Source organism: Equus przewalskii, chromosome 20 (assembly GCF_037783145.1).
Source record: "Equus przewalskii isolate Varuska chromosome 20, EquPr2, whole genome shotgun sequence".
NCBI classification, from domain to species: Eukaryota; Metazoa; Chordata; class Mammalia; order Perissodactyla; family Equidae; genus Equus; species Equus przewalskii.
This window is the reverse complement of record NC_091850.1, coordinates 47,753,550-48,818,744: the sequence shown is the minus strand read 5'-3', so window position 1 is coordinate 48,818,744 and position 1,065,195 is coordinate 47,753,550. Positions and strand designations below refer to the sequence as shown.

General features: G+C 39.9%; 1 protein-coding gene and 1 long non-coding RNA gene across 13 annotated transcripts; one reads left to right on the top strand and one right to left on the bottom strand.

Moving 5' to 3' along the window:
- The first annotated feature begins 59,547 nt into the window (after window positions 1-59,547).
- Window positions 59,548-87,306, top strand: LOC139077974 (uncharacterized). Its single transcript, XR_011530647.1, has 7 exons — window positions 59,548-59,671; window positions 60,226-60,296; window positions 65,597-65,808; window positions 80,631-80,727; window positions 81,006-81,226; window positions 83,386-83,468; window positions 86,745-87,306. It is a non-coding gene; the product is annotated as an uncharacterized lncRNA (long non-coding RNA).
- A 73,643-nt stretch (window positions 87,307-160,949) lies between these two features.
- CTNND2 (catenin delta 2) lies at window positions 160,950-1,044,340 on the bottom strand. 12 transcript variants are annotated; one of them, XM_070587193.1, is made up of 24 exons: window positions 1,044,205-1,044,325; window positions 912,555-912,659; window positions 888,787-888,923; window positions 721,525-721,637; window positions 573,962-573,996; window positions 573,453-573,569; window positions 558,399-558,571; window positions 545,167-545,728; window positions 521,811-522,005; window positions 510,700-510,955; window positions 410,678-410,810; window positions 375,589-375,802; window positions 333,734-333,917; window positions 297,676-297,793; window positions 292,286-292,471; window positions 278,695-278,868; window positions 262,926-263,000; window positions 261,745-261,895; window positions 205,219-205,429; window positions 199,565-199,649; window positions 178,099-178,225; window positions 174,168-174,299; window positions 168,752-168,825; window positions 160,950-162,120 (listed from the first exon to the last, which is right to left on the bottom strand). In XM_070587193.1, exons 2-24 carry the CDS (start codon window positions 912,568-912,570, stop codon window positions 161,860-161,862), a joined length of 3,729 nt encoding a protein of 1,242 aa, XP_070443294.1. In that variant the 5' UTR covers window positions 912,571-912,659; window positions 1,044,205-1,044,325; the 3' UTR covers window positions 160,950-161,859. The 12 variants fall into 12 exon arrangements, with proteins under 12 accessions (XP_070443294.1, XP_070443295.1, XP_070443292.1 ...); XM_070587194.1 differs by lacking the exon at window positions 912,555-912,659 and adding an exon at window positions 893,328-893,411 and having other exon boundaries at window positions 1,044,205-1,044,300; XM_070587191.1 differs by lacking the exon at window positions 912,555-912,659 and having other exon boundaries at window positions 1,044,205-1,044,340.
- Between the last annotated feature and the right edge of the window lie 20,855 nt (window positions 1,044,341-1,065,195).

The window sequence follows — 1,065,195 nt, the reverse complement described above, 5'->3', positions numbered from 1 at the left end:
AATAATATCAATCTAAATATAATTTATTTGATACCCACGCACATACATACAATGCTTAAAAAAGATATGCATATCCCAAAGTCAAACAAAAATGGTAAAACATCACACGTCTCACACACACACACACATGAGGAATCCTTTGGAGTGTCATTGGGCTTCAACTTGTCACTCAGTTACAGGGTAATTGAGAAGCACTTTGAGGCATTTTTAAAAAGTAATTCAACAGAGGGGCCCACCCGGTGGCACAGCGGTTAAGTGTGCACGTTCCGCTTCGGCAGCCTGGGGTTCACCGGTTCGGATCCCAGGTGCAGACATGGCACTGCTTGGCAGGCCATGCTGTGGTAGGCATCCACATATAAAGGAGAGGAAGAGGGGCACTGATGTGAGCTCAGGGCCAGTCTTCTGCAGCAAAAAGAGGAGGATTGGCAGCAGTTAGCTCAGGGCTAATCTTCCTCAAAAAAATTTTTAAAAGAGTAATTCAACAGCTAATAAAGGACATGGAGGTCAATTTTAGTCACATAGGTTATCCTTCAGCTAAGGATATTTAATCACATGAGGTTATCCTTTAGCTAAGGATATTTGAAGAAAAAAATAACCAGCCTGAATCTTGGCAAAATATTCAAGTTTTGGCAAAATATCCTCTTATCTTTAGAAGTTAGAAAATAGAAAATGCAAAAAAGATGAGAGTACTACAACCATGAATACTGATTTTCCACAGAATTGCAAATGCTGTGTAAGTTATTTATAAAGAATGTATTTTAGCAGAGAAATGGGGGTGAGGGGTGGGGATAATTTTATTTCTGGCTCTTTCACTGAGTCGTTATTTGACCTTGTGCAAGCCACTTCCACATTCTGTGATTATAGCTCCATAGTGGAGGCAATAATACCAATCTTACCAGGCGATTCAAAGAGTTATTCAATATTATGTCTTAGCATTTATCTCCCTGTATGAAATTTCTTGCAAAGGTGTGTGACTTACTGTAAGTATAAAAAATAAACATGACAAAGACATCAAGAATAAAGAGGCTTTCAGCAAGATAAGATCATCTCAAGCGAGTCTGAAATCTGAAATTGAAGAACAGCATATTTTTGTTAACTTTTTTTTTTTTTTTGAGGAACCTATCCAGGATTCAGTGGTGCTAGGACATTATTTTACTCTTTTCTCTTAAAAAATTTTTGAAAAGTCTCTTCAGATGTGAGTGTGTTGTATTTAGAATGCTTAAGTGAGAGACGAATAGCAGAAGGATGTTGAGGGGTTATTCCTGCCTTTTCAGGCCCAGGAGCCTCTACACAGACTCTTCTGAGGGATCAGTCAGAGACAAAGAACCTATAAATGGCTGAGCACTGGTCTTGGGGGCTCCAGACTGAGATCTGAGGCCCAGCCTGATCACACATAGAATGTGTGACATAGGGGAAACTCCATCCTTTCTGAGTCTCAGTGCCCTCACCTAAAAGTGAGGACAATAATGCGACCCGCTAGAATCTTTATAAGAAGTGCATGTGATAGCATATTGAAAATGTTGGGTAAACCTTAAACACTAGACATGTCTGCCCAAAGCACATTACTTGTTGTTAGAGATTTTGGAGAAACAGCAAAGTAAACACATACTTATAATACAAGGCAGAACGTGATGAATGTTCTAGAACAGTAAGAGATTCCCACTAGTTTGTGGGTGGGTAGGAATGGTGATAATGAACAGGTTTCAAGGGACAAGGAGGGTAGAATTGAGCCTCGCAGGTTGAACATGATGCCTTTCTGGTTGGTGGAGGCAGGAGGAGGGTGTTCCATTCGGAGAATAGCAAGAGAAGCACAGAGGCGGCAGACAGCAGTCCATGCTCCCAAAACAGTGGTTCCTCCAGTCTGACTTGAGGGTAGGATGAGCATGGAAAGGTAACTGAGGACCCGGAGGTCCTGGTTTAAGGTCTGGCTGAAGAGAAGACAGCTGGATGCTCATCTCTGCTCTTGCATTCAGTCTCTTGCAGTATCATGTCATGTAGGCTCTGGAAAACTTCCTTGTACACTCCAGAAAGAATAAGAGTGGGGAGAAAACAAATAACATTTCAGTATTATTAAAAAAAAAAGAGAGAGAGATTTGATCTCACAGACCCCCTGAATGGATCTAGGGAACCTCCAGGGGTCCCTGGATCACACTTTGAGAACTGAGATTCTTGATCATTCTTTAGACGCTTATGGATTTAAGATTAAGAATAAAAAAGGATTGAAAAACAACCACCACACCGTAATCAGTGGGGACATCAGCCCAACAATAGGCTGGGACTATAAGCAATGCCCAGGTCAGCAGGTGGAGTCTCAGGGGCTCCCCTCTTGTAGGCTGACTCCCACGCCCTGGACCAGGTGGGTCAGATGGGAGGGAAGTGTGGGCTCGTCCTCCAGAATGACAGCAGCAGCCCCCACTGTCTGGGCTGCCCCACTCACCACAGCTGTTTCCGGAAATAGCTGGTTCCACGAAGGCTTCCTGCTGTGCTGTTCCCCTTCAATAAAGCAGTTTGAACAATTTTAGAGTCTTGATAGTATTATTGACGCCATTTTTCAAAAGGGTGTTTTCACAGGCTTATTTTATTTAATTGTGATGTAATTGACAAATAACGTTGTGTAAGTTGTGTCAGTTTAAGGTGTACATGTGTTGATTTGATACATTTATATGTTACAATATGATTACCACCACAGGGTTAGCTAACACCTCCATCACGCCACATAATTGCCATTTCTTTTTTGTGGTGGGAACAATTAACATCCAGCCTCTAAGCAACTTTGAAGTTTATGGTACAGTATGGTTGACTATAATCACTGTCCTGTGTATTAGGTCTCCAGGACTTATATGTCTACTATTTGCAAGTTTGTACCCTTAAACAACATCTCCCAATTCCCCACCCCCATCCCCTGGTAACCATCGTTCTGCTCTCTGTTTTTATGAGTTCAGCTTTTTTAGATTCCACACATAAGTGACGTCATACAGTATTTGTCTTTCTCTATTTGACTTATCTCACTTAGCATAGTACCCTCAAAGTCCATGCCTTTCACAATAGCATCAAAAATAATAAAATACTTAGGAGTAAATTTAACCAAGGAGGTGAAAGTTCTGTACAATGAAACTGTAAGACATTGATAAAAGAAATTGGAGAAGACACAAACAAATGGAATGATATCCCATGTTCATGGATCAGAAGAATTAATATGGTTAAAATGTCCATACTCCCCAAAGCCATCCATAGATTCAGTGCAATTCCTATAAAAATTCTAATGGCATTTTTCACAGAAACATAAGAAAAAATTCACAGGCTTTTAAGTGAGGAATGGCTAACAGGAGGCTGTTAGCCATTTTTTCCCCTCCAAAGCTGCATGTTGTCCCTTCTCTCAATAGGCCATATAGATGTTTTGACTACTTTCAACTAAGAAATACTTTTTATGAATACATTTTAAAAAAATATAATGCCAGTATACTTTGGGAAACCTATATAACAGAGCAATGTCCAAAAGAGAAAGCAAAAACCACTTCTCAATAATCCTACCAGCGTTTGAGTCTACCCCTTACAACATTCTTTGTACGTCCCTCCAGGCTCCTAAAAAAAATAGAGATTCTTTTTGGCTACCTCATTTTGTAGATTGTACCTCAATTTATGTTTGTCTGATGTTTCTCTCATTGTTAAACAGGTGTTGTGGGTTTTTGGAAGGAAGGCCATAGAGTGAAGTGCCATTTTCAACACATGATATCAAGATTTATCATTGATGATACTAACCTTGATCACCTTGCTGATAGAAAGAGTTTTAAGTATGGTTATTTTATTCACAATTTATTGGTGAGTTCAGTTCTTTATTAGGAATCAATGTGAACACAGGTTAAATTCTTGGTATCACAACCTTGAAGTTGCTCATAATTGCTAAGGATCTATATTAATAAGCATAAACCTGGCCACGATTCTGGAGGATACCTTTGAGCTCTTCCCATCTCAGTTGTATTATCTCTCTCACTATTCTGGGGCTAGAGATGGCAAGTAATTTCCCAAACTAATTTAAAGCTTATTTTCCCTGCTGAAATTACCCAGGTCTCTTTTTAAGCCATCTTTCTTCTCAGCCAAGTGATTTCACATAATTGATTAATTATTCCATTCAGGCTGAAGTATCTGTGTGTGACTTTGTAGGCTAGAGAGGGTTGTAAATAATGACTTCGGTTGGCATCCTAGTTCTCACCATGTTTGCAGAAAAGCTAGTTCTGTTCTGGCTCAGTTTTTAGAAAAAAGTCCAAGCTTGGGAAATACGATTGCTGTTAATTCAGAAAAGAACAAATTCCAAGCCCATCCTTCGGGTTTGGAGAGACCCTCTGGGGTGCCATTCAGAGCTTTTCACTGACATAAATTAATAAACTGCCTTTGGCCATGGAAAAGATAAAAGAAAATATAGAAGCTTCTGTAGCTCACTGGAGACTTACAACGTGACTTTTCATTTCCTTAACAAAGAACCCCAGAGTGTTTGGGTAAAGAAAAGCTACACTTAAGCTATTCCTCGCAGGGTCCACGGAAAAGGTAAAACTTGACATGATATCACTCTTACAAATATGGGAAAGTACCATTGTGGGCCAGGCTCGGGTGGGATTTGGCTTATTAACAGCTCCACTGTCACTTAAAGATGTTGTTGTTCTCTCCCTTTTCTTCTCAGAAAGAGAAACCAACTCTGAGTATTTACTAGAATATTTGCAGAATGCTAAAGGAGTTCATGGAATCAAGGAGAGGGCTCCTGCAGCTGCAGGAAGGAAGGAAACGTGGGATTCTCTAGGAATCCTGATAACTGACCTCTCTCTCTAGGATTCTGCTGGAGAATGACTCGTGCAATGGTTCATTTTATGTGTCAAATTGGCTGGGCCACAGTACTCAGATATTTGGTCAAACATTATTCTAGATGTTTCTGTGAAGTTGTTTTTTAGATGACAACATTAAAATCAGTAGACTTTGACTGGAGAAAATTGCCCTCCCCAACGTTGATGGCCATCATCTAACTGGTTGAAAGCCTTAATAGAAAAAAGACTGACCTCCTCGGAGGAGGAAGGAATTCTGCCACCACAATGCCTTCAAACTCAAACTGGGGCTCTTCCTTGGGTCTCCAGCCTGCTAGCTTACCCTGCAGGTTTTGGACTTGCCAACCTCCATAATGGAATGAACCAATTCCTTAAAATAAACCTCTCTGTCTCTGTCTCTTTGTCTCTCTCTCTCTATCGTGTTGATTCTGTTTCTCTGGAGCACCCTGACTGATACGCTCAGCTATGACAGTTTTCCCTTGCCTGGATCTCCATTCAAGATCTGTTTCAGAGAGCATGAAACACCCTTGGGCCTTAAACCACTTATATTCAGGTGCTATGCTCTAAATGACCTTTCTGGGTGCTGATAAATAAGCTAAGTGGATAGAATATTTACAACTCAGTGAGCTAAGTACACAAGGAACGCTCTTGACTGACTAATCAGGCTGAGAAGATCTCAGGAAACATTAAGTTTGACTTCGCTGGGTTATCTATCAGAAAATGTTACTGATCACCCTGTTAGGTTTTTCCTGAATTCGATGTCAAGAGCTAAGGACACTGCTGTTAGCCATTGTTTACCCTTTGGGAATGTAGTCCTTTAACCCCATATTTTGTGTGCACCAAGTTGTAAAACACATTTAAGAGAATTGCATCAGGTCCTGAACCTACCCCTTGTAGAGAATAGAGTTAGTTCCTAAATTGTGCCTACTGTTAGTGACATAAGCTGCAAAATGATCTCACTGGCCTCGTATCAACTTAACTCACCACCATAGCTTGTATATCTTGCATAAATTCTCTTGCTTGTCAGAAGATTCTCAGACCTCGGGGTCTAGTTTTTCTCCTTGCACCCTTGTAAACGGCACATAAATAAAGAGCAGTGCCTCAAACGCATTATTACACAGCGGGAAGTCTTGGTCTCCTCCCTCCCCGCTACCCCTCTGATACCATCTTGCTGCCCTCGGTGATACTGAAGTCTGCCGGTCCCATTAGTCCCAATGTTCACTGCAGGCTCTCTCCGCCAACTGCCCTAGGTGCTCTGCTTTTCTCCCAGGCTCCCTGGTGTTCAGTCCCAATTTCTCCAACTTTCACTGAGATGCCTGGACAACTGAGTGGTCCTTGAGATTCCAGGCAGTAAGCTGGTGCTGCTACAGTAGCTGAGGGACAGAAAGGAAGCCTGTCCTTATCATCTACTCACATGAGGTGGGCCTGGTAGACATACCCTGGCCCTGGGCCTCCCTCCTGGAGTCCCCGTCCTGTTCCTACCATCCCAAGGTTGTAATGGTGGGGGAGGCAGGGTTGGCTATCAGGCTCTGAGGGTAACTCTAGAAATCTCAAGACTAGGAAGGGGTTTATTGATTTCATAGACTTGATTTCATTCAACAAATATTTTTGAGGGCCTACCCCATGCTGAGTGCTTTTCTAGAAATTGAAGATAAGGTCTCAGCTTTCTCAGAGTTTATATTCTAGTCTGTTGGAGGCCGAAACTGCATGGTGACAAGTGACAGAGGTAGGCTTCAGATATTCTTCTCTAAAACACGCTGAACCCCGGATATCTAAACACTGGATAACTCCCCAGTTTGTGAAGCATTGTGACGTTACTATGTTGTGCTGTTTCTGCACTTGTACTATGGAGAGTTCTTTGGGATGCAATTTAAAAGATAAAATTCAGGTGCCAAGGCATTTCTGGTTCTCTGCTCACATGCAGGCAAGATCCTTCAGGAAGAAACTTGGGGTGGGGAGGGGCTGTCTAACACACACCTTATCCTTTTCAGGTATTGCTCATGCCCAGGGAGCGAGGGCAAGTCTGGTGGTGAGAGTCCTTCGTCTTCTGGAACAGGGGTGGGCAGACTGCAGCCCACCAACCAAGTCCAGCCTCTCTCTGTTTTTGTAAATAAAGTTTCACTGAACCACAGCCATGTACATTCATCTATGTGTCGTCTGTGGCTGCTTGCAAGTTACAGCGGCAGAGTTGAGTAGCTGCAACAGGTATGGTGCGGGTTGCAGAACCTAAATATTTATAGTTGGGCCTTTTACAGAAAGTTTGCAGACTCCTTTGTGAGAGCAATGGTTCTCAAAGTGTGGTCCCCAACCAGTAGCGTCTGCATCACTGAAACCTCATAAAGAAATGCAAGTTCTTCCTCTACCTCAGATCTACTAAACTGGAAACTCTGGGGTGGGGCCCAGTAATCTGTGTTTTAGTAAGCGCTCCAGGCGATTCTGATTCACACTAGAGTTTGAGAATCACCGAACATATAATTTTTCCCTATAATTTTTGGGGAACTATAGGCTACCAAGGAGTCCAAACCCCACAGTGTTTTTGACTTCCTGAAATCTCCTTCTGTTATCACGCGATTGCTTAGAGAGTGAATGTTGCCTGTTGAGAAGTATAGGCTGAAGCATTTCAAGAGAAGCTGCATGTAATGGCATTAATGATTAAGAATTGTGTTCCCTGCAGAAAGGATCATTAACTGATTTTATAAGACTTACGACGGCTAGCATTTAGCTCATTGATTTACGAACATCGCATCAATGTCCCTTTTCACAGTTAAATCTCTTTCAGTGAATGTTTGATCACAGTCGAGGAGAAGACATTGACTGATTACATGTATTAGTGCTCTGTGATTACAGACAACTCCCCATATTGTTCCGGGAGGCCGTGAAGGAGTTGGATTTACAGATTCCCGTGCAAGTCATGAGAAAGGTGTGGGGCTGGCTGTGCCCTCCTTGCCTGGGGTAAGTTGTAACGCTGCCTCTGAAGCTGCCAACTCTTGCCCACTGTTGTCCTCCTCTGAAGAGGAAAAAAACCTGCATCTGGGGCAGGTTGAGTTTAAACGCTTGTGATTTCTGAAAGGCAGTGCAGATGATCAAGTGAAAGGGGAAGCACTGGGAGCCTTCAGCCCGTTGTTTGGAATAATACTTTTCCCTGATTATGTGGATGAATTACGAGTGAAAAGATTCCACCAAACTTCTTTTTTTCCAGTTTCATTGCGATGTAATTGACAGACAGCACTGTATAAGTTTAAGGCGTACAGCGTAATGATTGCCTTACATGTGTTGTGAAATGATCACCACAATAAGTTCAGGTAACACCCATCATCTCATACAGATACAAAAAAAGAAAAAGTTGGGTTTTTCCTTGTGATGAGAACTCTTAGGATCTATTCTCTTATCTTTCAAAAATACCTATAGTCATCATGTTATACATTTCCATCAAACCTCTTTGACCTCGCGACTTGCCTGACTCTTGTTTCCAAGCTCTCAGATTTGGAAAGTCTTTGTGACCAAGCCTCTTCCTCTATCTCCACTTCAGATTTAGGAATTATTATCATGAGCTTTTTCTTTCTTTGACGTTACCCGTATCCCCCAAACAGATGAGATTTTCATGGTCAGCCCAATGTTCTTTTGTTGGATCATCAACTAAAAGAAATGAACTGGTTTTAGTCAATGAGGTTAGACACAAATTGATCATCAGGATGGCAAAGGGAAATTGCAAGTCTTACCACCCTCACCCCATTGATTCAATAGTTACACAACTTTTAATATAATTGTAAGCTATAGGAGAATTCACAGATCATACGTTCTCTGCTTGGATAGTTTTTGTCAATACTAACTCAATATAATTTGAACAAGTTTATGATATAGCATTTTATACCTGTGTCACCTGAATGCCTTTGTCAGAAATAGTAACATACTAGTTCTGTATCTTTACTACTAATTTATGTTTTATTCTTAGATAGAATATAGGCTATTCTCTACTGCAGGGTTGGCAAATAATGGCCAGTGAGCCAAATCTTGCCAGATGAATGACTGTTTGCGTAAATAAAGTTTTACTGAAACACAGCCACGCCTGATCATTTATATATTATTTAATGCTGCTTTGATGCCCAATGGCAAGGCTGAGTAGTTGTGACAGAGGTTGTGTGGCCTTCAAAGGCAAAATTATTTACTCTCTGAACCTTTGAAGAAGTTTGCTGACTTTTGTAAACTGTGTCACTTAACAGCAGCATCAGAGACAGCATCTCAGGGTTAGGCACAGACTTCTTCATGACACTAAACCAGGGAAAGGATGCTCTCTTTCACATTTCCGTTCTGTTGCAGCTGTTAGGAAAGAAGTGGAAGCAAAGTGCTTTGTACTCAGTAAATATTTCAGATGGTGGACCGCTTTCTGATTTTTATGATTTATTTTTAACCCTTTCTTTCTTAGTGCACACAAGCATGACGTGGGTGGATCCTTCCAGAGACTGCCATCTTTCCTATCTGTGACGTGGGCTTTGAAGAACAGTTTATGGAGGAATGTCCTAGGGAGATATGGCCATGTTGAAACTTGGCTCTGACTCAGAATGCGGGAGGCAGCCTTGCAGATAACTCCCCCTGGTCCTCTCCTCTCTTATTCACGTCCTTGTATAATCCCCTCCCCTTGAGTGTGGACTGGATCCAGTGACTGGCTTCCGATGGACACAATATGGCAAAAGTGATGGATGTCACGTCTGAGATTAGGTTCTAAAAAGACAGCGACTTCTGTCTCGGACACTCTCTTGCTCTCCTGGTTTGCTCACCCTGGAGGAACCCAGCCTGTGAAGCAGCCCTGTGAAGAGGCCCTCGTGGAAAGAGAGGGAGCCCTGCCAAAAACCAGGTGAGTGAACTTGGAAGCTGCTCCAAGCCCCCAAGTCGAGCCTTCAGATGAGACCCCAGCCCTGATAGACAGCTTGACTGCATCCTCCTGAGAGACTTTGAGCCGGAAGCATCCAGCCAAGCCACCCCTACATTCCTAACCCACAGAAACTGTGAGATAATAAATGTTTGTTGTTTTAAACCACTACGTTTTGGACTAATTTGTTATGCTGCTATAGATAACTATTACACAGGGGAAAAAACCCAGAGCTGAATTAGGGAATGATGCAGCTTTCAGGCTGAGATAACTTGTTCAGTCTGCTTTATTTAAATTAAATGAAATTGGAAAATGCTGCACGGATGAATTAGCGCTCTTTTGAAGTACACTCTTATTTTACATGAGTTCAGGCGTTCCCACCTCTTTTCAAACACGCACAGGGCCTGTCCTCTCGTGGGTTAACACCTGCTCTGGGAGCCAGCAGGTTGTCTCCTGTGGGTCTTCACTCACCTTTATGTACAGACATCCTGTTATAGCTCCTGTGGGAAAGTGGTCTCATAGATGTGAACTGGCTAATGTGAATACAAAACAAAACACCAGAAAATGCCCTTTTTGTATCGAGCTGCTATTTCTTTGAAAATGAAGCTATGTCATATCAGAGTCTAAGTCTGGACTTTGTAAAAATCCGGGCTTTGATCTATATTCGCTCTGTGGAGCAACCCACGTGCTCTGGGAGCTCCCGGCGCCTGCAGCAACCCGTCAGAGGAGCCGTGAGCAGCGGGCATCAAAACAGCTTCAGCTGCCCCAGCGTCACCCCCCCGAACCTGCGCACCGTGGCTGCCCCTCAGGCCCCTGGCAGCTGCTTGGGCAGCCAGCTGCTTGGGCAGCCAGCTGAGTCGGGGGATGCTCAGTGGCTGTATGCTGGATCTGTTAGGGCAGCGAGGGGAAGGACTCCACTGCCAGGGTTGCCTACATCTAGGTGGAAGCCAATTTTGGTAAAGACAAGTGGATTCAACTTGTATTCTTTATCTTTCCTCTCTCATTTACATTTGCGGAATCTTGAAATGAAGATACTTTCTGAATATGGCATATGCTTATAATGACACAGACATGGACACGTGGACACAGACACACGTGTGTGCACACAGCTTTTCTTCTACATTTTGCTCCAGCAAATAGAGCTGGAAAGTGCTTTGAAGCTCATCCATTCAGCGGCTCTAAACCAACCATCCACTTACTGTACCTTGGAGCTATTTGTAAATGCAGATTTGGGGTCCCATCCCGACCTAATGGAATCAGAGTCTATAGTGGTGGGGCCCAGGAGTCTGTATTTAGAACAGATGATAGTTTAGTCATGACCATCTCCACCCCGCCCAAGAGGCCACCATGTGTTTGGTGAGCGAGGGGCTGTGTAGTGTGATCGGGCTGCCTTAGCAGAGTACCACGGACCGGGGGCCGTCAACAACAGAAATGTATTGTCTCATAGTTCTGGAGGCTGCAAGTCCAAGATCAAGGTGTCAGCAGGGTTGTTCCTGCTGAGGGCTGTGAGGAGGGGTCTGTTCCAGACCTCTCTCCTTGGCTTGTAGATGGCCGTCTTCTCCCTGGGTCTCTTCCTGTAGTCTTCCCTCTGTGTGCAACTCTGTGTCCAAACCTCCCCGGTTTATAAGGTCACCAGTCAGCTTGGATTGGGGCCCACCCTAATGACCTCATTTTAACTTCATTACCTCTGTAAAGACCCCGTCTCCAAATAAGGTCATATTCTGAGGTACTGGGGCTTAGAACTCCAACATACGTTTTTTGGGGGGACACAATTCAACTCATAAGAGGACTCCATCACCTAATAGGTGACAACGTTGTGACTATTTCATAATAATAAAATGATCATAGCTGGGCCTGTCCCCGTGGCTGAGTGGTTAAGCTCACGCACTCCACTTTGGCAGTCCAGGGTTTTGCCAGTTCGGATCCTGGGCGCAGACCTGGCACCACTCATCATGCCATGCTGAGGTGGCATCCTACATAGCAGATCTAGAAGGAGCCACAACTAGAATATACAGCTATGTACTGGGGGGCTTTGGGGAGAAGAAGAAAAAAAAAGATTGGCAACAGATGTTAGCTTAGGGCCAATCTTTAAAAAAAATCCCAGGTGATTCTTTAAAAAAAAATGATCATAGCTAATATTTATTGGGTACTTACTATCTGTGCTAAGTGTTTTAGATGCATTATTTAATTTCAATCTTCATAGCAACCTTTGAGGAAGTTGTTATTATGCTTCCCAATTTAGAGATGATAAAACTGAGCCTTAAAGAAATTAGGTAACTTGTCCAAGACCTCACAACCAGTAGACGGCAGGGTGGGGTTCCAGTCCAGGTCAGAAGGATTCCAGAAGCCATGCCTCTCCCTATCGTACATTCAATGTCAGAGGGATCTAATTGTTACCAAAGTCCCCTTTGCCTTCAGTCAGTATTTGCTTCCCTGTCTCAATGGTCCAACTTTTTTGTTCTTCTTTTGTAGCCAGAGTGGCGGTATTCCTCCCTCGCTGTCTGATGCTTGTAGAGGCCCTTTCAAGCCCTCATGTTTCCGGGGCACACATCCCTGTTCTCCCCTTGGGTGACCTTCAATTTGCTGGTGAGCATCTTAGAGTGTTGTCCCCAGCTCAGATGGAACTGCGTTTGGATACAATCCTGCTCTGAATGTGCTGGTTTATTATGCTCACAGTAAACAAAAATCCCCAGGTTCCCTGTGCACAGTGTCCCATCAGGCCGGATCACACACAGTTTCTGTTCCTTCCGTGAATGCTGGAATAGGGTCTCAGCAAACATTGTACGCCAGAACTCCGTGTGCACTTGATTTCAACCTACAGGGCATATTCCCACTATCCAGACCAGGGCAGAGTTATAAATGGAGGCAGGTAAGCCCCAGCGTCCTGGGGAGTGAGGGACCTAAACCTAGTGCTGGCGCCCTTCCCAGGGTGTCCAGCTCACCGGGCTGTGCCAACCCTGAACCTTCCTCTTATGTAGGCCTCTCACAGTGAGCAAGCCAGCAGCTGGGCTCTGTCACTGTGCATATGTTCCCGCCCCCCAGTGACTGCAAGGCTCCAGAGTATCTGAAACCCGAGAAGACATTTCTTTTCTCCATTTTGCTGTCTTTAGATTACGTAGTTGCCCTTTAAGTCACTTTAGAATTCAAGAGATGATTATTCTCCCCCACCCGTGGCTTACTACTTGGCCTGCTGAACTACTGAAGAGATTGACATCGCTAAATTATGTGTGGCTGTAACAGCCTGGCCGGTTTCAGCATCCGTTCTGAGATAAGTGGTCCAGCTGCTAAGCGCTCCCTCCCTTCCTCACGAGCAGTGGTGATGGGCACTGGTTCCAGGCATCGTTCTGGATCCTGGGGACCCTGGAGCTGAACAAGACAGACAAGGTTCCTGCTGTCGGGGACATTCTAATGGTGTGTCGGCAGGTGACAGACAGGTAAATCAATTGTAAATCAATGAAGTATGTTCAGGATGTGATAACTGCAATGATAAAAATAAAACAGGATAACGAGGCCTGTGTGTGTATTTGTATGTGTGTGTGTGTGTGTGTGTGAGCCTCCTCCCTCCAGACTCCTCCAGTGCTGAACTTTCCAGCTTCTAACTTCCTCTTCCTTAGCAGAGCTGCATCTCCTGACAGTCTACCTTAATGTCAGTACCACGTCACCTGTATCATCCCCCTCCATTTGCCAGGTGAGGTTCTGCAAAGTAGATTTTGAGTTTACCCTACTGGTGGAATTAAAATGATTAAATATGCAATCAACCAACTTAAATTACAGGTGGTTCTTGCCAATGTTTTCACTGAGTCGCATATGAGTCTGGACCTCTGACATCAAATGACCTCCTTGCAACCACCTCTATTTTGTGAGAGCTGATGGAACCAGAGCAGAGCGTGAAGAAATTGCAGAGTAGAACAAGGTGGTCTTGTTTTCTATTCCTCTGCCTTTTCATCTCCTCCGCGATGCCTCCTTCCCTGCTTCAGTCCTCCTTGTCTTGGGTCTTCTCCACTTATCAAAATAAGAAAAGAGAGGATATCATGTATTTTTGATACATGGAAAATCAGAGTCAGGGTACTAGGCCTGGGACCTTCTATCCCGGAATAAAGATGGTGCATCTTTCTGGAGCCTCAACAGTTCTCATCCCTGAGGACCTTGAGCTTGGCTGAGCAAGCTGTAGGTCAGGGACCCTAATAGGCCGTCGCACAAGGAAAGAGAAGCCGTGAGGCTAGCCCTGACCCTGCCTACATCGGTGAGTTGCAGAAGCAGCCAGGGATGGGGTTTATATCAGAGTAAACATCCTTCCAAGAAGGATGGCCCTCAACCTGCAGAAGGGAGAGAAGGCTCTTACCAGGTCCCTTGTCTTCCCAAGGCTCAGCAGGACAGAGCTGAAGGTCACATTGAACGTCCCAAACCCCCTATACGGAGCTGTAACTAAGGGGAAAATTCTCGCAGGCTATTTTTGGTTTTTTAAAAAAATATTTTAGGCAATTAGTCCCATATTGTGGAGTGGGAGAAGGCCTTGGCCTCTTTAGATGATATTTCAGACATCACTAAACCAACCTGCCGATCTCCTGTGCAGTGGGTGGGGGTCTGGATACTGAGCCTGGCCTCCAGCTCACCATGAAATCCCACTCCGGGTTAGAGCAGTCCTCAAGGGAACCTCCCAGCCTGCTCCTGAGCAGCCTCAGGGTGCAGAGTCAGGCTAACTTGCTGCCATCACTCTTGCTTCCAGGCTACTGACCACGTGACCCAGGCACGGGCTGGGGTGGCAGGCTTCCCCTGCTGCAGCCTCAGGACCAGAGTCCACCTCTTCCCGGGAGTTCCGCCCTGTGAGGAGGCCACCTCCTCCTGGCTTCGCCATCGCCTCTCTCCCTTTGTTGCCTTCACAGGAGCTGGGGCTTCCTCCCGACACCTTTCGCCTTCCTGTAGCCTCTATCCTTCCCTCCCTCTGTGCAAAGATTTCCAACTCTGCAGAGCTCATTTCCACTGTAGCTTCTGTCCATCTTCTGGACCAAGCCTCTGCCTAGGTTCTCCCAGCTACTCTGCGGCTGAGGCACCAGGAACTCATCATTCCTGTTGCTCTAGACTTCTGGCCAAAACCAGAAGCAGGAAGCAGGAAGCAGGAAGCAGGAAGTGGGAAGCAGGAAGCAGGAAGTAGTTGTTTGTGCTGCTTCAGGCGTCCTTCCTCTGGGGAGGAGAAAACTCAGCTTGGCCATGGCCAGTGAGATGAGGGATGCAGAGAATTCTGCCCTTGGGGCTGATCTCGAGAATATTCAAGGAAATTGTTGACTAGGATGCCGATTTCAGTTGCTGGAGAAATGACAACATGAGATAAAAAATATTGGGGTGCTATTGTAAATAATTCTAATAATGGTTATTTGAATGAACTACTTATCTATGTCTAGTTGTCACTGGGGTAGATGAACACTCATGCACCTTAAAAAAATGTCTGCTTAACTTTGAGGCAAATTTTCTTCAATTACCAAGTCAAATCTGGCTTATATGTGTCCCATCTTCCTGGTGTGTTGCTCAGGTAGCGTGGTCTAAAAAAGAGCGAGAGAGACTGGCCAATAATGAACGTGGGCACCCTGCTGGGGACATTTTGTCAAATAGGCTGCTTGCGTTTCCTTCTTTTCATAGTCCATGTGTCATGGAAAAACTGAGTGCAAATAAAAATTTCCCATCATATACTATTTCAAACGTCCTTTAAGATCTCTCTCTAAAGCATGCATTTTCAAAGGAGGTGACATTGGACTCAAGAGGATGAAAAAATCATACTGTTTTATACATCGATTACACAGCTTCTTATGTGTGAAGCACAGATACACATACAAGGCATAAATAGGTATACAGTATGTCTTTAATTTGAAAATTTCATTAAGGAATGATTATTGGAAAAATGTCTAAAAGCCTCGTTGGATTTGTGGGGGCAATGATGAAAAAATTAATGAGAAACACGGTTTTAAATGGATACTTCTGTGAAGGTCTCTATTTGAAAGTTTGACCCCCTAATTAATTTTTAAAATAGAAATCTAGATTTTCATGTCTTGAGCTTGCTTATAGTAAGACAGATCTACAGGGAGTCCCTTACTGCTGGAAGGCAACGTTCACCCATCACGGCCATTGCACGGAGGCCCCCAGGAGGGTCTTCCAGTCTGGAAATCTGTGCTGCGCTATTGTAAAATAATAGGGCTTCTTACTGGCCACAGCTCATGAAAGCAGTCTCATTATTATTTTATGGTCAGATCTCGTTGTTAATAATTGTACTGATAATGACGACACCATATTTCATCAAACCAAGACTCCATTGATTGTAAGATGTAGCATGAAAATTTGACACAATGCTAGGATGCCATAGACTGTCAGATGCACTGGAGAAATGTTGAAATGTGGGAAAATGTGCATCTTAGTACCAAAGAAACACAGAAATAATAGGCAACAACCACTAAGCCTTCACCACATGCCTGGTTTATCTCACTGAATCCTTTCAACAGTGATGTCTATTACATATGATGATACTGTTATTCCCCCCATTTTTCAAATGATGTCAAATGAGACTCAGAGAGGTTAAGTAACTCCCCAAAGATTGCACAGCTCCAAAATGGTGGAGGGAGGAATCAACTCAAGGACTCCAGGACCTTCATGCCTCAGCCTTCTGGTGAACATGAGGCTGTGTCTCTCTCAATCCTCCTGTTACCTGGAAAAGCAGACCCACCTCAGTTCATTCAATGTACACAGTTCTAGAAAGTGCACAAAATGGGATGCTTTTATCTTTCAAATTCATGAGGGAGAAGTTACTTTGTGAAAGAATGCCATGGAAAGGATACTTTGATAATGAGGCATCCCCACGCCCTCCTGACCTGGCGGAAAGATACTTTATCTCCGAGCTGGAGGACTCGGGTTTGGTCCTGACTCCCCCACATTCCTGCAGTGGGAACATGGCTGGAAGTTCACCTCTCTGAGTCCTGGTGTCTCGGTGTGAGTCCCGAAGTCTGTGCCTCATAAATCCAGGCTCCGATAGTCCTCCAGCTTCATTAACAAACTCCTGAAGGACGAGATGTTAAACCCACACTTGTCATGGGTTTATAGCTTTCTGCTTGGGGGTTACTGTTGGGAGAAGTATTCTATTTTATCTCTTCTTTGCCTTTATTCTAATTGCTGGTCAGTAAAGGATGCTGGCTATCTGGAGTCTATTTAGTTTATTCGGCTGGGACACTCTCTTAATGGTATAGAGATAAGCAATTGTGTAGTTTACACTGGAATTGAGGATTTTGCCTCCCTCGAGAATATTGTAATCTTAACTTATTGTTTGAGGCTCCATTGCTTTTGGATAAATACAAAAATGTGTTTTCTTTTCCCTATTCCGATGCGCAGTTTTTCAAATGGACTGTAACAGAAGCTTTCTCTGTTTGCATTGCGAGTCATCTCAGGTTTACATTCAGAGAACCTAATAAAAATGTGAGCTGTGAACAATTGGGTGAAAGCAGAGGAATGAAAAGAAGCTGTTTGATGAGGATTCTGCAGAACAATGGCACACAACTGTCTGCTCACAGAAGGACTTCTCTGTTTCTCAGGACGGGGGAGGGGTTGCTTCTGCCCACCCCAGGCACTCATTCCCCAGGATTCAGATCACCCTTAATCCCTCCGGCTACTCACAGGAGGTGGAGAGTCCTTCCACACCGGCCTTGCTTAGGCTTCGGGGCATTCCTAGTAAGTCCTTCTTCTTATCTGACTTCACGTGATAGAAAGCTGTTCAAAGTTATTTTAAACCAAACCAAACAAAAATTTTGTAAGAGATGATGTCTTCTTGAGCTTACCTAGTAATATTTTTTCCACCAATTTCTGGACACGAAAAAATTCTACATTTGTTAACTATACATTAAGCAAAAGTCAAAAGAAAGTTTTCTCTTCCTAAGATTTCTCCATGGTCTTAGTTTACTTGAGTAAATGTTGTTAAGTGAACAAACAACCTTTGGCCGGTAGCTGGGACTGGGTCTCGGTTCTGCTCCTTGCTGAGGTTTGGCGTCCCGGTCTTTGGCTGGGAAAGCCGTTCCTGGAATTCGCACAGCCTGTGAGTCCTTAGTACCCGAGCCGGCCGCTGCTGCCCTCCAGGCTGATCGATTGTTGCTGTCTCTTCCCAACTTCCAGCGACGTCACGTCAGTGGCTTGAAATTGGCCTCGAGGGGCTATTTCCACCACAGAAACTGGCAAACCCTACAAATCACGGCCTGCCCCAATTCCCTAAGAGAGATTTACAGCTCTCCAGTGCCCGAGGCTGTCAGATCTCAGGGACTCAAGCCCTGGAAGACACGCTACAATCTTGGACAGAAAGTCACCCTCCAGGAACCTGGTCTGGGGCTTCACCAACAGATGGGCGAGCTGGGTACGCCTATTGCTGCAGCCTCTGCCACGCTCAGATGCAAGTGGTAGCTGTACCTGAGTGTGTGTGTGAGCCTGTGTGTGTGCACTTATGTGTGCACACGTGTGTGAGCCTCTGTGTGTGTGTGTGTGCACGTGCACCCTGAAGGTCTTGCAAGCAAGGGCCCAAAGCAGTCCTGCAATCCTCTTTCCTCCTCACGCATCTTTCCCTCCTCCCTGAGCCCGTGGTTAGCCAAGGCAAACAGCTGCTCGGGGTACTTTCAGAATGGCTCTCTCTTGAAGAATATGAGGGCGGGGGCGACTTCTAACACATCCTTCCTCTTCTCTTGTCCATTGCTTCTTCCTGTCCATTAAACTTAACATTTGGGGACCTTTAAAGAGGAGAAGATGCCCCAACTGGGAGTCTGGTGGGGAATGAGAAAGGAAGGAGAGCTGACGATGCCTGTTTGCCTGGCAGTAGCGGGTAGTGGGGGTGTGGACTGGCTATATCAGAGCCTTGGGGCTTCTCCAGGATCTTCTGGCTGGGCCTCCTCCTCTTCCTACCAATGAAATCTTAGACTGACCTCGGGGACCTGGTCCTTTGTCCAGCTCTTGGCTTTTGTCTGAGTTCTGTAGCTACTGCTTAGGCTATTAAGGATGGAGGCCTGAGTCATCATCCAGAGTGAGAGATGTGGGCAGGAGCCCTGGCCTTCTTTATGTGCCCTGGAGGCTGAGCTGCTCCAGCCCTTACAGGTGCTTGCTGTTCGCCTGCATTGCTCTATAGCTTTATACGTCATAGCTCACGAAGATCCACTGGGGGGTCCCTCATATTCTCATTTCACTTTGGGGGAGACTGAGGTCCCAAGATGAGAGGTAACTTGTCCAAAATTTCACAGCCAGCAAGTGGCAGAAGCAGAATTGGAAGCCAAAATTTCAGGCTCTCAGCCACTTCTCTATTCTGTCTCTCAAGGGCCAGGTTGCCCTTGTTGGGGCTGCAGATGCCCCTGTAAGTGAGGGCATCTGTGAAGTGACCCAAAGCCCCGTGACTGCTGAGGCTGGGGCTTCCTGTCCTCCTCACAAGCCCGAGACCTCACAGGACTATCATAGGGTATGAGGGAGGCGCTTACCGCTGAGGTGATGCCTGTGCAAAGCAGGTGCTCAAAATATGAGCCAACAGATGAACAAAGCAAAGAGGAGTCAACGACAGGCCTGTGGACGCCTCGTCTGTTTGTCTGTCTTCAATGGCTTCTTTTTCCAGAACGCGCTTCTTCTACTGAAGCTAGCCATAGTAATGAGCAAACAAGGCCTCGTTACATTCCTTTTCTTAACTGGAATCCCTGGTTTGTCTGAGCACAGCTGTTATTTTTCTGCCTTCTAGTAAAAGGGACTATGCTCGAATTTTACAAGTTTATGAATTTCATAAATTTTCGATTTTTAGCAGAGACCGCAGGCTGGTTCCACATCTCCCCTCCTGGCGACAGTTGTTCTGAAGGTAGCAGTTTCTATTTAATCACAAAAAAATTTTTCATAATAGAACCAGGGCACCAAAAAAATTGGATTTGTTGAGAGCTGTCTGCTTTTGTCCCACTTATTTACAGTTAATAGGTGTTAGATCACTGCACAAAATTTGACTATTGGTATTTAGATTATTACAAAAATATATTCAGAATAATATATTTCAGATATTATATTTTCTAACAGTTCATTTTAGTTTTGAATAGAAGACTGTCAAGACAAAATATTCTATATCTCTGAGGGGCTGGTTGGAAATAATGATGTTCCTTTTGTGAAACGTGAAGTGTAGAAGAGGGGTGCTCTTTTCTTTCCTTCGCTAGAAGAGGTGTTCTTGTACAATACGTGTCAGGTGAACCTGACGTCTGCTCTCTCCATCAGGTTCTCAACAGTGTGCTGAATAAAACTCAATGACAAATCTCAGGATGTTCCTTACTTGTAGACATTGTGGAGATTACACACAGCAGTGTGTACAAAGGCGTCTTCGACGTGGTCAGCATGATGTGCATCTGGATATGGTGAGTGTTCCAACCTCCCCAGATGGCATCGCCCCAGGAGGTGCTAACAGCCCTGCCCTTGACCAAAGCCATTGTTCTTGGGCTGCTCTTTCATTTTTTTAGGTGCATGGGCTGCTACCCTCTCTTATGCAAAAATATCCCCTTGACCTCATAATCATCAAAGCAGTCTCAAATGATGCTTTCCTGGGGGTCCTACTCAGTGTGCGTTACAGGTGGTAGGACTGATACACAATTATTTTCCGTATGGTACGACTAAGACAATCACGCAAAGAATTTTCTCTTAGCCCTCAAAATTCAGCACATGTAATGGGCCCCCATTATCCACCCATCTCTCTTTCTAAGCTCTTTGTCGTATGACTTTGCAGCTCTGCTTATCAAGAGGTGACGTCCATCTCCCCACCCGAGTGTGACTTCCATTGGCCCAAAGATGCAGTGGATGTGACATTGTGGCAGAGACCTTGGGCACTCCTGCTCCCTCTCAGGCTTCTCTGCTTTGCTATGAGAACATGGCTAGGTTAGCCTGTTTGAGGATGAAAGACCACATGCAGTAAAGCCATGCTGTCCCAACCAAAGCCGTCCTATACCAGCCCGATCCTAGCCACCCTGCCCACTGGTCACAGATGCATGGGCATGCCGAGGCGAGAATACTTGAGCCCAGCCCAGATCATCAGAACCACCCAGCTAACTCAGAAATGGTGAGCAGTTGTATTTTTGTGGCACTAGATTTCGGGGCATTTTGTTACTCATCAATAGCTAATTGATATACCTGGAGCACAGTAAGTGTTTGGTAAGTGTAGCTAATGTTTTTAGTTTTTTATTCAGCTCATCAAGCGATCCCTGGTTCTGCCTTGTCAGCCTCCCTTTCTGTGTGACTCTCCTGTCCGGTCCCCATTTGCCTCTGCTCTCTGTGCTAAGCACATGTCTCACTCAGCTTCATAGACACTGAACATCCTCCACTCTCTGCTTTCCATTTCCCAACATAGAGTTCAAGAAAAAGCAAACCAAAGTGGTTCTTCCTAGTGGAAGAAAGAGCAGAGTATATCAAGTTCCTGGAATCACATCAAATTTGCACAACAATAGCGAAGTGAGAGGCCACCGGATTCCAGGCACGGCTGTTTGGCATCAATTTGACCTCCTTCTATTTCTCTTAAGCAGGGACGTGAACATCAGTCCTCATCCACACAGTTGTCCTAGGTGAGCCCAAAAGTGCCAAGCACAGAGGGAAGACTGAGAGAGTATGTGTGGAACAGAACTGGATTAGATGGGGAGAAACTCTGTCTAGTTCTGGATTTGATTTCAACTTGTGCCAGCAATCTGCTGTTTGACCATGGCCCAACCAGTCATCCTTTCCAAATGTGTTTCTTCTTCTGTATTGTCTGCTCTACTTATCTCAAACATCATTGCAAGGATTGGATTAGATGGCCTGTGTGGAAATGCTTTGTAAGCTATCGAGAACTGTGCAGCACAACATCAGGAGTTGTTATGATTGCTACTATTTCAAGTTCAGTGGGGGAGATTGGATCTGGGAAGAATGGCAGACAGCCCAGGGTTATGAGGTGGGGAGGCTGACTTGTTTCTTTATCGACAGATAAAGTAGGAAAAGCATTGTGACTCATATCAGAAAAGAAGCCTGGCAAACACAAAGAAAATAGTCTGAAGAAAGCTGACGAGTGCACAGTTGAAATTCTGCACTGGGGCTGAGAAACACAAGCACCAGGATGCTGAAAACATTGGAAGGAGTCCAGGGGAAAGCGATATGAGTCACTCCAGAACAGAAGGCCCAACTTGGGAGGGAATCGGTGTGAAATGTGTGGGCTTTGGTGACCAGGAAATTACACTTGTTTTCCCAGGTTCTTCTAGGAGAAGATGTGTCAGAGACATGTAATGTGCTCTTATGTGGAGAGTGCTGAGGTCCCCTGCATGGGGACCTCAAACTCTACCCCTCGTCAGGGTGAAGAAAACAGTGAGAGACGCACCAGAGGATGAGGAGCCAAACTTTTTCATCATATGGACCAAAGAAAATTATACCAGGTAGTGTGCTTTTGTCTGCGAGTAACAGACAAGTTAACAAAGTTAAGGTCTTTCATTACCCCCTTAACAAGAAGTCCTGAGATGGACTAGTACCAGGATTGGTTAAGTCAGAAAAATCAATGAAATCGTCTGGGACTCCATTCATCCCACCTTCTCTCTCTGCTGTCTTGGTGGCTTGGTTTGTCCCTTTGGGCTGGCTTCTCTCGTGGTCCAAAGATGGTGGCTACAATTCCAGGTATACCATGTAGATGACAACATCTACCACCCTTTTTAAGAGCAGGGAATAATTTCCCAGATATTTCCCAGCAGATTCCCCCTCCCATTGCTATTTACCATGACTGCGTCCCCTTTCCAAACCTAAATCAGTCACCCACCAGAGAGTGAAGTGGCAGTGACTGGCTTAGACTGCTCAAGATTCACCTTGGGACTGGAGAGGAAGCCCAGCCCCAAGAAATACAAGGCCTTCCAATCCCTGAGCAAGGTTGGAATTCTTTGGGCAAGTTAGGAGAGGAAGAGCTGGTGGGGCATCAACAAGAATAGCTGCATCCTCTGGTCCATGTGACTCCCAGACTGAGGCTTCTCAAAATGTGATACATACAGATAGGATGCTGTCAGTGCCATGAAAATAACTAACATGTACTGGGCAGTTACTCTGCACTAGGTGGGGTGCTAAGCAGTTTCTAGGGGTCATCTCATTCAGTCATCTCAAGGCCTGAAGCCCCCTCGTAATGAGCTATTTGGGGCGAAGTGGAGGGACCGTTAGTAATGGAATCTCCTTGGAAGAGACCAAGGTTAATCTTTCTTATATCAAATTGCTCTCTCTAAATAACTGCTTTGCTGTGGTTCTGGCAAATTTCAACTGCTTCTCTTTCCATCAGTTGACATCACCTTTGACCACCGTGATTTCTTCCCTGGGTTGTTTTCTCCGCTGGTGTCCTTAATATACATGCCCAGGCATCAGGGAGAGGGTCCAATGATATGAAAAGTCTTTGAAGTCTTGCAATTATTTATTATTTATTTTTGTTTTTGACTTTTGGAATTGGCACACATAATTTTTCTTAAATCCAAGCAATTCAAAAGTACTGCTGAAAGCAGGTTTGCCTCCCACCCTAGTCCCAGCCCAAATCATCTCTCCCACGATTCCATTCCTTCCTTCCTATGTATTGATAAGCTACTATATGCAAATTTCCATGCGAGGTTCAAGCTGGTTCATGGAGTTTCATGGGGCTAGCTTTGGTTCCTTCCAACCCATGTCCCCAGTATCCATCAGATGCCAAGTCCTAAGCACCCATCCTTACAAGACCTCCTCAAGTCCTCATTCCCTGTCCATTCACTGTTTCTCGCTGCACCCGTTATGCCAGCCTCCAATGGCCTCCCAGACTCCACTGTCTTCTTGCTGTTTTGTCTCCATGCTCTTTAAGGGCATTTTTTTCCAGTTATTTTATTGCGGTCATAATGGTTTATAACATTGTGTACTTTCAGGTGTACATTATTATTTATCAGTTTCTGTATAGACTCCTTTGTGCTCACCGCCAATAGTCTGATTTTTTTTAGATAGGCAATGTGATGGGCCGAATGGTGTCTTCCCCCCACCGCCCTTCATTCATATGTTGAAGTCCTAGCCCTTAGCACCTCAGAATGTGACTGTATTTGGACACAGTCTTTAAAGAGGTGATTAAGTTAAAATGAGGCTGTTAGTGTGGGCCTAACCCAGTAGGACTGACGATCCTATAAGAAGAGGAGATTAGGATGCAGAGAGGTACATACAGGAAAGAGCATGTGAAGAGGCACAGGGTGAAGACGGCCATCTGGGGTTAGAGAGAGGCCAGGAGAGAGGCCTTAGAAGAACCCCCCCGCCAACACCTTGATCTTGGACTTCCAGCCTCCAGAACTGTATAGAAAATAAATTTCTGTTGTTCAAGCCCCCCAGCCTATAGTACTTTCCTAAGGAAGCCCCAGCAAACTAATGCAGACCACCTATAAAATCAAGTCACTCATCTGTTCGAAAACTTTTTAGCGGCTTCTAGTTTCTTAACATTAAGGCCAAATTCCTCCCCAGGGTCTTTCAGGGACCTTAGGATCTGGCACTAACCTGCCTTTACTGTCTTCACTTCTTGTCTGTCCATCCTCCACGCTTCAGCTCACACTGGACCAATTTCCATGCACCGAGCGTGGTCTGTGTTTGCCTGCCTCAGAGCCTTTGCACAGATTGTTCCCTCTAAGGAAAATATTTTTGCGTTCCTGTACCATGCTCCTCCCATTTCTAACTGCTGAAATCACGTCTATTCCTCAAGCCTGGATGCCACGCATGGGATCACACCTTCCCTCCCCTGCATCACTTTGTAAAAGTCTGATGATGGCATCACATTCTGCCCCACATTCTTCTTCGACGTGCTCCTGATTATCCTCTTGTTTGATGGTAAAATTCTCGAGCACAGGTTCTACATCTTATTCATCTTTCAATCTTCAGCCTAAGACGACTAGACAAGTAGCATATTTTCACAAATATGAATGGAATTAAAATGACAGGCCAGATTGAAAAATAAGATAAAAAGATTGATAAAAAAATAAGATAAAAAAGGGCAAAAAACATTGAAAACAATGTCCGTAAAAAAATAAGAAATAGTGAAGATAGATTAAAATTGTGTCAGTTCTGGGATGGGCCAGAGGAAGATGTGAGACCCCGGATGTGGGAAATGCTGAACAGAAGAATTCACTACTTCCCCTGGTGTTGCAGCTATATTTAAAAATATAAACTACTTAAGATAGAACTTGAATCTTCTGCAATGTTTTCTTCAAGAGAATCTTTTGATCCCTGGAGACAACAGCATAGAAGCTTTGCCTTGGAAAGCTGGATGGACAGAGGGGCAATATGGTAATTAGTTTAAACCAAAACAAATGATTTCGACTCATTAAACTATGATTAACTTCATAATTACCAACATGTCACTAGTCTTTGAAGTCATTTTACTCTGGAATGGACTTGCCTTTGACATGCTGTGGTAGAGTGCATCCCGCGTGAGCCACAGCATGCCCTGGGGCAGGCTTCCAAGGGCAAACCCATACTCTTACCCCGTGTGCTATGCAAATGTGTGGAAACCACACTTGTGAGTGCGGGTTTGCCCAGACCTGCTGGACGTGATGAAAGGAAAACTGATTTGTATAACATCTCCCTTCCCATTTGCTTTTTGGGCTGTCATTAAAGTGAGGAGCCCAAACCGAGGCAACAACAAAAAAAGAAAAAACACAAAAATACCATTCTCTCCAAAATGCCTGTAAAATGAGGGAAAGTACTTTCTTCTCATTCCTTCAGACAGCACTGAGACATGAAACAGTTAGCCTTGGGAAATCTAGTGGGAAAACAGGGCTGGTGGGGGGCGATTTTTCCCTTAAGTGAGTCTTAGAGCGGTAAGATTTTTTCCCTTTCTTTTCTTTTTCTTTCTTTTCCCCCTTGTCTGTCACATTAGTGAGGCTTGCTGACAAGGACTTGAACAGGTTCTATAAAGATCCCCGGGCATCCCCAATGTATGGCACATTAAAAGGCATCGGGAAGCTGCATAAACAGGGAAGGAGCCATCGCTGCTGTATAAAAATTCCCTGGGAAACAGAACGTGCTGGTGTCCCCGGGGCTCTGCATTGCGGCTCAGTGGAGAGGAGTGAGGACGTCGTGTCCCTGGTGCCTGCCTCATGATGTTGGATCTCTGGGGTGCCCCAGTGTCCCTGCTGTCAAAGCTAGGAGATTTCAGGGAGGAAGGAAGTCAAGCTGGAGACGCGGGAGATGAGGGTGGAGCTGGGACCTGCCTCTGTGCTGTGAAGGACCTGTGAGTACCAGAAAGATCTCCACCCACCCAGATAAGCTCTCACTCAGATGCTAAGTGTCTTAAGTTGGGCTCCCTGGAAGCAGAGCCTCAGACAAGGAAGCTTGTGCAAGGGGTTTATTGAAGAAGTGCTGTCGGGACAAGAGAGGGAGGGATCAGAAGATGAGAGGGGGTGAGGGGGGAGGGGAGCTAAGTGAGGACGTGGGCTCCACTCTACTGCACTGCGCTGTCCCTTTTGAGGCAAGAAGGCTGGCCTTTCATATTTCCCTGTTTGGTCATTGATCACTGGCCATGGGGGTGGGGGTGGGGTAACTTCCACCAGGACAAGAATGCTCAGGAGAAGGGGCAGCAGTGAGTTACCAGCTGTCTGTGTCTGCTAGGGTCGTCCTATCACAGTACCACAGACTTGGGTGCGGGGGCGTGGGTGGGGGAGGCGGGGTGTGCTTCAACATCAGGAGTTTATTGTCTCCCAGGTCTGGAGGCTGTAAATCCCAGATCAAGTTTTCTTCTGAGGCTCTAAGGGAGAAGCTGTCTCAGGCCTCTCTCCTTGGCTTGTGGATGACCATCGTCTCCCTGTGTCTCTTCCCTGATGTGTGTCTGTATCCAAATTTCCACTTTTTATAAGAACACCAGTCATATCAGATTAGGGCCCCCTAATGAGTTCATTTTAACTTGATTACCTCTGTAAGGGTTCTATTTCCAATAGAGACACCATACGAGGTATGGGGGTTAGGACTTCAACATGGGATATTTTTTTCCAAGGAAGACTAGCCCTGAGCTAACATGTGCCGCCAATCCTTTTCTTTTTGGTAAGGAAGATTGGCCCTGAGCTAACATCCATGCCCATGTTCCTCTATTTTATATGTGGGACACCTGCCACAGCATGGCTTGATAAGCAGTGTGTAGGTCTGCACCCCGGATCTAAACCTGCAAACCCAGGGCTGCCAAAGGGGAACACTCGAACTTAATGGCTACACCACTGGGCTGGGCCCAACATAGGATTTTTTCGGGGGAGGAGGGGAAAACACAATTCAACCCATAACACCAGCTGACATTTTTCAGCAGCTGGAAGATCAGCGCATCCACCAGCAGGTGAAGAGGACCTGGGCGGGGCTCCCCCAGCCTCCACTCCACTAGAACCGTAAGGGCAAGCACCAGAGTTAGGTCATTTTAGTCACAGCCATTGGTTTCTTCTAGCACCTTCTTTGCAAATGCAGCAGCATCTCAGTGGACAATTCTAAAAAAGTGCTAATGGCTGTTAAACACGAATATCTTAGAACAGATTAGTTTTGGAAAAGCACTTTTCTCCACAAACACACTGTGCTATGGAGAAGAAGAATGGAAAAGCTGGGAGCAGGAAAAAGCGAGAGGAAAAGAGAAAGCTTTCTAACTGCGCAAGGTTGCCTCAGGCCAGCCTAGGGAGGGAAGGCATGCTGGTGTAGCGAAGCAGTGAGGGTGACAAGGAAGAAACGGCACGGGTGCGCTCCTATTCTGATGCGACAGGAAAAGAAAGATCTCGGTTTAGGAAGAATCAGTGTCGTCGTGGAAACGGAAAGGTGGAAAATTTAGGATCAGTGTTAGAAGCGGAAATGGAAAGGGTGTGCCTACACTGGAGCGTGAATAACAAAGCACAGGGTTTCTCCCTGAGAGGGATGTGGACAGAGTGGACAGGGGTTGAAGCCGCCTCCTGCATTCCCCCTGCCACTGTGCGCCTCTCCTCCCCTGTCACACGGCTGTCCTCTGTGCAGAAGTCCCAGACTTCCGGTGCACGACTGAAGAAGCTGTTCGCAGCAGTGCATTTAGATCCACACTTAAAGACCCTCACACGTTCTGGAAGACTTGGCAAGGGAGAAAGTTTGTAAAAGTGGGACCCTGGGAACTGCAGCCATTTCCGAGGGTCTGAGGAAAGTCCTTGGGGACAGACGGGTTTTCACAAACTCCTTGTTTGATGCTGAGGAGGGAGAAACTGCTTCCCTCTCCATTAATAATAAAAAGCAGCAGGATTTCTTCCTGATCTAAAGTGCTTTAGTCTTGGGGGGTTGCGTTCTTGCAGAGTAAAGACCCCCTTTGAGGGCACCTTTCTCTGCTCCTATTTCACAGAAAGGAGGCTGCAGGGGATGGGATACGTGCTGGACAGGCAGCGCTGGAGATGAATGGAGACGGAATGATGTAGTCTAAAAGCTGGCTTTAGAGCAACTTCAATTGCTTACTAGCTATTTAAAATAGGTAAAGTGTCTGTGTGTGTGTTATATATTATGTATCACTCCCCCAAAGTAACAGAAATGACAATATCATTAAACACCCAGCCAGCACTCTCTTTCCCCTGATTGTTTTATACTTACATTGTTGTGTGTTTTTGTTTTACCATTTGTTTGTTTGAATCGGGATGTATACAAGGCTCCTGGCAGGGCATTGGGTGACATCTCTCTTCTGTCTGTCTTAATCCACAGATTTTCCTGCACTTGCCTGCTGGCGAGCCTGGGTGTTTAGCCTGTAGATTCTCCAGCAGTCTGGCTTTGGCTAATTTTCCCTCCTTGGGACATTTAACCCGTCCCTCTGTCGCTGTCCTTTCTGTGAAGTGGTTGGTAGCTGGATAATCAGATCTGGATTGGGTTTATTTGGCAAGGCTGCTCCTTATGTGCAGGGGTGAGCTTCCCTCCACCGGAAGTACACAAAGATTACCCAGCTCTCTTTGTGAAGTCGGACTCTGTGGATGAATGTATTCTCCTTTCTTTTGTTTTACAACTCTTATAGAAATGTAAAAATCATTCTCAGCTTGAGGGCTGTAGGAAAACAATCCCTGATGACTAAATCTATTAATTCATTAGAGATTGCAGAATGGTGATGTTCTAACTATTCACTCTTCGTTTATTAGCTGGTTTGTTTCTATAAAGAAAAAGTTTCCCCTTATCACCTATTTACCCCGAGGGACAGTTCATTTAGGAAAGGCAGGATACATGCTTGAATTTTTCTCTTCACTTACTGATTTTAATAATAATGCGTTGGTTCCCCGACATTCTCCAAAGATAATGAAGATTTTGTTCTTTTTAGTATCATTATGAATTTATGGATTTAATCATATTTCACATGTTCAATCCAATGCATTTATTGTCCTTATTGAGGGTCAGATTTGTTGTCTTTGACCACGTTGGTCCCTGAATTTTTTTTAACAGTTTTATTGAAATATGTAATTCACATGCCATATAATTCACCCATTTGAAGGATAGAATTCAATGATTTTTAGTATATTTAGAGTTACATGACCATCTTCACAATCAAATGTAGAAGATTTTTGAACATTTGGAACAAATTTAGAACATTTTCGTCACCCCAAGAAGAAATCCTGTATTGGTAGTAGTCACTCCCAATTTCCCTCCACCTTGCTCCTCCCTCCCCGTATCCCCCAGACCTAGACAACCCCTAATCAACTTTCTGTCTCCACAAGTAAGCCTATTCTGGACAATGCATATAAATGGAGTCACACAACATGTGATATCTCGTATCTGGCTTCTTTCCCTTAGAAAAATGCTTTCAGAGGCCATCCGTGTCGTAGCATGTATCAGTGCTTCATGTTTTTATTGCCAAATAATATTCTATTCTGTGGATATACCACGTTTTATCTATCCATTCATTGGTTGATGGACATTTGGGTTGTTTCCACTTGGACCCCAAGTTATTTTGATAGAACCCTGGCCATCTTTGATACTTCTTTGCTTTCTGCTATGCCAAAATGTTCAAACTCATCTCATACATTTCTGCCCCAGATCTGGAAAAGTCTATTTTACAAGAAGCACTTATTCCCTTTGATGGAAAAAAAGATGCCAAGACCAGAATATTGGTGCTAGAGGTTCTCATTGCTACTGTGCTGGTCATGGGTCCTAGGACTGGCAGTAGACAGAGCTCAGAAATACTTCTGTTTATTTATTTGTTTGGTTATTTATTACTCTATCCAGAGTTCATCCTGAAATTTCCAATTCAAAGTTAGGGCCATACTGTTTTTACTTAGACTCATCAATCTTACATTTGTATTTTTTCTTCCACGCTAAAATTCCAGGTTCTCAGTGGCACCAATGCAATTAGTCATTTGCATTATCCCATTACACAAAGAAACACACAAGTTTCAAATCACAATTTCAACATTTTTGGGAGCAATATATTTTCTGAAAATAATTTAAGGTATGTTTGAAGTTATTTTTGCCTTAGAGAGCTGTCTTTGGAGATGTACAGTCAGAAATGCATTTTAACAGCATTTGAAATAGTTCCTTTGTATGGTTATGCTTTCAACTGGATGCATCTTAAGTTCATTTGGTTCACTTTATTTATTTTTTTTTGAGGAAGATTGGCCCTGAGCTAACATCTGCCGCCAATCTTCCTCTTTTTGCTGAGGAAGACTGGCCTTGAGCTAACATCTGTGCCCATCTTCCTCTGCTTTATATGTGGGACGCCTGCCACAGCATGGCTTGCCAAGGGGTGCCATGTCCACACCCGGGATGTGAACCAGCAAATCCTGGGCAGCCAAAGCGGAATGTGCGCACTTAACCACTGTGCCACTGGGCTGGCCCCACATTTATATTTCCAGAAACCACGTATTCGTATTCCAGATTGCTTTTTGCAGAGTTGCTGGCTTTTTCCTTCTTTATTTTTGGACTCTCTTCCTAAATTAGGTTTATTGACTGTCCAATGCACATATTTTTTCTTAGTGTGTCGTTTGCCTTTTTACTTTGCTTATGCGTTCTGTTGCCATAAAAAAGATTTCTTTGGTAATCAAGTTAATCAATCTTTTCACTTATTGCTTCTAGATTTCCAGTGATAATTAGGAAGGTTTTACTCCCTCTGAAAGAGGAATTCACTTGTACTTTCATCTTGCACCTTGTGGTTTGGTGTCTTTGTTGTTTTTTTTAAAGATTGGCCCTGAGCTAACATCTGTTGCCAATCTTCTTTTTTTTCTTCTTCTTCTTCTCCCCAAAGTCCTCCAGCACATAGTTGTACATTCTAGTTGTAGGTCCCTCTGGTTGTGCTGTGTGCGATGCCGCCTCAGCATGGCTGGATGAGCGGTGCCATGTCTGCACCCAGGATCCAAACTGGTGAAACCCTGGGCCGCCACAGCAGAGCATGAGAACTTATCCACTCGGCCATGGAGCTGGCCCTGGTTTGGTGGTTTTTTTTTTTTTAACATTTAAGTTTACACCATTTGCAATTTATCATGATGTACAGCGTGAGTAAAGCTTCAATTTTACTTTTTCCATATGGCTGTGCAGTTATCTCAACACCATCTATGAAAAAAGCCTTTTCTCCACAGACTGAGGATGTTGTCTTCACTGTCTACTAAATTTTCATATTCATGTGAGTCTGTTTCTGGACTTTGAATTCTGTGTCATGCTTGCCTATTCAAGCACCCAAATAAAGACTTCTAAATCATAGAAGCTTCAGGGTATGTTTTACTCTTTGATGGGTCCAGCCACCTCTGTTCCATTCCTTTCTTTCTCTCCGAGTCCTGTTCTTTATTAGGGTATTATGAATGATTTTGGTTATTCCAAATGAACTCCATAATCATGCTTTCTGGCCCAGAGAAAAAACCTGATAAATTTTCAAATTTAGATTACGAAATTTGTACTCTAGCTTAGCAAGAACTGATGTCTTTTTAATGCTGAATCTTCCCGTCCAAGAATGTGGAGCATCTTTCTATTTGTTCCAGTCTATTTTTGTGTCTTTCAGGAGTGTTTTATGGCTATCTTCAAATGGATTTCAGACACTCCTTTGTAAACTGTATGCCTAAGTATTTTCTTTTCTTTTTCACTATCATAAATGTAGTCTTCTTTTATATCTTCTTACTAGCTTTTGTTTATAATAGATAATGAGTACTTCTTTTTCTTTTTTCTTTTTTTGGTGAGGAAGATCAGCCTTGAACTAACATCTGTTGCAGTCTTCCTATTTTTGCTTGAGGAGGATTGTCACTGAGCTAACATCTGTGCCAATCTTCCTCCACTTTGTATGTGGGACTCTGCCACAGCATGGCTTGAGGAGCAGTGTGCAGGTCTGTGCCCGGGATCTGAACCTGCAAACCCTGGGCTGCTGAAGTGGAGTGCATGAACTTAACTACTACGCCACCAGGTCTGCCCCCAAGTATTTATTTTTCTTTCTTAAGTTTCAAGATCGTTACCTTACAAAAGTCTCCTATTGTCATCATAGCTTTTCCTTTGATTCCTTTGGGTTCTCCAGATATGTAATCATGAAGTGAAAATTCTTTATATTATCAACTCTGAAGAAATGTTTGAAATCTGAATCTTTGGGAAAGTATCCTCTGATGAACCATGTGAATAGAATCAGTGCGATTGCCACAACTTGCTGGCAACATGCTGGGAAAAACATGCACAAGGAAGGAAAGAGATTTTTAAGGACTTGAATTGGCATCTCAAAGTTATAAAGTTGGAGGCGGCATTGCAAACATGAGTAATGAATTTTCTCTCTCTCTCCTTTCTCTGCAGCTCTTTCTTCTCCACCTCCTTTATTCCGTTTTCTTGTATGTAACACAGCACCCGGGAAAGCTCTTCCCTCACAGAGCCTCACATCTTTCCACCTCCTTAGGCTTCTTCTCTGTGGCCTCTGTCTCCTAATCTTTTTTTTCCTCTCTTTTTTTTTTTTGTCTTATGCTTTTGTTTTCTCTAATTTCCCCTTTATAATTCCACTGGTAAGAACATTGGAGTATAAGTAGGACTCAGTCAAAAAAATTTAATCTGGGAAATGAGGTCTTAAAAATATTATATAAAAACATTTCACTATACATGTTTATATTTTTGTCCCTAGAAAGACTGATTTTTGTGTATAATGTAAAGCAAACAGTACCTAGCTTGGCTTCTCCTGATGACCCTGATAAGAGGAATAATGATGAAAATCTCCGTTAATGGGCAGCTCCTATGTGCCAGATGCTGTGCTAGAAACTCATCCATTCATCCCACAGATATTTATTGAGTTCCAGGTCCCAGTCAAAGTGCCTGGGATAAAACAGATGAGATCTCAGCCCTCACTGAGCTGGCACTGTAGGAGGAAGAGAGACCATAAATGAAATAAGTCACCAAAATAGATAAGATCTACCTTAGCTCTACTTCTCTAGAAAGCAGTGATTGAGGCCAGAGTGGGGAGAATGTTCTGGCAAGGACATTAGCTTTTACTTGGCATGAGGTTTCCCAGCCACTGGAAGGAGGTCTTGGAGCGGGGGAGTGACATGATCTGACTTATGTTTTCACAGGATCGTGGCAACCCGGCCAAGTCAGTACTTCAGGCTCAAGAAATGGAATAACTTTCCGATGGTCACACAGAGAGAAGGTGGTGGAGCCAGGATTTGAACCCAGGTCCTCTTACTCTAAAGTCCTTGCTCTGCCTCCGAGGTTATTTCCTTCTAGATATATCAGTTGCAAAGTTTTCATTCCATGTGTCTCTTCTGTGGCTCCTTTCAGGCCTGTCCATTTCTGCTTGATGGAGAGTTAAGCTGTGTTAGGTCTGTGTTCTTTCACTCATGCCAAAAATATTTATTCACTCCCTGCCCTGCACGGGGCACCATAAATTGTACTGCGGGGGATGAAAGAGATGGAAGGCAAGGTCTCTGCTTTCAGGAAGTTTATAGACAAGCTGTAAAGAGAAGGCAGGATTTGTATTTAAATTATTTAAATCCAATGATTTTCCCTTTTGGGGGGTTCTCACTAGTTTCATTTAATCGCCTAAAAGAATATTGTTGTTTCTTAAATAACAGCCCCATCTAAGAACCAGGAGCAGATAAAATGTGGGATTCCCTCTTCGATTTTATAGATTTTGACTTCCAGCTTGACTATTCAGTTAGCACGTAAAAAGATGGCTCCCTCCCTCCCCAAGCCTAAGCCTTGCAAACCCAACCTGTGATCAGAAAATCCGGCTGTGCACTTGCTGTTTCTTGCCTCATTGCCAGGAGTAAAGATTCAGCAATGTCTGCTCAACTGACAGTGTTGCCAGTGACACCTGAGGCAAAGTGAAAACCAGCTCAGCAGTTCTCTGCAGCTGAGCCACTATGAGCAAGATGATTCCTGGGGTGCCTCCTCCTCCCACTCCTCATGGGCGGGCGTGGCAGGGGGCAGTTTCTGGGGCTGTGGACAGAAATGCTCAATATCAGAATCTGCCCCCTTGCTTTGATTAGGAGACGTAACAAGGCTGAGTGGCAAGTATTGAGTCATATGACTGTTCTTTTACCTTTGGCCACTCTATCAGTTACTTTCAGGACTCAAGTCCATCAGTCATAGCCTTGGCCTTCCTGCTGGAGACTCAGGAAAGCATCATGTTTTAGGAGAACCAGCTCTGGATAAAGACTGAGAACACAAGAGTTTGAGGTCTGCCTCTCCTGCAATCTGTCTATAGACTGTGCAATCTCCAAGAAATAATTCATGAAGTCCTCTAATTTTCTAAGGATCCCATGTGAGCTCTATTTGGGTCTTGCAGAGCCCATGATAGGAAGCCAATAGAGCAGTCACCTGGGCTCTGCAGCTGTTAAAATATCCCAGTATAGAAAGCCCATCTGTATTCTGCTTGAGCTTGCCTCCCTGCTCTAGGTGAACATGCACAATCTCTCTGGCTCTGCAGATTAGAATAAATCCATGACCCATACTGGAAATAAACAATGACCTCCATCTTGGCTAACTCGTCCTTAGACAACGTGTCCTGTTAAGCCAGTGGTTCTCCATACTTTTTTAATAGCTATTCTTCAATGTTCTGTAGTCCTGGAACTATATGTCCTTTGCTTATCATAGCTGCTTCTTACATGATAATCAAGTCATTCACCCATCCATCCATCCATCCATCCATTCATTCAATGAATAAATGTTAGTTATGAGCCGATTACATGCCAGATGCTATGAAACCCAGCATCCATCCTTCCCCTTCGGGAGGCTGAAGGTTCAGGGGGATCATATTTATGCCTTTTGCTTTCCTGACTATCTTTGCTGTGATAAATTTACAAAAGAGGAAGCCTTCCAGGGAACTGTTGTTTCTTTACTGATCAAGTTTCCATACCCTAAAAGTTCTCCAAGATTTAGTACTAGATGTCATTACAATTAGGGAGTCTTGACTTATTTGTGTGGAAAAATCTCCTTAGTAATGGTGAACTTTCTTCCCCTCAAGGAACCAAAAAAGAAAAATTATTATAAGAAGAATTACTTATAGTTTCTTTTTTCTTTCTCTTTTTTGGGGGGTGAGGAAGAGTGGCTCTGAGCTAACATCTGTTGCCAATCTTCCTCTTTTTCCTTGAGGAAGAAACATCTCTTCCAGTGAGAAGAGCCCCAGTTCTCTCCTAAAGCATCATACACTGTCAGATTTCCTATCTCGTTCCTATGTGTGGGTCAGTGGCAGTGTAGTGGTCAAAAAAGTAAGCTCAGAGCAGAGCTAAATGCAGGGAGAGCTAAAAGCACCACATTTCACATTCTACCGTCTCTGAAATCAGAATGTGTCTTACAATAGATGTGGCTTAGGTTTGATAAAATACAGTCATCAGTGGGCTGGAATGCTGGAGTCAATGCTGGCCAGTTGGTCAACTGTGGCCACATCCAGTTCAGTTTGGAATCCCCACTGTCCCTGGTACAGTGCCTCACACACACGTAGCAGATGCTCAAGTATTTGTTATTGAAGACAAATATTGAAGAAATATGGCTGAAGAATACGAGATGACCAGTAACTTTAGAGACTAGCATCAGCTAATTTAATCAGTCAAGACAGAGGGGCTTTTTCTAGATTAGATTAACAGTCTCATTCAAACAGTACTTTTATCCATATGTGGTCATTCACGTACTACCCACTTATGGCCTCTGCATTGGAGAGTGAATAAAATGTGTCCATGAAAATGTTTCCAAGTTCCCTTAACTCTGAAAGTCTTGGAGCTATTACCTTTGAGCTTTCAGAGGATTCCCAGGTGTGAGGACTCCTGAGAAGCCAGCTGGTTTCCAGGACCACCTGATAGTGAGAAGATACTTTGGATTCTTACCAAATCCAAGGATGGAGATGACTCCTACGGGTCTTCAGGTTGCCTCCCAAAGCAAATACGTCTTGAGTGTCTCCCACGTGTCCTGGGGATGCAGTGGTGAGCAAGACAGATGAGGTCTCTGGTCTGATGGCACTGAAGTTCCAGCCTGCAGATATAACGTATATAAAAGCATTAGTGCAATGCCCAGCTTTCAGTGGGTGTGCCAGGAGTGCTAGCTTTCTATCTTTCCAGGTAGAGTTCACCAGCTAGAAATGGCAGCGAGGCCCAGCAGCTCCCCATCCATTCTCAACGGGCTCTTCAATCCTCTTGAATTGTCTTTTTTTTTTTTTTACAGCAAAACTCTTGCCTTGGTACACTAGAAAAAGACATGTGGCTGCTACTGATGGGAGCCTGGCTGGAAGAAGCCGCAGCAGACACCGGCACATATTAGAGTCTAAGAAAGTGCTCCCAATCCTTTAGGAAAACCATTATTTGGCTCACTGCAAGCTAATTGCGTTTGTTCAGTCATTGTGAAAATGGATGCAGACGGGATGAGGAAGCTAAGAAATACCCTACTGTTAAATCAGAAATAAAGCCACTTGCTCAGGAAACACTATTGCCCAGGATGAGGTTTTCACCAAGAAGTGGGAAATTGCTCGGTAAATTTCTCTTTTCTGCTTAAGTAACTCTCTTAATTAATTTTTACTGACCTACTCCTCCTTTCACGCAAAAGGTGTGAACGTATAAAGAATTGAACTTGTTGGCAGTACCTTCCAAAGTCAAAGAGTGAGGATGAGGGAGACGACTTTGTTCTGTCTTTCAGGCCGGGACACAACTCTGTTGTGTTAGGATCTGCAACTTTGACGATGACCCGCAATGGAGAACAATGTCTTCTTGTTATTTTATTATTTCTATGTTGGTGTGATAAGAGCTTGCTTTTTAAATAAAATGCCACCATGGGATTTATAACCAAAAAAAATGAGAATCAGATTTGAATGGGAAGAAGTATATAACATTATGATAAAAATATGTGAGATCTCTCTGTTTAATGGAGACAGGTCAAAACTCTAGCACAGTTACTTCTGTCACACGAAGCCGTTCTATCTGTTGGTTTGGTTAAATGATACCATATTGTTCTCTCTTCACCAGGAATTAAAGCTAAAGCTGTAGTGTCATTTAGTGACTTGCTTCCATGTGGTGGAAATTCTAATAGGTTTCAGAGTTTGGAGAGAGAAGTTACTCTTGATTTCAGGAGAGTAAATGTTCTAGAAAACTGTCATTCACTAACTTTGTCATCTCTATGGAAACTTATTAGAAGCCTGAAGAAAACTGTCCTCTGGAAGGCCTATGTTATTGCCTCGTGTTGCCCAGTATCTGAGACACACAAGCTTATGAAGTTTATTGGAGAGAGGCGGAGTTGACAGTATGCAGCTGTGCAGGGCTAACACAGAGCGTCGGCCATCTGGGTAGAATCCCCAGCCCAACCTGCCAGTTGGCTGGTCAACCGCAGAGGTGAAGCAACTTCAAGTTCCCACAGCTAGTCCGAGCAGCACCGGGACAAGAACACAGGTGTCCCCCACTGGCCGGGGCTGCTGTCACCTTTTGGAGGGAATGTTATATAATCACTCTCCTTAAATAGCCTGCAGGGCCTGTAGTGAAAGAACACTTGGAAGCCTTGTTAACTCCTAAGTTTGCTTGTGGGACAAGTTTTATAAACTACATATTCTGTCTGCGACGGTTTGATTTCCAGTTCCAAATGGAAAGTAAGGCAGATGCCAGGTTCTTTTGTTAGGATCAGGGGATAAATGGGTTCTCACGGCTTCCTTAGGGTGCCAGGCCCTTCCATCAAGAAAAAAGGCTCTATTCTGAGTAATGCTGCGATAAACACAGGAGTGCAAATATCTCTTTGATATCCTGGTTTCATTTCCTTTGGATACACACCCACAAGTGGGATTGCTGGATCATATGGTACTTCTATTTTTGATTTTTTGAGGGCAGCATAGATGATCCTGGAGGACATTATGCTAAGTTCTCACCACAAAAAAGAAAAGATAGTTATGTGACATGTAAAGGTGTTAGCTAACACTGTGGCGGTAATCATATTGCAATACATAAATGTATCAAATCAACGTGTTGTACAGCTTAAACTTACACAATGTTACATATCAATAATATCTCAATAAAGTAGGAAAAAGAAAAGGAAAGAAGATTCTCCTACGATTTATTGTAGCGTCTGGAAGCATTGAGGCTGAGACTTCTGTGGCTAGGCATCCTGATTTGCCTAGGGTTGAGGAATTTCCCAGGAAACTGGAACTTTCCAGTGCCGAAACTGGGAAAGTTCTGGACATACTGGAATGAGTTGCTCACCCTATCTGTGGCAGGAAGGAAATCTATACATTGCATCGCTGAAATACACATGCACGCACATGCGCGAGCACGCACACACACATATATGATTCATAGGTCTGACCTTGAAATGTTGGCCCTTGTTAGCATCCTGAATACTCAATCACAAAAAGATAAAAAGATGATAAAAATGCTTTGGCTAAAATCCCATTCAAAGTTTGTAAATATATAAAAGTCTATTCTCTGTATCGTAATTAGAAAATGATGATGGTTTTACACTGTTGACCCCATCAGACGTACAGCACTGAAGTTTCTGAAGTGAAATGGCGATTTCATCGTTATTCATGCTTTTCAGAGTTTTAATGATTCAGTCAAGGGCGATGACAGACTCTCCAAATAGCAGCACATCTAAAAATTCTTTCTTCGCGGGTAGCAAAGCCTGTCTGTTTTTAAACTGAGAGGGAGCTCCTGACACTTTATTAAGCTGTTGTTTTTCTTAAGTGGCGGTTATCCAAAGTGACGCTTCCCGTCCACTCCTGCCTTCCACAGTGCAGTAACCATAACTACTTCTTATTCGGGAGATCGCATGTGGCTGCTCCTCCTGTTGATTAACACACTGAGTCAATATTTTTGCCGTATTTTAAAGCATCACAGCGTGTGGTGTGGCTGTGTCTCTTGGATATTCACTTTTTATTCCTCTCTTTTTTCCCTTCTCTCCTGCTGTCAAGGTGGATACACTGAATATTCTGTTTCTAACAGGAGGAAGAAACCCATGTTTGGAGGAAGTCTTGTTTACTGGTTACTTAAAAATGTCTGTTGATTACAACCTGCAGTGTCCACAGACATATTTGTCTTTGCAGGTCTCAAAATGATGCATACAAGAGAACCTGGACTCATTGCCTGACTCTTTAGTGAAGACAATCTCGTCCTGAAATTTCAGCTCCATTCTCTTTTTTTGGACTTTCTGGTTTTCCTGCAGATCCATCTACCTTGTTCTTGGCCGTGAACTTGTATTCCTCTTTCTCCCCTACCTACGTGGACAAACATTTCATACACAACGAAAGGTGCTTTAAACGTCATGGTGTGGCTGAGACACTGGATCTGAAAGGAACATCTGTATGGAGCAGTTTTCAAAGGAATCATCAGACTCCAGATTTGGAGTCTCAGTTCCATGCTCTTGGTACTTATTCATGTGTTTTTATTTTACATATTTTTCTCAGCTCTCTTTCAGCTATTGTATCCAGAAGAAAAATGAGAGATGCAAAATAAAGTGGAGTGGCCTGGGAAGGATGAGAGAAGATCAACACTCCGCATCTCTAAATGTTTAGGGTTTTCCCTTCTCGCCCGCTCTTGAGCTCCATTGCTTCTGTTTCATTCATCTGCTAGTCAGAGCCCACCCTCACTGTGCTGGCGGTGGAGCCCCTCAACCGAGGTGGTGAGTAGGGATGCTCTAGCTAAGAGGATGAAGAGTGAGGACGTGAGGGCAGAGTTCTGGAGACCTGGGAGTGTGAAGGGTGAGACTTGGGGTCCAGGACAGAACCCAGCAAATCTCATGGAGCAAGAGAAGCAGATTTCCAAGAGAAAGGAACTCCTGTTGCACAGAGTTAAATCCCTTGAATGTATTTGGGGGTGTAGGAGTGTGTGTGAGTGAAATACTAGAATTCAGTTGTACAAAGAGCAAGAAGACTGTCAACTGGAGAAACCAGAGGGCCAGCAAATTGAAGAGCCCCAAAATGAACACAACTAAGCCAATGGGCTTCTTATTGTTTATTCCTCATTGCTGTGAAGGCCAAATAACTCTGGGTTATTTTATTTGTCTGAAATAGAACATTCTACACAAACTTAGCTCTTGCTTGTGTACAAAAACATGCAGAATCTCCCCTAGGTATAGACCTCAGGGATGGTGTACTTTGCAGGCTCAGGCTCCAATGTCAAGAAGATCCTTCACATGTCCAGGCCCCCAGAACTCTGCCCACATGTCCTATCCCCGAGGTCTCTCTATGGGAAGGAATGGGATTAAGAGAAGGGAAGGGCAGGGGAGGAGGAGAGGAGGCAATCTTCCACATCTCCTCTTTTGACTCAACCTCACAGACTTCCTGAAGTGACTCCAGCCAGGTTACCCACAGGACAAAGCTTAGCAAGAGCTGGAAGAATGTTCTTGGTGCACGTCAAATCTCTACTCTTGGCTTTGGCTGAAACTCCATTCATCTGGCCTACTACAGACTCAAAGGTGTGCAATATAAATATAATGGGAGACAATAGATTGGTGTAAAAGGCTTTCTGACAAAGTACAAATGATGCAATCAGGTTGTATCCTGTTTTAATGGGGGAAAAATAAAAGCACTGCGTGGACAGAAAGGGGGAGAAAAGAAAAGCTAGAGGTTCTAGGGGTCTTGGTTAAACTTCAGGGATTTAACTGTTTTCTCTTGATCTAAACAGGTTTATTGGCATTCGAGGCAAAGGTGACCTTAAAGTTCAGCTAGTTCAATACAATCATTTCACAAGGGAGGATCACTTGCCCCTAGGGTTCATGCCTTGCCAGGGGTCTTTGAGCTGGTCAAGAGCAGAAGTGGGTGTAGGACCAGGTCTCCTGATTTGCAATCCTATATTCTTTTTGTTGTAACACATGTTTCCAGTGCCCACGAGGGCAAGATGAAGACTGTGGGCCACATTCCCTGCCAAGGCTCTGCAGAGGGGGTAACTGAGCAAGGATGGGAGGGTGGAGGGTAATGAGTCGGGAAGCCTTAAAAAGGATTAGCGAGCAACCTCACCAGCTGTCCCTTAATTCTCCCTCTTCGTGTGAATCCTCCTCAGGATCCTGCATCTGCGACTCCTCTGGGGCTCAATGTGACTCTATTTGGAAACTTACAAGTTTTCATTGTTTTCATTCTGGTCTAAATTTGATTAATTTGATTTATTTTTTAATTCTAATTTTGTCTGAACGATTGTGTTCTGCCTCGTCGACCCCATCCTTCTTTTTTCCTAAGGTTTTTCTGTTAGGTCCACTTTTCAAATTCAGATGGAATCCCTTGCTTTTGAACTTTTCCCAGCTTTTTATTTTCCCCTGTCTCTATTGAGTAGCAGAGTCTCAAAACTTGACATAAAATGAGTGGAGACCTGGTCGCCATGGAGAAGATGCCCTCTCAGGTCAACTCATGCTCTTTGTCGTGTGATGGAGACCCCTGTCGTGAGAATCCCGAGGTGGGTGATCATCTTGGCACTATCCTGTCATGTGACTTGAGGCAATTGGCTTACGCTCTCTGTGCCTGTCTCTTCATCTAAGAATGATAATAGCTTGGAGAGCTATTTAACTTGGTGTTGTGAAAATAAAGTATAGACACCAGAGCTCGGTCATAGGTTTAAAAGCGCTGTACAGCTATTGGATACTGTGTAACTGGACCCTACATTTTCATTCTTTGAGAATCTCCAAGATTGTTGAAAAACAGTTAAATTTAAGACAAATTTTATTTTAGAAAACAAGTTAATTTTTTTAAAGAACTCTTGTTCTTAAATAATGAGATATCTAATCATTTCAAGCAAAAGAGAATGTCTCTGTTTCAGAATTCTTCAGTAATTCTCCATCCTCTCGGAGTGTAATCGAGTGTTGTAATACTGTTTATTGCTCCCCGGGCCTCTGGGGGCCGCAGTACGTTGAGTAAATTGATGGAGTGTTGTGCAGTAGATAGATGGTCAATTTGCTGGACTACAAATGCGAGGATGAACAGGCTGCTCCCAGTCTTCACTGACCGTTCCTTCCAGGGGCTCCCATTATGGGGCCATCTTAATGAGTCCATCAGACCAAGGGGCACAGTGGAGTAGGCGGCCACAATTCATGCCTCAGAAACACATCACTTCTGGATCTCTGCACTCAAAAACATTTCCATATTGTAAGGGAATCGTGTGATTTCAGAGGTGGTGGACTTCTCAGGTCACATCCAATTCACTTTCGTGTTAAAGCTGAGAAGACTGAGGTGTATTGAGGCTCAGAGTCCTGCATGGACCACAGAGCCTGTGGTCCTGACCCTTGAGCCTATTTCCTGACCTCTGTCTGCTGATTCAAGGAGAGGGCTGTAACTTTTAATCTGGGGACATAGGAAGACACTCCAGAGCAGTGTCTCTCAACCAGATACTGTTCTGTGCCCCCTTCCACCCTCAGGGGACATTTGGCAACATCTGGAGACTTTTTTTTAGGTGAGGAAGACTGGCCCTGAGCTAACATTTCTTACCAGTCTTCCTCTTTTTGCTTGAGGAAGGTTGTGCCTGAGCTAACATCTGTGCCAATCTTCCTCTGTTTTGTATGTGGGACATTGCCATAGCATGGCTTGATGAGTGGTGTGTAGGTCGACGCCCAGGACCTGAACCTGCAAACCACGGGGCTGCCAAAGTGGAGCATGTGAACTTAACCACTACCCACTGGGCCGGCCCCCTGGAGACAGTTTTATTTGTCATGACTGGGTGGGGGTGCTACTGGCATCTAGTGGTTGGAGGCCAGGGATGCTGGTAAACATCCTACAATGCACAGGACAGCCCCCAGCACAAAGCATCATCCAGCTCAAAATGCCAGTTGTGCTGAGCTTGCGAAACCCTGGTCTAGCGGACTTGTCAACTTTGGAGTTGCAAAGACTTGGACTCAAACCCTGGATCTGCTATTCTCTGGCTTTGTGGGTAGCCTAATTAACCTCTCTCTGCCTCAGTTTCCTCATCTATAAAATGGGCATCGTAATAGTGCCCGTTACATAGGATTGTCACAGGGTTAAATGAGATGCTGCACTGAATTTTCAGACTCTGATAAGTAGATGCATTTCAGTAAAATAAAATAGGGCCTGCGTGCTGCCCTTGAAGGGGTTCACAGTTTGGTAGGGCAGGCAGACCCCCAAATTCCGCCTCCAGTACCCTGAGGGGGGCTGCCCAATCAGCTTGGAAGCCCTGTGAAGACAAGGATTGTCTCCATCTCCTCTCTGTCCCCAGGATCCAGCACAGGGCCTCACTAAATGATGAAGGAATAAGTGAGTGCGTGGGGGAATCAGGGAAGCTTCTAAAAAAGGTGCTCCTTGCTTAAATCGGGTAACAATAGCGTGACATAAACAATAAACCATTGGATCACTGTCTGTGTGTGAATTATCAGAGTGAGGGGAAACAGTGGCTCAGGCAGGAGCACAGCCCCCCACGAAAGTCTGAGGGTGAGAAAGAGCTGGACGTTCTCAGGGAGCCTCAGCAGGTGCTCCAAGTGTGCCCTTCCAACTCTTGAACTTTCATAGACGTGGACAAAGTTGCATCCAGAAGAAAATGCCTCAGTTCTGCCAGCCTTCAACAGGCAGCACCAGCAGCTACTTGAGCAGTGCTGCCCTGCACTTGGAGACCAATGGAATACACAGTTTCCAGAACGTAACCTGTTTTTAAGGAGAAGGCCCTTGGTTAGGTGGTTTATTGAAGTTGAAGATGCACTTGTGTGTGAATTTGGGGAGTTAGGGCCGAATGGGAGGGCAGATGGTGAAGGCCTGGGTGCCACACCAGGGAGGTTAAACTTGAGCAGATGGTTGATGTTGTGTCAGTTGCATTTTAAGAAATAGTGACAGCCAACATGCACTGAGAGCTTATTATGTAATGGATCCCCTTCGGATCCCTTTATAAGCAGTAGCTCCTTTAACCTTCGCAACAGCTTCATCAGGCTGGCACTGTTGTTTTCCCTACTTCGCCGATGGGCCAACTGAGGCACAGGGGCTTCAACAGCAGTTGGTAAGAGGTAGATCCAGGATTTGAACTCACACACTCTGCTCTGGAGTCCATGCCCTTCAGCACCGTGCTGCCCGGGAGCTTGGTAACAGAGTTGAGTGCACATCCATGGGGTTCCTGATGGAGATGGGGAGAGCTGGGCAGAAACTTCTGGACAGGCAGGGAAGAGCTTGAGGAGAACTGGCGTTGAGAAAAAGCCAGTGGGAATGACGTGGAGGAGCAGCTGTCGAGAGCTGTTATGGAACTGTTGATGTTAGCTGTGGCCTGAGAAAGATGGTTGAGTCAAGGGCACTCCACCAGCTTTCAATACAGAAGATCCCAGCTTGCTGTTTGGATTGTTTGTCTTTTACTTAAAGCTGAGAAGTTTTAACCATTTATCCAAAAGCCAGCTGAACACTTCAATAACAAAAGGATGGAAGAATCCCCAAGGGAAAGTGGTTCAGTTATCAAAGCCATCCCTCTCTAGCCTCGCTCTCTCCAGGGCAGCTTGTGCGTTTACTACAGAGACCTGTGATCCTAAGACTGTGTGGGGCCAGAGGCCAATAGGCAGTGAAAGACATAAGTACGGTGGACGAGCTGTACAGTGTACATCCCGCCACGGCAAGATAGCCCATGGTATGGTCTTTTAAATGTAGAGCCCAGATATATTTTAGCCCTTGGCTGTTATGCTTTAAAATCCAGCTTGTTGTTTAGGTGTGAACTATATTACTGAGTTTTTGACATGCTGGGTTTCCACTTTATGTTGTGAAATCTACTGATGGTATTCTTGAAAGTTCTTCAATTGCTTTTATGTTGATTGGAAAGTCATTCTTCATGCAGACTAATTTTTCTCACATATTTTCTTTCATTCCTTCTTGTTCCTTTCTAAATTTAATTCCTGAAAACCTCAGAAATCTGTTTTGGGTATGGTAGGATGGTTTCTGTACCTGATTTTTTTCCAGTTCCATTTATTGGCTAATTGATAGCTTTTTACACATTTCAGGATCTGTTGCAGGTCCATCTCTACCTTTCCATTAATCTATTTGATTCTTTCACTAATGCCACGCTTTTTAATGATTATAACTTTAAAATATATTTTAATGTTTACTGCTGAAAGTCCCCTTCCCTACTTTTAAAGCCAAATTAATGAATAGTTCTCATTCTGTTGGGCTTCTATATTTTCTATTTTTAATATTATTTATTTATATTATATATTATTTATAAGAGATATAACTAGGTAGATTCTAAGCATCTAACTACTGCTTGGATGCAGGGTTGGACAAAGGAGCAGTCTAGAGTAACTCCAACATCCCCAGCAGGACAGAGTACATTTCACGTGACAGAGACCAGAGGGGAGAGCAATTTGGGGCTCAGTGGACAGCGGGGACTGGAAAGGAGGTTAGGGGGACAGACATGATGTAGTGAGTTTTATACATGGTGAAACATCCAAAGGGAGAGTTTTATTGACGAGCCCTGGACAGATGTGTTGATTTGGGAAACATCAGCAGTGAGTGCTGGTTGAAGCCGCAGGTTTGTGTGGGAATCCTCCACTGGGTGTGGAGTGCTCACAAGAGGAGCTCTGAGTACACGTTCAAGAGGGCAGTGGTGGAAAAGCATCCAAGGAAGTAGACTGAGGAGAGCTAGGGGGAAAGTGAGAGGAGACAGGTGCCACCAAAGCCCACGGAAGCCAGAGGAAGTTAGACAGTCAAATACTGCTGAGAGGACAGACAAGATGAGGAAGGAAGGATGGCTATTTTACTTACTAACATTGAGGCTACTGGTGTAGAGTTTCAAGGCAGCGTTGCATGTGGAAGCAGACTTCAGCGTTGCAGATGAAGGGGAGAAAGTAGAGAGAGCTGGCTGGTCAGATGGCCTGGTGGCTACGTGTCGCCAGGCCATAGCAGACACTCGCCAGATTATAAATTGGGAATGCTGCCTATCTCCTGGGGCTCGTGGGTGTTCAACTATGGTTCAGACAGAACCATCTACTTTAAGGCTACCTTTCTGATATTAACATTGCGATGTCAACTTGCTTTCTCTTACTTTTACGTTGGTGTGTCTTTTCCATCCCTCTACTTTCAAACCTTCTGTATATCATATCATGTCATGTCATATCATATCATATCATGTCATGTCATATCATATCACATCACATCATGTCATATCATACATCAAACTTTTTCTAAGTCCAGGCTTGTGTGTGTGTGTGTGTGTGTGTGTGAGGAAGATTCACCCTAAGCTAGCATCTGTTGCCAATCTTCCTTGTTTTCCTTGAGGAAGATGGTTGCTGAGCTGACATCCATGCCCATCTTCCTCTATTTTACATGGGATGCAGCCACAGCATGGCTTGATGGGCAGTGCTAGGTCCATGCCTGGGGTCTGAACCTGTAAACCCCAGGACACTGAAGCAGAGGACACTAACTTAACCACTACACCACTGGGCTGCACCCCCAGGCTTTTGCCTGACAAGTTCAGCAATAAACTAAAGCTGAATAAACCAATGGTCCATTCTCTAGACTCTTCTTACTTGACCTTTCAATACATTTCAACAATATTTTCAATAGTTGCCCACTCCTTCATCCTTGAAACACAAACCAGGAGTCTGAGTGGGGAGGAAAAAAAATTAAAGTTCTCCTGAGAGAAAGCAAATCTTTTCTGTAAGTGATATGTCATGGAGTCTGAACACACACTATCCATGTATTTAGGAATCTCAAGCCAAGATTCCTAAGATTCCAAGATTCCAAGATTCCAAGAGTTTAGCTTAAAATAGATCCCAGGACAGTGAACCTTTCTGATGCTCAGCAGAAGCAAATGCTAAATCACTCTGTAGGGACGTCTCCACAACCCAGTGAAGATGAGATCACAATTGAGCAAAATGCGAACACAAGGAAAATGATCTACTATAATATGTACACTTAACTTTATCTTGCTTGAGATTTGGAGAGTTTCTTTAATCTGAAGCATGTGTTTCTTTAAAAATGCAAAGTTCTTAGCCAGTGTCTTTAAAAATATTGTATCTCCTTGTTTTCTCTATTTCTCTTTCTGAAACAATTTTTTGGACATATGTTGGGCCTTCTCATTTTCTTCTGCATGATTCCTAGTGATGCTTTCATATATGTATGTATACACACACACACACACACATATATGTGCATATATATACACATGGTTTTAAATTTGTTTTTATTGAAGTAATACATATTCATGTTTAAAAGCCAAATGATTTTACAAGACTTACGACAAAATAAAGAGTTGTCCCTACTTCACACTATATTCCAACCCCCAAACAACCATTTTCAACCATTTTATTTGTTTCTTCTGATATTTACCTGTGTATTGCTACAATATGCTGATGCTATTATTGGTTTTGCAGGTGTGGATATCATCTATTGATTGCTTACTACAGAAAATGAAGAAGTAGCTCTCTTCTATACCTTCTTTGACTGCCTTCCCCTCCCCCCATTATCTTTCAACCTCATCATGGAAGTGTTTCTACTCTCTTATTTCATCTTCCAAGAGATTATTTTTGTTCTCCAGTTCTTCTTTTTTAATTGCCTCCTGTTCTTGTTTAATGAATGTGCTGTCTTCTCTTATAACTCTGAAGATATTAGTTAACTAATATAGATTTTTTTGGCTTCTTTTTCTTTTGCTTTGGCTGTTATGCATTTCTTCTGTTTCCTCAAATTCCCTTTCCTTTTCTTCATTTCTTCTTGACACTCAGAGTTTCCAATCAATGTTTTCATCCTCACTCTTAAATGAGTCTAGTCCAAAGTTATCAGACACTTGAGGAAAGTATTTTTTTTTTGCGGAAGATTAGCCCTGAGCTAACATCTGCTGCCAATCCTCCTCTTTTGCTGAGGAAGACTGGCCCTGAGCTAACATCCATGCCCATCTTCTTCTACTTTGTATGTGGGATGCCTGCCACAGCATGGCTTGCCAAGCAGTGCCGTGTCTGCACCTGGGATCTGAACCGGTGAACCCCGGGCTGCTGAAGCGAAATGTGCACACTTAACCGCTGCGCCACCGGGCCAGCCCCTCAAGGAAAGTATTTTATATGAAAAAGAGTTGGTGTTTTCTCTTGAGTCACTCAGTTTCCCCAGGGCACATGCTGCACTGTCCTGTCTGAGGAGTAGACCTTGGCTGCCAGTGTTCTTGGAGTCAAATGCAGGAAGGGCGAGGGGTTCATCTTGCCGTGTGTAGAATGTCACTTACTCCTCCTTTTTAGTGTGGTCCTTGCCCAAAGTTGACCTGAATCCACAGTCCATCTGGTTCAACTTCCCTAGAGAGTTTTCTGCTAGGGAACGGAAGGGAAGCTGGATCCCACCTTTCCTCCTTCTGTCTTCCTGCCAGTTCCCTTTTGAGTTCTCAGATGCAGCAGTGTGAATCAGCCTGCTTTAAGGTTTCGCCATTGTTGGCTCAGGCTTCAGCTTTCTCTGGGCGAAAAGTTTATTACTCACATTTTATTATTGTGTGTCCTCTCTCATTTCCTTTGTCCTTGTGCATTTCTCACTTCTTTTCACCACTGTCACTTTAGTGGAATTTTTAGGAAGGAGACGTGATACATATTTATGTTAAACTTTCCATGTTTAACTAGAAATTCTCTCTCTCTCTCTTTTTTTTAACACCTCTTTATCTCTCTGCTGCATTTTGGATAACTTGTTCAGATCTAAAGCTTTCAGTTGGCTGATTTTCTCTTCAGTTTTGTCTAATCTGCTACTTAACTTGACCACTGAGGTTTCGTTTTTTTTTTTTTTTGGTGAGGAAGATTGCCCCTGAGCTAACATCTGTGCCAATCTTCCTCTGTTTTGCATGTGGGGCACCGCTACAGTGTGGCTTGGTGAGCAATGTGTAGGTCTATGCCTCAGATCCGAACCACTGAACCCTGGGTTGCCAAAGTGGAACGTGCGAACTTAACCACTATGCAGCCGGGCTGGCCCTTGAGTTTTTAATTTTAATGGACATATTTTTTTTCTTCTAGAATTTATATTTTACCTGTTAGAAAAATCTGTCTCTTTTCCCCTATGTTGTCTTCTTCTTTCATTATGACTGTTTTCTTTTATCTTTCTGTTATCCTTGTAAACAGATGTGCTTTATAGTCTCTTCCAGATTTTTCTCATCTCTCAAGTCCTTGACTGTGCTACTTCTGTTTTCTTTCTTTCTTTCCTTCTGTTTTTGAGATCACTGAATTGCCCGTATGGTGAACCATTCCTCTTCCATTTTTTAATTTTGGGTAATGAGCTCATCTTTGGTGGAGACTTCTTTCTTCCTGTGGGAGGCCTGTGTGCCCTGAGTCACAGAAGGGCCCCTGCAGAGGGTTTTGCATTTGCTCCTGCTGGTAACCACAGGAGTTCACTTGTCTTGGATTTTTGGTGGTTGTTATTTGTTGAGATTCTTGTGTTATTTGGATAGTGTAAATTTAGACTCTAGCCCTATGCTATGTATAAAGTGACTGCTTTGATTTCTTATCAGCGACTTTAATATTGTTTTTTGCCCAGATCCCCAGGGGGAGATAAGCCTCCTTGCCACTCTCTTGGGCCAGTACGAAAGTATTTCTTAGCCATTTATGCTGGTTGTTAAGCTGTGGGCTCTCTGCTTTGACTCCGTCCTTCTGTGCTGTGGTTTTCCATGCCAGGCCTGGGATTCTGCACACCACCTCTCCCCTTTGCTGTCTGGTTCTCTTTCAGTGTTTGTCAGTAAGGAACTTGGAGTGAGAACAGAAGGCAGAAGGAGAGAGAAGAGACTTACCACTTCCTGTTTGCTCACTATTCCTGAAGAATCACCTTGACGATGGTTGGTGACTCCCGCAATGGCAATGGTTCTAGTTTCTAGCTTCTTTTTACACCACCAAGGCCAGCCTCACCCTCAAAGACACCAATACCAGCTGGGCTGCACTCCTTCCTTAGAGCTCTGGGTCTTAGGTCTGTGAGAACCCTCTTCCAAGGTTGTAGGTTCTTGCTCCTGGGCAAGAACATAAGGTTCCAGACTGATAACGGTGCATTAAGCATCTTCTAAGATGGCTCCCAACCATCTCTGTCTCCTGGTATTAATGCCTTTGCATAATCCCCACCCCTTGAGCATGAGATGGACCTAGCAAACAAGTAGAATGTGGCAAAAAGGATGGGAGGCCACTTCTGAAACTGGTTACAGAAAGATTCTGGCTTCCATCCTGCTTGCCTCCTCTCTCTCTCTTGCTTGCTTGCTCTGATGGAAGCTGGCTGCCATGTTGTGAGCTGCCCCATGGGGAGACCAAGTGGTGAGGAACTGAGAGAGGCCTCTGGCCAATACAGCAATGAACAGAGACCCTCAGGCCAACAGCTTGTGAGGAACTGAGTCCTGCCAACAGCCACATGTGTCCACCCTCTGTTGACGCTCTGATTGCAGCCTTGTGAGGGACCCTGAGTCAGAGGGCACAGCTAAGCCACACCCAGATGCCTGACCCACAGAAACTGAAATAACAAATGTTTATTGTTTTAAGCTGAGAGGTTTTGGGGCAATTTGCTACACAGCCATCGACAACAAATACTACTCCAGTTCTGATAAGAGAATAACTTTTTAACGGAGGCAGAAGATCTTCAAAGGTGCTGGCTCTATGTAAGGCCAGCGGTTCCAGCTGTTTCTAGCTCCAGGGGTCCAAGACCTCACCACCTCTCCCAGCATGGGCATTGACACCCTGGCCTCGGCTGTTAGGGCCCATGACCACGATATACATCACACAGCGTCGTGTCCCCGCGAGCTCCCTCTTAGTTTCCGGCAGCGCTGGAAAATTTCCCTTACTTTTGAACTTAACTATGTACTTGCAAACATTTTGCAATATTTACCCAGGATTTCTTTGTGTTTGAGGAAGAAACGCACATCCCCATGAGCCCAGTTCTCCTCATTGCTGGGAATCCAAAGTCAATCAGAGGCGCTGGGCATTCACCCCCAGGATAATGTAAAATTGGGAATAATTTAAAATATTTGTGTTTTAATTCTCATTATTTAAACAGATTGATCTTTACCAGTTGTTAAAATACAAACTCTAGTTCATAATATGAATGATCTCCCAGGATGAATGCCATTAGGGCAATCCAGTGGCTTAATTGCTTCCTCCCTGACTTATGACTTGGAACAGCCAGGAAAGGAGAGTATCAAAACAAATACTTGAAGGCCAAGGAGAAAAAATGTTATTAATTAGTAACAGCTAGAAGCAAAGTTAATTCTCAGTGGGCCCATAATGCCAGCTATTTAATGCAAATTAACAAATGGCATTTTAGTGTAAAGGACTTGAAAGCTAATATTCTGATTTTCCAAGTAGGATCAATAATTCAACAAACAATAATGTGTTGGAGGAAGGAATTTAGAACTAGAGCGATAACTTTATTTCAGAGATAAGTGAAATGCTATGTGAGGTTTGTATTTGTCGATCCAAAATTAGACCAAATTAGAGTTAGGTGCCACATATTTGGAGGGAAGACCTCATAAAAACGAAAAGTGTAAGCAATAGCTGATCACAAAGTGATGAAATTGGTCTTATAATACTAGATAATGAGGCAATCTCTTATTTCTTTGAAGGATTATGAAGGATAATTCTGAATTAAAATGGTGTTGTTTTGAATTCATGGATCTTGTGCTAGGATAAAAGTTTAATAAATGAATAATGAAATAGCATTCCAATTTCTGGCAGCAGCTTGCTCTGGATGAATAATTTTGACATGAAGTATAAAAACGCATCTGTATATTCAGACTGTAGGCTCACTGTGGCCAGGAGTGACATTAATTTTGTGGCTGAGAAAACCACTCAAAGCAGGTAACTTCCATTTGTGTAGTACCTTGTGGCTCGCAAACGCGTTCCCACACTTTCTCTCACTGGATCCTTAAAACAAGCCTGGGTGGTAGGTATTCGTAGCCTCATTTGATAGATGAGGGAATTGAGAAATTATGATTTGCCCGGGGTCATACAAATGCAGACGTCCTCCTGGACCTCAGAAGTGTGTTACGGAGTGACTTCTGTTGCCCCATACGCTCAGCTATGCCTGTGCATTTGGATCTCTGCAATGGCTGGCAAAGCCTAATGAGGGGGTCTCTGTTATCCTTTTTCAGTGTTTTGACGTGTGTTGGATCCTGCAGCTGACCTAGCATTTGTTTACAGTTTTTTGTTTCGAATTCATTCTTTATCAGACGTATCTTTATCATTCTAACGCAACCTTAACGACAATGGACTGCAAATATCTTCTTCTGTGGCAAGCTCCGTACTCCTCTAATCTGGGTATTATTTTCTCACTCCAATTAAAAAAAGGAAAAAATTTTCTTGAAGTATGGCCTGCCTACAGAAAAATTACGCACAATAAATTTTCAACAGTGGAGCACACCCATGTATTCAGGGCTCTGAGCAAGAAAAGAAAGTTTGCAGCACTCCAGAAACCCCTCGTGTCCCCTCTCAGTCACCACTCCCTCAAAAGAGAATCTACCAGCATATGTTGGCTTTGCTATTGTCACGCTTTATATAAATGAAATCTCTTGTGTCTGGCTTCTCTTGCCCAACAGTATGTTTAGGAGGCTCATCCAAGTTGTAGTCATAGAACGTTCAAGGCTGCATAATATTCCATTGTGTGGACTTTATTATTTTATTACAATATTATTATTACATATAAAATAATATAATATATTATAATAGAGTTGACAACTAATAGAACAGACAAATATTCTAGAATAACTGTATTTATCCATTCTACGGTTGATGGGCCTTTGACTGGTTTCCAGGTTTTGGCTCTTAATAGTCCCTACCTGAACATTGTAGTACACTATTCTTTTTTTTTAAAGATTGGCACCTGAGGGGCTGGCCCCATGGCCGAGTGGTTAAGTTTGCGTGCTCCGCTGCAGGCAGCCCAGTGTTTCGTTGGTTTGAATCCTGGGCATGGACATGGCACTGCTCATCAAACCAGCACGCTGAGGCAGCATCCCACATGCCACAACTAGAAGGACCCGCAACGAAGAACATACAACTATGTACCGGGGGGCTTTGGGGAGAAAAATGAAAAAAATAAAATCTTTAAAAAAAAAATGATTGGCACCTGAGCTAACATCTGTTTCCAATCTTCTTCTTTTTTTCTTCTTCTCCCCAAAGCCCCCCAGTACACAGTTGCATATCCTAGCTGTAGGTCTTCTGGTTGTGCCATGTGGGGGCCACCTCAGCATGGCCTGATGAGTGGTGCTAGGTCTACACCCAGGATCTGAGCTGAGGAAACCCTGGGCTGTCAAAGCAGAGTGCGAACTTAACCACTTGGCCACACGGCTGGCCCCAGTATACAGATTTTTTGACGAACATAGGTACAAAGATTTGTTGGGTAAATAGGACCCAATTTTTGGATCTTGACATTCTTCAACTGGTAGAAATATATAAAGACAATGATTTTCCATTTATATACTTTATGTTAATCTAAATTATAATTTCTGGAAAGTCAAGATCTCTGATAGCAAACATACCTCATTTGTTTAGACTTCATCAGTTTGAAATTTGTTATCATTCAGACTGGAACTCAACTGATGTCTCTTTTATTTAGCAAACATTTTCTTCAAAGGTAATGACAATTAATAATTCAATATAAGGGATAAATTTCGAATTCAAGATCTAGTCATCAAACACTTTAGAAACTATATTTACGTATATAACTCATAAGGTAATTGCAAATGGGTCTTACCTAGAAATTAAAACAAGATATTCCAGGAAATGTCCTTTATAACAACAGACTTTGCTAGCAAGTCTGAGCGGGCGATACTTTAATATAATGGACCTGTATGGTGTCCCTTCAAATTATCTGATTCAGATGTGGCAAGGGCCTAGATTAATAAATCCGGCTTGCATATAAGCTGAGAACGCTTATCAGCATGTAGAACTCTTCCCGCAATTAATCAAGAAGGACACAAGTAATAAGGTAATCCTAATCATGTTTAAATATTCATGGAGCAATTTGTGCATGGCAGCCATGGTGTAAACTGTAAAGTGCTCTGTCAGGGATAGTCATTAGTGATCATGACATTCAGGTCCTCTCTTCTCCCTCCATTTTGCTCTTTTCTAAATGCTTCTGCAGAGTTATGAACACGGAGTTTGGTCATTTCTAACCCTTTCTCACTAAATGTCTCACTTCTGCTTTTTGGCCTTTCTTTCTTATCCAGCCTCCTGGTTTAGCAGAGATCTTTTTTGACTAAGCCAGGCTCTCTTCAAAGGAATTCTCCTACCGTCTCCTAAGAACAAAGCTTTTCTCCATCTGCTACACAATGAATTTGGAGATGTGCTAACTGTGGAAAGTATCCGGCGCCCTGGGAACAGAGGAGAGGGGCATTCAAGATTCTCTAGGAGACACACACACACACACACTCACACACATGTCAAGGAAGATGGTTCCAGATGGAGTGACCTTCAGACCAGGAACCTGAAGGGTGGGTATGTATGCGTGGATAGCAGAGTATGAGTTAGCGGTGTGTTTGGGTGGTGTGTTTGTGTTCGGACATTTCAGATGAACCAGGTGGTAATTCTCTGGCCACATGTTGGAATACTCTGGTACAGCGGTCGTCTCTTGCCACAGCAATGCTGGGGAACGAATAACCACGCCACCCCAGTGGTGAACAACCGTGAGTGTTGGTTGTCCATGCATCTGATGTGGTTGGAGAGGTGACTCTGTGAGATACAGATTTAGTAAAATTAATCCTATTCTTATAAACCCATCTGCACAACCAGGGAATACAAACCTCGAGGAGACACATCAGGGGAGGAGGCTGGCTCTGAACTCCCACACACTTGAGTGTGAAGCCGCATGTCACATCCTGGGCAGGGTATTTGTACTATACATTTTCATCTGTAAAGTGGGAAAGAGAAGAACACTCACCTTATAGAATTGTTCTAAAGCTTAACTTGAGATAATACATGAAAAAGCTGGGCACAGTGCCTGGTCCATAGTTAACACTCAGCAAGTGGTGGCCTGTATTATAGGCCAAGTTGGAGAGTGAAATTCTTTTTCTTTCTTTTTTTTGAGGAAGACTGGCCCTGAGCTAACATCCGTGCCCATCTTCCTCTTCTTTATATGTGGGACGCCAACCACAACATGGCTTGACAAGTGGCGCATAGGTCTGCACCTGGAATCCGAACCAGCAAACCCTGGGCCGCCACGGTGGAATGTGCGAACTGAACCGCTGCACCACCGGGCCGGTCCTGAGAGTAAAATTCTTAACTGCTCTTTACTGAGTTTTTCTCTGTACGTTCTTTAGAGAATTGGTCATTTAGAACAATACCAATAGCATTCATATAGTGCATTAAAATTCATAAAGTGCTTTCATTTACCTTCTTTGATCAACATAATAATCTGGGTGGTAAATAAGGATGAGAAAATTGAGGTTGAGAAATGGTAAATTTTCACGCAAGGTTATTCAGCTCATAGAGCTCACAGATGGAATCCATCTCCTGGCTGGATTATAATCATGCTCCAGATGTTCCAGTCGGAAGTTTAGAGAGCGATGCCCCAGAAATGCACACATTGATTTTTCCTTCTAAATCCCCATAGAAGAGTATGAAGTATAAGACCAGACAACCCGGGCTGCCATGCCGACCGTCCCCGAGAAGGTTGGAGGCTCAAGGAGGTCATCTCTGGAGCATCACTTTCTGCATCGTCAGGGACCACATACACGAGTTGTAAAAGGTAGTCCTATTTCGTTTAGCACAGTCTTAGCCTACCCAGTGGTATGGCTTACAGCAACTTTTAACTCCTTGAAGTTAAATTTCCCAAAGAAAATTTTGAGGTTTCATATATAAAGAAAGGTAAATGTTATTAACGACACAAGTCAGCAAACACTTGGAATGAGTAGTTTTTCTGGCTCGGCGTCCTTGCTAAACTGTGTGTTTACCACAGTGATTGCACTTCTTGCCACTTTAGGTTGGGGTTAGGGCCAATTAAAGACTCACATTTTAATAGAAGATTTCCTTTCCTTCTTGAATTGCTGATAGAGTTTGTCTGCATGTGTGTGTGTGTGCATGTCCCCTCCACATCTCCGAATTCCAACCTCCCTGCAAGTGGAAGCACCAGTCCAGCCAATGCTGTCTCACCTCCTTGATCCACCAGAGAGGGTAGGAATCTTTCCTTTCTACCAAGGCCTGTAGTTTCCTGGTAGAACGACACTCATGGTGCCTAATTGCCAGCTCCAGGCATCAGTATGCACTGTATTTTTAGATAATAATTGTCACAACAGCCAACTTGTATTGAGTACTTACTTAGTAGAAGCAGTGTCTTAAGCACCTTGGTCTGAATAGCTCATTTAACCTTCAAAGCACTCCATTAAGTAGACAATAATCTGTAAATGGAAATGGAAATGTTTTCACCTCCCACCAGTATTTTAAAGGGCTTTGACCCTTACTACATCCTTTTGGGGTGGTGGATAGGGGAGCGATGAGTAGAACCTTGGATGTAGTAGATGCAGGATAAGCGTTAAGTGACAAATTCCTCAGCCGAAGAAAACTTTCCCCATCTTCACCATCCTTTTTCCTCTACAGCTTTTTATTTAAAAAATTTTTAAATATACAGAAAAGTGGGAAAAATAGTACAAGAAGATCTAAATTTTAAGCTTAACAATTGCTAATTATGTACACACACACACACACACACACACACACATATGGTTTTTGCTGAATCATTTGAAAGTTAAGTTGCTGATATCTTGCCATTTCATCCCCCAGTACTGTAGCACGCATCTCATTAAAATAAGGGCAACCTCTTACATCACCACAATGCTGTTATCACACCTAAGAAAATCAACAACAAAATGGAATATGGCCTTTCTTTTCTCTCCATCCCTATTTAACCAATAAAAAGGCATTAGAGAAACAATTTTGAATTTGCATTCTAACAATCTAGTATTCTGTACCCTTTGCTTATCTGTAAATATTGTAGTTAGTCTTTCTTCTTATTTGGAAAGCATTTGCTACTTTGATGGGGAGAGACACTATTTTTTAATACTTTGAAAACTGGAATTCACTCTCTTAATAAGGCAATTATGGATATGCCCTTGGTATGACTGGGAGAATTAAGACTCAAAGTTATAGGTAAATAGTTTTGGCCTCTATGGATTAGAACTCTGGATTTTCCCCAAAAAAAGTCCAGTTAAATTTAGGGCTAATCAGTAATTCACAGATGCAACCTCTAACCAAGGGATTTAACAGTTTAATGAACAAGAAACCATACACAGGTCCAAAATATAACAGTTAATAGATGGGACTTCAAGCTCCATTTTCAAGACTGTGCACCAGCCAAGGATCCAATTACATCAGTGACTTAGTGACAGATTATGGCTTTCTGTTTCCATTTATGAAAGAAATCACTGTTTTTGCTGACCACAGGAAAATGGAACTTTAAAAATCTTGGAAAAATAACATGTAAACTTTGCTTCATATGTATTTCCCCCAAGCCACCTGGTGCTTCAAGATTTCTCCTGTTGATATAGTTTCCCAATGCCATTGATTTTCCTCCAAGTATTTGATTATGCTTGATTAAGTTGCCTCACAATTTTACTATGAATGACAGAACATTTTTTGTTACTTTGACAATAAGGATTAATGTTAGCTTCTCTCTGACAGAGGTAATATTTGCTTCTTTAGTTTTCGGTTTGGAACTATGTTTTGTCATTCCTATTTCTTTGGATAGAGGAAAATGTTATGTAATAAATATCTTATACAAGAATATCTTAATAACCAAGAAATGTTCAATAATCATATTGTGTTAACATTGGAGGAAGAATTTTATTTTTGCTTTCATGGAGAGACTGAACTACTAACAATAGTGGAAGTGTTCCAAAAGGAGATAGTGGTCTTTGCTAAGATGTTACCGTAAGATGTGAACGGTAGGGAACAGCAACTGGATTTTAAGTGTTCTTAAAATATGTGATATGAAACTAGGCTGTTAGGGGTTGAATTGTGTCCCCCTGAAAATAAATGTTGAAATCCTAAGCCCCAGTACCTCAAAATGTGATATTTTTTGGAAATAGGGTGTTTGTAGAGGCAATCAAATTAAAATTAGGTCATTAGGGTAGACTCTAATAAAATATAACTGGTGTCCTTATAAAAAGAAGAAATTCGGACACAGAGACACACACACACAGAGATGAAGGCAGAGCTCGGGTGACGCTTCTACAAGCCAAGGAATGTGAAAGATTGCCAGGAAACCGTCAGAAGCTAGGAGAGAGGCATGGAACTGATGTTCTCTCACAGCCCTCGGAAGGACGCACCCCTGCCAACCTCTTGATCTCAGACTTGTGGTCTCCATAACTGTGAGAAAATAAATGCCTATTGTTTAAGCTGCCCAATGGGACTGCATGACTACAGCCCTAGGACACTAACCCCTGGGCCAAGTTCTTGAGCTGATGCCTGAGGGTATGAGGTGTGATGTTTCCTTGGTGACTAGAGTACAACTAATGTTAGGATAAAATTTCCTTCAGGGAACTAAATAGTGATCCATATATTTACTTAAGGAGGCTTTTTCCTTGAGTTCCTTTGGAGTTAAATTGATTGGCTATTTTATTTCAAAGTGAGTCATGTGGATATCCCATGAAAATTTAATTAGAGAACACAAGTGATCAGCCACTGACCACTGAAACATCAGCAATAATGACATCTTTCTCCTTTGGGTGATGAAGTGGAGTATTTTTGGTTTTCTCCACATCTTTTCATCTCAAAAACATTCCTGAACCATAGTATAATCCCTGCCGTGATCATGTGGTGTGGGGTGAAGCTGATTATGAATTCCAGCTAGCTCTAGGGGATGCTAATAAGAGTTCTCCATTTCTCTAGTCATTGGGATTGGTTCAGGGATGAGCATATGACCCAAGCTACACCAATCAGAGTGTTCCCTGGGAACTCGCCAGCATAGATCAAGAAAAATGCTCTTTTTATCAGGCATTAGAAGCCCTAAGGTCAGTGCAGACTTCTGTTTTAGGATGCGAGCCTTACTGAAAATGGTGAAGCCAAGATAGGGCAGGAGAGACAGGATCGGTCAGAATTCTTACTGCCTGATCAAACTCTACCTGGAATCAGAAATATTCTCTAGACTTTCCACTATATGAGCCAATAATTTCTCTTTTGTGCTTTAAGCCAGTTTGAGTTGGGTATTTGACACCTGAAATAAAGTCTCTTAATGCATCTTCAAAAAGTAATCTTTACTCAGATTTTGCTCCCTCACGGCCTCTGGAAGTCTTGGATTGTTCCTGTGCTAGAATGTTCTGGAGCACAGTGGGCCCCCAGTAAGAGGTGATTGCACTTTTTATCCTACATTGTCAGAATAAAATTGATGTCCAAGTTAAACTGAATGACACTGTGATGGTTTTCCTTACGATGAGAGATGATCACAGTCACTATTTACCAATGTCATTGTGGCGGGTGGGGTTTTCAACAACTGCTGCCTGTATTCACATATGCCACCCCACTGCCTCTTATTATAATGCAATTGTCTATCTTCCCCCTGGCAGGTGATGTCTGTGTTTCCTCCTCATAGGCAGGGGTGAGGCTTGGGATTGCTCCAACCAAGACAAAATGGTGGAAGTGACACTGTGACTTCCAAGCTAGGTCATAAAGGGGACCTGGCTTCCACATGGGCTCTCTCAGATGTTTGCCCTCGGAACCCAGTCACCATTCTGTGAGGAAGGCCATACAAGGAGAGGCCTGTGTGGGGAGGAGCTGGGCCCCCAGCCTCCTGCCAGCATCAGCCACCAGACATGTGAGTGAACAAGGCTTCAGATTGTTCCATCCCCCAGCCTCCAAGACCCCAGACATTGTGTAGCAGACAAGAACTGTGGCCACTGTGCCTTGTCCAATTCTTGACTCCCTGAATACATGAGCATAACAGATGGTTGTTTTTCACTATTAAGTTTTAGGGTAATTTATTACGCAGCCATAGTGAGCTCATTTGACATGTGTCAGAATTCCCTTCCCTGTTTTTGGTCAGGGTGGGCCTCAAGAGAGATCCTCCTGGGAGACCTGGAGGGCGGAGGTGAGCGGCAGCCATTTGTAGCTCACAGGTGTTGTCGCTGGTCTGCTGGCTCATTGGCAGGGGGCGGCCACCAGGCCTGCATCTGCTCTTCTGGGCTGGTGTGTGTTTCACTCCATGAGGAAGGGCCAGACTTCTTCAGGTCACCTGTATCATTGAGGTTAGAGGCAATAAGAACCGACGCATGAGCACATGATGGGATCCATTTGTGCTGTGGGTACTGGCTTGTCCTTGCCCCCTTCCGGTTCATAACCATCTTTTCTTCCTGACCACCTGCCCTGCAGATTTCAAGCTCCAGCATCAGACTCTGAGACAACAGCTGTACAGAAGCTGCTTAACCAGTTCCCACAACTGTGTAAGTTCAAATCCTTGTCTATAATATAAAATATATTCCATAAAATGCATAATATAACACAATTATATAACATAAGAATATATAATACATAATATAAAGTGTATAATATATGATATGTGACATGGTAAGTGATATATAATATGTAACATATACACTCGCACACAGGTACATACACACGTGTACGTATATACATTGCCTGGGGTCTGCTTCCTTGATTGAACCCTGATTGATACACATAGCACTCAATAGCTGGGTTTTCTTCTATTTCATTTTATCTCCCTCCCGTTTGTCACCCAACGGCGTGCAGCCACTTGCCTCCGATGATCGCTCACAGCATCCTGCACCTGCTCCCTGTTTACATTAGCATTGCCGCAGTCCTCACCGATTTGCAAAGCTGAATACATCTTGACGATGTAAATAACCGTTGAATGCAAGCTGTGTCTAAGAAGAACTTCCCCAAGTACATAAGAATAGATTGATATCCCTATTGAACCTGGCAAATATTCACATTAAGAAACAGGCTCGCTTCTTTCTCCTCATTCCTTGGATGACTCTTCATCCAACTTTTTAGGCCAAGATGTCTTAGTCTGCTCAGGCCGCCATGACAAAATGTCATAGAGTGGGGGGCTTAAACAACAGACATTTATTGCTCCCAGTTCCGGAGGCTGGAAGTCCAAGATCAGGGTGCCTGAGTGGTCAGTTCCTAGTGAGAGCCCTCTTCCTGGCTTGCGGACTGCCGCCTTCGTGCTGTGTCCTCACATGGCGGAGAGAGGGGCTCTGATCTCCGCATCTTCTTGTAAGAACACTCACCCCATCGTGGGGGGCCCCAACTTCATGACCTCATCTAAATTTAACTACCTCCCAAAGGCCCCGCCTCCAAATACAGTCACATTGGGTGTTAGGGCTTTATCATATGAATTTTGGGGGAACACAAACATTCAGTCCATGACGTAAGATAAGAAACAAATCTGTGAGGACTTCTGATGAAGGATTTACATGTTTACTCAGGGCTGAGTGTGTTGGGAATTTGACCACTGAAAGGTGCACTGCACACTCCACATGTACTGGGAGGGGCAGACGTGAGGGCGATGACCCACAGCTCCTCCGCAGTCCCTGAGGCTGATGTGAGTGGCCCCTCCATCGGTAGTATCTACTTTGCACATAATGGGGACACCATCATATGCTAAGTGAGAAACTTCCTCACCAAGGAGGAGGCCGAGGAAGCCAGGGACACCAGTGGACAGCATACTGATGATTCAGAGTAAAATATGGCAGCCCTTTAAAGAATGACAACCATATTCTCTGCTAGTGGAGGTGCCCTCAAAGAGAGATGTCCTTACACAACCCAATATATTATATCCTTTGTCCCAGATGTAGCACATCCCAAGATGTAGCTCTTAGATGTAGCTCTGAGAATATAAACCAAGTAGGTAGACTTACTCTTTAGGTGCAGGAAAGGCCAGGGAGGGCACCTAAGCACTGACACATTTGGAAACATTGCATGTGACACACGTCTGCCTGGCTTCCAATGGCATGTCTTCCTGCTAGAACTGACCACACCCATGATGGCGTTACACAACTCTCTGGCAACAGTTGGATGCACCAGGTGTGGACACAAGACCTAAGCTGGGCCAATAAGGTTCTTTTTTCTCGGAGTTTTGATTCTCACCAAGAGATATTCAATCTATGTGTGTTACCAGAATGGTGTTATGGACTGAATTGTGTCCCTCCCTTCCCCTCCCCAATTCCTACGTTGAAGCCCTAACCCCCAATGTGACTGTGTTTGGAGACAGGGCCTTTAAGGAGGTAATGAAGGTTAAATGAGGTCATAGCGATGCAGTCCTAATCCGATAGTACTGGTGTCCTTACAAGGAAGGGAAGAGATGCCTGACATTGTAACAGGACCCGGATTCTGTCTCCATTTCTTAACTCTATTTCCTCTGGGTTGGTGCAGTCTCAGATTATGGTGTCAAGGAAGCTGCAGCAGCTCCAGTTTATAACTCCGAAGTCCGAGTCCATGGGGAAGAGAGCATCCTTCCCTCTCTGAAGACTCAGTGTGTGTCATTGCATCTCACTGGCTCTGCTTGTATCATGTGCTTGTAGCTGAGCCAATCCCTGTGGCTGAGGAAAATGTGATACTCTGACTGCGGCTCACCTGAAGCCAGGTGCGGAATCAAGGATTTAGAAAAAGAGGGAAAGTGGATGCAAGAGACAGTCCCAAGCTACCACATATCCTCTCCCCTGGAGCTGTGGTCATGTTCCATCACGCAGGCAGAGAGGCAGAGGAAGCTCTGATGGAAGGAGAGGAAAGACTGCCCCAGCCACGCAGAGAGGAAGGGGGACAGAGAAGAGAGGGCCACCTCCTGGGTTCCTATGGTTTCCCAGGGCCCGCTTCCATCTCTTGTTGAGGCTGGATGCAAACGTGTTCTTTCATAGGGTCTATGAGATCCCTCTATGGCTTGATAGTATGTTCCTTTTTTTTTCTTATATTGTTTCCTCTCAAGGTAGCTTGCACTGTGCCGTGGACTGAATACTTGCCCCTCCAAAATTCATATTGAAATCCTGACCTCGAAGGAGATGGTATTAGGAGGTGGGGCTTTGGGAGGTGACTAGGTCATGAGGGTGGAGCCCTCGGATACTTCAGAGAGATCCCCTGCCCTTCCCCCGCCACCACGTGAGGACACAGCGAGAAGAAGCAGGTCCTCACCGGATAGTGGATCTGCTGGCACCTTGACCTTGGACTTGCAGCCTCCAGCACTGTGAGAAGTAAATGTTTGTTCTTTACTAGCCAGCCAGTCTGTGGTATTTTGTTATAGCAGCAGGAAAGGACAAACACGCATTGGCTTATATTGCTTGTAGCCAATGACATTAATTAATCCAAAGAGCACATCAGAGCTCATACTCTGTGATGGGAAAACAAATGCGACATTCTCAGCCTCAGGAACAGTCTGTCTAATTTGGAAGGAAAAGCCACTAAACTGTGTGCTATAATCTGAGACAGAATACTGGACATTGGTTGTTTTGGTTGGTTGTTTTGGCCCTCAGTATCCTCTCCTTGCCTTGTGGAACCATTGCTCCATCATTCTCCAATGGTGCAATTTGGGTCAAGTTTACACAGTGATTCCATGTGTAAGCTAATCAGCACATTCCTGCTGGTACGAAGGTGAAAGGATGATGGGGCTGGAATCATGGCAGATATCTTGTGAGCACATGGGTCCTGAGCAAGGACTGAACATCAAGGAAGTAGAACTGAGAAATCCAGAGACAGAAGCTCCATCCCAGTGAAATCATTTGAGCATGGATCAAACCATACCTGAAGCAAGGGCTCCTACTGGATTCTTCAGTTTTGCAAGCAAATAAATTCTTTTTCCTTTTCTTAACTTGGTTTGAGTTAGGGTTCTTGTCACTTGCAACAGAAAGAATAACTAATATAGTTATGGGAAATTGGATTTGAGGAAAGGTGTCAGGCAATCTATAAGACAGAAAGACTGAGTTACAGAGACAGGTTCTAAAACTCCACTAGACATGCTTTCTCCTTTCTTTGAAATCATCAAACACTTTGCTTCCACAGTCAATATGGCATATATCACACATTGCCTTGAATTGCAATTACAGTTCTTGTATAGTGGGTACAAATTTCACAGCCATAAAACTCCGGTGTGCAGAAATGTAACTTTCTTTATTGTTTTGTAACTGAGTTTAGTTCACGAGCCCTCATTTCTGCTAATGGCGGAAATCTTGCCAATTCCAGGCAATTCTGTCAATCCTGGTTTAAACTTGGTATCTTTTTGGGGAAATACTTAGTTAATTCAGGATTCCTAATCCCTTCACCTCTATCCTTTTGCCCTACGGGGCAGTCTATGTTCTAGCAAGCATGGCAGGGGGCAGGCAAAATGTCTGGTCTGGACCATGATGGGGACCTCTGTGATCCATCCAACTGAGCTTTGCAGCCACTGCTGCTGGCTCTGTCCACACCCAGCTCTTAGCCCAGCTTCTGGAGACTCAGCCATGCCCTCCATCTGGTCCCCAGATTGGGCTTCCCACAAGGTCCCTCATCTCACAGCATAGTCGTCTTCCCACCATGCACACCAGCTCTCAACTCAGCTCCTGTCGACATCCTACTGCAACATTTGGGGATCCTTGAATTCTCCTCATCCTGCAGGAGTGAGGGAGACCAGAGGATGGGGACATCTCAGCACCTGGGCCTGTGCCCACTTCTGCTCTCATTTCAGTGCTACAACCACCTATGTGGCTCAGGACAGTCGGGGAGCGAGCTTCCACCCAGACTGCTCTGCTCTCGGCAGCAAAGCTATTGGGGAGTGGGAAATTTGATCTCGAGAGTGGGTTCAGGGACTCACCCTCCCCTCCCCTCACTTGCTGTCCTCTTTGTGAGCTCCACAACCTCCACCCAGGAAGGGCTCTCTCTTCACTGTGTGCTGTGGGTCGAGCCAATTGCTCTGGGTCCCCCCAGGCTGGCTCTTGATATGATTTGGAATAATGACAAAAACCCTTTCCTCTCTCACTTGTCTGGATCTTACAATGGGAAATCGTGGTTTCCAAGACCACGCCTCTGCTCTTGATTCCCAGAAGCTGGCCCCAGAGTCCCTGATGGAGAGTCACTGACTGTTCTGGCTGCCTCTTTGGGGCCAGCTCTTCCCCGAAGCCTCACAGTCTGTGTTGGTGGAGGAAGGGCTGCAGGGCAAAAAGGAAAACTGCAAAGCTGAATTGCTAGGAAGGAAAAGCACTTGGGACTCTGTCACAGCGTGATCTGGCTCAGTGAGCTTCGTGACTCCTCCTCCAGCCACGGAAAGCACTGGTCTGGCTCCTCGTTGGAGCATGGGCCAGTCACTGGCAGCTGCCTTTGCTGGCACTTTGACGCTCTTGCAAGGGCCAAATTCCACCCACTGTCCTGAGAAGGACAGCCAGCAGAAGGAACTTTCCGGGCTGTGCATGTGTTCTTTTTCTTTAGGCCAGCTGGCCCCTGGGGGATCACTGTTCATTTAGCCTTTGAATGTTGGCCTTAGTATTTTCTATTAGCCGCTTCCTGCTCGAGGAACTAACACTGAGTTCCCTAGAGAGTCGTCTTGGGGTGCGGTGGCCTCTGTGGTGCTCTAAGTCATCCTCAGTGCTGTGGGTTGAATTGTGACCCCCAAAAAACTCTGTTGAAGTCCCAGCCCATGGAACCTGTGAAAGCAACTTTGTTTGGAAATAGAGCCCTTGCAGATGTAAGTAGTTGAGAACTGAGATGAGATGATACTGGCCTAGGTTGAACCTAAACTCAATGTCTTATGTCCCTATAGGAAGAGGAGAGGACATTCAGAGACAGACACAAAGGAAGATGGCTGCGTGATGCAGAGGCAGAGGCTGGAGGGATGTGTCTACAAGCCAGGGGACCCGCGGATAGTGGAGAACCACCAGAAACCAGGAAGAGGCAGGAAGGACCCGCCCCTAGAGCCCTTGGAGGGGGTGTGGCCCTGCCGACACCTTGATCTTGGACTTCCAGCCTCAAACTGTGAGAAAACAAATTTCTGTTGTTTAAATCACCCTGTTTGTTCTACTTTGTTACAGCAGCACTGGGAAAGGAGTACCCCAGGAACCTCAGCCCAGCCCATTTCCCTCTCCTCAGTCCTAGGGCAGATGTCCTGAAGGCTTGAGACATTGCAGAGATCCAGAGAGAGTGAAAGAGAAGGTGGCCCCCACCCAGGTCCCCTTTACTGTACTGGTTCCCCTGCTGCTCTGAGTCTGGGCTGCTGACGGCTCAGAGCCTCTCTCCTCTCTGAGAATTGCCCTCCATGGAAGGGAAGCTGCTGCACGCAGGAGGTTTGGCATCATCTCTGATGGGGAGGGCAGCCCACAGCTGCCCGACAGACATGGGGATGCTCCCTTGCCTCGAATGGGACTGCTCTGTGATGCTGTTCGTGCTCCAGGGCTCCACGGGTCAGGCTGAGGGCTCTCCGGCGGAGACCACGTCATCCCTTGTCTGCTTCTGCGGCCCTGTCCTCTCCCTCCTCCCTTCTCCTCCAGCCCTCCACTGCCCCCGGGTCCCTGTCTCAGGCTTGGCTTTCAGGGAAGCTGACCTGAGACACCAGATCATGACTCCTGGAGGGCAAAGACTCTTCTCTGTGGATCTAACTGTCTGGATAAGCCATGGCTTAAGGCAGTGATGCTCAGATTTAGTGCCTGGGGACCACCTGCAGAGCTGCTTAAGCACAGCTTCCTGGGCCTAACTCCAGAGATTCTGATTCAGTGAGTCTGGGGTGGGGCTTGAGAATCAGAACTTATAACACCTCCCAGGTGCTGCTGCTGATCCAAGGACCTTGCTTCAAGACTCGCTGGCCTAAGGTGTGCAGAGTGCTGGAAACTCATTTCGTCTTGGCAAGACTGGTGGCCTGCGAGGGCAAGTGTGCCCGGAGAGGTTTGCAGAAATTAATGTGCACGTGGGATTTTTGAGGTTGGCAAAGAATAGAAAGAGTGTGTGATGGGTGGAGTGTTGGTAGAAAGCGAAGAAGCCAGTCTGGTGTGTTTTTGAAGGTTGGTTCCCTGGCCCAGCCTCTCAGCCTGTGTCTGAGCCAGGAGGAATGAACATCTGTGGGCAGAAGCTGTTGGCCTGGAGGTCTCTATGAGACTGAGGGGCCCCCAAAGTCATTCTACTGGGCAAGAAACAAAACTTGACTCAGAAAAGAGGAGTGGGCATTCTCCTGTGTGTCTGTGTGTATGCACCTACATGTGTGTATGCATGTGTGTGTACACCCACATGAGTGTATGCATGTGTGTGCATGTGTGCACACATGTGCAGTACAGCCTTTTTGAGTGCTTTCTGCTTTACCAGAAAAGACAGAGCCATCAACAGCAGCAGCAGCTCTCAACACACTGGCCAAGACCACCCTACCTGACACACACATGATAATCATTTCTACTTGAATTCTTCCTTCTTCCGTAGAGCAATCTATTTTTGTATGAGGGCCCTGGCCTCCTCATTTGGGGTTCCTGGCAATTTTGGGTTTGCTCTTTCCAACCTTGCTCCCCTGCCTGGCAAAGTCCCACGTTTCATCTCTCTCTGCCTTTCCCATGTCAATGACACAGAGGGAAGTTTTGAATCTCCTCCGCTTTCATTGTTCTATTCACCTCTCTCTGATCGTTTGTTTTGTGCTATCAATATTCTACTTTGCAGAGAGGGGATTTGAATTCTTCTGGTTCTTTGTTCACAGACAAACCTGGGCCCAGAGCCACTACATCTCTGCAGCCGACACATTGTTTGCGCTGTGCCATTTGCCAGCAGGTGGCAGGGTGTCCATCCTTCTCGTTTTTATGGTAGATGCTAGGATTGTGCTGCAAGTGCCGATCCATCCTCGTGTGCGCCTTCTTCTCTTATACAAGTCACAAGGAAGATGCTTTAGGTTCAGGGCCTGAGTTAATCACATTTCTGTTTCGGCACATTCTCATCGTCTTTCTGTCTGGGATGCTGCTCCCTTTTCATCAGCTCTCTCTCCATCACCCTGTCGTCCATAGGTGCCTAGTCTAACCTGTTCCATTAGTGTTTGTGTCTGCAGTAGATGCTGATGGCGCCCCACCCAGACCCCTCCCCAGGTGGAGTACCTGGCCCCCTGCCACTGTGAGTGCCAGCTGCTGACAGCTCTAGCTGCTCCATTGTTTGTGCTGCGGGGCGGGGGGAGCTTCCTGGCTGAGTTTAAACGCCCCTGGGGTAGGTGGAGCCCCAGCCTGTGGATGTCTTATAAAGGGTACAAAAGGCCAGCCCCTTGCCTCAAGGTGGGGTGAATGCTGCCAGTGAGGCTCTTCCCCAGAGCCCATATGACTCTTTCTAGACTTTCCCCAAGCCCACATCCTCGCTGAGCTCCCTTCTATCCTGCTTCCTCACCCCCTCCTCCTGAACGCCCTCCCTCAAAGCAGCTCTCACATCTGAATCTGGTCTCAGGCTCTGCTCAGGGACCCAGATTAAGATGGTGTCCGCATAGAATGTGCAGTGTTGCTTTGTGTGTGTGTATTTTAGCTGACTCAAAGAGAGTTGCTCTACCAACTTGTGCCCTTTCTCTGTTTCCACGTAGCACTGTCTACCTGAGATCTATCCTTGTGCTCTGTGTTCACCCAGTCAGCTGCTGCTTTCTGCCACATGCCTATTCTGTGGCGCGTGCCGCAACATTCTGAGTGAGAAACAGAGTGCCTCTTCCTCTGCATGGTCACAGGCAAGACCTCAATGGACACCCTTGTACATGGCCCTTGGGGCCCATGTGGTGATTGCAGGGAGTGGATCCTGAGTCCCACGCATGTGCAGATGTAGCTTCATGGCATCCTACACACTGCTCCCCCAGGGGCACAGCAGCAACATGCACGTGTTCCTGTCTCCCCACATCCTCTCCAACATTGGGGAGGGTCCTCCCTCCCAAGTTTTTCCATTCTGGTGTTGGTTTTCCATTGTTTTGTTTTTGTTTCCATTGTTAGCAACTTTTAGCGTCTCTCCATATACTTGTTGGCTATTTGTGCCTCCTCTTTTGCAAACCACCTACTATTTTTTCCTAATTTAAAGAACTTCTTTGTTTATTCTAGACATTAATCCCTTGTTGTTTTATACAGTGAGACCATCTTGTTTGAGTGGGCCATCTGTCTCTTTTCCTTGTTTATTGCATCCTTCATTGAGCAGAAATCCTTAAGAGCTGCCACCTTATGCTCTCATGGTTGTATGGAGATTTTGATGAAATAGCTCATTTATATTTCACTTGCCCCTTATCACAGTCTTCAAACAGGACTCAGGCGTGAGTCCACAGGGACCTGGGTTAAGGCACACTTAGAGTTACAGAGACCATTTTCACACAAAATCACGCTCACTTTCATACTCCCCCAGAGATCCAGAGTTTGCACCCTGGCCCTCTCTTCCACGAGCTTGAGTTCTTTTTGAGAGTTTTTCAGTCTCTCAAGCACAGGGACCCCAGGTGGGCCACCTCCTTGAAACTTAGAGGTGCCTTGACTCGCTTGAGCTGCACAGAAAACGCGTGTTAGCATGCCAGGCTTGTGCCCACACTACAATGGAAACAATGCGAGTTTAATTCCTCGGCAGACCCTCTTGAGAGGAACTTTTCATCTTTGTGCAACTCAATGGGTCCCCAGTCGTACACTGCTGCTCTTATGGTAAGCAAGCAATATTACAGCAAACACCCAGGTGGATACGCAACGCTGAGCGGCAGCATCCACATTCGGAGGGCTGAGAAGGAAGGTTTTTTATTTAGTGGGGTCCTTTTGGGGCTCCTGGTGGGATCTCAGCAGAGGATTGGGTGCCCCGGTAGGTTGATGCTCTGAGGAAGGAGAATTGAGAGGATGACCACGGTTCCTACATGAATGATGGCGAGAGGCCCACATAGTAGGTTCTCAGGGCAGTGGGCACAGATACTGGGACCTCTTTTTCCTCTGAGCGGGTAGTTCTTCCAAGGCTTAAACCTTAGAAGATGTCTCAAATGTCCCTGAACTCTGTAGTCCTGATTTACAAATTGGAAGAAAAGTGTCTATCAGTGGGGCATCTGGGGTCATGGAGAGGACCCTCCTTGAGTTAATCTTGACTGAAATGGCCAATGAAATGTGATGACTCAAACCTATTGACATAAGGCTTTCTTCTACTCTTCAGTAGCACTTTTTTGTCACTTATGTCGGTGTTTCTGGTCCCACATTTCCGATCTCATGCTAAGTCTTGTCCCAACACCTCCTCTTCCCAGTTTACTGTCCTGTGCCTTATTCTGTACTGATTATTGTGGTGAATCCAATTAGATGTCAGTTCTCGTCCACTATATACTCAAGGCGTGTTTGAATGAAGGCAGGATTTTGACTACCCATTTTAGGATAAGACCTGAATGATGCTTACTAAGGAAAGTCTACAGATCCCTGGATGTCCTTTTCTGCTCAGTTTCACTGGAACATTCACTCTCCTTGATTTGATATGGATAAGCGGTAATTTTGTACTGGCATGATGCTCCAAATAGTGGGGTACCAACCTATTAGTTGTGTGGGTGTTAGTTTTAAGGGTTTCTTAATGAGAATGAGAATTTTTACCCAACTAAACCACTCACTTTGCTAATCTCAGGAATTTTCAGTCTACGTCTATTGTAAATGCATTAAGATCGGTAAGGGATAAGAGCCTAGCAGAACTCTTTTTTTCAAAGCCATGCTGGTCTTTTCTTCTACTTTTCTAGGTTGATGTAGACTGACGTCATAGTGATTCTCCTCCCAGGGTCATTCTTAGCGAAGTAAGTGAATTTATGCACACAACAACCACCCAGGCTACTGGCTATGCCGGGTAGTAATGACCATGGGGGAAGGGAAGAACTCAGGGCTACATTTTTTTTTTTTATTGTGGTAACATCGGTTTAAAACATTATATAAATTTCAGGTGAACATCAATGTATTTTGATTTCTGTGTAGATTGCGTCATGTTCACCACCCAAAGACTAATTATCATCCCTCACTGTGCACATGTGCCCTATCACCCCCTTCTCCCTCCTCCCTCCCTTCTTCCTCTCTGGTAACCACCAATCTAATCTCCATATCTATGCATTTGTTGTTGTTGTTTTATCTTCCACATATGACTGAAGTCATAAGTATTTGACTTTCTCCGTCTGACTTATTTCGCTTAGCATAATACCTTCAAGGTCCATCCATGTTGTTGCAAATAGCAAGATTTCATCCTTTTTTTTCAGGTGTATATCTTTCCAATTTATTTTCTACACAGTTGCAGTGTGCTTTTTAAAAATTAATTAATTAATTTTTTTGTTTGAGTTCATAATAGTTTACATCATTGTGAAATTTCAGTTGCACATTATTTCTTGTCTGTCACCACATAGGTGCTCCCCTTCACCCCCTGTGCCCACCCCCTCACCCTTTTCCCCCAGATAACTACTGAACTGTTCTCTTTGTCCATGTGCTTGTTTATCTTCCACATATGAGTGAAGTCATCTGATGTTTATCTGTCTCAGTCTGGCTTATTTCACTGAGTGTAATTCCCTCCAGGTCTTTCCATGTTGTTGCAAATGGGATGAATTTGTCTTTTTTTGTGGCTGAGCAGTATTCCATTGCATATATATATATAGCACATCTTCCTTATCCAATTATCACTTGATGGGCACTTGGATTGTTTTCATGTCTTGGCTATTGTGGATAGTGCTGCAATGAACATAGGGGTGCATATGTTACTTTGGATTGTTGATTTCAAATTGTTTGGGTGGATACCCAGTAGTGGGATGGCTGGGTTATATGGTAGTTCTATTTTTAGCTTTTTGAGGAATCTCCATACTGTTTACTGTAGTGGCTGCACCAGTTTGCATTTCTACCAGCAGTGTATGAGGATTCCCTTTTCTCCACACTCTCTCCAACATTTGTTATTTTTAGTCTCAGCGATTATAGCCATTTTAACAGGTGGAATGTGGTATCTTAGTGTATTTTTGATTTGCATTTCCCTGATGGTGAATGACGTTGAACATCTTTTCATGTGTTTATTGGCCATCTGTATATCTTCTTTGGAAAATGTTCATATCCTTTGCCCACTTTTGATCAGTTTATTTGCTTTTTTGTTGTTCAGTTGTGTGAGCTCCTTATATATCATGCAGATTAACCCCTTACCAGATATATGATTTGCAAAAATTTTCTTCGAATTGGTGGGTTGTCTCTTTGTTTTGATGGTAGTTTCCTTTGCCTTGCAGAAGCTCCTTAGTCTGATGAAGTCTCACTTGTTTAGTTTTTCTTTTGTTTCTCTTGTCTGAGAAGACACGGTATTGGAAAAGATTCTTTTAAGTTCATTGTCAAAGAGGGTACTACTTATATTATCTTCCGGGAGTTTTATGGTTTCAGGAGTTATCTTCAAGTCTTTGATCCATTTTGAGTTTATCTTCGTGTATGGTGTGAGATAATGGTCTACTTTCATTCTTTTGCATGTGGCTGTCCAGTTTTCCCAACACCATTTATTGAAGAGACTGTCTTTTCTCCATTGTATGTTCTTGGCACCTTTGTTGAAGATTAACTGACTGTAGATGTGTGGTTTTATTTCTGGGCTTTCAGTTCTGTTCCATTGATCTGTGTGCCTGTTTTTGTACCACACTGTTTTGATCACTATGGCTTTGTAGTACGTTTTGAAGTCAGGGATTGTGATGCCTCCAGCTTTTTTCTTTTTTATCAGTATTGCTTTAGCAATTCTGGGGCTTTGGTTGCCCCATATGAATTTTAGGATCCTTTGCTTTATTTCCATGAAGAATGTCATTGGGATTCTGATTGGGATTGCATTGAATCTGTAGATTGCTGTGGGTAGTATGGACATTTTAACTGTGTTTGTTCTTCCAATCCATGTGCATGGAATCTCTTTCTATCTCGTTATGTCATTATCTGTTTCTTTCAATAATGTCTTATAGTTTTCATTGTATAAGTCCTTTGCCTCCTTAGTTAGATTTATTCCTAGGTACTTTATTCTTCTTTTGTGATTGTAAATGGAATTGTATTCTTGAGTTTTCTTTCTGTAAGTTTGTTATTAGAGTATTTTTGTGAGTTGATTTTGTACCCCACAACTTTACTGTAGTTGTTAATTATTTCTAATAGTTTTCTGATGGATTCTTTAGTGTTTTCTATATATAAGATTATGTCATCTGCAAACAGTGAGAGTTTCACTTCTTCACTACCTATTTGGATTCTTTTTATTCCTTTCTCTCGTCTAATTGCTCTTGCCAAAACCTCCAGTACTACGTTGAATAAGAGTGGTGACAGTGGGCATTCTTGTCTTGTTCCTATTCTCAGAGGGATGGCTTTCAGTTTTTGCCCATTGAGTATGATGTTGGCTGTGGGGTTGTCATATATGGCCTTTATTATGTTAAGGTGATTTCCTTCTATCCCCATTTTGTTAAGAGTTTTTATCATAAATGGCTGCTGGATCTTGTCAAATGCTTTCTCTGCATCTATTGAGATGATCATGTGGTTTTTATTCCTCGTTTTGTTAATGTAGTGTATGACATTGATTGATTTGTGGATGTTGAACCATCCCTGTGTCTGTGGTATGAATCCCACTTGATCATGACGTATGATCTTTTTGATGTATTGCTGAATTTGGGTTGCCAAAGTTTTGTTGAGGATTTTTGCATCTAAGTTCATCAGTGATATTGGCCTGTTGTTTTCCTTTTTTGTGTTGTCCTTGTCAGGCTTTGGTATCAGAGTGATATTGGCCTAGTAGAATGTGTTAGGAAGTATTCCATCTTCCCTAATTTTTAGAATAGCTTGAGAAGGATAGGTATTAAATCCTCTGTGCAAGTTTGGTAGAATTCCCCAGGGAAGCTGTCTGGTCCTGGGCTTTTATTCCCTGGGATGCTTTTGATTACTGTTTCAATCTCTTGACTTGTGATTGGTTTATTCAGATTCTCTATTTCTTCTTGATTCAACTTTGGGAGGTTGTAAGGTCTAAGAATTTATCCATTTCCTCTAGATTGTCCATTTTTTTGGCATATAGTTTTTTGTAGTATTCTCTTATAATCTGTTATATTTCTGTGGTATACATTGTTATTTCTCCTCTTTCATTTCTAATTTTATTTCTCTGAGCTTTCTTTCTTTTGTTCTTTGTAAGTCTGGCTAGGGGTGTGTCAATTTTATTTATTTTCTCAAAGAACCAGCTCTTTGTTTCATTGATCCTTTCTACTGCCTTTTTTTGTTTCAGTAGCATTTATTTCTGCTCTGATTTTTATTATTTCTCTCCTTCTGCTGACTTTGGGGTTGTTTGTTCTTCTTTTTATAATTCGATTAGGTGTAGTTTGAGATTGCTTATTTGGGTTTTTGGTTGTTTGTTAAGATGAGCTTGTATTGCGATGAATTTCCCTCTTAATATGGCTTTTGCTGCATCCCATGTGAGTTGGTATGGCATGTTTTCATTTTCATTTGTCTCCAGTTGTTTTTTGATTTCTCCTTTAACTTCTTCAATGATCCATTGGTAGTTCTATAGCACGTTGCATAGTCTCCACATCTTTGTCCTTTTCTCATCTTTTTTGTTGTAATTAATTTCCAGCTTCATAGCATTGTGATTGGAAAAGATGCTTGTTATTATTTCAATCTTCTTAAATTTATTGAGGCTTGGCTTGTTTCCCAGCATATGATCTATTCTTGTGAATGTTCCATGCGCACTTGAGAAGAATGTGTATTCTGCTGTTTTTGGATGGAGTGTTCTATATATGTCTCTTAAGTCCATCTGGTCTAGCTTTTCATTTAATTCCACTGTTTCCTTGTTGATTTTCTGTCTGCATGATCTATCCATTGATGTGAGTGGAGTGTTGAGGTCCCCTACCATTATCGTGTTATTATTAATGTCTTTTTTTAGGTTTGGTAATAGTTGCTTTATGTACTTTGGTGCTCCTGTGTTGGGTGCATATATATTTATGTGTTATTTCTTCTTGATGGAATGTCCCTTTTATCATTATATACCGCCCCTCTGTGTCTCTTTACCTGTCTTATCTCGAAGTCTACTTGTCTGATATGAGTATTGCAACACCTGCTTTCCTTTGCCATTAGCTTGTAGTATCATCTTCTACCCCTTCACTCTGAGCCTGTGTTTGTCACTGGAGCTGAGGTGTGTTTCCTGGAGGCAGCATACTGTTGGGTCTTGTTCTTTAACCCATCTCACCACTCTGTGCCTTTTTATTGGAGAATTCAATCCATTTATGTTTAAGGTGATTATCAATATATGAGGGCTTAATGCTGCCATTTTATCATTCACTTTCTGGTTCTCCTGCATTTCCTTTGTTTCTTATCCTGTGTATTTTGGTCTACAAGTTGAGTTATGTAGTTTTTTATGCTATGTTTCTTTGTTTTCTTCTTATTTATTATTTGTGTCTCTGTTCTGCTTTTTTGTTTAGTGGTTACCCTGAGGTTTGTGTTCAAAATCTCGTGGATAAGATAGTCCCTTTTCTGATGGCCTCTAATTTCCTTAGACTAAATCAATTCAGTCCCTTTCCTCTTCCCCTCCTAAGTTGTTTTTCTCACATCTTATTCCATCTTGTGTTATGAGTTTGTGGTTAAAATGACAAGATTATCTTTGTTTTTGGTGTTTTCTTTTCCTTTGTCTTTAATGTTATACTTGAGTATTTGCTATCCTGCTCTGATTCTGTCTACGTATTTAACTCCTTACTCCATGCTTTGTAACCCCTATCTCCCTTTATTTTTTCCAAGTATGAGGGCCTTCTTGAGGATTTCTTGTGTGTGGGGGGTTCTCATGGCTATGAACTCCATTAGCTTATGTTTGTCTGGGAAAGTTTTTATTCTCCATCATAGCTGAAGGCTATTTTCACTGGATAGAGTATTCTTGGCTGAAAGTTTTTGTCCCTCAATGATTTGAATATGCCATTCCAGTCTCTCCTAGCCTGTAAAGTTTCTACAGAGAAATTTGCTGAAAGCCTGATGGGGGTTCCTTTGTAGGTTATTTTCTTCTGCCTTGCTGCCCTTAGTATTCTTTCTTTGTCATTCAGTTTTGCCAGTTTTACTACTATACGCCTTGCAGTAGGTCTTTTTACATTGACATATTTAGGAGATCTGGCAGCCTCTTCCACATGGATTTCCTTCCTTAGGTTTGGGAAACTCTCCACTATTATTTCTTTGAACACATTTTCTGCTCCATTCTTCTTCTCTTCTCCTTCTTGAATACCTATAATTCTTATGTTGCATTTCTTAATTGAGTTGGATATTTCTCAGAGACTTTCTTCATTTATTTTTAGTCTTAGTCCTCCCTCCTTCTCTATCTGGAGCATTTCAACATGTCTGTCTTCAATTATGCTGATTTGCACCTCTAGGATGTCCACTTGAGTGTTCAGGGAATCCATATTTTGTTTTATTTCTTCCATTGTGTCTTTCATCTCTAATATTTCTGATTGGTTCTTCTTTATAGTTTCAATCTCTTTTGTGAAGTAGCTCCTGAACTCACTGAATTGTTTCTCTACATTCTCTTTTACCTTGTTGAATTTTTTTTGATGATAGCTATTTTGAATTCTTTGTCATTTAGAGTACATATTTCTGTGTCCTCAGGACTGATTTCTGGGTATTTGTTATTTTCTCTCTGGTCTGGAGATCTAATATAATGTTTGATATTGCTAGAGGGAGTGGGTCTGTTCTTTCACATCCTGGTGTTATTTGGTCACAGTTACTGCCTATCACCACTGGGTGGAGGTCAAGAACCACATATTCTGAGCCCTCTGCTTTCAGCTAAAATCCCAGGGGCTGGAGCCGTGCTGAGTGGGTGGGGGGAGGGGTGCTTTCTCCTGTGTGCACTTGGGCTTTCTCGCTCTGCTCTTGCTATCTGCTCTCCTGGGGTGTTGGCTTGATATGGTCACCTCTACAAAAGCTTTCACCCTAGTAGAGGGCTTCCCTATAGGCTGCAAGGGCCCTTGGGAGTCCTTAATGTTAGCATGAACAACCATCCTTTCACCTCTTCCTTCCCTCTTGGATCCTCCTGCGGTCCCGAGCACAGTCTTTAGGGGAGAGAGTGAAGATTTCTCTTACCCCATTCCACCTTCTCTGAGAGGAGCTTCAGTCTCTCTGCCCTCTGTCATATGGATGTGTGGGTCTCTCTGATGTTTTTTGTGTTGTGTTTGGATGTCCTCTGTTGGATTACGGATGTTTTCTTTGTTGTACACTAGGGGGCAAAGATTTCTGAGAGACCTCACTCTACCATGATGCTTACATCACTCTTGGCAAGATTTCATCTTTTTTTTGGCTGAGTAGTATTCCATTGTGTATATATACCACATTTTCTTTATTCATTCATCCATTGATGGGCTCTTAGGTTGTTTCTCAGTCTTGGCTATTGTGAATAATGCTGCAATGAACATAGGGGTGCAAATATTGTTTTGAATTTGTGTTCTTTGGATAAATACTCAGAAGTGGAATAGCTGGATCATATGGTAGTTCTATTCTTAATCTTTTGAGGACTCGCCATACTGTTTCCAGTGTCTGCACCAGTTTGCACTCTCAAGGTGGGGTCTTCTGCAAAACCCAGAGGCACTGCTGAAATCCAGACTCCTGGGTCTTGAGTCTCCTGAGTTAGGGGTGACGTGGAGATCTGAATTTTAACAAGCATCTCAGGTATGATTTGAGTACAGTTAGATTAAAATGCATTGATTGCCTACTGTGTTGCTGGTGCACTTATATATTATCTCATTTAATTCTGTAACTATCCTATGTGGGAAACATTTCTAACTTTATTTTACAAGGTGGGCAATTACAATTTCTGATCATGAGCTGTCTTAAATCCTGGGTGCCTGTAAGAGGTGAAACAAGTTTGTCAAATCTATATCTGTCCCTCTACCAAGCCCTCAGCCTTAAGAATAAAATCTACAGGAGAATCTACTCTTTCAAGGCAAGAAGGACTGGGCTGGCCTAATGGCCAAGTGGTTGAGTTTGCATGCTCCACTTCTGAGGCCTGGGGTTCACCAGTTCAGATCCTGGGTGCCACATGGCACCATCCATCAAGCCATGCTGTGGCAGTGTCCCTCATAGAAGAAGTAGAATGACTTACAACTAGGATATACAACTATGTACTGGGGCTTTGGGTAGAAAAAAATAAAACAAAAGAAGATTGGCAACAGATGTTAGCTCAGGGCCAATCTTCCTCACACACACAAAAAAGAGAAAGAAAAAAAGTAGTCAGCTTTCAAGGCAAGAAGGATTTTCAGGCATAAGACTGGATGTTAGGGACGTCTTTGTTTCTCTCACCTGAAAAGCCGAGGATTCCCATAGTGAGAATCCTGTTTATAATCTGTCAGTCAGGAGAGGCTCAATTAGCTGCTATAACAAACACCATGTAGAATCTTAAAATCACAAAGGTTTATTCCTCACTCATGTTACATGTCCATTGTGGGTTTGTAGGTAGGTTCTGCTTAACATAGTCATTCAAAGACCCAGTTAACATAGCATTGCTGTTCTGGAAAGTTGCCAGTTGCTGTGAGTGACTCAGGAGGGTCTTGGACTGCCAATCACATGCTTCTGCCCAGTGATGACACTCGTCACTTCTATTCAGAAACTATTGATCAGAATGTCATGTGGCCTTACCCATGTCCACGAGAGAGCCAGGAAGCACAATTCTACCACATTCCCAGAAGCACTAATGACCGCTTATGACCAAGTGAGGCAAGTTAGGCTGAGTCATTCAAATTTTAATAGTTTATTCATCATGAGTTCTTTTCTTACATCTATTTTTAATATTAGAAAGATTGCATTAAGACATGATTTATCTCGATTACTGAGTTTTGTGACATCTCTATAAATTTAATAGCAAGTCCAATCTTTGCTACAAGTGGAGGATAAAGAGAATCAGAATTTTGGGTGAAATTTTGTTTTCGTGTTAGAACTGTAGAGAAAAGCAATATTTAGAATTAAGGGCATAGTTGACATCTACTCAAATAATCACAGAAAAGGAAAATAGTGAGAAACACAGTCTAAGAGGAAAGAGAAGACCCAGAGAAGGTCAATTTGAGATTGAGATTCCCGAGGCCCATGCTGCCCAGATTCCTTATTTTGGCAGCATTGTGTAGGAAGCCTCTTGTGTTCAATTTCCCCAATGACCTTCCAAGTACATTATAAAGACAATTAAAACCTGTATCCCAGAACCACAGTCTTCAGTGAATGGGCTAAGGTTAATCAGTGTAAATTGAATGAAACAGCTTGTTCAAGTGAAATCGATTGAAAGCTTGATGAGCAAAAATGGAAACTTTGGCCACCAGTCTTTACTTCCTTTCCTGAGAGTCAGATTTTTAAAAGTACTACTAGAATCCCACGGAAGCTTCTGTAAGACGCCAAAGAAGTTGAAATGGGTATAGACCTAGGATATTTTCCACTTATCGAACTGTAAATATATAGCAATTTAACCTATTTTTATACTTGGTATGCTTTTTCTTTTAGCCAGTGTCTCCCAAATTTTCTACCTATGTGGATCTCACGTGAGTGCGAATCTATAAAATTGACCCAGATTCTCTCTCAGCAGTAGAATTGAACCTTTTTTCCTACGTGCCTTGTAAGACACATCTCTGAACTTGCCTGATGAAACTGAAAAGAGGACTTCTTCAAAGACCTGAGCTGTACGCTAAACGTGTTTCTACTTTGAACATCAGTGGAAAGTACACCTAAATCTGGGGTGAAAGTGAGGGAATCTTCTTGGCCATGACATTGCTTTAATCTTGGTATTTTATATTCTTTCTAAAACCCCAGCATCGCTAGAGCATCCGCACAATGGATACAGTCACTACATAATTACCTATGAAAATAAGAAAGCCCAGGTTTTTGAGAAATTTTCTTGATAAGATTCTTGATGCACAGTGTGTTATTCTCTGAAGAATGCTCTTTGCTGTTTGAAATCAAGTTTTCTTAGGAACTTGTTCATATGGTTCCCTTCTGTATCCTCAGCAGAATGACCTGGGAAACAAACTTGACTACAGCTGGCAATCACTTAGTGCTACGTTAGCCAATCATAGCTAGTGGGCTAGCTTTCCCCATGGGCTCCCTCGGAATAATTAGGTCTTAGAGAGATGCATTAATATCTGTTCCCTGGGTTCAAACTTACTAATAGGGCTGTGGGCTCTTAGGGAAAGAGTCATTAAAATAGTAATGACAAGTGCTAGCTACTCTAGAAGGATAGTCCAGGTGAAGAAAGAGCATAAAGAAGAGGTTCCCCTCTTGGGTTACCAGTTATTGGAGAATGTATCAGTCACATCTGGACAGGGTTTTGAAGGATGAGCAAGAGTTCTTTAGGAGGAAGGACTATTTTTTCAGCTCTGTGAGCCCATGGTCAGCAACCTTGACAGCTAAGGCTTGTCTGAGACCTTCAGATGATTGCCGCCTCACACCTGTCCTTCCTTGTCTGTAAGCAAAGATGGGAGTCCCTGGATGTTCAAGTCACCCCCACCTCCCACAAGGACGGCGCATAGCACAAAAACCAGTCTCCTTTGCTGAACAGTGGGACAAACCCTGAGGGACAGTGTGCGCTCCAGAGCCCCCTGGGAATCAGACTGAGTCTGGGAACTTTGCTTGGCTTCTGCTCCTCCCCCATGGGCCCCGCCCACCTCATTATGGGTTCCCGCGGAGCCATTGCACCTCAGTGATCCACTTATACCTGAATCCTTGGCTCAGGGTTTCCCGGGAGAATCCTCCCTCAGACGGTATGTATCCGAACAGGAACTCTGTGAGGGCCCCCAGCAGCTGCGTATTTCAGAATCATAAATATTTGATCAAATGAGTTCATACTGCACGTGAAAATACTTTGTAAAGTGTTAAGTCATTTACTATGTTAGCAATTATATTATGTTCTGAATTTGTAATTGTCTCTCAAAACAGGCCTTGAGAAAACGTTCTCAGCGTCGCTTTATCCTCCTCCTGCGGCTCATCAGCATCCTTAACAACATTCCTCGTCCGCGCAAATGGGGAAGTGGAGGTGCAAAGGGAAATAGACGGCTTAAATCGACGAAGCTCTCCCTTTACTCTGATTCATGGTTTTCATTTGGCCCATTGGACCTTTTCTGGCGCTTGTATCTTAAGACTTCGCTTACTATCGCAGCGTTATTTATTTTATAAATCCACCTCCTTAAACCCAGTGAAAACCAATTTTTCAAAGCAGCCTTTTCCATTTCGTGAATATGAAAAAAAAAAAAAAGAAAGAAAAGGTGGTAAATCAGAAACTGCTTATCTCAGATACTTATTTTATCTTTCCAGCACCGGCCCTTAGAGATCAGGGGCAAGAATCAGATAGAGCCCCTTGCTCTTTCGGGAGTCTTCCACCACTTACGTAACAACCCGGCTGCCATCGAAGGTGGTTGCAGACTGGCCACCGGCTGAATTGAATGCTTTCCTTCGCTGTAGTCCATTTGACTCAGGCTCAATAAGCCATAAAAAAAAGGATCCTCTGCCAGTCTGACAGCCTCTGCTTCAGAGAGGTAAAGTCAATGGGAAAAGCTACGAGATGATTCTCCTTTTGTTCGGTTTATTTGGAGGAATTATGCTCTGAATTAGCGATCCATTTTAGGGGGAAGGTGGGTAGAAACTCAGAAACTCAGGCCATTTATAGAATTTCCTTGAGTTTAAAATAACAATTACTCTAAACTTTTTCCTTCCTTCCTACCTTCCTTCCTCCCTGCCTTCCTCCCTCCCTTCCTTCCTCTTTCTTTCCTTCCTTCCATCTTGAGTTTGACTACAGCTTTACAATTCGTCGGAAGTTTGGTGTGAATTAAGAAATGAACTTATAAAAATTTTAAAATCAATTGGAAGCACAACTCCATAAAGTCTCCTAAAAGCCGTCTGTGCCGCTGCGTATCTGCTGGCAACAGGAGCGTCAAGGGCTTGTGTTTCAGGAGAGAGCAAGTGCTGGCCCTTCGACGGCGAACTCTCGGACTTTGGGCACATTTAATCCTATGAATCTCAGTTTCCTCTGATGGAAAGAGGAGATAATTCTCCCTCTGGTGCCGGCTGGTAGAAAGGAAAGAGATAATGTTCTGGCATGGAAACTAGCACATAACAAGGGTTTAATAAATGATAGGCATTATCGTTAGACAAACTTGCATAAACAAAGACATTAAGGCTGGAAATAGGAAGGGAAAAGGAAATCTTCTGGGAAAGATGGGATGTAAAAAGAGATGCTGTTTTCGAAGGGGCCTTGAAATGGTTTCTTTGAGTCTGTTTTAGGGAGAGAACTGCGAGTGTGGCTATGGGTGGGTGGAGGGGTGGGGCTGATGGACCAGGGCCAGATGAGACGGGGGTGATTATTTGGTGAGGGGTGAGACGTCAACCACAGGGTGTTGGGGCAATCTCCCCACTGTACCTGAGGTTTCCCTTTAGCAATGCCCGGCTGAACTGGACCAAAAAGTGGGAGTCAACACTAACAACAACGATTTTCATCTCAAATGCAGCTTTCTCCCCCCTTCAGTTCCTCCTCCCCCTTCTTCTTTGTATAACACTCTAGTTTAGGGAGGAATTTCTGAAATAGTTCTCCCTGTCAAAAATAGAGTCAACAAGTACTCATTGGAGCTTGGTAAGCAGACAGTCTTCCCGAGGCCAGGATACTGGTTTTGTCGTTGTTTCATTTTTGTGATCTTGTTCCATCCTGTCTGCAGTCAGAGATTGGTATCTGAAAAGGCAGATTATGTTATGTGGCCTGTGGTGTGAAAATTTAGGGACAGTCTTGGTGTCTTGAGCTGGAGGCAAGAACAATAAAGACCTGGGAAGATGAAAAGGTGCAGGAGAAGGAGCTTTGTTCCATGTGCAGAAGCTGCATTGAAATGAAAACTCTTGCACAAACGTTGACACATGCATGTTCTGATCCTCACGGTGGATGTCATAGTGGATTATTGGCGGAGCGAAGTTTTTGGCCAATTTCTTCCTTAAACCTCACTTTGCACACACCACCCTGCCTCCCTTTTGTAAAAATCAAAGCCTTTCCAGAAGGATCCCCTTCTAGAAACTCACATGTCCTCATTCCTTATGGAGAAATTTTCAAATACTAAAATACCCATCAGAGAGAGAAGGAGAGACAACTTGGAAATTAACCACCCAAAAAATGGTAAAAATTCATCACTAGAAAGTCTGGCTTTTTAAGCCTCTCTCTTTCCTGGCTTCAACTTTTTAAACGAGAAGTTGAAACATGGGGATTTGAAAGGAGATGCACAAACTAAGTTGGGAGGGAATCCTGGAGTGTTTATGCACCCCCTTGTTGCACTTGAGAAAATATCTTGAATGAATGGATATATGTTACGGCAAAAGATCAATTAGGGTTAGTATTGTAAACTAGACAATTATTAGCACTCCTCAAGTTGATCTATTCTATCAAATTGAGAGTAATTTCAGGAATGTACAACTGCTTAATTCACACATATTTGAAAATTTTGTGCTTATTTCTCATTAACCTATAGTGCAAAAAGTAATAAACCAAGGAGATCCCAGTCTGAACATAGGTGATATTAGTTGATATTTAAAAATAGCCTCGTGAAGACCCCCATTTATTAACAATCTACCCTATCACAGACATTGGCTAAAGTTTGATCTTGAGTCATAGTGTGTACATATTGATTGATGAACCTGTGTTGGATTGTTTCCTGAGCAGAGAAATTGTTTGCAGCAGCAGAATTCATTCTCCAGATTCCAAAACTTTCCATCCAGAGTGCAGGAATGGCAGTGGTGGTGAAGGTAAGGAGCCACACGAATAAAATCCCCGTCATGGGAAAATGGGCAGCGTGGTCCCGCCCGAGCCCCATCTTGTGCGTTTAGTTTCCATCGGATGCTTGCATTCTCCATGTGGCAAGGCTTTGCCAACATATTCGTGTCTAGGAAGAGTGGACCTTTTCCTTCTAGCACTTGAAAATCTTATGTGTTAATTTCCCATGAATGTCATAATAAATTACCACAAATTTAGTGGCTTAAAATGAAGCAAATTTATTCTTTTACAGTCTGGAGGCCAGAAATCGGAAATGGGTTTGGTGGGCTGAAATCAAGGTGTGGTTGGACCACACTCCCCTCTGGAGGCGTAAGGAAGAATCCACGTCTTTGCCGTTTCCAGCTTCTAGCGGCCACCTGTTTTCCAACTGCTTGTGGCTTTGTGGCTCCTTCCTCCGTTTTCAGAGTCTGTTACTCCAATCCCTGCTCTGTGGTTACCTCGCCTGCTCCTCCACTGTCAAATCTCCCTCTGCCTTCCTCTCACAAGGTCACCTGTGATTACTGTTGGGGCCCACCCAGATAATCCACATAACATGCCCATCTCAAGACCCTTTACTTAATCACATCTGCGAAGTTACTTTTGCCACATAAGGTAACATTCGCAGGGGCCAGGGACTAGGATTTGTATATCTTTGGGGGCCATTATTCAGCCTACCACATCCTAGAATGCAAATTATTAAATTTGAATATGATCAACACAATGTTGTTTTTAAAAACAAGTAATTTTAGAACATTTTACATTTTGTTTCGTTAAATCTTTTCAACTAAGAAAATAATATGCTTGTGATAAAAAAAAAAATTCAAGCAGTACAAAAGACTTGCAATGAAATGGGAATGGGCCTTTCGCTCCAGGCTGAGTTGGCTTGGTAGCCAAATGATCACCTTACTCCAGCCCCAGACTTTTCCCCAGGACTGACCATAGTTACCTGTTTCTTGAGTGTCGTTCCAGAAAGTTTCTACACATATAATATATATTTTTTAACACAAATAGAAAATGCTATACATGTTGTTCTGTTCTTGAACTTTCCAGTTCCTGTATCTTGGCACCCTTTCCTTATCAACACAACCCATTTTATCTTATTTCTTTTAACTGATGTGTGGTATTTTGTTGAATGGCTGTACCATAATTACTTTACATATTCCTTTTTAAAAAAGATAAACATTTTGATTATTTCCAGGATTCTCTCTGCCATTACAATGTGATCTATATTATTGTGTGTATATTTCTTTTGCTGTATATACCAATAGTCTGGTTATTGCTGAGTAGCATTCCATTAGATGAATATACTGCAATTTGCTTTTCTTTTTTCCCTGTTAATAGACATTTGATTGTTTCTAGTTTTGGGCTATTATGAATAAAGCTGCTATAAACATTTGAATAGAAATCTTTGTGTGAACATGTTTTCATTTCTCTTTGGTACATACTAGGAGTAATTGAAATTGTTAGGTCATGGAGTTTGTGTATGGTCAGCTTTGGTAAATCTGTCAAATAGTTTTCAAGAGTGGCTGTATAAACTTGCTCACCAACCAGCACTGTGTGAGAGTTCCAGTTATTCCACATTTTTGCCAACACATGCTATTGCATCTTTTCCACATTAGCCATTCTTGTGGATGTGTAATTATATTTCATTGTACTTTCAATTAGCATTTCCCTAGTCACTAATGAGTTTGAGTGGTTCTTCATATGTTGATTGGCCTCTTGGTTGTCCTCTTAATGAACTAATTGCATATTCACATCTTTTTCTTATTGTATGTTGGTTTACCTGTCTTGTTCTTATTGATTTGAAGGAGCTCTTTACATATTCTGGATAAAAAAACTTCTTTATCAAATACATGCATTGAAAATATTATCTCCCTCTCTGTGAGTTCCTGTTTACTCTCTTAATGGTGACTTTTAATGAACAAAAGTTCTTAATTTGAATCTATTCCAGTTTATCAAACTTTTCCTTGATGGTCAGTGTGTTTTGTGTTAAAATTTTATGAAATCCTTGCCTATTTCAAGATCAGACAGATATTCTTTTGTGTGATCTTCTAGTTATGTAACTACCTAGATGTGATTTTTGTGTATGGTGTGAGAGGCTGACATTCACTTTTTAAAAATATGACTCTTTGGTTGACCCAGGACCATTTATGAAAAGGATCCTCTTTTTCTCATGACTCTGCAGTGTCACCTCTGTTATGAATCAAGTGAACACATATCTGTGGGTCTGTTTCTGTATCCTCTATTCTGTTTTACTGTATGTAATTTGACTTAAGAAAAATAAAGAATCACGATCTTTCTTGCAACTGAGTGCCTTGGAGCAAATTTGTACCTTTATGACAACTCTGTTTTGGTCGGAACCTGCCTAAAGAGTATTCTGAGTACTTAACTTTGTTCCTTTCAGTCAGATGAAGTGTTTAAGTTAATCCTAATCAGGTCCCCTCTCCTTTTTCCAGGTCTTAGGAGGAAATAACAGCTTTGGGGTAGACTGCCCTGTGAAAGCTTGTTCTGGAGAGAAATGAGCGGTGGGCCTGTTCTGGAAGGGGGTCCTCCAGTGGGTGTTGGCCTGTCTCCACAGCCTTCCTCTTCTATTATGTCCCAGCATACTTCTCCTTGGCTCAAGATAACCTTGCTGTTTCTCCAAGCCATCTTCAAAACCCCGTCTGCTCCTTTCATCTTGGCTCATTCTGGTGCCCTCTCCTCCGCTTTTGGTCTATAACAAAGTTTATCCTCTAGTCTGGTATCTTCTAGAAAGCCTCTCCAGTCCTGTCAGCCTTATTGATCTTCCTCTCCTCTGAACGCTATAGCTGCTATTATTTCTGAATCCCTTGTTGTGGCCTTTGTATCTTTACTAAATATTTCAAAGGTGCTTGTCTTGCGTCTTGAGCTAGAAGCCCAGCTCTGCAGGAGGTCAGAGCTCCTGTCTTACTCAAAGCAGTTGCTCAATAAATATTTCATCCTAGATGAAGGGCAGAGTGAGCACGGAGGCAGGGAAGTGGAGGGCAAGGGCAGTGATGTGCTTTGATGCCAAGGAGCAGAGAAAGGGCCTCTGCGTCAGGGGACTCAGAACCCCCTCTGCGTGTTGGGTGCCCAGAGGTCCTATCCCCGAACGTTGGTGTCAGCTCACTGAGATCTTCTCTAAACCCTCGCTTCATGTTTCCAAGCGTTTGAATCCGAAGAGACAGCAGCTCTCACTTGGGGCCGAGTGGGGTCTGGTCAGGGTGAGGAGAGAATGACTCTATTCTCAGTCAGAACTTCTTGTTTTTCAGCTGAAAATGGAAGCAACACTGACATTCTCCTTAAATGTGAGAGTGAGTTTTCGACCAGGGAAGCTTGAGAATGTGAAGGACGGGTCCAGACACCGCCATCTCCAGGATGCTGGAAGCAGCTACACCTGCATAAACAAACTCGCACACCTGCTGGATGGGGCGTCCTTTAAATAGACATTAAACGGGATTGGCGTGATGTGCCTTCGAAGTCACGTCGTGATTAACTGCACCTGTGGCTGATGTACTCACAAAAGCTGTCGAGTTGCAGGTAAAGGGAGACGAATATGGAAAGACATTCTGGTTGTTTGGGGATCTTTGTCACTTGCTCCTGACAGATGTTTTTGGGTTTTTGCCTCTGGGTCTTGACAGATGTTCTCCACTTAACTTCCCTGAGGTTTCTGGCAGATTGGAAGGAATGATCTGTAATCTTTTTTCCCTTTTTAAAAACATTTTCTGAGACTTGAAAATTTGAGAACATAAATATTGCCGCCCCAGTCTCCTCTTATTTGGTGATTTCTAACAAGTGTCCAGTGTACAAATAAAACCCTTAGTCTGGTTTTCAGGAGTGACTGGAATCCTTTGTAGTCACTGGTCTGCTGGCAGTGGGTTTGCTGTTTGCTATGGGACTATTCCAAGGAAACCATTCTCTCCTGGATATCCCTTAGGTCCCAGACAGAAATGAGTGGAAATGAAGTTATATGGCATAATGCGTTTCTGACAACAAAAAACTCAGGCCTCAACAGCTTGAACCTGAAATTCTCCCCGGAATTCTCGGAGTGGAGAGGATTCACCCGCAGGGCCCCTGGGCCGTGCACGGCTTCTCCATCTGCCCAGACAGCATGCTTGGCACAGGGGGATTGCTGAGGGCGGGTCTGCAGAGAGACAGTATGAGTATGCAAATAAGAAAGGCGGGCCCCCAGAAGGTCTGCCCGGCCTCTAAAAGCTCCAAAAGGGGAAGTATTATGTCCTGGGGTCTCCTCTCTGGTCCTGGCACAGAGCCCAAGTGCTAGCCCAGGCAACACGCGCCATGTGCCCCCAATACTAATGCCCCAAATAACGCGGAAGATGTAACAGCAGAATGCGCTGGGTTTGATTTTGAGGCAGATTTGGCTACTTAGGACCTTTACTTACAAACTAAGCATCTGATAGCCATCCCTTACTGGGAAGGAAAGGCCAGATTATGGCGTGGGCTCCCTCAGTAACTTCCCTTGGGGTCAATGAAGCCCAGGTTACTCGCAGCAGCTGTTCCTATATGGAGAGAGGAGCCAGCTCCTTGAAAGCACCACCAAATTCACCTGGGAACGAGGCACAGCCCAGTGTGTTGGTCACTGCATGGACAGTCTTGTCTTGAAAATAGGGGAGGCTGAAGGCAGGTTATTTGTGAAATTTTTACAGTTCATTTAAGGTACATCTTTCGATGCAGGGAAGGGAGATGCTGATTGGGATTGGGCAAAATTTCTGATGTCCTGGATCAGGCATGGTGGACCCAGCCAGGTAGGAGTTTCAAAGCAGGCTGAGAGAGTAAATAGATGTTGGATAAGCCCAACAGAATGATCTGTTTTTCTGAGAAATGAGTTCCCACCCTGATGAGGGCTAGCTGAGTAGGCTATTGTTCGGATATGTGGATTTTTAGGAAGTCCTTGAAATAAACAATAAAGTAATTTACAAACTGATCTTCCTGGAAAAGCAAGTCCTATTAGTGCAGAGTTGAATAGTGAAGTTGTGTCAACATAAGTGGGAGGCTCTGGGCTAAAGATGGTTCTAGTTCCCACACTCTTTTCTTACAATTCTAGGGTCTAGGTGGAGGGAAGGGATATTTATCTGGTTCTTAGTTAGGAAATATGGAGGAGGGGAGGGGGGACATTTCCTAAATAGGATAAGTGAGGAAGACAGTGGACCTGTGCTGATCACAACTGTGGTTTCTCTCAAGGTGGGATCCAGGAAAGAAGGGCAGATAAAGATTCTCTCTTGGAAGTCTACCATGTGACAGGCCCTCTGCCCATACTTTGTAATCATTTTCTCATTTTAATCCTCATAATAATCTCATGAAATAGATATTATTCCCATTAATTGGTTGGGAAGACTGAGACTCGAAGATGATAAGTAAATTGCACAGCCAGGAAGTGATGGGACCGGGACAGGAACCCAAGTCTGTGGGTGTCAAATCCTGTGCTAGGCACTGTGCCGCCCCAATGGTGGCATAAGAGAGGACAGCCTCATGGGACAGGCTCCCGCTCTGCGTCCCCAGCATTATCTGCTGTGTGAGCCTCCCGTTGGCCACTCCTGGGGGCGTTGAGAATGGGACTCGGGTACGTGCCTTGCTCTCCAGAGCCATTCATCTTGCTGTTGCTTGCACTTGTCTTCCCTGAGGCTGGAGTTCTCTTTTGAAAGTTCAGTTCTCAAATCACACTGCTTCAAAACACTTCAGGAGCCTCCCTCACCACGGACAGAGTCCAAAATCCTTAGTATGAGTTTAGAATGGTAGAAGAGCCGGACAAAGGGTATGGAAGCGAAGCGACCAACAGCACATCAGAGTGGCATAAAGATTACTTTTAACTGAAAACACTTCGGTTATAGGAGATGCAGAAAGAAATCTTATCTGAACTTCCCTTATCTGACTAAATCAGAGCTTCCTGGGAACTCAGCTGCTGTAAACTGCCCTCTGAGGGAGTCGGGTAGGCAATTGACCTTTAACGCCGTGGCGTTCCAAGAAAATTGTGTAAACAAGCCTTGTCAGAACCTTCCATACTTTCCCACTGAAGCCATAAACTCCTCTCCCCTCCTGCACCCTGTTAAGCTGGCATATAAACCCTACTCCTAGCTGTTCAGGGAGCCCCTCTTCATAGAGTGCTCCCGCATGCATGCGAAATAACTTTTCTCCTGTTAATCTGTCTGTTGTCAATTAATTTGTGGGTCCCCGATCACTGAAACATAAGTGGATAAAGGAAAAGTTTTCCTCCCAACAGAAGGAAATGTAAAATCCAACGGGATAGTACGATAGTAACAATATGGTTGTGGCTGAGGGTGAAAAACCACAGAATGCATCCAAGTAGTGATGGAAGTAGCTTGTAAATCATCCTTTCCCGTACAAAGCCTCATCTCCCGTTATCCTTCCCCTTTGCCACTGTGGACCATTCATCACTGACTCCACCTTGAACTCTGCTTTCTCTCATACCGGTTCCTCTTCTTCAAAAGCTCCAAACTTTTCTCTCTGCTAAGAGATCTCCTTGTGATAACATTTAAAGGTCTTATTTTGAAGTCTTCTGCATCTGCGTTGCCTTCTGCCAGACAGAATTAAGCACTCTTGTCTGTGTTCCCTTAACAACGTAGCCATATAATTGCCACATCTTTGTGTCCTTACCCATCGCCATCCATCAGTTTTGCCATCTCTCCACCCTTTCATGTACTTTTTGGCCCATCCATTTACTCATTTTTTTCATTCATTCATGCATCTGTTCCTCCAACACTCGTTCCATCTATCCATGGGAGAAATATTTATTTAAAACCTTATATGTGCCTAACCCTGCATTTGATCTTCATATAGATCAGATTGATTTCATTCTCTTCCAAGGTCACAGAGTAGAGAGTGGATTCCAGAAAACATCTCAAGAGTGTGGCTCTTAATCCCATGTTGGGTTTTATGTTGGATTGGTGTAACCTCTCCTCAGCACAGCTCTGGTTACTTGCCCTCTTGACCAAGGGGAAGCTGAAAGAGAAATGTCCAGTTTGAATTTTGGATTAAGAATCCAGGAATTCTGGATCCTGCTTCTTCTGACCTGGACAACACCCAGAATAAGTGCAGTAGAGCCAGGAACACAGCAACCAAAGTGAAGGCAATTACATCCACTGATTTTAGCTTCAGGATGGTTATAAACATGGAGAATCATGTATATTTCACCACCAAACTGATATTCAATTACCCGTTTTTATGGTCTCAACAACAAATGGACTCTGGTGAGATGAAATGAGAAGAAAAAAAACGGTAGAAAATGACACCAAGCAATCGGACACAGAGAAAAAACAACCTGATGTCTGGCCATTTCTAACTCATAGTTCTTCCTTAGATACCTTCCATCGTGGAGATTAAAAGAGCATGACATGGTTTTCTGCTCTGCTTTATAATTTTCTTTATAGAAAGGGGCTCCCACTTTAACTCAAAAGGTGACACGTTAACAACCATGCTCCTTGTAAAACAGTCGCTGGCTCCTGTTAACACTTGTCAAACTAAACAGGTAAAACCTCAAAATAGAACCAGAGCTTCTTGCCCACTAATTTCCAAGCTCCCTGTGGGAATTGGATGTCTGTGGTTATTATGAAGTAAAGGTACCACCTTCATGGTAACAATTTCAGCCTGTCTTAACAGATATCAACATTTTCTCAAAAAGGCAGGTATTTTTGTTTGTTGAGGAATCAAGGTTCTTTTCTCTGACTGTGGCATCCATTACTTATAGCCTGCAACTTGAGTGATGTACAGCTCATTTTCCCTCCTCGATGGAGGTGGGCTCTCTGACTATTCCGTTCATTAGATGTGGAGTGAGAGAAATGCACACTTCATTTGCTTTGTGGCCACTACCTTATTTTCCCTCTTTTGGTCTGAAGAGAACCAATCAACCTTCTGTCTTCAAATTTTCAGAGGAGTGCTTTCCATCTAGCTGACTCTCGAATGCTTTTAAATGGAAAAAAGAACTGAAAACGGCTGCTGTTTGGTGATTTGCAAGCTCTCTGAAATTATTGTTTTTCTGCTTCACAGACTCAGTGATTGACAGTGTCTTCCCCTAGATAGTCAACCAGTTGGGGTTGGCCTGGATGGCGCTGTGAAAATTACTTGAGTCTTCTTTTTTAATGTCAGTTACTACTGAATGAAAACTAGAATTAATTTTTCATGGGCTAATGGTCTTGCACAGCTACAGTGTACCTGCTGAGTTTATGGACTTTGCAACTAACATTTACTCTTCTTTTTTTTTTCTTTTGCCATTTGTTGTCTCCCTGGCATTTTAGTTTTTCATGCTTTTAGCCCTTGTTTGTATCTGGCCTACTTTGATAAGAGCAGATCAACTAGCCAAACTAGAATATGAGAAAACTCTTTGCCGATGGGGTCCAGTGGTCATAGTAAGTGACTGATGCATTGGACTGGAGCCTAAGTTTTGAGCACAATCCGTTCTGGCCCCTAGCTGTATCCAGGGTGAGAAGCCCCTTGCCTAAGGTCACTGCAGTCCATTGTCCCTCCCTGTAGGACAAGGTTTCTTAACCTTGGCACTCTTGACATTTGGGCCTGGGTAATTTTGTGTGTGTGTGAGCGTGTCCTGTTCATTGTAGGATATTTAGCAGCATCCCTGGCTTCTATCCACTGCTTCCTCAGGGTAACAACCAAAAATGCATCCAGACGTTGTCAGTGTCCCTTGAGCAGGAAGGGGATAGTCCCCAGGTGAGAACCATGACTGTAGATACTCTCCTCCTGTGCTCCTTGAGTGGAAGTTCTCAGAGACAGGAGGGATGAGTGGGGGAAGAGGAAGGGGAGAGGGGGAGGAAATGAGGAAAAAGATGGATTCTGGGGCACTTTAGCCTCTGCTGAGAACCTGGACGAATGACTTCACTGGTTGCTGACCCTGGCTGCATGTGAAAATCACCTGGAGAGATTGAAAAAATCCTCACTGTCTGAGCCCAGCCCCAAGATCCTGAATTAATTGGTTGGGGGTTGTGCCTCGACATCAGTACTTTCTTCCTAAGTTCCTTAGGGGACTGACACTCAGCCGGGCCTGAGAACCGCAGGTGAAGAGCACAGACAGATGCTCACTGCGAGTCAGGGCTCAGTCCTGCAGCCAACTGCTTTGGCTTACCTTTCACATCATCTGGGGAGTGGCAGCTCCGTAAGTTGTGCTGTTAAGGTGCTCACTTTGCCTTCCTTGATAAATGTGCTACCTTCACCAAGGGGAGAGACCAAGCATCACCTGTGGCTCCCACCCCCACCCCACCCCTTCACTCCTTCTTCCCCTGCACAGGAATCTTCCTTTTGCTTCCACAAATGTAAACACACTTACCTGCCTGCAAAGAAAGTGAAGGGGGCCCTCTGAGGAATACAGAAGAAATCACCTTATGACTGCATTGGGGCCTGCTTTTTTCATTGCTTGAGCCTTTTTTATGGTTATTTGAAGGAGATCCCTAAGTGGCCCACATGAAATTGGTAATGCCCAGGGTCACGGCTTTGAGAACCAAAGGAAACTTGCTGAGAAAATTTCATCAACAGAAATAATAATAATAATAATAAAGTCACAGGTTAAATAATGGACTGAATGGAAAAGGGATAGAGAGGAGGAGGATCCAAGATGGTGTCTTGAAAGTGTGTGATTCCATGGGACATTTCGAGGAAACTAAGAATACAAGAGAAGACGAGAGACACCAACCAGGGCTTCTGTGAGGGGATGAGTAGATACCTGGTTCCTATGAGGGAGAAGCCACACAGCTGGTTCAGTTTGGGCCAGAAGCCAAGGGGGGAATATTGAGTCAGAAAGAGGAAAGGACACCTCTTCCAGATGTCCCAAAGGGATGCGGAGACAATAGCTTGGCTGGACCTAGAGGATGGAATAAGGTTGGCTAGTGAACAAATGCTTGACTCCATGAGGGGTGATGTTATCACTAAAGGTAGAGGACAATTGGAATATTTTGGAAGGAAATTTTGGAGCCTTAAACTTCCTAAGAGGAGAGACTGAATGAAAGCATCTGGTGTTACGGTGTCCATATGGAACACAACAGGTGCTTGGATATTTCTCAGGCTGACAAGCTGAATATGTGAGATGACTTAGATGACTAGCTATATAGAGTATAAATCCCCAGTCTGGGCATCTGATGTACTTTACAGATAGAGCTAGAGAATTGTAAGAATCAGGAAGCCAGAGACAAAGTGGGTGACAGGGTACCAGGACTGTCACCTATGATCATAAAAGTGCAGAGTGTTAATAAGTATTCAGTTAACCCCAACAAAAATAGAAAAGACAGAACAGAGGAACCAAAAACAGATGGGACAAGCAGAAAGCAAATAGCAGACCTGAATCCCACCATATCAAAAATTATGTTAAATGTAAATGGACTAAACACTCCAATTAAGAGGCAGAGATTGCCAGAATGGAGAAAAAAGTAAAACCTAATCCTCTAAAAGCAAGTCTGCTTTAAATACAAAGACATAGATAGGTTGAAAGTAAATGAATGTTAAAAGATGTGCCATATAAAGCAGCATAAGAATGCTGGGGCAGTTACATTAACATCAGATAATAGACATCTGAATAAAAAGTATTGCCTGAGATAAAGAGGGATATTTCATAATGATAAAGGGTCAATTAATCAGGAATGTATACACCCCAAAACAACCATAAATGCATATGCCCCAATTCATAGATCTTCAAAATAAAATTACACGTGACTAATTGAAAGAAAAAACTATACTACGGCATTACGAAATTTATAATGTATATAAACAAAATACGCATAACAACTATAGCATATGCGATGAGGGACAGGGATAAATCAACCTGTAAGTCTGCAAGATTCTTTATGTTTTATGTGAAGTTGTACACCATCAATAATAAGTAGGCTGTGAAAGATAAAGATGCATGTTCTAATCCCTATAATAGCCACTTAAAATGCAAAGTGAAATAGTTAAAAAAAATCAACCAATATATTAAAATGGAATTCTTAGAAATACTCATTTAACCCAGAAATGCACACACACTCCCACCCCTCACATGCATTTTGCTTTTGTATGATGCAATCTCCCAACCGACAAGAGAGGCTGTCTTTCGTGAAGGTAAGTGCTTCCTTAGTTTTTCTAGTGTAAAGTGATTTCACAATTAGCCATCATTTTGGTAAATTATTACTCAACATAAACTGCTGCTCAGATACAAGTGTACTCCTTTCTATAGCAAATTTAGGAAATCTTTCCAGGGTGGTTTGTTCTGGTTTGTGGATTTTGTGGATCTGGTGTTGTTGAGAAGTGTTCAGCTTTCAGATCCAGGCCTTAATAGAAAGTAATCCAGTTAAATTCTCACTTTCCTGAAGATCCTCATAAAAGTTCCTAGAATTCTGAGATTTCCTAGATGATGATGAATCCTGCCACAGAGATATCTAATCACCGTTAATGTTCTTATTGTTAGTAAGAGAAGAATGAGTCCATCTATTGGGGAACAAACTTTCTCTCTCTTGCACACATGATGATCTGATGCCATTATGTGATCATGTGCTGGGATCTGGTCACCATTTCCATGACCACTCCCCTAGGTGGTATGAGCCAGCCTTGCCCCTGGAGCAAGAGGGAGCACGTGTTCTGCTAGCTCCCTTTGACCTCCTCCTGTGGACCCCTGTTAGCTGCAGGCTCCCTGCATCTTGCATTTGTGCAATTGACTTGTTTAGCCTCAGTCAAGCCTCTACATTTGTCTTATTAATGTCATCTTGAAATCTTGTTAAGAGCAGTTAAAAAAAATTAGCTCTTGCCATCTAATAAGTGTCCAGAAAATGGCTGCTGAATGAACACTTAAGTTGGATTTAAAAAAATCCAAACCATCTAAAAAAATCCTTTGGATTGGCTTCTGGAGCCAGGCAAATATAACTGAATTCAACAAATATTTAAATATGTACACTGCAAAGTACCAGACATGGTCTTCCAGGCCCTAAAAAATATTATAATCCAATAGGGGTGTGGACCTGAGGATAAACATGAACACAAAGCCATTATGATTAAGTGTCAACAACTAAGAGTCAATTGGATTAAAATGAGTGAGAATGCACAACAGATAGGGAGGATCAGGGCAGGTCACTCCAGAGTAGACAGCTTTTAAAGAATGGGTAGAATTTTAACAGAGGGAGGTGGATGACGTGGAGAAAACAGAGACGAGAAACTCATGGGAAAGTGATCCAGGCTCAGTAAGCAATGGAGCTGGGTCAGTCGGTACATTGAGGTAATTTTGGAGATTCATGGCAGGTAAGGCCAAAGAGATAGATGGGGCCCAGGGAGGGTTCTGAATACTGAGTTTGACCTTTTTTTACGTGATTTTCTCCAAAATAAGAAAACACTGACTGTTTTTAGGCTGGAGAATGCCTCGTTTGGGGTTGGGGTTTAGGAAGATGACTGTGGCTCCAGTTTGTGTTGGAGGAATTAGAGACTGGAGGAGTTGAAAACAGAGTTGAGGTTTAATATCTGAGCTGGCTCCTCTTTTGTCTGCGTGAAAGGATTTCTAGTTGGAGTGGGGCAGTCACTTTTCTTCCTCACCTGGTTTCTTGAGGAGAGGACTTCCACGTTGAATGACAAAAACAACTTGAAGACTCAAAATACCAGACTCAAAGAGCCTTTATCACGTTGAGAGCTTTTGAGAGCCAGTGATAAACACTCAGAAAAGAGAGCCCAAATGGTCTGCTTCAGTGCAAGGATCCTTGAATTGTTAATTCCTAAAATAACACATTACCTGTAAATACAGTTGCTTCCATGCTGCATGGGACTTCCAATTGTTTTCTCAAGTCTTTTTGCTTTCCTCCTTCATTAACAAAGATTTATGGAAACTTACCATGTGCCAGGCACTGTATCATGATTTAGAGTACTCTATTTAATTAGTTTTGTAAACATCCATTATCTAAGATTATTATTGTTATGTACCCTATAATATAGCCTCTAATTGTTATTACTGTCATTATTGTTATATACCCTATAATATAGCCTCTAATTGTTATTATTGTTGCTTCATTTTACTTGTGAGAAAACTGAGGGTCAGAGATGTTAAGTAACTTTCTCAATGTCACACGGTCAGAACAAAGCTGAGATCTGGTTTCCAATATCCTGTCTGGGCAAATTAAATATTATACAAAATACCATTTAGCATCTTCCAATTATCAAGAGGCACTAGATTCTTGAGATAAATACGTTAATTCTCATAATAACCCCACTATTAGGTACTGTTATCGCACATTGAGGTGCAGAGTGGTGAAATGACTTGCTTAAGGTCTCTTAACTAGTAACCGAGTGAGCTGGGTTGAACCGTTAGTTAGTATGGGAAAGGGGGAGTAGACATTGGAATTTGGGTCTATCTGATCCAAAACCGCGTGTTAAGTGTGTTTGAAGGGGATTCTAATGATCCTCACATCCTTAGCCATTCACTGAAGATCTTTTGAACACCTACTGTGTGCTAGACACTTCCCGTGCTCTCACAGTGAATCCTGAGCCCTTTGAGGTGGACATTCTTTCTTCTTCTTTTACTGAGTGGAATCCAAGTCTCCCAGTAGAGAAGTTACTCACCAGGGTCGTTTGCTAGTAAGTGGCTGATGAGAGACTAAAATTCAAGTGCATCAGATGCTAAATACTGCTTCATACAAAAATCCGCTTCTCACAGGGAAGATCCTGCTTCCCAGAGTTACCCTCAGTTCTCCATCTTTTTCCCTCGGGCTGGACAAGGGGAGGAGACGCCGCCCAGCTGCCCTCCTTTCTCCTGAGACCCTCCCAGGCCAGCCTCCAGCATAGCCTGCTCCTGCTCTCACTGAGAACTGAGGACCGTATTGTTTCCATGTTTGACATACCACATTGTGCACAAAACACGAAACCACTGAAATTAAAATTACTGGAGCTAACTTGTGGGAAAATGCTGTAACATAATGTTAAGTGGGAACAGCAGGATGCAGAAAGGTCTGCATAAAAATAGAAATGCATATGTACAGAATCTGGAGTGAAGTACACAAAAATGAAGAGGTGTGAGGATGGTAGTATTATGGGTGATGTGTTTTTTTGCCATTTTCTAAATTGTCTTTAGCGTCGCTGTGTGTCTTTTGGCAGTGAGGGGGTTCGTTATTGAAGTGTCACATATTAAAACTGTATAAACCCTAAGTGTACAGTGAATTTCCACAAATTGAACACCCTTGTGCAATGAACAAAGTGGAGAAATGGATCGTTCTTGGGACCCCAGAAGTCCCACTCATGCCACCTCTCCATCTCACTCTGTCTTAATGTAAAATTAGGAAAACTCATTCTCTGAGCACCTAAGGACTGTATGTAAATGTGCACTAAGGAGACCTTGGAAAGGCCCAGAAATCCAAGGGAGAGGTGGGCTGGTCCCCTGAGCTAGTAAGCACTAAGCATCCTTGGGATTCCCCATTCATTGGTTATCTTTACTCCAGAAATAGTTGTGGTAAGGATGGGCCATTCAGATGAGGAACAGGAACTTCATTACCCACCTAACTGGAAACAGGAGGAGGCAGGGGCTGGCATCCGTCCAGGAGATGTGAAGTGATGCTGAGAATCATCCCCCAGAAAAAGCACGCCCCAATGAAGTCATAGAGTGTTCAGACTCCAGAGGTGGCAGAGAACAAATGCTGATGGACTTTCAATACAAGGAGAAGAGGTTCGAAAACATGGTTCAGGAAAGCTGAATGGACCAGAGAGAAACAGTTCGAGGACAAGAGCAGAGCTGTCAAGAACCCAGAGCCTGGGGGAGTTAGATTTCTCGAGGTAGTGTGATCATCCAATACCCAATAGATCAAGGAAGAAGGCGTTGATGGGGGCTGGCCCCATGGCCGAGTGGTTAAGTTTGCGTGCTCCGCTGCGGCAGCCCAGGGTTTGGAGCCTGGGCGCAGACATGGCACCGCTCGTCAGGCCACGTTGAGGCGGCGTCGCACATCCCACAGCTAGAAGGACCTGCAACTAAGATATACAACTATGTACGGGGCGGGAGTTGGGGAGATAAAGCAGAAAAGAAAAAAAAAAAGATTGGCAACGGTTCTTAGCCCAGGTGCCAATCTTTAAAAAAAAAAGCAGGGGTTGACACCCAGGAGATGAGGTCTTGAGTTACATAGGAAAATGCCACCAGAGATATGCTGGAATATTTTTTTTCATGAACTGCACTCTAATTGATAAGGAGCTATTATGGACTGAATTTTGTTCAAAATCCATAGGTTGAAGCTCTAACCCCCAGTGTGACCGTATTTGGAAGAGGGCCTCTAAGGAGGTAGTTGAGGTTAATTGAGGTCATAAGCGGGGGAGGCGCGTAATCCAATAGGACTGGTGTCCTCATAAGAAGAGGAAGAGACACCAGGGATGCTCACACACAGAAAAGGCCACGTGAGGACACGGTGAGAAGACAGCCATCTGCAAGCCAAGGAGAGAGGTCTCAGAAGAAGCCATGCCTCCCAACACTTTGACCTTGAACTTCCAGCCTCTAGAATTGTGAGAAATAGACTTCGGTTGTTTAAGCCACCAGTCTGTGGGATTTTGTTATGGTGGCCCCAGCTGCCCAATGCAGGAGCTCTCTATATTTTTGCTGTTGTTTCTAAGAGAATACGTTCTTTCATCTTTGCTCACTTTGCTTTCATCAGGTGTAGATGACGAATCCAATGCAGGGTTGATGTATCAACTTTCATACGGCACTTGTTTGGAAAATTTTAAAACTAGAGTAAGATTTATTTTTGATAGAGAAACTTCGCAATATCACAATATGGTCACTTACTCTGGCTCGCTCAGGCAGATACTTGTTTAGACTTGAAGTTTGGATATAGGTTTTTTTTTTAAATTGAATAATTGAGACATTGATCTTGAGCAAAAAGCATAAATGATTCAGAGTTTTGTTTTTTTTTTGAGGAAGATTGGCTCTTAACTAACATCTACTACCAATACTCCTCTTTTTGCTGAGGAAGATTGGCCCTGAGCTAACATCAGGGCCAATCTTCCTCTATTTTATATGTGAGATGCCTGCCACAGCTTGGCTTGTTAAGGGGTTCTAGGTGTGCACCCGGGATCTGAACTGGTGAACCCCAGGCTGCTGAAGCAGAGTGCACAAACTTAACCACTATGCCATCTTGCCAGCCCCCAGAGTTCATATTTTTTAAGATAGCAAGATAATTTTTTAAAATAACAAATGCACTCAAATCTCAATAATTAAAAGTACTATGGCTTATTGGAATATTAGAACACCAAAAACCCAGTGACTGGCTGTGTGATTTGGGATAAGGCACTCTGCTTTTCTGTGAAATCCACTTTTCTGAGCTATGAAATAATACATATATTGAAGGGTCGTGATCAAGATGAACAGTAATGTATGTAAAATGTTGGGCAAAGAGCCTGGCTCATGGAAGATGTTGGGTAAATCACTACTGTGTTGTCTTGAGACAGCACAAGACAGGGGGTCTTCCCAGGATGCTGGCATGTGTGGGAGCCATGCAGAATGAAAAGTCACAGGCCTGGGTAACCTTCCCTGGGGACTTTGTCACGGAGCCAGGAAAACAGAACTGAGGTTGGCTGGAGCCGCCCCAACTCTGGGCCTGTCTTGCCGGAGCCGCTGTGGTTGTGGCTATTACTTGTGCTATAATTTGGTTTGTCAGGGAACCGGAGTCCAAGAACACAGCCGGTCATGCAACTAAGAGTGAAAAGCAAGGTTGACACAGAGGAGGGCTGCCAGACTGTTGTGCACGAAGGCAATGCTTGTGCTAACATTTTGTTTGTGGATGGGCTTAATTCCAGCTCTGACTTTATCTTCTTAAGAAATGAAGGTAGAATGGTACAGACAGGGCCTTCCTGAGGTGGGTTCATGGAGGTTTGAGTCAGAATGCTTTGCTTGTGGACTAGCATTGCTTTATGACGGTCTACAGCAGGGACAGGGTTGCAGGGAAAAAAATATGCCTGTCCATGTTGACCAACATGGCAAGGCTGTCCATAGTGGCCAGATTGCTCACAGAAAAGACTATAAAGTAGGTGTCTGATTTTGAATGTCCTTTATTCTTTATTTTGGTGCCCAAGAGCCCAGAGGTCTTCCTTGGTGTCCCCAGACCCCTTTGATGATTGTCCTGTCACTTATTGGAGCCTCCATTGGGTCCTTCTACGAAATCCTGCTGGTGACAGTGTCTCACTCTTTCATTAAAACTAACCAAAGAGTGTCTTACTCCCTTAGCACAATGCTCCCCCTCTTGTCAGTGGTCCCCAATCCCAACGACACAAAGAATCACCTGGAGAGCTCATTTAAAACGCCCATGCCTGAGTCCCACCCCAGAAGACCTATTTCTGTAGGTCCGGCAGGTGGGCTTGGGAGCCCATGGTTGCACCAGCCACTGGTGGTTCTGATTTGTAGTCAGGTTTGGGAACCACAGCTCCAGCTGACTGGGGAGATAACGAGCTCTCAGTAGGCAAACCAATCACAGAGAATGTGCTAGCTAACTCAGCAGCAACCTTCCTAGAAAGACAAAATCTCCTTGTGCCAATTGAAAAGCTCTGAGGACCTTCAGGAGTCGGATAGGTTGGGGATCTCAGCCACTGTGTTCTGCACAGTGCAGGAGGGATGCACGGACAGGCCGGGAAAGCTTCCCTCTTTTTCAAGCCATGCCAATTAAGGAGTTTATCTGTGGGGTATAGACGGTCACATCATGGGAACATGCACGATCATTTTTGGAAGTAATTCTGTGTATGTGTTTGTATCCATCCTGCTCCCCCTCTCCCCGTGGCCCAGGGCAGCAGGAAGTGGAAATTCAGGAAATGCTGGTATCTGATAGGATGAAGGATTGGTACCATTTTAGCTATCCATTCATTTTGGATGTTAATGAGGGTTGAGAGAAACTCCTTTAAGAATAACTCGGGAAATTCTCATTCATAATAACAACAACAATAATTAGTAATCATAATAATAAACTTAGTGTTTTCCACTTTAATTGCTGTTGGGAGCAGTATAATGCAACAATGAGGCAGTGAAGCATGATTTTGTTGATCCGGCTGCCTCCCCAACTCCAAAGTGTGTCTCCTTCTAACCTAATACCATATCAGAAATGCCATTACTAAACACTGTCATTGACACTGTCTATTCATTCCTTGGACACTGTTTCTGACTCAGGGCAATGGGACCCCTAAGCTGGTGACATGCCCTAAATCACTGAGCTCTACAGTCCAGCTTCCTTACTGCATAACCCACAGAAACGCCCGGGGGATCCAGTAGGAAGAGTAGGAATCCACCTCCATCTCTCAGACGACTCCCAGCACTGGGGGATAGCCCGCCACCCCGCGTCTTGATTCGATTTTGGAACCTGTGATTACCACAAAATGATACAGAAGAGATTACATATTTCTAGACTTCACCTCCTATCACCAAATTAGAGCTGAAAAAAGGTTCTGAAGCTTTTGTCTGTCTGACGGGGCAGAGGTGGAATTCATGCTCTGTGACAGTCCTATTTGCTTTTGCGGGAGGCTGGAGCGTTCTTATTCCATATAACATACACGACACTCTCCCTTCCTTAACTTGATTCTCCACACTTCCCACACACTCTCTTTTTATTTATTTTTTTAACCCAAAAGAATACCGTGTTCCCTGCTCTCTTCATATTCACATTGGGGGAAAAACAGCAGACTGTCGGACAGAGGCGGCTATTAATAAATTCTGGATAACAGGCACACAGCTCAATCCAAGGTACCCCCAGGGAGATAGAAGGGATGGAAGAAACAACGCCATGCTGGGGAGGATGGGGGAGGACCCTCTCAGCTAACCCATCACACAAACAATAAAAACAAGGTTAGAATAGATATCCTACGATTCTGCAGCTAGACAGAAGCAAAATAAATGGAAAATATTATCCCTAAGCTCTAGTGGCTTGTCTCTGAAGAATGGCCTCTTTACTTCCATCTGCTTGCAGGGTCCTTCCCAAAGGTCCCTCACATATGTGTCCAGAACCAAGATCTGGGGGGCCTCAGTCCCTCTCGCTCAGGCCAAGGTGGACAGTTACATCAACCTGGGAGTTTGGCCTCAGACTGTCAGGGATCCGTGATGAGGGTCGGTTCCCAGGGCTTATCCTGGGAATTGGTGCTGGGGATTCTGGAATAAGTAGGATCGATCGAACTTCTAGCTGGATTATCTAGCACCAATTTGCATCTAAATTTCTATAGTGTTGTAGGCAGAGCCCAGGCCCGGGAGGCAACCTGCCTGGTTTCAAAGTCCAGTCCTACCACCTACAAGCTCTTGTAAGTCACATAACCTCTTCATACCTCAGTTTGCTCATCTGTGGAATGGGGGAGCAGTGGAATCTACTGTATAGGTTGGTTGGAAGGCTTAAGAGAGTTAATACACGTAAAGTCTTAGAACAGGGCTGAGCACGGACATGCTATGACTCTGTTGCTATTATTATCTTTACCATTTCAGAGACCTGGCACCCCATTTTATTAAGAAGCAACCTGATTCAGCGGATAGAACTTTGTGGCAGGACACTGGGGATCTCCAGCCCAGCATCCTCTCTGCCCAGACATTTTGTGTGGGTGTGGGGCGTGGTCTCTGACCTTCTGGATCCCACACTGTTGATCTGTAAACTGGGAGCTATGATGCCTGGCTTAGGGGTGGATTTCTTTGGATTGCTGTGAAGATAACATTAGATGCAAAATGCCCCTGATCTAAGCAGATATAACAAGGTATGCTTTTTCTACTCTCAGTCTTGGATTCATCTTTCTTTCCTTCCTGCAAAGTGGATCAAATCCAATTCAGGCATCAAATTAGATTGCAGAAGATCAGACACTGAGATGTTAACTCTCAGGCTGCACTATCACCCAGCTCACCAGGCCTGGCATTTTCTGGATTATTAGAAATCTCATGAGTTAGTTACAGAATCCCATTTTAAATTTATGTGGTTCGACTTGGTGTCTCTGATGTGACATATACCAAATATCAAATACATCACTTGTCACCATCTGACACAATGTATGGTTTCTTGCCATTTGTTGGTGTATGACAATACATCTCTCCTCCCGGCTCTGGAATGGAAACCTGATTTCTTCCGGGGATTTGTGGGGCTAGGGTATAGGAGAGAGTCAGAGCTGGAGAATAGATTGGACACTTTCCCGGAGATGGGGATGGGGTACCCTATTTACAGCAGGCCCATTGGCTGAGCCGCGCAAAATGAAGATGGAGAAAAAAGTAAAATGATATTCAGATCGCCGTTTTCATTGTGCCAGCACAGGGAAAGAAAGCATCTAAAATCGCTGAATCAGCCCAAAGCAGCCGGCGCGAACCGTGGAGAGTCGTATTTATTCAGAGGCATGCTGGTTTGAGCTCATCTGGTGAGGAGTCCATCCCCGCTAGAGCGAGCATCGTGCCTTCTCTCGCTCATTCTTCAGCTAATTCCCTACAGGTGCTGTGTCCTGGAGTTGTTTTGTTCAAAATATGTCTCTTTTCCTCCTTAGCAAAATAGAGCAGAGTTGACAAGATGTTCTGATAATTACTCCCTGAGCAATAAATCACTCTGCAGCTGAACTGTGTTCACTCCACGTGGGGCGTGAATACGTTTCAAGGGAAACCCTCTCCAGACAAATGGCACGAAGTGCGGTGATTACAGAGTAAACAGACTCGACGACCTGGCTGTTTCCAGCCTGGTGCTGACTGCTAGGCTGGCGGGCACTGTTAACAGCCCCTGGGAAGTTGCTGGAGAGAGAGAGGGAATTGGCTCCTGGCTCTGCTGCTGTCTGGCCTTGGGAGAACTGGAGGAAATAAGCACAGAAAGGAGGGTTTTCAGTTTCTGTTCATTCACTCGTTCATTTATTCACTCACTGATTCATCAGACCCAGGCTGACAGCTGGCCAGCACATGCCCATGCGGGTGACCAGTGCTTCCAGCCAGCATCCGTCTGATGGATCTGTCCTGACCGTTGTTGCCTTTGCTGTACCATACATTGTGAATATTGCCCTGTTAATCAAATTTTATTAAGCACTCACCATTCTATAAGCACAACGGAAAGTACTGGAAATATAAAAGTGAATGGCCTGGTGCTTGTCCTCAAGGAATATACAAACTAGTGAGGAAAACATAGCTGTTTAAAGAAAACAAAGCCCCTAAATTCAATACAAGAAGTAGCAGCAGAGTCAGTGTTTGAAGGACTGGACCTGGTGGGTGGGACCTTGAGGAAGGACAAAAAGAGTTGCAAGAGCGTGGTCCATTCGGAAACGGTAGTGGTTTAGTGTGGAGGAGGGTAGGGGGAGCTGGAGTGGCCTGAGCTGAGCGTGGGAAATGGCAGGCAGCACAGAAGAGCTTGAACTGATTCTTGCAATTCCCTTGCTAAAATGTTTAGGCAGCAGAGTGACGAGATCATATTTGCAATTTAGAAAGACCTCTCTAGCTTGAGGAGGAAATAATAGAAGGGGCAAGAGAGGGAGACACTTAGAAAACACCATTTATTCATTTATTCTTTCTTTCAACACATATTTTTTGAATGCCTCCTATGTGCCAGGTAGCAAGCTAGGTGCTGGGGGTATAGTAGAGGCTAAAACAGCTTACAGTTTAGTGGGAGAGTTGGGTTTAAATAAATAGACACAAAAATACAAATATATTTACAAACTGTGGTCAGTGCTGGGGCTGAGAGCAGGGAAACCTGTTGGGAAGCTGGTTCGGTTGTTCCTGGCAGGGAAGAGGCGGTGGCATTGGAAATGTGGGGAAGACAGCTGATTGGAGATGTGTTTTGGAGTTGAAGTTGGCAGGACGGCGGCCATCGGGAGAGATGGCGGCCATCTGGGTAAGATGAGATGAGGCTGTGAATCAGTTCAGTGGGAGGCAGCATGGATTGGAAAGAGGTTTAGGAAGGGAAATCCATAGGACTTCCTGCTGAGTGGTGTGGGGGGTGGATCAGGAATGGTAGAACCTGGAATGATTTCTGGTTTTCTGGCTCTGTAACTTGGACAGACAGAGGTGCAATGAACCATAGATGGGAGTGGACTGATGGCTACTCTAGTCCCAAGGTGTGTTGGAGATGCCCATGGCACATCAGAGAGAGATGTCTATCCAGCAGGAAGCTGATAAATAAATGACAAGCAATAGAATATATTGGAGTATTTGAGGAAACCATTTGGTGTAAAACTAATTTGGCCTGACTTCATTTTCCCAAAAGGGCCTGACGTGGCCGTGGAGCATGCATTGTATATCTGCTTTAAGCATTTACTATGTCCCAAAGATAAGAAAAAATGGCCTTAAGATAAAGACGCAACTTCCCCCACATTGGTATTTCCTTAAGGATAAGCATCTGTCTAGCCTAGGAATTGATTGCCAGGCTGCTGTACTCACCCTGTGACCACCTAGCTAGAGACCACAGACCTGCTACCTGCTGGGTTCATCAATTGCTTTGTGAATCACTGTCCTGGTGAGGCAATCTCATGACTGTTGTAGAAGGAACATTCCAGTCACATGTGGTACATACTCTTTGACAGTGTACAACCACCCTGTACACCCCCAATTCTTTGGAGTGCTCCATTCCTTTGTGAAAGGACTCTCCCGGCTGTATGGTCCTCAGATCTGGCTCATAATAAACTCACCCCAATTTTGATTTATAGATTGGTTATGGATTATTTGTGTTGGAAGAGGCAAGGCTTGGGCTGGGAATTGTAGCATATAGGAAGCAAAGTATGAGGGTGGATGAGTTCACCCAGAATGTGTGTTAGATTTGGGCAAAACCACTGTCGAGCCAGGCACCTCAAATGTGGAGGAATCCTGTGGTGCCAAGTGCCACCGTTTCATCAAACATGAAGGCAAGAGCTAAATAAGAATGGTGGTCAATTAATAACTGCATCTTAATATCTTTCTATACTCCCCAAGTGACCCAAAGTTGGGGAACAGTCTCAATTTAATGCAAGTTCGTTCTTTTCATTGAAAACCCGTTACCTCGTTAGCCATGGTTATCTCTGGGAAATGAGATTGGGAAGAAGTGGTTCAGGGGAAAATATTACTTCATATGTTACAAAATTCTTTGTTTTTTAAAAAGTTTTGTTCTCAACAACCAAATACTTCTTATTTCTTATATAAACAAGAGATAAGTGCTTTTAAATACTTGATTGCAGTAAGACTGGGCTTCCTGTCATATGTCAAATAAAATTTATCTGCCACAAAAACTTAAAAGGGTGCACTGCCATAAGAGTTTTCATACACATAAATTTTTAAAGGAGAAAAGAAATTACTCCCCCCACTGCGTCAGAGTTTCATTTCCTGACTTGGCCACTGCAAATGAGGTTTGGTGAATTGGAGGTGACAGGGGAAGAAGAGACCAGGACACTACACATTGAATAGCAGCACTCCAGGGTCCTTGCCCACAGCTGAAGACTTGTTCTGGGTTATCTGTTCCTTCCAGAAACGGACTGAAATGTGTTCTTAGCACAGGGAGGGTTTTCTCTGAAGTCACAGATGGTAGAATTCTTTGGGTGACAATACATTAAGTGAAAGTAGAGAGGGGAGTAGGTGGCCTTGCAAATAGTGACCATTGCTGAGATTCCACCTTGTCTCGGACCTGCAGATGTCTGCTGCACGTTGGTGGTGCCTCTGCAAATAACCCTTCTAGGCTGCCTCTGTGTGTTTAAGTGGCCCATTGGAAAACAGGAGAGGACCCAAGCCTGTGTAGGTAAGGATTTCTTTCCTAGGGAAACCTGAACAGTCAGATATTTTCTTCTTTAATGGAGAATCATTCAGTTGTTTATCACTCAGGGAAACTTACCCACCAGATTCATTTCTCCAGCTCTGCTTAGATTGGTGGTTGTTTTTTCCCTGGGGTCAAGGACTGTTTTGATTATCTCATTCCTTCTACAAACTAGGGGAGAATATTAAAAGATTGTGGCTGATTGTGGAGTTCCTTTTGCTATGGTTAACACTCAGTAACATTCTTAGAGAAAGACAAAATGTGCTAATGAGATTCTTTTGAAAATCAAGATGAAAGGCATTTTTGCAGAAAGGAACTTAAGCATTGGGTTTACCATTGAATAAAAGAGGTAAGAGCGGCCGGTGGGATCAACCGGGATTCAACTGGAGTATAGATTCTCAGATGTGACTGTTAGCGGTGCTCTGCTTTAGTTCAATTGCATGTTTTATTCTTAAACAAAGAAAAAGGAAAAAAGCCATGTTAAAAAAAGATCAGGGTAAGAAAACGGTATTAATTCCAATGAAAGCTGACTTTTCTCTTTGAGACATCTGCTTGTTCTGTGCCACCTCGCTGTATAGGGCCACTACTTGTAGGTTAGTAGTGGGAGGAGCAACTGATGAATACAATGAGGCAAAAGAAAAACCAGGCAATTGGTTAACTCATTTTTTTGTGCATCTGTGCCTTAGCCATTTGATTTGTCATATCTTAGATGGATGCTAATAAGTTAGCAAATTTCTCCTGTTTTTGTGATACTGCACTGGAAAACCGAGGGAGAAAGGAAAAATAAATCAAAGAAAATGCCCTTTCCTTCATCTAATGGAGAGATAAATTTACTCAAAATGACGTTTAGACATTTCTGAAACTATTTTAAAGGAAGTGAGCTGCTTAGGAATTGAGGAGCTAAATTTAGAAGACTAGAAACGGAGTGAACTTCGACGCTCTTTATGTTTTGATTGCAAGTAGGAGCCCAGGGTCGTGCCCTCACTCCTAAGAGATGGGCAGATTGTAGTAGATAAGGTCAATGAAATGGATAAAGCTTTAAGTCCCTGTTTCTGATGACCCTGAATTAGTGCCACCTCGCACGATCCTGAATCCACAATGGCTTGCTCAAGCATGTAACCAGTTCAGGAAGCTCAAGGTCTGGGTCTTACATAACAACTGGTTCCTGGGCCGCCAGCCTGGGAAAGTGCAGGTCCATTCAGTGCTGCAAACACTTACTGGATGTCTCCTGTCTGGAGAGCGATCTGTTGGACGCTGCAGATTCAGAGTTTCCTGCATGTCCAGGTCTCACTAGACTACATGAATTTTCCAAATTATGGTCACTTGAATCCTCACCTGCTTGGTTACAGGAAAATCCATCCCCCTCCCCAGGAATATCTGGGAAGCCTCAGGAATTTCTTAGATGCTTCCTAATCTCTGTTGGCTGCCAGGTCAGCCACCACGTAGCTCATAGCCACATAGCCACAATCTACTGTGTCCGAGGCTATGCAGGCTCTTCTGCAAGTCCCCTCCTGCAGTCCTGAGAGCCCCCCTCTCCTGCTGCTGCTTTCCCTGCTTCCTCAGTCTCCCAGCTTCCTTAGTCTCCCCCTTCCTCAGTTTCCCCCTTCCTCAGTTTCCCCTTCCTCGGTCTCCCGTACATTGTGACTTTCAACTAGCCTTCGCTGAAATTGCAGGTGCCTGGCCACCTCATATACATACCCTAAGGTATATTAAGGTATATATAAGGTGCGTCACTGAATTTTCATTTCCTGTCCCCAAGATCTCTGTCTTCCCACGTTGGTTGACAGTGGCAACTTCTGCTCCCTTCAAAGGAATTGCCCAACCCTCAACCCCTTTTAGAGTGGTTTTACCTTATGGTGCCCTAAAAGAAATTTCATGGAAATATTATAATCCATCATTAGCATTTCCCCAAGTCTGAGTTACTTAACCTAAAATGACACCACGAGTAGGACATCAGCCTGGATTGTTCTCAGCCTAGTCCAGTCTGGTTCCTTCCTATTGACTTTCTTTCAATTTCAGGTGAAGTTTAGGCCTGTTCCTTCATTCCAATATCTTCAGGATTGTAGCTTCTTGTCTCTAGGGGGAGCCTACCTGAGCTGGAACACTGGGATACACTCTCACGCACACCTCTGCAGGATCAGCGATGGTCAGCGAAAAAAGTCTGAACCAAACAGAGGAAGGAAATCTTGTAAAGGAGTGGTAACATCTGCTGAGATCAAATTCAAGTAAAATCACAAAAATATTCATTCCCAAAGAGAGCACTTGGACTTCTCCTTGTAAAGCCTCTGTGATCAAGAAGTTCTCAGTGACAGGGGGACATGCTGTGTGTTTGCATAACCAAGAGATGCTTTGGAGTGGTTACCCTGGAGCTAAGGACTGCATTGCCTCAAAAGTAGATTTGAGTTGGTGTCTCTTTCAAAACAGAGAAATTCTTAGTCTTCTCATTTCAGTCTCTTAAGAGTCCCAACTCTGAAGACTTGGTTAGAGGTTGCAAATAGCTAGCCCAGCCATGGAATCCAGTGGGTTCACGTGTTTGATCACCCCCAGCCCACTTTACCTACCCATATCTCTGTATGGACCCTGATCTGGGTGACTAAGTCATAGGTGCTCCCTCAGGGGGTGCCTGTCAAGGGGTGGGGGTTCATAGGGGAGTGGGCCACACAGTGCTGCCCACTAGAGCATTAGCCTCCAATGCTCCAGAAAATGTTGTCAAATCCCTAAATCCTTCTTCTTGAGCCCCTTTCTGTTCTGCCTTGGGGAGCCATCAAGCTACCAGCCCTTGTTGTCATGGTCAAGTCCTGGTTGCTTACCCATTGCCATCATCCTTGGCCAAGCACTGATCCTGCCTGCGCACTTGGCTTTTGCTGCTGCTGGCACCAGCCCCTTCACTCTTGCCACTGTGCCATTGTAGCCACCTGTGCTGGATGGGACAGGGTGGCCCCTCACCCAGTCCAAAATGTCCCTGCTCTTCTGGGCTCTCCTTTCTCTGCACCAGAGCAATGTACAAAAGATCATCTTCTCCACCATTTTAGTGTTTGCCCGCCTGACCTCCCAGGAACTGGGGTGGTGGGGGCATGGTGGTGTCTGTGCTCTGAGCCTAGGGGAACAGATCTCACTTGTCTTTTGGGATTTTTGCTAGAGTCCTGTCTCATCTTCAAACAGCCTCATGAATCGCTTTGTGGCTTTGGTCCACAAAGAAGCATAGGCTGATTGCTGCATTCTATAAGTGTAGGCTACAGTATCTGGGTGTTTAGTCTGCATTTATGGTTCCAGAGCATTAATTTATGCACTTACTCATCCATTAAAGGGGCACTTATTGTAAATCTACTACAAGCTAGGCCAAGTGGTAAGGAGGGTGCAAATAGATTTGAGACATGGTTCCTATCTTCTAGTAGCTTCTCATCTAGATGGCCAAGTTCACACTGAAACATTTGACACCGTCCCTGCTTCCATCCTCAATAGCTGTGTGACCTTGGGCAAATCTCTTAAAGCCTCTGAGCCTCAGTTTCCCAAGTGAAAGGGAGATTAAAAACAGCTGTCCTGCATGTCTCTCTAAATTGTTACGTAGAGCAGATTCAAATCAGTTGATACCAGAAAGCAGAATTAGACTAAATGGGGCAAAACAGCAGATTCTTCAGGACAGTATTAGGAGGGACTTCTTAACCATCCAAGGCAACCGTCACAAACGTGCTAGCTCTCCCTACAGTGAGCTCACATGCCTGCGGGCACTCAAGCCCAGACCAGGTGGGTCTTGGTGGAGATGCTGCAGCGAGGATACAGAATATACCCTAGTCCCCCAAGATACTGTAAAAACCCGTCAACAGGTGAAATAGCAATGTCTTGGTCTTTGGTTGCGTTTCTTTCTAACTAACAGACATTCACTGGGCATCTGCTGTGTGCAGAAGCCTATGTGTTCTTCCCAGAGGGAGTGCACAGGTGGGGAGAGCCTTGTCCCTGTCCTCACCAAGGTGAGCGCTTTGTTGAGGAGGTGGACTCATAAGAGGTGCAAGGGAGTGAATCAAAAGGCAAAGAGAAGTGCTGAGAGGTGAGTGAGGACACCTGGGATCCCAAACTCTGGGCTTCACCCTGGAGCATGGCTGGTGTGGGCTTCTACGTTATTCTAGGGCCAAGGTCTGTGGGAAGAAAAAGAATTCTATGGGCCTCGGAACAGGAGGGACAGTGCAAGTGCCAAAGTGAATGAGCCAGACAAGAAATGTTATAACACTGTGTTCTCAAATTTGAGATATATGGACCCTATACAAATATTCTGATCTTTCAGGATTGACTTAAACTTTTTTTCTTTTTTTGTGGTGAAGAAGATAGGCCCTGAGCTAACATCTGTTGCCAATCTTCCTCTTTTTGCTTGAGGAAGGTGGTCCCTGAGCTAACATCTGTACCAATCTTCCTCTGTTTCGTATATGGGATGTGGCCCCAGCATGGCTTGACGAGTGGTATGTAGGTCTGCGCCTGGGGTCTGAACCCATGAACCCCAGGCCACCAAAGTGGAGCACGCGAACCTAACCACTACGCCACTGGACCAGCCCTCTTTTTTTTTTTTTGATGAGGAAGATTGTCCCTGAACTAACATCTGTGCCAATCTTCTTCTATTTTGTATGTGGGATGCCACTACAGCGTGGCTTGACAAGTGATGTGTAGGTCGGTGCCCAAGATCCAAACCCACAGACCCTGGGCCACTGAAGCAGACGGTGTGAACGTAACCACTGTGCCACCAGACCGGCCCCGAAAATTATTTTTATTATAAGGTTATTTAAATATAAACATAAAACTAAGTATAATTTTTTAGGATTATAGCATACCATATTTATAAATTATATATGAACTAAACTCTGAAACCAATAACATTCACATCAATTTAATTTTCTTTGATGGGTGATGTTTTCCTGAAACTAAATTGCTTATGGTGGACTTAAAAATGGATTTATGTTTCCTTCTTGTCGACTCGTCTTCTGTCGTGCCCCAGAATGGACCGTCATTCGAATGGCTGTCATTGTGGAAGGCCTGCTGTGTGGCCATTGAAATCATGGACTTTAAAGCCTAAACCTGCCGCTGAGGATTTATGTGGCCTTGGGCACGTTGCTTAACTTCCCCGTGCCTTGTTGTCCTCATCTGTAAAATGAGGATGAAGCAGTAGTACTTACCTCTTCAGGTTTTAGTAAGAATTAAAGAACGTGACGTACATATGTAAACAAATGATGTATATGAAGCACTTGGAAGAGTGTCTGGTACATCGTATTAAGCCAGAGCACTATTAGGGTCAATTAGGACTTTTAAACATTCCTTTTTCATTGTGATCTCATTTTAAATCGATGCATTAACTTGATAAGCCAATTAATGTTAAAGTGGTCCCTGAATGTAACGATGAAAGTAAAAATGCCATTTAATGAAAAAATGTCATCATTGCATATTTGCCACTATGCTCATTGCCAATGAATTGTCCCAAGATGGTGGACCTGACTCAGTTCTCTCCCTGTGCTACTGCAGACTCTCCGTGTGGTCTGCTGCCGGGGGATTTACTCTGCACAAGACCAGATGCACAGCCTAAGAGCTTCATCATCATCATCCAGATAATGATAATATTGCTTTCTAAAAGATGACAAATTTATCAAGAACATCCAAGTCTTGAAGAACTTGGACCTTCTTTGAAATACATTGTTATAGGAATTCAGGAAAAGAGCAGATAATATGTTTGGAGTAATTAGTCAAGGCCTTTGAAAGTTTGTCTAAGAACCATTCAAAATGCCAAGCACCATGCTAAACTCTTCATAAATGACATTTTTTTAATCCTCAGAATCTGTCTATGGTGGAGACATCTTTATGATGGGGAAACTGAGGTTAAGAGATTAATTTGCTTAGTGTCATTGGAGTAAATGAAAGAACCAAGATTTTCCAGTTTATTGGCCTGGAAAGCCACTGCTCTCGCCCATCATTTCAGTGCCTCCCTTGGGGAGGACAGTGGAAGAGTAACACCTAAAGTGGAAACTGAGGGTAATCCTGGTTTAAAGACTACAGCAATCCTGTTGTCTCTGCCATTCTCGGCCTTTGCCTACTAGCAAGGAAGTCATTGTGTTACCCGACAGAGGAAAGCTAAACTCCCAAATTTGACTTCATACAAAGGGAGAAGGAGAGGCTGATTATCTTAATGCAATTATGAGCACATCCAATATTAATTCAGGCTTAAAGAGGTTTACAGTCGTTATTCCAGAGATGCGTATTGAAAAATGATAATGAAACTGATTACATGATGCTTGGGTCTCGTTATTATTTCTTGGAATTACTAAAACAACATGACAAAGATTTTTAGTGAATATTGACTGGGAACATTTACAAAATGATAGCAGCCATTGCAATTACTGTTATTAAAGGCTATGTTATAAAACAATATGAGGCTGTTTTAAAAAGTTACGAATTATTTACGACGTTTTTCTGCTATGGCACAGAGAGCCGTTGTTCAGAATTTTCCACGAGTTGACTTTGACCCTGCTGCTAAGACTGAGATATTGGATTTTTCACTCCTCTGCCTAAAACTTTCCCAACCAATAATCTCAGTTGACCTCTACTGTCTACCTCCTGCCAGGAACTCGCTGACATTAAGAAAGAAATATGAGGTTTATGACGGTCGCGCTTTTAAAATCCTGCCGTAAGGACTGTTTTTACTTTATCATTTTTTCTCCGAAATCTTTGTTAGTTTTCTTTTCTTAGCAAGAAGGCAGCTAGTCACTCTAAGGCGCGGTGACTGGCTGAAAATGTACCGTTAACCATATTGAGGGTGTCATAACTCAGAGAGAAGACTGGCAATTTCTCCCCACTCTGCTATCTTTAACTTGGATAATCATAATAGGAAGACTGAAGGAGGTGGTTTTATTTTATTTGGAAAGAGAAGTCTGAAAAAACCCCACAGTTTCCACAAATAAAGCACACATTGGATAGGTGGTGGTTGAATGTGTGTTCGGTTTACACAAGAATAATTTTATCTGCAGCAGGAGACAAGTCTGTGGGATGTTGTAACTGCGGCGGTTGTAACATAATGCTGCCGTTAGATTTCATTCCTAAAGAGGAAATGAAAATCATAGAAAGGAGAAAATTTAGAAAACCCCCAAAGAAGGACCTCGCACTCCTCCAGCTCAAAATGCACGGTTTCCTTGGAGAGTTCCTTCATAGCTTCGGAGAACTGATCCTTCGTAGGCTCTATAAATTGTTGTAGAGCTGAAAGAGCAAAGCTTCTCTCTTCTTTCCTGATGTTCACGCAACCCTGTTACCAGTGGGGAGGGCACAAATGAGAAAACCGCACAAGCCGACTCTCTTCGAAAGGTGGAAACAAACACCCTCAATGCACTTTTGCAGGCAAAGCACAGCGGTGTATTTAAAAACACGATGCGCAAAGATCAGGCTCCAGGAACGTGAGCATGGTTTAATGTGAGAAAAGCTAGAGTTATAGTGTACTCTTACAATAGACTAAATGAGAAAAATTATACGCTTGTCCCTATAGGTCAAAAATGATATTTAACATGCATACCAGGGCCAAATTCTTATTAAAATAGATGGCGAGATACCTTGTTATCAGATATGAGGTATAAAACACAACACACACATTTTATACACACACGCCAATCACAAGTATGCATATGTCATATTATGCATACCTCAATCACATCTCACACACATTAACCACACATATGTGCGTATCATATTAGATACATTTTGCACACTAGTTTTACATGTCAATCATATGTATGTCCACGTCATACACACATGCTGATAGCATACATATGTGCATTGTCTTATACACACACATCACTTGCGTGTGTGTGCACCATACTCCACATCTGTAAGGCAGGTAAGTCCTATCACTCTTTGCTGAGGAAACATTAGAAGAGACACTTTTATCACCCTTATTCAACATTGTTCTGGAAGGGCTACTTAGTGAAATTAGGGAGAAATTTAAATCAGAGTTCTACACCCTGGTAAGACAAAGGCAGTTATTATTTTCATATGATGTGATTATCTACCTGGAAAAAAACAACAAAATCCACACAAAAACTCTTACAAACAACGGGATAACTGAATAAGCAGTCTGGTTACAAAATGAGCATATAAAAAGCAATAGCGTTTTTACTTATAAACTGGTATAAAATATTGCAGACACAAAGAACAGTATAAGAAAACTACATAAGCACCTGTGTACCCACCATCTGGGTTAAGAAATAAAAAGTTGCGGATGCAGTTGAAGTCCTGTGTATTCCCCTCCTGATTGCATCCTTCCCTTGGAGGTAATCCTCATTGTGAATTTGATGGGTGTCATTTTTGTGCAGTTTTTAATACTTTTATTAAATATGTCTGTATTTCTAAATTCCATTCTGTTTGTTTGTTGCCCATTAAAGTGGCATCCTACTGAGAGGGGTCTTTTTCAGCTTGCCTGTGTGGGTCAGCATCACATTTGTGGGGTTCGCCTGGGTGGGTGCATGCGACTCTGGCACATGCACCTCATTGCTGTGGATTATTCCAGTGTTGTCATGAACATTCCTTTACATGTTCCTTTTCATGAATGTCGGCTCCTCCAGACCCCGGAGATCCAGAGTGTGCACCAGGAACTGGAGAGAATCCCATATCTTTACTTTTTCTAGACAGAACCTAATTGTGCTCAATTCCTGTTTGAACCGGCAATATATACATGTTCTCATGGTTTCACATCCTCTTGCAAACCTTTGTTTTTATCATTAATTTTTTTTACTATATCAACAATAAATACATAGAAAATATAATGGAAATAAAAGATCTCATTCACAATAGCAGTGATGAAATTGGTAGGAATAAAATTAACAAGTCATGTGGGGCAGGAATAGTATGAAGAAAACTGGAACACTTTTTTAAAGAACAAAAAGGAAGCCATGTAAATTAATAGTGATATATTTTCCTTAGCTGCAAAGACCCTAAATTGGAAAGATAAAATTTTGTCTAAATTACTCTGTAATTTCAAAACCTAAGGCCATTTCCCCCTATACTATCAAAAAGACTATATATGGGAAAGTAGCTATGATTCTTTTTAAGAAAAGAATTGTGAAAGGAAGTGAAACAGTCCTACTAGATATTAAATTATTTTATTACCCATCTAAAACAGTACAGTGCTGATACAAGAAAAGAAGATTGCTCACTCAAATGGTGACTCTAGAAAAAAATTCAAGTATATGTGAAAAAAATATCTCAGATCATTGGAAAAAGATCTATTTTATAAATGTTAATTGGAATTTTTGGCTTACAATTTGGAGATAAACAAATGTGGATCCTTACCTGGCAATTTACACCCACACATACACACATGTAAGTAAACATACACAACTCAGAAGAATTAAATATTTTAATGTAAAAAATAAAACTAAAGTGATTGGATAAAAACTTCAGGGATTATGTCTATGATCTTGATCTTACAACCACCAGGGAGAAGATTTGACTATATCAAAATGAAAATCTTAAGTTCAATGATAAAATCTATGCAAGAAAAACAAACTGGGAAAAATATTAACAAGGGATTAACAGTTCAAATGTAAAGAGTTACTGTGGTTTTATGAAAAAGATGTACGTCAACAGGAAAACAAGTGGAGTTCACAAACTAGCAATTTATAAAGGAAGAAATATAAGAATATCAGTAATAAACATGCATATTAAAGCAATAGTGAGATGCCCAAGAATGGCTAAGTTGTGGGAAATGAGCACTATAAACTCACAACACACTTTTGGAAGGAAATTTGTATATGCTTCAAAAGTCAAATTTGCACACTCTTTGACTCAGAAGTTTCATTTCTAGAAATTCATCGCCAGAGAAATTGAGACAGGAGTAAATGTGTGGGCAGGCGAGCATGGCATGTGAGAGGGCACGCTGGGAGTCAGACACAGGTGTGGATTCCCACCCCAGGCGGATGACTTTCTAAACCTTGGCCTCTTCATGAGTATGACAGATACCGATTAATCACAGCTAAGAGTTGTTGTGAAAATTAAATGAAGCAATGCATGTTGAGCGCTTAACAAAACACCTGACATATTATAAGTGCTCTATAAATTTTCGCTACTGTCATTTTCATTGCTATTACGATCTATCCATATTGTGTCGCCCTTTAAGCATTGAAGTGATGATACAAAATTGTGTCTATTAACATGAGAAGATGTCTAAGATATAGTATTAAGTGAAAATATAATTTATACACAGCATTTGTAATGTGAATACATTTCTGAAATATATACAATCTTGCTACACCAGGATAAGGGGTACTAGAGAATAGCCATTTAACATGAATCTACCTAAATAGGCACAAAAATTGGGGAGTAGAAAAATTAGAGAAAGAAAATTACTTTATGACTTTATCTTAGAGATCATACCTAAAACTTTTGAGAAATTTTATTCTTAACAAAATTTAAAATATAACAGTAACTAAGTACCAATTTTTAAAATAATGAATACTGAACTGTGTTGGCATAATTTTTTTTGCAAAGTGTGTATGAACAACAACTACTAGGCGCTTACTATGTGCAGGCACTTTGTAGGCGCAGAGGGTGCAGCAAACAGTGAACAAAACAAAGGCTTGCCTGGATCTCACTTCCTGGAGGGCGAGACAGATGAGAGCAAGTCCACAAACAAGCAGGTAAGTGCTAGAAGGAGAACAGATCCAGATGAGGGATCTAGAGAGTCACTGGGGAGTGGAAATGGAAGGATCCTCTGATAAGGCAAATTGAGAGAAGAATTGATAAGGTAAATTACTCCCCCTGCAGCAAGTGGAGAGGTTGCCTGAAGTAAGGGTGCTCTGGGCAGAGGGAACAACTGGTGCAAAGACCAGGGGCCAGGATTGAGCCTGACATGTTTGAGGAGCAGCAATGGTGCCCATGTGGCTTGGGAGACGTGAAGGAATGCACCTATAAAGTGAGAAGAAGGGGCCTGTGAGGGGAGGAAAACCAAGTCAGAATGTCACCTGGATGCCAAGTGAAGGAAGCGTCTCAGGAAGGAGGGAGAGATGACTTAGTGCTGAGAGATCAAATAAGGTAAGGATTGAGGAAGACTGTTGGATAGGCAGGCCGGAAGTCACTGGACAGGGCCAGCTTCCCTGGAGACGTGGCCAAGAAAGCCTGATTGCAATGAGAGAGGAAGTGGAGATAAGGGTAGACAATTCTTTTAATGAGCTTTCCTGTAAAGAGGAGCCGAGAGATGAGACAGAATCTAGAGATAAGAGTGAGTCAAGGAAAAGATATTTTGGGGAGGAGGTGGGATAAATAGCAGCATATTTGAGTCATACTGATGGAGATGATCCAGTAGAGAGAGGAAAAGTGCTAACAGCTGGAGGGAGCACATCTGGAGCCACCAGAGGGAGTGGATCCAGGGCCCAGTGTGGGCTGGCCTTAGCTGGGAGCGTGGACAGGGCACCTACTGCATTTTTCTCAAGTAATGTGCATTTACTGGCTGCACATTAGAATCACCTGGGGGACTTTGAATAAAAGTCAGTACCCAGCCTCACCTCAGGTCATTTAAATCAGTGCTTTGACTTAATGAAATTCAGCATCTTTTGCTGTATTTCCAGTTCCACTTTAGAATCAATTTGTATTTTATTTGAATATCCTGCAATCAGAGATAGAGACCGCCTATCAAAGATTTCCAATTGATGGGTGTTATTATCGGGCAGGGAGGCTCAGTAAGCATCAGTTTCGTAAGTGGTCATTTCATTAGTCGATTTTTGTGGTTATTGTTAGTTATGGTATTTACTTTCTTTGAAAATATTTTGATTACACGGATTCAGGTAATAAACTAGGAAAAATATATATATGAAACCTGGAAGGCAAAGTACTATATTAATATTGGTTTTTGCTGGGTAAAGGAATTACTGGTCATAGTCACTTTCCATTTTTGACTGCTTTTGCCATAAGCATGTATAACTTTCATTGCCAGAATGAAACCCAAATAAACTTATTTATTAAAAGGAAAGAAAAAGTCATGGAAAACAATACGACAGTTCCTCAAAAAATTAAAAATAGAATTACTATATGATACAGCAATTCCATTTCTGGGCATATATCCAGAATAATTGAAAGCAGGGTCTCAAAGAGATATTTGTACACCCATGTTCATAGCAGCAATATTCACAATGGCCAAAAGGCAGAAGCAACCTAAGTGTCCATCGATGAATGAATGGATAAATAAAATGTGATCTATACATATCATGGAATATTATTCAACTTTAAAAAGGAAGGAAATTCTGACATGTGCTACAACATGGTTGAAACTTGAAAACGTCACGCTCAGTGGAATAAGCTGGGACAAAATACAATATGAGTCCACTTATATGAGGTATCTAGAGCAGTCAAACCCATAGAAACAGAGAGTAGAATAGTGGTTGCCGGGGGCTGGGGGGATGAGGAAGGGGGAGCTGTTGCTTAATGGGTACCGAGTTTCAGTTTAGCAAGATGACAAGTTCTGGAGGTTGGTTGCACAACAATGCGAATGTACTTAACGCTACCAAGTTGCCCACTTAGAAATGGCTAAGATGGTAAATTTTATGTTATGTGTATTCTACCACAACTAAAAGTCTAAAAAAGAAAGAAAGAAGAAGGAGCATGTTAGCTAGCTGTGCTTCCGGGAAGCAGCTGTGCCTGAAGGGCGAGTTGACGCTGGGATGCCGGGCCTCTGCAGACGTCCTCTGCAGCTCACTTTTAGTTCTGTGGGTTGCAAAATGTTAGGTTTCTTTCCTCACGCTTGAAAAGAATTCAGTTAATTAAAAGGATTTTTATAACATGATTTGTAACCAATATTTTGAATTTAGACCAAGAGTACCTCAAGAGCCCCATATGAATACAAGTTTTAAAATTTTGGCGCATTCAGACAGAGGGGAAAAAAATGAAGTTTTTGGCTTCATTTTCAATGTAATCTATTTTCCGGTCTCTAGTGTACAGTGTGATCCCTTTCAAAGGGGCTCTATTTCAGGCAATGTGGCTTTAAGTAGGACTTACATAAAATGATGCCACTGCATCTAATTCATCATTCAGGAACCCAAACTTTGTAATTATGCAGCCAACCATTTCCAATCATGAGTCAGTTGTGAATCTAAATAGAATGGTTCACCCACTGCAATTACATAAGTTCCTCTACTGCAAGGTTGTAATTAGTTTGGCAGTCCTCACCACTGGCTCTGTTTCAACTTTTAGAGGATACTTCTCTTTGAGATGTGCCGCCGTACCTCCAGGCTCCACAGTCTGCTTGCTAACTCCATCACAGACAGGGTGGGCACCTCAGGACTGGAAGCACGATGGGCCTTCTCATTAAGGCATGAGGCTGAGGCTCGCGTTGGCCCCCGTCATGGTACTTGGAATATGGACATTATTCAGCCATGGTTCTTTAAGAAGCGCATTCTCAAGAGGCCAAATTTGAGTGTGGTATCTATTGGAACAGCATACAAGTCAGGCATGAGCAGCACAGTTGTCGTGGATTACTGGTTCATGTTTGTTTTTTCCTTTGTTTAAAGTCAGTTATTGGAACTTCAAAAGTAATATATGCGTATATGCTCCTAGAAAAAATTCAAACACTGCAGAAGAGTCTAAAGTCAAATTAAAAATGTTTCCATCTCTCCTCTGACTCTACCCATGATGTAATCATCATGAACAATTTTGTATGTTTTCTCCCAAATTCTTTTCTTTGTTTATACAAACATATGTATGCATGTGAGTATATTCTTTTTATGTTTACCACATCATAATAAGCATGGTATTCATTAACTTGCTTTTTTCACTTGACCACATCATAAACGTCTCCTATGGATGGAATGTTTGTGTCCCCCCGCCTCAGAGAGCCAGAAATATGGTCTCCCTCTCCCAAAGCACTGATTATTTTTATCTTAAGTTAGAATTATCTGTGTGCACGTTTTAAGATGTTTTAAGATCCTGTCTTATTCATCTTTGTATCCCTTACAGCACATAGCCCCAGCACGTACTGCATAGTCACAGTAACAACCAATCTGAATATTTCAGAGTAAAAAATAAAGTTTGAGAGGAAATCTTGGACATAAAATGAAGGGATCAGGCCAAAAATCTTTGGATTTATGTAATAGTTACTGAGAGTCATTGTTGATTTTTAAACAAGGTTGATAAATGCAAGGATTAGTGTAACCATTAGTGGTACCAGGAAAAATTTAAAAAACAAATTCTATTGCCTAGATGGAGTAGAGTAATGGGACTAGAGAATAATCGTTATGTTGGGAAGTATTTAAAATATGTACAGTTTAGAGACAGTAATGAGAAGGATTGGGCAGAGGGACAGCCTTCAAGGCAGGAGGCTAAGACTCAGAGTTCTGTGCAATTTAATCAAACCCAGGGTCTTGAGAACCTCCCATCTATGGCCAGTTGGTCAGAAGCTCAGATGACAGCTTGGTCTTGTGATTGGTGTCTGAAATGGGATTGGAGGGGGCAGTCTTGTAGGACTAGGCCTTAACCTGTGAGATCTGACACGAGCTCCAGGCAAATAATGTTAGAATTGAGTTAATTGCTTGGTGGTGTTGAAAAAAACACATGTTGGAGTGGGTTAAGACTTCACCTAACAAAATCCTTGCATGTTATGTCTGTCTTGGCATCAGGTTCTCAGAGGCCCACATGCACCATTGCTTTATTGGGTTTCTCCTGTATGGGCAGGCTCATCTCCTTCTACAGTTCCTCGTATTTACTCCTCATGCTTCAGTCATTCAACAAATATTTATTTAATCCTCAACATGCTAGCCATGGTCTGAATGGCCTCATTAGCTTGGTTCTTTCCCTGAAGGCCTCTTGTCTTGCCTATATTCCTTCTAAAAGGTAGAGCTAAAGGCAAACCCAATCCTCAAGTGTAGTTTGGACAAGTCACATCAGAAACTAGGTTCGCCTTCCTCATCCAGGACATGTGCCTTCCATTCAGGCAGGCTAAGCCTGTGTTGGCCCGCTGAGAGCAGCCTCTTACTGTGATTTCACTGTTGACTTGAAATCCCTGATTTTTTTCCCATTTACTCCTGTGGATTCACTCCTTCTTATCCTGTATTTGAGCAGTTGCTCTTTTAGAGAGTTAGAGCTTATATTTTTCCATAGAACAGCTCATCCTGTTAGCTCAGCCTGCGGTCTTATCCCGACGGGGTCCCTCTGGGTCCTGACGTGGATGTGAATATATTTGCTCACACCCATGGGTTGATGAGCAGGCACTGTACTTCTGCGTCTCTGAGCAGAAGTGAAAAGTGGTGAAAGTGGCTATTAAGCTGAACAGAAAGCACAGCAGAGTTTATGTTTTTCTCCTTAATTTTAATTTTCTGTGAAAAGTTTTGCTTTCTGGTGAACTTACAGCACATTTAATATAAGCAGATTCTGTGTATTCTATCAGTGACAATGGAAATGGTTAGAAGTCCTGCTGGCAAAAAGCATGGGGTGAGCTCTCTGTGAATTTTTACAAGGACAATGACTTTTTTAGAGGACTGTAGATGAAACACTGATGAAATGTATTTCACAGATGACTGACTCCAACCACATTTTTGAATGTGGTTTTTTAAAAATTCAAACAAGTTTAAATTAATTTTTATCTGAATTAAAAATTCTTATCCATTACCAAAAAGAGAAAGATTCTCATATGTTCAGGGAAAACAAAATAAAGATCTCTGATGTACTAATTTATAGGTTCACTCTGGCTCCGTTCCTGGGCCTTCAGCAAGATATTAATAAATAGCAGCTGACAAATTGTCAGGCAATTCTGCCTTGTTATGTTGGGAGACTGGCTAGCAGAAAGGGCCCCAGGAAGAGGTAACATGAGGCAGCCGCATGATCCTGGACAAACCTCCCTGGGCCTTGGTTTCTCCAGTGGCTCCCTCGTCTATTTCGTAGGGTTATGGTGAGAATCAAATAACATATTGGGTGTGAAAATACTTTACAAACTGCAACCAGCTATTCAGATGCCGAGGATTATTACTTAGACACTCCAGGAATAGCAGACTTGTTCAGAGACCCCATACCCTTGTATGTGATGACACTCGAGTTTGCAAAAGAGCGTTTTATTTTTTTTCTTTATTATTATTTTTTTGGGAGACTGGCCCTGAGCTAACATCTGTGCCCATCTTCCTCTATTTTATATGTGGGATGATGCCACAGCATGGCTTAATAAGCTGTGCATAGATCTGCACGTGGGATTTGAACCAGTGAACCCCCGGACACTAAAGCAGAGCATATGGACTTAACTGCTGCCACCAGGCTGGCCCCACATAAGAGCATTTTAAAGGGATGACATGTTCAGCTCAGGTAATACAGAAGAAGAAAATTCAAATTGAAAACCAGAGATTGGTAATTAGACAAAATTACAAAAATGAGCAATCGAAGCTCTTGGATAATCAGTTTTTGGCGTCAGGAATCTGAATGTTGGAAAGTCTCTTTGAGGCTATTTCATGGAGACAAAGAGGACGAGTGTTAGTAGTAGGAACAATGGCCAGGCTTCACATTTTTCTTCCTGATGCTCAGAGACTCTGCTGTTTTCCCTTCCCTTTGAACTTGGTTTAACCTCCCCAAAGCTCACTAATTTAGCTTTTTCACTCATTACCTGTCTCTGAAACACCTACACAAACCTTTAACAAGCCAAGTGCTTGCAAAGAAAAGGACCAGGATGAGAGGGGGTGAGGCATAGGGTCAACGTAAACAAAGAGCTGAAACAACGTGTAGAAAGATCAGAGCCATATGAGTGGTTTGTCCGTAGGCCTTTGGCATCTGTTTTTCAGAGTCTCTGTTTGTCCAGACGGCATGAAGTGATTGGCTATCTATCCTCACACCTTATTTTCTTCAACAGAGAGACCCTGAGAGTCTGCGAGGAGAGCACAGGAAAAGCATATATCCAATCCAAACCGTGAAAGCTGTAATTTAAGTGTGTTTCTCCCCTTTCTTTACCTTCAGGGAGGATGGAAGAAAAGTGGGACAGGTTGAACAATAAATACACCCACAAAGCAAATGCCTTCATCACCACACATATCATATTTTGACAAGTGTTTTAGGCCCCAAGCTACGCGATGGTGTAAGGGTCTTATTTTTCATTCTGTTGACTTTAATTAGGCTCACAAGTTTGAAAATTTATTGCTATTATCAGTATCGTTTTTTAAAGCCAGTATCCTTAACAGTTAAGCTCCCCAAACTCACCCAGCTCAACTTCACAAATTTTAAGAGAAGATACAATCATATATTTTTGTGACAGTTTCTAGTACAAGTCAACAGTGTGGCCATAATAAGATATAGTAGAGAAATAGCGTATAAAAGATTCTTTATAAAATGGCTCTTTCAGAAATTCATAAAACATTTGAAAATGAGCCAAAAAGTTTCAGGCTATGAAGAAAGTGAAAGATTGCTCAAAATGATGGATTTCAGCATAAATTGGTGGAGCAAATGAGTGGATCAGAAATTCTTGATCATCTATCCTATTTGTCTGCTAGTTATTTTAATGAATGATCTCAGCACTTATTTGGATTTCTGGTTTCCTCCCCAATCTGTGTGTTAAAGATCATATTTTTAAAGCAAAGACCCATGTACAGAGGATGTCAAATGTGGGATTAAAAACCACCCCAGTCTTCACACACTTTCTCTTTCCTCAGAACTTTAAGTCTTAGAGGTTGCATGTGTCTTGCCAGTGGCACCCCAGAGTTCTATGTAGTTTGTGGACACTTTTGGAGGTGGTCTTCTTGGCCATGGAGGTACCTGTCTTCTAGGCAGCTACTTGGGCTCCCAAAAATACATGTCCAGAGTAGGCATCAAAGAGAATGGTTGGGTCTGGGAAGATGTCTTTAAGATATTTGAAATACTCCTGCCAAACTGTCCCACCCATCTATCTGATTTGGTCCAAAGAATTTATACTTTCAGTGTTTTCATTTAGTTTCAATTTGGTACTTGGCTGGCCCCTTGCTTGGGGAGAATGCTAGGGGAGGCAATCAGTCATTGGCTGGCTTTTTTCCTGTTTTTGAAATCCTCTGGCTTCCTTTCTTTGAAATTTCCTTCCTTCCTTCCTCCCTTCCTCCCTTCCTTCCTCCCTCCCTTCCTCCTCCTCCCTCCCTCCCTCCCTCCCTCCCTCTCTCCCTCTCTTCCTCCCTCCCTTCCTCCCTTCCTCCCTTCCTCCCTCCCTCCCTCTCTTCCTCCCTCCCTTCCTCCCTTCCTCCCTCCTTCCCTCTCTTCCTCTCTTCCTCCCTCCCTCCCTCCCTTCCTCCCTCCTTCCCTTCCTCCCTTCCTTCCTTCCTCCCTTCCTCCCTTCCTCCCTTCCTCCCTCCCTCCCTCCCTTCCTTCCTCCCTCCCTTCCTCCCTTCCTCCCTTCCTCCCTTCCTCCCTCCCTCCCTCTCTTCCTCCCTCTCTTCCTCCCTCCCTTCCTCCCTCCCTCTCTCTCTCTTCCTCCCTCCCTCCCTCCCTTCCTCCCTCCTTCCCTTCCTCCCTTCCTCCCTTCCTCCCTTCCTCCCTCCCTCCCTCCCTTCCTCCCTCCCTCCCTCCCTTCCTCCCTCCCTCCCTCCCTTCCTCCCTCCTCCCTTCCTCCCTTCCTCCCTTCCTCCCTCCCTCCCTCCCTCCCTTCCTTCCTTCCTTCCTCCCTTCCTTCCTTCCTTCCTTCCTCCCTCGCTTCCTCCCTTCCTTCCTCCCTTCCTTCCTCCCTCCCTTCCTCCCTCCCTCCCTCCCTTCCTCCCTTCCTTCCTCCCTTCCTTCCTCCCTTCCTTCCTCCCTCCCTCCCTTCCTCCCTCCCTTCCTCCCTCCCTTCCTCCCTCCCTTCCTCCCTTCCTTCCTCCCTCCCTTCCTCCCTTCCTTCCTCCCTTCCTCCCTCCCTTCCTCCCTTCCTTCCTTCCTTCCCTCCTTCCTTCCTTCCTTTCTTTGCTTTCTTAATGTTTACACATGGGGTCTTTTTGGATACATGGGCTTAATACATGATCACTTAACACTCATCATGTTTTCCCACCTGGGGCCATCAAGCATGTTCACCTGCCGTGAAAAATTCCAGGACCGTAGCAGGTCATGTCAACATTGTCAGTTCATGCTCATCCAGGATGGTATGTAGTTCCAATTTAAAAAGGGCATCAGGATGGGACACAAATAATATCATTAGGAAGGAAGTCTGGAGCATAAAATTTCTTCAGATCATGTGAAAAAGAATTCAGCTTTACCATGTCTTGCTTTCATCTATTTGTGACAGTAAGGGTGGCATAGACGGTAGGAAGGGAATTTCATAGGCATCTCCTATGTAAGAAATAGGCTGATTGTTGGCAAAGATGACAGATTGTCGCACAGAGGGTGAGTCTACTTGCATCTGTCTGTAGATGCTCCCTGGAATCAGAGATGCCGGAAGAGTTGAACTTCCTTCTCCTCCTGCCTAGCTGTTTGATTTTTCCTCATTAGATGAGATCTGTAGGAAATTACTTCTATCAGTAAACAACAAGGATTTGAACAGCTCTTCATTTGGCTGAAGTAGCCGGTTGCCAACATGGTGAGTTTGGAGGCAACCTCCTGATCTCGTCTCTGTGTGGCTCAGCACAAGCCCTGCAATTATCCTACTTCTCCCTCTCTTGGGAGAAGTAGTGATTTCCAACCCCTGGTGACATTTGAGTTACACGGAGAAGATTTAAAAAAAATACTGATATCTGGGTCCCACCTTGGACCTATGAGATCAGAGCATCTACGGATGGGGTTTAGGCTTTTGACAATTTCTAAAAGTGCTTCAGGTGATTCTAATGTGCAGGCAGGGCTGAGAACTATTAGGTTCCTCCACTAATCTCTTCCATTAAACAGAAATGGTTTCTGGCAGAGGAAACAAATGATGTCACTATAAGTCATCAAAATCACTTACACCTGTGCTGGAAGCTTCCAGCAGGAGATGAGCCCAGGGCTAGGACAGGCAGGTTGAGGTTGATGAGAAGTGAACAGGAAAGTGAACCGAGGAAAATGCCAATGACTCTGGGATGTCAGAGGACCTAGAAAACCAAGGTGAAAGTCAGGGCTAACCATAAGGAAGATTTGAAAAGAGAAGGAGAGAAGGCCCATGGAGACACAATTCCCTTATTTCACAATTTTGCCAGGGCCAGCTAATTACTGGAACAAGAGGTGAGGCTGGGGATGCAGAGAGGAGATTAACTTAATACTTCCTGGTTTGGAGGTCAGATGATGTAATTCATTTTGGAGGCTGAAAAGGACATGGGCAAATAGTTACCTTCAAAATTGTTTTGGTTATAGGCATACCACCCAGGATCTTTTTTATTTTCAAGGGAAAGAGAAGCTATCATTAGTCAACTATAGGCCAGTAACAAGAAAGAAATTTCTTTTTTACCTAAAATAAAAGCCTGATAAAATTCCCCTTTGGAGTATGGCCCCCAATTTCACAGTTCTGTGTAGCTAAAGCAACCCATCTAGGAGTAATTCAATGCAACTTGGCCATTTTCTTTCACAAAATACAACAGTGTTCCACTGAAATGCCAGGTTGAAATGAGGGGCTCGGTGGACCCTGCTAATAGCTGAAAAATCATGAAGAGTGATCATAAGCAACATGAAGCAAAAAGCCAAAATTTAGAGTCTTTCTCTCCTGATGAGAAATTTTGAAAATCAGGGCTGTGTATTTCAATAATGTGGTTGTTTCTAGATAAATTTTCTTTCCATTAATATCAACTCAGTTAGTTTTTGGTCTTACCTATTTATTTTCCCAAAATATAGGCTAGGTCATTGAGAGCAGTGATTTAAAGATGCATTTTTTTAAAAAATTACCATCTCTGAAATCAGGGTGTCTTAAAATAGACACAGTCTTATATTAGGAGAAATAGCGTTGCTCTCCCAGGCCTTAGCAATCTCCTCTTTCCTTCATGTTCAAGATCCATTATTTCCAACCTCCGTGACATAGCCTTTTCACTGACTTCTCTCCCGTGGCAGCATTTCTTGGACACCTGAAGGCTGAGCCCTGACTCCTCAGAGAATAACAGCTGCTCTGGGGTCCTGAGCTCCTGCCGTTTATCTTGATACATCTCCCATCAGTTGATCATTCACACCAAGTGCCATTAAGGAGCAGCCCTGGACTGAAGATGTCCCCAAGTCACATGAGGGAGAGAGCTGGATGACTCACATGGAAGTTCTCCTCAAAGCATGCAGTTGACCTCCCTTTTTATATTTCAGAAATAGGTTTCTATGCTCCAGTTTAAAAGCTTAGAATTCTATTACTGTCCAGCACACAGGATCTAACAGGCTTTCCTGGGAAATCTCCCTCTGTAGCCGCCGGTTTCTGCTTGGTTGCCATAATGGAAAGTTCCCTCTTGCTGAGGCAGTCTGTGCATTATTTGATAGTTAGAAGGTTCTCCCTAAGAAAACACACACAATATTCAGCTTAAGAGGAGCCTAAGTGTCTCCAAGGTCTTTAGCCTCCTGGGGGCCATCCCTCTCTGTAGTCACCAAATACCCAGAATCCGGGACTTTATCCTGCGTGACTGTAGGAGTCATGTCGCTTCCTTAAATATTGCTTAGGAACTCCGGGAGTGGTCTCATTCTTTTGGTTTCAATTCTCACTTCCTACTCCACATGCTGCTTCTGACATCTTCCACCATCTTCCATGCACCATCTTGGTGCTCCTCTTTTGGATCTGGTGCAGCTTCTTGGATTCACTTCATCTCACATTTGGACACTGACTCTTCTTTAATCCCCAAGTCCTTGCACCACCAAGGCAGTGATGTTTAAAAAACTTTACTGAAGATCTGAGAATAATATCAGGGAATTAGCATGCAGGAAGGACAATTTAAAATTGGACGCCACTGCTCGCTACTCCTATAGTCCATCAGGCCCCTACAGGCCCCTCTTTCCTTAGTCTGTATGTGCCGCCATTTTGTGGGGCCCAGCTCTCCTGCTCAGAGTCCACTTCATCATCTCCTCTTCTCCCTGAGTCCCAGAGACCACAGTTGCCCCTCTCTCTCCCTACCCCAATTCCATTACAAGACTCTCTCAAAGGTGTCTACAATGAAGATGGCCTTTCACATTAATGAGCAGAAAAGTTAACATCTCTATTCAAAGCATTGCATTTGGAATACATCCCAAAGTTCAAGCCTAGCACAAGGACGACAAATAGATACTTGCCTTAAAATTACTCAGAGAAGTTAAGTGGTAGCTTGTACAAGGACAAATTACACCTCTACCTTTAGAGGCATAGGAAACGTATTTCTGGTAGTTTAACCAAATACAATTTGTTCCCAATTCAGGTTGTCAAAGATTCAGAAACATTGGGGTCTGGTCACAGGGCTTGCCCACTGCAGGCTCTGTGTATTTTAAGATTACATTAACAATATCAACATCAGTATAATATATTAATATTAACCATATCATATAGTTATATAATTATATTAATGTTATACATTAATGTTACATTAAAATAATATAATTACATTTGATATTATGCTAAAGTTAAAGAAAACTCTCATTTTGACTTGAAATTTCCTTCCCACTATTTGCCACCTTTGATTAGTTTTTCCCTAAGAAATTAGGATTAGAATCAGTCTAATCCCTTTTCTACACTGAAATCTGAAGAATACACTCTTTGTTTTTAATTGCAGTAACATTGGATAAAACATTCTATAACTTTCAGATGTACATCATATTTTGAATTCTGTGTAGATTACATCATGTTCACGACCCGAAGACTAATCATAATCCATCACCACACGTGTGCCTAATTATGCCTCTCGTCCTCCTCCCTCCCCACTTCCACTCAGGTAACCACCGATCCATTCTCTGTTGCTATGTGTTTGTTTGTTATTGTTTTTATCTTCTACTTATGGGTGAGATCATACAGTATTTGACTTTCTCCCTCTGACTTACTTCACTTAGCATAATACCCTCAAGGTCCATCCATATTATCACAAATGGCCAGATTTCGTCATTTCTTATGGCTGAGTAGTATTCCATTGTGTATATATACCACGTCTTCTCTATCCATTCATCCCTTGATGGGCACCTAGGTTGCTTCCTAGTCTTGGCTATTGTGTATAATGCTGCGATAAACATATGGGTGCAGGTATCTTTATGCATTTGTGTTTTCAAGTTCTTTGGATAAATACCCAGCAGTGGAATAACTGGATCATATGGTAGACCTATTCTTAATATTCTGAGGAAATTCCATAATGGCTGCACCAATTTGCACTCCCACCAGCAGTATTTGAGGGTTCCCTCTCTCCACACCCTCTCCAACACTTGTTGTTTCCTGTCTTGTTAATTATAGCTGTTAGAATACAGTCTTGTCTCTCCAAGTCTTCTCTTCAAGAAATTTAGCCTCGTGTCACAGCACAGTTTTATCATGGAGCTCAGAGCTATTTAATACCTTGATCATTAATCAAGAAAATGGAAATAGGCCAAATTAGGATTTGGAGATAACCAGAATCTTAGAGATGAGGTCATCTTCTCAAGCTGTCAGCTTATTGAGATTCCTTTCACAGTGTCCTTGAAAACGTAGAACTTTTTTGTTGAAAAAATTAAAGATCTATTTCCAGAAGAATTCCACTGCAGTCCTATAGAGGTTGAACCACACCTTTATCCTATAACTTTGATAAGGGAAAAAAGAGATACCTAAATTATGGTTTAGTAAAAGTTATTGCAGTGCACTGACATGATTTTTAAATATTTATAATTTGTGAAATATAAATAAAAGACTTTCTGATTTTTTCTTAGCTTAGAAAAAGCATGATATGTGCCTCAAATCACATCCTCCCTAGATTGTCCATAGCAACTTGAAAATTTCAGATGGGAAATGTGCTGAATGATGTTTCATTTCTTACCAAGCTTAGCTTATTAAGAGGCGGGTCTCACATGAGCTGGAGGAACTTCTCCAGCCTCATTGACTGCAAGCTAAGGTAGCTCCTCACAGGGCTGGACATGGTTCCACCACTTGCTGCACAGAGCAGTGATTTCATCTAAGAAGTAAGTGCACCGGCAAGCCCCAGGCCTGGCTCAAGAGCAAAACCCAAAGTCCTGCCCTGTCTCTCACGAACACCTACTATTATAGTTGGATTGTATCCTTCCAAAATTCATATGTTGAAGTCCTACCTGCCAGTACCTTAGAATATAACTTTATTTGGGGATGTGGTCTTTACAGAGGTAGTCAAGTTAAAATGAGTCATTCGGGTGAGCTCTAATCCAACATGACTGATGTCCTTATAAAAAGGGGGAAATTTAGAGACAGACACCCTCATAAGGAGAATAAACACTATATGAAAAGAAGATGAAGGCAGAGATGCCTTCTGTAAGTCAAGAGCTATGAAAGACTGCTAGCAAACCACAAGCAGCTAGGGAAGAGGCATGGAACAGATATTTCCTCAGAGCCCTCCTAAGAAATCAATCCTGATAACACGTTGATCTTGGACTTCTGGCCTCCAGAATTGTGAGACAATAAATTTATGCTGTTTAAACCACCCAATGTGTAGGACTTTGCAATGGAAACTCCACAAAAGCAATCACATCTCATTTCTCTTTTTCTAATTCTTAGAGTAACCAATTTTTTCTCGTTAGAATTACATGGCAAAATAATAATGTTCAGAAATGTATAGACAGAGATATGTTTTTCCCTCTCTGTACATCTTTTAGTCATTCAGGTTTATTTTTCTGATATGGCAACATGTTATCATTGTTGACATGATGCCAGGGGCTTGCCAGATGCTGTTCTACCAGCTGTCACCTGAACGTGTGGCTCTCACATCTCCCCAGCAAGGGAAGAAGTGAGAGAATGTCTACCCAGGCCCGTGGTGCATTTGTGATTCTGGAGGTTAACAAATTGTAGTAGATTTGAAATGAGGGAAATTCGCACAGTTTGTGTCATAGATTAAATTTCCAAAAGAACTGCAAGGCTATTTCTTACTGCCAATGAAAGTTTTGCAAGTAGAGAGGCAAATAATTAAAACAATCCGAATCCTGTTATGTTACTTACTGAGAATCAAATTCAGGCAAGGCTTGCAGTGGTTTGTAGTTGCTTTCAGAATAAACAGCAAAGAGAATGCACTGCCTATTGTCTCTGAAACTTAAAAACCATAGTTTGAAGGCACTGACATGGAGATTCAAATGAAGAAGTAGGCATGAAAGCAGAGATATATTTGTGACAGGTAAGACAATGCTGGGGGCTGGCCCGGTGGCGCAGTGGTTAAGTGCGCACGTTTCGCGTTGGCGGCCCGGGTTCGCCAGTTCGGATCCCAGATACTGACAAGGCACTGCTTTGGCACACCATGCTGTGGTAGGAGTCCCACATATAAAGTAGAGGAAGATGGGCATGGATGTTAGCTCAGGGCCAACCTGCCTCAGTGAAAAGAGGAGGATTGGCAGCAGTTAGCTCAGGGCTAATCTTCCTCAAAAAAAAATAAATAAATAAAGACAATGGTAAAATTAGATGTATATACCTCCATATATGATGTTTTCTTTCATATATGGTAAAAGGCTGCAAAGACCATTCAAGGAGTCATTTATCTGCATCTTGACTTCAGGATCTAATGTGTCTGCATCACCTTCAACAACTGTTTACCTTATTTCTAACATCTGTTTGGCAGCAATAACCAATGAAAAGTCTCCTGAAATTGAAGATCAGGAAGCTTGGGAGGCAGACGAAATTTCTCCTGTGCCGATATTGTGTCCATAACCTCTCACTATTTCATTTTCCCCATTTTTTCTGGAGCATATAATTGACTCTGTACTTTAGGTAGCAAGAGGAGATGAATAATATTCTTCTCCCACTTTTGTAACCTAATGCTTCATAAATATATAAAATAAATATAAAAAATAATATACTAATAAAGTAAATAACACATAATAAATAAAATGTAAATAAAATAAAATATTCCCTCATAAAACAAAATTGCTCAATAACAATAAATTAGGCCTTTCTTTACTAGTCATTTGGGTTTAAAGTTAGATTTTCTATACGATTCTATCCCTTTGTACCCAAAAGAGCTAAGTACTGGTTGCCCTCAGAAAGACTACTTCATGGACGTGTCAGTCAACCATCGCCATCCCCAGATGTGATTTCCCATCCCTGTATGCTGCCTGCTATGCCCAGGCCTACAGCAGAAGTTGTCTGGCGGGGAGCTGAGGCCATGTGGATCAAAGGCAGCAGGAGCTTCCTGCCTACGCACCAGGAGTTTTGAACAGATGCCCTAAGCTGTTTGCCCTGGAGAGCCTGAGGGCCTCATAAATTTGTGGAGCAAGGTTATTGGGGTATTCATTTTGACAGAGGAATATGTAATTTTCCTTTTCTGAGCAGCCCTTTGACATTTCAAGCTTCTGATTTCATTAACACAAATATACATTATTTTATATGTTAAGTAAGATGTTTGTTCAAGTCCAAGCAACAATTAATCATCTGCTTATGTATATATATATTTTTTTCTGGGGTAATTTGTCAAGGTTTGAAGCAATAAAAACAGTTCTAGTGTTTGGTATATAGACGAAAGCATACAATGTCAGTTTCCCCCAATCTTGCTTGAAATCTGTCTCTATGCAACTACTATGAGAATTCAGGCGTTAGGGTGTTGGACTGTGCTGATGGGGGCGCCAAGCTCCCACTTTCCAAAGCCTATGAGCAATCACCAAAAAAGCACGTTAAAACTACTGGGGCCTTACAGATTTCATGAGAAACAAGCCTGCTTATGAGAGCCAAGGGGGCTGGATGTGTTCAGACAGTGCTGCGTCGGGAGACAGGTGTACTCCAGCAGATGTAAATTGGAGACCTCGCTTCCCCAGCTTCCCTGCTTCTCCCAAGAACCTTCAAGGAAGGAGGTGTGCTTCTCTTTGTGGTGGGCTTGCCTTTAGACTCGGCACAGAGACAACCCTGAACAAAGTAAAATTATTCCATTCCATTTCCATTTAGATCATGATGCATTATAAGCATTTTAATATAATTTCAGTCATTACACATTCTCATAATGTTGTGTCTGGTTCCATGGACAGTGGCTAACAGTTTTTTTTGCATTGAGGTATAATTGATGTATAATACTATATTAGTTGCAGGTGTACAACAAAATGATTTGATATTTGTATATATTGTGAAATGATTACACACTAAGATTAGTTAACACTCATCACCATACATAGTTATGAATTTTTTCTTGTAATGAGAACTTTTAAGATCTACTCTCTCATCAACTTTCAAATATGCAATACAGTGTTATTAACTATAGTCACCATACTGTACACAATATCCCCAGGACTTATTTATTTTATAACTGGAAGTTTGTACCTTTTGACCACCTTCATCCATTTCACCTACCCCCCCTACTCCCCTCCCCTGGCAACCCCCAATCTGTTCTCTATTATCTATGAGCTTGTATTTTTTTTTTTTTAGATTCTATGTTTAAGTGAGCTCATATGGTATTTGTCTTTGTCTGACTTATTTTACTCAGCATAATGCCCTTGAGGTCCACCCACGTTATTGCAAATGCAAGATTTCCTTCTTTTTTTTGGCTGAATAATATTCCATTATACATATATGCCACATCTTTTTTATCCACTCATCCGTCAATGAACACTTTGGTTATTTCCACATCTTGGCTGTTGTAAATAATGCTGCAATGAACATGGGGGTGCAGAGTTCTTTTCGAGTTAGTCTTTTCATTTTCTTTGGATTAATACCCAGAGTGGAATTGCTGGAAATACCATATCAGTGGTAGTTCTATTTTTAATTTTTTGAGAAACATCCCTACTAGTGGCTGCACCAATTTACATTACCACCAACAATGCACAAGTTTTCTCTTTTCTCCACATCCTCGCCAACACTTGTTTCTTTTCTTTTGGATAATAGCCATTCTAACATGTGTGAGGTGGTATCTCATTGTGGTTTTGATTTGCATTTCTCTAACAGTTCTTAATTAGTCCATACTCACACCTTTTAGCCAAGGTTAAGCTTTGACTCTCATCTTGCTTTAGGCTAATATCCTTTTTACTTGCTCAGTTTCTTCTGGTGCTCTTAGGTAGGCTAGGCTAGGCTAGGCTATGCTGCGGTAACAAACTAACCCCTGAAATCTCAGAGCCTGGACAACAGCATGTTTGTTTCTTGCTCAGGTCAAGGCCACTGGGCATCATGTGATTCTCCAGGGCAGCTTTCCTCTGGATCCTCAGTGATTCAGCTGCTCCCATGTTGCAGCTCTGCCATGTCAACACATCGTTTGCTGTTGCAGGGAAGAAACTAGCTGGAGGATCACAGCTTTTGCATGTGTCTGCCCAGAAGTGGGATTTCAGCTCAAAACCCACTAACCAGATCCAGACCCCTGGGGGGCACATGACTGTCCAGTGAGTCATAGGTCCCATTCACAGTTTGTCCTGATTTACTTTAATCCTTGTTTTATATTTTCCCCAACAAGCTAAGCTACTTTTTTTCTTTTCCTCCTACTTTCCTCTTCCCTTTTCCTTCTGTTCCTTCGCCTCCTTCTCAGACTTTGCTTGATGCAGTTATAGCTTCCCGTTCACTAAGGCAGCCTCTGGTTTTCAGAGGACAGGCTGTGGGGTCAGTTAAGTCTACGCTGTTTGACTAATCTCAGCAGATGAGTCCAGACAAGTGACATCACCTTTATGAAACCTGTTTAACTTCAACCCATGATTCTCACATTTGAATGTGCATCAAAATCACCCAGAGGGCTTCTTAAAGCACAGAATTCTGATTCAACAGGTTTGGGGTAGGACTGGAGAATTTATTTTTTAAACAGGTTCCCAGATGACGTTGATTTTGCTGGTTTGAGGACCAGATTTTGAGAAGCGCTGACTTAAAGTTAAACCCACATTTGACAGCAGGTTGTTTCCATTAACCTGGACTAATTAGTTTTAGAAACCCACGTTTTCTGCATGGTAACACAGCCGGGATGGTGTGGTGGGGAGAGGAAAGAAAATATTTTGATGGGAAATGTGAGAACAGTTATTCATTGTTTGGTCTGAGGATGGAGGGGTAAAGTTTTGTAGTCAATTCTAACAGGTGCCTGGGTCATTGGAGGAAGCCTTCAACCTTTTCTTTTGGGGATACCAATGACAGGGGCTCCTCTCTTGTCTCAGGGCTTCCTTTATCAGTGACAATGCTTCCGTGGTACAGATAAGAAAATGCTTCATTCGAGGGCACCTTCTACATAATGTGAAGATGTAGGTTTGGGGATTTGCTTTTTGGTTTGATGACTAGATTTAATAGCAACATTTGTCTAACTCTAATTCAAAGAAAAGAATGTGAGAGAATGAAAATATCACATGAGGCACCTCAATATCACTTTCTTCACTACTTCAGATGGACTAGTTAATGCTTGTGGTCTCTAAAAGTGGCTGAAACAACTAAAGTATGACCTGTGATCATTTCATGGCCATCCCACGCATAGCCCGTCTTTATTTCCACCGTGACTGCCATTCATCTAGGGAATCATAACTTGTACTAATCCCTTTCTCTTTCAGGCAAATTTAAAAAATAATTGAGATCTGTCTTCCTATTGTTTCACGTCAGGTTCTTCTTTAAGACCATTTTTGGATTTTGAGGGCAAATCCTGACAAAGTGATATTATTCTAGAATAAATGTTTTTGAGAGACAAAATGGAATCTGAGTCTGAAAATGTCTTTGCTGTTACTATCCGTTAGACTGGTGCGTTTACTGATCTTCAGGGAAGTTAAAATAGGGGATTTGTGTTCAGAACTTCCAAGGCTCCATCTGAAAGCCCCTCGTTAGAACATATGTAAACATCTTGCCCTTATGTTAGTTTCTGTGCCTGCATGTGGAGTGTCCACCATGATAAGTTTGAGAGAACTCTTACGTGTGGAAAATGTTCTCCACTTACATAACAGTTTAAACTGGTAGGTCAAAACTATATGGGATCCATAACTAAGTTTAAAAATCCCTTTTTGAATGTAGTCAAATATTTTTGTTCTTTTTAACTCAAAAGCTGATGAAGTAACTATTAGATACACAAAACAATACAAAACAATAATCTGATGGTCTTGTCTTGGTCACCATTTTAAAAGTTCTAAAAGCACTTCCAAACCTTTTTCCAAACACGTATTTTTTAATCCAACTATAGTCTCTAATCATGGTTGATTTATTCCTTTTTAATTTTTTTCACTTAATATGATTATAGTAATTTCCTATATTTCAAGGTGGCCATCTTAATTACATTTTTAAATCAAAGAAAACCATTTCACTGTGCAGATGTACCATCAATTACTAGAATAAACATTTATTCCATGTTTTTTGCTCCACCCATTTCTCTCTTTTTTCCCAGTGTTGGATTGGCAATGCATCACAGAGCAGCTTCCTGCACACATTGACTCCTCCTGCTGGAATATGTTCTTGGATTGTTTTCTCTGAAGTGACGCAAGGGGCATGGGTATTAGTGACGCTATTTCTGTGTGCTGTCATCTCCCTTTCACAAAAATCTGTGCCCATTTAAATCGCTATCATAGGGGCAAGGTTTAGCATGTTGTCTGTCTTTTGCATGATAGCTCTGTGATGGGATATGTCCTTCCTATTCCTCTTTTCTCTCCATACCTCTTTTTCTCTGTCTCCAATTTGGAACCCCTTTACTCCCACTTGATAAGCGTCTTCAGTGTGACTACCTTTTATCTCTCTGTTGACAGTGTTGAATCAAGAGAAGGAGGATGCCTGACAGAAGCCTCAAGAGTGGAGGCTGGCGTCTGGTGGGGTGGAGTAGGGAAAAGAGCTCTCATTCACATGTGTGATGTGATATTCTCAGGCTCCCTATGGACTCTTCAGTAAAATCTCATTGTTCACTAATGCTTATGCAGTCACTTTCCTTTTTGGGGATTGTCCATACTGAATATAATTCTAGGTCGGCACCAGATGACCCCAAGGGATAACAGCTACGTCTGGTTTTGTGGGTACACGTCCAGCCTCGGGAGTCTGCTTCAGCCCACAATACTGACACTGTAGGGTCAGCAGTGCTGGCACCGTGGGAGATTCTGTATTTTGGATTCATTATCACTCTCATGAAATATTTCCTTTTGTTTCTTTCCTATTTGTCCGTGTTTAAGTTCATTCAACAGAGGTTTACTGAGTCCTTGCTGTGCATTAGGTGCTGAAGTGATGATAAAGATAAAGGTAGCTAATGCTTGTATTCTTCTTCAGAGCTTAAAAATGCTGTTGCATATATTAATCTTTTGGATACGATATGGGCTCTGCTTTCCAATAAATTACGGGGACATAATAAAAATGCCTTGTGTAACTGAAGTCAGGAGTTTGAGCAAAAGGAAACAGTATTGAGAGGTGCAGGTGTTAACCTCATCATGAGAGTGGGCTTTCAAATGAACAGAAAACTGTTCTTCAAAATGGCAAAACAGATTAGAATTAATGCCTCACATTAATGAAGGGATTCTGAATGAGTGGCCGTGTATTTTTTAATAGACCAAGAAAAATATTCTATTCAGAAAAAATGAAGAATTAAAATGACTGACAGCTTGACTTCCTATTTTTGTCCTTTCCTAATTATACTTCTTTATGGAGAGAAGAGCGGTGGTGACAACCCCCAGAAGTGACGGACGCTTGGGGCCACGGGTTTGCTTGGGGGCTGCCAGGAAAGCTTTTGTTTGATTTGCTCCATGGCCCGCAGCAAAGCAAGTCTGTAATTTTAGCTCTAGAAATAGTGTTCAGTTCAAGGTAAGTAAAAGAAAATTTAAGCATCTGTCTCTTCTGAATACATTCTGTTTTTGACAAACTCTTTTCAATTTTGTTGTTCAGACATGCTTAAGTTTTCATGGAGCTACAGAAAAGTCCTTGATATTAACTCTTAAATTAAACTTCTCAGGAAAAATAAGTTCATGACAAAATGAAGGCAGTGCAGTAAGGATGTCTATTCAGTGGGACTTGGGCCACAAAAAAAAAATTTTTGGCAATACAAATGAGACAGAACAAACCACGACAATATATTATGATGCTATTTCTGTGTAATTACGATAATGCTGAATTTCGATTTTGAAATCTGCACGAGATGCCGGTTGCAGGCTCTCAGACAGAACCCAGTGGAAGGAATGGAAGTAGATGTCCCAAGGAGGGTTTGGAATTGCTTGGCTGCCTAGTAGTCCAAGAAAAATCTTCATCACAACAGTTCTGGCAAATCACAGAAGACTCTTCAAATTCAGAGAAGTTGATTCTGTTGAACACAAAAAAGGAAGAATGAAATCAACTCCTTTGTGGAGGGGATAATGCTCTTATTTATAATGTAAAGAAATGCCGTTTATGTGTTCTATGTTGACCTTTAGAAATCGTCTGACTCCAGTACACTAGCAAGGGAAATAATTGGTTTGTAGCCAATAATAAAGACAATCGGCTACAAGGTTTGCTTTGCTAAGTTGTCCCTCCTGTCGCATGTGCATGCAGTTGCACATGAGTGCAAAGGCATGGTACCAGATTCCCCACTAGCATTTGTTTATGCCGGCAAAGCAGTCAACACACTTACTGGGAGCCAACAAAGCACTTGACACCATGCTGGGTCACTGTGCTGCTCACAAAGGCCACAGCCCTTGCCTTCACGGGACCTACAGAATGATAGCACTTGTCTTATCTGTAGTGGATAATTCAGCAACTTCATTTTGTGTGACAAGTTTAACAATAGGGCAGGAGCAGACGTGAAGACCAAGAGCACCCAGTGGAACGGGCGTTTCTCAGTGGGTATGCCAACACAGGGTTGGAGAGGTACCAAGACACTCACCTCCTGCACCTTTCAGAGTGGCTGGGTGGGGCATGGAGTGGACACAATCTGACCTCTCTGGCCAGAGAAACCTCTGGTGGCCTCTCCTTTCACCTCAATCCATTCATTACTTGGTGTCATTCAAGTGTTATTGTTTCTCTTGGTGTCATTTCATGAATGTTGGGAGGCATCATGGTAGAGAGTGGATGCCTAGAGAAGATGATGGCTAATCTGAGGCTTCAAGTCCAGGAAAGAGAATTCCAGGCAGAGGCTGCAGCATATGAAAAGGACGGAAGACCTGCAGTACCATAACACCTAGGGCAAGAGTTGGTGTTTGGTACAGCTGGAGGGAAGGGATGGAGGGGAGGAGGGGAGAGATCAGAGCAAGGGGATGAAGAGCCTTGTAAGGTGCTTCAACTTCCTCCCAAAGTCTGGGCAGAGCCACTGAAGGCCTATAAGTAAGGCGGCCACTCCGTGTGGTCTTTTACTGGGAGGAGATGGAGGATGGGAACAGGCCAGCACGTGAGCTCAGTGTGAGCAGCTTGGGAGGGCTGGTGAGGATCCAGGGGGGATGTGATCAAGGCCTCGACCAAGGCAAGACAATTGTTAGCGAAAAAATCGTTTGCAAATTATACAGTAAACCCTCAAAGCTGACTTTAAAATATGCCGGAGGAGATTGCGTGTATAAATTGAAGATAAGATCTGTAACTACCAATTAGGGCGATTAAATGTATTACTGATTCTTTAATTTCAGACCACAAAGACATCATGACATGAAGTTATGAGAGTTTAGACTAAATTTAAAGAAATCGCTTGTTTTTATTTTTTAACAGAGTGGAATTTGTTCACGCAAAGGGAATGCTTCTCTAGAGCTACTTAGGAATGTCTACACAGACATCATCACAGGTGGTTAGGACAGTAAAAGTAGGAGAAAGGAAGAAGTGACCTCCCCAATGTTTCTGTGTTCAGGGATCTTGTCCTTAAAAGGTGATGGTTAATCTTATATCTGGGGATTGTGCATCAGCTGCCAGCCTCCATACTATTTCTCTTCACTTTGCAGTAACCACTGATTCTAATGTGGCTGAAGTTTATGCATCCTCACTGAGATCCTGGACCCGGATGATGTGCGGATCTGTGTAAGAGTGTTACATTAGGACTATTCTGGAACTTTCATGTTTCAGAAGTTAGAGCTTGGACAACAGTATATCTGATTCAGAACCGTGTTATAGTGGAATTTTGGTGAGTCCTGGTGAACGTCTCAAATACATAAAAGTGATGTCCCTAGTTTGGTAGCATTTGGAGTTTTTGTGACCAATTATGATGCTGAAACCAAAGAGGGCTGCACAAGAAGAGATGGTTTGGCTTGACTTTGATATGAGAAGAACTGTCCTAACTATGAGAGAGCTTACAGGGAGTGGTGGCATGTTCTCTGAAGAACTTTAAGAATCGCATGGAATCAATTCCTCCATGCACAGAGGCTAAAACATGCCTTACTTGAAGAAAAGGGGATGGACATCATGACTTCTTAGATATTTTCTGGCCCTATTATTTCATTTTTTATGAGCCTTTTAGTCAACCTAACATAGTATCCAATAGAACAAGGCTTTTGAGAATGAGCTTTTGAAATTAATATGTTTGGATATTGCTAGAAGCTCTTTGAATAATGAAATGTTTTAATTCAAGAGCCAGGAGTGAAACGCTCACCAATATACTACTTCCAGGTGAAGCCACAGCTCTACACCAGTTGTTACTCTTACAGTAACTTGCAGGCAGTTTTAATTATTAACTAATTAGGGGGTGGAAATGGAGCCTTGTCATTTTCATTATTCTCCTGGAACATATTGTTCATCATTTTTGGCATTTGGCATAGTGATAAAGAGTGCTTCAGTCATGATTTAAAAAGGGGATGCATCTTGGAGGTAGATTAAATCGAGGTTTAGTTTCTTTGCCTCAACAATGATATGTGCCATCTTCAAGCGAGGCTCATGACCAGTGATGGGATTTATAATCATTTGTGGATCAAGAGGGAAGTGCTAAATACAGGGATGAATGAATGCTGAAGGCTTTGGGAGATATGATTGCTAATTCTGTCCTGGAGATTAATGTTTCATAACAGGCAACTGTGGACATGGGCTTTGGGGAAATACAGACGGGGAGAAGGGTGGGGTAGCGGAGGGAGAAGATATGTAACAGAGAGGACATAGGGAAAAGAACATGCAATGTGAGGCTGTTCAATATTTATTCTTGCACCAGATATTTCTGGTGGGGGAGCACACCAGCAACCTCTTTAGAAAATAGTCTGGCTGTTTCTTATAAAGTTACACATGTACTTACTATATAACCTTGAAATTCCACTCCTAGGTATTTATCCAAAAGAAAAGAATATATGTGTTCACCTTTCACCCAGCCCCCCCAAAAACTCCCTAGTATACAATGTTCAAAAATGTTTTATTCATAATAGTCCCAAACTGGAATCAATCCAAATGTCCATCAACAAGTGGATGGATAAACAAATTGTGATATATCCATACAATGGGCTACTGCTCAGCAACAAAAAGGAAAGAATCACTCAAACGTGTGCTGAAGAAAAAACAAAATGGAGGCCCACCACCCATAGTCACATCACCAAAATTAAAACCGTCCTGATTTTCCCAAAATGCTGACTCTGACCTTCAACAAAACTTAAACTTTCTTCATTTCAGCAGGATCTTGCAGCTTCCTGGACAATCAGCTACGAACAGGTGAGCTTATGCAGTAGTACAACCCTAAAGGAATGTATGTTTCTAGTAGCCAATGACAACAGAAAACAATGCATTTCCTCACTGACATTTTGTAAACTCAGCTGTAGGCCTGAGAGCCAAGCTTTCAGCTTTGACGTTTCCCTGTTCACCAATAGTTTGTTTCTTGTTCAACAAAATATTCATATCAAGTAAAGCTCTCTGAATTTTCTTTTGACACATCTAACAACGTGGGCGGATCTCAAAAACAGTAGGCTCAGCAAAAGACATGAGATGCAAGAGTACATACTGTACAGTGTTATTTCTATGAAATTCTAGAATAGGTGAAACTAACCTATAGTGTAAGATCAGTGGTTGCCTGGGGTTGGGGTTGATGGGGCTTGGGGGTTAAAGGAGCAGGATGGGTCCCTGGCTGGGGGGATATTTTATATCTTGATTGGAGTAGTGATTACATGAGTGAATATATTTGTTGAAAGGTACTCGACTATACACTTAAAATGAGTACAATTTTATTGTATATGAATTATACTTCAATAAAGTTAATTTTAAAATAAAATTAAAATGTGTTCCTCTTCTTTTAGTAACCTCAAATATTTTTATTTAATAAGGATAATTAACAATTTATTTATTGTTTACTGTGAGTTGGATGCTAAGTGCCTTAGATTATTGTATCTAGGATGTAATTACTATTATCCTTCTCATTTTGTACATTGAGAAATGGAGGCTTCGAGAGGTAAAGCAATGAATGAAACTAACCCGATGTCACTGTAGAAAGGGTGGGAGACAGGATTTGAGCACAGCCTTTCTGATTCCAAAGTGCTTGTTCTTGTCTACTCTGTGAAGCAGCTCTTTTTTCACAAAGATTGCAATTTTGCTTCCTTGATAAAATAAAAAAGAACTCACCTGTTTAGCTTTGTGCTCTGGGGTGCTAGTGTGAGGGCCAGGGTACAGTCTGCTGGCTGGAGTGCATAAACCCTTACTCCGAGTGCCACAGGAATGGACAGCCCATCACAGCCCAGATGTCCTGATTCCTGGCCCTTCCTCCTGAGCAGGGGTGTGGAGTTGGCTGGCCAGACAACGTGGACACAAACAGGACACACAGTCCTGACGCTGCTCAGACCAGATGGAGGAGCCATAGGTCACTGCACCTAAAAGACCTCTTCGGCACGGAGGCTCAGGTATCCTTCTACCCCTGAGTCATCTCCTTCCCCTTAGTGGCATCATTTCTTCAACTGTGGCCAAAATTGCCCTGGACCACCCTTCAAGGTTGAGCCAGGAGTAGACTGCCATGCTGGTGGAAACCTCAGTCTAGTCTTCGCAGGCTCTGCTTACTTCACTGATCACCCAGTAAGGGCATGAGCCGGTGGGCAGTTCTCATCCCTGGGTGGGGAGATAGGACAAGATTTGGAGTGGTCTTCTCCTTCCCTGTCCCAACTCCTGCCTCCCATTCCACTTGTCCCCAAGATGGGCCAGAGAGCAGCCACGTTCTACAGCCTGAAGACTGAGGCCTCCGCCATTACCACCTATGAGGACCTGAGGGGTGCTTTCAATTGAAATTAGGCTGGATTTAGAAATGCCATCACAGTTCTTGAATGCCCGAGCCTATGGACAAGGTCATCCATCTCTATATACTTATTGGTCTGGTGTGCTGGCTTTGGGGATTTGGGTGCACCATGGAGGGTCAGGCCTACTACAATGTACTCTCCTTCTAGGTTCTGGAAGAGAAAATGGGATAGGAGGATGTTGGTTCCCTGGGTGGGTTACAACATGGACTCTTATGTGGCTATTGGCAATAGTTCTGAGCCCCACACGGGGGAGACAGGGGAGGTCTAGAGGAGGCTCAGGGCTGGGGAGAGATCAAAACTTCTTTAGCGCCCCCTAGGTTGCACAGGGGTTGTGTCTGCTCCCAAGCCTGGAAGCTCACCATGCGCCTAACTCAATGAGAGACACAAAGAGGAATCCCATAAATGGGGACACAAGAGGATTTGACATTACATTCAAATGCCTTTTGACCTGTTTTTCTGCATCCAACCTAATTTCAATTCAAAGTGCAATGTACTTCAAGTACACTAAGATAGAATTGCTTCTATGAGAACGTTGACTCAGACCATTACTATTCCTCTCACGGTAACATTAATATGGGAAAATCCAGGATAATTTACCTCTGCACTCCATCTCCCAAACTTCCACTTTGTATCACAAACAGTGATGGAAGAAGGAAGGGAGTGAAGAATGAATGAAGAAGTAGTTGAATACAAAAGGGAAGATTAGAAAGAGGATAGAATGAAAGAGAAGAGAGATCTTTCTGGGATTGAAGGAGACTGATGAAGAAGGCTCTGGTTTAGGAGGAACGAAATAGTAGTCTCTTCTGGTCTGCCTCAAAAGGGGTCATACATTTCCCTCATAGGTCCTTTTCCTGGCCACCCCTCCCATCCAAAACTCATTTTCATGGGGTCATGTTCTTTCCTTTTTTTAAACAGAAGTGCATAACTCTTCCATAATGGTAGAGGAAGAAGACAGGATTGCTACAGAGCTTTGATTATTTAATTATCAGATCACTTCAGGTATTTCAATGTTTGTGGTATCAGCAATTCTGAGTACGTGTTGCTTTTCTCACCAGAAGCTATTTTTTAATGAAGTTAAAGTTGTCCGCTGTCTCGCTGTTGATTTTCATTTTTTTAATCGTGCAAGACCTTCCTGTAAGTGACTTCAGAATATCCTCTTTTCACATTTAAGGTGGCAGTAATTAGGCCCCGATTTGCTGAGCCTGTGGGAATCTTACAACCAAAGTGATCTTAATGGTGTTTTAATGTCTGAACTCTTCTGCTTCTATGTGTGAGGTTGCCAACTGGATAAAAGAAATGGCTTTGACATCCCGGTGGTTATTGGAGTTGGGAGAATGCCCCTGAAGGGTGGAAGGTTTGTGAGTTTTTCTTTGCTAGATGAGGAACGGTTAAACCACTGAACCTGTATCGGTACCTACAGTGCATTAGGGTTTTTTTGGTCTCTTCACACTTTAGGTACCTTGAGATATTCTTGGGTAAATGCTTACGACAGAGGAAATAAAGATCTTATGGATGACACTACCTTGTAAATCAGAAAACATTTAAAAAAAAAAGGGAAAAAGGGGAGGTTTACAAGGGTTGGTGTGAAATGAATCAAGGTGTAAGAGGTTCATGGGAGAAGTCACGAAGGCAGTCTCCCATTGGAGTCCGGACCTTGGGGCACAGGTCTTGACTGGAGATATGGATTTGTGGGTACTCAGCCAATAGCTGATGTTTGAAATCATTGATCTATATGAAGAGAGGGTGCAGAGCAAGAAGAGGAGAGGCGTGAGGATGATCAACATTTAGGGAGTGAAGGGAGGAAGAAGAATCGAAGTTGATTCTAGGAAAGGAGTTGTCAGGGAGATGGAGAGAGGACCAAGATTGTTCCATAATCTTTACTTTACCTCCCAGATGGATCTTTTTGGGGCTAATGTGCCTCTCCCTGCTGCTGCCATCTCCATTTCCTTTCCTCTTGTGAGTTCCTGAAGAACAACAGAAATATTTCCTTTTGCTGTTCAAGCCCCTGAGTTTGGTGAACATTCTCTGTAGTGACAGAGCCTGTCTCTCAGGGACCTAATGAATATGAAGTATCATACACCCCTCCACCTTTTAGTTCTATGCCCTGGATAAAGGCTGCTTCTTCTTGGACTTCAGATAAAATTAAACTTGCCTTCTACAGGAACAAACTAGGCACACAAATGTCTGACATAGAACGGTGCACAAGTTAGAAGTTGAACAAATAAAAACACCTGGGTACAGGTAGATATCTTTCCTTAATGTATAACTTTTCTCAATCACTGCTCAGCATGGTACTTGTTTTCACACAAGTTTATGAAGAGTTAATTCCCATCTGATGTGATTTTACTCCTCCGCACTTGTCTTTTATTGAACAACTCTAAGCCGGTTTTTCCAGGTGTCAATGCCCTTGGAACCTTTCTTTTGCCCTAATTTTTTTCTACATCAGGGAGTTCTGATTACACTATATTGCAAGCTCCTTGAGAGCAGGCACCACTCTTTTACTTCTTTTTACTTATTGAACTCTTTCTATGGGAAATGACCAATGAATATACACTTGCAAATTGATTGCTTACAACTTATCAGGGAAATGACCAGTGGGCCCTCCTGAGATTCCAACTCTTTCTCTACTAGTTGGTCCATTTTCAGACCCAGTAGAAATGGGATACAAAATCATATGCTAAGGTTTACTGGCTTATATGAACATCTTGAGAGGGTCTCTTTCAAATAAGAAAGGAGCCTCAAACAAATTTTACTATTATAAAGTTTTTTCTCTGTATTAAAAAAACTGTGTCATGTTGACCTTCATCTTTGAAATCCATGGCTACGGGAAACACAGAGGACCAACTGACTCACTGGCTGTCTCATTTTAAAGACAGTTCCACTGTTTTCAGAAAACTTCCTCTTCAAACATATTTAACCTGAACAGACTGAGTTAAATAAAACTGGAAATAGAGATATAAAAATATTTTCCACTATTACTCAGGGTGTTTTAATATCCACTAGCTAAATTATTAATTAAAATAGTATGTATGAGAGAAGGAGATCTGGTGGGCCCACATGAATTGGTGTCTATATTAGTTTCCTGTTGCTGCTGGAACAAATAACCATAAACTTAGAGGTTGAAAATAACACAAACTGATGATCAACAGTGCTGGAGGTCAGAAGGCTCACAGGGATGAAAGAGGTCAGGAGCACTGTGTTCTTCTGGAGACTTTAAAGGAGAATCCATTTCCTCGCCTCTTCCAGCTTCCAGAGGCCAAGTACATCTTCCATCTCTGTTTTCTTCTGCCGCCGTCTTTTGCATATGCCCTATTCTGACTCAGTCATTTTAAAAGGACTGAAGCAGGAGTGATGATTATAAACCTTTAATGCATCAAGGGAATATACAGCCTGTGTGTGATAGACTGAGCTCTCAATGCTGGGTGAGTTATGAGACAAGATAAGGGAGGATACAGGGAATTGCGGCAGCCTGAGAAATGCCGCTCGTGCACTTGGCAGCAGGCATAAGTAGTACAATGCTACGTCTCCATCATAGTCCCAGAGCAAATGCGTTTTATTGATTTTTATGTTTAAAACTCTCATGTGTTCAAGTAGCATATTTAATGTTTCAAGTACGCCGAAATAAGTTAAAACTCCAACAGGCAAAAACGAGTCCTATAATCTATTGAAGAAATTATAGCAAATTGTGTAACTCTCTGCAAGTTTATTTATAGATTAGGTGACTTCTCAGTTATTCTTCCTGTTTCTCCCATCTTTTGGTAAACAATATAAGTGCTCTGGTTCTATTTAAGGACAATCACTTTTAAAATCATACAAAAGCTTGAGGCTGGGGAAAATTTCTTCCCATAGTGAAAGTGCCAATTCATTTATGAGAGTTTCCATTGGAATGAGAAAGACCTCTGATAATAAATGTGGTTTTTTCAAGTCATTTAAATCCAAATTGAGAGATGCTAATCCCATTACCAATAAGTATTTATGGAGCAAATAACTCTCTATTCATCTATTGCTCCCAAAGATTGTTCTAATTGTGAAGTACTTCGCGCCCCCCTCCTGCTGTTTCTGCCTCTTGCTCACCCTAATTCCCACTTCATTGGGCCCCAGTGTTATCATGCAGCTCCCAGACTCTCCAAAGTCCCCTGATGCAGAGCCTCACCTGGGCTTTCCCTCTTTACCAGTCTGCTCCCTTCCAGTATCTTCCATGAAGCTTTGAGGATCTTTTCTTGAGGGCAGTGTCATCGGGTTCCTCCCAGTCATTGCACAGGTGCTAACACGGTTCTTGCAAAGATACTTTATTGTGTTATCATCTCTGGGATGGCTAGAAATACAACACTTTAATTAGAATTCTTTAGAACACAAGTTCTAGCATGTCATAGTTGCCACGTGAAAGATATGTTCACTTGCCAAATAAACCTGGGAAATTCCTAACGCACATTGGCATATGTGAAAAACAAAATACCCCAAATAACCTGTCTGATGTTCTTCAGTATTTCCCATCGTATTGTCCACAGAACCAGGGATGACCTAAGATTCCCCGCCCCCCCCAAAAGAAAGGATCTTGAAAAATGAGCTGTCCTCCTTAGTGATGGGCAGGCAGTAAAGTATTTTGGGGAGAATCTGCACAAAGTGAATTAGAGAAGTTACTCAGCTGGTGTATCACTTAGGAGGATTTTAACAGCACATACTGGAAGACACAACTCAAACTTTGCCGGAAGAAGAGAAATTATAGGTTCATTTCTTGAAAAAGAGTAGATCTGCTTCAAGTGGGGCTTGGCCTTTCAATAACAAGTGATAGGAAAGTCGACTTAAGCAGAAAAAGAGAAATTATTGGTTCATTTACTAAAAAACTCAAGGTGAGGATTAGGGTATTCTACCATGGTCATTGGAGCTTGGTGTCTCTCCCGGCTCTGATTTCTGCCTCTTTGATTGCATTCTTAGAACTCCATGAGATGGTCCTTGCCAGCAAATGACTCTTGTCTTCCCAATTGCTAAAGAGCAGTCAGAAAAAGTCTTCTTGCATTTCATTGGTTCTGATTGGAGGACACGATCATCTGTGAACCAATCACAGTGACCAGGGAGATGCCATAAGCTGATTGGTCAGAAATGAGTCCCGGGGCTAGGGGAAGGGCCAACTCCACCCTATGCACAGGGTCAGGGGGACGGGGAGGTAGTGTTGCCCCAGACGAAAGTTGTGTCCCTGTTATCAGAAGCAGAGTGAGTCGGTGCTTGGTGGCCAAGAGATATTCACTTGAAGGAAAAGGAAAACATTAGCTGGCATGTATCTCAGTCTCTGTGTATTTAAAACAATTCAATTTTACAGGTGAATACAAAGTTGTTATTGAAAATTCTTGAGTGGCTTAATAGGTTAGTGATACAGATAGTCAAGATGTCTGCAGTTATCAGAAAATGCTAGAGAGAGAAGATGTTCCCAGGATGTAAAGGAAAAGTTACCTTCTGAAAATATGGCCATTCAATTTTTGCCCCTTAAAGTGTGAGTCAGTGCTCTGTTCCTTACTAGGCTGCTTTCCTCAAGGGTTAAGGATGTTATTTCAATCTCCCCACCACTTAGCATAATGCTTGGTGCAGAAGGGCTGGTTAGAAGACCCTTTTGGTCTGGATTAATTAATACATTTGCAGAAGGAACTCAAGGGATGATCTTTTTTTTCAAGTATGCACTGGGATGCTTGGGAAATACCCATGACAAGTCAAGAAGTGTACTGTGTCTGGACCACAGTGGACCACTCTGCTAACTGGAGAAGTCTGTAGCTAACAGCCGTTCCCTAATGTGTCTGAAGAGTGTGTGAAAATAAAGGTATTGGTCTAGGAGGAATCTAGGAAGGGAGGACGAGGGCAAGGACTTTTCAGGATCAATGGGAGAGGGGGCCTGTCCAACTTAACTCTGTGCAGCTTCCTTCTTTCCTGTATCTGTGCCACAAATTCCAGCTTCCTTTGCCTTCCCAAACTTCGAGGTCTCCTCCACTCAGCCGGGTTCTGTTCCCCTCCCTGCCCCTGGCAAATGCTGGGCTCACCTTATTTCTTTCCTGTCATGGACCATAATCTTGTGCAGCTTTTTGCTTAAACCCCTGTTGCATATATTTTGTCCAGTTTCCTGGGTGTTTGACGTGGGAGGTAAATCTGGCCCTGTTACTGTGTCTTGGCCTTCGACATCTGAATCCATTGCATCTGGCTGGAAGTGAGGCTGGGCCTAAGGAGGGTGTGTGGAATGGACAGAAGCAGCAGGAGGATCTGGCTACAGAGTTCTTTCTGCTGGATGTCTTCCTCACGGCTTCTGGTTCTCTGATGAATGACGATAGGTAAATGTAATTTTAAGCCCTGAGGATGTCCTAGTGGGCATTTATCACGTTTTCTGGAGGTATGGCACTATAAAGGCATCCTCGCTTGGACTTAATCTAAGTCCAGCCTTCCCAAGGCAGAGCTGTCTTTGAGGCATCGATGCAGACATGTGACCAGGGTTTGACCCACCAGCCTCCGCTGTGGGATATTTCAGTTGGGGAGCGAGTGACTCAGGAGGGCATCTCTGGGTAGAATCCATTCTCCCAGAGCAGGTGATTGCACAGCTGTCTGGCAAGATCTTTCCCTGGTGCAGAAGCAGCAAGAGTGGGTGATGTTGGGGCCGTTTCCTCGTGTCCAGAGGCAGCAGCAGAAGCATGAGTTCCTCATCAGGTAGCTCTGTGGCTGGATTTTGGGCATCCGGAACCTCAACCTCAATTCTGTTTCACTAGTCCTGTAAATACCTCCTTCTTCCTCCTGATCAGCCAGAGTTATCTACTCTCGTTTGGAAAACTCATTGTCTTGGCTGTATTGTTATTTGATTGCATAGTGGATTATCACCAAAGATGCACATAAAAAATTGGATATCACCTTATCAAATAAAGAAAGGCTAAATTTAAATAGCTTCTTCCAAGTAGATCAGAGTCTTGACTGATATGACATCTGTGTATGTCATGGACCGATGACAAAGACCAGAAAAAGCGAAGGCATTAATTATTCTGGGTCTTATCTCTTGCTGTTGTCAACTGTATTAATTTTTCTGTTTGAAATAAAATCTCCTGTTAGTCCAGTGATTGTTATTGGATATTTTAATGACCTGTGTCAGCCGTATACAAGTCATTAACTTTTTGAACAAGTTTCCAGGCTTCTTCAACATTTCCGTAGATGGACATTTGTAATCAAGGTATAGGACGTATTCAGTTGACAAATGGCTTTCTCTAATAGCAGATTTTGAAACAACACCTGGTTTCATTAATTTTATAACTTCTCATTCCTTTACATTCATAAGCTAAACATGTACCCACTACACTTGTAATTCATTTTTGGAAAGATGAGCATATTTGGCATGGTGCAGAGCTGCGGGCCATTTTTATGGGTAAATGCTATCCTCTTAAAGCAGCGTGTGTAGTGGTGGTTTATAGTGGAACTCCTGATAGATTCTTAAATGTGTCAGCTGAGCCAGGATGCTAGTAGAGAAAGCAGCTCCCAGGAGTCAACCAGACAAGATGTGGTCATGGAAGATGGGAAATGCTGCTTTAATAAAGTACCATTGACTCTTTGTCTTTTTAATAGAAAATAACCTATTCCTGGCCTGTAATCAAAAGCATATCACTTGGAGTTTCTGGTGGGAATTGCTTAGAGCAGAGGTATATATTCAAATGTCTGAATGGTACACTTCACTCACCACCAAGAATTACTCGGTGAGATTTTTACGGACAGGCAAGAAGTTCCTTTGCTCTGCAGCCCTTTGAAAGTGAATGAGAGGGAATGGAAAAATCAGCAAGCAAAATAAATGGGTGGGCTATGAACATAATAGGTGAGCCATTGAACTAGCTGTTGTTTATCCTTGATTGAGGGTGTATTAAAAACAGTGTCTAAATTCAAAACCAAGCCATGATAACAAGAAGCAAAAGGTTTGTTGAACTTTTTATTGTGTGAGAAGCAAAACTACAGATATTGTAGAATAAATTTCCTGGAAGGGACTTTAGATGTCCATCTAGTACAATCCTCATTTTGCCAATGGAGAAACTGAGGCCCTGGCAAGAAAGTGGCCTGCCCATGGTGGTCATTTATTAGGTAGTAAGAGAGTGCAAGTTCAGAAGGCCACTTCATAAAAGACAGAGCATTGTGACAACATTAAGACTGATGCTAACACCTCTACGTTGTGTCCATTGTGGTGAGTAAAAACCTGGGAGACATTTACAAGCTAAGGAGCACCTGGCTCTCCACGCTGCAAACAACAAATGGAATAATATCCTCTGCTGATAAAATTGTTTGACTCTAAAAAGTGCCTGAGTTTCCATACACCTGAACAGGCTCTCTCCTGCTGGACGTAGGACCTGAATCAAGGCCTCCAGTGTCAGGCTTATTGCATTGACAGGAGCCTCAATGATGAATCAAGATGCAAAAGGGGAGGGTTCAAACAAACAAGATGGGATCCAAGTGCAGCTGAAAAGATTAAGCGCATAGATGCAAGCAGAAAGGGCCCTGATAATAGTAATTCATATCTGGAAAAACAAAAACAAAGACTCCCCAAAACAAAAACAACCGGGGGTTTTAGTTGATTCAAGCTTAGGATGCACCAAGAACACGATGTGACTATTGAATAAACTAGAAGAAAATTTAGGCTGAATTAATCAGGCTCAGTGTCCAAGAGACCTAGAGAAAGGAGGTATGGGAGAAGAGATGCAAGCTCATATAAGAGGGAACTTTCTTGCTACTTATTGTTTTATACTGGGCTGACTTAATTCAGTGTGTGTCTCTGCAAGACTGTGAACATCTGGGTGAACATCTGTTAGGGATGCTGAAGACTTGATTCTGCTTTGGACTAGATGGCCCCCAAGCCCCACTATAAACTCACGTGTATGAGTCCAAAGGCCAGCATAACTCTCCAATTCCCACCACTTGCTGTGTGACCTTAGATAAGTTATTTGACCTCTCTGAGCCTCTGCTTCCTTGGCTGTAAGATAAAATATTTTAAAATATCAGGATTTAAAAACAATCAATTTAAGCAATGCAAGGTAAAGCTCCTTGTGTGGTGCTTAGCATATGGTAATTCTTGAAACGTTTGTGTCTTCAGAGTTTTCCATTCTTCCATCTATAATAACTCATTTAGGGATGAGTATGTGACCCTGTAAGGACTAATGAGAGGCCCTGAGACTTTTGCTGAGGCTTCTTGGTCTTATTCTTGCTTGATGGATTTCAAGCTGAGAGGACAAACTTCCTGGAGATTTTATTACATCTGAACCTGGATATTACAGCCAGGACAACAGAGTTGAGAGATGGAGATAAACAGGCCCATGATGACTTTATCTCGTCCCTGTATCCAGCCATGCCTGAATCCTGGTGGCTTCAGGACTTTGCATTTATATGAGTAAATTAATTTCATTTTTCTAACTGTAGTCTGGGTTCGATTTTCAGTCACGTGCAGCAAAAGAATTGTAACAGAGCAGTCTTCAAGAGAGACACTCTCACATCTTTATAGATTTATTATTATTCCTTAATGTGAAGACTCAATCTGGCGGCTACTCCTTTCTTCCATGCGTGGAGCTATGGAGCCGCTGAGAGTACTGCTTTCCACCTCTGCTTAGAGCCCAGGGCAGCCGACTTTGTTACATCAAGGATGCTTTGACCTGAAAAGTTTACTTGTTATTTTTGGCAACTCTTAGCTTAGAGAAGGTACCTATAAAACCACAGCTGCTTCTTCTTCATTTCTCCCTCTATGTGCCAAAAGCTTGATCAATAATGAATACCTAGAATATCTTCAAACTTCATTTAGCATCTGGCCTGAGGAGGGGAATGCCAAGTCTGGGTCTCACAGCAAGAAAAGTTGGAACCAAAACAGAAATGCTGAGAAATGCTTAGTCACAATGTAGATTCACAGAGTTTTTCTTCCTTTTTTAATGTTACATTGCTGCCATCATCTGCTTGCTGATTAAGTTAATCTTGTCAAAACCTGCTGGAGATTGGGTTAAGGTTGAAATGAGATGACACCGAATCTGTGGTGCCATCATTGGACAAGGTTGTCGGAATCACTGTTCTGGCTCTTTCTGATGTCAGCTTGTTTTAATGACCTCTGGACTTCTCATGAACTCCGAGGAAAAAGGTGGGTCTGCTGATTGACCTGAATGCGAAGGTTGGTGGCCGAGGTGCTGGAAGAAGAGCTTTAGGGTCCTATTGTTTTCTGTAGATGTCAGCCATTCCACGCTAGTGTCTCTCCCGGAGAAGCCTCTTCCCTCTGTCAGGGTGGTATAATTCCCCTGCAAAAGCAGCAAGGCCCCCTACCTCACCCCCCCAAAATTTAGTTCAGATATTGAGGTTGATGACTCTCCATGCACCAGAGAATTTGAGAGAAGGTTTATTACTCCCTCAAAGGACTTCTGGAAAGAGCTGGGAGGGCACAAGCAGGTCCAGGCTGACTTGGGCAGAGCAGAGGGAGTGGGTTTATAGTAAGCGGCTAAGGGGTGGGACTGTGGAAAAGTTCCCAAGCAGGGGAGGTTTCCATTTCCATTGGCTCCAAAGGAGGACGTCAGCTCAGGGTCTTCTTATCAATCTGTCTAAATGTAGGGCTGAAGGGGAATGGAGGGCAAGACTAAAAGCCAGCAGTGAAAGATCAAGAGTGAGGTCAGACTCTTTATTACAATCAGATGTCATCTTACCTCAACAGGGTGTATTAGTTCCCCAGAGCTGCTGTAAAAAATTACCACAAACTAAGCACCTTAGAACAATATAAATGTATTCTCTTACAATTCTGGAGGCTAGGAGTCAGAAGTCAAGGTGATGGCAGGGTTGGTTCTGGACGCTCTGGGGGAGAATTTATTCCATGCCTCTCCTTAGCTTCTGGTGGCTGCTGGCAGTCCTTGGCATTCTTGGCTTGTGGATGCGTCACTCCCCTCTTTCCCTGCATCTTCACATGGCCTTCTCTGTGTTACTCTGTCTTTTAAAAGGTCATGCTTTTTGGATTTAGGGCCCGCCCTAATTCTGTATGACCTCATCTCTACCCTCATTTTGAATTACATCTGCAAAGATGTTATTTCCAAATAAGGTCACATTCTGAGCTTCCAAATGGACATGAATTCTGGGGACACTAACTCGGCCAACAAAGTTGTTATCACAGTTTGAAAATTACAGTCTTTAATTACATTTATTAGATTGCTGACTTTATGCTTCCCCAAATGCGTCTGGAGGAAACCTTTATAGGTTCATGGGGTCCCCAGGAAAGGCGTGCTCCTTAAAGAGGGCTGAAACCTAATGGAAGGGTTGGCTCAGAGGCAGCAGAAAAAGGGAAGAGAAGAGACGGGCCGCCATCTGCTCAGTACTTGCCTGGGGCAGAGGTTGGAGAACATCATTGACCCAACAGGCCTGTTTTCTCAGCAGGCACAGGCTGAGTCAGGAAGTGCCGTGACATCTGGGGCAGCCTCATGAAGCCCAGTTTGGGAAGCTGGGATGTCTTTCTGTTGCCTGCTGAATGGCCTCAGGACGAGTCATCACCAGTGCTTTTAAACACAGTTCTCATGGTGAGTGCCCCATCAAGACTAAGACTTGATGTTTGCTGGCGTGTTCGATTTAAAACTTCTCCATAGTTTGACTGGCTTTGGTGGCGCCAGCCTTTGATCCCTGTATTAGTCAGCTCGGGCTGCCCTAACCAAATACCTGTGGCTTAAACAACAGAAACTTACGTTCTCACAGTTCTGGAGGCTGGAATTTCAAGATCACAGTGTCAGCAGGGTTAGTTTCTTCTGAGGCTTCTCTCCTTGGCTTGTAGGTGTCATCTTCTCGTTGCATCTTCACGTCGTCTTCCCTCTGTGTGTCTCTGTGTCCAAGTTTCCTCTTGTTTTGACACTGGTCAGACCAGATTAGAGTCCACCCTCATGACCTCATGTAAACTTAATTACCTTTTTCACTAACGAGCCTATCTTCAAATAAGGTTCCATTCTGGCGTACTGGGGTTTAGGGCTTCAATATGTGAATTTTGTGGGGGATGTATTTTAGCCTAAAACAATCCATTTCACTTTGATGCTGAGTGAACAAATCGTGTGCCTTTCTTTGTTGACAGATTTCTCTCTCTGAAAGTTGTGATTGTCTTTTGAGGAAGTGTTTAGACAAGAGATGGTGGGGCCATGAGGCAAAGCCAGAATGAGACCTCAGACTCGTGACTCAATTCAGAAAGCACGGGCCTTCGTGAATGGTGAGGGGCGATTAGCAGGGGTGTTGCAAGGACAGCTCTTTGCTAACTTCCCCCAGGGAATCCTAGCCTTTAGGAATCCCCTTCTGGATGTTAATACTTTGACTTCCACCTGTGCTGGGGACTTTCAGTCACCTCTACAATTGGAAGACCGTATTGTAAGTAAGCCTACTTCTTTGGGACTTAAAAACATAAGGGAGCTTATTTTAATTGCAATTCCAGTTATGGAGCAGAATTTAGTATAAGCTGGATTATTTTAGGGCCTTATTCTGGGAATTTAGATCTTGATACAGCAAGAGGCTATTTTAGGACTGTTTTTTGCATGGACTCTATGATGCTGCGATAGCAAAAGCCAGACGCGGTAGACAGAATAACAGCCTCTCCACCCCCAGATGTCTGTGTCCTAATCCAGAACCTGTGAATATGTTACCTTATACGGCAACAAGGATTTTGCAGAATGTAAGATAAAGAGCTTGTGATGGGAAGATTATCAGAATAATCACAAGAGTCCTTCTAAGGGTCGGGGATGCTGCTATGTACCCTCTGATGCACAGGACAGCATCTCACCCCTGCCCCCAAACAAAGGATTCTCCAGCCCCCAAAGTCAAGAGTGCATTGGTGAAGAGACCCCACACTAAAGCAGTATGCGTACCTTCCACCTTCTCTAACAATTGTTATTTTGGGGCCATGCCTTTGTTTTGCGTGCATGTTCTAGAACAGGGTACCAGGTACTTCATAAAAGCTTTTGTCTTCATTTGATTGAGGAACCAAGCAACCAAATATTGTAAAATTTTTAAAACGTGTAATGTTAATGTGGTCATTGTTTATGTCAAGAATTTCATTGTCTTAACTGAGGCCCAAACCCTTGACTTAAAACTCCGCTTTCTCCATTTCCTAGTGTGCTCAGGGAGTTGTGAGTGGAGTTTTTTTCCACTTCATCCTCTGTGGCTGATGAGACAGATGCAGCCCAACTACTCGTTATTGAACTGATGAGATTGGGGGTCAAGTGCCTCTTTTGCCAGTTCTGAAGTGGGTATTGGTATTCGTTCTTTTGTTTGCATAAGAACATGGGTATTGCTTGGGAGTGTTCTAATTGTTGTTTCTAAGAGACTGGAGGTCTTGATCTCTTGATTTCATAAGGTCAAGGACTATCCAGCACATCCCAGCTTCTTCTTGCTATTTCGTCCTACAGGTTACTGAGTGATGTGTTGCACTGAGATGAGGTGATATGGTTATGCCCAAAGATCTTCTTGCCCAAAGAGCCCTCTTCAAGGGACAGAGACTGGTGCAAAGATCCTGACCTGAGAGAGGCCACTTTCCCTCTGAAAGGACAAAATCACAGGGAAGGGAGGAAATCATTCTAAAAGCAGAACAAGGCCTTACAAGTCAGTTTTCGTATCAAGCAGCGGCATACCACTTCCCTTGTATGAAACTCTTGGGGCAAACTGAACTTCGCAATTTTCAGATTTTAGAGGGTAATTCAGGCATGCACCATAAGTTACACACCCCTCCAGCCGCATCTGGGCAGCACCCGGTAACCGCACGCAGTATGTGTGAGCAATATCTGCGTGGCCACACTGGTTGTAATGAAGAAGGATGACTAAGAGCTTTGCATCATCAGTTCAGGTCAGGTTTTGCCATCATGTGAGTTATGACATACCTTTCAGTTGTAGGGATTTGGGGGTTTAGAGAGACCCAGGGTTACTAAGCTGATGACAGGACAGAGATCAGCTTGGTCTTGATTAGATGGTCTCTAGATATGAGTTTTGGTCATAATGTGTCCTGACCATAGTCTGAAAACTAAGTGTTCAGGCACTGAGGAAGGCAGCAGGGCTGAACGAGAAAGTTCTCAGTGGAAACCCTTCTGGGCATCGGCAGGCTCTGGCGTAGGAGGTGCAGACGTTTAGAACACACCGTGCAGCCCCCCTTTGCTTGAGTTATTTTTTTCTCTTTGTTGTACAGAGGTTCCAGAGTGGACCTGTGGTCTTGAGATAAAGGCTAGGCTGGGGAGGTCAGGTTTCCATTAACTGACTGGCCTTGACCTCTCTCCTTGTGCCATCTGAGGTGGAGATGTGCCGAGCCACCTCCAGTTCTCATGTTTGGTTGGTGGGAGACATTGGCAATCTGGAAGGAACCTTTTAGAAACTGTTTTCTCACACCAGTCACTTTCCCCCACTCCTAACTTGAGATATGTAAATATATGGTTATATATATCGAGATGTATTTTTTCGCTACTGAATTTAAACACTGCTTTTTTTTTTTTAATAGCGGCTTTCCATAATGCGTGAGTCTTAGTAATAAGAAATGGGTCATCATTGGTTCACTTTCACCTAGTTAGCACCAAGCATAATGTGACTTCACGTCATCCTAATTCTTATAAACCTGTCTGATATTTTATTGTTTAACTCATGATTGATAATGAGGATTGAGGCATTAATGGTTGGTATTAAAAATGAATCAATATTAAAAGATCTTATGTTTAAATGTTAATATTATTCAGGCTGGTGTAGTGTAAGTGTTCCTTAATCAGCCCCTGGTGATCAAGACTCTCAAGTGAAAAAAAATGGGTCTGTTTTTCCTACATACTGTCTGCATTTTACATCCTCTTAAATGCATCGGGAGTATGTATGATCCACCATAAGCACTTGGGGGACAAGAAATTTTCTAGTTTCTTTTCTTCCTTCCTTTCATCTGAAAAACACCATTCCCATCTCAGTAGACAAGCCAAGATCTGGAGGCTCTTGTAGACCCAAGAGACAGCTACTTGGGAGGAGGGTCACCCTTGGTCACTTCAGCACAACGAAAGCAGAAACAAACAAGGCTTTCTCGCAGCTTGGGACTTTTATCCAATACATCCCATATTATGAATAACAGATCACCTACTGACCAACCTTTATTACCAAAGGAGATGGAGGCGCTTTAGGCCATTTCACAGTTCAAGTAAAACTTCCTTTATCATCTATCTATCCTCTATATCTGGAAATCATCTATTTATCTGCCCATCTATCTTATCTATATCTATCATCTGTCTACCTACCTATTATCTGTCATCTATTTATCTGCTCATCTATCTTATCTTCTGTCTATAATCTATCTACCTATTATCTGACATTATCTATCATCTATCTGCTTATCTATCTTCTGTCTGTATCTGTCTGTCTGCCTATCTATCTTATCTATTATCTGCCTCTCTTATCTATCTAGCTATCTATCCATCCACCTTTCATCTATCAAATATCTCTTTCCCTACTCACCTGTACATGTATATGGAGAGGATAAAAGGATGGGCTTGAATAACTATGAACATTTTTAATTTTCTTTCTCCTACTTTTACCTCTGATGCCAGAGTTTCCTGGCTGAATGAGTTCATGGCACAATACGCTCTCAAAGAATAACAGGCAACAGAGACATCCTTGGTTTGCAAGGGTTGCAAATGTAGGGCATACCTAGACTCAAAAGCATAAAGGAGATATAACGGTCCTGCTAGGAAGATTGCCTGACACATGCATTAATTTCCCCCTGCACAACTCAAGCCAAGGAGTGAGTAGTATTGTTTACCTTTGGAAAAGCTATGCCAGCTATTAGATTATGGGCAAGTCATGTCTTTATCACAATCTTTGCCTCAATGAACTTTATTGTTTCATTCTACCACACAGATGAAGTGGAAACCTTGTCCTCGAAGCTGCATATTTCTCTCTCTATGGGGCTGGAGCATTCCTGGGAGGGAACCCAGAAACGTGGAGTTCTATAGTAAACAGTGCAAGAAGATCCAACTTGTTTGTAACTTATAGGACAATTCACATGGAAATTTCCATCTACTGCTCTATTCTAGAAATTAGCTTTTGATTTAAAAAAAATGCATGAACAAAGAATCTTTTGATTGCTGTTAAATTTGGAGAAGGAACCATTGATTTTAGATTTTGAACTGAATTAAACTATGTGGAGTGAAGGGGAGAAAGTTTTAAAGGAAGATGGCAGCCAATTTCTTTTGTTATTTAATTTTTTATTTTTTCCAAGAACAATTAACATTTACTAGGCACCTATTGGCCTCAGTCACTTGCATCTAAAGAGCAAAGCTAATTTACCCACAGCCCATGTTCTTTTAAATGGTTAGCCTTATTTCTTAGCTCTGTTAACCACTCACTATTCTAACATTCGATTCAAGTTCAGTTTTAATAATCTAACCCATAATTGTCTACTGCTCCCTGCCACATGAACAAAAAAGTTTGGGGGTGAATAAGGCGAGCAGTTTACATTTCCTGTGGATAATTCAAGTAATTGGCCGCAAAGTGAAATTATTGAGTTGGCCATGGTTTATTATGTTCTGAGGGCATAAAACATGGAGGGGAATGGACCTGTTGAAATCGTTGGTGTCTAAGAATGTGTGAATGTATGTGTGAAAATCCTATAACTTCACTTCAATTGGCCTAATATCCTGAGTCACTAGATGGTCAGAATAGAATATGAAAGGAACAAACTGATGTACATTTATACTAAAAACCAAAAACAAAGCTTGTACAGGATGAACAGCAAATGAGATAGCTTTTATAAAAAAAAAAGTCTCACACAGGTCATTTTTATACATACGTGGACATACACACACCCACACACGCACAGACACACGAGCAAGAATGTGTATTTTGTAAGATAGGTCCTTGGAAATAGACATTCTTAGCAAATATGGATGACAGATCAATTGTAATTTATTTTCTTTTAACACTGTATCATCATAAAGAAAACTGGTATAAATGAAAAAATCTATTTCAAATATCTACATCTAAAATTTTAGGCAGTGAAAAAGCACTTTGTTGACAAGGAGTGTGGAACGATGTATGTTAATTGTCAGAAACTGCTGAATGCCTTGCTTAGTTGCCACAAACAAATTCACATATCAGAACGAACAATACTGCTAAATATTCCTTTTTTTCCCATTTTTTTTTTGTTAAAACATACTGGGAGAAAGAAAAGAAAAGAAAAACTGGAAATCCATACATCTTTCAAAAGTTTGAAATTGAAGCAATATTTAGAACCATAGATGAGGAAACACGGCAGCATTGGTGTAATATACACAATGCGCTTTTCTTTTTTAATCTGTAATGTACATCAAATACTTTACAACAATGCATTAACAAAAGGCAAGAAACATCTTGCTGTACAGAGGAACCCCAATGCAACTTGAAGCCTAGAATCACAACGGATGAAGAGAGTAAAGAAAGCGTGAGAAGCCGTCCCCCTAAAGTGTGTGAACTATGCTGCTCTGTGCTTATAACCTCCACACCCCACCACCCCAGCCGCCTCCTCTGCTGCCTCCAGCCACATTCAGTATAAAGCACTTTTTAATACTCTACAGCTCAAACTAGAAAGGTGTCGCACAATGTCATATTTAGGATCACTTTAGCTCTCTATTGACTTCCAAGTTAACTTTCGATTCATTTAGCTTTCTAAAATAGCTCTTAATATTTCCTTACTGGTTATCACAGCCTTCCTATGGAACAGGCTTTAACAAACTAAATTTGCAGGGGAAAAAAAAAAAAGCAATGTCTTGTGTATGCATGCACATGCACTGTTCCCGGAGCGCCTCGTGCCGCCTGCTCCTCACACCCAGGAGTCGGGGGAGGCGGGGTAGTGGCTCGTTTCATAGTTCAGTTCACTGTAGGGACGGGCAGCTGAGTAGAAGTCGACATAGTTGCCGGTGGACTTGAGTCCCAGGTGCATGGTGTACTCGCTGGCGGGAGGGCGATGGTGGACCTGGTCCTCGAAGAAGGACTCGTCGTAATTTCTCGTGGAATTCTGAAACGGCTGGTAGGTCTCATAATCTTTTCTGCTGGGCTCCTGTGGGACTGGCTGTGCTGAAACCTGCACAGAAAAGAAGATCCAGCTGGGTTAGTTCATTTTCCCTTGACTCATCCTGCCCTGTTGCCAAGGCACTCACCCCTCCCTCAAAGTAAAGGCCGTGAACGTCACCCAGTCATTGACCAGTGTGGCACTTCTTCGAATACCGTCAACTGCTGATTGACTTTGCTTTTTAAAATTGGTTCCTGGGTCCACATGCTACCATTTTGGATAATCTTTTAAAAAATTGGACCAAAATGCTTCCAACTTGGTTCAATTCAGAATTGATGGAACTTGAGGATGCTGTGGGATTATGAAGCTTTAAATTAGGGGAGGGATCTTCAGTAATGTCTTGCATCCCCCAGCCCAGCTCAGTGCTCCCTGTCCCCACTCTTGTCCCCTGCAGGTTACTGTCTGATGTAGGGCCATGAAGGGTTAAAAGTATCACAGAGCCTTTGAGATACTGAAGTCAAGAATTAGTTGGCTTGGCTTTTAGGACAGTAAGACAAAGAGTGTTCAGAGCTGATAATTAGCGTTTGTACATGGGGGGCTAGCTGTCTTCTTCCCTTCTGACTGCCTCTGGGGTCCCTTTCCAAGCACCATGCCCCTGAAGTGAGCAGAACCTCCCAAGGTGTGAGGTGAGGGCTGTCCCCATCGCCAGTGCACACAGGCATGCACAAAGCGCGCTCATGTGCAATAATCAGGGAGGAGGTCTGGTGGGAATGATAAAACACTCTTAAAGAAACACAGTTTGATCACTTTCCAGTGGATTCGATAATTCCCAATTAATTTAATGAAGGTTCAGCATGGAAACGTCCTGTGGAAATTTGTCTTAGTTAATAGATAATGATTTGTAATTAGCATGTTGTGTGTAAATGAATGCTTCTAATGGCTTGCACATAATTCTTCTCTCAAGTAAGTGAAACTCACTCTTTTATATGCAATTGATTTACACTAGAATCAACCTGTTCTTCAAAGATGAACTTCATCATAGCTGCCATCCTGAATGTTCCATACTTCTAGCTAGTAGTGGCTGAATGAATGAGGTTTCTGCCTACCAGTGAAAGTCTATAGAGTGTAAAGGTTTGTTAGCTATGGGAGGGACGTTTGGACCTAATCTGCAACACGTGCAATTAAAAGTTGCTAAGACCAGATCTACCAAATTGTGTTGATAGGCTAAAGAGTGCTGTGCTGTTCTTTGAAGAGTGGTGTGCTATGTTGAACTTCTCCACTTCAACACTGAGCTGCTGCTACCCAAGTGTAGAGCATACAAAGGGTTGGAGTTGGGAGGTTTGTGAAAATTACACAGGGATGGAACTAGAATTTGCTGTGTCTATTTCAGCGGGGATCATACTTAACATTTAATAAATTCTTGTTTAATCTTCAAAAATATATGTCCTGTCTGTCTGTTTATATCTACCTACCTACTTCTCTCTTCCTTTCTTCCTTCCCACCCTCCTATCCATCCATCCATTCATCCCTCCATCCATCCATTCATCCACCCATCTAATTCTCATCTTTTTAGATGAAGAAACTGAAGCTCAGAGAAGCTAAGAAATGTCTCCAGGATGTCACGGCTAGTGGTGTTGTGAAGCTGGAATTTGAACACATATCTGGCTGACTCCACCATATGTTCTCTCCACCATACTAGCACAGTCTCAGTTGAGCCAAGGCAGCCAAACCACACAGGGTCAGCCTCACGGAGTTAACTCCAGGCTCTATGATAAGAAGGGAGGCCAGTGGGAAAGGAGACCAAGAAGATGTCTGACTTATTTGCACTGGTCTCAGTGGCCAGAGGAAGCGGTGTTGGAGACAAGGAGGTCTTCAGGGGAAGTCACTCTTAAGGCTTGTGAGTCTCCTCCATGGTGGCTGCTTCCTTCATTTGTTTGTACTACGTGTTTCAAATTTCTTACCGTTGCCATGTTCTCCCTGGTTGGTGGACATTTTGGGGCTGGGCACAGCTTATTTTAGTCTCTTATCTTGCGAATTACCTTCTTCAATTTATCTGCATCATTCATAAAATGTCATATCAATCCCTCCTAAGGTTTAGTGCTGCAGTTCTGAGAGTGCGTGTAAACGAATTACCCAGGATGGGTGACGGGCGGCACTGCTGTGTTTGGAGGGATTGAATTTGCTCACTGGCCTGGTAGTGTGGATGTACATTCACAGGGCAGGAATGTTGGCTGTTTTTTATAATTTACTCTAAGGGAATATCTGACAGTGTTCAAAATTAGGCAGACAAAATGCTCCCAAATATAAGCCCTACCATAAACGAGCTAAAAATAAATGCATTTTTTCATGTGATACAGTTTGCATAAACCAGACTTCTATGAAAGAAGTAGAATGATGTTCACATATAGCAGCGATATATTCTGAATTTGAGCATCTGTTGTGGTCTGGAGAAGCCCTGGCACAGCCAAGGGGCCTGAGGGTGTTGCCTGCTTTGCCTTAAGGCAGTGTCCTCTCAGGGAAGGGGAGCTGTGACCAGCAAGCTCACATGGGGATCACTGGGACCCACGCTCCTGGTGCTCTGTCCTGTGGCTCCTGCTCCCATAAAGTCATCTTTGCTGAACTTTTTCCTCAGTAGTAGAATGTTTAGTTTAAATTATAAAGGACAGCGCCACTTTTCCCCTTTCCAATCTGTTAGCATAATGATGGAAGACTTTGTGTTTATTCCTCATTGAGTTTGCCCACAAATTGGATTTATTTCTAATGCAAGGGAAATAGCTGCCCATTACAGATCTTCAAACTTTACCACATGGTGAAAGCTGAAGACTCAGTGTGTTAATATACAATGAAGGAGGCAGCCTGCAAGGATCAGTGGTTCTCAAAGTGTGGTCCCAAGACCAGCTACATCAGCATCACTTGGGAATGTGTTAGAGATGCAAATTTTGGGGCCTCACCCCAGACCTACCGAATCAGAAATCTGGAGTTAGGTCCCAGTAATCTGTGTTTATCAGCCACCCAGGTGATTCTGACTCATGCCAAATTTGAGAACCATTGGCATAAAGGAGGCAAATAAGTCAAGAAGGGAGGAGAACGAGGTTTGAATCCTTGCCTCTTTCTAGCTGGGTGACTGAAGGCAAACCCTTATCCTCCTTAAATCTCAATGTTCTCATCTCTGGGGGCAGTTTTATCTGTCCTGCCTTCCTGGTGGCGGGACTGAGGACATCAGCTAGGAACTCACAATGCTGTTTATGTTGCCATCAGTAATAATTTGAATATTGGTCATCGAAACATCAAACCTCTTTGTTTATAGTTTATGAACAAAAATTCTGCTGCCAGCTGGATGTACAGTTAACTATGGTATTTTTCTTTGTAAGTATGGGATGGACTGGTAGAACCTCAATAGGATTTTTGGAGTTTAAGTAGTTAACTCTTAAAATGATGTCTGTGACCTATTGACCCGAGACATAAAAACTGAAAATCACAAACCTTATTTCACACTAATGGTTGTTTCTTCTAGGAGTCCTTAAGCTCGGAATTTACTGAAAATGTGACTGGAATCCCAGGTAGTCACATGGGGAGCACCACAGCCTGGCTCACAGCTATTGCCCCGGCCCCCGGCCCTCGCTTGGCCGTGCATCCGGATTGTTGCCTCACTCTCAGTTCTCATTGTCTTTTACTTCCTCTTCGAGATCTACCTCAAACCAGTTTCCCTCAGTGAGTTGCTTCTTCTCTGAGATGAGTCACTGTGCAGCCTCCTCCAAGAAGCTCATGAGGCCCAGCTGGTGACTAAGACCCCCAGGAGATGAGAGCGCTCAATAGAGGAAAAGCTCTGACACTAAAACTGAATGGATCCCAGTGCATCCCTCCGGTTTAAATTGTTCAAGGTGGGCCTTTACTAGCTGCAAGGTTAAGAGGTCACTTTTGGTCCAGGAAAGTTCTAAAAATGAAAACATCCCATCTGGAATGGCCAGCCATGCCCACACGGCCAGAGAATCCGAATCACGGATGCTGTGTATGAGGTCGTCTCTAGATCCACCCAACTGGAAGAGAACCAAACTGTCTCCTCTTTCTAGTAGTTAGGACGGTCATACCTTACTGAGTTCCCAGGAGGGAAAGCTGAAAGTGGAGGCAAATTTTATTCCAATAACATAGTCCAAAATAAGTAAAATGCTTCATTTTCTTCTTCCCAAGTTCACTGGAGTGTAATAATGATTTCCTTGGAAATTTTTTAGGGAGAAAGCAACTCTCTTTGGTGAACATTTAAAAGTGTTGCTTGATATCAGAATGGAGTTAGCGGTCCAGTCACCCAGCTCCCTTTGCTGGATGCGCTAGGGGAATAATGATGAGCTATCACCACAGGTGGTCAATCAGCTCTGCCTGTCACCTGCCTGCAATGTCTCCCCTGTGCTGACAAGTGGCACAGACTTTGCCCTCCATACCGGCTGGGTTTCAGCAGCATTCCTGAGACACTGTGGCCTTGACATTCACACTGATGCTGTGTTGAGTGCATTCTGAGGCATGCTGGGAAAAACGCTACCATTAGGCTATGCTCACTCTCACAGCAGGGATGCCGTCTTAGTGCGTTAATTCTAATTTGCTTAAATGCTCAGAAGAGGCTTACGTGAAAAGAATGTGCCCCCAGAACCATTCTGGACTATCCTCTACATCTAAATTGCAAGCAGATCTAGACTGCCGCCACACTGAGATGCCATGGACCTCTGGGCCACACCAGGCGTCTTTTCATTGTCAATGATAGCAGAATTCCCTGGAGAGAAAGGCTAGTGCAGAATAAGACCATTCTGGTGACGAGCTTCTCTCAACTTGCAGAAACTAAAGACTAATCTTATGCTCTCGGATGCAAAATCAGGGTCCTATCACTTCATGACAAGCACTTTGAGAGCTAGAGATATTTTGCTGTACCTGGTACTTGCTAAAATAAAAAGGGTTGATGTCCGTAAACAGAGTTGGCATTTCCAATACATCTTGTTTCCATTTTTCTTTATGTTTGGGCAGGCATGTTGACACATGAAGAGTTGGGGGCCGTTCCTGGTGATCTCTTGTCTAGAGCTCATGCCCCTATTTTATCCATTGGCCTTTTTGCTTTGAGCAAAGACCAGAACTGAAGGAGGCTAAGTAGATGCTAGCAAGATGTCAGGCAGGCCGCGGGGCCTGGGCGTTCACTAGGGGGTTGCAGACAACACCAGATGCCTTCAAGAGTGGCTGCACATGGACTGGAAAATTGAGGGCAAAGGATAACTCCTTTACCCACTATCATTTCTCCTGTTGACGGCTGATTAGAGAAAAAAGTAATTTAAGGTTGAGGAGATACTTTTCATGTCTCCTCCTTCTTCTCTTGGAAATGGTCCTGCACAGGACATTCTACCGGCTAGAACGGGGTCTCTCTCCTTTTCAAAGATGCTGCTCTGCTGGGTGTTTAGTAATGTTCAAAAACAACACATTTCTCTTCCATGTTTACTTTCATCTGGTTCTTGTGATCAAGCCAACAAGTTTCAGGTTCATCTCTTCAGCCCGACTTTCCTAACATATGGCAGGAATCTAGACCATCAGCAGAAGACAGTTCTGGCAACCGTTATTAGTAGCCAACAGTTATGAGGAATGTTGGTGTTTCCGTGATGACCAGACGGGGTTTTGGGGCCCCGGGGGGAAGAAGGAGCAGAGGCTGTGCTCTTTGCTTTGAAAGTACCCATAGAACCACAGAAGAAAGGAGCCTTAGTGAATGTTTGCCGAATAAAACACACACAGACACAAATTTAGATCAGTCCTTTAAGTATCTACTGTCCAGCACTCCTCAAACTTAAACAGGTACATGAATCACCTAGACATTTTTTTTTTTTTAAGATTGGCACCTGAGCTAACAACTGTTGCCAATCTTTTTTTTTTCTTTTCTGCTTTATTTTACCAAACCCCCCATACGTGGTTGTATATCTTAGTTGCAGGTCCTTCTAGTTGTGGGATGTGGGACGCTGCTTCAACGTGGCCTGATGAGTGGTGCCATGTCCGCAGCCAGGATCTGAACCCTGGGCCGCCACAGCGGAGTGCGTGAACTTAACCACTCGGCCACAGAGCCAGCCCCTCACCTAGACATTTTGATAAAATGCAGCTCTGATGCAGAAGACCTTGGATGGGTTAGGGTTAGGGGCCAGAGAAGAATCTCTTCCGCCTTTCTAACACGCTCCGGCATGCTGATGCCGCCTTCCCCAACTAGACTGAGTAGCAAGCATTTTACGACGAATTCTATTTAGCTGCTTATATTGAACTTGATGTGTCTATTTTATTGATAACTATCATGTATAATGAGTGCTTTCTTCTGAATGAGAGTTGGCTGGGTTACAAGAGCTACTTAATCCCTGTCTAGTAATTAGACAATTTGTCTAGTAACTGGCATCTTATACTCGAGTAATTGGGCTTTCTTTTAGTTTTGCATCATAGCAGAGAACTTGCTTTCCACCACCAGATGAAGCACGTGGTCGTAGTGAAATCAAAAATTGTTTTCAGATTTGGGGCCGTTCTGATGCCTGCCACACAACATGTATGTTACACGTGCGTGGAGAGCAACAGGGAACATTATTTTCTTTTTCAGTTTTTTATACATGTAAGATAGAAGTTAACTTATTTTTTTACAATTCCAGGAAATTTCACATGAGCTCAAGGGAAAAACAACACAAATGTGCTGCGTCTCCCTTACCTGGTTGTGTTTGATGTCTTCAGCGGGCGCACCATATGAATTCCTATACAAAGTTGAAATTCCAGTATTTTGAGCTGAAAGCAAAAGGGGAACAAAAAAATTAACAAAGAAGGCAAGATTTCCAATGAGGAATAATGGTTATCGAGGCGAGTTCTTGCCCTAACAAAGCTTGGTTTCTCGTGGACCGTTCCGAGAAGAAGGAATTCTTTGGCCCTGAACACTTCATTTTACATACAGATATTAAGAAAGAAGAACAGTTATTCTATAAAATCCCCCTTGCATGTAGGCCTCTTGTGATAATGCTCAGACTGTAGACAGGGTCAGCAAACAGATGGTCACCCTGCCAGCTTTACTGACTTCTTTTCTGGGGAAAACTGGCGAATAATAAAAGCTTGTCACCTGCACTGAAGCATGCAGGAGTCTGTATCAGCAGCTTAGTTTTAAGCTGGAGAATGACAAGAATGAAATTTCTAATTTGAGGTCACAGGAGTGCTTGATCATCTTTCAGACAGTGCATTTCTCGAAGGCCCCAAGGACAGGGAGGAAGCACCACGGGCAGCTGCCCTGTACGACTGGGCAGCTGCAGCTTTAGAATCCTGCCAGACACAGGTCCAGGAGCCCCCCATCCGGCTTGTGGTCTAGTTGAAAGGGAGGAAGGTCTCCTCCAGTGGCCAGCAGCTTCCAACGTCCTGGGAAGGGTGCCCGTTTGCCTGCTTTCTCACCTGGAACCCTCAAAGCTCATGCCAAAGGCTCAGAGGAAGGCCTGAGGGCACCTCTCCTCTCGTAGCTGCTGACAGGTCATGGTTTAAGAAAGCTCAGGAAAACACTGTTTATTGAGTGTCAGTGGGGGTACAAAACACTCTAGAAATAAAGAAGCACTTATCATTTGCTTCTAGTATCTACAGGATAATGAAATAGGATGACACATCATATATAGTCTCTCATAGATACAGGCCACTCTAGACACAAAGTCAGAATAATCTATCACTCCACCATGATTATTGCTAAAAGCACTTAAGAGTTTGGCAATAAAACTGTTCTTGGGAAGTTTTGCTTAGAAAATGAGAACTGAGAGCCCATTGTCAATTTTAAAGAGCACTCTGATATACTCTCTGGTTGAATGCACAGCACTCCTGTCTCTGTATTACTGTGAAAGCCACCATCTTTTGTCTGGACCGCTGCTAAGAGACTCCCCCCAACAGCCCTGCTCCTCCATCTATCCTGTTCCCAACAGCTGAGTAATTGTCTGGTTAGACAAATTGGATCATGTTACTCCCTCTGCTATAATACTCCAATGCCCTGCCCACTGTGATTATGGTGAATCTCAAGCTCCCCAGTATGGTCTACAAGGCTCCACATGATGTGGCCCTTGCCTAACTTCATGTAGCAACTCCCACCCCTCTTCCCTTGTTCAGAGAGCCCTGGTTATGCAGGCTCTCTTTCCTTGCTCGAGCGTGCCAAGTTTGTTTTGCTTAAGGGATGTTGTACTTGCTGATCCTGCTCCCTGGAACTCGCTTCTGCCAGAGTCTGGACTGCCGCTCCCTGTTGGTGTTTAGGGTTTGGCTCAAATGTCTCTTCCTTGACCATGTTAGTTAACCTGGCACCCTCTATCTCATTAACCCGTTCATTTTCTCCCTCATACTCAACATCATGTGATATTACCTTGTTGGCGAGCTTGTTCTATTGTTTACCTTGTGTATTACCTGCTTTTGCATACAAGGGCAGAAACAGAGAAGGCAGAAATCTGCCACGGAGGGGCAGAGATCAGTCTGTCCTCCCACCTTTGTTGGTATCCCCAGCATCTGGGATGGTGTCTGGCCTCGGTAGGTGCTCCTAGAATGAGTGCTTTGTTTGCTGAGCAAATGAATGAATGAGTGAACCTTAGAAAATCTACCTCCAGAGCTATAATTTACTGTTGGAAAATGTCACTGCAAGGACCAGGTGAAATTTTGTTTTCTTCTGTTACTCAGAATAAAATGGTTTTTTTAAGAACATGAACTATTATAGCCTTGGCCTCCCTCCCTGTCCTGTTTGTGGCTTCTGACCAAAAGAGGTTTCTACTGCAAGTTCTTTCCTCCTGCTATTTGGCCCACTTCACCTGTTTATTGGAGGCTGTGTAGTTGAGATTGAACTTGTGGCCTTTGAAGACACATGAAGCAGATGTATTCATGGATGCTCTGTCTGAGCTCAGAGTAGACTCACAGGGAAATGCCTTTATTTTTTTGGATAGGCCCAAATTTCCAACTGAATCAACATACTGAAGATTAGAACGGCTATAAAAGGCATAAGAAGACACTGACAAAAACGGAAAAGACCATTTGATGTAAAAGCATTTGGGAAGCTCAGATGGGAGGGCAAAATCTCCTGGGTGAATTTTAAAGTTAGGCCATGAAGCTGCTGGGATCACACAGCTCTTCTCTGATATGTGCTTCTGAACACGTAATGTTCCTAGGGAATCATGACCATAAGAAATAGCTATAACAGCCCTGCGTGCCTCAGTGAACAGCTGACTTTGGCTTTCTGAGGGCTCCTCAGTGGCAGAGACACACTAAGGAGAGAGGACATTTTAAGAGACTCCATCTAAGCTAGGAAATAAATCCAGAAAAGGTGAGTGAGGGAAGCTGGAATGGAAACCTAAATGGATCTGCATTTCTAAGTGCTCAGTAGAGGAAATTATAACCCATGCAAGGAACTGCTTTACACTTTTCCATGTTGCATTTTGAGGGCGAAGTTTCCCATGGTTTTCCCACAGCAGAGGGAATGTTTCTTTTGGGGGAAAAGGTAGGATGTCCTCTGATGCTTTAGAAACAAGGAAGATAGCAGTTTTTAAGGTATTTTTCAATGCACTGAACTTTAGGTGTCCCCTGGATTTATTCATTAACGAGAAAAGGTACTGCTCTTGATGTGGATATCATAAGAAATCTGATCTGCAAGTAAGCACCGAATGACGGGCACTTACTAAAGGGCGGCAGATCGGGGGTTGGCAATGCAACCTTCGCATTCCTGTATGAAGTGTTGGCTCCCACCTGGCTTGGCTGGGAATTTATTATGCCACCGGAGAAGGTGGCAAATATAACCACCAGTCTTACCACCAACACCCAACATCATTATCTCTACCACCCTCACCACCAACACCCCCACCATCACTACCTGTACCATCAGCTCCACCACCTCCACCACCATCCACCAACAACACCTCCACCACCACCCTCACTACCATCACCACCTCCTCCATGACCACCACCATCACAACCACCGCCACTGTCACTATCACTGTGATACTAACAACTTTTACATAGTATTTGTTGGCTTAAAGGGAACTTTCCTGTATAAACAAATTATTCAATAAAGATCTTATTGCTCTTTTGGGCTTGCTACATGATGGATAGTGTAGTTTTGAATTGCATTTTTAAGTAAGTTAGAGCAAAGCTGTTTAAGCCTCTAACTAAGTTTGAAAAATTACATATATCTCAATACTGGAGTTGTCAAAACCCCTGCCATTTTCTAGGAATATTAAACATCAGAAACATTTTAGGTTTTATTATGGCTGCAGGGCATGATCATGTACCATTGGAACTATTTCAACACCAACACACCAACATTTAAAAGCCTTTTGAATGAGTTCACTGGGCAAGAGAGTTAAAGAAAAAGTCAAACTTAAATAACAATGCAGTCAATTTCACAATTATTCTTGTAATTATAATCCCAATTTGCCATCCAGACTGCCACTGATGTGGCTACCTAGGGCAATAATAGTAGCAAAATGAATGGGTCAGGTGACTTTGGTGTCACTCCTATTCTGGAGTAATCAGTACAAATTAGATTCTCTACAGAATGTCTTGACTCTAGGCATTCGGTATTCAGATTGCTAATTTCCTTTGTTCATGCTCATCTACAATGGGGGCAAGATGTATGGGGGAAAAAAACAACCAGTCAATGAGAATAATAAGGGTCCTACATAAGGAGTTTGGTTCTCCCATTCAGGAGACGTTCAGGCATAAGAGTGAGACATTCCCTTGTAGGGTCTGCACATGGAGGCAGAGTGCTGACTTGAGGTGAGGCTCCTAAGCATCAGTTTACTATGCTTTTCTTATGCAGCTGTGCAGCTACCATGGAAAACACTGCCTCTGGGGTAAATACATTTACCATTAGAAAAATTTATCTTAGACATCCTGGGTCAGGAAGACATCCCAATAAATCATCCAATTTGTCTATTCTGCTTCCCTGCAGGTCTACACCTAAATCATATCAGAGAAATGTGCCTCATGCTTTTAAGATTCTTCTGATAAGAGGGTCTCAGTGTCTGTTTAGGACTGCACCCCTCACACTCCAGTTTTATGAATGACCTAGATCTGGCCCTGTTCTGTTAAAGACCTGTTCCTCACGGCCTGTTTTCAGGAGGGACCCATCTCTGCATCCATAAGCAAAGAAGGGAGTGGAATCCCCTATGAGAGATTCTGATGGCTCTGGCAGCTCTGCTCGCAAGGCATAACCCCCTCTACATCCATACCCTCAACTTCTGCTTCTTGGAGGAGGGGTGAACTGGGGCGGGGAGGAGGGAGTCTGTGGAAGTCCAGAAGGGATGATGAATGGGAGCAGCAAGCTCTGCCCCAAGGAAAGTAGTATGGACTTAGACGAGAGTTAAGGTCAAGGCTGGTTTTTAGACAGGCTGGGAGGGCATCCTGGAGGGGTGGTGATGGGCACTCATTTTGGCCTCCATGGGGTCCCAGCTGATGAGAAAGGAGACACAATGGATGAGCAGTGTAGTGAAGGATGAAGGGCATAAAAGATCAATGCCTCTGTAGGGCAATTGTGGTCACTGATTCTAATGAATCTTCTTGAGAGTTTGTCATGGTAATAGGTTGGTTTCATGGCAAGAGAAGATGTCTCAACGGAGTCCTGTGGGTTTCCCTGAAATCCTCCTCCTTTGCTTGCCTCCCCTTTCCTCCCTCTCCTACCCTCTCCTTCCTTTCTTATCCTCTTTCCCTTCCCTCCATTCCTAAAGGGTAAGTATAGTTTAGTTATACAGCATCCACCATCTTGGACCCCTCCACCCTGGATTATGCCAACTAGGAAGAAATCTACAGCGACTCCTTTCTTCAATTTGGGGGAATGTTATGAGCTGAGCAAGCAAGAAGGAAAGGGGGAGGTAAAGTAGGACTGAGGATAAAATGTATTTAGAGGACATTTTCTCTTAGCTATTTTCAGGAATAAGATGCTCAGTTTTTATACCTCTGGCTTAATCTCCTCATGTCCAATTCCTGGGAATCTTCCTTGTCAAGCTCTCAAGTGACCCGTGAGCTGCTAAGTCCTGCTGAGCTGCCAAGATTGGTTTGAAGTCTGATGCCCCAGCCCTCTGCCCTGTCCCAAATCCAGTCACCAGCTCTGAGGAGGAAATGCACAAAGCTGAGCTCACCTGTCATGGTGTCTTTCCTGGAAGTGTGTTCTCCTTTAGTGCCGTGGTAAGTGGCATTGCTGCCAGTGGACTCATAGTCTGTTTTCCTTTCTTTGAGGCTGATCATTTCCCGAGGTGAAGCTGGGGCACTTGCTACATAAAGAAATCAAAAGGATGACTTTCTGTGTGTCATTCCACAGCATGGATAGCTTTTCACATCAACAGCTAAGGTCATAAGGACACCTTAAGGCGGAACATATGTCAATCTGTATGCATGGACCTGGAGATTTTTTTGTTCTTTTGGCTCTTGTCTTCACCCCCTTTCCTTTCCTTGTGTCATTTGGTGCTTTATAGTTAAGGGGACATGAGATTTGGAGGCAGGTAATTAAGGATTATATCCAAGGGCCATCTTCCCTAGAGAGACATCCTGGTGTGGACATGACCCCCTAAGGTGTATGGGACAGTTTTAAGAATGAGATTGGTCTTGATTTCTTTCTTCCTTTTTCTCTTCTCTTTTCCGTCCCTTTTCCTCCTTCCTTCTCTCCCTCCCTTTCATCTCTCCTTCCTTTGTAAATTAGATGTGTTTCAGAGGAGCTATTGCTGATATTGAAGAATCCCTGATGAAAATAAATACAGTTTTACTTAAATATTGAGTCACCCAGAAACTGCCCTAAAGGCAGAGAAAGCAATTCTCCACCTGGATGATTTGCAGGCCAGAAATAGCCCAACCCGCTTCTCCAGAAGTCTGCTGGGGTGGGCTGCGGGCAGGGCGTTCAGACAGCCCCTTTTTCCTGATGGGGCATCCTTGCTCCAGCTCTTTCAATGAATGTTCCTAACAATCTCTCACCTATACCTCACACCTCAGCCACGTGCTGCCCATTGGACCCGGAAATAAGCCCTGTTATCACTTTGTGTCTCCATTTCTACAATGATGGATGTAATTAGAGGGTTCCCCCAGGAATTCCATGATTCTTTAACAAACTGGTCCCAGAACAGAGGAAAGGCTGAATTTGGAGGTAAGGAAGCAAACAAAAAGAGGTTTAGTTTTCTGAAAAGATCAGATGGATTGGGAGCAACTAAACAGCACTGTGAAAACAGAGAAGTGTTGGAAGAAGTGAAGTAATAAGTATGTGTGCTGGTAATAAGACAGCTAGCTGTGTTCCCCACCGTGTGGGCTGTCTTCACATCGATCTCCACGCTCCTCAACAAAGCCACTCGTATTCGAAGCTTACTCAATTGCATCTAACTCAATATGAGCTCAGCAAAGGACTCTTCTGCCCCAAAGCCTTCCCCAGCTTCCTATGCCAGAGGGCAGTGCTTTATAAACTTGTTTACCTTAAGACTCACCTGAGATTTTAGGGATTCCAGGACCCCATCCCAAACCTTTTGAGTGAATTTTCAGTGGATGGGCCTAGGAATCCATATTTAACAAGCATACTTAGTGATTATTAAGGCTTGAGGAAGTCTGGGGAACTCTTATTTTAGGATAAATTCCTTGGCTAGTGTCCAAGCTCCTCCCCAATCAAGCCTCAGTTTACCTTTCAGCTTATCATTTACACCCTCTGCAGGATCCCTCAGCTCCAGCCCACTGGGCCTACTTGCTCCCTCAATGTACCTCTCTTTTCACTGTCTAAGCCACTTGATTCAGTTTATCAAACTTAGTATTGTCTATGTGCAAATCCCTATGCTAGACACTGAGAGAAGGAAACGTGAGTAATGTCCAGATTGTCTGAACTGGAGGAGCGCTCAGTCAAGTTGGGAAATGGATGTGGAAATAAGCCAGAAATAAGAGGCAGAGTGCTCAGCAGAAGTCACAGCCAAATGCTGGGAAGGTAAACAGAGGGAGCCTGTGCCCATCCTTTCCACGTCTCCTGAAAGGCTCCCCACCCACTTCTCAAGCCTATCAAAACAAAATTGAGGCTCAGTGCTCAGCTCTTGAAACTCTCAGAGGATGCCAGTGCTGGCGGCCCATTAGAATTAAATAGCTGGAATACTTCAAGAAATACTGATGCTTGAGCCCCACCCAATGCCAGCAGGACCAGAATCTCTGGGTGTAAATCCAATGGGAAGGCAGGAAGCGAACCATGTCTGCTCTATATAACTCAACTGGATTCTGTGCCCAGTTCCTGCATGTTTTTAGAACATCGGCCACTGCATCTCACTCACCTCCTCTACCCTCTGCCCCTCTCTTCTCTCTTCTGCTCTCCATCTTTCTCTCCCAGGAGAGTCCCTTTCCTGCTCTTGCTCCTTAGCTCCTAGTCTTCTTGCATAAAGGCTAGCCTTTTATTAGTTACTGCCAGGCAATCACGAAGAGACAATATCTTGAAGCCTCTTAACCAAAGCTTTAGAAATTAGAATCTAATATTGCACAGATGGTGGGGTTTATTAAATGACTTCAGGTGTGTAATTATCTCCAGAGACCTCACACATAGTGGCCTGAGGCTCCGATAAATCAGGATGACACTCGAGGAAAAATCAAACCATGCAAACAAGTTTTGATTGGGTATCATCAATGTGCCTCTCCTAGGAGATAACCAGGCAGCACCCTGGCTGAACGGCTGGGATGGGAACAGCCTGAGAGAGTGCTGCTTTTCTCTCCGGGCACCTTCCCATCTATTACATCATTGCATCTTCCTAACACTGATTGGCACTTAATAATTAGAGCTTTTACAAAGACACCATCCTTGTGCTTCCCAGACTCAACGCTCTTTATCTTTTTAAGGATTATGGAAATAAGATGCTTAAAAGGCTCTCTCCATGTTTCTGAGACAGGTGGAAGTTTCTCCTGATCGGGAGATTCCTGATTCTCTCTTCTAGTGTGGGACTAAAACGTTACAGCAATAACATCACACTAAAAATATAAGCTTTCATGGGGCTGGAAGAGAGTAATTTATTTCAGTCAAATATTCTCCATTCATTTCTGATTTTCCTCATCATTCTGACAGTAGAGTGCGGTGTAAAGTTTTATGACCAACGTCCTCAAGGAGGAGGGGCTGCTCTGCTGGGGAGTGCTGCCTACCGTACCCCCCGGGGTCAGTTCCAGAAAATATTATTTCTTCAATAGAGGAGGGCAGCGAAGAGCAAGTAGAAACTATTCCTAACTCTAAGTCTACATGTGTGTGTGGGGGGGTGTGCATATCTACTTACATATCCATCCTTCCTTCTCACAACAAAAACCAAATGCAGAAATCAAAAGTTTTAAAAACTTTCACTTTGAGTAAAACAACACTAAAATCTATGCCACTTATATACTAAATGATGTGCTCATATTTTTCCTTTAATTTTTTCTCTAATCTTTGGCTTCATATAATGTGATTGAAAAAGGGTGTAAAAATAAAGTACCTTTACAAGTAAATAAGAGAAGTTAGTTCAAAATTTAAGCAATAAGAAGGTGATAAAATTAGGAAAAAAGTAAATTGAATGACACAAAAGGTACAATTTATCAGTGATGTATCAGCTGGTTTAAAGGTAATATTAAAAAGCTAATCAGATACAGAATAGTAATGAAATCCTCAAGGGTATATTTCAAATATAGGTCATTCTAAAGGAAGAAACAGAACACCCTCTCTCCCCTCCTCTGTTATCCCAATTATGATCAATAAAATGTAACTCAAACTATTTTGAGTTGGAAAAACGTGCACGAAAAAACCCCAATTTACAAACACTTGACAATTTCATTTATATTTGTTTCTCACTGGATGTGGGTCCAGCACATGCATTTCAAGCGCATGACACCTGTTAGAGATTTTTAGGAATCTGCTAGAAAGATTTGTTCTGAGTCTGTGTATACATAACACAAAGTCGCCAATAAAAAGACATCAGATTCATATGATATTTCTAGCAAACGTTGGAATCGGGATGGTTCTCCTCTCTGTGGGAATCAGCTAAGGGGCTGGGAAGAAGGGCCTTGTCTCCAAGGGAACAGGCTTGGCTGGCCCTGGGCATCTCTTACCTGAGCGGTTGTTGGGTGACACGCGCACAGGGGAGATGGAGGGCGTGCGGGAGGAGGAGTAGGGTCTTTGCCGATCCCTCTCGATGGTTGAAGATGAGGCTACAAAGTGATATTGTGACCATCCATCCTGCAATAGACAGCATGCTCCCATTAAGTAGGGAAGGCAGGGTGACTCTTCACCTCCTGACATTTCGAAATTCCAAGCACTTGAATTTGCAAACCATTTCTACAGTCTGTCGAAAGAGATCATGGAGCTCTGTGCCGTCAACGTAAACAGAGATGAGCGTGAATGGAGACCCATCTCCTGCTCCCTCCAGACAGCCTCATGGGGGAAGGCCTGCTTTTAGTGCTTGCTTTCTTTCTCATATGTGGAATAAATGACCTCTTTGCAAACCAGCTTTGGCCAGAAGCTTTTATTTAAATGAAAATATGACACCTTGAATGTTGGATGACCCTGAAACTGTCTATTCTTTGCCTACCTGGTTCCAGCTCTGTCTGCCCGTCTTTCCAACCACCTCACAGTTTTCCAAAAGTGTCTACTCTTTTGATCCCAGGACCAGTCTGCTAGTGATCAGAATGCCTAGCAGCATCCTGGGAAGGGGAAGCCATTTATCTCCTTTATGTTATTTCCAACCTCCTTCCCTGAAGAAGGCCTTCAGCATGACTGTTGCTGAGTGTTCACATCTAGACTGGTATGTTCTCTGGTTTGCCCCAGGAATTACATTTTTCAATTTAGATCATTTTAAAAATGCATCCTAACAATTAATCCTCCATTAGCTCTCCAATATCTAGTTAATATATGAAAAGCACATATACCATTTTTCATTATGAAAACCATATAAATACATTATGGATCGTTTTGTGAATTTAGAAAGCATAAAGAAGAAAATAAAAATAGCCAATAATTCCACCCTCCCACTCCCCAGAGAACTCCTACTAAGATGTCATGGTATTTCCTTCCAGTCTTTTTTCTTTTGTAATTCAAGTTTATTTCCATCAAAGTAATATGTCAAATAGTACCAACTTTATTACAAAGAAAAACAGACACCAGCCCCACCCCAATTCCTGCTTCACAGAAGCAACCATTTTCAACTCTTTTAGCTCTTTCTTTTTCTGATTATATTTAGACTTTTAAGGAACTCAATGCTTTATAAAGAATCATTGCACACAGAAATAGATGAACAGAATTCATACTCATTTCAGTATTTGTGTCTTTGTTTATCTAATTCTCATTATTCCCATTCTACTTGATTGGTGGTATAAAAGCCAAGATTAGAAATAGGCTATTTTAAAAGCTATTACCTAGCACTTATTGAGTACTTACTACAAGGTAAGATTTTCTCAAGAATCCCGAGGGCTGGATAATATTTTTATCCCCATTGGACAGAGGAGGAACCTGAGCCTTAGACAGTTAATAGGCCACCCAAAGTCAAACAGTAGGCAAGGAAAGAAACACATTAATACAAAAATGTGGTATATTGGTAAGCACATGAAAGGAAACAAAAAGCAGGGTTGGGGAGGGAGGAATGCAGGTGGGGAGCGCTGGTGTTGCCAGTCTACGGAGTGCGGTTGGGCAAGCATTCTGCGAAAAGTGAACACTGCAGCAGGGATCTAGTGGATGACAAGGAACTAGACACTGAAGACATAGGCTGGATTTTCCAAGCCATGGGGAGAGCAGAAGTGAAAGCCCTCGGGTGGGAATGGGTTTGGCTCATGTGAGAACAACAGAAAGTCCCTGTGACTGAAGAGGAGTGAGCAAGGGGGCACTGGGGAGGCAAGAAGCCTTCTGAGTGTCTCGGACAGTTTGGGGAGAGAAGAATAGAAGCAGGGAGACCAGTTAAAAAGCTATTCCACTGGAGAGATGATCCTGGCTTGGATGGGGGCTGGTGAGCAATGGGCAGATTTGGCATTCTATGTTGGAGGATTCGCTAATGACTCAGCTGTTGGGTGTGGTAAAGAGGAATCAAACCTCACCACAATGCTTCTGGTGTGAACAACGGGGACTGGAGGTGCCATTTACTGAGACATGGAACACTGGGAGAGAAGTGGCTTATTAACCAATTATAACCAATTATTAACCAATCCTGTCATTTGTCACATGCTGGGTTAGACACGCCTGTTGGACACGAAGGAGATGGTACAGAATAAAGCAGAATCTGAAAATTGTGATTTCAGGAGTGATGTCAGGGCTAGAGATACAATTTTGGAGTTCAGCATATAGATACTATTTAAAGCAAAGAGAATCCATGGAAACCTTGCAGGTGAATGCAAATAGAAGTAGCAGAGGACAAAGATCCGGGCCCTGAGACACTCCGATATTTAGAGAGGGTGAAAGCAGAAGGTTCAAAGGAGACTGAGAAGGAACAGAGTGAGTTGGGAGAAGAACCAGGAGGGTGTGAGGTCAGGCAAGACTAGGAAAGAGGATTCATAATAGAGGAGAAGGAGACCAAGTGAATAATAGGGAGGACCAAGAACTGACCACTGGCCTTGGGAAGATGGAAGTCATCATGACTGGGACAAAAGTACTTTCTTTGGTCAGATTGGTCAGTGTCTAACTCAGGTGGGCTCAAAAGATAACAAGAACTGATGAAGGAGAAATAGTGAGTACAGACTGCCTTTGGCAAAGTTTTATTATTAAGGGGAGCAGAGAAATGGGGCTGGAGGAGATTGAGTGACCAAGAGATGTTCTAATATATCACCTGGATGATATTGCAGCATTCTGTTTGCTGATGGGAATGACTCAACATAGAGGAGGAAAAAACTGGTGATGCAGGAGAGAGAGGGAAAAATTACAGGAGGAAAGTTCTTAAGAAAGGGGCGGTGGATAGGATTCAGTGAACAATGGGCTCATTGGCCACAGAAAGAGCAGGGAGGACAGGCAGGCTGTGCAGCTGCAGATGCAGCAAGGAGATGGGTAGATTTGGTAATAGGAAGATGAGGGTGTTCTCTCTTGTTTTCATACATTTTCTTGGGGTGGGGGAGGAGAAGTGAGGTCATCTGCAGAGAGTGAGAAGGAGGTGGAGTTTAGAGAATAGAAGAGCAGCGAGGAAGGGAAGGGAGGAGAGAGGAAAGAGGAAAAGAAGAAGAATAGAAGGTGTGAAACAGTTCTTGTGGTAAGTGCAGAGCAAGCTGACTACGGCCAGGTGGTTGGGTGGCCAGGGTGCTGAGAGGTGACTTGAGGCATGTGGCAATGAATTTAAAATGAGACAACTAGTCAGCTTGGTTGCTTGTTTTTCTCCAGCCACATTCAGCTGGCCTGGGGCAGGTGGGGACCAGAGGGAATTGAATGGGGGTGGTCAGGAAAGTAAGTTGGAGGGAAACAGGGACAAAGGAATTCAAAGGGAACATCATGGAAGCCCATGGAATCTAAGCCAGGTAGAGAGGAAAGTGAAGATGTGGTGGAGGAGATAGAGAGAGAAAACTAGTCAGTGGATTGGAGATCCGAAGAGGGTCATAGACTGTTGGAGTGAGGGTACTTGACGGATGCCGGGGGTTTTCTTGAGGGTGGGGAGAAGAGAAATTTCTGGAAAGAGCAATGAGGAGCAAGGAGGATTCCTACTCTACCTCTGAGCCCAGTGACTTGGGAGAGGGACGGGAAATGAAAGCACCATCACTTGCGAGGGCTGCAAGGCGGGGGGGGGGGGGGGGGGGCGGGTAGGGATGGCATGCCCTGAGGGACAGCCTGGTGTCAGAGCAAGAAGATTAAAAAAATGAAGGAGCCGGTAATGCATAGAGGAGATTTTGCTGACAGCAGATAGTAGGTTAAGGGAGGAAAGGATGGGAGGTTGGTAAGAGGATGGTGGAATATTGGGGCAGACTACTGGCTATTCAGAGCCTTTGAGTGACAAGAGTCCAGAAACAATGGATGGCTCAGGACTCCTGGGCAATTGGAGGTGACCGAGGTAATGAGGCATGAAGGGCACACAGCACAAATCCTCCTTATGGGAAAGTGGGAGTGTCATGGTTAGGGGCAGGAGTCAGGGCAGGAGGAGAAAATGTCTCCATGGGATTTCTGTGCATTTCCTTTCAACTGTCCGAGGGTGGTGGCAAGGATAGGGAAGGAGCAATCTTAGATGAAAACATGTGCAGGATGGAAACTATTTCCAAAGTGTATGCACCATTACTCATGTACGGGAACAATCACAAAATTGTTTAAAAAAGAAATTCCTTTTGTTTGAAGGGAATGCTTTGTTGACAGCAAAAATCCTTAAACATGACCAAAGAGAGGCAGATCATTTTATGTTTGTCTTACCTGCAATGTAGAAGACATACTTCAGGGTTCTAGGTAGTGGCTCAGGAAATTGCTTTAAGTAAAACCTTGGCATCCCTGGTCATGACTAGGTAATGATATTCCCTATGTCATTAAAGGGGAACAAGGACCTCACAGTAAGAATGTTGGCTACTGTTTGATATGTTCTAAGATCGAAGGGGACACCAGACATAAATGTGGCACAAACTCTAGGTCTGGTTTTACTTGGCAAGATATCAATGGATTACTCAGCATCTCTGTCTTCTACAGGTGACTGGAGATATGTTTTGCTCAGCAGTTCGGATTTCACGATGCTTAGATTACTTTGGGAATATGTAAGTATTTACATCTCTGGAAATGTCAGGAAAGTGGATGTAATAATAAAACTCCTTACGAAGGAAGGAACTCTTCTAAGGACATACCAAGAAAGCTTTCAAATCCTTCATAAGATCCAGTTCTGAGAATGCTAATGCAAGACAGAAATGTGATCTTGCAGGTCACTTGTCCACGGGTGCTGGGATTAGCAGATACCTGAGGATGATGAGCAGTGTGTAAGAGGCACTGAGAATGCCACCCTTGAGTCAGACACTCTGCATATGGCCAGCGACTGTCTGCATGTGGGCACAGAAGCTTTGGATGGAGGTGGGAGAGGGGGATTTCAGGAAACAGAGCCGAGGGGAAACCCAGTTAATTCTCTTGAGTGGAGCAGTTTTCCAAGCCACAGCCTGGGAACCCCTGGAGGAACAAGGAAAGGTGACCTGGTTCCTTCTCCATCTCCATCTTCCCTCTCATTCACTGATGCGGAGTGAAGGGTGCAATGACTGAAGAAGAACCCCAACACTGTCGCGTTCAACAATGCCCACAAGGGCCCTTATAGTTTTAGTTCTTACGGTATGTACTTCCAAATGTCATGGAAAACGGAGTAACACTGAATGCTAGATCAATCCACACTCATTTTAGTTATATTGAATAATTAATTACCTTGAGAATAAATCTCATGACCCTCCCTATCTTTTATTGCATGAAATTTTTCATCATTCCATTGAAAAAAAATGTTTTTTTTCCTAAAGCAGAAGGAAAATGAAGATATATTTTCTCTGGGAAAGTTACTGCTAAGCGAATACTCCTTTCATCCAAATAGTCACATATATACTTGTTATCTGGCCAGCCTGTAATCAATTTATTATTCGTTTATTTCCCACTGTCACTCAGAAAGGCTTGAAAGTGGTTTATATAAACACATACAACCTGGGCATGTAGATTTTAAATCATTAGTTGCCTCTCTGATCACTCCTTCTTAAAATTTTAACTCACTGTAGGCCAGAGGCTTTTTCCTGAATTCTGTTCTGTTGGGTGCTTAACCTTAGTCTCCCTTCAGGTCATCGCTTTAGCTTCCAGGGGTTAGATAAGAAAGCTCAGGGAAGAGGAATGGAATGACAAATAGCCAGAGTAACTAGGGAAGGCCGTTAATCCTTAATATTGACGATAAGGAACTCTTTCCATGTCTGTCGTTCACCTCCAGCAGAATGACCGAGAAGTTGTGCCCTTCAGCACAAGACCCAGCCAAGCTGTCAAAAATGTGATATGATATCTGCACTTCAAATTGGTTTTTATTTTTAACACATTAAACTTAAAACTGGAGGTTGTTAAATTGTTCCAAATGTATAGAGATAGAAATCCAAAAGAGGAGTTCAAAGTCATTGAACTTTAAATTGCCACCAGGAATAATCTGACTTTCTTTATCTTACCCTTTTTCTGTCCTTCCACCAACTCCAGCTTCTGTGTTAAAGTTCCCGACGTGTCTCTTTATGAAATGGTATTGTTTCCCAAAGCTACTACCATCTGCATCAGGACTTGCAATGGCCCAGAATGCACAAGAATCAAGGTAACGTTTTTGGTAGCCTCGTGACCAACTGCTCTTCAGGGTATGTCTACGTGGTGGTCACTGTTTGTCGTTCCTACACATCTTCTCCATAAGTATTTTGAGGTTCCTGAATTGATAATAATCTCCATTTTATATTTTTGACCATCCTGTAAAGAGCTCCAAGAAGGCTGTGTTACTCAAGAGACTTCCACGAACAGAGTCCAGAGGAAGTGACTAAGTGGCCTTCAGACTGGTCTACACGAGGTTAGCATGACAGACACTCGCCCCATACATAGCTTCTTATTCTGGAAACTGTGCAAGACATTCAATTCAGATCAAAACGTGAATTTGTTAGGTTTGTGTGCAAAGGATGAGAGAGAGCTGTTTGTCAAGGCTCAGAACCTTGTTCACCTTGGGTCTGTGGATAGAGAGGGGGAATTAGAAAGCTGTCAGGTGTCAGCCTTTCTCTCCCAGCATCCATTAGGATTATAATTACTGGTGAGCTCTGTCTCAGTTTCTTTTCCATAAATAAAGGGCAAAATGACTCAATCAGTTTGGGCAATTTTAAAAATAGGAACATCTGGGCCTCAGTCCCTGTGGTTCTGTTTAAATTGTTCTGAGTAGGGCCTGGGCATTGGTCTTTTCAAAAGCCCCCAGGTGATGTTAATGAATAGCATGGTTGTGAACCACTGGCTTGGATTTTCTACACAGCAGTGGCAGCGACTAATAGGGCTACAGAATACATTTTAAAGTGCTAAACCCTAGGAGGCCCTTAAGTCTGCCACTCCATTTGGGAATGTCGGATCAGGCATTCTCAAGGTTGACTTCCACAGGAACAAAAATAGGTCCTGAACTCAGAGCAGAGGTGCCCCCCACACTGAGCCCCAATCGCACCTGATTACCCAGCATTCACTGGCTATGTGATTCAATTTCACACGTCTACACCTTTGATCAGGCAGCTCCACGACCTGGCATAGCACCATCCCTTTTTCTACTTGTCAAATCTTACTTTTCCCGCTCAGTTCTGTGCTAGGTCAACAGGAGGAAGGCCATGCACATGCATTAAATCACTCCTGCTATGTGAATTATGCCTCCGAGATTGGGGGAAGTTTTTAGCAATGCTGCTATAGTTTCCTTGCCTGCTACGAACAAAATGCTATGAGGTCATACTCCAGGCTGCTGCGATCCTGTCTGTCTCCCTTGCTGGGTTCTTGCTTATTTCTGAAGACCTGGTTCCTAGCATAGTACCTGCAGCACAGAGACACGTAATAAATGCTAGCTGGATGCAATGCTTTAAAGATATCTGCATTAATTATTGTAAAATGAAATGCTAATGAAAGTTACGGGGTTTACAGCAGCCTTTACAGTCCTTATAACTTTATTTTTTGTGGAAAAATGAAGGTTATCAGAGCCTTGTGTTTTTTTATTTTAGCTTAGAGCAACCTCATCAATATCATCTTCTGCTGTTGCTATATCTGCCTTTTATGACTTACTTGCAGCTAGGCTTCAGGCAGTGTTAGTTTAGGTAAACTGGTACCTAAAAAAAAAAAAAGTAGTGGCCTACGGCTTGCCTGCTCCACTTTAAATGGTAATTGCTCTCAGCTGTCCATGTTTCAATGAGAGGTATGTAAAACTGCCTCATCTTTAACCAGTCTTGTAAATAATTCGGAAGCATCATTATACTTGCCACATCTGGCCCTGCATGGGTGCTGATTCCCTGCAGAGCTCTCAGAGCATGTTCTTCACCCAGCACCCCCCACCCCGCCACATCTCTACTGCTTCTTGCATCCTGCAGCTCAGAAAACACAAGCACCTGTCCACGGCAAATACACTCGGCTCTCCCCAACACACATCTTTAGGAGAGCCAGGAAAAAAGGAAGACAAGGGAGAGTGCAACAATTTCTCATTAGATATGCTCCAGTTTCTTTTAGGGTTGGGTACAGGAGCCCATGCCTACTGCTGGAATGTGCCTACCAGACTGAAGGGGCTGGTTTCCCAACGGGTCACCTTGTGGGAACATTACTGGGCAGGGAGCACTGATGACCTGTGTCACTGCTGTCTTTGTGCTGTACATGCCCACATGAGGTGTGTAGAGCATTTAGGTGTGATGGAATGAGGGAGTCATGTGGGAGTGTTCAAAGACTTCCTCCGCCCCTGACTGCCAGAGCACATAGTGTCACTGCCAGCTGAGCCGTGGAGTGCACCCCCGTACCCTTAATGCTGAATTGGAGAAGGAACGGAGGACACTGCCGATGGAGGAGGAGGGAAAGGGGTTAGGGACAGACGTTGCTCAATGTGCATTATGAAAGAGCTTAGAGAGAAGGTGGAGAGGAAGAGTCAGTATCTCAACGGTTGTTTGGAGGATCTGGTGATTAGGGAGAGAGAAAAAGCAGTTAATACAAAATCCTCACTAGTGTGCTTCCCGAGATGAGATTGCAGGAAAGCAATTGCTCTTATGCTGTGATCTCCGACCTCTGAGACTAGACAACGGTGGGGTGGAGGGTGACACAGTTAGTGAATATGCACAGCTGTGAGGATAAGCTAAATGGTGACGTTCCCATTTATAGCTCTGTTTCCAGGCGAGTTTTGGGAATTTTCTATACTTAGAATTTAGACTTAACAAATGTTTGCTAATGACAAGTGACATTTCTGAATCAGACAAAAGCTCCAACTAATAATTAACCTTGACAAAGGAGAATAGTTGTTTATTTCCACTGGGGATATAGCTGGAACCCAACATATATACTAGGACACTGTGAGCCAGTGTACAGTCCTTGGTGTTTTTTCCTCCCATTTTTCAAACAGCTCTGAAACTGCCTTAATCCGCTAAGAGTTAGTTGGCCTCTAGACAAGAATTTCTCAGTGGGCATACAGAGACTATTTGGTTCTGAAGTAACAAATACAAGTTTTTTTGCCTTAGAGTCCTTGAAGGTGCTCAGCCCGTAAAGCTTGTCAATTCTAATTTGCTTTGAGTGACTTGAGATATAAAGAAAATGTAGTGAAAATCCTCTGGGCTTTTAGCAACCCACTCCTTCAACCCAGAACACTTACAGCTTGTTACTTGCATTCACTAACAGGACTTCTTCATCAGGGACCTATTTTTCAAACGAAAGTCAAAACAGGAATTGTTGCCATCCTCTGAAAAAAGTAACCAGCTACGTTACTGCTCACTTATGAAAAACCTGGTGGCTCAAAATTGTGCCAGTTCTCCAGTCATTTTTAAGCAGCATCGACCTATTTGTAATCACATGAAGCGGAGAAAGAAGATTCTAGAATAGTCGCAGTTATACATACATCCTCATTTCAATAAAAGGTATTATGCAGAAAAAATCCAAGGAGCAGTCACAGTCCCCGTGATTGAAGACCAAGCCAGATTTTGCACGTCAATGAAACCTCAGCTCTCTTTGCTGTAATAAAACAAGCTTCCATTTATTTTTAAGGTAAACTGTTTGTTAAAGATTCATTAAAACTAATTCCATCAACAATTCCAAAAGCTGTTAGAGTTAAATATTTAAACTAAATCTTAAGGGCCAAAAGGGAGTATTTGCAGTTTAATGCAGAAATAAATACCACCTGACATACCAGTTGCTTGCATTTGTTTCAGCTCTGGTGCTTCTAATGAAATTTAATGAAATTGATTTGGATACTTAAAGGTACAGTATATACCAGAATAAGAATCTACTGCAGTGCCTCCTTTTAAAAGCAAATATCAAGTAAATCCATTTCGGGAATTCAATTTACTGCCACTGGCCTAATTCTAAAGAACCAACATCACCGAGAAGATTTGACAAGTTGGAAAGAAATTTAGTCCAAGAAAGTATCCCATTGTTAACTACCAGTAGTTAATTGGTACCAACAGAATGCAGAACACAGCTCGGGAAGTTGAAGTGAGACCAGTTCAGTCCTCTTGTCTTCCTGGCGTCACTTTGGAGGCCTTAAAACAAAGATCTGACGTGGATGATCTTTAACCATGGCCTCTGTGTTCCAATTAGTGCTGCAAAGTTAAATTCGGAGTGAAGTTGAACAAAGTCTAGTCTTCAGGTTTACACAACCAAATGTCTGGCTTCCAGTACAGAAGTGACCCTGACATTCGAAAAGCCAGGTATTTTATATAAATACTCACCAGCGGTCAATAAGTTCAAAATTTACCCTGGATCGCAACCTCCAAGGTCTCCACATCCCACCCTGTTTCGGAATGCTTCAGACCGTGGAAGCGGAAGCAGAGGCATGGAACACGCCCTCTGCTGAGCTTAAACTCAGGGCAGCTGCATTGTTGCATTTATTTAATAAACACTAATAAGTACCTCACACTGTGCAGAGCACAGAGGCGAGAAAAGAGAGGTAGGCATGGTTCCTGAGGGGGATATGTGGGGGAGATACACATTTAAAAATGATCACATCACATCACATTTCTGGTAAAAGCCATGAAGGAAAAGTGCAGGTTGTTATGAGGGATGGAGAGTTGAAGAAGGGAAGGTTTCCTTGGAAGTGACAGTGCAACTGAGATGGAAATAGCCAGGCTTGGAGGGAGAGGAGGGAAGGCATCTTGGCTTAGGAATAACCTGTGCCCGTGCAGTACAAAGGTACTGTGGTTGGCACAGCCCTGTCTCTGCAAGGAAGAGCGAGGGGAACTAGGAGGCCAGTGCAGCTGAAACAAAGTGACTGAGGGGCGGGTAGAGGGAGGTAAGCCTGAAGAGATGGGCGGGGCTTTATCCTAACTGGGAGACTGAGAAGCTTAGATTTGGATTTATAAAAGCGTATTCCGAATGCTTAAGGGAAAGTAGATGAATATGGTAAAGCAGATTCCACAAAGCCAGTCAGAAGCAACTGCATCAGGACTAGGGACAGATGGTGGTGGAAGTAAAGATGGGAGAAGGACTTGGATTCGAGAGGTATTTAGAAAATAGAATCAACAGGGCTTGCTGCTAAATACAGTGGAGATAAGGAAGAAGGTGGTATTAATTGGATAACGCCTAGACTTCTGGAAAGAACAACCAGGTGGCTGAGGTGCTACTTACCGAGATGGGCAACAATGGAGGAAGAATAGATTTGGGGAAGGTGCCGAGAATGCCTGTTAGACATGTGGACTGTTAGAGCTTGTGAGCCACTGAGCTGGAGATGCCACGTAGGTGGTTGTCTATACAGATTAAGAGTTCAGGAATGAAGACCATATAGAGAAATCAATGTGGATGCCACGGGCTTTCAAATGTATTTAAAAACCATGGGAGCAGATGAGATCATCTGCACTAGAAGGTACCCAGGGAAAAGCGGAGATGCCTCAGTGAAGACCAGGAGTCTGCAAGAAAGACTCAGAGGGAGCGGTTTGCAAGGTCAGAGAAAAACCAGGACAGAGTGATGGCAGAGAAGATTATGTAAGGGAGGATGTGGCAGGGATTGCTAACTAGTCTCCCAAATCCATTTCCTTTTCTTCCTGGTCACGCACCTGGACCACATGTCCCAGCCTCCCTTATAGTTTTGTGTGGTCGTGATGGAGATCTAGCCAAAAGAGTATAAGGCGATGGGATGTACCAGGCATGGTGGCAGGCCTTACAGCATGGTGGCGGAGTCTGTTCCTGACTCTCCACCTGGAGAAGAGCTGACCTGCCCACCTGAACACCTGTCCAGGATGGTTGCATAAGAAGGAAAATAAACTTCTATTGAGCTGCATCATTAGATGTTTAGATCTGCTTGTTACAGCTGTGAGCCCTCGCTGACTCCTCCAGACAATGGGACTAGCTGAACACTGCATTTGCGAGCAATTTCAATGGAGGTGTGAGGACAGATGCCTCATCTGACTGCAGGGGCTTGAAGCATAAGACGGAAAGTGAGAAAACAGGCATGGTGCATGCACTCCAAACTTTCTAGAAACTAAACTGTGAAGGGTGGGAAATGTGAGAGCAGAAAGTAGTCAGGTAGAGGACGGAGCAGGGTGGTTGGGAGGGACATTTCTTTTTTTAAGTAGAAGCACAAAGGGAAAGTATATCTATAGAAGAAGAATGACCAGTAGTAGAGGCTGAACAAGAGGAAAATGACATCATAAGGTTCTTGCTCAAAAAGAAAGACTTAACGAGAACCCTGGATGATAAGTAGAAAAAAAAATTTATATTTTAGAATAGAATCCAATAAAGATAAGCATAAAATAAAACTATCCAAAAATCACTGTTAAAATGCCATTATGTATTTGAGAAAGGTAACCCAATATGTAGATATTTACTTCCGTATTTGTAGTACCTAAAATAAAGCCAAGGATATAGTAGGTACTCAAGAAACACGTGCTGAATGAATGAATGAGTGCAATAACTAGCAATGGACATTTGCTAATAGGATTAAGAGGATGGTTCCAAGAAAAATCACGTGCTATTTAGCAATGAGAGTGAGAAAATGGGCATATTATGGTATAGACTGGCATAGAGGAAAAGCCCAAGTGATGTGTATTTTGTTTTATATTTTCATTGGTACATATTTTACCAGTGGTAAATCTATTGTCTGGTTAAATGAGTCACTTCCCGTGAGCACAGTGTGACTGGTCCTCAGCGGAGTGCATGGGTATTGTGAATTCATGAAGCGTCATCACCAGGAGCTATGGACAGCCTGCCCCGGGCACTGCGCTATGACAGGACAAGGAGCAACAATAAGATCCTCCGAGGTGTCTCCACATTCTGTGACCTCCTCACTTCTTCCCTTGGGGGCTGCTAATGTTCTTTGTATTGCTCAAGCTATGAAAAGGAAAACTTGCAGTCTTCCCTCTTTCCCCTCTGAACTGGCCTCTCTGCATAGACTAAGGAGTCATGGATTTGGGACAGTTTTCAAAATTGAAGCCAACTGGTAACTCCTGGAGAAGCATGTTCAATTGCACGCAAGCACTGTGGGATCTCTCAAGAATGTGGTTTTTATAAAAACTGGGGACAGGTATCAAAAGGAGCACTGGCGTTGGTGCGTACCTTACATGCATGCATACCTTATGATCGCTATGGGCATAAACATCTTGGTAGTCTTTTCTATCATTTTTCCACTTTGCAAGAGAAACTCTGTTTTTCATTTAGGCCCAATTCTCAGCTAACTTGCAGGGAGATTTGGCCACGTGCCTGAGATCTGGAAGTAAGTTCAACGGCTTGCCCCGGAAAGGAAAAGATATGCTCTCCCCTACCCTGTTCGGGTCCAGTTGCCTAGAATATGGACAGATTGAGGGCCAATGTGGAGGATGCAGAAGAGGTGAGCACCGAACTAGAAGGAGCCACGTCCCCGCACTGGGAGGCACAATATCAAACATGGATGATTACACTCTGACTCTTAAGTGAGAGGGGGTGTTCGGCTAAATAATGGGCCCCCGAAGCCGTCCACGTCCCAATCCCCAGAAGCTGGGAATATGTTACTTTACATGGCAAAAGGGACTTTCCAGTTGTGATTAAGTTAGAGACTTTGAAAGGGGGAGATTATTCTAAACTATCTGCACGGGCCCAATGTCATCACAAGGGTCCTTATAAGAGAGATGCAGGGGGGTCACAGTTAGAGAAGGAGATGTGACCATGGAAGCACAGAAAGAGATTCAAAGATGCTATGCTGCTGGCCTAGAAGATGGCGGATGGGCCATTGGTCAAGGAGAGTGGCAGCTTCTAGAAGCTAGAAAAGGCAAGGAAATGGATTCTCTCGAGAGTTTCTGGAGGGAGCACATCTAGTCAAGACTTGAATTTCAGCCCAGTAAGATCCACTTCGGACTTCTGACTTGTAGAACTGTAAGGTCATGAATTTGTGTGTTTTAAGCCACTAAGTTTATCACAATTTGTTAACACAGCAATACAAAACTAATACAGAGGGTAATAAATTTCTGATTTTTCTAAAGCCATGTTTACTTTGGGTTTACTAGACAAAACTGATCAGAAATTTGGACAAGATGCAGATGATTAAATACCTGTGATAAAGTGCTATGACAGGATGTTAAGGTGATTTTTCCCTTTTGTCTCTATTTTGACTAAGGTCCCAAGGCAGGGAATAATAGATGCCCCACTGCTCCACATTCTGGAAGTAAAGTATCAGTTTGTCCATTCGTAATTCCAAAGGTGGAGGACAAAATAGAGTTCTGCAGTGTTAGCACACGATCCACCTCCAGGTTACATAAGATCAGGCTGAGAATTCACTAGAGGGTAAAAGAGGCTGGCGGTGAGGGCTTCCTTGGAGGTGGTCAGTGGGCTGGGCATTCCCCATCCACCCCTCCTGAGCCCCAGGGAGTGAACTACTTCCTTAGCTTAACCACAGGCTCTCTGGAGTTTGGGGGTTGCAGGGACAGGTGTGTTCAGTGACATTAGCAGGATGATACATAGACTCAGTGCCAGAGGTGGACTGACCATGGAGCTCAAGAAGCTTAAGTTTCAGGCCTGTCCAGAATTTTATATTCATAAAGTGTACTCTTCTTCTTAAACAGCAGCAGAAGCCTGAGGCTGATGGAGAGTTCAGAGCAGTTAGCTGCAGGAGGCCAGGTCCAAGTCAGCGGTCCTCAGTAGGGGGGTGAAACCTCTGAGCAAACTAAACTACTGCCCCCACGAGAGAAGGAGCTAGCACATGGGCATCTCCCACAGGCAGAGTGGGCCAATGCCAGGCTACAACTGCATCCTGCATTGGCCTGGCTCTGCTCGGCTCTCCTCTCATCCCCTTTCCCTGCCAGAGCCTGGTGGGTAGGGGGGTGTTGGGACAAGGGAAGGAATAGCTTATGAGAGGTGGAGGAGATGGAGATGGGAAGAGAGAAGAAACTGAACATTCTCTTTCTACCCAAGCAAATTAAGGCTCTCACAGATGTAACATCATCCCATCTACTGGGATCCACTGAAAAAGGAGGAGTAAGTTTGAGTTAATTGCCCAAAGTAAGTAACAAGAATGGTGGCAGACTTACATTACACTTACTGAGTTTTCTAGTTCCTGATCCAATCCCTTTTCCCTGCTTTCATCTCTGGGGTGTTTTTGTAGGTTCTGATTGAAAATGCTATGGGTAAAGCCTTGTGAAAGGGTAAAGGCACAGAGGAAGCATTTAGTTTGGGCACTGACTGCTCTGTAGGATTTCCCCCGATGTGGGGATCCATCCCAGCAACAGCTATAATTTAGTCACTTCTTGTTTAGCAGCTGCCATGTGCATTGATTTCCACTTTTACACAATTGATTTTTGCTTCTGTTCCCATTTGTGCCTTTGTTTTTGGACAGATATCGTACGATGAGTGCCTGAGAACTGACTCAGAGAGGTCAGGAGACCTCATGAAGGAAGACCTTATTTGTCAATACAAACATCAACGAGTGAGTGCCCAGATTTACGGAGGAGACAGCATCATAGCTGAGTTTAACCTCAGCTTTTTTGTTTTCTACTCCAACTTGACATCAAGTGATTTAGAAAAGAAAGAAGTTGAACTACAATTATAAGTCTCGAGGACACTAGACTTGGAGTTGTTTTGGAATCTGGCCCAAAGTCCTTACGTCTTACCAGTCATCTCTTGGTGAAGAATTTTCCAGAATAGTAGAAAGATTAATAAATTCCTGGTAAGCAATTTTCTTGATAAAATGACAGCTCTATGTTCAGTAAATTTATTTCTATAGAAGATTTACTGCTTTTCCATCACCATCTTAGATACTTGCAAAGTAAAAATCTATCAATTCTCAAAATAGCAACATACTCAAGCAAGTATTAAAGCATTTCTTTCCTTTCTTACTGCAAAGCTTAAAGATAAAAATTTTGAATTTTGACCGTGTTGTTTTTTCTTAGAAATATTTAAAAATACCTTTTCAGCTCTCACTGGAATCCAGTAATGATTTTTAAATGTCCAGAAGATGAGGGTGACAAAGGAATGTTAAGCACAAACCAATGACTTCAGTTTGCACAGATCAGGACTTCTGGCTCATCTGTGTATAGTGCCCAGTCTCCCGAAAGCAGTGAAAGACAATATGAGGGCTGTGTCCACTCTCTCTTCCACTATGGTTTGGACATTTGTGGGAATCTGCAGGCATCCCTTACCTATCCATAATTACTTATTGATTTCTTGTTTTGTGAGTGCAATGGTGGCAAGAGCCAATGAAATGGATACAACAGCAGTAAGAAAAGAGAGCCCTGTGTGAGACGGGCTGTGAAGGGCATGACTCCACTCCTATCATAGCCCATTATTCACTGGCTGAAGGGTACACACAATCTGAGAGTCTATCTTCCTGACAATAAAAGGAAGGACATTTAAAGATGAGTTTTATGTTCTGTTTCTCTCATCAAAATTGCAATAGTGAATACAACATCTCTATCCAGAGAAACGGGACCATCTTCAGTTTCAAGCACAGGCTGTTTGGTATTCTTGGAGACACCAGCTCATTGTGTAAGATATGTTTCACATGTCAGGTGGGAGGGTGAGGGATGCTACAGGAACACAACTGTGAAAACACAGGGCCATGAATATTACTGGGGGAGAATCAGTCTGGTTTCTAGCCCAGATGATTGTCAACAAGAGTTTGATCCTAACATTTGATCTGTCTTTGATTTGATCCCTGCATTTATGAATGAAGGATTTTAATTCACTCATAGAGAGATTAGAGCATTTACTTCATGGATGAGAAACCCAAGGGGCAGGGATGGGACTGATGGAGAGATTCCCACAGTTTCCATGAAAGGATGTGAGGGTTCTTTGATGCAAGGTTTGAGGAAAGTTCCAGACTCTGACACACAAAGCAGAAGGAAGGCAGCATGGAGGCCCAGGCCTCCAAAACCTCTAGGGCTGTGAAGGCATGTCCAGCTGCACAGAGAGAACATTCTGCCAGATACGAGAATAGCCATGGACCATTTTAAGAGGTTATTTACTTTTCTGTAGACTCTGTGTTAGGAATGGTTACTGAGCAGGTTCAGACACCTGGATACAATACAACCCCAGCCCATCTCCGAGTGTTGACTGGGAGACCTGGTGAGTGGAAGGTCTACGTACTGCTCCTCAGCAAGAGTCGGCCACAGAGACGCCCAAGGTCAGTTCTTACACTGATGCGCAGGGAGGTCTCAAGTCATTTGCCTAAGGTCAGGCTGCTAATAAGGGGCAGGCTGTGCCTTGAATCTCTGGCCATTTGATTCTAAGTCCTATGCTCTTTATACTTCATCAAAAAGTATGATGACCTCAAAGCCACTAATCTGCTCTCAAGTTTCATTAGAAATTGAATGCCCAGTGCCAGGGTAGCATAATCTCACTCTTTCTTCTGCTTTAAATAAACTTGGAGGAATATACTCATTTTGTGCTGCTACATTACAGAAGGGATGCTGACAAATTTGCAAGCATGTAGAAAAAACTGATAGCAACGGTGAAGGGTGTGGTATCACTGATATATCTAGAACTGAGTACGTCTGGCCTGAGAAGGGATGACCTCGTGGAGATATGATGGCTAGCTTCAAAAATGAGAAGGCTTTCACGCAGAAGAAAAATTAGACTTTTTCAGAATGGCGGTGGAGGGCAGAAGTTGCGGTGGAGGGCAGAAGTTGCCAATAAAGAGATTTTTGCTTAATGCAAGTAAGAACATCCTAAAATGGAATAATATGCCTCATTAGGTAGTGATTGCAATTGATATTAAGGTATTTGAAGAAAAGGAAATGACTACTGGAGCTCATCTGCCTTTCTTCTGTTAGTAAAATAACTACTTTCCTCCTACCACAAAGTTTTAGGAGGGATCATGGCTGCCTACTTTTCCCATCTCCCTTGCAGCTGGTGTGGCCACATGACTGAGTTCTTGGTCCCGGGATGTGAGCAGGTGTTTGGCAACTTTTGCATCACTTCCTTAAAAAGACCTCACTAGTCCTCACTTCCCCTCTCTCTTCCTATGGGCTGGTATGAGAGGGGAAGAGCTAGGGAGCTTTGCCCACACAGGCAAGGACGACCCCTTAGTGCAAGGCAAAGCAACACGACAGGTCCTGGGATCACCTGCTGGCCCTGGGCCACCTGCCTAACCAGGTATGGTTCCACGAGAGGAAAAGAGATACCTGTTTAGCTTGAGCTTCTGTATTTTTTAGTCTCTCTGTTAGAGCGGTTTAGCCTGTGTCCCAATCAATATAACTATTTCTTCGAGATGTACAGATTATTAAGGTACTATTATAAGTGTTGGTAAGCAATGGTTTCTATAATCTTATAATTCTGTCCACACCTTCCCCCTCAGTTTGTCTCCTGTCTTCCAAAATCAGCTAGCCCAACAGTCTCCCTATAGTCGAACATAAGCACTCCATAGTGTTGGTGACCTTGTTTTTTTTAAAGTACCAACGTTCAAGAAGTCAAGAACTTTTGATCTGCATCTCTTTTATCACTATATCAAGTCTGTTCCTAAGGCTCATATGCTTTTCCTTTAGAAAACACCCTGTGCAATGATACGGATGCTAAAGAAATTTTGAAGTTCTATTTGTGGTTATCAAAACTTAAGGATTGGTTAAAAAAAAAAGAAGTGATATGTTATTTAGCTTGTGCGTGATAACGTTCTTCTGCAATTGTTCATTTTCCCTTAGGGGAGAAAACAAGGAGTCCAAGCCACACTGAAGTTGAAGGTTCAGATAATACAAATATTTTTTGGCTCAAAATGTATCAGGAATCAAATATAATTTTGTACTGGTCAACACACCCAGCCAGGAGAATATTCTGATGTATTAAATGTGTGTCTCTCTAAGTAAAATAAAATGGTTGAGCTAATGAAATGAGATTCCAGCCTCTGTGCCTGGGTTCTAGGAGGAAGTAAGCCAACGACAGATGGACCTTTAGTTCTGTCCCATAGATATGCCATTTTCCCTTCAATTTCTATCTCTCTACTCATGTTAGTCCTCTGATCCATAATGCCCTTACCTCTTACTTCCTGATTTATGCAAACTCTATACTTACTTCAAGATTTTACTCTATAATTTTCCTTCTCCTAATTCATCCAGTAAATCTTTAGTATATAATTCTGAACCAAATGAGGTTTCCGAAAATTGTTCCATATTTCATTTTTACCCACAGTAGCTGCTTCCCATGTCTTATGTTTTCTCTGGAACTCTTTCTTTTCTAAGCCTAAAATAGCTGTTTAATAAATAGATTTGAAGCACGGATAATTAAAAGATATGGATCAGACATTTTTTCACTGATATGTAAATTGTCAATGAAGGACAAGATAGAAATCCATTTCCCCTCTGATTGAAAACAATTCAGAAGGATGAATGAGTTCGTTTTTCTCACAAAAAGACTTTTCAAAAAGAAAAGCTTTTGTGAATTTTAAGCTTTGCCATTAGCAGCACTTATAATATTGAACATAAAGGTCCTCATTTCATTTCACAACTGCATAATTTGGAAATTATTAAGAAGAGCTCTTTCTCGATGTTTTTTAATCATGAGTCAACTAAAAACATCACCGTCAGTTTCTCCAGCCCATCCTTCCTGACTCTCCTCACACGAAACACGTTTTAAAGCACCTTTAGCTCTTGAGTTTTAGCTCCATTAAATTCCTGTGAACACATTCTTTTTTTTTCATGGAAATAGAAAGACAATTACACTTTTTGAACTCTACTACCAACACAGAAAAAAACAAAGGTGGAAATCTCGTACTACCATTCAACAAATAACCAGTAGCATCTCTAAAAGCAGTTTCCCTTCAATGCACATAAGTATGAGAAGGTGTATTTCAGCAAAGAGACCTTCAGCATCCGGGGGGAAGTGGAGTTTATTTGAGGCAGTAATATTTCATTGAGCTTCTGGAGCCACTGAGTCAGAACCATGAGCTTCTCTCTAACTCATAGCGTGTTCCTCCTGTCAGGCTGCCTGTTTAGCTGAAGGACTCCGTACTGGAAGAGAATTCATTTGGCTCTTGGAGGAGTCCAAGGAGGAATTAAGCAGGAATGCTGGGATATGAGTTTCAACCAAAACAAAATGGGACCCAAAACATTTTAGATGAAGGGCTTATCTTACTGTGCATGATACTTAGAAAAGGATATAATTAATCTAGAATGCTCCTCTAACAGTTAATTTTGCCATGTCTGTTTCAATTTAAACATACTTCCTCTTAGGGAATAGGGAAAATCTTGAAAGAAAAATGTATAGGTTAAACTTCATAAATTAAAGCGCAAAGTAATGAATGCTTAAGGGAAAGAAGACCTTGGGGAAATCTAGGAACAGGCTATAACTTAGTAGAGCCAGTTATTAAATATTTGCTTTTTCCTATTGGCTTAGAAAAAGACAAATCTTCCCTCTGGCAAGGTGGGTCTCACTCTCTCTGATGTGAGCCTCTGGCTACAGCCCCATACCCCTACCCCAAGACTGGTAGGCTGGGCATGAAGGCAGCAATGACTTCGGCTCCCTCTCCTCCAGGCAGGCATCCAGGGTGCCACAAGAAGGTGCTTCAGGCAGTTGTTGATGGAAGCCCATGCTCCTGCCCCAGCCGCGTTGATGCTTTCTGAATCCCTACTGAGATGAATGCCTAAGCTATCTTCCCTGCATATCAATCATGTTCTCTTCCCCTATTTGTTAACTTAGATCTATGTGGGATCACCAATTGTTTAAACTACCCATGTTTGCTAGTCTGGTAACAACAAAACAATAACTTTCTGGGAGACATTTTAAAGAATTTAACCCTCTTAACCAAAAAAGAAAAATTATGCATCCTTTATTTAGCAGCATTTGGAAATGAGGTGTAGAATCTAAATTTCTAGATGTGACATTTTTCTCTTAAGGTTTTATTTCTAAACCATTTTGGGGATGAAGATGCCTTTGAGATGTTTGATATTAATTCCCGTCTGCCTCGGGAGAGTCTACTGAACATACCCCTAGCCTCCTCCTCACGGTCTACAGCCCACATCAGGAACATCAGCCCTTTCGTCCTCTGCAGTAAGTTGGTGGGGGTCTTGGGCTAGGAACACCATCAAGCTGTTGAGTCCTCTACTCAATGCTCCTGGACTGCAAGACTTTTCAACTTCCCGAATTGCTTTTTATATTTTTTTCAGTCTCCTCGCCAAAATTACTTCAATTGCTTGTTGACACTTGTTGATGCTTTTTTTTTTTTTTTTTGGCAAAAGCCCTCAGTTCATTAAGTTTTAGTCTATTGTACAATATGGAAGTTCAGGAAAACAAGTATTTTCTTTTCTATACGACGACCTAGGGTAAGGCCTGATGAGTGTGGGTCTGAGCAGTCCAGAAAGTTCATGGATTTTACTGTATATTCAGGGGACACTTAGTGACCCCTTTTCTTCTGCTTCTTCATAGATTCTGTTATTTCAGTTGTGTTTCAATTACTCAGACTCTTGGACAATTGCCCTTCATATCTATGATGCATCTCATTATGACCAAATACTGTGTCTTTGGGCTCAGGGCTTGTGTGTAGCTCATGAGCCAAGAAGGCAAAGTAAATCTTACCTTTTTGTAGAGACTCCTCAGGTCTCGGTACTGCCACATGCTGTTTAGGACCTGAGATGCGGCCTTGACCACTTTTGGAGAGTGTCTGATAAAGAAAAGACAGGACATGCAAGATGGTGAGCAGGACAGCCGGGCTTCAAATTGACACTGACTTGGCAGGAAATGTCATGAATAAATATCCTCACGGGGTTTCTGGCTCTTTTCCTCTCAGTCTGGGGAGTGCAAGGGATGGCTCCACCGGTCTCCATCCTCGTTCTCATCAACACACTCATGAGGCTAAGAGACTGGAATGCATCCCAGTTTTGCAAAGAATTTTCAAAATGGAAACCAAAGAGCAGAGCATTGAGTCAGGATGCAGATGTAAGGTTTGACATAAGAAGAGAAAAACAGCAATTAAGAAGGGCCCCAGATTCAGGGGTTTTAATGGCAGTGTTGTACAACACCTGTGTAGTAGAAGAAAGAAGCTATTCATTTTCTCCACTGAGGCATGAGAGCATACACTGGGCTGGCTCTACGCGCCTGCGTGATTACAGGGAGCTGCTCTCCAGCTCCTGCTGATGCCAAGCACGAGAGACTGGCAGTGAAGGCAGACGTGTGCACACACTGCACACACACTCTCTTACATTTATATAGAGGAATGAATAAGCATCTATAAATAACAGCCTTCATACAATTAAAGTTCTAGCCTCTGGACCATAGGGAGAAACTAGCGTCACATAAACATTTGGACTAGTGGTTTTTAACATTCTTTTGAGTCATGGCTTTGAAATCCCTATGAAATAGTAGCTACATATTTTGCCTTGTGGTTCAGCGCCAATATGCATGTCAAAACAGACACTAGGTCCATAAATCTATGTTGATTTAATTCAATCAAATTCTTGGAAGTCTCTTTGCCTAGTGGTGAGGGAAACTGTTAATTACCTGCTGATTCTTTGTTTTAATGGGCTGATTCCACAACCAGCTGCACAACGCTAGTGGCTGCCATTGACATTGAGCCTATCTCAGCGGCTGGCACACTTTTTCTATAAAGGTGCAGGTAATAAACATTCCTGGCTTTGGGGCCATATGGTCTCTGTCGCAGCCACTCAACTCTGTCATTGTAGGATGAGAGGAGTTGTAAATAATATATAAATGAATGGATGTGGCTGTGTTCCAATCAAACGTTATTTACAAAAGCAGGCAGTGGTGGGGTGTGGCCGGTGGCCGTAGTATGCTGACCCCTGGTCTATGTGAGTGTTGACTCCTGGATCTGGGCAGGACATAAAGATTCACGAAGACGCCAACGTGAAGTCCACCCCACAAGCTGACTTGTGGTGCAGTGGCCCATAGATCCCCTAAGAGAATATCTGAATTGAGACCGAAAATGCCTTTGACATAAAGTGGTCTTTGAAATAGAAAGTGAGCAGATGGGTAGATGGGATCAGGTTGAGGTTGAATTTGAGAGACAGAGTAAATGAATGTTTCAAGAACATGCATTTTGTAATTAAATTATGGGATGCTACTACATTGTCAGTTAGATGTCAGCTATTTTCCTGGGTCTTCATGTTTGCAACTTAGACCAACTAAGTTTAAGGTTTATTCATCCATTTATTTACTGGTAACAGTAATAGCCACTCTTACAATTATTATTACTGAGATGGAATTCAATTTCTGCTGTGTTTGAAATCTATTAGTTATATCATGTACTTCTAAAATTAAAAAAATAGAGTTCTTATAAATTCCAAAGTTTTTCTCTATGAAAGATGAGCTATATTTAAGTAACATAAATATTTTCTTTTAGTAAAATAGGCAGTTGCTAAATAATTTCACAATTTATGTTAGTACCATGCTCTAAATTAATATTAAATTTCTTTGACTTAAAGACAGAGTTTTAGATCTTTTCATGGAAATAGATCAAGTACATTTTATTCTTATATAATCAATGCTGAACAAAGATTAAATGCTATGTTTTGCTGTATTTTATCATTGTTAGCTAGAATATGTCCATGACAATACCCAAGCAACTCTGGAAAACATCTATTAATATTCAGGTAGCGACAATGTAGTTGAAACATATTTAGTATGCAAAAATTCCTCTGACACAGTGTAATTTTTTGTTTCTACTTTTTTCTTGGTTACAAAATAGAAAGAGACTGTGAATGTGTAATGAGTAGCAGGTTTTAACCTCCCAATTAAAATGCCAATACATCACGGTGTTATAATAACACATGAAGGTCAAAGAAACATTGCTTTCTTTTTCAACTTTAATTTTGATCCATCCACTAGACTGGTACCATAGCAACATCTACTTGAAAAACTATAACTATTGATTGAAGGACTTGAACAATTGAGTGTTTCTAACGTGACAAGTGATTATAACCTAAGTCACAATACACTGTTCCTTCCCGACAAGTAACAGTTGAGACTGTTAATGGCTTTTCTGTCTTATGACAAAATACAGTGACACATTCAACACTATTTCCTATATAACTGTTAAAATTAGAAGAAAAAACCCAAATGTACTTTTGAAACAGATGGACATGATAGAATGTCCATAATGGGTGTTTAAAAAGATGTGATGTGAAAAGAACAATATAAGTTATCAGACTTCAAAATGGTAAGTATAAGACTCCTATAAGAGTCATTAATGATTACGCAATGTCTGAGCTTCACTGGAGTTGTCAAATCAGGGGTGGCTGAAGACTTCAGTGGGTGCAATTCATCTGGGGTGTTCCGCACAGCCATTGCAGCAACAGGACCACACAACATCAGGCCCAGTGGTAGTATTAGCAAGACACGGTGAGTTATACAATTCAAACAGACTGTGAACGGCAGCTTGACAGTCTGACCTACTGATATCATGGCATATTTAAGCTTGCGTATATTTAGAAATAAAATGTATAAATAGATAAAATGGAGAATCACAGATAGGCACATCTCTCCATCTGTGTTTTCTCATGCTGTCTCATATTGAAAAATCAGGTTTGAACTAAATTTACTTCTGTAAATAATTTTTAAGGACAATTTAGGGAGGGCAGATTTGCAAGAATTTTTATAAATTAACCAGAGTGAACTGATTGCCTCCATTTTCCAAATATTAAATCATCCTTAATTCCAAAAATTCTATTTTCAATAAAGAATTTTCATTTTATTAAAACATCTCTGGAAGGCCATGGGAATCTCAGTGCCTACTGTCTTAATAGAATTGAGTGATAAACGATGAGTTTAGAGCTAAGATTCAGAGTAATTCTCCTGGATTCATTTTGTTTTAAGAGCAGTGAGAAGCACAACCAAACTGACAGGTAGGTGGCAGATGAGGATATCTATAGTTCTAAAAACCCTGTTTTGATCCTTGAATTAGTCACTACATAAAAAAGAGATAATCTACATGAAAGAATGGCTGAGACAGTCTAAGCAGGAGAACTATAACTGGGAAGATGCTTGACTCAACCCAATTCAACACTTCTTATTAAACATGTCAATCCAGGCTGTTACATTAGAAAAAAGATAAAGGAACTTTGAGATGAAAACAAGTGACTATTCCAGAAGGAAATTTTCAATCAAATTAAAGGACATTTACAAGATCATTTGTAGTGAAAGAAAATTCCCATTATCAACAATCAAGATTGGACCATTTTCTGGATTGGCAAAGTGAATATATACTATTTCACAGATGGCTTCCTTAAACAATTTTTTTTTTTTTTTTTTTTTTTTTTGCTGAGGAGGATTATTTATTTATTTATTTATTTTTTGCTGAGGAGGATTCCCCCTGAAGTAACATCTGTGCCAATCACCCTCTTTTTGTTTTTGCTTGAGGAAGATTAGGCTTGAGCTAATATCTGTGCTAATCTTGCTTTACGTCATACGTGGGTCACAGCCACAGCATGGCTGACGAGTGGTACAGGTCCGCACCTGGGATCCAAACCTGTGAACCTGGGCTGCTGAAGCAGAGTGCACCAAATGTAACCACTATACCACGGGGCTTAAACAATTTTTTAATTAGTTTCACCAAATAACTTCCTTTGACTATAGGACTGATAAGAGCATCTTTTCTCTTTAAGGCCCATTTAGTGATGCTTACCGCCATAAGGATGCTCACATAGTTGGAAGGAATGAATATATGCCAAACTACCCCTCAAAGTTCTCTAGTCTTAAAATTTAGAAAAAATTTGAATGTCTCATGATTATAGACAAATATGCCAGAGTGTTTTTGTGAATTATGGTTTTATTCTGTGTGTATGTGTGTTTACTTAAAAAAGCATTAACACATAAGCTCTTAATGCACAAAACAGGTAAGCATTTCAGTGAGAGATTTCAAAGGTCTGCTGAAGCTGCATGAAGAAGAAAACCATGTGGCTGCCTGCCTGTGGAAAACAGCACTTTATTGTAAGTGCAATAAAATAAAGTATAGTTCAAGCCAACCATCTCCATCGCACAAGTATAACCTGAGTCCCACCGGGCTTCTCTGTTTGCTGTAGAAAAGTATTCAAATCCTAATACTGAACTGTTGACTGAACCTAGGTGGAGGTCTCAGGGTGCTTAAACGGAAAACCTGAAACTTGTTTTGTAATACATGGTAATATCCTGAATTAAATGAAATAATGGGAGAATTTCCAAAAAGTCTCAAAGTGCCTCCCTCACAGGCTTTAATAACACAAGAAAAATTATTTAGCATTTAGATGTAAAGGAGTGGGGAAGGACAGGGAATGACAAGTCAAGAAGTAGACTTCTGATAACAAAAGGTTTACCCTTTTAATCTTATTTGATTATATTGAGGGACTTCCAGGAGGATAAATTTAATTAAGGTTAGTGAGTGTTTCTGTAAAACTGCCAGCTCGCTGATACACTGACGCTCTGGCTTGTGAAGATATTTTCTGGTTGCATACAGTAAGATACCATTGATTCTTAAATCAAACTGGGGGCATTCCTATTTGTGGCGGTGCAGCTGCTTCCACATGGAGCCTTATCTCTTTTTATTCCATTCATATAAAAGCCCTCCTTCCTTGCCACCATCCCCTCTTCTGGGAAATTTCTGTTTGTCCTTTAAGATTTGATTAGCACGTCTTTCAGGAAGTCCATTATGACAGCTCCTCTCTTAGTTTTAGATTGGGAAGTGCAGGCATAGTGACTTGTTCAATTAAATAGTTTTCCCCAAATCCACAGCTAGTCAGGGAGGGTGCTGGATTGGCCCTGAGTTCCCTCTGTCTCCATCACACTCTTTTCTCCCCAATCCTCCCTGCATGATGACTTGCTAGACACAGCCGAAGAGGCACAGAGAAAAGGATGTGAATCCCAGTGCCAACACTTTGACTTGCAGCCACAGAGGAACAACTACCACAAGATACCTGAATGTATTCAGGTAAAGCTGATTGTGTCTTCTGTGTTGGAGGAATACAACAGTGTATGCACGTGGATTGTCAAGTCTATCTTACCAATATCGTGGTAGTCACCAAGTCATGAGTTATTCAACAAATTGAAATTCCCCGTAGCATCAGCTTTCATTGTGGGGTGGGAAAACTGGAAACCATTTGCCGTTTCCTTCTCTTGATTATCAGAGACAGATGCTTTCCAATGACATTCAGTAGCGTTACTCATCCCAAGGGGCGATGGGCACACTTAGAACCAATTCTATCAACACCAATTCTACCGTGATATCAAGTGACTGTCTGACTTACTTATCTCCTTTGCTTTTGGAGATGCCGACCAACTTCTCGATGCCACCAGCATCCCGTAAGGCCTTGGCGTTCTCCATGTTCTTGGTGATCACTTCATGCAGGGTGCAGCAGACGGCTGTCACTGTATCGTCCGACATGGCCTTGCTGGCTGTGTTGTTGCTGTTATTCCCTCCTGGGAGCCTGTGGACAAGGTCTCGCATGGCGTATTTGCCTTTGGAAAAGAAAATGAAGGAAAGAGTTGAAATGAGGCCAGAATGGAGGAAGAGGGCAGAGGAGATGTGGGGACAGGGGAGAAAAGCAAACACAAGAGGCCACATTAATGCAATGTCTGTTTCCCATCACTAATTATCCTCTACTGGGTAATTTTGGACACATATACAGAGAAAACAGTATGTCATCATGGCAAACGCATGGACTTGGATGCTAGATGGATGTGGAAGTGAATCTCTGGGAGAGTTATTTCACACCTCCAAGCCTCAGCCTTCTTCATCTGTAGAGAAAGAACAATAATGGTACCTATCTTATAAGGCTGCTGCAAAGATTAAATGAGTAATGGTGTGAAAAGCATTTAACATCCGAGGATTCCTGAGGACGAAGGACTCAATAGACGGTAGCTGCCGGGGGATTCCTGCTTAGTATTCACAGAAGTCAGGAAAACATGGTAATGGTAAATCTACTATAACCTCAAAAATGTCTTGCCAGGAGCAATGTTGGGCCCTGTATTATTTAACAGATTAGAGTCAAACCACAAATATGTGGAGAACATGATCACATAGATGACTTCTGAGTTCTGGCCCCCATAAAGCAAAGAGAAACATTTAAAGCAGGAGAGAGAAGCTTTACAAATAACATATAACTAGGTATCCTTTGAACCAGGGTAAGTGGATGACCTGCTTGTCTCCGATGGAATTTTACTGCTTGGGTCTACCATATAACATTTACTAATTTGACATGTTTGCCTTTGTGTGAAAAAAATAAAATTCAACTTTGCTCCCTCAATTCCCTTTATCGTTATTAATCTTGCTACACCCGATGATAAAGCTACTTATAATGACATCTTTATGGAGTACTTTTAGTTTACAAAGCACTTTAGGCATTACCGATAAACCTGCAGGACAATTAATTCATCCCGCCTGCAGCTTCCTGTTCTGTTTCATTAATCTACTCTGGAACTAAGTAAATGAGAGCCGGTAGCAAACTTGGCTGTTCATCATTTTTTGGATGGAACTGGCATGTGTCCAAAGTTTAATCCCTTCCTGGTCTCCCATCTCCCAATTAGATGTATTTAACTAGCTCCTAAAAGCCATTGGAAAGCTTTTTCCTCCATACATGTCTCTAAAGGACAGTCTCTTTTCCTGTTGAATTCTCTGGTCCATGGTGCCTGGGGGTAGAAAAAGGAACTCCGTGGGAAGAGGTGATGATATCTTAATTCCAGGCAGTAATAAATAAAACATAGGCCCTTGTAATTTTGGTATCTGCTCTTATTCTATGTTTGTGTGGCTTATTTTAGCATGGACAAAAAAAAAAAAATGCTGATGTCTAAATTACTGAAATAGCAAAGAGTCTTCATCACTTGATGGTAGCTGAAAAGGGTCTGACAAAAGTGGTTTGCCTGAGAACCCCCAAATGTAGCAAATTTATTTTCTAATGACAGCACTTAAAATAGTTAGAAGAAGACCCTTTCTACACGGGTAGTCCTCTGAGCAACTTGCTGTATGTATTTATCATTAAATCGCTTTCAACTCCGGCTAAGAGTTTACTTTTGTTGGGATCAGCATGTCGGCGACTTTATCAGTTCATTAACCCCCACAAACCACTGGCATAGAAACCTGAGTTCCACAGAAGAGAGAAGATGGATGAGTTCTTTTTCTTATAAGGGAAGTGATGGAGGAAGGAAACAGAAAACTATGTCAATCATTGTTCAGACAGGGACATTCACACCCCTGATCCGGTAGGAAAGACCGATCTTGTGACCTTGGACAGCATCAAGGTTGAAAGCAAAAATGAGGAGCGCGAGAAGATTCGGCTGTAGCATGTTTTGGTGTTTGTAATCACTGTTTTTAAAATGATGACAGACAAATTTGAAGGTGTGGTTTCATCCTGAATGGCTTCCCAACCTGTGAGCTCTGAATGAGATACAAGGTGTTCCCGGACCGGTCAGGTGGCAGGAACAACTGCCTCCCCCCAGCAGCCTCCTCGATTTGCCCCCGTGTGCAAATACTCTCACTTTCCATGTGCTCCATGGCGTGGAAAACAGCAGGAGTCACTGCCATATATAACCTACCACAACCTGTCGAGGAAACCCACTGGAATAATTTTATTTCTGATATTTCCAATACAGTTCACTGACATTTTAGTAGGCAACTGGGGATTTTTCATGCAGTCTATTTATTAGCTTATTTGGAGGGATACACTTTAGCCCATAATTTTGACTATCCAAGTGGAGAAACAAATCAAGTAAAAGTATTCCACAGAACAGAAGACCTGTGGGCAAAGTTTGTTAATTCTTTTAAGGATATAACAATTGTTTTAGCCTTTGATTACGCTGCTGAGAAAAGCTGCCTTCTCACAGTGGAACCTGAATCCTATCTTCATGTGAAGTTTGAGTTGCAAGAATAGCTTTTTAGTTCTTTCTTGAGTTTAGAAACTTTGAGTCTCATTGGGGGGAAAACAAAGCATGGAACACAGATTAGTTACAGCCACAAGTGACCTCATGTTGGATGCTAATAACGGAAGTTCAGGGATGGGAGAAATTTGACTGGACTGAGGTTGTCATGGAAGGCTTGATATAGGAAGTGGAAGTTTAGGATTTGTTCTTTAGGTCAGGGGAGCCTCCACTCTAGATATTTTACAGAGAGAATTCTGGTGCATCAAGAAGAAGGGAGGTTTCAGAATAGTAAGATTGAAGGTAGGAGAAACATGTCATCTTTTTCTTGTCAATAAAGTGCTTTCTCTCTGAACTTTTATTTTACTGAAATTATAAGCATTGCAACTCTAGGTATCTTGTGCCTATAATTGTTCTGTGTTCCATATTTTCTCCCCCCCTTCGAAGTTTCTAAACAATAAAAAGAACAAAAAAGAACAAAAAAGCTATTCTGGCTACCCAGTAGGAGGAATCTTGGCACCCCCTTCCCCCACGCCTCTGTCAGGCTTTTGGGTCCTTCAGGTCTGAGATTTCTTCAGAGATGAAAGCTGTTAACCTCCTTTTAAAGCAAATTCTCTTTTTTGTGTCACAGTGGTGATGACAAAAAGTTGCAAGGTAGGTGGGCCAAACTTTAACTTGCACACCCAAACATCATCAAGGTGATCAAATTGTTGCTTTTTTCTTTTGTTTTCAGAGAGCGAAATGGAGGGAGGTAGAGTTGTTTTTGGGCTAAGGAGCAGGGTGGGTGGACCACCAGGTGGATGCTGTCTCTTTAGGAACCTGGAGGAGGAACAAGTTGGAGCTTCTGCATGGGCCCAGGGACATTAAAGACACCTGGAGCTCAGCAGTGCCCTTGTGGGGGCATTAGGACACCAGGGAGATGCAGAGATCGTAGAAACACTCACTCTGCAGTTGAGCCTGGCATGAGGTAGAGTTGCTTCCTGTTTTAGAATGAACTGCTGAGGCCCACAAAAGGGACAGTGGCACCAGCAACCCCTGCAGACTGAAGACCACTCCCCCTTCCTCTGGGTTTAATTTGGTTTAAAAATAAGTAAACGCTATGACACTGAAATTTCAGACTGAAATTCACAGAGCGATTCATGTTGATGATACCATTTAGCAGGCAACAGTAATATTTCAGGACAAAAACAACCAGGACTTGTGACCATAAAGAGGTGGGCTTGGGGAGCTGGGTGTCAGGGACAGGAGAGCAGCCATGATGGAGAGTCCTAAAATGAAACTGACAACGATTGGAGGGAGTCCAGTGAAACGTTGAGAGTAATAGAGGCAAAGAGGATTCAGAAATCTCTAGCTGGGACAATGAGGTGGGTAGTGAAAACCAAGTGAATTTTAAAGTTTAATAATAATGGACAAGTCGGATTTCTATTTTATTTTTCCACACAAAGACAAACATGCAAAATTAGTAAATGTTATATGATAGAGCCATAAAGCAAAATCCTCTTGAGGTCATCAGGTTCAAAACACACCCAGATTTGTGAAAGCAAAGTGGATAGCTTGCCCTGCCTCCATTAGAAATGAATGTGCTTCCCATTATCCGCTATCATGGAATCACATGTTAAACAAGAAAAGCACATCGCTCCTTCAGATTGAAACAAAACAAAACACAACTCTGCCACCCGCACCACCACCACCAAACAGGTCCAAGTTCCCAACAGAAATGAATCTTCCAGCCATTTCTTCTAAGTTACTTAGTCTCTAATGAAAATAACTTTCCCTCTGACTTTTGCAATACTGATATGAGATGACTATCAGAGATATTATAATTGTGTACAAAAACTATCATTTTCCATTAATGATTAACTTCCACCTTGTAACTTTGCTACTCTTTCCTTTGTGTATGTGTGTATATCCCTTAAATACTTGTATTTATTATTTGTTGAAATCAGTTTTCTAAATTCAGAATATCTGAAAAATTGCAAGTAAAAATTATTTTTGCTTTATAATGCTTCTTTCTGGGAGTCTTCTGTTTGGAGTGGTTGGCACATGACGGTGTCTGGATGGACTCAGGAGACCTAACAAACTCTATTGCTCAAGAAGGGCACTCCCTGCAGAGTTCTTGTACAGAAAAGACCTGGTGGGAACGTCCTGATGGGGTAACAGAGCTTTGCTCTTGCTGACTGCTTCTGTTTCTGTGTTGTTTGTTTGTTTACAATTCTTCTATTTCTATTTCAGGACTAAGCCTATTTCCGGTGTTGGTTTGCGCACTACCAGTTAGTTTCCCCATTGGTGGCAGCAATATTGAGTAGTGGTTTTATGGTCTAACCACCTGTGCTCTGTAAGGTGGCAGACAACAGAGAGGGCACTTGAGTCCCTTCCTATGCCGATTATGGATCTCTTTCGATCATTGATAGAGTCCTCTGTATAGCTGGCTTTGTGACGTACCATTATAAATTCAAATCTCTCAAACCAACTTCAGAGAAAAGATATTTCAACAAAAATGTCGGCTGGAATGGAGAGCAGCCCTGGATCAGGAATAGCATGCTCCTTTGTCTCTGAGGTCTTGGTACCTATATGGCTTCCCTGTTTCTGGAGCTGCTAAAACTGACCTGTGAGTTTTTGCTGAGGTGCTCTAAATTTATTCTTTTTCCTTCAATTTCTTTACTGTGGTAAAATACACATAACGTAAAGTTTACCATCTTATCCATTTTTAAGTGGACAGTTCAGTGATGCTAAGTAAATTCATTTTGTTGTGCAACCATCACCACCATCCATCTCCAGAACTCTCTTCATCTTGCAAAACTGAAACTCTATACCATTAAACAATAACTCCCCATCCCCCATCCCCTAACAACCAACACTGCACTTTCTATCTCTATGATTTTGACTACTCTAAGTACCTCATATAAGTAGAATCATACAGTATATGTCTTTATGTGACTGATGTATTTTGCTTATCATAATGTTCTCAAGCTTCAGCCATAGTGCAGCATATATCAGAATTTCCTTTCTTTTTAAGTCTGAATAATATTCCATTGTATGGATAGACCACATTTTGCTTATCAATTCATCTGTTCGTTGACACTTGGGTTACTTCCCCATCTTAGCTACTGTGAATAATGCTACCATGAACACAAGTGTACAAATATCTTTTCATTTCAACCTATTTGTGTCTTTAAATCTAAAGTGAGTCTCTTGTACATAGCATGTTTTTTTTTTAATCCATCCTGCCAATCTCTGTGTTTTGATTGGAGAATTTAACCCATTTATATTTAAAATAATTACTGATAAGGAGGGACTTTTTTACTTTACTATTTGTTTTCTATATACATTGTAGCTTTTTTGTCCCTCATTTCCTACATTATTGTCCTTTTTGTGTTTATTTGATTTTTTGTAGTAAAACATGCAAATTCTCTTCTCATTTCCTTTTGTGTATATTCTATAACTATTCTTTTTGTGGTTACCATGGGGATTACATTTAATATTCTAAAGTTATAACAGTCTGATTTAAATTTATACCAGCTTAACTTCAATAATATACAAAAACTCTGCTCATTTATAGCTCCACCCCCACACCTTTCAGTCATGGATGTCACAAAATTATATCTTCATATATTGCGTGTCCAAAAACATAAAATAATTATTTTGTTAATGCATCAATCTCTTAAATCATGTAGAAAACAAAAAGTGGACTTACAAACTGTTGTTACAATAATGCTAGCTTTTATAATTACCCATGTATTTGCCTTTACTGAGATCTATATTTCTTTATATGGCTTCTAGTTACTGTCTGTTATTTAAAACTGCAGGATTACCTTGATTTGCAGGGCAGGTCTCGGGATAACAACCTCCCTCAGCTTTTGTCTGCCTGGGAATGTCTTGATTTCTTCTTCACTTTTAGAGGACAGTTTGGCTAAATATAGGATTCTTAGTTGACAGTTTTCTTTTTAGCACTTTGGAAATACAGCCCATTGCCTTCTGGCCTCCAAAGTTTCTGATGATAAATACGCTTATAATCTTATTGAGGATCCCTTGTATGTGATGATCCACTTCTCTTTTCCTGCTTTTGAGATTCTCTTGGTCTTTATTTTTGGACAGTTTGATTATGTGTCTCAGTGTGGGTCTCTTTGGTTTATCCTACTTGGAGCTGAACTTCTTGGATGTTTATATTCATGTCTTCCACCAAATTTGGGAAGTCTTCAGGCATTATTTCTTCAAATAATCTCTCTGTCCTTTTCTCTCTCTCTTCTCCTTCTGGAACTTCCACTATATGGATGTTGGTCCACCTAATAATGACCAACACATTCCTTAGGCTCTGTGCACTTTTCTTTAATCTTTTTCCTTCCTATTCCATAGACTTGATCATTTCAATTGCCCTATTTTCAAGTTCACGGATTCTTCTGCCTGCTCAAATCTGCCTTTGAATCTCTCTTGTGAATTTTTCATTTCAGTTACTATAATTTTCAGCTCTAGAATTTCTTTTTTGTTTCCTTTTAGGTTTTCTATCTCATTAATGATATTTCTATTTTAGTCACACATCATTTGCTTGGCTTTCTCCACGTCTTCTTTTAGTGCCTTGAGCATCTTTAAGACAGTAGTGCTGCCATTTGGTCTCTCTCAGGGACAGTTTCTGTTGGTTTATTTTTTTTCTTTGAATGGGCCATACTTTCCTGTTTCTTTGTATGCCTTGTGATTTTGTTGTTGTTGCTGAAAACTGGGCATTGGAATCTAACAATGTAGTAACTCTGGAAATCAGATTCTTCCCCTTCCCCCAGGTTTGATGTTTTTTGCTGTTTCTTGTACGATGTCTCTGTGATGAGAATCAGCCTGAGGTGTAATCTTAAGGTCTTTTCAGGTCATTTCTGAACCTGTGGCTTTCCCTGGGCATGCATGGTGACTCTCTCATTCCACCCATATCTGCATCTGCTTTTGACCGTCCTAGTTGTTAATGTCCTTCTCCCAAAAGGGGAAAAAGAGAAAAATGAAGGGGCAGGGAAGGGCACTAACCCTTTAAGTCACCAGAAATCATTTCAGCCAGAGGGGGCGGGATTTGCAATAATGAGAGGTGTGCAAAAATGTTTCCTCTGTGCCTGCAACTCCACCGTCAGTAGCAGCAATCAGAACCCAGAGCCCTAATATCTGAAGGACAGAGTCCTTAAGGCCTACTCTGCTTCCCACCAGCTGCATGCAAGCTGCTCTGTGAACATATGCATAGCTGCCTGCCAAGGGGTTTGGATTGAGGGATGGGTAGCTGCTACTGTGTTAAGAGCTTAAAATAACTGAAATTAACCATAATTTGCCTTCTAAGCTCTCTCCCTGAAAGTTGCAAGCCTTTATTAGACTTCAGAGTTCCAAAACAGATACATCAGACAGATTCTGCCAATGAGACTGCTGTCTACGGGGGGAGACAGATTCCTGCTGTTTCCTACCCACGATCTTCCCAGAATCCTTTCCTCACTCTGAATTTACTTTGATCAGTGGTTGAGGATGTAAAAGTGAGGTACTGTTTTCCTTGTTTTTGTGTTGTCTACAGGCAAATGTGAAAACAGCCTTTCCCTCCTCTGTCAAAATACGACCCTTAGTCTTTGTTAATGATCAGCCATATAATGCTCTGTTGGTCATCACAGCTCTTTCTGTAATGTGGCTAGTACCTTTCCTTTCTGGGGAAATGTTTAGAGATTAATGTATCATAAAAATCTGCCATTGTGTACACTTGAAGGACTTCTAATATAAACAGACAGTTTATTATGAAAGGAGAGAAAACATATGCAAAAAATCTATATTTTAAAACTGGTTTATGTGGCTTACAGACCAAAGGGGTGAAGTATTCAAGATAGTACTGTTTTGTTATTGAAGAAGTCTGGATGCTTGTTTATACGGGAAAGTGCTGAACCAACCTGCAGTTATTTCTTGTCTTTAGGCACTAAAGACTTAAACTCATATCTTGTGTCCCTTGATAATTCTTTTCAAAATTGCCTTCCCCAAATCTACACCCCGTGGTCAAACTAATAAAACTTAAAAAAATGTATTTTACATCAACACCATCTTTGAGCGTTCCCAGACCGCTGCTGGGACATCAAAGAGTGTTCTTCCTCACCTTATGAAACGAAGGATGCTAGAAATAATTAGGCAAGTTTGGCATTCTGCAGGTTTCTATTTGGTTCAAAACTATTGTGAAAGCTGTCCTATTTATCAACCCTCCAATATAAAAAGAGCTGGCAAATGAAAAAAACAGAAACTCAACCTCTACTTAATCATGACAAGTAATATGATTATGCTTCAGCAGTTATGAACATTTCAGTTTTGTTGGAAGCATTTCCCTGTGGAAATTAATTTAAAAAACCTTAATTGGAGTTGGGGAGGCTTGTAGGGGGAGCTCCCACGCCCTATCACACATCATCAATTACTCTAAATAGGAAGAAACTTACCCTTGCTTCTCCGGACTGGAAGTAAACTACTTTACTACTGAAGGAAGATTTCTCTCCCCACCCAGCAACAGCCCAGCCAATGAGAAATGCTGTGGCTAAGCCAATGAGAAGCCATTGCTGCCCTCAACTGTTACTTTCCCCCATAGAGTTTCCTTTAAAATGGTCCCCCCATTTCCCCTTTTCCTCTGTAAATGCAAGCTCCCCTCCTTCGTTCTCCAGGTTTGCCTATGGTTCACCATAGCCTACAAATCCTGAATTGCAATTCTTTTGGCTATTCCTGAATAAACTCATTTTGAGGGTAAAATAACAGGTGAATTTGCTTTTTAAGTTGACATCCCTTTCACGTTAAAGAATAGCATAATTATGGTGAACAAGTTTTTAAAAGAAAGATTCCATTTCTAGGTTTAAAAGAGCCTCTTCAGTTGGTAGTAATCCTAACACACTCTTTATGGGGTAAATTAAAAGATCCTGGAGATCTGTAGTACCTGCACTGTCCATCACACCATGTACTTACTTTCACGGTAGTCACTGATTAACTCCTTGTAAAACTAAACTTGTCTCAATTTTGATATTATTGGTCATGATGAGTAAATAAACAGAGCTATTCAGCTTTATCATCAACAGGTGGTTTTTGATTTTCTCTCACACTCGCCTAAAGACCCCTGCCAGAGCCACAGATCAGTAATTGGGTCTGTGGAAAGGAGCAGCGAAATAGCGTGATTAAAGAACTGTAACAGGTACTCATAACACTCAATACCAAGAAAATAGGCTCTTGGTTATAGGCACCCTGTACAAGCGATGTCATCACAAATGAACTTCTCTCAGACTGCCGAGGGATGGAGTCAGGATTTCCAGAACTCATTCCCTTTGAGGAACTGGACTGCTGAGTAACCCCAGATCAACAGAACAAGGATTAAATACCTAGACTAAATGAACAAATTTAACTGTGGTTAATGTTCTGTTTTGAATTGGGCATGCTATAAAAGCCTTCTTTCTACTTCCTTTGTCTTTAATGCGTAATTTAACATGTTATGTTTATAAAAACTAGAATGAAACATTCTTTAAATGGAATCTTGTAATTAATCCTTCATAACTCATAAAAAATCCTTTGAAAAATTCTTAAATAAGTTAAATTATCAGGAAAAGTTAATAATAATCCTATAAATACAACAACATGTGTTGATTGCTCTTGTCTACACAACAACTTAAACCAACAGTTAAATAATGTTAAAAAAAAAGCCTTGACTAATCCGTTTACTTTCTTTGACCATAGATTTTCAAATATTGAACTAGAATCTGTCCTTATTTCTACTAGAACATAATTGAAAAAATCAAATCTTTATCCATAACCATGGCATAGATGTCACATTTAAAGGCAAATACAATTTAGTTAGACATGACGTGTCCGTTAAAAAACAACCGCATTTCATACATGGAACTGATGTCTACGACATCTTCCCAGGACACCAGCTTGGCTTGTGCTGTACGGCTTAAGGAAGCCCATCCCTACAGGTAATGTGGCCAGGATCTCTGAAATGTTGGAACTCCGGGAGATGGAATAACCCCTGAGTTATAGGTAACGGAGGTGAAGCCTGGCAGAAATGACTCCAGTCCTGGGTTACTGATAGTAGTAGATGGGCGGAAAAGGAATAAAATATTTTTGCTACATAAGGGAACCAAAGTTATAATCTTAGGAGCTATACACACAAAACCAAAGTTAACTCTCAAAATTTATTATCATGTAGTTCTAGTTTTGCTAATTGTGCAAAGAGGTCTTTGTAAATGAATCCACACTGCTTGCCACATCTATGTCTGTACAACTGGTCAAATAAGGTAAACAACCAAATTAATGGTCACAAATAAGAAAACTGCTCAACAAGCATCTGGGGTTAAATATGCATTTTAGGGGCAGAACCTCAGCATTAGGAGGGACCATGAAGGAAAACTGGTACCTTGTTCTGCCTCCATCACGACTGTGGGCACGTCATGTGCTCGTAAGAGCGAAAAGTCAGAGAAACAGAACAAAACAAAAAATCAGCCCAAGGAAACAAATTGAGAAAAGAAAAAAGCAGAAGAAACACAGATCACCTTTCTAGCCCTGTCCCAATAATGAACCTCTGAGTCATTCCCTGGCAGTGGCTGACTCCTGAATCAACCTTATCTCTGACATTGGCAATAGCAATGTGTGGCAGACAATTCGATTATCTTGTGAGAAAACTACTGTTTGTCCACCACGAACTGACTAAATGTAACCTTACAAACCATGGTACAGTTGTGCTTTTTTATCTTAAATGTGGAAGGCTGGATGCCTTGCAACAATTTGTAAGTAAAAATCCCTGTCTCTTGACGCTTTTGACTTTATGCCTTCCTTACACAGATTGGAAAATGGTTGTGGCCACACCAAACCTCTGGTCTAATCATGCCAGTCCCTTTTTCCCAGAATGGGACCTGTTCATCTCCACATCTGCCTCTTTGCTCCTGCTGGAGTTGGATAAATATTTAATGAGATGCATTGATTTTTTAAAAAAATGAACCTTCTCTTATGTATCTGCCAGTTGCTTTAATTGATTAAAGATTTATCCAAATAGAGAGAGAGAAGAAAAAGAGGCATAGTAAGAAGGATGGTTGCTGTGGGCAGAGGTTGAGACAAATTCTAGAAGAAACAGTAAACTTCCTTATGCTTTTTTCTAATAACTATGATTTTAAGAAAACAAGGACAGACTTATAACACATAGGGGGACCTATTTCACATGCCTGAACTGATAAGCAGTTAGTCTGAGAAAATGATTCAAACAGCAACTCAGCCCTCTGAAGAGAAATAATCCTGAACAAAGCAGAATTTTACGGCTTTACGGTATACATGGTATGCGGTTCTTTAAGAGTTATTACTTCCAAATAAATAACCTATTCCATCTGTTTGGAAGACAAAAGGAATTGTATTTTTCAGCACCTTGAGATCCTTATCCAGAGGATTTCACTGAATCAGATTCTGAGAAATTCTCACATTGTTGAGGTGTCAAGAAGTAAGGTAATGAGTAAAAATACAACAAGAAGGTGGCTAAGAGATGCATATTTAATTTGTATAAGAATCCTCACTCTAAAAATAAAAATGGCAGTTAATTAACAGGAGGTTTGCTGAAGTACCTTTTTGAACGAGAAATAAATTGATTTTTGGAAATATTGAAAATGAGGAGAGTAACCGATATGATACATTTTAACAGGTTTTAAATAATTTGATTAAATATTAAGCACGATAGCCAAAAAATAATAATAATTATCTCAATTCATTGCCTACTTTTGGTAGAGAGGAAGTAAAGGTGAAAATTTAAACTTACTGATTGTAGTTTCAGGGAAGAAATCTAGGAAGGCTTTTTTATTTTTAGGTCAAGATTGCTATGTAACAAAGATCCAAGAACTCTCCTAGGAAGAAAATTTCAGAAGACAATAGTGTGTCTGAAACAAGATGAGATCAATATTTCTGTAAGAAAAGTTTGTTTTCAGGAACAGAACCTGAAGTTAGTCCTCTGAGCCTATATTTGCACATTGAGATAACGGTAATATATTGATTAATGCAAATGCCCAAAGATGAATTATAACACTGAATTCCCTTGTTCCTGCTTTATATCAAATTGATCTATCCCTCTACCAAAATAAAAATCAGTCTCAATAAGGGGCACAGAAAGAGGGAATCAGCTATAGGTTTTCTTCAAATGCTATTACTCGGATTACGTTATAGAGTGGTTTAACTTTTTCAAGTAATGTCACTTCTACTGTTTCAGTTTCTGCTTTGCATCGCCCTTGGGGCATAAAAAAGGTAGGTACAATTTCCAACTTACATGGAAGACAAATGCAGTCCAAAGAGATTAAACGATGTTGCAAGGTTGCAGATGTGACTGTCTCCTGGCTTTGGTACCTTTCTGTGAGTCTCTTGGTCAGAAACTCCCCTCTCCAACCAGCCCTCCTCACTCTCTCCTCTGAGCTCTTTTCAGAGCATAAGCCTCACCCCCGTATGGAAGCTATGCTGTAACTCATTTATTGTCAGCCATTCTGTAGACATTCATTGAAGCTGCATCTAGTTAGCTTGATCTTTCCAACAACATAAACCGAGGACAAGATGACATCCAATAATCTAATATTTACCGATAAATGAATAAACAATTTACATGTGCTCTTTGACTACACAATGTAAGAAGATGCAACAACAGCACTTCAATGAGAATTGCATCCACATCTATCCTGCTGCTACTGTTATCTCCTTCTAGGACAGATCCCTCAAATACTAGTTCTACAGGATGCAATGCTCTAACAAGGGTTTCACTGTAGCTTAAGTGTAGGAAATGCTATACTTGATACTCAACTCAGAGATTTACAATGTATTTCAGCAAAGTGAAGCCTCTGTGCAGTCCTGCAGTTAGACAAAATGAAACCACTTGGTGAACATGGTTTAACCTAGAGTTTTCCAAATTTATCTGAATAGGGAAACTGTTGTGCACGACACCCATTCCCTTTCCAGAGAACTGGGATACTGAGGGACTCACTTTGGCTGGCTCTGCTGAATAAGGGCAGCTATGTTACTGTCCCCGTTATTACACTTATAGATCAGGAGTCCCCCACAGATTTACCATCAAATAAATCTTAATTTCAGAACAACTTGGTTTAATGTCGATAAAAATGAGAACTGAAAAGAATTGCTCTGACCCTCAAAGGGGATGGCCAGAGAGAATGTAGAGTCGTATGTTTTAAGCATTGGCTGAAAGGAGTAGCCAGCCCTAAATACACCTTGTTCTGATTTCATGCATATCCTACCCCCATACTTTGTTCACAGAGAATTTCATAAACCAGAGAGATAAATGTCACAGAAGAAGCATATACAGTTATTTATCTACAATTCCACCTTCCTCACTAACCAGTGAGCTGCCTCTGGAGGAATTCCCAGTGCAGGTTCTCAAACAGAGGAAGTTCATTGACTGAAATTCACTGAATTTGGTTCCCAAGTTGATTTTCTTCCTAATACCTACCAGTCAAGCCAAACACAAGGCAATTCTAATTCTAATCTAAATTACTGAAGCGAGCTTTGGATACCAACAGGTCTTACCTGGCTTTGGGTGACTGGTTCCCCAGAGTCTGATTTTGCTTCTACAAAACCTGGGCATGGAGGACCTACCTTCACAGCTAACATAAACCTCAGACGTTAGGAACACAAGGCAGTTACCTGACGGGGCTGTCTGGACCATCGATCCATCTATCCTCGGAACATACACAACGGGGCTCGAAATTATACGCCAGGGGCCTGAACTTGTTTCAGATTATCAAATCCCTGTCTCCCTTATGCCTAAGAGATAATCTCCTTCCCTATACAAGAGGATTCAGAGCAGTCCTTACTAACAAAAATAATAATACCTTTTCTTTAAAAGAAAAAAACTTATCATTTGTCATCACTTTGAGATTGATTTTTAATAGTTTATAAAACTTGATGTCTAGGTCAGAGCTTATTTTTTAGTTTCTGCCCATGGATTTTTACATTTTTTCAGAATAAAGAAATGTGGCATCTTTTGTATTTTTATAGTATACAGAATTCCAGTTTCAAGAGAAAGAACATCAGAACCCAAAGCTACTGACAAATTATTTTAATAAAAATTGGTTTGTGTTTTAGATATTTCCTTAAATTCCCTAGCTAGTGAAAACATTCTTCCTATGAACTGTAAAAATATCTCTGGCTACATAATATTGCTTGTTATTAATTAACCACAGTGGATATTTCATATGGAATTGTTGGCATTATTAATGTATCCAGAATTCCAGTGTTTATACTCTAGGCTTGCTGGGTGTGTAAAACTAAAACTTAACAAGATTTATATTTTGATGAGTTTAAAACTTTGATGAGTGTGTTTGTGCTATACTAAAAAAATCAACAATTGTTATAATTATATGGAATATTCACAAGATGATAGATAGAAAAAACATAAGGCATGAAGATAAAGAATAAAAAGAGACCAAGCAGATACAATGGGCAAAGCAAAAAATGAGCCTAGAAGACGAAAAATAGACCAAAGTTTATATCCACGAATCCCACTCAATCAAAATGACTAAATATTAGATCTGAGCCCAGCTGATGATACATTTATTACAAGCAACACTTAATATTGCAAAATTCTGGGAAAAGAAAAAAGCTAGACAGTCCTTTGGCAATTTCTTTATTGTAATGGGATTTCACTTGCAACAAAGGAGAAAGATACGAAGAATGGAAGAGATTGCATGGAAGATTAAAAAAAGAAGAAAAATATTAGACACAGAGTTTCTGTAGATCAGTTGCCCTAAAGCTCAGTGAAGTGGCTGGTGTTGGAGTTTTCTTAACTAAACAGTTGCAGTTTTTGGAAACTTTTAAGTCTGTATTCGTCTTTGCGCACTCTGGAGCCCAGGCAGGGGAGAGAGGCTGTCGTATACGTTTTTCTGAGAGTGACGGGCAACGGTCCAGCATCGTCTTGCAGGTTGTACAGCGAGATCTCATTTTCCTGCTGTCTGCTCTCTCTGCAGTGAGGGTTGGTGACGGGAAGGTCCCTTCCCTTGGTAAGGATGACTTCTCAGCAGTGTCACCTTCTAAAACAAGACACCAAGCATGCACTGCAGGCTCTGCCTTGGCACTCTGTTGAGCCTGATTCAGCACAATCTAAAAGGATCACCCAAGAGCCTACACCCTGGTCTACTAACAGTTCAATTGCTATTATGCGATGGTTGTGGTCAGCACTGTCAAAGCAAACCAAGACAATGCAAACCACGCAAATCCAAAGCAAGCATTAAGCAAAAACGATGAAGAGTCTTCACGTTAGAGAAATGCTTTCTCTCTACATCTTGTAATCCAGGATGAGCGGTCTCTGCTACCTTATTTTCAAAGTTGACAGAAACTTCGAGTATGCTTCCAAGAATGAATGGGCGGCCAGCTTGTTTGAAAGTGTGAAGACTCTCAGAGGGGTTTGTCTGGCCTGGCATAATTCCATTAGCTACACGGAGCCCTCATAGCAAGTACTCTTCCCAGTGACAAATTGCAAAGGTCAAATGCAAGGGCCGAGAGGTGGGCAGGGACTGGAATAAACAGCGATGTTCACGGAAGGAGGAGGAGGCCATGGCTTGGAAAAGGGCACAGAATCGTCTGGAGATTCTACACTTCCTCAAGGAGCTCGGCCTGAGAGAGCTGCAGAGGAATTCAGGATTTTAGGGCGGTGGCCCCGCAGACCCTGTTGGTGACACTCAGGGTCCCTGCAAACGGTGACTTTTTTTCTTTCCTTCTGTGTTAGTTTCCTGTGACTGTTGTTAACAATGACCACAAACTGGCTGGCTTTAAAAATAAGAAACTTATTTTCTCACAGTTCTTGAGGCCAGCAGTCTGAAATCAAGGTGTCAGCAGGGCCGTGCTCCGCCTGAGGGCTCTAAGAGAGAAGCTTCTTCCAGCTTCTGGTGGCTTCTGGCATTCATTGACTTGTGGCTGCATCACTCCAATCTGCCTCCATCTTCACATGACCTTCTTCTCCGTGTGTCTGTGTCATCTCCATTCTGTCTCTTAGAAGGACACGTCACTGGGTTTAGAGCTCACCTGGGTAATCTGGGATGATCTCATCTCAAGATCTGTAACTTAATTAACACCTGTGAAGACTCTTTTTCCGAATAAGGTCAGATCCACATGTTTCAGGGGTTTGAATGTAGACATATCTCTTTGGGGGCCACCATTCAACTCAATACACCTTCTTTCCCCTCTCCCCGCCCTTCATTTTTCTTAAAGAGTGTCCCCTTTCCCCTTTCTGTCTTCTCTCCTTTCCCTCCTCTCTTTGGTTGGCGACTCAGGACTGTCATCCTTGCTGGTTTTAGCCAGAAAAATTAAGTGGCTGACCCCCATCCTGTGGTGAAGGGCAGAGTGGCTTCTTGCCAAGCAGTTGATATGGCTACTTGGGGTGGAATGGGGGGAAAATGGGAATGCTGCCCTCAATTCATAAGTTGAAGTCCTAGACCCCATTACCTCAGAATGTGGCCTTATTTGGAAATGGGGTCATTGCAGAGGTCGTTAGTTAAGATGAGGTCATACTGAAGCAATATAGGTCCCTAATCCAACATGACCAGTGTCCTTCTAAAAAGGAGAAATTTGGAGACAGACACACACAAGGACACCATGTGAAGATGAAGACAGAGATCAAGATGATGCTTCTATAAGCCAAGGAACACCAAAGATTACCAGGAAACCACCAGAAGCTAGGGGAGAGCATGGAACAGATTCTCCCTCCCCTTCGCAGGAGGAGCCAACTCTGCCAACACCTTCCAGCCTCCAGAACTGTGAGACAATAAATATCTAATGTTTAATTCACCCAGTTCGTGGTGCTTTGGTATGGCAGCCCTAACAAACTGATACCCTGCTCAATACTTGGGTTTAGGTCTAAGTTTAGAGCAGCTGCTTTGAAGAGGAGACAACAAATAACAGTTAGCTATCTTTTGTTTTATTTGATAAATATTCATGTATTACCAGTCACATATAATTCCATGTAATTTGTCACTCCACTTTTAGCACACTTGGATATTTCCTTGAACGACATCCCCACCTTCTAGGTCTCTAAGATTAGTGTTTCAGACAAAATAAGGAAAAGCAAATAAACATTACTTAAATAAAAATGATGTTTCAGCCCAGAACATTGGCTGCAATCACTGTTGTCATTACCACTGGATTCTGCTTTGTCCTAGTCCTTATAAAAAGCAAATTTGCTTTGCATTCCCTGGAGTCAACTATGCATAGTCCCAGCACTGACATGATGGCAAGCTCAAGACCAATTTCTCTAGAAAGTCTTAAACAGCAACATAAAGCCCAGGTGTTTCCATGGGGATAATCTCTAACATTATTGGGAACAGAAAATAAAATTTAAAATTCTGCCCTAAGTTACTCCTCTCAACTAAACCTTCTCATGAATTTCAGGAGGGTTAATTAGCCGGGTGGCATTACCGCTAACACCTCTGTGGAGAAGGTTGTGATTCTCTCAGGGAAGGGAGTGACTGCACAGGATCTCCACCTTGGAAATGAAAGATTACTTGCATGCAATGCTCTGCATGCTTCAGAGAAGCCAAGGAAACTGGCAGGACACACCTCTACTGTCCGTGTCACAGGAAGAGGGCTGGGACATTGATTCTGAAGGAACAGAGGAAATAAGTCACGTCACATGCAGTCTTCTACCAATAACAATGACAAAAAGACTGCTTTCTGTTTCTTTCCATGTACAAAGCATTGTTCTGCGCTCTGGGTTTACAACTAGGCTATCAATTATCCACCAAGGGGGTTCTTGCCTACCTGAGGGAAGACAGAATATATGTACATTTAGGCACATGGAGAGTAGGGACAGCAAACATAAATACTGTGACTTTGTTCATTGGGAGGTCAATAGAAACAGAAAAATCAACCTATTTCATTGCTTGTTACTGTGATATGGGTCTGGACATACCTTAATAAATGCAAATCAATTATATTTTTCATCCCAGCAGAACTGGACTGGGAGCACATGCCCATGTGTGTCAGTCTTCTGCTAACCATATCTGTGGCCCCCTGGCTTACCGGATAAAACACATGCTCTTTGGGGCTGGCCACCAGGACCCCTGAAAGTCCCACGAGGCTCTCTCCTCCTACCAGGTGGCCCTGCTTGTAATTTTGTGCATTAGGGTGCTGGGGTTTAACTCCTGGTGTTCTTGCTTCCTCCGTTGTTCGATCCTTTGTCTGGTTAACCCTGATTTCTCCAGGCTTAGCTCAGGGGTCACACCATTTAGGGAGGTGTTCCTGTATCTTCTTCTCCTGAAGTTGCTTTAGCTGCCCCCTCCCACACCCTGAATCCAGGCCTATCTCTGGCAGAGCATGAGGGTCTGTCCACCTCAGTAATCTCTTTGAGGTTAAGGGTGCTTATCACCTGAGCTCCTAATACCTGAGACTGGCCTGGATCAAGGGAAGCATTCCACAAACACTGCACTAAACCATGCATAATCCAATCACTACAGCTCAAAAGAGCCATGAGCAAACAGACCAGAGCCCCACCCAAGCCAAACACTGCAAACACCAGGCAGGCATTCCAAGATGGTATTTAAAACTGAAGTGTAAGCTTTTCCCTAAGTGGAGGTGGTTGCTTTCAGAGAGTTGGGCGATCTCAAATGTTATTCAGCCCTAAATTTGTGCTTCAGTTTCACCATAAAAATCTTGCACACATATATTTTTTGGTAACTCTTTTAGTTGCCTGGGAAACCAAAAGGGTCCCTGAAGGGTGAGAGAAATGGTTTGGAGAGAACTGGCTATAGAAGTGTTTGCGGACTCTTCTCTCGTGGTGCAATGACCTGCCCCACGGAAGCACATCATACACACTGGAGCCGCCAGAACTCCCCCACCCTGCATGGTTCCTGTGAGGAGCCAACAGGGAGAGGAAGATGCGGTGACTCAAGCACTGATGAGACGACACAGCACCCTCATTTGTAGGGGGTCACACCTGTGCTATTTCCAGCTGATGTCATCTGGTTCACCAAAAGCAGTGCTTTGGTGGGTTTCCTAGATGTGGTAGTTCTCAGAATCATCAGAAAAAGAAGGAAAAATAATCCTGTTGGGGAGAGATGGGATTTTTCAGGTTTCTAGGGTTTCTTGGGAGCTGTCTGTACAGAATCTGGAGCAGGTTTCCTTTGGCACTATTGATATTTTGGGCTGGATCATGCTTTGTTATGGGGGGCTGCCCTGTGCACTGTGGGATGGTTGGCAGCATCCCTGGCCTCTATGCACTAGATGCCAGTAGCAAACCCACTATACCCAGAAAAATTGTCTCCAGATATTGCCAAATATCCCCTGTGGGTAAAAATTGCCCCTGGTTGAGCCACTGCTCTAAAAATTCATAGTGAGGGAAGACCAGGGGTCCTAGTCATGTCGGGCTGCTATAATAAAATACCACAGACTGGAAAGCTTAAAGAGTAGGCATTTGTTTCTCACAGTACCAGAGGATGGAAAGTCCAAGATCAAGGTGCTGGCAGATTGGGTTCCTGGTGTTCCAGGTTTGGAGAGGGCATTTTCATTGTGTGTGGCCTTTCCTTGGTGCATGTGCATCCTCCTATAAAAGCACTAATCCCATCGTGAAGGTCTTACCCTCAAGACCTCATCTAAACATAATCACCTCCAAAGACCCCACTTCCAAACACCACCACATCAGTGGTCAGGGCTTCACTATATGAAATGTGGGTGGGACACAAACTCTCACCTTACAACACCAGGTAACAACTACTACAAATGGGTGAAGGTAAGTCACTCTGAAAGTCATGGGACAGTTATATCAAGGAGCTGAAGGGATGATTCTTTTTGCAAAAGTCCTCCCATGTCTATTCTGTACTTCTCACTTCACCTCAGTAACCTCCTAAGCCCCTGGAACTTCACGCCTCACAGGCTTTGGGAGGCTTTTGTGCGAGTAGAGGGACAGACGAGGGATGTGATTTGGTGTAACTGACATAATACAAATTGCTTGTCAAATTTCGTCTTTCACTTGTCCGCAGAGTGCAATGGTGGGAACATGCATGCAGAGAAAAATAAATGTCTAAACATGCATTGGCATGGACGGTGTACTAACTTTCAACCTGACAAATGAAAATGTAAGACTTGTCAAATGTGTTATGAGAACTCCCTTGCTCACCAGCAGCATAGAAATAGCACCCTCCCCAAGGAGACGCTGGGGAGCCCTTGAGTTTGTACCACTCTTGAGGCATATTTACCGTGGACCAATGCATTGCAGATGGATGTGTCTATCCCTTATCTACAAGGCCTTCCGAAATTTCTTCAAGTCTGGAAATACTTTCCATCCCAACCAACCCAGTCCCTTGTGCATGGTATGCTTTGAAAAAAATAATTGGTTTCAACAACAGTTATGTAAAAGTAACATAAAGAATGCTTTTTTCTTAAGGAGGAAATCTCTCACCATTTACATCTCCTGGTAGTTAGTCATTTCATTTAAATACAAAATTTGTAAGCCACAAGAAATTCACTGTCTTAGTGAAGACACATACTGTTTTCCCCCATGTGGTCACAGACTATTGTTAACAAATAATAATAGAGATATTTGCAGCACCAGGCTTATAGTAGCACCCAACAAATGTTCATGAATGGGTCTAGCAAGCTGAATAAAGTGCCACTTCAATAATTTATTCTTAGCAATTTGTTTTTTAAGTGGTTCAGATGATAGAATTCTGTATGTATTATTTAGCCCACGGAATTTTAACTGGAAGCTCTTTCTTCTCCCTCCTTACCAGTCTCTGATATATTTTCCTTCTTCTTTCAAGTCATGTTCTTTTTCCACCCAGGTCTGCTGGTCCCTAGACCTTTAGATCAAGAGTTCACAAACACTTTCTTGCAAGAAACACCCTCAGAGGTACCCGCCAACTGATGTCCCGATGGAAAACAGATCTAAGGAGACACCAAGTTATGTTAAATATATCCCATTGGCTAACTCCCTGGTTCTTATATTTCTACAATGCTTTCCTTTACAATTCGTGCCCACCACTACAGACTGGCCTATATATTTAATACCAAAGAGAGAAAAACCTACAGTAGATAATTTCTCCAAATTACCTGGCTATGTTTTGTTTTATTACAACTGTAACTAAAAACAAATTTAAAATAAAGTATTTTTTAGAATTAGAGCTCTGTTATATTATAACTTTCACATATATCCCTACAGAGAGACTGAATATACAAATGGACAATGGCCAGACAATATATAAAAATGGAACTTTGACTCACAACCTGCAACAACCTGCCTGGGAAACCAACCCTTTTTTTCTAGAATAAACACAAGAAGCCAGCCTGCTATCAGTCAGACTTGCAGGAAGCCAGACTGATGTCTCTAGTGACAATCCAGGAAGCTAAACAATAACTTCTCTAACAATTGGCTCCAAATGGCCAAGACTTGATTAATAACTGGCAGCTTCCCTAATTTAGGGGCCGATTTAGGATCAACAAGAAAAAGACAAATATGCACCCCTAAGCAATCACATAGGGTGTCCCACTTCTGGTTAGCCCTTCTCAAGCCTCCAATCAGGGCACACCTGAGCCTTTCTCTTCTCCACTATCAAGCATTTACTCTCTCCTGTATGTCTGGAGTCTCTGCCAAATGCAAGTGATGGTGGCTGACTCCCTTGCTATAGGAAGCTCAGAATAGATAGCCTTTGTTTTCTGCATTTCATTGGTCTTTGTTTATTTCCACACCATCCATCCCACCAAGCATGAGAGCGTGTGTTTTATTAAGTAAATTTGTCCAGATTGGCTGGTGGCTTTCCTTCTGCAGGGTCTCAAGGAGAGTCTTTAGTTAAAAATGCTGCCATCTCTAAGATAGAGGACAGCATCCGCCAATGGGTAAGAGCGCCAGTGGGCACCCATGAAGAGCAGAACATGCAGAGAGACACAACCGCTAATTGAAATTTAAGAGAATTCAGGGATTTGGAGAATTTCAGGGATTCAGAATACTGGGATTTGGCCTGGGCAACCAGCACGTGAAAAATGGAGATGCGACTCTGGTTAATTTCCCTAATCTTGGTAGGGAGTTGAGATGAACTAACAAGAACCCCGGCCTTGACCAACAGGAGCTTTAACCATATCAGGAGCCACTGATTCATTTTGTGCATCTGGAAATTCTCTTGGTCATGTCTACCACTAGTAGAAGAAGAAAGAAATAAAAAATATAGCCGTTTGACACTAATAAATAAGTTTGTAGGATATAGGAAGATGTTCTTCTAATAGTTGGGAAATCAGAATTGCAAAAGATTCTTTTTATGGGAATTAAGACATTTTCCCCCACGTTTTTAGAATTAGATTTTTTTAAGCTATAGATCCTGTAATGTCTGTTCTTCATGAACTTAAAGTATGAACACAACTGTTTGTTCATTCAACAAATATTTATTGAAAGTCTGAGATTTTGTTGGCCTTGGACTTATTCAAAAGACAAATAGGTGTCACATGGTCAGATCTGTGTCCCAAAGCAACTGAGAATAAACTTCAAAATAAATTTTGACTTTAAAAATACTCAATTTTTGCTTATTATTCCTACATAAAACTATGCCTTTAATAAGCAATGTCACCCCATTACGTTTTTCTTCTGTGAACTCCCATAGCACTTGAAGTGTGCACTGTAATCCAAACGTCTGTGAATCCCTAAGTGTTGTTTCAAATGGGCCAGTGCTTGGTCTCCAGTGGAACGACCCACTCCCTGAGAGCAGAGATCCCCTGTCATGCTTTTCATGTCAACTTTGGCGGGAGTAACTGAGTGTGGGTGGAGAGGTGGCGACATTGGAGACCAAATACTGTTAAAGTGAAATGAAATGAATTTTGGATAATTATAGCTTTGCATTACCTGTGCATCTATTTCCTCTCAATGTCGTCTGGCTATGGGTCCATGAGGAAATTGAGCAATTCTCCAGAAACATGTCTCTTTTCACGCCAAGGAGAACTGAAGCCCTCTACCCTGAACTCTCCTCACTCCTCCCACCCCCATCACCACCACACACACAGCAGGACAAGGAGGATACAAGCACAGTTTATTGTCTTCATTAACATCACTTTATGGTCTCACTGTCCTCATGAACAGCACCTTCTAGTCCAGAAGTTTCCTGCCCTGGCAAATAATTTGATTGTTCAATATGGAAACTTGCCGAAAGACCCACCAAGTCTTTAGCGGAAAGCATCAACAGATGGTTTATGCCCTATGACTCTGAATTCCTGTTTCTACCAATCTGGAACTGTGGCAAGTCCCAGCATTAAAGACCACCTTACAGGCAGCCCAGCCTAGGGAGTCGCCTCTCCAAACAGCAAGCCCTCAGGCAACTTGCAGGTCCACACAGACTGGGTGGCTTGATCCTCTGCAGGCAGGCAAGTGGGTCTGCCTCTGTGGGGTAGGGCATGTGCAAGGAATGGGTGGAGTGTGTGGGGCATTGGTGGAGTGTGTGGAGGCCCCAATCTGCTGCAATCCTGAGAGAACTGACAAAAGCTTTGCAGGCCAGAAGCCAATAGCAATTGTAAGCCCCTGAGATAGCAACCAGCCAGGCTGGGGTCCTACTCACTTAACAAAAAAACTGCAACAGGAATGTGCTATTAGACCTTGCAGTCAACTGTTCTGTGGCTCCCCAAACTCAATAAAGTATCTTAAGGGTCCAGACTGAAAGGTCTCAGCCACAATACACAGCTGAGCAATACAACGAGACAGCCAGGGGGACAGCCTAGACTCCCTGGGCACCTCCAGTGAAAGTGACCCAGGCACAACAGAAGGACACATGTAGTCCACACAGGGGACACTCCTGGAACATTTGGAACTGGTGACAAGAGGGAAGCACACTGCTGGGCCTCATAAGGCATCTCTTACATAAGGCAACCTCTCCAAGACTGGGAGATGTAGAGGACCTACCTAATACGTACATATAAACATAGAGAAAGAGGCAAAATGAGGAGGCAAAGGAATACGTTCCAAGCAAGGGAACAGTACCCCAGAAAAAGAACTAAATGAAACAGAGATAAACAATCTACCTGACAAAGAGTATAAACCAAAAGTCATAAGGATGCTCATTGATCTTAGGAGAAGAATGCATGAACACAGTGAGAATGTCAACAAAGAACTGGAAAATATAAAAAAGAACCAATTAGAAATGAAGAATACAATATTAGAAATGAAAAATTCACTAGAGGGACTCAATAGCAGAGCAGAGATACAGAAGAATGGCTCAGCGAGCTGCATGAAAGACTAGAGGAAATCACCAAAGCTGAACAGATAAAACAAAAAAGAATTAAAAACAATGAGAACAGTCTAAGGGACCTCTGGGACAACATCAAGTGCACTAACATTCATATTATAGGTGTCCAAGAAAGAGAAGAGAGAGATAAAGGGTCAGAGAATCTATTTGAACAAATAACAGCTGAAAACTTTCCTAATCTAAGGAAGGAAACAGACAGGTACAGGAAGCACAGAGAGCACCAAACAAGATAAACCCAAAGAGGCCCACACCAAGACAAATTATAATTAAAATGTCCAAAATTAAAGATAAAGACAGAATCCTAAAAGCGACCAGAGAAAGGCAACAAGTGACATACAAAGGAAACCCCATAAGGCTACCAGCTGACTTCTAAGCAGAAACCTGACAGGCTAGAAAGGAGTAGCACTATATATTTAAAGTGCTGAAAGGAAAAAATCTATAGCCAAGAATATTCTATCCAGCAAGGTTATCATTCAGAATGGAAGGAGAGAGAGTTTCCCAGATGAGCAAAAATTAAGGGAGTTTATGACCAAGAAATTAGTTTTACAAGAAATGCTAAAGGAACTTATTTAAGTGGGAAAGAGAAGACTACAAACAGGAATAAGAAAATTATCAAAAAAAAAGGCAATAAAATGACTGTTAAAGACAAAAATATAGTAAAGGTAGCATATCAAGCATTTAGGAAGATAATATGAAGGTCAAAAGACAAAAGTACTAAAATTATGCATTTCAATGATAAGAGGGTAATGGATACACAAACACCAAAAAAGAGGTTAGATATGATATCAAAAACATAAAATGCGGGAGGGAGTAAAAGAGTAGAGCTTTTAGAAAGAGGTCAAACTAAAGAGACCATCAACACAATATAGATTGCTATATATGTAGGTGATTATACATAAACTTCATAGTAATCACAAACCAGAAACCTATCATAAATACACAAATAAAAAATAATAAAATAATAAAAGTGGTTCTAAGAGGGAAGTTTATAGCAATTCAGGCCTACCTCAACAAACAAGAAATATCCCAAATAAACAATCTAACAATGCAACTAAATGAACTGGAAAAAGAAGAACAAAGCCCAAAATCAGTAGAAAGAAGGAAATAATAAAAATCAGAGTAGAAATAAATGAAATAGAGACTAAAAAAACAATAGAAAAAAATCAATGAAACCAAGAGTTAGTTCTTTGAAAATATAAACAAAATTGACAAATTTTAGCTTTAGCTAGACTCACCATGAAAAAAAAGAGAGAATGCTCAAGTAAATAAAATCAGAAATGAAAGAGGAGAAATTACAATGGACATCTCAGAAACACAAAAGATTATAAAAGAATAGTACAAAAAGCTATATTCCAACAAATTGGATAATCTAGAAGAAATGGATAAATTCTTAGAATCATACAACCTTCCAAAACTGAATCAAGAAGAAATAGAGAATTTGAATAGATCAATCACCAGTAAGGAGATTGAAACAATAATGAAAAAGTCCCAAAAAATAAAAGTCCATGACCAGACGGCTTCCCTGGTGAATTCTACCAAACATTTAAAGAAGACTTAATACCTATCCTTCTCAAAACTCTTCCAAAAAATTGAAGAGAAGGGGAAGCTTCCTAACTCATTCTACAAAGGCAACATAACCTGATACCAAAACCAGAGAAAGACGCCACAAAAAAAGAAAATTAAAGGCCAATATCACTGATGAACATCGATGCAAAAATCCTCAACAAAATACTGGCAAATCGGATACAACAATACATTAAAAAGATCATACACCACGATGAAGTGGGATTCATTCCAGGGATGCAGGGATGGTTTAACATCCACGCATCAACCAACGTGACACACCACATTAACAAAGTGAAGAATAAAAATCACATGATCATCTCAATAGATGCAGAGAAAGCATTTGACAAGATACAGAATCCATTTATGACAACAACTTTGAATAAAATGGGTATAGAAGGAAAGTACCTCAACATAATAAAGCTCATGTATGACAAACCCACAGCTAATATCATTCTCAATGCAGAAAAACTGAAAGCTATCCCTCTAGGAACAGGAAGCACACAAAGATGCCCACTTTCACCACTCTTATTTAACACAAGGAAGAAACGAAATTGTCACTATTTGCAGAGGACATGATTTTCTATATAGAAAACCCTAAAGAATCCACCAAAGAGCTTTTAGAAATAATAAATGAATACAGCCAAGTTGCAGGATACAAAATCAACATACAAAAATGAGTTGTGTTTTTATATACTAACAGTGAAGTAGCAGAAAGAGAAATTAAGAATACAATCCCATTTACAATTACAACAAAAAGAATAAAATACCTAGGAATAAACTTAACCAAAGAGGTGAAAGATGTGTACACTGAAAACTATAAAACATTGTTGAAAGAAATTGAAGAAGACACAAAGAAATGGAAAGACATTCCGTGCTCTTGGATTGGAAGAATTAACTTAGTTAAAATGTCCATACTTCCTAAAGCAATCTACAGATTCAACGGAATTCCTATCAAAGTTCCAACAAAATTTTCCACAGAAATAGAACAAGGAATCCTAAAATGTATATGGAACAACAAAAGACCCCAAATAGCCAAAGGAATCCTGAGAACAAAGAACAAAGCTGGAGGTATCACACTCCCTAACTTCAAAATATACTACAAAGCCATAGTAACCAAAATGGCACGGTACTGGCACAAAAACAGACACAGATCAATGGAACAGAATCGAGAGCCCAGAAGGAAACTCACACATCTATGGACAGCTAATTTTCGACAAGGGATCCAAGAACATACAATGGAGAAAGGAAAGTCTCTTCAAATAAATGGTGTTGGTAAAACTGGACAGCCACATGCAGAAGAATGAAAGTAGACCATTATCTTATACCATGCACAAAAATTAACTCAAAATGGATTAAAGATTTGAATACAAGACCTTATGGGGGATTGGAATTGGCCACTCCAAGATCTGCCTCTTTGGCATGAGGATTATTTTGGGCTGGTTACTTTTAAAAATTGCAGACATGAGAGAAACTCTGAAAAGCAGAAGGTCCCCTTTGTTAAGAGATATTTACATTTGTAAAGGAAATCTCCATCTGTAAAGGTGTCTCCCTGTCTGTACCAGGAAGAAGTGGGGATGATCTTATCTCTAGAAACTTAATCAGTGCAGAAGACAAGGACTTAAATCTGCATAATAACCTTACTCTTCTTTACTGTCCTTTTCTGGTGATCTCCCATAACTGCTCCCCCCACCCCCAACATCCTCCTTTGCCTTTAGCTGAGGAGGGTATTTAAGGTGAGAGCTTCCCCCATTTTGGTGAGTTACTCAGTTTTTCTGGGTCACTCCCATGTATACATGTTATAAAGCTTTGATTTTCTTCTGTTATTCTGTCTCATGTGAACTTAATTCGTTGTCCAGAATTCGTAGGCCAGAAAGATCTAGCATGGGTAGAGGAAATGTCTTCCTCCCCTACAACCTGAAACCATCAAACTTCTAGAAGAAAACATAGGCAGTATGCTCTTTGACATCAGTCTTAGCAGCATATTTTCCAGTACCATGTCTGACTGGGCAACGGAAACAATAGAAAAAAATAAACAAATGGGATTACATCAAACTGAAAAGCTTCTGCACAGCAAAGGAAACCATCAACAAAATGAAGAGACAACCTAACAACTGGGAGAAGAGATTTGCAAACCATATATCAGACAAGGGGTTAATATCCAAAATATACAATGAACTCATACATCTCAACAACGAAACTAACATCCAAATTATAAAAAATGGGCAAAAGAGCTGAACAGACATTTCTCCAAACAAGATACACGGATGGCCAACAGGCACATGAAAACATGTTCAACATCATTAACTATCAGGGGAATGCAAATTAAAACTACAATGAAGTATCACCTCACTCCCGTCAGAATGACTATAATTAACAAGACAGGAAACAACAAGTGTTGGAGAGGATGTGGAGAGAAGGGAACCCTTGTACACTGCTAGTGGGAGTGCAAGCTGGTGCAGCCAATATGGAAAGCAGTATGGAGTTTCCTCAGAAAATTAAGAATAGATCTACCATATGATCCAGCTATTCCACTGCTAGGTATTTATCCAAAGGACTTGAAAACACAAATGCATAAGGATACATGAACCCCTATGTTCATCGCAGCATTATTCACAATAGCCAAGACTTGGAAGCAGCCTGGGTGCCCATCAAGGGACGAATGGATAAAGAAGATGTGGTATATAGACACAATGGGATACTACTCAGCCATAAGAAAAGATGAAATCCAGCCATTTGTGACAACATGGATAGATCTTGAGGGTATTATGCTAAGTGAAATACACAGAAATTGAAATAGAATGATGTATATCTGAAAAAAAATAATTATATACTATTTAAAAAAAAAGAAAAGGAGAGAAAGACTGCCTTAAACCAGACTTCAAATTCTCAACAAAATCTGATGTCACCTCACCCCTCTAAGACACTGACAAAGCTCAGTTGGGTGCTGTTGTCCCTCACCACGATGTGCAATAAAATAAACTCAGCTTTGTCTCAGCAACAGGTTGTGTTGATGATATCTGGGAAGTCAGCATTGGACACCACTGAGGACCATTTTCTCTCACTAGAAATTCAAGTAGGTAAGTGCATTGGATGCAACTAGCCTTTTATGCTTGTCTTTCATTAGATATGCTATAAAAGTTATTGTATAACACTTAAGGTTTTACATATTTTAATTAATAAGGCCTTATTTTTGGTCTGTGTCTATAGTGCCTGTTTTTTCCATGAGCTAAATTATTTCTTCTCCTTTAGAATAAACAAGACTCAAATAGGGCAACGACTAGTTCAGTTTTAGATTTAATCTGCCTCTCTTAAAGACATGACTGAACGTAGGCAGTTAACTGAAAGTTTCAAAGAGAAATTAGAATGAAAAAAGGATGCTCGATGGGACTGGCTGTAAGCCCATTGCCAGGCCAACTTAATCTCCGAGGACTAATCAATTTGGTCTCATTTGAAGCTTAAACTAAAGGTGTTTTTCTTTTTTCTTTTCTAATAATTTCTTACCAAGCTTTGATGTTTTTGTAAGTGGAGGCAAGCTTATCAGAGAAGTTTCAGAGGAGGAAAAAAAAAAAAAAAGCTTAAATGGTGCCATGAGTGAAATAGATGAATTTCAATGTCTGTAGGAAGACGCTGAATTCTTCATTATAAAGCAAACATATTCAATACCAAGGAGGAAATTCAACTACACTGGATAATGCACTCAAATCCTTCCTGAGAATCCTCATCTCAAAGGATTTGCTTAAAAATATACTTTTTACCTGAGATTTTTCATGGTTCACCAGAGACACCATGAGATGACTCCTTTTGGTGCACCATTTGGACAGTGCAGTGTTAGCAGCATATTAAAGAGAGACAGGGTTACCTCAAAAGATAGAACCCCTTGGAGGGAGTACATGTACCGAGTCACAAAAAGTATTTGATCTTCTACTTTGTGTTGGTGTGTCTGAATTTGTTTCAGGCAAGCTTGTTTTGGTAATTAAAACCTAGAGTTCTCAGCAGTTTTTTCCTCTTGAAATTAAGGAATAACAAAACAGTCTCTCCCGTTTTATCAGACTCTGCACATGTGGAGGAGATAATTATAGGTACTTGATTCCAGCTACTTGTGTCATTTGCAGATAGCTCTTTATTGCCAACATGTCCCTCATTGTTCCATTATTTACCAATGGCCTTCTGGGAAGAATAGAGATATAATGCCTAAATATAAAGTAGTCTTGGTGAAAGGAGTACATTTCTTATTGGGAAAAATTTTAAGCATCTGCATAAAAAAGATTTGTGCCTGCAATAAAATGAAAAATGGGCTTTGGAGAAAAGGCTTCATCACAATAGGCTTGAGATAACTTTCAATATATTGGAAGGTTTTAATCTCGTTCTCACAGAACAGAGGCACTGAATAACCTTTGCCTGGGAGCCTCCACTGAACCAAGAGAAACCCATGAAGGAGCAGAAGAAAGGAAGAAAATACTACCAGAACTAATACTAGTTCTACTAGTACTAGTACCACTACTATTGCTATGAAGCATAAAAGTAACGACAGCAGTGAACGTTAACTCAGAGCCTGCCATGTTCCAAGTACTGTTCTAAGTACTCTGTGTGTTTTCATTTCTCATGATAGTCCTATGAGGTCAACACTGTTATTATCTCCATTTCAAACATGAAGAATCAAAGGCACAGAGAAAGTAAGCAACTTGCCCAAAGGGTTCAAGCTAGAAAATATACCACCACCCACCACTGAGCGGGAAATAAAGGATAAGCAAGGGGAAACGAAATTAAAAGGAAAATTAGAGGGACCAAGGCATGGGGTAAGAAACACATTTCACATTACCTTCGTCAGTGGTTCCCTGTAAACCCAACCTCATAGTTCTGTCCACTTGTATCAACTCTCAGCCTCCAACCTTACAGTTCATCCCAGTCCTTGCCTCCCAACCCGTGAACCACATCTCCAGCTTCTCCTTGAAGACAGCGCTTGCCCTTTGCCCGGCACTGCTGTAAGTGAAGTCTTAGAGCATTTTCTCTGTAACAGTTGGAGCCTTGCTATACAGTAAATATAACTTGACATTTTCTTGATTACTCAGGGCCTTTGTTGGGGGGCATCATTTATTTTTCTGTATTATAATAGTATTTTCAGGAAAAGCTGTTTATCTCCAGTAAGTGGTCCCAGACAATCCTTTGTTATACATATACAAAGAGTAGTTACATTTCTATCTTCTACTACGGCTTGTTTATTTCTTGTTTATTACTTTTAATATACTCTCTAATGTTAAACAGTAGACTGAGAGCCTTAACATGCTTTCTGAGAACAATGCATGGGCTTCATGACAGCTATTTGCCTGGCTGTGGCTTAGCAACGCGAAGGGTCCTGGTTTCCACCTGTCACGTGAATGCTTGCTTAAGGTCTGGCAAGACTGAAATCTTCTCTTTTATACCATAGGCTTGACTGAGAAATGAAAAAGTAAAAAGTCTGAGAAAATAGGGTTAAGGTCATAGGAACTGTAGTCATAAGCAAGACTAAACCAGTACTCCTGCAATCTTGAAAGGACTCAACGAAATGACATAAAGATTACTTTAAACTCAAGACATTTGAGATACAGCAGATGCAGAAAGCCTTTTCTGAGCTTCCCTTATCTGATTAAAGGCAGAGCTTTTTGAGAGTGAAGCTGCCATAAATCCTCTCTCTGGGGATCTTCCAGCCAAGGAGACTGCCCATTAGCAAGGGGATGAGAAATTGCATAAATAAACTTTATAGAAGCTGCCATTCCCTCCATTTGTTTCCACTAGCAGCCCTATCTCTCCCTGCACCCCCACCTTCCCCTATTAAGCTGATATATAAACCATTACCCCTAGCTGCTCAGCGAATTACTCAGATTATTGAGTATCCTGCACTCATGTGAATAAACTGTGTCTTTTCTCCTGTTAATATGTCTATTGTCAATTAATTCGCAGGCCCCTCAATCGCTACAATCCAAGTTGGTATCTCAACAATCTGAAGCTAGGAGCTGAGTGTGCTGGTGCATGCACTGGTCAAGGTAGCCAGTGCTAGGTTGTTTTAGAGGCAAGCTGTGCTTGGTGGTACTGTGCCAGGTGGTCTTTGGCTTTAGGGAGAAAAAATACATGTAGGGAAAACAAAGGATAGATTGGGCTACTATTGGGCTACACTTGAGATTGTTGTGGATAGTGACGTGTGACAGGAACCACAGTGGGGAAGGCTACAAGCCACATGGCCAGACAGGGCTGGCTTGTGGTGGGATATCTGTATGCAGTGAAGACAGGGGCAGTCAACCCGCAATACCAAGTGGGGTTTGAGCTGGTTTCCTGGCTGCAGAAAGAAGTTGGTTCCTGTGATTACAGCCCACTTGGTACTGTGGGGTCTTAGATACCCACTCATGAGGACTGAGTTCTATGCTGATATCCTCGACCATGGAGGTGGGGCTGGAGTATCTCCAACTGTCAGGCCTTCGCTAGATACACACTTGAATCAAAATATGATGCCTGAACAATGGCTTTCATTTCTGAGAATAAGTTCTACACATCTCAACACTATTAGTGAATCTTCTTTTGAGAATCTAAATAAACACCCATCATTGAATCACAGCACCTAGCCTGATGCCTTGAATATGTTAATCACTCTGTTATGTTCACTGACTGAATTATCTTAGATTATTACTAAAGAAATATTGACAAATGAGATGTAGAATAAATAAATTTAAATGAATCTGGAAAGAAATTTAGTTGTATCTTTCTGTCTAGGGTATAATAGAACCTGATATAGTTCATATAGCTTATCTCAAAATAATGACATTGTTTCCTCTCCAAGTAGCTTATGTATTTTAAATTCATGGATTCATTTCACAATCTTAACAGCACTTAACTTGGGTCTTCTGAAGGTGCTAAAACCCTTTGTAAATAATAATTTAGAGCTCAGTAAGAAGTAGCCCAGTAAGAGTGAAAAGGGCAGTATGCGTTCATAAGAGGAAATGGCTGACCTAGTGAGAACTAACACAATACAATATTTATGATGCTCAACCTCAACTGTTTATCAGAATCACTTGTGAAGCTTTGGAGAGAGAGAGATGCTCAGGCGCCATGCCAGACTCAGATTCAGGAGGTTAGAGGTCAGGCAGGACATGTGTTGTTTTGAATATTTCTGAAGGTGATTCCATGCTGAGCATTTCTCACTTAATCGCTGTGTGTGGAATCCCTGCCTTGAGCTATATTGCTGTGACATATGTCTACCTATATAATTACAACTGTTCTTTAATCTGCATTCTAGAAAATCACATACCTTCGCCAACATCCCTCCTCCAGCTCTTGCTTCTAAGTATAGAAGAGCTGTCCCATGACTGACAACCTGGTCTATCAAAACCAGAAAACAGCCTCATTGATAGAGCAGCTAGGAAACCAGAGGAAACAGGAAGCTTACAGTGGGGATATTGATTGTTTAATGGGGCGGGTTGTGTAGATCATCAATACTACAGAGCTGGGTCTCAGTTATGAGCGAACAAACGTAAAACATCTGCTGGGAATTTGAAGGCAGAACCACCACAATTTTTCATTTCACATGAGTCACATAAATCTTTAAAAATAGCTTGGGACAAAAATCACATTGCTTACAAAAAACTCTGCTGGTATACAAGGATCCAGTTATATATAAGATTAAGAAAATCATTCACCCATAGCTAACTAAAATTCATATGAATGAAAAAAAGTATTCAATTTATACAAAATAGTATTATGGAAACTCTGTGCTTCCTATATCTATATATCCATACTATATCTATACTATATCTATATAAACAGAAATAGAAACAGAAACAGAAGTGTAATTTTGTTAAGCCTTACCTAGGATTGAAAACGGAGGAAACAAAATATTTTTTCCTGCAAAATAAGGCAAGCTTGACTACAAGATGTCTCTAATGGTCCTCTATCAATTAGATTTATATCTCCTGGAAGCATTTGTCTCACTGCAGGCTATTCTCTCTTTTAAATGTTTGACAAAGTCTCCTGCCAACACCTGCACACAGCTGAAAAATGGAAGATAAGCTCACGACCAGACATTTGTACGAGTGGTGTCAAGGGGAGGTAGCTACCCCTGCTGCGTTTATTTACAAATGTACTAGCAAAGAAGCATTTCCATTCATTTTCATTATAATATATTCCATGGATAAATAACTTTGTACTTCACAGAGAAACCGCTAAAACAATTTCTGTCACATGGAAAACTGAACAAGACAGAATGACTAGGTATGCTGTCCTGTTCACAGGGATTCATCAATTCCCAGAAACACTATAATAAGGGATGACTACACATACACACAAATTACTTGACAGGTGAAAATTTCAATAGTAGAATGGGACCCTGCAGAATAATGAGCCTAAGGGAATAAAAGTAAAACAAATAATGCCCAACAAGAGAGTTAGTCTAGACCACCGGATGGAAATCCAGACTGCTCATCAGTCACAACCGATTGATTCTCTCCCCACCTCCTCCTCATATTTTCTCCTGGGGTGGATCAACAGGCATGATGCCTCAACTGTAGTGTATGAATAGGCTGCTATTTACCTGCTGTACTTAAACAAGCAAGACAAACTTAAAAGTGCTTCGTAATATGACCTACAGATGATTCTAAAATTATCTGAACATATGTGGTCTTATACTTTTCAGTAGCACTCAACCAAAGAAACAACATTATCTCTTGTCTGCTATATTCAAAAGAAAAAAAGAAGAAAATTATGTAAGAAAACTATCTTTGGTTAATGAGCCAAGAAATGCTTGTCTACCTGTGGCTAGGCATTTTATTTTAAGATTAGGCTTCCTGCAGCTGTTTCCGTATTTAGAGAATTAAAATAATTGGACCATGCCATGACTTTAAATATCTTTTTGTTTTTCACGGAAGATGCACTGATTAATACCTCAGTCCTGAGCCTCAAACCAATATTTCCAACTTCCTACTGGGCATTTCCCCTTTAATGTCTAATAAACAATTCTAACTTTCAGTCCCAAACCAAACCCCTGATTCTACCAGCAATTCTCTTCTGTCCTTTTCCAACCTGTAGTGTTTTGTACTCCAACCATCAGCAAGTCTAGCTGGCTCCACCTTCAAAGTACTCTTCCCACTGCCTCTGCTATAGCTCTGGTCCAGCACAGCATGATCTCCTTCCTGGAACTCTGAAATCAAGCCTTCACTAGCCTTCCTGCTTCCCTACAGTCTAGTCTCCAGCCAGCAGCCAGACAGGACTTTAAGTAACATACATCCCATCAGGCTCTCCCTAGCCAAAACCTTCAGATTCCTTATCCAGGCTAAAAGGCTTCTCTCACCATCATTCTCTCCCATCCTTCCTGCCTACTGACTGGGGACAAAAACATTGACCTATTTGCCATTTCTGCCACGTGCCAAGTTCCCTCCTATACCAGTGTTATTACTCTGGCTGCTCCTTTTTCCCAGAAAGGCTTTCTCCAAATGGCTTAATGTCTAGCTCTTGTCCATCACTCAGGATTCATGTGGATGTCAACACCTCCTAGAGGCCTTTCCTGACCACTACATTCAACATTCTCCTCCTCTGGTCACTGGCTAATCCCTTAAACTATTTTATTCACATCCAAAGCAGAAAGGAATATTGTTTGCTCCCTTTGGAAACTGTTTCCACCACTAGACAATAAGCTCCATGAAGCAGAAACTTTGATGCTCTACTGGGACTGGTACATAGTGGGCACTCTATAAATATTGGCCAAATGAATGAATGAATGGAGAGATAATTAATTCCAATCTTCAAACTCAACAGACAAGGAGAGAATTATGCTAATCTCTTGAAATATCCAGCTATTTCTTATTACACTATCTTGGCAACTGCATTAAACAATCACATTAGACTTTTATGGTATGAGAACTGAATTGTGGAGCTTCCAGTCTGAAAGCTGGACTTCTTTATATTTAATTAGTCCCCAGGAAGTTTTAAATACACTACTCATTGTCCCAATAATGATACTTTATATGGAGATAAGAAATTATGATCTAGCATAAAATTCATACTGTAGTCTTAATTAGCTTCAAATGTAATCCTTAAATCTTGCCTGGTGTTTCTCACCAAGCAGTTGGCTGCATTTCTCTACGTAATAAGCTCCCTCCGGGGAACCTCACCTCAAAAATGGTACGTGTGGAAACGGCTTGTGAAAACACAGCTACTCCATCAGAGAAGCATGTTCATTCCTCTAACATCAACCCCTGGCCATGGGGGAAACAATGTAAAGGTCACAGTTAGAGTTCCGTCAAGGTCAGGCCACCCGGGAGCAGAGATCTCCAAAGTGGACCCTGTGTGCCCTAGGGCTACATGACCCCTTCCCAATAGGATGCAGGGTTTGGGGTTTTAAGGGAATCTGTTCTCAGATCCTCAACCTTTCTATACACTCATATGACAAAACTGATCTGCTTGAAAACACGCCTGCGTGCACGCTCACAGCCTCCCTTCTCTCATTGCACCAAATCAAGTCAATTTCCTCCCTGCTCCAGAATGGCAAACATTCTCTGAGACCCAACAAACGGTTTTGCAAATTTTTAATGTCTAGGTTGAGAAGGAAACAACTCTAATGATGGGGAGTTCCTCTTTTTCTTTCCAACCAGGCAGTTTCCAATTCTTTACCTTCTTCAACATTGAAGGAGAATCTAATCAAGTTGGCAATTGATAGATAATTAACAATAACTTCTGACGATGGATCCCAATGAGATTTTGAAATAAAATGCATAAGAAGTTGACAGAATCAAGTGATATTGCTATAAGGAAAGATTTCCTATTCCCTTCACTGTATATATGTGAGTGATGTTTCTCAGTAATTAAATCTATAAAAACAAAAAGTGAGACTAGGATGATACTGATTCATTTAAGCAATAAGTAATATTAATTTTTGAATAAATGAATTGATTGGGGAAAAAAAGACTCACCCATGTAAGGAATACATTTCCAAAACAATTTTACTTTTTATAGCTAAAAATTTTAATCAACATGTATGATACAAATGTTGTTTTGATCAACTGCATCCTACTAATAACTACAGTAATAACTTAAATCCATAAGACAATTTTAAATTAGTCTAATACCATAAGAAATACTTAAGAACTAAATTTTAATTTTTATGTATCTTGTTTGTAGAAAGAATGATCAGTAAGAGACATTTAAGCATAAAATACTTCAATCAGGGTAAAATTCTTGAAGAACGTGGAATGACCACATGTTCAAGGAGCAAAGGCATGATGTACAAATTTTAACATTAATGAAGAACCTACTCATGTATTATTAAAAAGGATGATGGTGGATATTAAACCACTAGCCTATTCTTATATCTTAGATATATTTAAAAGAAGGATGTGTCAGTTTTGTTTTTATTTTTACTTATTTTAAAAAGATTGGCACCTGAGCTAACATTTGTTGCCAGTCTTCTCATTATTCTCTCTTCTTCTTCTCCCCAAAGCCCCCCAGTACATAGTTGCATACTTTTAATTGTGGGTCCTTCTAGTTGTGGCATGCAGGATGCTGCCTCAGCATGGCTTGATGAACGGTGCCATGTCTGCGCCCAGGATCCAAACCAGGGAATCCCTGAGCCACTGAAGCGGAGAGTGTGAACTTAACCACTCGGCCACGAGGCCAGCCCCCGTCAGTTTTGTTTTTAAAATGCCACCCAGGAAACCACATCCTTGGCAACAATTTAAGTTTAAAAGTGTGAGGGGGGTAAATAGTTCTCCAAAAGTCTTTTAGAAAGTTCACAAGCAAAAATAAACAGCAGACCTTTGCTCTCAATAATTCTAGTAATGACTTGCAATGGCTGATTCTATCAATAAACTGACAGAGACCTCCTCCAGGCCCTGTGTGGTCAAGCCTTCTATCAAGGAGATTACCAGGCAGGCGGGGAGACCAGATCCAGGAAAAGCCAGTGGCAGGAAGAAACAATGAAATGACTTGGGAACTTCAGGGAGAAAAGAAATGGAGTCCTTCCTCAGGTTTTAATGGGAAGCCTGAGGGGGAGGTTGGTGTGTTCACCTTTCCTTTCCCCAAAGCCAGCCCTGGTGGTTTAGCGGTTAAGATTCAGGGCTCTCACAGCTCTAACTCCGGTTTGTGTCCCAGTCAGGGAACCACACCACCCATCTGTTGGCTGTCATACCGTGGTGGCTGCATGTTGCTGTGATGCTGAAAGCTATGCCACTAGGATTTCTAATACCAGCAGGGTCACCCATGACAGAAAGGTTTCAGCAGAGTTTCCAGACTAAGACAAGGAAGAAGGACCCAAAACTTTTGAAAAAATTAGTCATGAAAACCCTGGGAATAGCAGCAGAGCATTTTCTGATACAGCACTAGAATGTGAGAGGATGGTGCAAAACAGACCAGGCAGGATTCCCCTCTGCTGTCCACTGGGTCCCTAGGAGTCCGAATCCACGTGACTGGCACTAACAACAACAACTTTTCTGCAAGTAGAGATACCCAATGGTTTGTTTCAGCCCCACTATGGGGCTATTCTTACACAGATATTTGAACCTTTTCTTTCCTGTGTTTAATATGAGGAGTCTCACAGGTCTCTGGATTTAAAAATACAACTGAGCAGACACCAGAATCTAGTCACTAGATAACTGAACAGAGACGAGATAACTAATGCAGTCTGTGAAAGGCCCTGGACCTGGAGATTTCCAAACAAAGCAGGCTGGCTCCCACCATCCATGGGTGGGAAATGAGACATGGGGAACAGTGGAAAGACGGGAAGAGACAGGCTTGACAGGAAGCGTGGAAGTGTTGGGGCTCAGGGCAGGCTGCCCAAAATATCCCACAATGGCATACTGATTATTTAGAATTAAAGTTGCTTGAGAAGTAGCCGGTGTAAAAACAGCTCTTTGACGCTCCACTTTCCCCCTAAAGCAGGAAAATAAATCTCCCATGCGAAGTGTGCTCTCCCTACATCCTTATCACCAGAGACAGAGAACTCAGGGCTAAGAAGCTCATATAAACAAACCTTTTACTTCTTTATTAATTTACTACCCCAAACCCAAACTCTCCTTAAATTCCTTACTAATTAAGTACCCAAACCTAAGTTTCTTTGTCCAGTCAAATCTTCCCAGATTTATTGTTTCTTTGTGCAAAAAGATATATAAACTGCCTGCTTTGTTCACTCTCTGAGCATCATTTTTTATGATCTCCCATGTGCACCTATTAAGTTGTTTTTTTCTCCTATTAATCTTTTCTTGTGTCAATTTTATTATTAAGCAGCCACAAGAACTCAAGAGGAGTAGAGGGGGGCAATTTACTCCTCCCTGACAGAAGTCACCAGAAGATGTGTCTCCCTAATAGGCACATGCATTCCTCCCCCTGACATTCAGTAGGGGATTCCCATACTTATTTGCCCCCCCGAGAAGACAAGACTATATCTGACCTGTAACTGACTGAATTCCCCACCCCAAGCCTGGATTTCGCTTGCTCTGTCAGTTCCATGATTTAAAATCATCCCCCTCTCTCCTACCAAAGCAAAACAGACATGCAATATTCATTCCTGAATGTTCAGCAGAATGCTTAGAGGAAAGCAACTAATTAATCACATTTATAGTAAAGTCTGGATACATTTCAATCCCACCGTTTCCTTTTAGACTAAGTGATTTGTTAGTCTTGTGAAAATTAACAAACAGAAGCCTTATTTAACATGGAGTCAGGAGGCCAGAAGAGGGAGCTCGCACGCCCTACGACAATGGCAGAACCCAAGAAGAAGAAGAAAGACTTCTTGTCTGGCAAGAGTTCAGTCAATGAGAGGCTGTCACAACTCAGCCCATGAAAACCACTATACAGCGAACTCTCAATTCTTCCAATAGACTCTTTGTTTACAACAGCCCTCCCAACTTCCTCTTCTCCTCTATAAAAGAGTTTCTCCTCCCTTCGTTGCTCAGAACTTGCATGTGTCTTGCCATGGTTTCAGATCCCAAACTGCAACTCTTTGCTGATCCCGATTAAGCCCATGTTAGCTAGAGAAATAACTGGCAAACTATTTGTTTAAGTACATCAGTCTAGTTAGACTAACTGAGATTCTAGGCAGTTGCTGCTTGTTTATTCTGCATCCAGTTCAAGCCAGGCCCTCAGCTTCCTTCCAGCACCCCTGGGAGCAGGCAGTTTACAGAATAACCAGTGGGGGAAGTGGTTGTGGTTGTCACTGTCATTAATATTGTCTCTTGTCTGCAGTTTTCTTCCACTTCCCGAGCCCTGCTCTCCAAGTGTTACTCTCATTGCAACATCCCCAAATCCCCCACCCCATCTCTGCCTAGAGCCACCTGGCTCTGTTGGGGATAGCCTTTGGAGCCAGCTGGGAAACTGAAGAGCAGGATTGCTGGGAGTGCTGCCTTAAGCCAACGTGGGAAGAGACAAAGCATGACTCAGTCAGTCCGTCCCTGCCTGTTTGTACCTAATTACCTCGGATGCAATCAGGTTTATACCTATGAGGTCACTCACTCACTGAAGATGGGCTTTGTTGCAAATTGTACTTAACTACTGAACGTCCGGTATTCATTGTTTGTTGCTCACAGATTGCTACTATTCAGTTGAGTAGCACAGTCACATGCTTACCATTTAAAACATTGATCTGGGAGGCCCTCTACTTTGTAATTCAAATGTTTTTAGCTAGTTCTAGTCCTTTGCCTAATGGAAAGTAGGTAACTGAACAGGTCTTCTATTTTCCTCTATAATGATGCTTTAGAAACAATACTCCTGTTTTTCCACTCAATAAATATCTTGCCAATATTTGTCACCTACCCCGCCTCTTTTTATTCATTACCTCTTCTCCAGGCTGGACCAATTGTGGGAATTAGTGAGAATGGAATACAATTCCAATACTGCTCTTTGGGGTAAATGAAGCGTCACAAAAGAAGGTGACATTTAACACTAGGATATAGAGGATCAGCTCAATTGAGGAACGTTGAGTGTGACCAACGGAATCACTCCTTGTCTTCCTGTTGTCTTCTATTCCTTACTTTGGTAGATTAGCATTCTGCTCAGAAAGCAAGGTCAAAGGTTTGATCCTCAAGGGGACCCATTAGCTTCTCATAGTAGCTAACACAGCCTCCACACGAAACACCAGAGACACCTTGCACGCCACATACACTGTTAGGGAGTGGAGAAGGGGACAAGACAGAGGGGCATAGGTAAATCCTGTCACAGCAGATTCAAAAGTAACTTAAAGCACACACCACCTAGTATCACCTCTGCATATCACAGAGAACACATTTTAAAAATCATTCAGACATAAAGTAGGAGGTAGCAGCAAAGAACAGTATCTTTGGGAAGTGATAAGTAGCTTTAGTTCAAGAAAAGAAGCTCTCAGAAAGGTAACGCTAGTCCCCTAGTATTTCTGAAGGATGGTTGTGAGGCACGGTTATACCTCAAAGCATTAATTTGTGTATTTTCTGTTTATTTTTCTTCTCCTTTGCTGGCTCACTGGTACCCTGAGGGCATGTTTTTCCTTCCTTAATCCACACCTAGGTAGAGACACAATCTCAAAGAAGCCATGGGCCTAAGTAGCAGAGGGAACATCTGGATGTTGCTTGAAGGAGCAGAGTTTCAGGTTCCAGAGATTAGTGAAGACTGGAGCCAAGGGAAGGTGGTACCAAAGAGGAGGGCAGCCTCTCCAGACCTCCCGTCCAACCATGCTGGACTCTTGCAGGCTTCCCAAGGGGCAGGGAACTCTGACACCCTGAGTGGGGAAGGACGGTGTCCGGGGAAATCCTGCCCCCATCAGAAGAACTCAGACATTCCCTGTAGCCTTCTTAGCACTGAATTCTACTATCAGTCTTATACTCGCATTTGACATGTTCAATAGGCTCTTTACACTCGTCCTCTTGATTAAATTCATCTTTAAACACAAGGGGCTTTATTAAGTGGAAAGGTAAGATTAGACTCCTTCGCCAAACTGAAGAGGCTCATGATATGTTCTTCTAAGTGCATGTTATGAAGGATTATATCAATACCAATACTGGGAATGTTAACCAAAATTAGCTAATTCAAAGCCATTATCCATTAAATACAATAATGTAAGGAGGAACTTTGGATCAGAATAATATCTGGAGAAACTTTTCGCGATTGTTCTAACCAAAGAAATGGAATGTTTTAGAGAAAAATACTAGATTTAGACTGTCATCATTAGAAAATATGTCAAAATTGAAAGAAGACTGTTTTCCAAGAGATTAGCAGGCTGTTTTTACTTACGATGGGTCTTAGAGAGCCCCGAAGCAGTCTTTCTCAGCCTTGACTATATATTACAACCCCCCAGGGAGCCTCAAAATCACTGCTAACACCCAAGCATCTCTAGGGATGGGCCCCAGTGATCCCAACGTACAACCGAGATCAAGAATGGTTTTCTAAAAACCATGCTTTTCATCTGCTTTGGTTTGCAATGTAAAAATAAGGCATGCAACTCTATTTGCAGGGGTGTCGTGGTGGTGTGTTTGAGGTGAGGAAGGAGGGTGAGGGTAGGTAGGTCTCAATTGTCAAAGATGCTGTGGTGTAGGTTATAACTGCGAACCAATTTTGAATTAATTAGGAAAATCTACATATGACAATGGGAATTTGGTTTAAGAAACCACAAGATTATGATTTCAACCTCTTATGCAATCAAAGAAAACTTAATAAGTATCTACCAGATGCTGGACCAGCACTGTTCTGGGGGTTCTCGCAGCAAACAAGGAAGACACTATCCCTGCTCCCGTGGAACTCATGTTCTGGCAGAACGATGCGACACCTCCCTGTGGCTGTCATCACATTCACACAATGCTACGCATTGTCAGGACTTTCAAAAGAAGCATAAAAAGAGAAAATAGAGCAAGATGTTTTTCTTGTTCCTAGAGAACTATCAGCTTGGCCGAGGAGATGACACTACGACATCTGAAGCATTATACACTAATACGAGCCTTTACACAGCGTTCCTTCCATGCTAAATTTGTGGGGTGAATAGACAAACATGGAAGAGTTCAAATAAGGCAAAAAATTAAACATAGAGTTCTTAGGGAAGCTTTGTGAAATGGGTGGAACCTAAACTAGTCTTGGAAGATGAATAAGGAGTGGATAGGAAAGGAGGGGAAGGAGCATCTGGAGTGGGGAAAGAGAAGAGCAGAAGGCATGGGGTGGGAACAAGAATAGTAAGAGCAGGGACAGTATGTAGGGAGAGTGCCCAATGGGAAGTAAGGCTGTGAACTTAGGAACGGTAAGTAGGCAGGTTGGATAGAGACAGTGGGAGTAAAATCATCTGAGAGATGTAGGCAGTGCAATGGTCCAAATAGTCGGCAGCTGAGCTTCACAGGAGAGAGAGGGAGAGGGAGGGAGGGAAAGAGGGAGAAAGAGAGAGCTCCTTTGATTCCGAAAGCTGTAAAGCAAAGAGAGATCTCCGGAATCTGTAGGTGCTCAGCTTCCAAGCCCAACTGGAGGTTAAATACTGATTGTGCTGTCAAAACAACTGAACTCAGTGGTAACAAGTGAATTTAACTAAAGCTGCAAATAAGCTGAATTTAACTAAAGCCCAGATAGAGTTAAAACATGTATTAGATGAACTCAGCCCTCCACCTTAGCAACCTTATAGAAGAAACGGGGTGTTCTTTTCTGGAGGCACATATTAACTGCTTCAGTCTATTCTAATATTTTAACACACAATGTCTGGCATAAACAACAAATCACAAGACATGCAAAGAAGCAGAAAAATGTGACCAAAAATTACGAGAAAAGATAATAATATAGGTAATAATATAGGCAAATCCACAAATAACCCATTATTAGAATAAGCAGATAAGAAATTTTTCTGTGATACATATGTTAAACTAGTGGGAAAATGGACAGCATGCGTGAAAAAAAGTGAACAAAATCAGGAGAGAAAATGAAAACTATTAGAAAAAACCAAATGGGAATTCTAGAACTGGAGAATACAATATCAGAAATAAAGCATTTATATGATGGGCTTTACAGAAGATTGACCAGGACAGAGCCTTGAGGTAGAGTGGAGGAGAAAAAGCCCCAGGGAAAAAGAAGAAGGAAGAAAATTAAGAAAGCTTTATCTCAGAAACCAAGATATATGAATACGTCAAACGCTGGTGGAAGGTTCCAGCAAGATTAAAAGAGAGACAGGCCCACACTAGAAAACATGGAGACTCTTGGGGGCTTTAATAAAAACTGTTTTATTGGGGAAAAAAAAATCAGGCATCAGAGTTCATTTTGTGTCATTCACATCATGGAAACACTGAACATTCCTTAATTGGAGAACTTCACAAGGTCAGGGTGGTAATAGCAATGTGGGGGTAGGAGTGCAGAAGGGTGAGGGGACAAAGGGACCCAGATAGGATGCCATGGGTGTACGCTGGACTCGCCACACTGCAGGCTGAAACTGAAAGGTGAGATGCACGTGAAGAATAAAAAGAATTCAAGAAACTCCAAGAAACAAGAAATCATGATGGATTTACTGTATAAGGATAAAAAAAAGGAAGAAAAAAAAAACTAAGCAAAATTTCTATCCATTTCCATCACTGGAAAAGTGGGAACAAGTATAAAGCTGAGGTTTGGGTTAGTATTTGAAGAGTAAAGGAGATGATGACTTGAAGGCTCAACCTTTTGAGTTCCAGACAGAGTGAGAGAGTGACGAGGGCTCCTCCTGGGGCCTGCAAGTGGGAGGCCTGTCTTGGGGAGAACTTCCAAATTGTTTCCTCAGCATACCACACGTGGAAGATGGTAACACCTGTAACATGTCCTGAGGTAAGAGCTGTGACCTGTTGGGGGCGAGAGATCCAGGTGGTTGGGCAGACTCAGGTGCTCCCCAGACCTTCCTGAGGGCTAAGGGTATCAAAATTTCCACACACTCGCGACCCATACACGGCGCACTGTGTGGGGAACTCTGGTCTAAAGGCGTGAGTTGAAGCCTTGTTCACCAATTATGCCTAATGGTCCTGGCACACAGTGGCCCTCCATAACTATCCACTGGTGACCGAAGCCTGCTGCTCATCTCTCACACACCCTGGATTCTAACATTTTAAGAGCAAGAAGGTCACTCTGACTCACACAGATGCTAGGCGGTATTAGTCTGTGGAGTTAATCTTCAATTAAAAATTTTAACATCACCACTTTCCATTTCATGGCTCACATTCCTTTCTAATGAGTAATTACACTGTTCAAATCTCAAGGTGAAGACCACGGGAATTTTTTATCTTTTGATCTGTCTTTCACACTGAATACCCTCTCATGTTGATTTTGGAATATTAGTGACTCCTAAGTGAAAGCAACACATTGCACATTATATACGCCTGCAATGCCTTGTACTGTCTGGTTTGTACTGTCTCAAGTTCTGTTGCCTATATTAAATAACAAGGATGATAAAATTTGGGATCCAAAGGATATATGCTTTAGGAAAAAAACCACTTGTCTTTAATCATTCCACTCCAAAGACATTAATTTTACCCGACATTGTTCAAAGACATTATAATACACAAACTTGAATAGGGAAATTTCATTTTCAATTTGAAAACACAGGCTTTTCTGATAGTTAATTTTCATGAGCCTTCTTGGTTATGAGAGAAGAAATCTTTGAATTTCAACTAAGTTTCCTGGAGGAAGTTTTAGGACATTTTGATGAAGAGCTTTGGGAATTGCTTGATTCTTTACCTCTCCGCTCCTCTTGCTGAATATCCCTTTGACCCCAGTTTCTGGCATCTCAGGAAAAAGCTTGCTTCTTCTCAAGGAGCAAAATCAGCTCTTGTTGCTTATGCCATTTCACAGACCAGCACCCTGGGTCCCGCCTCAGGCTGCCCAGATGCTAGTGGGGCTGCATTTCCAGTCTTCTGTCCTCCTGGGACCCCGGCCTCTTGCCTGGGGCTTGCTGTGTCCTTCCTGGGGTGGCTGCCTCACCTCACTACAGTGTCTATTCTCCTCCCCTTATCGCCTTAGGTACCCTCAAGGGCAGAACCACTGGCTCATTTGATTTATGGCACCAGCCTACGTTCCTTTTTTATAGCAGAACCCCCAGTTATGGCTGTCCTTGCCTGCTCTGCCATTCCTCAAGATCCAGCATAATAAATACAACCAAACATAAGCCCAAATGGCTACAAGGGTATTCATCTTTAAACTTTTAAACTATTTTCTAATCCATTATTTTCAGTATTAGAGAGTAAAAATAACAATTTCTTTCCACACAATTAAAACTTTTTGGAGGGCAAGGGGAAAAGATGGCAGTCAACATGTAAAAGAAATACAATTTTAAACCATTATCCTGCTAAAATCCTCCTTTCTATTTTTAGATTCTCAAGATTTGAGGTATTTGAGAAGAGCCATTTCATTTCTCATGCATTTTCTTCTCTAAAGCTTTTCTTCTGAAATTGTTTGGCCAGGCATAAAATGAATACCTAACCAGTCAAAATAAAGTTAGGTGGGTATTTTTTTTTTTCTTTTCTTTGAGGTCTTTAAGTACAGGTCCTGAATTTGAATCAACTGGAAATTTCTCAGTTTTGCTTTCTGCCCACATGGAATATTTCCAAGGGGCAAATCATTAAGTCTTGTTTAATAAAATAATTATCAGCTCTTCAATTTATTTACAACTCCCCTTCCTAGGAATTCTTATCTGCCAGACCCAGCCGCCAAAATTCCCCAACAGGTGTCCACGGTTAATTAACAAAGGACCGATGCCTCCGCTGGAAAAGGAGGCAGCCTTCAGGAGATTAGGCTCTGGAATTTGGGAGGTGAGCGCTCTAACACAGGCACGTCATCTGAAGATACCAAGTTCTGGCCAAAGCCCAGAGCTTTCCTGCTGCCTAGAATTTGGCTTGTGAAATCAAGTTGTTAAAGCGAGCCGCCACAGAGCGCTTCTCCGGTAATTCACCTTGTCTGGGGAATCAGGCTTCTTTTTTTTTTTTTTTTTTTTTTTTATTAATGTTATGATAGATTACAACCTTGTGAGATTTCAGTTGTACATTTTTGTTAGTCATGTTGTGGGTACACCACTTCCCCCTCCGTACCCTCCCCCCACCCCCCCTTTTCCCTGGTAACCACCAATCAGATCTCCTTCTCAATATACTAATTTCCACCTATGAGTGGAGTCATATAGAGTTCGTCTTTCTCTGACTGACTTATTTCGCTTAACATAATACCCTCGAGGTCCATCCACATTGTTGTGAATGGGCCAATTTCGTCTTTTTTTATGGCTGAGTAGTATTCCATTGTGTATATATACCACATCTTCTTTATCCAATCATTAGTTTCTGGGCATGTAGGCTGGTTCCACGTCTTGGCTATTGTAAATAATGCTGCAATGAACATAGGGGTGCAACGGACTCTTGAGATATCTGATATCAGGTTCTTAGGATAGATACCCAGTAATGGGATGGCTGGGTCATAGGGTATTTCTATTTTTAACTTTTTGAGAAATCTCCATACTGTTTTCCATAGTGGCTGTACCAGTTTGCATTCCCACCAACAGTGTATGAGGGTTCCTCTTTCTCCACAACCCCTCCAACATTTGTCGTTCTTGGTTTTGGATGTTTTTGCCAATCTAACGGGGGTAAGGTGATATCTTAGTGTAGTTTTGATTTGCATTTCCCTGATGATTAGCGATGATGAACATCTTTTCATGTGTCTATTGGCCATATTTATATCTTCTTTTGAGAAATGTCTGTTCATGTCCTCTGCCCATTTTTTGATCGGGTTGTTTGTTTTTTTGTTGTTAAGCAGTGTGAGTTCTTTGTATATTATGGAGATTAACCCTTTGTCGGATAAGTGGCTTGTAAATATTTTTTCCCAATTAGTGAGCTGTTTTTTTGTTTCAATCCTGTTTTCCCTTGCCTTGAAGAAGCTCTTTAGTCTGATGAAGTCCCATTTGTTTATTCTTTCTATTGTTTCCCTCAACTGAGGAGTTACAGTGTCCGAAAAGATTCTTTTGAAACTGATGTCAAAGAGTGTACTGCCTATATTCTCTTCCAAAAGACTTATTGTCTCAGGCCTAATCTTTAGGTCTTTGATCCATTTTGAGTTTATTTTGGTGTGTGGTGAAAAAGTATGGTCAATTTTCAATCTTTTGCATGTGGCTGTCCAGTTTTCCCAGCACCATTTGTTGAAGAGACTTTCTTTTCTCCATTGTAGGCCCTCTGCTCCTTTGTCGAAGATTAGCTGTCCATAGATGTGTGGTTTTATCTCTGGGCTTTCAATTCTGTTCCATTGATCTGTGGACCTGTTTTTGTACCAGTACCATGCTGTTTTGATCACTGTAGCTTTGTAGTATGTTTTGAAATCGGGGATTGTGATTCCGCCGGCTTTGTTTTTCTTGCTCAGGATTGCTTTAGCAATTCGCGGTCTTTTGTTGCCCCATATGAATTTTAGGATTGTTTGTTCAATTTCTGTGAAGAATGTTCTTGGGATTCTGATTGGGATAGCATTGAATCTGTATATTGCTTTAGGTAGTATGGACATTTTAACTATGTTTATTCTTCCGATCCATGTGCAAGGGATGTCTTTCCATCTCTTTATGTCATCGCCTATTTCTTTCAAGAGAGTCTTGTAGTTTTCATTGTATAGATCCTTCACTTCCTTGGTTAAGTTTATCCCAAGGTATTTTATTCTTTTCGTTGCTATTGTGAATGGGATAGAGTTCTTGAGTTCTTTTTCTGTTAGTTTATTGTTAGTGTATAGAAATGCTACTGATTTATGCACGTTAATTTTATACCCTGCTACTTTGCTGTAGTTGTTGATTATTTCTAATAGTTTTTCTGTGGATTCTTTGGGGTTTTCTATGTATAAGATCATGTCGTCTGCAAACAACGAGAGTTTTACTTCTTCGTTACCTATTTGGATTCCTTTTATTTCTTTTTCCTGTGAATCAGGCTTCTTTTTAAAATACTAATTGAAACTGCATGTGTTTTAATTAAAACAACATCTGCCATGGTCTGAAAAAATATGTTTTGAAAAGCAGAGAAGGTACGTCTCTGAAACATCCCCCAAACCACTTACTAAAGTGAAGCTTACACATCCCCAAGAACAGAAAGAACGCACTGCCTCCCCAGGTGCACTGAGCAGGTTTCCAGAGCCTCAGTGGGTTCCTGGGCGCAGGGGGGATGGATTCCCCAGGGTCAAGAAAACAGGTCAAGAAGGGGCCCATGGTGCTCTGCAATGAATGACCTGTGAGGGGTCTGCCCTCCAGACCGGGATGCCCATATCCCAGAGGGTTCTGCCACATGCAAGCCATTGGCATGAGATGAGAAAAATAACGAAAAACACAGTGTCACTTTAACTGATGGGTGTGCCGGGCATTTTGGAGCCCTCTGTTCTCCACTTTGCCAGGAGACCCTTGAGCTCCACTACGTGAGTGCAGAGCTCTATTCTAAGCACACAGAGGATGAGGACCAGGATGTGTTTCAATCCTAGGCCAAAGAATTTAGAGAAACCCTGAGGAATGCTCTCCTGAGTAATGTCCGGCATGCCTCTTTGTGGAGATGGAGACACGGCTTCAGGTATCTCTTTATTCTCCAGAGAACACGCTCTCATGATCAGAGAATTGGGCAAAAATGGACCCAAGGTTTGGATGAAGATCAGTATTGCCAGGTCTAGAACTCCATGGATAACACATCTCAAAAATTCAGCTGCAAGATCACTACACAAACAGTAACATTTACAAAGACTCCTTCAGGACAGTGTGAATAGAATGAAGGTTTTTTCCTTCTATTCTCCAAAGGAAAATACATTTTCCTGTTGTGGGGGCGGAGGGGGAAAGGGGTGATTGTCATTCTGTTGGCGACATTACTTTTTTCCTTATTCAGTTTTTGTTTTAATAAAGAGAGAACATTTTTATGTTGTCTTTTAAATATAACCAGCAACCACTGTCTATAAACAGTCTTTAGCGTGCCCACATAAAATCTTTCATCCAAATATTTAAAACAGATTGCGGCAAGAAGAAAAAGCTAAGAAGGTAATGCCCTCACCACCCCCACCTGGCCGCTTATTCCCCAGAATGAATGAAAGGGATGGTTGGAAAACCCCGTGCGGGGAGAGAGATAGCACTGGAATTATGCATGAAATCATAATGAACTCTCAGGTAAGAGACCACCCTTACTTTGCTCCTGACTCAGTAGTGTGGGGAAGTATGAGATGCGCACTGCTGCTACACCTGGAGGTGCGGGGCTCCTTTTCCTTCCGTCTCCCCTGGGGGGATAGCTGTCTTTGGGAGCCAGCAGGTTCCCCTAGGAAATGGCCCCTTCCTGACCCCGAGAGAGTCGGATGCTGTCTGGTGGTCCCTTTGAGACTGGAGTGGATTGAGAAAGTGCTCCCTGGATAGAAGCAGCACAGCTAGTTGACAAGGTGAAAAGATGGCCAGCAGAGCGAGAAGAATAGATCATGTAATATGAACATGTGGGGGCATCAGTCAAGGATTCTTACAGATCATTCCAAATGTGGTGACTCAACCAGAGAGTACTGTGCAGGCAAAGGGTCATGCAACGTGGAGAGGATGAGGCAAAAGGACCCAGGTGAACTGGAAGGGCCAGGTCCATGAAGCAATGGAAGGTCCTTCTCTTCAGTCCAGGGAGGGACGGGGTAGCTGGGAGGATGCTTCCAGCATCCCAGCCCTGGCTCGCCTGCAAAAAAGTGCGGCAAGCAGCCACCACCCAGGGAAGTGAAGGAAGGGTGCTCTGTTAGCTCTGCCAATGCTACCCGCAGGGGTGCAGTGGCTCTGCCAATCTTTGGCAATGATTGAAGAACACACAGAAAGTGTTACAATTTCCTACCCAATCTCAAACCTCTTTCAAAGTGGCAGCAGAACGAGTTTGACTAGAGTCCTGGATTTGAGGGGGCGTCTAAGCTGTTTTCCTCTATTCCCTGGACTCTGTGGAAAGATGCTGAAATGGACATTGCCTCGATGCCTTCCTATCTCTATTTGGGATTCGCCAAACCTCCTCTAGATCTGTTCTTCAGAATAAATAACCCATATTATTCATCCACCAGTTAATTAGTTCAGCAAATACGTACTGAGTGCCTGTAATGGGCATAGCAAAGAGCTACACAGTATAGGACATAAAAATAAATATGTTACCTGATCTGGGCTTATTATCTCATTGGGGGAAGATGCAATGCATGCCACAAAAAAAGTAAAAGACAACACAAGAATAAAATTGCACAACACAACTCTTAAGATAAATTAAAAGACTTCTTCTCAAGTAGGTGCTACCCACTTCCACACTCAGTTCAAGGAGTAGCCTTCATCAGGTAGGCCACCCTGATCTGGGCTCTGAACGATGGGTGGAAGGCGTGCGAGTGCAGTGATGAAAGAGCAGGCCAGGGAGGGAGACAGCTTGGGTAAAGGTCTGTAAGTGGGAATGATGGTACAAAAACTGGTATGGCTGAAGAATTCATGAAAAAGAGTAGTGAGAGATAAGAGGCAGTTTGAGATGAGCAAGGGCCAGGCCTCCAGTGTGACCCCAAGACATTCCCAGAACAGAGAATCCTGCATGTTGAGAAACTTACTTGCAGTGCCCATGTCACACTTAGTAGCTGCTTTGATACAGTCTGTTGATTTTCCATGCTGTCTGCAAACGCAGCAAAACAAAACAGCACATATGATGAAATTACTCTCTTTAGGATTATTTTCCATGGATGGGTAGAAACGAGTTAATGACTAATGTTTGCCAAGTAGTGGATCTCTCTTCTGTTTAGTGTCTGTGTGTACTTTATGTTTTTTACTTTGTTGGCGTTTTGTTTGTTTGCTGATAGAGGGTGGAGATTTGGCTAAAATAAATACCTGCCATCTTCATCAGGAACCAGCAACCTGCTGAAATGGATGGCATTTTGCTAACTTGTGAAAGCAATACAATATTCTTTGCTCTTTTCACTGAAGCTAATTATTACCATTATTTTCCTTTAAAAAAAAAACTTTCTGGGTGATGAAACAACACTTTGTGCAGAAGGATAATTACCATTTTTGGAAAGTGGCAAAGAAAAGTATAGATGTGCATTAACCTGGACCACTGTGCTACGTCATTCAGAAGAACACAAAGATCCAGCTACTGCGTAATTATTGCCCAATGGCAGAGACACACACAAAGCCATGGAAGCCCAAATAGGAAGACACAGGAGAGGGAGAGCATGTGACACTCCTTTTAGTGCTACTATATGATCCCCATTACAGTTGATACGGCAGGGTGATTGTTGTTCAATAGCCTGTTGGGAGTTTTCTGGATAATGGAGTCTAAGGAAGATGAACCATTCCTTAACCAGAGTGTAGTAGCTGCTCCTCCCCCGCTTCTAACTAAAAGAATGACCTAAGAAGAGATGTAATTTAAACTGAAATCCCAGAAGTGATGATGGAAAAAACTGGATTCCTTCTGAAATTCTGAGTGTCTGCATACATCCAATAAATTTTAGGAGGAAAATGAACTGGCTTTCTGATGATGTTTTATTTAATTTCCTTACATAATATTTGGCTAATTTGGAGCTCATTTTAAAATGATGGCAAGACAGCATAAAAAATTTAGTTCAGTCATTCATTCAACAAATATTTCTGCAATCTCTACCATGGATCAGGTGCTGTTCTAGGTACATGGGCGCCATCAGTAACAAACAAGAGAGAACTTCTTGCCCTTCATGGGCTTACATTCCAGTGGGGAAGATGGACAAGAAACAAGATAAATAAGTAATATGTTGTATATTAGAAGGTGATCTGTGCTATGGAGAAAATAAGGCAGGGAAGGAGGTAGAATTTTAAGATTAGTGGCCAGAAAATGTTCTCTTGGGAATATAACACTTGAGTAAAGACCTGAGTGGGGTGAGGTTTGAGGTGCATGGACACCTAGAGGAAGAGGATTCCAGGCAGAGGGAACAGCAGGTTCAAAGGCCCTGAGGCAGGATTGTGGCTTATGTGATAAAGGAACCACAGTGAACCAGTAGCCGCAGCAAAGTTAGTGATTATGAGAGGGGAGAAGGTGAGGCTGGAGAGGGAACAGAGAGCTAGATTGTATAGAGCCGTATCAGCCCTGCCAAGACTTCATTTGACACTGAGAGAGATGAGGAGGTGTCGGAGGGTTTGGAATGGAGACATGACATACTCTGACTGAGGTTTCAACAGGACCTCTCTGGCTTCTGCAATGAAAGTAGACTGCAGGGGGTGAGGGTAGAAGCAGGGAGATTGGGTAGGCAAGAGATGATGGGAATTTAGGAGAAAAAGCAACAAAAATGAGAACTGTCAGATTCTGTGAAAATTCAGAAGGAAGACCGGATTTGTTGACGGATTGGAATGAGGGGTGAGGCGCCAAAGGGGACTCAAGCTGCCTCTCCTGGACCACTGCAAGGACAAAGTGCTATTTGCTGCTGTGGGGAAGGACTGGGATTGGGGGCAAAGATAAGGAACTCAGGTCCAGACATGTTATATTTGAGATGTCTGTTGGACATCCAGTGGGGGCGCTGGACAGACAGTTGGACACAGACATCTGAGATCCATACAGAGATATCCATGTGAGAGCTGTCAACATACAGATGATCTTTAATACCATGAAACCATATGAGGTCACCAAAGCTTTGAGTGAGAGATGATAGAAAAGAGAAGTCCAAGTTTAACTTTTTTTCATTCTTAGTTCAAAGTCATTGCAGCTTTCTCTTCAATAATAAGTTCTATACAGCATTTTCCTATAAAAATCACTACTTTGATACAATATTTAAAGTAAAAGGGTCAGCAAAGCTCACATTTCTTTTCTCCTAAATAGAACAGAACGGTGTTTTTTTGTTAAATTCTGCTTTTCTCATTCAAGAAAAAAGTTATTGATTCCATAAGCCCATGACTTAGATATTTTCACTTCTATTTTTAAATGCTTGCCGCCCTTTCCTGTCTGGTGACATTTGATAGTAAAGGCTTAATTTAACATGGGCTGCGTGGAGCTGCAAATGTTCCTGCCTCACACAGAGTACTAGATAATGGGCTTCTGAGAGAGAAGAGATGCCTAGAAGCTAGAAAAGCAATCAATAGTTCCCTATTTTGTTATATTTTAATCCACCAAAAGAATAAAACACACAAACACACAGTACCTAGTAGTTAGTATCCAGGCAGCAGACTGATTATCTATTGATTTTTCCTCCATTTTCTAGAAGAGCAACAGGATTTTATTGGAACCTACCTTGTCTGAAACAACTGTGTAAGGAAAAGGAAACTGGATATGGAGGAGGTCTCTTGACCTTTCAGCTAATGGTCTAAATATAGGAAATCCACAAACAACATTTAAATTAAATTCAGACTAAGTATAAATATCAAATCGCGAGTTATTTCATACTTTATACTGTATTGCGAGTTTAACAAATAATTTCATTTATTAGACACAGATCTGAAGTCTGGTTTCTTGTGAATAAACACATGGCTGGAGACCTGCAAAACCTTTGGCTTTCATTGGAGGATATAATGGGTATTGTGAAATGGCAGGAGGAAAAGTGGCTGGTTCCCAGATCACAAACAGCTTAGTACACCATGCTCAGGAATTTGGATAGCGGAAACAGACCCGTGTATCTATGTAAAATCTGGACCCCGGCCTGGTATTCCAACTGCCCCATGAACGGAATCTTGCCCCATTGCCCACTCTCACCTGCTTTCTCCCAGTCCCCCAGAGGCTACATAACCTGAACTTTTGCCATAGTGGGCAGTCCAGCTCCTTGCCACCTGATGTCCACTGACATCCATTACCTACAGTCAAGCTTGACAGGCTTCATGCTGCACGACTGACCAACAACCCTCCTAAGGTCATCTCTTTGATCCCAGATGCCTACCAGTAGGACAACAGTTCGTGGGGAAGCTTGTGCTTCTCCCTGAGCAGGTCCTTGTGGTTCATCAGTTCATCAGGCATCCATAGCCTTAGCCTGGACATCTTCCCACCCACAGAGGGAGGAACCAGAAGGCCTCTCCTACCTGGATTCCCACCATTCACTCTGCGTCAGGCACACGAGGCCCCTTGAAAGCCTTGAACCCACTGGCTCACTTCCAGCTCTCCCTCTAGGGGGCCGTCTGAGGGACTGCTCCTTCAGCTTAGATGCTCTTCCCCTGAAATATCCAAGTGGCCCACTCTCGCCTCCTTCAAGTCTTTGCTCAAATGTTCCCAATAACTCCCATCTTGAACTTGACCTCCTATATTTAAAATCACAATCACCTATGCTAAGTGAAAGAAGCCAGACACAAAAGCTCACATGTGATATGATTCCATTTATATGACATTTCCTAAATATAAAAATCCATAGAAACAAAACACATATTGATGGCTGCCAGAGGCTGGGAGGAGCGGGAAATGGGGGGTGACTACTTAATGGGTACAGGGCTTTCCTAGGGTGATGAAAAGATTTTGGAACTCGATATAGGTGGTGGTTGTACAACATTGTAAAAATACTAAATGCCACTGAAATGGTTCACTTTAAAATGGTTAATTTTATGTCATGTGAATTTCACCTCAGTTACAAAAAAACTGCAACGTCACTAATTACCGTCTCCTTTACCCAGCTCCATTTTCCCCACAGAACATTTCAACACATCCATCCTGAGTTGCACGGGCTTATTTTCTTGATTGTACGTCTCCTCTCTCCTAAATGTAAACTCCACAAGGGCAAGGCTTCCCATCTGTTTTGCTCATCGGTATAATCTCTGGGCCTAGAACAGGCCTGGGACAAGACAGGTCATAAGTAAATATTTGTCAAAGACATAAATGAATGTGTGACTTCTTTAATGCTTCATTAATAAAAGATTCTCCTAATTTCTTGAATACCAAATTAAAGGGAAACGAGTCTTTGAAAAATAGGATTAAAGAGCCAGTACAGTGTAATCCAAAATAAATTTTAAAACAGAAAGGGGAAGAAAAGTGGTGTGAATCCCATGAGAATTCCAGTTCATCAAGTGGAAAGCAAAACAGGCTGAGAGGGATTTAGAGGATCAGGACGATGGATCCAGTGATGAGCATTGTGGTCGTTTTTAATTTGCAAGGATTAGAAATGTCAACAAACATCGCATTTTCCTCTTAATTCTAAAAGATAAAACGGCGCACTGGATTCATAATAGAAGGAGAGCTGGAAAACCGAGGCCTCTAATAAATGCACGTGCATTTCTTCTGCAATAGGGATTCAATCACACGCACCACACCAGGAAATATTTTCGGGTAAAAACCGAGAGGCTGTGAATCAGAGAGAACGTACCAATGAGCTCCTTATTTCTGACGTCCAAGGCCATGTTCCGGAGCGCCGTGGCCACCGCGCACACCACACGGTCGTTATCTATTCGGAGCAGCTCCACGAGGATGGGCAGGCCTTTTTCTTTCCGAACAGCAGCTCGGATATATACTGACCACTGCAGAAAGAGGGACAGCAAAGATGTTAGAAGCGGAGGCAGAAAACCCTACAAGCAAATAGCATGTGCAGGTTTTCAGACGGCCATTTACAGGAGCCAAAAAGGTTGAATTACCAAGACCTAGTTGTAGAATGGGTTGAACGTGTTAGACATAGATTTAAAAGTTTTAACTTTATTTTTTGCCTTCAGCATATGATAAAATTTTCATGGTTAATCAGTTAATGAAATTTCGTTTCTCTGGTGCCAGTGTTTTTAGTCAATCAGTTGGAAAGCTATTTGCATATGCATACACCTGATGTGGTAAGATATGGAGGCGTGGGACAGGAAGGGCTGGCTATTGACATTAAGAGGAATAACAAAAGAATCCTGGAAAAAGTAGAAAATGATAAAAAGTTGAGTGTGGGTAATTTTTTTAAAGAGATTTGAATTTGGAGTTGGGGCATAGCGATGAGTTGCCTAATATACTGACAGGAAATTGTTTGCTGAATAATAGAGATTAAGTGAGCTAGAAAAGTGTAGGGATAAGGAGAGGTAAATATGACATTGAAAATCCAGAGTAAAATTGCAAAAAAAATTTTTAAAACATTAAGATTAAAACGTATTATGTCTAGGGCCATAATTTATACGGTAAGACATACACTTTGTTTTGGGTTGGCAGTTGGCAGCTTTAATGGGATCCACCTCATGTTTACCATGGAAATGTACTTGCAATATTAGAATGATAAAGCATTCTGATTCATTTAACAGAATGCAGGTAGGCCGAGATTTTTCAGACATTTGCATATGCACTATACTCTTGTACAGTGTTCCAGAGAAGAGTACGTATTATAAAAATAGACCAATCTTAGGTTTAATCTGTTGCAATTTCATTTATGATCTAACAAAATAACATTCATGACATGAGGTTTTGGATTCTGTGGTAGAGGCCTCCTGGGGACCACCAAAGACAGAGCCAAGTTCCCATCCCTCCCCCGCCAGGGCCCTCCCCCCACTTCCCCCCTGGGGCAGGCACCCCAGAGCTGGCTCTCACCTGTGGCAGGCAGGGAGCCCCCTCTGGCAGTGAACGTAGGGCATACGCCATGCCTGCCACATCCTCAGCCCAGCCCTGCATGAAATATGAGATTAAGAAAACACACAACTTCATCCCGTCCTACGTTAGAAGTCACATTCACATAGTTTCTTAGCACCATCAACTCATGCTCTTGGCTTTCCTCCTGCCCCAGCTCCAGGAAGCCTGAGGGGGTGGGGAAGCATACAGAACTCACTAGAGCATCTCTTGATTGCGATGAACTATTTCACAGCCCTGCCCTCAGGGAACAAAGAAACGGATGGTCAGGAAGTCTTAGACATAGACAAACACTGAGATTTGGAAGCTGCTAATTGGAATCTGGATGTGTGGATGTCATACCCCTTCCCAGGGAGGGAGGTGCTTCATTAAAACAATACAAAACATCCTTCATGTCCACTGGAAATTTCATTTACAATTTATCATGCTGAGACATGATTTTCATCTACCTTCTCTACTATTTGTGAACTTTCTGGTCTCTGGTGCCCAGAAAAGACTGGAAACCTCAGCTTATGCAGCCCATTCATTGTTGGGTTCTTCCCTAAAACTAAAGAGGGAATCTAGAAAATGGAAGAAAATGGAAATCAGAGTGTGGGGTCAAGGTTTACAAAGTATAAGATGAATATCAACAATCAATTTTAACACTGGGGAGATATATTCCGGACCTTTTGAGAGACTGTAGGGAATGTTTTTGCAAACTTGGGCAGGCTGAAGCATGAGCCCTAAAGATGACCTCTTTGCCCAGTACCACCTTATTCTAGGTTTGCACATTAGTGAACCCTTCTAATTCCGTAAGCTCCTAGGTGGTCACCATTAGTGTTCTTATTTTATAGATAAGGAAATCTAGACACAAAGATGTCAAATAACTGCCTCCAGGGGTCACCTGTGCCTCTGACCTACAGTCCTGTTACTCCAAATCTGCTTTTCTTTATGATGCTGACAGCATCACTGTCTCATTCTCTCTTTCCTAATCCTCTGTGCTCAGTCTCCCAGACACTGCCTTGCCCTCCCCTCCCTCCTTCCAAACGTCAACAGAGGAGAACCTGGCCCTACCTGAAATGAGTTGAGAAGGGAAGGATATGACTTTGTTTTTCCTTCTTAGTTTTCCAGCTATTATATCCCTCCCATGTTGGATGAAAAGATGATTTGGTGTTTGGAAAATAATAAGAGTCCTTCAGCTTTGCTGGGAACTGATTTGAGAGTAAAAAAAAAAAAAGGCTATGTATGGCCAAAAATGTGTATGAGATATAGATACACGTTTTTGGTATGAGAATATGGTCATCAGTGATATGTTTTTCCTAAGTAGAAAGGGATAATCAGACAACAGATTTGATCTTATATTATTGATGCATACAAAATAACTTTTATTTTGAAACTTTTAGAGGTGTATGTATGGAAAATTCCCAGTATTAGCTTAGGATATGACAACTTAGAATAACTGATTTACATTTCACTCAAAAGATGTTGCAAGTTTCCATGAATTTTCTTGGCATGCAAAGATATGTGATATTGATGCTTTTCAACTAGCAGCCAACCAATTGACCAGTCTTGGAGTAGGTTACTACATACTTTGCATACGTAATCCACATATGAAGACTATGTGTAACCCAACAAGAAGGAGTAAAAGACAGAGGCTGAAAGGAGAAAGGCATGACACAAAGTTATTTGGAAAATGAGGAACATTCCCCAGGTGTGTTCAACACAGAAACATGAGGCTCATACAGAGTTTTCCCAAAGAAGTGAGTTACCTTGGAAAGCACAGCAGCCTCTGTGGTGGTGAGAAAGATGTATGGGTTGCCAAGAGTTTTGTAATCAAAACAAAAGTAGTTGTATCACTGGCATAAAAACAGTTGAACAAGGGAGAAAAGTATACCATAACTCATTGTGGATGAGGAAATCTTTGGATGGAGCTTGACTTTTGCAAACAGAATCAGAGCATCATGTACCAAGCAGTGTAGAGGGAAGGGACAAAAGGCATGGACCAGGATGCCTTTAAGAAGAATGGTCCATGAGCCGAAGAGAGGATGCTTGATGATTCAAAATGAGGAGAAGGGAGAGAAGAAAGAGGAGCAAGAAAGGAAGGGGAGGATGACAAAGAGAAGATGGAGGAGGAGGATCTGGTTCAGGAGACAAAAGCACAGAAACATGACCCAAACTGTTCCTGGTGATATACTTTCCCAATGAGGACCTCAGGAGACTTATGAGCCCTCAAAATAATCTCAGTGAAAACAAACCTAACACTTAAACCAAATGCCAGGTACTCTTCTTTTTTTTTTTTTCCACATGTATTAACTCATTTAATCCTCACCTCAACTCTATGTTGTAGGTACTATTGTTACTGCCATGTTACAGACGAGAAAAGAGAGGCACAGCAAGGTCACACAGCCTGCAGCTCCTTGACCAGGTCTTGAACCCAGGGAGCACTGCCCCAGAGTTGGTATGCTCAACCACCATTCTCTTCTGCATCTCAGAAAGACAATGTAAGTTATACACATCTACACTCATAGTTGATATAATCCCTTACAAATTCACCAACTAACCTTGGCCTCATACTTCATGTTATTATTTTAGTCTTCCAATAACCTATTTGGTACTCCTCTAAACTCCCAAATTAAAGACCTTTGAGCACTGTCAATGGAGCTACTGGACATTCTAATCTAGTCTTGAGAACAACTTTTCTGGATTTAGCAGACCTGATACAAGAAGTCGTGTCTAACTGGAATCACAAAGAGAACAGCCTTGTGTGTGTCAGGAAAGGATCGACTCTATTTGCATGTGATGGGACAATTTGAAATAGCAAATACTGTTCCTTCTCCTCCTCCTGACCCACGGCTCTTCCTGGGGAGAGGCTCTGCCACTATTTGGCTCAAGAAATGTTGTCAGAATGGGATAGAGCACAAAGCAGCAAATATTTAGTGTTTCAGGCTAGAGGGTACAGATGCAGGTGAAAGATGAGATACACTTGAAAGGGGATGAGAATGGACAGAGAACAGTTTGCCTTCTCCACAGAGTCATCATAGAGCCTCGGAGCTGGAGAGAGAAAGGATCCAGTCTCAAGAGGAAGCAGGGGCTGTGACTGCATCATGGGGGGGCTGCCACCTGAAGTGCCCCTGGACAAGTACCCCTCTGTGAGAGGCTGATGATAAAATCCCTCCAGAAGATGGTAGAATGGAGAGTCAAAAGAAGCTCTGATGTCCTTTCTGGAGCTCAGCAGAGTCTGCGCAAGACTCAGTGAAGTCCTCTGCACCATCATGGAGTGGGGGTCACACAGTAGGAATGGCAACATGGCTTGCCAGATGGAAGAGCATTCCTGTGATCCCAGTGTGGCATGGGGTAGCCCCTGAGGAATTCCGTGGTCTTGAGTGAGTGGGCTGTGTAAGTCAGCTGAGGAAGAAAGGCGAAGGACCCAGGGCCGTAGAGGGGTTACTTGAGCAGGAGGCGGCGGACACATCAAAATGGCAGACGTGGGTGATGCCTGTCTGGGTTAAGGAGAGGATGTGGCTGCATCTCAGGGGAGATCAATAGTGAGGAGAGGCAGGTGCAGGCCAGGAGAGCACCTTGGACCAGAGACAGTCCAATCACCAATCACTATGTCCCAGCTGAGAACCCAACAGGTTGAGGAGGCTCATACTGGGCAGGAGGCAGCTTAAGACAGAAATGAATCCAGACTGAGAATGGACACCCAATCTCCACCCTTGCAGGGACATGCCTGTAAGACCCCCCAAGTTGAGCATCAACTGCAGGGGCCAGGAGAGGATGAAGGCTGACAAACATAAATGTGGCCAAACTTTAAGCCTGAAGGGACTCGGAAATACTTGAATTTGTTTGAAGTTAGCTGGAGATGTTTAGATGAAATGTTGTTCTTTTTGCCTTTTTTGCATCAGGCAAATGAAGGCTCAGAAATGAAACTAAATTGAATTACACAAAACAAAGAACTTGACATGAGTTTGTGTCCAACAACGTTCCTCATTGTCTGTATTGTGGGTTTGGTAATATAGTGAAATCAGTAACTTTTTAACCCTTTCAACCCAGGCTACCTCATTCCAGTGTGGATTCCCAGGGACTTGACTTTTAAAAACCCCAGTCCAGCCATAAACAGGATGGATGGCTATAATTTTTGCAAAAATTTCTCCCCTTCTTAAACTAAGGTGATTCCATTAAGGCTGATTTATGTTCCTATAGGGAGATTAACACTGTAATTTAACTAGCTTTTCCCTCTTGTAATGCTAATAATTTGTTAAATAATGAGAGAGAGTATTCTCTTTTAAGTACTAAATATTCTATTATGAGGCTGAACCCATTATAGTGCTAAAATTCTGAATTTGTTGATTAATATCTCTAGATTTTCAAAGTGCTCCTGCTTTAGAAGTATTCTGTGATTAAATGGTTTTGTTACTTGATTGTTTTCCCACTGACTTCTTTTATCAAACTAAGATAGTTTAATTTGCACCACTTTTCTTTTGATATGGTAAAGAAAAGTTACATTTTCAAACCAAACTCTTCCGAACACGACTTCGTCTTTCAGAAGCATTTTAGCATCTTGTAGTGTCATGGGCCACAACGTGCTCAAATCCTACAGCTGTACAATGAGTAAGACATTGCAATGAATCTAGTACAGACTGCACGAGATTCTCAAATTTGTTTTAGAGTTCATTTACAAAGCCACATTATTTACGGTTGTATCTCATTCTCATAAGAGGGCAGAAAGTAAAAAAAAAAGAGCTAACTTATTCAGTCTTATTTTAACTGGTGGTTTACTAATAAATAATGTTAAAAAAAGGTCAAAGCTACAGAAAACGTGTAGCTTTTCCTGCATGTCTCCTCCAGTATTTGCTCTAGCATGGATTATTATCTGAATTGCCAAGTTCCTCCAGGTGGTGAACAACTGTTTGGTGGCTGCATGAAGATTTATGAAGCAACTGGGCAGTGTTCACACAAGGCTCTTCAAACGCTGGGGCTCCTTTGCAATGCGCATAGGATTCAGGTGTCAGCTCTTTAAATTCAGAGCTACATTATAAGATTATATATTTTTGTTTGCAAAATTTATTTTGAAAAGTCGTGTCTCTAATCAAGAGGAGTAGTGAAGAATTCCCTTATGTTGGTAAAGCAATGAATCAATTTAGTAAATAAAAATTTAGTTAAGGTAAAGGCAGCTATTGCATATTTAATGTGTTTTTCTGTTTGTATTTTTGAAATGTAAGTCAGTTTAGTGCAAAGATGGGATTTTACTGCATCTGTTCACGGGGCGTTGAAAATTTTAATGTCCAACAAGAGAATTTCCTAGGGCAAAAAGCACTTAGATAGACTTTTGTGGTAAGAACAAATAAAGAAGGTCAAGCTTAAGTAAAAGCGACACAGAGCAAGATTTTTTTATTGTGAATGCTATCAAATATTAGAGATGTCATCACTGTATGCAGACGGCATTTAGAAATGCCTTCCGGGGAACTAAATATGACCTTGTTAGATCATAGGCATGCATGGTCTGAGACAAAGGCTGTGATAGGTCGTACTCTGAGGCTCCTGCATGCCCCCTAGTGGCAGGGCTGGTAAACACCCCCTGAGAAGGGAGACTGACAGGAATGCAGGTTCAAAGTGAAACTGCTAACTTCTGCCCTCTAGACAATGAGGATCGTGATCAAGCAGTGCAGGCATGGCAGATTCAGCGACTCTTCACTCAATATAAGAAAATAAATGTAATTCAGTTGTTTTTGTTCTCACTTATTAGACACCAAGTCAGAAAACTTCTCCTTTAATATGCATCCCTTTTTTTTCTTTTTAACTATGATGCCTCAAGGGGACAGGGGGCCAGATTGCATATTTTTCTTTTGGAGCCAGAAAATATGCCATTTTTGGCACATTAAACAATTTCTTCCTTTTGGTGATGGGGTGGGGGGAATCTGAAATTTGTCTTTAGGGCACAGTCTGGAGGGACCATGTTGATACGAGCCCTTTCAGTCTTGCAAGTACAAGGCACAGTTTTCGTTGAAGCCCTTGGCAGTAAGTTAACTCGAGCGACATTACTTTTTACTAAGATATTAAGCATTTTATTTTGCAACACAAATTGAACATATTAGCAACTCTTTGTCCCTTTAGAATAGAAAACTCTATTTTCTTGAAACTAGATTTAGATTACCTTATGCCTGCAAATTATTAGTCATTGTCGGTGGTGTATGAGTTTGTGGAAGCATTTGTCTACTGAGGCCCGGAGTTGAGCCCAGATTATGTTAAGAGGGACATGTAAGTGTGATCTTGACTTTTTTTTTTTTTTTTGAGGAAGATTAGCCCTGAGCTAACTACTGCCAATCCCCCTCTTTTTTGCTGAGGAAGACTGGCCCTGAGCTAACAGCCGTGCCCATCTTCCTCTACTTTATATGTGGGATGCCTACCACAGCATGGCTTTTTGCCAAGCGGTGCCATGTCCCTACCCGGGATCTGAACCAGCAAACCCCGGGCCGCTGAGAAGCGGAACATGCGAACTTAACCACTGCACCACCGGGCCGGCCCTTAATCTTGATTTTCTTAAGAGAACATTTCTGGTTGAGGATTTGTGTTCTTTTTCTGCTTCCTGCTGGTGGATGGTGATCACATCTTGGAAGTCACATGTTGAAGATGGCAGAAGAGCTGACAGCCTGGGTGAATTAATTCATGGAGGAGAGCTGCCCTCCTCACACACCTGCCCTGACCTGTTACATCAGGAGAAAATAACTTGTATCTTGTTTGAGCCCTTGCATATTAGGGGTCTTTTTGCTGTAGCAGCTGGCATTCCTCTAAATAATGAGACATGTTAGTGTATTAAAATGAACTCTAATCATTGACTCTTAGCCCTAAGGTTTTAACTAGTAATGTTAGAAGTCTGATTCCTCATTCCTGTCCTCTTCCTTGTAAAAATGATCCCTTGGACATCCTTGTGCATTGTGTATATATACACCCTTGTGTCTATACTCCCATCATAGCACTTACGATGGTTTCTGAACTTTTTATTTACATGTTTATTATACTGGGAGGTACCTCACAGAAGGTACCAAGTCATATTCATCTCTTTATGTCAATTGTCTTCCAATTTATGGCTCATAGTTGGAGATTAAAAAATGTTTAATTGGGGGCCGGCCTGGTGGCACAGCAGTTAAGCTCATGCACTCTGCTTTGGTGGCCCAGGGTTTGCCAGTTTGGATCCCAGGCACGGACCTATGCACTGCTGATGTGAATGTGGTAGGCGTCCCATATATAAAGTAGAGGAAGATGGGCACAGATGTTAGCTCAGGGCCAATCTTCCTGAAAAAAAAAGTTTAATTGATGAAAGAAAATGTCAGGTTGATTTCCAGCATCAAGTGCTTATTATTTAAGAACAGCATTCACCACTGAAAGGAACTATGCAGAAAGGATCAAAGCCACTGCAATTTTTGATAGGGCCAGCAAGTTCTAACCAATTCCACAAAAGTGCTGTTAGGGTTTAAAGTGATCACAGGCTCCTTTGCTAGTTTTTCCTAAAGCCAAAATCACCCTTTAATTCTGTGGTCCTTGTGTGCAATGCTAGAACTTTTGATGCAGGGCTTATGAACACTTGCTTGTCCTCAGGACTGAAGAACAGAATATTGAGTGTCATGTCCCAGGCCACCATAGCTCTGATCATGCTGGGACGGTTAAACTGAAGTTTTTATGTTAGAATTCCTCTTTGACCTCGCTGCTCAGGTACTTAACCATGTCAGTTCTCAGGTTAGCCCACGTCTTTAACTGGGCTCTGGAGGGTTTCTTCTACAGACACTTTTACAATTGCTCTAAGTAAACCGGTATCCTGGGAGTTGCCTTCGGGAACAGGTTGTGCCTGCTAGATACCAAACCAAAATCAACTCTGTATACAACTGGACCCAGCAGCTTACGTTGTTTTTCTCAATGTTTAAATCTTTTGCCTCACTGTCTTCTCACTGACATTGTTGCTGATGAGAAATCAGCTGTCATCCTTATCTTTATATGGACGTGTCTTTTTTCCTCTGGCTGCTTTTAATATTTCCTTTTTATTACCAATTTTGAGCAATTTGATCACGATGCACCTTGGTAGAGTTTCCTCACGTTTCTGGTACTTGGGGTTTCTTGAGCTGCTTGGATCTGTGAGTTTATGGTTTTCACTAAATCTGCAAAATTTTCAATCATTATTTCTTCAAATAGTGCTTATATTCTTTTTTTCCTCTCCTCTCCTTCAGGGATTCTAATTATATGTACATCAGGCCACTTGAGGCTCACTGATGATCTGTACTTTCCTTTCCTTTTTTCTGTTTCATTTTGTATGGTTTTCATTGCTGTCTTCAAGTTCACTAACTTTTTCTTCTGTAATGTTTAACCTGCCTTTAATCCCTACCCATATATTTCTCATTTCACACATTGCATCTTCAACTCTAGAAATGTTATTGGGGTCTTTTGTATATTTTTCACATTTATACTTAATGTTTTGAACATCTGAAATACAGTTATTACAACTGTGAGTCTGGTCATTTTAACATCTACATCAGTTCTGAATTGGTTTTCAATGATCAATCTTTTCTGCTCGTTACGAACCATATTTTCCTGTTTATTTGTTTTTAGGGTTATTTTTGATTAGATGCCAGACATTCTTAACTTGTTGGGTGCTAGATATTTTTGTATGTATTCCTATAGATATTTTTAAGCTTTGATCTAGGATGCAGTGAATTTACTTGGGAACTACTGATCCTTTTGGATTTTACTTTTAAGATTTAATAGGAAAGACTAGATCATATTTAGCCCATGGTTAATTATACCTCAGCACTGAGGCAAGGCCCTCCTGGGTGCTCTACCCAATGGCCCATGAATTCTGAGGTTTTCCTGTCTGGCTCTTGGGAGTGCACACTAAACTCATCCTTCTGTGAGTGCCAAGTTTCTTTTCCTCTAATAATTTCAGGAGGTTCTTTCCTCAGCCTTTGGTATTTCCCTCACGTGCATGCACTGCTAGTTCTCTGCTTAATGTTTGAGGGGGACCCTTTGTAGACCTCTAGGGTTCTCTCTACCTGTGGCTTTCTCCTCTTTGGTGTTCTGTCCTATGAACTCTGGTAGCCTTGGTCTCCCCAGATTCCCAAGCTCCTCCTAGGTTCCCAATCCTTGTGCCGTGGTCTAGAAGCTTTCTCAAGACAATGAGGTGGGGTAATCATGGGGCTTACCTTTTTTGTTTCCTGTCTCTCAGAGATCACTGTCTTTCATTGACTAAGGTTTAGCATCTTAAAAGCCATTGTTTCAACTATTTCTCTTTATTGTTGTTATTGTTGTCATTCCTTAAAGGAAGGTAAATCCTTTGGGACCTTGTCACTCCATCTTGGCATCTTGGCTGGAAGTGGGAGTCCCTCAGGTTTAGCTGCTTCTATAGGTTCATAATGCAATTCTGTAACTCAGGGCTTTGGAAGCCAGAGGACTGAGTGACAATGATGAAAGTAATGATAAATTATCAGAACACAAGTTTATTCTACAGACAATCTGGAGGCAAACGGCATTTACAACACAAGTGCAGTTCTTGCTATCAGTACTACTTACTGGGATCTTAGAAGAAGTCACTTTGTCATGTGTAATTAGGGTCCATGACTTGGTTAGAACTCTGCTTCACTTGACGTTGTTCTCCTTAGGTTGGGCCCATCCCCGTCCTGCCTCAGGCTGGTCAACATGTCCAAGTGAGTGTATGTCTCTAGGAGTCTGCTGATTGGGCAGAGTCCTCATATTACCTCTGTGTTTTTTCTGGCCCAATTTCTAACCCTTCATGCTTCCTGCCCCATTTTCACCATAATCTTTCAAAACTCTGTTTCTTTGCATTTAAACCTTATGCTTGACATCGCACTGTTAACTAGGGCAAAGGCAATTCTCTTTGCCTTAGATGTCAAATTATGATTTTTACTTTTATTTGCTGCACTCCACTAATCTGCCCTGGTTCTCTTTTACAAGACACACTAACTGCTAAGCTACACTAAATTCAGTGCCCTTCTCAAAGCTGCTGTCCCTATCTCTCGGGACAAGTCTCAAATTTCCCAGTTCTCTTATTTTTTATTCATTTGGGTCACATGGCCACAGATTCTGTTTCCTTCTTCCCTACATCTATGTTTTATCATGTTACCTCTTTAAATATTAACAGATTAATGTCCAACTATCTCTTTATTCTATCTTATTTTAAAAAGAAATGGGAAAATAATAGACTCTTTAAGAACAGTCCTAATTTTAGGAGGAAAATTGACTATACAAAGATAGCTAAAATGTTTGGTTAAATAGCAAGTACAGATAATATTTCTATACTTCAAACCCTGGGCTTTCACAGAGTTCAATTACAATAGAAATAACCCATAAACAGGAGGCGCAAGAGCATTCATTCACATTGTGGACATCTTCAACCTACTATCTCCAGTTGTTTTAATATTCTATGACAAACAAAATCACTGTACTGTAAATGAGAAAAAGGTAACTGAAGTCCATGTTGGCTATGAAAAACATCTATCACTTTACTTCTGCCATAATACCATTATGTTTTGATGCTCATGAACCAAGTAATGAATGTTTTAAAGTTTAAAAGGTGTTTAGGGCCATTATGAAGATCCAGTTTGCTAGCCAATTTGTCACAGAAAAAGAGTGTGCACAATCTTCCCATAAAGAGAAGTCATTGTTCCAGATGATGAGGTCTATGAAAAGCTGTCTCCATGCAAAATTCTGGTGTTTTGGGGCTGGCCCTGTGGCCGAGTGGTTGAGTTCATGTGCTCCGCTGCAGGAGGCCCAGTGTTTTGTTGGTTCGAATCCTGGGTGTGGACATGGCACTGCTCATCAAACCACGCTGAGGCAGCGTTCCATATGTTGCAACTAGAAGGACCCACAATGAAGAATATACAACTATGTACTGGGGGGCTTTGGGGAGAAAAAGAAAAAAATAAAATCTTTAAAAAAAAATTTTGGTGTTTTATCTCCACATTTCTGCTTTTGTTTGGGTCATAAAAAGTTAAGGACACTAAAAAAATGCAACCAAATTTCAACAGTTGCTATAAAAACACATTCTTAGAACTCTAGATTTCAGATGGTAACACTGTCCACATGAAACTTGGATGCTGTTGTGTATCCTAAATCAATCTTTTAATTACTCAAGTTTTTCATAAATCAAGTTGTTTTTGTTTTGTTTTTTGGTGAGGAAGACTGGCCCTGAGCTAACATCTGTTGCCAATCTTCCTCTTTTTGCTTGATGAAGATTGTCCCCAAGCTAACATCTGTGCCAATCTTCCTCTATTTTGTATGTGGGATGCCTCCACAGCACGGTTTGGTGAGCAGCGTGTAGGTCTGCACCTGGGATCTGAACCTGTAAACCCTGGCCACCGAAGTGGAGCATGCAAACTTAACCACTACACCACCAGGTCAGCCCCAAATCAAGTTTTTTTAAGTAAGGATTTCTCTGTTCTTTGTACAAATTATTTTCAATATTTTAAAAATTACAACAATTTATCAGTGTTCGGCTTAATGATTATCTTCTCAAATCAACCCCATGGATTATCTATCTGCCTTTCCATATATTCCCTTACCATTTAATATGGTAAATTAATAAATTATACAATAAATGATAAAAATGTGATTGAATTATATGTATGCTTGTGTATTTGCATTTTGATAAGAAAACTCTTACGTAAGTATATATATTTATAGCAACACACAAACATGCCTTAGCGGCCCCTTGCCCTACCTGAGGATTATTCCATTTGTCTAGAGTTAATAGGAGGGGCAGTGCTTCGTATAAGTAAGTTGGAGATCCTGAGAGTCAAAATTCTACTTTAACCATTGGGATAGAAATCTTTCTAAAATGCTTTCTGTTTTCTAAAATTACTAGTAATAGTTTAAGTTTTTCTTAATGACAGTGGGTCAGCGTTATGATTTCCAGTTACTAAAATATATGAAACAGCCAAAAAGTTGAATGGCCTCTGATGGCTTTTCTTTCTTGCAGCCTAGTATTTACTTTTTCTAACTCTTCCACCTTTTCTCTTTGCCATCAGGTGTCTATCCTCCCTTCTTATGGCAGATCTGTGTGTCTGCTTGTCTGTTTTTAAGAGGTGCTCCTTGCATTTTTTAATTTGTTGCTTGAAATCTGATGTGGACTGGGAAATCTGATGGTCATAGTTGTTAAACTTTGTCTAAAATACAGAGCAGCTTTTGCGACATTGATTTCAGCTGTTCCAGAACCTTCTGCTTCCTTCTTGGTAGTCTCTACTCTATTAGTAATGGAAAAATTTACCAAATCAATGCTCTGTGCATATGTAGACATGAATTTTACACTGGAGACAACTGTGCTGAATTAATGTATAGGTTTATGCCTTGAAAACAGTCAGCAAGATGTGTTTGCTAGAAAATATTGCGAACTTTTATCATATTTCTTCCATAATTCTCATATAATCCAAAAGTAGGAGAGAATTTTTAATATCAACATAATATAAATTAGTGTAAAATAAATTACTATAAAGTAGTATAAATAGTAAACATATCATTTTATTACTTCATACACCTAAAGACCCAGACATATCTCAGCAGCTCTCCCAGCTGATCTGACGACCTCTAAGACATAGAGCCTGGTAATTTAAACAGAAAGTTCAACACTGCAGGAATTGTGGAACTGGGCAAAGCTATCTAGATCTGCAGCCTGCAAAGCATTGATGAGTCTGGAAACTGAAAAGAAAACAGTTCTCCCATAATTCCTTTCTGTCAATTTTATTGTATTGACCATATATTCCAATCTGAATCAAAGAACCAAATAAAGAATCATAAAATGTGACCATCTGTACATGGCCTGGTAATAATATGTGCTATTAACTGCTTAGTGACTGATAGATGTATATAAATATCAAAGATTGTTATCCACAAAAGAGACATGTGGCTATAGATGCTATGTCAGTTAAACACTTGCATTTGAGTATTTTTGCTCATCTAAGCAGAGGGCTGAGCAGTAGGGTACAAAGAAATAAATAGGACTTAGCTTCTGCCCTCAAAGAGCTTACAGACCAGATTCCCTTCTAGAGAACATTCTTAGTAGCTCAGAAAGGACTCATAAAAATCAATGAATAATTGGTGACACTGATCCTCAAATTTGATGTTTAGAAGTGGTGCAGTTCTTGGTATGGACCGTCTTTTTTCCTCTGGCTGCTTTTAAGATTTTCTCTTTACTACTGATCTTGAGCAATCTGATTATAATGTATCTTGGTATAGTTTCTTCATATTTCTTGTGCTTGGATCTGTGAGTTTATGGTTTTTTATTAAATTTGAAAAATTTTCAACAACTATGTCTTTGACTATTTTTTTCTGTTCTCTTTCTCTTTTATGTCTCATCTGGGGACTCCACACATTCATCAGGCCACTTGAAGCTCAATGATGCATTGTAAATTTTTTCCTTCTTTTTTCGGTGTTTCATTTTGTATAGTTTCCACTGCTGTCTTCCAGTTTGCTAATCTTTAATTCCATAATATCTAATATGCTTTTAATACCATTTCCATGTATTTTTTGCTTCAAACATTGGACTTTAAACTCTGGAAGTTTTATTTGGGTCTTTAATATGTTTTCCGTGTTTCTAACTAACTTTTTGAGTATAAGGAATATAGAGTTTAACTTTTAAAGCAAAGGTTGTAGTCTTACACTCAAAATCTTCCAGGGCTCAAAGACATTTCTCCATTTTTAAATTCTTATGGTAAGAATCTAAGTATTTCTCAAGGAAAATAATAATTCACTAAAAAATCATATTTTAAGGGGGCACACTCGATTTGCCACCATCTAGATGGCGTTGTGCCTCAGGTCATGCCTACAGCCCAGAGCCCACTTTCCCATGCCCATCTAGGTAGTCCCCCAAGGCAGGGGAGCTGGGTAGGGACTTGCAACAACTAAGTACTCTTAGCCATGCATAGTGACAACCCCTTGGTGGCCTAGGACATCCCGCTCCCATCTTTGCATCCAGTGTCATGACTGATCTGCATAATGCGATGTGAAGCAGCCACGGTCTTCTCTGTTTTCAGATGACACATCTCAGACATAATGAGGTGTTATAATTTGCCCAGGGTCAAGAAGCTCAGAAAAGGTAGAGCCTAGGTTTGAATTGTGATTTGAGTCAAAGCCTCCTAAATTTAGAGGGAGGTAAGATCTAAGGATTAGTTTAAGGGAGTGATTTCCATTATTATCTCTTTTCTAGACATGTAAGGTTATACTCTGGAATTCTGCCTGGCATGAGTCTACTTTTGAAGCTTTTCTCTGGTTGAAACCAACAGATCGCTGCATTTCAAGCCCAGCCCAACCTGAATTCTTGCGGTACAACACCAGGGCTGCCTATGGGCAGGGGAGGAAAGGGTCAATTATGCTCATTCCTAAGACTCTCAAAAGAAGGGGTGGGCCTGCCCATGCATCGGTAGCCAACTGCTGAGAAGTTATTGTCAGGGACTGGGCCCCAAGAGCTGGGATGTCACACCCAAGAAAGACAGTAGTCTTGCAGCTGGGACTGCGACAATGGAAACAAACGATGACAGAGACAGAGAGGTAACAAGAAGGCAGATATTGAAAGGTACAATAAGAAGGGAGGGTATAGTTACATGACAATACTGAAGCCAGTATGTATGGTACCTATGGTACTGAGCTTCTGAGAATTATCTGTAGCTATGTCTCTATATTAACATTGTTTTGAAGAAAATGAATGTTAAAGAAAAGAGTGATTTATGCATATCCCAAACCCCAGCCTTTGATACTAAATGAATGGAAAATGGATGGTAGAGGTCCAAACTTCCTCTCGATATTTTCCACATTTCCTCTCATTCTAAGAGGTTACACTTTTTTATGCAAAAGGCAAGTTAGTTCATGCAATGATTAGTGGCCATACTCAAGAATTCTTTGCTATGGTGAATCCCTTTCTACCCAAAATGAGGGTCATGGAGATTTTCTATGGAAACCCATCAGGAACAGCGTGTGTTTATCAGGACTCAGAGAAGAAGGCCCTCCTGATCTCCTTCCCAATCACACATTTGCTTTACTTTAACATTTTTGCCAAAGATAACTAGCAATACTGTTCTTCTCTACAAGCCCATAACTTAAAAATGCAAGAGGTTCTTTTCCTGCCAGGACGGGACAAGCTATAACATCACAGGGATACACATGGGTTTTTATATAAAGTGTTTAGGTACGAGCTCCCTTAACCAGTCAACAATAGTGCTTTGAAAAGCATCAACTTGTCACAATCTCCCCTGAAAATGAAGTAGCTCAGCTACACAAACAGAACGGAAAGCATATCACAGCATTTTCAACGACTGTACTTACATCTACTCATCTGCGTTTTGTAGTGATCTTCAAGGACCCCTGAGCTCTTAAGAAGAATTTAAAAAAAAATACCTCTCGGAGGGGTGGGGGGTGCACACAAAGGGTGAAGGGGTGCACTTACAACACGACTGACAAACAATAATGTACAACTGAAATTTCACAAGGTTGTAAACTATCATAATCTCAATAAAAAGTTAAAAAAAAGTAGACGTTAGCTTCCGAAAAAAGCAAAAATAACAAAAAACAAAAAAGCAAAGAAACAAAACAACAACAACAACAAAATACCTCTCTATGTCCAAGAGTTCAATGTAACTGGTCTTTCTCTGATGTCCTCAAAAACTTGATTAGAATTGCATTTCTCAACACTGGACTCCTATTACTTTCTAGGAACGTGCTCTTAATTCCAGATTTCTTTTTTATTGTAAGGAACTGGTCATACCTTCCAGCTCCCTGCAGCCAAGTTCTGCAGGGCGCCTGCCGCCCCTTCCAGCGTGTCTGCATTTGAGCACTCAGAGAGCAGTGTGAGGTAGGGTTTGACTATTGATGGGTGCCACAGCATCTGGATCCCTTTTGGTGGTTCTGCACAGTCTGGAAGAGGTCCTACTCCATCCCACTGGTGGAAGAAAAATGAGAGAGTCAACATCTTTAACATCATTACACTTCCCAGTATTGCCTTCTGCAACATTACAGACAAAAATAAAAGCAGGGAGTCATCACGTTTGGTGAATATCTACTGCATGTAGGGTAATGTATTAGCTGTCCAGGGACCACCCAAAATAGGAAAGCTTCTCCTGCCCACCGAGAGCTTCTGATGGAGGGGAGAGGGGTTGGAGCATGTACATAAGTGAATGCAACTGGCAGTGGAATGGATAAGCTCTCTGAGCACCACTCTAGCACATTGCTATAGGAAAGGAGAAGAGATGGATTCATTTTGATGGGGTAGAGTAGAAGAAGGCTAAAGAACAAGGCAGCGTATTTTACAGTTGGCATACTATTGGCACAACATAGTAGTAACAATCAAATCTCCTCACTTAGGCATAAGTGTTAACTGTGATAAATTCCTATATAACTTGTAAAATAAATATTTGTTTGATTTTGAGTACTATCCTTGCATCTATAGGCATCAAACAAATGACAGAATGGACAAAAGAGAGAAAATTGCTATGGTTTATTAGATGCATTGACATGAGCTACAGGCAAATCTAGAGTTTACAGCAATTGTGTTAAGTTTGCTCTGAACCGAATCTATTGAATAACAGGAAAATGTGTAATTAAAAATTAATTAAACATAATTTAAAAATTATGCCTTATATGCACAAAGGAATATCAGTAGACTATTAAAAATGATAATTATGAAGACTGTGTCGCAACTTGGATAAACGATTATGATAAAAGTTAAATGAACAAAGCAGGATGCAAAGTGGTATGGGGTTTGTGCTTTATATCAAGTAAAATGCATCATAAAAAACCTGTAATGATAATAAAAATTTATTAATAGAATGTTTATATCTTTCTTTTTTTCTATACTTCAAATTTTCCGTTCTATTACTCTTATAATTTAAAAAATATTAAAAATTGCAATAATGATTCTGATCTTTGATCACATACAGCCTTTATCTTTTATGAAAAATAAAGGCAATGAATATAACGAGAGTAGAAATGAAGTACTAGTGACCGTTTAAAATAAATACAATCTAAATGACATACACTAAGCTTTCTCGTAGATATTTTATGTATATACATATGTGTGTGTGTATATATGTATGTATAAATATGAAAACAAAACTAAATTTCAGAATTTGTGTAAGTTCCTTCATTCTGAAAATTTTACTGGAAGAAAATATAGGCCTACTTCATATCCTTGTAACACAAAAATTGAAGTGTTGATAGAGATAATATAAAGTTATTTAACTGTCACAAATAAATTCAAGAATTTCATCATTTATTTTCCATAAGAAAAATTAAAAATTCATGCCTTCTTTTTCTCAATTACGATATAGCTTAGTTTAAGTCAAGGCTAACCCACAGAGATGAATGACATCCCATGGATAGATATTGGACATCCCATTAAAGGTCACTTTCAATGAAAGTGTCGCTCAGTTTCAACTTTATAACAAAGACACTCAGTGTGGGAATCTTCCTGTTCTTTTAACCAAAGTCACTTCTAAACTGTTCAAAGATAACTTTGTACCCATGCACAGCCTATCAATTAAATCAGCACATCTCTTCTAAATACATAAAAAAAACAAAATTAAAAGTGAACCAGAATTGCCACATCACTCCTGGTTCATTATTTGCGACTGTCTCATTGCATTGGATGGAAGGATGGCACTAGCACAAAAGAACAGCAATTTTGCAGGTTTGTTGATTTCAATGACGAAGCAGGGGTAATATTAGCTTCTCAAAGGAAACCAGCCTGGGGTACTGAATCTATCTGCTTGCGCAACAGGAAATGGAAAATCATTTCATTTGGTTTTTTTTTTTTTCATTTTTTATTTTGTCATCTCCTCAAAACTTTTATGCTATCATTTTCATATAAAGATTTGACAATATTCAGAAAAATCAGACTAGGAAATTTAGAACTCAACAAGGATGAAATTTCCCTCTCATGTACAAACTAATAGAACAGCAGGAGGTATATAGAAGCAGTATTTGCATGCTCATTACAAAATGTGACAGCCAAACTATAAAAAGAGCAAAAAGCAGCTGTGTTATCATTTGCTGGGTTTCATCTTGTTCTCGTTTTCTAACTCCTGCGCAATAAAACAGGATAAATGGTTAAATCAGTAGACAATTTTCTTCTGCTCTGACATGTGATCTATGTAGCTCTTAAATACCATTTATTACAATCCTTTTTTAATGGTGACAGAGAGAATCTGAAGGAAATAAAAGGAAAAGTGATGTGAATACGGATAATCTTTGATGACAAGTAGAAACGGGGTTCAAAGGAGAGTCTCTGCTATTTCGGAACATTGACAGCACCTGGCACGTCAAGACCGAAGAAAAAGCACTATTTCAAAGCCCGTCAATGTATTTGGCCTTGATCTGGCTACTTCATTCAAACTTTTACTGAGTTAATAGGGAAAGAAGTATCAATCGTCCATTAAAAAATAGGTTTTCATCCCCTATAAAAAGACCGGAAGTCTTCTTTAAGAGTTGTGCCGACATACTCAACATACATCACCTAACAAGTCAACAGCAGCAAGACTATACAGCAACGGTGACATCAAGATCAGACTAAAGTTGTCAAACCATCCTGCACATACAGATTTTTAATGCTAACCTTCTTCTGCAGTAAGGATCCACGAGAAATCATGGGATACGCAATTCTTTTACCAAAGTGGAAATATGTCAATTTATAAACTTAAATAAAAGATGCATCTATCCTTAAATTTCTACAGAACTAGCACATGGACTGGAGGCAAGCAGCAGCTCAATCTTTAACACAGCCAGAACACTGATCATCCAGCTCATTAGTCCTAAGAACACAGGATTAAATTTATAAGCCTTATGCGAACTGTGTTTGTTTTGGACTATATCTTGAGGGCACATTACCCCAAAATTCTCTGAGTTTGAAATATGAAAATAAAATACAAAGAAGCGAAATGTCATAAAGTCAGGAGACAGAACTTTCTATGTAATAAAGACAGGGCACAACCAAGGAGACAAAGTATTTCTAGAAAACCCACAGGGCCATGCTAGCAGAGTATTTTTTGATTACAGTATCTGCATTACTGCCAATTTGTGACATACGCAAAAATACAAGTGTGTATTTCTATATCTTCATTTATCAGGTTAAAGTTTAAAAATCAAGAAGAGACTAGATAAAAGGGAAGCAGAAGCAAAAGGAGAAAGATATTTGTGGTTTAAAAAGTTTTATTCCAGCCTGGGGGAACTTTTCAGTGAAACCATCCCCTCCTCATAGTTTTACTCTTCATGCTTGAAAGTTAAATAAATGTTCCTCGGTTTTGCAGGTGTTTTTATTTTCATCTGTTATATTTTAACAAATAAAACTTTCAGAAGTTCTAGCAGCTCTTGATTCTTAAAGGTGTTACTTAAATGTTCAAATTACACTTCAAGCAAGTCATAGCTGTTAAATAGGAAACAATATCAGAGAGCGTATTTCTCTGAGAATAAAGCTCCGCTTATTCATTTTCTTGTTTATAGGAATTTAGAATTTTACACATATATTTAGAGTTCATGAAGCTAGGGATTGAGTGGGTTATACCAGAGTTTTTGAGATTTTTTTATGGATAATACTATGGGTTGAAGGTTTGTGTCTCCCCAACATTCATATATTAGAGCTCTGATCCCCAATGTGATGGTATTTGAAGTTGGGGTTTTTGAAAGGTCATTAGGTTTTGATGAGGTCATGAGGGTGGAGCCCCCAAGATGGGTTTAGCATCCTTATAAAGAGATGAAGGGACCAGAGCTTTCTCTTTACCCCATGTAAGGACACAGCAAGGAGAAGGCCACCTGTGAACCAGGAAGAGGCCCTAAACAGATACTGAATATGCCAGCCCCTTGATCTTGGACTTCCAGCCTCCAGAACTATGAGAAATAAATGCTTAACACCCAGTCTATGGTATTTTGTTAAAGCACTCAGACTATAGCAGACTAAGACAGTAATCACAGTGAGGACTAAGAAAACTTGATGTTAGCAGGACCTTCCAGCTACACCATGTCTTTTCTGCCACGGCGCTCTCGTGGGGATAAGCTAGCAGCAAACAAGGAGAATGTGGCAGGATCATGTTGACAGTAGGTCACAGAGCAAACTGATTGCTTTGTCATCCCACATAGTATCAACACTCAATAACCTATCATACCTTCATAACAGAACATAATATTTCTTTACTAGCTTTAAACGTATGACTATATGAGTAATATCAATAAACAAATCAGTGAACAATTTATATCATTCACTTTCTAAAATTGCATAAAATTGAAAATAGATATTCTCTTTCCAAGAATGTGATGCTCAAACCTTTTGAAAAGGAAGTGAACAACATGCTCCCAAGTTAGAAGCCAAGGGGCTGCTAAAGTTTGGACATGATGCTTTTCTAAAAGTTTTTATTTGGTGAGGAAGATTGGCCCTGAGCTAACATTTGTTGCCAATCTTCCTCTTTTTGCTTGAGGAAGGTTGTCCCTAAGCTAACATCTGCACCAATCTTCATCTGTTTTATATGTAGGACGCTGCCACAGTGTGGCTTGATGAGCAGTGTGTAGGTCTGCACCCAGGATCCACACCTGCAAACCCTGGGCTGCTGAAGTGGAGCACATGAACTTAACTGCTACACCAGGCTCGCCCTGACACGATGCTTTTTGATATGATCATGGTAAGGGAAGGAGAGACACATGAGCCACTCTAAGAAATGTCTGCTTAGGAATAAAATCACATAGATGTGGGAATGTATTCAATGTGTGGGTTAAAAAAGAAAAGAAAAGAAAAATGCCTTTCTTTGGACTTGTTTTTAATGCTTTTGCTTCTCCATCAGGCTTAAATTCTATTTAAAAGAATTCTATCTTAGTTGACTTGAAGATGGAATAGTGGAAGCAATTTGCTCCTTATATGAAGAGAAAGATGTGACTTACAGAAAAAAATCAGAAAGTTCAAAAACCAGAAAGTAAAGATGTCTATACGTTTTACAAAGAGACTTTGTAAACATGGGGTTCTTTAAGGGATGGCGGCTCAGGAGACTCTAATTATTACATTTATAAAAGCCCCTACTGAATGAGAAGTTTACAAGAGAACATCAGCTCTTCCTCTCTCAAGGAGCCTACAACTGCCCCAGTCTTCATCTCCAAAGCACTGGGCTGGGTACCATGAAGATGGGAACAAGAAGCACTTGCCTAAGGGGAGAAGGATTTACATTTCAGGAGAAGTGCTAAAATATGCCACTGCTCCTCTCACATATGTCACAGCCATCCCAGTTTATGTGAAGAAAAGAGCTTTTCCCGCTGAGCTGTATCTTTGGAACACAAATAGAAAAGGCCTCTTCACCAGTGGAATGCATCTCTACTGCCTAGATTTCTCTACCACTGAGGGGGCACCATAGTCATTACACATGTGCAGGTTTTCCTTTTCAAGGGAGTTCAATGAACTACAAAATAATCCAGAGATACTGCAGGTTAAAGGGAGTGGATCTGCAGAGACAGGAAAACATTCTGATTTTAAAATCCCACTCTTCCCGCCCGGCTGAAGACACTGTACATTGCACAGTGCAGGAAGAGAAGATGCTCTAAGATGGTTCTAAGAAGGTAATCTGTCAGGGATGTTCTCTCATGCAGGGTTTGGTTTAATCAGGCTGCAGCCAGTACTAAGCACTTTAAAAAGCTACAACCTAACCACAAGTCCATCACCGCATGCCATTTTTGCTTGACGTGGTTTGAACAGTGAAGTCACTAACTGATTTTCTTGTTTCAGTGCTTCATTATCACTCCCAGATTTTGGGGGCATGAGAAGGAAGGGAGGTGAGAAATAGAAGTGATGGTTATTAAAAAACTCTGAGCAACTGTAAAAAGCCAGAAGAGAAATGATTCTTGTGTTGACACTTCAAGATTTCAAAGAAAAGAGTAGCTTGGGATTCCAAATTTCCCCAGAAGCTGTTCAGAAGACGTTGGCTACAGGGGGTATGAGCTGTGCAAAGGGCAGCTAAAGGATGCAGGTGAGAGATGGTGGCCAGTTAGCTGTATCTGTGAGGCACACATGGTCTCCAGGATCTCCTTGCAGAAGGTATGGGGGGTTTTGCATCTGAGAGATTAGAAACCTGTATTAAAGCAGAGGCAGGGTATGGTGTTTTCTGAACAAAGCATCAGAAGGTAAGACATTTGTAGATAGCCTTGCTGATTCGCCTCTGTGGGTGTGGGGCCAAGAGGCTGTGCAGGCACACATCCCTTAGGAAGAGGTCAGAGGTAGGTGGGTGATGCTGCCTGCTCCAGAGACTGGCAAAATGAGGCTGCTGCACTGTGCCCCACAGAGGAGGGTTATCAAGGCTGGTCCACATTACCAGGTTCACCTGCCCCTTCCCCACCTCATGGTGATGGAAGCAAGGGGAACGCATTAATCCTAATCTAGAATTCTCTCTGCGCCTAACCTCTCATCCACCTGGGCCATGACCCTCCCCATTACCTGCCTTTTAAAGGGAGCTCTGTCCCTGACATGCCAATCTCCTTCAGATAATCCTGTAGTCTTGTGTGTTTGTTTATATCTTTGGTGATACATCCTTCAAAGACAGCCTTGTATAGTGGTTCTCAACTGGGGCAACTTTCCCACCCAAGGGGACAACTGGCACTGCTGAAGACATTTTTGTTTGTCACAAATGGGGGAGGTGGTGCTATTGGTATCTACTGGGTAGAGGCTAGCATGCTGATAACATCCTACAATGCACAGGAATGCCCCCACACCAGAGAATTATCTGGCTCAAAATGTCAACAGTGCCAAGGTTGAGAAACCCTGTTCCAGTATACAAACACAGAATACTTATCAAGGGTGTGGAGCGCTGAACACTACAACGTAAATAAGGAAACTAAACGAGATGCTTAAAATAGAGTTTTAAGTCTGTAAACTCGTTGAGAGCGAACAGCAGCATTTCTAGGGGATGGGATATATTCTATATGAGAGATGCAGAAGAAGAAGTAGAAGAATCTGATTCATCTATGGGTAGTGGCAAAGGAGAGTCATCACGTAAAAATGTGCAGCCGTGGGGCTGGCCCAGTGGCCGAGTGGTTAAGTTCGCGCGCTCCGCTGCAGGCGGCCCAGTGTTTCGTTGGTTCGAATCCTGGGCGCGGACATGGCACTGCTCATCAAACCACGCTGAGGCAGCATCCCACATGCCACAACTAGAAGGACCCACAACGAAGAATATACAACTATGTACCGGGGGACTTTGGGGAGAAAAAGGAAAAAATAAAATCTTTAAAAAAAAAAAAAAAAAGTGCAGCCGTGATCTTTGTAGGCGCACGCGATTTGTTGCTTTGAGGACATGAAATCTCATGTCTTGAGTCACCAAGCTCCTGGCATATGGTGAGGTGAAAGCAGAGGGAGACTATACTGGAACCAGCCGTGAGGAACGAAAGGCAGCTGAAATAAACAGATGGTTAGAAAGGAAACGGTATGGGGTCGGCCCCGTGGCTAAGTGGTTAAGTCCGCGCGTTCTGCTTCGGCAGCCCAGGGTTCGGATCCTGGGCGTGGACATGGCACCGCTCATTAGGCCATGTTGAGGCAGCGTCCCACATGCCACAACTAGAAGGACCCACAACTAAAATATATACAACTATGTACTGGGGGGATTTGGGGAGAAAAAAGCAGGAAGAAAAATAAAGAAGATTGGCAACAGTTGTTAGCTCAGGTGTCAATCTTTAAAAAAAAAAAAAAACAACAAGAAAGGAAATGGTAATAAGCAGCAAAAGAAAAAGTATGCTTACTATTAAGAAAATGAAAACTATCTGGAAGAAAGATAACCAGCCTGTGACATTAGGAAATGAGCCCTCAAAAGCATCAAGAATGTCATGAAGGGCAGATCCATCAAGTGATAATAAATCAAATCAAAATGTGCTTAAACTGTCACTGGCTTCTAGAGACATTAGGATACATTTTGGCTTATGTATCCAAATCCTTACAAGCATTCACCTGGTCTAGACATTTCACTTCTACGAATTTATCCCTGAGACGTGATTAGGGATGTACGCAAGATTTAACTGCACAGATGTTTATCACAGTTTATATTAGTCAAAATTTGGAAACTACTTAATTTTCCGATACTCAGGGACCGGGTCACACACCATGGTGTACCCCTACAACGGAATTCTTGGTAGCCCTTCCACATTCCGGTGTAAACGACCATTTACTGCCAAGAAAAGAGGTCATGCCGAGGCCGGTGATAAGCTGCATACAAGAGCGTGCATGGTGAGGCAGAGTGGGCGATGCGCCCACACCTGTTCTTCCTGACTGTCCTGTGCCAAGGTGGGCAGTGGGTGCAGTCACCTGGTTGCCCCAAAGCAGGGGCTGCACCGTTTGCAGAGAATTTCCAAAGAGTGACAGGAATAAAAGTCAGTCTTCTTTTAATTACTATGTGCAGACAATTCTAAACAATTTCAGTGATAAAAGCTCCCACTGCAGCCCCTCAGAATGCCACCTCACTCCTTTTTCATTTAGTTAAGAGAATGTCCAAGGTTCACCCAGGGTCATGGTTGCCCAACAAAAACACTGCACTTCCCAGCCTCCCTTGCAGCTGGAGGGCTAATGGGACCACACAGAGCAAAGGGGTGTGAGCAACACCGATGTCTGTGACTTTCAGGTGGGCTCCAAAGGAAAGGGCACTCCCCACCCCACCTGTCTTCTTTGCCCATCTCTGCTCCTGGACTGTGGATGTGAAGAGCCCCCTTGGGCCATGAGAAGGAGGGAGCATCCCAGCGAGGAGATGTGACAGATCTAAGGAGCTTCCGTAGACTATAGAACAGAGCCGCAGAACCCAGCTAACTCCGCAAAGAGGCAATCAGTCAACCAGTTAAGATTGTCATCTCTTTTGCTTCCTGATAAAGTCACTGGTTCCTTTGTCCTGGGAAGTATCTGCTGTGAGTTCGACAACTTTTTATTTTACATAGCCCCTTATGTTCACAGGCATCTTACATTTAAGAGAAAAAAAAAACACATAGATTTTTATAAGCATAATTGACTTAGTGCCTTTTGAATATTATTATTTTTATTTATTTTTTGCTGAGGAAGATTGTCCCTGAGCTAACATTGGTGGCAATCCTCCTCCACTTTGTACATGGGATGCCACAAGAGTGTGGCCTGATAAGCAGTGTGCAGGTGTGGGATCTGAACCTGCAACCCCCAGGCCACTGAAGCAGAGGACGTGAACTTAACCACTATGCCACCGGGTCGGCCCCTGAATATTATTTTTTAAATGGCATTTGAAAAGATTACAAATGTAGGTCCCTTCTAGAAAATTTGTCAATACATAAGTACAAAAAAATCCATCATCTTCTGTCTTTGATATTACCACATTTTTTCTGGAAACATATGTTTTTGTACCTGCCTATATTTTATGTTTGCATATGACACATATTTTAAAAAACCAGCCAGGTTTTATCTACATAATGTCTATATCTGTATACACACTTGTTTTATATTTCTTTCTTCACTTCACTTTGTATTATATATTTTCTCTAATCACTGTATCTTCTTTAAAAACCTGACTTTATGAGAACAGATTCCAGGGGATGGATGATATCTGATAATTTTTAAAGCTGTAAACCTAGAACTCTCTGGAAGCTTCTAGGTGAGTTAAATCAGTTTGAAGCCTTTGAAGGTAACCTGCAGTTCTGGTGTTAGCAAAGATTGGGATACTTTGTCCTGGAGAGGTATAGGAACATTTCTCACCTTGCTGCCACCTGCTTACAGTAGGACCTTGACTCCTCCTATCACTTGAGGCCTTTAATTGAGGCCTTTAATTCCTTTAGACTCCTTGGAGGGGAGGTCTGCCTTCTCCAAATGCAAAGCACTTGAGGAAATCCTCAGGGTGAAGAAGCCCTTTTGCTCTGCTGAGACCCCAGGGATGGGCTGGCTCAGATGTCCATCTTTCCCAGCAGGTGGTGCCATCTTCACTCAGTTCTCTCTCTGGGACTGGCCGCCATGCCAGGAGGCCCCCTGGATTTGATGGTGCCTTCCTATTCCTCTCCTTCTGCATTTCATCTTAAATTGCACCTTGGCTCGCCTCCCTGCCTCCAGGCCTTTCAGCTTTGCCTGCCTTCCATCAGCCTTCAAATGAAGGACAATTTTTACTTTTGGCTTTTCAAATATTTTGAACTTGACAAAAAATACTAAACAGCCATGCTTCAAACAAGCATAACTGTTATCTGTTTACATCCTCCGTATACTTGATAGCTGAATTTTCTGGCACTTCAAAATATTTTTGTATTATATTAGAGCCCAGATAAAATATCTTTTCTTTTCTTTTCTTTTCATTTTTTGAGGAAGATTAGCCCTGAGCTAACATCTACTGCCAATCCTCCTCTTTTTGCTGAGGAAGACTGGCCCTGAGCTAACATCCATGCCCATCTTCCTCTATTTTATATGTGAGACGCCTTCCATAGCATGGCTTGATGAGCAGTGTGTAGGTCCACACCTGGGATCCAAATCAGTGAACCCTGGGCCACTGAAGCAGAATGTGCAAACTTAACTGCTGCACCACCAAGCGGGCCCCCAGATAAAACACCATTTAAAAAACCTATCATTTGGTTAAAATCATAACTTTGAAGCTTCTTTATAAATAACAATATTCAACTGTATTTTAACTTATGGTAATTTTAGTAAAATTTTCTCAAAGAAATCCTTTCTTTTCCCCTTAAAGACTATGGTAAACAAAATAGGACAAATGAGCCATACAAATTTTCATTTAGACTTTGGCAGAAATCATAAAATGCTATTAATCATGTCATCTTACTCAACTTAGAAAAGAGCTCATCGAAGTCATAAAATATGATTCTAAGTCCAGTGTTCTAAGTCTGGAAAACCTTTCCCCATAAACTTTCACGGAGGCAGCTAACACCTTGAAAGATGAGCTATATTTTGAGCTGAAGTCCATGAATGTTCTCTTCTGACCCCTCACTTCTTGGACCCAATCAACCCATAACCTCACCTGGCTCTTGAAAGACATCAAGCCATGTGAGTGCACCTCGGCAGAGCTGGAGAAAGGGTTTGGAGCAGAATCTTACAAAATGAAACACCAGTGAGCCAGCCCCGATGGCGTAGCAGTTAAAGTTTGGTGCCCTCTGCTGCAGCAGCCTGGGTTTGGTTCCCGAGCACAGAACCACACTGCTGTTTGTCAGCAGCTGTGCTGTGGTGGTGGCTCACATAAAAGAACTAGGAGGACTTAGCAGCTAGAATATACAACTATGTCCTGGGGCTTTGGGGAGGAAAAAAATAAAGAGAGAGAGGAAGATTGGCAACAGATGTTAGCTCTATTTGCTAGGAAAGAGCAAATCTTTCCCAGCAAAAAAAAAGAAAAAAAAATTAGACACCAGTGACAGGCACAGGGGCCATCAGAAGGATGTGCTTCAGAATCTGAGCAACAGATTGGAGAGAAAACCTTGAAATCAGAGTGAATTCAATCTCAGTTTAAAGTTTTTTTAGCCAAGCTAATGCTGCATAAAGGCATTTTCCAAATCTGCCTTCCAAAGTTGCCTGGGGCCCATGCAGTAGGTTCTGAGTCCTTAGGCAGGAGGTGAGACAGGGGATTATGATCACTGGGCAGACAGGGAAGCACTGCATTCCTGCCCAGAAGCTGTTCTTTTCAACCTTTATTACACTGGCTCATTTCTCAGGATGAAGCAGTGTAGGGACCAGGTCCCACAGTATATAACATTGCAAAAGGAAACCATGAGGAGAACCCATTATACCTTTGTTAAGCCACGTTTAATTTATTTGATATTGAAAATGTGCAGAACCCACAATGGTCTGGCCCCCTTAAGTACTGGGGAGGAAAACTGAGTTATCTGACATCACTTAGTATAATGCCTGGCACACAGTAGGTTCCATGAATACCTGCTGCCTGACTGTTGCATGTCCCCGGTGGGAGGATTTTAAGTGGCTGAATTAAGAACCACAGCTCAATCTTCTTAAGATGCTACTCAATTCAGGGACAGGACAGAAGGCTCAGAGCGCTGACTCATGACAGGAGAAAACGCAGGGCCGGGAATCTAGCTCTCAGAACAGAAGGTCACCATCAAAAAGGCCATGAGCACGGATCTCCTAAATTGTAGGTGTGTTTAAGCTGGAACAGACTGATGTAAAAGTTGTAGAAGTACCTGGAGCAGCCCTCAGGGGCCACGGACAGATGGAGAACCAGAACCTACAAAAACGCTAACACCGACGCATTCAAGTTAAATTTAGGGATTGTATTTAAGAATGCATTCTCATTAATCCTTACTCTAAATAAAATAGTTCCTTTAACCCTTACCCGAAGTAAAGCTATTTCTAACATAGTTTAGAAAATAATGTCCTGTGAACTAAACAGATAATTCTGCATTCGTATTTTGAATTAAAAACCTGGCAAGAGAGAGTTTTGTGGGTTCCGTCCCTCTTCCTGAGGACAGTCAGATCTTGGGTCTGTATGACCCTCAGCAGCTGGAGATACGTCCAGGGGAAGCCTAGACCCATGAGCACAGTGTCCAGGGGAAGGTTGGAGGCATGAGCACAGTGTCCGTGGGAGATGGGGAAACCTCAGTGGCAGGGTTTCCAGCTGGCCGCAGGATGGGCACTTCTTCACCCTCCTCCCTTACCTGGGGGCCCGGTGGGTGAGGGGCTCTGCCTCCCAGAGGTTCCCAGGGAGAGGGGTGGAGGCTGTTCTGATGACTTCCCTGCAGGGTAACCTACATACAGCTGCTCGAAGTAAAGGCCCTTCCATGTTGAAGAGGCCTCCCCAGCTGGACAGCTTTCTGAATTCATCGGAATTATCCCCCAAGGCCAAGCGTCTAATGTCATTCTGTTGGAAGGGCTGTCAATATCAGACCGCTATCCCTATTTCCAACAATAAGTGCAAGATGGCATATCCAAACGTTTCAAAACACGCCATAAAATACGTGCTGGATTTTTGTGCAACTCTCCTTAGCTTCCCTCCTTAGACCACACCTATCCTGTGCATCCGTACCCCCCGCAAAGCACCCGACCTGGTCCCGACAAGGACCTCCATAAATGAGTGAATCGACACACTGAAGAATCAGCACCTGGTTCTGACTCACCTCTACGAGCTGGTACCTTAGAGCTCGCCTGAGACTCGAGCGGCTCTTTCTCTTTTTGAAATTTCCTAACTTGGCTCAGCTACAGGAACGGGGTGGGGGGTTGGGGGGGATCACTTAATGTTCCACCGTCTCAGCTGTGTAATTCCCGCAGGAAACTGTGCAGACGTGTTAGTGATTTTACTGCACGTTGAAAATGCAGAGCCCTGTACCTATATATACAGAGGAGACATTAATATTGTAATTAGGGAAGGGGATAATTGCATGCAGCTGCGAGTGGCCCGCATCACCTGATCTTGGGATTTCTTTTTCTTCTTTTTCTTGCCCCAGCACCCGGAACTCTCCGTGTCTTTGCCATTGGCCTCACCACAGAGCAGCCCGTCGAGCTCATCCGTGCCCATGTGCTGTCCCTGAGACGTTTCTGCTGCCAGCCGGTAGGAGAGATTCCTTAAAATGCACACACAGTTTTCAACGGTCTGGAGAACCCAAAAAAACAAAAAAAGGAAACAGGAGGAATGAATAAAAACTACGCAGCACTCCTCCACCCAGAAAAGCCATTAATCTCCACATACATGTTTCTCTCTGGATGCGTTCAGCTGTTGGCTCGTAAAGGCTCCCTTGGCAGCCACAGTGGAGAGAATTTAGAGAAGCTTGGAAAGGTCTTCAGACCACTTCTGCCCCTAAGGAAATGACTTAGCAACAATAGTTACTTCTATAAACAGCTGTCAGTGTTGATTGAAATTCACTTGTGAGTGGACAAGAAGCTATAACCACAAGAAGTCCCAGATGTCATCCACTTACAGCCAACTCTCACCTGGGGCCTGGGGCTCAGAATCACCAAGAACACAGATAATCAGATTTCCGTCAGCTCTGGGAGGGGGACATTAATAGTGGCCATCCACCAAGGCACTTTCTGGGGGTAAAATGGGGCAAGAGGTGCAAACCAGGGGTGTCCTAGGCAAGCCAGGTGCTGTGGTCACCTGGGGCCATAAATGTGTTCATGTTACTGATTTTCTTTGAGATGGCTGGCACTCCTGTTTTCTTAGCATGGGGGTTAAACAGTGGTTAAGGACACACAGTATAGAGCTGGATGCCTATAGAACCCTCGGTCTCTGACTACTGGCTGTGAGACTTGGACAATGCACCCAACATCTCTGTGGCTCAATATCCTCGTCTGCAAGATGGTCATAATAGTATACGTGTTTTAGCTTCCTGTGTGGATTAGGGGAGGTAGAGAATGCGTGTGGTAGGCAGAATAAAACCCCCCAATGATGTCCAGATCTTAATCTCTGGAACCTGTGAATGTGATAGGCAGGAGGAATGGAGGTTTCAGATAGAATTAAGGTCGCTAATCAGCTGACCTTCAGATGGGGAGATTATCCTGGATTAGCAACATGGGCCCATGTAATCATGAGCATCCTATAAATGAAAGCGGGAAGCCAGTGGAGCCAGTGAGAAGCCATGTGAGAAGGACACGACCCATCATCAGTGGCTTAAGAGATGGAGGAAGGGGCCACAAGTCAAGGAACGTGGGAAGGCTCTAGAAGCTAGGAAAGGCAAGGAAATGGATTCTCCCTTAGAGCCTTCAGAAAGGGATGAAGCCTTTTTGACACTTGGATTTTAGCCCAACAAGACCCAATTTGGACTCCTGACCTCTAAAATGGTAAGATAATAAATTTGTGTTGTTTTAAGCCATCATGTTTGCGGCAATTTGTTACAGCAGGAACAGGAAACTAACACAGTATGTAAGTACTGAGAAGAGCGCCTGGCACATGGTAAGTGCTATACAAGGGTTCATATCATGAACAACGGCAGAGCCAGCACTGCCTGGCAGTCCAGAACATGTGACCTAGAGCCAGTCAGTCTGGGTTCGAGTCCTGGCTCTGCCATGTGATGAGCTGTGTGACCTTGGTGTGTGCAAAGTGCTCCATCTCTCTGTGCTTCCTCCCAAAGGCCCCACCTCCAAACATCATCGCATTGCAGATCAGGTTTCACATATGAATTCTGGGGGGACACAAACATTCAATCCATTGCATCAACCTTTTGACCTTTGTTCTGGATTTGTGGAACTGTGAGAAGAGGAAAAAAAATACCCAATTTTACAAAAGAACAAAGCAATGATGGAAAAAAACTGAACAGAGTTAAGTTTTATTTTTAAAAGCATGCCAACTTGTCTATTGTTTTTCAGGCATCTAGTGTGTGACAGCCACCGTTCAAGGCAGGGAACGCCGTTTCATTTTACCAATGAAGGAAACGAGATCCGAAGCTGTAGTTAATTCACACCAGATTTTGCCACCTCTCTCTAGTCCTAGGCTGGGACTGGAAGGGGCAGGGGCTGCCAGGGTCCCAATCCTGCACTGCTCCCCAACCTATGACTGGAATCCAGTAAAAGGCAGCATATCTTTCACTTGACTAGTGGGGGCATGAAAATCAACTAGGAAAACCAGTTTTCAGGATATATCTCCGGAGCCTTTGCTATTCCAGACCTTTCTTGTCAGCTTTTCAAGGTTTCATGGGCTGCTAATCCCACAGGCTTTGAGTCAACTTGATTTTCTATTTCAAGCATCCTCTCAGCATCAAAAAAGGAACCGCATGAAAGCAGGTAAACACAAGATGAGGCATGAAAGGGAGAAAAGTCTCTCCCTGAAAGGGAAATGTTATGGCATAAGTCAGAATGATTTTTAAATCATCTCAAACTGATTTTTCTTACATCAAAGACTTGGGAGAATAAACTTCTTTCTCATCCTGCTGTTCGTCTTCCCCGGGGGCATCTCCGAGCCTCTGCTGAACAAATGACTACTGGGGCATAAATCTGCAGTTTCGAGAAACACTTTATAATCCACCTGTAGCTGGGAGATGATCTGGGGAGAAGCTGGACAGAGAGAGAGAAAGAGGGGATGAGGAGAGTGGGGAGGGGGGAGAGGAGGTGTAGGGGGAAGGATGGGGCGAGGGAGGTCCCAGGGATTGAACTCATCTCTCTCCTTAAGCTTGGTTTGGGAGGGTGACCAATTTAAGCACTTTTCTCTCAAGGGGGTAGAAGAAAGAAAAGAAAAAAGAAAGACAGCCACTGCCCATCTTTGGGATACCAGCAGGAGTGTGGCAGCTGCTGGTTTTGCTTTCCACATCCGTTGCTGTCAACAGAGCTTTTAGCACTTCTTCTTGGTCGTCAGGGTCATTTCGATTCCTTATTTTCTATTAGAAAGGGCTAATTTGGAGATGGCCCGTGGACTGCTCTACCATATGTTGTCCCTTCAACAAACCGTCCCAATTATAGCAGCGGAGCTGAGAGCTTGCATGGAATCCAGGCTCTTTTATGCATTAACTTTGCTGGTTTTAAAGAGAACATGTACTCATTTTTTTTTTCCTTCTCATTTGTCACGGTGAAAGTTGAAGTGGTTGAGCAGAGGGCTGAGTAGAAGATCACAGGACAATAACACTATGTTAAAACTCAATAGCACATTCTGGCCAGCAAAGCCCTGCCGAGTAATTTACCACATCTGATCTTATCATCAGCTACGATGACCCTCCGTGTCACAAAGCTGAGGTCGCTCAGGTGGGTTCCACTAATCAGCAGGAAGTGGAACTGGCACATCCACTGGCATGTCCTGATGCCAATGTCAGTGTCTTCTACTCCATCAGGAATATCTGAGTCTTCTGATTCTGGCCCTAAACAGGCCCAATTATTCCAATTTCCTCATTTGAGGAAAATTAAAAGAGAAGATCCCCAAGGTCTCCCAAGAGTTTGAGGAGTGTAGTCATCTGACACATCGCCAAAAAGATGTGGGTGCCTGGCAGCACTCTGGTTTGGGACCCCGCTCCTGAGGCTGCCTTACCCACCAAGAGGGTGCCATGGGCACTTGGCCAAGGCAAGAGGCTGTTTATTTATTTTATTTTCAACTACAAGGCCCAGACAGTATGAAAGCTCTTATGGTATCCGTTACACTAAGAGTCTTAGTGTCCCTATGCCTTAGTCTTTATTGCTCTGAATATTAAGATCCTGGGCATCGTGGCTTCAGTGAATTACCTTCGGCAGCTCTTTGAAAAAATCATGTGTCTATTACATTAACAGGTATCTGTAAATACTGAAGACATTTTGACTGGTCACTTCTTTAGGGATGTAATTTTCTTGTCAATGACATTAAAAGGTCTAAAATGGTTGTTAAGGGTGTTTACAAGAAAGGATGATTAAATCTTGATTACATCATATTCCATCTTTGAAATTGGTAACACCACAGTAAATGAATGGATGCAAACTTAACTGAGTGGCAGTGATAAGGTGACAAACAGTGTTCATAACTGGAGGCAACCAGTACTCAACGGGCTGGAGTCCCAGAAGATACCATGGATCCACAACCTTAGGGAGTAGGCCTCAGGCAACAATTTTCTCAATTTCTCAATCACTCTCATGTGTGGTCAAGGTTGAGAAGCACCATGCTAAATCACTCCCCTTGCCAATTAGTAACTAAATGGATAAAATCATTCATTTGTTCTTTATCTGACTTTACAACTAAATTAGATTACACCATATTCCCGATCAGAGTCCATTTCAAAGCTGTATCTACCAAGGTGGGCTCTCAATCTAAGATGCACAACCCAACGAATTTTTAAAGCTGCAAAAATCAGAGAGTGGAGTTAGACATGCAGATTCAGAGGATGATGACGGGGTCTAAGCACATGTATTTATTAAGAGCTCCAAAGGCCATTGTGATGAAGAGTCCATGCTGAAAACTATGGGATTAACATTGTGGTCCACAACCAGGGCCAATTTTGCTCACTGTGAGAGCAAATTTGGCAAGGTCTGGAGACATTTCTGTTTGTAATAACTAGTGGCCGGGGGTGGGAGTGGGGAAGTTACTGGCATCTAGTGAGTAAAGGCCAGGGATGCTGCTGAACATCCTGCAAGGCACAGGATGGTTCCCACAACAAAGAATTAATTGGCCCAAAAGGTCAATAATGTAGCTCTTGAGAAACTCTTATTAAGGTATCATGTTTATCACACGTATTACTTTAAAAGCATCAGTAAAGCCCGCATTTATATGGAGATATTGTGAAATTACGAATTTACATTTAGAGTGAATCAAAATTAATCAAAAGACAAATTAAGACAAAACAAAATAGGTCAAACACTGGAAAAGCCCACCCGGTTCTATTTTGGTCTGTGAACTAAAACACTGAACAGACACTGATGACTGTCGTGTTGACAGCCTCATGTGGTTAGCATTTGGACAACATTTATTTCGACTTCATCCGGCATTTTTAAAATGACATTTGATACAATTAGCAGTTGTTGAGAAGCTAACCTGTAAAAATATAGGATTGTTCAAATCTCAGGTAGTTTTAGCATTTCTTTTTCTTCTGAAAGTAGATTTCATAAAATAAAACTAGAAGCTTGTGGGTAATGCGATATGCCAAAGTTTATACACTCATCTGGAACACCTGCGGTTTGAGTAACTTAAAAATCTAAATTTTTACTCATTACCAATCAAGACTCAGGTGTCCAGCTCTGGGCCAGGATTAGAAGCCCTGTCTAGAAAATGCTGGATTCATACAAGGAGACCAAGATAGACTTCAGAGTGAAAGTATTAAACATCGTATTAGCTCTCCATCATCCTTAGCCACTGTTTAGTCCCTTGGGAGTCTTTATTCTCTAAGATGCTTAATCTAGGCAAATACAACAAACCTTGCTATCGATCTCACTGCTCCCCAGCGCAGACTGGATCACGTAGAGCAGCGCATCGGTGAGCCCGTCACATTCCCGCATCCTCCTGCGGGCCTCCTCTCCGGCCGAACTAACATTCCTGCAAGGCAAAAGGACCCGTCAGGAAGCTGCACCGTGGTCACCAGAAGAACGTTCTTCCATACCCACCTCCTCTCGTGGTTTTAAAGAAAACGCTTGCTCGCCTTTTCAGATTGTTTACCAAGAATATAGTTTTATTGAGTAGGGACGGCTTCCACAAATGCATCCTAGCACTGGGTAAATCACAGAGATCTGTTAACGTAACTCCAGAAGTGGAGAACGCAGAATTCCGAACACATCATCTGGGAGGGTCCCATGACTGCCAAGAATGGGAGACTTTCAGAAAGTCTTCAAAGTTTACTTTCTTTACAATTGACGAGGGAATCGGAAGCTCTTTGATTCAAAGAATTCTTCTTCTTTGAGAAGTTTGAAACAATTTTCAAAGACAGAGCTTCCAACTTACCGAAATATTCTAGGGGTCTAATTCACCTGCTTCAAAAATATACCTACTTTGGACCAGCCAGAAGTAAACTTCTAGAAATTTCTTCTAAGAACATATGGGTTTCTGTGAAAATTCAGCCACCATGATGCCCATGGCACTGTTTATATGCAGGAATTGCCCAAGATCTTTCCTGTGCTGGCACATGATGACCTAACCCCAACAGAAAGGGCCTCTTGTAATGGAATGCACAGCGGGGAAACAGATCTTCCTGATATACGAAAGACATGAGATAATCCTAGTCGAAGATGAATCTTCGGGATATTCTTAGTTACTTCACCACCTGAGAGTGTGTTGTTCCTCTCCTACCATGATTAGGCTTGGGTTCCAGGAGAGAATTTCTGCAGTGACTGACTCATGGGCAATATAGACTGTTAGAGGGATGCTGGAGGAAGTGAGTTCGGAAACTGTGGGGAAGGGTGATGGAAAGAGAGAATGATCTAGCTAGTGCAATGGCTGTCACATTTTGGCTAGCATCAGAAACACCTGGAGGGGGTGTTCATGTATATTGCTGGGCTCCACCCTGGTGCAGTCAAATAATTTGCATATTTGATGGTGCTGATGTTGAGAATTATGCTCTGAGTTTGGGTGGGGAGGGTAGCACTCTTTGCTGACTGCTAGGGGCAGCCACATGGCAGATCTGTGGCCCTGGACAGAGCCTGCAGGAGAATTTGAATAGAACTGATACCAGCTCAACACAAGGTTGACATAGGGGAAGCCACATTGTAGGAAAAAAACCATATTTCTTTGGGTATGGTAACTTTGGATGACCTCTGATTAACCAGCCCAGACATGCTCTGTAGATTTTATGGCCCCTCCCAGCTACTTTAAGTTGATAACTCTGTTCTTTTGAGTTCCTTAGGAATGTTGTGACCCCAAGGCAGAGAGTCTATGCTGATAGCCATCATCAATGACAACTGAAAGATCAGGGTATAGGGCGCTGCTCCGGTCTCTGATGCACATCCAGTAAAACAAAGGACTATCAGGAAAAGCTGCCTGCCCCACCTGGAGACCAGCCTCCTATATGACGGGCCTGTAGTCTTTGTTCTATAAGATGGTTCTTTTGGACATTAGTCAGCCATCTTCCCTCTTACTAGCAAGCTGTAATAAAAAGTCCTTTCTCTCCTCTCACCTTGCCTCTTGACTAGTGGCATCTCTTGTAGGGGGCAGACAACTTTCCTTGGGCAGTAAGAGAATGAACCTCCACACCCACACTGTAACTCACACACGTATTCTCATTTCATTTCCACAACATCTTTCACTGTTACACTTCATTCTATTTTACAGATGAGAAAACTGAGGCTCAGAGAGGTTGTCCACAGCCACATGGGCAGTAATTGGAGAAGCTGGAGCAAAACCCAGGTCTGTGAAGGAGAGGCTTGATGTATAATATAGATGGACTATTTTTTTTTAGGAATTAAAATAAAATAGGCCTAATGCTAAAATGCCACTGAACATAAATGCTTTTTTGATATCTAAAAAGTTCTGTGGAAAGTATTTAAATAGCATCCTCCAGCATTTTAACGTAACACTGAGAAAGGTTATTCAATTCAAATTAGTATTTTTGGCATTTGCTGATCTTAAAATATAAACAAAATTCCTCAGTTCCTTCGATAATATAACTGGGCAAATATTGACAGCATTTTTATGTAAAGTGTTATAGATTCTGTCCTGGAGTGGCCAACTCTCGTTTCTGACAAGATCCCTGGGAAGGAGGAAGAACTAATTTCCCGCTAGGGAAAAAGTGGTGAGAGGCATATTGGTATTATTCTATACTAGAAGGATGGCCTTTGTAAGACAGCATTTTTAGATCACTTCTCCCTGAAATGGTTTCACCAGGTCGAGCTCTCAACTTTGAGCTTAGAGTAAAAGATTTGTCAAAAATTCCAGTCACACCTGTTTGGCCAGAAGAATGCTGGGTGTAATGTGTGATTGTGTGTCTTAAATCTTGCCTTTTTGTACTTTGATGAGGTGGTGTTTCCAAAGAAAGAATGATGGAATTCAGACGTGAAAGAGCCTTACGGATAGCTCATATACAGCTTCGCATGAAAGATCCTCTGCCCTCTTCCCTTACCAATGAATGCGCAGTCTTTCCTTTGAGTAGCTTTATGACGGGAGTGGGCTGCCTCCTGATTCACAAAGAAACTTCATGACGATCTGCCCTATTTTCATTGGTAATCAATGAATGGGCAGGACCAACCATCAGAAAATGCGGAATTAACAACTCTGTTAACACTATAAATTGTCAATATTAATCTGAGCACTTTTCTTTATTCTAGTTTCTGCTCGATTCTAGTCTAGTTCTCCTCCAAGATTAAAAAAAAGTTATTAACTGGCTACTATATTAAAATGTGTAATATATTGAGAAATGAGAAAGACTAATAAGTTAAGGTTCCAGGAGGGAAGAGGCAGTGACTGGGATAGACACACACACACACACACACACCCCTACAATACGGAGGAGTGAAAGGAGTTACTACAGTGTCTGCAGGTATGATGAGGCTCAGTATATATTTTTAAACAGACTGAGGTATGCACAAGTCTCTTTTTCGATGGCTACCCATGTCCTATAAGCCCTTGGGGTTGCGTTGCCACTTTTAATCGAGTATTCCTGAAGGAAACACATCATAAGAGTACCTTCGGCTTTCCACTCTGGAGGAGAGGAGGGTTTCCTTTTCCTGAGTTTTCCCCACAAACACAAGACCTACTATACTATGCATGCTTCACTGTTTAAAAATCAAAAACACAATAACCTTGCCTGCTGGTCACCACACAGTTAATTCTAACCATGTAAGTATTTGACAATGTGCCAATGTCCAATCTACAAGATTTCTCCCTCATATTGTACTTAAATCATCTTCTGTCCATCTTGAGGGAGGTGATTTCCATGTCTGGCTAGAAACTGGTGCAGCAAAGTTCCAGGCATAAACATAACGTTAAAACAAATATTTGTACATTATTTGTACAAAGCACAAAGATGGTATATCTATTCCTCAGGAATAATCTTTATAATCTTGACTGAATTGTCAGTTTATATGTCATTTAGAAATTTCTGCTTCGAGTAGATTCTATAATTTTTTTATTTAATACATAAAAAAATGAAACAATTTAGGGGCTGGCCCCGTGGCCGAGTGGTTAAGCTCGCGCGCTCCGCTGCAGGCGGCCCAGTGTTTCGTTAGTTCGAGTCCTGGGTGCGGACACGGCACTGCTCATCGGACCACGCTGGGGCGGCGTCCCACATGCCACAACTAGAAGAACCCACAATGAAGAATACACAACTATGTACCGGGGGGCTTTGGGGAGAAAAAGGGGAAAAAAAAATGAAACAATTTATTTTTATATCTTACAATTAAAAGATAGAAAATCTTTTATGATCTCTTTTATTCAAATGCAACTAGTTAAGCCCCTTTATTTCCCCTATCTTCAGTGTTGTTTGACATCTCATTTCTCTGAGCCTCCATCAGTCTTATTTAAAACAAACTCAATGTACAGTGCTCTCCTAGGATCCCAAGTGGCTCTTACACAGTGTGTTGAAATGAATGACTACAGCATTTCACACAAAAGACTTCATTTTACATGTCTGCACTTCAGATGGTCGGGATATGGGAGGTCAAATCGCAGAGAAAACCAGGGGATGAGGTTTTTAGCAATCAATCTATTGAAATTAGCCTCACCCTTCTCCGCACTCCCTTAGCTCTTTGAATCTCCATTATTGATCACCATTGATTTTGTATTGGAATTATTTAGGTTGTGACCCTATTGCTGCATGGGGACCTTCTGGAGGGTAGAAGCAATGTCACCGTTATTTGTACATCCAGCTTGCAGCTGAGCACCCGACACATCCTACGTGCTCAATCAAGTTGCCTATTACATGAGCATTCAGCTCTTCAATGGATTGGGATTCACGCGTAGTCCATGACTGACTTGCCTCTGTGCTCCCTGCTCAGTGGATGAGTATCAGATGTCTGTTACACCATTTGAATGCAGGCTTCTTATTCTGTGCTTTGTGCTCTGCCACTATAGCCCCTAACCTAGATTTTCCAGGGCAGTCTCAATTTTCAAAGAAAGAAAAAGCAATTGAATATAGGATATAATATGGGGAGTAAACTTATTTACTTGAGACATGAACTTCCTTATGATTGATGATAATATTGATCCTAAACGCTGAGTGCTGGAGAGAATTGCATAATTTTGTTGCCTGGAGCCAATTAACGTATTCTCCAGTGTCACGCCTATCTTTACCCAGGCTTGTAGGAAGAGCTTTCTGGTTGAGGACTGGTTTGTCTTCCTGTGCTCTGTTACCTCTTCTCCTCTCCATCCAACCTGCTCCTTGGCTTTTATGCTGTGGCCTCCACTGGGGTCACCTCAGACCAAGCCCCCTCCATCCCCTTGAGACACGGGCTCCAGCCCTGCTCAAATTCCTTACAGTCCTTCCTGCTGGCCCAGCTCTGCACATCTCTGGGCTGGTGCTTACTGAGCTCCTTTGTCTCATCTCCCAGTTTATGATCAGCAGAGCCCAGATGCTGGCTCTCTGTGGGACCAGGGCTGGGTTCCTGAGACTATATACCAGTGTGAGGAGTGGGGTGGGGCTGCTAGAGGGCTTCAGAGAACAGAGCTGAGATTATTTCAAGAAATACTGGTAGTCCTGAGGCAAAGATGAAATAGCAAGCCAAGTGCTCAGTAAGGCCTTGATGCCAACCCAGCAGCGCAGGCAGGGGAAGAGACAGAATCCACCAAAGAAGGCAGCACAGGGCAGACCAGGGGTGCCAGACCCAGGCCTGGAGAGACTCAGCACCCCCAGGGTCATGAGCTTCCATCCCCACATCCATGGATAAGGCGACGCTGTCCAGGGTGCTGAGGTTGCACTGACCCCTCTGCCTGGAATGTCCTTCCTTCTACCTCTAGGCCCATTGACCTTGAGAGTCACAGATGCCAAGGCTCAGTCAGAGCTCTGTCTCATCCACCTTCTAAGCCTGGCTTCACTGCCTCCACACTCTTCTTTGTAGCTCCAGGCCCAAGCTCTTTCAGTGCACCTGTAACACCTGATGCTCGAGGCAGGTCCCTCTATGACATGGAGGTGGGGTAGGGAGCATCATCCTATTTTGTTGTCTGCTCCTCACTCCCCACTGCACAGCACTTAGTAGGAACTCAGTGAATAATTCCTGAACGAAACAGTGCACAATTGTTTTCAGGTCTATCTCCTTCTAGACCAGTGGTGTCTAACTGGGGTGATTTTGTCCCCAAGGACCATTTGCCAGTATCTGAGTGTCTGGGGACATTTTGGTTGTCACAACTGCAAAGGGAGAGGATATTACTGGCATCTAGTAGGTGGAGGCAGCCAGAGCTGCTACTAAATATCCTACAATACTCAGGACAGGCCCCCCAACAAAGAATGCCAACAGTGTGGAGGCTGAGAAACCTGCTCCAGATAGCTGGGCTCCTAGAGGGGCTAATTTGTGGGTGTATGCTTCCCCAACACCGAACACGTGCTTAGCCTAGGTGTCCTCAAACATCTGCTGCATCTGAATCATCTTTGGAACTCCATAAAAATACAAAGGCCCAGGCCCTTCCTCTCCTTGGATGAGCCTGGGCCTCGGTGTGTTCTGTTAGTCTCCGTCTGGTGCCAATTCACACGAGAGTTGAGAACCACTTCCCTAGCCCAAGCAGAAATCACAGCAGGAAACTAAAATATTTATTGGATGACCACTCAATTGTCTACTGTGCGCTAATGGTATACAGCCTCTTAACGACAGGGCATCTCTTCCTAACTGGGCAGGGAGCATCATGGCCCCAACACCCAATAGCAATGCATTTAGATCAATCACCAGAGGCTCCTAATAGGCAACCTGCAAAAATCTGGAAACAACACTGAATTAGTGAGGGGACATCTAAGTAGAATACAGATGTAGATCATCTTAATTTCCTGACTATGTAATTACCTGCTCAGAAACGAATGAAATTAGTAGCTTATCATACATTACCTGATCTGAGCGAGCATGGGAATGGGAAATCACACCAACAAAGCTCAGGCCTTTCTTCTGTAAAGTAGGTTTGTTTCACTTCAGTTAAAAACACTAAATTTTAAAGAAGTCTTTCTATCCATGAACATCTAAATCAAGGGTCAGGAACGTTTTCTGTAAAGGGCCAGGAGAGTAAATATTTTAGGCTTTTGGGGCCACATAGAGCCTCTGTTACTTCTTCTCTTCCTCCTCCTCCTTCTTCTTTTAAGAGCCTTTTAAAACATGAAACCCATTCTTACCTTCAGCCACACGAAAACAGGTCACTGGTGGGATTTGGCCTGTGGACCATAGTTTGCTGACCCCTGACTTATGTTCTCCTTTGAAGCCTAGTTATAGGCTTTGGGAGGGGTTTCTGAACCCCTGACATTTTGCTCAAAGTTCTACACATTTTTATGTGTTTGTTATGGGTGTTTTTTCTTGCAATAAAGGTATAGAACTTTCATCACATTCTGAGGCCAGGATCCCAAAAAGTCTAAGAACCTCCAAGAATCAGCAGTGCCCTCGGTCTAAGGTGAACATGCTCTCTGAATTCGGGTGTCAGGAATCAGATGTATTGTCTCTGAGGTAAACAGCAGCTATGCCTTGTGCTGTCCCACCAAAGGCCTTGGAAGAGCTTGTCTGTGGGTTCCAAAATCATTGACCAAAACCTCCCAAATCTTTCCCTCTACTTGGGAAGGTCCTCCTCTTCAGGCGAGTGTGCAGGGTCGAGGAGGAAGGGGTCTTCTGCCCAGCCAGTGGGATCAGTGCAGTGACAGCCGTCCAGCCAGATCCCCTCACTCCAGGTGCAGTGGTCGCAGGGTCCGGGGGGCAGCATGAGCCCTGTCAAGTCCATGGTCCCCTTTTTCTTCCCTCAGAGGAGCCGCCACCGCAGAATTCATGAGGGCTCATCCTTTTGATTTGTAGTTTCTCTGCAGAAAGGGATCAGCTTGTTTCCTTCTTATCATTCTGTAACTTCACCAAAGGTGGGTTCTGTTGTGTACCTCGCATGCTGCTCACAACTGGGGCTATAGACACGCGAAGGCACGTGTCTTGCCTCAGTCTCCTCATCTGTAAGGTGCAGGTGGGGATGGTCTGATGTCACTGGATTGTGCAGTAACCCAGCCAGGTGCTCAGGGTCTGGCACGGAGTCTTTGCAGTAAATATTAACTACTCCAGCTGCTTCTCACCCAGAGAGAGACTCCCGTCCAAGAGGGAGAGAGACTCCAGGCAGGGAACAGCTGTGCCACGTGGAATGTGTGGGACCCAAGCGTGCAGAGAGGGAAAGGGAGAGGGAGGCAAATGGGAAAGAATGGAAGGTTTCACAGCATCAGACAACCTCAATTTTAACTTTTGTCACTGATTTTTCAAAAATCTAAAACTAACGTAAAAATACTAAAACAATGGGGGAAATGAACACATAAGTAAAAGTGAACATCCCCTCAGTCCAAGGAAATTGCTGTGACCATCTGGTGTTTATCATTCAAGATGATTTTCTTCTCATACAAATAAACTGAATGGGCATGTTTCTGCTTTTAACCACAGTGCATCCTCAGGTAACTTGCTTTTACCCCTCAAAATTGTATCATTGACTCTTTTCATGACAGTACCTATTGATCCACCTTATTCATGGAATGACTTTGGATATTACACATATAAATATATCACAGTTCATAATTTTAAAAGTTATTACCCTACTTGTGGACATCCAGGGTATTTCTAATTTTTACTGTAAGAAGTAATGTTGAGCTGAAATTTGGAGGAGTTATGGGTTCTGCCAGATGGACCCAGCAGAATCATTCTAGGAAGAAAGGGTAACAGATAAATAAGTTCACACCAATAAACCAACCAAGCTTGACTGCATTCATACTGGGTTCCACACCCAATGCCAGGTCTTGGGATAAAAAGAAGAGAGCAGCTGGCTCTTGACCTTAGGACCTCACAGTCCAGCAAGGTAAACAGACATACATTTGATGTGCCTAAATACGGTATCATCAGCACAAAACTAGCAATGTGAAGAATTTGGGAACCAATCTCTCTTGGAAGGAACGCCTAGAAAATAAACACAGGCTGAAATAGATGGAAGTTTTACTATTCCACTATTTCAGTAAACTCTTTGCTTAAGTTGTAATTCTGTAAATTTGGATATCAATTGTTTTCCTTAATCTTTATAGCAGCAAGTCATGAGTTGTGACTTAAGAACTAAGAACACAGAGTGCAGTAAACACGTTCTTCGCAAGAAAGCATTTCATGCGAATTCAGTGGACAGTACCTTCAAATTTTGAGGGCAAGGCTTAAAGCACAAACACAGGCTTAGGGGCCGTTCCAGGTGAACAGCCTGTGTAAATATCAACCAAGCACAGCCATGCAGAGGTGGGGTCTCCAGGTCACCTTTGGCATTAACAGAGGACAGGACCTGGCAGGGAGAGGTGGCATTCTGTGGAAATGCCAATTCTGGCACATACTTCTCCATTTTTACTAAGCCTGTCATCCTAAGCCAGCCCCTTGTGTCTACTAAAACCATGGAGGGCTCATGGTCCACTGGGGTAAACCTTGCTGATGCTCTTTTACCAAACTGCATTACCTGTGCTGAGTCCTTCTTGACATGTAGCTAAAGGGCAGCCCAAGCAGGTTGCTGTGAACGTTGGGTAGTGTATCACCAGACGGTCTGCTGTAGCTCTGTAGGTATGTGCAGGTGAACATTTACGATATTTGAGCACTAACCAAGAGCGAACTGAGGTGAGGCTCCCACCAACCCACTTCGTGAATTCAAGTCATTCAAGAGGCATTTCCAAAGTTGCCTCTTTCTGATGTCTTACACAGAGGCCACAGCCAAGGGTGACAGAGGATAAGTCCCTGGCCTTGAAATCTAATAGGGTTTGTGGGGCTGGATTTCAAAGCTGCTTGGGCCAGTACTCCATTTTATTTTCTATTTCTCCCCTTCTTGAACTGGAAAGTCTGTAACTTTTATCTTGTACCTGTCCTGTATGTTGGGAGCAGACAACGTGTTTCTTTAGTTTTTTAGGTCCACAAGAGAAGAGGAAAAGAGCTATACTTCAGGGATTACTCATCCACACCTGATGTAGAATATTCTGATTTTGGACTTTTGAGCTAAAGAAATTTCAGACTTTGAGTTGATGCTGTAATGGGATGAAACCTTTGGAGGCCTTGGGATGGGATGAAAATATGTGGGATGGATGTGAATTTTTGGGGCCACAGGGAAGAATGTGGTAGACAAATAACAGCCCCACAAAATGTCCACGTCCTAATCTCCAGTACCTGTGAATAGGTTACCTTACATGAAAAAAGGACGTTGCAGATGGAACTGAGGCTATGGGCTTTAAAATAGGGAATTGTCCTGGATGATCCCTGTGGGCCCAATTTAATCACATGAGCCATAAAAGCAGAGAACATTCTCTGGCTGGAGTCAGAGAGATGGAGCAGAAGGGAAAGTCAGAGAGATGCCATGCTTGAGGACCTAACTCCCCATTACTGGTTCTGACCTATAGGGAGCCACACGCAAAGATGAGACAGAGGCTGCTAGCTCTCAGCCGACCACCAGCAAGGAAACAGAGATCTCAGTTCCATGGCCACAAGGAAGTGGATTCTGGTCACAACCTGAAGGAGCTTGGAAGTGGATTCTCCCAACAGCCATTAGTAAGGAACACAACCCTGCCGACACCTTGATTTTAAACAAGCGAGACCTGTGTCAGACTTCTAACCCACAGAACTGTAGGGTAATAAATTTGTCTTGTTCTAAGTCACTGTTTGTGGTAATTTGTTACAGTAGCAATGGGAAACTCATACACAGCCTTTAGCTTGTTTTAGTCAAGGGTAAATGGAATTCTTATCAACATCATCCCCGAATGTTTCACACCCAATGCCTTTCCTGGCAAGCTGCTTATCCACAGTGGGCTCATGCAGGTTTCAAGGAGATGTTTCTAGATGATCAAATAACTGTACTGATTTGGTCAAGACCAAAATGTCATATAGATAAGAAAATCAAAACTCTTCCCAGGGGCGTGAGTGTAAGGGAGGGGGAGGGTGGTGACATATGAAGTGTCTGCCCTCAGCTACACAAAGTCAGCCCACTGCTCAGTGTGACTCAGAATGTGCTAATGCCCTCTGCATAAGGAACACTAATGTGATGTGATGATGCTCGTTGTGAGGCAACAGTATATAGCTTTCATTTATTTTGCCCTGTCCCTGATCTGATTAGCCACAAGAGTGCCACGAAATTCGTGTGTGTCAGCTTTGTCCAGATCGCTCTCCCGCTTGGTCAACATCTTTCACCTCTGCCAGTCTTCCTTCCAGCAGAGGGGGCCCCTGAAAACCTCAGTCTTCACAGCTTCCAGTGAACACAAATGCAGCGGTTGGTATTTGGTATCTGGGTGGGAAATGAGGACGCTGGATTACAAGGGAGAGAAATGAGGCAGCTTCCTAGCTCTGCTTCAGTGACATCTGTAGTGCATCCTCATTACTGCAAGTGAATTCTCAGAACAGGATCTGAAACGCCAGCCATAAGTACCCAACGGTATGAACAGTTATTAGGATTAGCCACACCTCCATAAACTTTTATTGGGTACAAATAACGGAAGGCTGAATTTACTTGAAAAGCTCTTGACTTCTCTCTTTACATATGTGCTTTTAAAGCTGGTGCTTCATCACAGCCAAGTCAGAACAATTTCTAGAGAAGTAAATTTCCCCTTTTTTTTAAGATTAGCACTGTCTTGCTGCTATATACCGCAGTGTCTTCTCCCGAGGAAGGCAGTTTCTTTATAAATCAGGACAGTGATGGCTTGATAATTGCTTTGCTGAGCTGCAGGGATGGAATGCTTCAGTGGCCTAAAGACCAACTATCCACCAGGCCGGCAGTGAACACTGCTGCTGTGCTATCCTCAGAGCGTGCCCCTCCGTTGACACCCCCATCCCCACTTATAAAAGTAAACCAGCAGAGACAGAAAGATGAGCTCCGTGTTGGTTGACTATTCGACACTGCCCCTTGTAAGGCTATCTAGACCTGTGCCTTCTGAGTTAGCCACGCGTTAGGGCACATTGTTCCAGAAAGCCCAGAGCGGAACCAGAAATACCTGAGTTAAAAGACACCCTATTGCTGGCAAGTACTACCTAGGGTTTTAGCTACACGATTCCAATTAAAATTGATGGACACCACAGAGTTAACTGCTCTATGAAATGTTTGCTGAAAGTTTCCCATTGGGTTAAATTACAAGGAAATCACAGGGAAAAAAGGGTGAGTGCTGCGTGGCTAAAACTGTTAACTGTGAAGCTAATTGTGCCCGCGGTCCTTTGTGCTCCATGAACATCCACAATTGTTTTTTCCTGACTCGTAGGACTCAGGGAGGAAGCTGTACTCACTGCTCCTTGAAATTTTAGTTACGAGACCACATCTTGAGCTTGGAGCAGTGCCATGTGGCCCAATCCCCACCACCCTGTATTCCACTAACGCCCGAAAGATTTCACTCTGGCATGTGGGTGGCGGGCTCTTCTTTCTCTGTGCTGACTCGGCATCAGGGTGCACCTCATGTTGCCAGCTTCCACATCCAACTTCGGTCCTGACACCTCAGCTTCCCGTCAAGGGGGCTTGCCGTCAAACCTACCCACTGCCACCAGCACTACAGAAAGCATTTCCATAGAACAAAACCATTTGCTAGCCAGGGCCCAACTACACATCCTATAACAGCAAAAGGAAAGTGTTATGTGTCAAAAGGCAAACTAAGTTAAAAAATGAATCAAAAACCATGTTTTCTTCCTTCTTGACTAAACGAAATTATTTCTCGTCAACCAGACACATTTTAATGTACATCACAAAAACCTGAGCTTTAAAATACATATAATACATTAATATGCTGGGAAACATTACAAAATAGAAAAGCAAACAAAGACTTTCAGGAAAACAAGCATCGTGCTTAAATAAACCCCGAGCAACGCCGAGGCCACCCAATTCCTTGTATTTTGAGTCCTTCGTCTTCCAAGAAGTAGGACAACAAAGCTGACTAATAAGGATTATAGGTAATTGGCCGCTTGCCTTTTAAACGTCAGATTGTGGGTTTGAAGACTTTCAGGATTTGGTGTTATGTTCTGGATTATTAACAGCTATTATTAAGAAACCCTTCTAACTTTCATTTCAATTCGTCACCTAATTCCCCATATGCAGTCATGTAATCTTTCAATTTATTTACTTGCAGAAAATTTTAACAAAGCGTACTTCAAAGACTTATTAAAGCTGGGAATCAATGTGATTTTTAAAAGCTCACTTATCTAGGTGATAAGTTTTCCTCGAGATGCAGTTCTTGTTTTCGTGGTTGCTTTAATCCCCCACTGATCCCTTACTGAGTATCAATAACGGCCAACAAAAAGTGACAGTATCTGCAGAAGAAGGGCTCCACTCACTCTGTGTCTGTCCCCTCTCTCTGCTTCTACGCCATTCTGCTCCAAGCAATTCCCCAGCATCTCCCAAATGTGGTTTTATTCTGGGTATTCACGTCGGACTGCTGCCATCAGAATTTCTCTACGCAGTCCGCTCACTGACCTTGCCCACCAGGGTGCGGTTGAGTGACTTTCTAGGTAGCCACCAGGTGGTGAAGGAGGAAGAAAAACATCCCTGTTCTGTGGCTGCTCTAGGCCAGCTGTCTGCTGGTAACCATCCCTCTATGATTTTCCTTTTTTGTTGTTGTTGTTTTGGTCTTCTTACATTTCTTCCTTGGAAAAAACTCCTTAAATTTGTGGCAAAAATGATAATAAAAATAGTCACTGGATCAAAACAGCTTAAGCCCATGTCCAAACAGGAAGTGATTAAAAAGAAAGAATATCTTTCCTTTAATTTTTTAAAAATGGACCCATCTCTCCTAAGTCGTATCATGAACTTAGAAGTTTTGGTGACTCACTTAGTTATCTTTTGCTTGGGCCAAAGAACATGATAAATGATAAAATCCAGAATCCAATTAATTTGGCCAGAGATTATTGTGTAGTTCTAGCTAAGTGGAACAAACAAACAAAGCCAATCTATGGTTGCCCAAAGATTAATGAAAACTGCAGAGGGTGTCTGTGGGCCACTCTCCTCTCTCCTTGCTTTAGAATGGACATGTCTGACGTAGGGGTGACGGGTGACAGGAAGTAGGAGGAGAAACTATAAAAATACATATATACTTTGTATAAGAAAAAATATACAGAAAACTCAGTAAAACTAAGATGACTTGGCCTTTTTTCTCCTCAAAGGGAGAAGAGTATATACTTAATCTTAATTACTGAAATCGTGCTTAAATAAACACCGAGCAATGCCAAGGCCATCCAATTCCTTGGATGAAATTCCTGGAAGAAATTTCTGAAAGACTTATTAAAAGAAAGCAGGAGCTGGCTTCTGTAAAGAGAAGTGTCAATGTGGTCTTTCAAGTTTATGCCCTGGTCTTAACTGCAATTGAGGAAGAATGTTGTAGAAGTCAGTATCAGAGCAGCTCAGAGTCTTTGCATTTTAAAATCAATGCTGCTATAGCACCTATATAGTTTGTCTGCCTCTATTATTGTCATGACGGGACTTTTTTCTTCTTTGTTGTGGGAGGGAGAATTCAAAAGATGTCCCTTCAAGATTCCTGTCCCCTGGTTGTTCAATCTAACACTAATCTAGAAACTGCTGTGAAGAGGCTTTGCAGATGGAAGTAAGGTTACTAATCAGTTGACCTTAAGACAGAGAAATGATCCTGGATCATCCTGCTGGGCCCAATGTGAGCACGTGAGCCCTTAAGAGTAGAAGAGGAAGGCAGAAGAGTCAGTCCGAGAGATGTGGCTGAAGAGGGAGCAGGGGAGATAAGGAAAGATGAAGGAAGAGGGCCTGGCATTGCTGGCTTTGCAGGATGAAGGATGGGGCCATGAACCAGCACAGGTGGTGCCCTCTATAAGCTAAGAACAACTCCTAAGCAACAGTCAGCAAGGAAATGAGGTGCTTAGTCTACAACTGCAAGGAACTGTTGACCAAGAACCTGAATGAGCCAGGAAACAGAGTCTTCCCAGAGCTTCCTGAAAAAAGCATGCCGGCAGACACCTTGACTGTGGACATGTGAGACTCCAAGCAGAGAAACCAGCCAAGCCCCCTGGACTCATGACACACACCACTCTGAGATAGTAAATTTGTGTCGTTCTAACTGACGAAGTTCGTGGTAATTTGTTACGGCAGTAATTGAAAAACTACTACATTCGCACATCCACACAAGACAAAAAAATCCTCCAAAAAACTCAGCATATTTTTCATAAATGCTCATTTTAACATTTCTGCTAGCGTATTTCAAAACTTTTAGGTAAACTTTTTGCATCTCCAAATGGAGGCATTTTAAACGCTCTGAATAACAAGGTGAGATGTAGTCATTAGGATTTTTAGACGCCTCTTGTTGCGAGAATGGTAAGCTAAATGGGATTCTCACCAACTCCAAGTAACCCAAGAGTGACTTTTCTTGGTTTACTACCACCAGATGGCAGGCACTCAATATGAGTATAGGATAATGGCACTACCGGGTGTACAATTTCCTTTTACTGCTTTTAGCTGAAGGGAGCAATGTTTCAAAAATCCAAGAATTATAATGCTCCATAGAAAGGTCACAGAGCAAAGACACTTGGAGGAGCCACAGAGCATCATTAAAAACAGGTCACAAACTGATCATGAAGAATTAGTTTCATTGTCTATCCTCATCACACTAATCAAAGGGATTCTCGTCTGTTATGGTTCTCGTGTCACTCTCTTAATGTTGAGTGAGTGGTAGGGTTTTATTTAAAAACTGTATGCTTAACCAGGCCACCCTGAGAATAACTAGAAAACAAGAGAGAAGAACTGTGCCTTCCACCATTGGCTCGGGGCACATCAGTCCTTCTGGCTTCACTTCTCTCTGTAAATGATGATGGTTCTGGGAGCTCTGGTACAAACTACATAAAGTAGCTTCTTGGGAAAAATATCAAGGCACCAATGCACCATAAAAATAATCTAGAAAATATAATCCAGAAACTCAAGTTTCTGAAGCTCATCTTAATATAATTACTCTTATTATCAATCCTTTTCTATGTGCTATTATGGAAAGGTTTGGAGCTCTGTTAATCAGTAAAGAAAAAAGTTACAGAAAAGACAGAGTAGAATGATTTGATTTTTGTAAAAAAGGGAAGCAGGGAGAGGATTCTTATATATTATAGAAATATAACCACTATTAGACCAATAGATCCAGTGATGTAATCCAATATTTCCCTAAAATTCCCCAAGAAAGACAATGTATTATTTCAATTTTAATCACAAATATTCACCATGGAACATGTTTTGTAGGATGACCTAAAAATCAAATATGTGGTCCTGGTTTATTCCAACACCCAAGAATGTAGAATTGATGCCGTCTCAGAACATAGCTCCCTCTTTTTTTTCCAAGTGGACACACCTGAAGGATAGCGTGCCCATAACTGACACTCTCCCATCAGCACTGGCCACTCCACTATGGTGAGATGTGGTAGGCTGTGGGCCACAAGCAGTTACGAGCCGGCCAGCCACAGCCTCGCCCTGCTTTCCATCTGGTCTGCATCACAGCGGGTGGGTGGAAACACCTCTAAATTTGTGTTGGTTAGTTTTTTTGGTTTGGTTTCAATTCTGAATTTTCCTCACCATGGAGGCCCTGAATTGTATTGGGGATGAACAGAATAGGAAGAGGGTGATAATGAAACTTTACAAAGTGTATTTGTGGTCATGATGATCAAGAGAAGTGAATAAGGAGGAAATCTAAAAAGCAAAGACGAAAAATAAAAAGGGAAATGGTAAAAAATAAAAAAAGAAGTGCTAACTGGAAGCTGTTTGGGGGCTTCCCTAAAAGTTATTTTGTTGTGCACCAAAACACTTTGATTAACTCTCTGGATAAACATAGTGTTGCTCACCCTTGACTCCTGTCTTTCATGCACACCTACATCCAATCGGTCAGCACGCGGTCACCTCCAACTTCATCTCCCCTTCCAACCAGTCATCTCCAACTTCAGAACATCTCCAGAATCCTTCTCCATGGCCACTGCCAGGTCCACACCCCACCATCTCTTGTCTCTTAATTGGTCTCTGTGCTTCTGCCTCATTCCACCGCCTCCCAAGAAAGCTCCTCTGATTCTTCTAAAACGTACACCAGAGTGCAAGTCCTCTCCTCCAAAACTCTCCATTTCACTTGGTCAAACTCAAAGTCCTGGCCACGGCACATGCCTGGGACACCTTCTGTCTTTTTCACTTGGCCAGCTCCTACTCATCTTTCAAGTCTTTTTCGCAGGAAGGCTTTCCCTATTCCCTTGGGCAGGTTAAATCCCTTTGTTCTATGCTTATTCAAGGTTCCCTTTCATACTCTCATCCACTTATTCGACTTGCTTATTACTGGCCTGCATTCTGCACTCAGATCTCAGAGCATCACACTACCTTGAGGAGGAACTATAGGCTGGACAGCTGGCCTGCAAGAAGGCAAGCTGTGGGAAGGATGGGCAGCCACGAAGCTGACAAAGTGAGGACAAACTTTAATTAGGGTTAGGAGAAACCAGGTAGGCGTACTAGGCCAGCTGTGGAGCCCAGGAGCCCAGGCTGGCAGCAGGCAGCCCTCACTGGTTCCACATCTCCATCCAAGGCCAATTCTGGTCTGTGACTAAATATGCATGATACTTATCATTGATTTCTTTGCTTGTCAAATACGCAACAACTTGCTAGAATGGAAAGGAGACAGCAGGACTAAGTGACACCAATACTAATGTACTCTAGCCACAAGAAGGAAATAAAATTGAAAGCCAGCGAGAGAACAGACTCCTACTGCCTGCTCCTTCTCTAGCCCTATTCCATACAGAGTTTAGAGCCAGAGCAGATGACATCCTTATCTCCAGTATGTTAAAGGAATTTCCAGCAAGAGACTGCAGTTGAAGGCAATGGGGATTCTGGAAGAGCCTGGGAGAAGGATATGAACAGGGAGAGGAACACACCAGGAATATTTCCACGGCCCTACCTTAGCAGATCCTGATTTGTGTAAGATCGTGTTTGTGAATATTGGCATTCATTTGTAAAGAAGGGAAGTATTGTATACTCCAAAGGACAGTCTAGGAGAGTAGAAAAGCTTTGATGTCAAATTTCAACTCTGATATCATCTGCCTGGCTTTGGGTAACTCAGTTAACTTCTCTGACCCTCAATTTCTCCATCTGTAAAGTAGGCAAATGTTTTGAGAGGATTAGACGAGGCAGTCTATGAAGCACCAAGGAGCCAGAAGGGGAGACAATGCTTAGCCTTTCTCTCTCCCTTGATCTCTCCCAGTAGCTCCCAAGACTGTCATTACAATTGCATGATGGTTGTCTCTGGCTGTGGTCCAGAGTCAGCAGCCATCAGTTAAAGTGAGTTTCCTGTGGGCCAGCACGAGGGTAAGGTGAGCAAGGCTTTCACTCAGTGCAACATTTGAGGGGGTACCAAAAAACTCATTAATCATCACAAATAATATATATATTTTAATTGTGGTAAAATATGCACAGCAAAATTTACCATCTTAGCATCTTTCAGTGTTTAGTTCTGTAGTGTTAAGTACCTTCACACTGTTGTGCTAAATAATATTTTAATGTCATACTTTTTCATCAAAATTAAGGCAAAAAACCTATGATGAATAAAACTTCAAAGTTTTAAATAAAGGCAGGATCTGAGCCTGCACAGCTCCGTCTCACTCGCCTCACCCCCGTCCCAGCCCTGCATCACCACCACCATTGCTACTTACAGATGAAGAAACTGAGGCTGGGACAGGCTACTTCAGTTACCCAAGATCACACAACCAGTGGGCTTCCAGTCAGATCTGGATTTTAATGCAGCTCCTCTTGGTTTGGATTTTACACTTGCAATGACATCCCATAACAACATCACAGCCATCTCAAAGACAGGGCTTCTGAAGCCTCCGGGGCAATGCCTGGACACAGTCTGGGCTCAGCAGATGAAGCCAGTGCTGTCATGGGTCCCCCCTGTCCCTCCACCAGTTCTGCCATCCCCTCCCCCGCCTCTCCTCCACCCCTCTAATCCAGCCTCTGACCTGCGGGTGCAGCTGCGTCTCTCCCACATCTCTCTGCCTGTTTACCAAGCTTCCATGGTTCCACATAGTCTACAAAAATAAAGAAACCTCCAAGACATGATCCACCCTCCCCAACACTCTCAACAACCAGCTCCCAATAGACCTTTTGCCTCTCAGGCCCGTCCCCACGAACCACGCCCCGGCTAGCCACCCTGAGCCACTGGTCCATCCCCAAACGTGCCTTGAGGTCCTCTTGCATATGAATCTTTTGGCCTGGGCCACATGTCTCTTCCGCTCCTTCACCTGTAAACTCTCACTACATCCCAGGGCAGGCCTCTGGGTGATCTTCTTTGAGTCCTTCAGTTGGAATCCATGATTCTCTCACTTGGAGGCCTTCCAGCAATTCTGCGTGGACTTTTTTTACGGCACTAAGTGCACCCATTATGCACCATGGCTCAGATATCTTTCTCTCCTTTTAGGCCATAAGCATCATGTCTTACTCGTGTTTGTTTCTCTGGTGTGTGGGCAGAGTCCTGGGCACATACTAAAAATTCAACATATGTGTGTGTGTGAAACAAGAGACATCATCCGTTTTCTCTAAGCTGTCGATTTAGCACTTGGCCAAGGAGGAGACGATGAGATGGTATGGCTGTTCTAATTATTTACAAGTGGGGCAGACTGGCTGCTGTGTTTAGTGCTAATAGGCTGACTCCGAGGCAGTAACATCATGGGAAAACATTCTATCTGATTCTGAAAGCCCAGTTTGAATCTTGGTTCACAGCTTTCTACCACAAGCTCTAAGACAAATTGCTAAACCTCTCCAAGCTTCAGTTTCTGCTTATTTAAAATGGGAAAAAAAAATAACCTATCACGTATAAAGTTGAGAATTAAGTGATGATTAGAGGTATTAAAGAGATTTTTTGTCCATATTTATTATTTAACTGCGCTGATAAAGCAATAGTCCAACAGCTTCTTACAAATGAGGTGGATGAGGAATTCAGTGTCATAAGAACCAAGGGCAATATGAGCAACTGCCAGGATAAACTATACTCCACAGGCTGGTAAAGACTGTCCAAGAGAAAAGATGTTCTGCTGTTTGGTAAAACTAATTCTGTGGTGGTTTTATTTAGCAGAAATCTCACAAACACCCACACCGGAGAACAAGTAGGTATGTGATTCTAACCAAGAAATTAACATTATCTCTGCAACTGGGAAGATTTTCTGAGCAGCCAGGAGAGTTAAAAGGTCCCTTGCTCAGGTAAGAACTAGTACACGGCAGTTTTTAGGCATCCCGCAAAGCAGCAAGAGAAGGGCCATTCATTGATTCATTTATTCACTCACTCATTCAGCTAAGAGCTATTTATCAGGGGTCTTCCAGGGGTGAGATGTTGTTCTAGGCCTGGGTAATCTATGAAGATAAAAGACGTGATCCTCAAGTAGATCAGAATGTAGCTGGTGCAGCAAATGGCCTTAAACACACAAGCACACAGGCAAGGACATCACCCAAAATTGTCAGAAGGTCCGATCAAGATGGGAGGAGTGTCGAGGAAGGTGTCTCTGAATAGAAGATATTTAAGCTGAATCATAAAGTTAAAGAGGAGAGAATGAAGTCCCCCAGGAGCTGGGAGACGCGTATTAAGGTCCTGAGGTAGAGTCTCAGCGTGGAGAGCAATGGAAAGGAGGCCAGTACTGCAAACACGGTGAGGGCAGAGGGGCCCAGCATGGGGCTGGAGACTCAGAGGGTCTGGCCAACTTTGACCACATAGCTGCCATGCCATGAGCTGACGACAGCCCTCAGAGTTTTAAAGTAAAAACTCTAACATTCACATAGTACCTTTCTTCTAAGGACTCATGCAGAGTGACATAAAGACAAATGGCCTCAATAATCCAGCAGTTGGAAGGAAAACTTCTTTGGAATGAAAAGACCAAAAAAAAAAGAGCAAATAATGTGAGAAAAAGAGAATAGTCTGGGGCAGAAAATGTAATGGAGATGGACACCCATAAAATTGGGAGGGAAGGACTGTGGAAAACAGTTTGACAGTTCCTCAAGAAGTTATACATAGAGGCACCACGTGATCCAGCAATTCTGCTCCTAAGTGTATACCCCAAAGAACTGAAAACAGCTACTCGAGCAAACCATGCACATGCGTGTTCACAGCAGCATGAGTCACAACAGCCAAGGGTGGACACAGCCCAAATGTCCACTGACGGATGAGTGGATACACAAAATGTAGTCTGCCCACACAATGGAATATCATTCCCCTATAAAAAGTAACGAAGTACTGACACACACTACAACATGGATGAACCTTGAAAACATTACGCTAAGTGAAAGAAGCCAGTCACAAAAGGCCATGATTCCATTTAAATGAAATATCCAGAACAGGTAAATCCATAAAGGCAGAACACAGATTGGTGACTGCCAGGGCCTGCAGGAGGGAGGATGGGGAGCAACTGCCTGATAGGTACAGAGTTTCCTTTCCGGGTGATGAAAATACTTTGGAACTAGATAGAGGTGGCTGCACGACATCATGAGTGTACTAAATGCCACTGAATTGTTCACTTTTAAATGGTTAATTTTATGTTATGTCAATTTCATCTGAATTTTTTTTTTTTGGTGAGGAAGAGTTGCCCTGAGCTAACACCTGTTGCCAATCTTCCTCTTTTTTCCTGCTTAAGGAAGACTAGCCTGAGCTAACATCTGTGCCAATCTTCCTCTATTTTGTATGTGGGATGCCTCCACAGCATGGTTGATGAGTGGAGTAGATCCACACTTGGGATCCGAACCCACATAGCTGGGCTGCTGAAGCAGAGGATGTCAAAATTTAACCACTCAGCCATGGGGCTGGCCCCCACCTGAATTTTTTAAAAATGAAAAAAATAAAGGGTGGGGAGGAAATGCTGGGTAGTGTGGGGGGTCATACTAGAGTCACAATAGAAGGTGCCCCTTGGGGAGAGGAATGTGTTTTGCTGATGGTCAGATTGACCCATGGGCCTAGGTAATCTGATCTTTGCAGTTCATTGTGCTTATCAGCCTTAGGCTTCACTTAAATAAAAGACCTCAGAGTATAAAAAGTTTCTAAACAAAGAGGAGGAAGGTTACAGGCCCTCAGAGGTGAAAGGTAAGGGACCTTCTTTCTCCAACAGTGTTCCTGTCCCCGTGGCCACGTGGCTGCTTTGGACCCACAGCTCTGCCTTTCTGAGCTGTTGTTCCCTGTGGGCCTCCACAGGAGGATGCTCAGTCATCTTCTGAAGGTCTCTATCTAAGCTTGCAGAGGATCTGGCTGGGTGCTTGAGAGAAAACAGGAGGATAATCTGTCTCAATTATCTCCCCTCAAATAGGAATGAGCCCTGAAAAATCAAAATAAAGCCCAGCTTCAGTTCCTTTGTGAGCCTATTACTGCAGGTCCTGGCTGAGGACACTGAGCTCCGTCTGATTCGGGAAGCACCAGCCTCTTAATCTATTTCAGCTGCTCAGGAGTGACAGAGGTCAAGGACAAATGACACTTAATCATGTTTGCTAGTCAGGATGACAGTGCTGCCTGCTGAGGAGAAATAAGTAAAGTTCCTTTATGCTCTAGGAAGAAACTTATCGGCACTGTTTTCAGACATGCTAGGGAGAAATACTGCCCTTCAGGTCCTGTCAAGACTCTCAGCAAAGGACTGAAACCAGTTTCCTCTAAAACATGTGAGCACTGGCTCCACACAACAGACCACAAGCCACGCTTCCTGGCAGGCCTTAAAAAGACATGATGCTTTTTCCTACTTGAATTACTTATTTTCTGCAGTCAGCTTCATTGGCTTCAACCACTTGACCCAAACTTGTGCAAAATAAAGAGCTCTTAGAGCAGTTAAGTACCAATCACGGTGACAATGCTTTCATTTAGCAGGGCCCTCGTTTGTTTATATAAATTAGCCTACAATTACCAATTACATTGTTGGTCCAAAATAAGGTCAGGCCAAATGTAACCCTGGGAAGAACAATGGTGTGGACATGAAAGTCCAGACAGGACTATTATGGAGAATTATAGGGGATGATTAATCAGCTGGCCTCTTCCTGGGTATTGCCACTTTCACATAAAGTCTTTGTGCTAACACAGCTACTTTCTGGTAATAAGTTACCTTAAGAGAAGTGTAATTAGTTGTTGGGATTCATTAGCTCCAGTCAGTGCATCCACGGCACAGCACCTTCCTTGCTAGATGAATGCTTGTTAATGGGGAATAATGACGTATTTGTACCTCTACGGGACAATAATGAAGGACGTAGGGTTAATCTGAAGTCCTGGCATGTCTGTCCTCTTACTTAGCAGACTGAAAAACTGAAAATGAATGTATGGCACAGGCAGAAAAGCACAATGTCCTGAAAATCCAGTCTTGAAGGTTGTCAATCCGTTAGCACTTGTTATTACTAAATATTGCTTCTTTTGCTTAAACCTTTCAGAGGCATGAAAATGTAGATCAAGCATGAAATCTGGACAGATCTGCCCTCCCTTTGGCTCTTCCTTGCTTAAGGAAAACATTTTAGTTGGTACTTCCAGAAGGTTCTGCCAGCTCAGAACAAGAACTTTCTAACAAGAACTAAGGAACAATTACTTTTATTTTCAGTAGCTTCCCCAATTCGCTGTTTCCAGAATGAGCAACTTTCTAGGAGATGATGCAAATCCTTTCACAGAGAGGCAACCAGGAGCTCGGTGATGCAGTGGAGGGAACCAAGTGGTGATTCTCTCTATTCATTCCCCCTGCTCCTCCACTGCCTATGATCCTCATGACAGCAGAGCTCTCAGAGTTCAGAGACCCCATTTCTCAATCCTCCCTATCACAGCTCCAAAGGCAATGGAGAGGAACCTAGGGGAACTGGACATTCCAATCAGCCTTCACCCACAGCTGTCTGTCAAATGCCCGAAAGAAAATAGTCAGGGACATCCCTACAGCCTGCACAGCAACACAAAGGAAGTCATTAACCCAGGAAAGGAGGTTGGTGAGACTAGATTGGCGATCAAACTGTTTCTACTTTTTTATTTCAAATATTCTTGGTCAACTAAGGAACAAATGAAACTTACTTCAAGTATTCTTGGTGAATTAAGTAACAACTAGACTTAAGAAAAAAGAGAACGAAGGGAGTAACAGAATTAACAGACAGACTGTGCAGAGCAGAGCTGTGCATCTGGCTCTTCACTGGGAAGTCACAGGATGGAGGGTAGGAGGTGTGATCCCTGACTTGGTGCCTTTGGAGAAGGTTATCTGTGGTTCTCATTGGTTATGTTTCTCTCTCCTCCAAGAGCAATCATAACTGCACGTTGAGATCTTCCTTTGAGGTTACCAAATGTGGGCTAGCCTCTATGCGTGTTCTGCTTGTTCTTCTTGAGTTGTAATCATCTCATTGGTTGGTTTGTCCCAACTCTGGTACATGCTGGCTTTGTTTATTTTAAAATAAGTGCTGCTTTGGAAAGTGAAGGTAAAAATGATATGAAAATAGATGTGTTAAAACATTGGAGAGGCTTAGGATGTAAGCAATAAATGAAACTGTGGGGCGAGCTCTTGCTTCTTCAATTTATGGTTAATAGACTCGTTTCTTTGCTTTCTCCTCCAGGGAAGCTCCTTCTGATATGATGTAATAAAATTCGGGAGGCACAGGAAGAAAAAATTACATTTTTAATATCAAGAAGTTATGAAAGTTTTTAAAAATGAACCAGCTCTTACAACTTGCTTTTTATTTATTAAGGAACTAATACCCTATAACCCAATGTTTTATAGAGATAAATATTAAACACTGTTGTATACCAATTGGGAATTAACTAAACTTTTTCATTTAATCTTTTGTTAAAGAAAGTAATTTGTTTGTCCTAAGGAAAGATTTGAATATTCATACTCTGATAGGAAGAATGACTACTCATACCAAAAAGATAAAATTTAATATTTGCTTGTCCTGTTAAAGAAGCCCATATTTGCAACCAAATTATAGGATAAATAATTTAAAACAAGTTTTAGTTAGATCCTACAAATTTTCATAATTAAGTAGATCAAATTTCCAGAAATAAGAGATCGAAATGTTAAGAAGGAATAGCATGATGGGGTATTTTACATTAATCATTTATATTTAAGGTGAAACAATTATATTCTCACTTTTTCTAGCTTAGGGAAACAAAATAATGATTGGGGAGAAATGATCCCTATTACTATTTCATGGAACAAAGGAGGAACTTTGCAAAATTATAGTTAATCCTCTTGGGGGATAGAAAGGTCTTCTGAAAGAATTGAAAAATAAAATTTTTTCAGACTTTTCCTAATAGAAAGGATAAGAGGAATGCAAAATTCTGAAGAGATAGAAAGCTGCAGGGCTACAAGATGTAACAGTAAACCAAGTAAAGGTAAAGAGCTTTTTATATGTAAAGAAAGAACGTATCGGTAAGAGGGAGGTTGGTCAGCCCTGAAAATATTGAAAAAAAGAATATGGCCTTCTGAGGCATTATTTAAGAAAAACACACTCAACCTGTCTAGTCTTGAGGCAACCTAATGGGACTTAGATGCATCAGGCTGTCTTAATGACATTACGCATTGCTTTTGACCGCAACTTCCATAGACTGTGTCTACCTGTTCTTCATTAATGTCCTCACACCTACCACAGGGCCTAGCACATAGTAAGGACTCAAAAAAACAGACGTTGAGAGAATGAAACTTTCAGTCAATATAACTATCCCCCTTTTTGGATTCCATACCACCAAGTGATTTTGATTATAATGTTGCTTTTTAGTGGCTAGCCTATAGAAAATGAAAGCACTGCTAAAAGATTAGGCTGAGTAATTGACTGATGGTCCAGCTGCTGTGCCCTGAAATCCATCACTGTGTTCTCCTTCATGCCGAGGCATCATTTCCCAGTGACTGAGCTCAGCAGCAGTGACAAGGCAAGCTCGTTCCTGGGAGATGCGGGACTCCTTGGAAGGATCACTCCAGCTCAAGAACTCTCCAGTGGTCTTGCTGAACTCCAACCAACCACCTTTCCACCCCTCCTTCCTTCCTTCACTTGGGGTCAGATCTGCGTCATGATCTGATGGCTCTCCCAGTTCCTCTGGCTTCCTCTCAAGTGTTGCCCCTAATTAAATATTTTGCATGGATTCTTATTCCATTTGGGTGTCTGTTTCTCATAGGACCCCAATGAGTCAGCATCCTTTCCTCATTGTAAATAAACACATGAGTTCTTCGGCTGCTTCTCGTCTTACGGAACATGGTGGAGTGGGAGGAACAGAGTTGTGGCGTCATGCAACGTGGGGTTTACATCACCCTTCCTTCTCTTACTCGCTATGACTTGGGGCAGGTTACTCCTGCCCTTATGAGTATCAGTTTCTTGAATTGTAAAATGGGACAGGAACTCCTACCATACTAGACTATTCGGACAATTGCATTAAACAGCATGCATATTAAAGAAGCATAGTATTATAACAGACTTTTAGTAGGTGCTAAACCAAGAGCTAATTTCTTTCTGATGGTCTTGCAGCTTTAAGGTCAAGTTTCTTACTAGGTAAGGCCAAAGGCCAGGCCCTAGAGCCTGTGGTATTCAAGGGAGATATCCCACTTGGGGATGCCTCATTTGGGGATCCTGAATTGAGGTCAGCTAGCAAATACCCAAACCATGCTTTAAATTTCCTTTTACATCTCATTAAGGACATCTAGGCCAAACCTCTCCTTTATAGTTGTGAACCTTGAGGCCAACATAACGTACCCTAGTTTCCCTCAAGATAATGGATAAGATGTAAAAGGTTGGGGCTCAAATGCTGATCTCTTGATTCCAAATCAAAGGTCATTTCACATACATTCAATAATTACGATTTAAGATAAATTTGTATAGAGATTTTCTAAGATCCCTCTTTGATTGTTAAATCAAGTTACTGATTTCATCAAAGTACAAGAATTTAGTATAGTTAACTATGTAAACCCCAATTCAAGAATAAACTCATTAATTGGCCTTTATAAATTCTTCTTTTGCTATATAGAAGATTTCTTGAAGTTTCATTGGTGACTACCTCTCCTTGGAGGTAGGGAAAGGAAAGCGTGAGCCTGTAGAATATTTTTATGACTATTCCACTTGGAAATAGAGCGAAAAAGTTAACATTAGTTTTTTTCTTTTTGGTTAGAGAATAAATATGATTTTGGGTTATATTACACAATGAACCAAAATACACTTCATGCTGGTCAACATGACCTTGCTGGAAGAGTGTTTTAATTTATTAACAATTATTTCCCAAAGTGAGAACAAACAGTGCGAGCCAACTATTATAGTATTATTATGGGCTGAATTGTGTGCCCCCTAAATTCATACGTCAGGTCCTAACCCCGAGTACCTCAGAGTGTGACTGTGTTTAGAAATAGTGTTTTCAAAGGGGTCATTAAAATAAAATGAGGTGTTTAGCATGGGCCCTAATCCAACATGACTGGTGCCCTTGAAAGAAGAGGAGGCAGGACACAGATGCACAGAAGGAAGATCATGTGGGGACACAGCGAGAAGATGGCCATCTGCAAGTTGAGGAAAAAGGCGTCTGAGAACTAGCCCTGCCGATATTTTGTTGATCACAGAGTTCTAACGTCCAGAATTGTGAGACAATAAGTTTCTGTTGTTTAGAAACATCTGTGGTACTTTGTTATGACAGCCCTAGCAAACTAATACAGTGTAAACCACCACCTCCTTCTGATTAAGCAGGAGGAAGTGAGCTAGAAGCATTGGGGGGAGCCCTGGGAAACTGGAGCCCTTGTCACCAATGGAGCTGCTGAAGTGGGCAGCCCAGTCATCCTCTCTGATGGGTTTCTGAGACCCCCTACTCCTTCTGACCCCCCGTCCCTCCACCTCTCTGCCCACTTCCTTTGAAGAAAACTTTCACTGCTGAGCCATGACCCAAGAAAACCATTCACTTTGCATCCATATCAGACACACTGATCAGGAGTAGATAACTGCTCAGGTGAGGAGCATCCTCTGCTTTAGGGCAGGTGAGGGAAAATGGGGTGTGAGTGGGGTGAGTGGTGTCATCTGTTTGCGGCATCCACATAGACTAGGTCCTTCCCTTTTTAAGTACCTGGAAGAAGAGTGCTCAACTCAGCTGAACACAAGGCTGGGATACATCCAGAGCACATTACACAAGACTTAAAAAACACTTCCAAAAAAATCTTCTTCTTAATAGATGAATAACACTGCAACCAACTGAACTTAACATAAAAACAATAATAATTCCTCTTCTTACCTGTGGCTAATGCACAAGTAAACCAGATAAAACAAACGTCCTTGGAGCTTTCCAGCCAGAGTGTGATTATCACTAGTATTACTTTGTGATGGGGTTTTCTCAAGGTCACTCTAGAATTAGTGGCACCATGGGACCAAGTGCTCATCCATTATATGGGTTAAAATGACTAATTGAGGGTCTGAGTTTAATTACACTCATAAGCAAAGGCGCAGTGCAGCTCCTTTGATGGGCTTAATAACATTCTCGTGTACACAAAGATGGATGGAAAAAATTAGGGTTGTATATTGTTGTCCTTCAGGACAAGAAGCTGAAGTGGGAATAGAATAATAAAAATAAATAAATGACTCGGCTGCACCAGGAAATGAGCTGTGGAAGTTAGCAAAGCCAGCCTTATGCAAATACTTTGGCTGGAGATAAAGCCCTGGGTATGCACAACTAAATGTAACACAGCTCTACAGTAATGTAGATCGGAGTCGTCTGATTGAGCTGGCAGATTAAAAAGTGAAGAAGGATGCTCAGCAAGGCTTCAGCTACAGTTCACTCTGAAACGATGATAATGGCCATGACAGTGATCGTTAGGATATTGATTGGCGATATTTTAAGTGAGAAACATAGTCATGTTTCACACTAAAACTAGAAAATATTCATTCTGTACACAGCTGCTGGGGCCAACTTCCCTAAATGGTACTTATGTCACGTGCCCTGCTTGAGAACCTAAAAGGACTTCTGGCTGTCCATGCTATCAAACAAACTTTTAGAAGCAAGTTCAAAGTCAGGAGGAAAAGGACAGGCTCATAAACGGGAGCAGAAAACACAGAAATCAGACCTGCACATGGGGAGACGCTTACTTAGCAGCCACCCCGTCAAGAGGTGGGATATGAACCTTCTTTGGCTGAGGCAGCCACACCTGGGCTTGCTGAGCCCAACCCCGCTACTGGGGATGTTTGGCCTTGCACCTGAGCTATGGAGGGGACTGGCCTTGTGCATAGAGAATAACAGCTCCCTCTCTGGGTCGTTTGTTGCAGTATGTGGACAGTTTGGGGACAGGCAGCTTCCGTGAGTTATTTGCCCCTTTTTCTCCCTGTACTGTGTCCTCTGGTGGCTCCGTGGTGTCATAGGGCCCCAATCAGTTTCTTACTAGGGTGACTGTATGAGGTTCCTAGGGCTGCCAGAACAGCATACCATAAACCAAGGGGCCTAAAACAACAGAAATTTGTTCTCTCAAGGTTCTGGAGGTTAGAATTCCAAAACTGAGGTGTCAGCAGTGCCATGCTCTCTCCGAAGGTTCTAGGGGAGAAGGCTTCTTTGCCTTTTCCTAGCTTCTTAGTGGCTTCTGGCAATCCTTGGCCTTCCTTGGCTTATAGCTGCATCACTCTAATCTCTGCCTCTGTTTTCACATGGCCTTCTCCTGGTGTGTCTCTGTGTGTATGTCCTCCTCTTCCAAGGACACCATTTATTAGATTTAGGGCCTACCCTAATCCAGTATGACCTCTTCTTAAGTAATTATATCTGCAAAGACTATTTCCAAACAGGGTCACATTTTGACGTTCTGGGTGGACATGAATTTTGGGGGGACATTTATTCATCCTACTACAGTGACCTCAGCCAAAATGAGCTTGTCCACAGGCAGAGCCAGTCCGACCTTTGCCAGTGAGTGTTCAGGCTACGGCTGGTCAATATATGTTTTTGGTAGAAGGTGATGATTATTCTGGCCAAAGGTTAAGAGAGGCATTTGATTACACATTGTACAATGAAACAATGAGCACAAAACTGAATCTCTTTCAAGGTCTGAATCTCCTGATGTTGGCCAGGGGAGAGTGGTTTCCCTGGAGGACTCCTTAAACATAAAATGAGGAAGAAAAGTCTAACACAGTAACTTCATGCATACGTATATCCTAAGCCTTTCTAACATTTTGCCAAATTTATTTTAGGCCATATTTTAAAATGGTTTTTATTAAAAATTAAAACTTTAATGGGGCAGAATTGGAGTAACAGATAAGTGAGAAAAGGAGAAGAAATGAGGAAGAAGGTGAGTATCAGGGTGTGTCTGGGGTGGGGGAGGGGGATGGGCAGGAGGAAGAGTGTGAAGATGAAGGCCTCCTGGTAATTCCTCCCAGCTCTAACTCCCACCTCCCCCACCTGCCACTGCTGCCTGGAATCCCACAGTCTAGCCACCCACCGCCATTCTTATCAACTCACTCCTCCAACAAAATTTAAGAGATTTTTTTTTTTTTTTCCATTTCGATCCTCTCTCCTCAGTGACAGATAGATACTTCAGGAACAGATATACATGCTTTTAAAAAATTCCATTTCTACCCCAAAATGAATTTTAAATGGAATAGGACTAAGGGCATTCACTTTTCATTTTATATTTCATATGTGCTTAAATTTTTGCTATGTCCACATGATATGACATCTTCCAATGAAGATTTACCATGCCTCTTTAGAGAAGGCAAAGGCAAGAGGCTCGGGTCTTTAGGATGCTTCCGTCAGTGTGCCCTGTGCTCCAGGCCGGTGGGGGGCACCGCCATGGATATTGGTCCAACATTACTGCCAAAGGGAAGGCTTGAGAAACTGGATGGAGTCTAATAAGACTAAATGAAATTGTCTAAAGATTGGACAGCGTTATCATTCCAGGGTTTAGCTTACTAAGGCTTAGGCCTTTTTCTAACTTAAATTTCACCCTGGTAAGCTTTTCAAACATTTAAGAGTGGTACAATTTGCATTTATAACATTTTTTTTCTTTCTGAAAAATAAAAAAGTGATCTCCTTTAGAAGAATAATTGCTTAAATTCTTAACCTCTGCTTCCCACCCTGAAATGACATAAACAAGTTTGAATCCTGCTAGGAACAGAAATTAAGAATAATGATCTCCAATAATGTTCTGATGAATTTACTTTTACCTACCATAAGCTCTGACTAGAGCTGTGAGCTACACTGGCATAAGACATACTATCCTAGGAAAAGAGTGGAGTCATCAGTAAAAACAAATTAAGTCATCAGTAAAAGAATGGAGAATCTGAGTTCTGGAAAAATAATACCAACTTTATTAGCTGGGATATGTCTTAAAACATAGTCTTATCTTTAAAAAAAAAAAGCACCCATTGCTCTGATTAATTGTCCAAATTAAGATTTAAGATGAGGTGGAGAGAAGGGACTTACATGGGGCTATGTGACTGTCCAGGCCGCCTGCCCACTCCATACCTGAGGTCTTGGGAGAGAAGAATGGGAAGTAAGAAAGGAGGCAGAGGGAGAGGACAGCTGGCAGTTAAAGGCAAAAGGGATGTTGGCCAAGTGGATGCCACTCAGTAAAGGCAAGAAGCAAATGAAAGGAACCAACACAATGGAGAGTGCTGTCCATTCATCAGTTGGTTGGTTGGTTGTGTTGTTCTAAGCATGGATCTGTTCATCTCATCTCACATGACAGTGTATTTCCTCTCTGTGTGATATGGTGGGAATGAATAGTCTAGACCAGGAGTCAAGATGTGGCTGCAAGTACTGGCTTCCCGACTTCCTAACCATGAGCTATTGAACTTATACTAAATACAAGAACAATGTATTTGAAGCAGATCTTTCTGGTCCTTGGAAGACAAGATTTTACAAATAAAAATACTCATTTTAATTTTGTTTAAAAATCTTGTCTCTATTGACAATGTATAAAATTATTTAATGAACATCCATTACGTTGCATGGTCACCTCTTGGAATGAATGAATAAATAAATGATCGCACACACGCTCACATACATACACACAGCTCTATTCTTCAATTTCTCTACAATTCTTGAGAAAGAAGAGTTGCCATTCCAACTTAATATCAAGGAAAACATCACCTGAGGACACATGATGAATCCAATTTAACTGATACCTCATATATTATTAAATATATTTAAATGGTTACCTCATACTATCTTGCTACTTGTAATTTTTAATGCAAAGTTAATGAATGGAAAGGAGAAAAATACAATCTCAAAACAAATTTATAAAATGTATAATTATAGCAAGGAATGAATTACATTTAACTCCTAGCACTTAAAGGCTGTGACAATTTCTATAAGGTGAAGTATGTAAAGGGAAATAAATGAAAAGAATTTTAACAGAACGGTCCTCAACAATTTTGCCTTAGTTTTCAAAATGCTTCTCTAATAAAGAATAAGATCTAAAAAAGGAAGAGAAGTTCACTACTAAGAAATATTTCGTATATATTTTATTTTTTTAAGTTACTAATTTTCTATGCCTTGACACAGTGGAATATCCATAAATCACACCAAGGGGATTGAATTGTTTGCCAATTGTGACACTTAGCTTGGTTTACACCAAACTAGTGACAATTCTCTCCAGAGTTTCCCATTGAATTCCTTAAACACACAGACACACAGGCACACACAGGCACAGTTTGTAGGCCAGATGGAATCTATTGTTCTCTGTTACCAGCTAAACAAGGCTCTGGATCACATGCTTATGTTTTAGCCTGATTTCATGAATATGATAGTTGTGATTACAGTAAATTGGAAAAAAATTCTAACATGTAAATGTGGCATTTTTATACAATTTAGGTAACTTTCAAGATTAAAGCTATAAACTAATGGAGCAGATCAAAGCATGCAGATGTTACACAAAACAACTATATCATCTTGTAAAAGTTCACTACATCATTTTTTATACATTGTATTTTGTATTATATTTTATGTACATTTAGTACATAAAAATGACTAGAAGAATAATTGCTATGATTTTTTTCTGCTTTAAGAAGCACCAAAACACCAGATTCTTTCTACATATTTTGATAGGAAAAAATGTTCCTTGAGAAGGTATAAGCCCAGATGTGATTTATAAATTGAGACAATCTGGTTGTCAATTTACATTTTAAAGATGATATTCAGATTATGTCTGCAATTCCAGGAAGATTTTTCTGAATCTATAGCATTATCCATAATTTAGCACAGTGATGTGGTACTTGATACCCTCTTGTTTTGGAGGATTTGATTGAATGAACCTCAGTTACATAAAAATAATGATTTGTGCCATGAAACTACACTAAAGAATTGAATAAGGTATTGAAACTATCATCTCAATAAGAATGCTAGGATTAAAGAGAAGAAAAAATTCCAAAATATGAAAGGCAGAACTAAAATGTAAACGGCTAAGGAAATAGTTCACAGAACTACAAATTGGTGACAGTTAAGTTTAATCAAATGGAACAAAATATTGATATTTACTGTTGTCCACAGGAAGTAGCTTAAAAACGAGGGCATCCCTGGCAAATTCACAGCTCCACTTGTAGTGTCTCCTCACCCTTCCCCACCTGCCTCTACTCTGTCTCCTACGACTGCTCTCAGACGTAGCGGACCATTGAGTTCACTTGGTCAAAGATTTGCCGTAGCTCTCTACTCTTTACAGACTCGAGTCTATTCCCCTTACCTCAGTTTTGAAGGCCCTTTGTCATCTGGAATGGAACAACTATGCAAGCCGCATTTCCTCAAGTCTCCTAGGCCGTAGACGATCTATAGATCCTGGAGTTCTACCATGTCTGGGTCAGAGGATGGCTGCCACTCTTCCTGGCCACAACACTCCCTTCCCCATAGTATTGACTGGTGAAGTCCTTTCTCCGCTTAGCCTCAATCTCACGAGATTATTGAAGCCTTTTGTGACCTCAGTGGCTGAGCTGGGCACTCCCTCCACAGTTTTTCCTTCTGTGCTATCCTGATCATTACATTAAAAGGCCACTGAGATATAATGCTAGGGCTAAGCATATGGGTACCATTTTCTTCCACTAGATTATGAGTTTCCAAAGGACTGAGGCTGCCATGTTTATTTCTGCTCCCCTGTCCCCTCCCTAGCACACAGCCGGTGCTCAGCAAATGCTCAGGGATAAAACTGCTAAAAGGCAGGATGTAAATCTGCCTTTATATATATTGGTCTATAATGTATATAAATATAGATGTATTTATGTAAAGATATATAATGTAAATAAAGATCTAAGCTTTATTGGAAAAAATCAACAATGTAAATAACCTTACATCCTAAAATCCAGAACCTTCTACCACAATATAAGCATTTGTGACTCTTTTGGTGTGTTGTCAACACTGGTTCTAAATAAGTGGTAAATAATAGTAGAAATTTCTTGAAACCTTTCATCCACTGAGTGTTTATTCGATAAATTCTTTTTAGCTCCTTCCCAGGGCTGTTTTCTCCCTCTCTTAGTCCAACCTCCTCATCAATGTGGAATGATTCATAAACACTTCAAATAAGAGAGGAGAAATTATAGTTCTTTCTGTAGAAAGGCAGGAGTTTAATGAATTAGGGAGGAGTTAAATATGCACATATATATTGATGGGTTTTGCTTTGTCACTTACATGATAAACTCAGAAAAGTGGGAAAACCCTAAACCTGGTTGTATCTTGACAAAGGAAATCCAATTTGGCCACATAAAACTCTTTCTAAATTGGACGCCCCCTTTTCTGTTTCCTATGATATGGTCACTCCTGGAGAACAGCAGAAGCACAGGTCAAGCCTCCGTGTGTGAAAAGAGAGGGATGGGTAGTCATCCTGGTCTGACCTAACTTGGATCTGGGTCACTTCCCAGACCCTAAACTCAGCCAGACGACCTACAAAGGGGACACATGAACCTGGTCTGGCTTCTTCATCTGACTTTTCACCAAATGGTGTTGAAAGCTTGCTCTTAATGGCAGTGGCCTACATTCTTAAATCAAACAACATGAATATATAATTATGCTACTGTATTACTCAGAGAGAATTTCTAATTGACAGGGCTAACCAGGTCTTTACTGACTGTACTTCCACAGTTGATTCTGGCACTTCCTTCCACAATCTTCATTAGGAAGGATGCCACTCTTTACAAGTCAAGGATGCTAAAATGGGAAAAACTACGTGTAAATAACAGAAACAGAGAAATCAAGTAAAAAGGGTCAGAAGTGCCTACAGTTCTAGCTTTGGAAGAATTATATTTCTTCTGGTGGGGCAGGAGGTTTCAGAAGGATAATAGAATTTAAGAGGCTATAAAATGGATGTCTCAGCAGGGGATTTTGGAGAACTGTAAATTTGGCTTATGGTAGAGCCTATCCAGAGAAATCATGTCAAAAGATCATTATTTCATGACCTTGAGGAAAAGCTAAATCGTCAGAGGATTTCCTATAGCTCCCTGTGTGCGGACTTCGATATTTATGGAGGCTGACTCTTTTTATCTCCTTCTATGCACATACTTTCACACAAACACACACACACCCCTCTCAAGACTGGAGGATGAGAGCATTGTTATAAATATTCATGAGATAATTATTATTAAAGTCACCAAGGTGATTTTGTTCCTTCTCTGTAGAGACTGGTTTTCATGCCTAGAAACCTATCAACTGTAGGAGAAATGGCAGCTTTGAGGAAGCCCAGCTAAAGCAATCCTGTACATTTTATTTTTGAAATATAAATTATTTGACTAGGTATTTTAAATCTCCCTTTGCCCCCACCCCATCATTAAGTTTATCCAGCAGAGATTTCCAACTTTGGTACAAAATACAACATTTTCGGGAATATAGTTTCTAGAGTCTGAAAGAACTATTCCTTGATTATTATGTTCTTTTCTAAGAGCAAAAATTAAACAAATCCTAAAGACGATTCTCAGACATCTCGAGAGATTTCTGGGGGATGATTTTTATAACAATGCATTGGAGATAATTACAATACATTTACTACTTTTATTATTTAAAAAAACACTTCACACAACAGACCTTATTAAAGAGCTATTTCTAAGAATTGTAGGCTCTTGCAGTCACACTGAAAACTTTTTAAATGCAAAAAATAAAAATAGCTCCTGGTGACAGTTAACTAGATGTCTATGTATCTGTCACAGACCCTCCCCCAGCCAACCAAGTGGCCTGCCTGGTTATTCTATGTGCATGATACAACGTAACACAAGAAATTACTGTGAACTATTGTTTTCAATCAAAGAAAACTAATTATTTTTGTTTGGAATGAAAATGTTTATTTTTTGCTTGAGACCTCCAAAAACATTTTAAATAAGTCAAATACTGCTGTAGGTATAGGATAGTGGAAGATGCTTGTATCTGTTCAGTATCTCATTAGAAATGGTTTTGGCTAGCTTCTTTTACTCCATTGCCATATCAACATTCGTCTTTCCAGAACACTCTGATCCTCGGTAAAACAGCAATTAAGGTCATGGAAGCAGGAAGCAAACAACAACAGGAGGTGGCGGCAGTGACAGAGGACTCACCTTAGGCATCCAGTGGCATTTCGCAGCACCTGTGAGGAATGCAGCTGTATTTTCCGATCGTCCTGAAGCGGTGAATTTTCCCAGCCCGAGTGGGGGATAATGACGGCGTTAGTCAACACCGCCAGGGTGTCCTGGATGATGGGCATTTTGAGTGCATCGCAAGACGAGAGGTTCCAAAGGACTCCTGCAAGAGACAAACAGAGCTTTTGGGTGGCCACTGTTTTTTCTCATCTCAAAACCATTTTCCCTAATCGAGTTAACAGCACGGGCAGGAAGGACTAAGATAGTGTGAGCATGTGTCCTAGAGCGTGCCCTTAGTTTTAGAACATCTGTGTGAACCCCTTAAAAGAGTGCTGTAAAAATCTGACATGTGGGCAGAGAAACAGTGACATGAATGTCTTTGTTCCATCATGGAGAGTAACCAAGGGTGAGAGATCTGATTGAATGGAGGATACCAACCGGGCTTTTGTTCACCATTAACACAATGGACCCAAGTTCCCAAATGCTAATGAAGACCGAAGAGCTGGGAAAGTTATCTGAAATGGACTAGAAGGATATCTTTGTTTTATCCAAGACCTCAAAATGCACATGTGGTCTATTTGATTCACTCAGCCTCCATATAGGACCAGCCACCATCACTCAGGACCTCACGAGAATCCAGTATCAGGTCTGATAACAATGGGCTCAACAAGAAATTTAAATTCACTGTCACTTGTGACAGTTTTGCCAGTTTTTCTCTAAAGGCAATGCTCAGGGAGGCCCTACAGATTGTGTTTCCTCATACAATGACAAAGAGAGCAGTACAAAGTGGAAGGCATGTCTGTAATGAAAAAAAGTACAGTTAATTGATGTAAGCAGAGCCAAAGCAACATTTTTAGGACAGATGGAATGTTTTAGGCTTTTAAATATTTTTAGAGAGACTTCAAAATGGAATTAATTTTAGAAAAGGCCATAAGTATTGCATATATGTTATAATGTCATTTAGAAATGCTTTTAAAATAATTATTCTTTTTGTTGTTCAAAACATGATACATAAAGGTAAAAGAAACAGAGAACAATATTCTATTTTCCTATGAAAGAAAGACAGTATTTTCCCTCAAGACTAACCTAAATAGACATCATCAGTACAGATGTTGGGAATGAAATATTTTAGTTATCTTCAGAAACACAACTTCCAGCTTCCTTGTTTAACAAACTTTCAATATATTTTAAGGTGAAATTGTGTTTCATCTATTGTGCTATGAATAGAATAAACAGAACACACTTATTTCTGAAATTTGTTTTATTAGTTTCTTGCATTGCACATATTGAACTATTCAAGGGTATTAATACTACTAATCTGAAAGTCGACAATGTTTGACTAATAACTAAAGTGACTAACAGTTTTAAATCAGTTCTATAAAACTGAGACTATAGAGACAAACTCTTTCCACTGTCTTTCAAAACAACATTCACTGGGAATTTCATTTAAGTAAATGCAAAGGAAACAGAATGCTTTTGGTTCCCAATATATATAAAGCAATCCTTTAGTACAGGGAGTTGGCTTGAGGGCAAATTCTGTCTTCCTGTTTTTGTAAATAAAGTTTTATTGGAACCCAGCCCCGCCTGTTCATTTGCACATTGCCTATGGCCGCTTTTGTCCTACAAGGGAAGAGTTGAGCGTTTGTGATGGAGACTGTGTGGTCCACAAAGTCTAAACAATTTGCTATCTGGCCCTTAACAGAAAAATTTTGCCCACCTCTGATTAAGCACATAACCATTTTCTATTCACTTCTGTGCATATTTGCATTGCTATTAGCATCCTAAATTGAGTACACAAAAAATGCTCAATGGTACACAGAAGGTGCTCAAAAATACATTCTGATTTGGACAGATTTGAAATGCTACGAATATTATCATATGCATTTATCCGGTTTTACATAATATACAAACCTGTTTCTTTATTTATCCCATTAAGAAGCATTTTACTAAATTTTAGATAATCTACAGAATCCAAACTATTACCTTCAGTCATTTTCAGTCTCACAAAAATATTCTTGTTTCTAGTAAAATAATTTGTTTTTCAGTTTTAAAAAGCACATTAAAACGAAATTAATGTCTACCCTAGTATTTGAGAATAACTTAAGAATATCACATGCAAGGATCTCTTCTTTTAAGTATACAATGCAAGTATACAGAAATAAAACATGAACTCTCACTCTCAAATCTTGATTTGAAAATATCAACATATGAAAATTGAGGTTTGTAAATGTCTTAAAATATGAATGATATGTTTTGCTGTAAAATGTATTTCTTTTAAAAACTAAATAGCAAAAGAGAGACTTCTGTATTTTTACATGCAACCAGTCTAAAAAAATCTAAAAGCATTCTACGATAATAGAGGAATTTTTACTGTTTTCTAACAAATGGAAAAGAGGTTAAAAGAGGGGAAAATTGGGGCTGGCCCCGTGGCCGAGTGGTTAGGTTCGCGCGCTCCGCTGCAGGCGGCCCAGTGTTTCGTCGGTTCGAATCCTGGGCGCGGACATGGCACTGCTCGTCAGACCACGCTGAGGCGGCGTCCCACATGCCACAACTAGAGGAACCCACAACGAAGAATACACAACTATGTACCGGGGGGCTTTGGGGAGAAAAAGGAAAAAATAAAATCTTTAAAAAAAAAAAAAAAAGAGGGGAAAATCACAGCAAATGTACAGCCGTCATCTAATGCTGACAAGGATGAAAGGATGGGAAAGGAAATGCCACCCAAGATGACTCCTATTGGACTGTCCTCTCCTTTCCTTTCTCATTAATTCATTAATTAGTGTAACCTAATTCAGAATCGTGCACTGACAGGCGTTTCCTAGTTCACATTCATTCCACCTTTCCAGGCTGGCTCCATCTGTTCTTCACATTCCAATGAGCTTATCACAGCGCTTGACCCATATCTCTGAACTTTCTATCTTAATTTATATCTGCAACCCGTAAGTGCTTCCTGAACTGATGACAACTACAGTGGATCTCTGATCAGGGACAGCTCCACCGCCTCTCCTTGGATGAGGACTTGGCAAAGTGGATGTAACGTGGCAGAATTTCTTTTGGGGGAATTCAGCAACCAGTTGCAGGGGCTCTCAAAACTTTGAGTTTTGGTTAGATTATCTGGACACAGAGACATGCTTGAGTGTAGACTCAGCAGTCTCCGGGGACATTTGAGATAAAGGTTGATATGTCCTGCAGGAGTCAAAAGTGGGAAATAGTTGGGAATTCTGCATCTGTCTTGCTATAGACACACACACACATACTTCCTCACACAGCCACATACACATATACTCATACTCACACACACACACATACACATACACAGACACACATACACATCCATTAGTCTTGGCTGAAGGGAGAGACATTAGTGGAGAAAAATGGACATATCTAGGCATTCTCCGTGAACAAATGAGAAATAGGTGTTCTGCTCAAATTTCTCTTCATTTCTTCCTCTCTTTCTTGTGTGGTGGTTTAAGGTATGTCTATACATTTTTTGACATTCCCTTCAAATGGTGGAGCCCAATCCTTCTTCCCATGAGTGACTTACTTCTGACCAACAGAATATGGTGGAGGTGACTGCGAGTGACTTCTGATGGCAAGTCATAAAAAAGGTACTGCGGCTCCCTCCAAGCTCTCTGTCTTAGATTGCTTGTTTGAGAGGAAGCCTGTGTCACGCTGTGAGGACCCTTAAGCAGTGCTACGAAGAGGCCCATGCGGCGAAGAACTGAGGCCTCCAGCCAACAGCCATGTGAGGGAGCCATCTAGAAAGTGGATCCTCCAGCCCCAGTCAAGGATTCAAATGACTGCAGCCTTTGAGGGACCCTGAGTCAGAACCACCTAAATGTGCCATGCCTGCATTCCTGACACTGAGACACTGTATGAGATAAATGTTTGTTGTTTTAAGCTGCTAAATTTTGGGGTAATTTGTTATGCAGCAATAAGTAATTAATGTCCCTTCCCTTTCAACCTACCACTCTTCTTTTACCTTTCTCCTGCCCTTCTCTTCCCTCTCCCTTCCCTTTGTCTACTGGACTCATTTGTTCCCTTTACATCACTCTTCCTAGCTACTCCTCTCATTATAACTTAGATCCACTTCTTCTCCTATTCCTTACAATTCCTTTATCCTCTCACTCATGTGAGAGTGTAGAAGAACCAGGAAGAATGATCCAGCTATAAACTTTATAACCGAATTTAAAATGCACTTTAATTTAGATTACAAATGATATTTAATTTAAAAAATGTATCATTCTTCACATTTGCAACTTATTAAATGGCCAAACACTTTCTTTCATTTGGACTAATCCTGTGTTAGTTTCCTGTTGCTGCTGTAACAAATTCCCATAGAAGTAGTGCTTAAAACATCACACAGTTATTATCTTACAGTTCTGGAGTGCTGAAGTCTAAACTGGATCAGCAGGGTTATGCTGCTTCTGGAGGCTCTAGAGGGGAATTTCCTTGTCTTTTAAGCTTCTAGAGGCTGCCTGCATTCCTTGGTCTGAGGCTCACATCACTCTGACCTCAGCATCTATTGTCACATCTCCTCTGATTCTGATCCTCCTGCCTCCTTGTTATAAGGACATTTATCATTACAATGAGCCCACCTAGATAATCCAGGATAATCTCCACATTTCGAAATCCTTAACTTAATCCCATCTGCAAAGTCCCCTTTACCATGTAAGATAACATTCACAGGCTCCGAGAATTAGGATGTGGACATCTTTGGGGGGCCATAATTCAGTCTACCACACATCCTCTTAAAATATTCTGTTATGCTTAAGAGAAAATTAAACTTCTTATTGTACCTTCATAATCAGACCTTTCCCTAATCTCTAAATTCATCTTGAATCAGATCCTTTTGTTCACTCATTTATTCACTCCATACATATTAAGGACCTACTATGTGCCAGGTTCTAGTTGATGCAATGAATACATTAGTGAATATAACAAGAAGTCCCTGCTCTCATGGCTCTCCCATTATTGTAACTCTGTAATTATGCTCCAGCCATGGTGGCCTTATTTCTTCTCCTTGAACACACAAACGTATTTGTATCTCAGATCTCTTGGATTTACTGCTGTCTCAGTTCGGAACATTCTTCCCGAAACCTTTCCAAGGCTGATCCTTCTATCCACTCACATGGCACCTTAAATGTGCTAGACTCAGACAAGCTTTTCTGGATCAGTCTAAACTACCTTCCCAGACACTTGCTATCAGATCTCCTATTTTACCTCACAGCAGAGACCTTATCACTTAACTCATATTCTCCATGCTTTTTCATTACTTGTTGATTTTTCTCATTTGCTCACTGTTCCTCCCCACAACAAGGTCCCAGCCCACAAGATGAAAACAGTGACCCTATCTGAGTGCTCACAGCAACAGAACACATACAGCACACAGAATATGCTCTGACACACATGAGGTGCTCACCAAATAGGTGCTAAATAAATACGACAATTAATAACTGGATGCTATGACCCTTAGAGGATATGTGCTCCAAGCATCAAATATTTTTTAAGTATTATAGTGCTAGCAAAATGAAGTAATGATTTGAAAGAATCAAATAGCAGATGCAAGATATGTTACAAATAACAAATCCAACTGACAATACAAAAATGTTATTCAAATAGGATTATAACTCTTGACTCTACAGAAATTCTACTTTTAGCTAGTAGAGAAAATTTATATCACTAAAAAACATTAATCAGTTTAGAATTAGAAGGCTTATCTCTAGTGCTTCGTTTGGGTAATTTTCTTATATTAACTCCCTGATAATTCCAAATTAGCCAAAGTAATACTGAAATTTCAATTTGTGGAAAAAAATGTGGAATAAATTGAATTCACCGTGGTATTCAACATCCATAACACATTTATTCTTATCTGAAAGTAATGTAAAAATGTTTTAGTATTTTGGTTGATGGTCACTAGCAAGTTTTAACTTACCTGATGAAAATATGCTAATTTCTTCCAGATTGTGATCTGTAGTAAAATTTTTACAGCATCTTTCCTTTAATTACATATACTTAATAGCTTTCCTTTATTAGTAAAAAATTATTGCTGTTCCAAATATAATTTTGGAAGTAGGTTTAGTTGAGAAGACATTTAAATAACTAATTATGTATACTAAGTATATTTAAAATATAGTTTATTTTCATTTCAGGCACAGGATGGCTCTTTTCCTTGAAATTATCCATATTCATGAGCAGTAATTGGTTTATTAAAATTTCTTTAATAAAATCTTAATTACTTTCATTGGATCCTTTACTTTATTTTCATAGAGAGTAATCGTGGGTTTTTTTTTTCCCTAAAAGAGATGAAGACTATCTTAATAAAAAGAAACTCAGATTGACCAAAAAAAAAAGCATTTTAATAATCACAAGTCTTAAATCATGATAACATCAACCATTGCTTCTGGTTATGCAAGACTTTCCTGTGATCCACTCATTTGCTTTTAATCTTAGACCTAAAACACAAACCTGAATATAAGTGAGGCTCAAACCAAAGAAATGTTGGGCTGAATTCATTTTAAATGAATGTTTTTAAGATTTCTTTTAAAATAACTAATTAAAATTAACTTAATGTACATATGAATATTCATTTTAAACAAATCTATCATTTATCTTATTCTGAGAGTGAAAATTTGTGCACCTGGAGAAGAGAGAGAAGAACAGAGAAGAATGGGGCAAACGAGTTTATCTCACAAAAAAGTCAAGGTCAGGCCTGGTTGGGGCTGGGGATGAGATGGGGACTGGGGAATGCCCATCACTACCTTCTCCACCCCCACCCATTTACACCTTGAGTCGTGGGTGGGTGGAGGGTGGCTGATCAAAATCTGGAGGTCTGTGACACTCTGAACTTGTGCTGTGTGCATGTGTCTGTGTGCATATGCATGAGTGTGTGCACATGTGCATGAGTGTATGTGTCTGTGCACACACACTGTACACATAAGTATTTGGGTGCATCATATAAACTGTCTCAACTTATCCCTGAGAAGTCATGACCCTCAAGGTGTTATTGTGAATTAGGATTGTTTTGAGAGTCCTTTCAATGGTATATGTGATAGCCTCAAAAAGATCTGCATACCACACTCATTTAATGCTTTTAAAAATAAAAGCATTGATTGTGAGTCAATGCTGAAATTTACCAAAATGTTGCTATAATAATAGGTAGTTCAAAGCAAAAATCACCAGGTGGAAATACATCGAGCTAAAAAGCTTCCACACGGCAAAAGAAACAATCAGCAAAATGAAAAGCAACCTACAAAATGGCAGAAAGTATTTGCAAAGCCATAGATCGGATAAGGGGTTAACATCCAAAATATATAAGGAACTCATATAACTCAATTTCAAAAAAATAAACCCACTCAAAAAATGGGCAGAGGAACTGAATAGACATTTTTCCAAAGAAGACACCCAAATGGCCAACAGGATCATGAAAACAATGCTCAACATCACTAATCATTAGGGAAATGCAAGTCAAAACCACAATGAGATATCACCTCATACCTGTTGGAATGGCTATCATCAAGAAGACAAGAGATAACAAGTATTGGTGAGAACATGGAGGAAAGGAAACCCCTGTGCAATGTTGGTAGAAATGTAAACTCGTTCAGCCACTATAGAAAATAGTACGGGGATTCATCAAAAATTTAAAAATAGAGGGGCTGACCCCGTGGCCGAGTGGTTAAATTCGCGCGCTCCTCTGCAGGCGGCCCAGTGTTTCGTTGGTTCGAATCCTGGGCGCGGACATGGCACTGCTCAACAAACCACGCTGAGGCAGCGTCCCACATGCCACAACTAGGACCCACAACGAAGAATATACAACTATGTACCGGGGGGCTTTGGGGAGAAAGAGGAAAAAATAAAAAATCTTTAAAAAAAAATTTAAAAATAGAACTACCATATGATCTAGCAATCCTACTTCTGGGTATATATCGAAAGGAAATGAAAACAGAATATTGAAAAGATATTTGCACTTGCATGTTCATTGCAGCATTATTCACAATAGCCAAAATAGGGAAACAACCTAAGTGTCTGTCAATGGATGAATGGATAATGAAGATGTGGTACATATATGTATATACAATGGAATAGTATTCAGCCACAAGAAAGAAGGAAATCCTGCCATTCGCAACGACACGGATAGACCTTGAAGGCATTATGCTAAATGAGCTAAGTCAGACAGAGAAAGACAAATACTGTATGCTATCACTTTTTAGATGTGGAATCTAAAAAAGCCAAATTCATAAAAATAGAGAGTAGAATGGTGGTTACCAGGGGCTGGGGGTGGGGAGTAACTTGGGAGATGTTTTTTAAGGGTACGGACTTGCAACTAGTAGATAAACTGGAGATTTAATGCACAGCTAATGGTGATTATAGCCAATAATACAGTATTATAAACTTCAAAGTTGCTAAGAAACTAGATCTTAATTATTCTCACCACAAAAAGAAATAATTATGTGATGTGATAGAGGTATTCGCTAATGCTATGGTGGTAATCCATTTGCAATATATAAAGATAAATATTGTACAGCTTATAGTTACGCAATGTTATATGTCAATACAAAATAAAAATTATTTTAAAAAAAGCATGCTACCTACATGCTACTTTCAGAAGAGTTATTTCAGAGAATGGATGTGATAGCCCTTCTGTAATGCATGCGGAGAAGTGCTTAAAAACACACGTAATACAGAGGGCTAAAAACTTTTAATACTTAGTGTCTTGCATCATAGGAAATTTTTTAAATAACTGTATATATTATCGTTTTGGAAAATTAAGATCAGATGATGGACACTGTGACGGAGCCTTAATGGATTTTATCAATGGAATATCAGTATTTCCAGCATATATGTGGGGAACAAATTCTGTGTTAAGGTTTGAAGCTCTGTCTTACTTTTGTAAACCTTCCCTCAAGAGTAATTGATTCTTTGACAATAATTAATCCCACTCACTTTACAACAAATCTAAATTGAGACTATTACAAAATAATACCAATAAAAAAAGTAAAAATGAGTAGTTTCTTAGGCCAAAACTCCTCCAGTTTTCTTTGAAGGGTCCCAAGGGTTGGCTGACCAGAACAATCGATCTCTTAGTTTTCCTCCTTAATATGCCAGAAGAGGAAACTATAGCGACCGTGAGGCTTAGGTGAAGGTGAATCTTTTTACAGTTTGACTCACTGAATCCTTCTAAGTTGAGAGTCCCATCGAGATGGTGACAGATGAAGGGGCTGCAGGGGCTGATACATATGTAGGGTGAGCAGGGAGAAGAAGTGGATGGTCATAGTCAATGACTGACAACTGTCACCCTATTATTGCCACTTACGGCTTCTGGTTCAAATACAGAATTGTTTTTAAAACCATCACATTTACATAAGTGCTGAGAATCAAGAGGAATTATTCTTGCTAATTTTTCAAATATGTACGGAATTTGGTTAACCCCAGAATGGAGGAAGAGTGAGTTGTTCTCTACATTAGAAAGTAAATCAGATCAGCTTGGTGACCAAATTTGCCAGACACACCTGGCAAATTCTGGTTTAAGCTGATTACATCTACCTGGACTCCCATGAGACATTTTAATTTCTAAACGTCCAAAATAACTTTGTTACAAGATACAGTCTTCAATGTTGAGATGCTGTCTAGTTGCAAAGCCAAAACTAATCCCAGCAACACTGATATTCAAATTTTAGCACCGGAATCATAAATTAAGTTTAGACCAAGTTGGTAGAGGTTAGTATGAGCAAGAGGTCCACATTCACTTAAATTTTTGATTAGCACTTTAAAAAATGATCTTTGCTGTTGTTTTCAGAGCCTGAATTAATATAATTTAAAACTAAGTAATTTTATAGACAAATGCAGTGAGTAACTGTTTTTGAAGAAAGAATCAAAACTCAGGTGTGTCTATGATCTCTCTTTCCATTCTAGGTTGCAGTCTGCATATCCTAGTTTCTTTAGAATTCTTCCATTAAATGTCTACAATAAAGGAATAGCAGGTCAGATTCTAGTTACGAGAAATGAGGCTTGTCCCCAACTGGGACAAGGCAATGTAGCTTCTGTGTAAGAAAAGGAAAGATCTTCCCATGGTAATTTTTTTAAGTAAATTGTAATTGAAAATAATCTGGATGTGAAAGGTACCAGAATATGCCACTCCAAAATACACCTTTTTGCATATGGGTAATTTTGAGCTAAAGGCCATTGAGTACCAATGGATGGAGGAAAAGCTCTAAAATCAGCACAAGTTTTCCTTTTGTAAAGGAAATTTCCTTTTGTCAAGATGTCTCCTTCTCCTGTACCAGGAAGAAAAGGACTTTATCAACTCTTACCAATGGAGAAGGCACAGACTGAAATCTGCATAACCAACCTTACTAAACAACCCTTGCTTAGCATACTTTTCCTGATCACCTTCCCACAACTTGTCTCCCCAGCCCCCAGAAGCCCAGAGCCCTTTTCTTTGTTTAGCAAGATGGTGCACAGACCCAAGCTCTAACCACCTCTTTGAGTTACTCATCATTGGTTGCTCTCATGTGTATGCACCATGGACATGTGAATAAACTTCTGTTTTTCTCTTGTTAGTCTGTCTTTTGCCTGTCTAAATTACAGGACCCCATCTGGAGAACCCAAGATGGGTAGAAGAAAAATATGTTTTTTTCCTCCCCTACAGATGTCAATGTGTGATAGTAACCATCTGTGAAAGTCATGGGTTCATGTTTGATCACAGCATTTTGTAAATGAACCACAGAATTCTGTATTTCTCAATTCCCAAGAGATCAAGAGTTAGGAATATAAAATTGAGCTTGCTTGAAACTATAGCCATCCTCAATGACCTTGGATCTGTCACAACCTTGAAAAATGTCACCAAATCATCCTGGCTGAGTTTTATAATCGTTGGAAAATGGTCCTGGACCTTTTTTCCTAAAAGGGACAGCAGTTAAAGATTATGTCCTTTTATCTGACAATTGTCATATTATATGTGCTAATAAAAATGATTTTTTATACTTTGGCTGTGTTTCTTGGCAGTTTTGTGCCCCCTAAATTACATGTATTTGATAAAGTAACTTAAGTTTGTCCCTTTCATAAATGATTGTGGGAGGGAGACAGAGAGATTCAAAGACAACATCCCCACCATAAAATGATTTAAAAAAACGGGGGGCAGGAGGTAAAACCACCATAATTTCTGACCCTCAGTTACATGACACTGGGACACTTATCTAAGTGCTAGCTCCAGGAAGTACCTGCCTCTGGAAGTTCAGACTGTGAACTGATCAGCTTGGTGTGACCAAAAGTAACAGTTTGTTCATTAAAACTCATTTCAGGACCCTCACCTCACTGTGCCCCCAGTCCTAAGTTACTAGATTATAAACCTTGCTCAATCTCAATTGTTTCCCACTTTGCAATACCCACTTAAAATCACCCAGCCAAGGACCTAAGGCCATGTAAATTTGCTGTTGTTACATGTCATCGAGTCAGCTCCGACTCCTGGAGACCCTGTGAATGAGTGATGTCCACAATGTTCTGTCCTCCACAGCCCTACTCAGCTCCTGCAGACTGAGACCTGTGGCTTCCTTTATGGAGTCAGTCCATCTCATATTTGCTCTTCCTCTTTTTCTGCTGCCTTCTACTTTTCCCAGAATTATTGTCTTTTCCAAAGAATCCTGCCTTCTCATGACGTGCCCAAAGGAGGACAGCCTCAGTTTTACCATTTTTGCCTCCAGCGATAGTTCAGGCTTAATTTGCTCTAGGACCCACTTGTTCATCCTCCTGGCAGTTCAGGGTATCTGCAGAGCTCTCTTCCAACACTACATTTCAAATAAATCATTTTTTTTCCTGTGATCCTTCTTCACTGTCCAGATTTTGCTCTCATACACAGTATTTGGGAATACAGGAGTGTGGATAGTCTTGGCCTTGGACTCCAATGACACTTCCTTACACTTGATCCTCCCTAATTCTTCCATTGCTGCCCTTCTGAGTCTCAGTCTTCTCTTGAATTCTTGGCTACAGTCTCCATTTAAATTGATGACTGAACCAAGGTAAACAAAATCTTTAACAGTTTCAATGTCTTCATTATCTAGGTTAAAGCTGGAGAGTTCTCTAGTCATGATTTTTGTCTCCTTGATGTTCAAATGCAGTCCTGCTTTGGCACTTTCTTCTTTCATCATCGGAGGTTGTTTCAAGTCATTGCTGCTTTCTACCAGTAAGATTGTGTCATCTGCATATCTTAGATTGTTGATATTGCTGCCACCAATTTTCACTTCTCCTTCATCTGAGTCTAGCCCAGTTTTTCATATGATATGTTCTGTACGCAGATTAAACAGACAGAGAGATAAAATGCACCTTTGTCTGACATCTTTGCCTAGAGGAAACCATTCTGTCTCTCCATATTCTGTTCTGATGGTGGCTTCTTGTTCTACAATCCAGGTTACGCATTAGGACAGTCAAGTGCTGAGGCACACCCATTTCTTTCAGTGCAGCCCATAGCTTTTCATGATCCCTGCAAAGGTTTTACTATACTCTATAAAACAGACTAATCTGAAATCCTTTGGAGCACTTTAGTAGCCTACGAATAACTGCAATTAGATCTCATGTGCCTCTCTCATTTTGAAATCTAGCTTGGCCATCAGGCATTTCTTGCTCCATATAAGGTAACAAGCCTTTGCTGCAACACCTTGAGCATCATTTTACTTGCATGGGAAATTAAGAGCAAGGGTCCTATAGTTATGGCACTTCTTGGCATCTCCTTTCTTGGGGATTGGGATATATATTGAGCGTTTCCAGTCTGTAGGCCATGGTTTTGTTTTTCACATTAGTTGGCATATTTTCATTAGGATTTTGACAGATTCAGTCTCTGTGGCTTGACATAATGCTATTGATATCCTGTTAGCGCCTACAAACTGAGGTTCTTTACCCGCCACACAAGAGGGGCCAAATAAAAATTGGAACACTAGGCTTATGGCAAGGAAAGGGTTTTTATTTGGGGTGACATCAGCGAGGAGACAAGAGTGAGCTCTCAAATTTGTCTCATTTCGTCTCGTCTCCCTGAAAGATGGGAGGCCAGGGGTTTTAAAGGTTTGTGAGGAATCTGGCTGCTTGTAGATGGTGATAAGAATCAGTGGCCTTGCTGGTCAAAGCTTTCCCATGAGCCTGCGTTTGGCCTTGGGAGGCTGTTTGCAGAGAGGAGGAGGAGATGACAAGCAATCCAGGTGGCTGTCCCTGGCTGTTTGTCTCCAAGGCGGATAGTGGATTCTGGAGCCAGGGAGTAAGCAGGGAATGAGTGCTTTGGTTTTAACCCACATATGCTGGGATTAATGTGGGGGAACTAGTATCAGGGTTGGCATCAATCCCATCTACTCCTGGTGACTTATTTCTTCCCAGTACTTTCAGGGTAATTTTCACTTTCCTTTCTAAAATTACAGGTTCTTTATCATAGGAATCTTCTTCAAAGGAATCTGCCACTCTTTAGCCTCTTCTGTATAGATCTTCACTACACTGTTTCCACTTTCCCTCTATTTTCTCCTGGTCAGATAGTGTGCTTCCTTGTTGGTCATTCAGCATCCCTAACCTAAGTTTAAATTTCCCTTTGATTTCTTGAATCTTCTGGAAGAGACCTCTTGTTCTTCCTTTTTGGTTGTTTTCTTCTATCTCTTTGTATTGCCCATTCTAGTGGGTCTTTTAATCTCTACCAGATAAGGCCATATAAATACGCTGCCTGATTTTCCCTTTTGACTCTCGCAAGGTAGTGACCTCCCTTACTACAGTAACTCTAATAAACTTAGCTTTGCTTGATCGACAGGTTTTTCTGGTAGTCTTTGTGGGAATTGACAGTTAAGAAACCATGTGAGTTTCTGAAAATGAGTAGATAGCTAATTTCATCTTCAGTAAGCATAGGACCTGGCAAATTCCTGAAACTGAAGGGCATCCATTGGCCATTAAGTCATGACTTTATCTGTGTGGATGACAATGGGTGTTAAGCTGTTTGTAGCTCTAAGTACTACAGCCCAGAAATTACACAGTCCAGACACTTCTTGTCAGGGTCCCAGGTTGCCCTTTCAAACTCTTTGGGCCTAGAGTGAGGAGACAAATATGAAATTATGTAGCTTTGTACAAAGATAGGGGTGGCTATCCCCTTGAGGATTTTTTACACTACAGGTGGCACATTGCCCTCATTCCTCCTGCCAGAATCAACATAAGGAGGTAAACTGAGTTTGAGGCAGCATCCCTAGATAAGAATCCCTGGGAAGAGGACAGTTGGGGAGACTTGTCTCTACGGGGGCCACTTTAAAGCACATGCTTTGTTCCTATGGCTGTCATAGAAAAGCAGCCTTGATGAAGACATGGTGGCAGAGTGAACCCAGTGACAGTTTGGAATCAGAGGTTGGGGTTTTAATTCAACTCTCACATAATCAGGACTAAAGAGTTTAGCTGTTAGTAGGTTCTCAATAGGTGCCTACTAAATGGGTGAATAATGGAGTGAATGACATTAATGAGTCATGATGATGCTAAAGTACAAGGATCTCAATTTTTCATGGAGCGTGGCTATGCTAGGGATCCAAAACAAGATCATATTGAAAAAAACAACAACAAAAAAACCCAAAACAAACAAACAAACAAAATAGCCAGAAACACCTAACATTTTTGAGTTCTTGCTATAACTAGGGTCTTTCCTAATCTTCTTACATGTATTAACACACATAAATCTTCCACCAATTCCATTTCAGAGACGAGGAAACTGAGACAAAAAGAAGTCGAGCCACTCATCTAAAGGCATTACACTTGTAGGTGAAAATGAAGGTCAGATAAGAGTCAGACTGTGATGCATATGAACAATCAGACAAATGTCAGGCACATAAATTAGCTACTTGAAATTGGAGAGAGGTGATGTGGCTTGCAGTCCTTTGAAGCAGAATACATGAACACAAGAGAATGTTCTGCTTTTCATCTTTTGCCAGTTTCTTTTTAGCCTCAGGTCATATTGCTTGAGAAATTTCAAGAAGTCATTTGAGCTCATAGAATGGGGAACATTCAGTTTCGAAACAACTTTTACAAATAATTTTTCTTGCAAACATTTAATTTTGCTGACCTCTACTAAAAAAAAATATACACCTACAATCTTTTGTGGAAAATCCTGGACAAAAACCGGATTGAGATGAAGGGTAATTTTAAAAAACAATCCTTCCTCTGACCATCACACCAATTCTAAAACTATGTCTTATTTTCAGTTAAATCAAAATTGTCTGATACTGTCGCTCCATCATCATAATACTAACGGTAATCACAAGCCCTTATTTACTGAGCCATTACCACGTCACATGCACCATTTTATCAAATTCTTACCCCAAACCTCGGAGAGAAGCACTGCTTTGTATTTCATTTTATAGATTCATAACTAAAGATTTAAGAGGTTACGAAATCCCCCAAGGACAGGTAACCAACAAGAGAGACAGAGCTGGGATATAAATACAGGCACTCACACTCCAAATTATCTTGCCTCTTAGAGACACTCAATTCAGAGGTGATTTTTCATGGAAAATATGATGACAGTAGATAAGAACATTAAGACTCAACTATAACCTCTGCCGATCATTCTTGAATTTATATTTCTGTTTCATTTCCATAACTCTAAATTTGAACATTTATTATTGCAGATTTTCCTTCAAACATATTTTCTTTCCCCTCATATTCCCCAAACTCAAGATTGGGGGAAATTTGCGTTTCCTTGTGCCATTTCTGTGGTTTTATTTTTCAGCAGATATTGTGTGAGTGCCTCTGAAAACAAGGTATTGATAGGCATTCTGGGTAATATACAGTAAATTAAGCAGAGTCTACCTTGGGAGATAAAATGTGCACTTGCCAATTGAAAAGTGAAATTTACAGTAGAGCATTATATGTGATAAAATCTGTTAACTGTTGGGAATGATGTGCCGTGAGAATTCAGGTAATAACAGATCACTGAGGGAGGGGATCACAGAAGGTTATAGGGGAGAGAGGGGTCTTGACTGGCCCTTGAAGGATGAGAATTAGCCAGGGAATGAGAGCGAGGCATCCAGTTGTCAAGAGAGAGCAAAACCTTGTAGATACGAATGGGTAATAGATAATAGTCTTAATGTCCATGGGCCTAATTGTAGAGTAGATGCCCACTAAAATGTCAACTGAGTAAAAAAATACATTTCTCAACAATCAAACAAATCCTTGTCATTTAGACAATCCAGTCTTACACTAGAATAGTAGTTCTCATCCTATCCACCATAGGGAAATTAAGAAAAATGACAATGTACAGGCTCCATCTCTGGAAATTCTGATTTAAGTGCTCTTGGGTGGGCCCTGCCACCAGCATTTTTTTTTTTTAAGAGTAGCCAGGGTGAAGAACCACTGGAAGTTATTATATCCTAGCCCTGGTGAATTTAACTGAGTTAAGGCAAGTTTCTTCCATTATGACTTCTCTCTGATGAAAACAGAAAAACTACCAGTCGTGACTAAAGGAAACTGATTAATGAGCTTCATAATTTGAGATCTTTGTAGTTTAATGTCATCATGACCCAACAGCTTCATTCAATCTTTTATTTGTTCATTCATCTGATTATTTGTCCACAGTGAAGAATATTTCTTGTCTAGCAGAACCGTTTCAAGCCATAGGGCAAGCAAGCCACAGAAAATTTCAATTCCACCAACATTCAGCAATTTGGGTGCAGCTCCTTTGCAGAGCTGGGGAGACAGCCTGGAAAAGGGACAGGAGTGGTCTCAGTCATCAAGGAGTTTTGGTGGAGCTACTGAGACCAGGACGTCAAAAGGTTTTATAAAAGTCGAATCAGGCAGAGAGAAGGTCCTTTTTAGGAAATACAAAAAAGGTCTGTATAGCTAGACAGCATTTGGGGTGGTGTGACAGGCACTCTACTTGCTCCCTCCACCCTTAGCTGGATTTTCAGCAAGGACAATATAGTTAGTTGAAGCTAAGACGTCAAGAAGAGAGCAGGGTATAGGCACTCTGTTTTGGACCCAAAGGAAACCCTTGGTCTTTTGTTTCTAGATGTCTAGTTAGGAAAACTGATGTTCAATTACAAATTCAAGGCATTTGATTTTCAATTTCCTACCAACTCCATATCTATAGCACTATGATGTCACTAACACCATCTGTAGTCAGGACTCACATTACTCTTTAAAGAACAACACCTGTGCCCCATGCTGAATCTCCCAGGCACCCAAGCCCTGCAGCTTGCAGTTGAGTTCAGTCAACGGAGGAACACCTGGGAGATCAGAGGGCACGAGGAGAGAGAGCTGGGATGCATCTGCTCCCCGGGTAACTCCCTCCTCAGTTATGACCACAGGGCTGAGACCTTTTGTGGCTAGAGACCTCCTTTCCATGGCTCCTGACCTCCTGTCTCCTCCCACTGCTCCCACTGAAGAGAGTCACAGCTGCCTAACCACCCCTGGCTCGGTTCTTTAGCCATGCCAACACATTGGAAAAAAGTCCCTTCGTTATATTCAGCTAGAATTCTAGCTACGTGTGTTCCAGCAGCCTTTTGTGTCCTGCTGGACCCCTGATGAGAGTGGGTGAGCAGGGGGCACACACTAAAAAGGACCTTGGAGGCCATGGGAAGAAGTTTCTGTTTTATCCATAACGCAGTGAGACATCATGAATCAGGTAACCGTCATCATGTTTTAGAATGTTTTATTCCTTCCTGGTGCACAGACGGCACTGAAAAACACAATATAAGATAAATTTCCCATTGATCACTCAGCTACAAGGGTAATTTTTGTTTAAGTAAGATGAAATTTACATAACATATAATCAACCATTCTAAACTGTACAAATCAGAGGCATTTAGTATATTCACAATGACGTACAACTATCCTTCTATCTAGCTCCAAAACATTTCCATTACCCCCAAAGGATGGTTGGTTTTCAACGACACCATCTTTCAGCAGAGAATGGGCTGAAATGAAGTACGAAGTGAGGAGACCAGTGAGAAGGCTACTTCAGAATGCAGGGGAGAACCAGCAGGTCAGCAGAGATGGAAGTGGTCAAGTCCGACATACAACGTCTGGTCCGGCAGACAGACTGGATGCAGGGTAGAGGGAAATGGAGAATTTGCAGCCTTGAACAGCAGAGGTGAGGAGGACGGCAGGAGAAAGGAGAAAGAGGGAAATCGTGGACTGCAGTTTTGGCTGTGCTAACTTTGAGATGCCAATTAGACAGCCAATGGAGATGTCAAGAGGCAGCTGGATGCATGAGTCTGGAGCGCAGCACTAGAGATATAAATTTAGAGTCCTCTGCATTCAGATGGTATTTAAAGCTGCGGGACTGGATAAAGTCACAGAAATAGAGTTCAAATAAAGAACTGAAAGCCCTGGACTGGTCCTAAGCACATCTACATCTAAAGTCTGGTGGTGAAGGCAGTTTGGCATAAAGAAGAAAAGCACTATAAAAAATTTAGCTGCAGAAACTGTTAACCTTGGGAAACATTGCTCCTCTTGAGTCTGAGCTGATGTCTGTTAGTCGCTGAGGTTTTTTTTTTTTTTTTTTTTTTAATCACAGGTAATCCGAAAGTTCAAGGTCTCTTTTTATTATGCACATTCATGAAAGACTGAGCCGCGGTTCTCATTTAAAAGCATCTGTTTTAGGCCCATCAGTAGGCTGAGTGAGGACAAACGGAAATGAGTTATCCAGTGCATTATTACGGCATGTATTCAGTGACTATAAGCAGAACAAATGACATGAGGGGATAAAATCACTTATTTTAGGTATTTCCCAAATCAAAGCAGTAGCAACAGAACCAGAGCTTGGCAAAGCACGCCTAACGGCAAAGCCTCTATTATGTCTGGAATGTAAAGTGTAATAGGATTTTCAGAAAACAATTTAGGAAAAGTGACAATCTCGCTTATTTAAATGCTATGTGACATTTGGCATTACTCCTTCAGGTAAAATTACAAAATTGATAGAAATGACTTTTAGAGATATTGTTGAATATGCTGAACACATGTAATGCATTATCTGTTGACTAACCCTTAGGTTAGTATAAAAACTACACTGTTTCCTGAGAACTGAAGGCGACTTTTACTTCATCATTATGCCGAAACGTTGGAATTTCTATGCTTTGTCTATTTCAACCAAATTTTAGAATGCAAGCATTTTTTTGACATCAGCAATTTCCCTGTATGGATATACAAAGTATAAAATACAGTGTTATAGTTGATTTTTATCAGATTTTAAGTTCCCCCAAAGTGCATGTTTTTGGTATATATTTTAAAGTTTTCTAAGATAATAACAATGTTATTTTTTTCTGATTATACAACTAACCCATGGTAACCTTAAAAATATCAGTCTATTAAAAAGAGACAAAGGATAAAGTAAAAAAAAAAAAAGGGAAAGAAAGAGAAAGAAATCCACCCAGAGATAATCAGATTTGGGGGCACACACTTTTGTACATCTCTCTTTGCTTGTCATGCACTGACGTGTGTCACTTTACAGAAACAGACTGGACAGCACACACTGTTAACTTGCTTTTTACATTCAACATATGTCAAGGATATATTCTGATATCAGCAATGGCTAGCCACATCTTAATTTTTAGTGCCTGGTAGTGGTCTATTCAATAGACTGTTTTCATCCAATAGTGTGCTGATGGACATTTAGGTTATTTCTTTTCTTTTTTTTTTTTTTTTTTGCTGACATTGGCTCTTACTGTGTACCAGAGAATGTTTTAAATGCTTTCCATATACTAACTCATTTGCTCTAAAAATTTTTCTTAATAGCTCCTCAATGAAATTTCTAAAACTTGAATAGTTGGGTGAAGAGTCTGCACATTTTAAACATCGAGGCATACTGCCAAAATGATCTCCAGAAAGATCCTACTCACGACACTTTCACCAAGGGCGCCATTTTGCTGCCTCTAGCCAACGCTGCATGCCGATAATCAGTTTCATTTTTGGAGATCTAATACCAAACACAGTGTCTCTTTCCCATTGGCATTCCTTTTAATCAAACTTCTTCTTATGAGCATATTAGCTGCTTGCATCTTGTTTTCTGAAATGCCAATTCCTATTTTTTGTTACTTTATCTCCCAGTTGGATCGTGCTTGGGAATAAACACATAAATAAAGCTACTAAAAGTCACAAAGTTGTGAAGACCCTGAAGAGTTTAGAAGGCATCAGAACTAGCATTGATGCCCACAATCATTATTTATTTATCCTATTTCTAATCTTCATTTTGTGTGACCCTTAGTCTACTGATACACTTCTCTTTTAATGGAATCTTTCAATTCATCTGTTTTCTATGATTAATCCTTCTTTTTAAAATCCAGGTGACATTTGTCTTTGCTGTTTCCCACTTACATAACTCTTCTCCCTTGAGTCCTGGTAGAAACAAACTTAAACAATTCTAAACAGAATGTGTAAAAGGGCTTTGGGAACCTGTAGTCAACAGACACACACATTATCGACAGTGGATACTAACATTTACACAGTTTCAATGGCAAACTCTTTTCTCTGTTGCCAGAGTCTAAGGGCATAACGCTCTAGGTATCCACTACAGTAAGTATATCCATCAAACTGTGTTTGTAGGTTGACAGTGGTAGCATTGATATGGTTGAACAGTAGGATGAACTCACTCATGGAATGAGCTCCTACTCATCTATCTAGTAATTTCTACCCCTTTCTCCACACCATGCTACTCTCTGAAGCCCAGTTTCCTCACCCCAACTTGCAATAATGGGAACTCAGGATCCAGTATCATCCTAACTGGACTCTATTTTCATGATTCTGATTCATTATTTCTAGTTTAAAACACCAAACCATTTCCAGATTGAAATACCACAATAACCTAACTGCTCTCACCACCTGTTTATCCCAAACTAGGCTATCTATTCCAATCTATCATGTCACTGCTGTCAGATTAATGTTCCTACCCTGCAATAGGGATTCATGTCACTGCCCTACTCAACAACCATCTGTTTGTCCACATCACCAATATATTTAATAACAAATGATGTAATAGAGAGCAAATGACACAATAAAGACCAAGATGGTAGGGTTTGCCGGAATGTTTTTCATACAAGCTTCTTATATAATCTCCTAATAAGAGTAAGGATAATAAAATTAAAAAAATTAAAATATAACCTCTCTTCTGGAGTCTGAGCTATTGAGGTCCAATAACACAATCCTGTCCTAGAATGTTATAGACAGATGGCATTTATAAACACCTTTAAAGATGGATGAATATTCTATCCCTTAGCTAACCTCAACAAATCCCAAAACACTTAGATTTTCAGTGGATTATCTAAGTCCAAGTTAGAGTTCCAAGAAGAAAGTGGGTTGTAGATATTCTGTGCTTCAGACTCAAGGGAAATCCTTGTGCTTTTGTTTCTAGGTGTCTAGATAGGAAAACTGACGTTCAATTACAAAATTCAAGGCATTTGATTTTCAGTTTCCTGCCAACTCTATGTCTGCAATACGGTGACACCTAACAAATTATCCACAGTCGGCACTCACATTGTTATCTAAAAAAAAGAAAGAAAACAGCAAAAAAAATTCTTGGTCTACTCAAGGACCTAAGATACTACTTATTTGAGACTGTAGAGTTTTTTAACAGAAAAATTAACCAAAATACTCATACAAATTGATGTACAAAGTATATGCACTGCAAATGATTATGAATAGCTTTTACCTGTCACCTCCTGGAGACAAAAAAAAATTTAGGGGGAGTGAGATTTTGAGGGGCATAATTGCTTTTGGTCTTACTCAGAGCTACTAGATTTATAATATGCCCTCATTAAATACATGGAATTAACTATTAGATGGAAATGTTTATATCAACCATTTAAATTCTGAAAAATATCTTGCAAAAACAACCTTAGTGATCTTAGATACTGAGCTGTGTTTTATGGGAATAATTAGATAGCACTGTCAATTATTTCTTTGGGTGAATTATGGTTTCTGATGATAAAATCGTATTATTAGCTGGAAAGTATCCTCAATTCCTTTACAGCAAAACATGCATCAATTAATTTAAAAACTATATCAAGTTGTTTATATCAAATAATTGTATATAAGGTAACACATCGATTCCTGGTAGTTACTGGTGGGGGTGGTGATGGTGATGGTGGTGGAGGTGGGAGAGGTGGTGGAAGTGGTGAAGGTGGTGTGGGTGGTGGTGAAGGCAATGAAGTAGAAAAAGACAAAGAGTCGGGCGAGACCTCAAGCTGGGTTTATATTGTTTGAGATGGAAATAAGATCTCTCCTTGCCCATTCCTATCCTTTCAGTCATGTTCTAGTATTCTCTACAGAAGAGTTAACACACTGTCACCCAGGACAACTCACACAGCAAGCTCTCACTACAAAATCAGAGACAGAGGAGCCGTCAGTGAAGAGAAGCAAGTCTGCCACTGTTCTGATCCTCCCTCTTAGGAAGCTAAAAGAACAGAACAGTGGTCATTAACCGAGGAGTCTGTTCGAGACCCGGATACGCAGCTCAAGAAGTGGAAGACTAGAATAGAGCTTCCAACCATCTAATTCGGGAGGGATTTACTGAGCTCCAGCTATGTGCTGGGTTGAGCACTGCAGATTCAAAGATGGCTATGACACTGTCCCTGCCCTCAAGGAGCTTATGGGTTAATGCTTACGATAGAGGGAGATGATGTCAACATCTGCTATATATCGTGAATGGAAAATCTGTCCTATCAACATTGGCAGGTGGAAGTATGATTAACGTCACCTCATGATGGGAGATGGTGCCACCAAAATGAAGAGCATGGCAAGTGAGGAAGCCTGGAATATTTGAGATGAGAGAAGTCAGTAGAGTCTCGTAGAAATTTACTATTTCTAAAGTGTCTGTAATATTAGAAATTTATAGTATATAAATTTTTGTCATTAAAACTAAATAGACCCAGAGGAATCACAACATTTAATCATTTCGACCTAGAAAAAACATAATAATTGCTACTAATTTAGTGTACAAGCAAGACAAGTGCAATATACTTAATTTAGCTGTTAGAAAGACATATGTCTTAAAAAAAAAAAAGAAAGACCTATGTCTTAGTGGTCTTTTTGAGACCACATAATTACAATAGTTCACAGTCAAAAATTCTTACTTAAAATTATGCCACCGAAATGACTTAACTCATATAAATTATTTATTAATTATGGAGTTGATATGTTCGATAGTAAGCATTTTTTCATAGCTTGATTAAATTTTCTCAGTTTCAGATGGTCATATTTTCCTGGATAGAAACATTTCAAGATAAATCACATGGACATTTCTTTGTAAAGATAAAAGCAGACAGCATTGTACTATATTTCCTAAAACAAGGCTATCATTTAAAATATGGACTATGTCTTTAAAGATATGTATTTACATATACAGGGCACTGACATTCTATAACATCTCTAATTCTTTTCACAAAGGGATGTTTTGTTGCAGGAGATGTGGCTTTAAAAAATCATCTTCTGACCTCCACTCCTAAAAGTTAGTAAGTTTGAGGTCTGAGGACATTTTCTTTAATTTACACCCTCACATTAAAGACTTATTATTCCCAGAATAAGCATATCTGGATAATATCTAACTTTATATATATATATGTAATTGGCTCGAAGAAGCATGTATTTGTATTCTTAACTGATTCTGTTTAAACAAGTAAGAACTTTTGGTTTGGGACATATGATGTCAACTGTTTGATGTTTCCTTCTCATCCCAAAGTGGGGATGATGACAATGACACACTTTTCACTTGCTGAGAATAATGCACTAAGGACGCTCCTCTTTGAGGAAGTAAGTTACAACATTGACCTTCACGGAAATATGGCTGAGCCTAGGGCACTAATTCTGTTACTAGCAGAGAAAGTAGGAAAATGTGGGCTTAAAACGTGACACATTTATTTTGAAGGTAGAATTCTAGGTTAATATTTAAAGCATCAAAAGAAAAAAGATAATTGTGACGGGTCAAAAACTGACTTTTAAATTTTACATGCTGAAGCATTCATGCCGCTCACGTGCTGCCTCACATACTGTAGAACCTCTGCGTCATGGTGCCTGCAAGGAGACGGGCTGAGCTGTTGATGCCCTGACCTTCAAGGCAGGTACCACCAGTCCCTTCTCCATCTTTGCCCAGGGCAAGACCTTCTCGGTCTGTTACTCCATAGCAAATATGGAAATGTGAGCCGGTTCCTCAGAGAACCAAACTGAAATCTGCACATGTGTAATGATATAAACTGGCAACTGTCATAAAGGATTCACGTGTAGCAGGGATTCTGGCTCGAATCTGAGCTGACATTTCTGTCCACTGCTGAGTTCAGACAGGACTGAGCATTCCTGGCAGCCTGGAGACATGGGGTTGGTAGAGTCTTGAGTATGGGGCGCAGGAGGTTCCAGGGTAGAACCCAAGCCCTGTGCACCGTGAGGACCTGGACGTATCTAGGGAGGTGAGGCAAGCTAGGCAGTGACTGACAAGTGCTCCTAGAAGGTTCCTATGAGAGAACTGATTTGAGTGAAAACCAGCCATCAGGTACCATGAGCAGGGTGCAGTAAGGGGGAGTGTGGACTCAGGGACCAGAGTGGGAGCCATTACTTGAATCTGTCCCCAGCCCAGCAGTCAGAAAGGCATGGAGATAAAGATGGAAAAAAGCTATTTTTGTGATGCCTGGGGCATAAGAAACACTGTTGAGGGATTCCAGAACAAAGTGTAATGCAAAGGGCAGTGGACCATCCTTCCTCTCTGGGTCACCTACTACCTCCTAGCTACAGCCTCCTGGGGGCTCAGGGCAGACACCTGTGGGGGCACTTTGCCCAGGCAGCAGCAGGTAAGACAGCGACAACCAGCAGAGCAGTGTGCGCCTTGCCCAGGGAGCAGCAGCGACAGCGGGGGAGAACTGTAAGCCCTGCTGGAGCACTGTGCAGGTTCGAACCAAGCCCAGTGTATAAAACAGATGCACAAAGGAAGCTGGGGACAGCAGCCCCTCTAAATGCAGAACTGGGCCTGGCAGAGCGGAGGACAGGGTTGTGCCAGGGACGTAAATGTGCAACAACCACAGGGGCTCCTTGTATGATGTGTGTATGTAAGCATGCAAATGTGTGTGTGTGCATGCCAATGTGTGTGTATCTGTGTGGGCACGCCTGCAATGCACAGGCCTACTTGCATGTGTGTGTGTGCATGCCTCTGTGTGCATGCCACTGTCTTTTATTTTTTGGAGGAGAGAGATGAATGGGAGACAGCTGGCATTTTAAGTAGATTTCCCTTGACTTCAGGCTTTCTCTTCCCCCATCCACGTCTAGGTAACTTTATTCTTCCACAACCCACAGATGCCTTCAAAACACTTACTGCAGGTGATTGCACTCAACTTATTGCCTGCAACTCTCACTGCTGGTGATCTCTCCCAAGGATTCAACAGTATTTGTATAAAAACCCTAAACAGCAAAAGAAACTGGGGACAGTTAGAGAGGGGACACAATGCCAAGAGTAGCTGTGGGCTGCAGTCCTTGCAAATTTCACGTCAGACAGACTTTCTGTGGCCTAATGATTTTTTAAAAAGTAATTTGCATAGATATAGCTGTTTCCATAGCAACTTGGATGGTGTTGTATCGCATCGAGGCCCTAATGGAAGCTTTAGTAAAGCTACTTAGAGATGGCGAGGGGACTCCCTGAGGGTAAAAGGACTTTTAATAAGACCCTAGTGTTTGGAGGTCGATCAGCAAACTGTAGAGAGGTATTCCTTTCCTCTCACTGCTGGTGTGGCTTATTTAATCTGACATAGTGCTTGATTTGGGAGAGTTACCATCCTGGGATCCCATGAACATTACTTTCTTTTCAATCCCATTTTCATTAGGTTCTAGTTATAAATATCTACTTGTGCTCAATGTGAAGTTTATACATGACAATAAGATTTTACATCTGTGTTTACACACTCCAGGAACTAAGTTAATAACAAGGGCAGTTTGGCAGAAAATTATTAAATTGATAAACTGCTTGAAACTTCTAAATGATCCATATTCATCTCATAACCACAACTGTATGTTAAATACAAATTTCTACTTTCTGTTAATTTAACAAAGCATTAGGAAATCTCCTGAAAATGGCACGAAAGGTAAAGCAAATTAGTATCAACCTGCTGGTAAATGTCCTTAAGGACGGATGCATGTGATCGGGCAGGTGTAAGTGACCACACATATCAGAAAACGCCTCCAGGGTCAAAATCGAAGAGAAAAGCATTGACACTCACCCTCTCTCCAGGAAAGAGACCCCAAAGCCGAGGCTCCAGTGTGAGAGAAAATCAAACGGACTGAGTTTTCTTCTAACTCTCTCTTTTCTTTCATTGCCCTGAGCATGCTTGGAATCAATACAAAATTAAACATCTGCTCCATCCAGACCCATCCAGACCCTAAAATCACTTAAAAAGCAAACAAAGAAGTGAAACCAAACAGAAATTGCTACAGTTAATATCCAAGATCTCTTTTTATTAATAAATGTGTTTTGTGACTGCTTTGGAATCAATATTCCTCAGTCTTAGATTTCCAAGCTTATTATTGCCTCTCACTAACGTTAGACAGAAAGAATTCTGAATGAAGAATAAATGATGGAGGATAAGGTATTTTTAGAAAAAAACAACATAAAAAAATAAGGAATGGAAGTAGCCTTTTTTCTTCTGATACTTGTGATTGCAAAATATGGTTGACTGCGAAATCTATCTGGAAACCAGACTAGGGCACATACTCATGTTTGCTTTTAACTAAGTAACTGCACAGATAAGCTTCAGAAACTATATTTGTGAACAGAGCCACTTGAAAATGGAATTGAATTTATGAATCAAAATCCATTTTCTCAAAAAAAATAATCCAACATGCACGAAAGCCAAATGGAATATATGGCAAGTGGTCTCTTAGCTAATGTGTATCATTATTTTAAGTACTAAATGAGTTTGTTATGGGACTGCTGTAGGTGAAGCACTGAATGCTTTAATGCTCAAGTTTCCATGTTTTTAAAATTATTATTTGAAAAATATTCCAAACTTTGAAGTTGGACAACGGTCATTTGCACAGTAAATTACTCCTTGTTCACTCTCGTGAATAAATAGTACGTGCAAGTTTTTTCTCACGGAAGAGCACAGTGTTGACCCTGGGAGTACTCCCAGCAAGATTTGTGTGAAGTGAATTAAGTTATGTAGAGAATTATAAAGCACTATCCTCATGATTCTTTTCCCTCAAAAGGTGCTGGGCTTCTAGAAGAGTATTAGATTAAAAGGCAGACATGGATGGAGAGAGAAGACCAGAACTATTTGAAGCAGGCAGTGATAGGCATTGATGCAAGGAAGCGGACAGCAGCAGCTACGCAGAAGGGACCTACTTGGCATGGGAGTGTGTGTGCATGTGTTTGAGTGTGTGTGCAAGAGTGCACATGCTCACCCATGTGTACACAGGGGCAACACAATTAAATTGATTTTTATTAAAGAAATGATTCTGTGAGTGTGCATGGGGGACTTTACTGTCACTACTTTCTTGATTCACATTTTATTCTCTTGCTACTGGTATCTGAAAGCCAAACACACGTCCATCTTTAAAACCCATTACAAACATTACTTTCTTCATGAAGTCTTACTTGATCTCAATTGAGGATTCCCTTCCCTCCTTTCAGCTCTTCTGGGCCCTTTCTCGGTGCTTCCTTTGTAGAACAGTTATCCGTGTGTACCCTCCCTCATAACTGACTGACAACTCCTTGGGGACAGACTCACGTCTACATCATTTTTATATTTTATGTGGTCCACTGCATCTTGCACAATGTTGCTCAGACATGTCCTGGAGAACACAGAAGAGAAAGAAGCCCAACAGGAATGCCAGCTGCTAGGCATAATTTGCTTATTTCTCTGGAATTATAGGTCTCTATGATACAGGTCCCTGTGTTAAGAAATCATTTCCCAGAGACTCCTCTTCTGGGCATTCCCTTGGGAGGGTACCTGGTTGATGGCACACAGCTGCCATGATGGCAAATCTGCCATCAGTCACGATGGGTGGCCCAAGGGAAGGGTGAGATGCAAAGTGAAAATAGCTTAGTACATGCAAGACAAAACTGAAGCTTCTCCCCACCAGGCTGAGTTTTGTCCTCTAAGGGACAACCAGGAAGGAAGTTTATTTGAACATTGCATCGGGAATAACAAATAAAGACATCTGTTGGAAAGGAAAACAGGTGTTGGGCAGGGGATGCAGACAGTCTTTATTTCTCCCCTCTCCTCCAGGATCCAGTGGGGATTTCAAAGTTGTGTTCGCTAACACAAGTTAATGTAATTTTTGTGATAATTGTAGAGCAAATAGAGCAAACTCTCAAATATAATTAGAGAAAAGTGCTTCTAATTAACTTGTAACTCGTGAGTCGCAAAGTAGAGCCACAAATCAGTTATGCATTGTCAGACCTAACAAGTAAAATGCACTGTACATTTCCATCTGGGCTAATAAACAAAACAAAACAAAACACCCCTGGCAATACTTTCCTTTGAACTTCTACAACATTTTGGCATGCTTTGAAATTTAATTGTAGATAAGCACGGTACGTTTCACATCACCAGCACCGATGATCATGGACATGAAAAATGAAGACAACTTCAGACAGTCCAGGAACACTCGACATTTCACCTCCACAACACATCAAATGGATGACATTCCTGCAGTACGCTCGAATGGGTGTACAGAGGTTCTGATGAAATCCCAAGAGGTTTTGGAGGGAAGTCAAAGACGATGATAGCTGCAAGCTCCACTCCAGCTAAGAGAACCATCAATAACAGTTGCTTACTGCTGACTGGAAGGGTCTGTTACAGGCAATTTCTGCTACATTTATTAGAACTCACTCCACTTTTTTCGCTCTCACATGAGCAAGCACATTGGAATAAGAGGTAACATCGAATTCATTCTAATTTGCAAAAATGATAAATGAACCACATCCTTTCTTTGGATAATTTGCTACTGTTAGCAATAAATTATTTTGGCATGTCTGAAAACACATCCATGCCTCCTAAACCCCCACCACTCTGCTGCCCACCGTAGTGAGTGTTGGCATGGAGAGAGTAGAAAGTGACGTTCCTCAAGCATGAGATCTGAGGACTGCCAGAGGTCTTGTTAGAAATGCGGATTCCCAGGCTATTACCATAGAGATTTGGCGCCCAGAAATTTGTGTTTGACTGGGGCAACTGGGAAATGATTGGTGTAAAGCAGACAGGTTTTGGGACTAGAGGACTAGGGAATGTACCCCACCCAGTTGTGACTCTGAGCAAGTCCCTTAAATCTGACATGAGGGGACGAATGGGCATATTCAGGGCACCCAGTACAATGACAAGTAAGCGGTGGGTGTTCAGAAATGTTCGTTGATTCTCAGATTAGACACATTGAGGAGCAGTAAGAATGGACAACATTGGAAATAATGTGACATATCAGCTCTAGAAACATCCACTGGTGTCCTACGTTGTGGCACAGTTAATAAAGCAGGGATAAGATTGATGTACACAGTCAACAAGTCTATATCTTACCATAGCATACACTACAACACCCTTAAAAACATTTTATATCAAAATGTCTTGCTCACTGGAACACAGGTGCCACCACCTTGTCATTAATAAGAGGGACACGTCCTGGGGAAGGACGATCTATGGCTGGAAGGGGCCTGGGTTTCTGAAGTTGCTATGGGACAGAGCTGCCTTACCATCCTGGAACACTTAAACCTCCAGACCTCATTTACGGGAGAGAGAAAGAAACATACATCTAAGCTAACACACCATTATTTGGGGCTTTTCATTTCTTTAAGTTGAGCTTCATTCTAAGTAATGAAATCCCATCCCTTCCTAATCTCCTTAAGCTGCTTCAGTTTCCATCATAATACTTGCCACTCCCTGAAATGACAGGTTTATTGTCTGTCCTGTCCACCACAACACACAAGCTCAAGGAGGGCAGGTCTCTGAGTTTGAAGCTTGAAACATTCCATAACACTTCTGTTAATAGATATTGAAATTACACTTAAAATCTTGATATGGTTCACTTCTTTACAAATAAATCAACTGAAATCCAAGAGCCCTCCCAACTGTGCCCTTTCTTTCTCCCTTCTTCCATCTGGTTCCCTGAAACACAGGCACCACCATCTTGCCAGTAGAAGTGCCATACCCTAGGGATGGTCTATGGCTAGAAGGCACCTGGGTATTCACTGCTGTATCCCAAGCACCTAAACCTCACTGCCACACAGCAGACACTCAACAAACATTTGTTTAATGAATAGATTAGACCTAGAGCCTAGAGAGCTGCTTCAGTCTCTAAGACTAAGAGTGGGGTTGGGCAGGAAGTTAATGATGCGAATTTTCTAATTTGATTAGACTTGGCCTGGTTGGTGAGGAAATTAGGAATCAGAACTAAGGGTGAAAGGGTTGTAAGTTTTGGCCCTTTGCATTTGGATATAACTGGACTATCTGCTACAGAGAGATAACCCTAAAATGGTTAAAACGACAGCAGATAAGGGCAGACATCTCTATAAAGAACATGTGAGATACAAAGCTGGTTAGAAGATGAGTTGGGGTCAAGAGGCAGACCAAGCACAAACACTTATCTCTTCTCCCCTTCAGGGACCCATTAGAATTAGCAGCAATGGGTTGGTGGGGAATGATTCTTCCCCAGGCCTGCTGTTTCCTTCCTGTTAATGGAGCACAATTAAGGTAACACAGGCTCCCCCTCACTCATTCTTCCCCTAGAAGGCAGAGGGAATTATCTAGGTAATCAGGGGACATGCCTGGCTTGGCTCAGCTCCGTCTTTCCTCTTCTTGGGAATGAGAGGCCACAGGGAATTCTAGTTTGCCTGGTCTCCAGGGGATGTGTCCGGGGGGCTGGTAGAGGAGGAGAAAGGCCGCCCTGAACTGTTTCCTGTGCATTGGTGGATACGTCTGCCCAACTCTGGGCTTCTATATTAGCAAACCCACTTGGCAAATGGGCATAGAGCCTGGCCTCCAACCTGACCTGTAACAATAATGAGCTGATAATGTGGCTTCCATCTTTATTTTGCTCAGAACTTGTCTATGGAAGAGAGTGTGAAATACAGAGTTCTAAACTATGACTTGAGGGCCAGCCACCTGCTTTTATACACAAAGTTTTATTGAAACATACCCATGTCCATTTGTTTATGTATTGTCTACAGCTGCTTTCGTCCAATGTAGGTAGAACTGAGTAGTTGTAACAGAGACCCTAAGGTGTACAAGCTAAAATAGTTACCATCTGGCCCTTTACAGAAAATCTGTCAACTCCTGTTCTGGAATCCAGAGGAATGTTAGAAAACTGTGTTGCAGCTAGAGCAATGCTGTCAGGTTCAAGAGCAAAGGAAAAGTAAAGGGAAGGCAGGACTCAATTCCAGCAAACACTTCTATCCCTACTCATGCTAAAAAGCAGAGGGCCCAACTGAAGAAGCAGGTTCAACAGGTGGAAACTCAGTGGAGCCTTCCTCAAAGTTGCAGGGGACTAGTCAAGGGAAATGCATCACAGAAGCACAGGCCATCACAGCAGTAAAAAAAGGGGACAGGAAGATGTGGATCTCAGGGCCCGGAACACGAACAAGCCGAGTGGGTGACTTGAGGAGCACAGAGCAGAAGAACTGGACACACGCGTTTCAGCAACATCAAGAGCAGCCTCAGTTCGGAAATCTGTTGAGGGTGATTCTGCAGCCTTTGTAGAGATAGGAGATCTCGTGATTCCACAGTACGGAGCAGAGAACTGGCTGTGGTGCACAGGATTGAGGGACATCTGTTAACAAGCGATAATAGGAGGCGTGTCATCAGCGTGCACACCCTGCGTGTGGCACTGCAGAGCTAGGAAACCCAATGCTCAAAGAGGAAATTAAAGATAAAGGTTTCAAAGATGCAGGAAGGGAAAGAAGTCATCTCTGATAAGACCTGGTGCGGTGGGTGTGTGCTGCGTCACCCTAGCTAGGCTGGAACTTTGCCTCCCAGAATTCCCTCCCTGCAAGGTTCCAGGTTAAGGATGTCCACAGGAGAGATGTGCAGGCAATCTGGCAGGCATGAGGGAAGCAGCAGCTGTGAGCTCCGAAGGCTGCAGGCCCAGGACGTCAGATGCTCCTGCAGCTTGGGTGCAGTTTTGCCGGTCGGCTGCTTCACTTTCTGGGTGTAGGGCAGCAGCCGGGCTGCAGCTCCACCAGCCCCCACCACTTCTCTCTTTTCAGCTTCTCCCTGTCCTGGGGAAGGCACATGTTGGAGTGTGGAGGCAAGGGGAGCCAGCTTTTGTGTGTCTCTCACGTGGCCAATATGCAGCCAATGAGAGGCAGAAGAGGGTACTTGTCTATCCTCATGGGAGCCAGCTGGTCCTTGCTCTCCCCTGCCTCATATCCAGCTTTTCTTCCTAATCTCTGCCTGCTGACCTATGTCAACTTCAGGCCCAGCATCAGACACGGAGGCAAAGTCTTCCTCAGACTTCTTCACCAGCTCCCACCACAATGTCAGGTCTCATTCTGATAATAAATCCCTTTTTCCATATCACTCATTCTGCTCATGCTTCTCTGGTCAAATCACAGCTGATAAGCCCAATGATGGGGTTACCTCCACTGCCAGCATCTAAATGTTGCAAGATGGCAGAATGTTTACACTTCTACTTTCCCAAAGAGACAATATGCACGAACGGATTCACCTTCCTTCAACCGGTAAATGCATAATACTAAAATTAACCTTTTGCTGGGATTTTTTCTCCTGATTCAACTTAAATTCACAGCTCGTGGACTCTGGAAGCCAGGCACCACCAAACTGGCCTCACGTGACTGAATAAATCCAAGGAGATCTCCACTTGGTCATCTTCCCTCTGATACTGTGGTTGGCAGAATAACGGTCCTTCAAAAATGTCCACATCCTAATCTCCAGAGTGGGAATACGCCAAAGGGGACTTTGAAGATGTGATTGATTTAAGGATCCTGAGATGGGGAGAATACCTGGAGAGTGTCCTGGACTATCCAGGCAGGCCCAGTCTAATCACATGGGTCCCTAAAAGCAGAGAACCATTCCTGGTGGCAATCAGAGGGAGATGCGACTATGGGTGACTTATCAGAGATGTGATGTTGCTGGCTTTGAAAACAGTGGAAGTGGGTCACCAGTCAAGGAATGTGGGCAGCCTCTAGAAGCTGGAAAAGACAAGGACTGTCGCCTAACGTCTCCAGAAAGGAAGTTTTGTTGACACCTTGATTTTAGCCCAGTGAGACTTGTGTTGGACTCCTAACCTCCAGAACTGGAAGATAATAAATTTGTATTGTTTTAAGCAGCTGAATTTGTGGAAACCTGTTGTAGCAGCAATAGGTAACCAATACAGACTTCAGTGAGTGGCTGCCATGGCCTCAGCTAGGGCTGGTCTCTGGGTACACACCTGTGTCTGGGGTAACTGCTCTTAGGGCTTGGGATGGCTTCTTTTCTAAAGGTGATGGGCACAGGCCAGGGTTCACACCCTAGACCAGTGAGAAGAGTGGGTGTTCACACTGAAATAATGAATTTTCTGAGACCCTGAAATTATGTGACCAATTCCAGGGTGAGGCAGCCCCGGTTTCTGAAGAAACCAGACCCCAAAGAGGGTATGGAGAACCCTTCTGGCAGAGACTATACAGAATTAAAAAGTTGGGGAGGATGGTTTTTACACTTTAGTTAACTTAAGAATTGTGGACTTTGAACTTCAGCACACAATAGCAAGAGATATTGATTTTTAGACTTAAATTCCGTTGAACTTTAATGTCTTTGGACTTCAACATGAAAGTGGATTTAAACTTTGATTTTTAGTTTCTCTTTGGGAATTTGATATTTGGTGGGGTTTATATTAAAATTCGAAGCATCTCTACCTTGTTGGCATTTCCTTACTGGAATGTCTCTATTCATTTTTATATTTATGATGCTGTTTAATCTTATTGCAGAACCTCTGTTATTCTATGTTGAAAAACAAGGCTGGACATTTTTTGGGATAAGAAATAAATTTGGGACTTAAATCTTGAGAACACAGTGACCCTAGATTTGACTTAATGTGCTATTTTGACCCAATTCAGCACCTCTTGGTGTAATACATGAAGTGCCCACCAGGAGTCCCACAAGATCACCAAAAAGCCCCATGAAGATGGAAGAAAGGTTATATTGACAAAATGCTTAGTCCCGCTTTGGAGAGATGAGCCATGCCGCTGGGTGATCATAGCAAATAGCACAACAGAAAAAAACGGGCTGGCAGATGTTAGTGGGGAAAATGCTTCCCCTCTGTTTCAATGTCTCATTCCATGACGGGTGTTTAATTAACGCTACATCCCGGACTTCTTTCGAAACAGTAAGCTCACTTGGCTAACAGGGCTAAAGTAATGTCTCCAACCAGGGCTTCTATCAGCAACAGAGATAATATTTAGTAATATTTACACTTTGTCTTATCTATCAAACTGTTTTGAATGCATGCAGGGAAGAAGATGTTATTTATTAGGGACATCATGGAATAAAGAAAAGAACAAAAGGAGTAATTCAGCAGAGGAGAAACTTCATCACATTTCTGCAAGATGCAAAATAGATGGAGACAAGTTGGCTGGTGAAGTTGAAGGAGAAGCCAGCACAGCCCAGGATATGCACAGAGAGAACTCCCTCCCAATGACCCAATGAGCTGGCTGACTATCCTGGTGGAAACCTAGGAGAGATTCATGCTCAGAGAAGGCAGGCATATGGGATGCAGAAATGAGAAGGGAGGCTACAACGGGGTGATTGACTGAAAGGAGACAGTTGCCTGCCCTCTCAGTCTCCATTCCCACCCAGGTGAAGAGAACACCCAGCAGCCACAAAATTACTGACCCCTCACTCCAGGCCAGACAAATAAACAAAACAAATGAACAACTCATAAGAATATTCTTGAAAGAGACTGATTGCATTGGGGGAGAACTAAAAAGCTAAAGTGGACGTATGAGCCTTAGAGAAAAGCCTTCCTCATTAAGATGCTTGGACTCCCCACACAGCAGTACACCCCTATCTGCTCACCTGAAGCCAAGCTCACAGTTAACAAGCTTCAGCAATGCGCACAGAGCTCAGACAAACTCTCTACTCCTTCTGTCTTAAAAACAAGCAGAGAACTGAGGGGCTCCACACATTTAAAGTAAGCCTGCAAAATCAATGAGAAAGACTCCCATCAAAACAAATAGAAGAAAATGACACCAAAGAAAAGTGAGATGACTCATGATAAAGAGAAAACAAACCTTAGTTCTAAATAATATTCTTAGAGAAATCTGAAAATAGTTTATATTCCTAAAACAAGAAGAGAGGCTATAAAAAAATAACCCAAAAGAGAGTTCTTAGAATTAAAATAATGTAAGTAATATCTCCCTAGATCCTTAGACACACACACACACACACAAAATCCTCATAGATAGATTGAGGGAAATGTTGGGTATTTGAGAAATCTCTAGGAATGTATGATTAAAAGGTAAAGGGCTCCAAATTATACAACAAAACATAAGACAGAGGGAAAATCCAAGAGGTTCAAAATCTGACTAATAATTCCAGAAAGAGAGGACAAACAAAACGGGCAAAAAAAAAAAAAAAAAAAAAAAACACAGGAATTTTCTGGCACTGAAGAAGGTCATGACTCTTTAAATTTAAAGTGTCCAATACCAGTGAATTAAAAGAAAAGGGCACATACCTAGATACATCATCACAGACTTTTATAGCATCAAGGACAAAATTATGGAAAACATTCCCAAGAAAAATAATTTTCTATCCATCTGTATCTAGTAAATATCAGTCACGTATGAGTATTAATATTGACATTTTCAGAATTTAATCTCTTAAGTATCTTCTTTTAGGAACTTGTAGGAGAATAAACCATGAAGGAGAAGGGTATGGGATCTAGGAGACAGAAGTTTCAACCCAGGAGAGCTATGCAGCAGGTCTAGAGAGAGATCATCCAAATCTGCCCCAGAGATGGAGGATGCCAGCAGTGAGACCTTTGGAAAAGTAAGGAATTGATGATGACCGAAATTATGGACAAAGCTGAGTTGCTGGGCATTGTAGTTGATGGAGGATCCATTCGGATATGATGCTAGAAATGTACTTCTTCCACAAGGATCATTGCTTTGCACCCACAGGGAAAGAAGTGTGATTGGAGGGTACCACACAGGTCTGCTCTTCCATTATAATGCACAGGCTGATCTCTGGCTTTCAACTTTTTGAATCAAGCTATAGAAAACTTTGAAAGATTGACTATGGTTACAGAATAGATTGCAAACATATTTAACCTTGACGATGTAAAACTCGGGTATGATGACAGAGGTTGTAAAGGAGAAGGATAAAGACAGAGAAGCACTAATATCCTTATCTTACAAAATGAGTGACAAGAGATGTTTGTGTTGATGGAAGAAACAGTGGATTAACTTTGAAGTTACTGACTGAATTTGCAAAGGAGCCAAGAATAATGGTCCCACCATAATGGAAAGAAAGAGAAGGCACGAGTGGTGAAAATGCAAAAAATCCTCCTCCATGCTAATAGAAAAATGATCATTTATTGACAGAGAGAAATAAGCAAATTATTTAAAGGCATGGAATAAACTGAAAAACAAAGCAATACAAAGCAAAAGTAAGGTGGAATGCCTCTGAGGGAACTGGAAGGAGGATAGATGAGATAGGGGACTGTTGTTTTCATTATAAGCATTTTCATGCTATTTTATGTTTTGACTATACGCATCTATTACTTTGGGGTTTTTTTGGGGGGGGGGTGAGGAAGGTTGGCCCTGAGCCAACATCTGTTGCCAATCTTCCTCTTTTTTTTTTGCTTGAGGAGGATGGTCACTGAGCTAACATCTGTGCCAATTCTCCTCTACCTTGCATGTGGGATGCCGACACAGCATGGCTTGATGATAGGTCTGTGCTGGGGATCTGAACCCATGAACCCCAGGCCACCAAAGCAGAGTGGGCAAGGCCAACCAGTATGCCACAGGGCCAGCCCCTACCTCTATTACTTTGATTGAAAAAATCAAAAGAAGACAATGCATTTAATTATCATCCTCGCCACTTCCAATCCTTTGTAAGTAGTTGCTTTAAGAAGATGCATTAAGAAATCAGGCCAATAGGGTCCTGTTTATTTTAAACACAGCAACACTATTTAGCTCTCATAGTTCTGCATTTATTTGCATTGCTTTACTTCCCTGACCAACAAATGTGTTTGCTCACACCGGGAAAGGCGAAGGACAGCCTAGGTTTGTGTCTGTACTAGTTTCCTGGGGCTGCCGTGACAAAGTACCATAGACTGAGTGGCTTAAACAATAGGGCTTACTGTCTCACGGTTCTGGAGGCTAGAAATCCAAGATCAAGGTGTCACAAGGGTTGGTTCTTTCTGAGGCTGTGAGGAAGAATCTGTTCCATGCCTCTCTCCTAGCTTCTGGTGGTTTGCTGGCAATCTTGGCGTTCCTTGCCTTGTTGAAGCATCACCTTGATTTCTGTCTTCATCTTCACATGGCCTTCTCCCTATGTGCGTTTGGGTCCAAATTTCCTCTTTTCATAAGGACATCAGCTCTATTGCATTAAGGGCCCATCATACTCTAGTATCCTAACTTAACTAATTACATCTGAGTCACATTTTGTGGGACTATGGGTTAGGACTTCAACATACGAATTGGGGAAGGGGGGTACGTAATTCAACTTAAAATAAGCCCTTTAGAGCCTAGGCATTAAATCAATTAACCTAATGCTTGTAAGTAAAATGGTTAAATCGAGGCCTATCCCCTTAATTAAAAGGAAAGACTATTTTGGTATGGGAAGCATAAGACGAATGAACACACTCTGTTCTTGGAGAAGCAGAATTCTTAAGGACACTTGATTTCAACTGAAATAAAACTTATTTATTAAGTTTTATGGTTTAATAAAAATTGTTTTATTATGATTTGTAAAGCATTCTGAAATCTTTAGTTGGACATTTCAAAATTTAGGTTGATTATTTCCATATTTAGAGAGAGAAAAATTATATTAGTCAAGCCCAAAGGACACGCAGCATTTCTAATCAAACTTTATTTGCTAAGGAGCATTTCAAGTAATGGCTAGCATACAATAGCTTCAACTGGATTTAAATAAAATTCTGATCATCATCTCATAGTAATTATTGCATAGGAAGAAAATTATTTATTGCAAGGCCTAACAGGCAGTGTCAAAATATATTCTGTTGTGAATAGATACGGCGGCGCAAACAGGCAGCTGTTTTTTTCAGCATGCATAAATGCATGTAAATATCTCAATTTTAACATTTTATTATTGTTGAAATAGTTTGCCAAGGAATACTCAGTAAATAATTCAAAGCTCTGCAAGATCAGTTCTTTCTTTTAGTTTTCATTGTTTATAATTTGGCACTCTCGATTTCTGGATAGATAGCCTAGGTCTAATCTAAAATCTGGTTTATAAACATGCTTTATTTATTTTTCTAAATCACTAAAATTGTTCTTTTGCATATTTGTTGACAACACATCCTAGTTTGTAAATATCTAGAGAGGAATCCAAAGTGTACATCACTCCCTCCCTATAATTTTTTTTCAACGCTCATTTGATTTCATGCATTCCCTAATGGCAGGAAGGAGAATGCAACAGAAAACACTCCTGTGTATAGTGGGCTCCTGTAAGGTACTAGTCCTCACCCCATGCTGAACTCGGTATTAGGTCTGCTGAAGAATTACAAAGGAAGGAAAAGCCACAGATGTTATGTTTAAATCACTGTTGTCTTTATTCATGCATGAATATCTAACCTAATCCCAAAAAGGATTTGAGGAGGGTCCTTGTGACAACAGAAGTGAAGCGAGCCTTTTAGGCTTACACTCTACTCCACCTTCCTGAGCCATGGCCTCCCTGGCTGCTCATCTAGAAAAGAACGCCAGCCCTGCACATGCAGACGTACAGGGCTCAGTACACACCTGGCACCTGTAGAAATCCAAAAGCATTTGAGAAATGAACGATTAAGGAATGAATGAAGGGCCTGGACTCACATAGAGTAGTAAAGAGTTCATCGGACTTGGGAAGAGATGAGAGACTCAGAGGAGGAGTAGAAAGAGAATAACATAAGAAAAATGAAAGATTTGATGACCTTCAGGTTAAATCGGGTTAACTGTACTAAAAGACTGGATTCCCAAAGCTCTGCAGGAGCCCACAGAGTCCAACCTTTCACAGCTCACTTTGGCAGATGACCATGGCCTGGTGCTGAAGATGAAAATGACTCTCTAAGGCTCTTGGGGGTGAATTCATTCGCCTCATTTTACTCTTGCTTCAGGCAGTGGAATCAGCTTTGGCTAGATTTGCATCACTGATGCTGTTTCTAAACAGAAGACAGCAGAGCCCTGTGGGTTTCCGGGTGCCCTCAGATTTCTGCCAGCAGGGAAATTTAGAATGCTTTGTTACTACAGACTGGCCCACAGCAGCAATTCCTTCCATGCTAGAATGTTCTCCTAGATGCTTGCTTCTGATTTCCTTTTCTAGAGCAGCAGCTTAGCCCAGGTGCTTGTTGTTTTTCAATAGTACCCATCATGGCAACTCCACAAATCACCAGTTTCAGCCAGTCCAAATGTTCTGACAACATGTTTTTCTTTGAAAAAGGTAAAATTCATGCCTAAAGTTCAGCCAAGCACAATAAGACCCTGCCTCTGTAAAGGCAGAAAACATCTATTGAGGTAGCAACCACTGTCACCCGAATTGATTCAGCTCTGATGGCTTGGATGGCGTATGGCAGATGACAGCATTTCTTCTAGGAGAGGAGGTAGAGAGAGTTTTGGCTACCAGCACATGCTGATGAAGAAACAGTGAGTCACGACACGACAATGGGTGCAAACCCGCACTCTTCTCAAAAGTGGCAGAGGAAGGGCATACGTGCTCTCTCTACATCAAGTAGTAACATCTTTCCTACAGCTAAAGTTTCACCAGGAAAGGAAACTTCCTGACATTCTGAAAAGGTTATTTACCTTTGCTGTTTCCAAACGAGGCTCACATAGAAATTTTTGATGTTGTGCAGGTGCATATAACGGGTGACACCCAGCATCTGTCAGAAGCAGTGCTAAAAGCAATGGAGTAGCCGGCCGTCAGTCCCTTCATAGCGGCTTCAAGCATCAGAAGCAGCACGGGCATGCTGCACTGGACAGTGCCGCAGGACAGAGGCACTGCTGTCATTTCCTTTCTGGTTTAAGCCATCAATCACCTCAACGTTTTCATGTGGCTGAATTTCCTTGGCAATGAGATAAGCCACCACAGAGGCTGCCTCTAGACAAGGGTTTTGTGTTAGGGCAAATCCAAATTTTAGTAAAACCTAATTCGTTTCAAATCACACAACGGATGCATAAGATACACTGCGGACAGTGTTTCTTTAGTTCTGCTGGCCTCATGTTTTCACTGGCAAGGTCTTAACGCACAGAAGCAGCGTGATGTTTGTTTTCTGTCACATGCATTGAGTCTTTTCTCTTGCAAGCATTTTCAATTTAAACACAATCCACTAAAATAAAGATGCGTGTTCATAACTATAATGGCAGGGTGTATTTTCAGTTATTACTATATTAATGGCGTGAGTTATTATTATCTTAACTCACCCTACAACTATCCTACACATCATAATATGTGCTTAATAAGGTTTTACCTTAACTGATCCCGTCACACGATGTTAGCTGAGTGTGAAACATTACTTAAATAACATCGTAACCCCTAACAACTGTTTTTTTCCACAAAGACAATTCTCCACTTAGTGAAAGAAAAAACAAAAGGAAGAAAAGTGAAGTCTGGTGCTAATTTAGCTAAGAGTGTGAAAGAGATGTGACAATAGTCTTAAAGGGTGTAAATTTAGGAAAATAAGCTGAAGCTGAGAGTCTTGACTCAAGACTGAACAATATTTATGTCTCTCTAGCTTGAGTCATGCATTTTCTTAAACAAGTTCACGTACACTTCATCAGCATAGCTACAAGGAAATGTTAGAGTTGAGACAGCTGGTCAATGGAATCACGGATAATTAAAAGATCCTTTTTTGAGAGTCAACCTTGCGATCCCTTTTGCCAAACACTCGCTTGCAGGGGTACTTTGATGAACCAAAACCCAAACATCACCTAGAACAGCAATGTGCATAACCAAGAAGAGTAATTTGAAATCCCATGTTGAGGCCATTTATGTTATTAGCGCTCCAGCAAGTAAAACTGCACATTTGAAAAGCGAGGTACGAGAGTGACTGGCTAACATTTCCTGTGTTCACACGTATTCCAAGAAAGGCATGTGCTATAAATGCTTTACACATTCTCATCCACTAAATCCTCCTGACTCTATGAGGTGGGGACTATAATTATCTCCATTCAGCCAAACTCAGCAGTTCTATGTTCATGGACAGGCTTTCTCTCAAGTTCACTTAGGAAAAATTCCCTAATATGAGAATACTATAACCTGGAGACTTTTAGTAGACATAAATATTTTATTCAAGAAATTAACCGTTAAGTATGATAAGATAGATCTCTGTTGTTAACCACACTATAAACCAGAATATACACCGTATTAACAATAACTCACATACCTTGTCCTTTTATCAATTATTATTAATGCCATTCTAATGATGACCCGTGGGTATTGTAAGATGCTGAACTACTCTTAGATCAAATGATAAAACTGAAATATGGTCACAGAATTTTAGTGAGGGTTAGATTGATTGGATTCTGATTACTTAATTTGATTAATCCATGTTTGTTCGATTTGATACCCTTTTATTCATGTGTTTAGTCATTTGTAAACACGTATTGGGACTGCCTGTGTTATTAGCCCTCTGAAAGGCCTGGACCATAATACTTGGTGAGCACATATGATACTATGCTGGATAGTGGAAATCTTATCTCGAGAGTCAGTCGTGCTGTTCATAAGGGTGCTAACCTGTGACCAGCTCCCGGATCTCCAGGTCGGTGGTCTTGCGGAGCAACCTCACCAGCGCTGGGATGCCGCCGCAGTTTTTCAGGGCAATTTTGTTATCATCGTTGGCCTTCCCATACACTAAATTTCTCAAGGCTCCACAGGCACTGCGGTGGACTTCCGTCATCCGATGATCCAGCAGGTCCACCAGGAGCTGGATGCCTCCTTGTCTCCTTATCTGAAAGAGCAAAGGACACAGCTTTTGCCTTAGAGAAGTTTTCACCATTTAAACCAAAACAGGTTTCTCATATGAAGTAGTTGCCACAATTAATTGCGCTGAACTGAATTAAGGCATACAAAGGGAAAGAAAACAAATGAGTGTTCTGCTTAGATTTTATTGCCTTTACTTGCTTTAATATCCTACCAATAAAAATTCAAATGCATTTCCTTTCAAGCTATGGAATTTTGGAGAGGTGATTTTAACTTCATAATGAGTGTCTCAGACATTTCTCTCTATAAAAAGATGCCACACACTCATGGCATGAAGCAGATGGAGGACCAAAAGAATGCTTCTCTCTCCTAAGACTCATTAAATTTAACACTGTCTTAAAGGGCTGCGGGATTGATGCACAAAATTACATTAAATTTTGGTGTTCTTTTTACCTAAGGAAAATTTTGATTTTCTTTTATAAGTGAATGGGAAAAAACCTTGCAATATGTTTCTAGCTGTGTGTTCTCCTTTAATTTTTTAGACCACTTTTAAAATTTAAACTGCAAACAAACAGGCTAGTTAACATACAGACCATTTCACGGAGTTTTCATTAGCAAAGCTGTATTTGAATATTTCTGTATTAATGTGGAAAAATAACACGATTCGTTAGTAACATTCTTTCCTTTTTTTAAACTTCAATGGCCCTCAGGGATCACAGGAGTATCATTTCGCATGAAAGAATGTAATTTGATACCTTCCCTACTTAGTTTTCTTATGACAGAAAATGCATTCATTCTGCAGATGTGCTGGGTCACATGCTAAATCCCCAAGTCTTCCAAGGGACTCCAATGCCAGTTTCTCTCTGAGGCTGCTCCAACCACACCATTTACAACTGCAATCTGAACCCACCCCTTCCCCAATGCAGCCATGATAAAGTTAACGAATCTGTTACACAAGTCTTCATAGTACTTATCACTTCCACCTTCTTTATGATGTTTATTGTTATTGTCTGTCGTCTGCTAGAAGGTATGTTCTTTGGGGACAAATCTCTCTCTCTGTTCACTGACATATCTCTGTCCCTATCCTGAGGGCGATTCTGGCCACAGAGAGTCAATGGGGAGGGAGAGTGTATTACTTGCTACAGTTGTGTTTCTGAGGTTAGCTAACACTGAGCTTTTCAAAACTGAGTAATATCCTTCTTTAAAGGGGGGAAAACACCCTTTTGTGAACGGCTAAGAGTGTTTCCAGGGGGCTACAGAAGCTCCTCCCACAGCAGGTTACAAATAAAATGAGGGCATGTATCATTCATATAAGGTGGGCCACCAGATGAATCAGAATATTCCTGTCGGAATTATTTTCATGCATCAACAAAATGCAAACAGAAGAACTGATATCATAGAACTCGCAGACTCTGAGTCCCTGATTTGGAAAACATGGATGTGGTGTTCGGCATATGGCACTTCCTATGAGAAGAGTGCCAGGGAAGGAAGAGGGGAGGACATAGGGGGACATGGTTGTTGAGCAGGGCATTCACTTCCCTGAGGTGCTTGCATAGCCTGCAGAAGTAGGAGTGCCCAGAAGGTGGCTAAAGGGATTACTGGGTCAATTTTAAAATGCAAGAAAGGATTGGAAAGCAACTTTTTCCCAACTACAGTTTTACCCCGCTTGGCACCCACCCAGGAGAGATGAAGTTTGTATCACTATATACATGTGTCCCGTACATACCTCTGAGGTATAACCACATCTTCTTTATCATAATACTCCAGAAGGGACATTCCATTTGCACAAAAAGGCTAAACTGTGAATGTCATTTTTCCTATGTGTGTATATTTCATGTGTGCTTTATATTCTCTGTGTTTAATTATTTTAGTAATGATGAAACTATTAAAAAAGAGGTATTAAGGCCATTCTTACAGTTCACTGACTGGTTATATATTAAAAGCAGGTGGCATAGTAAATCTATCTATGTATATAGCTACATATTTTATCTATATCTATATATTTTAGATATACTGTGTATTATAGTTAATATTCCTATTTTATGATATTTCCCATTCAAAGAACTTAATGAATTAAGCTATTAAAATATTACTCCAAAGCATTAAGAGGGAAAATGAATGCAATATCAATTCTTAATGGTATAATGAGAATGCAATATTTTCAGTGTGATCCTAATTAACGCCATATATCCAAATTTATAATGAAATCTTAAGTTCTATTTTAATCTCTTTAGAGAAACACAAATAGGACAATCAAGTTTTGCTTCTGCCCTTATTTTTGGGGTCACTGGATTGTCTACATTAAAAACTTTTGTTTTCTTGAGGTTGAATTTTATGTAAAAATGTGACAATCCTACTTCAGTTTTCTGAAGCCAGACATGAGTCAGAGTTGATATTTAGGCATTCACAGATGTGACATGTGATGGTCAGGTCTGTGTCTCCTCTGCTTCCTCCTCTTGCTGCCTCCCTTCTCCCAACCAGAGGGAAGCCGTGAGGTGGACTTTCAGTTCTCTTGTAGCATCTTCATTCTGGTGGCTGTGGACAGGTCCCAATGTTGTCCTCTTCACTTCCGCTCTGCTCCTCTCCTGGGTCCTCCCTCCCTTCAACTTCTCCTTACGCCCAATTCCTCCAGTTCCTTCTTGTATCCAACCTTAAACCCTTTAGAAGACTCTAAACAAACTTCTTTTAAACATTAATAAAGTACAGCTTCTCTTTGAAAAACTATCAGGGGAAACTCTCTTTTTTGAAATGGCACCTTTTCTTCCTCTCCCACTAAATGGCCAGCCATCTATTTTACATTGACATTCCCTGTCAATCACTCAACATCCAACAGGGGAGCACTTGTTTCAGCCTACACAATATCATTTTAGGCCAGCTTACCCTCTCTCCTACTCCTTTCATCATCTTCATGCAAAATTCTTCAAAAGTCAAATCTTACAAGATTATGGGTTTAATATTATTAAAACAAAGTTAATAAAATGTCATATAATACTGTATCTAATATATGTGAAATATAATAAAATGCCTTAGAAGAATATCTGTCACACGGTAGTAAGTTAGTAAATATCAGATGAGTAGAATATGGTGCAGTTGGGTGTCACGTGTTAGTTTCCTTCTCTCTCTTTTTTACTTTTTTAAAATAGACATTGCTTTTTAGAGCTGTTTTAGTTCCACAGCAAAATTGAGCAGAAAGTGCAGAGAATTCCCATATACCCCTGCCCTCACACAAGCATAGCCTCCCCTTTATCAACATCCCCTTCAGAGTGGGACATTTGTCATAATCAGTGAACCTACACTGACATATCGTGATAACCCAAAGTCCATAGTTTACATTATGGTTCATTCTTGGTGTCACACATTCTGTGCGTCTCGACAAATGTATAATGACACGTATCTACCATTACAGTATCATACGGAATAGTTTCACTGCCCTAAAAATCCTCTGTTCTTTACCTATTCATCCCCCCTCCTCTCTAACCTCTGGCAACCACTGATCTTTTTACTGTCTCCGTAGTTTTACTTTTTCCAGAATGTCATATAGTTGGAGTCATACAGTATGCAGCTTTATAGATTGGCTTCTTTCATTTAGGAATAAGCATTTAATACTCTTCTATGTCTTTTCATGGCTTGATAGCACATTTCTTTTTGGTGCTGAATAATATTCCATTGTATGGATACAGGACAGTTTATTTATCCATTCATCTACAAAGGACATCTTGGTTGCTTCCAAGTTTTGGTAATTATGGATAAAGCTGCTATAAACATCTGAGAGCAGGTGGTTGTGTAGACATTAAGTTTTCAACCTCTTTGGTAAATACCAAGGAGCACAACTGTTGGACTGTATAGTAAGAGTATGTTTAGTTTTGTAACAAATTGACAAATTGTCCTCCAAGGGAGTTGGACCATTTTGCATTCCCTCCAGGAAGGAACGAGAGTTCCTGGTGCTCCACCTCCTTGCCAGCATTTGGTGTGGTCAGTGTTTTGAATTTTGGCCATTCTAATAGGTTGTAGTGGTATCTCATTGTTTTCTTTTCTTTTAAGAGTGTGTGATTCAGACTTATTTACATTAGCAAACTATTGAATAAAAACAGTCAATGTTGAAATATATTGTGGGGGACTGGAATTGGCTACCCCAAGATATGTCTCTTTGGCATGAGGATTATTTTGGGCTGGTTACTTTTAAAAACTGCAGACAGGAAAGAAACTCTGAAAAGTAGAAGTTACCTACCCCTTGTAAGAGACATTTACATTTGTAAAGGAAATCTCCATCTTTAATGGCGTCTCCCTCTCTGTACCAGGAAGAAGGGGGGATGACCTTATCTCTAGAAACTCTTATTAATGTGGAAGGCAAGGACTTAAATCTGCATAATAACTTTACTCTTATTTACTGTCCTTTTCTGGTAATCTCCCATAACTGACTCCCTCCACCCCCAACATTCTCCTTTGCCTTTAGCTGAAGATGATATTTAAGGTGGTGGCTTCAGCCATTTTGGTGAGTTGCTTAGTTTGCCTGAGCCACTCACAGGTATACATGTTATAAAGCTTTGTTTAATTTTCTCCTGTTATTCTGTCTCATGTGAATTTAATTCGATGTCCAGCCAGAAGGACCCAGAGCGGGTAGTGGAAATGTCTTCCTCCCCTACAATACATAGGAAAGAAAATAGCTTAACTTGAATCTGGACTGAACAAATCTCTTATCTGCTACTTTTGCTGAACTTGATAGAAGCAGCAAATGACTGAAAAGGGCCTTTCATACATAACCTGAATAGACGGTCTTAAATTCATTTACTAACGATTCTTTGAGAGATGGTCCACTTCAACCAATTGTTCTTATGTCAATAGCTCACATTTATTTTTCTGCTCAGCTGTGAACTTCAGATAGCTAGATGGAGAGAGCAGTCTACAAGAAGTAAGGAAGGTGGGGACTCATGAACCTCACACCCAGAGGAAATGAAAAAATGGATTAGCTAATCAAACAAAACAAAACTATGCCCTATTGCCTGTCCTTTTAGGCTCTTTACAGAGAGGGCATTCTTTAACCTGATGGTGACAGTCTCTTGGGGATGGAGGCTGGGATGTGTGTGCACGGAATCAGTGAAGCTCACTCAGTTTGTGTCAGGGGAGAATGAAAATGGCTTCCATACCTTTGCTATACAATCCACTGTTTTAAAGTGTTTTTACAATTTAAACTCCAGAACTAAAAGTATCTAAAAATCATTCAAGAGTAGGATGCAATGATTTTCTTCTTTGCCCTTTCATTACAAGGCAGAATATATATAAGCCTTTTAAATCAGAAAACAAATGGATGGGCAATTAAATTAAATACAAGAAAAATGCAAGTAATGCAATATTACTCATTGCAAAAAATGGGGCCTGACCACTTAACGGATTTGATACTCTTAACATTATCTGCATTTATTGAGAGAGAATACAAAATATTTACAAATGAATTAGCTATTATCATTAAATTGATATCAACATCAATAAATAATTTAGAACATATCCAATTACAGCAGTGTGTGTATGTTCAAGACAGTCTTCATGAAATTATAATGATAATGATGATGTATGGTGGGTTAAAAAACTAACAGGGAATAGAGTTCTACTTGGGAGGTACCCGTCTTCATATAGAAAAATACTACTGAAAAGTTGCTTTGAAAATAATGAGACCCTGAGGGCATGGGCTGTGGGTGTTCTTTGCAATAAAAGACACTACTAACCTGCTCTTCATCCGAAAGGTGGAGGAGTTTGGAGCTTTGGGGTGGATGGTGGGGGAGGAAGAGGCTGGAGCAGCCTATTGTTAACATACTGGTTGATGAGATAAAGACCTCAAACAGCTAAGCACTTGGGTATACATTCTATCCCTTTCAAGGATCTATTTTATTTTAAGCAAAACAGAAATATCTTTGGGCTTCTGGTTTAGTCTAAAAGAAACTAGACTGGACATGAAACTCAAAGTAAGTTTAAAAGTAAGTTTAATAATAGCCTGCAGGACTAATAATATATAGTACTTCCTCTTGCTCTAGACATTTACGAACAATCAAGTCACAACTTCTGAGAATCAATTTAGAGAAAGCTGACTAAAAGGTACTTTGGATTCAGTGATTTTAGTAAATTTCTAAATAACTTATTTTCAATGACGCTGATGTGGGGGATTGGAATTGGCCACCTCAAGATATGTCTCTGGCATGAGGATTATTTTGGCTGGTTATGTTTAAAAACTGCAGACATGAGGGAAACTCTGTAAAGCAGAATTTACTTACCCTTTGTAAGACATATTTACATTTGTAAAGGAAATCTCCATCTGTAAAGGTGTCTCCCCTGCTGTACCAGGAAGAAGGAGGGATGACCTTATCTCTAGAAACTCTTATCAATGTGGAAGGCAAGGACTTAAATCTGCATAATAACCTTACTCTTGTTTACTGTGCTTTTCTGGTAATCTCCCATAACTGACTCCTTCCACCCCCAACATCCTCCTTTGTCTCTAGCTGAAGATGGTATTTAAGGTGAGAGCTTCTGTCATTTTGGCGAGTTACTCAGTTTTTCTGGGTCTCTCCCAGGTATACATGTTATAAAGCTGTGTTTAATTTTCTCCTGTTATTCTGTCTCATGTGAATTTAATTCATTGTCCAGCCAGAAGGACCCAGAGTATGTAGAGGAAATGTCTTCCTCCCCTATGCTGGTTTGAAAAGTCAAAAAATAGAAACAGTTGCTTTATAGTCCTTATTAATGACTAAAAATTAAATAATTTTCTCTGCTTAAAAAGCTACTGGATGATATAAAGTTTGTGGATCTGAAACCAGAGGCTTAACGGGAAGTAACTGAATCTCCCTCTTCAGCTTTAACATAGAACCTGAAAAGTTATCAGTTTGTAAAACACATATTTTACCTCACTGAATTCCATCCTCTGCCCATATAGTAAAGCCAGTTAAACAATCACTGTTTCCATATAATTTGAATTGATGTGTGTACATGTAGTTGCCTCTGAGTAAAATAGATGTAGAGCTCATAAAGGCCAAAATCTTTTTTAATTTTATGGTAGATGTTATTTTTGAGAATTTTGAGAAAAAATATCTCTCTACAGTTGTGCAAAATGATCTACTTTCTCCATTCAGTAGGTGAACCAAGATGGATGACGTTTCTTCTTTTTTTTTAAAGAATGTCAGTGTCAAGAATACTGTTTTTTCTTTTTATGATTGGCACTCAAGCGAACATCTGTTGCCAATCTGTTTTTTCCTTCTTCTCCTAAAGCACCCCAGTATATAGTCATGTATTCTCATTGTGAGTGCCTCTGGTTGTGCTATGTGGGACGCCATCTCAGCATGGCCTGATGAGCAGTGCCATGTCCGTGCACAGGATCTGAACTGGCAAAACCCTGGGCTGTGAAGCCGAGAGCACGAACTTAACCACTCAGCCACGGGGCCAGTCCCTATGTTTCTTTTTAAATTATGTTTTAGAGAGGGGTATATTGCAGTGTTTAGGGAGCCTGGCTTTGAAGTTGGAGCAACGTGGTTCCAATCATTCCTCCTTCTCTTAAAACCTGGGTCCCTCAGGCAAGTTACTTAAATGTCTGTAAATTATGAACAAAATGTGAACCTGCCTCCTAGGGTTGTTTTCAGGATTAAGTCAAAGTTCAAATGTGAATTGATTAACAAAGTGCTCAATAAATATAATCTCATGGAATTACCCACTGTATTGATCTATTAAAGAATATATATTTTTTTCTTTTGGTGAGGAAGATTGGTCCTGTGCTAACATCTAGGGTAGTCTTCCTCCACTTTTTCGATGTGGAAGGCCGCCACAGCACGGCTTGATGAGCTGTATGTAGGTCTGCGTCTGGGATCCGAACCTGCAAACCCCGGCCGCCAAAGCACAGGATGTGAATTTAACCACTACACCACTGGGCCAGCCCCAGGATATTCTTAAGTTACTTACTACCTGGTCAATGTGTGAATTAACTTAATAATATGCTGATACAACACATGATAGAGTCAGTGAAAGTATACAATTCAGAGTTATACCATCATAAATTTCATGTAGTGTGTAAACTGTATATTATCTAATAGATCATTAACCCAATCTGGTATATAACTAATAAGATTAAATAAGGGATATATTTATTCTTGAATGAACAGTATGGATGGTCTTAGTCATTTAGGAAATATCAAAGTGTCCTGTATCAATATTGCACCCATGAGATATTTTCCAAGGTGAGTACAGTGAAATAATTAATCTCTATTTCTAAAAGGACAGGAGTTTCTTGTTATGGTAACTTAAATGACAAAACACAAGGCATTTAAAAAGAATTTTGAGGGGCTGCCTGGTGGCAAAGTGGTTAAGTTTGTGTGCTACACTTCAGCAGCCCAGGGTTTACTGGAATGAATCCTGGGTGCAGACCTACACATTGCTCATCAAGCCATGCTGTGGTGGCATCCCATATGCAAAATAGAGGAAGACTGGTACAGATGTTACTCAGTGACAATATTCCTCAAGCAAGAAGAGGAAGATTGGCAGCACATGTTAGCTCATGGCCAATCTTCCTCATCGAAAATAAAAAAAAGAATTTTGAGGTGATACTAGTTCTTGGAAAAAGAGAAACCATCTTTTTGAAATATAGAGGGAATTATTAGGCAAAAAGAGAGAAGAACCATGTTTCAATTTTATTAAAAACTTAGCTTCTAATAAACAGATGAAAAAATGCAACTTGTAGCAAATGATGCAACCAGTAACAAAAAATATAACCAATAACAGGTTAAATGACTCAGAAGTTTCTAGTCTTATGTAGGTTTCTTAGATGTTACTGATTGTCATGATGTAGCAGGTGTAGGGGTTTTGGTTCCATCTCTGTGTCTAGCAGAAAGCTATTTCGTTTTTGAAAATCATATGGAGAAGATACAGAAGTCTACAAATACCTTATTATTATTATTTGAATTCCCTTATTCATTCCAGTCTAAAGAAACATTAACATCAAGTCTGAAGTCTGACATTCCTAGAATCTTGTCACCCTGCACAGATTTCCAAATCCAGCTCCCACACCATTCAACATGTCCTCAGCTGGCACTGAAGACCGTCACAGAGGTTACTGCATGGACATATAACAAAATGAACTTTTTTTTTTGAGGAAGATTAGCCCTCCGCTAACTGCTGCCAATCCTCCTCTTTTCGCTGAGGAAGACTGGCCCTGAGCTAACATCCGTGCCCATCTTCCTCTACTTTATATGTGGGGTGCCTGCCACAGCATGGCTTTTGCCAAGTGGTGCCATGTCCACACCTGGGATCCGAACCGGCAAACCCCGGGCCGCCGAAGCGGAACACGCGAACTTAACTGCTGTGCCACTGGGCCGGCCCCTAAAATGAACTTCTTAAAGGGGAGAATCTGAACATTTTTTTCTTTTTCACTATCCTCAATTTAATAGAAGTAGCTGATATTGTACTAGTTATGTATTGTCCAGATCTCTGGTTAAAGAAAACTATATCACATGAAAATCTCTGATATGATCTATTTTACAGCACTTTGAACTTTCAAGTTCTCGTCACCCTCATGATCCCACCATTTAAAGTGATAAAGGTAAGAAGGGAAAAGCCCTGTACTTTGGTCTGAACGTGAATTGTTATCCCACGCAGCAATGCTGCATTTTACAAGACGATTTACAAGGGACAAAGCAGCTAAAACGTCACAAATTACACAGACCACCATCCTTGGCCCTTTCCATTCCCCTCTTGCTAACTGTGATCATGAGCAGTGAAGTTTCTAGACGCTCAGGATGAAATACCATGAGTCTGAGTGGATGAACAGGAGGCAGCAGGATTCTCTATTGAAAATCTTATGCCTACCAATGAAGCCAGCATGCAGGCCAAATGGGCCAAATGGGAGCTGTCCATCTGGAGGCTGGGGGCTGACACCCTCCAGAAACACTCCCCAGCACTCAGAATTGAAGTACACCAAAGGCCAGTTTCAACGGTATTCTTTAGGAGCACCCAGCAAAGGCTCCTCTCTTTTCTTATTTAACAAGAAAGAATTTCAAGTGACTCCACAAATTTCTTTTCTAAAGACACCACTCAGACACACTCATCGTTTTCCAAATAACTCTCAGGGTTTCCGTTATCTGATGTAAGTTTTGAGCTGTCCTTGCAGATATGGAATACAAAATGGCAAAGTAGTGACAATTACAGGGAATGCCTCCAATAAAAGTCTCCCTTATTGTGTTCCAAACTGAACTCAACCTAACGCATTTGTGAGCGGCAAAGCTAAACTCATATATTGTTCAGCATCTCAAAGAGAATTTTAGGGGAGTGCACATAAATTTTGGAAACACAAACGCTGTAAGGCAGACACATAACTGAACTACTTGAAAACTGAACGCCCACAAATATTACCCCAAAAGCTTTCATTGCTGTACAGATCGGACAGTGCTTCATTTGACCAATGTTTATGGGTGCTTAGTCTGTTCAAGCTAAGCTGGGCTCAGAGGTGGATGAAACGGACCAAGCTCCTCCCTTAAAGGAGTCACATACCCAGCAGAGAAGCCAATATTACCATTTCAATAGTGAAAAACAGAAGCAGCTTTATCTGGAGGAGGATGTAGCAATTTTCTAGTTATAATTTGGAATGCTTAAAGTGGGTCCACCAAACTGTACAAGCTTTAAGGCCCTCAAAACCGAGATCCTCCTCAGTAACAAGAACCATAAAGAAGACACAGCAGGATAAAAGGATACAGGGTATGGGATGATGTTGCAGGGGGTTGGTCAGAGTACCGTGGTCAGGGGACACTGGAACAGAGATCAAATGATACGAGGGAGTAATAGAGGGTCCCGAGGACGAGCAAGGAGGCCCGAGTGGCTGGAGCAGAGTGAAGAAGAGGAAGATGGGAGGGACTGCAAGGTGGCACAGGGCTGGAGCTGGGGGCTCTTAGCCACGACGAAGCCAACAGGCTTACTCAGGGGAAGATGGGATTGAAAGCTGACTTAACACACTGCTGTATGCGCCACGTGGAGAACAATCTACAGAGGCCCCAAAGCAGAAGCAGGGACACCAGCTCGGGGCCACTGAGACTGCCTAAGTGCAAGAAATATGACAGCTTTAGAGGAGACGGATGGGAGTCCCAGTGGGGGAAATGGCCAAATTCGAGCTCTGTTTTGCAGGTAGGGCAGAAAATATGACTGCGAAAAAGAAATCACGAGTGACTAAGTTTTTGGCCTTTCATTTTTAACAAACAAGTGCATTGATAATCATCACAATATTAGTGTTTAGTTGACTGACAGATGGCAAAGTGTTTATAAAAGACACAGCCCTCATTTAAATTTCTATTTCATTGGCATTATGAAAGCACATATTTTAAAAATTGCTCTTCTTTTGTTATTCCAAAATGAAAAATATCTTTCTAAAATATAAAATTATGCTAAATACAGACATAGAAATAATAGAGAAACTGTTTTGTATCTTAGATAGCCTATGGTTATTACAAATAAAGAGTATTAAAGCAAATGTAATACATGCCACCAAAAGGAGTTATGATAGATATGTAGAGAAAACTTTTGTATACATTTATTTTAAATATCTAAATTTTTAAAAATGTAAACTGCCAAGTAAGACTTCAATTATACCTATAAAATTATACAGAATATAAAATTTGCTTAAGTGTTTTTGTTTCACATTTCTTTTTCTTTTTTTTTTTTTTCTATTTTAGGTTATGAAATTACCTATATGTTCTGAAGTCTGTCTGCCCACACACTCTTTTGTGGTCGTAACAGCCAATATTTACTAGACCAAACACTTGTTGAGAAAAGAATTTCAGTTTTATTCAGTTCAACTGATATTTAGTAAGCACTGAGTTCCTTGAGGATCTCATGGACTAATAAAGAAGAAACTCACAGGAACAAACGAAGTGCTATGAAGCTCCCAGGAAGGTCATGAAACCAGCCTCCTTGGGACGTGAGGTGGGATAATCAGTTCTGGAAGAAATTTCAGCTGAATTGATTTTAAGAAGTTTCAATACTGGTGAACCATACAATGTAGAATATGATTAAAGTCTAAAACATTTGGGGCGTAGCATGTCCATGCTTTTTAAAGTGAGGCACACGAATGGTAGAGTTTGGGGGAAGGAGTAGGCACCAGTGTTTTAGATGGTGGTACATCTTCTTGGCCCTTAAATTTACCCAAACACTGGGGTAGGGGGATGCATTATTATATTATTATTTTTTATAATCAGACTTGGACACTTTATGGAGCAGAATATAAGATTTGTGAGATTTTAAAGAGAAAGCACAGAATTTAAGGGAATATTTGTAGAAAGCTTCTTTGGCCAACAGCCCTCAATTCCTGCAGGCCACATGGACAACGGCTCTGTAGAGGGATCAGCAGTGAGAAGTTGGAGAGGCTGGGAAGCACAGAGAAGGGCATCTGCCTACATAGGGTGCCTCCCAGAGGCGGGACTCAGGGAGTGCTGTGGGATGCTGGAAGAGACCAGGCTGGGGCTGGCACTGAAAACCATGCAAATGAGGAAATATTTGAGGCCACAGGGCATGGGGACCCACCCACTCACGGTTTCTGAGCTGAAGAATGACATGGGAAGTTGTGGCAATGAGGCAAGAGAATTAATTTGAGAGACAGTACAAAAGAAGACATTATGGGTCATATGGAAGTATATCTTAGATATGAAACATTCTTGATCCATTTTCCTGGCATCTGGGAATTTATAAATAGTATAACATGCATGTGAAGTTTCCACATCTCTCAATCCTTTGTTTAAATTAACTCTGCTTATCTTATTCCGATAGCTCTGTGCTCTGACCCCCCGCAAGGTAATTGGTGAAGCCCATCTTGCAATTCTCCAGCTTAGCTCTGCCCCCAGGAACGCAGGGTGGAGGCTGCAGGGGGTCTCAGGAGCTGAACAAAAGGGAAAACCTTCTCCACCTCTCAGAGCTCCCTGGAGCTCGCCGAAGACATCTGTCGGATCCAACCACTGTAACCAGCTCTTTTGAGAATCCACAAAGTGGAACATGTCAACCTTATTTTCTCATGTTTCTATTGAACCCAAAGAAAGCTGTTACCAGGGAAATCCATTTGCAACATGGCATCTTGAAACATGAGTTATTCAATGGTACTGCTCAGCTGATTAAATGTTATTCACTCTTCATTTTGTCCATCAGCCCAAGCGGAACATTTATACGACACTTGGATCTTGGTATAATAAGAACTACACTTGTTTGGTGCATCCGTGAACTTTGAAATTTTAAAAATTACATTCTCAGAAATGCCATCAAGTGCAGTGCAGTGCATCCTAAACCTATATCTTGTCCTTCATAGAGAAGGAGACTGTATTCCAGGCAACATGTGTATTTTTATCCCAAAAGGTCTGATGGCAGAACAACTCTCCTAGTAATTTTAGTAAGTTAGTACGACTAAATCACACATATGTCTATAACTTTATATACTCAGGTATTATAATGTTATACATATATAATAATATATAATAAATACATATGTAAATAAATAAATTTCTGTGTAAATATATATGCATATATTTAAAAGAGAAAGCAATTAAGAAATGTCTCTTCTCTCTTCTCCCACCGAAATGAGAGTCATTCAGTTCTTCCAATTATTGTATTCCAATTTAAATTTTATTGCTTTAATTTTCTTTTATCTTATAACTCATCACTTGTGGGTTCAATGGACCTGCCCTGTGGGCATTCTGCCTCCAAACAAATAAAATAGCCACAGAGATTGAGAAGATAGTTGTTTATATTAATAATTTCAGTTCAAAGATCTTCAGTCCTGGAGGGTACGAGATTAAATGGCTGGAACCCCAATTATAAATGGCAAAATGCTCTGATTTTACTCTGTTTTCAGGCTTTAGCCCTCAGAATAGTTTATCACTTAAACTCTTAAAAAATCTTCAACATATGAAATCTCAGGTTAAAAAAATCAAGTCTCCTTATTTTCTACCATATTTCTTGATTTTCTAATTATGCATTTAAAAGAATACTGGATACATTAAATGCCTTGGGTTTGCATTTTTAATTCTTTAAGAATTTTTCAAATGAGTGTGTTATTTCATAAAATTTTTTTCCACACTAGAAAGAAGGCAATGGTTACATTCTCAGTTTTTAATAGGTTGGTAGATGCTGAGGACTGATAATGAAACGGGGACTTAGGGAAGAATTTTGTTCTGTTTTTAAATTCTGATTTTTTTTAAAAAAACATACATAATTGATCATGTCACTTCTGCTCAACATCCTCTAATGAGCTCCATCACATTCAGAAGATCATTAACCTTGGCCTTCCATCTTGCATGACCTGCCCCCCTCTTCTCTCTGCCTTCATTGCTCATCATTCTCTCTTATTCACTTTTGGCTTCAGTTCCTCTGGGCTTCTGGAAGTTCCTGAGTGGCTAGACATGTTCTCTTGTACTCTGTAGAGTGGCTTCTTTTCCATCACTCAGGGGTCCACTCAACTCAATGAACCATCAAAAATAGCATGTCCACCCACCCTGCACCCCTTTCCTTCTGCTCTTGGCCCACCTCCCCTTCTCTGGATTCCTCCTTTGCTCCTTTTCATTACACTTATTTGTTGATTTTCTGCCCCACTCCCACACAGAGGGATTATAAGCGCTGTGAGAGCAGAGATCTTCCCTGACTTGTTCAATGCTGAATCCCGAGGGCCAAGAGGAGAACTTGGCACACAGCAGATGCTCCATATTATTTCTGGACAGAATGCAGTTTTGACCATGAACTTTGAAATAAAGCCAATTTTCACATTCTACCCTTCAGGAGAAATGTCATATGCCAAGCAAATTAGTACTTAAGTCTTTACTTCTGATGAACAGGAAAAGAGCTTAGAATATTATACAACTCTGAATATGATATTAGTCCAGCAAACTTCATGCATATTTAAAAACTGTTTTTCTTATAACTTCATCTTTTCATTTCATGAAGTGAGAGTAATTTTTCCCACAAGTAAAAGCCAAACTATGTACAAAATGCTTCTGCACTATGTACACCTGCATCTTGTTTATAGGAGCCAATGCTGAATAAATTAGCTAATTATAGATATGCAGATGTCTTGTTTTCCTTAATGCAAAAAATACATGAAAGCATGTGAAATGGTGTAGGACTCAGGCCCGTGGTTGAATATCCAATTTCCATTAGATGAACTTGGGCTAAATGGTAAAGAGATAGATGGAAGTCAGAACAATAAAGAAGATTATTCATAATTCAAAATCTTCACATTTTGCTGTCACTCTTCAGGGTTTAAGACACTAAAATGGAAAAATCTAAATTTCAAAACAAATTATCATCTATTGATTCATTTCTTAGGGTGTTTATTGCAGAAAAATTAAATCTAGATCCTGGGAGACTAGCAAAAAGGGGAAAAACATTACTTTGGAAACTCCAAGAGATAATATGAAAAACTATGAGGCATTATTAATACAGATATCCATGCTTCCATGGGTGGGAAAATGGCAAATCTGAATGAGAAAATTAAGGAAACTATCATTTACTTTGAAATTTTTGAAAGGCGATTTTCATAATGAGAGTTGCCACTTGCCCAACATATGAACAATGCACTTGCTTTTGAGACCATGTGGTTATCAAGATGGGATGGACTGATGCGATAAAGCCAAAGGATAGTCAGGGGAACAATGCTCTGCTAGTGGGAAGAATCCAGAACCTTCTCTGCAGGCATACAGCTCCACAGAGCAGGAGGTATCGTGGCATCAGTCAGATGTGTAGCTGCCCAGGGGTCCTAAGTGTTGAGAGAGAATTTTCCTGGGTCTAACAGGCTGTACAGGCAGAATAATGCACCCACCTCCCCCACCCCAAAGATGCCCATGTCCTAATCCCTGAAACCTGTGACTATGTATGTTACATGGCAAGGAGGAATTAAGGTTGCAGATAGAATTAAGGCTGCCAATCAGCTGACTTTAAAATAGGGTGGGCTCAGTGTCATCATGAAGTTCTTTTAAATGTAGAAGATGGAGACCAAAAAGTCAGAATCAGAAAGACAGCAGTGTGAGAAAGACTCACCCAGCTATCACTGGCTTTGAAGACGGAAGGGGCCATGAACCAAAGAATGTGCAAAGCCTCTAGAAACTGGAAAAGGCAAGAAAACGAATTCTCCCCTAGAGGTTCCAGAAAGGAATGCAGTGCTGGATTTTAGTCCAAGGAGACCAATTTTGGACTTATGAGCTCCAGAGCTATAAGATAATAAATTTATGTTATATTAAGCCACTAAGTTTGTGGTAATTTGTTACAGCAGCAATAGGCAGCTCATACATAGGTAGACTCAGTCAATTGGTTGTCAGGTTATGTGTTCATGAGCAGCCCTCCAGGCTTGGCTGGATAACAAGGCAGCTGCTTTTACCAGCCCACTTGGGGACAGCAGAGGGCTGCCGTGTCTGCTCATTTCCAATGCCTAAGTTGCTGTCTCCACAATCAGGACCAAAAAATCACTTCCTCTTCTAACCACCAGGGCTTATTATTTGGCTGCTGGCTGAGGTACATCTATATCACTTGGCCAGATTTAAGTCTGGTAGGACCAAGGAAATATCATCTCAAAGCTGCTCTGCATAAAGAACTGCCAAGGACAGGGCATTGCTCTTTGCCCATTTTCTTGACTTGATGGCTAACCCATTGGCCACTGCTCACCAGTAAGTATGACATGGTTCTCTTTTCAGATAACTTCAATGAGGAAAGACAGAAAAGTCTTCCTAACATGGCAGGTTGCACACTGGATGGTTGGCCCTATCTATACGAGTAATGAATGACTCACTATAACTAGTATCTTTTCAACTGATCATTCAAAAGAATAGAACCTGGTCAACTGGGAGGACAAGTTCTGGTGTTTTGGTTTTGGTTTTTGTCCTGTTAGCACGAACTTTTCTATGAACTAGGTTGAAAGGAGGCAGCTTTCCAAAAGTGTTCCTTCTCTATCATTTTACTGCTCTTTTCTGCAAGCCCTGGTCTTCTTGCGCTTGTCCTGATAAGGAATCATAGTTTGGCGCTATGATTTTTCTATAGAAGAGGATGAAGCATTAGAAGAGATAAAGATACTGGACATATCTGCTATAACCAAACTGAGAGTGTTCTTGAGCAAGTTCCTGCACTTAATCAGAGAGTTTTTGGGCAGATCCTTTCCTAATGCCAGTGTTTTCTAACATTCTCCAAAGTCTAACAGAAATTTCAGGCCTCAAATATCCCTCAGGGAAGCAAGCAATCTCTACTAGTACCCAGTAGCAAGCCACTGATTGCCTTTCAAAAAGAAAATACCTAAGGGTCGAGTGTAGCCATTGGTATGTTCAAAACATACTAGCTTTTGCCACGAAGCCCAATCTCTTTGGGTGTTTGTCACTGTCCAGGTAAAGCAGTTTGTGGATCCTAGGTATCTAAGTTACTCTCCATACTCTTCGTCACTGAAGACCTTAAGAACTTTTCATTGTTTGGGACCATCTTCAAAAGTGACTTTCTTTCTTTCTTATTCTATCTTTTTTCCTTGTCGTTCTGCTCTTTTTTCTTCTTTTTTCTGATGGGACTTAATAATATCCCTAAACATGAGATATGATTTCTCTAGGACCCACGAACTTCAGCTAAGTATTCTGTTTCTTATTCATTTCAGGATGGCATCAGGGGAACATTTTTCATCAGTTGAGAAATATCTCTGTTTCTTCAACTTTTCCTTGTCAGGTCACCCCTTATAACTCTGCAGAATTTACAAGTCAGTCTCACCTTTGTCAGAGTCACATTAGTTCCAATTCTGTAGGCCTGCTCTTTTGTAAGCCTGATAATCATTACATCATCAAAGTTATATATCAGAGTGTCTTTTATCATCAGCAAATCTGAGTCCCTTCACAGGAATTTTGGCCATAGGTAGGGGAATTAATATATCCTTGCATGAGAACTGTTAAAATAGGTTGTACGGTCTCTCAGGTACAGGCAAATGAAGATTGGTTTTTTCTCAGAAATCGAGATAGAAAAAAAAAATTCCAGATCAATGAGAGCCCTGAAATCCCTGGTGCCTATCAAGCTTCCTTATTAGTTTGAACTATACTGGATACTGTCAAAGCCATAGGGAGAACCACTCTATTTAGACCTTGCTAATCTATAAAGTCAACCTAGAAAAGCTGACTGCTTTGGCCAAATAAGTCTTTTTGTGTAAGGAGGTATTTTGAGCCAGGGACCTGTCTCTACTGTCTTTGTTAATAGAGATTCCGCCAGCACCTTCCTTGGAGATCTCTCTTGTTCTAGTTTTGAGAATGTTGGATCTTGGCTGGCCGAGGGGCTCTCACTTTGTTTACACAATCACAACTGACTTATGCCACCGCTGTCACCATACTCCTTCTATTCAAGTGTTATGGGAGTGTAAACTCACCGTGGTTTGCACATGTGTTGTCTGGGCCAGCTGGATATGAAAAATTACCTTTTATTTTTGGACAGCTATCTTTCCATTCTCTCTCCAAACAACCTCCAATTCTTAGGACAATGGCCAGGTAAAATTACATTGACTAAGCCCAGAAAAATAGTTTCCCAGGCTCTTGCCAATCAAACAAGCTTCAGAATATGGCCTCAGCTCTCCTGCTGGGAGTGTTTCAAGAGCAACCCAGCCCCCGCCCACAGACACACAAGCAGAGGGGTCACCAGGCCACTCCTCCTCACCCCGGTCACACTATGATTCCTCCCACCTGTATCTGCTCCTTCCACCATGACATGAGTTGAATCAAAATCTTTTTCCAAGATCTCTGTGTCTCATCTCTTTCTGAGTCTCTATCACAGTCTTTTTCAAATCAGTGAAGTTAGGCATAAACACTAAATTTTCTAGAAGTTTGAGGGGAGGGGAAAACATCAATTCTGATTTTTTTCTTCTTCCAAGGTATTTAAATTTTTCTTAACAGTGGACAAGGAGTTATACGGTAGGCTGAACAATTCCCCTCCCCCAATATGTCCACATCCAAATCCCTGAAACCTGTGAATATATCACCTTACATTGCAAAAGGGACTTAGCTGCTGTGATTAGATTAAGGAATCAGAGATGCAAGATTAATCCTGGATTATCTGGGTGGGCCCAATGTAATCCCAAGAGTCCTTATAAGAGGGAGACAGGAGGGTCAGAGTCAGAGAGAGAAGATGTGATGATGGAAGCAGAGGTTGGAATGACGAACTTGGAAGATGAAGAAGAGGGATGAGCCAAGGAATGTGGGTGTCCTCTAGAAGCTGGAAAAGGCAAGGGAACAGATTCTCCCCAAGAGCACAGCCCTACTGACACCTTGACTTTAGGCCAGGGAAACTGATTTCAGATTTCTGACCTCTGGAAGTGTGAGATAATAACTTTGTGTTGTATTAAGCCATTAAGTTTGTAGTACATTGTTACAGCAGTAAGAGGAAACTAACATAGCCTATATTCAGTGTCCTCTGACCAATCGTTTTTTCCTTTCTTCCTTTAATGACCATACAAACACCTCTCTAATCGAATCTGTCCTAGGCTTCCCTGTTCCATTTTTGTCCAGCCTGTCCATGGCCTGTGACTCCTCATTTTCTCATGGCTGTTTGTGCTAGCTTAATCATGGAATCCATAAGCCCCACTTACGGTAAGTCAGGCAAGAGTGCCCTCACTTCCTCTTCAATATTTTCAGCTAATTATAAAATGAAGAAATATGAGGGTCCTCTCAGAGAAGGCTCCCCAAATCACCATACCATCCATTGTTTGCATTAAAAAGCTATTTGGTCCCATTTGATTAGGGGCATGGTCTCAGATCAATCCAAGTTGGCGTTAGCTCTCAATATTGCCACTCTTCAGGGGCAAGTGAAAGGGTTGGAGGTGATAGAGACAATTCTACCTTTTGGGGTAAGCCTTACACACCATGGTTTTAACCTAGACCAGAGGAACATAGCTTTGGGCTGGAGAAAAAAGCGTTAGGCTGCACAGCTACTATCTGTGATTAATTCTTACTCTACACAAACCCTGATATCACTATTATGCATTGGAGAATCCTAATCTTTGCATCATCTGTCTCAGGATCCCTCGTAATAATTTTTACCTGAGTCCTTGCCTATACTCATTGGAAAAATTGCCCAGTTCTTTTGCCCGTAAACCTCTACAGTCCCACATCCATGGTTCTCTGGACATGTCTAAAGAGAACATTCTACCAAGAGGCAAGTTCACCCATCACATCTCTGCCCGACCTGTCTGCAACACAAATATTGGCATCTCAAGTTCAGTTTTCATATTTTTTCTATGGCAGAGTTTATTTCCCTGTTAAAAGCTTCAGCTATCTCTGCTTGTTTGGTAAAAGGCAATGGAAGTGACCCTTTCACTTTGGATTATAATTTATACACAATATAATGTTACCAATCACCCAGAACCAAGGGGATAATGGGCATATTCCTTCCTTTTACACATGTAGAGTTGCATGGTCACATACCAAGAACTGTCTCGTCAGAAAGATGGCTTCACAGAATCATCGCCATCCCTTTCAGTTTCCATATGTTTGCCCCAAGCCATCTTAAGAAACTGAGGGTGGGGTCTGTGTATCAATCCCATTTTGGACACCTATTTGCACGCTTGATACTAACAGTGCTGTGTGTCCCCAAGAGAAACTGAGAGGCTGGGGAGATTAGGAACAATCATCACCAGTAGAGGTGAGACACGTTCTTCTGCTTTGTATGACAAGTTTCTCTGTAAATTAAAGTAGATGGCAAGGGGTTTGAGCTTATATGGTGTAACTTCTATTCCTTAGATATATTTGGGCATGCAAAACAAGCTTTAGGGGCTAGATTTCAGAAATTTTTTGTAGGAGGAAGTGAGAGAAGGGAGAGTTGGGCAGCTAGACCCAGTAGCAATGACTTAATGGTTAGGAAAAGGAACAAATCTGAGTAGAGCATGGTTTTTAATTCTTGGATCAATTGGTTTCCCTTGCTTTCCTATACAGACTATACAAAATGTGGAGGGTATAAATAAAATAGGCGGTATCTGCCTTATTTTGTCATTTTTTTGGACCCATATGAAAAACAGAAACACTTAATCAGGTGTGGTACAGAGGCATTCTCAGCACTTTTGGCATGCTTGAGGCTTTGAAAAATCTAACACATCCATGGTAGGAGTGACAGCTGATGCAATGAGATGGTGATACCTATTAGAAAGGGCAACGATGCTTGACAAAGGTGGCAGAGCTTGGTAAAATACAGTGATGGAGATTGTTAGATGTGCTTGGCAGGCTAAGTCAGGAGGGAGCAGCTGGAATAATGATAACAACCAAGGATAGCTTGCTTGTGGGCACCACCATTGCCTCCTGTGGACATCAGGCAACCTCTCTGTGCAACCGTCAGCAGCCAGAGAGGAAAGAAATGGTCCCTCCCATGCCCAAGCCGACAGGAATGCTTCTGAACAAAGATGCCTTCCAGGTGACCACTGGAAACAACTGGACATGCATGTCTGGGGAAAGAGGTGACTCTGGAGTGTCTTTATTAACAGAATGAGTTACTACCTAAGAAAGAGCAGAAAAGGGAATTGCAGAAGGAGGAAAAATGGATTCAGATGCATCCTTTACCCAAAGAACTTTGATGAAACTTCAGAGTCTCTGTTGATAGAGTTCTTTCTCCTGTGACCTAATTTCAGTATCTTTTAGAATAGGGTAAGGTGATTCCAGCCTGCACATAGGAGGCCCACTTCCCATCCCACCTCCCCAGCTCCACCTTGCTTCTCAACAGGAGTCCCCAAAACAGCTCCATCTTGAAAGGAGAAATCTGTGGGACAATCTGAGGGAAGCTTTCTGCTCAAATGTACACACCACCATTTTACATCTATATGTGACATTATTTGCATCTTGAAGATGTAAGAGAAAAATAGAAGGGTGATATTTATGAAGGAAACATTTTATTCCTGGTATGCTTCTCCATCACCTATAAAGGCAGTAAAAAAATCTCCAGAAAACATCAAAATTGAGCGTATTTTCATTATATATAAAAGAACAGGGGATAGCTGGGAAGATAATCCTCTTTTCCATAGTGGACCAGGAAAAAGAGAAACTGGCTTAAAAGCTATAGGTGGTGGCGAGAGACAGGATAGTAAAGGAGAATCAAATGAGGGCAGCGTCAGGGAGACAGTGAGGTGTGGGGAGTTCCACTGGGATTTAAGGGTAACGCAGATAGCAGCTTCCACTCTCACATCTTTTTATTTCCAGCTTCCTACAATCTAGTTTCTGACTTTCATCTTCTAGACCCCTTCATTCAGTCCACAGGTGGAGTCTCAAAGCATACCAACCCCTCCCAATAATGGCACTGTCATTGTCTCTCTGCTCCCTTTCATCTGTGTCTAGTTTCCTTGAGCCCCTGCTCCCGACAGCAGATTCCATCACTTGTGGTTTGTAGCAAGGATGGTCTCTACTCCCACCCAAAGCCCACAGGGAACGTATGGGGAACACTGCCTTCCAAGCAGTAGAATGCTGGAGGTGAGTTCCCAGCATTCCACCTGGAACACTCTTTGCTTTTCTCCATGAATACAGAAACTGGATATTATAGTATTATTCACCCACTGCTATAGTTTCACCCACTGGTATGATTCAGAGACCTTTTGGGTTAATTAGGTGTCCTGGGACGCCTGGTCTCCTTATGTGCCACTGTTTTGGGGAAAATACCTTTTCATTCATAAGGCTCTTTCTTTCAAATCTTTGGAAATTGAAGACAGCCTGTGTGGAGCCAAAGGAAATGCAGAAATCAGTCCATACATATAATTAAATACAAATAACAAAAGAATTAATGCCTACCCAGTGATTTACTTTCTATTCATGAGGTAAGTTAATAAGGAAGGATTGTAAGTGCAGAAGAAGAATTTGAATTTTGAAGAGCTCTTAACAAAATAGATTTTTTTTCTTTCATTTATATTAGGGGTTTGGTTAAAAAGTGTCCTGGGGCTAACAAATGAGAACAGTCATCATATAATGATCACCTATAGTTTTCTTTGAAACATTTAAAAAACATTTGTTCTAACGGAGTGCATCTAATAGGGGAGAGACGTGACAAAACATCTATGGTATAGTTTTGGTATAAAGACACATTTCTTCCAATAAGATGCTTATTTTGAATGACTGAAATGTGGTGAGCCAGACATTTGCATACACTTAAAATAAGTTAATTGAGGCTTTTGTTCAAGTCAGGGAGGCTCTTGTCCTCTATGGTATCTGGTTCCACTGGTGTTAAACGTTTCCAAGATGGCACAGACAAGCACAGACAGCAGGGTCATTAATGCATTTATAAGTGCCATCAGGTTAGGAGGTCTGAAACTCTGGATTTAGAATGAAATGGAAGAATAACCTTGATGAAGATGAAAAACTAGTCAGAGGCTCAAAAGGAGCGAGCGCAAGATCATTCACTTAGAATGGATTAATGAAACTGAGATTGCAGAAACATAGGAAAGCACAGAACTGCAATGAAATTAGAGAACGCAGAAGTGTGCATTATGGTCTATGTATGGACAGACCACGATATGGAGGCTTCTTGTGCTGTTTCTTTCAGTATTTTGACAAAATGTTCTTTCTAGTTCTGTGTGCCAGGAGAACCTGAAGACTGTTTGGAAGGAAAAAATCAAAAGGATGACATAAACGAGATGCCTCTTCCTTGACTCAACGATTTAGAGATTTCTCAGTTGGAAACAAGGCCTAATGGTGGTGAATGGGCAGCAATAAGAGGCAAAGAGTTAGGTTAGAACCAGGCTCCTCTACCTGTGATACAAATGCAAATAGACTGACATCTGGATAGGTCACTTGTTTCTCGTTAATGATTGGAAAGAACACAAACCATTTCAGGGAGTGGGCAGAAAAAAAGACAACCCACTAAAATAGAAGGAGAACATGGCCCTAAGAAGAAATAAAATTAAAATAACCCAGAGAGAATTTTAGCGAATCCACCAAAGAAACTTCAAAGAGATTAGAAAAATACCCGCTGCCTCATTGTTCCCCAAGTCCTGACCCAGTTTCAGAGCCTGCTCTTTGACTCATCACTGTCTTGCAAAACTCTTCTGTACCTGGTGGTGTTAATCAGGACTCTTGCTGCAGGGGGGCTACACTGCAATCCAATATCAGTCTGATTCCTTAACTTTCACTCACTTCTGGTTACTAAAATGGTCTCATTCCAGTTACAAAGAACGGAGCCTGTCCACGTTACAACTTCAGTCGTTGCCTCCTTCACATCTGCCAACATCCCACTCTCCGAGAACAGGCTGGACTTAAGTTCCAGCTCCTTGGTCTGCGTTTCTCACCCTCCGCCTTCCTCCTTGTTCTTTCTCCTTTGTTGTTGAGGTGGGAGGAAGAAGAGATGTTTCCTCATGCAAAGGCAGGCCCCAAGGCTGTCTCTGACTGTTGGTTTTCTCTGCCAGTGTGGCCCACGGCTACAGAAGCGCTGCAGCCAGGTGGCCATACCTCTCTGCTGCCCCAAGCGGACAGCCTCACTACCCATCTCCTGATGACAACGCAGTCCTGCAGGAACACGTCTAAACTCCCTCCACCTAAGGTCTCTTCTCTCCTGCCATGGTCCACCTGCCTTGAAAGACCTCAAAGCTGAGAGAATACAGTCCGTGCTCATTAGGTCTGACTGTACCACTTGGCTCTCTCTCCCTTGTGCTCTGGTAGCACAAGGCAAGTCACCAGCTCAGAAGCTGAGCTGACAGCCAGTCTGGGAAGGAGATGGCAGTCTTCCTTTTCTGCTGCCGCCTACAAACCTTAGGCTGTCTCTATCCTTATGTCCAGTTTTTCTCTCCCAGTTCTTCTGCTAAACTTCTCAATGGACGAAGCCATCAAACCAGCAAGGTCTCTATGGCCTCTAGGAAGACTACAGTCTTCTATCAAGAACTGGGCCCTCTTTAAACACGATCCTGGTAACGATCAACTTATTTCTTCATGAGGAGTTATATCTTTTGAAGTCTCTATTCAGTGACCTCTGGAGCCAGGAGGAGGCACTTACTTGGTACATCACACAAAACTGTCACGCTGATATCTGATCCTCTCCCGAGGCCTTTGCCAGAGGAGCCCTCAGTCTCTTTAGCCCAAGGCCAGGACAAGCCTTTGGATGGCTAATGGACGCCAAATGGATGCCATGACAAGCCCAGGTTTAGGAAGGAAAGGAGAGAGAAGAGCTACACAGGGCAGGAGATGGAGACAGAGGGCAGAGAGGGGTAAGAGCAAAATGTGAAAGAAAGAAATGTACATGGCAGGGAGGGACAGAGTGTCACCAAGCCCCAGGCATTCCTGTGGTTTCATCAGTCCCATTTTCCTTAAGTAAAAATGGCCACTGAATCACCACCATGTGGTGTCTCTGGATGCCTTTGTCTTTGCTTCTTTCTCCATATTCCAAAAGTCCAAGATTCTGATTTCCCCTCCCATGCACAGGAATATAGCCGCCAGGTTGATATATACCTCAGTGGAATCAAACTTGCCCTGTTTAGTTGTAATTCTGTCCCAGCTTGTTAGCAATATTGCCTACTTATTATCGCCTCTGCTGAGGATGACTCATGGTCCTTTCTGCTGGAAGCACTGGTCTAATAACTCTAGATTCCGCCTCTTCCATCACCTTTCACGTGTGAAAGACCAAGCCTTCACGAAAGTAAAAAAAATATATGGGGCCATCTTCTTCATTCATTCAGTTTTAAGCTTCCGCTACGATGGAGCTTAGCATGGATCCCATATTGCATCTCTCCTGTGTTCATAAAGGTCATAGTCCCCAAGAAGCCTTAACTTCTCTCTCAGAACCAACCTCCCTCTTCCGACCAGTACTCACAGCCCTTATCATGCTCCCCACTCTTCCCTCTGCCCTGAGGGGATTTAAACAAATGAGATCACATAACATTTTGGAATATGAGTCCTATAGCTGTTTGTTAAAGTCACTGCCTTCCTCTTTTTCTCTTTGCAGACCTCACACTGTCACCAGCTGTTTCCTGTGCTCACAGACACTACTACCTTCCTAGTTGCCAACCTCAGAGGAGAGGCTCCTCATGCTCTCTCATCTGGTTCCTGGCTCCTGACCTCTTCTCTATAGTGCGTGCGTCCTGGAAGGTTCTCAGTCAAAGCCCCTGCCTTCCCTCCCACTTATGGAGATTCTTTCACTTCTGAGTCTTTCTCCTTTATGTCAGAGACCTTCTAAATCCCTCCATGTCCCGTCAGAAACCATCCACACTTCCCTCAGATCCAGTGGCCACTCTGTTTCTATCATGCTTTCTCAATCACTTTGGGATCACCACAAGAGGCTACCCGAGGTTACCTCCTTTCCTCCTTTGGCTTCTTCTCAGAGCTACCCTTTTATATTTTCCAGGGCAATCCTACCTACTTCATTTATCCATTACTCTTCACCCCAGAGCTTCTCATCATCTTCTTTCATATTATCAGCTGCCCTCTCCTTCGACCACTTAGTAGATTCCAAGATCTCTCTAAGCATTCTTTCCTGAAATGGGCTACTTCCCAAGCCACCTCGCCAAGAAGCAAGGCCAGATTTCTCTTCTCTGAAGATAAGGACTTTGGCCTGCAAAGCCTACATGACCCCACCCTGGACTGGACACTTACCTCTCTGATCTCATCTTCCACCCTTCTCCCTCTCACTTTCTAGGTTGCAGCTACCCTCCTGGTTACTCCTTGTTATCGGCTGAATTGTGCCCCCCACAAAAACATATTGAAATGCTAACCTCAGGTATCTATGAATATGAACTTACTTGAAAATAAGGTCTTTGCAGATGTAATCAAATTAAGATCAGGTCACTAGGGTGAGCCCTAATCCAGGATGACTGCTGTCTACATAAGAAGAGGAGAAGAGACACAGAGAGAGACACAGAGAGAGGAGAATGCTGTGTGAAGTCAGAGGCAGAGACTGCAGTGATGCGTGTATAAGCCAAGGAACAACAAGGATTGAGGGCCAGACCAGAAGCTGGGAAGAGGCAAGGAAGCATTCTCCCAGAGTCTCAGAGGGAGCCAGCCCTGCTGATACTGTTTTTTCCTTTTCTGAGATAGTTATCTCTCTCTTTTATTTTTTTTTTGACTTGTTTTTTTTAAAATTGAGGTACACTAGTTTATAACATTATATAAATTTCAGGTGTACATCATTGTATTTCAGTTTCTGTGTAGACTACATCACATTCACCACCCAAAGATTAATTACCATCCATCACCAGATACATGTGCCCAGTCACCCATTTTGCCCTCCTCCCCCACCCCCTTCCCCTCTGGTAACCACCAATCCAATCTCTGTATCTATCTTGTTGTTGTTGTTGTTATCTTCTACTTAGGAGTGAGATCATATGGTATTTGTCTTGCTCTGTCTGACTTATTTCACTTAGCATAATATCCTCAAGGTCCATCCCTGTTGTCTCAAATGGCAAGATTCCATCTTTTTTTATAGCTGACTGGCATCCTATTATGTATATATACCATGTCTTCTTTATCCATTCATCCCTTGATGGGCACTTAGGTTGTTTCCAATCTTGGCTATTGTGGATAAAGCTGCAGTGAACACAGGGGTGCATACATCTTTACGCATTTGTGTTTTTGTGTTCTTTGGATAAATACGCACCTGCTGATACTTTGATCTTGGACTTCTGGCCTCCAGAATCATGAACGAATAAATTTCTGTTGTTTCAAGCGACAAACAGAAATGGCAAGCAATAGGGTATATTGGAGTATATGAGGAACCCATTTGTCATAAACCTAATTCAGCCTGACTTTGTTTTTCCAAAAGGGCCTGACACGACCGGTGAGCATGCAGTGTATATCCGCTCTATGCATTTCCTACAGCAAGAACAAATGCCCTTAAGACAAAGGTGCAACTTCCCCCACATTGGCATTTCCTTAAGGATAAGCATCTTTCCCTAGGCTAGGAACTGATTGCTGTGCTCACCTGTGACCACCCAGCTGGAGACAACAGACCTGCCACCCTGCTGTGTCCGCCAAGACAGCAGACCTACACCTGCTGTGTCCATCAATCACTGTGCTGACAGAGCAGTCTCGTGACTATTGTAAAAGGGACATTTCAATCATACATGGAACATCCTCTCTGAGGGTATATAACCACTCTGTACACCCACTTCTTTGGTGCCCTTCCTTCCTATGGTCCTCACATTTTGGCTCAGAATAAACTCACCCAAATTTTCATTTATAGATTGGTTATGCATTATTTGCATTGACACAAGGCTGGGTGTAAAGAAGTACCAGTTTTGGTACTTCTTTACAGTAGCCCCAGGAAACTAAAACACTCCCAGAGCACAAACCAGCACACCTCTGCTTCGGGCTTGTTACTTTGTGCGTGGGAACACTCCTCGTCAGAGAATTGACTCAATGGTTCTCTCTCACTGCCTTCAGTCTCTGCTCAAATGCTGTTTCTCAGAGATGACGTTCCTGACCAATGTCATGTAAAATGGCAGTTGATCCCTACCCCCCACACACCCATCACTCTATACCCTCATTACCATGCTATGTTTTCTTCATGGCCAGTATCACTATCATCTGACATAGGATAGATTTATGACAGAGGATGGATTTATGTCTTTGTTTACTGTTGTCTCGTTCCTACCCATCCAGGTCTAGTTTATTCACTCCTTTATCATCAGGGCCAAGAACAGAGCCTGGAACTTCACAGCTGATCAATGACTACCTGTTGAATGAATATATTCATTAGTTCTACTTTCACCTAATATCAGTGCATTAAGCATTGGGATATGTTTATTTATGTGTTCTTTGAAGTTGGCATGTGCCAATGGTTCTTTGATTCTAACTTCCTAAAGGCAGTGGTCCAATCTACTTGTTTCAACAGTGGCTCAGCACAGAGCAACACACAGCATGTGCTTTCAATGCCTGCTATAGCTGATAATAGATTTCAAAATGTAAATGATGAACAATACAGGTAAAGCAGAATACGGACAAACATTCTCTCTATAACACTAGGAGATTGGTTTTACATTCTACTCTTAGGAAGAGATTTCCTTAGTTTATATTTTTGACATATACTAACAATAACCACATTTCTTAATCACTTCCTCTGGTTGGCAGTCTACGTGCATTCTCTCTTCAATGATGCAAATTCCCCTGCCATTTTAAAATCTGGGAGACTGAGGCTCAGAGAGATAAAGAAACTTGCCCAAGATCATGGACCAAGAAAGCAATAGAACAGCCAGCCTGGCTCCAGAGCCCATGCCATAATCTCAATTGTACACTGTCTACTGATGTCTAGTAACTAATATAGGCTCTTTTTCAAGAAACGTGGAACAATTTATAATGAAGGAAAGAGAAGAAATGATTCAAAGCTAATCAACTGAAAAGATGGATAGTACCTTCTCTTGAACTACATGAGGTAGAAAGAAGCAAGAATAAAATAGAAATGATGAAGCACTTTAAGTGTAGTAGGCAGGAACAAGTCTGAATTTTGTTTTTAACATACGGAATGCTTTAAATCAGTCTGAGTAAAATAAAAATTATGGGAGAGGGAGAAAGTATACATTTTTAATACACAGACATCAATTTCTATGTTCTAGTTAGCATCACTAAAGAATGATAATGCCTATTTGGAAAAAAAATTAGTGGAAATGGTGCAAATATATTGAAACTATATGGACATGTTCACAGACACACACACAGACACACATATACACACACAAACTCCAAAGGACTGATATCCTGAAATCTGAGCTCTCTTCCATCAGTTCCAAGTGAGTGTGAGTTAGCCTACATTTTTCTGGAAACTTCAATTTAAAATTCGATGTAGTCATCACTGCAGGAAGCAGGAAACTTTCTCCAACCCCACAAGGCTGGGCTTTCAGCATTTTGTAAGCTCTCTCAGAGGCTGGGGACCGGGCTTTCATGGTGTTTAACACACAGTATTAAATTGCCCTGCTTATGTATTGTCTGTCCAGGAGGTTGTGGATTCCTTAAAGGTAGGATCTATATATATTATTAATATCCATTCCCCTACTAACACAAAATAGGCTGTAGGTAAACTGTTGTTTCCACTAGAACTAAAAATTCCATTTCTTTAAAAACAAGAAATGCTTTATTGGAATTAGGAATGATAAGGCAGTGGGAAGAGGCTTTTTGGGAATTAGGAAAATAAAATAAGTGTTGGTTTCCTAGAGAAATTGTTTTTATCTTTGAACTGCATAAGTTTACCGTACAAGATCTTCAAACACTTTGGTTGCATATTTGATAGCTGAAAAAGAGGGAGTCAGGCCAGAATCTAAATTAAATCTTCATCAGTGGTGGTCACTGGCCATTCCCGTCAGAGAAGTGAACATAAGTCAGTACTTCTCACATGTAACATCAAAGTTTGAGTTTTTAAAAAGGCATGCTATTTAAGTGAGTGGTCCCATGTTTAAAAAAGCACCTTTTAAAATTATTTAAAATTTTTAAATTTAAATTTGTTATTAAATTAATTTAAAACTTTATTAAATTTAATTTATTAATGTATAAGGAAATAAATTAAAATATTATAAAATTTTAAATTTTAAAAATGATCACTCCTTGAGGGCCGGCCTGGTGGTGTAGTGATTAAGATTGTACATTCTGCTTTGGTGGCCCGGGATCGTGGGTTCGGATCCTGGGTGCAGACCTACTGCTCATCAAGCCATGCTGTGGTGGCGTCCCACATACAAAACAGAGGAAGATTGGCACAGATGTTAGCTCAGCAACAATCTTACTCAACAACAACAATAAAATAAATAAAATAAATAAACAAAAGTAATCACTTCTCATCACTTGAAAATGTGCAAATACTTTTTTATCTCCAGGTGACATATTACCTTGAATGCCACCATATAGCTAGCGTGCACCTGCATATATATAAGCTCCTGTTTGTGTATAGTTGTCCAGGTGTGAACATCAGGTGCTCACTTGAATATTAGTGCCTGCTGTAATGTATGCATGAGAAGAAATGGGGGAAAATGCAGGAGGGAGAAGCATAAATAAACTCAAGTCATTATAACCCATGAAAGGCATTTAGTATTATCCCCAAGTCAATGGGATGTTCTTAATATTCTTAACTGAGGAGGAGATCCTGGAAAGAATGAAGAAAAGATTTATGAAAAAGTACTAAAAAGTTATTATCATCTAGGCACCTCCTAAAAGATGCCTGTAGTACATCCACATGAGCAAATTTTCATGTCTAATAACACTCTAGATTATTTAAAGCTCAATTTACTGTGACATTCCCAACAATTTAGGAGACAGCGTAGACAGCAGGCATAGTTCAAATATTACTGACATCCATCCATGCCAATCACACCTCGTTCTTTAAAGCAGGGGACCCACCTACATATCAGATATTCATTAGTAGACGAAAATGAGTTGCACAAACTTGGTGTGTTTGCATCAATGACCCAGACCCTTTTCTCAGGCTTTCTCCTTCCCCCATCCTCCTTAATTTTTCCTCCATGTTTCTCTTCTGATCTCATCTCAGTCTGGCTCTGAACTCTAATTTGTATGATACTCTCATATGCCAATTTTGGATGCCCGCTGGTCTTCAAAGTATTCATAAGTAAATGTTCTACCCCAGATCAGGGAACCCCGTGGATTGCAGACTCTACCTTAGTCACTGGTGGTTGCCAAAATGACCACACCCAGCCTCTCTCCTCAGTTCCACCTCTCTGATTGGAGGGGAACCAGGAGACTGTCTCAAATCCAAGTTCACTAGACCAGGAGGAAGAATGAGGGACAGCACTTTCAAATCAGCTGATTAATGGAAGTGAATTCTCAACTTTGTACCTATAAGAGCTGGCATCATTTAGAACAAAACTGAATTTCTTGGTTTCATTATTTGAAAACTGTACAAAGCACTGTAATAAGGAATGAGAAACACATGATTTATGACTCTCCACATATAGGAGATTTAATTCTGCCTTTTGCTCAATGGTCTACCCATTGTGTGAGCAAAGTCAATACCAATAATGAAATGCAGACTGAAGGGCTAAATCAATTCAATAAAATGCAATAGAAAGACTAGAAGACTGAGTAAATTTGGAAAGGCTAGTGCCTGCAAGATTAGTATTTGGACAACAGGTAATTACAAAAATCAATACCCGTATATGAAAACATGACAGGCAGCCATCCGTCACAAAGGCAGAACCATTACTAAAGCTCTGGGCCCTGAGTTAGGATGAGAGAACAAAATAGGTCTGTGCAAAATCCCTATCAGAGGTTATACATCTGTGTGTGTGTGTCTGTGTGTATGCATATGCTCTCCCCGTGCGACTGAAGGAGAGAGAAAGGCAAGTCCAGATGGCTCATTTTGTATTTCATTTAAGCCTTTTGCACTTTCTCTGTTCCTTTAGCTTTTAGTAACTTCGATCTCACTTTGTCAACCTACATCATCCCGCCTTCTCATCCCAGCCTCCTCAAGGGGAACATTATTATGAGGTCCTGGCAGTGACTAGAGCCTTTAGGAGGTGGAGCAGAGGAAGCAGGTCTATGATACGAGCCACTGCTTTATGTGTGTTGGGAGAATCTGCAAGCACCAAGAGGCAACCTTAAGGGCACCCACAGCAAAATAAAAAACTAAGCACACGTACACACAGACGTATACTACACATATCAGATAAGACAGTAACTTAAGTGTCTTAACTGTGTTCCTGGGCGAAACTGAATATGAAGGAATGAATATGTCACCACTAAGAAGTTTGTGTACATTAAGTCATTGAATCCCAACAAAGACTCTACACTGGAGGTGCCAGCATCTCTATTTTACAGCCAGGAAAAGAGGCCTGAGAGGTCAATCAGCTTGTTCAAGGAGACATAGCTGGTGAGCAGGGAAGCAGCATCGGAAGATACATCTCTCTGACACTGATGAGTGTGCTGGCCATCCTTTCATTCTACCACCTCCTGTCTACTACCGGGCCCTGGGGGTGCTTCTGATGTGGCCACACACAAGTCTCTAGCCCGCTGTTGGGCATCATTGCTATTGACAGGCTTCAAGGCCAATCCATGGATCATGTAGACAGAGCCAGTTAGACTAGTGACTTCAAACTTCCCCAGGCCATGATGTCTGTACTGCCTGACCGCATGACTCCTTGTAATGAAGAGTCTGACTCTGCTTTTTGATGTTTGGCTTCTGACGGCTTTTAAGCCTTACCCTCCCTCTTTCCCTTCTGCCACATCTAAGCAAGCTGATAACAAAGCTCAGGTGCCTCCTCCGTTGGCACCAGTAGGAGCTTCAAACCTTGCAAGCTCCTGGCTGTATGTGAGAACCTCACCTGGCCCCACCCCTAACCACCATAAAATCCTCGAGCCCGTCTTCTTTCCTGCTGTCTCAAGCCATGGTCAGTCCTGCTTTGGAGCCATTCTGCTCACCCTCATAAGCCTCATTACGTGAGTAATCCACCTTCCTACATCCTCTTAGTGTGTGTGGTGTCATCAGTCTTGACATCATAACCAAATTTTGGGTAGGAGTCCATCCTGCTTTTGTGGGGGTACCACAACACTTCTGAATCAACTTTGTGCCAATAATGGAATGAAATGCTTTCACGGCCTTTAGAGAAACCCTCCAAGTTATAATTTTCAAAAAGTGATGGTATGTGATCCCCCTAACCAGAAATCTGTCCTTCATTTTGAATGGCTATTTGTTTTTCTGTTAAAGGCAGAGAATGATCAAGATAATTTCCATTTGGCACAGGAGCCATATAAGTTTATTTTATTTTTAGACCATTTTAATAGTACTTTTTAATTTAAATTTATATTAGATGGACAGTATTTTTCTTTATCTCAGCCTTGGCACTATTGATACTTGGGACTGGATAATTCTTTGTTGTGGGGGCTGCCCTGTGCATTACAGGATGTTTTGCAGCATCCCTGATCACTATCCATTAGATGCTAATGGTACCACCACAATCTTCTCCAGTTGTGATCACCACAAATGTCTCCAGATGTTGTCAACTGTCCCCTAGGAGGCAAAATTACACCTGGCTGGGAACTACTGCTCTATCTTCATTCCACAAAGTAATATGACTTTTCCAACAAGAATGAGCAAGGATCAAGTTCTCTGTGGTCCCAGTGGAAGAGAGACAGAAAATGAGATGAAAAGCCGTTAGGCTATATACATCCTAGTGCAAGCAAGCAAAATCTATAATAAATTGCAATTATATCTTCAAATCTCTTCTTTCCACTCAAACTAATTTAGACTCATCCTCAAAATGGCTTACATGCTATGGAGATGACTCTTTATAGCTTATAAAATCTTTTTTAAAAATTTGATTACTCAGCTGCTTATATGCAAATGCTGGTCTGTTGTCTAAAAATCAGAGGAAGCTGTGCTGACCACTGTGATTTTCCAGAAATATCACATATCACAAGGTATGCATTTTAAAGTATTCCAAAAACACAGAATGTTAACAATTGTTGACATGATGGACATAGATAATAGACTATTTAATGGAACATAGATATCTGTATTATATCCATTGGTAACCTTTTAAAATGGTTCAGAATGCTTGGTTTTAACACAAAGTTGGTTTATTGGCTCAAGTCCCCATCTTATCAATGAGTTTTCCATGAAGGACAGATGATAGCATATACTGACTGTAGTAATCTCGTTGTACTATGAGGAGACAATAAGAGATGCTTTGATTTTCTTTAGGTTTTAGGGGCAGAAATGACTCCAGAGACAGAATTGGGAAGAGGAAGACAAATCACACCAAAAGTACAGCATCTGACAATCTTGCCTCTATTGATACTGGCATGTATCTTTGGTCCTCTATTCCTCAGTGCTCAAACATTAAAAGGATATATGCAAAGGCATGTCAATTAATTAGATGAAAATTGCTTTGTTTCAGTGTCGAATATGGATCTAAATTTTGATAATGTAAGTTTAATTTTCCTATTTCTTTGCCCTTTCAACATTACCCTAAAAATCTAAGTGATGACGAATCTGGCACCAGTCATTTGAAAATCCAAGTACCACTTACCTCGGCTTTAATTTTATTGTCTCCAAAACAGAGGTGTTGTAAATAGGCTGCGGCATTAGACTGGACCGAAGGAAACTGATGCTGCAACATCTGAATCACTTCAGGCAGTTCCGGGTCTCTCCATCCAAACTCTCTGAACAAAAGGAAGGCGGGAGAACATGAGAGAAATCCTGCCACACTGTTGATGGATTTGTTGATGTTGAGGTGTTAACTCATTTGTGAAATGCACTTAAGAGTTTACATGGGATTATTTCACAAATGATTGTTCTGGTTTTCTTGCACATGCACACATTTTAAAAAAGATTTGAAAAGATTTCCTCAAGTAAATGGTTTGTAAGTACATATATGTGTACGTAAACATGTATGTATAGATACATATACACATGTACACGTATATAATCTTAAATGCATCAGCTGAAGTTACATGTTTACGAAGACTATGATAAAAATGACTTAAAATGGCACATGATTTTATTAATGTATACATTTTTCATTTGGACTTAAATGGATAATTTATAAGGTCACATTTAATTCACCATTTCATTGATTCAGGGAGAGCATTGACCTAAATTATCAGACAAGAGAAAATATGACTGGATAAGTCCAATCCAAAATGTTCTAATAGCAGTTGATGTCATCACTTTTATTATTTTTATGATGATTATTATTATCATAAACTCTTCTTTAAAAATAGATTCCCTAAATGGTTCTCTAGGGATGAAAAAATAGCAACAAGACTTTACAAAAGGAAGCCATTTATTTGAAGAGTTAGGTTTATTCACACAGTGTTAATACATTTTATGCATTGTACCTTCTTTTCCTATATCCTCCTTTTTTACATCACAGCTACTCCAAGAAGCTGATAGTTTATTTAATTTTAAGGAATATGCTCCAAGATATCTAAATCCATTCTAAACCATAAGGCTGATGGTACCATTATGCAAATGAATATTCTTTTATGAAATCAATCAGCTCAACCAGCAAGAATACAGAGGGAACAAGGCCAACTGTGTGGATTCTATTCTTGTAGCAGGGAACCAATTTTTAACAGAGAAATAAAAAAGCAACCTCTGAGACTACAGAAAAAAACTTGACCCCATGAGCCACAAAAGGGTACTATTTATTCGAAGGACAGGGTGGAAGAGAAATGAGACAGCTTTGCAACAACCACTCAACTCCTGGAGAAACAACTCAGAAGCATACATCCTACTGATGCCAGGTCAGCGCTGTCAGCTGAGAAGAGGAGTCATGAAAAATGGGAGAGAGAAGGAACAGGCAAAGGTTAAAAGTTTCCTCGTAGATTCTAACCTGCTCTCTTTATCGCTCCTTTATCACAACTGGTGGAGGTTGTCAAGCAAGCCTTGAAACACCCGGTGCTTCCCTCACAGCTACTGAAGACAATACGAAATAGGATTCCTTTGAGTTGGCTTAGTTTTTATTGGAAAGATAAAGCATTCGACTTAATGTGCATTAAGTATTTAATAAATTTCCCTAATATCTTAGGCAGACTCATCCATTTTCAAAAGGACATTATAGTACAGCAATACATTTGCTGCAAAACATACCTAAGTGATTGCTGATAATGGACAAACTATTGAATTCTTCTTGGCTATGTGATCACAGTAGAAAACAATTATGGATTAAAACATGGGAAGCCTGTTTTTCTTTTTAATTTAATTTCCTTTGGTTGCATGATTCTAAACCACCTCTGCAATATCGAGATAGCATAGTCCCTCTTCCTTTAATACCAGCCTCCTAAAATTCTATTCTCTGTACAAATTAAATCAAAATCTACAGAACAGCTGTAAATTAAAATTAGAAGTGTCATGTAAAGACTGGATGGCTATGATGAATTCAGGTGAGCCAATGCTATTGGAAAGTGATTAGTAAAGAATTCATTTCAGCGCATTTTACTAACCGGATGGTAATTGCTCTCTTAGGCTTATACGGCACATATCAAGAACATCTTTGGAACAAAGCTCTAGGGCAACAGTCTGAGGGACTCTGCACACATGCATGCACATGCGTGTGTATGGATGCATACACACACACAGAGCCCAAAGTGAGATAGAACAGACGGACACTCCAAAGAATCACGAATCCAGGAGGGGTCTAAAGTCTTCACTCTGAGGTCAAAAGAAAGGCTGTTATCAGCTTCCCCTGAAATCTCTGGAATCCCAAACATCCCCTCCATTGCCACTAGTGTCCTCCCACGCCTAGTTTCTCACCTCGACCTTGCCGACCATGCTGGTCACCTCCCACCTCACCCCTTTTCCTACTTAAATTATCTAAATATGCAAACATGCAAACCTAACTGTGCTATTATCTTGCTTAAAACCCTCAGCCGTTCCCACTGTCCTTAGGATGAAGACCATTCCCATGGCCCTCTAGGCCTTCCTGGACCTGCCATCTCCTACCTCGCCAGCCTCATGTCACACCACATCCCCCTGGCTATCTGCACTGGTCACACTGGCGGACGGGCAGGCAGTGCTCTCTCCTGCTTCTGTTCCTGCTCCCTGGAATGGTCCTGGACTGGTGGCCTCTCACTCACACTTGGGGTCGTGGATTCTCTGTGGCCTCCTCAGTGAAGCCCTCCTGGATTCCCATCCATGCCGTGCTGAGTCAGTAATGCCACTATTACATCGTGGACTGTGACCGATGACCAGCTCCCTCTCCACTCTGTGGTAAGTTCTGTGAGGCCAGGGCCACAACTCTTTTGGTCATCTTTGTTACCTAGCACATATAACACTTCCTGTACACAACGCCAAGTAAATGTACTTTAAAAGAAAGAAGACATGGAGGAATGAGTGAAGAAAGTGTCCCGGCAGGAAGAGTGTTTCCACAGTTCTACTGGTGGCTACAGGAAAAGCAAGGGTTGTTGCTTTCACCAACTGATCCTTCCTAAATGCTCCCCACTCCCAGACACACACAAAGATGCAGATAAACACAGACACAGACACACAGTCATTCTCCAGGCTACCAGCCTGAGCAGCCTTTTCCATGCTCTATCTTATCACTCCATGGCTTAAATTCTCCAGTGTCTTCCCACTGCACTTTGAAAAACATCCAACTCCTCAATTCTGCACAGGAGGCCCCACAGATGCAGCTGCTGCCTGTTTCTGAGCCTCTCACACCAACCTCCCTGACCTGCTTCCTTCCTCTTGAAAACAGTACTCATGCTCCCACCTCAAGATCTGGTACTTCCAGGAAGGCTTTCCCCTTGGGTCTTTGCATGGGGCTCTCTTGTCTTTACTAGGTCTCAGTTCAAAGGTGTCTGAGGGGATCTCCTTGTAACTTCTAACAAGTCATCTCTACCCTACTGTCCTAGCTTATCCACAGTACTTATGACTATCTGAAGTTCCCTTCTATTGCTTGCATTATTATTATTTATTGTTACCTGTTTCCCCTCAACACACTCTGCCCACTATAAGCTCTATAGGGGAAAGGACGTTCCTCACAGCATGAAAGAAGGCCCGGAGCCACTATGTCCCAATCCTCATTTGGCGCAGTGAAAACCTGTGACGGTAGGGAACTGGGGGGTTGTGGGGGGACTACTCAGGGACAGAGTCAAAGGGGGTGAGAGAGATCAGACAGCCAGATAAGACCAAGGGTAACAGTAAGTTAGTGTGTAAAATGACTCAACTGTCACCCAGCCTAAACCAGCTTTCTAGGAGGGGGTCGGAGGGGGCTGTGTGTCCAGGCAGTTTACTTCCGGTTGTCGTAACTGCCCTTCCTCCAGGACTTGGCCACGGCGGCGGTCACCGTCTCAGAGAATCCCTGCACCTCCAAAGGCTCTCCTCAGTTTCACCAGATAGATGCTAAAGGAGGTCCGCCCCCCAGCAGAAAGTTTGAGGGAATGATTTATATCAAGTCTCTTTTTCTAGAACAGTTTTGTTTCACTTAGATCAGATTCTGTTTAGATTTTTTGCTGCCCATGGAGATGGACTCCAGAGAAACTGTTGGAGGCTTAGAGGAAATAACCTGTCAGTTTCAATTGGGCCAGAATTCAGTATATGGTACGGTTTCTTCACATAAAGTCTTGATCCTTAAGGACAAGCAGTGACTCACAGGCAAAAACGTTCTGGAAAAGACAAATACCAGTGGGAGAACAGCGTGTGTGAAGGTTTGGGGTCGCTCGGGGGGTTGATGTATTTGGGAAAGGTGCACAGTCGGCATGACTGGGGTAAGTCTGTGGACCAGGAGGCTACAGGTAGGAGGGCTGCCTGGGAACGGGCGATGGTGGAGACGGGGCTGGAAAGCAAGTTTGGGATGAGATCACGAAGGGCCTTTCATTCAGATACAAAACAGTCTGGGCCTGGTCTGCGGTCAGTATCGTGAAAAGGAAATCTAAGGAAATTCAGATTTGTTTAGGCTTAAAGAACAGGCAGAAAAATAACCTTAAGTAAGAATGTGAGTGCGTACTAAAAGTCAGTTGTCAAGGTTCCCCATTAACATACTTTAATTCTTTAATCCCTAACTAGCTTTACGTAGTTCACTTTCATTTTACAGAGGAGAAAACTTAGACTTTGAGATGGTAACACACTTGAGTGGTAGAGCCAAAAGAAAACTCTAGCTGTCTGCTTTTGAATAGATAAATTTGACCATGTAACTATGTTGCCTGCTGTAAACCTTGTCTTGAAATAATATCTAAAACAGTGCTATTTTAGACAGTAAGTCTAAAACAGTGTCCCCCAGGGGACATTTGGCAACACCTGAAGACATTTTTGGTTGTCACAACTGGAAGACGTTACTGGCACTCAGCAAGCAGAGGCCAGGGATGCTGCTCAGCATCCTACAACGCATGGGACAGTCCTTCACAACAGAATTCTCTGCTCCGAAATGTCATTAGAGCCCGGGTGGTGAACCTTGGTCTAAACATGGATTGCATTTGATCGTTTCTGTTGAGCAAGCGTGTTACAAATTTTTCACTCTTTGCTTACTGTAGTAGAATGGGCACAGGATTTGGCATTGGAATAATTGGGAAGGAAGTCAGAAAGTGAACACTGGCTTTCTGCTCTTTAGCCTGTAAATACAGGATAGTCCCATAGTGTTTGCTGGCCTTGGTTTCCATGGATCAAATATAGAGAATAATGCCACTTATTTCATGGGATTTCTTTTTAAATGACAACATAATATACATGAAAGCACTTGGTAAACTTTTAACAGCTAGATATATACTAGTAATTGTTACTCTAAGACTGCTATAAGGAATATATATATATATTTAATTTATATAATATTATTTTTAAAAATAACCTTTTACTGATGTGTTTTCAACTGGCTGGTATACTTATTTGAAGGAATGTAAGTGTAAGGAGAGATATTGCCTTAGCTTGTAGTAAGAATTACGTATTAAAATTTGCCATTATGAAATGATTTCCTTTGCCCCAACCCCCTTCAGAGACCGAGTGCTCCAGCAGGCAAACTTCTTTGGATGCAGTCAGAGCGGGTTCAAATCCTGCTCCACCATGGCCTTTCTCTGCATTCTGGGGCTCCTCCTGTGTCTTGTCTGCTGCTGAATCTCCACTGGCTGGTATGTGAGGTGTTCTCAGAGTATATGTTCAGTGAGTCCATCTGTTATACTGAGATAATAATTCCTACCTTGGAGTATTGTTGCAAGGATTAGAAATAATACACATGAAGCCCTTAGAGCAATGTCTGGCACACAGTGTGGGCCTTCAAGAAATGTCAGGTATCATATACAACTATATAAAACATATATAACTGAAGACAACCATCTATGATTTCCTACAGAAGCCCAACTCATAACTCTCATTTGTTACTGGGCTTCTCTTTAGAAATGTTAATGGAACTGGAGAATATGCAAATGTAACCTTTTCTCCATTAAAACTTGTCACACAGACCAACAATATTGTGACTAAATCTTCACTCTTATAGGCACTATCTGAGTTGTTAAAATTACAACGTGCTCAGCACAGGGCTAAATAGCAAACAGTTTGAACTTCGTCACTATGTTATGCTGGCACGGAAACCTAAGAGTTGATTTACTGTCACAACATTTTATCAACTTTATTTCTCACTGAAAAGAGCCCCAGGACCACCAGAGCCTTCAGGAATCCAATATTTGATTTTCAGCACAGTTTTACCTCAGAGGGATATTGCCTACTTTGACTGCTACCTCAATTTCCATTGGAGGCAGGGTTGCATGAACATTTTTTAAATATGAAAATCTCAATCATTTATAAGCTTTTGAACTCCAACTAAAAGTTTTAAAGACTATATTGGCTTTAATTTTTACATCCAGAGCCATGAGGTGGCCTGTCTTGTGTTTGATTTGGTCTTGTTGATAGGGCTATGGGGGTGCAGAGGGGGTGGTCATAAGAAAGTTACATAGAAGGATTCTTTTTTTAATGACAAAATGGAGAATTTTAATTCTTGTTGACCAATAAGAACTTATCCAATGATAAACACGCAGGAGCATTAATGTCTTAATCCTCATTCATGGATAGTTCGTAACTCAAACAAAAAGCTTCCCTATATGGCTAATCGCATTTAAAAAAAAATATTGCTTTTATATAAACAGTCGCACTAGAATTACGACTATCTAGAGAGCAAGTTCAATTGTTACAGTTTTTAAAAGAAATGGCTTTCTCTAAGCTTTACATTTTGAGAAGATGTAATTCCCAAAACTGTATCATAAGCAATAACAATTTTTCCTCTAGGACCTCTGGGGGCAGCATGGCCCTATGACATCTTGATGATAGTCCAGTGAACCTGATTTCAGACTCCTGGCCTTCAGAACTATAAGACAATAAATACGCATTGTTTAATTTATTCTAGTAGCCACAGAAAACAAATGCAGAGGCCCATCTGACCACAAGATATGGCCCTTTTAAGCTTGGAAGAGACCACCTCATTGGGGCAAGGAGGTAGAGGAAGCTTCTTGGAATATTCCAAGAGGCACCACCTCCAATTCATGCCTCCGGGAGTCCTCTCTGTGACGTCTGATGATCAGGTAGACTCCTCTATTAATTTACTCTGACTTCCCAACCACCTCTTGCTGATCTATTTGCACCTGCAACTTCTCTGACCTTAGGCTTAGCTCAGTAAGGCCTAGGAGCCTTCTCTTCTCACTATATTCCCGCAGCCTGCCCGACTGCCTGCTTCATCTTAGGATTCAGTCATGAACCATTCACTCCTCCAGCCAGTGTTCACTGAGTGGCCACCGTGCGTCTAGCCATTGGGGATATGGTATTGAACAGAGCAAAGGTCCCTCTCCTTGGGGAAATTGCTTTCCAACAGTAACTGGCAATTAATCATTAAAAGAGTAAAACATATTATTTGTCAGTGATAAGTGTGTATTGGGTTGAATAGTGTCGCCCCCAAATTCATGTCCACTTGGAACCTCAGAATGTAACCTTATTTGAAATAGGGTCTTTGCAGGTGTAGTTTAGGATCCAGATGAGATTTTACTGGATTAGGGTGGGCCTTAAATCCAACAAGAGTATCCTCATGAGAGAAAGAAAAGGACCCAGAGACACAGAGAGAAGAAGGCAATGTAAAGATGGAGGCAGAGATTGGAGTGATGTGGCAACAAGCCATGGGATGCCAAGGATTGCTGTAACACCAGAAGCCAGGGGATTGGCATGGGATGGTTTCTCCTTCAGGGTCTCTGGAAGGAATCAACTGTGCCGTTACTTTGATTTCAGACTTCCGATCTCCTGAACTCTTAGAGATTAAATTTTTGTTGTTTTAAGACATCTAGTTTGTGGTACTTTGTTATGGCAGCCACAGGAAACTGATACAAATGTGATGGGAAAAATAAAGCAGAAGAGACACAGGCAACACCTGTGTGTGTGCGTGTGTGTGTGTGTGTGTGTGTGTGTGTGGTGTGAGTAGGGGGGTTATTATTGTAAATGCAGTGGCCATGGAAGACCTCCCTGAGAAAGTGACCGTGCAGCAGAGCCCTAAAGGTGGTGTTGGGTGGAGAGAATGTTCTAGAAATGGAGAACAGTGGCAAAATCCTGAGGCAGGAGTGTGTCTGACATGTCAGGCAAGAGGTTAGAAGGACAATGGGTGAAGTGGAGTGAGTCCCAGGGACCATGTTAAGAGAGGCCACATGGGCCCAGATGACAGGATTTGTCAGCCATGGCAGGCCTTATGCTTCTGCTCTGAGAGGTACGGGAGCCATCAGAATGTTGTGATCTGATTCACATTTTTAAAGAATCACTTTGACGGTGGTTACATGGTATACATCTGACAAAACTCATACACTGTAGGCCTAAACTGATGCATTTATCGTATATAAATTATACCTTGATAAAGCTGAGTTTACAAAAGGGATCCCTCTGGCTGTGGTGTTGAGAACAGACTCTAGGGTGTGGGATGGAACAGGGGATGGTGAGCAAAGTCCTGCAGGGATCCTGGTGGGAATGGTGGCGGCTCAGCAGATGGTGCTGAGAAGCAGAGGGACTCTCACGCATTTTGAAGGCAGAGCCAGAAGCATTCCCTGATGGGTTGCATATGAAGTGTGCAGGCGAGAGATGCTCAGTGAATTCTTCTGATAAGGCCCCTCTGCTTCTCCTCTCACCCAATGTTCTATGTTAACTGGTGACTCCTGTTGCTTCATCTCTCAGGTCCAGCCTGGGGCTGGTGGGGTGCACTGGTCAGGCTAGGAGCCCCCTGGGGGGACTGGAATCTATTATTTCAGAATAAGGAGGAACAATGTCAACTAACAAGTTTTCTACTGGCTGCTGGAGTAGAGAGAGAGAAACAGTAAAACAATGAGAAAATTCATTATTTCTGGACCTTTATGGGTACTGGGTGCCTGAAATAAATCTTAGCCAAACAATGGGCTTCTTCTCTGAATTCAGTTTATTAGGAGTTGAGGGGGGAAAATAAGCCAAAATTTATGCTACTATTTATCATTTTTAATCACATGTAAAGTACCAGTGAATTTCCACTTCCAATGAAGACCTAAATATTCTAACAGACCATTAGATTACAAAGAATATTATTGATTATACTGCAATATCTATGCAGTATCAATTAACTTTAAATACTATTTACTTATTAATACAACTAGACTTTTTCAATAAAAATATGCTCCAGAATGAAAACTTAACTTCATACACATAAGCATTTAGTTGCCCTGGAAATCCTACCAGTCTCTGTTTGGTAATAATAGCCCCAGGGAAAAAACAACAAATTAGTATCCATAAATTTTTCCTTGTAAGCCATAAGGACTTAATGGAAAATGTTTATACTCTACGACAACATACCTGTTTTAAAATTAACAGCCCATGATGCTTCTTAGAAAATCACCTGCACCTGTGAACCTCCAGTGTGAACAAGAGGGAAAGGATTTGATGCCCAATATTTAGGTTAGGGGTCAAGATTCAAGTGCGTTTAATCAACAGTTTTTACCCTGTTGATATCAGAAGAAGATGAGGATTTTGCCTCAGGACTAGGTTAAGAATTCGAGAAAAAGCCACAAAGGACTTGATCACCTTTGAGAGGTTTTATTATACATTTTTATACGTATATTTATGTGCGTGTGTCTATATACATATACTATATATATATATATATATATACTTATATACATATTAAAGGGAACTTCATATTAAATAATAGAGGAAGATTGGCCCTGAGTTAACATCTGTTGCCAATCTTCCTCTTTTTGCTTGAGGAAGAGTGTCCCTGAGCTAATATCTGTGGCAATATCCCCCTATTTTTTGTATGTGGGATGCCGCCACAGCATGGCTTGATGCGTGTTGCATTGGTCCATAACTCGTATCTGAATCTGTGAAACCTGGGTTGCCAAAGCAGAGTGTGTGAACTTAACCACTATGCCATGGGGCAGGCCCCTGAAATATCAATGATTCCTTTAATGAAAACTTCTGAAGTTATGACAGAAGCCACAGTTATATAGATAGATGCATCCTAAATGCAAGAATACCATCTCTTAAGATTCCACAGTAGGCTACACGTTTCTGGAAGTGAGAACCTGTCCCATGGCACCTGTCATGGTGTCTTTACAACGTAAGCTGTGAGCACATTCCTGAGGGCTGATTGCTAACCAGAGTCCAGTGTTGGCTCTAGCAATGACTTAAGGACATCTGTTGCTGATTTTAGTCCTGCAAATGTTTGGCAGCATGTTGCACATATACAATTTCATCTTCGTCACCTTAGTTCTCCAAAGAATCACCACTCAATTGATTTCAGATAACACTGAACAAAGACACTTCCTTTAAAGGAAATCTTAATAGAATCTAACAAAATTTGGTCCAGAAAGGTACTAAGTGGGGCCGGCCCAGTGGCGCAGTGGTTAAGTTCACACGTTCTGCTTCTTGGTGGCCCGGGTTTTGTTGGTTTGGATCCCAGGTGCGGACATGGCACCGCTTGGCACGCCATGCTGTGGTAGGCGTCCCACACATAAAGTAGAGGAAGATGGACGTGGATGTTAGCTCAGGGCCAGTCTTCCTCAGCAAAAAGAGGAGGATTGGCAGTAGTTAGCTCAGGGCTAATCTTCCTCAAAAAAAAAAAAAAGAAAGGTACCAAGTGCGAAAGGTGTTTGAAGATATTCTTAAAAATGAGGCAACAAAGTGTGTGAGAATAGCACCCATGCGTTGTCTCCTCCAGGAGTATCTGGGAGGGTTTTAATGGATCAGGAAAAGTTCTGGGTCCTGGGGATGTGAACATTGAGTCCTGAATTCAAACTACTTAGACTTAGAGGAGGAAACAGATCATAAATAGGAAATGACCATACACTGAGTAAGAGACAGTCTTCAAAAAGTGCTAGAGCTGCATTTAAAGCCCATCTAACTGACTTCTTTCCTGTTGGATAGTGCTGGATTCAAATCAATGTAAAAGATGGCAGAAATAATTATTACTAACAATAATAATAACTGTGCTATCGTGAATACTCAAAATAATGGCTCATAATTTCCAGAATTTTTACATATGCATTTCTATTTGATTTTCTTTACATTTTAGAACTGGAGGGCACCTTTGCCAGGATTTCCCACCCTTGTTGTATAGACTGGGAAACTCAGGTCAGACAGTTTAGTGACTTGACCAAGCTCATGAGTAAGTTAGTGCATGGAACCTGGTGGCCACTGTCAAGATTCGACGCTTATGCAACGTTACATCTAGCCAAGATATCTCATCCATCAGTCTGTTCTGCAATGCACTCAATCTCTAGTTCGAAACATAGGTTCTTGCCTCTGGATTACAGTGGGTAATAATGTCGGAGCAAAATTATCTAGCAGAAAAAGCATGTTATCTAAGAAGGAAGACAATATTTATTCTTACGGTTTCATGGATTAATTTCCTGATGGACACAGGGTCATGCGGTGTAAGGGGGTGATATTCAGGAAGAGAAAACTTCAAAAAACAAGTTGCCAGGGGCCAGCCCGGTGGTGCAGTGGTTAAATTCACACATTCCACTTTGGGGGTCTAGGGTTTGCCAGTTCGGATCCCAGGTACAGACCTATGCACCGATTGTCAAGCCATGCTGTGGCAGGCGTCCCACATATAAAGTAGAGGAAGATAGGCACGGATAGTAGCTCAGGGCCAGTCTTCCTTAGCACAAAGTGGAGGATTGGCAGCAGATGTTAGCTCAGGGCTAATTTTCCTCAAAAGAAACAAGTTGCCAGCCATGTCCATGCTATCCAGCCAAAACAAACAGGATCACCTCTGTGACTGAACAAAGTTGGGCTTATCGCTCCTAACAAGAAGAAAGAACCCACAGCATGGGACTTTGACACATTTCAATAAAATGCTGTTAGAACAGACTAGGACTGGGGCTTGTGTTAGGTCCTTTGGTGCAGATTCAAGGGAGCAGGGCTTTGTTCTGGATTGGTTGCTGCCAGGACATAGGGGAAATTCTGTTACTGAGTATCTTAAAGATTCTTATCTAGAAGAAGGGAGGAATAGAGCAGGATTCAAACCATGATGCGTGAAGAAACAGCAGTCAGCCCAATTAGCCAAGATAGGTGGCTGTTGTCATCGGTGTTGTGGTTTGGATAACATGCATGTTTTGTCTGTTCAGACAGGATTACAGAGGGGTCTTGATTCTGTCTTGATTCATCGTGTTCAGAGTGGCCTTGTGTGATGTTGACATCCTGTGAAATTATTTACTCTTAAAAGAAGAACACCAAGGCCTAGCTGTGGATGCCTGTCTAGCTCTTGGCTGCCAGGGGCTGCTCTCTCTTGGCCACGAGGCCTGGGACTGCCAAATGAGATCTAAGGAGTCACAGAAAGGGAAGGGAAGGCGCCCAAGACCAGCGTTCCTTTCTGAAGCTGGCTGCCTCTGCAGAAGTATTATTCTGGGGGTTAAAATGGTGTTCTTAAGCTCTATCAACATGACACCAAAACTACACGTGAAAAGGAAAGGAAAGAAAAGATAAGAAACCAGTTGCTCTGTCTCCATGAAGCCACACGTTAACTCTTTTTGTATCACTGACTGGTTATTCTGCAATCATGTAGATAGCAAGTCTGACATTTAAATATAACTACTGATGAATGATTTCGTGGATTCTGTCTCTCAGCTTTTCTGATGTTGTTACACGCAATGCGTCAGGAATGGGAGGAAAGGTGCTGCTGTTTAGTGGCTAGAAAAGGAAACAAAAAACAAACCATAGACATTTAGTTACGTCTATAGTTACTCGTGCCCACCCAAAAAACACACTTATCTAGGTCTCTTATTTCACTCTGCCCTAAAGACATTCTAAAGTAGTTATGAATACTTTGGGTACACTCTTACTATTACAAAAAAAGAACTAAGTGTCCAAGTGGCCATTCACAATTCTCTCTCATTACTAGACTAAATGGAAAGGAATTCCATCCATAGGTATTTTTTAACCATATTTTACAGCACTTTTCCTATAAAGCTATTCATTTACCTCCATTTCTGGTGTCTGGATGTTTCTAAATTTTAAGCTGTAGAGGATATATTCACCCTTCATTTTGAGTAAAATAACTAACAATGGATATTTATTAGTAGTCCTTCAGATCATGGGCAAAAGGAGTATGGACGGGCCAGCTGTATATCATTATACTGGAAGAGTCCATGTCTGTGCAACTGAATATATTAGCCAGCTTCTTTTTAAAGTGCCATAATAAAAAAAGAACGTATTTGTTTCAAGAGAATAGTGTTTAATTACCTTTAATTTCTGCCCATTGATAAACTCTTAGACCAGGCTTCTATTACCTCTGTGTCTGCCTAACTCTGGGCAGAATGACTGTGATTAACTTGAAAACTAATTTAAAAGTTTGCAATGAGTTTAAAGATATTTTCTGTTATTGCTCCCATAGACCTTTATAATTTAAAACTGGGTTGATGGGTGGGCAGGGCAGATGAAATAGGTTTGATTACAGGAAAAAAGAGTAAGTGGCAGATAAACATAGTTTTATTTATGCAAATAATAAAAGCATACAGTGTTTGTTTAATCTTTTTCATTAATTAGGAATTGCAGCTTCTTCATGAAGTATTTACTCACTAGAAAAATGTGGTTTTATGTTTCATCTCCATAGCAGGGAACTGAAGCCAAAGGGAAACAAATAACTTGGATCTTTAAGGATATGGATGTAGGGGCCAGCCCTGTGGCCTAGTGGTTAAGTTTGGCACACTTTGCTTTGGTGGCCCTGGTTTGCAGGTTTGGATCCTGGGCATGGAGACCTACACCATTCATCAGTCATGCTGTGGGAGTGACCCACATGTAAATAGAGGAAGACTGGCATTAATGTTAGCTCAGGGCTAGTCTTCCTCAGCAAAAAAAAAAAAAAAAAAAAAGAAGAAGAAAAAAGAATACTGATGTAATATTTAATGGTACAAATTGATTTTTAAAAACTCAAATAGTTTTTTCCTCTGTGAGAAGTGACTGAAGGCAATAAATGGGCAGAGCTTGAGTGTATATAACTGCAGAGGTTCCCAAACGTTCTTGGCTCAGAGGGCCCTTTGTGTCTGTAAGTTTTTCATGGTGTCCCTGGGCAAAAGAAACACCTGACACTTTCATTTACTAAGTAGTTAGGGGGTAGTATTAGCTATGTCCTAACAAGTTAGTGCCTCTTGGGCACTACCCAACCTCTCAAACTTTGGAATCAGATATTGTCGCCTTCATTTCCTCTCATATTGAATTTCACATGGTTCTCACTTTTTATGATAGAAACCTCTAAAAATCTAGATTTGCAAAGTTATGACATCATCAAAAGGAATGTGACAATTGAATTTTGAAACTGAACTAACTCGAGCTCATGTTTCTCTCGGTGTCCAAGAGATGTTGTTGTGTTTCTCTCAAAAACTTAAACTATCCTGAGGAGCCCCTCTTTGCTGTGTCCCCCCGGGGCACCTTGGAACACAGTTTGGGAACAGTAGTAAATGAGTGGTCCTTCCAATACTTATGACCTAAACCTAAATAAAGAATTTTCACACAATGAACAATTATTTCAGGAAGGGGGGATGATGCGTATAGGAATAGTAAGTTTATCTTGTAAGATTTAAAATTAGAATTTCAACTAAGTGACACAGTGGATAAGTTCAGTGAACGTAAATGCTTGTCATTTGGGAAAATATTCTTACTCATTCGTAACAATTTCTCCTTTTGTAAATGTTTTATTTTGTGACTTTTAAAGACCTAAGTCATGGCATTCCTTAACAGTTCTCTATGTATTTAAAAGATGCTTACAACCGAATTTGGGGAAGTTACCAACATTTGAAATTGCCTTCCCTTTTTTTATCTTAGTAAGAGTACGGTACAATGGAATCATGCAATGCTCATGACAAAAATATCACTTTAGTGGCAGTGGTATTACTGAAAACACATCATATTAGATTCGCATGCTCTTATAATGCTGTTGAAGTTTTCATTCTTGCACTTGATTTTGAGGAACCTCCCTCATACCCATTTCCTGCCCTTTCTCCAGAGTCTCTCTCTATTGAGCTCTATGGACTTAGATTGAGAATAAGAAATCACATGAGGGACACGGGACTCACAGAAAGCAAATGAGTTCAGTGGCGTGAAAACTCTGCTCTCAAGGGATAAAGGGGCACATATATGTGGTGACAGAGAAAAATTAGACTATAGGTGGTGAGCACAATGCAGTCTATACAGACACTGATAAATAATAATGTACATCCGAAATTTCACAATTTATAAACCATTATGACCTCAATAAAATAATTTAAAAAACAAAACAAAACTCTGCTCTCAGGTGAATGTAACAGGCAATCTTTCTAGATCTGCCTAGAGTGATCAGAAATTGTATGGAGATAATACTTTATTATCCACTACCTCTAGAGATAGTTACAGACTCAATAATCAGAGAGAATATCTCCTTACATAACACGACTTTACAATAAGCACCGATATGACTTTGTTCCTACAAGTAGAAGTCAAGGGAGAAAGAGCTCACATTTATTGAGCACGTCCTGCTCTAGACGTGCTAGGTTCTAGGTGCTTACTCACTTCACACCCACCACATTCCCATCAGGGCAGTACCATTAATGTCCCCATGCTATAGATGTAGCAACTGCAGCACAGAGGGCCTCAGCAACTGGCCTGCAGTCCCAGAGACAATCAAGTGATGGAGCCAGAATTCAAACCCAGAAGGACTCGCTTCAGAGCCCACACTCTTAACCAGGAGGCTACACTGTCTGATCAAACATTTTTCATTATTATTTTTACTAACAACTAGAAGTTAGAATGCATGTATATCTCTCAGAAATTTTACTAGCATAAGGTAAAAATTCATCTAATTTAGGACTAATACCATGTCTATTATGATTTTGCAATGGCAATTGCTTTCTCTGTTTAAATCAAGACTCATACAATTTTAAAATTATCAATAACTCACGCAAAGACAATTTCATGTCACTGACTTTTATAAAGCAATCACATTATTTATCTATTCATTTATTTTGTAAGACTGTCGCTGAGCTAACATCTGTGCCAATCTTCCTCTATTTTGTATGTGCAATGCCACCACAGCCTGGCTTGATGAATGATGTGTAGGTCCAGGCCCAGGATCAGAACCCGTGAACCCTGGGCCACTGAAGCGGAGCATTCGAACTTAACCACTATGCCACTGGGATGGCCCCACAACAACATTATCTTTAAACAAGCATCTCTGTTATGCTTCCTCCATTTATAACTTCAGGCAATCTCACTCTAAGGATTCCAGGACCCAGAGTCAGGTGATGGAGCAGAGAATGAAAGGTCTTACTTGGAGAAAGATCAGTGCTCTCAACCAGTTCTTACATATTATCCTTTTCTTTTCTTCCATGATCTGGTCTTTAAATTTTACTTAGCTCCACAGTGGGCCCATTCCTCCAAATTCCTTCCAAATTTGTTAAGCTCTGCATTTCTCTGGCTTTTGCAAGCCACATGGGATTCATTCAACTAACGACTATGATGTCAAATACAATAGATCGTCCACATAGCTACATCCATAAAGAGTCACGCTATTTGTGGTGCAATAAATGACACCTTCCAGATATAGTACATTTTCCTAATTTGTATTATTCTATTAACCTTAGTGTTTTCCTGTTTTAAATCTTCCATAAGGGATTTGCTATGCCAATCAAAATCAGCTGGTTGGAATTCAAAACAGGTATCTTTAAGCAGGATCTGATATAGAATGCTTATCTTTTTGTACCCTCAGTGTATTCATTTATTTATATTAATTTAGTTGGTGTAATAGATTACCTTGTCCCAAAACTAGTTAGTATTTTCTATTAAAATCCACTATGATGATCAATAAAATGCTTTCTATTGAGTGGACATTCAGAAAATGACTGTCTAAATCAAATAACCTAAAATCTTGACTAGATTTTAAAAATTTACATAAATCATCCCAATTTTAGTATACTCAGCTTAGTAGAGTGATAGGCCTTGGTAGTTGCTCAATAAATGTTAGCAGTCAATTAAATTTTCTTCCCAACAACTCTGTGAGTAGGGTCTATGGTTATCTTTACTTTATAGATGAGGAGATTGAGGTTCAGAGAGCTTAAGAGACTTGCCCAAAGTTGGTAAAAAGAAGCCCTAAGAGTCACCCTCGGCGTCAATCAGTCCATACCCTATGTTCGCTGCGTGAAACAGAGCCCACCCCATCCATGGCTGTGGTTCTCAGGGATGGTTAAGGAAGCAGGAATTTGTCTGGGCACAAAGGAGGAATTTAGTCATAGGCAGTGCAAAGAACACCATTGCTATTTTGCACTATAGAATTGAGCACAATCAAATTTTCTGGTGCTCTTCAGGGAGCATTTGACTTCCATTTGAATAAGCATCAGAGATGCAGGCCATGCATGCACGTAAAGAAGCATCAGAGGCGAGGGCTCAAAGAACGCTTTCTTCCACTAGGTCATAGGAAATGCACATTCTCTCGTGTTAGGAGAGCATGGTAGATTCATTCTACCGCAGTGCAGTAAAAAAAAGAAAGTAGAAGATTTGGCCTAGATTTTTCTTAAGTGTAAATAGAAGTGAGTAAGATCTACAAAATATTTCTCTGAGTTGAGGGAAGCAGGTGTCATCTTCCTCTGCAGATTTGGAAATACTAGGATTGATTAAAATATTATACACATTTTGATGGTCCAGACACACTCTGGAAGGCACTACTTTAGGTGAAAAATACTGGCAGTTCAGCTGAGTATCTTCTTTTTTCAGAGTGTGCCAAGTGGTTTGGGTTGCTGTTGTTATTTAAAATTCATATTCTGGGTGATGCCGGAGCTAAAGTTTAGGGCTAAGTTTTAAACACCTTCCCTTCCTCCCCTATTATGTACGTGTCATCTATGAGTTTTTCTCAATATGTGGTGACCTATTTCTGTCTGAGTCTCTGCAATATTGGGGGCTTTAAGTTTACTGCCTATTGTGTGATTTAATACTTCCTTTGTGGTTAAACAGAAGAGGGGAAAGAGGCTTGAAGGAGCAACATGGTGGGGAGGGGCCGACAAAACTAAACCTTACTTTATGGAAAAGCCATCCCAACTGCAGTCATGACTCCCAGGTCTGGGCTGCTTTCTGCTACAGTTTGGGCCTCCAGCTATTTCAGAACACTGTTCCCAAAAAGCAGACTTTGTATTTGCTGGTTTTACACACACCTCAACCAACCAGACCTTTAGACAGGCCACTGTGTGACAAAGAAGCATCTTTGGATCCCAGTATTTTTCATGTTCATTTAGCAGCAGGGAAGGTATCAAATATTTTTGGAAAAAGACTCTTAGAACTAAAGCCACTATAATATTATAACATAAGGAGAAACTCAACCTTATTTCATTTTCTTCAAAATGCAAAATCCATAAAGTGGCCATGAACATAAGGTTACTCAATCTAGTAGGATGCTGATGAAGGCAAGGGCAGGCATCCTTATCTTGGAAGAACACAAATATTTATAAAGGACTATTTCTTCAGTAATGTTGGGAAAAAATATTGCTGCACATAAAAGAGTGGATTTTAAGCTCCTCCCTCTTCCTTAACGCGTAGCATCCAATCACACACAAGAATTGTAAATTCAGTTTCCATAACAGTCCCACTGCTGGAGCCACGGCCCCTGGCCTCGCTTTGAAAACTGTGATGTTTCCTGATGGGCTCCCTCGTTCCAGGCAGGAACCCCTCAGGGTTTAGCCTGCACACCACCACCACTGCAATGCTTCTAAAGCAAACGCGAGCATCCTTATGACCCTTCAGAAACTCTCTCCTTGTGCTCTGTCATTCACAGGACTTTGTTCCAGAATTGCCCCCATATGCTGCCCCCTACCTCCTCCCTCAGCTGTGCTGCCTGCTCTGTCTGTCTGCAGTTCCCTATACAGTGTCGCTTCCTCCATTGCTAACTTGGCCCATCCCCCATCTGCCGGGCATATGCTATTCTGTTCCTCATTAGCACCTGTCAAAGCCCTTTCCTGGTGACAAAAAAGTTGATAATATCCATAGACGATATTAGTATGTTAACACAGATACTTAAAATATCATTTGTGGGTCATCCCACTCTGAAAAAAAATGCTGTCTAGTTCTTGACACTATAGAAATTTCCCTGGCCTCTTGTGGCAAGCGAGCAGAATCTGTAGTGCTTGTCACACTGAAATTGTACACTTCTCTGTGTAATTGGTTAATGATGGTTTTCTCCACTAGAGAAGTAAACCCCAGTGAGCTGAGGTCATGCTATTTTTAACTCATTATAATGCTCCCAGTGCCTAGCACACTGGCTTATATACAGTAAGCGCCTGGAGAATGAATGAAACTATTCCAAGGGAAAAATATCTCAAAGATAAAAACAATAACAATGACAGAAAGCATGTATATACAAATATTGTACAAGTGCTAACTTAATAGTTACTTGCTCCCTTGCTTACCAAACCTCCTTTACCCCGTTCATTTATTCATTCACAGAATATTTGCTGAACGTCAATGAGACACAGCGAATGATGTAAGATCACTGGCCCCAGGACCTTCTGTCTGGGAGGCAGAGGGTGGAGTTAAGAGGGAGAAAACGCCAAAGTAAGGCCGGGTCTCTCAACTTTGGCACTATGGACGTTTTGGGTGGGATAATTCTTGTTTGGGGAAGGGAGGGGGCTTCCCCGCATTGTAAGATGTTCAGCATCAGCTCTGGCCTCTGCCAACTTGATGCCAATAGCACCCCCTCCAGCTGTGCCAACCAAAAACCTTATCCACATATTGCCAAATATCCCCTGGGGGAGAGAGGGAAAAATCACCCCCTGTTGAGAATTACTGTTGTAAGAAATATTTCTGATGCTGCCATAGAAAACTAATTGGCTCTGGTCATATTACACACCGCTGCCAAAATGCAGAGTCAGTTTCCTTCGTTGGATTCCAATGAGTTCTGGTCTAGGACCGTGGGTGTGAAGGGAAGAGAGGGAGAGGGCGTACACTAGTTACCTCTTGTTACCTTTGGTTCAGGCTCCTAAGTGGATGAATAGCCACCAGCCCAGTAGGAGGCACAGAGGACCACATGTGACCAAGGGGTAGGTGGAGAGGGGATATTCTAGGAGTTCATCGGCCATCCTAGTTGCAGCCTGATGACTGTCAGGCCTTCTGTGGCACGTCATGTCCTCTTAGTGCTTGACAAAACTGTTGGGTGAATGAATGACTATTTTATGCTGGCTCCTTATAGGCAGCTCTGCAGTCTGTGCATATATTTGCAAGAAAAGGTATCTGGGAGTCCCTGTACTAAATAACTCTTCTCATGCATTTTAACATCATTGTCACTCTCCTATTACGCTGCCAGACGCTCTTCCATCAAGGAACAGAACTGGTGTAGCATTTTCAACCATTATATTCCTGGGGTGAATAATGCTCTTCGGCTGCTCTGGTGTCTCAATCAAACTTAGATTTCACTGAAAGTCAGATCCTTTCAGCACTGCTTCCATGAGCACTGTGGCGGCAGGAAGCCCGCCTTGTACCTCAGGCTTAATGGATTTCCTGTAATAAACCCCAGATATCAGAGCAGTGCAAAACCCTTCCCATCAGGGAACCTGGCATATGGTGCATGGTAACAAGGTCCACAGGCTAGGCAGGCGACAGACACATGGTCCAGAGGGGCTGGAAAGCTGGCAGAGCTGAAAGCATTTGGAGGGGCTGGCTCGGACCCTGCTCTCCTCTCCTTTCTCTCCCCGGAAACATAGTGGCTTCCATCTGGTCTCCCAAAAACCCTTTAAAACATTAACTTGTCAACATTGGAAAACAAGCGTATGCTCAGGCACCAAGTGGGCAGGCAAATTATTCAAGGTCACACAGAAAAATCTTCAAGGAACTGAAAAAGACTTTCAAGTTCCAATTCCCCCTCCAAGGCAAGAGAATCTGGTAATCACTTCATCCTGATTAAAATAAAATGACCTAATCTTGGGAAGCTTTGCTTTTGTCTGCTCTTCACTTTTGCACAAAAAAGTATTTTTTTTCTTTTAGTTAAAGAGATTACAGAAAACACTAAGTAGTTTTTTCATCTTTGGAGTGGAAGAAGGTCATTGCATCTGAGATAAAGACTATAGAAAGAAAGAAGATAATCTTCACCATGATCAAGAGAAAAAGCAGTCATGTTTCTAAAGTTTGGGATATTAAAAAAATAGTAAAAAACCCCAAGAATTTTAAGTCACCTTTAACAGCATCCCTATTTTTAGATTTCATAAAGTTTTGACCAAGGTGCATTTAAACAGAAAAGGTTTGTACGTTCTCTATAATCTTTTCATTTTTTCTATTTTTGCTTCTGATTCCCCTTGGCATGCAAAAGATCAGTCAATTAGAAGTCTGTCTCCTTCATCCGTCTCTACTATAGGACCCAGCGCATCCTTCCTATAGACGCTGTGACGGTCAGTTTTATATGTCAACTTGGCAGGCTACAGTACCCAGGTATTGAATCAAATACTAATCCGGGTGTGGCCTTGAAGGGATTTTGTTGATGTGGTTAACACCTACAATCAGCTGACTTTAAGTCAAGATCACCCTCAATAATGTCGGTGGGCCTCATCCAAACAGTTGAAAGCCCGCCAGAGCAAAAACTGAGGTTTGCAGAAGAAATTCTGTCTCAGAACTGCAGTGTCAACTCCCGCCTGAGTTTCCAGACTAGTGGCCTGTCCTATAGATTTCAGACTTGCTCAATCCTGCATCTGCATGAGACGGTTTCTTAAAGTCTCTCTCTCTCCCCCAATGTGTGTATATATGTATAATATAAATATGTATGTATATATACACATAAATACATATACACACATATACATACACACATACACACACATATATATATAAAGATTAAAAGAAAAAATTACAAGAAAATAGGAATCCTCTATTTCAGATCTTGAAGGATGGCTCACTCATACAGAGAGGTCAAAAGGACAAAATGACACTTCCTGGTGGTTAGACCTCTTTGGAAGGTCTGGACCACAAGATGCTATTAAATAATAAATTACCACTATAATGTATAAAATAACGACACATTTTAAAATTGTTACTTCTAATGGATCTAACTTATACTAAGAAAATGAGCTTAAAAAGCCAGTCTTAAGTGAAAACCTAATGAGAAAAACAATACAATTAATTTTTTGTAATATAAAAATATTTTAAAATGTGTGATTTGGATTTTTAGTGTGTAAAAATAGGGCATATGTGAAATAATATGAAAAAAGAAGCAAGGTAACAAAGATTATCATATTACTGGCAACCATTAAGGAAGTAACATTAAATTTAGTGTTATTGGGAAGTATGTAGATGAGTTAGTGGGTAAAGAATTAAGCCATATAAAGGTAACTGAATTAATTCTGACATATCCCTAATCACAACTAGCCTGAGAGCTGGAGGCTACAGATCTTAAGTGTCGATGGCTCGGACATCTTGGAGCGCTGGGTCTGGCTCCGTGTGCAGGCTGATGCAGGCAGGGGGTGGACACCTTCCGTACGACTCACAGCCGCAGTCATGCGTGCGCATGTGTGTACTCACACTGCCCCTTGGCCCAGAAGGGATTTAGGATGGTTTCCTTCCATCTAACAAAAAATAAGAAATTAAAATTAAGGCTCTAAATGTGGAGGCAAAACGACCCAATAAGCATTAGCAACAGGGCCACTGGCTCGCCATCAGTCCTGGTTTTTCACCGATCCAGGCCGTTTCTCTGGGTTTTGCCCCAAACTAAGACAAGGGGGTGGGCTTGAGCCTCTTTATATTCTGGGAGTTCCTTCCTCCAGAACCTGCTGACAGAATACTTTATTTGCTATTTGTTGCATGCTGACACTGTGCTTAGGATCTGGCAAACTACCCAGTGTCCTCCCGGGTGGTTTGCAATCGAGACTGACAAATACCCAGTTATAAAATCCACCAGCTGAAAAGGCAGTTAACTCTCCCAAGGACAGAGTCACTTAGCATTTTTATTTGGCTTCTGTCTCAGACATTAAAGCAGCATCTCAGGATCCTGCTGAACAAACCAAGGGACATTTGTTCTCCACCTCTGGAGAGTGGGCCGCCTAACTTAAGGGCAAATCCTTGTGGGCTCCACCCCGCTAAGGCCGATATAGAATGAGTGGGGACCTCCTGCGGCCTTTGGTCTTTCCAACCATCAATCAGTATTGGTAAATGGGAAAGAGAAGGAAAACATGGAATCGAATGGCTTTTGTAGCTATATCTGCAAGGGAACAGGCTCACAATTTTCCTTCCAGAAAGTCAACTTGAAGTTGAACTAGTACTAGGATTATGTACCATAAAATAACTCAGTGACTTCTCAGACCAGCAACATTAGAGAACTATTTAAAGTAAAAATCTTACGTCAAAGTTCTAAGTTAACCAAGAAATCGGGGTGTGTTAAAACTTATCCCCTGCGTTAGTTACTTAAATCATGGTTCATCTAAGAAAGATGTTAAAAGTGTCATAGGCAAATTTTACAGTCACAGCCTAATTTTCTGGATCCCTCCAACCCCTTTCAACAACACAGGTCTTTTAAAAACTGTTCCTTGAAAAAAGACATTCCTACCAGAGTCATTTCATTTATTTACATATGGCCCGCCGTGCTCCAGAAGGAATTTCTGATGGTTCTCACAAAAACAAAAATTTCAGGCGTGAAAGAAACCTTGATGCCCATGTAGTCCAACTTTCACCTAATATGTGAATTCAGATTGTAGGATAATTTTCAGTATGTGTAGGTGACAAGAGAATACCTCTTTCAGTTGGCCACTTCCATTCGAGGATGACTCTACTCTAAATTTTCTTTTTACATTGATCCCACATCTACGTCTTAACCCACTTGGCTTTACCCTTGACTTCCGAAACCTTTCAAAATATCTAAGATCTCTTATCCATGACGGCCCATTTAGTATTTAAAATACAGTAGCAAGAAAAATGGTTAAAGGATGCTATATCCATAGAGTAGAATATTTAAAGTCATTAAAAATTATGTTTAAACCATATACATAGGTAATAAGATGGAAAAATATTCATGAATTGATACTCAATGAAAAACAACCAAGATACAAATCTATACAGGAAATATCACAAATGTGAGTGTGTATTGTTTGTGTGTGTGTGTGTGTGTGTGTGTGTGTGTGTGTAGGAGGGTTGGGGGTGGTGAAAGAGCAGAGAAAGAGAAAGAATGGACAGAAAATTAAGAATTTTAAAAGGTTGGGAGAATAAATGAATATGTGAACACTTATTGATGGTGGCCTCGAGTCACTTTTAAAACACTTCTTTGTATTTTCCAGTATGAGCCTTGAATTCAGACCTTTATAATTACCGCATGCCTCTCTGCTCTCACACCCATTCCATACTCTTCATATCTACTTTCATCAAATATTCCTCATCTGGCTTGATTTTGAGTATTTTGCCCTCTCCTCTGAACACACTTCTGTTGGTGCATATGCCTCTTTCAGGAACTGCCAACAGCTGGACACAGTGTCTCAGGTGTGGTGTAACTGACTCAGGCAGAGTGGATAAGGTCTCACCTGCCACGGTCAGGGTCTTCTACCCATGCCTCTGAAATCATGTTCCCTCTGGTGGTGTGTCATCCGAAATTCCATTTTTACCTTTGACTCAACTAAATATAGATGTTCTTTTAAAAAATGTGTTGCTAACAGTATTTCAATCAGTCTTTATTCTTAGTTTCAGTTATCAAAATGACAGACCAGCTGAAATATTTGTTTCAATCATTTGTTTTGATCCAATATACACATTTATTATATATAATATATATACACACAAATATTTATATAGTTTGGAGCTCATGTAAATAAAAGGAGAATTATCAATTTTCCAAAGGACAGTTATTTGATGTTACAGGTTGAACTGTATCCCCCAAAATATATTTTTTGATAAGATATGTTGATATGTTGAAGTCTTAATCCCGAGAACCTGTGTGTGACCTTATTTGGAAGGAGGGTCTTTGCAGATGTAATACAGTTATGAGGTCATTCTGGCTTAGGGTGGGCTCGAATCCAATCACTGGTAGCCTTATGACAAGAGAGAAATTGGACACAGAGATAGAGAGCAGGTCATGTGAAGACAGACACAGGGAGATACTATGCAACTACAGAGGGATTGCAGTGATGTGCCTACAAGCCAAGGAACACCAAAGATTGCAACCACCAGAAGCTAGAAAGAGGCCAGAAAGAAGCTAGAAAGGAAGGGTCCTCCCCTAGAGCCTTCAGAGAAAGCATGGTTCTGCTGACACCTTCACTTCGAACTTCTAGCCTCCAGAACTATGATGTAATAAATTTCTGATATCTTAGGCTACCCAAGTTGTTGGTAATTTTGTATGGCAGTTCTAGGAAATGAACACATTTGGAAAAGTCCATGATATATATTCTTTTTGTGTGTGTGTGAGTAAGATTTGCCCTGAGCTAACATCTGTTGCTAATCCTCTGCCTTTTTTTTTTTGCTTGAGGAAGATTAGGTCTGAGCTAACATCTGTGTCAGTCTTCCTCCACTTTATATGTGGGTTGCCACCACAGCATGGCTGAGAAGCGGAGTAGATTCGCACCCAGGATCTGAACCTGTGAACCTAGGCCGCCGAAGTGAAGCATGCAGAACTTTAACTACTCAGCCATGGGGCTGGCCCCTATGATATATATTCTTATAATCAACATCTGCTTAAATTATAAACAAAGACTTCAGTTTAGAAAATGCTTTTAAAGAAAAATATTTTAATTGTGATTAATTTGAGGGCTTAATTGCTACCTCATGTAGTATCCTTTTTACAACTAATTTTCTAACAACGTAGTAAAACTGGATTTAACAAAATAATGTTTAAAATTGTCAACATATATTGAATGCTTGCAACATACCAAGCATTATGCTAAAACCTTTATATACATACTCCCTATGTATATGCACACATACATATATAGGTCTCATATAATGCAAACATATGTTTTACATATGTTTTATACACAAATACAAATTTAATATTCTAATCTAGGGATCAGCAAACCTTCTCTATTAAGAGACAGAAAATAAACATTTTAGGCTTTGCTGGCCACGCAGTCTCTTGCAACTACTCAACTCTTCAGCTATAACTCAAAAGCAGCCATGGACGAAATGTGAAAAAAAAGGGCATGGCTGTGTTCCAATAAAACTTTATTTACAAAAGCAGGTGGTGGGCTGGATTTGTCCCACAGGCTATAGTTTGCTGGTCCCTGCTATAACCTTTTGAGGAAAATAATATTGCTTTTACTGGTTCATAGGTGTAGTAACTGAGGCTGAAAGTTAAAAGTCTCGTGCAAAGTCACACGGTTAATATGAGGGAGCTCCGGAGTTCCAACCTGGCACCAAATCTCCACAAACCATGGTCGTAGTCATTCGGTGACACTGTCTCATCTCACAGGCAAGAACAATTTCACACTTTCCTCAAAAGTGTATTAGTTAAATAATGTGCTTTAAGAAACTTTCTGATGCCAATACGATCTTGGCAAAAGAAATCTAACAACATGCAAGAAGCAAAGCAAAGACGTCTAAAGTTTATTAAGTCAAAACAGAAACTGCTATCAATGTTCTAAAGAACATTTAGATATGTCAGAAAAGACTTAGGAAATTTCGATTAAAATTCAGGGTTATTGATCGTTAGCGTTGCCAACAATCTGTGTGTAAGACCACAGCAATAATGTAAATGAGGGAAGAGAGAAAACAGAAATTTAAGGGAATCCGTAAATGCTGGATGCACATCTCAACAATTTTTGTTGATTTTCTACCTGGGAAAAGCAATTAAAGGGATTTTTTCAAGTTTTCTGAAAACACAGAAGAAATAGTGAGGGAGCCAGACAGTCAAAGGCTCTGTAAAGGGTCCCTCTCCATCACACTCTTAACACTTAGTGTTTTCCTGGATCTTTATTTTTCCAAACTCTCTAGGAGTGTTCAACTACTCAGAAGACATGTGAACAGGAAATTTACCAAAATTAGTTGAAAAATCACTCAGGATCACTGTATGTATTTTCTGTGTTTAAAAAAGATAACTTTCATTTAGCTGGTTCAGGTGGCTTTCTTCAATGAAACGGGAAACCCACCTTACTGATAGATTGTAGAACTCGTTAGCTGAAAGGATTAATTGACTAACTTTTTCTTCATATAACCACATGATGATATCTCTCAGATTCTTTGAAATGATAACTTTGGAACAAAAGGCATATGACTTCCACTTGAGCTTGTTTTAATGCTAAGTAAAAAGAATTTATTTTCCAGAATACAGCTTTAGATGAGCACGGCAAAATCACATTGGGATGATGGATCCTCGCCTCATTTTCATAATTATCGTAAATGCCCACAAAAGCATAAATAAAGAATAAAGAATTAACTCCAGAACTGTACTTAGAATAGGACATAAAGCTGCAGAGTGTCACTACATTTAACTCTCTGCCGTAATAAATGCCACAGACAAATAGAGTTAAATGGGTTAATTAGTCACCGGTGGCTATTTTAATTGCAGTGTTGAAAATCAGAGACAAATGCTAGAAGAATTCTTATTACAGGGTTACCCGGGCTTTAAAGGGAGAGTTCGCCTGGGATGGTGGCATCTCTGAAACATTGCGTAACTGATTACCTCTCTTCCTCTCCTTTACCTTTCATAATTAGCTGCACACTATTAAGTGAATGCACATTTATCTACAACAATTCAATTCACACTACGAAAGAATCTTTCTAGTCTATAATTGCACTCCAGCTTAATTAGCATAATTTCCACTGCACATATTTTAATAAAGAAGCTGCCATTATGGGTCGGCTTCCCATGTGGAAATTCTTCCAGAAAACATCAGAAGGAGAGACAAACGCCTCCTACTTGTGAATTGCCACAAATGCACAGAGATGATCTGAAGCTGACTTACCATGAATGATGAATGCTGGGAGGGGCATGCTTCTCAAGGAGGGGACCTGAGGGAATCTCCCAAACTGCCATGGTCCACTGAGGGCATGAGCAGCAGAGGGCTCATCCTCCACAATGACTGAAGGCTGGGTCATGGGTGATGCGTCAATTGCACCACATGGCGCTGGAGTTTGACCTCATTAGTCTGTAAATGTCTAGGCTGAGGTGTGAAACCATCTCTCCAGTTTATTTTGGACCTGTACTACCAGGCGATGGCCTTTTGAGTGGCTCAAATCTAGCCACCACTAGATGTGATCAGTTATTAACTGGGACACAGATAAATGAGACCTTTAAGAGATTTTTACTACCTTGAAAGACCAGAAGCAACAACATGGTTCCTCTTCTAAAGCTCCTTTGTGGGAGACCGACTAACAATGAGAGGGAGCCATCCTACTCGACACAGCAAATACCTACCGTGTGATTTAACAGGACTGCAGACATTTTGCAAGTATTGCAAATTTGTCCTAATAAAATCCAAAATTGTCTGATTTAAAGGGAAATCTTCAGTGCTAGCAGCTCATATTTTGCACGAACGCTTACTAAAATGACTTCCCAAAAAGGGATTTGCCAATGTTTTTGGTGTTAACAAGCCCTTCATTGTTTCTATTTGTTACTCAGAGGAAAGAATGAGGCAAACACTCAAATAAGGCAAAATTACTTCCTCTGAGTTTGCAATGTTGAAAGGGAAGCGACAGTGTCATACAAGAGATTACAGGATGAGCCTGAAGGGAGTGAGAAATTATTGCTGTTGTGCAGAAAAACTTTAAATAAAAAAACTACAAAGGAAGCAGATGGATCAAACCAAAGACAGCGAAACCCAAGAACAAACTGATTCTAATGAGAAAGTGCCCATGGCAGAAGGTGCAATTCAGGGACCATGTATGAAGCAGGGGTTTTTCAGAGATGCCTGACATCAGCATCGTTTCTGGAAAATTCAGGCAGGTTCCATGAGACACAGGACATGTGTCTCTTCTGTCTCAAATATTTCCATATTTCCTTTTTCCAGATGCATTTTAGAAACTTAAAGCATTTATTTAGAAAAAAATTCTGAGTGAGCTTAGAGTCATTTCAGTAAGGTACCCATTTACTTAGTCACTACAGATATAACTTAAAGTTAATATAACGAATGCATATAAAGGATTATCACGCTATTTACACTAAATGGAATAACAATTATATAATGAAAGCTCATTTATGTCATCACAATCTATTTTTTTGTAGTGACACTTTTCAGCCATTTAGAGCTCATGTGTCTGTGAGTAGTTACATTTGTACTCATTTCTTCAAAACTATGGCTAAGTTTCTTTTCTTTTAAAATAGGATTTCCATAGCAGTGAGCAATGTGCCTGCTGGCCCTTTTACACTTTTGAACTGTTGCAAAGCTTTTCCCATAGTATTCACATAGGTCTCTGAAGAGGTACAGGATGTTAGTTAACAAAGGTGAACTGTCTTCCTTTCGACCATGGCATTAATGCTCTGTTCCTTTTCTTTCTTTTATCAAAACATTTCATTTAAAAATACAACAACCTGGCTCAGAGCATGGCCTCTCGAGGCAACCTGCCTTGGGTTGAGCCCAGCTCTTCTATGTATTGGCTGAGAGACCGTCAACAAGGTGCATGGGCTCTGTGGGACTTAGTTTGCTCACTGGCAAAAAGGAGAGATACCAGTATCCAGCCTACAGGGTTGGAGAGGAGTGGAGGATGCAGCCCAGCAAGTGATCCTGAGTCATTCATCTTCCATTGTTCCCTAGCCTTGAGAAATCTAAGAGAACAGCTGTATAACACTTTGGGGTCCTTAAATCTGAAAAACCACTCATTTGAAATCTATCCTGGGCTATTATCATGGAAATGCTAGAAAAATGTTTTCTCTGATTTATTGATCTCGACCCAAATAGACATAGTCTTCAATTTAAAAAAGCATGCCATTTCTTCACTTAAGAATTTCAACCTGAATTTCATTGTGTGCATACCTCATATTCAACTGAACCACAGAACATATTGAACTCCATAGCATTGTTGGAGGGCTGAAGGAACTGCCACAGCTTTGCATGTTTAATTTAAAAAAAGAAAAAACAAGTGCTTCTGGTCTCAACAAAGACTACAGGTGTGTGAAGTTTATAATATACGTTTGGCATAAATGTAAGTACTTACAAAAAGGGTGCCTCGTTTTGAAATTGCTGCCAGAGTTCCTCTCTAGACTTGCAGTTTGGAACCCTGCAGAATGATTTTTTACAGGAGTAAGCCCTCCCCCTCAGACTACGCAGGACATCATCAATATGTACATGCACACCACATAAGCCAAAAAGGCAGATATGTTCACAAAGTTAGATGTCTATCTATGAGCTACAGAATGCAAAAATGATACTAGTGATTGAAAATTATGAAACATGGAGAGTTGAATTGCATGACATCTTAACCTTGGGACTATTAATTATATAATAATTATTTTTCAAGAGCCAACATAGTTGCTAAACACTGATGTTCACAAATTTTATATTTCACCACTTCTGAATTCCAAGTCACAAACAAAATCTTCATGATGAATTTGAATGAAATTGGCATCTAAATCCTCCATTTCTAGTTTGCTTTCCATTACTGTTGGAATTTACTAAAATTTGTTCCTTCTAGAACTTCCCCAACGCAGAGCTGTTTTTATTTTGCTCACAAACAAAAAGTGAAGCATCGTAGGATTTTTCCCTCTACATTATTTCTAAAAGTCTAGCAAGCGACTACTAATTTATACAGCCAGAGACCCACACATTAAGTAATGCATTTATATGTAGTTAATACATATTGGTTAAGAACAATTGGTGAAATACCACACATAACAAGTATGCAACTTGTCAAGTGCATTATTGTATTTCTATAAGCCTATTCTTTGGAAAATAATATGGGAAAAATAATATGGGGGAAAAAATCCAGCCACTGTAATATTTAGACTGTGAGAATTCTCAAGCTTCTGCAGTGTCAGATTTCTGGCTGGAGTGATTTTTATTCAACAGGGAGACAATAGATTATATAATGCTCATAAAAAATACAGGTCCTTGCTTCAACACTTGATGCCATTAGAAGCTGTATTAGAGAGGATCAAGCTCTTTTCTCCCTAAATCAGTGTTCGACATTATACGTCTAGGCTACGTCTCTTAATACTTTCTTTGGTTGCCATGACTGGATTATTGAAACTCAGTCCTTAGCTTTATTATTGCAAGAAAGCTTACAATAGCAGATAAGAAACCTACAATAACCAGCAGATAGAAAAAGCTAACCAAATAATAGTTTGTGTGAATGCCATGTGGAACCAAACAGAAATATTTATCTAAATTAAATTGTACAGTGCACTTCCAGGAACTAATCTACTAATTATTATGTTTTGGCACTTGGCAATAAAATACAAAATATCTAGGAGAATAAAGGGATCTGTTAGTCGTTGCTGTCATTACGACTTTAGCACTATTTTTCATAAATTTTTAGCCATGAGCTGCAATATGGAATATTTAATTGCCACTCAGTTCACACACACCCAAGCATGCTCATAAATGTATGCATAATTAAGTGGAAAAAAGGTAATCTTACTAAGGAAGATGCATTTTGATAGGTTCAGAAGTTCTATTCTACTCTATTCTATTCCATTAAATTATGTTCAAAACACCATTCATGAACAATAAAAGTATTTTACTACCCACTAAGGGGTCGCAATCTGTAGTTAAAAAATTAATGTACACATATATTTATGTATATAGGCATATAAAATATATGTATATGTATATATTAATATGCGAGAGCTAGATAATCATGTATACCCACTTATCACATATAAAGCATGGCATACAAAATATTAATTGTCTGAAAATTTGGGTAATAATTAGCTTTAAAGGCTAAAATTAGACTGGGGGAAAAAGAGCTTTGTTTTATGATTTTATTTAAATTCTTGGTTTACTCAGCATTTTCCATCTTCCCTTCCTCCAGACTTTTCAGAGACACAAGATGAAGAGAATAGCAATGATACTGATAATATTGCTCCCATCCATCTGGACACTAATCTCAATTCTCAGGTGGGCCCCACTGCCCTCATGAAATATCTTCCATTCAAATGAAGAGGCAACACCGGGGCTTAGATGATCCATGGGGAAGGAGCATGTGGTCTTTGAGTATCTCATGTCATCTGCAAGTCTGGCTCCAATTAGCAGGTGCATCCATAGGGCTGGCTGAATGAGAAATGAATGAGAGGTTCAAACAAAAAGAGAGAAAGAAAAGACTTCATTCTGAAATATGAACCATCCCACTCAACATAAAGAGAAAATAATTTTTACTAGAAAGAAGACAAATTGTGTAAAATATAATTTCTAAGCTGTTTTCATAATGCAAACTATTTTCATAGTTTAATGCATAATGCAAAACATTTTGCATTAACATAATGCAAAAATATTTTTCTTCGGGCTGGCCCTATGGCCGAGTGGTTAAGTTTGCATGTTCCACTTTGGCGGCCCGGGGTTTCATTGGTTCGGGTCCTGGAGGCGGACATGGCACCACACATCAAGCCATGCTGAGGCGGTGTCCCACATAGCACAACCAGAGGCACGCACAACTAGAAGATACAACTATGTACTGGGGGGCTTTGGGGAGAAGAAGAAGGAAAAAGGAAAGAAGCTTGGCAACAGTTGTTAGCTCAGGTGCCAATCTTTAACAAAATATATATATATACATATTTTTATTTACACATATAATTTCCATTTTTCTAATAAAATATGCAGTCATAATTTTTAAAATGCTAATTCTGACAAACAGAGAAAGAGTTTAGATTATTTTTGCACTAAACTTTGTGGGTTAATTCAGAAAACAATTATAGTGATATGAGATTATTTTCCAGACAGAATTATGCCATTTCTTCATCTGATCACTCACCATCTACTGCGCAACAATCCATGCTAATTATTTCATGCCCATCAGTTATGACAGAATTTATTAGCATCAAATAGCTGGAGGTGTTTGACAACGCTGTTCCTCTGCCAGCATCTAGGAGATGTTGTTGTTGTTGCCACTTTGGGAAAGGCAAACACTTCTCAGTGTTTCATATATATTTGGCATCAAGATCCACAAAAAAAGTATAACTTAGACCCACATATGCACACATACACCCCAAACTGACACCCTTTCTGAAACCCCAAACCAAAGTTTCCTTACTATGGGCATCATAACTATTATTCTATTCTAGTCTATTCTATTCTTCTATTCTGTCCTCCTCAATCTTGTAAATGATGATCAAAATCCTTTAAATTGATTTTACTTCTCATTCATGGGTGGTCTCCAGTTAGAAAACAAAATTGTACTAACCCAATTAAGCTAGGGACTTCTTAATTCTATCCATGAGACAGGTAGAATGAATCTATCTTATAAAAATATTATATCATTTTAATCACTTAGACTCTTACTAAAACATATTTGGGCAAAAGTATCTACTTTTATATTTCAGAGAATAATACTAGAATTATACTCATGAGGGCATAAAATTAACACTATGTGAGAGCACTTCAGGTCCTGGGCCAAATCTGGGCCACCTCCTGTTTCTTTATGGCCTATGAGGTAAATATGGTTTTTATTGATGAACATTTACAATAGATTTGATGATAGGGAACACTAACTTTCAACCCAAATTAGGCAAAATGTTACCCCCCCAAATAATCCCACTCTGATTGATAGACCTGTATTATAAAACATCTTATTATATTTTGGATTTCATTAATAATAATTTTGTGGAAATTTGTTTTTTTCTCCTGTTATATAAGTATCTACATAATATTCTCGATTTGCCTCTGGGCCCACAAAGCCTAAAATGTCTACTATCTGACCCTTTTCAAAAAGTTTGCTGTCCCAACGCATTAGAGCATCATTTTTAAATTGTTATAATTATTAATACAGACACCTGTCAACTCAGACAGTGATCTGGCTGCAAACTTAACCACACTCTGGGGCCCAGAGCACACAGGTGATGTACGCATCAGGTGCATGACCAACTAAATGCAGGGCCCCCCCTCCCCCCATGCTCCAGGTGCAAAATTGTCCCCTTGGTTCTAGGGAAAACAGTTCTTCTAAAAGGAGTCCCTCTCTTTAGCCAAGGAAACTCAGACGTCTTTGTTAAAAATAACTTTGCTTTTGTTTTATTAAGAGCCATAAACTCAAAGGAAAATTGGCCTTTTGTGTCAATGAAATCGCTTTTCACCTAATTCCTGCAATGTCATGGGAGGGTGCACAGAGCTGCAGCAGAAGACATTCTACTTAATAAGCATCTCAGTAAAATGAGTAGTTCCTGTCTTCCTTGCAACAGCAACTGCATTCTGAATGACCGTCACTTATGAGGCCAGATAAATGGTATTATTGAGCAACCTCATTTTTATTACATTTAAGAAATTCTAATTTGTTTTTAGGTTGACATGAAGCAGCATGGTCTAGCTCCCTCTGTGTATATTTTCCACTAGAAAAAAAAGTGTTACTCTATCCTAATACACCGTAACTTTCCCTAAAGAAGATGTCTTGCTCTTTTGGGTATTACGATTTTAAAATTTAGCACTGGAAAAACAGAATGTGAATGAATACACAGATTTTCTGGGGAGAGCATATGTTTTCTGCTTTTAATTTTTACCATATTTTACTGACTGCTCCTGCTTAGTTCTCTCCTCCTCGCCCACCATCATAAATACTTCTCTTTAGAACATGCTTAATGGAAAAGCTTACACAACAACGCCCATCATCACTCGGTCTCATGTGAACTAGCAGATGAGCCAAGGAAGACCTTATTGGTATAATCACTGATGGTTTTACTTACCCAATCGGCAATACATTACGACTTTACGAAGCCTTACTTAACTTTCACAACATGTATTAATCAAAGTTTTGTTCTCAAGGCCTTTGGGTTTATGCATGCATGGCAATTTGTATGACGGCTTTGGGCCTTTATTACATTTGTGTTGATTGTATGTCTGTCTTAGCAATAATCAATAACTTTTTCTTATCAAACTACCATCTTGTTAAATTCCCATTTCACATGAACACACAGTGAGGTTCATCAGTAAAAATGTTAGACAAGCCCAAAGTTAGGAAAACAACATACACAATATCAAGTTAAAAACATATTTTGGAGAGTAATTAGAAAAGAAACATGAAGAAACAAATAAAACAATTTCCACAAAAAAGATAGTTGATAAAAAAAAAGTAACAAAACACGTTAAAAATTTCCCCGGAACAAGATGTATTCAAGCTTTCTTTAACATGGTCTTGCCACATAGATTAAATTAAATATGATCTATCTGGAAATAGATTATAACTCAAACAATCAAGCCTAATAGTCAATGATTATTTTCTCCTTGCATAAAATGTTATAGCTCATTTTTGCTCTTAAGCCTCTGACGCAAACAATGTTTTTTTCAAAGCAAAGCTTTTCTTTATTGTTGAACAAAGAGCTGTTTTTAAAAGACAAAGGATGAGGCAGGTCTGGAACTACAGATGCTGAGAAAGTTCTAGAAAGACATTAAATATTTCTCGGTCGATAGCTAACGCACACTTCAAAAATCTTTCCACTGGTAAAAAAATAAAAAAAGCAGTACATTTTGGGCTCAGCTGGCATTTGGTCCTCATAGGACATTTCACCACTGTTAGTAATCTCACTATGGTGTAGGGCTGGAGGGAGCACTGAAAGGACCAACTCTCACAGTCTCTGCATAAATGAATACACACAGGGTAAGATGACGGTAGGAGCAGGTGTCCTCTACAGGGCTTCCTAAGTGCCAGGCACTGTGACAAGTGCTTCCTATGCACAAATCACTCCATTTAATCCTCACACAATCCTATGAGGTAGGTGCCAATATCAATCCCACTTTACAGATGGGGAAACTGAGACACAGAGACCTGAGTAAGTGACCCAAGGTCACATAGCTAGCAAACAGCAAAGGCAGGATTCAAATCCCAGCATCTTGTGCCAGAGGTGGTACTCTTCAGACTTCACAGCTCCGCCTCTTGATGGGTGCTAGGGATCGCCAGCTGGTTAGTGGTGAAGTCCGAAGACGAGCCTGGCTCTCTGACTCTTGCTCTGAGCGTCTGAACATTCAAGCCAGTGAGATGACTGCACTGAGACAGGCTGGGACATATGCACCCAGTTCAAATCCTGCCTCTGTGGATTCCCAGCTGTGTGCTGGGCCATTTTATGTACACATCCTGCTTCTCAGTCACTTTGACAATAAGACACCTAAGACCCACTCCACCTCCCTGGGTTGCTCTGCTAACGAATGAAATCCATTGATCCCAAGAGATTTCAGACTTTAAATCACGTAGATGCTTAATACACATCATTTCCCTCCCTTGCACCACATCTTACACTTTTCTCTGTTCCCCGCTTATTCATAAACTCCTACAGCTCTCTATTCAAAGCAAACGATCATTGGAAACAACTAGAATTAAAATTTGACATGACTTCAAATTAATCAGGATTTTATTTTATGCCAATCCGTGGGGAATGCACCGAACAAAATGTATTTGTTCAAAAGACTTTTTACTAATTGTATTTTCTACTCGATTTAATGTCGGCAAGAGAAACCTACAATTTGTAGATTGCTGAGTATCTGATTTTAATTCCCAAGTCATCCATTACTTGTACATGATCCAGAAAATAGAATGAGGGAATGGTCTTAGTTGTTTCTTTGAAACTCAAAACAACTTTATTTATTTATTTATTTTTTAAAGATTGGCACCTGAGCTAAAAACTGTTGCCAATCTTCTTTTTTTTTTCTGCTTTTTCTCCCCAAATCCCCTCAGTACATAGTTGCATATTTTAGATGTGGGTCCTTCTAGTTGTGGCATGTGGGACACAGCCTCAGCACGGCCTGATGAGTGATGCCATGTTCGTGCCCAGGATCTGAACCGGCGAAACCCTGGGCCGCCGAAGCCAAGAGCACGAACCTAACCACTTAGCCACGGGATTGGCCCCAGCTTTATTTATTTACATAATTATTTTAAGTGATGGAACTCCCCAGAACACAAAATAATGGTGAACACAAGAAGTAAATCACATCTCAAATTGGAAACCTATGTGTAGCAGATTGCTAAGTGGCCCCTAAAAAGATATGTCCAACTCTTAACCTCCAGCATCCGTGACTGTGACTTTATTTGAAATAGGATCTTTGCAGATATGATTAAGTTAAGGGTCTCAAGATGAAGTCATCCTGGATGATCCTGGGCCCTCAATCCCATGACTGATGTCCTTATAGGAGAAAGGAGAGAGGAATTCGAGACACAAAGACACGCAGGGAAGAAGGTGATGTGACGATGGAGGCAGAGATTGGAGGGGTGCAGCCACAAGCCAAGGAACACCTGGATCCTTCAGAACCTGGACGAGGCCGGGAAGGACCCTCCCCAGAGCCTTCAGAGGGAGTGGGGCCCTGCTGGAATGCTGGTTTCAGACTCCTGGCCTTCAGAATTGCGAGGGCATAAAGCTCTGTTGCCTTAAGCCATGGATTCTGTGGTAATTTGTTACAGCAGCCCCAGGAAACTAATACACTATGTTTTTGAAGAGAAAAAGAAAAGCACGGAAGAAAAATGCTCTTTAATCTTTAGAATAACTTGAAAGTGCCTGCTGCTTTTTGTCCTTCCCGGAGCAGAGAGAGAGAAAAGATTTTAAAAATAATCCTAAGCACAAAATTTAAGCATACAACTCCATAGAAATTTTGGTTGTATAACTTTACTTAAGAAAATGCAAGCTTTTAAAACTATCATTGTTATTAAGAACAACAGAAATTACTCTGATCTAATTTCTTCTTTAAGGAAGAATAAATAATTAACTTAGAAAACATTTTGAACTCATTTGTTAATTTAAAAAAATAAAAGGATCATAGAACAGCGTTAGTCCCAGAAATCGCAAGGGCCTCTTCCCCACAGCTGCTTTAGAACGTGGTGCGGCTGCTCTGGACCTTTCTTCTTCGATGCTGTCTGACCCGGGAGACAGCAACTTCCACGAGCATCCTCTTTCCCAGACACTCGGCCTCACCAAAGCTCCTCTCCCTCTCAGCAAACTCCCACATCTACAGCTGTGCTGTGGAGCCTCTCCTCCTCACTTCCTCTACCTCGCCCTGTTCTCTTTTCTTACCAACTTTACCTCCACACCAACACCTTCTGTTCTCCTCCAGCATCTTCTCAAAAAGGCCCCCCATCTCCCAACTATCCCTTGCACTATGATGTTCTCCTTAACTTCTTGTAAGCTCAGTTCTCCTGGTGCCACACCACCGAGACATCTCCAACAGTGATCAGGAGGGACGTGCAAAACCAGTGCTTCTTTTCAGTCTACTCAATCTCTTGGCAACACTGATAAGCCTCCCCTCTGTCGAGTGTCTGCTCTTGAACCATCCTTGTCTCCCTCCCGTCTCTGACTGCCCACTAGGCTTCCTTCACAGGTCCTGCTTCCTTTTCTTTCATTAATTTATTCAATGAATATTCATGCAGCATCTATTATGTGCCAGGCATGGAAACAAATTAAAAGTTTTCCTCACTGGAGCTCACATTCTATGGGGAGGCAAGCAGTAAGGAAGACATAAAAGTATGTTTGGTAGTCGTAAGTGCTAAAGAGAATGAGCAGGGAAATGAACTAGGAAAAGGGGGTGATGCAAAAGCTAGTGTACAGGGAAGTTTGATGAGGGGGTGACATTTTAGGAATTGTTACCCTGGCTGCTGTTATGAGAGGAGATGGGCAGGGGCATGGGTTGAAGTAGGGAGGCCAGATAGGAAGCTTGAGATACACACATGCAAGTCACTGCAATACAGATAATAATAAAGCCTTGAGTCTGGATGAGCTCACCAGGGAAATGAATGAAGATGCAGAGAGACCAAGGACTGTTCCTAGGGTGCCCCTACATTGATCATCCCACTTTCTTGATCCATTCTTTTCATGTGGTTTCCAGGGCCCCATCCTTTCCTGGTTGCTTTCTACTTCATGGGCTCTTTCTCTGTCTCCTTTGCTCTCTCTCATTTCTCTGCCTCCTTTGTCCTCTTTCATCGCTTGATTTCTAAATCATGGCAGCCCCAGGGCTCATCCTGGTCCTCTTCACTTCTTTACCTTCACTCACTCCCATGAAGCTCCCACCTCATCTCATGACTTTAATTAGACCAGGCTGTAGACTAAGATGGCAATAATAATTTGTTGTCAAAATGGGGACATTTCTGAGACTGACATGGGGTGATGTAAACAATTACATTGGGGAAAAAAGGCAGACATTGGATGTCTTGGGCAGACACTGATGAGAATGTGTGGTTGCTTGATTCTATATACAAACGCCTATCGCTTTTATACTGATAATCCAGAACTCCTCCTTGTCTTCCAGAATTGGCTATCTGAGTTTCTATGATTCTCCACTGAGGTGTCTATGTGACATTTCAAACTTAACATGACTAAACTGCAACTGCGACATCACCTCCAGAACTGTTTCTCTCACCATCTTTGGCATGTTAATGACAACTCCAATTTTGCCGTGGCCTGGCCTAAAGCCTACACTGAGATGTCAACAAAGTCTGTCTCTTCTACCTCCAAAATATATCTGTAATCTGATCTCTCCTTACTTCCATCCCCGTACCATGTTGACCCAAGCCACTACCATCTACAGCCCAGCTCACTGCAGCAGCCTCCTCACGGTCTCCCTGCTTTGACTCTTGCCCCCGTGCACCTACTTCCAAGAAAGCAGCCAGAGCAGTCCACTTCAGAGCTAAGATCCTGCTGCTTCTGTGCTTACCCCATTTGATGCCTCCTCATCTCACACAGAGCAAGAATCAAAGTCCGTGCCCCAGCTACACTCAATTTAAATGTCTGATGTCTTCAATTACATAATGTATTTCTGCCTTTTTTCCCCTCTCATCTCTACAAGCAGCATTTATTGTGGATTTCAGAATACTTAAAATCCAGCATTTTCTTATTGCTAATGGAAAGGGACACAGGCCAGCAGGTATTCACACCAATCTACTTGAAAGCAGACCAGATAGCAATGTGGTGAAGTAACAGATGTCTTAGTCTACTTGAGCTGTCATAACAAAGCACCACAGACTTGGTGACTTAAACAACAGACATAGCTTGTCACAATTCTGGAGGCTGGGAAGTCCAAGATCAGGGTGCCAGCATGACTGGGTTCTGGTGAGAACCCTCTTCCTGGCTTGAAGGTGGCTGCCTTCTTGCGGTGTTCTCACACGGCAGGAAGAGAGAGCAAGCTTTGCTGTCTCCTCCTCTTTTATAAAGACAGCTGTTTCATCAGATCAGGGCTCCAATCTTATGACCTTGTTTAACCTAATCACCTCTTTGAAGGTTCTATCTCCACATATAGTCACATGGAGGGCTAGCACTTCAACATACACATTTTGGGGAGACACTATTCAGTCCGTGGCAATGGATTAAAGTCTTTACTTGCATGTTTCTCTCTCACGCACTCTGCTGCAATCACCAAATGCTTTCACTTGTGCCCCTCAGGCCTCTTCCTTCACCCAGTCTTTCCCTGAAGGTTGCCTTCTGTGCCAGCCCTGAAAACTATTGACTAGCCCTGTCTCCTCTTCCCGCAGAGCCTCCCTTCAATTGTGTGTCTTCAACTTCCAGGAAACAACAAGAGAATGAGGAGGGATGTGGATGGCAGCGGGTCAGGAAAGGCTCCCTCCTGACCAAGGTGGGAGCCGGTGCCACCGTGCGGCATTGCCCACAGAGTGGTGGCAAAAGAAGAAAAAGAAATCAGGATTTGTCTTCTTTGAAATAGTACATAACATGTTCATCACACACGAAATCACATGTGAAATCCTCAATGTAAATTAGAATTAAGGAAGATGTAGCTAGTCGATTGCAAAAAATATTGTATCAAACATTTCATCTTTTTGCCCTTTTAATGGCAGCTCTTTGCTCCTTAGGGCAAATGTTTTCTTCACCTTTCAGAAATAATTACACAAGCCCAGTAAATTCCAGAGGAGGTAAGCTCAGTGAGTGAATGGAAAGATCATGTATGTTTGTTTACACTGCTGACTAAAGAGGTTTGGGTCAGCCGTGTTTTGGGAGAAGTTCATGAAATCCACCAGTTTTGTTCCTTTAAGTGACTGATGCTGTTCTCCCATGAAAGGTGTCAGAGCTACTGAAACCAGACAATCACAGGAAAGAGTATTCCACAAAGTAAAAGGACATGAATGGCCAATAGCAAAAACTTGATGGATTGTACAGAATAAAGTCAACACTTGGAGACAGAATCTATTTTCTTATCATGTGTATTAGTTTGCGCAGGCTGCCATAACAAAATACCGCAGACTGGATGGCTGAAACAATATATCTATGCTTTCTCACAGTTCTGGAGCCTGGAAGTCCATGGTCAGGGTGTCCACAGGTTTGGTTTCTTCTGAGGCCTCTCTCCTTGGCTTAGAGATGGTTGTCTCTTGTGTCCTCACATGGCCTTTCTTCTGCACATGTGCATCCCTGGTGTTTTTTCTCTCTTCTTAATAAGGACACCAGTCATATTGGATTAAGGCTCCACACTATGACCTCATTTTAAGTTAATCACCCATTTAAAGGCCCTATTTCCAAATAGTCACATTCTGAGGTAGCAGGGATTAAGGCTTCAAAACGAGAATTTGGGGCGGGCACAGTTCAGGCCACAAGATAGCATCTAAAACTACTTCAAAACTTAGTAGCTAAAACAACAATCATTTATTTTGCTCACAAATCTAACTGGGGCAGGGCTCAGCAGGGACAGCTCATCTCTGCTCCAGGCTGGATAATGTGGGGAGACCGAGCTGGGGATGGAGAGTCGTCTCTCAAGGTGGTTCATAACCATGGCTGGCAAGTTGGTGTGGGGGTTGTCAGCTGGGCACTCAGTGTGTGGGAGGGTTATGGGCCAAGGATCTCAATCCCCATCAGCATGATCAGTCAATGTTCCTGTGTGCTCAAAAGGAGGCAACTCAAGCCTCTTGGCTGATGTTTCTAACCTTTCTACCCCAACACCCAGTAGAGTGACTGGCATGAAGCAGATGCTAAACGAAGTACTAAATTTTTTAATAGACTATTTTTTAGAGCAGTTTTATGTTCATAGCAAAATTGAGAGGAAGGTACAGAGATATAACTTATACTCCTGCCCTACACATGCACAGCCTCCCCATCATCAACATCCCCACCAGAGTGGTACATTTGTATAAATCATGAACCTACACTGACAGACCATAATCATCCAAGTCCATAGTTTACACTAGGGCTCATTCTTGGTGATGTACAATCTCCAGATTTGGACAAATGTATAATGATATGTATCCACCATTATAGTATCATACAGAGCAGTTTCACTGCCCTAAAAATACTGGTTTTGAAATGACCAAAGAAGGTATACTTAACAGAGACTCAAGAAGGTTGAACATTGATCTATTCTCCCTCCTAGAAAGAAAGATTTGATTTTAGAGACGGTGTGAGCCAGAGAATCAGGAGTCCTTTCAAAAATCACTCTTTAAAAAGCACCTTTCAACAAGTGGTTCTGATATGCTCCAAGCTGCCATCACAACGAGCGCTGTGGCCTTGGTGTTCGGGGGATCAGCAGCGGCCACTCGAGATCAGCACTGAGACGCACACACTGCTAAGGTACGATGACTGTTGCGTCTTTCCTTAGGTGCTGGGAACTAACATGTACTTAGGTCACCCGGGCGGGTATGATTTACATCTCTTTTTTGAATCAATTGATTGTGATAAAAATTAGGCTTTCATAAGTAAATTTGTCTTGTATTTAATATTTAAAGAACAATGAACCATGAGTAAATTTAACACATAAATTATTACTTTTTTATCTTTAATTGTTATATAGGTTTAACTACAACCTCAGTGAAGAATAATTAATGTCCCTGCTCCTGCGCCACCCACAGAATAATATATCTTTGCCAGAGAACTTTTACTCATAACTCAAGAATCTCATGTTAAAACTTGCACCAATCTAGCACTCCCTCTTTCTCAAACCTTTGTAAGATGAAAGAGAGATAAATTAAGGCCCTTGAGCCAACCTAACCAACTCACCTGACTTACTCCTCAATAGCTTGTCTTGAATTCCTCCCAGAATGCTGCTACTTGTACAGTCGTTATTTGTGGTTTTATCACAGCCTTTATTTTGACCATGTTGACTTGAGAAATTCTGAGTAATTTTTAACCAGACTGCCTCATCCGTTAGTTCACTTTTAGAAAAATCCTGTGACTGCAGTCAGATAAAATACAGATTTGTTCCCCTCCGGCACTGGCACTGCAACAGCTTGCCCATGCCTCGTGTACACGAGTGCTATAAGGAGTGTTCTTAAACCATAGAGCTGTACCAGTTTCCCTGATATGGGAATCAATAAATCTGGAATTCAAAATAAAGAAGTCATTTTAAAGAAACACACCTCAGGTTATTCAGATATTTCTAGAAAATAATTAAAGTGCACATAAAAAAATGCAGTATTTCTATGAAACTAAGGAAAATTAATTCCTCAGATTAAACTGTGGCAGTCGTGCGATACTGGCCTCGTGGACCTGTTCACCTCCTCTGATTAGTATGGAATTGTTTTCCCTGTCCAAGACACTTGCAATAAAGTTTTCACAACGTAGGCTATTACGAACTGTTCCTCTAACATGGAGGCAGTCCTTTATTGAGAAAATCCCAGCAGGTTCCCGCCGTGGCAGAGCAGGGCGCACAGCCGGCGTGGGCTCCACTCTCCTCCCCTGTGGGTAATGTTGGTCTGGCATGCATCAGGCATTCAGATTGTGTGGGAATTCTTCGGCATCATGGTGAGCCTGTGGCACATGGTTTGCCCTTTGACAATGTGATGGTATAAAGGGCCAGGGCAGAGCTTTTGGCACTGGTGTGTGGGCTCTGTGGCGGTGGACGAGCAACCGTGAAAGTTCCACAGGGAGATCTCACTACGAAGCTTTGGCTGATAGGCACGTGTGTGCTCTTGGCTGGAACTCTGCCTCTCACTGTCTCAACTGAGAATTGAGGAGGGGTGACAGTGGAGACTAGAAATGTCCTTCTTTTGTGTCACAAAGGTCTGTGGCTTGACAAAGACTCTCTTCTTGACCAAACTTTAGTCAGGTTCCTCTGAGCCCTCTTCTCAACTAGGCCTTGACCTTGGCCCCTGCCCTTGCTGAGTTTTGGCAAGAATCCCACTAAGTCAGTTTAGAGAGAACCCCAACCCTTGATATCTGACCACATTCCTCAGCCCCCACCAGCTCCCAGGTGGTGTTTGATCGCCCTGGCCTGCCTTCAGCAGGAATCCTCTCAAGTCAGTTTAGCAAGAAGTCTCCCTACCCTAGATGTCCCCACTTCGTAATTTTCCATCTACTGACACCTCAATTCTATTCCGTGGCCATGAATCTCCACTTGTTTTTGCTGTACTCAGAATTGATCCAAGTTCCACACTGAAGTCTCCTGTCCTCATTGCAATTGTGTCTGAATAAAATCTGTTTTTACAGCTTTAATTCCAGTCCTGCTAGGTTTCTCTTCGACAGGCCCTGGTCTAAAAGTTTTCCTGAACAGGAACAGAGGAAAACCAGAGCTCATGGGTTTGTCTGACTCTTACTATAATCTCACCACATGCTTATTAAACAACCTACACAGGTACATCCTCCCTATGTCCACCCATTGAATGGGGGAGGAATGCCTTCTACCTGGTGAGTTGTGCAGTTACAGACTTCACATAGCTATCTCTTCTGAACTTCACAATATTCCTTTGAAAAAGGAATTACTATTCTCACCGGTGTTTCTTTTTGTTTTTAATGCATGTGGCAGAAGAAAAAATTAAATTGGGCCTAAAAACAACTAATGAGGCATAAAGTGGCTGTTGGTGTGCATGGATGAAATCAGAAGATACAATTTCAGAATTAGTTTGTAACGAATAGAATTGGAAAGCCACACAATGTGTAATGATTTTTTTTAGTCTGATTCTTTATCAAATAAAATCTACATTGTTTCCAATGCGCTTCTAGTATGGATTTTTCCTTTGCAAGGTATTCTTATGAATGTCATTATTATTTAATTTTAGGGTGATTTGCATTGGCCATCCCTGAGTTTTAGTAAATATTAGGAAATACTGGAAATATTACAAATAATAGGACATCTAAGAACTTTAGGAAATACTGGAAGGCAGGTACTTAAGAGCATTAGGGAAGAACACAGCTTATACCTTTTGTGAAATGAAAGCTCACAACTGCTTTGGGTTTCAAAGGAGAGTTTTTTAAGTGGAGACACTAGTCTGACAGCCTAAGTGTATTCATTGAAAGAAGAGTTCCGAGAGAAAAAAAGAAAAAAGAAAAAAGGCTTTTGGAATCCTAAAGAAAAACTTGGCTTTACAAATCTAACACAGAGCCTGATTTAGAGTAGTTACCAAAAGCCACAGAACTGTGAGGAATGCAAGCTGCCATCATGCTGGGAGGAGACCAGAACTCTCTCTGGACCAGGGAGAGGAGCTCTGGAAAGGACTAGAGGAGACAAGAGTATATGGATGCTAGTGTGAGGTGCTAGTCCATATTTTCCACCCTGTTAAGGTTACGGACCTAAAAAGAGGGGGATTTCGCTCTCTTACCTTCCCTCCAACTCTTTCCTCCCTCATCTCCCCTTTCAGCCTGAGTCCTCCTTGGCTCCTATAAGCCCTGGGCCTTTCCTGTTACCCACAGGAGTGAAGAGGGTAGTTGAGAATTGAAAGCCAGGGGTTTATTTCTGGGAGGGGGTGGGGGGCATATATATATTAAACACAATGTGATTTTTAAAATCATTAAGGATACACGCCATAATGTAAGTGTGTATAAGATAGCATAGGTGGATGCAGAGAAATAATGATGCCACATCATAAAGCAAGAAGTAATACTACAAACCAGAGGTCAAAGGTGCTAGAAAAATAGTCTTTTCCAACAACTGATATTCATACTAAAAAGAGTCAGATCCCTACCTCACACTATAGACAATAAGTTCAAGATACATTAGAGAACAAATCTGAAGGGTTAAATCTTGAATATTTTAATAAGAAAACAAAGGAGAATGATACTATGAACTTAGCATAGGAAATGACTTTTTAAACAGGACATATAAAGGACAAAATTTCAATACACTAAAATTTAAAACTAAGAAAACAGTAAGTTAAGGGACATGTCACAGATTGGAAGAATATATTAGAATTTCGATAACATCAAGAATATAAAATATCTCCTATGTATATTAATAATGGCTTTCATTTACTGAACCAATCCATTTAAGCACTCTCTATATATTAATTGAGTAAGAATTTACAGCAATTCTAACAAGGTAGATAATTGTATTAGTCTCATTTTAGGGATTAAGAGAAACTAGAGATAATAAGATTAAATTTGTACAAGATTACATGACTGTTAACGTGGGATCTGCATCCAGTAGTCTGCTTCCAGCACCCTCACTCATAAATCCAACAATAAAATTGGAAAGCATATGAACAGGCAATTCATAGGCAACTAACAATTCTGAACACATTCTAAACTCCAGAGATAAATGGGGCAATGCAAACTGAAACAACAGATCCATCACATTGGCAAAGACTTTAAAGACTGACAATACCAAGAGTTGGCACATATGGCATGAAACAGGAGCTGCCATAAACAGAGAGAGGGAGTGTAAACCTGCACAACCATTTTAGGGAACAAATGAAGGTAACTCTTAAATTTGAAGATGCACATCCCTCTGGTCCAGCAATTTTAATGTGCCACATTTGTCCAAGGACACATACAAAAGGACAATCTTTATTTGCTAAATGCCCGACCAAGAAGAGCATGGAAACCACCCAAATATCTATCATCAGAGAACAGATAAATACATTGTGGTCTCTGCACACAATGGGATACTACAAAGCAGGAAAAAATGCATAAAATATACACTCATACATCTATGTGGAAAAATCTCATCAACAACGTTGAATCTAAAAGCAAGTTTTAGGTGGATATATATCTATATCCATATCTATGTCTATTTAGTATGATGCTGTTATGGTTAATTTTATGTGTCAATTTGGCCAGGGCTTGATACTCAGATATTTGCTCAAACATTATTCTAGATGTTTCTGTGAAAGCAATTTGTTAGGTGAGATTAACATTTAAATCAGCGGACTCTGAGTAAAGCAGTTTGTTCTCCATAATGCGGGTAGGCCTGATCTAACCAGTCGAAGGCCTGAATAGAAAATGACTAACTTTCCAGGAAGAAGAGAGAATTCTGCCAACAGACTGCCTTCAGACTCAAACCACAACTCTTCCCTAGATCTCCAGCCTGATGACCTACCCTGCCGATTTTGGACTTGCCAACACTTCACAATTGCATGAGCCAATTCCTGAAATAAATCTCTCTTTTTATCTACGGATCCTGTAGGCTCTGTTTCTTTGGAGAAGTCTGACTAATAGAGATGCTGATGATGTAAATGTTTAAAACACACAAAGCAGCTTATGGGCACACACATATGCGAAGGACATCCCCGGAGCTGAGCAGGGTGGTGTCCTGCTTAATTCTCAGTATTCGTAAATAGTAGTCCATATACAATATTTATAGTTCTGTAAAGTTGGTTTAAAAAATTGTATTAACATGCAAGAAGTGCTGGGGCACAGACAGACAATTCTGAGAGTTGCATTTAAAGTGAGCTTCATTTTTCAAGAAAGTGAATATGCCTCATTTTCTAGCATAAGAAGAAGATGAGCTGATTTTTCTCAGTTATAATTTGAATCAGTCGAGCAGTTCTGAAAAACTATACAGAAGTGTTACATCAGAATAAAAACTCCACATCAGTCAGTTGATACAATAAATACAAATTACCCAGTTTCCTGGGCTGTCATTTTTCTTTTTATTTTGTAACAGAAAATAACTTATATTCTGATGTGTATGATAATTTACCATGTGTTTTTTCATTATGAATTAGAGAAAAATATGCTGTACTGGTTTCTGGACCATGTCAGACATCATTCAGGTATGACATTTAAATAATTCAATGCATTTTAAGTTATTATGCTACTGGAAATAGATCTATGGCTGCAGGTTATTTCTTCTTTTGCATGAAGTATTACATCAATATTTTAAGGCAATGTGGCATGGGAACCGCCCACTGTATATTTAAAGTCCTATGAGATCAGGATTCCAAAAATACACAAACACTAAATGACACTGATATGTTGAAAATCACCTACATTCATATTCTTCTTTTTATATAGAAACGGCTCATCAAATGTTTTCTACTGTGCCTTCAAGCAATTTCTTTAAAGATGACTTGGGAAAAACAATTGCTAATTAATTTTAACACTATGTCAATTATGCTAATAAAATTCTAATTAAAGTCCTTGTGATGTAAATCAGTCTTTCCTTGTGTATTGCATGTAAGTGTTTTAATTATTATATAGGCTGTCAGCCATCAGATACTTATTAACTTTATCATGAACCTGTACAGTGGGCTTGGCTGTAGGCAGATCTTTTGACATAGCTAGTTCTGCTGCCATAAGCATTGGGCAAATGAATGGAGACAGCCTAGTATTTAAGGTACCATGGAAGTAAGCTAATTGATGCTCATTATGGAAATGAAACAACCCAAAGGCAGGAAGGGACTGAGGGTTAAGAAAGAGCTTTTTAAAAGGAATATGGAACAGTGGATAGGGCAATTTGGACATTATCATATTTCAGGTTGATTATACGCAATTGCACAATGAAAGGATACATAAAATTACAGGAGGTTCTAAGCTATAAGATACAAGGGTTCCTTGGGAGTGTCCAGGATGTTTTAATTTCAATTGCTGCTAAATGCGTAAACCCTAGAAAGCAAACATGTCCATTTCAGTCCCTACTACTAGCCTGGCCCTGTGCTAGGTTCTGCAGACATCACCAAACAAGACACAGACCCTGCCTTAAAGCAGGATGCTGTAGGCAGGGATAGAGGCAGTAAGCCAGAAAGTGGATACAGAGTGTGGTGTATACAGAGTGTGTTGGGCTTTCATGGGGCACCTCATCCAGGCTGAGAACCAAGGACGGCTTCATGGAAGAAATGGCATTTAAGCACAGGCCTAAATGTCGCAAGAGTTGACAAAGGGGGACAAGAAGACATTTCACATAGGGGAGCAGCATGCCTAAAGACTCCTGCATGAGCGAGAGTAGGTTTATTGAGGAACTGATATCGACTGTCTGGCTGGAGCTTAGCCTTGGGTAGGGAGGCATTAATAAAACAGGAGGCTGGAAAGAGCAGGAACAAGATGGTGGCAGGGCTTGAGGGCCATGGTAAAGAGTGAGGATTTTCTGTAGAAAGTTCTCCTCTTTTACTTGCAAGTGAATTTGTAAGGCAGAAATGGCTCTTGGGTGGCAGACAAGTAACACCTGGTTTAAAGCTCCTAAGTTGCCACCCTCTTGGAGTATAAAGAGAACAGAATGGGAAGAGAGCCTGGCACCTGCAAACGCAAACCCTTATTTCGATGATCGGGTGTCCAAGTAGAAGGCGAAAGCGCTTATTTTTACATTCACAACAAAAATAAGCACGAGACATCAGCTTGTCAGGAGTCCCAGGAGACACGTAGGTTAATTAGGATAACGAAAACTCCCCTGCTTCTCCATTATACGTGTGCAATTAGTGAACCAATCTAGGTCTAAAAAAGTGAGCTCTGGAAAACGACACCCGGCGCATATTTGCTCATAAATCTGAAGAGTCTATAATTAGGATTTGCCACTTTTAAATTCCACTGGGGGAAGAAGAAAACGTTGAAACCTAATCAAAAGCAAAGGCAGCTCCTAAGGCACTAAATCTTCTCTATGCTCATGAAAACACTCGTGTCTGAATCTTCATTTCACAAGCAGACAAGCCTGATGGATGCGCACTCAGGAAAGGCCCATCTGAACGAGGGCCTCTCCTGAAGGAGGGACTGGAGCTCCTGGTGATTCGTCCCTCTGTCGCCAGCATACATAATTTCCAGGCTGTCTTCACCACTCCATTCCTGAAGTGGTCCGTTATGAGAAGCCAGGGATGCAAATGAACCTTTAGGTTCCGCATTTTTCAAAGAAAAATAAATAATTCAAATGAGAGAGAAAGAATGGTTTTTCTGTGTAGAAAACAAATAACTTTCACTTGTAAATACAGTTTTCTAGACTGCACAATGTGGACACTCAAGGGATTATCAGATAAATTAGTCTAACAAAAGAAGAATAAGCCAAAAAGTTTTTAAACTAAACTCTGTGGTGGCAGCAGTCGGGGAGAGTGGAGGGAGGAGGCTGGGTTAGGACTCAGGGTCCTGGATTCCAGTTTGGCTTTGTTATTTCACTAGATGGAAAGTACTCAAGTCCAAATTGTGTGACAGACAATATGAGTGCCATAGGGGGCATAGCAGAAGCTTTTTGGTGCCTCATGCCCATCTATAATTTCAGCCACCAATGCAGGGGATGTTTCCCTATGAGCTCAGACAGACGCCTGATTACCTGTCACAGTTTTATAGCTTTCTGCCTGGGACCTTCACCCAAACCATGCCCTCCCAGAAGTGCAGGGACATGAATACCCCCCAGGCAACCAGCCACCACTGGAAGTTGGTGGATAAACAGCCCACCGCCCTGGCCCATTACGGGGGGCACTGCTCATGCTTCTTAGAAGGACTAGCAGCTCAACCTCTCACTCAGCACCTATGGCAATGACTTCGATGATGGGGCGGCCCTTAGGTTGTTTTTTCCTCCTTCCCTGCCTTATTCTCTCTGCTTTCTAGGATCACCTTCTAAACGTCCCCTTGACTCAGGTTCTGCTTTTAGAGGTCCACACCGAGGATGGAGTTAGAGAAGAGAGATCACCAAAACTAGTCTGCAAGGCCGCATGGTGAAAGTGGGGTGGTCAGAGGGGAGATGGAAGAAGCACCCAGCAAAGGGATCAGTGTGAAGGGAGGCTGGGTGGTGGGGAGGAGAGCAATGGGCATACAAGGTAAAGATATGCTGGTCAGGATTCACTGAGGTCCGGAGCATCAAACTGGACTCCTGAGAATCCTGATGTTTCCCAAGCAGCCGAGTGCTTAGCTGACCACACCTCCCCCTGGACTCCAGCCACAGCACCCAGATTATCATTTTTTTCCCCACTGTTTTTCTTGCAACCTAAGGTAAGAAATATATTTTAGCTGGCAGCCAGAGCACGTGTACATGTACACATATACATATGTCTATCTATATATTATTATTTGTTGGATACATAAATGAACAAAAAGGTCATAAAACTTTATTCTTACTAAATGTGATGCAATCTGACATCTTGCATTCTGTCATAGTCTCTTCTCTCTTAACCCTCATTGTGTTTTACAAAATTGATTTCACAACCCTTACTAATGGATTGCAACCTGCAATTTAAAAATCACTAGCCTAGACTAGTCTTCCTAGGACCTTGAAGAAACCATCCCCTCTCTCTGTGCCTCACCATTTTATTTGGTTAAATAATGAAGAGGAGAAAAAATGACAGTGGAAGACCCTTCTGCCTTTCAAAGAATTTTATGATTCCATGTCAAATTGACAATAAAATGTCAGATCACATACTCCAAATTTTCATTAATTTTAACAGTCAACAGAAGACATAATTTAAATAGAAAACTATGTGTTGCATTTTTTCCAGAAAATATGTTAATTAAGATGTTGTATATCCTTTCAGTAATATTATACTTTTATATTTGGAATTAGAATATAAATAAAAAGTCACAAAATAGTTGCAAAGATATAACTTTCATTTAATTTCTTTATCTCTTATGTATTCAAGGCTTTTTTTTTGAGGAAGACTAGCTGTGAGCTAACATCCACGCCTATCTTCCTCTACTTTATATGTGGGACGCCTACCACAGCATGGCTTTTGCCAAGCAGTGCCATGTCCACACCCGGGATCTAAACCGGCGAACCCTGGGCTGCCCAGAAGCGGAACGTGTGAACTCAACCGCTGCACCACCAGGCCGGCCCCACTTTTTTTTTTTCCGATCATCAGTTCTGCTTCTCACATCTTTCTTCTCCCTCTGTTGCCCTGAAAGTAATCTCATGCCTTTGTACTTGATGGTCCCCCTGTCTAGTTACAGACATCCCGCCAGACCCAGCTCCGATGTCCTCCTCACCCGTAAGCCTCCCCCAGCATGGCTGTGTCCCACGCCACTATCTGCACGGTCTAGCACAGGTCTCATTGGATCATTGTGCTGGCATTTGTTTCAGTGGCTCTGAGCACCTCCAGAGCACTGAACACAGCACCTGGCACCCCACAGAGGGAATCATTGGATGTCCATGATAGGAATGAAATATATCCTGTCTTTTAAATTTGCACTCAGGTGCTCATGGGTGCTCATATCCTGACCTCCAGCTCTGATGTCACTTCCCAATGAAAGAGCAACTATTTCGTAGCACAAATGAAAACATTCTATACATTCTAATTAGACTGCATATGACATCTTCTCTTATCAAATTGAATTTGGCCAAAAGAACATCAGTTGAGCACTGGGAAACTTATTCATGGTCTACTCACAAGGGAGCAACTCCTCACCCTCAAAACAGCACTCTGCATCATGATCACAGACGCATTCTCCTGCAGAGCAAATTCCTGAGGCGTTCCTTTGTGTCAGTCAGAATCCTTTGGGTGTAAGTGACAACACAAGAGGAAAAAACAACAAGCAAGCAAACAACAGTGGCTCTTTGGGCCAGGGGAGCTCTTCATTCTTTTTTTTTTTTTCCTGGGGGAACTTTTCCTTGGGTCGCTGTAACTTCCAGCTCGGAAGGAGCCTCAGGGCCCCTCTCTCTCTGGTCCCCATCACTGCTTCTCTCCGAATGCTGCCCTGCATCTATTCCATGGTGGCTCTTGGCTCCAGGTCCTCAATCTTCACCACCAGAGTTAAACACAGATCACCCTTTTTGGTCCAAGTTCAAAAGTTCCAGGGAAGGCCTCTCCTGGGCTCTGCCTGGGTAAGGTGCTAAATCTTGAGCAGTCGTTGCCACCAGAAGGTGGGACACTATGACTGGTCACCTGTGGAAAAATCACCATGCCCATGCAGCCTCAGACAACAGCTGCTCTCCTTGCAACCACATGGATAGAGTATGGAGGAACATATTTTCCAGAAGAAAAGGAGCTACTATTCTGGACATATAAACTGAAGAATGTCTACTGCACGCTCCTAGAGAATATCTCCCATTTTACATGGTATTACAATATTAATTTGTAACAATTTTCTTCCTTTCACGAGCAAAGATCCACTCTCTTACTACACAAGTCTCTTTAAGTAACATAAATTTGCATCCTGTCTTTTAAACTAGAATTTAAGCCATATGAGAACAAAGTAGGCTTTTAATTCTGTTTGGAACTACCTAAGGTATCTAACAGGATGCTCATTGTACAAGAAGAGCTACACGAAACACACAAGTGATTGTGTCTTTCTTCTTAGCACTTTCGATTTGCTGCTCACACAGTCAGTGATCATGCATTCTGCACTCACCTGCGCTTTCAATGATAAAAATGATTGCTTGTCAGGGGCAGGCCCCGTGGCCGAGTGGTTAAGTTGGCGCGCTCTGCTTCGGCGGCCCAGGGTTTTGCCAGTTCGGATCCTGGGTGTGGACATGGCACCACTCATTAGGCCACGTTGAGGCGCATCCCACGTGCCACAACTACAAGGATCCACAACTAAAATATACAACTATGTACTTGGGGGATTTGGGGACAAAAAAAAAAAAACAGAAAAAAAGAAAAAAAAAAGAAGATTGGCAACAGTTGTTAGCTCAAGTGCCAATATTTAAAAAAAAAAAAGATTGCTTGTCTTTTGTGATTTCTACTGCCACCATGTCTTTATTCCTTTAAATAGCTATCACTTTTTTTTTAAAGATTTTATTTTTTTCCTTTTTCTCCCCAAAGCCCCCTGGTACATAGTTGTATATTCTTCGTTGTGGGTCCTTCTAGTTGTGGCATGTGGGACGCTGCCTCAGCGTGGTTTGATGAGCAGTGCCATGTCCGCGCCCAGGATCGAACCAACGAAACACTGGGCCGCCTGCAGCGGAGCGCGCGAACTTAACCACTGGGCCACGGCGCCAGCCCCTAAATAGCTATCACTTTTATATTGGGGATTACATTGTATCCATATATGAATGACCCCATATGAATAAACACCCCTAATTTCACGGTGTCAGAGGAACAAATGATTCTGAATACAACTCTGATTGACCTTCAAAGAGGGCTTTTAAAAACTATAAAAGGATACATTTCATTGAGAACATCTGTTTTACCCGTTACTGGTCCTTCTATGTGATCTCTGAAATGGACCCTGGTGCTCTGAGTCTCATGCTTAGAACACTCTTTTACACTCAAAGAGATGAATCAAAATCCAAATCTTTTTAAAAGACCCTTATGGGTTTAAAGAAAGTAACCTTAGTTGTTCCTTTAACTTAATATAGTAAAGGAGGCTACACTGGGCTCCTAGGAAGGGACATGTGATGGCAGCTGGTTCTGTGAAGTTTAATTAAATTGCTGATTTTAGCAGAGTCCCAGGGAATTAATATTTCGCCCACATTAGAGTCTTGACAGATGAACTTAAGCTACTGGAGAGAGAGAAGTTGGATGTGTGCAGAGAAGCTAAGACAAAGTGATCACGCACTAACCGTCTTCAGGGAATGGCCTGTTTACTGGCTGGTGTCAGGTGCTTTCCTGACAGCACTCTGTTACTGCTCCTGACCCAGGTCCACCTCCGCATGGGATTCCTCCACGAGCCTGTGCTGTCAACTGAAGGCAAGCCATCTAAAGCTGAGAGCCACTTCTCCGCACAAATCTGTTTCCCCTCTGAATTTCCTTTTCTTTATCTTCTTCAGTAATGCCATATTTTCCCATTATCATAGCCTAGAAATTTTGGAGTAAATTTTGATTGGCTTCTCACTGTTTATGCTCAGTCTCCAAATACCAGCATGATTTCTTCCGTGGGTTTTCTCCTACTCATTGGCCCCAAGTTACCCATGGGTCATGTGAGTTGCCCGTGCTAATGCCCATCACTTCCAGTCCATTACACAATTATTTCCATATTAGTCTTCCTAAAATACAGCCTTGCACATGCCAGTTTCCTGCTCAAACCCTTCACTGGTCTCCTGTTGCCTTTAGGAAAAAATTAACTCAACTTAAAGAAAAGAAGTTGGGGGTCTTCCTCTACCTGGCACCAACCTATCTCTCCAGATGAATCTCTTGAAATTCCCTTAGGGTTGTTGTCAAACTAGTCTATTCATTTTCCTCCAAACATATCTCTAGTCTTATGTCATCTCCCCAAATCTCTCAAATACCTGATAACTTGGAACAAAAATTACCTGAATGCCTCATACAAATAAGGCAGTTGACAAATGTCTGTGGAATGAATGAATGAAAACCTATGTATGTAATACACAGACAAAACTTTTAGTTTCTGATGACTGGCAAAACTTATCTTAATCCCACATACAGGTTTGCATTTACAATTTTTACTTGATATACCAAACAGATATATAAAATTTCCCTAAATTAAAAAAAAAAAATCCATACCCTGACTTATTCTTCCCTTACCCCCAAACTTTGCTTCTCCTTTTGAGTTTCTGTTTCAGTTCATGGCAGTGTATGTTTCTAGTCAGCTGTCAAAGCTAGAAACCTGAGAATTGTCCTTAGCTCTAACTTCTCCTGCTCATCATTTGAGTTATCTGCATTACCATACAACAACAAAATGACAATAACAAAACCTTACATTTATTGAGGGTTTACTAAATGTTATGGGCTGAGTTTTATCCCCCCCAAATTCATATATGAAGTCCTAACCGCCAGCACTTCAGAATGCGTCCTTATTTGGAAATAGGACATCACTGCAAACATAACCAGTTAAGACAAGGTCATCCTGGAATAGGGTGGACTCCTAACCCAATATGACTAAATGGAGCCCTTATAGTAAGGGGAAATTCGGGCACAGAGATGCACCCAGGCAGAATGCCACTTGAAGTTTGGAGTTAGGCTGACACAAGCTAAGGAAATAAGAGACGTTACACGAGAGGCCTGGAACGGATGCTCCCTTAGTGCCTTCAGAAGGAGCATAAACTTGCCAACACCTTGATCTCAGACTTCCAGCCTCCAGAACTGTGAGACAGTAAACTTCTATTGTTTAAGCCATTTAGTTTCTAGTACTTCGCTTTGGCAGCGCTAGCAAACTAATACACTAAGTGAAGCCAACAGGCTAAAACTCTTTCTAGACTGACAGTCATTCAATGCTCACCGTAGCCATGGAGTTATCCAAAGTTAGGGGCTCAAACAATCATTACCCATTTTACAGCTGTGGAAACAAAGGCCATAGTCGCTCAGATAATAAATAGTAGGGCAACCCAAAATGTCCATGACTCCAAAACCCATGTTCATGACAACTCTCCTGCCAGTCTTTGGAAGGCCTCTCTTGACACCTTTCCAGGCTGGGACAAAGTCATGCAGAAGGCCTTTGCACAATTCCAGTGCACTATACTATAGAATTTCCACTAGGATACTCCTTAGGGTGCTCCATGGAAACAGAAACTTGAATAAAATAACTTATTTTATTTTAGACAAGACCATATTCACAAAAAGGTCCCAAAGGGGACCTGATTTTTATCTAATTTATCACTATGTTATTTAAAATAAAATGACTCATAAAGAAATCTAACATGCTTGGCTGCAGATTTTTTACTGTTTATTTTATAATGCAAACGTGGCATGAAAGAAATTAAAATTGTAGCATCACGCTGTGCACAAATAATGAACATTAAATTCTGAAAACATTTCAAAGTTTATATTTATTCTTAATATGTAGTGTGCAACTGAATGAACAAGCAACCAACCACTCAAACATCACCTTCTATTCAAAGAGAGGGATTATGCAAACTACTGAACACAGACCATAACTGCCTTCTCTTTAAGCATTAACCATAGGTAAACACGACTCAAAGAAACGTGTGCTGTGTTGTTAAAAACAGTATTTCCCAAGGGCAGAATTATGAGCTGTTCTATAAAATTCTCCTTGTGCCCAAATCAGTCATTGAACCAGCAAAGACCACGGCTTATCTAGAAAGTAGTTCTTAATGTTTGGTCCAGGAACCCCTGGACTCCTTTCCAGACATCTACAAGGCCAAGACTATTTTCGTAATGATATTAAGATGATGTTTGCACCTTCAATTTTGTTGCTATTTGCATTGAAGCTGCAGAAGCAACGGTGGATGACACTGCTGGTGCCCTAGCAGGAATCAAGACAGTGACATCAAACGGTTCTTGCCCCCATGATAGTCTTCACTGGCACACACTCTCAGTAAAAAAAAAAAAAAAAAAAAAAAAGCCAGTTCCAATTAAGAATGTCCACGACATAGCAGTAAAAATGATTAATCTTATTTAATCTTGACCCTTGATTGCACATCTTTTTAATATTCTGGGTGATAAAATGGAAAATACACAGAGTCCTCCTGCTTTATGACAGTTCTCTCCCGAAAAGCTCTTACTTGTGTGTTGAGTTGTGAAATGAACTAGCTGCTTTTTTCATGGCACGCTAATTTTACTTGAAAGAAAGACTGACAGACGAGTTATGGTTATTTAGTCTTGGGTGTCTGTAGACATTTTCTTATGGACAACAATGGACAAAGTGAGCTCCTCAACTCAAGGAAAATAACTACAGGATTTGTTGCTAAAGATAAAGTTTGAACTTTCATGAAAACATTAGAATATGGGACTTGGATCTGCCACTTTGTATTGAAAAATTTCCTAGTGCTTTAAGACTTTCTGATAAGATTGTTGGGACCCCTAACAAATGCGGCCTCAAAAAGTGACTATAAAAAACATATCATATATTGGGGCTGGCCCCGTGGCCGAGTGGTTAAGTTCGCGCGCTCCGCTGCAGGCGGCCCAGTGTTTCGTTAGTTCGAATCCTGGGCGCGGACATGGCACTGCTCATCAAACCACACTGAGGCAGCGTCCCACATGCCACAACTAGAAGAACCCACAACGAAGAATACACAACTATGTCCCAGGGGGCTTTGGGGAGAAAAAGGAAAAAATTAAAAAAAAATTATAAAAACAAACAAACAAACAAAAAAAAAACATACCATATAATGAAATATATCAACATTGAGAATATCTGCATAACTCAGCATAATATACACCAACATCACACATGGGTAAAGATTTATGCGAAGCATTCAAGATCCATTCAAGACAGAGCAACGGATTTCAAGTAACACAGTACAAAAAGTTCATTGCTCTATTTTAAAATTCCTTGTTTTAACTAAACTTTAGAAAATACAACTTGTAGAGTTTTGGTGTAGTATCAAAGAATATCCACAATTATCTAAAAAGTACAAAAATACTCCTCCCTTTTCCAACTATATATTTGTGTGAGGCCAGATTTTCTTCACATACTTCAAACAAAATACATTCCAGAGTAAACAGATTGAACAAAGAAGCAGGTATGAGAATACAGCTGTCTTCTAAGCCAAACATTAGAGAGATTTGCAGAATTAGGAAAGAATGCCATATTCGGAAAAATATATAGTTATTTTAAAGGGAATATTTATATCAATATGTAATGGGTTTACTATTATGATTTTAAAATGAATTCTTAATATATTAAATTTAATATTGAAACATTTTTAAACTGCAATATCTGATATGGTAAATATTAATAGACATAACTCACAAAGACAGAAGCTCTTTGAGTTCTTCTGTGACTTTTAAGTGTGTAAGAGGGTGGGAGGCCAAACAGTTTGAGAAGCGCTGTCCACAGGGTTTGAGTGGGAGGAGTGGTGACGAGCAAACAATAGGCCGAGAAATGCATGAGTTTGGATTTCACCCCAGGATGCAGAAATTTATTCCACCTACCAACGTCAACAAATTTCCAAGGGATCACATTTTCACTTAATTTCAGCTCAAAATTCACTGTGATAATTGGGACAAATGAAAACACCATCATCCTAATGTTAAAATATCAATTAGCACCTTATACACCGGACAAGTTAGCTGACAAAATACGATGGCAGCACAGCCTTACAATGCCGTCTTTCTTTACTTTCTCCAAATGACAGTACATTCCAAAGTCAGTAAATTTTATATAAGGAACTACACCCCTGTAACTGCATCCAGTTGTCAAAACTTAAAAGCATGACAATCTTTAAGTTATAATGAACTCCTCAGGAAATGAATGACTGGCTTTTTTTCATAACTAGATGCTAAAGGTTGGAAATCAATGTGTCAGTCTGAAGAGTAAAATTCCTTTCCTCCTAAACTCTTTATACTTTGTTTTTAAAATGTCTAAATAATTGGATTGTCTCTCATTTAGTTATATCTCTCACTGAGCTCGTTCTATTAATTCTATAATCTCGGTTTCTGGTGATTAGTCCTACAAACATGTTCCTTAAGGGGAATCTTTAAATTGCTTAAACACTGCCTATCTGCACAGTCAATACAGACATGTGCTTCCGGGCATGGGCTATAACCATGAACCCCAACTCCACCATACACAGTCTGGGTGATGCTGAGCAGGTTACATATGTGTCTGTACCTCAGTTTCATCAGCTGTGGAATGGGGCTAAGGATAGTACTTGACAGAGTTTTGTGGGAATTCAAATGAGTTAGATTTGGCGAACACTTCAGAACAGTGCCTGGTGTGTGGTGGTCACTTATTAAAATACAGCTCATAAACCTATTTACTTGGATCATCTATTCTCAGGATGCAGAAACTCTTGTGGTACAAATATATAAATGCTCACCCTGGATACGAGTTGAGGAGAGTCTCTTTCGTGAATTATTTGATTAAAGGATAAAATGGTAGTGACATGTATCAGTCAACTCTCAGTCAACTCTTCAGATTGTCTTTCTACCTGCCTCTGTTCTTAACTTTGGTGAGTATCTATTTGTTTACCAGCCATTCCTGGTGTTTGCACTGACTTCTCTTTTAGCAAGGTGAAGTCACAAGGCTCGAAGGAGCAGAGTTAAGACAGAACTCCCAATTCCACACATGCCAAGGAAGCATGTTCGTTGTGACAGTACTCCTGAAGAGCAACAGTCATTCCCATTGTCGCCTCTCACGGTCCTTCTGTGGGTGTTTCTAGTCTACGTGCTCATCATCATGAGAGAAACTTCTTGAGAAGCTATCACAGCCTACGAGCAGGATCTGTGGGTTGTCCAGCATAGAAACACCTGTAATGTCCATGTTATTCCTCCCCTCTGTGAACCTTCCTCTGCTGAGATGTGGATGTTTCCAGACTAAGGCCACTGAGGGAGGAAGACGACTGCAAAGCCATGGTAGAGAGAATGCCAGGAGCCCTGGCCAGCCATGAGGAGACCTTGGCATTTGCAGATAGCATGGATCCTCAAATAGTCATGTGACTGGTGAGGGATATTTGGCAAGGTACCACCTGTGTGTCTCCTTACTCTGAGGCACTACGTAAAAACAGTGGCCATTTATATTTGCTGATTGATGGGTATGAAAAACACACGTGAAAACATTACTCAAGATGCTTTCAAAAGAAAGAATCAATTTTCCTGGCTGTTGTAGTTCATTTGTGCACTTCTACATTTGATAATCTTAAGTGCTATGGAGTCTGTGGTCTCTGGGGGAACTTGACCCCCTTTCAGGAGGGATCTCAATTGCCCATGCCCATGACACCGTGAATCCTGTGGATAATACTCACATTCGTTGAATGGGGAAAATAGATAAGATTTCCTGTTCTTGTGAGAAGGATTAGGTTCTGTCTCTAGCAGAAGAGAGCAGGATGATGGCCCTGGAGAAGGGAATACGGGTGGAAACCATCCTTGCTTCCTCTAAAAGGTAGTGTAGGCGGAGGAAGCACAAGGCCACACAGTAGCTGGGAGGAAGCTATTCTGGTATCCTCTGGTCCCTAGTTGTCACTAGCAACCTCAGAGATACCACTGTCCATACCTTCATGATCCCTTGGGTCTGGTCAGCCTCCCTACCTACTCCAGCCATCTCTCTTGGAGGTTCCCAGGGTGAGGACCAGGCTTGGGGCTCCACTGACTACAGAACCTCCAGTCATCCACACCCTTCCCTTGCCCAGAGTTTCCAGATTTAGCAAATAAAAATACAGGATGCCCAATTAAACTTGAATTTCAGATAAACAAGTTTTTAGTGTATGTCCCATGCAATATTTGGGACATAGTTATACTAAAATGTGTCCATTGTTTATCTGAAATTCAAATTTAACTGGATGTCCTATGTTTTATGTGGCAGCCCCAGCCCTGCTCCATTATCTGCTTAGCTTCTTCTCCTCTGAGATGCCCCATGTCCCTGTCCCATCCTCTCAAGGGAGCAGGCTTTGAAAACCGGGATCAGGAAGGGAAGCTGTCCTCAGACAACATGGGCCTGCAGCCCAATCTGCCCCCAGGATTAGAGAGCACAAAAGATGCTGGTAGGCGGAGAAAATAAAACAGAACTAAACAGAACTAAAATCTTAGCAGAGGATCCTCCCACATCTGCTTCCTTATCTAGCATCCAGGAAACAGGAAACAGCCTTGATCCCCTCAACTGGATTAGCTGAAATGAACTATGAGATAAAGTAGATTCACAAAGTGGATTCCAAAGCCTGTGATTCCAAGACTATGTGGCGAAGTGTGGACCATGGAGGGTTTGTATTATCGGTTTTTTTGTGTGTGAGGAAGATTGGCTCTGAGCTTGCTTTTAAAGGGCTTCCTCAAACTTTACAATCTTTCCCTCTTTTAGCTCCTCTCCAACCTCTCAAAAAATATAAAATAGTATTACTTTTTTCTGAAGATTCATCATTGAAAGAGAAAAAAAAATCACATTTCTAAATCCTTGCTCTTTGCTCAGCACTACAATAAAGGACAGTTTGCAAGCAGACAGGGACTGGGTTAAAACACTTTTGTTTTAATCCTAAAATGTACATTTTTATATTAAAATTATATCCTGCATGTCCATCACAAGCATTGGACGGTTTACCTTTTTTGCCCCCTCCCACCCCAGGGAAAAAGCAAAGATTCCATTCTTTGGAAACTCAATTGCCCTGGATTTTTCTATCATCTCTCCTATGGAAACAACACTCCTCCTGGATCACGTGACCCTTTACTGCTCTGGCATGTTCTATTCTGGGGTGTTTTTAACGTGAATGACTGAGTGTGTCCTCAGGAAAATTGGGCAAATTGGAGGAGGGCAGGGAAGATACTCAGTAGGAACGTGGGCAGCTGGGAGCCAGATCCTTGGAGCACCTGTAGCTGGAGCTGGCCTGGGAATCAGATCACGGTCAAATGAGAAACCTGCACTCGATTCGCTTTCCTGCGCTTGTGCTTCTGGCTTTTGCCTTTTAATTAACTGGTATCTGTTTTCCATGGTTTTGGATAAAATTCTTCCCTTAAAGGTGGGCTTGTCCCATCTGTTCTGAGAGGGATGAAGGGAAGGGGGGCTGTGTTTCTCAGAGTAAGTGTGACCTGGGTATGACCATAACCCCTAATGACAGGGCAGACCACAGGCACGGGGAAGGTCAAAGGGGATGGAGAGGCGCCTTCACCCACCTGGAGATGGCTGTTCTCACCCTGGGGATCCTCCTGGCTGAACTCTTGAGGTGTGTGCTTGTTTCAACACAGGAGCTTGTTCTCTTACGCTCCACAGTCCACTCCTTGTGCTACTTATTTACGTCGGGCCATGGCAGAAAGGAAAGGCGCACATCCTTATTAGGGGCAATGCTGGAGGCTGGCAACAAATCCCATAAATACTGAATGTGGGATCAAGAATGGAGCTCACCAGCTTCAGGGTAAGTTGGAGAAAGGCAGCAAAGGAAAAAAAAGGCTCCCCAGATTCTCTAATGATACCTCGCCTGCTCTCTACTGACCGTTAATGGAGAAGAAACCACGTTGAAGAGTCACTGCATGATTACAAACGTGGCTCCTGCTTCCCAGTGAAGCCGCCTTGAACTACGGATTGCAGCGGGATGGAAAACCACCTCCTGCACAACTGGAGGATGCAAAATGTGCCCCACATATGCCACCACATCATGAGGCATCACCTGGCAGGTTTCACAAAAGCAGAGAGAAGTTAGGAAGGGCACTTCAGATGCCCTTTCTCCTCCAGAACCCTCCTGTCCCTCCTCCTCTTTCCCTACCTGCCCCCAAGGAGTCATCTTAGAGGGCCCCCCCGCAGGGACAGCGAGACTTGAAGCCCTAGGTGAACTTGCTCTCTTGGTCACTCAATGGTCAGTACGTTTTACTTGATGTTACTATGTTTCATGTGTATCTTTTCTCTTCAAGACTGTGAATATCGCCAAGCCATGGGCTGCCCCAGAAACTTCCTTTCTTCTCCTTGCAATGCTTAATCTACCGCCTGGCATTCAGCAGATTCTCAAAAACACAGCCAGCCTGAATGTTAGTTTGCTATCAGATATAGAAAATGAAACTCGAGTGGGTAGAAAGACTATTACTCTTGACCTCAGCATAAAGTTAATTCCCTATTTCTTCAATCTTACTGGTACAATTTGCTCCTGGAACCCAGGACGGGCAGCCCAGCATGGTGGTTACGAGTGTGGGCTCAGGAAGCACAGCCTCACTGGAGTCCAGAACTCTTCCCACTAGCTCTGTGGCCCTAGGCAAGTCACCCACGGGCTAGAGCCTCAGTTCCCTCCTCCTATAAAACATGGATGATAAAATGATTCTTTTTGCTGAGTTGTTGGGAGGACTTTGTGATGTAATACATGCAAATCGCTGAAAGGGATGCCTGGCACAGAGTTAGCTTTCAATGGATGTTAGCCATTAGCCTGCTGGGCACAATACGGTGATTCCTACTCCTTATTCAGGAACATACTCCAAGACATACACCATACATTTCTCTTGGTGCTTCTAAATTTCCAGCAGGAGGACACATGTGGCAACAGAAAACCAATCTCACTTTGCATTCCCTTTCCATTTTGCCCAATAATCTTGGGTTAGTTTCTCAGGATAGCTTGAGTCTCAGTCTTCTTTATAAAATGGGGATAATGGTACCTGACCTCCTGGTTGTTGAGGATTAATACTTTATTAAAATACTTTGTGAGTGTCGCACAGCAAGCAATTCTAGTTGTTTGTTTTTTTAGTTGGCCTTTCTCCCACATGCATGTGCGTGCACACACACACAGATGTTTCACACGCACCACCACCTCCTTGCCCTAGCAGGCTTATCTTCCCTCTTTACTCCATCAGAGCTTCTCAGTAGAGCATTTCTCATCTCCAGATAAATCTAGGTTTTTGTGGACCTCAAATTTATATGAAAAATTTGAGCCCTTCTATAAAAAATATAAAACTATAAATACAACATTAGGTTTTGTAAAAAGGGATATTTATTTAAAATGAGAACAGTGGCAAGGAGTAGTGGTGGAGGGAGGGTTCCTTGCAAGAGAAGGGCTAGCTGTTTCAGCTCCCTATCTACCCCTGCTCACCCCTCATCAACAGGTACCTCATTCACCAAGTGGGGATGTCACACCTTTTCTTCCATCCCCTCTCTGTCCTTACTCAACTCTGCTCTTGGCAGGTGAATTTGTCTCCTCCCGGCCATGGAGGTCAGAGATGAGTCAAATTCCTTTCTCTCTTTTTCAATATGTTTCATGCATCTGGCCATTCTCTCCAGTTGCTAGACATCTCCATGCTTGCCTCATGAGCCCAAACTCAATGAACATAAGAACTGAGTTTAGGAACCTCTGTATCCCCAGTTCCTTGAAGCATGCTGGGGATTGTGTTTGCCAAATGAATGAATGAGCCTCAGCATCCTGTCCACTTAGCCACCAGTCAGCAGTCCTGGAAGCATCTCTGGTTCCTGTGATTACTTTCCCTGGCCACCTCCCTCTCTCACTTCTTTGCTACCTTCCAGAGCTGGTGATTTGAATATGTGCTGTTGTAGTTTATACTACAGACAGAGCATTGTTCTGAGTGCCTTTCAAGCACTAACTCCTTTAATCTTCAAAACCATCTGATGGGGCAGGGTGTTATCATTATCGTCCCCATTGGACAGATGAGGAACCTGGTGCACACAGCCTTTAAGTGGATTGCCCAGGGTCACACAGCTAGGAAGGAGCAGAGCCAGGATGCAAACACAGCATCTAGTTCCCAGTCCTGGCTTTTAACACCTGTGCTCTGCCCCTCCCCATCCCTAGATCCCTCCCCACTTCCAGCACCCTGGGTTGGCAGCTCCCACTTTCAGGCTAATATTGTATTTGCCTCTCAAGTGCGCCCTCTGCGATGCCTTCCCTGCAGCCACTTCCCCAGGTAGGGTTCCATGTGCCCTCATTGGTCTAGGAGAATCATTCATCACATCCTATTGTTTATTACTTTTGCATCTTTCCCACTCTCATCAGTGTCTCTCCTACCCTTCCTTCTTCCAAATATGTTTCTCAGTGTCCACCATGAGCAGGGTACAGACTTTCGTGATAGAGATGCTGTGGGCTGTCCCACATCAACAAGGAGCACACACATCAAACGCAGAGTTACAAACTATGTTAAGTGTCAAGAAGGAAAGGTTAAGGATGCCTTAGGAGGGCTTTCAAAAAAGAATCTGATTTAGATGGGCAAGTGGTGGTGATGGTCAAAAACACGGGTCTCTTGTACACACTTGAGAGGCAAGTAGGCTTGGCTTAGTGAGAGGGGTGGGGCATGTCCCAGGCAGAGGGATGCGCCCATGGGAAGGCCTTGAGGTGGAAATGAGGCCGGCCCATTCCAGGCACTGAAAGAAGGCCTCTGAGGATGATTCATGATGTGCAGGATAAAGGCCCATATGACATGAGGATGAGATGCAAGCCAGGCAGGCTAGATCATGCATAATCCTGACTCTATTATTTTTTTTTTGAAGACTTCAGACTTGATCTTAAATGTAATAGGAAGACAATGAAGGGTTTATGTGGGGCTAAGTGGGGTGCATGCTGATTTCCATAACTGAAAAATAAATATTCTCTGCTGTGGGTTAGAAGGGAGCAAGACTGGAAGTACAGAGAAGCCAGTTCAGAGGCTATGGCAGCAGTACAGGCAGGAGACGATGTCAGCTTAGGGCAGTGACATGGAGTTGAAGATGAATGGATTCCAGAAACAGTGGGAGGGTAGATTTGAGCAAACAGTTGTTCTCAATAAATATTTGTTATGTGAATTAAAGATGGTCTCTTTGCCTCATGTTCTCCTTTTATCCATCATGCTCCTAGATTTCTATTTCTAAAATTGTCTGATATCACTGCCTGCAAGATAACACCCACATTTCCTAGAATGATCATCTCTAAAACCTCAACAATCTCCTCCCACCTCCTCGTCCTTCTTTCCCATCACAGTACCAAGCCACAGTTAGTTATTTAGCATTCCTCCAACAGACCCTTTGTGGCCACCCCTGAGCTTCTCTCTCACTCTATGTCTGCTGGGACTGGGTTCTCCTGTCTCTTTGCCTTCAAATTCTACTCATCCTTCAAGGCTTGGTGGAAATATCTGATCTGTAGCCTTTCTGAATCTCCACTGTGAATTAATTACTCTTTCTCCTCTTTCCTCCATCAGTATTATTTTCTCAAGAATATATAAACAGATGGAGTAAGGCATTGGAACCAATACCATACAATTAGTATGATAACATATAGTTATCTCCACATTTTTTCTGTCTTCATTTTGTTTTGCAACAGATCAGAAGCTGGAGGCTGCTTTGATCAACATTGTTAGGGCATCTTCTGGGAAGACGGTAAGGGAAATAGGCTCTTCGGGCCGGCATGAGGTGGATCCAGGGATGTCTGTTTTCCTACAGACATTTTCTAATTGAAAATGTACTAGAATCATCATATCATCCATTGGATTAAGAATCAAGCTATTTGTCATTCGGTTGCCTTGGAAACGGAAAGAATTTAGCTTTTCTGATCTGCTATCTTTTCAGAACGCAGAGGTTCACCTTGGGCCCTGTTATGCAAGGCACAGCTATCTTTAAAATGTATGGGTGTGCTTTCATATTCACATGTATGCATAGGACTGTTTGATGCTTTCATCTTTTACCATGTTGCTGAGTCAAAATGCCAAAATGCTTCAAAGCTTTGGCTTGCATTGTGCTCATATGAAAAGGCACAGAGGACCAAGTTTGATCCTAAATTCATACAATCCAGGCTTCTGTCCTTAGTGACAACTCCCACATTCTGCCACAAAACTGAGGCCTGCCACCTTCACTAGCACTGTCTTTCCCTTTTTAAAAAAATTTTTAAAAATTTATTGTATTTTATTTTTTTGAGGAAGATCAGCCCTCAGCTAACATCTGCTGCCAATCCTACTCTTTTTGCTGAGGAAGATTGGCCCTGAGCTAACATTCATGCCCATCTTCCTCTATTTTATAAGTGTGACAACTGCCACAGCATGGCTTGATGAGCAGTGCTAGGTCCATGCCCAGGATCTGAACTGGCGAACCCGGGCTGACAGAGCGGAGTGTGTGAACTTAACCGCTATGCCACCAGGCTGGCCCCAACTGCGTTTCCCTTTTGTAGTCCACTCCGGGAGAATGCACGTGGTCTGAGTGCAGGGCTCACCTCTGCAGCCTGGACGTGGCGTTTTAGCCAACGTCCAGGGAGGCACACACTGAAATGACTGCTGTCCTGTAGAGTGGTCCCCTGGGGAGGCCATGAGCTTAGTTAAGTGAGGCTGCTTTTCTCAAAGTGTGATCTCCAAGGTTCTTTTCTGAATTGCCTCCAGAGTCACTTATCAGTCCCCAAAGTCAAATTAGTCTTTATGGCTACAGTAATTCTTTCCACATTCCACACTCAGAAGTGTTTTCAGTCCTTCTTTCTCCGCTTTTGAGTCAGTAATAAGGTATGAGGAGATCCGAGGCCAACACCCCTGAGATAACACCTAAACCTCAAAGGAGTGTGTTTGTGTGCGTGTGCACACGGACGCATGTGCTCTGTGTGTATGTACACATGTGCCATGTGTGTGCGTGTGTGTGTGCACGCATGCATGGGGAGTGCGAAGCAGGGAGACCAACTGTGGGAAGTAACCTGATGGACGGAAAGCCTTCTTACTGCCAGCATGAGACAGACCATGTGAGATCCGCTTTTGTAACGCGTTTTTTAAAAAAAATAACAGGGGCCAGGGGCTGAGGGAAGAGCTGCCTATATCTTTCAATGCGCTCACTAATAACAACTTGCACCATATTAATTCATTGTCTAATGACATCATTTTATGCTTATTTTAACTGGTGCTCACTACGCAATTTTCTAGAAAAAAAATCATGGTTCCATAAGAAAATAATCAGTAGTTTGGTCTAACTATGTAAAAAGTGTGAATCACAGGAGATTTTTCAGAATAAGTGAAATTTATTACTTTTAAGTATACTCATTACATTGGGCTCATGGTGCTGCCTATCAGAAACCTTGCTTTAAATACTTTATGTAGTGATGTTGTGTAATTAGTGTTTGAAATTACACGCCTAAGTAAAACATTACCCTCTGATTGGATTACAATTACATATTCTTTTGAAGCAAGCTGTCAGTCTCTTGCATTTGCAAACCTTGTCTTAACTTATATTGGTTTAGAAGCAGGGATCAGCAAACTTTGTCTATAAAACACGAGACAGCAAATACTTTAGGCTTTGCAGGACAGTCTCTCACAATGACTCAGCTCTTCTGTTGTAGTGCAAAGGAGCCACAGACAACACATAAACAAATGAGTGTGGCTGTGTTACAATGAAACTTTATTTACAAAACAGGTTGAGGGCCAGATCTGACCTGCAGGCTGTAGTTTGCCAATCCTGATTTAGGCATTATAGGTTCACCTCCTCACAGGCTTCATTAATAACAAACTCAAAATCAGTGATGGACTACAGGCAACGCCAAGTCTACGTTAATTTTTTAAATACGTTTTGGTTTCATTTTTATTTTGAAAAATAAATTTAGCTTCATTCAAGGCAAAAGTCAGCAGAAACGATTACTATTGATGCAAAGCCAGGCAACATTTTTACCTGCTCAAATCTTTCCATTTGGATGTACCGCAGTCTATTTGTATTTATCTTCATTCATTAACAAATATTTGAGCCCTTCCAATGGGCTAGGAACTGTGCTAGGCAGTGGCAAGATAGAAATAAACCAAACCAACCTCTGATAGGGTTCCTGCTCCTATGGAGTCTGAATGCTGTCAGTGTCTTGTTCATTACAACTCCAGCACTGAGCCAGGCCTGGCACTTAGTAGGTGTTCAGAACATCACTGTTGATTGACTGAGCTGCTATATCATTTTTGACAAGTCTAAAGTGAATCCTTATCTTACCCGCAAACTTAATTTCTCCTTCTGCCTTCATTGCTTCTATTTATAAGATTGTTCTCTCAAGTTTAAAACTCCAAAGTCATCTTTTGTGACAGCTTGTGGACCCATCCCTACGCTCCGTCCTACACGTTATAATGACTGTAATCTTCCTACAACTCAGTTCTGATTCTGTCAATCCTCATTCATAACACCTGGGGAGTTGTCCTTTACTTTCAAAATCAAGGGCCTCGCTGCCCTTGCATGTGGGAATTATCCATCGGGTCCAGATTTACCCATCCTCATTCTCTGACTTTCCCCTGTGACTTGTGCCAGCAGGCTCCCCTCTCATGCTCCTCGTACCCTGTGAGACACATAAACACACACACACACACTCTTGCACACTCACACATACCCCAATCCTCCACACTACCCTGGACCACTTGCCTCTGTGTATTTTCTAAATGAATTTTTGCTTGGCGTTTTATCCTTCCAGAATACCTTTATCTTCATTTCAAAACACCATTAAAATCAATTTCACCTTCACCTCCTCGGTGGAGGATTACAGGCTCTGACAGTGCCTGTGGTTTAGAGCTCCTTTGTCCTTATCACAGCCCGCTGGAGCAGGTTGAAATCTAAACGTTACTAATCTTTGGTGCAGCAATGTGATGCCTTCTTTTCCTCTAAATAATCTCCCATTTGTTCCAGAGATCCTATTTGCTTGGGCCTGACACTTTTTTCCATCTTGTTCAGAATCTAGTGCTTTTCCAACACTTACTGACATGTCTGCTTTCAATTCTGTCACCAAGAGGAAAATCCTCACATTGCTCAGTGTCTTCCCTTCCCTCTTCCTCCTTGAGCAAGACATGGGTCATCAGCGGGAAGCAGGACCACGGTCTCGAAGGCCTCGGCAGGGACCCCTGAGCTGTATGGTGCTCAGGTCCAAAGGCCATCCTAGGCTCCCAAGACGAGGTCCACACCCCTTCTGGCCTTCCTGGTCCTGAGACCCTCTTCTAAGCCTCTAATACTCTGAACTCTTCTGCAGGGATCCTGTAGAAACATCTGGAATTCCTGCAGGCTGAGAGGAAGCAGAGGCCCCACCAGGCCATACTGCCTTCCCACTCAACTGCTTAGTGCTGGTTCCTGGGAGGATGGGTCCTCCCAGAATTCCACATGGAAGCAGCCACCAACTCCTTCTGAGATCTCTAATGTCTCAACTCCCACCCACCCTTCCAAAGGGTCCCACACAGCAGCATAACCACAACTCCAGGATCATCCCCTCTGAATTCCTTGACTTTCTGATTCCTCCTTGATCTTTCAGTGTCTTGCTAAAATTCAAGAAATCTGCTCTTGTGTTCTCTCTGGATTCTTGTGTGCTCTCTGGGCAGCCTCCAAGCTATAGTCTGGGGACCACATAAGTCTTATTCCATCCACCTCAAAGCCTGTTTTTTTAAAATCAAAGATACTCAAATTTGGCTATTTTTAAATGTCTGTTTGAAACCTAAAGCTGAGCCCTGATCTGGGTCTTGGTTCCCTCTCCCCCTGAAGAAATGAATGCCTTGGCTGCAGTGTGGAAGGAGGCAGCCAGGTGTGGCTGGTTGGGTTGTCAGAATATAGGACACTCGGTTAAATTTGAATTTCAGATAAACAACTGATAAATTTTTAGTATGTCCAAAATATTACATGGATCACACTATACTAAAAATAATTGATTGTTTATCTGAAATATAAAATTTAGCTGAGTGGCATGTATTTTAACTTACTAACAAAAATGATGATTAATTCTTATTTCCCAGTTTTTCTACGAGGTTGTGGTAACAATAAGAATTCTAAATGAAAACAGGTGACACTAGTAGCTGATGGTTCACCAGCAATGAAATATACCAGTTTAATGCTTCCAAAATCATGGTCCTCTGTACACCACATCGAACTCTTAAAAGTAGAGGAGGTAAAGAGATAATTCAATGTGGCAATCTCCTTCACAGAGGAATACAGCTTTTTGCTATCATTTTATTAGTTTAAAGATGATACGATTTAGAGATCAGTGGAGACCTTAAATTATTTTATACTTCATTTTTCTAAAAATTAATTTATAAATAATTCTATACCATTCACTTTTTTTTTGCATTTTACTAACATTTACAGTAAAAATCAATATCAAGGCAGTTTTTATTTTAGAATTCTCACTGCACAACGGAGCAGAATAGCTAGAAAACTATAATTAGCAATATTTTTATTTAAAATATATTTTTAATATATACATATATATACATATATGAGGATATATATTTATGTTAAACACAGAAAGTTCAGGGACCAATTGATTTTTGTAGCTAGGTAATGGAAATACACAGCTTTGCAATTTTTCCTCTCAGTAACTCTGAGAGCTAATTAATTTGGTAGAATGTGTTGCAGTCCTGTTATTAAAAACTTCAGTTTTTCGTGTTCTAGTTCAACAACACGGTCATTGGTTTAGATGGGCAGGCTTTGCCTCGGCCACGGAAACGGATGGTTCAAATTTCTAATCGTTTGTTGATTGGTCCCACACAGTAAGCCTGACAGCAGAGACTGACTTGATATATATGGTGTTATAAATAACACCAGGCTGGGACACTCAGATGTCTCAGGGCCAGTAGACGGAAATTAATTTCAGATAATACCTTGAGCACTTACTAAAAAAGACAACTTTGGCCATTACCAACCTGGACTAACGTGCCTCCAGAGACAAGAGGTCAAAGGCATTCGATTTCATTAATTATGATTTCTCTTTATAGTACTTTTTATTAATAAGCCTTCTAGATGTTAAAACTAATTCTGGACCTCAACTAAGAAAAAAATATTATCTCTGGAATATATAATTAGGTTAATCTTTTTTTCTAAGTTGAAAATCAGGATCAACAGTTACCATGCATCGAACGCCTATTAGCTGCCAGATATTGCCAGAGCACTTTAGATGCATTATCTCTTTTAATCCTTAAAAAAGCACAGTGAAGTAGGTGCTATTATTTTATCCCAATTTTACAGGTTAAGAAATGGAGGCTTAGCGAGGTCTGTTACCTAGCCCAGGGTCACACAGCCAATTAGTAGTGAACAAGGATTTGAACTCAGTCTCACCCTAGATTCCACAGTGTTAACTGCCCTACATGGTTTACCGCATCCTGCCTTCACTGATGGTAGCTCCCTGGTGCCTGAAGTACAGCCAGTGGACAAACGATACTTTCATACTCGGAAAGGACACTTAGGTAGGTACATTCTTGCATAACTTCTAAATGTTATTACTTCCCATTTTGCTTTTCCCTACAATAGACTTCAAATTATCCCCTGGGTTGAATTCTGAACATCTTATAAACGTTTCTGCACTCCTGTATGGTACTTTGTCCTTTTGAAGTATAGTTCTTGAGCTAATTAGAAGCACTTTTTTTTTAAAGACTGGCCCTGAGCCAACATCTGTTGCCAGTCGTTTTTGTTTCCTTCTTCTCCCAAAAGCCCCCAGTACGTAGTTTCATATTCTAGCTGTAGGTCCTTCCAGTTCTGCTATGTGGGGTGCCGCTTCAGCATGGCTTCAGGAGGGGTGCTAGGTCCGTGCCCAGGATCCAAACCGGTGAAACCCTGGGCTGCCAAAGCAGACCACGTGAACTTAACCACTTGGCCAAGGGGACGGTCCCTGTAAGTACTTTTTAATTATCTTTTAATTTCAACTAATTCCTTTTAGCAAAGAGAATACCTTCTACATAAAGCATTTTCAAATTCTGAATATCACCATTTCTTTACACTCAAATTATGATTATTTTATTATATGTCATCTGTAAAGCAGAATTTTAAAGCAGGGGTTCTTAACCTGGAGTTCCCAGGTCCGTGGACAGAATTCCTCAGCTCTCAAGTAACACTGGAATTATATATGAAATTTTGCCAGTAGATTTGAATATATGCAAAGTTGATAATGTTCAGATCCCCATAGCTTTCATCAGATTTTTTGAAGAGTCCATGACCTCAAATGTAATACCAAATGGGTTATGGTACTAAAACACTGTCCGGATTTTGTTGCTTGTTTGTACTGGAGCCCCTGCTGAAAGTGAGCAGAGTCCCCAGGTTAGGAGTTGAACCAAGCCCTGAGACACCTTCCTGGGGCACCCACGGCATGCTCGGAGGGGCTCAGAGGGCTTGGGGAACCCTCTGTCATCCCCTGTGGAACTTCAGGACTTGAGCTTCATGACCCCCAACTTCGGTAGACTCAGGGAATCTGTAAGTTCTTTGTCCACACAAAGGAACCTCCAATATGGAGACCCTCCCACCTTGTCACTATCTGTCACCTTTGCAATGCCCCATTCTCTGGCTCTCCCCATTGGCCGACATTCAGAGTCCAGCTGCAAACACCCCCTTGTTCCTCTGTCCCTCCACTGTAGTCACCTGGCAAAACCCCTAGCTTGGTGATATCTGGCTTGACGCTCATTCTGCCCTGGGTCCTGAATGTGACAGAAGACAAACTCCAAACCATGCGGCTGGGCTTCCCTTTAGTTTACGACCATTCACTTCAAGTGGGTTCTCAGCCCTGCCCCGAAAATTCCACATCTGTCCTCCAGGCCATGCACCCTCCCTGCTCCTTGACCACCCAGCTCCCAAGGTCCCCTCCTCACGCTCAGCTGAGAACTTGTCTTTCTTTTCAACGAGAAAACAAAAGCAGTCGCCCTCTCTTCACCAGATTTTCCAAGCCAGCTGTGTCTGTACCCATCCACTCTGTCTTTCTTTCATTAAAATGCATAGAGTCCCAGTTCCCTTCTCCCACATGCAAGATCCGTACCTACAACCATGCCCTCTCCTGCACCACCAACTTTTAATCCTTCTTGTGGGGCATTCTCACCAGCATTAAAACATGCTGTAGAAATCTCTCCTCTGAAATAAAGTACAGCGAGTAAACACACACACACACACACACATACACACACTCATACACACACACACACTCTTGACTTCACACTCCCCTCTAAGTACTGCCCCATTTTCCTTTCTCTGTCTTCCTTTAGAGAAAATTTCCTAGAAATGCCTATAATAATAATAATGCCAACAATGATATATTAATAATTACAGCAAACACCTATATAATGCAAGGCAGTGTTTGAACTCTTTGGCACGTATTAACTTAATCACTCCATACAACAATCCTTTCATTATTAATAAAGTAAGGGCTGTTCTTACCCTCATTTTACATTTGACCAAATCGAGCCACAGAGAAGTTAAATGACTAGTCCAAGGTCACATCAGCAAGGATGCAGATGAGCTGAGATTGGAACCAAGGTAACTTCACATTCTCAATAGCATACTGTGCTGTCTCTCTGAACTTTATGTACTCTTGATGTCTACTTTTCCTCACCCTTATTCTGGTGAATCCAGTAAATTAGGGCTTTAGCACCCCACCCTCCCAACCTCATACTGTGAAATCCAATGGTTAATTCTCAATCCTCATCATACTGGTCTTGTCAGCAGCATGTGGCACTCAGGATTACTACTTCTTTCTTTAGCTACTTTCTTCTCTTGCCTTCCAGAACACTCTCCTGGGCCTCCCACCTCACTGTGGGCACCACTTCAGTTTTCTCCATGGGATCCTCCTCCTCTCAGAACCTTTATGAACTGTGAGGTCTCCTGCACATCTTCTCTTGTTCACTAGAAGATTCCAATCTCTTGGGATTTACACACTGAAGACTCCCAAAGTTTTCTCTCCCTGCCCAACCTCTCCCCTTAGCTCTAACTTCCCATCGCCACTTGGATATAAAACAGTACCTTAAACGGACAACGTCCAAACTATGTCCACCTACTCTCTCCTCCTGCCTCCCAACCTGCATATCTCCTGGAATTTCCCATCTCAGGAAATGGAATTCTATTCTTCCAAGCCACTCAGGACAAAAACACTGCAGTAGTCCTTGCCTCCTCCTTTTTTCTAAAACTCAAAATTCAATTCACCAGAAAATCCTGTGGGCTCCGTCTTCAATATACTTTTTTTTTTTTTGAGGAAGATTAGCCCTGAGGTAACTGCTACCAATCCTCCTCTTTTTGCTGAGGAAGACTGGCCGAGAGCTAACATCCGTGCCCATCTTCCTCTACTTTATATGTGGGATGCCTACCACAGCATAGTTTGCCAAGCAGTGCCATGTTTGCACCCAGGATCCGACCCAGTGAACCCCAGGCTGTCAAAGCGGAATGTGCACACTTAACCGCTGCGCCACTGGGCCGGCCCTTCAATATACTTTAATTCACACACACCAACCAGGTTCATGCCTCAGGGCCCTTGCACTTCCAGTTCCCTCCAGCTCTTCTTCAAAGCCTCTTCTCCCAGATATCTCTTAGGTGATGCTCACCTCTTATTTCAGTCTTTATTCAAATGTCACTTCCATAGAAAAGCTTTCTCTTACCGCCTCCTGTAAAGTAGCACACCTATTCATTCTCAATCTCCTTATCTTGCTTTATTTTCTTCAGAACATTCTTCTACTTGTGATTATATTTCTTTGTTTAATGTCTCTCTCCTCTGACTAGTACGTAAGCTCCAACAGAATAGAAACTGTGTCTGTTTTCCAATACTGGGAACAATGCCAGGTCCAGGGTTGATGTTCAGTAAGTATTTGTCAAATAAAGAATGCTAAATACTGACACCATGATTTTGTGTATTACAGCTATTTTTAAGAATACACAAAATAAACATTTGTAAATTAAAACGTATATTCAATGGACATACTATTTCAAGTAATCCTGTCAAGTTATTTGCAATTTTTTTTCCATGACGAATCTCAGAATAAGTCCACAGTTACATTCGATTTTTCATATTTGGATTTTCTTTAACTGATGATGAGCATATTTTAGTATATCATATTTTACTCTGAAATGGATAGTGTTTCCTATTTCCATGAAGCTGTCAGGCCTGCAGCCTCATAAATAGAGCTGCACACGCACATGTGCTGACCTGATATTTTAGAACACGAATCACATTTGAAGTGGAAATGATGCCGAGTGGCTTGCCCCATTCTACATGGAGTTTACATTCCAGCTCATTAGTCATGGGCATCGCTAAATCGCATTCAGTGGGCACAGCCTGCTTACAAGAGAAGCCAATATCAAAAGGAAATTAAACTGATGTGCAAATACAACATTTTGTGTAACTCTCTTTTTTCTTTAGTTTTTGTAAATTCAGTTGACAGGTTTTGGCAGGAAAAGAGTTCTTTGAGAATACTAGTATATTTCACTTTTACTTACATAAGTATAGTTGCTACAGTTTTTGGTTTTTTGGTTTGTTTACTAGGTTTTTAAAAATTCTGAAAAGTGACACCAATTCTTAAGATTAAAGAAACAGAACTTAACATAGCTTTATGTAATCTATTTTTCAGCTTGACAAATACAAAGATGCCTTCAAAATCTTATGCAATAAATTATATCTTCTATGTTGAAAATTCACACACATTATCCTTTTTTTCCTCAAATAAATGCAGGGCTTAATGCATTCTAAACATTAATTTTATCATCTTTCTAATACATGTAACATAAAACTAAAATGGCAATGGATCTGCCACCAAGCAAAAGAAAATTAAAAGTTTGAATTAAACTGAGAATTCAAGAATTAAAACAATTTGTATATCATAAAAATTTACATAAAAATGGATATTTGAAAAAATAGTGACTTTCTACACATGTATGTTGCCACATTGAAAAAGTATTTATTTTTTCCACTTTTTTCACTTGCAGACGTTGTGTATGATAATAAAGATCATTATGTCAAATCAATATTACACTCCATAGAACACCCACTGTGTTCTATACTATGGATGCCGGCCCATTGTTCTGGGTTCATCTCCATGCTTTGTCCAGGTCACGGTGGTAACTGGACACAGGTTTAAAGGTACAAACAACACTCATCAAGCCAGAGATAAATAGCTCTGATTTACTGCTAACATTACACCTTTCTCCATCATGCCTGCACATACTGCCACTTAAGAAAGTCCTGTAACCAGTGCAAAAGCCATCCTAAATTATGGCTTATCAACACAAGACATTTTTGATAATGAAGTGACAAAGATGTGAAATTGGAATTGTGAGAAGTTCATTAAAAATGGAAAATAACACAGTTGAACAAGAAAGATGGGAAATGTGTGGGGGAACAGACTGCTTTGTATCAATTGGAGAAATAAAGAACGCACACACATACACACACACAGTGCTCTCTGGTGGTGCCCTGTCCTGCTCCTCCCATCCATATGTCTGCGTCTCCCATGCTGGATAACTCCCTTCCCTACAGCACCATACTTTTCCTTTCACGTGAAACTCATCACGAACCTGACTTGGGAAGTGCCTCTTCTCCAATCATCTGGTGCAGTTTGCTCTGGAGAGCCTTCCCTCCCTCCTACTCTAAACATTCCTGCTCTGGCATCCGTGCTCAGCATTTTCACAGCACACGTTACAAGACTGAAACTGTAGATCCGTCATTTTTCCGTAGACATCCCAAAATTTCTTGAAGACGTGAATACATCTTACTCATCACGGTCATTTTAATGTTATCCCAGTATTTGCTGCAGAGAATCTCTGTTGACATCATGAAAGCGTAGCTGCATAATAATATTATATAATAAGCATTTCTGAATTGCCTCCAAAAAAGACTAGTGACATAAATGCACTATCTCACATGAGAGTTTCACTGAAGTGCCATTTCTGTATACAAAAAAGCAGCAAAGGTACATTGGGGTAATTCGTGTTTTCAGTATTTTATGGAATTGGACAATACTATGTATTTTGAGTGGCCTCTTGAATGCATTTACCATGTAAGCTCTTTTCATTTAGACAGCTGTAGGATAAAAAGGTATTTCATTACAAGCAAGAGACTTAAAAAATGTGTATGATACAGAACAAAACATATTCCAAGTCAAAATAAATGTCTATCAAAGTATGGGTGCTCTCCTTTGGCAGGTAACAAAGCACATGCATGTATTGAATTAAATACTTTCACAAAGCTCCTATGTGTACCTACTCTGTGTATGGAGACACTGCAGTCAAGGGAAGGCTACAGGGCATTTTGTTGAAAGATATACATATAAAACTTAGACATCAGAGGGCAAAACGTAGCATGGCCTTGAGTTCTGTGGGGAGTGAGATCATTTGTCAACAATTTGTGCCCATGGCATAGTTAGTTTATTTCACATGTGAGACATCACTTTAGCACATGTGATCTATTGCTAATTTTTTTTCACACACTCTGACTCTTAAATTCAAAGCACCGTGAAAGTCAATGAGTCACATGATCTATGAAGACATACTGGCGGAGACAAGTAAGTGATCACGCTGCCATCACAAAGCAGCAGGAACCAGGTCAGCCACTTGGTGCTGTCCTTCCCTCCATGTGGTGCCCTTCTGAAAGGACTCGGAATGAATATGTCCTCCCTGTCTTTGAAATCGCCTCCCAGAGAAGGAAGCATCGCATCCTGACAACTTACTGAGAGAAACTAGTAAGGCTCCTGCTTGAGACCTTCGCTTCATGTTTCATCCAAATACTTCATGCTTTACTTTTTCCTTATTGATAGGATAGCTTTAAAAGATGTTAGACAACAAAGAAAATTCTCTTTAGATTCAAAGACTTTAAAATCTCCACCCAGGTTTTCTTCTCTACTAGAAATAACTGTTTCACAAAGGTCTCTTTTGTCAACTTTGAGAATGAGATGCTTCAGCATCTTTTCAAAGTTCCCATGCCTAGTAAATCATGGTAAGTTTAGAGGAGATTCACCTTTCCTCTGTATTATTCTATTATTAAAAATTATGAATGTCGTCAAATGAAAGATTAATACAGATGAAGTAATAAGAAAGAAGCTACACAGTTGCTTGTACCATTAGCAAATGAACTCGGACAGTGGCAAGAAAGTTCCTGTAGGAGACAGTGGTAGTTCGAAGAATATAATATAGACTCTTGAATTACATAACTGGGCAATCTGCCAGTGGTGGTCTCGTGATTAAGATTTGACACTCTCATCACTGTAGCCTGAGTTCCTGTCCTGCTCAGCAAACCACAGTGCTCATCTGTTGCTTGTCATACTGTGGTGGCTGCGTGTTGCTGTGGCACTGAAAGCTATGCCACCATCATTTCAAATACCCTGAGGGTCATCCAGGGTGGACAGGTTTCAGCGGAGCTTCCAGACTAAGACAGACTAGGAAGAAGGACCTGGCCACCCACTTCCAAAAAATTGGCCAAGAAAACCCTATGAATAGCAGCAGAGCACTGTCTCATATAATGCCAGAAGGTGAGGGGATGGCACAAAAAGATTGGGGAGGGTTCCACTCTGCTGCACACAGGGTTGCGAGGAGTAGGAATCCACTCGACAACACTAATAAAATCAACCAGTGTATCATCTTCTTTACAATAACATAAAAAATGTTTTCAAAGACTTTTTTTGAAATAAATATATGTCATACCTACGAATAGCCCTTAATGTTTAAACCTAGTGACTTCATTGAAAACTTAAATGACATTAGCTTGTCATTACTCAATCTCAGTAAAGGTATGGTGGCCTTTATGTGTTCCTACTTTCTTTTCAGTGTGCTGACAAACATTTTTATTAATATTTTTCTGAAGTTTTCCCCTAAAAGATAAACCTCAAGCCTGTTGGTCTCCAGTTCGAGAGTCAAACTGTGTGTGTGTATGAAAATTGGGCATTTGCCAAGGTTCCATTCCTCTAGAACATCTTTTTCACTTCAAGATTTCCCAAATTCTGCAGGCTCTGTTTCTTTTTCCTTTCCTTTCCCTTTCTCCTTTCCCTTCTTTAGAAAGATGTGCAGATCTCTGCAGACCCTCCAGGGGGAGCAGAGAGAGAAGCAAAAGAGATCAGACTTGAGATGGGAAGAATGATTAGAATTTTCCAAAAGTAAAAAGGGGAAAGGGCTTTTCAAGTTGAGAGGAGAGCAGGTGAAAAAGCACAGAAGCGTGAAAAGGCGTGCCATCTCTTCTAAGCGAGTACTCTGGGTCATGTGCACAGACCAGAGTGGGGAGAACAGTAGGAACAGGGTCGGAGACTGAAGGGGGGACAAAATTGTAAAGAGGCTTTCATTTCAGAGTGTGATTTGGATTTTATTCTGTAGGCAACAGAGCATAAGGAGAAGCTACTAAGAGGGGGAATGACATGATCCAGTTAGTTCTGAAGACGGTGTATTTGGTGGCAGGAAGGAGGACGCCTAGAACTGGGACAGCCGGGGTCGGAGGGACTCCACAGAAGTGATGACAAGGCTCCGCATTCAGGGAGAAGCAGTGGGGATGGAGTGGGAAGTGAAGGTGTGGTATTACAGAGAGAAAGTCAAAGGCCAATTTCGTGATTTGTGAGGAGGAACAGGGATTGCAGACTTGGCCAAGGTTTTTAGCTTAGAAAGTGGAAGGCTGTACTGGGCATGGACTCAAGGAAGCAGAACAGATACAGGGTCTTTGAGATGAGACATAATGCTTTTCAGGTGTCTGGAACAATTATCCAGTAGATGGAAATATGGCATTCAGGACTGGAACCTGGCATTGGAGATATAAACTGGACAGGTGGGCAATGGGCAGGTAAGTAGATGGCAACAGGGAATTCAGACCAGCAAGGAGTAAAGTCCTAGCCAAGGACAGTTCAGCCCCCAGGAAGGAATAGGAATCACCAGAGCAGATTAAGCACCTTGCCTTAGAGGCATTGAGGTACCCTGCTGCGTTCAAGGTGGGACTCAGAGGGGCTTAGGCCCAGGAAAGCATGCCATCATCTGGTCATTGGGAGTAGAAGAGAAGATGGAAGCTGGCAATCCTGGAAGAGGGCAGGTCCTGGATGACAGGTGGACCAGCATAAGCTTGATGTTGGGTCCTTGGAATACTACTGACGCTGTCTTCATGTTTTCTGAATATGGTCTGGGTTGACTCCAGTACCTGGAGGGGGCTAAACCTGCTGGTGGGGGCAGAAGGGACTCTGCACAAGCCCAGGGAACCCGTTTCTTACGTTTCTATGCTAAATATCAAAATGATCCAAAACAACAATAATCACTAATGTGCAAACCATTTGCCAGGTAACACTCCCTGTCAGATTGAAATCTTGCCGCCTAATACCAATATACAACGCTCTTCCCTACAAGGGTAGACCGTTTGCCAAGTCACAGCCTACACATCAGCCTCCAAGCGTTACCACTTGAAACTGAGCGGGGGAAGCATGTGTTAGAAAGTAATCCCATGCTCTTTTTTGTTGTTGAAACTTACCAGAGACACTTTTCCCATCAATCGCAATGATCAGGGCAAGCAAGCATGCTCTCCCCTTGCATTAAGAACCTAGGAGGTATTTGAGAATATTTCCCTTTGTTCCTCTTTTTCTAATAATGACGAAAAAACGAAATGGTGTTTCTCCTAACAGGGTCGGGGGCACCTCAGGTTACTGGCAGGGAGAATTCTGGCTTTCTTGAAAAGATGAAATGCCCAAGGCTTCTCAGCCTGAGGGCAGCCTGCCATCGCTGCGACAGTGTGGCATTGACCATGGAGAGGGGAAAAGGATGGGAAAAAGTATAGTTGGTCCATTGTTTGAAGGGACTCCAGACATCCTCATTTGGTGTGTATTAATTGAAAGAAACTGTTTGTTTTGTGGTTAAAATGGTTTGCTTCTGAAATTTGCTATGAAATGGTTGCTGATTTCTCAGAAAACTGAAGGCCAAGTTAAATTTTTCCAGCTTTCAACCTAATGTATTATCCTTCTTTTCTAAAGAGTGAAAGCCTTAAATGGAAATCAAAGTCTGAAGCACAAGAACGAACCCTCTTTGCCTGAACTAGTGTTTAACAAGAGCCGACCCTACGCATTTCCTTTCTTCTGAGAAACTGGTTCAAAGGTCAAGTCTAATGGACCGCTTCAGAAGTCTTATTTTCCTTTGTATCCTTAATGAAAGGCTCCCAGCCTGACCCAATAAAACCTAGACTATGAAGCAATCTCAGTTGTTGAAGGAATCTCCATGGTTTTTCCCTTCAAATTAATCATATACAGGAGATCAAAAGAAAGTGAGTTGATATTTCACTAAAACAACACATAAACACATCCATACATATACATATAACTCTTACATCCTTTATTTCCCATGACCATAAAGATCTGTTAGTTTTTTCTTTTGGATTGAGTTATCGTCATGAGTATTATTAGTATATAACTAATCAAAACATATATGGTTATTAAAGCATACAACATTTGATATCCCATTATTAAACATAAAACATAACGTTACTGAAAATGCATCCCTTAGTGAGATAAATGAGGGGTTTTAAATAATTAGTTTATGTAACTATGAATGAATGCTACATCTTGCCAGAATGAGACAGGTCAGTACCAATCTTTCTATATTTGGCTTTTAAAGATCCAGGTATTGAGAAACTTTCTTCACGTCAACATGCAGCAAGGTTTAGAATGAGCGCGAGGTTGGCCTCTAATTGTAAAGAAGGTGAAGAGAAACTGGGAAAGGGAGGTGGAAAGGAGTGGGGAGAGGGCAGACAGATATTGGCGAAGATGAGCGACTTACAACTGATGGCCTTGGAAGGCACAGTGACCCTCGCCCCGGGTGACATACCAGGTCAGCCTGAAAGCCACCAGTCCACAGGTTAGGGGGAACAACTCCTATTCCAAATCTCAGAAGGCATCTCGACAGAGTTGGATTACTGCTGCCTTCAAGGTGTGTCTTCCTTTCTCTCCTCACTCCCAAGGGCTCCAATTAGCTGTGTGGCCCCCACCTCCCAAATCCTGGAGCTCCCCAACATCTTAGTATCAGATTCTTTATTAGGGATGCAAACTCCACGACAATGTGTAGGAAATATTAAGGCCTTTTTTTAATGAGGCAGAAGGAAAAGGGTTGGGCAACACTTCAGATCAGGGCTTCGTAAACTTTAACATGAAAGGAATCACTGGGGTATCTTGTTAAAACACAGATTCTGGTCAATAGATCTGGGATTCTGCATTTCTAAAGGGCTCTAAGCTGCAAATTGATGCTGAGGCATCCCTTGGGATTCACTCTGGATGTAGACAATGGTCTTGCATCCGTCTCCACGCTGGCAGGGTGTGCGTGGTCGAGAGTACCAAGGAGCGCCCACCTGATTTGTAAGCAGCATGCACAAGGCACCGTCACAGCCGTTACTGAGTCACAACAGAGCACAAAGTGCCTCCGTCCATGCTGAGAGGTCTCAGGCTAGAGGGAGGTGCCATGGGCTGAAGTTAACCAGGGAGACTAGATTGGCTGAGCACGACATTGGGTCTGATGGAGGTCAAGGGCAGGCAGGAAGGACACAGAGGAGAAAGAATAAGGCCCTGAGCAAGTCTAAGCAATGCTGGCACGAGTCATTCAGAGGACCTCAGCGAGCTGAGAAAGGCTCAATAGGGAAAAAAAGAGACATTAGGAACATTTGGCTGGGGATAGAGACGGGGAAGGAATTGATGGAAATCTCTGAAAGGGAAGTCGAAAATTTTGACATTTTAAAAGGAATAGCACCGTCTCATAAACTCCAGTCTTGGATAAGAAATAATCTTTTCCCTGAAAAGAGCACTTGAAAACAATCCATGGGGGAAGAATTTAGTAAACTGTGGTACTTCCACACTATGGCTGCAGTGGTTAAATGAGCGAAGTCTATGTATTTTGACAGAAAAGATCACTAAGATATATTATGTGAATAAAAGAAAGTTGCAGAATAATAAACATTAAATATAATTATTACAAAAATGAAAAATAAAGGGAATAGATACTGTGAGAAAATTTTTACAAGGAAATTATGTCTTCATAAATCCATACTGCAACACTTTGAAAAGCGAATTTAAATTTTGCTGATCACCTTATCAACTATATTGAACACCTGAGTTCCTAAATTCAGACTCTTGATCAAAAGAAAACTCTAAGACTGCAAAAGTCAAAGGATCTAGTGCCTTATTATGCCTGTAACATTACAATACAATAAAAAGTACATGTGCAAAGTCAAATACGATTAACATCGTAATGTCATAGTTTGATTTCTAACTTCTGCAATAAACTAGATGTGGCATTGGAGAGAAGTTTCTCCCTAGAGATCGGTGATTCAGACTTTAAGGTGCATAAACACATATATGTTGACTTGTGTGCTATATTTTAAATATTATACAAAATTCATCTTCAGAAAGGGTACATCTATATGAAAAAAACGACTGGCCAGCTAACCTGCCTTCCTCTGAGCCTTCTGAGAGTGGCTATCATATCCCCTAAGGCCTTCCTTTGAGGACACAGGTGCATAGACTACTGCTGAATCCTACCACAGCTGAATGCCCCTGGGCTTCCCGCTGACACAAAGGCAGCTCTGGCCTGGGGGGCAGAAGATGAGGCCTCCCATCATGGAAGCTCTGTCCAACACATTTTATCCTGGACACTCACTTGTGTCTCCAAACCTAGCCTCTTGTATTAGCTGCTAGGGCTGCCATAACAAAATCCCACAGGCCAGAAATTTATTTTCTCTGTTCCAGAGGCTAGAAACCCAAGATCAAGAGGCTGGCAGGTTCGGTTTCTCTTGAAGCCTCTCTCCTGGGCTTGCAGATGGCTGCCTTCTCACTCTGTCCTCACATGGCCTTTCCTCTTATAAGGACACCAGTTGTATTGGATTAGACATCCTCATTTTAACTTAATCACCTCTTTAAAGACTTTCTCTACAAACACGGCTACATTCTGAGGTACCGGGGGTTGGGACATCAACATACGAATTTGGGGGGACACACTTCAGCCCATAACAGCTCCTGAGCAAGTCTGAATTCAAGGTACTGTAGAGTGACACACATTTGGAGAGAGATACAGAAAGAGGACAGAGGAAGAAGCTGGGAGCAGCAGCAGCCCTGGCAGTCAGTGCTAAGAGACAAGACGGAGAGGAGAAGGAGGTCAGAGGAAAGCAGGAGGTAGGGGCAGAGCGTCTGAGACCTCATACCACAAAGCTCTGCACGAGGGCCCTGCAAACGCCTACTTCCCAGCGCCTTGCTCAGAGTTCCTGCCATGGCCCCAAAGCAGCTTTTGTATCCAGCACCGTGATCTGGTTTTCAATGAGACCTGCCTGGCTGGGGCTGCTGAAATAGCTTCCTGTCTCTTTCATACCCTTCTGGACACCTACAACAAGCTCCTATTGACTGAGATAACCAGAGTGCATTTTTATTCCTTGCAATTTGTAAGTGCTTACTGCAGTGAATGAGCGAATGTTGCATGTTACATATGAGCGCTTCAGGAGATGGTGTGGCTTGAGTGACAGGCACGTCCTATGCAGATGTATGTAAGGGTCCTGTTGTACTGTTTGATGTTGCCTGCTTTCCCTTCACTTTTATTAAAGCAACAGTGCAACGTAATCCAACAGAAACTCCTTTCCTTTCTAATGGGTACAAATGAAAATTTAAAGTCACCAAGCGTTCACAGTTACTTAGAGCAGGTCCAGCCTGTGTGTGTGTGCATGCCTGTGCATGCACCCTGCTTAGCAGATACGCTCCAGGTTTGTGTTTGTAACAGCCACTTTCACAATATTAGCAATATTGCCTGTTACTTTCAAGGTGATTTATGGTAAATTTAAATCTGTTAAATGTTTCAGTAATCTTCAAAACAAAGCACAGCAAATATCTTGTAAGACCCCCTGCAGAAACATCTCAGTTTGTCTAAAAGAGCCCACGCTTTATATTTTCTTCTCTAATGTCAGAAGCACTCTTACTGCAGTAGAGATGTTAATTGCCACTTATCTTAATGAGTTCCTTTCTACTATAAAATAGCCTGGCTTGAAATACAGCAGACTCCTTTGTCAGGAAAAGATAGGAATAGGAGTTCTGTTGGTTCCTGGGAGAAATAGGGTGCTTTGTTTTTTTCTGTCTGCTTTCTCTGTGTTGGTTGAAAGCTTTCTGATTTAGGGCCTTTGAGGTATGAGTTACTGTCTTCATCTTCAGTGTGAGGGAAAATTAACCCTGAAAGAAGTTATGAAATAGAACTTTGGCTCTGAAAGCAAAAAGCACAGTAGGAGCACTCGAGGTCATTAAAAGAGAATTATGTGGCAGCCAGTATCATCAGTTACTAAGGGCAATTTTTAATAAAAATGTGGCAGATAGTTTTCATTTAAATTTGATTTAAGTTTATATGGTTTTAAATGAGACTTATTTCTTATTTATTTCCCTAGTTAATATTCCTACCTCATCTCTCCTATCCAAAAGTTTCTAGTGTCCCCCATAGTGGTTGGCTGGCTGTGGTACTCAATAAATATTTGTTCAATGAGTGAATGGATGAATGAAAATATTTTAAACTGATTACCATAAGGCAGTATTTCTCAAATAATATTAACAACTATTTTTATTCCATATAAGAATATTATGCTATCTAACTGAAAAAGCTACTTCATTTTTTTTTTTTAAAGATTTAATGTTTTCCTTTTTCTCCCCAAAGCCCCCCAGTACATAGTCGTATATTCTTCGTTGTGGGTCCTTCTAGTTGTGGCATGTGGGATGCTGCCTCAGCGTGGTTTGATGAGCAGTGCCATGTCCGTGCCCAGGATTTGAACCAATGAAACACTGGGCCGCCTGCAGCAGAGTGTGCGAACTTAACCACTCGGCCACGGGGCCAGCCCCTAAGAAAGCTACTTCATTTTAACTGAGAATTATAGCTAATATACTAGGTAATATATTATTGTAATATATTACTATTTTTATTTACTCATAAGAAAATGTGGGCAAGAGATTAAAGAACTTATTTAGGTATCATATTTGGCAAGTAATAAATGGGACAGGACACTATGCACGTTGTACTTGAAATGGGCTTTAGAGCTTCTTACAAAGTAGTGTAAGGCACTACTTTTTTAGAGTGGAAGGGGTCACGTTCAAGATCCATGGAGCCACCTCCATTCATTCTCGCTCCCTGTGGCTCCCATCTGCTGCTCCTCCATACGGCCTTGGCTTCTGTCTATAAGTAGTTCCTGGGCAGCTTTTAGCTGGCTGTTTTCTTTTCTGTCCTTTTTATTGTGGTAAAATACACATAACATAAAATACATATAACATAAAGTTTACCATTTTAGCCATTTTGAAGTGTGCAGCTCAGTGGCATTAAGTAGATTCACATTGCCATGCAACCATCACCAACATCCCTGCCTAAAACTTTTCCATCATCCCAAACACAAACTCTACCCATTAAACAGTAACTTCCTGATTCCCTTCTCTTCCTAGGCCCCGGGAACCACTATTCTATTCTCTGTCTCTATGCTTCTGACTACTCCAGGGACCACATATCGGTAGACTCATACAGCATTTGTCTTTTCTTGCCTGGCTTATATCATGCAGCACACTGTCCTTGAGGTTCATCAGTGCTGTAATGTGTCAGAATTTCACTCCTTTTTAAGGCTGAATAACATTCCATTGTATGTATAGACCATATTTTGTTTACCCCTTCATTTATCGATGAATGTTTGGGTTGCTACCACTTTTTGGCTTTTTCTTTTAAACAAGAAAAGGGGAAGGGGGGTTTCACGAAGATATTGGAAGGAAAGGGTAACAACTTTGGTGAGATGACCAGTCAGATTAGGCATAACAAGTCATCCTACAACTCAGTGGATTACAACAATCATCATCATTTATTATCTCACTGTTTCTTTGAGCAAGAATTCAAGACAGTGAACAGCGAGGGTGACTCATCTCTGCTCCACAATGTCTGGGATCTAAGCCAGAGGACCCAAAGCCTTGACTGGCACTGGGGGATCTGCTTTGAGGGTGGCTTCCTCACATGGAGAGTAAACTGGTTCCTCACCATGCCGGCCTCTCCACGGGGCTGCCAGAGTGCCTCAGGCTGTGGAACTGCCTTCCCTACCTCCAGAAGTCACACACTGTCACTCCTGCATTGCTCTACCAGTCACAGAGGCCAGCTCTGATTCACTTGGAGAGGGACCCACGCAAAGGTGTGAATACGAGAGGTGATTTGGGCCATCTTGGATACTGGCGGTTACAAACCTTATGACTGTTAACTATGTAAAGTATGCTAGTTATTTGCAGATTTTTCAGAAACGATTAATATTTTAGAATATTATTACTGCTTCAAAAAATCTGAAGATATTCAGAAGAAATGTATAATTCTAGTCATTCATTCAGCAAATACATTCAAAATAGTCTATACAGGCAAAGAAAATAAGGCAAAAGGCCAGGATTTATTTTCCACATTCACTGGCACATTTGTGAGCATCTTAAGCCAATTTTACATTACTCACTTGTTCAGAGAAACGATTTCTGCCACATTGTGCTTCTAAGCCAATGGTTTCCAAATATCTATCTGAAATCAACTTTGATTTTTTCATAAGTCCCCTTTTATTCAATTGAAAAGATTGTCCTATATTCCAAGGTTATTTCATGTCTGCTTTTCCTGTGCATTAAGAAGTGGTTGGAGGAGACTTTTTTCAAAGTAAAAGACTGGTCACTCTATGCTGGCATCCCAAATGTCTTTTGAAATGGAACCAGTGTTTGAATTCTAAAAACTTAGCACAGCTGGCAATCACGGTGCTAAGTTTCAAAGCCATGGAGAACCACCCTAGGCGCTCATTGTAGCATCCTTCAGAAAAGAGCAGCTCAGGGTAGACTGAGGTCCTCACTTTAGGGGCCTCTCTGCAAATGGCCCAGTCACCAAACACTATCAGAGTTTTCTGGGGTGGTGGCTCCATCTCTAAAGAGGCCTCCAAAGCTGGTGGTCTAGGGCCATGTTCTAGGATAAAATTTTAAGAAACGACACAGTGAAAGAGTAAAACATATACTGAGATGCTCCGAGAAAACTGACAAAGTTGACCATGAAAAACAGGATCCATGGTTCACCTAACTTGAGGAGACGCGTCTCAGTGCGTAAAACATTCCGTGTTGCAGGAACGTTCCCCTCTGAGCTCTCCACTCGCTGTCTCCTTTTTCCTCCTTCTCTCTCTCCCCTTCCTCCTCTTCATCCTTCTACTCTTCATAACAGAATTAAGTGGACACCAGAACACACTTATTTCAGCAACTCAGACAAGGTAGTTGAACATAATCTTTAGTAATGAAAGAATTTAAATTACTAGATAGGTAATGTATCATGAGCAATGGAAATTTCAGTTCAAAATGTATTTTTCTTACAATAAAAGGCTAATTTTTTTGGTACAGATGTCAGTATCTCCAAATTAATGAGCACTATTAGCTGCAAAACATCTCAAGAAGCAATGGAAATTAATTTCCCTTAGTTAAAAACTGACAGTCAACTACCACCTGCCTGTCAGACAATAAGAGTTCTGAATGCTCTAGTTTTGTCTTCAATGAAAGGTTCAGTGTCAGATGGTGAAGAAAAGTGACTTCTGACATAAAGAAAAATATGAAAACTGGTTTGTACATGAAATGACCCATGGGGGTTTCAGATTCTCGCTTGTGGTGAAATAAACAAAGAGGGCTTTGGGGATGGATTAATTGAGATATGCTAAAAATGACATAGGCTTTCCAGAGTTATAGTAGCATAAGCTGAAGAATAAAGATAACAAGTTCTTTTAATTAAGAACTGGTCAAGTTCTCTGAGAGGCATAGAGCACTTTCGCACATAATTTCAAAAGGCTGATCATAGCCATGTGGGCACCTCTTAAATAGGTAAACAATCAACCAGAATGTGCCCTTCAATGTTCTCATAGCTACTGTGACAGATCCATATTTCTCTAAGGGAAACAAATGCTGTGCTTCTCTAGTTTTACGAATTTATATTTTTAGTTTTTAATACTCTATCAACATTGATTTAAGGAATGGAACATGTTTAGGGATCGGCCCAGTGGCACAGCAGTTAAGTGCGCACGTTCTGCTTCAGCGGCCCGGGGTTCTCCGGTTCAGATCTGGGGTGCGGACATGGCACCACTTGGCAAGCCATGCTGTGGTAGGTTTCCCACATGTAAAATAGAGGAAGAGGGGCACAGATGTTAGCTCAGGGCCAGTCTTTCTCAGCAAAAAAAAAAAAAAAAGAGGAGGATTGGCAGCAGTTAGCTCAGGGCTGATCTTCCTCAAAAAAAAAAAAAAGAAAATGGAACATGTTTAAAATGACTTTTTTAAACAAAGTGAGAAGACAAAATGAAAACAAAGCACAAGGGTTGGGAACGCAGACCCATAGGTAAACAGATAAGAAGGAAAATCAATAGCTTGTTATTGTGTTCTTTTGTACTAATAAATTATGTGCTTATGTACATTTTGTAGGTCTTATCTCTGGATAAATGTGTGCAGAGTCAATAAACAGATAGATTGTTTATTTATATATACAAACACATAATAAATGGATAGATATGCACATAATCTAGGTGGCATATATGTAGATATAACTTGCCATAAAAATATCAAATCTAGGGCTGTCAAGGTTCCCCCTAGAAGAAGTCAGTCCTTTGGGAATGATGGACCAAGTGAGCCAATTCTGTCACCCTGAATTTTCTTGATTTCTCTTCCTGGTGAGGGCTCCTGCTCGCGGGAAGCAATGTTGAGGAGGAAGGAGGCTGTTGTCATTTTCATAATCTTATTCAATGCTGGACCCACAGAACTTTCCTTTGATTCCTGTTGAAGCACTCAACCCTCTTTTGCTTCCTTGAAACCACCTCCCGGAACTCTAAAAGGTATCAAGTGGGAAGTGAATGGGAGCACTCCGACGTGAAATAGAGGCAGTGCACCAAAATGGAGCCTTTGGATTCTGGGGCTTCCTCTCTGGGTCTGCAGGCCTCTCTAGTTCTCCACAAGATTCCACAGAAAGAGGCTTCCTCATTTTTGGCTCTCAGCTTGTTTCCAAAGGGTGCCACATTTAATATTCACACTCCTTTTGTGCTCTTAAATATTCTGATTGTTTCTCTCGCAATGAAAATGAAGAGAGACGGATTTACTTCCTCCCTCTCATTTGTAGCTTTCCATCTTAGAGCTCTGTTTCATCCTAAATGACCAGTACAAAGAATGACTTTACCTGAAAGATCCCCCTCTCTTTTCAGTATGAGAATATCTAAATCCAACAGATACACACACAAACCTGCGTATCAGTGAGAAAATAGAGATTAATCATGAAGCAGCAGGATGTCATATAAATTACTAGCTAAAGTAATGCACTTAGAACATAATACTAACACTACAAAATAATTATTAAGTATTTAAAGGAATTAAAAATGTCATTCCTTTAAACCATGAGCTACTTTCATTTTTATGTGTTATCATTGTATTTATCATCATTGGGGACCTTAAAATTCAGACTAAAGATTTCATAGACTAACACATTTCACAGAGTTCTGACTTTGAGGGATCCAAGATACCCTGATGCTAGATGGTGTTACCAGATTTAGTCTCTCTTATAAGACTATCTGGTAAAGATTTAATGATAATTTAATTAATGTATGGAACTTCTCAGTTGCTTTTAATTGGGAGAAAGACAACATCTCTGTTCCTGGGACAGGAGTGTAGTTGGCTTTAGGTAGAAGGGTTAAAAGAAAGTTCTAGAAAGATTGTATAAGCATTTGTGATAGACGCACTGGTAAATCATTAGAGACACAAGTCAAGTGAGCAAGGACAAATATTCCTAGCTTCATAATGGAGACCAAACCTGAGATCACCTCTAGAGAGGATGGGCAGAAGAGGGGGAGCTCCACTGGGAAGAAGGAGAGGTGTACAGTTAGCTTTTGCTCTTGGATGTTGGCTCTAGGTAGCTTGGATTTGGCTTTTGGCCCCAAATGATGTAGGAAGGTCCAGAATGCACATAGCCCACTTTAGAGAGCTGGGCCTTAGATTTCTCAGACTCTTCTGCACACCTATAGGCCTGGCTAGGGGGCAGGGCCCCTATGGGTGGTTGGCTCTGGGGCCAGGTCTGAGCTACACACTCACCTTTTGAACTTGGGATAGAGTCGGTTTTACTAAAAGCAGGTGGATGGAAGGGAAAGAAGGGATTGGTTCTCAAGACGAAAGTTTGCATACCAGAAAAGCACAAGACAAAGATTTCTACCATCACATTGTATCTGCTCACAATTCATTAACTAACTAATCAGTACTCTGGGCATGGTCACTCATCAGTCATGCCTGCCTATGTTCCACCACTCTTAACTATGGAACGTCATGGAGGTCGCTATACCAGAACCTGCTGTAGTATAAACGAGGTGGGGGTGTAGAATTAGACATGGGTTGCTATGTTAGAAGTGCAATGGTTTACTCCAACAAGTGATTTTGAAGACAGGAAGCAAAAGGAGTATTCTGGGCGATGGGAACATCAACATTGGCTCAGACAAGTATTGTGTGTTAACAGCGTTGCTTTCCTTTAAACCGATAAAAGAAATCCTGAAAAGGAGACTTTTGTAGAACCAAACAAAACAAAATCCTTTTGCAGTGAAGTCTTCCCTTCTAACTTCCAATTCTGTTTCCTGGCCATGCAGAACTCTCAATTATTCCTCCTCCCTGCTCCCTGCTGGCTTATGCTCTGGCCTCACTAGATCCACTTCCACTGGCCTCCCAGCAGGGCATCCCCGGGGTTCTGCTCTTGGGCCTCTCTTTGTCTTTCCAACCAGACAGCTCATGGCCTTTCTGCCCTCACCCATTTCTGCCACGTCTCTGACTCCCAAGTGCCATTCTCAGCCGGAACTTCCATCTGCAGGTGTTCCTGAGGGTGGGAACATTGGCCACAGCAGGAAGGCAGTGGTGCTAACTGCAGCTAACAATGGGCCCATCCCTATGCAAGCAAATATCCCAAGAATTTATCTTAACACATTTCATCTTCACAAGAACTTTATGAGGAAGTTTTTTCATTATTTCCATTTTGCATACATGGACATGGAGGGCAGAGCAGATAAGCATGATGCTCTGGAATCACAATTTGCTTAGAATCCTTTTCTCCTTGTACTGGATGCTGTCACAACCCAGGCCTCCTCTACCATCCCCATGTGGAGTGACAGCATGTGCCGCAGGGCTGCACAAGATCATCCACTGGGCTGAGGGGAGATCATTTGAATTTCTACTCATTTATTTAACTAAACAAAATAAAGAAATGAATGTCAAATTTACTCTACGGCTTGGCACTGTCCCTCTCACTGGGCCCACATTTTGGATGATGGTGTGTCTTGTATCGGAAGCTATAACATGGCAGGGTTGCTTATTTAAGCAACTCACCTAGGGCTTCTCACTGTTGTTGATGTGTGTTGGTCCATGTGAAGTTTTGGATTATATTCCCCAGCTTTAAACTAACCCTCACTCTCACAAGGTAGCACTAATAATTTAAGCATGTCCAGAAGTCAAGAAAATGGCCAAGCTCATCCCTCTATCTATACCTAGAGAGATGAACACCAGCCATGTTAACCAGTAAAAACAGTGATAATATACTCAGACCTAACATAGTCAACCATACTGCTCTTTGTAAAGAAAGGTTTTTATGATTAAATATGTAAACCAAAATAAAAACTTTTAATTATGTGTTTTATCTTGAATATATCCTGTTTTAAATTCTACTGGTAGCATACATCTATTTTATAGTGTAAATAGTACAAAACATGTGTAGTCAGTTCAACAGCGTTCCCCCCAAAAATCCATGTCTACTAAGAAACTCAGAATGTGACCTTAGTTGGAAATAGGGTCTTTGCAGATGTCATTAAGTTAAGATAAGGTCATCCTGGATTAGGGTGGACCCTAAGTACAAAGACTTGTGTCTTCGTAAGAAGAGATGAAGACTCATAGAAAAGAAGTCCATGTGAAGATGGAGACAGAAACTGGAGTGAGGCAGGCACAATCCAAGGAGTGGCTGGGGCCCCGGAAGATGGAAAGGCAAGGAAGGAGCCTCCTCTAGAGCCTTTGAAGGGATCACAGCCCTGCTAACACAGTGATTTCAGACATTAGCCTCCAGAACTGTGAGAGAATAAATTTTTGTTGGTTTAAGCCACTCAGTTTGTGTTGATTTGTTATGGCAGCCCTAGGAAATTAATACACCATGTTTATAATTTATAAGTAGAAAACCTACATATGGAGGTGCAAGCTAACATTTCATTCTAATTGAGTGGGAGCCAGGAATGTTCAGAGATAGCTGCCCTCTGTATACTCGACATTCAGTCCAACCAGGCCTGAGTGCTTCAAGCAGGTCCTGCCCCTCTGTCTCCAGTCCTCTTTCCTTTTTAACTGTTCTCTCAGCCTAGCAAGCTCTCTGTCCCATTTTTTCATATGTAGATATCATCTACTCCTCAAGGTCTGTGCCAACCACTCAATTCCTCCTCGGTTCCTCTTTCATCACTTCTGTCTTATCTACCCAACGCATTATGGTCATTTGTGGACAGACCTTTCTCTCTCACATAACTTCGAAAGCTCCTTAAAGAATGAAGCTGTTTTCACGCCATCACCATGCCTGCAGAGCTCACCCTAGACTATTCCCCAGGAAAGTCACCTGGGACATATTTGGTGCCTTCAGAGGGACCTGGAGTGAGGAGTTCAGAGGAATGAGAGTTACGGGCTCTGTCTTCGAGCCACATCTGGTCATGTCCTGATAAAACCTCACTGAGGACATACATGTATGCCTTTCAGATTTCCAAGTGACCTGGAGCAGTGAGTTATAGCAATCAGAATAGTCAACAAAATTGAGACCCAGAAAAGGTTTCTGAAATATCAAATAATGGAATTACCTAACAAGAAGTGAATGTAAAGCCCCTCAGTTAAATTCAAAAGAAAATTAAAAATTCAAGGTAGGCATAATTAATTGATAACTTTGCAGAAGTCACATGTGAAAAGACTTGGCATTTTATTTGACTATACAATCAATACTCATATCAATATTCACAGCAGTTAGAAACACAGGATTAGAAGTCAGACAGATATAGGTTCAATTTCTAGCTGAGTCTCAGTTTCCCCATATGGAAAATGGGCATCATAATAAGTCATGTCATAGGGATTTGGGGAGGACTAAACTAAATAATGAATAGAAAAAGTTTATCACTGAGCATGGAACATACTACTTAATTAATTTTAATTATGATTATCTTCGTTGTGATAAATATTATTCTCATCTTACCATCAAGAAAACCTACTATGAACCCAGGTTGCCCCAAAGTAACACTTGTTCTCTTCCTGTGCTTCTGGTGATGCAGGAGACAGAACTAGAAAGGAGACTGACCACTGCAGGACTCCCAGAGGAGAGCCTAGAAACGACAGCTCGGAGAATGACTGCAGCCAGCACGGGAGCAGGAGGCCTGGGCACTGGGAGGAGGCGTAATAACCGTCTTCGACAGCTGTCCTTGGGAGAAGGGATAGGCGCGTTCTCGTGTGATTTCAAAGGTCAGAAACAAGACCAGGGAATGAACTTACAAGAGATGCAGATTTTGTTTCAATATGAATTAGTTTACAAGGCTTGAATTATTCAAAGAATTAATAAAATGCTTCAAGAGATGGTGAGTGGCCTGTTGCTAGAGGCATCCAAGCAGAGACTGAATGGCCAATTGTTAGGCCTGCTTTGAGCTTACCAGAATAAATGACTTCCAAGTGCTCTTCACACTCTGAGGGACTTTAAATTGTGAATGCTGTATTTTTCCTCTCTGACATTGCCCCAGCTACGTAAATGATTATTGAGCATTTGAAGTGAAAAGCAAGCTCCCGAGATTCACCACTCAAGAGAACTGGACTATGAAGAATATTATAAAACTGATTTATTGTAAATACCTCAGCCACGTTACTTAAGTTATACAATAATAGTACTTCAAACTTTAATAAAGATTTAAACAATATTTTTTAAATCTCCATCTTTTAAAAAGCATTCTTGTAGTATATTTTGTTTCCTGAGCATTCAGTTCATTATATGTGATATGTGTGGCTTTGTGGTAGGCACGCACACAATGAAAAACAGCATTTGGAAAACATTCTTTATTTCTTTTTTTTGAGGAAGATTAGCCCTGAGCTAACTACTGCCAATTCTCCTCGTTTTGCTGAGGAAGACTGGCCCTGAGCTAACATCCATACCCATCTTCCTCTACTTTATATGTGGGACGCCTACCACAGCATGGTTTTTGCCAAGCAGTGCCATGTCGGCACCCGGGATCTGAACCAGCGAACCCCGGGCTGCCAAGAAGCAGAACGTGCGAACTTAACCGCTGCGCCACTGCACTGGCCACTGGAAAACATTCTTAACCTAGGTTTACCTCATGATATTTATAAGCAGTATTACTTAATAACATCTCCTAATACAACATTAAATAATAAAGTAATTTTAGCAATATCTTAAAATAGCAGATCTCAATGAAATGTACTAGGTGATTCCTTATAAGTACATATTTTTATCTTATTGGTCAATATTGTGGCTTGAAACAAGACATAGGGTATAAGTTTAATAGAGCCAATTGAAAACGCAGTTGTTAATTTGGGCCCAAATTCAGCATTAAAGATGTGTCACTGTATTTATTTCTTTGTTATGCAGAATAACAAAAAGAAGATAGAGCTTTCTTGTAAATCATGTTTACAAAAAGTTAGATTCTTTCAGCATGTTTGAAAAATTGCTTTTGAGATAGTGTACATCAAGGATTACAATATCTTGAACAGGGATTAATCAAACATGATTAAACGATGCTGTTCCTGCTACAACCTACACATTAACTTACGACGGGAAATGTCTCAGCCGGAAGTCTTCTTCTATAGACAAGAACATTCATAGTACCGTTAGCACACCTGGGCCTATCAGTCTTGCTTTATTTTTTCCTAGTTATTTCATCTATCATATTTTCAAAATAAGGATGCTATGACATATCGCTCCCACTGAAACCTCTTTCCTATAATTGAATTTTAAGATTTATATTTGACGTGTATGTTTAAAATCAACAGTATAGAAAACTCAATGTTTGGTGTAACATCAAAAATGTATTAGCCATGTCAACAATCCTTATGAGATTCACATTTTATGAAAGATAACATGCAATTAAAAAATAGAAACTTCTTAGTAAATGTGGCTGTAAAGTTTATATATATAAAACAAGATTTTCTCAGTGATCGGAAATTAGAGGCCATCACCTCTTCGTATAAAAAGTTTCCTCACCTTCTTTGTTGGAGTATGTGATGAGGGCAGTTAAAAGGGAAAAGACCCAAGTTTTGCCCAGATCTGTATGACTGAGCCAAGCAAGCTAGGAAAATCCAGCTCTTCGGAACCAATCTTTTGGTATCCTATGGTTTAGAGAAATTAAAATCTCACAGGGACTCTCAGGTTTCTAGTCTAATAACTGAATTAGGGCTATCTTGATTTCAAATTCTTATTTTAAAATGCACAATGTGCTTGAAAACTTCTCATTGAGTAATACTAAAACTCTTTGATAGAGAAAAGACACTCGTCTGCAAGAAGATGAATAAGGTAGATACTAGAAGAGAAAAGAAATGAAAAATAAAGCAAAGATCACACATTCCATAAGCAATTATCAAAGAGACTAGACCTACTTAGATGATCTGTATCATTTCCTTCATTCTTCCAACTCCTACACACAGATACCCAAGACTACCATTCACTCACCCTCCAAAAAAGATCACCAGAGATGTGAGTATATTGTTTCCTTTTCCTTTTTATTTTTTATAAGGAAATAAAGATGTCCATGCCAATATGTGCCACAATGTCCTAAAAGCGTGGATTCTAGCCTGTTACCCACCTGTCAGCAATGTGATCTCAGTAAGTCATTTAACACTCTAATTCTCCATTTATTTAAGGTACAAAATATGGGGATATCAGTTTCCTCCCACAAAAGAGAATTACATCAAAGACATAAGTAAACGTGCTTTGAGAACGGTGATGTGCTATAAACATGTGTTCGTAATGGTAAAGAGGTTTACAAGGTCTGGCATTTTATGATAAATAAAACTATAAAATTTCTCTTTAAAAAGTACGCATAAAAGCTTGAAGGAAGACTAATGCCTGCTAAGGTTTAAATCATAGGCCATAATGCCAAAATAAATAATTTTGAATGCTAGAAGTTAAACATACTAGTTCTAGTAATATTCACTTGGAAGGAATCAAAATTCATTTTTCAAAGGAAGATGCACAAATCTTGAATTAAAAAAGCATTAGATTTTGGACTTGAATTTTACATTTGGGATGTCTCAATTAAATCTGAACACTTTAATGTATTCCTTTATTTTAAAAAAAACTCTATAAGAAAGTCATTATTTTAATTTATACTCCATTCCTTTTGCATGATGCCAGGTTATTAGTTCTTTGTATATTAAACCACAATGATCCAGTTCTGATTTGAGATCTGGTTCTGTTTTGCTTGTATATCTGAGCTTAGGATAGTGGTATGATTTTTTTTTTTCAGAATTAACACTTATTTAAGGCCAATGCTTAGCTTTCTTGATAATAACATAATGAACTTCTAATTCACTTAGCACTAATCTTCATATAAATTTTACACATACAAAAGATTAGTGGCCAATATTCTCTTACTCATTCTAACATTTCTTATTCCTGTTTCTCTTTTTTAGTTTATATTGGGCCCTCAATAAATACAAGTGACATAATCCATAACCTGAAAAGGCAAAAGCCATGATAATATACTGAAAGAAGAAAAAAGGTTATAAAAGTGACAGTAATATAAAATAGAACAGATATGCCATTTTATAAAATAAAATGCATGTAAAACACAGCATAAAATAAAGAAGCTAAACTGTAGCTAGAGAAACATAAATTTGGTTTCTTATTAAGCCAAATTCCCCTAATATGAAAATTTAAAACCTTTCCATTGGAGATAAAACATTTATCTTCAAATTAATTATACAATGTTAAATAAAGCAATACCAATTCAATTATACTTTTTTCTATTTAGCATTTCTTAAGAGTTTACTATTATTCCATTTCTATGTTTTCAGTGGCATGTCAAGAAAAAATATTTAAAAATAGAGAGCGTTCAGGTGTTATCTGAAGAATATTCTATGAAGAACATTCTATGCACACTTGCCAAGATCCTTAAAGATTTGGAGCAGGACCAAGACTAGAGAGATTGCAGTTGAGATTGAAAACTTACATAAGCAGGATGTTGCACAATGTAAAAGAAGTACACTTATTTCTAGTAGTTAACAGTGAGCACTTATTAAAATTCATTTTTACAATGGAGGGTCTACCAAGTATAATATTTATCATGGATTTTTCAAATGTGTCTGAATTGTGCTAAAGTAGCTATCTCAAAGAATACCATAAAATGGTCCATTTTGACTTTTACGTTTGTTCAAGTGATTTCTTTTTATGAAAGAATCTATGCAAACCCCTCAATATAGTACATATGCACTTGCACACTCTATCAGAGAAAATTCCTTGAGACGAATTTTAAGTACCCCACCAGAGTCAAGTCACACGGCCTGCTATAAAGAAATACCAGCAATCTGACATATCTATAGTATTCACAGATGCAGATATGTATTTATGGGCCTCTATCCACATGAATCAAATGGCTATGAATAAAACATCATTTAACTCTACAGGAATTCAATTTTAACTTCAGAAGGAGAGCATCACTGACTCCCTTGCTACTTCTGAAAAAAGAAAGTAAAAAAGAAACACATCTCAATAATAAAATTTCTTCCATACATTATGCTTCAGTTTTTATCAATGCCTAAACGACTTCAACCTACTGTTTATTTCCAGACGCAGAAAAAGGAAGGTAATATCGATTTTCTAAATTTTCAATTTTCAGTGTAACCAGTAAGTGCACTACTTTACACTCTGACAAATAGAAACAGACGTGGTGACAAAGCATGCTTCCATTGAGACAATAAAATACTCAGACTGTGATATTTGAGGTCAAATGATAGAACCCTCATCCTCAGTTTCTATTGCATTAAAGAGAGCTGTTCTACATCTTAGTAAATAGCTGAAACCGCAAGCACCTACAGATGTTCTGATCAAAGGATTACCTTTATTATTGGCTGTTGAACCACAGAAGATACTAGGAATCCAAGATCAATACCCGCATTCCAAATTAAACAAAAGATAATAAAACCCAACCAAAGTCAATCCTTTTGATACTCAGCCAGAGACATGAAGGCAACAATGTGATGGAAAGAAATAATGTCATAACAATGCCTGGTTAGAAGAAAAAGGTTTGTACCCACCTGGGATCTTTCTGAATGCTATCAATGGATGGGGATCTGGCCAAGGTGCCTTCGGGCGGGAGAGCAGGGCCGGATTTGCTGTATGGAGACTCAGCAGAGGAACAATACTGCAGCTGTCGGTAGGGGTCTGCGTAATTGGAGGCTGGGCCGGCGGCGTAGCTGGCCCTCTGGAAGGTGGCCGCGGCGGCATTCTGCGGGCCATGCTGGCTGCCTGTGCGCTGCAAGGGGACGGAGTCGACACCGGGGGAAGATGGGGCTACGACAGGAAAGTAGGGACAAAGCAAAAAATTGAGGACCTGCTCACAGAAACGGTTAACCAGGTCTAGGCAGGGGGAAAAATTACACACATAAAAAAAAAAAGGGTTTGAAAGAATAAAAAAATACTCTGTCATATTTGAACCAATATATTCAACGTTATCCAGTAAAATGATAATTAGCATGCTATTTCAGAAATAAACCTTTCAGTCATGGTGGAACATGCATCTGTGTTTATTGCTTACCAACATCCAAGACAAGATTTGTTAATCTGAAATGTGAAACTAAAACCCAGAAGAAATATAGGGAATATTTTATAAGGAATCACAGTTACTTCTTTTCAAGTGGAGAAAATTCAGGGAGTGTTTGCACAGGAGATGTTACATTAACTTTATTAAGGGTGTAAAATAAATTTAGTAATGTAGTTAATTTTTCCGAATAAAAGAAAATAAGAAAAATCGAGAGGGAGTGTGTACATGGGGTGGAGGCGGAGAGAGGTGGGGCTCATATTTCCATAATTAGCACCAGAGCATTAGACACAGGGCTGTTCTAGTTCCTATACAGAACTCCCTAAAGATTTTTATATGCCTCTTTTTCAAAGAAAACTGTCACAGCAACAAATGAATTTGGTGAAGGGTAGGCGTGCGGCAGAAGGTGACGACCAGCCTAACTGCAACGCAGACAAAATAACGAGCTGACTTGACTTTTCCAGGAGTATTTGTATCTTTCCAATATCTCTAAATGGCTTTGAGAAGAATTTACACTAGTTACTACCATCAGTTTGACTATTTCCAAACAGAAGTTCAATTTTTTGGTTTCCTTCCTGGGATCTTTTTAGTCATTTCACGTCGTCATTTTTATCTGGTTCTCAAAAATATTTCACATCTAAGGTTTAGCTGACACATCCAATGAAAAATAGCATCTCTCCTATTATTAGAATATGACTAGTTATTAACTGTTGCAACAAATGTTAGCCATGATCAATGTTAGCACATTTACTTTCTGGCATTGTAGCCCAGAATATATCCAACATACGGCCAGTGTCTAGAAACAGCCATTTACACCAAGCGGGATTTACAGGGAATAAGGCTCAATTATAAACTATGCTCCACAACTTCTGAGTACTTCTCAGTGGATGACGATAAAGCTTATTTTATCCTCTCTCACATTAAGGGACAAACCAAACACAAAAGAAATCAAGTCACATTGAGAAAACAATTTTTGAAAGAAGTTAATAAAATCGTATCAAAATGACAAAAAAGTTGCAAAGTGAAATGGAGAAATACATTCTAACACTGAGAGCTGATTTTTAATTAAGAGTTCAGAGCCTCTCATTTTCAATGAACTTTCAATACTTAATATTCATAACCAAAGTTATGAGAATAGGCACTGTGACATATTGAAAATTAGAAAATACTTAAGAAAAACTTTCTAAACAAAAAGTGCGTATGTTCCCAGAGGAGCAGTATTCTGAAATGACGAGGGTTGCTCTGATGGATCCAACAGAAAACGATTAGATTAGACCGAGAAACATAAAGTTCACAAACAGGAACTCTGTCTTATGTCTTTATGCAATTTCTGGAGGATTTATATTTTCTCCAAAATATCACAAACATGTCTAATTAAAATTAACATTTTAAAATTTATGAACAATATGCTTCATATTATGGGGACAGGAGTTTAAAATCTAAGACAGGCATAACCTTGCTCTTGGAAAAAGAAATGCAGAGAAGTAAACAAATTTCATTTTCTAGAAGAGTTGTGATAAGCGAGCCAGTAAATCCAGGGCCAGAGGCAAAAACTAAGCACACCTGACATTTTTCAGATAAACGCGTTTTTTGGTTCCGGAAACTAAATTTCTACATTTAAGCTTGCTAAAAATGCTTACTACTATCAGAAAAAAAATTCTTTTCTAGACCAGGTTATTCCTTATTAACATAATCAATACAGTGACTAACAGGAAGGGAGGACAACATGGCACAGATCAGGAAATAATATTGAAAACTAAAGAAACATACTTATTTAAAAAATCTCAATAGGATAGGTGAGGCAAACAACAAGAGTAGCCACATCAAAAACTCTCAAAAGACCAAAAATGAAAAGAGAATATAATGGAGGAGCTTAAGAAAAACACTCCCAGCAGCAGACAAAAAAGGGAGATTGGGTCAAAATGTGCAAATGGGTGTGAAAGGCAGTTAATTAAGCAGAAATAGGAAGGCAGCAGCCTAGTATATGAGGAGAAAGAAGAGGTGGAGGAAAGTCTGTGAATGTTATTAGCCTGTATTTTATATTGCATATTATCAGATAATACAGATAATATTCAGTATAATATTATCTGTATTTTACTTTGGCCATTTTTTTTGAAATATCATGGAACTCAGTCACAGTTTGGCTTCAAGTTAGAGAACTGGGTTCACATTTGGGCCTTTGGTCAATTCTTGGTATTGGACAAGTTACTGAGCTCTCTAAGTTCCAGTTTCCTGAATGCAAGGTGAAGAGAACAAAATGGCCTCATGAGATCATTGTTTGCTTTAAATGAATGAGAAGTATTAAATATCTAATACGCAGAAAACGTTAAACAAATGAGCAATTATTATTATTGCCATTAATAATGTTGAAATCAACTCAGATTAGAAAAAGGGATGGTACGTACAGCACTGGGATAAAAGACCCTTGCCACTAGGTATCAGACTTTATACCTCCCGTAAGTGCTTTATTTGTGTGAACTCTTATTTCCTCCAACAGCCCTATAGGAGAGTAAACACGTCATTCTCACTTTACAGATGGGAAACTGAGGCACAGAGAGATTACATAACTTGCCCGAGTTTGCCTAACCATCCAGTAGAGAAGGAATTCAAGCCCTTGCATGCTGCTTCCAGAGTTTATGCTTACATCCAAACTGCACTTACACTGCAAACTGGACTGGGTTTAAGACCTTAAAGATGCATATTACTGAATTACCTCAACAGTGAGAAAATGTAAAAAATGGTGAGACCTAAAATTAAGAGATGTCTACTAAAAATACAAAGAGGAATTTAAAACTTGAGTATCATATTGAAAAAAATTATTACAAATTGCGGTGTTAACTAATTTACACCATTTCTCATTAAATTAAATCTATTGAGATGCAGAAAAAAATATACAGAAAAATTCTTTATGCAAAAAAATCTAGCTTTGTTCATTTTTAGGGAAATCAAAGAAGAAGGATACACATAGTTATCTTAATTTTATTTTAATGTGTTTGAGTCTCAGTTTAATCAGCCACATCACTAAGTTAAGGAAAAAAGAGGGTGGGCTGTGAAACTTAAGATGGGTGAACAACTTCCAGAAAGATCATACTAAAAAAATCACAACTACGTTTGTGGAACTTGATGAGTGGCCCTCCAGAAGTCTCATTCCTGAATCTATAGCTTAACTTCTTTTAGTTCACAATAAATAGGATATCTGATGAAAATTTCCAAATACAAAATCAGAATTCAAATTGGTACTGTCAAATTGAAATAAAGACTGATCAATGTAATGAAAATAATGTAAAATACCAATATAAATGGGGAGAAAAATACAGTATATTAAAGGATAGGTTAAAGATCACCTAGAAAAAAGTGTGTGAGAATCTAATGGATTGCAAACTAACCATCTGGAATGTAACAATGCAATGCCTTATATTTTTTTAAGTACGACATAAAAAAATGACTCCAACACGTAAAGATTACATGTCCCATTTTGCCTTGCCTGTTCAGACCTTGGTGTGATGTATGCAAACCACAGCTCTCCATTAGTGTGGAGAGGCCAATATGGGTCACACTCTTAAAAAACTTCCCCTTATTACCATTTCCCCCTCAATTTCTGTCCTGATATACATTTTCTCTTATTTGAGTTTTAGAGCTCAGTTGAGCAAATTGCCTGCCTTGTAGGATTCCTCCATTCAAGTGAACCTTCTTAGGGCAAAAATTTGAAGTGGAAGGTGCTTCATCAGCTCTGTAAACACTCCTCTCTTTCCTCACCTGCTCTGCAAATAGCCCCTGCTCCCCTCAAGAAGCTCTTAGAACTCAATGAACCATACTGCTGGTCCCTTTGGGAGATTTTAAAAGTAGCCTCTTCAGCAGTTGACTTGATACTTCACCCGACATCTATGCTGTTCACGAAATTATCTGTTTCTTGCAGCGTTACACAAATAAAGGTCTAGTGTGTAAAGGAAAAAAAAGATGTTTTATGTGTTACATTTGTTTGAAAGAGGTGAACAGGTAGCCTGTCAAAGTCAAACATTCCACTTTGATGATGACAGATGGTTACATGCATTATTTACTGACAACGGAAAAAAGGGGGAAGAGAATAAAATATGAGAATTTGGCACATGAAGAAACTTGGAGGGGGCAATATAAAGTAGGATTCGACAAGAGGAAGAAAAAACATTTATTTTTGTTTTTGTATTATTTATCTTTGCTTTTATGTATATTTGTATATAGAGAAATATGAAAACAAAATACATTCACATGTCACATAAATACAAAATAAGCATACGACAAGCGAATTAAATAATATTCCCAAAACAAAGATAGCTTAGGGGACAATGGGTCCGAGAACATGGGCTACACACTCAAAGAGAGTTCGACTCTATTATTTTAGGGATGAGGAACTTTTAGCACCCAATCCACTGTATTCCCAACAGTACTATCATCTACAACTGAACTGTCAAGGTCTTCCAATTTTTTGCACTCTGCCCAGTTTTCTGTTTTCCGCAGTCTGCCCATGCTAAACTCAATGGAAAAAAAATTCAATAAAAAATAATCTTTTATCTTCATTTACAATTATCTTTCTGGGGAGAGGCATTTAATGCAGGATTTCCAGCAGTCATGGAATCATTATTATTGGTGTTGATGTTAATTATTGGTGTTGTGGTTGATGTTTTACTTTGATTGACATTGATATTGACTTTTATCAGTGAACTATTCTACTAGCAAACACTCTTGTCTTCCTTCAGCTGTAACTAGATTTTTCATTTACCCCATTTTAGGTAAATTGATATAGGTAAGCATCTGGAAAGCGCTTCTTCGTCTTAAGATGATATTTACCATTGGGCTCATTAAAAATTTCCAATTGGGCAATAATATGCCCCTAACTTTTTAGACTTAAAAAAGGCAAAATCTTTAAGAGGTTCTGGAGCATCTGACTGGACTTAACTCTAATGGGAGCAGTCAGTTTTACAGTTGGAAGTAACAGCATTTAATAAGTAATAAACTGCTAATATTCCGCATTTTTGTGGACTCAAATGATGATTTTAATTGAAAATGTTATTTATATATTATTGAAGAATAGTAATAAAATTTTATGAATATGAAGGGTCTATGTAATCCCTCTATAACTTTATTAAGCACTGGCTATTATTGCAGAGAATTAAGTTTTTTTAAAATACTTTCTGAATTCATGTGGATATTTTCACCACAATCTTTTTTCTTTTTATGTTGCAATACTTGGCAATCTCATAAAGATATTTAGTAGGTTTTCTCCTTGTGATGCACCTACGATAATTCATTCTTTATTATAAGCTGACACATTGATCATGAAAGCTTGTTTACTCCCCTCACTTAGAGTCACATTTATCCAAGAGGAAATCCATGTGACTATCATCACAGCTGACGTTGGCCATTTTCACTAGATTAGAAAGATGTATTTGGGTGGTGTCAGAGTCAAGTGTTTGTGTTAATGAAATGACTCCTAAGTCGACAGTCACGGGTACGTTTGAGTTTGAAATAAAAATTCCTGTTATTTAGTTTCTGCTTAATGGACTTTACCATAAGCAACTCCATGAGGATCACGTAGTCCTTGTCTGGCTGTGCTCTTTACTGTGTAAGCTCTGGTTTTGACAAGCCTTATCCTAGATGAAAGGTATGTTTTATTTAAACAGACACTCTAGTGAAAAGTGTGCCTCTTTAAATTTTCATCGTGCAAGAAGGAAAGTCCGAGACGTTGCGTTGATCGTCCTATAAAAGCAGGTGAGGCTATGCACGCCATCGTCCCACTTGCTGGCCTGCCTTTTCTGCAACAATTCACAGGATCCTGCCTCCTGCCCAGGGAGAGAGCACTGACAGTGTCTCTCTCTTTATCTCCCTCTCATTTACTGGCTCCACAAGAAAGGAGCAACTGTCACGTCTGGTGAGAGGGAACTCTCTGGGGAGCCCTGTTGACCAGTGACCATTGCTGATTCAATAAGTGGCCCTTTTACCTTCTCTCAGGCTGCCAGATCTTTGGGGCTGTGTGCTGGCTTCTGTCTCAATCCTGTCCTCAGGCACATGGGCACCTGCTCCCCTTTCTCACTGCCTCCCTACTAAGAGGATATCTGGACCCAAGGAAGCTGGCGGGCCATCCTCAGAGCCCGCTCCCTTCTGCTTGGCCTGGGTTGGGGAAAGGTCTGTGGTTCTTGTCTTGCAGTGGCTGGGGTGCACGAACTGTCGGAGTTAGATCTGGGGTGGGGTCAGAAGACCCTCTGCAGACCATGTTCTCTGGCACAGCCGGGACCGACAGAGTGCGGCTCAGCTGAAGAAAATCCTATCGATTTCCCGTGTGAGTGGGGACTGGTCTGTATGTTTCACCATCCACAAGCCTGGAGCAGAAGAGATGTGAGGAGTAGGATTTTTGCACCCTGATCCTCCAACACATACATGAATGTACATAAATACACGGACCTAAGTATGGTTAGGTAGCTTTTTGGTTTTGGAGAACCTAGAGGATCTTTTTGAATACCCAAAGGTCGACTGTGTCCCCCTCTGAGCTGGTGTCTGAGTTTAAAATAGTCTTCATAATAAAGTCATGTGAGTAAGTGGCTTACCATGGCAGCCGAGAAGGAGAAAAGGAGAAGGAAGGCCGAGAGGAGGGATGGAAAGAGATGGTGGTAGGTTTTGCCTAATGGGAAAAGCTAACTGAGACATCCCCTCTGGTGGGGAAGTGCAGGCAGCTTTGACATGGCTCATCTTCAGTGTCTACAGCTGTTTCCTGGTCTCTGTGCAGTCATCTCCCTGTGTATCTCCCAGCTCTAGAACAGTCCGTTACTCAGGATAGCCTTAGTGGTGTTTGGGGGCAAAGGAGGTCCAGGGATAGTGTCAGGACAGGACCGAGCAGGGCAGGCAGAGGAGAGCGGCCGCAGAGCCAAGAGTAATGCCTGGGACCCCAAGCTGGTAGGGAACACAGCTGCAGCACTGAATGACCAAGGGTGGACATGCATGAAAAACACACAACTCCGCATGCCCCACTCCCTGCCAAGAAACTAGAGTAAGGCTGCCTTGGGCTGCGAAGGGCGGATTGTGTATAGTACAATCTTGAATTACATGTTACCTAGGAAAGAAAAGACAGTATGTGCTGTTTAGTGTTTCCAACAATATTCTGTCTTCAATTTTGTCTGGAATATTCAGTTAGCCCTAAGATACTTCCTTCCATTACCATTTAGTTTTTCACATGTATGTCCTTTTCTGAAACTAAACTGAGCATGCATGAGGGCAAGAAGTAGATTTTAAGTTTCTTTGGATCTGCCAGTGCATCTAGCACATGGTGTGTCTTCAACAGATATTATTTGATTAAGAGAACATAGAAAACCACAAAGTTCTATAGATGAAAATGGATGTATATTTATTTTGTTTTTAAATGATGATTTTTACAAATGCAGGGTCAACCAAGATGACTGTTAAGAACTCAGATTCCAGGGCAAGATTGCTTGGGTGTGAAAGGTTTAAAGACTGGCTCCATAAAACCTATGTGACGTTGGGCTGATTACTCAACGTCTCTGTGACTCAGTATTCTGATCTGTAAAGTGAGCATCATAATAGCACCTCCTTCATAGGGTGGTTCTGGGGATTTGTAAATATACTCAAAGCATTAGGAACAGTCCCTGAAAGTAATGACATGCTATTTGCTTCTGTCATCCTCTCTCACCTCCTTGATACTCTGGCACCATCTAGGAATCCCCTAATTGTTCAGGCAAGTACGCTTGTCTTCCTTCTCAAGTGTTGAGTCTTGAAGAGGGGCAGCTAGCCTACCATTCTCTCGCCCCACTCCCTGGGCATATCATCTGGAAATGCTTTAGGGATCAAACTGAAGGAGGTCCTGCCAGTGACCAGTTACTTGAAGGTAGAGAGATAAGACTGGTTGCTCAAGTCACGTCAGCCGACAATCTGAGCCGAGAGCCAGTGGGCCCTGAATCCCTCAAGTCTAAAAGACTTCATAACAACCTGTCTTATTCTCCCAAGGAATTAAGGTATTTTCTCTGGCCCTGGATGCCTCTTAAACATCTCTACCAGTGGTCTCCAGTGTGGGGTGTGTACAACACTGGGGATGTCAAAAATGACCCCCAGACATGGGAAAGCAATGTTGGAATGTTTCTTTATGTCAGTGTATAATCTTGGCTTTTATTTGATATAATTTAATAATATTGTATAATACGTATATAATTTATAAGCAAAAGATAGATACCCATATTAAAGACATTTTCTCAAACATATAGGTTCTGATAGCAACAGCTCCTGGAGTTGCAGGATTAGCTGGGGAAGTGCAAGGATTTTAAATGAAATGGATTAAGTGTAGAAATGGGGAGGAAGCTGGGTGGGTGCAGGGGAGAGAGAGGCTTGTGGCTTTATGCTTAGGAGCTGGAGAGAGGTGGCTTCCTGGACCTGTCATTCCAAAAGACCATCCACACACTTCTGGAGATTTCCACAGTGTTGAGTAAATCAGCCCATTTCCTCAAAAGGGCCTCAAGTTCAAAGGTGCAAGCAGGGTGGGGTCTTGGACATCTGGATGTCACAACCTTAGCAGATCTCTGCCAGGGCAGAGATGACCATTACTGGGAAAAGCCAGGCAAACAGATTTTCCCCTTTGAAGCATTTAGAGGACACTGGTGCCTTCCCTCATAAAGAGGGGCAAAAGAAAAACGCTGGCTCATTCATTTGGCACAGTTCTCCACTGATGGCTTAGAGCAGGGGTAGGCAAACTTTTCCCGTAAAGGGCCAGAGAGGAAACATTCTCAGCTTTACCAACAATATGGTCTCTGTCACAACTACTCAACCTGATCACTGACGTGGGAAAGCAGCTACAGATGATACATAAGTGAATGGGTGTGGCTGTATTCCAATCACTTTATTTATGGACACTGAAATTTGACTTTCATATCATTTTTAATTATCACAAAACATTATCCATCATTTGATGGTATACCATTTAAAAACACAGCAATGCTTCTCAGCTCATGAGCGCTACTAAAACAGGATGTGGCCCATGAGCCACCGTTTGCAGACCTCCGGCTTAGAGAAGACCCTACATTTCGCTTTTTTTTTTTTTTTCAAGTGTGAGCATCTTTGCCTGTCTTAATTTGATATAGATGAATGAAGTTTTTTTCTTATCATAGCTCATTTTTCGTTAAATCCCCAGAAGTTTACTAATAAGAGATAATTCTAAGGGCAGATGAATATGGAACAGAGAATCAACATAATCCCTTTTCTTGTCGGTTTTTATTCAGATTAGACATTGAACAACGTCACTAAGGTTGTTATCTTTGTCTTCATAAGAGGTACATGGAAATAAAATTACTCTAGTTAATAACAGGCAACAAACTAAATCTTAAAATAGCCCAACCTCAGACAGGAGTGGATCTAGCAGGATGCAGGCGAGAGATATTCTGATAGAACAATAAATGGGTATTCTTTCTCATCTAAACCAAGATGTGTATTATTAACATCGGATGGCATTTACGATGTCAAAAATAAAATAAAGAGTATTTTGTGCCTTTCTTCCTATGATTCAGGGAAATATTGAAATGTAAATATCAATAATCAACTATGAAAGCAACTTAGCTTGCCCGGATTTCAAAACGTGTAATTTAGTATCATACTGCAGTTTAACAAAATTGCTATGCCCCACTTCGTGGTTAGTAGAAGTTACATGTGTCTGAGGATGTAGAGCTCTGAGTGCCAAGTTCTGGACTAGAGCTTCAGCTTTCCCACGCCTCAGCCTCTGTCCAGGGTAACACGTACCATTAGAAATGAAGGAGCGAGCTCTACTGTCTGCAAACCAGCAGCATAAAATTTTCTAAGTTTACTTAGCAATAGGAGGCTTTATAATAAGTGCAATTCTCAACATCTTCTTAATTATATCAATTTTACAGTTAAGATAAGTGTTCTCTAGTACATTTAATCATGACATTTGACCAGTTATTTTGCAAATGGCTACATATTCTGGAAAACACTTGTCTTCATGCAGCCTGTGGTAGTGTTCAATGCAAAATATATATTTAATCCTGGAGAGCGACACAGTTGATTGAGCCATATGCAATTGTCAACATTCGACCTTTAAATGATAATTTCATATAATTCAGCTGAATAGTGTGTATGAAATATATTTTCAGTTTGCCTTACAAAATATGCTACATTTTTAGTAAATATGTCTTTTCCCCAAGCTTGCCAAATAGGTAGACTATATCATTAAAAAATCTTACTAGCATTAGATGTATGCCTATGTCTGGAATAATGACTGTGCTTCCTTGAGGTACTTACATTCATTAAATACTTTAATAACCACGTACATAAAATTAGTACTGCTTCCTTCAATTTGCCTGTTTGAGAAAATAAGCGTACAACCCCATTGTACTTCTTTCATTTACAATACAGCCAGGTAGCTAAACTGGAGTCATGTTTGGTTACTTTCATCATCATCACAGACACTAATGATAGAAGCAGATCATAATGCTTGTGAGGAGAGAGGACAAGCACACGTGCACACACACACACATACACACAGACACACTCCCCTTTTATGAGGGAGTGTTATTTAAGCGCCCAAGCAGCCCCGCCTCACTGGGTGGGGTCCTGAATACACACCTGTGCTCGTGCGGTAGGTGCCGGTGTGTGCTGGCGGCAGAGGGTCCCCCTGGCTCTGGCTGAGACTCCTCATAGGGGGCTTCTGATAGACGCGGTCTTCATAGATGGGGTCTATGTGGTGCTCTGGGGACTGCAGGGCCCGCAGCTCTGGGCCCAGGTGGCCGTGCTGGCTGCTATACGAGGCCCGGGACCCAGCTGAAATAAATAACAGGGGACATTAAGACCTGACCAACATTCCAACAGAATTTGTTTTTTCAAAAACACATTCAAATTTTTTTTGGACAGAAATGTGGAAATCTGCAGAAAATCAAATGAATAACATGAAATGGCAGCAGTATGTCAAGCTAATCAGCTTATCGGCATCACCCAGCTGCCTTGCTTTGCTCCCAAACCTGATCTTATAAGGATGATAATGATTCTGAGACAAATCCACACTGAACAGGGCCAGTGAAACATCATTTTTCTACGCCTAACAAATGTAGCTGGCTTCCTCACTAAAAGAATCAGGTGGACAAAACTAAAAACCTCTTATTATCCCATAGTCTTTGCACCTTAAATTTTAGAGTGCAAATTATTATTTAAAATGATGAGCAAATGAATAAGCCATGACAGCAAGCCATCTTGATGTTGTTTCTGAAAAGTGAATCAGAATTTGTTCTCATCAGGACTTTTTCCCTGTACAATGAATGAACCAAGATGTTCTGACTTACCACAGCCTAAATCCCTGAGAGAAGCAAATTTCAAAGAAAAAGGTTTTCAAGTTACATTTTCCTTTACACTTACTCTCCAAATTGAAGCACCTGCGTTTAGTCTACCTTCCTCTGAAAAAGGTACAAATGGTGGTCACTAACTGGTTTAATTTAGAAATTGAGGCTACACATCGCTCGCCTTGTAGTATTTGTAAATCTTATTTGTGTCATTTTGGTACATTGTCTGGGAAGAGCTGTGGCTTTGAAGCTATGCCGTGGCCCAGGGAGCCATGGCAAGTGAGGAAATAGAGTTTTATGAGGGCTAAGAGGTTGAGTTGACACAGAAAAGAAGAGGCTGATGGAGAGACAACATTTCGTCTGAGGTACAGTCAGAACCACAAGAGCAGAAGTGCCAGGAGAGTCATCTCCATGGGAGCAGACAGGGTGGAGGACACCCAGGGACAATGATGGACATGGGGCATCAAGGAGACACGGTTATCTAATGATGGTGAGCAGAGAACACACACAAGAACCAAATGAGGCTACAGCTGATTTTTGGAAAGACCTTTCAGCTAAATCTCCAAAACTAATACCCATGTGACATGCTGGGATTTACATGCTAACCACCTTGTGAATAGCCCAAATTGGAAGCTCTCCATTCTAGCTGAAAGCAACAAGATTTTGGAACACCTTGATTTTGGTGGTGTTTGTGGACAGCCCAACTCTGTTCTGCTGGTCCAGTGCCTTCACCGGTGGCCACTTTACAGCCAAAATCTTCAATGCTCAATGACTGGGCTGCTTCTTCAGCATTATGTAACTCCAAGGATTTTAATATTCTCATCTAGTATATTTTAGGAAAAAGCTGTTCAAAAGTTTTGAAATTGCCAAATGTTTTACTGGTATATTTTATGCAGGCTGCTTTAAACTTAAATAAGCAGAAAACAGAGCATTTGGGAATGACTGGGGCAATGCTGAAATTCTATGAATTCAGTGTTAACAAAAATCACTGAATGTTTTGAGGAAAGGGAAAGAATAGGGCAGGCAAGCTCTTTACCTTTGCCTTTGCTAGTAATTAAATAAATTCTGCTTTAGATAGCATTCAGATGAATGCTAGATCCAAAATAACTGTTTTGCATAATTAGGTTCATTGCATCTGATTTATCAAATGCCAACATCACACTGAATATTATCTCACGCTCATATTTTCCAGGAATATATTTAAGTACGGTATGCTTTGAGTTTCTGCTGTCAATTCTTCCTACTTCTAGAGGTTTTGAAGATATTGCCAAGGACTTACAAGTGTAAAACCAAGGAAATCACCATTATTTCCAAATGTTGCATAGTTAAATAAAAGTTATCCAATCACGGTAGATTTAGAGTTGTAAATTCCTCACCATTCCTTGATTCTGTGCCTCTAAAAACATCCAAGGATGAGCAATAAAGAGACCTGCTGATCTTTTAAGCGGTGACGTGACCCGAGGGCAAGCATGAAAATCTTCTTACTACAAGCATTTACTGGGCATGAGGAAATTTTTATTAGTACCATGAGTTAGAAATTAATGACCTAGGATCCAAGCAAGGAGCAAGAACCTTAAGATCTGGTCTACCTCTGTGGATATCAGACTTTCTATGTGCTGATATTAAGAAAAATATGATAATAAAATTATTAAATATTTGAATAGTATACTATACTTTTATTAGCATGCTCTTGATAAAATTATAGGTTCATAATGTTTCCCTGTGGAAAGATTTACGTAGAATATATTTGCATATTTAAGCATTATGCATGGCACTGAATGAGATAAGGCATTTTGAAAGGAGCATTGTTTACACCCCTTTTTATTCATTGTTCTCAGGTTTCAGTTGCTCACGGGGTGGGTGGGCACAGTTATTGGCAAGAGAGACAGAGAGAACTGGGAGAAAGACAGAGTCAAGAATCAAATGTTAAAAATACAACTTCTAGAATTCATGCCTTCTACCATTCTTGCTCAAGAAAGAACGTATCAGATTCATACTAACAAGGCCTATTTTATTTGGGGGACTTTTGAGAAAAAAATTCTCACACAACCTCTTCTGGGAATATGCTCCAAAATTTCATGAGATGGTGTATACATTTGCTGATTCAAAGAAAATGTACTTCTCTTTAGTAGTAATTTTCTTTCACCATTATGGTCTATTTGACAGTGAGTCTTCAGCATTACATTGGACTCATTAGCAAGCATTCACATCTTTAGAAACCTTAGTAAGCATTTAGATCATTGCCAGGAACTGGCATTAGTGACCATTCGTAAGTATTTACGGCTTTGCCAGGAACTGGAATGATGTTGCTATAACAAGAAAAAATGCTGGAGACACTTTGACTTTGTCTAAAACGTCACAGATGTCAAGGCCAATGACGCTGGTGGAGAACAATTCTGAGAGCCTCACCTTGACCGAGCTGAGGGTTCAGAACTGCAGCATGACAGAGTACAATGGAAACAAGGATGGGCCAAAGAGAAAAGGGAGAGGGAACCCCACAGGCAGACAGACTGCAGCAATGGTTTTCCCTGCCATTGTGGACATAGGTCAGGAGTATAACGCCTGTGTCTATAAGGCATTTTATGACCAATTTCTAAAACAACGTTTATATCATCCAGCATTAACATTTCAACGCTATCATGTATTTTTGCTCTTCCTACTTCTCCTCTCCACACGACAAAGTTCGAGTCTATAGAACTCAAGCACTGGCAATTTTTATAAATAATGTGTTTCTGAAAATGAGGTTGAAGATTCACATCTGAAACTGAATGCCTGGCTTACAGGCTAAGAGAGGCTACGATGCAGGAGGACTAAAGGGTATTATAATAGCCCCATGGATGCTCTGTGCAGGCCATGCCTCCTGCAGGTCCCGGAGCCCTGGAGGACTGAGGGGAAACTGCAAATGGATGCAGGACCAGGCCTGACAGCTGCTATATAGGAGCTACCATTTGTCACAGACCTCAGTCCGCTCCTCACTGCTGCTAGGGCTGACTTGAATGGATGCTCAGGTGGCTCGGAACCCAAGTCACTCCTGGCTACACAGCTGTGGTGCTGATGCTGGGAAGAGAGAGGAAAGGGTTCGGTTCTGTGGCAGAGGAGGAGGAATGGGCTCCAGGGGCACAGAGGGGTGGACTGACTGGACCACAGAAGAGGGGAGGGGACACCCTTGCTTCTGTGTAGGCACCTCACTCCAGGGCCACCATTGAAATGAGAAACTCCTATGTAGAAGCTCAAAATCATGGCTTACCATCAAATTCTGCACATGAAAACTGGCTTTAGGAGTGTAGATGTATAATGTTCGATAGTTTGAAGCCCTGGTTTCTTCAAGCGTAAAAGTACAGACAATAATACATGCATTTGCACGGCATGGGGTTTTTGGAGGATTAAAATGAGAGAGATCATGTGTGAAAGTGCTCTGCAACTGACAAAGCAACGTAAAAACAGGAGTTCTCGTGTCCTCTGATCTTAGAATCAAGAAATGATGTCATCTCATGAAAATACATCTTTTGATTTGAAAAAACTTTTAAACATAAACTATCAAAAAATCAAAAACATCTTAGATTTAGTTTTTAAATATAAACAGCAAAATTTTTGATAATTTTGTGAAATATTATTGCAAAATGTAAAACTTATAATTCTGTTTTCTTTTCTTAAAAAAAAAAAATTAGTGTTGCTTTTTATTGGATAATTGCAAAGAATGCAGGAATGAATGAAATCCAGAAGGGAAAGAAATACTGAAATGACCAAGAAAAGGTGGAAATCCTTTTTAGAAAGGGATATGGCATAAATTAAACCTGCAAACTGAAGATAACAAACATTTGCTAATCCAGCAGGAAGTCAGCAACAGACCTGAAAGGGGTTCTTGACACGGAAAATCATTATGAAACTGAAAGGCTCCAGTTTCCCCCACTGCCTGGCTGTCTCACTCCTTCATTGAATGTGACTACACATGAAATGTGACTCCACATTGTCTCTGGGTCACAGAATCCAAAAGGTTCTGTTTCATTTGACCAGCAGTATGAAACATTTATCATTTTAGACTGATTTCCAAATAAATTTCTATGTACCAGATTTTACATATATTGTTTATATGTCCCAGTTAATTGACAGTGATTGACAGACTCATTCACTTGCCGTATATTTACTTAGTGCCTGGGCAACTTCTAGGAGTTGAAACACCACGGAGTTTAAGAAAGACAAGATCCCTGGCCTTGAAAATAAGTAAGTCATCACTTTTAGGCAGGTATGGAGAAAAGGATACTGAAGAAAAGTAAAGTAGGGTAGACAACATGTCCGGGGAATCTGGTTTTGATACGATGGTCAGGAATGAGCTTTTTGAGCATCTTGACATTTCAGCAGAGGACCTCAGAAGGCCAGAGAAGGAGCCAAACTGGAGGAAGATCCATGTGTTTCTCCGACAGAGGGAACCAGCAGTGAGAGCAACGGCCCTCCATAGGAGATTCATTTCACGGTATTTATAGGAGGGATTTTATTAGTATCTATTTAGTTCTTACTGTCTTTTAAAAGAAACGCCAGTTATTATATGATTTCTTTATGAGTCCATATTACAAGTGACAGTAAGAACTGAACAAATATTTTTTAAACTTAAAATTTCACCATGACAGTAACCACATTTCTAGCAAAAGGATTTGAAATACTCAACAGATCATACATAACAAACTCATGAGAATTATACCACCAAAGATTCAGCTCAACTATATATATGTTTTTGCACTTGAGTTTTCATTCCTTAGAACATGATTAATTCTCAAATCTTGGTTTATTTCCCCAAATAATCATCTGGTGGACTCTTTGAAATGCTGATTCCTGGACGCAACCCCCAAAAGATTTGAACTCGGTTTATCCGTGTTGAGGGTGACAATGTGTACCCTTATACCTCATGATTCTACTGCAGGGCTCACCCTGAGAGCCACTCTGTCCCAGATAAAGTAGAGACAGAGGACATAGGCATATTTAAAAGAAAGAACTAGCTAATGTGTTACAACCCTCATCTTATCATTTCTTGCTTTCTTCAAATAATATCATTTACTACCAGGTTATGCCAATTACTTTACTGAATAGAATGAAACAAAATCATTCTGTTTTTCATTGGGACCCATTCACATTTTTTTATTTCTAAACTGTATAATTTATGACTCTGTAATGCAAATTCACTTGCTTTTGCAAAGAAATAAATGTTTGCATGCTTTCATTTGGAAATATCGATATCAGGTTCTTAAGGACATACTGCTATCGATCTGTTCTCTTCAAATTTGAGAGTCCTTTCAAATGCTCATTTGCAAAGAAATGGAGGGAGAAAATGAAGAGCCTAATGACTTAGAGGTCTGTCAGCCAGAACGGGCCGACTCAATGTGTTAGCCAACAGGTAGCTGAGACGACTGCTTTCACTTTTGAGGTAAAGAGCTGTCTTCAGAAGAAGAGCTATAAACTTGTTGTGCTATGAAGGAGAGTCCAAAGGAAAACCTAGGAATTTAGGTTTTCTAAAAACTGTGCAATCAGTTCATGCATCAATATTAACTAACGAAAATACATCTTTGAAGGGCAAAATGGAACTTTTACAGAGAAGTGCGGCATCTGGAAAAGAAGCAGACTTTCCCTCGCAAATCCCCACTGCACCTCTTCCTTTGCTCAATACTCTGACTTCAGGGGTATGTTCCCTGCTGAAGTGCCGGCATCACCAAGCCACGTGGCCAGGCAGCACAGCCTGGGCAGGTAGGTAGCCTTCGCTCTGTGACAGTTTATGGCTTTGAAATAGCCACTTTGTGCACTTTGAACCTCTTAAATAGTCTGGCTTGGTATCTGTTATCATAAACTAGAGAGGAAAAAATGATATCAGCAAATAAGCATTTTTAGAAAGTATATGTTAGAAAGGTAACATAATTGTGGGTAACATTATTATATCATAAATGTGTGCTAAGTAAATTGCTAAGAGATGCAAATATTACATCTCAGATCTGAGGAAGATCTTGTCATAATAAAGATTTACATGCTTTATTCTTGAGTTTTGCTTTTGATTCAAATCAAAATTCCAAAATCTACTTCCTACTCCTATGCTAATTCATGAATTAATTTCAGTATTTAAAGGACCCCCCAATACTTCCTGTGTATCCTGAGGCAAATCCTTGCCCAAAGTTTCATTTGCAAATGATCATTAAGTCATTAAACTAGTTTGACATCTTAGGTTGTTATAAATGTTAAAATACATGGACACATTTTCTATATAGGCTATGAGCCATATTTCAGACTGATTTTTGAAGGGAGATTATTAATTCATATATTCCATGACAAAATTGCACTGAAGCCTAGTAATTTCGACACTCCATCTGATGATATAAAATGATTCTATGATAAGTCTGTTTTGGAAAGCAAAAAGCGTCCTCCTGTTTTAACTGTTTCATAGATCCTAGATTTTCAAATATTATACGTACTTAATACAGCTTTGCTGCTATCAAAAATAACTTGAATGCTCACACTGTCTCTGCCAAGGTACAAAATACAGAAAGATTTGCTCCTATAACTTTCTTGATGAGGTTTCCAATGTAACTTATTGTAATTATGAAATCTCACCATACCTTTTACCAAAGGAACACTGTAATCTCTTGGGACTCAAACACTTTCCACTGAGAATAATTTCAAGGCCAAAATCACTTACCAGGACATAGTCAGGATCATAAGATCTTAAACCCTGTAAAAGCACATGCCTCTTATTCTTGTATTTTCTCTCTAACCACAAAGATTTCTTCCCAAGCTGTTAGGAAAACAGGCTTCTTTTGTTCAACTCCTTTTGTGACTGGCAGACATGTGGAAAGTGATGATACGGTAGTGATGGAGTATAATGAGCAATGTGGAGTCTGACATCTTTGCATTCTTTGGAGGCGTCATTTGCATTTTTGTTTTCAGTCAAAGGTCGTGTGGCTTCTGCATCTACAGTGAAGTGGATGGTGCACTATGTCACAGCTCATGAACAGCTCTAAGTTAAGGAAGAGCCTGTGGAAACCCACCTAAGATGATACTAGTATTAGCAAAACACACTAGGTCAACAGGGCAGTTTCGCACCTGTCCCCAATATTTGCTTCTGGTTTTGCATCTCAGGGCAGGTAGAGAGTGGTTCCGAATGTGCTAGCCATGTACTTCAGCATTTCTCAAAATGCCCTGTGCATGAGTCCCCTGAATAATGTTTAGGTGCTGACTCAGTAGGTTTGGGGAAGGGCCTGGGGTTCTGCATTTTTAACAAGTTCTCAGGCAACGTTGGTGCTGCTGGTCCAGAGACCACCCTTTGAGGAGCCAAGACATACTGGTTTAGCTATGGACATGTTATCTTGGTTGCTAGAGAACTTCACCTTTTGCATCCTTCTGGAGTCCTGGAGACAGACACATCAATGCCTTAATTCTCCCCTGCCTCATTAAGCAAACACGAGTGCCTCAACAAAGGCACAGCTCAAGGGTATAGCTGGACGCTGGCCATGCTGATGGGGCCTCACCAACCTGGGTCCAGCATATGGCTGTGCTGGCCACCACCTGTGAGCACTATATCGGCTGCCACAGGCTGCCCTGGCCAGTGGGTCAGGCTTCAGCATGCAGGCTGCTGCAGAGTGACTGTCCTTAGCTCTAGGTGACTGGACAGTGAGGGGCATGCAAAGGCCTTCGTAAGCAGACTAGCTGGGGCAAGAGTCACTTCTAGGGGAAAAAAAACATCTTTCCATATGCAGGACGGACTTTTTAGATATGTGTTTTTGCAACGTTTTTGTTGCTATCGCTGTGCTTCTTGCTGATTCTGGGGAAGCAGGTATCTATGTTTCCTGTGTTGCCACAGCACATATACACGTAAGGGTTCAGCTCAGTGCTTCTCAACCCTGGGAGAACATGCACAGAGTTCAGGGGGAAGACTTTTTAAACAGTACGGATGCCGGGGGCCCAGTCCAGGCCACTGAATCAGGACCTCAGGGGATGGGCCACGAAGGGGAAGAGTTCAAACACTCCCCAGGTGTCACTATAAAGGGACCTGGCTCTGGATGGTTAGGGTCAGGCCTGGTAGATTTGGGGCTCATGTAGGGTCTTGAGGAGCACGTGTCAAGGCTTGGTTCTCAGCAGGCCTATTAAGGCCAGAGATTTACAACATCCACAGAAACCTCCAAATTCTCGAATGTGGGGGAACTTCCCCTTGGAGGCAGGTATACTTTCTGAACTTCACAGGAAGGCAGCGATACCTTTGAGAGTAGGAAAAGTAGGACACGGTTTTTGCCCCAGGCTTGCTCTACACTGTGCTGCAATTAACCGCTTGCTGGGAAACTCCCGGGAGTTCACAGTGTAGACATGCAGAGATCGCACGACATTTCCTGCCCATCCCAGTCCTCTCATTTCTGTGAGTTTCCAGAAAATGTCTTTGGGCTGGACCAAGTGTGATTTCTGGGAAGGCACATTTGTGAGGGGTAACTGCTCTTGGGCTGGGGGTTGCCTCATTTTCTATATCAGGTGAGGGTGGGGTCATTGTAGTGACAATCCTGTGTCCTGTGAACTCTTAGGAGTCTTCCTAAAAATAACTTCAGTGTAATCACAATCATTCCAGTGAAAGATGGTCCCTGCTAAAGCTGGCGAAAGGACACCCAGAAAGACTCTACCAGGCACCCCAAATAATTGTCACCTGAGGCTGGGTAGAATAAGAAATTGGTGGGGGGTGAGCTTGGAATTATAATATCTTTGTACAGAAGGGCAATGCAATTTGATTTTAGACTTGAACTTAGTCTCTTGACGTTACCTTGTAAAGAAGTTTAATCTGTGAATGTTAATTTTTACCCGGGAGGGGCCTCGTATTGAAAATCTGCTTCCAATTCCATCTGTCTCCCTGGGAGCAGCTCTCGGCAGCAGCGTGCTGGGTGGAATGGACCAGGAGACTGGCTCACTGCTGTCTTCTCATTGTCCCAATTAACTACTGAAGCACAGTGATCTATGATTTGGTGCTTTATTAATTAGTGACTCATGAGAGTTTTCAATGGCTAGTCTCATATTCACACAGATACTCTCCTTTATCAACAAGGTGGATAAAATTCGATGAGCATCATTTTATTTCTCTACAGCTGCTTCTCAATACCCCACCACTGCAATGTTCACACAGTACCTTTGGAGTCTGGCTCCCAGAACTAACTGCCATGGGTAATAATGGATATTTCCATGGAAAGAACCTAGAACAAGGTGCTCCTGACCTGTCTTTGTTATATGGAGATACAATGCAGGAAAGACTTTGGCTTCGAGAGACCAGAAGTCTTTGTTCTGTTTTCTGAAATGCTCCTGCTGTAGCAACTAAAGCTAAGTGTTCATTTTTGTGTATGTGGTTTTTGCCCATCAAAGGGCACAGATGAAATTCTCAATGTATGGACAAGGAGAAGGGTTTTATCAGACAAAAGTAGGCTTACGTATGCAGTTTTCTTCATAAACTGGTTTAAATATTTTTAAAAATATGTGGACTAAGATAGTTTGCATCTCAGCATCTTAAACACAGGCCTCTTTACTCGGAATGTATTAAATCTATCATAGATAGGCTGTATAAATTCCTTTTCAAAAATTAGATATTTAGCTTCTAAAATGCAAACGTAAAATGTATTCTCTCTGTATTATTTTTCTACTGCTTTCTATGTTTCACCAACACCCACAGAGTGGCCTTGGTGATAATTCCAGAAGAAAAAGATACTATTAACTCTCAACATAATTCACAGGGGGAAAATGGCAAATAAAATGGCAAACAAACCTCTTCACAGATTAGTCATTCTCTATATTTACGTTTTATAAACTTTTTACATCAACATTTTATTAAATTTTCATTATTTTACTCAACATAATATTTGGCACATAAAAAAAGAGTTTGAAAAGAGTAATTATGTTATGTAATAAACAGTTCTGGGAAGCGCTCAAATTTTTCCTTGATTCTTTTCTAGTTAAAAGCTTTAATATTTGTATGTGTGTGTTTTAGAATCCAATTAGTAACTGAATTATATATGCATAATTATTATTTGAATACCAATTATATTTATTGAAATACTAATTCTCTAATATACTGCACCACTGATGAGAGCTATGTATAGTTATAATGCTTCCACTCCATTTTTCATCTGTTGTCTTTATCCAAAGAAGTTACTACTAAACCACCAATTGGTATGGGTTGGTATTGATGTTAGCGATGTTTTTCTAGTACAGAAATTGATTTGTGTTGACTCTTCCAGTGAAAAACAAATATATTTGCTAGAAGGCTGTCAAGGTGAAAGAGCCATGGAGGGGACTGTGGCATTATCTGCTTTCAACCAGCTGAGGTTGAGACCTGAATGAATACTTGTGTGTGCGTGTGTGTATTTTTTCATTCTAAAGGGAAATGTATACAGACTTCCCTTTTCTACATCAATTATTAAAATGAAGCTTATTTCCTAAGGGAGGTTTTGACGTTATCACTTTGTTAGTCCATTCAAGGAGGGCTAAGACTGAAGCCAGAAACCTCAGGAAATGGAGACATCATTCAGGGTTCAGTAAGGGTTGCCCCTCTGTCATGGCAGAGCACCTGCGAGCCCAGGCACCATCTAGGAAGCCAAACAGGAAAAATCAATGCAATCAAGTCTGTTTGAAGATACTTACAGAATATGTACAAATTCAAGGGTCCGCTCAAGTCTACTCAGTAAAAACATTAATGGTTTTCTTTAGGTTCCTTCTGCTGCCAAGTCTCTATCTGCAGGTTCCTGGGCAGGTCCTCAGCAAACAGACACCACAGGATAGGTGTTGTCTGTTCTTAAGATCTCTTACTTCTCGAGAGGTACACCCAGAGAGCTGCTAGCACTACAGGCGAGCCTATGAGATTCCACGCACTACTCTCTAGGCCTCTATGAATACTGCAACTGAGACCTAAAAAACACAGGAAGCCACCTTCCAAAGAACTGAGAGGCTCACAGGTGAGGGAGCAGACATGTTATCTTACAGATTTGCAATACCCATTGAACCAAGTCTTTCTGGTCACTTTTTAATGTTTCACTCACTCTGGAGAGAACCTGGTGTCTCTCTGTGTTCATGCCTCTCTCTGTACTAAGGATGACTACCGGTTACCAACAGGACACAACACTTTCACCCACTAGCTAGCTTTACAACAGTCAGTCAAAAATATTTGTTGAATGTCTACTAGATGAGGTGTGGTGAGGAGTTCTGAAATATGCGTGAGTCTCATCAGCTGCCCTCAGGAAGCCCATATGCCCACTATTCAAACGCCCTGCCTCTTTTGATTGTGGGAAAATTCAGTATACTTTCTTCTTTGTATCAAAGTCAGTGTTTTGGTAACACACAACACAATAAGTACATAAATATCCATTTGGGATGAGCCTTTAGAGATTTTAGATATTTCATAGCAAATGCAAAGTTTTATACATATATACACACACACACACATGTGTGTATATGTAAATGAGTATATGCGTATTAATTTTTTTCATATTTTAGAATATATATAATAAGCATAAATTATATGTATTACACATGAGAGAGATATGTATTCTGTATAACACTGACTATATGATGAATTTTTTTAAAATTATAAAATGTACCTTGGTTAAATACAGGGCAGGAGGGATTCTGATGATTTTGATACAGGCTTGGTTGTGAATTAATTCCATTTGAGAGATTTTAAGCTATTAATTATTTAAGGTTACCTGTACACCTACTAAAACAGCTGGTCTCCACATAAGCCTTATTGCTTAGTTACAAAGAAAAAAAGTGTTTAAAAGCACCATATTTATTAAGGAAGAGACACTGGTTAACCATAATCATTGAACTGATGCTAATACTTAAGAGTAGCTAGCATAGATGCCTGTTTGCCCAAATTAATTAACACCTGTGACTGAAAAAAGACCCAGGAATATATTCCCCTCAATGCCCCAGTGGTTGCACGTTCAGAGGCATGGGGTCTGAAGAATGGGAGAAACCCACACCACAGAGTCAGACATCAGCCAGGCTTTCTCTTTTGTTGGGTGCCAGGGACCCAGCTAGGAAGCCACGGTGGCCAACAATGCAAGGCTGCACCTGTCTCTCTCTTTCCACCCTTTTGTTCCATTTTCTGATTGCATATTATATCAAAAAGCATTTTCCCAGTAGACTCCGGCTTTGACCAGTTATCTCTCTGATCTGCAGAACAGGAGAAATAAGATGGATTCTCAGAGTTCAGTACAGCAAAACATTTGGCTGCATGCTACCTGGCCCAGTTCTCAACGAGGGAAAAGGGAATTGCCTGTGCACTGGCTCACTAATGGGGGCCCAGAACTCGGCCCGTTTTAATCCATTCCTCTTCCAACTTCTCACATACTCATCTTGCCTCTGATCTCTAATGACTCAAATATTCATTCACACACTCCTGGGATTCTAACCCCAAGTGAAAAGAAGCTTATAGGGCCCTCTAGATATTTACTCTTTAAAAAAAAAATCTCATGGCCCCTTACGTAAAAAACAAAGTGGATAAAAATCTCTACTCAGGAAAACTGTTACTAGCTCCCCTGTGCCTCCGGAATATGGTCATACTTCCTCAGAGTGAGCCCAGGAGAGCAGACCTCAGTCCATGTGCAGCCTTAATCTCACTTATACCCCCAGTACCCCAAGCTCTACCTTAGACCCATCAGGACTCATGGCCCACTGGACACTTATTCGTAACTAAGTAATCCGACCCTCCCCAGCTAGACGCCTCTACTCCAACTGGCACTTGTCACAGCAGCACTTTGCAAACCCAACCACAAATGCTGCCTCTGTCAAGAACCCTTTCCGGATCCTCCATCCTGGATGTGCCTCTCCCTCTTGGGATGCCCCTAGGCCGTGGACTGCTCTCATAGCTCATATCCTAACTACAAGCTACTTCTGAACTGACGTCATTCTCTCCCTCCTTCCAGTCAAACAAGACCCCTGGAGTTATGGCTTCCACATTATTTACATTTTAATTCCCAGTAGAGCTTGGCTGGTATAATGATTCTCCATAGTAACAGAGGCCCTTTTAACATGTGGGCACACTAATAAACAATTGACAGGCATGATCTCAATCTCATACGATCTTTCTAATGACTCTGTATAATTGTTGCAGTATTGTAATGCCCACCACAGGATAAGCGAATGATTTTATAGAACTCTCATTTTGATCCCTGAACAAGGTCCACCTCAGGACCCTTGCACTGGCTGTTCCCTCCACCTGGGACATTCTCCCCCAGATAAGCTCACGGTTCCCTGCCTCACCACTTCAGGTGTTTGCTCAGTGGACACCTTATCATGGAGACCTTTCCGACCACCCAGCTCCTCTGACAGCCCTACTTCCCTTGGTTTCTCCCCACGGCTCTTCTCACTATCCAACATCCTATCAGCAGTAGACTATTACCTCCAAGAGAACAGGGTCTTTGGCCTCTGTTGTTCACAAGTGAGTGTCTAGCACCTAGAAGAGTGCCTGACACAAAACAGGTGCTCAGTAAATACCTGCTGAATTGAACCAAATTGTCCAAGGTCGCAGAGCTAGTAAACGATGGAACCAATGATGGGACCCACGTCCATCTAGCCCCTTAATCCACACCCTTAACCACTGCCTCTTGTATTTGTGGAACTCGATGGAATGAAACAATTCTTTCTTTTTTATCTGCAATTAAACTCATTATTCTCACTCATTCTTTTACTTGTTCAGTCCTTAGATATTAAAATCACCCAGACTCTTTGGGACTTAAGTCAACATTCATGACTGTCAAGATCATCTGTTGAGGGCCCCCTTTCCTTGCTTAGCAACCTGCCGCCCAGATGTCTTTTTTCCCTCTCAAACTTCTCTTCATTGCCCTTCTAGACAGTATACATTGTTTCCTGAGTAACATTTTTTCCTCTCACTTAGGCCCTTATTTAGCTGCAATAATAGATTCTCCAAGCGCTGTAACTTTCCAGGAAAGGGTGTATAGGAGACAGATTTTATGAATACTTGCAAGTCTGAAAATATTTGATTCTCCCTTTTTAGATGATGGATAATTTGGCTATGTATAGATTTTAGTTTGAAAATTACTTTCACCAGAACTTTGAGAGTATCATCTGACCGCTCTTTATCATCCAGTATCACTACTGCAAGTCAGGTGGCATCTAAGTGTTTCATTTCTCTCCAGAGGCTTTATGGTCTTTTAATGTTAGTGCTTTGAAATTCATGATGCAAAATACAGAATACGTTCTATTCCAAGCAGAGGGCACGGGTCCCTCAGCTCTGAGGAATTGCTCTGTATCACTTCTTTGATAAGTTGCTTCTCACCATTCTCTTTCTGGGACTCTAGTAACAGCTCCTGCATTTGTCCTTTATGGCTCTTATTGCATTACGCTAATCTTTTCTGTCTCTTTCTTTTTATGTTCTACCTTCCCAGTCATTTTTTTGACTATTTTTTCAGCCATTCTATCAAATTTTTAATTTGAGCATTTTCATTTTTATGGCCTAGAAAGATTTTCTTGTTTTTTGATCCTTTCACATATCATCCAGCTCTTACTTAATAAACATATGATCTTCTTAAATCCTTCTCAGTACTGAACTAAAGTTTTTGCTTGTTTCTTTTAATCTCTCCTATTCTGTAAATTATCACTGTTTCTTTTGAGAGACTGTTCATTTTTCTATTTTTTTAATGCCACTAATTCTCCCAAATTCCTCAGTAATCCTTGCTAATTTATCATATCTGAGAAAGAAAAACCCAGCGGTAGCTTCTTTGGCTACAAGGCAAATAGAAGTGTTTCCCATTATGTGTCCCTGAGACAGAATTTATGATGGGGAATGTGGAGCATATGGGCTGGAAGTCTTCCTTCAGAATGAGAGGGTGAGGGGGCAGCCGTGAGCCCCTACCAGCCCAACACCCCATACGCCTAGAGGAAATGAACTTTATCTAGGCACAGGCAGCCATAACTGAGGTCTCACTTTCTCAGACAGCTTGCTCACTTTCTTCAAGAGACCACTCCTGTTCTTCTCCTTGAAGTAAGCACTGGCTACAGGGTGGGAATCTTGGTAGGAGAGCGGGGATGTGAGGAGGAGGAGGGGCCAACTTAGAATTGCCTCAAGCACTGACTTTAGATGACTCCCTCCATCTTCAGCCTCACTTCTCTCACGAGCCCCCCAGTTCAACTTAGATGCTTGAGCCTGTCCAAGAATTCACTGAAGATGGCCAGCCCACCTCCACAATGCTAAAGGAGTAGATTCTTGGGAGAAACTTCTCCATTTTAACTGCTCGTCACTCTTATCTAGTTTGCTTTCTAGAAAATTCCTAATATGATTTACTTATTGGTGACACCCACTCGCTGGCCTCTGTGTCCTTGTCTCTTTTGTGACTTCATTCCTCACTGTAATGCTTATTTTATTTCTCAGAGGGTCTGAGACATAGGGGAGGCAAATGAGTGGAGACAGTAAACCATCTTGAACCGTTGTCCAAGATATATTTCCATTTTTAAAAATTTACATTTTCCCAGTTAAATTAAAGCATAATCAAAATCATAAAAGCATCAATAATATTGGAAAGCTTTGATAGAATTCTACATAAAGATGCCACTTTCCTACAAAAGAACAAAAAAGACCTGTTTACCTCATTTTACCTAGCAAGGCTGCCATGTGGTAGGAAGGGAAAGGAAGGTATTAATTTCTGAGAATCAACAAAAACAAAGACATCAGGAAGGCCTTTTGGGCCGCCTATCATCCCAAACATTCAGTTCCAGATCCCAGCACTTACAGTAACAGGATGTTAAAATGGACTCTCCCTGCCGCAGTTTGACCCGGACGTCCATTGGACAGAAATCAGATACCAAAGAAAGTGTGATCAGATGCTACCTAAAGTGACTTTATAAAGGAACGTCAGATAGCCATTTCTGTGAGTCCTGGGCTTCCAGGCAGATGGAAGCTGTTAGACAGGGACTAGCAAGCACAGAGGAGGTTTGCTGAGGAGATTTCATATCTGCCCTCCCGGAAGGGACAGCCTGGAGAGAGTGGATTTCCATAGGACTCCCAGATGCTGGTTCCCTGCTGTAGCATGGAGTCCCAGAATTCCAGAAGGCAAATGGTTCACTGAATAATGTTTTGTTGGTGGAAACAGAAGAAGGTCAATGTGTGGGAATCAGCCCATACTCCCCAACTTTGTTGGGGTGCAGGATGCCAGAATGCACCATGCAGGAGAGAGATCCACTTTACACTGTCACCCAGAAGACAGCCTGGGCAGGGACGGGGCTCTGAGAGCAAGAGCTTCTGAGGAGGGGCTGGGGCTGAGGGCCATTGCCTGGAGGGGGGGGGGGGGGGGGGGGGCTGGGATGCAAGGGAGCTTCCGTGCTTCTGTGGTTGCAGAAGGGCTCCCAGTGAGACTGAGTTCTAAAGAACCCCTGGAAGTTCCAGTTGAGAGTCAGCCATAGCCACTCTTGAAAGAAGATTATAGCGTTGATTGATATGACAGGCTGATCACATTCTAATTAGTAAATCTAAACTAGGTCTTTTTTACTTAAGGGTGAGCAGAAGGTTCACATGAATCGTCAAGTGTTTGTCCACGGGCAGGGAAAGATCCCCTTCAGAAAATGCAACTTTAAAGGAGCAGTGGCAGTCAGATATCGTGTTGCATTGTGACCGTATTCCAACTGTTGTGTGATTAAAAAAAGCTTGCTTATTACCTGAGTAGATCTGAGAACATGACAGCAGAGATTGCAAAGTTTTTATCTAGGATTAGGCATTTTTTTCTTTTTCTTTCTTACAACAGGTACACCTGGAAGCATTAACAAGTGAGGAATGGATCTGAAATCTCCAAATATGCCCAGTTTGGAGTTGTGTGAGCCACTCGAAATAGAGTTTTATGTCCATTTGGCTGAGGTGCAAGATGGACATGTTTTGACCAAATTCCTCTCCATATTAGGTCAGTTTTCACTGCAACCATTGGTTAAGAATTTGCATTTAATTCATTTCATTTTTACCTCAAAATAAGCTTCTGATGTTTGACTTAACTTTAATACATATTTACAACTCAGATTTCTATTTTTAACAGGATTAAATTTGCTCTAAACCAGAAAATGAAAGGATCATGCTACTTACAAAGGCGAAAATCGGTACTGTTGAAGTCATATTCAACAGGATGTTGACACATTTTTGAGATATTTTTGCTTTCTTCAAAATCACTAATCATTTAAATAAGTTGAAAATTTACACTGTATTTCTACATTCTTGGTTTTGTTTTTCCGTAACACAAAACATACTACCTCTATTCATATATTATGTACATTTAAGAGTATAGAGAAGCTGGCCTCAAAGAGATATGGGTTCAAATCACATCTCTGTCATTTCCAGCCAAGAAACTTATCATTGATAAGCCTCAGTTTTTGAATCTGTAGGATGGGAGTAGAAATTGCACTGATTTATGAAGTTGCTGGAAACTACATGACATACAGTTTGCAAAGTGCCTGGCAGAATGCCTGGCATATAGCAAATGCTTTATTTTGCAAAATGGGTTTTTTAAAGATAATTTTACTCATCTTGCACAGAACAAATCCATTTTACTTTTAAATTATAAAAAAAAATTAAGCAACCTATTTGTAAGGAGAAAAATGCAAAAACTAGGTTATGTCATTTTTTTTAGACTTCTTCCTCTACCATTTATGAGTGATAATTTTTGAGCTGTCCCATTTCAAAACAAGTGGGGGACAGGTTTGATAACTAGATCTGGGAGGAGGAAAGGACTATTCCAATGGCTTCCTAGGTGTTTCTCTGCCTATTTTTTTCTTTGTAAATCCATCCTCCACACAGCCTCCAGAATGAAGTTTCTAGCATGCAAATATGATCATGTCGCCCCTCTGCAGGAAGGATGGAATTATAAACCCTTTATGACTCATCTCCTTTTCCCTCATCTCTCACCATCCCAATTGTTTCTGGCTCAAGAAACAGTGATCTGCTGGTAGTCTCTACCGTCTCCCACCCCTACTCTTCACCATATACCTTCTCTACTTGTTGACTTTGTTCCAGCTACCCTTTCTCACTACTTCCGTCCAGACTGCCTAACTCTGGAGACACCACATTATGGAAGTATCTGAGGCACACATCCGATCCCCACTATAAGATGCTCTTCTAGTACGGTCCCATAGTAACTAGCCTCTTTACCACCCTAGCACTGGGTTTAAAATTGTCCTTTCTTATATCTGTTCCCAACTAGGTCTCCTGAGAGAAAGATTACCCCTCCCTCATCTTTGTATGCTCAACACAGAAACTGGCATGTTTTAGGACTCAAAAGACCTTTGTGTGTGAAGCAAAAATGAATGACTTCTCATTCCAAGTTGTATGGTAGGTGCTGTTGAATAATACAAGTTAACTTCTATTGAGCCAGCCAATGTACTGGCATTTTATATACATTACCTTATTTATGTCTGAATGTAAGAGTAGATAGCTATTACGGTGATCCCCTGGATGAGGGAATAATTTCAAGCAGGTGAGTATTGCATCTAACGTTAGGGACCTCCAACAAGGCAGGCATCACAATATAATGAAAAGAGAGATGATTAAAAAAGAAGAAGAAGAAGAAAGGAAAAGTTCTAAGAGATCTTTGGACTCTGATGACATAACATCTGGGAAATTACACTGTTCTAGGATTCATCTGAATTGTGGTGTTTTCTTAGATAGCTAGAACTCTGAGATCTCTGGCCAGACTTTATAATGCTTGCCATTGGGAAGATTTACTGGAAAATGTGGACGTAAGTTCCCTACTAAGTGCCCACTACAACTGATGACCTGAAATCGTCTGATAGAACTTGTAAATTTCTGGAAATGTTTATAGGTAAGCAAGGAAAACTTCTTGAAACATTATACTTGTTTTCAGTCTCTAGTTTTTGTCCTCCCATTCTCTCTTGGACGACCCCCACTTCCAGCTGGATTTTACCACCACCCTTCACGGAAACTGCTTTTTAAAGGTCACCAAGGCTTACACACTGCTAAACCAATGTCACTGAACAGTCTTCCTTTGTCTTGACTTCTTAATTGCCCTGGATGTAGTTTATTGATTTATCCTGACACATGCCCTTCTCTTGGCTTCTAAGAAATGACACTGACCTACACTTCTGGCTTAACTCTTTGTTTTGCTGGTTCCTTCTCAACTCCCAGACCTCTACATTTGTGGGAGGCATCAGGATTCAGTCTTTGGACTGTCTTCTCTCTATACTTAATTCCTAGGTAATCTCTTCTAGACTCATGCTCTTAAATACCATCTGTCTGCCGATGACTTCCTAATTTTTATCTCCAGCCTCTCCCCTGAACTCTGACCTGTGTATCCAACTACGTACTTCACACGTGCATTTTGATTCTCATAGACAGATACGACATGTCCAAAACCAAGATCTTAATATTTACCAGCACTGCCCTCGAACCCAACCATATCCCTCTGTAACCTGCCCCATCTCATTCAATGGTGACTCCAATCTTCTGGCTGTTGGGTCAGTGCCATCCTTGAGTCCTCTTTCTCTTACCATCATCCCTTAGTCCATGAGAAAATCTGGTCAGTTCTACCATACATATACATCCAGAATTAAATTAATCTTAATAACTTTCAGTGCTACCAATCCTGGCCCAAGCCATAATCATCTCTTGCTCAGATTACTGCAATAACCTCCCAACTGGTATTCTTGCTTCTGTCTTTGATCCCTTACAGTGTATTTTCCACACAGTAGTCAGAATGATCCCGTTACAAACTAAGTCAGATTTTGGCACTTCTCTGCTCAAATCCTCAATAGCTCCCATGGACTTAGCACAACCATGACCGTCAAGTCCTTATCAAGACCTACGAGGCCCTCTTTGATCTGCCCTTCCAACCACCTTGACAGTCACTTCAGTGACCTCATGTCGCTTCTTCCCCCTCCTTCTTTCTGATCCACTGCCACTGGTCTCCTTGCTATTCTGCAAACATATCAGACACACTCCCATTTACCAGCCTTTGAACTTGCTGTTCCTTCTGTTCCAAACTCCCTTCCTCTAGATATCAATAGGGCCAACTTCCTCGCTTCCCTCATGACTGACTCAAAAGTCACCTTCTAATAAGAGCTTTCCCTGGCTACTCTACCAAAAATATTTATCTTGATGATTTTCTGTCTTCTCCCTTTGAAATGAGCCAGGGATTTTGGTTGATATCGATCACTACTGTATCCCCCGGGGTCGAAATCAGTGTCAATACATAAGAGGTGCTTAATAAATAATTATTGAATGGATTAAACATTCAATAGTGAAAGTCACTACCAATCCCATATTCATACTTCCTAGTTATCAGTGACAAATCTCCAAAATCACAACCCTGAAAATCCAAAAGCTGTTTTTCAAGCTTGACTTTAACGGTGCTTTCAATTAGCAAACCAGGTGGCTCCAAACTTTATGATGTCTGGAAAGGCATCAAGCACACAGATTTAGGGATGGAGTCCAAAAGCTCCAATACTTCTGATCTCTTACAAACGTTAAGAGTCCGTCCCCACACCTTTCCTGGGGCATAGTTTGCTAATTTCCAAATGGGATATATGATCTCATGCAACCCAAGTACTTATGCAGAGTTACAGAATAATTTTAAACTCAAAAACCGCCAGCAGTAATTTGCATGAAAAAATTTTTAAATGAATATTTCAAAGCATACATTTTAAAGTAATTCAAACATTGAAAGTGTTCACTGGAGCTCTAAAATTAAGAATCTTCAATGGCACGCTGATTCTTTTCCCACCAGGTAAGAAAAATGAAGTATGGTTAGAGAATTTGAGGAACAGGTGGCAATATGGAGGGAGGTGAAGGCACACAGAATTGTGTTGATCAACTGAAGTTCTCCTCTTTCTGGCCAAAGCCTCACTACCCCCAAATATACACACACACACACAGATCAAACCCTCAGAAACACTCATTCCAGATATTAGAGTGCGAGCGATTTTCACAACATATTTACTTTTAAAACCTCTTCCCAAATTCAATGATACAAGTAGCTGCCAGGATCTCTTCAGCCCCATTCCCATTCCCCCAACCTCTCCACCAGACCCACACTCCCTATTTGCACTAAAATGATACAGTGAAACATCCACAAGTTTAGCATGGATAATCAGTGGGAGAAAGAGCTGGAAGCTAAGACTCCTGGTTTCTTTCCCCAAGTCTGTGCAGGAAATGAAATGGCCTTTAGCAAGTCACCTGGACTCTCTGGGACTCAGCTTCCTCTTCTGTGTGGGGCCTGGGAAGGGTGTCACTGGACTTTAGTCTCCCACAAGCTCCATCAACGCCCTACTCCTCAATGGGACCTAGTAACTTATTTTACAAACTTATAAAACAAAGTTTCCATTCACGTCTCCTAGGTGCCTCTTCTAACCAGATTGCTGCTCCTGAGTCCCTACATTCTAGATATTTTGTTACTGACACTGGGTTGGCATTAATGATCCTTTACCTCCAAAATTCTATTAAAGAGACAGAAGGAGTGAGTGAGAGAGAACATTTTCATGTCAGTAAGCATCCCTAGCATGACTCGGGGGCAGCGGAATTCCAGCCCGCATCTTTTTATGCCAGGTCAGTCCACACCGGCACTTACTGTGCTGGGTAAAGAAGTCATTGGACACCTGCCTCGTGAACGCAACAAGTTCCATTTTTTTTTAATCCTTTTTATCTTCACAGTCATCTGTTTATGTCAAGAAAGGAAACATATGAGCACAGCATCTGTTACTAGAGTGACACAATTACCAAATACTTTCATAAGAGGAAAAAAATCGACAATAAATCCGGGTTAGCTGTCAGGTGTTTTAGGAGACAAAACATTAGTCTTTCAATCACAGCGTCTTGTTTAAGCTGAACATATGGTGCTGCCGGCAGAGGATCACCAGCTCAGCCTGGTCTTTGACGGGCGTAACGACCACAGAAATGTCACCTCCTCTGAATTGGAAGAGAAAAGTAGGTTTCTCTCACAATGCCAGTCCAACCCCAGCCCCTCCATCCCTATAATAAGCAGGTAACAGATTTCAGCGACTTCATCATTGGTTCCTTTTCCCCCATTGTTGGAATCTACGTAAATTAAATGACAGATATGGAGGAGTCCTTTACTTTTCCCAGGGACTAAATTTAGACAAAATATAATAAATTCCAGCCACAACAAAGTAGTAAAAGTTCAAGGCAATTCATCATTGGTTACTTTGTCACTACTATTGAAATTTATGTAAACTGAATGTCTGCTTCTGGAAAATTCCTTACTTTTTTTCTACAGCTAAACGTAGATAACTATAGGTGATCACATAAATATTCTGATTATTTGTTTTGCTCTTTTTCAGGATACAATCAACAGGTCTACGTGATTCTTTATTAAATTTGATTTAAGTTTATGGACGTCTTAGTCTTCAGATGGGGAGGAGGAGGGACAGACAGAGGGAAACTGCAGTTTGAGAGATTGCATTAGTCCAAAAAGAAGTAACAGTTATCTTGTAGTTTGGATACTAACAACTTATTTTAGAGAAGCCGTTGCATTCTCTATACCCTGCAGATGCTGAACACTGGCCCACAGACACGCCCAGCTGGAGTTTTGCTCCAGCCCAGCTGTCTACCTCCACCCTGCACGTTACCCCACCACGCGCCTAGGTGCCCCTGTGGTGAAGCCGCGGAAGGCGGGCAGCGAGCCGTTTACCTGCCAGGCTGCCCGGCCTCTGGAGGGTGGCCGTGGCATACAGCTCCTGCGAGTGCTTGCTGTACTGCTCGGACGCGTGGACCAGGCGCTTGGTGGGCGACAGGGTGGCGTACGTGCCGATGGTGGAGCTCAGCTGGTGGATGGGCGAGGAGGAGATGGTGGACTGCACGGTGGGGGGCGAGGTCACGCGGATCGGGGACAGGCCGGCCGAGGACACGACGATGTTGATGGGCGAGCTGGTGCTGTAGGACTTGGCCAGGCGGCTGGGCGACTGCTTGGGCGAGGAGCCGCGCGGCGCGGCGTAGGCGGCGCCCTCGGGGGCCGAGCCGCCGCGCTGCAGCTTGGTGGGCGAGCCGCCCTGGGGCGCGGCGAGCGGGGAGCCCCCGCGCGGCGGCGCGGGCAGCGTGGAGCTCGAGTAGTAGAGCGCGGCGGCGGCGGCGGCGGCGGGCGGCGCGTCGGGCAGGTGGAAGGCGCTGCCCAGGCTGGGCGCGAACGGCTCCCGCGGCGGCGGCGGCGGCGCGGGCTCGGGCCCCGCCAGGTGCCCCGCGCGGCTCGTGGTGCCCTGTGCGCGGGAGAGCAGAGAACACGCGCGCTTAGCCAGCGGAAGCACAGGGCCCCACCCGCACAGCCCGGCCCCGGCGAGGGAGGGATACCTGGGCGCCCGGGGGGCCCAGAAAGCAAAACCGCGCGTTGGATCGAGACGCACACGCGCCTCGATCTTTCCCTACAGAAAGAAAACCCAGCTCGCCCAGGCCGGCTGACAGTGGGATGGGAATCACGTCTGGCGAATGGGACAGGATTCCGCTTACATATCTAACATGTTTCTGGAATAGCAGAGGCATCACATTGGTCACATAAAGATTTTAAAAGGCCACCCAACAGAGCCATCATGATCCACTTGAATGCAGTCACGATCTGTTAGTTTTAAAGAGAAATCCAAGCATTAAATCCTTTCTCCCCTACCTCCACGGTCATTTCATTGGATGCAGTGTCTACCTCCAAAATGGCCTAGTTGCATACTTATCTGGAGAACATCAAGAATAAACATACTTCGTAGATCTTAATTCTGTTCTATTGTTGCGTTGATTCTTGCTTTTGGACAAGAAAAGTTACAAGGAGCGGAAAATATTAAGTAGGAATAAATACGCTTGGTCTTTAAGTATTAAAAAAAAAGCCTTTCTAGAGGATTCAGAGCAATTGTAAATGGAAAGACTAAAAAAGCCTCTTTTCTAGATTTTAACGCTGGGCTCCAAATCTTTCAGCATCTCTCTCTCTCCAGCTCGCTTTTAAGAGCCCCCTGCAGCTGTGTCTTCAGATTGAAAGCCAGTTGCTTCACATTTATTTACAAGAACACAAAAGACAACAAGGGCCGGGGTGGAGCTGGAGAGACAGTTGGAGGGGAAGGCACTCTCTTTGAATCTTGTCCAGAGACAAATTTGCATTCGAATGAAAACACTACATTGTCAACCACTTCTGGGCAGGAGGGATGGGACATTCCAGGCTTTCCCGGAGGAGCAGAAAGATTTTTGAGAGCAGGCTGGTGTGAAAAGGGAATAGGACTGTCACACACACACACACACACACACACACAAGCTGAGAAGGAAGGTTGTGAAATTAGGGGTGGGAACTGGGTGGGGAGGAAGAAGTCGGTGAGATGGAGGGAAGGGGGTGAGAGACTGAACAGATGCTAGCCATTAAAAGTTTCAATTATGCCTCTCCACCCGTTTTGGAATGGCAATTGGCAAATAACAGACTGGGCAGTTTTCATCTGCACATACACAGCATTCCAAATTTTATCTGGGATGTCAGGTTCATGTGAAGATCGGAGGGGGTTAATTGAGCAACATCAAAGCTTTTATTAAGAGCAGCCTGGAACAAGAGGAAGACAATTTGTCGAAAGGCATTCTCTGCATGCCAGGTGTGTGTGTGTGTGTATGTATTTGTGTTTATATATGATGTATATATTTTATATATTTGCACATGTGTATAAATATATATGAATGTAAATAAATGAATATACATATTATTAATCCACTGACAAAAATTAATTCCTTAAACCAAACTCTAGTCAGGCTCCTCTGGACACTTTTCTTGACTAGGTCCTGATTTGGGGGCTTCTGTATTCATCTCTGCATTGCCCAGTTTTAGCAAGAATCCTGCTAAGTCAATTTAGCCAGAACCTCCTATTCCCCCTGTCTGACCACCCTCCACATCTGCTCCAGTTCCTCATCTTCATCATCCCCCACCACCCCCCAGGTAATGTCTGACCACCTTGGCTTGTCTTCTGCAAGAATCCTGTTAGGTCTGTGTAGCTGGAACCTCCTTGACCCCCGATGTTTCCTCATAGCAATTCTCCACCCACGGACCCCCATCCTGCCCCTTGGCTATAAAGTCCCACTTTCCCTTGCTGTATTTGGAATTAAGCCCAGTTCTAAAGTGAGGTCACTTTTCCCCTATTGCAATAGTCTTTGTCTGAATAAAATCTGTATTTCCCACTTTAATTACTTTCTAGCTGTTTCTTCTTTAACACCACAGAGCAATTATTTTGAGTTTCACATAGGAGTGAAAGTCAAATGTAAGCTCCATGATTATGTCCCATGATGTGCCTCCAGCAATGACAGCAAGGCCTGGTGCCTAGCAGAGATGCCATGAATATTTGTGGAATGAATGGAGGGATGGTTAATACAGCTGGTCCCAAGGCTTTGGCACTGAGGGTTCTCATGTGTGGAAGATGGTGGAGAAGCTCTGTAGAACTGGTGTGCTCACCCTGAACCCCAGAGATATATTCTAGCATCATCCAGAGTCATGGGCGGCGCTGCCTAGACCCAGTTTTGCTTCCTTCCCAGTGGAAGTTCTGAGTGTGAAATATATAGACTGGGCTTCTCAATCTGGCTTCATATTATAATCTCCAGGGGGAGTTTTTAAAAAAAACTCAGGACTCCTGCTATGCTCTAGCCATTTAACTCAGAATCCCTGGAGGTGGGACTCAAGCATCAGGCGTTTAGGAAGCTTACCAGGTTATTCCAATGTGCAACCAAAGAGGAGAACAAGTCATCCTTAGAGCAGTGGCTTCCAAGTGTGGTCCCTGTCCCTGATCAGAATCAGAATCAGCATCACCTCACCTTTACTGAATCAGAAACCCTGGGAAAGGAGCCCGGGGAGCTTTTTGAACAAGTTCTCAAGGTGATTATAGGGCTCGCTGAAGTTTGCAAGCCACTGATCTGGAAGAGACTCTGAGTCAGGGGTCTGAGGGGGCCTGAGAGTCTGCATTTCTAACAATCTCTGGAGGAGGCAGATGCTGTGGTCTGAGAACTACCGCTGAGCAGCAGACAGGGACCTTCTTCCCTCTCTTTAATTCTGAAGCTCTGCTGGGGTCTGAGCAACATTTAGTGGTGCAGAACCTCACTGGTAAGTGGCAGAAAAGCCTCAGACAGGAATTTCTGTAACCCTCCCAACAGGAGCATAAGAGGAGAAAGAATCCCAGAGGATTGAAGGAGGGTCTCCTGCTTACAAAAGAACAAATACTTTTTGTTATGCCTTGAATATATAACATTAATAATAACCCTATAATGATGCTATTACCAAGTAGCGTAATTTCTAATAAAATAAATACTAAAGTATACCAATATAAACTAAAACATATTATGTAGTATTCTAGTATTCAAATATTAGAATGGTGTGGCTACAAGGAAAACGCCGAATACATTTTGCAAACATTTTGTTTTCCTTTTAATCTGTTGGAACTTCTTGTCTCACGAGGGCCAACTTGAATGTTATTGTCTCATAAGATTCCTTCAATGGCCCCAGATCTGAGGCATTTTGAGATCTGCCACACTAGCTCATATTTTGACAGGCTATAACAGCCAATTTGGAATCTATTACATATTGTAGGATCTTGGTGAAATTTGGACAAATTTTTTTGTATGAAAAAATAAAAACAAACACAATAAAATTTTATATACTCTTTAAGATAGGTATTGTTCACGTTGGAAGTATTCTATATCTGCACTGTCCAATATGGTAGCTGCTGGACACGTGGGCCTATTGGCTACTTGAACTGTGCACTGGATTTGAACACATTTAATTTGAGTTAATTCAAATTTAAATAGGCAAATGTGGCTAGTGGCCACCCGACTGGACTGCACAGTTGCATAAGCCCTTCTGCAGTTTACAATAAGTAATCCAGGGATGTCATATTCCATTCCGATGGCCTCTGGAGTATTAAGTGCCTAAGGATAATTCTTTGGCTAAACAGAGAAATCTGTTTTTTAGCACTGATTGGACAAAAACAGTAAGCTTTCAGGAGCTTGTTTCCACTCTTGTGTTTATGTTTTGTTTCATTATGTAATTTCATTTAGCAACTTTTCACCAGTTAGAGATACAAAAGTCTGCAACTCAAGCCTACTACAAAATTCATAGGATGGTTTATTACTACCTAGATCGCTGTATTAAAAATAATATAAACACATTTCACCCCACACAGAATTCCACTCACTTTACTGTCACAGAAGCTAAATTCTACTTTAAAAGTATGTTAACACTATAAAACTGTGAATCCAATTTTAAAGTCAGAATGCCAAAACTTCACTTTTTTTTTTAATTAATGACTAGTACACCCTTTTCTTCTATAAGCATATTTGGAATTATGTGTGAAAACTGAAAAAATATTTTGTTGATGCTGAGACACTTAAAAGAAAAACGACAACAGAAATTTTTAGAAACACACAGAGCAGATTAGGCTGAAATACTGTCTTGGATCATGGTATGGGCTATTGACAGGGACAATTCCTGTTGGCATCTTCATTCTCAGCTCTTTGGATCAGACTCAACCCAAAGGACTACTTTATTTGCTTTTCCTCTCCTCCAAGATGGGGGCCCTAGCTATGTGAAATTAACAAGGAAGGAGAACACCGTCAAGTAGACCCTCTGGTTAAACAGTTTCCGATAGGTAGAGTTTGATGCACATTAAATGTCATTCCTTTCTGGCCTCCCATTATGGGAAATTCATCAAGAGAAAAATGAAACATTACTTCCAATTCCAAGGGACAATTTCTGTACACTATACCTCAAGTAAAAAAGAAAAAAAATTGTAGGAAATTTTTTATTGAGACGACCCATATATACAACTCGTCAAAACACAACAATTAAATATTTCATCTGCATTATTGTTTACATATAAGTTTCAGATGGGTCAGATTTAGGATATACTACAGTTGTGATTTTTATACTATATATTTGCATGCATATAGTTATTGGTACACTGAGGCCTCCTGTGTAATTGTAGAGTACATTTATACCTATTTGATGGAAGTGTTTTAGGGGAGGATGTATTTTCAAATTGTAATAGAAAGAACATTGAAAAATTTAGGCAATACATACATTATTCGCAACACTCATTAACAGTACTCAAGTTCCATGCATTAATTCACTCATTCACTTGACAAACCATTAACTAGAACCTACTCTATTCCATGTACCAGTGAGGAGTTTGTTCTTGAAGGTCTCTCTGCAATATCCTCTTACATGGAGTATTTTACCTTGACATTATTTTAGAGATCTATCATTGCTGTATTTTTGTTTGTACAGAATACTATCTGGTTCACAATTAGGACATTGGTTTTTTTTGGGAACTCTGAGCCCCTGAAAATATGGTGCTCTTGGATCAGCATGTGACATTGGCCTCAATACCGAGCACAGTTCTTTCCCATCACTTCACATTGTATCTGTAGAGGGGGTAGGGTTGGCATGAGGTGACAAGGGGAACAAATTCTCCAAACTTGGAAACTTATTTAATCTTCATTCTTTGGGGATTTGGCAGTGCAAAAAATCAAGACAAAAACATGAAATGCTTACAGCTGGTTAACAAAAGACTTGACAGCCTGGACTCTCTCAGGAATCTTGACTTCACATCATGAGTAAGCAGTGTCACTGAGCAAAACCACATTTTATAAAGCAGGTCCATGATTTACGGGCAGTGCTTGTGAAGACACATTTTGACCTGCCAAGTTTCCTGGGGATCATCAGCAAGGCCCCTAACCCTGGGTCAGGAAGAATATTTGCCCAGAATGCTGGGCAGCCAGGCCAACAATGTCAGGAATGGGGAACTGGAGTCCCTGTTTTGTGGCTTCCCGGAGGAACCCTAATGACTTGGGATCAGCAGTCGGCTCTCCCATCAGCCGTATTCATCACATTTCTTTTTCTGGGATGGCCACCAGGCTGGCCAACCTAATCATTCATGGTGTCTCCTTTCTGCAGATAATCCTGGCGGTGGTACCTAAGGTCACTGCTGGGATGAATGTTCCTGGGCGAAAACAGGGTCATGAGAGGCAAAGCCGGCAAACACATTTCAAAGGAAGGTAGAGGCAACAGGGCCAGAGCCACAGAAGATCCACAACACACAAATATGGCATTGAATTTGGTGAGGGAGGAGTTGGGGCTGGTTTTTGAGGGAATGAGGTGCAGAGAGGAGTAAGTGGGGACTGGGTGATGAGAATAAAAGCAATGACTGAAGAATATTCTTCCAATGAATTAAGAAGCCTTAACTTTTAAACACTGAAAAACAGAACATGGCTTTAAGATGACGTCTTTGAAGAAATCCATTTCTAAACCAGATTGTTCTGGTAACATGATGTAGTCATACCAGCTACATGCTGCTGATTAAAATGTCTCAGAATTTGCTGAACTGTTCGAGGGTAAGATGGCACAGGGTGTTAGGCTCACACACGCATATGGACAAAGCCATTTCCTCTCCCAACCTGGAAACCAGGAGAAATCATCAACTCCAAAATGCAGTCCTATTTTGGTGTTATATGAAATGTTCCTATAATATAATGCAATTACAATGAACCTACATCCTCAAACAAATTTTGTGCCCTTGAATTTACTCCTTGGGATGAAGTGAATTTGCTTGAACGCTATGACAATTGCTCCCCCAAATTTGACAACTTCTCTTTTGAAATTGTCTTCAGAAGGAATGCCACTCTTTAAAATAATTCCCAAGGTAGAAAATCTTGGTACTGCGAGAAAGGTTTGATGTTGGAAATAGCCAAGAAAAACCATCAAGCACCTTGTCTAGCAATTCCCTTGAGGAGTGATGGTTTTGGTAAAAACTAATATGAAGCAGAGAGTAAGCAGACTGCCTCTGTGTGCAGTTCACACCCTGTCGCTGGAGTCATCACTACTGGGATGAGGAAAGGAGGGCTGGGTTTACCTGGCGGTGGCACTGCCCTAACATTGAAAGGTGGTGCCCAGAGCAAATGAAACGTAAGTAACTGAAAAACAAAGGTGCTTGGGAGGAATTCCTTCCTCAGATGAGAACATCTCAACTAAAACGACCAAAAGAGCTACTGTAACCTCGGGGATAATAACGAAGACCCTCTCTGCTTTCTCTTTGCATGAAGCTTCCAAAATTATGGAGGGGAGAGAGAGTGAGAGAGACAGAGTGAGAGTTAGTTAGAGAGAGAAATCTTGCAAACCACATTGTCCTTGTCACTGTAGCCAGTAGGAGGTGACAGTGGACACATTCTCCCAGGACCTGTAAGCCACTAGTACAAACAGGGTGGTGCCGATTTTGGCATCCTGAGTACTGTTTTTTCCTTCCCTCTGACCTCCCTTTATAAAAGTATGATTAGGGTCATTATCAATAAATGTTTTGAAAAGTATTTCATATGGCTATGAAAAGAGTCTACCAAAGGAAAGAAAATAAAGAAGAAGAAGAAAAAAAAACAATGACATAAGTGTCTTATTGAAATCTACCTTGAAGAATATATAAGGAGGGATTTCTTGATGGCAACTCTTTCTAAAAAACTGCATGAGCCTTGGCAAAAATATACTGCACAAAACTTTTATTTCAGCAAGAGGCTCATTTAGTATAACTTTAATAACCCAAATATTTGCTCAGAAGGTGAAATATTATGGTAAAACACATATGCACCCTCCCTGCAATGAGAAACATTTCAGTTATTGAAGCCAGATTAAATATATTTACACTGGAAAGAGGTAACAGAAGGAGACAATTTTAAAGCAGAGCAATGAGCAGGGATTTCCAATAGGTAGTCATCTGAAAACTACCTTAAAAACAAATAAACTGCCAGTTCCCACAAATATGCCAAGGAAAACATAATACAAAATGACATGATTTCCCTTCTAAACGTTGCATAAAGTATATATTCTACACTAAACAATCTCTGTAATTTTGTGTTTTCTAAGTTTGTTAGTGACTTTTCTTTTTACCTAATAACTACTACTTTCACAATTAAGCAAACTGGAGTGATGTCACCCTAGCTGTCTGTATAACCCTCCCCATTCAACGATCAATAACCAGGTATTTAGGGGCCGGCCCCATGGCCAAGTGGTTGGATTTGCACTCTCCGCTTCAGTGGCCTGGGGTTCACCGGTTTGGATCCTGGGCACAGACCTGGCACCACTCATCAAGTCACACTGAGGCGGCATCCCACATGCCACAACTAGAAGGACCTGCAACTAAAATATACAACTATGTACTGGGGAGCTTGGGGAGGAGAAGAAGAAAAAAAAGAAAAAGATTGGCAACAGATGTTAGCTCAGGTGCCAATCTTAAAAGAAAAATAAATAAACAGCTGTTTAATGGGGATTTGCTCCTCCTTTGCACCAAGTTGGTCTCTGTGGCCCTCCTGCCACCATCCATGGAGTCCTCCACGTCTCTGACCTTCACATCTACCTGACATGAGCGTGCACCAATAGGCAATGTTCCAAACTCAACGAACACATACGTCTCTGGCAGAAGTGCCCAGAAGGTATATTTATAATTATCATATAATGTAAATGAGGGCTTTCAAGACATAAAAGTCAATGCAACATTAAATATATAGCCCAGATCCAAAAGAAACGACAATTTTGCTTCTCAAAAAGCTTACTGCGGGCCAGCCTTGTGGCACAGTGGTTAAGTTCATGCACTCAGGCCAGCGGCAGGGGTTCACAGGTTCAGATCCTGAGCATGGACCTACACCACTCATCAGCCATGCTGTGGCAGCAGCCCACATATAAAATAGAGGAAGACTGGCACAGATGTCAGCTAGGGTGAATCTTCCTTAATTAAAAAAAAAAAAAAAAGAGGAAGATTACACAGATGTTAGCTCAGGGCTTATTGCTTTTTTAGAGTACCTGCTATTGTTCAGTTTTATTTTACAGAACCATAGCACCATTCTTAATTTCCTGCAGCAAGCAGGCATCTCTCTGGGATTATGAATGTGCAGACACCTACCTCAGTTCTGCTGGAGAACATGAGAGTGGTCTTAAAACCTTTACGTCCCTGCATGCTTTCCCAGTGCCCTTTAGACAGATGCATACTTTCATGTTTCTTGCATATTTTCTTTCTTTGATGGGCGAAATGCCTGGTGAGGCTACTTTATGTTTGGACATGGAGAGAAACCAACATTTTTCGAGTGACTCATCTGTGCCAGAAGTTGTATATTCAGCATTTCATATAATCCATAGGAAATTTTATGTGAGTGGAAGCAGGCAAAACTTGGAGGAGAATCAACTTCTTTATCCTCTCACTACGCACAGCTTTTCCAGTATGCTTATAAAGCATAAGGCTGGGGTTTGAGGAACCCGGTGAACATTTGGTGAACCCTGGGCCAGTGACTAGGGATATGGAGCTTAATTTTGTATGGTTTCCACTCTTGAGGCAAGGCGATCTGATGGGAAGAAACAGACATCCCTGCACTTAACTATAGGGTATTATTTGTGAAATGACAGAATGATGATTTCAGCACATAAGAAAGGCTAGGTTGTTCTTTGCTCAAAATTCTCTACTGGCTCCTCACTTCACTCCGAGTAAAAACAAGATCCTCACTCTGATTGATCTGGTCTTGAATCCCTTCAAAAACCCCACACCCCACTCTAGCCACCTTGGCCTCCTTGTTCTTCCGTCAACATGCCATGCCACCTCCTCCAGGAGCCATTGCATTTGCTGTCCCCTAAACAGCTTCTTCCCTCTTCTCCTTCATGTCTTTGCCTGTCACCTTCTCCGCAAGGCCCCACACGCCACACCCCATCCTGCACTTGGGATCCCACTTGTCCTAGTCTGCTTTCATTTCCTCCTCACAGAAATCATCACCTTCTAACAAATGATGCGATTTACTTATTCACTGGGTTGATACTCTGACTCCCTGTCACTGATTCTAGAATAGTTCCTTGAGGACAGGGATAGTGTCTACTGTCTTTACTTCTCCATCCAAGCAGATAGAACAGCTCATGGCATACAGTGGGCATACAATAAACCTCCCGAATGCACTAAAGAATGACCCAGAGATCTACACATGGAACTGGAAGAGCAGCTCTATTTTGATTGGGGTACCTCACAAGAGCCACACAAGGTTGACCTGGAGGAGGAAAGGAAGGATGGAGTGGGAACCTACACAGCCTGTTCAGAGGGCGGGGCAGGGAGTCTGCAGGGCAGCTGAGCAGACTGCTGGGGGCGGGAGAAAAAATAGCTATAAATCAGCTTCTGTCACTTCCCAGAAAGGCCTTGGGGTCTGATGGGGAGGATCTTACACTCTCTCTCCTCCAGGCCAGCCCCATGAATTCATCCTAGAGTCTAAGGAGAATGACTTCCAAGGATTTTAGTTAGGGTAATGCCAGAGAACTAATATTTTATGGCAGTTTTTGTGACTCATAGTTTTCCTCTCTAGCTGATACCATAGGGCAATGCGGGTTACACCTGTATCACTGGGGCCTGACACAGGGTCTGGTGGTGCTCACTCAACAAACACTGATTATCTTGAATAAGCTAGAGTTTCTTAAAAATTGGAATTAGAATTTTTGAACATTTAGGAGACTCCTTTGAAATGGCATTCTGATATGATTTATGAGCCAGACAGAGAATCCTTCGCTTTACTTTAGGATTATACATTTTCTTTTAGGAAAAAAAATGAAAGGTGTTTCTGGTGATTGATTATTGACCTTATCAACTTGGTCTGGCATCTATTAGCTATAGTTTGAACTTTACTAGCCCTTTTGGCACTTTATGGCTACAGGATATTCTAAAAATTAATCTAGCTTTAGAGGAATGAGCTCTACCACCATTCAGAATATTGGAAAGAATGTGCCACAGGGCTCTACAAAACCACTGGAATAGAGGGATTCCCAAGAAAATCTGAACAAGGGAGATGTTATGGGAATGGGGTACGGCCTCCCCACTTTCAAAGTTATAATGTTACATGCAAAGTAAAAATACTGGTCACTTGTTTAACATTTCTCTGATGTTATTTTGAAGTCACAGGTCCTATAGGGTGTTCAATGAAACATTCCTTCCATCCCATAGCACACTAAAGCTAAAAGTAAATCACGGCACCTATATCGCCACTTAGCTGAAATAAAGAGGATTACATATTCACCAATAGCCTCAATCCTGTTAATCAAGTGGATTAGAACAACTCCCTGGTTTGAAAATTCAGACTTCTTCATCCACTTGTCTGTCATGTAAATGAATATCCAGTAAACTTTGCCTCAACTTAAATTATCACCCTGAACACACACATTTGTAGATGCTTTCAAACTATAACTGATGACTTCTAATACAAAGCATCCATAGCTTCACCACTGAGTTACACTTTCTGGTTAAACTTTAAAGCAGACTTTTCACATGAGGCCTAATCTCATCATTTTGAGCTTCTCCTATTTTACTCCCATGGCAATTAGCCGATGACAGAATTAACTCCAACAAGTGGAACTGCAACAACATGGAAGCAGATAAATCAGCATAATGCTTGTCCACATTTATATACTTCTTCATAATTTCAAGATGTAGATGCATTTAATTGAAATGGTCAATATATAAAAGGAAACCTATGAGATGGTCAATATATAAAAGGAAACCTATGAGATTCCAAGAGGAATGATTAGATTTCAATTCAGTCAAGATCCTGTTTCCATTCCCGAGGCTGCTACCTTAAAATGGAGCCTGACAACTTCCCTAAATGTGACGAGCTTGACTTTTCTCATCTTTAAAATGTAGATGTTAATACAGCTCTGATGTGGGGATTAAATAAGAGAATGAATGGAAAAGAGATTACTTCTGGGTGCTTAGCAAATGGTGGCTATTAATTTTATAAGTAAGAAAGCTTTAATTTAACAGCTAGTCATTACATAGCTATGTGTGAACTGGGCTTACAAAATGTTAACAGGTAAGTTGACCAGTTCACTGATTTTTCATTTTATATCGATATTTCCATTTTCCATAATGCTCAGCTAAGGGAATAAAGATTTTTTTTTTAGTTGATTCAATCTTTTCAACTAGAATTACAGGAGACATATATTTCCGAGAAAAAGCCAAAGCATGAGTAATACGTGAGTTCAAGATAAAAATAAAAGAAGGTAGAAATTTATTATTTTACTAGCTACATGTCTTAAAAGTTCTAGGGAATTGGTAAAAGCTAAATTCAGATGTCATAGGTTAATTTATGTAAAAAATATTCCTTACTTCTGAATGTGGCCTCTTGGATTTAGGAGTCTGGCCAGATGTAAGGGTACAAGAAAGGCTGTAATCCACATGTTTGCTTGAGTGTATTCCAAGACGATCAGTGTATCATGGTCAATGCTAAAACACTTACATCTTTCTTGGAAAGAATTCAGATTAGTAGCCACTACTTTTTACCAAGAGCTAACTCTAATTGCAGCTAATAAATTTGTGCAGTGAAACTATCACAGCAAGTACACACCTTAAAGAAACATTTGAGGGCACATTTCAAAGTCAAACTTGACAAAGTGTAACTCTTCCTAAACTAATGACAATTATCCTCCAAATAGTTCTGTATACTTGATTATGCATTTATACTATGTTCCCTTCTACAACTAACCCCACGGAATAAGTTCATGGTTTTTTTAGGAGAAAAAAGTTGTCCCAGGTGCACGCACAAACTCAGAATGTATGTCATATTTATATCGCATATAGACTCAGAAATAGTAACTAGACACACATTCGCATATTCACACAGATAAAATATATACAATATAGATACAGCATGAGCAACTCACAGATATTTCTAAAGAAAACATGTTTACAATTCGGTGTTACTCTATTCTATTATTCATCCCCTTCACTCACAGCACGGAAGGCATCTTTTATAATTTGTGGGACATGCCTAAGAAAGGCAGGAAGGTGCACCACGGCCACCTCACAGCCCTGCTCCCTGTCTGTTCCCTCGGAGCCCACGCACCAACATGGCAGAGGGCCCCCTTCCCACACGTACCTGGCTGAAGCTCTGGCCCGCACCTCGGGCTTGTGTGCTGCGGGCAGGGAGCTGCGATGGGGCTGTTTCACCCAGGGCCAGGGTCTGGTTGCTATGGTAGCTGGCCGGATACTGGAAGGACCCTTCAGATTTGGAATTGAGCTGAAGTGCACTCTGGGAGAGCAGGCTGGGTCCTGCATTGAAAGTCATTTAGAGCAGTAAGTGACAGCCTCAGTGAAGCAGAAATGACATGTATTATTTATTGAGAGTAGCCTAGAATTATCACACGCACATGATTCCAGCCATCTATGCTTTGAATTCTGAGAACTAAAATGACCATATAATTCGACTCCAATGCTTAAATGAGATTTTTTTTTTTTTGGCAGTTTAAAAGTTCTTGAAAGAGTAGATTTTCTCAAACGATCTCCTCTTGACCTACATAGAGACAGTTCTTACGAGACAAATTAGTTAATCAAGCAGTTATTTTCGGATCAGACAATATCAGAAACATTTGAAATAATTTAAAAGTCTACCTTTTGGTACATGTTAATTGTGGTAATATAATTATATCTTCTACTTAATTATCAGGATGCTAAAACACTCCAAACCTTCAATCAGTGACAAATTCTTCCGTACAAATAGTGATGTAATACCTCAATGTCTGAAGGGTAGACAGTGTTTAAAATATTAATAGCTCTTCATACAACGTAGAATTCACCCTGATCTCGCGTGAGCTCTGATGGTTAGTTACTTTGCCAGCACAGCAATGCACGGTAGCAGAACAAAGAGAGGATACAGTGTTAAAATCGGTGCCACGAATGTAGCTGATATTATGAGTGATGGAGAAAGGAGAATCAGTTCCTGCCCTTATTATTTAATTATATTTTGTATAAGAAACTGTGTTTTACTTTCTTACATTCTATGTAGTTGGGATCTTTGTAAGAAGGTTATTGTATACCCATAGACTATGGTATAATCAGTATCCCATCCTCCATCTCCCTCTTTGGCTGTTTTCGACAATAGTATCATTTCTAATAAGTGTGAGCAAATTTCAAATTCCTTATTTATTTCTTTTTAAGACTAGAACGTGGCTTTATATTTCAAATGCCATCACAGACTTGACATGACATGGACCATTTTTTGCATTAAAATGTGTCCTTCCTTAAAAAGCATTGGTTCACACAACTTTTGCCATTTAAGACCTGCCCCTTCCCTCTAATTCCCTGATGGAACTTTTAAACAGTGCAAAAATACTTTTTCATCGCTGGATAGTGAATAATAAGCCAATTAATTAATATAGGTAAGACTTGGTATTTTGGAATTCGTGCAGTTTCTGGAAAAAAAAAGTCAAGCAAGGCAATAAAAACATTTCCATCCAGCCATGATTTCATCATGAAGGGCATAACAAAAGTACAATTGTAATCCATTTTCTTTTGCAATTTAGAAAATAGAGTCCCAAGAAAACAGTATATACCAGATGGTGAAGTTTGTGACAGCCTGCAAAAAATCATTTAATCCATACTGATGGTATTCTAGGTCTAATCACCAGAAATACGATGTCTCCATGGGGAGTACATTCAGAGTTCCATTATGGATGCCAGGAGTATACTGTCCCTGTTGCTGCTGTGGAAACTGCCAGGCACAGAGACAGAGTCGAGGGGTGGCCTCTGAGGCCCAGGCGATGGGCAGGCAGAGACACGGGAGAGCCTCTGGAAGTGAAGGGGGACCTCTTTGGGGGCAGAGGCAGATGGGGACTAACTGCAAGGAGGAGGAGAAAGAGGTAGGTACTGGGACGGGAGTGGCAAATTGTGGCCAAGGGCTTTCCCCTTGGTCCCTACCCTACTGAAGGTCACAGCTCCTTGGAGCAGAGTGAGCTATGGTGGAAAAGCAAAGGCCCTTAAGGTTAGTGGTCACCATTCTACCTGACAATGGGTGGCTTCCCACTGAGACTTCCTTTGGTTATTTCTTTCAGGACAGTCTACCGTGACATAACGGCTTGCACTGGCCAAGTCCCCTCCCTCAGGATAAAGCATTTCCAGGGCAGTAAAAGTTGAAACAGATACAATGATGCACAGACTTTGGAAATGTCAATAAAACAAAATAAGATAAAATCTTTAATTTCATGTAAATAGTTTAACATAATCTATGACGCAAAAGAGTTGCAAGTTGCGTGTCCTGGTTATTTGCCTTTTAAAGAGATTGTGTGACATTGCTCTGATGAACTTTCTTGCATATGTAGTTAGCAAGTCAAACAAGTTTGTAAATTCTGAATAGATTCATAAAATTATCTCCAGAAACCTATAAATTACTCTTCATGCAGAATCTTAAGGTGACAATTTAAAGTCCCCTTTCAAAGGAATTTCAATTAAAAATATGATTTATGTGCTCCTGAAATATACATCACGAAATAATCAAATCTGCTCATCTTTTATAGAATCAGTCATGTATTTGATCATTACTCAATAAAAACAAACCAAGGTTCTCTATCTCATTTCTTTGTTCACACATCTCAAGCATGAAACCTAGATGTACTTTGACAAAAGTAATTGTAACAATGAGCAATATATCATAATATTACAACAGTGACATATCACCTGGCAAAGACAAAACGGGACAATAGCCAAAACACTGCATGCATTTTAGAATGATTTTTCCGTTGCTCACTAAGTTTCAAATGAATGGCATTTATTCATTCCAATTTTAGAAAATGCAGATATATGAGAATATAAAAAAGGTTAAAATTATAGGACAAGCCTTAATTACTTTACAATGGAAGCAAAATTTACATGTAACTAACTCTTGATCAGCTTTATTAACATCACTGTGCATTGAGGTAGAAAATACAAATTTTCCAGAGATTTCAAAAGCATTTATAGTCTTAGGGCTTTAAATTATTCTTTTTTTTCTCTAAAACTTTTGACTTTGCATCAAGTCTTGCTTGGGCTAGAGGTAGAATTAGGCTGTAGTCCTAAGGACATGAAATATATCTGCTGGGGGATGGCGACAATGTGAAAGGATTTCTTGGGGTGATAAGGGAGAGAGGAAGAGATGGCCTTAAAATGCCACTTAGGGAAATGGAATGTTGCCATTAGTGCAATTAATTGCTCCAAGACACTTGAACTATGAGCAACAGTGGATCATAATGTCCTATTAGGTCATAGAAAGCAGAAGCCACTCTGGTATGTATGCTCCTAGGACACTGGCCTAAGGGATCACAATGACTTACTTGACCATTCCGAACCTTCTCCATTTGGGGTCAGTCCTCAAAGCTGAGTCCAGGGGTCTGGTCAAACTGACTCAGCCCTGGGGCCCAGGAAGAGGAGGTGAAACCGTTTTCTGAGAAACTGATAAAACTCACGAAAGTATGTGTCCTTGATTTGATCAAGACACACTAGTCCCAACTGGACAGAGGAGAGAAATTCCAAGGAAACTACAGAGTTGAAGGACACGGAACCTGCCATTGATCCTAGGAAGACACCTGGAGCAAAGCAGCTTGAGTGTAATACCAGTATCTCAGTATGTTTTCAAATATGTGAACTGACAGGAGACTACCTAGCAATCTGTGAAAAAAAATTGTCCTTGTATCTTTTTCATTATGCTTAGACATGTAAACAGAGGCGTGGAGAGGGTAAGAGGTATTATACACTTGGTAAAATGAAAACAAGACTCAGATTCTTTTCTTCTGTCTCCAAGGCCAGGAGTTGTTGCTGCTCAACACCAAAGCACTATTTAAGTCATACATACATATCGACATTTTAAGGATGAAAAATCGTTCCCTAAATAGAAGTTGATTTGTTTGCAGGAGAAATCTTCATGCCTCAGATTGGGGTACTTCCCCAAAGAACCTCTCCTTAGAGATTCCAGGTATTGGCCAGGGGAAGGTTGCTGTCCACCATCAGTGGGACAGAGATCAACCTCTGCAGATGGAAAGGTTGAAATGTTAATTTCCTGCATAAAAATTCAGAGTCACTTAGAGGTCCTATTAACACACATACTGCAATAGTTTGTCAGTTTCTTCTTAAATGAACTAGACATTTTAGAGTTTTCATGATCACGTGTACTCATTCTGTTCGCACAGGTTTAAAAAGACTTCATGTGGAATGGCTAACTCTTGCCTGCTTTAGCTAAATATCAGTCCTAGGAAACAGTAATCCTTAATTAAACTATATACTTTGCAATAACACAGAAAAGGCCAGAGGTCTACAACATGGCATTTCTAAATAGTTATTTAGGTCCCAGTCATGCCAATGGAGTGGGTGGGCATGTGTTGGGGAAAAAATGCAGGACTAGAACTCAGCAGACATGGGCTCTAGTCCACCGTCACATTCATGAGAGCATGGACGAGGAGGATGACAGTAATACCAGCTAACCTTTACCGAGTGCTAAGTTCCAGGGCACTAACTGTCCTGAGCAGTTTACATCTACCAGTCCACTGAATCTTAACAAGATCTCAGGGAGGAAGGTACCCTCCTCCTTGTTTATGTTGACAGAACTGCAGGTTGTACTGAGACCACACAGTTGGTAGTGGTGGACCTGCATGCAACAAGGCAGGCTAGCTGGAGAGTGTGTGTTCATCACTACACTTCCTCATTCTGTCTTTACAAGTTTCAATCTCTGCAAATTTGAGCACCTAATGAGATAATGGGTGTCAAAGTGCTTGGAAAAATATAAACTGCTATACCAATGTCAGTTACTAGTAGTATTATATAATTATCCAGTTACACAACCACATGGTCTGATACTAATAAAACCTTGACTGGGATCTGTTTGTCCCGAAATCTTCTTACAGTACTGTCCCATGTATCACTTAAGTTTTCTCTCAACATCGCATAAGCTTTCATTTTACAAATGAGACATTCAAGGCACAGATCATTAAAATGGCCTGCTTGAAATGAGAAACAAAATCAAACAAAACCCAGTGTCAGGACCAAGAGATGAGAAAGAAAAAGTTCTCTCAGCCTGAACTTCCTTTCTCTGTCAACCTCAAAACTCATTCTTAAAGTGCTGTTTAAACGTCACCTCCTTCATGCAGCCTGCCCTGATGCCCGATTGTCCAGGGGAAATTAACCCTACCCCCACCATGCTACCTTAACACTCTGAACAGACCAGACTCTGAGGAATCTGACTTGTTTAGCAGAGGGATTTGTACAGTATCACTCAGCAACAGGTCCTCTAGAAGGAGCATAATAGGATGAAAGCAGACGTTCGGCACATTCCTGTGAAGGCAGCAGGGCTGCGTGTTTATGAGAGAAAGAGGCACATTGAAGAGACTTTTTAAAAGAAAAGTTCACTGGACTTAGTGACTAAGTGGACAGGAATTGAAGGCGAGCGAAACAAGTCTGGACCCTCCTCAGCTGGTCACAGGAAGGATCATACCTCCAACCCTGCAGTGGTGCATGGGAGTTTCCCGATGTGCAGAGTAAGTCCTTCCCAGAAAACCCAGCAGACAGTACAGCACCATCCTAAACAGGTGCACACCTTCCGTTTCTATAGGTTTTAAGGTGATTTACTGGGAGTTGCTAATTCTGGTCTGCTTAGTTGAACATCTGCCCTAGAACACAACAAATATTAACTAAGTGAGTGTGGAAAAGCAGAAACTCCCACCACGTGGCATTCCCCAGGGAAGGACTGGATTGGCAGGAGACGTGTGTGTTGGGGAATGGATATTTCAGGGAAGAACAGGCTTGATTTTTAAACTACACAGTTGAAGGAGATGGTGGGAATTGATGTAGTTAGAAAGGGATTCTGGGATTGATCTTAATACTGACTCTAACAGAACCTGACAAACTGAAACTTTCTAGGTCTTAAATAATTTCCAAGATCAAATTTTGATTATATATAAATGAAATTTTGCGACAGAGATGTAGCTATCAAAGTCATCAGGAGTGGAAGCTGAAGCAGCAAAAACAAGACAAGATATGGGCCAGCCTGGTGCTGTAGAGGCTAAGTTTGTGCCCTCTGCTTTGGTGGCCCAGGGGTCACAGGTTGGGATCCCTCATGCAGACCTACACGCCACTCATTAAGCCATGCTGTGGCAGCATCCCACATACAAAACAGAGGAAGATTAGTACAGATGTTAGCTCAGGGACAACATTCCTTGAGCAAAAAGAGAAAGATTGGAAACAGATGTTAGCTCAGGGCCAATGTTCCTTACCAAAAAAATAACAAAAAACAAAAAAACAAGACAAGGTCTCTAATTAAGTTATCAATTTAATTCTAAAGGATTACTTTACCATGAAAAGAAAAGTGTTCTTAACAAGAATGTCCTAAAATAAACAGCTACTAACATCAGGCAATGTCTCAACCAGGTGCTCAATGAATGTTTTGTTTGGCTGTTAATTCAGGATAATCAAAGGAATAATAAACACACAAATTGAGATAGCAAGTTCAGGACTGGGCACCTGATAGTGCAGCTCTTTTAGATTTATGTTTGTCAGGAAGTTTAGAAACGTTCTTTTACACTTAGGTTAAACTGATTCTTTCAAAATGATATAAAAACTTATCTTTACGCAGACCATGCAAAGCAATGCCACCAAGATTCATACCCATCCATAACTGACAGGCCATCTGCATTCCTGTCCACCCCCTTGCTATCTAATCTTTGCGGAAGGTTAAGAATGATTTCAAGGTTAAGTATTGTTTTACTTTAAATGAGAGTAAATTCTTAGAGCAATATCAGATAAAGAGAAGAGGGAAATCTTTTTGTAGAAAATATTAAGTAAGAATTAATGAAATAGGTGGTGGAAATTATATATATACAAAAGGGCTATTATAAATTACAAAATCAATGAGAAAAATTGTCAATTATTTGTAAGATTATCAAATTGATTTAAATCAAGCTCAAAACATTTTAGTCACATTAACTACAAGTCAACTTTATAGAGTAAAAATATTGACTTTTGCTTAAATTGCGCTACTAATCAGTTTCATTTATTGCAGTAGTTCTTTATGGATTCTGGATGAACTTGTCAATTTACAGGTCAATTTACTTGGAATAAGAGGTAGCTAGAGGTGCTAAACTGGTTGTTTTCTTCTACTCTTCATTAGTAACTTAAAAAGCTCATATGTACAAGTTTCACTGAGGAGTTTCCCCGAAAACAGTGGCTCAGCACATCTACCATTCCTAAAATTAACTAAGGGAAGAAGCTCTAGGGGCTTATTATGCAAGGAAGCTTAGGGTGATTTGGTTGTTCTAGAGGCAGGTGTGTTTTTAAACCTCATTTCTAAATCTCTATCTCCAGAATACCGATTTCATCTGGTCAGCTGCTTTCCCTGTGTAATGCTTTATGTGAAAATTTAAACTGTAATGGTCCCAGGAATAGAGGAGTATTCATTTAGTTTTTGAACTTGTCTAGATTCAACCAACGTTATTCGCTTAATTAGTATGCTTTTTCAAGTTTGACTATTTTATATGGATAAATTGAAGATTGGTAAAGTGCACTATGCAATAACTCACTTAGTTTCTTTACATCTGTATACAATGGAAGGAAATGAGCACAATGATAATAGTCACAAAAAAACAAACTTCAAATGTATAACTTTAAAATGCACAGCTTGCGAATTTTATTATGCACAGGACTTTACATGATGTTATAATAATAGAATGGTATTTTTTATAGCTCACTCCAATTTCCAACTATTTCCTTGTCAAGTTTTATCTTCAGATTATTTACCATTTAAAAAAAATAATGTAGCATAAAGGGAAGAAAAGCATTATGTATATTTCTTTATAAATTAATAGTCTAAAGATAACAGATTCATATTTCTTATCAATAATTGTGAAAAAATGAAATTAATGAAAATAGAATTTATGTTTAGAACAAAACAAAATTTAAAATCTAAATCCTGAAAATACTATAATTTAATTATAGAATTATACTAGCTTTAACAACTAGTTTTTGACTTGCCACAAATCACAGAGTTTTCCTTAGATATCTGCATGGCTTTCTTGTGCATTTTATTCAGGTCCCTGATCAATTATCTTCTCATAATAGAGGACTCCTTGGCCTTTCGATCATTCTCTCAAAATTAGAGTGGTTCTCAAACTTTCTCAAACACTTTCACACTCTTAAAAGAATCCAAAGAGTTTTTATTTATATGGCTGACATAGAATGCTGTTTACTGTATTAAAACTGGGAAAGGTTTAAAACAGAAGAATACGCCGCACACCTTCCTTGAGTCATCAGAGCAATCACGCTATCACGGGCCATGTAGCCTCTGGAAGGTTCCACTGAACTCTCGTCATGTGAGACTCTCATTCTCACTCTGTTGTTACAATGAGCATGGAAAGGCAAATAACATCATAGGATTAGTGTAAACATTGCTGCCTTGCAGACCCCCTGAAAGGGTCTCAGGGACCCCTACAATTCCCAACTACACTTTGAGAACTCTACTCTACCCTCCTTAACTAGCTTTGTCACTGCTTGCAGCAATTACCTACCTGAACTTACAGTATTTAGACGGCTTGATTTCTGCCTTTTCTGACTAGAATGTACATGCCAAAAGGGCAGAGACTCTCTGTGCTGCCATTAGTAAGTGCTGAATACAACATTTAAAAATTGAATGACTGTAACACCTTCCTGTGCCTACAGTGACGCAATAAAAACCCATCATAGTCAGATTTGATGGCATGAGTTGCTGTTGAAGTGACTTATTATTTAACCAGTGGCAGTTTTAATGTTTTAATTTCTAGGGAAATCCCACAAGATGTCTCCATGAGGTATTGCCAGGAGACCCCTCCTTCCACTGTCTGGAGGGGAAGAGTCTGCTTATTCTGACTTTCTCGTGGGTGCTGAATTCTCTTTACTTTTTCTCACACTCAAGCCAGTTCTGATACTGCTTCACTTTCACTAGCTTTCATTTGGTCCTCATATTTGTGTTTTGGGCACCAACGGTGCCTTGACAATTTCAAAGTCCAATTATATTTTCATTAAACATTTCCACTAGGCTCTAAACTTTGTGGTTGACCCCAGGAGACTGTGATAACACAGGTGAAATTGATGTTTCTCATGAGAAATTTGCATTGTTTCCTCTTGCTTAGGAAACAGATAAAGAGCATTTGGTTCTTTACGTCTTTGTCTATCCCTTTGAGTCCTAGCTTTGCTGCTGAGCTGGGGACCTCTTTGGAGAAGGTATACTATGCCTCTCCAATGTCTATGTGAGTGAAGAAAATCAAAGAAAAAGAAATTAGACATTAACTGAAAAGTACGTAGAGATGGCATCTGGAGGGGAATATAATTATAGCTTCCTGAAGGATATGCCTACACCCCGTGTGCCACCTCAGTGTTTTCCCTCAACTTTTGCTCACACCTTTCATTTCTGCCACTGTGAACTTCTCATTGGCTCTACAACACCATAGGTTGAGAGGGAAGTGGATGTGAGCGAATTTTGAAAGGAAACAAATGGATGCATGTGGTATCTAAAGATAACTTTAGACTTGGGACCATGACAAACTTATGGAAAGGAGACTGTCCTGTTTGTATTTCAAAAACTTGGACCAAAGGGCATATGAGGAAGTGATTTCACAGGGAAGGAATAATCCAAGGATGAACCCAACTAACTTGAATAAATACATTTCCAGGAAAGGACTTTGGATCTCCAGGGTCCAGGTGACACTCCTCAACCACTGCTGGAGTGAGACGAGCAGTAGGACTTGAATCTGGGTCTCCTGGCCACAAGGGCAGGATGGGTATACTCCTTATACCCTTATACACTTATACCACCTTACTACCCTCCTGGGTCTAACTGAGGACCTGATTTCCACCATAATAGAAAATAAAACAAACCAGTCCTCTTTCCCTGAGCATGACATCAATATTGCAAGCCACAAGATTAATATATTTATCATTTTGATTATTTAGTTATTATAAAAACCTTAAACTCCTAAACCACTTCTGCATCTTTTATTGCCATACTCACCAAGACTTATGAAAATACTCACTGCATAAGGTTGACTCTCACCTTTGTTATTATTGCATAAGAATATATGAAATTATGTTTCATAGCATTTTAATAATCTTATCTCTCAACAATTCTCTCACCCCATAGAATTAAGTATATTCACAGTAATTAAATGAAAATGGCAGACTGTAAATCAAAAGTAAATAACGTATTCACTTCTGTCAAACTACATATGATTATTCTATTCAGATTCCACCTATTCAGAATGGTAACTTATATGATCCACTCGATTTTTTGAATATATTCTGATTTGGAAACTCAGAATAAGACAACATTCCTTTCTTTGCCATAACATTCAGAATATATTAAGTTCCTAAGATTTTCTTCCTACAAAATACTGGGATTTTTTAGAATATGGTGGAATTCCAATTTGTCCGTATACTACAGACAGAAATTACTATTTCAAAATATAACATTTAAACAAATTAACAATCTTTATAAACAGATAAGTCATTTTTGCCCAAGTTGTCCACTCTATTTTTGATTTTGACTGACAAATATTTTCGTTATTTTTTGGCTAAGATACAATCACCCTTATCTCTGAGTTTATAGCTCCAAGGATGCACGGACTAAATAAGGTACTTGGTCCAGGGCAGTTCTGGTCAGCTGTGCATTATGTGAGAAGCTAATGGCCCCAAGCTTCTGTCAGTAACTTTTTTTTCCCAGTAAAACAACAGCAATTTTCTAGTGACTCCATGACACTTATTTGTTAGAATTGAAATTACACAGCCAGCAGTCACGAAATAGTGGCGAGGTGGCAAAGGTTGTACACAAGATTTGCATACTGTTTAGGACAGCATTTTTCTTAAAAATGCAAAGCGCTGGAAAACGTTGACGACTGCGTGACACTATACTCAGTATAGTAGAGAAGTTATTGCTTGCCTTAGGGTCAAGAAGATGGGTTTACTGAGATTCAAATTTTATTTTAATCAGAACTTGGAAAGAAAAATAACAAAAGCTTTTAAGCACAACAAATCAAGTACTATGTGCTTAGGGGTTGAGATTGGTTGCCATTTTGGTACTTTTTCAAGCTGGGCTTAAACTGTTTTTAGTGTTGTTTTAGTCTCTAGAGTTAGGACTAAGAGACCGGCTCTCAAGGGCAGTGTGCCAGGTCCAATTTAGCATTAGCTATTTCATGTCTGCTTTAGCTAATGAATCCATTGATTGAATAATCACAAAAACAAGGGGCTAGCAGCATCTGATGGCTTGAGCTAATTATACGAAATGTGTCAAAGAGCCACTATGTATCTGTCTGTTAAGTTTGTACATCAAGAACATAAACATGGTATGCTCTTCTACTACTTAGTAGAATATTGTGCTGATTATTCTCTTGGCTCTCCATCATTCTCTGCCTTTTTCTCCATGCAGACTATATCACAGGGGTCCCTTGCCCTTTGGTTTAGGACTGGATTTGGCCAGTGGGAGGCACAAGAAGGACATCCGAAGGCGGGAGGAGAGAGAGGTTAGGATACTTATTCCTCTGATCCTGCCATGCCTATTGACTCTGCTGGACTAGTCTCTCGACTGTTCCTTCAGGACTAAGGGTGTCAGGGCTTCTGCCTGTTGCTGCTCCCTAAGTGCCTCAGCCGGCATCGTTTGTTCCTTTAATCTTGCCCACTCCTGTAAACAGTCCTTTAATTAAACTGTCTTCAGTTACACTCTTTGAGTGGAATCTGTTTCCCATCTGGACCCTGATACAAACACAAAAGCAATTGAGATTTCTATTTTATGACCCTCTAAACATTTAAAATCTACAACAACTGATTCCCCAAATGATAGTTATCCACTCAATATTTTAAAATTAATCTCCTAAATTTTACTCAATTAGTTTAGTCTCAAAGTGACTCTGAAAATGTAAGAACCAATGTCTCTTCAGAACAACAATATTCTGCATTTCATTTATATCTTTTGGTATAAAACTTCCGGGGAGTGTTTTCAGCACCTGTTTTTTTTGGTTGATTTTGCTTTGTTTCTTTTCCTATCTTTAAATGAGGAAGCAGGAGCTTACAAGAAGAACAATCAACTAAAATCCTAGGAGTCTTCAACTAAATAGATTCCAAAAAACCACACTGGAGTATTTAACTTTCCTGCAATATACATCTTTTGTAGGTAATTTTAAAACACATACTGCAGGAAAATGAAAGTGAACACTAAAGATTCTTTCCCTTTCTTATGTGTGCAGCAGAGTGTCACAAGTAAGAAAGCTCAGGATTTTTAGTTGACTTAAAGCCAAAAAAAATTCATATATTCATCTTTTCTATTATTTCATTTATCGCTTCTAGTATTTATTTATCTCCTCTACTATTTTATTTTATATTACTTTGTACACTGCTTTTATTATTTCCATCTTTGTAGTTTCTTTTGGTTTATTTAGCTTTGTTTAAGTTTCCCAAAAATGAGTACAGCATTCTTTTATTTTGTCTTTTATTTTTAATAATAAAGTTAAGATTACCTCTGAGTGCAGTTTTTTCCCATATCCCTACATTTTTATTATAAAATGTCACTATTTTATTTGCTTTTTAAATAGTCTGTAATTTTCTTTGTTGCTTCCATTCTGATTCAGTAGATCCAAAAGCACGTTTATTTTTTTTTAATAATTTTTTTCTTTCTCTTTTTTTTGGAGGAAGATTAGCCCTGAGCTAACTGCTGCCAATCCTCCTCCTTTTGCTGAAGAAGACCAGCCCCGAGCCAACATCTGTGCCCATCTTCCTCCACCTTATATGTGGGACGCCCACCACAGCATGGCATGCTAAGTGGTGCCATGTCTGCACCCGGGATCCGAACCAGCAAACTCAGGGCTATGGAAGCGGACTGTGTGCACTTAACTGCTGCACCACCGGGCCAGCCCCAAAAGCATGTTTCTTAATGTGAATATATTTTGGCTAATCAATTTATTATTTACTTTTAATTTTATTGGATTATTATCAAAGAATGTAGCCTTTTTAGTTTTTAGGCTTGTCGTTACTATCCAATAGCTGATCAAGTTTTATAAATTTTCCCTTGACATATATAACAAATGTAGATTAACAGTGAATGGATTTAACTTTTAAAATTTATTTAATATATTGGTTTGTTAATTATCTGTTCCAACTTTCTGTAGCTTTTTCCTCTAGTATTCTGTCTGATTCTGAGAAATGTGCATTGAAATGTTCACAATCATATTTTTCATCAACTTCTCCTTTGATTTTTAATAATTTTTGTTTTAATACTCAAATGCTATGTTGTTTGGTGCATACAGGTTCACTAGATTTTAGTATGAGTTTATAGCATCTTTATAAATAAAGATATTTTCACCACATAATTCCTCTTTGACCCTGCTTAGTGCTTTTCCATTAAATTCCACTTCATCTCACATCATTCTTCACAATCCCACTCTTTGTGTTTGTTGTATTTGCTGTCACTACTTTGTCTATTCCTTTTATTTCCCAAAGCTTCAGTACATTGTTGTGTACCCTAGTTGTAAGTCGTCCTAGTTCTCTGTGTGAGCTGCCACCACAACATGGCTGCTGACAGATGGGTGGTGTGGTTCCATGACTGGAAAATAAGCCTGGGCTGCAGTGGTCAGAGTGCTGAACCTTAACCATTATGCAATCAGGGTTAGCTCTGTCTTGTCCTTTAATTTCAGCATTTATTTCATTAATATAGGTGTCTCTATTACAAACATCACTTAATTATTTTACCTTTGCTTATTACAAACGAGGTTTTATTCTTTTCAAAGAAAAATTGTGTGCTTACTTGTAGTGCTAGATTGATATACTTGATTTATCCCTTCTATTTGAATTTTTTTCCTCCTTTTTTACTCTTTCTTCCTCTTTTTTTGCACTTTTCCATGTATTAAAGGTTATCCCTTCTCAAAAACCCACAATCAAACATGTTTCTCTATTACAATATGAAAAATAAGATATCTAATATCATCCCCCCTCAAGACATACTATTTTATCTCTGCTTTCCTGACTCTTTCATAAAGTGAGTACATGTGTTTCAAATATTAATTAAATAGAGTTCTAACTACAACTGCCCCTGCAACAGAAATATATTTATTGACTCAGAGAGAAAAGAAAACAATTCTACTTTTTAAAATATAAAATACAGAGAACAAGGATAATGCAAATCATGCATCTTACTTTAGAATTTTTATTGAGGGAATGGTATGGATTTAAATAAATCTGGATATTCACAATGATGTTATCCTAAGAGTAGTAGCATAAAGATTATAGAGAAAATGAACTAATATGTAAATTAAATGGTTTCAAGATCAGTATGCTATCTTATTCTTTTATCTTCCTTTTATATAGCAAATTTTGATGGGTATTCAAGGAAATTTTAGTTTTTTAAATTAAGGAATAAAATGCTCCACTGATTTCTGATGTAGAAATTATCAGGGTAATCTATCTTTTAATGATTTAATTTTTAGCTTTTTGTGGGATTTTATTAAAATAGGTCAAGAGAATTTTATGATTTATTAAAGTGAGGCTCGTTTGAACTCATAGCACTTTTATTTCTAAGCCTCAACCACTGTGGTTGAAAAATATATAATTAAGTGGAGACAAAGAAATTTTTAAATACTCTATTGAGATTAATATAGCAATGCAAGATGGATAAATACAGAAACGTAAGGAGTTACTGCTTAGTACTATAGCATAGTACTAAATGGTTAGTACTGAATATATTATACCAATTTTTTCTATTTTGTTATATAATTGTACTGTTTAAAGATCTCTACCAACAATAATTTGCATGAGTAAAGCACTGGCAATTAATTTTAAAACAGACACTATGTTGATTTAAACAAATACATGAGGAGTTCATATAATGTGCTAGACTAGATGCCAAAAAGGATATCAGAGAATTTGTGAGAATCGCCACCATGTCAGTAATTGGTGAGAAATCTCGATGTCAATTACTGAAGTAAGAGAGATTATAATCTAATGTGAATTGGGGTGGGCTAATGTGGGAAGGAAGTTGATGAGAGTGGAGTAAAATGGACAAAACAAGTATAAACATATGTTGAAGTCCCATTAGATACGGCTCATGATGTTAATTATACCAGAAAAAAGAATGCTATGATACTCTGATATTTTAATTGTCTTCAAGCATGACTGTTGTTCGACTTACTTTCACTTGTTGAATAATCCTGTGGGTCAAGTATTCCTGATTCCTGCAGTGATCTAATACAGGAGTCCACCAGCTCAAGACCTGTTGTAAGTTCATCTTCGATATCTTTTTGACCATCTGAAATACAATATTTTAAAGTGATGAACAAACATGTGATAATGTTAATATTAAAGATTTAGGTTATTATTTAATAATGGAAAGTATCCTAACCAAAGATATCACCTCCACAAAATTCTCATTGGATATCCCATTGCAATCCTTGGTCAACCAGTATGAAAAGTCAAGGCCAACCAACTCCATGTATCCATGAAGAACATAAAAGTTACCAGGAAACTGAGAGAACTTAACTCTCTTGATATCATGAGCTATCACAACAACTTCACTTAATTCTAGTGTCATGGTGTTATCATATTCATTTTTACATCTTTTTCTAAAGTTCACAAGAAGATTAATCAATAGAGATACATCTAGATATAAGTGTAAGTGTTCATCAAGAAGCTGTCCTTTACCTTGTGATTGCCAGTGAAACTGCTCTTCTGTTGAACTGTAAAAAAGAGAATACACAGGTATAACGCATTGGTTAGAAACACAAGGACCCTAGACTGTAAGACACAAAGGCACATTAGGGCGGTAATAGCGGCTCCACGGCACATCCTTTAACTTCTTACTGGGAAAAGGGATCCCATTTTGATAGAATCTGAACTTTAATCCATTTGGCGTATACCTCTTTTGACTCACAGGTATAGGTATGTTATAAATGGACATGGTTCAGTAATCTTCAGGGAATAGTTCATTTTTTACAAAGCCCAACCTATTATACTCATTCCTCACAATAGCTTCTACATACATGCACTTCTACCCAATTTTAGTAATTTTAAAATACGAGTCTGAATAGTTTCATGTAGACTTTGTAATGCAGCGTAATAAAGAAACAACTTTCTCCTCTTATCATTATAAAGAAGATGAAATAAATCTATACTTTCTTCTAGACATATCACAGGAGCAGTTCCTTTCAGCTGATTATCAGTTTAAACTAATTTAAAAATTTTGATACTTTATCACCAATTGAATATTTAGTTCCCAAATTCTTACTTTACATATACATCCTATAAAAGGACCCAGGTAGAAAGGTTGTTCACATACATGACACGCCAAAGACATGTGCAGAATGCAGCTATGTAGGCAACATAGATTACTTGTGAATGATTTATTAAATATATAAATAAATTTAAGATATCTAAATATGAACAAGTCTTTCATTATATATGCAAACACTTCCTACATAGCCCTTTTTTATATGTCAATAATTGGTGAGAAATCTGGATGTCAATTACTGACAGGTATCATTTTGAGAACGATTTTTTACACTTCTTTCACTAAATCTTTCACTCTGATCAAGCACCTTCTATGAATAGCTCATCAGTTTCACAGCAGCAAGTGGATTTTAGATCTTTAATCTGTACCTTAGAGATGGCTTCTGAATACATTTATGGGGCACATTTACTAAGTAAGTGGCATTTTATATAGGGGTAGAAAATGCTTTCATATTTCTGTTGTGTTGAATGATGCCCCTCACCCTCCAAAAATACGTCCACATCCAATCCCTAGCAACTGTGAATGGTTACTTATTGGAAAATGGGCTTTTGCACACGTAATTAAGTTAAAGACCTTCAGATGATATCATCCTAAAATCCAATGATAAGTGTTCATATAAGACATACTAGAGGAGAGAGACACAGAGGAGAAGGCCGTATGAAGATGGAGGTGGAGAGAGGAGTTATGCATCTATCAGCCAAGCAATGCCTGGAGCCATCAGAACCTGGAAGAGGTAAGGAAGGGTCCTCCCCTTGAGCCTTCATAGGGAACAGAGCCCTGCTGATACGTAGATTTTGGACTTTTGGCCTCCAAAACTGTGAGAGCATAAAATTCTTTTGTCTTAAGCCACTCAGTTGTAGTAATTTGTTATGGAAGCCCCAGAAAGTGGATACAATATTTTTCTGATACAATAAGAAATTATTCTCATGTTATACCCTCCTGGATTTACCATTTTTATGTTGCTACATTCCTTTTACAAGTACAGCCCTTTACCAAGCACTTACTGTATACCACAGCTCTGCTAATCCATAACAATCACAGATCTCTTTTGGTAGATGGGGAATAACAGGTTTATTGATGTTAACTTGACCACACGAATCTTAAGGACCTCAGCAAGGATTTCAATTAATCTGCCCAACTCCAAAACTCATATTCCTGAGTCATAATCCAACGTTGTGGAGGGAAACACACTTAAGTTACTTCTCGCCTGAAGCAGTAACAGTCGGTCAATGGAAGTCTCTTTGAGGGCTCAAAGTCCCCCGAGCTCTCCATTCAGGCACATAGAAGACCACACTTTCCTCCCATGCAAACAGATGGAGTCACGTCAAAGCATGTGAGAGGAAGTGACAAGTGCCACCTCCTGCCCCAAGCATAGAAGGGCAGGCATGAGATCTTCCTGATCTCTCTCTTTCCTAAGTCCTGTGTTGAAATGGGTTCCTGAGTACATGGAGGGAATTCGCCAGCCCAGAGAAGACACAGCATAAGTGACAAATAGACCACCGCAGTGTTAAAACTCTAAAGTTGGAGGGTTGTTTGTTTCTGTAGAATAAATGTCACACTGAATAATACAGAAATGCGCCATGATTTGAGTTTGCAAGGCATTTCTTGCTTCTCTACCTTCCATGTGCACAGTACAGAGCTGGAAGACAATGTCTTGGGTCATTCCAGCACAAATAAGGTCAGCCACAGCTTTTACCCATCCTTTGAGATTTATCCACTCACCTACAAAAACGTGTGATTACAATAACACTGTTACATAGTATTTATCTTTTGTTCATCTCTTGCAAAAATGTTTCAATTCTATGATGCAACAGAACAAGAAGAAACTTTTTTTTTTTAATCACAATTGAAAAAATACCATTGGCAGTGAATATGAAACTATCTTCTCAAGGCAGAGATACCCTTCCTTTTGGGCAAAGAGCATTAATCACTTAAATGGTTTCCTGATTCCTTTAGCACAGTTAAAATGCATTAAAAGCATGACTGATCACAGAAACCAGAAGTCCCAAGAGAAATCTGGTTTGGATTTTCTTTCCTTTAAGTGCACACTTTACTCTCCCTGTTAGAGGAGTCTATGCAAATGCATATTTTACATGCTTGATTCCTTCTCTTAAAAACTGCTCTAAGATGGATGCTTTTCAAAAACGCAAACAAACTATTTATTCATTCGATAAACATAGATAATGCCTATGTCTCAGACACTCTTATTTCAGGTGTTTAGGGATTACTCGTGGTGAACTGTCTCCCAATTATATCGATCAATTTAATATAATATAAAAGTCATTTTTGAAGCAGTTGTAACTTCCAGGCATGTTCAATTTCAGAAAATGAAGCTTGCTTTCAATATCAAAATGCTATTTCTTGAAATAGAAATAATGTCTAATGAATTAAATTCAATACAAATATATATGTAATTTAGATCAGTCTATATGTATTTAAATATAACTATGTGTAAGTTCCTGAACCCAATTATTGTGAAAAAAAATTTATAAAAAAGACTATCATAAGTAACATTTAATCTTTAAACAAATACATAAATACGTACATAAATCAGTGATGCTATGAAAGAGTTATAAAAATATATATATTAAAAGCACAAATCCCAGTAGCTAACACTTAGATAGCTCTCACTTCATACCAGACAATATTCTAACTGATTTACAGTTAGTCTTCATGACAAAACTTTTGAGACACATAATATTTTCCCATTTTACAAATAATGAAACTGAGGTAAAACTATGTTAAGGAACTGGCTGGAGGACCCACAGCCAGCAGCTAGTGGAGCCAAGATTATCACTCTGGGCGACTGGTTTTAGCGGCTGCATTCTGAACTACCCTATTCACACCTTTGGCTGCACCGAAATTAAAACTCCTATGTGATAAAAAGAAAAATACAAACATAAACACCACAAACCAAGTTGAAAAAACAAGCCACGTCCTAGGAGAAGATATTTGCAACACATATAACTTTCAAAGGATTTGTTTCCAGAACATATAAATAACTCCTACAAATCAATAAGATAGAGATTAAAGGACCAAATAGAAAAGAGGTCAACAAACATACGTAGAGCTGATGCGCAGTAGAAAAATCAAGAATGTAGGGCCACCGAACACATTAAAAGATACTCAACTCTGTTAGGAATTGAAAGAATAAAAATTAAGCACAAGATATCTCCTTATACTCCACAGGCTGTCAAACAATTAAAAAGCCTAACAATACTAAGTGTTGCAGAGGAAATGGGAAATAAGAATTCTCATTCATTGTAGGTGGGAGAGTAAATTAATGAAATAGTTGGGTGAGCTATGAGGCAATACCTGGTAATGTTTTATATGCAAATACCTAATTACCCAGTGATTCTGCTGCAAGGCTGAGCCTCCAGGGGCACCTGTGCACCTGCGCCCAAGAGACTTGGACAAGACTGTTCATGCCTACATGTCGGCAGTGGCAAAACAATGGAAACAACCTAAGTGATCAGCAATAGGGGAATAGACAAACGTAACGATATTATTACATATTATATATGACATACACATGGAATAAAAACTGTTTGGCAGCTAAAATAAATTAGCCAGATACATAATGTGTTAACATGGGTGGTTCTCAAAAGCAAAACATAGAGTGGAAAATGCAAATTGCACATAAGATTATGTACTACATAATCTCAATTATGTAAATTTTTAAAACATTGACTAGACAATATTGTGTATAAATATATACATAAACACATATATACACACACTAGACAATATTGTGTATAAATATATACATAAACACATATATACACACACACAAAAGGTCTTCTTTGGTTTAAATGAGTCTTTAAACTATATATACAGAGAGAGAGAGAAGGAGAGAGAGAGATCATATAAACATATTGATTAAAAAGATACACCTGGGGCCAGCCCGGTGGCATAGTGGTTAAGCTCACACACTCCTCTTTGGTGGTCCAGGGTTTGTGGGTTTGGATCCCAGGTGTGGACCTACACATCGTTCATCAAGCCATGCTGTGGTGGCATCCCACATACAAAAGAGAGGAAGACTGGTACAGATGTTAGCTCAGGGACAATCTTCCTCAAACAAAAGGAGGAAGATTGACAACAGATGTTGGCTCAGGGCCAAACTTCCTCACCAACAAAAAACAACAAATAGTTGCACCTAAATTCATGATGGTGGTGGCCTCTGAGGGAGGACAGAAAGAAATAAGTCTGAGGAGGGCTAAAAAGGGGATTTCACTTTTATGTCTAATGTTTTACTTAATGAAAAGTGAAGGAAAAATGCTAACATTAATTTAAGAATGCCTACCATACTTGTAATAGGAAAAGTCATGATTATTACATTCAAAAAACATGTTTAGTTCAATGCTTAGATAAATCCTTGTGATTCAATTCTATATAATATTCTCATCATTGTCAGAATCACTCATAGCTGAAATTCAAATGATGGAAAACAATCCTGAAATATGTTAACTACAAATAAAAGAGGAAAAGAATGGTTTTCGAGATATAATTACTTTTTTCTCTCCTTTGCATATGAGAAAAATGACAGTATCACTTTTACTATGTTTCAAGTTTGCTATAGTTGGAACATTTCAAGTAAGCAACCAATAACTTTCCAGTTCTGAGGGCATGACGTGGGAGAAAAACGAGTTTAAACCAAAGAATAACCTGTGAGTTCTTCGAGAAATGATTTTCTTCCTCATCATTTCCAGCCTGATAGTCTCCTTACCCACCTCCTGGCCATTTCTAAAATATATATATATATATGAAAGTGCAGAGAGTTTTCTTAATGTCAGGAAAAGACACAAAGCAAACCATTACTACAGCTACTCCGTCTGCTATGAACATCCTCAAATACATCTTCTTATTTTCTTTCCCAACTTTTTGATGCCCAGAGCATCAACCCCTACACTGTATCATGTGGTGTGTTATTGCTCACAATATGGTTCAAAAGGAAATAAAGGTAAGGAACTATGAGTTTTTTGTTAGTTGGCTTTCAAGTTAAGCAATGCACCTAAAACATAAGCCAGAGAAACTATTAGGAAATAAATTGCTTCAGAACTGACATTTGATTCTAGCCCACAGGAGCACAGGGCCTTTTATGTATGACGTCTATATGATCCAAAACTGTATTCTGATATAAAGTATTTCTTAGTATATGGCTTTTCATGCAGCCACATCACAAGAGTAGCCATTGGCTGTGAAATATAATGGCCTTGGTCAAAAGTCCCAAAGACTGGAAATGTCATATACTCAGTAAAAATGGTGAGAAGTGTACCCCATGGAGCCTTGTTAGGCCACTCTTGCCCTTGTACATTAGCTCCCTGTATCCAGTCCTTGTTAATTTGGGTTGGTGAGTAACCCTGCTTCCCCCAGAACTTTCTGTGGAACTGACTTCCCTTCTCTATTGTTTGTGCTCTCTATAAGTATCTGTGATATATTCCCAAATGAATGTCACAAAATCTCCGCTGTGTGATTAGAATGTTCTTTTCTTTCTTAGATCACACATCTTCTTTCTGCTTTAACGATTTTCGTCAAGCATATAACTTTACAGCTGTTATAAAAATGCTTACAGGGCCATAGTGGACAGCTAGAGGACCACACAGCTCCTCAACCAGGAGGCCTTGTGTGTAGCAGCCGAGCGCGTGGCTTCAAAAGCCAGGCTCCCTGAGACTGGACCCCAGCTCTGCCACTTTCAGTCAAGGACACTTTGGGCAAGTTACTCAGACAATCTGGGCCTAAATGGAGACATTTTGAGGGCTAAATAAATTAGTTTATGTCAAGTGATTTTTATATCAGGTGATCAGGGCCTGGCGCACCTTGAGCAACTATGGAATTCCTTCTTGTTTCACCACATATTGCTAAAACGGCTTATAGGACTTGTAGGTCATGGCTTACTGTAATCTATTTTATCTCTTGGAGTCCACTGCAGTCCACTGCAGGAGGGTCAAAATGGGCACAGACATGAGAAAACAGGAACAGTGGACATTAAGAAAATCCCCAGGCATGGCGGTGTCTGTGCCTAGGCTGCCAGTCACAACCAGTCCTGCAGAAAATGAGAAAACAAAGCCACCACAAACTCTTGGTGAGTGCTCACCATGGCCCTGGACATGCAGGATAGACACATGCACCGCTAGCTCCCCGTGACTGTGCAGTCTGACAAGAGCACGGGTAAGTAAGGGACAGAACTGGGACGACCGTCAAACGAAGAGGTGTGTGTTCAAGGCACTACTGCACACAGGTCCGTGGGACCTTCAGCACATCACTTACTCTCTTTTCCCCTCAGTTTCCCCGTTTTACAAATGAGCCTGGGACCCTAGAACTTTTCCCATAGGAATCTTGTGAAAGTTAAGTATGCAATGTATATAAAACCCACTGAACAGTGCTGGGAACATAGAAGACATTAAAAAAAAATAAATAAAGTGAGCTCTCCACAGAGTCCTGTGAGAGTACAGCCAACTCACGGAACTGAAAGTTCAAGAGGTCAACGACGTGGACTGCAACTTGTTTATGTTTGGGGCCAATTTATCACACAAATACGAAAAAGGCTTTGCAGAATCTAAACCATCTTTCTTTTCCACACTAGACTGGGGAAGGCAAAAAGGCAGTCTGTGATTTCCAAAGGAAGACGATTTGCTTTTAAACCATAAGTCTTCTAATCAGTCCCGCCAGGATGCCTCTCCTGACAACTATCACTGCTCTTGCTAGAGTAAAAACCTCCACTTGCTATTTTCAAAACCTGGGGAGAAAATAAATCAGACCTAAATTGCTATTATTAATTTCTTTTTAGTTTGAGGCAGGGGAAATTCATATTGCTAAGCTAATTTTGTTGGAGTTGGTGACTGACAAATTATCCAGGCAATTGATACCTCAAAGCAGGAATGGGTCCCACACTGCAGCCTGGATGCATAGGGCTCCAGTGTGTATCAGAGTACTACAACACTGTCAGCTTTCTGAGCTGGCCACCCAGAGCTAAACACGGATTCACATGAATTCTGTTTTGTCTTAATTCCTTTAAAACACGTACTCCAGTTTCTAGCAACCACAAAGAATTAGCGCTAGGCTCAGTCATCCTAAATGTATTTTCTACACAAAAGCCCAGCTCTTACCATGGGAAAGACATGCATTCAAGTTTCTCTTCTTCAAATGCTTTTATAGTTTTGGAGTTGATTGTAGTTATATTACAAGAGACATATTATGTATAAAATTCAATATCAGAATAAGGGACAAATGGTGAATTATAAACTAGAAAATTCTCACATTATATCTCCCTTTGTAGTTTTCTGGGAGACTTTCCACGCATGGGATAGGTATTTTTTTAAATGCTTATGCTAGCACTTCAGAACTGTACAGTAGTTGAAGCAAAATTTCTGAATGCCAGCCACATTCTGCAATAAAGTACCACAATATCTTTGTGTGTGGGCATTCCAGAAATTGGAATGTAGTAAATTGCATTGCCGATGACAAGGGATACTGTTAATCAAATTACTCTGAGATCTTATAGTATTTTGAAATGGCTTCCAAACCACCAAAAATTGAATAGTTTTGTGTGCTAAGTGTATACTACTGCATTATACATTGTTGTATTAATAATGATCTGTGGTGTTCACTGTAACTCATACAGAGAGCTTACAGTATTTTGCAGTTTGATCATTCATAACCGACTTCTTAGGCAGGAGAAGAGCAGTTGTGTTTGCTGACAGAGGTGCTGCCTATATCAAGGTTCTCAGATACTCCAAGTTTCAGTCTTTTTCTCTCAATATCCCAGAATTATCCCTGATGTGAATGTCCAGTCAGTGAAGGGAGCTCCTTAACCTTCGGGAGATCTCTGGGCAAAAGGAGGGGTCAGTTTATGTTTTCCTAGCTTCTTGGGATTTTGTGTGTGTATGTGTGAGTGGGTGAGAAGTGTGTTTATGTGTTGAATGTGCATATGAGTGTGAGGTGCCCCACTCTTCTGTTGCTCTAACACACACTTATTTTCTCACAGCTTTTCCTTCACCTGCTCTTGCTTCATAAGTCTGCTGTTTTTATAGGTGTCAAGTCGTGAGTATTGAATTTGACTGAAATTGACATGATTTTATTAATATAAGTGAAGCTAACACCTCTTAGATACCTAATGGAAATTTATGCAAATAACCATTGCCTGTTTCACAAGAAACAGAAAACTGGGTCTTCTGTTTTGTGACTTTGAGTACCATCAGATGATCTGTAAAAATAAATTTCAGTGTTAGTGCCCTTACAGAGCAGAAATCATGTACTGCACCTGAACAACTCTCATGGTAACATAGATCTTTCCTTCCTTATGAGCAGGAGTGAGTGGTCTTTCAACCATTTGAAGGTTCAGTTCAAATGTTTAATAAGTGCAAAAATGTTCATAGCTGTCTATTCATAATTGCCAAAAAGTAGAAACAAGCAAATGTCCTGCAATAGGTGAATGGTTAAACAAGCTGACACATCCATGCCAAGGAGACACACAGAGCAACAAAAAAGAGCTGATTACTGATATATGCAATAAGCAGCAACTTGGAGGAATCTCAAGGGCATTGTGCTGAGTGTAAAAGATAAATAATATTCTTGAAATAAGAAAATTATAGAAGAGGGGAACAGATTCGTGGTTGCCAGGCCTTCTGGATGGGGGATGAGTGTGGGTATGGATATAAAGGGGCAGCATGAGGGTGCCTTCTGGTGATGAATAGTCCTGTGTCTTGATTGTGGTGGTAGTTACATAAAGCTACTTATGCGATAAAATTGTATAGAACTAAACACCCCTCCCCACCCCCCCCTCCACACACAAAAATGATACATGTAGGGGCCAGCCCCATGGCCTAGTGGTTAAGTTTGGTATGCTGTGCTTCAGGGGCCTGGGTTCAGTTCCTGGGCGTGGACCTACACCATTCGTCAGAGACCATGCTGTAACAGTGACCCATATACAAAATAGAGGCAGAGTGAGAACCTCAATGTGATAAAGGCCATATATGACAAACCCACAGCCAACATCACACTCAATGGGGAAAAACCGAAAGCCATGCCTCTGAGAACAGGAACAAGACAAGGGTGCCCACTCTCACTACTCTTATTCAACATAGTAGTAGAGGTTTTGGACAGAGCAATTAGGCAAGAAAGGAAATAAAAGGAATCCAAATAGGCAATGAAGAAGTGAAACTCTTGCTGTTTGCAGATGACATGATTTTATATATTGAAAACCCTAACAAATCCATTGGAAAACTATTAGAAATAATCAACAACTACAGCAAAGTTGCAGGGTACAAAGTCAACTTACAAAAATCAGTACCATCTCTATACTCAGATAACGAACTAACAGAACAAGAACTCAAGAATACAATTCCATTTACAATCACAACAAAAAGAATAAAATATCCAGTAATAAATTTAAACAAGGAGTTGAAAGACCTATACAAAGACAACTATAAGATATTACGGAAAGAAATTGATAATGACATAAAGAAATGGAAAGATATTCCATGCACATGGATTGGAAGAATAAACATAGTTAAAATGTGCATGCTACCTAAAGTAATCTACAGATTCAACGCAATCCCAATCACAATCCCAATAATATTCTTCACAGAAATAGAACAAAGAATCTTAAAATTCATATGGGGCAACAAAAGACTCTGAATAGCCAAAGCAAGACTAAAAAGACAAGAGCAAAGCTGGAGGCATCACAATCCCTGACTTCAAAATATATTACAAAGCTATAGTAATCAAAACAGCATGGTACTGGTACAAAAACAGGCACACAGGTCAATGGAACGGAATTGAAAGCCCAGACATAAAACCACACATCTATGGACAGCTAATCTTTGACGAAGGAGCCAAGAACATACACTGGAGAAAGGAAAGTCTCTTCAATAAATGGTGCTGGAAAAACTGGACACCACATGTAAAAGAATGAAAGTAGAACATTATCTGTCCCCATACACAAAAATAGACTCAAAGTGGATCAAAGACTTGAAGGTAAGACCTGAAACCATAAAACTTCTGGAAGAGAATACAGGCAGTACACTCTTTGACATCAGACTTAAAAGGATCACTTTGAACATCATGTCTTCTCAGACACGGGAAAGATAAGAAAAAACAACAAGTGGGACTTCATTAGACTAAAGACCTTCTGGAAGGCAAAGGAAACCAAGATCAAAATGAAAAAACAACCCACTAACTGGGAAAAAATATTTGCAAATCATATATCAGATAAGGGGTTAACCTCCAAAATATATAAAGGGCTCACACAAATGAAATACAAAAAAACAAACAACTCAGTCAAAAAGTGGGCAGAAGATATGAGCAGACATTTTTCCAAAGAAGATATACAGATGGCCAACAGGCACATGAAAAGATGCTCAACATCACTAATCATCAGAGAAATGCAAATCAAAACTACAATTAGATACCATCTTATAACTGTTAGAATGGTTATAATCATGAAGACAAACAACAATGAATGTTGGAGAAGTTGTGGAGAAAAGGGAACCCTTATCCACCACTGGTGGGAATGCAAACTGGTGCAGCCACTGTGGAAAATAGTATGGAAATCTCTCAAAAAATTAAAAATAGAAATACCCTGTGACCCAGATATCTCACTGTTGGGTATTTACCCAAAGAACTTGAGATCAACAATTCAAAGAGACTTATGCACCCCTTTGTTCATTGCAGGATTATTCACGATAGCCCAGACATGGAAGCAACCAAAGTGCCCATCGACAGATGATTAGATAAAGAAGATGTGGCATATGTACACAATGGAATACTACTCAGCCATGAAAAAGATGAAATTGTCTCATTCGCAACCACATGGATGAACTTTGAGGGCATCATGCTAACGGAAATAAGCCAGACAGAGAAAGACAAACACCATATGATTTCACTCACATGTGGAATATAAACAAATTTACGGACAAAGAGAATAAATCAGTGGTTACCACTGGAGGGCAGGCACAAGGAGTGAAGGGGCATACTTACATGGGGTATGGCAAACAATAATAGTGTACAACTGAAATCTCACTATGTTATAAGCTATTATGACCACAATAAAAAAAAAATAGAGGAAGATTGGCACAGATGTTAGCTCAGGGCAATTCTTCCTCAGCAAAAAATAAATAAATAAATAAATGAGTGCATGTAAAACTGGGGAAATCTGTGGATTGTACCAATGTCAGTTTTCTAATTGTGATACTGTACTCTTTAGTTATACACGATATTGCCATTGGCGGGACTGGGAGAAGTTATAGGACACTTCTCTGTGTATTTGATTTTGCAACTCCCTATGAGTCTATAATCATTTCAAAATAAAAAGGTAAAAACAAATTGAGTAGGGTATGGATTGGTATGCTTTACTTTCTTTATCCTGAACTGGTTTTTCTATATGCAATTTGCTACTCGATTATTCCCACATACTAATAATTAAACCAGAATTGCAAAAAGATTGGGAATAGTGGAGTTAAGAGAAAGGAAGGAAGGAAGGAAGGGAGGAAGGAAGGAAGAAAAGAAAGAGGAAGGACAAAGAAAAAAAGAAACCAGTGCTCAATACTGATTGTCCTTTTTGTTCTTCATTCGTAGCAGGCAGAGCTCAGGTGACCCTGCCCTGGGCTCACTTCGGCTTTGTTCTGTGAATGAAGGCATTCTCCCTGGAACATAATATACCAATCATACTGCCTATTGCCAGTCAGATGCAAGGAACTGTGCTGCTTCTGAACGAAAACTCATGCATTACATCTAAGGTCCCTGCTCATCAGGCCCCTGGATTCACTTCCACTGCCATATGTTTTCCATGAAAATTAAAAATGCGATTTTGGCTTACAGTGGCAGAGCAAAGTATAGGTCTTAATGCATTCTATGTGAGCCCAAGAGACCTCACATGATATAACTCATTGGCTCTCTGGAAGCATATTCATTAAAGTTGGCTTTCACCTCGAAGAAATGCTCTGCTCCTCCTGCTAATTTGTGGGGGAGCTACTGCAGCGCCAAGCTCTTTCCGCAACCCCCTCCCCACCATCCCAACTCTTGGAAACTGGTCTACTTGATTACATCTGTCTGCACATTTCTTTCCATATTTGCTGTGTTGGAAAAAAAAAATCATACATTAAAAAAATCACTTTCTTTCCAACATTTAATATCTGATATTTGAAAATGAAAAGCTGGATCAGCCCCACGTCTTACCGTCACGTGCTGGCTGTGTTTGTCCTGAAGTTCTCCTTTTAAGAAAGAATAAGGATTTGAATGTGAGGTCTCACTTAACAACTGTACTGCCAGCCAAATGTACGAAATCATTTAGAAATCCATAAATTAAAATATCTACTTCTTAAGATATTTACAGCCTTTCTTCCCCCAAATCATTTTTGAGATCCTTAGCATCTACCTATCCATTCCTCATTGTAAATGCCCCTTCAAGCCCTCCCCCCTTAATTGCTGTGGTTGGAGCTTTCTGTTCTCTCTGGCCTGGTGATATAAAGACCTCTGCGCCTGGGGACAGGAGTAACTCTTCCTGTGAACAAAGATTCTCTCTTTGGCCAAACTTTGGTTAGGCTCTTCTGAGCTCTTTTTTTCTAATTATTTTATTGAGGTCATATTGGTTTAAAACATTGTGCAATTTCAGGTATACATTATTACATATCAGATTCCGTATAGATTGCATTGTATTCACCATCAATAGTCTAGTTTTATCTGCCACCACACATATGTGCCCTTTTAGCCCTTTTGCCCTCCACCCCTCCCAGCTTCTTTCCCTCTGGTAACCACTAATCTGTTCTTATCTATGTGTTTGTTTATCTTCCGCATATGGGCACCTTTCTCTGTCTAGCTTATTTTGCTTAGGATAATACCCTCAAGGTCCATTCATATTGGCGCAAATGGCTGAGCTCTTTTTCTGACTAGGCCCAATCTTGGGTTCCATGTCCTTCTTCCTATAGTCTAGTTCTAGCAGGAATCCTGCTAAGTCAATTTAACCAGAATTCCCCATGCTCGGTATCTGATCACCCTTGATATCTGATGGAGTTCCTCATCTTGCACCATCCCCCGAGGGATGTCTGATCACTCTAGCTTGTGTCCAGCAAGAATCCTGTTAGGTCAGGTTAGCCAGAATGCCCCCTTACCCCTGATGTTTCCTCTCAGTAATTTTCCATCCACTGACTCCCACCCTGCTCCTTGGCTATAAATTCCCATTTTACCTTGTTGTATTTGGAGTTGAGCCCAATCTCTCTCTCCTACTGTAAAATCCTATTGTAGTAGCCCCCACCTTGAACAAAGTCTGCCTTACCATTCTTTAACAAGTGTCATCAAATAATTTTTTAACACCATCACAGATTTCCCACTGCCTGAGAGGAACACAGACGAAGTCACATCCTACTGCCTAACCTCAGTCTCCTCATATATACTGAGATAACATTATCAGGGCCCGCTTCATGGGAGTGAGACCTATGCAGCTGCTCAAGGTCCCATGCTCAGAGGGTCCCAAGCTTAGTTTAATGCTCTACTGTTGCTATCTCGAAACCCTTCATAATTCTATCTTTGAACTTGTGTTTCGCAAGAGAAATCCAACAGGACAATGGAACATGGCATGAGTGGAGAAGATATGCACAATATGCATGTCCTCTGCTCCTTGCTGGCTCATTCACATACAGCATTTTCAATGCCCTGCTGGACCCATGATGTGTTGTTGGTGTTGAGCAAGACTCAAGGTGAGTACAGGGTAAGTGTGTTATGCTTATGACTGACTAAGCAGGAGAAGTGATGGCCCCCAAAGGCCATGCTGTCCCTTTGAACTAGAACTTGCTTTGAATGAAGAAGGCAATGATGTTCTAAGAAACATAAACAATCCAGGAATCTTATCATATCCTTTCTTACTCATGTTATTCCCCTGTTAGCCAACTCTTTATGCTGAAAATGATAACCCAGAAGGAAAGGGAAAGATATGACAACCACAGCTCTATTTCCTTTCAGTTCTTTCTTCCTCTTCAGGAAGAGAATGTTGGTAGAATATGTGCAAATTGAGAAGTGAAATAAAAGCAGTTGAGGTACATTTGTGCATCGTTTCCACTGTTCTGGTAAGAATGAAATACATACGCATGCATGGGCTATGAAATATGAATTGTATAATTTCAGTGATTCTGCATGCATGTTAAATGCTCTGATATTTGCATTTAAATCTCGCACTGCACAGCATAAAGATACAGGGCAAAATTCATGCTAATGATTTAAAACATTAACTTTTCTTTTCTTAGAATGACATTAAATAGTAAATAAAAAAACATTATGACAAGTCCAGAGAGAGAGAGAGAGAGGCGGGGGAGAGAGAGAAAGAGATCTTGGAAGAAAGGAAAAAGCTTTAGCATTGTTTTAGTACCTTTAACGACATTGCACCCCACCATTTGCTTTTTGAACAACAAACCACATATTTTAATTTTGCTCTGGGCAGATTATTAGCTGGCCCTGAAAATGAGCTCCCTTAGATTGCTATTGTGGGGATTAAATGATAATGTACATGAAAGTCCCAGGCACAGAGTTATCAACTAGTCCTCCCCTCCTTTTCCCCAATTCACTCCACCCAACTGCTTCTCTCCTGTTCTTTATGCCTGCAGTCTTTTCTTGCTGCAATCAGTTATCCCCCATGCCACTGAAATCAACATCCTAAAGCAGAAATCTGATCATGAAACCCCTAGTTCAAAAGCCTTCAGTGGTCTTCCATTGTCTGTGGGGTCAAACCCAAGCTCATTCACAGAGCATGTTTGGTCTGTGGGGACCCCAATGACCCATCTTGAGGACCTAATCTCAGTCACCCGCCTTAGAGGTCTAGGCTGATTGAGGCTCTGCATCCTTTGAGATGCCAGAGCAGCTTTCTCACTCATCGAAACATGCTATGATGATTTGTTTTTTAATATTTGTCTTTGCTGGAGTGTGAGCTCTTTGAGGATGGAGACCAAACAGCATTCATCTTTATATTTCACAGTATGAAGCTCTATGCCTGGAACTCATAAACATGTGTTCACAAATGGAGATTAGTGGTCAGTACAAGGCAGGACTTCCCCTTCATATTCTAAGTGTACCCTTTGTTTATTTTGCTGGATTTGTCTTCATCAGAAATGCACTGACAAAAAGGGACTTTAACACTCTTATTATACCTGTCATAAAGCATCACCGGAATAAGCAATCCATTGAGTGAATGTTCTGATTTGCACAACCTCAACTGGAATAAAAACACTCACTAATCAGCTGCTTAGCTATCAGTTACCCTGCATATTAAATACTTCAGGTGTACATATTATTTAACAGTGTACCATGACAAATCCTTTTATAAAAACAATGAAACCTTAGTTACATTTTTATACATCTAAATTTACATATTACCATTTTTTCCCTTAAATTCAGTATATATCTTGATTCAAGAGAGGGCCACAGTGGGCAAGATTATTCCTCTGTAGGGGAGGAAGGAAGGTGCTGTCCACATACATAAGGAAAATCCATCCTTTTCAAATAGCACTATATTTTATGCCACTATATAGTAATCTCTCTCTCTTTTTTCAGTTTTTAAATTCTGCTCATCTTATAGACTTGAGCAAACTAATTTTCCTCTCCTTAATTAAGTCCAATGCCATCTTTCTTTCACTCATGCTTCCTATTAAATGAAACATTATTTTCACTTATAAATGTTCCATGATGTGTTCCTAGTGGTTTGTAATTGGGGACAATTATATGAAGATAAATCAGAACTCAGCAGCAGTTGTCATTAGCATGTCCCTGTTCAGCTTCTGAGGCCTACATGTTGGTTTAAGGCAATAGGGCAAAGCAGGACCCCAGAGGGAGCCTTGATAGAGAAGCTCAGGAAATTCACAGGCAGCGAAAGCATCCTTCATTTTTAATTTGTTAGTCTAATCTGGCTAGAGAGGAACTGACAAAATCTTCATCACCTAATGTGCTTAATGGTCTAAATGAAATGAGCTGGTGGTGTTGGTTTAGTTCCTATTAAGACCATTTCTAAGTCACACAAGCCCCCAGTAAATTACTCTAATGAGCCCTTCTCACAGAAAATGTACCATGGAAACTAGACTTTGGCATTTGGTAGAGATTTTCCAAAAGCATCAAAAAAGTGATATTTTGAAAGGGTCTCCAGAAACTGGATGATCACATCTGTCAAAGCACAGGTCATTCTCAGTGTAGGAGAAAATGAGACCCTAAGCAGAGGAGAGATTTCTTCATTTCCTTTTGCTATTCAGAAAGAGACAACCAGGAAAGAAATTGTAATTTCTGTTTTGTTTTATTTGTAATTGGTGGCGTTGATCCAAATTTTCACTACTGAATAATAAAGTCACTTTTTTTTACTATTCAGAGTTAACATAAAAAAAGTTAATATTAAAAAAAAGATTAAAAGGACTAAAATGTTGGAATGGGGCATAAAATAGAATAAACTGACTCCTCCAGGATCAAGGAAGACTTGCCTTATTATCTAAATGGTTAATAGTTTAAAAATAAGAGACTAGGTAAGGAAAATTTGAATTTTTTTAAAAAGAGGCTTAAAGTCAAAACAAGAATAAAAATTACACTTCCTTTCCTTTGTCTTTTTTGACCTTCAAAACACAGGAAAATATCAAAAAATCAAATCCCCCTCAAAATTTAGAATTTTATATAATTAATGCACTACCCTGGGAAATGACTATTTTCCCCTATAGTGACGGGACAAGCCAGAATCGGAAGGTCAATTTAGTAAACTGATGTAAATATGTGTTCCTTTATTTGCCGTCATCTGCTTAGACCTTGCTCTCCCTCAACATAGTCATATAAGTGTGTACACACACATACACACACACAAACATACACACACACACTCCACACCACCACTACCACCACCACTACCAACATTCTTTTTGTCCTAATTTGGAAGTGGGGACAGCATTTTGTGCTCGGGAATAGAGAACAGAAATGTCAGTACGTAACCTTAGTATTAACATACGGAAAATGTAATTTTTGTATAAAATAAACTAAGCATTAAGGGTCATACTTTATATCTCCCTTTTTTTTCTTTTCTAGAGAGTCAATCAAGAACTCTAGCCCATCAAGCTGTAAATTTGTACTGTGTATCTCAAAGGGGTTGAGCAATTTAAAGTGCCTGGGTCCTTGAAAGGTATCATCACTCTTTGAAACAAAAAAAGTAAACATAAGCTACATACTGAGAATTGGTCAGTGGAAATATCTTTCTATAACACAAAACAGTATTAGGTGCTCTTCTTTACTGAGGTTATGTCATTTAGTAGAGGATGTTTATGGAATTCCTTTGCTTTTTCCTGGGCCCTCTTTTGGTGGAAGGGATTGCACTGCTTGCATGTCCCAAGAACGAGTTCTGCAAGTTGAAGTGAAAAGTGATCAAAATCTCATGACTCAGCTCAAACCACCAGAAGCCCACAGAGAGGTCAGAAAATCAACCTATAGCTTTCAGACTAATACCCTACAGCTCCAACACCGCAGCTAATCCTGGTTAACCAGCTCTAGCCAGTTAAACTAGACATACTTATGTCAGGAAGGCGTGTGAAGGATTAAAGTTAGCTGCAAATTCTTACCACTTCATCTAGTGGGAAGTGACGTCTATTTCCCTCCCTCCTCTTGAATCTGGAATGGCCACGACTTGTTCAGACCGTTAACAAGCAGCAGAAGCGATGTTTCGTAACTTTCTATTTTCTTAAGCCTGGCCCTTAAGAGGTTTACAGCCGTAGATCCCTTCGTGACACAATGCTCCTTTTTAGAAGCCAGCCTCTTTATAGGAAGTTGGACTCCTCGGTGACAACCATGCTTTGAGGAAGTCCAAGCAAGCCATGTGGAGAGCCAGGGAACACATGGAGGGGCACTGGGGTGCCAGACACATGAGGGAAGCCTTCTTGGACCCTCCAGCAGAGTGGATGACTTCAGTTAACGTCACATGTAATAGAGGAACTACGCAGATGAACCCTGCCTGGATTCCTGACCCACAGAATCCTGAGCAAGTAAAATGGTGTTTGTTGTTAAAGCCACTAAGGTTTGGGTTAGTTTGCTAAGGGTAATAGACAACAAAAACAATGTGCATAGCACAGGAAACTCCTTGGCAGCCAAAAGCAGTAAAGGAAACCGATCTAATGACTGACTTTTTTATTTTTTTTTATTAATGTTATGATAGATTACAACCTTGTGAGATTTCAGTTGTACATTTTTGTTAGTGATGTTGTGGGTACACCACTTCCCCCTCTGTGCCCTCCCCCCACCCCCCCTTTTCCCTGGTAACCACCGATCAGATCTCCTTATCAATATACTAAATTCCACCTATGAGTGGAGTCATATAGAGTTCGTCTTTCTCTGACTGGCTTATTTCGCTTAACATAATACCCTCGAGGTCCATCCACGTTGTTGTGAATGGGCCAATTTTGTCTTTTTTTATGGCTGAGTAGTATTCCATTGTGTATATATACCACATCTTCTTTATCCAATCATCAGTTTCTGGGCATGTAGGCTGGTTCCACGTCTTGGCTATTGTAAATAATGCTGCAATGAACATAGGGGTGCAACGGACTCTTGAGATTTCTGATATCAGGTTCTTAGGATAGATACCCAGTAATGGCATGGCTGGGTCATAGGGTATTTCTATTTTTAACTTTTTGAGAAATCTCCATACTGTTTTCCATAGTGGCTGTACCAGTTTGCATTCCCACCAACAGTGTATGAGGGTTCCTTTTTCTCCACAACCTCTCCAACATTTGTCACTCTTGGTTTTTGGATGTTTTTGCCAATCTAACGGGTGTAAGGTGATATCTTAGTGTAGTTTTGATTTGCATTTCCCTGGTGATTAGTGATGATGAACATCTTTTCATGTGTCTATTGGCCATATTCATATCTTCTTTTGAGAAATGTCTGTTCATGTCCTCTGCCCATTTTTTGATCGGGTTGTTTGTTTTTTTGTTGTTAAGCAGTGTGAGTTCTTTGTATATTATGGAGATTAACCCTTTGTCGGATAAGTGGCTTGTGAATATTTTTTCCCAATTAGTGAGCTGTTTTTTTGTTTCAATCCTGTTTTCCCTTGCCTTGAAGAAGCTCTTTAGTCTGATGAAGTCCCATTTGTTTATTCTTTCTATTGTTTCCCTCAACTGAGGAGTTACAGTGTCTGAAAAGATTCTTTTGAAACTGATGTCAAAGAGTGTACTGCCTATATTCTCTTCCAAAAGACTTATTGTCTCAGGCCTAATCTTTAGGTCTTTGATCCATTTTGAGTTTATTTTGGTGTGTGGTGAAAAAGAATGGTCAATTTTCAATCTTTTGCATGTGGCTGTCCAGTTTTCCCAGCACCATTTGTTGAAGAGACTTTCTTTTGTCCATTGTAGGCCCTCTGCTCCTTTGTTGAAGATTAGCTGTCCATAGATGTGTGGTTTTATCTCTGGGCTTTCAATTCTGTTCCATTGACCTGTGGACCTGTTTTTGTACCAGTACCATGCTGTTTTGATCACTGTAGCTTTGTAGTATGTTTTGAAATCGGGGATTGTGATTCTGCTGGCTTTGTTTTTCTTGCTCAGGGTTGCTTTAGCAATTCGCGGTCTTTTGTTGCCCCATATGAATTTTAGGATTGTTTGTTCAATATCTGTGAAGAAAGTTCTTGGGATTCTGATTGGGATAGCATTGAATCTGTATATTGCTTTAGGTAGTATGGACATTTTAACTACGTTTATTCTTCCAATCCATGTGCAAGGAATGTCTTTCCATCTCTTTATGTCATCGTCAATTTCTTTCAAGAAAGTCTTGTAGTTTTCATTGTATAGATCCTTCACTTCCTTGGTTAAGTTTATCCCAAGGTATTTTATTCTTTTTGTTGTGATTGTGAATGGGATTGAGTTCTTGAGTTCTTTTTTTGTTAGTTCATTGTTAGTGTATAGAAATGCTACTGATTTATGCACTTTAATTTTATACCCTGCTACTTTGCTGTAGTTGTTGATTATTTCTAATAGTTTTTCTGTGGATTCTTTGGTGTTTTCTATATATAAGATCATGTCGTCTGCAAACAACGAGAGTTTTACTTCTTCATTACCTATTTGGATTCCTTTTATTTCTTTTTCCTGCCGAATTGCTCTGGCCAGCACCTCCAGTACTATGTTGAATAGGAGTGGTGAAAGTGGGCACCCTTGTCTTGATCCTGTCCTCAGAGGGATGGCTTTCAGTTTTTGTCCATTGAGTATGATGTTGGCTGTGGGTCTATCATATATGGCCTTTATTATGTTGAGGAACTTTCCTTCTATACCCATTTTACTGAGGGTTTTTATCATAAATGGGTGTTGGATCTTGTCGAATGCTTTCTCTGCATCTATTGAGATGATCATGTGGTTTTTGTTTTTCATTTTGTTGATGTAGTGTATCACGTTGATTGACTTGCGGATGTTGAACCATCCCTGTGTCCCTGGTACAAATCCCACTTGATCATGGTGTATAATCTTTTTGATGTATTGCTGTAATCAGTTTGCCAAAATTTTGTTGAGGATTTTTGCATCTATGTTCATCAGTGATATCGGCCTGTAGTTCTCCTTCTTCGTGTTGTCCTTGTCAGGTTTGGGGATCAGGGTGATGTTGGCTTCATAGAATGTGTTAGGGAGTTCTCCATCTTTCTCAATTTTCTGGAACAGTTTGAGGAGAATAGGTATTAAGTCTTCTTTGAATGTTTGGTAGAATTCTCCAGAGAAGCCGTCTGGTCCTGGACTCTTATTTTTGGGGAGGTTTTTGATTACCGTTTCTATTTCCTTACTTGTGATTGGCCTATTCAGATTCTCCATTTCTTCCTGATTCAGTTTGGGGAGATTGTAGGAGTCTAGGAATTTGTCCATTTCTTCCAGGTTGTTCAATTTGTTGGCATATAGTTTTTCATAGTATTCTCTTATGATCTCTTGTATTTCATTGGTATCTGTTGTGATTTCTCCTCTGTCATTCCTAATTTTATTAATTTGCTATTTCTCTCTTCTTTTCGTGGTGAGTCTGGCTAGGGGTTTGTCAATTTTGTTAATTCTTTCGAAGAACCAACTCTTTGTTTCATTGATCCTTTCTATTGTCTTTTTTGTTTCAATATCGTTTATTTCTGCTCTTATTTTTATTATTTCCCTCCTTCTACTGACTCTGGGCTTTGTTTGTTCTTCTTTTTCTAGTTCTGTTAGGTGTCGTTTGAGGTTGCTTATGTGAGCTTTTCTTGTTTAGTGAGGTGAGCCTGTATTGCGATGAATTTCCCTCTTAGGACTGCTTTTGCTGCATCCCAAATGATTTGGTATGTCGTGTTCTCATTTTCATTAGTCTCCAGATAAAATTTGATTTCTTCTTTAATTTCTTCAATGATCCATTGTTTGTTGAGAAGCGTCTTGTTTAGTCTCCACATTTTTGCACCTTTCTCTGCTTTTTTCTTGTAGTTGATTTCTAGTTTAATCGCATTATGATCAGAAAAGATGCTTGATATTATTTCAACTCTCTTGTATTTATTGATGTTTGCTTTGGTTCCCAAAATATGGTCAATCCTTGAGAATGTTCCATGTGCACTTGAGAAGAATGTGTAACCTGCTGTTTTTGGATGAAGTGTTCTATATATATCTATTAAGTCCATCTGGTCTAATTTTTCATTTAATTCTATTATTTCCTTGCTGATTTTCTGTCTGGATGTTCTGTCCATTGGTGTTAATGGTGTGTTGAGGTCCCCTACTATTATTGTATTGTTGTTGATGTCTTCTTTTAGTTCTATTAAGAGTTGCTTTACAAATTTTGGTGCTCCTGTGTTGGGTGAGTATATATTTATAAGTGTTATGTCTTCTTGGTGGAGAGTCCCTTTTATCATTATATACTGTCCCTCTTTATCTTTCTTTATCTGTTTTGCTTTGAAATCTACCTTGTCTGATATTAGTATAGCGACACCTGCTTTCTTTTGTTCATTATTAGCTTGGAGTATTGTTCTCCATCCCTTCACTCTGAGTCTGTGTTTGTCTTTGGGGCTGAGGTGTGCTTCCTGGAGGCAGCATATTGTTAGATCTTGTTCTTTGATCCATCCTGCCACTCTGTGTCTTTTGATTGGGGAGTTCAATCCATTTACATTTAGAGTGATTATTGAGATGTGGGGGCCTACCACTAAGATTTTGTGTCTTGTTTTCCGGTTTTCTTCAGTTTCCTTTGTTTCTCGTCCCATGGTTTAATCTGTTCTGATGTAGAGCTGCTACTCTCTGTTGTTGTCCTTCTACTTATCTCCTCTGCTCTTGGTTTTGTAGCCCCTTTCCTTTTTTGGATTTTTCAGGAATGAGGGTTTTCCTGAGGATTTCCTGAAGAGGAGGTTTTGTGGCAATGAACTCCCTTAATTTTTGTCTATCTGCGAAAGTTTTTATTTCTCCATCGTATTTGAAGGATATTTTCGCTGGGTAGAGAATTCTTGGCTATAGATTTTTGTCCTTCAGATTTTTGAATATATCATTCCACTCTCTTCTAGCCTGTAAAGTTTCTGCTGAGAAATCTGCTGATAGCCTGATGGGGGTTCCTTTGTAGGTTAGTTTCTTTTGCCTGGCTGTTCTTAGTATTTTCTCCTTGTCGTTGACTTTTGCTAGCTTCACTACTATATGGCGTGGAGTTGGTCTTCTTGCATTGATAAAGTTTGGAGATCTATTGGCTTCTGTCACCTGAAGATCCATCTCCCTCATCAGATTTGGGAAGTTCTCAGCCATTATTTCTTTGAATAGGCTTTCTGCCCCTTTCTCCTTCTCTTCTTCCTCTGGTATACCTATAATCCTTATGTTGCATCTCCTAATTGTGTCTGATAATTCTCGGAGAGTTTCTTCATTTCTTTTTAGTCTTGATTCTCTCTCCTCCTCTGCCTGCAGCAATTCTATATTGCCATCTTCCAAATTGCTAATTCTTTCCTCCATATTATCGGCCCTACTGTTCAGAGCATCTAGATTTTTCTTAATCTCCTCTATTGTGTTCTTCATTTCCAATATTTCTGTTTGGTTCTTCTTTATCGTATCAAACTCTTTTGTGACATAGCTCCTGAACTAGTTGAGTTGTCAGTCAGAACTCTCTCTTAACTCATTGAGAATTTTAATGATGGCTGTTTTGAAGTCATCATCATTTAGGTTATATATCTCATTTTCTTTGGGATTGTTTTCTGTGTATTTGTTACTTTCTTTCTGTTCTGGAGATTTAATGTATTTTTTCATATTGCTTGATGTTGTTGATTTGTGCCTCCGCATGGAGATAGAGTTTAGTTGCTCCTTTCACTTGTTTCAGCTGCTGCGGTGGGGTAGCAGCTGTTTATACTGCACCAACCAGGAACCCTGTCCGCAGTTGCTAACTGGGCCTGGGCCCCTCCTCGTAGCCACAGTGGCCCTTTGGATTCCCTCCTCTGCCATGGGGGCCGTCACAGGGGGCTTCAGGCTGCTGGTGCCTACTGTTGCAGCCCACCTAGATGTGCTCTCTCCTTGGGGTCTGCAATGGTGTTATGGGCTTTTCCAGCGGCCAGGGGTGGGATCACTTATATTTGTCGCTCCGTTGCTGTCGGCACCCACAAAATCTCACTTGTCCTCTATGGGTTGCAGGAGAGCTATTGGCATCTTCTACAGTCTGTGGTTAGTTCACCTAGCTATGCTGCTTTTGCCCTGTGGTCTTCCAGCCTTGTGGCTGGCGGCTGGGTGCCTTCTACTGGTGCTGTGCAGAGGCTTTCCCTAAGGCTGCTGTGAGCCTGTAGGGTTTCCCCCTAGGCTACGAAGCTGGGTCTCTGGAACTCCCCCCAGCCCCAGTCCTCTCCGAGATCTCCGGCAATCCCTAGTCCCACGGGGCAGGCAACGGCAGCTGGGGGTCGCCCCGCCCTCTGGGATTCTCTCCGGGCCTCTCCCGGAGCCGTGAATGCTCGGCATGGCCCCTCTACTAATGGCAGACAGAGAGTTTTGTCTGCTGCCCGGGCGGAATTCCGGCGCTTCCCGTCCGGGTCGCAGAGCCGGCCTTTGAAAGTTCCCCCAGCCCCGGTCCTCTCCGAGATCTCCGGCAATCCCTACTCCCACAGGGCGGGCAATGGCAGCTGGGAGACCTCCGTACCCTCAGTGACTCTCTCTGGGACCCTCCGGGCGCCGCGAACACCAGGCAGGGTCTCCCCGCCAATGGCGGGGAGAGACTCTCCCCGCGGGCTCAGGTGTGCAACTCCAAAGTTTCCCTCTGCGTTTAGGAGTAATTGCGGGGGGTTTAGGAGGGTTCTGGTCACCTGTTTCCACCGTCGCTCCTCTGTTGTGTGCTTGCTCCTGCCCTGGATGTGTGTAGATCCTCTGGGGGCGTCCGTTGGAAGAAAGCCGCTTGCGGGTACTAGGCTGCTCGTCGGGGTCGGGGAGTTTTCACCTATTTCCACATCCTCCCGGAGGAAAGTCCGTCCGCCTTCTAATGTTTAGTCGCGTGGGTATCTCAGACGTCCTGAGATGCTGTCTGGATATCCTTTGTCAAGCGATAAGTGTCCAAATAATTGTAGACTCGAAGGGGGAGAGACAAAGAGGACTACTCACGGCGCCATCTTGGATCTTCCTGGAGAAAACCCGTTTTTATCTCCTGCTCCTTTCCATCCACAATGTTAGAGATCAGAGGGCTGTGGAATGTAAATCCGGGACTGTCCTGCTTCCTCCGGGCTCAGCAGAAATAGGGCAGGAAGATGCTGGCACCTACAAATCATAGCAACGGCCTGGAGAATCTATAATGACTGACTTTTAAATTTACAAGGGATAAGGTATTTCTGCATTTTATTTTGAAGAGAAAGATACTTGCAGAAATGCAGGGTTAAACATTTAACTATCTGCTTTATTGTATTCTAAGTAAATTCATATTCTACTTTATTTAATTCTTCAATGAATTAAAGTGAATACACACTAGATGTACTCCATGTGGTTTCTAGGGTTGAGATTTTTTTAAAAAAGTAAAATACTTAAGGCTTGTTACGTTAAAGAAAAATATAGTTTGAAATGGAAATAATATATAGAACCATACATTAATAGTGGGTAACATAGAAAGTGCTACAAGTTAGCATAAACTGGGTATGTGATGGCATGGACTGGGAAAAAAAGACTCAAAAGAAGTGAACTTCACCAGGGAAGATATTGGGGCAAGAAATGTGGTTTGAACCAGTTCTTGAAAGAAATGATGGGATAAAACTGGAGAGCAGAAGGAGGGGAATTCCACCGGAGTATTGACAGGGCAGATTTCTAATACGAGCTAAAGATGAAAGAAAAATAAAAATCAATAACCTATTCAAGTTAGTTTAACATTTCTAGACAACATCCTCGCTAAGGCCTGCAGAATGTAATTCAGCCTGAGAAACATTTCTTGCAATGCTCTTGTGGTGGTGAAAGGGAAGTATGAGGATAGAAGTGACAATTTCACCTGAACAGTGATATTTGGGATCCATCAGAAGGAGACAGTCTGAGAGGATGTCAAATAAAATGATGAACAAAAAGCAAAATAAAACACAAAACAATCTCAACCACAAAGAAAGGAGAAACTACTGCAGGGGCATCTTGTTCTGCACTTATTACTATAATTCTATGTGTGTGTATTTTGCAATGGCAAATATGTTAATATCTTAGGTGTTGATGAAAGAAGGGGGTTGAAATGAGTTATGTCATGAAATTTTATAATGAAAAACACTGCTGTAAAACAAAGTGTGTGTGTATTTGCCCCATATTAAGTTTTTTTAATAGGAGTTTTATTTCAAGACTGCTGGACTAGTAGTAAATACCCATGCTAAAATTATCTACCATAGAATTAGAAATGTTCAGTATCATTGGTCATCAGAGAAATGGAAATTAAAACCAAAATGAGATACTGCTTCATACCCACTTGATTCGCTATCTTTTAAAATACTGACACTACCAAACATTGGCAAGGCTGTGAAGCAACTGAAAGTTTGGTATGTCGTGGTGGGAGTGTAAAATTGTACAACCACTGTGGAGAAAGGTCAGCTAGTTTCTGATAAAACTAAATACACACCTACACAATGATCCAGGGATTTCAATCCTAGATACTTTCCCGAGAAATATAAAACATATATATATATATATAAAAGACTTGTACGAGAATGTTTCTGGCAGCTTTATAATAACCCCAAACTGGAAAGAGCGCGTATGTTCGACAATAGGAGGATGGATAAATAATCTGTGGTATATTCATACAAGGAATGCTGCTACGCACTGAGAGGGAAAGAACTATTAACACACGCAAGAGCACAGAGGAATCCCAAAGCTTCATGCTCAGTGAAAGACGACACACAAACAACACATACTCTTGGTTCCATTTAACATGGAATTCTTGAACAGGCAAAACTAACCTATGGTAGAAAAAGGAAAACAGAGCAGTGGCTGTCCTTGAGGAGTAGGATGGAGATTTACTAGGAAGGGGCATGAATCAACTTCCTTGGGTGATGGGCAACGTCTGTATCTTGACAGGTTTGGGTTACACATTTACGTTCATTCGTTAAACCTTGTTGAATGGGACACTGAAGATTTGTGCATTTCCTTGTATGTAAATTGTACTTCAAAGGAAAAAAATAAGGATTGGAAATAAATATTAAACTCTAGTTATTGATATACATGCTGAAGTATTTCGGGGGAAGTATACTGATGTCCGTGATTTCTTTGAAATGCATCAACAAGTAACATTTGTTATCTAACAAATAGCCTTTGTTAATTAACAGATAGCATTTGGATGGAGAGATGGATAGAGGAATACATATGTGATCAATCAAGCACAGTAAACTGTTAGTGGTAGGATGCAGGTGGTGGGTATACAGATGCTCACTATACAATTCTTTCAACTTTTCTGTATGTTTCAATGTTTTTCATAATTAAACACTGGAAAAGAACTACCTACAGTATGAGCAACTGGGAAAAGAACGAATCCCTTATTCCTGGCTCAAACATGTTGTGTGGTACATCGGAAAGGAAAAAACAAATTGCCCAAATGAGGAGATTACATAATCCAAACTAACTGGATAGCTATGTAGAAAATACAGCATGCACCCAGGTAACATACACAAGCAAGAACTGACAGAGTGCTGGAGGTCGTTTTTCTCCAATACTAATGCAAAATAGAATTTTGTATTTCACTATAGAAACATCTGAGATATTCAGTGTTATGAGGAATGTCTGTTTTGGTTGCTATTCTATTTAGGGATAGGCAAGCATCTTCCGTAAAGGGCCAGATGTCTCAGGCTTTGTGGGCCATATGATCTCTATTGTAGGTACTCAACTCTGGGGTTGTAATGCAGAAGCTGCCATAGACAAAACTTAATGAGTGGGCGTGGTTGTGTTCCCATAAAATTTTATTTACAAAAACAGGCTGCTTGTCACGCAGGCAAGAGTAGACTAACTCTCTTTACAAAGCTCCTAGCAGGTGCTGCTGAGGTGGGAGAACCAGCCACTACCAAGACATAGTTCCTGCCCTTCAGGAGCTTTCACTGCTGGTGAACTTGTGCGAACAGGAACAATGGGCAACAGGCGAATGGGAGTAAAATTCACCCATTATAATGACCTTTCTATAAGCAGAGCTATCTGTGTTGAATTTTATACCTGGAGACAGAGGAAGCTCACCATCCCTGGATGTAATCAAGGAGAAGCGAATCATCTCCAGTCAGATGTGTTTATTAGAGCAATGCCTCAATTAGAAGGACTAAATCCAGAATTTGATGCATAAAGTCACAACTTACAAATTCACTTTGTTAGTGGAAGAGAGAAAATATCAGATTATACTTAGTAACAGGGCCTTGTTAGTCACTGTGCACAATATTTTAAAATATTTTTACCTGTACTTACTTTATCTAGAATTCAGCAGACTGCAATGGTCAGTCCCTTTCCAAAGATGTTCATTAAATTTTCCTGAGGTTTGATTAATTTATAAAAAGAATGAAACATTTGTAAACCATCCATCTCTTTATCTCAAATTAGGAGTAAAAAATAAGCTATTTTATTTAGAAAATGGAATTTAACAAACTTTCAGCCATTATTTTTTGCTAACACTTTCAAAATAACACAAGTGAGGCTGATTGCGTTTAAGTTCTTTTAGTTTCCTGATATTGGGTCCTTTATGAATTGAAAGATAAAAGTAATGGAAATTAAATAACTATAGCACCCCAACTGACATCGTATTTTATTTATTAGTTCATTAGTCATGCCTTAAAATGTTAACTTAAAAGTGGAAATGATGGATATCTAAAAATGATGGCTAGCCTGCTACACTAAACCTATGCATGTTTGAAGCCATGCATTTTCCTAATACTTTGAAATAAACTCACCACTTTGTGAGAAAAGTTCTGAAGTACCAAGTGGAAATATCACAGCACTCTAAAAACCCAGTAATGCACTTGTCAATATATGCAAGGGCAAAACTTACTGACTTATTATTATGTATTTTAGCTCTTTTAAGACTGAGCCTTTATATTTGTTTTATTGAAGTCTGAGTTTCTGGAGCCCTGTGTATTCAAGACAGAATTCTCAACTTCTTGTGTAAGAATCAAGTTGGATTTAAGAGATTCGTGACTGTCCCCTGAGAGCGTATTTTCCAAAGAGGGAAAAAATAAGAGTTCAGATCATCTACAATCATCTTAACTTGTTTAATCTGTGCCCACCACTGTGCCAGGCACTGGAAGGAAAAGATAACAAACAACACTTCTATCCTTGAGGTACATGGGATTCAGTGGTGAGGACAGGCTTGCAGGGGGCACCAGGTCTAAGCTACGGCAGCATCAGAAGCACAGTGTTGGGAAGGATTGCATGTGAAGGAGGAAATGGCAGAAATGCCAAAGGAGAGATAGTGTGGGAGCTGGACTATACAGGTTGAGGGGGATTATTGATAAACAAATAGTGGGTGTGTGATAACAGTTGGGTTGGGTGCATTTTGGGGTAAAGAAATGAGTGCAAACCTAAGGGTAAGTTTGGAGCACAGACAATATCCTGGTATGCCTGAATCAAAGGAGGTGCCTTCAAGAAGGAAGAGAAGGGGTGTAGTAGGACATGGTCCCAGATGATAAATTGGAGCCAGTTTGTGAGAGATCCCAAATGCCGATATTTGGCATATATTCTGGAAGGATCTAAGTGCCATTGGAGGTTTCTGAGAATGGCCTGATTAAAGAAGACGGTGTGAAGAATTTTCCACAAGGACCTTCACATAAGCATCACCCACTTAGGGGTAGCTGGGCCTCGTCCAAGGATCTGGATCTCAAGTCAGCACCTGTGTGGCTCCCTGTAGGTTCAGTACAGGCTGTTATGCAGTATCTCAACTCAGCAGTCTCAGGGTGTGTGTGCAGTGTGTATGACAACGTGGAGGAAGACCTCATAGTCCTACCACAACTGAGCTGATGAGAGTTTTGGTTGGGGAGGAACATTAAGAGGATCTCAAAGGCACACAAAAATAGCCAGCTGCTTACTGTCGAAGTGGACCTACAAAACTGGGAGAACGGGATCTTTGTCTTCAAAGGCTTTCAGTATGGTAAAGGCCATCTCACAGAGAATATACAATGGCAAAAGCACAGTCAATTATGTTTTTCTCATTTCATTCATTCATTGATTCAATCAAAAAATATGTATGAGTGTCCACAATGTTCCAGGTACTCTTTAGGAGGCTGAGGATTCAATGATGAACAAGGAGGTGCTACTGTGAATACAGAATCAACACGGATGGATAGAGTGAGCTGTCTGGGAAAGCTTCCAGGAGGAGTTAGGGAGTTTCCAAGTTCTAATATATGAACTACACATGGTGCTGAGAAAACCATATGGTCCCATATTAAAAATGTGTATCTAATTTCACAATCACACTTATAAAGGGTCTTGAGTTACAAGATTTAAAGAATGGAAGAAGCAGCAAATTACTGAGAATGAACACAATAGTTAATCTTAGTGATCTATGGTATATAAGAGGAGAATATTCGGATGGTCTCATAAACAAGATAAATGGTTTCTTTGCATTATCACTGATGTCCTTATTACATAGCCCAGTTGAGATCAGATGATTTAATCAGTGTCTATAAAAACATGAGTTAGTTCTTTCCAGAAGAGATACTTCAATTTTAACCTTATAAGAGATACAGTACATAGTCCTGCTTTAGGGACTTGTTTCTTTTTTGGAAAGTCTAATCTACATGTAAACTTCTCTTTATTTTTTATTCCTTTCCCCGGAGCAAGTGAACATAGCTGCTAAAAAGTGATGACATCTAAAAGTTACACAGGTTCACTGACTTAAAATAGATTTGAATGAAGTATCTAGTGTTGACCTTGAGATGTAAATCACACCACCATGATGCTGTGTACTTACAATTAGCAGCAGACATGCCTGTTTCCACATATGGAATTTACCTGGCAGAGAGGACAGCCACCTCAATAATGATGTCTCAATTCCTGCGCTAGCCAAGCCTGGGGCTCAAAGCATGGGTTTCTCAGGTCTCTGTGACCAGCCCCACATTTTCTCACTGTCGAACTTGAAGGCCAAGCCATATGATGCTTTTCCCAGTCAACTTTCCGTATGCTTGAATTGGCATCAAATCATTCCTTAGGGACAGGCTTAGACTGAACAGAGGATTTCTTAGGGATGGTGGGAGAGGGGAAAGGCTCCCCATAGACTGTAACGGTTGCAAAGAGTGGGTCTCTGTCCATGAATTAACCAGAAGCTCTGCTAGCCAAAAAGGGGAAGTCAAACACTCTTTCCCTCGTATTCCCTTAATTTCTTATAAATGGGCTCCACGGAAGAAGATAAGGTAAATAAATGTGAATAGTCCCCCATGAATAGTTTGATTTATGGTCCAAACTGGGACATTTTTTAAGAGAGAAAGATGTGAGAGGGGGTTTATCAATAGATATGGCAGGACAACTGGCATAAACCAGATTATTCTGGACAAATGAGGATTAGGGTTTCCTCCTCACAATTAACCAGAAATTCAAGTATTTCATTGTTAATATTCAAGTAAAAATATTATTTAGACAATTATTTGCTCAATCTAACATATTTCCCTTCATCTCTACAAATCCTTTCATTAATTTTAATGTATACTAAATAGCAACGTTGCAACTATTCTAGTTGATGGAGATAATTAGTTCACTGCATCAAAATTCTCTGTGATCAGTGCTTCATCTTATCTTATCTCAAACTTAAAAAGAAATTATGTGGGTTTTTACTTTCCTCAAGCTCAATTTCTACTTTCCTAGCCAACTGACAGCATAGGGCTTTAACTGTGATATGTTATGATGTATGTGGTTTTTAAAAATTATTTAATAAGACAGGCAACTTAAGAATATTGGAGTTCCTATGAAAATCTCTGAGAAAATAAAACATATTTCCACATTCTTATGTACTATTATTGGATGAGGACATGTTGACTGCAGAGAATCCCCAAATGAGAAATACTGGGAAATAATCTAGCCCTAAATTCAGAAATTGAGAAGACTAAAGTGTATTTTGATCTGCAACTATTATTTGAAATGCTCACAATATCAGCATTATAAAATATATGTACCAATATTCAATGCTAGAATGATGTTAGAGGGTCAATATGTATATTTTTACAAATTTATGATAAAGTAAGTATATCTTTGGAAAATATAAACACAATCAGATATATTCCCTCCCCAAATTAAAATTTAACTTCCAAACAGCATGAATAGAGTTATTCTTGAAGTTGTGTTATTCATAAACTTGTCAAACCATATTTTAGCTTTTATATGCGGAACACATCTGTATACAAATATAATGTGAATATAATCGTGTAGAGGGAGGATATATATTTGTCAATGTCTGATTGTCTTTCATCAAAAGATATAAACCATAAGACAATATCCATAGTTGCCAGAAAGACAGAACTTTGGATTTAGAAGAATATATTTTTGTTCATTTAATGAGCTGAAAACATAATGTATAACGATTACATTGTTTTTTTTAAAAAGAACGATAGTTCTGCTGTGAGGCAAATTTAAAAAAATACTACATCGAGACCACGTTTGGTGATTAATGTGTTTGTGACTGAAATGTGTGTCACAGCATTAATAACAAACTAGCGATATTTTAGAATTTTTCTTACAACTATGTATAATCTTGCAACATATAATTTCACTTGCATAGTGCAGAGTTGATATAAAGGTAAAAACTGTGTATCAATCCATTTTATTATTGAGCTCATTATATTCACAATTAAAAAAAGGAAAAATGTTCAAATCTCTAATGAGGGACGGGAGCCGTCTCTAACTGAGCTGGGGGATGCTACTGGCCAATATCTCAGCTCCATCACCATGTCTAGGGGGAAGTCCATCAGTCAAACTGTCTTCTCCCTTAATCATCAGTTAATGTGACTATTAACAAGATATTTTTTCCAATATGAACTTCCATTAGCATAATGCCCCAATTACCTTACGCTTACTTTCATCTTTAAATATCTGACACAAAAATTACAGTAGCAAATAGGCCCGTGTGGCTTTCTAATCTAGTTCAATCTAGGGATAACATTCTTTTATGTGCCTTTTAATCCAGTTTCTTTTGGTTACTTAAGATTTTTTAAAAAATAAAAGTACTCCATATTTATGGTAAAAAATTAGAAGTTCAGTGAAGTTAAAAAAATTAAAATCACTTTTAATTCCCTTAGAGATAATCACTGTGAACATTTCATTGCATTTTCTTCCAGCATTATCCATTAACATATATTTATTTTTTATTTTATTATTTTACAAAGTAAAAGTCACACTATTTTTTCACTTGCCACTGTTTTGTTAGCATTTCTCCCAGCCTTTATTCTTTGAAGTACATTATGGATGTACTATAATCTTTTAAAGTTACCTTATTTTTGATCATATTATTTCCAATTTATTTTGATTGTACGTTTATTGTAATAAGCGTTATACATATCACTATACATGTATAGATGTACAGACTGTTGTAGTAAATATCTTAACGTTGGTTGTTTTCTTCAAACAGATTTTTAGAGGTGAATTGTGGGGACAAACAATGAAACTATTTTAGTGTTCTTGATTAATTCTAAAAATTCTTTTCCAAAAAATACTGTTTATAGTTAGTTTGACAGAGGTTCAAGTGTAAGTCACAAAGGTTTTTTAAAAGACATCTGAATTTAATACTAAGATTTAATTACACAGTCAAATATAAACTGGAAATTCTCAATAAATAAGCTTCCTAATTGCATAGAAGATATGAATATATGAGCAATAAGTCACACACAGATTAAGTCCAAACATATTAGAATGCTGAAAAAACACTCTGCTCTTTATAAAGCACACAATAAATCTACTTTTTGTTATTCCTATTTTCCTCAAGAGAACTATAAAAGCAATTCTCCCAAATATCAAAACTCCACACGTTTATATATAATTGGCGTAATTTCTTTTGTTATGACCAAATTCAACTTAATTTAGCAAAAGAAAGCAACTGGGTTTTTCATTGGGTTATTGTTTCCTTCTTTATAATAATGATTACAGGTGAACATTTGACATAGTGCCATTAATTGTTCAATCTCATGTTTTTGTAATTATAATATTTCAAATTTGAATCTAGATTTTATAAGTGTATAAAAACACCATCAATCTCATCTTCTATTTAATAGCCCATTTTTAAAATTTTAAAGAAGAGATATCCATGCAATACTCTGCTATAGTTTCCAAAAAATAACCACGAAAAAGGTGCTTTATCTCTACCAACGGATACATTCTACATAGGCATGAGTACTTCTGTTTAATAGAATGTAGAAAAAGAACATTTGCATTTTATTAAAATAGTTTGTGTATTGATATTTTTTCTCTAATTTTTGTATGAAAAGTATGTAGATATAGATACAGATATATATTAGATAGATTGATAAATTAGAACCCCTTGTACATACACAAAAGAGTACTCTAACTAGTTTGTTGAAGATTTGTCTTAGTGGATCAGATTACGAAAACACAACTAACATTGACACTGAACAAATGAGCACAGAAAAGCAACTGTGTTAACACTGATTGGAAATGTTTGACACAATAACTAAAAAATTATTCATTCACCCATGGTAGGAAAAAAGAAGGGTTAATTTGGAGAAACGGCAAGATTTCCTTATTGTGACTACTGTATAATTTTGGGAAATGTGTTTTCCTTCGCTGAAGGTTTTTTCAATGTTCCAGGGTGAACATAGGATAAATTCAGATGTGTTGTGTTCTGGCTTTGAACTGAAATCATTCTTGAAGTTTAAGGAAAGAAGTTTAAGGACTTGAATCAGTGCGACAGCGAGGGAGAAATAAATTCCATCTTATGGAATTGCCATCTTGATTTATACCATGAAGCACATATTCAAAGAACATTTTGGTTTATATTGGCATTTTACCACAACAAGAACACCTGAAGAAAAGCCACTGCTGTGACTCAATGAAAACACACCGGTACCATGGCACGGGCATACAATGCAGGCCACTTTTGTTTTATAACAACAAATCCAGACTTTGACTTTAGTCTCCAAAAATATATGCATATATGCATGCACATGTGTGTCTTTACGTAAGCATGTGCAGATATATACAGAGAAATTTAAATTCTCTAGTGAAACATTCTCTTCCAAATTTTTATCCTTATTTTCCTATTTCGACGTTCTATTTTCTTACTTGTCTTCACATTCCCTTAAGTTATACACTGTTAACTCTAAGAAAAACTAAACCAAACATGACATTTACCAGCACTCTACGCAATGAGAAAACTGTACTATACAGGACACATTTTTGGGAAGTCACATAAAAGCAGGTTCAAATTCAATCTGTTATTTCTCAACAGGATAAACTTGAATTTTTACTCAAGAAAGACTTGAGTAATACAAGTCTTTTTTCAAAGACTTGTTCAAAACAAAGAATTTTAAACATTCTGTGAGTTTCAGGTTTCTTATGCAGGATAGCTTCATAGTATCAACCTGACTGGGTGGGCACAACAAAAAGTATGCATTGGGTAAACATTAGTTTCCTTCTGCTGAATCCATTTATTCCTCACTGACACCAACTGCTTATTGGCTGCTTATCTATAGCACAACTTCATTTACACATATAGATAAAATGATTAATTATTCTTCGTCAGTAGTTCCAAATATCACCTTTGTTTAACTCAGTTTGAAACAGTAACTAGAAAAAGAGAACTGGGCTACCCTGACATTGACTTAATGCCAGAATTCAGGAGAATTAAGACATTTAGAAGTAAGTAACAGACAACTCAACAACTGATCTAATGCACTGTGCAAGTGATATGGGTCCTAAATAAATTACTGGGCTACTAGAAAACTGAGATTGACATGGAGAATACACAAAATATTTCCCTTCTTCAGAACTATACACACTGAAAAGTGTTCACTCATCAAAAATATGATTTTTTTTCCACAATTACCTTAAATGACCCAAGTCAAAAACAGGAGAAAATTGTGTATCCTCATATAGACAAACAAATTCTCTTTGGTCATTGAAATGCTCAACAAGTGTTAAATTCACCAGTGGCTGTGCTAAGAGCAGTGGGAAAATAAGCAAGTGTGAGATGGAGGCTAGTCATGGATTTGAAACAGAGTAAATATAAGCAATTGATCAGTTCTGGGAACCTAGTGACTTGTAGGTTCCTTGCTTTTATCCTCTCCTGATTGGGGGTGGCCACTGGGACCTGTGGAGAGCAAAGTGTGGGTAAAGCCTTGAGCTACACTGAGGTCCTGTGGACAGTGCTGGTCCTCAGGGGCATGGACCGGATGGACTGGGGTATGTGAATATGGAAAGAATTGCAAAGCATAGATCTGCTGAAAGCAGAGAAGGTCCATTCAACTCCAAGTGAGAGCAAGGGATCTGCTTGCCCCAAAAAGCCAAAAGGGAACTGACTAGGTTTCCTAGGGCTGATGTAACAACATATCACAAACTGGGTGCCTGATCACAATAGAGATTTATTTTCTCAGAGTTCTGGATGCTAGTCTTAAATCAAGGTATCAGAAGGACCATGTTCTCTCTGAACACTCTAGAAGGGGATCCTTTCTCTTCTCCTGTAGTTTCTGGTAGTTGCTGGCAATCCTTGGCATTCTTCGGCTTATGGAAGTATCCTTCCAATCTTTGCCTCCCATCATCACACAGCATTCTCCTGTGTGTGTGTGTCTGTGCCTAAATTTTCCTCTTCTTATAAATACACCAGTCATATTGGAGTCTGGTCCACTCTCATCCAGGATGACCTCATTCTGACTGGATTACATATGCAAAGACCCTATTTCCAAATAAGGCCACACAGTTTCTGCGGGCTAGGACTCCAACATATCTTTTTGGGGGACACAACTGAATCCACAACAGGAACTAAATGGAAGGCTGAGTCTTCTCTTCCTTTACGACTGTGAGAGTATTGGGGGTCCCAACTGCAAAGAGACTTCTCCTAGGTGTCTCAGAGGAGACCGCAGCCTGGCTTTGCCACATAGGCTCTGCTGGCTTTTCTTCACCCATTCCTAGGATCCCCACGCTGATGACATCTAAACAGTAAGACCAAACCCCAGGGAACCAAGAGAAAAAACAATATTAACAAAGGCCTACTTAGAAGCCTTGCTGTCAGGGGCAGGGAATTTTGGCAAAAGAATCGAAACATGTGTGAGGTGGAAGTTCTAGGAGACAGAGTTGAAACCAGAAAGTGAGTATTCTACAATACATGTCTATTTTTTTGTTTTAGGCAGAAGATCCTAGAATAACAAGAAAACCAATTTTCTAAAACAAAATGTCAAGTTGAAATACAGTCACTGTCAACAATGAAATGAAAATGTAAGAGAGTTTAAATGGAAGTTCGGGTACAGATGTCAAACAGCACGGATCAGACACCAAAGTGAGGTGCACACTGAGATGCAGATTTTCAATGAACCCAGTTCCATGACTTGCGTCTTCATTAGTGATGCTAAGTATGCCAGTCCTCCTCCCAGGCACGTGGGAGGTTGGGATTTCCTATCCCCACAGAGCTAAGAGCAGTCATGTGACATCCTGTGGCCAATATGACATGGGCCAGGGTGTTTGCCACAGGAAGAAGCTTTAAGAGCCAGTAAACGCTTTGCCATGCTCACAGTCCTGGCAGATGCTTATGCACGCCTTCAAGCCTGCAGAGATTATGTGAGGGGAAGCAAGGGGTTCATGCTCTAACTCTGAACTGAAAAAGCTAAAAAGGGCCAGAAATAGGCAGTGTGGCTGCTGACTCACAGTCTGAAGCAGCGGTGCCTGTATAGGGGTCAAGCTGCACTTCAGAGCTGGTTGGGAAAGGATGTGGATTCTTTGGACCTGATGTGGGTTACACGAGAGTGAGTCAGGGATGAGAGGCATCTAGACAGGTGGACTTCCACAGAGAAAGGCAAAAGGTTGCAGGAGAACATCTCACCTACAGCAAGGGGGCTGCAGGTGAGAGTTCTTCAGAGATGGTGTTGCTGCTGCGGGGGTGCCGATGTTGGGAGCCAACTTACACCAGTGCCAGCTGTGCAAGAACTTTCCTGAACCTCTCAACTCTCTGAGGTCCTTTCCTCCCTATTTCCCCGACCTTAATCATACACATACACACTCACTCTCACACACACAGACATCCCTAGGGGGGGTCCATAATCCCATTCCCAGGTAGCTGGAGGGATGCCTTTCCTATAGGGCATGTTATCTATAACTTTGAATGAAACTGAGAGCTTTGACTATTATAAGGGAGTAGGTACTGTAAGCACCAGATTGAGACTATGTTTTAAAAACTGAAGTAACTTAAAAAATTTTTTTTTTACCCAAATATTCAAAATGTGTAGTTGACAACCAATATGGCCCGGGCACCAATCACTGAGAATGGGCACCGGCAATGTTGGAGCAGAGCCCTGGGGGCCATCTGTTGTGCCTCTTAGCTACTGAGACATGCAGAGTTGGGGGGTGGGGGCAGGGATTACAGGGAAGTGAGGGTGGCCTGTCGTCACTGGCTGGCGGTGGATGGGTCAAGTATACTCAAGGCAGATGGCTGCTGTCAACCCATACAGACGTGTATTGATATTTTAACAACCTACTTGGCTGACAAGGCTGCCTGAAAAGCATGGGCCAAAGAAAGAGTTCTCCCACCGAATACATTTTAAAGTGCGAACCAAATAAAATTGCTTTGTGATTTTGCATCCATGAATCTTGATTGTTTGATCTCTTAGTTATTTATATTAGCTAAGTCAGCTGTTTAGAGAGGGTCTAATATACACAGCTATACCATATTCAATTTTCCAGAGGATGACGCTGTAGAAATAGGGAGGTGAAACTGGCCCCCATATCAAGCACTGGGCAAGTGTTCTGGGAAGAGAAGGAGAGAGAGGGAGAATCTTCTGAATGGTGGTACAGAAGGTGACGGATTAGTCCCCATGTGGAATCACAAAATTGTAATTTTATCCTAGCTGTGCACATTTAGGGACCACCCACGCTGTTCAGTTGTCACTGCTGATGGTATTGTTCATATCAAAGGATTTATATGCAACTAACAAAAATGAGTAACTCTAACAGCATTCGACATGCGCTCTAGAATATCATCAATCTGAAAACCGAATTCATGGATTTATGAAGTGCTAAGTTTATTAAATAATTGCTTTAAATTATTCAAAAATTCAATTAAAATTACTTTTTAAAAAATCAGTAGACAGAAGGTGGGCTACATTCGTCCCCAAGTATGAGCCAAGAAAAAAACAAACAAAACAGACAATATTACCATGATATTTTAGTCCCTTCAGAGAGGTTAGATTTCATTGCTTTATTAGTATTTTATTAGTGTGCTTTGTTTTTGTTTTCTAAGTAAAAGAATTAGGTTGTGGTACAAGTACTACTGTAAGAATAAAAGTAAAAGGATCTAATTTAAATTTTTACCGTTTTTATTTCACATACTAAAGCATCTTTCAGAGGTAGAAAATGCTTGTCCACTCATTCTTATCTTGCCTGAAACATACCTTTTAATCCTAGAATTTGGGCTCTGATGCTGATAAAGCCCAAAGGACAAGGAAGAAAAACATGATTGTCTAGGTATCTAAACTTTTAACTTAAAGTTAATTCTAATCAAAACACAAACAATTCATTTTTCTGGCTTATTGTGAGGTCAAATAAATAATTTCGATGCTACTATAAAAATACTATTTATTTAAGGTTATTTACAGATATGATTATTTATAAGATAAACTTATGCTTTGTCTCACTAGCATTTCATTATCCCTGTATTTGAAAGCAAATTAATTGATCAACTGTTTCAAATGAATAGTGAATTCATGGAAGAATTCTGCATCTTTAGGCTTTGTCAATAAGCACATATGTCTACAGTATCCCAGCCAAAAACCACATTGTTATTGGCCATTGTGATGCCAACAAGATTTGGATGAGCTCTGCATCAAGAAGCTAGTCTATCCCATCTAACATGGACAAATAGCAGGTGGCCTTATAGATGCCAGGAGCCATCTGGCGACTGTGTGGTGGAGATGGGGGTGGCACATTTATGGGATAAAGACAATATGGAGCACAGAAAAGCAGACTCTGAAAACAGTTGGTCCCTAATGACTCTGCTGAGTAACAACCAGCCCTGATCGTCACTTCAAGAGAAGTGAGATACTAAATTAATTTGTCGTGTTGGTTTTTCTGTTACTTGCAGCTGAAAGCATCCTAACTGATATGGTATTATTAGTCTTTTTTAGATGTCCCTTAGTTCTATATGAAATTACATTATTTATTGCTCAGTTACCTATTATCTGTCTCCTTCACTAGAATATACTCTCCTCGAGAGTGAAGATAGATTCTATCCTGTTCCCTGATGTTTGCCCTTTATCTACCCAGTGTCTGACACACAGACACTCAATAAATGTTGACTGAACATTAGATGGCTTTCATTGGATCCACTGAATATAATGTCATTCCAAGGAATTCCCCCTCTTTACAGTTGCCAGAAAGTATGGTCTGCTACAGTTTTATTCTGAGAGGTTTGGAAAGAGCCCTTCCTTTTATAGAATTAGTATAAGCTGAGTGCTAGAAAAGCCCTTCTCAGACTGAGCAAAGGGCTGGTTTGTCTACACTGAACTGTATATCTCGTCACGTCCACATCCCTTGTCTTCTGCAGATCTTGGCTTCAACAGCTCTCTCAACCTACGTAGCATTTTTATAAAATAAGTTGTTTCTTACATTTCTGTGACATGAATTGTAAATTTTACTAGAAAGATTCTTTCCTTGGGCTTTTATACATGTTCAATATGGACCAGTCAAAGGTGCTATTGGCAAATGCTATCATAAAATCCATAGAAGACATTATTCCACATGTCACCCAAAAATTTCTGGACTAGAATGTTGGGCTGTATGTCATGCTCTGCAATGCAACAGTCATGCCTCCCATGATGGAGTCGATGGGTAAAACTTAAAGCTCTTAGAAATGACTAACACTATTGGAGAGAGTTGTATTGTCAATGATCACATCCATTCATCCAATATGTTAGTACGGGGAAGCGAAGCCAGCAGATCCCAGGTTTGCTCCACTAATGCCCACTGCACAGCAGGCTTCTTCACAGGGCCTTGTTGTAATAAAGCGTCAAGACAAAACATGAGTTTCTGGAAAGAGACTGAATTCAAACTCAAAAATGTCTTCCAAAGCATCCATTTTATGAATAGGTTTTTAATGTTTTTAGACAAAAAAAGATATGCTTAATCATTTATCAATATTAAGGAGTGAATTTTGTTTGGATTGTCTCCTTTTCTCAGATTATCAAACCCATATATGCTTTTGCTGAAATTTTAGAAACAACAAATCTGTATTTAAGATAAAAACCATATTCCACAACCAAGAGATATAAATATAAAATTATATTAATATACAACTTAACTAGAGATATCTTTTTTATTTTTTTTTGAGGAAGATGAGCCCTGAACTAACTTTTGCCACAAATCCTCCTCTTTTTGCTGAGGAAGACTTGCCCTGAGCTAACATCCGTGCCCATCTTCCTCTACTTTATATGTGGGTCTCCTGCTACAGCATGCCTTGACAAGTGGTGTGTAGGTTCTCACCCAGGACCCAAACTGGCAAACCCCGGGCTGCAGAATCGGAATGTGGGAACTTAACTGCTGTGCCACCAGGCTGGCCCCTAGATATCTTGTTTTTCATGTGTGTGTTATGGCATATGTATTGTCCTTTAACATTATTGTCAATATTTTTCCTATATCATCACATTAAAAATCAATGGCTGCATAATGCTCTAATCAATAGATGCACTGTAATTTTTTAACTATTTACCTTTTATTGGAGGGATTTTTTTTTTTGTATTTTTTTTTGTTGTTGTTGTTGAGGAAGATTAGCCCTGAGGTAACTGCTGCCAATCCCTCTCTTTTTGCTGAGGAAGACTGGCCCTGAGCTAACATCCATGCCCACCTTCCTCTACTTTATACGTGGGACGCCTGCCACAGCATGGCTTTTGCCAAGAGGTGCCATGTCCGCACCCAGGATCTGAACCAGAGAACCCCGGGCCGCCAAGAAGCAGAACGTGCAAACTTAACCGCTGCACCACTGGGCCGGCCCCATTGTATTTTTTTAATTACATTTAATGCTTAAGATTTTGTGCATAGTATTTTTTTTTTTAATTTCCTTAGGATTGATTTCTGCAAACTGAATGAAATGGTCAGTGGTTGTAACCATTTTTAAGGGTGCCATACATATCGCCACTTTTTAAAAGAAAATTTGAGACAATTTTCTCTCCTTGCCTGTACTTTATGAGTGTTGTGGGAGTCATAGTGCACAACCTAGCAGTGAGTATTAAAAAATATGTGCTTCTCCATTTGGTAGGTAAAAGTGGTGTATCTTCTTGTCTTAGGCTGTTTGGGCTGCTAAAACAGAATAGCATAGACTAGGTGGCTTATAAACAACAGAAATTTATTTCTTACGGTTCTGGAGGCTGGAAATCCAAGAAAAGGCTGCCAGCATGGTCTGGTTCTGGTAAGAACCATCTTCCTGGTTGCTGAGTACCATTTTCTTATATCCTCACATGGCAGAGAGAGGGCTGGAGAGCTCTCTGGGGTCCCATTTACAAGGCACTAATCCCATTCATGAGAGCTCCACCCTAATGACCTAACCACCTCCCAAAGGCTCCACCTTCCAATACCATCACTGGAGGTCAGAATTTCAATCTATGAACTTTGGCGGACACAAATATTTAGTCCATAACACTTATTTTAATATTAGTTTCTTTATTTTTAATGTTTGACTCCACCTTTATATGTTTTGTAAATATTTAGTCTTTTCTTGGTAATTATGCTCATGTCCTATGCACACTTTCCACTAGGATTTTGTATTTTTCTGTTTTTATTTGTAAGTACTCTTTATTTATTAATCATACGAACAATCTATTGTCCTCATTTCAAAGGCCTGGCTTCTCTTTTAACATACGATCCTCATTGCTACAAGTTGTCACATAGGGTAGAATAAGAAAGCAATATAGGAATAGTCTTTAATACAAAGGAGTCCTTTAAGGTTGCAAAATTTCTGTGGTTTATAGAAACTTTAAAAAAAAAAAGGACAAAAATATTAACTTTAGACCAGAGTTTCCCATATAATACAGGTTAGGCTTATACATATGATACACATCCATTTCTGAATTAGAAATAGACTTTAAGTGTAATAATCCCAGTTGTGAAGTATATAAGCTTTTAATCTGATCAAAAAAAAAAAAGAAAGAAAGACTTTGTAGCTCATCTAATACAAAAGCCGCATTTAATATAAGAGTTGAAGGCTGGAGGCTTTAAATGCCCCCAACATCACCCTACTTTTTTTACATAGCTAGAACCAGGGGCTTTACAAACATTCTCAGGACAGCATCATTCTTCTCCCCCCAACTGTGTGTGCCAAATACACATGCAAGCCTTGGACTCTGAAAATTTTCCATCACCATTATCTTACAAATGGTAACATTTCAATAGCATCAGACTAAAATACTAAATTCTAATGGTACATTATTTATTAGGAAAGGCATTTTCAACATTATTTTATTCATATAATTCATACACTAAAGATCTAATGTTTGCCTAAATCCCATAATATGCCTATTTTAAATTCAAAACAGAAAACTGATTAAGACTCATTCAGGTTGAACAATACACGTGAATAGCACATTCTTTCATTAAAAAAAAAATTTATGGCATATCCTTCTACTAAGCATTATCCTTTAGTTGTTAATACCCAAATAAACACACTGGCTACCATAGCCTTCCAAAGATTGCTTTCCTCTGTGGTTTGCCCCAATAGTGACTTTCCATGGTGATGACAAGAATAATCCCAGCATAACTGTAAAATCTGAGGCTAAGCATGCTTCAGGAAGAAATGTTAAAATAATGGATTAGCTTATTTTCATGATGCTACATGTTTTCGTGGATAAGAACTATTACATCCCTCTGGGCTAAGTACCCAATGCTGGCATTGAATGGATGAAAAGCAAGACTGTAGGACACTAGTAAAAGGAGCAAGTGAATTCAATATTTGCTTTTTCTTATCCTAGTCTTTCAACTACTATGGCTGATTCAGTTTTAATGCAAATCTGTGAATTAATAAAGAGAATATTGGTAAATAGAAACGCATTTCATGTTCTAAAAAGGGAAACTGAGTTGCTACGGAAAAAACTACCCCAAAATAAGGATAAAATTTTATGATTTTTTTATTTAAAAAAATACCAGAAGCAAAAACTAATAGGGTTTAAACCTTTTAAAAATGCCAGGAAGTCTCAAGTTTTTCAGAAATGCAAATATTTTAGGTCACATAATTTTCACAATTTTACTACAGACCAAAAAAATACATGTGACTGGAAACATATGTTTAGGGAGAAGGTGGGAAATTGTTGTAGAGTTGCTCCTTCTCACAGGAAATTTACTTTCTACAGCTCAACTCTGCTAAAACTTAAAGGGTTTTGTTTTGGGTTTTAGTAGCGAATACCATTAGATAATGATCTCTAATATACATATTTTTCTTAAAAAAAGCAAAATACAGATACATGCTAAGTAACATGAGATTATTCAGGGTTCTATTCATTCTATCTGTTGATTCTCTGTGGCTTGTTACAACAACAAGCATTTTGTCCAGGATCAGTAATTTACATAATATCGGCTGGTTTCAGGGGGAAAAAAAGCTCAGACACGAAACCTAAACTTCTTTTGAAATAGTTCATATAAATGAAAATTTGAAGGATTTTGTAGCTTGAAGCACAGAATATGTGCATATATTTGTTTGAAGTGCATATGTTTGAAATCAATCATAATACATGTATGTTACACTGATAACCTTAGGTTGAAGAAAGAAATTCTTGGAGAAAAATCTATCATCCTACTCACCAACAGCTACCAGTGATGGGTCCCTGCGTGTTTCAGGTGCTTTACATAAGCAACTGACACTGTCAACTACCCTGGAAGGCAAGTGGCCTCATCTCCATTTTACATGCTGGGGAACTGAAGAGATTTGCCAAAGGCCACAGAGCTAGAAAGTGGCAAATGAATCTGCAATTTAAACCCTCACCTCAGTGACCTCAAATCTTGTGCACTCTCTATCTATACCTCTCTCCCAAAACATCGCGTCTTATTTATATCAGACTCAACTACTCTACTGGTAAATCTTCAATACCACCACAAGTTAACGTGCCAATGTCGGGCATAGCTAACATCAGAGGCTGATTTCTAACACTAAATACTATGTCTTCAAGAGAACATCAGCAGCCACAGCACCATACCTGCCCCAATGTTTTGCAAAGCATTTTAGCTCTCTTTGGAGAAAGGATCTAATCACAGTTTCACTCCCATTGTCCTGCAATGCTCTCATCACTGGAAAATTTGCCATTGTTTATTGTAAATCACATGGAGTCTGAACCAAAAAGACTAGATTCAGGGCGTCAAGGAGCCCAAGAATTATTTATAACAAATAGGAAGCGTTTTCCATCTCTATAGGGCTCTATTCTGGTTCTAGCATATTGACAGAATATATAACCTAGCATTATCAGGTATGATACACTCCCTCAAAAAAAGAAAATCTCATTAAAAACAAATTGGACATGCATTTGTGTAACTCAGGCATTTTGCTTTACATCAGGTATAGATATAACATGATTCTCTTTTTTTTTTTCCCCACACGTATTTGCACTCTTCCTTTTGAAGATCATTTGTTTCTGCTAGGTTTAAATTCTTCTGCTTGAAAGCCATTTAACATGATAGAATGCAACTTTTTTCAATAAATAGAAATAGGACTATTTTATGGAGAATTGAGACCCATTCTTCCATGGAAAACTATTATAAATAAAAATTTACCTTATCAACATTAAGACTTGACAGGCTTTAACATGTTTAAAAGGAGCTGCAGGCAGAATCACATGTTTAGTACTAGATTACTTACATTGTTCCTCTCCATATGGCTTTTCCTACATTCTTAGATGACATTAGGATTCTACTTATAAAAATATAATAAATAAAGTATGATTAGCATATTTATTTTGTTTTTATATGTTCTAAATCAATTTCATTTGTATTCAAATCAAATGCGTTCTTTATTAGAGGAATCTTCTGATATTTCCATGTTATGCATTCTTAAAATATAATGTAATAGAATATCTCTAACAGAAAGTGTTGTTTTTTTTTTGAGAAGAGTAATCTTTTGGATTCTTTCTTACAAAAAAGCTGAACAAAAGAATGGAAAGGCTCTTTATGAATCAATAAGAAAAGATCTCCAAGACATATTAAGTTAAAAAAAACAAGGTACAGAAGAATGTGCATAATAAGCTATGTTCTGTGCTACAAAGCGGGAAACAATCTCTATTTGTGTTGACTTGTGTGTATATATATATATATAGAAGACACTTCAAAAGAAACTAAAAACAATATTTCCCTAGAGATGGAATCAAAGACTGGAAGGATATTCATTAAAATGTTAGAGCTTTTTATAAATGGTAGGAATACAGGTGATTAAAGAAATGATATGAATTAAAAAAAAATTTTTCTGAGTATTAGGAAACTAAATGTTGGCAAGTAATTTAACTCCCATTTTGCATCAGGACAGTGAAGTTGGAAGTACTGAACTTGTTCTCGGTCTAAGCTGACAGGGTAGGTATGAACTTCTGTTTTTTGTCTGTTTTTTTTGTTTTGGTAGGCTTAGGGAGAAGGAATGGCACCGGGCTCTGTAAACCATTCAAACATTGGTAGTGAAAAAGGCCAAGTGTAGGACTGAAAAATGGAACCAAAGTGGATTTAAAAGCTGCTTTATTCAGATGCAGAATAGAAGGAAGAGAAGATCCGTGTTACTTCCCCTGTTGGTTTCCCAGATGAAACAGGATGCAAAGAACCCTGTTTAGCCAGGTATAGTGATGATAGTACTGTTTTCTAGACGCCTTCAAATTTTTCTCTAGTTCACTTTATCGCAGGGTACATATGTTATGACCACGAGCCTCCCATTGTTAGTGAAAATAATTTATCCAAACCATGTATATTTGTGTGAAGTACAATGCTGCACACAGAGGTGGCAGGCTCCTACACTCTCATGATGACAATGATCTTGATTCAGATTTCAGAGTATCCACCAGGAATTTCAAATTAAAAGGTAAGAGGTGACCTTTAAAGTCTCTTTTCAGACACAGCTTAGAAAGTTCTGTGGGAATCACTCCCTCCTCCTCGCTCCTTTCTGCCTCTCAGTTTTTGATGTGTTGGTTTAAAATCAATCATTTTGTCATTCAAGAAGTGATCACACATGTCTAACAGGAGAGAAAATAAGGGCATGAGAAAAGATGACTTTTAACTTTAAATAATGGTAACTAATGCTTATCAAGGAAGGTTTGTTCTGCTCAGAATTAAAGTGATCATATATAACTGGAGTTTTAGCATTTTGCTTTCCATCCAAACCAAGGCTGCTTGCTCAGGCGCCTTTGAGAAACAACAGAAGATTACTTATGCTATTAGATTCTATCAACATAAATCTTCCCCATTGGCAATGGAAATTTATTTATTTATTTTTAGGAAAATAAAATTTTTCATATGCCAGGAGAATGAATGCTATTAAATTAATATAATTAAAGGCGGTAGAACTTTTATCCACTACTATGAATTAGTCTTTGCACAGTATAGCATCTACAAGACTGCAAATTGTATTTCAGTCTTTACCCGCTTGGGCAAATGCACAGTTATTACCATCACTCATTTAGAATCCAGTTCAATCATCTGGGCAATAGATTTTAATGGGTTCTGATACTTCTTGATGGGCCTCAAGGGAAGAAGGATTGTGTTTGGTTTTCCTTCCTGCATCAAGGAAACAGTGTTGGTGTTACCCACGTGTAAAAGTCTGCTTGCACTGCATGCTTAGTCTGCAAAATAGGGTGTGGTAAGCAGGTAACACAGACTCATTTTAGGGAAATCCTCCACCTTTACCTCATAGTCTATTTATAGCAACGGGAAGTTATGGAGATTTATAGTCTCACAGCAGTTTCTCGATACAGGTGCTGTGACCCAGCAGAGAGCTGTATTGCACGTGAGTAGAAAAAACTCATCTCATGCACTTAGTTGCATATTTCACCATTTCAACCCCAATATCTGGGAGGTAGCCTCAAATATGCTGTTAATTAAAAATTTTATCATATATGTCTTTTCCAAAAGTTTACCCAGACTAAAGGTCTAGGAACTATTTTGTACAAATAATCTCAACACTTAAAATATTCTAGAAGCAGAACTGCTATATATATAGCTCCACAATGGAGAAAGAATATTAATTCACCACATTATATTTGCATGACAATTGAAATGTCATCACATTAATTCACATGACACCTTCTGTAGTATTATCCACATTTTTAAGATCAAAAGAGGTGACATCATTTGCTCGAGTTCATGGAACTAGTTAGTGGTGGTGCTAGGACTCTTGGTTCCACACTTGGCATGCTTTCCAATTTATCTTCTTAAGAAATCAGACTACTCATTGCTTCTTCATTGGTAAAGAAGAAGTAACGTATCTTTAGCTCCTAAGAGTGAAACTTGATTATTCCCCCAAAGCAGGGATTTTTGGCCACCTCTCTATTCATGCACAGGATACTCTTTCATAACATCCTTCAGGACAGACTCTTACCATGGTTCTGGGTGACTCTAAGACCCCAAAACCTGAACCTTCAGATTGTTGCCTGTCTCCACTGCTGGGATATCTGCTTCCATCCCATTTCAGCCGCCTCCTGGGTCTACTGTTCTCTCTCTGATTGTAACCCTTTCTATTCCTTACTCCCTTAGAAATCTAACAATCTTGCTAACTGATGACAGGTAAAACAGCACAGTGCTACTTGCATGGGCTCTGGAATCAGACTCTGAATTTCAACTCAGTTCCAGTTCTGTAACTTACTAGCTGGGCAAGTTTTCATGTCATGATGAGTATGGACTTAAAAGAGCTGTTAAGATTGCACGAGTTAATACACGTAAAGAGCCAAACGGTCTGGCATTTAGTTACTGATTAATAAGTAGTATCTTATTAAGTCCTTCAACCTTTCATCCCTTCATTCTTTCCAATCTTCACTAATGTGTATACTTAGGAAAATCCCTGACAATTTGCTTACTTCAAAGCTCAAAAATGTAACTGTGGATTTGTGAGAGAATGACAGAGCGTCTCCATGGAAACCCATCGGGTAACTTCTATGAGAGCTGTTCCACAACCCCATGTGGATGCAAGAATGGAAGCATAGACGGTGCAGTGTGTATACATGCAGGGATGGGAGAGAAGTCCCAACTAGCTGTTGGATTCTGAGTGCCATGAGAAAACTGGGAACACAGTGAGCCCAGAAAATACAAGCAGGGATGAAGTTGTCCTAAAGTGCATTTCCACTGAAGCTGGGGCACCTCCAGGCCGATCTGTGAATGTGAAATTCCCTTAACGAAAACTTCAGTATCTGAACAGACATAGGTGAAAAGCCTGAGAAGGGAACCAGAGAGAGAACAAATTCTGCCTCTCTAGTTCTTTATTTCTCTGCCTGGGACTAGCGGAGCAGCATTTTTGCAGGACATGCACAGTTGCTCCCTGACATGGCCATGTGCATCGGTGAAACACCACAGCTTCCGTTTTCCTCTCAGAGACTCATAGGGCACATTACCACATCGACATTTCTTAGAATTCCTGCTACAAATGGGTGGGTTTAACTGTGTTTAATGCCCCTTCCCCTGTTCCTAACTTTTATTGACCTTATTTTCATCTTATCTTCATCTAAATCCAGGAGATCAGATGGGAGATTTTCACCGTGGAGACGATAAAGGACGTGATATAAGACCGTGGTAAAAAAATTACCAGAATGCACAAGTCTAGGAGCTTCAATTGTGAGGGATCATCTGGATTCAGTGATCCGCGTGTATAATGGAACAACTCTGGGTTCTTTGATTCCTAAAACTAGCGCTTCATCCAAATGATTAGGGGATGAAACTCCGTAACTGCACCATCTCACTTTTTCATCCACAAAGGTAGAGATTATAGTGCTGGTCTAACACAAAGATTTGCTATAAGGCAGAAATAAATAAGGTGAAAATTCAATGAGACAATACATGGACAGTGCTTACAGAGGGCTTAACACAGATTACGTGGCTCTTACAAGCTTTGTTGTTATTGTTATTTTAGTATCCAGTTTACAGAATTAAAAAGTTTAAACTATTTAGTACCACAATTCTGTTGGTGATAAAAAGAACTCTGTCTTCAAAATATGACGAGCAGAGTCCTAGATTTTAAATCTTATCTCTGTGAATAACATGCCAGTCTTAAATTTGCTACTTTATGTAGAAAAATAAGTAGTAGCCGTAAGCACGAAAACCCCACCATAATAAGTCCTCCTAGGCAGCAGTCACAGAAAGGTGTTGCTTTGCCTTACGAATGACGATATTTTGAAAGATACAGATATTCATCTTTTTTGCACTTTCTAAAAACCAAGAAGAGAAACAACAATTAGGATGATAGACTTCAAGATGCCCAACTTCCACGTGCCTCATCAGCGTACACTGCTAAATACCTTCGCTCTCAGAATGGAAAACGTTTCCGGATAGTTCTTTTATTTCTCTGCCAGACCAGGAAAGCACCTTTCTCCACATATCGTGAATCCCAAAACTTGCAGAAAGATATTAAAAGATATTTCATTTAAAACTTTAAAATGAATGCTAATAAAACCTTTCCAATATAATTTCTAACCCATACGGAAGGAGTGTATTTAGTTGATATTGTATTTCTGTTTAATATTTTATGATTTTACATATACATTTAGGCCAACATCATGTTGCAAGTACCCACGGATGAATTCAGTCTACATTTTTTTTCCTCACATCTCATAAACTTTGTGGTCTGTGTACTGATAAAGGGCTCAATGGTTAATACCTTAAGCAATCTGATAAAATTATATTCTTATATTGCAAAGTTCATGCTTAGAATTTTGATAAAGCTGAACCTTTCTCAAACAATAATATTTACCCATCATTTTGACAAGATCACCTAACAGGAAGGGACAGAACTCTTGGGCCCTTTCAACAACAGATTTAATGGTCTTGCTCCAGTATATTCTGCCCCCGACAGTCCATTCTACAAATACAGTCAGAGGGAGCCTCCAACAGCTGAGACCATGCTTTCCTCACCCACAGCCTGCTAATGGCTGCCCATCTCCCTCAGAACAATAACCTAAGAAGGAACAGAAGATAGATGATCTAAAGAAGAAATTTGGCGGAAGACATGCAAAGAATAAAGCTTGGAATTCATGTCTAATATTTGTCATCTGTTTCCTTAATTGTCCAGCCAATTTCTGAATTGGATTTACATACGAATAACCTAAATGTTGAGAAACAAGATTTCATTCATATTTTAATATTGAGAAACGTGTTTGTGTATGAGAACACAAAATATGCACTTTCTACTGTTTTCTACTCATCTGTCTCCATTAATTGATGAATGTTCTAGCCTCAAAGGTGGCCCCTCTGCATCTCCTCACCTGTCCCTGGATCTGGCCACCACTCAGGCATTCCAGGCAGGATTGTCTCCTGCGGGTTCCTGAGGGCCTTTGCACCTGCTACTCCTGGTACTTCTCCCTCAGCCCTGCCTCCCGCCTTCTCGTCTCCCTGCAAAGCTCTGCTCAAACATCAATTCACCACACCTGACTATTCCATATGGAAATCAGCACCCCTCCCTCCACCCCTTTCCCCCTCTGCTTCATTGTTCTTTATGGTTCTTCATTTTCTTTCTCCTCTCACCAGGTGCGAACTTCATGGAGGCAGGGACTTTGGTTGTTTTGCTTACTGCTGAATCTCAAGCTCCTAGCAGTTTGTGGAACAAAAGTGTCACTAAATAAATATGTGTTGAGGGGCCGGTCCCATGGAAGAGTGGTTAAAGTTCTGCATGCTCTGCTTCAGAGGCCTGGGTTCACGGGTTCAGATCCCAGGGGCGGACCTACGCCAATCATCAGCCATGGTGTGGAGGCATCCCACATACAAACTGGAGGAAGCCTGGCACTGATGTTAACTCAGGGCTAATCTTCCTCAAGCAAAAAAAACAAAAGAGGAGAATTGGCAACTGGTGTTAGCTCAGGGCGAATCTTCCTCAAAGAAAGAAATGTGTCGAGTGGATATATATGAATAAATAAGTGAAGCATTTTCAAATGTCCTCTGCATGTGCCCTTGGATGTGCATACTGGGCACAGAAGGCATAGCAGTCCCAGTCTCAGGCCAAACCCAGCCCTTTTACGAGGACCTGAGACTAAATGTAAAAATGAACCTGAGTGAGAAACAGGCCCTAGGTGGGAATAGTTCCACTAACATTTAGAGTCAGAGACTGCTCATGAACTTCTCAGCTATGAGTACCAGGCACGTCTCTAGCTTCCAGCTTCAAGAATCCTGTGAGTGACTTTTCCCTGGGGCACACTAAGCCCAGAGACAACGGGTCCACGTCACTGTGGAACCGGTTACCCTGCCCTTTGAAGATGGTTGACCTAACTCGTCTTGAGCATGTTCTAGCTCCAACGAACAAGTATTATAAAATCATCGAATTTCAAAGCTGGAATGAATTTTTGCACAGTTGAGCCAACACTTACCGTAAATAAAAGAAACTCTGAAGTAACAGTTTTAAAAAATTCAAACGTTGGCACTCAAATTTGGGGGAAATTATTTTCCAACAAATAATTTTAGATTAGAAAGAAATGAGGACTGAGTCATTTCTTCTGAGAGATGCTGTGGGTAGCAGCTATGTAAATTCTGGGTAAAGCTTAAAAATTTACACAAGAATAAAGTGATATTAATATTGCTGTTTCATTATTATTTGATACCTTGATTATATTGAGTCCTGTGGTCTGAACTGAATTAACAAAAGGTAACAGGAAAATGAGGGTAGGAGGTGACTGATACCCCAGGTGAGTGGCCAGGCTATGGTAGTTTCTTGGTTTGTTCGGACAGCTACAACAAAAATAACCACAGACGGTGTGGCTTAGAAACAACCGAAATTGGTTTCTCACAATTCTACAGACTGGAAGTCTGAGAGCACATTGCCTGCATGGTCAGATGAGGAACCTTTCCTGGGTTGCAGACTTCTCATTGCATCCTCACATGGTGGAGGGTGTCAGGGAGCTTTCTGGGTCTTTTTACAAGAACCCTAATCCTGGGGCCGGCCCCATGGCCGCGTGGTTAAGTTTGCACGCTCTGCTGCAGTGGCCCAGGGTTCCACCAGTTTGGATCCTGGGCGCGGACATGGCACCGCTCATCAAGCCATGCTGAGGCAGCGTCCCACATGCCACAACTAGAAGGACCCACAACTAAAAATATGCAACTGTGTACCAGAGGGCTTTGGGAAGAAAAATGAAAAATAAAATAAAATAAAATCTTAAAAAAAAAAAAAAGAGCCTTAACCCTATTCCTGAGGGCTCCACCTTCATGATCTAACCATCTCCCAAAGGCCCCACCTCCTAATACTGTTATCAGGGGTTCGGAACTCAAGATACGAATTTGGAGGGGGCACAAACATTCAGACTACGCAGGCAGTTTCAAGACGTCCACAGAGAGTCACCGAGATTTGGTCTTGCTGAGGAGTAAACGCCCCTCTCCTCCTGGTAATATCCAGACTTTTAAAATTGTGCTCACTTATACCAAATAGAGGGCATAATTCCTGGTGAAGAGCAAAGAGCTGAGGACTTAGAGAGCTCACAGCTCCAATTTTTTTTCTTAATTTTTAAAATTAGTTTTAAAAAAAATTTTTATTGAAGCAAAATTGATTTATAACATTGTATAAATTTCAGATAAACATCATTATGTTTTGTCTTCTGTATAGACTACATAGTGTTGCCCCACAAAAGTCTAATTGGCATCCATCACTGTGCACAGTTCTCTAATTTTAAAGTCTAGGATATTTATACTTCCCTTTCAATGACTACCCAGGCAGAGGACTAAGATGACCTGCCTCCTCCACTTCAGGCCTGGCCTGAAGTCTCCTGGCATTCCCTCTGGATTTGATCTACTGCAAAGCACTGACATCTGCCAGACATATCCTCTCAACCTGAGTCCTGGCCTTGGTCTCTCCTGGCTTCCCTGGTCTTAACTGCCCACTTCCTGGTGTGGCAGTGGACAACGGTCACCATTCGTGGCCTCAGGCTTCAGTCTTAGGATTTTACAGGTGCATTTATGGAAGAAATATTCCACTTAATTTTTTCCTTCAGAATCATAAACTAGATATTGAAATAGGCTATGATGAGAAAAAATGTCAACACAAAAACTGAGGCAAAAAAGTTATACTAAAAAGTAAAGTTAGAAATAGAAATGGGAAATAAATTCCATTACTGGAATCTTGGAAAGCAACTGACTTTTACATTATGTAGTGTTTTGTTTAAATAATTACAGATGTCAACAAAGAAATGAGCTGCTACAGTTCCAATCTATGTGTTTCTAAACTTTGGTCCACAGCAAATAAATGACCACAGTGTAAAGAAACAAGCAAAAGGACAGCAAAATTAACCATCCAGAAACTGCCTCTGTCCCATGTGGACTCTGCATGGCTGCCCTCCTTCTCTGTATTTGCATACTCCTCAGTTTTGACACAAAGTATGGACTATCCATCAATCTTAGTCCTACATTGAAAACTCATTAAAAATCTGTTTGCTATTCCTTTCAAAGATTAATCGCACAAGTCCGACATAATATCTTTGCCAATTTAAATCCTCCCGCTTTAACATTTCATTTCAAGTGTACTATAATTATATTATATTGCTTCTGGCCAAGTTAGAAAATGCATTCAAATAATAATCCTATTTTTGGTATATGATGCACTATTAGGGCTATTCCTCATGTTAATTATGCACAAACTTGAAAATCTACTTAGAAGTGTCTACAGAAGTTGTTGTTATTTGGGCTGTTGAGTCGATTCCAACTCCTAGTGACTGTGTGCACACAGCTGAGCAAAGCCCTGTCTGGTCTTTTTGCACCATCCTCTCACCTTCCGGTGCTCCATCAGACAATGCTCTGCTGCTCTTCATAGGGTTTTCATGGAAGCAGATGGCCAGGTCCTTTATCCTAGTGTAAATCTGGAAGCTCAGCTGAAACCTGTGACCAACGGGGTGACTCTGCTGGGATTTGAAACACCAGTGGCATAGCTTTAGCATCAAAGCAACACACTGCCACCACAGTATGACAACTGACAGAGGGGTGGTGTGGTTCCCTGACCAGAAAAAGAATCTGGGCCTCAGTGGTGAGAATGCTGAATCTTAACCACTAGAAGACCAAGGCTGGAATCTATTTATCTTCCTTCTCTCTCTCTCTCTCTCTATCTGCCCATCCATCCATCTCTTAAATTGTGCAGTTATGTAAATATTTATAAATCCATAAGGGAGACTAATTATGCATTCTTTGAGTGTTCTGGCTTTTTGTACAACCACTTTTCTATCTTTCACTTGTGTTTTTAATAAAAAATTCACACTGGAGATCTCAGCCATTAGCTTGCTCAGGCTTATCAAGAGGTGCATAATGGGAACGTGGCTCCCAGTTATGTGTTTCGAGGACTCACTTGTGGTTATCCAATCCTAGTAAGTTCAAGAGGGAAGCACTTCCTGGCCTCATTCTCCACTCTCCCAATTCTGGACTTACTCTGACAAGATTGAGTCAGAGCACAAACCCCTTGCCATAGCTGCACTAGATACTCAAGAAAGTATATATGAATGTGTTTGTAACCTCTAAAATATATATTTAAAGGACTTTTTTTTCTTTGTCATGCAAAGAGCAAACAGTGACTCAATTTCTTGGGTGTTTTTTTGTTTTACTGACTTGGAACTCACTGGGCAAAGGAGGTAGGTGCTTACAAACTACAGCTCCAGCCAAGCTTTGGCAGCTGGGAAAGTGTTCCTTATAAATGTAATTGAGAGAGACAGATTTCTGTTTTTTTTTTTTTCCATTCTCAACTGATTGGTGAGGCAAGTTCTACAGAGACTGCCAAAATTAGTGTTAGTTTAGAAGCAATTTTAATTAGTTATTTTGTGTTAACTTTTGTTAACTAGCGATGACCCCGAACTAAAACTCACTTTTGAGATTACATCTAAATGATATGATTAAAAACTAAATGGCAGGGGCCAGCCCTGTGGCTGAGTGGTTAAGTTCCTGAGCTCCACTTCAGCGGCCCAGGGTTTTGCTGGTTCAGATCCTGGGCACAGACACGGCACCACTCATCAAGCCATGCTGAGGCGGCATCCCACATGCCACAACCAGAAGGACCACAACTAAAAAAAAGTTTACAACTACGTCTCGGGGCACTTTGGGGAGAAAAACGAAAAATAAAATCTTTTAAAAAAACCAAAAAACAAAAAGCTAAATGGCAAATATGTTAGATATTTCATTCACTCATTCATCAGATATTTATTGATTTCCTACGATGTGCCAGGCCTCTTTAGGCAATGGGAAATTCAGTAGTTAACCAAACAGCCAAAAATTCCTTCATTTGTAGCTGAGAAAAATAATAAACAAAATAAATAAGTAAATAAACAAATATAGTATGTTGGAAGGTGATAAAAAGGAAACAGGACTACTTAGTGTCAAGGGTTCAGTTCTAAATGAAGAATAGGAGGGTATTCACTGAGCAGGTGATGAGATGAGGGACCCTGATGTTTACTCTGAATATCCTCAGAGGCCATAGAAAGCATTTGAATTGGGTAGGGAAATGATCTGACTTATGCTTTTAAGGATCATGCTGACTTTTGTGTTAATAGCCTGCTGGGGAACTGAAGATGGGAGGCCAGTAATGGGGCAAGGGCAGTTATTCAGGTGCGATGGGCCAGTTGATCAGGGAGGTAACGAGGTGGGAAGAAGGGGTTTATCTTGGCTAGATTACGAAAGTAAGGTGGCAGGATTGCTACTGGGTGGAATAAGGGGTTTAAGAGATAAAAAGAGCCAAGACTGACTAAAGTACTTTATTAATTAAAATTCAAGGAATATTCAATCATGGATTTGATGTAGGTGTTATGTCATTGTGACCATATTTACTATGAATTACTGACACAATGAAAAAGAAAATAATTCTTTAGTTACCTTGAGTACCAGTAGTGATCCCCAAATGATCTCTCTGTACGTGCCTTCCCCACCCCCAATTTTTTCTTTAGACTTTAGAATCATCACAATTTTTCTCTGTCTTTTGGAAGACACATTTTTCTTAAATAATTATGTTAAAAATGACTAAAAACATTTTATATTTTCACAAAATTACTGTTCACATTGTTATTAATCTATATGACTTTTCCCATTAGGCTGTACTAAAATATTTTCCAAGGGCCAGCCCAGTGGCACAGTGCTTAAGTTCGCAAGGTGTGCTTCGGCGGTCCAGGGTTTGTGGGCTTGGATCCCAGGCATGCACCTACACACTGCTCATCAAGCCATACTGCGGCAGCGTCCCACATACAAAATAAAGGAAAGTTGGCACAGATGTTAGCTCAGGGCCAATCTTGTTCACCAAACAAACAAACAAACTCAGTCTTTCACTATAAATATTCATGCGGAGTTTTTCTCGAAATAGTACAAAATATCCAAAACTAGATTGTTCTTTTTTTGCATTCTCTTCCAGTTTGTGTCGTCACTTTCACAAAGTGAGTACAGTTAATGGGTTGCTCTCAATTACTGTGGATGGGTAGGCATGTTTTAGCAAATGGCAAAAATTTGAAACATAATAAATGTAGCAATTGTGCACCAGGGCATTGTCACAGGATCTCTGTCCTAATTTTGAAATGCAAGGATAAAGCAGACAAACAAAAGTGAGACAGCCTTCCTGTCACCTTTATTTTTGCCAAACTGGCTCAAAGGAAGATCACTTTGACTGTGTGGTTCCTGGTCTGTAATCATTTCAGCAGCAACTCCCGAAAAACTCAGAGCTACCATACAACATCTGTTTCTCCTTCCAAAATGGTTCAGATCCTGAAAATATTAAAAAATCAATTAAGGCAGTTAAATAAACTTAGCAGGCTGGTCCGGTTTAGCCTCTCCAAAAATACTGGTGGGAAGATGACCAAATCCATCTGGAGTTTGTTGTTATTTCTTGGAATTTCATTATATAAATGTGGACACTGTCACAGCATACGTGACAGTGGCTTACTTACTTAGAATGCAGTTGAAGACAGTAGTCAGCTTCAATTCACAAGTGCAGGTGGCCACTTCTGGATAATTTCCCTAATGACAGGTATTATGGAAACAGACTAGGGGTATAACTAAACATGAACTTTATGGAATTTTTAATTTCTAATTTTAAAAGATACACAGTTTTTAAAAAGAGACTGATCTGTCCTACAACCATTTACCTGGAAAGTGGCTTGTTTGGAAGAGCAACTGATTATCCTTGAGTTCTAGACCTTTCATCATACCCCAGTGTTCATCTATCAGTTTAATGAGTTCCTTCGCATCCACTATCTTTGGAAAAAAATTGAAGAAAATACAGCAAAATGGACTAGCTAGTGTCTTCCAAATTCTCTAATCAAATCAACACTAGACTATGATGCACCACATTTAAAGGAAAGTCTACGGACTCAAGTGTAAAAAAATACTAAGAACAATAAGAAAATCTGATTTCCTTTCTCAAAAGTGTTAAATATTGTCAGCTACTCTCTTCCATTCTAATGTGAAGCACTTAAAAAAATCATGCGTGTAAAAACGGTAATCAAAAAATTATTTGCTAAAGAGCATACCTGTCCCCAGACTCCTCAGAAACTGATGAGATGACATTTCCAAGGCCCCTGTTAGCAGTGGCTCTGTAAGATCATCAGTGAGAAAGTGATGGATGCCTCTCATCCACTTGCGTTCCCCCTACTGCCCAATCAATTCCTTGTGACAACCTCATTTTTTGGAGGAAAGAAGTTCCACGTGGTGGTCAGGTTTCCACACATGCATGTATTGCAGCAGAAATGTTATACAGGTAGAATTAACAATGGAAGAAAACTGTGCTATGCGAATCATTCTAGGGTACCAGGCATCCTGAGTGTGGCCTAGAGTGTGATGGGGCTGAACACAACAAAGTCATTGAGCCCAGGACACAGTCTGCTGCCCAGGCCCCATGGTGGTTACTGCACACGAGGGTACTCACTGAAGCCATACAAATACCACAGGCCGAAGCTGATCCACAAGGCTGGTGCCCACGCCATCACCTGTAGGAGGTTGGCAACGTGGCCCGGATGTGCAGAAAGTGTCCATGGAGACAGCACGGGCTGTGGACCCCATCAAGAAGGTGAGGAGAGCTATGCTCTCCCAGGCTTGCCTGCCCCTACCCTGGACATGGCAGGTTGGGTAGACCATGTGATTGCTTCCTCCTTCATTCCCCTCTTCCTCTTCCTGCGTGGTTTCTACTCATCCTGGCTTTATTTGAAATGAGCTGGCCTTGAGATGCCCCTCTCTCCTTGTTGCGAACAGTCTTAGTAAACATCCAAGCTCCTGACATTTGTAAGAGTCTCTGGAACGAGTGGCTACTGTGTTGGTTCCTATTCCATAAGCTGGGCTGGTGCCTGACCCTACCCAGAATATTCACGAGGGTGAATAATTTGTAACATGTTCTGGCCTTTGAAATATAATTTGGTTTGTTTTCTTTGTGTGTATGTATGTATGTATAAAAATAAATAAGTAGACTAAACACACAATTACCTTTTTACTAGGTTAAAAAAAAAAGGTGTTTGGGCTCCTGGGGATATCTTTGTACTTACAGAAATCTTCATGTTATTTAAGGAGCAATTACTGGGGATTTAGTCCCCAAGAATTCTGATCCATTAGTTGCATTGTGTAACAAACATTCCATTTTTTTTTAGACAGGGAGAAGTACTTAAAACTTTTAATAAGTGTCTTTAAGCATCTAACGTCTACACAGTACTTTTATGAGGCATAAAGAGAATAAGAAAAACTTCCTGTCTTTAAATGTAGTTCATAAAAAGAATAGAATAAAAAGTATATATTAGGGGCCGGCCCAGTGGCGCAGCAGTTAAGTTTGCATGCTCCACTTTGGCGGCCCGCAGTTCGCCGGTTCGGATCCCAGGTACGAACATGGCACCGCTTGGCACACCATGCTGTGGCAGGCGTCCCACATATGAAGTAGAGGAAGACGGGCATGGATGTTAGCTCAGGGCCAGTCTTCCTTAGCAAAAAGAGGAGGATTGGCAGCAGTTAGCTCAGGGCTAATCTTCCTCAAAAAAAAAAAAAAAAAAAAGAAGGAAAAAAAGGGACTAGGAGGTACTTTTCAATCAAAACAAACTCATTCAGAATAAAAATAAGGATGGAAAAAGCCACCTCAATGGTCACTTGGTGTAAAGCACAGGAAGTGATGACCCATCAAAGGAACAGCAAATTTTCAGATCACAGCACTCAACATGTTTGTCAGGCAGGCCCTAGACCACTCTCCTGATATGTCCAAGGAGCGTACGAACAATACTTGGGTTATTCAATCATTCCCGTGAGGCTTTCAGTGACTATACTTGTTCATTTCTGGAAATTCTCTCTGGCCCTTTTTCAGATTTCATAGTCTCTTATTGTATTGTTTCCTGTAGCTTGTTCTAGTAAGTCAAATTCCTGGATTGCTAATCATTCTGTTTGTTGAAATTGCTGACTCCTTCATGGTGACTCATTCATCTTGTCACTTGACATTTTTAACTCGGAGCTCACTTTCAATGGGATTTCCTTTTTTTCCTGTGGGATTCTTGCATGATCTTCTTTGTGGAAGGACCCTCCAGAGAAGTGTTCCATTTGCCTCTCCTGGGGTCCACAGGGTTTCCGAACAAGTCTTCAGTTTAATCTTTTCAGCTGGGGTTTCTGCATGACGTCCACATAAATTCAGACCCTACTCCTAAGCAGGTCTGGAGTTTGGGTTTCTCAAGGGAGAAAGTTTTCCCCACTCAAAGTCCCTGGGTGGGCAAGCAGTGTTGATCCTAAACCAGTGGTCAGAGAGTTTCTAGCTCTTTCCACAGTTGGGGATGCCCTTTCAGTCTCCAGGCATTGTGCAGAGACTTCAGTCCAGCTCCCTCCTCATCCAGCCTAAAATTGTGTCCTTGTCTCTGGGTGGGTGTCTTAATCTGTTCCGGCTGCTATAACAAAGTACCATATGACTGGGTGGCTCATAAACAACAGACAGTTATTTCCCACAGTTCCAGAGGTTGGGAGCCTGAGATCAGAGGCCAGCATGACTAGATTCTGGTGAGAACCCTCTTTCTGGCTTGCAGACTGCCAACCTCTGCTTGTATCCCTACAAGGCAGAAGGGGCAGGCTCTCTCGTGGGTCTCATTTATAAAAGTACTAATCACCTTTATGAAGGTTCCACCCTCATGACCTAATCACCTCCCAAAGAGGTCCCAGCCCCAAATATCATCATATTGGGGGTTAGGTTTCAACATCTGAATTCTGGGTGACACAAACATTCAGTCTATAGCAGTGGGCCTTTAGCATCTGGTCCTCCTCTGCATTGAGTTTTAAGTTGCGTCAGCTTTGATTTTTCCATTTTTGGTGCCTGGAGATTTCCCTTTTTTTCCTTGGAGATAAACTATGTGTTAATTTTTTTTGGTGATATTTTATTGATGATTTCCAAGAGTCTGCAGTAGGTAGCAAGGCCAGCCAACATCAGCTCGGTCAGCCATGTTGTCGGAAGTCAGATAAATCAATACTGAATAAAGCACGCTAAACCCAGGATCCTCTTAATTCACTTTCAGCACAGAAAGGTGTAAAACTGCTGCATTTATTGGAGCAACAGGGCACTGAAACCTGGATTCATTTTAAGAGAAGTCAGTCAATCCACTGACACTGCTCGCTACAAACAGAAATTATCACATCACGGTGGCTGACAGACGACAGCCTTAAGTTTGGTTAAGACTAGAAAACCCACAGCTATGCATTTAAGGCCAGTTCCTTGGAAAATTCTCCACCCTTGTAGATTTCCACTCATGACTTTCTCATCAAATTTTTTTCTTAGTGTTTTAAATACTTAATTAGACCATTTCCTTTCTTTCATAAACTTTTTCCAACATTTCATTTTCAACTTGAAGACCACAGGACTTTTCTCTCCTTTCACTACCCCAGACCATTTAATCAGAGATTAAGTACTATTAATTCTGATGCTTCATCGTCCTGCCTCCTGCCTCCTATTCATTTTCACTGCTAGTGCACTGGTTCAGACACTTAGCCTTGTGTCGTCTGGCTTTTTAAAGTGCCTTATCTGACCTACTGATCCTTTAGCACACGAGCCTTCACGGAGCTCCTAGAATTCTTATCTTACTTACTCAATCCTTCAGAGGTTCCCAAAGACAAGCAAAATATATTCCAAATTGCTTAGTACAGCACATAGTAATTCTATGATATCCCACTCAACTGCTCCCCTCCGCTTATTTATGACACCCTGTATTGTTTAGAATAGCTAAAACTAATAGAATAGTTTTAGCTTTACAGAAAAATTAAGAAAATAGTATAGAGAGTTCCCATATACTCTACATTCAGTGTTTCCCCTATTATTAACATTTCATATTAGTATGGCATATTTACCACAATGATTAAACCAAGATTGATACATTATCATTAACTGAAGTCCATAATTTATTCAGATTTCCTTAGTTTTTATCTAATGTCTTTTCTCTGTCCTAGGAACCCATCCAGAATTCCATATTTCTTAAGTTACCATGTCTCCTTAGGCTTCTCTTGGCTGTGACAGCTTCTCCGACTTCTTCTGTTTTTGATAACCTTGACAGTTTTGATGAGTGCTGGTCAGCTGTTTTGTGGAATGTCCCATTATTGGGATTTGTCTTACTTTTTTTCTCATGATAAGACTGGAATTATGGGTTTGGGGAGGAGGACCACAGAAGTAAAGTGACGACTTCATCACATCATAACAAGGGTATATGCCAGCAACATGACTTATCAGTGTTGATGTTGACCTTGATCACCTGGCTGAGGTCATGTTTGTCAGATTTCTTCCCTTTTCAGGACTCCTGGTGCACCGACTTGTATTGATCATGCGTTGGTTCATGGCACACACTTAAGAAGGCTTTCTACAAGGTCTCTCTTTTGTTAAATTTTATCTTCTTCTTTTTTCCCTTCGCCTCTATCCAATATCCATTCCTGTCACAATACGTAGTTCCCTTAAGAATCTAGGTCTGACATCGGCTTCCAGATTGTTGAGTTATTTGTCTATTTACTCAGGAATAGTCATCATACTCAATGCAGGTCCTAATAAAAACTAGAATTATGTAAGTAATAGTTAAATGGGCTTATGTTTTACCCTTATCCTTACATCAATACCTGTCTTTCAAAATCCAACTTCTCTGTGGATTCTTCCCAATTACCCATTTTAATTTAATTGTATAATTCATTGCATGTTCAAGCACCCTATCTCCCCTGGAACACTGAACCCAGGAGAGCTTGCAAAGCAGAGAGAAGAGGGAAAGGACTTGGACCTCAGGCACCTGAGTTAAATCTTTACCACTTCTAGTGCATGACCACCAGCAAGTTAAAAGGTCCGTCAGAGCAAGGGTTTCCTCTGCTTATGGGGCAGAATAAAACAATATTAACTAACATTCATTGCACACCCTCAGTGTAGCCCCAGGAAATAGTTAAGATTATTACCTTCATTTCATAGACAAAACTTGGAAGCTGTGCAAACTTGCACAGTTAAGAAGTGGGAAAATAGGGATTTGAACCAGGATGTTTAAACTTAAACCTGTGTTCCTACTGTTATGCTATATTCCCTTATTACAACTCTGAAGAGAAACAAAGTGAAGTCTATGAGATGCCTACTTTAATGATCAGTAATTATTATTTGCCCAACTCCTAACCTATGGAATAGAGAACCACATATCTCACGGCCTCAGCTTGCCCTGGTGGCTGTGTGACAGTGGGCATAGATGGAACACTTCAAGTAGGAAATAGGAAATTCATTGTTTTTATCTGGACAAAAGCATAAAAACAATAACAGTTCCCGGGTACTGAGGGCTGACATATTTTGCAAGGCCCTATGCTAAGCACTTGGATCCTTTGGTTCACTCAATGCTCATATCCTTCAGATGTGGTAGATACTTATGTCCTCAATAACAGAGATTTGGCTGGGTCAAAGCACTTCCCCAAATTACTCACCTAGTACTGGCAGAGCCAGGCTTCAACCCAGATTTCTCAGTCTCCAAAGTCTTTTATTTTAACTACTATTTGGTACAAAGTCTGTATTTTTAAGGCATTTCTAAGTTTTATTTTCTTTTTATACCATTTTAATACATATTTTCTAGTCTAAGAAATGAAATTAAGCATATTTAAATGTTTTTCTACTGCATTAAAAAGTTTCTTCCATTTTTTTTCTTTAACTAGGAGAAACAAGGACTGATTATACTCACAATGCATTGTTTCCTACTGTCTTTAAAAGCACAGTTAGTGATGTTATCAGCACCTGTAAATAACAAATTCCAGGAAGAGAATATTGCTTTGGATGAAGGTATTTACCAACAGTTAATGCTAAACAAATCAGGAGCATATACTACTAATTAGCGGGTCCCTCTGTCTCTGACAGACACATATTGACTGTGACTTTTAAAAGCTCAGACAATTCATTCTATAAAGGCCAAAAACTAGTCCATTAAATATCGTGCCAAAATCATTCTGAGAAAAATTGATATGGGGACTTCCTGTCATTGTAAAGACTTAATTTCCAAGTAGGAGTTACTAATGCCAAAAAGAATAAAGATCAGTGTCAAGAAGAATAGGAAATAGGCTTAATATAACATTAGTTCACAAAGTACTGGAATTTGGTACTATTAAAATATTAAAATTGTTAAGGTGAATAAATCTATGTTTAATTCCATTTTGTCCATAATATGAGCTGGGAAAGCCACTTGTCCTTCCAGTTACCATACGTAAAACAATTCAGTCTTTATTTTCTGGAGCTAACATTATAATATCCAAAGATATCCCCAAAACCTGCTAAATTTCCTGTTTTAAGATTAAGTGCTGAAGAAACAAAAGGTGGCACTGTGTGAAGCTCTCATTTTATATAAGTATTTATTCATCCTGGGTTTTTTTTAGGGTAAATTCTCATTTAATCCTCACGATTGTTAGAAAACACTGAACTTATACAACCTTCACTAACATGTTAATTCTTATTAAAGTAAGCTGATGGTATAACCAGCAATATCTTTCAGTAGAATTCTCTCATGATTTGCCACAGCTTTTCATAATATTCTTGGAACCAGTACCATACAAGTCTAATTACTTTAGCAGTTTGCTTTTATAATTGAAGGGAAATCTGACCTCTCATTACTCTTTTCCTAAAATTTTTTAGCTTCACCCATTGATTTTTCCAGATAAACTTTAGACTAATTTTTCTTTCCTAGATTCTTGCCTCATCTCTAATGCATTGTTTTTAAACTAGAATTGTATTTAATCTGTAAGTGTATTTTGGAAGAACTTACATCATTTTGCTGTTTAATATGTACATAAAGTCTCTCAACTGATTACACTTTTATCACTTCTGTAAGTTTCTACATTTAGATTCTAAGCATTTTTGGTTGAAATAACTTTCAAGAATGTTACAGTTTTGCTGCTACTGAATTTAAGATCTTGTGTGTTAAATTTTCTAAGAGGTACTTACAGATAGTTAGGACTGCTACTGAGTTTTATATTATAGCATATTTTCTAATTTGTAAAGATGTACAGTATGAAAGTGTTAGAGTGACCAGCAATTATGTGACATCAAGTTCAGGACAGAGAGTGAAATGGATAAAACCAAAATCTTTCTCAGTCTCATCTAAGATGAGAGACCTTTACCGATTAAATTTTAGTAGTGTCACCTGTTCTCAAAATTTAGTGGCAGGTCAAAATCTTCAGCAGAAAATACAAAACAGATTGCCAGACCTGAAGAGCTAAAGTAATGGGATTTTTTTTATAGCCAGATCTGTTGAGTACAGGACTTAAGGAGAATGGATGACAATTACATTCTCAAAGATTTTATGGTACCCAACAGAGGCAAGCCATGGCAGGGGAGGGGGAGGCGAGCAAATGCAAAATCAATAAGAAGGAACTGTGACTTGTAGCATCTTCTAGCCCACTCCCGGCATTGAATGTCCATGTAATTTATTGTAAGTAATAAGCTTTTCTTAGACCAAGTAATAAAGACCTGAGCAACACCTGCAATCCCAAGGGCATCCAATCAATAGAGAAGGGGATACCGAGTCCTGGGTGGCGCAGCATTACCAGTGGCTTCCAGAGCAAAGGAGGGAGCCCAAGCAGGTTTGTTCTCACTGCTGCTGAGAACAATTCACTGGTACACTCAACAACAAGGGAGAATGGCTCCATCACCACTTCCAGAGAAAACATTCATATCAAGGGACAGTTAAAAACCGCTCCTGGAGCACAACGGAGAGGACACAGCAGGTATGTGCACAGTCAAAATATTGTGAGAAGACCAACAACTGAGTCAGAAACTGAGAAGAAAGTTAGCAAGGGAAATCATGAATAGCAGGACAAGGTCTTAGATCAGAGTATTTAAGAAGAGTCTCTGTAGGACCCACAGGTATTCCAATGGGGATGCTGGGAATATCCCTCAGGGTGCAAAGGAGTTGCTTTGGTCCTAGTGGAACTGTGGTGACAAATGTGAACATACCTCTGACCCCTCTTATATTTTTAAGCCCCTGAATGAGCATGTGACCAAGTTTGTCTGGAACTAAAGGGAAGTTTCCTCCTTGGTAAGCAGCAAACAAGAGCCTTAAGCACAGCATCTACGCTGTTTGAGCAGAGGGCACATAAATGAAATATCCGTATGTGATCATTTGGTTTTCATTGACAAGTGTCTAGAGAAAGACTCTAAACCTTTGTAAGTGTAGATTTTTGCATTCTGGCCACATGAAATTAGAAAAAAAAATCGAACATGGTTAAGACTTCAATTAATTATTTATTTAGGTAATTAATATTTATTTATTTAACAATTAATTATCAGCCCCTGCTCCACTCATTGGGCAAGGTATTGTGTCCTCCTTTCCCCTCTCCGCTAAATAAGCAAGATATACCAAGGATATTCCAAACTATTCAGAGAGAACATAGAAACAAATAATGTAATACAAAAAAAAAATTGGGAGGGCCGGCCTGATGGCGTAGTGGTTAAGTTTGCATGCTACACTTCAGTGGCCTGGGGTTTGTGGGTTCGGATCCCAGGCAGAGACCTACACACCCCTCATCAAGCCATGCTGTGGTGGTGTCCCACATACAAAGTAGAGCAAGACTGGCACAGATGTTAGCTTGGGGACAATCTTCCTCACACACACACATACACACACACACACACAAAATTTAGAACAGTAAGAATCAAGTTTCAAAAATGGTACTAGGAGAGGCCATAGTAGGGAGAAAAATAGTTGCCCTACTCCTACCCCCAACCCCCCGACAATGGCATTACATGGTGTGGCCTTTGGGAGGTAACTAGGATTAGATAAAGCCCTGAGGGTGGAGTCAGGAATGGGATTAATGCCTTATAAGAGTCATAAGAGAGTTTGCTTTCTCTCTCTGCTGTCCACTATGTGTCTGCAACCTGCAACCCTGAAGAGGGCCCTCACCAAAATCTGACCATGCTGGCACCCAGATCTCAGACGTGTAGCCACCAGAACTGTAAGAAATAAATTTCTGTTGTTTATAAGCCACCCAGTCTACGGTATTTTTGTTACAGCAGCCCAAACAGACTAAGACAGAAATTGGTCAAGAAGTGAGAATGAAAAAGCACCTTGGAGGAAGCAGGGTTTGACCCTGGCCTTGGACATTGGGTAGCTTTCAAAAGACAGAGGTGGGGACTAGAGGCTTTCTTGGAGGGCAAATTAGAGAGAGGGCACCAAGAGAAAAGTGGCCCTGGCATGTGTCTGCTGAAAAATCATAGTTGCTTGAAGCACCATTGTGAATATTGGATGATAAAATACTTTTTTATTTTCTTATGACGTATCTTTGAAGACCATAACCATAATTTCTTGGTCTTGAAGTCATTTTGTGCATTCAAACCAAGCCTTTTAGATTGAGTCCCATTAATTCAGCAAGTTGCCTATGGCTGTTTTCCAGCTCTTGTCCTCATTTTTACAAACTACCTTCCTTGGTGCCCTTGACGTGTCCTCAGTACCTTCATTGTGTACACCTGGCCCTCACTGGCTCTGCATGCTAGAACAATGATTCTGTGACATCTCCTTGTCATCCATTTTTGCATTTGCCCAGCAAAGCTGAGGTGTGATCAGCAAAACTGTGCTGCCTCCTCAGGGATAATTCTCTGAACCACCAATCAGACTTCTGTGGAAAGTTTTTAAAGTAGAGGTCATAAATTAAGCAAATCTCAGGCATTACTATCATTCTGTCTTTACACTGCAAACAAGCCAACACGGCCCACGGGCTTTATTTCACATATATAGCCTGGGAGCTATACTGGATATTGGTAGAAAGTTCGAGAATGTAGAACTGATGACAGTTTTTTACTTTGTCTTTTTTTTTTTTTGGTTCAGTAAGACCAAGGGGTTAAATGACTTGTCAGAGCTTGCTCAAGAAGCCAGAGTGCCAGAAATTAAATCTAGGATTCCAGATACTCAAGAAGCAGTGGATGACTAAGTCTTATTGCCTTCTATCCACCCTAGAACTAAAAAGTGAACAACTAATGACATAAAAATTTCCAGTATGCCATTTCGAATCAGTTTCGGGGGCTCAATAGCATTCATTATGTGAATAATTTGGGTGTGCAAAACACTCGGTTAGACTCTTGCTCTCAAGGAATTTAGGCGAGACACGCATATAGAAAGTCAACTCTAATCAAGACAGAAGGATTGTCCAAACTTTGATGTGTTAAGATTTCCCAGTTCTAGCGAGGCAACTGAGAACCTGAGACACAGAAACCTGAATAGCGGATATTGCAATACAGTGCAGAGTCAACGGATGTGGGAAAGCCGAGGCTGGCACAATGAAACATTTATATTCTTCTACTTTCTACATTTCAATGGAAGGTTGCTTTGGGCATCTTATGTCCTATATTCATATAAAGGAAAGAAATAGATGACTTCATGTTGCTAAACCTGGATGGACTTAAACCAGATGATTCGGCAAACTAATTAACTTGAAAAATCCACTTAAGGACTTGTAACTCTATCAATAGTCTTACATTATTAATGACTTTTCAGAATTTTAGAATGTCTTTAAATTCCCACTTGACCATTCTGTGCTCAGCTATAATTACCAATGAGAGTAATTCCTTGGGCGATTTACTAGGTACCAGGCAATGCACTATGGGAGTTACATGCATGATTTCACTCAAATTTCTCAATAATAATGCAAGATAGATATTATTATTCATGTTTTCAGGTGAGGAAACAGACGGCCTAGATGGATAAGGAAATTTCCCAGTGATCCCATGGCTAGATGGAAGTAAAATTGAACACAATCGTGGCTGATTCCATACCACTTTCACATATTAAAAATGCCACACACCCAACAATCTTTCCCATAATAGCTTCCCAGAAGCTTCTTTTTCTGTAAATAATAACATCCATTTCCTATCCCAGTATGGGGATATATCCAGAAGGTGTTATTTATGGGTAGAGCAAGAGATATATACAAAAGTCACATGATTATTGTTAGAATTAAATTAACGTGTATCCCAAAACACTTTAAAAATGTAAAATGCTATATAAACGCAAGGTTTTAATACTCTTTATAGTAAAAGATAACAGTAGACAGCTGTGCACTGTTGAAGTAACAGTTGTCTTATGAGAGTTATTTCTGTCTTTGCCTTTTCCTTCCAACTAAATTATCATATTTTACAGGAATGAAATGGCCTGATAAATTAGCTAACTCTGAATGGCCTGAAACGAAATTTGCCCTCTTTATATAAGGGTCTCATTTTAACACAGAACATTAGGGGACTGGGGGATACACATTTAAGTATATTTGACTAAGGAAATAATTGGCCCTCAGTCATTTTTTTACTGACTTGACTGTCATAAGTTAAATGTCAAGAAGAATGAGACTGTGTTGAATGACTGTTTTGTGGATTTGGTCTCATTGCTTTACAAGCACATCTTTTATATCATATTGTTTTATTAGCAGGTCAGGATTTATACCACACTTATCATGATAATGAACTCTCATGAACCATTATTAACTCTCAACTCTACAGGACCTATTCTTTGCAAGGTAAGTTTTTTTTTTTTTTTTTTTTTTTTAACAACTTAACAACTATATGAGGGTAATCTTGGACAGAGTGGACATACACCTGTTAGGAAGGTAGACTCAACCCAAGGAAAAATGCATATGAACTGAATACACATTACCTGTCTTGACACTACCACAAAACCACTGCTTACAAGTTCATCTTTCCACTACGGTTCCAATGGTCTATGAGGAATTCTTCTTATTCGGTCATGGCTTTCCCTTTTCCTTAGAAAATTTGGGTGGGGTCAAAGAAGAAAACATTGGCACAAACGGTGAACCATTGGCAATTAACTCTTGTAGTCTTGTACTGTCTGTCTGACTTTTAGAGATTTAAGACCATGCACATAAATATGACTGCTATCAAATAGTGAGACATTATCCTAAATCATCTAGTTTTGGGTGACAGAGTTTTATCTCAAATTAACTCATTCAAAAAAACAACGTGACTGGCGAAAATTAACTTTCGGTTATTAACAAGTCTACTAGAATTATTTTTCATTACCTGCTTATACTAGACTCTCATATGAGACTTTCTGTCTCATGGGATATATGCAGGTGTGTGTGCATATTTTTTCCTTCTATTTCAAAGAAGACTGCAATTTCTTTTAAATTTCTCCCACCCTATTTTATCAATTTGTAGCCATTTTATCATGGGCCCACTGCCTTTGCTGTGCTTGGGGGACCTCTGAATTTGATATCTATTTTACCAAAGCAGTTTTTATAACACAGTTGATTGAATATAAAATCACACATTTTACCCACAGCTCTGAAATTGCCCGTGTCCCTTTCACTTTCCTAAACTGCTTTCATTTCCTGCATGGGGCTTGTGAAATCTGGCGGTGTGACTCTTAGAAGATGGGAATCTCTGGAGCGGTGGCTTTTCAGCCTTTTAAGCACTGTGTCTTTGGAGCACTTTGTCAAAACACAACATACCAGCCGCATCTGTTCATTTATTTGAACCAGAGAAAACAGCTTTTCTTTTAAGATCTTCTTAAATCAGGCATATTGCCGCTGCTTGATTACTTCCCAAAGGTATATGCCATTGTTCCCCTCGATGGGCTGACCTTACCACTGGCCTGAGCTAATTAGGCATTTTATTCCACAGTCCTTTGAAATTTGCACAGGTCTTTGAGAACTCCAGCTCCCTGAAAGCAATGTTAGTCATCACCACTGCAATTAATTTTGAACTTGGAACACAGTTGATCTCCTAAGTTTAAATCGGAACATAAAGAAATGTAGGCATGATTAGATGTAAGGTCAGGAGACGTGAGACGGAGACTCTATGCTCCATGTCCACCTCGCTAAAAATCTTGGTGTTGTCATAAGAAGTTTAAGAATAACAGCATTTTAAAAACACTGGAGGATATTCTATTACACTAAACACCAGAGGGGAAAAATACAGGGAATTTTAACTTACCACTGCCACTCTGAGCATCTTTGGGCAGGGTATGTGATTTAAGGTTTCCACTAGCAAAGAGCAGACCACATTGTTTGTATCTCCTATGCTATCATTTTAAGGAACTTATGATTGAACTTTCTTCTCCCACATGCTACTCCCCTGATGTAAGTTAGGGGTTTAAAGAACACTGAAAACTCCCTTCAGACTCCCAGTATATTATGTCTAATGTCTATTCAGTAATAGCTCTTCATGCTGATGCAATTACTTAGACATGCTTCTAACTAAACTCCAAATAAAATGTACTTTCCTTATGATTTAAAAATATGCATGTATATATGTGTGTGTTTAAATGTATATATAGTTAGATAGATTAATTATATATACATTAAAAGAAAACTTGGAAAAGAAGGAGTTACACAGAGCCCATGCAGGTAAGTAGGGTTTCCTGGTCTGCGAGATGGGCTGTCTAGATGACAATGGGAGGGGAAGGTGTCGACGTCAGATGAACTTCCCATGCTGACAGAAGCCACAGATCCTAGGAAGGCAAGCAATGGACTAGGGCTGTTTTTCTTCCAACCAGCAGTATGGGAAATAAATGTCCTGACAAGTTAACCAGCAGTGCTGGGCTGAGTCATGCTGGAGTCTGAGGCAAAAGGAAAAATGAACCCCTATATCCATCATCTAGATACACTCACATTTTGAACCAAGTGGCAAAAGTTAATAAAAATTCTACAGTCAAAAAGCATGACTATCAAGCCCCATGCCGCCCAATCTTTTGCACGCCCGTGTGAACCCTCATAAACCCACCCAGTGGAGACATGTTGCTGACCATAAAGGACACAATAACGTAAAAGGTCATAAAACACACAACTGCCTGTCTTTATTTTAAATCGCCATATCTTATTCATCATGGGTTGTTTGCTTTAATTTGCATTTTTAAAAATATTGCCTTAAAATAGTATTTGTCTTGACTGACTACATCTTTGCTTCCACCTTAAGTTTCATGCCTTTAGGGGTTTCTCACCTGCTTCACCCTAATCCTGGCTCTGTCAGCCAGCATTAAGGAAGCAGTAATAAGAAAATAAAAGAGAACAAAACAGGAATTATCTGGGGGCGTCACACATGGGAAGCTCGAGTCTTATTTATTTTTACCAGTCCTATTTGTGTGGACAGGTCGGGTTATAAAATGTAATACTTTCTGCAGTCATGGATAGACAACTGAGAAAGTCAGGGACCAAAATCAGATACAAGAATCACTGACATGAGCAGCCTGTGTGAGCCCCAGAATGCACTGTCTGGAAAGTTTTTAATTATGCCGTTTCTTTCTGAATGCCTTTGCATAGTCTTTTGACTATAAGGGGTAAAGAATAGCACACAGCCTCGGGGGGTTGAGGAAGGGCCTGACCCCCTGCTATTGCCTCCCTGGGTCTGAGGAACAGGTCTTTGTACCAGTTCAAAAGGTATTGTAAAGGCTGACTCTCTCCCATCACTGAAGCTCAGACTCATACGTGAACTTGGTTGTGCTCTGGCCTCTGTGGCACTGACCTCCACTGCAGGAACTGGCGTCATGTGGTTTCCCAGGGCCCTTCCTCTGCATCCTGCTGTACATTGTTTCTTTCTGGCAACAACTCAGTCTGGGGTTCGTATCTCCAATACATTATGTCTTTATGGATAGGAGTCTGGAGAGCAAGACCCCTTTGTGAAATGCTCCCCCCACCCCACACACAACATTTGAATGGTAAGTATTCTCAGCATTGACCCAAGGATATTCAAGATTCAGTGAAAAGAAATCTTCCTGAATGCATTCATTTATTCATTCATTAAACAAAGAATTATTAAGTGCCTTTTATGTGTCAGACACTATTATAGGTGCTGAGAAGGAAGCAGTAAATAAAAGGATCAAAATGCCTGCCCCCAAGGTGCTAACATTTCAGTGGGGGCAGGTGCCAAGAAGCAGACACATAAGTAAAATAGATGGTGAGACAGAGAAAAAGAGTGCTGGAGAGGAAAATGAAACAGAGATGGGAGTGGAGACTGCCTGGGGCGAGTGGATGGCATTTTAGGTTGTCATCAAAAATGTCTGAGAGGGTAACCTGTGAACAAAGACTTGGAGGAAGTGAGGACTCAAGTATGTGGATAAGGGGGTTTTGGGTGAAAGTTCCAGCAAATGTGAAATCCCTGATGCTGCAGCTTGGCTGGAAGACTCATTATCAGCAGGGAAACCAAAGTGCCTAATAAAAGGGACTGAGAGGTGCAGTGACTGGGGTGAGCTGAGACAAAGGGGCTAATGAGAAGAGAGAGAAAGCGGACTGTGTATGCAGGGTCTTTTAGGCCATTGGAAGGACAGAGAGTTTTCTCTGAGATGAGAAACCACAGAGAGGTGTGGGTCAGAGGGGGAAATGGTTTGACTTATGTTTATAGCTCCCTCTGGCTGCTACTGATATGAGTTTTCTGGAGGACAAAGGCAGAGGTGGAGGGCGACAGTGGTTGGGACAAAGCTGGCAGCAGATGAGAAGAAAGAATTGTCTGAATCCTGGAGAATTTTTGGAGTTAGAGCCAATAGGTCTAATGAATTGAATACTCAATGTGATAAAAATTGAGAGTCAAAGATAACCCCCTGAGTTTTCATATCTGAGCAGTTAGAAGTATGGCATTGCTCTTTCCTGACTTGGAGAAGATGGTGCAGAAAGAGCAGGTTTGGGATGGGTGACATTGAAAGTTCTCTTTTGGGTATAGCGAGTATGAGGTGACTATTAGACATCCAAGCAGCCATGAGAGTTAGGAGCTTGGAGTTCAAGGAATTTGGAGTTCAAGGGAGAATTCTGGGCTGGAGCTAGCTATCTGGCAGTTGGCAGAGAACAGATGGCATTTGAATTTGGAGTGGACCCAACTGGCAGACTTGGTTCTTTGTGCTGTTCGGTGTTTTATGAGGGAATTTGTGTGCCGTTAGATGGAGCGTATCATCTCTGATTTTCTACACTCACCATCACTCTCTTCTGCTTTATATCTGTCCTGCTTCACTCGTGTATGATGTCTGTGGTTCCCCGTAAGCTCCTCAAGAGCAGGGATCTTGCTCTTTATGGTTCAGTAATGCATATTCTTGGCTTGGAGTCAATTCTCAGTAAATGTCTGGTAAACAAATGAATGATTTATGGTACAGAAAACTGAAAGTGCTCAACAAAGGTTAAAGGAAAGTCAACTTCTAGGAGTACATTGGAAGATTAGGAAGTGAGGCAGGAAACAGACTTGGAAGAAAGAAATGTCACAGAATGGACCTTTCACTGCTAGGCAGACGTAGGGGAAGTAAAACTGGATTGTTAACACAAGTGATTCAAGAGGGAGGAATTGACAATGGCAATTAAAAACAGGCAGAGATCGAGAGATCAGGATCAGTCTGGGTCAACATGGCAGCACAAATTTGTTGGCATCACCAACTGGCTCTCCCCAGCCAGGCTTTCTCCAGTTGCAACTCAATCACACCCTCCATGTTCTTGTAGCCAAACTGAGGCCCACTCCACATTCCACAAAGGCACCAAGTTCTTTCACACCCCCTTGGCTTTGACTGTGCTCTTCTCCTTTGCCCTTCCTCTACTGCTCAACCTGAGGATTCCCACTCAGTATTCAAAGCTCCCACCAAGAGTTTTGCTTCTGTGACAACATCTCCCATCATTACTTTATGCAAACTTTAGAATCTATCACATAGTATTGCACAGAGTTGACTTCAGGTCTGAATCCATCATTTAGCTCACGTATACCAAAGTATACACAGTATACTGTGCATAGGCAGTAGCACAAAAACCTGTGGAAGATGTAGTAAATGTGTGTTGCATTTGATGTAGCCCAGGATCTAGAAAGAGAGGGATGACAAATAAGAAAGGGTCAGTCTTTCATGGGAACGTGCTGTATTCAAAGGGAACCAATATTTAATCACTAGGAAAGGCAGCATCTACACCCTGCAGAGGGTGGTCCATGGACCCTGACATGCTGGATGATGCCACCCAAAAACAGCTATTTCCTGCTCCCATGTTTGATGTGGTTTTGTTTTTGAATTTCATGTTCATAAGGCAACCTTTTGATTATTAATTGAACTTCTCACACCTGACACTATAAAATGATCACCTTTGATTGAGGATAAATATTTGGTGACAAAAATACTCTCCATTTCTAAAAGGTATTTAAGTCATTTGAGTTATGGTTTAAAAGTTAGCTTTCTGGTTTTGGTTAGTATAGCAGAGTTAACCAGAGTCTACTGATATTCGGCAAATGAATAAAATATGCTGTAACAGCAAAAGTAAGAATCATAACCTGAAAAAGAAATGAGTAAAAAAAAGTGTAAGAAAGTTCTGAAATTCAATTAATCAGGCAATACATTGTATGCCTCCCCTGTAGGTTATAAGTTTCAGGGGATTCAATACAAATATAGGATGCTCAAGATTCTTATAATCTAATTCAGAACACCAAAACTGATGGATATGGAACAGTAGGTCAGACTACTCATGTATTAGGGGGTGTGTCACCAAAGAGACATGTGAAGGCAGTTCAGAAATTAGATATTACCGTTATCTGCACTTTAGAGACCATGAAACAGTCACTTACAGAGATGAGGTAAACTGTACAAGGTCAAATTGGGAGTCAATGGTGGACCTGAAATTTAAACCCAGATCTGCTTCCAGACTATATGCTCTTAACCATTACCTTATTGTTTACTGACGAAATTTCATATTCCAGGCACTTTAGTTATTCATCGTATTTCCACATGATACATTCTATTGTTTCAACTATTCCAGAGCATAGAGAATGACAGAGAGTACTTGCATGGATTATATGGAGCAAGCATACACTCATAAAAAATAAACAAATAAAAACTATCTTATTTATGAAAAACAAAGATTCTAGTTAAAATAGTAGTAAAACAAATGGAGCAGTTGATGAAATGAAGAGCACAATGTCTACTAGAGGTATGTTCATAAAGTTGGCAACCCTGATCTTCCCAGGGGTGGCCAACCCGGTTCTGGAGTGTCTACCAACACATTCTACAAGAGATGTAATAGGAAAAATACAAAACTCTCACTATTTACACTTGATTTTATCATATACCTAGGAGAGTCAAGAGAACCAACTGGAAAAAACTTTAGTTACCACCCCCCCCCCTCCAAAAATCAGTTTAATGGCACGTTACATGATATATACCAAACATCAATAGCTTTTCTCTATGTTGGCAAAAATACAACCTAATGCACAACATCACTGGGTAGGAGTGGGGGTGAAATTCACCATGGTATCAAATTATACAATGTCTAGAAACAGATTTAACAGAAAAGGTAAAAGAAATATAAAAATAAAATTCTAAAATTTCAATGAAGGAGTGAAAATGAAAAGGAAATCCTTCATGGAATTGAACAAAGAATCATATTCTTAGATGAGGAGAGATAATTTTTTTTTTTTTTGTGAGGAAGATTGCCGCTGAGCTAACATCTGTGCCAATCTTCCTTTATTTTATGTGACACACCACCACAGTGTGGCTTAACCAGTGATGCTAGGTCCATTCCCAGGATCCAAACCTGGGAACCCTGGGCCACCAAAGTGGAGCACATGAACTTAACCACTACACCACCAGGCCGGCCCCAAGACAATGCTTTTAAAATGCCACTTCTCACCAGAATATATATACCTTCAATGCAATCCCCCCAAAATCTATTTGGATCCTTTCTTTACTTGAAAAGCCAAGTCTAGACTCAACTGAAAGAACACCTGCAGAAAACCAGTAAACTCAGTTTTGAAAAAGAAGACCTATCCATTACCAAAACATACTCTAAAAGACCATAACTCACATAGCTTGTTATTAGTACAGATATAAACAAACATACCAATTGGGACACAATTATGTATACAGAAGAACCCATAGAATATTGAGCATTTAGGTAAATAATATTATTTAGTAAACAATAAGTGTTGGGAATGTTATATGCTCATTTTGGAAAGAAAAAATGGGTTCCTGTCTCATATTACACTAAACATATATCCCAGTTAGATTGACTGACATTTGAAACAAACAAAACCCCAAACAAGAAAACAAATAACTCTGAAAGTAATTGAAGAAATATGAGGCCATTATTTTTATTTGATAATCTTGTACTGGGGAAGCTCTTCCCAAGCAGGACGCGAAACGCAGAAGTTATAGAGCAAATCAAAGTAAAATTTCAGTAAGTCCAAGGATACCATAAACAATTTAAAATACAAAAGACGGCTGTGAAAAATTTTTGCAAAGTATTTAATTAATAAAGAGTTAATAAAACTAGTATAAAAAGAAGACAAATCAATCAAGAAGAAAAAAACAAATGCCCAATAGAAAAATGGTCAAAACATATAAGCAGGCACCTCACTAAAGGAGAAGAAATAGAAATTGTTTACAGATAGAAGGAAACATGCTCAATCTCAGTAGCTCTCAGGAAAATACAAATTTATTTAAGAATGACATATTAGTGATTGATAATATCCAGTGTCGTCTGTATGGCAAGGGGTAGGACACTCTCAAACACAATCTTGGTTTCAGTTGGCAGAATCTTTCAGGAAATCAATTTGTTAGCAACTACTGAAACATAAAGTGGGTATACTGTTTGATCCACAAATTCCTTGTCCAGGAAGGAAGGAAAGAAGGCAGGAAGAAGGAGGGAAGAAACAAAGGACGGACTGAAGGGAGGGAGGCAAGAAGAGGGGGAAGACAAAGGGAAGGAGGGAGGGGAGGGGGAGAAAGGACAGAGAAGACAGGGAGGAAGGGGAGGGAGGAAGAAGGAGGAGGAGGAGGAGGAGCTGATAAAGAAGAGATCGACTGACAAAAAGCCATTCAACAATCATCACCAAATGAAAATTGTCTTCATAATATTATTACAATGTGAAACTATCCTTTTTTCATCTCTAACTTAAGAAAATCTTACCAAGACTGTGTACCAAATGATTTAAAATTTAATATAAATAATCTCTTACTGATTAGCTATGTTTTTTCATACCTGTTGCTTATGAATAGTTCTAAATATAATTTCTAACACCCACAGTTCATTTGGAAGTAGCTGACATACATAGTGATAACTCATAGCTTTGGACAATATGTAAAATTGCTCAATTATTTTGATGTCTACACTTATGTTCACATAAAAACAATGCTTTACTGGGTTCAGTCAAAACATCAAACAAGTTAAATATTTTTAGTCGCTTATATGTTAATAAGATTTCATTTTCTTTATTGAAACATCCATGACTAAACATGGAATAGAGGAGGAGATAAACTGTCATGTCAAAAATAACTTAAAATAGATAAACCGAGACATAACATTTATTTGAATTTCTTCTTATCTATACTATTAGCTTTCATTTTGTAAAATGTAAAACTAAGTTTTTCTTGCCTGTTCTGCATTTTAGAGTTTGCCTTTAAAACACATGCAGACAGACACAAACAGCTATTTTTAAACAATGGAAATTCTCAGTATAATATTTTCTTCTTTTTTCAAAAACAGACTACTGTTTTTACTGTAACTTAATCTGACTATATAGTCATTTCCTCATAATCTTTTCTTTCCTACTACATATGATCTAAAAAGCTGGTTATCTCAGAAAATACTGACCTGCTCAGTATTTCTTAAATTTCAATCAATTTTCTTGGTTATCTTTGAATCACCATTATTTATATAATTTTTTAAAAGGCTTTAAATTATTCTGCCATTTTACAGTTAGCCGACTTTTAAACAACACTATCCATAAAATTATGGGTCTGATATGCTATTTATGTTTTTAAAATACTCTCTGAAATAAATGTATACCTGTTAAAATAAAAATGTTCAACCATGAGCCACCTGTAACCATCCTATCTGGCATCACCTCACTCTTCCTACTTAGAAAGCGCTACCTGACATGCAGATATTTCTATTTCATGAAGTAGATAAAGAACACACTAACTAAAAATACAATTTCATTACATACTTTAAAGTTTTTAAAATTGCCATCGATTTGACCTTTTCCATATGTCACTTTAGCTTCCTAAGCAGCTCAGCTAGAAATATGCTAACTTATGATTTTAAAAAATATTTTTAAATTATCATACAATAAAGTCAGCATTTTTTCTTGTGGTCTATAGTTTTGTGAATCTTAACATATATATAGATTCATGTGACTAGTAGCATAATCAGGATACAGAACAGTTCTATCACCCTAAAACCCTCCCCCACACAATCCTTTTAGATGCTCCTTCCCTGACCCTGAGCCCCTGACAATCACTGATCTGTTTTCCATCTTTACGAATTTGTCTTTGGAGAACGTCATGGCTTTTCTCACTCAGCAAGTGTCTTTGGATTCGTTGAAGTTGTTGCACATATCAACCGTTTGTTCTTTTTCACTGCTGAGTAGTAGTCCATGGTGTGGCTATACCAGAGTTAGTTTCAGCATTCACCTGTTGAAAGACACTTGGGTTGTTTGCAGCTTTTGACCACCACAGATGAAGTTAGCACGAACACTAGTATGCAGTTTTGGTATAAACATAAGTTTTCATTTCTCTGGGGTAAGTACCCAGAAGTTTGATTTGGGCCATATGGTAAGTATGTATTTAATGTTCTAAGAAACTGCCAAATAGTTTTCCAGAGTTTGTAGCATTTTGCATTCCTTCCTATAAAGTTCTAGTTCCTGCACATTCTCATCGGAGCCTGGCATTGTCAGGGATTTTTGTTTTGTTTGTTATTAAATTTCAGCCATTCTGATAAGTTGCAGTGAGCTCTCACCCCGGTTTTCACTTGCATTCCCCCAGTGGCTAACGACGGTGAACATCTTTCCAACTGCTTATCTGCCCTCCTCCTCTCCTTTCGGGTGAGGTGTCTGCTCAAGTCTCCACACACCCTTTCATTTTAAACCACAGAGATGGCACTTCTTCATCATTTTTCTAGATAAGATCTATAGGCTATAAAAATATGGCTGGATTGGGCAAGCCCTTTGAATTTCTTATGCTGTCAACTCATTTTCCTTTTATAAATTCGATAAGTGTACTCTGAAAATCACTGAATAAGAATAAAAATGTGAATAGAGGAGTTTTCAACACATAGTTTTACTTCCTGGGAGAGAAAGGAAAACAGAATGAGTTAGGAGGTACATTATGGATAATGTAACCAAATACGCAGAGAAGAACAAAGCTAATGAGTAATAATGCAGGGACTGGCACACAGCTGCCCGCATAACTTTTACATTCACGTACAATTTTTCTCTATGCTTGCTTATTCAGGTGTCCTAACACACATTCAATTGTTATTCATTGGACTTATAGGGTTTTTGTTTTTTTTTAAACTAGATGTGTTATTAGGAAAGCATTTTTGTCATCTGCAGGCACAGCTGTGTGTGAAATGACATCTTAGTGAATGCATACGAGGCAGTCTCTACAAATTTCGTTCTAGGTTTATTGTGTTTATTCCAATGCCTCCTGGCTCCACCTGCTCCAGTAATGGCTCAGATTCATATTCCAGAAAGCACTGTCCAGCCAGCCCAGTATCAGCTCCAGCCCACACTGAAGGTGCATAAAGTCCCTGATGTGAATCCAGGCTGGTGGTGGTGCAGGGAAATCTCGAAATAAAGCAAAACTTAAACCTCTGTTTAGAGTCCCCCATTCTATCTTTATTGTGTTCACATTTGACTTTTTGCCACACAGAACTTGCAACAGCACTTTATTAAAAATTCCAATCCATGAGATTTTCAAATTTTCCGTATGAAAAAACAATGATGGATGCATTTATGAAGCCAGATATTAACAAAGAATGGGAAAATGGTTTACAATTGTGTTTTACCTATTACAAGTGATAATATATTTTGAGAAATATGTTGAGTTTAGCTGCCACAGCTTTCATTTCTTCCATAGCTTTTGAAATAAAATGCGTATTTATCACACATTTACTCTGGGCAAATAAGATCCATAAAATGCCAGACAAATTTAATGAGGAATACTTAAATATCTCAAGCTTTTTCATTTTGAATTTTATATTCCAATTTTTGTGCCTGACAACAAATGTTTGTTTCAGAAACAAAATAGAACACAACGCGTGTGTGGACACACACGCTGCATGTTTTAATTTTGTTTTTTCATTGCTAGGATAATCTGCAGCCTCATATTCTTTAATGTTAATAAATATATCAGGATGCATGGCCACAGTTAATCACGTCTTGAATAATTTCTAGTAAATGCCCTCCTTGAAATAAAATATGAGAAAGAACACATTAAAATAAAACACGAGAGATTGCTTATCATGGAAACCTTAAACCATTATTAAGAAATCAAACAGTAAGATGAATGCGACTATTAATTTCCAGATTTTTTGGAAAGAAAGAGTAAACTTTTAGAAGGCCTGAAGCTTTAAAAATTCTATGGTACTACACAATGATGACGACGATGACTACCTACGACCCACCTGTCCTGACACTCTGCTGCTTCCCCAGGGCTACATGGCAACCCCCACCCCAGGCTCTCTTGGGAGAGGCAGCCAGTTTCCCGGTAATGGCAGGATTTGGGATGTGTAAGGGGAAGGAGCATTTATTATAACAAGCGCAAACAGTTAAATAGCACTTACTGGGCACCGGGCACTATTCTAAGTGCTTTCGATATTTTAGCTCAATCAATCCTCTCAACCACACTAGGAGGTGGACACATTATTCATACCATCCCCAATTTATGGATGCACAAACCAAGGCACAGAGAAGTTAAATAGTTTTTTCAGGTTCCCAGTGCTAGGAAGAGGCAGAGCTGGGCTTCCAGCCAGGCAGTCGGGCTGGAGTTCACAATCTTAACTTCACCCTCTCTCGTAGGAAGAAATTTAACGCAGAAATGCAGAACATCCTCCTACGAATAACAGATGCTGCTTCTACAGAGGATGCTCTGGAAAGACTGAAGGTTCCCTCGAACCGTCATCATATTAACACCCTCCTCTTAGCCAGCGCTCTGCTTCCCTGTCAGAGAGGGGGACCCTTGAAGCAGTTGCTGATGCCAAAATGGAAAGATGCTAAAGTGATAAGTCTGATTTCCAAGCAGATACCCAGTCAGTGTTTTAAATAACATATTTCAGACAGAATCCAGCGACTCAGCAACTACTTGTGACGCATTCTTCCTAATTACCGTTGAACATTTGGTTCTCTCTAGACACTCTGCTGTCACTAAAGCACTGCTATTTCATGCATGAGAACTTGCTTAGCAAAAATATTTTCAAAAAGAACAAGGACAGCTGTCAAAAATGATCATAACCTTTGCAATGTGAGGAATCATGAAAGAAGCTGTTGGGTATCTTTATGTGTGAAATAGAAACCGGTCATAGCACTTAGATATTTACCTCAAATCTCCTAACACATATTACTATCTTGCACACATCCATATATTGCTTACAATGTTAGCAAAACACACTTGCCAGTGTTATTTCACATGATCTCTACGACCACCATGTACAGTAGGTAAATAGATATTTTCACTTGCTTTTTCTCAGAAAAGGTCTTCAAGCATCAAAGAGGTTTAAACAATCTAGTGTTACTACCATGTGCTGAACTAGCTTCCAGACTAGTGTTCTTCCCTTTACAGAACGCTGTTCATTCTTCATTTCCTTTGTTTTCCTCTCTTTTCTTTTCAGGAAGATTAGCCCTGAGCTAACATCTGCTGCCAATCCTCCTCTTTTTGCTGAGGAAGACTGGCCATGAGCTAAGATCTGTGCCCATCTTCCTCTACTTTATATGTGGGACGCCTGACTCAGCATGGCTTGACAAACACCCAGGATCTGAACTGGCGAACCCTGGGCCACTGAAGCGGAACATGCGAACTTAACTGCTACACCACCGGGCCGGCCCCCTTTCTTCATTTCTTGATGTCTTAGTGCTAGGAACGTTTTATTAAATGGTGTGGGTGTGTCTTACACATATTTATAAGTATGTGTAAATATCAGAAAATGTATATATGTATACATATGTGCCTATATATGTGCTTTCTGTGAACTGATTTTCAGATATCGATACCTATATCTGTACCTGTATCTTTGTCTCTATGTCTACAGCTTTGTCTATCTATACCTATATCTATATCTATACCTATATCTACACTTTCACTCTTTCTCCTACCAGCCATTTTTTGGTCAAAAAAAGAAACAGACTAATATAAAATATAGTAAAATCATATGATACATATATTTTTATTCATATAATCATTCTTACAATCACTGGGTTTGAATTAATGACGTCCATGGCTTCGAACCATTTGCTCAGATGACGGCACCCTGACTTGCCACTGGGAAGACAAGAGGACGAGTTAAGGTGTTGGACTACATCACTGCCTTTCAGCCTGAGCTCTGCAGCTCAAGGCCCCAGGTTGCAAGTCTCAGGGTGACAAGGAGCAGGCGAAGGAAGTGAGACTTTAGGCTGCACGCCCATTAAGCAACAAAAACGCCACTTCTCTGGGCTCAGTTATAGATGGGGCTTCTAGAAATTTGCGATCAAAACATATGTGGAAATCTGTGTTCTTTAAAGCCCCTTAAGTTTGTACATTTGTGGCATTCAATTCCTTTAAGAGACACGATGATGTTAAAATTTATGGCTCTCTTGTAGAGAATGGCATCTTCACTCTCTATACATCTGTGCAAAACACAGAGAAGTATAATATTGCTGCTTTAATGGAGTGACAAGCTAATTGTCTAGAAGTCATCCACCTATCTGCAATTTATACATCGAAGCAAGGCTCTGACGGGAGCTGTTGCCTTACTAGCTTACTTTCAGTTAACTATAAGTGCTCAATAGTAATGAAATCCCATTAAACAGAATGCTAATTAATCTTCAGGCTTTATTTTATCTGAATCAATAAGGTTTTACATAGTGTCCTATTTCAGAAGAGCAAACTATTATTTTAAGAAAAATTTTGAATTTGGCTTTGGTAATTTTCTGTACAAGACTTTAGTATATGAAAAAGGTTAAGAATCTGAAAAAGGTTGATCTAGGATAAATGTAGATTTGTAGTCATGATGATCTAGAATTATGAACGTATGAATTATTTTTAAAAACAACTTTAATATATTTAACATTCAAGAGATGTCAAATATCACAGTGATTAAAAACTGCTTTTAGGAAAAAATTTGGTAGAAACTATGCTTAAGGAAAAATATTTAGGTTTAAAGGATTGTTTATTTAATGTCCATCCCTCAGAAATAAAAGATCTAATTGTGGTCCTTAGAAATATATTAGTTTTAACAATATCCTAACAAGCAAGATTCTAAACCTTCCAGTGGATAATCAATACAGTCATTGCTAATGATTAGGTGAATCCACAGACATTTTCTGACTCTGAAGATGGAGGGGGTTTGTTGTCACATCATCAAACATGATGGACCATTTGGCTAAAGAGAAGGGTAAGTCTTTATTGGAAGCAAACATTTTTTGAAGCTCAATTTCATCAGCAGCTATCACTGCATTCATTTTATTTGCAAAGTAAGGGAGCTTTCTGATCTATAAATGCCTATTATAACAGGGCTCAACTATGTGTGAGTGGTATTTGAAAAAAAAAGTTGACATAAATATAATTTTCAAAGAGGTGCTGCCACCTGTTGGTTGCTCTTCCATGAAGTATATACTCACTCAGGAAAGCTTGGGAAGTCAAGAGAAATGCTCAATGAAAGGACTCGGAACATATCAGAATCACAAGCAATTCCATTATGCCAGTATTTCTTATTTGGACTGCGCCCACTATTTTTGATAGGTTTCAGAGAGACTCATTGGTATAAAGTAATTTTTCCAAATGTTAATATAGCAGTAGAAAAGATCCATTTCAGAAATGGAGAAATGTTCCATGTTTTATTGAGGTCAGACATATTAATGCTATGTCTATAATACCAATTGAGGCAATAAAAAGTAATTTTTATTATACTGAATAAAAGACCAGAAAAGATCACTTACACTTTCCGTTCTCAGCATTTCATTTAGACTCCATGTCCCATTTCATCACTGATTATTTCTTATATTTGTAAATATCTTTTTACTAATCTTACTCTTTAAATATAGTAGAGATCAAGTTTCTCTTCTCTGCTTTTGTTATGTTCTTTAAAATTTCTTTCATTCCTAAGGAATTAACTTAGGGTTGAAGGAACAGTTGTCCCTAAGGAAAAAATCTACCCACTGTAGTCACTGCAGTGGCTGTCTGATCAATAATTATAATATGAGAAGGTCTCATGATTTTTTTTTTTTGGTGAGGAAGATTGGTTCTAAGCTAATATCTGTTGCAAATCCTCCTTCCTTTTGCTTGAGGAAGATTATCACTGAGCTAACTCTGTGCCAATCTTTCTCCATTTTGTATGTGGGATGCTGCCACAGCATGGCTTGATGAGCAGTGTGTAGTTCCGGGCCTGGGATCTAAACCTGCGAACCCCAGGCCACTGAAGCAGAGCACACGAACTTAACCACTATGCCACTGGGCCAGCCAGGTCTCATGATTTTTTAACAACTTCATTTAACTTTGACTTGAAATTGGAAATCTTTTTTGAGTCAAATGATTATCTTTATTATTTATCAAAATATTCTAAAAAAATGGATATATTAATTGTGGTATACTAAACACCAATTATTTCACTTTAAAAACTGGACAGTTGTCTTAAGGAATATTCAGCAGTATTTATGATATTTATGGTATGTCTTTAATAGTATTAAAATAATTACTTATTCAAATCAATGACTTCATATGCCAAGGATTTAAAGAGTTTCCAAAATGCACCTGCAGCCTAAAGGAGTAGTACAAACCATGGGAACCACAGGCTAATTCCAAAGGACTCAAGGAAACTGAGATTTAATCCAGTTTTTTCATACCAGATTAACCTTGAACTGCCCTTCAGTATACAACCCAGGTATAAGCGGACACCATCACAGCCCCTTGGGGTCTGCCGGACAGTGCTCTGAGTCCTTTTACTGCACTTTGGCGGGTGGACGCCCGAGGCCCTCCCTGGACATTGAGCATTCCAGGAGTCAGGGCAGAGCTTCCATGCCTACTCCCACTCCCTCTTAGAGATCTGTGGTCCTACTGTTGCCTCTCTCCTGCCCCTTGCAGACCAAGGCGTGAAGATCAAACCTCAAGTGACATTTGCAACAGAAACTCACCCAACTTCTGACTCCAACAGCTCTTGCTGGGGCCTGAGGAGGGTGAGGACACACAGAGCCAGTTCCCCAGCTCCTTCCCTGGCCCCTGATGTCCACACGCCTACTCCACCGCCCCTCAACCCAGAGGCCCCAAAGATGCTTCTCCCCGGAGAGGAACTGTGCGGCTGGCAGTGTCTCAAGTCATCTCCTACAATATTATTAGAATTCCTCTCCTCTCCTCACCCCATATCCTGCCTCATGACTCTTCTTTATTAATTCACTTACTCAGCATCCTTTATCATGTTATTCTAAATTGAGAGTGCTACATTAAATGACCTTCTAAATGCCTCTCCCTTTGTCTCTCCTTACCTGGATAAAATAGCCACCTGGATATTCTGCCAAGGCTATTTTTAAAGTTTATTTACCTATTGTTGTGAGGCATGGAAATACAGTGGGAGCATGAAAATGTGTGTATGAGCCTCAGGACCATTAGGAATGAATATGTTTCAGAATGACCAAGGCAGGTGCAGCTGTCTTAATTCTCTGTCAGGCACATACTGGGCGCCCCCAGTTACCAGGCACGGTCAGAACTGTCACACTGAGAACACATTTGGTTTTCATCCGAGGAGTGATTCAGGTCATCAGTGTTTTATGGTAAGATTTCTTCATGGGGCTAGTACAATTACAGCTGCTCTTTAGGCACCTGATGCAGAAAATAGGGCTGTCCTGGGGAAGCAGCCACGGATGATGTTGCATTCCATCAGAAAATGCTTTCAGGGTTTTCAGAGCCCCTCCCCATCTCCTAAGTTAGGAACTTGGATGAAAGACTGCACACCTACATGATAAACTTGGGAGAGGTCTATATAATCTGAGGGGACATAGAATTTCCTCATTATTGTCAGTAAAGGGAACTCACCATGAACAGAAGCCTGTTTATGTGCTATATTCCAAAACCCCTTTACTCAGCCAGTTGTGTTGAATTCCAAATTCATTTTCCCATAGAAACAGTGTTATACATGATCATCAGTTCCATGTTCCGCTCACAATACTACTTTACTATCGCATCTAAGCACATGATTTGGACCACACCAAGCAGAAAGCGTGCAAGGGCTCTCAAGTGCTGGCGATTCAGTATGAGAGCGGGACTGGCCCCACACTCAGGGGAGGAGGAAGAGGCACCCCCGTCCTGGATTCCTGAATTGTAACTGCCCCTAGGATGGCCAGGAACCTTGTGTTTACTATCTCACTCCTCCTTAAACGTGCAGTCAGAGGGAGGGAGGACACACGTAGTGAGCCCAGCACAGAGAGGTCAGGTCCTTGGGGAAGGACAGAGGCATGGTTATCCACTTGAGCTGGGGCTCAAACTCATGCTTGTCTGTCTGTGCTTCTCCAAACTTATAAACTCAGTACCTTTGAAAAGAGGACATTCCCCCTCCAGGGTTCTAATTGTTTTCACTCATTCAATCACAAATATCTTTTTGAATACCAGGCTGGGTGCTTCCAATGCAAAGGGGAACAAAGAGGTCACTTCAGCATCAATGGCACTTTTGGTTTAATATGAAATGTGGATGTGATCACATAAAGAACTATGTAAATTGAAATTATGACAGGATATGAAGGAAGGGTTCTCTGAGCATAATGGGGGCTATATGAGATTAAGTGGTCAGTGAAGACCACTTTGTGAGTAACACTTAAACCAAGACAGGAAGGATAAGTAGACACGGATGGGGCAAAGGATTATAGGTACAGTAGAGGGGACAGTATGTGCAAAGACCCTGAGGCACAAAAGAGCTTGGTGCATATTAAAGAACTAGAAGACCTGCTAGAGGTAGAGAGTGAGGGAAGAGTGGCAAGAGGAGAGTTTGTACAAATATGGGTGAGATAAGGAATATCTTGAAGGGCAGAAAAATTTTATAGTAGGAAATAAAAGGTGGTCCACACTGGATCTGAGGCTTCATTTGCTGGACATTGATTTCTGTGTGTGACTCACCCATAAATCAAGTGTTAAGTCAGAAACTACCCATAAATTGAGCAAGAAAAATTAATGGCATAGTTATGTAATATTGTAAGGAAATGGTTTTGTGATGAATTGGATTATCTTTCTACAAATCTGTACTCCTCCCCTTCCCACGGTGGTGGAATAGGCTTCCGTGTCACACTCTCATACCAACGGGACGGAGAGTATGCGATGTAAGCATCAAAGGGTATGGCAATCCACTGAGAGAACTACATGCCCCTTCCTCCTGTGCCCAGAAAGACCACACATCAAACCGATCTGAACCTTGCCTGCAGCCTGGAGGCAAGCCCAGCCAGCACACTGCACGAATCAGGGCCGTCCAACCAAGAACTGACAAACCAAAGTTCATGAGCGATGTGCACAACTGTGAGTGTGCAAATAAATGTCTGGTATTATGTGTCACTGAGTTTTGGGGTGGTTTATTATGTACTTTGTAGCAGCAATAGCTAACACAATGTTTTAACATTAAAAACTGCCCTCATTCCCCCACCTCCAACATACACGCACATATGTACTTGTACACACACACACACACACACACACACAGATTCTCTGCTCTGGCTCACTGTAGGTTTGAGAACAGCAAGAAGAAACAGGACAATAACGGCCGGGAGGCTAAGCAGCATATGAACCGTGATCAAGTTTCCTTGAGATGACTTCTAGTTAGGCCATGACTTTGTAATTGAATTGAATTAAACTAGTTTGCTTCTACTGATTGCACTGCTCCTGGCTTCATTATAAACCCATTCTACAGGACATTTCAGAATTTCTGTGAAATTATTTCACTCAAAAATAAAAAACTCAGATATCAGTAAAATGCAGTGGCAAAGAGAACTGGATTGAGCAGCTAGCACATACTTGATCTCAGTTTCCAGCCTAGGAAAATCTTGGTCTTTTCTAGCACATTTCTTTATAGCCAATAAGATGCTGGCGCTTAAAGCTATTACATTTCTCCCTTGCGTATAGCTGGGGGCTTTTTATGTTGCTTTAATGCTTCCCACTTCTTAAGGTTTTTTTTTTTTTGAAGCATATCTTTTAACAGTGAGGTTTTACAGCACAGAATCCAGGATGACATTGAAAGGCATCTAAAAGAGAGAAAATTGCATTGATATATTTGGCCATTGTGTCAATGGCTGAACTAGTCTAAGCTCTAGATGTGATTTTTTTTTTTAAATGTATCTGATGGCTCTTAAACATTCCCATAGCCTAAGAATTTAAATACATTAAAATTCAGAGTTCATGAAATCTAGAGTCCTTTCCACTGCACAGGGAGTTCTTAAAATAGGACAATTAAGTTTCTTGTTCTTAGATATATGGGTTTATAAAATTTTAAAGCTGAAACAAGCTTCAGAACTCCTGTAATCTGGTATAACCAACTTTGTGGGTCATGAATTCCTTTAAGGATCTAGTGAAACCTATGAAATACCTCCCCAGGAAAAATTCCTGATCAAAATTTGGTACATACATACAGGGAGTTCAGATCATTCTGAATCTCATCTATGGACACCTTACGAGTTCTTGGTCTCCAGAATCAGAGCTCTGATCTTGTCTTATTCCAGAGGAGAATCATTTTTCCTGTCCTACGTATCTAATTCTCCAGTGCCCTGCAGGCTCAGTGGCAGCTGTCAGCACAGCGAGAGGCCAGACTACTGCAGGATCACTGTTTATCGACTTGCTTCTGGTTTATTTCCAACATTCATAAGTACTTAGAGAGCAGTACACTGAGCGTCAATACATCTGTCACCCAGCTTTCAACAATTGTCAACATTGGCCACCTTGTTTCACTTACTTCCCCTCCCTCACTTTTTTGGCTGAAGTATTTTAAAACAAATCCAAGGCATCCTACTATTTCATCTGTGAAAACTGCAATGTGCATTCCTAAATGATAAGGATATGCTATTATCCCAATGAGTAGAAATTCCCAGGCCAATTAATGAAAAATCCCTCATATCATCTACTAAATTCATATTAAAATTTCTTTTGTCTCGAAGATTTTTTTTTTTTACTGTTGGTTTGTTTAAATCAGGATCCAAACAAAACCATTTGCCTATTTAATTTGCTTGTTGTATCTCTCAAGTCTCTTCTATTTAATAGTCCCTTCCTGAATTCTCTTTTTATTGATTTGTTTTAAAAAGTAGTTCTTTTTTTTTCTTGAAGAAAAAGAATCTTCCTTTTCCTGAGTTTGGTCAATAACATCATGTAGTATCACTGAATTTGTTCTTCCAGCCTATCATGCATTAAAATCTGGGAATTAGAGATAAGTGATCTTTAGTTTTTGCTCTATTATGTTTAATGTAAAAAGGGAGAAAGAGTCTATGTAAATTCCCTCAGTCCATGGAGAATGAGATCAATGGAAGACAGATTCCATGTTTCAATCCAAACTTCCCTCATCTCTTCTGTAATACGAGTTTTCTCATTATTTCACTGATTTATTTCTCTTCTAAGGAACAGGCCTTTCCTATTAAGAAGACTCTCCTTTTCCTGTATATCTTCTTATTCTGAAGAGCATGTAGGCTGCAACAATGTATATTCCAAATCTTCCTCTGAGACAACGTGCATGGAAGCATTTGGCATAATCCCTAACAAATGGCAAGGTCTTAAATGTTGGTTGGACCCAAATCGAAATAAATCTCATTTATCAGTACATCAGTTATTAAAATAAATAATCGGTTTCTGGATTAAGGTAAACTTATTGCAATATAAACCAAGATATTCTCTGTATTGACAGTGGAATGAGAATACTTCTTCCTATTCATTGTCACAGTCAATGTCAACTTTTAGAGAATGTCGTGCTTATCTGGTACCCCAAAATGAATCATCGAAAACAAACAAACAACAAAAATACCCAACAAAAGACTGAAGACTCAGACTCCACTTTAGGAAGGTGAAATAAGTATCTTAGTTGGTTCACATCTTACGGCTGTGGGAAAAATGAATACTGCACATAATTATCACGAGTCTGTCACTGAACATATTGACCAGCTTATTACTCCAATAGCTACATATTCTAAAATATCTATTGAACATCAGGCTGTAAAGTATGTAATGTTAAATGCAGCTCAGAGTAGATTATGATCTTATCTTAAGACTTTAAATAGAATTGATTCTTTTTTTTTAATACTTTCTCAGGTAGAATCAACATCTGCTACTTAGAGAAAACTAAGGATTATTATTATTACTTAGATAGGCAAACCTAATGAACCCTGATGTAAGGATTGTATTTGGCAGGAACATAAGCATGACAGTTGTCAGCACCTCTTAATTTGCAATTAATCAACAACTGCCTTGTAATATCTCTTTTATTGAACTTTCTTGTTGCTTAACTTTTTGTGCTTCTCAAGCATATTTTGAAACTCCTCGAAAGCAGAGACTACTCTAGCAGTAGGAAGACAGGGGTTATCTGATCATTCATTCTTTCATTGGACAACTTGTTAAAGCACGACAGTTACAAGCTCAGCTAATACCAGAGAAAAGGACGAAAGGGCACAGTTCTTGTCCTCAACAGGCTTGCTTCTTTGAACCCTTCTTCATCCCATTCCTGGGAGCTGAAGAAGAGCCCCCAGAGCTTCATCTGCTCTAAGAACAAGGGGGGACCTCCAAGATGGACTCCCTCCAGATAAGACGCTTACTAACCCAGAATGAGAATGACACTCTAGAAATCTGTGTCCTCTTGGCAAGAGCTCACACCCTTTGCCAATGGAGAATGACTGTCCAGTCTCTCAGCTGACCAAGGACCACTCAATCATGCCAAAAGCAGAAGACACTGAAGCTCTGCCTATGAACACCAAGAGGGCCTTCTACGATAATTTGAAAGTCAGCGTTACACTCATAGCCTCAATCCACTTCAACAAATATTGATTATGTAACTACCATGTGTCAGGCATTTTTCTAGGTACTGACCATATAGTACTGAACAAAATGATACTTTTCTTTAAAGAAACTAAACCCAAGGAGTCTAGCAGAGGAACCCACTATGCATGATTAGCCCTAGCTGATGGTTCCTTTGAGTTGGGATATAAAAGACTGGTCAAGGAATTTAACATCAGCTGTGCGGTTGTGGTATCTAGGCAATGACAAGGCTAGTTACCCAGCTACTGGGGCGAGTGGTAGAGACCATTCATGTCCGTGAATTACTTACAAATCAAACACATCTGATATATAAATAAATTATATGTGTATACTACAAGGAGACACCTAAAGATAAAAGAATTTCCATCCTTGCCTTCCACACTCTCCATGCTAGCACTCTCTCTGTCTCACCACCACCATCTACCTTGAGAAACCTTAGTGGTAACCTTTGTGTGCTTTCATCTTTGTTCACGTCAGTCACCACAAAAAGCCCAGGAACTCTGGACACCGTCAGCTCCCAGACCATCATTCTCATATGGCTTTGTATAACCTCTTCTCTAAATCCATCTTTCACCCTCGTCAACTCCTGAAACCCTTCCACTGTGTTCTCTTCCACTGTGTCTTCATGGAAAGATGGAGAAGGAAACTCTCAATCCCAAAGGAGTATGTCAAAAAAAACATCATGTTTGAGGGGACCTTGAAATACAGGTAGAAATTTTATGACCAGAAATTGAGGCAGTGTATGTCACATAAAGGAAATACAATGAATGAAGTACTGGAAATGAAAAGGCTTGTATAAGTGTATGATTTGTATTTCAACATCAAATATGAACTCTAATAAAAATTGTAATAATGTTCATAGTTAACATATGGAAATTAATTATCACCTAGAATATTATATTCACATTAGAAATGGTATCAATTAATGAAACTGTACATAGCAACAGAAATAAGCCTAAAAATTTCATGGAGGGAGTATTTTTGACTTCACAAGGGTCAGCTTGCACCTGCTCCCTCAGCGTCTTCAGACTGCCATCTGTCCCCTCAGCAATCACACAAAGGCAGCTTGCAAATGCATACGCCCTGCAGGGAGAACATAGCTTTTCATAGCTCTGCACTATCTAGTGTCTGAACAAGGTAAGAATATATTCTCATGTTTAATAGGAGTTGCAAGTCCTAGTTTCTTGGCATACACTATTCTAACCAAAACAAACTGTCTATAAGCTCTTTACTCCTTCTGGGCTATTGCATTTAGCTTGGGAATATTGCTGTCAATTGAAAGAGCAATTGCCTAGGTGACATCCAAATGTCACAGGTAACTTCTTTGAGGTTTTCATATTGTTACTTTAAATTTTTGCTTTCACCTTTTATTTTGGACTAATTTCACAAGGTATTGTTTGTATTCAAAAGGAATGAGTCTGTGCAGGTGCATTAATCTCACAGAGAGACAGCTTTAGCCATGAGGGTAAAGACACAAACAGAATTCACCCAAATTCTAGGCAAGCCAGAGAGAGTTGAAAATCTCAACATATTTTGCAATTAGATTCGGCATTATTTTTCTTTCTGTCAACTGGCTTACACATGCTTGTACCTCCACAATGCGTTGTCCATACCTTGTGATGATTATTTATGGAACAAATAAGGATCTACAATGACTAGGAGGTCAAAAACATCTAAAACCTCATCTAAAAAAACATCTAAACCTCAGTATGCTCTCCTTACACCTCCTTTTCCGATCTCTAATCTTGGGAGGCGGAGCCATTCAGAGAGAGCAGTGCAACATGGAAATCACAGAGAAAAAACGCTGCCTGAATCAGATCAAATCAGTATTTCCATTTAAATGATTTTACTATTACCTCATCCTGAGAGAGAATTATCAAAGCACAAAAGATATGAATGAGGGTGCAAAAGAATCATTACATTTATAATCAACTTTCTCTGGGAGCTAGACTAAATTTTTGGCCACTATTTGTAACCTTTACACGTGAACAGGAAAACTACAGAGAATACAGAGCATTTGATTCTCCCACGCAAACCCCCTTCTCCGTGGGGCCACTTCTACTCTTTGGATAAAATCCTGGGCAGGTGGATGGTGTCTTCTCCTTTCCCCCTCCTCCTCCTTATCGACTTCCTCTCCCTTCTCTCTCTTCTGCTCCTTCCCCTCCCCCTTCTCCTCCTCCTACTTCCTCCTATTCCTATTCTTACTCTTTCTCTCATTCTTATTACTCTTATGTTGATTACTCATCATAATTTTAGAAGTCCCTTGGTCACTACTAATCAAAAAAACAAGATATTGGGGCTGGCCTCGTGGTACAGTGGTTAAGTTCCGCTTTGGCAGCCTGGGGTTCACTGGTTCAGATCCCGGGTGTGGACCTATGTATCGCTTGTCAAGCCATGCTGTGGCAGGTGCCCCACATATAAAGTAGAGGAAGATGGGCACAGATGTTAGGTCAGGGCCTGTCTTTCTCAGCAAAAAGAGGAAGATTGGAGGCAGATGTTAGCTCAGGGCTAATCTTCCTCAAAAAAAAAAAAAAAGAAGAAGAAAGAAGACATTTTCAGTTAATAAAATGTCCAGTCTCTTTTAAGAGTCAAATTCCAAAATATATATAAAATTTCATCACAGGCTTTTCCCCAGTCAGGACCTGCTTCCATTGGGAAGCCTCCGGAAGTAAAGTGGAGGTGGGTTTGAATTCTCATCGATTTCTTGTCCTTGTACTTCTTTCCCTTCACACCTTGAGCTTACTGGCTGGGGCTTCCCACTCTTCAGGGTCACTGTGTGGGTGGTATGTGAGTGTTGGGGATAAGAGAGGCTGACTGGAGGGGCAGTGTCATGGCCCAGTCTTGATGCTCTCTATTGGGAGCTGACTCTTTCCTTTATGGGAAAGATATTCCACAGGAACATGTGAAGGCCACTGCCTGGGCATGAGACACGGGCAACACCTCTCTGCTGTTCCTCTGCAAAGATCCACCCCAAGCCCAGTGTTAGCACCTGACAGTGCCCCTGAAGCCTTCTTTGCAGAGGTTTCCTGCTCACAGCGAGTGTCTTGAGTGGGCTTCTTCCCTAAATGATCCACATCTGGCCCTCTTTTCACCTTGTAGTCTGAAGGGCCATTTGCTCTCCCACGGCCCTCCATTATGCTGCCATGGACCATACTGGCCAGTTTCCCACCTGGAGGCCGGTGCAGACTTGAGTGATAAGATACACTGGTTAAATATTTCTGTAAAATAGAGTTGACATTTCTATGAAAACCAGGCTGATAGCTCTGGAAAGGTCTTATCAAGAGTTACTGAATTACTTGTGAGAAAGAAAATGGCCGAAGGAGGTAAGAATCATAAAAAGAATATCAGTCAAGAAGGTCTCTATTGAAAGTGCTTCACAGGTGACTCTAAGTGCCCTGCTCTTTAGGGAAACCAGAGCTGGAAGGGGCAGAAGCTGTATCAGGGGTTCAATTTGTAAAGGATGGACTGGGAGCAAATGCAATTAGCAGGTCCACATGCAAAGAAAAGGCCCAGCTCCTCAGCAAAAAGTTAGCAAAGAAATCAACATTTACACGGTTTATGTTAAAATAAAATGCTTAGGACCAGCCCAGGTGGCCTAGTGATTTAGTTCAGCACACTCCTTTTTGGCGGCCCAGGTTTGGTTCCAGGTGTGGACCTACACCACTCATCTGTCAGTAGCCATGCTGTGGTGGTGGTTCACATACAAAAAAAGAGGACAATTGGCACTAGATGTTAGCTCAGGGCAAATCTTCTTCAGCAAAAATTAAAAAAACAAAATGCTTGGTGTATGCATGTATCATACTTATGATTTTCTGTCTGAACCAGATGTTTCAATTGCCTGACCATCTACCCACTACTGCTGACTTTGTAAGACCAAGGTGCTTCCATTTTGCCATGTGATCTCCTTCCCTCAGGTTATAGAGTCAGAAAACAAATGGAAAACCAAAAATAAAAAAAAAAAAAATCTGAGGCAGAAAACAAAAACAAAACCCTCTTCTCAATTTGGCTTCTCCCTTAAGCCATCCTCCTATATCTGGTTTTTCATCCACGCTCATCTAAATATATCGGTTTACTTATATCTTCATGGTTGCACTTCATAATCCCACAAAAAGTCTCTCTAGGTCAGTTTCCCTGAAGGGAATTAACACCCCCAAATTATAAGACTCAACAGCCCCTGATAATCTTCTTTCATCTAGTGATTTTCTTGAGTATTGACACAGGCGCTCACCCTCTTTCCTTGGTTCCTGTGCTATCTGGATTGTGTTTTCTTCCTATTTCTGACTACTTGTTTTTCCTCTTCTTCAGTGGTGTCTTCAGCAGCTCAACCCGATATCCTTTGCTTTAGGTTATTCTCTCCCTCTCACTCACAACTCCTCGTTTCAAGCCTGTTATTTCAACTCACCTTCTAGGGTGGTGCCAGTGCTGTGTGGGTGCCCACAGCTCAGAGCTCTGCCACTGGAAGGGTCTCAATAAAGGCTGTGAATAAAGGGTTAACTTCCAAACTACACTGCTAGCCTTGACTTCGCCCTAGCCTCCAAATCTACAAAATCGGGGCTATCACAGGGCAGTGGCCAACAAGGTGGGCCATAGATGACATGTTGGCCAATGCTAGCAAGTTGTGTAGCTTAGGGAAAGTTACTTAAATAAGACTCTTTTGCTTTATCTAGGCTACAGAAGTGATAACAAAATATCTGTGATTATAATAAAACGATAAATAGTATATTATAAACAATATGATGTGGTCAAGGACAGCACAGTGCCCAGCACATAGCCAGCCCCCTCTGTAAATGGTAGCTTTAACTCCTTGCTAGATATCACCTCCCTGATATCACCTCAAATTTGTCTAAAACTTAATCAATTACCTTAAATTTCAAAAGTGTTTCTCCTCCTCTCTGCCCTACTTCAGTGACAAAATGACCATAGCTTTGGTCACTGAGACTAGTAATCAATTTCTGAGTCATTTTTACTTCCTTCTCAACCCTCATTTCCGATCAGTTGCCAAATCCTGCCTCCCCCTCCCCATCCCCAAATCTACAAATTAAATCTGAAAGCTGAGCTTTCTTCTTCTTCCTTTTCACGCAGTCGCCAACCTCCTTTGGGCCCTCATCGTCTTTCATCGGGACCCTTGCCGTTGGCTCCTCACTGGGCTATTGTACATGGACTGCCTGGTAGGGCACCAGCCCGTAACAGTCCCCTTACTTCTATTACACTCTTATAAGGTTGCCAATTATGTTCCTAATAACATTGTCTTGGAAACTTTCAATGGCTCTGTACTACCTGGAGAATCAAGTCCAGGTTTCTAACCCCTGAAGGATCTGACCTCAACCCGCCTTTCCAATCTCCCCTCCAGGTGCAGGTAGGCAGGCACCTGTGATTGCCTGTACGCAGTACTCACATTTCCAGTTCTCCAGCCATTGTATTCCCTAGGTATAGAATAAATTTTGCTTCCATTTCTAATCATAAAAGTCCTGCCTGTATTTCAAGGCCCATCACTTTCCTGATATTCTCCTTACTAAACTTTTTTGCAACTAAGAGCTCCTTTCTCCATCTTTCCATGATATTTCCTCAAAACTGTCAGAAAACACATATTTTTTCATGTTTAACAATAATTTGTATATCTACCCATCTATATCTACAAATGTATTTCTATGGATATCTATCTGTCTATATCTCTCTCTCTTTTTATCTATCTCTCTCTCTCTTCTAATAGACTGTATGCTCATTGAGGATTTTACTTATCCTGATTTTACCTAACACAGTGGTGGATGGGTTCAAAAAATGGAGTGAATAAATGTATCAATGTATTCTACTATATATAAATCCAATTATGAGTAATGATATTTTGAAATGTCTTGTAAAATATGTGGTGGGAAACACACATTTTTCTAAATCATATAAAATAAATCCTAAAAGTTGTTAGACAACACTGGCTTATTTATCTATTATAAACTTATCAAAATCTAAATAACTTTTTGTTTGAAAAATCAAGAGCAGACTTCAAATGCATTTGTCTTTGGCTCACTTTCTGCTAGATTATTCACATATTCCCGTTACAGAGGCAGAAGTCACATAAAATATCCTAGTGCCTACTAGAGAATTATTCTGTATCCCTCCAGCCCTCCACTTGGAGCATTCACTGTCTTAGGACTTTGAGTCCTATTGGGTTTCTGAGAGTTTCTTCCTCTCTGTGTAAGCCTTCAGGTACACAACATGGGCATGGTCAACACTGTTATTTGGCTTCTCCTTTAGATGTATGCTCTTGCTTCCACACACCGCCCTCCTAGGACAAGCAGGTTGTGCCAACCCAAATTTCCAGAGACCAGATTCTCTCCCTGAATCTTTCCTGAATAGTTTCCTGGAGTCTGTTAACCTGATGTAAGTCTCTGGTGAGAGACTCTATAGCCTGGTGTTTGGGAATTTTCTCCCTTTCATATACAACAAGGGACAATCGGATTAGAAAGCCACTCTGAGAAGGAAAAAATAAGCAATGATTAGATTATTTGCTTACCAAACGCCATGAAGAAGAGGTGTCAAAGTCTCACTGAAAAGAGATCTTTGCGAAGAAGGGGTACCATAATTTCTGTGCATGGTTCAGTAAACATTCAATACCTCTTTAGAGTATATGGATGTATATAACGTTTAGATTCTCCATTTCTACCCATCCTCTTGATGCACACCAGCACACCCTGAAGTCAGCATGCTACTGGAGAACCGGTTCCTTCCCATACTCACTTCAGACAGAGCCTCCCGAGGGCCATCTCCAACCTGCTCTCATGCTCCTCTCACTCTGTTTACTTCACACCTTTACTTTAACATTTATCACTTTGTTATGCATTAAACATCTGACTCTCTCCACCACTAGGACATTTGAGAGCATTGAGGATAGAAACTAGTTTTAACTTCATGTATCTCTTACTGCTATTAAAATCCCCAGGACAGAGTCATTAGCACTTCAGTGTTTGTGGAAAGACTGCCTGAAAAGAATGAAGGGTTTGAGTCCATCTAAATGACTACACTTCAAGGTGGAAAATAACCACCTGTTCTTCATCCTGACAACTGTTCCAGAATTGTCAAATGGCTGATTCATCTTTGGGAAACAAGTTTAGATGCCTTTGGAAAACACAGTCATCTTTCTGCTACGGCTAACTAATATCCTGAGCTACTTACGGTGTCCTGGTTCCACCGGGGAAAGGATCTCAGAAATTCTGTAGGGCTTGCATTTGATACTGCCAAGTGGAATCTGACTTTGCAGTAGGCTTCTCTCTTGCGTGGAGTATCACTTTGGGATCCCCTTCGGTCATACAGATGTAAGTATGAACCTAGCAGTGCTTCACCCCGGGACTTTAAGTGCTGTGTAGTAACACAAATTCAATGTATTTTTAGCTGGATTATGCCTATGCAGAGGCAGGAAAGTGCTCTATGCCTTTGTTTGAGAAAAGTCCATAATTACTTCAAACAGTCCTCAGAAAATCTGGGGCAGGAGTGGGGGCAGAATGGGTAACAGGGGTGGGCCGATCCTCTTTTAAACTTCCATTAAAGGAGAACCTGTGACTGGAAATCGGACTGAGTTTAGTCCAAATAACCTGGATTAGACTGTTGGAGCCCCATGTAGTTAAGGTGAGGATTGGCCAAATGGAAAACATCACTGTGTACCGTGATGGTCTTTGCACTGGACTGCATGTCTGTGCCCCCCTAAATTCATATACTGAAATTCTAACCCTCAAAGTGATGGTATTTGGAGGGAGGGCTTTAGGGAGATGCCCTTGTAAAAGGAAGCTCTCTCACCCTCTGCCACGTGAAGAGACAATGAGACAACTGCCCTCCGTAAGTCAGAAGGAGGCCCTCACCAGAACCCGACCACGCTGGTACCCTGATCTCGGATTTTCAATCTTCAGACCTGTGAGAAATACATTTCTGTTTTGTAGCAGCCATTCAGCCTGTGATACTTTGTTATAGCAGCCCGACTGGACTCAGACAGTCTTGTTCAGGCTACAGAGTCCAGAACGTGCCTTGTAGAGGTGAGCAGGAGGATTCTGCTCAGAGGGCAGAATGTCCCACCTCCATCATCCAGAGGCAGAAAAGGAGCAGGGGTTCTGAGTGGGGAAGGGATTCCTGTTCCTTAGCAGCACAAAGGTGATGCCACATGGGCTGGTGGTGTGGCAGTGAGGCACATGGTGTCCCCACCACCACCAAGAGGCTGCTGAGAAGCCTGGCATGGGCTCACAGATGGCCAGGAGCCAGGCCTGAGAGCAGCTGTACACCCTTTTCTTGTGGGGTTTCCCAAGTCTTCTCACCAATTGGTGCCGTGGGAACTGGATGGCGGGGGTTGTACCAACTAGAGTTGCACAGATCACACACCCCTGGGGGTTATCAACTGCAAAAGAGGCCTGGGGACTAGAGGAGTCGAAGGGAAAGCACTAAGGACACATTCCCCAGCCCTGGCACAGAGGTCCCACGTGCAATGCTCCAGAATACTTAGGGTAACTCTGAATGGGCTGACTTCCAGAAAATAAGGATAGATAAGTCTTATGTCAGGATGTTCTGGACACATAAAGAAGTGGAGTTATATTTTGTCAGCCTTAGCTACGGAGGAAGGTGACATTATTTGCTGTATCTCCTTGTCTTGAGGTCCTCAATTTTATGTTATGGCTGCTAGGATTTAGAATTACTTTAAGTATATGAAATAATATTCTACTATCTCTGAGGTGTTATTCTAGGGAAATAATTCAGCTACTGGAAATAACTGGTCTGTCCTCTGACCAGAAGAATTTTGCTTATAAACACTTCCTCTTCTTGGGGACAAAACTAGGAGTCTGTTTTGTAGCCAAGGTTCTCGCTTCGACATGTGCATCTAAATACAAAGCTTTAGGCGGACTTTTTTCCTTGTACTTATGTTGATGGTCTGCTAAGCAGACAGTTACTGTGTTGCTGAGACTTCAGGTTGAAACAACAGATCTAGTGCTGGAGAGGAAGGTATTTCCCTTCGGCTTCTGATATGATAATGCCAAGGAGAAAATTGGTTTTCTTTAACGTAGCCCCAATCACTATATATCAACACATTATCAAGCGAAATAATCTCTTTTATGTTGCACTCTGAAAAGTTTTAATATTCATGTCAAAATAAAAAACGCTTAGAGTTAGAAAAAAATAAACAACATAAAAGATTTCTCCAGGATGCAGCAGCTTCCAAGCCATCATGGAAACTACAGAACAGGTAACATTAATGTCAGAATTGAAAGAATCACTAAAAATATCATTAAGTTGGGGTGACTTTAACATGATATTAACACGATTTGCCTTGGATACAGGTAACTTACTGAAACCTTTTGATTTAAAACAAAACTAATCAATTGCTTCAAAATACAAAAGGGTGCCATGAAGATCAAATAGCTAAGTGTTAATAAAAAAGACCACATTTCTAGTAACTCCAAAGTCTAGCATTCTGTTGGTTTCCCTAAGGCATCGCATCTGTGAACAGATTTGAGTTTTATTGGCTAAAGGGAACAATTCTCTGTAAATATAGGCATTTAGACTTATAAAAGGTGCTTATAAAACAGATAGAGGATGCCAGAAATTACACACATTTTGGAACTATAAAAAAAACTATTTAAGAAGGCTTCCCACAGGATGTCCCACAACATTCACCTAGTCTGACACAGCTTTATACTTGCCCTGATTCTTCCACCCAATAGCAGACTTTGGGAGAAAAAATAAAAGAAAGCAAATAATGGACAAAAGTCAGAAAGGCATGAGGGAAAGAACGGGTCATATAAGAAGAGCTGGAAAGCAAGAGAATATTTATAATCACAGGGTGGAGAAATGCAGCAATTGGAAAAAGTGGCCACAAAGAATTTCAAAGTAAAATAAAAGGTTAAAAAAAATAAGAAATGAGTCTTCTGTTTATTTTTTTAAAATGTACAACTCACAGAGAATCTCGAGGGGAGGAACACTCTTGAAAGCAGATCTAATCAACCTTTACCTTTCTTTAGGCAGAAATGCTTTTAAGTTTTAGCACAGACCAGCTCTTCCCAACAAGCATCGCTGGGATAGTGGTTAAACTTGTCACCTCTAGAGAGGGCTCCCCTCCCTACCAAGGTGGAAATGATGGTTGTAACTTTTAGGAACAGAATCAAAGCTTCACAAAGTATGAAAAAGAGAACTAAAAAAGAGAAAAAGAAAAAGTCCTGCATTTTGCCCTAAGACCTAAATCCTTGCTCTTTGATGCCAGCCATAGGAGAATCATCTAAGAGCCTGTTAAAAATGCTGAATCTCAGGTCCCATCCCCAAACTACTCAGTCTGAATCGGCATTTAGCAAGATCTTCAATTCCTATGATCATTTGTTTAAGAGTACTCATGTAAATAACAGTTATGAGATAAATCGAATTTGTTTAGGTATCATTTATGACAACTGCACCTGTGGTTATATTTGTGCAATCAAATAACCTTACTTTTCTTTTATTAATTATTACTAGGACTTGCTGTAATTGTACATATTTGTGACTGGCATTAAAATTATGTAAGAAACAATTCAAAATAATGAAAAGTTAATAGACTCACATTAAAACGCATTTGAACAAAAATGCTGTCTCTAGTTCATCATCATATCATGAAAGACAGCAGAGTTTCTACATGACAAGAGAGGAAACTTTGGTAATGTGGTACTATGTCCAAGAATTTGAACTTTATAAGGCCTCACACAGGAAAAGCCCTCTGGCATTTCATGTTGTCTTGCTGAGAGTTGATTGGGGTTATTCTTTAAAGAAATCATTACTCTTAGCATTTCTGTCATGTTTTCTCAGAAAATGCTAAAGGTCATTTCACTTTCTTAAGAAGAAATATCTAACATGTAATGAGTCACAGACATATCATTCTGTTTGGTTTCCATCTGTAGTAGGCAAAGATCAAAACCAAAGTTTTAACCCAGGACGTGTCGGGAAATTAGAATAACTGATCCAGAGCCATGTCTGTGGGGAAGATCAGAGACGGCAGGAATCCTACACTATGGCCAAGGTTCTGCCAAGGAGGAAGTGCAGGCTGGCAAAGGTGAATGATGGACCCAAGGTTACTGAGTGGGGAGCCAAAATAAAAACCCTAGTTTCAAGAATTTCCCATTTCATGTAATTTCTCCCAAATTTAGGGGGTGATGAACAAACCTATTTCAGAACATTTGGTGAATGGATCATCTAATTTCTAGAAATGAAGTGAAAACCTGCATCTTGTCCCAGATAACTATTTCATCTTTCATTTTTATCCTGCCCACTAATTTCCCCTTTATATGCCAACCACTGAGCTTGAGGCTGGAAAATGGAGAAGAAAAGACATCTTAAGATATGGTATATATACACAATGGAATACTACTCAGCCATAAAAGAGACAAAATTGGCCCATTTGCAGCAACGTGGATGGACCTCGAGGGTATTATGTTAAGCGAAATAAGCCAGTCAGAGAAAGACAAACTCTATATGACTCCACTCATAGGTGGAAGTTAATATATTGATCTGATTGGTGGTTACCAGGGAAAAGGGGGGGGTGGGGAGAGGGCACAAAGGGGGAAGTGGTGTACCCACAACATGACTAACAATAATGTACAACTGAAATCTCACAAGGTTGTAATCTATCATAATATTAATAATAATAATAAAAAAAAGACATCTTAAGAAAGCCTCCCCCATTTTGAATTCTGAAAAGACATCTTAAGAAACCCTCCCCCATTTTGAATTCTGGCGTCTCACAGGCTTCTGCCCTTGGTCCACCTGGATACTCATTCAGTTTTCCTGAAGGGATCACATACCACCTCAATGTTGCTAACACTCAGCTCTCTATTTCAAGATTTCACCTCTCTTCTAAGCTCTAGGTTCACACTCCTGACTCAAAGAATTTTTTTGAAGTCAGCTCAGAATCATCAGGACAAATCTACTTTGCATCTTCATGAAGCAGATTTTCTTTCTGAATTCAATTCTCATTTAAAGGGACAATGGCACCTTCATCCATTCAAACATAAATACAGAAGCATCCTGGATTGATCTCATCTCTCACTTACCCCCCAGCCAGGGCCGGCTTCATGGGCATATGACCTGTGCAGTCACACAGGGTCCCGCATTTTGAAGAACACTGTGCTTGGTTTAATGCTTGGTTTAATGTAGTCACCATCTTAAAAGTCGTAATAATTTTTTAACAACAGGCACCACATGTTCATTTTGAATTGAGCCCTATGAATTATATGACTGACCCTGTCCCCAAATCCTCTAAATTCTGCCCTTAGTCTTGCTTCTCTAATCAGTCCCTACACACTGCAGCTGAAATTATTTTCCTAAATCAAATCCAGGCAGTAAATACCTCCATTAGCTTTTTTTTTTAAGGCTAAAATTCTGCTGTCTATCAGTTTCCCAGAGAGTAAAGTTAAAAGTGTCTTTGGGTCTTGACTGTAGTTAATTTGCCCGCATAAATTCCCATGCATCTTTACCTCTACCCACAGGGGCACCTCACCCTGGCTTTCACCCTGTGTTTGTGTCTACATTACATGGACTGGAAGTCACTTCCTCCTTTCTATATTTGACACACTCTACTCATCCTTCAAGATTCGATTTTACTAATGTGATGCACGGCTCTTCCTCACTTTTCATCACTCTTTCTGGGTAGGCTCCATGCCCTGGGTCAATGGTATCAGCATGGGAAGTGATTACCAGCTGATTTACTTAGAGCTCCAGGAGAATCAGGTACAACTCTCTTCCAGTCCATGATTTCTTCTGGCCGCATGACTGATGACGAGAACAGGGGAGACAACGGGGTTGTGTAATTTCACAGTTCATTAATTTCACTGGCTGTGACCAAAATCAGTGAGAGAAAAAACAAGTGTTCTCCAAAAACCACATGTTCTCTTCGTGTACAGGATCAAACTAGTCTTCTCATACAATCCCAAGTCCTTCCTTTCTTGACTTCATTCCTTCTCTGTACCACAAACTCTCCCAGACTCTTTCCTAGATCTTCCCGAAGGCATTGCTAACTCATGCACTTCTAATCCCAGCCAACATCAATTTCATGCTTGTTTTCTTCATAAAGCCGCTCGTCTGCACAGGAACCCCCATTACCAGGCATCCAGAAGTAGGTATATGGCACACATGCAGACCTATGTCAAGAGGAGTCTAGCTCCCCAAGCTTACATTCCAGCTGTGTGCATGACCTACCTCATCTCTTCCCTGGGTTGCAGGACTGTCAATGGTCCCAAATTCCCTCTCCTTTTCTCTCTGTAAGGAATCAGGGACCTGAACACGTGTCCCTGAATTCACGACCTCACACCATGCTTGTTCCACAAACTAGTCCCAGATAATAAGAAATAGTGAAATCCTTGACAGTAGGGGCCATGTCTGCTATTTCTGAATCGTTTCACATTTATTTCATAAGATAGGCTGCAAAACGTTTGGTCAATGTGATCAAGAGAGGATTAACACGCACTTACATTCTCGTGTTCCTATCCTCACTTAACTTCACTCAACTCTTCTGCATCTCACCATTTCACCTAAAAATTATGATTTTCACTGTTAAAGACCATCTCTATTAGAGAAAAGATAAGAGGTGAAAATATGTAACTGAAGATCACCAAATAGGTATCAATGATGTAAATCTTTTTGAATTTGATTTTCTAGCAATTTAGTTCTATTTTTAAAATCTCTTCAGGTATGTCTTAATTTCCAAACATGCCTAACTATAAGTTTGAATCATTAATTTAACAGGTATTTATTAAGTCCATACTATCTATTATGCTTGGTTCAGAGACACACAACTCAGTAATCTAAAAAGGGAGAGAGATATGTTAACAAATATATTCTAAGATAATAGAAAGTATGTGTAAGTCTCAAATACACTAAAGACAAATATGCCTTTGACCCAGAATTCCATTTCCATGAACTAACATTTAGTTATAATAGTTTTGATTGATATATATTAAAAGATTTGAGATAAAACTTGCTACCTGGCCATCCATGCAAGATAATCCAGGCTTTAAAAATGATGTTGTGTAAATATGTCTTGTTCTGGAAAGAAGCTATTTATATTCTTTCTCTGACAGCTGGCTGTATTCACATGATGGATTTTGAGTTATTAATATGTTTAAGAGTATGAATATAGCACAAATATTTAAAAATCATTTTTTCTCTATATAATTGCACAACACATTTCAAGGATGATCAGCTGTCAAGCTTATTTTACTGTGTCCTTTAAACTGTCTACAATATAAAAATTTTCTCATCTTTAAATGTCACAATGTGACCTCAAAAAGCAAAGCTGCATGAATGCACAGTGACAGTTATGCCTATGAGTTGGCATTTTAGGCAATGCACAGGAAATATTAAACCTCTAAAGTACCCATTTGCTTAGACTCTGACCTCACTTCTGTATAAGATGCAAACACATATGCAGACACACACACCTCAAAATAGCATACGCAATGATATTTCTACAGAATATGCTCAAATACTTTTCACACTGTAGAAACGAAAAGAATGCGTTCTAATGTTTGTGTCACATAAGGAGAACATGAAAAGAAATCAGTCATGTTTCCTTAAAGGCAGGGACAACAAACAAACAAACAAACAAACAAAAATGTATCCCATTTAATTCATACCAACGAAATCAATTCCCTAATGAAAGAGGGATGCTTTTCTGTGCTGAAACCTCATGGTCATCACACTCGGAAAGCGTATTTTTTCAGCATGGGGAATACCGCAGTGCTTTTCCTCAAATATTACTCCATTTATTTTCCTTGTATAATAAAAATGACACTAGCAGGTTAATGATGTGAAACCCTGCAGACAAAATGAAGCTACTATCCTCTTTCTGCTGACAAGATCATAGTAATGCAATGTGAAAGATCAGAAAAGAGAGGAATTGAGTTTCAGATGGAAACTCAGTTGCTGATGTATTTTAACCAGCAGGGGCTCCACCATACTTTGCATATAGTTATTTGACTGATGGTTAAGAGGATTCAAGATGTTATAATCAAGGGTCAAACTATGAGTTTTATCATAGTCTATACCATAACATATCTTTGAGATTCTTTGTATTTGGTAATCCTGGACATAAAAACAAACACAACTATGCAATTACATAACTTTTACAATACTACAAAGTATCTCTTTATGAACAAAGCATCACATTGGGCTTTAAAATAAAATTCATGTTTGAATTTCAGCATAAGTACATATGTTAATTAAACGGAAAATCTAAATATTCAAAAGTATAGTTTTCTGTTAAAAGACACTAAAATAGTTATATATAATAAAATCTTTCAGTGTAGTTAATAAAAAACTTGTTAATAGTTGATTCAGGTAAACAAATACTTAACTTATTGAGTACAACAATTTCATTAGTATTAAACAAGAGACTGAATAAGAGCAACTGAATTTTTAGTGTCACTGCCAATATATCTCATTAAAAGCAATCACATCTTAAAACAAATCATCATCCCCAAAATCAGGAACAAGACAAGGATGTCTACTATGGCCACTTCTATTCAACAAGGTAAAGGAGGTCCTGGCCAGGGCAATTAGGCAAGAAAAATAAAGAAAAAGCATCCAGATTAGAAATGAAGAAATAAGACTCTCTCTGCTCATAGATGATATGATCCTGCAGAAAGAAAATCTTAAGAATCCATAAAACAATTTTTAAAACTGATAATCAAATTCAGCAAGGTCATAAGGTAGAAGATCAATATACAAAAATCATTTGCATTTCTACACCCTAGCAATGGACAATCTGAAAATGAAATTCAGAACAATATTCTACTTACAACAGCATCAAAATATAAAATACTTAGAATACAATTTAACAAGAGGAGTGCAAAACTTACATTGTGAAAAGGAAAAAACTGTTAAAAGAAATCAAAGAAACTCTAAATAAATGTAAAGACATTCCATGTTCACAAATTGGAAATTTTTATATTACGGAAATGGCAATATTCTCCAAATTAATCTATAGATTCAACACAATCTCTATCAAAAGCTCAGTTGTTTTTTCTTTTTTTGCAGAAATTGGCAATTTGATCCTAAAATTCATATGAAACTGCAAGCACATGGAATAGTCAAACAGTCTTGAAAAAGAACAAATTTGGAGAACTCACACTTCCCAGTTTCAAAACTTACTAAAAGGCTGCAGTAATCATCACAGTGCCATACTGACATAGGGTAGATGTGTAGATCAATGGAATAGAATTGAGAATCTAGAAATAAATCCTTAGATACACAGTCAACAGATTTCCACAATGCTGACAAGACAATTTAACGGGGCAATAAGTTTTTTCAACAACTGTATATCCTCATGCAAAAGAATGAAGTTGGACCTCTAATCTCACAGTGTATATAAAAATTAATTCAACATAGATTATGTATAGATCTACATGTAAGAGCTAAAACAATAAAACTAACAGATACTAACAAGCGTTGGCAAGAATGGTGAGAAATCTGAACCTTTATTCTTTGCTGTTGAGAATGTGAAATAGGTGTCACCACTTTGGAAAAGGGTCTGGCAGTTCCTCAAATTTTTAAAGAAAGAGTTAACATGTGACCCAGTAATTCCACTCCTAGGTATGTACTCACGATAAATGAAAGCATACCTCCATATAAAAACTTGAACATAAATGCTTTTGTAGCATTATTCATAATAACCAAAAAGTGAAAACAAACCAAATGTCTATCAACTGATGAATGGACAAACAATACGTGGTATATCCATACAATGGAATACTATTCAGCCACAAACAGGAATGAAGCAGCCATATACATTACAAAATGAATAAACCCTGAAAACTTGACTCTAAGTTAAAGAAGCCAGTTACAAAAGGTCACATATTATATGATTCCTTTCATATGAAAGGTCCAGAATAGGCAAATATAGTGACAGAAAGTGGATTAGTAGCTGCCAGGGGTAGGAGGAGAAAAGAACGAGGAGTGATAGGTAATAGGTACAGGGGTTCTTTTGGGATTAATGAAAATGTTCCAAGACTAGATAGTGGTGATAATTGCACAACTGTGTGAATATACCAAAACTCGCTGAAGTATACATTTTAAAGTGTGGATTTTATGGCATGTGAAATTAATCTCAATAAAACTGTCATTAAAAAATCATCTTTACAGTCACAGAACCACTTCCTATTTGGCATGGAGGAATGTATACCTACAGATAAAATACAGTGCTCAACTTCCACTCATTGACGAACTGTACAAATTGAGCCAGAGATATTTGAGTGGCCATTAGAAAGGAGTCAGAATGAAGATCATTAATTGCACAATTGTGTGAGCTGTGCTCAACATTTTACTGCTTGCACAGTATCAACCTAATTATACTGATGCTTCACTAAATAAGAAAGTACCATGCTGATCATCAGAAGGTGTTGCCTTTGATCATTTGTCTACTACCAAATGATCACACCAAGTAACTTAAGCCTTTCCATTTGGAAAGTGAGGATTTTCTTTTACTATTCCTACCTCATAAAGGCGTTATTAATTTAAACAAAGATCTACAGAGAGGCATTGCATTTGTATACAAATACAATAACTACAGTTATTAATGGTTCCGCAGTTGTCAACGTTTACATTGTTACTACCACTTAAAATAAATCCTGCCTATGAAATATATATTTCTTGGGCAAGTATATTATAATAATTACTTTCCAATATCAAAAGGAATTTCAATATTCCAGATATCAGGAAGTTCTAGTTTCTGAATCAGCAACACTTGACCGCTGTGCGTAATTTCCATGTGAGATCTGTGAAGTGCATACTGCTAAGAACCCAGCACAAAATACACTCAAATCATGTGCTTATCCTCTTATCCCTTAAATAACTGGCTTAATTTTTTCTTCCACAATTTTACATCCACTTTAACTACTTTAAGATGTATACTTATTAACAAATCTAAGAAAAAAATAAAAGAGTCAAGTGTTTACGTCTATCCCCGTTGAAATTAAATTACCTGCACACAACATCAAGTTAAAGTAATTCTCTATATGTCTAAAGTCTTCTCTCCAGGATAGGGTAACACTAATTTAAGTGATGATGTTACTTAAATAATTTTAAGATAATACAATTTCGCCCCCAGAACATCTACTGGTTCTTGTTCTTTCTTTCTTTTTTTTTTCTAATACCCTCTCCTTAACTCCAAACACACAAACAAATGTAGGTATATTGAGAGAAAGAAAAAGAGAAAATATTTAGCCCCACATGTCCTTCCTTAAAAGGCATATTAAAATCATTGTATAGATGAAGTAACTGAAGCTCGGTCAGGCTAAGCAACCAGTCCACTGTAACACAGCTTGCAAACACTGGAGCCAGAATTCAGCTCAGCCTACTTTTATAGACCACACACTTGATTGTTACATTACAATCTTAACAGCAACCATTTACTGCTTCTTTTTACAGCACAGCTTTTCAAAAAGCTTCCACTTCTTTAGGTACCATTCACCTACTTTAATTGGATTTTCATGCCCACCATTTCACCGAAATTGATCTTGCCAATGGCTTCCATGTTAGCATATCTAAGAGTTACTAATCCTGATTCATTTTACAAATCTTCTAAGCAGCACTGAACATGCTGACAGCCTCCTACTTGAAACTCTCTTCTTGGCAGCTGTGACTTAAAGGCTCTTATGGTTTACTTTTCATTCTCTTTTGTGGGCCCCTTCCTTCTGCTCAACTGCTAAACATCGGGGTGCTTCAGTCCTAGAACACTGGAACCTTGGCTTTTGCATGTACACTTTCAGAGGTAGACACAAGATACTGTTTGAAATTATCTGGACTTTATTTTCTTGTTTATGGTTTTATTGTCTCCCCACACTAGCAGGTAAGCTTCATGAGTCATAACACATAGGAAGTATTTAATAAGTGTTTTCTGATGGAAGGATAGATGGATGGAAGGAAGGAAGGAAGGAAGAGAGTGTGCCATGGATGTAAACTTTAATCCCTTCTTCCTAGGAAAACTGAGACCTGACTTGGTAAGGAGTGACTATAGAATATCTCTACTTCCGGGCTCTCTTTCCTGACAAAGCTGAGGTGGCTTTGTCTGTGCTTTGCATCCCCCTGTATCCCACTTCCTAGGCCAATCTGCATCAGAATTGTTGAATCCAAGTATTATCATGACCCTACCCCTATGGAATCCTAAGATTAACCCGGATTAAAGAGAAGGACCAGTCAGCTTGTGATATTTGCTGTGAGTACAAATCCTCCATAGGGGAGCTAAGTCACCCTGGACTTAACCACCCTCTCATGAAGCAGAGATGCCAAAAATCAGAGGCAGAGTGAGGCTTGTACTAGGTCTAAAGACATCAAGCTCACAGTAGCAGGATCCCTTTTACAGGTGTTTCTGAGAAACCTACAGTTTAGCATGAGGCCTTGATTTCAATCGTAGCATGTTGTCACCCACAGGACTCTCCCTCCAAGGCCATATTTAATTTCCCCTTGGAGCCCTGTCTGATGCTCTCTAGACTCTCCAGAACGAGTGGTCCTCCTGGTTTCAACTGCCTTCATCCAGTGCCAACTCATCAACCACTGTGCCTCCCGCTTTCCCCAGGCAGACGGGCAGCCCCTATCTCCAGCAGATACTCAGCAGCTTTCGTGGAGAAGCTGTGTTATTTCATCTACCATATGCTAGAGCTCAACACCCAGCAGTTTGCCATAAAAAGACTTAATATAGTCAGGATTTCTGTTTAGGATAAATACTAATGACAATAATGATTTACATTTCACAATGGAACAGTGTGATTATGTGAACTTAAAGAAACAAATGAAAAAATTACTACTTTGTGCTATTTGGTTTATAGTCTACGTAAAGCAATTTTCACTGTTTTCCTACTTTCTCTATTTCCTATTTTAATTCATGGAGAAGTAGACGAGTAATTTGAATGTTCAAGCAGGTGATGGACTTACTACCACTTAGAAATAAAATAAACATTCATATCAAAGGAAAAGTGGGCATTTTATAAAAATGACGCAGTCAAAGGCTTTCTTCAAAATTAAAATGGCCACATATTTTTTAACGCTACTCATCTTTCAATTTTTCCTCCTTCCCAGCAATCACAACATCCAATGAATCCCAGCTTAACAGCAAGGCACATGTCAGAGGACTCTTCTAACTGAGCCTGCCTTGATTAACCCCAAACAATTTATTTAACCTATCTCAGCTTCTATTTCCTCAGCATCATTCTTACAAAGGAATAATCTAACTCTTCCTCAGAGCTGTTCTGAAGTTTGAATGAAATAATCCAGGTAAAATATTTAGCACAATCCTTGGCTCATAGTAAATGCTCAATGCATGTCTGTCATGTTCATACTCACTACCATCACCATTAAACAAATACATAGCCAACGCTTACCTTGAATTTTCTTAGCATTCTTCAAAATAGTCTGCCATACATTATTAATACTCAAGTCCTAACACAGTATCTGGCAGAAATTAAGCAGTTAGTAAATGTATATTGAGTGTTGGTCATGAATTATCCCCTTTTCCAGTTCCACTGAAGCAAAGATCATGGTGCATCCCTTCTGAGGCTGGACATAGAATTAAAGACAGCAAACGTAATGGATGCTCACTGAATGAACAGTGCACAGTCAATGCTAAACATCCATTAGGTAATGATGCAGAGAGCTATGTAGTCTATTATAATGACAGGTGACACCAGATTCACTCTTAATAAGAATAACTTATAAACTCTCCTTTCTTGCCCTTTACAGATAACTAATCACATGGATGAAGAACGTTACTGTAACCTGTGGACTCGGTCCAGCTGTGTGAGACCAGCTTCATATGGCAAGGTTAAAGTACAGTGAAGAAAGAGATCCATCTCAAACCAAGCAGGCACACTACATGACTACCAGCTACTACTTCTGGCATCAAAGAGTGTGAGAATTAAAAATATTAAATAGACAGGTAACTGTTAAATAGAGAGTAATCTATTTAATACTGTCACTTAAACAGATTTTTGAGTCTGTGTTTGTTGGAGTAAAGATTATAAATTTATGATGGACATGATGGAGGTATAGTTTATTACTCAATCTTTGTGCTGTGTGGTTTAGCGGAAAGGGCCAGGGACTGGAAGTCCCAAGATTCCAGCTATAAAGTTTTGACTTCATGATTTTGGACAAGTCACCTTATATCCAAGACGTGGTTTTCATCTGAACCCTGTCAGTTCCCTTCCAATCATAAAACTCTCAGTTTCCAATACTAACCCCATCATCACAATCCGGTGTTTTGTTAGTGTTATCCTCCGGAAGCACTGCCACAGACTACAATCAACTCTCTTTTCCATGTTAGAATTCAACCTTCTATCCAGGCTCTATCTGCAGGGAGACAATATCAAATCAGCTCTCGAAAGAGGATTCGCTGCAGCCAGCCAACTCTTTCTCCATGTGAATGAGACTCTCTCACGCAGTCCAAAGAGATCAGAAACCAGTATTTCCCATTCATTCTAATCACAGCCTACTCATGACAAATGGTAGACAGGGACACAGCAGGTATCATATCACATTATTCAGGACTAAATCCTGTTATCCCATATAGACACAAGCACCATTTTGGGAAGATAAAGGAGCAGACAGAAATTTCTGGACAGAGGAAAAATTTAATAAGATAAATATGGTCTCTATAAGCTATACATACACATATATTTTGGTACGGAAGCACACATACATTTTATTTACCTTTAAATTCAAGTTTCTGAGGGAAAACTCAATATATATTGTCCAATATTTCTGATATCAAAAAGTTACAGTGGAGCTATTTGCCATGATCATATGCAATGGGCTGGCTTCCCCATGTCATTTGCTATTGAATATGTAGATTTAAAAAAAATTCTGTAACTGGTACTAATTTCATGCTTAATCCACAAATACTAGCCATGTTCAAAGCTTAATTATATAAACAATTGTGAAAGATAACAATTAGGTTTTCTCCAAGGTTTGGTCCAGATTTAAAGCAAATCTTTCTACAATATCTGTAGTAATATGTGGATGTGCAATATTGTCATTTTCAAATCACATCAGATTATGTTTTAAGATTCTTATGGTTTCTGATTTGGAGTTGTTTCGATGCCTTTAAAAAATAATTTTCCAGTAGACAGAAGTGCATAGAATTACATAATCATCAAGTCTGTCAACAATTACCGATCCTAAACTCTAGCAGCCAGAAGAGGGACCTTCGATCTTGTATGTATATTTTATAACTTTACACCAAGATAACCCCAAATCTACAAAGGAGCATTTCTCAGGTGTCCACAGATCTAGTGGCTTAGGTTCAGAGTACCACAGGCTAGAGTCTACATCTCTTATGAAAGGAACTTTGGGTGAATACACAACAGTGACTATCCTAGGTCATCACCAAGTGGAATATAACGAGAATGGACTAGTCCATTCGTTGGTATTTGAAAAGATCCAATACATTGAGGGCTTCCTGCAACTGTTCTCTCTCTCTTCTCGGGCTAGAGTGCTTCCTCTTCACACATCCAAATCCTGCCCACTCTTCTGAGCCAGGCCCACTTACTCCTGCTCTGATCAGCCCTCCCTGGACATGGTTAGCACATACTGGTCTCTCCTTGCTGAGAATGGGGTGCACAGATTGCCTGCAGTTCTCGTTTCCCTTTTCATTGTGCAACATCTGATCACAGGCCAGGCTTCCCATCATGGCCCTGGGTTCTGGTACTTTATCTCTGCTATTGTCACAGTTTCTCAGCTAATTAATCCCCTGGTTATACAAGTTCAACCATGTTTAAAAAGCGATCCTCATAAATCATGATGAGCAGAAATGCTTGTTCAGAAAAAAAATCCCTTAAGGGTCAGCTCCTTTTGAAACTTTCTCAGTTGAAGACAGGATGACAGGAGAAGCTATAAAGCCCCATGTTGGAATCTCTAATTCCTTCACTGTCCTGGCATCCCACCCTTCAGGTACTCCACCCTTGATTTCCACACTCCCATCCTCTCTCTGCCTAACGCCCCCTCCCATTCGGGTACTCAGTCACAACGCATTCCCCTTCACCTCCTAACAAAACAGAGTCATTTTCATGGTCTCCTTGACTGACTACATCCTGACTTCAACACAAACACACCAAAGCATTAAACTAAAAGTATTCCTGTTGCAAGTTGTGGAATGAAAAGCTTTTGTTCTTGGCTAACGGAATTTCAAGCATCAGCAAACAGAGGATTTTTATTGTTGTTTTAGGTCTAGAAGGACCATGGAAGGGATGCTCCAGTCCTTGCCGCTTTCATGGTGGGCAGAGGGAGGGCATCGACAGTGACATGCCACACACGGAGAACCCTGTGCTCACAACGAAGCCCTATCCAAAAGGATTTTACGCAATTTGAAGATTGGCGCTAGAGATGAATAAGGGAGAAGATCTTCTGTGCATTCCTTAACAAATTCCTCTCTCTGAAAAGATCTGCCTTTTTTTTTTTTCAACAAAGCACCTACACGCTTAAACAAAATTATTGCCCATAATAAAATAAATGCAGCACAAACATTCTCTGGTAGCAATATACACTAGAACTTGTATCATACATCAAATTCTGTGTGTATAATCAACTCATTTTGCAAAACTTATCTTTGTTTCCCAATATGTGACGGAAGCAAACATTAAAAAAAAATTATAATGTTGTCCTTTTACCTGAATCCTTTATATGCTGTGTTCATTGATCCACAGCTTCCTCACAATTCTCAAGATTCTTTGTTTGATATTATTTGACACAAAAATTTAAGCAGAATATTTAACTAATTTTAACTAACTCAGAAAAGCAGGTTGTCCAAGGAAGCTGAAGGTGGTTTTCGTGTTTATTATAACACCATCTTTCCCCAGTGAAACTCAGAAATGCCTCTGTGGTACTAACTTTCCCATGAAAAATACACTGGTGAGGGCTTCAGTGCCTTTTAGCTATGCTCAGACATCCACAGTAGAGTTATGCATCAAAGGAAAATTTTCATACTTATCCCAACTTGTACCACTCAGAGAGAAATTATCAATAAGAATTGGTTATTGTAGGGCCGGCCCAGCGGCATAGTGGTTAAGTTCGAATGCTTCACTTTGGTGGCCCGGGGTTCATGGGTTCAGATCCCAGATTCAGACCTACACACTGCTCATTGGGCCATGCTGTGCTGGTGTTCCACATACAAAATAGAGGAAGACTGGCACGGATGTTAGCTCAGCGACAGTCTTCCTCAAGCAAGAAAAGGAAGATTGGCAAGAGATGTTAGCTCAGGACCAATCTTCCTCACCAAAAGAACAGAAAAGAATTGGTTATTGAAGTATCAGTTCTCAATAATTGTTGAATTATCAACAGGGAATGCCTCTCTGGACATTCCCCTTTACCAGGAGGCTTTTGCCAACACATGCAATGTTTCAGAGTTAATTTTACAGACTGTACAAATGGATATAGTGTCTTTTTATACTATGAATATAATTTTCAATTTAAAAACGCATAGTCACATTTGATTTTCCAAAGGATTTAGGAAGAGGTTGAATGTAAACATTCTGATTTAAGATCTCAGGCTTTATAGATAAGGATGTTAACATTCCATGAGCGACCTGTGAGACACCGGGAGCATCAAAGCTGGAGGAAGAACAGTACTCTCATGAACTGCACACACCTCGAAAGGACGGCCCAACGCCAGGGCAGGTGCCTGCTGCCTTGCTGGTAAAAGTGCTGATGTTCACAACTCACCTCCAAGTACTTGCCCCACAGGCTGCACAAGGCTGTGCCTTCCGATAAAATCAACCAGCCAACACTGACCTATAGCTTGCCATATGACAGCTCTCCTCTAAACACCTCTGAACGCTTCATATGCATGAACATTTAATCCTCAAAACAGCTCTGCTCATTAGGAACTATCAATATCCTCTTTTATACATGAGAAAAATAAGGTGCAAAGTTAAACACAGCAATACCATTTGAACCAGCAATTTCTACTTGCAAGTTTATTTCCAGAAGAATTAAAAGCAGGGACTCAAACTGATAATTGCACACTCACATTCACAACAGCATTATTCACAGTAGCCAAAAGGTGGAAACGATCCAACCATCTATCAGCAGATGAATGGATAAACAAAATGCGGTCTACCCACATAATGGAATATTATTTAGCCTTACACAGAAATGAAATTCTGATATACGCTACAACATGGATGAACCTTGAAGACAATATGCTAAGTGCAATAAGCCAGGCACAGAAGGACAAATATTGTATGATTCCATTTACATGAGGTCCCCAGAAGAGTCACATTCATAGAGTTGGAAAGTAGAATAGAGGTTACCAGGGGCTGAGGGTGGAAGGATGGGGACTTATTGTTTAATGGGCACAGAGTTTCAGTTTTGGAAGATGAAAAAGTTCTAGAAACGGATAGTAATTACGGTTCTACAACATTGTGAAAGAAGTGGAATGTCATTCTCCAAATCAGTGAGCCAGTAAATGGTAGTGCTTAGCCTAGAGTTCAGGCAATCTAGCACCAGAGACCACACTCTTAGCTATGTGCCAGCAGGACTCACGCTCCTCCACCCCACATCTGCCATCAGTGCTACCATCAGTGCTGCCAACAGTGCCATCAGTGTGGGAATGAACCAAGATCCTTGTCGATCCCACCCTCCTTCCCACACACCTCCAAGTGTGGATCAGACCCTGTGTCTCTCCCAACTTGCCCTCCCTTGGCTGAGCCCCTATGCCCCTCTCCCTTCATCTCCAGGTTCTAAAGACCACCTTTCCTCTTTCCTGCATGTTTCACTTTGGATTGATAGAAGCACAGATGGAGTCAGTGGCTGTTCCACCAACATCTTCTATGACGTTCCAGTATGCATCTCTGGGACTTTTTATTATTTATTCCTCTAGTCATACTTTCTCACCAAGAACTCTGTAACCAGATGACATTCTTCTAAGCTACAATGTCACTATATTTAATATTTCACATAAACTTGTCTTCTAAACTTTACTGTATACTCTTAAAGAAGAGAGGGTGATCTTATGTTTTATTTTCCCCTTGGCACTGAACAGAGAACAGCAGACACAGAGACACACAATAAACATTTGTGTAAGTAATGTCTTCCTAACAGGTACCCTAGGGAGTCATCCAGATAACGGCAACAGTTTATGACTTGGACACTGAGATGCATTCAGGTCTAGAGTGTTTTTCTAAACAGATTTCTTTAGAAAAGTAAATAAACGAGAGTAATGTAATAAAACAACATTAACAGGTTCAGTTAAACAAAACAAAACAAAACAAAACAATAACCTCAGGCAGTATGACCATACATATCAAGAGAGGCACGTTTAAAAGTTCCCAGGGGACTTATCAAACAGTGTCATTTTTCACAATCCATCTCAAAGCCCAGGCATCTCATACAGGGTTCAGAAAGAATGAACATATTGTTACTCATGCAATTGTACTTGGTGTCAAATGACAACATCATCCATCAAGGAGGCATCTTGGTAAATCCAAGCCAAGTCTGCCTTGGGCTGCATGTACAGAGACTTTTTGGAACACTGATTATTCTCGGAGCCTCAAAGCCATGCTCTTATAGAACGGTTGGCCGCCTTTTCATTTATATTTACTTTAGGTTCATCAAGTACAACACAGCAATTCATGAAATGAAGAATTTTTATTCCCAATGGGTCAGTTAAAAAATGAAATTTCTTGTTATATATATTGGGGAGATAGTCCTCCATTTTATTGGAGATTTTAGACAGTCAAAATAATTAAAATATATCAGAGGATGTGGAACAGCCTGACTGGAATAGGAAACACGATTTCTCTGAAGCCACCAAAAGGGAGGTACAGAATCTAGAGCTGGTGACAGGGACTTCTGAGGAGGACCAAGGTACTCACAGAACTCTATCCTAAATGTCCAGCTATACACGATACCCGACCCCACCCAACCCAGCCTGAGCCTGCATCCAGGAAGATGGCTAAGTAGAACTGAACATGCTGGCCATTCCCAGTGGCACTTTTGGGGCAGAGTCTGAACCAGGGCCACACAGGAAGTGAGCATTGACATACCTGCTGAACAGAAGGCACTCAGGTGTGTCAGGCATTTCTTTGAATGGATCCTGATCCATCCTGATTTCAGTGGGGACATCAGGCTGCTTACCATCAGCAGCAAGATGGCCCCAGCAGCTGCTGGGACACAGCAGAGCTGTCTGGGGTTGGCAGTTTATGTCTTCGGCTTCAGGGGACATACTGAGTTTCTGATCCTCTGACAGGAGACAGGAGACCTGTGTTGACATCAATGGGGTGATGAAAATATTTTGGAAGAGAAACCACAGGCTCATGCTGTTTAAACCGAGCAGGACAGTCCTAGCAGTAAATGACAAAGTGGTGAAGAAGGATGCGTGGCCATATTTGCAGTCACCGGCTGAGATCTGGGGAAGTAAGGGTTGCTTACCCATTGGCCAAAAGGAGATGGAAGTCAAGGTTTGACCCAAAGGCAGTATTGTTTCCATCCTACCAAGTGGCCTTCCCAAGTGAAAGTGGGAATGTTAATTATGTACAAACCACCAAATGAGGGAACAATGCTTAGCTTGAATGTTTTATCAAGTGTAAAATGTGTACAAAATAGATATTGTTACTGTTATGTTTGGGAATACTAGTAAACTCATTATCTAATTTCTGTTAAAAAAATAAAATGCTCTGTAAAGACAAAGCCTTCTTTTAATGAAGTCCATTTTATATGTAGATATTCGGAAAAGGAGACAAAAAGGAAGGGAAATTCTTCTATAGTTCATAAATAAGAAATACACGCTATGGTTCTACATAACTTGAGCCATCTCTGATCTATTTTTAACTCTGCTTTGGTGTTCAAGAGAAAATCCCAGGGAAAAAATGATCCAATAAAAAGCAATATCCCCATGGGAGCATAATCAAATAAAGCTTAGTTTGGAAACTGGTTTTGTAGCCTCCTAAATACAAGGCATGCAATGGATTTACTAGATCTTTAGCAAAACCATGAATATGCATGGGGACTTCAGAGTTAACCCAAGATTATGCGGACAGCTTAAGCTTTATTCAGAACAAAATTTCAAATAGATTTTGAAATATTTTCATAAAAAAGGGCGTAAAGAGATTAACGGTATTTTCAAACAATCTAAAATCGTGGATTTGAAAGATCTTGCTTTGGTTTATTGTCTTTAAAATTACTCAGTACAATATGGATTTAGGTATTTAGAACAGAATCATAAAAATCCTTTTCTATTGATAACTCCATCAGTCCTATATTATTTATAAATAGTAATTTATCTTGAAAATTACATGCTGTACACCATAAGATTGCTTTTTTAAGCTGTACCTTTTCCTGAGCTTTAAGCTATACTGTACCCTGTAGTTGGCTTAGTTTCAGATACCAAAATGCTTCTATCAAATGGGCATTCTGGATTCTCTTTGAGTACAACAGTTGCTTTGGTTTTAACTCCCTAAGTGCCCACTTCTGAGTTTTCATTATCAAAGAAGTTGGCACAATTGTAGCTGAGAAGCAAGTGTGAGATGAAGATACCAGAATGGCTTATAACACCTAAATACATAATGAAAATACCAGTTGAAAGATTCTTTTGGTAAATGTCAACATTCTCAGATGGTCAGAAATAAGTGGGAGATGAATAATCCTGTCCCTACAACCATGATGTGGGTTAAAAAGATCCAGTATTACACCTAGTTTGGCTTCATGCCCAACTATTCATTGCCCAGCAGACACAGAAGTCATAGAGCCTGTGTTTGTGGCTTGAGGGAATCTCCCTCTCTGCTTCCAGGCCCTGGGGCCAGCTTTTTGCAAGAGAGAGGAGAGGTTCACTCCAAAGTGGACACAGCAGCATTTCCACGGCAGAAATGGCCAATCTCCAAGTCAGTTCAGGCGACTGAGTCCTCTGGAGTTGGAGAGTTGTTGGATCCATAAGACTCTGACCTCCAGCCCTGAGCACTGCACTCAAAATTTTAGACTGCAAAATTTTCCAGAATCTGACACTTGATTTACACAAGGGTATAAATCGGGCCCTGCCAACACTTCTAACCACATAAATATCCTGACACTGCTCATCTCATCCATGACTACATGTCTCCAGCACCCCTTTGCATTGGCAAAACCCATTGGTATGGATCTTGGTACCCATTTTTTAAGCACCCAGTGATCATATCTAGATTATGGACTTCTGATTGGAGCCCTCAACTGCTAATTATCCATCTTTAGGGTGAAAAATAAGGTTAACTTGCAAACGCACACATACAGCATCCTGTTTACACTGAGGTACCTTTAAAATAAATTACTCTACAGACAATATAACATGGCTTTCTCTCCTGAAAACATAATCACCATTACTGGCTTACTCCAACCATGGGAAAGGAAGTGATGGGAAATGTTGATACCTTGTTAGAACCACTCATTTTGAATTTATAAAAAGGGTCTAATCCAGTGGGGTGAGGCTAGCGTGGATGGTACAATTGTCTCCATAAAAGCAAGGCTGGCCAAAGAAAATGGGAATAGGGCCATGGGAACATGTCAAGTGTAGGAACAAAGGCAAATGAGAGGACACTAAATCAACTAATCAAATCTATGTAGTCAAGGGACGAGGTAGTGGGGGATGGCAGGGGATGGAAGCCCTCAGGGGTGAACTCAGAAAGTTAGGGTGAGCCACTGCCATGGGGGATTATTACCACAAGGTAGTAAATATTAATTATCAAAATGGGACAATTCAGAAAAGAATAAAGAACAAAATAAAAACCATCCAAAGATAACACTCATCATTTTGATAAATGCTTTTCCAGGCTTCTTTTCTATGAATATTTTACACAGTTGATATATCACACAAAGAAATTTATATTCTGCAGTTTTCGCCCAAGATTACAATTAATGCCATTTAACAATGATTTTGATCATGGATTTGGCTTGTCTGCTAAATAAAGCCCAGTAACATTATTACAGGACATACTAACTGTAGTGGGTGCTGGGATGCTGTACCCAGACCCCCCTCAGGAAGGAAGCTCCTATTCCCCCAGCTGCTGAGAGTGCAGTCCCCAGACAACCCTCAGCTGTTGGCCCCCTTGAGGAGTGGCTCATCTGAAGAGTCAGCTCTCTTCCTGGAGCAGCACAATCCTGTGACTGGTTGACTGTGGGAATATGTCTGCCCAGCTCCCTTGCCCTAAGCAAGCCCTCCAGCTCTCCTGTAGGTCACTTGGGGCCTTTGTTGTGACTGCACCACAGTGCAACTTCTCCTTCTCCCCAGTCCTGCTTCCTTCTCTGCCCTTCCCTTCCACAGTGCAGACGCCAGGAGCACCCTGCATAAGTCCCTTGCAAGCAACTCTTCACATTGGAGTCGGCTTCCTGGGAACCCAACCTGAAAGAGTAGCATTTATTAGAAACATAAGATATTTAATCTCCAGCTGTTTTTGAGAAGCATTCTACAAGACAATTTCAACTTCAAAATTTTAAAATACTCTCTTAGTCAAAAGGATACTAAAGAACTTTGAACTCTAAAGCAAATTTTTATTGAGCTATTGAGCACTTACAGCTCAATAGCAAGGCATCCACTTTGCCAGCAGCTGAAAATCAGTAAAACAGGCACAGTCCTTGATCTGTAGATTCTAGGAGATTGCTGGTATGTGTGTGGTGTGTGTGGTGTGCTGTGTATAAGTTAGGGCGAGAAGTCTACAGAGAACAGAACTATTTAAAATACGACATGAGATTGGTGAAATTAATGGTAATAAAACTACTGTGTATAAAAATATTTTGTTCTATCATTTCAAATTATTTCTATAGGCTCAAAATTGCAAAAAAAAACAATCATGAAGGGGCTTGGAGAAAATGAACATCTGGTAGCTCAGGAAATAAACTTTAAGCAATATTTCATAGAATAAGTTTTTATATTATCAAGGAAAAGTCAGATGCTGAAGCAAAAGGCTTCCTACAGCCACCCAAGGCTAGCTTATTGCTTCTCTACTGACAGGAAAAAAAAGAGGGAGGGGGATGGAAAAGCATTTGAAGTAGTCACTTTGCATAAAAGGAGTATGCAATTCAGAGGAAAAGAGTAAATTATGTGAGCAATTAATGCCTCTTTATGAAATGATAAGGCAATTAGTGGAAACTTGAACACCAGCCACTAGTGTTCAGAAGAAATGGCAGCCCCAGGGGGCTGAGAAGGGAAAGGAGGAAATGCAAGTTCACAGAGACACTTGGAGCTAAGAGGAGTCAAGAAGAGGAGCTTATGCTGACATGCATAAGAAGTCATCCATCTTTTTCAAAAATATTGAATTTACATTAATTCTTGTATCAAATGCAAGACTGTTAATGCCTCAACAGACAAGCATTTTTAATAGGAAGCAACACGATAGGCTGCATTTATATTTCTGAGTCATCAGTTAAAGGTCCTCAACAGCTTTGTAAAAGAAATCATACTCAGGGGCATCTCTGAAGTCTTAATGGGACAGGACCTTATGACTCCCTCCACCTGGGTGGGACTTGGTAGCCCACAGCTGCTGCCCCAGGGAAAAAATGTTTTCCCAGCAGATCCATCGGGAATCATGAGCAAAAGCCACTGGGACCTCTGGCCGTGGGCACTCCTTGGCCTTGACCACACCACAGAGGTCCAGTTGGAGCGGTAAGCACCAGGGCAGCCTGGCCTCAGCTAAGCCCTTACATCTAGCCCAACTCCACCTCTCCCTGGAGGCCCACGAAGCTTCCTTTCCCTCGCAAAAGCCTCCCCTCCAACATCAACATCCTCATCTAAGGCAGCCCCACCTCTTTGGCTTCATGGAGGCTGTCAGTCTTTACAATCAGTGGGCCACTCAAGGCAGCTTCTCTCAAACTTGACGTGCATTCAATTTACCCAGGGTTTTAGATTCTGCATGTCTAACAAGCTTCCAGGTGATGCTGATGTTCCTTGTCTGGGCATCTCACTTTGAGAAGCCAGGATTTAGTAAGCTAGAGGGAGAGGGAGCTTGCACATCGTCACAGAGAGCTTCCTGCATTCCTACTGCTTGCAAGCATGAATGCATTCATAGCACTCCGGCTTCTGGACAGCAGTGAATTTTACAGGGTCATCTTACCTGAAGAATTTTCCCACTTAGTAGCCCCTCCCCCACAAAATCAGCATCTGTTCTTTTCTTCTCAAACGACAGGAATACAAAAACAGCCTTTCTTCCTCCACTTTTATATTGTTTCCACTTGGTAAACCATTTCACCTCCCTCGATGAGTAGGAACATCTTGTGGAAAAATTGAAAACCCCAAGGTCGTGGCAAATAACTGCACACCCCCACAGCTTTCCAGGCTTCTCATGGGCACTAGAGTGCCATTTTCTCGGAGGGAAATCTAGGCAACAGTGTGGCTCGGAGGGGTAGGAGGCAGAGATCCTGGGTCTGATTCTCTGCCATGAGTTCTGAAAACATCCATTGAAAATGTGAGTCTCAGACTCCTTGTCTGAAAATGGGAATGCTGCCTCCTTCTTTAGAGAGTTGTTTTCAGAATAAAATGAATTGAAGTATGGGGACGTGTTTGTGAACTAAATATTTTAAGAAACACATAAGCTAGTTTTTCCTCAAAGACTTTTCTGACAACCTATTCTCTGCTCTTTTGTTCTTAAAATACTTTCAAAAATAAAAACAAGTACATTTGCTTCTCGTAGGACACTAATTAATCTACACAAATTTAAAATACAAAAGGAATTCTAACATAATGATTCACTTTCTCTCTCTACTCAACTATACTGCCTTGTCAAAGAAACAGCTTGCAATATGGTGTAAAATGTGCTTCAAATACTCCCAAATAATATACAACGCTCTCTTGTGTGTATGTTAGTGTTATGGTATATTTTCTTCTCAAATCTGTTTGCTTCCTATACATAATTTTTTTCCCATAGGTAGTTATCATGCTGAGTGTGAAATTTCTTGCCCGGCTTCTTTTATTCTCCATTATAATGAACATTTTTACAAGTGTAATCTTGTAAGAGGCAGCTTTTTTCCTTGTTTATTCCTTGAGTATTTATAGATTAAAAGAAAACTAAAAGCATTATTGCATCTGTAATCTCACAGAATGTTATTTAAAAAATAGTATTTCCATGCTTGAAATATCTAAGAAAAATGGAATTGGTGAAATATGAAAAATGTGTAGTGGGAAAGTTATACAAGTAGTAAAATATATGAAAGGATTGACTTACAGAGATCATTTTTCTCCTGCTGTTAGAAGCATGAACTTTGGATCTCCATTACTGGGTTCAAATCCCAGATCCGCCACTTACTGGTTAGTGACTTAGAAAAGCATCCTGAACTCTGTGACCTTCCATTTCCCCAAGTCAAAACAGGGCTAAAACCAGACCTCCCGCCCAGGCTTGCTGTAAGAATTAAACGCAATTCAGGATGCAAAGAGCTTAGAAGAGCCCTTGATCCACACTAAACATTCAATAAATATTAGCTCTTATTATTTCAAAATACATTTATATTCTGACCTATATTTAGATAGGTCAGAGCAGTGGTTCTCAAAGTATGGTCTCCAGACGTGCTGTATCAGCATCATCTGGGAACTTAAAAATACAAATCCTTGGGCCTGAACCAAGACCAACTGAATCAGAAACTGGAGGGGTGGGCAGAGGGGGACAGCCATTAGTCTTTAATAAACTCTCCAGGTCATTCTGATGCACTCTCAAGTTTGCAAACCACTGGGATAAAGGCAGAGAATACGGCTGGCTCCTTTTTATAGATATGAATTCCCAATAGTTTTCCGGTTTTGCTTTAGGTATTAACTAATTTGAGGTGGTGAGGGAAAGGTTGGTTAACAGTTATAAAGCACTACTTTGAGATGACCCAGGTATCTTTAACACTAGTTCATGATCTTCATGATAATTAGGCATTCTGAAACAAAATTCGCCTGCAGGTTAATAAATTAAATATCTGAAAAATAATGTTGAAATTATCTTTCTTGTTATAACTCTATACAAAACTGAGGGTGAATATTAGCATTAAAAACTTTATTTTAATCATCATAGGACTGAACAGAATTTATACACCTTGTATAATTCATGGTTCTGAAAATTCATTCATTCTCAGATACTGTAGGGTTCATTTGAGTTGAGCATTAGTATCCTACAGATACAGAGGAAAGAGATTACCTTAATTATCGTATTTTCTTTCCACTCTGATTTGACGTGGAAAAGGAAAGCAATGACCAAATGATAAAGATACCCACTCTTAGGCTGCGGAAGGGGCACTCTTGTACGGTGGCATTCAAAGGAAAGAACTCGTCCCAAGAGCAAGAAGAAGGGAGGGATAGACACTTAAAGTATGGTCTTAGCTTTAGTAAAAAGGGTTATGAAAAGTGTATCTTAAAATCCTATATGCAAATAGAGTAAAACTAAATGGTTTAAAATACATACTCATAAACTTTTATAAATATTTCTTCATTATATTCTCTTGGAAAATAATAGTACAGACTATGCAATCATAAGCACAACTTTGGAGCTCATTAATCACCAATTTAAGACTCTCTATATCCACCCACAAGGTTCCTAGAATATTCTGAAGTAACCAAGAGCCCATCTACCATTTGTTGGATTCACTGTGGACTGAATCTGAAGAAAATCTTCCTGCATGAGCACATTTTGGAGCACATTACCCATGTTCACACTGGTTTATTCCAAATAGCAAACTAGCAGTGTGTCCATAAACCAATTCTTTGCCCAAGACCAGCAGATTGACCATGCTTCAAAGTCTATAAGAATTAGATAGACTCCGTTTCCAATTTTATTATAATAGTTTAGAAGTCAGGATTTTCAAAGAACAGAAGGGTGGTAGAAAGGAAGAAAAATGCATGGATCTTCCAGGACACACAGGAAGGCACACAAATCTATGCCTATCATGGAATAATGTTCCACCAACAAGCAATGCTCACCCAAAGCAAGCACAGCTGTAACTTGTACTCATTTCAACACTTTTATCAAACTCACAATTTGCTCATTCAACCAATGGCCACTATCTTTAATAGTATTCTTAGCATATCAAAGTAAGGAATTCTGTATAAATAGGGCAAAGAGATTTATTACAATATTTTTTTTCCCTGATCTTAATTTCAAAGATTAATCGCTGTCGGTAATACTGCTGCTTCTGCTATTTTCATAACGCTTTCTGGATGCTAAGAAATGCAGCAACGTGGCAGTTGAGCAACTTTATTCTATATATTCCATCATTACTCAGTGACATTCTACTTGAGATCTGGATGCTTAATGAAGAGAAATGTAAGTAATCTATTTCTGGGTGTCTTGTTAGTTATTTTTTGTGAAGAGTGCTTTCCTAATCAGACTGGCTGGGAACACTTAGGCTGATGCATTCTGCTTTGTAGAGCTCTCCAACAATTCACAGGATGTTATTTTAATGACAACGTTCTCATAAACAATTCTCAATAGTTTTCCAGTAGGCTAATAAGATTCTTCACCTGGCTGTCTATAATAGGAGTTAAACGGAATCAACAAAAGCTGTAAGTAATTCTTATAAAAATGATGCATAGGGGCCAGCCTGGTTGCCTAGTGGTTAAGTTTGGTGCACTCCACTGTGGCAGCCTGGGATCATGGATTTGGATCCTGGGTGCAGACCTACACTACTCATCAGCCATGCTGTGGCAGTGACCTACATATAAAACAATAGAGGAGAATTGGCACAGATGTTAGCTCAGGGCTAATCTTCCTCAGCAAAAAAAAAAAAAAAAAGATATAAAGATGCATAGGACATACATTGAATTTTTTTAAATCCCTAAATTACTGTTATTAAGATTAATTACATTTATTGCTATTAACATTAATTGTTGATTTTTAGATGTGTGGTGTATCCTTCAGGTCAATTCAGTTTACCAGTGTACAATGCCCCTTGGTGTCCTATGTTCAGACTGGGGAGGAATTTGAAGATGAAAATGTCAGGGTCGCCACTCTTCAGGTGCACCTGATAGCGGATGTGAGACACAAGATTCGTCAAACATTGTGTACATGTGAAGACTGTTCTTTGACTTGGACGTTACTCTGGCTGACTATAGAGTACATCCATTTGAGTTCTTACCCCTTCCCAGTGACTGTGCCTTGGGAAAGAGCTTACCTCTCTCTAAGGCCCAGGGCCCAGCCCATGGTCTACCTTATGGATTCTGTTTAGTAAGTGTTTCCCATGCTCCCTGATGCTGCAAACTCACAGCCCTAAGGAAGCATTGTCTCTCCCTGTCTTCTGATCACCTATTTTAATTCATTATTTACAAATGGCTTAGTGGTATCTGAGTCACTCCACGCCATTGCTGTTTGGGGGACCTCAGTACAGGTCCATGGTCTAGATGAGCAAGACTTTCAGTTGCAAGAATTGTCTCGATGTAACAGTGATGCAATTAGCAAGCCATGGATGACACCAAGGGCCAGTGCAAGTCTCCGGATTTCTCCAGCAGATGCTATCCTATCAACATCCAAGGGACTCTCATGGCACTGTCACATGCTAGTCTCACTACCAGGATCGCACTCTCTCATAGGTTGAACCATATGAAATTGCTATGGCTGTAGGTCAAATGGTTGGATATGAATAATTTCCTATGTTTGACCTAATATTTCTACAAATCTACACCCTATAGTACACGGCTCCAGTTAAAAACGAACTGCATTCAAGCCTACAGTCTTGCTTCTCACTTTAGCTTCAAGAAATCTCTCCCTCCTCCCAAGTCTCTCTTTAAGGCACTTTCAAGTTGCCAGCATAACTCCTTATGACACGCGCCTCGCCATTACGCTGTGGAGCACAAATCTTCTTGAGAGTGGTGCCCATTCCCCTTTACCTTTGCATCTTACAGACTCCCTGCTCCTTGTTAGTAAGTGCTGCGTAATAATTTGCAAGAGTCAATGGGAATTCCAGAATAAGTAGAGAAAACTGTTAGGACCTGGGTGGTCATAACACCCATGTTTAAATCCCAATGTGATTCCTTCCTCCTGGCTTACCCCTACCTGAAAATGGAAATAAAAATGGTTTCTACTTGCTTCATAGTTTGCTATGAGAATTAAATAAGTTAACGCAACAAAGAGTCCTTAGAACAGGCAAGGGTTTAATGAATATCCGCTATTATCATTATACTTTCAAAATGACAAATGCTGCAGACTAGTTTCTTATAGAGTCAGATTCCAGACCTTTCACAGGGGTACTGAGGACTAGATTATAAACTACAAAGCTGTTGGTCTAATCCAAAGCTCAGTGCATACAGCAGTGGACATCATCAATGAAGGACAGAGGCTGCTTGAGAACACAGAGCAGAGGCTGGTGCCCCTGGCTGTACCTGGGATTCATCTCAGGTCCTTTAAAAGCTGTGGATCCCTGGGCCACTTGCAGACAAAGGAAGTCAGAGTCTCTGAGGTGGGGGCCCAGGTATCAGTGTTTTTAAAAGTTTCCCAGGTGATTCTAATTGCACAGCCAAGCTTGAGAACCGCTAATGTAAAACACTCTTGGGGCCAAGCTTAATTGTTACTTATGGTAATTTGGTACTAGCTTCTGAGATGATGGTAAATAACCATAGAGAAAAGCCAGTCAAAGTAACAGTTCTTTTGCAAGGTCATCACACCCCAATTAGGAAGGTATTGCCATTTCTGTTTCTTTTATTTCCTCAAATCAGGGCCTCCACCATAAAAAGGACATCAAAGAATAGAATGCATTTCCCAAATTAAACTCAATGACTGAAACTTAGTGACAACAGTTTAGGGATCAGGAAAAAAGCAGAACTAAGCTTCTAGCCTTAGAGAATTACAGCCATGCTTGCATTTTTCCATAAAGGGCTTTAGATAAGGGACAGAAAATACCTTTCTTATCTTCGATAAAAGAACAGTTGGACATGATACCTAAAGTAAATTGAGTCTATTATTTGACTACAATAAACTTTTCCGGCTCATGACTGCAAATATGTACCGGCCCCAGCACTTACATTCTACATGAGACAAATGTCCACATCCCCATAAGCCATATTTGTCCACCTTTTTTCATTATCAGCCCCCTAAGGAGTCTTTTCAGACTTTTTTCCAAATCCACCCCAAAACTCCATAGAGATACTGTATATCTGTCTACGTACTGTGACCTTTGGAGGACCACTAACCACTATAATATCTAATGTTCTTTGGCCCACCCCAATAAACAACAATTTTTGCCCCCTTGGGGACATGATAGTGCCCCTGTTGAGAAGGCATGTGGTAACTTAAATGGTTCTATTGGCCAAGGGCATGAGCTGTGGGAGTTGCTTCAGAAGCAACACAAGAGGATACTCTCAAATCTTAGAATCAGTAAATATTCACACTCAATAATGAATTGTATTAAATTCTAACCCCTCACCCTGTATTCTGCTGAAGAGACCCACTGTCTGCTGAAAACAACCTTCTTTTGAGGGAAAGGCAAAGAGACAGATAACTGTAAAACAAAGAAAGATTCTACTTATTCATTATTTAAAAAGTCCTTTTAAGTAACATTCTAGATTTTTCTGATTTATTTCTGAGTAAGCTCCCAGAATGAGAATTCTGAGTATTAACTTTGTTTCATTTTAAAATAAATGAGTGTATGGCTACAGCTGCCAACATAAGTTGGTGCTATATAGCAGCTAGTAATGGGAAGTATTTTATGACTAACCATAACCACTTTCATTTACACTGTGCTCTACCATTTACAAATGCTTTTGCACACACTATCTTATTTAAATAATGGGAAGATGGTGAAATGATTCTGTATTTAATAATAAACTTAAGAAGGCATATAATCTAGTCAAGTTATTATAATCACAGTTTTGAAAGAAATGAAAAGGCCTCTATACAACTCTTAACTCAGGCAATTTTCTCAATAAACTTATGAAACACATTGGCTTCCATTTTTAATCTTTAATTGTGTATGAATCAAAACTCCATCTGTCTTCTAGAATATCACAAAGCCTTGATAAAGCATCATCCTACCTCCGATTTATGTGGGTCCTGCAAAGCCAAAGGCAATGGGAATGGGGGTCTAGATATGTGGGGCAGGGGGCAAGGCACTGCCCATACTTCATTTCTGAACTCCAGTGCTCTCATTTATTAATACTGGATTTTCACATCAAAACTTCATGATAAGCAAGATACATAATTGTCTGGCATCTGTAGAACTCGATAATCACAGGCATACCTCCTCTAAATGTGTTCTGGGGCTTTGAGCAGGTATTGCAAGAAGTGGAATCAACTGATTGACTGATTGATTGGTGAGGAAGATTGGCCCTGAGCCAATCTGTTGCCAATCTTCCTCTTTTTGCTTGAGGAAGACTGTCACTAAGCTAACATCTGTGCCAACTCTCCTCTGTTTCGTATGTGGGATGATGCCACTGCATGGCTTGATGAGTGGTGTGTAGCTCCATGCCTGGGATCTGAACTGGTGAACTACAAGCCACCTGCATAAGCAGTGTGTGCAAACTTAACCACTACACCACTGGGCCAGCCCTGGAATCAACTTTTGTTTATGAGACTTCTCAACCAACTGCAGTCAAAATCCCTGAATTCTTTTCAGTCCTAACTTTGAAAACGTTTCAGGGACAGCCAAAACAGGCAGGGTTCTCGTTTCATTATCTATGTAGATTAAGTATGCAAACATTCCAGTCTGGTCAAAATGCTTCTTTATGTTGAAATATAACAGGATTTGATCAGAAAAGTGATGAGATGTGTTTTCCACTCAAGGTAAGTCTTGTCCACATATATGGGCATTCCATCATGTGAGGAAGACACAGCAGCACAATGGGGTTTAGGGCAGAAGATATTTCGTTTAAGTGAATACTCACAAATAAACGCCAGCCCTGTATTACTTGCATAATTCAAGTCAACTAGATAGTTTGAGGATCTATTATTGCCTTGTTTTGCTTTGTTTTATTTTGTTGTGTCTTATTCATTGATAAAAAGAAGGATGACGTCAACAATTGCTGTTTAAAGCTGTAAGTGTGTCCTGGAGCAACTGAAACAAGGGTGGCAGGCATCCCTCACCAGCTCAGTCTGAAAATAAAGGAGAATCACAGGCATTTCAAAATAGAAGGGGTCTTACTCATGTGCATTTAATGCCATGCTCATATGACTTATGACTCTCTCTCCAAATTCAGGCCAATAATTCAATTTAAATTGATCTTAATTCAGTAGGGGTCTCCCGTACTTGACAGGAGAAATGACACATCCTCCTTGGAAGACCACACCTTAAACTCAAATTCCCACACATAAGCTCCAAGGACCATGAACCCACAATCAGAAGTTTCAAACACAAGAAAAAATAAGTTCCTGTGAGCAAGAGTCATGAGAAGCAATAAACAGAAGAATCAGATTTGCCAAGATTGAAGATAGTGGACTTACCAGATTTAGAACATGAAAAAAGCATGTTTAACTTGTTTAAAGATATAAAGGGGATTTTGGAATTAAAACTAAGACATCATCCAATATTCCAAAACAGATTTGAATAAGAACAAATTGAACTTATAGAAATGAAAAATATAGCTTAAATTAGCATATTAGAGACAGCTTAACAGACCTCACATATGCCATTGATAGGATTGGAAAATGGTCCAACTACTTTGGGGTAAAGTTTGGCATTCTCTTGAAAAGTTAAACATACACCTGCCATATATTCACCCAAAGAAAAGAAAGTATATGTCATACAAATACTTGTGTATAAGACTTGTTCATAGGAGCTTCATTTATAAATAGCAAAAACTATAAATTGTTCCAATGTCCATCGACAGGTGAATGAATATACAAATTTTGGTATATCCATACAATGGAATATTATTCAGCAACAAAAAGGAACAAGCTATTGAAAGCTGTAACATCTAAAAGTTAATAATTCTTTATAATGAAAACTTACCAAATTAGGAATAAATGGAATGACTTTAACTAGATAAAACAAATCTATAAAAAACTACGTTAGGCATAGAGTAATCCAGAAACCCCAATTGTAGCGATATACCCAAGAGAAATGAAAACATATATGCACAAAAAGATTTGTACATAAATGCTCAGAGAAGCACTATTCATAATAGCCAATACAGGAAACAAACAAAATGTCCAACAACTGATTAGCAGATAAAGTGTGGTATATTCATACAATTGAATACTATTGGGCAATAAAAAGAAATGAAGGGTTAATACATGGTACAACATGGATGAACTTTGAAAACATTTTGCTAAGTAAAAGGAGCCAATCATAAAAGACCTCATAACGCCTGATTCCATTTACAAGAAATGCCCAGAAAAGGAAAATACATAGCACTTGGAAGAGTATAGGGCTTCTTTTGGGTGATAAAAATGTTCTAAAATTGATTGTGGTAATGGTTGCAAGACTCTATAAATATACTAAAAACCATTAAAATTAACACTTTACAGGAGTGAATTGAATGGTATATGAATTATATCTCAATAAAGTTGTTATTAAAAGACCCTGTGGCAGTTCTCATAGTGATAAAGATGAAAGGAATTCCATTAAACAAAAAAGGTTGCCTCCTCTCTCCCTCTTCTTACCAACAAGAAAAGAAAATGAAACTAAATGGAAGGTAAAAGATTTTAAAAGCAGACATAACACAGTAATCTTCATGGATTACTCACAAAACTCTAAAGGAGTCTACAAACAAATTACAGAAGGAATGAAAGAGTTTAGCAAGTTTGCTTGGTATCAGATCAATATATAAAAACCAATTGCATTTTTATATTAAAAAGAAACTTCGCAGATGCATCTTATAAAAAGACAACACTTCTAAGAGCAACAAAAACTCTCAGGAGCCTGCAAATGGACTAAACAAAGAACAGTGCAAGGCCTTTAAGAAGAAATGTATAAACTTCATTGAAAGACGTTAAATAAAATGTGTTGACAGCAAGTTCATGAATAGGAAGCCTCAAAATAATAAAGCTGTAATTCTCCCCCAATTTCTCAAAAGTAGACCACATGTGTAAATTTGACCTATGATAGAGATGGCATTGTAGCTTATGGGACAAATGACAATCTACTCAATAGCAGGTATTGGGACAATCACTTATTTACATGGAAAAAAAGAAAATTGAAACTCTACCTTCTGCCAAGCAAAAAAAAAATTCAATTACAAATGAATTAAAGACTTGAATGTAAAAAAGTATAACTTTACAATTATTAAAAGGAAACATAGGAAACTATTTTAATGTTGTTCTAGTAGGTATGATTACTTAAACACGATTCTAAAAAACATGAATCCTAAAGAAAACAGACTGAGCAACCGAGTAACACTAAGATAAGCACTTCTGTTCGTCAGAGGACGCCATAAAAGAGTGGAAAAACACAGTCCGGGAGAACATGGTGTAACACAGTCAACTAACAAAGGATCAGTATCTGAATACAATGAGAATTAAAATAACTAAGAAAAAGAAAAATGTGCAAAGGCATGAATAGGCATTTAAAAGAATAAACATGAATATTTAATAAATGTATAAAAAGTTCTATTAATATAGAAGTCAGGGGGATGTAAACTTCAAACCCACCAGATTTGCAACAACAGCACCAGCAGAAACTTGGAAAATAGCAAGTACTGCTGAGTTATATAGAGCAACAAATTATTCCTTGCTGATGGGAATGTAAATTTGTACAGCTACTTTGGACAGCTCTTTAGCATTACAGAGGAAGCTGAAGATGTTCAAATCCTACAAGCCAACCACTGCTCTTCTGTGCATGCCCAAGAGAAACAGTTGCACACCCACACTACGAGTCCCATGTAATTATGTCCAAGCCATATGTTTCTAAAAGCAAATCTGCAAGCTCTTCAAATGTTCTTCCAAGGAGAAAAGATAAATGCATTTTGGCATATTCACATGATGAACTACAAGGCATTGGTGAAAAATGCATGAACTGTAAGCACCCATATCAGCATAGATAAAGCTGAAAAAATTACAGTTCGGTAAAAAAAGCAAGTTGCAAAGGATACATAACATAATTATGTAAGATTCAAAACCAGGCAAACCAAATCATATTTTGCCTATTCCGATAGGGAGAGAGATAATGAGAGAAGGGTGGGGAAGAGTCTCCAGTAACTATGGGTCAAATTCTATTTCCTCAGCAGGGCTGTGGCATTTTTTAAACAATGCATATAAAAATACCATGAATTCTCCATTGAACATATCATATACTTTATTATAGCATGTATGCCACTATCTTAAAATCTAAGATTTATTTCTGAAAATTATATTTATATAGGATGATCTCATAGAAATTCTCTTCACTCCATAACTAAAGCCCTATTAATAAAGGACAACATTTTTTAAATAGGCTATCAATCGATTTTAATAGAATACTGTTATTTGCAAGTATCTTATTTTATCATTTTGTTTAATTAGCATTTCAGAGTTTCATTTGGTTTTGTACTTTTTGGATTTAAAATGAAAGAATTCTCCCTGGGAATAATGATGCAAGTTAAATCTGTGAAAAATGGTGAATCCAATTCCCTGATAGAAACACCACCAGTTTCTTTATATCTTATTTCCTAAAATTCCCTTATTTTGAAGTTTTTAGTAGTTCTTTAAAAACTTTCAAACATTCTATGGAGCTTTATTTCTTCATTAGTCTATTATTCCTTTGTTCTGACTCCATGAGTTGCACAGGAAACTAAGTTCTGATTAGTTTTCTCCCTCTGGATGCTAATTCGTTAGCCAAACATAATAACTGTTTGAAATGGTCAAGTTTAAGCTTAAAATACACTTCTCTATCCCTACCCCAAAGGGTAGTTTAAATAGAATCGAGCTAACTTAATTCTCTTTCTTGAATTTTGATCCTGCTTTTGCTGTGTCCTCTTAGGATTAAGTGGTCGATCACGCACATCAAAGTTAGCTTGACATACACTTTGTTACAAACGCTAAGGAGAGCAGTTTTAACCAGAGAAAGATCTTGTTATCATCCCTACCAGACAAAGTAACATCCTAGGGCAGCGCGAAGATTACAGGTTACATGCAGGCAGGCAATTTGCTTTCCTCATCCAGAATTGTACTCCCAGTGTCTATTACATTGTGTGACACATAGTAGGTCCATGAATTATGTGTTGAACAAATGAATGAATCAATCAATGAGATCTTGCACTCCTTTCTGTCATAATGGAGGACTTCATAAACCCATGTTTCTATAGATTTGCCCTTGTTTTCTTGACCCCAGCATCCACCCACACGGCTGTGAGCAATGCTTCTCTGAATTAGGAACAAGACAGGCTGACTTCAGGTTTTAGACACAAGTCCCAAAGGGACATCATTTGCTTCCATAATCCTTTGAAGATCCCCAAGGCCTTAAAAGAATGCTAACAATTCCAGTGTTTAGGTAAATTCAAGAATTTTCTCTATTCCCACCTTCATCTCTTTGGTAAAATTCTTTTCTTGTGCCAGGTTACAAAGGCATTAAATGAAGGTTATTTATAGTAGTACACAGCCACTCAAAATTATAGTGACCTTGAGCAACTATCCACCTGAGAGAGAATACAGTTTTCACAGTGATGGGACTGTGTCCTAAACAGTGTGATGTTTTGGTGTATCATGGTTATATTATCACGTACATATTACTCACACATTAATTTAAGAACGTCACTTTACTGTGGTGTTCCCTGGCAGAGAATGGCAGTTGTTAGAATACTCTGTCTTCAGTTAATTTGACATCATCATAATCACCCAATAAATAAAAGAAAAAGAAGAGAAAGTATAAATAAATAATATTTCTCTGGGAAAATGAGGAAGTTTCTTATCTACTTGTGCTCGTGACAAGTGAGTCATAATTGTAACATTATAGAAATCAATTAATAAATTAATTAAGAAGAGGACCAGCCCACATATATTGAATACTTCCTCTGTGACAAACATGCAAATTGTTTTAAACACATTTTCACATCTACTCCTTACAACAAACTTCTAAGGTAATTACTATTCTCTCCAACTTACAGATAGAAAAATAGAGTTTCTGGAGGACTAGTATATTTCCCAGTGTCACACAGTTAGCAAGATGCACAGCCGAGATTCAAATCTAAAACTTACTGGTTCCAAATTGCATTATCTTAATCAGCATTCCACGCCACCTCCTTAAATTAGAGCTTCAGTATTTGCTAGGCATTTGTGACATGACACGCGAAATATGAGTCCCTCAAGACAGAATGAAACTCTTTACCTTAAATGAGGAATGTCAAAATGACAGTGAATTCTCAACAGGTGGATACCATCATCCACAATTAGACGGAGAAGGTTAATTGTGAAATTTTGAGTAAAGTTTGCAGTCAACTCCTTGGACAGATCTTTTCAATAAAATCTTGCTGAGAGTTACATTCTCAAATAAGTGCATAAGACTAAGCGACAATGTGTGACAATTTTTGAACTTCCTCAGCTCTTGAGGTACTAAACAAACAGATGTTTGAGAAGACCGGGCTTATGAATGCAGCTTTACTGTCAACAAATTAGGCAACATCTTTGCTGCCTGCTGCTAATGCAGCAATCTCTTAAATTTAAAATTCTACCATAGTTTCTCCTGGATAAAAGGGAATTAGAATACATCCACCTACTATGAAATAAAAAACTCAAAGTTTCCTTGTTGAAAATAGGCAATGCTTATGGTAGAAGGTAAGCTCACAGTGTTGGCTCAGTCTACCAAATATTTAAATTTAAAAAAAAATAAATAATTTTGCAATGCTATTCTGTCTTCTTTGACACGGTGAGTCCCCAGACCTTCTCAACTCTAAACATGAAACAGAAGTGCTCACGACCTTGGTTTAAGTTTTATGACCCACCTCCTGGACAATGGCTACCATCTCGAACTTGTGCCACGGTCTCCAGCCTTCATGGGCTTCAATCCGCTCTCCACACAGTGGGCAGAACCAAAGCTCATCACATCACTTCCTTGGGTAAAACTGTCTTCATGTTCTATTGCCCACTCAACAACATCCAAAGTCTCTAGCTTCACCCATATGGCCACTCACAGAATGATCATGTCTCTCTGTACACTTATCCAACACCAGGCCACGCCATGGGCTTGCTATTCCAGCCACACTGATTCCAAAGTGACCCTTGTCTTTCCGAAGTTGAACTTTTCCTCTGAACAGCGCCTTTATCCCATTTTCTTTCCTGCCAATGTTTCACATCCTTGACACACAGATATTCCTCTGTGAAACCATCCTTGGCGCTGCTTCCTGTTCTCTTCACAGACCAACATATTTTATCATGTTTTACCTGCTTATATGCCTCTCCCTGTATTTGACAGTAAACACCCGGAGGTCAGGAGCTGCACCACATTCACCTTTGAAGGAGTACTTGCAAACATGTTGGGCCCTTGGAAGTACTTCAAAAATATTTTTTTTAACGGAACCGACAATCATTTCTTAAAAGGCCCACACCATGTGATCTGTCAGTGTGAAACACTGTCCCAGTTCCCTATCTTTACCCCAGATTTTAGCCAAACTTGAAAACGTCTTGACCATCTGAAGCAGTTTACAATACTATTTACAAACTTCTTTTAGGCTGTGTTTTCCCAGTTATAAAGCTCATGCCTTGACTTACTGAAGATTCTTATATTGAAAAAACTATTTACATAAATTTATAGACATCTATCTGCCTTCCTCTGAAGCACTAAATCTATTTGGTAACATCTTGCTAGCCTCATGACTTAATTACTTTGATTTGTTACTCGAGTTCAAGTAATATCCCCATATTAAAATATTCAGACATGACTTAGTGCCTATAATGAGAGGTTTGAATCAGACGAAGAGCACAAGATGAGAGCTGCAAAAAACCTAGGCACTCATTGTTTCTATTTCACAGGTGAGGACGGAGGCCCAGGAAACACAAATGACTCGTCCCAAGTCACATCTTGAGTGTGGTGGTGCCAAACCATTACCTCCTCATACTTACTACAACATTCTTCCTACTATACCCCTGCTGCCTTTTCCACCTTAATAATTTGAACACACAGTGTTCATGGTATTCAGCAAGTTGTCATCCTCCCAGTGTTGACCACTAAAGCTCTCTCTTCTTAAGTGGATCAAAGCTCATTATTATTTTGTCAGATGAAATATCACTGGTTTCCAATCCTCTGAAATGGGCACAAACAAACAAATATAAATATAAGTAGCTTGGTAAGAGCTTCTGGACCCTCAGCATCTGAGTGAAGGCAGAAAGGACATGAAGGACATGCAGATGCCTTCATCAACAGGCACTTCTACTTCTTATCATATTTATACATTTATACAACCAGGGAGAGTGATGCACATGCATCTTTTGGTCAATGTATTCATCTCCTGCTGTTCTCTATGTGAAAAATATCTATTCAAACAGTCACTGGCTTCTATATCTTAATTTATTGAGCATTTCCTGTCATACACATGTTATCCCTGCACCATTGTTCTTCCTTTTACAACCACACAATATCAAAAGTCCCCTCTGCAGCTCCAGCAGTGGGTCCAGAGACACATTAAGTTGCACCATGTGAGAGGGAAATTGATTTGAGCTTTCTTCCATTTCATCATGTCAATTTCTGTGTGGCTTTCTGGTCTATATTGTGAAGGAGACAAATGTGGTGCTGTCCTGATACATCATTTTAGCCCACAGTGAGAGGAACCATTTTATTATCTTTTGTAGAAATATTAGGAAGGAGATTATCTGTATATTCATCAAGAAGGAAAAACAAATATGATTCGCCAGTAACAGTGCACAAGATGGTGTGTGAGATGCTTTACTTACATTTCTCATTTAATCTTTATAAAATCACAGAAGAGCATTATCCTCATTTGTGTAGAAGAGAAAAACGAAATTCAGAGAGATTAGCAAAGCTAGGCAATACCATAAAAACACAATGATGAAATTTAGCTCTACTTTACAGAAATATAAACTTCACCTTTCAGATCTATGAGTTTAAAAAAGTGCTATAAGGATGAGAGAAAGTATGAAAAATCTTCCAGACTAATTAAATTTATCAAGATTTCCAGTTCTCTACCAATCAGAATATTAAATTTCAAAATAGACTTAGTTTTCCTAAAACATCTGTTTTACAATGCAAAAATTCTAAATAAAATTTGGTATATTGATTATTTTCAGATATAAAATTAACATTAGTTTTTTGATATAAATATTTTGGAAAAAAGGCTTCAAAATTGACGCAAAAGTGTTAATATATATTAGTTTATATAAGAAACACGTCAAATAATTGTTAAGTATTAAGTGTTTGACCTTTTTTAAGACCTACATCAAATTCTTAAGACAGTTGACTATTTGTTACCCCTCAGAAATCTACAACAATGTGATTCATATATGCTATAAACTGAATTTTGTGTCCCCTCAAAATTCATATATGTTGAAATCTAACCCCCAATGTGATGGTAATTGGAAGTGGAGCCTCTGGGACATGATTAGGTCACGATGATGGAGCCTCATGAACGGGCTTAGTGCCTTTATAAAGGAGACCCCAAAGAGCTCCCTTGCCCCTTCTACCATGTGAGGACACAGCTCAAAGATGGCAAAAAGACAGGAAGCAGGCTCTCAGCAGACACTGAGTTTGCCTGCGCCTTGCTATTGTACTTCCCAGGCTCCAGAAATGTGAGAAATCAATTCACGTTGTTTATAAAAGTCACCCAATCTATGGTATTCTGTTACAGCAGCCTGAGCAGATTAAGACAATACGATAAAAAAATCAAAGTCTGGTCCTTAGCTGTTGGATATTGGGAAACTGAACTTCCTTCTCTGAATCTCAGTGTTGTCACCTACAAAATGAAATAATGAGACTTAACTCATACAGTAAGCTTGGAATAAATGGTATGACCTATTTAAACCATTTAATATTGTCCCTTGCCTATGGAAATGGTTGAATAAGAACCATCATTAATATTATTAAAATTATTACTATTGTTACTATTGTTATCACTATTACCAGTGTCTTCCTAAGATCAGAGTGAAAGTATGAGGACTAAGTCAACACAGTTCCACACACAGGGTACATCAAACCAACTGGCCCTGGAATCCAACATACTATTTAACATGAAAACTAAACTGGAATGAAGATTGAAATGTAATATTCTGATCTGGCAAGGTCAGAATAAAAGATAACATCTGATAGGTATTATATATATACAATATATGTTTTTTGGAATATGTAGAGCCAGAAATATTTATAGATTAATAAGACTGGTGGTTTTGCCAAAACAACAGTGATGAGAATATGAACAGTAACAAAAGTACTGTACACTCATGCATTCATTTATTCATTCAGCACTGACTGACAGTTACCCTGTGCTGGCCACTGCTCTGGCAGCTACTCCTAGTCCTTGCCCTTGGGGAATGACTTACAGACTAGCGGAGGAAACAGGAGGGACAGCAAAGTCTCAGTGTAGGGGAGGAGGAGAGAGCAGCTTTAATCCAGGGTGTAAATTTTACCACAGGATTGGGAGTTCAAAGGACAGTAGGGTATTGTATAGAGATGGCTTAGAATAGTGACCATGGACTCTAGGCAGGATGGGAAAGACTCAGAGGGCTGATGCCTGGGAGAAAAAAGCAGACCAGAGGAGTAAGCGCTTCCTGGTGAAAGGAGCAACAGCTATAAACGTTCCTGCTCTTTCTGGTGGAGAAAGAGATCTGTATGGAGACCTGAGCAGAAACTTGATACTTTACTGTTAATTAACTTAATCAGAAATCAGCATTTTCTCTAAAAGAAGCCTGACTTCTTTGTAGGTATGGAAAAATTTTTAGATTCTATTTATAGAATTGTTGGCATTTGGGCTCACAGAAGTTAGTTAATAAAGAGAATGACCTTTGATAACATTTATAGCACTAATTCCTTTTGTATCCCACTCTCCAAGTATACGGCAGTCTTTCACGGAAACTTGTTTGCAAGAAATTCAATAGCTCATCTGTGAGAAAGAAAGAGCATCTTCTTATGTGGAGCAAGCAATTTTTATATATATTACACTTTGTCTTTTTAACTATATATAACTCCAGCCAGAGTCTTGGGTATCTATATTATAAAAATGGCAAGGCTAAAGAGGATTGGTTTATTTAGTTGTCCTTACTCTACAGTAAATAATGACTTCACTCACATTCAAATACCTCCACTTCTTAGAATCAAAGCTACAGATTATTTTAATATGTGGATCCAAATGCATGCATATACATATGAAAAATAAAATCGGCTATACACATTAAACTTTTAAATCAAATACAGATGGTCACAAAACAAAATTTATTTTCTCTAAAAAACTTCCATAATTCAGCTTGTCGTAAGATATTTCTAAGAGACCAATTGAAAAGCATGGTATTCATTTTCTATTACTGCATAACCGATTACCACCAACTGAGCAGCTGAAAACAATTTCCAGTTTTTTAGCTAACAGTTTTGCAGGTTTTGTAAAGTTCAGGCATGGCATAGTTGTGTTCTCTGTTCAGGGTCTTACAAGGTTATCATCAGAGTTTCTGCTGGGCTACTATCCTTTCTGGAGATTCTAGAGAATAATTGGCTTCTAAGTACATTCAGGCTGTGAGTTGAATTCAATTCCTTTTGGTTCTAGGACTGAAGTCCTCTTATCTTTGTTGGCTGCCAGTCGGAGATCATTCTCAGCATCTAGAAGCCACGTGCATTGCTAGCCACACAGCCCCTTCCACTATCTTTAAAGCTAGCAATGGAGAATTTATAATGTGTCAAATCTCTCTAGCTTTGAATTTTTGACTTCGTTTCTGAGCTATACACCATTGACATAAGGCATCATCAACATCAGTCTTCCAAGAATCAGGTTTCCTTTCAGAGGAGTCCATAAGATAGTTCCAACTGTGAGTTGAATGCCATTTCTCTCCCATTACACTCCTGCTGCCCATGGAATTAAGGGTATGATTAGACATCTATTTTGGTGTCCTTAAATTTTCAGTTGCACTTGAGAAAATCCCCACACATCCTCCAACTGAAGGTTAAAACATTCTTTGCCAGGGAACTTCAGGAAGGGTCAACAGAGGCTCATCTTCAACACTTTAAGTTCTAAGGACTCCCAAGGAAGGGACACCTGGCCCAGTGTGGACTGATCAAGAAAACATTCATAAGGGTGTGAGCCCTCAGCTGGGTAACTTGGATCCATAAGAGGAGGTGAGTAGGTGAAAGAGGAAGGCCATTCTAGGTACAAGGGATCACATGGTCATAAGCACTGAGATGAGAAAGAGTGGTGTATTTACAGAATTTCATAAGTGGGAAAGGGTCCTTCACAGACATAGTTCTGATTTATGTATCACACAGATCAATCTCACACTACATGGAGGATAGATTTGGGCAGACTGCAGGCAGAGAGATGAGTGGGAATGCTATTATGGGGGTCTATGGAGAGTATGACAAGGCATGGGTACAGGCAGGTCCTCAGACCATGGGGCTTACAAGAGCAACGCAAGGCCCCTAGCCTGGAAGGTACTGGATGGCTCACTGGTTGCCAGACCAAGACCTCAGTGATAGGCCTTGGGCTGAGGGATAGGCGTGAACCAGAGGGTGGGAGCAGGCTGCTAGCTGGAGGGACTTGATCATGACTCTAAACAAAGAACATCATTTGTATAATGTTCCTGCCTCAGGTCCGGATGGTTCTGAGGAATCAGGGAGAAGGTATGGAACGAAACCCTCTAGTTATGGGATGGGAGAAGGATCCAACAGCTTGGAAAGGTTTGGCCTGGAAACAGAGTGAGGAAAACCAGGACAGGAAGGAGATAAAGTACATGGTGGAACTGTAGCTACAGTAAGAAGCCCCAATAATTCCTTTGTATAAGATTGATAACACTTAGATAACCACTAATTGATCTGAATTCTGGAAGCTACGATATACATTTGGATGTTCAGAAAAGTCTGTGCAGAGTTTGAGAGATCATAATGTTCCTATCAGCAGCTACTTATACCCTCAGAGATCTGGATGCAGAAGCTCATATGCTGCAACAACAAATATCTCCAGATTCTTCCTTCTCCGAATTCTCAGTGTTCTCATTTATTATTTGATTGACTACAATAGACTTGACTGTTATAAATGCATACTAATAACATTTTTTCAGTCAGTTTAAACTATTGGCGTGACAACCAGGAAAGAGGTCTTAGGAATCAGATGGTGCTATTTCCTATCACCAATAAAGGCAGAGGAAAACCAAATTAATTGTATTATTCATTTTTACCATTTATATAAAAGTCTGAAAAATATTTAACTTTGTTTCATTTCCTCTAAGAAACTCTCTTACCCCTGCCAAGTAGCTCTAAGTCTGGGACAATATCTAAATTATCACAGAACTCTTTACTTATTATTCTTTTTTAAAATATTGTTTCTATTCTATTTTTTTTATTTTTAAATATCCCTTTTGAAGTGCTAACTAGGTTAGTCTATCACCCTTAATAAAGACTTGAATTTCAAAAGGTGCATTTCTGAAGCTGAGCAAACAACTAGGTTATGATAAAAAAAAGAACAGTAGAAGCTATGCATTGGTTTTTCTCCAGTGAAATATCAGTAAATTGCTTGTATTATTCAAATGCAAATCATACATTAGAGAGTTCCACAATACAAAACAATTATGTTTGATGAAGATTGATATTATAAAGCTATATGGCAAGGGGAAGTAATTAGGCAGTGTCACCTGCGCTCAACATTATTATTTAATACATATTTAACACAGAATTATTGATTATGGACCATGAACCGTGAGCTAAGGATGTAAGATACAGACTAAAGAACCAAAAGTTGTCATGGGATAAATTTTCTGTCTAGTTTGGTAGTTCACAGGTATGTTCTATTCAAGACACTGGACCTAAGAAAATAAATCAACTCAATCAAATCAAATCAGGGAGGAGGAAAGTTTTTAAGAATTTAAAAGATAATCTCATAAATGCAACATCTGAAATGCAGCCAGTCCTAATGATAACTAACAGTCTCTTTGACTTTCAGGCACAATATGGTCTTTCTGTGTTGGACTGCTCTCTATCACCACCGATTCCCACGCTAGCACACAATCCACATGGCCACCAACCACTAGCACCACCATTGGATGTCAAGATTTAGGGTCACTTATTTCACATTCTTAAGAGTAAGGGCCCAATTTGTCACAGGCTGGTCACTGGACGAATTACCCTTGGGTCAGAAATCCATTCTAATCCAATCAAAAGTTGGGAATTGAGGCATAAGATACAACATGGCCCACTAGACCTGCTCCTGCCAGGGGCTGGGAGTGGGTGAAAGAAAATAAAAGACGTATACTATGCAAGGATATCACACAGAAAGATTAGGAATATGCTGTGAACAGGTAATACAACTGACAGCGAGACAAAGGGTTTCAAAGCAAAATAGGCATCACCTCTACGGTGCGTATAGATCTAAAAATCCTGACAGTCTTAGCTATGTTCACCATTGACAAAAAGCTCTTCAAATAGGTATAGCCACATGTACTAAGTCAAATATACTCTTACAAGTATTATTTTTCTTCCTACCGTAGTCTCACCACCTTCAACCAGTCAACCTTCTGGAAACAATTTCAAGTGGCTACAATTCACTTTTCCCTTTTCTTTTCTGCCCTGCTTTGGTTAATCTGAATGTTCAGACAAGTCTGTTACGAGTTTGAGAGATCACAATGCACCTATTTGCAGCTACTTATAGCCTAGGTACTTGGATACAGAAGTGGATATGCTTCTACATATCCTAAATAAGGCTTTGCAATTGAAAACAGTATTCCATCTAAGTATCCTAGTCTAACAACAAGGGGTGGAATGGTTTCCATTTAAAACTTTACCTCTATTTGACAAAGAAAAGAATAATATTAAACGACTAACGGCGGGTGCCTAGAATAGGAAACATTCCAGCTACAAATTCACAATGATAAAACATTTTAAAGCAACAGATAAATGATTTTTAATTCTTTTGTGGCAGCAGACAGCTTAGAGACCCCGACACATATGCTCCTGCTTCCTGATCAGAGTGGCTGTAGACCCTAGAATTCCATCTACAAGAGGCCATGTGACTGGTTCTCATCAATGGACTGTGAGTGCAGTGATGCAATTGACAATGCAACTGATGATGAAGCCACAGGGGATGGCAGGGCTCTCAAGAGAGAAGCTGGGTCCTTCATCACTGCACGGAGGGGAAGCGGGGAAGCAGTCCCTGACCAGCATCCCCGGCCTCTATTCGTTGCATGAATGAGAAGCAAACTTCTTCTATAGTGTTGTGTCACCATACTGTTGGAGTTTATGCACCAGCATTCATTGTTTCCTTAACTAAGACACTTCCATAAAAGTGTAGAGTGTCAAAAACACAACATAGAACAAGATGGCAGGAAGCACGATGCATTTTTGGGAAATGAAAGTTAAATCTTGTAGAGTTTTACTTATGTTTCTTTCACACACACAGTGTCACACTCACACTCACACACAGTTATACACACTTAAATTTTTAAATATGAAAACATGGTCCTAAGGCAGATAGTTTATTGTGTGGTCAAGTGACTAAGTTTTATTTTGTTTTGTTTTTTAAATATTTCATAATCACAAACCGACTCCAATTGAATAATCATCCTATCTATGAATCTGAAATATTTTTACACATGGGGAATTGCAGGTGTGATTGATATTTGAGGAGCAATTTTATAATTTAGCATCAAACATTAGCAAACAATATAGGGTACATAAAATGCTCTTTCTTTCATTTCTGGAAACTACAAATCTGGATCATTTACAAAAAAGAAAAAAAACCCCAAAAACCAAAAACAAACTGGGAGATTTTGATATAGCATCTCCTGATTTCCAGGAAGTTAAGTGAATGCAAAGCCTCCCTTCGTGTAAAATTTGCATAATGTGCATTCGAGGCAGGTATTAATTTTCTTAAAGGAGTCTCAAGCACAAATCAGGCCATTTAGGATACCTTTTGAACATCCTAAATCAGGTCGGTTACAATTCCTTTTCAACATCTGACTGAACATTCCAGTTCCACTGCAGGTTTGTAAGGAGAAGATAAACACCACAATTTACTTCCACTGGCAACTCAAAGCACAGAACTGCAAAGAGCAGTGTGCCCAGTACCTGATGCTGCTCATGCTGCCCGTCTCTGATCCAAGCTTGCATCGCTCCAGCTGGCTGGCTACGATCTGGCGTTCTGCCTCCAGCTCTCGGGTCAGTCTTTCAAACTGTAATTCCTGAAATAAAACCACCAAAAAGATTAATTCTATCATCTATTTGCAAAGTGGAATTCAGACCAAAATGACAGGATGATCGAGGGGAAAAATACGATTTACCAAGATGCCAAATTTGAGAAGTAGAGGATGTCAACGTGGAAGCAAAGAAGGATTTGCAGTTCAGACAAACCTGAGTTTATACCATAGTCCTGGGACCCACCAGCTGCAGGGCCTTGAATAAGTTATTAAATCTTTCTAAATATCAGTTTCATTATCTTTAAAATGGGTTTAGAGTACTTATTTCATAAATTTGAAGTGAGGATTAAATGAGAAATTGTCTGTGAAAAATTAACCTCTCTGCCATGTTTGGCAGATGGCCAGCACCCAACAGATATTAATACTCCTGTCACCAAAAGCGTAACCTTTAATAAAGAAACAATTCATTTTTCTATCATTTGGAATATTATGCTTATTTCCTATTGGTCTTCTAGCTGCCTCTACTATACTAATTTGATCCTCATATTAATTACATACTGTATGTTGAAGAAAAATAACGCTCAAACCTACACTTCTTTATGCTTTAAATTCCATCCGAACGGCAATGATCCTGATTCTACAGTCTAATTACCAAGTGAATAACCTTTGAGATATCTGCTATATCACCTTAAAAAATAGCCAGTTGAACTAATGAAGAATGCTTCTACAAGCTGTCTGAAACCCATAGTTAAAGGAGTAACCTGAATGACAAATGGTTTAATCAGCACATCAAGGATCTTAGCTCTTCCAACCACAGGATTTTTGTATCATATTTTAATCTTTATGTTTTATTTTTCCATATACTTAAGATTTTTAATAAATATAATTATAGCAAATCATGCATTGTAACTAAAAATTTCCAGAAAAGTTTTTACAATGTCACATTTAACTTCTTTTAAGAAATGTTATCTGCACAGTTATGTTTTGAGGATGGGAAAACAGTAATGCTGAAATACTGCAGAATAAGAAAGGGGTCAGTTTGGGAAAACTCAAACTCCCAATATTGCAGAAATTTGTCCTTCCAGAAAAGATGAGTTTATTGAATGTGCTACCTTGGGACACTCTTGGGTGAGACCTTTAAAAAGTAGGATTTACATATATTAAAAATATCCTTGCTCTTTTCCAGAGGAGCAGATCTTTTTTCTGTTGAAGTTATTTCAGGGATCTAAGTAAGAGATGCTTTACAAATGAGAGCTCAACTTTTCCCTTGAAAGTGCTAAAACTGAGGAAGCGTGTTGTTGTTGGAGCTCAAGTTTTTATTCTTGTATATTCTGAAGGGCAGTAAAGATTATTCATAAGGAATGAACACCAAGACTTCTGCTGAAAGTATTGTGTGCATCTAACCTCTCCTTCCCCTCCCCGTGAGTTCTACTGCTTATTTTTGGCAGTTCTTTTCCACAAAAAATACCCAAGTTCTAGAAGATTTTTCATTTCCGGGCTTTATGACAAAATATTTTATCTTAAATCTGTGTAACAGGAAATCATCTCATATCTTTGAGTTGATAACACCTTGAAAACATAATACTTAAAGACCATACAGAGCTCCTCATAGGTAGAGGGCAACATTATTTGTATTATCTAAAGTACTTTCATTTGCAGCATGGTCGCATATGTTACCAGTAGTCCAATATGGCAAGACAGGCAGCCATCTGAGTCAGGATTCATAAAGCTTCTTGGGCTTCTGCTCAGACAGACCTGCCCCTGGGTGTGCTTGCTGAAGGCTGTGGTCTCACGATGTCTTCTTCACACCCGCCCTATGAGAGGGAGGTGACAGCAGACACTTTTCATGCAAGCTGCCTTCCAAACATACAGTCACAATTTCACAATTGCCAGTGCTCTTCGTCACTCCGTGTAGATCTATTTTTCCATCTGGCATCGTTTTCCTTCTGTCTGAAAGACTTCCTTTAATATTTCTTGCGATGTGGTTCTTTCAATGATGAATTCTTTTGGCTTCACATGCCTAACAAGAATCTTTGTTTTGTCCTCATTTTTGAAAGGCATTTTTGTTCCACTGTCCTCTCACTTGCATTGTTTCTGACCAAAAAAACTATAGTATTGGTTATCTTTGTTTCTTTGTATACATGGTGTCATTTTTCTCTGCCTCCTTTTAAGATTTTCTCTTTATCACTGGTGCTGAACAATTTGATTATGAAGTTCCCTGGTGTACTATTCTTCATGTATCTTATGCTTAGGGCTCATTAGGCTTCTTGGATCTGTGGATTTATTGTTTCCATCAAGTCTGGAAATTTTTCAGGCATTAATTCTTCAAACTTTTTCTTCTCTTCCCCACTATCTCCTCTCCTTCAGTGACTATAATTAAGAATATATTAGGTCACTTAGACTTGTCTCACAATTCATGGAATCTTTTCCATTTTAAAAAACACTTTTTTCTCTTTGTGTTTCATTTTGGATAGTTTCTATTGGTGTCTTCAAGTTAACCCATCTTGTCTTCCGCGACATCTAATCCACCCTCAACCCTGTCAAGTCTATTTCTATCGCAGACATTGATGAATCAAACATCTCTAGAAGTTTCACTTGAGTCTTTTTTATATGTTTAATGTCTCTACCTTTTTGAACATATGGAATACACACATAAAAAGCATTTTAACGTCTTGATTAGCTAATTCTAGCATCTGTGTCAGCTTCAACTGATTGATTTTTCTTCTTAGTATGAGCCACATTTCCGCTCCTCCACATACGTCACGGTGATCTTTGATAGCACATAAAACATTCTGAATCTTACCTTGTTGTGTTCTGGGTATCTTCATATTCCTACATATATCTTAAGCTCTGCTCTCAGGCACAGTTAAGGTACTTGGAGGCAACATGATACATTTGAGGCTGGCATTTAGGATTCATTAGGGGGAAAAGAACAGCATTTAGTCTAGGGCTAATTACTCCACACTTCCTAGGCAGACGCTTCTGAGTACTCTACTCTACGTCCTATGAATTATGGGGTTTCCCAGTTTGGCTGGTGGGTACAGGCACAAATTCCTGGCTCTGGTGTGAACACCAGCTACTATTTCCTCCCATCCTTTCAGATGGTTCATTCCCTGCTCCCTGGAGGTTTTCTTACATACAGGCTGCTCAGTTCTCTGCCAAATAGTAGAAGGGGACCTTCTGCAGATCTTGAGTGTTCTGTCTCTGAGCAGCGATCACCTTTCTTCTGTTTTGTCCTTCAAATTCTAGCCACTTTTACCTCCCTGGACTCTCAGCACTGTCTCGCCAATTCAAAGAGTCCTCTGGGCTCTGAATGGGCCCCCCTTTCTGCACTGTTGTGGGGAAACTCTCTCAAGGCAGGAAGCTGGGCAATTGTTGGGCTCACTTGATTTGTTTTGTGTTTCTTAAGAACCATGCTCCTTCATTGCCTAAAGTTCAATGTCTTGAAAATTTTTGTTTTACACTGTATACATTTTTGTTCCTGTTTCAGAAAGGAAAGTGTTTCTGGGCCCTGTTACTTTATCTGAGCTGAAAGCTAGAAGGTGTTTTAAGAATTAACAATTTTTCCCCTCATGCCTGATTTGTAAACGCATATTTTCCACTGTATTTAAAAATTCACACTAAATGAACTCCTAACCAGTTAAGTACTTACATTTTTACACATTTTCTTTAATGTTGTTCACAATTAGGGTACTAAAAATAGAGGCTACTTTAGGTTACTGGTTGCTTTTTTTTGCACAATGATTTTTTAATTGAATTGACATTTTCTTTATTAAGGAAACTGAATCAATGTATTGCCTTTTTAAAATGTCTATTCAATAAATGTTTACCTTTGTCATTGTATGTATGAAACAAGCAAGTAATTAAGTGAATTTTCCCTCCGTGCATCACTAAGAAGCACACAGTAAATGTTAAGGTCCTCGAGGAGCAAGGACGTTTCACTTTTTCATCTAAAATCCTATATTTTATTACTACAACACAAAGCATAACAACATTGGAGGCCAAAATTTTTATTGACCACTTACTATTGAAAGCTTAATTACTGGGACAGTGTATCAGGTGGAGATTTTGCCTGCTGGGTTGCCAGTGTGTCTAGTGCCTAGAGCAGTCCTGATGCACAGTAGGTGCCCAATAAATATCTGTTAAATGAATGTATCTACACCCAGCTCAGTGCTTTAAGTGTATTACCTTGTGTAAACATCATCAAACTGCTATTTCCTAGGTTCCGTTTTCTCCTATCTTTACAAAAATGTTAAAGTAATTAAGGTGAAAGGATTAGCCTGAGCCAGGAGAGAAATTCTTCCTTCCAAAGCAGGAAAGAGAATGAGATCAAGGATGGTGTTTTAGGAGATCTGGATATAGAGAAGCGGAATGTTGAAGGAACGCATTAATATGCGATGGTCTAAATATTCCCAATACTTTCAACTCTTTTGTTTTGGAGACCTTAGCAGTCCGTTAATACAGAGGACATACGATGCCAATGTAAAGCATGAAGTTCATTAACATTCATATTAAGACTCGTTATTTAAATAATTTTTATTTCTATGAACTCTGGAGATCACGTTCTAAAATGCCTTACTGCAGGTAGCTTATATTACAACCATTTCCTACCTTACCTCAACCCAAGGGCCTAAGGCTCATAGGGAGGGCTGTTCTTGCCACAGCACATCCTTGGGGGCAGGAACTCTCAGGACCTAAGAGTTGGTCCTGCTGTGGTATTATGGTTGGAATTAAAAACTGACCTTGGAATTGGGAACTAGAAGAGCTGCAATTGAGATTCTCAAACTGGGGACTCTCCTGTGGCTTAAATGCTCTATAGTATCATCTAGGGCATCGTCACAACAGTGAATGGGCTTCTGTTCCACTGGGGGTACTTAAACCATGGTGTGCATGGAAAGATGACATCCTCCAGTTCTCACTCAGTTTGATGTTTGGAGGGAGGATAGACCTCTGAGGACTGAATAATTCTCTAGGTTTCTTAGAGACTTTGAAGTGGAAGAACATTCAAGAGAGGGATGTTGCTAATAAGGCCAGGTGGGTACCCAAGAAATCAACTGGAAAAATAAAGGCATGAATTTGCAATACTGGTTGTAAGTGTATACGTGGTATTAAATTAATTCACTGAGGGGCTAGTCCGGTGGCTGAATGGTTAAGTTCGTGTGCTCCACTTCAGCGGCCCATGGCTTCATCAGTTTGGATCCTGGACACAGACCTAGCACTGCTCATCAAGGCATGCTGGGGCTGCATCCCACATAGCAGAACCAGAAGGACCTACAACTAGAATATACCACTATGTAGTGGGGGGCTTTGGGGAGAAGAAGAAGAAAAAAACAGAAGATTGACAACACTTTAGCTGAGGTGCCAATCTTTAAAAAAAAATTAATTCACTAAAGGTGAGACTATAAATAAAGGTGAGAAGAAGCATGAAGAAAGATCTTTGAAGGTTATCTGGATTTGGAGGGCATAAGGAACAAGAGAAGCCAGTAAAATAAATGGAAGAATAGTTATGGAGCAAAACACCACTAGTCTGGCCTGCTGGGCAGTTTCAGTGGAGAAATGGTGATGTAAATCAGGCTACAAAAAATGATATGACACAAAAGCAGAGGAAACAAAAGCAAAAATAGACAAGTAGGATTACACCAAACTAAAAAGCTTCCTTTCCTTTTGGCAAAGGAAACAGCCAACAAAGTGAAAAGGCAACCTATGGAATGGGAGAAAATATTTAAAGGAGTTAATTTCCAAAACACATAAGGAACTCATACAACTCAACAGTAAAACAAACAAAAAATAATTTAAAAGTAGGCGAAGTACTTGAATAGACATTTCTCCAAAGAAGATATGCAAATCACCAACAGGTATATGAAAAGCTGCTCAGCACCACTAATCATTAGGGAAATGCAAATCAAAACCACAATGAGAAATCACCACACAGCTATTATATATTTAAAATACATAGTATTTTAAATACATAGCTGTTAGGACAGCTATTATATATTTTTTTAAAAAAAGATAAGTATTGGCAAGGATGTGGAGAAATTGGAACCCTTGTGCACTGTTGGTGGAAATGTAAAATGGTGCAACCACTATGTAAAACAGTATGGAGTGTCCTCAAAAAATTAAAAATAGAACTCCCATATGGTCTAGCAATCCTACTCCTGCATATATATCCAAAAGAATTGAAATCAGGATCTAGAAGAGCTAGCTGCACTCCCACGTTCATTGCAGTATTATTCACGATAGCCAAGATCTGGAAACAACTTAAATGTCCAACAGACAAATGGATAAAGAAAATGTAGTATACACATACACTAGAATGTTATTCAGCCTTAGTAAGGAAAGAAACTGTACCATTTGCAACAACAAGGAAGGGCCACAAAGACATTAGGCTAAGTGAAATAAGTCAGTTATAGAGGGACAAAAATTGCATAATTCTACTTATATGAGGTATCTAAAATAGTCAAACTTATAAGAAGCAGAAAATAGGATGGTGATTGCCATGGGCTAGGGAAGGGAGAAATGGGGAATTGTTCAATGAGTATAAAGTTTCAGTTATACAAGACGAACAATTTCTAGAGCTCTTCCATACAACAGAGTACCTACAGTTAATAATATTGTGCTGTGCACTTAAAAATTTAAGAGGGTAGATGTCATATTAAGTGTTCTTATCACCAAAAAAAAAAAAAAGCAAAGAGACATGAGGAAAGTTTTGGAGTTGATGGATATGCTTATTACTTTGATTGTGGTGATGGTATTGGGGGTATACGTATCTGTCCAACTTCATCAAATACATTAAATATAGGCAGTCTTTTGTCTATCAATTATATTTAAACACGAGTGTTAAAAAAATACCCAAAAACCATGGTTAAGAAACCGTCCAGATAAATTGAGATTTCATAGGAATTAAGAATAGTGGATGGATTAGAGAGGACACACTGTGGTAAAGGAAGTTTTAAGAAAAATCGAAGTAGTGTTAAAGAACCTAAATCTCCCCACTATATGGAAACATTCTTGTTTTAGAGATTACAAAAATTTATAAAAGTAGCAGATATATGATGCCAAAGTTCATTAAAATTTACTAAGGGCCGGATTTTAAATTATTTTCACTCCTAGAATAGCACACCATTGAGTCATATATTAGGATTACAAGAAAAATTATCATTTAGTTTTATAACTTTTCCTAAAGAGTCTAAATTAATCATTACTTTGGCTTAATCGAATGGGGTTTATTACATATCCTTATAAGAATAAAAGCATGTAAAGTCTCTTGAGGGGGCTTAGCTAACTCAGTATAAAAACTAAGATCAGAAAAAACATACTTAAAGTTTCATTAATTCCTTCAATAAATATTTTACTTACCATTGTGACATAGTATCAGTTGGCATCATACAAGCTAGACTTGAGGAAATGGGAAACTTTAGACTGAACAGTGAATTAAGTAAAAATAGATTTGCCATGATTTTACTAATATGAGAAGATGGAAAAGAGACTAAACAGAAGCAGAGGACGGAGAAGATAGACGAGATGCGAGATAGCGGAAGACAAGATGTCTTCTACAGTGTAGATCTGATTGCTAGAATCCAATGACTTAAGATTCAAGCTGACCATGTCAACTAGAGAAAGTGGGAAGGAGGACCCAAAACATATCTTGAGACTGCACGTGGACCATACATGCTCAGATATCGTGGCATTTTTGTCAGCCTCTCCTGTAGGAGAAAAGCATACTGAGGACTGGCATCTACCCAGAGACAAAATGGAAGTCTTGTGCAAAATATTCACGTATCCTAATGGAAGCAGCTAAGTGGTAGGCATGAGGGTGAAGAGCAGAAAGGAGCATGGGATTTGAGAGGTTTAGTCATGGGAGTGAAGGCTCCATGGTTCTCCTCCGTGAGGCCTCAAAGACAACTCGTTCCTCCTGCTGGCTCAAGTTTGATGAGAAAGGAAAGTCCAATAATGAGCGACAGAAGGTCTAAGTTCCTTTATTGGCAATCTGTTCTGATCTCCACTCCTCAAGAGTGTATAACACTCTTGTAGTGTATTACCTGTGTTTCAATGATAATCAGTTTTTACCTTTGTTCTTGTACTTTCTGTATTTTATCATGATTATCTGTTCTAATGTTTATATCCTTCCAGACTGTGAATTTCTTAAGGAAGGGATTAGGTCCTAACTTACCATTTTATCTGTGAGCAAAATGCCTGATATATAATTGGAGCTAAGTAAATGTTTATGAATGAGAGACCCAAGATGCTGGTATCAAGCTTCCTGGAAGGGAATGGACACGTTGTTTGTTATGAAATAATTTTCATTCAAAGACGGTATTTCATGATGACAAGTGAAGGTGAGAATATTCCTGTAGTACTTAAGAAAATCAACAGTTCTGTGAAATGTCTTCATCATCATGTTATTCTCAGAATTCAGTACACTGATCAATTGTAAGAATAAAAATGTGCAACTCTTACTTGAAAGAGCTCTTAAAGGTTTAGGAGATGTTTCTTTTGTTTAAATTTCCCCTTCTTCACTTTTTTTCCCTTCAAATCAGTGCCTGTCTGTATGTGTGTGTGTGTGTATATATATATATATATATATTTAGTATAAAATATATAAATATATAAAATAATATATATAATTTAATAGACATCTATATTTCTAACTGTATAAGGGAAAATGACTGTCAATTGTTTTTCAATCAAATTGTACTTGCACAAATTGAAATGGGTCAAATATTTGTCAAGTTTATCTGAAAAACACCAGTAATCCCTGTCTTCTCATTTCCTCTTCTTCAGAGGCAAGAGCTTTTAACTCCTGTTTCTGATTCATATGTCCATCTCTATTAACTTCCTGATAGTCATTCCTGAATTGTCAGTGATAGACCTCATCCACTGATTTCCTATAATGGCAGACAAGGATTCAGCTCCATTTGCTCCTCTGCCATCACGCACATACACATCTTCCATCTTCTCCCATGTTCCCCATATAGTCAAACTGTAATTTTAGGTAGAACAACATCATAGTATAATTTCTTTAACATCAATATGCAACAATTTGGCTTCCTTAAGTGAATGGTTCATCTTTTTTGCTGTCATTGTGCATTTGTTCAGTTGTCTATGTACCTATCATGAATCCAACCAAAAACTTCCCTTGATTTCCATCAACTTCTCTCAACACTATCAAACACAGGAAATCACATATCAGTTTCATCCACTGAAGCAATCTGTTCTGGTGCCTTCCAACCTGCTCTAATCTGGCCTGGCTGCCCTGTTTGCACAGCTCTCATCCTGGGACCTCCCTTCCTCTCCATGCTGGGGATTCCCTTTGTCCCTCTCTTATGTGGATTCCCTTTTTCCTAGAATTGTCATCTTCTTTGTTTTCCTACATTATTTCCTTTTCTGGTGGAAAATGTCTTTTGAGAGGGAGTGAATGGGAGGCAGTTTTTGGAGACCTTGCATGTCTACTACATTTTTATTCTACTCTCAGACTTAGTCCTATGGCTGGGTACAGAAGTGGAGAATTCTAGCTTGGAAGTAAATTTTCCCCTGGAGTTTTGAGATAGCTTCATTATCTTCTGTCTTCCAGTGTTGCTGCTGAGAAGTGTGAAACATTCTGAGTTCTTATCATTTTTGTATGAAATTTGCCTTTACTTTCTCCCAAAAAACTTGTTGCATCTTCCCTTGGTCCTAGTTTTCTGAAATTTATTTTTTCTGATTTTTCCCCCTAAATCCCCCAAGTATATAGTTGTATATTTTAGTTGTGGGTCCTTCTAGCTGTGGTACGTTCTGAACTTTTATTGTGATGTGTCTTGATATAAATTTATTCTTAGACAGTTTCTGGACCTTTAGTGAGACCTTTAAATCTAGAAACATATTGTTCACTTCTAGGCAATTCTATAATTCTATTGAAAAAAATAATACTATTCTCTTCATTTTCTAATTTTCTTTAACTCATCATTCAGATATTAAAATCTACATCAGTTCCCTAAGTTTCTTCTTTAAATATTTTTTCTCTTCCAGTTTTCCATCTCTCTATCTTTTAATTTTACTTTCTGGAAAGTTTCCTCAATTTCATCATGTAAGTTTCTAACAAGTGGTTCATTGTTGTTATTATATTTGCAATTTCTAAGACCAGGTTTTTGTTCTCTGAATATTCCTTTTCATTATCATCCAGTATTCATTTTATGCATGTGAAATCATCTCTTTTCTTTCTCAGTGATGTTAATGTTATCTTCTTCTCTCTGCATAGTTCCTATTTTACAACTATTTCCTATTTGTTTTAGAATCTATCTTTCATGTTATAGGCTTTTTGAAACATCTCAAGTTCCCTGGCAGTCTGCTCTTGTTTGAATGGCGGGTAGAGAGCAGATCAGACTCTTGATGTCAGCGGGGCTTGTTAGCTGCGCTTTCCAGGAAAACCACTGGGGGTGTCCATACAGAACTCCCAGAGAAGACTCTCCCAAGCTCCAGCTGTGACTGTTCACATTTGACTGTCCTTGTTCCAAAAACTGTGTAGGGCTAGAGGCTGGCGGCAGGGTGAAAGGGAGGGGCTCAAAATTTGGTAAGTAAATTTCACTTACTCCCACTCCCAACTTTCAATACCCAACTTTTAACACTCTTCCTTGCGGTCTCTGAGTTAAGACTCTAATTTCATCCCCTCCAGAAAATAAACTTCTAGTCTCTGCCAGTATGGAGGAGGAACAGTCCTCCAGCTGTGTATGGTGGGGTCAGAGATTTGGGAGTCGAATTGATTTTTTTTCCCAAACTGATATTTAAATAGATTTTCAGCCAATCTCCTCCTTGTGACTGTACTTCATGCCCCACATCCCAACTCCTACAAATCTTTAAAAGACTTTCCTTATAAGTTAGAGTATGTTTTTACTTCTCCTACAGCTTAGAATTCCATTTTCTTGGGTGTGATGAGTCATTTCCAATTTTTGTATCTACGTGGTAAGTATATCAAGTATATCAAATTTTATTAGTTCTAAGACATAACATTTTTTACACTTTAATATCTCTGGGTTTACTATCTCTCAAATTGGGATGACATATTTGATAGCATGTGATAGTTCATTGTTTTCTTCATGTCCTCTCAAATTTGGTGAAATACGATTCTTTATTCACCCATTTTCTAGGTTTATAGGGTTGTCCCTTTTAAAAAGCTGTATTGCCATGTTGGCAAGGGAGCAAGAGTTAATGCAAGAGTTGAATTCTTACTTGGAGTTCAGGTCGTTTTCTAAAAGAACTTGGGACCCTCAGAGCAAAGGAGGACATGTCAGAGTATAGTGACCCTAAAGTGCCCCTGGTCTTTGTACCATCTGCTGAATGTCCTGAGCTAGGATGCTCTAATTTGCACAGGCTGGTCCTCTCGATTATCTACATATCCCATACAAAGGGGTTGGTCTGATTCCAAGTTAGGAAGGCTTAAAGAATAACTGAAGTTACTGTATCCTCTGTTTCTAGAATTTGGGTCCATACCTAGTTTCATTTTGAGCAAACCCCTGGGTAATAAACAAAGCAATCATTCTCTAGGCCTGGGACCTTTACAGGAGCATTTTAACAACTCACCCTTCCTGGGGACCGATGCTCTGCCTCTCTAGACTATCTGTGTGCCTCCTGCAGGCTTCATTTGATGGTTGCTTGGCCTGTATGATGAACCATCCACCCAATATATACGTCTTCTCCACCCTGACCTCTTCCCTCTTCCCTGCCTAAGATTGCCCACTGCCTAATATCTCCTTGCCTCTTGCTGGAGTCTCAGAACACTATCTATTTCATCCCAAAGCTTGCTACAGCCTCCAAATTTCGTTCACTCTCCCCATGTCTTGCCCATCCTTTCTGCAGATGTGACCTGGTTCTTAGAAGCACCAACTACTTCTATGTAAAATGAGAGAATGAAACGTCATTGCTATTTCTCTTCTGGCTCTAAGATTCAATAATTTTAGGTAATCTGACTTAGTGACTCTGCTTGCAATACTGGAGCAAAATGACTATTCAGGGGTTTTGAAATATTTTATTATAAAGTGAATTCCGGTCATTATCATTGTATAAACACTGCTCTTCTGCTCAGATGTGCTTCTACCTGGGAGAGGATCAGAGCCCAGGAATGTTCTCTCTCCTCTGGCTTGAGTCTCTGCAGGAAAGATCAAAGACTAGTTTTCCATTATGCAGATGAGTTTTTGCTCCCTAGTGTCCCTCATCTCTGCAGCCATCAAGGATTTGTACTATCAAGTAATCCTGGGTGACCTTTTTTCTCACATCACTTTTAATTCCCCTTCCACATGAATGAATTGACTTCATAGCCACAAACTCTTGGCAATGTTAATTTCATCCCACTAAGCCATGTTGCAAAGGCAAATCTGAAGGGAAAGTGGCACAAATGACAGGATAATAATAGGAAGCGCACAGCAAAGTGTCCAACAAGTCTGGAAAGAACAAGCTGTGATGTCAAGATGGAATGGAACAAATCACTGTCAACTGTAAAGCTGTAGACCTCACTGATGAGTCAAAAACTATAGCAACGAGCTGTCCATGAAAGTTTACAAAGCTGACAGATTAATGTTTTAAACAGCCACGATGTCATCCTGGGTCACCTGGCAAGACAGCAGATGACAGGAATCAGCATCCAGAAGTGGAATCATACGCATCTTTCCAGGACAGGTTCAATAAAATAAAAATATAACGAAATACCTCTTTCTGATCAATTCCTTCAATATATTGGATTCCATCTGCTTTGCTCTTGCCAAATGCCTTGTTATCCAAATAAAGCATGTTTACCACAGTTTATTTAATTCATCCAAATGGCAGGACTCCATGAAATAAAGAAGGCCACATTTCTTCGTAGTCTAAAGTGATGTAAAAATCCATCAGACTTGATAAAAAATTTAGTGATACTACCATATTGGTGACTCTTAACTATATCATGACAATCTCTAGAACTTTTTTTAATGCCTGGTACAAAACCCAGAACTTCAGAATAAAAACTTACAGGTGATGGGGCCCTGACATGTATAGTTTGAAAATTTTCTACTAGTGATTTTTATGCCCACACCTGCTTGGGAATGACTATTTTATTTATGACAATAGTCGACAATAATGGCAGTCAATATTTTAAGTATTTACTTTCCATGGATCAAACTCTGCTAAATGCTTTAAATGAATTAACTTGTTCATTCCTCACACTGATCCAAAGAGGCAAGCATTTTATTTTCTGAGACATCCCAAATTCAAAGACATTAAGTGGCTTCCCCAAAGATTAGCTAGAAGTCTAATTCAAACTAACTGTTCAGAATGCCACTCCCTCAAAACTCATGGACTATTTATTCTCACAGTTTTAATGGAGCTATAGAACCAGGAACAATACAGCCAAAATAATAACACAAATTTCCTTAATGAAGAATGACTACAGCTCACCATTTCATGCTGTTTTATTTTAGTTTTCCTTGCCTTCCTAGAAACAAAATATTGTAATTATGTCCAATCATAGGAAGAATTATACTGATAGTACTGTTCAAGTCCACACTACAAGTGAAATACTTCTAATAATGCCCCTTAACTTTTAAGAGTACCACTGCCAATTTCAGAAACACCTAATGAGGGCAATGATGTGGGGAGGAGTTATACTTCAACATCCTTACCTATGTTTACACTGTAGTGGAGAAACCAGCTGTCCAATATTTAAAGGGTGAAAGAGGAACTACCAGATCTCTTGGCTCAGCCAAGATCAATGGCTTGCATTCTCTCAAATGGACTGTGCGTGTCCTCACTCTGCACCCACTGCTCTGAATATCCACTTTCTCTTGCCCACTCTTCCCTTGTTCCTCAAGTTGAGGGAAAATGTCTTGCCTTTCAATTTTATGGTGATCTCAACACTGCCTCATTTAATTACCACCTGTTCTATACATCCATTCCCGACCTCACCCTCACTCTTCCTACACCTGAGAAGAAATGACCACCACTCATATAGAACTAACAATACTGTATTGAACTCACTTAATTACATGCCCGTCTTCTCTCTTAGAACATACATGCCATGATGGCAGGGCCCATGCCCTTGCCTTATCACCTTCTCACCTAGCACAGAGTGCACTCAATAAACAATGAATGGATGGACGGGTGGATGATTTAATGTATGACCTCAACAAACAACATTTGGATCAATATAAGAAAGTGTGCAATACTGTGTATGCCTAGAGGAAACTCACTAAATGCATCTGATAAAATGTAAAAGATGAGGTTAAATTACTTTTGTGCCACTTCCCATGCAAAATTTCTATGATCTTTTACCATGAATTGCTCTCTCTCCCCTTATATGTCTTTTGTACAATTAACTAGAATTATAGGATAAGAATTATAGAAATAATTCTGTTCAGAACAGAAATGTTTGAGTGACAAAAGGCCAAGTTTATCCTTTCTCATTCAGTGCTCCTTGTTGAAATTTAAATAGCTAAATACTCATACCAGTGAAATAATTATATATGCTCTCATCACCAAATACCATCAGCATTTAACTTGACCTTTTGTCCGCGTTTTACTTTGTTGGCCTCTTTTTCGTTCCTGGAACAAACTCTTATTATGGTTTCAACACACCCCTCTCCGTCTTTCCTTCCCAGCTCTCTGGTTGCTCCTCTTCTCTATGGGGGCCTCTTATTCTCTTAAGCCAACATCCTCCTTGGGATTCTTTCAAATTTCTATTTTCTCACAGTTTGAATAATCTCATCCATTCCCACAGCTTCAATAACCAAAAATGGTATATATCTTACTGTCCACTGACGTCCACTGTGGAGAACCCAGAGATTCATGTCCAAAACTGGAATCTCAGTATTCAACCTGCAAATCTGCTCCCACTCCTCTGTTTTCCTATCTCAGTAAATGGCACCATCAAGTTGCCTAATTCCCAAATTTGTGTATCATTCTGGACTTTGTCCTCTCTAGATATCCACTAAAAAACATCATTAAATACCACTGTGATACTGTGATTTACAATAAATATATAGTTGGCCTTTATTTCCATTTCTGTCATGGAGCTCCTAAAGTACTTAGAATTTTCTAAGAGATGAAAGTGACAAAGGTGTCTTTTGTTGTGTTAAGGAGTAATTTTTGGAAAGCACCCAGGGATGGGGGCTGATTGTCAGCAGAACCAACCATGTGATTAGAGGATTGGAACTTTCAGTCTCATCTCCCTAACCTCTGGTTGGGGGAAAGGAGCTGTAGGTTGAATCAATCACCAGTGGCCAATGATTTAATCAATCATGCCTATGTAATAAATTCCCCATAAAATTTCAAAAGGATGTGATTCGGAGAGCTTCCAGGTTGGTGAACATCTGGAGATATGGGGAGAATGGTGCCGTGGGAGAGAGCATGGCAGCTCCCTGCCCTTCCCCCATACCTTGCCCCATGCATCTTTTCCATCTGGCTGTTCCTAAGTTATACCCTTTTATTTATTTATTTTTCATTGTAAGGAAATTTTTTTTTTATTGAGGTCATAATGGTCTATAACATTGTGTAATTTCAGGTGTACATTATTGTTTACCAGTTTCTGTATAGACTGCATTGTGCTCACCTTCAATAGTCTAATTTTGAGGAACACAGATGCAAAAATCCTCAACCAAAATATTGGCAAACCAAATATAGAAATACATTAAAAGGATCATATATCCTTTTATAATAAACCAATAATCTAGTAAGTAAAATGTTTTCTCTGAGTTCTGTGAGCTGTTCTAGCAAATTAATCAAACCCAAGGAGAGGGTCATTGGAACCTGCAGTCTAAAGCCAGATGGTTGGTTACAACCAAAGGTGACAACCTGGACTTGCCACTGGAATCAGAAGGGTGTGTTTGGAAGAAGTCTTGTAAGACTTAGTCCTTAACCTATGAGATTTGACATTATCTCCAGGTAGACAGTGTCAGAATTGAGTTGCATTGTAGGACACCCAGCTGGTGTCAGAGAATTGCTTGGTATGGGGAAAAAAATCCCAAGATAGAATTGAGAATAGAGTCTTAACCATCAATTCCAGCTCTGATCTGTCCACTATGTCCACTGATACTACTCCAATTCTGGCCATCAATATCTCTTGCTCAGAGCCCTGAACTCATTATCCTAATTAGAGTGTGTGCCTTTGTTCATGTCTGCTTTCAATCTGTTCTCCATAATATAGCCAAAATTATCTTTAAAAAATTAACAAATGTGATTCCTTTATTCATCTACTTAATACCTTTCAGTGACTCCTTATTTCCTAAGGATAAAAATAAATAGTTCTGAACATTTAACCCTTCAATGGCTCAATACTTTATAACATTAAAGGAAATATTCCTTACAACGAGCATCATCATGTCTCCCTTAAGTCTTGGTATTCATTTGAGGAATTGAATGTGTTGAGTAAATCTGATTGGTTGTCCCTACTCATATTTTTCTTTTGTTTATACAAAGACATAGATTCTTGCAAGTTAATATATAGTGTTATTAATTTGAAATTACAGACATAACCTAAAACAATTAACTAAAACTTAATCCTGTCACCACATTTTCTTCCAAACTTGATTGTTTAATTACAATTAAATAATTAGTGTGCTAATTACAACCCAGTTACTCTCACATCCAAAGATATTCTCTCTTTGCTTATCCACCAAGAAATGTAAGTAAGACTTTTCAGAGAAGGAAGAACACTTCTCTGATTTTGAGAACAGCATCAGGAGATATTTGCTTTCTATTGATCTAGCCCCCAAATATCTTACCAAACTGTGAAATTCATATTTTAAAATAACTTAATTGTAAAATTGACATTCTCATATGCTTTTATGCTATATCATTTTCATGGCAAAATATTCAATTTTCCCACAATTTAACATCTTACTAATATAAAATTCTCTAATGATTTTTCCTGGTAGCACTAGGAGAACTGAGTATTATAAGTATTTCAGGATGAAGAGATGTCTCAAGTCTCTTCAGTGGCTCCAAAATTCCCAGAGAGTTCTTTCATTAGATCTCTTGAAATCAGAATTTGTCCCCAACAATATGGTGGTATTGTCACTTAATTTCTCTTATATACTACAATATCAGATTTCTCCGGTACACAAATGAAATGCAAAAGGAACACTGCCTTCTCACTAACAGCACCTATAGGTGGGAATTGAGCCATTCATGCTTACTTGTCTGGCAGCAAACCACAAGTTCCAATTATTTTGAAGTTATTATTCTTATTATGTTTGGCTTCAAGGCAAGGACACTGCTACATCTTTCATCCAAATCTCTAGCATCCACCACATAGTAGGTGCCAAATAAACATTTACGGGATGAATGAATAAAAGAACAGTAGCACAACAGATATTTATGTGCAAAGCATTCTGCAAGGTCCTGAATAACAGATAGGAGAGGCATGGGTACAAAATTAGTTCAGGTATAGATCCTGTGATGGTCAATTTTATGTGTCATCTTGACTCAGCTAAGGGATGCCAAGAGAGCTGGTAAAAGGTTATTTCTCACTTTGTCTCTGAGGGTGTTTCTGGAGGAGTTTGGCAATTGAGTCAGTAGACTAATAAGATCACTCTCACCAATGCGGGTGGGCATCATTTAACCCATTGAGAGCTGGAATAGACAAAAGGCAGAGGAAGGAAGACTTTGCTTTCTCTGTTTGGGCTGGCACATCCATCTTATCCTGCCCTTAGACACTGGTATTCCTGGTTCTCCAGGCCTTTGGACTCAGACCTTCGGACTCAGATTGGAATTTATACCATTGACGCCTGTGGTTCTTAGGTCTTTAAGTTTGTACTGAAACTACACCACCAGCTTCCCTGGCCCTCCAGCTTACAGATGGCAGACTGCAGGATGTCTCATCCCCTAAAACCACCTGACCCTGACCCTCATAATAAATCTCTTTTTATATATCTATTTATATATCCTATTGGTTCTGTTTCTCTGGAGAACTCTAATATAGATCTTGTTGATAGTTTTAAGTCTAGTAAAAGAGTTGAAATGTGTACATCATTAACTAGAATACAAAGTAAAATGCTAAATTGTGATGAGAAAGATATAAGGAATTTCAAAGACTACATTCAGTTAGAGAAGATGGAAGGGGGTGGAGACAAAGAAGAAATCAAGGACAATGGCACATGCTGAGGTAGCATCTGAGATGAACAACGAGAGGTTACTACTTGACCATGTGAAAGGGTGGAGGAAAAGCATCACAGATGGAAGGAATAGAATGAATTAAGGCACAGAATACGCAAATATTGAATGTGTGTGTATGTGTTTCAGGGAGTAATCAGAGTTCAGTTTGATGGGAGTGTAGGGCCAGATTGAACATCAGGCAAACTAGATAGGAAGTTTTGACTTAAGTAAAAGGTTAATATTCAACAATGATTCTGATTTTCCTCATTTACTGAATGTGATGCAACATCTCATCTATTTCCATACTCCAAGTAAGAAACCCTTTGAAATTTTATTGAGCTCACTTGTCTCATTGACAAGAAAATACTTAATAAAATTTAACTGTTTTTTGACATCTGAAAGTCAATAGTGTTAACATTTATCTTGTACTACATTATAAGGATATTGCACTGCAAGGATGTTAGTTTGCCTGTCCCTAAATGTCCCTGTCAACTGCAGAGCTTTTCCATAATTAGGTGGACACAGTAAAGTCCTCTGGGGTTGTGAACACAGATAGCTATTGGCTCCTACAACCAAAGAAATAGACTCATTTCTCTTCTGCTTCATTTATATTGTTGACATTTCTTTCTGGTGATTTTTTTTGTATACCTTTCAGAGCTCCTGTTCCTCATTGCCTCCAGAGTGGTTTTTAATTGCTAATGTCACATCTATTATTGATTGAGGGGCCTGAGGTTACAAAAGGCTGACATCAGGTAAGATGGTGTTATTTTTATTATAATGATACCCTAATATAATAGCATAATTGTTTTACTATTTGTATAATAACAGCTGTATTGTCACTGTAATAATTTTACCTTCAAATGACCCAGTGAAGGTATTATATGATGGATTTGGAATATAATGGATGAAATATAACCCATTTGTGTAAAGAGGAGGGAACTGACAATCAGAGAGGTTAAATGAATAATTCAAGATTACTCACAGTGACAGCCAACCCAGTGGTCTTCCCTATTCTGGATAAGGTATGTAATGTGCACATGTGTGTCAACACTTTTGTTTCATCTGTGAAATATATTTCTCCACTCCTTAGGTAGTAATATATTCAAACTATGAATCTTCTCATATTAACTTGTTTGAATCCAAATGGGACAACAGGATCTGAATCTACTTCTCATTTCTTATAATACTATGCATTCGATTAAAAAAACACCGTCTTTACTAAAGCAGCTTCATGACTTGAACATTTCAGTGTGATCCATGCTCAGATCAACTTCAAAAGACTGAATTTAAACCTATCTTCAAGCTGTGAATGTTGTAGTTTCTTCTATTTTCTTTTTCTTTTTCCTTTTTAAAATTCCTCTGCTGGGAATGAACTAAGTACAGCCTAACAAGGAATATATCCATATTTGCATCCTGATAATCAAACAAGAACTTGTAGGAAAGTAGCATTGATAAACGTACCACTGTTGAAATAGTTTACATATGTCAGAGAAAAATGAACTGTGACCAATAAATTCCTTCCATAGTCAAGATCCTTCCACATCTCCCCAGTATGGGGAAGTGTCTTAATGGATGTACGTTATCAAGTTTGCAGGCTTATTCTCAGTCATAAAGAATAGTGTACCAGATGCTCCTGGTACACTGAATTTGTCACACCATAGACAAGCTAATATCATTATGTGAGACCACAGGGGAAAAAATAAAAGATCCACATTTAATCCATATTAACTACCAGGAGACTCATCAAGGCAGTTGGGCTAGCTCATGATGCAGCAGCTTCTAGCAAATTAGCAGCCCATAACAACCTAGTTATAATGAGCTGCAAGATCTTACACCATAAGCTCAATCCCATTAAAGTGAATTCAAGTACATGAATTCATGTACAGAGTATAACCTTAACATCTGTCTGTGCTTAGCCAATATTTTGTTTATGCCTTTTTAGGAACAGCCAAATTATCCCCGTGTCCTCTGATACTAGGGACTGTAATTTCCATCAACTGCAATTTTACCTGATAGAGAGGGCAGATCTGATCAACATCAGCCTCCCTGGCTGCAGCGCTGGGGAGCAAGCTGCTCACGATTCCAGCAGCTGTTTTGTACATATTAGGACAATTTTCTCCCAAACAATTTCCCCTTCTTATTCAAGTGGGGAAAGCAATAGCCTCATCAGAAATTAAATAGTCAACAAGACACGTGTATCTAATAAATATTGCAGAACTTGTATTTAGTCAAACCAAATGAATTAAATCATATCCTACTAAACTCGGCATGGAGAACCTTTCTATTTTAATAAACTTAGGCCATTTTCCCCCCTATAAAAGCAACGCCTTTCTTCTCTTCCCATAGTGGAGTGAATACTCTTCAGGGATTCAGGAAATAATAATATCACTATTATAATAATTATTATTTCTGTTTTTCATACGAGGAAACAGAAGAATATATTACTCATGGTTAACTGTTTTCCAAGTGAAGAAAACAGACACAATATATAGTTTAAGGCATTTTCATAGAGATTTATGTATAGGATGAATAAATACTTAGGCGAACAATCTAACTTGCCTCTTCTTGTTCCATCTTAAACTGTTGTTGTACATGAATTACTGGGCAGTGTTTTCAAAATTCACATCCCTCCTCCTACCTCCAGAAACCTTAGCATGCAGCAAAATGTCTGCTGCAAACATCATTATGGGTTTTCTAGACTTTTACACATCCAAACTGCATCTAGTTCTAATCAATCTAGATATAGTTCCTTAAAAGTCTCACAGAATTTCCTATGTGGATGGGATTTAGAAGGTCATTTAACTCATCATCCATCCTTCTTGAAGAGTCAGCCTCTCAGACAGTCCCTGCCTGAAAGCTACCAGGGACAGCAACTCAAACTCCGATGCATACCATTCCACTGAAGTATAGCTCTTGTTGTCAAAACCATAATACGCCTTCTTATAAAAATCTAATAGTTGATTCTGATCCTGACTTCTGATCCAGTTCTGTCTTCTGATTCACCAAAGCATTACATTGACATTTTCGATGATACAATACACCACCCAATATTTGAAAACCGCATCTTTTCTTCTGTGATTTAAACAAGGGCAGTTCGGAGGTCTCATCCCTGTTTTTAGAGGTCTCATCATTCTGGCCACACCTCTGCATTCTCTCTCATTTGTTGATACCCCTCCCGCCAACCTTAATTCAAAATACTCAACATTTCACACATTATCCCAAATATAGTCTGAAAAGTGTCAAGTACTTAAGAAGCATCACTTGTCTTGTAGCAGTGAAATTGACTTCCATTAATATAACCTAAGATTGCATTAGCTTTCTTAACCTTGACAAAGAGTCGGCTCACAGGGAATTTGAATTCAATTAAAGCTCTAGTACTTTTTTGTAAACTGCTGCCAACCAGACTCCCATACACGATGCGCCTCTGCAGTTGATACATTTGACCCTACAGACAAGGCTGGACATGTATCCCAAATTTTCAACTTTTTGTTTTTCTCTCTTATTTTTTCAGCATTTTACATTCGTCTTGAAATCTAATCCTATATTAAATGTAAGCATATTTTCTTAGCCTTGTATTATCTGCAAATTCTTTAAGCTTGCTTTGAAGACCTTAGCCCAATTCTTTGATCATAGTTTTGAATAGAAAGAGCATAGCTCATGCTTTTCCACCACAGACTCTTTTTCATGTTGATAAAAATCTACTACATACTATATCCAAAGGGATACAAAAACACATGCCTAATACATGTCATCAGCATACAGAGACCAGCATAAGCCTTGGACTGTTTTCTAGTACCTAGACGGAAGGCACTCTGATGCCAACATTGTCGTATTGGTCCCTATCTGCAGAAGGCCTGGGGTTACAATGTGCTCATTTGCAAATGATGAACACTCATTTACGACTATGTGATCATCTTCATTAGCGACCCCCAAATCTAGTTATAATCACGACAGAGGGTCTTACAAGGACAGATGGCTGAGCTTAACAAAATATATCTATTTCTCCTGTCTCAGGTTTTGAATTTGATTGTTAACTTCCCAGAACTGCTGAGCTATGCAGCTCAGTCCCGGCAACAGCGGTCTCTCAAGTTGGGGGCACAAGACAATCTACTAGGGAAGGTGAGTAAAGGTTTGAACTTATATTTGAAATTATTCTCATCTTTTAAAATGAGATTTTTAGCATATTTTCTAACTTATAAATTTGGTACAGCAGTACATTTATATTGTTGACAAATAAATGAGCACATAATGGATGTTCTTGCTCAAAAGATTCTTCCTAATCATGGAGTAAAATTAACAAAGCTGGAGACCCCTGGATGAGAGATCCAGACAGGCTAGGCCAGGGACCCAGGTGAGACCCCACTTTAGCCAATCTGCTCTGCTCTACAGCTAAACAGTGATGGTGTACCCATAACTCGGCAACAGGAAGCCCCTGTAGGACAGATAATAAAATCCTATTCATTTGGAAGGGATCATAGAGTTGAACTCTTTAATTTTGCAGGTATGGAAACTGAGGTGTGGAGGGATTAAGTGACTAGACTGAGCAGCTTCAAAGCCGTTTGGGGACACACCAGGGAAAATAAAATGAAATGAAAGTTAATACCAGAGCTGGACATGATTCCACTCCATTGCTCTTTCTTCAACTATATTACCTCAATAAGGAAGTAAACAAACCAAAAGCCAAAACAAAAACAAAGAAAGAGAAGAAAAAGAAGCAACCAGAGGGTGATAGTCACTTAACTACCTCTTTTGGCATAGCACTGTTGACTGACTTTGTGTGCGAGCTTTAAGCACAGTGAAGTAACAGTAGCAGTGAACTTTCTGAAGGTTGGTATGTTCCTCAGTGCAGTATAATCATCTTCTAACTTTAAACCCCTTTAGAACTCTGGTTCAAAAGTTGTAAACATCTCGGGCTGGCCTCATGGCATAGCGGTTAAGTTTGGCGTGCTCTGCTTCAGTGGCCCAGGTTTGTGGGTTCGGATCCCCCACGTGAACCCACACCATTCATCAGCCATGCTGTGGTGGTGACCCACATAAAAAGTGGAGGAAGACTGGCACAGATGTTAGCTCAGGACTCACCTTTCTCAGGAAAAAAACCAAAAGAACAAAAAACTTGTAAACATCCACATTGTTCTAAGATGAATAACACATTACCAAAAAGTAAATAAACGTTTACAGTACAAGAACATCAACTTATAATGTTGATCCAGTAACATGCTCTTCTACAGGTGGAAGATGAAGCTACCATTCACTTTATAAATGACATCACATTTTACCTGCACCACAATGATAAGAATGTCACTGTTCTTAAGGAGAGCAAGTTATGCATGAAACACGTCCACATTTCCTTAAAATCCTACAATTGGAGTGCACTGGGGCCAACATATAAAACTAAGCCTCCGACCTCCAGGCTCATATTTTTTCCCACTACACTGCAGCTAAGAGGCCTATTTCATACTTGGTTAAATACACTAAGAATTTTGTTTCCAATGAAAACACATATTCTCAAATTTTCCCCAGAACATCACTGTCACTTAAAAACAAAGATGATAAGAAAGTTGCCCTGGCTTCCTTTTAAAAATGAAAGTAGAGTAACGTATTACATAATATTGATAGTGATAAACTTGTTGGATCTCATTAGTATGGGCATAGCCTCTGTGTCACCATAACAGGCTCTCCTCCTAGACTGATGTTCTTTTGAAAGGGGGAGGTGGGATATTAATAATCGGTATTGACTTATCTTGTGGTCCATACTAGAATGAGAGCTCCATGAAGGCAGTGCCCTTGTATCTCTTTATTCCCAGCTTTTATAACAGGGACTGGCAAGTACTAGAAGCTCAGTAAATAGTGTTGTAACAATAACTATGCTATGCCATTTGTTTAAATCATCCTTATGAGATGCTTTGGAAATATTAGCATCCCTAATGATACACAAGGCTGCACAATAAAAAAACAAGCAACACAATGGCTGTGAAAGAAAGCAGTGGGGAGAGAAGGAAGAAGTGGACTAAGGAATGAGGGGGACTTCATAAGATCAGGCCTTGACCAGCATGTCCAGCATTCACCTTCTTAGCATTGAACAGCCCATATTGCATCCAGGCTAACAGTACTTTCCCTTCGTTTGCCTCTCTCTCTCTCTCTTTATCTTACGTGTGCACGCACAAATACAGCATGGCAGAGAATAGGCCTGGAAAAGTACAAGTTTGACATTAATCTCATGCCGTTGACCCTTTTGATCTCTTGTCACTTTGAACCTGTCACCTGCATGAGTCTCCAACGTGGCAGAAAGGACTGTTGCAATCTCTATCCTTCCCCCAATTCTCTGCAGAGAACTCTCAGATCACCCTTGAACTTGTCCCTCCACCTCCCTCACAGCCAGTTTTTAGATCTATAAAATCAGATGAGTGGTTCTCAAATGCTCCTGGGTCTAGCGGTGCTCTAGGGAACCTATTAGAAATGCAGATGGCCAACCCCAGCCTTTGAGATGCTGAGTAGGAAGCTGCATTCATCATACTTGCTTAAACTGATTCCGATATGCATATTCCATAGCACCCATTACCAATCCCTGAGCTCCAGGCTCTGCAGGATTCCAAGCGGGAACATGCTAATTAGTGGTCAAATAATTTACAGTAAATGGGAGAACAGCCTGAAGCATCTGGCTGGAGGTGAACAGTAAAAAACAGAGGGAGGGATGTGCAATGGGAGGTGGAGGATAAATTGAACAGGCAAAACTCCATAAAGGTTTTCCAAAATCTAAGAGAGATGGTTAAATTAAGCAGTGCCATTGGATGGAAGGTTGAAGGACAGTGAGCTGCTAAGTTAAGCAGACGTGAGATTCAAAATCTTACACCATTTTCCTTTTTTTTTTTATTCTTGCTTTTTCTCCCCAAATTCTCCCAGTACACAGTTGCATACCCTAGCCGTGGGTCCTTCTAGCTGTGGCATGTAGGACGCTGGCTCAACGTGGCCTGATGAGCGGTGCCATGACCACACCCAGGATCTGAACCAGCAAAACCCTGGCCCGCCACTGCGGAGCGCGCGAACTCAACCACTCGGCCACAGGGCTGAGTGTATTTTCTTACGCTTACACTTACACTTATTTCTGTGATCTTAGACATATCACATAATAAAATAACGACTCAGCTTAATGTTTCCCCTCTATAGTACAGGGATAATAGGGCCTTGGTGAGGATTTCATGAGATATTGTAAATAAATAATCAAGAGCACACTGGATGTGCTCAATAAGTGTATCAATTATTATTTCAGAGCAATAACAAAATAAAAGGAAAGGTCAGGTTTATAAATTTTTAAATGAAGAAATGCAAAGTTCCTGTTTAAATTCCATATACCTAGATATTAAATAGGTCCCTAAATGGGAAAGGTATGACAGTTGGCCAATATCTGTGCACTACATTTGCCAAATATATGCAAGAATGTGCCAGAGTCCACAAACTAGTGTCAGGTCCATGGTAGCACTGAGCTACAGTGGCAGCTCCCTGTGCTGCAAACAGCCTGGGAGCAGCAAGGTTGCTGGCCCAGCCACCCTGGGGCCTGTGATGCTGTGGACACAGCCCCACAGCTGACTCGAAGTTCCCTCTTTTAGTCTTTTTCATCTTCACTTCTGTTATTTATGGTTTCTCATTTTTGGCAGAAGTGCTCCATGATAATAACGTGGGCATAACTAATCCCCAACCTCAGCACCTAAATTTAATTACCTTTAACATTTAAACACTGAACATAGCATCTCTTGCAGAAACTCTATTAATGCCGATGAAAATTACCAGACATTGGTTCAGAAGAGCATGAGGGCTTGAAATGAACTCAAGCAGATGAAATTCATGAACAAGGGACATGTGGAGGCTATGCAATAAATAATCATTTTCAGAGTTACTCTCCTTGGAGGAACACATTTTCAAATGTTACGTTACACGTGCAAATAGCAGCTGAGGAACACAGAAAGGTTCTAATCATCTCTTTGCTCGTACTGAAACAATCAGACAGTTGATCAACACTTAAAATTAGTTTTTCTTCTTTAAAAATGAGCTTGTACCCTTGGAAGCCACAGACTAACTCAATATTTTTATTCCTAGAGGAAGGAACCCTCACATGTTTGAGAAAAATTTATACACCGGAGAAGGTCACTATAATTAGCCACAGTGTAGAGTTTATTAAATTCCTAGAGCTTGCAGAGCTTATTTTTAAAACCACAAGTGCTGAGTTTAACTAAACTTGTCAAATGTAGGATGAACTTGATGGGACAGAGGCAGGGAATTTGATCCACAAATACTGTCCAGGTGAGCCAGCATTAGCGATGGCCAAATTAGACGGGATACCACTATGGATGTGATTAATACTGACTGTTAATTCTTAGGATCCTAAGAATATATTTTGTTTTTTGAGTAGAACTTTAACAGAGCTGCTGACTGAATATGATCATTTAAATAATCCGGGATGCTGAATCATTTTTCTCATGTTAATGGATATTAGAAACATCAAGAATACATGATTTAATATTTTAGAGATTGTATATACTTATTTGTGTATTTGTTATAAAAAATATCGGAGGGCCAGCCCAGTGGCACAGTAGTTAAGTTCACGCTCTCTGCTTCAGCGGCCTGGGGTTTGTGGGTTCGGATCACGGGCACGGACCTACACACCACTCATCAAATCGTGCTGTGTCTGCGTTACACATATAACACAGAGGAAGATTGGCAGGGATGTTAGCTCAGGGACAATCTGCCCCCCACCCCCAAAAAAAATACTTTGGGTAATACATAGATAAATCACATAACCTTAGGGAGAGCTGGAATATTATAGGAACAAACATGCCTTTTAGGGTGAAAGCAATTAGATGGCTACAGAAGCTGAAAGCATTGGTCAAGTTTCCACAGCTAGAGGGTGGGAGAGGGGTGAAGACACTGGGTTTACTCACTATGAGTCCATGTGATGCCAGAGACTGTGCCATGGAAGGGAAATTCTTAACGCCTATTCTGTAAGGATACAAGAGACTTGGCTAATAGTGTTGGTGCATAAGCAATTATGAATCTGCTGCCTGTATTCGACCACTTTTCCTGACACTTAAGCCAGAATAGTAGGATGCAAGTGATAACTTTGAATATTCTCTATTTTTATAAATCTAAAAAGACAGCAATAAAGTAGAACACTACACATTCGGTGTCAGGAAATCTATATTCAGATCTTCATTTGCTCATTTAACAAATAAGGCAGGCACGGATCTAGGTGCTGGGGATGCATTGATGAAAAAATCAGCCAAAAATCCCTGCCCTCGTGGAGTTTACATTCTAGTAGACAAAACAGATGTGGAACAAAATGGACCAGTGGATTACACAGAGTGCCATCTGCAGTAAAGGCAATGGAGAAAAATAATGCAGGAAGAGAAGATGGGGGAAGGTTATTGACAAGAGACTCATTGACAAGGTGACATCGGAGCAAAGATCTAAAAGACAAGAGGAAGTGAGGCAAGTGTATATCTGGGCTGGGGAGGGGGCTGCTGTGGTAATGTTTCAAGCAGATCTAAGTGGTAAATGCAGAGGCTCTGTTTTGGGAGCATGTTTTAGGAAAAGCAAGGAATTTTGCATGCCGGAACCAAGTGAGCAAGAGGGAAGGAAGAGCGATGGGGGTGGCAGGCAACAGATCACAGAGGGGCTTGATGGCCATCGTATGGACTTTGCCTTTTACTCTGCGTAGAGTAGTAGCATGATAGGGTTTATGTTTTCAGAGGATTTCTCTGGCTACTATCTGGAAATAGACTTCATAGTCATTCATTAATAGTTATTTTGTGCAAGTCACTTAACCCAGTTAGGGAGAGAGGATCAAAGAAACATACTTTAATGCACTGTATAAACTATAGTGCCGTTTCACGCTCCCCTTGGCCACACCTCCATTAGAGCAATTATTTTGTTGCACTACAGTTATTATTCTCAAGTCTGCACTCCCACCAGACTTCCCAGTTCTTGGGCCCTGGGGAATACCTCTTTCCGTTTTTGCACGTGACACCTCATATCATATTTAGCGTATAGGTGGGACTCAACAAACATTTGCTGAATATAAGGTATTCAAAATAGAAGCATTATAAAACAAAACTCCAAATCAGAATTCACATGTTAATAAGCTACCTGTAGAAACACAAACACAAATCTTTATTCCTAAACCATTCCAAGTGGAACTTTGGTCAGACTTATTAGCTGTAATTCTATAATCTGACAATATAATCACCTGAGTTGGACCAAATCTGAGATTGTCTAGGTAAATATTTTTTTTTAACAATTGAAACTATTTGTCTTAATTGTGTGGATAAAACTTACGAGTAAACTAGCCCACAAACGATTCTGCAACATGGCATTTGGAAATCTTCAGAATATACATTTCTTATAAATCCTATTTTGTTTGACTCTCTGCTTATGTTTTAGAATGCCACCTGAAGGGCCTATTTAGTACATCTTCAGATGTATCCACATGACATAAATACCTGGATTAAAACAAACTTAAAAATAGTTTAAATTTCCTTCCCATGTAGAATATTTATATCAGGCAATGTGGGAAATGGGCAATCAAATCATCTACTAAGTTAACTTTTTACTTTTTAAAAAACTCTTTATTTGGATCACATGCCTTATAATGTGCCCTATAGTTTGAAGATTCAATGTCACTTCAACCCATTATATTGATGCTACACAAAATGAGAGGGCCTAGATGCTTTATTCCTACATGAAGCTGCACATCATTTACCTCTATATTTAGGCAGCATTGCTGAATAACAACTAATGTATGGAAAATGCTCTCAAAGATCAAAGTTTTCCTAAATCACTATTCTCAATCTATACCACGGAGGTTTACTTTCATTCCTTAAACCTAAAAAAATTCTTAGCCTTAATATGAGTAACATAAACTTTTAACTTCTAATTAATGAGCCCATTTTTGTTAGCTTCTTTAAAATAAAACATTAAGCAATGGACATTTTATTTTTAGCATCCACGTTAGGCAATAAATTCTAAAATTTGTGACAATTTGTTTCTGATAAAAATAAATCATTTCTTTTTCTTTCTTTCTTTCTTTTTTGGTGAGGAAGATTGGCACTGAGCTAACATCAATTGTCAATCTTCCTTTTTTTGCTTGAGGAAGATTGTCCCTGAGGTAACATCTGTACCAATCTTTCTCTACGTTGTATATGGGATGCCAGCACAGCATGGCTTGATGAATGGTGTATTATAGGTCTGCGCCCGGGAGCTAAACCTGTGAACCCTGGGCTGCTGAAGCAGAGTGCATGAACTTAACCACTAGACCACCAGGCCAGCCCCATAAGTGATTTCTTTATGTCAACACAGTCATTATTTGCACTTAGTATCTGAGCTACAAAGTCATTCAAATTTCAAATACTATTAATCAAGCAGAAATTTTATCTTGTGATTGTCATAATTAAGTTGAAAATTGTTCTCTGCCACTATTATCATTCATTTGAAAATATTCTTAAAAACCTGAAGACTTTCTGAGGCATTCCATTTTACTTTACTCACAATTTTACAAGGTACACCTATCTTACAAATATATAACAATGCAATATATGATTCCCATAGACAGACTGTCATCTTGTTAAATCAACAGTTTTCTGAAATCAATGTTTCTTTAATCTGTTGAACATCACAAATATTTTAACTCTAGTGGTGACACAGGTGATATCTATGAAGTCATTATAAATTTTGGTCAATGATTCTCTCAGTGAGTTATCTGAATAAAAGCAATCTGGAAACACTTGCATGGTAAAGGTTTTCTATAATTACGGGATGCGTGCATCCCATTTAAACAGCTGCACCATTTAGGATGATCAAAACATGCAATTATTGTATTCTAGTTCTCATATAAGTCTCATCATTGAAAACCAAATAATCTCTGCAAGAAAGAGAATGCAATGCAACAAGTTAGCCGTCCGATATATTGAATTTTTACAATTACTTTACAGAGTGACACTGGCTGCGTGATTTTCATGCCTTTCCTCTCTATGAATAATTTCTTTCTGGGTGAGGTTATTCACTTAATTGTGTACCGAAGGAAGAAAAAGGCCCATAATTTCCAAACAACTTTTAATTATTTAATTCTCACTTGATTATAAATGGCTATTTACATGGATAATCATAACTTTCATAAAAGCTAAAGGATGTGTCTACGACTCAGCAAGTTTTGCTAAAAACACTTATTAAGCAGTTAGAATGGTTAGTTGGTAGGGAAATGGCACATCGGTCCTTACAGCTGCTTTCCGCTTAATTCGGTTATTTGGCTTTTACGATTTCTACATTAATTCACTGAATAAACTGACTGACAACTGTAAGGCCAGAAATAGATTCTACATATGTTTACGACACATGACTTTCAACCTGCAGTTTTAAAACTTTAGCTAAAATCACCACAAAAACAACATTAATAATGAAAGCATTTAAAAAAACAAGTACGTTTACTTTTCACTTTTTCTCTTTTACCTTTCGGAAAAAATGGTCCTTAAATACTTCAAAACTGTAGTCTAGGCAAACAAGTCGACTAGTCACAAAGATGAGGGTTTACTTTTCCCTCCTTCCCGGGCAGCGGTGCGGGCGGTTCCAGGCTTTCTCCCACCTGCTCCTCCCTGCCTGCACTAGGGTTAAAAAGGAACCCCAGAGGAGCTAAAAAAATCCCAAACGGAGTGGAAGAACAGCCTCGAAAAAGTCAGGATGCCAAATCGTCATAGTTTAATTTCTGCTTTCACTTGCAAACAGTTTAAGAGAAGGCGAAGCAAGAGGCATCAGAGACAGCACAAGCCTAGTGGATGCCTTCTTAAAACAGAAAAGATTTGAGTTCAGCCAGGCACAAAGGTCTCCATGGCAACGGTGAATTGAGACCCCCATCGGCATTATTTATGCAACATTTCATCACAAAAGGACCCTCCCACAAGCCTGCCTTGCAAATTCTAGTTTTCTAATCTGCCATTCTCTTGTCGTGAATTTGTATCTGGATATTTAGCTATCCCTATCGCGGCAGAAAAAACAAAATCACACAGAATCACACAATTATTCTCAAACTGAATCTAGACTTTGTTTTCTTGGTTCGTTCAAAGGCAAGAGATCGAGTCAAGATTGCTTGGAGTTCGTATTCAAAGCCAGACTAGTTTTTATTTCAAAGATGGACAGTTGGACAAACAAGTTTACTCAAATTATTTCATTTTTTTGAAATGAGATCATAATTAAAAAGAAGCATAAAATGTGGCAAAATCTAACCAATCAGAAAAGAGAACTTGTCAAGATGTCGACTTTGAAGCTAAATTTTATATACTGTTACCCACTCCGCAGCCATTACAGTACTCCAAACTCATTCTGTTTTAGCCACAACTTCCGAAAACATAAATTCAGTAAGGCATTTTAAACACTTCTTACTGAACTGTGTACCAAATGGATTCCAGGTTCACATTTTATAGTTAGATAACCTGGGGCAAGTTATGTAAAACAGAGATAACACACCTATGTAATTAGGTTACTATAAGTATTTTTTTTTCCTTTTTTTTTTGAAGAAGATTAGCCCTGAGCTAACATCTGCCAATCGTCCTCTTTTTTTCTGAGGAAGCCTGGCCCTGAGCTAACATTCGTACCCATCTTCCTCTACTTTATATGTGGGACACCTACCACAGTATGGCTTGCCATGTGGTGCCATGTCCGCACCCGGGATCTGAACTGGCGAACCCCGGCCGCTAAAGTGGAACGTGCACACTTAACCGCTGTGCCAATGGGCCGGCCCCAAAGGTTACTATAAAGTAATAATAAGATGGCATATTATTGAAGAAATACTTTCTTCAATTCTAAAATAAAATACAACTATAATTGTTAGGATAATATTTGACGATGTTGAAACATTAGTAGTCCTCATTTGAAAAGGATCGTATTTAGTACTAGTTCAAATAAAAACTAAACAAGGTAATTTTTAAAAATTAAATTTTGATTATTTTTAAAGCAATACAAACTCATTATTAAAAATTCAAACAAGGGCCAGCCTGGTGGCACAGTAGTTGAGTTCCCACACTGCACTTCGGTGGCCCGGGGTTCACCTGGGTTTGGATCTTGGGTGTGGATCTACACGCTGCTCATCAGGCCATGCTATGGTGGCATCCCACATATAAAATAGAAGAAGGCTGGCATAGATATTGGCTCAGCAACAATCTTTCTCAAGTAAAAAAAGGAAGATTGGCAACAGATGTTAGCCCAGGGACAATCTTCCTCACCAGAAAAAAAAAAAAAATCAAACAGTACATAATTTTAAAAGGGTGGTGCTTGTTCCACACACTGCCAACACCAGTCTTAGTCTTCTTTAACACGGTTGTATGTCTCAACCTAAATCATGCATCATGATCTAGGTCTTCATTAACTGTACGTTGTCTTTAACACAATTTTGCAAGAATGGTTCATGGGTGCCTGTATTTCTTATTAATGCATATTTGATAAGACAGACAGATATCTCTGCTTTGTTACCCCAGCACACAACAATCACCTAGAATGGGTTGTTCATGGTGCCTCCAGAGCACAACTCACCTTCATTTTCTTTGAGGATGCCTCTGGAGTTGGGGAACCCCTGGCCCTACTTAGATGGTTACAAAATTTTGTGAATCAATAATTTAGATACCTTCTGACACTGAAAATTGAAGAAAAGAACTAAAAGGCCAGGCATATATTATTTTCTTTTAAGAAAATTACCTTCCCAGGTGAGAACAACAATCCGCACATCAGCTCCCAGTTCTCTCTCTTCCACATCTACTGCCTTCTCTTTAGTTGCTTTTTCATCTTTTTGGTCTCTCTTCTGCTTTATTTCCTCACAGCAGCCCTCTTTATTTCTGCACTATCTATTCTCCTTGATGCTTCTAATGTGGTTTCATTTCAGCGATGGCTTTACTTTTGCTACTTTTCCACGAGCATTGCCAGCTCCTTGTTACTCTTTTTATGCCTTCTTTGTCTCATTATCATCTCTTTGATTTCACTTTTTTTCATTATTTTAAATTCTTTAGGCTATAAAAAAGAAGATGGCTAACTTTCTCTTATGTTACTTGGGGGTAATTTTATTTTTCTGGAGTTACACTTTCTCTATCTTTTGTCTATTATTGTTGTATTACTTTCTCCTCTTTCTGATTCCGTTTCTTACCTTTTTTTGATAGCAACAACCCACTGTCTTATATTTAAACACTTTGGGTTATTACTTATTTTTGAATGATGGCAACTTTATCTTGGCCTGACTTTTGCTTAATTACAGATTGGGGAGGAGAGAGGTGTTGAGTATGAAGGAGGTAAAACTAAAAATGCAGATCTTGTAACACCCCCCTTGACATTATTCCCTTGTTGGGGCTTATCCTCCACCGGGCTTCTTGTCTCTCCTGTGTCCCTGCGCATCTTCGGGACTCAGTGTTCCAGTGAAGGACTTTGAGTTATGGCCCTGCCTTCATCTTCCTCCTTCCCTCCCTCCTTTCCTTCCATCTTTCCCTTCTTCCTTTGTCTTTCTTTAAATGAAATTTGCACACTGTATGATATCTGAAAAGCAATGTCTAAAGTCTGTATACCTCCTTTTTATGAGTTTGTGGCTGATTCCGTCCCAGTATTGTAAATGGAATTGAAGTTCTAATTTCTTGTATTTTTGGTTCATTTTAGTGTTTCCAGCAAAGAAGCAGAATAAACTGAACATTCTGGGATATCCATAATAATAGTTTAAACTAAATTCTAAAGAGGCATAAATACTTGTTTTTCACAAAATTCAACAGTCATTAGTGATTAGAAAAACCAATCTTTTGAAACTAGGAATAGAGAGGAATACCTTCAATTTGATAATGAAAAAACCTACCAAAAAATTATAATCAGAGCTAAATATTGAAAACTTCCCCGGAGATATGAATGAGATATTGCTCTTTGTTATTGTCACTTCTATTTAACATTCTACCAAAGGCCTTAGGCGATAAAGTGAACACAAAAAGCCAATGTACAACATCAATTTTCTTTCTGTGTATCTGCAATAAAGAAATTAAAACAATAATGGTATTTATAAAGATCATAGAAAAACATCAAATACCTAGGAATAAATCTGTGAAGGTGGTGTAAGATCTCTCTAAACACTACACACTATTGAAACTAAAGCAGACCTATGTGATTGGAGGGAAATACCATGTTGATGGATTGGCAGATTTAATATTGTAAAGATTTCAGTCTCCTTGGATTAACTGATAGAATTAACACAATTCCGATCCAAACCTCAGCATACTGTTCTTTTCAGGGGTGGCAGGGGCTAAGGTGATGGATAGTGGATTCTAAAATTTTCATGAAAATGCAAACTGCCAAGAAGAACAAGTAGTCTTGAAGGAAAGAAACAAATCTAGAAGGCTGAAGCTACCAGCTAAGAAGGCACATTACAAAGCTGCAGTCAGTGAGACCTTGTGGTGTCCACGTAAGGAGAGACAGAACAGTAGGACGAGAGAGAATCCAGACATCAAGCCACATATATATCTAATTTAAGAGAATCCATACGCTGCCACACGGTGGGAAAGATGGTGTTTCCATCTGGATATCTATACAGTGAAAAAACACACCTTGACTCTCATCTCAAAAAACACACGCATGAAAATCAATTCCATATGTAACACAGGTCTATATGTGAAAGATTAAACTATATAAAGCTTTAAGGGTAAAATATAGAACACATGCATGACCTGAGAGTAGCCAAGGCTTTCCTAAGCAGGACACAAAAAGGGCTAACCATACAAGGAATAAAAAAGTATAAATTGGGCCATATTAATTGGGAAATTATGTTTATCAAGGATACCACTGCAAAAATGAAGGGGCGCTAGTGGAAAAATATATTTTTATTCTGTGTGTGTGTATATGTATATACAAGACGTGTGTACATGTATATAGATACATAGATATATATTTCAAAATACTTGATCAAGTACTTCACAAAAGGGGATATCCACACAGCCAACAAAAATGAAAAGATGATCAACTTAATTACTCATTAGGCAAATGTAAATTTAAACCTCCATGGGATGCCATTGCACACCCGTCAGAGTGGTTATGATAAAAAAGAAAGAGGAGAAAAAATGCCAAATGTTGGCAAGCACTGGGTGTTATCAGAACTTTCAGAGACTGTGAAAGGGAATGTCAAGTGGTAAAAGAAACTTGATGTTTGTCAATCTCTTTTAAAGCTCTTTCTATGCATTCTCTATGTCTCAGCAATTCTACTCCTAGGCATACACTCACCAGAAATGTGCACAGAAGACATCTACTATGATGCTCATACCAACAATATTCATATCAGCCCTGACTGGACACTACTGAAATACACAGCAACAAGAATGGATATAGTATGGTATACGTACGCAATGAAATAATACTCAGCAAGGAAAATAAATCAACAACCAAACAGTACTATAACTGAGTTTTACAAAGGTAATCTGGAGCAAGCTACACTTGATGACCTACGCACTCTTGTGTACATATACTTAAAAAACAAAGTCCTAAATTATTTTCAATCCCAGATTTTTAGAAGTTCTAACAGGCATGCATGAAAACAGGAACATTATTTACCTACTAAATGTTCTTAATTTTTTTAAAAAAATACTGTTTTAACTTCAGAGTTTCCAGCAATATCCTTGTCAATTTTATTTTAAAAGAAAATAGAGGATTTTTAAGTCTTACAAAATAAAAGTAAATAGAAGTAAAGGATGAAGAAATCACTATTTGGTGGGGTATCATCAATTCTAAAATAATTCATTATGTTGTGGCCCTTTTGGACAAACAGTTCGATTTCTTGGGCTGAAAAACAAAGCAAGAAACTGCATTTTAATGCCCTGACCATTTTTATCTACTAACACTGACAGCAAAGTGGAAAAATAAGTAGCATTAACATAGAAAAGCTTTAACATTATAAATAAGTAACAAAGTGAGGAGCGATTTCCAAATGAGCTTACTATTAACAGTTTATATTTTTATTTTAATAAAACTTGATCTTTAGAAGAGACTTTTAAAAGACTTGACTCTTTCCTGAAATACTCGCTTTTCATTTTCTTAGGCTCAGCATTCCAGTATACGACTCTAATTCTAATTATTATCCCTTCAGACTCTTAGGTATAAAATTACAAATGATTGACAGCCAAATTACTGAGCCTGCTTTCCAAGGGGCATGGTGAAATTCCAGGACAAAGATTCTTTTGCAATTAAATAGCTGCGAGGAGTAATAGTTTCAGGGCCAGCTCAGCTTTTCATTTGTAGTCTGCGGTTATCTCTGCTGTCCATGGCCAGAATGGATTGCAGGACGTGGGACAGGAAAGAAGAGGAGAAAAGGAAGAGGAAGGAAGTCAAACAAAGAATGCTGGACTTTTGCCTGGAGCCCTGGTAGTGACAGCTACTCCAATAAAGCTAAAATCCCATGCTGCCTGCTGCTGTGAAACTCTTCTGACCTGGTGTCAGACACACTCAGAAATAGGACGTTTGGTACTAAGAGGCTGGGAATACAGGACATCACACACTAGCTCATGTTCGTGAATCAGTGTAAATTTGAACCCTGTAACTATGACTGTAGGCTATAGATACTAAAATCCCATTAATAAAATATATACATTGGGTATTATTTGTTCTATCAAAGTGTAAACTTCTTATTCGGGACTTTTTACACTGGGCAAGTCTCACGTCTTCATTCACTCTAAGCCTTAAATTAAAGCTCATGCAATGAGAGACTAAGAAGCCAAAGGATTTCAGGGGCACGAAATTAATTTCACTGTGTTCAAAGCACCCTTGGTTTCTCAAATAGGATGTATAGTTGACCATTCAGCAATAGTTCAGCAAACCCCTTGGCATTCTTGATGTTGTAAATTATCAATCCATGAAATTTATATGAATTTATATTTTTGGTATAAACAAAGCTTGAAGACAGGAATCCCCAGATACCGAATACATGATTGCAGCGACTGCAAGAGAATGAATTTAGAACACAGCTTTTTAAATGCATTAATTAATTAGACATAAAAACACATCTGCTCTATGGAATACTCCTAAAATGCCACAATCCACCATGAATATATGCTCTTTGCAAATAACATTAATAATAAATGCAGAATTGTCATTTTTAGAGCTGTCTCTCACTCTCTCTCTCTCACTCACTCTCACACACACACACACATATAGGTGTGTGCCTTGGCAGAATGCAAAATTTTAAATTACAAAGGAGAGTTTCCTTATGGCAGAACTTGGATGGAAAGTATCTATGATATTTTACCCTTTTCCATGTCTCAAGCACATATGTAAGGCACTATCTTCTAAGAAAGAACTCAATTTATCTGACTACTAAGAATATTGCACCTTAATCTCCCAGAATTAAGAGTAGCATTTGTTTCGATTTTTTGCATAATTAGCTCATGTCTTTATTTGATATTCTTTAACATTTATGTAAAGTGGTGATCATGAATAATACTCTGTCAAAACAGAGTGGGCCCTGTTTCTCTGGCCTCGCTTAGGTATTACGTCATTGCCCTAGGCTGAGGCATCTAAGGAATACCAATAAGTAAACGCACATGACTAAGCATTTTAAGTTCTTCCCACAATGTGTTTGGCTGAAACACCAGCCGAAGCCAATATCTTAAAAATATTTCTTTGCAAAAAAATATTAAATTTCAAGGAAATTGGAGGGGTGCATTCAAAACAAACATGAGTAAATTCTTGAAAACATACATTTCAATACATCAAATCATAACTATATAAACATTTGTGTATAATTATTCCCTGTAGGATACATTCTCCTTGAGTGTTAGTACAATTTCTTACATTTAGCATGGAATATTCTGTGGTCTAACTTTTAAGATTTAACTTCTGTCTTGGAACGTTAAGATAGAGAAGACTGGATACTGGCGCTCTGTCATAGAAATGGACAAACAGGCTCAGTATGGCTGGTATTCCTATAAATCTAGAATCTAGTGTTCTCTTTGTGCTTTTTGTTTGCTTGTCATCATTTTTTTTTTCCTGGTGCAGAAGATGGGCCCTGAGCTAACACATGTTGCCAATCTTCCCCTTTTTGCTTGAGGAAGATTGTTGCTGAGCTAAGATCTGTGCCAATCTTCCTCTATTTTGTATGTGGGACGCTGTCACAGCATGGCTTGATGAGTGGTGTGTAGGTCTGCACCCAGGATCCAAACCTGCAGCCTCTGGCCCGCTGAAGCAGAGCATGCAAACTTAACCACTATGCCACCGGCCCGACCTCCATCATTTATTTTAAACTGAGAGCAGTATTTAAATATTTGGTCAACAATCTTTCATGAATTATAGCATATTTGTTCCATTTTTCTTGCCTGCTTGAAACCATCTCTAAGTTCATTCTTTGTCCTATGGTGGGGTTGGGTGTGTGTGGAGCAGCATAGGGAGTCAGCCTAAACAAGGCCAAACTGATCTTTAATGTAAAAACTTTGCTTGCAGATATTATAACATGGTATATTAAAGAGATACGAATCACAACAGGATCAGCGTCTTATCATTTATGGAAATATTACATTCTCTTTTGAGAATTCTGAACACTTTTCTACATGATGTTTTGAATATATCTCTCTCTATTTCGGAACATTTTCTAAACATGGTCTCCACAGGATGGAGGCCTTGACTGCATGATACAACTTAAGTTGGCTCTAGAATTGATATTGCACATTTGAAAGCAGTGTTTGTTTAGATGCCTATAGGCTTTGCTGTTGTTGTTCGCGCTCTGGAACAGATTCCGACTCCTAGAGCCGCCGTATACAGCACAGCAGAACCCTATCTGGTCTTTTTACACCACCCTCTCACTTTCCGGTGCTGCATCAGACAATGCTCTGCTGCTTTTCATGGCAAACTTTTTTGGAAGTGGGTGGCCAGGTCCTTCTTCCTAGTCTGTCTTTGTCTGGAAGCTCCACTGAAACCTGTCCGCCATGGGTGACCCTGTTGGTATTTGAAACCACAGTAGACAACGGACAGATGGGTGGTGTGGTTCCTTGACCAGAAATGAACCTGGGCCATGGAGGTGAGAGTGCTGAATCTTAACCACTAGAACACCAGCTCCTTAAATTTCCTAAATATTGATGCTGCTCTCTTCATAACTGCAATACATCTGGAATGAAATGATTCTTTGGCATTTTCAAAACTTCTCACATCATCCAATGGACTGGATGAAAAACTAAGGCTCACTTAGCTCTGTCGATTTATGCTATGTTCCTCACTTCCTGCTCCAAGTTCACAATTTGGCCTCCGCCAATAATGCTTTCCTTAATTCACAATTGAGCAATCTGGACTGGGGAATATGAAAACATAATGAAGAGAAGAAGAGCTGGCACTTTATTGGGTAGGTAAGTCACCATGGATCACAAGGAGAACTCACTTCCCACATCCCTCAAGTTGCCTTTGTCCGTATCCTCAAGGGATTAGGAATAGCTGATTTTTTATTGTACTAAAAAAAGCAGCTTAGGCATAGAGTGGAATTCTACCATTGTTTCTACACATATCTAAATGGAGAAAGTTATCATCTCATTTATAGAGGAAGTAAGAAATTCAGAGAGATTAAATAATTTGCCCCAATCACAGTGATTTTAAGTAGTGGACCCTGTATTTGAACTTAAGCAGTTTGACTTCATAACTGGTGCTCTTAACCACCGTTGTGGTTATCTATAATCAGTTAACAAGGTTTTCAGCTTGTCTTCTGGAGTCAAGCCTAAAAGTCACAAACAACTCATGTTCTTTTCAGGTTTGTATAACAATGAAGAATCAGATTATCTACCCCACACCAAGGAAGAAATTTCTGATGAGAAGAAATTCCAGTCCCCCAAGAATCAGCCAGGTTCCTAGCAGAGCCAGCACCCCAAAGCTGCATCCAATCCACCTACTAAGTAAGCCTTCATCAATTATGATTTTGCCAATCACTTTTAAGGCAATTAAGATGGACACTGTATACAGAAATTTATTTATCTGCTTATATTTGAATGGTTTAATTGCACCTCCTTAAATCAAAAGAAACCTACTACTTTCCCCTTCACTCAGCCTCCTATGGGAAGGTTTGCAAGTTAAGGGGAGACAGGAAGTGTCTATTACTCACAGACTTTTAATGTACGGATTGAAGACTAAGAGCTGAAAAAAACATATCTTCAGTCACCATGATAATTATGAAAAGTACAGGATTTAACCAAAACATTTAAAGATAAGTGTAAAACTAATATTCATTAAAGTTGATAGTTATTAAAGACTGGCTCATAAACATGGAAAGTAGACACAGTGCCTATAACAACAACAAAAATGTGTGGGGCAATCTGCTCTAGTAGATCATGATGCCACAACAATATTTCCCAGAAAACTGAAAGAAATAAACAGTGTTAAAGGAGAAAAGTTAACTATCGTAGCAAGTTTTCTCTCTCATAGGTATTTTATTCCTAGCAAGTCTTTTTGGAAGCTTGTGTCTTCTAGAACTTTTCTGTAGGTATCAATATATTTAGGCCCACTTATTTAATGACTTTTTGGAGTTTTTTTCCATTATCCCCTATCGTGTATGAAATTTTGAACTTGCCACCAGTAGTTTTTACTAAATATAATATTTTTCCCCAAATGTGGTATCCATGGCTGGCAAAGGAGTTTTTGCTTTTTGTTTTCTGTTTGATAGTTTCTAAACTCTAAAAGGACTGGAAACTCTACTTATCTATGAGGTCAATGTGGATCAAATATGAGATTTATGCCTGGGAGTGCAATTCAGTGATGAATCAAGGGCAATGGAAAAGGGATTAATGAAATATAGTGTAGACTTTCCATTGGGGTTCACAAGCCACAAGGTTTATTACTTTGATGATGAGAAATGCCACATGGATATAGCTATCCAATTTCTTGAGAGTCTTACTATATACCTCAGAACTTCAATGGTACATGTTTCTTCCGATATTCCGATGACTTCCTGTTGCCATCAAATTAATACTTGAGTTACATGCTGAGGAATTCCAAAGTTAAGAAGTGGCTCAAAAATGCATCAATGTACCTACTTTGAGGAAGTCTCAAATACTGGGGCCATAAATGTTTGTTATCTAATTCTGAAGCACAGATACAAATAGGAATCGGAGGGTTAACAACTCACGATTAAAGCCTGTGACTCAAACTTCCACTTCTCTATCTACCATCTATGTTTTCCTCATCTGACATTGTTGGATGTCCAAGGCAATCGCTGAGCTGAGGTATTTATCTACTTGGGGGATTACACATCTACATTAAAATATCACTATGTGGGCACATTGTTTTTTGTATCAGTGTGTGAAAAGCATTTGCTGACAGCTAAATTCTAAGCAATACTTGGGACATCCTGAAGCTGTAAAAATACTATCTGCGGAGAATATGTACCAAATATTTTCTACAGATATATTAAGTACATTGTATCTTTTATTTTTCTAAGTCGAAAAAATACGTCAACAATTGAACCAACATATGTGCGTATCTTTTAAAATGAAGACTAGTGCAGAAAATTGTATTTCAAAATTATTGGGCAGAACACTTCCAGATAATGATGTTGGTAATGAAAGGTTTGATCTGGAAAGAAATGTCAGCAATTAGCTCAGCTGTAATAGCACAGAAGTTGAAGATAACGAGGGTATTGGTGATAAAAACGCAATAGGAACAACATTGTGAAGGCATCCATGAGTGCCTGTCTACTGGTGAGATGAAAGCTCATAGATAAATTGCTGAATTAAATGAAAAGAATGTAAATAATTCTAAATCTAACACATACTGTAATTCAACTCACATAAAGCAGCAAGGACATTTCTTTATGAGTGACACATTATTTTAGTAACACTCTAGATGGATATAGAAATATTTTAGAATATCTCATCTCTGAAATGAGAGAATGACGGAAAAATTTGTGAATATGTATTTGTATTGATACATGCATGAACAAGAACATGCATACACACATTTCACATATACATAATGTTGAGCAACACATCATTTGAAACTATGGGAATGCTAGTATCACAAAGATTTTGCTTCTTTTTTTCATAGCATAATTTTCACCTTTTTTGTGTTTGTGACCTAACTGAAATGATCAGATTCCACTCCTCTTTTTTGCACACTCTTATGATACTAAAGAAAAATGGGATATTGCAATACATGAATTTTATTTTTTTCTGCAGAAAATTTCCCTGAAAGGAAGAGGCATCATAATAAGCCATAAATATTTGGAACTGATTTAATCCAGGTCATCAAAAATAGAACTTAGATCTCTAAATTCTAATACAGTCTGTTTGAAAATCCCTAGTCATTGTAAATTTATGGAAATTATTTTATTAGATTTAATTGTTAATATTTAATTGCTCACTTCTCACAACTCATTACGATTTTAATAACTCATACTTTCCCAAATGAGAAAATATATCATAATGATAACTACATAAATATATCTCTTGCCTTATAGTTTACAAAATGGTTTTACCTAAAATATCACTTTTGATCTCTGTAACAATCTTTCAATTAGATATTAATATCTAAAATCAGAGAGAGATTATGAATTTAATAATGGAAACTAATTTACATCAAAATTCTTATTTGGGAAGTTAAATTACCAAGCTAATTACAAAAAAAGTCTGGCACATATTAAAATATACGTAGGTACTACTCATTAGAAAAAGCACTTAGTGCTGTGTTTCAAAACATTCACCTGAATCTTTTCAACTCTCAGCTCTCTAGAAGGTTTTGTCAAGTGGTAAAAAGTGACTCCCTCCATACTATCCTTTGTTCCCAAGGCTCAGGCAGGCAGGAACCTTCCTGCAAGGAGGTGGTAAATGAGTCCCCTTAATAATAAGGAGACGTAAAACAGATGAGTTTCAGTTCTCTGTTTATGGAAATTCATGATAGAATTTGTTTTTAATCTATTTTATTACTGTAAAGTATCCCATCAAAATAATTTAATTTTTCACATTGCAAGCGGCCCGGAACAATACCTTAGCATCACCACTTCAATGTTAATATTATAATAATTAGGAAATTACAGGTAGAGATGTATTAGAGGTGCTTTTTTTTTCTTTGTTGGCACCAAGAATAACTCCATGATTTTTGTCAACGGGGAAGATTTACAAATCCATAGCAACACAAATGAATATTTCTTTTCAGGCAAGTTCCCCCCATGGACATGTGTCAGTATGCATAATAAACACGATGACATTAGATAGCGCTATTCAAACACTTTCCTGGCAGTCACAGCAAGAAACAAGGGCATTGCCCTTTGGTCATGGAGACCAGAGCGTCTCATTCGGTGTCTGTCCAGATGGAAGAGTGACACGCTGAGCCAGTGGGGCAGTAATGGAATAACCTTACAGTATTCAGGGTTGAAAAAGAGACAGTTTCACTTTCTCTTTAAATACTAATAACAAAAAAAAAATCAACAATCTAGAATACTCTTTGTAATTTTTAAAGCTAACACAATTAATCTATAATGGTAGATTGAAGCAATCCTTGTTCTAGAATTGTCCTGTGCCAATGGTATCCTAACATCAATGAGGGGATGAGTCCAGCACATTACAACACTGTGAGATGAATTATTAAAGTATTTTAATAAATATGACGTAAATTAATCATTTGGTAACTTAGAAGTAAAGATGCTCCTTGCATTATTCTCTAGCCTATTACAGTGTAAAGAGGTATTTAGATAAGGGTACTTCACAACGGGCATCCTAATAATAACAGAACAAACAGCTGACCCTTTATGTCTTTACCTCAAAAATGCAGCATGTACTTACTATCAGCATGTAAGTATAAATGTCACAGTTTCATAAATCTACTGAGCAAACTTCCATCTGCATTTAATATATTAAAAAGGTGGCCACCTGCTTTTGCAATATGAAAGTTGTCAACTCTGGTTCCAAAATAGACTCTAAGTATATGCATTTAACATGAACCACACCATGAAACAAATACAATTAGCTTATCCACATTATAATTTTAAATGTCATAGTTGCAGCAGCTGATGGTTTTCAACTTTACTATCCCTTGTTGGTGTTACTGTCAGGACTTCATGTACTACACCAGGACTCCTGAAAAACCCCACCTGTTCCCAAGTAACCAAGATTACTCTGCCACACACCTGCTTTCAAAGTGAAAGAGACTGGAGGCCCCAAAGGAATCCAGAGCAAATGGCTAATTACAGAGGTGCCGCATTCTGCTTTATTACCATATTATTTTAATGTAAAATATAAAACTCAGGAAGATTATTTTCCCTAAAAATAGAAGGCAGTGTAGGCAGACAGAGGTTGAATTTATGACAGATAAATATTGCAGAGAAATCTATTACATAGCACAGCAAATTATTAGTTTGAGAAGTGTCTTGTTTTATCATTCATTCATTCACTCTTCATTCATTTAACAAATAGTTATCAAATGCCTATTTTGTTCTGGATACTATTCTTAAGGGCCGTAAAATAGACAGATGCAGCCCTGCCCTCACATGGCTTACAGTCCACCTTTATTTTGGAAACATTCAATATCTGACATGTGTTCCTGCTTCTTCTAGAAACACGATTTTATCTCTTTTAAACAAACCAGTTGACTTATTCCTACAGTGAGTGCACATAGCAAGAATTTAATCACAGCCTGACAGACTGATTAGCATTTTCTTTATAATTAGTATATTTATGGTATTAAGGGATAGCCTGAAATTCTAATGTTGTTACTTTACTATAACACACAGAGGGGGAAATAAGAACACAGAAATTTACTACTGCGGGTTTGGTGAGCATTCACATTCAGAGGCTGGTTCTCCTTTCACCACTGAAGTCTCAGTTGCTGCAATGTGGTCTATGGGGGTCAGATTTTGGAAAAAAAGGCAATATTTCACTTATGTAGCATTCAGCTGAGGTAACCTGTGCCCCCATGTCCTCACCATCCAGTTGGCCTGGAAAATTTACAAACGTGCTACTTGTTACCATGAGTTGGACGGTAACCATGATCTAGACACCGTGCAACACTTTTACCTATATTGACAACTTTCACCACTGCAAATAAAGTGCTATTTTCCTCTTTTAAAGATGAGAGAGATTCAAGAATGGGAGGGACTTGTGTCAGGCACCAAACTGGTATTCATGGAATGTGGGTCTGAGCACAGGTCTGGCTCTCAAGGCTTGAGTCTTCCCTTGTAGCATGTGAACCTCAAGTTTTGAAATTCTCCCCTCTTCCTCTGTATGCATTCTTCATTCTCCTGCCCCCCGCTTTGATGTTTTCTGGCTTTCCAAATCTTAGTTCTTCCTCTCTCCTTCAGAATGCTGGGGGTTCACCTTCTCCAGATGAGTCCAATGCTCTAATATTACCTGGGCCCCAATTAAATACTCATGTTTCAAGATCTCAGCAAGTATCTCATTACAACACTTGCTTTGGCATTATCACGTGAGTGGGAAATTAAATGAGCATTTACAATCCCAAGTTCATCAGTGGAGGGATCAGAGGGAGATCTTCATGAGCATCTAGAGTTTGGAGATCTATTTGTATGTTTGTTCCTCCATGGACCAGGAAATATGTCATGGGAAATAAAGGAGCCACAGTCAGGCTTGGGTCTCAAGTAGTAAAGGAATGAATACCCGCTTCCTCTTGGGTGCCTAGGTGGAGTGGAGAAAGAAATGACCAGCCTTGGGTACCAACCCCAAACCCCTCAGCACATCATCTTCCCTTTCTAACTTTCCTTCTTTCTTGCCTGGAAAAGTTTTCTTTTGTGTGGCCTTATGTGATCAGTCATCTTCCATATAATTTAACATTTGACAGTAACAAAAGTGTTAAAGAGAGGACATTAAATGATAACATGAAGATAATACATATTCACTTTTGGAAAAAAATATTGATTATTTACTTGTGCTTCAAGAAAATTGGGATAAATTACAACGCTGGTATGATTCAGAAAAGAATCTGGAGTAGGAACAACTGCTTGCAGTTCTAGTCACTGCACCCGGTGTCCTTGGGAAAGTTACTCGACTTGTCACAGATGAAATTCCTTTATTTGTAAAACTGAAATAATATTTGAACAGCCCAGTTCAATATAAGGTTATAGAAATACAAGGAAATTAAAGCTACAAGTTCTTTGGGGTCAAGAGTTTATCTAATACATATATATATACTCTTTACAGTGTCCAGGGAACTCTTTATCAGGAAGGGCTCCTTTTACCATTCTGAGAAGAGGGTACCCAGCACAATGACACCCTCACAGGAGATAGGCACATGCGATGGAATAAATGTGTATGTAAGAAAGCAACTTAAATGCTACAGAAATAAAAACAGGTAGAATGATCACAAAGTCAATGTATTGTAGGAACTGAAGATTTGATGCCGAAGAAAACAGACAAGGGTTTTACATTCTAATGGAGAATCACAGACAATTAACACCCATAATAAATGAAAAAGATGGCTTCTCGTGGTGATAAGTGCTATGAAGAAATAAAATAGTCTGGTGAAGTGGTTGAGCCTTCGTAGATATAGAGACTAGGATATAGAGGCTTCGTAGGATATAGAGACTATCCTGGATTATCCAGGTTGGCCCAGCTTAGTCAAATGAGTCCTTAAAAGCCCAGAATTTTCTCCAGCTAGAGACAGACAGATGAGATAGAAGAGGCAAGAGATGAGGCAGAAAAGGAGTTCAGAGAGATTCAAAGCAACCACTGATGGCTGTGAAGATGAAGGCAGGAAGCCAGGAGCCAGGGAATACAGGTGGACTCTAGAAACTGAGAATGACTTGTGGCCACTAGCTGGGAAAGAAATGGGAATCTCACCCCTAGGAATGTATGAAACTGAATTTGGGCAATAACATGAATCAACATGGAAACAGATTCTTCCCTGGAGCCTCCAGAAAGGAAAGCAGTGCTGTGCACACCTTGATTTTAGCCCAACAAAACCCATGCTGGACTTCTGAAACAGTAAGATAATTAGTGTTGTTTTAAGCCACTAAGTTGCCGTAATTTGTCACAGCACAATACAAAACTAATACAAACATGAATAGGTATTAGAAGGGAATAAGGGGAAGAGATGTAAGGATGATTCAGTTCTTCAGACAGAGTTCAGGGGAATGTAGGGGTCATTTACCGAGATGGCCAAGAATGACGGAAGAACATTTCAGCAGGGAGGCAGAAGAGAAAAATTTTGTTTTCAACATGTTAAGCTTGAGATGTCTATTGTTCATCCAGTTGGAGATAACAAGGTGGCAGGTGGGAATACAAATTAGGAGATCAGAGAAATGGTCAAGCCTGGAGATGTAAATCAGCTTCATAAATGTGTCAGAAACATATAAATGGGGCTACATGTGTGCTTTTGGGGATAAACCTAGATAAAGAGAAGTAGAATATCTTCAGGATTTGTTCATTAACAATGTCTAAGGAAAATCAGGAATGTTAGCAAGGAAAGGAGAGCACACACTTTTGAGTTAAATTGCATTCGGCCCAAAAGATATATTGGCCCCCCAATCCCTAGAAGATACGAACGTGACCATAATTGCAGACAGGTTCCTTAGAGATGTAATCAAGTGAAAAACGATGTCATCAGAGCGGTCCCTAATTCAAAATGACTGGTGTCTTTATAAAAAGAGGACATTTTGACAGAGACATGCGCAGAGGGATAGTCACTGAAGATAAAGGCCAAGGTCAGGATGACGGATCTACAAGTCAAGGAACACCAAGGACTGCCAGCCAATCACCAGAAGGTAGGGGTGAGCATGGAACAGATGCTCTCCACAGCCCTCAGAAGAACTGACTCCTTAATCTTGCACTTCTACCCTCCAGTGCTGAGTAAGTGACAATGAATTCCTGTTGTTTAAGCCACCCAGTTTGTGGTATTTTGTTACAGCAGCCCCAACTAACTAATTCACACACATAATACTGTGAAGTTGACCCCTGATGCAGCTGCACAGATATCTTTTGAGCAGGACAGACTCCATATCTGTCATATATAATATTATCATCCATTTTAAGATAAATAAAATAGATGAAAATATGGCAAGGAAAAATAATCTATTAAAAGAGTTGCAATAGTAACCATACAATTTTAATTATTCAGTTTTTTAAGAAATAGCAAACATATTGTCAAGCATAAATTCACTTTGAAGTTAGTTTCTTTCATTAGATGATATTAACATCCTTTGCAATTCAATTGATACAAATTACTATTATTTGACTATTAATCCTCCATGAAAAATTAAGGAAAGAAAGGTGCTCAACTGTCTTAGTTATGACGCCCTTCTCCATGATGTTTCTTGTGTTTATTCAAACACTGTTTTATTTAACTTAGACCTGTTAAAAATGTCAACCTGTCAACATCCCAAGTGGAAGAAACTCAAAACTTGGGCTGAATGTCTATGCAAGGGCAGGTGTCGTACTCCCTCCAACTTTAAAAGGAGCGTGCTTTCTGCTATAAGCAGAAATTTATACATAATTAGGCCCCGTGCAAGTAGTGTGCTTACAGTTGACACTACACATTATAAGAAATTCCCAAGTTCATTAACAACCATAAAAAAATAACCTAGAAAAAAATACTCATAAAATACAGCACTTGTGAATTTTATCAACAATTTTCAACAAACCTGGAAATAGAAGCTGCCAAGTTTATGTACTATCCTAAATGTAATGTGAACCTACCCAGAGCAATGGAAGCTATGAAGAGTTCTGTTAAATTCTGAAAAACTATGATTCATAGAAACCCAGAAAACACACATCTGGAAGGAGAAAATTAACAGTGTTGTCTCATCTAGGCCCAAGGCATTAAACATCATCTATATGCTGATGATTCTCAATGTTTTCATCTCCAGTTCTGCCCTCCCCACTGAGCTCATTATCATTTCCCTTTATCTCCATCCCATCACTCCTCATCTCTATAAATGGGACCACCATCAATCCAGTCCTTGGGGACGAAACATAGAAGAAATTCTGGACCAGGCTGTTTTCCTTTAGCCCCACAAAAAGACATCAGTGTGTTTCTGTTGGTTCTGTCCTACAAACTGTATCCTGAACTCTTCCACTTTACGTCATCCTTACTGATGCCAGTGAGTCCATCATCTCTAGTCTGCATTTTGGCAACAGCATCTTATGTGGTTTTCCTGTTTCCTCTTCTCGCCCCACAATCCACTGCCTCTAGAGTCTTATTTTCCACAGAGCAGTCAGAGAGTTTTTCCAATTTTTAATTACATAATTTTACTCCTTTGCTGAAAATGTTCAAATGGCTTCCCATGAAATCATCCATCATCATCATCATAATAATCATCATCTCATACATAGAGTACCTGAATTTGATCCCTCCCTACTTCTCTGACTTCATCTGTTTCCACTCTTCGCCCTTTCCACTAAGCTCCAAACATATGGCATTTTTTCTTCCTCAGACCCCTGAAGCAATTCCTTTAGCCTGGACCATTCTTTCCCCAGCCCCTCACCTGGCTGCCTCCTGCTCTTTGAGACTTAGCACAGATGTTGCTTACCCAGAGAAGTCTTCCTTCAGCTAATCTTGCTGAATTCTCCCCCAATCACTCTTAATTTCCCTGCCCCGCATATTGTATTTTCTTCATGCCACTGACCACTAACTGAAACTATATGTATTGCTTATTTACTTTTTATCTTGTGCTGATGTTTTTGCTTACATTTATTGTTTGTCTCCCCCAGTAAGTCAATATGGTTTGGTTCCTGTTTACTTTCCAGAAACATGAGGGTTTTTTTTCTTTTTGATGAATTATGAATCATTGACCTAAGGTTACAGCTATTTTTTTTCTACTGAACACAAAAAATGTGTGCTCTTTAAGAGTATGAATTTCTTTCCAAATCACATCTCAGTTGACCCTCTGTCACTATGACATCAGTCCTAACTGCGGGAGAATTATTTATCACTCACTGACACTCTAATGGGAGAAAGACATTTCTCAAACTTTTGGGAGAACAATAGTCTATTTTATAATGCTGATAATGGACAAAATTTCAAAACTTATTTTTTGGTCCAGTAGAGACTGATAATGCCTGACAATGACCAGTGAAATAAGAGGAAGGAATGACTTGTCTCTCTGTCTGTGTTCTAGTCCTGGGAAGATATGTCTAGACAAAGCCTAGCCTGGACCCAGGCGTCCTTAGGTTTCAAGCTGACTTGCAAGGGGAGGCTTGAACCTGAGAGCCCCTCACCGCCACCCCCAGGTTGAGATGACCTCACAACTCAGTGATAATAAACCTCCTTCACTGGCCGGACTCTACAAACCTTTTATCATTATTGTTTCTCCCTAACAAAATCACATTGAGAATCTTTTAACCTACACAATGACCTCCTTTAAACACGAGGAGAAATTTAGAACTGATTTATTTGACAGAAATTTGGTTTGAGTCCTAGTATTTGTTATGTTGATTTATGACAACAATATAAGTGCTGATGACAAAGAGTTTTATGACTAGCTCTGGACACAAAGTTGGACTTCAGCTCCCCAAACACTGCGTTCCCTCTAAATGCACACACCAAAGTCGTGAGGCCATTCCACTGGAGTGGAGCTGAGTAATGCCTGGCCAGCCCAAGCAAAGTAATGGCCTTCAAAAATAGATCCTAAGCAAAAACCCAATGCCTAGTTTAGGTTGGAAAGGACAAACATTTGGTTTGTATCATCAAAGAAATGACTTTCAAAAACTTCATCTTGTTCTGTATATTGTATTTTAAAATACTAAAAATTTCAAACTATTTAAGTATTTGAAAAGATGAAGAATTTATTACAAGCATAGAACTTTCTAAAATACTTAAAAGATAAGTCTGTGATAATCTAATGTGATGTTCACCACAACCCTGTAAGGCATGTGAGAGAGCAATAGTATTTCCTTTTCAAAGGTGAGAAACAGGTCTAGAGAAGTGACGTGAGTTTCCCAGGTTTATAAAGCACTAAATTTTAATGCCAGAGGGCTGTCTGGAATTTTACTGTCAACCCAGGCCACCCACCTTCCAATAAGCCACTTTTTTTCCTCTGCTCATGAAAGCAGATCCTTTGGGTTCCAGCTAATGGTCCCTAACTTCTAAGCAATAGAATATTATTATCATGAGTGTCACCTAAATCAATCACAGCAAAAACATGTTGATCCAAAAATATCATCCAGAGTTCTATTTATCTCAAAGAAGTGTGATAAATTCATATTTCTAGTATGAATGACACATTGTAGATTTGGCTACACTGTAGCTTTGTTGAACAATAGCTGCATACACGTTTAGGGAAAAAATGCTGTTGCAAGCTATCAAAGGAAGCTCCTGTCCGCTGAAACAAGAAGACGCTTTATCTAAGGCAAATAGATTAGGAGTAGACTATAATTTGGAGCCAAGAGTTAAGATACAAATCTAGGGTCTAGGTCAGTAGAAAAACTCTCTCTAACAGCAAAACCTGTCAATGCTACAACCTTCAAAGTTTCATTTTAAGCAAGATTTTGGACCATTATTGTCAGTCTGCATTTAATTATGTGTTTTCAGTCTATACCATGTCTATCAGGATGCAATGATAAAGATCATCTTGAACCCAGAAAAGATCAGGTGGACATCGGGACCAGGTCTTCTCTCCCTGTGCCCTGCTCAGCACTCAGGCCCCAGGACCCAGTGTGTCTCTATAATGACAGCATGACACGCATGAACACTCAGCACTGATTTACAGGCCTTTGTAAGTGTGGTTCCTTACACTGGGATCCTCCACCAATCCCCACTCCCCCTTGCCAGTCTGGCAAAACTTTGCTCATCTAGTTCAAGTCAACTGCCATAAGAAGCTCTCCTTGCTCCTCCCTAGGAAAGGGTCACCACGTGCTCACATGCACTAGGCAGATGTTCTTTCCAGCTCTCCCTCCAATGTGTGATCAACATCTCTCTCTGACCACCAGCCCTCTCCAGACTCTGAGCTCTTTGAGGGGAAGGAATGTATCTTATGTCTAGCTGTGTTCCTAATACAAATAAGTGATCAAGAAATATATGACATTGGAAGCTGGCTCTGTGGCCGAGTGGTTAAGTTCACTCGCTCTGCTTTGGAGGCCCAGGGTTTCACTGGTTTGAATCCTGGGCGTGGACATGGCACCGCTCATCAGGCTATGCTGAGGCGGCATCCCACATGCCAAAACTAGAAGGACCTACAACTAAAAAAACACAACTATGTACCGGGGGACTTTGGGGAGAGAAAGAAAAAATAAAATCTTAAAAAAAAAGGATATATTTGACACTAAAAGCAAATATCACACCCTTTTCATTTCTATCGACATAAGTCCCAAGCCTAGATTGTAGATTCACTAAGATTCCCGAAGCATAGATTGTAAGGGAAAGTCACAAAAGGTACAGAAAACACAGAACTTTAAATCTAACAGTGTGTATACATATGAGCATGTCTGATAGGAAATCCCAAACACCAGAGAGTGGGCACTCTGTTCTATCATTTTTATGGTATGGACTTTGGAAATTAAGAGATGTAATTTTACAAAAGGAACATTTGAAAGTGAAATTTTTGTTTGAGTATAATCCATATCTTTCAGTATATTATTACTCATGCTTCCTGAGTTGGAAGTTTTGTTTTTACAGAAGCCAAAAATTTCCAGAAGCAATAGTTAATAATTTTGAAAAAATAACATTAAACAATTGAGTATCCCCAAAATACACTTAAATTACTAATGACCTAAATAAGCAGATTTATGCCAAGATGAATCCTAATTATGCACCTTTCTATTGTTTCAAGGTACATGTTATACAGTAAATATGAATATAAAGGAAAACTATTCATAGAAAACATGGCTTTAAAAGAGTTATATTGCTTAATCAGACTAAGGTGCATGCTATTTCTAAAAACAAAAATAAAAAACTTTCAGCATTCTCTAAGGGTCAATTAACACCAGCTTACATTAATTCCCATATTTACTACAGTCACAGAATTTCTGTCCTGGGTATGGCATCAGTTTCTTGAGTGCATCCTTTCTCCCTTTGAACTGAATGATGCTGTCAATGAGATAACATGTGGAGTGTGGTACCATTCTACATTTTTGTGACATTTTTCTAATAAATTTTTGCCAGCGTCAGATTTGTTAATCAAATTCCATTTTGCTTTAGAGTTATTTATATTTTAATGTCAAGATTGCACTCATATAGCAATTATCCTGTTTAAAGTAGCTTGTATAAATAATAACGAAATTATGGATTAACTTGCTTCTTTCCTACAATTGTGTAGACATACGACTGTATGTGTATGTCATTTGTTGAAGCTTAATCTTTTTAAAGTCCTTCTTATTAAAAATCCTTCTGACATTTATGAAAGATGTAAGCAAACTCAGATGCTCCCTTCAAAATGATAATAAAATATCACCAAAAGCACCATGGTATACAGAATCCAGGAGATAGACCATCGCTAGGAGATAAGTACCTAGCCAAACCTGAGGTCCAATCAGGGCATTCAAAAACATCCTAGTTGACATGTTCCGAATTTAAGTTTCATATATTAATTTGATCTTTCCACTTCAGGCAATTTATTGCTTCAGGGTTGAATTAAATACTGCCATGCACACATTTCCCACAGATAACCATATGCAAATAGCCCGTAGAATAAGACTCCATTGCCTACTGAAGTCTCAGCTCCTGGGTCACCCCTTTCCCCGGCTCCCCTATTCTCCTCAGCCTGGGGAGGACCAGGATTGGGAGTAGACCTTGTCCTGTGTTTCCATAGTTAGTGCACGTGTGTAGCTTAATAGCAACTGACTCCATCTCTTCCTCTGACTCACCAACAAAATCGCCATTTCCACTTTATTTGATTTATCAGCTCCTTTAAGTCTTGTTCATCTTTGCGTCAACAGCAACTTGCCAGACTATACTTAAAATATACATGTATTTGCGTAGAGAAAACAAGCTGCATGCCAGCTGAAAAAGTTTGACTATTTCCATAAGAAGTTGGGATAGTTTCCTGCTTGACAGTGGACCTTTTTCCTACACTTTTGTTTTTAAAGGACAGTGTAATTACTTTGAAGGTAACTTGCTTCTTATTGAGAGTACAATTATCCACTTCCAATTACTTGCACGCCATATGCATTTTTAGAGAACTTATACTGATTGCCTATTATGTAGCCTTATGTAGTATTATGTATAACAGTTTAAATAAAATATCTTTAATTTACAAAACACATAATGATGTTCAGAAAGGTTAAAAATTGTGCCTGAGTAATTTCACTTCTGGGTATATACGCAAAGGAAATCAAAACAGGATTTTAAAGAGACATCTGCAATCTCATGTTTATCTCAGCATTATTGATAATAGCCAAGAAATGGAAACAACCCAAAGGCCCATGAACAAATGAATGGATAGAAAAAAGATAGGTGTATATATACATGATGGAATATTACTCAACCATGAGAAAGAAAGATATCCTCCTATTTGCGACAACATGGATGGACCTTGAGTACATTAGGTAAGTGAGATAAGTCAAACAGAAAGACACGTACTGTATCATATCACTTAGACGTGGAATCTAAAAAAGTTAAACCTGCAAAAAACAGAGAGGTGGTTACCACAGAATAGGGGGTGGGGTACGAGTGATGGTGTTTAAAGGTACAGACTTGTATTGAGCAGTAAATAAGCCATGGAGATCTAATGCACAGTAGAATGAATATAGACAATAATATAGTATTATAGTTATGAAATGTGAAAAAGCCATGGAGATCTAATGCACAGTAGAATGAATATAGACAATAATATAGTATTATAGTTATGAAATGTGAAAAATAACACATTGGCAATCATATTACAATATACAAATTTATCACAGCAACACCTTGTACACCTTAAGCTTACACAATATTACATTTCAAATTTATTCAATTAAAAAAAAATTGTGCCTGAGGTACGACTTCTGGTAAGTCGGAAGGAACAAGATTTCAAATACGGAAAGTTCTGTTGATTCTAAAGCTCTATTTTCCTCTGTAAAAATACTGCCTCCCTTTTGCCCACCTGATAAATTATTTCCACTTCAGCCCATCAAGTTAAGAAACCCAAGGATGCAGAAAATGTGAATCAACAGAATCTCTTCGATTGCTGATGGGAATATAATTCATATAAACACTTTGGAAAACAACTTGGCGTTAAGTTATTGGGATGAACTTTGACTCTTGGGTATGTAATGAAGAGAAACCATTGGAAAATGTAAAGCCAGAGACACGTCCAAGACTCTTCACGACAGTACTATTTATAACAGCAGAAACAACCCAAATGCTCATCAAGGGGAAATGGATGAATTATGGTATAGTCACATGATGGACTACCCTAGAGCAGTGAATTCAATGAACTACAGCTGGGCACAGCATGCAGGCATCTAAATCTGTGTTTCATCATTTTGTGGGATGGCATAACATGAGGTTAAGAGTCCAGATGGAGGAGCCAGACCAGCTCTGGAACTAATATCAGCGTGACCTTGGAAAACTTTATAACTTCTTTGTTCCTCAGTTTCCTCATCTCTAGAGTTAGGATAATAGTCCCTGGTTCATAGGGTCATTGTGAGAATTAATGAACATATATATATATATATATATATATACACATAGCAATTAGAATGGGCAATGATTACATATGTGCTTGCTCTCACCATTTGAATATCATTTACTAGAATATAGTAGGATTTGAGTAAAAATTCAAATATATTTAACATTCATATTCATTAAGCACATATAGAAGAGATAATTTCTATTTCTTATAACATAACTATATTTATCATATTTAACATAGTAAAAAGTTTAGATATATTTACTTAACCGGAACAACAGCAGCTCCTAAACATTGAAGGACAGTATTTACTTTTATGCATCTTCAGTCACTTGAAGAAACATGTAGACACTCAATATAAAGTATTTTCCAATCCTAATTGAATTTATATTTAAAACACTCTCTGTTCTTAAAAATAATGTAAGGCCACTCATCAAATAAGAATTTTGCATGACTATAAATTTTTAAATTAAATACTGGAATTAGAAATGATATAGATATTTCTTAGAAATAGAAAAAAAATTCCAAACTGGAGTAAATTCTTGAAATCATCTATTTAAAGCCTTTGATTTTTCAAATGAGGAAAACTGACACCCAGAAAAGTTAATAAATAATTTTTAAAAATCACACAAGTTGAGGAGAGGATAACAACTAGAAATGATATGTTTTGACTGCTTGTCTGTTTTCTTTCCAGTACGTCATATAAATGCATTTGAAATAAATACAGCAGGTAACACAATAGCTGTGAAAGCTAATTATGAGACCACGGACCTTCTGTTCTATGACCGGGTGCTGTGTGGTGATGGTCAGATGTACCAATACCTTGGAGGAGGGAGCTAACCTTGTGAATATCTCCGGGAGGAACTTTTCAGGCAGCAAGCCCAGCCTACCAAAGGTCCTCAGGTGGGACTCTTTCTGATGGGTTGAGGAACACCTCCACTCTCTTTGAGATAAAACTGCCTCCCTAACCTCCACTCCCTCCAATCTCACCTCTGCTTTTAACAGATGTTCAACTCAGCAGCAATATCTTCCTTCCCTGCACTTCAAAATCCATTCGGGGCTTCAGGCAGCCTCTCCTCCTTTCCTCCTCCAGCCAAGACTTCCCCTCCCTCTACCTCAGCTCAAGCTTACATTTCTGCTGGCCTCCTCTGGCACTTGGCTTGATGAGTTAACCCCTATCTTTTCCTTCATATTTAATCTCACTCGCTCCCTTGGGCCATTCTCTCACTACAAAAATCCTCACTTTTTACAGTTTTATTTAGTCTTTTTTGTTAAGAGACTTTCTCCTGTGACTTTTGTCAAACATCTCAAAATATTTCCTTTTATTCCTCTCATCTATCCATATCTTAGTCCACTACAAAAGAGCCATTCTACAGAAATGCTTTGTCAAACATGGCCAATGATTTCCTAATTCCTAATGCGATGTCTTCCTGAGACACTTAATTTCGCTTCTGTAGTATCTGACTGTTGATGATCCATCCTTCTTTACACAGTTCACATAGCTTGGCCTTGATGTGAATGCTATCCTCATTTCTACCTCCATGCTGTTTCTTTTTGCCCATCTTTTTGTCCACTCTTGCTTCTGTCTAAATATAGCCATTCTCCTAGGTTCTACCTATAAGGATTAATTCTTCTTCATACATCTTCTTCCATTATTTTGTCTGCACCCAAAGCATCATCCATCATATCTATGTCTATCAGCCTTCTGGCCACCTCTTCTTCCAAATTTTCTGTAAGGTCCTAAGAATGCATTTCCAACTGTCTGTTACCTTCATGGATTAGCAAAGAGTTACTAAAACTCATGTTCATAACAATATTTTTCTCCCTCACACAAATGCTCCTATCTCTAGCTTCTCTATCTTGGTTTATGACCTTATACTCTTCCCAGCACACAGGCTTAAAACCACGATGCTAGCGTCAACATTTCTTACTCATTTGCCTCCTACATTTATTTCCAAGTTCAAGAGTATTTGTCAAATATGACCCTTTATCTACCTCCAGTGACACCATCTTCATTATTTCTTACCCCTGGAGAGAAATTCCTGGGCATTTCTCACTAGCTAGACCCTTGGTACCATTTCATTCTCATCCTAACACCCACAAGGCACTTGATATCATAGTCCCTAAACTTGATTCATGTTTTGCCTTCTATGCTGCCATTTTTTAGCTCATCCACCATTCATTCATCATTTATGGAGCATGTATACTGTAATCTGTACTTTGGTAAGAATGTTTTTCATGTGATCACTCAATAAACATTTACAGTGCAGCTGTTATTCTGGGTTCTTTTTTAGGTCAGGAGTACATTAATATGAATATGAATAAAACATGGCTCTTTATCGTAGTTTCTGTGTAATACTGCTGTGCTGAGGAATATGACCCATTTTCCAGACTGTCATCTAGGAAACAATATTTTCACAAGTGTTATGGGGAAAGAATTCTGGTGCACACTGGGTCAAAGTTAAACAAGGGTCTTTAATACATGCTTCTCAAAGCCATTAATATGGACATTGTAAATTTCCTAGAAAGGAAGAGGGATTTAGGACCACTAACTTACTAAACCAGACAAAGATTTCTGTCTCTGGCACATGGAAACAATGCAGACTGGTAAAGTAGGTATGTCTGCCCCCACTTTACAGATGGGGAAACTGATGTTTGTGGAACTTAAGTAGTAACAGCAATAGACTGTGAAACAATGACTAATAAGTCCGCTAAAAGTATTTTCTCCTTTGCCTAGCACGCATTTAGCACTTTGACAACCTGTCCTATACTTTCACCTTCCTCTCTGCCCCTCTACTTAAACTCTGTCAGGGCTTTTTTTTTAATCCCATTCGTATCTGATCATATCAAGTGCTTGAGTTTTGATGTTAATTTCATAGCATTTGAAAAATGTCAAAGCATGCTCTCCACCAATTACAAGTCCACCATCCCTTACATAAAATATTTGGACTCAGATGTGTTTCTGAATTCAGAACTGTTGAATACAAAGATATGACTAAACATAGACTATGGAGTCAAGGAGAAGCACCCAGATTTAACGCATTAAAGTTTCTACAAAAACGTGCAACTACTCACCTTTAGTGGGATTAGTAACACTATACACAGTTTCATGTTAATCCGGGAGAGGTTTAGATTTAAAAATGCAACAACCTTTTGGTCACTTCTCTCCTTAACCCGTTGTTGACAATATACTGCTAACTGTTCCGAGGAAATATCTTCACAACGCCCCATCCACCACATATACATTCACACACACTCCTCATAGATGTCGGAGCTAAATGATAACAAATGCCATTTGGTAAAAATACTACTTAAGCTGCTCATCTTTTCCATACTTCTGACTATCTGATATATTAACAAGAAATAATTCTCATTCAGTGGCACAATTTACAATAAATATATTTTTTCATAATCAAATCATTATAGCCTATTCCAGTTAAAATAAACATTATGATTAACACCTAAGAAATCTTTCCGGAATTAGATAAGACTCTACACAGATTTGGCATCATTTGCATCCTTATCCTCATCTTATCAGTGTTATTTTATCTCTCAAACATTTCTTTTTACTAAAAATAAAGTAAATTCTAGTAAACATATTACTAGTTAACTGGAAACTATGTTTCCCTCCAATTTTTTTTTAGTAAATTATGTAATTTTAGGAGATCTGTGAATCCAAATAAGAATTTTGAAAAATTAATAAACAATCATTTTAAAAAGCCGGTATCTTCATTCTAGCCTTTTCTGGTGTATGACTTTTATTTACACGTACTACACACTTAAGAAACTTAAAAATGAAAACAATTCAAAATATATTCTCAATATATTTCTCTTCCTTTGCCTTGCTGTGTATGTGTCTGAAAATGCGGCTGATTTGTGCTGCTGGTAGGTTATTCATTATTTAGTCATTTTTAATCCCATGTCTAAGAGTCTCTGCTGATCTGTCTGCACTCTTGATGTGGGTCATCATTAATATATTTTAAATTTCTGAACCTGTTTCAATGACAACAGAGTTCAGAGTTCAGATAAACATTCCAAACAGAAAATGCAAGTATTCTGGCTTAGGCAAGTATAGAAAAGTGACACTATCCAAAATATCCCAGTTTCCTACTGCTGCACAAGGAGCTCAGAATCTCTGATTACCTTACTTATCTCAGCCAGAGTTATAACCCTTCTCCATTAACTACTGGTGCCATCTGTTGGTACCTAAGAAACGGGCATCCAGATTTGAGGGTATTTGGATGTTTCACAGGAGAAAAATCACAACTCATCTTATTATCTGAATTTTGAAGTTATCATCATACTTTACATTTCTATATTGTCTTACAAGGCATGACTCATTTCTTGCTGGTGCACTCCATTTAGTGGCCTAGCTCATTTCCAGTTTGTAATCATTCGAATTTGAAGTCAAACATTGAGCTTTATATTTGTTTTTAAATATGTTTTCAAGAAATGTTTAAAATAATGTATCAAAAGCATTTATTATCAACAAAAAGAATTTTAATCAATGATATTTTGCATTTCTAGATTTTAAAAATCTATAAATCTTAAATAAAAACCTCAAAAATAGTAGCTTTTAACATTATTGTCATTCTTTTTAAGAGTATTATGTATCATAAGTGTACTAATCATGCCTATTATATTTTCTGTAATTCTGGTGCTTTGATATCTTGGGCCTTGTTGATGCTGGAGAGACTGCCCTCCCAGGGCTAGCCCATTCCTAGGGAGAGTGAATGACTTTCGCTGTAGCCTGCCTTTCCTATGCAATCTAACAGACCCAGAGCCCACACCACCCCCACCCTCCTCTTTTAGGCTTTCACACTTAGGGCCAATATTCCCTTGCCTTAACCACCCCAGGGCCAGGAACCAGACAACCTGAGAAAGCCCCTATAACCCACAGCCCAGATTATTCTAGAAGCTAGCCACTTTAAACTTGCTTACCTGCCTCACCTGTTCCTTCCCACGGAAACCATAACAAAGGCTCTTGCCCACATTCACCCACTAGCTTCCTCTGCCTCCTGACTGACCCTGGCCTTTCCCTGTAAGGCTCTGCATGGTGTGGCACACCCCTGATTCTTCAGAACTGTGAGTTACTATCTTTTTGATGACACCCGTCTCCCAATCTGTTGGCCTTACCATAACTGAATAATAATAAAACCTACATTTTAAAACAATAAGCCACTGGGCCCAGGTCTTCATATGTGTTTCAAAGTCACTATGTGTTTTGTTTTGTTTTTTTAATTGAGTTAATGATAGGTTACAATCTTGTGAAATTTCAGTTGTACATTAATGTTTGTCATTCGTGTTGTAGGTGCACCACTTCATCCTTTGTGCCCACCCCCGACCCCACCTTTCCCCTGGTATCCACTAAACTGTTCTTAGTCCATAATTTTAAATTCCTCATATGAGTGGAGTCATACACAGATTATCCTTCTCTCGCTGGCTTATTTCACTTAACATAATTCCCTCAAGCTCCATCCATGTTATTGCAAATGGAATGATTTTGTTCTGTTTTACAGCTGAGTAGTATTCCATTGTATATATGTACCACATCTTCTTTATCTATTCGTCTGTTGCTGGGCACTTAGGTTGCTTCCATGTCTTGGCTATTGTAAATAATGCTGCAATGAACATTGGGGTGCATAGGACTTTTGGGATTGCTGACTTCAAGCTCTTTGGATAAATACCCAGTAGTGGGATGGCTGGATCGTATGGTAGTTCTATTTTTAATTTTTTGAGGAATCTCCATACTGTTTTCCATAGTGGCTGCACCAGTTTGCATTCCCACCAACAGTGCATGAGGGTTCCTTTTTCTCCACAACCTCTCCAACATTTGTTACTATTAGTTTTAGATATTTTTGTCATTCTAATGGGTGTAAGGTGATATCTTAGTCTAGTTTTGATTTGCATTTCCCTGATGATCAGCGATGATGAGCATCTTTTCATGTGCCTATTGGCCATCCGTATATCTTCTTTGGAGAAATGTCTGTTTGTGTCTCCAGCCCATTTTTTGATTGGGTTGTTTGATGTTTTGTTGTTGAGTTGTGAGAGTTCTTTATATATTATGGATATTAAGCCTTTGTCAGATATATGACTTGCAAATATTTTTTCCCATTTAGTGTGTTGTTTTTTTGTTTCAATCCTGTTTTCATTTGCCTTGAAAAAGCTCTTTAGTCTGATGAAGTCCCATTTGTTTATTCTTTCTATTGTTTCCCTTCTCTGAGAAGGCATGGTGTCTGAAAAGATCCTTTTAATACTGATGTCAAAGAGTGTACTGCCTACGTTTTCTTCCAGAAGCCTTATGGTTTCAGGTCTCACCTTTAGGTCTTTGATCCATTTTGAGTTTAGTTTGGTGAATGGTGAAAAAGAATGGTCAATTTTCATTCTTTTACATGTGGCTTTCCAGTTTTCCCAGCACCATTTGTTGAAAAGACTTTCTTTTCTCCATTGTATGCCCTCAGCTCCCTTGTCAAAGATAAGCTATCCATAGACGTGTGGTTTTATTTGTGGGCTTTCAATTCTGTTCCATTGATCTGTGCACCTGTTTTTGTACCAGTACCATGCTGTTTTGATTACTGTAGCTTTGTAGTATGTTTCGAAGTCAGGGATTGTGATGCCTCCCATTTTGTTCTTTTTTTCTCAGGATTGCTTTAGAAATTTGGGGTCTTTTGTTGCCCCATATGAATTTTAGGATTCTTTGTTCTAATTCTGTAAAGAATGTCATTGGGATTCTGATTGGGATGGCGTTGAATCTGTAGATTGCTTTAGGTAGAATGGACATTTTAACTATGTTTATTCTTCCAATCCATGTACATGGAATGTCTTTCCATCTCCTTATGTCGTCATCCAATTCTCTCAGAAAGGCCTCAAAGTCACTATGTTTTTTAACCTGTGACATCCCGGGCACCTCTATATTGGGAGCCTGTAGTTCCTCCTAGTTCCGGGCACAAGTGCCAGATGACTCTCAGCCAGGTGGCTCTGAGACGTACTCCCAGCATTTCTCTATGCCAAATGCCCCAATGGTTTACTTGGTGCTCACGGCACACTAAGCCCAATATGGCCCTGAGGCAACTGTTGATGGCTGCAGAAAACACGAGCTGTTAGCCAACATTTGGTCTGCTTGATACTGTCTGTCCTGTGCCAGAGATCAAGTCCAGCTCTAAGTCCTGGCTCTTCTCTCTTTACTCAGCCACTCCCAAGAGTCCCGTGGATGAGTGCCTGCCTGTGTGTATACATTCATATACACATACGTACACTCACATAGATCTTTCTAAAATAATTCTACTATATGTAAACATGTAAAATCAATATCAAAGAAATTATGTAAAATAAGTATTAGATTTTGGACTATCATATAGGTATTTGCACTTCTTAGAAAATAATTTTGTAACATATATGTATATATATTTTCAACATATATGTATATATACATTGGCAGATAATTACTGGTAATTATATTTTGGTAATGAACAAATCTGTTAAATAAAAATTTCATGATGATTATATTAATCAGTATATTTTGCTTGAAAGCAGGTTTAAATTATAAAACAGATGTAAATATTGTACTTTTCCAGTAGCCTGCCTGCTGATTTCACTACTGAGAATTAATGTGGGATTTGTCCCACAATTTTCATTTATATTTTTAGAGATAATTCTTAGATATTAGTAGATTTCCTTGAATCTGGAATTTATATTTTTGTTGTTGAGGAAAAAATTGTGTAAATAGCACATATTTGTAGTTTATATAAATATACATACTTAATGTAAGAACACGGTAAATATCCTTCGAACACAATATGGTACAGTTTATTTTATTTAGACGTGTAGAGATGGTGTATCAACACACACCTTGTCTCCTTCAGGTAATAAAAGAAAACTTGGTAGAACACCTGACTCAGAATAGGGGGCAGCGTGGCCACCATCATTTAGCATTGATGAAAAGATTCTACTGACAAATAGAAATGGCAAGCAATAGGATATTGGAGTATATGAGGAAGCCATTTGTTGTAAACCTAATTCGGCCTGACCTTGTTTTTCCAAAAGGGCCTGACCTTGGCCGTCAAGCACACATTGTATATCTGCTTTAAACATTTACTATGCCAAGAACAAAGGCCCTTGGGATAAAGGTGCAACTTCCCTTCCCCTCCCAATGTTGGCATTTCCTTAAGGATTAAGCATCTTTCCTTAGGCTAGGAACTGATTGCTGCGCTCACCTGTGACCACCCAGCTCCAGACAACAGACTTGCTTCCTGCTGCTCCCACAGAGATAGCAGACCCACTACCTGCTGTGTCTATCAAGCGCTGTGCTGACAGGGCAATCTTGTGACTACTGTGGGAAGGACATTTCAATCATATGTGAAACCCCCTCTTTGGGGGTATATAACCACTCTGTATACCTCACTTCTTTGGTGTCCTTTCTTGCTTTGGGAAGAAAGGCCCTGGGCCATGGTCCTCAGATTTTAGCTCAGAATAAACTCTCCCAAATTTTCATTTATAGATTGGTTATGGATTATTTTCATCAACACTACTATAATTGCTACGTGCTGTTTCCCATCCCCGAGGATCTGGGCTATTTCCCAATACTAAGGATTGCTCCATTAAATATGTGAAAGTTCACCCGCCATAGTTGGCTTGTTCCCTAGGCTGCCTTTAAGCATCTTTCCTTCTCTTATCCCAAAGCCTTTGTGGCTTACATATATAATCTACAGACAAAAATATACTATTTAAAAATGAAACATTGATCATCGTTTCAAAATAAAACTAAATTCAGATTTATCAAACGGATCGTTTCCAATCCAATAGTCTCTAATATGAGTAACTGGGCTCCAAAGATTAGATTTAAATCATAATGCTCACTTAGAGAAAAAAGGGAAGAACAACACTATGCCTTCTTGTGGATTTACTAATCATTACCCAACATAAAATCTTTGGAAGGAATTGGGTAACTTGTTCCTAAAGCTCTCAATATATTTTAAAATTATGATTTTATGTAGGAATTTATATTGACTAGATTCTATTTGCCAAGTGAAGATGTACTTCAAATGAAGATCAAAAATTAAATGAACTTATTTTCTTACTAACATAAAGCACAATGAATATATCATTGACTGGGGATAAAAGACTAGACAGCTTAATATAAAACATCAAGAGAAAGCAAATACATCTACCACAGTAAACATAATAATAATAATAAGATAAGTTTGAGTATTGCTTAAAAAGAGTCCTTGTCTGAAATAGACATCTCAGTTGTATTCATGTTGACTCATCAATCGAAGAGTTTTTGTTGATTTGATTTTATTCCAACCATCCTAAATGGCACAATTGATTGGGCTGACTATGCAGTTAAAATGGGTAAAATGATAATATTGACTATGAGTGTCCATTGCTTTCTAAAAAAACATTCCCTTAACAAAGTGAAAATTGTCCCCACAAAAGAAAGAATGTTTCCAAAAGCCTTCCTACTTCATACAACAATGATCTTCTTAAGTATTTATTTATATCCTGTCTACTTCAAAATGGAGTAGAGACAGATATATCAAGGGAGAAAAAAACTCTAACGGGATAAAAACAAACTAGCAAATAACACTAATATCTTTTATATTAACTTCAGAATGATTAAAACAGTCATTCTACTCCAAAACATGTAAGATTTCCACTTGATAAAATCTTCTTTCTCATTGTTGATATTTTTAGTCTGCCATGACTATGTCCTTCAAAGTAAGATTAACAAAATGACAGGTTTATTTTGGGCAGCATAAGGAGAATATTTATTGGCAAACTGTTTCCAATGAATGAGAATGAGAAACTTAAATTACCCTGTTGGTGGCTGAAAATTTGCCAGTGGAAATATTCCTTCCTCCATACAGTGTATAATACTTTAACGTCCAGGCAGTCTGCTCTTTAGTTTATAGGGGAAAAGGTCAAATCAGGAGAAGCATGCATTCATGAATTTGCACTGGATTATTTTTATTTCCTTATGGCAGAAAGCAGCAAGGACTTGAAACGACTTCTGATGAGAGTGAGAGAAGAAGGCGCCAAAGCAGGACTGCGCTTGAACATCAAGAAGACAAGAATCATGACTACACAAGAACTATGCAACTTCAACCTAGACTATGAAGACACTGAAATTGTTAAAGATTTTCTTTACCTTGGTTCAATTATCAATTTGAATGGAGACTGCAGCCAAGAAATCAAGAGAAGACTGAGACTCAGAAGGGTAGCAATGAAAAAATTAGGAAAGATCACCAAGTGTAAGGAAGTGTCCGTGGAGACCAAGGCTGAGATTACTCACACCCTCTTATTCCCAATTACTACGTATGGTGTGAAAGCCGGATAGAGGAGAGGGCTGACAAGAAAAAAATTGGTTCATTTGAAATATGGTGTTGGAAGAGAGCTTTACAGACACCCTGGACTGCGAGAAAGACAAACAAGTGCATCCTAGAGCAAATTAAGCCTGAACTATCGCTGGAGGTAAAAATGGTAAAACTGAAGCCGTCTTCCTTTGTGCACATCATGAGAAGGCAGGATACTTTGGAGAAGACAATCATGCTGGGAAAAGTAGAAGGTAGCAGAAAACGAGGAAGAACAAATATGAGATAGACTGACTCCATAAAGGAAGCCATAGGCCTGAGTCTGCAGGAGCTGAGTAGGGCTGTTGAGGACAGAACATTGTGGACATCACTTATTCATAGGGTCACCAGGCGTCGGACCCAACTTGATAGCACTTAAAACCTTTCATGCATTGAGTATTTACTGTGTGTTAGATACAGTGCTAAGGGCTTTAAGATAAGATCTCATTGGATCCTCAGAGCAGGTCTATTGTTCTCTCTTTTTTACAGACAAAGATACTAAAGGTTAGAAAGTTTATATGTCTTCATTTTTAATTCATTAATTACTACTTATTAAACCTTTGTAACGTGTTTGGCACAATTCTACGTGGTGCGGCTACAAATCAAGGAAGATAGAAATGGTCCCTGCCTTCCCTTTTATTGGAAAAGACAGAGAGCATTAATTAAATATGATTTTAAAATTGCACAGCTGAATAAATGCAGGGAGAAAGTCATTTTAAGTCACTGTGATCTAAAAAAACAAGAGGACTATTCTAGCAAAGTTTTTGAAGAGTTAGCATTTAAGCTGAGATTTAAAGGATGAAGAGCAAATATATTGGTTATTTCCCATCAGTTTAGAACTGGATGAGTTCTTTTGTGCAAAATTATGTTTACTTATATGTGTGTGTGTGTATAGGGATAATATGGATGAGATTTATAATAGGAATTGGGTTCAGGAATGAATTCAAACAAAAAAAGCTTGGCGTTCAGGAAACTGACCGAAAATATAATAAGGAGTAATAAAATGTGTATGTATGTGGAATACAATCTTGTGATAAATTAGGTAGGAATGGTATGGAGGAATATTATGTTATCAATTCTTAGATTAAGAAAAAAAGATCATGACTGAACAGTCAGAAATATGGGAACTCTCAGGCCATCTTCTTTATTCTAAAGAAATAGCTCACATCAACTGGCTTGTTGAGAGGAAAGAGGCAGAAATGTGAAATGCATCTCTAGGGATAAGTAAAAATAGCCAATAACCCTACTGTTTTATTTACATAAGATAACATGGAATCCCTTTTAATACTTGGTGACAATGGTGTCATTTTACTCGTTGACAATAATCAGTCAAAATATACTGTGTAGGTTGTATTTTGTTAAAGAGATGTTCGCTAATTTCAGATGTGATTTTGTTAAACAGATGTAATTTCAAATACAAAATTAAAAAGAGACTTGAAAGAAATGGAGTAGTAATATGTAGAAAAGTTTAATTTTTTTAAAAAGTAGTTTTCCTGATTTTGGTTTATAAGATGTAAGAAAAAGAAAATAAAACAAAATGATTCTTTTCCAGTTAAGGAAAAATAACAGTAGAAAGTTCCTCAAAGAGGATACAATGATAGCTCGTTTCTCTCCCCTAAAAGTGTAGGTATTCCAAATTTTTACAAAGAATAATTCCAAAATAAAATCCAATGATATAGCTATCATTGCTAAAACTTTATCTATCAATTGTGCATCTATTCAACAGATATTTATTTATAGTCTATTGGACGCCCGGTGCTATACTTAAAGCTGCATTTAATCTACTATGACTTATGGTTTATTTTTTAGAATAAGTTATCTGTAAAACAAAAACAAACAAAAACTGCAGCAATAAAAACAGCAAGAAGAAAAACAAAATTACAATACATTTAAGAAAAATGCATTGTAAATAGCAATACAGAGAAATGATCACATGGCTGAAACTGTTAGAGCTTAAAAGCAGATAAAAATATTTAATCAATGATATTTTTAAAAAGAGCTATGAATCAGTATGTCTTTTATTTCTTGCTTCTAGTATTCATAGGGAAGGGACTTTATCCTCAAAAATTCATTCATTAACTTTTTTGTTAGAATGATTGAGGGAAAACACGTTGTCTAAAACTTAGAATAGAATACCGTATACACACAGTTGATTTTCGACACAGGATCACCCCAGTTCAATGGGGAAAGCATGATGTTTTGAACAAATGGTGCTGGAATAATTGGGAACCATATGCAAAAATAAAAAAGGAAAAATAATAAATCTCTACCCTACCCATATTTCACACCATTAAAAAAATTAACTTTAAATAAATCATAGACTTAAATGGAGAACCTAAAACTATAAAACGTCAACAGGAAAAAATTAGAGAAAATCTTTGTGACCATGGTTTAGACAAAGACTTCTTTAAAATGACATATACACATGAATTAACAATAAAAATGCATATATTGGAATTCATCAAAATTAGAAACTTTGGCCCTTCAAAAGACATTGCTAAAACAATGAAAAGGGGAGTCCCAGACTGGAAGGACATATTTGTAAAACATACATCTGATATAGGACATGTCTCCAGAATATATAAAGAACTCTTATGACTCAATAATAATAAGACAAACATGGGCAAATGATTTGAATGAGCACTTCAGAAAAACAAGATATACAGATGATAAATATGCACATGAAAAGAGTCACAGAATATTTGGTTTCTAGAGAAATGTGAATTAAAACCACAATGAGATATCACAACAAACCTCCTGAATTGATAAAATGGAAAAGATTGATAACATCATGTGTTGGTGAGGATGTAGAGCAACAGAAGCTTTCATACTGCTGGTGGGAAAGCAAAAGGGGAGAGTCACTTTGGCAGTTTCCTAAAAAAGCACACATTAACCTACGGCCCAGCAATTCTACCTCTAGGCATCAACCCAAGAGGATGAAGACACATGTCCATACTAAGACCTATACTTGAATGTTCATAACAGCTTTATTCATAATCAGAAAAAAATGGAAATAATTGGATAAACAAATACAATAAAATGCTATCCAAAAAATATAAAGGAATACATCACTGATACACTCAATAACATGGATGAATCTCAAAAGCATGATGCTAACTAAAAAAATTAGACATGAAAGACCAATGCTCTGAGTCATTTTATATGAAATTCTAGGGAAGATACAACTAGAGACAGAAAATAGATCAATGGTTGCCAGGGGTCAGAGGGTGGAGTGAGAAGGGGACAGATTACATAGGAACAAAAGAAACTTTTCAGGGTGACGAGAAGTTTTCCTATCATGACTGGTGGTGGTGACATGACTGGATCAATTTGTCAAAACAGTGAATTATATCCTTAAAAGTGGTCAGTTATATGCTTTGTAAATTATTCCTCAATAAAGCCGACAAAAAATTTTAATAGCATTTAAGTGTTTGCTATAGAGTTTAGATACAGACCATAAATTAATTTTTAAACTTTAAAATTATAAGCATATTCTTTTCACTCCAAATGTATATTCCAGAGAAGTACAAGGAATGCATGCGGAATTTATTCTGAGTAAAACACGGTCTGTCATTGAGTGAATATAGCATGATCATCTATATTCTCCTAGGACAGGTACTTCCTTTGTGAATGTGTCTTCTAGTCAGTCAGCTACTACCAAAGGAAGGAGGGGAATATGAAAAGCTCAGGTAGTTTCTTTCAGCAATATAGAATACAGGGAGGGAAATAAACGTATTAGGAGGAGTAGGAATCAGCCCCCTTGAAGTAATTAGCCTCATATATATATAGTCCAGCCTTAGAAAGAGATGACTATGAGTATGCTGACCACTGGGAATCAGTAGACCCACACCATGCAGGGAGAAAGCCAGCAGCAGGGTCGCAGGTGAAGACTTAAAAGGTGGTTTAGAATTCTGTGATCACGTGGGAGGATGAGGACCAACAATGAGGATGGTGAGAGGACTAGTAATATAACCTCAGGAATAAGATTAAAGAAAACCTTTACAAAAGAACCTTATCAGTCTCTGACTGATAGTAGTGTCCATCTCTTGATGGGTCCGCTTGAAGAAGTGGCATCTCTAGGTTTCTATCTTTAGAGTTCAAGGTCTTGCTTACGACATCATGAAAGAAAGAACTGTCCTCACCTATGCTGGGGGGAGTGAATCTATCTTTCTCAGGCTCTCTTCATTTGAGGAAGCTTCCACTGCAGAATCCAACTAGCCGTCCTAAGAAACTTTTGAAATAAGATAAAATCCCCATTTGGGGATTTTTGCTACCAGCCTACTGCTTTGAGAATTTTATGTGAATCACACTCAAAATCCTAGATATAATACAAAAATGTTGAGTGGTCAAAATGGCTGTTACAAAGGCTCAGCCATAAATGACATGTAATCCTTAAATGGCCCTTGACAGCTCCACCTCTCACCATAAACACCACTTTCCAAGAAGGTCAATCATCTCGAACCAGTGCTACAAATGACCAGGGTGCTTAGACTCACTGATTCTTTTAGCAAGAAGCAATGGGTGATATCAAGATGTCAGGAAAAAAAAATGAGTGCAAAGTCAAAACCTAGTAATACAGAATAACATGAAGCCAAAGGATGACCAAATACTCTAAATTTAAAAAAAATATTCTGTTGACCAGTATAGAATGATATTATCAGCCTCTTTCAAAGACTAAATACAAAGTACTAAGTATATCAGATACTTACTGTGAAATAAACCTTGAGATCATAATGGAAATGCAACCCAACTAAAATCTAAGAACCCACTGCTTATGAAGCTTTCCGGTGGAAACACAGCAAAAGGACACTTTTCCTCTACCCAAGTCTTTTGTTACATGTTGATACCAACTTGTCTACCCTCCCCCCAACACCCAGAAGTGTTTACATCTTATCCCATTTGATTGCATAGCTCAGGCTGATTGCTTGTTGTGGCCTCCTGATTACTTCAAAGTTTTTAATTGCATTGTCTTAAAAGAGAACACTATAGCATGTGTGATATTTAGTAATGAGGTAAAAACTAAAATAGAAGCTTACAGGTAAGACATTTACATAATTTGTTGAGATTATATAAAACACTATCATATTAGGAATGTACACATTGCTAATTACAAAATTATATTCCATGAACCATCACAAAATGAAGAGTCAGAGTGTTTAAGTCACTTAACAAGTTAAGTGGTTGGGTCTTGGAATGTGTATTTAGTTTTCCTAGACTCTCTGACTTTGTCTCTGGTGGCTGTCACTGTGTAATTAATGTTCTCTATCTTTAAAGTAGCAAAGACAGCAAGATTAACACTACAAGATATAGGATGCCATGACACCACATATCGCGCTCAGAAAAAACACTAGTTCATGCTTTTTATAAAATGAAATATTTGCTCAAGGCTATGCATTAAGCTTTACATGCAAATAGGAAAGTAAAAACATGAGAAGAGTTTTATACACACAACACACAACATTGAAGAACCAACCCATCGGTGTTTTAATTCCAAGTTTTAAAATTGTGCCAAATTGTCCCTTATTTGGTGTGCTGGACTCTCTTTCACTATTTCTGATAAGTCAGCAACCTGTTTCATCTATTTTTAGCTTCCAGGTAGAGGATAGATGGTGAATAAAATTTGAGTTAATTTGCAGAGGTGTTTGGAAAGCATTTGAAAAATTACTTGTGATCACTAGGTTCCAAACTGGGTCATGAAGAGCAAGCCTCAGAAGACAGAACTTTCGTCTTTTTGATAGATTTATCAGCACTGGAAAAACCAGGGGATTCTGTGAACACAATGCCTCTGAACTTTACCCAAGCATCTGAGACGGCTGTTCATACTATACTGGAACGCCCTTCTAACTCTCATCATTTCTGATCATTCTTCAATACCTACGCGAATGTCACTAACTCTGAAGATCCCATTAATCCAGGGAGAGTGACCAGCAGCTGTTCAGCAGTTCTATAGAACAGATGTTTTCTGTTGTGCCCTTTTATCAGGTGTATATCACAGTACTTTCAACAGTTTCTTTTAACACCAGCCTTCTCTACTAAAATGATCCATAATATAACATAATGTTTGGCCTGCAATAGGGATCATTAATGTTTGCTGAGAGCTGTAGATGAAGTCCTGCAGAAAAAATGAAAAAAACTCACTACACATAATGGTAAATATAGGTAGAAACTTAATGACAGCATAGAAATAGTATTTACTATTTCAAATGACAGGGAGTTATCTTACAGTAGTCAACAGATTTTCTTACTGCATTTGTGATTTGGATAGGAGTAGCTATCATTTAGATGACAGAAAAAATTCAAGAGTATCACCATGGTGGAACAATGAGTTAAATCCTAAAAGATGAAGTGTGATCAGGACAAATAAAAAGTCCTAATTTCAGCTTAAAATATTTTATAGTCCAGTGTCAAAACACTGAAGCTTAGTACCATAACATGCACAGAAGATCAATAATTCATAGGAAATATTTATCAAGCAGTTGTCCTGTGTTAGTTTAAGTGCTAAGCATTTTACAAGGATCACTTAGCTCAATCCTTCTAACAATACAAGGTAGTAACATCAAAATCTGTATGTAAAAGATGAGGCCATTGAAACTGGGGGGCTTAAGTAACTTCCCAAGGTCACACAAATACCATGACATAACATGGAGTGGGATCCTTAGCTCTCTGGGTCTAAAGCCCCATGCTCTTGACCAACATGCTATACTGATTCTCAAAGACATCTGGGTATGAATTGGTCCCTAAACAGATTAAGATGACTTTATGCTGTATCAGTAGACGGGCTAAGTCCAGGCTAAAGGGGTCGACTGTTCTTCATCCTTTTTGTACTTTTTATAAGTTTATGGTTGTTCAAATTACAGCATCTCCAGGGTGGCAAAGGGTCCAAAGAAAGAAAGAAAGAGTGGTTATAACTTTTGAGAAGACTTAGAAAGACACAACTGCCATCTTGAAATGTCTGCAGAATTATCATTTGCAAATTGGACTTTTACTTTTTGACGTGGCTCCAGAAGATGGGACGAGAGCCAATGGGAAAAACTGCTGAGCAATTACAAGTGTCCAAAAATAGAACAGGATAATTTGCGAGAGGAAAAATTCCCCTATGCAAGGGTGTTCATACAGAAGGTGGATGATGCAAGTTCAGGGAGCTGGACCAGGCCAGCAGATCTGACCAGGTGACCAAAAACTTCTCTTCCTCTTCTAAGTTTCTATAATTCTATATTTATCAATGACCTAGTCAGCAGACAAATGACAATGTCAAAGCTATGATTCAAAAACTAAGTTCCATGTCAACGTTTTTGAAAAATTCATATTAGGCATTTCTTTGAATTACTGAACCTTAGCTATACTCCCACTGCCTAAACTGGAAAAGTAGAAAACTCATAAGAGAGTCAGTAAGCCTGGAGTCAACAAAACCACAGAAGGAGATGGGACAGGCCTGTTTGGTGCACAACGTTCTCCACAGGTGGTTCATGAACCACTGGCATCACATGAAAATTCTCCAGTGTGCTCACGTCACTAAAAGTGACAATGGTATTTGTCGAGAAGTAAGTATTTCCACTTCTAAAACAGAACAATTTGAACTTATCAAATAAAAACGACCAGCAGTTAGGAGAGATTATGACACAGTGACCAAGCACCAAGTAACACCACTGGCTGTTTTGGCCCATTTGCAGTGTTACCATTTTATGTTTTATTTGTAGGCGTGAGTTGTTTATATCTGAACGCTTGTTCAATTTCTACTTTAATATATAGCTGGTCTCAAAATCAAACAGGCTATAATATATCATGTTTAACTTAATCATTGAAAAAAGCTAATTATAATTCATTGAATGTTAAAATATCTCCTTTTTTTTAATAGGAGAAAAAGCAGACATTTGTGTGTTTCCCCACCCCTTAAACTCTGACAGTTGGTCTGTGAAAGGTCTCTCCTTTTATGGCTGCTCTTGTTTGTTTCGGTCATCCTCCTCATCATCTCCTATCCTCAATTCAATCCCCATACCCTCATAGTAACTCACCCAGGTGTATTTAGTATGCTTCTTCTAATCCATTCTCTGTATGGTTATCTACTTCTGTGTGTATCTTTGAAAAGGATATATTTTGCCTTTTAATTCTAATTCTGTTTCCTATTTTTTTTTCACCCAACATTATACTTATGAGTCCCTGTGCCTGCAGCGAGAGATAATTTATTACACTGGGTACCGTGCAGACTGAATTGCACCCAGTTCAGGACCTCTGGCTTCTGGAGAGGCTGACTAGCACACATGCCAACCAGGAGTGCATGTGGGATTCTGTTCCCTCCATTCTTGACAGCCCTTGATATCATCTAACTTTAGCCAAATTGACTGGTATAAAGAGGTAATCTTTTTCTTAAATTGCATGCATAAATTACTAAGAAAGATTTCTGATTTCTAATTTGGCAACTTATCTAGTTACACCCTTCCTTCTTATCTTCTTATCTAGTTAAGCTCTTCCTTTTTCAATTTTGTTTATATTGTTTCCTTATATATTCTAGGTATTAATTCTCTGCTGGTAAATAATCACGTCTTTTCCCAGTCACCTATTTCATACATCTCAACTTTCTCCACATCGTCCTTCACTCAACAGAAATATTAATTCTGATGTAGTCTTATAATGTCAACTTTTTCCCTTGTGATTTTTGACTTTTAGGAAAAAAAAGTTTGTGTCAGAAAGCTTTTCCTGTCCTGATATCATTAAGATATTCTCCAATATTTTATCCTATACACTTTATAGGATTATCTCTCACATTTTGGTCTTTAAAACATGAGACGTTTTACATGCTCTTCCCATAGTTTAGACAAGTGTCCTTGCAAGTTACACTACTTTTCTCACATATCAAGGCCACATATATTCATGGGGATCCTTTCTGTAGCAATGATCTGTTTAGGTTTTCCTGAACAAGTATACACGGATTTTATTATTATGAAATTGTTCTTGTTATATGATAAAAGTGGCCTTACTGTTTTAACTCTATATTGAAAATAAAACACTTAATTTTAAAACATTCCATTCTATATTTTACAACATCAAATAAAAACATCAAGTTCTTGATAATATTCAAACTAGATTAAGGAACACATTGTTAAGTTATCGCAAAGACATCCACATGTTATCATTGGCGAAGACTCTGATCACTATGTTTACTCAGAGAATAAATGTTTATTTCTAATATAAGGGAAGGTTTTATAAGACTTAAGGCTTTTTACAACTAAAATCTGACGCCAAGCCACAGTGTTCTCATTTCTAAAATAAAATGAATGGACGATATGATGTTGAAGGCCTGCTTAAGCTCTAACATTTTTATGAGCCTATAAAAATCACCCAAATAGAAATTTCAGTGAAAAAAGGCAATTTCCATGTCTCTGTTTCTGGACAAAATTTCCTAGAAGGCAGGCTTCACTTGCGCATTCACCTTCATGCCTTATCTCAAACACAAGGTCATGTGTAGACCAGCTGAAGGTAGAGAAGCATACTTTGTTCCAAAGTAGGTTACTGAAAAATTGAATAGCAAAAACAACATACAACAAGGAAATTTTATGTTAAATTAATACCTACTAATGCAACATGCTTCAAGACTGAAGATGAGCAATTTAATAAAATATGAGCTAAAATGATTAGACATACCTCATCAAACAAAATCGATATTTCTAAAAGGTATTGTCCAAATATGTTCTTAAGAATCAATTGCATGTAGGGACAAAAAGACACTCTCCTATGTTTAAACACTACAGAACATTTTATTGAAATGTTTCTTTGTGAGATCTCAGGAGGAAAATGGTACAGCATTCTTAGTTCACATTGTTATTTCAATAATACTCTATGTAATATCACTTAATACTGGTAACTTACAATTATGCCAGTTTTCCCCCTAGACAAAATTGAATTTATTCAGATATTTTAAAGGAAATCTATTATAATTTTTCAAAATGTAAAAGATCTTACTTAGGGGCATTATTTTAATTATTTAATTTATTATTTAACATTAAATTAAATTTATTATTTAATAAACTATTTAATTGAATATTTCATTATTACAATTTTAAAATGAGATACCATTACACATTCCTCAAAATGACTGAAATAAAGGCAGATAATAACAAAAGTTGTCTAGAATATGGAAAAACTGTAACAGTCACACATTGCTGGTAGGAATGTACAATGCAACAGCCACTTTGAAAAACAGTTTGCCAGTTGCTTAAAACTTAAAGATAAACTCACCATACACAAAAATTATACTCCTACATATCAACTCATGAAAAATGAAAATTTATGTCCACACAAAGACATCTTTGCAAACGTTCATAGAAGCATTATTCATAATAGCCCAAAACTAGAAACAATACAAATATCCATCAACTGGTAAATAGGTAAACAAAATGTGGAGTATCTATACAATGGAATAGTATTCAGCAATGAAAAGGAATGAACTTATACATGGTAAAACATGGATGACTCTCAAAAGCATTATGATAAGTGAAAGAAGCCAGAGGTGAAAAATTACATATTATATGATTCCATTTTTACGAAATGTTTAGAAAAGGCAATGTTATAGAGTCAGAAAGCAGATTAGCAGTTGCCCAAAGCTGAGGTTGGGCACAGGGATTAACTGGAAAAGGGCACAAGGGAAATTTTTAGGGTAATGGAGATTCTTAAACTGGGTTGTGGTAGGGAAGCACTAGCAAGAATGCAGGTATGAGGGCTCCAAGGACCCTTTCCCCAAGGAAACCAACACTACTGGTAAGAATGATTCAACAACAACCATTTAAAGTCTGGAAACTGTCTTAAGGGAATATAGCAAAAGGAGAAACATTTACTTAAGATAACTGACTAAATCTTGCTAAGAAGAGTCTGTGGCATTTGAGCCACAGCACACTCCACTCCTTGCCCATAAATGTGTTGTAAGCTCTACTTTAAGTGGCTGGGACAAGAAGGTGGCGTTTCCTCTCTCACCACCTCCAAGTTTAGGGCTATAGTTTCCTCTCAGGAGGGGCAAACTACCAGCATTTCTTATTCCCTGCAGCTCCATGTTGCAGAAGCTCTATTTCAGGCAAATATGACCAAGAGGTCTGGGGTACCCTTCCTTCATTCAGCCCCCATGTGTGAAGTGTCAGCTCTAGCTCAGCTGCAGTAAGCTGATGATATTTGGCTCTGATTGGCTTTGTCCCAGCTTGCTAACCTTTAAGGAAGAAGTTCCATGCTGGGAGAGGCATACTGAGAAGACCAGGAGTTACCATCCCAGCTCCACGCCCTACTCACAGAGCAGGGCCACTCCAAAAGAAGCGGGCTATTGTCCTGGTCCCCACCTCCAGAGCAGTGGTGCAGATGTTCTGCACAAGAGGACAGGCAAGGTACAGGGATAGAGAGCTCCACTGCTTTCCCTAATGAGATTGACTATATTTGAAATAGAGCATGGGGAAGTTCAAACCTAAGGGTTTACTGAAAACAATGAAGATCTTGGTGGTGAGCAATTAAGAGAAGGTTGGCAGCACATGACATCAATAAATGAAGTGGCAGACCAGCTATAAGTTTACTAGAGAGAATCCAGGAAAGAGACAGCTATGGAGATATCTCCTGGGGTTGGAGCAAATCTCAAAGACTAGGGAGAGCAAGGAAAGAGACAGTGAAAGACAGCCTGGTTAAAACTACAGTCAACCTTCAGGTAAGGGAAGACATTAAGGGAGACTATGTCCATGCCTAAGGATGCACCCCCCTGAGGAGTGACATCAGATATTAACAGGGAAAACAAACTGAATTAGTCCAGCCAAGTTACTAAAGAAATAAACAAGCAAACAACAGAAGCAAGCCCAGGTGTGTGTTTGTGGGGAGGGATCAGTATCCAGAAATGCTGCAATGTATTACTAACATGTCAAGTTTTCAACAAAAAAAATATGAGACATCCAAAGAAAAGCAAAGCTTGACCCATACAAAAGACAAAAAAAGCAAACGTTGGAAACTGCCTTTGAAGGGGCCCGCATAGTAAATTTAGCAGACAAGGAATTCAAAGCAGCTGCTATAAACATGTTCAAACCATGCTTAAAGAATAAAAGGAATGTATGAACAATGACTAATTTAATACAGAATATCAACAGATAGAAATTATCAAAAAGAAACAAACAGAGATTCTAGAGTTGAAAAGTATAATAACTGAAACGAAAAATCCACTTGAGGGGATCCATAGTAAATCTGAGCTGGCAGAAGAAAGATGCAGTCAAGTTGAAGATAGACCAATAGAGATTATGCAACCTGAAGATCAGAGAGACAAAAGAATGAAGGAAATTGAACAGTGCCTCAGAGTATGTGGAACACCATTATGCATACCACAAGGACAGGAGAGAGGAAAAAAAAGTCGAAAAATTATCAAATAAATAATGGTTGTAAATTTCCCAAATTCAATGGAAAATATTAATCTACACACCCCAAAATCTCAATAAACTACTAGTAGGATAAACACAAAGAAATTCACACTAGATACATCATAGTTAAATGTTAAAAGAAAAAGACAATGAGAAATCTTCAAAGCAGCAAGAGAAAAATGACTCCTTATTTACAAGGGAACATCAATAAAATTAACAGTTGACCTCTCACTAGAAATAATGGAGGCAAGAAAGCAGTGGAATGAAATATTCAAAGTACTGAAAGAAAAATACATTGTCAACGAGGAATTTTATATTCAGTAAAACTATCTTTCAAAAATGAAGGTGAAATAAACACATGCTCAAATAAACAAATACTGAAAGACTTGTTGTTAGCATACCCATCTTACAAGAAATTCTAAGGAAAGTTCTTGAAGCTGAACTTATGTGACATTAGGCATTAATGCAAATCAACATGCAAAAACAAAGAGCATCAGTCAAAGTAATTATGTACTCATAAAGGTGTAAATGTTTCTTCCTCTTTCTTCTCTTAATTGATTTTAAAGAAAATTGCATAAAACAATATGTATGCTCTTCTAGCATATATAAATATACTATATTTGACAAATATAGCACAAAGGAAACAGATGGGAGGAAAGCATTATTAGGGTAAGGAATAACAGCAAGTGGTAAATAAAAGACCCAGAAACAAATGAAGAGAACTGGCAATTTTAAGGGAAAAAAGTTATCATAATGAAATCCGTAAATATATTCTTGCTCTCCTTTCTTCACTGACTTTCTTTAAATACAAAAAGTTATATAAAGTATAATTATAACAATATATTGTTGGTTTTGTAATGGAACATAGGTGCAATACATATAACAATAATAGCACAAAAAATGGGAAGAAGGAAATAAGCTATGTAAGAATAACATTTCTATAGCTCACTGGAATTAAGTTAGTATAAATCTGGTAAGTTAATTTGTATATGTATGCCCTAAGGCAACCACTAAGAAAATAACTAAAAAAAAAAACGTGGTAGAAAATCATGGAAGAAATCAAAATTTTATACTAAAAAAATTCACTTAATGCAAGAGAAAACAGGGAAGATGAATAGAGAAATAGAAAAAGAAAGGAGACATATAGAAAACAAAAAAATGACAAATGTAAATTCAACTACAACAAACATTGAGTGTATATGAAGCAAGCAATCCAATCAAAAGGCAGAAATTGCCAGACTTGCCCCCAAACCCCCAAAGATCCAACTATATACTGTCTAGAGGAGACACCCTTTGGATTCAAAGATATAAATGGATTGAAAGTAAATGGATTGTAAAAGATATACTGTAAAGATAGAAAAAAACAAGAACTGGAATAGTGACCCTAATATCAGACTAAATAGACTTGAAACAAAAAATGTCACTATAGGTAAATAGGGGTATTTTTAATGATAAAAGGGTCAATCTATCAGAAGGATATAAAATGTATAAATATGCATGCAACTAAGTAAAGAGCTCCAAAATACATATAGTGAAAATTGAGGGAATTGAAGGGAAACAGAAAATTCAGCAACATTAGTTGGAGATTTCAATATCATGTTTACAGTAACAACTGTAGATGTTAGACAGAACAAATTGATGGAAATATAGATCAGTGAAGCAGAATTGAATGTCCAGAAATAAACCTGTACATTCATGACTAACACTGGAATTCTTTATAACCCCGTCTTCTGTTGGGTACAAACTTTCTTAAGGTATTTGAGTCTGATTCCATAACTTTCTAGTTAGGTTATTAAAAACAGTGTCTTTCAGCTTAAGACTTTGTTCTATCCATTTGTTTAAAATCTTCATTTGGAATCAAATAACTTCCTTCCTCCAATGAGGGCTGGATTTGAGGCTCCAGGGATACTGAATGGACAGGGTTTAGTCCACCTTCTAATACCTGATCTTTCTCTTTGAGTATTGACCAGGGATAGGGGGAGAGAGACATTTCTTTATGAGGCTATTGTTGAAAGCGGGTAATTATTGGTAAACACAAGAACAGTTCTACCATGGTAGTGGATGAGGGCTGCTATCCCCCTTGTCCTGGTGGTCATCACAGCACATCTAGCAACTGGAGAAACGTCTTTGTGTGAGTTGGGGCAGGCTGAGAGCTCATGAGGGACATGGTGCCAGGAAGCACTCACTGGGAGTGCCTCATGAAATTTAGTTACATTCTTAGTCCAATACCCATCTGACAGAATCAGGCTTATGCTTCTGATGCACACAACTCTTTGTCCTGTGCTTTGGCAACCCTCAATCTCTTTAATCCTCCTTTTCCCAATTCTTGGGCATTTGGCCACAATGGGATCGATCTCCTCTACCTTCAAGGAACCACACACTCACCAGAAGAAGAGGACTTTATCCTTTCTTTACCTGGTTGTACACAGCACTGTATCTTTCCAATATTCTTTTCCAGCCCCAGTGGAACCAGAGCAAGACCACAGGTTCACACACAGCCAAGGAGAAGGGTAGCTGTCTCCCCTTCTTCAAGGCACTTATAAACTTCACAAGTGATTCTCTTGAGATTTAACATCTTGGGACTTTGGGTAGCAGAAAGCCGATAAGCACCTTTCCATTCTGCTCCATGGATGGTCTCCTGTCTTTCTTCTCAATCTCAATCCTATGCACTACCTCTTCGGTTCTTCCAATACACTGGAGGAGGAGGGGTGACAAACCAGGATTCTCTCATAAGAGAATTTGAGTTCTCAATAGTTGCTGTTTCTTTTTTTTTTTTTTTTTTTTATTTTTTTCCTTTTTCTCCCCAAAGTCCCCCGGTACATAGTTGTATGTTCTTCGTTGTGGGTCCTTCTAGTTGTGGCATGTGGGATGCTGCCTCAGCGTGGTTTGATGAGCAGTGTCACGTCCGCGCCCAGGATTCGAACCAACGAAACACTGGACCGCCTGCAGCAGAGCACGCGAACTTAACCACTCGGCCACGGGGCCAGCCCCAATAGGTTGCTGTTTCTATGTAATCTCACATTGAATTTTGAAGACAGATCAGGAAAGTTGAATATTTTACTATTTTAAGTAGGTGGCAGTTGAACACAAGAAAACATGAAATGGCCCAGAAAGTATGTGAAGAGTGACAAGAGGATTCAGGGTATAATTACAAGGTCTTGTAATACTTAAGGGAAAGATGGAAGAAAATGACCCAATGATAGAAATGAGAAGAATCTTAGCAAAGATAGAGAACAAGAACAATGGTGCTGGACAATTTGAGGTGGAAAAGAGTTTCCTAAGTGTGCAGCCCACAGTATCAGATGCTATGAATACTTAAAATAGGATAAGAAACAAAAAGAGGCTATTATTTTGGCAGCCTGGAGATCATGAGCCTGTAAAGCAATTTTAATGTCATGTTGTGAGCATAAGATATAGTCAATAGGTTGAAAGATGAATAGGAAATGAGGAATTAGAGGTAAAGAGTATACAGCATTCTTTCAAGACATTTGGTGGAAATGGCAAGGAAAGGATGGCTTGAAAGAGGAAAAGAATAAGGAAAGATTTTCTTCCCTTCTAGATTTAGGATGGAGGGAATGATTTGGGCACGTTTTTAGACAAAGAATATGGAGCAATGGGAAGAGTTATTAAAAATTTGAGAAAGAGAATGAGTTATGAAACAAGACTCAGAAGAATATGAAATAAAAAAGAGTATGGTGGAGTGCGGTTAAATGTTATCTTTAGAAAGAAGAGGGCACCATCCTGGAGAGGTGGGTAATGATTGGACAAAAGGGTGAGACATTGGAACCTTAAGGTCACAACCTAAGCATGGTAGGAAGCTTGAGGGAGGTGGGACATGGAGGAGAAGAAACGGGACTCACCAGGCATCTTGTTTATCACTTCCTGAGATAACTTCACAGGGGCTTGTTGAGATCAGTTGAGATTGGAAAGGATGGAAATTCATCATTTCTAAAGGGATGTTAGGGGTAATACATTTATATTATTAACTTCTATAGCTCTCCAAATTGATCTGGATTCTCTTTCAGAATTGCCACAACTTCTCAACCACATCTCTGTACTCTGACATGCAACTCTTATTTCTAACATTCATTTTTTTCTGTTTTTATGACTGTACTTTAGTACATCAGTCCTTTGCATTCCTCATAGGAAAGAGTGTCATGTGTTTTTTTTCCTACAAGGTGGATAGACTATTTTTTTAACCACCTGTTTTCAGGTCCCTTTTCAGTCTAGTCTTGCAAACAAATTGCCCAGGACCTGAAGCCTCTGTGGGTTCTGCCAGCAGATCAGCTTCCATCCCTCCCTATTCCTCTACACCAGCTTCTTTTGTATGTGTTCTGAGTTTCTTTTCCCTCTACTTTATATTGTAAATCAAAGCTCTTCCATGAATTTGCATTCTTCTATAAGTGTGTTCAAATCCCTCAGGTTCTGAGGCCCTCCCAGCATCACTGGTTTAATCCCCACTCATTCACGATTCTACTGCTTTAGTGAAGTTTTAGAAGGATGAAAGAAAAATGAGACAAGTCTGCCCCTGAAGTAAGCACTACAAATGATCCTCTGAAAGAAAACCTACTTAGCATGTATATTATACTTCCAATGGAAATTACACACAAACTGTTTATAAGCTGTCTATAGAACATTTTATAGCTGTAACTACATCCCATCTCAAATCTATTCTTGCCCCAGGATCATTCTACAGGAAATGACAGCTTTGTCTTCCCCTTCCGCCCAATCCAGGATAAAATATCTACCAAAGAAGGAATTAATTTTGTGAAGGAGCATAGTGGTTTGCTATATCCATCCAGATCCTGGTTATAGCAGGGACTTGATGTGCTCAGGAACTATGGAAATAAAGCTTTTACTAGAAAGAGAATAAAGAGTTAGGATGGGAGAAGTTGTACAAATGGCTAATATACACTAATAACAGGCAGTTATGACAGCACATGCAACCTTCAGGGAGTATTTCCACTCGCTTTTGATTATTCCCCACCCTACAGTACAACTTGGCCAGCTACCTCTACTGCCTAAAAAAGTGGCATGCTGTTAATCAAAGGGAATCAGGCCCAATGTTCAAGTCTGGAAGATACTTCTGAAACATTATGAAGTGTGTCATCTTGGCAACCAGCTGGAGTGCAACCATTCGGAGCAGATCTATTTATCAAGATGCGCAGAGAGCAACCTTAGGACTTGCACATTGGTGTTGAATGCAGCATGAAGAAAGAGCAGTGAAGACCACATGAATATTAAGCAATGCCCTTCCGTTTGGAAGTTGGAGGCAATTCCTCACATGGGCTTTTATGCATTTAGAATTTATTTCTCTGGGTTCCTAGGTGCAGCTGGATTGTACTAGGAATAAATAATATCATGATCCAGAAAACCATGGGGGAAAAAAAAAAAAAAGAGTTACCAGCAGGAAAAGGAGTCACTACCTCAAACAGATGGTGATTTCAGAACAACAAGACAGCTATTTCATTTAGTAGCTGTAAACTTCAAAAAGAAAAGAAAAACACCTTCAAAATACGTTTATGACCTTGGAAAATACTTACTTAATTTTTTCTGTTCCTAAATGCCCACTGAGTGTTTAAATAGTTAATAGAGGGAAAGTGTATGTTCCTGAATAGACCAAGTTCTCGTCAATGAACCATTTTAATAGAACATGCAACTCAGGGGCATAGAGATGTATTAAAAGACTGTCTTTTTTTTTTTTTTTTTTAAAGATTGGCACCTGAGCTAACAACTGTTGCCAATCTTTTTTTTTTTCTTTTTTCTTCTTCTCCCCAAAGCCCCCCAGTACATAGTTGTATATTCTAGTTGTGAGTGCCTCTGGCTGCGCTATGTGGGACGCTGCCACAGCATGGCCCGATGAGTGGTGCTAAGTCTGTGCCCCGGATCCAAACTGGCGAAACCCTGGGCTGCCGAAGCGGAGCATACGAACTTAACCACTCGGCCACAGGGCCAGCCCCCAAAAGACTGTCTTGCTAACAGCTCCATTGAAAAAATAAGTACAAATGTCCAAAAGCAGTTGAGAAGTTGGTTTTTGCTCAAATATAATGTGCTTTAGGATATTTTCATCTTGAGAATATGCAAAGTGATATCTTGCACTGAATTTTCCCTCTTTTAGTTTTCCTGCAAAATTTTATATGACAAGTTGCTCTCGTTTGAATAGCTTTTCATTTGTTCACCAAAATCTCTTAGTATAGAATTCCACCTCTTTCACCTCAGAACAATGCTATTAAAAATTAGACTGGCACACTCATAACATTTTGTAGTATCAATTTTTAACTCACAGGAATGTCTCTGTCCTCATTTTGAAAATTATTATAAGGACCTTTATATTTTGTTAAAAACATAACAAAAAATGAAATAACTTAAAAATCACCTCATCAATCTATTCCCCAAAAAAATAACTGTTGGTAAAGTATACATATTTATTTTTCTTAATTATTATTTGATTAATTTTTCAAACCCACTTTGGTTTTCCTTTCCTCCATTCAAAATCTATTACAGAATAACTGAAACGTGTTATCTTGAAACTGGAAGAGACCACAGAGATCATCTAGCCCAAAGCCTCACTATATGCCCTTGGATACTGGGACCCAGAGAAGTAATAGAAATTGGATATAAGTTTAATCTGCTTAAGAAAAGTAATACCTTATAACAAGTCAAATGTAAAATCTAATGTAAAGAACTAGTCTCCAAAGGCTTTGATTTTAATGAGAAAAGATAATAGCCTCTTATTATTTTTTCTTTTAGTCAAATGAATTAATTTCAGACTTATTAAAGTTTTGTTACTGCATCCTAGAACTTTAGATTAGTTGAGAGGGTAGCCTTTTCCTGTGCCCCTTTGGGAGATCACTGGCTTGTGTCCAGGCCTGGATAGAGCGCATCTCTTCTCAATGGAGCTAAAATGCATATGCCTCCAGACTGAGTGCTCTATTCCCAAACATTCGTCCCATGTCTCTCTCATTGGAGGATTCAGCTCTCAAGAAAGCTAGCAACACTTAGTTTTGGCATTTTATTTTATGTTTGCTAATCTTTTTTTATGCCTTAATTCTATTTTAATTAAAAAAAATATGAAGAAGCAAGAGCAGCAGTCTAAGAAACAACGGATACTTCAGTAACAGATTGGATGACAATTCTTCTTCTTAGCTCTGCACAAGCCCTTAAATTCTCTGAAGCCCATTTCATTCTCTGGTTCTAGAAAACTATAACTATGTTCCCTGGAAAAAAGTTGGTAAGTGCACACCATCTATTCCTCTAACTGAACAGAACCATGGGCACCCACTACTCTCTTTCCAGTAACCCCAATTTTGGAACAAGGCTAGTTTCTTATTGATTTGCAAGAAAAAGAAAAAATTTCCATGATCTATGACAATTTAAATATCCTCTGGTTTAGGCCAATCATTCCCATTGGAACTGAGAAGGAATACTTGAGAAATCAAAGAGCCAGGACATCTCAATACAAACCATTTTAACCAGTGGTTTTCAAAAGGGGGCAATTCTGCCTCCAAGGGACATGTGACAATGTCTGAGACACTTCTGGTTGTCAAAACTGGGGTGAGGAGGTGCCACCCAGAGCCATGGAGTCATCCAGTGGGAAGAGGCAAGTAATGTACTGAACACCCTGCAATGCACAGGACACCACACAGACAAGAACTGTCCAGCCCACAGCGTCAACAATGCCAAGGGTGAGAACCCTGATCTAAATTCCTGCTACTCAGAGTGTCGTCTTTGTACTGGCAGCTTTGGCCTTCTGTAGGACCTTGTTAGAATCTTGAACTCAATCACAGACCTACAGAATCAATCTATATTAGCAAGACAGCCAGGTGATTCATCTGGATGGTCCAGTTTGAGCAGCACTGATTATCCAACACTTAGGCAATCCTTAAGTGTTCTAAACGATCATCTGTCTTAGAGGCCAAAAGAATACCCTTAACTGAAGGACAGACCCACTGTTACAGCATCCTATCTCTAATACAATATTACCATTATTACCACTAGTTCTGCTGGCTATTAGTAATTGTTACATACCAAAAAAATCCATTATTCAATGATATGGAGAATTCTATGTAGGGCAAACTTAAATGCATCGGAAGCTCTAATAAGCTAATGCACCTTAAGAATCTCCCAGAAAGGGCTATCAAATATGTTGCATTTCCCCAAATTATTTAACTATAGGACCTATTTTTCCCAGAGCATTAAATAGGCCTGAGCTTTCACAGAACACATTTTCCTTTTCTTAGCACAGAAACTAAAGAGAAACCAATTCAAGTTCAGATCTCTCTCAGCAGAGTCTTAAACATGTTATTACCTAAGATACATGTTGCTTCAACAACAGACAAAACCCACGGCCTGTCTTGACAACAAAGAGTCTTGCTGGAATCTCACAGAACCTCAACAGGAGAAAAGCTTTACCAAGTCTTGATCACACCCAAGTAGAATTATGCAGAGATAATTTCTTACATATGAAAACCCAGAAAAATCTCTTGAGTACTGTTGCATGTTGAAAGGATAAAGTGTAGGCCTGGAGATAAATTCTCCTCATTCAGAAATCATGTTAAAAAGATGCATGCTTTCCTCACGTTATCTGACTGCTTTAGTGATCTAACACTTTCTTCAGGATGTAATAGGAAAAAATCATTTAACAAGCAGTTCTTGGAAACAAATTGCAGAATAGAAGGAAAAAAAAATAAGCAATTCAATGTCATTGGTGACTTTATTATGTACATAAATTACATGGAATCACAGACTGTCTCTTTTCATCACTAATTATATTAAGGGTTATTTAAGATTCACTTAATGAATGGTATCGCCATGGTGTGGACAGCTTTGCAAAACTGTGAACATTTCCTTAGCAATTAACAATTCCTTAGGGTTGCCACAGACTGAGTTCGAGTCCCTAGCATTTAATGTTGATATATAGATATCTATAAACAGATATAGTGTTAAATTATCAAGAAATAAAACAAAAAGTCTATCTTTGTAACTGTGATTAAAAATTAAGAGACAGGATTTGGAGTCACACATATCTGAGTTCACGCCTCAACAGCCTCTCTTATTGAGGCCTGCAAATCTCTGATGCCTTGTGTGTCTAGAAACACAAAGGCAAGAGCTGTACCTTCCTCTTCACACACTTCACACACTTCATAAACTTCACACACTCATGCAGAAAGTGGGATGAGATATGTGACATGTGATAAACAGAGCATGGGTTCTTGTACATAATAAGGCATTACTCACCAGCAATCATTATCGTTATAATCAATATCTATATTTTTAAGGCTGCCTAGCTATTTAGACATTGTTGCGTGAAAAACAGTCATTTCAGTTTATCAAAGTCATTCTCTCGGACAGAGCCTCTGAAGGAATACTGAGTCCAGTCACCTCTGCCCACCAATCAAGGGTGTGACAAAGGCATAACGGGTCCAATCAATTCTGCCGATCAGTGGAGTGATAAATACCAGAGCCACTTAGCATTAAGAGCAAAGCTTACAGCTCTTAACTTTTACTGAGTGTAGCTTTCGATCACACACAAAAAAATTAAATTTAAAATATCAAGTGTTTACAATAAGACACGTGGTGAGTTCAAGGTAGTGGGAAGAGGTTTGCCTACAGGTTGCCATGCATGTATTCAAGGCATTTGGACTTTGGAAAAGGTGAGCTATCGTCACCTTTAATGATTCCATGGGAAATTACGGAATAGTTTTGTTTCCTTAACAGCACAGAATCATCAGATAGATACATTTTAATTCACTCAGACATTTTCCTTTAATGTTTGTAATGCAAGAGTTAAAGTCGTAACTGGAAGCATCACTGGTCCAGGAACAAGATGAACTTTAGTCTCAGTTCACTGTGACTATCCATGTCCCATCAGAAAAAATCATTTAATCTCTTTTAGTATCTATTTCCCTTAGAACAAGAGTAAAAGGATTTTTTTTTTTTTTTTTTTGCCTTGCTCACAAGGTTATTGAAAGAATTCATTTAGGTAATATAAAACAATTTATATGTTTAAAAATGATAAAGCTGTTCATTGATTCCATTACATTCCCAATAGCCTTTTCTTTATAGTGTATAACATAATCACATCTTTCTCCCATAGGCTTAGGGTAATTGTTGCTTGTTGTTCTCAGGGAATATTAAATTGTACGAGCTTGACATGTAAAATCAGGGAAATTGTTTCTTAAAAGTGAAAAAAAGACACAAGGTTTTGAAAATAATCTTGTACCCCAATTATACATAGTAGAAATCTAGGTGTAGCTATTCCACAAATATTGTTTGAGCACCCATTACATGGTAGGTACTGCCTAGGTGTTTGGAATAGATCAGTGATGAAACACACAAAAATCTCTGTCATTGTGGAACTTAGATTCCAGCAGCAGAAATTATATATTCTGTTGGAAGATGCGAATCATTTATTCTAAAAAAGAATAGTAGAATGTGAGAGAGAGGGTGGTTACAAATGGGAACAGGTAGTCAAAGTAGGTGTCCTTGAGAAGGTGACACTGAGCAAAGTGTTGTAGGAGGTAAGACAAGGAAGCCAGCCATGTGGACTTCTGAGGGGTGAGCTTTCCAGGCAGAGGAAGGAGCAGTGCAAAGGCACTGAGGCAGAACAAAACTGGTGTACACACGTGTGCACGAGGCAGGTGGGCGAGCTGGGCAAAGTAAGTGAGGAAGAGGGTCTGAGAGTTGAGGGCCAAAAGGGGACAGGAGGCCAGTTGTCACTGCCATGTCTTAAAGGAAGAGGAAGCAGGGTGCTCATGGGTGGGGCATTGGGGGCAGAGTGCCTGGGTGCAGGCAAGAGTGCGCTTTGTCCACGGAGGATTTAACGATATTAATAAGCCAGCTGGAATTCAGTCTGCTTTTCTTTTACATCCTGTGCCAGCAACTCTAAGCAATGTCACTGATAAAATATTCCTCAACCCCTTAATTTTCTCTTGCTCTAGGTTCTAAATAATTGCAGTGGTTAATGTGAAATTTTAATTGTGTGTAATATATTTATTATAACTTCCTGCTATACAGTCAACCCCGAAAATCTGTGGACTGAGTTACATGCATTCAGCACAAGAGGAAGTTTGGAACGGTGCAGACTGTTTGAATTTGCAGTCTCTGCCTCCAAGCTCTGGTGGCACCAGAGTCCTGCCTTTAGATTCAAAGTCAGGATACTACAGTGACGATAATGGCAAAGAAAAGAATCTTGAGTTACATTCTATGTAAGCACCCGGCATTTTATTTGTTTCAAATTTAAAAGAGCAAAACAGATTGCAAACCATAAAGTGTAATTTTGTGTCTGTGTGTGCAAATTTTAGTTTGTACATGTAGTATTTTACTTATTTTCAATTATAACTTTAGAACAGAAAATTATTTTTAAATTTTAATTCTTCTCACATAATTGTAACTTCTTATTAAACTCTAATGTTACTACTCATGACTGTGACACCAAAAAGTAGGTTTTCTTTTTCTAATTTCCCCCCCAAAAATGCACTAATGTAACTAAGAAATATTAAGCCATCATTTATTTCCTTTTTCACTGTAATATTTGGTGGTTGGTTTGTCTTACCAGCCAGAATATACATACAAAGTACAAAGAAAATATCACTTTCACCTTTTTTTTAGTCATATTATTCATTCGATAACATAATTATTACTGAAAATAACTTTTTGTATAGAGGAGGAAATGTTAAAAAATGACCCACTCCAATTGTCAAAACACAAAGGAGGCCAATGACCAGAAGCAACCCCTTGATTTTGTTTCTTAAATATTCAGTGCATGAAGCACGATAAAACCACTTAGTCCAGAGACCGACTTTATTACTCTGAGCTGTTCTTCTCCACAGTGGGAACGTTTCACGAATAGTTGAATCAATAAGTGGATCAATAAGAAAAAGTGAAAACAACCTAGATAACAGGATTTGAAAGGCTGATAGGAACACATCATGCCAGATATAGGACACAGATACCAGTGTCACTTTATATAATATGCATGGCAATAAATTAATCTATTTTCTTGCTTTAAACATCTAGATCATGTTTTAGGCAAACAACCATAAGTGCTATTTCTAACCACAGTAACAACTAAATTGTGTGAATGATATCAAGCAATGTTTTTTTTTAATTCTGCTGGTTTTATGAAAACATAACAGAAGAGGAAATCAGTCACGATTGTCCATCATATAATTATTATATTGGCTCCTTCATGCATACAAATAGACAACTGATGCTTGTCACGTATAAATCAAACAGAATAAATATTAAAATAAACCCACTGTAATGGATACTTTTTATCAAGTAGAGAGATGAGAGAAGCAATTTATTTTGATGGCCAAAACCTAGTAGATGTGTTCTAAAACCACCAAGTAGCAAACTATTAATTTCTTCTGATATATAAACTTCAAGCTATGATTCTCAATATAATATATATCATATTATGACCCAAATAATATAATTTATTATACTATATGAAACAGCTGTATATAACGCAAAACTATATACCACAATTCTTTTTGTTTTTCGTGAGGAAGATTGGCCTTGACCTAAAGTCTGTGCCAATCTTTCTCTATTTTGTATGTGGAATGCCACAATAGCATGGCTTGACGAGCAGTATGTAGGTCTGTGCCCAGGATCCGAACCTGTGAACCCCGGGCCACCAAAGTGGAGCATGAGAACTTAACCACTACACTACCGGGTCAGCCTCATATCCCAGAAATTTTGATCATCTTCATAGAACTTTTTGAAAGAAGAGATGTTAAAATGGCTTTCTGTAGTTATTTATACAAAGTTATTCCATACTTTAACAATTCTTAGTGAGATATTTGAATATGTCAATAAACATAGCCTTTCAACCAACTGGGACCCACCTTTGGTGCAATAATTAAGAAAGAGTGAATAGCACTTCCAGACATTTTCTGTATTACTTGTGCACTTGTAGCTGTTTCCTTTTAAAAAACAGGAAAATAAAAATCTCTGTTGCTTACTGCTCACCTAAGTATTATTTCCTTACTGTAAAGTGTTCAGAAAAATAGGTAATATAAAAAGAAAAGAATCACATCACCTGTGGAAAAAAGAGAGTAAACATCTTCCTCTGTATTTTTATCTTATGAAAATTAATAATGTTCAAATTTTAAACAAAAATGGTGTAATATTTATCTAGTTTTATAATCTGATTTTATAAAATTTAAAAATCTATCTTGGGCCAGCCCCAGTGGCTTAATGGTTAATTAAGTTCAGTATGCTCCACTTTGGTGACCTGGGTTCGGTTCCTGGGTGTGGACCTACACCACTCATCTGTCAGTGGTGTGGCAGCCGCTTACATACAAAAAGAGTAAGAGGACAACAGATGTTAGCTCATGGCAAATCCTCCTCAGCAAAAATACAAAACAAAACAAAACAAAAAAACAACAAAAACCCTATCTTCCACAATTATTTTTATCAATAGGCAAAATATGATTCTAATGGCTACACGGTATTCCATTTTATGGATACACTGTATTTTATTTCACCAGTTGGCTGTGATTGATCTTCCTCTCTTCCCTTCCACTTTCCTTCTCTCTTTGCTTTTTCTCCCTTCTTCCCCTCTCCCTCCCACCCTGCTTTTTTTTCTTTTTTGGTATGATTAAAATGCACTGAGCACTTACCACGTTACGCTCCAGCTTCTGTGTTAAGTTTTACACGTATCATGCACAGTTCCCCTTGCGACTTTCTAAGTAATCATTACTAGTGCACCCATTTTACAGATAAGGAAATTGAGGCTTGAAGAGATCGAGGAATTGCCCAACATTATCAAGAATAGTAGACGGCAAAACTGAGATCCAAGGTCAGGAGGGTCAGTTTCTAGCGCCTTAACCGTTTCACTGTAATAGACTCTGAAACCCACATTCTTAAGGATGCGGCATCATATTCTTGCCTAAACATTTCCTTGCAATAAAATTTCAATCAATGGAACTACTCATGTGATAATTTAAAATTTTTGATATATATTTTCAAAGTATCTTCAATTAATGTTTGACCAATGATGCATGGAAATTCTTGGCTTTCCAATTCTTGGGACTCAATTTGGTTTATTCAATATTTTAAAATATTTCTTGTTCAACTTATATTTTTGTTCCTTTCTGCTAAGATAGGATCCTCTCCCCATCTCATACATCCAGGGAGCTGTTGCCCAATGCTCACAAAACTGTTGACACTTGGGGTATCTTCAGCCGCTATGCACACTGGGCACTCCTCCTCCTCAGAAATGAACATCTTTCCAGATCAGCCTCACAATGTTTCCAGGACAGCAAAGCCACACAGCATATACCCAGACAACAAAGTCTCAAAGGGATCCTAATAAAAACAGCCTTCTCCTTTTCTGTTCTGTGTTCCATTTCAGCCTTCTATTCTTCCAGCACTTCCAGTACATTATGTCTAGTAAAATTACTTTTGTATTTGTGGGGTCCTCGACCTGTGACTCCTACCCTGACCTATCGCCGTTTCTGCTCATCCAGCAATCTCTAGTGCTCTTCACTCTTATCCTTCCCTAGCTGGACTCCATGCTGCACTAAAAAACTCAGCCAGCTTTCCTCAAGTACCCCAACTGCTTTGTCTATTCTCCTTTCATGAGCAGTCTGGCAAAAAATCCAATTAGGCTGTCTGTCTTCTCCATATCTGAGTTCCAATAGCCTAACAAAACATTCTGCTGTTCGTGAGGATCCGCGCTGCGTGGAGTACAACCTCAACTCTCCTGAGATCATCTCTGTCTCCCTAGTCACTCGGACCTCTCCTCCCAGCCAAACACACGGGCCAGTGTGGTCTGGCTTCCAGGCAAACCACTTTGCTGATGGAGCCCTCACGCCATCCCATCCATCTGTTCATCAGGATGATCCCACTTCACCTCTCCTGTACAAATGAAATCATCTTCCACTGGTTTCCATGACACCTCACTCTCCTAGTGTTCTACTAATATTATTTCTCACTTTCTCACTATACTTTCTCACTATACTTTCTTGCTATACTTTCTGGGCTTCTCTGTCCAATAACTGTTGGTGATCCTCAGGGTACACATTAGGACCTGTGCTAGCTCTACACTATCCCTTGACAATCTCTTCTCAGTGTTTTCCATCACTAGCTGCTCGCTTGATGATACTCTGGTTCTACACATCCAGCCAAGATCTTGCTCCTGAATCTGAACCTATATATCTAATTGTTTATTTGCCTATTTCCTTAGAAGTACAGATTTCTGTCTTCATCACCTGGATAAAATAGAGTTGTGCTCGCATATAGACATAGGAAGAGGAATGGCGTGGTTGGCGACATCTTACTTAACTTGTCGATCTTAGCCTACTCATTGTTTTCTCTGGGAAGCCTTCTGCAAATGCTAAACCTGGATTAAGTGCTCTTCTTATCCTACAGCACCTTGAACTTCTATCACACCGCTCAGCACACTGTATTACAGTTTCTTATACAATTTTCTGTCTCAGTTGACTGTAAACTGGATCCACAAGGACAGAGAAAACGCTGATATTTTTCACTACTGTATTTACAAGACTTTGCCCAGTGCACAGAGTATGTGCTCATATTTCTCAGACAAATGGAACTAAATGAAATTAAACTCTGCCTGGGTTCTCTCTTCATATATAGGCCACTAAAGCTAGGCTGTTTTGTCCTCCCTCTTAATCTCCAAGTCTCAGCTGTCACTTTTTAGGGATGGTTGCACAGACATCTTCCACAAAAGCCCCTTTCTCCAGCTTATCAACTCTTGCTAATTGACGCCAGTGAAGCCACTGACCCATCCATTTTTCAGAGAAGAGGAATCTACAGATCCATCTGGGTTCAGCTTTACACTTCACTACACTTTGAAAAGTCGTCCCCGTGATTATTTATTTAGCACACTGAAATATTTCATCGATCCGGAATTTGTTTTCCTAGAATGTTACGATATATATATCTTTCCAATTGCTTGGTTATCTTAGCACTATTTATTAAACTCTTCAAATATTCTTCAATGATCTAGAATTTCAACTCTATAAATAGTAACATCGCCTAGTGCCATGGAGAAGTGTGGACTCCAGAGCCACATGCCCAGACCCAATCCCACGCTGTCACTCAATGTGACTCCTACCCTGTCCTGTCACCATTTCTGCTCATCCAGCAATCTCTAGTGCTCTTCACGCTCGTCTTTCCTTAGCTGGACTAAGGTCACTTGAATCTCCCTGTGCCTCTGTAACTCAGGGGGAACAACAGTCCCCATGGTTCGGGGCTGTGGTTAATTTATACGTAACATGCTTAAAGGGGTAGGAGAGAGAGCAGATCTTTCTGTGCTACTGTATATTATCACTGTCGCCTGTTTTTATGCTTTATCTCCAGCCCCATTCACATTCCCACTGTTGAATCTATGCCACACTGCTCTAATTGCTGTAGAAGGATGACCCATTTTCACGTCTAGGAGAATAATCCCTCTGAGTCATCATCTCTCTCCTCCCTTCCTCCTATTTAAAAAAATCACTTTGCTACTCTCGTGCAATCATTTCTTTAGTAAAATCCTTTTTCCCAAAAATATTAATAACAACTGCTCACTGCTACTTATGGATTGCTTTCTATAGGTCAGACACTGTTAAAGGCTTTATTGACACAGAAAGTCAAATTTAATCCGATGAGGTATGCTTTATGATTATATTTGCTTTACAGATTAGGAGAATGAAGACTGGAGCCATTAAACAAGGAAGCCAGGCTGTCTGATTCTGAAACTTGCGTCCTATAGGACTATAGGGCACACTTTTATTATAAAAACTCTTGTTGCAATTGGGCTCAGATTTAGATTAAATCTACAGATTTACTCAGGGAGAACTGAAAATGTTGAATACTAAGTGTTCCTATTCAATACTATGTTTATTCTTTATTCAATTATTTGTTTATGTTCTTCATTAAAGTTTCATACTGCTAATATAACTAACATTTATAGAGTACTTACTATATTATAGACACTAGTTTGAATGCTTTATAAATATTAACTAATTTAATTCTCACCATGACCCTATGACATTGGCATTATTATTATTTTCATTTGACAGATAGGGAAGCAAGGCACAGAGATGTCTCTTTAAATTAAATGACTTCATATCACATAGCCAAAGAGTGAGAAAGCTGATGTTTTTACTACATTCTCTTGGCTCCAGAACCCATGACTTTTGGTCACTAAGTTCTCAGACTACCTCTCAAATCATGGATAAACCATCTACCTATTAATACATTACCGATATTTGTGAGTGGGAACTTTTCTCATTCTATTTTTATCTTGTTCTTGCTAGTCTACAGAAAAGCATTAGTTTTTGTATATTATCTTGCTACTCTGATGAAAGTTACAAATTCTAATCATTTATCAACTCATTATCCTCGGTTATTTAGGGAGAGCATCAAAATAAATCTAGGTTTTTTCTCAATACCCAAAATTTAAAATTCTATAGTCTTTTTTAAAAGTGTTTTAGCTAGCACTTCCTCACCAATTTTAAATAAATAGATTTTGCATTAGACAAACTTGTCTTATATTCCACTTCAGGGGAAATGCTCCTAGTTTTTCACTAGTAAGAGACTGCCTGCTATTGTGGTGGTTTTAGGTGGGTACTCTCTAACCTAGGAAAACACTGGGCTTTGAGATTCTTACATTGTCAGTTACTGATTATCATTTCCTGAATCTTTTATTATTAAAGGGTGCCTGAGCTCTTCCACAAAACAGGAATAAATATTCAACTGAGACAAGAGCTATGTATCACCTAGTAGAATTCTGCTTTCTGAAATATAAAATACAGATGGTGTTTGTAAATAAAAAGCAGAGGCCTGAGGAGGCATTTATTTCTCTTATCACTGTCATGATTAACCCTTCCAAGTTCACTTAAAATCATTCCATAACACTAATAAGTAATTTTTAAGGAAGATGTGTGTTGGTCAGCTCAAGGTCATGTGTTTTTTTAAATAAGTCGCAATCCAAATGGCGGGAAGTTTTGCCTACATTGATTGATTATTTTCATTCAGGGCTTACGAATCAAATGAGATCAATGCAAACGTACGAGAAGCAGCCCTAAGTAGCTTCCACAGGTTTCATGTACAGTCACCCAGGAAGTAAACATTACACACACTGTGGTTCCAGTAATTAAAATGGCTGCTAATGTGGCTCCAAGATTTCCAAGTTTCTGGGGTTTTTTTTCCTTTAAATGATGACACACATTCATTTGGTTTTTAATATGAGAGTTACTGAGTCAATGATCTTTGACTTATTTCCACATAACAGAATTGTAAAGGTTGTACCTGTAACAGGTTACTCTTTGATTTAGTTGAAAAAAATATGTCTTCAGTTTTAAAGTAGCTCTGAATCTTTTCATTCCAAAATTTTTTCAGGATTTTAGAACTTAGATATAGTTACACAAAATGTGAATACCTATAAATGGGCACGCAGTATAAATTGCAGTCAAAGAAGATCAAGATATCAAACAAGATGAATCTGGATCTTTTCAATCTATATTTATGTATATCTTTTCAGTTTTAATTCATATATATTTTATGCAGAAACATCATCAATAAGTGGTTTTACTTCTCTGCTCTTTCCATAATTCTGTTTGTAACGTCACCCTTTGCAATGGTCTAGTAAAATATTCAGGAAAGTAAGAGCAGTGTGGGCCTTGAGAGACTTTCCTTCGAAGCTTGTTCTATAAAACCTTTAGCTTTGATCAGCCCAACCGTACACCATCTCTGCTTCTATATTCTCTGCTGAACACTGCCAGAGAAAAATTCCATACTGATGTGGATAAGAGCAACTACACAACCTCACTTTGGCCCTCAGAGTATTTGTTGAAGGTTCTTTGTTTTTTGGATTCTCTGTCCTACTCACCACAGAGGTCATTCCAAAGCTATATCATGCTCTCATTGCCAATAAACCCACTAGCTCTCTACTCAAGAGACAACTTTTTCTTTTTCTGGTCCATGAACTGTGGCAATCTACAGACAAAAAAGCCTTCAATCTCTCTCCTACCCAGATGAGCTTTAAAGCAGAGCCCCATACAATAAACAATTGACATCTTTGAATTTAACTATACAAGCTCAATCACTGACAAAATGAAGTGAATGATAAAATAGTACATTTCAACAATTCTGAGATGCAAACTTTCACATTTTAACAACTCTGGAAATCAGAATGCATCTTATAGCTAGTAGCTTCTGATAATCCTGCCTTCCCAGATGGTGGTCATGGCACCATTCTCAAGTCCTGCACATGTGGGAACTTGGCCCCTCTGTGTTTCGTTCAAAAAACTCTTGAAGGACTTTGCAGAAGGAATATCAGTTCTGGCTGTTGTCTTAAAACATTTTAATGATGTATTCTGGTGAGATCAAGAAAATAAAACTTGCAGAATGTGTCACAACAGCTGGAAAGACAATCACCGAGGCAACTGTGGAACATCTCTTAAAAATGTTCTGTACCCTCACCACTTTTAATGTCAACGATGATGGTAGTGTGGGGTAAAGTAAGATGATGATGATGCAGACTCAAAAGTGAATCAGAAGAGAAAGACTATGGGAAAGTTTTGGGAATAAACTAAAGCAGCTTTTCCAATAGTATAAAACAAAATTTTAAGTAACAAAAAAGCTTTGTGTTCTAGTTTGCATCTTAATTTTTCTTTCTCTCTGTCTCTTTTTCTGTCTCTCTCTTCTTTCCTTCTTCTCTCCCTCCCGTTCTCTCTCTCTCACCCCCTCTGCTCCTCTCTCTTTCCATTTCTTCCTCCTTTCCTTCTTTCTCTCGTTTGTTTCTTTTTTTCTTCCTTTCTTCCTTTCTTTCTCTCTTAGTGCTACCTAAAATTACAGTGTGTTGAACTTTAAAGTTTCTCAGATTTTATGAAATTTGGCAATAACTTAAACAGTGCGGGTGTGTGACAATTGTCACACAATTAGTGATAGTGAGTCTAAAGACTCACAATTCAAGAAGCTATTTTCAGATTAATAAATGTTTTCATAAGCACATTTTAAATGGCATAATCAAAATATTTTTAAAAAATCATTTTGACAAGCCTATTGACATATAATTCAAATATTTATATATTTAATGCTTTCTATTTTAAATGACATAAAAACCTGGGTTGTGGGGCTGGCCCTGTGGCCGAGTGGTTAAGTTTGCATGTCCTGCTTCAGTGGCCCAGGGTTTCACCAGTTCAAATCCTGGGCGTGGACATGGCACCACTCATGAAGCCATGCTGAGGTGGCATCCCACATGCCACAACTAGAAGGCCCCACAACTAAAAATACACAACTATGTACCACGGGGCTTTGTGGAGAAAAGTAAAAAATAAAATCTAAAAAAAAACAAGAAAAACTCGCCTGGGTTGTTTCTTATTAACTCCATGACATTTGTTTTATAGATGTTTATGGTTATCTTTGAAGTAGTTGAGTAACACCTTCTCAAAATCATCGTCCCAGAGAATGTTATTTTTATTACTAAAGTAAAATTTTTATTTTTCAAAAAATTACCACATTCATCTTTATTTGCTAGTTAACACAATAAATATTTTCTGAATGTCTATATCCACAAATTACAGTAAACTTCCTCTTCAAGTTGTATAAAGATTTTGAAACTTGCCTTAGGATATCCTTCTCACCAAACGAAAATAACACATATTTCCTGAAAATATCTTGTACGTATATCATATTTGCCCATACTGACACATGTCCTCACTACATGAGCTTGGTTCAACAAACCTTGTACAGATAACAAAGAAAACAATCAGTCAACGCAGAGGTCAAGAGCAAGAGCAAAAAGAAGAAATAAATATGCATTAAGGAAAGCCTGTCTGATCGTCAGGAACATTACAGGAGCTTGATGGTGGTGGTGCCTTCTGAGTTCATCTGCCATTCTAGAGTGGATCAGAATGAGTCAAGTCAAAATACTGACAACCAACAAATAAACAGAATCCATTATTAGAAAGCTCTTATTCCCTGACTCCCTACGCTATTCCGTATTGCTGTATTTAGTGGGAAACTCACTAAACCGAAAAAAACCTGACATCTCTCATCTTTGTCAAGGCCCTAAAAACATTTCAGTCGATGTCCCGAAGTCACTTAGGCCCTTTGGCTCTGTGCACTCAGCTTGTAAACTCTCCATAAATGACAGCTGATTGCTGACGGGGGGAAGTGACAAATTAGTGAATTAAAAATTGACACTGGGCTATATGAATACATTTCCTGACAATTAGCATTACTGGCTGCTCAAACGTGTTTCAAAAAGTGGCAGAGAACTTGAAATTTCATAAATCAAGGTTTTGTGTAAGAAAAACAAGCCACGTTTTCATTTAGTTTACAAAGGATAAGTAAAAAGAATTTAGGGATCTATAAGGAATTAAATATTACTACAAAACTGTGAGTATAACTAGATAGAATTTCGGAATCATTTAACATTTTAATAAAAGGTTTAAAAACTCATTTCAGTAGATTGAGCATGAATGGCAGGCTATTTTCTTGCAAATATTCATAATATAGTATATGCTACTAGAATGAATCCTTAATTTCTGTAGAAGAATAAGCTTAGGTGTGAACTGTATACATCCAAGCATAATTCTCATACTTGTCTAGTGCATTATAGCTTTCCAGTGTTATCATGTATATTGATGCAAGAGCACCAGCCGGTGAATGGCTCTACAGACAGAACCAGAACAGGGAACATGAGAAAAAGGACTCATGATGCCTGTTCAATGGGCTCTCTCTACACAGGTATAAGGGATCTTCCAAAATTTAAAGCTTAGGACACGTGAAGGCCAAATGCAGCTGTGATCGAGGCTATCATTTTCTGAGTTAAGGCTTGATGTTTTAGTCCTCTTTTTTTTTTCCCTTTCTCTCTCTGTTTCTTCTCATTGCCATTCTGAAACAATAGCTGCCTGACTCTATAATTTTGACCCTGTGCTCCAGTTTCAACACTCACCCTAGGGTTCACCCTTACTGGAACTCAACTAAATTCTTCAGTTCCTTGAATACATCATACTTTGTTTTCCTGTGGGGCCTGTCCATATGTCCTTCTCTTGCCAGAAACACTGCTCTTGCAAGTATTAGCTGAAGTCATACATAATTGCCATTTCTGTAGGTCAAATATGGTGGCATCTCAGCAATATTGTAAGGTTGTAAGGTTTACCCTAATATTCTTTCTTCAACTCTTACCTTAAAGTTAACTTCCCTCCAGGGCATTTCCCTAGCCTGTTTCTTTTAACCTTATGTAGCAGTTGGTACTTGCGTAAATTTTTGTAAGTTACTTATTCAAGCTTTTGACTTGAACCCTAGCTGTGAAATCCTTGAAGTCATGAAACATATTTTATTGGACATCATTGTTATCCCTAATGCCTGAGAACATTTTGTTGAGTATGGTAGGTAGTACTTCCATTTTTGTCAAATAAATTTTGAGGATTCAGTTCTGATAATAGATTCATTCAGTGAAAAAATTCATTCAAAATAAAAATAGCCTTGAAGACCCAGACAGCATCTTTTCTTTTTAGATTCTACAACACTCAGTCCAATGCCTGTTTCAATTATTTTTTTCTCGAACAAAAAGCTATATTATTGGCCTTTAGCAGTGTACATGTATGTTCTAGATGTATAATTTACACAAAGAGCTGCGAGACACGATCATTTCTGATAGTTGCTATATGAACGCACACATCTATGTCAAGGGTAATTCCTAGAGAAGCCATCTGAAACAGGCTTGGAAGATTGGCAGAATTTAAAAATGAGAGAAAATAAATTAGAATGAGTAAGATAAACAAAAAAGAAGGGAAACTAAAACATATTTTTTCTCATTTATTTTTTTTTCCAGGTCAAACTGAATTTATTGAGGTATCTATCTTTTTGAAAATCTGAGATAAAATTTGCCAAAAATGAAATGCACAGATCTTACGTATATAATTCGATAAGTTGCTACATATATACAACCAGGTAATTCACACCTGAATCAAGATTTAGAATATTTCAATCACCTCTAAAAGTATCTTCACACCCTTTTGTACTCAAACATTAACCACTGTGTGATTCCTGTCACCATGGAGTATTCGCTTGCTCTTAAACTTTATATAAATGGAATCAGAAGTAAACTGTGTCCAAGGCCTTTTGCTCAGCGAAATTATCTTTTTGTGAGTTGCCCATGATGTTGTATGTTTCAGAAGAATATATGTGTTCTATCCTATGGCTCTCTCACAAAGTACTTATCCATCATAGGTATTTTGGTTGTTTTCAGCTTTGGGCTATTTTTATAAAGATACTATGACATTCTGGTATAAATCTCTTTTTTAGATATATGTTTCCATTTCTCTTGGGTAAATATTTAGAAGTAGAATTGCTGTGTCATGGGGTAGATGTATGACTAGGTTTATAACAAACTATCAAAATTTTCTCCAAAATCCTTACACCGTTTTACACTTCCACCAGTAATATATGAAAAGTCCATTATCCTTGTTATAAGAGAATATTTTTGCAATCTTGAAATAGAGACGGATTTCTTAGAGAGAATAGAAAGCTCTAAATATAAATTTTTAAAAAGCCAACTTAGATTTCACTAATTTTTTAAAAATGTGCATATTAAAAGACACGAAAACAGTAGAAAAGCAATAGAAAAGTTGTACCTTTAGCTTTAACATTTCAAACTATGATTCATCTAGCATTAAATTTTGTGTATGGTGTGAGGTATGAGTCAAGTCAATGTTTTCCTATACAAATATCCAGTTTTTCCTCTAAGATCTGTTGCAAAGACTTTGCTGTCCTCATCCTATTATCTTGGTGCTTTTTTTTTTTTCCTTAAGGATTGACACCTGAGTAACTTTGGCCAATCTTTTTTTTTTTTTTTCCTGCTTTATTTCCCCAAATCCCCCCAAATCCTCCCTGGTACATAGTTATATATCTTAGTTGCAGGTCTTTCTAGTTGTGGCATGTGGGATGCCACCTCAACGTGGCCTGATGAGTGGTGACATGTCCGAGCCCAGGATCCGAACCAGCAAAACCCTGGGCCACAGCAGCAGAGCACACAAACTTAACCACTCTGCCAGGGGGCCGGCCCCATTGGTGCCATTTTTTGAAATCAATTGACTATGAAAGTAGGGTCAGGTTCTCATCTTCATTATGTTCCATTGATCTACTGTCCTTATACCAAAACCACTCTGGTTGTTCAAACCTTCCATATACATACTGACTTTTCATTTAATTGTTATATTAGTTACTGAGAGAGGGGTGTAGAAATCTCCAACTCTGACTGCAATTTCTATTTCTCCCTTTTGTTCTATCAGCTTTGTTTCATATATTTTGAAGTTCTGTTATTAGGTGCATACACATTAGGATTGCTACGTCTTTCTGTCTCTAGGTAAAGATCTTCTTAATCTCTTAATTCTTGTTGTCTCGAACTCTACTTTGTCTATCAATAATTAATCATTATTTAATTATCTGACTCCAGCTTTTCATATTTATTGTTTGCATTACATAACTTTTTCAAATTACTTTCAAAATATCTGTGACTTTATGTTTCAAGTGCAACTCTTGCAGACAGCATATAGTTGGCTTTTGTTTTCACACAATATGACAATCTCTGGCCTTAAAGTGAAATGTTTAGTCCATTTACCTTTAATGTAATTTTCAATAAGGTTGAATTTAACCTACCATATTTCTACATTTTCCTATTTGTTGATGATTCATTGTAGGGATTGTGGGTTATGTTTTTCCTCTATAAAGTGTATTCACTTTTTCTCTAACAGATAGTTGAATTACAAGTGAAACATCTTGATTCTCTCAGTATGGTACAACAAGAAATATATATTTGGTTTTTGTCCCAGGTTCCTAGCACAGAGCTCCTAAAATCCTTGGAATTTTCTGAGTAATAAGGGTGATAGGAGTGTCTTTTGTTCTAATGAGGCAACCCTTGACCAGCTCCTAGATAGCTTCAGGATAGGAGCTGGTTGCCAGAAAGACCAAGCCTTGATTAGAAGCTTGGAATTTTAGCCCCAGACCTCAACCTTGTGGGGTGTGGGGAAGCAAAGAAGCGTTGGAGGTTGAGTTAATCACCAGTAGTCAATGATTTGTTCAATCGTGTCTATGTAATCAAACCTCCGTAAAACCTTCTAAGCTCCTAAATGATGGGGTTCAGAGAGCTTCTGGATTGGTGAACACATTGAAGTGGTGGAAGGGTGGCGCACCAAACTATGGCATGGAGACTCTGCACCCTTCCCCCCACCATACATTGCCCTATGCATCTCTTCCATTTGGCTGCTCCTGAGTTGTATCATTTATAATAAACCAGTAAGTAAGTATTTTGCTGATTTCTTTGAGTAGTACTAGCTAATTTTCAAACCTGAGGAGAGGGTTGTGGGTTTATAGCCCATTGGCCAAAAGTACAGGTAGCTCCTGGGATCTGTGAATGGCATCTGAAGTGAGGGGCAGTCTTGTATTAAGGGACTGAGCTCCTTACCTGTGGGGTTTATGCTAACTCTGGGTAGTTAGTGTCCGAATTGAATTATTGAACACACAGTGGTATCCAGAGAATTGGTTGTTCAGGTTAGAAAACACTCCAGAGTCAGGCTTGATTTTATGCTTTGCTAGTGTCAGTATATTCTGTTTTTCTGCTTAGTACTAGGACATCGCTTTTACTCTAGGCTGTGGTTGTTATTTCCAAAATGTGGCTTTTCTGGGGTCCTGATTGAATGTCCCAGGTGCTCAGCAAGGCTGTTTCCTTCGGGATGGACCAGAACTCCAACATCACCCAGCACTGCATGACCTCTGATCTCTCCATCAACAATTAGTTCCCCAGCAGCCCTTCTACCCGAAGCCTTCTGGAGTCTCATCCTATGCATTGACACTCAGCCCTCAGCCAAAGTCCTGAGGGACCTTCCCATGCAAATTTTACACTTTACTCTTCTCTGGTACCCCGCTGTTCCAACTCCAGTTTCTTGAGCAGCACCAAACTCTGATATTTGCTCTTTAAGTCACAGAGACCTCCGCTTTTTCTCCTTGTGTCAGTGGTGGGAAACTACTCTTAGACAGAAAGCTGGGACAAAAGTCACACTCCCCTCATATGCTTCTGTTCTCTCAAGAATCAAGTCCTGCACCACTTATTGTCCAGTCTGAAAATAATGGCGTCACATATCTGCTCAGTGTTATACCTGCTTATACCACAAATGTCCATCTTCTACCACTCACTTCTTTATGGCCAGAAGCAGAATTCCAGTCAAAGACACGTTAAAAATAACTGTCACTGTTGTAGTGATAATATGAAACTAACATTAACGAACACTATCAGGTAAATAATAAACATTTAACAGGTAAGAATATTGCGTGCTTGTACTGAAGTAGTGAAAACACTGATGGGATCAGATTTTAGACTTCTTTACCCGCCAATAAAGAGTCTTAACGCTATTAGATTGGCAAAGGGGAAGCTTTGAAGACTTCTGAGCTGATGCGATGAGATCAGCATGTGCTTGAGGAAGTTTCATCTGGCTGAGCTTTAGCAGATGACTGGGAACGGGATGGGATCTGCATAGAGAGACCAGTCAAGATGCTGCTACCTGAAGTGGTAAGGTCATGAACGAGGATTGAGGCAGTGGGGAATTTAATGCAAGGATAGTAGTAGGCTATATTTATGACTGTCTACTACTAGATTAGTGTGGCACAAGGAAGGTGTAAGTCAAAGAGCTATCAAAGGTTTTCAGCCTGCCTGATTTGGGGCACGGGGGAAGTACAACCACTAAAAATAAGAGATTTCGGGAGAGTAGCTGATTACACCAACAATTATATTGCTCTATTGTTTTGAGTGTGAGGGCTAGTAAGACAGCAAATGAAACAGGAGATACCAGGTGGAAATGACCAGTAGAAAGCTTAAAATATGGGTCTAGAGCCTCTAGATAGGGCTGAATCCCAGATATTAATTTGAAACTATGTGTATATATGTAGGAGACGAGTGAGTTACATAAGGAGAGAAAATGAGTTATTGGTATAAGATAGAATTTGGGAAAAATCCAAATTGGGAAAGTGAAGATGGCATTATTTACATTGTTTCAATTATTCATACTTTGTCTAGGACCATCAGAAATATTTACATATTTAAAGAATTAATCTAGTTTGTGTGTTCGTGCATGAGTGTGTGTGTGTGTGTTGCAAGTTGACATATTAAACCTTAAAAATGTTTTGGCTGTAATGACACAAAATTATCCAGGTGATAATAAAGTAAAATACAGTGAAAGCACACAAATCTATGTAGTATGAATACCATTAAAAGCAAAATTTAATTTAAAAATCTTGAGAAAAAATAACAAATGAAAAATTTTAAAGAAGAATGTAAATGGCAATTGAAAATGCGGCTGAATTTTTGAAACGTGTAGTCAACTCCTGGATTAGACAATTATTCCAGTAACGTTTTTTTACTAACAGTGGTACATTTTCCCATGAAATATATAAAGTAAGAAAAAAGTATTTTTAAAAAGTCAGTCTCACTTATCTGAAAAATAAACTCTTAGGGATAGAAATACAAGTATATGATGACTGGGGTTTGTTTTGTTTTGCTTTTTTTAAAAAAGAATAAACCCAGGAAAGCAGTTGTTATGAGGAAATCAATGATTTCTAAAAAACTGATCATAAGTATAGTAAGGAGTTAAATATGAGCAGGAGTCTCTAGATTTAAAAAGAATACTAGACAAGACTAGAAAACTCCATTTTGCAATATGAATCCTAAGATGTTACTTGGAAGACATCTTAGAGATGGCTCATTCTAGAGATGAAAATCTGAGGTTCAGAAAGGTAGGGGGATTTTGCACAAGTTTACTCTGAAAAAAAACAGCTGAACCGGAACTACAATTCTCACTTTCCACTAACCTCCTAGATCTTTTTAGAAACTTAGTTTCTTGATTTGTTAAATGAAGGCACTGGCTCTTGCAGAATCCTTTGCCTAAGTACCTTGTGAAATGTCAACCTTTTTGAATCCTGTGACTTTCTTTAATGTGATCTTTTCAGAAGTTTGTATTTCTCAAAATTTATTTTCCAAAAACCTAATTAAATCATCTGCAAATTATTTTAATGTGTTGTTAATAAGTAGACAAGAGAGTTTTATAAAAGAAAGTATCTTAAGTTTTTGGCAAATTTTATCTTTGTTAGGCCATTGAGAAAGCCACTCATTGTGGATACTAAAAAATGGAAAGAGCTATTTTCCCCCTTTTTAGAAAGCAAAGACTTCCTTCTGATTGGAAAGACCAAATAAGAATTTTAGATTTCCAGTTCAGAAATGGAAATAAATATTTTTTTCTTTTCCTTACTACCTTCTGGAGACAAAAATAAGTTCAGATATATAGTTTGCAAATATCTTCTCCCATATTGTAGGTTGTCTTTTCATTTTGTTGATGGGTTTCCTTTGCCTTACAGAAGCTTTTTAGTTTGATATAGTCTCAGTTGTTTATTTTTTCTTTGATTTCCCTTGCCTGGTCAGACATGGTATATGAAAATAATGCTGCTAAGAACCATGTCGAAGAGCATACTGCCTGTGTTTTCCTCTAGAATTTTCATGATTTCAGGTCTTACATTCAAGTCTTTGATCCATTTTGAGTTAATTTTTGTGTATGTTGTAAGATAATGGTTTACTTCCATTCTTTTGCCTGTGGCTGTCCATTTTTCCCAACATCATTTATTGAAGAGACTTTCCTGTCTCCATTGTATGTTCTTGGCTCCCTTGTTGAAAATTAGCTGTCCATAGATGTGTGAGTTTATTTCTGGGCTCTTGATTCTGTTCCCTTGATCTGTGTGTCTGTTTTTATGCCAGTATCATCCTATTATGATTACGATAGTTTTGTCATATATTATCAAATCAGAGAGTGTGACAACTCCAGCTTTGTTCTTTTTTCTCAGGATGGCTTTAGCTAATCGAGGTCTTTTGTTGTTCCATAAAAATTTTAGGATTCTTTGATCTATTTTGGTGAAAAATGTCATTAGAATGCTGGTAGGGATTGCACTGAAGCTGTAGATAGCTTTAGGAAGCATGGACATTTAAGTATGGACATGTTAATTCTTCCAAACCACGGGCATGGAATATCTTTCCATTTCTTTGTGTCTTCTTCAATTTCTTTCAGTAATGTTTTATACTTTTCAGTGTACAAGTCTTTAACCTCTTTGGTTAAATTTATTCCTAGGTATTTTATCTGAAAAAGTGTTAATATCCAAAATACATAAAGGACTCATAGATCTCAACAAAAAAAAATAAACAACCCAATTAAAAAATAGGCAAAAGATCTGAACAGACATTTTTCCAAAGAAGATATACAAATGACCAACAGACACATGGAAAGATGTTCAACATCACTAATTATTAGGGAAATGAACATCAAAACTTCAGTGACATATCACCTCATGCTTGTCAGAATGGCTATAATTAACAAGATAAGAAAATAAGTGTTGGAGAGGATGTGGAGAAAAGGAAACCCTCATACACTGCTGTTGGGAATGCAAACGGTGCAGCCAGCATGAAAAACAGTAAGGAGATTCCTCAAAAATTAAGAATAGAACTACTATATGATCCAGCTATTCCACTGCTGGGTATTTATCCAAAGAACATGAAAACATAAATGCATAAATATACATGCAGCCCTGTGTTCACTGCTGCATTATTCACAATAGCCAAGGTATATAAACAACCTTAGTGCCCATCAAGGGATAAATGGATAAAGAAGATGGGATATATATACACAATGGAATACTACTCAGTCATAAGAAATGATGAAATCTTGCCATTTGCAACAACATGGATGGACCTTGAGGGTATTATGCTAAGTGAAATAATTTAGACAGAGAAAGGAAGTCAAATGCTGTATTATCTCACTCATAAGTAGAAGATAAAAACAACAACAGCAACAACAACAAACAAACACATGGATACAGAGATTAGATTGGTAGTTACCACCAGAGGGGAAATGGGGAGGGAGGAGAGTGAAAGAGGTGAGAGAGCACATGTGTATGGTGACAGATGGTAATTAGTCTTTGGGCGGTGAACATGTAATCTACACAGAAACATGAATATAATGATGTATACCTGAAACTTGTATAACATTATAAACCAATGTTACCTCAATAAAAAAAAATAAGTTCAGAGTAAAGAGTAAGTCTTTCTAATAGATGTAAATAATAAGAAAAGCAAATTACGGCTTTTATTTTAATTCATTCTACAAGACTAAACATGATTACTAAAGAATTGCTTAGACAAATGCCACCGGCAAACACATAAAGTAACCATAATATTTCCAGTCTGTACCCACTTGAGAAAGAAAGCGCCAGAGAACCACGTCAAGACCAGGTTTGCATTAAGTCATGCATTAAAGGGAGTGAGGAAGGCATCAAATGGTTCCTAGCTACTTTTAAGATTGTTTTAAAGAAATGCCTCGAATCTAGGTCTTAATGAAGGTAAGACTCAAACACAGCATCTACCAAGTCAACGCAGATGGCCTTTCATGCATTTGGACTTTCTGGAGATAAAATGGCCATGGCATCGCAGAAGATGTTCTACATAACTGATTTGAAATATAAACTTTTAATAAAAGTAAAATCATCCTAATGTCCTCACTTGCCTATGGAATGATCTATAACGAAAAGAGAATAACATTTTCCCACTAAAAAGGGAACAGTCAACCATGAACTTGAGTTTCCATTCCTATCTGCCATCAATATTTTAATATATACAGCCTGTTAATAGACGCAATGGAAAATAGAGTCAAATTAACTATTAAGGTGCTTTAATGAGTAGGATGGAGATATTCCTGGAAGAAAACATATCTATTCCTCAAAAATCAAATGGTCTTTTTCTTTACAATAACAAACAGAAAAAATAAGAACTATGATGTATTCCTTACACCGTGAATTAGTGTTACATATGGGTGTGTATAAAATGCATGTGTTTTCAATGAATACAGAATAAAAATTATCGATCAATCACCATTCTAAAATACTGTATTCTAGTGCAGCATTAGAAATAGAAGACTAAGATAGCCAACTTTAAACTCACCCCAAGTCTTAAAACGTGTTTATTAAATTCAAAGACTCTGTACAAGTCAAGATATTTTTAATAAAATAATCCAGAAAGGAGTCAGAATTTGACCTAGGAAGCATAAGAAAATAATTATAAGATGTTAGATATGTAAAAGAATAATATTTAAAGATATCCTTTATTTTACCACTGCATTCATTGCTAATAGCATTAAGTAACAAATTACTATGTCCTTGAATTATATCAGTTTGTGGAATTAATCTTAATGATGGTAGAAGGGATTTGATTGGCAACACTCCAATGTAGCATTTCTTAGTGAGCCAAGAAGGTAGAAACCATGTCAAGACCAGATGCTACTCCATCTTCAAATTCCGTTAGCTGCCAACGTATCTCAAAGCCACAGAGTGGTTAATTAAAAAGGTTTAGTCTCGAAATTCATTCAGATCTGAACATCTCAGTTGAAGCTGCTAATGAAAATGCTGTGGCGTAATAGAAATTGGTTGGCAACATTGATGTCTCTATTCAAAATGTTACATGTCTATCAAATACTTAGGCACTTATTAGCAAAACAGGATTTGGGAAAACAAAGATCACTTCTATGTCCTACTTTGAGAAAAATTAAAAAAAGAATTTTCAGGACTGATTGTATTAAGGAGATCTTTAAAAATTAAAATAGATATTTTACTTCAAATTTCATAACATAAACTCATGAACGTATTAAAATAATTTATCACAGGAAAACACTGGCTCATTTCCTGAGTCTCAGATGGCTGAGATCATTTTCATCCAAATTCTCAGCTCTAATTCATTTGACTTGCTGTTGCCCCCCATGGATACTTAACGGGGAAAGGTGGAATTGACTACTTAGTTTTCCACTCTCCACAGAGTGAACTGCTCCAAAGATCTTGTTCAGGGAACGAAGTATGAAGTTGTTCTTCACCGTAGGATTAAGTATGTAACTGTAAAATGAAAGCAAATTAACTGCATTGTGAAATCACTGCTTTGAGAAGAACCCTGTTAAATGAACGACTCCTGTGGATGAGAAATCATTGAAATGTTCATATTTGGGTATCAGCTGGTTTTCTACTATTCAAGGTGCTGGCCTCTTTACATGATGAGTGCTAGCATGAATTGGAAATAATTTTCCCCAACCAGATTTTCTTTGAATAACTAAAGTCATGGTTGAGTTTATAGATAACTGGGTTAATATTTGTGATTGGTGCATAGCATATCTCAGTCTAGAGCTCAATAGTGAAATTGCGTAGCTCACATATATGGTGATGGATACATGCTAGCTGTGTGGAGCTCAGCTCTGCTACTTAGCAGCTATACATAGTGAGCAAGTTATTCCACCTAGTTGCTTCATTGCTGGAACTGTGATGATAACATGTATCCACATTAAAGAATGGTACAGATTGATCTAAATTGCTGTGCCATAGCATCTAGTTCTAGCATATAGCCAGTTACTTAATACAAACAGAATTCCTGAGACCTGTGTATAATTCTTATTACATTTCCACAAGCACAATGTTGCTATCTTTAGGGATTTCACTTAACGGGGACAAAAAAAAAAACACAACTAAGTGATAAAGGGCTTTCTCTCTTTTTAGGTGCCATAATTTGGTTTTATATTTTAATGCTATACGGGATAATATATCAAGCATGGCTGTTCCCCCGTTAGTTTTAACATTCCATAATGGCAGATTTACATAATTGCACATATATTAAATAATAAGTATCAACTTCTTCTACCTTAATATTGACATAGAATTGAGAACTGAGTCGGATGTGTAAAGCTGCATGACAAGAGGACTTGTGGCATCAATGCTCTCAGCCTTACCTGCCTCATCTTTCTTAACTCCCTTCGTTTTGTCTTTCCAAATGGACCAGTTATCCCTCCACTGCACAGATATGGTGTCATGCTTAAGATGTGACAGTTGAAATACATCAGAAGAAAACAAAACGCAGCATATTTTTCTTAGATACACACTGCATAGGAATCACAAATATGATGAGCAAAGAGATATAAACAATTTCCAAAGATCTGAGCTCTTCATCGGACCTGCATGCAGTGACCATATGATTATTAAATTTACTTCAAACTGAAGCCGTCTTAAAGAAAGATGAGACTTAAGTCTCAAACCTAAAGTTTAAGAGGATAAAGGCATGTACACAAATTGTAACCTGAGATAAACATCATAGCTTCCAGGTCCAGTTGCACAGTTTGTGCACTGCCAAAAAAGCAAATGGAGGAAGAAGTAATTAGGGGCTGAAATCTGACCCTTACTACACCGACTAAGCTATGCACCCCAGTCTAGGGAATGTCTTCCTAGAAAGAACATTCCGGGTCAGCAACCTTGCATCAGCCCAGAGGGGAAACCAAACCTTAGAGGCCCAGAATGGAACAAATACTTTACGAAAAGGACAAAGACTAAGGAAAGAATTGCTTTTGCCTGGAAAGATCAAAACATCCCTCAGAGAGGAAGTTTTAAAAAGATTTTTCATAGATGGGATCGTTTCAATAGCCAGAAATTACAAAATTAAAAAAGTTTTTCCCAGATTAAGATGGAGGAATAAGTTTGGGCAAAAATAAAAGTGCACTGTAATGCAATCATAAAATGGAACTAATTGTGGCTCATCATGGGAATTGTTCTCTTTCTGCATCTGAGTCATAGAGACTGAGCTTGTTGCAGGGCCTGTTTCTGTATTGCACAAAAGAGGGAAACCACTGGAGAGTCTTAAGGACTCCTTTGTAATGTAAAGTGAATGTATTCTTCTACACTTTGAGTTCTCTGAAACTGATAGGAAGTTTACAAATTTGCAATGCAAATAAGGGCGAATCTCTTCTAATGTTTTAGTTGATCACTTCAATACTCACAGGTTATACAATCAGGAAACTTAGGACCTCCGTTTTGAGAACACATCACTCCTTCTGAATTTTCCAGAAAGTCTGGAACTCATGCAGAGCCTAAGTGAGATCAATCTGATTTTCCCACCCAAGTAGGGCACAGCAGAAGGGCAGAAGCTACTGACTGCTGATTTTTACTGCCTATAGTTCTTTCTCTATATATTTATCTCTCCATCTATTTATAGATACAGCTCTCAGTATACACATATAGACAGATACAGACATAAATGCCACTGCAGTACAAATGCATGTTTTTGGTTTTTCAGTTTTGTGGGGGTTTTTCAAGCTGCTTCAAACATTGAGCAAAGACTTACTTCAAATTACAGTAAATAATTATGCAGATGCTTCGGTTTTTATGAGTTAACATTAACTTGGGATGTTGTTGCTTTACATTTGGGAATTCAGTCTAATCTTCTTTTTCTCATAGTTTAAAATCTTATTCTGAAGGCTGTGTTTTATTGTTCTGGTAGTTTGGTAACGGTCTCAAGCCAAAAGCATCAAGGATTAGAGCATGATGTTAACACGCTGATTTACTTACTCAATATTAGGAATTTAGCTGATTTTTTTATATTAAAAGTGAAGTGAAGCTTTAAGAAGAACTTTACCTTCAGATAAGAGAGAAAAAGGGATACAAAACTGAAAAAAAAAAAAATATATATATATATATATATATATATAATTTGATGTTAGTTGGAGGCTCTGTCATAGTAACAGGAGTCCTAAATCAGAACCACAGAAAGGGAGAGTGAAGTGTCCAGGTGTTGACTGGGGGTGAGGTCTTTTATTTGTGCATCTCCCCTAGACCATAATCATGACTGGATAAGTTCAAGATCTAAGGAAGATCAACTCAATGTAAACCATATTGCCCAGACCTGGGCACCTTCATCTCCATTAAGAAAAATGAAGCTATATTTATTCACAGAGGTTTGGGAAATAGATATAAGTATCTAGTTACCTCAAAAAAGTCATCTGTAAATTAAATGAGTAAATGCAGTGAATTTTTTGGTCCCAAACAACTATGCAATTTGGTTACTCTAGGTGTTGACTCTTTGAATGTCTTCTGAATGCAAATATAAGGTACACTAGTGAAATAATATCTAGATCTTTTTTCTTAATGAAATAATCCATTGGCTTTCAAAATGATAGCAAGTTTAAAAGAGTCCATATGATATATTATGTGTCAAGTCTCATTAAGTGCTTTATAAGCTATTTAAAGAAGGAAGAATTTTTAAGTTGATTCAAATATTCAAAGTAAGATCGCAGATGGCACTATTCTGTAAGGCACAGAACTAAGGAAAGGATAACATTTACTAAAACAAAAACTAAAAGCAAAACACTTGGTATGTCATACTTATACTTGAAATGGGAAATAAACCAATCAGTTAAAATATAAAACGATAGCAGGATAGAAACTTATTTTCCATGGTACCCACCCCAGCGGCTGTTTTAATTTTGTTATCCCATTTTAGAAACATCCACTTGCACGGCCAACAGAGACTTATCTGCACAGAACCTCTGTTCCCCAGGTGAGTACAGACATTTTGAATTCAAGTGGGGATGGAAGCCGCTGGTCAGGAACTATGTGGGATGGAGGGAGGGAAATCTGAGCGATCAGAGAGAAAATGGAGAGGGCCAGTTCTTGTTCCTCTCAGAACCCCATCTTCTCTCACCACCTCTGTGTAATGCTCCCACTCTCCAATTTTTCTCCCTTTTTCTTCTTTTCTTCCTTTCTTCCCTGCATTTTGCATTTGTCAGTCCATCAAATCATAGGTGACTCTGAAGAGATTTTTAATGTAGCAACAATGAAAACTTTTCCCTGTGAATGAAACATGTATAAATTCACTAAATATGCATTTTTTAAAAGAGTGGAAGTCCTATATATACATACATTTTTCAATTGCTTAGGTATAGTTTCTCTTTTTTTCTCTATTGCCTGTAGGTATAAAGACAGCTTTCTCTAGCTGCTTGCTTTCTAAAGAGACAGGTCTTAGATGTGGCAAGAAAGTCTGCATCATAGTTTGGCATGATCAGCATTGCTGTGCTACTCTCAACTGGGTCACAATTACTGAGAAAAGAGGTGGGAAATTCTTAGAGAGCCATAAAATATAGCAGTGAAACAAATGTTTTGCACATCTCCAGCATTGCTAATCCTGGACTTTTAGAGCTCCCCAATTTATTGGGGTGAGGAGCTAAGGAGGATAAGAGTGGGGTGAAATTCAGTGATCAAATACAGTAGGGAGGAGCTCACAAAACGGAAGTGGGTGAGTATTTATGAGTGATGTAAATCTCCAAAGTTCAGCAATGAGAATACTAAACTACCTAAACAGTCCTTGGATGCTCACAAAAGTTAAAGGAAACAATATGCGTCTCTTTCAAATTTCTCAGAGATATTTTTTCAATATCTGAAAAAAAAGTCTTTTAATCTCAAATCTGCTTGTGCCATATTTTATCATTCCTTCACAGAGTTAAGGGTAGAAGGCTCTTTGGTGCAGATAGATTATATTCTATGTTCTACTAAGGTTTTCTACTATTCTTCTTGACTTCTGATTCTTAATCTTAGACCATTTCTTATGAAATGTACTATTCCAATTAATATTGAATTTGTTTCCCTTTCGTGTAAATTAATATGTAACCAGTAAATGATACAATATTAAGTTTACCAAACATTTGACTTTCTCAAAATGGTCTCCTCCTCTCTAAAAGATAATCCAAAACTTGGTTCTCAATTAGCTGCTTCCAGTGTAAACCAATCTCCATTTCCCTACTGGCTTGCCTAATTGATTCTCTGCTGACTTTTTGGTTCTAAGTGGTTTTCCAGTAAAGCAACAACAGACAGATTATTATAGTGATTGCCATTCCCTAGAAACAGAGGTTAATATGAAGACATATTAAGATGCAGAAAAGCAACTGTCTTTGGGCAGCAATATTTAAAACTCTGATGTATAATGTATTTAAGAAATGTGGGAAATGAAAAAACATACATATGGTCTTATGCAAACCCATGCATTCAAGTTGTTTTTTTTTTTTCCAGTTACTGTTGTTCAAAAATCTGAAAGTGAGTATTACAATTCTATTTTGATCATAGGTGTGCGTAGTTTTCTTATAAAATATCTAGATTTTGTCGGTGCTTGTCCAGTGACATTTGTAACAGGAAGTCCAGATTTATGGCAAAGGTCAGGTTCATCTAATCTAGGAGGTTTCAAGCAGAACAATGAAGAGGTCCTATTTATGTTAGAAATGCATTTTTGTCCTTATTTTCTACCCCTTCAAAATACTACTCTGGTCCAACATTCCATAAATAGATAGTGAACTCAAAAGAGGGAGAAAAGATTCCTTCATCAAAGCAGGATAATTATCCACTCTAACACAGACCATTTTTTAAAACTTTTTATTTTTTATTTATTTAATTTTTTTGAGGAAGATCAGCCCTGAGCTAACTGCTGCCAATCCTCCTCTGTTTGCTGAGGAAGCCTGGCCCTGAGCTAACATCTGTGCCCATCTTCCTCTCCTTTATATGTGGGACGCCTACCACAGCATGGTGTGCCAAGCAGTCCCATGTCTGCACCGGGGATTGGAACCGGCGAACCCCGGGCCGCCGAAGCGGAACATACGAACTTAATTGCTGCGCCACTGGGCCGGCCCCATACCGTAGACCATTGACGAGTAACAAATATCAGACCAGAACTTTGACAATAAGCAGTTAAATTTGGCACTGACAATGAAGCGAACATGTAATGTCAGAATTCCCTTCACTATCGGGGAAATAATCTGCATAGGTATTTTAGAAAACTAATGTATCAGATCAATCCTCTGAATGCCAACTTGGAGTTACCTCCTACTCTGATTGAAATGTGCTTTCTTTTCTATTCAAATAGCTGCAGCTGAACAAATCCAATATCTATCAGGAGGCCACTGGGTTTTCTGAGTGTTGACTTCAGAACTGTATTTTATATTACTAGAACTGGCTAGAGCTATGGACCTCTGCTGAGTCAAGAGTTAAAATCAAACTCCTGAACCAGCGTTCCTTCATCTGGACAGCTCAGGAGGCCACAACACATATGGCAGAGTCTTTGAAAGATTCCAAATGAAGTAAAGAGGACTAGTTAATGCGATGACAACCATCAGCCTTGGTTAAGAAATTAAACACTATTAAGGCAAAGCCCTCCGGCACTACTGACTATTGATACAAGCAGCAGATTAAGTTTAACAGGAGGTTCTGCGTACTTTGCATCCATCCCACAAATTAAGCTGCCTAAAATAATGCAAGCCATGTAGATCATGAAAATAGTTACGTCTAGACTTCCTTTAGTAAAAAGTAATAAACACTATTTTAAAGTACTCTGTTAAGATTGTGACAAATTAGCTCAGTTTAAGGAAAAAAGTAAAATTTGCTGGCTCACGTAAGTGAGAAGTTCAGCGTATGTACATTTCTGACACAGCTGGCTCCAGGAACCAAGGTGAGAGGTATGTGAGATCAGCCTTCCCCTCAATCCATCACTACCATTTCTTTCCTTTACTGGTCTAGGCTTGGTCACACCAACAGATATACAAATTCTGCACAGTGGCAAGATGGACACCAATGGTTTTTTAGGGTTACATCATTCTAAATTTTGAGTTCCTAGAGGAAGAGAGGGTATCTTCATACATTCAGGCTGCTGTACCAAAATACCAGACTGGGTAGCTTATAAACAAAAGAAATATATTTCTCACAGTTCTGGAGGCTAGGATGTTCAAGATCAAGGTGTTAGCAGATCCAGTGTCCCGTGAGGACCTGCTTTCTAGTTCATAGATAGCAGTCTTCTCACTCTGTCCTCACGTGGTGGAAGGGGTCAGGGATCTCTCTGGCATCTCTTTTATAAGGGCATTAACCCCATTCCTGAGGGCTCCACCCTCATGGCCTAATCACCTCCTAAAGGTCCCAACTCCAAATACTATCCTATTGAGGATTAGGTTTCAACATACAAATCTAGGGGAGATACAAACATTCAGTCTATAGCAGAGGGACTTTGATTTCTCAGCATCCTTATATCCATATTCCATGGAGGGACTCTGACAGGCCCTTCCTGGAAAGATGCTCATCCAGGAACCAATCACTGTGATCAGGGAGATGAAGTCCTGGATTGGCTAGTCATGAGTCACATCCCTATACTTGAGGACCAGAATCAACCACTGTAATAGAGCCACATGAAATGAGTTGTCACCTAAATAAAAAGGCTGCACACATTCCACATGTCTACTACAGACACATTATTTTTTCAATCCATTCAAATAGTATTTATTGAGTACCCCATTTGGGCCAGCCCTAGTGCAAAGCCCTACAAAGCCAGAAACGTGGAAATTAAAACTGATGCTGCTTTCTTTTTTTTTTTTTTTGAGGAAGATTAGCACTGCGCTAACAACTGCCGCCAATCCTCCTCTTTTTGCTGAGGAAGACTGGCCCTGAGCTAACATCCGTGCCCATCTTCCTCTGCCTTATATGTGGGATGCCTACCACAGCATGGCTTGACAAGCAGTGCCATGTCTGCACCCAGGATCCGAACTGGCAAATCCCGGGCCACCGAAGTGGAATGTGTGAACTTAACCGCTGTGCCACCGGGCCGGCCCTGCTTTCTATTTCTATCACAATTAAAGTATTATAATTAATTGAAGTCTCATTTGCACACCATTTTTAGGTCCATTATGCTGGATCATATTATTAGCAGGTATCTCTGAAAGTCTGTAATACAGTCAAAAATTTTCATCCAGGCTGGATATCACTTTCTCAGGTGCTAATAACATTAACCACAACCCAAAGCTTTAGCACCAGACTTTGAAGTAATTGCTTCATTGGTTGCAATCAAATGAGCTAATTTGGTGGTCCCTTTCTTTCTACACTCATCAGCCTCTTTGTTTTCTATACCCAGATACGTTCAAGGCTCTTACATACTATTTCTTAAACATGCCAAGAAATAGGCAAACCAAACTCCACATCTTTCTTAAGCTGGTGTCATATTTTTATCTTACCTTCATTGTCAAACATTTCAAACCAACAGTGAATGAGTCATTGTTTTTCAAGACCTTCCCTCTCTTTAACTTGATTTCTTTTCCCTACCTATTCATTGAAATCTCCCTCTTTAATATTACTGATAACCTTCTCATCACCTTATCTTGTACCATTTCTGTAGCATTCGGTATTGTTGAACAGCTTTTTGAAACACCATTGTCTTTCTTGACCAACCAGTGTCTTTGTATTATTCTTAGTTGACTTTTCTTTCCATACTTCCTTAACTCGTTCCTCTTCTTCCACTTCCTTCCTAAATATCATTGTGCTCTGAGAAGACACTGTTGGCAGTCTACCAGACACCTATTCCTCCCACCTGCCTGAATATTGAGTCAACGAGTGGAAGAGAGCAGGGCTAACAGAACAGTGGAGAGGCAAGACTTAGAATCCAAGCTATCTCTATGTTTCTTGCTTTGGGGAAGAATACATTATCTTATTTAAGCCAGTTCAAGGTGAGATTTTCTGTTTCTTGCTTCCTAAACCATCCTGTGACTTGCCCTAAACCCTTATGTCTGATATTTAGTGCTCCTTTTCTCAGCTCCCAACCCCTTGGCAATTCCACTCACCTTCCAGTGTTTCACTTATTAACTCTCTGGATGCAGGACCCCAAGTTGTGGCTCTCTGAACAGGAGCTGCCCTTTCTTACTTATAGTTGGATATCTGTCCCTGCATGTCCCATGCATAAGCCAAACTCATTCAATACTCACCATCGTAACCCCCAAACTAGCTCTTTCCTCTGACATCCTCACTTCTCACTTGGAAATCCCTTTTTGGTGTCAGCATCAATTCCTTTGTTCTCCTGACCTTCCATTACATTCTTGTGGCTCTCATTTCCAAAATGTCTCTCAAGATGTTCCTTTGGTCTTTATTTCCTCTGCTACCACCCTTAGTCATGGTCTAGTTATCTCTAAGCTAACCTAGATTCATAAGACATCTACCCTGTTTTTCTGCCTGTAGTTTGTGTCTAACCAAGTACATGCTATACAATGCATCAAGGTCTGCTCTCTAAAGCAGAGCTCTATCATCTCATTCACTGGCCAAAAACTTCAGTGATTTCTCATGGGCTCCTGAACAATGTGAATAACTGGACAGCTGTCAGTCAAGATCCTTTGTCCTTGGACCCAGACTACCTTACCAAACTCACGTCATTGAGTTAGTTTCAATTAATTTCAAAGCAGTCAATACTCAAGGTAAACTAGACCTGTTCCCAAAAGTGCTTCATACTTTTCAGCTTCCTTCCCTCATACAAGCTGTTTCTATTTCCAGAACTTTCCTCACCTCATGTCTGTGCATCCAAGCTATAGGTGACCTTCTATGCTCCCTTTAAATTTTTTTTTTTTTTTGGAGGAAGATTAGCCCTGAGCTAACTGCCACCAATCCTCCTCTTTTTTGCTGAGGAAGACTGGCCCTGAGCTAACATGCATGCCCATCTTCCTCTACTTTATATGTAGGATGCCTACCACAGCATACAGCATGGCTTGCTAAGCAGTGCCATGTCTGCACCCAGGATCCGAACGAGCAAACCCCGGGCCGCTGAAGCAGAACGTGCGCACTTAACCACTGCGCCACCGGGCCGTCCCTGCAAATGTTCTAATAAGCCTTTGTTGATCTTTCTAACAGGATACTGCCATTCCTTCCTTTGCACCAAATAGCACATTCTTTGTACCTCAATTATGATCCATTTCTCTTGTCTTATAATTATGTATATTTTTTAACTTATTAGATTATACAGTCTTTGATGCCAAAACTATCTTCTCTCTATAGATCCTGTCACCACTAGAATTTTGCCTTGCTTCATGTATTAGTTGCTGTTGCTGCTGTAATAAATTACCACAGATTTAATGGCCTAAGACCTACAAGTTCTGGAGGTCGTAAATGCAAAATCAGTTTCACTGAGTTAATGTCAGAGTATCTGCAGGGCTGGCTCATAGAGGCTTGAGGGAAGACTCTGTCTCCTTGTCCTTTCTCATTCTAAAGGTTGCCTGCATTTCTTGGCTCATGGCTCCTTCCTTCATCTTTCCAGCCAGCAGTGTAACATCTTTCTTCTATCATCATTGCCTTCTTCTTCTGTAGTCAAATCTCCACCTTATTGTTAGCACTACTGAGTTCATTCTGACTCTCAGCAACCCTGTGTACAGCAGAGCAGAGCAGAAGCCTGCCGGTCCTTTTCTGCCACTTTCTCACCTTCCAGTGCTGTATCAGACAATGCTCCACTGCTATTCACGGGGTTTTCGTGGCCAATTTTTTCAAAAGTGGGTAGCCAGATCCTTCTTCCTAGTCAGTCTTAATCTGGAAGCTCCGCTGAAACCTGTCCACCATGGGTGACCCTGCTGGTATTTGAAATACTGGTGGCATAACTTTCAGCATCACAGCAACACACAGCCAGCACAATAAAACAACTGACAGAGGAGTGGTGTGGTTCCTTGACTGAGAAAGGAACCCAGGCTGTGGCAGTGAGAACAGTGGATCTTAGCCACTAGGCCACCAGGGTTGGCTAATCTCTTACAAAGACACTTTGTGATAATCTAGCTAATCCAGGATAATCTCCCATCTCAAGATCCTTAATTTAATCACATCTATAAAGTCTCTTTTGCCATATAAGGTAACATTCATGATTCTGAGGATTAGGGTGTGGATAGCTTGGGGGGAGCTATTCAGTCTGCCACAGTTGATAATGATCTACCTAATAATATTTATAACACACTCTGTTCTGGGCACCAGTGAAACAAGAAAGACTAGGACCTGCATTCACGGATCTCACATTCTAGTGAAGGAGATAGAAATTAAACGGCCACACATTAATCATTTAAATTGTGAAGAATGTTCTTAAGTACAACTACAGGTTTAATAACAGAACATAATCCAAGTATATGACTTACTCTGGAAGGTCACAGAAGGTTTATTTTTTTGAGAAAGTGATGTTAGAAGTGTAACATGAAGGAAACACAGGAATTAAGGACGGCACAGAGAACAGCAGTCAGAGAATGATCTAGACAAAGGAAACAGCCTAAGGAAACATTCTTAGATATAAATACCATGGTATGCTGAGAAATGGGGAGGAGGCCTGAGTGGGAGTGAGGGGGTGGCATGAAATAAATGTGATGAACCAAGGCAGGGATTAGATAATGTAAGGACCAAGAGTTATGCTAAGGATTTTGTTCTTTACCCCTAGAGCAGTGGTTTTTAACCAGAGTGATTTTGCAACAATCCCTCCCTATCCTCCCCCGACCCACCCCCCCCCCCCGCCCCGCCCCATCCCGCCACCCCTCAGGACATCTGTATGAAATGGAGACATTTTTGATTGTCACAACTGGAGGGGTGGGAGTGCTACTGGCATCTAGTGTCAGGCATGCTGCTAAATATCTTACCATGCACAGGACAGCACCACAACGAAGAGTTGTCTGGCCTGATTGTCAACAGTACTGAAGTTAAGAAACCCTAATTTAAAACAATGGGAAGACCTCGAAAAGTTTTAAGCAGAGAAGTACCACGTTAGACCTATGCACAATATGCACTTCAAACAACCGAAATAGTAGAGCTGCTACTAGGAAAATGGATAGGGGAGCAAGAACAGATGTGGGGGTGTCAAACAGGGGGACAGGACAGAAATGAGGGCACAGAGAAGTGTGGCGGCTATCGAGGTAGATAGCATGGGCATACTGAAGAAATGTCAAGGAGCAAAACCCTATATGCCTGTTCATAACTGGCCATGAGAAGCAAGGAAAGAGAACATTCTAAAAATGACTCCGATGGTCTTAGCTTTGCAGTTGGGTAGGTAGAGATTCCACTCCCCAAAAAGGGGAACGCTTGAAGAGGACCAGCTTTTGGAGAGAAAAATCACACATTCAGTCTTAAACATGTTGAATTTGACATGCCTATGAAACAGCAAAGTGGAGACTTAGAGGAATTAGAGAAGGCCGAGTTGTTGATGTGATTTAGAGATATCAGTGATGGACAAGAATGAGGTCGTCTAGAAAAGACAGACTGAAATATGAAGACAGACTCCAGCTGAGCCTTGAGGAATTCTTTTCCACATTTAAAAGTAAAGTAAGGAAGAATAAGCTGGCAAAGGAGATGGAAGGAGCAGCCAGAAAAGTAAGAAGAAAACCAGAGAAGAGTAACATTTTGTTCTCAATGAAGAAACTATTTCAAGAAGGACGGAGTGTTCAACAATATAGAAGAGAGTCCGGAGATGCGGCAAAACGAGGACGGAACCATGTCCATAGCTGAAGCTCAAGAAGTAGTCAAGTGAATCAATCGAAGTGTTGCAGATTAAAGACTTTGGAATTTAACGAAAGCTTTCCTCTTTTTTTGTTTAAAGTCAAAAGCTCGTGTCTGAAGTGACAGAAATCCTGCCTTTTCGGGTTACCGTTCTCTTTCTTGGTTTGGCTTCGTAAACAAACCTGATCTCATTACCTATTCCACATGGCTCCTACTGTGCACCTGCAAAAGGACTCTCTCTAAGCAATCTAGGCTCTTGAGGAAACAAAACATCCCCTTTCCATTTCCAACATGGAAAGTCAATGAAGGGAAAATAAATGCAACAGAAAATATAAAGACGAATGTACTTATACAAGCAAATACTTTTTATTACTACACAGTAATCTTAATTATAGAGTCATTTATCACTAGGTAATTACCCTTGAACATTCCATGTAGATACATGTTATACTTTTATACATAATTCCTTAAATCAGTTTACACCCATCAGAAAGGCTGATCCTGCCAGCTACCTGCAAGTTTACTAATTACCTGTTATGAAACCTACTGATCTATCAGGAAAGGGTTAATTTTTCTCGCAGCATTCCCGTGGCCACCCTTTGAAGTAATTATCACACTATAGTAGGAAACAGACAAGCTATCTACACGTGAAATGACTGGAGCAGCTTGCCGTCCTTCTGTGCAGGTATGTGCACTGCTTGTTCTCCCCCAGGTACCTGGGAACAGCACACAGGCTTATCTGTAACTTCCTGCCATTGAGTCACAGCACAAAGTTGTGTAACATCTGAATTCTCTCTGGTTTCTACAGAGAAGACATGTGGAGGCTGCGCTCTGGTTTAACATATGGCAGTTTCATATTCTCTTCCTAGACACTCAGATCTTTATACTAAAGTCATTCTCTGTACCTGAAGCCCTGAGCACTTCTACTGGGCTGTGGACAATATTTATTAGAAACCAACAGATGGAAGCAAGATGACAGAGACAGGCCCAGATGTTGAGGATTGCCCTTGCACCATAACAGGCAATATTCCATAGATGATCCAAACACAACTACTCAGAACCATTTGCACACGATACCAATGACATCTGGATACACTCACAAAAATCTGAGAATGTCTATTCCGGATGGCGAATGCGTTCAAAATAAAAGGATTCCATGGAATGTATACTGGAAGAACATTTCTCGACAAATTTGGAGGAAAAAAAGGTCCTCCTTTAATTTCTGTCTTAATAATCCTTTTGCTATATTTATAAAGGTCAACAAATTTGGCATTATGCAAACCCTACTGCATTACGCGATAAACAGAAGGTGAGCAGTATAAGAAGACAGTTATTGCACTTAATGGTGCCACTGAAATGAGCGAACACCTAAATTGCACCAGAAACTGCATTAGTACAGGTAATGCAAAAGGTCCTTGTTCTTGGACAGAATTGCAACAAATAATCAGACCAAGAAGCTAAATACGTTGGCATATTGTCTGCTGCTCAGAATGGGATTAAAAATTAAAAACAAAAACAACCCTGTACCACATGAAACATCACAGAAATAAACACCTATGAATGAAGAGGAAGAGAAAGAGGGAATTAGAATTTCCAAACAAGTGTGTGGAAAATATAATAATTAAATAAGGATAATTATTAAATTTCTTGGAACAGAATATGTAGCCCCACAAAACAATTTAAAATCACATTTTCCACATTGTTTATTTGCCAATCAATCATGCATCATTTTATAACATCACCTGAATTTTCTTATGGTTCAGTTTGTACTGCAAACTTATCATGTGCTTACGGGTTATCTCTATAACTAGCTTCTCACATATCTTACTGCCCCTTCTCTGCATTTCACTTAGAAATCCAAACATACTTAGTGGAGACTCAAGACATTTAAATATATATATATTTTTTTTGGTGAGGAAGATTTGTCCTGAGCTAACATCTGTTGCCAATCTTCCTCTTTTTTCTGCTTGAGGAAGATTAGCTCTGAGCTAACATCTGTGCTCAACTTCCTCTACTTTGTATGTGGGATGCCTCCAGAGCACGGCCGATGAGTGGATTAAGGTCCACACCCGGGATCTGAACCCATGCACCCGGGATCCAAACCCACGAATCCAGGCCACTGAAAAGAAAGTGTGCAGAGCTTTAACCACTCAGCCAGAGCGCCAGTCCCTAAATATTTTTTTAAATGCAGTGTATTAAACAGAATATTAAACTTCCATATCAAAATGTAAACTCTAATGAAGTGATAAAAATTTCACCAAAATAATTTTAAGTATTCCGAGTGTTATGCAAACTATTTATCAAACAGCAGCAGAAAATGAACAGGTTCCATTTGCTTCTAACATTTACTCTCTCTTCAGCCACATATTTAAACCTTGATTTATAATCCATGATAAAGTCATCAATGGAATACTTATAATCCAGTATAAAGATGATGCTTTGTTTCCAAAACCTCTGTTTATCGTTTTCAATGGTTCACAGCACAACTAAGTTAATGGTCCTGTAATTACTGAAGACTGCATTTGCATTTACATGGTACTTTGCCAATAATTAGTATTCTTCCCGTCTTTTCTACAAGGCTGCTAAAAGTTCTTAGAGAGAGAAGGAATGCATATCTTCTTAAACTTTTAATTGAAGGTACATAAACCCTGGGAAGTAGAAAGATCATGGCTAAAAATGTCCAGGGGAGAGATCACCTAATCAGCTACAATGAATTTCCAATCTCTCTCATTCAAAAAGCCACTTGAAATCACAGAAGGTAAACTAGAAATCTCTGTTGAGACGCCACAGAGAAACAACATGGACAGCAGCTCCAGGAAGCATGACAGTGTACTTCCATCACAGATACTGAGCGACACACCCCAGGACAAAGCTCCAAGTCACTGCATCCCGCCTACGTCTCCAATTCCTCATGAGTAACAGGAAGGGCTGGGAGGAAAGAAACTGAGCTCTCAAGGGTTTTAACATGTTCTGACCATAAAAGTGCTAGAGTTGCATGATTTCAGGGGAGAGGATGATAAATTTTAAACAGGTTTTGCAGCTGTGCCACCTCTGAGAAAAAAGCACAGGCAAAGGCATTATTGGTTTTGTCTGTTTGTTTCTGTTTGTTTGTTTATTTCACATTGCTCTGTGTTCAACACACTCAAGAGTCCGTCCCAAGGAACGATGGGCTGTTTGTGGCAATTTCACTTTCAGGGAGAAGCTGTGATCTTAGAGTCTGTTTTTGATGCCAACAGAACTTTAATTCTTAGACAGTTAGGTGTATTTTTTCCCCAGAAAGGGCCTCTTTAATTATCAACGTCAAGATGGCTTTCCAAACCACGGTTGTGTTTGCTATACTGACCAAGGGGATCAGGAGGAGTGACAACAACTTTTTTATACAGTCACAGTTTTGATTTTGCTACGTGGGACATCGCAACAGAAGGACAGAATGAAGACTGGAGGAGAACTCCTAGTAAAGAACCGCTAACTACATGAAGACAAAGAAGGAACGTGTTAGGCTCATTATAAACATCACGTTAAAACAATCAAAGCAGACTATAAAAAGGCTCGATGTTGAGAAGTGTAACCGTATTGAAGTACTTTCTTACTGTAGTACTCTTATGTGATCCACCAGCTGCTCCCATAATTACTGTGTGTTTGGACAATCGCTTGGGTAAGGCATCTCATCTGTACTTCTTAAGATTTTTATGTGAATCACATCCTTATTTAACTGCTTTAAGGATAGGAAAATCTTCCCCATTTCTGAAACTCCTTGAACTTCCTTCGTTAGAAGACTTCTTTCTATCTATACCCAAACAAGTAGGAACAAAGAATGATCCTTCTTCCCTCTTTCCTGTTAAATGATGGCCTAGTCATTACCCTCATGAGACTATCATTAGACTGATGTTTTGTAGCTTATTAGCCTCATCTTATGAGTGATGGAACCTAATGAAAGTGCCATTTTGCGGGTCTAAAACAGTCTAGTATCAGCAATTCCATATGGTTCTGCATGAGTGGATTCTTATTTTTAGAAAAGTAGAATATCACAAAAACCAGATGATAGTACGCAGGAATACCAAGGCTCTGCTGACTCCTGAGCCATTTTTCTTCACTATACCTGGAGTCACACATTCAAATGCAGGGCAGCAGATGAAGTGTAGGTGAGAAATTGATGAGCATGAAAACTAAGGGAGTCATGGGGGCGAAAGTGACCTGAAGAAATGTTCAGCCAAAGCTGGTCCAATTTCTTAAAAAATGAAATAAAAATGGGAGCCATAATAATAAACACATGGACAGCTCACAGTCTCATCTCTCATGACTTTCTTATGACAGATTTATAATTACTTGAGCTTCCTGGTTATTCAAGTGCCTGGTAATATTCGACTGTATGTAAACAATCCAACTGGGATCATAATTGCCTACTAGTTGCTGCAACATAGATTTTGGGTTTTAGATGTAAGAGTTAATTCAAATAAAAGCAATTTCTTGTAACTATGTCTTACTTTACCAAACAAAGATTATATTCTTAAACTCAACCTTTTACTTCTTAATAGAGAAACTCTAAAGACAGCAAGCTTTGCATGTAGACACTGAAAGGTTTTTCTAGGTTAAATTACATCAATACATAATACAATAATCATTTTGAATGATAATAGCAATCCTATTACTACTAATTGCTATTTGATGAACACTTGCAATATTATTGATCTGTTCTGAGAAACTGTACAAACATTATCTCATGTAATTTCCATACATCAAACCTACATGGGAGTTATTTTCTCCAGTTTAGGAATGAGGCAATGAAGATCAGAGGTGTTTATCCTTAAACCCTCACATCCCCTAAAAAGCAGGTCCTTAACATTCACATCCATTATGTAAACAAGCGTAATGAATTAAAAAAAAAAAAACTCACTCACATGAAGCATTGCACTTTGAAAGATTCTTCTGGAGCACAAGAGATAAAGTATGTAACAAGAAACCATGGATAACTTTGCCAGGCATAGCGGGAATCTGACAACACCAGGCCACTGCATTTGCTACCAGCAGCAGCAACCTTCATTTCAGTAATCTTTCTTTTCCAGGCAGAGTTAGGAAACCAATGTTTTGGAGGGGTGAGCTGTTAGTTGATGGGGAATGGAGGGGGAGGATATATGATTAAATTATATAATAATAATGATAATACTATTACTAATGAATAAACTATATTTATTTTTTATTTCTGCCATATTCGAAGGGCTGTCCCAGGAGCCTTTGTGAGCTCCAGACAGGTTCTCAGCACCAGTGTCTCTGGCTCCTCCTCAAGGGACAGCTCCCGCTAATGAATTGTGTGAGGGTGATACATTCCTAAATGTTAACACAATAAAATGTTTCACAACATGGTGTATTATTGGAAGTAGTATATATGTATACATATAATAACTATATATAATATAGGAACATATATTTTTATGTTTTAATATGGAGAAAAGTAGACAACTTAGTCAAGAAGGTAAGAAAATGGAACTTTGCATCCATCCCTCCTAGAAATGTGTCACCCAGGACTCTCTCTTTCTCACATGATTTTCATACCTACTTTTACTACCATTCAGTCCATTTTGTCCAAACATCTTTTGAACTCACCCTCTCTACCCATTTCCACTTCTATTCACCTGCTTAAGTCCTTTGTCAATCTTTTGGCTGGGCTGTTCTGATAACCTCCTAACTGGCTTGCCGAACACCACACTGATTCCTTCCAATTTCTGCTTCATGCTATAGCCAGAGTGATCTTCCTTAAGCACAAGTCTGATCATATCACCCCCTACTTAGCATCCTTCAACAACTGTCACGTATAAAAACCAAACTGCACCGCAAAGCCAAGAAAAGGCCATTACCGTTGCCCTCCTGCCCACTCCACCAGCCCCAATTCCTGGCACTCCCTACCCACAACCATAGCCCCAATCATAGTAAGCCATTGCCAGTGCCCCCAACACACCGTGTTCTCTTTCCTGTGTGGATTCAAGTGTAAAGATTCAGCATGTGCGAGCTGGCAGCAGTCTACCAAGATCCAAAACCTACTTCTACCACTCACTAGCTCAGGTCTGGGGCAAGCTACTACATCTCTCGAAGCTGTGGTTTCTGCTGTAATATGGAGGAGGTGATTCATCAACTCAGAACTTAGCTGTAAGGATCAAAGGAGATAATGCATGGACAGCTGTCCATACAGTTCTTGACTCATGCACCTTTAATACTTGTAGGGCCTTACTCTGAGAGCTAAGAAGGCATTATACTTCACAGAACATAACCCAGCCCTCACAGAGCACAGATTCCACCGGAGATAGACAACTAAAAAAACAAAAGATAAATATATTATATAGGTGCTGGAAGTAAAAACTCCTATGAAGAAAACTAAAGCAAGACTAGCCAGCCAGGAGTGTTATTTTAGGTAGGGCAGGCAGGGAAGACCTTATTGAGAAAGTGGCATTTGACCAAAGACGCAAAGGAGGTGAGAAGATGAGCCACACAGACATCTGGAGAAGAACACTCCAGGTAGAGAAAAGGACAAGGCAAATATCCTGAGGTGGGAATGTGCCTGGTGAGTTTGGGGAGCAGCAAGGAGACCAGTGAGGCTGAAGCCAAGTTCGCCTGTGTGAGTCTCAGAATGAAATCAGACAGAAAAGCGGTGGTGTCACAGACTGTGTAGCAGTTTGGGGCCATTTTAAGGATACTGGCTTTTACACTGAGCGAGATGGAAAAGTATACGACTACTGCTGGCTTTGATCACTTAGTAATCTTTCTGGGAAATTTTACCCAAATCTTTCAGGCTGGGTCAGAAGCCCTTTCATTCTGCTCCCGTAGGGCACCTGGTCCCCCCATCACGGCATTTATTACAGCAGCCCGCTCACCTCCCAACTCAAGTGGTGGAGAACCAGGCTCTGTTATTCATCTCAGTATCCTCAATGACTTGTGGGGTGCTCCACATGCAGCAGTGATTCAACAATGAACAAATGAATGAAAGTTGAAGGAACAGACGAAAAATAAACAATGAACGCACTTTTAGAAGACCAAAAGAAACTGTCGATGCCATAGTGAGTTGAGCATACCATAGCAGATTCTGAAAACCATGATGGCAAAGAAGCACATGTCTTCCACTGACATCATGTTGGGATTTTTGGCAATTTCAGCAATAAGGTTCAGAAATGCTAGACTACTTCGCTAAAATTATTTCATTTTATTTTCAAAATTCTTGCATGTGTTATTTTAAATCTGTCTCAAAAATAATCCTATGCTTTTCAGATTTAAGTATCTCTATTTTCCAAATAAGGCAGTTGAGGACCAAAATATCAAGGGACTAGTGGCAGACTCAGTCCTAGAATTCAGGATTCCAAGTCCTGTGAGAAGGGCCCTGCTGCTTATATCAAACAGCTCTGCTTCTTCCAGCACAGAGCAGGGCGCAGCATCCCTATCAGAATGGCCGCAGCCTAGTGAGCTGAGGTGAGGCAGAAACACTGTAAAGACAGACTGAGATAACGAAACAAGACTGGGGAGGGAGGGGCAAGAACACAAGCAGGAAATAATCCCATTCTGCACTCACTAATCACAGATGGAGTCACCCTTTTGATGAATGAGACAATGTGGACCACAAAACAAGAGGTGCTGCCAAGAGCTGCCATGGAGACTTGAGCGAACAGTATTTAAACCAGAGTGATTACGGATGGTGTCTATTCTCCACATCGCTGTATTATTATATTGTATTTTTGTCAAATTCTAATGCTTATGTAGCAGCACCGTCTGTAATATATAATGCAAAGCAGCTACAGCGCCAATCAAAGACTAACAGACACTGTGCTTGGACCAGGAGAGACTCTGTATTTACTACATATGAGATCTTAGACATGCTTATTTATTTGATCCTAGGACTCAGTTTTTGAAATGGATATGACAATATCTACTTTAAAGATTTGTTACTGGATAATACATGTGGTAGAATATTAAAAATGATGAAGTTCTCTCTGAAGGTAAGAGATAATGAAAATATCTCTCCACGTATATTTATGGATTAATTATGTTGCCTTAAAGTTACATGATATTTTATTAAGACTTTACTTTATTATGAAATACATATTAAAGAATTTTTCTACCATCTAAGTAACTAGCTAACTACCATCTGAATAATAATCGGCACCTAAAAACAGAATCACACTCTATACTCATTTTTATCTTAGTATCACTTTTGAGTAAATAAATCAATTGAAAATGCCATTGCAGAGAATACAGAGACTTCCTTTTTCCCCATATATCCTGTGTCACACTTCCATGCAGCTAATAATCATTGTATTGCAGAAATAATCTAATAGGGATTTATTCAGCAATATGATTTCTATATTTTATGATGATGATATTGGGTTATTTGACCAGGAGAAGCTGTAAGAGTCTGTTATCATAAAGAAATAAGGGATACGCTACATCAAATTACTTGGAAAGCTAAAGTAAGGACATTTATTTCCTTTGTCACAGCAGCAATACAACCTCGGGCTTTGAGTCTAGGAAAGCAAATGAACAACATGACTGCATCTCCATTCTTCTTCCTTCTCACTCAAAATTGTGAGGAATATTTAGGACTAGTCAAACATCAGGGGGAAATCTGTCTTGTTTTTTTAAAAAATAATAACCTGATTATAAGTTTTAAAAGGTTATTATTCCAAGTTTGGCAATTTTCAAACTGCTGCAATTGTAAGATGACGTAAAAGAAAGTGACAAAGTTGAAGAAAATTGCACTTTGATGGGGAAATAAAATCAGCGTCAGGAGTGAGCTAGAAGAGAATGGAATCCGATATATCAGCCCACTGGCATATGAGTTCCAAACTGTGTAACTCTTGACAAATATTTACACAGTAACACAGCAGCTTAAATGTACAACTGAACATAAAAAAAAAATCTGTCAAACAATGTTACAAACGAATAAGGGAGCATATTTATTGAAATATGCATGGTCCTCGAAAAATAATTCACTTTTACAGAAGCACCCACAAGAGAAATGGTAAAAAAGGACAAATGACTGCACAGCCCTTCACACTCACTCAAGACAGTGGGGGCTCTGACTTCAGAAATCTGTGCTCTCAGCAGTAGGCATTTCAAACAATAAGGCTGATCGTTCATAATTATGGTATAAAACTGCTGTATGCACTATGGGTTAATATGAAATTAATAACTCCACATAAAAGAATCGCGGCATACTAACCTGAAAGTCTTTGAAAAGAAAACAAAATTAGTTAACAAAATGTAATGATTCTGACCATGACAACAGCTGCATGGTTTTGACTTTTTTAAAATACATGAGACAGTGGGTCTCCACAAGATAAGGACAAAGAAAAATGAATAAAGTAAATATCTTGAAAGAAATGACATCTTTGGCTAATGGATGACAGAATGTCTGAGTTTCAAAAATTATCGTTTCCCTAAACACAGAAGTGTTTCAACAGAAGCATCAATGTCGTATGTGTGTTAAAATGAAACTAGCCAGAGGCACAAGGAGACCATTGTCACACACAGCCAGTTTTGCTGAAATCTCATTGTCTAGACTTTGTCTGACTGGCTGGCCAACAAACCAAATGCTGGCAAGAGGACACAAGGACTGAGGATGGTCCTGAGGATGCGGAATGGCCCCAGAGGAGGCTGGGGGTGTGAGAGAGAGAACAGGCATTGAAATCGAGATGACAAATGCCATTAGATGAAATGTGGAAAACCAGGCAGATACGGAAAAAAGATTTTTAGAAAGTTTGTGAGATGTTTGGTAACATTTCTTCTTAGCACTCCAAACTTTAGCAAATATCTCCATCTCTCTTTACAGTTTAATCCTAAAAACATCTGGGTTGTCTATTTTCATATATTGCTACACGTAAACTCAGAGAGCCAAAAAACCAAGAACATTTATAAAGTAAACTTCAATTTCCAAAGAAGAGCAAGATGATAGTCTATAAAAGGGGAAAAAAATTAGTACCATGATGTAATATTCACCTAAATTACTAAATTTGAATAACCACTATTCTGCAGCATTTAATACATAAGATTTAAATATTCAGTAGTCATGTGGATTTTCTGTGACTATTTTCTCAGCATATCGTTTTAAGTAATTTAAAAATAAATGATGACGTAACAGCATAGTATTTAAGAGCACAGAATGTTCATATCAACTTGGATTTGAAACCCGGTTTTGTAGATATTGTTGTATCTTGGGCAACTTATTTAAATTATGTGTATTACAGTTTACTTTCTTCAAGATGGGGCTTAGGGCCAGCCCCAGTGGCCTAGTGGTTAAGTTTGGTGTGCTCCGCTTCAGTGGCCCAGGTTCAGTTTCCAAGCGTGGACGTACACCACGCGTCTGTCAGTGGCCATGCTGTGCTCGTGGCTCACATACAAAAAGAGGAAGATGGGCAACAGATGTTAGCTCAGGGCAAATCTTCCTTAGCAAAACAACAACAACAACAAAACATGGGGCTAAAAATACCTGCTCCATAGCATTGTTGAAAGGATTATACTACACACATGAAGTGCTTGGCACAGGCCCTCAGAAATCAATAAATCTTAACCATAATGGAAGTTCAAAGAAGGCAGGAATATTTGTGTCTTTTGATCACTGCTGTACAGCTAGCACACAGAAATGCTCAATAAGTATTTGCTGAATGAATGAGTCACTATTGTTATTACCAATAATTATTCTGAGAAATTTCCCTAAAGTACTAGCCTAAACATAATATGGTAGATTCTCATTATTCATTGTAGTTATGGTCTGCAAAGTCAATGTGAGCACTGAATTAGTGAAAAATGAACCACTGCACCTGGGGGAAGTAAAGGGTAGGTTCCTGTGAACCTCTGGTCACATTTTCATCAACCTATCAACACAGAACTCTGTTTATGTTTAAAAACACTGTCTTTGATACATACTGTTGATTCACTGACATTGAACTCACAGCCACAGCACTATATAATTCATGCCCGAATGAAGCTTACCTAACACACGTATTTTCTCCAGAAGGCACATCACAGCCTTCTTGCACTTAGTAGCATTAGACAGCACTTGAGCACTCTGCCTGAGGGCCATTTTAAACAACAAAATCACACACAAAACAGCTCAAAAGTAAAAATAAGGGCACTAAGTAGACTGAAAAAAGGACACGTTTTTATAATATGAGAGCTGGAACAAGAAGGCAGAACGTCACCTTGTTTGACCTTGGCTGGGAATGTGCACATCAGGTTACTAAAATATTTTACCACTCTGCGCAAGTCCTGTCAATGATGGCAAAAAAAAAAAAAATCATGAATATTGATTTACAGGTTATAAAAGAACTTTAGCAAGTAGGCAAATTCACAAATATGCAATCTGCAAATAATGAGGATTGACTTGTATCTAACAGGCAATATAAGATACCCATATAAGGATTACACCGTCTAATTCTGCATCTCTCCCCCTCACCCTCTCCCTCTGTTTAACAATATCTTAAATACTGCTTTGCAAGCATAAATACCTAATCAGTGCTTGTTGAATAGGAAGATGAGCACATGTTTTGGGGATTTTCAGTCCAATGGAAACTATACAACAGTACTGAGAACCTCACAACTTTGCTTCTCATCTTCAATATATATGGTAGTCATTCAAAAAATATTGTATACAGCAGGTCATTTTGAAGGATGTTACCTACAGAAGTATGGCCTTAAATGAACATTGTTGGGTTGTGGAACACTTAGAAGAAATTGAAATATGTTAGATGAGGTTGAGTAAATAGAAAGCTGATATAAAATCACTAGCTTCACTCTGGAATCAGAGGAGCTTATAATCACAAAAAGGTCAGATTAGGAAAAAACAGCCTGGAAGAAGAGGGACCTCACAAAGGAGAAAGTTGGTTTGCATAGTATATTATTAAAAATGCCAGTCTGTCATATCCTGTCACATCGCTTATAGCAACTGGCCTTAGAGGAAATTAATGTCCTACCATAACCTATCCAAGTTATTGCTCAGTGGCAAGCAATGAAGGGGAAAGATTTTTTGTCTTGACAGCTCTGTGTCCTGGGTGTGGGTTTAGGACTCCTCATTCCACTGAAGCTCAAGGGAAGAATTATTCTCTACAGGACCCATGAGGAACTAGGGACAGAGCACCCACCTTTTCTCTTTCTTCTTTTATAATGGACAAATAACAAGAGATTCAGAGATGTTTTCCTATTTATGCATCGTAATAAAGCTTTCCTATCTCTTGACAATAAATGAAATATTTTTATTCCCTAACAATGCCACATTCAGGTTCACTTCACTAACAAACACTATGCAAACTTCCTTTTACTTAGCTTTGGCATGACTTTGATGTTCTATATTAATATCTAGTCTTGTTATTTTAAAACTGTTGCAGGCTTATTTAGAATAAATATGGGTTTATTCAAGCAATAAATGCTTTAAAGTAAAATATTGTGATACAAGATCCCTTAATCTGCTCCGTTTCTTCCTCACTATAAACATATGCAAGATTACATATACATATGTTAAATATTAAAATTGTGATCACGTTGTATATGTAGTCTAGCGTTGTTTTTAATCATTTAATATATAATAAGTATGTCCACTATCACTAAACAGTATTTCAAAACAGTTCACATTACTTGTAAAGGCTGAATCATTTAAACATTTGCCACATGTATTATAAATATATTTACACTTTTTATGGATATCTATAATTGACTTTAAAATATTGAGCATGAATAGTGTGATAAGCTCAGGTGTTAGTGTAAGCCAGAGCCAACAAACTCTTTCTGTAAAGAGCCAAACAGTAAATATTTTTGGATTTTTGGCTCTTAAGGTCTCTGTTCCAACTGCTTATCTTTGTCATGATAATGCCAAAGCTTTGCCACACAGTGCATAAACAAGTGATTGGGCTGTGTCCCAATAAAACTTTATTTATAGATTCTAAAATTTGAATTATATAATTTTCACATCACAGAATATTATTCTTCCTGTGAATTCTTTCCAATTATCTAAAACTGTGAAAATTATTCGTTGCTCATAAGCCATAGAAAAACATAATGCAGATTATTTATTTCTGGAAAACTAAAGCTTTAGAGAATTTATAAGTATATTCTATCATTTATTCTAAAGTGTAAATATTACAATTATTCAAGCATAACTTATAGCAATAGGCACATTTCCCATCCTCTATCTAATGCCACCATATTATTCTGTGCTATTATTAAAAGTGATTAAAATATAATTTATATTTTAGTCAACTACATATATATTTGGATCTATATATGTGATATGCACACACATATATAATTATATCTAGCTAGTTAATTATTCTTTTATTTTTTTAAGACTCTTTTTTTAGAGTTTCAGATTTACAACAAATTTGAGAGGGAGGTATAGAGATTTCCAGTATACCCGCTGCCCCTACACATGCGTAGCCTCCTTCATTATCAACATCACTCACCAGAATGGTACATTTTTTTCCACAGAGAAATTCCAGGATGAAGCACTCAGGGGCCATAAAGGAAAAGTCCTACAGGACGAGGAAGGTAATGCCCACGAGTGCTGAGGGCTGGATGAGGCTAGAGTTAACTAGAATCTGCACCCTCCATCCAAAGTGGGTAAGAGCTACTCAAACCCCAGTCAATCCTTCCCAAGAAGAAGGTAGTTTCAAGCTTCCAAATTTTCAAAAGAAATAAAAACATGTAGTTGGCAACCAATTTTTTAAAAAAATCTTAACACAGTCCAAACAAAATAAATATCTAGGCCACAGTTTTGTGACCTTGGAATCAGGAGATGGCCACTAACCACAGGAGCTTGATCTATTGGGTGGATTTTTCCAGCAGGAAAACAGGGTCTTTACAATCAGCAAACCTGCATGGTACTGAACCATGCTACTTTTTAGAGCAACATGCTCCCCTCTTGCTTTTAACTGGGTTTTGTAGAGTCAGAGTGTAGCACAGAGGCACTCCCAGGCTACACGCACATCTGCATTGTCCCTGGACAGTTACATCTCCTCCAACATCAGTATATCTTGAAATAACATGTGAACCCTATTCTAACATTTATTGAGCAAATCCTACATCAAGGTACTGCTTCAGTTGTCTCAAGGATTTAGAGTCAAATAAAACATGGTCTCTGCCCTCAGGGATAAGACAGATAACTCTGCACAGGAGTATTTAGTAAAAAATAAACATAAGACCTTTGGTCTTTTGTGTCTGAAAAAGGTAATTTTTAAAAAGACCAGATTTGATTTATTTATCTGGATATCTTGTATGTTTCCCAAAGAATTAGAATTTGGAAGAAAGATACAATATATTTTGATTGGAAGCAAGTGTCTTTGATCAGAACCAACTGGTAACTGAAATACTTAAGAAGGAGCAAAGGAATATTATCCTGGAGGGAGGAAATTAAAAGAATCATCTCTTGTCTGAGGGATTCTCATGGAATTTTAAAAGACAATATATAGTATCTTGGTACTTTTACTGGAATCTTCATCCCAAAGCAGCATTAGTCCACAATCCTACGATTTTTGCATCTTTCACAAGGAGGATAGAAAAGAAAAAAGGAAATGACTCCTGAATCAAAAATCTGAACATGCTATTTTAATAGCAATGACTAGAAGACTAGATGTAGTCAAACTCCTTTGAAATTAATTATCTAAGAAGGCTCAATAGTGCTCATCCCATCAATCTTGTTCGGGCTTGACCTCAAAGGACCACCTACAAAGGTGTGAAGACAGCTCACACTTCAGAACAATTCCATGCATGGCCTTCGCTGACATTCACGACATGAAGATTAATTAAGAAGCCTTCTCAGAATACAGATGCCTACCTAATGAGGATTGAAGCGACACATACCATTTTTCACTTAGGTCAAGAAACAGATGACAGAGAATAGCAGATGGTTAACTTTAACATGGGCCTGACGAAAATATGAGTGAGTGTCTCTCAGTTCTCATGAGTAGAGTGTTGAAGGCACCTCAGTCACACAGAGGGATCCTGGACCCAAGCCCTGAGCATCAGGGATGCAGCTCAAGTTCTGGTTTCCAGATGACAGCAAACATTAGTGGAGGTCACAGAGCTTTAGAACTGAATGTGTTAGTCCTAGAGGAGTCCATTTATATCAGTTATAATGGATGCACCCTAACCTTTAACCCATAATAAGACAAATACATTTAAGCTCACATCTAAATGAATATATTTTCAGCTTGTTTCTTTGGAGACCCTCTGTCCAACCTAATTATGATATAGCTTTCACAGTTTAGTTGTGGCTCAGAGTTAGGAAAAAGGGGAAAAGCTGCCTAAGAAAACTACAGTTATGTGGCACCCTTTCCTAAAACTTGCTGGAATGAAGGGAAATAATAGAATCACATACAATAAAAATGGAAAGTATCTACCACACAAATGCAAATCCAGTGAAATTCAACTGAGGACACAGAAAGCCAACGTGTTTCTCTCCAGAGCTCAAGCAGAAGGCAGACTTCTCTGGAATTAAGTGAGAGAATCCTCAGGGTCTCAACCAATGATCTATTTTCTGACAATTAAACTAGCAAAACTGTCTAGAGATGAAGCCAGAGGGGGAAGCAAGAAAAAATAGCTACAAGCATTGGAAGAGCTAACATTTGTCAATGGTACAGGACTAAATCATCTCCAAATAGCCAGTCAAACACCTGTGAGGGAGAAATACCACACTGACCCTTTGCTGGGATGACCTGCTTCTTTGCCTGGAGCTGGGTCTCCAGGCCAAAGGATGATACAGATGGTGTACAGAGAAACAGAATGTACCTGAGCGGTACACCAGACAAAATTACTTCCCCCACCTAACTACATTCTTGACCAAATCATGGGCCTCTATTTAAAGCATATTAAGAACAACTTTTAGAAAAAGAAGAGATGAAGGGGCTGGCCTGGTGGCATAGTGGTTAAGTTCTCACACTCCACTTCAGCAGCCTGAGGCTCACGGGTTAGGATTCACTGCAGGACCTACACATCGCTCATCAAGTCATGCTGTGGAAGTATCCCACATACAAAATAGAGGAAGACTGGCACAGATGTTAGCTCAGTAACAATCTTCCTCAAGCAAAAAGAGGAAGATTGGCAACAGATGGTAGCTCAGGGCCAGTCTTGCTCATCAAAAAAAAGAAAAAGAAGAGATGAACATAATATAAAATGGAAAAATCAAAAGGCAGATGAGAAAAATAATTCAATAAGCTGCCAAACTGTATATATAGCCACACTGCATTTATGTAAAAATATACATTATAGGTGGGCATGTAAATAATATCTGGGATGATATATCTGAAAAAGTAAACAGTAGATACCTGCGTAATGCATAGAGGAAGGAATGTGAAACTTCTACTCTTTACTGTATTCACATAGGGACATTTTGATTCTCTTGAAATATCGTTAAAAAAAGATTTAAGTTGAGTTTAGTCTCTGAAGAGACAGAATATCTCTCCAGGGGAGTATTACAATGTAGTGTCAAATTTGAACTTTTACCATATCCATTTCCTGCCAAATCCTCATCCTCACATGCTCAGCACCTCCCTGCTCTTGACCCCACTCCCATTCCTACCTTCCCTGACTTCCCACCCACTTCCACCATGCCCTGAACTGCTCCTCTACAGTAACCAGCAAGCTCCCCTACATCCTCCCCCTGACTGTGGTGGACAGACTTTAGAGTCCCCCGCTGATGTCGTCTCTCTACTGGTGTTCACACCTTTTCGTAATCCTCCCCTCTTGAGTGTGGGCAGGACCTGTGATTTGCTTCTTACCAACAGAAGATGGCAAAGTGAAGGGATGTCATATCTATGATTATACAACATGATATAAGACTCTATCTTGCTAACAGACTAGCTTGAGAGAGTCTTGGATGGTTTGATGAGCTAAGCAGCCATGTTGAGAAAGCCCACATGGCTTGGAACTGTGGGCAATCATGAGAAAACACAGGTAGCCTCTAAGAGCTGAGGGCAGCCTCCAGTCTCTAACCAGAAAGTAGCCTGGGCCCTCAGATCAATAGGTGCAAGGAAATGAATTCTGCCCAAAACCTGAGTGAACAGGGAAGTAGATGCTTCCTCAGTCGAGCCTTCAGATGAGAACCCAACCCAGCCCACACCTTGACTGCAGTCACATGAAATCCTGAGCAGGGGACCCAGCTAAAACCATCCCTGGACTTCTGACCCACAGAAACTATGAAATAATAAATGTTTGTTGCTTTAGGCCCAAAAAAATACCCTGGAAACCATTTCCCTTGGTGTGATCTGAATCCTGGTGGTAAAATCATGGGCAGGCCAGAGGAAAGGGTTCAGGAGGCCTTCTCAAGACCTGTGTTCTCCAAATATTTTTTAAAAGCCAACTTTATTGAGGTAAAATTTATTTTCAGTAAAATTCATCCTTCTTAGTTATAAAGTTTAACAAATCATGACAAATGTATAAAGTCACATAAGCATCACCACACTCAAGATATGAAAGACTTTTATTGGCCCAAAGAGTATCCCCTTGCTCCTTTCTTGTTGACCCTTTCCTGACCCCCAGGTATCCACTGATGAGATTTCTGTCTCTGGTTTTGTCTTTGTGAGAATGCCTTATAAGTGGACTCACGTATTATGTAGTCTCTTATGGTCTGTCTTCTTTCAAGTAACATGATGATTTTGAGATTCATACAGTTGTTGTATGTTTTAGTCATCAATTCCTTCTTATTTCTGAACTTGCTCACCAGGGAAGCTACTACAGTAAGAAGGTGAAAACCAGGCATGCCGTCACTATGACTTTTGACGACTTGCGACTTCAGAAACAAAGCAGGCCTGTTAGAACCATCCTCCTCGACAAGCACAAAGCTAATGACACTCCTGCAGAAAATCCTCCATCTCCATTCATAGAGGACTATTCAGTGAGGACCTCTGTCTCATTTCTGCCTTCTTAAACTCATGCAAGTGACCCAACTGGTAAAAATCTCAAACGAATCCAAAAGTCTACATGACAAGGAGCCTGAGAAACGTATTTTTACCTTTCCAGCTTCTATAGCTCAGGAAGATATCTCAGAAAAAGGCTAGAATAGATGATGAGTGACAATCCACCATGCCCCAAATACATACTAAATGTTACAAGTTCAACTACTTTTTAGATTAAACCTAAATAGAAATAGAAATTGAAATGTTTTCTTCCCACTCTCTGTTATGCAAATCACATTTTATAAGTGAATATTTTAGACCAACAACAACTCATGATTACATAGCCTCTAAATTAAAAAGGGACACCCCCTGAAATAAAAGAAAATGAGGAAAAGCTTCCTAAAATCCTTGCAGGTCTTCATTGTAGATAAATCTCTTTGACTTTCATTAACTTGGGAGTGCTCCGTATCTATATCTTTAAAGTAAAGAGACAGAGTTAAATATTTCTAAGAACTTTTCAACTCTAAGTTCCTGTGTTTTGCTAATTCTAAGACAGCAGTTATAACACTAAATGGTAACTCAGATATGTCCAGAGAAAATATATTAATGTGATTATAAATATGTTTTAAAAGGTGTCTTTAGGTTTTAGCCTAAGGAATAATTGAGTAAATTCATCAGTGGTAAAATATGAAAATATCCAGTGGAGAGTAATCAGCTGCACTTCACTTCTAGAATAGCATAAAATGTGCCTGAGCTGATTAAGGAAGAAAGCCATTAAACATAACCAAAGAAGGCTGGAAAATCTCCTACAGTGAAAGGCTTTAAGTAAGAAAAGATCACATCCTTATGCAAAGGTTTAATTGTGGTTCTTTACAGACATAAGAGAGATTCTGGTTTTTCTAATAATTATAACACGGACTCTTTTATTTACACACTATTGTATCTGCTAGGGTGTGCCCATTTGTACAACCTGAATAACAATGTCTAAAAACCAGAGGTTTATTTTTCTCACATGCTGAGTATGGAAGTGTTTAGTCCAGGTCTTCAGCAGTCTGGTTCAAGAATGCTGAAAGATCCAGGCTCCATCTTTCTTAATGCTTCCCCATCCTAGATGTGTTGCTGGCCAACTCAGGGCCATGACCTGCTGTTGTAGTTGTAGGCATCGGTCCACATTTGAGTCAGAGATAGTAGGGAAGGGCAGAACATCAACCACTTTTAGGAAAGCAAGATTGTCTCAAAAAACTCAGTAGGTTTCTGCTTTTATTTGTCAGATCTGTGCCTGAGGGCACACCTGGCTACAGAAGAGGCTGGAAGATAAAATTTAGTTTTCCCATTTTTAGAGCAGACACTAGAGAAAGTGGTTGAACTTGGCCAATCCACAAGGCCTGGCGGAGACATTACAAATTCAAAGTGCTTTTATCACCATTAGTCTTTAAGGATATTAGCCGCTAGAGTTAACTCCCAGGCCACAGAGGTGTGAATTATCTCTTATTCGGTGATTACTGATTCTGGAAAAATTCTCAGCTACACTGTGACACGGTGTGTGTCTATTTCTTACTACAATTTAATCATGTAAAAACATCTTTTTCTCTGATCTGTTAACACACTTGTCAAAATGTCAGATAAAATGAGATGAACTAATACCGTATTCCAAAATTGTACACAATAATGCCAAGCACTTTCTGAGTTATCTTCATTTATTTTTTCCTGCTTACTAAGAACATACAGTGAACTGCAGACACAATGTACAAAGTTAAAAGTTATGCTGAAAGTAAAAAGCACAGCACAGAGAGAACTGCCTCCATCATTTTTGAAATGGTAGACAAAGTATGAGATTACACAAAAAGAATGCAAGTAATCTTGTCAGTAAATATAAGACAGGGCTTTTTTTTAACATAGAGAGGTTTTGTAAAGAACAACAGTTTAATATTAAGCTCACGTTTTGTTAGCTAAAACAACTTATAGTGAAACTGTCATCTAAGTTTTACTTTTAAAATAGAAAATACGTTCATTTAAATAAAATTAAATGGACATACTATACAAATCATATTGGTAGACTACTACCAGGAGGTAGTTCTTTAGGAAAATGCCTGCACTGCTTCACTTAAAATCCATGAATGCTACGTATTCTGTGATATATGGAGTATAAAAACATTTTCATTTTAGAAATTAACCTAACCCCATAGGGATCTTTCCATTTAGTTAGGGAGACCAGACATACACAGAAAACTCTAACACGAGTTAGAAAGCACTAAGGGTCCCAAGAGAGGTGGAGGCAAAGGAGAGATGAGTATTCCTTAGGGAAGCTTTAGAAAGCCAAAACCAATTAATTTGAATCTTGACCGGCTTAACTTTGTCTCCACTCCCTAAATCACATGAAGGTTTAATCTAGAAGGGTGCACTAACTCTGGCCTGTGACTGTCAACATTCAACCACTGACCAAATGCCGTCACCTTCAGCTCTCTCAAATCCCTCTCCATTCCCCAGGCTACCTCCTTGGATTAGGCTCTCATTTTTTCTCTCCTGGAGTTTTGCAAAACCTCCTAACCTCTCAATTTGATTCTCAACAAGGCTGCTGAGGTCATTTTTTCCCTAAAGGATAATCTGATTCTAGCATCTCCCTGCTTTAAAACACAACCACTGTCACCAAAACCAGCAGCACCATCTCTAAATGTGATTTTTGTGGAAATCAAAACTCCTTATGTTTGAACACAGCATCTTTCATTATCACTAGAGGAATGGCCCAGTTCTCAAGTCAGAGTGATAGAGAGGGTGACCCAGAAAACTAAGAAACAAAAATGGATGGGCAGCAGTCCTGAGCCCTCTGTTATTCCTGGGTAATCTCATCTCTCTGGTCCTCATGCCTTCTGTGACACCATGCAACACTGTAGCGGCATCGCCTGCTCCTCAAATTCCCCTGATGCTGAGAGCTAATTCCCCCACTGTGCCTGCTGGCAACTTCAGACGGGGACTACCGACTTCATCCTCGGATGGCCAGTCTGTGAGCTCACCTCATTGGCTCTGGAGGCCAGACGCGGCAGACTTAATGACTAGAGAGTGAAAGAAGAGAGAGTTACTTGGGGAAACTTTCATAGTCAACTGATTCTACTTCAAGGGGTATATTATCCATCAGTGACATGTTAGCTTTACTGTTTTAACAAGTTCAATTATAGGTAAAAGTAATAAACCTTCTCTTGAATAGTATTGTTAGGATTATCTCTTTGATTTCAGCAAAAGCATACAGAAGAAAACTCAATCTATATGATCTGGATGGCGACTAGAAGGGAAACCAATTAGAAAGGTTCCTTGGCTACTTCCTCCCTGGTCTTCACTGATTTTGCTTCTACTTAGTCTTCAAGGCTCTTCTCATCTATGCAGGCTAGGATTAAGCATTTCCCTTTCTGTGTTATCATATGGCACATTTGTCATAGTTTTTATCCTACAATGCTGTCAGTCATTATACACTTTCCTGCTCTATTATTTAAACCTCTTGAAAGAGGCACAATTTTTCATTCATCTTTTCAGTTCTGGCATATAATAGTTCAATAAATGTTTGCTGATTGGGTACAGTTGAATGAATAAGTGAATGAGTTTTCTCAAGACCCTACTGTATACCTAACTTGCTGTTCCTCTTCCTATATTAAGTAAATGATCTCATTTAGCATGCTTCTTGCAAAGCTCCTCAGTTGACGCTCTCAAATACCAGCTCAATAAATCTGAAGAGATACAGGGGTAAGTTTAATTTCAACTGCATAGCGTCTCCAATAGTTCTAAGGAATTTATTCCCCAGCCTTGAGATATAAATCTTAGGCTGTGTCTGTTTGATAAATTAAATACTTCTTGGAAGTTAAAAAAAATCAAGTTGGTTAAATAGTTGTGAAGAAGCCTAAAACAGTTTTCATGCTAACTATCTCAGATACAGCAAAAACAACATGAAGGATGTCTAAACTTTCTCCTTCGTTGGCTTATTAATGGAAATCCTCAAGGGTAGGTCTGGGAAAAAGGAACTGATGATCAATCATAAACTTTAGCTCTATGCATCTCGTCTTCTCACTAAATGCCTTAGCCTGCCAGCAGCTACAGCTCTAAATTCAGGACAGTGGACCACCACAGCAGAACTGTCAGCAGACAGGAGAAGGTTAGGGTCGAGCTAACTACCAGCATTAAAGTTTTTGCTTAATTACTCTTTTATTCTTTGTCACAGCAAAACAAAATACAATGCAATCTGACCCCTTGCTTATTAACATCATCCATACTTTACCTTCAAATATCATTCTTACCGACTTAATTCTCAAAGGGGTGTCACTGAAATTCACATTCTTCTTACCTACAATTGGTCCTATTTTGATGACATTATTTTTAATTTAATTGGCATAGTCCTGATTCTAACCTGTAATGTACTTTTATGCCACTTACATATGGAAATGTACTTCTGTCAGTTTCATTGGTTTAATACCAAGTTATGTTAAACAAATGTTCAGGCTTTACTATCGCCTTTTTAAATAAAAAAAATAAGCAGATATTCTTAGACAAATAGCACATAAAATAATAGTTAATATTTATTGTGCATTTATTACACATCATGCACTGTCTTAAGCTCTTTACATATATTAACTTTGAAATCCTCACAACCCTGTATAAGGTAAATAGCATAATTAACCCCACATTAACAGATGAGGAAAGTGAAGCAGAGAGAGGTTAAATAATGTAATAAAATATATTTTAACAAGTTCAGTTATGGATAACCTTCACATCCACACATTCATGTTTTTCCACATACTAGCCACACAGCATCAGGCAAGTTAATGTATCTCATTAAACCTCAGTTCACTCATGTGTCAGCTGAGCACCGTAATTGTAGATGTTTCTTTGTGGGGAGGACTAATAAGTTAATGTGTGTGGCACAGCTGCCTGGCTCAGAGGAAGTCCTCAGTGATTTTTAGTTAATATTATTATTACTAAGAATTCAAATATAGGCTTCTAGTCTTAGATCTGGAGCTTATAGTTTGTGTAATGTTGGAGAAGACACTTAGCCCAGTGCCTCTCCAGTTTCTTTTCCTGTGAAGTGAGATTAGTGAAATGTCCATTGTCAACCCCATCGCGTAGTGCGAGATCAGATCAAACATGTTTGCAGAAGTAGTCGGCAAACTGTGAAGAACTATACGTAGACAAACTATCACTTTTATTAAATTAACTGGGAGAAAATTGCTTTGACCTTTTATTACACAAAATACCACTTCAGAAAGTTTCAGAGTCCCTGAGCTCACACAGCTAAATGTTTTCACTACATTTTTTTATGGCAAAGTGGTAGATGATTTTAAGAAAACAGCTTTCAGGAATATATTCAATAAAGCAACTCTCAGAGATTTTCTTGGGATACAGACCTGTCTGAATTTTTGCAGTCCTTGCTTCTATAATTATGGATGAAATCCAGGAAATTTAGCATTCCCACTAACCATAACAAGGCACCAAGAAAATGTTGCAATGTTTTCAGCATTTGTTCTTAATTCACTAAAGGACATACAGGAATGCCAAGTTAAAAATAATTTATAAAGATAATTTAAATAAAAATATTATTGTGCTAATAAAGGTCAAACTCTAATTAAATGTAAATTCTCTTATTTATTTGAAATCTTCATCTTCCAGTGATGCTGAGCACATGGGTATGATTTATATAATATTTTTACAAATTAGGGTTATAAGGATTGCTTTTGCATATGGCGAAGAGAGGGTAAAATAACACTACACAGTCATCCTTTCTAGAAACCGGAGTTTAGTAAGTTCCCATATTTACCATACTTGATGACTTAAAATAGGTTTAAAAAAACAAGACAAATACAGTAGTTTGACAAGGAAAGTTTGTATAAGGTTAATTCTTGCTAATTATATGCCATAGTGAAAATGGGGAAATGGTACTGAATAGCAGCATATGAAAGTAGGGTTATTTTGAAAATAAATTCTTCTTTATGAGCCTAGGTGTCATGCTGAAGATAAATAAAAATAAAGTTATGATCACATTCTCTACAAAAATGGTACGTACACAGTGTTGCAAATTGGGTAGGAGAAGGAATAAATGAGAACTTAAGATATTTATTTCTTCCTTTGAAAAATACTGACTATGACCAGACAGAAATAGTAAATATAGTTAGCATTTTTTTCTCTTATTTTAGGATGAGAGAAATAAACATGAATGGGATAGTTCACCTATCCCATTTGTTGCTGTTGTATAACTACTGTTGTTATTATAAAGGCTGGGTTAAAAACTATTTATTCTTTGGGGAGATATTTAGCACCTCGCTACATAAGAAATACATGTATGCCCATACACAGATCAGTTCTTCTAGGACTTTCATCAGGAAGATAAGACTCCTACACCAACAACCTCAATGTCATCGGAATATTTAAAAATCAGCTCCTTTTAAATGGGGAGAAATAAAATTTAACATAGAACTACAATTGTGCATCTTTCTTAGAGTACAAATTACAAGAAAATTTGTGATGGATTTGAAGATTAAAATAAGTGGATTGAAAAAAGTCAGTCAAAGAAATCTAAACTTGCCATCCTGACCTACAGTTCTGGAGGGATGGCAGAGGCCACCCTGAGGATTCCAAGTCACACTCGTTCAAACACGTCAAGTCTGTAATAAGCCTGCAGCTTTGACAGCAAGTTAAATATTAGCTTAATTGTAAATGACCCTCTATATTTAATTTTGTTACATGAGAAGTGTTATGTTTGCTGTGAGTGATGGCTTAATTTATTTTTAAAGAGAACTTGAAAGATTTTTCTTTCAATTGTATTTGAAAACAAAGTGAATGAATCTGATGGAAGAGTCCTCCTGTGGAGCTACAGTTGATAGGAAAGGGAAAAGGGAGACTCCAGCAAAAACTGAGTTGGGTCAATCTTCTGGATAGAGAAACAAACGCCTCAACAAGTCTTTAAATGTTTTTATCTTCCTAGTGATAATGACATGTTTTTAGTGAACAACTCCACATTTTTCTAAAGATCATTGCCTGAATTTCTCTCTCTCCTCTCTAATACTTTACTCAGGTAAAGTTACAGAGCATAACATTTGTTGCCTTGATCCTTTATTTCATTTACGTACATTTACAGAGGAGTGTGGAAGCAAACTTACTTTAAAGGCAAGGAAAGTTAGATTCCAGTCCCACTCTGAAATTCAGAGTGCCACTCTGAAAATTGCAAGTTGCAAAACCTCTCTCAGTCTCATCTTCATTTTAACTTGGGGATAACACACTTTCCTCATATATAGGTTGTAAGGATTCAGGAAAATAAAGAATGAAAACTTATTTCTCTGGTGGCACATAATCCTCAGCTGTTATTATGATGATCATCATTATTAGGAGCAACAAGAGCAGTCAGGTAAACATAAAATACTGTAAGTGCTTTGGAAACAGGATTTCTGTCTTAGATTGAATTTCCCTCCACTGCCATACCCTGGCTGACTGATAAAAAAACATGTGCCCCAACTTAAAATCCAGTACTGTCTGGGCAAGAGTTCATTTCTATGGCCAGTGCAAATGTGCACAGTACTATCATGTGTAAACTTCTCATTTACTTATTTCACACAAGAATGCCACAAGAGACTGCCAAAGGCTTTACTGAAATCAGGAACAATTACATCTTCAGATTTTCACTGCTCTTATCTGTATGGTAATCTATTTTCAAAAAGGAAAATAAACAAAAAACAAGGCAGTGTTTAATGGTTCCTTCTTAGTAAACCTTGACTGGCTCCTTGTGATGACTTCTTGTAGGAGTATTCAAAATAATTGACCTAATAGCTAATTCCAGAACTCTCCTGTTAGTTAATCAAAGTCTTTCTGCCTAAGATCCTTTAACCAACTACAGAATGTTGTCCACACCACAGCTGTATGTGGAAAGCAGATTTCGCTATTCTGCTCTTTACTGAAGACTCAGTTTTGGGAAGTCTTGCCAGGAGTCAATATTCTGGAATACTTCAACTCATTAATAGCTTTTTAAAAGCATCTTATATGCATCTTAAGATAGAAAAGAAAAAGTCATGGGTCTGCCTTTAAAAAGCTTACTCATCAAGTCCCAAACACACGATTAAGCCAGGACTCATTTGGCTGTAAGTGACAGAAGCTCAATTTGAACTAGTTTAGGCAAAAAACAATAAGAAAAAAGAATTTATTGGAAAAATACTGAGATATCTACTAAGTCTTTCAAAAAGTTGAACCCCCAAGCATTTTGGCTTGCTTCACAGGGCAGAAAACAGGGCCTCTAATTACCCAAACTTCATAAGCTAGACCACCAGACTCCAGCCAATACACTGCTGGGACAAAAAGACTCAGAAATGTGCTAGTGTGCCCACGTCTGCTCAGGTTTTCACTACAAGGCCATCAATCCTCTGTGGCCAGAACAAACACTGTGCATCTGGGATTGTACACAGAGTAGGGGCTTAGAGTGAGCCTGGCAGCCACTCCTAAGAGTACTCCTGCAGTACACTTCCGCATGCCTTAACACCAGATCTGAAGTGACAGTGTGTCATTATAAAGTCACAATGCTTAAAAAAACACAAATCCCAGCAACAAAAAGAGTAGCAATTCGGTTCTGCACACTGCTAATTAAACAGTGTAAATAATAAAATCTTAAATGAAGGAAGCTATTGTGAAAATGCAATTTGCCATTCATTCCTTTATGTACAGAGGATCAAAAAGGTAAAATTCGGGCAAATAACCAAGCATATCACATTACAGCAAATAAGGAAGCTGATTTACTTGGGTTAAATTATTTTAAAATTAAATATGAAGTAACATTGCTACTGAAATATTCACATCAGGACCTTGCAACTCTTTATCTAAGTATTTTAAATTTCTTCTACTTATTTTCTCTCTACATACAATTCCTAACAGTTATTTATTTAATTATTCATTCAATCTAAATTGAATTACCACTAGTTATGAAATTGCAAACTACTAGAGTCTTGATACTAGGAATTTTGTTATCAAATAGAGATCATTGGAAGAGGCACAAAATGAATTTCACTAAACTCACTATTAATGCTTTCTTAAAGATTTCGACAACGTGAAAGAAACGTGTGGATTCATTTCACTTACATAAAACAGTCCAATAGAAATAAAACCTCAGAACTCCCAGAATGGATTTTACACAATCCGCTCAACCTCAGTGGTTAGAAGTGAAATTTATTACTATTATTACTCATATTATTAACAAAATGTCAATTTTCTTAATCGTTAACTACTGTGCAACTTCCACATTCCAGGCACTATGAAAGGTCCTTCCTACAGTACACAAAAGAAGGGGGATGCATCAAAGGGACACAGGAGCGTCCTTCACAGCATAATTCAAACAGTGGGTAACACCCTTGAGATTTCACTGGGACTACCTGAAATCTATCTCACGTTTTATAAGAATCCCAATGGGCCCAAGATTTCTGCAAACCACAGGCCCTCCCATTCTTCCAGTCATCTCTGACTCAGAGCTCCTTATTCCTTAGGAAAGAACTCCTCCTTCTCCCAAACACAACAACTGTACCATATGCAGACCAAGATGATGAATGCAACTTGCTTTTTTTCATTTTCCCCCTGACTTTTTGATATCAGACTTGGCATGAGCTGAGATTTGACCACACTCTTGTTTCAGAGGATTTTAAATCACAGAAACACAGATGATCTGATTATCAAGGGTTCTACACACATGTGTTTCTTTAGTGCTTTATGAAGAGTTTAATCAAGAAAACTGAAAGAGTGATCTACATATTCTTGCAGAAAGTTGAAATTTAACATAGTTAAGTATATTCAAGGAGCTTCAAAACACCTCCCACACTCTCTTCAGCATTATACTTATAGACCATCTCATGTAATAATTTGACAATAAGCAAAATTCTAAAAACTAATTTATTATTGTTTTTCTCAGTCAAATACCTCATCCTCTCTCCCAGTTTTCTAAGTAATTAAAGAAATCCTAGATTTATCTCTGGGTTTCATGAATTCATCCAAAGTTTGAGATGGCATATATGTTTGTCTAAGAAACACTGGTGAAAAGTAATTTATCAAGCTGATTTAAACTAACTAGGGAGCATATATATCCATAGGATAATAATAAACCAATTAACTACCATGTGTTTGTACAAATTGTGTTATGATTTGCACACATTCCATCATAACTCTGAGATACGATTGTCTTCATTTTACTGGACAATCAAACTCAGTTTTGGAGAGATGCTATGCACCTTGACCAAGGTTATTCAGTAAGAAAATGCTGGAGGAATTTGAATCAGATCTACTGACACCAAATATATCAGTTTTCTCACCATACCAAATATTGACCCAAGCCCCACTTTTACTTATCAATAAATCCTTAAAACAAGATGACACACTTTACCTTCAGGAGCTGCTACTAACTTATTCTGTGCCTTGGCAGAAGCTCTACAAATTTAACTTGTCATTGAAAATGGAAGAAACATTTTTTAGCCCAATAATGCCAAGTAAGTTTTCCCCTAATTATCGAAGGTTCATCAAAGTCTTAGCTCAAGTCTTTAACTGGACTTGCTATGTAGGCAACAGTTTCTTATGCTACATAATAACTATTGGTCTGTCGACAGATACCAAATATTTAGACATTACACTGGGAAAAGAATCTTGGCAGGTATAAAAAATCTGCATATGTTTAAACTTTGCCAATATTAAAAAATAATTAGCAATATTTATCTTCAGTGGTGGAATATTAATGAGTATTTTATTTACTAACAAGTTGAATATCAGACTTCAAAAATATTTAACACTTGGAGCAGAAATGAGTTCATTTAATTAAACCTTTTATCCAATGTGAGCCCCTGGCAGATATTCAGATTCTCCTTGCTTAATTCTAATGACTAGCAATTCACTCTTTCTTTGAATTTATGAGTAGGTCTGATTTTGTTGTTGTTGTTATTAGGTAATGCTATCATACCTATCCTTCCAACTTTTTCATATCTTAGCATCCTAGGATTTTCATATCCTAGTTTCACACCCTACTCAGAAAAAGAATATTTTTGAGCATCCTGTGGAAAGGCAATGGATGAAACCGGCAACAAAGGGCCCACCCAGCACCACCCAGGGCTGCAGGATCACAAACCAGCACATTTATAGGCAACGATGGTACATTTCTTTGCTGCCACCCACTGGTCAAAAAGACTGCCATTGATGATGGCTTGTTAGTGAATTTCCTGAAGAGATAGCCGTAATCAGCTGTACATTTCAGTACTTTCCTAAATTTGTCAGTTGCCAGCACCTATAAGAACATTTCTCTTATTTTCGTTTGAACATTTCTACCGTTTGAACCCACCCCGAAGGTAGACTTGCAAGAAAACCAGTCATTGCCTTTAGCAATATGAACATTAAGCCTGACTATTTAGACCTTTTGAATATTTCACAAGTTGCCTAAGTCTTTGAGTTATTCTTTTTCAGCTTAAAGTTGCCTAAGTTTGCAACTAAAAATCATATCTGATACAAAGCTGAAAGCTGACTCCCTGAAATTTTGATTCTTTATCCTAATTCTCCTATAAGTGGTACAATAGCTGTCCAATAGAAATTTACTGCTTTTTTCCATAACAAATATTTTAAGATAGCTCTTATAGCCTTCCTTTCCATTCCACCATACCACCACAGTTTGCAAGCCAAACATCATTGGTTCTTCTACCTGAAACCCACATAACTTGACTTCTAGACTCTTCAAAGGCATGGGTATGCTGCCCCAGGAATGCTGGGGCTTACGCCAACTCATGCTCAGGAGCTTATTTTGTCTACTGCAGAAATGTACTGCTAAATATTTTTAAATATAATATTTAAAAATTTACTGTCAGTCTGCCATACAATTGTTTGGTGTGTGTCCTTAGGCTCTAGTCTAGCAGTTCATTACCTTAGCCCACAAAGGTGGCTATAATCAAAAAGACAGCCAAGAATAAGTGTTTGCAAAGATGTAAAGAAATTGGAACACTCATGGCTATAGTCTCCTTGCACAAGAGTTTGGCAATTCCCCTAAATGTTAAACCTAGAGTTATCATATGACCCAATATTTCCACTCCTAGGTATTTAACCAAGAGAAATAAAAACATATGTCCACAGAAAACACGTACACAATTATTCACAGCAACATTATTCCCAATAGCCAAAATGTAGAAATGACCCAAAAGCCAATCAACAGATGCACTGTTAAATGAAATGAGATACAGCCATACAATGGAGTATTATTTGGAAACAAAAAGGAATGAAACAATGATGTATACTACAAGGATGAGCCTTGAAACACTATGATAAGTGAAACAAGCCATTCATAAAAGACCATATATTATATTTCATTTATATAAAATGGCCAGAATAGGAAAATCTATAGAGAAAGAAAGCATATTAGCTGTTTCCTAGGGCTGTGGGGTTTGGGGAGAATGGAAAGTGACTATTAATGGGCCCAGGGTTTCTTTTTGTGGGGATAAAAGTGTTTCAGAATTAGATTGTGGTGATGGTTGCACAACTGTGTGAATATCCTGAAAACCACTGAAACGGGTGAACTGCATGGCATGAGACTTACATTTCAATAAGCTGGTTTTTAAAAAGTTCACTCAGGATGTATACAATCATAAGATGTGGAAGTAGAGAAAACTATAGGGATGGTCTAACACAACTGAATTTTTATAAACATGGAAAAATGAGTGACTCAGTTATCCACTGTTATGTAACAAAATACCTCAAAATTTACTGGCTTAAAACTACAATAATTGTTTATTTTTGTCATCAATCTGCAACTATCAGTGGGGACAGACTGTCTTTGCTCCAGACGACATCAGCTGGGGCCACTTGACTGGGGGCTCAACTGCATATGGCTCATCGAAAAAGCTGGCAAGCAGGTGCTGGAGTCAGCTGGGAGTTCAGGTGGTGTTACGTGCTCATGGACTGTCTTTCCACAAAGCTTATATTACAAGCTGCTTGAGCATCTTTACATCATGGTGGCTGACTTCTAGGAATGAGCATCCCAAGAGAACCAGGTAGAAAGCATACTGCCCTTCATACCCTAGTCTTAAAAGTCACATGATGCCACTTCTGCCACAGTCTCAAGCCACTTAAACTAAAGAGAGGGAATGTAGAACCCATCTATCAATGGGAAAGCGTCAGACTCACCTCATAAGAAGCACTTGAGAGATGGGAAATAACAGTGTGGCCACTTTTCAACAATGCAACTGCCACAGTGAGTATTAGGGTAACTATATTGTGAAAATTCACCTGTTGTAATTTACCATACAGCACCATTTATGTAGGATCCACATTTCTAACAAAAACAACCTGTTCACTTCCTGTGTTGACATAAAAGAGTATTCATACTTTATGTTTCAGTGGTATAGTTTCAATAATAGGCTGTTTTAAGATACCTATTGATTTTGTAGAGTTTTCTTCTAAGAAAATGCTGCAAAATAAACCCTCAAATGAGCTGGGGACATAATACAGGATTTGTTACAGTAGCACTTATAGTTATTCAACAGCAATCCGTACAGCATTTTTATATGAAGATTCTATTTCCTGTAACCTGCAGATAAGATGGAAATTATTCCTATATACAGTTGTGGAGAAGTAAGCTTTCTATCTGTCAAAAACCTTCCACACAAATATAGTCATGTGCCACATAACGATGTTTTGGTCAGTGACGAATCACATATAAGACAGTGGTTGCATGAGATTAGTACCATATACCCTAGTTGTGTAGTAGTCTATCTCACCTAGGTTTGTGTGAGTGCTGTAGAGAAGGAAGAAATGTTCCTCTACCCTTCTGCTTCTTCCGGCTAGTCTAAGAATTAAATTGACATGAGACAGACTAACAGGAGAAAAACAAACAAAAGTTTAATTACATGTATACATGGGAGAAACCCAAGAAAAACGAGTAACTTGCTAAAATGGCTAAAGGCCCCACCTTAAGGACTTCCTATTTAAGGCTAAAGACGAAAGATGTTGGGGGTGGGGAGAGTCAGGGACTTCAAAGGGAAGGAAGGCAATTCATAGGTAAGTGAAAAGGAGTAAATGTTTGGAAAACAAGTGTTTGGTCACACAGAAACAGAAGAACACTGCGGGGAGCCCAACAAACAGGCTTTTCCAGGTTCCTCCCCGTCTACCACCTAGCTCATGTTATGCTAAGGTGATAGCTCACTTCCTGAGACAGGACAGATTTTTTAATCTGAATTCTTTTAGGGAGTTAATGGGGAGATAACAAGAAAAACTTCCTGAGTCTTTTGTTTCTTAAAAATGATCAGCCTAAAATAGTCCTCATGTTAAAGAGATACATGATGGATGGCAAACTTTGTTCCCCTTCAGCATGCTCTATGATATTTGCACAATGATGAAATCACCTAAAAATGCATTTCTCAGAACATATCCAGGTCATTAAGCAATGCATGACTGTATACTCAAGATGTATCTTGTTAAAAAAAGGCCAACAACAACAAAAACTCATATGTATATAACACATACATCACACCACCATTAAACAAACATACAAACAAACAGCAACTACAGAAATACTTTCTTCAAAATCTGTAATAATTAGAAGATTTTGATATGACAATATTAAGAGTTTCATCAAGTACAAATATGTGGAAAATCTCCCAAACACAAAGGAAATATAAGATAAGCAAATAAGAATAAGCAAATAGTTGGACTGCTCTAAATTCTAGGGGAAAGCATGTTTTCAAAGAGTTGTTGGAAATCATTGAAAGAGACATTCAACAAATAGGATACGTTTGGCATAACTGCATATATATAAATAGAAATATAAATAAATATAAATATATATAAATATAAAATAAAATAAATATATATAAAATATAAAATAAATATAAATAAATAAATATAAAAACTGCGTATAAACAGAAATAACTGCATATAAATAGAAAGGATTGGGTATTTGTGTGTTTTTTATGTGTGAAGTTGCTGATTCATGTATTAATATGGTGGGGTTTTTTTCTTTTAGCTGAAATAGGCGCACAGTCTAGTTCAAGAAAAAAAGACACATCTATATATTTTATTAATGAAGGATACATTTAAGTTACTATGCCTCATTTTAAACTTAAAATATCTCATTCCACCTGAGTCAATGAGTTTCGATTTGGGTTGTTTACAAGGAAATTGCAATTTGGAGGCCTGAGGATTCATCAAAGTAAATGGGCTAATTCTGAAATGATACGCAGGTAGCTCAGAGGGAAAGACACAGATCCAATACAACCATTACAATAAGGCTAAAAGGATGTGATCAATATAACCATGGAGAGGAGACCCTTGTGCCACCAACTACACTAAGGATTCTCATCACAATCAAGCAAAGCACTTACTTTTGAGCTAAAATAGAAGAGGAAACCGCAGTAAGTTCATTCATGAATTCATACCCTCAATGCAAAGACAGTGAATGTGTCCTCCGTGTCCCGCACTGCTCCAGGGGCTGGAGACAGAACAGTGAGGAGGGGAGACCTAGCCACAATCCTATTCCATAAATTAATCAATAAGGTTAGGTGTTTTTGCAGAAAAAAGTATTACAGCTGTTATTAATTATTATTACTAGCAATAGTAGCATTTAGTACTAAATCTAGTACTAAAATATGTCATTTATATTAAATTAAGTGACCAGAGTGTGGGGAAAGTTTTCAATATCAGGTTTCCACACAATCCAGAAAAGCTCCCAGTATGGTAATTTCTTACCTCCAGTCCCCATAAAGGTGGTGTGCAGCATTATTAAAGCCACGTTTTTGGAAGGCATTTCTATGGAGGGTTGAGATGCTGTTCCTGATATAAGCAAAGTTCCCAAAATAGGGACAATTTACACTCTAGATTATTGATTTTAAGAATAAGTTGCCTCTGGCTTTAGACAGGAGGTGTACAGCAGGCAATTTCAGGTCTCTGACAAGTATTCAGAGTGCATGGTATTATTTATTAAAAGTATCTGCATTAGCTAATAGGTGGACTGGGTACAAAGCTGATCTTCTGTTTGGGTAAAGGGCTTCTCCCCTGTTGTGAAGGTGGTGGGTGCAAGCACTGACAACAGGGCCACAATTGTATTTCAAAAGCTTGGAACCAACTCAAAGATTTAAACACCTGTGGTTGATACCTCAGAGTTTTACCTCCCAGAATAGAAGAGACGGCAGGGTCAAAATTGTGCATGGAACTGCTTGTACTTGTCTACAACTAAGGACTAATTTAGATTGACTTTCATGTCATTTTAACTTTTTGTTTGATTTTGGTGAGAAAGATTGACCCTGAGCTAACGTCAGCTGCCAATCTTCCTCTTTTTGTTCGAGGAAGATTGTCACTGAGCTAACATCTGTGCCAATCTTCCTCTATTTTGTATGTGGGATGCCACCACAGCATGGCTTCATGAGCAGTGTGTAGGTTTCCACCCAGTATCCAAACCTGCAAACCTCGGGCCACGGAAGAGAAGCCTTCGAACTTAACCAGTATGCCAAGGAGCTGGCCCCTTGTAATTTGAATTTTGAATTTTGAATATCACTTGTTCACCCAGTAGACCTTCCAGAATGTGTAAGCTGCAAAATGCATCCCCACATAACTAAATCTATTGACTTGTCGAATGAAGCTTTTGAGTATTAGCTACCCAAATGCCTAAGAGTACCTGTCAATGTGATTTTTGTTTGTTTCGTTCTTGTTGATATCGAGTCCTTCTTTCTCCTAGTATACCAGGCATGTGGTCCAGCTGCTTCTGGAGATCATGACTCGAATGTGAAAGTAGGAACTTGTCATCAGTCAAAAAGGAGGATGCTGATCTTCACTTTTCTACGGCCGCAGACCACCTAGCTGGCTCATGTAGAGCCCCGGGCATGAATTCGCACATTTCTTTAATGACTGTAGCCGAGTGACAGCAACTTGAATATGATCGATGGGCTGCCTCGAGCATGTTTACTGTGTTGCTGATGCATGCTGGAGATAACTTGCATCCCAGCCACTGACTTTCACAAACAGGAATATTTGAGGAAAGCAATATGGCGGTATTTAACCCACACTATTGCCTTTGTACTACATTTTCTCTACAGGCAGGAGGTGCATAAGTTCCCTGAAGTCTTTTTGTTTGGAGTCGCATTAATGATTCCTTCAGATTCCAAAATTATATTGCAGATGAAATTGATGGAAAGTTACTCACCTCCCTTTCCCTAGTTAAATAAGAGTTAGACACGCATGGACACCATTTAACTTGACCTCAGCAAAACTTCAGTCATAGAGAAATTTTTCTCTTAAGTAAAATATTAGACAATATATTGCAAGCCCATTATTATACCTAAATTATGAGACAGTGTAGCATAATGAAAAGAGTACTGGATTCAGAGTAAAACCATCTACTTTCTCATTTACAATTGTAAATTGCACAGCAATTTTCTACATGGCTTTAGGTAGGTAAACTGAGTATTTTTTAAAGTCTGAGTTTCTTTGGTCATAAATTGAACATATTAAACAAAATAATTACTAAAGAAAAAAGTCATTATTTAATTATACATTTGATAAAATAAGTTTCATGTATCTATTTTATGGATATATGTAACATATAATTGGTTAAAATACATACAATTTTAAAGAAATTTAATTTCTGTCCTTTTTGAAAATGTTTTTGTTCTTTTGAGATATTATTTAACACTGTTTCCTTGTTCAATGATAGCTCCTCTGTTTATCTTGACTATTTCTACCATATTTGGTTCAGTTTCTCTGAATATTGAACATATTTTCCCCATTTACTCCCTCTAGAATGTTCTATTTAATTTCCTACTCTGTGCAAACCCTTGTACAGGGCACTGACTATCCTGTTTCGTATGTCCTGTCTGCGGCTCTTATCAGCAATTAATTATGACATATTTTCCCAGTGAATTTGTAAGAGTCCTTAAACTCTCAAAACTTTGCTCCAGGCTGCCTCTGTCAAAGTAGACCCAATGATTTATGTACAAGAAAGTATGACATGTCTTTTTTTTTCATTCTGAGAGAATTAATCAACCTAAGTGATCAACAAATGTGGAAAAGTTAAATAAAATTGTAATATTAAATAATTTACAGTGTATTTATACAGCCATTAAAAATGTTTCAAAATAATATTTAGTGATATGAAAAAATATTCTTGATATAATGTTATATGTACAAAGAAGTATAAATATTTATAAAGGAAAATAAAAATTTTATATAAATAATTATGTAACCATATAAATATCTTAGAAAGAGATCTTGCCAAATATTTGCAACAACTTCTAGCTGCACTATTATCCTCAAATTAAATTTTCATCTTTATTCCTTTCTGAATTTCTGAGCTTTTCTACAATGTACATGAATTATTTTATAGTGGAAAATTCACAAAAATTATTAAAACATAACATTTAAAATGTTCAATGTGATTTCATATGTGAATATTTAACAATGATTCTAAGGATAAATATGAAAGAGGCATTAAAAATGCAATATAATGTCATGTTACAAAACTCCACATATTAAGAGTTTGTCTTCTAATTTAGCATATAAAAGCTTAGTCTATTTTTATTTTCCCATCATACCATCCAGTCTCCTAAAAACCCAACAACCAATACCTTCAAAGAGGAAAGAGAAAACAGCAACCAAATGAATTAATTATTAGAATAGAGTTGGGGGTTATTAAAAAGATGAATAAGTGTATGTGTCTTGAGAAGAGTTACAACCAAAATTTTATGGGCAAAATTAAGTTTCAGGAAAAAAGTCAAAATATCTTAGAAGAAAGAATAGAAGAGACATAAGGGAGCATGGGGGTGGGTGAAGGAGGAAGGGAGATGATCTATCCACACTTGCAGAATTATCCACCATGACTAGAACTCCTAGCATGAATTGTCAAGATCTTACACAAGTGGTTTATGACCCTTGTTTCTCCCTGATCTCTAGTTTCAATCATCACTTTTGTGATGCAAAAGATCCACAAAGAAACAGACCCACATTGGTCCCATCAGTCTGGTGCCACATGACCATTCCTTTCCTTCCTACTTGGAACTCCAGAATTCTACATACACCACTTACTTTCTTTCTTTGCCCTAGTGGAAGTCTAAACACTCAGTTTGGTCAGTCTCCCCATCCTGTGTATACGATATTCATATGGCTTTCTGATCCTTGCTGACTCCAGCTCCACCCCTTCCTTGTTATGAACTATACCATCTAGCAGGACCCCGTTCTTCAGAGTCCAAGCTTGCACCTTCATATCTCAATCCACATCTTGAAAGAGACAATCACTGCTCCTAATATAGTCTATGTTCTATGAATGAAAATTAGGGGAAAATCATGCATTCTTAAAATTTTCAGTATGCATCGCCTTGTAACAAGAAATAAATTCAAAAATCATCAATCAAGTAATTCTCATTTTGATTGTGATACATAGAGAGAGTTCAACTTGTGGCACTATGATATGTATAATTCTTTTCCTCTCTGACCAAATGAATATAAAGTTCACTAGTCTTTGCAGATAATCTTTCTCTATCTTCCTGACCTTTCCTAAAGGTGTTTTAATTTCCTCTTTTTCAAGGGTGATAATTTCATCACTACTTTCATAAAATGCTTTTCCAAAATACAGTTTTCAAACTGATTCATAGTTATAGGTTATTTTCCACATTGTCTTATCAGAAACTATTGTTGCACATTATAGTGACACTAATAATGCTGCAAGATTTTGCAATGATATGTGGCACTGGAAGAATACTAATTAAGGGAACATTTTATAATGTGCCCTTTCCCAATAATATTATACAAAGCGAATGTGCTTTTAAAATTATAAATATAGAGGCTAAATAAAAATAAAGGCATACTATTCTCACACATGAGTCAATGTAAAAGATCAAGATTTCTTTAGATTTCAGGTAAGATGAATCTTTTAAAATGCTTTTTTAGGGCCTCCATATGACAGGACATATGTGAAGGACTCTGAAGTAGTTTTGCTCACAGTGGGAGCTCAGAAATGCCTTTACTCCTGCTTTCCTCTACTAAGTACAATAACAAAAATGATTAAAAGCAAGAGAACTTCTGTTTTGCTACCTAGAAACCATTGATATCCTAAATAACGGTACTAAAAAATTCCTCTAAAATCAAGACTACGATTTACAATCCTCGTGGAATTTAAAGAACAAGAGAAATTACTGCAACAATAGGCTGTCTAGGGTTACAAATGCTGTCAATTTTCAGGAATGTGTTTATCGGCATAAATCATTTGGAGTTTTATACTAAATTGACTGGAGAGTTTTCTTAAAAGTTCATCTACAACCTTTTGGTATTTTACAACTTTAAATATATGTTTGTCGTATAGTTTTAACTTCATTGCTAACTACTTGAAGGCAAATTCCAATCCGTGTATCACCCAGGGGAAGCACAGTTCTACGCACACAGTAGAGGCTTGATAAACACTACTGAATAAATGCAAGGAGAGGACACATTTTCATAAACTATCATACACCTAAAAAGTTTCCATTTAATCCACTCATTATTAAATGTACTTGGTTGGTAGAATTATTACAGAAAACACCTTTATCTGAGCCATAATAATTTACAAAGATCAATGAACTATATGAGCTCTAAAGGTTTTAAAAATGCCCCAGTAATCTCTATAGTTTATGTAAGATCCTTTAGACGACAACTTTTGAAGTATGTGATGATCATATGAAATTCTAATCAACTAAAAGGAAAAAATATTATTTTGAAACAAGTATATTTTTAGAAGTGTCACGGTTTTCTTAAGAGCAAAGTAGTACACGTATTCATTTAAGAGAAAATACAAAGACCAATGTTACATAGTATGAGTGAGTGGAAATTATTGCCTAATGTTACAGACCAACATTACAAAATATTTTTTTAAAAGATGAAAACACACAAATGAAGATCAAAATACTACTCTCAGGCAAATCACAAGCAAACATGTTCGTATTCCTTGCATTCATGATGCAGCCTCATGTCTCTCCTCCACGGAGGGTGATTTGAGTCACTGCTCACTCTCTTTCTTATCACCAACAATGTTCTGTCATTGTCATCACTCTCACACCAGCTTTCAGAGTCCACAACACGCTTTCTCTCTCTTTTCTTGTTTTGATCTCATTTCCCAGAGTCATAACTCAGGTCTTGACATTAACAATAATCACTTTCAAATTCTTGATTTTAAGCACTTGGTTCTCAAGCTATCACTATCTATACAAACTCACTCCATGAACCCATTATCTCCACCAATTTTTCTCTTTACCCTCTTTCATTCAGTGTTGGTTCCAATATCCATGATTATAATCACTCTCTTACATCTCTCACCTCCAAAACCCTTCCCTCTGCACCTCAGCTCAGTCCAACTCTCCACAGACTCCAAATAGACTCCAACTCGAAACAAGCTCGCTGTGCCTATCTGATGACAGCAGAAGAGAAATACCACACATTTCCAGAACCAAGCCATCAGCCTGCCTGCCACCATGTTCTTTGCCTTTCTCCTGATCTCACAGATGAAATGCCTTTGTTCCAAAAGCCATTCCCTCCACAGGTACACTGGATCCTGTTCACTCTCATCTACCTGATGACTTTTCCTCTGAAATTATTCCCCCTCTCTCAAGCATTAATTTCTCCTCATGTGGGTCATTGCCATCATAAGAATATCTCCCATTCTTAAAAAAGAACCCCTCCACCCTTCTCACCCCTTTAGCCACCACATCATTTTGACTCTTCTTTGTGATGAATGGTTATCAATCACCTTTCTTGGTTATTTGTTCAAAATATGTGACTGGAATCATCACATGTCCGATCTCTGTCCACACCTCCTCTTCTGGTAAAAGACACTCACTTACGGGAGAGGAAATGGGACTGGGTGACTCTCTTAAAGCCCCATAGGACAAGAGACTTGATAACTGTTGGAAATGAGACAGATGTGTCTGAAATACAGAAAATTACTCATAGCATGTAGCATAAAAGCATGGTTCTATTTATGTTAATATAAAAGTGTAAAATTCACCAGTTAAAAACCAATTGAGATGGGAAATTAGAATAAACAAAAAAATGAATGAACATCTTTTCATTGAGCTATCCATGGCTGTTGTGTTCAAGGACTCTAGGACTCAGCTTATAAATATCTCAGTCATGCCATACACGCTACCAGGGACATATCTCATGACTTAGGCTTTGGCACGACTTAAGTATTATTCTATGGTTATGAACTAGAATTTGTCTCTATGCAATATTAACCACCTACCTAAGAACTTAAGTTCTTCATCTCAATAACAACTTATTCCAATGAACTCTATCAGGCTTAGTGTTCTTTATATATACATTTCCTTTATTATTCTTCATTGTGCTTTGCCTATATAAGGTGCTTAATACATTTAATGAATGAGTAAATAAATTATGTAACCTAGTACATGGCAGTCAGCTCAGAATATATGCCTGCTATGACAAAAGAAAGATTTCTCTCCTGCAGAACTGATGTCCAAGGAGACAGGACTAGAGCAGTACATAAGTGTGATGCCATAAAATTTCTTACTTGAAATTCCATAGACTAATAAATAGGATTTTTGGTCAAGAAAGTTACTTCTCATTAGCACCTAACGAGGACCAGGTAAATGATATTCTTTAAGTGAACAAACTATAAACATATTGTGCATATAATTATTAAGAATCATAGAAGGTATTACTTTTTTTTTAATTTTTAGTGAGGAAGATTGGTCCTGAGCTAACATCTGTTGCCAATCTTCCTCTTCTTTTTTTTTTGCTCAAGGAAGATTGTCGCTGAGCTAATATCTGTGCCTATCTCCCTCTACTTTATACGTGGGACGGCTGTCTCAGCATGGCTTGCTAAGCGATGCATAGGTCCACACCCAGGATCTGAACCAGATTCCCTGGCCACCAAAGTAGAGTGCACAAACTTGACCGCTATGCCATTGGGCTGGCCTGCAAAAGCGTTAACTTTTAAAGTCACTTTTTCTTAATATCAGATAATACTTTAAAAAATATATTTAACTTATCTTTAACTCCATAGATGATAGTTTATACCTGAGAAAGAGAAAGGAAGGACACATTAAGAACAATTTAGGACAAAAATTCCCCAGTGAAGGAAGAGACTAGCTGTTTGCATCTGGCCACACTGAGAAAGTCCATGGATTTCGCTGCTTGTTAACTCCTGCCTTCACATGGGCAGACACCATGCATAGGACCTGACACCCAAGCCTCTGATTCAGCTTCAAGTTGTTCTATCTCAGCTTCCCATGACAGATTTTCATTCCTCCTCACATTACTTATCTGCCACAAAGAATCTCCCTTTTGCTGCCTAAAAATGAACAATGAATCTATTTTAATTATTAGAAAAAACTCTTCACAATTAAGTTTTTATTAAATTTTCATCAAGGATTCAGAAAGGCGATTTTATTTACAGTAATATATTTTTGCTTTAAGCAGCTCTTCATTCTCTCAACTACAGACATCACTATTTCAGTGGAAGGAATAATCCCCATTATCCAAACCCAGCTAATACTCATACTTCCGTCTAATTGTAAACACAGTGATAAACAATGCTAACAGCTTGACTGATTTCCTTCTATACTTTTCCAGAAAGTCGTAGACAGGTACAAACAAAACATATTTATTATTTAGTTTAAAAACGGGATAATATAATATTATGTCATTTCCTTTCTAAAATCCTCATGGATTTTTTTCAAAGTTTAGACATACAGCTCCAACTCCTTTTTACTAATAATTAAGTAAAAAGGATCTATCTTTTATATAAAGGATATATTAATGTTTTCAACTCCTAACCAATCAGTATTGCTCCATTTTTTACTATCCCAAGTAATTTTGCAATAAATAAAATAATTTTGCAAAAAATGAGTTTTCCAGGTCACTCATTTTTATAGAAGATATGTCTAACCATGACTAGTAAAAGGCTATGGAACATTTCAAATGCCAAATCACAGAACCATATCATTTGACACAAAGACTTCAGCAATACACAATCCCATTTGGAACGAAAAAGAGCGTGAATTCCTCAAACCTTAACCCTTAGCTAGCTCACAATATATACTATTTTTTTAATGTTTGTCTACTTGGTACCCTAAAGAAAACTACATTTTCATTTTGAATTTTGTCTCTAATTAGTACATTAGGGTGAAAAAAATTTACATATATTCATTGCTTGTTCGCATCTTTCTTCTATGAATTTTCTGTTTATATTTTTTGTCTAGTTTTCCATTCTTTGTTTCTCTTTTTCTCATCAACATTAGGAAGTTTTAATATATTAATTATATTAACACTTTGTTAATCTGTGACTACTTTCTCTTGGCCTATTTTTCTACCTTTTTTTATGATGAATTTTTCCTTGCTACTATTGTTGATATTTACATCGCCAACTGCATCAACCATTCATGTGTGATTTCTGAGTTTCCTGTCATACTTAAAAGCCTTTCCCACCTGTAGTTTATATGAATGTTTCCCCACTGTTTCTTCTAATATGTTTACAGTTTTATTTTTACAGTTACATTGCTTCCCCTTTGAGATTTATTTCTGTATATATTGTGAGTCAAGGGCTTTACTTTTCTTCCAGATGGTTAGCTAGTCATGCAAACACCATTTAAACCACTGGTTTGTATTAAACTAATATACTTTAAGTGAATCAGGTCCCTACATGTATTTGAATCTGTTCGGAACTCTCGGTTATGTTCTTAAGAGATTATTCGTTCTATTTGGGGAAAGTTGGACACTACTGTGATTAGTATGTTTGGTAAGGTAAAATCTTTCTATCAAAATTTTCCTTGCAACTCTCATATCCTTATGCTTCCATATGATCTTTAAAGAGAGTTTGAAGGGCTGGCCCTGTGGCGGAGTGGTTGGGTTCGCGTGCTCCACTGCAGGCGGTACAGTGTTTCATTGGTTCAAATCCTGGGTGTGGACATGGCACTGCTCATCAAACCACGCTGAGGCAGCATCCCACAAGCCACAACTAGAAGGACCCACAACGAAGAATATACAACTATGTACCAGGGTGCTTTGGGAGAAAAACGAAAAAATAAAAAATCTTAAAAAAAAAATGTGAGTTTGATCCAGTTTGCCAAAGAAGCAAATAATCAGCAGCAGGTTCCTAATTACAACTGCCTAAATTTTACATGATATTTTGGGAGAGAGTAATATTGTTATGCTATCAAGCTTTTCTACACAGGACCATGGCATGCTTTTTCATTTATTCTGAATTGCTTTATTATCTTTGATAAAATGTTATAGTTTTTATCAGACAGGTCTTGTAGCTTTCTTGTCAAGTTTATTCCTTGTGTTTTATATTTTGTCACTACTCTAAAGTTAGTGGCTAGCAAGGCTTCCAAATCACACCAGAATAAGAACCCATGACATGACCCAACTATAACAAGGCAGTACCTTGAGTATGGGGAGTGGCGTGGACCTTTGCTCTCCTTTTCCATCACTCCTCAAAACTAATCAGAAAACTCACGGGTGGGCTTTTGGAAGCAAACTAATAAAGCAATACAGCCTATGCCTCCACCCAATTTCCTGCTTACTGACCATTTCCACAAACTTGATTATCCAATCAATGTACTCCACTTTCCTTTGTGACCTTAGCTGGACACTTCCTGACCTGGTGGCACACTTTTGACTGACAGCATCATTGATCTCTTCTGTCAATGGATCTTCCCTCAGCTACTCTGGTGACAGCCTGACCACCCTGGTGGTTTCCCACCTTTACCTAAATCAGCCCCCACTCATTAACCAAAACCAGTGTCCTCTAGGAACCATAGAGCCCTTCTTTCTGAGTAACTGTCCTTCATTGGCCCATTCAGACTACAGCTCTGTGGAGATGTTCCTGGAGTTACATAAATAGTGTCACTCTCACCCCAACACTGTTGCTAATTCAGCACCCCTGCATCATTTAACCCAAACACAGGATGCTCTTTCACTTAAAAAAAAAAAAGATTAATATTCTAGCAAAGGCTAAAAGAAAAAGTGAATTAAAAAAATCTTGATTTCCAGCTTTCTTCAACTACTTACCACCTTTTATTTATAAGAAGCATGCCTTTTGTGAAACAATTTTTTAAGTCTAAGACTTCAGATTTTATTTACTTATCCATTTTTATGATATTTATTTATTTATTTACTGAGGAAGATCAGCCCTGAGCTAACATATGCTGCCAATCCTCCTCTTTTTCCTGAGGAAGACTAGCCTGAGGTAACATCCGTGCCCATCTTCCTCTACTTTATACGTGGGACACCTACCACAGCATGGCTTGCAAGTGGTGCCATGTCCACACCTGGGATCCAAACCGGCGAACCTGGGGCCGCCAAAGTGGAACATGAGCACTTAAATGCTGCGCCACGGGCCGGCCCCCATTTTTAGGATAAAATAGTGTTGGAATCATTCAGACTTTAACTAGTTTTAAAGGGAAAGTTCTGAAATGCATTCTTCCAGATGCATCTCAGAAACACTGGGAAGACCAACTGCCTTGACTCAATATGATATTCATCTGCTGTCACATATACTAATTTTTTAGCCTAGTGGATCTATTTTGACAGTTTATTAGATTTCATATTTTCTAAAGACCAATTATTTGGCTTCATGCATTCAATAGTATTAAATGTCAAGTCCATCACTGAATCTGCCAAAACTTCACCTACAGGAAATTTGACTATAAAGTCTTTTTCTTTTTCCTATGAAATATTTTTTCAAGGAAAGTTGCCTCAATCATGAATAAAAACATAGAGTTAAAAGCAATTATAATAATATTTTTAAATTAAGTTTATAATGAATACCAACATTCTGCTAGAAAAGCATGATTTTTTCCCAACATTTTAGAATCATCGTTCATCAAGAAAGAACATTTTTTGAAATGCTCCCATATACATGTCACAAAAGTGGAACATTTCTACCTGTTCTTTGACTGAGGCGAGGATGGCAGAGGTGGTTTCTGTTTCCGAGCCATCCCCATTGGAGGTGGCCAAGCCAGGGCTCAGGGAGCTGGTCTTCTCTGAGGCTGACGAAGGCTGGTCTGGGACAGGCATAGCTCCTGCAATGCAAGAGGACACGCTCAATGCCATTGACGTTGTCACCATAAAGAGATAAAACTATCAGGCAACTTTAAGCAGTAAACTTGGGCAAAATGAAAATTATGAACTACAGAGAAAAAAGATGACGTAAGTATAGAAAGGAAAACAATGCAAGTAAATAGAATCATTTCTCCTATATCGACACCAGCCAGATTCTAGAATACACTCACAACTTTGTGGTTTGTCGCTGAGGTAAGTAGGGGAAGAAATGATGAGTTGGAAAAGGCAAATAAAATTATAAGAGTAAAGAGACAAGTATCGAGTCTAAAAAGAAGCTAGTCAAACTACCATTTTATACATATTTTAGATACATTTATTACTTACACATTGGTATACTTTCACCTCAAAAGAAAACCTCTTGGATATTCCTCTTTAGATGGAAATCACACAAAATAAATGATCAATAACTTATAATTAAGGAAATTTCTGAATTAACATAAGAAGCTTAGTTGGTATTGTGAAATACAGTAAATAACTGGCCCACTGCACAAATATTTACCGAGTTCCTACTCTGTGACCGACAGCAAACAAAAGCTCTTTAAAGCTGGCAAGGCTCATTTGCCACAGTTTATTTTGTCTGAGTTCATTTATGAAAGAAAGGAGAGACTCAAATAATATCAGCCCAATTCATAAAGGGACACACATGTACAGGTTAAAAACAGAATTCCCAGAAGTTATTTTGTTCCATTGTATTTGTCTTTCTTGAACAAATAAGACTGAAGTATTTATTACATATATTATCTAGTAATGCTCATCAGCAGAGGAAATAATAAGTAACTGAGGTCAATTTTTACCAAGGTCCTATAAAATCACTACCAAAAAGGAGGCTGTGAGTAAATAAAGGTTATTTTCTTGCCTAAAGCTATCATATTCCATGTCCCTCCAGGATCTGGTGCTGTGTGAATGTTAAAAGGTATTTCCTATTATATTGTATCTGAGCATCCTGGGTCTTACACTAAGTGACATAATTTTCATAGCAGCACTTGCACTATGTCATTACCTACATTTAGTTAATAATTTAGGGATACACAAACCCAAAAGGGAGCCATTACAGAATTTTCCTTAAAATATATGATTAAAAAAGTGGCCATCTAATTTTCCGATAGGACATTCCAACTTAGTTTTGAGTTGTTTTAAATTTTTGAAATAAGATCCTTAAAATATTACGAATAGGGAATAGAATAGCATTAGAAAAATAAATCTGTTACAAACCAAGAATATATGGGAGGGTTTGGGGAAATAATATTTGAAAGTAGAATTTGAGCAAAGAGTAAGGATCAAATTAAACATGATTTGGGAAAATGCAACCATGGCTAAAAAGTTGGAAGTATTTTAGGTGATGGATCTCAACAGGATGAAAGAAAGAGATTTAAGTAATTACAGTGGTGGGATGGGGAAGACAATAATAAAGTACATTTCTGTATTCAACTTGCTTTCATATGTGGTTTTCTTATTTGATCAAGCCTTATAATTATAAAGCTGTAGATAAACAGATCAGCAAATGTTATGCCCAGAAAAACAGGCTGAAATCATGCCCTTCTATTTAGGAGAGGTTTGAGAGATGGGGGAAGGTGGAAGGGGCAGAAAATAAGAAAAGAAAATGGCAGCTCTTGTGTGCAAAGTCACCCCTGTCAGTGGAGTTCCACTCTTGATCTTGCATCTCCACCTCTATCACTGTCAGCAGCTTCCAAAAGGAACTCTCTATAAGGACAGCCTAAAGCTGAGACAGGAGGAATCTTACACATTTAAAGTTATTATTTTAACTTCTGGGTTTTCTACATTTTATCGGGCCTGTGCAAATTCAGGCTCTGGGTCAGTATTATTATCAACATATTTTTTGATGAAGAAATTGTCTAACATAGCATAAGTAACATAAGTGAGCCTAGAACTCAGATTTTCTCTCTTTTTATTCCTATTTTAGTGTCCTTTGATGTGTCAGCCTATTTTCCACAACCTATACTGCCTCCTAAAGGCTAGTCTACACACAAATTTTTATAAAGTGTAGCTCTTAAAAGTATGACAGTAACCTGTCATAATAAAATATGGGATTTAATAGGCAATGAATCAAGTTATATCCTTAGGCACTTGACAACTTTGACCCACGCAGTATAAGGAATACTTATGTCTGTTTATCTACCACTTTCTTCTTGCAGCAATACTAGGAAAAGAAGTGAAATCTTCAAGGCTTATCCCACCATACAGAGCTACTGCTACCCATGGCAACCTTGATGCCTGAACGAAAATGACTTGGAATAATTTCCATGGCTTATACATTTTAACATCCAGATTTAATTTAACCATTGGTCATCACGACATATGGATGGTTAAGCACCTTAGCCTCAGTTAGAGCTAATCCACTAAAAATCAGTAGTTAATCTGTGCTAAACCTGGGAAATCTGGAAAAGGCAGGGAGACAAAAAGAAAAAAACAAAGGAAGAGCAATCATCACTAATTCTGTCATCCCAAATAAGTATATTTACTTTGACTAGTATTTTGCTATAGGTTTTTCTGAAATATTTTTTTTCCTAATTTAACTCATTCTGCATAATGACTTTTAGATAATGGAATATTAATGTAACATTTTTGACTTTTTAAAAATCTTTGGCTCAGCAACATATCACGAACAATTTCTTATGTCACCAAAAATTATTGTATAATTTAATGATGTAATGAATACTTAGTAGTCAATAATTGTATGTGACAGTTGATTGTAGTATTCAATAATTTTTAATTTACCTATCTTTTGTTCATTTTTACCCCATTTTTACATTTATGACACTTTCAAAAGCTAAGTTTCTAGAAATGTTACTGATGGAATGAGGAACTTGTGCTTGTTTTAGACTTTTGAGAGCCAAAACCAAACTATCCTGCTGCCAGGCTGGTCCAACATATCTGCCCACCAGCAGTGTCAGGAGCATGTTCCTTCCCCACAACATTAATGACACTGGCCTTTTTTTAATCCTCTCTTGCTTTTACCAACTTGATACAGAAAAATGCATCTCCTGGATTTTGTTTTTATTTGATGATTAGTACAGTGGACATTCTCCAACAGATTTCTTCATCCAACATCCAACACCTCTTTATACCATTTATACAATTACTGTGTAAGAAGTTTTTCCATATATAGTCGACTGATAATTTAAAAATACCCAAACTGCATTTTAGACAGACCCATCTGTGACATGAGAAAAAGAGACAACAAGGAAGGGAGAATAATGTCAAATTTTAGCTGGGTTCATTCTCTAGCAGAACTTACTACTAACAAGTTCTATGTCTAGAAAATACAAAACAATAAAAGCGGCTGTTCCTGGGCCCAAGTCATGCTGCTCTAAACCCTCATATGCAAGAGCTGTGTTATGAGCTAAATTGTGTCACCCTCTCCCAACTCCACCCCTGTCCTCAGTCCTCAAATCCATATGTTGAAGTCCTAACTCCTAATGTGACTATATTTGGAGCCAGGGCCTTTAGGGAGTTAATTAAAATTAAATGAGGTCATATGGTTGGGATCCTAATCTGATAGGACTGGTGTCCTTCTAAGAAAAGGAAGAGACACCAGAGCTTCTTTTCTCCACCATGTGACAACACAGAGAAGGTGGCTGCCAAGAAGAGGGTCCTTACCAGGAACCTACACTGCCAGCACCTTGATCTTGGATGTCTGGCCTCCAGATCTTGGACTTCTGGTCTCCAGAACTGTGAGGAAATAAATATCTGTTGTTTAAGCACATAGTCTGTGACATCTTGTTATGGCAGCCCAAGCAGCCTAAGACAAGCAGAATTAGACTGTTCTCAGCTTTCGTTTGTTTAATTCCCCCAGGGGGTGGGCATGGGAGGCCTGGGAACCGATGCTCGCAGGGTAGTACTATTTAGTACAGCTCTCTGTCAACATCTTCATCCGAGATGAACTACAGGTGTCAGGAAAAAGCATGTGCTACTTCAGACCAGGACACTGGGATAAACCAAAGCTTACAAAAGGATGCGCTCCATTTGTGGGAAACAAGACTGGAGAACAAAGCACTATCTTAAGAACACCCATGGTACTACCGCTTTCATAGATCATGCAGTAAGAAATTCCGAAAAATTGGCTGGAATGACAATAATAGCAAGTGTCACCCCCATATACAGAGACTCCTTTTCAATTTGAAACCTGACAACCATATGTGATAAGATTTTATGAAGTTCATATGAATATTCTAAACTTTTATTTCCCAAGCATGAGTCACTATAAATTTACATTATACTTGGTGAAGTGTTAAAATCTCATTTGCACTTTGGAAGGCCAAACTCCCTTGCTCTCAATTGAAGGGCCACATTCAATGTTACATTTTATTGACCTCCATCACAAAGAAAGAAAATAAAATTCTTACTTTATATTTCAATATTCAAACTTGTTCCTTCTTTAGCCACTTGTGCCCAGGAACTGATGACTTTGATATCAAGATAACGGCCATCTTCAAAAAAATAACAGATGGACTTGTGTCATACAATCATCCAATTCAGTGACCCACCAGCATTCTTGTGCCACCACTACTTGATCTCCTTTCTGATTCAGCAACAACTTCCTTTGGCCATAACATGGTCTTTGCTCCTCTTGAGCTGCCCACCCTCAACCTGTAGCCCATGACCTCTTATCCTTTCAACTTTCCTCTCATTCTGTTATCCTAGGATCCTCACCCTCTGTTGTCACAGAGACCTATTTCTTTTTCCTTCCAGATTAGCAGGTCCCATCCGCTTCAAATTCCAGTATCTCCAAATTCCTTGCTTGCTGTGGGACTCAATAAATAGTTCATTAGCAAGACTTGCACTGTCCAGTTTGGTAGCCCCTACCAAAACTTGGCTATGAAAATTTTAATAACATTAAAAAGTCATTTCATTAGTTGCATTATTCACATTTCAAGTGCTCAATAGCCACATGTGGCCAGTGGCTACTATACTGGTGGGTGAAGACGTAGAAGATTTCCATCATTGCAGAAAGTTTTATTGATGGCCTTGATCTATATCTAATAGTCAACTCCTTGATCTAATCTTTCATCACCAGCTTTAATCCTGGGAAGTAGAGATTGTGAGAAGCAGTCAGATTATAAAGATAAACTGAAGGAAGAACAGTCAAATTGCTGATAGATTGCATGTGGTATGTGGGACAAAGAGAGAGGAATCCAGATGATTCCAGGTTCTGGAATGAGCGAGTGGCCATGAGCCAAGATGTCGACATTGTGGGTGGAACAGATTTAGGGGAGGGGAAGGTGCCCCTCCGGAGCCCTGCTCCAGACAAATGGATAACCTGAGACACCAGAGCCCACAGAGAGGTGAAACAAGGGGCATGCACTTCAGCCACCGAGTGGGGGGTCTCCTGATCGGTAAGATTCTGATAATTGGATCAGACAGATTCTTCAACAGCAGTCAGGGTCCCCTCAAGATCTAATGAGTGATGAGAAAAGCTGAAAGAAGACAGAGGATTGATTGGTTGACACTGGAAAAGCTGGCAGAGAGGAAAACATCAGAATAAACCTATAAAGTGAGAGGAGCAGGAAAGGTGAACAACTGGGCTGAGACTCAGGCAGCATTGGGGTGAGCCTGGAAGCATCAAAAGGGAGGGAAACTAGGCGGAGCTACTGTGTTGGTGGGAGATCGTTGAAGAGGACTACAAGAATTTTGGTGATGACCTTGACTTTGCTGATGATCTTGAACTTAAACTTGCTCATTTTAGAAAATAAATGACTTGGAACATTTATTATATTATTAACACATGACTTGAGACATTTTCTACAACCGTTTGTGGAATCCAAGTGGGTCAGCACACTAAGGTTGAAAGCATTACCTCACACAAATTTCCAAGGGTTCCACACCTTCCATTTCCTCTCACTGAACACTGTCCATCCCTCTCTTTGGCAAAGTCATGCACACTTGAGACTGAATGTGTAAATAATGACCCAGACGTTTACCTCCAGCTGGGACCTCACATCTGATATCCAAATTTGCTCCTATGTATTACAAATGCCTCCCTGAGAACCCCATAAATGCACCAAATTCCATATAACCTCTCATCTCTTGCCTAGACAGTCACAACGACTTCCCAATCTGCCTCTCTTGGCTGCAACAGTGCCTCCTCCAATCAAGAATCTGCACTACTTATTGGGAAAGTCAACTTTCTTGCCATCAAACTGATTATGACACACATTTTTTCTAAATCTACTTCAGTGGATTTCAGTACCTAGAACGAGGTTTCCAAAAACTTTTTGAGACAGGAAATGCATTTTACATCATGACTCACATATTTTAACTGAAACAAAATTTCATGAAATACAAAGCCTTAACGCGTGATGTACTATATTTTTATTCTATTTTATTCAATTTCATAAAACAATGCTAGTGGTTACCCACTAAAGTGAAGGTTGCAAAACAGTCTGGAAACCACTGACATAGAGGATGAAGTACCATCTGCTCTGCATGATGCATGAGGCTGCTCTTGCCCTGGTCCACGCTCACATCTCCATTCTCAAGTCCTGTTGCTTCTCCTCTCACACCTTACACTATAGATACAAAAAGATTCCTGTAGCTCCAAATACATCTTATTGAATCAAATTTTGCACACATAGATATCTCTCCCTGCATGCTTTCATCATCTCCAAGGCTGGGTTTGGCTGTCAAAACTCTTTTCCTCTTTCATTGTCCCACACATGCATTTCTTCTTCTCTGCAGCCTTTCTGAACATTCGACAATATAAATCACTTCCTACTGTTACCTTTGTAACTTGAACCTTCCTCAAGCAATGCATTTATCACAATGAGCTATAATGATACCTCTTCTGGGATTTTTAGAATTTTTTACTGTTTTGAAATCGGGATGCTTCTTAATGTAGCTATTGGTCTCCTTTTCCTTTAAGCCATTTGCAATGAATTTTCTTTCGCTTGGAACTATGTTTTCTTTCACTTGCAAAGTGTTATAAAGTCAATGATATATTACCCAACATCTCAAATTTATGGAAACACCATATATTTTACATTACCTGTCTCCTAATTAGTTCATGAATTCTTTCAGTACAGAAACTGTCTTATTCATATTTATAACCTCAGTGCCTAGAATAGTGCCTAGTAACGAGCTGACATCATTAAATGCTTATCAAATAAGTTACAACGAAAGCATATTTATAATTCATCATCAGCCCTATTTAAAATTCTCAAGGAATTTTACACTCACAACAGTGATTGGTACACTAATAAACTATAAATCTTCCCAGGTTTAAAAAATAGAAATATTTAAATTAATGAGTTTAGGCAGTATATAAGGTTAAAGTAGCCAGCCCATATATTTTTCTACTAATCACACTCTCATCTGCTTTTACAGTAGAAATATATATGGATGAAATTAATGATTATGATAAAAACAAAATAAAATTACAGAGCTCATCTTCACTAAAAAAACATATAATGACTCCCTTCTGGAATCAATAGCATCCTAACTCCCCCAGATACCACAGACATGTGTCAACAGCTGACTTTATGGGATTACTAAGCTGTAGGGACATTTCTCCTTATGCCAGAGAAACAAAGCCTGAGATTCTGCAATTACAGATCCATCATGATAACAGTATGTTGAAGAGGAATTGAAATAAGCACAATACCTTAAATTTGCACTCTCCCTGAATACGAGGGGAAGTTCTAATACCTTCTATAGTAAAGAGGCTCAGCAATAGATTGACTATTCTTTTGCCTGAAACTTCAAGGAAGTATGCTTAACACAGCTCCTAATACAGTGCTCATCACACACTGTGACTTCCCAGAACACAGTGTCACTGCCAAATGTCCCAGGTGCTGGGGTTCCCTTTCACCCAGCTTCTAAAGACTTACCACCCATCTCCTACATCGTGTCTGTGCAAGACGCTGAACAACAGCATCTAAACTCATAAGTGAAAAATAAGCTGTCTTCCCAAATATTCTCCCCAATAATATTTTAAGTAAATATGCAGTCTTCCATTTTATAGCCTTCTACTTAATCATAGAATGACATGATAAAATGTGGTACAAAAGAAATCATGGTCTACAGCCAGTCCACAACAATTTAACTATTGTGAACTACCAACTCTGACTGTCACAATCTATTAAACAGAAAGTCCCCAAATGCTGGCCACACAGTGGCCTGCAACATGTTCTCACTTCATTGTACTTGAAAGTGTCCACTCAAATTGCAGCAATTTGTCCTTCATATTGATTCCAGATATGTATCTGCCACTTCACAATTTCTCAAGATACTGGAGCTCAACCAGACTTTTGTTTGTTTGTTTTCCAGAATTGCTATCAATGAGCAGTCAAGGACAGAATCTCACACTGTAAATAAATATCTGCACTCCCTGGCCAATCTGTTTAACTCATTGCAGGAGGGAAATTGTCAGTGTTTTAATCTTAACAATGGAACACAGAATTTCAATTACTCCAATTCCACTGTATTTGCTAGCACTGACTCTGAAATTTCTTAAATAAATATCTCTACTGGGCTTAAAAAAAACAAAAATAGGGGGCCGGCCCAGTGGCACAGTGGTTAAGTGCAAATGTTCTGCTTCGGCGGCCCAGGGTTCGCTGGTTCGGATCTCGGGTGCGGACATGGCACCTCTTGGCAATCCATTCTGTGGTAGGCGTCCCACATATAAACTAGAGGAAGATGGGCATGGATGTGAGCTCAGAGGCAGTCTTCCTCAGCAAAAAGAGGATGATTGGCAGCAGATGTTACCTCAGGGCTGATCTTCCTCAAAATAAACAAACAAGAAAAACCCAAAAAACAAAAATAAAACAAAAACTGAATAGAATCATAATATTTGATAGTTGCCAATATATGTTGACATTTTTTACCCACAGACAAGAAATTTTGAAGTTTTAAGTGACAATTACCTTATTACAACACACGACTTCAAGAAAAAGGTAAAGCTTTGCTTAGAGTTAAATCTAAATTATATGGGTATAAGAGGTTTTATTGTACTTGTAAAGGTCACACAGCAAAGAATCTCCCTTCATTTTTTGGATATTACACATTGGGGGTTCAAATATCCTGGTATGTGATCAATAAGTAATTTTAAATGGATGAATGACTGGATATTATGAAAAGGTGATTATCAATCCCTAACGCTAATTTTGCCAATTTGTTTTCTGTTTTTCTAGTCTCTGTTTCTTTGAGTTCAGCCTTTTTAGATCTCACATGTAAGTGATACAAAGTATTTGTCTTTGTATGACTTATTTCACTTAGCATAATGCCTTCAAGGTCCATCCATGTTGTCACAAATGGCAGGATTTCCTTCTTTCTCATGGCTAAATAATACGCCAGTGTATATATACCACAATTTCTTTATCCATTTATCCATTGACGGAGACTTGGGCTGCTTCCATATCTTGCCTACTGTGAATAATGCTGCCATGAACATAGGAGTGATGGGACTGCAGACATCCTTTGCCATCCTGTTTTCGTTTCCTTTGGATATATACCTAGAAGTGGGATTTCTGGGTCATACAGTAGTTCTATTTTTAACTTTTTGATGGATCTCCATACTGTCTTCCACACTGGCTGCATGAAATTACATTACACCAGCAATGCACAAGGGTTCCTTTTCCCCACATTCTCACCAACATTTATCATCTCTGGTCTTTTTGATGATAGCAGTCCTAATAGGTGTGAGGTGATATGTCATTGTGGTTTTGATTTGCACTTCCCTGATGACTAGTGATGTTGTGCATCTTTTCATGTACCTGCTGGCTATTTCTATGTCTTCTTTGGAAAAAATGTCTATTCGGTGCTTCTGTACCTAAAATGGCATTTTAAACTGTAGAATACATCAGACAAAAAGCTGATTCCAACTACAAGAAACACAAGTCATGTTTAACTCTATGTCCTATTTCTCTTATAGCACTTTATCCATTGTACTGCAATTACAGAGAAAAATCTTCTGATCCTCACATGAAATGTATACGATAATGACTTATTTCATTTCATAAATCAAGAACAATGCAACTCAGAAAAAAATAAATAGCAAGTCCAGTCTCAGAAGTGAGAACTCAACGGTGCTCAAGGATTTTGACCCAAATATCTGACATCTTGTCATATAGCACTCTGATTAGACCTCAGGATTCTCAATGTTGGAACGCAATGGTTCTTTTACATTACAAATCTGATCACAAAACAAGACTTACTTTGGAATTTTAGATAAATCTTTAGATTTTCTCACTCAGACACTAAATACTCTTGAGATCCTGAAGACGGGATGTCATCTTTTTAACTTACCATGATGCCAATATCTTTTTAATGTGCTATCAAGTCAGTCTTCTTATAGAGACCAAGCTGTTCAAATCACCAAAGGCAAATTTCAGCAAAGCTGTTTGAAAAGAAATTCCTCTATATGTCTCCAGTATTGCGTGCAATGATATCATATTTTAAATCTCAGATATGAGTAAATAGGTTTGGTTATGACGATATCGTATTTCTGGTTTGAAAATGATAATATTTAACATTTTAAAATTCTTTTGTACCATTTGTCTGCATTCGTAAAAGTAATTTCTTTCACAATTATATTATTTTATGTATGGGAAAAAGTCCTTTCCAGCATTAGGTTTCCTACTTTCTACTTTCTCCTTTTTCTAAATATTTACAATATCTCCTATGATCGGCAGTTACAACTCTCTAATACACAAATTATTCCTGACTAAAATGCCACTATTCCTGAGTAAAATGCCAAATATTTTAATATTTAGTTGTTATAAAATCAATTATAAAAGTCCAACTATATAAACAAATTTAAAGAATATAAGCATAATCCTTATAAAAGGAAATTGTGGCTTTATGCTTAGACAGAAAAAGAAAATTCCTGCCAACTAGGTAGGAAGCTCATCCTTTTTACATGCCAATATTTTCATGTTATTATTGGTCTTTCTGGAGGGAGCAGTCAAGAGCAAACTTGGTTACAATCTACATTACTATGTCTCACTTTTGTTGACAAACTTTCCCTACCTCTAAAAGATGAGTGATAGATGAAATTTCAATCAGGGATGATATTATTTTTTAAAAAGGGGAAAAAAAGGTTTTAAGTTCTAGCTAATGCGAAAAACTTATTAACCTGTAGGGGTTATTAAAAGCATAGTAAGAGGCACTTGAGATTGAACTTTTTTTTTTTAATACAAATGTCCAAGGGTCTTAAGGAAACAGTACCCAAAGATAAATCAACATGATATTTATTAAAAATCTCAATTATGTAAACACTAGAGGTATACAGATTTTGGTTAGAAAAAACACAAATATCCAACTACAAAAATTTTCTCTTCTATTTATCTTTCCTACAACCAGATTTCCTATTAACGAATTTCTGTATTTCTTAGATGAAAAAGCAATAAAAATGCATATCAGTGTCATACCAGTCCCAGGAGGCATACAAAAGAATATGATTTATAAATGGATGGTTATGCAAATAAGAAAATTGCTCTGAAGTTATATTTAAAATTTTAAGTTACCAATGAACAAATACTTTTTTACAAGACAGTATAATAATAATATTAACGTGTACTTACTCTGTACTAGGCACTCTTCTAAGCTGTTTGCCAGTACTGACTCAATTACTACGCTGCACTTCTATCATCAGCCCCCTTTTTCAGATGATAAAACTGAGGTCCAGAGAGGTTAACCCACAAGGTAGCAAGGGAAGAGCTACTGATTAAAGCCACACAGCCTAGGCTTCTCAGTCACTATACTGTGCTGCTAATCTAGGGACGTCTCAATACTGATAAGTTAGAAAATAGTTTGTTAACTTAAAAATAATTCACTGACCACAAACTGTGCCAGAACCTTTACAAAGCATTGAGTATTGGATGCAAAAGATAAATATGAAATGGTCTTTTCACCTCCCTGGAGATGTCCCAGGGAAAAATAATGAATATAGAGATTGGATCTAAAGTGTGGATCTTTGCTGTAAAGAGAGAAAGCTTACAAGTTGGAGTGTCTTCAGAAGGCTTATTATTTTAGTGCCCCAGTGCCTAGCACAATGACTGGCAAATTTTCTAGAAGCTCTTTTAACTGGCTCCTTTATATTACTCTTGCTGACCAGCCCCCACTGTACCTGTGGTCAGTTGTCCACTCCACAGCAGACTGGGACCCTCCTGTCCTTACTAGTTGTAGGAGCAGCTTACCAGGAGCTAGCTGTGTTGCTTCCAAATTCATTCATTCCAATGTAACTTACATAATTTAATTAAATGAGTAAACCAATAAGATACAATTCCACTAAGAATAAGAATTTTTGTTTATGAATGTCTTGGTGAAATAACCCATTTTAAAATTCTGTGGAATTAATTATAGATGAGATGATTACAAAGGACTAAGGAAAAAATATAAACATCTAGAAGTATTCTTCCTTCAAAATATTCACAAGCATCTTAGATTCCTTACTCACTTTAAAAAAACAGGAATTGGAAATCACAGAGGAGGCAATGAGGGGACACTAGCGTGAGGAAGGGGTCTGCGAGAATGTTTATTCAGCGTTCTTATGAGCAGACCCAGATTTAAATAAATGATCTAGGTTCTATAAGATTAGCGAACACAGGTACAACTAAGTTAAAATCAAATGAATATGTACTTTATGTATTTTTTAAATGACTTCCTAATTTTAAATGACTCCTCTTTACTAACGGATCCCAATGTCCTGGTTAAGAGTATTTTGTTTGTTTGTTTGTTTCCAATCAGTGTCTCAATATCTGTTTGAATGAATGAATGAAGGAGTAAATCAATGGAGTGGCAACAGAATTGATCATTTTAACCTAGTCGGTCTGTTAAGTGATAATTTAGTTGGTCTTTTCATTGTATGAGCATTTGTTTTGCCTGGAATCATTTACTTACCAGATCAATTAGTCATTTATTAACTTAATTGGGAAACAAGTGGCTACTGGTACTTGTTGATGTCAATAATTCCACTAAAGCACACGATGCCAGGTTTTGAAAGAACCTTTTGTTTTGCATGGATTCCGCCTCCGTTCCCCTGTGACTTTGTGTCTGCACACAGCATCCGCATGAGGCGATGCCGTCTGACAGACTGCTTTTATGAAACAGTAATTACTCTGGGAACGATGCTACATTGAAATTGTACAAGTGACTGAATTTCAATGTAGACTAACAAATCTACGCATCATCTTATTGGAAAATGATTATCTAATTTCTGTGTATCATACATAATTTGCACAATTGAGAAAAAAATGTCTCTTTATTAACTGTTCCTTTTAAAAAATCTCTCTGAACTTTGAAGACAGGATTAAAGTTCCATTCATATACTGAAAGAATTGAACAAAATAGGGTGAAGAACACTAACCAGAAATTAATTTGCAGAGTTTATTTTCAAGATCCTCTATATCTAGTCATGATTTAATAATTGTGTAGGTACCTAGAGAAAACTAAAAAATAAGTTATTGAATTGTAATTTTATATATTTCAATTTGTATCATACCACGCAGATACATCATTAAATTCAAGTTATTAGAGTTACTACATAATGATTTAGGAAAAAACAACCTCAGAACCGTGATGAGCCTAGTGTGAATACAAGAAACTGCTTTGACTACATAAGACCTCATCCACTTGCCATTTAGCATGCACAGGATCTAAAATCGTTGTCTCCAACATATAGGATTTTATACCAAAAAAAAAAAAAAATGTGTAGCTTATATCGGCCACCAAGGAAACTTCCAATTTAAAATTTAAATTGGCCACATTAGATAACATATCAGGCAAAAGTGAAAAACTGCACTTTATCTTGATTAGAAAAATGTGAGAACTGAAAAATCAAGAGACTGAGTCACCTGTAGAGTAAGTGGTATTGGTCAAATTAGAGGAAAAACTGTGTATCCACATGCATATGTGATTTCTAATATGTTTAGTTTTTTTAGTTATGTGGAAGATAAATTGCACCTTTAAACATGAAAAATATACTTTAATGAAAATATACTCGTATAACTAGGTGAGATCTCAACTTCTCTTCATCAATCCTAGAGTCCCCTACCATGATGACATCCATTCTATATGTTTCTTCTTGGCACACTGGCACAGAGCAAAAAGTACAGAAATGCATGAGCATCCCCGGAGCGAGAAGCCTGGGAGAGCAAGGACTCTCTGCAGATACATTTTATAAATGGGAAAGTAATGAGGCATAAAGGAATTAAGTAACATTTTCAAGGTCATACTCTGAGTCTAATAGAGCAGAGAATAAAACCATAAGTTTTGGCTATTAGATACATACTGTAATGTCTAGAGCAAGCTTCCGATCTTGCACTCTTGCACAATGAACCAAAAGGGAGAACTCAGCACAGGACAACCCTTTTATGTGTAATACGAAACACTTGCTTATTCAAGGAAAAAAATGATCCAAAAAAGAATTATTTCAAATAGTAAGTGAAAGACAAAATAAAGGTGCATTACAATTTCCAAATGAGAGCTTGCTTTAAGATAAATGACAGTTTCAAACATATTTCTCCTTTGCATGTTTTTATTCATGTACTTTGCAGTGACCTTGTGAGTTTAATCTAGGGCATCATGAATTACAAGTTTAACTGTCTTGGAATGGCCAGAAGCAACTCCATACAGGAAGCATATCTTCTGTAGAGGCCGGTCACCCCCCAATACTGCCCTGCGTCCTGTTTTCTCCCACTTATCTGTGGGTTTGAATGTGAAATCACACATTTGACTTTGCAAAAGAAAGAGAAATGTATCAACTGACTCTTGCCTGGATAACTGTTCTTAATCTAGGGAACAACACCCCTTTCCACTGGCTGTTAGGAAAGGCTCCTAAAAGGCAACAGAAATGGGAGAAACATACTTTTACTCAGAGCTATTACATTCTGCCCAGTTACCCAAGCCAACGAAATCCTAGGAAAACATGTAAACTGACCAAAAATCCTTTAGGTCATTTCACTGTAGGATGGTGACCCATTCTGTCAGTCATTTGGCTTCTTAGTGTCCCACTTGCCCATGGTTCAATTGACTAGGGCAATTCTTTCGTAGAAGAAACGCTGACTTGGCTTTAATTATCTGCTAAACTTGGCCAGCTGGCATTACAAGAGTTTCCAAAGTGAGTAATAAAGAGGGAAATGGCTTACTTGAATACTATTTTAAACATTTCATATTGGAAAATTCACTCACTTAACTTCAGATGTCCTCATTGTGAGGAGAAGCATCTTTAGAATGCACTTTTTAGTGCTACAAATGGACAGTATAAACTTCAACATGTGCAGTGGAAATGTGATGTTTTTGACTGATCTGCAGCCCTCATCCTTGCTTTTATTAATCGAACTTTGATTTTCCCAGAGAGAGTTATCCCTCTTAGGGTGCATGAAGTTTCTTGGGCTCACAAACAAGGGTTCCTATCTGTGGTAGGTGGAATAATGGCCCCCAAAGATGTCCATATTCCAATCCCTGGGACTTATGAGTATGTTATGCTACATGGCAAAAGAGAATTAGTGCAGATGCAAGTAAGGTTGCTAGTTAGCTGCCCACAACTGGGATGATTATCTTGGATTACCTGGGTGGGCCCAATGTAATCACAAAAATCCTTATTAGTGGAAGAAGGGGCAAGAGGATCAGAGTCAGAGAAGGAGATGTGACAATGGAAGGAGAAGATGGAGTGATGCAATTGCTAGCTTTGAAGACAGAAGGGGGCCACAAGCCAAGGAACATGGCGGGCCTTTAGAATTCAGAAATGGCAAGAAAATGGATTTGCCTCCAGAAGCAATGCAGTCCTATCAACACCCTGATTTTAACCTAGTGAGACCCATGTCAGACTCCCGACCTCCAGAATTAAAAAGCAATGAAGTTGTGTTGTTTTAAGCCGCTAAATTTGTGGTACTTTGATACAGCAGCCATAGGAAACTAACACACCCTGTGGCCAATTGTGGGCCTGTCTCCAATTGAATGGGCTCCTCTTGGGATCTGAACCTTAAGGAAAACAACACAACGAGAGAAAACAGTTGAATTTGATTCTGCCAATGGGGACACCCCGAAGTCACTGTCTGCTAGTCCCTGCTGCTTATATTCCCGGATCCTGCCCTTCCTAAACCCTGGCTTTTGGACATGTCCTTTTCTTTCATGATTATCTCACATTGTTCTAACAAATAGCTTTTCCTCCTAAAGTGAATCAGTGGTTCTTGACTTCTAACCAAAGGCCCTAACACACAGTTCCTTCAGTACATTCCAATATAGTTTATTCAGATACAGTTCATTCAGTCGGCTACTGAACCAGGTTGTAGTGATACCAATGGTTGATCAGGCCATTAAACATTTATTTTCCAAGGGCCAGACACTGTGCTAGGCACTGAGGGTCAAGAAGTTAACAAGAAAAGCAGTTTCTACTACAAAGTGCTTAAAATCTAGTAGCCAATAAGGCAGATACAACTCACAGGAATGGAAGTTACACTCCTACAAAGGAAAATATGTCCAGATAAAAAGCAAAGAATATCATCTAACTGGCACAAACTCAGACTGCAAAGTGGTCAAGATTCTGCTGGCCAGGGGGCACTGTGACCATTGCAAATCTATGCTCAAGAAGTGAGTTGCTAACTCTGACTTCAGGTAATGCCCTTCCTTCCTTCCTTCCACCTTTCTTCAATCTGCTCACACAGCAGGTGTTCATGAAGCCCCTATTTTATGCACTGAGCCTTGGGAATACCAGGCAGAGAGGCAAAGTCAAGGAACCTTGCAGTTCTGTGGTCCTGGGCGGGGGGTAGATGAATAAAGAGACAGTAGCTGCAATCAGACAAATGTTCTGACAGGGCCAGGCAGGGATGCAAGGTCAGGAGCACACATGGGGAACAAGATACAGGCTGAGTCCTACAGGACAGGCAGAAGTCAGTCAGCAGGAGGGTAGAGGGGTGGGAGTTCCAGGCACAGGGAGCATGTGTGCGGGTCTGAAGCAGTAATTCATACAGCAAGTTTCCAGGCAGCCAAATGGATCAGGAAAGTGGCGTGAAGGCCCAAAGCAAAGAATCTTAGAAGATGTGACTGAAAAGAAAGGAAGGGCCAGGCCAAAGAGTGTCTAGTGTTCATACTTTTGAATTTGCACTCTTTAGATATTTTGAAGAACCTGGCTGTGAATTAAAATATTTCATTCATGAGATAACGACCTTTGAGTAAGATTTTAGTATTTTGAAAATTTATTCTAAATGCAGCCTGAAAATCATTTTTAGAAAAGGTGTAGGACTTGCAGCAGAGCCCAGCCATAAGCTCTTGTGGTCATGCGTGTGTGTGCAACAGGCTCAAATAAGAAGATGGAGAGAAGGGCAAAGACGAGTGATGCGAGGAATCAACATGAAGAAGCCCATTTGACGTACATGGGATTTTCAAAACAACTCAAAACTACTTAGGATCAGTTCATGATCTAAATAATTTATTTATGTTACTAAAATATTTATTAAAATATTTCAATTAAAACAGTTATCAAATAGTAAAGTGTTATCTGTTCAGAATAGATCCATTATATACTGTGGATTTTGCGTGATTTTATTAACAACTAAAGTCATTATAGATATAGAAAACAAAGGCTTGGATTTTTGAAAAGATGTACCATAAAGCCAGCACTATAACGTTCAATTTTGGGAAATCCCATGGCATACACAGCAGGAGTTTTAACTATTTCACTCCTGAAATGAGAATGCAAATTATGAGTGAATTTTATTTTTCCATTAAATTTACATCAAATAACTAGATCACATTTCAGTAATAAATTATTTACATATATTTGTGTATTCAACATGTCATTGGTTGGCTGAGTGAATACACATCCCATAAGGAGAATAGGTGGAAAGCCTTACACAGGGATAATAATGCAAGTTACAATGATATTAGTGTCAGTGGCTTGGAGTCATTTGATGTTCAGAATGGGAAGTCTAGGGCCACTTAATTGACTCTTGGTTTGGACCAGGGTATTGCTGGGAGCCCAGTCGAAGTCATCGAGGGAAGCTGTTGTGTCCTGTCACCCACGGACTGATGTGCTGGAATCTCTCTTCACTTTTAAAGTATGGCAATATAAAATCTCAAACCTATCCTGTAGTTTAGCGCAATGTTTGTGAGTCAGAGTACTTACAGTAACAAGCACCAGGGGTAATAAGAACTGAAAAACTGGCTGATCTCTGTAGCATGCAGCTGTGGCCAGGAGTGTGCTGTCTCACTGTGTGCCTAGCTCAGCCATAGAGCTGCCCCACCACACAACTCTGGGGGGTATCATTCACATTGTTATCTATGTACTCATTACTCAATATGGTCAATACTCCAGCAGCACTGATAATCACCAGGAGCTGAATGGATTCACCATTGTAACAAGATCATAAGCATATCTGAGGAGCAGAGACGTATATGAACAACAACCCCTAGACTCACAGAGTGTGCCACCTGTGCAGCTGTATATGGCAGCCTCAATACCACTGCTGCTTCAATACTGCTTTGACGGCAGGAAAACCATTGGGTACACAGTGTCTGTTAATTACTAATGTGCCATATGACTGCAGGTGTGAGAGGGTTTGTGTGTGTTGTGTCTACGTCTTTGTCTGTTCATATACACCCATTGAATTTCTCCAATTCTGCTTCCAGAAATGCAGAGCTCATGCCTGAGCACCTCTGTCTCTAAGACAAAAGACAACTGCATATAGGCTACACTCAAGAGATGATTTAGAAGTGAGCCACAAACAAGAATTAGATTCCCTCTGTAGAGTGTCAGATGAATGCCCCTTTTATCTTACTGTCTTTTGGTAAACCTCCAGCATAATGTTTTTAGCCTCTCTTTAAGTATACTGAAAATGGATTCCTGGAGGATGCATATCAAGGCTGACTGCCATAAGGCACAATTCTCCCCGAGTCTACGCTAGTTTCCCACTGACCAGGCACCGACGACCACTTTTGAAGGAGTGCAGAAAGCGGCGGGAAACAAGCTTGCTATTTGACAAAGATCTGATAAACAGCATCGTGAGTTTTGTTGAGTCTCCAGTGCTGTACCCCCAGCCACTTCACTCTACATTCTTTGGATGATATTTGTCAAATTAAGTAAAAAGAAAAATATATGACAGATACAGATATCATATATAATAACACAGAGTTTTATTGGTCAATTAAGAGAATATTCCAATAATGTTTCACTAAATTCTTAATTAAAATATGATAATTCTGGGTTGAAAGGACAGACTCCTTCATTTCTATTAATAACCCAAAGTGGGGGTTGACATGACTTGTCATATCATATTTTTTTTCTAATTACAGTATTAAGCATGAAAAAGTTCTTGCACGAAGCTTCACAAAACTAAATGAACCAGGCTGTCCGTGGTCTCTCAGTTACACCATTGCCTTTCTGACAACCACTGTCCTATATTATGGAAATATTACACTAAATCATGAGCACCGGGCACCACCCAGAATCCAGAGAGCTGCCTTTTCAATCAGGATATTAGTAAAGAGCCAAGGTATCTGGGACCCTAGAGACCTTTCCGAAGTTCAGACCAGCTATGAAGGACTCAGCTCGGCCCAGCATCCAGGCGTCCTGACTGGGCGTTTACTGCTCTCAGCAAACACAACCCTGTAACTTGCAAACACTCTCTCAAGCTGGCTGACAAAAACGACCTCCAGTCATTTCTGAGGACAAACCAGTGCCAGAGAGGAATCACTGAGAAGCTCCCAAGAGAACTGGACTGTCCCTAAAGGCCCTGATTATCCCCCGTGTGTTCAGGATCCCAGGGTCCTTTCTCTGCCCTTCAGACATTTGCAGAATTCAGTAATGGAATGCTGCATGGAGTTATTCTGCCCGGATTTCTGTTTCAGTAGGAAAGAGCTCACTCAGCTATCATAATAAAGTCATTTTCTCTTAAAGGGGAAAGAAGAGTGTTTTCTTCTGCTTTGACTCCCATACGTTATATAATAGAATCAGATCAGTTGGTCTCAAACTTCAATATGCAGCAAGATCTCCTGGGAACCTTGGTGAAAATGAGGAATTCCAGGCAGCATCCCAGAAAATCTGATTTAGAAGTTCTGGAACTCCTTCAGGGATCTGGTCCTGGGTCTCTGCAGGGACACCTGTCCTGCCTCTCACTTGGAACCCAGACACAGAAACCTCACTGAGGCTGTCTCCACAGCAACTTTGTAGAGGGCAGCAGTGGGGCCTCCAGAGTGTCTCTCTGAAGGCTGCTGTCACCCAGTCCCAGTAGCTTAAGAGAAAATGATGTGAATAACACACTCACATCCATAAGGAACTGCTATAACAACACATCAACAGAAGACAATCATTCCACATTTATAATTGCAAAACTAAATCCCTAACGGAACTTAGTTTAATATGGTCTTTGAACAATTCACACAATGTACTTAAAGTGTATATTATACATAAATATTAAAATATTGTAAAGCACAGACATCTTCTAGAGCTTAAAATGGCAATTCATTTTACCAATCATTTTAGATGGTATCCATTTGCCTAGAGAACTGAAGTAGACATTCAACTGTCTAGAATCTGAATTATATTAATAAAAGTTTAAAAATCAAATGAGATGGTACCTAGAGACACTGTACCGCGGACAGTACCTACGTGTGAGTTCACACACACACACAAAATACCTGCCCCAGGATAAGGCATTCAATTGAAATCATTACCTTATTAATGACTGATAATTATATTTTCAAATTCCAGAAATAAGATGATTTGGCCATTCATAAATATGTATAATTTTTCTGTACCAACACTGTCAACACAGAATTTGTTTTCCAACCCCACTGATTTTCTCTAGGCAGATGTATCATTTTCCAATTATGAAATTAAACATTCAATTTGAAAATATGTTGGCAGTCTAATTCCAGGTTTAATAACTTTCCATATATTTTTAGGACTATATTCTGCCAGAACTCAAGAAAATTATGAAATTCAAAATAGCTAATAAATTTAAGAGAATGTCATCAGTCTGTGAGAACTACACAAGTAAACTACCACCAGTTAAGAAAAGGTTGTGCTTTTAGGGCTGGGAATGTCTTTGGAAAGGAGAAGCTGGAGACCCTTGTCAGGAAGAATCAGAGACTCCCTGGAACTTAGGAGACCTCACCAGCATCACAGACTTGGGAAGAGACAGAACCACTGAAACCTGGTCTCCATATTTTTCCAAATGCAGAACTAGTATTCATGGAATTTGATACCAATTTATTATTATAATCAACCTGAATGCTCAGTACTGAACTAACGCTACATGAAGTATAGGTAACTAGAATATAACAGGATCTTGAAATACTAGTGAAGATTTGGATTTAATTTGTCAGGGGTAATGCAAAAAAAAAGAAAAGATTGTTCAGTATGGCGGATATATTACTTTGGTTGAGTTTTCCCCCAGTGTTCACGCATGCACTGGGGTCCACGGGGAATGGGAGGGAGCTGACCTGTCCTTAGACCATGCTGCATCTCTCCTCCAGAGTCACCTGTCCAGCCACGGGCATCTGACAGAAAGAGCGTGACCCTGCATTCTGCATTTGGGGCTCAGAGGGCGTGGGGGTTACCTGGTTTTTCTCCAATGATCACAGCTGTAAGATGTAATGTTTGAGAGTAGTGAGTACTTGTGTTTCCCACCACGTAGATCAAAAAAGGAGAGAGAGGGGCAGACGGGAAGAGAAAGAGAGAGATGGAGGGAGAGAGAAACATACAGCCAGGGCCCAAAAAGGAGCAGAGAGGTCACTTGTTTCTTGAGACTCAGCCATGTTCCTCCTGGGTTATGGGAGACACAACTGTATCCTTACAAAGCAAAACCACTCCTTTTCTTTTTTTTTTTTTTTAAGATTTTATTTTTTTCCTTTTTCTGCCCAAAGCCCCCCAGTACATAGTTGTATATTCTTCGTTGTGGGTCCTTCCAGTTGTGGCATGTGGGACGCTGCCTCAGCGTGGCTCGATGAGCAGTGCCATGTCAACGCCCAGGATTCGAACCAATGAAACACTGGGCCGCCTGCAGCAGAGCGCACGGACTTAACTACTCGGCCACAGGGCCAGCCCCTCCTTTTCTTAAATGTGTATGAGTTGGGTTCTGTTGGAATTGAATATTCCTACTAATGTACTCTTAAAACCACTATATGTATGAGAATCTATATACGAAATCACATATATACATACATATGTGAAATTAAAAGCTTTACACTATGAAAAGGAAAGGGGTCCAAGTTCATATCATCCAGGAAATATTTACATTTTTCATAGATCCATATCTTCAGCATTATCTTTAGAATTTGACATGAACTTTCTTAAATTTAAATTTATCCCATTAATGCAGGACTATAGTAAAAAACAGAAAATACAGATAAGCAACATAATTAAAAACTAGAGTTAAAATACCTAAATATTACAATTTAGAGCAAACCAATATTAATGTTGATACATATATTTGATATTTTTTCACAAACACAAACAATATTCTATAATTACTTTGTAACATGTAGTTTGCAATTAATGTCTTCTCCTGACCCCTTCTATATCAGTAATCATTTATGCAGTGTCATTTTAATGACTCCATCATATCTAATAAGCCGATGCATTATAATTTATCCACCCCATTGGCTGTTTTGAATATTCAAGTTTTCTCTAATTTTCCACTATTAAAAGGGGTTGCAATGGAAATCTTTGCTTAGTTGTCCATTTCCTTAGGATAAATTCTTTGGGATGGGATTACTGTCTCCAACCCTATACCATTTTAGGGCTTTTGAAACATACTGAAAAATTTCACTCCAGGCAGGTTGTTCCATTTATGGATTCAGTAGGCACGTCAGAATGCCCTGCTAGGTACCAGGATTTTCTTATCAAGTTTACTGATCTGAAGAACAAACAGTTATCCCATAGTTTTAATTACTAGAGAAAATGAACATTTCCCCCCTCTTGACCATTTTTATTTCTTAATTTACAATTGGCACATTCATGGTCTTTGCTCATTTTTCTAACATGGCAAGAGTGATTTTCCTATAGATTATTTCGTTTTATTGGAGAAAGATGAACTCTCTAACTAGCACATGTATACATCAAGTCATTTTTTCTTAGTCATCATATATAGCACATTTCACAATGATTTTGCTATTTAGAAATTTGAAGTTCTAATCTTGACTCAATCTTTGACTCTTTTTCTTTATTATTTCTGCCTTTAATGTTCTGATATTTTATAAATACTTATTTAACATTTTCTCAAGTATTTCTAAAGTTTTATTTGTAGACTGCAAATTACATCTCTCTTAAATTCACTTTGGTACAGTCAAGTGGGAGGGCTTTTTATCTCATGTTTTCTGGTAGTAGCATTAATAATAACAATCATATTAATATTAGTAATATAAAATTTAGATAAGAGGTCTTACTAGGATCCAAGAAAGGGCTGACAGAGGCTTCTGAATATCTTAAATTGTCTCTGAAAGTTGGATGCCTATGAATTTGTGAATTTCACTAAGAAGTCTCAAAGCTTTAAATTTACTATAAAATTCTTAAAGAGGCATATGAACCCTAAAAGATGAAGAAATTTGCTTTAAAGTGTAAAATATAGATTTAGCACACAGCGGTCCTTTTCTTTAAAAAGGTGGTAAATTCCTTTTAGAAGAGCGGACATAGTCACCTGATCTTTTGTCCATTGAATCCTTTGTTCCAATGAAATGTCACACAAAGTCCAACAGTTAACACTAAGTTCTTCTGTTAAAGCTAGAGTTGGGCACCGGGGAATCTGTGGCAGAATTTGAAAATATTATATTAGAATATGGTTCAAAATACATGTCATAAGAATGCATCTTCTACCTCTTCAAATAGAAGTTCTCAGAATGACTCATCATTACTCAGATTTGTGACACTTATAGAATCTAAGATAAAAGATGTAGTGGACTAGTTAAGGGAGACGCACCCTGTTCTCAAAGAGCTGAATACAAGATGACCCAAGTCATCATCCTGTGTAAGATAGTCTGGCATTAGTACAAAACTGGATTGACAATATCACAGAGGGAGCTTCCTATGCTGAATAGCGACTGCCCATTGTGAAATCAATCTCAAATTCCAAGGGAGGTCCCTTAACACCCCAACTTCCTCTCAGAAATCTGTTAGAGTTCACCCACCCCTTTTAGAAAGTGACAGAAAAAAATGCATCCACATGTAAATTTAAACATGTCCAGAAGTCCAGAGAAATGTACTGATTTTTTTAAGCAGTAAAAATCAGGGTTTTTTAGCTCTCTTGTTTTGTGCAATACGAATAATAATGCCCAGAACAGTTAATTTTTATTTAATGAATAATACAGCCAATTGATTTGGAAACTATTGCGATGCAAAATTAGTTATGCCAAGCCTAGCTTCAGCCCCAGATGCTGTTTAAGGACAGAACTCTGACATTTTGTTTTGCTTTACAACTAGTTTCCATATATCAGGACCTAATAAAAAGCATATGAAAAACATGCAAATTTATACTCAATTTTAAAAAGAAATCATCATGTGGAAGCCATCAAATTCTTTCTTTAATACTAAGAGAATGAACAATAGGGTTGATCCATAGACATTTTCTTTTAAATTTTGCACTTGCTGCTTTGAACAATCTGTTAGAAGAGATAAAACACTAAACATGTTGTCAATCAAGGAGAGATAGCGCATTCACCTGTAGGATTGAAACTGCTTATCAAATAAATAGAGCAGAAGGAAATTCAACTATTAGTTTAAAAGAATTGAATAAACCTTAACTTTACTGTGTCATTTATTATTCAATAAATATACAGAATAGTTCATTGGGATATATTTTAAGCCTAAATCAATTTGCTTATTTGTTGCTAGAGAACAAAACAATGCTGGCTTTTGTCTGAAACACTGGTTTATATGCTCGTCATGCTGATTATCAGAGTCACTTCAACTCTCATTTGCAAAATGGAAATAATATATATCTCAGTCTTGATCTAAGGAATGTATTTTTTCAACTATAGAATACCACTATTTTGTGTCACCTTATATGCTTGTCTGCATATAGAAGAGACAGTCCCTAACAAGTAACTTCAAATGCTGGCAATTTTCTAACCACAACCCGGTTCAGCTGGAAATGCAGTCACCAGCTCTTCACCTCTTACATCCAAATCTGTCCTAATTTTCCTTCTGGCCCTCAAATGCACATCTTGTCTGATTTTTAAATACTAGTCAGAAGAGATTTTATCAAAGACAGTGAAATAAAGAGGATTAAGAGGATATATGCAGGTATTAAACACTTCTCTCAAAGGGTGAGAGAAAGCACAGTTTTTACCATGTTGTCTTTTCAGGAATTATTCCATCATTCTGACTTCATGTAAGAAAAGATGATAGAAATTCAGTGGGAAGTTAAAAGAGAATAAGAAATATCCTACATTCTTGGACAATAGGAAAGAACTTGGATGTCTGAGTTGGAGAAAACTGGACATAAAATTTTCTTCCATCATGTATTAGCTGTAGGACCATGGAGAAGGTAAGTAAGCTAAATGTCCATTTCCTCATGTGAAAATGGAGATAATACTACCTACCAGCCTGAGATGAGATGACATAAGCACAGAGGGGTTTAGATCATCGTACCAGTGAACATGCAATAACTGTTACAATGTCCCTTCACGGCATTTTCCCCAACTCCCCTGCTATTTGATAGCACTTTCTCGTGGAGAATATCTTCCTGTGAAAGATTTGCAGCTTGTAACATTTTACCTAATGAGCTGACATGGATAATCCCTCAAGGAGAACTTGACCTCTCCCCTTCCTACAGAATTTCAGGGAGGGCTATGTGTTGTTCTCATGGGTGCTGCTGCTTGCAGAGGAGTCAAGGGGCAAAGCCTGAGAGAGACTGTGGCTTCCAGAAGGGACTAGCGATGAAACATGTGTCTGAAGCCTTGGCATACTGGCTTGAATTGTGTCCCCCAAAACCTTTTTCAACATGGAACCCGTGAATGTGACCTTACTTCTAAATAAGGTCCTTGCAGATGTAATTGAGATAAGAAGAGGCTATACTGGATTAGGGTGGGAGTTAATCCAATGACTGGTGTCCTTATAAGAGGAAGATGTGGACACAGACACACAGAAGGAAGAAGGCCATGTGATGATGGAGGCAGAGAATGGAGTAGGCTGCCACATGTCTAGGAATGAATGCCAAGGATTGCTGGCAACTAACTGAAGCTAGAAGAGGCAAGGAAAAACTCTCCCCCTAGAGCCTTCATGGGGAGCATGGCTGGCACACTGATTTAGGACTTCTAGCCTCCAGAACTGTGAGAGAAGAAACTTCTATTGCTGTAAGTCACTCAGTTTGTGATAATTTGTTACAGCAGCCTTAGAAAACAAATACACCTGGGAGCAGGGGGAGCCTGGAGCTTGGTTTTGCTGTGGTCCTGAGGATGCGGGACAGAAGGTTTGGGAGCAGAGGGGGAATCCTTCCACCTCATCAGCCACTGAGCAAAAAAAAAGAATGTTGAAAACACTGAGACTTGAAATTGTCAACTTCCATTCTACCAACACTGCATTTTAAAGAATATTTTCTCTTAATTTAATTCCTAATCATAAGCTTCTGCTGAGAATGCAAGTGACAGACATGGAGAAAAGTAACAAATGCAATCTATGAGATTCTAAAACAGCTACCATTATTTGAATACATACTATACGCTACATTATTGCATATATTAATTTTTCCACAGAATCAGAAATGTAATATTGAAAATCCCAATTACTTCATAGATGGGAAACCTGAGACTTAGAACGATTAATTAACATACTCAACCTCACAAACAGTTGAGGAGTGATGGATCTGAGATTTCCGTACAAAATAAATCTGATTGTAGCTAAAACGTGATGTTTTATCTCAGGGAGATGTTCCCAAGTTAATCAGGTAGCAAGCAAAAATTGCATGTTCCTTTAAAAAAAAAAAAAGGCAAAACCTTGAACACTGGACAATAGAAAGATTTTATTTTTAAACATTCAGTAGTTACAAGTCCTTAATAATAATGATCAAAATAATTGAATAATGGAGAACTAGGAAGCACTCTATAATAAAAAAATTAGGTAAGTTGTACTATTGGCTATTGGTGCTACCAAGAAAAACAGTATATAAAATCCAGATTATCAAAAAGGATAATTTAGGGGCTGACTGCTTGTTAAAAAGCATTCACCTGCATTAAGTCAGTCTCAGCAAATATGTAATGCTCATGACATACATAGGTGTGGCATAATTTTGTTATTTCAAAAAAATTAATTGTATAAGCACATCTTCCATTTTAATTACTTTGTTTTAATACACACAATGAATTGTTTAAATAAATTACCATAATTGACCTTCACATGAGCAAAATATCAAGAAACATCTCTTGGCATGTGACTTGGCCTGGCAGCCACAGATGAATCACCTTTCTTTTCAATAAACAGGGCCTTTGCACACAATTACTTTAACTACAGCCATCTATCATTAGTCCAAAGATGGCGTTATGCCCATGACTAGAGAATCAGCTCATTGACTACTGATTACAAAACACCTGAGTCAAGTTTACCTTGGCATTTCATATGTCAATGATCAATACTTTGGATTTCTTAGATGCCATGTTTAATATTCATATTTCCCATTCACATGCTTAACTCCTGTTAATGAGGATGACTTGGTTCATGTTTCCAGCCTCGGATCAATTTCTGAGATAGGGAAAATGGAGTTGGTTGACTGGCCAGGATTGGATCAAAGCTTTGCTCCTGAACCTTAGACAGAGGCCACTATAAAAATTGGGAATGGTGGGCTTCTCTAAAAAGTATTGGAGACTGAGTCTGAAGTATGGTACTGGATGCTTGGTAGGAAAAAAACAACAGGAATCAGGCACAGCAAAATTATCCCACATCCAACATTTTTATTTTTAGTTCTCAAACGTCAGTTATATCAGAATTCATCTGAAAAACCTTGGTAAAAAATACAAATTCCCAGGCCCTGCCTCTCTCAGTGATGCTAGGCCCCCACGTGTTCATTAGTTCTTCAAGATAATTCCAATAGACCTAAGTATTTGAGAACCAGTGGTCTACACCATAAACTTATAAGTTTCAGAACCTGGTATTTGGGTCTAAGATGGTCCCAGAGTAAAAGAATATCAGAGCCCCAAAATCTTAGTTATGAACTCACTGCATGCCAGTCCTTGCACTTTTGGACCAACCACCTGTCATCTACATCTTTTAATTTTGGAATCAAAATCTCCAGACCCACGGACATGAATGGTCAGTGAGATCTCCATGTGATTCTGAGCAGCACTCCAGCCAGTGGATCAAGGTAAACACCCACAGAGATAAGTCATGTTGACAGTATATAAGCTTAATACGACGTGATGGTCATGGCTCTTTATCTCTGGGGTCTTCCTCCCAAAAACTTTTAACCCCAGTCTAATCATGAGAAAAACATCAGACAAATCCCACTGGAAGGATAGTCTAAAAAACACCTCACCAGTACTCCTCAAACTGTCAAGGTCATCAAAAATAAGGAAAGTAAGAGAAACTGCACAGCCCAGAGGAGTCTAAGGAGACATCACGACTAAATGTAACGTTGTATCCTGGATGGGATCCTGGAACAGAAAAACAACCTTAGGGAAAAACTGAAGAAATCTGAATAAACTATAGACTAGTTAGTAATAAAGTATGAGTATTGGTTTATTCTGAGAAATATAATACAGGAATGTAAGATGTTAATAATGGGGAAAATCGGGTGAGACATATGGAAACTCTCTGTACTATCTTCACAATAATTCTGTAAATCTAAAACTGTTCCAAAAAAAGAAAGTTTACTAAAAAACATGCCAAAAAAAATCAGTTAAAGCAAAAAAAAATGAGAAAAATTGATACAATCCCTTAACGTTTTTTAAACTTAGAACATAATACATACTCAATCTCCCATCTTTTCATAGCAGGACAGGCCCTTTTTGGGTCCGGGCCTCAGGTCAGAAGTCCACATTATCCTCACTCATGATACATGAGGCACTGCTCATCCTCTATGATCTCACATTTCAGTTAATTGAAAGAGGTGGCGGGAATTAAAACTGTGAAATAGATTGAGTGCAGACCAATTTTGGATGTTTATAATTTTTTTACCATACTTTTACTGCTTTCTCACACACCCCCATCCCACAGCTATCTTTTTATTCTCACCTTCCAGCATTTATCATAGCTTTCATTGAAACAATAGCTGTCTTTCATTACACCCTCCCATCCCATTGGTTTAGATGCTATTTAGCTAAATGCCTATCTATGATAACACAACAGGCATAAACAGGTATGGAAACAAGCCGTCTTGACTCCAATTCACCTGGTGGGGGGAGAATCCTAGGCTGCCCTGTAGAGAGAGAGCGCCCAGCAAGCTGTTGGTATCAGTTCAAATATACCACAGGTTGTAGCGCGGCTTGTAACATTGATTATCAGTTGGTAGACCTGACAAGTCACTTAGATAGAGGTCAGCTGTTATCACAGCTTCTCCTGGACTTAAAATACCTCCCTTGGTTAATATGAGGAGTTGCCACTTGTTGATGTATAAATATCAAATGGTTTTATTTTTTCCAGTAACGTCCACCTGCTGTGATTTGTCAGTCTTCCCTTTCCTGCTAGGTGACTGGTTTCCTTAAAGATAGCTCAGTCCAATTTATTAAACTTTCAGTGACTTGGTTACTAAAACAGCCTCACATCAGTTAATAGGACGTAACACATGTCAATTGTAAGACTCCAACATCATTCTCAAGTCAATCTCCCCTCCCTAGTATACGGAGGGTGGGGGCTACACCCTGCAAACTCTGTCCTCTCTCTCTTCCTCTGCTAGGATTTGGGAAAGGACAAGGGAAGGATTTTAAAAAAGGGCCTTCATGTGATTTTCCCTGTTGAGAGTGATGTCTCCATCCTGGAAGGGGCCTCCACTCATCTAGTTCCTGGAAAGACAAGGCTCTCCTACACTATATGAAAGGAGCTCAGACTGGAGCATCTGCCCTGGGCATCAGTAGACTCCTTGGAGGTAGGAACAAGTCCCCCAGTTGACCTTCCTGCGACCTTCAAGTCACATGCCTGGGAGCACCTCACCCTTCCGTCCCCTGGGGAGCCTGGGGCTCCCATCTCATTTGCCCTCTGCAGCCAAATTTTGAGCCATTCCCAAGTCCAAAGAACAGAAGATCCTACCCAGCCTGCCCACCCTGAGTTACGCAGACATCCTCTCACTGGATGCTATAAGGAGAAGGATGAAGCGGGTGCGAGAGGCTGGCACGGGTTTTTCCACGAAGCAACGAAGGCACAGAAAGCTGAAGCTGCTTAGAACAGGTGATGCCTTCCTTCCCTATGACTTCACCAGGCCAGCCCAAGGCCAGCCTTGCAAGAAGACAGGGCAGTCACATCACCAGTGATCCAGGAGTGCACCCTAAACTGGCCAGTGATTTCAGTGTTGGGTGGAGAATAAGGAAAGTAACATGCCTGGGGCCATTGATTTCTACAAGAATTTCTTTAACCAGTAAAGGGGTCTCCATTTCCTCCAAATTTAAAAGTCATAACCTCCTCAACGCTTCTTCCAAGCCAACTGCTTGATTTCCTTTTTATAGGCACTGCTTTAACTAAGCAGTCTGATGATAAACTCTTCAAGTTAGGTGTGGAAGAGGAGAGCAACGTCAACACACACCTGTTGCTGCAGTCATTAGTGCTTCACAAATATTATCTCAACCTTCCTGGCAAGCAGGTAAGAGCGAGAACACTGACCCAATTTACAGAGGTGGGAACTAAGGAATGTTAGGAAGAACCAAGTCTGAGCCCCATCCACGCTGAATAACAAAGCCCATGCCTTTCCAATTTTACGCTGCCCTTGTCCACTACATCACGCTAATATAAATTCCCTCGTATGATCACTTTCCAAAAACGGAAGTTTCACCAGCCACAACCAAGTGCTGAGGATTCCAGGGAATGCAGAGAAATGAACGGTACCCAGCCCTGCCCTCAGGGCTTAACATGATAAGCTTTGTAATTATTCTTAAAATTTATATTTAAAGTTAATGTTTTATAATTACACTTACAAGTATAAGTTTTATAATTTGAAGAATAAAAGTACAATGTGTTTTCTGAACCTATGTCAAGACAGGTTTGGAAATGAAGAGTAGCGTACAACAGCAAACATACGCTTTTCTCTGAAATAGATAATTTACACAATAAATAATTTACACATGTTCACAACTGATTTATCAACTGATTTATCAACTCCTGCTTAAAAAAATTCATTTGCAATCTTTTTTGCTTTTTGTTCTCTTTTTGTGATGAAGATTGGCCCTGAGCTAGTATCTGTGCCAAATTCCCTCTGTTCTATGTGGGATGCTACCACAGCATGGCTTGATGAGTGGTGCTAGGTCCACACACTGGGATCTGAACCTGCGAACCCTAGGCCACCAAAGCAGAGTACGTGAACTTAACCACTATGCCACCAGGCTGGGCCCCTGCAATCTTTTTGTCTTTGAATTTCTCCATACTGAATGACACAATGCGTCCCAATTATCACATTTGATCACTACATGTGTGGTACCCACCATCTCTAATTTCTAAACACTGTTTGTAATATATTACTTTTAAATTACCGCTGTGATGACTCTTAAGCTTGACTATACTTTGGGATCATCTGGGTTTAAAAAAATACATACTGACATCTGGGTCCCCATCCTCAACAGATTATGATACAACTGGGCTGGGGGGTGGACTGGATTGGGGGAGGTAATTTTAATACGCAGCCATGTTTGAAGACAACTGTTCTACTGAATACGAAATATAAAAATCTTGTCTTTTGTAAACTTACTGGAGAGGTTTCCCCTGCTATCTGAAAGTTCACTTTTTGCCACTTCGCTTTTTTAAAAGACCTACATTAATATTTGATTTCACTAACCAAAAGAAACCTGAAGAGGATTTTCACTTTTATGAAAAAAGGTGAAAAGTGAGATTAGCGTTCAGCATTTGTTTTGCAGTGAGCCTTTATAGAGGCAGTGCACACCCCAGCAGCAAGGATGGCACCCCCAAGCTCCCTCCCCAGGAACTACATTGGACATCTCAGCATCAAGCCACCATAACCTGGAACTGGGGCTGTGAGCATCTGGGCTTTATCTCGATTCATTTTGACAGGTTATTTTTTGGGTCTGTGAATGCTCACAAGCTTTTTCCATATAAATTAATGGTAACTGTTATTTGCTTTATGCCTTTTCAGCTTACAAAGGTTTTATAGGAATGCTGTACTTTTGGATAGTGGGGGGAAAACTGTATTTACAATTTCCTTCTTAAGAATGGGGCCAGGGGCCGGCCTGGTGGCACAGTGGTTAAGTTCACACATTCCATTTCTCGGCGGCCCGGGGTTCGCCAGTTCGGATCCCAGGTGTGGACATGGCGCCACTTGGCAAAAACCATGCTGTGGTAGGCGTCCCAGGTATAGAATAGAGGAGGGTGGGCATGGATGTTAGTTCAGGGCCAGTCTTCCTCAGCAAAAAGAGGAGGATTGGCAGTAGTTAGCTCAGGGCTAATTTTCCTCAAAAAGAAAAAAAAAAAAGGAACGGGTCCAGCCCAGTGGCACTATGGTTGAGTTTGCATGCTCTGCTTCAGCAGCCCAGGGCTCACAGGTTCAGATCCCGGGCAGGACCTAGCACCACTCGTCAAGCCAAGCTGTGGCAGCATCCCACATAAAAACAGGAGGATTGGCACAGATGGTAGCTCAGTGACAATCTTCCTCAAGCAAAAAGATGTTCACACAGGGCCAGTCTTCCTCACACACACACACACAAAAAGAGATAGACAGTGAGGAAGAAAGAAAAAACAAGAAATGAGATTGATGACTGATTAGCCCCAAATTGGCCACTCAGAAGGGCAATAAAATGGCCATGGTAGATTCATTATCTATACTCTGTATCCAAGCATACCCTGTGTCCACATGGAAGCATAAAAACAAGCCTACATATAAACATAATTTTCTTACAGAATTTCATCTTTTGTCATCTACTGCTTGAATATTTTAATAGGGGTTACATACCACTGCCAAACATTTCAAGCAACATTCCAAAAAGAAATATTTGCTTGGGTCCGATTTAACCTTTTTCATGTTTGAACTGTCTAGGTTCACCAGGAAAAGCTCAATATATTTAACATATTTCATGATCATATTCCACTATGATATTAGGATTTTATTTCCCTTCTACATGTGGATCTTTCTTATGATTATAACCAGTTCCCCAACATCTATGATGTTAGTATTTTAGGAGCCTGAGTAAACTGTATTCATGTTTAGTGCCTAAGTTTAGAATCAACGAAGAGATTGATGCAAGATTCAGGGAAAGAGACATAAAAAATTCATTTTTACTGCTGGTCTAGTGGACTTTGGAGAGTGTGGCTTATAGCTGTGGGCCTGAGGGAATCCTAATACTGAAGCACATACATAGCTAGACCGACTGAGACTAACTTTGGCCAACTTAATGATTTAAGAAGCAGAGCAATGGAGAGGCAGATCCCAAAGAGAAGAGAGAGAGAGGGGTGGCATTCTACACACCCACTTCCTTCCCCCGGGCTCCCCAATCACCCAAGGGGAGATGGCGGAGAGAGCTGAGAGAAGGTGGGAAGATTTCCTCAGCTGGTGTGCCTCCACCTGGCAAGAGAAAGCCAAGCAAAAGAAGTTTCTCCCCCAATGCATACATATATCAAGTATATTGCAGACCTTGTCATGATCTCCTCCAGGAACTGCCAAATACGCACTATTATGTCATCTGGCAGGTCTTCCCATTTGCCACCTGCAATTATGTCATCTGCTCTATTTCTTTTAAAAAAAACATTATCCTGCCTGACTGCTCTGGGAATCCCTAGTTTTCTTCCCAGGCCACCAGAGGGAGTTAAGGCTCACAACCAGTGCGGTAGTCCCACTCCCAGGGTGATGGCTCTCCATGGTGCCCTGGGGAGAGAGCACTCAGCAGAGAAGCTAGAAGAGTCAGGGAGGAGACCTGCGGCCCCCCTTCCACAGCAGGGCAGCACAGCCACGTTCACTAGATGGACCACATACTCCATCCGCAAAGCTGCTGCTGCTGCACAGCAGAGCAGGACAACAACACTTTACAAAAAGCCCTAGGGAAGAAACAGACTTTCTGTTGGGATCAGCAGACAAACAGGAGCTGATATTTTTAAATCTATTGTTGAATTGTTGAAAATGACATAAGCTATGGCAAAATGATAACAACGGCTGACATACTCGAAAACATACAGGACATCCAACCAATGACTGTGGAAGTCAAATGGACAACGGAAAATAAAAGAGAAATGCAAAGGTGTAACACTTAAAATTTTTGCAAAAAATAACTTGATTTTATATGCTTAATAAAGGAAAATAATACAGGTTCTATCACATACTAATGACTCAGAGAAGGTCAGTGGTAACTGGATTTGGGAGGTTTTTCTGGGGGAGGGACATATAGTAGGTAGAACTCTAAAACGACCCCTAAGTACCCCCGCCCTTGCGTATGCCCTCCTCTTCAGTGTGGGCGAGACTTGTAAATATGATGGCTGTCACTCCAGGGATTAGGCTACATCATATGGCAAAGGTGAAGGGACTTTTTTTCAGGTGGAATTAAGGTCGCTAATCAACTGACTTCTAGTTAATTAAAACAGAGATTATCCTAATCAGGTGAGCTCTTTAAAAGCAGGTCTAGGGCTGACAGATTTGAAGCCGCAGACTATCTTTCTCTCTTACTGGCTGTGAAGAAGCAAGCCCCACAGCTTCTACAGCTGAAAGGAAATCAATTCTGCCAACAATCTAAAAGAACTTGGATGTGGATCCTTCCCTAATCGAGCCTACAGATGAGACTGCAGCCTGGCCAACACCCTGATTTCAGCCTGGTGACGTGCTGAGATGAGGACCAGCTAGGCCATGCCCGGACCGCTGACCTACAGAAATTGTGAGATGATAGATGGTGTTGTATTCAGCCACTAGCTTTGGGGTAATTTGTTACACAGCAACAGAAAATTAACACAGGGATAATTTGTACCACACTTCTAATGTGGATGCAAATTAAGTGATTACATGTATGTCGCTCTTGCTCACATGTGCAAAGTACAAATAAGAAATCCCTCTTGATTATAGTTGTTTATCTAACTGCAACATTTTATGTATAGGTTTTTTTTTTCCTCCCAACAAAACATAACTGTTACAGTGTATAGTGAGAATTATAATACATTGAAACATAGTTAATGTATCCTAACATTACAGTATTCACATATACCTAGAAAAAGATGATTCTGGATCAAAAACAGTCACTATTTTGCAAGCCATCTCGTTGGAAGTAGGATGAGTAGAGATTTTTAAAAGAAATATCATAAATAATAACGGCTGAAGTAAAGAAAGGCTAAACAATGTGGTTTTTAACAACATAACCATTTTTAAATAATTTTCGGTATCTTGAACATAAAATATTAAAAGGTAGTTTTAAAAAATTTAAGTTCCAGTTTAAAGTGAATAAAACATGAATTAAATGCTTAATGCATATCCTATTAAAATAAATCTATATTGTTTAACAGAGTCATAAGAAGGAGGGAAATGAAAATACGCTAATAACATACTGTTAACAGGGAAAAAAAAGAAACAGTAAAATAGAGTGTATAACAGTATCCCAAACTTGCAGGTTATATAGTGAAAAGAAAAACAAGAACAGCCAGTAGGAGAAGTCACCTCGCAGAAGGAAGTGGCCTGGTTGAATTTCAGGGATAGGCTATTAGCATCTTACTCAACTTTCTCAAGAGGGGAAGAGAAAGCCCTCTCCCTCTCTCTTCCCCCATAGAGGACAAAGGGACACGCTGGGAAAACCAGGACAGGTGTTTGAACTTGAGCCCCATCCTGGCTCTCAGCTGGCAGACATGGAGGGGTACCGCCCCTGCAGCACAAACAGGCTCTAAGGCTGGACAGTGAGGGGCTTTAGGCGGACAGGGATGGATGTCCCACTGCTGTCACCCTTAGCAACTGCATCTCCAGTGTGCCCAGCTCAGTGTTGCATTCCTGACCCACCTTACCCTAATTAACCAGGATCCATTCTGGAAGCGTCCATGAGCACCACGGGAGCACCGAGGCAGAGCCCTGGGCGCCGGGCCACCTCTTGGACCACAGCGGCTGCTTTTTCTTTCCCAATAATCACGAGCCACTTCCACAGCTCTCATAATTCTATTTTTAAAAAGTAAAGTGTAAGACAGCCCTCTCAGAAGGGAATTCTTCAATTTGCATATTTCCTAGAGACTTCTTTCTGTTACTCTATTAATTTATTAACACTTTTTAAAGTGATGCAGCCTCTGAGGGTGCTCTCTGTTCGATAAATCATTGAGGTGGTTATAAATAAAGCATTACACCTTAAGTCCCTCAGTATCCAGACCAGGAAAGTAAATGCTACTGATTTTCCAGAGAGATGTTATGAAAACTAATTGATGTTGAAAATTCACTTCTTTCCTAAAGTTATGAAAGGCTGGATCAAAATAGACAGGTAAAACATTTCCAGGTGCTGGAGAGAACAAAAATGAAATGACAATGTGAAACTATCCTACAACCATTACAACAAATTATTTTGAACTAAAGAAACAACTGAAGTAAAAAAACGAAGAACTTTTCCTCAAAAAACTCTGTCCTTCTAAGTTCAGTATTTTTCCTTAATAACTTCCAAGAACAAACATTTCTCTTCAATTGTCCAAAGTTCTCACAACGTGCTCACTAACATACCGAGCCTGTGATTCCCAGTGATATTTTGGGGTTTACCCATATTTTTATTTTATTATTGCACAAGAGTTTCATGTTCTCTAAGTAACAGAATACAGTTGAGGGCCAGAAGCCAGTCCTGAAGATGCCGGAGGAAGGGAATCTTTACTTTCCTACTGCTTGGCCACCACAAAGATGCAAAATTGCTTAAACAATAAAGTCACATCATAGCAACAACTTAGATGTCCTCCAGAATGGATATCAGCTCTCCCTTTGTCACACATTTTGGATGGAATGATCTCAGGACCATGATGTAGGACTTCTGGACTATGCAACACTGAGCAAGTTATTAAAGACCCTGAATTTCTTTTTTAAAAATGCAAGTATTTATTAATACTAGTAAATTTTCTTAACTTGAACAATGGTATCTTTACAGAATATTCTGGTTAGATTGAGCTAAACAAAATTGTTATGCATATGTATACCTAGATGGAGAAGTCTATTCATAATCAAGACATAGTAAATGTTTCCAACTACATTACCAACTCAGAAAAAGGAGAGAGAACATAAATCAGAGGTAACATAAATGCAACAATACTAATAACTGTCATTCAGGATTTATGAAACACCGTATTTCAGCTACTTTTCAAGGGAAATGTTTACATCCCACCCTTTAGCCACCATGGCCACATCATGAAATATGTTCTCCAGTTATGACTATTCTAAATTTATCTACCATCCATCTAGTTATGTATTATATTTGTAAAGTTTACCTTTGATTTCTTAGTAGGCTGGATTTGGATCATTTTAAGCTTTTGAATAACGGAAAAGATTATTGGAACTTCATTTGAAATTTTTTGTTGTATATAGTAGAAATCACTGGACTTTGCACAAATTCCCATCACTCAGTAAAGGGCTCTTGACGCATGTGTATGTGTGTGTGCGCATACATGTGTGTGCATGCTTGAATGACATGGATCTACATTTAAGGTGAGTTAGAAGGATTACTTCTAGAAAGATTACTTTATACAGCTATTTTTAGAGTTTCAATAAGGAAGGTGAAAGCAAATACCAAAATACAGTTGCATTTAGTTGCAGGAACATTTCTATTTCCTATGGAGAATGTGTGGTTTTTAATGTACTCTTACATGGAAGTATAAAGAAATTAATATGCAGTAACAGGGTTCCATAAATTAGTAAGACTGATTTTACAACAAATATGCAGCAGATATTCATCCGTAGAACACTTCTTCCTTTAAGTTTACTGCTTTTGGAGAAGATGTGCTAAAAATCCAATGATATTTCTCTTGGTCAAACCCTATCTCAAAATATTTTCAAGAGATTTCAAAGCTGAAGTCATTACCTGAATGGCTTCATCTAATTTTTAACTCTATTGGGTTTTGCTCAATTTGATTATCCACCTTTTTAAACAATTTAAATTTTAAACAACTTAGCATGATAATCAGGACTTTCACAGTCTAGTTATTAAAGTCATTCCGCACATTAAATCAGCCTAAACTTTATGCTCAAGACCATGCTAAGGACTCCTAGTACTCTGCTCAAATCTTAGGAGGATTGCCTTCAAATCGAGCGAAGACCAAACCTTGGAAACAACTAACTTAAGAGGCAGTGGATTCCTCCTGAAACAGCTGGAAAATCAATGTCAGAAGGCCTTGTAATATCCAAAGAGCATTAAATACGGAAGCTCTGTAGACCAACTTCTGAGCCCCTCAGAATTAACTCATATTGTAAAAAACCCAGTGCCTGGGCTCCCCACCTGAAGTTTCTGATCCAGTCATCTTGGGGTTGGGTCTCAGACAAGTTTAAGGCACAGCCAGGGCTGGGAAGCAGGAGTTTGTAATTTAGTAATAAAACTTCCTAAACCAAGAGGTTTCATCAGCTGCTGACCAGCTTTCTATTAGAGCAAAGTAAACCGTGGTAATTTCCCCTCACAACTGTACTGTCTTTCACTTCCCTGCCTTCACTCGTTTATGCCCTCTGTTTCCTTCTGGGTCCCTTCTACTTCTCCTGGAAGGTTTCCTTGACTCCCTTCTCCTCCCCACTGGTCAGTTAAGCCATATGGTCCCAGATTCTCCTCATCACCGTGCTTACTATCATGTTGTATTAACTCTTTCCTCCCTAGACTGCTAGTTCTTTGAGAGAAGGGATTATATTTTGTCCATCTTACATATGCCAGTTCCCAGCAGGCGTTTGTTGAAAACTGGAAGGAATGAAATAAATTTCATGAAAGAATGATTAGTGCCTCCTATAGCACACGAGCGTGAAATGAGATGTTCTGAAGCCCTGACAGGAGACCGTGATTGCTGTGAATCAGCTCCTTGAACTGGACTTAAGCATAGGAAAGCGATGCCCTGTCCACAACTTCCATAAAGTCAGCCAAAGTGACAGAAGCATGAGTAGGACAGGCAAAGAAAGGAAAAGGAAGCTTTTGGAAGACTTGGTATAGAATTATTAGGAATTACCACTGAAGAGGGTAGCAGAGAGAAAGAGCTGAACCACAAAGGAGAAAACCATCAACAGTCAGAGATGAGGTGCTCCTTTCTGCACATGGTTGATCCACTGCATTTGTAATTAACTAAAGTTAATTATTATTATGGTATATTTTGTTGAACGTGAGGTAGTAATTTTTTTATTTCCACTCCTGTCATCCAATTGTCCAATTGTTTCATGTTAATATTTTTTAACAGAAGGATTCAAATTCCAATAAAATTGCTTCCTTGAACAATCAAAATCGTTTAGAAAATTTTTCAGGTTTTCTTAAGTGAGAAAACATGAAAAAATACATGATGGCTTACATGATTTTCACAACAAAATCACATAATGGTCCTTCAAACATCCCAAACTCTTTCAAACGTTCAAAATGCTCCTTCCAGAGCATAATGCATTTATAAATGCAGTTAATTTACTCTTCACTTTTAAAGGCCACCTTTAAATATCTACCTTTAAAAATGTGTTTTGTTTTCAAATATGTAGCATACTGCTGACAGCCACCTGTCATCACAGGAAAATCTGGAACCTTTTTCTTTGGTAAATTTGAAGTATGAAACTTTTTACATCAGCAATAGTTTAAGCTGTGAATATGTATCTGATACAATTTTTTTTACCCTCATTAGCCATTACAAAGTATCATCAAATTTCTCTCATATTAAAAGAACATGTTCCATGAAACCATTTAAACTGAATAACTGAAGGCAATGAACAATGACTGATGCACATTATTGCATTATAGAATACTATATACCAATGCCATCTGATGTACACAACAAGCAAAGGCCCCTCTGTCAGTCCATAATTAAAACTAATAAAATTTTAATAATAAATAAATAGATAAATAAAACTAATAATGTTCTCTTGTTTTGGGGTGTAAAAACTGTATATTTAAGCAGAAAATCTAATATATTCTCCAAGAGGCCATCATGTACTCTAGTGTGGGCATACCCCAATTGGGAGGCCATGCCAGACACGGTCCACTTGGCAGTGGTGGCTCTACTGGTCTACATTGGCCAGTCACTCCCAGTCAGGTCTTTTGTTGTTCATTTTAATTTACATACATAATATGTAACACTTTCTCCTTTGTAACAAATAGAGTCATTTCAGTTAAGACTCAAGTCATGTCTGAAGCATTTACAGAAAAGGTTATTCTCCATGTCCTGGTCTGTAGCTGGCTTTGCTAACGACATACCTGAGCACGGCAAGGGATATAGGTCTAGCGCATCTTTTCGTCATTGGAGCATAGTGGTCCATTGCATGGCTCTGTCATCCCTCGTTATTTCCCTAACAATGGCCCTAAAAGTGTTTGTCAAATCTTGTCATTTGGATTATCTGGAGGGCCTGCTGAACTCTGCTTGCTGATTGGGTATACCTAGGGTGGAGCTGAAAACCTTGAATTTCTAACATATTCCCAGGTGATGCTGATGCTGCTGGAATGTGGATACACTTTTAGAATCACTGATCTAGGGAAGAGACAAAAACAGAACTGCTGAAGAATGAGTGGCGCAGAGTTAAATTTAAAATAACAAATCAATACTTTAAATTATTTTGTTGCTCATTTAAAGTTAATGAACATTTCCCTAATTTTACCTAATGTTTTATACTTTTAAAACCTTTAGGCCTTTAATCAATCTTGAATTTATGTTTGTTTACAGTGTGCAAATAGAAATCTAATTTTACTTCATTTTTCAATATACACAGCCAATGATACAACACTGGCAAAAGAGCAGTGATTTAAAAAATCTCTTCTTTCTCTCCCAACTATATATGAAATTTACATATATATAGGATTCTATGTTTTGTCTTTATACTATTGTTTTAAGGACTTAATAAGGTAATTCATGTAAAAAAGTCAGCATAGTACCTGTGCATACTTTATTATCATTATGATTTTGTTAATTGTCTTGTATTATTTTGTTCATTTATATCTGGATGTGATTTTTTTGCCACTCTTAAAAAGTCTTGTTGCAATTTTGAATGGGAAAACATTAAATCTGTCTATAGGAAGAATTCTCTTCTTTAAATGCAAGGCTTCTATAGTGAGCTTTCCCACTCAGGAACTTGGTGCATGTCTTGTTTTTCTCTGGGCTTCTTTATGGGCTTCTGCAAAATTTTATAATTTTCTCCCAAAAAGTTTTGCATATTTTTGTTAGGACTTTACCCATATGGTTTATCATTGTACTGTTCTTGTGAATGGGATCGTATTTCTTTCTACATTTTCTAGTTATTTATGGCCGGTGTTTAGGAGAGCTATTGATTTTTGTGTTTTGAGATTGGATCTGGAGATCTTCATGGACTCACTTTATTAGTCATAAGAGCTTGTCAGCTATTCCCCTGTGTTTTCTGGGTATACAACTGTAAACGCTACAAATAAGGGCACGTCTCTTGCTTCCCCACCTTTCATCCCCTAAGTTTAGGACTGCCCATATCTCAAGTATAAAGTTGAATATGACAGGTGATACAAGGCATGATATACCAGATTTTAATGCAAGTGCTTCTAATATTGCAGTCCTAAATATGATATTTCTGATTGGTAACTCCTTAATAAGTTGAAGAATATCCCTTCTATGTTATTCTGCTAAGAGAAATATTATTATTTTTGTCTGTTTGTTTTTGGTGAGGAAGATTCACCCTGAGCCAACATCTGTTGCTAATCTTCCTTTTTTTTTTTTGGCTTGAGGAAGATTAGCCCTGAGATAACACCTGTGCCAATTTTCCCCTATTTTGTATGTGGGATGCGCCAATAGCATGGCTGAGTAGAGCAGGTCTGCACCCAGGATCCAAACCTGCAAACCCCAGACTACCAAAGCAGAGCACATGGAACTTTAGTCAGCCACGGGGCCGGCCCCAAGAATTATTTTTTAATTATCATTGCATATTATACTTTATCAAATGTATTTTGAGCATCTGTGGAGGTGGACATAAGCTTTTCTTCCAATATTAATGTACTAGATTTCATTAATTAGTTTTCTAATGTTGAGCCATCTTTGCATTTCTGAAATAAAACTCACCTTGCTATGATTATTTTACACCTAGATGACTGAATTTTATTTAGGGTTTTTGCTCCAATGCTTAAAAGTGACGTTAACTTGTAATTTCATTTACCATGTTCCATTTATGATTTGGGTACCAGGGTCCTGTATTACTTATGTAAAATTAAGTTTCTCTAAAATAATCTTCCCTTAGTTAACCAACTCGAATTACATCATGTTACTGGTTTGTCAGCCTTTGTATTCTCCCCAACCCAGATTATATTTCACTCACTTAGTGCCCACCATATGCTTGTCACTGCTTGCTTGAAGATCATTTTAATATACAATCCTGGAGCCCTCTGGGTTGAGTAGCAATTTCATACAGTTGCAGAATGAGCACAAGCTTTCAAGACAGATCTGATGTGGCCCGTTACTGTGTGAGTTGAGACCTATGTTCTTCTCCATAAAATGGATACGGTACCTATGCTGCATGCTGCTGTAAGGGCTGAATAAGGTAATGCTCACAGAGTACCTGGCATATACAAGGTTTTTAATAAATAATGGTGATGATTTTTCTTGATGAACATGGACATAAATACTTATTTTTTTGAATATATCGGCCTTGGTCTCTGCATGTGGAATGATATACAGGGTTTACACAGGAAACAAAAATATCACTCTAGAAGAAAAGCTTACTGGTAGTCTTGTGAGAATAGGAGCCAGAAATCAAATATGGATCCTGGGACACTAGACAGTGGATGGAATGAAAACAATGTTGTAGGGTTAGGAGTCCAGTTAGGCAATTGTTCTGGGCTGAACTGTGTCCCCCAAAATATGTTGAGGGCTTCCCCCCCAGTACCTGTGAATGTGACCTTATTCAGAAATAGGATCTTTGCAGATATAATGAGTTAAGGTGAGGTCACACTGAAGTAAGGTGGGCTGTTAATCCAACTGGTGTCCTTATAAAAAGAGGGAAGACAATGTGAAGACACTGGCACACAGTGAGAACGCCAGGCGATGACAGAGGCAGAGAGTGGAGCAATGCATCTACAAGCCAAGGAACACCTGGGGCCACCAGAAGCTGAAAAAGGCCACAAAGGATCATCCCCTAGAGGCTTCAAAGGGAGCATGGCTCTGCCAACACCTTGATTTCAGACTTCTAGCTTCCAGAAATGTAAGACAATAAATTTCAGTTGTTTTAAACCACCCCATTGGGAGTTACTTTGTTAACGGCAGCCCCAGGGGAGTCTAACGGATCAGAACCAAGGAACGGCCTGGAGGCTCAGGTTGTCGACGGACTAAACTAAGAGGAAGACAGTGCAGCGCCAGCAACAAGAAAATGTTGATCTTAAGTGAAATGTTATCTGAGCTAGGATGAACATGTGCGGAACTGTGTACCAGGCAGAACAAACACAGGAAATGGCTGGAAGGGGGCAGAGAATATGACCATCTACGCCATAATGATGAATTGTGGTAAAGGGTTACCAAAATTATATCAGATGCTCATTAATTCATTGGGTAATAGATGTAATTGTAACTGCAAGAATATATTTGATAATGTGTTTAGCAAATGTTGCCAGAGAAACACAATTTCTTGGGGCACAGTAACACAAGACAGGTCTTAATCTCCAATGTAATTTTGCCATGCAAGTCGTTCATGAAAAAGCATCTTGGGCACTGAGACTCTTTCTTGCCTTGCAACTCACATTTGTTGTATCAATCCATTACTGCCAAACTTTTGGATCCATAACTTTTCCTGGATAGCACCCATCTCCACCTTCAGAATTTCATCTTCCTTATCACTCCGTATTTTCTGATTGATGACTAAAGCTAAGGAGATTATTACTATATCTGATCAGGTACTCTAGGCAAGTAAAATGCCGTCATGCTGGTTTCACTCTGGTCACACAGGATCAAAGATGTGGATGCTACGCCAAGAAAGAGGGTGACTGCATTTAATGTTCTACAAATAGAATTAATTGACTTGCTCTCCAAGTCATATGATGGAGCTATTCTAAATCCGGGAATGAAACCAGAATTTCTCACCATCAATTCTCTTTTCTCTTCTCTAGGCCATGCAGTCTCAAAGTTCTTATTCTCTGATGATAATTAGTTTAAATGAGAGAACTCCTGCCAAACTCAGTGGTCTAATTACATAGTTAGGAAGGACTGATAATAATTATTGCAATGTTCTACCCTCAAAAATTATCAGGCCATGCTGATTGATTTAGATGCCAAGATCCAATTTTCTTTAAAACACATATGCACATACTTTCAGTTGTCTAAATGTGTATATATTTTAAAAATTCATAATTAATGTTAGCACAAACTTGTAACTATCAAATGAGTTTTGATGCTTGTGTTGCTTTCCATTTTCAAATAATTCAAAAATACTGGTTAAATCAATGAATATATGAATATTTTATTATCACACAGTCTGCTACCGTAAGAGAGAGAAAAAGTCCTGAGACACCACTTCCCTGTATCTTTTTGTGCAAGCGTGAAAGCTTTCAGAAATTTAAATATGATTACAGCGGGTGTCTAAGAGGAAGCATATCAAGGCCAATGAATTGAGTATTCAAGATATTATTCATGCTTGACATGGCTTTTTATAAAATTCTCACTCTTGTTGCCTAGAATTTTGCTTATCCTTTCTTTTAATTATCAAATTCCATGGTTACTTCCATCAATAAAACAGCAATGTCCTCTTGAAAGAAAAATATTCTAGCAGTGCACAATGCTCCTATTCTGCTTCCATTTCCTCATTCCCTAAGGAAAGCTTCCTTGCCAGATCCCATTCACAGCCAATAAACTCATGCCAACAAAGACTTGAAATGATGAACTAACTCAGGGATAAAATGCACAAGCTACATTTGTTTAGGGGAAAAAGGAGTCCACATTTGTAGAACTCTTTAATATATACTATGATTAACCTGCAATGCACTTTAAGAAAAATTATAAATGCTATGGATAGTTTAAAAAATTTTTATGCAATCAATATCATTGTTTTTTTACACATTGAGTTACTGATATAAATTTCAAGAGATAGAGAATTAGGTGACTATTTTGTGATTTATTGTCTATTGGTTTATAGGACCCCGATCCTCACTCTACACATACACTTTCACATAAGCCCATCAAAATCAATCTTCCCAGGGCCCCATGTCTGATTTTTCCCACCTACCTGTTCCTCTCAGTTTTCCCTTTTTCATCAAATGGCAATTCCTTCTTCAAGATGCCCAGTCCAAAAAACCCAGACTCATTCTTGACTCATTTTCACACTCAGTCTTGACTCTAGGTTAAATTGTGTCCCCCCTCAAAATTCATATGTGGAGGTCCTAAGCCCCCAAATCTCCGAATGTGGCCTTGTTTGGAAATAGGGTCATTCCAGATGAAATTAGTAAAGATGAGGTCATTCTAGGGGATTGGCCCCCAATCCAATACAACTTGAGTCTTTCCAAAAAGGGAAAATTGCACATAGACACACACAAGGGAGAACACCATGTGAAGACTGGACTTATGCAGGCACCAGCCAAGAAACTGCCAGAAGCTGAGAGAGAAGCTGGCGCAGACCCTTCCGCAGAGCTTCAGAGGGAGCATGGCCCTGCTGACACCTTGATTTCAAACTTTTAGCCTTCATAGCTGTGAGAAAATAAATTTCTGTTGTTCAAAACCACCTAGTTTGTGGTACTTTGTTACAGCAGTCCTAGCAAACTAATAGAATATTTAATCCATCAGCCAATCCTATTGGATCTATACCTATGAAATCACTTACAAATGTTTTGCTTCTAACACTGGAGTTATTCCTAGATTTTACTTCCTGTGAAGGAATTTTGGAGAAATAGCAGTAATTTCACCTTGACTCCAATACTTAAGGCATATAATTATTTTTAAGCGACTGAGAAGAAATACTGTAAAAGGTGTGAAGCTTGTTGTTTTGCTGTTTCCTCCAGCCTCACTGGCTGATGACAGGCAAGCCTGTTCACCCGCTGCAGGTTAATGCACTGGGAGGCCCCACCTTGGGGCGGCTATACTTTCATTAGTCCAACTTGAGATTCTAGTTGTGTCTATTTACAGTTAAGCGTTCAATATTAATTCTGCTTCCCAAAGAGTTTTCCTGCTGGAAGAGGGATGAGGAAAAAAGCCAAATGAAGTTCTCAAAGTTACTAAGCACTATCATTTCTTACTATATTTTAATACATCGATTGGATTTATATTTTTCCTATCAGTCTGTCGAAATTTTAGTAACTAAGCTAAACTTGGGAAAAATAGTTTGTGAACCTGAAACACAATAGCTACTGATATGAGGCACTGGTGTAATGAGGTGCTGAATTGTGCACACAGATGTTCCACGTTGGAGGAGATCAGAGGACCCTGAGATCAATGACAGCGTGCCAGAGGACTGGAGTCTTGCTGTGTGAGGATGTGTTTCTCTTTTTGGTTTGCTTTGTCATCTGTAGATTCATCTCTGCTTGGGATATTTCAAAAGTATTTAGAATTGATTTACAATATGAAAGGATACTTAAACATCTTTGTCCGCCTGGGATGTTGATTTTTCAACAGGACTGAAAGACGATAACTTGTAGACCAGGAGAGAGGGCAAGAACTATCAACACCAGTCACTGACAACACTAGATTTTATACCATCTTTTCTGCAGTGCATGAGTGGGGAATGACAGGAAATGAAATACTTAGGACCCAAGCAGATGCGTTTCCCTCATTTGCTTGGCTCCAAGTCCTTCCGGGTAAGGACTATCTATTCAGATGCCGTTGTGCATCTGAAAAGGTGTAAACTTTTATGTTCATTATTAGTAGGCTCAGTGCAGGAAAACTCATGTTATTAACCCAATAGAAAACAAATTTACTATTAGTCTCTTTCCAAACACGACTCTCTTTGTACTTATCAGTCTCATATTGTCTCATGTAATTTGACTTCTCTCTTTTCACAACCTCATGCAATTGGGTGAAAAAACAAATTATAACACTCTTTAGGATAATAAATATTCATTTTTTTTCGTTAACTCCTTTGATTTTGCAACATTTATGGAAGGATTCTACTGTGCCAGTCAGAACACCAGGGGTTGTGAATCCAGTGGTGCCCAGGTAAACCTTAGCCCACCCTTGTGGGAAATTAGACAGATGTAATGAATGCCAATGTCATCTTTATTTAGAAGGTCAAGGAAGGTCTCTGAAGGAATGAACATTTAAGCTGAGCACTTGAGAAAAAACAGGAGTCCGCCAAACTAAGAGGTGAGGATACAAACCACAGAAAAGGAATGAAAGTCTGCTAGCAAGATTTCCCATGCTTGAAGGAGATGAGATTTTATCCTATGAGTAATGAGAAACCACTGGAGAGTTCCCTAAAGAGAACTGACTCAGTCACCTCTGATTTAGGGCTCTGTGACTCCAGATTTAAAGGGTGAGAGAAGGAAGGAGTGAAACTGGATAATGGAGACCAGTTAGGAGGTGGTTTCAATGATCTTAGTTAGAAGTGAAATGGCAGGGACAGAAGGGTGACCAAGGGGGTGGACAGAACCAAACCAATCTGAGACAGACGTGGAATGTGGAGTGGCAAGGCAGCAGTGGTTAATGGCACATGATGGCTGAGGAAGGAGGCAAAGATGTCTCCAGAAGGAGAATATGATTTCTTAAAACCCAAAATGGTATTCCTGGGGCTGGCTCAGTGGCGTAGCGGTTAAGTTCGTGTACTCCACTTCAGCAGCCCAGGGTTTGCAGCTTCGGATGCCGGGCATGGACATACACACCGCCCATCAGGCCATTCTGGGGCAGCATCCCACACACAAAATAGAAGAAGATTGGTACAGATGTTAGCTCAGGGACAATCTTCCTCAAGGAAAAAAAAGGAAGACTGGCAACAGATGTTAACTAAGGGCCAATCTTCCTTACCAGAAAAAACTGGTATTCCTTTACAAGAAGTAACCATTCAACATGGAAGGTCTGACATTTCAACCTTGTCCTATTACTTTCCTATTGCTGATAGAAAAATTACCAGACTCAGTGGCTTAAACAAACACAAAGTTACCATGTTACAGCTCTTTAGGTCTAAATTCCAGCACAGGCTTCAGCAGGCTAAATCAAGCTGGCAGCACGGCTGCATTCTTTTCTAGAAGCTCTATGGGGGAATCTGGTTCCCTGCCTTTTCCAGCTCCCAGAGGCTACCCACATTCCTTGGCTCATGGCCCCCTCCTTCATCTTCAAAGCCAGTAATGGCAGGTCTAGTCCTTCTCTGGCATTTCTTCTATGGTCACCTCTCTGACCATAGCCAAGAAAGGTTCTCAGCTTTTGGGCACCAATGTGATTACATCTGCCCACCAGGATAATCCAATTCCCTCTTCCCTCTCACAGTGACCTGTTTCCTCTCAAGGTCAGCTGTGTAGCAACATTAATTCCAGCCGCAAACCTAATTCCCTTTGCCATGAAACAGCACATATTCACAGTTCTCAAGGATTAGGACCTGGATATCTTTGGGGGCCATTCTTCTGCCAGCTACACTTATGTGGCACCTCTGCCTGCACATCCTAGTCCACATCCAGTCCAATTCCTTCCTTAGAATTATTTTTACACTATTTTGCTCTGAACAGAGCATATCGTGGGCCATATTCTTCCCCTCAAGCCTTGCCCGAGATGCTTTCACTCACAGTAATGTTTCAGCATAATCCCTACCAAAAATAATTCCCAAATAACATGGACTTCATCCTTCCGTGACCACAACATAGCTAAAACCCTGTCTCATCCTGTGAACTGCCTAATTTACTACTTAGATCTTTCCCTCATGGGCACACAACATTTTTAAGCATAAACATTTGCCAGTTTTCAAAGCGATGGGCCCAACCTGTTGAAAAAAATGAAATAATGTACTTAAAATTATATGCATTAGGGCCCTTTGTAGGACGTTTTAATTCTTCAAATACTTAAGTGCCACAGAAATCCATATGAAAACTGAATACTGATTCATAGAGTGCATTTGCTTATATTTTTGTAACAAAACAGTTCAATGAAAAAACAAATTGCTGCTAAAATTCAATAGCTATAGAAATCACTGAAAGCTACTAACAAAAAGAACAGACAGTGCTACTTCACTTGGTGAAACGTAAGGAGCAAACCATCAAAAAGTAGTATGTAATTATTATAATTCTTTGTCTTTGACTTGGCACAAGCCTGAAGCCTTCCAGAACCAACACCCACACACAATGGATTGTGTTGGTATTTATCTCATTACTAATAGTCGTCAAAAAGCAAATAAACCAGAGAAAGAGCCATTAAAGATCCTAAAAAGGACAAAATTAACTGGGAAATTTTTTTTTTTTTAATTTACATTGATTTTGCAAATATTTTCCCTAAAGGAGCTCTCTTGATAAAACAACTGTGAAAAGACTTTAAAAAGTAACTCCCCCTTCACGGCAATTCAGTGAAAGATCATTGATCATGTCAGTGACAGTGGCCTGACTGCAGACACTGGGCATGAGGGACACTTAGCATTCTTGTCATCATCACAGCCCTGTCTCACTACCGGCTGCAGAATGGTCCTGGCTCCCAGCCAGGGCTACCAGAATGAGGCAAGGGTAAGAGGGATTCCTTCTCCTTCATTGTGAATGTATCCCAAGACTTAGAGTTCAGTGGTATCTTTATTCTAGAACAAATTATGATCAAAGATAAAAACGCATATTTTATTTAATAATCACTTGCAAACATACTACCCCAAATTAAATGTTCAGTATTAAATCTGTTATTCTCAAGTAACTCACCTCTAAACTCATGTCTCCACATTATTTATCTGAATAATTTAAATATAAATGCATACAGTTATATTTCTGTATGTGGAATTTTTATACAAGAACAATTATGAAAATAATAGACTTTTAAAACATGCTTGGCAATAAATATTTGCTAGTACCCTAGAAATGCAAGATTATGTAACTTTTAGATTTAAACTTCAATTATTTTCCTATATCTATACATTTTAATAGTTTAAATTTATAGCACAGTTGCCAGACTTTACTTAGAAAAAGATAATATAATAAGTTGTGTTTCCCCCTCAGTAATCATGCAATAATCCAACACTTTATTTTTTTCTGTATGTTTATATGTAAACTTGATTAGACTTCGGATGTAGTTTATATGTAGCATAAAGCAAAAGTGAAAATGGAAAGTTTTAATATCATGTTTCTTCAAACCAAATATTAATTTACTTCTGTAAATATTTTACATGCTATTTTCTTTGACTGGGAGCTATTATTTGTGCAGGTTAGAATGTTTCTGTTCTTGTGACAACCACTGATTTGTGTGTGTGTGTGTGTGTGTAAAGTTACACCACATGCTTTAGTAATATTTCTACAAATATAGAGAATTTACGTGGTTGCAAACATCTTTCTGCAACAAGTATTCAGCAGAACGTTTTGCATTAAAGAGTTTTACATTAAAACATACTGAATATGTTCTATGCAGCATACAATAAATAGCATAAATCATGGTTAGAAATGTTTATACCTCTCATGACATGTATGATCATTATTTTAATCAGTAGAATGTAAGGACGGTAACAGGCAGGTTCATTCATAAGCAAGAATGTTTTCTCAGAAATCTGAAATAGCTGAGGCTGAGTACTGCTTTTTGAATATCTTTTTCCTTGCTGAGTGCTCCTTGAGTAAGTTAAGCTCTATAAACCCCAATTTACTCATTTGTAAAATCTTCAATGTATTGGCATTTATTTACAAATTTGAATAATAATGTAAACTATTCCAAGGGAGTATTTCTAGGTAATCTGAATTATGAAATATATTATCCTAATATATTCAATTAAGTAGAAAATTATGTTTATAAATCAGTATTTTCATGACACAATACATCTTAAATATGCACACTAATTAAAAAATGAATAACAGCTACGGGCAAAGGAAGTTTGTGTGCAGATTCAAATGGCAAATGAGTAGAGGCTAGAATATAAATGACTTGCCAAGAAGAATCTGGATAAGCTATTTGATTTATTTATTTATTTTTACTTTTTTTATTGTGGTAACATTGGTTCAAAATATTATACAAATTTCAGGTGTATATCATTATACTCTGATTCCTGCGTAGATTACACCAAAGACTAGTTGCAATCCATCACCACACACACGTGCCTAATCATCTCTTTCAACCTACTCTCTCCTCCCTTCTCCTCTGGTAACCACCATTCCAATCTCTGTCTCTATGTGATTATTTGTTGTTGGTTTTGTTTTCTAATTATCTGTGAGATCATACAGTTTTGACTTTCTCCCTCTGACCTACTTCGCTTAGCATAATACCCTTAAGGTACATCCTGTTGTCACAAATGACCAGATTTTATCCTTTCTTATGGCTGAGTAGTATCCCATTGTGTATAAATACCACATCATCTTTATGCATTCATCCCTTGATGGGCATTTAGGTTGCTTCCAAGTCTTGGCTATTGTGAATAATGCTGCAATGAATATCGGGGTGCATATATCTTTATGCTTTTGTGTTTTCATGTTCTTTGGATAAATACCCAGCAGTGGAATAGCTGGACCATATAGTAGTTCTATTCTTAGTTTTTTGAGAAATCTCCATACTGTTTTCCATAGTGGCTGTACCAGTTTGCACAGCCACCAGCAGTGTACCAGGGTTCCCCTCTCTCCACATCCTCTCCAACACCTGTTATTTCCTGTCTTGTTAATTATAGGAATTCTGTGACTAGACTAGAGTGAATTGATATCTCATTGTAGTTTGGATTTGCATTTCCCTGATATTTAATGATGTTAAACATCCTTTCATATGCCTGTTGGCCATCTGAATATCTTCTCTGGAAAAATGTCTGTTCACATCTTTTGCCCATTTTTCAATTGGGTTGTTTCTTTTTCTGTTGTTGAGATGTATGAGTTCTTTATATATTTTGGATATTAACCCCTTATTAGATACATGGTTGCAAATATCTTCTCCCAACTGTCAGGGTGTCTTTCTGTTTTGTTGGTTTCCTTTGCTGTGCAGAAGCTTTCTAGTATGATGTGGTCCCATTTGTTTATTTTTTCTATGGTTTTCCTTGCCTTGTCAGGCATGGTACTTGAAAATATGCTGTTAAGACCAATGTTGAAGAGCATAGTGCCTGTTTTCTTCCAGAAGTTTCATGGATTCAGGTCTTACATTCAAGTCTTTAATTCATATTAAGTTAATTTTCGTGTATGGTGTAAGATAATGGTCTACTTTAATTATTTTTTTTTTAAAGATTCGCACCTGAGCTCACATCTGTTGCCAATCTTCCTTTTTGTTTTTCTTCTTCTTCTTCTCCACAAAGGTCCCCCCAGTACCTAGTGGTATATTCCAGCTGGAGGTCCTTCGGGTTGCGTTCTGTGGGATGCCACCTCAGCATGACCTGATGAGCAGCGCCATATCCAAACCCAGGATCCAAACTGGGTGAAACCCTGGGTCACCGAAGTACAGCATGCAAACTTAACTACTCGGCCACAGGGCTGGCCCCTCTACTTTCATTCTTTTGTATGTAGCTGTCCAGTTTTCCCAACACCAGATACTGGCGAGGCTGTCCTTTCTCTACTGTATGTTCTTGGTTCCCTTGTCGAAAATCAGTTGTCCACAGATGTGTGGGTTTATTTCTGGGCTCTTAATTCTGTTCCATCGTGTGTGTTTTTGTGCCAGTACTATGCTGTGTTGGTTACTATAGTTTTGTAGTATGTTTTTGAAATCAGGGAGTGTGATCCCTCCAGCTTTGTTCTTTTTTCTCAGGATTGCTCTGGCTATTCGGGATCTTTCATTGTTCCATATAATTTTAGGATTCTTTGTTCTATTTCTATGAAAAATGTCGTTGGGACTTTCATAGGGATTGCATTGAATCTGTAGATAGCTTTAGGAAATATGGAGATTTTAACTATGTTAATGCTTCCAATCCAAGAGCACAGGATCTCTTTCCATTTCTTTGTGTCTTCTTCAATTCCTTTCAACAGTCTTTTATAGTTTTCAGTATACAGATCTTTCACCTCTTTGGTTAAGTTTATTCCTAGGTATTTTATTCCTTTTGCAATTGTAAGTGGGAATGTATTCTTAATTTCTCTTTATGCTACTTTGTTGTTAGTGTATAGAAATGCAAGTGAATTATGAATGTTGATATTTTATCCTGAAACTTTACCATATTCATTTATCATTTCTAGATGTTCTTGTTGGATTCTTTAGGGTTTTCTCTATATAAAATCATACCATCTGCAAATAGTGAGAGTTTCACGTCTTCTTTTCCAGTTTGGATCCCTTTAATTTCTTTTTCATGTCTGACTGCTCTGGATAGGACTTCCAATACTATGTTAAATAAGAGTGCTGAAAGTGAGCATCCTTTTTTGGTTCCTCTTCTTAGAAGGACAGCTTTCAGGTTTTCTGCATGAAAAATGATATTTGCTATGGGTTTGTCATATATGGCCTTTATTATGCTAAGGTACTTTCCTTCTATACCCATTTTATTCAGCTTTTTTCATAAATTGATGCTGTAGCTTGTCAAATGCTTACTCTGCATCCATTGAGATGATATACGATTTTTATTCTTCATTTTGTTAATGTTGTGTGTCATGTTGATTGATTTGCAGATGTTGAACCAGCCCTGCATCCCTGGAATAAATCCCACTTGATCATGATGTATGATCTTTTTAATGTCTTGTACTTGATTTGCTAGTATTTTGTTGAGGATTTTTGCATCAATGGTCATCAGTGATATTGGCCTGAAATTTTCTTGTTTTGTGTTGTCCTTGTCTGGTTTTGGTATCAGAGTAATGTTGGCTTCATAGAATGAGTTAGGAAGCTTCCCCTGCTCTTCAATTTTTTGGAAGAGTTTGAGAAGGACAGGTAGTAAGTCTTCTTTAAACGTTTGGTAGAATTCTCCGGTGAAGCCGTCTGGTTCTGAACTTTTATTTTTTCGGAAGTTTTTGATTACTGTTTCGAGCTCCTTACTGATGATTGGTCTAATCAAATTCTCTACTTCTTGATTCAGTTTTGGAAAGTTGTATGATTCTCATAATTCATCCACTTCTTCTAGATTATCCAATTTGTTGGCATATAGCTTTTCATAGTATCCTCTTATAATCTTTTGTATTTCTGAGGTGTCCATTGTAATTTCTCCTCTTTAATTTCTGATTTTATTCATTTGAGCCTTTTCTCTTTTATTCTTGGTGAGTTTAGCTAAAGGTTTGACAAGTTTCTTTATCTTTTCAGGGAACCAACTCTTGGTTTCATTGATTTTTTTCTATTCTTTTTTTAGTCTCTATTTCATTTATTTCTGCTCTTATTTTTATTATTTCTTGCCTTCTGCTGATTTTGGGCTTTGTTTCTTCTTTTTCCAGTTCTTTTAGGTGCAAAGTTAGATTGTTTACTTGAGATTTTTCTTATTTGTTGAGATACGCTTGTATTGCTATAAACTTCCCTTTTAGAACTGCTTTTCCTGTATTTCATAGATTTTGGCATGTTGTCCAGGTATTATTTTATTTCTTCTTTGATTTCTTCATTGATCCAATCATTTTTTAGTAGCATTTTGCTTAATCTCCGTATATTTGTGGCTTTTCTGATTTTCTTCCTATAGTTGATTTCTAGTTTCATACTGTTGTGGTCAGAAAAGATGTTTGGCACTATTTCAATCTTCTTAAATTTATTGAGACTTGTTTTGTGGTCTAACATGTGATCTATCCTGGAGGACATTCCACGTGCATTTGAAAAGAATGTGTATTCTGTGGCTTTTAGACAGAATGTTATTTATATATATATCTACTAAGTCCATCTGGTCTAATGTGTCATTTAAGGCCAACGTTTCCTTATTGATCTTCTGTTTGGATGTTCCACCAAGTGGTGTAAGTGGAGTGTTAAAGTCCCCTACTATTATTGTGTTACTGTCTATTTTTTCTTTTATGGCTGTTAATAATTGCTTTATATATTTAGTTACTCCTACGTTGGGTGCATAGATACAACTGTTATATGCTATCGCTGGATTGTTCCCTTTATCATTATGCAGTGCCCTTCTTTGTCTCTTGTTACAGTTTTTGTATTAAGGTCTATTTTGTCTGAAATAAGTATTGCTACCACAGCTTTCTTTTCATTACCATTTGTATGGAGTATCTTTTTCTATCCCTTTACTTTCAGTTTGTGAGTGTCTTTAGATCTGAAGTGTATCTCTTATACGCAGCATACATATGCATCTTCCTTTTTTTATCCAATCAGCCACCTTATGCCTTTTAATTGGAGCATTTAGTCCAGTGACATTTAAAGTAGCTATTGATAAGTATATACTTATTGATATTTTGTTAGTTTTTTTCGGGGTGCTTTAGTAGTTCTTTGTTCCTTTCTTCTTCTCTTGCTCTCTTCCCTTGTGGTTTGATGGCTTCTTTTAGTATTATGTTTGGGTTCCTTTCTCTTAATTTTTTGATATTTATTATAGGTTTATGGTTTGTGATTACCACGAGGTCCATATATAATAACCTACATATATAGCAATCTATATTAAGTTGATGGTCTCTTTAGTTTGACCTCTTGCTCAAAGCTCTGCTCTTTTACTTCTCCTCCCACATTTTATGTTTTTGATATCATCTCTAACCTCTTTTTTTCGTGCATGTGTATCTGTTACCCTCTTAACATGGAAATAGGTAATTTTAGTACTTTTGTCTTTTGACCTTCACATTATCTTCACAGGTGGACGATCTGCTGCCTTTACTGTATATTTGCCTTTACTAATGATTTTATCTTTAAAAATAATTTTCTTATTCTTCTGATCTTCTCTTTTCCACTTAATAAGCTCCTTTAGCATTTATTTTAAGACTAATTTCTTGGTGATAAACTCCTTTAATTTTTGCTTGTCTGGGAAACTCTTTACTTCTCCTTCTATTCTGAATGATAACCTTGCCACGTAAAGTATTCTTGGCTGGAGATTTTTCCCTTTCAGCACTTTAAATATATTGTGCCACTCCCTTCTAGCCTATAAAGTTTTGCTGAGATGTCACCTGATAGCCTTATGGGGTTTGCTTTGTATGTAACTTGTTGTCTTTCTCTTGCAGCTTTTAGGATTCTCTCTTTATATTTAAATCTTGTCATTTTAATTATAATGTGTCTTGATGTTGGCCTCTTTGGGTTTATCTTGTTTGGTGCTCTCTGTGCTTCCTGTACCTGGATGTCTGTTTCCTTCCTTAGGTTAGGAAAGTTTTCAGCTATTATTTCTTCAAATAGATTCTCTGTTCCTTTCTCTCTCTCCTTTCTTTTGGGACACCTATAATACAGATGTTAATATGCTTGATGTTTAGACTGCCCTTGTCCTTTTTAATTCTTTTTCTTTTATCTGTTCAGCTTGGGTGATTTCCTCTAGTCTTTCTTCCAGCTGTCTTATCCATTCTTCTGCATCATCTACTCTGCTATTGGGTCCCTCTAGTGAATTTTTCATTTCCTGTATTGTAGTCTTCATTTCTGGAAGGTTCTTTTTTATATCTCCCAATTCTCTATTTAAGTTCTCACTGAGTTCATCCATTCTTCTCCCAAGATCTATGAGCATCCTTATGACTTTTTCTTTGAATCTTGGTCAGGTAGATTGTTCATTTCTGTTTCACTTAGTTCCTTTTCTGGGGTTTTCTCCTGTTCCCTTACTTGGAATGTATTCCTTTCCTCTTCATTTTGCCTCTTTCTCTGTGCTTATATCTATGTAGGTAGATCAACTATGTCTCCCAATCTTGAAGAGGTGCCATTGTGTAAGAGATGCATTATGAGGCCCAGCTGTGTGCTGCCCACTTGTCACCAGTTCCAAATGTTCCAGGAGTGACCCCTGTGTGGACTACATGTGTCCTTCTATTGTGGCAGGGTTGCTCTTGCTGCAGGTGCCCAGGGGGACTAGGCTGTCCCCCTAGCCAGCTGGTTGTTACGCTCAGCTGTGTGTGGCTGCTATAGACCCTTCGGTCACTTTATCAGGTGTGGGGAGCCCCAGCACAGTTGGCTGAAAGGTCTAATAGCACATTTCTGTTGCAGTTTTTCTGTTAGTGAGTAGGCCCCCAGCATGGCTCATTGCTAGGCTCAGGGGCTTACAATTGTTACAATTGCTGTAGGCCTCCAGCTTGCAAGGCTGTTGTCAGCTGTCTCAGGATTGCAGTTGTGTGGGGCCAGCCTCAGGCATGGAGCACCCAATTGTTTCAGGCTTTGGAAAGTGGGGTTTATCCACTATGAGGCTTTTTCTGAAGCACAAGTCTGCTGTAGCTGACAAGCCCTACTGCCCACAGGGCCACACATCCCATCAACAAAGTCCTGCCGCATGCATGCACACTGAAACACTGAGGCAGATTCAGTCACCCCACTGCTACGGCCCCACACCCTCCATGAATGCAACACTGCCCCTCATGCATGCCCTGCCCCACAGAGGTGGACCCACTTGCACAGCTGCTCAGGTTCCAGGCAGCCCACCTCTGTGGGCCCAAAAGTTGCCTGAAGGCTTCCTGTTGGGGGGGACCAGACCCTGGGGTGGGCTGCCTGCCCATTTGAGCTGGATTAAGTCTGTGCTCCAGTGGGTGAGGAAGATCCTGTGTTAACAGGCCAGGGGAAGAACTCCAACGGCATCTGCTGGTGTCCATGCCTGCACCAGGTTATCATACTGTCTGCTGCCCATGTCCCAGCCCTGGGAGAAGTCTCACATCTCACTGAGATGCACCCAGAGCCTATCAGGTGAGTCTCTTTTCAGCAAAGGACTGTTTGCCTTTCTTCCTGGTGATTTTAGGTTGCTTTCCAAAATGGGTGAATTTATGCATGGGCCCTTTAAAAGCAAGCTTTTTTACCCTTATGTCAAATAACTTTTCTGTGGGTATTCCCTGTTGTTCTTAGTAGCCAGCAAAGCCAGATATTATGAGACTCATCTTGGTTGTGCTGAGACCAAAAGCTGTTTATAATGGTAATGCTACCCTGCTCAGATCTCTCACTCCTCCATGGAAGGCTTCATATCTTAGGATTGCTCCTGACTGGCACTGAAGTGCCACAGCTCATGAAGGTGGTATTTTCTTCTCCAGAAAGGAACTTCTGTCTCTTCCACCTCAGTCAGCACTGCCCCTTGTTGTGGGGATTCTTTTTATCCATTTTCAGTTCTCTCTCAGGGGTAATTGTTCCAAGAGTTCCAAAAGTTATAGATTTGTTGTGTCCATGGGAGGAGATGATTTCAGAGTCCACCTATGATGCCATCTTGACATTGTCTCTGGATAAGCTATTTATTTTAAAGTAAAGGATTTTAGCGAATAACTCAGAGAAAGAGATCAAATTTGAAAAATACTTTTATTCAATACAATCAACAGAAGTAGTCTTCAATTTATGATAGATAATCTTGAGAAATTAGACAACATATTTTCAAACTGGGCTAATATTTTATAAATGCATTGCCACAGAAAAATAATCTTATCCTCCAAAAAGTTTTTAAAAAACCAATAAACTGTTACTCAAAACAAACTTTGCCATAAAATACTAACAGTAGCATTCAAATATAAGTTTGTTAGCTTCTCCTCAAGCATTTAATTTTTATCCTTGTTCCCTGAGGAACTTAGCAGTATACACATTGAAACTATTACTGCATATTTCAGGTTGATTACATTAATAGAAAAGATGCAATTCCTCCCTAAGAAACAAGCCTTGGTTTCAACACAATTCATGTTTTAAAACTCAAATATTCAGCACGTCCATTTTGTATCACTTTCCTAAACAGAGGAACCTATAGTTTATATCATTATTATTAAGGAGGATAATTCACTTGAAACTATAATAACTAGTTCTTGAATTAACTAAATGTGTGCTGCAAGTAAATGTGCTCCAAGGAATTAAAAGATGGACAACCCCATGTAGTTAGGAGTAGAAATAGTATCCACAGAAGAGATGAGTCTTGATTCAGGGACTTCATTCAGTGAGTCAGAAATAATTCTTGAGTACAAGATTCTACCTTTTCTTCAAGGCACATAATAGGGACACAGTACATCTGAGAACAAGCACAAATGGCACAGATCACCAGAAAAAATTGCTAAACAAAAAGAATACACATATTTTCAAATAAATTTTCTTGGTTGTCTTTATGTAGACCACATGTCTCTCTGCACTCAATTTAATTACCAGGTTCTTCATATTTTAGTCCTTATTGTGAATGAGTCATCTTTCCTTCTTCACAGATAATAACCTTTAGTAATTTACCATAGGACTTTATAGTTGATCATGCACAAGTTGTATGTTTGTTTTCTGCCATTACCAAATCTCTTTTGGTGACTGTCTTAGGCAGTTTGGGCTGCTGTAACAAAATATGATAGACTCAGTGGCTTACAAAATAAACATCTATTTCTCACAGTTCTAGAGCCTGGAAGTCCAAGATCAAAGTATCAGCAGATCTGGAGTCTGGTAAGAACCCGTTTCCTGGCTTGTAGATGGCTGTCTTCTCATTGTATCCTCAAGTGGTGAAGAGCATAGAGGGAGCAAGCTCTCTCATGACTCTTAGGGCACTAATCCCATTCATGAGGATTCTGCCCCATGACTTCATCTAATCTTAATCACACCCAAAGGGCCCACCTCCCAATACCATCATATTGGGGGGGTAGGTTTCAATGTATGGATTTGGGGAGGGCACAAACCTTCAGCCACAAACATGTTGAATTTTCACCTTTTTTTTCTTATGATGAGACTGCTGTTGAGCATTAACATTCAAGAAATTGCTAAATTACAGGGGTTTTTTGTTGGTTAAAGATTTCACTTGTTCCCCCAGGTGCTTGTATAATGAAGGGTATCTTTATAAAAGATTTCCAGATCAGTAAATGTCATCATACACACACTGACACACTAACATCATAGCCTTCCAATCAAGAATAAAAGTTGTCCTGAATCTGTGGAAAAACATTTAGGGGAATTTTCATTTTTATAACATCAATTTATTTCACTAAAATAATATTGGAATATACTATTTATATAGACATACATATACAAATAGGTACATATGTACACCATACCATATATTATTACTTATAATGCATATATTACATAATGATATATACAATACATGTATACATATACAAATATACACATTTATAAATATATCATACCTTTCAGTTAACACAGAAACATCCAAAATAATTGATTTATACACAATGCACACTTTTCATTTATACCATATGCTAATATTCCCCTAATGTTTATAAACTTTATGAATACTTCTTTTTGTATTGGTTTGTGTTTTCTTTTTCCTTGGGAGTCTATGTTTATCCAATTGAAAACTCAATTCCTTCTTTCCACTTTAGAAGTATTTAGTGATATAGCACATGACAAGTGTTCCATCAATTTGGAAACTAGCATACCCAATTTGGGCTTCTGTGCTTTTTCCTTTGGGTCTTACATCATCTGTCACACCCTTATGCAACTTTTTAACAAGTTTTTCCACATTCTCCAGTTGCATCATGACTTTATCTTCTAACTCATTGATTTAATTTCCCATTCTGTTGCTCTATCTTGGATTTCTAGAGAAGTTTTATTTCACTGGTGATGTGTTTAGTTCCATATTCTTCCTGTTTACTGGATTCTTTGTTCTTTTGTTGTCTCTTGCAGTGAAGACTTGGATTCTTTGCTGATTTCTATGTCTTTGTTTTGTGGCAAACTTTCTTGGCTTAGAGTTACTCTCTACACTTTTACTGCTTTTCCCCCCGTTGAGATGTGTGTGTTCAAAACACTTAATCATCCAATATTGCTTTTTATAAAGTTACAGTCCCCCTTTAAAGTTACATTATTTTCAAAGCACTTATTTTCTTTCAGGCCATTTACAGACATTTATGTAGAATTTAATGAGATGTTATTGTACCTCTACTATAAAATATCCCTCCTTTCCAAATAGGAGGCCATCAGAAAATGGACTATCTCATCTACAAGATTTTTATACAAACCTCATAGTAACCACTAAACAAATAATCAGGACTGAGACATAAATGATAAATAAAGACAACCATCAAAGAGAACTACCAAACTGAATTCGTAATCTGAAATATATGGGATGAGAAACAAGGGAAATACAGAACAACCAGAAAATAAGTGATAAAATGGCAGTATTAAGCCCTCACATATAAATAATCACCCTAAATGCGAAAGTATTGAATTCTCCAGTCAAAAGACACAGACTGGTGGAATGGATTAAAAACAGGACCGAAGGCCAGCCTTCTGGCAACTGGTTTAAGGTCTGTGTGCTCCACTTTGGCAGCCCAGGGTTCACAGGTTCAGATCCCAGATGCAGACCTACTCCACTCATCAGCCATGCTGTGGAGGCATCTCACATACAAAGTAGAGGAAGACTGGTACAGAGGTTAGCTAAGGGCTAATCTTCCTCAAGCAAAATAGAGGAGGATTGGTGACAGACATTAGCAGAGAGCAAGTCTTCCTCAAAAAAATAATACCCAAGAATATGCTGCCTCCAGAAAACACATCTCAGGTCTAAAGACAAACAGGGTCAGAGGGAAGGGATGGAAGATGATACTCCAAGCAAATGGTGAACAAAAGAAAGCAAGTGTTGTCATACTTATATCAGACAAAGTAGGTTTCAATATAAAACAGGCAATGAGAGACAAAGGGGGGCAGTATATAATGATAAAAGGGATACTCCACCAAGAAGACATAACACTTATAAATATATATACGCACACAATACAGGAGCACCAAAGTGCATACAGCAACTATTAAGAAACATAAAAGGGGATATTAACAACAACACAATAACAGTAGAGGACATTAACACTCCACTTAGATCAACGGACAGATCATTCAGACAGAAAGTCAACAAGGAAATCATGGAATTAAACAAAAACTAGACCAGATGGACTTAATAGACATATATAGAACACTCCATCTAAAAACAGCATAATACACATTCTTCTCAAGTGCACATGGAACATCCTCAAGGATAGGCCATACGTTGGGAAACAAGGCAAGCCTCAATAAATTTAAGAAGACTGAAATCATATCAAGTATATTTTCCAACCATAATACTATGAAACTAGAAATCAAGAAACAAGCTGGGAAAGTAACAAATATGTGGAGACTAAACACCATGCTACTGAGCAACCAATGGATCACTGAAAAAATTAAAAGAGAAATCAAAAAATATCTGGAGGCAAATAAAAATGAAAACATACCATACCAACTAATATGGGATGCAGCAAAAGTGGTCCTAAGAGGGAAATTTATAGCAATGCAGGCCCACCTAAACAAACAAGAAAATCTCACATAAGAAAACTTAAACTACACTTAGAAAAAGAAGAACAAACAAAGCCCAAATTCAGTAGAAGGAGGGAAATAGTAAAAGTTAGAGCAGAAATAACTGAAACCAAAAAAACAGAGGAAGGATTAATGAAATTCAGAGTTGGTTCTTTGAGAAGATAAACAAAATTGAGAAGCCCTTAGCCAGACTCACTAAGAAAAAAGGAGAGAAGGCTCAAATAAATAAAATTAGAAATGAAAGAGGAGAAATTACAATGCATACCACAGAAAGACAAAGGATTATAAGAGAATGCTATGAAAACCTATATGCTAATAAATTGGACAGTCCAGAAGAAATGGATAAATTCTTAGACTCATACAACCTCCCAAAACTGAATCAATAAGAAATAGATAATCTGAATAGACCAATCACAAGTAAAGAGATTGAAACAGTAATCAAAAACCTCCCAAAAAGTAAAAGTCCAGAAACAGATGGCTTCTCTGGAGAATTCTAACAAACATTCAAAGAAGATTTAATACCTATCCTTCTCAAACTATTTCAAAAAATTGAAGAAGATGGAACACTTCCTAACACATTCTACGAGGCCAACATCACCCTGATCCCAAAGCCCGACAAGGACAACACAAAGAAGGAACATTACAGGCTAATATCACTGATAAACATAGATGCAAAAATTGCCAACAAAATATTGGTAAACCAAATACACCAACACATTAAAAGGATGATATATCCTGGTCAAGTGGGATTTATACCAGGGACACAGGGATGGTTCAACATTTGCAATAAATCAATGTGATATACCACATTAACCAAATGTGGAATAAAAACCACATGATCATCTCAATAGATGCAGAGAAAGCACTTGACAAGATCAAACAGCACTTATGACAAAAACTCTCAATAAAATGAGTATAGAAGGAAAGCACCTCAACATAATAAAGGCCATATATGACAAACACACAGCCAACATCATACTCAACAAGGAAAATCTGAACGTCATCCATCTGAGAACAGGAACAAGACAAGGGTGCCCTTTATCACCAATCTTATTCAACATTGTACTGGAGGTTTTGGCCAGAGAAATTAGGCAAGAAAAAGTAATAAAAGGAATACAAATAGGCAAAGAAGTGAAAATCTTGCTGTTTGCAGATGACATGATTCTATATATAGAAAACCCTAAAGAATCCAGCAGAAAAATATCAGAAATAATCAACAACTAGAGCAAAGCTGCAGGATACAAAATCAACTTACAAAAATCAGTTGCATTTCTATACTCTAATAACAAACTAACAGAAAGAGACCTCAAGAATATAATCCAATTTACAATTGCAACAAAAAGAATAAAATATCTAGGAATAAATTTAATCAAGGAGGTGAAACACCTATACAATGAAAACTATAAGACATTATTGAAAGAAATTGAGGATGACATAAAGAAATGGAAAGATATTCCATGAACATGGATTGGAAGAATATAGTTAAAATGTCCGTACCACCTAAAGCAATCTAGAGATTCCTTGCAATCCCAACCAGAATCCCAATGACATTCTTCACAGAAATAGAACAAAGAATCATAAAATTCATATAGACCCTGAATAGCCAAAGCAATCCTGAGAAAAAAGAACAAAGCTGGAGGCATCACAATCCCTGACCTCAAAATATACTACAAATTTACAGTAATCAAAACAGCATGGTACTGGTACCAAAACAGACACACAGATCAATGGAACAGAGCTTAAATCCCAGAAATAAAACCACATATCTATGGACAGCTAGTCTTCAACAAATGAGCTAAGAACATACAATGGAGAAAGGAAAGTCTCTTCAAGAAATGATATTGGGAAATCTGGACAGCCACATGCAAAAGAATGAAAGTAGACCATTATCTTTCACCACACATAAAAGTTAACTTAAATGGATCAAAGACTTGAAGGTAAGACCTGAAACCATAAAACTCCTAGAAGAAAATATAGGCAGTACACTCTCTCAGATCGGTCTTAGAAGGATCTTTTTGAATACCATGTCTACTTGGGCAAGGGAAATAAAAGAAGAAATAAACAAGCGGGACTTCATCAGACTAAAGAGCTTCTGCAGGGCAAAGGAAACCAGGGACAAGCTGAAAAGACAACCCACCAACTGCAAGAAAATATTTGCAAATCGTATATCCAAAAAGGGGTTAATCTCCAAAATATATAAAGAACTCACCCAACTGAACAACAAAAGAACAAACAACTCAAGCAAAAGATGAGCAGAGGATATAAACAGATATTTTTCCAAATAAGATATACAGATGGCCAATAGGAACATGAAAAGATGTTCCACATCACTAATCATCAGGGAAATGTAAATCAAAACTATGCTAAGATATCACCTTATACCCATTAGAATGGCTAAAATCGCCAAGACAAAAAATAAATGTTGGAGAGGATGTGGAGAAAAAGGAACCCTCATACACTGCTTCTGGGAATGCAAACTGGTGCAGCCACTATGGAAAACAGTATGGCGATATCTCAAAAAATTAAAAATAAAAATACAATATGACCCAGATATCCCACTACTGTGTATTTATCTGAAGAACTTGAAATCAACAGTTTAAAGGGACCTATGCACCCTTACGTTCACTGCAGCATTATTCACAATAGCCAAGAAGTGAGAGCAACCCAAGTACCCATCAACTGATGACTAGATAAAGAAGATGTGGTATATACATATAATGGAATACTACTCAGCTATAAAAAAAAGACAAAATCATCCCATTCACAATGACATGGATGGACCTTGAGGGTATTATGTTAAGTGAAATAAGCCAGATAGAGAAAGACGAACAGTGTATGATTTCACTCATATGTGGAAGATAAACTAATACATGGACAAAGAGAACAGATTAGTGGTTACTAGAGGGGAAAGGGGTTGGGGGGGCACAAGGGGTGAAGGGGCACATTTGTATGGTGCCTGACAAATAACAATGTACCACTGAAATTTCACAATGTTATAAACTATTATGACCTCGATACGATTTTTTAAAAGAATATACCCCCTTTCTCTGTCCAAATCTCTACTTGGATACAAAGGGTGCTGTTCAATGTTGTATATATGTTGGTAATACTTTATAATGAAACAATGTTCTTACAGTACAGATAATAATAGATGCTATTTATGTGACACTTAAATTGTGTCAAGCAAGGTATGGTTTGCAGATAAAAAAAATGAGGATGGAAAAGTTTATGTAGTTTACCTGAAGTCATAGAACAGACAAATAGCAAAGCATGGATTCAGACTCGTGTCAACACGTTGGCTACATTTTTCACTAGACCAAACTCCCTCAAGTTATTTCAAGGAGGAATAGACTAGAGTGGTAGAGTTTGACATTAGAGAATCTTAGGACTGGCTGCCCACTCAGCTACTTACTACATCAATTGAATCAATTTCTCTTAACCTCAGTAGTAGTTTACCCAAAATAAGAGTGATAATATCAACTTCAGCGGTCAGTGAGACAACTAAATGCAAGAAAGTATGCGAAAAAGCCTGATACATAATAGATGTTGAGTAAATGTTCATGAGTGGAATTTAAGTCTTCAAATAACTACCCACATTACAACATATCACTTTTGGCTTTCCCTGTGTAGTCACCTATCAGTAGCTATGGAACTCTTGTGAGGAGCTGAAGGCAAAGATGCTTCAGTATGGTATGGCATAAAGATAACTGGGCTCCTAACATTGGATACTGTCTGTGTGCTTTAAAATGCTTAATGACATAAACACCTGGAGACATACACTTCAACACTTGATATACATATGATATATTCAGTATTGTGGTTATGGAATCACACATTATGTATTAAGGATGTTATTGAGCGTGATGATCTAATTAGCAGAACTAATAAGGAGAAACAAACAGCATAAATTCCTTAATTTATTCATCCATACATCAGACACATTTTGTGGTCCTACTGTGTGCTAGATACTCTGCTGTATACCTGGGTGACAGTGGAGAAAATGGCATCCACTTCAGTCTACTAAACAAGCTCTCATAACAATATTTTCATTTGACTCTTCTGTAACTTATGAAATAATGATTGACAAAAATGGAATCAATTGAGATAATCATGTAGAAATAATTCCTTTTAGCAGAATAATACCATTTTGTCATAATATCTCCAGCTAATAGGAAACTTGACCATTCACATTTAAAATTGAATACTATATTTAAAGCCAAAGAATAACATAGTAGATACTATACAGTATTTATAAATCATAAAATAGATTTTGGAATTCCCTTCTCATACTTGCACGGCTTTCAGAAAATGCTGTTGTTGACTAGCAGTAACTTACTAATTACCTAATGAGGAGGTGCATACAGTGTTTCATGACTGTTTTTCATGAGGGTGTTCTTTGCATCTATCAGTGCTAAAAGAAAGAAAGAATTTAAGAAGCTAATTTCCTACAGGAATAATACATGGTTTAGACACTTTTGGAGGTGTTCTCCCATAATTACCTTTTACAATTTTATCTTCCAAAATGAATACATTCCTTTGTTGTTGTTGTTCCCGGAGTTAAATAGCACACTGGCAAAATGTCTTGGTAGCTGATAGGTACCAGTTAAGCGTAGAGCTTTTGTGTAAGTTTGCACAGTGGTTTTATTTTCTGAGCCAATAGAGAACAAACGGAATAATGAGCAAACTCTTATTCACACAGGGTGAGTAACAGTGATAACGGCATTTACTAAGTGCAAAGCATTGCAACTGATGATACAGCTGCTTTTGGATCTCTTTTAACTCTCACATCTGTTTTTGGATCTGTGTCTAATAACAAAACCTGGGCTTTTGCTCAGCTGTGTACAACCTAATTTGAGCAAGCACAGACTTCTGTAAAGTCAGTGCTGCCTTTTTCTTACCTATGATAATTCAGCAAATATAGTTTGCACCTTTGCAGTGCTTCTGGGGGGACATTGTATTCAACGGCATTTGAAATAAGAATGGCGAGCACATTCTAGGTGTATAACTGGGGGATTTCCATAGGTAGGAATTGTTTGTTGATTTTTTTTACATTGTTTATATCTCTTAGCTATATTGTATTCTTTAGAATGGAAACTTTTATTCTATGTACATAAGTATAAAATTAGCACTTTTTTTTCTATTGTCACTTTTTAAAAAATTTATAAAAAGTTAGCACTTTTTCAGATGCTCATCACCACTGATCATCAGGGAAATGCAAATCAAAACTACACTAAGATATCACCTTACGCCTGTTAGAATGGCAAAAGTAACCAAAACGAAATGTAACAACCAGTTTGGAAGACAATTTGGCAACTAAATACAGTCTTACTATACCATCCAGCAATTACACTCCTAACTATTTACCTAACTTATTTGAGACCATGACCAAATCATCATGTTGTACACATTAAACCTACACAATGTTATATGTCTATTATATCTTAACAAAGCTGAGGGAAAAAACCCGCATTTGAATGTTCAGCTTTACTCGTTGTCACCCAAACTGGAAGCAATCAAGATCTTCAGTAGGTGAATGGAGAAACAAACTGTGGTACATCCACAAAAGGAACATTATTCAGCAATAAAAAGAAATGAGCTATCATGCCATGAAAAGATGCGGATGAGTCTTAAATGCCTATTGTCAAATGAAAGAAGCCAGTCTGAAAAGTCTACATACTATGTATAATTCCAAATACACGATATTCTGGAAAAGGCAAAACTATAGGGATGGTAAAAAGATGAGTGGTTCCCAGGGGTTCAGAGGGGGAAAAAACGGTTAAATACTGAAGCACAGAGGATATTTTAGGGCAGTGAAACGATTCTGTATGAAATGGTAACGGTGGATACATGACACTACGCATTTTTCAAAACCCACAGAGAGTATAGCTTAATGTATGTAAATTTTAAAAATGACTTAGGAGATCAGGGAATCTGAGGATGGAGTGCACAATGTGACAAAGCAGTCTGTGTCACAAATATATGAAATAATCTCACTGAAGAAGGTAGGATAAAGAGATGGTGACCTAGTAACTTTGGAAATGAGTGGAGGCTACAAGACTAAAGGGAGAACTAACTATTCCTAAGCAATGTAATCTAGCTGATGTTGTTTTCCACAGCGCTACAGGTTAGCAATTCTGCTCCTACTATACGTGCAAACTGTAACTGAGCAATTAAGTAAATGGATGGCAGATGGTTTGAAGATTTCTCACGTCTGGAGTGGGAAGTTACATATAAGCAAGCAGAGGCAGCTAGACTGATCCATGTGATAAGGGACTAGAGTTGGAGACATCAAATGAACTCATGAATAGCTTCATTTGGGCACAGTTACACATAGAAACATTTATAGACAGGTGTACATTCTCAGCATACACACATGTATTTCCTGTCAGCTGAGAGAGCCTAAAAGCAAGAAGACACCAGTAGGAATGAGCACACCTACTAGCCTTGGTTTCTCACACCATTTTCCAATGAAAGGTACCACGGCTCTTTAGAGAAATGGCTGATTCTAGGACCACAGCACGGAAAATACAGGATGAGACAGGAGCATATTGTAGTCCCAGATAGTAAGGAGGTTCTCAAAAGAAAGGGGTATGTCAAAGGGACACAGGAGTCCCTCTGACCAAAGTTGGAACAATTTAAGCAACAAAACAAACAAAGTAGTATCAGATTAGCCAGCCCTGGCGGTCTAGTGGTGAAGATTCAGTGCTCTCACCACCACAGCCCAGTTGGTTTCCTGGTCAGGGAACCACATGACTCGTCTGTCAGTTGTCATACTGTGGCAACTAAATGTTGCTGTGATGCTGAAAACTTTGCCACTGGGATTTCAAATACCAGCAGGCTCACCCATAGCAGGTTTCAGCAGAGCTTCCAGACTAAGACAGACTAGGAAAAAGGACCTGGTCACTCACTTCTGAAAACTGGCCATGAAAACCATATCAACAACAGCAGAGCACAGTATGATATAGCGCTGGAAGGTGAGAAGATGGCACAAAAAGACCACGCAGGGTTGCACTCTGTGTTGTCCACAGGGTGGCTAGGAATTGGAATCAACTCAATGGCACTAACAACAAAGTATCAGATTATAAACCCAAAGTATAAAATAAATATTCACGTGTCTATACTCCTATAAATAAAGGACTGAATGAATAAATAAATGGAGGTGAAAAGGCAAATCAAGCAGAAAAATTTCAAATAATTCATATAGATAAACCAGCCTCAGAAAGGGTAGAAAATAAATCCCCTCCTTGGTGTGGGCTGCACACAGTAACTGGCAGAGGATAGAAAAGGGGAAAAGGGCTACTTTACAGAGGAGGAATCTGACAGACACGACCCCAGCCAGGCGATCAACACAACATCACCAATGAGAGGTCACATTAATAACATGTACACTAACACTGGCACTCATGAGAAAAACAATAGACAAATTCCAGCAGAGGGGCATCCTACAATACACCTGACCAATACTCCTCAAAACGGTCAACATCAACAATAACAAGAGAAGTCTGAGAAACTTCCACAGCCAAGAAGAAGGAGTCTAAATGTAATGTGGGACCCTGGATGGGATCCTGGAATTGAAAATGGGCATTAGGTGACACTCAAGGAAATGTGAATAGAGTAAGACTTCAGTTAATAATAATGTATCAACACTGACTCTTTAATTGTACTAAATATGCCATATTAAGGCAAGACGTTTACAACAGGGGGAACAGGTTGTGGGGTAAACAGGACTCTTTGTACTGTCTTCTCAACTTTTCTTTTGATCTAAAACTCTTCTAAAACTTTAAAAATATAGTTTAAAAAATACATTACACCTCTAACAACTGAAAGCAATAGGAACTGATAACCAGAGTGCACATTATACTCTGAATACAGAATGAATACCTAAAGGAATTTTAAAGGATCAAAGAAATCTTCATATCTAATTTACATTTCATAAGGTAAAACATATTAAATCAAAATTGGGTTGACAGTCTTTTGTCACTCCTGTTTACTTATTTCTAAAGTTCATTTCCTGAGTCTGCCATCTACTCATGATGTGTCTTGGGTAAGTTCTTAACACTTGGGTTTTGGTGACCTCATCCCTAACATGGAGGCTGTAAAAGCACTTACTTCATGGGTCACTGTGGAAATAAAAGGGTTAATATACCTAACCACTTAAGAAGATACCTATCATAACAAACATAAATATTAGTTAGCTTTATGGTTATGTTTATTATCATGAAGACATTATCCTTCAAAGTGATGATCAGTAATTCTAATTCCGTTTTTACTAAGTAAACTCTGTGTATCTGGGCAGGGAGGGGGCCTGTATTTGCTAGGACAGACAGCACACTGCTAGCAGGAACTGCCTAGGAGTAGATGAATCACAGGTGATTTTATTTTTCTTTACGCTTTTCTGTATTTCTAAAATTGCTAATGCATATATATTAACTTGTAACAAAAATACTTAAAATCCTGAATCAATTTGATATAGTAGGTCAATGCTTATATCACCTCTTTTTAAATTTTATATTACTAAAGTAATACATGCATATACTTAAATGTTAAATATTTCAGAAGAGCTTATACTGAAAAAGAACTCTTTCATTCCTCATCTCCTTCCACATTCATTTCCTCATTTAGTGCTGGTGACTTTAACATTTTTCTATTTGTGCTTCTCCTGGTGGTTCCTTCCACATCTCCAAATAATACACCAAGAATGTTGTTGCATCAAATTAGACATTGTCTTTTGACTTCCTACTTTAATAAATGAGAATTTAGGTCATTTAAACCATCCCTATCATCTGCTTCCCATTTTTTGGTACTTACAACTTTATGTCCCTGTGTTGGTTAGGTTTTCAAATTTAAATTTATTCATAAGCCTCAATATCCTTTGCCATCAATGTTCCCCAATATTAATTCAGCAAATACAGTAGCAAGGTCACCAAGCCCAGAGGAATGAGAGTATACAACATATAGTTGAGTCGCAATCTACATAGTAGAATTTATTGGCAATCCAGAAAAAGGCAGACAATTTCTAATATAACTTTGGAATTGTTAACGTGCGATCATTATAGATTTGGGTTTGCAAAGCCAACTGGAAAACAGTGCATATTTCCCCTTGGGACTTTGTTTGCAATTTGCATGCACCAAGACCCAGGAACGGAGGCATGCCAGTTATTTGTGTTCCCACAGGCTTACTTAACCAAAAGGGAATGCATGCCATGGTTTTTCTATGAAATATATATTAAAATAGCCATTATGTTAGAACTGCTAAGCCTATAAATCAACTCATATTATTCATGACTGTGTCTGAGCAAGCTATGCGCTGTTTGCTAAGGTGGTTGTCACCCTTATTTTTCACCTTGGTACAAAGGAAAATTTAGGAAATATTCCATCTGTAATAGTGGCTTCTTACAATAGGAATTCTCATCAGATGGAGGGTGTTAGAATTTGGATTGGATGTCATGATCACTGTAATTTGAAAATAAGTCCCACTTCTGTGTCCAAAGGGATTCTAGACATACATGGCTACTTCCTTCCCTCTTCTCTACTCTACCACCCCACATTAAACATCATAGATTTAAAACATAATGTGCAGACTTAGAGTCCTTGGAGAAAAACTAAACATATTTCAGTCATTTATCACTAAATATTTAATGAACACCCACCACCTGGCAGGCCATGTGCCAAAAGCTTGGAACCCCTCCCTCAACAATATAGACAGAACCCACTATGCTCACAGAGCTTAGATCTAGAGAGGGGTACAGAGACATCAAAAGGCAATAACAATGCAGGAGAATAAGTATTAAGATCAATCATTCCTTAAACTAACCCTCACTTTCACTGGGAATTCCTTAATTTAGAATCTGATCCTCTCAGGGATTTTCTTTAGCTCTGGGCTTACAAGCAGTTGCACACCAACTGTTCTGTGGCGCTTTTCATAGCTGCCAGAAGTTGATTCTGTTACAACCAGACAGTTTCTATTTTAATATTTTCCCCTTCTGCTTGGTCTGTCCAGCACCCTGGACTCACCTGCACCTGGATTCTTTCATCTCTCTGTTACAGGCACCAACATTAAGGAAAATATAAATCCCAGTCATCCACTGCAGAGTTACCAACATGAACCAACATTTTTCTGCATTTTCCTAACCATAGAAACATTTCTCTATGCCTGATCATGACTCTATCATTTTCAGAGTAAAAACAATTATTAACCTTTATCTTTTTCACGTTCCCCAGTTGGTTGCCTGAATCATTGGAATCATATGTGTTTCCATGTTGAAATTCTTTTGGATTTAGAAAGAAGCATCTACCATTTTTATATAATACTCTCAGCACCATCAGGGGTAGTACTCATAATCAAATATGTTGATATCTCTGAGGCAAAAATATGAATATTCACATTAAGTTGGATAAACAATGACTACATATGTCTCTACATCAGCCCAGGTCAGATTTTGCCCCCTCTGACTTTTCTAGGAACACACAAAAGAACTTTTGGTTTTCAGAGACTTTTCATCTCCAAATTGCAGGTAAGACATGAGGAGTTCCATGTGCCACACTATTTGGTCCCCGAACTATCATCTACACGTCAAATCTGATACCGAGATTTCTTCTTTAAAATGATTTTATCCCTCTTTAGTTATGTATTCCAATCCATCAGAACATGGTTTAAAAACATTTCAGTAGAACTAATTCGTACTGAAATACAGAACACATTTTCATCACAATATTCACTTGACCAGAAGCTCAGTCGTAATAACTAAATTTCATTATATGTATTATTACAAAAGATGTTGAAAGTAGAAATGAGAGTTTTGACCACTGCCAATAAAACATCCGAGAAGATACTAAGGAAATTAACTTGAGCCACTAATGGTGCAGATGCAATAAGAAGGGAAAGCTGCCAGAATTATCACCACCGAGATTGCTTGAAGATGCTTCAATCTGTGGTTACTGTGGAAAGAGGATTCCTGGAATTTAATTCCCTGGGAATGATGCAGGTTGAGCACTGAGCTAAATTCAAAATATTTATGTAAAATGTGAAAGCACAAACTTCTCTGTGATAAGAATGGGGAGTCTGGATATTTTCATAATCAGGTTTTAAACTATGTTATCCATACTTTAAGCATCTTAGCAGAACCAAATTCTCAATAGTATCCCTTTATTCTAGCATTCCATGGAATTACGTCACTTTCAAACTGATGTAAAGCTATAGATAACACAATAGAACATAAAGGATAAATTCCGAGGCACTGTTACAGAGTTTGCAAGCTCAAATTCTAAAAGGATACGTATGTCAAATAAACTGACAGGATTCCTAACTTAGCCATCTTTTCTTAGACTATACACTGATAAGGTTACAAAAATCAGGAAACATGCTCATAATTTCATTACCTAACTCTGAATTTACTCACCTCCACTGGATACCCTTAAAGTATGAATCTAACGCATGATAAAGAAAGACTGGGCCATGGTAGAAATTTGTTAAGTTGTACCAGGGAAAGGAGTGACTGAGTCAGGGTGGACTCACAGGTCTCCAGCATCAAGGGGAACTCTCTCATCATCATCAAACTGATTTGTCACCAGGTATACAGGGAGTACAGGGAAGAGGTAAAGCACTGTTCTACACCAACATACAGGAATGGGTCACAGCTGATAGAAGTCTCACAATTTAGTTGGGGAGAACAAAAAACCCTGTAAAAAACAATTAATGATATCTTTTGTCAAATGCATGGTGCAATCAATAATGGTTAAAGGGTGCAGGGTATGAGGGAGGTCACCAGAGCCCTACTGTAAAACGTCACCGCCTCAGGAGGGGCGACTCTCAGCAGTTCTCAACAGAAGAGCAGAACTTAAGGAACAATGTCAGCTCTAAGTGCTGGTCTCCATGATCCAGTAAATGCATCAAAGAAAGTGTCAGTCTCTGAAGCAAAAGCATAGAAACTGACAATATCCTACTTTTTAAATACTGAGAAAACCATGTGCTCAGATAGAGCAACTTGGTATCCTAAGCATAAGAACTAAATGGAAGACCATATACACCCACGTTGAACTTCATATTCTTAAACATATAAAATATTTGCATATAATATGCTATGTTTTATAAGGAAAACCTTTATATCTGGTATCTGGTATCTAGCACAGTAGTTTTACATGGTACATGCACATTTCCTGAGCATTTCCTAAAGTTACCATCTGAGCTATCAGGTTAATTGGAGTTAAATTGCTAAGATTATGATATAAGCTTAAAAAGCAATTAACAGTAAATATGACACTGACGACGAAAACGAAGAAAGGCCTTCATTAAGGATGGCTGTGGAGTTTGGGATGATATTCATAATTTTCTCAAGGATTTCTTATAGCAAATTAATTTTTCAGCTTAATCTTTAAAAGCAATCTGAAAAATTATAAATGTCAAACCACTGCCTCAAGCAATGTTTTGAAAATTAAATGTGCATTGCATTAAATTTTTAAAGGTGGATTACTACTTGTAACAAATGTTGATTTCTAAATTAAAAATGAGCATATTTTCCACTTACATAAGATATAATTTGCAATTACATCAATTGTGTTGTCAGAAAAATCATTAATGTGAAAAACAACTTTGTTTCTAATGCTTATTATAAGGCATGATTGTAATTTGGAGAGCAACCAAATTACTGGTGTATGTGTGTATACAGGTACGCTATTGATTGAAATAAAAAGCAACGAACCTCTTAAATCAGTTAATTAAGCATTGTGATACCACTTTAAATATGAATTTAAAATCCTAGGGTAAATTAGCCAACACCTGGATTCAGTACTTAAGGACCTAGTTTTAAAGCAAAACATACTATGTGATATGTAGTGGTAAAAATGGTTCTTATATCTATAGCCATAATATTACATTTTGTACAGATCATCTCAACTTTAGTTTTTTAGGAGTTAGATATGCTTACTACACTTTAAGCCATTAAGAAATCATCTTAAAAACGAAAAGTTTGTATTCAAAAACCATTACTAGAAATACATGAGGATTTTCCATTCAGTCAAGAAATATTTATTAGATTTCATAGGCACCAGGCACTCTTGGGGTCTGTAAGAGATCCAGAGGAAATTGAGCCTGATGGAATTGACCGCATGAATTGCACAAACCTCCTAACACAGCTCACAGATGAGCTAAAAATCTGACCTTGGACTTGCAACTCCAAATGCCATGTTCTCTCTGCAGCACAACACTGCTGCTTAATTGGGAACTGGGTAGATGAGATGTTAACTAAAGAGAAGGTGGTTAAATACTGCCTTGGGAATTTGAAGCATCAAATCCAGTGCTCAGTTTAATGGGCTGGTACACTTGCTGATAGGATTTGGCTATTTCACTGCCATCTTGATTTTCCTGACTGAGTGCAGTAACATGATTGACTGATCCTAGGTTAGATTTTTTTAAAAGACTGTCATGAAGTAAGATGATGTATTAACACAAATAAATCTAATGGGCTATCAGAAGTTCTCTTTGTTTAAGTCAAGATGTGTCGTGGCAAAAGTTTCCATTCTGTGCATGTAAAAGCTAGATCCACTCAATTTTAATTTGTATTAGACAGGGTCCAACTGATGCCCTAGTTTTACATATGCATTACTTAAGTGCTAAAAAGTGAATTAAGCTTCTGATCTATTTTCATTTTGGCATTTAAAGATAAAGGGAAACAACTATTCAGTAATTCCTCATTTCAGTAATGGGAGGATCTGACAGTAAAATCACATGAAATTGACTTCCCCCATCACTCTACAATTTAAGGCTCGGTAGTCCAGCCCCTTTCTAGACACTGCATCTACAGGTAAGTTGTCTGTTGTTGACTGAATGTGTCCCCACTCAACTCCTAATTCATATGAAGCCTTAACCCCCAGTGTGGCTATATTTGGAGGAAAGAAGTAATTAAGCCTAAAAGAGGCCATAAGAATAGGATTAGTGTCCTTACAAGAGGAGACACCAGAGAGCTAGCTCAAGCTCTCTTTTTGCATGCATTGAGGAAAGGCCATGCGAGGACGTAGCAAGAAGGTGGCTATCTGCAAGCCAGGAAGAGAGTTTTTCAACAGAAACTGAATTGGCCAGAATCTTAATCTTGGACTTCTAGCCTCCCAAACGGTGACAATACAAATTTCTGTTGTTTAAGCTACCCAGTCTGCGGGATTTTGTTATGACGGCCTAAGCTCACTAATACACTGTCCTTGGCTGAACAGAGGAAGGCGACAATGTCTTAGGTAAGGAACACCGTCAGACATGGCATCCACAGAAAGATATGTGAGTGCTTTTCTATTCGATCAACTTCTTTAAAAATCTTTATTAAAATGGCCATCCTCACAAACTTCAAGTGCTACTGTAAAATATTATAAGGATACATGGTAATGTATCCATCAGGTACTTATCAAATACCTACCAAATGGAAGCACTATGCCATTCAACATCTAAAATAGTCCAAAATCCCTGCCCTTGTGGAGTTTATCTCCTACAAGAGAGAAATAAATGTTAAACAATGAAATAAACTAGCATATTACAGACGTCCAGTTGTGTAGCAGAAATAAAGCAGAGAAAATGAGTAGGAATTGCTGGGTGAGATGTTGCTCTTTTAAATGGAGTGGATCAAGATAACCTCCCTGAGAACACTGACATCTGAACAAAGATGAGAAGGCACCCAAGGGACAGCAATCAAATTGATCACATTAATTACAATCGCATATTGTTACCGTTACTCTGTATTTGCAATCCTTGCTATTCTAGACGTATTTTTATTCTTAGGTTATAGTAGAACATTTTTTAAATTGTATGAAAACCATACTCTTTAGCTATGAGACCAGCTGAGGGGTAGGTCTAAATCTCCTCTGTCGTTTTATAACTGCAAGCCCGGAAACTACCCTGAGGCTGACACGACATGGCCCCTAGTTATCCTTCCAGCTTCCTATTCTACTTTCTCCCGAAGAGGAGGCACCAGGAGGTTCTCCTCAGGATTTATTTATTTTCTAGCTCATTTTTCAGTGGCCATGGCTGTTGTGTTGAATAGACTTGATCACCACATTGAGACAAAACTTAAGGTAGTGGTGGGTCTGGATCTGAGGTTTAAGCTAATCCAAGAAGGTCATTCCACTGACCACAGTGGATAATTCAGATGTGGGCAAAACCTAAGATAGGAAAATAAGAGCAAAGCTGAGCACTTTGGCTTGTTGATCAAGAAAAAGAAGGTTCCTTTCTCCCGTTGATGTATTTATAAATGTGACACCCAAAACTGTTGTAGCCTTTATGATAATGTAAGACAGATAATGGAATCAAGCTGCCTCTTAGGAGAGGACAAAGTGAAGGCAATCACATAGACATGTCGTGGAGCCCTGATCAAACCATGCTTGAAATCCACAATACCAGTAGATTTTGTACCAGTAGATGTTTGACAACAAATTCCTATGATTATTTAATTGTTTTTTTTCTGTTTTATGGGACCAAAGGAACCTGAACTACCACCTCCCCACATACACAAAAATGTACACACATAATCAGATATACACCTTCATGAAGCCATATAATTGAACTTTTTTAGATCTTATTTGTAATACATTCTTCCAGAACAGAGTGAAATAGCATAGCTCTGCCTCAGCCATGCACAGCCTGGAATGACTTCACAATCTGATGTGTTCTCTGTTAATTTATTATTTTAATAGCTTGAATAACTCTCATCCTCTATCACTTGCTACAGAAGTGTATGCAACTATTTGTGCTCTTAATTGGGTCTTGTATGAAGTGAAATCCATATTCAAAGATTTCCCTAGCAACCAATATTTCTGATGGTACATGTATCTCATTTTAGGTCAGCATCCACTTTCTAAAATAGTCCACGTCTGTTTTAGAACAAACATTTTAATAAGCGTTTTAACTGAAATGTTAACAAGGCTTTAAACCGAAGCTGATTTTCACACTTTACCACAAGTCATTGATGGGCACACTTATTCACCGCTCCAGGTAAATTTCATAAGAATTTGCATAATTATTTTAGAAGTATAATCTATCACAGCTACCATATAATTGCTAATAGAATTAGCTATTATTTTAATTGTGGATTTTTTTAATTTATGCCTCCTATGTACTAGACAAATATTTTCATCATTTACATATTTTATTTATTTGATTATTATATCTATTATTTCCAGCATGTCATTTTAACAATGAGGAAAGTCAACTATTTCAAAGTTCAATTAGGTGGCACCAGAAACATTTTAAATTATGCCAATGCAGATTTTAAAATGAGTATAAAATGTGTCTGTACTTTGAAACAAAATGCAGTTTTTGTGCACCTATAGAGAGCTATCAGGAATCTCATATATAAAAGTGAAGATATCTTGACATTGCAGAACACTGAGTTCCGAGTGGACACGCATTTAATGAAAAGATGTGGTAGATGATGGCAGTTCAAGTCCACGTGGGCGGGATATCATCAACGGACGGGTTAACACTGGAATGGACTGCTGATTTCCATAGTTCCACGACAGGAAGGCGGATCTGTCTAAAATTCACCTTAAAGTTTGCAAGCACCAGTGACAGAACGTGGGCTGAGGGATGGAGAGCTGCACAGCACATATGGAAAAGCAAAGTGAATGGCACCCGGCCAGTTGAAAAGAGAAAGCTACAGAGCCAGTGATGAGCTGCTGGTGGTTAAGGCCAAGCTGCTTTGAAGCACATCCAAGCTGCAGTTTTAATGGGCAAATGTCAAGGATCTTGCTAGAAATGCCCAGGTCTCATTCTGAAAATGATTCTATAATGTCACCCAAATATACAGAGCTTTTTCCACTTGATCAAAATAAAATAAAACATCAAATAAAAGTATAGCAGAAATAACACCATAATTCTGGTTATGAGGTTACAACATAGATGTATGTTTAAGATTTCCAAATAAGGTAAGTGAGTCGGTGTTTCCATTATTATGATCAATTGGAGTTAAGTTATAATTGACCAGGGCAGATTTAATAGATTAATATTATTAAAGGTAAACACTATTTGAAGAACTTATTTTTAAGCTCTTCTCTCATTTTGTAGGATTCTCATTCATGAGAGCTGTGTGGATGCCAGGATCCTACTTGCTAAAGGAATTATATGTACAAACCCAAATCCCCACAAAATGCAGGTTCATTAAGAGAGGACAGATATCACCAAGGAGTGATATGCAGCCAGATGTAAAAATGGCACAAAGATTGCCATGAATGAAATGGAAATGAAAATAAAGAAATGTAAAGTAATTCAAAACCACAGAGAAATGTGAAGTTTCTGTACCAATGCTTTCAAATTAAAATGAACATTAAATGTTAATTAAAACCAACAATAACATAGAATTTTAATCTGTATTATTTTACTTACCTTACATATAGAGCTTGGAGGAAATATTGCCATCATTATGTTTACTTTCATAATTATATTAACAATAGCAAACGCTTAAATGAAAGATATCATTTGACAAATTCTGTTTTAACCAACTGACAGCAATTAATGAGTTTTATCTTATAAAATCCTTATGGGATTCAAACTGAGTTCTTCTGATTACACACCCATTGCTCTTTATGCTATATAACAAACATTACCTGGATTATGATCCCAAATATTCTTAATCTAATTCTGTTAAATGGTAAATACATACCTTACGTGAAAGCAGTGTTACTGACAGATTGGTCAAATCAAGTATGCCTTTCAGGAACAGGACTTGTGCCAGCAATTTGTTAGTCTAATAGGACGAGGAATGGAGCTCTTCCTGCTGTCTGGGCATGTCAGCAGAAGCCCAAACCACATTCACAGTCTAAGGAGAGTAGCTGAGAGGAATTGCCATCAGCCCCCTCCAAGACTTGCTAAGAGGTAGGGGCGTCTAGTCCTAACTTTGGGAGAGCAGAGAAGAGGTAGGGGCGTCTAGTCCTAACTTTGGGAGAGCAGAGAAGAAAGCTCTGCTCCCATCCCTTGTGCCACTGATGGAGTCTTCAAGATACCCAATGAGATATAAGGAGGTGTCTGTGAGGAAGAGAGAGAGCTTCTAGTTGCCCCCTGCTTGCTGGCTGAGCTCCAGAACCCAGGAACCCACACTGGTACCCAGCACAGAGCACAGAGTCCTCTTATGAAGGCCTGGCAGGTGTCCTTTCACCTGGGGGCCACGCACACGCATGGGGGCCACGCATGCACATGGGGGCTAGAGGAATTTGAAAACAGATGCAGAATGAAGCAGCCATCATGGTCAGGGTAAGGAGAGAGGGCGAGATTAGATTAAGTCTGCTAGTCCTGTCTTTGGTGAGATAAGTAAGTGTGAAGTTCCCACAGGCTACCTAGACAACACAAAAGTTAAGTCAGGCTGAACCTTTTTAGTGGGATCTTGCCCCAAAGGGCTGCCTACTGAGAAAGGGAGACCACAGAAATAAGATGTGGTTCGTAGGGTCCTTTGCGCATAGGAGCATTTTGGAAGAGGGAATCCCAAGAGTGTTTGAGTATATCACTCATGAAAGCTACACGAATCAGAGGTCTATGCAGAATCAGCTTTTGAGGTGCCTGTCATAATGGAGGCCTATGGCTGGCAGGTATTAATACAACTAACTGCTTTCCCTCTAAAGCCTCTCCCCTTGGCCCAGCACTGGAGAAGCCAGGAATAGCAGAGAGAGTGAGGTGGAAGGGAAACACCCAGCAGGGCTGGTGATTCACCAACACAACTCCATCCCTCCATCCCATAGGTGAGGCAGAGGGGAGGGAAGGAGCGGGGAGGGAAAGGACTGATTTATAGTGGTGGTGGAAACTCTGAGTCAAACTGGACTTAATACCTGACAATTATGTGTGGTTATTAAAATCACACTGTATCTATGTCTGAAAGGGACCAGACCGGCTACGTCTCCACCAGAGAGGGAAAGGGGATTCCATAGAGCCTGCTGAAAGTCAGAGGCTTCCAGACATACAGCCCCCGGGGCCTTGGGGATTTCCGTCCATTCATCACGCTGGACATGAAGATTCAGCTCAAGCAGGGCTAGGATTTTATGCAGAACAGCAGTGGAAACACATTCTTTACACTTAAAAGGACCATTATAAAGTAAGAAAATCAATGCTTGGGAAGAAGCATATAATATGAATATGGAAACTGAGGATACAGACTAAATTATAACTTCATTCAAAACAATCTGTCAGGAGTTGAAAAATTTGATTAAGGGAAGCTATTATGTGCTTTTCTTTTTTGCGTTTCTCCTCTATGCAATATCGAAACCCCACATTATGTTTCCTTTCAGAGCACAGAAGTATCATTAATTTAGCAGGTGATTATGGGTCTTCAACATATGTGTACTAATTAAACAACATGAGAATCAATTAGCAATAACAAAAAAAGTAGGAGGGAAGGAAGGATGGACAGACAGATGAAAGAAATGTATTGATTACAAAGTGTCTAGACATTATTATAAGGGCTTTAACATTAAAATAATAATGCCCATAAATTCATTACCTAAATGTATTAATTTATTTAACTGTGATATGAACCCCATGAGTCACAGTGTTTAGATGACACAACTAGAAAGTGGGGGGATCTCATTTGAACCAGGCCAACTGGCTGCAGCATCTCATTCTTAACCCCTAAGCCCTGCTGCATTGAAGTGGCAAGGATACATTGCAATGAGCAAGTTTAACAAAATAAGCGTACCAAAAAGAATGCATGTGTGTGTGTACACACATACATATGTATGTATACGAAAGTGTCTCATATGCATCCAAAAGGGAAAGCTTATATGCCAACTAAAATTAAGCCTTAAGTGTGAGTAACATACACACTCAACTTACATATGCAAATGCCAGGTAGTCGGTTATAGCACATTTTTTCTCCTTAGCAGGAAGTTATGGCTTGGTAGGTGATGGGTAGAGAGAAAGAGACAAAATTTGTCTCAAAGACACATTTGTTTTTCTTTTTAAACCTTTGGAGAGGCTTAATTTTTTTCCTTCTTCTTAGACTACTGGTTCCTTGCGAGCAATGGCTGTGCATCCTCTGAGAGCCTATTTAAAACAATATCTGCAAAGGAGGAATTCCATAAATATTTGATACTGTTAAACCAGGCTTTGTGATATGAGAGAAAAGCAGGTAGACAGAATTTAAAAGAAACAAAAACTTCTGTTTACTTTCTTAATGGAAAAAAAAATAACTGAAAACCACAAGTAATTTTCTTTCTGATACTTTCGGGGAACTATCCTGGTTCTGGTGGGTCCACCTCTGTTCAGGAATCTGTAGCTACAGACTGAGCTGAGACAGCAGCAACTAATAAGTCTTCATTATTTTCCTCTCCACTTGGGTCTTCCCATAGAGAGGGAGGAGTGGGAGGAGGTGAAGCAAGGAATTCAAAAGGATTTTCCTTGTTTCATAGGGAGTTTGGGTGTATATATGAAATATACTGCCTATGGTTTTTATCACAATGCAATCAATATACTTGTGAATAATTTAACTGCAGAAACGACAAAGTAAGAAAAATACTAGGGTGAGGCCTCAGATGTACTCACACTTACATGCCAGTATAAAAAATATATACGTCCTATTTCTCTATAGCAATTTTGATTTTCCTGAACTGAATCCAGCAGATGGTGAAAATTAAATTCTCGAGCAACGAGGTGACTCTAGCCAGAGCAAATAATTTCAAGAGTCTAATGCAGGCTTTACCTGTATGTCTGCAATCAGTGCTCAGTGTTTCAGAGTCTGGCCTCCTCCTTATCCTGCCCTAGATGGCACCCAATTCTTATGTCTCCCAAGTGCAAGGAGAGAGAGATAAGTTCCCTAAACTCTCTCACAGCCTCTGTTCTGGGCTGTTCACCAGCTGGGAAACGAAGGGTCGCTGGAGCTCTCCCTTCACATTCCGTGGGGTTTTGCTACAGAAGCGGGGGGCTTCTCGTCTTCATTCTCTGGTTGGGCAGGGTCAATTCTTCTCCCCTGAGAGCTCAGGTGAGTCCACAGGTGCGCTCAATCTTCTTGAAGTTTGGATAAATCTAGGCCAAAGCAAATCTTTGTTGCATCTTTGACTGCATGGTGCCTTTATCCTGGCCTTGGCAACGCCTTTGGCAAACTTTACAGGAAATGTCTCAGCAGACTCCTGGGCCCTGTCATGGCAGTCTATGACTTATTCGCTGCTAAAGGGGTCTCATGGTGGCACGGGAGGCCTACACTGAAAAAAGCCTCAGAATTTACGTTGATGACTCTGTTCTTACTAGGTAGTATGCAAATCAAGCTCCTCCCTAAATGCTACGTGCAGAGCCCTCAGTGGCCCTCAGGCTTTGGCTTTATCCTACATTTATCTAGTACACCTCCTTTTTTCAGAACTTCTGGTTCGAAGAGGAGACACAAGGCCTCATGTCTGATCACCTGCTTCCCCTAGATTTGCTCTCCTCTTTCCAACACCCACAGCGGTGGATAAGCGAAGGGCACGTTCTTCTCCTCTGACTGGGACTCAAATATGAAACTCTATGTCTAATCTGCCAATTCTGGTTACTGATGTGGTATATGGAAGGTAAAGAAATATGGAAAACTCTTTCTTGTCTATACATCCCACGGCACTCATGACTCTGTCAGGTTAAAAGGTCAAGAAAGTCAACTTGAGATCCAAACCTGCCTCTCCACACCAGGTAATATCTAATACCTCCTTCCCAAGGACCATAAACCTTAAGGCCCAAACGTAGGAGAATGACGCAATGGAATACTGTAATACTTGCAAAATATTATCCATTCTACATTAGTTTCTGCTCCAAAATTAACAGTGCAACCTGTATTCACATAACTCTATGGTATATCAGTTTAATAACAACAGTCCCAACTCTCAATCTAAGTGCTCCTGGCCATTTAACCTACACATGGGATTTACTTTCGCACAGTTTTCAGAATTGCTTCAATTCAGATTTTTCTATATGGTTCGTAAATTATTGTGCTACTTAGATAGAAGGTCTTCTGTCAATGGGGCACTCAATAAGATAGTTGTTCTATCTCTGTTAAACAAATTGAGTAAAGTCCTCAAAACTCAAGAATTCCTCTGGCAGTGTTGGTTCTAAAGGATGTTTACTCTCTGCACTTGCAGTAAACGCCAGGTTCAGTGGATTCCACGGGCTAATCGGCAGTAGTCTGATAGCCCCAGAATTATCACTGTATCAGAAATTATCCTCAATGGTAAATTAAGCTTTCAGAGGGATTTACAATTCACAAAGTAACCACCATTTATTAGTCAAACTACTAATGTCCATGGCGTTCTCTAACAATGTCTTCCATATATTATAAAAATAAAACTTCTATTTATATCTTTAATTCATGTGGACTTTTTGGGGATAATACAATTTTAGCCAGTTGTCAAAATACCATTCTCTCTTATTTTCACACTGATTTTTAAACATATATTACATATAAACTAAGGTCTAAAATTCATTTGTCAAAACTTATTGAATGGTACACTTAAATTTATTCACAACCTTCTATGGAAATTTTACCTAAGAAAGAACCAAGGAGAAATACTGAATTCTAGTTGGTGGTATGCAACTAGCATTACACACTAGTTGATGAGTATTTAGATATATAGCGAGCATAGAGCACTTAATGTCTACAACTTACTATTTTTATTTCAAATTACATTATTTCATTTCGTCTCCATTCATGGTAACAAATTTTAGAAGACTGTTGTGTCTAAGTTAAACTTTTTGTTTTTCTAAATATGCCTCTTTTTTGTGGTGAGAACACTTAAGATCTACTCTATGAGCAAATTTCAAATAAATAAAACATTATTATTAATTATAGTCACCATGCTCTACATTAGCTCTCCAGAACTTATTCATCTTATAACTGGCAGTTTGTACCCTTCGACCAACATCCCTCCAGCAGCCTCTGGAAAACACCATTCTACTATCAGCTTCTATGAGATTGACTTTTTTAGATTCCACGTATAAATGAGATCATGCATTATTTGTCTTTCTGTATCTGGATTCTTGTATTTGGCATGACATCCTCTAGGTTCAACCATGTTGTGACAAATGGCAGGATTTCCTAATTTTTTAAGACTGAATAATATTCCACTATATATACATATATATAACCACATTTTCTTTATCCATTCATCTGTTGATGGATGCTTAGGTTGTTTCCATATCTTGGTTATTGTGAATAATGCTGCAATGAACATGGGAGTGAAGATATCTTTTCAAAATACTAATTTCATTTCTTTTGCATATATACACCCAGAAGTGGAACTGTTGGATCATATGGTAGTTCTATTTTTAATTTTTTGAGGAACTTCCATACTGTTTTCCATAGTGGCTGAACCAATTTACATTTCCACCAAGAGTGCACAAGGGTTCTCTTTTCTCCACATCCTTGCCAACACTTGTTATTTTTTCACTTTTTGATAATAACTGCTCTAACATGTGTGAGATGCTATCTCATCATGGTTTTGATTTGCATTCCTGATGATTCTGAGCATGTTATCACGTACCTCTTGGTCATTCGTGTGTCTTCTTTGCAAGAATATATATTCAGGTCTTTTGCCCATTTTTTAATCAGGTTATTTGTTTTTTTGCTATTGAATTATAAGAGTTCTTTATATATTTTGGCTATTAGCCACCTGTCAGATACACGGTTTGCAAATATTCTCTCCCATTCAATAGACTGCCTTTCATTTTGTTTTCTTTGTTGGGTAGAGACTTTTTAGTTTAATGAAGTCTCATGTGTTTATTTTTGCTTTCATTGTGTTTTTGATGTCATATCCAAAAACATCATTGCCAAGACCAATGTCTAGGAGCTTTTTCTCTATGTTTTCTTCTAGGGGTTTTATGGTTTCAGATCTTATATTTAAGTCTTTAACCCATTCTGAGTTGATCTTTGTGTATGGTGTAAGACAGTGGTCCCATTTCATTCTTTTGTATGTGGATATCTACTTTTCCCAACACATTTTATTCAAGAGACTATCCTTTCCCTGTTGTGTATCCTTGGCACCTTTGTTGAGGATTAGTTGACTTTATATGCATGGGTTTATTCCTGGGCTCTCTGTTCAGTTCCATTTGTCTATTTGTCTGTCTTTATGCCAGTGCCATACTGTTTGGATTACTAAAGCTTTGTAACACAATTTGAAATCAGGTACTGTGACGCCTCCATCTTTTTCTTCCTTCTCAAGATTGCTTTGGCTATTCAGAGTTTTTTGTGGTTCTAAAGAAATTTCAGGATTTTTCTCTGTGTCTGTGAAAAATGCCACTGGAATTGATAGAGATTGCATTAAATCTCCAGGTCCCTTTGGATAATATGGACATTTTAACAACATTAAATTTGGATATATGACCACAGTGATTCATATGTGGAAGCTTCTCAATAAAACATGGCTTCTTTGTACCACAATCCATTAACTGATTAATAGTCAATGATTTAAATTATATTTTCACTTAAATACCACTTTGAATAAACTATCTCACCAGCAAAAGTGTACCAAAATAAGCAAACATCAAATTCAGTTTACTAAGGATGAGTTGATAGTTTTTTATCAATAGAACAGGATTCCTTATTCTTTAAGTACTGACATGCATAATACTGATAAAGCTCATTATGTAGCAATTCTTGTGTACCAGTACTATATTAAATGCTTTGTTTTTATTATCTTATGTAAACTGTAAAAACTGTCAGACAGGATGGTACTGTTAACCTCTATTTGAAAAAGAAGAAATCAGTCTCAGAGATACGTAGTAAATGACAGGAAAATAATTTGAATAAAACTTGACCTTTACATTATACCTCTTCCATTAAGTTCCTAATAACATCTTGGTTTGTATTTCTAACACTATGTTTTGGAGAGTTGTCATAAATTACAGTAAAATTTGAAATGAGAAGAAATTTGCTTGAGAAGAAATTTTGGTGACATGGTAAAAAAAATGATTAATGGTGTATGAATTTCAAATTCTCCAAAGCAACTTAATTCTAGGATAAAGAATTTCAGTTAGTCTCACAAAAGATTCAAATAATACCTGGTTTATGTAACAAACGATTATTTCAGTGTGGTAGGCAGCCTCTAAGATGGGTCCCAATGATCTCCACATCCTGGTATTCACGGCCTTGTGTAATTCCTTCCTTATGAATAACTTCCCTTGAACCAATAACAGGTGACACTGATGGAATGTTATGTCAGTGATTAGGTTAAAAATTGTGACTTCGTATGGCAAGTAGACTTTCTATCACTTCTTTGCTTGCACATTGTGATGCAGCAAGCTGCCTAAGCAAAGAAGGCAACACGGCAAGCAACTGAAGGAAGCTTCTGGCCTTAAAAGCTGACAAAGATATGAAGACCTCAGTCTGATAATTTGAGAGGAACTCAATGCTACTAACAACAACTGAGTGAGCACGGAAGTGGATCCTTCTCCAGGCAGACCTTCAGATGAGGCTGCAGATCTTGGTTCAGGCCTTATGAGAGACCATGAAACAGAGGACCCATCTAAGCTATGCCAATTCCTTGTCCACAGAAACCATAAGATGAAGAATGTATATTGCTTTAAGGTGCTAAGTTTGTCAGGGTTTTTTTTGTTGTTGTTACAAAACAATAGATAATGATACATTCAATATTGCTATGTTAAAACAATTCAATTATTCTAACCATTGATAATTTGTATTTAATTATAATTTCCTTGAATCTACATTCTGAGCATAATTTTAATACTTGAGTCAACAATTCAAATATATACTGCACTAAATTAATGGGAATTATGTTCAGAAGTAAAACACTGATTAAAATGAGAAGGATTAAAGAGCAACTCATGGTGAAGATTTCAAACTTTGACACTTAGTGCCCTCCAAAAAGACAATGAAAAGATCAAATTAAGGAAAACCACTAATGACACATGCAATTTTTTCCAATTACTTTCTTTTCAAATTTGGTCTACGACGCATTGGAGGATTATTACAGTCAATCAGGAATTTTACTGACTCAATTTCACTCTCAAACATTTTCAAAGAAAATATCTCATTATTTTTTAGCTTAGTCCTAAAAGCATTACAGCCACAACTACAGAAACACACTAGTGGCCAAATTATTAATCACTGAGGATACTTTCATATCTGAAGAGAATAATGATTAAAGCATCAATATCAGTCATTGTAAAACCATTGAATTGTAAGCTCTTTGTCATACAGTTGATTTTCATTAATCAAAATGATGCTTTATACATATATTTTACATGACAAAAATTTCATAAGGTAGAACAATGTTCTTATATTAGTGATACATTCGGGGGAAGGTGTTACTTATGATAACATGTAAAATGTTTCTAGGCTATTAGATATCACTTTAGTGCCATATTATCCTGTGGTCCTTGAAAAATTAAATCTTCAGTAGAAATTATGAATGACATCCAGGGAAATGCTTCCATGAAAAGTATAATACACAAAGTGAGGCACTTCTAAATCACTGAACTCCAAAGGTTGTGCCATTATACTGTGTCACCACACTCTTACCAGAGATCTCTTTCTTAGTATTGGATACACACATAAGCATAAACAATTTAAGTAGAATAAAGATAGTTTTGCTCTCTTAAGCACTTTTCACAACTGCATCAATACCAAAATAATAAAGCATTATTGGTAATTTAAATACATTTTGATATTATCAAAAAGGAAGTTACCGAGCTGTCAAGCATTCCTGTTCCAACCCGGATGCTCGACAGAACAAGCGAAGTGTACAGTCGCTCTGCTTGACACATTTATACAGAGGCATTAGGGAGTTCTTTCTTTGTTTACATTATTTCATTGTTTGCCTGTTTTAGACACTTAAGTGATGAGTTATAGCTATTATCTCTGAATATAGCAAGTATGACTAAATGGATTTCAATAATTCTTAAAGTGATAGAAATTTTTAAAAGATTGATTATGTTGATAGGGAAGTACATGTATGGTTTTATTTATTTACTTATTTATTTATTTTTGGGGGGGACACGGTTTTTAAAGCTGCTGCATCAGAGAAGTTTAAATTATATCAGGTTAGCTTGATGGAAGGTTTGGAATAGGTAAGGAAGGGAAAGAAGCTGGGTAACTTCAAGGAAGAGGTTACATTGTCTTTATACAGAGGGAAATAGGCATGCTCAGATGATAAGTACCATTTCATTGTAAGTTTTAATTATCTTTCAAAATATGCATAATGTCATATTTTTATATATATGGAATTTTATAAAATCTATTTATAAATACTGATAATTTTTTTAAATCAAAAAATTATTATTAGACAGTTGCTCTTGTCACCAGGTGCCTCAGAACCCATCCAGCCTTGATCACAAGTGAGTTATACACAAACACTGTTTCTGTCAATGAGAAGTCATTTCATAAACGTCCATGGTAGCACAGTTAAAAATTCAATCAACAGGCATAAAACACAGCTCTCTCCCCCAGACTGTTCTCTCATAGGAATCAAAAGCATTGAAGGAGGGGCAGCAAATGCTTTCACTCTAGGCCTGACGCAGGTGGCAGTGGGAGCAATAGCAATAGCAAAAGCAAAAAGTCTCTGGCTCTTGAGGATGGAGAGGTAACCCTCCATCCTACCATCTGCAGGAAGCAGAGGAAGAAAAAGCACTTGATCAAATTCAACATCATCATAAAACTCTCTGCAAACTAAGAATAGAGGCAAACAATCTCAACAGGACAAAGAAGATCTGGAAAAGAACGTACAGCTAAAAGCCCTCTTAATGACAAAAGACTTAACGATTTCCCTTAAGAGTGAACACACAGTAAGGATGTGCACTCTCACCACTTTTACTTAACTTGTACTGGAGATTCTAGCCAGTAAAATAAAATAAGGGAAACGAATAAAAGATATGCTGTTTGGAAAAACAGATGTGGACACCATAATTGGTTATGTACCAAATTCCAAAGAATCTACATTTTAAAGGTTATCAGTTCCCTCAGCAAGACTGTAGGACACAGATCTATACAGAAAAATCTATTTTTATATACATACTTGCAATGAACAATTAGAAATTGAAATAAAACACACTTCTGTTTATAGTATCAAAGCATATAAAATATGTAGGCAGAAATTCAAGATATATGCAGTGAAAATTATATAGCAGTGATGTGAGAAATTAAAGGAAACATATTTTTTTTCATGGTTTGGAAGACTCTGTATTATCAAGATGCCTCCAAATTAATCTTTAAATTCAATGCAATCCTAATCAAAATTCCAGCAGTTATTTCTGTAGAAATTGACAGGATGATGCCAAATTTTGCATGGTAAAGAGAAGGACAAAGAATAATAAGTTTTGAAAAAGAAGAATAAAGTTGGGAGGACTTACACTACCCTCATGCAAGACCTAATATGAAGCTAGAGTAATCAAGGCAGTATCTTTTTTTTTTTTCCCCTTTTTCTCCCCAAAGCCCCCCGGGTACATAGTTGTATATTCTGAGTTACGGGTCCTTCTAGTTGTGGCATGGGGGACGCCGCCTCAGCGTGGCCTGATGAGCAGTGCCATGTCCACGTCCAGGATTCGAACCGACAAAACACTGGGCCACCTGCTGCGGAGCACGTGAACTTAACCACTCGGCCACGGGGCCGGCCCCAAGGCAGTATCTTTTTTGACAAAAGAATAGACATATAAAACGAGGAAACAGAAGAAAGTTCAGAAATATGCCCACTCACATAATGGGGCTCAACTGCTTTTTGAAAATCTGTCGACATAATTCACTGGAGATAGGAAAGTCTTCCCAAGAACTGATGCTGGAACTGGACATATTTTTGGACATATGCATAAAAGGAACCTCACACCATAGATGAAAACCAACTTAAAAGGATCACAGACCTAACGTAAAACTTAACATGTAAAAATTCTAGAAGAAAACATAAGAGAAAGTCTTTATAACCGCGCATTAGGGAAAGATTTCATATGCATGACACAAAAGGTATGAGTTATCAAAGAGAAAAACTGAAACACAGAACTTGATTAAAATATAAAAGTTCTGCTCTTTGAAATACACTGTCAAGAAAATGAAAAGACAAAACACATACTGGGAGAAGATAATTTCCAAAACACATATCTGATAAAGGACTTGTATCCAGGAGATCGAAAAAAACTCTTACTACTCTAAAAAGTAGAACAATCCAACTAAAAAATTACCAAAATATTTGAAACACTTGAAGACACTTGACCATCAAAGAAATACAGATGGCAAACATGACATTAAGAAATGTTCAACATCAGCAGCTATTAAGGAAATGCAAAGTAAAACCACAATGAAACACCATTACCCACCTACTAAAATGGATAAAACAGAAATATATTGAAATTACACAGTACTGACAAGGATGTAGAGAAACTGAAACCTTTATACACTGGTGGTAGGAATGGAACAGTACATAGCAACTTTTGAAAAGAGTTTGATGGTTTTCAAAAACTTAAACACACACTTAAAAATGTGACCCGGCAATCCCATACCTAGGCATCGATCCAAGAAACAAAAATGTATGTCCAATATCTATAAGCAAATGTTTACGGCAAATTTATTCATAATAGCTAATAACTGGAAACAATGTAAAAGTCCATTAACTGGTGAATAGATATACAAATTGTGATACATCCATAAAGAATACTATGCAGTGACTTTTTATTGCACTATTGATGCAAGATACAACATAGTGGAACTCAAAAACAGTATGCTGAAAGAAACTCGACACAAAAGGCTACATGGAGTAGGAATCTCTTATGTGACATTCTGAAAAAGGCAAAATTGCAGGAAAAGAATCAGATGGGGTTACCAGGGGCTGGGGATAGAGAGAGGGGATGACTACAATGGGGCGAGACAGAGCTTTGGAGAAGAATAGAACTGTTTCATATCTGACTTTGGGTGGCGCTTACAAGACTGTACACATTTGTCAAAATTCATTGGATTTAAACCTCAAAATTTGTTTTATTGTATGTATATTATACACCAAATCCACAATGTATCCTGAAACAAACATGAATTTAAAAACAATGTTAATCACATGGCAGAGATCAAAAGGACTAATGCCAGAACAAATTCAACATTTGTGGGAGAGGCTGATGAGCCCCAGAGGAGGGGAGGGAGCAGTTTGCTCTCAGAGCAGCCAGGGAGTAGCTTGAGGTAAAATCTAAGAAAAAGAGGGCTTTGGGGAATAAAATGAAAGCACACACCCATTAACAGTGAGCAAACACTGTTAATACTTGTACCATCAACAAGCTTGCAAAAATAATAAGACAGCCCCCTTAGCAGAACTACACATTTGAAAATGAACGCTTTACAAAATAACATCATGATCTCTTCCTCTGCTTCTCTCTCTCCCCTCCACCCATGTTTACTTTCATCTACAACACCTGAAACTGTGGTAGATACAGACTTTTTCCTATGCATTCTAATTTTCCTTCCCTAGATAATACAAGAAGCCAAAACAAGTATTTGTACAGTGCTGATTTCTGAATATAAGAATAAGATAAATGGTGATCTGAAAGCACTCGGTTAAATGGAACACATGAACGCCTTTATCCTAGAGGGCCTTGGGTTGGAAACAACTGTGAACGACCTTTTATTACATCATAGACAGAGTAATAAATTCTGACTCCCACACTGGAGTAATCACAACTACAAATACTAACAGCAAGACTTTCCAAATCCCTTAATTTCACAGCTCGTTCAACTTGCCCCCTTTTCAAAGTGAGATCCCTCTAAGAAACACAGGGCTACAGAAGACTTTAAAACCAACTGATGAGGAAAGGAAAAGAACAAAAATGTACTGAGTGCCTTCCCTGTCCTAAACTCACAGCTTATCCCACCCTATGTACAGTATCGCACATTCTGAAGCAGCTCTCTGAGCTTGCTCACTGTCAAATGAAGCTATAATACTCCCAGAATCTGCTCAAAACTCAAAATGTAGTATGCACTAAACATAATAAATGGCAATTTAATAACTGTAATTGATAATAATAAAAAGATAACACCACCACTGAAAGATAAATTAATTTACCTGTTTAAAACATTCATTTCCAACCAATTGTTCTGACAGACTATCAAACAGGGGCTCATTTAAATTAAATTAAGGTAATCTAATATTTAAGATAGAAATCAGTAAAGAATAGCTTGTGTACTTATGCAGAAGTAAAATCAAAACCAGTTGCTCGAGTTTCTGCAGCACGTCCTCTCTGTATTGTCCTTCTTGATTAGAATTTTTATATGATTATCACGTAACACAGTGCATTCCATGCCACAGACTCATTCCTAGAAAACAACATATAAACCATATTTATTCACGGAGCATGTGATCACGTCAGAAGTGCTACGAGATTTTTCTTTAGAAGATACTGATTGCAAACTTTTCAATTTTAGAAGTTACATACCATTTTCGCCAACTGTAATCCAATTATAAAGATATCTATACATATATATGTGTGTATAGGAGAGCACACACATATATATCACATATATATATATACACACACACATATATCACATACATATATGATATACTATTTTTGTAAGTCCAGAGAAGAACTTTGGAAATTCATCGTTGTGGGTTTTTCCCCCATCCTTATCCTTTCTATGGAATAAGTTTTTGTGTAGCCATTACCATAAGTCAATCTTCTTCCTTACTTTTAGGTTTCACATTTTCAAATTTTTACTTTTCAAATTAACAGACAGTAAAATTAACTTTTTATGTGCAGTTCTATTAATTTTAACACGTGTAAGTTTGTGTAACCACCACCAAAATAAAGACACAAAATATACCCACCACCCAAAAAACTCCCTCGTCCCTTTACGGTACACCCATCTCAGTCCCTTTAACAACTGGCAACTGCTGAGCTGTTCTCTGTCACTTATAGTCTTATCCTTTCATAAACACCATATAAATGGGACCATATAATTTATAACCTTTTAAGATGGGTTTCTTTCTAAAATGCTTTGTAAACTGTAAATAAACATTAAGGACATTATTGTCAATGGTCAATATTTGAGGAACAGAAATGATAAGGTCTCATGACTTGGTGTTTCTACGGAATTTTTAGAAAATTGGGTTATTTGTTTTAACCAGCATATGATAAGGCAGGGAACACTAGTCAATGGCTGGGAAGACTAGTCACTATAAGAAGTGGCAATGTGGAATCTCAATTTATAGCTGAACAGTTACGCTACTGCCCTAGCTGCTGCCTTTTAAGTACCCGGATCTCTACATGTTTCTGAGCTTTTTTAGTATGATTATCTCGGGGAACAATCAGATCCTTTGGACAAGAGGCTTGAAGTATTTGTTTTTACTTTTCCCAGCTCAAAGACATTCTAATCGTTTCTTGAATCTGTTTTTTCAGCTCAAAGACTTGAGAACACGTTCTAGAGTGAGAAAATAATGCACACAATTTCTGGTCACGTATATCCACAAAGTAGTTGGTTATTGGAAATCTGGGTCATATTTTGAGAAGAAATCAATTCTGAAAACAGTCAAATGTATATGCTTTCACTCTTATTAACATTTCCAGGCTCTTGACTCTTCTCCATTGCAAAAGCCACTTTTCTACAAGCTCTCAGTACTTTCAGCATGGAGCATCTCTCGGCACTTCTAATTGGTTTTCTGACTCCAGACTCTCGCTATGCTGGGAAAATCAATTTTATACTCAGCTTCTGTTCTGAAAACACCACTCATGTTCTTTGTGCTTTCTCTCTGTTACATCCTCATTCTCCCTTCTCAGACAACCTACCCTTCCCAACATCCTAGATGAAGCCTCGTATCTCTCCCCATATTTTTCTCTCCCCATAATGGAATTTCCTAATTCTCCAGAACTCAGGCCTTTTGCTTCCACTAAACATGACAATTCCTGGGATTTACTTACGCCTCTCGTAATTCCTTTACTTCCAGCTGCACATATTCAGATTCCCCTAGCTGTCCTTTAGACATTTCGAAAACACTAAACATGTTTATTTTGCATTTTTCTCTGCCAGATGTGAAGGTATGTTCTAGAAAACCAGTTCTGAAACTTTAGCATGTATGAGAATCTGCTGGGATCTGGTAAAAATACAGAGGCCCAGGCCCTCTCCTTAAATGAACGCCAGTCTCTTTTATGATTAACATTAGCTCTCACAGTAAGGATTCTGATATACATGGACATCTGAAAGATACTGCTGCGGATTTAGGGTAATACGATTCAGCTGCCCTAGAAAGGTTCCATCTTTAGTAACTATTTAAGTTCTATACTTTAGAATGAAAGTCAGGCCCTGGAACAGATTCACCCAACTCATGCCCCACTCCCTGAATCCTACCTTGAAACTTCTTTATTTTTAATATTCTTTGCTAGAATATGAGTATCAGCATTAATTATTATATTGCATCTACTTATGAGCTACACTTTTTCACATTTTAATGTCTTTGATATTGGATTATGTCTTAAAATCTGCATCTTAAAAATATTTGTCAGCATCTTTTCTTTTACAGTAGCACCTAATATAATGGTGCATCTTACAATTAAAATTTAAAGATAAGAGCATCCTACTCTAACTCTAATTTAAAAGAGAAGCTGTAACCAGACAATTCAATTAATATTATGGAAATAAGGTGGGAGGATGACACAATATTAAAATGATTAATTTAATTCAGTCTAGAATATTTACAGATGAAAGTCTAAAAGAGGAATTGATATCATGGCGATCTAGTGTCTGATCATCTAGAGAACTGAAGTCTTTCCTTCCAAAAGTCCATTTGGTCTGTTAGGAGCCATGAAAGGGTTGAGATTAGACCACATTCCAGTTTTGGTTTTCTTGACTTGTGGTCACCAAACTCAGGCTCATCATGAGAACCTTTCAGAAAAGAAGCATTCCAGGGTTGTCTATTTCTGTGTAACAAACTACCCCAGACTTAGTGGTATAAAGCAACGACAATTTTTTAAACTACTGTTATCTATCATGGCTCCAAGAGTTACTTGGGCTCAGCTAAGTGGGGTTCATTTGGGGTCTTACAAGTGGTTACAGTCAGATTATGAGTGACTGGGGCTAGAGGCATCTCACATATCTGATGCCTGGGATGGGAAGATGCAAACAGCTGGGGGCGGGAACATTTGGGATCCATGGGCATCTCTCTCAATCTCCTTGTGGCCTGTTCATGAGGTCTCTCCAAGATGCCATCTTCAGGGTAGTCAGATTTCTTACGTGCAGGTTCAGGGCTGCAAAGATGAGTGTCTCCAGAGAGAGAAAGACAGAAAAAGAGAGAGACAGAAAGAACCTGCGGAAACTGACTAGCTCTTTACGACCTAGCCCAGGCATAGTCTACTCAACCATATTTGTTAGAGTTGAGTCAGTAAAGCCAGTCGATATTCAAGGGAAAGATAACTAAATTTATGGGTATGTTTTAACACTTCCACAAAAAGGCATTTTAAATATAAGTGATCATTCTCTAAATACTAAAATCAAGTCTTCCATTGTAAATAAACTCTACTGGGAAAGTTAATCACTGAAAAATCTAATTATTTTTTATTCTTAAAATTATAAAATTTACTGTAATATTTTTGACTAGCAGGAAAAAACCATAACTACATGTAAATACTATGCTGAGTCAAACAGAACTCTAAATAACCTAAAAATAAAAAACACCACCACCCACAGATAAGACAATACATGTCTTTCCTAAAGACAAACTGGATCAAAACAAAATCTCTCAACAGAGTTGCTTAAAATACCATAAATAACATTTCTTTGTGAAATATTCATTGCTTACTACCATGTGTTGAAGATAACTTTTAAAATGCATTATGAAAGGATATATGCCCCTCAAAATTAATTATCTCAGGTTAGTGGATGATTTTATTTCTTATCAATGAACTGCATCCAGAGAAACAGGAAGCCTAGTGACCTGAATAATCAAAACAATATATATATTATACACTTTATATTTTTCAATGAAATAAACATTAAAAGGGCAGATGCTCATTCCTGTGATTTGGACTCAACTTTAAAGACTTGCACATTTGGATTCAAATGTTGCAAAGTGAAGCCATCAAAACAACCCTGTATTACTTCATATTATTTAAGAATCATGAGTGCCTATGCTTAGGAATTCATGCTATTTAGGGCAGAGAGTCTTCAGAATTAGCATTCGGAGGTTAATTTTCAATGGGAAGTAGGCACAAGGGGGAATTATAAGTTTAATAGGAGGTAATGTTGGTAAATAATGTATTCAACTTTGAAACAAGAAACACCCACAATCTGTTTGTCCATGTGCTGTGGATTAAAGTGATACAGAAACTCCACTTTTTAATGTACACACCTATCCTAACAGGCAGCCACTGACAAACTGTAAAAATATGTTTTCAACGTAATAGAGAAATTGATTACACAAAATACTTGATATTTTCATGTTAACGGTATTAATATAACAAACTTCATTTTAAACACCATCCTGAGTGCCTGAAATACATTAATTCATTGAATTCTTACCACAAACCTATAAGGCCAATGATACTCTCTCAATTTTAGATCTGAGAAACCTACTTTACAAATCACTCAATTTTCTACAAACGCTCAAGGAATCATTTCAGTTCCTCACAACAAACAACAAGGAAATAAAAGCAAAGTAAGCTTCCAACATGCACCCTCTCATTTCTTGCTAGTCCATTTTAGAAAGCCCTTTGTTCTCACGCCAGTCCCTTATAGAATTTCACCATTACTGTCAGCCTTACAGGACATCTAACTCCAAGATCAGCAATTACTTAACCCCAGAGACGATAACAACGACAGGGGCTGGGCTTGTGGCCAAATGGTTAAGTTCACGTGCTCCACTTTGGCGGCCCAGGGTTTCGCTGATTCAGATCCTGGGCGCAGACATGGCACAGCTCATTAGGCCATGTTGAGGCAGCATCCCACATACCACAACTAGAAGGACCCACAACTAAAATATACAACTATGTACTGGGGGGTGCTTTGGGGAGAAAAAGCAGAAAACAACAACAACAAAAAAAACTAATGAGACATTGCACCATCCCTGGCCTCATAAGTCACTGCAGTTAAAGAATTAATTAAACTTGCAACATGGATCACTAAATTAACCCTTAAATTGATTAAGTCAGTAAAAATATTCCCTGACCACACACTGTGTGCCAGACACCAGGATAAAACAGAACAACAAATGGCTGTTTACTTGGAGCTTCCATTCTAGAGGTTGAGGGAGACAGAAAACACAGTGAAGACACAGTGGTAAGAAAGGAAAATGAAGCAGGGCAAGGTGTGTAGAGAGACAACCTGGCACAGAAGCCCTCTCTGGCGTGGTGACATTTCAGCAGAGGTGACATTACACATCGCAGCTTATCTAGAAATTGGCCAGTTTTCCTGGACAATTCACGTAACCTCTTTATGTCTAGGTTTCCTAAACTGTAAACTGAGGAGTTGGACTAGAATGATATTTAATGGACCTTCGAGCTGTGAAGTCCTGTGACTGAGACGTTTCATTCAAAAGAAAGCTTTACAGTGAAGAGTTTGCTCTACTAGCTTATCTAAAGGCCCTCTGATTCCAGTGGAACCAAGAATATCAATCTGTCACTGTGTTGCATTCCCTTATGAACCTTTCCCCCTAGAGGCAAGGTCGGCTCTCTTCTCTTTAATCCAGGAAGGCTTTTTAACTAGTAAATATTGCTATGCAAAAGACACAATATTTCCATTTTTTTTACATCCCCATGATATATTTATTTTATTACAGGAAGTTTTTTACCTTTTGATCCATTTCACACATTTTGCCCACCCCCTCCCCCCACCTCTGGCAATTACCAATGGGTTCTCTGTATCTATGAGCTTGGGGTTTTGTTCTTTTTATTTTAGGTTCCACGTACAAGTGAGATTATATGGTATTTGTCTTTCTCTATCTGACTTATTTCACTTAGCATAATGCCCTCCAGGTCCATCCATGTTGTCGCACATGGCAAGATTTCACTCTTTTTTATGGCTGAATAATATTCCATTGTATTCATATACCACATTTTCTTTTTCAGTTCCTCCACCCAGAGACGCTTGGGCTGCTTCCATTTCTTGCCTATTACAAATGTTGCAATGAATATGGGAGTGCATATATCTTTTCAAATTAGTGTTTTTGTTTTATTCAGATAAATAACCAGAAGTGGAAGTGCTGGATCACAGGATAGTTCCATTTAATTTTTTGAGGAAACCCCATACTGTTTTCCATAATGACTGAACCAACAGTTTACATTGCCACCAACAATGCACAAGAGTTCCCTTTTCTCCACATCCTTGCCAGCACTTTTTACTTCTTATCTTTTTGATAATCGCCATTCTAACAGTTGTGAGGTGATATCTTACTGAAGTTTTGATTTGTAATTTCCTGATGATTAGTGACGCTGAGAATCTTTTGCTGTATTTATTGGCCATCTGTATGTCTTCTTTGGAAAAATGTCTATTAGATCTTTTGCTCATTTTTCAACTGGATTGTTTTTTTGCTATTGAATTGTGTGAGTTCTTTATATATATTGGATATTAACCCCTTATAAGATATATGATTTACAAACATTTTCTCTCATTCAGTAGGTTGTTTTTCACATTGTTGATAATTTCCTATGCTGTAAGGAAGCTTTTTAGTTTGATGGAGTCTGAATTGTCTATTTTTGCTTTTGTTGCCTTTGATTTTGGAGTCAGATCCAGAAAATCATTGCTGAGATCAACATCAAGGAGCTTACTGCCTATGTTTTCTTCTGGGAGTTTTATGGTTTAAATCTTTAATCCATTTTGAGTTAATTTTTGTGTATTATATAAGACAGTGGTCCAGTTTCATTCTTTTGCATGTGGCTGTCCAGTTTCCCCAACACCATTTATTGAAGAGATACAACAGACACAATATTTCTGGACCATCAGCAAGGAATTTTGAGGATTCCACATTAGATTTCTAATTTGGTGAATTATTTACTGCCCAAATTCACATAATCTGAAAAATACCAATTAATGAAATCAATTTAAATGCAGAAACTCTGCCTTTTTTTTATGACATGAAGGATGATATTGAGTAAATGGCAACAGGGTAGCTATTACATAATGGGAGGAGGCAATTCTGAATACATCAACTGAAGAACTAGGATCCACAGTGACCTCTTAAGTCAAGGTTGATAGGTTGAATGTAGTAAGATGTCCCAATAACAAATACGAAATTCTATATCAGAGCTTAGGAAACCAAATGAACAAGAACAGCATGGAGAGGCTTGGTAGCAACACATACGAAGAATGTCTCCTTGGGAGTTTTAGCAGTACCAAGCCTAAATCGGAATAAGCGCTAACAAGAGGTTCCTCCAAATAGTCCCCCTAGGCTTTTGCTACACAAAGTGTGGTCCCTGGACCAGCTATATCAGTTTCATCCCGGAGCTGGTTAGAAATGCAAAATCTTAGGATCCACTCCAGACACACAGACTCGGCAGATTAAAAAGATTCCTTAGGTGATTTTGCATGCACGAAGTTTGGTAAGCTCTTAACTAGGCTCTTAACCAGGGAAGACCAAGTGAAGCTCTAGTCTAGCCTAGAGAAACCACACCTGCAACACAGGAGTACCTATAATCATACATTAATGAGATGCAGATCAGATAGAGCATAGAGGACAAACTCAAACCTCTAAACCTATCAAGTTTATTCAAAGGCACTGAGAATGTTTAGTTCAGAATGTGCTATGCAATATACAGTAGCCACTAGCCAGCAACATGCAAATATTTAGCACTTAAAATGAGGCTAGTCCAAATTAAGAGGTTCTGTAAGCATAAAATACACCCCGAGAAGCAAAGACTTTGTAAGAAAAACATGGATGTGAAGTATCTCTAACAATTTTTATATGGAATATGTTGAAATAACATGTTAGATGTGTTGGTTTAACTCAAATATATTACTAAAATTAATTTCACCTGTTTCTAATTGCCTTTTCTTTTTTTTTTTTGCTAAGGAAGATTCACCCTGAGCTAAGATCTTGCCAGTCTTCCTCTTTTTGCTGAGGAAGGTTAGCCCTGAGCTAACATCTCTGCCAATCTTCTTCTATTTTGTATGTGGGTCACAGCCACAACATGACTGCCAACAAGTGGTGTAGGTCTGTGCCCTGAAACTGAATCTGGGCTGTCAAAGCAGAGCACGTCGAACTTAACCACTAGGCCATGGGTCCAGCCCCTCTATTTGTTTGTTTTTTTCTTTGCTTGGGGAATATTAGCCCTGAGCTAACACCCATGCCAATCTTCCTCCACTTTATATGTGGGTCACTGCCACAGCATGGCTGATGAGTGGTGTAGGTCCATGCCTGGGATCTGAACCCAAGAACCTGGGCCGCTGAAGCAGAGCATGATGAACTTAACCACTATGCCATGGGCCAGCCCCTGTGTTTGCATTTTTTAACATGGCTGCAGAAAAATTTTATATTGCCTGTGTGGCTCCCATTTTATTTCTACTGAACAGTGCTGCTTTATACACAACCAGGAGTAAGCCTGGGGGTCCTTTTCAAACATGTAGAGCACCAGTGTATGGAAGGAATATTAACCTGGCTCAGTCTGGAACCAAGTATTAGAACCAGGCCTTAATGTTGTTATACTATTGAGGGCGGGTAAAGAAACTTTTCTTGTTTTCCAAAAATGCCCAGTGGGGAATGTCATCACTCCTACAGATTCATCACTGAATCTGAGGGTAATGAAAAGGTTGCATTTCTTGTCTTAACAAAATAATCTGAAAATACGGCAATGAAAACGAAACGAGAAAACCTAACTACTTATCAAAACACATTGCCTCATGAGCAGTTCCCAACTTACTCTCTTCTTTCCTCCAGAGAAGAATTACAACTCATTTTATTTTCTCTGCACCAAATGACTGGTGGAAGTCCAGGCAGGCAACAGCACGATCAGAGGAATTGACATTCATGCTTGCAGACGAACATTTTCCTGACGATACCACTTACCCTTGCTAAACGTCCTCATGGATAAATTACAGGTCATTAGAAAAAATATTGCCTTGTTGAGACTGTCAAGCTTCCCAGCCAGCCTGCTTCAGTACTGCAGGAGGAAAAAATAAATAACTAAAGCCTCGCTGTTTACACAAACCTGATCTCAACAAAATATAATCAGTACTGACAACAGAGTTTAGCAAGAAATACCTACCTCACCATTATGATATGGAAGACAATACCAAAGAAAATCACTATCTCATCTTGATTCTAAGATACAGCTAGGAAATTTTAGCTCATACGTCACTAGTTCTAAGCCGTTCATTTCCAGGATGCTTACTAAAAATGCTAAATGATTATGTACAGTCCTAAGAGACTGATTCTGACCCTATTTGGATCAATCAAATCTCAAAAAGTAAATTTTTTTCAATGGTTGTTTGGTTTTAATAGAACCAGGCTTTTAAAAGAAAGATTAAAGATTATATTATTTGATCTGGCATGGAGAATCTTAAGCACAGTTTGATCTATCTACATATTATGAAATATTAGTAGCCCAAAGTGGTTCAAACACTGCTGTCTGATTTAGATTTAATTCAAGAGAATTCAGTTTGAGTCTTAGTTCTCATCATGGTCAAATTACTGAGATTTCAGTTTGCTCGACGCTTAAGGACGGCATTAGCTGTTTTACTGTATCATTCCCCCATCTCTAACTTTCCATATTCCATATTTCTACATAAATGGAAGGGAAAAACAGGACTCCCTTTTAACCAAAGAAAACTCATATTTATCCAAATGAAACCTAGGTGATATTTAAGAATGAACATCCCTATAGAAATATTTTTAGTACATATTTCAAAGAAGGATGTGTAATAGCTCCCTAAAGACTTTTTAAAACTTATAAAGCCATCTATCTTGAATGCATTATGAAAACTCCTAAGTAAGGGATGGATAGACTGAAATACACATATACACATACGTACACACACGCACACCATTCCTTGCCACATTTTAGAGTCTAATAATGCAGCTTCTGAAGCAAATGAGGATTTGCATTTGCAGATTCCCATTAAAATGAAAGCAATCTCCCAGCTATAATGATTTCACTCATTCTGCAAACTGGGTAATCTGTTACGGCATAAAGTAGCATAGCCCAGAACATCTCATAACACTTTGTTTTTAATTGTAGAACTGATGGATTCATGCAGCACCTGTTGTTTACTTTAATCTGAACTCCTTCTAGAGATACCATGTTTATCCTGTTGCCAGCTTTGTGATGCAGTGATTATTTTTTTAAAATCTCAATAACTAGGTCCTTTTTCTTATTAATCATGATATTTGGCTGGGAAACTACTTTTTTACTAGTAAACCTCATCTATGGAAAGTCTTGTTACTGTCTTTAATCAAGCTTCATGGAGAGGCTCTGAGTCAAATTTGCACATCACTAGGCTGGCTATAAGCAACAGTAGGAAGGTGACAATCAAGGAGTTATCCTGTCACTGACTGGGTGCCCAAGGAGCTATTGTCTTAGTGAACAGGACCTGGAAGGTGCCCAGAATTGGGTCACCTAATGTTACATGGCAAAGGACTTGATTCCCCAGTGGCTCCATAGCTGAGGACTGATCAGGGAGCCATAGCTGTGTTAGGAGAGCATTTCCAAAGTGAAAAGTAGCTTTCTGGCATCAACTTTTAGTAAGCGGAATAGCCAGGGACGTCAACACTAGTCTTACCACCATATGAGTATGACCTGCCATTCAGCTTCATAAAATTCAGGGCCTTAATATGTCTTTTTTTTTAAGTAACTTCTGTATCACTTATCCCTAGCACAGTGCCACCATGTAGTAGGTACACAATAAATACTTGCTAAATAAATAATTCTCATCCATTCCATCCATGGTTACTGTGATGGGTTGAATTACATCTCCCCCAAAATTCCTATGTTGAAATCCTAACCCTCAGTATCTCAGAATGTGACCTTATTTGGAAATAGATTGCAGATGTAATTAGTTAAGATGAGGTCATACTGGAGTAGGGTGAGCCTCTAAGGCAATGTGAGTGATATCCTTCAAAAGGGAACACCAATTGAAGAGATGACATGCATACAGGGAGAACACCATGATGAAGGCAGACATTGGGGTGATGTGGTGGAAGCCAAGGAACACCAAAGGTTGCCAGCAACCACAGAAGCCAGGAGAGGTGTGGAACAGATCCTCTCTCACAGCCTCAGAAGGACACCTTGATCTCAGACTTCCAGGCTCCAGAAGCGAGAGATAATAAATTTCTGTTATTGAAGCCCCCAGTCTGTGGTAGTTTGTTAGAGCAGCCCTAGAAAACTAATACAGTAATCAAGACAACCTATCACTTGATATTTATAAACAAAAATGGAAAGTTTAAATCCGAATAAAATCAATAGGATATCAAAGCTAAGATTTTCTAGGCGTGTTTAGCACTGTATTTAATGTTTGATCCCTAAAAATTATACCTAGTCTACATTTTAAAAAGCATAAATAATCAACTAAATTAAATCAGAACTTCTAAAACGTAAGCCCTTTGCAAACAGAAACTTTCATTTGTACATTGAAACATCCCCAGTATCTAAAATACAGCCTAGGATATCATGGCCATAAACCATTATGATTTGTTTACTGAATGAATGAATGGTTAAGACAGAGAAGTATAATTCCAAACGCAGGAGAATATTGGTGAACTTGCTCAACAAAATGTTAAAAACTAAAAATTCAAAAAATTAGGTTTATATAAAAAGTAATTGTTTCTTTACCATTTCTACTTGAAGAATTTTGTGATTTTTTTTAAAATCAAGTGTATGTCAGTCACTAAAAAAGCAATTCTAGTAGAAAAATTAGAAATATGCCATATGTCATAAGCCTAGAAAAATACAAGTAAAATGACATTTTCAACATTTCAAAGAACTATTTATCAAATTTTTGCTTCATGCTGTGCAGATGACAAAGTCGCTGTGTTTTTAAGAGGTGATTAGAAATAAACAATGTGGAAATAGACACTAGAATTTTTAAATGAAAAGCATAACTACGCCAAAACTTTCACAGATACCCTCCTTAAAGAACTACTTGTAGATTACATTGTTAAAGGGTATCTAAAAGAACCTTTCAATAACAATAGTAATTACATTTAAAGTTGGCCATTGTTTAGAATCCTGTAAAAAATTTATGTAACGCTTAACTTTAATATATTTTCAAATACCAAAGAGAATTCAAGATTCTTCTATAATGAGGACTTTTCTATACTTCACGTAATTTTCACAGATTTCATCCAGTGCAAGGCAAAATATTGCCCTCTCTTCTTTCTGCTTTTAATTTCTTTTGGTGAAAAATAAACAGTAAACTATTTACCAAATTGCTTCCTTGTGTTCAAACATTGCTAGGTTCTATGGGGGAAAAAAACAAAACCTGGTCTAAAACAGTCTGTCTTTCAAGAAAAAAAAAGGACATCTGGTTTTAAATCAGTTTTATTGTAAAATTACCTAAGCAAAGACAAATACACAACTAAGCTAAGAGTTCTTAAATTTGCAGCAATTACACACATAAATTTTAAAGTTATAAAATAAATATAAACTATTAGAAAATAAATACAACTTCAAATTAATAGCATCAATAGAGTGGGCTTGATGATGCTGCTTAGGAAAATAAATTATCACCCACACCATGAATTTGCAAGTGACTGGTAGGGCGTAAATCTTTTTGACTTCGGTGTCATAGGATGACTCAATTTTTCCCCTACTTTATTTACACAATAGCAAACTTTACTTCCCATGGGCATGACAGCCTTCGCTTTGCATAAACTCTTCCCGGACGTACTAAGCCCATCCTTGTTCTTGCCACAACAAATGTTAGCCTACTACAAATGTAATTGCACTGGTGATTATAAACACTGATGCAAACACAGGGTGTGAACTCCTGCTCAGCCCACTCCTGTCTGGCTTCCCCCGACACCATTCCACCAGGATGACTCCTGCTGATGACACTATTCAGCACTATGCCACTAAACCTACCACACAGATTTTAATCCTCTCCCTGCCTCCTCCTGGAAGCTTCAGATGTCCCCTAAATGCCTCCCTTGAAACATTCTCTCTTTGGTTTCAAGGGCGTGCCCCATTCAACTGGTTCCCCCCATCCCTCCTCTCTGGCCCCACTTTCTGATTCTTCTTTGCCAGCTCATGCTTCCCCATCTGATGTTCGAGTACTGAAATATCTCAGTCCTACAGCATGCCATGCTCTACATTCTTTGCTCAGGACATCTCTTCCACACCCAAAGCTTCTGTTACAGCTGCCCTATCTTTGTCTCCACCTGTAACGATTCCAGGTACTGTGGGGGACATATGGCATACGTGTCCATGTGGTGTAAGTAGAATCCTGACCCAAGCCTGCTCAGTCAGAACATTTCACCCTCTTAGCCACGATGATTCCCATGAGACGTGAACTGGACCAAGCAGAGTCAATCCCTACAGTCTCCTGGAAACCTCAGGAAAAAGCACACTCTTTGCCTAGCGGTTGTTCAACTCCTCGAATATAAAGTTAGAAGTCCCACTGGCATATTGACACCAGGTATAAAGAGCCTGCTCAAGACAATAAAGAAGAAAACAGAATTAAGAAATGGAAAGAGAGAGACATGACTTGAGCAGTAGAGTTCCTAGATCTAATCAAACCTTGAGAATTTTCACTTATGAGAGTCAATAAATCCCATTAATTCCCTCATTAAGCCAGTTTAAGTTCATTTTCCATGATTTGCAAAGGAAGCCCCAACTAATCAGAAACCTGGCCCTGGCAGTCAACGACATGCCCAGAAACTCAGACCCGGGTGATCTGGGGGTAGGATGTACGTGTTGCAGATGCTTTGTCCTTAACTAGAAAGAAAGGGATTCACTCTGTTAGCAGGGCAGCTATCCAACTCCTGCCTACGTGCTTCAGACCTCGGGCTGGAGGTTCAGATAACTTGATGGAGTGTGCTGGATGCTTCTGGTGGCCTTTAGTAAATTCCTCCAAGGAATACGCAACCATATGTCTAGACTGGTGCACTGGGAAACAGAGAAGAAAATAAACTGATGACCCCAGGGCCACATTCTATCCATGGCCAGCAACCCAGGATGGCCAACTCAGAAAACCATGAGCCTTGCAGAGTTGGAAAAGCCAAATCTAGGCCAAGTGTCACATTTCTTTTTCTCCAGAAGTCTGGCTGCAAGATGTAAGTTTTAAAATATACTGAGCAGCTGATGAGGAAGCGGTTATTGGGACAAAGACGAGTTAAGGTAGCTAACACAGAGTTCTCATTTACACTCTACAGCCAAAGACAAGAGAATATCAACACGAAAGATGTTTCACTCCACTTTACCGAAAACTCCAAGGAAATGGGAAACATTAGTGGAAAAAGTAGGCTTAAGTTTTGTGTCAAATTACAAATGGTGAACATATTTTGTTTTGTAAAGACAAATATATTCCTCCTATATGAAATTCTAAGGTAATAGACTGGCAATAAAATAGCTACTAACAATCAAATTCTCATTTATACAGAAATCATGAATTCATTCACATTATTTACACCAAATGTACAGCTTTATGTCCTTTCTGAATACTAATATTATTCCTATTGTACATTTTAAATAAAAGATTAAATTGACAGAGGAACTGGATTGAGAATGAGAAAGAGGCCAATACTACTAGTGTAAAAACGTATTCTTTTAACAGTAATGGGAATTCTTTTGTTCATTTATTTTCAGATCCATTCTGCTATTGAGCACTAATAAAGACAATAGTGCCTGGGATGCAAATCTAAAATCACAGTATTTCATCCACATACATTTGCATCTCAATAATGAAGAATAAAAATTTCTATTTAAAATAGATGTAATCCTTTGTACTATCTGAGATAAACTTCCTTAAACATATTTCAAAGATAAACATATTTCAAAGATACTATTTATAAAGTTAATAAATACCTAAAGCTTCTGTACTTAACTGTGGTTAATTTTATGCATCAACTTGGCAAGGGTCTGGTGCCTAGTTCTTTGGTCAAACATTAGTACAGCTACTGCTGTGAAGGGATGTGTGGATGTGACTAAGATCTATAATCAGTTGACTTTAAGTAAAGCAGATTACCCCCATAATATGAATGGGCCTCATCCAATCAGTTGAAGGACTTAAGAGAAAAGACTGAGGTTTCCCAAAGAGAAGGAATTCTCCCTCAACACTAGCTGGCTGAGAATCTGGCCTACTAGCCTGCTAAGCAGATTTTGAACTTAGGACTGAAACTGCTATGGTCTGAATGTTTATGTGCTCCCAAAATTCATATGTTGAAATCCTAACCCCCAACATGATGGTATTAGGATCTGGGGCGTCTGGAAGGTAATTAGTCAGGAGACTGAAGCCCTCATGAATGAGATTAGTTACCTCATAAAACAGGCCTAAGAGAGACCCCTTGCCCCATCCACCGTGTGAGGATACAAGAAGTCTGCAACCAGGAAGAGGTGCCACACCTGACCCTGCTGGCGCCCTGATCTCAGACTTCCAGCTTGCAAAACTATGAGAAATAAATTTCTGTTGTTTATAAGCTACTCAGTCCGTGGTATTCTGCTACAGCAGCCGGAGTGGACTAAGACAGCAACATCAACATCAACTCTTACCAAAATTTCCAGTCTGCCAACCTGCCCTACAGATTTTGGACTTGTCAGTCCCCACAATCATGTAAGCCAATTCCTTAAAATACATTTCTCTCAGATAGATAGATAGAAAGATGATAGATAGATAGATAGATAGATAGATAGAGACAGATAGATATGCAGATAGAGATAACTCCTACTGACTGTTTCTTAGGAGAACTCTGACAAATACATTTACTAATGACAACGTACATCGTTAAGGGTAAAATGTAACAGAATATGTGTACATATGGTTTTTCATGGAGTGGATTTCTTTTATTAGACTATTTGAATGCCATCAAAAAGATCTTTGCTTAAACTCTACCTTTCAGGAAAAGAAAAGTCTTTACTCTGCATGATTGAAAGAAATGGTGCTCTGTGTTCTCAGCTCTAGTTATTTCTTAAAGGAATTTCCTGTCTCTGTTCTGGAGCCTGATAGTAATTGGTTTCATCCATCTGCAGTCAACAAGACCAGTTGGCTTTCTGTTGCCTTGTTAATCAACACAAGGCCTGTTAAGTGATCCTACTTTTAAAGCCATTCAACAGAGTCTAACAGGACCTCTCACAGAAGAGCTGTGTTCTGCTTGTAGAACTGAATCAACCAGCAATAGTATTTATATTTCTGGGACTTTGCTTGGCCTTTGTGTTGCCGCCAAGTTGCCATTTTGGCAATTGACAATTCCATTTGTGATTTTGGTAAACACAATATGTTTCATAAGGTGCCGATGATAAAAGTAATCCCAAAAATCTAAGTCTTGATATCCAAAAACCTAGCCAGAACAAGCTATTTATATTTTAATCGGTGGTAGACAAATTGATTAGGACAGAGGGCAGTTGAATGCATTCTATGCTTTCCAGATAAGACAAGTAAAAGATTTTGAGTGAGTATGAGCTCTGGTCAGTCATGGTGTATTTTCTTCTTCTACCTAAAGTCAGCAACAAGCTTTCCTTCCCTCTCCATCTCCGTGGGTTCTGCCTCTATACATTAAGAATTAGCTTATATATCTTAACCTTGCTCCCTCCTTAACTGTATTTAAAATTGTCCATTGTTTATTCCCCTTTCCTTTCCCTTTCTAATTCATTAGCTTTCAGCTACTAACTTCATATTTTCCAGTGCCCACCATGGACAATGGCCCTGTGCTCAGCTCAACAATGTCACCCAGCAACTGACCTCAAAATGCTCATTGTAAAGCCATTCATTATAATCAAATGTGATTTTTGAAAGTCCAAAAGAGGTTAAAAGAAAAGTGCATTCTTCAGTTTAGAAAAAAATAATAATGGAATCCTTGTTTAATAGTAATAGACGAAACTTGATCAGTACACTTCTGAAGCACTATTTTCCTCCCTTGACGCTAAGTGATGGCCTAATGGCACTAAAGAACAACAAGAATCAGGAGAGAACTGAGGGAGATTTCGTGAGAAAACTTACTTGAGTAAACATGAGGCATTTCCTGCATAGAGCATCATGCAAAGCTAATCGCTGACAGCTCCCTTTCCTGAAAGGAGACTGCGACACCATCACTGGTCAGAGAAACTACATTAGACGTTCTACGTACCATTGGGGTGATTCAAATACACCAAGTCCAAAAATGTACATCTAGTGAAAAGATATTGTACTATTTAAGTTTTAAAACCTCAAAATTTTTGTTTAAGTGGGGTTTGAAAGCAGTCTTTCCTAGATCATGGAATTACTCTGACCCTTTGGAAATAGCTTATGGCTTCCATGTGAAACATAAGCAAGTAAGAAATGTAAGGGAGGGCTAAAAACCATGTGTTTGAATTACTTTTTCAAAGACCCAATTAATTATTCATCATAAAGAAAAGAGGCAGCTTGGAATGAACAACATAACACTGGTTTGACAATGTGTCTGCCCTTAACTTGTGCACTTTCACAGCCAAAAGTCCCCTGATCTAAGAGTCACTCCTTCTGTCAGATCTCTCCTTTCTTTCTCCTTTGAGTCTTTTTTTATCTGCTTCTCTGTGTCCCTCTTTCAGTATTTTTTTTCTCTTTTGAATTTCCGCCAAGTAATCAAATCATATTTGAACCAGGGAAACCTAATCAAAGCATCTCAAAATTGGAAACTGAGTAAACTTACATAAAGAATCCACTTGTTTCGCAACCTCTCTCCGAGTCTCCCATTCTATGGGAAATTCATCCCTTTCAGTTTTTTCTCCCATTGCTCCACTAAAACTACTTTTGTCAGGGTCCTCAATGACCATCCCTTTGCTAAACTCCTGGCCAATTCTCAGGGCTCCCTTCTTTTATCTACCTGCAGCATTTGTAGGTTTCACTACAACCAAGGTCTTGTCTAATCTTGTTTGGTGTCAAAGACATCATACTCTACTGGTTTTCCTCCTGCTTCGCTGGCCACTCCCCCTTTTCTGCTGTTTGTTCCTACCCCTGACCTCCCCATACTTGCACCTGGGCTCAGTGGTCCCATATCCTCTTCTCTATTTACACTCACCTCCTTGGGGATCTCATCCTGGCAGCTTTAAATACCGTGCACATGCTGATGAATCTCAAGTCACTATATCCAGCCTGGACCCAGACTCCTCTATCCTCCTGCCTACTTAACACTAACATCTGGGTGCTCAAGAGGCCTTTTAACTCAAAACTGATCTCAAGCTTATCCACCTCTCTCACCTGCTCCACCCACATTCTTCTACTTCTCATTTGGGGCCAACTCCATCCTTCACAGTTGCTCATGCCAAAAATCTTGGGACTCATTCTTGACTCAGCTTTTTCTCTCCCACCATAAACCCAATCCATCAGGTCACCCAGTTGCCTCTACTTCGCAGATATATCCAGCCACCTCTCACCACCTGCACTTTTCCCTCTCCCTAGTCTGAACCTCCATCTTTACTTGCTTGGCTTGATGACACAGTCTCCTAACTGCTCTCCCTGCTTCCACCATTGCTTCCCTACAGTCTGTTCTTTACAGAGCCATCACCTGATTCTCAGTCTACATCGGATCACGTTGCTCCTTAGCTCAATACTTTCAATGACATACAAGGTCCTAGAAAATCTGGCTGAGCATCAGTTCTCTAAAGCATTTTCCCAGTATTCTCCCCATAGCCGCACTGTCCTTCTAGCTGGTCTAAATCCCACTCTCATATGTGGCCCTTTGTCCAGGCTGCTCCTGTACCTGGACCAGTCTTCTCTCAATTTTACAGCTCCCTGCCTTTCCTTTTAGCTTAATTGTCACCTCTACCTAACTACCCAATGTAAAATTTCAACATCCCCTTAACTGCTCCCAATTTCTTTTATCTTCCATAGCATTTGTCAGCCTCTTCCATATAATATAGTTTACTCACCTATGTTTACTGCATACTGTCAGTCTCCCATCATTGCAGTGTAAACTCCACAGTAACAGATGTCTCTGTCTTTTGTTCACTAATACATTCCAAGCTCCCAGAAGAGTGCCTGACTCAAAGAAGAGGCTCAGTGAACTCTTGTTGAATAAATGAATACTTAAAAATCTAACTGGAAAATCATAGTCAATATTTGCAAAATCTCCTCTAAAATTTACGAAAGGTATATACCTCAACTTAATGTAAATTCCTAATATGCAGTGAAATCAACACTGAGCTGAGAATTAAACACCTGGAGCTGAGCCTGATCCTGTTCTGATGATGCGGCCTTGAAGAATTTCTTCAACCTCCCTGAGAATCAGTTCCCTCTCTGTAAAATCCAGATAATGTCTCACGTTTTTTTTTTTTCGGTGTTGCTTTTATGTTTAAGACCAAATATGATGATGCATGTAAAACTATAAATTCAAAAGTGCAAGATCATATGATAAGAGGGCCCACTATTCCTTCTGGACGGGGCCCTTCACTCCGTGCTGTGATTTTTTACAAAGCAAGTGATAAAAATATACTGTAAATTGTAATGTGCAGCTGCGCGCACAGACCAAAATAAATCTGATTAAGACACAGTTCCTTAAAGAGTGATGGTTACTTGGGTTTTCTGATTCAAGCGTAAAAATCCTGTGATGCCCAGAAGGAAGCCTAAAATCAGGGATTAACTAGAGATGCCAAAAGGATTTGTGGAGAAGGCATCAAGCCACAGGTTGAAACAAGGACAACAGGAGCTTTTTTCACCAACAGAAAAAACAGAGAAGCGCACTGAGATGCCTGGGCTCCAGAGTTGGGCTTCCTGTGGATGTGGTTCAGCTACCCTTACTGTGTGCATGGCCTCAGAACAATTGCTAACCACCCCTCATCTGAAGAATGGAGACAATCCCCAGGCTCATCGTGAGGCTTAACTGAGCTACCATCTGCGGAGCACTTAGAAGACCTGTGCTCAACGGAAATTCTTTTAGGCAACCAAGCATGGGGAAACAAACAAAACACAGCTCATCCTTGCATCCAGCAGGTTAAAGCATTTTCCCTGCCAATTAAGTAAAGGCCAGTGTAGAAGAGGCGGGAAGCACCTTCTCATCAGGCGGAGAGACTAAAGCCAACGGGACACATGGAACATACATGACGTGATGCTATGTGTGACTTTAACGTTAAAATCATCCACAGTGTGAGCCTCCTCTGACTCAGTGACTCGAGGACAGAGACTCCAGCAATTCCTGGTCACCCTAAACCTGAGGTTCTCTCAGTGGGGTTTTGGGACAGCAGGATCCACATCTCCTGGCAACCTGAGAGACATGCACACTCTGGGCCCTCAGCCCAGACCCAATGAATCAGAAACTGTGGGTCTGGGACCCAGCAATCTTGAGTTATAACAAGACCCTCAGATGACGGGGACATGAGCCAAAGTCTGAGAAGCACTGCCTGAAGCCATCCACTCCCAAGAGAGCAGAAAAGATATTGATGGAGAATCGAACTTGACTCTTCACTGCTGTATCTAAGTGACTAGTTTAGAGTGTTGCTTGCAAAAAACAGTCTTTAGAAAACACTGAGTGAATACAGTATTCACTGACAAATTGTATTTGGCTTGGCAGCACACAAAATCTTCAAGTCACAAATATCTACCCAGCAATAACGATGTGTCAGCCACCACACCATAAACCAGGAGAGACAAGGAGAATAAAACAGACCTTGGCCCTTGGGAATTTATAATATCATGAGGTATTCAGACCCTGAAAGACTGACAAAAATAGAAAGCCAAATGGAGCTCCTGCTGTCACAAATAAGAAGAAAGTGAGCAAAGCTCTGGAAGGTTGAACATGCAAGGAAGGATCACGACAGCAGTTTGTCAGGCATGACGGGAGGGAAGGAGGGAACCAGGGATGCTGTTGGAGGGAAGGCTGGACGTGTCATTGGGATTTGAGGGTCACCCCGAGGAGTCTGGCATTCACTACATTTTCAGTACCAGGTTGTTGGAGGTTTCAGAGAAAGGCTGTGTTTCTCTATATCTACCAAACTTGGCTCAGGATGATGGTTTAGCAGCAGTTTGAGTCTCAGGGAGGAAGAAGCTAGACAGAGACTGGAAGAAGAGACAACAGACAAAAGCACAAAAAGAGAGGTGATGAGGATGAAATAGAAGTAAAAATTGCAAAGCATAGTTAGGATAGAACATAAAAGGACATCAGTGACTAGATCTGCAGGATGAATTACTGAGTCAAATATTATCTCAGTTCAAAAAAAAGAACACCAAAAATATGTCTTCCTTCAACATATATGTGATACGGGATAAGACGAATTTACTGATAAGGTGGTTGAAACTGGGCTGTTGTAATATGTTCGAAACGACTACTTGGACTGGAATACATTTGAGCTTTATATGGTGAGTTCTTGGCACAAGAAACAAAACCAGAATCACAGCACTTTAGAGTGGCAAGCCAAAATGGAAACATGATTACAGAAATCCCTTTAATATTATTTAAGACCGTTCATTCTCAAATTTATCAAACTACCAAACAACCCGCTCATATAGTTGAAATCAGTCAGTAAGTAAAGACACATCGAGATCTAATTAGTTGATCTGAGAATGAATGTGTTTAGAATTTCACATCCTTCATTAGATATCTGTACTTAAAAACCATTCCTATACTACTGACATTAGGACTCAATTCCTAAATGCTAAAACTCATTCTAAATATTAAAACTTTGGTTTTCATATTTAAATGTTCTCTACTCTCATATGATTAATTTAACTCTTGTGTAGGAAAACAGATATAGAAATGGGCCTTCCCATGGGATAGAGCCCAAGATGACAAGGAGGAACCAGCTGTATCAAAGTATGAAGTTCTGTCAAAGATGCCTGCAGGGGAACGCGAGGCAGATGCAAAGGCACTGAGGCAGGGATACACCTGTTCTGTGAGGGAAACAGGGAAACATCAAGCGTGGCTGGGACACAGCAGTAAAAGGGCCATGTTGTTGCAGACCATGGTGAAGATGCTCTTCCTGGTACAAAGAATTGCCGGGGAGAGCGGTAACCAGGAGAATAATACGCCAAGGAGTTTATACTTGTGTTCTTACGAGCAATGCAAATCTTGCCATCTGGACCCAGAATAATGTAAAAAGCTCTTGACTCATCTTTGATCTTTGGGGTCAACAAGTGTAAAAGTTAATATACATTAAGTATGGGTTAACCTACTTAGTGTCATATTTAATAAATTTGAGCTAAGCTACAAATGTGCATATTTAATCACTGACTACCTATGATATTAAAGAAAAAATACCATCTCCACATAAAGCAAATTATGCCTGTCTGCTCTCTTTATGTTTTGAGATAGTACATAAGCATAGAGGGAAAGGAAGACTACCCAATGTAATACATTACGATTTCAACACAAACCTTCCAACTAGGAGCCACAAAAGGCTGACAAGCGCTGCTCCTGGTCAGCACAATGCTGAAAGGAAGAGAGAACTTCTCTGCTGGAGAGAGAACACGTACCTTGTGGGTTCCTTAGGAACACTCGCTTGAGGGCCCACAGCAAGTCTGGCACTCCCTATGGCACGTGCTTGGTGGCTGGGCTTACTCCCCAAAACAACTATGATAGAATGAAACCAGAAGAGAGTTGGCTCAAACCCAGTTACGTACCATTTGTTAAAGGGACATTATACTGGAATTGCTCCTGCTTGTTTTCCACTTTTGTTTCCCTCCAGTTTTAACTTGATCTTTCTTGTTACCAACACATCCTGAAAAGCCTTCTTAAACTCTTTCTAGAACAACCTTGGACTCTATCTAATAACAACAAACGTAGGCGGCATGGTTGGGTTTATGGAACACCTCCTTACAATGATGCAATACAGATGCATATGAAGAAATCCCCACAATATGATAGGTAGTTAAATATCCAGTTGATAGGAGTAGGGTGAGGGGGCAAAGGGTTGGGAGACATTCAGCACTGGAAGTTTTTACTGAGTGAATAAATCCGGAATTGCTGTTTGCAAGTGTAAGGTTACAATAGAAGCAATAAAATACCAATATTTGTCCTATTTTTCTAACCTTAATCTACTAATACTGCTCTACATGAATCCCATATCCAGTTTACTGATGCATTTATCACGGATGCATACTCTTAGTTCCAAAGCATTAATCATTCTGTACCTGTGCCTGCCCAACCTTCTTGTTAGCAACTTAATCAAATAACAATAAAATAAAAGTACTAGGAACAACAACGATAACTAATATCTCAGCAAGCTCAGATACGCCACCTGGGTTAAATCCTTTACATGTATTAACTCGCTTATTAGAAAAACCTAATGAAGTGGGCTTTACTGTGGTCCCGTTTCACAGTTAAGACTCAGAGTGTCTCCATGGTTGCAAAGCTAACAGATGCGGGAATTCAGCCTGACCCTAGACCCACACTCTGAATTACCGCAAGAGCATCTCCTTCAGGACTGTCTGCTAAGACAAAACCCAAGCTGCAGTCCTGTGTAGAATCTTTGCTTTCCTTTAACAGTGACATATCTTTCCTACAAACAATTGAAGCACTTCATTTCTGTGCCATAGGTATTATACTTAACACAGACTGCCAGACACTGCAGTTCACTCTCTCTCTGCCTAAGTTCCACATGCACACCTTCACAGAACAACAGAGCTGGAAAAACAGAACAAAACAAAACAAGATAGATTAAGTAACAATGACAACAGTAATAATTAAAACATCTTTCTGTCAATCACTAGACCCAGCGATCATGAAATTATTATAGAAAGAATAAATCCCCAGATCTTAGAAGAAGGTCTTGGAAGATCTGGCCCTCCCTGAATCTCTACACAGACATGGAGGGCCTCTGTTGGTCACCATCCTGCTTCTCCCCAGCCTTTCTATGCAGGGAAGAGTCCAAGCTTTTCCTTGTCCCAGAGTCTTTGCACACGCTCTCCCCAGAACTCTCTACCTCTGACTCTTACCCTTGATAATTATTATTCATCCTTTAGACCCACTTTCATGTCTGTTACTCATTCCACCTCACACAACATTAGTCTTTGTCCCAATATTCTCTCTCCTAGCATCCTGTTTTTTTTCCCTCTTAGCCTTTTTCTCAGCATAAGATCTGCCTCCCCATAAGACCAAGCACCATGAGGGCAGTAGCATACCTATTCTGTACTAAGCACTCAGTCCTCAAGACTTGCTCTTGTCAATAGAAGCATAGTGTAGACACTGCCAGAAATAGAAAAGAAGATTTCCCCCCAGTTCTTTATTTGCCATTTATGCAAGAAGCTGTCACAATAATAATAATAAAAAAAATCTAGTTTGAATTGTTATTCTATTTTTACACAAATGTCAATCATATGTTGGTTCATCATATGAATCACAATCAACCAAGTAAAATCTCTAAAATATTGTGGTTCAATCGGATTACGCTACAAGAACAAAATTAAAAGCTCAACAACTTTATTGGACAGTAAATCTGAAGTACAAAGTCATTCAAAAACTGGACTCTACTTTATATGCCCTGGGTTTCTAATCTGCCAGGAAACGCCAGGAGAACAGTGATTCTATCAGTCTGTCAGCACTTCCACTTCCATTTCCCATGAAAATAGAAATTGCAGAAGTCCTGAGAATGAAAAAATTGCCACTTCCTGCAACTGACTCTGGCTCTAAAGCTTATTTTCTTCAGCAGTCTTCTTACTCTATTCTACATGCTCACTCACACTGGAATTAACTAGCAAATGATTTCATGAAGTATTATAGAGTATTGTGAGGCTTTTGAATCCTTAGAGAATACAAATGTATAGATAGTGTATTTATAATAATACACAAAGATTTTTTTTAATAGGGATGCTTCGTAACTAAGACTTACTGGCTATAAAAATATTTTAATCTCATTTCAATTCTTCTGTTAGGAAGTGTTACATATTCTAAACAAAATAGCACTCACACTTCCCTCTACACAACCAATTTATGCAGATTTATAAGTGTTTCAACTGCTAGTCAATTGTGTAATCACATTTGCTGGAGAACTCTCAGTAAATTTTTGAGCTCAGTTGTGAATGCTTTTGTTTTAACATCATACTTTGTAACATTTCAAAAGATACATGATCAGTAATGTTTAACCCAAGAGGTTTATAACCAATTCTCTATTAAAGCTAAGTACTTCTAAGCTCATCTGTAAATTTTACTCTTGTAGCATCTCAAGTGGATTTCCTGTAATTGTATCTGAAATTCTATAATGCACATAAGATGTGTTCCAGTTACAAAACAGGAAAAAGTAAAAAACATACACACAACTTCACCGCTCGTAACAATTACATCCTACAGAGGCCAGAGGTTGGCTGGTTATTTTTTTAACAAATGCTATAATCTACCTTACAACATATTTACAATGAAGCTAAACCAGGTGATGTAGATATCAATTAGAACTTTTAATTTGCCTTAGTTCAAGCAGTGACCTCAGCTACTGTGATGTGGCATTTAAACATACTAGCTTTTGAAGAAAACTGGCAACTCCCCATTAATCCAAGATCTCATGATGAACATTACATCTCTATACGTATTGCAAGTGCAGAGCGTGGCACCGTCTGCCTAAACTGTCATCTATATTTTACGACTACAGTAGAGTTTTTCTCTCAATAAAACGTGAGGTTTCTTTTTGTTGGTAAAGGGTAAAAATTCTTCAGCAATCTATTGCAAATCACAGTCCAAATAGCATTATTAAATGACAGTGTTCTAAAAGGTACTGGAATGTTCTTCCTGTTACTGCCCTCTAATTGTAAACCACAGAAAATGACTTGAACAGAAAACAAACCACACACACTTTCTCAACACATATAGTCCACCTTTATGTCTATATAATATGATTACCAATTATATGCTTTCATATTTTAGATTCCTACTTAGCCCTCTCTGCTCAACTCCAGACTTGCAAAATCTCCTGCCTACTGGACACCTCAACTTAGATGCCTGATAAACCACTGCCACATAACACAGGCTAACACAACACAACATAACTGCAACATAGTAACACAACAAAAGTAATCTACTGAACTTCCCTCCAGAAGTTCACTCTCTCCCTCTCACTGAATAGCAACTCTGTCCTTCCAGTTGCTATGTCAAAAACTTGGAGTCATCTTTCATCCCTGTTTCTTACATCCCTGTCCAATTTGCCAACAAATCCTTCGACCTTCAGAACAATCCAAAAGATAATCGCTTCTCACCATCTCTACACCATTGTCCAAACCAATATCTCTTGTCTGGATCCCCATAAGGGCCCCCTACCTGAGCTCCCAGCTTCCACCCTCGCCCTCACACAATTTTGCAGGGCAATCAGAGAATTCTTTTAAGATATGAGTTGGATCATATCACTTCTCTTCTCAAAACTCTGCAAAGTGAAAGCCAAAGGGCCCTCCCAGTCGCTGGATTTGTCCTCCCATTACCACTCTGACGTCATGACTACATTTCCTACGATTCATCACTCCTGTGCTCCAGGTTCAATTGGCGTCCTTATTATTCCTTGAGTATGCTAGACATTCTTACACCTAGGCACCTCATTGACTGTTTCTCTGCTCGTCACACAGATATCTATAAGGCTAACTTCCCAACCTTCTGGAAACTTTAGCTCAAGTGACCTTCCCAATATAGCCTATCCTGCCTACTCTTGTCAGAATTTCAAATAATGCACCCTATCTTTTCACACCTAATCCCTCTAACCTTACTTTACAGTTTTTCATAGCATTTATCACCTTCTACTCTAATTGGGTGAAATGGAGTTAAATGAAAAATAAGAATCAAGACTTCGTCCAACTGCTGATTTAACCAAACATCCACGTTTAGATTATATAAATATGGACCAACTGTCATTAAACTTTTCTCAAAGACTGTTGTTTTAACCAATATGAACTAGTAAATATGAAGATAATTGCTATACCAATTCATGTTTGCTATAGTATTTTAAGAACAGTTAGTCAAATTTTGAGGAAGTTTCCGTTCAAGTGATGAAATCTGTCCAAATATTCAGTAACATGACCTTTTTTTCTACTTTGAAGGCACTATGGTTTTGAAATAAACTTACATTCCATCTATTCAAAGAGCTCACCCCAAAAGTATATTTGTATACTACAGCATTAGGAAATTTTAAAAAAATAATGCATTTTTAGCATTGGTACCAAAATAGAAATTTTAATGTGTTATCTTATAATCCTAAACAGTTGACGTTTTGAAGAGTTACTAAAAAAAATAATAATCAAACTACCACCACTTCATCTGCTTTCTCACTCTCCACCCTCCCCTCAAAAAGGAGTCTTCATTTTATCACAATTATTAGAACATTGTTTCCTAGTTGTACTTCAATCTATTTCCTTTGACACGTGCCAACCCTCCTGTTTTTATCTCCTGATAGTTCTCAAACTCCTTTACCTTTATCGTCAATCATTTTGAATACATAGAAAGTGATACAAACATGGGCAATATTCAATCAAGTATCAAGATCAAATATGAATGAAGTAGAGTGAATACCATTTGAAGACACAAGATAAAAATAAAAAGTCTCTGTATCCTACTCAATAGAAAAATTAGGGCTAAAATACAATATAATGACTGGTTCGATGTCAAGACTCAATTGTGCTGCTTAGAAATATCTGAAGGCTCTGCATTTCCCAGCACTCTTTATTTTAGCAATGCACCTGATCACAGTTATGTTATCATATTTCACTTAACCCGTAAATTTATACAAAAATTTTCATGTGTTTAAATCATGTCCTCCTAATAAAGTTGAAAGATTTCTCTTAAAGAGAAGAAATCATATTGATGTTCATACACTTTCTCCATGGTACCCAGCACATTATGTAAATAAATACTCAATAATAAAAGTTGATTGCCAAAAAATTGCTATTTCTTAGTGTAAATTAAAAATCCTGAAAAATATTCTCTTTCAGAAGTTGAAGGCTGTGGATCTCAAAGGATTTTACTCAATGAAAATAAATCAAATTATGGGGCCAGATATATCACAACAGGATCCCAGGCACAAAAGCATCCCTGGCTTCCAAACCAATTATTTTTGACTGGTAAAAGCATTACATAGAAGGATGCCACCAGGACAACGAAATTATTAATAACTTCCAGCAGTAAATTCAATTATTAGGACAATAGGTGTTTGAGTATGTGTTACACCGGCAAAGCAGGAGGGGAGAGAAGTTCTTTCTTTTTAGTGCTGATTTTTATGAAACTAATAAAATCTGAGCACTGGAAGCTCAACTTTAGAACTGCTAGGTAAATATCAATGTGCTACAAGTACATAATCAGCATAAAATTGTAATCACCATCCATACTTTGCTTCTGTTATCAAAGCAACAATTCTGTCCAAATTAAATTTGAGAATATTATCATTGAATTTTTGAAGGCAGTATAGTTTATAGAAGATGATACACAACTAAGGATAACCTGATTTATGTTGCTTGAGACAAAGAGATTGTTTTACCCCTCCAAACTCCAGAATTCCCTTCAACATTCTCAATGAAATAGGTATTTGAAACCAGCAGAAATATACCTAAGGCTAACATCCACTTATCTAAGGTCTAATTTGTGGTCCACCTAAAACAGAATTCTCAGTTCTTTCAATGGTTTGGGCCTTCTCTATTGGTTCACCATAAATGAATCATCAATACTGGCTATTTTTTATTGCATTGTTCAGGTCAGCATGTCCACTTCCTAATTATTCCTTGACTTCCTTTGTCTTCATCAGTCACAGGAAGACCTCCCCAGTGAGAGGTATGGCTCCAGGAGCTGATCCATGGATGCCACCAGCAAGGCCTTCATTGACCTCCAATTCAAGAAAAGAAGTTTTAGTTCAAGGAGGGAAATACTCATTTAATTTTAAAAGCAGACAAATGATGCTGCTCTTCTTAGCAATGTCTTTTGCAGCTATTTAGCAGAAATCATCCCTGTACTACCAAGAAGTGTGGAAGCCATACCAAACATAGGCAAAACAATGCATTTTGGATATTTACAAATCTTCTGAACGTGATTCATGAAAAACAAATAGGATAACCTTACAATCAAGAAAGGTTGAAAGGTTATCCCAAAGTGTCATCTTTCTTCTCCAGAATGATGGCTCAGTGTACTGGTCTCAGCCCCTGCGTGGCTGTGTGCAGACCTGGTGGACTTTCCTGGATGCACCATGTAGCCGTACAGTCTATGGCAGGTTTCTCAACCACTGGACTGCTAACCTTGCATGTCAGATAACTCTTTGTCGCAGAGGCTCTCCTGTGCATTGAAGGATGTTAGTAACATCCCTTACCTCTACAAACTAAATGCCAGTAGCACCATCATCCTCCTCCCAAAGTTGTGACAAGCAAAATAATGCCTCCTGTCAGTGCCAAGCATCCCCTGGTCCCCTGGGGGCAAAAGCATCCCCAGATGAGAACGACTAGTCTATGGTGAATTACAAGGCTCCTTGCAGGACAAACACTCTATTGTTCTGAAATTCTTTTTTTCTTCTTTTTTTTGGTGGCCCATCTACTACTGAGAGAAGGAGATTTCAAGGGGCCTGAGATGGGAAGAACTATCCAGTTTGAGCAAGGAGCAGAATTTACCAATAATCCCAGAGAGAAAGGGGAAGAGAGAAAGAGGGAGAAAGGTGGTATACTCAATAATGTTTTTAGCCTTCAGTAAACTGAAAAAACTCCTGTTATAAGTGAGATAAATGGTTTATTAAGAGAAACCAGTAAAGGAGTTAGATTTTCACTTCCAGATTGAATCGCCGTGGGCGGTCAAACAATATCCCTCAGAGTCGTCTACATCCTCATCCCTGGGACCTGTAAAGATTTTATGTTACAAGCAAAAAGGGGTTAAGGTTGCAGATAGATTAAGGCTGCTAATCAGCTGACCTTGAAATACGGAAATTTCCTGGATTATCCCAATGTGATCACAAGGGTCCTAGAAAGTGAACAAAGGAGGCGGAAGAGAAGGTCAAAGGGATGTGATGTGAGAAGGACTCAACTTGCTGTTGCTGGCTTTGAAGATGCAGGAAGTGGCCACAAGTCAAAGAATGTAGGCAGTCCCTAGAAGCCAGAAGAAGCAAGAAACGGATTCTCCCCTAGAGCCCCCAGAAAGGAACGCAGTCCTGCTGACACCCTGATTTTAGCCCAATGACACCCACGTTGGACTTCTAACCTGAAGAACTCTAAGAGAATAGATGCGTGTTGCTTTCAGCCACTAAAGTTACGGTAATTTGTTACAGCAGCAATGGAAAACTAACACAGTCAGCGATAACTGACACAGCATGTGAGGGCACAGGGCTTGGCTACAGGGAAGCCTGAGCAAGCAACTATCAGGAATTTACAGAAACTGTACAGTGGAGGATGCTCATATCTCAATGGCCATATAAATGTGGGTATGAGCCAAGGTTAACGATCTATGAAAATCGAGAGGCCCTAGCTGACACCTATGATACAGGAAATTAAAAAAGAAATCCTTCTCAGCGACCCACTGGGAGAATTTAAGTAGATTTTGTATATAAAGTGTGCAGCACAGTGCCTGGCACATCCTAAGTGCTAAATAAATGTTTATCATGGATATTCTACTACATTCTCCCTGTGGACAAACAGTAAAGCTTTTGCCACAATGGAATAATCTTTCCTTTCTTGGCCTAATAACAAGCTACACTACTGATCATGCAAAATGCACAAGGAGAGGGAGAAATCATGTGCCATTAGGCCTCTCTTGGATTTCTTAGAATGATCAATAACTGCGTGCTATTCTGTGTGGTCCCAATCAATACACAATTCCAGTCATCATGAACTCACTCCAGGCCACTGCCTCCCTGACACCTTATCAGGAGCAGGAGATGAGCTGTAACAATTTTTCTGGATATCTGCAAGCACATCTATCACTGTGACAAATGCATGATATGGCATTATATTTTCTCTACCCAGCCTCTTCTTAATATCAAGTCTGTACACAATACCACATGATTCTGATTCAAGCTCGCATTGTAATGCCTTCTGGACTGCCAAGCCATAATGACCCTGCCTAACACATCCAGCTGGTTGGCTGATGCAAAATATATGGTGAAGCCAGGGACAGTTTCAACAAGTGGAGTTATTCCAGACAAGCATGAACTCGTTAGAGGCCGCAGTCCTAATTTTATATCATGTTAATTGTAGCCAGGAAAATTGCCCTTTGCTCAGACTTTATACTGATTTCAGAAAAAGAGTCCAATAATTATTTGAGGCAAGAAATAATTGCTGGTTTTGTTTTTATTTAGGAGAAGGAAATACAAAATCACAGAAAACATTACACATGAAGAGGAACATCTCAGATTATTATAATCAGCCAGTCAGAACTTTAATGAGTTGTTGAAGATTTTCTCTCTCCTCCATGGAGATGGCAGTTCTGTTCCATTAACAGGATGCTGCATCGTACTGGTGGAACACTTAGAGATTACTCTTTGAGAGGTAATGATCACCACTTTTAGAATTATTGTTTATTAGAGCTGACAGTAACTTGAAAGACTAATCACCTTTGCCCCTAGTTACAGATAGGCAGACTCTTCATTTATTCATTCATTCAACAATACCTATGCTCTATAAGACCTGTGCAGGTCTCAAATAGTCAGACATGGACCCCTGTATCACCCAGCAAATCAGTGGCAAAGCTGTGATCCTAAGCCAAGAACTTTCACAGAACAATCAACATACCTATTAAAATGCCAATTTATATTGTGAATAAAGAAAATAATCAACTATTTACAAATCATAAGACTATATTAAAAATAGAAGTAAAATCTAAGCATTGCTGGACATCTAAAATTTCTCCTCCTTTCATGATCTAACCCACATCAGATTCTTTTCTCCAACCATCACAGAAAGTTGGTGTCACATGCAGAGCCTGAGTGCCATCTTTAATCAACCAGGAAAAATCCACTGTGCAGAAGGAGGAGCACCATGAACAGAGTCTCAAGATGGCTCTGATATTTACAATCACATGTGAGCTCTGGCAAGTCCCTTCACCATTCTTATCCTCACCTTTCTCATCAGTGAATGATCAGTGAATGTGAGAATGGCTGCCTCCATACTCACAGGATTGCTGGGTGGCTTTATTAGATTCTGATATTTAAAAACTGTGACACCTTCACATTTACAAAAAATGATTAGGATGAACCTCTATCTTAGTTGAGTTTTCACTATAATGCAAAGTGGATCCTATGATTCATGTCAAGACTGGCCATGCTGTTCTGTACACCATCACAGAGAACTTGGTTCAAGGGAGAGAGCAGGTGCAGGAAAAACCCTCCAATCTAAAAAAGGCTAGATGCCAACTGCAGGCACAGCCACAGTGAGCCATGGAGCATGGACAGCAGGCATCCCTACCTCACTTACACACATTCTCCTTGAGTGCTGCTTTATGATCACATTGGTTGCAACTAAGACCTGGGGCTGGTCTGCTTGTCAGGACAGCCTTTGTGTGTTCCAGTGTGATCCGATCCTTGTATGCATTCCCACCTCAGGACAGTCTCATGTGGGAAACATTAGGAAAGGACAGAGCTACTAGTGTGAGCATCAAGTTGCTTTCGAATGAGGGATGAAACCCATATTAACTAAGTGAATCAAACTAATGGCATTTGGTGTTAAATGACTAGATATTTGGAATCAAGATGATCATGGAACTCATTTGTTCTTTAAAAGGATGCAACTCAGTAACAACAATAACAACAACTTCAAAAATGGGCAAAGGACTTGAACAGACATTTCTCCAAAGATATACAAATGGCCAATAAGCACATGGAAAGGTGCTCAACATCATTAATCATTAAGGAAATGCAAATCAAAACCACAATGAGATACCACTTCATACCCATTAGGATGGGCATAATTTTAAAAAATGGAAAATAAAAAGTGTCAGTGAGAATGTAGAGAAATTGCTAACTTTCATGCATTGCGGGTGGGAATGCAAAATGGCACAGCTAGTGTGGAAAACAGTACAGCAGCTCCTCAGAAAGTTATATATAGAACTGCCGTATGATCCAGAAACTCCACTCCTAGGGATATATCCAAAAGAACTGAAAGCAGGGACTCAAAGAGATGCTTATACGCTATTGTTCATAGCACCACTATTCACAACAGCCAAAGGTGGAAACAACCCAAGTGTCTATTAGCAGATAAATGTATAAACAAGATGTGGTATATCTATACAATGGAATATTATTCGGCCAGGAAAAGGAATGAAATCCTGATAGATGCCACAACATGGATGAACCTGGAAAGCATCATGCTATGTGACATGTCAGGCACAAAAGGACAAACCCTATATGATTCCATTTATATGAAGTACCTAAAATAGCCAAATTCACAGAGGAAGAAAGTAGAATGAGGGCTGCCAGGGGCTGAGGGGAGAGTGGGAATAGGGGTTATTGTTTAACAGGTACAGAGCTTCTATTTGGAATGATTAAAAAGTTCTGCAAATGGATAGTGGTGATGGTCCTAAAACATGGTAAACATATGTAATGCCACTGAGTTATATATTGAAAAATGGTTAAAATGGTAGATTTTATGTTATGAATATTCTGCCACAATAAAAAAAAAAAAAGAATCTACTTTTAAAAAGTATTTTGCCTAAGAGGTGCACCAGAGGCTGAGGAGACAAAGCAATTTGGGTTAAATACAAGCATATTCCCTTTTTCTAGTGCCTGAATAGGGGCACTGAGGTATTAGGAGCAAAACAAGAAAAAAATCAAGAAGCAAGAAATTGGTTTAATCCCCTTGACATAGCAGCTAATCGGTATTAGGATGAAAATCTTAAGACGCCTGCACTTGGAGAACGCTGGGGAGACATAACCACTTGGCGAACGCTCACACACAGACTGACAGTGAGGGGAAGGTGGTCATGTTGGAGTCCACTGCATCCATCATAATGGCCTCACGAGGAGGGCCAAAAGGGAGAGTGTGGGGCTGCTGAGCACGGCAGTCCATCAGATGCCTCTTTTTGATCTACATCATGGTTCTCATCCATGGGTGATTTTGCCCCCAAATCCCAGGAGACATTTGGCAATCTCTAGAGACACCATTGGCAGTCACAACTGAGGGGCAGGGTACATGTAGTCAGTAGAGACCAGAGCTGTTGCTAAACATCCTACAATGCACAGGATGGCCCCACAACCAAGACTTACCTGACCCATAATACCAACAGTGCTGAGGTGGAGAAACTCAGCTCCACCTGAAAGCTCCTACTCAGGGGTCAGTCTAGCCACTAAAATGGAGAGACAGTGACACTCATGACCTAGCTGAGCATGCAGAAATACTGGAGACACAGATCTACTAAGCAAGAACATGCTTTTGCAAAGTTCCCTGACTTAAACACACTTGATGATAAACAAAAAGCTCCCTTAGCTCAATTCCCTGTAAAAAGGAAGAGCTAAGAATCATCAAGTCCTAGGCTGGCTTTTACAGAGCAGAGCAAGGAACTCTGTCACCTCCATGTCTCTCTGAGAGGCAGAGGCTGTTTCTCCCTGCCTGTTGCTATCTAACCCTCTGCTGACTCAATCCAGTCATGGAGAACTGGCCCCTGGACATGCTAGTGTGAGAACCAGCAGGAAAATGGAAAGTAAGTGGCAGGAGGAAAACTTCCACAAATTCTGAGTCAGGTACAGAGGTCCAATTTACTACTGACTGATCACAACATACTCTGTAACACTGATTTGTAGCAAATTAACCTTTGGTAGAAACTCATGAATGAGGCTGCCATTTAAGCCACCAACAACGGACTGAAAGACGGCTTCATCCCAAAACGCATATGTTGAAATCCTAACTCCCATGTGATGGTATTTGGAGGTAGGGCCCTTGGGAGGTGATCCGGTCAGGAGGGTGGAGCCTTCTTGAAAGGGGTTTATAAAAGAAACCCCAGAGAGCTCCCTCATCCGTTTTTCCATGTGAAGACACAGCGAGATGTGTCTATGAAGGAGGAAACTGCCTCTCATCAGACACTAGATCTGTTGGAACTTTGATCTTAAACTTAAACTTTGAAGACGGCTGTCTATGAACCAGGAAACTGGCTCTCATCAGACCCAGAGCTGGTGGAACCTTGATCTTAAACTTCCAGCCTCTAGAAGTGTGAGAAATAAATGTCTGTTGTTTAGTCTGCGGTAAGATGTTAGACCAGCCCAAACTAAGACACGTATTTATAGGGCTTTTGTATTTGTATTCTTGTATTTATATGGCTTGGTCTGTAGAAGACATCGCAGAGGGGCAGACATGTTGCTTAACCGCTCTATGCCTCAGTTTCCCCAACTGTAAAATAGATAAAAATAGTACCTACCTAATATGTTGTTGGAGAATTCAAGGAGTTAACTACGTAAAGGACTCAGAATAACATCTGGCGCATCTAAAGTGTTTACATCCGTATTGATAAAATAAAGACTGTAAACAGCACTTAATGGTACAGGCAGCCAACTGCGCCATTTTAGAGACAAGGAATCTGAGGCTCAGAAAAGCTGAAAGTGATGCCCAAGTTCCTATAGGTTATTTGCAGCCAATATTAAAATGGAAATGTTGGGTAGCCAGAAACTGAACTCCCAATACCCCATTCGAAGGGTTCTTGCCAAGAAGAAAAGATTATTTGGAGACTTGGGGGGAGGAAACATCTTAACATCAAAAATGTTCTTCACTTTGTATCAAAAATATTAATATCGCATGTAATCTATAAGCAGAGGTAACCCCAAAGTAATTTGAAATAATTAACTAAACTTGTCAATGTCAAACAAATATCTATAAAGTTTATGGCCAAATAATAGTCTTTATTCTCAAACCCATGAGTGGATGTGACACTATAAAGTAACAGGAGTGGACTAAGTTAGTCGTTTGTTTGTGGTATTAGTTTCATGACTGGCGTCATTTACACTCAAAACATGGAAGCAGCTCATGCCCTGTATTACTCTGAAGCAACTTACAAAGTGCATTCAATGCGGGCTTATTTCACAGATTCCCTCCTTTCTGGTTACCGTTTCATTTCTTTCAGAACTATTAGATTTATAACAATCTGTATGTTATAAAAAGAAAAGACGGTGAAATCCTTAGAAACTTAACTGACAGTTTACCAAGTTCTCATAAACGGTACCAAAGACAGACTTTCTGGCACCCTCTAGAGGCTTTACTTGTGTCTCTAAAGGATTGCCTCTGAATATGTGCTTCCTCCTTGTGATGCTGTTAATGTCTTTGTGATTTAAAATGAAGCAATTCTTTACAATTCATTTTGAGACCAGAGATTAGATAAGAATAAGAGACAACTGTGGGAGCAAAAGCTTACACTGGGGAATTTCCCATTCTATTACAGGGAAGGAGAAATAACTTTTTGGAGGCTGGGTAAAGTAGTAGTATGATTTGATTTGATAATTTCTGGATATTTCCTATAGAAAACCTATTCATTCCTAAATAGTTATTCAATAGTTTCTTGCATATCTGTCCAAAACTCCTACATAAAAAAAAAGCAAAAAGTAGTTCTAAGATGTTTATAGCATTTAAGGCAGAGCACACTCATGCACAAGTATTTAAAAGTTAATCAATATCATGATACTACTTGAATTGACACTATAAGATGGAAACCGTTATTCTAAAACATGACCATCTTTTCCAAACCAAACAAGTGGCCAGCAGGTGAACTATGGTGCATCTGGCCCCACGAGCAGGGCATGTTCAGAGATGTGCCATGAGAGAGCTGAGGTTTCTTCTCACTAACCCCTATGTAATCACCTTTCAAGATGAACTGGGTCACAAGGAGATTTTACTGTCTATCAGTTTACTGCTCTATTATAAAGTTAAAATCAATATAAACATATTGCATATAAGTCATCTCTCCATTCTGAACCAATTAAGAAAAATTGGATGGAATTTATTGCTGGTGGAGCTGAATTATCAGCTTGGACTGGAAGGCAAAGCAGCCACTCTGCAACTTCCCTTTCTGAGTGGAACCTTCCCAACTGGGCAAGAAGATGGAACACAGGCTACCCTGTGACATCTGCCCAATGAGAAGGCGACTAGAAGGAAAGTATGTGCAGTGTGACAACAAAGTACTGAACTTCAAAACACTCATTGCACCAACAGAGGGGTGACATGCCCCCACTGGTGGCAAGGAAGGAGTAAAGACAATAGAGAAAGCCCAGGAGACACCATCTAATATTACCACATCTGGGGAGTGGAGAGGATGGGGAAACGAACATAGACTTAAGACAGTCTTTCCTTTTTAAAGCTATTTATTTGGAAGATGGTTGGAGAAATATCTCATTTAAGAATATAAAGATTTAAGAATATAAAAGTTTTTTTTATTATGTTTGGTAGTGTACATGTTACATGCAAGGAGGAAGCACAATAACACATCTAGATTCTTAAATTTGATATTCAGGTTAACGTCTTAAACAGGGATTAGATGTATTAATTATTTTAAATTAATATGTATATGAAAATCATTTTATTTTATATATTTCATGTGTTTTTTATAAGCTATTAGCTTCACTTTTGCTAAAAGCCAAGGTGCATACTGATACCCAGGTTGATTATCTTGTATCCCACCTTCCCTCTGCATTCCCCATCGTTTTGTGACAACGTAACAAGACCATTCTTTTTACAGGAAAATACTTTCACAGCCAATGTGTAAGAACTACAGAAAAGACCTCATATTTTTCATTTCATTTGTCATTGAGATTTTCCTCTAAATATAAAAAGTAGTCTTCACAGGGCCAGCCTGGTGGCATAGTGATTAAGTTCACAAGCTCCACTTCAGCAGCCCAGGGTTCACAGGTTCGGATCCCAGGCATGGACCTACACACTGCTCATCAAGCCATGCTGTGGTGGTGACCTACACACAAAATAGATGGAGATTGGTACAGGTGTTAGCTCAGCGACAATCTTCCTCAAGCAAAAAGAAAATGATTGGCAACAGATATTAGCTCAGGGCCAACCTTCCTCACCACTCCCCCCAAAAAATAGGCTTCTTGCATTTTCATTTTTGTAGATGATATCTGGGTCCCAAAAAGAATAGCTTTAGTATCTTATTCCTACTTGTGGGAAAAGTATTAAAACTTTGGTTAAATTTCCATGATTGTATTTAAGTGTATAAATTCTCCATTTTCATAACAGCCATATCATGAGTGACTAATGTATCAGATGTTCAAGCTCATTAACCATACACTGAGGCTCTATCCTATTTCCTAGTTAGAAAAGCAATCTTTAATGATAAAATTCTCTCATTCTTATGACTTCTTCATGAAAAACTTATCATAACTTCCACACTGCACAAAAACATGGTATTAATATCAAACGTCATGGAGCCAGTGAAGTGTTTGCATTTACCTTAGGAAATTCACACCAGAATGCCTTACCCAGATAACCTGCACTAAGTCAAGGTAAATCCCATCATTAATTTTCAAAGGAAAATACAACCCAGACACCCTTTAAGTTAGATATGAAAGAATGTACATGTATTAGTGATTGATATTTTTGGACAATCTTGAAAAAATTAAATTATCTAATCCAAAATTGATTTGTACAAATGAAAAACAAGATTTTTAAACTTTTACTCTATTCTGGCTACAGCTTTTACTTTTATGAATAATTCAGAAAATATTTTCCTATAGAACCACAAAGCCTTCATCCCTTTAGGAACAAAGATTTCGAAATTCTTGAGTCATTCTGGTAGAAACCTGCGTTCTCCTGAGTTTCAAACACTAGATGGACAGGGGCTATTAGCCTAGTGTCGTCTCCAGTTGTCCAGCTTTACAATCACTTCCCTTATCCTGCAGCCTCAATTTTCACTTTCTAACCCCCGAGTCACCATTGAACTTGCACAAGTATGCTGCTTCTTATGGTTGTCACTCTAAGAATACATAACTCCACAAAAAAATATTCATACCCTACCAAAGAAAAAACTCTGCCCAAAGCACTTAGCACTTGCGATTAGTGACTTGAACAACTCTGGATTTTTCTAGAAAGACTCATAAGCACACAGAGTTTCTAACCCATGAACACCGGCAAGAAAGCAATCAAAGTCATCAAAGGCAAATGTTGGCTCCATCAGGTATGCTTTTGCTTCCACAACAGTCTTAAGGGAGAATCTTTGATAAGGAATTAAATAGACTAAATCATGAAGAAAGTGTATAAATTTTCCATTTTCTTAACAGCCATATTATGACCGAAAAATGTTACATAAGATATTTAATTTGGACTATTCATACAAAGACGTAGAAGACAATGTCTCTTCCCTATTTCTACTCCCATAGGAGAAGAGAAAGACCATGTCATACGTATGATTTTATCTATGTATGTGTGTATGATTTTACATATAAACTACAGATTGTGTATATAATCTTTCAACAAGGTGACTTCTTGGTCACAAGTGCATTTCATAGAGAAGACTTCCATCTAAAAGTCTACAAGTTTTACACTTAATCATAGAGCTAAGAAGAATATAATCTTCCTTCAACAAACTGACTCTGTGTGTGTGTGCATACATACACACATATATATACAATTAAAAACCATATAAGTATTTAAACAAAATAGAAAGATAACTTTGCACGGAAGTGAGGCTGGGAGAAATAATCTAAAAGCCTGATTTGGATAAAAGGTTATCTTAAAAACACATGACATATCATGAGCATTTAATAATGCTATATTGAAATAAGTTCAAAGCTAACATTGTTTTGCTTTGCACTTTCGTTGTTTTAATTGACACTGAGTTATAAACATTTTCTAAGCTTCATTAAATATCTCAAATTTAACTTTTAAAAGTAATTTGAATTATCGCTACAAATCAAGCATGAAAGAAATAAGCCATATTTAACATGCTCATATTTAATCTAGAAAACTTGCTGAATTCTCTTTGCAATTTTATAGTTAATCCTTAGATCCTTTTGGGATTTGTAAGTAAACATTCATATTATCTGCAAATAATTTTTAAACATTTTTCTTCTTTCCAACCCTTTGCTTTCTATGGCTTTTCTTGTCTTATGGTAGTGGCTGAGGTCAAAGAAGTGGTGAGAGTAGATATTCTTTTGTTTTCATGATTAAAATGGCATTACAAATCTAGGATTTCAGTATTATTTAGGCTAAGAATATTCTAATTCCTGGTTTACTAAGAATTATTAATTATGACTTGGTATTGGAATTCACCATCTTTGAAACATTGATTCAAATGAACATTGGTTTTCCTCTTACAGTTGTTAATATAATGAATTATGGCATTTGTTGGCTGGTTCCTTCCTTGTGCCCTCAGATGCAGCCCTCTACCTTCCTGCCTCTATCCTGCATCATGGGATTGCCCTGCAAGCAGTTTTCTGTGCATCTGTAACAGTGGGCTTCCAGCTGAGTTTAGCCAATGGGAGGCCCTGGCAAGAGGCTGGATCAGAGGAGGGAGCAGGCAGAATATTACTCTCCCTTCCTCTCTCCTCTCACTCTCTGACAGCTGCTGCCTCTCCTCCATGGCTCTATTCCCTGGATGGAACTCTCCCTCTGGGAAATCCAGGCTTTGGGTTCCAGTAGCACTGCCTTCTCCTATCTCTCCAGGCCACAGTTTCCCAGTCTTAGCACTACTGACATTTTGGAGCCAGATAATTCTTTGTCGTGGGGGCTGTCCTGTGCATGGTAGAACATTTAGCAGCTTCCTGGCCTCTACACACTAGATACCAGTACCACGCCCCAGCCAGTCATGACAGTCAAAATGTCTCCAAAGGTTGCTAAGTGTCTCCCGGGTGGGGAGAGGGGCCACAAAGCCCCGCACTGATAAACACAGCTCTAGGCTAAAGGGTGTCATGGCTTCTCGAGGCTAGTAACTGAGTTACTTCTCTGACCCCTTGTTTGACTTCTCAGCTTTTCTCTCAACTATGGAACCAATTCTCTACATTAAATTCCCTTTGTTGTTAATACTGAAGTGGTCCATGACTAATAAAACCAATTTCTATTACTAAATCATACTTGGAAACTTAGGAATGACTATACCATGCATATTTGTAATAACTGGCTTTTATCTGCCTTCTTGCATTTTACTAATTTCTTGAGATGAACACTTAGCTCATTAATTATCAATTATTCTTCCTTTTCAATATATGCGCTAAATGCTATCAATTGCTACACTAGTTACATTATTTGAGTTTTACTATTTGCTGTTTTAATCAGCATTCAGTTACAAACATTTTCTAAAACTCATTATGATGTCTCAAAGTTAAGTTTTGAAAGTAATCTTGAATTTTCATTATAAATCAAGCATATAAGAAATAAGCCATATTGAATTTGTAAAAGAAGCATTTTTCAAAAGATAAAGAAATTTTTAAACTGTATGGCCAATATTTTAATATTCTTGGGGATAATGCCCAATGTTTAAGGTATCTATTATGGAGAAACTTTGACTTCAATTACTGCCCAATCCATAGGTGTAAAAAGAGGTTTGCAAAAAAATTTCCTCATTTTCAGTAATAAAAATTATCACCACCACCACCACCACCACCATCATCATCATCATCATATTCTGTTTGGGAGCATCACTGATCTTTAAAACAAAGACATAAGAGAATCAATGTGAAAGTAATTCTTTATTTCATTTGGGAAAAAGTGCTATAGTATAAAGGGAAGATACAATTGAAATACAATTTCAAATTATAAACATCAAATTCCATAAAACTATACATAAATCCACCTAATAACTAAAAATACATAAGCACCTAAGAGCATCATGCAAAATTTCGAGACTTTCTGTATGGCAGAATCAAATAAATGAAGCTTGTGTATAAGAAAAGAAATGCTGAAGACAATTATCTTCTATGCAAGCTTTCTTCTTTTAAAAGTGCTTTATAGAACAGCTTAACAATTTTATACACATACAGAGATGCGCACACAAAGAAATAGAAATTTTGGAAGCAATCAGAGACATACTCAAAAACGCAATTATATCTTTTCTGAGCTGTTTCTCATTTTATACTTGAAAAACTACATCAGTGTGTATTAACAAACGTGGTGTAACAGTTATAAAAAAAAAAAGCTCTATTGTAAATATTGCACATTTTCCTGAGTTCTGTTCCCTAAAGAATTTCTTCTCCATCTTCTTTGCTCTCTCTCCTCACCAATATGTGTTATTTCCTGTAAAAGTTCGCTCACTTGTCTCTGGGATGAGCTCCCCAGAGAACAGGTCAGGTCCAAGTAAGGCAGTGTTCAGAGAAACCCAAAAAGCAAACGGTGTTTGTACTTCTGCTTACTTCCCATCTTCAGCGTAGATCAATGCTTAGCGAGAACAGGAGAAGCAAATGTTTGGCAGCGTTCTGTCATCCAAATCTCAAACCGAGTACAATTACATCAGAAAACTCCTCTAAAGCTTGTATGCCTGTGAAAGTAACTAGACGTTATTTCCAGAACCCTGAGCTGAAGTTTGTAGCTTAAGACCTACTGACCATGAAATTGGGTGCCTGTATCTTTTTCAGATTATTATTTCATAAGAGCCATGGCAGTTTCCTGTAGGTGAGCAGCTGCCCAGCACTGAGACTCTCTTCTGTCCATCCTGGACTCTGCCCTACCCAAATTTCATCAGACTCCAACAGAGAACACTGGCCCAAGGGAGCAGGAAGCACGTGGACATGAGAGTACCACGTCTGGAAGGTGCAAGGAGACATGGGGCCTCCCTGGAGTTTCGCCACTAGCCTGGATGTCTCAAATTAATAACATTCTTCATTTCTGTCTCTGCAATTACAGTAGAAGCTTTTTCCAGGGCTCTTCAAGACCTCCTCGCTCTCTCATTGCCTCTGCCAGCTCCAGCCGCCCCACACAGCAGAGCTGCCTGCGGAGCAGCCTGCGGTTTCCATGGAGACAGTGCCAGCACAGAGGGGGAGGGTAAGGCAGATGCCAAGTGGAGCAGACGAACCAGACTGCATCACCACTGACTCCTGAGGTCCTCAGGACAGACCCATTAGCAACAAGGACAGGAAGGCTGCGGAAATGACAAGGCAGCAGGACTGGGTGGAAAACAAACTGAGATGAGAGAGAGAGAGACATTTAAAATTGGCAAGTATCTCTGGATGTGATGCACTGTTTCTACCAAAATGAAATGTAAAAATCAGGTCTTCGAGTTATTTTAAAAAACTATAAATATATGCATGCATGTGCATGTGCGTGTATATATATATATATATATATATATATATATATATATATATATATAGGAAAAGTTTGACCTGCCTTCTCTTAACATCTGGAAACAGCATTTCTAGAAAAGCTAATTTTCATGGAAATATCGAAACACAGCAAGACAGCTTTGGAGTGTGCTACCATTTTATTTGAGCACATTATCATAATATTTATTCCCAATCATGATTCACGCCCTATTCTGTGCCATTAATGAGACTCTGACATTCATTTTTTCTTACTTTTATACAAAATCCTCAGTTTTTATTTTACATACAAGAATTCTGAAGTAAGATTTGTTTTACCAGTAAGAAATGTAGGCTCGCAAAGACTAACTCCTAAGTTAAAGTATATCTAAGCTGTCCAATTCTCATTCAAATATTCCACCAATGCTTTTTTTCTATGACATGTTTGGGCTGTTCACTAGCATCCGGGTTCTTTTGGTCCTCTGGGCATATAGTAGGCCTGGGCTTCCCTCTCCCTTTAAAATTGATCGTGGCCACACATCTCACTCAGCTGGATGAGACAGGATCAAGTGATATATATGACTCAATTTTCCACTGCCCTTTCCCTACCTCAGTGATCATGGGCGAATGTGCTAGGATGGAGGATCCATGGGCCTCGGTCCCAGAATGACTAGGATCATCCAAGTCTCCATTCCCACCTTTCAGCAACCCATGCTGAAGAGGTACCAACTCTCACTCTTTTAAAATGCTCAAATTTAAGGGCTGTTCATTAAAGCAGCATAACCTCGCTTGTCCTACTAGATATACAACCTCCTCCTTCAATAATAAAATATTTTAGTTAAGACATTATGCTCATTTGTATGAGGGGCCCAGAGAACTACGACAGATTCTCTCTTCAAAGTCACAGTCTAACAAATTAGTAGCTGATTAATATAAAAGACAATACATGAAACACTCCACAGAAAATGGAAAACAAAATTTCTGTAGGAGTTTACTTTGAGCGGAGGTTAAGACTCAAAGGCTTAGCACCAGAAAGTGGCATTTAAGATAGCGAAGTTAAAGAATGAACAAACCAAGAAGGCTTTCTACCACAAGTTAGGTGTGGCAGTCTGACATACAATAAAGCCTCAACAATTATTATCATTAGTATTATTACTAGAGCAAGAGAATTGCAGGTCCTATTGTGCCCAAGAGACTCTGCATGGGTAGTGTTAGTGAAATTTGAATTGCAGAAACACAACAAATAATTCTGTAGTAGAATTATGTCCCATGCAATATTTGGGACTTACTTATATTGTGGGGAAAAAAAAATAAAAAACTACTGTTTATCTGCAATTCAAATTTAACTAACCATCCTGTATTTTCATCTGCTAAATCTAGCAACCCTATGAGCACACCCTGGGATTGCAGAGGTCAGGTAAGAGGGCTAGTGGTGAGGCGTTAAAGTTATCAGTGAGATGATTTATAAAATAAAGACTAATTACATTTTTGGGGGGGTTTTGTAAATGGAAAGAAGATTCCCACTCATTTGTTAAAATATTCTCAAAATAAATGATGTCAATGCTCTCTGCCTCTGCAAAAGTCACACACTAAACAAAATACATAAAGGAAGAAATGTTGCAAATTTGGAATTATCCATATCTTATGCTTGTACACATCATCAAATGAAAAAAAGGAGTTTTCCTTTTTATTGCTTTATTTGCAATTTTGAGAAATTACTCTCCTTTCCCTCACCTTAACCATAAATCCAGGACATGGATGATAAAAAATAGGTTATGCTCCTTTACTGTTTAATAATTAATAAATCAACTTGAATAACGGTTCTAAAATATTAGGACATAGACAAAGCCTATTAAAATCAAACAAAAATGTCCTTTCCTTTATTAATATCTTTAAAAACACTGAGCGGGCATTTTAAAAACTTCTACTGTTAAAAATTAGATACGAAGGGGCTGGCCCCGCGGCTGAGTGGTTAAGTTCGCGCACTCCGCTGCAGGCGGCCCAGTGTTTGGTCAGTTCAAATCCTGGGGGCGGACATGACACTGCTCATCAAACCACGCTGAGGCAGCGTCCCACATGCCACAACTAGAAGGACCCACAACGAAGAATATACAACTATGTACTGAGGGGCTTTGGGGAGAAAAAGGAAAAAAATAAAATCTTTAAAAAAAAAATTAGATATGAAAAATAAACTTTATCTTTTAGGATAGTTTTAGGTTTACCAAAAATTTCAAAGATGGTATAGAGAATTCCCATATAGCCTACACCCAATTTCCTTTATTAAGAACATCTTACGTTAGTATGAAATATTTGTTACAATTAGTGAACCAGTGTTGAATCATTATTATTTACTAAAGTTCATACTTTATTCAGATTTACTTAATTTGTCCCTAAAGTCCTTTAGGGGTTCCAGGATCCCATCCAGGATACCACACTACTTTAGTTCTCTTGGACTCCTCCTAGCTCTGACGCTTTCTTGGACTTTCCTTGTTTTTGATGACCTTGAAAGTTCTGAGGAGTGATGATCATACATTTTGTAGAATTTTCCTTATTTGGGATTTGTCTAATGTTTCTTTTAAGAGTAGACAGGGGCTGTAGACTTTGGGGAGGAAGCTACAAAAGTCAACTGCTATTTTCAACACATCTTATTCAAGGGTATATACTAGATTTTTTAATCGACAATTTTTATGAAATGCTCATTTATATTCTTGGGAACTAAATTATATTTGAAAGCCCCCAACTTAATATTGCCAGCATATCCAGTCTAAAGTAAAAATCTGGACAAGACTCAGGAGCTTCAATTATATAAATGAATGGCATTCTAATATGGATTCTAATATCGTTCAGAATGATCAGATGACATTTTAAAGCACAAAAACAAAACATCATTGAAACTTAGAAAAGTCTCATGAAACTATCAGAACATTAAAAGTACTTGTCCTTTAAATAAGTCCTATGTAATTTAAAGACCAAAGCTATAACCCTACAACTAGGCTAACAAAACCAGGAAAGACAGAATCAGTGATGAAGATGAGAAAAGTAGCACTTATGGCAGAGTGACAGACTGCATCCCATTCCTGAGGGCCAAACATACCTGCTGACAGTTCTTTAAGTTTCTTGGGGACTGAAGTTAATTATTCCCAGGCTTGCCAACCTTAATCCAATCAATGGTTTCCCCCATGGCCTAAGAGTTGGCACATCTCCCTTAGTACTTGAAAACATAAGAGAATTTGAATCTCTTATTTGTTATTAACCCACCAAATGGTGAGTTCTAGGGTGGAAAAATGTATAAATGTCATTTTGCCATTATTAATTAGCTCCTCAACTAATGAGATTAATGATTAGGGTTACACTGCCATCGTTATAGGTCAAATATGGTTGCCTGCCAGCAATTGCACATGGTCCTACCTAATACAGTCAAGCATCACTTAAAAACAGGAATATGTTCTGAGAAATGCAGTGAGGTAATCACGTCGTTGTGTGAACTTCACAGAGTGTACTTATACAACCCTAGACAGTATAGCCTACTGCACACCTAGGCTATACGGCACTAATCTTAGGGGACCACTGTCATATGTGTGGTCTGTCATTGACCAAAATGTCCTTATGTAGTGCATGACTATACTCTCAACAACATAGTAATGTTGGCCTGGATCTGTATTTTTCAAATTCCCAGAATGACTCTCAAATAAAAACCTTTTCAAGACATTCATTCCCCTTGGTAAACAATCAGCTAAGGGTCCCATTTCCTCTTTCATAGGACTTAAAGCCAAATGCTGAAATTATTAGACAGCACGCTGAATGTCAACAGTGCAGTTGAATGTTGTGATAAGGAGCCAGAACACTGCCTTCCACTGAGCTCAGGAGGTGACCGGCATCTGGGCATGCACGCAGATGACACATTTTCACTTACAAACCCTCAAAATGCTCTCCACGACTAAACTGGGTCAGTGATTTTAAGACACGATTTACAGACCGATTTAAAAGCTAAATATTCAGAAATATGTATCGAATACAATGCTCCAAGAGAGAAACAATGTAATCCAAACTATTGCTTGAGTGAATAGCAAAAATTTAAACATCAAAGGGAGCCACCTTAGAATCTCATATTATGTAAGAGGAACAATCTAATGACACTAGTTCTGTAACTTCAAGCATTTTCTATGTGCAGGTTTTATATTCGAAAGACACTAAATTTAACTAAAGATGTAGGTAATTTAAATAAAAGGGGATTTTGTGATAGCAGAGTCCAAACATGAGATACAAAAGTTTATAAAAGCAAATTCTTCTTTTTCTGTTAATATGAACTCTGAGTTATAGATATTGCCCGTGAGATGAAATAAAAGTAAACACGCAACTACCAAAATACCATACTTGAAGTCACATCAATTGGCTTTTGATATTTTATTATGTAGCAGTTAAAAAACAAAACAAACAAACCCCACGTCCCTTACATATTTATATTTATTCTTTATAAAACAAATCACTGCATTTCCAACATATAGCATTCGAGGTCTTATGCCAAAATTACATTCGGATGATTTTGTAGTAATTTAAAATAATTTACTTTTCTTTCAGTTGACGATATTCCAAATCATACATGGTATCTTCAATCTAAATATAAGAAATGCAATATAAATTCACCCTGAGAAAATAAATCTACCTCTAATCATCATATATGATCATTTTCTCCAATTTGCCTATACTCACCACTACTTTCTCTTAAAATAATGTCTTCATGAAAGAATATCCTGAAAGTTGTCATCTAAATCAGCATTTTCCTGTCTTTCATAGTCTTCTATTTTTCTCTGAGAAGACGATTATTGTTCCATAGAAACACAAAGTTGGTACAGCTCTATTTTTTGTTCTTAAAGTAAATTTAATATCCTCCCGCAGCAAAATGTCTGGCATATCTGTATTCCCATTTACTATGAGATAATCTGCCTTTGAAAAACAACCTGCTGTCCTTGAGGATGCCAGGAAATCACATGATGGCTGACTTGATAGGCGAAAGCACGTATTAGCTCTACACATGGAAACGCAGGCAGCTCTTACTCACTCATCATCATATTGATCTCTGACATCCATTCAGTGATAGATTATCTGTCTTCTGTCTGGTCTTCCTATTTCAACATATATCTGTGATATGATTCAATGATTATCGTATATTAAAAATTTATCCTATATACGGCATCTACTGAGAAGCCAGGCATGCATTAATACTCATGAGTTCCTATGTGTACTATTTCAGTATAGGATGAATTGTAAAGTCACTTTAATGACGAACCTTCAAGGAGGTTGCATTCTAATGGAGGCAGACAAGAAAAATAATACGCAAAACAACAAATAAATGAGGTGATTTCTGGTTCTCATACATGTCATGAAGAAGATAAAACAGGGTAATTGTTAGGAAAGCTACCAAGAGAGGGTCTACTTCAGCAAGATGATCAGGAGAGACAGGAAGATAGCCAAAGACCAGGGGCGGGGGCCAGGGGAGATAAGACAGGAAGAGGTCGGACCTTTTCTGTTGGTCACTGCCAGGGTTATAAGCAAATGCAAGATGTGAGTGGATGCAGAGGGAGCCCTCTGCCTGCTGTGGGGATGACAAGCTGCAGGGAAGCTGAGGAAAGGCAGGGTGGCCAGCCAGGAGCCTGTTGCAGAAATTCTGCTGAGAGATGATGGCGGCTTGGATCAGCATGAGAAGAAGTGGGAGGTTCAACCAAGATCAGAAGCACTCATGTAATTTCAAAAAATAACTATAAAAAAGAACTGTGGTATTCCAAAGAATAATTTAAAATACCTTAAAGAACGACTCACATTCTTGATTAGTAATTCCCATTCATTTAGGGACGAATTCAATACCAAACATCCCAAATTTTCCACTAGAGCTGGTCCTTCCTCGGCGCTGGGACCTTGCTAGTTTTACCCTTGGTCTCTGTTACAGACTAAATGTTTGTTCTCCTGCCCTCCCAATTCACATGCTGCAGCCCTAACATCTAATGTGATGGTATTTAGAGACAGGGCCTTTCTATAGTAACTAGGGTGAAATGAGGTCATGAGGGTGGGGCCCTCATGCAGGGATTAATGGCCTTATAAGAAGAGGAAGAGAGAGAGATGCACGCACCAAGGAAAGGCCTTGTGAGGACAGAGAAAGATGGTGACCATCTGCAAGCAGGAAGAGAGCAGGAACCTAATCAGCTGGCACCTTGATCTTGGACTTCCCAGCCTCCAAAACTGACACATAAATGCCTGTTGTTTAAGACACCCAGTCTAGGGCATTTTGTTATGGCAGCCTGAGTGACCAAGACAGTCTCTTATAGTGTAGTGTTTTCATTTAGTAAAGTCCTTCCAAAGTCAGGTTTCACTATCACAACAGACATACCATCCAACACACCTTCCCTAACTTCTGTGATTGAGGGCAACATGGCATGTTCTTACATTCAGATTTATGTAATATTTACACCATTCAGCATGGTACTCATTATCCTGTCAGTGCTATAGAGCAGCCCATAGACCTGTTGTCAAAATGTTCTACCATCTCTTCCTGGTGATGCACAAACAGCTTCACAAACTTTTCTGACAGTACGATATTCTCTATGACATCACACATCTGCACATTGCAACACCAGAAATCTCACATCGCATCTATATTTTTTAGCTTGATATGCACGTGAAGCTTAGCTCCTGGATACAATGACAGCAAACTTTCCCATGTGGTGACAGTATTACTGCAAAGGGTTGAGTACCACGTGCATATACTGGGATGACCCACCTGCCTTGAATGTCCTTCTCATGGCCTTGTAATGGATGGAGAAGCAGTCTTTCCTTTCACCAAATGCCTAGTGCTACCTATCTTCAAAGATACACCAGCAGTAAACTTATAGGTAATAATGCCTTATTTACAGGAAAAATACTCAGCAGAAAAATTAAAATTACTCCTATAGTATGTGGGTAGCTATTTAATGGAAATCATGGGCATACACATTGAAAACTAGTAAGGTACAACAAATAAGAAGTAAAATTTTCCTTCGTAGTCCACAAAGCAATTTGCTTTAAAAAGTAAGAAGAAGAAAGAGGAAAGGCAATGGGCACCAAATACACCTGCGTGAGCATAAAGGACATTGAGAGAACCTGTGAAAAGACCTGACTTAAAGAGCATCTTCTTTGGGTCAGCATGTATCTTTAAACTCAGATGAATATCACCTAAGGAGCTTCTGAGGAGAAAACATGCCAAAATCTACTATTGGTTCAAAAATCTATGTTGCTTTTAAAATTCTTATTTTCAGTTTCAAAAGATAAAATATGGGAAAGTACTTGTAATGATGAACATGCTATAAAACTTGGAGGAATAACTTTGCTTATATTTCCTCCCACACCCTGTTCAACTCAAGATAGCATTTTATCAGGTTGTCACCAGCTCTCCCACTTGCAGCTCTGTATCACCTGCCATTCCGCAGGTCTAACCATTATTGTAAAATGCATAATTTGTCAGGCCACTAGGAAGCCACATAAAATCATATTATTAGACTGTGTAAATGTAAAGTATTTATGTTTAGCACTGAAAGAGCTCGAGTCCTAGCAGCAATTAATGCATTTTAATGAACTGGCACACACACGGGAGAAAGGGAAGTATTTCAGAGATGTGACAGTAAATAAGGCTTCATGGCCACTGGAGGTTGAAATTCAAGTCTGAAAAGAATATAAGTAGCTACTCTTCAACTAGAGAAAATGGCTAAACCACTCACAGGAGGGAAGATTATCTGGCTCTGGAATAGAACGTTGTTTCCTACTATTTATAACTTATCACTACTTCAAAATTTATATTCAGCCCAGTTTGTTGACTGAATGGATTAATCAATGAACAATCGACCAGCCCACTTAAAAAGTTCTGTTGCAAAACCAGTTTAAGCTACCTGCTCCTTCTCATGTCTTAAAATTTCTGCATTACTTCCCAGGTGTTACCAAACTCCAACCCCCCCTCTTTCAGAGCTCACCAGAACATACTCAGTCTTCTGTGTCCAGACTCTGTATTTCTGGAGGAAGAAGGGATGCCACCGACCATCAGTTTGCCCCAGCCAAACTCTTGCCTCATCCTCTCACACTCTGCTGCTTTCTGGGGTTTTCCTGTACAAGCTAAGAGCACCCCATGAATCCTCTCCATGCTGAAATAGGAAATTTGGAATCATCATATGATTTATCACATGAATTTCCCTAAGCTGAAGAACAACTTGAGATTTATAAGAAAAATGGACCAGGGGGCTGGCCCCGGTGGCCGAGTGGTTAAGTTCACGCGCTCTGCTGCAGGCGACCCAGTGTTTCGTTGGTTCGAATCCTGGGTGCGGACATGGCACTGCTCATCAAACCATGCTGAGGCAGCGTCCCACATGCCACAGCTAGAAGGACCCACAATGAAGAATATACAACTACGTACAGGGGGCTTTGGGGAGAAAAAGGAAAAAGATAAAAAATCTTAAAAAAAAAAGAAAAAGAAAAAAAGCACCATATCTGAAACTGCTTTAAGCAGTGAGCAAAACCAGGATTAGCATCTCCTCTTGAGTACCTAAAATTTGCTACTCACTAAGCAGTGTACTCATTGAGGGAAACTAACTCCCCTTCTTTACTTCCTTCAAAAGTTTGAGAACAGCAAACAAATTATTATTTTTTTCCATAACTTACACATGGTTTCTTCCTATTGGCAGACTATAGTTAGAGTGAGAAGAATTCTCTGAAATTCTGTTCAAAGTATTTAAGGAAATATGCTCAAAAAATGGAAGCCAGCTACAGTTCACACTTCTAAAACTGTTCTGATAAAGCCCTCCAGGTGCCAGACTCGGCAGCCCACCAGGAGAGAAAATAATATTCTGAGACATGTGTACAGATTTCAATCTCTGAGCAACAGTAGGGCTTCACTCTACTTCCCTTTTAAGCAGCAAATATCGGTGCAAAAAAGAAAAAGATAGAGAGAGCTTTTTGGAGCCAATTTGGTATGACATAATTTTTGAAATGGTATAAAGAAATAACAGGAATTATTTCCACTGATGGATAAAGGAGAATTCTTCCTGGAGGCAATATTCAACAGTGTGGAATGTAGCAACAGCTTTACAATCATTAGGACTTGGGCATTTTATAACCATATTAGTAACAGAGGTCAGAGATTTAGTTTTACAGACAAGAAAATCTTCTAACTTCAACTCATATCAAAAAATTTAGCCTATTTTCAAGCACATCAAAAGTTCCAGAGAACATATTTTATATTTTAATGCTTGTTATGATTATGTTTCCCAAAGCATTTTTATATAAATTGTCATATCACATTCACAAAAACTGTGGATTTTGATCCCGATGAGCAAAGGACCAAATAGGCACAAATACAAAGTCACAAGAGAAAGCTACTGTCAAGCAGGATTCAGACCCCAGAACTCTGAATCCTAATCCAGTGTTCCCTCCAGAGTAGTGCAGCAACTAGCACCCAAAATGAACCAAAAGCAACCAAACTTTAGCTCATGAGCCCTTTTTTTTTTTGGGAGGAAGATTAGCCCTGAGCTAACATCTGTTGCCAATCCTCCTCTTTTTGCTGAGGAAGACTGGCCCTGAGCTAACATCCGTGCCCATCTTCCTCTACTTTATATGTGGGACGCCTATCACAGCGTGGCTTGCCAAGCAGTGACATGTCTGCACCCGGGATCCGAACCAGCGAACCCCAGGCTGCTGGTGTGAAGATGCGAACTTAATTGTGTGCCACCGGGCCGGCCCCTCATGAGCCATTTTTGACAATGAAAACAAAAGTGTACATATAGCCCACAATGATTAACAGATGTTTACTATGTGCCATTATTGTAGGATTTGAGGATCAATGATAAAAATAAAAGATAGATTACCAACATGGGGTGGGGGTGGGGAGAAACATGGTCCTATTTGATCAGAGAAAAAGGTCTATGCACTCGAGGGAGGTTCGGGGGGGGGGGTGGTGTATAGAAAATCATCTATGTGCCTAAATGGCATCCTAACTTACTCTTCCCAATAAACCCGAAACACACAGCAAAGTGACCGTAGCATATACACAAGCTTGCACCTGTGCGCCCCAGACTGTCACAGACAACTTGACTTTCACAGAGATCCCTGAGCCTGTGCAGGTGCCTAATTATGCTTCATGTGGGGAAAGCAAAAGCCAGAATTAGAGAAAAGGACATGTCATCTTGATTATTTAAAAGTAGAAAGAGATAAGGGGTTTGAGGTTCACTAACATACTAGGCTTTCCGCCACGTATTTTAGGACCATGGTCGCTTAATTTGCCCTCACAACCCAAAGACAGGAATTAATTCCCCTCTATCAACAATGACACCCAGTAGTAAGTTATCCACTTGCCTAAAAAGAAACGGAAAAGGTGAGATATGAACTCAGTCAAGTGAGGATACAACTATTAAGTATTCCCTCCACCATTTTCTCCACTGCTGTACCTACTACTCAGACACACAAAATCAGGGAGCAGAGAATGCTCCCTTAAAGAAGAACCCTCCTAGGAAAAGGGGACACATTTAACTACAAGAGTTAGAATTATGCTTTAAAAATAAGAATTAATAAAATGAGGAATAAATTGATAAATCATGACAAAGGGTAATGTAATTATTATAGACAAATAATACAAATCAGTAAGAAACACAGCAAAGAGACCAATTGAGAAACGTGCAGAGGATATGAGAAGAAAACTCACAAAAGAATTAGGAGTGCGTCATAAACTTATGTAATATTTAACTTTAGCCATATTCAAAGAGAAGCAACTTAAATCATAGAGGAACACAATTTTTCCCCTATCTAATTGGAATTTGTTGTTGTTGTTTTTAATTATGATACCCAGTGTTGAAATCATGGGGCAATTGGTACACTCCTGCCTTGCTGAGAGAAATAGAAATTATCTAACTTCTCTGAAGGACAACTCGACAACATATATCAACAGCTTTGAAAACTACCAGCTCTATGAAGTAATCTAGAGACCCAGATGAAAACTATTGAGGTGTAAATACAGCATCAAATATACTGCCAAAAAATGAAAATGCCATCAATCTCCAAAAATAGTGAGCTATTTAAGCAAATGATGTTATACCAAAGTATGAAAAACAAACACTAAAAATGAATACCCATTAAAAGCCTCCTTACATATTAAAAAGTAACAAAGCAAAATATGAGAAATCTTCTAAATTTAAAAATGTGAATAGATTAGCATTTATGCTAAAAACAGAGTCATTTCTGGGGCTTGAGATCCTGTATGAACTTCAGCTTCTTTTTATCATTTCTATATTTTCAAAATTTTAATGAGTAGGCAGTACTTTTGAAAACAGAAAAAAAATAATGAAACACTATTTGAAAAAGAGAAAAATACCATACTAACATGCTATAGTGTTCTAAGGAAGACAGTAACTCACTAAACCTACTCAATACATCCCAAATTTAAAACAGAGAAACTCTGGGTATGACACTGGTTAGAATTTGTGTAACACATACTCCATGAAGAATGAACCTTGTTAATTCAGTCATGTATTCAACTAATTAATGAAATTCATCCCAAAGAAAATATATAATATTCTTCTAAAAATTTAAAAGCATGCTTTTTTGTTCTCCGTAGTGATGTAATACACATCAAACCATGATATATTTGGTGGAAAGATAACATATAAAAATAAAACACTTGAAATCTTGCCATGAACACTATGGTCTTGTGTCTGCCTATGTGTGTATAGGGGTATGTGTGCTGGGTATCATATTCAATATAGTTTTTTGCCTTGAATTTCTTGTTAACCTTCAGTATCACAAATACTTTCCATTGAATTAACTATTCTTTGAAAAGATAACTCATAGCTGCATAATTTTCCTTTGGATAGAGGTGCCATAATACATCTATGCACCTATGATGGATTTAACATTATTAGTCTTTTCCAACCTATCTCAAGCCAGAGTCTCATCCATATGCTACCAGCTCCAGCCTTGATGCACCATGTGCCACATCTTGGGTAAATGTGAGATGATTTCTACTATCTCTGTGACTCTTCACATGATAGTCATTTCTCCTGTCTGCCTTTCTGGAAAACTCCTGTACCTCCTCATCTGGTGACTCCAAAAAAACCACACTTGGCACCAGCGAGGACAGTGTTAGAGACGAAAGACTGAATTTGAGATTTTTTAGCTTTGGGAGACTTGGTTTGCTGCCAAAGAAGTTGCGCCTCCTGGAAGTTAAATTATTGTGTTACTGAAGGTAATGACTGCTATGCTACTCTAAGGTTTGAAAGTCCAAATAAAGTACTTGAGAAAGAAGAATAAAATTTATTTTAAGGAGTGAGCTTTTCTTAGGTTGAGTAGTCATGCTTGGAGTCAAATAAAACATCATGTCTATTTGGAAATTCAATTTTTTCTTCTTTCTTGACTGTGTCCATTATTGCTCCCATAAAAGTTAAAACACTAAATGACAGCCAAACTCTAAGTATCTACACTGAGGTAGAACGTGCTATGGATAATAGCTGGCAGGGATCTTCATTTATATACGGTGTGGGGAGTCAGACTTTGACACTGTCCTTTTTATGCCCACTTCTTACCACTCAGAAGGCCATCCAATTACTGGCAGAGTCTAACATGGGGAGTAGGAAAGAAATACCGAGAATGAGTTATTTTAAAGTTGGTAATACATAAATCAGCTGAACTTCACAGATCATACTCCCTATTAATCAGCCAGGGCATTAGACACTCCCACGATAAGTCTTGATATAGTATAAAAATATCATAAAATATTTAAAGAGCTCACCTACTAAGCAAAACACTGTGAAAGCTACTATACCCAAAATTCTACAACCAGAATTCCTTAGAAACCACATCAATGAGGAACACTTTTTCTCGACTTCGGATATTTTTCTAGGTGGAGGGAACTTAATTAATGTAACCCTTCTGGCCCCTCTCCAGCCCTTCACTTTCTCTGCCTCTGAAGAAGAAAGGAAGGAACTGGGCTAGGTCCTTCCTTCTTTCTCTGGAAATCCGCCTGCCTACAGAGAGCAAGGCTGGGGCTCTAGGGCTCAGAGACAGCTCTGTCTCTGTGGGAAGGGAGGAGGGGAGGAAGGCCAACGTCCTGGGATGTCATTCGGCATCATATTAAGCTGTATCTAATCAGAACTGTTATTTCGCCCGTAGTGGCCACTCCTTTATCTTTTTTTTCTTCCAACATCCCAACTTTTTCAGAACCTGGAAGGGTTGGAGGGGAGGGTTGATATTTATCTGGTTCCTTAAAGACACCACCAATCCAAATTTTATAATTTAAGGTAAATATATACCTTTCTATGATTTATGTTGTTTCATATTTAAACGAGAAAAGATTATAATAAGTATTATAAGATTATGAAGAGGCTCCTGAGCCAAAAGAATACACTATATAAAACATGTACGAAATGTATTTTTCTTAATACATATCTATTGGATAAAATTTCTAACACAGTTGTGATAATCATATCTATTAAGCAAAAAATGTTATTAATGAGAAAACGCCAGCCCTTATCAATGCAGGTTAAATGTATTTACTAATTTCAATGACAGAATTAACTGCTCCCCACCATCCAATGCTATAAACTAAACATCCCAATTAGTAATACACTCCATATCATTCAAAACTTACAGAAATTTTGACACAGTTATTTAACCAGCCAGAATTGGCTCACCCACTTATTTGATCCAAAAACCAGAAAGGTCTTTTATTATAACATGTATTTTACTACAGTAAATTATAATTGGCAATTCCCACAACAAGACATAAATTTGAATATAAATAACTACATTTATTGTCAAAATGTTTTTCTGACTGAAGATAAATTAGTCTCCTGTTATACAGGTCACACTCTGTAACAAATTCCATGATACAGGCAGGCATTCTTATCGTAAAAATTATGCTGCTGAAGATCACAGTTCTGCTCACAGGAGCTGGTCATAATCAAACCCAGAGGAGTTGGGCACTTCACTGAAGTTATTAAGAGGAAAATGACAAGTGAAAATGACCATTTATTTTCAAAAAGGTACCAATGCACACACTTTCTTACAAGAACTTGATTTTAACTGGGGTTGGGGTGGGGTGGGTCTTCTCTTTCTATAACAAATGTAGCTCTTTAAGTTTTCTTCTCCTTTGTCACAATGATATTACAATGGGATTCAAGCTCTGTGGTTCTAAACAGAGCAGATGTATAATATTTGACCTCACCGAGAGTGATGCTTATTAAACTATCTATAATATTCTTTGTACAACATTAACCTTAGTAGAAAATTTGATTTTAATCAGGTGAATAATATACCTCTAATAAAGAGTACCAAAGTTTTGAAATTTCTATTAGATTAGAATCTTTTTTTAATAATGGTGCTGGAAGATGTAGTTTACTTCTCTTTTAGCTTAACTATTATATATTTTAATATGTAAAGGAATGGTATGCTGTAGAGTAAAAAACTTGACGTATCTTATATGCAAATTTATAAAAAAAGAATTATTATGATAAGAGTAACAGATCCGTTTAATAGATATATATTGGATACAGCCATTTGGATATATCCATTTAATGGACAGATATATCCAGTTAAGAGAATATATCCATTTAATAGCCTCTGTTAGAGAGGGTGATGGCCCATATAACATATTTAATAATAAATAAATGAAGCATAAGTATCCATCTTAATATGCAGATATAGACCTCTTGTGTTTACACAAATGTTTAAAATTTACAAGCCACTTATGCACTCACTTTATCCTAAAACCAATCTTCTGAAATATTCTGTCTTATTGTACCCATTTTACAGCTGAAAAAAACTGCGCTAACACCTGAGGATGACACAAATGGCCTAGGACACACAGCTGAGAAGACACAGAGCTGGTATTCACTCAAAGCCAGTGTTCTCTCCACATTTCCGCACCTACTAGAAGCAGAGTTCAAAACAGCACTATACTATAATATACATATTCCAATATTTTATATATACATATTTTTTCATTGTGAGACAGAGCCCAACTTTTTCTCTATAAATATTTTTCTGATCTGAATTGCCGGTTAATGGAATAATAAATTTCAATATATGTAATTCATGTTACAGATAACTTTTCAGGAATCTCACCAAGGGACACAGGTGAATGTTTGTCTAACATGGAAAGTTCCTAGGAAGCACTGTTTCACTTATTTAATCACTATTTCCAATTAGTCAAAAACTAATTGATACAGAGTAGAACTTCAATATCCTAATACAGCTATGACATTTCCTACAAATCAATTAACTACGAAACAGAGCTTGAAATTATACTTAACTGCTACGTGATCAAAAGACAAACCACTGGAGATGTCATAACTACACACTTTTGTTATGAGTCTTAACATTTTTAACAGACTAAAAGCACTATGATCAAATATTTCTGTGAGTTTCCTGCATCAGAGGCACTGTTTGTGAATATAATTGGATTCATTAAACCCAACCAGGCAGTTTATTAATCAGTAGGCTAGACTGGCCGAGAATGTGTTAGAAACTATTTATCTATGACATGTTCAATATTTTACTTTAATATAAAAATCTGTTGCTTTGGCATATAATCAGTTAAACTTAAAACCAGCAACAAGTATCATGAACTGTTCCCACTCGAATTAACTTTTCACCCACATCCACATAACATGTATCAGCAAAGCCATCAAGTACGGTGGCCCCGAGAACACCTTTGGAATATGGATGATAAAAACCATTGTGGAAGCCAACTAAAGAATTTGGCTTGAAAGTGTATTTTTGACTTGTAAATCAGCCAGCAAAGACCCACTGCACCACACCTTCAACAGAAGGACTGGATTTAAAAATACCTGCTGGTCTTCTCTTGGAAGTTGCTCACCCTCTGAATCATGGTGTTCGACCTTAAGTACTCTTAACTGTGTGGCATCTTTTACAAAAAAGATCTTTATTAAAAAAAATAAAAACTTTTAGGAAGAGTGATACTAGCATCACTGATTCTCCACTAAAGATGAAAATAATGTTCACACAAAGAAACAACCATAAATGGGTGTTCATATCTCCTGTGGATAATCACCAGAAAAAAACCCTTTTGTGGTTCAAAACGCAACAGTTTCTATTTTAGTTCAATTGGCTTGTTATAACCAGATATACTGTCCATACAATGTATACCTGACTTTATCAACAAACAAATTACAATAAATTATTTTAAATGTAACTTTAATGTTTTCTGAAGTAAGGACAACCTGATGAAATCACTCTGAAGGAGTCTTCAACAATTCCACATCAGTGCATACTATATAAAAGAGAACTCTGAGAAAGCACAACAGAAACCAGCAAGTTCTACAGCATTTTCAGAAAAGTACTGCCTATTCAATTCCATGTCAAAAGTAACGTCATATTTGTGAATATTATAACTTCATTTTTAATTTTAAAGGTCATTATGAAAGTGATATTATCCTTAGAAATTATTTAACAAAAGTATAAATTGCATTTTCCAACTAATAGCATTTGAATTTCATTTTTCTCCCTGATGAACCATTTCACTGGGAGAAAGAATTGGCTTGTATTCTATTGTGAAAGATGTGAAGTTGATGGAAATACTGTAATTTGACAGTGCATGACTTCTATTACAAACAAGGAAAACATTAGTGACATCTATAATGATTAGGTTATACATCTACACAAACATACACCAAATTAAATAACTCCTTTCTGCAAGACTATGACAATTTCATTACAGCAACAACCTCATGTACTTACTACAATTGCCATTCAATCAAGGACTATCATTTTCAATCCACAATATAACATAAAACTCACAGATATAATACATGTAGTTTTTCCCACGCCCACCAGCTGCTCTCTGTGTGCACACATGGGCACAGAGCAATATCTAGCCCTTTAAGAATCATGTTTAAAACGGAAACAGTAGATTCAAATGAAAAGTGAAAAGAGAAAAATGAACGTCTCCATCACCTACTGCTTCTTTCTGGAAAAAAATTTATATTAAAACAATGCAAGGAGCACAACAGTATGTTCAAAGTGCTCTTGGAAAGTTCTCTGTATGCAAATAAGGTGAAACTAAAGCAACATTGGTAAAACTAATCACACTGTTCAGTCAACTCGAGCTGTGCAGACCTTGCTACTCTTTCTGCAACGCTGAGACCTGTTAGCTGAATAATTACAGGCCTCTCAAATTTCAACAGCAAACTCCAAATGCAATCATCTTCATTCAAGCCCTGAGATCTTGTAACCCACAGACCAGTAAGGAAGCCACTTAACAAATTTCCCCAAAACATTAAAAATGGATTCTGCATGTGGCAAAGAGATTGTATGGCAGTTTAAAGCATCCGGTCCATATGTGAGGATGCCTGCCCTTATGTGTTATACTTCTCATAGAGCGAGACCCCGAAATCAGGCACAGCTTCATCCTTCAATTCGATATGTCATATCAAACACTTCTCCATGGGATTTTAGAAGTGTTGCGGCTCTAAAGTCTTTTAATCCTGTGGGTGAATTACTAACAGCAAAGAGATGAACTGAACTACCATCAGTAGCCTAAGCTGCGATGGGAGGATGCACAATGAGAGAACTCTTAGGTAGTTTTAGCACCTCCCTATTTTCATGGAAATCGTTGCAGAAAATTCCAAGCATCTTAAATAGTGGTCATATAGTTCCTAAAAGTGAAAACCTATGCATCTCAGGCCCGATACTATGCTTAAAACATACCCCTTTTTCTAAACCAACATATTTTTTTGGATAACATTAGCCACGCATGTTAATAACACCTTTCAGAGCTAAAGCAAATTAGACCAGTTAACTGAAGCACAGAAAGGGAAGAAAAAAACTCCTTGGAACCACAACCTGCCCCTCTTTTCCCACACCCTTCACTACCCTAACATTTACAGCGAAACACAACTTTAAGCATTTTGGAAGTAACTGTTCTTTGTGGGAACGGCACACATACACACCCCAAAAATCCCTAAGGCTGTTTTCCCACCACACAGACCTGGGAGGCTGCACCACCTCTCCAGTGACTTAATTCTGAACGTAGTGGCTCCAACCAGCTGAGTAGCAATCGATGGAAATACATTACACATCAGAATAAGGGGAAGGTTGGCGAAAAAGAGCAGCTTTGCTTTCAGCCATTAATTACGGATCACCCAAATATCGCATCGCAATCTCTCATACACACGTACAGATTTCCAAACCTGGGTTTCAGGAGGCGCTTTCCAGAGCCTTGCTATCTATTGTCAGGACGCAGAAGCCCCCGAAACCTGTGAATCGAGCTGAAAACGCTTCCTCTGAAACCGCTAAATATAGACCAAACGGGCTCTGGGTCTGGCAAGCAGCGAGAGACTGAAGAAACGGCCATGGACGCATATGACTAAGTATTTCCATTTTGTTCTAGCCAAACATCGTAATGACATTGAACATAAGGGCAAAAGACTAGAGGGAAGTCCTCCCCACCCCCACCCCGTCTTCTCCCGTATATTAGGGACGTCATGAATGCAACGGGGATGTTCTTGAGGGTGGCGAGGAGCAGTATTGTTGGTGTTGCCCTATATACGCCTCCTCTGGGGGAGATGGGTGGCAGGGAGGGGGAGCACGCAGAGAAGCCACTTGGTAACCGCTCCAAGAAAGGCACTAACCCTGGCCCCCATTTCAGGGAGAGCCGTCTTCCGAGAGGGTACCCGGCGCGATCGCGGTCCTCCCCCGGCTGGCAGGACCGCGCAGCAGCCGCCGCCGCCAGCCGGCCGGGAGCCGAGGACCAACCCCCACCGGCGGCGAGGAGGAGGAGGGCGAGCAGGAGGACGACGCCGAGAAGGAGGATGCGCCTGGCCCCAGAAGCCCAGCGAAGGCAACTCACCGAACGGCGCGGCGCCCGATTGCTTCCTCGCGAACATGCACCCGCCACCAGCGACAGCTCCTCAGTCCGGGGAAAGGCGTGCGCGCCGCCGCCCGGCTTCAGGGCAAGGTCCTGACCTTGCCCAACTGCAGCATCTTCCGCTTTTGTTGTCTGAGCGCGGCCGCGGGACAAGTGATGCTGGCCGGGAGCAGGGGCGAGCACCGCGGGGGAGAGGCGGCTCCCGACGCGAGTGCGCTGCGCCCGGCCCGGCGGCCCCTCCGAGCGCGGCGAGCGCAGCGCCCCCTGCCCGGCTCTGCGGGCTCCGCGGGCTCGGGGCTCCTCCGGGCTCCTCCGGACTCCGGGCGCCGCCGCCGCCGCCGCCGCCGCCGCCGGCCGGGCTCGGAGAGCAGCCGCCGCCGCGCCCGCCGCTCCGCTCGGCCGGCTGCCGCCGCGGGCGCGAGCCTAGGGCCGCCGCCGTGCGGCGCCCCGCGCGCGGCCCGCGCCACCTGTGCCGCCGCCGCCGCCGCCGCCGAGGGCGAGGCTCCTCCCGCGGCGCGCGGCAGCCTCAGCCTCCACCTCTGCCTCGGCGGCCGGCTCGGGCGCCTGGCTAGTGAGGAAGCGTCCGCCCCGCCGCCCAAACCTGCCCTGGGTGCCGAGCATGCCCAGTGCCGCCGCGAGAGCGCGGCGCTTCGCCGTGCGCATTCCACTTCTCCTGGTTTTCGCGGCAGCAGCAGCAGGAGAGAGGGGAGGAGGCCGCGGGTTGGGAGAGGGCCGAGCATCCTTGGGAACGCACGCCCTGGCCTTGAGATGGGTGGATGCTTGGGAACCAGGGGAAAGCTGGAAGGGACCTGGGAAGGCCTGGAACCCTGGGTTGGACCGGTTCTCAAAGGGCCAGTTTCTTCATTCACGTGCAAGATGCTGACACTTTATTGTGATGGGGCAGATGTCAGCCTGCAAACAAAGGGGCAGGGGTGGAGGGGTTCTAGAATAGCTGGTGTGTGCCTTGGAGGCGGGGGGCAAGCTGAATGTGCATGCTTCTGGATGGAGGTGGACGCTCTCAAATCCTGTGGTTCTAGAGCAAAGAAGGCAGGACATCCATCTGCCGTCTTCCCACATCGCCTGTCCAATCTTACTGTCTCTTCCAGTGCTTATATTAAACATGCTTTTCGCGGGTGGAGAGACATTCTTGTTAAACAAAATCCCTCTGGTTTTGAATCTGGAATGTATGTAAACTTCCGGCAAGAAAGACCCTTGTCCAGTCTGGAACTTGAATAGATTGCAAGGACAAATTCCCCTCCTCCTCCTGCGCCTCCCCTTCCTTCTTCTTACTTCAGCACCTCTGCCGCGTTCTGCTACTCCTCCCCTTCCCCGCTTCCAGGCTAAAATGGAAACCCTCACCTGCGTCTTCCTCCATAGTCTTCCTATACACCCTGCATTGTTCTCTTCATTTTCAGATTGGTTTTCTGTATCACCTCGTGGTTTGACAGCTCACTGACTCCATCGGGACTTCTCTGCTGTGAAATATATACAGCAAGTAGGATCACTGTAGCGAACAGTGAAAGTCTTGTTAGAAAACAAGAACCATGTCATGTACAAAAGAAGTCCTCTGGGCCTTCACCTGTGTCCCTCTGTTTCAGAAGTCATGTCGGGGCTCACCCCTGCTGCAGTTACAAGTCATGGGCAGACAGAGTGCATCCTGCCCGGGGCCAGGGCCAACGCTTCTTCTAATGATGCCACAGCTCCCCATCCCTGATGCTGTAGGTCCCAGACTGTCTGAGGTTGTGAGCTTTTCCACTCCACCCCTCCCCAGAGCTGAGACACAGATAAGCATGACACAATACAAGAAATTGTAACCAGAGGGATTTGGGAGCTTATGATTTTCAGTAACAAAGTGCTTCTCTTTTGTGTCAGAAGAGATTATCCAACAAAGTTAAATGACTTGAATATTTATCCGAGGCTATTCCCTATTATACTTTGGAGTAAGTTAAAATATAATTTGAAGTAAGAGCAAAGGAGAAAAGTTGTAGACAGATTAAATAGGTAGAAATCAATGCAAGGAGCAGCAGATTAAGCAAAGACTTTTGACAACCAATGTTTGCTTTTAATCCTCCTACACCAGAGCTGGACATGCATATGCAGGCTTGGTCTCACCTCCAAAAGTAGTTGTCTAGCCCGGCTCCCAGTTTTAAAGCTGGCTCCATATTAAAATACTCCTGACTCTTGTAAGAGAAAACACTGCAGGGCCATTTTTCAGCACATGTTGAACTATATTTCAGTTCTCAGAAAGGCAGTTCAATTACCATGGAGTACTTGGTAAAAGACAAATTAGCAGCACTGTGTCCATTAGGCCACATTATATTTTAAAGGATGCTCTTTGTTTTCACCTTAGCTTTGGTCACATTTTTGGATTTTTTTTTTTAACTTGTATTCTTGTTTGCATCTGTTAACTCAAGAAGTCATTTGGGACATGAGGGGCAGCTATTGAAGGGAGGTCAATTACTCTCTGGATTAAATTTGAAGTACGTGCATAGATACCATCCAGATCAAATATACATGTCTTTTGTGACTATATGGAATGAGTTGAGAAAATAACTTTCTAAAGTTTCTAGAGTTATTTTTGATATGAGCAATGGCAAACCCTATTCACTAATTGTTCGCCTTGGATATGACCCACAGACTTCTTAGGAGGATGCGCGAGGAGGGTATTTAGGGAAAGCAGTGATGGCCTATACCACTTTGATTTAATTTGCACTATGCCTGATTTCACTGGGACATTTATGATTTCTAGTCTTCTAAAATAATTTGTAACTGAAGATATTATTAAATGCACAATTAGATAATATTGAAAAATAAAGTAAAAGGAGCATGTGTAGTGTGAGATCTTGGGACGACTCACTGCTGCCATCTTTTGCCTCCTGCTTCTGATAGTTCCTGTAAAAAGGAATATTCTGAATTCCCTAATTTACTAGAAGACCAGAAAGTTATTAGCTTATTATATTCAAATTATAGCACTCAATACTAGATGAGAAATCTTTTGTTTCTTCTGTTTACGTGTCATTAGTTATGTAATACAGAAATGACATCTAAATACTAAGTGCTGTATCTCTTGATTTTTCAAATCACTTTTGAAAATATTAAGCAAATATATTTTTATATGAAAGTTTCACTTAACTTTTAGAAATAAGATCTCATAACTAAAAGTGTTTTTATAAGTTCATGTATCATATTTTACAGCTCAAAATATGGCAATTTTAGAAGAGAAATGACCTTGTTTGATTCAAAGCAATATAAACATAGCGCTGTATCTTGCTACTGAGGTTCAAATAGAAGATAATATTCCTGAAATTTTTAAAGTGAATGATTTATTGATAAACAAATGGAAATTTTTCAAGTTGGGAAATTAAACTATTTGATTGTTGCTGTCCAGAATTTAAACACGGAGAGTAATGATGTTTCTTCAAAGCTTACAATTTAAATTTTAAATCAAATTCTCTAGAATAGTAATGTAGAATTGTTATAATAACTATATGTGTGTGTATATATACATATATACGTATGTATATATTTGGGGGCTAATATTGGTCAAAAAGAGATGCATTTGTTACTAGAAAATGTTACTCTGTTTTTAAAGACTTTCAAAGTAGTTAACTAATTTGAATTAACCATTTTAATTAAGATCATTGATAGGTCATTTCACTGTTTGATTCAAAACTTCACAATTTCACGCAAACTACTTTTTACTACAGCTACTACTCATATGATGGTGTCATTCATCCATTCATTCATTCACCAGCAAAAGTATGTTGAGCATCTACCGTGGTTCAGACACGTAAAATTTTGGTGATTCAATAGCAAACAATAGACGAGAAGACAAAATCCCTATCCTCATGAAGTTTAATTATAAATTGGGGTTATTGGGTGATAGAAGAAAAAGAAGCACACTGAGGAGATAATCGCACTCAAATATCATTTCTTTCTAATTGTCCATATGCTTTAGGGTGTTGACAATTCTTTTATTCAATTCCTTTTCTTCTGTGTTCTCTCTTCGTTTTTGCCTCTTCAAGGGATTTTTGCTTATTGTGCCAGCACATAGGTAGCATGATGAGGAAATAGGACCCAAAGTCCTGAAGCTAAGCAAGGAGAGGGATAGAGAGAGTGTGTTCAGTAAGGGCTGAAGCCCTTGGAGATAGAGTGGAACCAGGCGTGGACTCAATGAAGGAACTAAAGAACAGTGAGGTATCACGTGAAGGCCCCTGCATGTATGAGAAGTTATAACCTGGTGCTAAAATGTCTAAATTCAATGTAAGCTGGTCAGGCATTGAGAAGGTCAAGGATTATTGATCAGCAGTGGACAGTGGATCAGAAGTATGGGTCAACAGGCATTGATGAATTACAAATACAGAGAGAAGACATCAAATTATGGAATGTGAAGTTGGGCACAGAAACCTGATAATAGGCAGCAAGGAAAAATTAACTTTATGCTATGATTTCTCAGCAATGCTTATAGATTTAATGGACTTCTAGAGGATGAAGAAATTGACTCCCCAATTTGACTGGCCTGATGCCGACAGAGAAGACTAAGAAGGAGCAAGTGCATGAAATGAGATCCAAAGAGTGGAAGAGAGGAATTCTTATCAAGGTTCATCCAGATAAATTTTAAGGCAGAGTTGATTTAGTATGAAAATTTCATTGACAAAATTTCAGTTTTTACACCAAACATCTAGGTCAATGGCTCTTAAAGGAAGTATTACTGCCTCCTCAGGAGGTATTTTAGAAAAGTGTGAGAGTGTATTTTCTTATTGACACTAGCATTTAATGATCACAAGCCACACATTTAAAACATTCTGTAACATATAGGGCAATCCCACAGGGGGAAGAATTGCCCGTATACTTCACAGCTTTCAAGGATCCCGCCAATCATCCATGGCTGTTAAGGATCTGTTCACAGGTATCTAAGCCTACAACATTATTCCATTTTACATATAAGCAAGAAGCATTTTTGCATAGTTTTAATGTACATTGAATTTTGCAAGAATGCCACTAAAATATCAATTACAAAAAATATTTAACACTTTTGTTCAGAAATTTCCCGAGGCTTCCTCATAAGATTAAGAGCAACATCATCAGTAGTATGCAACTCAGCAAAAGAACACTCATGTATCAGATGGTTGTCATAGCCATTACCTTTACTGTGTTTCTAAGTATAGGGGCAAGTCTCAGAGTATTTGGTTAGCTCTTCTAGCCTAGTTGTGACCAAGCGCTAACCCAAAGAAAAACATAATTATTTTATTCTCAATAACTTTCCTTGTATTTCTTCTTTGTATTTATGTTAAGGTACTGTGTAGGTCCTTAAAAATCAATTAATATCTTTGAATTTCTTTTCAGGATAGCAAAGTATTACACAATACTTGTTATAAAAATGGGGCATTGGGTTTGAATAGGTTTGAGAATGAAACACCTAAATGATTCACTTAAGAAAATCAATAGCATCTATTATGATCATGTATACTGTAGTGCCAAGAAGGAAAGCTGGGTTCATTAACAAGTTTGGACCCCACCACCAATCCTTTACAATCAGGTAGTCTGTAAAAAATAACAATAATGATTAATCACATATGCAGTCCTCAAAAGTGGCCTGCATGTTCTCTATGTTTTGTCTGTGTACATGGAATATGTACGTGGCTAGTAAGGTTTTATATTTCTTGTAGTCACATTCATTTTGTTAAATATAGACATATATTATTTTTAAATGTATTTATATTATATATATTATAATATAAATGTTTTATCCTTGCAGAATTATCAGGGATAAGGACTTCTTAACAAATTTTCCAAATAATTGAACATTAAGTCTGTGTAAATATTTTGTTGAACATTTGGTTTGGCTTATTATAAAAGTAACAAATTCTTATCAAAATTAATTAGAAAATTCAAAAAATTATGAAAAAGAAAAGATCATAATCTCATGACCCAGAACTAAAACAGTTTGGTTTAGCTATAGGCCACAAATGTTCATCCTCTTATTCGGTTCAAATTATATTCCTGTAATTTTCCCATTCCATTTTTTGTGGCTATGCTTTCCTATTCTACGGTTAGATGACTCTATTTATAGCCAACTTTCTATTTTGTGCATTTTGGCTGTTATTACACGATTTCTCTCATGACAATAAAGGTTCAATTAAGATTCTTTTCTCAAATTGTTTGAATGATAAACACTCAGATTGAAAAATGGACGAAATTTCTATTTCTGGATAAGGTGGAATTGCTTGTGTCAGCCCAACGCTTCTATTGAAAATAATTAGAATTCTTAAATAAAAAACAAAAATATTTCCCTAAAGTATCAGTAATCTGCTGAAGCAAGAATAACTAAAGGAGCCACAATTCCAGACAGAGGAGGATGTGGAGAGTTGAACTGATGCTGTATATCTGCTTTTCCCTGGAAAACTTTGCCAATTCCAGAGCAGTGAAAGAGCCTGAGTTTTGAGACTTTTCCTGGGCAGAGGGCCATGTTTGAGACACAGATGCAAGTAGAGGTTTTTCTGGTCTCACGGGGCTGCAAATTAAAACCTAATCAAGATCCCAGTTAGAAAGAAGAGACGAAGAACTGAGGCTGAAACATGGATGGTTTTCCCTTCAAAACGTTTTCTAATTTCTGAAGCTGCACAGAGCTAAAAAGTTAAAGCAAAAAGCTTCTGAAAATCAGAATATAATTTTAACAGTCTGGTTGCGCAGAGGAGAAAAGCATTTGCATCAGGACATTTCTGAGCCAGCGGCCTTGGGAAATACATCAGGTTCTCAGTTAAAAACTCTAGAAGGTTGCTTCCTTAGAGCTGGGGAGAGCAGAGGTAGATGGACACTTATCAATACTGTGGCCCCAGCTCAATTCAGCTAAGTCCCTGATTGGATTAGAGGTGACTGGGTCATCTATTTGCCTAACAGAGGAAAGCATGAACCCTTTCAGGCAAACTTCTAAAATTTTTTAATATACAGTGTTCAGCATTCAGTAAAATTTATCATGCAAGGATAAGAACAAACTAACAACCAATCAACAAAAGTATAATAGAAATAGACCCACAGGTGATCCAGATTCTGGTGTTAGCAGATAAGATATTTGAAATAATAATGATCAATATGTTCAAGAGCATATAGGAATGTAGGAAAAGATACAAAAAAAACATGAAAAGATGGAGAAATTCACCTGAGAATTAGAATCTATGAGAAAGAATTCACTGGGAATTCTAGAAATTAAAAATGTAATAACTGAAATTAATTTTAACAATAAATTTTATTTAACCCATTGTATACAAAATATTATCAAGTGCACCTGAAACACTTGATAAAATCAACATATGCTGGATTATAAAGCAAGTCACAACAAGTTTGAAATGATTGAAATCATTCAGAGTATATTCACAGACAATAGTGGAACTAAGTCAGAATTCAATAACTAAAAAGAAATAGAAAATAGCAAATTGTCTTGTTAGGAACTTAATCTATACTACTTCAAAGTAAATCTACTTAAGAAAGTTGAATTATTTTCACATAAGTGATAAACAACATATGTACATCAAAACCTGAGTTTTGTGAGATGCCACTAAAATAATCTTTATAGTATCTATACAATCTATTATGTCATTTATAAAATATATGAACTACAACAAGTTGCAGGTGTTGGACTGCAGTCAGTGTAAGGCTGCTATCCTTGAGAGAAAGGGGGGATACAAAAGATGCCCTACTTTTACACAGGCTTTCTCCCTAGGAACATTTTCTGAGGTGTGGTGCATTTATATAGAATGCAAGCAAGAGCAGTAGTTTCACAGGACAGAGAAGGCAGAGATTAGGGTTTCGCGTTCCTAAGGAGGCTGTGATTTAGGAGAGACGGTACCAAAGAAGGAGGAGCCATAGATGGAAATCCAAAGTTTCCATAGAGATCCCACTTGGGATCACTTGATCAAATCCTGGATTCATGGGAGTGGAACAAGACTCTACAAAGCTAGGTAGACAGCTGGGAGGCAGTGAGCTGAGCAGAGATTTTGGAACTTGTTCAATGCTATGGAGACTTTGATGGTCAGGCCTAACCAGATTAGGGAATCATTATGAACAAGTCAAAGACTGAGTCAAGTACCAGAAAGGCCACCTGCCAAGAGTGTGTGGATTGAATTGTCTTCCCTTAAAATTCATATGGTGAAATCCTCACTCCCAGTGTGACTGTATTTAAAAGTAGGGCCTTTAAAGAGGTAATTAAGGTTAAATGAGGTCATGGGGATGGGGTCCTAATTTAATAGGACTGGTGTCCTTGAGAGAAGAGGAAGAGAAACCAAGGATGGGTATACACAGAGAAAAGACCACGTGAGGACGTAGTGAAGGTAACCATCTAAAAGCCAAGGAGCGAGACCTTAGAGAAACCTGCTGACACCTTGATCTTGGACTTTCAGCCTCCAGAACCACAGGAAAATAAATTTCTATTGTTTAAGCCACGCAGTCTGTCGGATTTTGTTATGGCAGCCCTAGCAAACTAATACAAAATGTATATCCGGCCACATTTCTGGATTGAGGGTTACAACCTAGAAGTATGAAAAAAAAAAAAAAGCTGTAATAGACCTCTTTGAAAGAATCCCCAAACCAAGGCCTGACAGATCAGTATATTCCACTGATACTTTACTGTCTGCCAACATAGAACTCAATACTTTTTCAGGAAAAACAATGTAACCCGGCGCCTCTTCAAAATATTATCTGAAATTTTCAGAACACAATTAAAAAAATCACATTCAGTAACCATACAAAGAAAGAAGGAAAAGGATTCGTCATAATACATTTGTTGAAAACTAAAGATTTTGAAAAAACATCGTAAAAGCAGCTAGAGAAAGACAACACATTACATACAGGAAAACAACAATTGGGAAAACCCATAGATTTCTCAAAAGAGGTTATGGAACAAAATGCTTAAAAGGCAGAAAGAAATGAATATCAATCCAGAATTTGAAACCCATTGAAAATATCTTTCAGACATGATAGCAAAATAAAGACATCCTCAAATGAAAGAAAACAAGTAGAATTCATTCCTAGAAGTCTTGCTGTAGTAGAAAAGCTGAAGGAAGTTCCTCAGGCTGAGAGGAAATGCCAGCAGAGGAAAACTTGGAACTTTAGGAAGTAAGGAAAAGCAACAGAAATAGTAAATATCTGGATAAACATAAAAGACTATTTTCTCCAGTTAAGTTTGGTCAGATATGTATGGCTTTTAACAACAAAAATTTTAACATTTTCTGGTGTAGCTTTTGATTTACATAGATATAACACATTTAACAACTATAAAATAAATGTCAGTTTTCGCTAGGGTAAAGAGACTTATGTGGTTGCAAGGCTTCTGTATCTTCACTGAAGTGGTGCATTATTTTCTCCAGCAACCAATAATAAAAATAATACAAGGAGATATAGCTAGACACACACAATATACAAACTTAAAATAGACCCTTAAAAATATTCAAGTAATCCAGAAGGACCCACAATGAAGAGTATACAACTATGTACCAGGGGGGCTTTGGGGAGAAAAAGGAAAAAGTAAAAAATCTTTAAAAATATTCAAGTAATCCAAAACAAGGCAGGCAAAAGTAAACAGAGGAATGAAAAAGAAGGGACAAGCAGAAAAATAAAATAAATAGGTAGATCTAAATCCAGCCATATTAATGATTATGTGAAACGTTAATGGTTTAAACACTCCATTTAAAAGGCAGAGATTAACAGAGTGAATAAAAAGGAAGATCCTACTTATGATGGCTACCAGAGGCTGAATACAAAATCACAAATATATTGAGAGTAAAGGGTGGAAAAAGGATCTACTATGCAAAAGTAAGCAAAAGAACACTGAGGTGTCTAAATTAATATCAGATAAAAAAGTTAAAGAGAACTTACTGAGATAAAGAGGGACATTGCATGATGATAAAAAAAGATTAGGATTGAAGGAGTGAAATGTCTATCATTTGTAAGGTTGGCAGAGGGAGAAATTTGGAATGGGGTGCTGGGAAGGAAACTCTCCTCTTATATCACCGTCATGTTATGGGGGATATAAATTTTAGGAAAAAAGCATATATGGAAGCTGATTATATGGAAAGTGACTTCTTTAAACCGAATGGTGCCCTAGGAAAGTCAGTGCGTACCACCAGGAATAAAAGCATCTCAGGTGGGGACTGCTGGTTTACCCAGTGAGCTTCCAAGGCATTTTTCAGGTCCCAATTCCTAAACTGGTTGGTGGGTAGATGGATGTTTGTTATTTTATTCCTTTTAACTTATAAATAAGATATATCTTAATTTAATCTAAAAATTACTGATTTTGCGTGTGCTAATGGAATATTTATAATAACTACATATAAATATGTAAAATATATAAAAATATTAAAATGTAATCACACAGGGGCCAGCACGGTGGCATAGTGGTTAATTTCATCTGCTTTGCTTTGGTAGCACAGGGTTCGCTGGTTGGGATCCTGGGCACAGACCTACACATTGCTCGTCAGGCCATGCTGTGGCAGTGTCCCACACAGAAGAACTAGAAGGACCTTCAACTAAGATATACAACTATGTACTGGGGCTTTAGGGAGAAAAAAAAAGAGGAAGATTGGCAACAGATGTTAGCTCAGGGCCAATCTTCCTCACACACACACACACACACAAAATGTAATCACATAAGTGAATTTAGTAATAATAGATATAGCAATTAAAACAAGCTTTGCAATGCCGACATTCCCCTATCAAATTTACTAAGTCTTCTTCACTCATAATATTCAGTGTTGGTTGGAATGGAGAAATGCTAATGAAATGCACTTTGTCATAACTCTTTTAGTGGTCAGTTTATAATATATGTCAAGATTGTGAAAAACATTTCAAACTTAATCTATGTTATGTAAAATATTTTTGGAAGACATATTTTCTTTTTATTAAGCAAAGCATAGGAAACACAGTTAAACCTTTCGTTCTAACTCAGAGCAATAACATAAATGTTAATGTACTAAGATGCCACAATCGTCTCAAGTATCATTGCAGTGCCTCCCACCCCTTACTAAATGACCCTAGTCACTGAACATTTAGCCGTAACCAAGCAAGAGCTTATCGATATATGTTACTTGAGGACACACACACACACACATGCAACACCAAGATACCTATCTCCTTTTGTAACACAGTCCTTACCCTGGTACAGATCAAGAGACTTCCTTAAAGCTTTCCTATCTTTTTTTTTACAGGACATATAGTAAAATATTTTGCAAAACACTTCCAGACAAAAAAAGAATGAAAAATACTGAGCAGGATAATTTTGCTATGAAATGGATTTCTAGGGTTGTTCAGTAGATAGAGGTCAACTTGAGAAGAGGACTCAGTGATTTGTAAGTGGCCTTGCCTTATTTCATCTTTAAGCTGATAAATTTAAATGAAGGCACAGAAAGCATAATATCATGTTGGACATGCAAGAAAAAGTCAAAGAATTGGAAGACAGCATAAAGTCTCAAAACACACTTCAGGAGATTAGTGTAGTGGTCTAAAATAACAAAATGAAACGCATTGGAGAGAAATATAAAGTCTTTCCCTTAGATTACAACAATGGCATGAACAAGTCCAGCTGGGAGGCTGTAGATTCTAGACAGTGATGCCCTGTTGCTCCCAGTCCTTGGAACATGAGTGTTCCTGAAATCAGTTGCTTCCCACCCCATTTGATCTGTTTAGGGAAATTGCCTTCCAGCGCCTTCAAGGGACGATTGGATTTCCTAACTATTACAAGCTGCTCCTAATTCTATTCCACTTGCCTGGAAAGCTATCTTCATCCTAGTATCATTGAATACAAAAATTAAGCACCAGTTACAATCTACTATGCATATCAGACCTCTGACACCACCCGGAACCCTATTTAGAGTCACCTTAGTTGTAACTCAGCACTGCCATCCCCAACTGCCACCTAAAATTCAGTCCCACTCGTCATTTTGCTTCTCATTAATTGTCACCCTCTCACAATTCTGTGTATTCTTCTGGAATTTTTGGCTTCACACAATTCAACCCCCCTAAATTATTATTTTTAATTAGTTTTAATTTTATTATTAAAATTCATTAATTTGGACTTTTCTCTTTTTTTGAGGAAGATTAGCTCTGAGCTAACATTTGCCACCAATCCTCCTATTTTTGCTGAGGAAGATTGGCCCTGAGCTAACATCTGTGCCCATCTTCCTCTATTTTATACGTAGGATGTCACCACAGCATGTCTTGATAAGCAGTGTGTAGGTCTGTGCCTGGAATCCAGACTGGTGAACCCTGGGCTGCTGAAGCAGAGCACACGAACTTAACCACTATGCAAATGGACCAGGCCCTGTACTGACTTTTAAGAGACTTCTTCTCAGGTTGACATTATCCATCAAGTTCAAGTTTTATAATTCTCACTCTTTTCATATGATTTATCCTTGCTCTTCATTAGTCATAAATTACTCATTTCTGCACTGTTTAGCTATCAGTACACTAAAGTATTGGAAAAAATTAATTTCAACTTTAATAGCTAAAGTTACAGTAGCTGTTGCTGTAAATCAAGAATATTCAACCAAATTTTCTTTCTTTATCTATAAACCAGGAAGAGGGCACTCACCAAGAACACCACCATGCTGCAGCTCTGATCTGAAGTCCTGGATCACAACCCTGATCTTGGACTTCTAGCCTAAAGAACTATGACATAAAAGTTTGTTGTGTAAGCCCACCAAACTACGGTAATTTGTTATAGTAGCCTGAACTGACTAAGCCAGCGGCCATATTAGATCTACTCCTTGTGTTGTAGAAGTAGATTAGAGCTCAAAACCCTTCCCTCTGTGGGGAAACAACATAAGCTAAATTGATTACATGCGGGCAAAAGTAGAATTGGCAGCAAAGATGCTGGAATCACGCTGTGGGTTCAGTAAGGTGATGCTACTTCAGGACCTTACGATGTTTCCAATCATTGTCTGCAGCTGGTGGTAATATGGGGCAGCCTTTCTGCTGGGAAACAATTCTCCATGAATCTTTATATGATTCTGCACAAGCAGGGCTTTCTGAACAAGTTACTGGCAACCTGGGTTAAAGGATGGTTGCAGGGAAAACATGCCTGGAAATTTAGAGATTTGGTATTGCCCCAGAGCCCTATACTTACATTCCAGGTTAGAGACTGTCTCCTCTTCTCCCCAGAGACAATTTGTTTACATTCCAGAGCCAAAGTGTCTCTCTCTCTCTCCTAGTTCCCCCCTCTCTCTCTGTATGTATGTATGTATCTATCTATCTCTCTGTTTGGAGAGGATATGTGTTAGGATAGCCACCCTATATATGTTCTGAGTTTCATAACTTTGAGGTCTCTGCATGTGCAGATGATATCAGCCAAGCTTGCATTGCCCCCAGGGGAATTGGGGCATGGGGAGCCAGCACTAAGATTACTTCATTTTCTGACCCAGAGACCTTGTATTTCTTGTCAGGATAAATATAGATATAAAAACATAAATTCATATGATGATTGATCTGAAATGTCTCCAAAACATCAAACTTTAAAACTTGAAGACAAATTCAGTTTAACTAATCTGGATGGACAGTGATGAATGGTTGAGGACCATCCTCAATGCAAAATATTTATGATATATTAGTTGTACCTTGGGCATAAGTGTGGGATTAGTAAAATATGTAATCACTGTTGGTTCTTTTCCAGAGATTATAAGTAAAACATACTGGGAAGCATCCAGCAGATCAGAAAGTGAAGTGTGCAGAATGTGAAAGAATCAGTCAACATGATGACGGTGTATGACAAGTTTGTGTACGATACAAGACTTTTGGGGGACGCTTGCTGAAATGTTCCCAGCCCCGCTCCCCTGATCCCAAATTCATATGTGGAAGCCCTAAACCCCAGTAACTCAGAATGTGAGTGTAGTTGGACACATGGTCTTCAAAGAGGCCATTAAAGCTAAATTGAGGACGTTAAGGTGGGCCCCAATCCAGTATGACTTGAGTCCCTAGAAGAAGAAGAGATTAGGACGCAGACACACACACAGGGGAAAGACGGCTGTCTGCAGCTTAAGGAGAGAGGTCTCAGAGGAATACAACCCTCTTGACATCTTGATCTCAGACATCAGCCTCCAGAATTGCGAGAAGATGCATTTCTGTTGTTAAGCCAGCCAGTCTGTGGTACTTTGTTACAGCAGCCCTAGTAAACTAATACAGTGTATATGAGAATATCTCGTACCCAAATCTAATTATGTTTTCTCTGCTGTTGGTCACCGAACCCTAAAGAAAGAGCCAGGGATTCTGAACCTCATGCACTGGGAGCAGTTTGGGAGTCCTGAAACAAGGCAGGACAGCCCTGAATGATGGAGACTGAGTGTGATTTTTTTATACAAGAATGTTCCCCATATTGATTATTCTTAAGCCTAGCCTGCCATTCACCTGATTGGAACGTTCTGATAAGCTCATGTGGTTAGAGCAGATCCTGTGGAGAGTGGGACGGTACTGTCCACTGAGGCATGGATACCTGCTGCTGTTCGGTCAAGTTGAGTCTTAAGCAGCCTGTTTCCTTCCCCACCTGCAGTGAAATGCAGGATTTGCAGATCAGTGATCACTAGTGAGAACCCCATTAACAAATGCTTTCTGGTACAAGAGACAAGGGAGAAACTTTTGGGAAAGTCAAGCAAATGACGCACATATAATTATAAATTGGGGCATGATAATTTTACTTTCATGTAAGAGAAAAATGGATTCATAAATCCCACAAATGGTTACCTGATGTCCAGAAAGTAGAGTAATGTTGAGATCAAATAGAAATCTGGGAAAATTGGGCTTTAGCCGCCAGATCCTGTGGTGTGCAGGGAAAATAGCACCGAGGGAGGGTTAGGATTAGAAGACCAAATGTGACCGAGAAGCCCGGATCACACAGTCTCAGCATGAGGCCGCAACCTGACTAAGTTCTCCATGTGGTTCTAACACTGGAGTTTGCCTGTGGATTTTCTAAGTGGACAATTGTAATGTTAACAAATAGTGACAGTTTGGAGTCTTCCTTTTTGAAACCTTATATATTTTTTTAATCTCATTGCACTGAATTTTATTTCCTCTAAAATTTTGCCATAAAGTATGATGTTCCCTATAAGATTTTTCTATCAGATTTTTGCATTATGGGCTCATAATTTTCCATTTCATTTCTTCGTCATTTGTCTTTGTGTAGAAATTATGCCTGGGCCAACACCGATGCTTCTTTAGGATCCAGGCCAAAGTTCTAATTTTTTTCTTTTGGAAAAATATTTCCTGACGTCTTCAGGAAAATCCTACATTTTAACAAATTAAAGATTTTTAACTAATTTCTCATGTGTATATTTAAGATTTTTAGCAGTATGTTGCGTGTATTTATATTTGTGTTCCTGGAATCTCAAAATGTCCCAGAGTATGATAGACAACCTACCTTTACTTGTTGAGTGAGGGTAATGAGGAATTTGTTCAGAGCAATGCACGTTGGAGTAAGGGGTACAATACTCAAGGTAATTAGATTTTCCACTTCATAGGGAGGAGGACTTTGAAATATGACCTTGGTTCTTTTTGTGTTTGTTTTGCACTTCTCTTTTGGGCTTGAAAAATGAAACTCCGGGTTTTCAGAGTTGGAAAAAAAAGCCTATTCATTCTTTAGTAGCCACTAACTCTCTTCACACTTTTTTCTACAAAATTGTTTTAAAGAAACTTCACTGTTCAAACCTTAGTCATATCTGACCCCAAGGAATAATCATGGGGCAAGGTACTACTGCTCAGGCTGCTCGTGAGAGTGACTGCAAATAAGGCGAACCGCTTGTCAGATGAACTTGTAGGTAAGTGGTTCCAGTGCTTTGTGCTCGAAGGGGTTTTGTTTCAAAGCCACACTGAAGACTGTCAGCGCATCACTAAGATGACGAGTGCCAGAGCACATTCACATTTTGGAGATAATGGGGTCAGGGAACTTGTTGACAAGGCTCCCCTTTGCGATCAAAGGGGAGTATATTTATTGCATCCCAACTCTTAGTTGTGCTAGTGTAAGAGGATGAACTTGTAATGCCATCCCTTATCTTAGTAGAAGTGTTATCTGGAAGCCTGACCCCATATGTGCATGCAATTTTTAACACCAATTCTCTGTAATTTGGAGAATGGCTTTTGCAGGCCTTACCAATATGAAATATGAGCCTCCTGCCTTGAAATATTATGTATTGCTGGAGTAAATACCATATGGGTTACCAAGAGAATTTAGAAGAATTAAGTTGTGCTTCTCTTATATAATCCTGGAAGTTAGATTTTCCTTTGAGCTAACAAGTTTTTCCAAAGGCTTTGTGAAAACTCACAGACCTAGATACCCAAAATTAATTTTACTGAATATAAATTATACCTTAAGAGAAAAAAATACAGAGTTAAATATATCCAAGAAAATATCAATATTTAAAACATATTAATAAAATCAAAGCTTGCGTATTTAGGGATTTCCTGCTATTCACTGTGTTCCTCCCTACTCCCACTGTGTAGCACATTCCCTAACTCTCCTAATGATGGAAGGCAGTGACCCCTGCCAGGGTAGTGACTCTTTGTAGTGGGTGACTAGTATCCCCCAAACATTCAGGGCCACTTAGAAGCTCAGAATGTGACCTTATTTGGAAATGGAGTCTTTGCGGATATAAACAATGAACTTGAGATGAGGTCAGACTGGGTTTGGATGGGCTTTAAATCCAATGGTTGGTGTCCTTAAAAGAGGAGAGAACGCACAGACGTATACAAGGAAGAGGCTGTGAGAAGATGGAGGCAAAGATTAGAGAGATGCAGCTACAAGCTAAGGATTGCGCGGAGCCATCAGAAGCTAGGAAGAGGCAAGGAGAGATTCTTCCGTAGAGCTGTGAGAGGGAGCCCTGCTGAAACCTTGATTTCGGACTTCTAGACTCCAGAATTGTGAGAGGCCACATTTCTGCTGTTTTAAAGTCACCAGCTATGTGGTAATTTATTATGGCAAACCCAGGAAACCAATACACCTCTCTTCTTGCCCCAAGGGCATGGGAAACTAACTGGCTGTGTCTCCTGGTGGAAGTATTCCCTCTTTGGGACCAGGGCTTCTAAACCTGCAGAGCCCAGCATTACAGGGACTGAAACACAATTTGTGAAATGAGACTATCCTGTTTTCACTCCTTGACTGCTGACCCATGTATTCTTCCCAGGGATGCAGCAATATAAAAGCCTGTAACTCAAGTCTGTGCTGTGTGCTGAGATAATGGCACCCATGCTCAGGGCATTTCATCTCTGAGCTGGCACTCCAGCTGTCCCACCATCAAGCCATTCCATCATTCTCTCTGACCAGCCGCCTCTGGGTGGTGAGTAGTGTGATAAAACTGGTCAGTCCCATGGAAATGGTCCTATTCCTGCACCTCCTTTGCCATAAAGTGGATGCAATGGTGAGACATGACGTCATGTGGGATTGCAGGCTGCTAGAGTGGTACTGACTGAGGCTCATTGAGGATGTCAAAAAAAAAATAGAGGCAATGAAGCATTTATATTAAAGTATTATTTTGCATCAATAATAATTTAAATTAAAATAATAATATGATTTTTCATAAAATGTGTTTTCATTGACATTTGACAACAAAATATAAGATGTTTATATTACGACTTTAGTTGTCCTATTATTTTGTGCCTATGTTTACTCCCTCTTGTTGGCCCACTGTTAGAAGTGTCATTATCTTTATTATAATAATCATCATCCAAGAGTTTGATCCGATCACAGTGTATGGGGTACACCCTTGTCTATGCTTATGAAATGAAACTTGTTTTAATTCAAGTCAGTCAACATTTATTAAATAACAGTGGTATGGAGGGGGTGGGGAATTGTCCATTTAAACAGTTCTATCATTAAAGAAAATAAAATAAGTTCTATTGGTTATATTTTTCTGTATAGCAAATTGTCACAGTATTTTGTGCCTTAAAATAACAGTAATCCTTTATTGATCTGTTATAGTTTCTGTAGGTGAGGAATTGAAGGGGAGTCAGAAAGGACTCTTTATCTCTTCTCTGTTCGTGGAGTCCCTGATGGAAGGTGTGAAGGCTGGGGGCCAGGACGATTTGAGGTTTATTCAGCCATGGATCTGGGTTCGATGCTGGCTGTTAGCTGAAACCATAGCTGGCACTGCCAGCTGGGACACCTCCATGTGGTCTCTCTGTGTGGATTGAGCTTCCTCACAAGATGATGGCTGGTTCTCTGATAGAGTGGAGTGACAGCACGAGAGAATGAGAGAGAAAGAGTGCACACTTGAAAAAGCCAGGAAGAAGCTGTGTTCCTTGAGTGATCTTGCTCAGAAGGTAAATAGCATCACTTCAGCCACACTCCATTCGTCTAGAGAGTCAGAGCTCCCATAGTTTCAGAGCAAGGAAACAGACCACTCTTGTCTGTGGGAGGAGTGCCTGTCCCACTGCAAGAAGAGGTGTGGGATAGGATAAAATATCTTTGTGGACATCTTGGAAAATACACTGTGCCATAGGGATGAAAGAACTCACATCGATGTGCATTTGTTGTGGGCCTGACATTATACTGAGTGTTTTGAGCATGTTTCTCATGGGACCCTGACAGCACTTCCATGAGACAAATACTGTTATCCTTTTTTGACCCCTGCATTTAGGCAAAATCACATGTAAAGATACACTCACATAAAAATATCTGAAGTTGCTAAATATTTTGCTTTCCAAGCCTCTTACCCATGAAGCCACTGGAGCTTCACCCTTCGTAATTCCTGTTCACATCGTAAGGAGGCAAGACATAGATGTTGCAAGTGTGTTTATGACCAATCCTTACTTTTTTGTTTTAGATTGACATTTTTATTAACTTCAATATGTGTGTGTGTGGCGAATGATTGTGTTCATGATTTTTTTCTTGGAAAAGGAAGAGGAGTTGAATTAAAAATCACATTTTTGTCAGGGATGCCATTAAACAAGACTTTTTTTTATGTGAGTCTGATTAAAATGTTTGTTGCTGAAGGGAATTAGTTTTTAATTTCACACAATTATCCTAGAATGTTTCATCTAAAAAGGATACTATAAGTCTTTTGGGTAAACTCCCTTATTCTGCATCTGAAGCCTAAAGAAGATGATCTATTTGTCCAAGATCACAAGTTAGGACGAAACCTCAGACCCAAGGTTACGCTTTAATTGTAACTTATTTTTAATTTAAACAAATTTAGATAAATGCAAGTATACTTTGAGAAAACCATTGATGCTCACACATGCCCCATTATTTGCTAGATCCACTATTAAGTAATAGAGGGCACTAGTTGAATGATATTGTCTGCCATCAGTCAAACAGATTATGTAAAACTCTTAAAAGTGGTGATAACAGCAGAAGGTTACTATGGAAATAATAATGATTTGCTGTTAATATTGTAAATTTCAGCCGGAAATTTGATGCATCAACATCATATTTAAAAACCAGAATGTCACTGGAAGTTCTGTAAATAGTAAGCGGTCTAAATTTGCTGAAAAAAGGAAAGCACATGCATAAACAGATATTTCTGAACATTGGTGCAATTTCACCAGAGCCAGTTTGTCTTGATTATCAAGCAGCAATTGAGTAGACATTTTCTCCATATCTGACCTGATTTATCTTTGCAAATATAATGTTTTCCACAAGACACAGCAAATTCTAATGGTCATTTTTATTGCCATAGTAAAAAAAAGTAAAATAAGAACACATTGATTACAATTCTGAACAATAAACAATGTACAAAACAATCAAGTAGGTATATACTTCACACATCATAAAAAATAAGGGATAATAGGAGATATTGTTGACAACTTCAAAAAATAGCAGTCTTACCAGATTGACATATTGTTTATTTAAAAAATTCAAAATTAATACTAGTCATGGAAGCACTCACTTTCTTCACCTTATTTATATATTCCAGGTTTATTGAGGTATAATTAACATAAAAATTGTATATATTCAAGGCGAACAATGTGATGATTTAATGTACATATGCATTGTGAAATGATTATCACAACCAAGTTAATTAACCCATCCACCACCTCACATAGTTACCTTTTTCATGTGTGTAGTGAGAACACTTACAATCTACTCTTAGCAAATTTGAAGTCTACAATATAGTAATATTATACAGTAATATTAACTCTACTTCACATTAGATCCCCAGAACTTATTCATCTTGTTATTGAAAGTTTGCACCCTTTGACAAATATCTCCCCCTTTTCCCCATCTCTCAGCCTCTGCCAACTACCATTCTACACTCTGGTTCTGAGTTTGATGTTTTTAGATTCCACATACATATGTCAGATTATATAACATTTGCTTTTCTATGTGTGGCTTATTTCATTTAGTATAGTGTTCTCCAGGTTCATCTATGTTGTCGCAAATGTCAGAATTTTCTTCTTTTTTATGGTGGAATGATATTCCATTGTATATATCTACCACACCTTCTTTATCCATTCATCTGTTGATGGGCATTTAGGTGTGTCCATGTCTTGGCTGTTGTGAATAATGCTGCAAGGAATGTAAGAGTGCAGATATCTCTTTGAGATACTGATTTCATTTCCTTTGCATATACAGCCGGAGTGGGATTGCTGGGTAATATGGTAGTTCTATTTTCCATTTTTTGAGGAAACTCCATACTGTTTTCCATAATGGCTGCACCCATTTACATTCCTACCAATAATGCATAAGGGTTCCCTTTTCTCCACATCTTTCCCTACACATGTTATCTCTTTTCTTTTTCGTAAAATCTATCTTGACAGGTATGAGGTGATATCTCATTGTGGTTTTGATTTGTGTTTCCCTGATGACTAGTGATGAGTACTAGCACCTGTTAGTCATTTCTATGTCTTCTTTGGAAAAATATCTATTCAGGTCCTTTCCTCATTTTTCAATCAGGTTATTATTGGTTTCTTTGCTATTGAGTTGTACAAGTTCCTTATATATTTTGTATATTAACCCCTTATCATATAGCTGGCTTAGAAATATTTTCTTCCATTCCATAGGTT

Coding starts and splice junctions, on each gene's coding strand:
- CTNND2 (XM_070587191.1), bottom strand. CDS start 1,044,241: ATGTTCGCGAGGAAGCAATCGGGCGCCGCGCCGTTCG. Junction 292,472..297,675: donor GCAGTGAGATCGATAGCAAG/GTTTGTTGTATT, acceptor TGGGTTCTCCAG/ACCGTTGAAAACTGTGTGTG. Junction 162,121..168,751: donor AAGACATCAAACACAACCAG/GTAAGGGAGACG, acceptor TTTTCTGTGCAG/GTTTCAGCACAGCCAGTCCC.